Source organism: Geotrypetes seraphini, chromosome 4 (genome assembly GCF_902459505.1).
Source record: "Geotrypetes seraphini chromosome 4, aGeoSer1.1, whole genome shotgun sequence".
Taxonomy (NCBI): Eukaryota; Metazoa; Chordata; class Amphibia; order Gymnophiona; family Dermophiidae; genus Geotrypetes; species Geotrypetes seraphini.
Genome location: NC_047087.1, coordinates 137,445,464 through 138,383,451, shown reverse-complemented (window position 1 = coordinate 138,383,451; position 937,988 = coordinate 137,445,464). Strand labels below are relative to the sequence as shown.

At 44.4% G+C, this 937,988-nt stretch overlaps 3 protein-coding genes and 1 pseudogene across 14 annotated transcripts; 1 reads left to right on the top strand and 3 right to left on the bottom strand.

Annotated features, from left to right (window-relative positions):
- Positions 1-40,015: 40,015 nt before the first annotated feature.
- TRAPPC10 (trafficking protein particle complex 10) lies at positions 40,016-547,204 on the bottom strand. Of its 12 annotated transcripts, XM_033941695.1 has the most exons (27): positions 497,790-497,903; positions 497,174-497,481; positions 475,673-475,754; positions 422,146-422,281; positions 395,812-396,008; positions 391,710-391,905; positions 370,267-370,378; positions 333,764-334,011; positions 279,188-279,334; positions 254,784-254,898; positions 254,545-254,621; positions 237,756-237,847; positions 224,635-224,775; positions 194,748-194,879; positions 194,061-194,173; positions 190,104-190,618; positions 160,871-161,012; positions 124,669-124,827; positions 118,880-119,109; positions 117,384-117,484; positions 78,919-79,045; positions 78,409-78,550; positions 70,069-70,259; positions 54,364-54,541; positions 46,597-46,791; positions 44,697-44,722; positions 41,579-41,800 (listed from the first exon to the last, which is right to left on the bottom strand). In XM_033941695.1, the coding sequence occupies exons 2-27, from the start codon at positions 497,196-497,198 to the stop codon at positions 41,729-41,731; spliced, it is 3,891 nt and encodes a 1,296-aa protein (XP_033797586.1). In that variant the 5' UTR covers positions 497,199-497,481; positions 497,790-497,903; the 3' UTR covers positions 41,579-41,728. The 12 variants fall into 12 exon arrangements, with proteins under 12 accessions (XP_033797582.1, XP_033797581.1, XP_033797580.1 ...); XM_033941691.1 differs by lacking the exon at positions 44,697-44,722 and having other exon boundaries at positions 40,016-41,800; XM_033941690.1 differs by lacking the exons at positions 44,697-44,722; positions 497,790-497,903 and adding an exon at positions 546,849-547,204 and having other exon boundaries at positions 41,562-41,800.
- On the bottom strand, positions 334,270-343,354 carry LOC117359256. The gene is made up of 2 exons (XM_033941703.1): positions 343,240-343,354; positions 334,270-339,891 (listed from the first exon to the last, which is right to left on the bottom strand). Exon 2 carries the CDS (start codon positions 337,319-337,321, stop codon positions 336,371-336,373), a length of 951 nt encoding a protein of 316 aa, XP_033797594.1. The 5' UTR covers positions 337,322-339,891; positions 343,240-343,354; the 3' UTR covers positions 334,270-336,370.
- LOC117360189 lies at positions 487,644-487,762 on the bottom strand (annotated as a pseudogene).
- A 49-nt stretch (positions 547,205-547,253) lies between the features above and the next one.
- On the top strand, positions 547,254-907,288 carry PWP2 (PWP2 small subunit processome component). The gene is made up of 21 exons (XM_033941702.1): positions 547,254-547,406; positions 568,461-568,573; positions 590,035-590,129; positions 615,666-615,765; positions 648,069-648,212; positions 659,255-659,390; positions 687,234-687,457; positions 741,894-742,037; positions 744,751-744,821; positions 745,533-745,669; positions 780,788-780,936; positions 790,480-790,627; positions 808,400-808,550; positions 810,794-810,974; positions 812,436-812,583; positions 820,142-820,250; positions 843,393-843,458; positions 844,714-844,932; positions 857,057-857,207; positions 890,055-890,129; positions 904,744-907,288. The coding sequence occupies exons 1-21, from the start codon at positions 547,389-547,391 to the stop codon at positions 904,898-904,900; spliced, it is 2,736 nt and encodes a 911-aa protein (XP_033797593.1). The 5' UTR covers positions 547,254-547,388; the 3' UTR covers positions 904,901-907,288.
- Positions 907,289-937,988: the final 30,700 nt, after the last annotated feature.

Sequence of the window (937,988 nt, the reverse complement as noted above, 5' to 3'; positions counted from 1 at the left end):
AGTTCTTCAAAATAAGTTGTATGGCAACTCCCGTCGTAATAAAGAGAAGTTTGTTGTTATGGAAAGTTATTGGGCTTTTAGCCCTCATTAATGTGCCAAATAGCATGGTATCGTACATCAATGCCACTGGATTTTCCAATATTTTATTCACTTGACCCCAAATGGATCTCCAAAACTTAAGTATCAAGGGACAATAGTACAATAGATGATCCAATGTTCCTACATCGAGATGACAGTGCCAGCATTTATTAGACTTAGAACTATCCAATTTCTGTAACTGAACAGGGGTCCAAAAAGATCTATGAAACAGAAAAATCATGTTTGTCTCATAGATGCAGACACCGTACATCTCATCCTCCAAGTCCAAATTCGTGGCCATTGAGATGCAGAAATCTGCTGCTTTATCTCAATGCTCCAAATGTCATGAAGACCAGTCTGGTTTTTTATTCAAAAATTCAGATATTAATTTGTACCACTGGGCAGCCTGATGCCCTAGGAAATCTGTCTGGAAGCATAGGACCAGCAAACTGTACTGATTTTTAAGATTCCACCAATCAGGGAACCCCTTCTGAATGGCCTGTTTCAACTGCAACCACTTATAAAATTGAGACTTGGCAATACCAAATGTTTGTTGTAGCCGTGAAAAGTCAAGCAGCTTTCCATCTGATACTACATCATCCAGAGTACGTATGCCCGCCTGCATCCAATGCCAAGCACTCCTTAATTTCCCTGTTTTGTATAGTACCTATCCATAGCTTTCTTTCCTTCATCCCAGGTCTCCATTTCCCTATCACTTTCTCCTTTCCCAACCTTATTCAGTATTCTATCATGAACTCTGCCTCTCTCCCACTCTTCCCTATCCAACATCTCCTTTCTGTCTTACCCTATCCAGCATATCCTCTGTCTTTCTCTTCCCCGCTATCCAGCATCTCTCTATTCCCCATAAGTCCTGCATGTCCTTTGTCTTCCTAATCTACCCCTTATGCTGCATTTTCCCTCATCTCTCTATTCCTTTCTTATGTCTAGTGCTTTTCCTCTGTCACCCTATTCCTGTTCCCTATGGTCCCAATTCTCCTCCTACCTCCCACCAGCCAAGGCTTAGTCCAAGATCTACAGCACCAATATCCTTTCTCCACCTGCCAGTTGACCATACTGTTGTGCTATTGCAGTCAATATGGCCTTGTTAGCCCTGTGGAAGCACCAACATATTGACAGCAAAGAACCATGGGCCTTATTGAGCCTCTGTGAGCATAATTTTAAAAAGTTCCACACACCCCCCCCCCTCTGTTTTCAAACTTCCTGTTCCTGTCCCTGTGAGGCAGGATGCAGCAGAGACTTCCTTTCAGCATACTCACAGAAGCTCAACAAGACCTCATGGTTATTTGCTGTTATTACAACTGGCATTGCCACAGGTCCCATCAAGGCCATACTGGCTGTGAGAGCATAGCAGTATGGTCAGCTGGCAGGTAAAGTAGGGAAATACTAGGCAGAACTACCCCTGAGGCCAGCAGTTGGAACAAAATAAAAAATACAGAGGGAGGCAAATGCCCCCTTCCCATGTAAGATTCACTGGTGATTATTCTTCTAATAAAATATTTTTAGTGCATACAATCAGTGGCGTACCTAGCATATGTGACACCTGGGGCCCATCATTTTTTGGCACCCCCCATCTGTACAAAAAACATGATTTTTAGTAACAAGCCACATGTCACACATGAGTACCTAGGAAAAGGCATCATCTTACATACTGCAGTGAGCAGTACAACATCAATACACCCATTGTAAAACTAAACAAGCCAGACAAGTACAGATCAATCCTACACCGTCAATCCTAACAGAAAACTATGTCTTTCAAACACACAGAACACAGAAAACACCTTCGCCTAGTATAGAATATGTCATCACAAACTGACCTTCCCCCTTCTACAAAACTGTAGTGTGGATTTTAGTCACGGTGGTAACAGCTCTGACGCTCATAGAATTCTGAGCATCAGAGCTGGTACCACCACAGCTGGCGCTAAAAAATGCTCCACAGTTTTGTAAAAGGGGGGATAAAATAGAAATACATAGACAAAGGTTAAATTGAACTAGCAAGAAGCTGGACTCTGCATACAATGCAGCACCACAGAAACAGTGACACGTCTCCTAAAGCAATAAATAAATAGAAAATTTTTGTTCTATCTTTGTCTTCTCTGGTTTCTGCTTTCCTCATCTTCTTGTTACTCTCTTCCTTCCATCCACTGCTTTTCTCTCTACATCTTCCATTTGCTCTGTTACTGTGCCTCTCCCTTTCTCTCTCCTTCCAAATTGGTCTGGCACCCATCTTGTTCCCTCTGCTCCTCCCATAGTCTGGCATCTCTGTCTTCTTCCCTGCCAGCATCTTCTCCCAACTCTCTCTTCCCCATTTCCCTTCAGCGTCTTCTCCCCACTCTCTCTTCCCCATTTTCCTGCAGCATCTTCTCCCCGCTCTCTGTTCCCCATTTCCATTTAGCATCTTCTTCCCACTCTGTCTTCCCCATGTGCTTTCAGCATCCTTCTCCCCCTCTGTCTTCCCCATGTGCTTTCAGCGTCCTTCTCCCCCTCTGTTTTACCCTGTTTTCCTCTCCACCCCACCTTTTCTCCCTCCCTGCCCCTTAACTTCGTGGTGTTTTCTCCCCTCCCCCCCCCCCAGCCAGGACAACAGGCACGGTCAAACAAACCTCCCTGCCCTGTGGCCGGCGATGTCTAAACTGCTTTCTTATAGCAGCCGGAGCGTTGTAGTTGCATATGGCTGCCGTAAAGGTCGTCTCTGATGCAACTTCCAGTTGCGTCAGAGATGACCTTTACGGCAGAAACACGCAGCTTCAATGCTCTAGCTCAGGGGTGCCCACACTTTTTGGGCTTGCAAGCTACTTTTAAAATGACCAAGTCAAAATGATCTATCAACAATAAAAAAAATTTAAAAAACACAAAGCACACTATACGGTGAGCAAATGTTAATTATCATTCCTATTCTGGGGTTTTTTCAAAGAGGTCAAGGCAGGTGACTCTATGCACTGTAATCTCAGTGACAACCATACAAAAATAGACAAATACCCCCCTCTCTTTTTACTAAAGCACAATAGCAGTTTTTAGCGCAGGGAGCTGCGCTGAATGCCCAGGGCTGCTCTTGACGCTCATAGGCTCCCTGCGCTAAAAAACGCTATTGTGGTTTAGTAAAAGGGGGGCCTTAGTGCAAAATATAGACAGCAGATATAAATTCAGACACATTTTGATCACTAAATTTAAAATAAAATCATTTTTTCTACCTAGTTGTCTGTTGATTTCATGAGTCTCTGGTTGCACTTTCTTCTTCTGACTGTGCATCCAATCTTTCTTCCCTTCTTTCAGCCTGTATGCTTCCTCTCCTCCAGACCTCATTCACTCCCCCAACTTTTTCTTCCTCTCTCCCTGCCCTTTCTTTCTACCTGCCTCCCTTTCTTTTTTTTCTCTCTTCATGCCCCCTTTCTTTTTCTCTGTTTCCCTTCTTTCCTTCTGTCTCCCTGCCTGCCCCCTTTCTTCCTCTCTCCCTGCCCTTTCTTTCTACCTGCCTCCCTTTCTTTTTTTCTCTCTTCATGCCCCCTTAATTTCTTTCTCCCTGCCCTCCTCCAAGCCATTGCCGCCACCATCAGGGAACAGCCCCCGAAGTCACCGCCATCGGGTAACATGCCCCATAGCCGCTGCCGCCCCAAGCTCTCCTTCCCTGCGTCTTCCCTGTATCGGGCCGACCAGCATTCCTCTCCCCGACGTCAATTCTGCCGTCGGAGAGGAAGTTCCGCCCAGCTAGGCAGCGATTGGCTGGCCCGAACTTCCTCTCCGATGGCAAAATTGACGTCGGGGAGAGGATGGCTGATCGGCCCGGTAGAATTTTCCGGACCTGGACGGCTGTGTACCCTCCCTAAGGCTGCACCCGAGGCGGGCTGCACCTGGGGCGGACTGCCCCCCCCCCTTGGTACGCCACTGCATACAATCAATATTAGAGATTAGTTCTACTGTATCTGTGTCCTATTATATATAGATAATGCCACAAGCCAAGACATTCAACAATCATTCTGTGATCAGGAAGATGGACTCACAACAACCCTATAATATGAGGGATTTTTTTTTTTTTAATAATTTTTATTGGTAAAGCAGCCAACACAATAACATACACAGGTTGGGACATGTTCAATTCCAGCAATATTTTACAAAAGGCTCTATGGAACAAAGCCTTTTGTATAATACATATGAAGTAGTAGAGCAGGAACAACTATTTTACAAATTTATGCATGCTCAAAAAGAACGACATCAACCTGGTACTGCCCATCTGTAAGTGCCAGTATTTACTCATGGAAGTGGCAATTATCCAATTTTCACATGCAACTAATTCTAGTTTTACAAACCTATACAGCTAAATGCTATCACTTAAGCTACAGTTTATTTCTGTCTTTACAAAAATCTAAAACATCAGGGCTTTAAGGATAATTACTCTCTTAATCGTTTATATGAAGCCCTGGGTGAAACAAGAACTTTTAAAATTTGTATGTGCCTCTGAGCTGCTGCAAAACCCAATGATGTAGATTTTTTTTGTTAACCAAGCCAATTTTAAACCATATTCAAGGATATTATCTCTGTGTCTGATTATCTCCATAGGTAATGGACAGATTTCTCAAATTGCCATTTATCTGTCTATGTGATCTACACATGTACATTTACACACAATGATGTTTTTAAAATAGCGATTTTGTTGATCTATACTGAAATCTGTAAGACACTGTTGATTCATTATGTGGGAGAACCATTGTGGATATACAGTAGTGATATAGTCATTGTCCTAACAATCTAGCAATTGTACTGCAATTAAATTTCCAAAATGCATTGAACCTGTTTCATTATGAGAAAAGTTATATAATCCATATGTAATCATGCGACAATACACATCTGTGAAGTTTAAAGCACTGTACACTAAGGCTACCATGCAGAAAACAGAACTGCTGTGATTGCCCTAATTGTTTATTTTTTAATCCAATTTTATAGTTCTCCCTTATCCATTTGTTCAAGTATGTCAATAAGTCAATTTTTCGTTCTTAAATGTGTTGGTTATTGTGAAGCAGCCTGTTAATTTTAACTGTAAACCACCTAGAAACTACTTTTAGGCTATTTATCAAAATTTTAAATAAACTTGTATTCACCTGAAACAGATTATAGCTTTTCTAGTATAGTTTTCAGCTCTGTTCTGATTCATTGATCATCAATGAATGCAGGTTCTTACTGCAGAACATTATTGAACAGTTAACAGATTTTAAAATATTGCATTTACTGTATGTTTAAAAACATATTGTAATTCAAGAGGTAGAGTTTCCTGGAGAAATAACACATGGCTTCACCAATCTACAAATTCCCCAACCCATAACTTTTAGATTTGGCTATGGTAATAAATATTATCCCAGGACAAGCAGGCAGCATATTCTCACTAATGGGTGACATCACTGACGGAGCCCCGGTACGGACACTTGAAAAGTGAATCGCAACTTTAAGCTTAGAAAGATCACAATTAGCCTGCATCGCATATGCACAAGTGCCTTCCTGCCCGACGTAGGCGCGCGGTCCCTACGTTTTCTAGTTTCTGCGAAGCTAGAAAGACGCGTTTTTCAACACCTATTGAATTTTTTCTCTCGCTTGCCTTCCCGCTCTCGCAGATTGTGACTTTTTTATCACAATTCTTTTGTTTTTTCTTTTCTTTTCTGTATCAAGTAAAAAAAAAAAAAAATCTCTTTTTTGCTTTTTACTTTGCCATCGCGGGCTTTGGCCCAGTGGGACCTTATGGACTCTTTTCGCCATAGAGTTCAATTTGTCAATGGCTTTCTTCCCGTCCATGTCCCACCCGCCAACGGGTTTCAAAATGTGCGATCTCTGTGCTCGGGCCATTTCTGTAACCAACCCTCACTGCCGGTGCTTGCATTGTCTAGGACCCAAGCACCGTGCTGACTCCTGCTCCCGCTGCTCGTCCCTTCAGAACCGCATTCTAAAAAATTAGTTGCTTCAACAAGAACAACTGTTTGGCACCGCAATGGACACGAAGCCCAATTCATCTCCGACACCCTGACTGCAGCGATCAAGATGACACCGAGAGTGGATCCACCAACTTTGACTCCAGTGTCACAATTCACTCTGGGTAAGCCGACTAAGAAGCTTTCCACTACTCCTTATGGAATGCAGGTCGAAGCTACAGTGAGTCAAGTCCTGCCGACCTCACATAAGTTCCGTAAACACAGGGCTCCGATATCAGTGAGTGCCTCTTCTTCAGCCTCATCATCCCCGGACCGTGTTGACCAGCCATCCGTACCGGCCAAAAAGAAGCAAATGGTACTAGCACTTTCCCTTAAGCAGAAAATTGACAATCTGCTTCGGGAGAAGTTAGGAGAGCATTTTACCCTCTTGGCACTGACTCTCCAGGAGCTGGTCCGGTCTGAGTTGCTCATGGCACCGACCACTCCTCTTAATGCTACTCCACCAGTACAGATATCCTCAACCCAGGACTCGAGCATTCTACTTCAGCACCAATCCTTCTCGGCCACATCTCGAAAGGCTACTCCGGCACGGTCAGGCAAAGTCTCCAGTAAATCCAGACATTTTGAGACTTCGACACCGAGCCGTCGACACCGATCCCATCATTTCAGAGATTCAGATTTATTGGGAGATACTGAGCCTGAAATGCCATCTACTACCGATGTAGACTCCTCTGCTTCTGGGTCACCTAGATGTTCACCTACCATAGTTGCTTCTCCTTCAGAGAAACTTTCTTTTTCCAGATTTTTGAGAGAGATGGCACATGATCTGGATGTTTCGTTGGAGGCTGATTCCAAATACAGCAAGCAGTACTTGGACACACTTGATTATGATCTTCATCCTAAGGAACTGTTAAAGCTTCCACTCCATGCCATTCTGAAGGAAACTTTCTATAAAAACCTAGAGACTCCTCTCTCTGTACCAGTGGCTCCTAAACATTTAGAATCTCTATATAAGGTGGTACCCTTTTCCGGCTTTAATAAGCCTCAATTGCCCCATGAGTCACTCGTAGTTGAATCCACTTTGAAGAAATCCTCTGGGGCAAGTATGTACGCATCCGTTCCTCCTGGTAGAGAGGGTAGGACAATGGAAAAGTTTGGTAGACATCAGTACCAAAACTCAATGTTGGCAAACAGAGCATCCAATTATACCTTTTTCTTATCTTGTTATATGAAGTATCTTCTTAAACAAATTTCATCGCTTCAGCAATATCTGCCTTCATGTAAAGCCAAAAAATTTCAATCTCTGGTCTCTACCTCTCTGCAACTTCGAAAGTACATAGTGAGATCTGTTTATGGTACTTTCAAACTCTTATCTCAAGCAGCAGCTATGTCAGTGGTAATGAGACGTCTGGACTGGTTACATATTTCAGACCTTGACGTTAACCACCAAGTCTGTCTAGCTAATGCTCCATGCCTTGGTGATGAGCTCTTTGGAGCCTCCACTGACACTGACACCCAAAAGCTGTCCGCTCATGAGACCAGATGGGATGTGTTGGTCAAGACCAAAAAGAAGCCTCTACCTGCTTGGCCTTTTAAGCCTGCTTCCTCTTACCAATGCAACAACAAAAGCCACGTCAACAACTTAAACAACCGGCTGCTCTTCAGAAACCTGCACAGCCTTTTTGACGTGCATAGCCAGCATAGCCTCTGCTACTTTCTCTGCCTCAACCCATAGGGGGACGTCTTCAGATTTACATCAGAGTTCATTACATCAGATCTTTGGGTCATCCTCACCATTCATCAAGGGTATATTCTCCATTTTCACACCCTTCCTCCGGACCATCCTCCAAAAGAGTCTGCTTTAAATCTAACACAGTCCTCTCTTCTACTCCAGGAGGTTCAATCTCTCCTCCTCCTCAATGCCATCTATCGTCGTCACTACCAGTACAAAGTTCTTCTATTCGGCCTGGCATCTTCTTCCAGAGTCTTTACCAAGTGCTTGATTGTAGTGGCAGCAGCCCTCCGATCCCAGGGTCTTCAGGTGTTTCCTTATCTGGAAGACTGGTTGATCAAGGCTTCATCGTCTCACGAGGTGACCCTTGTAATAACTCACACCATTTCTTTCCTTCAAACCTTGGGCTTCAAAATCAATTTCCCAGAGTCCAATCTCCAACCAACTCAATGTCTTCAGTTCATCGGGGCTATTCTGGACACTACTGTCATGAGGGAGTTTCTTCCTCCAGATCACCTAGCTGCCTTGCTTCATTTCTGTCAACAGATGTTTCAGTTACAAACAATCTCTGCGAGACGCATGATGGTTCTCCTGGACCACATGGCCTCCACGGTTCATGTCACCCCACTAGCCAGATTGCATCTTCTCATTCCTCAGTGGGCCCTAGCTTCTCATTGGGTCAGGCAACAGATCCACTCTCACAGCATATCTCTATAACCTCATCTCTTCTGCAGTCGCTCCACTGGTGGATGACCTCTTCCAATCTATCTAGAGAAGGAGCACGCCAGGCTCTGAGGGAATTGTGTTTTCTTTCCTCCGGGTGAGACTGCAGTTCGGCAGTGCTCAGAGTCCTGACATCCAGCTCTCCCACGGAGCTTTTTTCCCCCCCCCAAAATCCCTGCACAGACCTTTTTTTCTGTTACAATCTGCATCTGATATATTTCTGCACCTATTGCCTGCTAAAACAATCACTGATTACTTCATGTACAACCTGCTACTACTTGTTACCTGTATAGCTGCATTTACAACCTGCTACTACTTGTTACCTGTACAGCTGCATTTACAACCTGCTACTACTTATTTTTAACCTACCACCGCATGTTACTTGTTACCACAACCTGTCACCACTTGTTATAAGTATAACCGCATGTAAAACCAGCTACTGCATATCTTAGCCTGACACTGCATATATAGCCTGTACTACTCCTCTACTATTATTGCATGTTCATCGCATGTCTAGCTCTACCACCACTTACTTAGCCTGCTCTGCCCATCACTACTACCTCTTATACAGCCTAGCCCCTCCTCAGCCTGCATCTTACTAGCAGCACTAATCTCTCCCACCTCCTGCCTGACAAGCTCTGCCCAAACCCTCTCTCACTATCTCTCCTCGATCCCACCATGAAGCCACCCTCCTGGCTCCTCCTTCTACTTCTCTGCTCTTTCACCAATACTTCCCACTGCCAAATATCTCTCCCCCCCAACCTCCCCGACTCCACAGTCTCAAACACCTGCCCAGGCCTCAGAATCCCCACACTAGTACACACTAGAACTCATCACAACAAAAAACACAGAGGAAGAAACCACTCCTCCTTAAAGCCTGTCCCTCCAGCCAACCTACCCAACCTCACCTCTGTCTCTCTCACCCCGGTCCCAACACTCTACTGTAACGCCAGATCAGTCCGTAACAAGACCCAAATAATAAAAGACCTACTCGATGACTCCGATCCGGGTTTCGTGTGCATCACAGAATCATGGATCGGAAAAGACAATACTTTCACACAAAACGAACTCTGCCCCCCTGGCTACCACGGCCTCTTCTCACCCAGAATCAACCGGAAAGGAGGAGGCCTGGCTCTGCTTTACAAATCATTCTTCAATGTTCAGCTCCTTGAAAAGGGCAGCCATACCTCTCTAGAATTCTTACTAGCTTCAGTTAAAGACGAACTCCAACCCCACCCACTAGGCATCTTGCTTCTCTACCGCCCTCCTATCCCCTGGAATAAATCCTCTGAACTTGTCCTAGAGACTATAACAAGAGTCTTCCTAAAATTCCAGAGAATACTGATCATAGGAGATATTAACCTCCACCTTGACGATAACACCAGCATGGACACAACTGAATTCAAAGACTTCCTCACCTCCCTTGGCTTCACCACTCCTCCACCCACACCTACCCATGATAAAGGACATAAACTAGACATCATCAGCTTCCTCGACCTGAGCACAAAACTTCTGCCGAAGAGGCCCGCTGGGACCTTGTCCCGTGGTCTGACCACCTTCTAGGCTCTTTCTGCCTCCCCATCTTCATGTCTCATCTAGGTACTCCACCCCGGCCCACAAAATCTATCACCTACCGCAAAAAAATCATGAGCGAATTGTTCTGGACCCAATTTCTTAACTAACTTCCCCCTTCTCCTAAACACACAGACCCAGAGTCCAACTGGCATAATTGGGTTACCCTTTCCGGGACTACTTACCATGCTCTGGCCCCTTTATCTACAAAATCTATCTCCCACTCCCACAAAGCCCCCTGGTACCTTCCATATCACAGGGAACTAAAACAGAATTGTCGAGCCCTGGAACGGAAATGGAAAAAATCGAAATCCCCCTCAGACAAACAATCCTGGCGAGACAACATCAAGTGCTATAACACAATACTAAAAAAAGCAAGAAAGAATTTCTATGGAGATAAAATCACCAGATCAAAAAATCAAAATAGTACTCTGTTCTACATCTGGCGAAACTTAACCTCAAAAAACGACTCCACCTCTCCCCTCTCCCCTCCTTCCGCAAACGACTTAGCCAAATTTTTCAATGAAAAGATTTCCACCATAAGGAGCTCTTTCCCCTCAGCAGTCTCTTACAATTCTCTTCCTCCCAATGACTCAAACCCTATCCCAGCGGATAGATCCTGGATGACATTTGAACCCAGATCTGAACCCCAGATCTTTAAACTCTGCCTTAGACTGAAATCCTGCAAATGCATCTTAGATCCTTTCCCATCCCACCTTTATGAAAACATTCCTGCACAGGCCATCTCCTCCCTTACGAGACTCATTAACTCTGCTCTACTATCAGGCTTGTTCCCCACAAAAATGGGCCACATTGCCTTGTCACCTATTCTGAAAAAAGCCGATCTCGACCCCTCCCTACCATCAAACTACCGTCCCATAGCAAATATCCCTCTACTTACCAAACTTCTAGGAACCATAGTTGCTACCCAGCTTATCTCCTATCTCAAGAGATTCTCCATTCTTCACCCCTACCAACATGGCTTCAGACCCTGCTTTAGCACTGAATCCCTCCTAGTTTCCCTAATTTCAAAGGTACAACAACTACACTCACGTAACAAATTCACTGTCCTACTACAATTCGATCTTTCCGCTGCTTTTGATGTCATCCATCACGACATACTACTTTACCAACTTTCCGAGATTGGAATCGACTCCACCGTCCTAATGTGGTTCTCAAACTTCCTACGCTCCCGTTCCTACACCGTCAACACAAATGGCACCATGTCCACTCCTTGGACTCCATCTTGCGGTGTCCCTCAAGGATCACCCCTTTCCCCTATTCTCTTTAACATCTACATGTCCTCCCTGAAACTCTTTCAATTATCCCCCTGGAAACAATCTACACTTATGCAGATGACATCCTTGTCCTCCTTGAGACTGACCAGAACTTCACCAACCTCCACGAAAACATTACAGCTTGCATAATGAGACTCCGTGCCTGGTCCCTCTCGGTACAGATGAAACTAAACGAATCTAAAACAAAACTACTCTGGCTCGGCCCAAAATTCGAACACCTGCCCACACTTTTCACACTACCCACAGGCGATACACTACAGCTCGAGTTCTCATGCAAGGTCCTTGGTATCACTATCGATTCCTCTCTCTCCCTCAATGACCACCTCAACTCCTTGGCAAAATCATGCTTTTTCAGCCTTCACATGCTGAGGAAAGCTAGATCCTACTTCAGCCAACAACACTTTGCCATCCTTGTCCAATCCATCATCCTCTCCAAACTAGATTACTGCAACACCATCTACTTAAATCTATCAAAAAAAAGTATTCTAAGACTCCAGCTAATCCAGAATACTGCAGCCAAACTGATCTTCTCAAAACGCAAGTCTGACCATGCCTCCCCACTCCTTGCCAAACTTCATTGGCTCCCAATAATCTCCAGAATCCATTTCAAATGTTCCTGCCTGGCTTTCAAGATCATTCACAGAATCCTGCCTCCTCTTATCCCACTGTCTTTCAACTCCTCCAGTCCCGACTCCTCCAGAACTGCCCAAAGGCTTAAACTAGCCTTCCCCTCTCCATGCGGCATCCACTATTCAGGCAAACTGGGAAAATCCCTTCTCTTCAAAATCACAGGTCTTTGGAACGACCTCACCACCCTGCTGCGGAACCTGAGCTCCCTTCAGTTATTCCGCAAACAACTGAAAACCTGGCTTTTCAGCAAATTGTAGCTCTATCCTTCCCCCCTTTCTCTCCCCCCTTCTACACATAAGTTCATGTAATCCTTTTTCTTCTTCTCTACCCACTATTTTAAGTTCTTGTAAACCGTGTCGAGCTCCATTCTCATGGAGATGATGCGGTATATAAACTTAAGGTTTAGATTAGATTAGATTAGATTAGAGGTCTTCTTTTCCATCTTCCTCCACATCACCAGGTACTCACGATGGATGCTTCTAACTATGCCTGAGGAGCACAAATGAGCAGCCTTCAAATGCAGGGTTATTGGACTTCCAATAAATGCAAATTTCACATCAATTTGCTTTAACCGTGTATTGCGCACTAAAAGCTTTCCAACATCTCCTGACTGACCAAGTTCTCCTCCTTCGCAAGGACAACCAAGTAGTGATGTACTACATCAACAAGCAAGGAGGCACAGGCTCTCTTCCCCTTTTTCAAGAGGCTCAAAAGATTTGGTTTTGGGTGACCACCTGCAATCTTTTTCTGCGAGCAGTCTACATACATGGTGAACAGAATTCCTTGGCAGACAACCTCAGCAGAACTCTCTAGCCTCATGAATGGACACTCAACTCAACAACTCTTCAGTCCATCTTTGCACAATGGGGCACTCCTCAGGTAGACTTATTTGCAGCTCCCCACAACCACAAACTGCAATCTTTTTCTGCGAGCAGTCTACATACATGGTGAACAGAATTCCTTGGCAGACAACCTCAGCAGAACTCTCTAGCCTCATGAATGGACACTCAACTCAACAACTCTTCAGTCCATCTTTGCACAATGGGGCACTCCTCAGGTAGACTTATTTGCAGCTCCCCACAACCACAAACTGCCCCGCTTCTGCTCCAGGCTTAACTTTCCTCACCGCCTGGAAGCAGATATGTTTCTACTTGATTGGACACAATTGTTCCTCTATGCGTTTCCTCCCACTCCTCTCATCCTGAAAACTCTACAAACTCAAGCAGGAGTCAGCCACCATGATACTCATAGCTGCTCGGTGGCCCAGACAACATTGGTTCTCCCTTCTAATTCAGCTCAGCACCAGGGAATCCATACTTCTTCCAATATTTCCTACTCTGCTTACACAGAATCAAGGATCTCTTCTTCATCCCAACTTGCAATCGTTACACCTGACAGCTTGGTATCTCTCGGGCTGACATTATTGCATCTCTCTCAGCCTGTCTGCACTATTATTGATGCTTCCAGAAAACCGGCGACTCAACAGTGTCATCAACAAAAGTGGACTCGATTTTCTTCCTGGTGTCTCCGTCATCATCATCATGATCCAGCTTCCTTGTTTTTGGAACTGGTGCTGGATTATCTCCTTCATCTCTCTGATTCTGGTCTTAAATCTACATCGATCAGAATCCATCTCAGTGCCATTACAGCTTTTCACATGCCAGTCGAGGGAAAGCTTCTCACTGCTCATCCATTGGTCTCCAGATTCATGAAAGGGCTTTTCAATGTTAAACCACCTCTCAAGCCTCCACCTGTCATCTGGGACCTTAATGTAGCTCTTTCCAGGTTGATGAAACCACCATTTGAACCAATGACTACAGCTCATCTCAAATTTCTTACCTGGAAAGTAGTTTTTCTCATCTCCCTCACTTCTGCCAGGAGGGTCAGTGAACTACAAGCATTGGTTGCAGATCCAGCTTTCACAGTTTTCCACCATGATAAAGTGGTTCTATGCACGTATCCTAAGTTTCTACCGAAAGTAGTTGCGGACTTTCATCTCAATCAGTCCATCGTTCTTCCAGTTTTTTCCTAAGCCTCATTCTCATTCAGGAGAAACAGCGCTACACACTTTGGACTGTAACCGTGCTTTGGCCTACTACATTGATCAGACAAAGCCTCATAGAACATCTCCCCAACTCTTCATCTTATTTGATCCTAACAAGTTGAGTCATCCTGTCACCAAACGGACAATATCCAACTGATTGGCTGTATGTATTTCATTCTGCTATACTCAGACCGGACTGCCACTGGAGAGTCGTGTCACTGCTCACAAAGTCCGTGCTATGGCAGCTTCTGTAGCTTTCCTCAGATCTATTCCTACTGAGGAAATCTGCAAAGCTGCCACCTGGCCATCAGTTCATACCTTCACTTCACATTACTGTCTAGAAATATTTTCCAGATGGGATGGGCATTTTAGCCAATCAGTTTTACAAAATGTGTTTTCTTAAAAGCCAACTCTCCCTCCATCCCTTTCTAGTTAGCTTGGAGGTCACCCATTAGTGAGAATATGCTGCTTGCTTGTCCTGGGATAAAGCACAGTTTCTTACAGTAACAGGTGTTATCCAGGGACAGCAAGCAGATATTCTCACAACCCACCCACCTCCCCGGGTTGGCTTCTTAGCTGGCTTATCATAACTGAGGGATTGTGCACCTACATCGGGCTGGAAAGCATTCGTGCATGCGCGGTGCGGGCTAATCGTGAACTTTCTAAGCTTAAAGTTGAGATTCATTTTTCAAGTGTCTGTACCGGGGCTCCGTCGATGACATCTGAGAATATCTGCCTGCTGTCCCTGGATAACACCTGTTATAGTAAGTAACTGTACTGTATGAGCATATTAGCTGCAAATTTTGTATAATATGCAGCATATCTCCCTGCATTATATAACAAATTATAATACAAAATGGAGTACTGTATTCCCTTAGGAAACAATAACATTCTTTAAAGATATTAGAGCAGGGATATAGCCAGATACCCAATTTTGGTGAGTCTAAGCTAAAAGTGGGTGGGCCTATCTGCCTCCACCCAGCATCTCTCCCTTACACCCCCCAGGCAATCTGAAGGGTCATTAACTCCACTCCTCTGACACTTCCCCCACTCTACATACACACACCTTTTATCCTTTAGGTCTTTGCCAGGAGAGAGCAACTTATTTCCCTTGCTTTTGCAGGCTCTGAGCCTTTCCTCTAATGCAACTTCCTGGTCTTGCAAGCAAGAAGTTGCATCAGAGGAAAGGCTTGAACCAGTGCACGCATTGGGAATGTATTGCTGCTTGCTGCCAACAAAGGGCTCAATTCTCAAAATTTTAATGTGGTCGCTAAACTGGTTTCCAATGGTTTAACCTGCATGCATTTTTGCAGCGGATTATCAAAACGGCTTATCTCTGTCTTTAGCGAGCTTTCTAGCAGTCTCTGACACTGCCATGCAAATGGGCTCTTCAACATTAAAATGAGCACTCTGTGGATTCATTAAAATCGCTGAGCCATTTTCTTCAAGCAGCGATGGCTTTTGCAACAAAAATCAGTGACTGGTCTAGAGGTGCCGGTAGTGACAGCACTGTTTAAAACCCTGGCAGTGGGACAGATGCCCATTCTCTCCTGCCACAAACAACACCCACCGCAGCGGAAGAGATGCCCACTCTCTCCCACCAAGCAACCCCCCCTGCAGCAGGAAAGATGCCCACTCCTGCCGCCAAGTGACCCTCCCCCCCAGCAGTGGGAGAGATGCCCATTATCTCCTGCTGCAAACAACCCCCCCTGCAGCGGGAGAGATGCACATTCTCTCCAGCTGCCACACAACACTCCCCCTGCCTCCAACTCCTCTCCCCCTTACCTTGAATTAGTTGGCTGACCAGAGGGATGCCTACTCCTTCCAACCAGCTGGCTCGCCTCTTTAAAACAGGCCTTCCCCTCCCTGGTGCATCCTGGGATGCACCAGGAAGGGCCTAAGGCTCTGATTAGAACTTGTTGTTTAAGGCCCCTGCTATGGGAGAGGCCTTAGGCATCCAGGCCAATTAGAGCCCCATAGGAGGGGCCTTAAACAACCTGGGCCATTAAGAGCCTCAGGCCCCTCCCCAGTGCATCCAAAGACAACCGCTATTTCTTAAACTTCATGAGGAAACCCAGGTTCTGGAACAGAGAGATGGTTTTCTGGATTGAGATATGGTTTTCTTGTTGAAAAGGGCCTGAACCAGAGGTAATTCCTGTTTGATGAGTGGATCAGAATGTGATTATTGCATCTTGGAGATCTCTAGAGAGATGAACCAGTCAACCGCATGGAGTGGCAGTATCATTTCAGGCCCTCTGCATTTTTTTTTCCTTTTAAATGCATTTGTTAACGTTTTATGATTGGATAGAATCCATATGTTTCTTGTGAATGAGGAAAAAGCTTTGGCTGACCTTCATGTTTTATTGCTTTTGTCTCTAGACTCCACCTGTAAATCCATCTTTTCTGTTGTTGCACCAACTTTATGGAATGCCCTGCCTATTCACTTCAGTCAGCAAGATTCCTTTCCCAAATTTAAATCAGAACTTAAAACATTTAAAGATGTTTACAGCTATTAGGATTCAGTAGAACTATGATATGTAGCAAATTTTATCTTCAGTCCTCTTGTGCTCTGTTTCCTATATATATATATATATATATATATATATATATATATATATATATATATATTGTATTTCTTCCCCTTCTCCCAATTAGTTTTTTTGTAAAATGTCTTATCATGTATGTAATATGTCTATTCATATTATTTATTATTTTTAATATATTTTATTGTACACTACCTAGATTTCCTTAGATAAGCAGCCTATCAAAACTCAATAAACTTGAACTAGGAGAGGTATCCTCCCATTGGTATGAGGGACTGGAGCTTTGAGTCTAGAGTTGAATGTAGTCATTGTGGTTGGATAGAGAGATCTGTTTGTGTTGATGTTTTTCCCTTTTGTGAGGTTTCTGCTGGTAGGCAATATAGTATGTCTAGGATCACTGTTGATATTGTTTGCTGGCTCTGGGATCTGGAGTAAGGCTTATGGTGCTGCAAGTCCTTATATTTGGAAGGGGCCTCTATCAAGGCTCTTTTGAGAGGGTCAGGATGGTGCTGCAGCAATATTTGAAGGCGTTCATTGTCTCCTTCACAGTGATGCATCTTCTAGGCAGTTGTGGGTGTCCTCATGCAGTGCTAGTGACATGTGAGGATGTATGAAAGCATTAAATGCAGAGTAGATAAGATACCTCCCTTCTCCCCAAAACCCCATTCAGAAATGAGACGGCAAACAAGAGGGATTTTGTTTTCAGGAGAAATGACACTAGCAGCTCTTGGCCTTTTCCAGACAAGTCTTGCTAGTGGACCACCTCAAAATGGCACGCCACAATGATGAAGCAGAATGAGGTGCTTTCTGGACATCTGGTCCTGGGTTCTTCATGTCCTTACTAGTGGACACACTGGTGTGTGAACAAGAGCAACTGGATCCCTTCATAATGGACTCCAAAACTATGGACTCCAAAACTATGGACTCAAGGTATTTGTGTTTTGTTGCATCCGAAGACTGAATAAACCTGGTATGTGATTTCCAGTCTTTTTGAAGAGTCTCTGGAAAGGGTATTTGCCACACCTTGGCTCTGTTAGGGAGGAGAAGCTAACATATGGCCCAGAAAATAAGGCAGGCAGTCCTCAAAATCCAAGATGATGGTCAAAGCAGTAGGTTTGCCAAAGTATCCAAATAACTTTATTGTTGTGGAGAATGACACGGGGAAAAAATTTGTCCCCATCACCGCCCCGTCCCCATGAGCTTTGTTCCCGCCCCGTCACCACTGTCCCCGCCCCATCCCCGTGACTATTATCCCCGCAGCATCCATACAAGCCTCAGTACTGCAATATTTAGCTTATTCCTTCCTTATAAATCAAAGTTCTGGCTGCTGAACTAGAGAAAGAAATGTTCAGCTGGCAGGGCTTTGTTTATAAACTTTGTTTATAAACTAATATACTACTTTATCCTAAAGCAAACAAATAAATAAATAAATATAATTTTTTTCTACCTTTGTTGTCTGGTTTCTGCTTTCCTCATCTTCTCATTCAATTCCTTTCATCCACTGTCTCTCTTCTCTCAGCGTCTTCCATTTGCTCTGTTACTGTGCCTCTCCCTTCACCCTACCCAATTGGGCTGGCACCCATCTTCCTCCCTCCACTCCCCCATAGTCTGGCATCTCTGTCTTCTCCCCACTCTGTCTTCCACATTTCCCTTCAGCGTCTTCTCTCCACTCTCTGTCCCCATTTCCCTTTGACGTCTTCTCCCCACTCTGTCTTCCCCATTTCCCTTCAACATCTTATCCCCAACTCTGTCTTTCCCATTTCCCTTCAGCGTCTTCTCCCCACTATCTGTTTTCCATTTTCTTTTAGGGTCTGTTCCTCTCCACCCCCCTTCAACGTCTGTTCCTTTCCTCCACCCCCTTCCCTCTCGCCACCTCACCGCCCTTCAGCACCCCTCATGCGACCCCCTCCCTCCTTCCTTCCTCACCACCCAAATCTATCTCCCTCTCTCCCCCTTACCTTTGCGGCGCATTTTAAGATTGAGTAACTTGTTCAAAGCCGTTAGAGCCTGCGAGCAGTAGCGTGCATCTGTGGGTGGAAGCTTCTCCTCTGACACAATCGCCCACAGACACAAGCGCGCATTCCCTACCTTAACTGCGGGGACAAGGCCAACACTCCACAGGGTGGTGGATGGCCTTGTCCCCGTACCTGCAGTGAGCACTCCCCCCCCCAACCACCATTTTGGCGGTTACCCGCGGGTAACAGGCACCATGTCATTCTCTACACAGGACACAAAAAATAGCTTGTTTAGTATTGGTGATGCTTAGGACCCACTGGATGCACAGAACTAACTCCTATGACTGGAAAAGAGGTGGGTATTACGCAGAAATTGAAAACAAGAAATGAGAATATTCTACAACTAAAGGTAGCACTGTAGCATTCATAAAATAGTAACTGCTAAGGTTGATGAAGAGCTTGGAAACTGAACTGCAACCATAAAAAAAAGAGGGAGAGAAAGATTAGCTAAATTATAAGAACAAATTGAAAAATTTTTCTAGGTGTTTTGCCAATGCCACACAAACATTTTCTACACTGAATGAGGGGGGGGGGGGAAGAAATAATTCACAAAAACATTTCTCCTCTTTTTACAGTTTCTACGTTACCTCCTCGTCCCTTTTTTTTTTTTAAATGACTTTTGTCGTGTTTACTGTGGGTGGTGCACGGGTTCAGGCAGTGAACAGAGCACCTCCTCTCAGTGTGTGGGCGGAAAGCGCAGTCGGAAAAGAAAGAATTAGCAACAAAAGAAAGCTTGCATGATCCCTAGGATAATTAAATGACAACATTATTCAAAGCCGTCACAGCCTGCAAGCAGTAGTGTGCGTCTGTGGGTGGAAGCATCTCCTCTGACGCGACTGAACGCAGGCTCCGATGGCTTTGAAGAAGTTACTCAATCTGAAAATGCACCACGAAAGTAAGGGGGAGGGAGGGAGATAGATAGATTTGGGTAGGTAGGAAGGAGGGAGGGGCCCGCACGCATTCCCTCTCTTAACTGCGGGGACAAGGCCATTCACCGCTTCATGAGGTGGTGGCTAGCCTTGTCCCCTTAGTGAGCACTTATTCCTCCCCCACCGTTTCGGCGGGTTGCCTGCGGCTAGCTGCAGGTAACAGCCACCATGTCATTCTCTATTGTGTAGACACATAACATAAAAAGACCAGAGACTGGCTGTGCTTCACCCACACAAGGACTGCTGTGTCAGGGCCTCAGTAAAACTATAAAACAACAACAAAATGCTATCAGTAAAATCATAATACAAAACCAGTACCAATGTAAACATGTGAAAAGTTAACAAGGAATAAAAGGAACATGTATTGCAGAAGTAAATATACCAAATATACAACCAATGAGTGTTTAAAATCTGCTGCTAGTTAAACATTCAAAACAAATATAAAATCAATCTGCTGTTAAGATTCTACTAATAGTTAATACAGAGGCAACATCATATATGATAGGTATCAAAGCATAAGAAAGGAAGCCCCAAATGGAGTAAAACAACTAGCCCACGTGGTCAAGAAGTATAATCATAAGTGTTATATTTATTGTTAATTTGTTTGGATATATTGTTACACTTATTGTAAATTTGAAAATGAATAAAGAATGAAGAAAAAAAAAGAAGTATAATCAAATGGATAAGTAAGCTGTAATTAAAAAAAAAAATAAAAAAGTAAATAGACTATGGAACTCCCTTGTGGGCCAAATATGAAATTGTTGTGAAAGGGGCCTGTTTAGAAAATTGCTTAAGACACAATTATTTGTAGACACTTTTTTCTAGTCAGTAATTTTCTCTGGTTCATGATCTTTTTATTCAAGCTTTTGCTGCTATTTTGCAGATATGTTTTAATGATTGTTTTATTATATTCTTTTATAATTTTTGTATGTAACTCATGTAAACAATTTAGTTTTAAACGGTAGAGAATTTTAAAATAAATAAAATGTTTAGTTGTAACCTGGCTGGTGATGTTTTAGACACTTCCTGGGTTTGTACTCTCATTTTCTCTCTTTAAGCATCCTTTAATGTAGGCTGTAGGAAGTTTCGCCTCCCCCCCCAACACACATTTCACCCCCGGGTACATTTTGCCCCGAGGAATTTTCACCACAGGTACATTTTGCCCCCAACATTCACTGCTGTAATCTCTGTGCATTTGACCCAAAATTTATGACCCATTCGATAGACATGAGAGGGGGCGGAGCGTAACCAAGATGGCAGCCCGATGCTACCACGGAGACGCTGTTGTCCCTGCAATAAGCTTTTTTCCAGATACTGGATGGTAAAATGTAAATCCAAAGTCCGGGTGTTCCCAGACGAAACTGTTTTACCTAAGGCCTGATGGACGCCTTTGTGGAGCACAGCTCTGGAACGCAGCAATCGGAGATATCCACGGCTGGAGAGAACGCGCTAACTGAGGCACGGGATCTCTCCTTCGAGGGCATCACACTATCTTCCGATGAGCGTAGTCCACCCAGCTGTCCTGGTGCGACGGTAGTGTCTTATTGGAATCCTTCTTGCTGGACCCATGGTCCGGGAGGACCGTCTCTGGCGGAGGGCAAGAGGAGGTACTAACTTCTTCTCAGTTGGAGATGGGAACACAGCAAACTCAGGAAGAATTTTCTACAGCTGAGGCAGTTCTTGATTCTTTGGGCGCTGCTCGTAGCTCTCAAGCAGAAGTAGTTCCCTTACAGAGACTTAAAGTCTTCACAATGGAAACTATATGGGATGTGATATCCAATATGCAATCTCTAGGGGATCAAATCCAGCAACTTTCCACGAGATGTACTACAGTACTTTCAGAAAATCTGGAACTTAAGACCAAGGTAACTTTTTTAGATAGTAAAGTGACTGAATTGGAGACTAGAACAAAATCCTTGGAATTGCAAGGTTTAACTTGGACTACGGACAGCGCTGGTTTGCACTTTAAGCAAGAAATGATGGAAAATTCTATTAGATGTAATCTCTGGGTTATTAATTTCCCTAAAGTCCATACTATAACTGCCTTAGCAATGTTTAAAAGATATTTGAGTGAAATTCTGAAAGTGCCTGAAACCTCACACCCACCCCACTCAAAAATTTATTACCTACCTTCGAAAGTTAAGTCCCAAAGTCCTAAACAGCAGAATGTATCTGCTGATAGTTTGGATCTGACAGATTTCTTAGAGAGATCAGATATTGAGGTCCATGTCTTAGCTACATTAATTGTACAGTTTGCTATTGACTCTGATAGAGAATGGATGCTCAAGATGTTCTTTAAATATAAAGATGTTCCCTTTATGACGAATACCATAAGAATGTACCCAGATGTCTCTTGTTCCACCCAAAAGAGAAGGAAACAATTTCTCATTTTGAGACCTCAAATAGTTCATTTAGGGGCAACTTTTGCTTTGAGATATCCCGGCAAGTTCGTATTGGTATATAAAGAAAATAGATATGTTTTCTATGAACCGCAACAGCAGTCTAAATTTATTTTGGCTAGAGAACAGCCTGTATCTAATTTATGAGTTTTGCTGTTTTTCAAGATAGCTCAGGAAAAGAATTGTTCTAAGAACAGTCAGACCTCCATTTGATTTCCTTTGATTTAATTTCCTATGTTCTATTTCAGTTTTATATTAACTATACTGTGTATTAATAAGGAGATGTCTTCGGATAATTTGGTATATTATAATTATAGTTTACATTGTATTTTTCTTTTTTGACTTGTAAGAATGTCAATTATTAAAATTATAAAGAATTAAAAATTTTTTTTATTATTACATGTTTTATATGATAATGGAATATATGGGAGGGTGGGCTGGGATAGGGATGGGGATAAGAATTTGTGAGATGTGTCAATGATTATTTCTAAGTGATGTATTTATTGTTTATGTGATTGAATATATTTTAACACTTAATGTAATCTTGAAAATGAATAAAGAATATATATAAGAATTAAAAAAAATAAAAAAGAAATTTTTACCCATTCATAATAAGGCCACAATAGAACTTTATTTTTCATGAAAAAGTAATTTTATTTTTCATTAAAAGCCACAAATTAAAATCAGTCAACACTAAAAAATCATATCAGTCACAAACTAAAATTCAGAATTGTATACAATGGCTCTCAGATAGTCAACCAAATTCAGATTCTCCAATCTTGCACAATATGTTTGATCCTTGCTGAAACTGCAGCATATTTTTTATTTCTTATATTGACAGGATTGTCAGCTATAAATTGAGTAATTTTAATATTATGAAGACTGTGCTGACATTTCAGGCAGTTGATAAATCACTAAATATTTGGAGAATGGGTACCACAAATTTCTTGAAAGCTGCGGTGCCATCCTTCAATGTTATTGTTTGATACTGATCATTTAACGTTCATTGATATACGTTACAAAGTTGAACTGAAAACAGGGGTGCTTGACCTCCTCTGTGATTCATTCAGCCAATATAGATGTCTTCAAAGTAATTTGCTATTGGTACTACTTGTTGAGGAAAGTTGGGAGCTTCCTGCAATTTTTCAAATGATTGCACAACATTCTCAGGTGGGGCAAAGGCTGGTATCATGCGAATTCAACGGGGAAATTTTTTTTATCATCTTCGTATTGCACTTTCAGTCCTTCATTCTAAACTCTGCACCAAAATGCCTGTGATAGGTGGAAGAAGCAATCTGTGTTCTCAATTTTGGGGAACTCAATATCAAATGCCTGAATTGCAGCTTGTTCAAAATCTGTCAACAAGTTATTTTTGGTTGGTTGATTTGAAAATCAATAGATATACAAATTTAAAAAAAAAAAATCTGTCATCAGTTTTTGTGGCTAGAGTCCTGGCTGCAAGTTCTTCAGCTCTTGTATGGATTGTGTAAAGTTGCTCAAAGCTGGTGCAGTGGAAAACATCAAGATATATTCACCCGAAGTGGTTCAAAACACAATATACAAAAATGATACCAAATACCACTTCCAGAGAGTATGTATCCAAAATTAATTCTACAATGGTTATAACTGCTCAGGAAAAGGCCTCAGAATAGAAGCTTACGCAAAGTCCTATCATGGACTGAAACTTCAGCGTAACTGCTCCTTGCTCCAATCACTGGCCCAAAAAACCTGAGGGTATATTCTATACAGTTTACTTTAAGTTTGAATAAATATAGTTTTTTAACTTTTTTTAGACTTTTTTTAAGACCTTTATGTAAATTATAACCTTTTGGTAAACTATAGGTACATCTCTCTATTAGTTTGCAAAAGAATTTAAGAACATAAGAACATAAGAAATGCCTCTGCTGGGTCAGACCCTAGGTCCATCGTGCCCAGCAGTCCGCTCACGCGGTGGCCCAGCAGGTCCAGGACCTGTGCAGTAATCTATCTATACCCCTCTATCCTCTTTTCCAGTAGGAATTTGTCTAATCCTTTCTTGAACCCCAGTACCGTACTCTGCCCAATCACGTCCTCTGGAAGCGCATTCCAGGTGTCCACCACACGTTGGGTAAAAAAGAATTTCCTAGTATTTGTTTTGAATCTGTCTCCTATCAACTTTTCCGGGTGCCCTCTTGTTCTTTTATTATTTGAAAGTTTGAAGAATCTGTCCCTCTCTACTCTCTCTATGCCCTTCATGATCTTATAAGTCTCTATCATATCCCCTCTAAGTCTCCTCTTCTCCAGGGAAAAGAGACCCAGCTTCTCCAATCTCTCAGCATATGACAGGTTTTCCATCCCTTTTATCAGACGCGTCGCTCTCCTCTGAACCCTCTCGACTAACCCCATATCCTTCTTAAGGTACGGCGACCAATATTGGACGCAGTACTCCAAATGCGGGCGCACCATTGCCCGATACAACGGCAGGATAACCTCTTTCGTTCTGGCTGTAATACCCTTTTTGATTATACCAAGCATTCTATTCGTTCTCTTAGCGGCCGCTGCACACTGTGCCGTCGGCTTCATTGTCATGTCCACCAATACCCCCAAGTCCCTTTCCTGGGTACTCTTATTCAATAATATCCCTTCCATTGTATAGTTGTACCTCGAGTTTCTGCTCCCCACATGTAATACCTTACATTTCTCAACATTGAACTTCATCTGCCATCTCGTCGCCCAATCTTCTAGTTTATTCAAGTCCCTTTGCAATTCTTCACATTCCTCTGTAGTCTGAGCTCCATTAAATAGTTTAGTGTCGTCCGCAAATTTTATTATCTCGCACTTCGTCCCTGTTTCTAGATCATTTATGAAGATATTAAATAGTAGCGGCCCGAGCACCGAGCCCTGCGGGACACCACTCGTGACCCTCCTCCAGTCGGAGTAGTGGCCCTTCACTCCTACCCTTTGTTTTCTACCCTCCAACCAGTTTCTGATCCATCTATGTACGTCTCCTTCCACCCCATGGTTCTTTAGTTTCCGGAGTAGGCGTTCATGGGGCACCTTGTCAAAGGCTTTTTGGAAATCTAGATATATGATGTCAATGGGGTCTCCTTTGTCCATCTGTTTGTTAATCCCTTCAAAGAAGTGCAATAAGTACTTGACAACTAAGTACTTATCTTGAACGTTGTCATAGTTAATTCAAATGTTGCCTGTAAGTTGCCGAAAGTTGCCGACGTGGCCAGCGTTTCGTGGACATATCACTCGGTCCACTGCTTCAGGGCCATAGGCAAAAGCATGTAGGTATCTACAAAATAATCAAGTAATCGCATAAGAGTCATGTCATTCAGAGTATTCCTATCATACGCTATAAGACTGACTTACAGTTCCGTTGAAAGCTGCCAAAAGCTTACAAACAGGGGAAATATGGCACCGGCAGTGCTATTAATACTTGTGCCTCAGCGTGCTGACTAGGCAACGTACCGGGACGGGCTGACGTCATCCTCCCCGACATTAACCCTTAACGAGGGAGTTTAAAGTCCAGATACAGTTACATACACTTAAGCTACGTACCGGGACGGGCTGACGTCATACTCCCCGACATTAACCCTTAACGAGGGAGTTTAAAGACCAGATACAGTTACAAACACTTAAGCTAGTAAAAATGTTGCCATTCAAAACTTTTATTTAAGCCGCCCGGGGCAAGGGAACCCAGACGATAAATCCAACGCTGTTCATGCTGGGCCAAGTACCGTTTAAAGTCTCCTCCTCTCTTATTCTGGTGTACAACTTCTATAACAATAGCTTTTAGGGAGAAGAATTCATGATTTTTATCTAAACAATGCTTGGCTAATGGAGCTCCTATCACTTTATTTTTAATATTACTTTTATGTTCTGTTAATCTAGTGGTCAGTTTTCTCGAGGTTTGTCCTACATATAATAAGCTCCTATTCTGAGGCCTTTTCCTGAGCAGTTATAACCATTGTAGAATTAATTTTGGATACATACTCTCTGGAAGTGGCAGTGGAAAACATCCCATCATCGAACTACTCTTTGCTTCATGCCAATAAATGGAGGAGGTCTCAGGTTCCAAAAATCAGCATACGGTTGGGTTTCATTCCTGAATAATTTTGAAATCACTCAAATCATAGCTGACAATCCTGTCAACACAATAAATAAAAAATATGCTGCAATTTCAGCAAGGATCAAACGGATTGTGCAAGATTTTGAGAATCAGAATTTGGTTGACTTACTGAGAGGCATCGCATACAATTTTGAATCTTAGGGCTCCTTTTACAAAGGTGCGCTAGCGTTTTTAGCACATGCACCGGATTAGTGCGTGCTATAGTGTGCGCTAGCTGAAAATCTACCACCTGCTCAAAAGGCGGTAGCAGCTAGCGCACACTATTCCGCATGTTAAAGTCCTAGCACACCTTCGTAAAAGGAGCCCTTAGTTTGTTGTGACATGATTTTTTTTAATGCTGGCTGATTTTAATTTGTGTGCTTTGGATGAAAAATAAAATTCTATTGTGGCCTTATTATGAATGGGTCAAAAAATTATGGGCCAAGTGAACATTAATGAATGTGTGTGAATTAGTGAACATTAGTGAACATAAGTGAATGTTGGGGATAAAATGGGGGTGAAAATTCCAGCGGCAAAACCTCCAGATGCCTTTAATGTAGCCTATTTTTAATAACAGTATGTTTATGTACTTACTTTTTTTTTTGTATTCAATTGTACTTATGTACTTAATTATGTTTTGATACCCATTATGAATATTTTACAGCATTTTTATGGATCTCTATGCACTATTTTATATATATTGTTACCTCTGTATTAATTAGTAGATTCTAAACACTATATTGGTTGTATATTTGTTATGAATGTTTAACTTTTGATTTATTTCTGCCATGTTAGAGGTATAAATGTTCCTTTTAGTCCCTTGGTAACTTGTTACATGTTTGCATTGGCTTTGTATTATGATTTTACCAATTGCATTGTTTTATAATTTTACTGAGCCTCTGACATGGGTGCACCACAGTCTGTGTTATGTGTCTCCATAACAATAAAGTTACTTGGATACTTTGCTTTGGCTGATCTGCTGGTTTGACCACTAAAGCTGATGCATGAACAGTACTCCCATTGGTTTAGGAGTGCCAGGTACTTGAGTATGCCCAGAATCTCTTGGTGAGGATCCTCTTATATTGGGGAGTGTGGCAGAGTTCTTGCACAGTGCAATAGAAACCTTGTGCCATATGCCCAGCAAGTCCCTATTCCCTCCACAGAATCTTGGTTTAAACTAGAAACATTGCAGTACAGAAAACTACAATTCCCTAGAGCAGGGGTGTCCAATGTCGGTCCTCGAGGGCCGCAGTCCAGTCGGGTTTTCAGGATTTCCCCAATGAATATGCATGAGATCTATTTGCATGCACTGCTTTCAATGCATATTCATTGGGGAAATCCTGAAAACCCGACTGGACTGTGGCCCTCAAGGACCAACATTGGACACCCCTGCCCTAGAGCTTCTAGGTTTATCCCTGTGCCAGTAAGAAAGAGCAGTGTGGAACCCCTGATAGAGGGGGATGGCTCCTTTAAGAATTCTCCTGTGTTAGCTAAGGGGGCGTGGCATGTTATGGCAAACCCTTTTACTCCTGATAGTGGTCAGAAAAAGGGGAAGCAGGAAGAAAGCAGCAAGGCTCTCCCACACCAGCTGGCTGATTTGGAAATGGAGGACGTCAGCTCAGAGCCAGGAAGTTCTGGGGATGAAACTTGTTCAGATGTCCCCATGCAGTGGCAAAGCAGCTCACCTTCAGAGCTGGAGAGGACAGCATGGAATTATAACCCCAGCATAACAGGTGTGAAGTTTCCTATATTTTGTTAGAATTATGGTTTGTTTTGTCAGTGTGCTATACTAGCACCTGAGGAATAGAAGAAAAGAAAAGCCTGTGTTTTTGCCCTTTTGTACATTTTTCTGCTTGGCGATTGTGTGGCCCAGGGAAGTGGCAACAAACCCAGAACTGGACTTTCAAATTGACACACCTGTGAGAACTGGAACTCTGGGGAGGGTTCCAGGGAAAAGGAAAAGTTTGTTATTTATTTATTTTTTTTTTTCTCTGGGGTCAGAACTGTTTGCCCCAGGACTGTTCTATGAAGGACTATAACAGTGAAGCCTTGCAGAGGGGGAGTGATATCTTTGCTTTGGATTATGGTTTTTTTTTTCTCTTCTGGAGAGCAGAGCTACCAGCAAGCCCAGGACGGGACTTCTGCCTTAGCACTATGTATGGGGAAAAAAACCCTATTGGTTTGAGTTTTTTCTTCTGTTTATGACAAAGTTTGTAAGGTTGCCAGAGCCTGGAAAATAGGGTCTTATTTAAACTGTTGGGAGGCCTTAAGGCACAAGACTTATTTTGTTGTGAATTGCTCATTTTTGCCATCTTACATGAATTTGAGTTTGATAAATGCACATCAATGAAACTGAGAATTGATTTTGTTTTGAAACTCAGTGTGGTGAAATTTAGTTTGTACACTCAGTTAAAAGAGCATAGCCAGAGCACACCAGTGGGCGTGGGAGCCACTGGCTAAGTCCATGTCACAAACATTTACCGTATACACTCGAATATAAGTTGATCCGAATATAAGCCGAGACCCCCCTTTCCCCCCCAAAAGGAGGAAAAATGGTTGACTCGAATATAAGTCGGGCAGCTTAATATTCACGTGTCCTGCCCCGTCAGACTCTGCACCCAGCCCCCTTACTTACTCCCCTCCCGTCATGCTCTGCGCCCAGCACCCTTCCATCCTCCCTTCCCATCAGGCTGTGCCCAGCACCCTTCCATCCTCCTGTCAGACTCTGCACTCTTCCTCCCAAGCTCTACCTCTGTCCCCCCTCCCTGCCCTATCTTCTTACCTATGACAATCTGGGGGAGGTGCAGCGGGCAGGAGCAAGCTTTCTGAACTCCTTCCCCGCTGCTAACCAGCTGTGCGGATCCACTTAGTCCATTTCAGCGGCATGAGCAGCAGCTTGATTTGGTGCTGCTTCTCAGCGCTGAGCGGCTTTCTTACTGGATCCCATGAATTTTCACGAGAATTCGTGGGAGTCAGTAAGGAAACTGCTCAGTGCCGAGAACAGCAGCCAGTATGGTGCTGTGCTTAGTCCATACTGGCTGAGTTGTGCCTGTGCTATGTAAAGCAAGAGAAGAATAAGCTGTGCTGAAAGAAAAAAATAATCTTTACTGGAGAATGATAACATAATTGTAGATGCAGGGCTTTTGAAGGACCCAGCAGCCCGTGCACACTCAGTGAAGTAGGCAGTGTTAGGCAGGAGCTTGCAACACATAGGTGGCAAGGGCTGCTTATCAGTGTTGGGATCATGGGGAGCAGAAAGTGTAATTGCGCCAGTTTACCAGTGTAGCCATGCTGGGATTAGCTGGAGCTGTCAGTGAGAGCATTTGGAGGCCTCAGACTGCTGGAGCAAGTCCCCCAAGGTATTTTTCTGTTTCCAGCCCTAGACACTATTTGGGTACAGAGAGGGCAGGCTTCTAGGAGGTGTGCAAGTCCCATGTACTAAAGGAATACTAAAGGAACACTAAAGGCAAAGGTGAACCAGCATGACTTACTAGAGAGGTGAAGGAAGCCGTAAGAGAAAAAAAAAAAAGGACTCTTTCAAAAAATGGAAACGCATGAAAATGACTGAAGCTTGGAACAAACACAAAGATGATCAGAAGAAATGTCACAAGGTGGTGAGGGAAGCCAAAAAGGACTATGAGGAGAAAATAGCGCAAGAGGCCAAAAATTTCAAGCCCTTCTTTAGGTACGTAAAAGGGAAAAAACCTGCAAAGGAGGCAGCGGGACCACTGGACGACCAGGGAAGAAAAGGGTACATCAAGGAAGACAAACAGACTAAACTCCTTCTTTGTGTCTGTCTTTACAAAGGAGGACACCGCAACAATACCAGAAGCGGTGAAAGTGTTCAAAGGAGTAATAGAGGACAGCCTCACCACAGTAGAAGTGACTTGGACCAGATATACTACCAGATCGACAAAACTCAAAAGTGACAAATCCCCTGGACCGGATGGAATTCACCCAAGAGTCTTAAAAGAACTGAAGGTTGAAATCTGAGAACTATTGCAAAAACTTGCCAACCTGTCAATTAGACCTAGACAGATACCGGATGACTGGAAGATAGCGAACATCACGCCAATTTTCAAACAAGGATTGAGAGGAGAACCGGGCAACTAGAGACCGGTGAGTCTTATGTCTGTCCCTGAAAAGATGGTTGAAGCACTGATTAAAGAAAGCATAGTCTGGCACTTGGATACACACGACCTGATGAGAGCCAGTCAACATGGCTTCAGGAAAGGGAAATCATGTTTGACGAATTTACTTCAATTTTTTGAGACCGTGAACAAACAAATTGATAGTGGAGAACCGGTGGACATAATATACTTGGACTTCCAGAAAGCGTTCGACAAGGTTCCAAATGAGAGACTTCTTAGGAAACTACAAAGCCATGGAATAGAGGGAGATATACTAAGATGGATAGGAAAATGGCTGGAGAACAGAAAGAAGAGATTGGGCATAAATGGGAAGTTCTCAGACTGGGAGAAAGTGACTAGCGGTGTGCCCCAGGACTCGGTACTTGGGCCCATCTTATTTAATATTTTCATCAATGACCTAGAAGGAACATCCAGTGAGAACATCAAGTTTGGAGACGACACAAAGCTATGCCGGGCAATCAGATCGCAGAAGGATAGCGAGGAACTCTAAAGTGACTTGTGTCAGTTAGAGAAATGGGCGTAGAAATGGCAGATGAAGTTTAACGTGGAAAAGTGCAAAGAAATGCATTTAGACAGAAAGAACAAGGAACACGAGTATGGAATTTCAGGTGCAACTCTGGGTAAGAGCGACCAAGAAAAGGACCTGGGTGTACTGATAGGACCCTGAAAACGTCGGCACAATGCGCGGCAGCAGCAAAGAAAGCAAATAGAATGTTAGGCATGATAAAGAAAGGAATCACGAGTAGATCGGAGAAAGTTATAATGCCGCTTTATAGAGCGATGGTGAGACCACACTTGGAATACTGTGTCCAACATTGGTCTCCCAACCTAAAGAAGGATATAAAACTACTGGAGAGGGTGCAGAGACGAGCAACGAAGCTAGTTAAAGGTATGGAGAACTTGGAATATGAGGAACGAATTAAGAGACTGGGATTGTTCTCTCTTGAGAAGAGGAGACTGCGAGAGGATATGATCGAGACTTTCAAAATACTTAAGGGAATCAACAAAATAGAGCAGGAAAAAAAATTTATTTACAATGTCTAATGTGACTCGGACAACAGGACATGGACTGAAACTAAGGGGGACAAGTCCAGGACGAATATCAGGAAGTTCTGCTTCACGCAGCGGGTGGTGGACACCTGGAATGCCCTTCCAGAGGTTATTGCGGAATCCACCGTTCAAGGATTTAAAATCAAACTAGATGCACATCTCCTTACGAGAAGCATAGAGGGATATGAGTGAATAGAATTATGTCAGATGCATACCTGGCTGGGCCTCCGCGTGTTCGGATCACCGGAATTGATGGACTGAAGGTCTGATCTGGAGATGGCAGTTCTTATGTAGCAAATGCAGAGCTCATGTCTATCTGATGAGCTCATGCATTTTTTTGCAGGTTGGGTGGTTTTGTTTTTTTTTAGAAAAAAATACAAAAAAGAGATTATGTATTTACCCTGGTAAGCTTTGAGTCTTATCACCATTTTGAAGAAGTCGAGTCTAGTGTGTATCTCATGAGGACTGAGAAGTGAATGGTGAAACCTCTGACACAACCACTGGTGAAACGGGGAGTCCATTGGGTGAATTCTTAGTGTGTGCTGAGTTGGAAGAGTATGTACCGTATTTTTCGCTCCATAAGACGCACCTGCCAATAAGATGCACCCACCTCTAGGAGGAAAAACCAAGAAAAAAAAATTCTGAACCAAATGGTATACCCTGTCCCTCCTCTGGTGGTCTAGTGGTAGGCCGGGACAGGGTACAGGGCACATCTAGTAGTGAGCATGTCTAATGGTAGGCAGCCCCAAGCCAGCCAGCCAGCCCTAAACCAGCCAGCCAGCCAGCCCCAGGCCAACCAGCCAGCCAGCTCCAGGCCAACCAGCTCAAGGCCCAAACCAGCTAGCCAGCCATCCCAAGGCCAGCCAGCCCCAGGCAAGCCCCCGTACCTTTTAAAATTCTGCCTAGCAGCTCCAGCCAGCTTCTCTCCCTCCCTGCTGCACCTACTTTGCAGATGGTGCACACAGCCTTCACTCTTCCGGGCTCCTTCTCATTTCCCAGCCAACAGTGAAACAAATCAGCAGCGTGGACGTCAGGAGCAAGCTTTACGTTCTCCCGCTCGGTCCCGTGCTGCTTTCCGAATGGCTGCTGTAAGTTCTCGTGAGTCCCACAAGAACCTATGTCAGCTATTTGGAAAGCAGCGTGGGGCCAAGCGGGAGAGCGTAAAGCTTGCTCCTGATATCCACACTGATGATCTGTTTCGCTGCTGGCCGAGAAATAAGACGAGGGTGCTAGACCACCAGGTAAAAAAGTGTCAACAGACGGGTAGGTTAAAAAAAAAAAGGTGGTGTGGCAGCAGCGGGTGGGTGGGTTTAAAAAGGTGGTGTGATGGCTGCGGGCAGGTTTTAAAATGGTATGGAGGGAGGGTAACAAAATTTGTACCTTTGCTTCATAATATGCACCGAGATTTCCACCCACTTATGGGTGGAAAAAAGTGCGTCTTATGGAGCGAAAAATACTGTATGTCCTGGTGAGATAGAAGAACAGGAACTGATGAGTGTAGAGAACAGCTATGTTTTGATTTACTCACTGTGTACAGATTTCTATAATTTAAGATTTCTACAGTATGGATATAAGTAACCGATTGCCTTGCAAAAACATTTTTTTTGGGTTGTTGGAATTGATGGAATGGACAGTTAAATGGAGTTTTTTTAGACTTATGAAGTTGAACCGAGGTCTTTTTCTCTTTTTGCAAGTATATTTTTTATTTTATTGTTTTATTATATGCGATCTTTCCTTTTATGTGTGGTAAATTACATTTTTTTTCCTTAGAAATCCCAATTTAGGGTCTGCCATGTCATGTATATGCAGATGAAGGCTGGAGACGATCCATCCATTGAGTCCAGCGAATAATTAAGACCTATATTCTCTAAATGATACCTTAACATAAGCACTGGTAGGTGCCCTAGCGGCGCCTAAATGCAAAACGCCATTTAAAAGTGGTGTAAAAAAAATTCTAGGTGCCTACTTGGCACCTATGGAGGTGGTTTACAATACATAGCACCACTGTAGATGCTAATGCTAGATGTGGTGTTAAAGCATCTCCGAAGGTGCGATTCATGTGAAAGGTAGACGCCGGAAATGTAGGCCTTGAAAACCTGGCCTACATTTCTGGCGCCTACCTTTCCCGAAGCTGCAGTTTTATAAACGGCACCGTCACATGATCGACGTGCAATCGGCGGCCGTTTTTCAGGTAATTACTGCCAATGGCGCTGTTTATAGAATCCAGGCCTAAGTGGCTGAGCACACATGCTCAGAGAAACTTTTTGAAAAGCTCTCAAAGAGTTCCGGGAGATCAACAAATGATCTATGGCATCACAGAATGACATCACCTATATGTGGCCAATTCATCCTGCTAGTCCATGGAGAAAATGAGATTATTGATTTCATCAACTGAGTTTCTAAACTCTAGGGACACTTTAATATACTGATCTTCTGCAGATTGAGCGCTGCCATTTGGGTTTCTGGATGTGTCAAAGGCTATCTGTTCTCTTACTTTTCTGTGTATTTTACTATTAGTAACTTCAGTGTCAAATGATTTCTGATAAGAGTCAAAATATAGTGCACAAACATTACTCACCCTAGAATCAAGATATATTATAATCACCCTACTGCTCAAATATAGTTACTCTGTGGCCCAAGAATCAGACCTACCTCTAGCTATCAACAGTCCTCTGCACACTAAATCCATGACAAAGTACATGCATCCTTTTCTGGGGAAAAAAAGCAAAATTTCTTACCTGTAACAGGTGTTTTCCGTAAACAGTAGGGGATGCAGGCACCCTTGTTGGTGAAGTCTCTGACTGAGCCTGGTGTGTCGGTGCCCTCCCCTAGTCCTGGAGCCCCCTCCCCTCCTCTTGTCAGTTTTGTCTCTAGCAATAGAAGAAATGAGGGAATGGCGGGCGGACAAGTGTGGCTGCATTCCCCTGCTGTCTACGGAGAACACCTGTTACAGGTAAGCAACTTTGCTTTCTCTAGAGATAAGCAGGGGATTTGCAGGCACACTTGGTGAGTCCCAAGCTAAAAAAAAGCATATAGGAGGTGGAAATAGTCTATAGTGCAAAGAGGTTACGTAAAATGATTGACCAAAGCGAACAACTTGCGCTAAACTTTGGTCTAAGCACTAGTGCTTGGTGAAAGTATGTACAGAAGACCATGTAGCTGCTTGCAAATATCCTGGATTAGGGTGGATTTCAAATTGGTTATTGAAGCTGCTGTAGCTCACAGTTTATGTGCCCTAATTGAACCAGGGGGCTGTATATGAGCTCTTGTGTAGCAAAAATGGATGCAACATGTAATCTATGAAGATATGGCTTTTTTTGTCGCTGATTGGCCACAGGTAGCTGGGTTATAGGAAATGAATGTTTGACTTGATTTGCTAAGATGAGAAGTTGCTTTTGAGGTAAAAAAGAAGTGCTCTTCTGCAATCTAAGGAATGAAGGCATTCCTCTGCCTTAGAGTTTGGAGGTGGAAAAAATGATGGTAAAGTGATTATCTGGTTAAGGTGGAAGTCCAAAACCACCTTGGGAAGAAATTTAGGGTGAATCTGTAACTGCACCTTATTTGGAAAAAATTGTAAATAAGGATAATAGGTAACTGAGCCTTGAATCTCACTAACTCTTCTAGCTGATGTGAGCGCTATCAGAAAAACTGTTTTCTAGGAAAGGAAAGTGAGAGATGCAGTTCAAAAGGGTCCTTAGGTTGAGGTCTGAGAAAGGATAAAGCATGGAAGCTCTGGATACATCCCTGTAAGTCCTGACATTAGCAAGCCAGGTGAAGTGGGATACATCCCGGTAAGTCCTGACATTAGCAAGCCAGGTGAAGGGGGATGGGAGAAAGACAAAGATCACTTTTCTCTTTACAGAAAAACTGCCCTCACCCCCTGCAACTGACATCTACCTTATCTATCTCTGCAGATGATAGAAACAGTAGATTAACTATGGAAAGATATTTCACCATTAACTGAAGAGCATGCAAAGATGGAAAAATACGCTGTTTTATGAGTTCAATTAGCTACTGTAGAAGTACAACTAGAGAAAAAGCAACAGGTCCTGAGGCTGTGGGCTAGCTGTGGTTTTACACCAAGGCCCACCCAGCCAGATATCATAAAGAGATAAACAGACCATGGTCAGAAGACAGAATTCTCAGAAGAAAGAATTCATAAGAAAAATCATCTAATAGAAAGTATCGGAGATGTTTAAAGTTGGGAGGGGGGCTTGTGCTCGGAAATACTAATATGGTGGGGAAACAGGCATTTCGGGGAAAAGGTAGGTTTTACGGAAAACAGAGTGGACATATAACATGACGTAGGTGAGAATAGCCAATAAATGAATGTAGCTAGGCAGTAATGCATAAGTAAATAACCAATAAGGATGTATCATGTGATGTAAATCAACGTGGTGTTGGCCACTAAGAAATGTATAAAAAACAGGCCTTTAGAAGGGAGAGGTCAGAACAGACATCAGAGGACCTCTAGGCCTAGAGATCACCTTCTGTTGCGCTATATGCTAAATGATTTATTCCTGTAAGCTGTTATTGATTGGCTAAATAAATATATACTTATTGAAACCAGTATATAGCGTTCGAGGTTTCATTACCGAGGTAGGCCTGGACAGCAGCCTACATCAGGTCCCAGGATATCTGAGCATAGGTCTAAGATTAGTAAAACCTCTCATAAAATGACAAATGAGAAGATGTTGTTAAACTGGTTTACCCATGCACCACTGAATGGTACGCTGAGAAGGATGACAAATTAAGTCTTACAGAGTTTCTCTTGATGCCGGAATCAGACAAGTGCAAGAGATAGGAGAAGATATAATTCAGTGGGCAGTGAAGGGGTTCTTGACCTTGAGCCCATAAGGAAAAACACTTCCATTTAGCTTTATAGGATTTTCTTGTGGAAGGATGTCTTGCTGCAAGCAGAACTGTCTTCAGGTTAGGAGGGAGCTCTCAATTTCCAGGCTATGAGACTGAGACTACAGAGACTGGGATGCAGTAACTGGCCGTTGTGCTGAGAGAGAAGAGAAGGATGGTCGCCTAAGGGAATCGGAGGAGCATCCAGAAAATCCAGGAGCAGTGGATACCATATTTGTCTGGGCCACTTGGGTGCAATGAGAATGAGTTGCGCCTTGTCCATGATAACTTTCTGAAGCACCTTGGAAATGAGAGGAACTGGTGGAAAACCAGAGAAGATTGTACTCCCATGGAATGGAAAAAGCATCCCTTGCCAATGCTCATGAAAATGAGCGTAGAGAGCAAAAGAGGTGGCATTATGCATTGATTTTAGAAGCAAATAGATCCACCTGGGGAGTTCCCCATTGCTGGAAAATGTCTGTTAGGACAGGATTTAGGATCTACTCGTGAGGGTAGAATTTCCTGCTGATGGAGTCTGCCGAGATGTTGTGTTCCCCTTGAATATAGACTGCATAAAGGTCTGCTTGAAGAGAAAGAGCATACTTCAACAGACAGTAAGCTTCTCTGCAGAGTCTGAGGGATCCAAAACCCCCTTGCTTGTTTACATAAAACATTATCACTTGATTGTCTGTCTGAATAAGAACATTCTGTTGGAGAATCCATAGATGGAAGGATTAGAGTGCATAAAAAAACTGCTTGGAGTTCTAAATGATTGATATGCAGAGTCTTTTCTTTTGGTGACCACTGGCCCTGCATTTTGAGGCTGTTGATATGCGCCCCTCAACCTTGATTGAAAGCACCTGTGGTTATGGTAAGGGAAGGTGGAGGAAGCTTGAATGGACATCCTCTGTAAGGTAGGAGGAATGGATCCACCACAGCAGGGAATTCTTGATGTTTAAAGGCAGAGGAATCCACTGTGACAGTGAATGTAGATGATGATTCTAGTGGATCTTGAGGTGCCACTGTAATGGACGCCTGAGGAGCTGGAATGTTGTACCAGCGAAAGGGAAGCTGCCATGTGGCCTAGTAAACGTAAGATTGTTTGCGCTGATAGGGAAGCTGATTGTCTTGCTTGGTTTACTAGCATGATGATGGCTTGATATCTTTCCAGAGGAAGATAAGCCTTTGCAGAAGTGGTGTCTAAAAGTGCTCAAATTAATGTGAGGAAGCAAACTGGAGTCAGCTTGGATTTCTGGAGATTGATGATGAAACCCAGTGCTTCCAGGGTGTGCACTGTGCTGTGATTTGAATGGTAAGTAGATGGTCCTTGGAGTGGGCCACTAGTAGCCAATCATTGAGGTAAGGAAACACTATATGAGGTCTGCGCAAATGTGCCACAATCACTGCTAGGCACTTTGTAAACACCCAGGGTGCTGATGATAGGCCAAAAGGCAGAACCTTGTACTGGAAATGCTTATTGAGGAATTTGAAACGTAGAGAGCGTCAGTGGGATGGATGAATAGGAACGTGAGTGTAGTCATCTTTGAGAACCAGGGCGGCTAACCAATCGTATTGCTTGAGGAGGGGAAGACTCAAAGGAAGAGAGATGCTGAATTTTTCTCTTTTAGACAAGAATTAAGAGGTCTGAGGTCGAGGATTGGCCTGAGTCCTTGTGTCTTTTTGGGGATGAGAAAAATCTTTGAGTAAAACCCTTGATTGATCTACGGAGGTGGGACTTCTTCTATGGCACTGTTCTGCAGAAGAAGTGAAAGTTCTGCTGCAAGATGAGGGATATGCTGAGGGGGAACCGTTGATGGTGGGGTTTCTGAGAAGGTAGGATAGGGACAGGAAATTCAGTAGATATCCCTGAGACACGATGCTGAAGACCCATTGGTCTGTCGTGATTTGTTCCCAAGCTGAAAAGAAATGAGTTAGTCGCCCTCCCACTGGTAGATTGTCAAAAACTAGGTGCAGGTTTGAGGGCAGGTAGTTGGATAACAGCAGGTTGTTTATTGTCTATAGGATGTTGTCTTGGCACATACATAGGAGGCTATGAGAGTTGCAAAGGGGGCCTGTTATAAGGAATAAAACAACGTCTTGGATAGTATTGCTGAAAAAACTGTTGTTGATATGCTCTACGAAAAGAATAAAGGATGACAAAAGTTTTGAGATTGATCCGAAGGATGTGCTGAGAGATCACGACTGGCTGAAAAATCTTCTTTAAGTTGAAAAATGGTGGCTTGAACCTTTGCCCTGAAGAGGCTGTCATCTAAACAGGGAGCGTCCGCCAATCTGTCATGAAGATCTTCTCTGAGGTCTGACGCCAGTAGCTATGCCGTGCGTCTGGCAGCTATAGCCACTGCCGCCATTCTAATCATCATAAGCATCATAATTAGTTTTAATTAAGTGATAAGTGGTTTCTTGAAGAGCCACATGTAGATTGGGAATAGTTTCAGGCGAAGCCATTTCCAGCTGCTGTAAGATTGAATGCTGAAAATATAAAATTAGAAGGTGATGGGCCATGATTTTTGATGAAAGCATAGACCCTGGTCAGCCTTATGTCCAGTAGAGTCTAAAAGGCGGCAGTCCTTCCCTGGAGGAGCATTTGTAGTTTTTGATGCTTTACATTTTTTAATCACCTATTAATATTGGCCTTAATAATAAACTTCATCCAGCCAACACCGATACACCTTAAGTCCCCAATATTGTATGTGGTCTGGATATTACCTCAATCTTTGTAACAAATATAGTATTTAACAAGACGCCTCAGCCCCACCACTCCACCGCAAAAAGTTTCCTTCAAATCGCGGGAAGTACCATGTGGTGCTTCATCATTGGCTGTCTTTCATTTTATAAAAAAAATTTTTTTAACTTTTTTTCTTACTTTTATACTTTTTACATTGATCCTTTATATTAATATTATATCTCTCAATTGCATTTGTACTAGAAAGTAGAATCTTTAAAGGATGATACTTATCTCAGCCAAACCAGGGGAGCCAGACCCGACATGTTTCGCACGTGTATCGTGCTTTCTCAAGGGTCTCCCGAGGTACGCCGCCGTCATCCGACTCCAAAAGCAGGTAGGTGTCCCTCTGGCCAGACTTCCTAAATAAGGGAGGGAGGGAGGGGCTGGGGGATCTGTCGAGTTGTTGGGGAGGGGTGTTGGGTGATGGCGGGAGAGAGTGGGCATCTCTTCCAATGCGGGTGTATGTGTGTATTTGTGAAGCAGATAACACATTTTGTAAAGAGGAAACCCTTTTAAATTCTATATATGGAAGTGGAAAGTAAGGCACTATAGGCCTTTTTGTTTATATTGAATGTATTGTGTTTCTTTTTTTGTCAACATTGTCAAAGATTGCAGTTCTATTTGAAAATGGAAGCGAGGTTGGGTTTGAGGTCAGAAAGCCTGAAACCTCATCTATCCTTCAATACCACGTTTCGATGTTTTTTACAGACTCAATTGTATTTAAGATATGTATGTGTGTATAGAGTCCGGGAGGAGTTGTCAAGGGAGGGGAGCATCTCTCTTATGGATCTTTGATTTGGAAGTTTGTTTGTTTTTTTTTGCAGATGTAGTCTATGCATGTTCTGATTGCTACCACCAATGACTCATCTTAAGTAAATTTAGCGAGCCTATATTCCATGAACCTTCTTTGCATGCGCTGTTTTTGGAGAATGACTCACTTTTTAAAAATCATTACAAGAACAGCTTCGACAGCAGCCCGTCGGATTTTACCGTGAAGCTTTGAGAATCTTTCCCTCAGTACAGAACTCCCAAGATGGAGAAGAGCCTGCTTTGAAAATGCATTCAAGTTAACATTTACAAGCTGTGATTTTTCACACCCTTTTTAAGTTTCACACCCTTAATAGTTTGAAACCGTTCTGGACATTTGGCGATATATTAAACAAAAATACACATTACAAGTTCTGCTTTTTTATAATACTTGAATGTACAATACAATTTACAATGCAGATGAAATGAACATAATCAGTTTATCTGCTAAGATGAATAGCTGCATGCACAAAGAAGGATCAGCTCTAGGATAATCTTACCAGAAGACTTGTTACTTGATGTGTACATTTCCTCTTCTGTCAGACCTGGTTACTTATATGTTTGAAACCAATAGTAATACAGAAAATCCTGGATGCCCACTGATGCACAAGATATGTAATCTACTGTCAAAAAGAGATCCTTGCACTGCTGGGCCCCTCAACTTTGTGACTAGGGCATCTCCCTCCCACTGCAGGCGGTTCTCTCAGTTGCTCTATTGTGACCAAAACAATCCAGCACCACTACAGGGGCCCTTCAGTGCTTAAAAGGAATCCTATCCCAACAAAGCAGGGGCTCTCAAGGCACTGGACAAGGCAGGTTCACACACCATAGGACCCATTACAGCTAAAGACAGAGCTTCATTACTGCAGGAATCCTGAAGGCTTTCACCAAGGTAGCTCCCTGAAGTGCAGTTGCCAGAAACATATAGTTCCAGTTAGCACTCTAATGGCTGTGCTGGGTGCCAAGATGCTCTTCTCTCATTCACTGTTTACTACCATCCTGAGACTGAGTAGAGATTTTCTTTAGGCTGACTAGTATGACAATACAGAGCTCCTCCAATGTTTTGAGCTCCCTGTTTTATCTCCTCCTACTTTCCTCTCCAGTACAATTTGACTGCTTACAATGCAAACATGGGTATCATTACTGCCTGGGATTGAAACCAGCTGAGTATGACAGACAAACAATTGCTTATTTCAAATTTGTGATGTTACTTCATATCACATTTGTTACTAAGTAAGGGTGGTGAGAGGAAGAAAAATACACTTCATTGGGAAGAGCAGAAAAAGTCGTCAATTGTGGGCCAAAACCAACAAGTATCTGCATCACTCCATCTCCTTTGCCGCCAAAACATGCCAAAAAAATAGAACTGGAGAGGTGAGTTGAGCACAGGAGCTGACAGAAATGTAAGCATCTTTTAGAGCTCCAAGAACATTCAAGCATTTGAAACCATGATATTGAGAAAGGCAGCATTTAGATTCAGTATTAAAGGGGTCAGTCCTATAACTCCCCCCCCCCAAAAAAAAACCCCTCATCCCTGCAATCAAAGGTCAGTATGAGCATAAATGTCCTGCTGTCTGTATACTGTTCCCCACACACCATCTGGCTCTGGAGTTTGCTCACACCCAAATTAACAGTCCTGCTGTAGCAAGGGTACTTTCATTCAGGTTCTGCTAGAAAAAAAGCAGGAGGGGAACTGCTCAAATCCTACATTGTGCAAGGAATCTATCTGAAGTCACCAAATGATTTAACACAAGCTTCCATTGACATCAAAACAGATAAAATTAGATACTTCCAAGACTAAGTGCAGAAGTGTCAGAAGTCTGGTTTGAGAGATCATCTCTCATACTTAGGTGTCACTGCTCTGGCTGAAATAGGATGTCACAATGTTGAACAATCAAGTCTTTTAAAGTGCATTTTTTGTCCAAATTTTAGTACTCATGGCTGGAGATGATGCCTTTAGGTTGTCATCATGTGACATTCACCTCCAGGACACGGTCATCCTTGTTGGGGATGACCAGAATCTGCATAGCAGTGCTAGAGTTAAAAACTTGTGCAGATGAAAAGGCCTGAAGGCGAGGCATAGGCAAACCCTTCTGATCACTGCTGCTTGAGGAGTGGATGCTCCCTCGGCTCTTTATACTGCTGTTATCTGCCTGTTCATCCAAATTCTTGTCAATTGATAAGTTGTCATTCTCAATCCAGCTATCTGCAAAAACAAAAAAATAAAGTAAAAATATCCATGTGAGAAATGTTACAGTTTGTGTACCTCATGCATGCCTGGAGAACTTGCACTATCTGTGCACTCAGGCACTAACCAAGGAGGGTCAGCACTCCATGTGCACCCTGGATATGGCCTAACAAGCAATTCTGCTGTATAGCCCTCCCAGCACTGTACTGCATAATCATCTCCAACTCTGTCAAACTTCCTTGGACTGATAGTCATAGAGTGGGTCTGATAACACTTAAAAAAAGGAGGGAGTAAATTTTAGGGTTGTGTTTTTATCTGCCATCATTTACTATTTTCCTATTCTTTATTTGTTTATAGCACAATGCCCCTTATATCATACCTAACCTGATGCTCTCACCAGTTTCCCATTTGTTGAAAAAATATATCATACAATGGTTTGCTAGGCATCAAACATACAACTTTCTAATTTTCAAACCTACAGCCTACAAGTTCAGTACAGAATGTGTGTCAGTAAATGGTTATGTTACTCTAAACAAGCTCCTTTGCAAAACTGTATAGCATATACATAAAGTTTCAAGTTTCAAGTTTATTTAACATTTGATGAATCGCCTATTAAAATTGCTAGGCGATGTACATAATCCAAGTAAAGAAACAGAGAAACTAACATATTAACAATAAAATTACATAAAGTACATACTTGAGGTGGGAGGAAAGAAATTAAAAAATTACAATCTTGGGTTCGGAAAGTAAGGTAAAAACAAAAGGTAAGGGGTTATAAAACCAAAGCACTATTTAAGAGGTGTCCCTAAAACAAATACATTTCAAATATCAAGTGTTAAAAGCATCATTAAATAAATAAGTTTTTAAAAGTTTTTTAAATGTTACAATGTCGTGTTCAATTCTAATATATTGAGGAAGGGCATTCCACCATTGTGGTCCCATCACTGTAAACATGTCTGATCTCCTTGTCCCTATAATTTTCAAAGAGGGTACAGAAAGTAGATTTTGATCTGATGATCGGAGTGAGCGTTGGGTTTTGTATGGGATTAGTGATCTAGAAATAAATTGTGGTTCGTTAGATGCTAAAGTTTTGAAAATGAGAAGCATTATTTTGAACATTATCCTATGGCCGATTGGTAGCCAGTGAGCGTCTTTTAGTAGTGGGGAAACATGGTCATATTTTTTTGCGTTATAAATAAATTTTATGGCCGTATTCTGTATTAACTGCAATCTTCTTTTTTCTTTATGGGTAATATTAATAAGTAGAGCATTGCAGTAGTCAATTTTTGATATTACTAGGGAGTGAATAAGTATTTTTATTGAAGTAGAATTAAGAAATTTGGCGATTGAGCGAATCTGACGTAATTTAAAGAAACAGTTTTTAACAATAAGAGAAATGTGTTCGTGGTAAATTAATTTATCATCAAGTACTACGCCAAGAATTTTGACCGAGGATACCAGATTGAGTGGGATGTTATTAAGGATGAACGGTTTTGAAAGTATTATGTCTTTTTTCCAATTGAATAACGTTGATTTGATCTTATTGATGTTTAATGCTAATTTGTTTGAATTAAGCCAGTTTTGAATTTGTTCCAATTTATGATTAATAGATGTAATTTCAATGTTATTTTCTGGGTCCAAGGGATGAATGAGTTGAATGAATGAATGAGTTGAGTGTATGAAAATGGAATGAAGCCTATGGACTGACAGATTCCTAATAGTGGTGAGAGAAAAATGTTAAACAGTAGGGGGGACAAAATGGATCCTTGGGGTATTCCAAATGATGAAGAATAAAAAGTAGATTCTTCATTGTTGAATCTGACAAAAAAAGTCAGAACATAAGAACTAGGTCAGGATAAAATTAAAGCAGGGAAGAAAAGTATGGTGGTAATTCCTTTATTTAAAATGGAAGCAATCACTTGATATACAATTCACTCAGCGCAGCCACAGCATATAAATTTATACACCTGATGCAGGCATATCAAGATATATTGTCAACAGCCGAGGGAGATCTTGCCTCACAAATTTGCTTTACTTCATTGAAGGTGTGAATAAACATGTGGATAAAGGTGAGCTGGTTGATATAGTGTATCTAGATTTTCAGAAAGCTTTTGATAAAGTTCCTCATGAGAAGCTCCTGAGACAATTAAAGTGTCATGGGATAGGTAGCAAAGTTCAGTTGTGGATTAGGAATTGGTTATCGGATAAAAAACAGAGAGTAGGGTTAAATGGTCATTTTTCACAATGGAGGAGAGTAAACAGTGGAGTGCTGCAGGGGAACGACAAGTGAGGCGATTAAATTTGCAGATGACACTAAACTGTTGAAAATTGTTAAAATGCATGCGGATTGTGAAAAATTGCAGGCAGACTTTAGGAAATTGGAAGACTGGGCGTTCAAATGGCAGATGAAATTTAATGTGGACAAATGCAAAGTGATGCACTTTGGGAAGAATAACCTGAATCATAGTTACTGAATGCTAGGGTCCGCCTTGGGAATTATCCACTGAGGGCTTGACCAATTTGCCCTCAGAGGACAGTTTTATGGAACTTCAAAAAGATATTGATGATACCTAGATGGATAATTTTTAAAACTTAAAGATAAAAGGTTATAAGGGTAGCAGCTTGCTAAAAACATTAGTTCCCCCTCCCACCAACAGTGAGGAAGAAGCTGCGCTGAAAGAGGGAAATTGGGCATGCTGTAGATCAAGAGAACCTACAGGATAGATACCATGACTCCCACTGCCCTCAAACTGAAGAACCAACATGCAGCCCTAGAAATAGAGGAAGTGAGAGCATCCAAGGACAGGCAGAACCAAAGCTCAAAATTCCCAAAGTTGCTGGATCAGTGACAACTAAGAAGTGAAAGATAGTGGTGGTTGGAAAATTCCTTTTTGAGGGATACAGAGGCACTCACCTGCAGAGTTCTGGGACATGGGCTGCCTGTCAGATGCCAAGATTTAAGATATTATGGACAGCTTGCCAAAACTTGTCATGTTGGCAAATATGATACTGAATGTATTGAAGCATTGAAAAAAGTAAGCTAGAAGAGCCAGCAAAACGTCCCTCACTACGCAATGGATGTATACCATCTGGCCCCACTGCTTGTCCACCTTTAATTTAGCCAATGTCTCATGAACCTAATCCTCTGAAAATCATTCAGGGTCTATCACACTTCCATTCCTATTTGATAGCCACTGTGAAACATGGAGTTAATCAGTGTATTTTTTAAAGTAAGTTTCAGATTTAATGACCTTTTTAATTGTGCTTAATTTTGAAAAGGAGGTTTTTGACCTATGCAATTATTGTCCTTTTTTACAATATAGACTTAGAAGAGATTGAGTTGACTGGGCTCTGAGGTCTTTTCCTCCAATCATAAGCAATTATTGATATTTAATTGCTTGAAGTATTTGACACATTGTATTAGAGTGGAATTTGTGTTTTATAGATTACTAGTTGTATTCCATATCTCCTGTAATTTTTCTAACATTCTGTGTGTTTATTCCAAACATTTTTGAATTCTGTCACTGTCTGTCCCCCACCTATGAGAGACTTTTCCCTGGTATTACTCCTCAGTCCACCACCCTGCAACCTGAGGGGGGGGAGGCTGTTGAACTGCCAATTAAGATGGCTGCTCAAGATGGTTAGATGTTTGCATAAGCTTCTCTCTCCTCTTGAATTGCTAGAATATCTTTCTGCCTGCCTAAGTCTGTGGCTTTTTTGATCACTTTTGTTTCTTATACCTGCGTAATTATGTCTTCCTTTAAACCAGCCAAAAATGGTTGTCAGAATCAAAATGCACCAAACATGATCTGCAGCTCTTCCCCCCCCCCAAAAAAAAAAAAAAAAGTTGGCACCGGGAAAGGTCCCTCTTTCAGCAGCAGAAATTATTGTAGCACTCCGTGCTTTAAGAGCATTAACTTCAAAGCACCACAAAACTATTTGCATACTTAAAGATGATTTATCATTCCTTACTGCCTCTCCATTAGTTTTTCAAGTGCTCCTTAAAGATCTTGAAAAACATTCTGATCAAACAACACTGACCAACATCATCAGGGATATACACCTAAGCAGCTTAAGAAAATGGAATAAGAACTAAAATATCTATCTAACCACAATATGTGTAACAATTTCAGAATACTAGGTTTCAAGGAAAGAGTTAAAGGTTCAAACATGATTAATTTTCATGTTAAAATTAGATCCTGCTCTAGTCTTGGAATTCAAGTGTGCTCACTGTACACCATCACATCTCAAGCCGTGCTTCCCTCATGCATGGCCTTTTGTAGCTAAACTTCTTCATTTTCCATAGTGCCTACAAATTCTGAGTTCTGCATGTAGGGACTCAAATCTGCAATTTGAAGGATGGAAAATTATTCTGGCATCAGATTTGGAAAAAATCCACTGCCTGGAAAAGGAAATCTTTTCTAGAAACAAAAGCCCACCTGACATCACTGAGTAGTGCAGTAGCAGAAGCACAGACCACCCTGTCATCCAGGGTCATCCCGAGGGCTGTATGGGTGGCAACAGCTCCAAATGATGACAGATGGGCTCTCATTCTTAGAAAATATTTCTTTTTCCAGGCAGTGGAGCTGGAAAGAGCTTAGTAGAAAAGCTAAAAAACAGGAAATTGGGAGAGACAACACCAAAACTGTGACAGACAGCCAAGGAAAAAGAGAGTAAGGAAAGAGGCCATAATGAATGAATGAATGGACAAACATATAGATCTATCATTAGGACAGTAAAACTTTCATTCTGGTACAGAATACACTGTGCTTCAATATGACCAGACCGTAGCACACCAAAAACTACATCCTTACCTGCATCCAGCTGTAGGGAGTGCGCCGAATGATGTGGGAGGTACTTGAAAAGTCTGATGTCTGGAAAGGGAAGGTACCCAGCGAAAAGAGGCATTACCTCCATATGAACTTTGTGAGTTGCTCGAGCTGCCACTGGCATAGAAATTACACCTGAGCTTTTCCCACACACTGCCCAGTTACTACTGTTATCAACCACTGCAAAAGCAAAATAAATTTAAAAAAAAAGCAGCTAAGAATGGTTCTGCACATATCAAAGAAGAAAAAAAAAGGAAAGAACAATGGCAAAAGTTAAAATGAAGGACACCCAAACAAAATACTAAAGAGGGAACCAAAGGAGAGGATATGGGAAGAACCACAAAAGGCTCCTTGTCTTCTTTGGGCTTTCCAGCATTGCAGGGGTTGCCTGGGTAGAATTAATATCACAAGGAGAAATAAAACCAGGTACTAAATGGATTACTGTACTTCTGGAGGAATTCTGCACAACTGCACAGTGCAGAATCTATAAATTATCCACATGCACAGAATTCTGCATTTGTTGTGCAGAACTCTGAACATCAATGGCTCTTCTCAATCTCTCTCCCTCTCTCCTACAGAAATCACATGGGAAGTGGAGAAGGAAGCAAATAGTTGTACATTGGGTTTCCTTCTCCTCTGCTGGTCTATACCCAACTGTTCATTTGAACAGTGTGTGTGTATGTGGGGGGGAAGGTAGACAGTAAGGCCGAGGAGACAGAGCAAAGTAAAAAGGGTCATGTAAATTAGAGGTAGGGGCAAGAAAGCTGGAAATGTGCCATGAGGATGGGGGAGAGCAGAGAAAGCTGAGATTTTGCTATGGGTTAGGGGAAAGAGCAAACAGAGTGGGCTACTGGTGTGTGTGCAGTGGAGGGGGGAATCAAGTTTAAGGGTGTGTAGGGAAAATAGAGTTTAAGGGTATGTCATGGTTGGAGAGTTAGGAAGAAAACCAACGAAAGCTAGGGAAGAGAGGAAAAAGAATGAGGTAGAGGTATATACTTGAGGGGAGGGAAAATGAGAGATAGGGATTTTACATGAGGGAGAAGACTTTAGGGGCAGACAAAATTAGTGGTCTTGCTGGAAGTTAGAGGGAGAGAAAACTACAGCTGAAGTGAGAGAAAGGACTATGGAGGCTGAATCTTGAAGAAGGGAAAGGCAGGAGGGAATTTCAGGCCTTATAATGTGGTAAATCTGCTCATAAAGCAATGTTACTTACCGTAACAGTTGTTATCCAGGGACAGCAGGCAGCTATTCTCACTAGTGGGTGATGTCATCAGACAGAGCCCCGGTACGGACGTCTCACAAGCACGTGTTGCTTGTAGAAACTTAAAGTTTCTAGATGCCCGCACCGCGCATGCGCCGGTGCCTTCCTACCCGGAGATCCAGGCGTGTCTCCTCAGTTCAGGTAGCTAGCCTGAGAAGCCAACCCAGGGGAGGTGGGTGGGACGTGAGAATAGCTGCCTGCTGTCCCTGGATAACAACTGTTACGGTAAGTAACATTGCTTTATCCCAGGACAAGCAGGCAGGTATTCTCACTAGTGGGTGACCTCCAAGCTAACCTCAGTGGGATGGAGGGGGAGTTGGCGACTTAAGAGAATAAATTTTTCAATACTGTTTGGCCAAACTGTCCATCCCGTCTGGAGAGGGTATCCAGACAATAATGTGAGGTGAATGTGTGAACCGAGGACCAGGTGGCAGCCTTGCAAATTTCCTCGATTGGTGTTGATCTGAGGAATGCTACTGAGGCTGCCATTGCTCTGACCTTATGGGCTGTAACCTTACAAGGAAGTGATAATCCAGCCTGGGCATAGCAGAAAGAGATACAAGCCGCCATCCAATTAGAGATGGTGCGTTTTGATACGGGTCTTCCCAACTTGTTAGGATCGAAGGAGACAAAAAGTTGAGGAGTGGTTCTGTGTGGCTTGGTGCGATCCAGGTAGAAAGCCAAGGCACGTTTACAGTCTAGAGTGTGAAGGGCCGATTCTCCGTGGTGAGAATGAGGCTTAGGGAAGAATACTGGAAGTACAATGGATTGGTTGAGATGAAATTCGGAGACCACCTTAGGCAGGAATTTCGGGTGAGTGCGGAGGACCACCTTGTCATGGTGGAATACTGTGAATGGTGGGTCCGCCATCAATGCCTGGAGTTCGCTGACTCTGCGAGCGGACGTAAGGGCTACAAGGAAAAGCACTTTCCAGGTGAGATACTTCAGAGGGGCCCTGTTGAGTGGTTCAAACGGGGGCTTCATGAGGTGGGAAAGGACTACATTGAGGTCCCAAACTACTGGGGGTGGTTTGAGAGGAGGGTTAACATGGAAGAGTCCTTTCATAAATCTGGCGACCACCGGATGGGCCGAGAGGGGTTTCCCTTGTAGAGGCTGGTGGAACGCCGCAATAGCACTCAGGTGGACTCGTATGGATGTGGACTTGAGCCCAGATTGAGATAGGTGTAGGAGATAGTCCAGCACGGAGGATAAGGAAGCTCGTTGAGGTTCCTTTGACTTAGAAACGCACCATGAGGAGAATCTGGTCCATTTCTGGGAGTAGCATTGTCGAGTGGCAGGCTTCCTGGAAGCTTCCAAGACCTCCCTCACTTCTTGTGAGAATTGGTGAGGGGTTACGTTGAGAGGAACCAAGCTGTCAGGTGGAGAGACTGCAGGTTGGGATGAAGTAGTGATCCTTGATGTTGAGTAAGTAGTGAAGGAAACACTGGAAGTGGTACTGGTTCCCTGCTGCTGAGTTGAAGTAGGAGGGAGAACCAAGGTTGTCTGGGCCACCGAGGAGCTATTAGAATCATGGTGGCCCGTTCGAGTTTCAGCTTGACCAGAGTCTTCTGGATCAGCGGGAATGGTGGGAACGCATATAGAAATCGTTTCCCCCAGTTCAGTAGAAAGGCATCTGCCTCGAGGCGATGAGGAGTGTAGATCCTGGAGCAAAACTGAGGCAGTTTGGCGTTGTGGGGAGCCGCAAAGAGGTCTATCTGAGGCGTCCCCCATTGCGTGAAGATTTGGTGAAGGGGGTTGGAATGGAGAGTCCATTCGTGCGGTTGTAGCAGACGGCTTAGTTTGTCTGCTAAGACGTTGTTCTCCCCCTGTATGTATACTGCTCTGAGTAGGGCGTTGTGGCGTACCGCCCAGTCCCAGACTCGTAGAGCTTCCTGGCAAAGGAGGGCCGAGCCCGTGCCTCCTTGCTTGTTGATATAATACATGGCGGCCTGATTGTCTGTGCGAATGAGGATTACCATGTCGTGGAGTAGATGTTGGAAAGCTTGGAGCGCATTGAAGATGGCTCTGAGTTCCAATAGATTGATTTGGTGTAGTCTTTCCGCACTGGTCCAGAATCCTTGGGTGCGGAGACCCTCCAAGTGGGCCCCCCATGCGTAATTCGACGAGTCGGTTGTGAGAACTTTCTGATGGGGGGGAGAGTGCATCAGCAAACCTCTGGATAGATTCGAAGAGGTCATCCACCAAAGTAGAGACTGCCGAAGAGCAGGTGTAACTACGATGCGTTTGGATAGTGGATCGGATGTCTGATTCCACTGTGATGCCAGGGTCCACTGGGGGATCCTGAGGTGGAGTCTGGCAAAGGGTGTCACGTGTACTGTGGACGCCATATGGCCCAGGAGCACCATCAGTTGTCTCGCCGGTAGGGTTTGGCGAGTAGCCACCGACTGGCAGAGATGAAGAAGAGACTCCATGCGTTGCCGGGGCAGGAATGCTCGGAGTCGGGTGGTGTCCAGGACCGCTCCGATGAAGGGGAGGGACTGGGTGGGTTGTAGATGAGACTTGGAGAAGTTGATCTCGAAGCCCAAATTCTGGAGGAAGTAGGTTGTAGCCAAGGCCGCCGAAGTGACCTCTGGGGCTGACGGGGCCTTGATGAGCCAGTCGTCGAGGTATGGAAACACCTGTAGACCCCTGTCCCGGAGTGCTGCGGCCACTACCACCAGGCACTTTGTGAAGACTCTGGGGGACGAAGATAGGCCGAATGGTAGCACTCGATACTGTAGGTGCAGATTTCCCACCCGAAATCTGAGGAACTTTCGGGAGGCCGGGTGAATGGGGATGTGAGTGTAGGCCTCCTTGAGATCCAGGGAGCATAACCAGTCGTTCTGCTCGAGGAGGGGGTATAGAGAAGCCAAAGTCAACATGCGAAACTTCTCTTTGACCAGGAACTTGTTGAGGGCCCGAAGGTCTAAAATGGGTCGCAGATCGCCCGTTTTCTTCGGGACGAGGAAGTACCGGGAGTAAAACCCTCGGTTCAATTGGTCTGACGGGACCGGCTCGACCGCCCGAAGCTGAAGTAAGGTTTGGACTTCCTGAAGAAGAAGGGCGGTCTGCGTCGAGCTTGAAGGATACTCTCTTGGAGGATGGTCCGGGGGGACCCGGTGGAATTGAAGAGAGTATCCTTCTCTTATGATGGAGAGGACCCATAGGTCCGTGGTTATGGCCTCCCATCGGTGGTAAAAAAGATGGAGGCGGCCCCCTATGGGAGAGGCCGAGGTTATGCTCCCGGGAGGGGCGTCAAAAGGGCTGGGGAGCCTTAGGTACAGCCGGTGGCTGAAGTTTTTGCTGAGACTTCTGGGGAGGTTGTCTCTTCGCAGGCTGTCTCGCAGCAGGCGTTTGTCTGGGCATGTAACGCCGCTGGTAAATCAGGGGTGGCCTGGAAGGTCGAGACTGTTGAGGTTTGGGTTTGGGCCGTAGGATGGATTGAAAGGATTTTTCATGATCCGACAGCTTTTTGGTAACAGTTTCGATAGACTCATCGAACAGGTCAGCTCCAGCACATGGTACGTTGGCGAGTCTGTCCTGTAGGTTGGGATCCATATCGATAGTACGGAGCCATGCCAGGCGACGCATAGCTACCGCGCTTGCGGCGGCGCGTGCCGAGAGTTCGAATGCATCGAAGGAGGATTGCATCAGCTGGAGGCGTAATTGGGAGAGGGAGGCTACCACTTCCTCGAACTCGAATCGAGCTTGGTTGTCTATGAACGGAGTGAACTTGCGGAGTACCGGCAAGAAGAACTCCAGATAGGAAGAGAAAAAGAAGTTGTAGTTTAGCACCCGTGACGCCATCATGGAGTTTTGGTAGAATTTTCTACCAAATTTGTCCATCGTTCTCCCCTCTCGGCCCGGCGGTACAGAGGCGTAGACCTGGGAGGGATGAGAGCGTTTAAGGGAGGACTCGACCAGTAGGGATTGGTGGGAGAGTTGGGGGCCCTCGAACCCTTTATGGTGCACGATGCGGTATCGAGCATCGAGTTTGCTGGGGATCGCCGGTATGGAGTACGGCGTTTCGAAGCACTGCATGAAGGTCTGGTCCAGTAATTTGTGCAGGGGGAGCCGAAGCGACTCCGTTGGAGGGTTAGGTAAATGCATGGTGTCCAGATACTCTTTGGAGTATCTGGAGCCCGTGTCAAGGGTCACATCCAGATCATCCGCCATTTGTCGGAGGAATGATGAGAAGGACAATTGTTCCGCCAGCGTCGGTCTGTGGGACGGGCTGGAGGATGATGAGGCCTCCAGGTCCGTGGACATCGGGGAGTGACAAGGAGAATCGGGCACCGGTGTCTCCTCGTACTCCGGGTCCCTCGGAGGGGACACCTCTGATGAGGAGTATCCCCTACGTTGCAGTTTTTTCTGCGGTGACACCTCCGAATGGCGTGAGGAGTGCCAGGATGAGTGTCTCGATCGGTGCCCGTCTCGGTGTCGGGACGGGGATCGGGATCGTATGTGCATCGCATGGTCTCCCGAGGCCCCCAAGTGGATAGGGCTGGAAGCGGTGGATCGTAACTGGGTTTGCGATGCGGGTTCTTGCGATGCTACCCAAGTCTGGTAAGGAGTACGGAGGAACTCTTCCTGACTATGCCCAGGGCTTCGAGTATCGATCGGAGGTCTGGTCCCATGTTGGCGCGGAGGCGTGATGGGTTCTAATGGCGGCATATCGGTAAGCGAGGCTTGCCGCGTGGGCATCGCCGCCCTCCCCCGTTCGTCCTCGTCGGTTGTCGAGGTCGAACGGTGTGGGGGAGGGGGCGGACCGCCCCTTTGGATCGGTACCGGGAGGTCACCCTGTATGGCAGCGATGAGCCCGGGTCCGATGGTCTGCATGAGCTCAACGAATTGAGCTTCCAGCACGGACCGTAGCGAAGCCGATAAGGAGGGATCCGCACCGAAAGGGGGTCCTCCTGCACGGGTATCGCGCTCCTTCGAGGCCGAGTGCTTCTGCTTAGTAGCTTTCGGCACTTTGATGACCATTGGTGGCACTGTGGAAGGAAGAGGTACCTGAATCGAGGAGACCGGGGCAGGCACCGACGTCGAGCTCGTGGATGGTGTCGGGGCGAGCGATGCCGGTTTCACCACGCTCGATGCAGGAGGGGTCGATGCCGGTTTTGCCCGAACCGGGGAGGTATCGGATGAAGTGGAGGCTGAGGGATCCTTAGCTGCGTCCATCTTGAACATCGATTCCCACAATAGGCAACGCCGCTTGAATGAGCGTGCCGTAAGGGTAGAGCAAGGCCTGCATGATTTCGGAATGTGGTCAGGGCCCAAACACTGCAAACAGCGCCAGTGATGGTCCGTGAGTGAAATCGCGCGTTGGCACTTGCTGCACTTTTTAAACCCGGTGATTGGCCGGGACATAGGCCGGAAAATCTCCGCCGCGAGGTCGAAGCCAGTGGGCCTGAGCCACGTGGCCGGCCCGTTTGACCCGCCGGAGGAAATAATCTTCTTTTTTTTTTTTTTACGAAAATAAAAGAACTGTTAACTGTAATTAAAAGAAAGCGAAAACGCGGACAAGGAAGGCAAATTTAACTGAATTCAGCTAGCGCATGATGAAGTTGAACTTCTCAGCTCCGCGGAAAAGAAAGAACTGAGGAGACACGCCCGGATCTCCGGGTAGGAAGGCACCGGCGCATGCGCGGTGCGGGCATCTAGAAACTTTAAGTTTCTACAAGCAACACGTGCTTGTGAGACGTCCGTACCGGGGCTCTGTCTGATGACATCACCCACTAGTGAGAATACCTGCCTGCTTGTCCTGGGATAAAAAAACATTACAAATAAACTTTGCAGAATTTTACAATATTGTGCACAGAATTTTTTTTTTTTTAATTCTTTATTCGTTTTTCATCTTACAGCAAAAATATATATTAAACATTTATCAATAAATACATCATTTGAAATTTTATCATTTACGATACTAATAGATAAAAATTTTATCCCATCCCTCCCTCTCTTTCAATCTGACATTGTGCACAGAATTTTTAAAAATATTGCACATTTTTTCCCTGGAGTAGTGGAGAGGCAGTGAGAATAAAATGAAACAATCAGATGCTGAAGACATGCTGGGGATACAAGGAGGAATGCAGCAAGATAAGTAAGTACTGAAAATGCTTCATACACTAGGGCCATGAGACAGAAGGGATAACAATTACCATGCTGGTTTTAAAAGAGGTTTGGACAAATTCCTGTAGGAAAAGTCCATAAACTACTGTTAAGTCAGATATGGGAGAAGCCACTGCTTGCCCTTAATCGGTGGCATGGAATGTTGCTACTATTTGGGTTTTTACCAGATACTTGTAACTGGGATTGGCCTCTGTGAAGACGGGATACTGGGCTAGATAGACCATTGGTCTGATCCAGTAAGGCTATTCTTATGTTCTTATCCACGCTTCCACTGAGTTTGTTCTTAACTCTTATTGGGAAGGACTCATTAATCTTATTTGTTATCAGACAATGTTTTGGAAAGTTTCCAGACTGCCTACCTTCATACAGGAGCTTAGTAGTACAGTATCCATTAGACTCCATTAATGCTTCATCTTTATCCACTTCTTGGAGCTCTGATAATCGCATAATAGAGACTTCCAGGGAGCAGAGAGAACCGGTCTGACAATACTCTGCACCCAGAGGAGGAAAGATATCCGCTTTTACACTGTACAAGCTCTAAAAACAAACAAGGAGTAGTTCAACAGTAGTCCTCTGGTAGCTCACAGGAGCCACAAGACCTGACTAAACCTTTAATTGATGGCTACTGATAGAACTACTGCCTGAATTTAATATTAGACTTTTTTTAAAAGATCTGCTTTTTTTTGAAATACATTTTTTGATACATTTCAAAGCTGTTTTAGATGGTTTTAGTAGTGATGACATCATCAATGACATTTTTGGTGGGAAAAATGCATTTTTTAAACAGTTGAAACAGCCTTCAGTTAGTGATTGCTGTGGAACCGTGTTTTATGCCAAATTCGCTGGTTTTCAGGTATTTTTAGTGCTTCTTTATGTAAATTTAATCAGGAACTGTTTTTAGTTTCACATGCCTTGTGTGTATCAAAAATATCTGAATATACAGTATCCAAAGTTAGAAAGCTATTTTTTGTACTTGTAGGTGATATATATGGGAATTTGCACTTTTTTGTTTTGTACAGCTCTTATTTTTCAGATTCTGAAACCCAGTAAGCTGATTTGGCTTTGATAAGTTAATTAGTATTGTATTTTTTTTTCAGTGCTTGGACAGGCTGTTACTGTAAGGAGTGGTACAATTTAAGAGGTAATTCTACCAGCTTTTCTTAGCTTTTTCTTTTTGGTTTGTTTTAATTATCATCCCTTGATTTTAATTATGGTTTTGTGTTAATTTTTAATTATGCTGTTTGTTCTTATAGGTGGATGTGTATATGATGTCATCTATATGTACAGTGGTACCTTGGATTACGAGCATAATCCATTTCAGGAGCATGCTCATAATCCAAAATGCTCGTATATCAAAGCAAGTTTCCCCATAGGAAATAATGGAAACTCACTTTGATACGTTTCCCCCCCCCCCCCGAGGCCAGGGCGCTGCTCCCCCCCCAGCTCGCAAAGTCCCCCCCCCCCGCGTAATCCGGCACCCCCCGTGAGAACAGGCATCCCCCGCCCGACCAACTTTAACTCACCCCCCTCCCCCGTCTGACACCGGCACGAGAACCGCTCCCCCCCCCCGCGAGAACAGGAACCCCCCGCCCGACCAACTTTAACTCACCCCCCTTTGGCACCGGCACGCAGCCCACAAGTGCTGGTGGCGCTTGAAGATCTTCTTCTTCCCAGTGTCTGCCGGCTTTGAGCATGCATCTGCATGGCCAAAGGGGGTGTTTGGCCGGTGCCAAAGGGGGTGTGAGTTAAAGTTGGTCGGGCGGGGGGTTCCTGTTTTTGCGGGGGGGGGTGCCGATTCGAGCGGGAGGGGGCCCTTTGTGAGCGGGGGGGAGCGATGCCGGTTATCGGGGGGTGCTCGCAAATCGAGTCAACACTCGGTTTGCGAGACACGTTTTGCGAGAATGTTTTGCTCGTCTTGCAAAACACTCGCAAACCGGGTTACTCGCAAACCGAGGTTTGACTGTATATCAAACTCAAGATTTAGCTAGTAATTGATGCCCCTGATACAGACGCTACAACGCTGAAACATGTTGGGCAGGTTTTGAAATCATTTTGAAGTCTGAAATCATTCTGAAGTCTACCTGGATGCCACAGAAAGTCCACGGAAGAAGGCCCACGAAAACAAAGGCAATGGAGAAAAACAGTGGAACTGGACAAGAAGCTTTCCAAAGAGTCAACAGGAATGAAGTCAAACGACGTTTATTATAACCCAAGCATGAATAATAGTAAAAACCCGACAAGTACTGTGTTTCGGTGTATCAAAACGCCTGCATTAGGGGTCACTAATAACATAATTTTATAAATAACATATATAAAAAATAAATATCCAAAAACATATAAAAGAATGAAGAAAAGGGTACCTTAAACACACCTATAGGACTATACTTCACTGAAAATGATAAAACATCAAATCTGTACAAATAAAAAGGAATGCAATGAATGAATATGCAAAATAAATATTACATAAGAAAACAATGCATACTGCATAAAAAGAGTGCATGAAAAAGGTTACATGAATAGAAACGCATATATAGAGGTCACAATTAACAAAAGAATAAGTACTGATATGCCATAATTCAATATGTTTGCAAAACAGGTTACCTTTAAATATAAACTACATAAATTAAAACTTGAATGTAAACATGAATCTTCCAAATGTTTGCCAAAATATACATCGTCTAATACACCTTACATAAATTGTAAAATATGAATCTTCACAATGGGGCTTGTCAGCCTCAGCATTTTCGGTTGGCCTAACCAACGTCAACAAAGGCCTATGGGACATTATATCAATCTGACTCTGGAATGTTGATGCAGATAGACCCTAAATGCTCCCGCACAGAATTCACATACATTAAGCATCCAACCACACTGGATTGTTTATCAAGAAGATATATCGGCTACTTGAATGGGACAAAGAAGCCAGAGACTAATTCCATATACTGTAGGGATATTTCCGTATTCACACCTGAGGTTAGGCCTCCATGATGTCACCAAGCCTGAACCATTGTTTCAAGAATCTCTCTGCAAGCAACTTTCAAGTATGTATTTTGCAAGAAGTAAGAAGTACACAGCTTTGCAGTTTCTGCCTGATGCATTATGGGGATGTACCCGAATGTTGCTATTCAAGGGCATTCATCTGTGCTTTAATAATGGGACAGTGTGAATCTTGAAGAAATTCTTATCTGTCTAACGGCCCTGGGTCTTCCAGCATATATGATACTTTATACAGAAAGGCTATTCATCAAGTTCTGTTTCTGGATTGGTCCGAGGAAGTCATCTGATGAGATTCAAGTAAAGAAAGGTGCTAATTAATTAATAATTAGTTGGTCTGTGATAAGGTCCGGGGAAGCTCAGATCTGCTCACAGATGTTCTAATTGTAAACTTTTTCTTTCAATAATTAGACCTGTAAGTTACCTTGTGTGATTCTCTGCCTAAGAGATAGAAATTCGGACATTTAAAAACTGTTCTGAACTTAGCACAGATAAACGGAACTCATTGCTGATGATTTATAGCCTCATCAAGGATTTTCAACACGTGTAACTTTTACAACGGTATTCCTGACGTCTTCCAGCTGACACGAAGTTTTCTTCCACCTAATTGTGCCGGAGAGGCTAATTAAGGGTGAGCATACGGAAATTACTTTTATTAGCTTGGGAATTAGATAGGAATCTATTGATAAAGGTAAAGGGTTGAAAAGTTACCTGGGTGATAATATAATCATTTGTTAATCAGGGATTATTATTATAAGGAATAGTGTGTGTGTTTAACAAGAAGTTTTACTTAATTGTCTAACCATTAGATTGTGATAATCATGTACTGAGTTTCATTTGTGTAATTAGATATTTTGAACAATATTTAGATTCTGCAGCTGGCTTGTGAATTATATTTTTCTATTTTCATAATAAAGATATTTCTCATTAGCCTGGGTTTTGTGTCGTATAATTAGACCATGATATTTGGACTTGAATAAGAGGTTATGGTTTTCTCTAGACCACTTAACAGAGATATAACGTGTTTATATTACTGCTAAGTGAACCATAAATCCTTCTACAATACCATGCCTGCAAGTATTACATCTTCCTTATCAATTAACCATTGTTTCAAACAATTTACAAATTATAAACAGAAAGATACTGGGAAGTACAATAGTTTCTATATTTAGAATAAGATTCCAAGCTATAAAAGCCTCCTCTCTGCAACATCCCCCGCTCTCTCTCTGGAACCCGAAGCTGGGAAAGTCACCCTCCCCACCCCCCTTTTTCTCTCTACCTCTCTCTTTCTTTGTCCTCACAACACCTATTCAGGGAAACTACCTCTTCTCTATCATAAATTGTAATACTTAATTGTAATCTTTATGACTCTTGCTTTTCTGTAATATTAAGCTTATTTCTGCATAATATATATATTCTTTAAACAAGCAGTCTTAGTGGTCTTTGTCAGTAATTTTACTTCCTACTGAATCTTCAACAAGGGTATCGAACCTGGGACCTGGCGGATTGTAAGGCCGCTTCAACATTACCCTTCCAAACCTCACATTTGGGGGGCTAAACTTTACAGGGCTCTTTTACTACGGCGCGCTAGCCGATTTAGTGCGCACTAAATATTAGTGTGTCCACAGAATATAATGGACGCGCTTGCATTTAGTGCATGCTAAATTGGCTAGCGCGCCTTAGTAAAAGACCCCCAATGTTCCTAATGCCAAAAAAGAAGGAATGATGAATGCAATGCAAAAATGCTACCATGTATCAACTGTGGAAAAAAGGAGAAAAGAAAGACATAGAAATTACTGTACCTCTACATGGATGTAAAAAAGGCGTTAAAAGATACTAAAATAGTCCAAAGCACTCATATATTTAAAAGTCATATATTAAAATCCCAAAGACGAAATAAACAATATAAAAACAAAAAAAGCTGAAATGGAACGAGAGACAATGGGAGCTCTCTATCCAATATGGAAATACTACAGAAAACCATAAATTATGGAGGATCTCAATCTGAGGATTACAGAAAAACATATCCAAACATATAAAAGGGTTTCCTTTAAAAGAATGAGTAACATATAACAAAATGAGCCCCACAGTAAAAAAAAGTGCTAATTAAAGCATAAAGGTAAAATCCCAAAGCAAGAAAAAAGTGTCTGGTATAGACCATTACGGCGTGCCCTATTCAGCGTGTTAAACAAGAACTATTTCAAGAAATAAAAGGGACATTCTAAATACTGCAAAACACTTACTAAACACGTTGTTTATGCGAGCACAAAAAAAGGAGAAAGTGGCCTAATAAACTTACCCAAAGCACGCTGAAAAGTCAAACTCGGTTTTGAAAAAGTCAACTGTAGAGTGGAAGTGAGAGCGGCAAGGGGGGAGGAAGGGAAGGAGGGGGCAGTGAGAAAGGGGGGATAGCAGGGAAGAGTGGGGGAAAGGGGTGTAGATGTAGCACTTTTTGACTGTGGGGCTCATTTTGCTATACGTTGCTCGTTTTTTTAAAGGAAACCCTTTTATATGTTTGGATATGTTTTTCTGTAAACTTCCCATCCCCTCCGCCGCTGCACATCCCGCACCCCTCTGACCCTTTCATTTCTCCCTCCCATATGAACCCCGATAGCAATCCGAAATACCTGGAAACAAACGGCAGTGTTGGCAGCACAGGCTGCATAGCGGCGGGCCCTTCTCAAGTCCGGGCGTTTCTCTGCCACATCACTGATGATGTCATCAGCAACGCGGCACAGAACGGCCGGGCGTGAGAAGGGCAGGTCGCGATGCAGCCTGTGCTGCCATTTGTTACCAGGTATTTTGGTCTTGTGGTTGGGGTTCGGATGGGAGGGAGAGATGGAAGGGTCGGCAGGGGTGCAGGGGGGGGCAGGGAAAACGCTGCTGCCGGCAACTAGGGCTTATTTTCAGGGGTAGGGCTTATATTAAGACCTACCCCAAAATCATGCTAGGGCTTATTTTCAGGTTAACACGGTATGTTTTGGCAAACATTTGGAAGATTCATGTTTAAATTCAAGTTTAAATTTATGTAGTTTGTATTTAGAGGTAGCCTGTTTTGCAAACTTTTTTTTAAATAAATCTTTATTCATTTTTCATCTTTCAATAAGTGTAAAACATATTAAAACAATTGACATTAAATACATCACTTGAAATTCTATCCTTTATAATGATAATATATAAAATTTAATCCCTCCCCTCCCATCCTTTCAGGCTCATATTCAATTAAATATATCACTTAAACATTCTTCCCAAAGTCATTATGCCATTGTATAGATCCATGGTGAGGCCCCACCTGGAATACTGTGTGCAATTCTGGAGGCCGCATTATCGCAAGGATGTGCTGAGACTGGAGTCGGTGCAAAGAATGGCCACCCGGATGGTCTCGGGACTTAAGGATCTACCATACGAAAAACAGCTTGACAAATTACAGCTATACTCGCTCGAGGAGCGCAGAGAGAGGGGGGACATGATCGAGACGTTCAAGTATCTTACGGGCCGCATCGAGGCGGAGGAAGATATCTTCTTTTTCAAGGGTCCCACGACAACAAGAGGGCATCCGTTGAAAATTAGAGGCGGGAAACTACGAGGTGACACCAGGAAATTCTTTTTCACTGAAAGAGTGGTTGATCGCTGGAATAGTCTTCCACTACAGGTGATTGAGGCCAGCAGCGTGCATGATTTTAAGGCCAAATGGGATCGGCACATGGGATCTATTCACAGGGCAAAGGTAGGGGAGGGACATTAAGGTGGGCAGACTAGATGGGCCGTGGGCCCTTATCTGCCGTCTATTTCTATGTTTCTATGATACCTTACTACCGGCAGTTGTACTGGCTACCGATGGAAGCACGTATAAAGTTTAAGTTCGCTTGCCTCTGCTTTAAAGTACTATACGGACTAGCCCCTAAATACATAACCGACCTTTTCTTCTTCTCAGCCAACAGACACAAGAGAAGCTCACACACGAACTTTGTTTCCCCCCTAGTTAGAGAATGTAAACTGAAAAAAACATCATGAACACCTTCTCTCACATCAGGCAGCATTATGGGGTAAAGATCTAGAACAATTGCTTTTGCCCACTACTTATGAGGAATTCAGGAAGCGCCTAAAAACATATCTGTTCCTGAAATATCTAGACAGCTGACCTGTACATCTCTTTCTCCTCAATACGGTTCTCTTGACCTATTAACCACTTTCTTTCACCTCTTTTAAGTTCTATCAATTTGTACCTTCTTTTAATCTTTTGTAAACCGCATAGAACTTCACGGTACTGCGGTATATAAACTGTTATTATTATTATAGAGTAAAAATGGTTATCTATTCATTGCAATATTTAGTCAATGGCCCCCATATTTCTTTAAAATTATTATAACTTCCTTTTTGTAGCTATTGTTCTCTCCATTTTATAAATGTGACATAATGAATTCCACCAGAAGTTATAATTTAGTTTATTCTAATTATTCCAATTACTTGTGATTTGTTGTATGGTGACTCCTGTCATAATCATTAAAAGCTTATTGTTTTCTGATGAAATTTGGCTCTTTGTTCTCATTGACGTACCAAATAAAATCGTATCATATGATAATGCTACATGATTGTCTAGTAAACAATTAATTTGGGGCCAAATTGATTTCCAAAAGGCCATGATGAAGGGACAAAAGAATAATAAATGATCTAAAGTCTCTACTTCAAGATTACAGTGCCAACATCTATTAGACTTAGAGCTATCTAACTTTTGTAATCAAATTGGGGTCCAAAATGCTCTATGTAACAAAAAGAACCATGTTTACCTCATAGATGCGGACACTGTACATCTCATCCTCCAAGGCCAAATTCGTGGCCATTGAGATGCAAAAATTTGATGCTTAATCTCAATGCTCCAAATGTCTCTAAGACCAGTCCTTGTTTTTTTGTTCATAAATCCAGATATCAATTTATACCACTGTGCGGCCTGGTGTCCCAGAAAGTCTGCCTGAAAGCAGAAGAACTCCAAACTATATTGATTATTAAGGTTTTTTCCATTCAGGGAACCCCTCCTGAATGTCCTACTTCAGTTACAACCATCTAAAACTTTGTGATTTATTAAGACCATATTTATGTTGCAACTGTGAAAAATCAAGCAGTTTACCATTTGAGATAACATCATCTAAAATCCGTATACCTGCTATAATCCAATGTTTCCAGACGACTTTAAATCCGCCAATTTGAATCTTGGAGTTTAGCCATATAGACTGATTTGTTGACTTATGTATTGGGATAGGTGTTAAATTACATTACATTACTGATTTCTATTCTATTCTACCTTGCGGTTTAAATACTAACATATCGTAATGTTTTCTTTATATACTCTAGGCATCTTGAAACTGAGAACGTGAGATAAATGTAGAGGAAACATGAGTCGCCATTCCAAATACAACCAATCAGGGGTATTTTCCATGAGCTCTGGGAGGACCCAATACATACCCTGGCGTAAAATATAGGCTTGATGGTACCTATAAAAATTTGGGAAATTTACCCCACCCTCCATAATTGGTTTTTGTAAAGATACTAAAGCAATTCTAGGCATTTTACCCAACTGGGAAATTATTAGGATGCTCTGAAATACTTGCAGGAAGCAGAAAGTTGAAAGCTCAAAGACATGAAGAATCTAAGTTATATTCATTGCGCTACAGCTTCAGCCTACAGCTGCCTTTTAGTGCTCTGTCCTCAGCGCCCCACAGCTATTAGTTATCCTAAATGCAGACAGGGCAAGCTCAATTACACAGCTGGGAAGATTAGATATTGCAGAAGGAGGATTAAAACTTAAGAAAATGTCCAGGCACAAACTCACTAGCCAATCTTCAACCATTAATATACCTTCAGGAAACTAGTGCAAAGGTCTGCTGAATATTGAACATCACCAGAATGTTGACAATCCTAATCTCCTTAGTTTGGAGCATAACTGTAAGGTCATTGATACAGATTTGGACTTAAAATGTTTTGCAAACATTTAATTATGGCATATCAGTCAGTACTTATTCTTTTGTTAACCGTGACCTTCTCTGTTTATGCATGTCTATTCATGTAATCTTTTTCATGTACTCTTTTTATGCAGTATGCATTGTTTTCTTATGTAATATTTATTTTGTATATTCATTCATTGTATTTCTTTTTATATCTACATATTTGATGTTTTATCTTTTCTGTGAAGTATAGTCCTATAGGTGTGTTTAAGGTACCATTTTCATCATTCTTTTATATGTTTTGGGATATTTATTTTTTATGTTTTAATTGTAAAAATTTTTTAATGTTATTAGTGACCCTGATGCAGGTGTTTTGATACGCTGAAAGCACAGTTACTTACCGTAACAGTTGTTATCCAGGGACAGCAGGCAGATATTCTCACACATGGGTGATGTCACCGACGGAACCCCGCAGCGGACAGCCTCGAAAGCAGACTTGCTTGAAGATCTTTAAGAGCTTCCGAGTGCTGCATCGCACATGCACGCGTGCCTTCCCGCCCGAACTAGGGGGCGCATCTCTTGTGAGGATCCTCAGTTCAGATACCTAGCTAAGAAGCTAACCAGGGGAGGTGGGTGGGTTGTGAGAATATCTGCCTGCTTTCCCTGGATAACAACTGTTACGGTAAGTAACTGTGCTTTATCCCAGGACAAGCAGGCAGCATATTCTCACACATGGGTGACCTCCAAGCTAAACAGAAAGGGATGGAGGGAGAGTTGGCAATTTAAGAAAAAAAGATTTTGCAAAACAGACTGGCCAAAATGGCCATCCCTCCTGGATAAGGTATCCAGACAGTAATGAGAGGTGAATGTATGAACCGAGGACCAAGTGGCAGCTTCGCAGATTTCCTCAATAGGAGTTGATCTGAGGAAAGCGACAGATGCCACCATAGCTCGAACTTTATGGTCCTTGACTCGACCCTGCAGAGGTAGACCAGCCTGAGCATAGCAGAAAGAAATACAAGCAGCCATCCAGTTGGAAATGGTTCGCTTCGAGATCGGACGTCCCAACTTATTCGGATCAAAGGAGATGAAAAGTTGAGGAGCTGTTCTGTGAGGTTGAGTGCGTTGCAAGTAGAAAGCCAAAGCACACTTGCAGTCCAAAGTATGAGGCGCCACTTCTCCAGGGTGAGAATGAGGTTAAGGAAAAAACACTGGCAGAACAATAGATTGATTGATGTGAAATTCTGAAACCACTTTAGGCAAAAATTTTGGATGAGTACGAAGGACCACCTTGTCATGGTGATAAACTGTGAAAGGTGGGTCAGGAACTAAAGCTTGCAACTCACTGATTCTTCGAGCAGACGTGAGCGCAATGAGGAAAATCGCCTTCCAAGTGAGATACTTGATATGAGCTTTATCAAGCGGTTCAAATGGAGGTTTCATTAGTTGAGCTAATAAAACCATGTTGAGATCCCAAACCATCGGAGGCGGTTTAAGTGGAGGATGAACATTAAAGAGTCCTTTCATAAATCGGGAAACTACTGGATGTGCAGAGAGAGGTTTCCCATCGAGAGGCTGATGAAAAGCAGCAATAGCACTAAGATAGACTCGGATAGATGTAGACTGAAGTCCAGATTGCGGTAAGTGAAGTAAATAGTCCAAGACAGAAGCCAAGGATGTAGACATAGGCTCCATCTGACGTGTGGAACACCAAGCAGAAAATCTAGTCCATTTCTGGCCGTAACACTGTTGAGTGGATGGCTTTCTGGAAGCAACCAAAATATCTTTAACAAATTGAGAAAAATGTGAGGAGTCTGTTAGGCAGAAAGGAACCAAGCTGTTAAGTGTAGAGACTGCAGATTGGGATGAAGTAAAGATCCCTGACTCTGAGTAAGCCGAGAGGGAAAAATCGGTAGAAACAAAGGCTCCCTGGTGCTGAGTTGAAGTAGAAGGGAGTACCACGGTTGTCTGGGCCACCGAGGAGCTATCAGAATCATGGTGGCATGGTCTGTCTTGAGTTTGACAAGAGTCTTTAAAATCAGCGGAAATGGAGGGAAGGCATAGAGAAATTGACCCATCCAATCCAAGAGGAAAGCGTCCGCCTCCAGATGTTGGAGAGAGTACATCCGAGAGCAAAACTGAGGCAGCTTGTGGTTGAGGGGGGACGCAAAAAGGTCTACCTGTGGAGTCCCCCATCGAGTAAATATTTGACGCAACGTGGGGGAATTAAGTGTCCATTCGTGAGGTTGCAGAAGACGACTCAAGTTGTCCGCTAGACAGTTGTGCTGACCCTGAATATAGACAGCTCTGAGAAAGATGTTCCGATGAATTGCCCAATGCCACAGATTCAGAGCCTCTTGAGACAGGGAGTGAGAGCCTGTACCCCCCCGTTTGTTAACATAATACATGGCCACCTGGTTGTCCGTCCGGACAAGTAATACTCTGCTGTGAAGAAGGTGTTGAAAAGCTTTGAGAGCATTGAAAATCGCTCTGTGTTCCAACAGATTGATATGACAAAGGCGGTCCGCCAAAGTCCAGAGACCCTGGGTACGGAGGCCGTCCACATGGGCCCCCCATGTATAGGTTGACGAGTCTGTCATGAGAACCTTGTGATGAGGAAGAATGTGGAACAGCAAACCTCTGGAAAGATTGGAAGAGAGCATCCACCAGTGGAGAGACCGCTTCAACAAAGGAGTTTCTGTAATTTGTCAGGAAGGCGGGTCTGTAGCTTGTTGCCACTGAGATGCCAGGGTCCACTGAGGAATGTGGAGGTGAAGTCTGGCAAAAGGAGTCACATGAACCGTAGAAGCCATGTGGCCAAGCAGAACCATCATTTGTCTTGCAGAAATCGATGGAAGGCGAGACACCTGATGACAAAGGCGAATGAGGGTATCTCTTAGCTGGACAGTGTCTAGAGTGGCCCCGATGAACTGAAGAGACTGAGATGGGGTTAACTGGGATTTGGGAAAGTTGATCTCGAACCCCAGACTCTGGAGGAACACAATAGTCTGTTGGGTCGCTGCAATAAACCCTTGAGAAGAGGAAGCTTTGATAAGCCAGTCGTCCAGGTATGGAAAAACTTGAAGACCCTGAGAACAAAGAGCAGCAGCCACTACCACCAGACATTTCGTAAAAACTCTGGGGGAGGAAGCGAGTCCGAAAGGAAGAACTCTTTACTGTAGATGAAGATTTCCCACCTTGAATCGAAGGTATTGACGAGAGGCCGGATGAATGGGAATATGAGTGTAAGCCTCTTTGAGATCCAGTGAGCACATCCAATCTCCCTGATCCATCAGGGAGTACAAGGTCGGCAATGAGAGCATCCAAAATTTCTCTTTGACCAGAAATTTGTTGAGGGCTCTGAGATCCAGAATGGGTCACAAGTCTTCTTTGGAACCAGAAAGTAACGGGAATAAAAACCCCGGTTCCACTGGGAGAGAGGAATCTCCTCGACAGCTCGAAGGCAAAGGAAAGCCTGAGCTTCCTGGAGAAGAAGGGGAAGTTGCGAGGACCTGGAAAGACACTCTCTTGGAGGGTGATCTGGAGGAACTTGAAGCAGGCGCAGAGAGTATCCCTCTCGGAGAATGGTCAGAACCCAGAGATCCGAAGTGATGTTTTCCCACTGGGAATAAAAATGGGAAAGATGACCTCCAATGGGTAGAAGAGAATTCGGATGCAGGGAGGTTGGAATGCTCAAGCTGGGAACGCCAAAAAGACTGAGCCGGCTTGGTGGCTGCAGGAGTTTGAGCCTTCTGCTGATGCTGCTGAGGGCGTCTAGGAGGAGGTCTGGAGAAAGATGGTGTTGTTTTCTGAGGACGTTGTGGCTGTTTGTAAGCCCGAGCAGGAGGAGTCTTGGACTTGGGTCGAATCAAAGATGCAAAGGAGCGCTCATGTTCTGAGAGGCGCTTGGTGGCAGCCTCAATGGAGTCATCGAAAAGTTCATTCCCTTGACAAGGCAAGTTTGCAAGACGATCCTGCAGATTTGGATCCATGTCAACTATGCGCAGCCAGGCAAGGCGACGCATGGCAACTGCAAAAGCAGAGACTCTTGAGGAAAGTTCAAAAGCATCATAGGATGCTTGCAACATGAAAAGCCTCAATTGCGATAGAGTTTGGAGGATTTGTTTAAACTCTTTTTTAAAAAAAATTAATTCTTTATTCATTTTCAAAAATTCATTAAGTGTTAAATATATTCATTCATATTAACAATAAATACATCACTTACAAACAATCATTGATATATTTCATAAACTCTTATCCCTTCCCCTTTCCCATCCCTCCCTCCCATATATTCCATTTTCATATAAAAACATATAATAATAAACTTCCCCCCTCCTTATACCTTAAGTTGATAAATATAAGGGAAACAAATTCAAATTAATCTTTACAATACTTTGTCATTGTTTTCTACACATCCTGAAACTTCTTAAAATATCCCCGTTGTAATGCAATAAACCTTTCCATTTTATAGATATGGCATAAAGAATTCCACCAGAAGTTGTAATTTAATCTCCTCCAATCCTTCCAATTATATGTAGTTTGCTGAATGGCAACACCAGTCATTATAAGTAGTAATTTATTATTATTCGCAGAAATCTGACTTTTTGCTCTCATTTCCATACCAAATATCACAGTATCATAGGATAATGCCACTGGGTTATCTAATAAATTATTAATTTGGTCCCAAATTGATTTCCAAAAATTCATAATACTCTTGAAGACGTGGCTTGGAAAGGTCCGGATAGAAGAAAGGCAGCAACTTCAGAAAATGATTGAAATAGGTGGTAATAACATAGTTATAATTGAGAATTCTGTTAGCCATCATGGAGTTTTGGTACAATCGGCAGCCAAATTTATCCATGGTCCGACCTTCCCTGCCAGGTGGAACAGCAGCAGAAAGTTTAGAAGGATGAGCTTTCTTCAGAGAAGACTCCACCACCAAAGACTGATGGGATAATTGATATTTTTCAAATCCCTTGCAGGGCACAGTGTGGTATCGAGACTCCAACTTGGAAGGAATGGCTATGATGGAATAAGGAGTTTCCATGTTCCTCAGGAAGGTTTGCTTAAGGACTGGAGTCATTGGCAACCTCAAGGTCTCCTTAGGTGGATGAGGCAGCTCCATGTCAGCCAAGTATTCTGGGGTGTACTTGGAGTCAGAATGTAAATCCAATTGAAGAGCCTTCCCCATATCAAAGACAAATTTGGCGAAGGAAGAGGACTTCGAGGTTGAAGTATCCTCAGGGGAGGCAGAACGAGACCGAGGAGCCACCGAGTAGGACGGAGAAGCCTCCCTAGAATATTGAGACAAGGGCTCCGAGTCCAAACGCACTGTGACTGAAGAAGCTGCACTGCCTGTCTGAGGTGGAGTTAAGGAGTGCCTGCGCTTTGAACTTCTCGACGGCGAGGTCCTCGGGGTTCGAGGCATGGAATGCGTCGAGGCAGGAGGAGACGAGTCCCGCAAAAGAGGCCTCGATGGAGGGGTCCCTGATCTTGATGGTCTTGGAGATGAAGTAGTCGAGGCACCTTGATGATGAGACCGTTGTTTCAATTTAGAGGAAGGTTCGGAAGAGGAAAGCTTTGGATCCTTATGAATCTTGGAAGCAAGGTGCTTCGAATGCTTCAATTGATGTTTTGACCGAGGCATAGGAGACATCGATGGAGGTTTTGGCGAAGAATCAGTTGAAGAAACACGGGTAGGCTTCCGAGACCTGCCCCGAGGCAGCTTTACAGGAGGCTCAGACTGCTGGCCAGGCTGGTCTACAGGGAGCAGGGTCGAGTACGGAACCAGTTGAGCCACTATCGAGGAAATTTGAGTGGTTAAGATAGACTCCAACATATCCTCAAACATCGGCACCGAGATAAAGGGATCAGGTCTCATAGGTGCAGCAGTACGCTCCAAGGAGGGCGACCTCGAAGATGAGTATTCCCGAAACTTGGAGGCACGCTTAGCTGAAGGTCTCGAGGAGGCAGACGAACCCGGAGGTACGGATTGCGGAGCCTGAGACTCTGGTGGCTTCTTAGGTACGGCACCTGAAAGAGAGGCAGGAGACTTCCCCACAGGAGCAGACATCAAGGAAGGAGCCGACGAGGCCTTCAAGTCCGAAGACGCCAAGGCTGGTGCCGGAGTGGAGGGCGAGGTCTTCAACCCCAAGGCGACCCCCGAAGTCGAGGCCTTCGAAACTGAAGTTGTCCCCGAGGCCGAGGTCTTTTCGGGCTCCATGTTTCCAAAAAGTTGGTCAAAGTGGTCACAACGACGACAAAAAGCCCGAGGTTGTAGGGTCAGGCAGCGATGACAATCTTCAGGGCAATGTCTGGGCCCTAAACAAACCATACACCAACTATGAGGGTCAGTGATGGAAATTGTCCTGCCGCACTGATAACAACGTTTAAACCTGGTTAGAGGCCGGGACATAGAAAAAATAAAGTCTGTACCGAGAAAGGTGTAGGGTTGGGCCTAGGCCCAAAGCCCTCGCACCCGACAGCGAAAAACCAAGAAACCAAAAAAAAAATATTAAGAATTTTTTTTTTTTAGTATTTTTATATCAAAAGAAAAAAAGACGTGTACACAGCGACCAAATGTAAATTAAACCGCGGTGAAGAGAAGGCACAATGCTGCAGAGCTAAGACGAACAGGTCTTTTCGGCTCTGCGGAAAACGTTGAACTAAGGATCCTCAAAGGAGATGCGCCCCCTAGTTCGGGCGGGAAGGCATGCGCGCATGCGCGATGCAGCATTCGGAAGCTCTTAAAGATCTTCAAGCAAGTCTGTTTTCGAGGCTGTCCGCTGCGGGCTCCGTCGGTGACGTCACCCATGTGTGAGAATATGCTGCCTGCTTGTCCTGGGATAAACACAGTACTGTGTCGGGTTTTTACTACTATGCATACTTAGATTATAATAAATGTCATTTGACTTCATTCTTGTTGGTTCTTTGGAAAGCTTCTTGTCCGATCCCACTGTTTTTCTCTTATATCTACCTGCAACCACTTGGTTTCTGGTATTGATAAAAGACTATTTTGAGCCTATATATTTTCTGCTTTTTTACTTTAGTATACTGATTTTTGCTGTTTTTTCTTGCCTCTTTTTTTTCTATTTAAGAGAAGTGTGACAGATTAACATATGAAATACTCACAAAAATATGATCCACTTGAAATTCATAGCTGAAGGGCTTTAAGGAGGCAAACTGCTTTTCCAAAGAGACAGGGCAGAATGTGACAGAAAAGCAGCACTGTAGAGTCAAGGGATGTTCTTTGCTCCAAACCAGCTCCCAGACAAAGAATACTGATTGCTTGCTGTATATGTGCTGAAAGAGAATCATGATTACTGAGCATACAAAAAAAAAAAAAGAACACTTTTCAGCAGAATGGGAAAACAGTGACATATAACATAAAAAGAGGCTAGATATACTGCTGTTATCACAAACATTAGCAATAATGCATTATTTGTATCATATCATATACTTTTTCTGTTAGCAAGCAGGCTAAATTAGCCACCCAAGAGAACATCACCTGATGGTCTAGGATGCATAGTTCTCTCAGAGTCAAAAAAAAATGTAAAAATTTACTTATCATCAATTAATTTCAGGATTCTAGGTTATCTTACTAATTTAATAGAGAATTCCTTAATGAATTCGCTTAAATTATTGGTATTCAGGAGATATCTTGTTATTGGTTTGGAAAATTGATCTATTTTTAACACTATAGATTCATTTTACGTAATATTGGGGTGTTTTTTTCTTGCATTTTCCTGTAGGGGAGTCAGGGTTTGAGATTTGGGTCTTGGATGTGTGTGAAAATAATATGTATATATTTGATTAAAAGGAAATTAGGGGTTTATTTATTGACATGTAGTAATCAAATTAAATACCTTTAAAATTATATTCCTTAAACGTTAATGGACTCAATCATCCCATCAAAAGGAAAAAGGTACTTAATTTTCTGAAACAGCAGCAGGCAGACATTTATTTCATACAAGAGACACATTTATCATCAATCGAGGCGGCCAAATTGGAAGGGGGGTGGATAAAACATTGTTTTTTTGCACCAGCAACCGGGAAAAAGGCAGGTGCGTCAATCCTGATTAATAGGAAGTTTTCTGCTACATTTGATAACTTTCAGGCAGATCCTATGGGTAGATGGCTCCATGTTAATATGACTTCGGGAAATATTACCCTAACGCTTCTTAATATTTATGCTCCTAAATCAAATCAGGTGGATTTCTTTAAGAAACTCCAACAAATAATTTGTCACTGGCTACTACTAGTTTAATCGTAGCTGGAGACTTCAGTGCTGTCATGGATCCAATAATGGATAAACAACCGAATAAACAATTAAAATCATTAGGTCTGGATAATTTTATACATACATGTGGATTGAAAGATATATGGCGGAATTTTCATTTTAATGCTCGTGAATTTTCATTTTGTTCCCAAGTTCATAAATCATTTTCAAGAATTTGATTATTTTTTTGTTTCAGATCATTTAATCCAACAGGTTACTAAGGCCAGCATAGATCTGATTCTTTTATCGGATTATGCTGGAATTTGGATAGAATATCAGTTTAATGAAGAAGATTCTAACAGACCTGTTTGGCGGTTTAATAATTCACTGCTTGCAGATTCGAACTTTCTTGAGGAAATTCAAATAAAAATGTATGAATATTTAAATTCAACACCTCAGAGGAAATCTCTTTGGAAACTGTATGGGATGCTTTCAAAGCTACAATGCGAAGGCAGATTATTTCATATTCTGCACATATTAGGAAATTACTTAAATTAGAATTTTCCAATTTGGAACAAACTATTTTGACTTTAGAGTCACAACTGGCATTGAAATCGGAACAAGATACTTTGAATGCCCTGTTGAAAGCTAAATATAAATATAATGAGATTTCCTCACAATTAGCTAGGAAAGATTTGTTTTGTCAACAAGCTGTGTATTATGGAAACTCGAATAAAACGGGAAGAATATTGGCTAACTATCTTAAAGTTAAAAAGAGAAGAGTAAAGATTGCGGCTATTAAGGATGAAAAAGGTAAAATTCACACCCACATTGGGGATGTTTTAAAACAATTTTTGGATTATTATAAAGCTTATTCTTATTCTTCTGAGCTATATTCAAATAAAGAAAACGAAGGAAGATAATTTTTAAATTTAATTAATGGACCAAAAATTCCAGAGCATATAAAGGAAAAACTTGAAGCGCCTATATCTTTTATAGAACTCCAGGCAGCACTGAGGTCTCTCAGAGTTGGATTCGCTCTGGGTAGTGATGGATTCACAGTGGAGTTTTTCAAATCTTTCCAAAATATACTATTACCTTATCTTTTTAAATTATATCAATCACAACTGACTAAGGATCAGGTACTATGGCGGAAGCTTTAACAATTGTTTTGCCAAAGCCAAACAGGGATCCCATGATGGTTTCAAACTATAGACCTATTTCTTTAATTAATGTGGATGGGAAAATTCTGGCTAAACTATTGGCTCTGAGGTTAGCCAAGGCTCTCCCCTATATGACTGGAATGCACTAAACGAGTTTTATTGCTCAACGACATTCTGCAAATAATATCAGATTGGCACTTCATATGCTAAATTTAGCAAAAACAGAGGATCTGGCCCTCTCTGTTTCTTTGAATGCAGAGAAGGCCTTTGATCATGTAGAATGGACATTTATGTACCAAGCAATGGATTGGAATAGGATCCGGATTTACTCAAATGATTCAAACTTTGTATAGTTCCCCTTCTGCCAGATTATATATTAATAATACATTTTCAGAGCATTTTTGTCTGAAGAGGGGAGTTAGACAAGGGTGTCCCTTATCTCCTTTGCTTTTTGATATTGTTTTGGAACCCTTGTTGTTGGCTATTCAGCAGACAAAGGAGGTACAGGGAATTCCATATGGAGGTCGAGATTATAAAGTTTCAGCTTATGCAGATGATATTTTGCTTCATTTGAAAATAAACCCTCATTTACTGGAATTGATTGGTCGTTTTGGAAAATTTTCTGGATATAAAATAAATTGGAGTAAATCAGAGGTTCTTCCATTGAATATGCATTGTGTAAAAGGTTTATTTGATCCATTCCCATTCCTTTGGAAGGAAGAGAGAATAAAATATTTGGGTATAATGATTCAAAAAACATTAGAAGATACAATGACAGTAAATGAAAAATCCTTATTACTGAAAGTCAAAGAAATGTGTGAGCATTAGAATCCATTATATCTTTCTTGGTGGGGGAGAGTCCAAACCATCAAAATGATGATTTTGCCTGTGGTTTGTTATTAAATGAGTATGTTACCAGTTTATTTTCAAAGTTCCTTTTATAAAAAATGAAATGGGATCCTTATAAAATTTCTTTGGCTGGGTAAAATGTGACCATGTTTCCCCATTCTACAGACAGTTACACTGGTTGCCTTTTGAAGCCAGAGTATTGTTTAAGTTTGGTTGCGCCTGTTTTAAAGTATTGTATTGTTTGGTATGGCTCCTAATTACTTGTCTTTATGCTTCCAGTGACACAGACCTAATAGGAATACTCGAGGGCAATGTTTGTTTACTTTTCCAACTATTAAGCCCTGTCGATACAACAAATTTTTTGATAAATTGCCCAGCTTTCAGGCAGGTAAAATGGATCAATGGCTAAGAACCATTATTTCTCAAGTTCATTCATACATGTCCTTCAGGAAATTACTAAAAACTGATTTATTCAAAAAATATATAAGTTGATGTCCCAGATTATTTACTGGTAAATTATATATTGCTCTTCTGCTGAATTTTATTGCTTTATAGCATAATGTGTATTAAGTTCAACTTTTTAGAATATCATATAATGATCTTATAGTTAGCACTTTTTGACTGGATTTTATGGAATTTTAGTATATTGTATTTCATTCATTTATTGTATAATTCTAGTTTAACTTTTTAGGATATTGTATCTTACTCATTAACTGTACATTTTTAGTATTGTATGTGAGTCAACTAGAATAATGTGGTAGGGCAGTATATAAATATAAAATAATTATTAGTAGTAGTATCTTTGCAAAAATCAAAATCGGCGGGAGGGGTAAATTTTCCAAATTTTTACAGGTATCACCAAGCCTTTATTTTCCTGTACTCATGGAGAATCTGCCGGATTGGCTGATATTGTAAAGTCATCTTATGGCCCCATTATTTCTTACTAATATATAGAATCAATGATAAAGGCTATTTCTAGACCGGACTCCAATAGTGTTTTCAATAGATTCAATAACCAGTCTTCATAAACCACTTTACATAAACTGTTCACGATCCTCAGAGGGCTAAAGATTCCCTTTGGTTCATATGAATATTATCACTGAACCTAATAGTCATAGGATTGATAGTTTATGTATATTTTATATGTATTTTTTGTCTTTTTAATTAATCATATTTTACTTAGATCTCTAAACTATTTAAAACTTTTTCTTTAATATTGTACTTAGCTTAGTATTAGTAGTCATTGATATTAGGGAGCGCCTTTACCAACACGCACATGTTTCAAGTTAATCCTTTCATCAGGATTGAGGCTCCCGTGATTATTCTAAAACAAACCAAAAAAAAAAAAATCAAAAAATATTATCCTAAGCCATGTGAGAATATCAACTATTTATCTCTTACAAAAATGTATCATCCTAACCAGGATCTAACTATAGTTATTATACCCTTATTATTTAAAACTTACTATCGTGCTTTTCCAAACACCTCTCCTCTCCATAGAGTAACATAGTTTTGGCGGCGTCTGTCGTCAGTTCCGGTTTATATAGAAAAGTTCAATCTGAAGCTCGATGGTAGAATAAACAGGAAGTAACTATCAAAGACATTATTTTGTAAAAACTAAATCCAGTTTTATATTACAGACATCCAATCTGTTTCCTCATTTAAACCATTTGGAGCCAAGGTATTTAATAAATATATCCATTTCTGTTCTTTAAAGCCTTTTATAAATTATATAAATTACAGAAATGGATATATTTATTAAATACCTTGGCTCCAAATGGTTTAAATGAGGAAACAGATTTGATGTCTGTAATATAAAACTGGATTTAGTTTTTACAAAATAATGTCTTTGATAGTTACTTCCTGTTTGTTCTGCCGTCGAGCTTCGGATTGAACTTTTCTATATAAACTGGAACTGACGACAGATGCCGCCAAAACTATGTTACTCTATGGAGAGGAGCGGTGTTTGGAAAAGCACGATAGTAAGTTTTAAATAATAAGGATATAATAACTATAGTTAGATCCTGGTTAGGATGATACATTTTTGTATGAGGTAAATAGTTGATATTCTCACATGGCTTAGGATAATATTTTTTGATTATTTTGTTTGTTTTAGAATAATCACGGGAGCCTCAACCCTGATGAAAGGATTAACTTGAAACATGTGCGTGTTGGTAGAGGCGCTCCCTAATATTGATGACTACTAATACTAAGAAAAAGTTTTAAATAGTTTAGAGATCTAAGTAAAATATGATTAATTAAAAAGACAAAAAATACATATAAAATATACATAAACTATCAATCCTATGACGATTGGGTTCAGTGATAATATTCACATGAACCAAAGGGAATCTTTAGCCCTCTGAGGATTGTGAACCCATTATTTCTTAGCCATATTTTGAGTATCAAACTTCCTAGAATATACAAGGACAATAGTATTCTTCTTTCCACCTGGAATACATTAAGATTTATTAATACCTTAACTCCTACTTCAATACAACAATCCATGTGCCAGTCCCTATGGTTAAACTCCAAGATACAAATCAGCGAGTCTAAAATCCTCTGAAAACATTGGTTGCACGCAGGCATACGTACTCTAGATGATGTAATTCAGAATGGGAAAATGGAAAATTTATTATAATTGCAACAATCATTTGGCATTTTAAAATCTCAGGATTATAAATGGTTGCAGTTGAAACAGGCCATTCAGAAAGGGTTCCCTGACTGGTGTAACTAAGAATCAGTATAGCTTGCCGGGCCTATGTTTCCAGACAGATTTGCAAGGGCACCAGGCCGCCAAGTGGTACAAACTAATATCTGAATATTTGACTAAAAAACCAAAAACAAGCCTAAAAGACATTTGGAGCATTGAAACAAAGCAGCATGTTTCTGCTATGCAATAGCCACGGATTTGGACTTAGAGAATAAGATGTACAGCATCAGCATCCGAGACAAACTTGTTTTTTTTTTTGTTATATAGAATTTTTTGGACCCCAGTTCATTTACAAAAGTTGGATAGTTCAAAGTCTAATAGATGCTGGCACTGTCATCTTGATGTAGGAACACTGGATCACTTATTATTCTACTGTCAGTTGATACTCAACTTTTGGAAATCAATTTGGGGTAAAATCAACAGGATATTGAAGGCTTCTATTCCACTGTCTTTTGACATTGTTTTATTTGGGACTTTATTGAAACCTAAGAGTGCAATTGATGCAAAAAACAAACAAACAGACTTCTTCTTATTATGACGGGGGTGGCCATGCAGTTAATAACGAGAAATTGGAAGAACTGAGACAGATTGAACTTTACTTTTTGGTGAGAAACTCTTTGTCAATATTATAGGTATGAAGGAATGAATGCTGAACAATTGAGACAAAATAAAAAGTTTAAAGAAACATGGGGTCCATTAGCAACATTTGTTAAAACAGATTAATCGAATAAACCTTTAATTCCTAGTTGATTACTACACACATCCAGAGATGGAGGGGGGGAATATTAATATTTATTTGGCTATAAGTGCTGTTTAATGTATTATTTGATTGTATATTGTTTGCAATTTATATTTGATCTGAAAATTAATAAAGATTTACAAAAAAATAAAAAATAAACACAAACACACAGAACACATCTGATCTAGCCTTCTAAGATGGTCACTTTAAACAACATCCAAGCCTGATTTAAAGTCCTAATTTTTGCAGTTGCTCCTTTGGTATTTTTCTACTAGTTTCCTCATTTTATTATACTGTAGTTGCACTTCTGAAAGTTAAATGCTACTACAATAGCTTTCTTTAGAGATCACTCTAGTTATTAACTCAAATTTGGTCATGTTATTTCCAAGCAGACCCAACACCATTACCTCCTATATTTCACTAAAGACTTGTTCTAAAATGGCTCCCCCTCTTGTTGGCTCCTGGATCAGTTGCTCTAAGAAGCAGCAATTTATTTATTCTAGAAACTTTACCTTTCTAGTTTTTTCTGATACAACAATTATCCAATCAATAATGAGGTAACTGAAATCACCAATTATACTGTTGCCAAATTTGCTAGCTTCCTTAGAGCTTCTTTTACTAAATGGTGCTAGAGGTTTTTAGCATGGGCCAGCAAGGTAAATGCTCAGATACTAAAAACCTCTAGTGCCATTTAGTAAAACCCATTTTCACTCTCGCTTTTCATGATTGTAGATCGCTGGATTGTTTAATTTTGAATCTGCACAAGCAGTGCTACAATCCCTGAGGAAGGGGGTTGGTCGCCTGAAATGGATTCCGTTGAATGCAGAGAAGCATGCGGAATATCTGGCTCAACTCTATTTACTACAGCCATGCAGATAAGTACTGTGTTAGATTTTTTGATGATTTCCAGCTGATTTTTTCTTTTGATCACATTCATCACAAGGCCTGAATTGAACATTGAATGCTGAACTATGCTGAATAGCAACGGCCAATATTAATTGTGGTTTTCAGTTTCTTTTACACATATTAGTGCTGTTGCACTTTTATTTATTTATTTTTTTACTGTATTCCTCACTTACTGGAGTTAGTCCAGGGATGTTTCACAAACGAACCCTTCGTGGGTAGAAAGAATGACAACTTTTGCCTTAAAGTTGTGTAAACTGAGGATTATTGTGTAAACTGGCATTAAGTTGTGTAAACTGAGGACTCTCCATTCACAAATTATTATTATAATTTATTATTGCAGTTTAATTGTTTAACACTGTAGTTCATATTGGCCTTCTGCTACTCGCACCCTACCAAGTAAGGATCTTCTTTGGGATTTAGTAAAACTCAGCATTAATTTCTGCTAACATTTCAAAATCTGTTTGTTCATTCTAGCTTGGCATAGCTCCACTAGTACACTATTCTCTTCACACCTGGAATTTTTGTCTATAAGGATTCAACGTCAATATTTATTTCCTGAGAATTTGACTTACTTTCCTCTTTAACATGGTCATTTTAGTTGGCAATTCAAATCAATAGGCATGTGTGGTTGATGGACAGGTGAATCACTTGGTCCTTTGCCTGCCTGGTGTGAAGGTAGTGGGCCTCATGCATTATTTAGAAAATATTTTAGATGGCGCTGGTAAGCAACAGACTGTCTTAGTATATGTTAATGCCAAAGGCACAGTAAAGTGTGTGAGGGAGATTCTAGAGGTAACATTTAAGAAGAAAGTCAAAGAGGGGAAGGCATAACTAGGCATAAATTAACTCCTGGCAGAGCTATATTTTAAGACAGAACTTTTACTCTTCCAAAGCAGCACAGGAACTGCCAGAATGAAGGTGGATCCAATCAACCACATCACTGAAGGCCAACTCTGTCTTTCTGCCGGCTTTGGCTTCTCTAGGTCAGGCACTTTGGCTTCCAGAGGCTGCGCTTGTTCTGGTATCTTCAGATGAAAATATAACCAACAATGAGGCATTACCTAGCTAATATCGCACTATCTGTTGGAAAAAATCCTCAAAATAACCTTATAAATCTGAGTTGTGTGGTGTTATTAGCTTGGCAATACAGGTAATCAACTTGCTATCAAACAAAGAAATAGTGAGCGGCTATCATTTCTTTGTTAAATTCTTCTTTTCAAGTTTTTATTTTATTCTTGGTAGATTTATGTACTCCCTTTCCATGACAAGCAAATAGCTTAGTGAAGTCTACTATATATAATGTCTAATGTAGTTATTGCTTACTAAATGCACTTCATGTTTGCCAGCTTAGTATGAGAGCATGTGCTCTCATTATCCCAGCAAATTATATTACCTGTTGGAGTCTGGCATTCAAGGGCAGCAGCTGGAGATCCACACAGTCACAAGTATCTCGCAGGCTATTATCCAGTAACTGGAAGTGAAGGTCAGACAGGTTCTGCACACAGATCTGGATGTACTTCCTAAGAAATTAAACCAAAATATCAAGTCACAAACAGAAACACAGGGGCTAACTGCCTTTAAATACATCTTGACTCCTTCTCAGCAGTGGCAAATATACATCCGTAAGACCACTTAAAATGTTCCAACTGAGGGGATCAGAAGTCCTCAAGGATTGCCAAAATGTTCTAGAAATAGGCAGTCCAAATAGTAACACCTGTGTTGCAATGAAAGGAAACAAATGTATGGAAAGATTGTTTATTTTATATAATCTCTAAATAACTCAACATTATACATAACTTATATTTACAGGAAAAATGTTCTTTCCTCTTTTGCAATGATAGTTGTTCATGGTTATCTACTAAATGCTATGAACTGCTCAACATGGACTGTACACGAATATAAAAATGTATCATCATCCTGTCTCTGACAGCAGTCCAAGTTTCTAAGTTTTATTTAAAAATTTGATAAAATGCTTATAAATATTTCCGAGCGATTTACATTAAAAGTAAAATCACAGACAATACTGAGAAATCACTTACTAGAGATATAAGAAAGGAAGGTAGGACTACAATTGTGATAGGAAAGTAACACAATAAGGGCAAAAAACCGTTAAGGAGAGTTGGGTGACAGCCTAATAAAGGCTAGTTTGAGCAGTAATTGTATAATCTAAAGATCTAGATCACTAGAAAGTACCTAGAAGATCTCAAAGAGGAGATCCACTTGGGTAGGGGAGTGTGGCGCAGTGGTTAAAGCTACAGCCTCAGCACCCTGGGGCTGTGGGTTCAAACCCAGGCTGCTCCTTGTGACCCTGGGCAAGTCACTTAATTCCCCCATTGCCCCAGGTACATTAGGTAGATTGTGAGCCTGCCGGGACAGACAGGGAAAATGATTGAGTACCTGAATAAATTCATGTAAACCATTCTGAACTCCCCTGGGAGAACGGTATAGAAAAATTGAATAAATTAAAAAAAAATAAAAATAAAATTAAAGCGTTCCCAAGTACAGCAGATTCCAGATAACTAAAATACTGGTTAATTGGGGCAGCCGCTTATTTAGTCCAAAACTGAGAGAACAAAAACTAAGAAAGGTTGGGAGGGGCGGTTACTTGGGACACTTTGTCACTGATGCAGTTTATTGTCGATAGCTAGCAAAATGTTAGCATCACAATCATTTAGCATTATTTTGCTCACTGTGAATTTAAACACAAACTTAGATATACAAGATACAACTAAAAGTGAAAATGATGTTGTTATGGAAGCACATTACATAGGAAACAATGAGTTTTCATGTATCAACAATAATCTTCAATGTATAATAAAAATGAAGGTTGTGAGGATGAAATTGTTGAGCAAATTTCAGCAAAATATCAAAAGACATTAGAAGACTGGGAAACTGAGCAGAACCGAGTCACAAACCAGAATGCCAGATTTATTTCTGGATTGCCACTTTATTTCATGTAGGAAGGCAATGAAAGCAGTTCTGTATCTGTTTTAGAAACCTGTGCCAATTTTGTTCAGCTGCAGTCAATGAAGAGAGCTTGTCAAGGTATTCTTGATCAACTCCTCCTACATAAGTCACAATACAAACACAACATACACAAAAATCTCTACCAGTTTTAGAATTTTCCCTAAGTGTTTATGAACTTACTAGCTACCTGGCCAGAATAAACAAAAAGATAATGAAATGTTTGCAGAAATTATAGGGAAGCCAACAAATTTGCCATCATAATAGTAATATGGCAGAGTGTGAGGCAACCAGGCATGGAATCTCAATAAATGTAGTCACTCAGAGGTGAAAATGAAACACAAACACTTTATTGGTATTTACAAATGTGTAGAGCCTGTTCATTTCACAAACTGGACAAAGCAAACAAAAGTCTTTCTTTGTTTAAATTCACATAATATTCCTTCAGCCCTTGTCCCTAACAGGACCCCCCTCCCCCTCCCCAGTTGCAGTGAGCACTAGTGTTATCATTTATTCAGTTTTGCTATACTACTTTATAGAAAAAGAGAAAAATGAAGGCAGATACAGATTCTGATAAAATAGGTCAAACCAAATAAGTGGAAAGGAAATCTAATTTGCTGACATGAAAGAAATACAATCTAGCCAATCTTCCTACAAATAAAACTTTTACATAGACAAAAATTAAGTAAGCCTAGAGAAACAGTGTCAGCAAACTAACTGAACACCAGGCTACACTCTTCAAATGTCTGCTGAAACAAGCTGAAGATGTTCTAAAGCAGTGTTATTCAACCTTTTGACACCTATGAACCAGTGGAAATAAAATAATTATTTTGTGGACTGGCACCGGTCTGCGGACCAGCGATTGAAGAACATCAGGATAAGTCATGGGCCAGACCCTGCCCATATCTACCCCAGACCCCGCCCCCCCTAATAGTACTAATTGTAACTCCATTTTTGTTTGTTTGTGTGTATGTGTACATACATACACACACACACAAACAAATATAATTTTATAATGGTTAACCACAAAATTAAACTACACAAAGCACACTGTATGCTTCTCAACATTCATTCCTACCAGAACACAGATAACCCTATGCAAATACGGAACCAAAAACTAAAAGTATTAATATGTACAAACGAAACTCTAAGATGCAAGACTCTGCATGCAGTACAACCCCCAGATAAAAAGAAACAAATGCATTTCTTCCTGAACAGTGCAAAAATACAGACAACAGATGTAAATCAATCACTAAATTCAAAACTAAAATCATTCCCCCTACCTTTGTTGTCTCCTTCCCTCCATGCTGTGCCTAACTTCTGGCCTGCTCCTGCCTGGCCGTTTTATGCCACCCCCAGCATTATCTTCAGGCTGGCTCCCTCTTCCTCAATGATGCAGTGCACAAAAACACGGGCAGTGGCTCCTCATGCGTCCTGCGCCTCATCTGGAAGCATTCCCTCTGATGTTGCAACATCAGAGAGAAGGCTTCTGGTTCAGGCGCAGGACGCGTGTAGGAGCCGCTGCCCATGGCTTTGTGCACTGCAGCAGTAAAGAAGAGGGAGCCAGTCCAAAGAAAATTTTGCATCGATCGCACCACAGACTGGTGGCTGAAGAACACTGTCTTGAGCCTGATGCATATGCTGGCCCTGTGGACTGGCAGGAAATTTCTGCAGACCGGCAGTTAAAGAACACTGTTCTAAAAGACTTATAGACAAGTTCTGTTTGAAGAGCAAAGGGCAGTGAGCTCCACAAAGCATAGAATGTACTGTGTAGCTGACTCGAGTTAAATGCTTGACAATGGGGGGAAAAAACAGATAGTGATCATTAATTGATCAGAGGTATTACTTGGAGATATAGGGAGCTGTGGAGGAAAGAAGATAAAATACCGTTTTCGCTCCATAAGACGTACCTGACCAAAAGACGCACCCTAAATTTAGAGGAAAACAAGAAAAAAACCATTTTGAACCAAATTCTCCCTGCCAGTCTCTGTACCCAACCCCACACTCCTTGCCAAGCTCTAAACCCTGTCCACCCTCCCTGCCAGGCTCTGTACCCTGTCTACCCTCTGGTGGTCTAGTGGTAGCCCGGGACAGGGAAAAGGGCAGGCAGGCCTAGTGGCTGGCAGGCAGGTAGGGACATGGCAGGCAGGGACAGGGCACAGGGCAGGAAGGCCTAGAGGCAGGCAGGGTTAGTAGCTTGCAGGCAGGGACAGGGAAGGCAGGGCTAGTAGCTGGCAAGCAGGGCACAGGGCAGGCAGGGTTAGTGGCTAGCAGGCAGGTAGGTACAGGGCAGGCAGGGACAGGGCACAAGGCAGGCTGGCCTAGTGGCTGGCATGCTAGTAGGGACATGGCAGGCAGGGACAGGGCACAGGGCATACATGCCTAGTGGCAGGCAGGCAGGGCTAGTAGCTGGCAGTCAGGGACAGGGCACAGGGCAGGCAGGGCTAGTAGCTGGCAAGCATGGCACAAGGCAGGCAGGGCTAGTAGCAGGCAGGCACAGGGCAGGCAGGGCTAGTGGCTGGCAGGCAGGGACAGGGCACAGGGCAGGCAGGGCTAGTGGCTGGCAAGCATGGCACAAGGCAGGCAGGGCTAGTAGTAGGCAGGCACAGGGCAGGCAGGGCTAGTGGCTGGCAGGCAGGGACAAGGCAGGCAGGCAGGCCTAGTGGCTGGCAGGCAGGGACAGGGCAGGCAGGGCTAGTAGCTGACAAGCAGGTAGGGACAGGGCAGGCAGGCCTAGTGGCTGGCAGGCAGACAGGGCTAGTAGCTAGCATAGTAACATAGTAACATAGTAGATGACGGCAGATAAAGACCTGAATGGTCCATCCAGTCTGCCCAACCTGATTCAATTGAAATTTTTTTTTTTTTTCTTCTTAGCTATTTCTGGGCGAGAACCCAAAGCTTTACCCGGTACTGTGCTTGGGTTCCAACTGCCGAAATCTCTGTTAAGACTTACTCCAGCCCATCTACACCCTCCCAGCCATTGAAGCCCTCCCCTGCCCATCCTCCTCCAAACGGCCATACATAGACGCAGACCGTACAAGTCTGCCCAGTAACTGGCCTAGTTCAATCTTTAATATTATTTTCTGATTCTAAATCTTCTGTGTTCATCCCACGCTTCTTTGAACTCAGTCACAGTTTTACTCTCCACCACCTCTCTTGGGAGCGCATTCCAGGCATCCACTCTCCGTAAAGTAGAATTTCCTAACATTGCCCCTGAATCTACCACCCCTCAACCTCAAATTATGTCCTCTGGTTTTACCATTTTCCTTTCTCTGGAAAAGATTTTGTTCTACGTTAATACCCTTTAAGTATTTGAACGTCTGAATCATATCTCCCCTGTCTCTCCTTTCCTCTAGGGTATACATATTCAGGGCTTCCAGTCTCTCCTCATACGTCTTCTGGCGCAAGCCTCCTATCATTTTTGTCGCCCTCCTCTGGACCGCCTCAAGTCTTCTTACGTCTGTCGCCAGATACGGTCTCCAAAACTGAACACAATACTCCAAGTGGGGCCTCACCAATGACCTGTACAGGGGCATCAACACCTTCTTCCTTCTACTGACTACGCCTCTATTTATACAGCCCAGAATCCTTCTGGCAGCAGCCACTGCCTTGTCACACTGTTTTTCGCCTTTAGATCTTCGGACACTATCACCCCAAGGTCCCTCTCCCTGTCCGTGCATATCAGCTTCTCTCCTCCCAGCATATACGATTCCTTCCTATTATTAATCCCCAAATGCATTACTCTGCATTTCTTTGCATTGAATTTTAGTTGCCAGGCATTAGACCATTCCTCTAACTTTTGCAGATCCTTTTTCATATTTTCCACTCCCTCTTCGGTGTCTACTCTGTTACAAATCTTGGTATCATCTGCAAAAAGGCACACTTTTCCTTCTAACCCTTCAGCAATGTCACTTACATACATATTGAACAGGATTGGCCCCAGCACCGAACCCTGAGGGACTCCACTAGTCACCTTTCCTTCCTTCGAGCGACTTCCATTAACCACCACCCTCTGGCGTCTGTCCGACAGCCAGTTTCTGACCCAGTTCACCACTTTGGATCCTAACTTCAGCCCTTCAAGTTTGTTCAACAGCCTCCTATGAGGAACTGTATCAAAGGCTTTGCTGAAATCCAAGTAAATTACATCTAGCATATGTCCTCGATCCAGCTCTCTGGTCACCCAATCAAAAAATTCAATCAGGTTCGTTTGGCACGATTTACCTTTTGTAAAGCCATGTTGCCTCGGATCCTGTTACCCATTAGATTCAAGGAAATACACTATCCTTTCTTTCAGCAACACTTCCATTATTTTTCCAACAACTGAAGTGAGGCTCACCGGCCTGTAGTTTCCTGCTTCATCCCTGTGACCACTTTTATGAATAGGGACCACATCCGCTCTCCTCCAATCCCCAGGAATCACTCCCGTCTCCAGAGATTTGTTGAACAAGTCTTTAATAGGACTCGCCAGAACCTCTCTGAGCTCCCTTAGTATCCTGGGATGGATCCCGTCTGGTCCCATCGCTTTGTCCACCTTCAGTTTTTCAAGTTGCTCATAAACACCCTCCTCCGTGAACGGCGCAGAATCTACTCCATTTTCTCGTGTAACTTTGCCAGACAATCTCGGTCCTTCTCCAGGATTTTCTTCTGTGAACACAGAACAGAAGTATTTGTTTAGCACATTTGCTTTCTCCTCATCACTCTCCACATATTTGTTCCCAGCATCTTTTAGCCTAGCAATTCCATTTTTTATCTTCCTCCTTTCACTAATGTATCTGAAAAAATTTTTATCTCCCTTTTTTACATTTTTAGCCATTTGTTCTTCCGCCTGTGCCTTCGCCAAACGTATCTCTCTCTTGGCTTCTTTCAGTTTCACCCTGTAGTCCTTTCTGCTCTCCTCTTCTTGGGTTTTTTTATATTTCATGAACGCCAACTCTTTCGCCTTTATTTTCTCAGCCACTAGGTTGGAGAACCATATCGGCTTCCTTTTTCTCTTGTTTTTATTGATTTTCTTCACATAAAGGTTCGTAGCCATTTTTATCACTCCTTTCAGCTTAGACCACTGTCTTTCCACTTCTCTTATGTCCTCCCATCCTAACAGCTCTTTCTTCAGGTACTTTCCCATTGCATTAAAGTCCGTACGTTTGAAATCTAGGACTTTAAGTATCGTGCGGCCGCTCTCCACTTTAGCCGTTATATCAAACCAAACCGTTTGATGATCGCTACTACCCAGGTGAGCACCCACTCGAACATTAGAGATACTCTCTCCATTTGTGAGGACCAGATCCAATATCGCTTTTTCCCTTGTGGGTTCCGTCACCATTTGTCTGAGCAGAGCCTCTTGAAAGGCATCCACAATCTCCCTACTTCTTTCCAATTCCGCAGACGGACATTCCAGTCCGCATCCGGCAGGTTGAAATCTCCCAACAGCAGAACCTCCTCTTTCCTTTCAAACTTTTGGATATCTACAATCAGATCCTTATCAATTTGCTGCGATTGAGTCGGAGGTCTGTAGACTACACCCACGTAGATAGAAGTTCCATCTTCTCTTTTCAGAGCAATCCATATCGCTTCTTCCTCTCCCCAGGTCCCTTGCATTTCGGTCGCTTGGATATTGATCTTTACATAGAGAGCTACTCCTCCATCTTTATGACCATCTCTGTCCTTCCTAAAAAGATTATATCCCGGTATGTTTGCATCCCATCCATGTGATTCACTGAACCATGTCTCTGTGATAGCAACAATATCTAGATCTGCCTCTAATATCAGGGCTTGCAGATCATGAACTTTGTTGCTTAGACTGCGAGCATTTGTGGTCATCGCTTTCCAGCTATTTTTCAGCGATAATCTCCTTTTTCGTATGGATTTTTGTGTCGTTTCACTTTCCGTTGCAATATTAAGAAATGAGTTGCTGATATTGCTTATGTTGCAGCCTTTACTACTATCACATCTTTTCTTTTGCCGGGGGTGGTCTCTATAATTGTCCTTCGTACATACACCACCCCCACCTTCTAGTTTAAATGCCTAGAAAAATATTGTCTAAATTTCTCTGCAAGGTTTCTTTTTCCTGCTGTAGTAATATGTAGCCCATCAGTGCAATGTACCTGAAGCCTTCTTGATGACACCAGGCTCTGAGCCATCTATTAAAGTCCTCTGTGTTTTTCACTCTTTGCAAGCAGACACAGGGCAGGCAGGGCTAGTAGCTGGCAAGCAGGGCACAGGGCAGGCAGGCAGGGACAAGGCAGGCAGGGCTAGTGGCTGGCAAGCAGGTAGGGACAGGGCAGGCAGGGACAGGGCACAAGGCAGGCTGGCCTAGTGGCTGGCATGCTAGTAGGAACAGAGCGGACAGGGCACAGGGCTGCCAGGCAGGCAGGGACAGGGAAGACAGGGCACAAGGCAGGCTGGCCTAGTGGCTGGCATGCAGGCAGGGACAGGGCAGGTAGGGACAGGGCACAAGGCAGGCTGGCCTAGTGGCTGGCATGCTAGTAGGGACAAAGCAGGCAGGGACAAGGCATAGGGCTGCCAGGCAGGTAGGAACAGGGAAGACAGGGCACAAGGCAGGCAGGCCTAGTGTCTGGCAGGCAGGTAGGGACAGGGCAGGCAGGGACAGGGCACAGGGCAGGCAGGGCTAGTAGCTGGCAAGCATGGCATAAGGCAGGCAGGGCTAGTGGCTGGCAGGCAGGGACAGGGCACAGGGCAGGCAGGGCTAGTGGCTGGCAAGCATGGCACAAGGTAGGCAGGGCTAGTAGCAGGCAGGCACAGGGCAGGCAGGGCTAGTGGCTGGCAGGCAGGGACAGGGCAGGCAGGGACAGGGCAGGCAGGGCTAGTAGCTGACAAGCAGGTAGGGACAGGGAGGCAGGTACAAGGCAGGCAGGCCTAGTGGCTGGCAGGCAGACAAGGCTAGTAGCTAGCAGGCAGGGACAGGGCAGGCAGGGCTAGTAGCTGGCAAGCAGGGCACAGGGCAGGCAGACAGGGCTAGTGGCTGGCAAGCAGGTAGGGACAGGGCAGGCAGGGACAGGGCACAAGGCAGGCTGGCCTAGTGGCAGGCAGGCAGGGCTAGTAGCTGGCAGTCAGGGACAGGGCACAGGGCAGGCAGGGCTAGTAGCTGGCAAGCATGGCACAAGGCAGGCAGGGCTAGTAGCAGGCATGCACAGGGCAGGCAGGGCTAGTGGCTGGCAGGCAGGGACAAGGCAGGCTGGCCTAGTAGCTGGCAGGCAGGGACAGGGCAGGCAGGCCTAGTGGCTGGCAGGCAGGGACAGGGCAAGCAGGGCTAGTAGATGACAAGCAGGTAGGGACACGGAGGCAGGGACAGGGCAGGCAGGGCTAGTAGCTGGCAAGCAGGGCACAGGGCAGGCAAGCAGGGACAAGGCAGGCAGGGCTAGTGGCTGGCAGGCAGGTAGGGACAGGGCAGGCAGGGACAGGGCACAAGGCAGGCTGGCCTAGTGGCTGGCATGCTAGTAGGGACAGGGCACAGGGCTGCCAGGCAGGCAGGGACAGGGAAGAAGGGCACAAGGCAGGCAGACCTAGTGGCTGGCATGCAGGCAGGGACAGGGCACAAGGCAGGCCGGCCTAGTGGTTGGTATGCAGGTAGGGACAGGATAAGCAGCACTAGTAGCAAGCAGGCAGGGGTGGCCCTCCGTACCTTTTTAAATCCGGGCAGGGCCCCCCGTACCTTTTTGTTGTTCCTCCCCCCGTACTCCCCACCTTTAGCATATTTACTTTTTTTTTTTTTTTTAATCCTCGCGTGATCCAGATTCCAGAACTTGGCAGCCCAGGGGATGGATGTGTAGTCTATTACTCTTCCTTCCCTGCTCTTTATTAGTACTAAAAACTACCTTGCTTCAAAACCCTAACTGGCTTGTCACCGATATATCTCTCTCACCACTTTGCGTTCCCAGGCACCACTTGCACACAAAATGCCTATCTGTTTACCTAGTTAACACACTAAATTGAAATACCCTAGTGGGAACGTCACAAAATCATATAAAACACACACTTCCCACTTATATTTAAGTGCAAATACTATTCTGTATGTACAGGAGTCGGCCTCAGTAACGGAGCCTACGCGTAGTCGTAGTCAATGACTGGAGTATTCAGCGTAGTTTGTTTTCGCTCCTTTTTCTCCAATCATTGGCCATACTCCCGTATATTTATTACAAAGTATCCAATTTGTTCAAATTTAGTTATTTAGAAAACTTCTAATAATTTAATCTATAATTTATTTTTTATGTAAATTTTCTTTTTTATCATCTTACACTAAAAAGTTTTTAAATGTTTTTATTGTCTTAACACACTCTCATTTCTACGTATATTTGCACTATTTCAGCTATGGAAAGACTACCATGTCGAAACTTTATCTTTTTTTCAAATTATATATAGCAAAATATATAATGAGTGCTATTCAAAGGTCACTTAGCTTTTTAGTCAGCGCTTGTATTTCAAGGAAAGCCAACGTGGCCAACGTTTCGTGGGTAGCAGTTCAAACCCACTGCATCAGGGCCAAATATATAAGAATGAATATATATGAATTTTTCTCACTAAAAGCTATCATTATAGAAGTGGTAAAACCTGATAGCAGAGGTGGTAACTTCCGTCGGATACTTGCCCAGCATGAACAGCGCTGGATTAACCGGCTGGATACATTGTATCCGCACGGTTTAAATAAACAAATTGAGTGGCAACATTTTTACTAAACATTTTTACTAAATTTAATTGGGTTATGCTCTACAATGTTTTCCAAATAAAAGATTGGGGTAAAAAATAGAATGAATAGCTATGCTCCAATAAAAGTTAAGATTGAGACTGACGTCAATACGCTGCCAAGTTTTTTAAACTGAGGCTGTCGCCATTTTGTTGTTGTATTAAGACTGCTGCTGAACTAGATAGAATAGTAAGTAAAACTTCATGAATATATAAGTTCTAAATATAAGTATTGTGATCTAACAAATTGATGTTTTATCTACAGCGGCTTGATTCTTATATATTTGGCCCTGATGCAGTGGGTTTGAACTGCTACCCACGAAACGTTGGCCACGTTGGCTTTCCTTGAAATACAAGCGCTGACTAAAAAGCTAAGTGACCTTTGAATAGCACTCATTATATATTTTGCTATATATAATTTGAAAAAAAGATAAAGTTTCGACATGGTAGTCTTTCCATAGCTGAAATAGTGCAAATATACGTAGAAATGAGAGTGTGTTAAGACAATAAAAACATTTAAAAACTTTTTAGTGTGAGATGATAAAAAAGAAAATTTACATAAAAAATAAATTATAGATTAAATTATTAGAAGTTTTCTAAATAACTAAATTTGAACAAATTGGATACTTTGTAATAAATATACGGGAGTATGGCCAATGATTGGAGAAAAAGGAGCGAAAACAAACTACGCTGAATACTCCAGTCATTGACTACGACTACGCGTAGGCTCCGTTACTGAGGCCGACTCCTGTACATACAGAATAGTATTTGCACTTAAATATAAGTGGGAAGTGTGTGTTTTATATGTATCTGTTTACCTACCCATCCCCAAAGGGATGCACCTACAAAAGATTCCTTAACAGAACCCTCTCATTCCAAGCTGGCAGATGGACAGATTGCCTGACCACCCTCATCTCATCTGCCCGATCTTACTCTTACTTCAGGAAATCCCTCAAATCTTACCTCTATGATAAATTTCTCGAACCCCTCCCCCCCAAATAACCAAACCCTACCACCTCTATCTTACTCTTTAATTCTCTCAAACAGTAATTTCACTGTATAAATATTGCTGCTGTAGATGTACAAACTCCTGCACTGTAATTCTGCTTTGTCTTCCGCTGTATTAATACCTATGCTAAACTATGTAGTCCCCTGCATTGTAACTTGCTCTCAACTGCATAGTACATTCCCTTACATTGTATCATCGCTGTATATGTACAGTCTCTTACACTGTAAACCGCTCTGAACTGTTTGTGGTATTGCGGTATACAAAAATAAAGTTATTATTATTAATTTTATTTTTTTCTGCTAAAATCCCTATATGTTTTTTTCTCTTCTTGATCATTGTAGTTCTAGCCCTTTTCCCTTTTGTTCCTGTTTGTTTTTGTTTTTAAATTATTTTAATAACTATTATTGTTTTTAATGATATGCTGTTATCTTAAATATGTTTTTTAGTCAATACATGTTTTTATGACATTGTACACCGCCTAGAAGGCTGATTGGGCGGTATATGAAATCTTAAATAAACTTGAAACTTGATATCGGTGCAGCTTTTGATAGCTTCTAGAAAACAATCTAAACTGGAAATGGCCTTTGCCTCAGGAGGGGCACACCTTCAAAAACAGATCCTTCTACTCCATCTAAAGTACCTCTGCCACAAGAATCTGAGGTTTTGAATGATCCGATTATGGCAGAGCTGAAGAAGATCCAGGTATTGATACAGGGCAATACAGAAAAACCTTTCATCAAATTAAATGGAGGTTTTAAATCTTTCTCAGAAGTTATCTGTATGCTGTTCCAGAACTGACCAGCTGAAACAATGGGTCTCAGGTGTGGAGGAAGACATAAATAAATGCCACACTGATCGGAAAATCCTCTCTTGTTTAGTTACAGACCTGGAGGAGGCAAATAATCACAGAAGAAATAACATCCACCACCTAGGTCTCCCCGAAGGAACTGAGGGATTATTTTCTTAAGTTCTCTTTTTCACTGGAAGTGTAGAGAGCTCACCGTGTCCTAAGTCATATATTTACTCAGCAAAGAGGTCCCTGACCGCTAATATTTAAATTATTGAGATACCAGCACACTATGGAAATTCTTTCAGTTGCGAGATAAACAAAAAATTTAAAATGGCAAGAAAACAAAATTTCACTGCTCCTGGACTTCGCTAAACATACCGCTTTCCATAGGAAACAATTTCTGCTTCTCCAGCCACAGCTCAGAAAGATAGGTGCCAAGTATGGGTTAATGTACCCGGTTATAATGCGGGTAACTTATAATAATAAAACTACTAACTTTGAGGATCCAAAGTACCTTCAAGATTTCATTACTCATCTGGAGGATCAAATGAACTGACTGGGTGTTCGTCTGTAATCATTTAAAATTTTTATGTGACTATTTACAATTGGATTTCTGTTCATTTTTGTTGTTTATTACACCGGATACAGTCTGAGGTCTGTGGCATATGCTTAGGATCCTAACCTAATACACTTTGGGTATAGATGGCTGTTGTTGTGGATGGACTTACACGGGGGGGAAAAAACCAGATGGATTATCAGTTGGCCTTTTTTTCTTTCTGAGACAGTTGAACTTACGGTTTTGATTAGATTCTCATTCCAGGCGTTATTTTTTATTTTTTATTTTTTTAAATAAAAGCTTCTGGTGACTTCATGTTTCATTGAATTCCTGTTCCTAACTTCGTCCGTTGTGAGAGTTGCTATGGAGACTCGTCCGGCGTGCCAGAAGAAAAGGATTCTTGTGTGACAGGTTAGGCCCGCCTACTGATCCGACGTGGGCATCAAGCTTGCTGACGAAGTTCCCAGAAGGCAGTGATTGTTCAGTCTGGCGACGTCTGAAGCGGAGTTCTAATACATCTCATCACGGCGAGATCTAGGCTGAACTTGAAGGGGTGGATTTCATGTCTTTTATTTAACACATTATAAACTGGGACTATACTTTTTCCTTATGCACGAGCCTCCGAAGGTGAAGTATCACTGTATGATCTGATGCTGTCTTAAAGCTTTCACTTGGATTACTTGCATCTACAAAAATGGTGCTAATGGCAAAGTGTTTTGGAATGTCCAGTTTTTCTGAAGGCACTTATTGAGATTTTGACATTGTTAGGTTTCTTTACATGAGTTCTATTTTCATTATTTGGGTTTTATTTTAGTATGATTTCTATTAGCGCCTTAATTGGTACTAAACGATTTTTTAATGTCACATGGTTCTCTATGGGTTTTGACTATGCTAATTGGTTATGTTATATAGAATGTAACGAGTTACTTGTTATCAATTAATTTTTATGATTTTAGGATATCTTATTAATTAATTTAGTGGAGGATTCCATAATGAATTTGTTTATTTTATTGGGATTCTGGAGATATCTTGCTCTTGGTTTGGGGAAATGGGTCAATTTTTAACACTACGGATTAATTTTATATAGTACTAGTCTTTAAGCCTGTTACATTAATGGGTGCTAGAGTAGATGTCTGTCTCTCTGGGTATTTTTTTTCTTTGTCTCTCTCTCCTTGCACGCTGCCTGTCTGTCATTTTTTCTGTCTGTGAATCTCCCTGTGTCCTTAGTACCCTCCGTGCCTCCTTTCTATGCCCTTAGTGCCCCTTCCTATGTCCTTAGTGCCCCAGTGACCCTTTCTATGTCCTTAGTGCCCCCCAGTGCCTCCTTCCTACCCTCATCCCCCCCTCCGATGCCAGCCTGCCTGCCTGCATCCCATCCCCCTTCGCAGCATGTTTCCATGAAAACCACCCTACCCCCCGATGCCAGCCTGCCTGCCTGCTATTGAAACCCCCCCACCCCCCCTCCGTTGCCAGCCTGCTTGCCTCCCATCCCCCTGAGCAGCATGTTTCCATTGAAACCACTCCACCCCCCGATGCCAGCCTGCCTGCCTGCCTTCCATTGAAACCCCTCCCACCCCTTCCGTTGCCTGCATCCCCCTTCCATTGAAAACCCCTCCGATTCCAGTCTGCCTGCCTGCAGCATGTTACCATGAACCCCCCACCCCCCTCCGATGCCAGCCTCCCTGCCTGCCTCCCATTCCCCTTCCATTGAAACCCCCCCATGCCAGCCTGCCTGCCTCCCATCCCCCTGAGCATGTTTATATGGAACCCCCCCCTCCCCCGATGCCATCCTGCCTGCCTGCAGAAGTGAGGGCAATGAGAAACACCACTTTCCAAGTGATATACTTCAGATGAGCTGTAGACATTGGTTCAAATGGAGGAGTCATCAATTGAGCAAGAACAACATTGAGGTCCCAAACCACTGGAGGCGGTTTGAGAGGAGGGTTGACATTAAAAAGTCCTTTCATGAATCTGGAAACCACCAGATGAACAGAGAGGGGTTTCCTTTCAATAGGCTGATGGAAAGCAGAAATTGCACTGAGATGGCTCGGATTGATGTAGACTTGAGGCCAGAGGTGGACAAGTGCAAAAGGTACTCTAAAACAGAAGATAAGGAGGAATGTTGAGGCTCCTTATCGTGAGAAACACACCACGTAGAAAATCTAGTCCATTTTTGGTGATAGCATTGTCTAGTGGTAGGCTTCTTAGAAGCCTCTAAAATGTCTCTTACAGGTTGAGAAAACTGAAGAGGAGTTATGTTGAGAGGTACCAAGTTGTCAGGTGTAGAGACTGCAGGTTGGGATGAAGCAGAGATCCCTGACTCTGTGTAAGCAGAGATGGAAAAACTGGTAGAAGATATGGCTCCTTGCTGCTGAGTTGAAGTAGAAGGGAGTACCAAGGTTGTCTCAGCCACCGAGGAGCAATCAGAATCATGGTGGCATGATCGTTCTTCAACTTGACAAGAGTCTTGAGAATGAGAGGGAATGGAAGGAATGCATACAGGAAGAGATTCGTCCATTCCTAAAGAAAAGCATCTGCCTCGAGGCGATGAGGAGAATATATCCTGGAGCAGAACTGAGGCAGTTTGTGGTTGTGGGGAGCTGCAAAGAGATCTATCTGAGGCATTCCCCACTATGAAAAAATGTGATGAAGAGGCGAGGAATGGAGTATCCATTCTTAAGGTTGCAAAAGATGACTCAAGTTGTCCACCAAGCAATTTTTCGCCCCTTGGATGTAGACAGCTTTGAGGAAGGTGTTGTGGCAGATTGCCCAGTCCCAAACCTTCAGAGCTTCTTGACAAAGGAAGGTTCCGTGCCTCCCTGTTTGCTGACATAGTACATGGCGACATGGTTGTCCGTCCGAATGAGAACTACCTGGTCGTGAAGATGATGTTGAAAAGCTGTGAGAGCCTTGAAAATCGCTCTGAGTTCCAACAAATTGAGTGACACTGACGATCCGTACTGGTCCAGTGGCCTTGAGTACGGAGACCATCGAGATGAGCGCCCCAAGCAAGGAATCTGTTGTGAGCTCCTTCTGATGGGGGGGGGGGGGGGCGTTTGAAAATGCAAGCCTCAGGAGAGATTGGAAGAGAGCATCCACCAACGAAGATGAATGGAGTGACTGCTGTGTCGAGAAAGTGGGTTGCAAACCTGCGTCCACTGAGATGTCAGGGTCCACTGAGGAATTCTGAGGTGAAGTCTGGCAAAAGTAGTCACATGTACTGTGGAGGCCATGTGACCTAGGAGTACCATCATATGTCTCGCTGAGATGGAGGAGCGGGAAGACACTGTATGACAGAGCTGAAGGAGAGCTTCCAGATATTATTGCAGAAGGAATGCTCTGAGTTGGATAGTGTCCAGAACAGCTCCTATGAACTACAGATTCTGAGAGGGTTGAAGTTGTGATTTGGGAAAGTTGATTTCGAATCCCAAATTTGTAGGAACCACGTAGTCCGTTGGGTCGCTACAATAACCCTCTGAGATGTTGAATCTTTGGATGAGTCAGTCGTCTAGGTAGGGAAATACCTGAAGATCATGGTTCCTTAGAGCTGCTGCTACCATTACCAGGCACTTGGTGAACACTATGGGAGAGGAAGCCAGTCCAAAGGGCAGCACTCTGTATTGATAATGCAGGTTCCCCACCCGAAATCTGAGATATTGACAGGAGGCCGGATGAATGGGAATATGAGCATAGGCCTACTTGAGATCCAGTCATTCTGATCTAGAAGGTGATAAAGGGATGCCAGGGACAACATTCAAAATTTTTCTTTGACTAAAAATTTGTTGAGAGCTCTGAGATCCAGAATGGGTCGCAGATCGCCCGTCTTCTTCGGAACAAGGAAATAATGGGAGTAAAACCCCCTGCTGTTCCAAAGGAACTGGTTCGATGGCATGGAGACAAAGCAGAGCTTGAGCTTCCTGAAGAAGAAGGGCGGTCTGGGATGGACTGGAAGAATACTCTCTTGGAGGAAGCTCTGGTGGAACCTGAGTGAAATGAAGAGAGTATCCTTCCCTGATGATTGGCAGCACCCAGACGTCAGATGTGATTGTCTCCCATCGGTGGTAAAAATGATGGACGACCTCCAATAGGGGGAAGATAGGTCAGAAACAGAACGGTGGAAGTTATGCTCTGTTTTAAACAGTCAAAAAGGCTGCGAAGCCTTAGGTGCAGCAGAAGGCTGAGATTTATGTTGCTTCTGATTCTGCTGTTTCTTGAGAGGAGGGCGAGTGTAAGGAGCCGCTCTCGGAGCAAAACGTCTCTGGTAAATAGGAGGAGGGCGTGCAGGTTTGGCAGGAGCTGGCTTGGGCTTTGGCCTGACAATAGAAGCAAAGGATTTTTCATGCTCAGACAATTTCTTGCTGGTCTCGATAGATTCATCGAAGAGGTCATTGCCTGCACAAAGAATATTAGCCAAGCAGTCCTGAAGGTTAGGATCCATGTCAATGGTGCGAAGCCAGGCAAGGCGGTGCATTGCTACAGAACAAGCAGTTGCCCTGGCAGACAACTCAAAGGCATCGTAAGAAGACTGAAGTAGATGCAGTCTGAGTTGTGATAGAGTAGCTATGACTTCTTTGAAATTAAAAGAGCTTTTGAGTATCTAAATAACTGAGAAATTTAGGAAGAATATCAATAAGGAACTTGAAATAAGTGATAAAATGGAAATTGTAATTGAGGACTTTAGAGGACATCATGGCATTTTGGTAGAGGCGACGTCCAAATTTGTCCATAGTTTTCCCTTCCCTTCCAGGAGGAACGGTAGCATAAACCTTGGAAGCATGGGACCTTTTCAAGGAGGATTCTACAAGTAAGGATTGGTGAGACAACTGCAAATTCTCAAATCCTTTGCAATGTAGAGTTTTATACCTGGAGTTCAACTTGCCTGGAACAGCCGGAATTGCATAAGGAGTCTCCAGGCATCGTGTAAAAGTCTAAGACAAAAGCTTGTGAAAAGGAAGCTTAAGTGACTCTGCAGGAGGTTGAGGAAGATGCATGACTTCGAGATACTCCTTAGAGTATTTGGAACCAGCATCCAATTGAAGGTCCAGGTCAATAGCCATCTGACGAAGAAAAGAAGAGAAAGATAGCTGATCCGCCAATGCCTTGCCTCGAGAAGGACTTGAGGTCGTCGAGGCAGCCTGGGTCGAAGATGAAGCTTTGGCAGGAAAATAGGCAACAAAACAAAAAGGAGACTTGGACGAAGCAATCGAAACTGTTGAGTCCTCGAGGTTTGGAAGTGGAGACCTCGATCGAGGAGTCAGTGGTCTAGTAAAGCTAGAAGGTGTAGATTGAGACTTAGTTGAAGAAGGACGCTCCTTGGAAGAAGAGCTATGCCTGGAAGTGTGCCTCGAGGAAGGTCTCGATCGTCGGTGAGAGTGGTGCTTGGAAGCAGATCTCAAAGATCGAGGAGACTTTGCCCCGGAGATGAAAACAGTCGATGCTATGATGAACAGGAATGGATAGAGCTAGAAGCTCAAGAGGCTTGATGGAGGAACTTCGAGGCACTCCCAAAGACTCTGCTCCTTGTATGGAGTGTGAGGATTCCTGTCGAGGCACTTGCAAAGAATCTGCTCCTTGCTTTACGTGCATAGATGCCAGACCAGACATTCGCAGAGACTCTGCTCCCTGCATAGAGTGTGAAGTCTCAGTCTGAGGCATAGGAAGAAGCTCGACCTCGCGGGAGTCTGCAGAATGCCCAGGCTGGATTAGAATAACAAGCTTCGGTCCCATATTAATGAGGAACTGAATAAATTGTTTCTCTAACATGGTCTGGAAAGAAGCTGGCAAGGATGGATTCGCGTCTGAAACCGGACTACCTGCTTTGGCTGGAGGTTCCACAGAGGCAATGGAAATGTGCTTAGACTTGGAAGTCTTAGGCACCTTAAGCACCACCGCTGGAACTTTCTGTTGAGCTATCTGACCTGAGGATACAGGGGAAGATACAGCAGGTGTCATCGAGGAAAGAGCCGCTGCAAACGAAGAAGGTCTGATGAGGCTCGAGGTCGAAGCAGTGGAGGCAGGAGGGCCCTCAGTTGAAGATGAGACCGAGGCTGCTTTCGAAGTCGAGGGAGTGATCGAAGAATCCATCCCGAAGAGCTTCTCCACTAAAATTCGATGACATTTAAGGGTTCGAGGTTGAAGAATAGTACAGTGCTTGCACGACTTCGGTTGATGGTCTGGCCCAAGGCACTTGAGGCACCAATAGTGTGGGTCCGTGAGGGAAATCGCACGCTGGCACTGGCTACACTTCTTGAAGCCCATTGCTGGACGGGACATAGGAGGAATAACAGCCGCCACAAAGTTGAAGCCCTTGGGCTGCGGCCGAGCGGCCTGCCCCGGCAGCCGAACAGAAGAAATAAAAAAAATTTTTTAACTAGAAATAAAAGAATACAGCGAATCATGAAGAAAAAGAACACAAACCACTGTGAGAGAAGGCACGAAGTAAGAAAGTTAAACGCAGAGAGTCAAATACGGACTTCTTGGTTCTGCGGAAAACTGAGAACTGAGGAGACGCGCCCTACGCTGGGCAGGAAGGCACTTGCGCATGCGCGGTGCAGCTGACTCAAAACTTCTAGTTTCTATAAGCAAGTCTGCTTGTGAGGCTTCTGCATCTGGGCTCCGTCAGTGACATCACCCATATGTGAGAATAGGCTGCCTGCTTGTCCTGGGATAATGCTTTAATACCTGAATAAATTCATGTAAACTGTTCAGAGCTCCCCTGGGAGAACGGTATAGAAAAGTGAAAAAATAAATTAATTAATTACAACTTCACAAGGTCAAGGCATAAGGAAGTGGAATGATATCAGAACTTAGATTGTGATTAACCATTACAAGGGCAAAAGGAAAAGGCTGTGCTTATGTAACTTAAGTCAGGAGGATGGAATCAGAATGTTAAATTAATTGAGATACGTGGTAACCAAACTAGCCCTTGTCTTCACAATTCACACCAGGATTACAACTTCACAAGGTCAAGGCATAATGCCTACCTTGGCAGTCTTCTATTACCTTATACAAAGGTTGTAGAGGCAAAGTAGAAGGCAGCTCCTCCCTTTCCTGAGTCTTTGGACACTTCAACCTCAACTTGGAACATCCTTGGAGGATTTGTTACTTCTTCCTTGGGGTCTCCCAGTTCTGTTCCTATTCTGAGGCTTTAACTTTCTCCGACTGGGTGCTACCCTCATAACTAAGATAACTATTAATGTGGGCTAGTGTGTGAGTGCAGTTAAGAAAACCTGGGCTTATTCCAGGCACACTATTTATAAGGGTTATTTTAATTACCCTAATATTGATGGATAATAATAAAGTTCCCAGATAAAAGTAAATGACTGATTCATGGAGTGGCTGGTTCAGGAACTAACAAGAAGTAGAGTTATTTCACACCTAGTCTTTAATTGAATGTAGAACTTATTGATGGGATCATGAGACCCTGACTCATCTTTATCCACATTTACTCATGTCTTCAAAGAAATGAAGCAAATTGATGAGGCAAGGCTTTCCTTTTGTTGAACCCATGCTGACTCTGTCCCATTAAATGTCTGCTTATGTGTTCCACAATTTTATTCATTATTTTCCTCTATTTTGCCTGGCACTGAAGTCAGGCTTACTGATCTACAATATCCTGAATTACCACAGAATCCTTTTTAAAAACTGGTATTATATCTTTGGGTACTACTAACAGCAGATCAGCAATTTCATGTTTGAGTTCTTTTAATACCCTGGGGTGTATATCATCTGGTCCAGGTGATTTATCACTCTAACTTGTTTATTTGGCTCAGTATGTCTTCCACTTTCACCAAGATTTCTTTTAGTTCCTCCACACAGTCACCCTGGAAAATCATTTCTCGTTTAGGCAGATCTCATGCATCTTCTTCTATAAAGAGACTGTCCTCCATTGGCATTTCTGACCAAGATAGGTCAGCCAAAGTTATTTTCAACAATTCATCATCGAACAACTATACAAACTCTTATGGCATACCTCAAGGCTCAATCTTGTCCCCTCTTTTATTTAATATTTTTTTGTGGCCACTACTCACTCTAAGTCAATCCATTGGATTCTCCTCTTTTGCCTATGCAGATGGCATCCAGCTTTTGTATCCATTAAATATATTTGATTCCAATGAGATAATAAATATAAATAATAAGTTAAAACAAATAAGTCAATGGCTTAAAGACAACATGTTGGCCCTGAACACAACCAAATCTTCAATAATCTTTTTTCCATGGAAAAAGGATCTTACATTTTCATCACAAATACTCTTAGATAATTTCCCACTACAAAAAGTAACAACAATGAAAATATTAGGAGTATTATTAGACCAACAACTTTCTTTTCATGATCAGATTAGTTCAGTAGTTAAAAACTGTTTTTATAAGTTACGTCTCATTAGATCTTTATCCAAAGTCTTAAAACAAGAAGCTCTTAACATTCTTATTCATTCTTTGGTTATTTCTAGGCTAGATTATTGCAATACATTGTATCATGGCATAACTCAGAAAGAAATAAGAAGGCTACAAATTATACAAAATACAGCAATAAAAATTATTACTAACTCCAAAACATATGATCATGTCACACCTCTTCTATGAAAAGCACACTGGTTACCAATAATCTATAAAATTGCACTGATAACCTTCAAAATCCAACAAACCAATGCACCAATATTTCTAGATCGTTTTTTAATACCATATTCTCTAGCCAGGACACTTAGATCAACGGAACAGCATTTGCTGACTATCCCTTCTCTAAAAATAATAGGTACCAGAAGATCTACAATTTTTTCAGTCATAGAACCCCAGCTTTGGAACAACTTACCAATCTACCTACGTGGAGAAACCTCATTAGAAAAATTTAAAAGCAAATTAAAATGCTACCTGTACAAAGGTGCATTTGAGTTATAGATAGGTTAATTCATCTATCATTAATCCCAAGCTCAAAAAACTAATTTTAACCAGACCTTATGTATAAGTCACAACCTCCCTATCCTCTTTTTAGGCTTAGCCATATTATAAAATATTCTTCATCACCCTCCTGATGTTGTTTTTTCCTTAAATGTACTTTTACTTTCTTCAAAGATTGTAGTTTACCCCCTTCCCTTTTGTATCGTTAATTACTTGTGTACATACATTGTATGTTTATGTGTACAAATTGTTTTATTTTTGTCTCCTAATTTTAAATTGTCATATGCATTGAAATATTTGATATTGCGTATACAACAAACTTTTAATAAACTTGAAACTTGAAAGACCAAAGCAAAGAATTCACTCAAGTCTCTCCACTATAGCCTTATCTTCCTTGAGTGTCCCCTTTGTGATCCACATGCTTCCAATTTCTGAGGTACCTGAAAAAGTTGTTACTATGAGTTTTTGCCTCTGTGGCACGTTTCTCTTCATATTCTCTTTTAGCCTTCTTTATCAATGCTTTCCAGCTAACTTGCCAGTGCTTATGTTGCTTCTTATTTTCTTCATGTGGATTTTTATTTATTCTTTGAACATAAGAACATAAGAGTTGCCTCCACTGAGGCAGACCATAGGTCCATCTTGCTCAGCGGTCCACACCCACGGCGGCCCATCAGGCCTATTGCCTGAAACATTGGTCCCTGACTAATTTTTTAACTTACCTCTACCTCTATTCTTATCTGTACCCTTCTATCCCTTTGTCCTCCAAGTACCTATCCAAAGATTCTTTGAAGCCCTGTAGCGTGCTCCTGCTTACTACATCCTCCGGCAGCGCATTCCATGTATCCACCACCCTCTGTGTGAAGAACTTCTTGGCGTTTGATCTAAACCTCTCCCCTTTCAATTTCTCTGAGTGTCCCCTTGTACGTGTGGTTCCCCTTAATTTGAAAAGTCTGTCCCTTTCTATTTTTTCTATACCCTTCATGATCTTGAAGGTTTCTATCATGTCTCCTCTAAGTCTCCGCTTTTCCAGGGAGAAAAGCCCCAAATTTTTCAGTCTGTCAGTATATGAGAGGTCCTCCATGCCCTTTATTAGTTTAGTTGCTCTTCTCTGGACTTTCTCAAGTACTGCCATGTCCTTCTTGAGGTGCGGCGACCAGTACTGAACACAGTACTCCAGATGTGGTCGCACCATTGCATGATACAGTGGCAGGATAACTTCCTTCGTCCTGGTCGTGATACCCTTTTTAATGATACCCAACATTTTGTTTGCTTTCCTTGAGGCTGAGGCGCACTGCGCCGACGCCTTTAATGTTGTGTCCACCATCACTCCCAGGTCTCTTTCAAGGTTGCTTACCCCTAGCGGTGAACCCCCCATTTTGTAAGTGAACATCGGGTTCTTTTTCCCTACATGCATGACCTTGCATTTCCCTATGTTGAAGCTCATTTGCCACTTTTTGGCCCATTTTTCCAGTGTTGTCAGATCTTTTTGGAGATCTTCGCAGTCCTCCACGTTATTGACCTTGCTATATAGCTTGGTGTCGTCTGCAAATTTAATAACCTCACATTTTGTTCCTGTCTCCAGGTCGTTAATAAATATATTGAACAGGAGCGGAACTCCGCTCGTGACCCATTGCCAGTCTGAGTAATGGCCCTTTACTCCAACCCTCTGCTTCCTGTCCGCCAGCCAGTTTTTGATCCATCGGTGGACCTCCCCTTGTATCCCGTGGTTCCATAGCTTCCTTATCAGTCTTTCGTGTGGCACCTTGTCGAAGGCTTTTTGGAAGTCAAGGTAAATGATGTCTATGGATTCCCCTTTATCCACCTGACTTGTTACCCCTCAAAGAAGTATAATAAGTTTGTAAGGCATGACCTGCCCTTGCAGAAGTCATGCTGGCTCGACTTTAGCTGCCCATTTTTTTCGATGTGTTCCCAGATGCTGTCTTTAATCAGCGCTTCCATCATCTTTCCCGGGACCGAGGTCAAGCTCACCGGCCTGTAGTTTACCGGGTCTCCCCTTGAGCCTTTTTTGAAGATGGGCGTGACATTTGCTATTTTCCAGTCCCCCGGAATCTCTCCAGTTTTTAAGGATAGGTTGCATATTTGTCGAAGTGTCTCAGCTATTTCATTTCTTAGTTCCTTGAGTACCCTTGGGTGAAAGCCGTCCGTTTTCTTTTGGCTCTAATAGCCTCTTTTACTTCACCTTTTTTAAACTATGCTGGCTGTCATTTGCTCTTCTTTCCACCTTTATTAATATGTGAAATCATCTGGTCTGGGCTGATGTCCACGATGGTATTTTTAAACAATGCCCATGTCAGATTTAAAGTCCTAATCTTTGCACTGATCCTTTTAGCTTCTTTTTAACCATTTTCCTCATTTTATTGTAGTTACTCTTTTGAAAATTAAATGCTGCTACAGTAAATTTCCTTAGTGACCACTCTGTATCAGCTCAAATTTGATCCCGTTATGATCACTGTTTCCCAGCAGACCCAACATCATTACCTCTTGTACTATGCCCTACATTCCACTAAGAACTAAATCTAAAATAGCTCTCCCCTTCTTGTCTAGGAATTTTCACACCCTAAGCGCTCCTTGATGTAACATTTATCTAGTCATTTATTGTCTTCTAGAAAGCAGCTAAAAACCTATTTTTTTACATCATACTTATGAAAGATTTGATGATATTCAAACAATTAATATAATTAAAAGACAATGGCACTCTTAATAAGCCGTAGTAGAGGTTTCTACCATGGCCCAGGGTGCTACATGCTCCAATGCCCATAGGAATTCTAATAGCGTCAGAGCATGTAGTGTTTCAGGTCACGGTAGAAACCTATATCGTAGCTTAGTAAAAAGGGGATTGTTAGCATTATATTATATAGCAGTTTAAGCAAGGTAAAATATCTGAATTAAGGCTCAGCTCTCAAACTTTGTGGCATGAATAAAACCTGCTTTGTTATTAACATGGTATAAGCTAGATAAATATCACATGTACATTCAATTTCATGTATTGTTATAATTGTTTTCATTATATGCTACTTTCTTTTTTTTATTTTATACTTTTTTATTTGGTTTAATGTAATGTTTTTATATCAGTTTACATTACTTTACATTTTTATTGCTTATACTAGTCTTTAAGCCCGTTACATTAACGGGTGCTAGAATATATGTATGTCTGTCTTTCTTTCTTTCTGTCTCACTCCCTGCCCTTGTGTCTTTCTTCTTTTCTTTCTGTCTCCCTCCCTCCTATTATTTGTCTCTCTTTCTGCCCCCTATGCAGCATTTATCTCCCCTTGTCTACTTTCCTGTACAGTAGCCATATCAGCATTCCCTCTTCCTTTTTTCCCCCCCCTGTCCATCATCACCTCTTCCTGCTCCCTCTGTCCAGCAGTAGGTCTCCCTTCATTTCCACCCCCCCGTCCATCAGCATCTCTTCCTGCTCCCCCTGTCCATCAGCAGGCCTCCCTTCATTTTTCCCCCCTGTCCACCACCACCCATTCAAGCTCCCCTTATCCAGCAGCAGTCCTTCTCCCTTTGTTTTACCTCCCCCCTGTCCATCAGCACCTCTTCCTGCTCCCTCTGTCCAGCAGTAGGCCTCCCTTCATTTCCCCCCCCCTGTCCATCAGCACCTCTTCCTGCTCCCCCTGTCCAACAATAGGCCTCCCTTCCTTTTTCCCCCCTGACCATCATCACCTCTTCCTGCTCCCATTCAAGCAGCCTGTGCAGCAGTCTTCACACACTGCTTTGGGTTCTTCTACTGCCCTGATTTACTCTGTCACGTCCCTGATGACATCATCAGAGACGCGGCAGAGCAAATCAGTGCAGTAGAAGTGCCTGAAGCAGCGTGTGAAGACTGCTGCTTAAATTGCCGGGTAGGTAGTCGGGTCAGCGGCAAGGAAAGGGTGGTAAGCGGCAAAGGACTCTCTGAAAGGGGGGGCAAATGCGCTGTGTTGGGGGGAAGGGTAGGCAGACGTGGGGACCGGGTTGCACGTTTTCACAGCTTCTGTGGTGCCTGAGCTGCAGGAGAGGGAGCGGGTTGTACGTGGCGGGGGAGGCCCCGACTTCCTGAGCTGCAGCTTCTTCGTCGTTGAAAGTCGCCGTCGCCACTGCCGCAGCTCCTGTCTCGCAGCTGTATATATATTTTTTTTATTTGAAAGCCGCCGCCGGGGCCGCGCATGCGCAGTCGTATTTTCGCGACAGATCAGGGAACACGTTTTTTTTAGTGCGCATGCGCGGCCTACCATTTTATTATATTAGATTATCTGTTAAATTGTAATCCCCTAGATCTGTGGATAGAGTGAGATATAAATGCTATAAGTAAAAAGTAATAAATAAATTACAATGGATCTAGAATTTTAGAAAACTTTTGATAAAGCCCCTCAATGAGGGACTGCTGAGAAAATTTTAAAAGCTATAGGATAGGAGGTAATGAAAGACCTACTGTGTTTCAGGTTACTGGTTAAAGGATAGAAAACAAAAGTAGGGTTAAAAGACCAAGTCTCTCAATAAAGGAAAACATAAGACATAAGAACTGCCAAACTGGGTTAGTCTGAAGGTCCATCTGGCCAAGCATCACACTTCTATAAGTAGCTAAGCCAGGTCACAATTACCTAGCAAAATCCCATTTAAACAGCAAGATTCCAAGCTATCTAGTGATGGGGATAAGGAGTGGCTTTCCCCAGGCCTACCTAAAACAGCTTATAGACTTTACTTCCAGAAATTTATCCAAATATATTTTTTTAATTCTTTATTGATTTTCCAAACATCAAAAGTGCAAAACACAAATATGTATCCACATAATAAGTCAATAAAAGCACATTCATAAGAACATAAGAAGTTGCCTCTGCTGGGTCCATGGTGCCCAGCAGTCCATGGTTTGCTGGGTCCATGGTGCCCAGCAGTCCGCTCCCTTGGCGGCCCATCTACCCGGTACTGTGCTTGGGTTCCAACTGCCGAAATCTCCGTCAAAACTTACTCCATCCCGTCTACACTCTCCCAGCCATTGAAGGCCTCTCCAGCCCATCCTCCCCCAAACGGCCATATTTAGACCGTGCAAGTCTGCCCAGTACTTGCCTTAGTTCAATATTTAATATTATTTTCAGATTCTAGATCCATGCTTCTTTGAACTCAGTCACTGTTTTCCTCTCCACCACCTCTCTCAGGAGCGCATTCCAGGCATCCACCATCCTCTACGTAAAGTAGAATTTCCTAACATTGCTCTTGAATCTACCACCCCTCAACCTCTGGTACAAGCTCTATCGCCAGGATAGGTCAGGCAGAAAGGAGGTGGAATAGCCCTATACATAAAAGAAAACATACAATCAACAAGAAACGACACAGCAGAGTCAACTAACAAGCTGGAATCGCTATGGGTTAAAATACCAGGAAGCAAAGGGCCTGAAATAAAGGTGGGCCTATACTATCGTCCACCCGGGCAAACCGGAGATATCGATGAAGAAATGGAAGCCGAGATGAAGCGAAAGTGCAAAAGCAGCAACACAGTCATCATGGGAGACTTCAACTACCCCGGGATAGACTGGAGTCTTGGAAGCTCAAACTGCGCTAGGGAAACAGAATTCCTGGAGGCTACACAAGATTGCTTCATGGAGCAGCTGGTTAGAGAACCGACGAGAGGAAATGCTACTCTGGACCTAATCCTAAATGGATTAAGGGGACCTGCAAAAGAAGTGGAAGTAGTGGGACCATTGGGAAACAGTGATCATAATATGATCAAGTTCAAGGTTGAGGTAGAAATACCGAAAGGAAAGAGAAAGCAATGTTACTTACCGTAACAGTTGTTATCCAGGGACAGCAGGCAGCTATTCTCACTAGTGGGTGATGTCATCAGACAGAGCCCCGGTACGGACGTCTCACAAGCACGTGTTGCTTGTAGAAACTTAAAGTTTCTAGATGCCCGCACCGCGCATGCGCCGGTGCCTTCCTGCCCGGAGATCCGGGCGTGTCTCCTCAGTTCAGGTAGCTAGCCTGAGAAGCCAACCCAGGGGAGGTGGGTGGGACGTGAGAATAGCTGCCTGCTGTCCCTGGATAACAACTGTTACGGTAAGTAACATTGCTTTATCCCAGGACAAGCAGGCAGGTATTCTCACTAGTGGGTGACCTCCAAGCTAACCTCAGTGGGATGGAGGGGGAGTTGGCGACTTAAGAGAATAAATTTTTCAATACTGTTTGGCCAAACTGTCCATCCCGTCTGGAGAGAGTATCCAGACAATAATGTGAGGTGAATGTGTGAACCGAGGACCAGGTGGCAGCCTTACAAATTTCCTCGATTGGTGTTGATCTGAGGAATGCTACTGAGGCTGCCATTGCTCTGACCTTATGGGCTGTGACCTTACAAGGAAGTGATAATCCAGCCTGGGCATAGCAGAAAGAGATACAAGCCGCCATCCAATTAGAGATGGTGCGCTTCGATACGGGTCTTCCCAACTTGTTAGGATCGAAGGAGACAAAAAGTTGAGGAGTGGTTCTGTGTGGCTTGGTGCGATCCAGGTAGAAAGCCAAGGCACGTTTACAGTCTAGAGTGTGAAGGGCCGATTCTCCGTGGTGAGAATGGGGCTTAGGGAAGAATACTGGAAGTACAATGGATTGGTTGAGATGGAATTCGGAGACCACCTTAGGCAGGAATTTCGGGTGAGTGCGTAGGACCACCTTGTCATGATGGAATACTGTGAATGGTGGATCCGCCATCAATGCCTGGAGTTCGCTGACTCTGCGAGCGGACGTAAGGGCTACAAGAAAAAGCACTTTCCAGGTGAGGTACTTAAGAGGGGCCCTGTTGAGTGGTTCAAACGGGGGCTTCATGAGACGGGAAAGGACTACATTGAGGTCCCAAACTACTGGGGGTGGTTTGAGAGGAGGGTTAACATGGAAGAGTCCTTTCATAAATCTGGCGACCACTGGATGGGCCGAGAGGGGTTTCCCTTGTAGGGGCTGGTGGAACGCCGCAATAGCGCTCAGGTGGACTCGTATGGATGTGGACTTGAGCCCAGATTGAGATAGGTGTAGGAGATAGTCCAGCACGGAGGATAAGGAAGCTCGCTGAGGTTCCTTTGACTTAGAAACACACCATGAGGAGAATCTGGTCCATTTCTGGGAGTAGCATTGTCGAGTGGCGGGCTTCCTGGAAGCTTCCAAGACCTCCCTCACTTCTTGTGAGAATTGGTGAGGGGTTACGTTGAGAGGAACCAAGCTGTCAGGTGGAGAGACTGCAGGTTGGGATGAAGTAGTGATCCTTGATGTTGAGTAAGCAGTGAAGGAAACACTGGAAGTGGTACTGGTTCCCTGCTGCTGAGTTGGAGTAGGAGGGAGAACCAAGGTTGTCTGGGCCACCGAGGAGCTATTAGAATCATGGTGGCCCGTTCGAGTTTCAGCTTGACCAGAGTCTTCTGGATCAGCGGGAATGGTGGGAACGCATATAGAAATCGTTTCCCCCAGTTCAGTAGAAAAGCATCTGCCTCGAGGCGATGAGGAGTGTAGATCCTGGAGCAAAACTGAGGCAGTTTGGAGTTGTGGGGAGCCGCAAAGAGGTCTATCTGAGGCGTCCCCCATTGCGTGAAGATTTGGTGAAGGGGGCTGGAATGGAGAGTCCATTCGTGCGGTTGTAGCAGACGGCTTAGTTTGTCTGCTAAGACGTTGTTCTCCCCCTGGATGTATACTGCTCTGAGTAGGGCGTTGTGGCGCACCGCCCAGTCCCAGACTCGTAGAGCTTCCTGGCAAAGGAGGGCCGAGCCCGTGCCTCCTTGCTTGTTGATATAATACATGGCGGCCTGATTGTCTGTGCGAATGAGGATTACCATGTCGTGAAGTAGATGTTGGAAAGCTTGGAGCGCATTGAAGATGGCTCTGAGTTCCAGTAGATTGATTTGGTGTAGTCTTTCCGCACTGGTCCAGAATCCTTGGGTGCGGAGACCATCCAGGTGGGCCCCCCATGCATAATTCGACGAATCGGTTGTGAGAACTTTCTGATGGGGGGGGAGAGTGCATCAGCAAACCTCTGGATAGATTCGAAGAGGTCGTCCACCAAAGTAGAGACTGCCGAAGAGCAGGTGTGACTGAGATGTGTTTGGATAGTGGATCGGACGTCTGATTCCACTGTGATGCCAGGGTCCACTGGGGGATCCTGAGGTGGAGTCTGGCAAAGGGTGTCACGTGTACTGTGGAGGCCATATGGCCCAGGAGCACCATCAGTTGTCTCGCCGGTAGAGTTTGGCGAGTAGACACCGCCTGGCAGAGATGAAGAAGGGACTCCATGCGTTGCAGGGGCAGGAATGCTCGGAGTCGGGTGGTGTCCAGGACCGCTCCGATGAAGGGGAGGGACTGGGTGGGTTGTAGATGAGACTTGGAAAAGTTGATCTCGAAGCCCAAATTTTGGAGGAAGTAGGTTGTAGCCAAGGCCGCCGAAGTGACCGCTGGGGCTGACGGGGCCTTGATGAGCCAGTCGTCGAGGTATGGGAACACCTGTAGACTCCTGTCCCGGAGTGCCGCGGCCACTACCACCAGGCACTTTGTGAAGACTCTGGGGGACGAAGATAGGCCGAATGGTAGCACTCGATACTGTAGGTGCAGATTTCCCACCCGAAATCTGAGGAACTTTCGGGAGGCCGGGTGAATGGGGATGTGAGTGTAGGCCTCCTTGAGATCCAGGGAGCATAACCAGTCGCTCTGCTCGAGGAGAGGGTATAGAGAAGCCAAAGTCAGCATGCGAAACTTCTCTTTGACCAGAAACTTGTTGAGGGCCCGAAGGTCTAAAATGGGTCGCAGGTCGCCCGTTTTCTTCGGGACGAGGAAGTACCGGGAGTAAAACCCTCGGTTCAATTGGTCTGACGGGACCGGCTCGACAGCCCGAAGCTGAAGTAAGGTTTGGACTTCCTGAAGAAGAAGGGCGGTCTGCGTCGAGCTTGAAGGATACTCTCTTGGAGGATGGTCCGGGGGGACCTGGTGGAATTGAAGAGAGTATCCTTCTCTTATGATGGTGAGGACCCATAGGTCCGTGGTTATGGCCTCCCATCGATGGTAAAAAAGATGGAGGCGGCCCCCTATGGGAGAGGCCGAGGTTATGCTCCCGGGAGGGGCGTCAAAAGGGCTGGGGAGCCTTAGGTGCAGCCGGTGGCTGAGGTTTTTGCTGAGACTTCTGGGGAGGTTGTCTCTTCGCAGGCTGTCTCGCAGCAGGCGTTTGTCTGGGCATGTAACGCCGCTGGTAAATCAGGGGTGGCCTGGAAGGTCGAGACTGTTGAGGTTTGGGTTTGGGCCGCAGGATGGATTGAAAAGATTTTTCATGATCCGACAGCTTCTTGGTAACAGTTTCGATAGACTCATCGAACAGGTCAGCTCCAGCACATGGTACGTTGGCGAGTCTGTCCTGGAGGTTGGGATCCATATCGATTGTACGGAGCCATGCCAGGCGACGCATAGCTACCGCGCTTGCGGCGGCGCGTGCCGAGAGTTCGAATGCATCGAAGGAGGATTGCATCAGCTGGAGGCGTAATTGGGAGAGGGAGGCTACCACTTCCTCGAACTCGAATCGAGCTTGGTTGTCTATGAACGGAGTGAACTTGCGGAGCACCGGCAAGAAGAACTCCAGATAGGAAGAGAAAAAGAAATTGTAGTTTAGTACCCGTGACGCCATCATGGAGTTTTGGTAGAATTTTCTACCAAATTTGTCCATCGTTCTCCCCTCTCGGCCCGGCGGTACAGAGGCGTAGACCTGGGAGGGATGAGAGCGTTTAAGGGAGGACTCGACCAGTAGGGATTGGTGGGAGAGTTGAGGGCCCTCAAACCCTTTATGGTGCACGATGCGGTATCGAGCATCGAGTTTGCTGGGGATCGCCGGTATGGAATACGGTGTTTCGAAGCACTGCATGAAGGTCTGGTCCAGTAATTTGTGCAAGGGGAGCCGAAGCGACTCCGTTGGAGGGTTAGGTAAATGCATGGTGTCCAGATACTCTTTGGAGTATCGGGAGCCCGTGTCAAGGGTCACATCCAGATCATCCGCCATTTGTCGGAGGAATGATGAGAAGGACAATTGTTCCGCCAGCGTCGGTCTGTGGGACGGGCTGGAGGAGGAGGAGGCCTCCAGGTCCATGGACATCGGGGAGTGGCAAGGAGAATCGGGCACCGATGTCTCCTCGTACTCCGGGCCCCCCGGAGGGGACACCTCTGATGAGGAGTATCCCCTACGTTGCAGTTTTTTCTGCGGTGACACCTCCGAATGGCGTGAGGAGTGCCAGGATGAGTGTCTCGATCGGTGCCCGTCTCGGTGGCGAGACGGGGATCGGGATCGTCTGTGCATCGCATGGTCTCCCGAGGCCCCCAAGTGGATAGGGCTGGAAGCGGTGGATCGCAACTGGGTTTGCGATGCGGGTTCTTGCGATGCTACCCAAGTCTGGTAAGGAGTACGGAAGAACTCTTCCTGACTATGCTCAGGGCTTCGAGTATCGATCGGAGGTCTGGTCCCATGTTGGCGCGGAGGCGTAATGGGTTCTAATGGCGGCATATCGGTAAGCGAGGCTTGCCGCGTGGGCATCGCCGGCCTCCCCCGTTCGTCCTTGTCGGTTGTCGAGGTCGAACGGTGTGGGGGAGGGGGAGGGGGCGGACCGCCCCTTTGGACCGGTACCGGGAGGTCACCCTGTATGGCAGCGATGAGCCCGGGTCCGATGGTCTGCATGAGCTCAACGAATTGAGCTTCCAGCACGGACCGTAGCGAAGCCGATAAGGAGGGATCCGCACCGAAAGGGGGTCCTCCTGCACGGACATCGCGCTCCTTCGAGGCCGAGTGCTTCTGCTTAGTAGCTTTCGGCACTTTGATGACCACTGGTGGCACTGTGGAAGGAAGAGGTACCTGAACCGAGGAGACCGGGGCAGGCACCGACGTCGAGCTCGTGGATGGTGTCGGGTTGAGCGATGCCGGTTTCACCACACTCGATGCAGGAGGGGTCGATACCGGTTTCGCCCGAACTGGGGAGGTATCAGCTGAAGTGGAGGCTGAGGGATCCTTAGCTGCGTCCATCTTGAACATCGATTCCCACAATAGGCAACGCCGCTTGAATGAGCGTGCCGTAAGGGTAGAGCAAGGCCTGCACGATTTCGGGATGTGGTCAGGGCCCAAACACTGCAAACAGCGCCAGTGAGGGTCCGTGAGTGAAATCGCGCGTTGGCACTTGCTGCACTTTTTAAACCCGGTGATTGGCCGGGACATAGGCCGGAAAATCTCCGCCGCGAGGTCGAAGCCAGTGGGCCTGAGCCACGTGGCCGGCCCGTTCGACCCGCCGGAGGAAATAATCTTCTTTTTTTTTTTTTTTTACTGAAAAAGAAAAGTACTGTTAACTGTAATTAAAAGAAAGCGAAAACGCGGACAAAGAAGGCAAATTTAACTGAATTCAGCTAGCGCATGATGAAGTTGAACTTCTCAGCTCCGCGGAAAAGAAAGAACTGAGGAGACACGCCCGGATCTCCGGGCAGGAAGGCACCGGCGCATGCGCGGTGCGGGCATCTAGAAACTTTAAGTTTCTACAAGCAACACGTGCTTGTGAGACGTCCGTACCGGGGCTCTGTCTAATGACATCACCCACTAGTGAGAATACCTGCCTGCTTGTCCTGGGATAAACATAGTGACAACTTTTAACTTCAGGAAAGGAAACTACGAAGCAATGAGGGAAATGGTAAGGAAGAAACTTAGGAACACTTCCAAAAAATGGCAAACGGTAGAATATGCCTGGTCTTTTTTCAAGGACACGGTGAACGAGACGCAAAATCTGTATATCCCCAGATTCAGAAAGGGGTGCAAAAAGAGTCAAACAAAAGACCCAGCGTGGATAACTAAAATAGTGAAGGAAGCGATAGGCAATAAGAAAAATTCATTCAAGAAATGGAAGAAGGACAAAACTGAGGGGAACTGGAAAGAGCACAGGATGTATCAGAAAGAATGTCACCGTGTGGTTCGAAAAGCCAAAAGAGAGTATGAAGAGAGGCTATCCAGGGAAGCACAAAATTTCACACCGTTTTTTAGATATGTTAAAGGGAAGCAGCCGGCAAGGGAGGAGGTGGGACCGCTGGATGACGGAGACAGGAAGGGAGTGGTGAAGGAGGAGAAAGAAGTAACGGAAAGACTTAACATGTTCTTTTCGTCTGTATTTACATACGAAGACACAACCAACATACCGGAACCTGAGCAATTCTACTATGGAAATCAAACAGGGAAATTAACAACCATGGAAGTGAGCCTTAAAGATGTGCGCAGGCAGATAGAAAAATTAAAAACTGACAAATCCCTGGGTCCAGACGGAATCCATCCAAGGGTTCTGAAGGAATTAAAGGAGGAGATAGCGGGACTACTGCAGCAAATTTGCAACCTATCCCTGAAAACAAGCGGGATCCCAGAGGATTGGAAGATGGCCAACGTTACGCCCATCTTTAAGAAGGGATCAAGAGGTGACCCGGGAAACTACAGACCAGTTAGTCTGACCTCGGTACCAGGGAAAATGGCGGAAGCACTGATAAAAGAAAACATCGATGAACATTTTGAAAGAAACGACCTTCTGATAACCAGCCAACATGGTTTCTGTAAGGGGAGATCGTGCCTAACTGTAGATCGAAGAAATTAACAAACGGCTGGACAGAGGAGACCCCGTAGACATCATATACCTAGATTTCCAAAAAGATTTTGACAAGGTGCCTCATGAACGTCTACTCCGGAAGCTGAAGAGCCATGGGGTGGAAGGAGACATACACAGATGGATCAGAAACTGATTGGCGGATAGGAAACAGAGGGTAGGAGTGAAGGGCCACTACTTGGACTGGAGGAAGGTCACGAGTGGTGTTCCGCAGGGCTCGGTGTTCGGGCCACTGCTATTTAATATATTCATAAATGATCTAGAAACAGGGACAAAGTGTGAGATAGTAAAATTTGCGGACGACACCAAACTATTTAGTGGAGCTCGGAGAAAAGAGGACTGCGAAGAATTGCAAAGGGACTTGAACAAACTAGAGGAATGGGCGATGAGATGGCAGATGAAGTTCAACGTTGAGAAATGTGGGAAGCAGAAACCCGAGGCACAGCTACATGATGGGAGGGATCATATTGAATGAGAGTACCCAAGAAAGGGACTTGGGAGTAATGGTGGACATGACAATGAAGCCGTCGGCACAGTGCGCAGCGGCCACTAAGAGAGCGAATAAAATGCTAGGTATAATCAAGAAGGGTATTACAACCAGAACGAAAGAAGTTATCTTGCCGTTGTATCGGGCGATGGTGCTGCCGCATCTGGAGTTCTGCGTCCAGTACTGGTCGCTGTACCTTAAGAAGGATATGGCGTTACTCGAGAGGGTTCAGAGGAGAGCGACACGACTGATAAAAGGGATGGAAAACCTTTCATACGCTGAGAGATTGGAGAAACTGGGTCTCTTTTCCCTGGAGAAGAGGAGACTTAGAGGGGATATGATAGAGACTTACAAGATCATGAAGGGCATAGAAAGAGTAGAGAGGGACAGATTCTTCAAACTTTCAAAAATCAAAGAACAAGAGTGCATTCAGAAAAGTTGAAAGGGGACAGTTTCAAAACGAATGCCAGGAAGTTCTTCTTTACCCAACGTGTGGTGGACACCTGGAATGCGCTTCCAGAGGACGTAATAGGGCAGAGTACGATACTGGGGTTTAAGAAAGGATTGGACAATTTCCTGCTTGAAAAGGGGATAGAGAGGTATAGATAGAAGATTACTGCACAGGTCCTGAACCTGTTGGGCCGCCGTGAGCGGACTGTTGGGCACGATGGACCTCAGGTCTGACCCAGCGGAGGCATTGCTTATGTTCTTATGTTTACCATTTTCCTTTCTCTGTAAAAGATTTTGCTCTACGTTAACACCCTTCTGTAAGTATTGTTAGTGGCCCCCACAATATATGGTTGGTGGGGTCACTTGAGAGGCACCCTTACACACGCCAGGTCCCAGGTTCAGTTCCCTCACAGAAGATTCACCAGGAGTAAAATCCAATAAGAAACACATCCAGAATGATTGCATAAAGAATATATTATAGAAATAGGCTTACAGAAAAGCAATATTTATAAGCATTTACAATTAAGCATTACAATTAAGTAGAGAGCAAAGCAGTTTCCTTGCTTTACAGAGTTAAGAGACAAAGAGACAGAGAGTCTGAAGTTCTAAGGAGAGCCAGAGAGAGAGAGAGAGAGAGAGAGAGAGAGAGAGAGAGATAGCTCAAGAGAAACAAGAGAGGACCAGAGTGCCAAGAGCCAAGAGAGGGGGGTGATGCTGCGAGGGGGCTTTTATAGTTTGGAAACTTATTCTAAAAAACAGAATCTACTGAGCTTCAATAGAAGTTAAATCTCCTCCCTCCTTCGTAGACAGGAGAAAAATAGGCTGTAGTCATATGTAATTTCCAGTCTGTCTCTGACAATAGTTTCTGATTAACTTTAGTTATCTGTGCACCTGGACCCATTATCCTAAGCACCCTCTTAATCAGACATTAACACCTTTTAGCTAATCATGATTTAATCAGGGCCACTTAAAACAGTCTCCCTGTCCTCAGGGTCTATCTGCATTCACATGCCTGAGTCAGATTGATATAATTTCCCATAGGCCTTCGCTGACATTAGTTATGCCAACTGAAAATGCTGAATGCTAGCAATAGCTATGCTGACACCTTCAAGTATTTAAACATCTGAATCATATCTCCCCTGCCCCTCCTTTCCTCTAGGGTATACATATTCAGGGCTTCCAGTCTCTCCTCATACGTCTTCTAGTGCAAGCCTCCTATCATTTTTGTTGCTCTCCTCTGGACCACTTCAAGTCTTCTTACGTCCTTCGCCAGATACGGTCTCCAAAACTGAACACAATACTCCAAGTTGGGCTTCACCAATGACCTGTACAGGGGCATCAACACCTTCTTCCTTCAACTGGCTACGCCTCCCTTTATACAGCCCAGCATCCTTCTGGCAGCAGCCACCGCCTTGTCACACTGTGTTTTCGATTTTAGATCTTCGGACACTATCACCCCAAGGTCCCACTCCCCGTCCGTGCATATCAGCTTCTCACCTCCTATGTCCATTGTGCTCCCAGTGCCCCTTTCTATGACCTTAGTGCCCTCAGTGCCTCCTTCCTCCCCTCACCCCCCTCCGATGCTAGCCAGCCTGCCTCCCATCCACCTTCCATTGAAACCCCCCGATGCCAGCTTGCCTCCCATTCTCCTGAGCAGCATGTTTCCATTGAAACCCCCCACCCCCTCTAATGCCAGCCTGCCTGCCATTGAAACCCCCCCACCCCCCTCCAATGCCAGCCTGCCTGCCTGCCATTGAAAACTCCCCACCCCTCTCCGATGCCAGCCTGCCTGCCTGCCTCCCATCCCCGAGCAGCATGTTTCCATGGAAACCATCCCACTCCCCCGATGCCAGCCTGCCTGCCTTCCATTGAAACCCCCCCACCCCCTCTGTTGCCTGCATCCCCCTTCCATTGAACCCCCCCCAATGCCAGTCTGCCTGCCTGCCTGCAGCATGTTTCCATGAAACCCCCCCACCCCCTTCCGATGCCAGCTTCCATGCCTGCCTCCCATCCCTCTTCCATTGAAACCCCTCATGCCAGCCTGCCTGCCTGCCTCCCATTCCCCTGAGCAGCATGTTTCCATGGAAACCACCCCCCCGATGCCATCCTGCCTGCCTTCCATTGAACCCACCACCCCCCCTCCGATGCCAGCCTGCCTGCTTCCCATCCCCCTTCCACTGAAACCCCCCCACCCCACCCCCGATGCCAGTCTGCCTGCCTGCCTCCCATCCCCCTGAGCAGCATGTTTCCATGGAAAACCCCGATGCCATCCTGCCTGCCTACCTTCCATTGAACCCCCCACCCCCCGATGCCAGCCTGCCTGCCTCCCATCCTTCCAAAAAACCCTCCACCCCACCCCCCGATGCCAGTCTGCCTGCCTGCCTCCCATCCCCCTGAGCAGCATGATTTGAAACCCCCTTCGCCGACCCTAGGCACACCACTAACACGCCACGACTCCCCCCCTCCCCCCTGACCTTAGGCACACCACTAACATGCCGCGACTCCCCCCCCCCCCGCCAACCCTACCCGGCTCAACAGAAACCCCCGTTGACTATCCCAGCCGACCCTCCCTCCACTAGACGGCTGACAAACCTGGCAGCTCCAGCAGCGTCCCAGGCACACTAAACATGCTGCTTCGGGTCTTCTACTGGCCTAAATTCCTCTACCGCGTCCCTCCTGGGGGGGGGGGGGGGGTGTCTCAGATGTTACCTGGCCGATACTTACACGTGCGCATGCGCACTCCTGCAGCCACAGACCTACAGATCATGGAAGCACGCAGTTAAGAGTGCGCATGCGCGGCTAGGATTTTATTATATAGGATATGCGACTAAGTGCTTTAGAACCTAACTGCAAAGGTGGCATGGGCTGGTCATATTTCGGCATTAGATTTACAGAATACTATATTGTGCACTTAGGTGACAATATTTAGGCCCTGATTCTATAAATGGCATTTAACTTCTAGGTGTCGTTCGGCGTGGTTGTCAATCATTCGCTAGGCGTTTTTTTAAATAGAATCATGCCTAGTGGTGCTTAAGTGTTCTTAGGTGCCGGTAGGCATTGAATTTTTAGGCACACTGCTATTTAGGCCAGGGTTTTCCAATAATAAGCAAACATTTATACTGGTGAAAGTATTAGCACCTAAATGTTGGTGCTCAAATACCAGATTAGGCTCTGTTCTATAACAGAATCTGGGCGCCCATATGCTATCTTAGTACTCAGATTTTGAGCACCTTATTGTCAGTGCACTTTATAGAACTGCCCCCATCGTATAAATGCTATTTTTCCCTGCATTTACATATACCACAAAAAAGATTGCATACACCAGAGTACAAAACAATTTCTGGACCATCAAAAAAAATAAAAAATAAAAATAAAAAAATACATTACCGTCTTCCAGCAGACAGCAGTGTATGTTCAGCCTTAAATGGAATGCTGAATGTTAATACAATAATGGTGGAATAAATGGACCAGGGACAATCAATGGAAATCTGAAGGGAGAAGAGAGAAACTTCACTTTCATAGTTTTAGGTATTTACAACACTAGTTAATATTTTTTTGTTCACAAAGCACTTTTTTTTAAATAAAGTAATACATAATACATCACATCATAACCCAGGGAACAGCATTAAAACACAGTTTTCAGAAGCTTATAGTAGAAAAAAATTGCAGAAGTCTGCCCCCACAGCAGCTCCATATGTCATAATATAACTTCATAGTTTAAGAATTCTTATACAGTAGCAGCAGGAAAGTATGTTAAGTCCAATCAGTGGTGTAGTAAGGGTGGGTGCAGACCATAAGGGGGTGCTCCCAGGGTTAGCTTCATGGTCCAGGAACTTTCCTTTCCAACAGTGGCAGCCTCAGCCTTTACAACTCACTTCCTTTCTGCCAGATCCTGCCTTCACAGAAACAGGCAGGACCTGGCAGAGAGGAAGGCCTGATGCTGGCAGAGCAACGAGTTGTGAAGGCTCCTGATAAAGAGAGAAAGAGGTACCCATCAGGGGGAGGGCACTAAAATGCTGCACTGTGCACCTGATTGGAGGGAGGGAGGAGTAAGGAAAAAAGTCATTCAAATGGGGGAAAGAAGAAGAACGGAAGGGAGAGAAGAAAAGAGAGGAGAGAGTGATGCTAGACCATGGGGAACGGAGGGAGGGAAAGGAGAGAGGAAATGCCATAGCATGGAGGGGAAGGGAGAGGGAGAGAGAGAAGGAGAGGAGAGAGATGCCAGGGCATAGGAGGAGGGAAGGAAAGGAGAAAGAGATGACAAGACCATCAGGAAGGAAGGGAAGGAGAGGAGATGTCAGAGCATGGAGAGGAAGGGAAAGTTGCCAGGGCATGGGGGAAGGGAAGGAGACTGAGATGTCAGATCATTGGGCAGGAAGGAAGAGATGGAAATGAGATGCCAGAGCATGGAGGGAGAGGGAGAGATGGAAGGAGGAGAGAGATCCCAGGGTATGGGGGGAAGGGAAGCTATGCCAGATCATGGGGTGAGTTGGGATGGGAAGGAGGGAAGAAAAGGAGAAGAGAAAGATGTCAGAGCATGGGGGAGGGAGTGGAGACAAAAAGAGAAAAATGGAAGAGACAGAGAAAGAGGGCAGACACTGGATGGAATGGAGAATGACAAGAAGATGAGGAAAGCAGAATGCAGAAATGATAAAAGGTAGAATTTTTGTTATTGTTGCTTTAGAATAAAGTAGTATTGTAGCTATACTGATAAACACTTATAAATAGAAATAAGATACATTTTAATACATTTTTAAAATTAACATTTGGAGACCAAAACCCTTCCTCAAGCAGTGGTGTACTGCGCAGAAAGGGGGGTGGTTCTTTTTTCTAAAAAAAGGTGTTCCTTAATTGAATCAGTACTTGCTGCTTGTCCCAGCTACCTGCTGTACCTTTTGGTCACTGGTGGCCATACAACTCTCATTCCTCTGCCAGTCTCTGCTCTTTGGCACTTCTCCATTGACCAGCTCTACTCCCTCTGCTGTTGCTGTAGGTAAATGGCAGATGACTTCCAACTCAAACTCGATGACATGATAGGCAGGTGTAGGAGGCAGCACAATGCTCGTCACTTTTTCTGAAGACTGGATTGTCAAAGTGCTTTGTAAACATTTTTCTAAAAGAAAAAAATATGGGACAAAAGTTAGACACTTTTGAGAAGCCCAATTCCATTCCTAATGGTGTTTCTTTTAACATCTGTAAGGTTTTACCACTAGATCTTGAACTTTTGAGACAATAAGGATTTATAACATCATACCTCAAATTCTCTGAGCCCCATGTGAATGTCACATGGTTTAAACCCACTCCAAAGATAGATGCATGCTGATATGAATATGACCACAACATACCCTATTGTGGCTTCATCCACACAACCATAAACACTAAGGTAAAGTAGCAGCAGTAGTGCTGGATGCTACATGGAGCTACTAGCAAAGCACAATATAGCATGCAGAGCAGTTTGTCATCTGGGGTCATTAGCCAAAACAGGAGGATCAGAAGAACCAACTCTTGTGCGAGACTGTCTATAGAAACAAAAGAAGAGCAGTAGACATAGCTCTCACACAAAGACAGCAAGAAAATCTCCTCCCTCAAAGCCCAGCTGTTTGGGCCAGTCATTTTGGGCAGCAAAAAATAGCAGCTATAGGAAACACTACTGAACTGCTGTATCTTCCCTGCCTCCTGAAGCATTTACTGGTATAGATATAGCAGAACTAGAAAAGGTTCAAAGAAGAGTTACTAAGATGATAAAGGGGATAGATAGAACTCCTCTTGTATGAGGGAAAGACTAAAGAGGTTAGGGCTCTTCAACATGGAAAAGAGGCAGCTGAGGGGAGATATGATTGAAGTTTACAAAGTACTGAGCGGTATAGAACAAATACAAATGAATCAATTTTTTACTCCATCAAAAAGTACAAAGACAATGGGATACTTAATGAAGTTACAGGGAAATACTTTTAAAACCAATAGGAGAAAATATTTTCCATTCAGAGAATAGTTGAGCTCTGGAATGCGTTGCTAGAGAATGTGGTAACAGCAGTTAATGCAGATTTGGTTAAAAAAAAGTCTGAACAAGTTCTTGAAGGAAGGGTCCATAATCTGCTATTGGAACAGACATGGGGGAAGCCACTGCTTGCACTGAAATTGATAGCTTAGAATGTTTCTACTATTTGGGTTTTTGACAGGTACTTGTGACCTGGATTGGCCACTATGGAAACAAGATACTGGGCTAGATGGACCATTGGTCTGACCCAGTATGGCTATTCTTAAGGTCTTATGCCTACAAGAATTAGTCAGCTAACAAGAGATAAGAAAGCAGCAGAACCAATAGATCTGAAGTGCTTTCTTCCACTTCTCGTGACCAGTGGGGTATCTAGTATATTTGATACCATTTTTAACACCCTTCTTCTATATTAAATTTTTTTTTTTTTTTTTTTTAGTAATAAGGGTGTCCCTAGGAAAAGGCAGCATTTTCAACATTGCAGTAAGCACTAGAACATAAATACACCCATTGTAAAACTAAACAAGCTAGGTAAATACAGATCGATTCTGCACAGTCTATGTTGACAGAAAACCATGTCTTTTTCATACACTCAGAACACAGATATGCCCTCACCCTGTATGGAACAAATAATCACAAACTAAAAATAGACATATGTAGACAAAAGTTAAACTGAACCACCAAGATGCCAGACTCTGCATGCAATGCAACACCACAGAAACAGTGATATGTTCCCTAATACTGTGCAAATATAAAGAAATCAGATGTAAATTTGAAAAAACTGACAAATAACTATCACCACTTTAGAAATTAAATAGAAATGAAACAAAAAATGGAAAAGAAGAAAACACAATTTTATTGGACTAATACATTTTTCATTTAACTTTCAGAGGTCAAAACCTCCTTCCTCAGGTTAGTACTGTATATTCCTGTTATGGTATCTTGTCCTGACCCGAGGAAGGGGATTTTCATATCAGAAAGCTAGTAAACATTTTTAAAATTAAAATTAGTCAAATAAAAAAGATTATCTTATTTCCATTTATAAACATTTATCAATACAGCTACAATACTTCTTTATTCTAAAACAAGGGTGTCAAACTCAATCATATAAGGGGCCAAAATCTGAAAAAAGGCTAAGTCACGGGCCAAATTTTTTTTTTAGATACTTAGGAGTCCTTTTATTAAGGTGCGCTAACCGATTTAGCGTGCACTAAATGCACACCTTAATATAGCAGAAGTATAGGGTTACAACCTCTCCAACCCCACGCCGGCTCTGTGATGCAAACAAAATAAATAAAAAAGACTTTCATCTCTCTTTTAGGTCCTAGACAGGCATGGGGGTCAAATTTTGAATTAGTCAGTCTGTTCTGATTTTGTGTGTATATGTGTGCTCTTGTTGAGGCTAGGGTGAATGAAAGGGTGTTATGCGTTATTATTCAATAATATAACTGCAGGGGCCCGGAAGCAAGGGAGTAGGGGTAGGGATGGGGGCAGAGAAAGTTGAGAAGCATGCAGGCAGGTGGGTGTTAAAATAATAAAAACTGTTCCCTGGAATGCATGAGGCCTCCTGGACACCACTGTAATAAATGAATAGAAAATGGAACGTGGGCCTCCTTGATCTCTCTCCTTCCCTTTAGGAACCCCCCAAAATACCTTTCCTCAGCTGCAGGTCTGCTTGGGACCTGACTGCAGGTTCACGCCATTTCTCCCCAAATTGTGCATGGCCCCAGTCGGCAGCATTTATGTGGGTAGCAGGTGCTTTGATAGGTGCCTTTGAATATCATGCATCAGTTACAAAGAAAGAGTATAGTGGAAAGTAGTTAGCAAGGAATAAAAAAGAACAGAAACTAAGGAACATTAAAAACAGAAATTGGAATGGGAGAAGAAATTGAATTACACAGTGGAGAAAGTTGAAATACCTCACAGCATGCTCATTAGTAATGAGGGTGACATTATGATTTTAATTTTAAGGGCTATACTCGTAGATTAATTCTGATATGAATGCTTGTGCCACTTATTTCTGTGAAGGTGAGTGATCTGGTAGGAAGATGAAGAACATTGTCTTGTAGTGAGCCTGGCTGAGTTGCCTTGTTGCAGGTGTATGGAGACAAAGTAGTATTTCAGAATAATGTCAGCTTTGCATTTCTACAGGACTACAAAAACACATGTGTTCACAAATTGAAGTTCTGCAATAGAGTTGCCTCTTACAAATTTCAAAGTAAAATTTAAAAATCTTTAACATTGTTTTTAAAAATAAAACATTACAATCAAATGTTGTCTTAAATAATATGGAAATATGAGGGTCAAACACATTTTCCTTTCAATTGTTCAGAACTTTTAGTTTCTTTCTGATAAAATTACAATTGGCTCAGGGATTAAAAGTGTAAATTCAATATTAATTCAATTTCTCAGATTTAAAGCTTTGTGCCATCTTCAGTTTCTGTAAAAGGCTCTGAGAATTGTTAGGTTAAAGTAGCATTATATACTACATTCTATACTGAACTGCCCAAAAGCCAGTCTCAAACAGATTACCTGCAAGTGATTAGGAAGAACGGATGACCAGAAGAGTGAATCTACCCACAGCAGCGTGCAGAGGATCGCTGGTCAGCAGTAGCGATCCTAGCAGGCCGCTGTAGCCTCAGCTGCACGCTCCCTCTAGCGCTGTCCTACCCGCGGTTCCGTATGTCAGAGGAGGGGCTGGATCGTGTTAGAGGAAATGTGCAGCTGAGGCTACAGAGGCCTGCAAGGATCACTACTGCCGACCAGCGATCTTCTGCAGGCTGCGTAAACCTACAAATGATGCGGCGCTTGTACTGGCAGGTCAGCTTTGGGGAAAATTTGAAATTGGCTGGTGGGCCAAATTTCAGAAGGCAACATCCTAGATGAGTCCATAGTGCATCCTTCACTCGCTGGTGGCACTGAGGGATATAGGTTTGCTTGTTTTTTACCTCTACCACTAGTGGCTTGTAGTTGTATATAGAGGAAAGTCTTTGGAAGGTCCCGTAATGATGAGGAGCGTTTCATAAGTCTTATGAAAAAAAGTAACCCTCTCAAATGACCTGTAGAACCTAGAGGACCATGGTTATCGGTTCCCAACGGGGATAATACAGTTGGAGCCAGGATTCAATCAGTTGAAAGAGAGGCTGAGAAGTTCTTGAGGAGACTGATCATAATCTAAGTGCTGGAAGTATTCAGCAATATAGATAGAATCAGCTTCTAGCTCGAGTGAGTGCTCTTTTCCCCAACTGCTTAAGAACTATAGTCTTTCAATGGAAGATTTAACCGTTGGTGGTCAGTTGAGTGGAGAATCTGTTATAGACTCAGAAAAGTCTCAACTGAATCAGATTGTAAGGTCGAGGTTTTGGTGAAGAAATGAGTCGAGAAGATCGATGCAGTTGAGTCCGGTACCGGTCCGATGACTGGAAAAAAATATGATGCAAAGCAGAATGTTTTCTCTTGGTACCAGTGTAGATTGATATTGGTCCAAAGAAACCAGCAGTGATTCCGCAGGACCTGATAGCCATGTATCGAGGACAGACCAGTACCAAGGGACTGTGGATACTGGATTAAGCAATGTAGATGTATCCAGAAGAAAAAAATCACTGGTACCGTTGGCTTTCATGCTGGTACTATTGGTGTCATGGCTTACTCCGAAAAGGGTGACTGTACTGAGGATGCACACCTTGAGAATGAGACAAGCCGGAGGGTGGTCATCGCTGCTTGGCCAGTATCAAGAGACTTGATGCAAAATGACCTGTGATGCCAATTGGGAAGGTGGTGCCTCTGAACCGGCTTATCAGACAGAGCGATGTCCAGATGTTGGCGTCAATGTCTTCAATAATAATGATTTTTGATCGACGCCCATGCTGGTGCCGAAAAATGTTTCCTGTTGAAGTTTCTGGCTGATTATCAAACTGCAGAGTAGCAAAATGTGCAGAAGAACCACTGATGTTCTGGACAAAAAGGAAGAAAAGTAGACCATGGGCACTTTAACAGTCTTTCTCTTTTAATGAATATAATTTAATTTTTTATTCTTTTGGTGCTCACTTAGCAGCCTACAAAAAAGAAAAAAAGGTCAAAAGACCGCGTCAGCCAAAGCGATGGCTGAGGAAAAAAATAAAGGTCTCAGCGGCAAAAGTCCCCGAGGAAAAAAGTGCACAAGAAATAAAATATAAATTAAGAAAAAAACGCTTGAGTGGGAAGGCAAAGGCAAAAAAATTAACAACGTTCAGAAACATGACTTCTTTGCTCCGTGGAAAACAAAGAACTGAGGAGCTGCGAGCCTGCATTAGGTGGGAAGGCACTCGCGCATGCGCGGTGTGGGCAGTACATGACCTTTCTTAAGTTCTTAAATTGGCAATGCACTTTTAAAGCTGTCCGTATCGGAGTTCTGTGGATGACGTCACCCACATGTGAGAAAATGCTGCCTGCTTGTCCTGGGATAATAGCAATTATAAAGAAAATGTAATTTAGAATTACTTAGAAAACAAACCCAATCCTAGTGGATTATTCTTCAAAATTCACCAGAGCAAGGATTTCCAATTCTTCTTAGACTGCAAGTGAAAATACACCTAAACTTTCAGTACAAAACAAAAGCAGGAAAATACCTTCTACACTCCAGGAGTATAACCAAAATGTCTTTAGAGTTTCATGGCTCTGATTTGGCACTATGCTTACCCTGGCTGTTTGAATAAATGGTAGCTGTAACTTCTGTAGGCTGCACGATGGGCATTGCATCAGCATTGCTCAGTTGTAATGTGTCCCCATTTTTAATTGTATAATGACCTGTGGTTACTGTAAATTTCACCTTCTGAGGAATACCTGCCAAAAGACTGCCTATAAAAGAGAAAAAGGAAAACATAACCATCAGTTAAATGAGCATTAAAATAGAAAGAGAAATAAGCCCACACTGCAGAGCATCACAGAAAAGAGAAATAAACTCAAGCTCCTGGCCATTTATGCCAGTAAAGAAATGGAATTCAGGATATTAGTGGTGGTGAACACATCTAACATAGGAAAACACTCTGAGCTGAGTATAATATTCCAAGTATAATATTCCATATAAAGCATAGTTACTCACATGTAGCAGGTGTTATCTGAAGGAAGCTGGCAGATACTCTTACATGTGGGAGACATCATCCATGGAGCCCGGTACAGACAGTGCAAAAGTGTACTGTCACTTTAAAAATCTTGAGACTGCCACCTAGGGGAGGTGGGCGGATTGTGAGAATATCTACTTGCTGTCCTCGGATAACACCTGCTCGTGGACTCACAGTTATAAAATTGCCTGCTTGATTAAAAATATTCCATTATTACTAACAACAAATCTGCAAGTTCATTTTTCAATTCTATCAGCACTCCGGGATGTACACCATCCAGTCTAGGCGATTTGCTACTGTTCAGTTTGTAAAATTGACCCATTACAACGTCCAGTGTAACAGAGATTTAAGTTTATCTGATTCATCAGAACTGGATACCATTTCTGGCACTGATAACTCCCCCACATCTTCCTTGTTGAAGATTGAAGTAAAAAATTCATTTAATCTCTTAGCCATGTAGCAGTCCAACTGATTCTCTTCCCAGTTTCTTGCTTTTAATATACCTAAAAAAGTTTACTGTGTGTTTTTGCTTCCAGCGCAATCTTCTTTTCAAGATCTCTCTTTGCCTTCCTTATTAGCACCTTGCATTTGACTTGCCATTCCTTGTGCTGTTTACAGTTATTTTCAGTCAGATCCTTTTTCCATTTTTCTGAAGGATTCTCTTTTGGCTCTAATAGTTTCCTTCACCTCACTCATTTGGTCTTCCTTTCTCCTGTTTTAATACATGGAATATATCTAGTCTGGGCTTCCAGGATGTTATTTTTAAATAATATCTACGCCCGACATAAATTTTTTACCTTTATAGCTGCTTTAAATTTCTTTTTGACCATTCTCCTCATGTTATCAAGTCTCCTTTTTTAAAGTTAGATGCTGTTATATTAGATTTCCTGTGTAAACTTATTCCAGGGATTATATCAAATCTGATCATGTTATGATCACTGTTATGAAGCGGCTGAAACACCAATACCTCCTGCACTAATTCCTAAGCACCATTAAGAACTAGGTCTAGAGCCGATACTGGGAGTGACGTCACAAAAGAAATATACTGTAGAGGCATTTAATTTTTGAAAGGGTGACTATGATAAAATGAGGAAAAAGAAGCTAAAAGGTTAAAAAGAAGTTAAAAGGATCAGTTACAAAGGTTAGGACTGTAAACCAGGTGTGGATGTTAATTAAAAATACCATTGTGGAAGCCCACCCCAGATGCATTCCATATATCAGCAAAGTTGGAGAGAGGAGGAAACGAGAGCTGACATGGTTAAAAGGTGAAGTGAAAGAGGCTATTAGAGCCAAAAAAAACATCCTTTACAGAATGAAAAAAGGATCCGAATGAAGAAAATAAGAAGAGACACAAGCACTGGCAAGTTAGATACAAAGTATTGATAAAGAAAGCTAAGAAAGAATATGAAGAGAAACTTGCAAGAGAGGCAAAAAGTCATAACAATTTTTTTTAGGTACATCAGAAGCAGAAAACCTGTGAAAGAATCCATGGGACCGTTGAATGATCAAGAAGCAAAAGGGGCACTCAGGGAGAATAAGACTATAGCGGAGAGACTGAATTAATTCTTTGCTTTGGTCTTTACAGAAGAAGATGTAAGAAATCTACCTGAACCGGAAATGGTTTTCTAGGGTGATGATGTGGAGGAACTGAATGAAATCTCAGTGAATCTGGAAAATGTACTAAACCAAATCAACAAGTTAAAAAGTGATAAATCGCCTGAAATGGATGGTATACAGTGATCACAACGTGATCAGATTCACATTAGAAAGGGGGTCACCCATAGTGGGGAGGACCGCAACGACTGCGCTCAACTTCAGGAAAGGGAACTATGTTGCTATGAGGAAAAGGGTGGGGAGGAAGCTCAGGAACGGCTTTAGGATGGAGACTGTAGGGAGCGCCTGGACCCTTCTCAGGGACACACTGCAGGAAGCGCAAAAACTGTACATCCCCAGTTTCAGGAAAGGCCGCAAGAACAAGCGGTCAAAAGACCCGGTTTGGATGACACATGAAGTAAAGAAGGTAATCAGTGACAAGAAAGTGTCCTTCCGGAAATGGAAAAGGGATCCAACGGAGGAAAATCACCAGGAGCACAGGAAATGCCAAAAGGAATGCCACCGAGAGATTAGAAAAGCAAAAGGGAAATACGAGGAGGGGCTGGCCAGGGAGGCGAAAAACTTCAAGGCATTCTTCAGTTACGTAAAGGGGAAGCAACCAGTGAGAGAGGAGGTGGGGCCATTGGACGATGGGGATAGGAAGGGAGTGATTAAGGAGAATAAAGAGGTAGCTGAGAGGTTGAACACGTTCTTCTCGTCGGTCTTCACGAGCGAGGACACGTCCAATATACCAGACTCAGAGGAGCTCATGAGTGGGGAGCAGGCCAAAAGATTGGGGCATATAGAGGTAAGTCGGGAGGATGTCCTCAAGCAGATTGACAGACTGAAAAGCAGCAAATCACCGGGACCGGGTTCTAAAGGAACTAAGTCAGGAAATAGCGGGCGCAATCCAGCATGTTTGCAACCTATCCTTGAAAACTGGAGAGGTACCAGAGGACTGGAAACTGGCGAATGTCACACCTATCTTTAAGAAGGGATCGAGAGGTGACCCCGGGAACTACAGGCCGGTGAGCCTGACTTCAGTTATAGGGAAGATGGTGGAAGCAATGATCAAGGACAGCATTTGCGAGCACATCGAGAAAAATGGCCTACTGCGGACAAGCCAGCACGGATTCTGTAAGGGAAGGTCATGCCTGACAAACCTTCTGTACTTCTTTGAGGGAATAAGCAGTCAGGTGGACAAAGGGAACCCATAGACATCATTTACCTCGATTTTCAAAAGGCCTTTGACAAGGTGCCACATGAAAGGCTGCTTAAGAAGCTGTGGAACCACGGGGTGGGCGGGGATGTACACAGATGGATCAAGCACTGGCTGTCAGGTAGACTACAGAGGGTCGGAGTAAAGGGCCAATATTCTGACTGGCGGGGAGTCACGAGCGGTGTGCCGCAGGGATCGGTGCTGGGGCCGCTTCTCTTCAACATATTTATCAATGACCTGGAAACGGAGGCAAAGTGTGAGGTTATAAAATTTGCAGACGATACCAAGCTCTGCGCCAGAGTTAGGACCAGGGAGGAGTGTGAGGAACTTCAAAGGGACCTCGATAAGCTGGAGGACTGGGCAAACAAATGGCAAATGCGCTTTAACGTAGATAAATGCAAGGTCATGCACATAGGGAAAAAGAACTCGTTGTTCGAGTATAAAATGAGGGGGAGATTGCTGGAAGACACCGGACTTGAGAGAGACTTGGGTGTGCTAGTGGATCCATCCATGAAACCATCCGCACAGTGTGCAGCAGCCTCGAAGAAAGCCAACAGGATGCTGGGCATCATCAAGAGGGGCATATCAACCAGGACGCGGGAAGTCATCATGCCGCTGTATCGAGCGATGGTGCGCCCACATCTGGAATACTGCGTTCAATATTGGTCGCCGCACCTCAAGAAGGACATGGCAGTTCTTGAGAGAGTCCAAAGGAGGGCAACGAAACTGGTAAGAGGGCTGGAAAACTGCCCATATGCTGAGAGGCTGGATAAACTGGGGCTCTTCTCTCTGGAAAAGAGGAGGCTCAGGGGGGATATGATAGAGACCTTCAAAATACTTAGGGGCATAGAGAGGGTGGACAGGGACAGGTTCTTCAGACTAAAAGGGACGACAGGTACGAGGGGGCACTCAGAGAAACTGAAGGGAGATAGGTTCAAATCAAATGCAAGGAAGTTTTTCTTCACCCAAAGGGTCGTGGACAAATGGAATGCGCTCCCGGAGGAAGTGATCCGGCAGAGTACAGTACAGGGATTCAAACAGGGATTGGACAGATTCCTGAGGGAAAAGGGGATCGTGGGGTACTGAGGGAGGTGCTGGGGTGTTGCATAAGTATAGACAGCTCACCAGGTCGTGCAGGTGCAAGGCCGGAGGGTTAGGACATTGATGGGAAGATAGGACTTCGATGAGAAACCTAGGGGGCAAGGGGGCCCCTTCTGGTGATTAAGGCAGGTCATGACCTGTTGGGCCGCCGCGGGGGCGGACTGCTGGGCGGGATGGACCTCTGGTCTGACCCGGCAGAGGCACTGCTTATGTTCTTAAGTTCAGGGTACTAAAAGAATTCAAACATGAAATTGTTAACCTGCTGTTAGTGATCTGTAACCTTCTAGATTTCGTCCTTCTCAGCTTTCATTTTCCTCTGACTTTCACTGGATGCCTTCCATATTGTTTACTGGATGACCCTCTTTTGGGGTTTTTTCTCTTAATTAGCGGTATTCAGTTATGTATTTTTATAACTTATCTGTTTTTTACTTTGCATAGTTTTTTTTAGTGTTATTTAGTAATGTGCAGCATGGTTCCTTTTTTGAACCCATCCCCCACTATTACTTTCCTGTGGCTTCTTCTCACCGTTTTTCTTTCAATCACAGTTCACTGGGTATGCTAACTTGTATGGCTTTTGACTTGTTAGTTTTTCAATTAGGTTTTCAATTTAACCTCTTTATTGGAAGCTTTCACCCCCCCTTTCTTTACTGCGTATCCTTTTCTTTTTTTCTATTATCTGAATCTGTTTTGAGGTTTTAAAACATTCTACATGGCCTTGCTAATATGCTTAATTTTATACTTGGCAGTAGTACAGAGTTTTATATATGGTTTTAATTCCTGAAATTTTAAATTCAATGTTATTTTAATCTCTTTGTATTGATTTGTTTCCCACGTATTCACCTTTATAGGACCCCCAGGGTATGTATTCTTCATTCATTTTTTGTCCTATACAGTTCCCTGTGTGTCTTTCCAGCTTGTTTAAAGACAAGTACAGTCAAACCTCAGTTTGCAAGTAACCCGGTTTGCGAGTGTTTTGCAAGACGAGCAAAACTTTCTCGCGAAACTTGTCTCGCAAACCGAGTGTTGACTCGATTAGCGAGCAACCCCCCCTCCCCCCGAGAACTGGCTCTCCCGCCTGAACAACTTGAAACTTACACTGGCACGCAGCCCACAGGACATGCCGCTGCCGCTTGAAGAACTTCCTGCCTCTGCCGGGCCTTGAGCATGCATCTGCGCATGCTCAAGGCCTTCCAATTCTCCCTCTCACCGAGATTCTCAGAGATCCCTAAGTTTCAAGTTGTTCGGGGGGGGGGGGCCAGTTTGTGCAGGGGGGGGCCTTTGTGAGCGGGGGGGAAAGAACATATCAAGCAAGTTTCCATTATTTCCTATGGGGAAACTCGCTTTGATATATGAGTATTTTGGTTTACGAGCATGCTTCTGGAACGAATTATGCTCATAAACCAAGGTTCCACTGTATTCACAGATCATTTGTTTAGCATGATCTTCGCACGTCTACCATTTTTATAATATATTTAAGTTTTTCACTTCACTCTGCATTTTGCATAGACTCAAATATTTTCTGTTTGCACATATTTATGATATTTATCACGATTTTTCACCAACTCATTTTTATTAGTGCCATTTACATCACTGTGTCCTTTATCGCACATCTTTCATACTCTTTGCATGTCAGATATCATTCACAGTCTTATATCTCTCATCACCACTACCATTCATAAACTAAACTAAACTAAACCTTGGGTTTGTATACCGCATCATCTCTACATTCGCAAAGCTCGACACGGTTAACAAGGGTTACGGTAGAAAGGAACTCCAGTGAAAGGAAAAGACAAAATGAAGAGAAAATTTAGGACAGAGTAACCAGAAAGAGGAAGAGTTACATTTTTGAAAATAACCAGGTTTTCAGATGTTTACAGAAGATTTGGAGGGAGCTCAGATTCCTAAGAGGGGAGGTAAGATTGTTCCAGAGCTCAGTGATTCTGAAAGGGAGGGAGGAACCAACCTAGTTTTCCTACAAGGGAAACACCTTTTCGAGAGGGAAAGGAAAGTTTCAGTTTTTGGGTAGATCTGGTGGAATTTGGGTTAGAGGAATTCCAAGAAAGGGGGGAGAATGCCGTGTAGGATCTTGAAAGTAAGGCAGGCACATTTGAAGTGGACTTTGGAGATTATTGGGAGCCAGTGGAGCTTGGACAAAAGTGGTGAGACGTGGTCGAATTTGCTTTTTGCGAAGATAAGCTTAGCAGCGGCATTTTGAATCCGCTGGAGTCTTTGAAGGTTTTTCTTTGTTAGGCTTAGGTAGATAGAGTTGCAATAGTCCAGTCTGGAAAGGATGGTGGATTGGACAAGGACGGCAAAGTGTTTTTGATGGAAACAGGTTCTCACTTTCCTTAGCATGTGAAGGCTGAAGAAACATTTTTTTATTAGGGAGTTGAGGTGATCGTTGAAGGAAAGTATAGAGTCAATGATGACTCCCAGAATTTTACTTGAGTATTCAAGATGCAGGGTGTGGCCAGAGGAGGTGGGCAGTTGGTCCAGTTTTGGGCCGAGCCAGAGAAGTTTTGTTTTGGATTCGTTCAGTTTCATCTGCACAGTGTGGGCCCAGGATTGAAGGTTCAATATACATGAGGATATGTTCGCAGAGAGGTTGGTGAGGTTCCGGTCGGTCTCGAGGAGAACAAAGATGTCATCTGCGTAAGTGTAAAGTGTTTCAAGTGGGGAGGGATGGAGCAGTTTAAGGGAGGACATGTAAATGTTGAAGAGGATAGGAGAGAGAGGTGAACCTTGTGGGACTCCACATATCGGGTTCCAGGGGGAGGAAGAAGTGCCCTTCATGTTAACTGTGTAGGAGCGGGAGCGTAAGAACTTCGAGAACCAGTCAAGAACTGTGGAGTTAATGCCTATCTCAGTGAGTTGGTAAATTAGGATATCATGATGGACGACATCAAAAGCTGCAGAGAGGACGAACTGAAGAAGGACGGCGAACTTGTTGCGAGAATGGAGATGTTGAACTTTTGAGATTAAGGAGGTCAGAAGGGATTCGGTGCTGAAGTTGGGATGGAAGCCGTATTGGTAGGGTAGAAGAATGGTGAATTTTTCAAGGTAGGAAGATAGTTGAGTGGATATGATGGATTCTAGCATCTTGGTAAGGAGAGGAATGTTTGCTATTGGACGGTAGCTGGATGGTGTGGAGGGGTCTAGATAGGTTTTTTCAGTAGTGGGGTTAAGGAGATATGGCCCATTTCTGGGGAGAATAGACTTACATGCATTCTTAATGTACCCCTCATTATTTATAGGACCCCTGAAGAAGACTTTTTGTCGAAACGCGGACCGTGTTGGGTCCTGTATTCCTAGCGGACTAGGTCCTTTAAGGTTTTTATGTGGCTAATTTATTTTTATGTGGATGAATTTATTTTATGTGGATGATTCCAGTGTACCTTTGGAACTTTGACACTTTCAAATAGAGTCCATTTAGGAACATCGTCACTCCACAGAGTTTTTTTGGTTTTCTCTGTGGATATTTTGGGGTCAATTTCTTTTGTTTTTTGCCTGTGATAGTATTAAGTAACAGATATTCGTGTTTGATTGGTGAACTTGAAGATTGTGATGCCCATGGTTGTGTGAATGTATTGTGCACTGTTTTTGTCAAATCTTGGGCTGGTGGGATTATTCAAATTTTGGTTATCTTGGCATAAGAACATAAGAACTACCATCTCCGGATCAGACCTTAGGTCCGTGATCCGCTCACGCGGAGGCCCAGCAAGGTGTAACCTGGCGAAAACTTAGTCACCCATATCCTTCTATGCATCTTTCGAGATGTGCATCTAACTTGCCCTTAAATCCTAGAACAATGGGTTCTGCAGCAATCTCCACCGGGAGAGCGTTCCAAGTGTCCACCACTCGTGTGAAGCAGAACTTCCTGGCATTTGTCCTGGGCTTGTCCCCCCTCAGCTTCAGTCCATGACCTCTTGTCCTAGTCACATTTGACATCATAAATTACTTTTTATCATGCTCTATCTTGTCGATTCCTTTTATTATTTTAAAAGTCTCTATCAGATCCCCTCGCAGTCTCCTCAAGGGAGAACAGTCCCAGTTTTCTAAGTCGTTCTTTGTAGTTCAAGGTTACCAATTGAAGCACGAATTCAATTCAAATTCTCCTGCCTTTGCTACAAACTAATCTGGGGAATGGCCCCCAACTACCTACTACCTCACTTTGAATTCTACTCCTCCACCAGGTCTACCAGAAACTGCAACCTCTTTACTTACCTGAAAATCACAGGCTGCAGATATTGAACCTTTCTAGATAGAACATTCAAGTTCCAAGCCGGTAGACAGCAAACTTGGCTAGGCTACTTCACTGATGTCGCTAGACAGACCTACAGTGTCTTTTGGAAAGAATTAAAAACCACCTTGTTTAAGAAATTCATATCCTAGCCAGACTTTTTCCCCCCACAATTAGAGCCACCTCACCTCACCCGAATTCCTTCTTCACCATAATAGGAACCTGTTATTCTTTGTCTGCCATAACGTCCTCCCCACAATCGTTACCCAGTTTCCGCTGGTGCCCGATCATCGTTAATGTAATATGAAAACAAGTAAATTCTTCAACAACCTATGTATATTTTCTTCTAATACATCTTGCACCTTGTAATTCACTGACCGCGCAATGTTCTCTTATCTACATCCGCTCTGCAATTCGCTGATTGTATAGTGTTACTTATTGTGAACCTTGTAATTCACTGACCTTGTAATTCACTGACCCTGTAACTCACCTTATACTTTCACTGACCGTTCAATGTTCTCTTATCTACCTATACCCTGTAATTCGCTGTTTGTACAGCTTTTCTTCATTGTGAACCGCCTTGAAGTCGCAAGATTATGGCGGTATAGAAAAATAAAGTTATTATTATTATTAATAATATACTCACCAACAATGAAGACAACAAATACCCACAGAAAAAAGTAACTCTTTGCAAGAAAACACTGAATAAGCGACATGGCGGGGTCTGTGCCTGTCTGGAGGGACTAAAAGAAAAATTAGCAAGCAAGAACCTAATTTCTCCTTCTTTATCATCCCTCCAGACCAGCACAGAAACAGATGGGACATACCAAACATAAGTACATAAGAATTGCCACTGGTGGGTCAGACCAGTGGCCCATCGTGCCCAGCTGTCTGCTCACGCAGCAGCCCCTAGGTCAAAGACCAGTGCCCTAACCGAGACTAGCCCTACCTGCGTACGTTCCGGTTTAGCAGGAACTTGTCTAGTTTTGTCTTGAATCCCTAGAGGGTGTTTTCCCCTATAACAGCCTCAGGAAGAGCATTCCAGCTTTCCACCACTCTCTGGGTGAAGAAGAACTTCCTTACGTTTGTACAGAAACTATCCCCTTTTAACTTTAGAGAGTGTCCTCTCATTCTCTCTACCTTGGAGAGAGTGAACAACCTGACTTTATATACTAAGTCTATCCCCTTCATTATCTTGAATGTTTCGATCATGTTCCCTCTCAGTCTCCTCTTTTCAAGGGAGAAGAGGCCCAGTTTCTCTAATCTCTTACTGTACGACAACTCCTCCAGCCTCTTAACCATTTTAGTCACTCTTCTCTGGACCCTTTTGAGTAGTACCGTGTCCTTCTTCATGTATGGCAGCCAGTACTGGATGCAGTATTCCAAGTGAGGGCGTACCATGGCCCGCTACAGCGGCATGATAACCTTCTCCGATCTGTTCGTGATCTCCTTCTTAATCATTCCTAGCATTCTGATTGCCCTTTTCGCTGCTGCCGCACATTGTGCAAACGGCTTCATCGACTTGTCGACCAGTACTGCCAAATCTCTTTCCTGGGTAGTCATTCATGTGGAACCTTGTCAAATGCCTTCTGAAAATCCAAATTTACAATGTCGACCGGGTCACCCATGTCTATCTGCCTGTTTACTCCCTAGAAGAAGTGCAGCAAGTTCGTCAAGCATCTTTGCTGAAGCCATGCTGACTGGTTCTCATCAGATCATGTCCATCAAGGTGATCAATGATGCGGTCTTTTACCAGCGCATCTACCATCTTTCCGGGTACTGAGGTCAGACTCACCGGTCTGTAGTTTCTAGGATCTCCCCTCGAACCTTTCTTGGAGATCGGCATAACAGTCGCCACTTTCCAGTCTTCCGGAATCCTTCCCCATTTGATTGACAGATTGGCTATTAGTTGAAGCAGTTCAGCTATAGCCCCTTTCAGTTCCTTGATTACTCTCGGATGGATGCCATCCGGTCCAGGGGATTTATCGTTTTAAAGCCTATCAATCTGCCTGCATACCTCTTCTAGACTGACCGTCATCCCCGTCAGTTTCCCATCTTTGGTTTCCAATGTATAGCCCATCGGCTTCTGGTATGTTGTGTATATCCTCTTTGGTAAATACAGATGCAAAAAAATGTGTTCAGTTTGTCAGTGATGGCTTTGTCTTCCTTTAGCACTCCCTTTATTCCATGGTCATCCAATGGCCCCCACCACTTCCTTCATAGGTCGTTTCCCCTTGAAATATCGAAAGAATGGCTTGACGTTTTTCGCCTCCTTGGCTATTTTTTCCTCGTAGTCTCTTTTGGTCCCTCCTTTGATGCTATTTTTGCTTTTTCCAGTTTTTGTCCATTTTTGACCTTTTCCATTCCTTAAACAAAGTCTTCTTGTCTCTGATCACTTCCTTTACCACTACAGTGAGCCACACCGATTCCTTGTTGATACCTGGTATATAGAGATTTTGCACCTCGGTGACTGTGTCCTTAAAAAGGGACCATTCTTGCGCTAGGGTTTTTACAGTGCTTATCCTCTTCTTAATCTTTTTCCCCACCATGAGTCTCATCCCTTTGTAATTCCCTTTTCAGAAGTTCAGTGCCGTGGCTGTCGTCCTGGATCGATGTTTTGCCCCCGTGTCCAGGTTGAAGTGGATCATATTGTGATCATTGCTTCCCAGCATCCTTCTACTTCTACTCCTTGTGTCGTTCCTCGTAGTCCATTTAGAATTAAGTCCAGAATCGCATTTCCTCTAGTATTTTCCTTGACAAGTTGTTCCAAGAAGCAATCGCCTACAGTATCCAGGAACATGGTCTCCCTACCGCAGCTGGAGGTGCCTAGGTTCCAGTCTATCGCAGGATAATTGAAATCACCCATGATAACTGCGTTGCCTCCCTTGCAATTGCATTTAATCTCATCTGTCATTTCTCCATCAATTTCCTGGGGGTCAGTAGTAGATGCCGATCTTTGTTTCTGTTCCATTTGTTCCCAGAGTTTTGACTCATAGAGACTAACTTATTTTTTGTTTCCGGCATACCCATCATGGGTGGGACCCCATAAGGGCAACCATAAGTTCACTGAACGTGTCCTGACGTGCCTGAACGTCCACATGGTAGTGGCCAACAAAGGAATGGAGAGAAAGCCAAACTGCAGCTTTATAGATATCCACCGAAGACATAAGTGAACCCAAGTGGAATGAGCTTTGAGAAAATCTTGAACAGGCTTCTTTTAAAGAAGATACACTGAAGCGATAGCCTCCTTGATCCAATGCACAATAGTACCCTTGGAAGCACTGTCCCCTTACAAGGACTCACGAGAAGAACAAAAAGATGGTCTAAATGACAGAACTCCTGGGTCCGCTGAACATAAGCGCAAAGGACCCTATGGACATCCAATTTGCACAATTTGTCTCTGCTCCAAAGAGCCCTCCCGACTACCCAAGACAAGGAGGACCACGGACTGGTTGACATGAAAAGGCAAACCCACCTTCGGAAGAAGGGAGGGAACTGGCCATAGCATGACCCGCTCCTTAGAAAATTCTAGGAATGGTGGCTTATAAGAGATGGCCTGTAGTTTGGAAATGCGTCTTGCAGAAGTAATGGCCACTAGAAGACCACCTTAAAAGTAAGGTCCTTCAATGTGCAGGAACCAAGAGGTTCAAAAGGCAGACTAACAAGCATGGAAAGAACCAGATTAAGATCCAGATTAAGAACCAGATTAAGGCCAGTACAGATGGACGAACCGGAGGGCAGAGCAATTTCACTACCCACAGGAAACAAATCACATCCGGAGAAGAGGCCAAACGCCAACCATGCAACAGATCGCAAAAAGACGACAAAGCTACAATCTGAACCCTAAGAGAGGACCTGGCAAGGCTGCACTCTGGGCCATCCTGTAGAAACTCCAAGATGTGAGGCAAAGAAGTGTAAAGGGGAACCACGCCACATGTGGAACACCACTTTTCAAAAAGACGCCGAACACGCACATAAGCCCAAGAGGTGGAAAGTCTCTGAGAACTCAAGAGGGTGGAATTTACCTTCTCCGAATATCCTTTCTTAGTTAAACGCTCCCTTTCAAGAGCCAAGCCGTAAGACAAAAGGGACCCAGATTGAACATTGGAATGGGACCCTGAGTCAGAAGATCGGGTGAGAGGGGCAGCAGAAGAGGATCTGTCATGAGCAGATGAACCAGATCTTCATACCATGGGCACATGGGTCAGTCTAGAGCCAAGAGAATCAAGCGGCCTGTGTGCCGGGCAATCCAAAGAACAACCCTGCCCACCAGAGGCCAAGGTGGAAAGACGCCATCAAGCCTGCACCAGAGCATCCAGCCCCTCGGTTTGGAAATCCCTGCACTGACTGAAGAACCTCAGCGCTTTGGCATTGACATTCATTGCCATGAGGTCCATGATCAGCCAGCCCCATGACTGAACTATCAACTCCAACAATTCCAGATCAAGACACCACTCGCTGGGTTCAAGCACATGACTGAGGAAGTCTGCTATGTGGAAAGCCAAGATGTCCAGAAGATGAGCCTCCACCCACTCCATGAGAAGAGAGGCCTCCTGTGCCACCAGATGACTCTTGACAGAGAAATTTGGTGAAAAGAAGTTCGTAGTTCTAAATTCAAGATAAAGGAAAAATTGAAAGCATATTACTCTGCTAAGGTCGGTATATCGATTACCAATACAAAAAAGTTAGTTGGTCAGTAATGTTTTCAATGTAAATAGGTACACACAATTATCTTATACATCAGTACCATTGCCAAATGAACTGGCTACTTATTTCAGTTCAGAGGTAATGGTGCTAAGATCATCTTGCCCCTCCCAGATAGATTTAATTACATATGAACCATCCAACCAACAAGATAGTATTCACGCTGATCTTACCTGAACTTCATTTGACAAACTGGATTGGATCCAATTCACTAGTTTATATAATAAATACGTGAATTCCTTCTTTGCTTTGGACCCCTGTTCCCCAGCACTTATGAAAAAAGCTCCGCAAAGCTTTAAACTCAATCTATATAATTGGTTATCTTATCTCTTAGGAAAAGGGCAGTTTCCACATATTGAAGGTCATATCATGCCAATTATCAAAAATTCTAAGGAGCCACCTTCTTTACCCTCAAATTATAGAGGATTGCATCAATTCTACTTTCATTAAAATAATGGAAGGTCTAGTCCAATTACAATTATCAAATTTCTTAGAGAAACATACATTGTTACATGACTCCCAGTCAGGATTCCATTTTCAATTTGGCACTGAAACAATATTAGCCACACTATTTGATTATCTACATAACTTATTCAGTAAAGCCAGTAATGCCCTTATCTTACAGTTTGACCTAAGTAGCGCTTTTGATCTGGTTGATCATGCCAAATTCCTGGAATGCTTAAGATGCTTTTGGTATCCAGGACAAAGTCTATTCCTGGTTCTAGGGATTTCTTGAATCTCATTCTTACCAGGTCAGAATTTATAATGTTTACTGTGCTTTATGGAAAAACCCCTGCAGAGTCCCTCAGGGATCACCGCTCTCTCCCACACTCTTCAATGTATATCTTTCTTCACTCGGTTTGAGATTAAGTAACCTAGGAATAAAACTGTTCAGCTATGCCGATGATATTACCATCATAATTCCATGCCCTACATCAGCCACTAATAACAACACAAAATTCTTATTTGCCTCTCCGTAAAAGATATCATTTGAACCTTTCCTAACCTTAAATAATATACAATATTTGGTTCAATCCTCCATTAAAATCTTAGTTGTCAGACCAAAATCTAACTATGAAGAATCAAGTCGATGCTGTAGTCCGTACAGGTTTCCAAACACTGTGGAAACTATGAACCATCAGACCTTATTTTGATCTTTTGGCATTTAAATCCTTGGTCCAGTCTTTGGTATTAAGCCACTTGGACTATTGTAATATCATATACCTTAATGGTGTTAAGAAAAATATCTCTAGATTATGGATCGTTCAAAATACTGCAGTCAGACTTATATACAGACTGAAGAGTGTGAACATGTAACCCCCCCCCTCCTATTGTGAATTACATTGGCTTCCAATAGAGGTGCATTTAATCTTTAAACTGGGCTACATGTATTGCAAAGTCGCTACAGGTCAGGCCTCCTTTTACCTAACCAATTCATTTTTTGCTGCCACTCAGAGGAACCCTAGAAGCTCCCATCCTCTTTTTATATTCTCACCTGTCAAGGGATGCAAATACAAAAAATATCATGAAAGTACTCTCTTTTTCCAGGCAGCAACTTACAATAAGGATTTATGGCAACTGTTACTGACCTCTTACTCTTATCTACATTTCAGGAGACAATTAAAAACTTTTATTTTTATAAAATTTATAGATAATTAGATCATTCCAGTTGCACTTATCTCATGATGTTTATTATTTTTAATCTTTTGTAAACCACATAGAACCCCAAGGTTATACGGTCTAGAAATTGATTTTATGTTTATATCTTGGTTCCCCCCTTGCCAACTGATGTAAGTCACCACTGTGGATTGTCTGAGAGAATTCGAACTGACTTGCCCTCCAGCAAGGACTGGAATTCCACCATTGCTAGCCGAATAGCTCTGGTCTCCAGAACACTGATCGACCAGGATGCCTCCACCAGCAACCAGCTACCCTGAGCTGAACGACCAAGACATTGAGCCCCCCAACTGAGGAGACTGACATCCATGAGAAGAACTGTTCACTGGGGCTGATCGAGACTCACTCCCTGAACTAGATTGCAAGACTGTAGCCACCAGTGTAGGCTGCGATGAACTAACCCCTGAAACGGTACGGGAGAGTCCAGATTGTGAAACTGGGGCAACCATCTCCAAAGAAGCGCATACTAAAGAGGATGCATGAGAGCCCAAAACCAACTGACCACTTCAAGGGAGGCTGCCAGCGACCCCAAGACTTGAAGAAAATCCTGCGTCTACGGGCATCGGCAATCCATCAAGAAGCGAATCAGCACCTGCAATTTGCACATCCGGGCTTCTGGAAGGAATATTCTCCCCAAGTTGGTGTTGAAGAGAACAGCCAGATACTCCAAGTGGCTGAGATGGAGTCAACCGGCTTTTGGATAGGCTGACCACTTGGCCCAGCGACTGCAGAAATTCCACAACTCGAGTCATAATCTAGGAGGTTCTCCTAGAACAACTTGGCTCAAATCAACCAGTTGTCCAGATAGGGGTGAACCAGAATGCCCTACTTGCGCAAGGCCGCTGCCACCACCACCATAATCTTGATGAAGGTCCATGGTGCTGTGCTAGCCCAAAAGGAAGCACACAAAACTGATAATGCTCTCCCAAAATCGCAAAGTGAAGGAATTGCAGATGGGAAGCCCGAATCAAAACATGCAGATAGGCCTCTGTCAGGTTGAGAGAAGCCAGAAATTCTCCAAGCTGGACAGCAAGAATTATGGATTTCAGGGTTTCCATATGAAAATACGGAACCTGGAAAGCTCTGTTGACATCTTTCAGATTCAAAATGGGCCAAAAAGACTACTCCATCTTGGGTACCATGAAGTAAATAGAGTATCTGCTGGTGCGAATCTCCTGAGGAGGCACTGGGACCACTGCTTTGAGGTCCAGTAACCTGAGCAGAGTCTGACGAAAAGCCTTTCTCTTTCAAGTGGCCTGACGAGGAGAGGAGAGAAATTGATCTGGCAAAGGACAGGAAAATTCTAGAACCTAATCGTCCCAAATCACCTCTAGGACCCACTGATTTGTTGTGATCTCGGCCCACCCCCAGTAAAACTCCTGCAACCGGGCTCCGACTGGCACTGAGAGAAGGACCGGCAGCGAGTAATTGATCTGGGCAGGCCGAAGAGGAACCCCCCGAGGAGTCTCACCTCCCTCGGCGGGATCTCAGAAAGGACTGCATGCGCTGAAAGGAGCGACCTCCGGAAGGAAAATGGGCTGCTTCCCGGCCAGGGCAGTACCTACAAAAATCATGCAAATGCTCATGGGCGGTGCCACCCCGAAAAGCCTGGTGAGGTCGGTCCTCTAGCAGATGAGGCATTTTAGAGTCACTGAAGGCCTGAACCAGCTTATCCAACTCCTCCCTAAAGAGAAAGGAGCCCCTGAAAAGGAAATTTACTGAGCTTAGACTTAGAGGCCGCATACGCCGACCAACCCCGAAGCCACAGGGTTTGGTGGGTTGCCACTGCAAGGGCCATGGACTTTGCTGAGGCCCACAATAGATCATACATGGCATCAGAGAGAAAAGAAGCGCCAAGCTAAATCTTAGCCATCTCCTGATCCACCAAGGATCAGTCAGCCGACTCACGGTCCAGGACCTGCTCAGACCACTGGAAACAAGCCCGGGCTACAAGACCACCATAAATTGCCACCTGGCCAGCCAAGGCAGCAACATCAAAACTCTATTTAAGGAGAGCCTCAATCTTACGGTCCTAAGGGTCTCTCAGTGCCGAACTGCCCTCAATTAGAACTGTATGTCTTTGAGCAATAGCAGAGACAACCGCATTGACCACAGGAGACTTAGAAGTATCTCTATCCCCATCAGGATTGGGGTAGAGCCTGGTCATGGACCGCGCCAAGTGAAAAGGCGTGTCCAGAATCTTCCACTGAGCGTACACCACATACTGAATATCCTGATGCATTGGGAAAGAGTGGGATGCTGACCGAATCCCTCGCAGCAGAGGGTCCACAACTCAAGGGGATCCTTAGCTTCCTCCTCAAATTGGAAAACTGATGACACCTAAAGAATAAGCTCTTGTAGCTCTTCCTGGTGAAAAATGTGCATAACCGACGCATCTTCGCCAACTGGCACCTCCAAAAATCCACCATCCAAATCATCAGACCCCCCTAGAGAATCTTGGAGGTCTACCCCAAGATCCAAGTCCTCATCCGGTGAAACTGGGTCAGCCAGAAAAAGATCCTTATCTCAAGTCACCCATGTCTGCTTGGACAATGGCTGAGGGGGCTGGACAGAGGCAGCTGTAGCAGGAGACTGAACAGGGGCAGCCATAGAAAGTAAAGACCCCCCAGAAGAACCTGAGACCCCCAGGACAGAAGCAGGACCCCCAGCTGCCTATTAATAAGCTTTGTATAAGGCCAACACAAAATCAGGGCAACTTCCCCCTCCCCCAGTGGCAATACAGAATTCACAGCAGGAGCAGAAGACACATGTGCTCCTGTTGTTCTAAGACAGGAGGAAGGTCGCCTGAGGCAATGTGCAAAATGTCTCCAGAAGCTGCAATGAGGCCAAACTAGATTCCACCACTAAGACAGGACCGCCTGCAGCCACTGTTTCAGTGACAAGGGAATCCCCTACCCTCCCAGCAGTCTGCAATGCTAAATCTCCCTGACCGCCAGCAGGTGAGTAAACCCTAGAGGGGGAAGCCTGGGCATCTCCATCGCCCCCTGTCGACAAGCGGTGCATGTGCAAAGGGGAGCCCAGCACGCCGATACCCGAAGCCAACACTGGTTCCCCTTGAGGCGGCTGGAACACTTTGTACACATGCCGGACGCATTCACTGCTCAGCACTCACAAAAAAATACACTTTTTCTGCTTTTTAGAAATGCTCATAACGAACATGATGAAAATCCATGCACAACAACACTATATAAAAATGGCAGGCTCAGGCCCTTTTTATGCTCCTTTTATTTCTTGTTCTGTCTTTTTTTTTTTTTTTTAATCTTCTCACAGCTCACCAGCTGTATCAAGAGAGCAGACCCCACTAGCTCTGTGCCCAGGCGTACAGTTGAGGCTCCTCTAAAGCAAAAACATAAGGGGAGGTGGGGGAAATGGGGGAAGGGACTCGACCCTTTTGAGTGTGGCATACTCAAGGTTGGTAGGACCCCCAAGAGGGCCCCCAAGCTCTGGCCGGACAGCAAAAGGGAAAAGAAAGATTCAGTAATCAGATTCAACAGACCCTAACAAACCTCAGCACAGCACTCCACCTGCTGGAGACTAAGAACAGACTGATTGTAGATGGAACTGCACAGTCCATTTGTACTGTAGCCAAAAGTCAGTGCCTCAATCTCCACCTGCTGGCAGAGGAGAGTAAACCCATCCATTTCTGTGCCATCTAGAGGGACAATAAAGAAGTACTTTTTCACAGAGAGGATGGTGGATGCCTGGAATGACCTCCTGCAGGAGATGGTGGGGATGAAAACAGTAATGGAATTCAAAAATGTGTGGGATAAACAAAAAAAGAATCCTGTATGAAAGGCATGAAACCAAACAAGCTTAGCAGTGATTAGATGGCAACACTAGTAATTGTGAAGCAAAATCAATGCTGAGCAGACCTCTGTGGTTTGTGCTCTGAAAATGGGTTAAATTCCAACCATACCAATACAAATGTAAAAATAATGTCTTTTTTTTAAATTAAATTTTAACCAAGCTTATCAGTCTCATCAGTGACTTATTTGTGTAGTGTATCTATTTTTAAAAGATCAATTTATCAACTTGACATTATGAAACTGTCATCTGGATTTTAAGACATGCTTCAGAGTTTCCTGTAGTCAGTTGATTATGAACCATATTTATTGCTGAAAAACTTGCTTGCAGTGATAACTTGTACGAAAAGCTGACAGCAGAGCAAATGCAACCTTCTTCATTGCAGAAAATTTTGCTGGCATTTCCAACAATAACCAGAACAGATATCTAAAAAATTAGTTTCATTTTCCATCACCATCTCTCATCTCATTAAACTTTTTGAGCTATTATTCTCACAAATTCCTCCTGATAGCAGTGCAACGTATTGCAGCAGGTCTTGTGTTAAGCTCTTGTAAATCAGCTCAACACTGATGAGCATTTTGACTCTTGCAAAGTGCCTCAAACTCCAGTTAGAAAGATCATAGAAAAGTTTCAAAAACTTGCAGAATGACAAAAGCTGCCAATAATCATGACCAAGCTCCTGGACAAATAATAATAATATGATATAAAATTTTGATAAAGGGTTTCTTTAATTTACAATGTAAGAACATTTATTGATAATTTCAAGTGTTTCTTCATAATTGAATGTAATACATGTATTTCACTTGATGTAAGAATTTAAAAAGAATAAAAATTATTTACAAAAAAAAAAATTTCAACAACATTGAGGCACTCAACAAAACTGACAAGAATCGTTCCCCTACTCAGCCACTGAACACTACAGTACAAACAAGATTGCCATAAGTGACCTCCATTTCTTCTAGCAAAGTTTTAAAGTGCTTGTGGGTTAATGATGAGCAAGCTATGAGTGCATTAACAATTTGTGACACATCACACATAAGAGCTGCCATACTGGGGCAGACTGAAGGTCCATTAAGCCCAGTATCCTGTTTCTAAAAGTGGCCAGAACAGGTCACAAGTATCTGGCAAGATCCCAAACAGTAAAACAGATTTTATGCTCCTTATCCAAACCTTTTATAAACTCTGCTAAGCAAACTGCTTTCACTATATTCTCTGGCAATGAATTCCAGAGTTTAACTGACTGAAGAAACATTTTCTTCAATTTATTTTAAATTTACTACTTAGAAGCTTCATTGTGTGCCTCTTAGTATTTTTTGGAAAGAGTAAACGAGTGAGTCATGTTTGCCGGTTCTATCATATCTCTCCTGAGCTCTCTCTTTTCCAAGCTGAAAAGCCCTAGCCACTTTAGCTTTTCCTCATAGGAAAGTAATCCCAATCTCCCTTTTATCATTTTTGTCACCCTTCTCTGTGCCTTTTCTAATTCTGCTATATCTCTTTTAGGATGTGGTAACCAGAATAGCACACAGTATTCAAGGTGTGGCTGCACCATGGATCGATAATGATGTTGACAGCATTTGATGAAATTTTCACATACAAGTTCATCTGGTGAATAATGCAGTGGAAAACTAATGAGGGCTTGCCTATATCTTCAGAAAGCTAACAAAATCAATGTTCTTACTTACCATTGCTGGTACTCCATCAGTTGTAACAGGACTAATTTTGGTTTTTAATATCAGTGCTTCCATCATTTTCCAGACCAATAAACTGAGTCATGATCTTCATACCTTGGCCTACTGTGGTTCCAGTCATAGATGAAGGAACCAAGAATAAAACTGTGTAATTAACGTTAATTGCATGATATAATTTACCACAGTGGTCTCATTTAAAGTCAAACTTAGATAATTGCACTTTGTGAAATCAGTTTTTAATTGCCTGTTGAGACTGTCAAAATTATAGATGGTTGCAGTTGAAGCAGGCCATTCAGGTGGGGTTCCCTGAATGGAAAAATCTTAGTAATCAGTATAGTTTGAAGCTCTTATGTTTTCAGGTGGACTTCCTGGGACACCAGGCCACTCAGTGGTATAAATTAATATCTTAATTTTAAAATAAGAAGCCAAAGACTGATCTACGGGACACTTGGAGCATTGAGATTAAGCATCAAATTACTGCATCTCAATGGCCATGAATTTGGGCTTGGAGGATAAGATGTAGTGTCCACGTCTATAAGACAAACTTGGTTTTTTCTGTTACATAGAGCATTTTGGACCCCATTTCGTTTACAGAAGTTAGATAGCTCTAAGTCTAATAGATGCTGGCACTGTCATCTTGAAGCTGGGACATTAGATCATTTGCTATTCTATTGTCCATTGATAATTGCTTTTTGGAAATCAATTTGGGGTCAAATAAATAGCTTGTTGGAAAATCCGGTTGCATTATCGTATGATACTGTATTATTTGGTACATTAATGAGGGTTAAGAGCCAAATATCTTCTAACAACAACAAGCTATTACTCATTATGACAGGGGTTGCCATACAACATATTATGAAAAATTTGGATCGTTTGAATTATAGCTTTTGGTGGAACTCTCTATGTCACATATTTAAAATGGAAAGGGTAATTGCCATGCAGCAGGGGAATTTTAAGAAATTTCAGGATATTTGGGAGCCATTAACAAAATACTGTAATAAATGAATATCATTTTTCCCCTTAAATATGCACATCCAAGGTGGGGGAGGAGGGTGGGGGGGTATTTTGGTTTTCTTATGAGTGCAAATAATGTGTGTGTGTGTGTGTGTGAGGGGGTTATTATATGTTTTCTTATGTTTGATAGAAATTATTGAATATGGGGGAGGGAAGGATATGGGATCTGAATTAATTCAATAAGATATTAAGATACGTATTTAAGTATAAATTGATGTTATATGCTGTTGCACTTATTGTAAGTTTTAAAAATGAATAAAGAATATTAAAAAAGAGACTGTCAACAATGTCACATGCATGTCACTGAACAATACTAGCTGAGAAAGGTATATCATGAATTCGAGGCAAAATCTTGTTTTTGGTCTGTCAAATCTTCAAACAGATATAAAGCACACCGTAAAAGCTCTTTAAGTAACTCTCCATCAGTGAATGGTTTCTCCTTTCATACAATACAGAGCACTGCAGCGTAATTTACTTTGGTAGAACTTTCATGGCTCTTTATAAGCTTCAGTAGAGTGGCTCTTTATTTTCTGTATACACTTCTCCCTCCGTATTCGCTGTGATAGGATATTAACAGAACCGCAAATACAGAAAAACCACAAATAACTTTTTCATATGTTATTCACGATTTTCTATTAAAAAACATCGTGAATATGGTGAAACCGCAAATAATATGGTGGAAGACCTGGCCTGTTCCTGAAGGAGAGGCAAAACATGGTGAAGAAAGTGCTGGAATCAGCAATTTTTCTTTGTAAAAGCTTGGAATCAACAATTTCTCTTTGCAAGCTGACGTAATTTGTGGGGGTAGGAGCCAGCAAGCTAAAACCATGAATAATTGAAACCGCGAATACTGAAACCGCGAATATGGAGGGAGAAGTGTAACTACACATTTTTAACAGATTCAGCCATGTCAACAGCATCCATGTATAACAAAGATGATTCATGCTTTGTTTTAAAATGTCTCAAGACACTTGATGTGCATTGCCACAATGGTTTCACTGCACATTATGATCTTCTCTCCCTTTATACTTCTCTCTTTTGTGTTGTGTCATGTTGGGAAAAGCTAGCTATTTTGACCTCTTATCATTCTTTTCCCGCTTGAAACTTCTTTTTTTTTCCATACTGTCTTATCTAATGTGAGTTTTGCTAGCAAAGATGGCTGCAAGGCACACCTAACTTAATCATATGACAAGACATTTCCACAAGATCTGTTCAATCTGGCCAATAACAGTTAGGAAAACGAAATAACTGGAAATTGATGTCAATGTAGTGGAGATAGGGAGAATTGCAGTTTGCAAAATCAGTTTTTTAGTTGCCTGTTGAGACTATCAACAATGTCACATGCATGTCACTGAACAGTACTAGGAGGGGGGAGGGAGTAGAGGAGAGAGAGAGGGAGAGAGAATCCTGGAGACAAATTACCTATGATACCACTCATCACACCATCTCCTACTGGAGCGCTGGTCTAGGACCTGGCAGCTCAGCTTCAATGCCAAAAAATGCAAAGTTATGCACCTGGGCAGCCAAAATCCATGCAAGATCTATACCCTTAATGGCGAGATCCTAGCTAGAACGGTAGCAGAACGAGACTTGGGGGTGATCGTCGGTGAGGACATGAAGGCTGCCAATCAAGTGGAGCAAGCTTCATCCAAGGCATGACAAATCATAGGTTGCATACTCAGGGGTTTCGTCAGCCGTAAGCCGGAAGTCATTATGCCATTGTACAGATCCATGGTGAGACCCCACCTGGAATACTGTGTGCAATTCTGGAGGCCGCATTATCGCAAGGATGTGCTGAGACTGGAGTCGGTTCAGAGAATGGCCACCTGGATGGTCTCGGGACTCAAGGATCTCCTGTACGAGGAACGGCTAGACAAATTGCGGCTGTACTCGCTCGAGGAGCGCAGGGAGAGGGGGGACATGATCGAGACGTTCAAGTATCTCACGGGCCGCATTGAGACTGAGGAAGATATCTTCTTTTTCAGGGATCCCGCGACAAGAGGGCATCCGTGGAAAATCAGAGGCGGAAAACTACGAGGTGACACCAGGAAATTCTTTTTCACAGAAAGAGTGGTTGATCGCTGGAATAGTCTTCCACTGCAGGTGATTGAGGCTAGTAGCGTGCCTGATTTTAAAGCCAAATGGGATCAACACATGGGATCTATTCACAGGGCAAAGGGAGGGGAGGGACAGTAGGGTGGGCAGACGTTTCTATTCTCAATCACTGGACCTAAACTCTGGAAAGCATTGCCGTCATACTTAAGAAAACGCAATTGCTTACAAGTTTCAAGTTTAATAAAATTTTGATTGAAATGCATCATCATAAATTCAATGCAAAGTACAAAATTTAAAATAGGGTATGACAAACATAGTACATTGGTACCTTGGATTATGAGCATAATCCGATCCAGGAGCATGCTCATAATCCAAAATGCTCATTTATCAAAGCAAAGCTCCCCACAGAAAATAGTGGCAACACCGAAGATTCATTCCAGAACCTGGGGTCTGTACCTGTCGGGTGCTGCAGTGCCATCTCCTCCGTCCGCCTCCTCTGTCTGTCATCTGAAGAACCCCACAGTGCCGCTTCAAAGGGATGCCTCCTCCATCCGCCAGCCAGCCCTCCATGACGGATGCCCCCCGCATGCTGGAGAGCCCCCACCCGAGCCCACACAGCCAAGCACAACCCAACCCGCACGCTACGCACAACGCTAATGAATGACGCTGTGTGTGTCACATGCAATGCGCAAGCGGGATGGCACCTGGCCACGCAGGCCCAGACAAAGGTCCTCCAACCTGCGGAAGGCACCCAATGTGGAAGGCTGGCCGGAAGACGGAAGAGGAATCCCCCGAAGCGGCACTTCCTGGACTGTAAGTGCTCGTTTATCGGGGCAGTGCTTGGTTTGCGAGTCAAAAGTTTGCTGAGTGTTTTGCTTGTCTTGCAAAACACTCGCAAACCGGGTTACTCACAAACCGAGGTTCCACTGTATTTGGGAAAAAATACTAAAATAGACTAGTACACAATAACAGGAACAAAAGGAAAAGGGGTAGAACTACAATGCATAAGGAAAGGAGAACATAAGAACTTCGGTCCATCAAGTCCGGCAATCCGCACACACACATAGAAGGAAATAACAGTAGGTTAAAGCACTTGTAATTTGGTGACCTAATAGCTTTTACCATTCGAATGCATCTTTATATCTATCTAGATTAGTTTCTTCTCTTAGCCGAGTTCCATAAGTGAGGAGCTGTCACAGAAAAGATAATATCCCGTCGAGTGTTGATAGTTTTTAAAGAAGGAACTGAGAGATGTTTATCCTTGGACCTTAATGATCTGGATGGAATATGAGGAGTAAGAGTTCTTTCCAAAAATAAGGGTGCTTTTGTCATTTGAACTTTGAAGATTATTAGGGCTATTTTGTATGAAATTCTATGGTTTATGGTAGCTGTCTCAAACATGTGGCCCGCAAGCGGGCCCCCCAGGGACTATTTTGTGTCCCGCGATCTGTCCTCGCCACTTCACAAGTTTTCCGATTGTGGAGAGGACAATCGCGTACAGACCGCGACTGCGGCTCGCCTAAAGCAGGGGTCCCCAATCTGCTTCCCTTCCCGTCTCACTGACCTCCCCCAAGCCATCGCAATTGGGGAACAGGCCAGCGCCGAGGTCTTAGCTCTCCCTGCTTATCTTCCCCAGCTCGGAGCCGACCAATTCTCACCACCTGATGTCAATTCTAAAGTCGGGGAAGAAGTTCCGGGCCAGCCCATCGCTGCCTGGCTGGGCCGGAACTTCCTCTCCAACGTTAGAATTGACGTCGGGTGGCGAGAATTGGTCAGCCCCGCGCTGGGGAAGATAAGCAGGAAGAGCTAAGACCTCGGCGCTGGCCTGTTCCCCGATTGCGGCGGTGGTGGCTTGGGGGAGGGCAGGGAGAAATAAAGAAAGAAAAGGGGGGATAGAGAGACAGAAAGAAAGAAGGGAGATGGGACACAGACAGAAAGGGGCATGGAGAGAGAAAGAAAGAAAGGGCATGGAGAAAGAAAAAAAGAAAGGGGGCACGGAGAAAGACAGATATAGAAAGAAAGGGGGCATGGAGAAAGAGAGAGAAAGAAAGAAGGGGACAGGGTGAAAGAAATAAAAAGTTGGGGGAGGGAAGGAGACAGATGCCAGACCAGGGGAAAGGAAGGAAGGAAGGAGAGAAAGGATAGAAAGAGATGTCAGACCATGGAAATAGGGATGGAAGAAGAGAGAGATAGAAGGGAAGGTAAGACATGGAAATGTAGATTTTGAAAAGAAAACAGAAAAATTGAATATTAAGTTAATGCCAAAGATGGATGCAAGGCAGAAAGTGAAGATGGAGAGAAAAACAGTCAAAGGACAAGAAGGCCCTGGAAACAGTTACATAAGAAGTTGCCTCCACTGGGTCAGACCAGAGGTCCATCGCGCCCAGCAGTCCGCACACACGGCGGCCCATCAGGTCCATGTCCTGTCAAGTGGTCCCTGACTCTACCTATAATCTATCTCTACTTCTATCCGTTAAAAGAACAGATAAATAAAGTCTCCAGACAACAAAGGTAGGGAAAATGATTTTATTTTCAATATAGTGATTGAAATGTGTCAGTTTTGAGAAAGGAAAGATATTAAACTTTGAGAAAAAAATAGAGTACTTGGAGGGCTGCAGAAAAAATAGTTAATGACAATTTTGCATAAGGTAAAACTCTGTATAGTTTATAAATCTTTCCTTTAACTGTTAAGGAAAGATTTATAAACTATAAAGAGTTTTACCTCATGGAAAGTTGTCATTTCTTTAATAAGACATTAACTATTTTTTCTACGGCCCTCCAAGTACCTACAAATCCAAAATGTGGCCCCACTAAGGGTTTGAGTTTGAGACCACTGGTTTATGGGCAGCCAGCATGCATTCTTTAAAAGTGGAGTGACATGACCAAATTTTCTTTTATTGGTAATATTTTTATTGCAGTATTTTGAATAATCTGAATGTGTCTTAATTCTGTTTGTGTGATTTCCTTATATAATAAATTATAGTAATCTAGTTTTGATATTATTAGCGAATGGATTAGGGCAGTAGTTCCCAACCCTGTCCTGGAGGACCACCAGGCCAATTGGGTTTTCAGGGGCTAGCTCTAATGAATATGCATGAGAGAGATTTGCATATAATGGAAGTGACAGGCATGCAAATCTGCTCCATGCATATTCATTAGGGCTAGCCTGAAAACCCGATTGGCCTAGTGGTCCTCTAGGACAGGGTTGGGAAACACTGGATTAGGGTATTTAAAGAAGAGGTGTCAAATTGGCAAGTGATCTGATCATCCGCAGTCTACAAAAACAGCTTTTGCCAACGGCACTAATTTGATTATGGTGATTTAATTTGGTATCTATGACAACACTTAGGATTTTAATTTTATCAACTTCCTGAAGTGTTTTATCTTCAATTCTGATTGGTGCTGTAATAGGTGTTCTCCGTAGACAGCAGGGGAATGCAGCCACACCTCAAGGTGGAGTCCTGTGACTGAGCCTGTGCGCCAGTGCTCTCCCCTAGGTATAGTAAGATTTTTATCTTACTGGGCATGTACAGGGCACCTTGCTTCCAAAGCCCCTCCCCTTGATACGTTAGTTTATTCTCAAGTTAAAATTGTGTTGAAATGAGGGGAAGATGGGCGGGCAAGTGTGGCTGCATTCCCCTGCTGTCTACGGAGAACATCTGTTACAGGTAAGCAACTGCGCTTTCTCCGGAGACAAGCAAGGAAGATGTAGGCACACTTGAAGATGAGTCCCAAGCTGAAGAAATAGATGGGTGGAGGTGCCCTTTAGATTGCAAATAAATTCCTCAGAACAGACTGTCCAAAATGAGCATCATGCGCTGAGCTGTGGTCCAAGCAATAATGTTTGGTAAAGGTATGAACTGAAGACCATGTAGCAGCATTGCAAATGTCTTGAATGTGAACTGATTGAAGATGTGCAACCGAGGAAGCCATTGCCCATAATCTATGTGCTCCAATGACGCCAGGGCATGGCACTTGAGCCCTTTGATAACAGAAAGAGATACAATGTGTAATCCATGAGGAAATAGTTCTTTTGGTAATTGGTTGACCCTGGGTAGAAGAGTTGAAGGAGACAAAAAGTTGATTGGTTGTATGGAAATCTTTTGTACTTTGAAGGTATAAAACAGCAATGCACGTCTACAGTCTAAAGTGTGGAGGGATTCTTCTGCTGAAGAAAAGTGAGGAAGAGGCAAAAAGGATGGTAAAGTGATAGTTTGGTTAAGGTGGAAGTTAGTGACTACTTTTGGAAGAAACTTTGAATGAGTCTGAATTCGTACTTTTGTTGGAAAAATTAAAGGTAAGGGTAATAGGTTACTAAAGCTTGAAGCTCACTGACTCTTCTGGCAGAAGTAAGCACTGTCACAAAAAGCTGTTTCTATGTGAGAAATACCATCAAAGCAGATCCTAGAGGTACAAATGGATCGGACACAAGATAGTACAATACTATATTAAGATCTCAAGAAGGAGAAGGGTCTCTAATAGGAGGTTGGCTAGATCTCTTAAGAAACGAGACACTAAAGGGTGTTAAGAAATAGGTTTACTGTAAACCTGGGAATGATATGCTGAAATTGCTGAGAAGTGATATCTGACCGAGTTGGACTGAAGCCCTGACTCTGATAGGTGGAGAAAGTAGGACAACAGTGTAGGGACAGAACACTGAAGGGGGTTCTGTGATTGAGAATGCACCCAAATTGAGAAACTTGTCCATTTAGATTGATAAGACTTTCTAGTTGAAGGACTTCTAGCTGCAAGAAGAACACTCTTTACAGATTGGGATACTGGGATAGAGTCTAAGATTGAGGTTTCAATTGCCATGCTGTGAGGTTGAAGCTGTGAAGATTAGGATGGAGCAGTTGTCCATTGTGTTGAGATAGCAGAGTTGGTTGGTTTCCCAGTGGAATTGGAGGAGCAGCTAGAAGGTCTTGGAGAAGAGGTTACCAAATCTGTCTGGGCCAACTTGGAGCAATGAGAATCATGTCAGTCCTGTCGTTGTTGACCTTGCGAAGCACTCTGGAAATGAGAAGAATCTGAGGAAAGGTATAGAGAAGATGTTGGTTCCACGTAATGGAAAAAGCATCTATTGCTATGGCTGTGGGAGCTGGTCGTAGAGAACAGAAATAGTGGCATTGTGCATTGTCCTGAGCAGCAATCAGGTCTATTAACGGGGTTCCCCACAGATGGAATAGACATTGAAGAGTTTCCTGATTTAAAATCCACTTGTGATGATTGAGTTTCCTGCTGAGAGAGTCTGCTATGATAGTGTCCTCTTCTTGAATGTAAATTGCAGAGAGATCTATTGGAACAGATAGAGCGTAGGTCCAAAGATGGAAAGCTTCTCATCAAAGTGGGAGAGAGCTGAAACTCCCTTGTTTGTTTACATAAAACATTGCCATCTGGTTGTGTTTGTTTGAGAATGCGTTGATGTCGAATCCAAGGATGAAAGGTTCGAAGAGCGTAGTAAGTTGATCGAAGTTCTAAATGGTTTATATGTAGTCGTCTTTCTGATAGATAATGTCCATTGACCTTGTGTTTGAATACTGTTGAGATGAGCCCCCCATCCCTTGATGGAAGCATCTGTAGTGATGGTGATTTAAGGTGGAAGAGGTTCGAATGGGCATCCCTTGTGAAGAGAAGGTGATATTATCTACCAAAGGATGGAAAGTTTTGATATATGGTGGTAGAGGAATTCTCTTTGACAGTGGATATGTTCACTGATTCCAGTGTAGTTTGAGGTGCCACTGAAGCCTCGCATATGGTACCAGAGAAAGGGATGCTGCAATGTGTCCTAAGAGGCATAGCACATTCCTTGCTGATAGGCAGGAGGATTGCCTGAGATAAGTGGCTAGTCTGATGATGATTTGATGTCAATCTGCTGGAAGGTAAGCTCTTGCAGAGATGATGTCTATGAGCGCACCAATGAAAGTTAGGGAATTCACTGGAATGAATTGAGACTTCTCGTAAATGATTATAAACCCTAGGTCTTGTAAGGTTTGTATCTTGACTTGGATGGTGTGAAGTAAATGTTCCCTGAAATGCGCTACGAGAAGCCAATCGTCGAGGTAAGGAAAGACAGAATGGTATTGTCTCCTGAGATGGACCGCTACTACAGCTAGGCACTTTGTGAAGACTCGAGGCACTAATGAGAGGCCAAAAGGTAGTACTTTGTATTGGTAAGGGTTGCTAAGAAATTTCCAGTGAGAGTGATGGATAGGAATGTGCATGTAAGCATCCTTGAGGTCTAGGGCAGCTAACCAATTGTTTTTCCTGAGAAAAGGAAGAATGGATGGAAGATAAATCATTTTGAACTTTTCTCTTTTGAGGCAGGCATTCAGAGGCTGAAGATCGAGAATAGGACAGAGGCCTTGCATTTTTGGGGGAATCACAAAAAACTTGGAATAAAAGACTAGATTTTTTTGTGGTGGGGTACCTCTTCAATGGCACTGGTGCGAAGAAGGGAAAATATCTACTGGGAGAGTTGAGGAATATGCTGGGGAGGTGTAATGGAAGGCGGGGGAAGATGGGCTAATGGAGCTTGGGAAAGAAAATTTAGGGAGTATCCCTGAGAAATGATAGTTGTCCGTTGTGATGCATTGCCATGCTGTAAAGAAATGAGTTAGCTGCCCCCCCACTTACAGTTGGTCAAAAACTAGGAGCAGGTGTGAGCGGGGGTAACGTGTTGTAGAGGGCTGTTTCCTGTCCCTTTGTCATTATTTTTGAGAATAAGAAGGTTGTGATCTCTGTAGAGTAGGATGGTTGTAGGGAACAAACCATCTACGTGGATAGTACTGCTGAAAAAATTGTTGGCGATATGCTCATTCATAGGAGGAAAGGAAAGGTCGATGAAATTGGTGAGAGTTATCTGATGAAGTCACCGATAGTTCTTGCATAATTGTAGAATCTTCTTTAAGCTGTGAAACTGTATCCTTGACTTTTGCACCAAAAAGGCTATCACCAAGACAGGGTGCACCTGACAGCCTTTAATGGAGGTCTTCTCTAAGGTCAGATGACTTTAACCATGCCGTGCATCTGGAAGCAATCGCAACTGCTGCAGTCTGAGACATCATATCATACGCATCACAATTGGACTTGATAAGATGGTAAGTAGATTCCTGAAGCTCAGTATACAATCGGGGCACTTTGTCAGGTAGAGCTGTTTCCAATTTGGTATAGAATGGAATGTTGGAAGTGGAGTATTTGAAGTTGATGAGCCATTATTTTGGAGCAAAGCATTGAGTCTTGATAAACTTTGCGGTCCATAGAATCAAGGAGATGATATTCTTTCACTAGAGGAACATTGAATTGAGTTTTAGTGGTTTTAGCTTTTGAACCTTGTATTTCAACTCTAATCTGGATGCTGTAGAGTCAGATTGAGGCTTAAGTGGTGGACTGGTAATGCAATAAACTCCTTTGATGGAGATTTGCAGGATTGCAGAATAGCCTGAAAATATTTCTTTCTTGCTGGAATGGAAGCTTGGTGAAGACTAAGAAGAGTGGACACCTTCTGTAAGAACTTGGTATAGGAATAATCCTCTGGTTGGTCCAACTGTAGAAGGAAATCACTGTGAGGAAGAGGATCTTAATGCAATGCTTGGGATCCACAGGATCAAGCCATCCTGTGGATAAGGGTGGATGTGCTGGTGGAGAAGAACAAATAGAAGTGCAAGAAGTCCAGTGAACATAAGAATAGCCTTATTGGGTCAGACCAATGGTCCATTAAGCCCAGTAGCCCATTCTCACGGTGGCTAATCCAGGTCACTAGTTCCTGGCCAAACCCAAGGAGTAGCAATATTCCATGCTACCGATACATGGCAAGCAGTGGACCGACACAGATTCTGGAATAAAAACATCTGTGTGGGAGGTTGTTGTATGCATTCAGAACATTGCTGAATGTCTTCCTGAGTAGTCAGTGGGGAAGGCGAAAAGTGCTGTAGAAATGCAGCACTATCCTGCACAAAACACTGTAAGAGTGAGAAAAAACTGGTCATTGAGGAAACAGACTCCTGTACTGGAAGAGGGGTTGCTGGTTCCAAAAAAGGCATAGCAGGACATTTATCTGGTATGGGAGCCTGGTATAAACATGCCTGAGAAGCCATATGTTTAGATTTTGTGAGAGATTTAGGATAGTGGTCCCCAACCCTGTCCTGGAGGACCACCTGGCCAGTCGGGTTTTTGGGATAGCACTAATGAAAATGCATGAGAGAGATTTGCATATAATGGAGGTGACAGGCATGCAAATCTGTCCCATGCATATTCATTAGTGCTATCCCAAAAACCCGACTGGCTAGGTGGTCCTCCAGGACAGGGTTGGGGGACCACTGATTTAGGAAGTTTGGCAGACTTACTTTTTCCCTCTGAAATCAGGTCTGAAGCTTCAAGAGAGAACCGTGGGGCAGAAACAGAGACCCTGGAAGCCTTTCCTGTTTTAACTTTATGGCGGGGAGTTTAGTCCTGCTGTGTGTCTTGAGTGGGTAAAGTAGAAGCTGGTGGAGATGGAGTTGAGCTTTTTTCCACAACCGGCATGTGTTTCTTCCCTCCAACCTTTTCTGCCGGCATTCTGGCAACAGGCTGAGGTGGAAAATGTAGGCTTCTCTCCCCCGGTGGTATCGGACCAGGGCTCTGAAGGGGAGGAGTACTTTGTTTCAGCAGCAGGCTTGAAGAACTCGCCGAGAGTTTGGCACGCAGTTGTGCTGTGGGTGAAGACATTGCGAGAGCCGAGAAGCAGAGGAAAACCGGCAGTTTTGCGGTCCTAAAGAGAGTTATATTCGCAGAAAGTTGACGACACGTCAGAAAAAAAGTTTTACTTGGTTTGCGGTTCTGTTCTTCCTCTTCTCTTTTTTTTTTTTTAAATAGAAGCCTGTTCCGGTGTCATGGTGTCTTCTCCTTTTATGTATAATTTGTTTGTTTTTTAAAATTTTCTGACAGTAAAAAGAGAGAAATAGGGGAGAGCTGCGACTTTTCAGGAGCGGCAGAAGAAAAAACTAATTTTCCAAGGGGAGGGGCTTTGTAAGGAAGGTGCCCTGTATATACCCAGTAAGGTAAAAACCTTACTATACCTAGGGGAGGGCACCCGGCACTCAGGCTCAGTCGCAGGACTTCACCTTAAAGTGTGCCTGCATCTCCCCTGCTTGTCTCCGGAGAACTGACATGACTCTACATAAATTCAAAGCAGCTCTAAAAATGTTTCTTTTCACTGATGCTTATTATTAATTATTTCAGTCCTTGGAAATAATCTGTGCAGATCCCTGTCTCCCCTCACTACTTTACTACAAATTATTGTAGTTCCTTCTTCACCCTCACTTTGTCCTCCATCTCTTACTATCATTTACATTCAACTCCCCCTTTTAAATTGTTATATGCCCAGACATTTTACTGCTGGGTAGTATATCAAGAATTTAATAAATCTGAAACCTGGAAGGGGAGGGGAGAGATAGAATGAGAGTTAGACCTAGGAGGGGGAGAAGAGAGAGGGGGGGTGAGTAGGTAGGTAGGGATGAACAGAGTTGGACCTGGGGGTGGGTAGGTAGAGGAGAGAGAGAAAGAGCAACTTTGGACCTGGGTGTAGGAGAAAGTAAGATATGATGGGTGGGGGAGGGGGCCTTGGAGGCCTGGACCCTCTTCTTTGTGTTCTGGTACCCTCCAAAGCTGCAGTACCTTTTTGAAAGGCTGGTGGGGTAGCAGAAGCCCCATCAGCCAAAGAAATCTGCTGTCCCCTTCCTCCTCATACTATCTCAGGAGCAAAGAAGTCAGTGGCATGCCACCAGCCACCAACACTTGCACTCCCCTAAGCATGTTCAATTTGTGCATGAACTGAGCATACTTAGGGAGTGCAGGCATCGGTGGCTGGAGACACTCCACTAATTCCTCACTCTTGAGGCAGCACAATGAGGCAGGTTTGGCAGTGGACTAAAAAGATTGGGGCTTTTCAGCTTGGAAGAGAGATGGCTGAGAGGAGATATGATTGAAGTCTACAAAATCCTGAGTGGATTGATTTTTTATTCCTTTAAATTTTACAAAGACTAGAGGACACTCAGTGAAGTTAAAACCAATAGGAGGAAATATTTTTTTCACTCGGAGAATAGTTAAGGTCTGGAACACATTATTAGAGGTTGTGGTAAGGTTTTAAGAAAGGTTTGGGCAATTTCCTGGAGGAAAAGTTCATAGTCTGTTACCGAGAAAGACATGGAAGACAAGGGGGAAGCCACTACTTGCCCTGGTTCAGTAGAATGGAATGTGCTACTCTTTGGGTTTTTGCCAGGTACTAGTGACCTGGATTGGCCACCATGAGGACAGGGCTTGATGGACCATTGGTCTGACCCAGTAAGGCTATTCTTATGTTCAGCATCCTCACCAGCAAAGATACGATACCTAATGTGGGGAGGGAGAGGAAATGCGATTAAAAATTTTAATCAAAATGCAGCCCTAATGTAAATAAATTAATTAAAATAAATTTCCTTTACACTGGACCAAATTTAGATCCAAATATACCTGAACATAGCGTTTGTCAGCAATTTAATAATAAAATTTAACTGGATAATATTTGCTTTGCATTTATTTAAGAATTAACAAAGAGGCAGCAAATGATACCAGGACAGCTGAGAAGTAGTAGAGAATGACACAGGGAAAAAAATCTGTCCCCGTCACCGCCCTGTCCCACCACCCTCTGCACCGCCCCGTCACCGCCGTTCCCTTCACCGCTCCGTCACCGTCACCGCCATCCCTTTCACCGCCCCGTCACCACCACTGACATCCCATTCACCGCCCCATCACCGTCCCCGCTGCATCTATATAAGCCTTAGTACTGTAATATTTAGCTTATTCCTTTCTTATAAATCAAAGTTCCTGCTGCTGAACTAGAGAAAGAGATGTTCAGCTGGCAGGGCTTTGTTTATAAATTTTTATCAACACAACTAATATACTACTTTATCCTAAAGCAAAAAATAAATAAATAGAATTTTTTTTTTTTCAACCTTTGTTGTCTGGTTTCTGCTTTCCACATCTTCTCATTCAATTCCTTCCATCCACTCTCTGCGTCTTCTCTCTGCGTCTTCCATTTGCTATTACTGTGCCTCTACCTTCAACCCCCCCCAATTGGTCTAGCACCCATCTTCTTCCCTCCGCTCCCCCATAGTCTGGCATCTGTCTTCTCCCCACTCTGTCTTACACATTTCCCTTCAGGGTCTGTTCCTCTCCACCCTCCTTCAATGTCGGTTCTATTCCTTTCCACCACCACCCTTCCCTTCCTCCTTTACCATCTGTTCTTTTCTACCACCCTTCAGCTCCTTTCGCGTGGCCTATCTATCTACCTTCCTCCCTCTTATTTTCGTGGCACGTTACAATGTAATTTGTGCAAGCCACTGGAGCCTGCAAGCTCGGTCCCTGTCCCATCCCCACAAACCATCTCGCTTCTGTGCTCCTATTTTCCCCATTTCTAATTTCTCCCCTATGTATCTGCCATTGCCCCCCCCTGTGTCCATATACCATCCCCATGGCATGTCCCCTTTATGTCTCTGTCCCTTTGCCCCATGCACATAATTTCCCCTCTTTCTGTTACCTTCCTGTGTCCAGATTTCCTCTATCTTCCTCTTCCATACCAGTGTGTTTCTTCTTTTCAACCCCATCTAGCTTTTTTCCCTCTTTCTTCCCCCCCCCTGCTTCTAGCATCTGGCTCACCTGCCTGTCCTTCCCTTTCTTTCCTGCTGTGGGTTTTTCTTTCCGTCTTCATCCCCTTGGCCCAGAATCCTTTTCCCTTTCACTCCCTCCTTCCAGTTTGAGCCGAGAACATGCGTGATCGTGCGGTCCCCGCAGCCCCCACCCGTCTGCCCAATCGATCCTAGTGTTTAGCCAGCTCTCTCCCTTCTCCTCACCTTAGTTTGCAGGCTTTCTTTTTCGGCGACCTGCATGCTTTCCCAAAGAGCCACGCATGCGTGGCTGCTCAGTTTTCAATCTTCTGCTCTGCTGCAACTTCCTGTTTCCGGTTGCGTCAGAGCAGAAGATTGAACACTGAGCAGCCGCGGGTGCGCGCCTCTTTGATAGTGTGTGGGTCGCCGAAAAAGAAAGCCTACAAACTAAGGTGAGGAGAAGGGAGAGAGCTGGCTAAACACTAGGATCGATTGGGCAGGCGGGTGGGGGCTGCGGGGATCGCGCGATCCTTGATGCCTCACTGCAGAGACAAGACCATTCACCGCTCCACGGGGCGGTGAATGGCCTTGTCCCCGTCCCCGCAGCGACTGCTATTTTTCTTTCCCCGTTTCGGCGGGTTACCCGCGGCTAAATGCGGCTAGCTGCGGGTAACCGCCACCGTGTCATTCTCTAAGAAGTAGAAACACACTGAAAAAAGTGAAGAGCCAGTATGGTAAGGTAGGTAGCGTTTACTGGTCAACAACAGACTTGATGCAGCCAGGTGCAAAGCTGAATTTCCATCTCAGATGCAGGCAAATGCTGAAACATGACTGTATTGGGTCTATTGTTGACCAATAAACGCTACTTTGCCATACTGGCTCTTTATTTTTTTCAGTGTGCTTCTAATTCTCAACTGCTCATTTAAGAATGAGAAAGTATAATCATTTCATTTCTCAGTTGTATTGTCAGGTATATACATTTTCTAGCAATTTCTACTTTTCTTTTCCAAAGAGTAGGGGTGATTCATCAGATAGCACTTACTCACCTGTCAGTGGCTGCACCTTGAGCTGAGGTTCCTGAGAATACACATCATATTGAACAAGGGGATAGATGTGAGCAAGCATGAACTGCAGTCTTCCCACTGAGGCTGCCAGCTGCCTGAGTGTGTATGTTCCAGCTTCCTTGGCCTTGAAGGGAAGACCAAAACAAAACAAAACAACCCCAGTAGTAAACATACAGAGCTAGTAATGAATATACTACCAGAAGCAACATATCAATAAATCCCACAATGCAAATCTTAATATAATCCCATGCCAGAAGGCAAAGACTTCTGACCACATGCTATTTAACAGACAGCATGTCACTTTAGAAGAATAAGAAAATTACTGCATTATTACATTTCTCACAACGGACCCCTTTTTTGCTTCTGATATATAACACCTGAAAGTGAAAGGGCATTATTTCCACATAGATATTTGCAACTGATGTGAAATAGCCAGAACTTAAAAAAAAAATAAAAGCTTTCAGAGAAGCTAAGAGAAAGAGCTCTTTTCACACAGATTTTTATTTGGCAAGGTTCAGAACCTGAACACACTGAGCAGCTAGGCTATGAAGATTTTCATTGGCTGCCTGTACCCACAGAACTTTACTAAGTTCTATAATCAGAAATCATATATACAGGAGTTCCCACTAATCATAAGGAACACTGCACACTCAAATCATCCACACTGTTTCAACCATTCACAAAAAAACATATATGCATCACTCAGCAAGCATCTTCTGCATAATTATTGACAGTTATGCCAGAAAGTACCAATTTTCACCATGCTCACACATAGAAGTGCCGAAACAGTATATTTTGCAGTCAATTGTAAGATACTGAAATACATCGCTTCAAACACAAACCAGTATCATATTTATACTCTTTTCATTCATTCCTATTTATTTATTTTTCTAAGGCCTTCAGAAGTGCCAGTTTGTTAGCCAAGTGTTTTCAATGGCTAAAAACTTTTATATAGTATTGGCCTCCTCATTAGGCCCGTGAATTTTTGTTTAATCAACTTAATTAACTCTTCAAAAGTGCTCAGTGCTCTATTTTAAATAAATTTCATTAAACAGCTGTAGTAAAAAGCTAAAACTTATCTTTCATCTGATATTTGTGTGTTCATTCACATCAGGAAGGGACCTGTCAGTTCCACATGTTTCACCCAAAGGCTGTTTCAAAAAAAGTCCCCTAGAACACAAATTCATCTATTTAGTCAAAACCTTCACTCACAACTGCCTTCAGGGCATCCCAAAGAACCCCATCACTCACCTCCCCCGTATTATTCTTGACCAAGTAGCAATTGATAGAAAATTGAACCTCCTCAATAACTTTGGGATCTCCCGGCAACGATTCATTAAGTCTCAGAAAGTACCGTATTTTCGCGGATATAACGCGCGCGTTATACGTGATTTTACGTACCGCGCATACCCCTCGCGCGTTATATGCCTGAGCGCGGTATACAAAAGTTTTTAAACATAGTTCCCACCCCGCCCGACGCCCGATTCACCCCCCCAGCAGGACCGCTCGCACCCCCACCCCGAACGACCGCTCGCACGCGCTCCCACCCGCACCCGCATCCACGATCGGAGCAAGAGGGAGCCCAAGCCCTCTTGCCCGGCCGACTCCCCGACGTCCGATACATCCCCCCCCCCGGCAGGACCACTCGCACCCTCACCCCGAAGGACCGCCGACTCCCCAACAATATCGGGCCAGGAGGGAGCCCAAACCCTCCTGGCCACGGCGACCCCCTAACCCCACCCCGCACTACATTACGGGCAGGAGGGATCCCAGGCCCTCCTGCCCTCGACGCAAACCCCCTCCCCCCAACGACCGCCCCCCCCAAGAACCTCCGCCCGTCCCCCAGCCGACCCGCGACCCCCCTGGCCGACCCCCACGACACCCCCACCCGCCTTCCCCGTACCTTTGTGTAGTTGGGCCAGAAGGGAGCCCAAACCCTCCTGGCCACGGCGACCCCCTAACCCCACCCCGCACTACATTACGGGCAGGAGGGATCCCAGGCCCTCCTGCCCTCGACGCAAACCCCCCTCCCCCCCAGCCGACCCGCGACCCCCCTGGCCGACCCCCACGACCCCCCCACCCCCCTTCCCCGTACCTTTGGAAGTTGGCCGGACAGACGGGAGCCAAACCCGCCTGTCCGGCAGGCAGCCAACGAAGGAATGAGGCCGGATTGGCCCATCCGTCCTAAAGCTCCGCCTACTGGTGGGGCCTAAGGCGCGTGGGCCAATCAGAATAGGCCCTGGAGCCTTAGGTCCCACCTGGGGGCGCGGCCTGAGACACATGGTCGGGTTTGGCCCATGTGCCTCAGGCCGCGCCCCCAGGTGGGACCTAAGGCTCCAGGGCCTATTCTGATTGTCCCACGCGCCTTAGGCCCCACCAGTAGGCGGAGCTTTAGGACGGATGGGCCAATCCGGCCTCATTCCTTCGTTGGCTGCCTGCCGGACAGGCGGGTTTGGCTCCCGTCTGTCCGGCCAACTTCCAAAGGTACGGGGAAGGGGGGTGGGGGGGTCGTGGGGGTCGGCCAGGGGGGTCGCGGGTCGGCTGGGGGGGAGGGGGGTTTGCGTCGAGGGCAGGGGGGCCTGGGATCCCTCCTGCCCGTAATGTAGTGCGGGGTGGGGTTAGGGTGTCGCCGTGGCCAGGAGGGTTTGGGCTCCCTTCTGGCCCAACTACACAAAGGTACGGGGAAGGCGGGTGGGGGTGTCGTGGGGGTCGGCCAGGGGGGTCGCGGGTCGGCTGGGGGACGGGCGGAGGTTCTTGGGGGGGGCGGTCGTTGGGGGGGGGGGGTTTGCGTCGAGGGCAGGAGGGCCTGGGATCCCTCCTGCCCGTAATGTAGTGCGGGGTGGGGTTAGGGGGTCGCCGTGGCCAGGAGGGTTTGGGCTCCCTCCTGGCCCGATATTGTTGGGGAGTCGGCGGTCCTTCGGGGTGAGGGTGCGAGTGGTCCTGCCGGGGGGGGATGTATCGGACGTCGGGGGGGGGCATCAGGCTTTCAGGATGGGGACAGACCTTCAAGGGGGGACAGGACTTCAAGGGAGGACAGTGCACGGAAGTCAGGGGGGGTGAACGGAGAGTCGGGACAGGCACGGAAAGTCAGGGCGGGCGAAAGGAGAGTCGGGCAGCATGCGCGTTATATGCCTGAGCGCGGTATAGAAAAGTTTTTGTACATATCATCGTGATTTCTGCGCGCTATACCCCTGTGCGCGTTTTACAATGGTGCGCGTTATATCCGCGAAAATACGGTACACCCTTTCAGCTTACTAAACCCCTTCCAAGACACCCAAATTGGAGCATGATCAGAGATCTGGATAGCCTCAATTTCCGCCTCCCCCATCTCCCCCGACATATTCCAATGAGCCGATATGCTATCCAATCTTGTATAACTACGAGTAGCATGGGAATAGAAAGTATAGTTCCACTGGGTAGTTCTCCAGCAATCAAATAGATTCAATTTAGGCATTAAATCCAAAAAAGCTTTCTGGTGAGACTTAGCATATCCCGACCCCCCCTAGAATGATCCAAAAGAGTATTAGGCGTTACATTAAAGTCACCCCCCACAAAAGCTACCCCCTTCACAAATTCCAACAGAGGTGCCACCAAAGAATGATAATAGGCCGCCTGTTTGGAATTTGGACCATAGATATTAACAATAGTAAATAACTGCCTCTGATAAGATCCCCTTATAGCCAAACACCTACCTTCCTTATCCCGATATTCCCAACCCTGTCCCTCTATATATCAGAATCGCCAACCCCCCCTCCTGATGTGTAAATACCCGTTCAAACCCGGGGTGGCTCAACAAATGTAAGTCACTTCCCCTCAAATGTGTCTCTTGTAGCAAGGCTACATCCCATTGCAGATGCAACACTTCTTTAAATACAATACTATGCTTCCCCAGGTTATTGAGGCCATTCACATTCCAAGAATCCAGTTTAAAGGCAACTAAAGAATTAACATTAGTGGATCCCCCCCTCTCCCCCGTCCCCCTGTGCTCCCCTGAATCCCCCCCCCCCCAGCCAATACTGGTCTCGTTCTTCCATGACCAATCATACCGATAAAAAATGAAGTACAACCCCAACTGCTCCCCAGACTCATACATACTCTCATACACCCGACACATACCCCTCAAACTCACACTCTCTCCCATCCCATGTTCCACTCCAAATCAAAACACTTTCTCAGCCAAAAAGACCAAGAACAAAAATCCACCAGCCAGTCCAGGAATCAACCTGTCGTGACCAAAGCTAGAGTCCAAATGTGAAGTTCAAAAGCTGCTCTCTTCAGGTAGCATTAGAAGTTGAGGGCCCCTGCTCCGGCCCTGGAATGTTACGACACCCGACCTTTCTCTGCCACATCAGTCAGTCCCAATAACGAACCACAAAGATCTCGCACCACAGCCGCACAATCCCAGTACTCCTCTGATTCCGGAATCCCCTTAAAACGGATATTGCACCGCTGGGATCTATTTTCCAGATCTTCAACATGCACTTGCAATTCTTTAATAAGAGAACCATGGGAGTTCACAGACAATTTTTGTTCAGTCACCTCCGCCACCATCTTAGCCACCTGAACCTCGGAGGCCGCCATGCGGGTGCCCAACTCCCACATCTATGCCTTGATCTCCGCCAGTGCCGATTTGACATCCTGGCAAACCCCCAATATCTCCTGCCGAAGCTCTTGAAACCACGGGGGCGCTGCCGATTTAGAGGCCAAAGCGCCATCTCCTACTGCACCCACTTGTCCTTCCTCTTCCATCCTCGATAAGGCAGGGGTTGACTGTTTGTTCTTGTCTGTCTGACTAGGCCCAGGTGCCGAATCAACTTTATCTCCCATCTCTGTTGGAAAGCGAAATTTCTCCAACCTTTTCTTCGTGGCCATCCTCAGAAATCAATGAGGCACCCAAACAGCTCACTCCCGTCTCACACAGGTGATGAGTACAAATTAATTATATTGAGCGAGCAGCTGCAACGGAGCGCTCAAATTAAGCAGCCATATCGGGTCATGACATCACTTCCTCCTGTTCTTGCTCAAATTCATCTATTTAGTATACTAGTACCCATACATTATACTTAAAATCACTTATACAATCATTTAATAGAAGTAAACCAGCCCTAAATCGTAAAAGACTGAATATTAACCCCTCCGTTTTTTATCTGCACCATCCCGACCTGATTACTGCTTGTAAACCAAGATGGCTGTGGTGTTTTTTAGCCTTCATTAAATCCTCCCCTTCACTTACGTCAGGGATATCCGGCCCGTTAGCCAGTTACTTAGATTGCGAAGAATATGTACAGAGGAGGAATTTATGAATCAATCAAAGGAACTGGAGTCACAGATATTGCAGAGAGGTTACCCTAAGAAATCTGTACGAAAAGCCTTTTTTAGGACTAAGTACGCCAATCAGGAACTGTTGTTGAATCAACATACACTTACACAATCTCAACAGAAAGACAACAGAATGATGTGTGTTCTTCCATTTTATAAAGGATCAAATATTCTTGTGACCAGTATGAAAACACAATGGCATGTATTGCAGATTATTTCTGATCTTTTTGAAGAGTTTCCTATTATAGCATATAATAGAGGCAACAACATTGGGGAACGTCTAGCACGATATAGATATAGTGGGGGGGGGGGGGGTGCTAAATGAGGAATTAGAACTAAAGGAACATGTGAAATGTCAGAACTGTCAATGGTGTGATAAGGGAGTGAATGGCAACCTCCGGGCAGAGATACTATTATAAGATCTAAAACTAGGACCACATGTAAAACCCATAATGTGGTATATAGTATAATCTGCCCATGTAACTTAATGTATGTGGGGAGAACGAATCGTCCGATTAACATCAGACTTAATGAACACAAGTCTAGGATTGCCAATGAGGTATTGGAAGCACCATTGACACAGCATTGGATACTACATTCTTACAAGATAGAAGATATTCAGTGGCGAGTGATATATCATATAAAAGAGGGATGGGATGGAGGTAATCTTAAATGTAAATTAAACTAATTAAGCTTTAGTGAACAACACTGGATTTTTAGTTTGAATACGGTGGAACCGGGGGGGTTTAAATCAAGAAATAGAATGGATGTCATTAGTGTAATTCCTGATTTGCTACCGGATATCCCCGACGTCAGTGAAGGGGAGGATTTAATGCAGGGTAAAAAACACCGCGGCCATCTTGGTTTACAAGCAGTAATCAGGTCAGGACGGTGCAGATAAAAAACGGAAAGAGTAAATATTCAGTCTTTTATGATTTAGGGCTGATTTACTTCTATTAAATGATTGTTTAAGGGGTCCTTTTATCAAGGCGCAGTAGGGGTTTAATGCGGGTAATACCGCGCGTTAAACTGCCTGCCGCGCTAGCCACTAACGCCTGCATTGAGCAGGCATTAGTTTTTTAGCTGGCCACATGATGAAATGTCCGACGTGCTAACCCCGCTAGCGCGGCTTGATAAAAGGACCCCTAAGTGATTTTAAGTATAATGTATGGATACTAGTATACTAAATAATAATAATTTTATTTTTATATACCGCTAACAAAAAGGTTTGAAGCAGTTCACAACAAGGAAAATTAATATATACAGTTGTGTTCTAGGAGAATTTTCTTGAAACAGCCTTTGGGCGAAACATGTTGAACTGACAGGTCCCTTCCCGATGTGAATGAACACACAAATATAAGATGAAAGATAAGTTTTAGCTTTTTACTACAGCTATTTAATGAAACATTTAAAATAGAGCATTGAGCACTTTTGAAGAGTTAATTAAGTTGATTAAACAAAAATTCATAGGCCTAATGAGGAGGCCAATGCCATATAAAAATTTTTAGCTATTGAAAATACTTGTCTAACAAACTGACACTTCTGAAGACACATAGAAGTGCCAGCACCTATTGAAGAAGATACTTTGACATAAGTGCAGCCAATTAGCAGTGAAGATCCAGAATGTTAAAGCTTACATTTTAAAGGCTAAAATAAATACCAGAACTTAAACACAATTATCTCCTCAATCATTCCTTTCAAGCCCTGGCTTAAACTAGATTTTTGAACTATATGACTAATTCCTTGTAAAATGGAGCATGCAATTATAAATTTTTGTCCCACTTTAATCACAATCCTTAAAAAATTAGTGCCTTCAGGACATCATCATGTATAAACACCAACATTCAGAAATCACTATTTTTACATTTATGCAAGCTACACATGTAAATACTGTTATTTTTATTTGATTTCCTGTATCATTTATGGGAACTTTTGTTTAGGTGTACTGTATTTCTTCAATTTTTTTCATTATGGGAGCAATATTGTTGGTAGTGTGCCTTTTTTCAGAAAATCTGAATGTTTTTCCTGTTTTTAACAGAAAACACAAAATGAAATGAGAAAGTCATTGATATTTCCATTTCATTTAAGACAAATACAAGATCACTCATACAAGTTAGATTTGTCTTAAATGAACTAGATATGTATTTTTTGAACCTTCACTATTGTCAAGATTTATTTTAGCTAAAGAGGTGATTGTTGCTGGTAACCCGACTAACTTGCAAGAGGAAGACTCGTAATAAGTGGCCTCGGCAGGGCAGGATTAATTCATCGAGGGCCCCTAGGCATCCAAGTACACTGGGCCCCCTGCCCCGCCTCACCCCACTATGCGCCCAGGCGGAAACAGGAAGCTACGTCAGAGGGAAGCTTTGGGCAAGCAGCACTGCTTGCACAATTACAATTCCCGTTGCCTTTCTTACCCGCATTGCTTGCTTGCCTTACTTTCCATTGATGGGGGGAGGAGGGGCTGCGTTGCCGATCGATGCTGGAGGGGCCCATCGCCATTTGGAAAAAACATTGTTGATACCTTCCTTCATCGGGCCCCCCTGACCATTTCAGGCCCTAGGCACATGCCTACTTGGCCTATTGGTTAATCCTGCCCTGGGCCTAGGTGTGATTCAGGTTCACCTTTCTGTTTTCCTATGAATTATTTAAGAATTATAAATATACCGATTTTTCTTATAGCTCATCCTAGGTTATAGTGGACAAATTAACAGCACAAAGTGAGAGAAATTTCCAATGATTTAATTTTTATTGATGTATTTTTTTCTTCAAGTGTAACTGTTTAAAATGAATGATTTTGTTAATCATGAAAATGGAAATTAATAAAAATTAAAAAAAAAAAAAAAAGACAAATCCAAATTATAAGAACATAACAATTGCCGTTGCTGGGTCAGACCAGTGGTCCATCACGCCCAGCAGTCCGTTCACGCGGCAGCCCTCTGGTCAAAGACCAGCATCCTAACCGAGACTAGCCCTACCAGCGCCCGTTTTTGTCTAACTTTGTCTTGAATCCCTGAAGGGTGTTTTCCCCTATAACAGCCTCCCGAAGAGCGTTCCAGCTTTCTACCACTCTCTGGGTGAAGAAGAACTTCCTTACGTTCGAACAGAATCTATCCCCTTTCAACTTTAGAGAGTGCCCTCTCGTTCTCCCTACCTTAGAGAGGGTGAACAACCTGTCCTTATCTACCAAGTCTATCCCCTTCAGTACCTTGAATGCATCGATCATGTCCCCTCTCAATCTCCTCTGTTTGAGGGAGAAGAGGCCCAGTTTCTCCAATCTCTCGCTGTACGGCAGCTCCTCCGACCCCTTAACCATCTTAGTCGCTCTTCTCTGGATCCTTTCGAGTAGTACCGTGTCCTTCTTCATGTATGGCGACCAGTGTTGGACGCAGTACTCCATGTGAGGGCGTATCATGGCCCGGTACAGCGGCATGATAACCTTCTCTGATCTGTTTGTGATCCCCTTCTTTATCATTCCCAGCATTCGGTCTGCCCTTTATGCCGCTGCCGCACATTGCGTGGATGGCTTCATCGACTTGTCGATCAGAACTTCCAAGTTTATTCAATGGCGTAGCGGGGGGGAGCGGTGCCCAGGGAGGTGGCGCCCCTCTCCCACCACCCCCCTTCCCTGTACCTTTTTATCTTCGGCACAAGCAGCCACAAACTTGCTGCTCATGTTGGCTTTGGCGCTCTGATGTCTCTTCCTAGGCGCGGGTTCTGGAAGTGACGTCAGAGACAGCGCTGAAGCTAACGTGTGCAGCAAGTTCGTGGTTGCTCACACTGAAGCTAAAAAGGTATGGGGGAAAGGAAAGGGGTGCAGACATGGTGGGGAAAGGGGGGTGGAGAGCAGGAGGGGTGTCAGCACCCCGATGAAGATCGCGCCTAGGGCGGACGCCAGTGTGTTTATTAGATTCTTGATATACTGCCTTTCTGTGGTACTTTCTCTGTCCCTATTAGGCTCACAAACTAAGTTTTATTCCTGTTGTGCATGTGTAATTCAAAATAATATCACACAATACTCTTTATCTATTTTGTGTTTGGAACATGATTTGAAACATACTATTTCGTTCAAATGACATTTAAGAACATAAGAATAGCCTTAGAGGGTATGACCAACGGTCCATCTAGCCCATGGCCAATCCAGGTCACTAGTACCTGGCCAAACCCCCAAAAGTAGAAACATTCCATGCTACCAATCCAGGACAAGCTGTGGTTATCCCTATAAGCTCTCATTGGCTGCCTTGTTCAAAAATATATATCATATGATAGTCCATGTTATATATTTGTATTGTGTATATTCATAAGTTGTATATTCATGTGCTCTATTATGATTTTTATATATTTTTTAGTTTGTTCTATCTTGATGCTACCTCTTATATATGATTTTTTATACAATGTTTTATATATACATATATTTTTTTATTTTTTTTTTAACATTTGCTTTGTTTCTAATACAATGCTGTATTTCTATGTACATAACTATATGCATAATTCATTGATTTTTATTTTTTGAGTTCTGAGTGCATTTATATTTTTATATGAGTTTATTTATAATTGATTTTTTATTTAAGGTATTTTAAATGTAGACTCCTGATACAGGCCTAGGGGCCAAAACATGGCCGTGCTGAGTTTTTTTTTAAAGCCTTTCATTAAATTGATCTAAATAATTTGAGCATCCCCATTGACCTTCTGGTCATCTCCACTGTGTTTACTGTGCTTTTGGATCCTGTGAAGCATTGTTCTTATGTTTCTTCTTTGAATCATACTACATGCAACACAAGTCTATACACATTATATCTTATGAACTACAGAAAGCTACTCTCTTGGCACAAAGGAAATACTATGGCAAGCATTAGCAGTAAACTTAAGAGACTGAAATCATACTCCTGACTTAAGAGTGAGGTTCATTCCTGTTATGGTAGTTGTAAAACTAACTCACTTGAAGAATTTGCACCCGATACAACTGGTCTATTTGATCCAGTGTCCATGTGCCCTTTCATCTAATGGACATACAAAGAGGTCTACTGAAATCCATAGTTATGAACATCTAAATCAAATTTGCCATTCTGTAGTGGAGAACCACTGATGGGATGCTAACTGCAATGTAATCATAAAACTGAAAATCTAAAATTACAGTTTTTAAACTTCTATAGACATAACCAAATAGCAATATTTTAGTGCTGCTATGGCACAAAGAATAACATATTTATGGAGAAATGTTATTCCGAGTGGCTTGAACAATGAGGTTGAATGGCAAGCATTTCTTCGAGTTTCACTGCAGGACATTATCCAAGAAATGCTCTGGGGTGGGTTCATGTGCAATATAATGTCTGGAAATTTGAGACATTTTATATGTTAAGGGCACTTTATTAGAAATAGTAACCCAATCTTCAGTCAATGTTAGCTGTGATACAAGAGACATATAATATAAAAATGTTTTCTATGTCAGATATTTTAAATAAGGACCTTTTAAAATTTTGATAGTGCTAAGGTAGTGGTGGTGGTAGTCATCCCCTGAACAGCATTGTAAACAGGGACAGAGAAGATCACACACAATAAAGTTAAGTATTTCTAAAATATTTTTGATAGTATGAAAGGAGGATCGAGTTATCTGTGCAGATATGCAATGTGAACTATTTTGACTTATAACAGTTTTTTGACACAGTTTTGGCACTTTTGATACTTTTCACAACGTGCAGTAATTATAAGCCTTGAGACGGTTTGTCCATGACATCAGATCATGTTGAATAAGTCTCAATTGATATTAAACACAACATTTTATAAGAAACAATTTTTTTTTCCAACTGTGGGATTTGTTTGGACATTTTTTGTGTATTTACCATCCAGTATTTACCCCCTATAATTTGTCCTGTGGATGGCAAAAAGGAGTTTATGGTGGCAGATGGTACAGGTGGCATTTGACTCCAAATATAATGGGAACTAATGCTATTTATTATAAATTATTCAGTAAACAAACTTTAAATATTAAAATGTATACATTTCATTTATATTAGTGTTAAACTATTTTTCATGTTAAAATATTTAATTGTAATAGTTGAAATTGTTTTGTTTTTTCAAATTAACATTTTTACCATAAGAATACATTTTTTGGGGGCCCAATGTTTTCCATAAAAACACACAATATATTTTTTCTTTTTTAATTTAAGCAACATTTTAAGTGAAAAACTGATGAAAAAGCAGTTACTTATTGTAACAGATATTATCCAGGAACAGCAGGCAGAAATTCTCACATGTGAGCGACGTCATTCACAGAGCCCCGGTACGGAAAGATTTAAGGGCGAGTCACCACTTTAAGATTTTTAGAAAGTTTACGACTGCCCAAACCGCGCATGTGCAAGTGGCTTCCCACTCGACGTAGGCTCACGGTACCTCAGTTCCGTAAGCAAAGCTAAGAAGCCAATCAGGGGAGGTGGGTGGGTTGTGAGAATATCTGCCTGCTGTCCCTGGAAAACACCTGTTAACGGTAAGTAACTGTGCATTATCCCAGGACAAGCAGGCAGCATATTCTCACATATGGGACTCCCTGGCTTACTAGAATGGGATGGAGAGAGTGTTGGCCATTAAGAAAATACATTTTGCAATACTGCTTGGCTGAAGTAACCATCCCATCTGGAAAAAGATTCCAGCCAGTAGTGAGATGTGAATGTATGAACTGAGGACCAAGTAGCAGCTTTACAGATCTCATCAATAGGAGTGGAATGTAAGAAAGCCATTGAAGTTGTCATAGCTCGGACTGTAACACGACCCCACAGTTGCAGCCCAGCCTGAGAATAACAGAAGGTGATACAAGCCGCCAACCATGTAGAAATAGTTATCTTGGATAAAGGTTGTCCCAACTTGTTAGGATGAAATGAGACAAAAAGTTGAGGAGATGTCCAATGTGGCTGAGTTCACTGTAAGTAATAAGCTAAGGCTCATTTGCAGTCTAAAAGTATGAAGAGCCTTGAGGCTTGAGAAAGAACACTGGAAGCACAATCTAGATTAAAAAAAATTTTTTTTTTAAATCTCCATATGTTGAGAAAAGTGAGATCCTGTTTCCATTAGCAACACTTTGCTGACCTTGTTCAATCAATCATCCTTTTGAGGTTGGATTATTGTAATTCGGTCTATTTAAGCTTGACCAAGAAAAGCTTTCAAAGACTTCAACGATCCAGAATACTGCTGCTAGGCTGATCTTCGCAAAAAGTAAATTTGATCACATCTCTCCGCTCCTGGAAAAACTTCATTGGTTTCCAATAATTTCCAGGGTTTATTTTAAATGTGCCTGCTTAACATTTAAGATCTTGCATGACATTCTTCTTCCTTTAATTCCCCTGTCTTGGAATTCTGTAAGATCTGACATTACCAGATCTACTAAACAATTTAAATTGTCCTTTCCTACATTGAAGGGTGTTACCTACATTGGCAAACTAGGGAAGTCTCTACTTTTCAAAATTACTGAGCTGTGGAATAATTTTCCTATTCAACTGCGCAATCTGAGCTTTTTCTAACCATTTTGAAAACATCTGAAAACTTGGCTATTTTCAAAGTTGTAAATTCCACTCCTCTCCATATTATTCCAAATCCATATGGCATCTGTTCTCCTTTCTAATTTCTTGAAAACCGTGCCGAGCTCTACTGATATAGAGAAGATGCGGTATATAAGCCCAAGGTTTAGTTTAGTGATTGAGATGAAATTCAGTGACTGCTTTTGGAAGAAACTTTGGATGTGTACGAAGTGCTACTTTGTCATGGTGGAACACTGTGAAAGGTGGGTCAGTCACCAGTGCTTGAAGTTCACTCGCTCTTTGAGCAGATGTAAGGGAGATGAGGAAGACGACTTTCCAAGATATTTAAGATGAGCTGAAGACATTGGTTCAAAAGGAGACTTCATGAGTTTAGCAAGAACTACATTAAGATCCAAACCACTGTAGGCAGTTTGAGAGGTGGTTTGACACTGAAAAGACATTTCATGAATATGGCCTAAGAGAGGATGAGCAGTGAGAGGTTTACCCTCAACTAGTCTGTGAAAAGCATTGATAGCTGAGATGAACTCTAATAGAAGTTGTCTTAAGGCCCAAGTTGGATAAATGCAGAAGGTAATCCAATACTGAATATATAGAGGTGGAAGCAGAATCATGATGATGAAGAGTACAACACATGAAAAATTATGTCCATTTATGTTGACAGCACTGTTGCATAGAAGGTTTGCTTGACGCTTCCAGGATAAGTTGGACAAGATCAGAAAGATAACTGTTAGGCCTTGTCATCCCGAGAGGTAGAAAGCTGTCAGCTGCAATGACTGAAGATTGGGATGCAGAAGAGATCCCTGACTCTGTGTAAGAGAAGGGAGAACCAGGATTGTCTGGGCCACCGAGGAGCTATGAGAATCATGAGCTTAACAAGGGTCTTGAGGATGAGAAGAATTGGTGGAAACACATATAGGAACTTGTGCGTCCAATCCAGGAAGAAAGCATCTGCTTCCAGATGCTGGGGAGAGTATTGCCTAGAGTACAACAGGGGCAAGCTTGTGATTGTAGGGGAACGCAAACAGGTCTATTTGAGGAGTCCCCAGCAAGAAAATATCTGTAGAGTTGAGTGTCCACTCGTGTGGCTGACGAAATCTGCTGAGTTTGTCGGCAACAGAATTCTTTTTTCCTTGAATATAGATTGCTTTGAGCAATATGTTGTGAGCAATTGCCCAGTGCTAAATCCTCTGGGCCTCCTGACAGAGAAGGAGACCCTGTTCCTCCTTGCTTGTTTATGTAATACATTGCCACTTGATTGTCCGTGTGAATTAGGAGGAAGTGATTTGCTACAATGTGTTGAAAGGTTTTGAGAGCATTGCGAATGGCCCTTTCCAACAGATTGATGTGGAATTGCTGCTCCTGGCTAACCAGTGATTCTGTGTATGAAGATCATCTAGATGAGCTCCCCAAGCATAGTTCGACAACTCTGTGGTCAGAACTTTCTGTTGCAGAGGGCTTTGAAACAACAACCCTCTGGAAAGATTGAAAGAGTTCATCCACCACTGCAGAGACTGATGAAATGAAGATGTGATTGTAATCTGCTTAGAGAGTGGGTCGAGAGCTTGAGACCATTGAGGTGTCCCAAGATGAAGTCTCGCAAAGGGAGTAACATGAACTGTGGAGGCCATGAGGCCCAGGAGGACCATAATCTGCCTGGCTGAGATTGATGGAAGGAAATAAATCTGGCTGAAAAGATGAATCAAATTCTCTTGTCTTTGCTGAAGTAGGAATGCTTTGAGATGAATAGTGTCGAGCAGAACAGAGCTCCAATGAATTGCAGCATCTGAGAGGGTTGAAGCTGAGATTTGGGAAAAATGACTTCGAACTCCAACTATTGAAGCAAGAGAATTATCGACTGCGTTGTTGCAATCACCTTTTCTGGAGTGGCATCCTTTATGAGTCAATCGTCGAGATAAGGAAAAGCCTGTAGAGCCGCAGCCACTACTACCAGACACTTGGTGAACACTCTGGGTGCAGATGCAAGGCCAAATGGTAGAACCAAATATTGAAAGTGTTGTTGGGCTACTTGAAATCTGAGGAATTTCCTGTGGGCAGGATGAATTGAAATGTGAGTATAAGCTTCTTTTAGAAACAGAGAGCATAGCCAATCATTCTGATCTAAGAGGCGATACAAAGTTGCCAAGGACATCATGTAAAACTTTTCCTTTACCAGAAACTTGTTCAGGTCCCTGAGGTCCAGAATCGGACATAGACCTCCCATATTCTTCGGAATGAGAAAGTAGCGGGAGTAAACCCCCCCCCCCCCCGATTCCTGAGTGGGTGGAACCCTTTCTATTGCATTCAGTAGAAATAAAGACTATCTCCTAAAGAAGGGACGTCTGCTGATGGTCGAAAGAGTACTCTCTTTGGAGAATGATCTGGAGGTATAGTGATGGAATGAAGAGAGTATTCCTCTCGAATGACTTTTAGAACCCAAAGGTCTGTTGTTATTAGTTCCCAAAATGGATGATATAACTGGAGCCGACCTCTGATTGGTTGAGGAAGGGGCCTAGAAAAGGAAACAGCGGCTATGCTCTCCATGAGTCCATCAAAAAGACTGAGCAGGTTTCAGAGGAGCTGCTGGTTCAAACTTTCGTGGATGCTGTTGCTTTAGTTTCTTCTGCTGAAGCATACGAGATACAGCGGATTTTGCTGAATAACGCCTCTGAGATGAGGAAAAAGGCTTAAGCGATCGGGCAGCTGAAGGAGGTTTAGACTAGGTTTTAACTAAAGTGTTCCATGATCAGTGAGTTTTTGTGTAGCATTTTCAATAGAGTCACCAAAAAGCTCATTTCCCACACAGGGAATATTAGCCAGTCTATCTTGAAGATTGATGTCCATATCCAAGACTCTCAACCATGCCAAACTAACATAGCTGAAGCTCTAGATCAGTGGTTCCCAAACCCTTCCTGAGGGACCCCCAGCCAGTCGGGTTTTCAAGATATCCCTAATGAATATGCATGAGAGAGATTTGCATACCTGTCGCTTCCATTATATTTTAAATCTCTCTCATGCATATTCATTAGGGATATCTTGAAAACCCGACTGGCTGGGGGTCCCCCAAGACAGGGTTTGGGAACTACTGCTCTAGATGATAACTCAAAGGCATCATAAGCAGATCTTGCTATATATCTTCTAGCAAGAGTACAAAAGATATTTCAAAATTCCTGAAGATGTTGTGAAGGAATATATTTATCAAACGAAGACAATTTCTTAACAAGGTGCTTTACATAGCAGGAGATATAGAAATTATAATTAAGAACCCTGTTTGCCAGCATGGAATTTTGGTAGAGACAGCGTCCAAATTTATCTATAGTGCTCCCTTCATGTCCTGGTGGCACTGAAGCATAGACCTTGGACGGAAAAGATTTTTCCAAAGTTGATTCCACAACTAATGATTGGTGTTGAAGTTGTGGTCTATTGAAGCCTGGAGAAGAAATGATTTTATAAAGAGAATAAAGTTTCCTGGGAGCTACTGCAATGGTCAAGGGCATTTTGACAATTCTTGTGAAGAGTCTCTTTGAGAATACCATGCAATGGTAGTTTGAGAAGCTTCTTAGGAGGCTCATCATAATCCAAAACCTCTAGATATTCAGCACTATAGGCAGAGTCAGCTTCTAACATAACAAGTAGCTCTTACCCAATTGTCTAATGAATTTACTGAAAGAGACTCTTTCAGGAGGAGATTTTGTGTTTGATGTAATACTGTCTGTAAAACAGTATTTCTTTAGACCTTGGGATCTAGCTAAGTACTTGGGATCTTGGTTGACCACTGTTGGAAACAGGATACTGGGTTTGAGAGACTTTCAGTCTGTTCCAGTATGGCAATAATGTACTCCCAAACCTATCACCTCCTAACTTCATCCTATGCCCTCATATTCCAGAACTTCCTTTCAAATGAGGCTTGCTTCATGCACATTTATGCCACATAGGTATTTAAATGTCTCCATCATATCTCCCCCCTCTCCCACCTTTCCTCCAAAGTATACAGATTGAGATCTTTAAGTCTGTCCCCATATGCCTTATCACAAAAACCACACACCATTTTAGTAGCCTTCCTCTGGACCAACTCTATCCTGTTTATATCTTTTTGAAGGTGCAGTTTCCAGAATTGTACACAATATTCTAAATGAGGCCTTACCAGAGTCTTATACAGGGGCATCGATGCCTCTTTTTTTTCCTACTGGCCATACCTCTCCCTATGCATCTTTGCATCTTTTGCCTTCAGCTTTTCAACCTGTTTGGCCACCTTAAAATCATAGAAACATGATGGGAGATGAAGGTCAAATGGTCCATCTGGTCTGCCCATCCACAGTAACAATTCCGGTTAGATAGGGACAGATAGGGAAAATGCTTGAATACCTGATTGTAAACTGCTTAGATAACCTTGATAGGCAGTATATAAATATCTAAATTAAAAATTAAAAAAAATTTTTTTTTAATAACCATTATCTCTTTCTCTCTCCGAGAGATCCCACACGTGCCTATCCCAGGCCCTTTTGAATTCAGACACAGTCTTTGTTTCCACCACCTCTTCCAGGAGACTGTTCCACGCATCTACCATCATTTCCGTAAAAAAGTATTTCCTCAGATTACTCTGGAGCCTATCACCTCTTAACTTCATCCTATGCCCTCTCATTGCAGAGTTTCCTTTCAAATTAAAGAGACTTGACTCGTGCACATTTATATTACATAGGTATTTAAACGTCTTTATCATATCTTCACTCTCCCTCCAAAGGATACAGATTGAGATCTTTAAGTCTGCCCCATACGCCTTATAACAAAAACCACACACCATTTTAGTAGCCTTCCTCTGGACCAACTCCATCCTTTTTATACCTTTTTGAAGGCGCGGCCTCCAGAATTGTACACAATATTCTAAATTAGGTCTCACATATTATCACACCCAAGTCCCCCTCCTCTGTCTTGCACAAAAGTTCTTTACTACCTAAAATGTACCATTCATGCTAATGACTCCTCCAATTCTTATTCTTCTAGCTTTAACATGCTCCACCACCACTATGCACCAGAATGGCCACTGCCTTGATCTTGTCTTCTCCAAATACTTCATCACAAATTTCTCCAATGCAGTTCTTCTCCTCTTTGACCATCATCTGATAACTTTCACTGTTCATCACCCTCTCCCCCCTCAAGATCCAGCCAATCTCCACCAATACATTTAGGAATTTTCAGGCTATTGACCCTTACACTCTCTCCACCACTGCTTCACCCCTCCTCTGAACCACTACGCTACACCAGTTTGTCAATGAGGCCGTCTTCTTCTATAATACCATTCTCTCCTCTGCTCTTGATATCCTTATTCCTCCCCACTCCATGATCTATAAGGCACGCCAAACCCCAGCCCTGGCTAACCTCTAAAATCTACTACTTACATTCCTGTGCCAGGTCTGATGAACATCTATGGCTTAAATTCCACACTCATACTGACTTCATACATTTCAAGTTAGCTTAGCGGGGTTTAAAAAAGGTTTGGATAATTTCCTAAAAGAGAAGTCCATAGGCCTTTATTGAGATGGCTTGGGGAAATCTACCTCTTATTCTTAGGATAAGCAGCATAGAATCTGTTCTGCTACTTGGGATCTAGCTAGGTACTTGGGATCTGGCATGACCACTGTTGGAAACAGGATACTGGGCTTGATGGGCCTTCGGTCTGTCCCAGTATGGTAATTCTTAAGTTCCTCCTGACTTCTTTCAATTGCCAAACAACACTACTGCAACCATTTGACTAATCTTCTCGGCTCCAGCCCTCACTGTCTCTTTTCCACACTGAACTCTTTACTCAAAGTGCCCTCAGCTCCAACCCATCACTCCCCCCCCCCCCAGACTATGGTTAAGTAGGGAGATTGTGGATGCCTTTCAAGAGACTCTGCTCAGACAAATAGTGACGGAACCCACAAGGGAAAAAGCGATATTGGATCTGGTCCTCACAAATGGAGAGAGTATCTCTAATGTTCGAGTGGGTTCGAGAGATGGAACTTCTATCTACGTGGGTGTAGTCTACAGACCTCCGACTCAATCGCAGCAAATTGATAAGGATCTGATTGTGGATATCCATAAGTTTGGAAGGAAAGAGGAGGTTCTGCTGTTGGGAGATTTCAACCTGCCGGATGCGGACTGGAATGTTCCGTCTGCGGAATCGGAAAGAAGTAGGGAGATTGTGGATGCCTTTCAAGAGGCTCTGCTCAGACAAATGGTGACGGAACCCACAAGGGAAAAAGCGATATTGGATCTGGTCCTCACAAATGGAGAGAGTATCTCTAATGTTCGAGTGGGTGCTCACCTGGGTAGTAGCGATCATCAAACGGTTTGGTTTGATATAACGGCTAAAGTGGAGAGCGGCCGCACGATACTTAAAGTCCTAGATTTCAAACGTACAGACTTTAATGCAATGGGAAAGTACCTGAAGAAAGAGCTGATAGGATGGGAGGACATAAGAGAAGTGGAAAGACAGTGGTCTAAGCTGAAAGGAGTGATAAAAATGGCTACGGACCTTTAAGTGAAGAAAATTAATAAAAACAAGAGAAAAAGGAAGCCGATATGGTTCTCCAACCTAGTGGCTGAGAAAATAAAGGCGATAGAGTTGGCGTTCATGAAATATAAAAAAACCCAAGAAGAGGAGAGCAGAAAGGACTACAGGGTGAAACTGAAAGAAGCCAAGAGAGAGATACGTTTGGCGAAGGCACAGGCGGAAGAACAAATGGCTAAAAATGTAAAAAAGGGAGATAAAAATTTTTTCAGATATATTAGTGAAAGGAGGAAGATAAAAAATGGAATTGCTAGGTTAAAAGATGCTGGGAACAAATATGTGGAGAGTGATGAGGAGAAAGCAAATGTGCTAAACAAATACTTCTGTTCTGTGTTCACAGAAGAAAATCCTGGAGAAGGACCGAGATTGTCTGGCAAAGTTACACAAGAAAATGGAGTAGATTCTGCGCCGTTCACGGAGGAGGGTGTTTATGAGCAACTTGAAAAACTGAAGATGGACAAAGCGATGGGACCAGACGGGATCCATCCCAGGATACTAAGGGAGCTCAGAGAGGTTCTGGCGAGTTCTATTAAAGACTTGTTCAACAAATCTCTGGAGACGGGAGTGATTCCTGGGGATTGGAGGAGAGCGGATGTGGTCCCTATTCATAAAAGTGGTCACAGGGATGAAGCAGGAAACTACAGGCCGGTGAGCCTCACTTCAGTTGTTGGAAAAATAATGGAAGTGTTGCTGAAAGAAAGGATAGTGTATTTCCTTGAATCTAATGGGTTACAGGATCCGAGGCAACATGGCTTTACAAAAGGTAAATCGTGCCAAACGAACCTGATTGAATTTTTTGATTGGGTGACCAGAGAGCTGGATCGAGGACATATGCTAGATGTAATTTACTTGGATTTCAGAAAAGCCTTTGATACAGTTCCTCATAGGAGGCTGTTGAACAAACTTGAAGGGCTGAAGTTAGGACCCAAAGTGGTGAACTGGGTCAGAAACTGGCTGTCGGACAGACGCCAGAGGGTGGTGGTTAATGGAAGTCGCTCGAAGGAAGGAAAGGTGACTAGTGGAGTCCCTCAGGGTTCGGTGCTGGGGCCAATCCTGTTCAATATGTATGTAAGTGACATTGCTGAAGGGTTAGAAGGAAAAGTGTGCCTTTTTGCAGATGATACCAAGATTTGTAACAGAGTAGACACCGAAGAGGGAGTGGAAAATATGAAAAAGGATCTGCAAAAGTTAGAGGAATGGTCTAATGCCTGGCAACTAAAATTCAATGCAAAGAAATGCAGAGTAATGCATTTGGGGATTAATAATAGGAAGGAACCGTATATGCTGGGAGGAGAGAAGCTGATATGCACGGACAGGGAGAGGGACCTTGGGGTGATAGTGTCCGAAGATCTAAAGGCGAAAAAAACAGTGTGACAAGGCAGTGGCTGCTGCCAGAAGGATTCTGGGCTGTATAAATAGAGGCGTAGTCAGTAGAAGGAAGAAGGTGTTGATGCCCCTGTACAGGTCATTGGTGAGGCCCCACTTGGAGTATTGTGTTCAGTTTTGGAGACCGTATCTGGCGAAAGACGTAAGAAGACTTGAGGCGGTCCAGAGGAGGGCGACGAAAATGATAGGAGGCTTGCGCCAGAAGACGTATGAGGAGAGACTGGAAGCCCTGAATATGTATACCCTAGAGGAAAGGAGAGACAGGGGAGATATGATTCAGACGTTCAAATACTTAAAGGGTATTAACGTAGAACAAAATCTTTTCCAGAGAAAGGAAAATGGTAAAACCAGAGGACATAATTTGAGGTTGAGGGGTGGTAGATTCAGGGGCAATGTTAGGAAATTCTACTTTACGGAGAGGGTGGTGGATGCCTGGAATGCGCTCCCGAGAGAGGTGGTGGAGAGTAAAACTGTGACTGAGTTCAAAGACCGTGGGATGAACACAAAGGATCTAGAATCAGAAAATAAGATTAAATATTGAACTAAGGCCAGTACTGGGCAGACTTGCACGGTCTGTGTCTGTATATGGCCGTTTGGTGGAGGATGGGCTGGGGAGGCTTCAATGGCTGGGAAGGTGTAGATGGGCTAGAGTAAGTCTTAACAGAAATTTCGACAGTTGGAACCCAAGCACAGTACAGGGTAAAGCTTTGGATTCTTGCCCAGAAATAGCTAAGAAGAAAAAATTTAAAAATTTAAATTGAATCAGGTTGGGCAGACTGGATGAACCATTCGGGTCTTTATCTGCCGTCATCTACTATGTACTATGTTACTTCTATGACAAGGTTCACAAGATTAACCACCTCCATCTCTCCCTTCCCCAGCCCACTCTGTCAACTTTCCTTCGGCCCCTGCCACCTTTTCTTCCTTTCCTGAAATCACTGAAGAGGAAACTGCACATTTTCATTCCTCCTTCAAACTACCTGCTCCTCTGATCCAATTCCCACCCATCTACTCAGCAGTATCTCTCCTACCTTCATCCCTTCCATCTGTCACATCCTCAATCTATCACTTTGCACTGCAACTGTCCCTGATATTTTCAAACAAGCTGTAATTACCCTACATTCATCAGAAATCACTCATATTTATTGAAGGAATTCTGTTCAGCGCAATTTGGGGTTTTTGTCTCTCTCTCGTTAAACTCATATGATGATATATATAGCCTATCTAGTGCTTTCCTATCTCTAACGGAGTTCCTTTCATAAATTATTTGTATTGTACCGTAAACCGCTTAGTTCTGTAATATTCTAATGCGGAATAATAAATGCTAAAAACAACAAACTACTCAAAAAAACCTTCACTGGACCCTACCTTGTCTTCTGGAATCCAAATATCACCCCATCTCTGTCCTCCCTTTCTTATCCAAGCTACTTGAACGTGCCGTTCACCGTCACTGCCTCAACTTTCTGTCATCCCTAACTATTTTTGACCCACTCCAGTCAGGCTTTCGCCCGCTATGCTCTACAGAAATTGCCTTTGATAAAATTTCCAATGACCTGTTCCTGGCCAAACCCAAAGGCCTCTATTCTATCTTCATCCTTTTGACACTGTTGACCACTACCTGCTCCTCAATATACTATTCTCACTTGGATTTCAAGGCTCTGTTCTTCCTTGATTCTCTTCTTATCTCTCACATCGCAAGTTTAGTGATGCGATCCTTCTCCACAATAATCCCACTTCAATCAAGGTACCCCAAGGTTCTTTTCTCCATCTATACTCATTCCCTTGGTACTCTGATCTCCTCCCATGGTTTTCAATATCACCTCTATGCTTATGACTCCCAGATCTACCTCTCTACACAAGAAATCTCTACAAGAATCCAGGCCCAAGTTTCAGTCTGCCTGATTGACTGACATTGCTGCCTGGATGTCTCACTGCCACTTAAAACTGAACCTGGCCAAGACTGAACTACTTATCCTTCCACCTAAACCAGCGGTCTCAAACACGCGGCCTACAGGCCGCATGTGGCTCTCCAGGTTTTATTTGTGGCCCGCGGTCTGGATGCGATCAACAGCATTTCTCTTCCCCTTCCTTTTGGAACAGCAACGTGTCTGGCCGGCTCGTTCCGTTCAAAGCCGCAGGTTGGCGGCTCCTCACGCTATCCACTCCTGCATCGGAAGCCTCTCTGACGTCACAACATCAGAGAGGCTTCAGACGCAGGCGCGGATCTCGCAAGGAGCCGCCACCCGCGGCTTTGAACGGAACGAGCCAGCCAGCTGCTGCTCCACAAGGAAGAGAACGGAAGGGAAGGGGAAAGAGAAATGCTTCTGCTACATAGGAAAGGGGGACCCTAGGGAAATGCTGCTGCTGCTGTTCAGGGAAAGGGAGAGGGAGGGAAAGGGGAAGAGAAATGCCTCTCCTGCACAGGAAAGGGGGAAGGGAAATGCTGCTTCTGTTGCTGCTGCACCCAATTGGGGAAAGAGAGGGAAGGAAGGAGAAGGGAGAGGAGAGAAACAAGAAAAGAAGCCAAGTTCATGAGAGGGAGGGAAAGAAAGGAGATATCAGACCACGGAGAGGGAGGGAGAGATGCCAAGGCATGGGGGAAGGGAAGGAGACAGATGCCAGACCAGGGGAAAGAAAGGAAGGAGGGAGGGAGGGAGAGAAAGGAAGGAAAGAGATGCCAGACCATGGAAATAGGACGGAAGAAGAGAGAGATCGGAAGGGAAGGCAAGACATGGAAACGTAGATTTTGAAAAGAAAGCAGAAAAATTGAACATTAAGTTAATGCCAAAGATGGATGCAAGGCAGAAAGTGAAGACGGAGAGAAAAACAGTCAAAGGACAAGAAGGCCCTGGAAACTTAGTTGAAAGCACAGAAAAATAAAGTCACCAGACAACAAAGGTAGGGAAAATGATTTTATTTTCAATATAGTGATTGAAATGTGCCAGTTTTGAGAAAGAAAAGATATTAAACTTTAAATGTGAAGGGCTGCAGAAAAAATAGAGTACTTGGAGGGCCACAGAAAAAATAGCTAATGTCTTATTAAAGAAATGACAATTTTGCATGAGGTAAAACTCTTTATAGTTTATATATCTTTCCTTTTAACTGTTAAAGGAAAGTTTTATAAACTATAGAGTTTTACCTGATGCAAAATTGTCATTTCTTTAATAAGACATTAACTATTTTTTCTGCGGCCCTCCAAGTACCTACAAATCCAAAATGTGGCCCCGCAAAGGGTTTGAGTTTGAGACCACTGACCTAAACCTACCTCTCCTTCCACTCTCTATCTCAGTGGATAATATTCTCATCCTCCCTATCTCATCAGCTCACATCCTCGGTGTCATCTTTGACTCCTCTGTCTCTTTCTCTGCACAAATCCAACAGACCGCCAAAACCTGTTATTTCTTTCTCTATATCATCAAAATCTAATGCTTCCTCTCTATCAAAATCCTTATCCACACCCTTATCACCTCTCACCTAGACTATTGCATCTTGGTTCTTACATGTCTTCCACTAAAACATCTCTCCCCCCTTCAATCCATTCAAAATTCTGCCGCACAACTTATATTCCACCAGAGTTGCTATGTTCACATCACCCCACTCCTCAATTCACTTCATTGGCTCTCTATCCATTTCCGCATACAGTTCAAACTCCTCTTAATGACTTACAAGTGCAATCACTCTGCAGCATCTCAGTATCTCTCTCTCTCCTCATCAGGCAAGTCTCTCTTATCTATACTCTTTTCCTCTCCTCTACTGCTAACTCTAGACTATGTTCTTTCTCTCTTGCTGCATCATACACCTGGAACGGACTTCCTGAGTCAGTATGTCAAGTTACGTCCCTAGTAGTATTCAAATCCAGGCTAAAAGCCCACTTTGAGGTTGCTTTTAACTCCTAATCCCCACTTGCTTGGTAAAGCACCCATAACTGAGAAACTGTTTAACTCCCTGACATGTCCTGTATGTTTGATTAGATTGTAAGCTCAACCGAGTAGGGACTCTCTCTCTTCAAGTTTTAATGTGCAGTGCTGTGTATGTCTAGCAGCATTGTAGAAATGATAAATAATAGTAGTAGAAAGTTTATGTTACTGGGAAAAGAGGGTACATTTTCCCCTCCCTATTCGCAGTTTCGACTATTTGTGATTTTTTTTTTGCCTGGGCTCCCCCCCTTCCTAGAGAATCACTTGGAGGCAGCCCACATCAACCAGAACTGGCCCTGGGACTTGGAGGCAATCAGAGGCGAGCAGCCACCCCAGGAGCACAGCTCTCAGCCGTGGACACAGCTCCGGTGACAACTTCACGCACAGACCTTACCTGGTGGTCTAGCAGTGACTCGGGGTAGGAGCGATCTTCTTACACTCCTGTCCCGTGTTGTGAGTTAGCCCAAAAGTTTTTAGTGAATTTTCATTATTCACGGGCCGGCTCTGTCCTTAACCCCCACAAATACGGAGGGGGGGGGAGTGTATTGTGGAGAAAAAGGTGGGTGCTTCAGCAATGGCTTTCTGATGTACCGATCTCCTATTTGTACTGGAGGTCTGCTTTTTATAATCTTATGATGCTGGAAGCTTGTTATACCTGCCTTACTGAGAAACAGAAGAAATAATTCTGGAGGGTTTGGGAATCTTATACACAAGATTTATTCCCCCAGTCACAAAGAATGTTTTATATTTTAATTTCTTTCTCCATTCTATGGGCTTATCCTTACCATCTACTGCTCCTACTCATGAAAAGGGACACTCACTGGATATTATTAGCTTTCTAGATCTCACCATCCAACGGACATTTCTTGATAATGTCTGTTGGCAGAAGATCCCCTGGTCTGATCATTACCTTGGTTAATTCTCTTTGCCTATTTTTATGTTTCATATTCCAGAGAAATTGCAGCAGAAAAATACGTATTACTTTTAGAAAGAAAATTAATTCAGAGCACTTCTGGTCTCAATTTTTAGACTCTCTCCCCTACTCTCCCAGAGATCAGTCTATTGATGGTAGCTGGAATAATTGGAGAAATTTTTCAGAAAGCACCTATCAATCCTTGGCCCCTCTCACCTCCAAAACAATCTCCTATGCTCGGAGAGCACCTTGGTTTTCGTCCTTTCATAGGGATCTAAAGCAAAAATGCAGAAAGTTGGAACGAAAATGGAAAAAATCTCACTCTGATTTAGATAAATTAAATTGGAGGCTTAATATTAGGAAATATATTTTAAAGTTAATGAAAGCGAGAAAAAATTATTATGGGTGCAAATTAGTCAAGTCCGATAATCAAAGCAATACCCTGTTCAGACTCTGGCATTCTTTGACTAATATGAATTTAAAGTCTGAACAATCTCCGTTTCCTACGGCTGATGTTCTAGCTGTCTTTTTCAAAGATAAAATCTCTCTTATTAGGGATTCCTTTTCTGCAGTGGATTTTGAACCACTTTCTACAGATTCTAAGGATATTTTAATGGAGATCCCAGTAGATCGTTTTTGGTGCTCTTTCAACCCAGTGACTGAATTTCAAGTTTCTCAACTATGCGAAAAGATGAGGAAATGTAAATATTCTTTGGATCCTTTTCCATCGTACCTATTCACTAATACTCATTCCCAAGCAAATAACTGGCTGACTGCACTTTTGAATTATGCGCTGGAAAAAAGGTATTTCTTGCAAGATATGGGGTGGATAAGTCTCACTCCTCTTCTAAAAAAAGCAGATTTGGATCCCACCATTCCTTCTCATTATTGACCAATTGCTAATATACCATTGATGACCAAATTAATGGAACCGATCGTCGCCAGTCAACTTGCTATCTATCTCGAAAAATTTTCAATTCTCCTGCCAGGTATTGCGGTATATAAGCTGTTATTATTATTATTATTTCAACATGGTTTCCTTACCAACTTCAGTACTGAAACTTTTAGTCTCTTTACTTTCAAACTTTCAACAATTACAATTACGAAACAAATATGTTATTTTGCTTCAGTTTGATTTATCTGAGGCATTTGATGTCATCCATCATGACATCTTGCTCTATTTATTTTCAGATATCAATCAGGTTGGTCTGGATTGGTTTTCTAAATTTCTATAGTCTTGTTCCTATTCAGTTAATATTGAAAGTGACCTATCAAAGCCTTGGAGGCCTTCTTGTGGGGTCCCTCAAGGCTCCCCATTGTCTCCAATATTATTTAACCTTTACATGAGTACATTGAAATATTACAATCTGATAGCTTAGAAAACCTTACTTACGTAGACGACATCTTAATTTTGATTGAGGTTGACACTGATCTTTCTAATATTGTTTCTAAAATAAATCACTGTATTTCTAAACTTCAATCCTGGCCAAAGTCAGTTCAGAAGAAACTAAATGCTGCAAAAACTAAACTTCTATGGCTGGGCCCAAAGTTGGATTGTTTTCCCCCAGCTGTGACTTTGGATTCTGGGGTATCTCTGCAGATTGAATTTTCTTCCAAGATATTGGGTGTTCTTATAGACTCCGCTTACTTTTAAGGATCAAATAAAGTGCTTTTTTAGCCTTCGTATGTTGAGGAAAGTCAGGGCCCTTTTCCACCATCAGCATTTTTCTGGTTTGGTCCTGTCTATTATATTGGCCCAGTTGGATTACTGTAATGCAGTTTATCTGGGCTTAACTAAGACCTTTCTGCAAAGACTCCAAGTGAAACAGAATACTGCCGCTAAGTTGATCTTTGGAAAAAATAAGTTTAATCATGTGTCCCTTTTGCTTCAAAATCTTCATTGGCTTCCTGTCCATCTCAGGATTCATTTCAAATGTGCATGTATTGCTTTCAAGATCCTGTATGGTAACTTTGAATCTTTTGTCCCTCTATCTTGGAACGCTCATAGATCTTGTCTTGCAAGAAGCACCCTCAGCTAAGGAAATAAAAGCAATTAAGAAACTTAGTCAATCTTTCATTTTTAAACTAACAGAATTATGGAATGGAATACCCTTTACTTTAAGGCATGGGTGTCAAATGTCGGTCCTTAAGGGCCGCAATCCAGTCGGATTTTCAGGATTTTCCCCAATGAATATGCACTGCTTTCATTGTATGCTAATAGATCTCATGCATATTCATTGGGGAAATCCTAAAAACTAGACTGGATTGCGGCCCTCAAGGACCAGCATTTGACACCCCTGCTTTAAGGGGTTCTGACTCCTTCCAATCTTTTCGCAAAACTCTAAAAACAATTTTGTTTGCCAATCATTTTGGAACTCACTCTCATTAGTTTTTTACTCTTTGATTTATGGTTCTTCTTTCTCTTTTTATTACTATTCTTTACTTTTTAAAAATTATTGTTAATCGAGTCTAGCTCCTCATTTGGTGATGACCCGATATACAAAGCCAAGTTTTAGTTTAGTTTAGCATGGTGTTACATGTCTTAGATTTATAATGTTGTAACACAGATCAACCACCTATACTTTGTACATTCATTCCAAGGATGTGGGTTTTTTTTTTTGGGGGGGGCGCAGTTTGGAATGGGGCAGGAGGATATAATGAGTAAAGTGGGGAAGGTTTTTCTTCTTGATGGTTCCATAGGAGGCCATAACAGCACCGCCTTCTGCAACTTTGTTGGCTACTGCACTTGGTTTTGTTTTGGTAGGAAAATGGGGGGAGGCCTCACTAAGGGGTGGAATTTGGAGAGGGGACTTCAGGGATGGTACTGTTAGAATAGTGGAATTGTTCTCATTGTTCATTCTATGCATATATCTATTGCTGTGTTGCCTTAGGGTTTTTTTGCGTTTGTCCAGTTGTGTATGTTATTGTTTTGTCTAATCGTGTATGTTTATTTTGTTAAAGTTAAGTTAAATTATATTATCTGTTTTTACCCTATTTTAAAATGTATAACCACCTTGAAATAAATGATAAGGCGGTATATCAAATTTTAATAAACTTGAAACTGATAGATTTGACATAACTTACCTAGTTTCCAAAAATCTAGGTTGCCAACCCTACTAAAAGGATCATGAGGGAAGGAGGGCATGAAAGTCTACATAGATGAAAGCCAGTCAAACACCTATCCCATCATGCAGTGAATACATCATGCCACACAATGGGTTCATCATATCAACTTCCTATACTACCATGTAGTATCCACATCAAGCTTCTTTCATATCTCATCACCTTACACTCCTGGTCTATTCTTGATGCCAAAAGCTTTATCCCATTCATCATTTTGCAAAGTTATTCTCTTTCTGTGTTCTCTCTTGAAAGGGAAGAAAGCCATGAAAAGCTTAGTATTAAAAAACTTCCTTTCCCTGCACTGCTGGGTCACTGCCCATGAATGAAAGGAAGAGGACTGGCATGGAGGGTTATATGATACTCCATACTGATAGAAAATATCACAACTAACACACAGAAAGAAACATGAGGATCTAGGGATAAAGGATTAGTTGGAGTTCACTAGTCACATTATCAAGCAATCTCACTGCAGTGCCCATACCTGAGTGCTAAAGGTGACAGTATTTAGCCCTGGCTGCAAGGTCACACTGCTGCGTTTCAAGGTGTTGGCACTGTTGTTAAGAGAGAGTGGTGTGGGTGTTTCCAGAAATGTGCTGCTTTCCTGCCAACGCAGCAACATGTGTGTGTTTTTGCAGATGACACCACTGGTGTTAAGAGAGCTGTCTGATGGATTTTTCTCATGCATTTCATATAACTCAACTGCAGGCATGGTCTGCCGTGACACAGCCAAGCCCAGCACCTCGTTCTGGAAATTGATGATGCCATTGGAGGTCTTGTGCTTGGTTAGCCACTCTGCTGTCTTGCGGTAGCTGTTTTTCTCAATGTTGAAGTGCACGTTGAGACTGATCTGATCCACACACACTGCAACCGGCATTTGGCTCCACAAAGTCACCTCCACAGACAGAGTGCCCCCTACATGAACCACAGCAGTTGGAGGCTCAAAGTGTAAGTTCTTCAGCTGGGCAAGAGAATCTAAAGCAAGTAAAACTTTGCTACCTGTGAAAGATAAAGGGCAAAAGTCATTCAGGCTCTTATTACTAATATGAGCAATATTAAAAAGCCAAAAACTTATTCACAATTTCAAATGCATTGTTTACCAAGAAATACTTAACTTATAGACTTCACAACAAAATTAAAAGATATGTAAGTTATCTTACTCTGTGTTTTTCAAACCTATCCTGGGGGAACAACCAGCCAGTCAGATTTCAGGAAATCCCTTATGAATATTTATGAGAAAGATTTGTAAGCCTGTCATCTCCATAGTATGAAAAGCTCTCTCTCAATTCTGCTATGTTAGCACTTCAATATCTAAAACACCTATTTCTCCTCTACTCAAATATTCACTTTCCTTCAGTTCTTTTTCTGACTTCTGTCTACCTACACTTGATGAGCTGAAGGCTATAATCCAGTGTCTAAACCCAAGGAATAACTCTAGAAAATTTGTCTCCTACTATTCTTTTTATTAAATTCTTTATTCATTTTATAACTTACATCAAGTGCACAGTAAATATCAAACAATTATAATACAACATCACTTGAAAAGTCTTCAATATCATACACCAATAAGATTTAACCCCCACCCCCTCCCACTATTCTTAAAAATCATTTCAATATCTTCAGTCCATTTCTACTTCACATGATTAATAAAAGCGTCTCTACCGGCTACATACCGCCTTCTTGGAAATCTGCTCTTGTATTTCCAAAGCTCAAACAAATAAGCATATCTGAAAACAAAATCACTAATTACCGTCCTATTGCTAACTTACCTTTTTTAGTTAAAATAATCAAAAAACTGGTCTTCAATCAACTGTCCAATTTTGCTGAAAAAAACTAACACTCTGCACCCCTACCAAACAGGTTTTCAAAAAGATCACTCTACTGAACTTTCTCTCATCGGTCTAACAACCTCAATTCACTACTTTAAAGACCATCGTAAATCCTCCATTCTGATTTCCTTAGTCCTTACATCTGCCTTTGACACAATTGATCATTCCCTACTCCTTATACAACTAGAATCTATCTGTATCTCTGGTACAATTCTGCAATAGTTCTTTTCCTACTTTCAGGACCGAAACTATAAAGTTAGTTTCAATGACTATTTCCTCTACTATTTACCAAAGCTATGGAGTCCCCCAAGGCTCAATTCTTTCTCCCCTTCTTTTTAATATATTCTTGACACCATTACTTACTTTGGCCCAATCTATAGGTTTCACTGTCTTTACATATGCCGATGATATCCAACTACTCCACCCCCTAAATCCTACATCACCTGATGAAATAACGGAAATCAATCAAAAACTCAATAAAATCAGCTTCTTGCTTTGGCATAACAAACTTTCACTGAACATCCTTAAAACTACTAGTGTCCTTTTCTTGCTCTCTCCAGATGAACATCTATGTTTACCCATTTGTATCGATTCTGCCCAAATTCAAATGGATAGTGAAGTCAAACTTCTCGGAGTCATTCTAGACAAGAACCTCAGCATTCATCAACAAATTAGTGCAGTTATGCAGAAATGTTTTCATAAGCTTAGGCTCATCCGTTCTCTGTCTTCTTTTCTTGATCCCTCTTGTAGTTTCAACCATAGGTTACTGCAATGCCATTTATCAAGGTATAACCCAGAAAGAAATCTGCCATTTACAACTATTGCAAAACACTGCTGTCAAATAATCTATCATGCAAAAAAATTTGACCATGTCACTCCTCTCCTCCGCAAAGCACATTGGCTACCCATCACTCATCGCCTCACCTATAAAATACTCCTCCTCACCTTTAAAACAAAATACTCTAACCAATCAGCATTCATAAATAAACTTTTGATTCCATACTCATCATCCAGTGCCCTCCGATCTAACACCAAAACCTACTTTCCATACCGTCAATACGCAAACTGTTTTACGATACTACTTGCAAATCTATTTTTACAGTCACCGCCCCCTCTCTGTGGAATGCCCTCCCATTAGATCTTCGATTGGAGAACTCTCTTGAAAAATTTAAAGCCAAACCTAAAACTTTTTTCTTTAAAGATGCCTTTACTCTTTAGTACCAGCTTCTGCTTCTCAAATCTTTAATTCTTGTGAAGCCTTGAAACATCAAACACTTCTTCTGAAGCAATTCCCATCCTAATGTTTTGCCACTCCCCATTTATCTTCCTTTAATTAATTTTACTTCGATGTATTTTAAACAACCTTTCTCTCCCCAACTTCCCTTTTGTTCCATGTACGTTAATGTGAATTCATCTAGTATTTTTAATATTTGATAAAATTTTGCTTTTATTTACCTATTTTAATTGTTTTCTACAATCTTTTTATATTGTATTTTTTTATATTTAGACACTTGTTTTGATAGACAGTATATCAAAAATAAAGAAACTTTAAACTATGACCAATCTGCCCAGCAGAATTAAACCTCACCAGATCAAAGCCTCTACTGCTACCATAGATCTCTTGAAATCTGCATTTCTGGAAAGCATCTGCAAAGTAACTACCTGGACCAGTCCTCAATGTGCCTTCAGTTGAGCATACTGAACAACCTGTCCAGTAATTTTTGGGAAAAAATAAATAAATTATGCTATCTATGGTTCTGTTGAAGACAGATTTTGTAGAAAATATGTGGTAAAATGAACTTGACACAAAAGGAGAAGTTAAAATATTATAAGATCAATGTGAAGACTGGCTATAGAAATCTCAGAACTTAAATTGATGTTTTAAGTGTAGCCACTGAGATTTTATGAAAGCTTTAAGGTAAACATATTTCTACTACAGCAGGGGTGTCCAACCTTTTGGCTTCCCTGGGCCGCATTGGCTGGAAAAAAAATTTTCTGGGGCCGCACAAACGCTGCAGCAAGACAGAGGAGGGAGCCGACAAGACGTAAACACCTGGGGGCAGCATAGGAAAACACTGCATCGCCCTCGACCAGGGCCGCACAAAATACTTCACAGGGCTGTATGCGGCTCTTGGGCCGCAGGTTGGACACCCCTGTACTACAGTATATGATTTATTTATTTTACCTTGTTTCTGTATAGACCTTGCTTCTGTATAGAACAGTTCAAAGAATATATAAAAACTGATTAAAACTGAAGGAGATGAAGACATACTGTAGCAGGGGTGACAAACTGGAATTCTGAAGAGTCGCAAGGCAGACTAGTTTTCAGACTATCTTTAACAAATATGCATGAGATATATTTGCCAAAACAGTGCCAAAATTCAAGCATGTAAGGGATGGTATGAAAATGGGTAATACTGGTGGAGAAAGGAAGGGAAACGGCACTGCTGAAGTAAGACCTGTGACAATACAATGGACAGCTATAAAAGGGCAAAATGGATAGACCAAAATGTCATCTGTTAACATCTTCTATCATACAATCCCAAAGACATTTCATTTCTATTAACAAAACATGCATAATGTCTTAGCTATCTAGAACAGTCCTGAGCTACCTTGGTTGCTCATTTGCTGATTAGCATATTTCAAGATTTCTTGGCAGAAGTGGCTGCGTTCCTCTTCTGTTAGATGGGCGTCTCCAGCTAAAAGGCTGCTTGTCTGGAGATAGCTAGGATAGTGAGTTAAAGAAACTTAAGGATCTGAGACAGACAAACTGCTTTGGTCTATACATTACTCTAAACAGTATATAAAATTGCATAAACAAAAACATTAAGTACTGATGACAAAAAATAATTCTCAGAAAACTCTTTCCATTTGCTTAGTTTATACAAATATCAAAGACTGTCTCATTCTTGCTAAAAGGGTGATACTATCCATTTGGTTAGCGCTTTAAGTGCTACTCCAAATTTTTCAGCAGAAGGATATCCATATAAAGGTATTATGTTTATCTGGAGTGGCTTAATGGTTAGAACTGGAGAACTGCCAAGTTCACCAGTTGAGCAAGGGAAATTTTAAACCAGTTCTGGATTTCAGACAATTTTATCCTGTTGCATTATCAGACCTGCAATGCTGAGTTCAATGGGTTACAAATAGCACACTGAATTGGAATGTAAGACAAAAACAGGACTGACCAAATGTAGTCCCCCTGGTACTGGGTAACTTTGCAACTCTGCAGTAAAGGGCCGCAAAGAGGGAGATTTACAGGTAATGAGGCTCAATCAAAAACATGTCTAAAAACCCACCCAAGTTGGCACTTGGTCATCCTAAAAGACAGGTCGTCCAAGTACCGATAATTAAAACAGCTTTTTGGGCATATCCAAGGACTTTTTAGGCCTCTGAATTCCACTGTGTGCCCACAGTTGAAAGGGGCATTTCTGGCGGAGTGGTTAAGGTGGGATGTAAGCAAGATATGGGCCAACCTAGACTTGGTCATCCTTCAGGGATAATCAAAGGTTTCAAGATATTTCCTATGCAAAACTTATACGTTGTGAGTTAGACAATGTAAAAGCAGGTATAAGTGCCAAAAAGGTATCAAAAGTGAACAGTTAACCACTGCAGGGACAAAGTAAAGACCCCCACACACTCCCCCGTGTTCACTGACCTCGTCGCAACCCCACAAAGTTCAGAATAAAAACGTACATACCTGCCTCAGGAACATCAGCACCTGCTATAGGAAAGCCTAGTAGAGCTGCACAGAAATGGCTTAAGTAGTCGGGGGGGGGGGGGGGGGGGGGGGGGGGGGGGGGGGGGCTACTGAACCATAGAGAGTAGGACCCAGGCCCATAAGCCACTCTAACCACTACAATCATGGTGGAAAATGTGAGCCCACCAAAACCTCACTGTACTGCCATATAGGTACCATCTGCAGCCATAAGGGCTATTGGGGTTGTAGACAAGTGGGTATTTGGGGGGGCTCATCATAACCTATAGGGGAGCTCTGGTGAGATGTTTATCTGGCACCCTTTTTGTGAAGTTCACAGCAGTGCCCTGTAAGGTGCCTCTCTGCTCTGTTGTCATGTCTGGGTGGCCAGTCCATCACAATACTGGCCCCTCTAACATCCAAAATAATTTGGCTTATACAGTTTTCTTGATAATGTAAGGGATATTTGTGAAGGGTAGGGGAGACAGGGGTTTTGTTGATCCTTGCTGTGTATTTGTGTTTATAAAATGACAATTGAACAGAATATTGTTTCTTTTTATATTTTAATAAAATAAGTTCAATATAAAATCATAACTATTTCGAGGCTTATGCGGATGGGATCAGACGCTTTACGGGGATGGGGCAGAAACGGGTACCGAGCTCATGGGGACGGGAACAAATTTTTCCCTGTGTCATTCTCAAAAAGTAAAAGAAAGATCTCACCTAACATTTACTATCTTACTCTCAAAAGATTTTGGTAGATCTTCTGTAGAGGAAATAGATTCCTATTTCATCATTACTTCCTGTATATTCAATAAATTGTTTACCAGACTATACATTTTCTTGATATTTGGAGAATCCTGACCTATATAATAATAATAATAATAATAACTTTATTCTTATATACCGCCAACAATCTTGCGACTTCTAGGCGGTTTACAATAAAGAGAAGTGGTTTACAATAAAGAGAAACTGTACATACAGCGAATTAAAGGGTATAGCATTGTACATCTGGTAATTCCAACATTAATAATATTAACAACAGTTTGTGTGCTGCAAGACCAGGAAGTGCCATGCTGCTAACACAAAATTTAGAAATATTCCATGAATTGAATGGTGTGTTCATGGTTAGTGATTAGGGTTGGGGTTTACAATTTACAGGGTTGGGTATGTGGTGGTGTTATGAGGGGGGCTGGTGTTCTGGTTCGTTACCTAGGTATTTCAAGAACAGGTAGGTTTTTAGGTGTTTCCTGAATTCGCCATAGTTGTTTGTGTGAGCAATTAGTTTTTCTAAGTCTTTACCCCATGTGGCTGCCTGGTACGATAGCAGTTGTTGATGGTATCTCTTATATTTACACCCTCTAGCCGGAGGGGAGACAAATTTCAGGTGTGTTTTTCTTTTATGTCTGTTGGTTGGGAATGAGAAGAGGTCTGTAATATATTTAGGGGCTAGACCGTTTAATACCTTGAAGCAGAGACATCCTAGCTTGAACTTCGTGCGTGCCTTCATCGGCAGCCAGTGTAGGAGTCTGTAGGAAGGGGTTATATGGTCGGACTTCTTCAACCCGAGAATCATCCTGACTGCTGCATTTTGTATCAGTTGTAGTCTTTGCATTTGCTTCTGGGGGATTGTCAGATGGGTGATGTTGCAATAATCTAGGTGGCTTAGTATTAGGGATTGTACTAGAATTCTGAAGGCTGAAGTGTGGAAGTACGCCTTAATGGACCTAAGTTTCCAGAGAGTGAAAAACCCTCTTTTGATTAGGGAGTCTATATGGTCTTTCATGGTTAGTTCTTGGTCTAGTATTACTCTAGAATCTTCATCGTTGGTTGAATAGGGTAGTTAAGATTGTTAATGTGTAGTGATTTTGTCGTGTTATGTACGTGTGGCGAGGCTATAAAGAATTTAGTTTTCTCTGCATTGAGCTTTAGTTTGAAATCTGTGGTCCATTGTTCCATCATGTTTAGCGCTTCAGTTGCTGTGGGGGTGACTTCGGAGGGCGAGGTGGTAAACGGGATAATGATTGTGAAGTCGTCTGCATAACTAAATACTTTTACGCCTCGCTGTGTCAGCTGCGTACCCAGTGAAGCTATGTAGACGTTGAAGAGGAGTGGGGATAGTGGGGACCCCTGTGGTACGCCTGATGGGTTTCTCCATATTTTGGAGAGGTTACAATTGAAGCGCACTTGATAGGTGCGGGTCGTAAGGAATCCTCGAAACCAGTCCAGCACCTCGCCTCCGATGCCGATTGCGTCTAAGCATTGTAGTAATTTTTTGTGATCCACCAAGTCGAAGGTCGAGCTCATGTCGAATTGCATGACTAAAGCTTTGTGACCCTTGCTGAATAAGTTGCGTATGTAATCTAGGATCGCTGCAATCACCGTCTCCGTACTAAACAGCGGTCTGAAGCCTGACTGGGTTTCATGTAGCAACGAGAACTGATCCAGGTAGTTCATCAATTGGGTTTGTACCAAACCTTCCATTATTTTTACGAAAAATGGGATGGATGCTACTGGTCTATAGTTAGTTACTGATGTTAGGGGTAGTTTACGGTTTTTTGGAATTGGGGTGATTATGATGTGACCATTTTTTGATAGGAATTTTCCGTTTTTGAAATTATTAGACATGTGAGTCCATAGTGTTATTTTAAAGTCTAAAGGGGCTGCTTTCATTATGTTGGGAGGACAGGGGTCTAGGATGCAGTTTGATTTAGTGTATTTGTTGTAGAGTTTTATGAAGTTATTCCATTCTAGGTCCTGAAAGGAGTTCCAAAACATGTCAGCTGGTGTTTCATTTTCGTGTATGTTGGCTATTTGCTGTTCATCTGTGTTGTTTGTTGGGCAGTTGTTCCTTAGGTTCACAATTTTTGAGTCGAAGTGTTGTGCTAGATCGTCTGCTGTTGGAAGTTTTTTGTCGTGCGGGGATTGACTGTGGCGCGTGGTGTCAAATAAATTTTTTACTAGATTGAACAATTCAGGAGTGTTAGTTCCTTTTGGACTTGTATTGGATATGTGTATTATGGATGAGTAGAATGTTTTCCTTTTTTCTTTTATCAGTTGTTTGTATTCCTTTATGTTTGATCTCCAATTGTTCCTGTCGGATATATCGTCTGATTTGTTCCAGATCCTTTCTAGTCGTCGTATTGATTGTTTCATTTTTAGTAATTCGGAGTCGAACCAGTTGTTATATATAAGACTCAGCATTTTTTAATTTAGCTTCTTAATCTTATATTTATACTCTCCAAATGCCCTTCTTCAAATCTCTTTCTTCTACTCAGTTTGATCCTTGTTCCATCTTCTCTCCATAATCTCTTAGCAGTTAAATACTCATGATTAAACCAAAAATATATATTTTTACTTTGTCTTAGCCTCAATTTCTCTGGAGCTACCTCATTCAAAATCATTCTATTCAACTCATCCTGATTTCACCATGAAATCGGGAGATTCCTTTAGCTGAAAATTCTGACAAGAGCAAAACATTGGCTCTTGCTGTATACAAAGAAGCCTGAGCAATGTCATGCATATGTTCCTTCCAAAAGAGAGCAAAAGTTAACTCACTACAATCAGATCACAACACCTGACTCCAAGAGCAATCGAACAAAGAAAAATCAATTGGTGTGAGGAACCTATATGCTAATAAGTCTAATAAATTAGCTCCAACATGTGATGAAGATGCAAGCGGCCTTATAAAGCACAAAGCTGAAAAAATTCAAGACAGATTTAGTTTTAGAATCATCAAAATTATCCAATTGTAAGTTGATATCTCCCAGTAAAATAATGTTAGCATTGTTCGCACTAATGTATGAAACTTGCCAACTACACGGAGAACAATAAAATAGACGCAACATAGCTGGCCTCTGTAATTTTTCATCCTGAATTGCACATGCAAAGTTTCCAAATGAAATGAAAGATGTTCAGAAGTTAGTATAACATTTAAAAATTATTTATAAATAACTACAATTCCACTCCCTTCTTTTTTGTTCTTGTTAAATGCATTATCTTAAAACCATTTGGACATAATTCTTTTATAACTGGATCATCTTAAATGTAACTAGTAGTGCTGCCCGATTCAGGAAAAAAATATTTCGATTCGATTCAGCCTATTGAATTGATTTTTTGATTCGATTTTCCTGCCCAAATGGGTGAGATTTTTTTTCCAAACATCCTAGTGGCTTTATTTTATGACCTCTTCACACCCTTTGCCCTCTCCTGGCACTGTGGTGTAAACAAAAAATACTTTTCCTTTCTCTATTAAATCCTAGCTCACATTTGCGGTCTAACACCAACTCTGGCAGGATACACATTTCAAATCTGACATATTGTAATCTCAAAACAGAAAGTAAAATTATTTTTTCTATCTTTTGTTGTCTGGTCATTATTTAAATCAGATTGGTCCCACACTTTGGTTGTCTTCTGATAACGCGCTTGCCAGGGTCTCCTTCTTTCTCCGTGCTAACCATCCATCTTCCATCTCTGTCCTCCCCTTCCGTTTTCCTTCCCTCCTCCAGAGGTTTGGCATCTTTCCTTTTTTGTCTCCATCCCATCAGCTGCAGCGATGGACCCCACCATTCCCAGATTCACCATCTCCTTTTCTTAACTACCCTTTCATCCTGCATCTCTCCCCTCCTTCCCCACCACCCCAGGATTCACCATCTCTCCCATTCTCTTCCCAACTACCCTCCTATCCAGTACCCTACTCCATCCCTTGCGTCCAACTTCTCTCCTTATGTTCCTTCCCTCCCTAAATCCCATTGTCCACCATCTCTCTCCCTCTCCTGTTTTTAGATCCATTATTTTTTCCATCCCTCCCCTCTCCCTCCCCCACCTCTCCTCTCCATGATCTCCCCCAAGTTCATTTCTCCATGAACTCCCCCAAGTCCATCTCCCCTCTCCATAATCTCTCCCAAGTCCATCCCCCCTCCACCATCCATCTTCCCTCCTCCACCCAAGTGAAGAAACAGCATGAGACCTAACAAGTTATCCAGTTCCAGGGTGCATCCTTCAGACCAATCTGGGATTTCTGGCAGCTTCATGCAGTTTTGTTTTCTTACTTTAATTATCAAAATCACGAAGAGTGGTGAGGATGGTTCAACTGAATACTCCTAACCCCGAGGACCCCAAGCCCTTTGCTTAGGCCTGACTAGAGCTGGAGGGAGGAGCAGCTCCTGCATGTTGTAGCCAACAGGAAGAGAGCGAAGCACACTGAAAAGCAGCATTGGCAGCCTAGATGGCCTCCGTTTTACTGACACCAAATCAGCTCTACGTCTGGTTGAAAACCGTGCGGATGGTCTGGGCTGCGAGAAAACTGGCGGCTGCTGGTCACAACCAGGGGAAGGGAGAATCATGTTTGCTTTCTGCATCTGGGATCGTGCGAGCAGGGGGAACAGTCAGTGCTTTCTCTCGCTAGCGTGCATTAAGAATGGGACCTTTCATTATTACTATTTTTTTTAACTTACTACTACTTTTTAGCGCTCCCTTTGCCGAAGTCCTTGCTTCTGATGTAACTTCCGGTTTCGCAAAACCGGAAGTTACATTAGATGGACGGACTCAAGTGGCAGAGGGAAAGCCCCTCTAGCAAGGGGGTCGACTTGAATTGCCAAGCTCGTTTTTTTGTAAAAACGAATCGATTCACCCAAAGTGAAACGGTGAATCAGCACTAGTAATCAGGTCTCAGTGGCTGGATCATCTTTTAAATGTAACCAGGTCTCAGTGATAAAAACTAAACCTAATAGCTCCTCCTCCACTCAATCCCTGATTAACTCTTTTTTTTTTTTTTATTAATAACCAATCTAGCATTTATATACCCTGTTGGTAAGGGTACATAAGAATCTTCAGTTACATCATAATAAGATACATTAACTGACATTTGCAATTATTTTATATATTCCCTTTTTGATTATTGGGATATTTAATCCTGGGTTCCTGCACACTATAAGGTTGAATATACCCACACAAATCCTCTTTGCTTGTAAAATTACCAACTCCACTATCTCCATCCTTAAACAGTTTAAACATTGTCTAGAGCAGTGTTTCTCAACTTAGTTCTGGAGTACCCCCTTGCCAGTTAGGTTTTCAGGATGTAAGAAATTTGCATATAATGGAGGCAGTGTATGCAAATCAAACTTATTCACTGTGGATATCTTGAAAACCTGACTGGCAAGGGGGTACTTCAAGACTGAGTTGAGAAACACTGGTCTAGAGGAAATTAATACCAGCTATCTTACATTACATTACATATTTCTATTCCGCCATTACCTTGCGGTTCAAGGCGGATTACAAAAGATTTATGAAAGGGGGGTTACAATGGAAGAACATTATTCATTACTAAAGTTGTAAAGAGTAGATCATTTGTCAATTCAAGAGTTGTAAAGAGTAGAACATTTGTCAGTATTTGAATGGTAAAAAGTGGAGAGGAGTAGGTAGAGATTTAGGGAGAAAGGGAAACTAAGGAAGATCATTTGTTGTTTTTTCAGGTTGTACAATGGAAGAACATTTGTCCTTTCTAGAGTTGTAGAGAGTAGATCTTTTGTCATTTCAAGAGTTGTAACGAGTGGATCATGTCAGGATTGTTTCAGGAATTTCTTGAAGAGTATGGTTTTTAGTTCTTTTCTGAATATCTTGTAGTCTGGGGAGGTTATCTGTAGGTTAGAGATCTGGTTATCTAGTTTTGCGGCTTGAGTGGCTAGGAGGCCATCGTGTAGTTTTTTCCGTTTTACTTCTTTGATCGGGGGGGGGGGGTATGAATGGGGAGTGCGTTTTTCTGTGTCTGATTGAGGTTGCTTGGATGAGGCGGTTGTTTAGGTAGGATGGGCTGTCTCCATATTGGGTTTTAAATAACATACAGTAGAATTTAAATAGTATTCTTTCTTGGATTGGTAGCCAGTGTGAGTTGATGTACGCTTCTGTGATATGGTCGTGTTTCCTCAGTGAGTAGATGAGTCTCAGAGCTGTATTTTGGATTGTTTGCAGTTGTTTGGTCATAGTAGTGGGGCAGGGGAGGTATAGGATGTTGCAGTAATCTAGCAGTCCTAGGATTACGGATTGCACTATAAGCTGGAATTGTGTTCTTTCAAAGAATTTCTGGACTTATCTCAGATTTCTCATGACTGTGAAGGATTTCTGTATTGTTTTATTTATTTGCGGTTGCATGGTGCAGCATCTGTCTATTACATTATATTACATTAGGGATTTCTATTCCACCATTACCTTGCAGTTCAAGGCGGATTACAAAAGAATTATCCAAGATGCATTACAGCAAGATTTTACAAAAAAAAAAAAAAAAAAAATTGGTCATTTTCAAAAAGAGTAAGAAATGGGTAAGGTTATTTGTTTGGGGTAGTTGGCTTTAGTGAGAGGTGGAGTTTGAGACTTGCGGTATTATTTCTTTTTGCAGAGTTTTCTTGAAGAGTATGGTCTTTATTTCTTTTCTAAAAGTCTTGTAGTGTCATTCCTAGTAACTTTATAGTGGTTTGGATGGGATAATTGGTTGAGTTGAGTTCTATATTGGTTATGGTTGGGATTTTGCCATTTTCAAGGAGGATAAATTTGGTTTTGTCAGGATTGAGTTTTAGTTTCTAGTGTTCGGTGTAGTATATTTGTCATGGTGGTCTTTGGCTGATCAAATGGTAAGAGAATGGTTATGTCATCCGCGTAACTATAGGTGGTTATGCCTAGATTATCTAGCTGTGTTCCAAGAGAGGCAGTGTATAGGTTGAAGAAAGTAGGGGATAAAGGGGATCCCTGTGGTACGCCACAGGGATCTGACCAAGGTTCAGATTTTTCTTTGTCTGATTTTACTCTGTAGGTTCTGGATTTTAGGAAGCCTTCAAACCAAGAGTAAACTTTATCTGAGATACCTATTGCATCCAAGATTTGCAGGAGGATGTTGTGTTCTACTAGGTCAAATGCTGTAGTCAGGTCCAGTTGTATGAGAAGCATTTTTTTTCCTGTGCTAAGGTGTTGTCTGGCTGTGTCCATAAGGGAGCCTAGTAATGTTTCTGTGCTGAAGTTGGTTCTGAAGCCAGATTGCATGGGGTGGAGTATGTTATGGTCTTCTAGGTAATTGGTGAGGAGTTTAGCTACTATGCCTTCTGTAAGTTTGATGTATAGCAGTATTGAGGCAATTGGTCTGTAGTTGGATGGCTGGTCTTTTAGTCCTTTAGGGTCTTTTAGGATTGGGGTGATGATGATTTCGCTGAGGTCGGTGGGGAAAATACCATCTGTGAGCATGGCTTGTGTCCATTGCTGAAGTAGAGTACGGAATTTTACACTGGAGGTAGTGAGGAAGTATGATGGGCAGTGGTTGAGGTCACAGGAGGCATGGCTGTATTTTTTGTAGAGTTTATTGAGTTCGGACCATTGCATGTTGGGGAATTGAGACCATGATCTGTCTGCTACAGTTGCAGAGCATGCAGTTTAGTGAGTTTTTTTAGTGTGGTACTTGTGAGGCGACAGGCTAGGAAGTCCATTTGTGTGGTAGATGTTTTTTCTAGTATGTTTAGGATTAGGGAGTCCTTGATTATTATTGCTAGTCCTCCTCCTCTTTTTTTCTCTCTGCAGGTCAGTTATTTTGTATCCCTGTGGGCATACCTCTGTTATTCTAGGGTCAGCGTCTATACAAGTATTATTCCCTTTTTCAAAAGCAGCAGATTGATTCCACACTCGCTAAAGGCTATTAAAAAATGCATTAACCAATTCCCTAAAAACACCATAATTCAATATTAGATTGGATAATTACAAATATGCTTATCCAGTTTTGTTTGGGTTTTTTTGCACACATCTAGAATCATTCCATACCACAAAATAAGGTTGAGAATCCTTCTATATCCCCACTGAAGTTACTGCTGAAGATGCTTGCAAAGGAGTGGAGTGTGATGCCTGAAGCATGTACCTCAGGAGCCAGTGTCCTTGTAAACAAAGGAATGTGATGTAATCAAAATGCACGCTTTGCATGGGATATTAGTTACTCCTCCTCAGTGTGATATTATGAGTGGTAGCCTCAGTTGAATGAAAAACACCATGGTTTCTGAATGACAGTTGCCAGAAAGTAATGATTTTGTAAGAGCAGAAGGTCAATGCACCTCCTGTGGAGGTGGTGGGTGAAGCCTTCTTTTGGCTGCTTCTGCCAGTTCCTCTCTGAGCAGAAAAACTCTTAGTGGCCCTTAGAGGTCCTCTCTCTCTGCCTTGTCTCCTCTAACTCTAATCCACTGTTTGCCACCAGCATCCACATAACCTCAAATCAGATAGTTAAAATAGTCAGCCTGGTATATATCTCCTTCCAAAAAGAAGGCACTGCCAGCCAATTTGAATAGTGCTGTGCATTCTGCAATGGAGAGGAGGGGAAGAACGGAGAGTGAGCTTCTTTGAGCTTTGTGCGCTATTCATTTCTATGTTTTTCTTTTTGCATTCTTCTGTATTTCGTAAATATCACCTCCTTTGCTTTTATTCCTTCAGACACTTCAGACATATAGATTTTCTTTTCCTCTTGCTTTTGTTTACTTTCCTTACATAAAAATCAACTTTTACTCAGAACACCCTGGAGAATAAGCAACATTTCCATTGGTTTTTACAGTGCAGAGCATGGGATCCAGCTTCCTTTTCTTCTTCACTGAATATTGTCTGTAACCTCCCAGATTAGTGCCAGGGTGATCCAGGGGTGGAGCCTGGGTGAAGCCAGAAACTGAACTGGTTAATGCTGATATTCATTCTGTTAATCAGCTAAGTAAACAAAGTTAAACAGCAAAAATGCTGCCCTAATTTATCCACAGAGTTAAATTGGCACCGGTCTGAATACTATCCAGTGCCTGGTTAACTTTTAGATAAAGGCACATAACTGGACAAGCAATGCCAGAGTTCAGATTTAAATATCTGGGCTTAATTCAGTCCACGGCTATCAGCAGCCTTAAAACCTTTCCTTCCTGGCTAGAATTAGACATCTAAACATGTACCTGTACAGTAGAATCTTGCTTATCTGACCAGGCCCCAATAATATCACTGCATGGTCATTAAGATGCTTGTGGCTTCTCTTCCTCTTTTTTGATGTTGCATTCATTCAAAATGGCAGCAATTTTTGGATCTGGGACCATGTTTTTTTTAACCGGAGACCTTGCATTCCCAATATTTGAAAAGCAGATTCTCTATGCCTTTTATTTATACATTATTTATAAATTAATCACGTTTTCCATATCTGACTTTTCAGTTATCCAACAATGTGTCGATTCAGTTTATATCAGATAATTGAGGCGTTACTGTATATCCTAGGGGAGATGTGAGATAAGGGAGATATTAGAGCATTTTAATACCAAGATATAAAGTAAGATTACATTCTTAACTCACCTCAATCTTCTTTCTTATAAATAGGTCTCCCAATTTAGACAAGTGGGTAGTGAATCCAAAAGCGCACGCTATGCAGAAGGCTATCAATCACAGTTTTCAACTCCTCCTCCTTTCTCAATGGACTGTACTTCCTCTTCAGTTTGTACCACAACATGCAATAGCCCCCTACAACAAATACAAGAAGGAGAGGTATGGGGATGCTTCCCAATAACACAGTTCTGTTCTGCTCTGCAAGAAGATTACTAAACACAAGTTATAAACAATGTAAAGCAACCAAAAAAAAAAAAAGAAAACTTGTTTTCTTCTCTCATTTACTTTTATTGGGTTTTTTCATACAGTTGTCTGTACTCCTGTAATCTGGCTGACCTCAAAATTTTCAGGCTAGAAACTTCCATTTCAGTTTGAGAAACTAAGCAGTAAGCAGGCGAGTCATAGAAACTACAGGGCAGGGCTCCAGAATGACATGCCTATTTACAAGAAAGAAGATTTTCGAGGTAAGAACCTAATCTTACATTCTAGTTTAACAGGTGTGTCATTCTGGATAAGTGAGACGTAACAAAGCAGTCCCTGGAGCCTAGGGCAGGACTGATGAATTTGCCTTCAACACCGAAGACCCAAAGGTCACATTCGTTCTTGCCATTACATCCATTCTGTAGAACTTTGTACAAGTATGAAGGGTGGACTAGGTAACCACCATACAGATCTCGTCCAGCAGAAGCGACTAGGTCTCTGACCATGAAGAAGCAATATTTCTGGTTGAATGCACTTTCAAAGCTATTGGCAGATGTTTCCTGCAGATAATGTAAGCTGACTCAAGAGGCCTGCAAACCCATCTAGAGATAGTAAGCTTAGATGTCAGCTTGCCCAGTTTAGCCTGACTGGTGAGCACGAATAAATGATCAGAGAAGCAAAATTTGTTAGTTACCTCGAAATACCAGAGCAACACTCTCCGTACACCCAGCAACTGGAAAACTTTTGTCTGTCTTTCTTCTTCGACCCCATGGGAATGAATGCTGGCAGGCGCACTTCCAGGGTGATATGGAAAGTCAAAACAACTTTTTTTGAGCAAGAAGGCCCCGTGCGCAGGGGAACCCCTGCTTCTGAAATTTTAAGAAAGATCTCTACAGGAAAGTGCCTGCAACTCCAGATATCCTTCTAATTGAAGTGATAGCTACTAAGAAGGTCATCTTTACCTGCTGAAAGGCCAAAGACACCTGCTGAAAGGGTTCCTATGAAGCCTTGGTCAGTCCCTTTAGGACAATGCTAAGGTTCCAAGACAGAACCAGCTGACGAAGAGGTTACATCTGGATGAGAAGCTAATGAGACTTCTTTCCCTTGAGCTCCAAAACATGAAATGCCCGTTACCCGTGCTCTTCAACATCTTTATAAATGATCTGAACATAGGTACGACGAAAGAGGTGATTAAATTTGTGGATGATACAAAGTTATTCAGAGTAGTGAAGACGCAGGGGGATTGCAAGGATCTGCAATGTGAAATAATCAGGCTCAAGGAATGGGCTTCGACATGGCAGATAAGGTTCAACGTGGATAAGTGTAAAGTGATGCATATCAATAACAAAAATCTCATGCACGAATACAGGATGTCCGGTGCGGTATTTGGAGAGACCTCTCAGGAAAGGGACTTGGGAGTTCTGATCGACAAGTCGATGAAGCCTTCTGCGCAATGTGCGGCAGTGGTGAAAAGGGCAAATAGAATGCTAGGAATGATAAAGAAGGGGATCAAGAACAGATCGGAGAAGGTTATCATGCCGCTGTACCGGGCCATGATGCGCCCTCACTTGGAGTACTGCGTCCAACACTGGTCGCCGTACATGAAGAAGGACATGTTATTACTCAAAAGGGTCCAGAGAAGAGCGATTAAGATAGCTAAGGGGTTGGAGAAGCTGCTGTACAGTGAAAAATTAGAGAAACTGGGCCTATTCTCTCTCAAACAGAGGAGATTGAGAGGGAACATGATCAAAACATTCAAGGTACTGAAGGGGATAGACTTAGTAGATAAGGACTGGTTGTTCACCCTCTCCAAGGTAGGGAGAACGAGAGGGCACTCTCTAAAATTGAAAGGGGATAAATTCCGTATGAACGTAAGGAAGTTCTTCTTCACCCAGAGTGTGGTAGAAAGCTGGAACGCTCTTCCAGAGGTTGTTATAGGGGAAAACACCCTCCAGGGATTCAAGACAAAGTTAGACAAGTTCCTGCTGAACAAAAACGGGTGCTGATAGGGCTAGTCTCGGTTAGGGTGCTGGTCTTTGACCAGAGGGCTGCCGCGTGAGTGGACTGCTGGGCATGATGGACCACTGGTCTGACCCAGCAGCGGCAATTCTTATGTTCTTATATTCCTCAAGCTAGATCATATATAAGCAGGCCAAGGAGGGAGCCATGGTAGCCCCCAAGGCAACCCCCTTCACCTGCAAGTATTACTCCTGTTCAAATTGAAAAATTAAAGTAAACAACAAGCTGTAGATAGTTTCTGACCCGATATAGAAAGTTTTCTCAAATAAAGTTCTGCAACTCAAACGGCCTGATCCTGAGGTATGTTAGTACACTTACCCCTCCCCATTCACGGTTTTGGCAATCACGATTTCACATATTCTCAATTTTTGGGAGGAAGGGGGAAAAAACCCAAAAAAACCATAGTTTAGCCTTCCCCCTGACATCCCGGACTCACCTGGTGGTCTAGCAGGCTTTTGGGGCAGGAGCAATCTTCCTACGCTCCTGCCCCGTGTAGATCGCCATTGGAAATGGCTGTGGGGAGTTCCTGTCGTAGTCTCAAGAGACTATGGGAACTCACAGCAGCCATTTCCTATTGGTGATCTGCACGGGGCAGGAGAAGATCGCTCCTGCCCCGAAAGCCCGCTAGACCACTAGGTAAGGCCGGGATGCCGGGGGAAGGTGGGAGGGAGGCGGGGGTGGGTCAGAGCCAGATCAGAAGGTATTCGCGGTATTTCACCATTCGCGGTCCGGCTCTGCCCCTATCCCCCACGAATCCGGAGGGAGAAGTGTATATAGCTAAGTGGCGTCCATAGTAATCATCACTATCGAAGAATCAGGGGAAATCTCAAGGGAAGAAAGTATTTCAATGTAATATTGGGAATCACAGACATATGATGTGGCTTGACTAACAAATTTCTTGGGTTTTTTTGGTCAATTTTTGATAATGTCTCAGAGACTTTTGAGCATCTACAACTCATCTCCGTGTGTTTGGAGATGTTGGACCTTTGAAACCATCTCAAGATAACATCTGGCATTCAGTTAAATATCTTTATATATAACTTGAATGCTTCCCTTTATGCTGGCATATGGTTCACTGATAATTATGTTTTTGGATCGATTCCAAGATGGTCGCGGAACAGACATGCTGAGAGGTATGCACCTGAACCGCTTCACTCAGACTCTTTTTTTTTTTTTCTTCTTTGCCGATGGCTTTTGTAGCCCAGTTTTCACTGATGTCAAAGAGGAGGGGCAGGAGTGCCACTGGTGCCTCGCGGAACTCTGATATGTCAACTCTCGGCAATATCGAGTTGTTGCGGTGGATGCAGGGAGCTGCATCGTTAAAGTCGGATGTTAGCCCGCAGAGGGCACCTGGACACGGCGAGACCGGAGCTGCTTCTCTTGGACCAGATACTACACTTAGACCCGACATGAGAGCTCCACCCCCTCAGATTACCAGTTCTCCAAGGGGCGAGGAAACCCCCGAGATGGGGGGAGGTTCTTTCTCCTGAGGCGGCAAGTTTAACATCGGAGACTGTGGAGACAGAGCTCCCTGTTCAGGGTGTCTCTGTAGGAGAATCTGGGGCTGATTCAGCAGCGGGAGGTGAAGGAAACCAGCCGGATCAAAGCCAGGAATCCTTTTTTCTTCTGAGGGTCTGCATTTTTACACTCAGCAAAAGTTTCAAATTTTGGAGAAGCCAGTACAAGTGACCCTGGAGTCTTTATGGGATTTAGCTGCGAACTTTACCAAGTCTATCAATCCCAATTTCCAGTATATTGAAAACAAATTGATTCACCATACTAAAGAGCTGAAGGGTTTAAGTGAAGATCTGACTGTTTCAAAATCTTCAGTTCAAAAGCTTGACCAAGATTTAGTATTGGTTAAACAGATATAAGATACAGAATCAAGAATAATACGAATCTTAGGAAAAAATCAGAAACACTTGAGAATAATTCAAGGAATAATAATTTGAGACATTCATTTTCCTAGACTAACTATGGTAACCCCTAGGGCTGGGGTCGGCAACCCGCGGCTCCAGAGCCGCATGCGGCTCTTTTCCACCTTTGCTGCGGCTCCGGTAGTGTGTCACGCAGGCATGCAGCTTACAAGTCCGGCATCGCGGCGGGAAATAGCCATGCTGAGCAGTGAGCTCAGCACATACACAGATGAAAGCCTTGCTTGCTGATTGGTCCGGCGGCCCCGTGCCGCCGGACCAATCAGCAAGCAAGGCTTTCATCTGTGTAGTGCTGAGCTCACTGCTCAGCATGGCTATTTCCCGCCGCGACGCTGGACTTGTAAGGTGCACGCCTGAAAAAGAAATCATCCTGGCCGGGGTCGGTGTCATGCTCCGGAGATCTACAGCCTTCCTATCTCCCTCTCCCTTCTACCTGCTTCCGGCCACATCCCCTGCTCCGCGGCTCTCTTCGGCAACTCAGCAGCAGCGATCGACACAAGCTTCTGACGTCGGGGCCTACCCTCTGCGAGTCCCGCTTGTTTCAACTTCCTTTTTCCACAAAGGCGGGACTCGTAGAGGGAAGGCCTCGATGTCGGCAGCTTGTCTTGATCACTGCTGCTGACGAGTTGCTGAAGAGAGCCGCGGAGCAGGGGGGTGTTGCCAGGTGCAGGTAGAAGGGAGAGGGCCAGATGCAGGACTCGTGGGTGAGGGAGGAGAAGAGAGAGAGAGAAAGAGAGAGGGGAGGGAAACAAAAGGAAATATTTCATACTGGGCTGGGCCGGAGTGGAGGGAGGGTGGAAAGATTCTAGCTACAGGGTGCAGTAACAAAGGAAAAGGGGGGAAAGCTGAAAATGGAGATAGTGACACAAAGAAGAGAAAGAGTAAGCAGGACCTACTGAATAAGGATAGAGATACAGAGGGAACATGAAGAGGAGGTGAAATAGAGACATAGAAGTAATACTGAAAAAGTGTGTGTGTGGGGGGGAGATAAAGACATTGAAAGGGCAAATGGTGAACATGGGGTAAAGACAAGGACAGAGACAAATGAAGATTCTGAAAAAATGGTGAGATAGGGATATAGGTGAGATGGACACAAAGAAGGGTGATGCTGGAAAATAGGTGGAATGGTAATTCTGACAGACACAGAAGGGAAATGCTGGATCAAGGAGAGATGGGGCTCAGGCTGGATGGAATGAGGAGAAATGCCTTGTTGGCCCGGAACTTCCTCTCCTACGTCAGAATTGACGTCAGGGAGCGGAATGCTGGTCAGCGCAACACTTCTGCAGGGAAAGCTTGGGACGGCGGTGGCTTGGGGGCTGTTCCCCGATTGCGGTGGCAGCAAACCGAGTGGCTTGGGGGACGGCACGGAGACAGAAAGAAGGGGGAACAGGGAGACAGAAAGAAAAAGTTGGGGGAGAGAATGAGGTCTGGAGGAGAGGAAACATACAGGAGGCTGAAAGAAAGGAAGAAAGATTGGATGCACAGTCAGAAGAAGAAAGTGCAACCAGAGACTCATGAAATCACCAAATAGCAAAGGTAGGAAAAATGATTTTATTTTCAATTTAGTGATCCTGTATATAGCATTAAGATAAGAAACAATATATGCAGTGTTAGATTTGTTTTATAATGGTTTTGCGGCTCCAAGTTTTTTTTTCTTTTCGAAAACGGGTCCAAGTGGCTCTTTATGTCTTAAAGGTTGCAGACCCCTGCCCTAGGGAAATGCTTAGGAGATACCTGGTGGAAATTCTGCGAGTCCCGGTTGAAACTTTATCACCATTTACCCAAGTATATTACTTGCCAAATAAAAATGGGACTCAACAGGTTAAAACACCTGATCAAGCTTCACTGAATGTGTCAGAACTTCTAGAAACGTCAGATAGAGATATAGCAATACCATCTACAATGATATTAACTGTAGCCCTTTCAATTGATAAAATGTGGTTATTGAGACTTTTCTTTAAAAATAAACAGAAAGAGTTTCTAGGGTTTAAAATTCAAATGTTTCCCAATCTTTCAAGAGAAACTCAAAAGCGTCGTCGATAATTTCTTCTTCTGAGACCAGGGGTCATTTCACTGGGGGCAACATTTTACTTGAGACATCCATGCAAGTGTATTATTTGTCACCATTCAGTTAAATATGTTTTCTTTGAACCTCAACAGTTAACTGCTTTTTTGGCTTTTTCCTGACTGGATGAAGGGAAATCAACTGCTCAATAGTTTATATAAGGCACTCCTACTTCAGCTCTATCTGTATCCTATCTTGCTATACAGATTTATATTCCTTTTTGTTCGCTTGTATGTAATCTTGGAATCACAGGTTGTGGACTTGAGTTGAGTTAGTTGAAAAAAGTTTTTCCTTTGTTATAAAATTATGTTAAGGTGTAATGTGATTTATACTTTTTTTTTTTTTATAATTAAAACTTTTATTGAGAAAATGCACAAAAGTACAAAGAGAATACAATAAGCAAACAAGGAAATAACAGTTCAACATGAAACCAGTCTCCCCAGAATACACCAAGAAAGGCAACCCAAAAGCAAACAAGAGAATAGGAGAGACAAAATTGTACCAGAACAGCAGTCATACAAGCTCCCCCCACCCCTCCCCCGGGTGACAGACCCCAAATCCCCACTCTCAAGGCAGGCCAAAGGATCCTTCCAAAAAAACACAGTTAGCAAAGAATAAAAAGTGTCCATCCAAAAGCACCCCCAGAAGCAGATCCCAATCCAACTCCCCCAACCCCACAATAGCCCCCCCCCCGACAAAAATTAAGTAGGCAAACGAAAGTTCCACCAGATATGATCAAAGCTATGGCAGAAACCATGGTGGACCGCCGTAAGGCGATACATGAGTTGCCATTGGTGCAGCTTCTGTTCCACTCCCCGCCAAGAGGGAGGCACCGGCTGATTCCACTTGGAAGCCAAAAGCAAGCAGGCTTCAGTAAGCGCCAATACACAAAAGGAGGATTCACCCTGTTCCAAGTCCAGCTCATGCCAAAACAGCAAGGCATGATGACAGTCAGCTGGCACTCTCCATCCCAGAATGCGAGAGGTGACCAAAGACCTCAGTCCACAAGCCCCGCACAACCCCACAGGACCACCACATATGTAAGTAAGTACCCACCTCCCCACAGCCCATCCAACACAAACCCACCCCTCCCCCTCTCATCTTATCCAATAATATAGGAGTATAATACCACTAAAGAATGACCTTAAATCCATTTTCCGCTATCAAAGCTGCGATGCCAGAAGGCACCGCCCGCCAAATCCCCTCCCACACCTCTCTAGAGATAGGAGACCCCCCAATCACCCTCCCAAGCTTTCATATAAGGCAACACAGCCCCACCCCCAGCATTCAGGCACTTATAAATCGCCGATAAAGCCCCCTTCCAAAGGACCGGGCCCAGTAAGAGCTCAAAAGCCGTTTTACCCCCAAACATCTCCCTCAAAAAGCCTGGGAATTGGACGTAATGTATCACCTGAAAATAGGGGTAACAGGTGATAATGGAGCTGAAGTGATTTATACTTTTAAGAAAGTTATGTCCTCACTAACTCACTTTCTGTACAAGTGAATACTTGACATGTAATTTTAAAAATGTATTAAAATAAATAAATTATGTTTTGGATGATATAAGTGTCCTTTCAAGGCTGTACAATCAAGATTATACTCTACTAGCATTTACTAGCTTACTGGAGATGTTCTATAAGGACAGAATGCTGCAGTGATGGTCCTTATACTCATTGGAATTTATTTCTAGTGACTGGTGTGTGAGGTGCTGAGCACATTCATATATATATTTTTTTCTTTACCTTTATTGTTTTTCTTTATATGTTTTTATGATTGTTTATGTGTTTATGATTGTTATGATTATATGGTTTTCTTTATATGTTTTTATGAATGTATTTGTTGATATTTTTGAGTTATACCACTTCTATGGTTGCCATCATGGAACCTAGCACTTGAAGATAGTGCCACACCATTGGAACTGGCATAACTAACATGTCCACTATTTGCTTGCAAACTTGTCTGCGTGCCTGTGAAAGACAAACACAGCTTTCTATCATACTGAAAAGAACCCCCAGATACTTTAGGGATTGGACTGGTGCCAGTTGGCTCTTTTGAAAATTCATGATCCAGCCCAGGTTCCGTAAAATTTGGATCACTTGTGCGACTGCTGTTTCTCTCTCCTCTTGGGATGGGGCTCTTATCAACCAATTGTCCAGATATACTCGCTTTGCAGAGGTGTGCCACTACCACCACCATCACCTTGGTGAATGTGTGAGGTGCTGTTGCCAGACTGAAGGGAAATGCTGAGAAATGATAATGTCTCTGCAGCACATGAAATCTGAAAAACTTCATGTGCTCCTGAAAAATGGGGATATGGAGGTAAGCCTCTATCAGATCCAGGGAAGCCAGGAATTCCCCTGGCACTACAGTCACAATGACCAACCGGACCATTTCCATGTGGAATTGCGAAATTTTCAGAACCACATTGACAGACGAGGTTCAGAATAGGTCTCCATTCATCTGATCCTTTCTTGAGCACAATGAAGTATATGGAGTACCTGAGCCCGGATTCTTCAGATAGAAAGGGCTCTATGGTTCAAATAGCCAACAGTTTCTGCTCTGTAGCATGAACTTTACTTACTTTCACTGGCTTGCTAGTCGGTGAGTTTACAAACAAATCTGGTAAGGAAGGGCAAATTTGAGCTTGTAGCCCTCTCAAATGCTGTCTAGTATCCATCTGTCCATGATGATTTGCTCCTAGGCTTCCACATAGTCTGCCAAGCATACCCCAATCTGTGGTGGGGATACTTTGGCTCTGGCATCATTATGCTTTTTTTAGTGTACAGATACTTTGGCTCTGGCATCATTGTGCTTTTTTGGTGGACATCGCTGGGTGAGAAGTGGAAGACTGAGGCCTCTAGACATCTGTGAATATCCAGTAGGATCCTTGAAAGGGTCTCTGAGTCAAGGCTCCTCCTGAACACTGGTGAAACTGCCATGAATTAAAAAAATTTCACTGCCCAGCTACTCTAGGGTTACTGTCTGGTAAAGATTTAAGGCAGCGTTCTGCCATACTAGCCATAAGGTCGTTCAGCCCTTTTCCAAACATCATTTGCCTTTTCAAGTGAAGCTTACAGAGCATGGTTTTAGAGGCTGGGTCTCCCACCCATTGCTTGATCCAGAGCATTCTACAGACCGAAATAGAATAAGCAGAGACTTTACTCATAACCCTGATATCATAGAGGGCATCAGCTATTTAATTCACCCATGTACTATGAACGAGGGAAAGGGTTGACATCTCCTGAAGGAGACCAATGGAAATTGGTTCGGCAGGCACGCAACACAAATGATGCCGCTACTGTAGCTTTAATTCCCAAGGCTAAGGCCTCAAACTGACTTAAGAATCACATCTCTCCTGCGATACTTTGCATCCTTCAATACTATGCCTCCCTTACTCCGCAGAGAGATGCATTTAGTCACTTGGGCTATCAGGAAATCTGCCTTGGGCTGTGTAAACAACTGCTGACATTCCTGAGCCATGGGGTATAGCTTGGACATGGTCTTAGCCACCCTTAAGGAACCATCCAGAGCATCCCACTGCTCTGTGACTAGGACATTTATGTTTAGATGCCAGGGGAAGAAAGTGGGCAGAGCTTTCACCCCACTCACGACTGAACGCTGTGCAGAAGATGTGGATGTGGATTCTAAATTTAGCTCCATCAGCAAATCCATAATAATCTCCAGCAACGCTGTAGACTTGAATAGGCGGCACACAGATGTGTTCTCCCCCTGATCCAGTGCTACCACCACCTGCTGACTACCAGCCCCCAGCTGGGAACCTGAGTCTACTATCAGGAAGGCATCACTCTTTGCCAGCAAAGGCATGGACCCAGAATCCCCATCCTCCGAGTCTCTTTATGACTAGTCCTCTGCATCTTGAATCTTATCCTGTTGTGGGGAAGGGGGGGGGGGAGAACGCTCAGCAAGGGGAAAACCTCTTGTGCAGCCACTGAAGACTTTCCAGACCATGCAACAGAAACCTGGCAGCTTAGATAAGCGTTCCACATTAGATTTACAAAATTAGGGGGGGGGGGTCATGTGATGCAGCCTGCCTAGACAGATGTGTGTGAGGAGAGCTCCCACCCTACATCGCTTAAATCAGTATATTTACCTGCTCTTTCTGCATCCTCCTGGGACCTTTCCAGCATAACTGTTGGGGGCGAGCCTCTGCTTCCATCGGGTGCTTTTGGTATCGGGTTCCAGTGTTGGGCATGCCAATAAAATCGGTGTGAAGCTCCAGGGAAAAGCTTCCTTCCACCCCTTCTAAGATGGCAGCAGAACAAGCCACCTTTACGATCCCAGCTGGGGACTGGATCACCGACATCACTAAGTCGGTGTCAGCAGCGCTGGCAGAGAGGCTTAACAAAATTCAGTCAGCAGTTGACGAGATGCATGAAAAATTTAACTCCCAAAGCCGGCGCCTGACAGAGGTCGAGCAGTGGGTGTCTGATCAGAAGGACACATGCACGGGCCTAGCTGCACAGATGGAGGAGCTACAGAAACAGTCCTGGGAGTTAGCCAACAAATTAGAGCAGCATGAGAACCGTAGCTGATGCAACAACCTTTGGCTTGTCAGGCTCCCAGAAATGGTGACCAACCCAGACTTGTATAAAATATTCAGCAAGTGGCTGCCAGAAAAACTGGGCCTGACTGATGGAGCGGAGCGCTTTGAGTGCGACCGGGCCCACTGCATCGGAGCCAGATCATCAGGTGAGGGGAGAGCGCGCACGGCCATTGCCTGCTATGCTAACTGGCATGAAAAAGAGCTGATACTCCAGGCATATTGCTAAGCGGGGTCCCTGGACTACAATGGATCCATGGTGCTGGCATTTACCTGTAATGATTATTCAGTGCGGGTAGCAGCACAAAAAAAAATAAATAATGGCATCGTTTTACACAGATCTGCACAGCAGGGGAATCAAGTTCACTCTGTTGTTCCCAGCCAAGCTGTGGATCTGGCACGACAGTAAGACCATCAACCTGGCCACGGCAGAGGAGGCCCAGCTTTGCTGGCGAAGCTTCCTGCCTGATCCTGCACACCTGGAACTGTGGAGTTTTCTCTTCTCTATTGGGCCTGCTCTGTTTATCTGCGGGACCTTCGGGGGATCCCCTTGCCTGCTTTCTGATTGAGGAAATATCCCTGGGCCTATCTTTCTCCGTGGTCTGTTGGTGAGATCTGCTGGGAGTCTCTGATATTCCCGTCCACAGGTCCTTTGGAGACAGCCCTAAGGGATTTTTGAAGGTGCCTGGGGGAAGATCTACCTGCTGGGGTCTCCGGCTATTGGTCCTTACCTGGCCCTACCTTGCAGACGGACTAGACTTGCTGACCTACTTTGACTTTATGGGTTCTGTAGTTATGGGGATGTGGATTGGGGGGATATCTGATGGGTAAGCTGGGGGACTGTTTATGGGATTATATGCTGGTGGGGAGAGCATGCTTTGTGGGGAGGGGAGGAGGGAAGTGGGACGGGGGGTTTGGATGGGTGGGGTGAGTGGGGGTATGTGTGTGTTTGGGTGTGCTTTTGGGGGCGGGGTGGGGGTACCATTGGAGCAGCGGGAAAGCATCCATTTCACGAGGGTGGCGGAGCTCAGCTGGGAGGCTTCGCTTGCACCGTATAACTATATCACTGCTTGTTTTTGGGATGCTTGATGATCCTGGTTGAATTCATGTTGAACCAGAGGTGGAGGGTGGGTGCTCTCTCTCCCCACTGTATCTTGGTCTGTCTTTCTCTCTACTATCGATATGGCTGACTTGAAGCTGGTTACTTTAAATGTGGACAGCATTAAATCTCCCATTAAGAGAGCTTGGATACTGACCAGTTTGCAAAAACTGGGCGCTGATGTGGCTAAGGGAGAGGAAGAGAAGAATAGCTAAGGGAGAGGAAGAGGAGCAGGAGAAAGCTGTTTAAAAGCAGTTAAAGTAAAGAAAAGAGCCGAGGAGGAAGAGCAGGAGGATAGGTGCAGGGCGAGAGTAAGCTCCACCCACCCCCACCGCGTCGGAAGAGTCAGCGTCCGAACTCCCCTACAAAAGGGGAGGAGCCAAAGACACACGCGGTGCACAGCATCGGACAGGAGGAGCAGCAAGAATAGCTAAGGGAGAGGAAGAGGAGCAGGAGAAAGCTGTTTAAAAGCAGTTAAAGTAAAGAAAAGAGCCGAGGAGGAAGAGCAGGAGGCTAGGGGCAGGGCGAGAGTAAGCTCTGCCCACCCCCACCGCGTCGGAAGAGTCAGCGTCCAAACTCCCCTACAAAAGGGGAGGAGCTAACGACGCGCGGCCAAGTCACTACACCAAGGAGCACAGGGAAGGACTAAAAGGTAAGGAAGCGGCAAGTACAGAAACACAGAAGGTAAGGAAGAAGCAAGCGCAGAAAGAACCAGCACACACAAGAAGCAGTAAAGTAAGGAAGAGCAAAGACAGCACACATAAGAAGGCAGCAAGGCAAGAAGCAGGCACAGAAGAAATAAACATACAAGCAAAAGCAAGGAAAGGTAGAGCGTAGGCAGCACACACAAGAAGAAGGTAGCAAGGCAAGAAACAGGCACAGAAAGAGCACATAATCTTAACTGTTATCTTAAAAGTAGGAACGACGATGGAAGCAGAGGGAAACCAGAAGATGAGCTTTCCAGTGTTCTGCACAGACTGTCATATGTATGACTACCTCCCCTCGGGGAGACAGTCATATGTATGCAGTCGGTGTCAGGAGCTGAAAAGCTTGAAGAAAGAAGTCAAGCGACTTGAGGACAAGATACTGGAGCTAGAAGGACTTTACACCACAGAGGACCCTATCAAGGCATTTGAAGACTTCAGGAGTGAAAGACACATTGAGAAGGAAGTCAGGGAGCTTGAGGAATTCATTGAGGAAGCATAGAGGAGGAGGGTGGCAGAGAACGAACTCCAGATGAAGGATGAAGTTACACCAATATGGAAGGGGGAGCAAGAAGCAGATGACCTCAAAGAAGACAGCCACGGAGGAATACCACAAGAGGGGGAGAAATTGGCTAGTCGATGCCCAGAAGAGAGAGAGAACCACACCGAGGACATTGACCTGAGACCGTAGCGAAAACTGAAGAAGGGAAAGTCAGCGATCCTAGTGGGAGACTCGATCCTGAGGCATGTGGACAGCCACATAGCAGGAGGGAGAGAGGATCGACTGGTGACCTGCCTCCCAGGAGCGAGAACCAAGGACATCGTGGACAAAATTGGGATGATCCTGGATGGAGCAGAGACGGAGGAGACCGCAGTAATGATCCACATCGGGACGAATGATGTCAGCAGGAGAGACTACAGAAGAGGCACGCTGACAGAACAGTTCAAGATTCTGGGAAGGAAGCTGAAGATGAGGACCCAGAAGATAGCATTCTCAGAGATCCTACCGGTACCGAGGGCAGATGTGAAAAGGCAGGAGGAACTACAATCAATAAATGCGTGGATGAGGAAATGGTGTGAGGAAGAAGGTTTCCACTTCGTGAGGAACTGGACAACGTTCTGGGGCAAGAGCAAGCTCTACAGGAGAGATGGACTGCACCTGAGCGCAGCGGGAACAAGACTTCTAGCAAGCAACGTCATGAGAGGAATAGAACAGGCTTTAAACTAAAAGGAAGGGGAAAGCCGACAGTCGACCTAACGTCGACGATTCGGAAGAAGGTATCCCATGAAGATACTAAGGGGAAAAAAGGCTGGGAAGAAGCAAGGGACAAATTACAGGAGTCGACTAACCCAGAAGAGGAGGTTAGAAAGAGTGCAGCAAAAGAGAAGACACCAAAGATCGAAGCACAGGGAAAGGTAGTGAAGACAACAAAATGCCAGGACCTAAATTGCATATATACTAATGCAAGGAGCCTAAGCAACAAAATGGGGGAACTAGAGGCTGTGGACAATGCAGAGGACATAGACATCATTGGAATCTCTGAAACATGGTGGAATGAGGAAAGCAAATGGGATACAGCACTGCCGGGGTACAAGCTCTATCGCCAGGACAGGTCAGGACAGAAAGGAGGTGGAATAGCCCTATACATAAAAGAAAGCATACAATCGACAAGAATAGACACAGTGGAGATGACCAACAAGCTGGAATCGCTATGGGTTAAAATACCTGATAGGAAAGGACATGAAATAAAGATGGGCCTATACTATCGTCTACCCGGGCAAAACGGAAATATCGACAGAGAAATGGAAACCGAGATGAAGCGAGAATGCAAAAGTGGTTACACAGTTATTATGGGAGACTTCAACTACCCCGGGATAGACTGGAAACTTGGAAGCTCCAGATGCGCTAGAGAGACAGAATTTCTGGAGGCTACACAAGATTGCTTCATGGAGCAGCTTGTTAGAGAACCGACGAGAGGAAATGCCACTCTGGATCTAATCCTAAATGGGTTAATGGGCCCTGCAAAGGAAGTGGAAGTAGTGGGACCGTTGGGAAACAGCGATCATAATATGATCAAGTTCAAAGTTGAAGTAGGAATACCGAAAGGAAAGAGAACCATAGCAACAACTTTCAACTTCAGGAAAGGAAACTATTAAGCAATGAGGGAAATGGTAAGGAAGAAACTTAGGAACACTTCCAAGAAATGGCAAATGGTAGAACATGCCTGGCTTTTTTTCAAGGACACGGTGAGCGAGGCGCAAAATTTGTACATACCCAGATTCAGAAAGGGGAGCAAAAAGAGTCGAACAAAAGACCCGGTATGGCTGACTAAAATAGTGAAGGAAGCGATAGGCAATAAGAAAAATTCATTCAGGAAATGGAAAAAGGACAAAACTGAGGGGAACTGGAAGGAGCACAGGAAGTATCAAAAAGAATGTCACCGAGTGGTTCGAAAAGTCAAAAGAGAGTATGAAGAGAGGCTAGCCAGGGAGGCACGAAATTTCAAACCATTCTTCAGATATGTTAAAGGGAAACAGCCAGCTAGGGAGGAGGTAGGACCGCTGGATGATGGAGACAGGAAGGGGGTAGTGAAGGAGGAGAAAGAAGTCGCAGAAAGACTTAACATGTTCTTTTCGTCTGTATTTACGAACGAAGACACAACCAACATACCGGAACCTGAGCAATTCTTCAATGGAAATCAAGCAGAAAAATTAACATCCATGGAAGTGAGCCTTGAAGATGTGCGCAGGCAGATAGAAAAACTAAAAACTGACAAATCCCCGGGTCCAGACGGAATCCATCCAAGGGTTCTGAAGGAATTAAAGGAGGAGATAGCGGAACTACTACAGCAAGTTTGCAACCTATCCCTGAAAACAGGTGTGATACCAGAGGATTGGAAGATAGCCAACGTCACGCCCATCTTCAAAAAGGGATCAAGAGGTGACCTGGGAAACTACAGACCGGTGAGTCTGACCTCGGTTCCGGGGAAAATGGCAGAAGCGCTGATAAAAGAAAACATCGATGAACATTTGGAAAGAAACGAACTTCTGATACCAAGCCAACATGGTTTCTGCAGGGGGAGATCGTGCTTAACTAACTTATTGCACTTCTTCGAAGGAATCAACAAACGGACGGACAAAGGAGACCCCATAGACATTGTATACCTAGATTTCCAAAAAGCCTTTAACAAGGTGCCTCACGAGCGTCTACTCCGGAAACTGAAGAACCATGGGGTGGACGGAGATGTGCATAGATGGATCAGAAACTGGTTGGCGGGTAGGAAACAGAGGGTAGAGGTGAAGGGCCACTACTCGGACTGGAAGAGGGTCACAAGTGGTGTTCCGCAGGGCTCGGTGCTCGGGCCACTACTATTTAATATATTCATAAATGATCTAGAAATAGGGACGATGTGTGAGATAATAAAATTTGCAGACGACACCAAACTATTCAGTGGAGCTCGGACTAAAGAGGACTGCGAAGAATTGCAAAGGGACCTGAATAAACTAGGGGAATGGGCGACGAGATGGCAGATGAAGTTCAACGTTGAGAAATGTAAAGTACTGCATGTGGGAAGCAGAAACCTGAGGTACAACTATACGATGGGAGTGATGTTATTGAATGAGAGTACCCAGGAAAGGGACTTAGGGGTAATGGTGGACATGACAATGAAGCCAACGGCACAGTGTGCAGCGGCCGCTAAGAAAGCAAATAGAATGCTAGGTATAATCAAGAAGGGTATCACAACCAGGACGAAAGAAGTTATCCTGCCGTTGTATCGGGCGATGGTGCGCCCGCATCTGGAATACTGCGTCCAATATTGGTCGCCGTACCTTAAGAAGGATATGGCGATACTCGAGAGGGTTCAGAGGAGAGCGACACGTCTGATAAAAGGGATGGAAAACCTTCCATATGCTGAGAGATTGGAGAAACTGGGTCTCTTTTCCCTGGAGAAGAGGAGACTTAGAGGGGATATGATAGAGACTTATAAGATCATGAAGGGCATAGAGAGAGTAGAGAGGGACAGATTCTTCACACTTTCAAAAAATAAAAGAACAAGAGGGCATCTGGAAAAGTTGAAAGGGGACAGATTCAAAACAAATGCTAGGAAGTTCTTCTTTACCCAACGTGTGGTGGACACCTGGAATGCGCTTCCAGAGAATGTAATAGGGCAGAGTACGGTACTGGGATTTAAGAAAGGATTGGACAGTTTCCTGCTAGAAAAGAGGATAGAAGGGTATAAATAGAGGACTTCTGCACAGGTCCTGGACCTGTTGGGCCGCCGCGTGAGCGGACTGCTGGGCATAATGGACCTCAGGTCTGACCCAGCAGAGGCATTGCTTATGTTCTTATGACCCATCTCACTCAAACCAAACATGCTAAGCTGAGGAATTGGGTTGGGGAAGTCTACTTCTCCGCATTTAGTGGGCGATAGCGTGGCATGGCAATGTTGCTGCAGAAACGGCTGCCCTTCACATTGCACAAACAAATTTCGGATAGGGAGGGGAGGTATATCATAGTATTGGGAGAAGTTTGAGGTTTGAAACTACTCCTCTATAACTTGTATGCTCCGAATGTCTACTGTCACAAGTTTTTCTCCTCAGTCCTTTCTTTAGTGTTGGGCTATCCTGAGTATCAAGTGATCCTGGGGGGAAATCTCAACATCACAGTGGCTCCGTGTATGGACTGCAAGCCTCCTAGGGCCAGCATGAAGAATCATAATAGGGGGTGGGATTCCTAGCACAGCATCTGGACCTGGTGGATGTGTGGAGAGCATCCTTTTGACTCCGAATTTATTTTCTATTCCCATGTTCACAAGGTGTATGCCCGATTAGACTATATTCTTCTTGATAAATGGCTGTTCTCTCGGGCTATCAGGTCCGAGATTACTGAGGCTACGGTCTCTGACCATGCGACTGTGGAGCTCACCTTGACCTTCTCACCTACTTGCAAAACACCTTCCTAGAAATTGTCCCCGCACTTGTATAATGACCCGGACCTTTCTGCAGGCGCGATGGGTAGACTATCAGGTCACAAATGCTACCCTGGAGGTGGGTCCAGGGTACACATCCAAGGCAGTGATGGGGCATATGATCACTTTCATGGCCGCAAAATGGAGGGGAAGGGGAGCTTCTGCTGCTGACTCAGAAATTGCATGTTTATCAAGTTTCGAAGGGCACACATAGCCACCTTGTCAGACTTGGATCATTTGAAATATAAGAGAATTCGGGAGAAAATAGAGGCCCTGCTTCACCAGCTTGTGGAACAGAAACTACCAAAAACCCGGTTTGCAGATACTCCACCCTCAAATTTTCCCATAGACTTTAACAGTGTGTACGCACTGTGCATTCTGTGTTGCAAAGGTGCTTCAGCCTGCTTCAGCTCCTATGTGAAGCTGAAACTTGGAGAAGGATACTGCCTCAAACAAAAAATTGGCTCCCTTGCTGAAAACTTCTGGCTGCCAGCTAGAGCAAGACTAGACTAGACTTCTACCCCACTGAACTGCACACGCGAATGGAGGCAATGACATGCAGCTGGCATCCTGAAAGTCCCCCTAAAGGACCACTGCAGGTACTAATCATCCTGTGCTCAAGCTCAGATGCGAGCTCGCGCCAAAAGGAATGGTCTCTGAGTTCCCAAAATCTTAAGCATGCTGGCTAGAAAGATTCCAAAGAGGGATTGGCCTGCCAGCTGCAGACCCCAAGTCTGCTTCTTCTCCCAGGCAGAGGTAACCCAGGATTACAGGAATCTTTGTAGTAGCAAAAACCTCTAAAGTTTGAGGCCAAAAATAAAAAAGCTTTAAATCAGAGCAGAAGAAAAACTGAAGGGAGCAGTACACTCTACTGAGGAAGGAGGAGTTGTTGAAAACTGTGATTGATACCTTCTGCAAAGTGTGCAGGTTTGGATTCACTATCCACTTGTCCAGAAGGGCACACACATTTCACTAGAAATAAGTATACATCAGAATTTTTTCAATGTAAAGGTAGCTCTGGAATGAGGGGGGTCATAAAATGGGGGTTAAAGAAGGCAGACTCTAAAGTAATCTAATGAGATACTTATTTAAAGACAGAGTAGTGGACATGTGGAACAGCTTCCCAGTGGAGGTGGTGGAGACTAGGGCAGTATTAGAATTCTCAATTACATGGATCAAGTGCCAAGAATCTTTGAAAAAGAAGAAGGAGTTATAGAAATTGGGCTGTTAGTTTGGCTAAGCATAATGGATATGCCATAAGGTCATTTTCTGCTGCCATTTTCTGTTTCTACAGATAAGGCTTGAGACAGCGAGATGTCACTATCCATAGCCCTGCCTTCCTAACAAGCTAGGATTTTGTAAGGTGAGGAGAAAGGGGAGATAAGTCAATCACCAACCCTTCCATCACTGCTGCTGCTTCTCCTCTATTCCCAGGAAATTTCACAAGAAAGGTCAGATTTTGCAGCCTTTCCTGCAGTAATGGAATCTAGGATCCATGTTTACATTTGCCCTCTTTACCATCAAATTTTTCTGAATAAATATTTAAGTTACTCTCCATTCCCAGAGGATACTTTTCAGTTTGTCCCAGTTGTTTTTGACATTCGGCTAGCTGCTTCCTGGTATGTGCGATTGGCAGTGCCCAACCCTCCACCAAATATGTTTTCAGAGCTTCCTGAAGATATGTTTCTGCCTTCTGTGGATCTTTCTTCCTCCTCAAAGAAAACACATGCAAGTTACTTACAGCTTAGTTTATTAGACTGAATCAAGAGACCATTAGAATAGGGGTGGGCAACTTGTGCCTGCCATTTTTTCTGTAGCCCACAAAAATGTGGGGAGTATAAAGAAAAAATGTAATTAACAAGAGTTTTGGAAACTTTAAATAATATATTTCACAAATATTTTCATAATAGTCACTAGCAGTTTATTTCCTGCCAGGGATAGTACTGCCATTCATGCAGTCCTGTGTGCATAAAGGTTGCTCACCTGATGTAGATTATTTTGTGTACTTGTACTGTATATTCCTGGTATTGGCTCTGAATAGATCACTTATTAGAGGTTAACAAAGGAAGTTATTTGATGTTACAGAACTGCAGATTTCTTGCTTGCCCATAACTGAATGAACTGAAGTTTTTAGATATATTTGGAGGAGTGGCTGCCACCAGCCCATATAGAAGTAGTCTAGTAACTAGAACAGTTGGCTGACAACCAGAGAAGCCATTGCTTAATCTTGCTGCAAATGCTTGTGATCTTGGACAAATCACTTAATCCTCCAAAATTATATCAGTCCTCAACGATAGGGAAATATCTACTGTATCTGAATGTAGCTCGTCTTGAGCTACTACTGAAAAAAACACAAAGCCAAAATAAAAAATATTTCTGCTTTTCACCTCTGATAATCCTAGGGTTCACAATGATGACATGAATTCCTGTAACAGTACTTCTTAGGCATGTTTCATCAGCTGAAAGTACCTATTACAGTCACTATTTATCCATCTAGGCCATTTCAGCACAGCCAGATCAGTGCAGCCCTTTCATCATGGGCTGTTTCATCCCAGCATGCAACTGGTCCAAAAGTGCAATACTGAAAAGCGGGCCATAAATAGTGAAACTTAAAATTTTTAAAATTAAAATACATTAGGGGCATAGAGAGGGTGGACAGGGACAGGTTCTTCAGACTAAAAGGGACGACAGGTACGAGGGGGCACTCAGAGAAACTGAAGGGAGATAGGTTCAAATCAAATGCAAGGAAGTTTTTCTTCACCCAAAGGGTCGTGGACAAATGGAATGCGCTCCCGGAGGAAGTGATCCGGCAGAGTACAGTACAGGGATTCAAACAGGGATTGGACAGATTCCTGAGGGAAAAGGGGATCGTGGGGTACTGAGGGAGGTGCTGGGGTGTTGCATAAGTATAGACAGCTCACCAGGTCGTGCAGATGCAAGGCCGGAGGGTTAGGACATTGATGGGAAGATAGGACTTCGATGAGAAACCTAGGGGGCAAGGGGGCCCCTTCTGGTGATTAAGGCAGGTCATGACCTGTTGGGCCGCCGCGGGGGCGGACTGCTGGGCGGGATGGACCTCTGGTCTGACCCGGCAGAGGCACTGCTTATGTTCTTATTATGAAATAGTTGTTTCAGGCCATGCTGAATCGTCCCATTCTGATAGAGATAATACTGATATCTATAAGAAAAGCTGCATACCAGGCTCTCCATTACTGCTTCAGGATCCAGCCTCAAAAGAAGGTAACAGAGGCAGTCTCCCATGGGGCATTGCTGAGATCCAGGGCACTATGTAGATAATCCATATAAACCATGACAGATATGTGAATGAGGAACATATGAACAGTTTTAATTCCTTCATGTTTTATTACTTGCTTGTTGATGTCTTTATATCATTAATTCTAATATTATCCTGCATTTACTATTGATATCATAGTATTATACACATTACTTTCGTATAGTATGTCTTTTCTAATGTGTTATCATTATTTATATTTATATCTGTTTACAACACTATTCTTCTGAGGAAGGAGTGATAAGATTCAGACATTCAAATACTTGAAAGGTATTAACATAGAACAAAATCTTCTCCAGAGAAAGGAAAATGGTAAAACCAGAGGACATAATTTGAGGTTGAGGGGTAGTAGACTCAAGAGCAATATAAGGAAATTATTTTTTTACAGAGAGAGGGTAGATGCCTGGAATGCGCTCCCGAGTGAGGTGGTGAGGAGGAAAACGGTGAAGAGTTCAAAAAAGTGTGGGATGAACACAGAGGATCTTGAACCAGAAAAAATTAAGGCCAGTACTGGGTAGACTTGCAAAGTCTATGTCCGTTTGGTTCAGGATGGGTTGGAGAGGGCTTTGATGGCTGGGATGGTTTAGATGGACTGGAGTGAGCTTTGATGGAGACTTCAGTAGATGGAACCTTAGCATAGTACTGAGCAGAGCTTTAGGTTCTGGCCCAGCAAACAGCTAAAAAGAAGGAAAATTTAAATTAAGTCAATAATTTAAAGAGTGGGTAGGGTTGGTCAGACTGGATGGACCATTCAGGTCTTTATCTGCCATCATCTACTATGTTACTATGCTAACAGATGCTGGACCTACAAGTGGGAATGGGGGGATGAGGTGGGAGGGGAGACAAAACTATTTTATAGTAACTCTCAAGCAAACAGAAACTGCAGTTTTTCAGCATCTACCAATCCCCTTGCATTATAACAGTTTACTGAGAGTTCACACAAAGTAGAAACTCTGAAATTCATTGCCGAAGAATGTGGTTAAAACAGTTAGCTTAGCAGGGTTTAAAAGAGCTTTGGATAAATTTCTAAAAGGGAGGTCCATATGCCATTATTGAGATGCTTGAGGAAATCCATTGCTTATTCTTAGAATAAGCAACATAAAATCTATTTTATTACTTGGTATCTAGCTAGGTACTTGGGACCTGGGTTGGCCACTGTTGGAAACAGAATACTGGGCTTGATGGACCTTCGGTCTGTCCCAGTATGGCAATTCACATGTTCTTATGTACACTCCAGCTTCTTTCTCATCGCCATAAAGTGGATGATGCACTCAGACTCTGCACTCAATCCATGCCTGCAGATTGCTCACTACTTACTTGCTGACATCATTTCCTCCATTTTGAAGGATTTTCAACTGAATTTAGACACAAGCTTTCTTCTGAAAAATCTCCTACCGTTAGATACATAAAACCTAAGATCCTAAATACAGAGTACTAAAAGAAAATTTTAAATTATCTAGAAACTTAAGACCTATGAAGTTAAAATGACGTACTTTGACACTCAAAAAAGTGTCCTTCAGCTCATCTGATAAATACAAATGCCTTTATTCATTCAAAGTCTCATATGTACATCCAATAACTCAACGACCCGACATACACATGTTTTAGCCTAACCGGCCTGCCTCAGGAGTCTACAAGTACATACATGGATACAAATGATTAAAAACATACAGGAAGTGGTTGGAGACGCTGACTCCTGGCAGTTGGTGACTTACTCCACAAGAAAATGCAGAGGACCTAACTCTGTCTCTTTTTCCCCCATACAGGACAGCTCAACATCGACACCTCATATCGCCCTGAGGAACAGATATCAGCTGCTACAGGAAGGTCCGGAGAAAGAGCTACAAGTAGTTGTTCAGCAGACGGTTCCAACTCCGGAATCAACAGTACAGCCCACCCCTAAGAAGCGCAGAGTGGTGGTCATCGGAGATTCGCTGCTGAGGGGCACCGAGGGACCAATCTGCAGACCAGACCTACAATCAAGAGAGGTCTGCTGTTTGCCAGGGGCCAGGATCCGGGATGTCACTGCTTGCATTGACAGACTCATCAAGCCCCGAGACCACTTCCCCATGGTTCTAATCCACGTCGGAACCAACGACACCGCAAGGAGCAGCCCGGACAGCATACCTGAAGACTTCAGGGCCCTGGGGGAGAAGCTGAGGAGGATGGATGCGCAGGTAGTCTTCTCCTCGATTCTCCCAGTGAGGGGCAAGGGCAGAGCCAGAGAGGATCAAATACAAAGGGTGAACGACTGGCTGCGAGGATGGTGCAAGGAGATGAACTTCGGGTTTCTGCACCATGGAGAAGCATTGCAAGGACTACAGGGACACGACGGGCTACACCTAACCAGAAGAGGGAAGAATGTCCTTGGACACCGCCTAGCCCGCCTACTCCACAGGGCTTTAAACTAGGTAAGTCGGGGGAGGGTACAGGCACAAACAATATACCAGGCGAACTAAAATGCCAATACATTTATGAGGCTGAGGAAAGTAGACACCGAAATTCTGGGTCAGGGGTGAGTGCACACACTTTTGAGTCGGGAGTAGGGTCACATCATATTTATGGGTCACATTGTAATTCCGGGTCTAGGGGGAGTACACACTGTAGTACTGGGTATATGGGGAGTACACATTGTGGTTCTGAGCCTCAGGAAAGCACAAATAACACAAACAATGCTAAAGGTGTTCAAATAGCTCAAACAGGAATATCCCCACTGAGACATAACAAAAATATAACATGGAGGGCTATGTACGTCAACGCACACAGTTTAGGAAACAAGATCCTGGAATTGGAAACAGAAATAAGGAATGCTGACCTGGATGTGGTGGCGATATCCGAAACCTGGCTCACAGACTCCCACGGGTGGGACATGGTCATACCGGGTTACAACTTGCTTCGCCGGGACAGAGAGGGTAGGAAGGGAGGGGGTGTAGCATTATATACTAAAGATGACATTAAGGTCACGAGAATCTCAGATGTCCAGTATACTGGGGAATCCCTTTGGCTTAATTTGGCCAGAGGGAAGGACAAATGCTTGTATCTTGGCGTAATTTACAGACCCCCAAGACAACAGGATGACCTGGATATGGAAATAATCGAAGATATAGAAAATATCACCTTGCGTGGGGACACAGTATTGCTAGGTGACTTCAACATGCCTGATGTGGATTGGGTTACACTTACCTCTGCTTCCGGCAGCAGCAGGAGGCTATTAAACTCTATGAAAGGAGCAAGCCTCAGGCAACTGGTGTTGGAACCGACAAGGGATCAGGCAATACTGGACCTGATACTTACCAATGGAGAAAGTGTCACAGAGGTCTCGGTGGGCGACACATTGGCCTCCAGTGACCACAACATGGTATGGTTCAATATCAGGAAAGGTTTCACTAAATCTACTACACTAACCAAAGTCCTCAAATTCAAGGACACAAATTTCAAAGAAATGGGAGACTTCGTTCACCAGGCGCTACAAAGCCAAGAAGAAACCGATAACGTGGAAGACATGTGGTCGACTTTGAAAGCAACTATACAAGAAGCAACAAACCGCTATGTAAAATCAGTAAGTAAACGGCGAAGGAACAATAAGCCACAGTGGTTTACTGCGGAGATCTCAGACCTGATCAAGGAGAAGAAAAAAGCATTCATCTCTTACAAACAATCAGGGAAGCAGGACTCTAGAGCAGACTACCTGGCCAAATCAAAAGCCGTCAAAACAGCAGTCAGGGAGGCTAAATTCCTCATGGAGGAGTCTCTAGCAAAGAACATCCAGAAGGGAGATAAATCCTTCTTCAGGTATATCAGTGATAGAAGAAAAAACTCAGGCGGGATTGTACGTCTTAGGAAACCAGACGGAGACTATGTGGAAAAGGATTCGGAAAAAGCCCAACTATTAAATGAATACTTCTGCTCAGTCTTCACCCGAGAAGCGCCAGGGCTCGGCCCTCAGCTACAGACAAGGGTTGGCTCAGTTGACCCGTTTAGTAACTTTGAGTTTACGCCCAGCAGTGTCTACGGTGTCAAAGCTCAAGGTTAACAAAGCAATGGGGCCGGACAACCTGCACCCCAGGGTGCTTAGGGAGCTGAGTGATGTCTTGGCGGAGCCACTGTCCGCGCTCTTCAACCTCTCCCTTAGTACAGGCAGCGTCCCGTTGGACTGGAGGACGGCTAACGTCATTCCACTCCACAAGAAAGGCTCAAAGATGGAGACAGCAAACTACAGACCAGTGAGTCTTAACATCGATAGTGAGCAAACTAATGGAAACTCTAATCAAACACCAATTAGATAAGATCCTGGATGAGGAGAATCTACGGGATCCCCGACAACATGGATTTACTAAGGGGAGATCCTGCCAATCCAACCTGATCAGCTTCTTTGACTGGGTAACGGGGAAGCTGGATATAGGGGAGTCCCTGGACATCGTGTACCTGGACTTTAGCAAAGCATTCGATAGCGTACCACACCGCAGGTTACTGAGCAAGATGAGTTCTATAGGATTAGGTAACACATTGACAAAATGGGTTGGGAGCTGGCTTGGAGGTAGGCTCCAAAGGGTGGTGGTGAACGGCACCCCCTCCGAAATGACGGAGGTGATTAGTGGAGTACCACAGGGCTCAGTCTTGGGCCCAATCCTATTCAACATCTTTATAAGAGACTTGGCAGAAGGGCTTCGAGGTAAAATAACATTATTCGCCGATGACGCCAAACTGAGTAATGTAGTGGGCAAATGCACAACAGACGAAGATTCAGTGCCCGACAACATGATGCACGACCTACTCCTACTGGAGCGATGGTCTAGGACATGGCAACTCAACTTCAATGCCAAAAAATGCAAAGTTATGCACCTGGGCAGCCAGAATCCATGCAAGTCTTATACCCTTAATGGCGAGATCCTAGCAAAAACGGTAGCAGAACGAGACTTGGGGGTAATCGTCAGTGAGGACATGAAGTCTGCCAATCAAGTGGAGCAGGCTTCGTCCAAGGCAAGACAAATCATGGGCTGCATACGAAGGGGTTTCGTCAGTCGTAAGGCGGAAGTCATTATGCCATTGTATAGATCCATGGTGAGGCCCCACCTGGAATACTGTGTGCAATTCTGGAGGCCGCATTATCGCAAGGATGTGCTGAGACTGGAGTCGGTGCAAAGAATGGTCACCCGGATGGTCACGGGACTCAAGGATCTACCATACGAAAAACGGCTTGACAAATTACAGCTATACTCGCTCGAGGAGCGCAGAGAGAGGGGGGACATGATCGAGACGTTCAAGTATCTTACGGGCCGCATCGAGGTGGAGGAAGATATCTTCTTTTTCAAGGGTCCCACGACAACAAGAGGGCATCCGTTGAAAATCAGGGGCGGGAAACTACGAGGTGACACCAGGAAATTCTTTTTCACTGAAAGAGTGGTTGATCGCTGGAATAGTCTTCCACTACAGGTGATTGAGGCCAGCAGCGTGCCTGATTTTAAGGCCAAATGGGATCGGCACATGGGATCTATTCACAGGGCAAAGGTAGGGGAGGGACATTAAGGTGGGCAGACTAGATGGGCCGTGGGCCCTTATCTGCCGTCTATTTCTATGTTTCTATGTTTCTATGTAAAATATTTATAAAAGTATATTATAAAATGGCCTTTATGGTTCATCTAGTGATGTTTATACGTCCATACTCACTATATATTGTGACTCAGTTACATCAATACGTTCTTGTCTGCCATTTTGACTCAGTGACATCACCACGACTTTGCTTGCCGTGTATTTATACCCCGTGACAATCTTCCTTTCTTGTTTTCACTAGCAGCACGTCTGTAGTGATTATTCTTGTTTTTCATCTTTAAACGTAAGTTTTTTGAATTTGTTCTTTGGTTTATTGTGTCTACGGTATATCATTGCTTTCTGGTGTTTTTGGCGTTATTTTGATTTTTCACATTTGTTTATTTTACATTTTCATCTCCGTAGTTGTTTTTTTCCTCTCTTGCTTTCCGGTTTGCTATTGTTGTCTGGTGGATATATGTTTGGCATGGTTACACCTCTCCTTTTTGGCATTTAAATTTTCACCTTTTTTTACGTTCTTTTCTCCTTAGTTTTGAGTTTTATAGTTCTCTTCAGTTAAAGGTTATTTCTTCCTTTTTGAATGGTAATCAGTGCTCGTCCTTACTTTATTATTACATGATTCGGGTTTTGTGTTATTGTCTTGATGGTTTTTTGTTTTATTTTTAGTTTAGCAGCCGCGTTCATAGGGTGTGTGCATCTTTGTATGGTTTTTTTAAACACACTTGTTGAAGACTCACAAGGTATGCATTATACTCATTATGTTTAATGAAATTGATTTGAGATGCCTGTTTAGTTTATATGATTGTGTCCTCCTATAGATTTACATATATATTCTTCCTCTGCCTTGTGTGTATATATATACACTAGTCGTTAAGCCCGTTACATTAACGGGTGCTAGAATATATGTCTGTCTGTCTGTGTTTCTTTATCTCTCTCTCCTTGGCCGCTGTCTGTGTCCTTCTGTCTCCCTCCCCCCCCCGCACGAGCAAAGCTGTCTGCCTCCAGCACACCCCTCCCCCCCAAAAGCAGCCCCCTTTCCTTCTCCCTAACTGTCTCTCCATAGCCCTCTTCTGTCTTTCCCCCCAGAGCAAAGCCGTTTGCCCTAAGCACACCCCTACCCCCAAAAGCAGCCCCCTTTCCTTCTCCCTGTCTCTCCATGGCCCCTTCTGTCTTCCCCCCAGTGCAAAACTGTCTGTCCCCAGCACACCCCTCCCCCAAAGTAGCCCCCTTTCTCTCTCCCTGTCTCTCCATGGTCCCTTCTGTGTTCCACCCAGAGCAAACCTGACTGTCCCCAGTACACCTCCCCCCCAAAGCAGCCCCTTTTCCCTCTCCTTGTCTCTCCATGGCCCCTTCTGACTCCCCTCAGCACACCCCTCCCCCCCAAAGCAGCCCCCTTTCCCTCTCCCTCTGGCCCCCTGTATTGATTCCCCTGCTTACCCTCCCTGCTTCCTGGCGTCTTCTGGCCTGCTCCAGGTCGCGATCGTAGTAGCCGGCCCCAGCAAACCTCACAGGCCGCTCCCCAACCCGGAAGCACGCTCCCTCCCGACGCAATCCCGTGCGTCAGAGGGAACATGCCACCGAGTCCGGAAAGCGGCCCGCGAGGCCCGCCAAAGCCGGCCACGATCGCAGGCTGCCCCGAAGAGAAGGATCAGCGGCAGCGGTGAGCGAGGGAGGGAGGTGAGGAGCTTGCTTAGGATTGGTGAGTGAGGAGGGGAGTGGCCAGAGTGATCCCTGGCCGCGTTCTAAAATGGAACGCGGCCACGGATCAGAAAACACGGCGCCAGGGATCACGATTTTTCAAGAGCGCATGCGCGCTCTAGAGTTTTATTATATAGGATATATATATATAAAATGCACTGTTTGATAGTAAGGATAAATTCACAATTTTATTCATATACCTCTTTTTCTACATAGTTTTTTAGTTGTCTTTTCCCTCATTCCTGTATAGTTTCATATTATTGTATGCTTTTAAAGTTTTTTAGGTTTAATATGAACTTTGCATATTTATTGAGGTTGAATGGATATCTATTTCTATATAGTTATTGAGATGGTGTATGATATATTAAGTATCAATGCACTTGCTACCTTTGATTAATTTGTATGTGGTCCATTTAGATTCATGATATGTACATATTTTAGTTGTATTTTTATGTATTTATGATTATTCTTTGCTGTTTTTTTATATATTGTTTTATATATTTTAAAAAAAAATTTTATATATCATTATATATCAATTGTTATCATTATAAATATCTTTTATAATATATTTTTATAAATATTTTGTATGTTTTTAACTCATTTGTATCCATGTATGTACTTGTAGATTCCTGAGGCAGGCCGGTTAGGCCGAAACATGTGCATGTCGGGTCGTTGAGTCATTGGATGTACGTCTGAGACTTTGAATGAATAAAGGCATTTGTATTTATCAGATGAGCTGAAGGACACTTTTTTGGTGCTCACCATTCTGATTGGGACAATTCCACTCTGTTTTTGTGCTTTGAGTTTGTGGTTTTGTTTCCCCTGTTTTGTTTTGTACTTTGACACTCACCAGAATGGACTTAAAAATCTACATTTCCTATCATATTATAATCCATAAAATTATACTGCTTTGTCATCTTCTTTTCATACATCCATCTCTCCTTATTTCTCACTCTCACCCCATCTCTCCCCCTACACAGGGCCAGCATTAGGGGAGGGCAAACAGGATAGCGGTCTTGGGCCCCACAGCTCAAGAGGGCCCTGCAGTCCAAGCATCTCTTCCCCTTGTTGATTTATCTCCCTCCCTTCTCCCCATTTTTGCAGTTGCCTTTCAAAATCAAAGTTTTCTTTTTCAGAGGGGCCATCGTGGCAGCTGTTCTCATAGGTTGCAGGTGGCTGCCCAGCCCAAAGCTTTCCCTATGCAGGATCTGCCCAGTTGGAAACAGGAAGTTGTGTTAGAGGGGAAGCTTTGGGCCGGGCAGCCACCTGTAATTTATGAGAATGGCTGCTGCACCAAAGCGCCTTTGAAAAAGAAAACTTTGATTTTCATAGATGATGATGAAGGTGAGGGGAAGGGAAGGAGAAGGACCAACAAGGGAAAGAGGTTAAGTGGTGCTTGAGGTTTATTGTGTGCCGTCAGGAGCATGTGGAAAAGCAGCAACAGCAGTGTAGAGGTGAGGGGGTAGGATACTTCATGGAATTGGGGTGGAAGGAGGGAGAGCGAAGGGCAGGTTACTTCATGGAATTGGGGTAGAGGGAGAGCGAAGGTGCAGGATACTCAGTGGAACTGAGGTGAAAGGAAAGAGAGGGAGGGCAGATGATGGAAGTGGGGTGAAGAGAGACAGAGAAGAGGGCAGACACTGGATGTCAACTGGGAGGGGAGAGGGGGAACAGACGCTGACTGGAAGTGGAGAAAGAGGGCACATACTGGTCTACCTCCCTCCCTACTCCCCAGATTTGCAGGGGGGATATAGAAAAGAGGGCACATGCTGGATGGGAAGGGGGAAGAAGATAGAGTTAGTGAGATACTGAAGGAAAAAGGTAACAAGTTGTGGATAGACTCAGTGAAGAGGAAATTTGAGGACTGGATAGTAAGAAAGAATTTAATCTAAATGGAGGCAGAAAATAAATTGAGAAGGAAGACCAAGGAAACAAAGAAAATGAAAGGGAAGGGAGAGGAGAGGAAAGCCTGAAATTCCAAATTATGATGGGGGGATGGGGATTTGGGGGAGGGTTGAGGAGGAGAGGAGAGGAGAGAGTGAAATGGCAGGGAGGGAGAGGGAGAGGGAAAGGAAGGAGAGGAGAGGAGCGAGATGCTAGACCATTAGGGGAAGGAAGAAGATGTATGTCAGGTCAATGGGCTTGGAGGGGGGAGGCAGTTTCTTGAAGGGGCATAGGAGAGAAGATGCCATACAGAAGGCCATACAGGCACTTCCACAGCCTCTTAGGAAGATTCTCATAATCAAGAATGCCCAAAATAGTAGCTCTGGGCTTGTCTTCCATCTCTAAATGGAAAGGCTCGAGATCCTTTAGAGGGCACTTTCTCCTCTTCTGAGGTTGAGGGGTCCAAGATCTCCTTTAGTTCTGCCTCATGTACTAAGGAACAACTGGACTCAGACTCGGTACAGTATTCTTCTTGAGAAGGCTGGGTCTGTGGCTGCCTTGAGTAACTAAACTGGTGTCTAGACTCAGACCATGAACACTGAGGGACAGGCTCTGGCCTTGACAGTGGGGGAACTCCCCCACCTAAGGATGTTGCCAGTCTCCTAAGCACCAGTGTCAAGCCTGGAAAATAGATAAGACATTGGTCCTGCAGGATCAGTTGGGGTGGAGCCATGGCCAGCGTCGACACCCCCAAGGATTCAACATTGCGTCAAGCCAAGATCCTCTCCAGCTCCATCTGCAGCATTGTCCAGAACCGTTCTTCAGAGGCAGGCATTTGTAAAGTTGGGGCTAGTGTTGGTTCAGTGACATAGCCTGCATAGATGCTGGTGCAAAATCAGAAAGCTGGTTCTGGAGATTAGGAGACTGGCATATCAATTCTGACTCCACAGAGGGAGTATGTCACTTGTGGCACTGATGCTTCTCAGGTATCGGTGATACCAATGAGCCAGGGTTCCCGGCATCATGCTTTGAAGGGGACTGAAGTCAGTGCTTCTTTGCTTTTGCTCGATGTACGATACTGAGGTCCCTCTGGACCAATGAAAACAATGTCAATTCCAGATGTGTCCTCGGTGTTGTATCCAATGCAGACTAGCCCAATAGCGTCCTACTGGCACCTTATATTGAAGTAGGAGGAGAATTTCTTGATGTCAGTGCCACCCAAGTGTCCAATGTGGCTCCTCCAGCCATGTGAATCAATGCCCCCTATGTTGATGAATAAGCCTTAGGTCGACAAGGAGTGGATGAGCTCTTTGGGGGGGAGGGGATGGGATCTTCAGGAAAGGGCTGATGCTCAACTGAGGCAGATGTCAGCTTTAACAGCATTAATTTTAATCGCCATTAAAATTTGCACATTAATTGCAAATATCAATGGTCATTAAATCCACAGCACTAATAATTACATAATAATGCCACAAAAAAGGAAAATAAGCACACACTAGAAGGTAACCACTCAACTTATCCAAAATTGATTTTGCTTACAGTAGGGTGCTGTTTATTTTTCCTAGCCTCTTGTGAACTTTCCTTGGCAGGATACTGTGGAAATTTGTTGTTGCCTTCTGCAGCCCACAGTACTCATCTTTTCTGCAAGTTCCTCATCTAAGAACGAACTATGCTTGATCTTGCTTAGCTTCTGAGATCTTACTAATTCAGGCCCTCCCAGACCAGTAACACTGAGGGCACAGGACATACATGTAATTAAGGAATGTAATTGGCATTTGGAATGTCTAATCTAATCTAAGGCTTGGAAAGACAACAGTACTAATTAAGCAAATATTTTCTCTTAGAGTTTTAGGTTTACTTGAAAAATCAAAACAAAGTAAACATTATGTACAAAAATGTGCATTACCACAGATATAGCCCTAGAGTGGTAACACTGAATGCAGCAACAATACTTCTATTAGAAAATATCTACAGTAATGTCTTCACATATGGGTATGTCAGAATATGCAGTTCTGCAACATCAAATAGTATGTCTTAACTTCATTTTCTTTTACTACATGATGCAGATGGTCTTCCTATTTTAAAAACGATCTTGGGATTGCCCAGTTATAGCTCAGTCAGACAATGTAAAGGCCTATGTACTTTCTGCAGATGGGAGTGCTAAGTTATAATGGAGGAACCAGTTGACCAATCAAGTCAACAGCACTAAAATATATGACCCAAAACAGTACAAACAAGGAAGTGAGTGAGAGAACAACTCATTCTATTTACATGTAAAATTCTGCCAGATCTTTGCCAATAAGTTGAGCAGAACGAATCCTTCCAATGGAGGTGTACATCTCAATGGTAGCATGCGACAGGTCCTGCAGAGATGAAAAAACAAAGTGAATGAACAAAGAAAAAGATTTCTGTTCATATACTAACTATACAGGGACCCTGACTGCACCCAATATAGTAAAGTTACTTACCTGTTGCAGGTGTTCTCCTAAGACAGCAGGCATATATTTTCACATGTGGGTGAAGTCATTCACAGAACCTTGAACAGACACTATTAAGTGCACTGTCACTTAAAATTTTTAAGGTAGTGCCCATACCGCATGAATGACTACGTACAGGTCAGTCATATAAAGCTAAGAAGCCAACTAGGGGAGGTGGGAGGTGTGAGAATATATGCCTGCTGTCCTCAGAGAACACCTACTACAGATAACTTACTTTGCTTTTTCTGAGGACAAGCAGGCATTATATTGCCAGGATCATGATATATCAATATGATCTTGGTGAAACTCCAGAGGGTTGGAGGGAAAGTTGGTGCTCAGAAAGTAAAAAGCTTCTGCAGAACTGCTTGCCAAACAGTCTCTTTTGGAGTTTTGCTCAGTGAGAGGTATGGATCGAGGCCCACATAGCTGCTTTGCAAATGTCTTCAATAGAGAAGAAATGAGCAACTGAAACAGCCATAGCTCTTACATTGTAGACTGTCACTCAGCCTTGTAGAATCAGCCTAGCCCAAGTATACGCGAAAGAGATACAGTCTGCTAGCCAAATAGAGATGATTCTCTGGAAACAGAACTCCAAGTCTGTTAGGCTCAAAAGCTACAAAGAGCTGGGAGGAGGTTCAATGAGGTTTAATTGAGTCCAGGTAGTATGCCAAAGAAGGTTTCAGCCTAAGGTGTGAAGAGCTGCTTCACCTGGATGGGAATGTGGTTTGAGGAAGAAAACAGGCAGAACTATGGACTGATTAAGATGGAATTCTGAGATGACTTTAGGCAGGAATTTTGGATGAGTTCAAAGAACTACTCTGTCACGGTAGAATCTTGTATAGGGTGAATCCGATATGAATGCTTGACGTTCACTCACCTGGAGTGCAGGTGTAAGGGCTATGAGCAAAACACTTTCCACGTGAGAAGTCTGACCAAATAAGTTGCGAGTGGCTCAAATAAAGATTTCATAAGAGCGGTCAGTATGATATTAAGATCCCAGGCAACAGGTGGAAGTTTGATAGGTGGTTAAGTATGATAAAGGCCTTTCATTAATCTGGATACCAAGGGATGAACAGGTTCTTACCCAAGGGAGTATGAAATGAACTGATGGCATTGAAATGTACTCAAACAGAGTTGGTCTTTAGGCAAAAATTAAAAGAGATGGTAGTCCAGAATGAATGGGACATGTGCCAGGTTTAAAAGAATGTAGTACACACCAGGCAGAAAATCTGGTCCAATTTAAGCAATAACATCGCTGCATGGAAGATTTTCTGGGTACTTGAATGACAGTAGAGACTGCAGTAGAGAGGATGAAGGCATTTACATGATTGGTAAAAGAAACCATGCTGTGAGTGCTAATGAGCGAGGGTTTGGATGAAGGACAGAACCAACATTCTGTGTGAGTAGTGTTGGGAACCACTTCAAGTGGCTGGGGTCAAAAGCTCTAAAATAAGGGGATACCAAATTTGATGCAGCCAGAGAGATGCTATGAGGATCATGGTGCCCTGATCCTGGCAAAGTCTGAGTAAACTTCTCTTTATGAGAGGGATTGGAGGAAATGCATAGAGGAATTTGTTCCCCTACATCAACATCAACGCAGGTGCCATAAGACAGTAAAAGGAGCCAAAAGAGACTACAAGGAACAAATAGCCAAGGAGGCAAAAAACTTCAAGCTGTTCTTTCGATATATTAAAGGGAAACGACCCGCAAAGGAAGCGGTGGGACCATTGGATGACCAAGGAATAGAGAGAGTACTAAAGGAGGACAAAGCAATCGCCAACAGACTGAACAAGTTTTTTGCATCTGTATTTACCAAAGAGGATATACATAGCATACCGGAACCCATCAGGCTATATGCTGGAAGTGAAAACGGGAAACTGACAGGGTTAACAGTAAGTCTAGAAGAGGTATGCAGGCAGATTAATAGGTTTAAAAGCGATAAATCCCTGGGACCGGATGGCATCCATCTAAGGGTCATCAAGGAACTGAAAGGGACCATAGCTGAACTGCTTCAACTATTAGCCAATCTATCAATCAAATTGGGAAAGATTCCAGAGGACTGGAAGGTGGTGAATGTTACGCCAATCTTCAAAAAAGGTTTGAGGGGAGACCTGGGAAATTACAGACTGATAAGTCTGACCTCGGTACTGGGAAAGATGGTAGAGGCGCTGATAAAGGACCACATTATTGATCACCTTGACCACACAGCACCAACACGAGCCAGCCAGATCGGGCCGGCGTGGGAGCCCTGCTCCGCCCCCCCCGATCCAGCAGGAGGACATTTTTCCTTAAAAAAGCCAGCGCACAGCACCAACACGAGCCAGCCAGATCGGGCCGGCGTGGGAGCCCTGCTCCGCCCCCCCAGATCCAGCAGGAGGACATTTTACCATAAAAAAGCCAGCGCACAGCACCAACACGAGCCAGCCAGATCGGGCCGGCGTGAGAGCCCTGCTCCGCCCCCCCCGATCCAGCAGGAGGACATTTTACCATAAAAAAGCCAGCGCACAGCACCAACACGAGCCAGCCAGATCGGGCCGGCGTGGGAGCCCTGCTCCGCCCCCCCCGATCCAGCAGGAGGACATTTTACCATAAAAAAGCCAGCGCACAGCACCAACACGAGCCAGCCAGATCGGGCCGGCGTGGGAGCCCTGCTCCGCCCCCCCCGATCCAGCAGGAGGACATTTTACCATAAAAAAGCCAGCGCACAGCACCAACACGAGCCAGCCAGATCGGGCTGGCGTGGGAGCCCTGCTCCGCCCCCCCCGATCCAGCAGGAGGACATTTTACCTTAAAAAAGCCAGCGCACAGCACCAACACGAGCCAGCCAGATCGGGCCGGCGTGGGAGCCCTGCTCCGCCCCCCCAATCCAGCCAGAGGACATATTACATTCAAAAACGACCCAGCGCACCACTTCACAGAAGCCAGCCAGATCGGGCCGGCGTGGGAGCCCTGCTCCGCCCCCCCGAACCAGACATCAAAAATGAAGCTCTCCCTGCATACACACACACTAGCCACCCTTTTGATAATCCTCCTCATTTCTAGTTGGAAAGCAGCAGCAAACAACTTACCCACCACAACCACATCCTCCAGTACAACCAACTTCCAACTTCCCAACAGAAGAATACTCACATCAAGAAACTCGAACCACCACGCCAGCACTCAACACTCCATCACTGTTACCTGGAGAAGAAGATCAACACTTCCGAAAACAAAATCTCATCCATCTCCCACAACACTCATATACCCGGAAACAACTCACATTCCCCAGACTGACACGACCTCCCTTACATGTGCCTATGTTAACATCAGAGCACTAGGACCCAAAACAGAAAACATAAAAAATTGGATAAAAACAGAAAAACTTGACTGCCTATTCCTCACTGAAACCTGGTTAACCTCAGACACAGACCCTAGAATAAAAGAAGTATGCCCGCCAGGATACAAAATAACAGTAACCTGCAGAGAGAAAAAAAGAGGAGGAGGACTAGCAATAATATTCAAGAACTCCCTAACTCTAAACATACTTGAGAAAACATCCACTCCACAAATGGATTTCCTAGCGTGTCAACTCACAAACCCAACACTAAAAAACTCTCTAAACTGCTTGCTCTGCTACATAACACCAGGAAACTGGACCACAGTGAGACCTGAATTTGAAAACTTCATCTACCAAAACTCACTAACAGCTGAATATAACCTCATCCTAGGAGACCTAAACCTACACCTAGAAGACACAACCTCCACACCAGCAAATAACTGTCTATCCTTCCTCAATGCCTTATCCTTCCAGATCCTAAACCCACAAACCACTCATGAAAAAGGTCATCAACTGGACATTGCTGCATTCATGTCTCACCAACCATCCAATCCAGCAATCCAAACTCCTAACGGAACATGGTCCCCATCCCTATGGTCAGACCACTACATTTATAACTTCAACATCAATTGGACCAAGACCAAACACACACCTCAATCAAAAAAAACTACATATACCTCACGCAAACATATCGACCCAACCATTTTCTGGTCAAAGGTAGACGAAACTATCCAAGACTGCGACCCAAAAAACTTCATCTCCCACTGGAAAAATGTATCCACCAACATCCTTGATGATCTGGCACCCCTACAAACCAAAACCAGAACCAGCAGGAAATCAGACCAATGGTTTGATAATGAATTACTCCAACTCAAAAGACAGTGTAGAAGATTAGAAAGAAAATGGAGAAAAAAGAACCAAGATCAAACAAAAACCGACTGGAAAAAAATCAACAAACAATACAAAAATCTAATAAAAGATAAGAGGAAAAGCTACTACACTAATCACATAGGCACGGAAACCCAAGATTCCAAAAAAATATTCAAAATCCTGAAAGAATTAACAGACACCAAACCATACACTACCACCACGAACACACCTCCACCATCACCCACCCTCTTAGCAGAACACCTCAAGAACAAAATCACCAACACCAGAGCCACACTCATCCTTAACCCATCCCATCAAAATCCAACCACAATCCACCCTACAGGAAAAGAGGCAATCGCAGCAGACAGAATTTGGACTCAATTCCCTAACATACAATGGTCAGAATTCAACAAATTCTACAAAAAATACAGCCATGCCTCCTGTGACCTCAACCATTGCCCCTCATATCTCCTTACCACCTCCAGTGTAAAATTCCGCACCATAACTCTACAATGGATCCAATTCACGCTCACAGAAGGCACATTCCCTGCTGACCTCAGCGAAATTGTCATCACCCCAATCCAAAAAGACCCAAAAGCACCACAAAACCTCCCATCTAACTTTAGACCTATAGCCTCAATTCCGCTATATGTCAAAATTATAGAAGGCCTAGTAGCCAAACTCCTCACCAATTACATAGAGGACCATAACCTACTCCACCCCATGCAATCAGGCTTCAGAACAAACTTCAGCACAGAGACACTACTAGGCTCCCTTATGGATACCGTCAGACAACAACTTAGTACAGGGAAAAAAATGCTACTCATACAACTGGACCTATCGGCGGCATTCGACCTAGTAGACCACAACATCCTTCTACAGATCTTAGATGCAATAGGCATCTCAGATAAAGTATACTCCTGGTTTGAAGGATTCCTAAAACTCAGAACCTACAGTGTAAAATCAAACAAAGAAAAGTCAGAATCCTGGTCAAACCCCTGCGGCGTACCACAAGGATCTCCACTATCCCCTACCCTCTTCAATCTCTACACTGCTTCTCTAGGAACGCATCTGGATAATCTAGGCATAACCTCCTATAGTTATGCGGATGACATCACCATCCTCGTCCCATACGATCATTCTAAACCTACCATGACAGACAAACTTCACCAAACACTTGAAGCAGTCACAACCTGGATGAAAAATCACAAACTTAAACTCAACCAAGACAAAACCAAATTCATCCTCCTAGAAAATGACAAAATCCAAACCACAACCAACCTAGACATAAACGCAACCAAATATCCCATCCAAACCACCATAAAACTACTAGGCATGACCATAGACAGATGTTGCACAATGCAACCGCAAATAAATAAAACAATTCAAAAATCATTCGCAATCATGAGAAACCTGAGACAAGTCCGAAAATTCTTTGAAAGAACACAATTCCAACTTATAGTACAATCCCTAATACTAGGTATATTGGACTACTGTAACATACTCTTCCTTCCATGTCCTGCAACTACGATAAGACAACTCCAAACAATCCAAAATACAGCTTTGAGACTCATCTACTCATTGAAAAAACATGACCACATCACTGAAGCCTTCATCAACTCACACTGGCTCCCAATCCAAGAAAGAATCCATTTCAAATTTTACTGCATATTATTTAAAACCCTACACGGAGACAGCCCATCATACCTGAACAATCGCCTCATCCAAGCGCCCAGTACCAGACACAGAAAAACGCACTCACCATTCATACCCCCCCCAATCAAAGAAGTAAAAAGAACAAAACTACACGACGGCCTCCTAGCCACTCAAGCCGCAAGACTGGACAACCAGATCTCCAACCTTCTGATGACCACCCCAGACTATAGGACATTCAGAAAAGAAATAAAAACCACACTTTTCAAGAAATTCCTGAAACAGCAATAACAACACGACCTCTAAATGCTCTTAAGATCTACAACTTACCTCTCTAGCTAATCATTGTAATTCTGTCTTCTTTAAATTAACCTTTTGTAATCCGCCTTGAACCGCAAGGTAATGGCGGAATAGAAATCCCTAATGTAATGTAATGTAATGAGGACCAGCCGGCAAGATTTCAGCAAGGGCAGATCTTATTTGACAAACTTGCTACACTTCTTTGAGGGAGTAAACAGGCAAACAGACAAGGGCAACCCGGTCGACATTGTATATCTGGATTTTCAGAAGGCGTTTGACAAGGTTCTGCATGAACGACTACTTTGGAAAATTGTAAGCCATGGAATTGAGGGTGAAATACTCACGTGGATTAAGAACTGCCTGGAGCATAGGAAACAGAGTGGGGGTAAATAGACAATACTCGGACTGGAAGAACGTCACCAGTGGGGTGCCGCCGGGCTCGATGCTTGGACCCGTGCTCTTCAACATCTTTATAAATGATCTGGACATTGGTACGACGAGTGAGGTGATTAAATTTGCGGATGATACAAAGTTATTCAGAGTAGTGAAGACACAGGGGGATTGCGAAGATCTGCAACATGACATAATCAAGCTCGAGGAATGGGCATCAACATGGCAGAAGAGGTTCAACGTGGATAAGTATACAGTGATGTATGTAGGTAACAAAAATCTCTTGCACAAATACAGGATGTCTGGAAAAGTACTTGGAAAGACCTCCCAGGAAAGAGACTTGGGAGTTCTGATCGACAAGTCAATGAAGCCGTACACGCAATGTGCGGCGGCGGTGAAAAGGGCAAACAGAATGCTAGGAATGATAAAGAAGGGGATCACGAACAGATCAGAGAGGGTTATCATGCCATGGTGTGCCCTCACCTGGAGTACTGCGTCCAGCACTGGTCGCCGTACATGAAGAAAGATACGGTACTACTGGAAAGGGTCCAGAGAAGAGTGACTAAGATGGTTAAGGGGCTGGAGTTGCCATACAGCAAAAGATAAGAGAAACTGGGCCTCTTCTCTCTCGAACAGAGGAGATTGAGAGGGGACATGATCAAAACATTCAAAGTACTGAAGGGAATAGACTTAGTAGAAAAGGACAGGTTATTCACCCTCTTCAAGGTAGAGAGAACAAGAGGGCACTCTCCAAAATTGAAAGGGGATAAATTCCGTACGAACATAAGGAAGTTCTTCTTCACCCAGAGAGTGGTAGAGAACCGGAATGCTCTTCCGGAGTCTGTCATAGGGGAAAACACCCTCCAGGAATTCAAAACAAAGTTAGACAAGTTCCTGCTGAACCAGAATGTATGCAGGTAGGGCTACTCTCAGTTAGGGTGATGGTCTTTGACCAGAAGGCTGCTGCATGAACGGACTGCTGGACACAATGGACCACTGGTCTGACCCAGCAGTGGCAATTCTTATGTTCATATGGTCTTAGAATTTGAAAGGTAAAGCAGGTAGTTTCAGCAGAGGACATATGACTGGATCCAAGGAGTGGATATCACTTCAAATAGTAAATCATGTCCATTTAGTTTGGTAACAGCATCTAGTAGATGGTTTTTTGGATGCTTCAATAATATTCAAGCCTGCAGGTAAGCGGTGAGAGGTATTTACTTCTTGGAAGACAGATACCAGGCTATGAGTGCCAATGAATGTAGATTGGGATGAAGGAGAGAACTTTCATTCTGACAGAGTGAAACTGGAAATAATTGGAGCAGGATGGGATCCTAGTCATTGAGTTGTAGGAGAGGAAACTAGGCTTGTTGCAGCCAACGTGGTGCTATGAGAATCATTGAGACTCATTCTTGGTGAAGTTTCAGTAGAGTCTTTCCGATTAGTGGTATTGGAGAAAATGCATAGAGGACGCAGTCTTGCCAGTCAGGGAGAAAGGCACCAGACTCAGGACGGTTGGGATTAAACAGTCTGGAGCAGTAAAATTGCAGCTTGTGTTGGTGGGAGGCATAAAGAGATCTATAGGAGGGCATAAGATGAAATTAAGAAGTGATAGGCTCCGGAGTAAACTGAGGAAATACTTTTTTTACAGAAAGGGTGATATATGCGTGGAACAGTCTCCCGGAAGAGGTGGTGAAAACAGAGATTGTGTCTGAATTCAAAAAGGCCTGGGATAGGCACGTGGGATCTCTCAGAGAGAGAAAGAGATAATGGTTACAGCAGATGGGCAGACTAGATGGGCCATTTAGCTTTTATCTGCCATCATGTTTCTATATTGGGATTCCTCCCTAACGTGAAAATTTGATGCAAAATCATTGTTTGGAGTGATTACTTGTGAGATTAGAGAAGTCTGCTCAATTTGTCTGCTAGGCAGTTATGTTTCCCTGCTACGTACAAGCTTTGAGGAAGATATTATAAGCGATTGCCCAAGCACAAATTTGGATGGCTTCTTGGCACAGGGGATGAAAGCCTGTTCTTGTTTGTTTATACAACACATGGCTACTTGATTGTCAGTGCACATGAGAACTACATGGTTCTGCAAATGATCGTGAAAAGTGAACAGAGCATTGTGGATCACCCATAACTCTACTAGGTTGATTTGCAGTTTGTTTGTTTTTTTATAAGAACAGATTCCAGGTGTTTGTTTTTTTATAAGAACAGATTCCAGGTGAGCTCCCCAAATGAGAACTGAAGCATCTGTTGTGAGGACTTTCTGGTGGAGAGGAGGTTGGAATAGTAAGCCTCTGGAGAGACTGGACAGGTTGAGCCACCAGTGAAGTGATTGCTGAAGTTCTGGGGTGACTCAAAGGTGTGCAGAAAGGGAATCTGTAGCTTGAATCCATTGGGCAGATAAGAGTCCACTGTGGCACTCCAAGATGAAGGCATGCAAATGGAACTACGTATACAGTAGACGCCATTTGATCTAGAAGGCCTAACATCTGTCTTGCATTGAGATATGTTCGCAATAACACTGTCTGACAGAGGTATAGGATATTGTCAAGCCTCTTTTGATGTAACAAAGCATGAGTGAGTGGTGTCTAGAAGAGCTCCTATGAACTCCAATTTCTGAGTAGGAGAAAGGTGTGATTTTGGATAGTTGACTAGAAATCCTAGGAGCTACAAGAGATGGATTGAAGACGTGGTGGCTTGGTGAGCTAGAGTTGGTGAGGAAACTTTGAATAATCAGTCATTTAAGTATGGTTCAACATGAAACCCATAATTGTACAAAGTCGCTGCCATTACCACCACCAATATTTGACACTTGGTAAAAACTCTTACAGCAGAGGCAAGTCCAAATGACACTACTCTGTACTGGAAGTATTGGAATCCCATTCAAAATTGTAGGTATCTCATGTGGGCAGGCAAGATTGGAATATAAGTGTAGGTTTCTTTTAAATCTAGAGAGTAAAGTTAATTGTTCTTTTCCAGCAGGGATAACCTTTTTCCCAGAGAAATCTTGCAAAATCTCTCCATTACTAAATATTTGTTGAGAGCATGGAGATCTACTATTGGATTTCCGGTCTTTCTCAGAATCAGAAATTATTTGGTGTATAATCCTCTGTCCTTCTCCCTGTGTTGAGGGAAGTAAAGTAAAGATGCTAATTCCTGATGCAGTAAGACCTTAATCTGGTCTGTAGGGATGGTGCCGGAACCAATATGGTTAAAGGTACAGCCGGCTCAGGTTGGCGTCAAGGCGTCAAGAATTTAGGAGGAGGACGACACCTAGTAGGAAAAAGCATCTGGAGTAATGGAGAGCATTCTAACCATTGGCGTTTCTGAGGCATCAAAGACAATGAGGAAGTTGATGCTTCTTAGACTTTTTCTAGAGGTCCTCCGAGGTCTGATGTGCATTAGAGGAAGAGCTGGGGCTTCCTCTGGAAGGTGCTGGAGGCTGAGTGGATGCTGGCAGTGAAGTGGACACAAATAGAGCCTTTAGAACAACGGTCCCCAACCCTGTCCTAGAGGACCACCATCCAGTCAGGTTTTTGGGATAGCTCTAATGAATATGCATGAGAAGAGATCTGCAAATAAAGGAGGTATCAGGCATGCAAATCTGCCCTTTGCATATTCATTAGGGCTATTCTGAAAACCTGACTGGATGGTGGTCCTCCAGGACAGGGTTGGAGACCACTGCTTTAGAGCCCTCTTTTGTATACAAGCACAGAGATTACAGAAATGTCCCAATGCTCAGGACCAAGACACTGCACACACCAGTTGTGAGGGTCTGAACCTGAGATGGTCCCGTTACATTAAGAGCACTTTTTAAACCCAGTGGACGCCAGGGACATCGATGGAAAGACTGCCGATGCTAAATCAAAGGGCTCGATTGTAGGGGAGGTCACACAGAAACATTCCCAAAAAAGAGTCAACGTTCCCGGCCCCCACGGAAGCAAAAAGCCACCAGAAGGTCTGAAAAAAAATATCATGAAATTGAAGAAAAAAATGAAATAAAATATGTGAAAATGAAAAAAATATGAGAAACAAATGATACAGGGAGGCACTAAAAGAGAAAATTTTACCGCACATAGGAGTATTTGAAAAACACAACTTCTTCGCTCTGCAGAAAACGAAGAGCTTAAAAGTTCTGTGAGCTGACATCGGTGGAAGGGCATGTGTGGTATGGGCAGTACTAAAGTTTTAAAATGACTGTACACTTTGGTACATGTCCTTGCTAGGCTCTGTGAATGACCTCACCCATATGGTAAAATTATGTTCTTACCTGTTAATTTTCTTTCCTTTAGAAGCAGCAGATGAATCCAGAGACCAATGGGAATAGCCCACATCTACCAGCAGGTGGAGATAGAGAAACTGATTAACAGGTGGTTATATTGGCTGGCAATCCTCCTGTCTCATTAGTATAGCTCCTTGCCCAAGCACACGTAACCAGCAATAGGCATCACATGTAAAAAACTTCTTCCCAGGAGAAAAGGCAAAGATACCGAATACAATCATCAACCACAACAAACCGCGTAAGTTGCATAAGCAAAAAACCGATAGACAATTACCAGAAAGGGAGGGGCTCTGGATTCATCTGCTGCTTCTAAAGGAAAGAAAATTAACAGGTAAGAACATAATTTTACCTTCCTTAGCAAAGCAGCAGATGAATCCAGAGACCAATGGGATGTAGCAAAGCAATCCTTAATTTGGGTGGGAAGCAAACGCCGCCTTCGCAACGACCGAAGCATCAAAAAACCCCTATCGCATGTGCCCGCACATCCATGCAGCGACGTGGAGAGAAGGTACTCTCGGAAGACTAGTTAGCCGTGAGACAAATCTCCTCCAAGGCAAAAAACCTCTGGGCCGAGCCCAAGAAGCAGCCATCGCTCCAGCGGAATGGTCATGAAGTTCAATCGCCACCCGCTCCCCCGCCAGTAGGCAAGCATAAAGAATGTTTTCCTGTACCTAATGAGCGAAGTAGGCATCGGACACCGCCATCCGCCTGAGGCATCCCTTGAAGACTATCAAAAGGAGACATAAACACTAACAGTTGATAGAACCGAGCTCGCGGAGAACTCGACATACGTATCAACAAATGCAGTGAATAAAAGCACTGCTACCAAAATCCTGTCCCAGGAAGAAGGAAGGAGAAAACGAGCCTGACGGTAAAGAAAGGATGACACCTTCCTAGAAAGAAAATGGGTTACCAGCCGAACTGATACCCCATATTTTGGACATCAGAGATAGGAATACCTGTTGAACAAGGCATGCAGAGCTGAAGCCATGGCCACAAGAACACCCTGTTCAACGGCACAGCCCTTTGGAAACCCCAAAAGACAAGGAGGAAATAAAGCCTTCGGTAAACTGCGAAGAAATACGTGAGGAAAGCCCTCCAAATCGTACTCTCCATGAGGTGCCTGAACATACCGCACTCTGTTTAGGGACTGAACTACATAAAGCTGAGAAGGAAACGAAGAGCCACCTACCCAGTCCTTGTAACAAGCCAAGAAAGGCTCCAGAAGCGGAAGGGAAATGAACGCTAAGCCCTTGGCAATACACTTGTGTCAAAAAAGGAACTCTGGAGTGGTTCAAACGATAAGAAGCACCCAAGAAAGGAGACAAACAACCTCCAAAAGGAAGTGGAAGCCACAATAGAAGATGTCGGTAGCACCCAGATAAGCGCAGAAACAACCTGCTTTGCCTAACCAGAACAAGTCGGCCAAGACTTCCAAAAAGCTAGGTCTTAATACTATAGTAGTCCCAATATCCATGATGATTGGACCTCAGGTGAGCAAAGACCGAGATACCCGGAAACATCTGTAGCTTAGCTGTCGAAAGTAAATCCTTCTCATAAGGATGGGGCCGCTCATCCAGAGAATATACAAATACCGCTCCCGGTAGGCAAACTCGAGAGGGCCAATCCAAGCCATCCTCAGCAAGAGGCCGCCACTGAAACAGAGAAGGCGGAGGCGACAAAGGAGCCACGCATCAACCCCCTATCATTGCCACTCCCTGGGTCCGCCGAATAAGTAAGGAAGCCTAGAATCGAGAGACGAAGCTGTGCGGACTAGACCCAGGAGATATCACGTTCGTAAACAGAGCAAGAACGCCTGAGCCACAAATCTCACTATCCAGGATGCAGAAGATAACACTGGTACTAACATGCCCACTCTCCAGAGTGCACCCAGCACTCTGTAACATACAAGAAATGGTCCATGCTCAGAAATCACGGAGAGTCTAACTAAACGTAGACCTAGATCTACGAAAGGATTGGCCAACAGAAGATGAAGAAGAGAGAGTACCCAATGGAAGCCGAACAACTTCGCCTGCCAACTGAGTACAACTGCTACTGCCCTAGCTGGAGAGAAATACTCCCATCCAAATACTGATCAAAAGGACCCCCAGCGTCCTTCCTGAAGAAAGATCTGATGCTTTAGCAAAGTAGCCTGATCCTGGTCAAGAGTAGAAGAAAGAACCACTACTGAGCTGCCTCCGAAGACCTGACTCCTGGAGCTGAGGACGGAAGTCACCGAGCCGCCCCTACCTGACAGCCCGGGACGGGCGGTGGGCATAAGCTAGTTCAGTAAAGAGCCAGGCATGACTCGAAAAGAGAAATCGCGCCGAGCCACTAAAAGAAACCGAGTGAAGCAGGAGGAGCATACCAAATAATTGGAGCTCTGAGATACCGGAACTCACCAGAATAACAATCGACTGCTGTAAAGAAGAAGAAGGGAAAAGCAAGCCGAAGTTCCTAGTGTAGTCAGCCCTATGGATCTAGAAACTGTACAGAATCCCATGCTCATCGTCCTGGAAAGCGAAGAAGAATGCCAATCTGAAACCGAGACCTCACATCTAAGTCTGCGGAAGAACACCAGTGTTTCCAATATGAATAAAAACCTCATCCTGATACACATATCAATAGTACCGGAGAAAAAAGCGCTGTAAATACCCATCTGCACGTGTAAAGAACTGAGGTTAAGAAAACACCCTTTTCGCATCAGACAAATGTCATGAAGTCCTCCGAGACAATAGGCAGACTAGAAGAAATTGGAAGAATCGTCTGGTAGCGCTAAAACGGTTCCACCGTCCACCTCCACCAGCGACCATGAAGCCAAAGATAGGAGAAATGGCAAGTGCCAAAACCGAAAGCGCTGCTCCAGGAGAGGCAGGCAAACCTAGTGCCGATTCTGAGCTCATAGGGAAAAGCATATATATATAACTTGCCCAATGCTCCCCGGCTTGGCCACCATGTAGGTAGTGGAATCCCAAGAACTACAAGAACCGTCCAGAGGATGCGGAAAGCTTCAAAGAGACACAGAAAACCTGAGAAGGAAGCAAAGGTGCAAGCAACCGGAAAAGTGTACACAGCCCCCTGACGTTGAAGGATAGAGACTACTCCCCCCTGAGAAAGCCTGACGAGGCCCTGGAAGAATTCAGGATCCCCCAGAATGCAATGCACCAAGTCCGCCAATGGCAGGATGAGGAATGGAGGAACTTGAAGAAGAAAGAAATTCTCTTAGGGGGGGAAAAAAAAATCAAGGTGCTTAGAGCAACCCATGCAACAGCTCTAACACTATACAATGTGAGTGAAATACGCATGGTCTCTAAAGGGAATACGTACTGGATGCAATCAAGACGCTGTATCTAGCGGCCTTTGAAAAACAACAGGTATGAGACAAAAGAGTTGTGCACTGCCCCTAGGACAGCTCTTTGTCCACGAGAAAGTTGAAAGGGCTGACAGCAGAAGAAAGGATCCTCCAAACTTAGCTGGAGAATTAACCGAATTTCAGCAAAGTATCCCAGACCAAAACGGAAGACTGAGAATGAATAGAATAAAAAACTGCGGCAGGCTGCAGTAACTGAAACTGCGTGCAAGGTGATCCAAAAACCAACCGCACCCAAAAGGCAACCTTGATGGGAGGGTAAAAATTTTTTTTTTTTTTTTTTTTTTTTTTTTTTTTTTTGTACATCACAGGGACAGAAAGCAGCTCCGCAGCACTACCAGACACACTGCGCTCCCAACTGCACTCCCTATCATGCCACTACACACCCAAAGCATTGCACAGGGAACAAAGAAAACAGGCAAGTATGCACTCTTTAGGAGATTCACAGAGAAAGAAACCCCCACCAAGTGCCGGGACATCTCAAGCTGCAAAACGCATTTGTGCAGCTAAGGACCTTCCTGCCCCCCCCTGTGCAGAGTAAAGCTGAACTAGGCAGAGGATCAGAAACAAAAGTTTCCCTCCAATATACCCCCCAGGCCTAAGGTGCATGGTCACCCAGAAACTGGAAGTGTAAAACTCAAACACACAGGGAGGCCGTGGGAAAGAAGAGATCACCCGCTGCACCTGTGGAATGCCGGTAACACCTTTCCTTCCTCAAGAGACTCCGTCAGAGAAAAAAGGGGAGACTGGAAAAAAAAAAAATCCCCATCATCTAAGTCAGCGAATCTACGCTTTTTTGTTCCCTGAGGCACCCTAAGAAGAGACCCCGAAGGACGAGCCGTAGTGCTAGCATGAACGTTAGAAGTAGAAGGCAAGGAAACATGCAGTAACGGCATATTCAAAGGCTGGGCAGGCTGCGAGCTCTGCAACAGGAAAGCCCGGTGCATAAGCATAACAAAGTTCGGCGAAAACGAGCTCAGCCCGAACGCCGCCGACCCTGCCTGGTCCGTGCCAAAGAGCGGAGCCGCCCCGCCTACTGACTCCCCGACCGCCACCGAATTTCCTTCAGCTGTCGAGGCGCCCTGCAACAGGGCCGAATCAACCGCGAGAGAAGGGGAAGACGGACGCCCTTCCCCAACGCGGGCAATGGCTAAGTCACATGTTTGCAGGAAAGAAACTTCTGTCGGTGCTTCCTTACAACCGGCAGAGCAGAATCCCGTCAGTGATCTGCGCTTCCCACAGCGCGAACACCGCAGACTAGCCTCTGCCGCCCTCATTTGTGTCAAAAAAAAAAATTTTGTTTTTCACTGAGAAAGCCCGCGAGCCAATGAGATAGCTGCAACTGCCGCGACGCTACCGCCCGGGAAACCAACCCACGAGCGCGCCTTCGCGAGCGGGAACGGCTCGGACCTAAGTCAGAGGAGCCTCCACCAACGCCAAATGCGTGCTTCTGGCCCGCGGCAAAAGCACAGCCACTGCCACCTCCAGCCACATACCCAGAGGGTCCCGAGGTACTGACGCCTCCTGGGCCAAACCTATCATGGAGGCCACCAGCACTTTAACACAGCCTCACCCCCGCGATAGCTTACAAGTTCCAGCGCGTCTCCAAATCAAAAAAAAAAGCATACTCACATACAGAGGCTAGAGTCCATCAGTGCCGGTATATGCCGGTAAAAGCCGGTTGCTCAGTACCATGAGGCCCGAGGAACCCTTCATAAACTGTGGAGTCCTGTTTTTTTTTTTTTTTTTTTTTTAACCATGGGAAGAAGAAAAATTAGGGACTCAATTAAACCCTCTATTAATGGAGGGAGGGTGAGGCAGTGACAAGGGAGGGCCCAAGTGTAACCTCTAAAGCCGGCACCGTTCAGCCGGACACCCCTGTCTCACTGAAGAGAAAATCTCAACAGGAGCAATTGAAATTTCCAGCCAGAATCCAGGAGCTATTGGAATAGCGACTTTCCCCTGCTGGGAGATAGAGCATACTAATGAGACAGGAGGATTGCCAGCCAATATAACCACCTGTTAATCAGTTTCTCTATCTCCACCTGCTGGTAGATGTGGGCTATTCCCATTGGTCTCTGGATTCATCTGCTGCTTTGCTAAGGAAGTGAGAATATACTGCCTGCTTGTCCTCAGAGAATATGGTATATAACACTCACATGGACTCTAGGTGTATCTGTTGAGCAAAGGCAAGACTTCCTCTCTACAGCAGTTGTAAAAACTACCTCTCCAGCATCTCAACTATGGAACAGCAACCTGACTTATGAATCAAACCTCACTGTCCTGCAAGTTAAGCAGTAGCATTAAATCAGGCATCTGAGTTTTATGAATTATCCGTTACTTTCTAGTACATTGTTTCACATTATGAAAATGGGTTAATAATCTGCCATACTTACTAAATAGTGCTTCTCAAAGGCTTCCACAGATGAAAGGGCTTCCTTCAGCTTCTTGTAAGGACTCTGAGCAGTACTGGCTTAAAAAAAAAAAAAAAGGAAACAAATATTAGATACTATGACTTGGACAGGAATGTATCGAGCATTAAAGTGCAGGTCTTGCAATATTTCTGTCTGCATGACATTTACTATATTTCCTTTCTACCCTTTCCCATCAAATATTTTTAATTTGCCAACAGTACCTGTTTCAGGACGTTCAGCCCCAAGGCCTGCCAAAAGATCAACAGTCCTATTGAGGTCTTCCGAATTTGGTGCATTCTCTGACACAAGTCCACACAGGTAACCTAATGATTTCAGCTGATGAGTGAAACAGGTGATAAGATTATTAGTGGAAATAAATAGCTAAAGCTGTCACTTGACTCAGAAAGAAACATTCCAGAATCTGCACTCAGGGTAGGATATGGAAACATCAGAAATGAAAAACAAAAAGATGGAACAAAAAAGCCTCTGGATGTCACAGGACTCCAAATATAGAAACAAAAACATTAAAATGTATATATTCCGTGGTGACACTTCTAAGGCTGCTGCTGATATCATTTTGATAAATCAGCAGCATTGGAAATGTCACCATGGAATGTAAACCTGGTTTATTTTCATCAAGTCATATCATTTTCTTAATGTATTTTACACATTTCGATACCCAAAGCACAATATCAGCTCCAACTGTTCAATGTTTTGAATTACTAGTCATACCACTTAGTATGATCATGCCACATAAGGACTCCTGACGAAGGCAGAAGACAGCTGAAACACGGACCGCGTTGGATCCGACACAAGGCTCTATTTGAATGGCATATGTTGCTATCTGCATGACAAAAAAACCAAACAAAAAGGGAGACCCAATGATCCACAGATCTGCATGAGCACGGTATCATGGACCTTTTACACATTTGTTTCTATATTTATAATTTTAATGTAAATAAATACTCACTGCCTTACGGATCCTGTAACATCCAGAGACTTTTTTATTCCATTTTTTTGTTTTTGGATTTATCAGCATTTTTGTTCCTGTTGAACATCAGAAATGGCTCATTTCTCCTAACTTGTATAAATGCCAATGAAAATGATGGAGCAAGGAAGCACTTAAACATGTTGAAATGAATAAAACTGGCATACTAGTCTCATCAATTCACAACTATGTTCCTCAATATCATCTTCACTGAATTTCTCATCTACTCTTTCAAACTTGTCTTCCACAGTTTGCAAAATCTTTGTGTTTCTATGCCATCTCTATATCACCAACTAAACTAATTTTCTCTTATGCTGTGATTATTTCTATATTCAACTATCATGTGCTCCATCTTGATTCAAATTTGCTACATTTGAACAAAACTACGAATGAAGATGATTCTAAGCAACCTTTGGTTAAATGAAGTAAAGAATTGGTAAAGATAGCTATCTTAAATAATACAATTTACTTTTATTTATAAGCTTTCTTCAATTAAACACTGAAGGTAATAGACTAGTTACAAATAAACATATACAATAAAAAATAGATTAAATAAATATACTGTATATCTGTACCACTTATCCTTGATTATTCACTGGAGATGCCAATAGCATATCACAGCTGTTTACAATAAAATATACCAGTGAATAAAAGGATCCCCTGATGATACCAATTTAATGAAAGAAGCACACAGCTAGAATGAGACCGGCACCAAAAGCTCAGTTAGGAGGAGGGTGTATGAGGTGGGGAGGGAAGGGGAAGAGTGTAAGGCAGCATTGTGGATGAGGTGGGTGAGGGAAAGGGAAGCGAGAAAGATTAGAGGAAAAATGGAGGTACCAGGTAAGGCAGATAGAAATTATGAGATTGTAGTGGAAGGAAGAGTGTAAGGCAGCATCAAAAGCACAAGAAATTAAGGAGCAAGTGCAGGGATCAGCCTTTTTGCTTCTGACAGTGCTCCCAGCAACTTACCTACACCGGCATCCACTTGCTCCCAAAATCTTTTTCAGGCTACTGCCATCAGCAGCATTGTCCAAAAAGTAGTTTTGGTACTGCAATGATCCTTTTCTTTTAAGCATTTTTTTCTGGCTGGTGTGAATTAGAGCTCAGTGGTTTCAAATGGGGTGTGGTATTGCTTATGAAACAGCACAGCACTTGGAAGTTTTCTGGACCATTCCACAACTGTCCCCCTTACCTTGGCATGGTGTTTTTCTTGGATGTAAAAATATGCATGGGTTGAGAGCAGACAAAGTAGGTACGACTGTATTTACAACTATGAGAGTGTGAGCAGCTGTAGTCAGCGGAAGGGGTGGGGGGGACTATGAGCCCTTGATGGGCAAATCGCAGGATATTTAGAAGCTTTAAAGCGGGCTTGCTGTCATGATCGGCAGAGGAACATTGAAGCTTCATTGTGCATTATGGGACAGATCACTGCATATTGAGGGCATTTGAAGAGGTTTGTGAATGTGGGTGGTGGTGTCTGAATCTGGAGTGTTGGCACTGTAAGAACATAGTTAATGTTCTGGCAAAAGAGTGGCATCTCTAAGCTGATACCTTTTGCTGGGTTGAGAGTGTGGGTACTCTGCCTAGGTATGGGTCACAACTTTCTGGTACTCATTCCTTTATCTGCCAGTTTCTTGCCAGCATTGCAATACATGTGATGGCAACCATATTAAGAATGGCAACCTGTACCTTTTTTTTTTTTTGCAATGATCAAAATTTTGTATGAACTTTTTGGTGCACTGGTCATCTTGTAGTTAGATGATTTGTATAGCAGCCATTATACAAAGTTATTTTTTTTTTGCAGACACAACTCATGTTTGTTTCTATATGCAAGATTTCTGGAAAAAACATGCTGGAGACGCCTCCTTGATACTGATCTTCAGACTGCCAGTCAGATACGGTGCCTGACCATACTTCCACCCACGCAGTCCGATGGACATGCCGAGAATAGGGTGGAGGTGAAAAACACAGCCAGCACCCTGCGAGACACTGCTGAGCCTCCTAAACATGCCTAACAGCTGTGCTCAAACCCCTGTAAAAACAGGTGAGGAAACAGCGGGGATGGCCTCGAGTTCCAGAAATGCAGGCTGGTAAACAGGTACCACCAGGAATCAGCCCATCAGCTGCAGACCTGAGTCTGCGTTTACTCAATGCAGGCAGAGCTGAAGAAAATGCTCCAAGAACAAAGAAAATCCCCGAAAAGGATAAAAACCCCCAAAGAAAATAAGAAAAAAGGGAAAGCAGAACAGAAATACTCCTTCAGGCTCGCATGCAGAAGGGAAAAACTACAGGTGGCATTAGAGCTCCTGTGAAGTAGAGGAGAATCACAGAAAAAATCCAGAGTGGATTCCTTCTGCAGATGGTTCATGGCCATTGGAAGATAAAGTACAGTTACTCACCGTAACAGGTGTTATCAGGGGACAACAGGCAGATATTCTCACAAATGGGTCATCCACAGAGACCAGTATGGATAGTCTGACAAGTGAACTGTCACTAAATTTGAAAAACTTTGCGACTGCCTGCACCGCATATTTGAAAGTGCATTCTGGGGGAGGGCTCCCCAGTTTTGTAAACAAGCTAAGAAGCCAAGCAGGGGAAGTGGGTGGGTTGTGAGAATATCTGCCTGCTGTACCCGGATAACACCTGCTACAGTAAGTAACTGTGCTTTATCCTAGGACAAGCAGGCAGCATATTCTCACAAATGGGACTCCCTAGCTTACTGAAAAGGGATGGAGGGAGATTTGGTCAAATAAGAGAATAAATTTGTAAAACTGCTTGGCCGAAGTGAGCATCACATCTGGAAAAATATTCCAGACAGTAGTGAAAGTTGAAGGTATGCACTAAGTAGCTGCTTTGTAGATTTCATCAATGGGAATGGAATACAAAAATGCAATTGAAGCTGCCATAGCTTGAACTTTTATGTGCCATGACAATCCAGGAGAAAAGCATCTGCCTCCATCCGATGAGGAGAGTATTGTCTTGAACAGAACTGAGACAGTCTGTGATTGATGGGGGACGCAAACAAGTTTATCTGAGGAATTCCTCAAAGGGAGAAAACCTGATGTAAAACCTTGGAGTGAAGCGTCCACTTGTGTGGCCGAAGATATCTGCTTAGTTTTGTCGGCAAGAGTTTTTTGTTCTCCTTGAACATAGACTGTTGCATCAGTATTTAACAAAGAGAATATACACAGCATACTTGAACCCATCAGGCTATATGCTGGAAGCGAAAATGGGAAACCAACAGGGTTAACGGTCAGTCTAGAAGAGGTATGCAGGCAGATTGATAGGTTTAAGAGCGATAAATCCCTGGGACCAGATGGTATCCATCCGAGGGTCATCAAGGAGCTGAAAGGGACTATAGCTGAACTGCTTCAGCTAATAGCCCATCTGTTGATCATATCAGGAAAGATTCCAGGGGACTGGAAGGTGGCGAATGTTACACGGATCTTCAAAAAAGTTTTGAGGGGAGACCTGGGAAACTACAGACTGGTGAGAGTGACATCGGTACCAGGAAAGATAGTAGAGGCGCTGATAAAGGACCGTATCATTGATCACCTTGACGGACATGGTCTGATGAGGACCAGCCAGTACGGTTTCAGCAAAGGCAGATATCGTTTGACAAACTTGCTGCACTTCTTTGAGGGAGTAAACAAGCAGATAGACAAGGGCAACCTGTGACATAATCAGGCTCGAGGAATGGGCATCGACATGGCAGATGAGATTCAACATGGATAAGTGTAAAGTGAAAATATAAATAAATTGGAGAAATAAATAATAATAAACAATTCACCAATTAAATAATGTATCAACTAAAGTAAATTGAATCTTATATTATATAACTAAATATAATGCAATAAAGTTTATATTGAAATTAGAGTGCTCAGCGTAATATCTCATTCAAAACCAGCAGGTTTGTAGAATTAAGATGTATTGTAACTGCATCATTGCATCATGGTGCAATGATGCAGTTACAATACATCTTAATTCTACAAACCTGCTGGTTTTGAATGAGATATTACACTGAGCACTCTAATTTCAATATAAACTTTATTGCATTATATTTAGTTATATAATATAAGATTCAATTTACTTTAGTTGATACATAAGTGTAAAGTGATGCATGTCGGTAACAAAAATCTCATGCACGAATACAGGATGTCTGGGGCGGTAATTGGAGAGACCTCTCAGGAAAGAGACTTGGGAGTTCTGATTGATAAGTCAATGAAGTTGTCCATACAATGTGTGGTGGCAGCAAAAAAGGCGAACAGAATGCTAGGAATGATAAAGAAGGGGATCACGAACAGATCGGAGAAGGTTATCATGCCGCTGTACCGGGCCATGGTGCCCTCACCTGGAGTACTGCGTCCAGCACTGGTCACCGTACATGAAGGACACGGTACTATTCAAAAAGGTCCAGAGAAGAGCGACTAAGATGGTTAAGGGGCTGGAGGAATTGCCGTACAGTGAGAGATTAGAGAAACTGGGCCTCTTCTCCCTTGAAAAGAGGAGACTGAGGGGGGACATAATAGAAACATTCAAGATACTGAAGGGAATAGACTTAGTAGACAAAGACAGGTTGTTCACCCTCTCCAAGGTAGGGAGAATGAGAGGGCACTCTCTAAAGTTGAAAGGGGATAGATTCCATACAAACGCAAGGAAGTTCTTCTTCACCCAGAGAGTGGTGGAAAACTGGTATGTTCTTCCAGAGGCTTTTATAGGGGAAAACACCCTCCAGGGATTTAAGACAAAGTTAGACGGTTCCTGTTGAACTGGAACATAAGAAGGTAGCGCTGGTCTCAGGGCACTGGTCTTTGACCTCTCCAATCTGTTTGTGATCCCCTTCTTAATCATTCCCAGCATTCTGTTCACCCTTTTTGCCGCCGCTGAACATTGCACGGACAGCTTTATCGTCTTGTCGACCAATACTCCCAAGTCTCTTTCCTGCGGTGGCTCTCCAAGTACCGCCCCGGACATCCTGTATTCGTGTATAAGATTTTTGTTACCGACATGCATCACCTTACACTTATCCACGTTGAACCTCATCTGCCATGTCACGGCCCATTTCTCGAGCGTGTTTATGTCACGTTGCAGGTCTTCGCAATCTTCCTGCGTCTTCACTACTCTGAATAACTTTGTATCATCCGCAAATTTAATCACCTCACTCGTCGTTCCAATTTCCAGATCGTTTATATATATAATGAAGAGCACGGGTCAAAGCACCGAACCCTTTCGGCACTGGTGACGCTTTTCCAGTCCGAGTATTTTCCTTTTATTTCCACTCTCTGTTTCCTATCCGCCAGCCAATTTTTAATCCACGTGAGTATGTCACCCTCAATTCCATGGCTCGCAACTTTTCAAAGAATTTGGAGTCACAACTGGCCTCAAAATGGGAAAAAATTACTTTACAAACCCTCTTAAAAGCTAAATATAAATACAATGAGATTTGGATTAAAAACACACTAGAAGATACTGTGAAAGAGAATGAAAAATTTTTATTAAAAAATATAATAGAAATGTGTGAGCAATGGAATCCTTTGCATCTATTTTGGTGGGGGAGTGTTCAAACTGTTAAAATGATGATACTGCCTGTAGTTTGTTATCAAATGGGTATGATACCAGTTTTTTTTCAGGGGTCTTTTTATAAAAAATTGAATTCTATTCTTACAAAATTTATTTGACTAGGTAAAACTCCCAGAATCGCTCTAGTATCTTTACAAAAACCAATTAAGGAGGGTGGGGTAAATTTTCCAAACTTTTATAGGTACCATCAAGCCTATATTTTACGTCAAGGTATGTATTGGGTCCTCCCTGAGCTCATTGAAAACATCCCAGATTGGTTATATTTGGAATGGCGACTCATGTTTCCTTTAAATCTTTGTCATGTTCTTAGTATCAAGATGCCTAGATTATATAAAGGTAACAGAATATTAATGGACATGGAAAATCTTACAATTTGTCAGCAATTTAACAACTATTCCTATTAGTAAATCAACAAACCAAACCATATGGCTAAACCCCAAGATTCAAATTGGCGGATTTAAGATCATCTGGAAGCACTGGATGATTGCAGGAATACGGACTTTAAATGGTGTTATTTAAAATGGTAAACTGCTTGATTTTACACAATTGCAACATAAATATGGTCTTAATAAATCACAAAGTTTTAGGTGGTTGCAACTGAAGCAGGCCATTCAGATAGGGTTCCCAGAATGTAAAAATCTTAGTACACAATACAGTCTGGAATTTTTATGCTTTCAGGTGGACTTTCTGGGATACCAGGCCACACAGTGGTATAAAACTATAAATGAATCTGTTAAAAAGAAGCCTAAAACTGGTCTTAGGGATATTTGGAGCATTGAGATTAAACATCAAATTTCAACATCTCAATGGCCACAAATTTGGTCTTGGAGGATGAGATGTACAATGTCTGCATCTATGAGACAAATTGGCTTTTTCTTCTGCATAGAGCATTTTGGACCCCAGTTAGATTACAAAAGTTAAATAGTTCAAAGTCTAATAGATGTTGGCATCGTAATCTTGAAGTAGGGACTTTAGATTATCTTTTGTTTCATTGTCCCTTTATCTTAGACTTTTGGAATTCAATTTGGGATCAAGTAAATTGTTTATTGGAAAAGCATGTGGCATTATCTTATGATACCATACTATTTGGTATGTCAATGAGGAAAAAGAGCCAAATATCATCAAATAATAAACTTTTATTGATCATGACAGGAGTCGCCATCAACATATCACAAATAATTGGAAAAATCACAGTAGACTCAATTATAATTTCTGGTGGAACTCATTATGTCACATCTATAAAATGGAAAGAACAATAGCTATACAACAAGGGAATTATAATAATTTTAATAAAATTTGGGAGCCATTAACATCTTATTGTAATGAGTAGACACCATTTTCTATTGGAATATATACTGTCTAATGTTGGGAGGGGGAGGTTTATATATTATTATTCATACTGGGAAAAATAATAGCGGGAATGATGGGAGAGAAGGAAGGTAATTTTATGTATTATAAGATAAATTAGAAAGATTGTCAAGTGATATATTTAATTTTAATGTTTTGATGTTTGTACATTTAATGTAAGATTGAAAATGAATAAAGATATTAAAAAAAAAAAAAATCCACATGAGTATGTCACCCTCGATTCCATGGCTCGCAATTTTTCGAAGGATTTGGAGTCACAATTGGCTTCAAAATGGGAAAAAATTACTTTACAAACCCTTTTAAAAGCTAAATATAAATACAATGAGATTTCCTCTCAATTGGCTAGGAAAGATTTGTTTCCTCTGTATTATGGAAACTTGAATAAAGCGGGAAGACTATTGGCTAATTAGCTCAAAGCAAAAAAAAAAAAAAAGAAAAGTAAAGATTTTGGCTAGAAGGGTGAAACTCATTCTCAAATTGGAAATATTTTTAAAAACAATTCTTGAAATATTAGAAAGCTTTATATTCTTCTGAGCTTTATTCAAATAAAGAACTTGAGGGTTTAGAGTTTTTTAAGTTAATCAAGGGACCAAAAATTCCCAAGCACATAAAAGGAAATCTTGAGGTGCCTATATCACTGAAAGAACTTCAAGCAGTGTTGAAGTCCCTTAGAGTTGGATCTGCTCCAGGTGATGATGGGTTCACTGTAGAGTTTTATAAATAATTCCAAATTACATTACCACCTCATCTTTTAAATTTATATCAGGTTCAACCAACTAAAGGTTGCATTTCAGGTACTATGGGAGAATCTTTAACTATTGTTTTACCGAAGCCAAATAAAGATCCCATGTTGGTTTCAAATTACAGGCCTATATTGGGGGGCGTGGCTTGGACACGCAAGCAAATGGTCGGGTAATAGCTGTGCTCCATGCCAGACAAGCTAATATTTCAAATTTAAAGCTCCAAAATTGATTTTTTCACTGAAAAAAAACGGTGGATAAGAAGAAATGGCATCGGGCAAACAAAATAAAAACGATACAGGAGCCGGAGGATCAGGAACAAGCAGTAATAAAAGATCAAAGCCTGAACCAGGGACACCTTCAAAGGTTCCGCTGCCTTCAGAAGGAGAAACAGACATGATGGTGGAAATAAGACAGATCAAAGATATCGTTTTAGAAATCAAAAAACAACTTCAAAAGGCAATTGACGACGTAGCCATGCTTACAAAAAGAGTGGACCTAATAGATAACAAAATAACTCACTTAGAAGAAAAATCAGAAGAGGTACATACTGAAGTCATGCAAAATAAAAAAGCTTGGAAAGAAATGGAAATAATGAAGAGAGACTTGGAAGATTGTTTGAATAGGGAAAAAAGAAATAATTTAAGAATTATAGGGATGCCTGAAGGAGTGGAAAAAAATGATCCCATCACTTTCCTGGAACAATTTCTTCCAAAAATCCTGCCTCTTAAATCCAAAGTGCCTCTCAAAATTGAAAGAGCACACAGAATACCAGGACAAAAAACAACATTACAAAAAGGTCCAAGAACTTTAATATTTAAACTATTAAGATACCAACATGTTGCTGAAATATGTCAACTGGCTAAAGAAAATAAAAATTTACGATGTCAAGATGCACGTATACACATTGTACCGGATTTTGCCAGAGAAACTGCCTTAAAAAGAAAACAACTACTGGATTTAAGACCTCAATTAAGAGCACTAGGAGCAAGATATGGACTTCTATATCCAGCGATTATGAAAGTAACTTTGGGAAATAAAACACAAAACTTCACAGATTACAAGAAATTAGCAGAATATATAGAACAATGTGAACAACCAATGACTTCTTAAATAAAATGCTGAGTAAGTTTATCAAGATTGATATTTTTTTTTTTTCAAATGAATGTGTTTATATTTCATATTATTTTAAATCGTTACTGAAAATAAACTTTGAAAAAAAACAGTTTGAATTAACTGATTCGAATATATAGAATCTTCCAACTTACTTTTAAAAAAGAGAAAGATCGATGACACGAGCACGGAACTTGGCTCGGTGAGAGCATGGATGAGTGGCTGACATGGGGGAGGGGCGGAATGTTGACTTCATGCTGTGTGTCGCTGCACGACTCAGGGAGTTGGAGGATTGAGTCGGATTTCAAATAGACTGAGAGGATTGCGAGGTGAATGTCTCCCTGCCATATAGTCCCTCAGAGACACAGAAATACCCGAGGTATGATGGTTGCTATGACACTGCCGAACAAAAACACGAAGAAGCATGCATTTACAGGAAATCTCTATTCAACCAATGAACTACACCGGAAATGAAAAAAAAAAAAAAAAGGTTGTTTTCACGTCATCACGTCTACGGAGGAAGAAGAGGAAACTTGAAGGAAAAAAAAAAAAAAAGGCATTCATACCAACGGAACTATACGGAATGAAAATATATTTAATATTAGATATAAAATATAGAATGAAATAAACTGTATTTACAAAGAAAATAATAATAACTTCATAGTAAGAATATGTTTTATGATTCAGATATAAGCTGAATCCATTCTCTATAAGATACAGTTCTTTACCGGATATAGAGAAAAAGGTTTATGGATAGGAATCATTAAAGTTTTCAATTGACCTATTAAAATAGGAATAAAAATGAGTAAGAGAATGGGTTATGATAGATTTTAATTTTTTTTTTTTTTTTCACAATTTTTACCTTTTAATTTTAGATGAATGTATCTCATAGAATAGAAATTATAATGAATGAGATGAATGATTGAAATTATAAAAGATAAAATGTTTGCTTAAAGTATTCTAATAATCTTATCCTTTTTATAAATTCAAAATATCTTATATATATTTAATTTAGCTGAACATAACAAAATTTGGATAAATAAATAAAAGTATTCATATAAATAAGAAAACAAAGATATATAAATTGTTGAATTTTAATTTATATTATTACTATGGAGCTTGTGATATTAAAGTATTTTATAGCTTGTAAGGAGTGATGTTAAACCTGATCTAATTTTGCGTTTCCAAGTATTCGTATATGTATGGGGTGGGGAGGGAGGAAATAGGGGGGTATTAAATTTCAAGGGTCTGTGTACAATAGGTAATTCTTTATTTTATCTTATATGTGGGAAAAAAAAGATTAAAAAAAATATTGAAGATTGGGATGTTACATTACAAATTATATTAATGCATAATGAGTCTTAAGATAATATCTTTAAACGTTAATGGTCTCAATCACCCGATTAAAAGAAAAAAAGCATTATTATTTTTAAAAAGACAGAACGCTGATATATGCTGCATACAAGAGACCCATCGGATGTAGCGGTATATAAGAAATAAATTACATTACATTACATTACATCTTTCAAATAACGAATCTATAAAGCTAAAAGGTGATTGGGTCAAACAATGTTACTTTTCTTCAGCAATAGGAAAAAAAGCTGGTGTTGCTATATTAATAAATAAAAAATGTTCTGCTTCATTTAAATTTAAGGCAGCTGATCCTCTTGGAAGATGGATATATGTGGAAATGGACATGGGAAATACCACCATGACGCTCTTCAATATATATGCCCCTAATTCGAACCAGAATTAATTTTTTAAAACTCTGCAACAATTAATTCTTCCACTTGCTACTTCAAATCTAGTAGTAGCAGGGGATTTCAATGCTGTTATGGATCCACTGATGGATAAAAATCCGAGAAGATTTATAAAATCATTAGGCCATGATAATTTGGTATAATCTTGTGATTTAAAAGATATTTGGCGTATTCTTCATTTTGATGGTCGGGAATTTTCGTTTTGCTCACAGGTTCATAATTCTTTTTCTAGAATAGATTACATTTTTGTTTCTAATCAATTAGTACATCAAGTCACACAGGCTGTCATTGATCCAATTATACTATCTGATCATGCCGGAGTGTGGATTGAAATTAAAATAATAGATCAGAATGGAAATAGACCTATATGGAGATTAAATAATACATTGCTCACAGATACTGATTTTTGTGAAAATCTTTTAGAAAAAATAAAAGATTATTTTCAAATTAATGATACAGAAGAAATTTCAATAGAGACTTTGTGGGAAGCTTTTAAAGCATATATTAGAGGACAAATTATTTCTTATTCAGCATTGCAAATAAAAAAAGAAAAAACAATTTACAGAATTGGAAAAAGTGGTGAAGTCTCTAGAATCAAAATTAATTGAAAAATGGGATTATTTGACACAACAAGAACTTTTAAAAGCTAAAGGTAAATATAATGAAATTTCTTCAAAAATTATTAGAAAAGATTTATTTGTACAGCAAGCTTTGTATTATGGAAATTCGAATAAGGCAGGAAGAATGCTAGCAAATTATCTTAAAGCGAAAAAAAGAAAAACAAAAATAATTGCTATTCAAAATGAGAATGGTGAAATTTTATCTCAAATCGATCCCATTATAAAACAATTTTTAAAATATTATAAAGATTTGTATTCTTCTGAGCCTTATTCGAAAAAGGAAAAGGATGGTTTAGATTTTTTAAAGTTAATAAAAGGACCAATTCCTGAACATATAAAACGAAGTTTAGAAGAACCAATATCCTTAAAAGAATTAGATACAGCTTTGAAATCCCTTAGGGTTGGATCCGCTCCAGGTGGAGATGGTTATACAGTGGAGTTTTATAAATCATTTCAAAACATTATAATGCCCTATTTATTAAAACTATATCAGACACAACTAAATAAAGGTTGTATTACAGGTACTATGGCTGAATCAATAACTATAGTTTTACCTAAGCCAAATAAAGATCCCACTTTGGTTTCAAATTATAGACCAATTTCTTTAATAAATGTGGATGGAAAAATTCTAACTAAGGCATTAGCATTAAGATTGGCTAAAGCTCTCCCTTTCATTATAGATATGCATCAGACAGGTTTCGTTGCTCAAAGACACTCATCTCATAATACTAGACTGGCACATCACATGTTATATTTGACAAAATCCATTAATGACCCAGCATTCTCTATTTCATTAGATGCTGAAAAAGCTTTTGATAGAGTGGAATGGATCTTCATGTTTCAGGCAATGGAATGGTTTGGAATAGGATCCGGATTTATACAAATAATAAAAGCATTGCATAGCTCCCCTGCTGCTAGATTATATATCAATAACAATTTTTCAGAAAGATTTATTTTACAAAGGGGGGTTAGACAAGGATGCCTACTATCTCCTTTGCTTTTTGATATCGTTTTAGAACCCTTATTATTAGCTATAGAACAGGTAAGGGAGATACAGGGTATTCCGCTTTCAGATAGAGAATATAAGTTATCAGCATATGCGGATGATATTTTACTTTATTTGAGAAATCCGGAAACAACTATTCCAAATTTGCTTGAATTAATTGAAAAATTTGGAAAATTTTCAGGTTATAAAATAAACTGGAATAAATCAGAAGTGCTTCCACTCAATGTACATTGTACAAAAAGTTTATTTGACTCATTTTCTTTTATTTGGAAAGAAGAAGGATTAAAATACTTAGGAATTTGGATTACAAAAACTGTGGATGAGACTATGAAAATTAATGAAAAAAATTTATTACAAAAAGTGTCAGAAATGTGTGAACAATGAAATCCTTTATGCATATCTTGGTGGGGGAGAATACAAACTGTAAAAATGATGATATTACCAGTAGTTTGTTACCAAATGGGTATGATACCAATTTTTTTTCAGGGGTCATTTTACAAAAAATTGGATAAGATGTTAACAAAATTTATTTGGCTTGGAAAAAACCCCAGAATTGCTCTAGTATCTTTACAAAGACCAATTGCGGAGGGAGGGGTAAATTTTCCAAATTTTTATAGGTACCATCAAGCCTATATTATGCGTCAGGGTATGTATTGGATCCTCCCAGAGCCCATTGAACATATACCAGATTGGTTCTGGTTAGAATGGAGATTAATGTTTCCTTTACGTCTGAGTCATGTTATCAGTATTCAAATGCCAAGGTTATATAAGGCAATAGAGAGAACTGACTCGAGCTAATTAAACCTCCAAGAGAAGTACTCATAAAACTGTAACTCTGCTCAGAGGCTTGTAACTCTAAAGAGAGGGAGGTAACCCTCTCTTGAAACAAGAGTTAGTATTTCAAATCATAGCATAGTATTTTAGTAAAAATGAGTACGACTCTTGAGGGTGACAAGGCTTGAAAAATGTTCAATACTTAAATGGAGTATTTTGCAGAATTTTTAAAAGTCCAAAAATAATGATGATTGCATTCAGGAAGATTGTACTTAACTTAAATGCAGAACATGCAACTTCCAGGTTATATAAGGATCACAAAATATTTGTTGATACTTGGAAAACTATAAGATATATAAGTAATCTAACTCCTATTCCAATAACTAAATCAACGACTCAAACAATATGGCTCAATCCAAAGATCAAAGTTGGCAGTTTTAAAATTATCTGGAAACATTGGATGATTACTGGAATTCGGATTTTAGAAGATGTAATAAATAAAGGTAAACTGCTTGAATTTTCACAATTGCAAAATAAATTCGGTTTGAATAAATCACAATATTTCAGATGGATGCAATTGAAGCAGGCCATTCAGGTAGGGTTCCCTGAATGGAAAAATCTTAATAACTATCATAGTATGGAATTCTTATGTTTTCAGATAGATTCCATGGGTCACCAGGCCGCAATGTGGTATAAATTAATATCTGGATTCGTACATAAAAAGAAAAAAAATGGTCTTAGAGATATTTGGAGCATTGAGATTAAGCATCAGATTAATGCATCTCAATGGCCACGACTTTGGTCTTGGAGGTTAAAATGCACATTGTCAGCCTCTATGAGACAAACTTGGTTTTTTATTTTACATAGAGCTTTATGGACCCCTACACGTTTACATAGAATAGATAGCTCTAAGTCTAATAGATGCTGGCATTGTCATCTTGAAGCAGGGACATTAGATCACCTTTTATTCTATTGTCCATTCATATTAATATTTTGGAAATCAATTTGGCCTCAAATTAATAGGATGTTAGAAAATCCGGTAGCCTTGACATATGATACGATTTTGTTTGGTACTGCAATGAGAGCTCGAAGTCAAATTTCATCAAATAACAATAAACTTTTATTTATATTAACTGGAGTAGCAGTACAGCAAATTACACATAATTGGAAAAATTATGACAGATTGAACTATAATTTTTGGTGGAACTCAGTTTGCCATATATATAAGATGGAGCGTACATTTGCAACACAAAAAGGATATATGGATAAGTTCAAGAAGATTTGGGGACCATTAACAGATTTTTGCAATGACTGATTTTAATTTTTTCCCATAATAAGATAATGGTTAAAGAAGGGAGGGAGGGAAGGGGTAAAGAATTTATTCTCTTTATTATACATTATAAAAAATATATCATAATGAATGAATGATAGTCTTATGAGAAATTAATGTGATAAAGGGAGGGAAAAGGGTTCATAATTAAATAATAATTGATAAAATCATTACAATATATATGTTATATAAATTCATAAGAAAAATAATATAAAATATGGTTTATATAAAATACATTATAGAGATATCAAGTGTATTGTTAAGATAAATGTATGGAAAATTTATAACACTGGTTGATATGTGAAAAAATCAATAAAAAACTTAAAAAAAAATAAAAAATTACAGGCCTATTTTTTGGATTAATGTAGATGGCAAACTTCTGGCTAAGTTATTGGTTTTACGCTTGGCCAAGGCTCTCTCTTATATTATCGGTATGCACCAAAAGGGTTTTGTTGCTTAAAGACATTTTTCAAACAACACCAGACTGGCTTTTCATATGTTAAATTTATGTTTAAATCTGTTTATTAAGTTTTCAAAACAGCAAGTAAACAAACATTCATGAACAGTGAACAAGAACTATCACCTCCCATGCCCACCCACCCATGGGAACAGTCAATGCCACATCTAACATTCAGATAGTTAATTAAGCAACCTGCTACGTACAGAGGGTTGTAACGTAGAACAAAAAGGCAACCAGCATGTGAGGTAAAAGGAGCCTGCTTTAGAGGCCATATTAGAAATAGCCAAGCGTTCAAATCTCGCCAGCTGAATCAATTGAGTCCTCCAATGAGACACGGTTGGAGTATTAGAGGACAACCAACATTGTAGAATAGTCTTGATGCCCATAACTACAGCTTTCCGAGCAAACGCTGCCATACCCGGACGGACCGGGTGCAAGGACAGCTTCAATGTAAAGAGGAAAGTGTCCGTAGGAGTCCAAGTGCAATTCCAAAAAGATACAAGGTGGTGACATACACGTGTCCAAAAAGCCCGTATACCCGGACAAAGCCAGAACATATGACCCAGGGATGCTCTAGGCATTCTACACTTAGGACAATGATCAGTGGTGCAAAGACGAGCATGAAAGGCTCTAACCGGAGCAAAATATGTCCGGACCAGGAATTTGTAGTAACGTTCTTTCTCCGCTACAGACACCAAGTATTTTGTTCCCAAGGAAACACTCCGCTTTAGCATATCAGCAGAGATAGGGATATGTAAGTTCTGAGTCCATTTAACAGCTAATGCAGCATAGTCCAAATCACCAGCCAAGTCCTGCAAATAACGATGATGAAATCATAAGGGTATAGGCAATTGTGCAGTAAGACACAGTGCTTCTGATAGATGCTCTTGTACAGTCTCAGTCAACGCAGAACCAGGAAGGGAATAGACATAGTGTTGTAGTTGAATGTAAGGGAACCAGTCACCAGCACCAAAGGCGGAAGAGTCACATAACTGCTGAAAGGGCTGGATAGAACAATCATTTTGAAGTACATGGTATAAATAAAAGAGACCCTTTCCATCCCATCGAGGATGTGACTCCAGTCCCATACCAGGAAGAAAATCCCCATTACCAGCAATGGGGTGACAAGGACTCACATCGGGTCTGATAGCTAACTGAGTACAAAGATATTTCCATGCTTTTCGGATGGGAAAGAGTAAAAAATACCCATAATGAAGTTCCCTAGGAGGTAAACATTGTACATGAATCAGATAGCTAAAATGATATCGGATAAAAGCTAAACATTCTATCTGGGTAGCAGAAAAGTAATTAGTCTCACAAAACCAATCATGCACATGACGAAGTTGACAGGCTACATTAAGGCGACCAATATGTAATAATCCTAAGCCTCCCTGTGTAATAGGAAGAGATAAATCATGAAAAGAAATGCGAGATCGTTTACCACCCCATAAATATAAAAGCAAGGAACGTCGGTGTAGCTGAAAATGGTTGTGCTGAAGAAAAAGAGGCAACGTTTGAAAAAGATAGAGCCATCGAGGAATGATCATCATGTTATATAGGGCTATCTTACCCATCAATGTCAAAGGATAATGGCGCCAAGCCTTCAAATACTGATCAGTCCTCGACAGCATAGGAAGAATGTTAATAGTGTATAGAGTGGACAGGTCCCTAGGTATAAGAATACCGAGATATCGAATAGAGGAGGAGGCCCAAACCAAAGGAAAAACCCCCGGCCATGAGTCTCGAATGGAAAGTTGCAGAGGAAGCACCAGGGATTTTTGAGTATTTAGGGTAAGGCCAGAAAATAGATGAAACTCGTCCAAAATCTCTAGTGCACGCAGCAACGATCTGTAAGGTTGAGCTAAAGTGAGCAACAAACCATCAGCAAAAGCTAACACACGGAGTTGAGAAGAACCTTCCGGTAACCCTACTAGTACATCGTCTCGCTGAATAGTGCGAAGGAAGGGCTCTAAGTAGAGCAGAAAGAGTAAGGGGGATAGCGGGCAACCCTGACGCGTCCCTCGCCCTACCGGAAAAGGGCGAGTGAGGCAGCCATTTACTAGTATCGAAGCAGTCGGTTCACAATACAACGCTCGCAGAGAAGACCAAAACCAGCCCCCTATCCCCACATAGTCCAGTACCCGAAAAAGGTAATGCCAATTAACCTGATCGAACGCTTTGGCGGCATCCAAACTCGCCAGAATGCCTAAAGTAGATGTAGATTGAGCTTTGGACGCCGCCAACAATACCCTCCGAACGTTTACCACCGAATGCCTTCCCTGAACAAACCCAACCTGTGCAGTAGAAATAACAGTAGGTAACAAAGGGGTCAGACGGTTGGCCAGCAAACGGGCTAGTATTTTTAAGTCCACATTGATGAGAGAGATGGGGCGACACATACACAGCCGTACCTGAGGCAGCCGCCATTTTCGTGTCCCGAGGCTTCGAGGAGGGGAGTTCTGAAGCGGCGATTTTCTTGCGGGCTGACTCTTAGGAGTGAGTCACGTACTTCTCCATGCGTGCCCGCGCTGTGCCGCCGCCGAAAAATCACTTATTTTTGCCGATTCGGCTAGTTATAGCCGCGTGTGGAGGAGCGGGGTCCCGGAGCCAAGAGAGAGCGTGTCTCTATCGGCGCATAGCGTCACGTGAGTTAAATTTAACAAAAGCTATTGGAAGATCCAGCCTTCTCTGTATCTTTGGATGCAGAGAAGGCCTTTGATCATGTGGAATGGGCCTTCATGTTTCAAGAATGGATTGGTTTGGTATTGGTTCCGGATTTATACAAATGATTCAAATCTTGTATAGTTTCCCTTCTGCCAGATTAAATATTAATAATACTTTTTCAGAATGTTTTCGTCTGGAGAGGGGAGTTAGACAAGGGTGTTGCTTTTTGATATTGTTCTGGAATCCTTGCTATTGGCTTTTCAACAGGCAAAGGGAATACAGGGTATTTCTTATGCAGGTCAGGAATATAAGGTCTCTGCTTATGGAGATGACATTTTGCTTCATTTGAAGAATCCTGAATCTACCATTGCGCATTTACTAGATTTGATTGATCGATTTGGTAAATTTTCTGGTTACAAAATAAATTGGAGCAAATTGGAGGTTCTTCCACTAAATGTACATTGTGTAAAAGGATTATCTGACTCATTCCCTTTTCTTTGAAAGGAAGAGGGAATAAAATATTTAGGTATTTGGATTCAAAAAATGCTGGAAGATACGATGAGAGTAAATGAAAAATCCTTATTGCTGAAGGTCACAGAAATGTGTTAACAATGGAACGAACCCCTTACATCTGTCTTGGTGGGGGAGAGCCCAAACTGTCAAGATGATGATTCTGCCTGTAGTTTGCTACCAAATGGGTATGTTGCCAGTTTATTTTCAGGGGTCCTTTTATAAGAAATTGAATAGTATTCTTACTAAGGGATCCTTTTACAAAGCCATGCTAGCGGGGTTAGCGCGTCGAACATTTAGTCACGTGCTAACCCCCGCAGCAAGCCAAAAACCTAACGCCTCGTCAATGGAGGCGTTAGGGACTAGCGCAGCAGGCGGTTTAACGCGCGGTATTCCGTGTGTTAAACCCCTACTGCGGCTTTGTAAAAGGACCCCTAAGTTTATTTGGCTGGGTAAAACTGCTCGAATTGCTTTAGTATCTTTACAAAAACCAATTGCGGCGGATGGGGTAAATTTACCAGACTTTTATAGGTACCATCAGGCCTATATACTGCATCAGGGTATGTATTGGATCTTTCCTGAGCTCATGGAACATCTCCCTGATTGGCTCTACTTAGAATGGCAACTCCTGTCTCCATTGAGATTATATAAACTTAAAATGAAGAAAAATAGAAATTTGTTCAAATGAATAACAATTATCTAAACCAAAGAACAAATTAATATCAAGTCAGATTGAATTACTAGACCTCAAATATCCAAGGCACTACTTAACTGGTTTTTCATGCCCTTATTGGGGTAGTAAATTCATCATTGGTAAAGTGACGTGCTTTAAATAAGTTTTATAATCTTAATTAGCTTATATTTAATAAATATAACATGCATTCAGTGCTTAAGGTGCTAGAAAAAGGAAGGCACTTATCTTTTGTGCCCGACGGCTGCCCAACCGTTTCACACTCGGTTTCATCAGGGGCTATGCCTCCTTCTATTCATGCACCAAAACTAAAGAAAACAAAACTTGATCAGTATTTTAAAGTGTGAAAATCCTAGCAAAACACTACAGATAATCTCTTTAACTTTTTAATATATTAAATATTATATTTCTAAATCATTATGATTAAGAAACCTAAGTTCTAACAATCTATTGTCTAGTTGAACAAATAGAAAATTAATAAACAATTAATTGAAAGTTGATTGGATATGTGACTCATGAGAAATTAATTGAAATGCTCAGCATATCGATATTACATAATGGTTTCAAAAACTCACTTATTAGAGGGAAAATCACAATGTAGGAATTCAACATTGCTGCTCACTAAAATCTATGTATTTGAAATTCAATTAATTTTTGGCTCACAAACCAATTTTTCTGCCTGATTTAAATAAATTAATTACATTAAGCACTGAATGCACTTTATATTTATTAAATATAAGCTAATTAAAATTATAAAACATATTTAAAGCACATGTCACTTTACCAAGACCAATGATGAATTTACCACCCCAGTAAGGGCATGAAGAACCAGTTAAGTAGTACCTTGGGTATTTGAGATCTGGTAATACAATCTGACTTCATATTAATTTGTTCTCTGGTCCATTGAGATTATGTCATATTTTAAGTATCAAGTTACCTATGATTTATAAGGACAACAGAATTTTATTAGCTATCTGGCAGACATTGAAATTTATTAATAAATTAACACCTATTCCAATTCATTTATCCACATATCAGTCCTTATGGTTGAACTCCAAGATTCAAATTGGTGAGTCTAAGATCCTCTGAAAGCATTGGCTGCATACGCACAATGGATGATGTGATATCTGATGGGAAGATGCTCGACTTTTCACAACTGCAACAAACATTTAGTATTGCAAAGTCTCAAGTATATAAGTGGTTGCAGTTGAAGCAGGCCATTTGGAAGGGGTTCCCTGATTGGCTAAGCTTAAAAACGCAGTATAGGTTGCTGGGTCTGTGCTTCCAGACAGATTTGCTGGGGCATCAGGCAGCCAAGTGGTATAAATTAATATCTGAATTTTTGAACAAAAAAACCCCAAAAACTAGTCAGAGACATTTGGAGCATTGAGACAAAGCAGCAGATCTCTGCGTCTCAATGGCCACGAATTTGGACTTGGAGGATGAGATGTACAGCATCAGCATCTATGAGACAAACATGTTTTTTTTTGTTGCATAGAATCTTTTGGACCCCTGTTAGATTACAAAAATTAGATAGTTCTAAGTCAAAAAGATGCTGGCATTGTCATCTCGATATGGGGACACTGGATCATCTGCTCTTCTTTTGTCCTTTGATACTTAAATTTTGGAGATCCATTTGGGATCAAATAAATAGAATATTGGAAGTCTCTCTGGCATTGATGTATGGTGTGGTGCTGTTCGGTATGTTATTGATCCCCAAGAGACCAATAACTCCACATCACAATAGATTATTTCTTATCATGACAGGAGTTGCCATGAAAAACTGGGACAGGTTACACTATAGTTTTTGGTGGGAAACCTTATGCCAAACTTATAAATTTGAATGTTTGAGTACATTACAATTGTGACATTATAAGAAATTCAAGGAGGTTTGGGATCCATTGACAATACTTGAACAGTTTACCTAAAGATTCAACAAATTGATTGCTCTACAACACTTATTTTCTCTTATGCTCTTGTTCGTTTTTTTGCTGGTCTTTAATTACTTGTAAACCGAGTTGAGCTCCATTGGGAAAGGTCCCGGAACCCTGATCTGATGTGCAGGCTGCCCAAGGGGCTTACTGCCAAGTAGGGAACCCCCCTAGAAGTATACGTTCTCTAACAGTCTGCGATCTCCCGTAGTCAAGGACATCCCCGCAAGGAACCTTCACAGCACGAAGGCAAACACGACTGAAAATTACTGTAAAATCATGAAAAGAAACACGAGCAGAAAAGATAAGGTCCTACAGCCTGACCTGTAAGAACTGAAACTGGAATACACAGGAGCCTGCTCAGTGGTAAGGTGTGAGGAGGAGGGGTAAAAGCTTCAAATGTTTTAGACTTCCTACAGATCCCTGGCGGGAGGAGGAAAATAACCCACTGGTCCTGGAATAAACTGGGATTGTACAAGAAAGAGGGGTTGACCCACGGCAATCACATTTTCTACCATGGGAGCAAGGCTTTTTACCACTCCTGCGGTAAATTTGTTGGGTTTTCTCCTATTCTCGCAGATTCACTATGGTTTACCAGAGGTCCCCGTCCCTGCGTCATTCTCTAATTAGTCAACAGCTCCCTAAAAAGGATTATAAAGAAGGCTCTGTCCTATGAAGATTTAGAAACTATGCTAACTGAAATGCAGGAGATAATCAACACAAAGCCCCCCTCCCCTAACACCAGTGCATTTCCTTGTGAGACAAATACTGACCACTTTATCACCAAAAGAGTTAAGCTATGAATTTGTTTCTGAATCTCAATAAAGAAATAAGTACTGTCTGAAATGCTGTCATGAATCTTTATTTCTGGAAGAGACTTTGCTTGATTTAAATTATAATTACCTGATAAAACCTTTCAGGTGCAATTCTAAATCTACTCCTCTTCCTTTACTTTGACCTAGCTTTGGTTTCTCAAGAGAAAACGCCCAAAAATATGTAGAAAATGGTCACGTATCTATATGTGCAATGTCACTAGCTATTTTATAAAGACTTATATAGGCACCAATATGTCTTTATAAAACTGCACCAAAGTAGACACCTAGGGCCAGATTCTATAAATGGTGCTTAACTGCATGCCAATCAAAGTTAGGCCCCGGTTGTAGAATTGCACCTAGCAATGCCTAAATTGACTTAAGACACCAGTAGGTGTAAATAACTTATGAGTAGGCATCAGTATATTAAGACAGGGTTTTCTTGGCCTAATATACCAATGCCTAACTCAATCCATAACCAAACTTCACCCCAAATCTGCTGTTAATCATGCCAGTAGGCTCCTCTCTGTAGATGCCTACATCAGAGTTGTAGGCGTCTACCAGCTAATTAATTATTTTCAATCATTTTAAATTGGTTTTTAATGGTGCTTTCAATTATCAGTACCAATTAAACCAATTAAAAAATTAACAAATTGCCTAGGGGCACTACAGGATTGGTAAGAACGTGTGTGTTCGCTCCAATCTGATTTTTAGTCAATTCTAAAAGAGCTATTGATGCACTAAAAATTTTGCATGCAAATGATTTGTGCAAAGGTTCGTCATAATCCCAGTCTCTCCTGTCCAATTGATCGCTATGAGAGCAACTTTCATATGCACAGAGCCGGCAGGGGAAGTCCAAACAGCTGAGAGGTAGGGGAAGCTCCAAAGCAGCCTCATGACACTCAGATGTTCAGGGAAGGAAACCTTTTTTCTTTTTTTTATGTGCACAGATACTATGTGTCACACACACAAAATATCTGGCCCATATTTAAAAAAAAGAAAGAGAACCCCCCCCCCGGCCGCAAATATAGGCAGAAGGGATGCCCACATCCTTCTGCCTTGCTCCCCACCACCCCGTATGAGAAAAAGTTGACAGAAGGGATGCCCACTCTCTCCTGCCAATGGAGGCCACTCCACACCATGCACAACCCCCACCAAACCATCCTCTCCCCCTCCAAAAAAAAGCAGGAGAGATGCCCACTCTACCCACTCTACCAAACCCACTCAGTACCTTTTTCACAAGTTGGGAGCAGGAGGGATGCGGTCCCACCTGCACCAAGGCCCACCAGTCTAAAATGGCGGGCCTCCCCCCCCCCCGGTGCATCATTTGATGCACAGGGAGGGGCCTAAGGCCTTGATTGGCTCAGATGCCTAAGACCCCTCCCATCCCAATGGGGCAGATATTCTGTATGTGTAACACACACAGCATCTGTACCCATTTAAAAAAAAAAAAAAAAGGGCCGAACTATGGTTAGATAGGTAAGCGACTGGTCTTGACCAGTTGCTTTCTTTGGATCGCCAAAACCCTGGAGTTTTTTTTGTGCATAGCCAAGTAGCATAACATAGTAGATGACGGCAGATAAAGACCCAAATGGTCCATTTAGTCTGCCTAACCTGATTCAATCTAAAAATTTGTTGGTATTTTCTTCTTCTTAGCTACCTATGGGCAAGAATCCAAAGCTCAGCCTGGTACTGTTCTTAGGTTCCAACTATTGTGATGTTAGTGCATCAATCGCTTAGCTAATTTGCATGAGATTTTAGCTAAATTTTCATGGCCAGATCAGAAATGAGCGATCAAGGGGAAAACCACACAGTAAGCTGTTTTGTGCATCGGGTCGGCAAATATGATAGTCACTAAAGCTGTCAAAACTGGTTTAGTGACAATCACTGACTTTAGTGCATCTGAGCCTAGATCAGCTAGGTACCTGATCTAGGTGCCTAACTGTAGGCACTTTTTATATAATCAGGGCTTTACTTCCCTTGTTAAATTAAATGCCCCTTATAATTACTCTCTTAATGACTGTGGAGGAGCAGCATTAGTCAAGGCACAGCTTATAACACCAGAACATTAACACATATGTAGAGGAGACTGTAAAATTATCCAAAGAACTGAAGAATTACTGGCAATAGCAGTTAAAGTTGTTAGAACCAAAGAAACAGTAAATAAATCAGTAGTTTCTGTCTGCAAGCAGTTGTGTATGTTTATTTTCTTTAGTGTTTTGCTAGCAAGAAGCTCCGAACAACTGTTAGCTGAATAGACAAAGTACCTTCAACCTACCTTTTCAGTAGCATAACTCCACAACCCAACCATGTGGGATAAGTTAGCCTCAATCTGTGCCTGTTCACAGCAGCCTTCAATCCTCTGCAGTACCTCCAGACAGCTCAGAAATACCCAGCAATCAAGAGCCCCTAGAGGAACAAAGACCTTAAAAAGGAAAGATTAACAGAACAAATGAAAATCAATTTCTCAAATGAAAATCAATTTCTCAAATGTATTTTCATTCTCTTATAGCACCTTCCCCAGCCCACACCTATAAGGCCACAAGCATGAAAGAAGACAAAGAAGGCAATTGCCAATTTCAAATACAATACGGAATACATTTCCAAAAGCTTATACAGGATTTAATAAATAAAATAAAGAGTTATACATGCAGATTAACTATACTGAGAAATTGAAATGACTTTTCATTTGTCTATAACTACATCCATAAGTTCATAATGTGAAAAGATATGGCTACATAAAATAAAGTCAAGGGGAGTTTCTTCTGGTTTTATATGCATAAAACAAATTTCCAACAAGTAGGGAAAGCATGACTTCTGAACTCTTTCCATCCACTTTGCATGCCTGGATGTGCATACATGTGTTTATATTTGCCTTGCCTTGGTGTAAGTCTCTGACCTAGAGGGAAGAGGAAGTTTGAATATAGTGGATCCCCAACACTGCATTAGTTTGGAAAGAATACAAAATGAAACCTTTCTGAAGTCATTGCTATCAGATTTGAAAGAATGGATTTTACATTTAACCACAGAGTGCCACCATTCCCAGACAACTGATATTGATATGCTTTATCACTACTAGGTAGCACTGTATCAGTAAGCGGTGGCAAATTACATGGTTCAGTCACTAGGTATCACTGTACATAGTAGCCATTAAGAAAGCTATATAGTTCTTTAGGTTTGACAGGGCAAGCTTCAGAAATAGAGTGTTTGTCTATAACAAAGAAGATTAATGAGGTACGAACCTAATCTTTCCTTCTAGTAAAATGGACACTCTATTCCTTAATACTTGTGATGTAACAGAGCAGTCCCTCAAGTTTAGGGTGGGACAGATGAGCCTGCCACCAGAAACGAAGATCCAAATGCGGAGTCCTGACTGGCCACCATGGTTACTCTATAAAACTTTGTGAATGTATATAGAGAAGACCAAGTAGAGGCTCTACAGATCTCTTCTGGGGAAACCGCAGAGGATTTCACCCATGAGGAAACAATGCTTCTCATGGAATTAGCCTTCACAGATATAGGCAGATGTTTTCCACTTCCAATACTGCAGAAGAAATGGCCATACTGATCTATCTTGAAACAGCCACTTTCAATGATGGCTGACATTTACAGGCTGCTCCAGCCAACACAAACAGATGATCTGACAATCAAAATTTGTTTGTAACTTCTAGATATTACAGTAAGAGTCTGCACACATCCAATGATTTTAACAACAGATTATGTATTCTCAAACCAGAGGGTTTGAAGGCTGGCAAACATGTGAAGGCAGACAAGCTTACTTCCTGGTTGATGTGGAAACTGGAAACCACTTTTGGCAAGAAAGATGGGACTGTGCACAAGATCATGCCTGAATCCATAATCATAAGAAAATGATTTCTGCAGGACAAAGCCTGAAATTCAGACACTCTCTTTGTTGATTGCCACTAAAAGGGAGCTTAGTCCAGAGGCTCATAGGGTGGCCTTGCTAGAATCTGGAGAACCAGATTAAGATTCTACGTTGGAAAAGGCTATCGCACTGGAGGGGAGCAGTAATGAGCCCATCAAAAATCTGGCTCATCTGGTTGTGCAGCAAGGGTGCTCTTATTGACCCTGGGTCCAAAACAGGAGAGCTCAGCTATCTGAACTCTCAGGGAGCCAAACACTAGGTCCTTTTCTAGACTTTCCTGGAGAAAGGCGAGTATCACCAAGATTGGAGCCGAGCTCAGGTCTTCACTCCTCTAAGCACATCAAGTTTGGAAATACTTCCTGGCCTTCATGTATGCTGCTACAGTTGACATTTTCCTACACCTCAGAATGATAGAAACCACTCCATCTGAGTAACCTTTGTGTGCTAGTACTGCGCGCTCAAGAGCCATGCTGTAAGACCAAAGTGTTCTGGATCCTGCAGGGCAATTGTACCCTGCATAAATAGTTAGGAATGACAGGGAAAGTGTGAGACTTTGATTTTTTTTGCAGACAGACTAGGTTTGCATACCATGGGCATCTCAGCCAGTCTGGCACCATTAGAATCACCGTTACCTGGTGCACCATGATCCTGCAAAGAAGTCAGTCTATCATGAGTCATGAACGGAAGGCATACAGAAGACCTATCCTTTGGCCAGGGTTGAACAGGGAGTCCAGACTTTCTCTTCTCGGCTTGCATCTTTGATTGAAGAATCGATCTACCTTCTTGTTGGTAGCTGACGCCATCAGGTTGCATGTCAGTCGTCCCCACCGATTCACTATGAAGGTGAAGGCTTCCTGGAAGTAGCTAAACAGGATCACTCCCTGGGATATAGAGTATTCTAGTTGAGGAAATCTGCGTGCACATTTGTCCATTGGTAAACTGCACAACCGAGAGCACCACAAGATAGGACTCTGTCCATCAAAACAGCATTTGGGCTTCCAAGCACAGAAGAACGCTCTTGGTGCTACCTTGGCAATTGACATAGGCCACTGCGTTGTCTGAGATAACTTGAACCACTTTGTTCTGCAAGATACTCCCTAATTCCTGGAGTGCCAGGCGGATATCTCAAAGTTCCAAGCGGTTGATCAACCACTTCCTCTGGGAAGGGGACCAACATCCCTGTACTGGACATCCCTCGTAATGTGCCCGCCAGGCATAAAGGCTGGCATCCATCATTAGAATCACCCATGACGAGATGCGGAGAGGAACCCCTCTGGTGAGACAGTGAGGATTCAACAATCAGACCAGACTGTGATGGGCTTTCGATGTACAAGGAAGCTGCTGGTACAGTGCATCCCTCTGTAGGCACCATCAGGAAAGGAGTGCCTCATGGAGTGGATGCAAGTGCATCCTTGCCCAGGGACTATGCCCATGGTCACAACCATAGTCCCCAGAACCTGCAAATACTGCCAGTACGTTGGAACAGGCTCACTCTGAAATCCCATATCTGATGCAGAAGATTTTTTCTTCAAGTTTCTAGAAGGAACACTGTTTTCCCTCATCTCAAACCAGACTCCCATATATTTCAAGCTCTGCATTGGTTCTAGGTGGCTCTTCTGGAAGTTAACCATCCAGCCAAGCTTCTGCAGCAATTGGATCATTCAGTGAATCACTTGTCTGCCCTTGGATTCAGATTGGCCACGACACCTTGGTGAAGGTCCGTGGCGCTATGGCCAGCCTGAAGGGCAAAGCTGAAAACTGGAACCACAAATACTTTCTGTGGTCCAGAAAAATGGGAATGTGCAGTTAGGCCTCCATCAAATCCAGGGAGGCAAGAAACTCCCCTGGCATCACTTATGCAATCACTAACCTCACCATCTCCATTCAGAAATATGGTATCTTGAGGGTCACAATCACCATTTTGAGGTCTAGAATCGTCTCCAGTCTGCGGAGCCACTCTTAGGCACAATGAAGTATATCGAGTATCTTCTGGAGCCTGAGCCTATCTCTGAGATAGGCTCTATGGCTTCCAGTGCTATCAATCTTTGTACTGTCACTCTGACTTTGGCCACTTTTTCTGGCTTTCATACTGGAGAATCTATAAAAAGATCCAGGAGGGGACGAAAGAACTCTAGTTTGTACCCCTCCCATATAACTACCAGCACACAGCGATCTATGGTGATCCCCGCCCATGCCCTCAAATAGGTCGACAACCTTCCTCTGATGCGTGGAGGCTCAGCTGATTTCTTGACATCATAACTGCTTCTTTGAAACTGTGGCAGAGCAGGATCTTGAAGATGAGGGCACCTGGCCCCTCCAAATCCTTGTCTAGAGCTCTGGAACAATCTCTGGCCCAAAGTCCCTCTCGAGAACTGGTATTACCTGGAAGTCCGAAAATTACCACAACCTGTTCCCTAAGGGCTTGAGGCCTGCTGTCCAGCAAGGATTCTGGCTTACAGTCCTACATGCTGGCCATAAGATTATCCAGGCTTTTCCCAAAAAGTAACTGTCCCTTGAATGGCAGTTTACTCATGGTCGCCTTCGAGAAGGATTCCCACCCCCCCATCCACTGTCTGATTCATAACATCCTATGGGCGGAAATGGAGTAAGCTGACATTTAGCTCACTGTTCTTCAACCGCTGGCCTGCATAAAATTCCTGTCGGTCCGCGCAGGACCGGCAAGATCAACATCTCCAATTTCCTGCCAGTCCACGCAGGACCGGCAAGATCGACAAGCTGTAGTCCGTGCAGGGCCGAAGAGATCATGGGGAGCCTCCGACAATGTGCTTTCACCCCTCCCAGCAGCTCTCCTTACTTACCAGCACAGCGATTCAAGAAGGCAGCCTTGGGGCTTTTGCTGAGTCGCAGCCGCCTCTGATGATGCAACTTCCGATTTCCTCAGAGGCGGTGCAACCCAACAAAGGACCCGAGGCTGCCTTCCTGAATCACTGCACTGGCAAGTAAAGAGAGTTGTTGGGAGGGGAGAAAGCCACTGTTAGAGGCTGAGAAGCTGCTGAGCAAGGTAAAAAAAAAAAAAAAAAGGGACAGCTGCTACTGGAGAGGGAGAAGGAGAGATGCTGCTGGGAGGGGAGGAGGGAAAGGAGTCTGGGAAGCTGCTGGGCAAGGGAAAAAAAGGACAGCTGCTACTGGACCTGGGGAGGAGAGATGCTGCTGAGAGGGGAGGAGGGAAAGGGAAGGGAAGAGAGTTACTGCTGTACAGGGGGAGGAGGGAAGGGAGAAGAAAAAAGGAAGGAACCAGCTGGCAGGGAGATTAGAGGAGAGGAAGGGGAGAGACAGGAATGAGATGGGAAGGGGGGTCAGCAGAGAAATTGAGAGGGACAAAGATGCTAGATCAGGTGTAGGAGAGATAAAAATGAAGAGAGCAGTGAAGCTTGAATGAATCATGTAAAAAGGAGAGAGGGGCAAAGGCTGGATGGAAAGGGGAGAGGGGCATAGAAAGAAGACAAATACCATATGGAAGGGGGAGAGGTCAGACAGTAGATGGAAGGGGCAGATGCTGGATTGAAGAGACAGAGAGGACAGACGCTGGAAGGAAGAATAAAAAGAAGATGAAAGCAGAAACCAGAGACAACAAAAGGTAGAAACAAATAATTTTATTTCTATTTTGTGATTAGAATATATCAGATTTGAAATATATATCCTGCTAGAGCTGGTGTTAGACATAACTGGGGACTGCAAAGTCCAGGCAGTGGATTAGGGCTCTCTCTGACCAGGGGGGCAGTTGCCCTAGTTGCACTCCCCTAACCCTAGTCCTGCTTTGTGTGACTGCGCTATTCTGTTAGCATGATATTTCTGTGTAACATTCTGTAATAATTTGGCTAATTCAGTTTTCTTGATAGTAGAGGGGATATATGTGAAGGGGAGGGGAGACAGGGGTTTTGTTGATCCTTGCTCTGTATTATTTGTATTTATAAAATGACAATTGTACAGAATATTGTTTCTTTTTATACTTTAATAAAATACATCCTATATAATAAAATGCTAGCCGCGCATGCGCACTCATACCTGCGTGATTTGTGATCCCTGATCCATAGGTCCGTGGCTAACGCTCCCTCTTTCGCAGACCGCAAGGCGATGTGCGGTCTAGCCGGCTCTGGCTCCCTTATTTTAAAGTTCACAGCGGCGGCAGTGGCTCCTCTCCCGGCTCCCTTACACTTAGAGCGCCTCCTGCACCCCCCCTCTCCAGGACGAACCGAGAAATGGAGCCGGGCCGGCCTCCGCGACAGATCAAAGGAGTCCGAGTCCTTTGCCGCCCCCCCCTTCCCTTCCCGCGGACCCGACTACGAACCTGGCGATTCAAGCAGCGTGTGCAGCAGTCTTCACATGCTGCTTCGGGCCCTTCTACTGCCCTGATTTGCTCTGCCGCGTCTCTGATGATGTCATCAGGGACGTGCCAGAGTAAATCAGGGCAGTAGAAGGGTCCACAAAATATTTTTTTTTTTTTTTTTTTTTGCCGGTCCATAGGTGTAAAAAGGTTGAAGAACACTGATTTAGCTCACAGCTCTGAAAAGGTCATACAACACAACCACCACATAAGAACATAAGAATTTGCCTCCGCTGGGTCAGACCAGAGGTCCATCACGCCCAGAAGTCCGCACCCGCGGTGGCCCATCAGGTCCACGACCTGTCAGGTTATCTTGATTTATCCCTATAGCCCACCAGGTCCATGACCTGTCAGGTTATCTTGATTTAGCCCTATAGCCCCCTTGTTTTTATCTATACTCTTTCCATTTTCATATCTACCCCTATCTGTATCCCTCAATCCCTCTTTGAATCCCAATAGTGTACTCTGCCCAACCACTTCCTCCGGGAGCGCGTTCCATGTGTCCACAACCCTCTGTGTGAAGAACAACCTCCTGGCATTGGTTCTAAACTTGTCCCCTTCCAGTTTCTCCGACTGCCCTCTTGTGCTTGTGGTTCCCCGTAGTTTGAAGAATCTATCCTTGTCTACCTTCTCCATGCCCTTCATGATCTTGAAAGTTTCTATTATGTCTCCCAAGCCTCCTCTTTTCCAGGGAGAAGAGCCCCAGCTTGTCAGCTTATGAACTGTCCTCCATACCATTTATCATTTTTGTAGCTCTTCTCTGGACCTTCTCAAGTATCGCCATGTCTTTCTTGAGGTACAGCGACCAATATTGGACGCAGTACTCCAGATGCGGGCGCACCATTGCACGATACAGTGGCATGATGACTTCCTTCATCCTGGTTGTAATTCCCTTCTTAATGATGCCCAGCATTCTGTTAGCTTTCTTCGAGGCTGCTGCACATTGTGCTGATGATTTCATTGTTGTATCCACCAGCACACCCAAGTCTTTTTCAAGATTACTCTCCCCCAGCAATGTTCCCCCCATTTTGTAGCTGTACCTCGGGTTCCTTTTCCCTATATGCATGACCTTGCATTTTTCTATGTTAAAGCACATTTGCCATTTGTTTGCCCATTCTTCCAGTTTGCTTAGGTCCCTTTGCAGGTCTTTGCACTCCTCTGTGTTCCTAACTCTGCTGCAGAGTTTGATGTCATCCGCAAATTTTATAACTTCACACTTCGTCCCCATTTCCAAGTCATTGATAAATATATTGAACAGCAGTGGTCCCAGCACCGACCCCTGCGGAACACCGCTCGTGACCCTCTGCCAGTCGGAATATTGGCCCTTCACACCAACCCTTTGTTTTCTGCCGGCCACCCAAGACATTAACTGAAGATCTTTGTCCACGATAGTTATTGGATATTTGAGTGGCAAACGTGGGCAACAAAAGATGCTGCTGCAGCTGCTTTTAATCCTGAGGCCATGGCCTCAAAAGAGCCTTTGGTGCACAAAATCTAATCTGGGGTCCTGGACATTCTTCAATGCCATACTGCCTTCTCTATGAAGGGAGGTATGTTTGGTAACCTGCGCCACCAGTGAATCCATCTTTGGGGAAACAAAAAGCAGGCTTGCGGCATCCAAAGAGCTTTGACATAGCTTTGGCCACCCGAAGGGGCCCTTCCAGTACCTCCCACTAATCCATAAGTATTTTTGTAATGTCTTGATGTGGGGGAAAGAAAAAGGTCTGTGCCTTAGCTCATAAGTGAGAACTGTGTGGCAGAGAACTGAGAAACTTCTAGCTTCAATTCTTGGAGGGATTCTGTGATCATCCCCATAAGCACTGAAGGTTGAAACTGCCTGCGCACAGTTGGGTCCTCATCAAGGTCTAGAGCCTCCACCAAATCTGAATCCTGCCCTCCCAGGAATACAGCAGCATCTTCTGCTATAGTCGACCCCAACTGGGAGAGTAAAGGAATGGAAACAGAACCATTACTGCTCAATTCATCCTGTGATTGAATTTCCCTGACCTGAACATGACACTGTTGCTGGGGAACTGCGTTCTTGGGGGGGGGGGGGCGAGGGGACCCCGGCATTAGCAGGGCTGTGATTCCAGAGGGTTTCCTTGCAGCCCTTGTTAATCATAGAAGCCTCAAACATCATATTAATAAATTCAGGAGGAAATCCCTGACCCTGATGTCCAGTCAGCCTCTGCGGATATTGCTTTTCTCCTTTGGGGGAGGGGGGGGGTTCTGCCACATTGTGGCTGTGTTTCATCAGGGACACACTTGCACTGTTCCACGAGTCAAATTTAGACTTTTTTTTTCCTGTTCCTCGGACTGCCTGGGTACTGACACCCTCCGAGGGATCAGAGGAGACTAAGCCAGTGACTTCTGTCCCCCCTCACATGCTGTGGGGCACATGGAAAATGGATGCTCCTTGGATGGCCATCCACCACAAATGGGGCATAAATCTGAAGTATCTTGGCCTGAGAAGTCCATCCCTGTTTTTAAGTAAAAATGAGGTGTTTTAAGGCGGTTAGGGGGTTTTATTTTCAAACCAGGAAATCCAAGATGGTCACCGTGGCAGCAATCTTAGCACCACAAATGGCCTGGTGGAGCTCCACTGAAAATTAAAAAATAGTGATTTGGGATTTTAGAGGAGGGGGAACCTATCTTCAACTATAGAACCCCCCCAAATTTTGATTTTAAGAATTTCTCCTTCCCCCCCCCCCCCCCCCCCCAATTTAGTTCATTAGGCTGTCAGGCATGTTGAAACAGAGATAATCTCTGTTTCAATATGCCTGAAATCTGGACTACTCGATCTTCTGTCTCTCAGACTCAACAAACTGGCCGGAGACAACTTCCACCAGGTCATGTGCTTGCAAATGGGAGGGAAGAACACAGTTGGCCACAATCCTGGAAAAGCCACCAAGGAGCCACTCAGCCTGCGCTCAAGCCCACTGCGAATGAACCTTGCTCACAAACTCCCAAACTGTTAGTGCAGGCTTTCCAAGTGGGTGCACTGCAAAGCAGTCTTCACCTTAGAAGCAGACTCTCAACCTCAGAGTCTACACTCTCCTGCAGCCAGAGCTGTCCCACAAAGGGGATCCTCTGCAGCACCAAAAATCCTCGCAAATGGTTAGAAGAGGAAAAAATGAATTTAAATGAAAAGTAACACAAGCAGAGAGATGGGAGAAGCAGCAAAAGAATGCAAATGAAGCTCCCTACAAGAGTTCTTGCGACAAGAGGTTGACTACCCGAGGTTTTCAGGAGTAGACTGTCTGTTGTACTAGAACTTCAGTGATCCTGGCAGTCTGATCTGGTACTGGGAATGATTTTACCTACCCAATGAGAAAAGGAATCAGCCAGTGAGTAAAACCTGTTTTTTCTAGCTGTTAAGGGAAGAGAACCACATGATCTATCTGCAGTCTCTCAAATGGGTCATGTGGAGGTACTCTCATTAACCCTTCTCCTTTTAGGTTCTTTCAAATAAGGCACAGGTTATACAAGAGGGAACATGATTCTGTATGTCATGTTTCATTTCTGGTCACCATACAAACATTCAGAATAGACAGCATTTCATCAGTTTTGACGGGTCCCATAGGGCATGTACCATGAGGTAGAAGTAAGTTCTGTATCAGCTCTATCCTCTGAGAATCTACAGATTTATCACCCTGGCCAATGGTAATCCCTAGAAAGGAAACCTGTGGTTTACACAGCTGGGCTTTCTAGAGAGTTGTTAAAATCTCTCTTACATGTGCCCAGTGTGCAGACTCATTCTCAGACTGAATTAAAATTTGATCAACATATTGTATCACATTTTCTCTGCAGGATATATGTGCCAGGATATTGTGCATATATTTATGAAAAATAGCTGGTGAATTTTTGTAACCCTGAGGTAATACAGTCCATGCATGTTTATTCTGCCACTGAAAAGCTGTTTTGTATTGGCATTCAGTGGCAGACTCCTAAGGCCATTAGATATGTCTAAGACAGAAAAATTTACATCTAAGACAGAGACAGCAAATTACAGACTGGTGAGTCTCACATCCATAGTGAGCAAGCTTATGGAAACACTGATCAAACAGAAACTCGACACAATCCTGGATGAAGAAAACCTACGTAATCCCCACCAACACGGATTTACTAAGGGCAGGTCCTGCCAATCTAATCTGATGGGCTTCTTTGACTGGGTAATTAGACAACTGGATGCCGGAGAGTCTCTGGACGTAATATATTTGGACTTCAGCAAAGCTTTTGATAGCGTCCCACACCGCAGGTTATTGAACAAGCTGAAATCGCTGGGATTAGGGGACACACTAACTGCATGGGTTAGGGATTGGCTAAGCGGTAGACTTCAAAAGGTAGTGGTAAACGGTACCCCCTCCAAAACGTCAGACATGACCAGTGAAGTGCCATAGGGCTCGGTCTTGGGCCCGATTCTATTCAACTTATTCATAGGTGATATGACCCAAGGGCTTAGAGGAAAAGTATCTTTGTTTGCCAACGACGCCAAACTATGCAACATAGTAGGCAAAAGTTTTTTGTCTGACAGTATGACACAGGACCTACTACTACTAGAACAGTGGTCATCGACTTGGCAGCTCAGCTTCAATGCTAAAAAGTGTAAAGTAATGCACCAGGGTAAGAGAAATCCATGCAGAACTTACACACTAAATGGTGTGACCTTGGCTAGGACCACGGCGGAATGGGATTTAGGGGTGATCGTTAGTGATGACATGAAGGCTACCAATCAAGTGGAGGCTTCCTCCAAGGCAAGGTAAATGATGGGTTGTTACCGTAGGGGTTTTGTCAGAAGGAGACCTGAAGTCATAATGCCGCTGTACAGATCCATGGTGAGACCTCATTTGGAGTATTGTGTTCAGTTCTGGAGACCACACTACTGGAAAGATGTGCTGCAAATTGAGTCGGTTCAGCGAATGGCCACCAGGATGGTCTCGGGGCTCAGGGATCTCACGTATGAAGAAAGGCTAAATAAATTGCAGCTGTACTCACTTGAGGAACGAAGAGAGAGGGGGGACATGATTGAGACGTTCAAGTATGTTACGGGCCGTATCGAGGTGGAAAATGATATCTTCTGTCCTATAGGTCTCTCGACCACCAGAGGGCATCCGCTGAAAATCAGGGGAGGGAAGTTTCGTGGTGATTCCAGAAAATACTTCTTCACAGAAAGGGTGGTTGATCATTGGAACAATCTACCTCTGCAGGTGATTGAGGCCAGAAGCGTGTCAGATTTTAAGAGAAAATGGGATATTCACGTGGGATCTCTAAGGGAGTAAAGTCAGGGGGGTGGGTCATTAAAGTGGGCAGACTTGATGGGCTATGGCCCTTTTCTGCCATCATATTCTGTTTCTAAACTAAATTAAACCAAACCTTAAGTTTATATATCGCATCCTCTCCATGATTATAGAGCTCAGCACGGTTTACAAGAGCTTAATAAAGGAAGGTATAACACATTGGGTTTGGTGGTTGAGTATAGGGGAGGAGAGCATTACATTTTTGTGAAAAGCCTAGTTTTCAGGTGCTTACGGAATAGTTGGAAGGAGACCTGATTCCGTAGTGGGGTAGTAAGGTTATTCCAAAGCCCTGTGATTCTGAAGAAGAGAGATTTTCCCACATAGAGGATACCTTTTAGCGAGGGGAAGGATAGTTTAAGTTTTGGGGTGGACCTGGTGTTGTCAGGACTCGAGGAGTTCCAAGATAGTGGGATTAGGGGAGGGAGGATGCCGTGTAGGATTTTAAAAGCTAGGCAGGCACATTTAAAATGAACCCTGGAAATTATTGGGAGCCAGTGGAGTTTGGACAAAAGTGGGGAAACATGGTCAAATTTGCGTTTTGCGAAGATAAACTTGGCCGCAGTGTTCTGAATTAATTGAAGTCTGGGGTTCAATTTAGAAATAATTTCAGGGTAAGAAAATTATTGAAAATCTGATTTAAGGCCCAGAAGTCTATAGTAAGCCTGAAGGAGTCCCCTAGTTTGACAACTGGCCAGGATGGAGAGATGAATGGTAAAGATACCCCTTCTCCTCCAATACTTGTAAAATCTTAGGGATTCTTTTATCACGGCGCGGTAGGCGGTTAACACGCGGAATACCACGTGTTCAACCACCTGCCACGCTAGTCGCTAACGCCTCCATTGATGAGGCGTTAGTTTTTGGCTTGCCATGGGGTTAGCGCGTGATGAAATGTCCGACGCGTTAACCCTCGTAGCGCGCCTTGATAAAAGGAGCCCTTAGTTACTGGTTCTTTTGCTTGATGAAGTACTGAGTATTATTTTTGCTTGCTTGCCCTGTATCAGTAGTATAGAATATTGCCACTCCTTGCATTTGCCCAGATACTAGTGACCTGGATTGGCCACTGGGAGAACGGGCTACTGGGCTTGATGGACCATTGGTCTGACCCAATAAGGCTATTCTTATGTCCTTCTAGAAGAATTTCAGCATGCATTCTCCCACAATCTAGCTTGTCTTGTGCCCAGACTGGAATATCTGCAACCTCTGAGGGAATTACACTCAGATCAAGCTGCTAAGCTGCCTTAGTGCACTGAGTGGCTAACTGGATAGGAATAACCTCATGAACTAAAATTTTAGAAGCATTTGAAATTCCTGTACCCTGCCACAATATAAGACCCTCCCACTGAGGTTTGGGCCGGCTCTTGCACGGAGCTCTGCTGCGGCCCCCCTCCACATCCACCGACAATCGGGCCGGCTCCTGCACGGAGCTTTACTGCAGCACCCTTCCCCCTTCAGGGCGTGCGAGCTTGCTCTGCCTCTCCAGTCTAGCCGGAGCATTCAAATCCAGAAGAGGGAATGGACTCCTCAACAGTTTCCACCTACGATCGGGCCGGCTCCTGCACAGAGCTCTGCTGCGGCCCCCCTCCACATCCACCGACGATCGGGCCAGCTCCTGCAAGAAGCTTTACTGCGGCCCCCCTTCCCCATTCAGGGCGTGCGAGCTTGCTCCGCCCCTCCCATCTAGCCGGGAGCATTCGCGCCGGCTAAGGTGCACACCTTTGCGAAGCGACTGAGCGGAGCATAACCAAGCTCCCTCACTCTACAGCTCCTCACCTCCTGTAGCCTGGCATGTACAAACAACAGGCGAAAGATAATACTCCACTGCCCCTCCTCCCCAGCTACGGAGAACTTCTACTCACCTCCACAAGTTCTCCTCAACAACCTGTGCCTGCTTGAGAGATCCCTATTTCTGCTCTGGAAGACTCCCGCAGGCCCACGGACTGGAAAAAATCTGATAAGTATTTGCATGACTACTCCAGCAAAACCATTAGCATGACTTTTCCACATAAAGTATCTGCATGATTACTCCGGACTATTCCTAACCTTTTCTCTGCATGATTTAATCTACTAGCTTTATTTCTCTTAAGCCTTTCAGTCTCCTTGACCACTACATATAAGATGGCTCTCTTAACTAACTATCTGATTTGGGTCCTTATGGTCTATTGGATCTGCTACTAAAGCAGGTCAGTAGCTGCATTTTTTGCTATTCCTATCCCAGTACTTATAAGATCTCGCCCAACTAACTCAGAACATCTTAGAGCCAATAATCCTTCTCTTTACGACTGTTCAGAATGGGGTCCCTTCCAAATCCCAGTTATACACCTCTCACAAAAACCTAGCAGACCCTATTGTAAAAGACAGCGGAAACTGAGAAAGATTACCTATTCCGTAACCACCGACGCTCCTTACCATCAAAATCTTCACGGTTTCTACTTAAATATACGTTCTATTAGGAACAAGTCACAGCTGGTCAAAGACTGGCTGGAAGAAGCCAACCCCGATTTTGTTCTTCTAACTGAAACTTGGTTGGTCTCAGACAACGACATTATTATACGCGACTGTCTACCTCCTGGATTTAAAATTTTATCTCTACCTAGAAGCAGAGGTAAAGGGGGAGGATTAGCTATCATCTTAAAAGAATCATTCAAGTCCACAATCCTAGCCTCAAATTCCTCAGTGGACCTTGAAATCATTTCTTGTAAACTCTGGACAGATCAGTTAGAAGATGCTCTAATAATTACCCTATTCTACATTCCTCCTAAGAAATGGCCCACAGCCAAAGACATTTTCTACGAATTCCTCCTTACAAACTCTATACTAGGCCCACACAATCTACTGACAGGTGATCTAAACATTCACCTAGAGCAGACAGAGCAGGGTGACTCTAAAGATCTAATATTCTTCATTTCTTCACTAGATTTCATTGTGTCGCCTCCAGAAAAGACCCATCAAAAAGGCTACCAGCTAGATCTAGTCACTTTTTCCACCGAAGAACTAACCAATCCTAAGATTTACTGGTACCAGGCCATATGGACTGACTCTCTATGGTCAGACCACCATTTATGCAGTTTCCAATTTAGCTGGCAAGTAAGACGCTCCCCAACCAAACCCAAGGTGGCAAAACGACCTTAAAAAATGGTAGCTAGCAGAGGTATGGTGAACCCAGTAGAATTCTGCTCACACTATGACTTAACTTCTAGCCCAGACTTAGACTCCTTTTCGGCGGACTCTTGGACCAACATGAGTACACAGATATTAAACAAAATGGCCCCTACTAAACTAAGAAAAATAAGAAACAAGAATCTGGATGGCTGGTACGATACCGAGTTAGGAAATATGAAACGGGAGTTACGGAAACTCGAAAGACAATGGTTGAAATCAGGGGACAGTGTGGGGAAGTCAAATTGGAAACTAAAATTAAATGAATACAAAAAACTAATAATAAAGAAACGCACTAACTTTTACGCCCAAAAAAATCAGATCGCCGAACACCAACAGTAGAAATCTCTTTGAATTAGTCAACAATCTCTATGGTATACAAGCCCTCTCATGTTCTACCCTAGATTCTCCACCATCTGCAGATGATCTGGCTGAATTTTTCAACAACAAAATCATCAGTTTGAGATCCAAACTAGCGGGCTCCTCAACCAACCATTTGAACTACCCAGTCGCCCAGCATAAAGATGATCCTAGGGTAGATATGGCCTGGAATAATTTCACTATCCCATCCTGGCAACAATTCTCCAAATTTTACACGAAATACGTCGTCTCCTTCTGCAGATTAGACTGCTGCCCCCCAAACATTATGATAGTTGCTCCAGTCTCATTTAAAGCCAAGTTATACAACTGGCTCTCCTCTCTCTTACTAACCGGGAAAGCCCTGAGGATTTAGGCCAGATTTTGATCACCTCAATCGTCAAATACCCTAGAGAATCTACCAAACTGACATCTAACTACAGACCAATTGCGAGCACGCCCTTGTTCATTAAGCTAATGGAAGGACTGGTCAACCAGGAACTAGTAATGTATCTGGACAAATTTAGCATACTGCAAGACAATCAGTCTGGTTTTCGTTCTGGGTTCAGCACCAAAACTGTCATGGCATCACTACTGGACTTCATCCATACCTTATTCAGTCAGGGTACCAGTGCTCTAATTCTGCAACTAGACCTAAGTAGTGCCTTCGATCTGGTTGACCATGCTATTCTGATTGACTGTCTAGAGTCAATTGGCCTTTCAGGTAATGTGTTAAAATGGTTTCAGGGTTTTTTGAGCAAACAGTCATATCAAGTCTATAGTGACAATAAAAAATCCTTTAGCTGGGTAAACTCTTGCAGAGTCCTGCAAGGCTCTCCTTTTTCACCTACATTGTTCAACATCTACCTTGCCTCATTGGGGAACTTACTACAAAGCTTAAAAGTTAAATTTTATATCTATGCAGACAATATCACCATTGTTGTTCCCCTTACTACTCTGACCCCCAAGACTAAGATTCATCTGTCATCCATTCTAAAGCAAATTGAACTATGGTGACCGAATTCAAATTGAAGCTCAACACTGACAAAACCAAATTTTTCCTTGCAAGCCCTAACGACAAAATCAAAGACACATCGATCTCCTTGAATGGTCAGGGACCCTTTTGACCACTCCATTAAAATCCTGGGAGTCACCCTGGACCGCCACCTCACTCTAAATGCTCACAGATTTAGTGGTTAAAAAATGCTTTTCGGTTCTATGGAAACTCAGAACCATCAGAAAATATTTTGATGCAACATCCTTCCATTTACTGGTTCAATATTCCATCCTAAGCTTGCTCGATTATTGCAACATCATTTACTTGGGATCCTTCAAAAAAAACATTCTAAGACTCAGAGTCATTCAAAATTTGGCAGTGTGACTGATTTTTGGGCTGAAGAAATGGGAACACATAAGCCCCTACTATCAAAAACTCCATTGGCTGCCCCTGGAGGCGCGAATCCTGTTTAAGTTCTCTTGTCTGTGTATAAATCAATATTTGGTCTGGACCCCACTTACCTAGTTTCCCATTTTAATCTGGCAAGTTCTTTTAGGCCCACACGAAGAATACATCTGTTCACCTATCCGACAATAAAAGCCTGCCACCACAAAAGATTCTGGGATAGAACTCTTGCCTTCCAGGCAGGCAAATGGAATGATTTGCTTAGTAACTTTATCACCCTCTCCTCATCCTACTCCAATTTTAGAAAATTAGTAAAAATGAGTTTGTTCAATCGATTTGTTAACTAAGAATCTATACAGCTCTGCTAAGAACTATATAGCTTTCAAATTCTTTCATTATGTAAGATTGTATTGTTGACTTTGATTGTAACCTCTTCGCTGATTGTCCAGCGCTTCTTGCTGTAAACCGCCTCGAACTTCCATGGCTTTGGCGGTATATAAGAATAAAATTATTATTATATACATGACCAGGTTTAATTGGCTGAGGATATTAATACCAATTATTTCTTTGTCTGTACTCACTATAGTAGAGGCAATAAGTTTCCAAAACGTAACTGTACTGATCACTTTGTAACAGGATACACCATTTAACTGGGATAGTCATACACTTTGAAGTTGTCATTTATACCCTGAATCTAATACATTTGTACATTTGTCTGGTCTGCAGTTTGTAAAACTGATTCCAGTCCCTATATCAATCAAAGCTACTTTACCCTGACCATCTATAGTGCTGTTAACATTGGGTTGGCCACAAGTGTCCAATATCAAAGGTGCCACAAACCTTAACCTAAACTCTGAGTCTGAATCATTCCCCTTATTCTGAGGCTCCTGAAGCGAGTCCTTAGGTAAGTGAAAGGGGTCAGGCAGGGCTATGAAGGCTTGACTCATCTTGGTATTTGGACACAGAAGGTCAGGTCACACTGCCCTGTTTTCCTTAGTGGCTGTCAAATCATACTTTACTTAGTCCAGTTCAAGCTACATGGTATGTTTATCCTGCTTCCACTTAATTTTCTTTCTAATATAGCTTTCTGGGCAATAAGATCATGGAAGATAAGTAGCTGGAGGAATTTCTGTAAGTACCTCTGACATGCCCTCTCCAGGGTGCCTGTCCTCTATTTCCTGTGTTTGTATTATTTGTTTACTGGGGCAATCCCTCAGCTCGCCACCTCCTTGCTTCTGACACTGAAATTTGGGATGGCTGGATCTTCCACACAGATCCAATTCTAAGCATTAAAATGTCAAAATGGGTTGCCTTAGGGTCATCACATAACTGGAAATGTTTAGCAATCTCAGGGGAAAATAATTCTAATACAAATTCTTTGTGATGTCTCTAACCATAATAGAGCAATATTGCAAAACACACTTTCACAAGAAAGATACAAAATGGCATATGTAATGTAGACAGTGCTGCTTTGGTTTAATGGGGTGTGTTCCAAAAAAATGGAAGAAAAGCCTCAGACAGAAGTCCTCCCACCTCTTCCTTCGTCTTGTGGTCTTACCGTAACAGGTGTTATCCAGGGACAGAAGGCAGATATTCTCACATGTGGGTGACATCATCCATGGAGCCCCAATACGGACACTTTAAAACTGCATCGCCACTAAGACTTTCAGAAAGTTTGAAATAGCCCGCACCGCACATGTGCGAATGCTTTCCCGCCCGACATAGGTGCGCAGCTCCTCAGTTCATTTAGCAAGCTAAGAAGCCAACCAGAGGAGGTGGGAGAGTTGTGAGAATATTTGCCTGCTGTCCTTGGATAACACCTGTTACGGTAAGTAACTGTGCTTTAACCCAGGAGAAAGAGGAAACATATTCTCACATGTAGGACTCCCTAGCTTACTATAATTATTTCATACACACAAAAAGCTACATTTCATAAATACACAATCATTTTATTAACTTTCACAAGTAGTATATTACTTATAATTAAAATTCATTTAAACATAATTCATACATTCATTCAATACATTCACATACATCTGAAGCTCTCCCAATCCTTCCTAAAAATCCCACTATAAGAGTTCTTTCACTATACTGTAAAGTAATGTAACATAGTAACATAGTAGATGACGGCAGATAAAGACCCGAATGGTCCATCCAGTCTGCCCAACCTGATTCAATTAAAAAAAAATTTTTTTTTTCTTCTTAGCTATTTTTGGGCGAGAATCCAAAGCTTTACCCGGTACTGTGCTTGGGTTCCAACTGCCGAAATCTCTGTTAAGACTTACTCCAGCCCATCTACGCCCTCCCAGCCATTGAAGCCCTCCCCTGCCCATCCTCCTCCAAACGGCCATACATAGACGAGGCCAATGTCCGTTGTTCTACATCACAATGCGGATTTTCACTTGGTTTATTTTCTCTGTTCACTTTTCAGTTCTTCATATGCCATCCACCTCAAACAGCTGTATAGATTAGCCCAACACAATTCTGTGTTTCGCCTTTCAGCGTCATCATGGGCATTAGATTGTTACCAGCTTCAGCATTTCATAAATTCTACAATATAGAACGTTATTCAATCATACTTTAAAAACTATACCTAACATTCTAATAACCCACTTTTTATATCATAAATGTGAAACTCATACCTGTTTATTCATTATACACTAGTTTATGGCCACACACAAATGTGAGAACTCCAGACCAGAACACGTTCACAGCAATGCCTCAACAAAGACAAAACTGCCATGACTATCTCATTTCCTGTATAGTTTTTAACCATTTTCCACAGCTGATCTTAATTATAATGAATGCCATTCTACTTCCTTATTTAAACCTTAAGGCTCAACTGTTCCCCAGGAGTATATCATTTTCTGCTCTTTCCTTAACAAAATATCAGAAATATTACCTCCTCGATTTAATTGAATTGTAATCAGTACCACAAACTTTAATTCATTAACTTTATGTTTATGTTGTACCCAATGAGCAACTAGCGGAGGTTCTACCTTTTCCAACCTTGATTGCTTAAATGCTGGGCAATGCGTTGTTTAACTTTTCTCTGTGTTTGGCCTAGATACCATAACATAGAAACATAGAAATAGATGGCAGATAAGGGCCAAGGCCCATCTAGTCTGCCCACCCTAATGTCCCTCCCCTACCTTCGCCCTGTGAATAGATCCCTCCCCTACCTTCGCCCTGTGAATAGATCCCTCCCCTACCTTCGCCCTGTGAATAGATCCCATGTGACGACCCATTTGGCCTTAAAATCAGGCACGCTGCTGGCCTCGATCAAATGCAGTGGAAGACTATTCCAGCGATCAACCACCCTTTCTGTGAAAAAGAATTTCCTGGTGTCAGCTCGTAGTTTCCCTCCCCTAATTTTCCACAGATGCCCTCTTGTTGTCGTGGGACCCTTGAAAAGGAAGATATCTTCCTCCGTCTCTATGCGGTCCGTAAGATACTTGAACGTCTCGATCATGTCCCCCCTCTCTCTGCGCTCCTCGAGTGAGTATAGCTGCAATTTGTTTAGCCGTTCCTCGTATGGGAGATCCTTGAGTCCTGAGACCATCCGGGTGGCCATTCTCTGAACCGACTCCAGTCTCAGCACATCCTTGCGATAATGCGGCCTCCAGAATTGCACACAGTATTCCAGATGGGGCCTCACCATGGATCTATACAATGGCATAATGACTTCCGGCTTTCGGCTGACGAAACCCCTGCGTATGCAACCTATGACTTGTCTTGCTTTGGATGAAGCTTGCTCCACTTGATTGGCAGCCTTCATGTCCTCACTGACGATCACCCCTAGGTCACGTTCTGCTTCAGTTCTTGTTAGGATCTCGCCATTTAGGGTGTAAGTCTTGCATGGATTTTGGCTGCCCAGGTGCATAACTTTGCATTTTTTGGCATTGAAGCTGAGTTGCCAGGACCTAGACCAGCGCTCCAGTAGGAGTAGGTCGTGCATCATGTTGTCGGGCATTGAAACATCATCTATTGTGCATTTGCCCACTACATTACTTAGTTTGGCGTCATCGGCGAATAATGTTATTTTACCCTGAAGCCCTTCTGCCAAGTCCCTTATAAAGATGTTGAATAGGATTGGGCCCAAGACAGAGCCCTGTGGCACTCCACTGATCACCTCCGTCATTTCAGAGGGTGTGCCGTTCACCACCACCCTTTGAAGCCTACCTCCAAGCCAGTTCCCAACCCATTTCGTCAATGTGTCACCTAATCCTATAGAACTCATCTTGCTCAGCAATCTGTGGTGTGGTACGCTATCGAATGCTTTGCTAAAGTCCAGGTACACGATGTCCAGGGACTCCCCAATATCTAGTTTCCCGTCACCCAGTCAAAGAAGCTGATCAGTTTGGATTGGCACGATCTCCCTTTTGTAAATCCATGTTGACGGGGATCCCGTAGATTCTCCTCATCCAGGATCTTATCCATTTGGTGTTTTATTAGAGTTTCCATTAGTTTGCTTACTATCGATGTTAGACTCACTGGTCTGTAGTTTCCTGTCTCCATCTTGGAGCCTTTCTTGTGGAGTGGAATGACGTTAGCCGTCCTCCAGTCCGACGGGACGCTGCCTTTCCTAAGGGAGAGGTTGAAGAGCTTGGACAGTGGCTCCGCCAGGACATCACACAGCTCCCTTAGCACCCTGGGGTGTAGGTTGTCAGGCCCCATTGCCTTGTTAACCTTGAGCCTTGATAGCTCACTGTAGACACTGCTGGGCGTAAACTCGAAGTTACTGAACGGGTCAACTGAGTCAACCCTTGTCTGTAGCTGAGGGCCAAGCCCCGGCGCTTCTCAGGTGAAGACTGAGCTGAAGTATTCATTTAATAGTTGGGCTTTTTCCGAATCCTTTTCCACATAGTCTCCGTCTGGTTTCCTAAGACATACAATCCCGCCTGAGTTTTTACTTCTATCACTGATATACCTAAAGAAGGATTTATCTCCCTTCTTGATGTTTTTTGCCAGAGACTCCTCCATGTGAAACTTAGCCTCCCTGACTGCCGTTTTGACGGCTTTTGATTTGGTCAAGTAGTCTGCTCTAGAGACCTGTTTCCCTGATTGTTTGTAAGAGATGAATGCTTTTTTCTTCTCCTTGATAAGGGCCGAGATCTCCGCAGTGAACCACTTCGGCTTATTGTTCCTTCGCCGTTTACTTACTAATTTAACATAGCAGTTTGTCGCTTCCTGTATGGTGGTTTTCAAAGTCGACCACATTTCTTCCATGCTATCGGTTTCTGCTTGTCCTTGTAGCGCCTGGTGAACGAAGTCTCCTATTTCTTTGAAGTTTGTGTCCTTGAATTTGAGGACCTTGGTCAGTGTGGTAGATTTAGTGAAACCTTTCCTAAGATTGAACCATACCATGTTGTGGTCACTGGAGGCCAATGTGTCGCCCACCGAGACCTCTGTGACACTTTCTCCATTGGTAAGTAATAGGTCCAGTATTGCCTGATCCCTTGTTGGGTCCAACACCAGTTGCTTGAGACCAGCTCCCTTCATAGAGTTTAATAGCCTCCTGCTGCTGCCGGAAGCAGAGGTAAGTTTATCCCAATCCACAACAGGCATGTTGAAGTCACCTAACACTACTGTGTCCCCACGCAAGGTGATATTTTCTATATCACTGATTATTTCCATATCCAGGTCATCATGTTGTCTTGGGGGTCTGTAAATTACGCCAAGATACAAGCATTTGTCCTTCCCTCTGGCCAAATTAACCCAAAGGGATTCCCCAGTGTACTGGACATCTGAGATTCTTGTGACCATAATGTCATCTTTAGTATATAATGCTACACCTCCCCCTATTCTGCCCTCCCTGTCCCGGCGAAGCAAGTTGTAACCCGGTAAGACCATGTCCCACCCGTGGGAGTCTGTGAGCCAGGTCTCAGATATTGCCACCACATCCAGGTCGGCATTCCTTATTTCCGTTTCTAATTCCAGGATCTTGTTTCCCAAACTGTGTGCGCACGGGCACAGAATATCATATATCACTTGACTCGCATTACAGTCCACTTTATTACTAGTAGGAATACTAATATGGTCTTTTTCTAAAGCAAACCCGCAATAAATACAACCGTTACACTTTCTATGATTTCCCCCTATCACACTATTTCTTTTACAGTCCAGACTGTGAAGAACCATTTCCCCAGGATGAGAATGTGGCTTAGGAAAAAATACTGGAAGTACAATAGATTGATTAAGGTGGAATTCAGTGATGACCTTTGTTAGAAACTGGGATGGGTGTGGAGCACCACCCTGTCATGGTAAAACACTGTGAAAGGAGGATCCATCACCAGTGCTTGAAATTTACTTACTCGTCGAGCTGAAGTAAGAGAGACGAGAAAGACCACTTTCCAAGTAAGGTACTTGAGATGGGTTGCAGACATTAGTTCAAAAGGAGGCTTCATCAAAGCAACAAGGACCTCATTACGATCCCAAACTACTGGAGGTGGTTTATGGTGTGGTGTGGTTTGATATGGAAAAGTCCTTTCATGAATCTGGACACAAGAGGATGAGCAGTGAGAGGTTTCCCATCAACTGGCTCATGAAAAGCATTGATAGCACTGAGATGAACTCTAATTGAAGTAGTTTTGAGACCTGAATTGGATAAATGTAGAAGATAATCCAATACTGAAGCAATAGAGGTGGATGTAGCCTCACGTTGATGAAAAACACACCAGGTGTAAAACTGTGTCCATTTCTGCTGATAACACTGCTGCGTGGATGGTTTTTTAGATGCTTCCAAGACTAGTCTAACAGGCTGAGAAAGATGATGATCAGCCAATGTTAGGCTGAGAGATACCAAGCTGTCAGGTGCAATGCTGCAAGACTGGGATGTAGAAGAGATCCGCGATACTGTATGAGAAGAGACAGGAAAATTTGAAGAGGTATTGGTTCATTCACACTGAGTTGAAGTAGAAGGGAAAGCCATGGTTTTCTGGACCACCAAGGAGCTTTAAGGATCATGGTGGCTGATTCCTGCTTGACCTTGACAAGTGTTTTGAGAATGAAAGGGATTGGAAGAAAAGCATAGAGAAACTTGTGAGTCCAATCCAGTAGGAAAGCATCCACTCCCAGATGGTGAGGAGAGTATTGTCAGGAACAAAACTGGGGCAGTTTGTGGTTGTGGGGGTACCCAAACAAGTCTATCTGAGGAGTCCCCCACTGAGAAAATATGAGACGCAGAAATGCAGAGGTTGAATGTCCACTCGTGTGGTTGAAGAAATCTGCTGAGTTTGTCTGCAAGAGAATTCTATTTCCCTCAAATGTATATTGCTTTTAGGAATATATTGCAAGCAATGGCCCAGTTCCAAATCTTCTGGGCCTCCTGACAAAGACTGAGGGACCCCGTGCCTCCTTGTTTGTTTATGTAATACATTGCGACCTTATTGTTTGTGCGGATAAGAAGGACGGTGTTGGTCACAATGTGCTAATAAGCTTTGAGAGTACTGTAGATCATTCTGAGCTCCAACAGATTTATATGATAAAGATGGTCCTGGGAAGACCAGTGACCTTGCGTGCAAAGAACATCCATATGAGCCCCCCCAAGCATAGGTAGACGAGCCTGTGGGCAGAATTTTCTGATGAGGAGGGGTATGGAACAACAATCCTCTGAACAGGTTGGAAGAGTTCATCCACCACTGCAGCAATTGTTGAAGTCAGTGAAGGAGTGACTGTAATGGATTGAAAAAGATGGTTGAACGCTTGAGACCACTGAGATGCAAGAGTCCATTGAGGCATCCTGAGATGAAGCCTCACAAATGGAGTAACATGCACTGTGGAAGCCATATGACCCAGTAGCACCATTATTTGTCTGGCAGAGATTGATAGCAGATGATAAATCTGAGTGCAAAGCTGGATCAAAATGTCTTGTCTTTGCTGTAGTAGAAACACCCTGAGATGAATAGTGTTGAGCATAGTACCTATGAACTGTAGAGCTTGAGATGTCTGAAGTTGGGATTTGGGAAAATTGATTTCGAAACTCAACTGCTGAAGGAAGAGAATTGTCATACAAAACACTACTGTCACCCCTAGTGAAGTAGGATCCTTGATCAGCTAGTCGTCCAGGAAAGGAAAGACTTGAAGACCCTGAGATGGTAATGCGGCTGCCACTACCACCAGGCACTTGGTGAATACTCTGGGAGAGGATGCAAGGCCAAAGGGTAGTGCTTTGTAATGATAATGGTGATGAGCCACTTGAAAACAGAGGAATTTCCTGGAGGCTGGATCCACTGGAATGTGAGTGTAGGTTTCTTTCAAATCCAGAGAGCATAGCTAGTCGTTGTAATCTAAGAGGGGATATAAAGCTGCCAGGAATAACATCCAAAACTTTTCTTTCACTAGAAACTTCTTGAAACCCCTGAGGTCCAAAACTGGACGAAGATCTCCCTTTTTCGTAACAAGAAAATTCCAGGAATAAAACCCCTGGTTCCTCTGACTTGGAAAAACCTGCTCAATGGCATTGAGGAGAAGGGATTCTATCTCCTGAAGAAGAAGGGACGTCTGTTGTGGTTGAGAAGACGACTCTCTTGGAGGATGATCTGGAGGAATGATGAACTTGCTGTTGCAAGAGGGTGAGGTACCAGAGGTGTTGAAAGTTGCAACTATAAAACCTATAGTAAAAGATAAGAAACTTGGAAATAATGTGATCAGTAATTTCCATCCAGTAGCTTTGCTGCCCTTTTTGGGGAAGGTTCTGGAGAGACTTGTATATTTGCAGCTAGATAAGTATCTCCAAGACCATGGAATTTTAGATGATTGGCAGTACGCTTTTCGGAAGCATCACAGCACTGAAACCCTACTGGTGATATTGCTGGATGAAGTACAAAGTGGTCTTGACAATGGGAAATATTATCTGGCAATATTTCTTGTTGTATTGGCAGTGTTTGACATGTTGGATTATGTTATTTTACTTGATAGACTGAAAGGTTGTGGGATTGGAGGAATAGGTTTTTTTTTTTAATATATTTTATTAGTTTTACCAAGAACAACAAAAGTGAAAACAGCATGAACTCCAGATATAAACAAGCAGTAAACAAGAACCAACACACCCCATCCCTCCCAACCACTCCCCATCCTCTCCCCCCACCCACTCCACCCCTATCAAGATGGTGGAGTAGTTTTAAAATGGTTCTCCGACTTCTTGCGGAATAGGCTGCAAGAAGTTTTAGTGGCTAGTGTATTGTCCCATGGGTGGAAAGTTATGACAGGTGTGCCACAGGGCTCAGCCCTGTCAGTTGTTTCGTTTAATCTCTATCCCATTCCCCTCTGTAGACTACTGCAGTCCGCACAGGTCTCATATTGGCTTTATGTGGATGATGTTCAGTTTATGCTCCCTATTGATGGGGACTTTGGAAAGCAATTCAGTGGCTGCAGAGGGTGATGACAGATATTAATAGTTGGATGAATTGTACCAGATTGAAATTGAGTGTTCAGAAAACGAAGGTTATATGTTTTGTTCGTTCATTGGGATAAGCTCTTCCAGATAAAATTGACCTATTAGGCATTACTGTTGCAATATCCACGGAGGTAAAATACTTAGGGGTTTTACTAGATTCTTGTCTGACATTCAGGGGGCATGTACGTATGTGCAGTGGTAAAAAAGGTATTTTTAAAATTGCATCTGTTGAACAGTTTGTACCCATATTTCTTTGCCTCTATGTTTAGGACTGTCTTGCAGAGTGTGGTATCATCACGCTTATACTACTGCAATTTGGTGTTTCTGGGTATACCAGCATTAGCACTGAGTGCGCTGCAGGTAGCCCAGAACGTGATTGTTCAAACTCTGTTTCAATTAAGAAAGAGTGATCATGTGACAGAGGAGGGTTGGCTCATATGAGTTTGCTGGAGAAGAAGAACAACTTAGCGGTGGATCAGTGTATGCCTGCATGTGAAGCTAAGTTCCTCTTCCTTATTTATGGAAACAAGCAGTGCTGAAGCTTTGAATTTCTTGAGATGCATACCTTGTGAATGATTGCAATCTGCTGGGAGTGGACCCTATTTTTGATATTTTAGTATACGGGACTAATTTGAGGTATACCACTTTGAAGTTGAAGCATCATATTGGAGTTTTTTTGGGGTACCCATGAAGCCCTTTAACTGAGGCCCCTTTTTTCTCCCAAAAATGTTTTGGGTGCTCCTTCAGTTAATTCCAGTGTTTGAAAGGGTTTTTCACTGCCTGGGTAGTATGCACTCATATATTTGCATTTTAAAAATTTATTTGATATATGATTTCAATTACCCCAACATTGACTGGTTAAATGTTATATCGGTGAGTGCTAAGAAGGTAAAATTCCTAGATGTCATAAATGACTGCTTCTTGAAGCAACTGGTCTGGGAACTGACAAGAGGGGAGTGCTATTTTACATTTGGTCCTTAGTGGAATGCAAGGCATAGTACAGAAGTTAACTGTGTTGGGTCTGCTGGGAAACAGTGATCATAACGGGAGTAACATCACAAAATAAATCTACTGTAGGGGTGTTTAATTTTCAAAAGGACGACTATGATAAAATGAGGAAATGGCTAAAAAGAAGCTAAAAGGATATGTTGCAAAGGTTAGGACTGTAAACCAGGCGTGGATGTTATTTTAAAAATACCATTGTGGAAGCCCAGACCAGATGTATTATACGCATAGATTTTGTGCCCATGGTACGTTTTCTCAAATTGATTACATCCTAACTACTAGAACATTTTTTTTTAATATTGACGCAGCTACTATTGGGCCCTCGGTTATTTCAGACCACGCATTGATTTGGGTAGATATAAATGTTGGCTTTGGTGTACGAGGCCCCTCTCGCTGGTGTTTTCCTAGTTATTTGTTTCAGGATACACATTTTCACACCTACTTACAGCAGAAGTGGGGAAATTATTTGGAATTTAATGGTCAACATCTCAATGAGCCGGCATTATTTTGGAATACAGCTAAAGTAGTTTTACGAGAGGACTGTATTGCTTATGTTATCGCTCGCAATAGAAGGTTATCTAGGGGCATCCTGCGCTTGGAACGTGAGTTGGCAGCTGCGAAGCGCCATTACATCGTGTGCCCGACCCCAGCGGCGAAGGAAGCTTTATTGACTATAGAATTGCTCTTAACTCTCATATCCATGAGCGTACGACGAAAATGCTGTTTTACCAGAAAGTTAAATATCATCATTATAGTAATCGTTCAGGCAAATTATTGGCTTACTTGACAAAACGGGTGAGAGGACAACAGTTTGTATTTGGTCTTATGGATGAAGTGGGCACTCTGCATCATAAAACTGACCAGATAGCACATATAAATTTCAGGAATTTTATGAGCAAGGAGAGACCAGGGTGCAGATACCCTTTTGGGGGATTATTTGGAGGATTCGGGTCTCCCCAAATTAACTGAATTGGATGCGGAGACTCTTAATGCTCCTCTTACTCTTAGAGAATTACAGAAGATGATTCAGCTTCAAAGGAATTACTCTGCCCTAGGACCTGATGGATTTACTGCCGAATTTTACAAACCGTTGTCCTTTCAAATTGGCCTTCCGTTATGAGACTATTATGATCACGTCATAGCTGGGGGCAGTTTTCCTGATGGAGCTAATAAAGGCCTCATAACTCTAATCCTAAAACCGGGTAAGGATACCACGTCCCCTGAATCTTTTTTTTTTTTTTTTTTTTTATTTATTTATATTTTCAAATAATTACATACAAAATTGTACAAGAAATATTGAATACATCTTTTCAATTCATTATTAAACAAATGAATATAACACAAAAAGAAAAAGAGGAAAATCTCTTAAATATAGTCCACCTGTGAAGGAGAGAAAAACTTAAGAAACCTCCTTGTGGGAGTCAAGGATCAAAAACTAATATATAATAAAAGGAAATTAAGCTCGAACATACATCATTCTTACCATTTTATGACCTCATTATACAACTTCAGTTTCAGTCTGGGCCACGGTAGGAAGCCCTTTACCTTCCAGGAAAAAACCCAATTGGGCCGGTTCAAAAAAGATATACTTATTCCCTTGATAGGAAATAAAACATTTACAAGGAAACCTTAACTGAAAACTTGCCCCTAAAGAAACCACTCTTGTACGGTATGTAAGAAATTCTTTCCTGCGAGATTGAGTCCATTTAGATACGTCTGGAAATATATTCACCTTTTCACCTAAATAGGAGACCTGTTTCATTTTAAAGTATAATTTCAGTAACATTTCCTTATCTTGTAGAAACACAAGCGTAACTACCAATGTAGCACGACCTTGCACCTCTATCTCAGATGATTCCAATACTGCAGAGACATCTAACTCAGTCTTTTCCCCTTGAGTATCCTCTGCAATCTTTTTTAAATAATAAATTTTTTGTACAGGGGGTAAGTTAGAGTCTGGAACTTTCAGCACCGTTACCAAAAATTTTTTAAACAATTCTAAAGGAGAAAAATATTTAGCAATTGGAAAATTTAAAAGTCTCAGGTTTAAATTCCTTTGTTGATTTTCCAAATTTTCAATCTTTCTCATTATTAACATTTTATCAGATGATTGTTTAACAAGCAAAGTCTTCGTTTCATTGGTTGTTTTCTCCAATTTAGATATTTCTTCCTTCTGAAGTTGGGCAGAGGTCTCCAAATGGGTTATCTTAGCAGATAGATTTAAAGTGTTTATAACAAAGTTAGTACATACCGCATGTAGGTTTTCTATCGCGGTCCAGACTGAATCCAGAGTCACCGCTGCCGGTTTCGCAAGTGGCTTGAGGGGGGAAAGATCAGCCTGTTGGAAAATGGCTCCTTCTACGCGGGTTAACACGCGAGTTCCCTCACCCTCACCACCACTCGTTCTCAGCGGTGAAAGTTTCCCCACCTGCATCGGCTCCAAAACTTGAGTCGATGACGATGTGCTGACATCCGGGTTAGCTGGGCGTTTGAGACGCTCCTCACCAATCGGTGAGTCCTCCAGACTCGTCTGTCCCGCCTCAGTATCTCCGGGCATAGGGGGAGTATGTGGTCCACGCGGGCTCAACGAGATATCGCTGCCTAAGCTGTGCACTTCCCCTTGCACAGCAGCAGGAACACCCGCCGAAGTCTGATGGACTGCAAACGCTGTAATCGCAGTCTGCCGCGGCGTTGAGGTTCCCGGAGCCACTGGAGGATTGCCCCTCGGCTTTCCCCGTCTTTTGGGCATTTCGCAGGTATTTAGAGATAATGCAGCAAACAAATAAAGGAAGAAACTTCCAAAGCGGCGGGAGCTCCCTCAACTCGCGTCCTGCTCGAGCGCCATCTTGTTTTTCTCTCCACGTCCCCTGAATCTTATCGCCCTATATCGCTCCTCAATGTTGACATCAAAATGTTGGCAAAAATATTGGCAGATTGCCTATCATCTCTCCTTCCCGGAATTATAGGGTCCGCACAGGTGGGCTTTGTAAAGGGTAGACAGGCAGTACAGAATGTTCGGAAGGTGCTTTTATCCATGGCTCATGCTCACTCCCGTGAGATTCCTATGTTATTGGTTAGTCTTGATGAGGTTTGTGCTTTTGATCCGGTAGATTGGACTTATTTGTTTAAGGTCCTAGAATATTTAGGCATTTCTGGCTGGTATGCATGTGCCATTAGGACTCTATACAGTGGTCCGGTTTGCCCGGTTGTTAGTTAATGAGATTACTACAGATGCTTTTCCGATTGGCCGTGCAACTCGCCAGGACTGCCCGTTATCACTTCTTTTTCTGCTTTATTTAGAGCCCTTCCTACGTACTAAATCTAAAGACCGGATGTAGTGGGTATGGAGTTTTCTAACCAGACGGTTAAGTCATTAACCTTTGCGGATGACTTAATCTTTACTCTGACTCAGCCACAGCGTTCCATTGCTCACCTTTTGAACTCTTTAGAGGAGTTCCAGTTTTATTCTGGCTTTACGCTTAACTATCAAAAATCCACGGTTTTGGCCATTCCCGTTACAATACAAGACACTTGGGAAGGAGACTTTCCGTTTTCCTGGGCACAAACCTCTAAATATTTGGGGGTGTAGTTACCTCGTGATATTTCTACATTATAAGCCTGTAACATTACGCCCTTGCTGGAAGATTCTTTGCAACTCCTCCAACTTTGGAAAACTTTTCCTCTGTCGATAGCAGGACGAGTGTCCCTGTATAATATGGTACTTTTCCCTAAATGGCTATACCACTTTCAGGTTCTTCCCCTTTTATTATCACCTGCCCATAGGGTTCAACTTACTAGAGGGCTACAACGATATGTTTGGGGAGGGCAAAAATCCTCAAATGACTTTTACTAGGCTTTATCTTCCCAGAGATAGGGGGGGGGGGGTTATGGATTGTTAAACATTCATTGGTACGCGATGGCCTGCCAAATGCGGCATATCAATGACTGGTTTCGGGGTACTTCTTATTTTTCTGTTACTGAACTAGAATTGTCCTTGCTATCCCCATACAATGTTAGTTATTTTCTACATACTACAGCTCCGGCCCTTCGCTCCGTATTGGCATACTATCCTATATTTGCCCCTGCGAGACGAACATGGCGTTGGGTGTGTGGTTGTTTGAAAATGTCACCTAAGATTTCTCCTTTTCTCCCATTTCAGGGTAATGGGGATTTTTTTACCGGGTATGCAATCTATTGCTTTTCAGAGGTGGGCCACATCTGGTCTACGGTTCATTTTTCAAATGTACACTGAAGGGGGTCAACTGGCTTCGTTTGCTTCCTTGCAACGTACATTTGGACTTTCAGGCATAGAGGTTTTTGCATATTTACAAGCTAGGCATTATGTTTGTTCCCTAGCAGCCTGTCATTTGACGGACACTTGTCAGGAGGCACTATCAGAGATGTTTAGTCTGTCTGCACAACAACAGATTCCTCTCTGTTTTCATCATGTGGGCATTAGAGATTGTAACCAGGTCCCAATTTTACCATATTGGCAGCGACCTTCACTGTGAGCTTACTGCCTGCCAGATACAGCAAGTGGTGAAAAATTTGAGGAAGCTATCCTCCAACATTCTACACTGGGAATTGCAGCTTAAGTTTATCCTTCGCTTATATATTTCACCTACGCAAGCATGTCGGATGGGCATCACCCAGGTACATCACTGCCCAAAATGTACTCAGGCACACGCCTCGTTGGGACATATGTTTTGGTCATGCCCGCTTATTCTACAATTCTAGCAGCGACTGGGTCACTACACCACTTCTCTCTGGGGTAGACGGTGGACTCTGACTCCCAAAGCACTATTTGGATTTTATACTATTACTTCTCCCAAACCCAAAGCATTTTCAGCTTTTGTGGCTCGAGTGCTATTACTTGGCAAGAAGGCAATTCTGTCTCAGTGGCTGGCCAGCGAATCCCCAACTTTCAGTCATTGGAGATCACTGATGATCCTACATGCTTCTATGGAGCACCGACACTTTTCAGACCTGGATACTGGCCCTGGCCACAGATTCTGTTTGATTTGGGAGCGCTTTTGGCTGAGTCTTACGTCTATTGCTAGAAGTCAACTATTGAACTTATAATATGAGTAGTCTTTTGTTTCCTGTCCTCGGTATCTCTTTTGTTTCTGTTTGGGAAGAGAGGGGGAGGAGAGTTCTGATCTTACCTGTGCAAAATTTGTAATTGTATTGCTTTGTTTTGCTGAAGTTGTTTGCTTGTGCACTGAAACTTAATAAAAAACATTTAAACATAAGAAAGGTTTGGACAAGTTCCTAGCGGAAAAATCCATAGTCTATTATTAAGAAAGACATGGGGGAAGCCACTGCTTGCCCTGTATTGGTAGCATAAAATGTTGCTACTCCTAGGGTTTTGGCCAGGTACTAATGACCTGGATTGGTGGATTGGCCACCTTGAGAACGGGCTACTGGGCTTGATGGACCATTGGTCTGACCCAGTAAGGCTATTCTTATGATCTTCATGTTGTTCACACCATCCTGGGTCTCTACTTTATTGCAGATTTTGGTACCATTCGCAAAGAGGCAAATCTTATCCGACAACCCTTCAGCAATATCATTTATAAAAATGTTAAAAAAGAACAAGCCCAAGAACAGAACCTTGAGGCACACCACTGGTAACATCCCTTTCCTCGGAGCAATCTCCATTGATCACTACCCTCTGTTGCCTTCAACTCAACGAGTTCTTGTCCCAGCCTGTCACTTTGGGACCCATCCCGAGGGCACTCAGTTTATTTATTAGATGTCTGTGTGGAACACTGTCAAAGGCTTTGCTAAAATTTAAATACACCACATCTAGCATACTCCCTCTATTCAATTTTCTGGTCACCCAGTCAAAGAAATTGATCAGCTTTGTCTGACAAGACCTACCTTTAGTGAACCCATGTTGCCTCTGGTCATGTAATCCACTGGATTCCAGAAACTTCACCATTCTCCGTTTTAAAAGTGTTTCCATTAATTTGCTTATCTCAGAAGTCAGACTTACTGGCCTGTAATTCCCTTCTTCCTTACTTCCACTTTTGTGGAAGGACCACATCCGCCCTTCTTCAGTACCACTCCAGACTCTAGAGAAGCATTGAAAAGGCCAGTCAGTAGAGCCACCAGAAATTCCCTAAGTTACTTCAGCACCCTCAGATGCACAACATGGCCCCATCACTATGTCTACCTTTAATTTAGCTAGCTCCTCATGAAAATCATTGGGGTCTACTATTCCACCATCCCTATTTGTATTTGTCTTCTGTGGTCCCGCTCCTGGATCTTCAACCGTGAACAAAGAACAGAAATATTTGTTAAGAAATTCGGCCTTTTCTTTATCAGTTCTACATATTCCTTCCCTTCATTGTTGAGTCTCACAATACCACTTTTGTACTTCTTCCTATCACTGATATATCTAAAAAAATGTTTTGTCTCTCCATTTTACTGTATCAGCTATTTTTTTCTTCCATCTGCATTTTGCTTTCCTGACTACTCGACCAGCCTCTCTTAACTTTTCCAGATATTTTTCCAGATGTCTTTTTCTGTGATCTTTTGTAGTTTATGAAAGCTAACTTCTTATTCCTTACCTTCTCTACTACTTTTGAGAACCAAAGTGGCCTTCTTTTGCTCTTACTTTTACTTACTTGCCTCACAAAAAGATTTGTCACCCACTGCATTTTTACTCCTTCCAGATGTTCCCATCCAAACAATTGATTACACTAAGTGGCCAAGTCGGTATTTTCCTGTCTAATGCTGAGTCCCCTACATATGCCCTGAATGAAAAGGCACTTTCTTTTGTTTTTTCTGAATTCTTGAGAATGGTGTACCATTTGTTTTTAAATGTCATATCACTGTCCCTGAGGAAACTGATCCTCATATGATCCTTCTTGTTTCTCAAAATATTTCTGTACAGTTGCTATCAGTTCTTTAAAATAAAATGTGTCCATATTTGAGGTTGCAGAAAACTGCACTGGTATCGGGGCCTGACTTTTTATTTATGCTGCTTTATATATGGACTAAGTGTGTAACCTTGGATGTAGAAATGCTTCCTTTTACGAAGGGAGACTGGAGTGATAGGCAGAAAAAGTGGAGGTTAAATGTGTTTTAGTGTGGTGTGGTGAGGGATCCTCTTCCATCTAATGTCTTGTTTTCAAAGTGTTCTCTTCTGGGAGGCACTCCTGCTGGCCCAAATTGAGTAACCCCTTGCCTTGTCTACCTGCAATTAATGGCTTCCCCTCCTCTGCTTCCTAGAATCATATGACAAAATGATTTAAAAGGGACTTCATAATTAAGACTGATCCTTTTTAATATGGTGGGGTGCAAAACCTTCTTCCATCTAATGTCTTTTATGTAAGCACAATTTCTTTCTCATAGTATATGTAACAGTTAATTTTCTTTGCTTGTTAATGTAAAATTTACATTTTTATTACTTTAGCTCACACCTAATGCACATGTATCTGTCTCCAGGTTTTAAATGTGTTCTCTTCTAGGATGCATTTTTTCTGGCCCAAATTGAGTAACTCCTTGTCTTGCCTATCTGCACTGAATGGCTTCCAGTCCTCAGCTTCATAGAATCTCAAGGCAAGGTGATTTAAAAAGGGACTGCACAAAATTTTTATCCCTCATCTCAACCTCACTGCCTCCTTACAGCACTACCATCGCACATGTTCCTCTGCTCTTTAGACTAGTCCACAACCAAGTTTCTTTCTGATTCCCCTTCCCCCCTTCCACTGTTATGCTTCCCTTACTCCTCCTCCTGCTATTAACCATTCCCAATCTCTTCCCTCTCCCCAAGCTACTGAACCCCTTAACACTACACCATTCAAATTGCCTCTCCCTCTTATTCAATCTAAAGATCCAACACATCCCCCTCTCATTTGATCATCCACTCTCTCCCTGTATGTACCTCACCCACATCACAGCAGTAGGTGCCCCCCTCACCTCCCTTACCCTCACTCGTACTGTCCTCTTTCTCTTGCTCTCCATTGGGTTCATCAACCCCAATCCCAGTCCTTCTAACCAACTCCCATCCTACTCTTTTTTTTTCCCATCCTACTCTTACAGTCTACCTTACTCCTATGGGCCAACCTGTAATACCACCAACTTTATTTTTATTCCTCTCCCCTTCTCCCTACCCTTATCTTGTGCCGTATGGAATGCTCATTTCGTTCACAATAAGCTTGCCTACATCCACGACCTCTTTAACCCTCGATCTTTCCATCTGCTCACACTAACAGAGACCTGGATCTACCCTGATGAATCTACCTCAGCTGCAGCCCTGTGTCATGGAGTCTACCTTTTCTCCCACACGCCTCCCCTAGTTGGTCAAGGAGGCAATACTGGCCTGCTATTCTCACCCTCTTGCAGATTTCAACCCCTTCTCCCACAATCTCAGCACTTTCTCTCCTTTGAAGTCCATTCCATTTGTCTGTTCATTCCCCTATCTCTCTGAGTAGCAGTCATCTACCATCCCCACGATAAGTCCCACTCTTCCTTCATCACTAACTGAACCCTGGCTCTCCTTTTTCCCCTTCCCTCATCTTCGGTGACTTCAACATCCAGGTCGATGACCCCTCAGACTCCTTCACATCCAGGTTTCTTGCCCCAACATCCTCATTCAATCTTCAGCTGTGCTCCACCACCCCTACACACAAGAAAGGATGCTACCAGGACCTAATCCTTTCCTTCAACTGTTTGACCACCAAAATCTGCAATATCACCCTTCCCCTCTCTGGCCATCACCTATTAACGTTCACAGTTCATCACCTCAGATACAGCCAATCACCACCAACTGTCTAATATATTTATTAAAGGAGAGTCCTTCTGTAAGAGATCTTGCTTCAGGAGGTATTTTATGTGGCAACTGTTCTGAAAGGGTGTAATAAGACTCATTCGCAGAAAAGCAAATTCACACTCTGAGTCAGAACGCAAATCTGAATCATAAGAGTACTTTTGGAGAAGGTGTGCGTCGAGGAGAACGATGTGCATGGGAACTCCTGCAATGTTTTCAGTACCAATCCGAGAATCAATGAGTATCCCTTTTACACTTCGAAGTATGAGACCGACGCGATAAAGATAGATGATTCCTTGATCTGCAAAAGTTAGAGGAATGGTCTAATGCCTAGCAATTAAAATTCACTGCAAAGAAATGCAGAGTAATGCATTTGGGGATTAATAATCAGAAGGAGAGGAGGAGAGAAGCGGGACCTTGGGGTGATAGTGTCCGAAGATCTAAAGGCGAAAAAACAGTGTGACAAGGCAGTGGCTGCTGCCAGAAGGATGCTGGGCTGTATAAAGAGAGGCGTAGTCAGTAGAAGGAAGAAGGTGTTGATGCCACTTGGAGTATTGTGTTCAGTTTTGGAGACCGTATCTGGCGGAGGACGTAAGAAGACTTCAAGCGGTCCAGAGGAGGGCGACGAAAATGATAGGAGGCTTGCACTAGAAGACGTATGAGTAGAGACTGGAAGCCCTGAATATGTATACCCTAGAGCAGGGGTCGGCAACCTGCGGCTCCAGAGCCGCATGCGGCTCTTTTCCACCTTTGCTGCGGCTCCGGTAGTGTGTCACGCAGGCATGCACCTTACAAGTCCAGCGTCGCGGCGGGAAATAGCCATGCTGAGCAGTGAGCTCAGCACATACACAGATGAAAGCCTTGCTTGCTGATTGGTCCGGCGGCGCCGTGCCGCCGGACCAATCAGCAAGCAAGGCTTTCATCTGTGTAGTGCTGAGCTCACTGTTCAGCATGGCTATTTCCCGCCGCGACGCTGGACTTGTAAGGTGCCTGAAAAATAAATCATCCTGGCCGGGGTCGGTGTCATGCTCCGGAGATCTACAGCCTTCCTATCTCCCTCTCCCTTCTACCTGCTTCCGGCCACATCCCCTGCTCCGCGGCTCTCTTCGGCAACTCAGCAGCAGCTTCTGACGTCGGGGCCTACCCTCTGCGAGTCCCGCTTGTTTCAACTTCCTTTTTCCACAAAGGCGGGACTCGTAGAGGGAAGGCCTCGATGTCGGCAGCTTGTCTTGATCACTGCTGCTGACGAGTTAATGAAGAGAGCCGCGGAGCAGGGGGGTGTTGCCAGGTGCAGGTAGAAGGGAGAGGGCCAGATGCAGGACTCGTGGGTGAGGGAGGAGAAGAGAGAGAGAAAGAGAGAGGGGAGGGAAACAAAAGGAAATCTTTCATACTGGGCTGGGCCGGAGTGGAGGGAGGGTGGAAAGATTCTAGCTACAGGGTGCAGTAACAAAGGAAAAGGGGGGAAAGCTGAAAATGGAGATAGTGACACAAAGAAGAGAAAGGGTAAGCAGGACCTACTGAATAAGGATAGAGATACAGAGGGGACATGAAGAGAAGGTGAAATAGAGACATAGAAGTAATGCTGAAAAAGTGGGGGGGGGGATAAAGACATTGAAAGGGCAAATGGTGAACATGGGGTAAAGACAAGGATAGAGACAAATGAAGATTCTGAAAAAGTGGTGAGATAGGGATATAGGTGAGATGGACACAAAGAAGGATGATGCTGGAAAATAGGTGGAATGGTAATTCTGACAGACACAGAAGGGAAATGCTGGATCAAGGAGAGATGGGGCTCAGGCTGGATGGAATGAGGAGAAATGCCTTGTTGGCCCAGAACTTCCTCTCCTACGTCAGAATTGACGTCAGGGAGCGGAATGCTGGTCAGCGCAACACTTCTGCAGGGAAAGCTTGGGACGGCGGTGGCTTGGGGGCTGTTCCCCGATTGCGGTGGCAGCAAACCGAGTGGCTTGGGGGAGGGCATGGAGACAGAAAGAAGGGGGAACAGGGAGACAGAAAAAAAAAGTTGGGGGAGAGAATGGGGTCTGGAGGAGAGGAAACATACAGGAGGCTGAAAGAAAGGAAGAAAGATTGGATGCACAGTCAGAAGAAGAAAGTGCAACCAGAGACTCATGAAATCACCAAATAGCAAAGGTAGGAAAAATGATTTTATTTTCAATTTAGTGATCCTGTATATAGCATTAAGATAAGAAACAATATATGCAGTGTTAGATTTGTTTTATAATGGTTTTGCGGCTCCAAGTTTTTTTTTCTTTTCGAAAACGGGTCCAAGTGGCTCTTTATGTCTTAAAGGTTGCAGACCCCTGCCCTAGAGGAAAGGAGAGACAGGGAAGATATGATTCAGACGTTCAAATACTCGAAGGGTATTAAAGTAGAACATAATCTTTTCCAGAGAAAGGAAAATGGTAAAACCAGAGGACATAATTTGAGGTTGAGGGGTGGTAGATTCAGGGGCAATGTTAGGAAATTCTACTTTACAGAGAGGGTGGTGGATGCTTGGAATGCGCTCCCGAGAGAGGTGGTGGAAAGTAAAACTGTGACTGAGTTCAAAGAAGTGTGGGATGAACACAGAGGATCTAGAATCAGAAAATAATATTAAAAATTGAACTAAGGCCAGTACTGGGCAGACTTGCACGGTCTGTGTCTGTATATGGCCATTTGGTGGAGGATGGGCTGGGGAGGGCTTCAATGGCTGTGAGGGTGTAGATGGGCTGGAGTAGGTTTTAACGGAGATTTCAGCAGTAGGAACCCAAGCACAGTACCAGGTAGAGCTTTGGATTCTTGCCCAGAAATAGCTAAGAAGAAAAAATGTAAATTGAATCAGGTTGGGCAGACTGGATTGACCTTTCGGGTATTTATCTGCCGTCATCTACTATGTTATGTTACTATGTTATGAATGCCATGTCGAAGAAGAGCATTGATGCTTTGAAGTAGTGGATTGATGCCTCGATGGAGAAGATGAGCTAGAACGTCAATGCAAAGATCGATATCAGGAGGCAAAATATCGTCAAGATGGGAAGTGACAATCCCTCATGGAAGATCCATGAGAAATAACTCAATGCTCCAATGGATAGCATGCGCTGTTAAAACAGTGAGATCCCTGCCGCTGTGGTGTGTGATCCGTGGACATGTTCCATTTTAGGACCCGGCGGCAGGGAACATTCTAGCCACTCCCCCCATTCCGCCCTCACTCACCAACCGGAAGCGCAGGCAAGCTCTCTCCCTGCCTGCGTCCTCGGCAGGGAACATATCTCCCGCCCTCGTTCACCGATGCCATCGCTGATCCTCCTCTTCAGAGCAGCCTGCAATCGTGGCCGGCTTTAAAGAACCTCACAGGCCGCTCTCCAATCTCAGTAGCACGTTCCCTCTGACGCAAGGGATCGCATCAGAGGGAACATGCTACCGAGTTGGAGAGCGGCCTGCGAGGTTCGCTAAAGCCGGCCACCACGATTGCAGGCTGCTTTGTAGAGGAGCAGGCCAGAAGACGCCGGGATGGAGGGAGGGTAAGAAGGGGATCAATACAGGGAGCCATAGGGAGAAGGAAAGGGGGCTGCTTTGGGGGAAGGGGTGTGCTGGGGGGAGAAAGAAGGAGCCATGGAGAGATAGGGAGAGGGAAAGGGGGCTGCTTTTGGGGGAGGGGTATGCTTGGGGCAAACAGCTTTGCTCTGGGAGGGAAGACAGAAGAGGGCCATGGAGAGACAGTTAGTGAGAGGGAAAGGGGCTGCTTTGGGGGGAGGTGTGTGCTGGGGGCAGATAGCTTTGCTTGGGGGGCAGACAGAAAGACACAGACAGCGGCCAAGGAGAGAGAGATAAAGAAACACAGACAGACATCTATTCTAGCACCCGTTAATGTAACGGGCTTAAAGACTATTTTTTTTTTTTTTTACTATAGTAGAGAAAATAACAGCATTGAAGTAAAAACTAAGAAAAAGAAATGAAGAAAAAATGCAATGCAGTATGAATGGAGTCCAGTCAAAAAAGTACTTCTTCGCTCTACGGAAATTGAAGAACTGAGATACCATGAACCTACATTGTGTGAGAAGGCATTCACGCATGCGCGGTATGGGCAGTCACGAAGTTTCTTAAAACTTAAAGTGACAGTACACTTTTTAATGCTGTCTGAATCGGGACTCCGTGGATGATGTCACCCACATGTGAAAATATGCTGCCTGCTTGTCCTAGGTTAATGCTTGTACTGCTTTGCCCTGTAGGAAGCTCCTAGCACCTGCAAAACCATGCAGATAGCTCTTAGTTCTAACCTGCTGAAAGACCACTAACTCTGCACAGGGAACCAATGCCCATGCACAGGTCAACCTTTGCAATGCTCTCCCCCAGGGGACCCTCTGGAATATCCCAATGTTCTGTAGCATTTTAATGATCTGGGAGTGAGGCAACATAAGAACATAATCAGTGCCTCCGCTGGGTCAGACCTGAGGTCCATCGTGCCCAGCAGTCCGCTCACTCGGCGGCCCAACAGATCCAGGACCTGTGTAGTAATCCTCTATCTATACCAATCTATCCCTTTTTCCAACAGAAAATTGTTCAATCCTTTCTTGAACCCCAATACCATACTCTGTCCTATCACGCCCTCTGGAAGCGCATTCCAGGTGTTTACCACACGTTGGGTGAAGAAAAACTTCCTAGCATTTGTTTTGAATCTGTCCCCTTTCAACTTTTCCGAATGCCCTCTTGTTCTTTTATTTGTTGAAAGTTTGAAGAATCTGTCCCTCTCCACTTTCTCTATGCCCTTCATGATCTTGTAAGTCTCTATCATATCCCCTCTAAGTCTCCTCTTCTCCAGCAAAAAAAGCCCCAGTTTCTCCAATCTCTCAGCGTATGAAAGGTTTTCCATACCTTTTATCAGACGTGTCGATCTCATCTGAACCCTCTCAAGTATCACCATGTCCTTCTTAAGGTACGGCGACCAATATTGGACGCAGTACTCCAGATGCGGATGCACCATCGCCCGATACAACGGCAGGATAACTTCTTTCATTCTGGTTGTTGTAATACCCTTCTTGATTAAACCTAGCATTCTATTCGCTTTCTTAGTGGCCGCTACGTACTGTGTCATCGGCTTCATTGTCATGTCCACCATTACCCCCAAGCCCCTTTCTTGAGTACTCTCATTTAATAACATCCCTCCCATCGTATAGTTGTACCTTGGGTTTCTGTTTCCCACATGTAATACTTTACATTTCTCAATGTTGAACTTCATCTGCCATCTCGTCGCCCATTTCCCTAGTTTGTTCAAGTCCCTTTGTAATTCTTGCAGTCCTCTTTAGTTCGAGCTCCACTAAATACTTTGGTGTTGTCTGCGAATTTTATTATCTCACACTTCGTCCCCATTTCTAGATCATTTATAAATATATTAAATAGCAGCGGTCCGAGCACCGACCCCTGCGGAACACCACTAGTGACCCTCCTCCAGTCCGAGTAGTGGCCCTTCACTCCTACCCTCTATTTCCTGCCCGCCAACAAATTCTGATCCATCTATATACGTCTCCTTCCACCCCATGGTTCTTCAGTTTCCGAAGTAGGCGTTCATGGGGTACCTTATCAAAGGCTTTTTGGAAATCTAGATATACGATGTCTATGGGGTCTCCTTTGTCCATCCATTTAATTCCTACGAAGAAGTGCAATAAGTTCGTTAGGCACGATCTCCCCTTACAGAATCCATGTTGGCTGGTTATCAGAAGTTTATACCTTTCAAAATGCTCATCGATGTTGTCTTTTATCAGTGCTTCCGGCATTTTCCCTGGAACCGAGGTCAGACTCATCGGTCTGTAGTTTCCCGGGTCACCTCATGATCCCTTTTTAAAGATGGGCGTAATATTGGCTACCTTCCAATCCTCCGGGATCACTCCTGTTTTCAGGAATACATCGCAAATTTGCTGCAGTAGTTCTGCTATTTCCTCCTTTAGTTCTTTCAGAACCCTTGAGTGAATTCCATCCGGACCTGGGGATTTGTCAGTTTTTAATTTTTCTATCTGCCTGCGTACGTCTTCAAGGCTTACCTCCATGGTTGTTATTTTTTTGCTTGGTCTCCATTGAAGATTTGCTCAGGTTGCGTATGTTGGATGCGTCCTCTTCTGTAAATACAGACGAAAAGAACATGTTAAGTCTTTCTGCCACTTCACCACTCCCTTCCTGTCTTCATCATCCAGCGGTCCCACTTCCTCCCTGGCCGGCTGCTTCCCTTTAACATATCTGAAGAACGGTTTGAAATTTCATGCTTCCCTGGCTAGCCTCTCTTCATACTCTCTTTTGGCTTTTCGAACCACACGGTGACATTCTTTTTGATACTTCCTGTGCTCTTTCCAGTTCTCAGTTTTGTCCTTTTTCCATTTCCTGAAAGAATTCTTCTTATCACCTATCGCTTCCTTCACTACTTTAGTTATCCACGCCGGGTCTTTTGTTCGACTCTTTTTGCACCCCTTTCTGAATCTGGGGATATACAGATTTTGCGCCTCGCTCACCATGTCCTTGAAAAAAAACCAGGCTTGCTCTACCATCTGCCATTTCTTGGAAGTGTTCCTAAGTTTCTTCCTTACCATTCCCCTCATCGCTTCGTAGTTTCCTTTCTTGAAGTTGAAAGTTGTCGCTATGGTTCTCTTTCCTTTCAGTATCTCTACTTCAATCTTGAACTTGATCATATTATGATCGCTGTTTCCCAACGGTCCCACTACTTTCACTTACTTTGCAGGTCCTCTTAACCCATTTAGGATTAGATCCAGAGTGGCATGCCCTCTCGTCGGTTCTCTGACAAGCTGCTCCATGAAGCAATCCTGTGTAGCCTCCAGGAATCCTGTCTCCCTAGTGCATTTTGAGCTTCCAGAACTTCAGTCTATCTCAGGATAGTTGAAGTCTCCCATAATAACCGTGTTACCATTTTTGCATTCTCACTTCATCTCGGCTTCCATTTCTTCATCGATATCTTCGGTTTGCCCAGGTGGACGATAGTATAGACCCACCTTTATTTCAGGTCCTTTCCTTCCCGGTATTTTAACCCATAGCGATTCCAGCTTGTTGGTTGCCTCTGCTGTGTCCACTCTAGTCGAGTATATGCTTTCTTTTATGTATAGGGTTATTCCACCTCCTTTCTGTCCTGACTTGTCTTGGCGATAGAGCTTGTACCCCGGCAGTGCTAAAACCCATTTGTTTTCTTCATTCCATCATGTTTCAGAGACCCCAATGATGTCTATGTCTTCTGCATTTGCCATGACTTCTAATTCCATTTTGATCCTTAGGCTGCTTGCATTGGTATATATGCAATTTAGATCCCGGTATTTTCTTGTCTTCATTTCCTTTCCCTGTGTTTCGAACTTTAGTTTATTCTCTTGTACTACAGTCCTCCTAACCTCCTCTTCTGGGTTAGTCAACCCCTGTAATTTGCCCGTTGTTTCTTCCCAGCCTTTTTCCCCTTTAGTATCTTCGCGGGATACCTTCTTCCGAATCGTCGACACTTGGTCGACTGTTGGCTTTCCCCTTCTTCTTAGTTTAAAGCCTGTTCTATTCCTCTCCTGATGTTGTTTGCTAAAAGTCTAGTTCCTGCCACGCTCAGGTGCAGTCCATCTCTCCTATAGAGCTTGCTCTTGTCCCAGAACATTGTCAAGTTCCTCACAAAGTGGAACCCTTCTTCCTCACACTATCTCCTCATCCATGCATTTATGGATTGTAGTTCCTCCTGCCTTTTCACATATGTCCTCGGTACCGGTAGGATCTCTGAGAACGCTATCTTCTGAGTCCTCATTTTCAACTTCCTTCCCAGAATCTTGAACTGTTCTATCAGCGCGCTTCTTCTGTAGTCTCTCCTGCTGACATCATTTATCCCGATGTGGATCATTACTGTAGTCTCTTCCGTCTCTGCTCCTTCCAGGATCTTTCCAATTTTGACGATGATGTCCTTAGTTCTTGCTCCTGGGAGGCAGGTCACTAGTCGATCCTCTCTCCCTCCTGCTATGTGGCTGTCCACATGCCTCAGGATTGAGTCTCCCACTAGGATCGCAGACTTTCCCTTCTTCAATTTTCACCTCGGTCTCAGGTCAATGTCCTTGGAGTACTTTTCTGCTTCTTCTTCTATGTCCTCTGTGTGTTTCGCTGGTTCTTCTTCCAGGTATCGACTAGTCATTTCCTTCCCCTCATGCAGTGTTCCTCTGTGGGCATCTTCTTCGGGGTCATCTGTTTCTTGTTTTTCCTTCCATGTTGATGTAACTTCATCTTTCATCTGAAGTTCGTTCTCTTCCACCATCCTCCTGTAGACTTCCTCAATGAATTTTTCGAGTTCCCTGACTTCCTCCTCAATGTGTATCTCACTCATGAAGTCTTCAGCTGTCCTGACTGGGTCCGTCGTGGTGTAACATAGTAGATGACGGCAGATAAAGACCCAAATGGTCCATCCAGTCTGCCCAACCTGATTCAATTTAAATTTTTTAATTTTTTCTTCTTAGCTATTTCTGGGCAAGAATCCAAAGCTTTACCCTGTACTGTGCTTGGGTTCCAACTGCCGAAATCTCTGTTAAGACTTACTCCAGCCCATCTACACCCTCCCAGCCATTGAAGCCCTCCCCAGCCCATCCTCCACCAAATGGCCATATACAGACACAGACCGTGCAAGTCTGTCCAGTACTGGCCTTAGTTCAATATTTAATCTTATTTTCTGATTCTAGATCCTTTGTGTTCATCCCACGCTTCTTTGAACTCAGTCACAGTTTTACTCTCCACCACCTCTCTCAGGAGCGCATTCCAAGCATCCACCACCCTCTCCGTAGAGTAGAATTTCCTAACATTGCCTTTGAATCTACCACCCCTCAACCTCAAATTATGTCCTCTGGTTTTACCATTTTCCTTTCTCTGGAAAAGATTTTGTTCTACGTTAATACCCTTCAAGTATTTGAACGTCTGAATCATATCTCTCCTGTCTCTCCTTTCCTCTAGGGTATACATATTCAGGGCTTCCAGTCTCTCCTCATACATTTTTGGCGCAAGCCTCCTATCATTTTCGTCGCCCTCCTCTGGACCGCCTCAAGTCTTCTTACGTTCTTCGCCAGATACGGTCTCCAAAATTGAACACAATACTCCAAGTGGGGCCTTACCAATGATCTGTACAGGGGCATCAACACCTTCTTCCTTCTACTGACTACGCCTCTCTTTATACAGCCCAGCATCCTTCTGGCAGCAGCCACTGCCTTGTCACACTGTTTTTTCACCTTTAGATCTTCGGACACTATCACCCCAAGGTCCCTCTCCCCATCCGTGCATATCAGCTTCTCTCCTCCCAGCATAAACTGTTCCTTCCTATTATTAATCCCCAAATGCATTACTCTGCATTTCTTTGCATTGAATTTTAGTTGCCAGGCATTAGACCATTCCTCTAATTTTTGCAGATCCTTTTTCATATTTTCCACTCCCTCTTCGGTGTCTACTCTGTTACAAATCTTGGTATCATCTGCAAAAAGGCACACTTTTCCTTCTAACCCTTCAGCAATGTCACTCACAAACATATTAAACAGGATTGGCCCCAGCACTGATCCCTGAGGGACTCCACTACTCACCTTTCCTTCCTTCGAGCGACTTCCATTAACCACCACCCTCTGGCGTCTGTTCGACAGCCAGTTTCTGACCCAGTTCACCACTTTGGGTCCTAACTTCAGCCCTTCAAGTTTGTTCAACAGTCTCCTATGAGGAACTGTATCAAAGGCTTTGCTGAAATCCAAGTATATTACATCTAGCATATGTCCTCGATCCAGCTCTCTGGTCACCCAATCAAAAAATTCAATCAGGTTCGTTTGGCACGATTTACCTTTTGTAAAGCCATGTTGCCTCGGATCCTGTAACTCCATTAGATTCAAGGAAGTACACTATCCTTTCTTTCAGCAAAACTTCCATTATTTTTCCAACAACTGAAGTGAGGCTCACCAGCCTGTAGTTTCCTGCTTCATCCCTGTGACCACTTTTATGAATAGGGACCACATCCGCTCTCCTCCAATCCCCAGGAATCACTCCCGTCTCCAGAGATTTGTTGAACAAGTCTTTAATAGGACTCGCCAAAACCTCTCTGAGCTCCCTTAGTATCCTGGGATGGATCCCGTCTGGTCCCATCGCCTTGTCCACCTTCAATTTTTCAAGTTGCTCATAAACACCCTCCTCCGTGAACGGCGCAGAATCTACTCCATTTTCTTGTGTAACTTTGCTAGACAATCTCGGTCCTTCTCCAGGATTTTCTTCTGTGAACACAGAACAGAAGTATTTGTTTAGCACATTTGCTTTTTCCTCATCACTTTCCACATATTGGTTCTCAGCATATTTTAGCCTAGCAATTCCATTTTTCTTCTTCCTCCTTTCACTAATATATCTGAAAAAATTTTTGTCTCCCTTTTTTACATTTTTAGCCATTTGTTCTTCCGCCTGTGCTTTCGCCAGACGTATCTCTCTCTTGGCTTCTTTCAGTTTCACCCTGAAGTCCTTTCTGCTCTCCTCTTCTTGGTTTTTTTTTATATTTCACAAACGCCAACTCTTTTGCCTTTATTTTCTCAGCCACTAGGTTGGAGAACCATATCGGCTTCCTTTTTCTCTTGTTTTTATTGATTTTCTTCACATAAAGGTCCGTAGGCATTTTTATCGCTCCTTTCAGCTTAGACCACTGTCTTTCCACTTCTCTTATGTCCTCCCATCCTAACAGCTCTTTCTTCAGGTACTCTCCCATAGCATTAAAGTCCATACGTTTGAAATCTAGGACTTTAAGTATCGTGCGGCCGCTCTCCACTTTAGCCGTTATATCAAACCAAACCATTTGATGATCGCTACTTCCCAGGTGAGCACCCACTCTAACATTAGAGATACTCTCTCCATTTGTGAGGACCAGATCCAATATCGCTTTTTCCCTTGTGGGTTCCGTCACCATTTGTCTGAGCAGAGCCTCTTGAAAGGCATCCACAATTTCTCTACTTCTTTCCGATTCTGCAGACGGAACATTCCAGTCCGCATCCGGCAGGTTGAAATCTCCCAACAGCAGAACCTCCTCTTTCCTTCCAAACTTTTGGATATCCACAATCAGATCCTTATCAATTTGCTGCGATTGAGTCGGAGGTCTGTAGACTACACCCACATAGATAGAAGTTCCATCTTCTCTTTTCAGAGCAATCCATATCACTTCTTCCTCTCCCCAGGTCCCTTGCATTTCGGTCGCTTGGATATTGATCTTTACATAGAGAGCTACTCCTCCACCTTTTTGACCATCTCTGTCCTTCCTAAAAAGATTATATCCCGGTTTGCTTCCCATCCATGTGATTCACTGAACCACGTCTCTGTAATAGCGACAATATCTAGATCTGCCTCTAACATCAGGGCTTGCAGATCATGAACTTTGTTGCTTAGACTGCGAACATTTGTGGTCATCGCTTTCCAGCTATTTTTCAGCGATAATCTCCTTTTTCGTATGGATTTTTGTGTCGTTTCACTTTCCGTTGCAATACTAAGAAATGAGTTGCTGATATTGCTTATGTTGCAGCCTTTACTACTATCACATCTTTTCTTTTGCCGGGGGTGGTCTCTATAATTGTCCTTCGTACATACACCACCCCCACCTTCTAGTTCAAATGCCTAGAAAAATATTGTCTAAATTTCTCTGCAAGGTTTCTTTTTCCAGCTGTAGTAATATGTAGCCCATCAGTGCAATATAGCTTCTTGTCCTTCCATGTATTTCCCCATCCTCCTATGTACCTGAAGCCTTCTTGATGACACCAGGCTTTGAGCCATCTATTAAAGTTCTCTGTGTTTTTCACTCTTTGCTCTCCCTTTCCATATGCAGGCAGTATTTCAGAAAAAGCTAAACTGTTTACAAAAGGTTTCACGCCCTCACCAAGCTCCCGAGAAGCTTTCTGTGCTGCAAGTGTGGAGTTGTTGGCCAGGTCATTTCTTCCCAGATGGATGACAACATCAGTGTTAAAATCTTTAGTTTCTTCCTTAATTATAGTCTGTATTTGCCTGGAACTCCTGGTAGCTGAGGATCCTGGAAGACATTTCACTATTTTGGTCTCCTCGTCTTGTATTCCAAGGTTAATGCCTCTGATGATGGAATCCCCCAACAGTAATAGTTTTCTGTTTTTGGCCTTTTTATTTGTGCTTAGGGTGTGCTTTCTCTCTTGAGTTACCTTCATTGGTTCCAGTCCCACCTCCCTTCTGTTTTCTTGAGTATCGCAGTGCACTAGTGGAGCGAAGGAATTCTGTAGAGGTAATATTTGTGATGGTGGATGTTTCTGTGTTACATGTCGCAGTCTTCCTGAGCCTACTGTGACCCATTTATTCCTGGGCTGTTTTATTCTTTGAGGTAGAGGTGGTATGTTGGTATGATTTTGTGGAGTGATGAAAGCTTCTTTAATTGTATTCAATTCCTATTTAAGTTTGCAGAGCTCCTCCTTAATACTAGCAAGTTGAAGACAGATGGGGCAAGCCTTAAGCCTCCAAATAGTATGTCTTGGAATTAAAGCACCACAGTGATTGCATAGAATAAAGGTCATCTTGATTGGTTGTGAAGTGACTTGATTTGAGTAGTCCTGATTATTTGGGTCTCTATATATGGTGGGACTATAAGTCTTACCCTTATTCCTATGAAGAGGAAGAGGAAATAAGATTTAACAGAGGAAAGAGAAGGGTTTATTTTTTTGTGCTTTTTTGTTGTTGTTTTTTTAAGTAAGAAACAGGGAGAAGAGAAATTAAGCAGATATAATGCTGAAAACCAGTGAAAAGAGCAGAATATGAAATGTTAAGCAACTTATCTTATTGAAGTTCACAGGGCAGCCTTGTTCACAGCAATGTCCCAAAGATAATGCAGTTAACCTTAGAAGTAAAACAGAGCCTATCCCTTCTCCACCTAATCGGCAGACACAATGGTTAAAAACTAGTAAGTCAGAAATATAGGCTCTATACCACCTAAAACACAGTATTTTAAACAGAAATGCAGGTTCTATAACAAATCAGTGGCTACCCTAAAATACAGGATTTATAACAGGATTTTCCCTACTTTAGTCACCCTGAGCCACAGGCACCAGGATTTAATTAGAGTTAATAAAGTCTTACCCTTATTCCTATGAAGAGGAAGAGGAAATAAGATTTAACAGAGGAAAGAGAAGGGTTTATTTTTTTGTGCATTTTTTTTTTTTTAAAGAAACAGGGAAGAGAAGAGAAATTAAGCAGATATAATGCTGAAAACCAGTGAAAAGAGCAGAATATGAAATGTTGAGCAACTTATCTTATTGAAGTTCACAGGGCAGTCCTTCTAGTTCCTGTATCTTGTCCTCTAGTCGCTTGACTTCCCTCTTCAAGCTTTCTAGCTCCTGACACCGACTGCATACATATGACTGTCTCCCCAAGGGGAGGTAGTCATACATATGACAGTCTATGCAGAACACTGGAAAGCTCATCTTCTGGATTCCTCAGCTTCCATTGTCATTCGCCTTTTTTTTTTTTTTTAGTACTCTCTTATTTCACTGTTTCTTTTGTACCTGTGTGAGTGTGTGTGTTCTTCTGTGTCTGCTGCTTGCTAATTCCTTATTCCCTTTGTTGTATGTTTTGCCCTGTATCCTCTCCTAATGTGTCCTAGTGTGTTGGCTGGTGTGCCTACTTTAAGTTAACAGTTTACGTGTGACCTACCCTTTGTGTCTGCTTTGTTTTGCTTTTTTGTTCTTATTGATTATTTTGTTGTGTTAGTTCTTGGTTTCCTTACCTTGTTGCCCTTCCTTGATGTACTGACTCTGACCTTCTTGAGGCCCTTCGCAAAGGCGCTCTCGCTAAGGCGAGCGCCTTTGCCGCACGCCAAATGGCTCCTCCCCTTTTATGGGGGAGTTTGGCTGCGGGGTATCGCTGGCGTCGGAGGAGTGGGCGGAGTTATCTCTCGCCTCTGCCCCTCTCTATGCCTTGCCTGTCTTTCTTTCCTCTCTCCTCCGCTCTCCCTCTGCTCACCACGTGCTCACTGCTTCTGCCCAGCCACCTCCCGACTCTCCTGGCTGCCTCCGAAGCTGCTTGCAGTGGTCTCCGCTGTTGGCTCCTCCCCTTTTATGGGGGGGAGTTTGGCTGCGGGGTGCTACTGACGTTGGAGGGGTGGGCGGAGTTATCTCTCGCCTCTGCCCCTCTCTGTGCCTTGCCTGCCTTTCTTTCCTGTCTCCTCCGCTCTCCCTCTGCTCACCACGTGCTCACCGCTTCTGCCCAACTGCCTCCCGACTCTCCTGGCTGCCTCCGAAGCTGCTTGCTTGCCTAGTCTGAATTTTTGTGCTGCTCATTAGTGAGCACTAAGCTATAGAAGACTGGGGCTGCTCTATCATTAATTCTGAGAGAAACTCGTGATTACATAGAAACATGATGGTAAATAAAAGCCAAATGGCCCATCCAGTCTGCCCATCTATAGTAACCATTATCTCTTCCTCTCACTAAAAGATCCCATGTGCCTATCCCAGGCTTTCTGAATTCAGACACAGTCTCTACCACCTCTTCCGGGAGACTGTTCCACACATCTACCACCCTTTCTGTAAAAAAGTATTTCCTTAGATTACTCCTGAGCCTATCATCTCTTAACTTCATCCTATGCTTTCTCATTGCAGAGCTTCCTTTCAAATGAGACTCGACTCATGCGCATTTACATCACGTAGGTATTTAAACATTTCTATCATATCTCCCCTCTCCCATCTTTCCTCCAAAGTATATAGATTGAGATCTTTAAGTCTGTCCCCATACACCTTATGACGAAGACCACGCACCATTTTAGTAGCATTTCTCTGGAACGACTCCATTCTTTTTATATCTTTTTGAAGGTGCGGTCTCCAGAATTGTACACAATATTCTAAATGAGGTCTCAATAGCATTGCATACTGTTGGGTCTTCTCCAAGATCAAGGGCCATCTGGTTAGCCTCCGGAATCTCCAAGTAGGAGGCCATATTGCCTGCTAATGAGGACCCCGACTGGGAGAACAACAGCATAGAAACCAAATTCTCTTCCTCGCAGTCTTCATCAGACTGGACCCCCGTCATTAGAGCATGACTTTGCTGTGGGGCACAGGAATTCTGAGTAGGAGAAATCTCTGGTGCTACAGCTACACCTCTGAAGGGTGAACGTGGCCCTGTAATTCAAGTATGCTTCATACATTATACCGATAAATTCTACAGCAATAACCAGACCAGAAGGCCCTAAAGGCCCCTGCAGGCCCCCCGTGTCTCCTTCTGGTTCTTCTTGGTAATGGCGTGACTGCACTTCACCAAGGCTGCACAGTCAGCCGTTGCTCTGACCAGGATTTCTGTCCTGGTACCCAGACTTTCTGGAAACCTAAACCACTAGAGGTACTAGGGGAGTCTAAGCCTGCCACCCCTCATGTGCTGCGCTGCATGTGGAACATCTACCACAAATCTGGCAGGAATCCATAATATCCTGGCCTGAGAAGCAGGGCTGTGGATCGGTAGATAAATCCTTCGACTCAGACTCCTCAGTTTCTGGAGCCCACACCTCCGACTCCTCTCTATTTAATATGCTAATGTATTTTCCATATTGATTGAAGGAAAGCAACATACATGCCATTTAACCACAGAACTACTAGCTAGGAAGCTGACGCTCTACTGAACTGGCCAGTTTAAACAAAAGACAAAAAAATGAAAACAATAAGGTTTTATTTAATGCTTTTATCAAGTGCTTATAAAGTAGTAACATAACATGCATAAAAATCAGGAACAGGAACTTTATCAGTTTAAAAATATGAACCACATTATTTGGAAGTTTTAAAACAAAAATAAAGCTTAACTACATAAAAAAAAGCTGGAATACCTAAAACAGTTTATATATTAAACTTGGAATATAGTTATAGAGTAGAATAGCTGTTAAATGCAATCCAACACTAACTCAATGTAGTATTGTTCTAAGAAACAGAATTGCTTCTGCCAGATCCTCTTTCATAGAAGCTCTTAAATCTGATTTGATTATTTTTAGAGCTGAAAATAGTCTTTCAACATTGACTTGGATGGGTGGCATTGCTGTTATGGTTCTAGCCACATCACTAATAATCTCAGGATAAACAAGGATGGCTTCTTCCACAGTCAGTTTCGATGAGCGATCATACGTTTCTACTTCTTTTAATTCTTAAAAAACCTCCTGCTAGAATCTCTTTATTTGGACATTTTCTAGTCGTTTATCTTTCATGCATATGCGATGTTGCTTTACTGTTGAAAGTTCCATTTTGTCCAAGTAGGAATCAAAGTCTAATTCTTCATTTGAAGAGGATGATCCTGAGTTACCAGTGCTTATAACTTCATCCAGTGGTAGTGTTTCAGGTAGTAATCCCTTCATGTGAACTGCTACATCACAGAGGGCCTTTTTTGCAGTAGCAGTCTGGTCATCACTCAACAAAATTCGGCTCATTGGATCAAAATAAATAGCAGCTAACAAAATTTGATTATCCAGTAAGAGATTCTCACTTTACTTCATTGAAGATACAATGCTATCAGGTATTAACCCTCCACTTTTGTTCAGGCAATATATCAAGCTCTTCCATTTCAAGAAGAATTTACCAGGTGTTAAATCTTCAGATTGCAAACTCTTGGTGACAGTAAAGGGGTTAGAAAGTGCTTTCACTTGTGCCCACTGGCTTTCAGTTAATAAAACATTTTCATTGTCCAGTTCTTCAAGAAAATCTTTTAATTCAAGCAAACGCTTTACCATCAAATAAGTGCTTCCCCAGCATGTTGTTTGATCCAATGACTCCTTTTCCTGCATGTCTTTTCAAAATGGCATCTGTTTTAGGGGCCCTGGCTGCAACAGTTACTTGCCTCAATTTGCCAATTAGATTAGCTGAATGACGATCTTTCAATCTATCTCTTATTTCAAGTTGCAGAATATGAATAGCACAATGCATATGTTGAATAGCAGTATGCTTAGATGCTTCTTCAACAATGTTTCTCTTCGCTTTCACTTTCTCCAATACTTCTAATATCTGTCTGTCACTTTCTTCATCTACATTTGAACTTGCTGTATTTTTAAAATTATAATTTAAATGTATCAGGAGTTGGTACATTTTTATCGACTTCGACTCCAGGTACCCAAAATTATCTCCGACTCCACAGCCCTGCTGAGAAGTCCATCTAACCTGATTTTGAGCAAAATCAAAGTGTTTTGAGGCAGATAAAGACTTATTTTAAAAACTGAAAAATCTAAGATTGCTGCCTTGGCAACGATTTTGGCGCTAAAAATGGCCCATGGAACTACACTGGGGGTCAAATACCAGTGATTTTAGGATCTTAGAGGTCGGGGACCATGGAGCTTAACCCAGACCCCCCCTCCCCCCAAAACAATCACTTTTGGAGACTCCCCCCCCACTCCCCCCATATGATTTTCTTTTGTGGGTTGTCAGCCCTGTACTTTCTGCTGGGAGCTGCATAGGTTAACACTGCAGCCAGCTGAAGGGGAGAACCTCTGCCTCAGGCAAGTTTGGAAACCAGACTACTTACTTCTTCCGACTGCCTTTCAGTTTCTCTGGCAGGACTAAAACCTCAGCCCCTCACCATATGCAATATGGGGAGGAAATCTGTGAGCCCAGTCCTGAAGAATTGCCATGGAGTTGCTCAGTCTGTGCTCATGCCCGCTACGGACAGAACCTGGGGCGAGCCCACCAAAGGGACCGGTCTCCAAGCTCCCATACTATCAGTGCAGGCTGGCCAAGTGGGTGCCCTGTAATGCAGGTGGCCCCTCGACTGCAGACTTCTAACCTGAAAATCTGTGTTCTCCTGCAGCCAGAGATGTCCCGAGATTGGGAGCCTCTGCAGCAGTGACAAGCCACTCGACCAGATGATAAAAAATCCCTGAAAAATAAAGAAATAAACACGAGCAGAATAGACATGCTCCTACTACCTAGCATGTCGAGAAAATAACTAAGAAGTACAGTACAGCCCAGAGAGAAGGAAGACCAAGCAGAAAAATATAAATGAGGTTCTCTACACACAACCTGCAGGTGAAGGTGCATAACCGCAATGGTTCAAGACTGACACTTCTGTTGAACTAGAAAAAGGAATATAGATGTCCTCATAATGTAGTATTTATATTGTACTTGTACTGTATGCATTACCGTATATACACGAATATAAACTGACCTGAATATACACCAAGATAACATTTCCTCCCTCCTCCCCCCCCACAAAAAAAAGAGGAAAAAAGGCTGACTCGAATATAAACTGGGGAGTTAAAATTCAAGTGCCCTGCTGGGATTTGCACCAAACCCTCCTCCCTCCTTCCCTCCCCTGCCCTATCAGGCTTTGAACCCAGACTCCCCTCCCTGCAAGGCTCTGCACCCAGCCCCCCTCTCATCCTGCCTTGCCAGGCTCTGCACCCGGTCCCTCCTCCTTCCTTATGTCCTGTCCCTTCTCCCTCCCTCCTGATGTCTTGCAGGCCTCCACCAGGCCTCCCTTAAGACCTAGTGGTTCAGTGGTGGGCCTGGACAGGAGGGATCCCTCTTGTCTCATGTCCCGGCCAACTGTTACAACTTTTACCTCCCTCCCGCCTCCCCCACATACCTTTAAAATTCCCAGTGGTCCAGCAATAAAACAAAGTAGAAGTGGTCTTTCTGAGCTCCAACCCCGTTCAGAGCCACTAGTAAATAGCTGCCATAAGAACTCACAGCAGCCATTCACTAGCAGCTTGGCATGGGGCAGGAGTGCAGGCAGACCACTCCTGCTCACCGTTGGACCACCGGGGATTTTAAAGGTACACAGGGGAGGGAAGTAAAAGTTGTAATAGTCGGCTGGGACAAGAGATGGGAAGGATCCCTCCTGTTCAGGCCCACCACTGGACCACCAGGTCTTACGGCAGGCTCAGCGGAGGCCTGCAACACGTCCGGGGGGGGGGGGGACTAACCTGAATATGTCGAGACCCCCATTTTTGGGCCCAAAAATCTTGGCTTATATTAGAGTATAAACGGTATATTGTATTTATTGATTACCCATAGGAAGATTAGCTTGTAAACCACTTTGGACAGTTTCAGTTAGAAAGCAAACATACACACATACACAAGTGACTGCAGTACATTTAAAGAAAAAAAAAATATATATATATATATTTTTTTTTTTTTTCTTTAATTAACGAAAAAAATCTATATATATCTCTTTAAAGAAAATTTTATTTTTCTTTAATTAAATGTACAACAGTCGCTTGCAATTATGAAATGAAAGGAAAAGTTGCAGCCTTACCTCTAGAAGTTTCAGCTCTTGCACACAGTTATGCAGCAACTGGAGAGCACGATGCGCTACCTCCCATGGCCTCTGCAGAAAGATGAGTAGTGTGCACTGACGAGAAAAAAGGTAACTGCGCAAGTCTAAAAGTGTGACCTCTCGTTTCTGAATTAGATCTCGTTTCTCCATGTCAATCGGCTTTCGCAAAATAAGGCCATCCCAGCTACGCACAGGCTGACAGAAAGAGGATAACCAATTGGCTCCATCTAAACAGAATAATTCACAAGAGATTTACCAAGATTACAGTGCTAACAACTATATATTGAAGTGAACCTCTCATTAGAATGTGGTTAACACCATTACTAGTACAGCAAGATGGATAGTGAGATCAATGAAACACTTAAAAAATACAAAGTATATCGAAAGATTAGGTTATTTACCTCTGCTAATCTTCACCATAGGGTTTATGCATCTTTTCTAGCTTTGAGCTATAGGTACTCCAAAACAAACTCTAGCCCCTCCCTAGGTGAACATATCTGGTCACATGCCCTGAAATTCCAGTCTGTACACAAGCCAGGTAGACCTGAGAAAAAAACAGGAAACACAAGAAAGGAAAGAGAGGGATGTGTGGGGACTCCCTGCTACACGTCAATTCTGCTCATGAGAAACAAACACACAACAATTAGCGCCAAAAGGCCAAACTTTGCACAACTGTAAATAGGAACAATTTCAAAAAATATTACAACTTTGGAAAGTAGACACAGCCTGAGGGTGCAGACGGGGCCCCCATACCAGGACCCTCTAACCCCCCAACCTTACATAGAAGGGACCAGAATGGATTCTCAGTTAGGCTGGTCAAGACAGAAATCCAACTTACCAGTTACTGGCAGGCATGAGAATTGGACAGAATAGATGGGGAGGTGTGAAGATTCCAGAGTCTATTTACAAGAAAGAAGATTAGCAGAGGTAAGTAACCTAATCTTTCATTCTTATACAAGAAACTCTGGAAATCTTCACCACAGGGACATATCAAAGCAGTCCCAATACATCAGGGGGGGCCTGATGAGCCCGCCGCCAGACCTGTAGCCCCAAAAGCTGCATCTTGCTTAGCCGCCACATCAAGTCTGTAAAACTTGGTAAAGGTATGAAGCGAGGCCCAAGTGGCCACCCTACAAATCTCCTCAGGAGAAACAGTGGTCGACTTGACCCAAGAGGAAGCCATTCCTCTGGTAGAATGAGCCTTCACCCCAAGGGGAGGCTTCTTCCCGCTGATATATAAGCAACGGAAATGTCAGGCCGACCCCTGCGAGCAGGACCTGCCAGAACAAACCAATAATCCAAAAGACAGAAGTCATTGGTGGCCTCCGGGTATCTTAGAAGGAGATGCCGGACATCCAGAGACCGCAACACCCAGTCCTTGGACTTGTAGACTGACGGAGCAAAGGTGGACAACAGAACTTCCTGATTGACATGGAAAACGGAAAGCACTTTCGGGAGAAAGGAAAGCACCATCTGCCAGCAAACCGCAGAATCCGTGAAACAGGGAAACGGGTCTCTGCATGAAAGAGCTTGGAGCTCCGAAACCCTACGTGCGGAAGTGACCGCCACGAGGAAGATGGTCTTGATAGATCGTTCAGAGAGATCTGATCCAGGGGTTCATAGGGTGGACGAGCCAGCGAGTGGAGAACCAAGCTCAAATTCCATGTAGGACAAGGAGGTCTCAACCTGCCCGCCCCCACAAAAATCTTTCAACGTCCGGGTGAGACACCAGAGAACCCCTGAGAGTAGCGGGACCCAAACATGAAAATCCCACAATCTGAACACGGAGCGAAGACACTGCCAGACCTTTCCTGAGACAAGCCTGTAGGAAGTCTAGGACATTAGCCACGGAGGGAGCCGAGGGATCTACCCGAGCTCTCACACCAAGCCTGGAAACACCACCAGGCCTTGGCATAGGATGACACAGTAGATTTCCGCTTACTCTGAAGTAGCATAGTGATGACTGCAGAAAAATAGTCCCTAGCTGTAAATGCCGCACGCTCAAGAGCCAAACCATTAAGACCAAAGCGGTCCAGATCTTAGAGCACTATGGGGCCCTGCATGAGCAACCTCTGATGCCGCAGCCCCCTGTCCCTGCTCAATCACATCAGAACTGAGTACCACGGCCTCCGGGGCAAGTCTGGAGCCACCAGGATCACCAGACCTACATGAGTAGTCACCCAGTGCATAATGTGCCCTATCATGAGCCACAGAGGAAAAACATACAGAAATTCTCCCTAAGGCCAAGGTTGGGCCAGAGCATCCTGTCCCTTGCTGCCAACCTCCCTGCGTCAGCTGAAGTATCTGTCCGCCTTTCGGTTCCAGTCGGATGCCATCAGATCGAAGGTGAATAACCCCAACGCTGAATGATGGCCTTGAACATCATCCTGGACAAGGATCTTTCTCCCGGGTCCAGAATCTGATGACTGAGAAAGTCTGCCTGAAAGTTGACTACGCCTGCCACATGGGCTGCGGACAAGACCACCAGATGTCTTTCCGCCCAGGAAAAGAGCAGCTGAGCCTCCACTCAGCAGAGGACTCTTTGTGCCTCCCTGACGGTTGACATAAGTTACTGCTGTCGCATTGTCAGAAAACACCCATACTGCCTTCCAATGGAGACACCATTGAAATCTCAATAAGGCCAGCCTGATCGCTTGAAGTTCCAGGCGACTGATGGACCATCTGCTCTCCAGCGCCGTCCAGCGGCCTTGTACTGGGACAGTTCTGCAAACTGCCCCCCAACTGGACAGGCTTGAATCCATTGTCAGGGTCACCCAATCCAGTACCCTTAGAGGTTGCCCTCTGTCCAGCGTTACAGGATTCAGCCACCATTGCATGCTGCTGTGTGCTGTCGCCAACCAAGGCAGCTTCACATCCAGCGAATTCCACTGGGGGTTCCATTGAGCCAGAAGAGACAACTGAAGAGGATGAAGTTGCTCTCTGGCCCATGGAATCACATCTATAATCAAAACCATGAAACCCAGGACTTGCAGGTACTGCAAGGCCGTTGGTGTCTGAACCTGCAACAGGGCCTGAATGGCACTCTGTAACTTGAATGTCCTGGAGTCCGGCATAAACATCTGTTCTTTTCCGTGTGGACCGAACTCTCAGATATTCAAATTCCTGTGTTGGTTTGAGATGGCTCTTCATGTTGATCACCCAGCCGAGATGTTCCAGCAAATACACCACCTGATGAACCGCCCAGCGGCCCTCCTCCATTGAGGGGGCCCTGATCAGCCAGTCATCTAGGTATAGATGGACTAGCACGCCCTGCAAGCACAGTTGGGTAGCCACCACCACCATGATCTTTGCGAAGGATCGTGGTGCTGTTGCCAGCCCGAAGGGTAGAGCTGCAAATTGAAAGTGCTGACCGAGTACACTACATGAAATCGTAGAAACCTCCTGTGCTCCTGAAAAATTGGAATGTGGAAGTATGCTTCCGTGAGATCCAGAGAAGCCACAAATTCCCCTGGCGCTACTGCCACCAGAACTGACGCACCGTTTCCATCTGGAAACATGGAACTTGGAGGAAGGCATTCATGGATTTCAGGTCCAGAATAGGCCTCCAATCTTCAGAGCCTTTCTTTGGAATGATGAAGTAAATCGAGTATCTGCCTTAGCCCAAATCTTCGTTTGGAACCACTTCTACCACTTCTACCACTTCTACCAGCAATCTTTGAACCGTGGCCCGCACGCACCAGGCTCGTTCCGGATTTCCCATTGGTGAGGACAGGAAGAAATCCGACAGCGGTTGGAAAAACTAAGCAGAGACCCTTTCTGAGCACGTCAAGGACCCACTGGTCTGAAGTCACCCTCTGCCACTCCATATGGTAGGCCGAGAGGCATCCCCGAATCCAAGGAAGAGGAGCCAGAGGCCTAGCGTCAGAAATTTCTCTTGGGTTGGGTAGGCGGACAGTTCGTGGAAGACTGTTGGCATGCCTGACCTCCAAAACGAGGTATGGATGGCACTTGAACCTTTGCCCGTTGACGGGGATCTGGAGTATTGGTGAGGTCTCCTGTAGGGACAAAAATTCAGCCGTCCAGATCTGAGCACCGGTCGAGGTTTCGACCCAGGAAGCACCTTAGGCTTACGGTCCTGCACACTGGCCATGAGGTCATCCAAACCTTGGCTAAACAAGAAGAAACCCTTGAAGGGTAACCGGCTCAGTGTAGCCTTGGAAGAAGAATCACTTGACCAGGCGAATCCACAGCATTAGCCGAGCTGAGACCGAATAGGCTCCAAGTTTAGCAAAAACCTTCACGTCATAGAAAGAATCCGCTAAATAAGTCACCCCCAAGACTAGGAAGTCAAGATCCCTAAGGACAACTTCTTCTGGATCCTCGCGGAGCTTGGTGTAACACACACAGGCGACAAAGGAGGTGGTCGCGGAAGTTCTCACCCCCGCCACTGTGGAAACGAAAAGGCACTCGATGACAAAATCCACCCTCCTGTCCTGAACATCTTTCAGGACTACCCCTTTCATCAGAGGGCAAGGAAGTACGCTTAGTAACCTGTGCCACAGCCAAATCCACTTTCAGTGGGGCCAGGCGTTTGGTGAACTTCGGGTCCATCGGATACAATTGCGCCATGGCTCTGGCACACTTAAGAGGACCCTCCAAGGACTCCTAAACCTCAAAGAGTATCTGAGCCAAATCCAGATTATCTGGAAAGCAAGTGGATAGCAGGCATTGATCACTTATTCTGCCTGTTCTGCACGGTCCGCATTTAAATTCAAGGTCCAAAGGGACTCTGAAATCAGGTCAGACAGGCTGCCTTAAAGAGCCTGCGAACAGTCAGATCCTCTCCAAGATCTCGATACCCACTGACCTGGGTGTCATCAATATCCACCAGGTTGGCTACATCAGCGAACGCCATCAAAGGAACATGTGACAGCAAAGGTATAGAGATTGAAGCAGAAGCAATGGCGGGAAGTGCCTGTCTGCTCTCAGGTGTTCCAGAAAGGCAACAGAGTAATATGCTGCAATCCAGAGGAGAAGCAGACCCCATCTGCTGCACTGGATTCTGAGTGGAAGCAGGCTTAGATCTTTGATGCATAAAAGCCTGATACATCATATCCACAAATTCCTGGGGAAAATAATCGCCAAACTCGTGGGTACACAGACACATGTGCTGCAATAGAAATCAATGGCAGCCAGCTAACACAGAGCAAGCAGATATCAGTATCCTCAGGAGCTGATGAAAATAGATTCCAAATCTTCTGACCGCCTCACCTTCCCAGTCATCCCAGATAGTGACTCCCAGGACCTCACAATAAATTTAGGGAAGACATGCGATCCAATTCCGATCCTGGCATACCACCACGGAACCGCGCAGCCTGCACTCGACACTTTAGCAGATGAACCCAGGGTGAAATGGCTTCCGATCCCGGAGACTCGATCTGGCCTGCAGGCTGTTCAGGGGGCTTACTGTAGGTCTGCTAACAGGTAACCCTACCAAAAGCAGACAATGTAAATACAAAGGTCTGCAATCTCTCGCCGAAGGATGTCCCCGAAGGGAGAATCCACAGCACAAGGGCAAAACCTGCGCCAAAAGACAAATTAAATAAACTAGAAATGTAAAATTAATAATGAGCAGAAGAGACAAGACCAACAGTCAAAGTTGCAGGATTTAGACTGGAATTCCAGGGCATGTGACAGGATATGTCCATCTAGGGAGGGGCTAGAGTTTGTTTTAGAGTACCTGCAACTCAAAGCTAGAGAGGATGCATAAACCCTGTGGTGAAGATTCCAGAGTTTATTGTACAAGAACTCACATTATCACACAATATAGCCAAGATTAATTGGAGAGTAAAAGGATCTCGGAAACCTGCTTGATGCTCTCAACCGTTAAATCAATTAAGACTTAATGGTTCCAAGTCTCTATCATAGATCCTAAAAAACCTCTTCTACTATATTGTATATAGTTTTTTAGTTTTTTTTAAAATGTTATTTTCTTTTCTTTTTTGTGCAAATTGTAGATGCAAAACAAATGATAAAAAATGGTATAGCTCAACTTATCTTATATCAACAGACAGCCTTGTCCTGACAGGACCCGTTTCGCTGCTGATGCTTGCTTCTTCAAGGGATCACAAATGGCTGCTGTGCATCTATAAAAAAATATTGTATACCATTAAGTTTTTCATACTGCGTGAATTTTTGTGCTGAATATTTATGCTTCTACCAGAGAGACTGCCATAAAGAACCTCCCATATTATTTGGTAATTTAATGATTAACAAATTCTATATTACTGTACAATGAAATTCCAATAACACCGGTCTTTCTTACATTGCCCAAGATTCATAAGAGTTTGAATAATCTTCCAGGGCACCCAATTAGAAACATAGAAGATGACGGCAGAAAAGGGCTACAGCCCACCAAGTCTGCCCACTCTGCTTACCCACCCCCTGTCTATGCCCTAATGACCCAATTTTCTTATCTTGACCCTCGTAGGGATCCCACATGGGTATCCCATTTATTCTTAAAGTCTGGCACGCTCATTATTAGATCCCTTATGTTTTGTGGATTATTTTTTGAACCCCACTGCCTTGAAGGCTGCATCCTTTATTAAAGATTTGGGACATGTCTTGAAGATGTTATCAGATATTCCTCAGGAAGTTTTTCCTTTCATTTTAGGATGAAGCATTGACAGTATTAAACAAGTATTGGAAGAGAGAGAAAGGCCACATCTAATTCCAACTGATTTTTTGATGCAACTTACAAGTTTGGCAATGAAAGACATTTTTTTAAATGTATGACAACAAATTTTTCATTCAGATATCAGGAGTGGTCATGAGAGCCATATTTGCTCCATCTATAGCCAACATTTTTATATCCAAGTTTGAAGTCATGTGGATTGATTGTTCCTCATTTGTACAATATATTTAAAACAGAAGAGATTTATAGACATTTTGATGTTATGGACAGGAACGGAAAAGCAATTGAAAGCATTCGAGATTTGATTGAACTCTTGTGACGATTATATAAAATTTGTAATGGAATATTCTGAGACAGAAATACATTTTTTAGATCTGATCATCACAGATAAGAACACTTCCTTGAAATACAACAGCTGCCATCCAAAAAGACTAAAGGACAGTTTACCCTTTTCACAATTTTTGAGAATCAGACGTAATTGCTCAGATATGAGGTATTTTAAACATCAAGCAAAGATCTTTGAACAAAAGTTGTCAACTAGAGGTTATCCAAAAGCAGTAATTAAAAAAGCCTATAAAAGGGTAAAATATAACAGAGAATGGCTTTTGGATGCAAAGAAAGAAGTTTCCAAGAAATAGGACATTGCAACATGTGTATTAAGATACAATGTATTGTATTTTTGTATTAAGATACAATGGTCAATATAATTCTGTAGCCAATATTTTGAAAAACATTGGGATATTGTTAAGTTACATCCAATGTTTGCTGAGACTGATTTAAGAATAGCCTTTTCACAAGGAATTTAAAGGAGATATTGAGTCAAGTAGTAACAAAGAGAGAACAGGGCTATCAGTCCAGCCTCCCAAAAGGTTTCTTTAAATGTTTATCCTGCAGTGTATGTACTGAAGCATTTCAAGTTAAAGAATTCAAGAATGTGGTTGATCAAAAGAGTTATGAGATCAAGTATCATCTAAATTGTGGTTCAGAATATATTATATATGCCATTCTGTGTCCATATGAAAAAATATACATAGACATGTCCACACAGTCTTTTCAGAAGAACATAAGTCCATCAATAGTCCACCAATGGTCCATCAAGCCCAGTAGCCCTTTCTCACAGTGGCCAATCCAGGTCACTAGTACCTGGTCAAAACCCAAGGAGTAGCAATATTCCATGCTACCGATCCAGGGCAAGCAGAAGCTGATGGTGGAACATAGATCAAGCTTTAAGTGTAGAAAAGTAACTGAACCTCTAGTTGAACATTGCTTAGAGAAACAACATTCTTGCAATGAACTGAGATTTTAGCGATTGATCAAGTGTGGGGATTAATAAGAGGTGGCAATAGGAAGAAGAAGCTTTTACAAAGAGAGATATCAAGTTAGATTACAATCAAACACACCAAAAGGTCTAAACGTTTGTTTAGATTGGAAACCTTTTTTCTAAATCATTTTAAAGGAGGAGAACAAGTAACAAGACAATGAGAGAGGCAATTCATAGTCAATAAAAAAATTAAATCAATGGTCATATTAAAATGCGTTTAAAATAAAATCAATTTAGAAAATAAAGATGGTTAATGAAGAATAACCTTTAAAGTGTGCGGAGATGTAATAGCGCATATAATCTATGTCAGGGGTCAGGAACCTATGGCTCACGAGCAAGATGTGGTTCTTTTGATAGCTGCATCTGGTTCACTGCCAACGTGACACTCTGACTTTTGGGGGTGGAGCCAAGGAGAGCGGCCGCACACATTACGAGCTCCTCTGCTGCAACGGAGAAAAATGTTCTCCAAGACGTGCACTGCAGCAGAGGACACCCGAGCAGACCTACCCAGACCATCGGGGACATTCTGTCGGTCACCTGGAAGCGGAAGCCGCCGACACAGAGCCAGATCGGATCTGAGCCTGGACAGGGACAGCGGCGGTCATTTTCCAACGCTCTGCAAAGTGTGGCACCTCCCCCAGCTGCAGATTCTAGCCTGGACCGCAGCAAGCTATACCAGTGAAGGGGACAAGTTGCGAGTGTGCCTACTTCATTTGTTATTTCTCCAGAACCCCCCCTAATCTCCCCAGTGTCCCTCTATGACTATATGAATGCATCGTCCTTCAAAGGCAGCCCCAAATGGAGGCCCAGGCTTCCCATCCCACCAGATACACCCGCAATTGGCTACCCTGCCTTCATTACCTCTGCCCTGCCCCACAGACCACTACTTGGGATGGTATCCTCCGTACCTCAGTCAGCTAGCTAATTGCAGAAACCCTTTTACTGAAGAAGATGGCTAAAAGAAAAAAAGATAAGGAGTTCGTACTTTTCAGCAGGAATGGACAGAGGAATTCGCCTTTGTGGAGAGAGCAGGTTCTGCTGTATGTCTAATATGCAATGATAAAATTGCATTGATGAAACGGTCAAATATAAAGCGGCACTTCGACACACGCCATACTACATTTGCATCGAAATATCCTGCGGGGGACAGCAGGAAGAAAGCATATCAAAAGCTACTGTGCAGAGTGCAAGCTAGTCAGCAGCAACTTCATGTTTGGACCCAACAAGGTGACTGGAATTCGGCTAGCTTTGCTGGTGCTTTAGCAATTGTGAGAAATGGAAAGCCATTCACAGATGGGGAATATGCTAAAACATTCATGCTTGATGTTGCCAATGAACTTTTTGACGACTTTTCGGATAAAAACAAGATAATCAAACGAATAAAAGACATGCCTCTGTCGGCAAGAATTGTTTACAATCGTACCATCATGATGGCAAATCAAAATGAGGCAACACAAGTGAAGGATATAAATGCAGCACCTTTCTTTTCTCTCGCTTTGGATGAGTCAACAGATGTAAGCCATTTATCCCAGTTCAGCGTGATTGCAAGGTATGCTGTCGGTGACACACTACATGAGGAAAGTCTTGCTGTTTTGCCTATGAAAGGAAGGGACAACAAGATGGGAAGATTTATTTAAGTCTTTCACTGAACTTGCTAAAGAACAAATTCTACCGATGGATAAACTTATTTCGGTGTGTACTGATGGTGCTCCGTGCATAGTGGGGAAAAACAGAGGATTCGTAGCGCTTCTTCGTGAACATGAAAAGAGACCTATCCTAAGTTTTCACTGCATCCTACATCAGGAGGCGCTTTGTGCTCAGATGTGTGGCAAGCAGCTTGGTGAGGTGATGTTGCTGGTCATTCAGGTGGTCAACTTTATTGTTGCCCAAGCTTTAAATGATCGCCAGTTTAAAACACTGCTGGATGAAGTTGGGAATAATTATCCTGGTCTGCTTCTGCACAGCAATGTGCGTTGGTTGTCAAGAGGGAAGGTGCTCAGCCGTTCCGCGGCTTGTCTGAGCGAAATCCGGACTTTTCTTGAAATGAAATACATCGAGCATCCTGAGTTAGCTAACACTGAGTGGCTCCTGAAGTTCTACTATCTCGTGGATATGACTGAACATCTGAACCAGCTCAATGTGAAAATGCAAGGCATTGAAAATACAGTCTTATCCCTTCAACAAGCAGTGTTTGCATTTGAAAACAAGCTAGAACTCTTCATCGCCGACATTGAAACAGGTCATTTACTACACTTTGAAAAACGGAGAGTTTAAAGATGCATGCACAGCAAGTGACCCTGCTCAACATCTTGATCTTCAGCAGCTAGCGGGCTTCACATCTAATTACCTGCAGTCATTTAAAGTGCGCTTTGGAGAATTTTGTGAGCGTGCTCGTCTTTTTAAGTTCATCACCCATCCACACGAGTGTGCAGAGGACAGCTCTGACCTGAATTACATCCCCGGTATCTCCGTCAGACATTTTGAGCTCCAAGCTACTGACCTGAAGGCCTCAGACATGTGGGTGAATAAGTTCAAGTCACTGAATGAAGATTTGGAAAGGCTTGCACAACAGCAAGCAGAGTTGGCAAGCAAACACAAGTGGTGAAAAATGAAAAAACTTCAACCCACAGACCAGCTGATTGTCAAAACTTGGAACGCGCATCCCATCACATACCACACACTGCAGCGTGTGAGTATTGCTGTACTAACAATGTTTGGTTCTATGTATGCATGTGAGCAATCTTTCTCACATCTAAAGAACATTAAGACCAACCTATGATCGCGTTTAACGGATGGAAGTCTCAACGCCTGCATGAAACTTAACCTCACCACGTATCAACCAGACTACAAAGCCATCAGCAAAACCAGGCAGCACTAGAAGTCACATTAATGGTAAGAACTACTTTATTCATCATTGGTTAGCAATAGCATAACAACATTATTAAAAAGAATTCAGAGATTTATTGTACTTTAAAAGTGTTGGTTTTACATAAAATGCACACATTTACTTGTATTTCGTTTTAAACATATTGTATGGCTCTCACGGAATTACATTTTAAAATATGTCGTGTTTATGGCTCTCTCAGCCAAAAAGGTTCCTGAGCCCTGATCTATGTTATTTAAATGCTCTTTAGTGAATTGAGGCAAGATCAAAAACATATAAAATATACGTCAAAGTGCGCTTGTAGTTAATAATGTTTACTTTGAGATTTAGTAAAAACTAGGGGCAGTAAATGGTAAAATGAGGGATACATCAGAGTTCAAAAGTTAGTAGAAAAGATATGACGAGAAATAAAGATTAATCTTGAAAACAGGCCTCAAATCAAGCACACACAAAGTGCGTCATCTAAATGCGTCTTTGAAATCTGAGGCAATATTTAAAGTGCATGTGTGGCGTACTAAAGTATATTGATGCCATTTGGTTACATCAGCCTCTATGCACACAAACAGCTTAAAAGTAAGTTATAAGTTGGTTATAACTTATTGAATTAGTGTTGATGAGTGTTGGTGAATGTATTCAAAAAACTTAAAGGAAGAAGGATGTGATTGTGGTGATAAAGAATTTGTATCTAAACAGAAAGCTTCAGCCCCAGTTGTCTCTCCTGAACTTCCTAGTCTCCTGAATTTAACAGAAGTCCTTGAAACTTCAGGGGAAGAAGTAATCTGTCATGCTACACTTGTGGTGACGTTTGTCTTTCAACAAGACAAAGAGGCACTTCTTAGGCTATTTTTAGGCTGAAAGAGGTGAACTTTCTGGACAGAAAGATCAGCATGTTTTCAGACGTCTCAAAAGCAACTCAAACCAGGCAGAAAAGGTTTCTTGAAATGAAACAGTTTCTAATTTCATTGGGGGCCAAATATAAACTGAGATATCCTTGCAAATGTAAGATCCTTCTGGATAAAAATTCCTATATATTTTTTGAGCCTTCTCAATTACAATTTTTTCTCGAAGGAAAGGGAATAAGTTTCCAACACCTGTAAAGAAAATTAGGATACCCTTAAATAGTATGAAGATGTAACGCTACTAAAATTATTAAGTATTGTTTTCATTCTTTCTGATATATGAATTGTCTCTCTCTCAGAATGTGGACTAATGTAGATTGAATTATGTTAATTATGTAATGGGCATTTGATCCATGTATTATTATTTCCTGTAGAATTGAGGAAGATCTCTCTATTTTCTTTGTTATATGTTTATAACACACACACACATACATATACACACACACGCATATATATACACACACACATACATATATATATATATATATATATATATATATATACATACATACACACAAACACATATATATATATATCTCAATAATAATAAAAAGCTAAGCTGTACAAGATTTATCTTGAATTGTAAATTTGAAATTTATAAATAAATAATTTAAAAAAAAAAAGCTAAGCGCGCATGCGCACTCGCGTCGCATGTTCCCTGATCTGTCGCGGCAGCACGAGTGCGCATGCGCGCGTATTACGTCACCACAGCCTCCCTGCTCTCCACCTCACGCCGCTGCTTTCAAAATTCCCTGCTGGGAGGGCACAGATGTGGGAGTGTGAGCTACTGGAGGGCCCGGTAGAGGTTGGGGGAGGGGGCGGCTGCCGAAGAAACAAGATGAAGAAGGCGCGCTTTCCTTGAATGCGCGGCTCGCGCCTCTTTCCCTCCGTCGATGGCGCCGAAGCCCCGGGTCGACGAGAGCCCCGTGCACGTGGCGGTGCACGTCCAAACCTTGCTGCCCAAGGAGATATCTACACAGCTACCATTCGTGCCTGCGGGCGGACCCCCGGGGCCGGCGGGTTGAGCCTACCATCCAACCCTCCCACCGCGAGATGAACACAAACCTCCGGCCTGCAGCAGCTCCACAGCACTCTAAACATTCTGCTTCCAGCCTTCTACTGTCTTGATTTTCACTGCCGAGGAAATCAGGACAGTAGAGTGCTGTGGAGCTGCTGCAGGCCGGAGGTTTGTGTTCGTCTCACGATGGGAGGGTCAGTGGGGTCGGCTGCATGGCAGCGGTAGTGGCGGGGGGGGCGGGGGGGGGCGGGGGGGTAGATAGAAACATACTGCAAATGCCGAATTCTACTGTATGGGAGAATGGGGGGGGGGGGGGTAGGAATTAAAGGTTCTACTGCACAGGGGGATGGGAGGCAGGCAGGCTGGCTTCGGGGGGAGGGTGTGGGTGGAACAAAGTCTAAAAGGCATTGAGGGGGGGCATTGGAAGGAGGCACTGGGGGCACTAAGGACATAGGAAAAGGCACTAAGGACACGGGAAGGAGGCACTGGGGGCACTAAGGATATAGGAAGGAGGCACTGAGGGCACTAAGGACATTGAATGGGACATTAAGGACATGGAAGGTGGCACTGGGGGCACTAAGGGAAGACAGAAGGGGCCATGGAGAGACAGGGAGAGGAAAAGGGGGCTGCTTTGGGGGGGAAGTGTGCTGAGGACAAACAGCTTTGTTGTGGGGGGAAGACAGAAGGGGCCATGGAGAGACAGTTAGGGAAAGGGGGCTGCTTTGGGGGAGGTCTGTGCTGGGGGCAAACAGCTTTGCTCTGGGGTGAATACAGAAGGGGGCCACGGATAGACAGTCAGGGAGAGGGAAAGGGGGCTGCTTTGGGTGGAGGAGTGTGCTGGGGGCAGACAGTTTTGCTTGGGGAGGGGGGGAAGATAGAAGGACACAGACAGTGGCCAAGGAGAGAGAGAAAGAAACACAGACAGACAGACACATCTATTCTAGCACCCGTTAATGTAACGGGCTTAAAGACTAGTATATATATATTACCTCATGGCTGAAATATTGTGTGTTGGCTTGGCTGCATACGTCAGGGCTCAAGGAGCAAACCAGCTTTCGCTCCTTGGCATATCGTCTTTATGAAGTTCTAACATCAGATCCTATTGTCTGACTGGAATTTACTTTATTTACTTTATTTCATTTATTTTATTTTTATTTATTGTTTTCTCAGGTACTTTAGCTAGATTGTGAGCCTTCGGGACAGCTAGGGAAATCCAAAGTACCATTTTTATTTATTTTATTTTAATGTATCTTTAATCTATCTTCATTGTAAACCGCTTTGAACCTCACGGTATAGCGGTATATAAGAAATCAAATCAAATCAAATAATATGGGAGGTTCTATATGGAAGTCTCTCTGGTAGAAGCAAAAAAATTAACGCAGTATAAAAAAATTAATGGTACACAATATTTATTTTATAGATGCATAGCAAACCAAAAAAACTCTATGGAGTGACGATGTTCCTAAATGGACTTTATTTGAAAGTGTTAAAGTCCAAAGGTACACTGAAATCATCCACATAAAATAAACTCATCCACATTTTATATGGATGATTTCAGTGTACCTTTGGAACTTTAACACTTTCAAATAAAGTCCATTTAGGAACATCATCACTCCACAGAGTTTTTTTGGTTTTCTCTAGATTTTCTTCTCTGTGGATATTTTGGGGTCAATTCCTTTTGTTTTATAGATGAATAGCAGCCATTTATTACCCCTTGATGAAACCAACATCAGCGGCGAAACGGGTCCTGTCAGGCCAAGATTGTCTGTTGATATAAGATAAGTTGGGCAATACCATATTTTATCATTTGTTTTGCATCTAAAATTTGAACAAAAAAAGAAAAGAAAATAACATTAAAAGAAAAACTATATACAATATAGTAGAAGAGGTTTTCAGGATCCATGATAGTCTTGGAACCATGAAGCAGGTTTCTGATTGTGTATTAACAGCACTACTTCATTTCAGTTAGTTCATAGTCTTTACATTCAAATATGTTTTAAAGAATTGCAATGAAAGGCAAGTGCTCCAAAATAGCATTTTAAATACAGGGCCATTTCATTCTCAGCCAAATGCTTACAGAAATATGAGCCAATCTAAACATTAGAATACATTCATCCTAGTATTATTAGATATTGCTATCTTTGAACAAAATGTAGCTACTTTCCACTCATGAAAGAGCTATAGGGGTCTTTGCATTTGAACATACATTACTCATTAAGAGAAAAATAATTATTTGCAATTTGAGAAAATCAATCAATTTTGAAGACAATTCTGGGTAGTAATCCATATTTTATGATTTTACTATATTAGCTTTAGATAGTTTGTTTGTATTGTGTTTTATTATATAAGGACTACATAGCGCAGTTACTTACCGTAACAGGTGTTATCCAGGGACAGCAGGCAGCTATTCTTATCATGTGGGTGACGTCATCCATGGAGCCCGGATGCAGACAGCTTCGCAAGCAGACTTGCTTGAAGAACTTTGGAAAGTTCGCAACTGCCGCACATGCACGAGTGCTTTCCCGCCCGACGCAGGGCGCGCGTCTCCTCAGTTCAGATAGCTAGCAGAGAGCCAACCAGGGGAGGTGGGTGGGTTGTGAGATTAGCTGCCTGCTGTCCCTGGATAACACCTGTTGCGGTAAGTAACTGTGCTTTATCCCAGGACAAGCAGGCAGCCTATTCTCACATGTGGGTGACCTCCAAGCTAACCAGAATAGGATGGTAAGAGTGTTGGCAATTCAGGAGAATAAATTTTGTAACACTGCCTGACCGAAATGGCCATTTCGTCTGGAAATAGCATCCAGACAATAATGAGAGGTGAAGGTATGAGCTGAGGACCAAGTGGTAGCTTTACAGATTTCCTCAATACAAGTAGATCTAAGGAAAGCTACTGATACTGCCATGGCTCTGACTTTATGGGCTGCGACACAACTCTGTAGATGCAGTCCAGCATGAGTATAGAAGAAAGAAATGCAAGCAGTTAACCAGTTGGAGATGGTCCGCTTGGAAATCGATGTTCCAACTTGTTTGGATCGAAGGAGAAAAAAAGTTGAAGTGCAGATCTATGTGGTTGAGTACGTTGCAAATAGAAAGCCAAAGCACGCTTATTTTCATTGTGACTGCAAGGCACATCCATTTTTAGCATCGGATTCACACAGGCATTTGTTTGATTCTTTTTCATTGCGGTTTGTTTCAATACCTTATCCACCATGGACCCCTGATGAAGGCGTGTTATCCGAAACACGGACCGTGTCGGGTCCCTTGGTTGGTAATAAGGTTGTAGTTTTACTGCATTTCATTGACAGTATAATAAACAATGCCTGCATCCTGTACATAGTCTGCAGTTTTTGTTTTGTTTTTCGCTTTGCTGCTTGGTTCACTGCAGATTTGGTTGGATATTTTCTTGTTTGTGAGAAAAAAATCAAGAACATTAAACCAACTTTTGGTTGTTATAAGATTATTTTTTACTCTATGAGGGGATTTCATGTTTACTGGCATATTTTGATAATATGCATCCTCTAGCTGTTTCTACTTTTTTAAGGCTTATTACAGTACCTTTTCAGCCTTTGTGAGATGTAACCGATTAATAACAATAATAATTCAAATATTTTTATTGAGAGGTTGTTTTTCTACACAGTAAGCCACTATGTCATTTTAGTTTTTTACTCCATATTATTGACTTCTAGAATAGTTTCTACTTTTTATTCTCCAAAGTAGTTCTTTTCAAGAAAATCATACTTTCTTTGATCATGAAATCCCTTTCCCTTTTCATTCATATCTACTCAGGGAAAGGACTGGTTTCAACTGTTCATTTGAGTTGGCTACTTCATATAGGTGCATTAGTTAGTAGTCCTCCCTTATTTGGTTTATGAATCTTTTTGGCATCTCCAGTGCCTATATTTAGATTCAACTGACTCTGGTCTGCAGAAAATTCGATGAGCTGCAATTTCCTGCTGGTCCTTGCGGGGCAGGTGAGATTATGGGGAGCCTCTGACAATGGCTTTCTCCCCTCCCAGCAGCTCTCGGTACTTGCCAGCACAGCAATTCACTTCGGCAGCCTTGGAGCTTTTACTGAGTCACAGCCTGCCTCTGATGATGCAACTTCCTCTTTCCTCAGAGAGCGTGACCCAAAGGATCCAAGACTGCCTTAGTGAAATCCTGCGCTGGCAAGTACCAAGAGCTGCTGGGAGGAGAGAAAGCCACTGTTGGAGGCTGGGAAGCTGCTGGAAAATAAAGGGACAGCTGCTAAGGGACCTGGAGGGAAGGAGAAGGAGAGATGCTGCTGGGAGGGGAGGATGGAAAGGGAAGAGAGTTACTGGGAGGGGAGAAGGAAAAAAGGAAAGAAATAGCTGGCAGGGAGATTAGAGGAGGGGAAGGGATCAGGGTGGAATGAAGAGATCAGATGAGGGAAAGGGGAGAGACAGGAATGAGGAAGTAGAGAGACTGATGCTGGGAAAGGGGGGTCAGCAGAGAAATAAGCAGAGAGGGACAAGATGCTAGATCTGGTGTAGGAGAGATAAAAATGAAGAGAGCAGTGAAGTTGGAATGAATCATGTAAAAAGGAGAGAGGGGACGCAGGCTGGATGGAAAGGGGATTCTATCCATTCTCTCAGTGAATCGTCTATAACTGCTTATTCAGGCTTCAAGTATCAGTATTCCAGAGAAGCTTCACCTTCGTTCTCTGCCTTGTGAGGCACCTCGAGGTCACCTTCTTCTCCTTGAGGTCAACCTTCCTTGAAGCAGATATCTTTTTCTTCTTTCCTACGTCAAATGAGTAAGGACCTCAGTATTACTTTGGACTCTGATTCCAAATACTCTCAGGAATATTTAGAAGAAATGAGTATGTCTCCTTGTCCTAAGGAGTCTCTCAAATTACCCATTAATAGACTTCTTTCTGAAACCTTCAGGAGAAATCTTGAGACACCTTATTCCATTCCTGCTGTTTTTAAAGAAAGTCCAAAATTTCTATCAACTATTCTTCACTGATTTTCAAAAGTAAAAAACAGAAGAAGAAACTGAAATACTTGAAAAAGTTCAATAAAAAATTTTAATGGGAAGGCAACTAGAAAAAAAAGGGAAGTCTTCTTTATTCCGCAGAAAATGAAAAATTGACGACCTCACAAGCTGGTGTTGGGCGGGAAGGCACTTGTGCATGCGTGATGCGGGCAGTCTAAAAGCTTGCTAAAGCTTAAAGTGATACCACACTTTTTACTGTGTACCGGGGCTCCATGCATTAGTGCTGCCCGATTTGAATCGATTCACCAATTCACTTTGGGTGAATTGATTCGAATTGATTTGTATTTTTTAAAAATCGGCCTCGCCAAATCGGGGCCCAACCCTCCTTCCCATGCCTTCAGGTCTCCTAAAGTAGGCGTGGCAGCGTTGCCTCTTGCTGGCCGTCCACTGCCGCTCCTGCTTTAGGAGGTGAGGGTCAGTCGGGAAGTGCTGCAGTATCCTCCGACTTCCCCCCTAGCTACCCAGTTTAATCAAAGCCTGCAGCTTTTGGAAGGGAAGAATGTTGGCATTTCTGGATGCACGTCTGAACACCAGGCTCACATTGACTAGTTTCAAAGGGTCTCGTCATTTTCGGCCTCATGCCCCACACCCAAGAGGCATCGGATTGACAAGTATGAAGGAGGCTGTGATCTAAGAGTGCCCTGCCCCATTAGGATTGGATTGGTCGGTTTGGGTCAGCATGTTTTGGGCGTGTGGATTCTAACGGCACCTGCAAGTGCTTGGGGGAAAAATGGTCGGAGGAGAGGCAGCTACACAGTTGCTTAAGAATCTGCAGCTATGGGCATTGCGGGATTATTTGAGCGATGGTAAGTGTGTTTCCACTGTTCTTGGAAAATTCTTCTCATTTGATTGAGATTTTGGGTCCTGCTAACAAGGACAAAATGAAAGGAGCTGCAGCAGTAGATTAGATCCCAATTTAGTATAGTAATCAGTTTTTAATTAATCTCACTTTTTCTACTTCTTTAAAATGGTGAAGAAAGTTGAAATCTTGCTTCTGTGTTCTTAATCTCGCATGAAATATGTCTCAGCGGAATTTGGATTAAATATTTATGAAGGTACGTACTGTATATTCCAATCTTTTCATCAAAACCGCAAAATAACAGCTCTCCAAAAATATGTGCTCTTTGAGAAGAAAAAGCACACGGGCAAAATGAAAAATCCACATAGAACAACCATATCACAATCCTTGAATATTGCCCTTAGTGTCTACTCAAGATAACTCTAGGGTTTGGTCCCTCCTCACAGAGCAGCATGAACTTCCAAGGATATTTGCAAGGACATAATTTCTTCCTCCCTGAGCACCGACAGCTCACACAACCAAAATAGGATAAACTGTCCCTTCTTTCCTTTGTTGTTTCTGCAGGGTCTTTTTAATTCTTTCCAAAACACATACAGGGAATGCTGATCATCTATTACATCACTTTATCACACTCGCAAGTTAAGAGAAGAGACTTCTAAATTTCCTCTTATTAAAGATGTTAAGGATACAAAAAGCAGAATGAAGGATAGAAATTTTAAGAAATTAAACTGGCGTCTATAGGTATCCTAAATCAGAACCTGCATTTCCTGGTATCTTATAGAAAATGTTTGGACGTACATAAATACGGTAGTTAAGCAGCTCCATATCGCCTTCATGAAGAGATTTACCGAAGTCAGTGTAAAACAGATATAGCTTGACATAAACAGCTTACATTGTTGTTAACAGTGTAACAATTCTACAATGACCAAAAATAAGTACAAAATACATGAATATTCTTTGTATTCATTGATCTGTTTCTGTTTTATGCATGTTCTACTATGCTGAATATTTCTGATACTGTATCACATTGGCACTACTGCGATTTAATTTGCTTATAGGTTTACTCAGTTAATAGTTAAGCTCTTGAACGCGTTGCCAAAGGTTGTGGTAAAACGGATAGCGTAGCTGGTTTTAAGAAACACTGGACAAATTCCTGTCGGAAAAGTCCATAGTCTTGTTATTAAGACATGGAGGAAGCTTCTGCTTGCCCTGGATCGGTAGCATGAAATGTTGCTACTCTTTCGGTTTTGGCCAGGTACTAGAGACCTGGATTGGCCTCCTTGAGAATGGGCTACTGGGCTTGATGGACCATTGGTCCGACCCGGTAAGGCTATTCTTATGTAGTTTCTTAGTTTTTTACTTTTTTATTTATTTACTTAAACTATAGTCTATGAGGATAGTATTCAACCCAGCTAAGTCCAGCAGACAGCAGTGAGCCTAGATATTCATGAAGAGGAATAAAGAGGTTTGATCTAGGGAGAAGAGAGATGATAGACAGTGGGAAACAAACAGAAAGCACAGTTATTTACCATAACAGTTGTTATCCAGGGACAGCAGACAGCTATTTTCTCACATGTGGGTGATGTCATCCATGGAGCCCGGATGCGGACAGCCTCGCAAGCAGACTTGCTTGTAGAAAACTCAGAAGTTTCGAGGGTGCCGTACCGCGCATATGCGAGTGCCTTCCCACCCGGAACAGGGCGCGTCTCCTCAGTTCAGATAACTAGCAGAGAAGCCAACCAGGGGAGGTGGGTGGGTTGTAAGAATAGCTGCCTGCTGTCCCTGGATAACAACTGTTACGATAAGTAACTGTGCTTTATCCCAGGACAAGCAGGCAGCCTATTCTCACATGTGGGTGACCTCCAAGCCAGCCAGAATGGGATGGAGGGAGTGTTGGCAACTTAGGAGAATAAATTTTGTAATACTCTCTTGCCAAAATGGCCATCCCGTCTGGAGAAAACATCCAGACAATAAAGAGAGGTGAAAGTATGAACCGAGGAACAGGTGGCAGCTTTGAAAATTTCCTCAATAGGAGTGGATCTGAGGAAAGCTACTGAAGCTGCCATAGCTCTAACATTGTGGGCTGTGACTTGACTCTATAGATGCAGTCCAGCCTGGGCATAGCAGAAAGAGATACAAACAGCCATTCAGTTGGAGATGGTATGCTTAGAAATTTGATGTCCCAACTTGTTTGGATCAAAGGAGACAAAAAGTTGAGGAGCAGATCTGTCTGATTTGGTGCGTTCCAAGTAGAAGGCCAAAGCACATTTACAGTCCAGAGTATGAAGAGCTGATTCTCCAGGATGAGAATGAGGCTTTGGGAAAAACACTGGAAGATGAAATTCTGAATCCACTTTAGGTAAGAATTTAGGATGAGTACGGTGGACCACCTTGTCATGATGGAAAAGAGTGAAAGGTGGATCAGCAACTAAAGCTTGCAGCTCACTGACTCTTCGAGCAGATGTGAGGGCAATGAGAAACACCACTTTCCAAGTGAGGTATTTCAGATGAGCCGAAGCCATTGGTTCAAAAGGAGGTTTCATCAATTGAGCAAGAACAACATTGAGATCCCAAACCATTGTAGGCGGTTTGAGAGGAGGCTTGATATTGAAAAGTCCTTTCATAAATTTGGAAACCACCAGATGAGGAGAAAGGGGTTTCCCTTCAATAGGCTGATGGAAAGCAGCAATTGCACTGAGATGGACTCGAATGGAAGTAGACTTGAGGCCAGAGGTAGAGAAGTGCAGAAGATAATCCAAGACGGAAGACAAGGAGATATCTCGAGGCTTCTTGTCATGAGAGATGCACCACATAGAAAATCTAGTCCATTTTTGGTTGTTGTATTGCCTAGTGGCAGGTTTTCTGGAAGCCTCTAAAATGTCTTGAACAGGTTGAGAAAACTAAAGAGGAGTTATGTTGAGAGGTACCAAGCTGTCAGGTGGAGAGACTGCAGATTGGGTTAAAGTAGAGATCCTTGACTCTGTAAGCAGAGACGGAAAAACTGGTAGAAGGTATGGCTCCCTACTGCTGAGTTGAAGTAGAAGGGAGTACCAAGATTGCCTGGACCACCAAGGAGCTATCAGAATCATAGAAACATAGAAGATGACGGCAGAAAAGGGCTACAGCCCATCAAGTCTGCCCACTCTGCTTACCCACCCCCTGTCTATGCCCTAATGACCCAATTTCCTTATCTTGACCCTCGTAGGGATCCCACATGGATATCCCATTTATTCTTAAAGTCTGGCACGCTGTCTGCCTCGATCACCTGCATTGGAAGCTTGTTCCAATGATCAACCACTCTCTCTGTGAAGAAATACTTTCTGGTGTCGCCATGAAATTTTCCGCCCCTGAGTTTGAGCGGGTGCCCTCTTGTGGCCGAGGGTCCCTTGAGAAAGAAAATATCATCTTCCACTTTGACACGTCCTGTGAGGTACTTAAATGTTTCGATCATGTCTCCCCTCTCCCTACGTTCCTCGAGAGTGTAGAGCTGCAATTTGTTCAGTCTCTCTTCATACGAGAGACCCTTGAACCCCGAGATCATCCTGGTGGCCGTCCGCTGAACCGATTCAATTCTGCGCACATCTTTACTGTAATGTGGCCTCCAGAATTGCACACAGTACTCCAGATGAGGTCTCACCATGGCCCTGTACAATGGCATTATGACTTCAGGCTTTCGGCTGACGAAACTTCTATTGATACAACCCAATATCTGTCTTGCCTTAGATCAGGGGTGTCCAATGTCGGTCCTCGAGGGCCGCAATCCAGTCGAGTTTTCAGGATTTCCCCAATGAATATGCATTGAAAGCAGTGCATGCAAATAGATCTCATGCATATTCATTGGGGAAATCCTGAAAACCCGACTGGATTGCGGCCTTCGAGGACCGACATTGGACACCCCTGCCTTAGATGAAGCCTTCTCCACTTGATTGGCAGTTTTCATGTCTGCACTGATGATTACTCCTAAATCTCGTTCTGCTGAAGTCCTAGTTAAAGTTTCTCCGTTCAAGAAGTACGTCCTGCATGGATTTCCGCTTCCGAGGTGCATGACCTTACATTTCTTAGCATTGAAGCCTAGCTGTCAGGTTGAGGACCAACTTTCCAATGTAAGCAGGTCCTGCGCCATATAATTCTGTAAACTGCATTCACTTACTATATTACATAGTTTGGCGTCATCGGCGAATAGTGTTATTTTACCTTGAAGCCCTTGAGTCAAATCCCCTATGAATATGTTGAGAAGGAGTGGACCCAGGACCGAGCCCTGCGGCACTCCACTGGTCACTTCCGATGTTTTAGAGAGGGTACCATTAACCACCACCCTCTGAAGTCTGCCACTCAGCCAATCATTGACCCATGCAGTTAGTGTCTCTCCTAACTCCATCGATTCCATCTTGCTTAGCAGCCTGCGGTGTGGGACACTGTCAAAAGCTTTACTGAAGTCCAGGTACACGACGTCCAAAGACTCTCCCAAGTCCAACTTTCTTGTTACCCAGTCAAAGAAGCTGATGAGAATGGATTGGCAGGACCTACCCTTGATGAATCCATGCTGACTGGGATCCCGAAGATTCCCTTCATTCAAGATCGTATCCAATTTGCTTTTAATTAGTGTTTCCATGAGTTTGCACACTATTGATGTGAGACTCACCGGTCTATAATTTGCAGCCTCTGCCCTGCAACCCTTTTTATGCAGAGGAACAACATTAGCTAATTTCCAGTCAAGGGGAACTTTCCCCTTACTTAGGGAGAGATTGAATAGCTCAGCCAACGGTTTCGCCAGGACATCGCTCAATTCTTTGAGCACTCTTGGGTGCAAATTGTCTGGTCCCATGGCTTTGTTCACCTTGAGTCTTGCCAGTTCACTGTAAACTTCATCTGGTGTGAACTCAAAATTCTGAAACGGGTCTTCTGTGCTTTGTGTTGCCTTCAACTGCGGACTGTGTCCCGGTGCCTCACAGGTGAAGACTGAGCAGAAGTATTCATTCAGTAGTTCGGCTTTATCGGAATCTGCTTCCACGTAACTTCCGTCTGGTCTTCTAAGGCGTACTATCCCGCCTGTGTTCCTTTTTCTGTCACTAATATACCTGAAAAAGGATTTGTCCCCCTTTTTAATGTTTTTTGCCAGAATTTCTTCCACTCAAAGTTTTGCCTCCCTAACTGATATTTTGACCTGGTCCTATATTCCACCTTTGCCTCTCTTTTCTCCGTGCGCTTGTAGGAGAGAAACGCTTTTTTCTTCTCCTTAATGAGGTGCGAGATCTCCGCGGTGAACTATTGGGGTTTATTGTTTCTTTGTAGTTTATTTACTGATTTTATGAAGCGGCTAGTTGCTTCATGTATGGTTGATTTCAGTGTTAACCACTTAGCTTCTACATCATCGGTCTCCGCTTGGTCCTCAAGCGTCCGATGGACGAAATCTCCCATGCGTGCGAAGTCTGTGCCCCGGAAATTGAGTACCTTTGTTTTCGTGTTGAATCTAGGGAAGCCTTTCCTAAGGTTGAACCATACTATGTTATGGTTGCTGGAGGCTAGCGTATCTCCTACTGAGACCTCTGAGACACTTTCCCCGTTGGTGAGTACCAGGTCGAGGATCGCCTGGGCCCTAGTGGGCTCTGTTACCTTTGTTTGAGACGTGCTCCCTTTATGGAGGTTAAGAGCCTCCTGCTACCGCTGGTTGTCGCTGAAAATGAGTTCCAGTCTGCATCAGGCATATTGAAGTCCCCTAGCAGTACAGCTTCTCCTCGTAGAGTGATATTCTGTATGTCTTCAATTAATTCTGCGTCCATGTCTTCCAGTTGTCTTGGGGGTCTGTATACCATACCTAGATATATGCATTTTTCTCTGCCTCTTGCCAGGTTTACCCAAAGTGACTCCCCGGTGTACTTGACATCTGTGATCCTGGTGGTTTTGATGTCCTCTTTAATGTATAGAGCTACCCCCTCTCCTAACCTGCCCTCTCTGTCCTGACGAAGTAGATTGTAGCCCGGTATAGCCATATCCCACCCATGTGAGTCCGTGAACCAAGTTTCAGATATTGCTACCACATCTAGGTCGGCATTCCTTATTTCAGCCTCCAATTCTAGAATTTTGTTACCTAAACTGTGTGCATTGACATACATGGCCCTCCATATCTTGTGTTTGCTAAGTCCCTGTGAGGCGTATCCTACCCGAGTCGGTGTGACTCCTAAAGACCTGTTTGCAATGTGGGTTCTTACCTTGGACATGGAAGCGGAGTTTCGACTCACCTCATCAGGATAATTCCTTTCTGCACTAATATGTGAATGGGTACCCTCCTTCGACTTACCTAGTTTAAAGCCCTGTGAAGCAGGCGGGCTAGTCGGTGTCCGAAGACGTTCTTACCCCTACTGGTCAGATGGAGTCCGTCTGGTCCCTGAAGTCCTTGTAGCGCTTCCCCATGGTTTAGGAATCCGAAGTTCATATCCCGGCACTATCCCTGTAGCCACTCGTTCGTCCTCAGGATACGTTCATCTCTGGCTCTTCCCTTGCCTCTAACTGGGAGGATCGATGAGAAAACCACCTGCGCTCCTGTCCACTTCAGCCTCTCACCCAGTGCTCCAAAGTCTCTGGTGACATGATCTTTCTTGAGCTTGACAAGAGTCTTGAGAATGAGAGGGAATGGATGAAATGCATAAAGGAAGAGATTCGTCCATTTCAACAGAAAATCATCTGCCTCGAGGCGATGAGAAGCAGAACTGAGGCAGTTTGTGGTTGTGGGGAGATGCAAAGAGGTCTGAGGAGTTACCCACAGAGAAAAAAATGTGATGAGGAGGCAAGGAATTGAGTGTCCATTCGTGAGGTTGCAGAAGACAACTGAACCTGTCCGCCAGACAGTTTTTCTCTCCTTGAATGTAGACAGCATTGAGGAAGGTGTTGTGAAGGATTGCCCAGTCCCAAACCTTCAGAGCTTCTTGGCAAAGAGGGAGAGATCCTGTTACTTCCTGTTTGTTGGCATAATACATAGCAACTTGGTTGTCCATCTGAATGAGGACTACCTGGTTGTGAAGAAGATGTTGAAAAGCTTTGAAAGCACTGAAGCTCGCTCTGAGTTCCAACAGATTGATATGACACTGACAATCCGTGCTGGACCAATGGCCTTGAGTACGGAGACCGTCGAGGTGAGCCTCCCAAGTGTAGGTCGAGGAATCTGTCGTGAGGACCTTCTGATGAGGTGGCGTCTGAAACAGTAAACCTCTGGAAAGATTGGAAGAGAGCATCCACCAGTGGAGAGTCTCTCTCAACGAAGGAGTGACTGTGATATGGCGAGAAAGTGATTCACAAGCCCGCGTCCACTGAGATGCCAGGGTCCACTGAGGAATTCTGAGGTGAAGTCTGGCAAAAGGAGTCGTGTGAACAGTCGAGGCCATGTGACCGAGTAATACCATCATGTGTCTCATTGAGAGTGAAGAAAGGGAACACACTTTGTGACACAGCTAAAGAAGAGCATCCAGACGCTGCTGAGAAAGGAATGCTCTGAGCTGGATAATGTCCAGGATAGCTCCAATGAACTGAAGATTCTGAGAGGGCTGAAGTGGGATTTGGGGAAGTTGATTTCGAATCTCAAGCTTTGTAGGAACCACGTAATCCGTTGAATCTTTGATGAGCCAGTCATCCAGGTAGAATACCTGAAGACCATGGTTCCTTAGAGCTGCTGCTACCACCACTAGGCACTTGGTGAACACTCTGGGAGATGATGCTAGGCCGAAGGGTAGCACTCTGTATTGAAAATGCAGATTCCCCACCCAAAATCTGAAGTACTGACGGGAGGCTGGATGAATGAGAATGCGAGTGTAAATTTCCTTGAGATCTAGAAAACATAACCAATCATTCTGATCTAGAAGGGGATAAAGGGATGTCAGGGACAACATGCAAAATTTTTCTTTGACCAAAAATTTGTTGAGAGCCCTGAGATCCAGATTGCCTATCTTCTTCAGAACTTGGAAGTAACGGGAGTAAAACCCCTGCTCTGCTGTTCTAGGGGAACTTCCTCAATGGCACGGAGATGAAGCAGAGCTTGAGCTTCCTGAAGAAGGGCGGTCTGTGATGGATTGGAAGGATACTCTCTTGGAGGAAGCTCTGGTGGAATCTGAATGAAATGAAGAGAGTATCCTTCCATGATTATTGACAGCACCCAGAGGTCGGATGTAATGGAATCCCATTGATTATAAAAATGATGGAGACGACCTCCTATCGGAAGAGGGAAGGACAGAGGCAGAACGATGGAGGTTATGCTCTGTGTGACACAGTCAAAAAGGCTGAGCAGCCTTAGGTGCAGCAGAACGCTGAGGTTTTGGTTGCTTCTGATGCTGGTGTTGCTTGGGAGGTTTTCGAGTGTAAGGAGCTGCCCTTGGAGGATAATGCCTCTGATAGGATGCAAGAGGCCGAGAAGGTTTTGCAAGAGCTGGCTTAGGCTTTGGTCTGATGCTAGAAGCAAAAGATTTTTCATGTTCAGACAACTTCTTGGTGGCAGCCTCTATGAATTCATCAAAGAGGTCATTGCCCTCACAAGGAATATTAGCCAGATGATCCTGAAGATTGGGATCCATATCGATGGTGCGAAGCCAGGCTAGGTGGCGCATCGCTACCGAGAATGCAATGACCCTGGAGGAAAGTTCAAAGGCATCATAAGATGACGGGAGAAGATGCAACCTGAGTTGTGCCAAGGTAGCAATGAGTTGCTAAAACTCCAAATGTCTATGTTGACCAAGGTCTTTAGAAAAGCCAGGAAGTATATCAATCAAGTACTTGAAATAAGTAGCGAAAATAAAATTATAACTTAGGACCCTGGAGGTCATCATCGAATTTTGATAAAGACGACAGCCAAACTTGTCCATGGTCCTACCCTCTTTTCCAGGAGGTACAGTGGCATAGATCCTGGAAGGATGGGTCGGTACTCTTCAATGAAAATTCCACAAGAAAGGATTGGTGAGATAGTTGTGAATTCTCAAAGCCCTTGCAATGTAGAGTTCTATACCTCGATTCCAACTTGCCTGGAACAGCAGGAGTCTCGAGGTTTTGTTTGAACATTTCAGACAGAAGTCTGAAGCTTGAGAGACTCTGCAGGAGGCCGAGGCATACTCATTTCCTCTAAATACTCCTTAGAGTACTTAGAACCAATGTCCAAGTGAAGATCCAGATCCTCAGCCATTTGCCGGAGAAAGGAGGAAAAGGACAGTTGATCGGCCAAAGCACGGCCTCGAGAGGGACTCGAAGACCTCAAGGCGCCTCGAGTGGAAAACGAAGGAGAAGCCTCTCTGGAGTATTGGTATCCCAACAAATAGACAGACTGGGAGGAGACAATGGAATCAGCCGAGTCCTCAGGTTCTGCTATTAGTGTCCTCCATCGAGGAGTGGGAGGCCTCGAAGAGCTGGAAGGCTTCTCCCTGGAAGAGGATCTGCGCCTCGATGAGAGCCTCGACTGGCAACGAAAGTGCTGCCTGGAAGCAGGTCTCGTGCGAGGTTGAGGAGACCTTGCCCTATGCCTTGAAACGGGCAATGTCTTTGGCGAGGGTATAGGGCTGGAAGCTGTAGATCGAAACCCCATAGACTCAGTGGTTTGGATCGAGGAATCTCGAAGCACTCCCAAAGACTTGTCTCCTTGAATGGAGTGTGAGGATTCCAGTCGAGACACTCGCAATGTCAAGTACTTCAATGCGTATTACAATTTAAAAATAGGAAACAAAAAAATAGAACAATTTATACAAATAAACAAACAGTATATACATACAAATAATTACCGATACAAAAGGAGAGGGGGGATGAACTACAATCTTTAAAAAAGATAAAGAAACATTTAGGGAAAATCCATCTGGAGGGTAACAAAGAATAATCATGAAAGCATGGATAAGCCTAGAAGAGAAGGTAAAGAAGATTGCGACCTATACATAAGGTCTGATTTAAATTAGATATTAGAGCATAAGCATTAATGATAGACAAATTATCCTATCTATGACTCAATAATAATAATAACTTTATTCTTGTATACCGCATTACCATGGAAGTTCTATGCGGTTAACAGAAGAAGAGACTGTACAATTACAGCGAAGTTACAATTTCGTTAATGTTACATTAACATTTTAGACAATGCATTTTTCGATCAAGTTACATTTACATTTTAGACGATACATTGACAGAGAAGTTAATTTTTGCAGGTAGGTAATATATTCGGAGTAGTTATGTTTGCTATGAGTTACATACAGCAGTGTTACAAATAGAAGTGTAACCTACGGCGGTAAAAAGTCTGGGGGGGAGTCGAGGTCAGAGGTGGAGGAGATTGGAACATTCAGAGGAATTTGTCAAAAAGGTAGGTTTTAGTTAACTTCCTGAAAGTTTGATAGGGGGGGAATTGGAGATGAGAGTGGAGAGGCATTTGTTCCATTTGCCCGCTTGGAATGCTAGGGATCGGTCGAGGAATTTTTTGTAGAGGCAGCCCTTCGGGGAGGGAAAAGAAAACAGGTAGGTATTTCGAGTGCGAGAGGGGCCTGCAATTTCAAGGTACTCAGATAGGTAAATTGGTGAGAAGCCTGCTAAGGTTTTGAAGCAGAGGCAGGCAAATTTAAAGATGATTCTTGCCTCCACCGGCAGCCAGTGGAGTTTGGTGTAATAGGGGCTGACGTGGTCATATTTTTTTGAGGCCGAAGATGAGGCGGACAGCGGCATTTTGTATTATTCTAAGACGTTTGATGGTGTTTTTATAGGCTCCCAGGTATATGATATTACAGTAGTCCAGTATGCTTAGGATTAGTGATTGGACCAGTAAGCGGAAGGAGAGGTGGTCGAAGTGGTGTTTGATGGTGCGAAGTTTCCAGAGGGAACAGAAGCATTTTTTGACCTGGGCACTGGTGTGGGCTTCGAAGGTCAGGCTTCTATCTAGGATGACTCTGAGTATTTTTATGGTGGGGTTGATGGGGTATTCTAGGCCGTTCAGTCCTTATACAAGAAACTTTTTTAAAAGCTTTTAAATTTTTCTAATGAGGATTCATCACATAAGTGAATTGTAAGTTGTTCCAGAGCTGGGGTGCTATAACCTAAAAAATCTCCTAGTACCTATTACTTTTATAAAGAAGGGATAGTCAGCAAATGATGTTCTGTTGATCTAAGTGTCCTAAATAGAGAATATGGTATTAGAAGACGATCCAGAAATATTGGTGCATTAGTTTGTCGGATCTTAAAGGTTAACAGTGCGATTTTATAAGTTATTCTATGCGAGATTGGTAACCAGTGTGCTTTTTGTAGAAGTGGTGTGGCATGATCAGACACAAGCAAAGACTCGACTCCTTGCATAGAGTGTGTAGATTCAGCTCGAGGCACAGGCAAGGACTTGACCTCTTGTAAGACTGCTGAGTGCCCAGGCTGGACTGCAGGAAGCAGAGTCGAGGCAGGACTGTATTTGCTCAGTAACTGATTGGATATTGGTGTATCATAGCAGGGAACTGAACTTTCCTGAAACCTGCTAGGAGCAGGCTTTGGGAAGACTTATTGCAAAAAGCTCTGTTGAGAATAAAGCCACAGAGATTATTGGCATTGGTGAGGAGAAATCCTGAACTCATCCAGAGTTTTCCCTTTTGGAGTTTTTTCTTTGTGTTTTGCAATTTACATTGATTTTTGGAATTTGCTATTCTGTTTCATTCTGACATTAAATTTTCTTTAGAAACCGAACCTGGAACTGTGTGCATTGGTTCTATTTTTGTTTTACTCATATTAATGCAATGCCTGCAGGGTGACTCCATACTGGGTCATATGCCGGTGCAATTTTAGCTGTAGCCACTAGGGGCACTGAGAAGTCCTGTTGGAAGGCTCTGGTGCCGGCTACAGGCTGAACAGTAGCACAGCGAACGCACGACTCCGGGCAATGGTCAGGCCCCAGGCACTGAAGACACCAGCAGTGTGGGTCAGTGAGGGAGATCGCATGCTGGCATTAGCTACACTTCTTGAAGCCCATGACTGGCCGGGTCATAGAAGGGAAGACAGCCGCCGCAAAGTTGAAGCCCACAGGCTGCGGGCACGCGGCAGGCCCCACCAGCGATCTGGTAATAAACAAAATACAACACGAACCACGGTGAAGAGAAGGCACGAAGCAAACAAAGTTCAGCGTAGAGCGTGAAAGACAGACTTCTCGGCTCCGCGGAAAACTGAGAACTGAGGAGATGCGCTCTGTGCTGGGCGGGAAGGCACTCGCGCATGCGCGGTATGGCAGTCTGCTTGCAAGGCTGTTCGCATCCGGGGTCTGTGGATGACATCACCCACATGTGAAAATAGGCTGCCTGCTTGTCCTCGGATAAATGTTGAATATGGCAGTGGAAGGGACAGTAGAGGTGGAAGATGGATAGTGAGCACAGAGAACAAAGAGCAAGTGAGTTAACAGAAGACAAAGAGAAACCAGAGCCTGGGACCAACATGATTTGAATAATAAAATGACCAGACAACAAAAGGTAGAAAAATAATTTTATTTTCTGTTTTGTGATTACAATATGTCAGATTTGAAATGTGTATCCTGCCAGAGCTGGTGTTAGACCGTGAATATGAGCTAGGATTTAACAGAGAGGAAAAGTCTTTTTTATTTATTTTGTTTACACCACAGCGCCAATGTGGGTAGGAGAGGGCAAAGGGGGTGAAGAAGCTATAAAATAAACCCACCAGGATGTTTGGAAAAAACAACCAATTGGGCAGGAAAATCAAATCAAATCAAATCAAAAAAATCGATTCAATAGGCTGAATCAAATCCAATTTTTTTTTCCTGACTCGGGCAGCACTACCGTGGATGATGTCACCTGCATGTGAGAACATCCTGCCTGCTTGACTAAGGATAATTAATATTTGCCTTTTAATTTGCTATGATGCATTGTAAAGAGCAGAATATTTAAGTCAAATCATATCTACTGTGGTAACACAATTAATTGTATATTCACTTCTAGTTTGGATGTCCCAGAGCCAGTGGTGTACCTAGGGTATGTGGCACCTGGGGCCCATAATTTTTGACACCCCCCCCCCCCCCCATGTAAAAAAATATTTTTTGTAATAACCATGAAACTGAATAAATGGTCATAATAGAAACAGGCAGTGAAAATTTTCTTTTATTGAACCTCATATATGTAACCATTATTCCAAACATACCATAACATAACATAAATTATGTTTGAATTGTCATGACATCAGAAGTACATATGGAGTAGTTGCAGGTGATGCTTGGGACAATTCTGATTGTGTTAGTTCGGTTTTATGTGTTTTTTGAATAGAAGGGTTTTTATTTCTTTTTTGAAGGTTTTGTAGTTTGTGGTCAAGGTCAATAGGTTGTAGAGTTGGGGGTCGAGTGTTGCAGCTCAAATGGCTAGGAGGTTGTCGAACTGTATTTTTCTTTTGACGTTTTTGGCTGGAGGGTGTGTGAATGGTGCGTGAGTTCTCCTATGTCTAGTTGAGGTGGATTGAATTATTTAGCTGAAGAAATTAGTTACACCCCTCATTCCACACACATTAATTCTCTTCCATTTTTGTTCCCATTATAAAAAACACTGATAAGTTCTCAGAAAAAATACATTAAAATAAGAAGTGAAAACAAAAGCCCCTACAGATGAGAACATAACATAAGAATAGCCTAACTGGATCAGACCAATGGTCCATCATGCCCAGTAACCCATTCTCATGGAAGCCAATCCAGGTCACTAGTACCTGGTCAAAACCCAAAGAGTAGCAACATTCCATGCTACCGATCCAGGGCAAGCAGATGTTTCCCCCATGTCTTAATAACAGACTATGGACTTTTCCTCCAGGAATTTGTCCAAACCTTTCTTAAAACCAGCTACGTTATCTGCTTTTACCATAACTTCTGGCCACTTCATTTTTAAGCTGAGATCTTTCCTTCCAAACAGAGACTTTGCTAGATGTGAAATACAGCACAAGGTAACTTCACACGGACTTAGCTGTGCAGGAAATGTGAATCTCCTCATACACCCACCATATAGTGCAAAAATGTGCAAAGGTCTGGTTTTTTCTTTCGATCACTACATAGACTAATGCCACACAAGCAGCGCTGTTACAAATATATTCTGTAGGTCAGTGCTAAGGTTAACAAAGTTTCCTTCCTTGGACCAGAAGGAGATACTGACAAACCACTGGAAGAGATCCCAAAACAACTACCTAGGAACAACACCCAAAGACCCACTTAGTGTATGAATCAGTTGAGTGGAGTGGACTAACTGGGGGGTGGAAATGGGCCCGGAGTTTGCTCAGCAGAATTTCCCAGATCACCTCTTCCTCTCAACACATTGACACGCTGCCACCACCACCACTAGGAACACCTCACCGGGTAGGCCAGCAATGCTATAAACTTTATAAAACACATTATTATATTTTCTTATAAAGCACATATTTTAACTGAACTCTCTGACATCCTCAGCCTTTCCATTCACAAAAATAGAAGGAAGAAAAGTTCCCATTTCCTGCTGTCTCATGCCCCGGACTATACAATATTTTTCTTCTGCAGACCCTTCAAAAATCTGACCAAATCCTCGTTTCACTTGCATTATAAAGTACTGAGGATGCCATCTCTCCCCAATCCCAGGTCCTAAAGTCTAAGACAATAGCGCAAACTAGTGCTGCCAGATTCAGGAAAAAAAATTTCGTTTCGATTCAGCCTATTGAATTGGTTTATCGATTCGATTTTCCTGCCCAATTGGGTGTTTTTTTTCAAACATCCTGGTGGGTTTATTTTATAGCTTTTTCACCCTCCTTTGGCTTCTCCTAACCACACTGGCGCTGTGGTGTAAATAAAATAAAGAAACAAAAAGGACTTTTCCTCTCTCTGTTAAATCCTAGCTCATGTTTGCGGTCTAACACCAGCGCTGGCAGGATACACATTTCAAATCTGACATATTGTAATCACAAAACAGAAAATAAAATTAGTTTTTCTACCTTTTGTTGTCTGGTTATTTTTCAAATCTTGTTGGTCCAAGGCTCTGGTTGTCTTCTGATAACGTGCTTGCCAGGGTCTCCTTCTTTCTTCTTTCTCCATGCTAACCATCCATCTGCCATCTCTGTCCTCCCCTTCCATTTCCCTTCCCTCCCCCGGATGTCTGGCATCTTTCCTTTTTTTTGTCTCCCTCCACAGATCCACCTTTTCTTAACTACCCTTTCATCCAGCAGCTCTCCCTCCTTCCCCACCACCCCAGGGTCCACCATCTCTCCCTTTCTTTTCCCAACTACCCTCCTAACCAGTATCTCCATCCCCCCCTCCACACCATCCCTTGGTGTCCAACTTCTCTCCCTTACTGTTCCTTCCCTCCCTAAAACCCATGTCCATCATCTCTCTCTCTCCCCCCTCTATTTTCAGACCCATTATTTCTTCCCACCCAAAGTCCGGCATATGCACGTCTCTTTGAACCCCTCCCCCTTCCCTCCGTGTACTTCTACACCAGGGACCCCCCTCCCCTGAAGGCCTGTCCCCCTTAAAGGTCTGCATCCCACCCCTGAAGGTCTGTCCCCCCCTTGAAGGCCTGCCCCCCCTTGAAGGCCTGCACCCCCCCGAAGGCCTGCACCCCCCCGAAGGCCTGCACCCCCCCCCAAAGGCCTGCACCCCCCCGAAGGCCTGCCCCCCTGAAGGCCTGCACCCCCCTTGAAGGCCTGTGCCCTCCCTTGAAGGCCTGTCCCCCCCGAAGGCTTGCACCCCCCCGAAGGCCTGCCTGTCCCCCACCCAAAGGCCTGCACACCCCTGAAGGTTTGTCCCCCCTTTGAAGGCTTGCCTGTCCGTTCTCCATGAAGGCCTGTCCCCCTGAAGGCCTGTCTCCCCCCTCCACAAGGTCTGCCTGCCCGCCCCACCCTGAAGGCCTGCTGCCCCCCCCCCCCCACTACCTCGAAGGACCGCTCAGCCCCACCATCACCACCACCACGAAGCACTGCTCATTCCCCCGGCCTCCCCGCTTCATTTCCCTGGGGAAATAGCCTGCAGCAAGATCGCGCAATGCCAGTGATCTTTGCTTGCTTCGGCTGTTTCCTCCATCGCGGTCCCGCCCCTCCTCTGATGTCAGAGGAGGGGCGGGACCGTGGCGGGGGAAACAGCTGAAGCAGGCAAAGATCGCTGGCATCGCGATCTTGCTGCAGGCTGTTTCCAGACGCGACACCCGGCGCGGGGGGGAACTGGACCGGACCGGGAGCACCCCCTCAGGGCTTGGCACCCGGGGCGGCTTGGCACCCTGGGCGGATCGCCCCCCATGCCCCCCCCCTTGGTACGCCACTGCCCAGAGCTGAAGGTCTACGAACAAAGACATTTCTACAGACTGATTTCTAGCAACACAGAAACACTGCTGGAAAGAAAGCAATTCCTTTGCTTATTACATTACATTACATTGGTGTCTTCTATCCCGCCAATACCTTTCAGTTCTAGGCTGTTATGTCAATCCAGTGGTATCAGCGTGTCAGATGCAGTGCTCACAGTGAGTCAAGGGACAGCAAAAATTATTCATGATAGAACAAAACTTTAAAAAGCCTCAACAGAACAGAGTGATCAAATCTGGCCCAAAATCACAGAGCCTGGAGCCCTGCCTAGTGGCTCTATAGCAGAAACTTAATGACTATGTAGGCAAAGTCCCAAACCCTCAACAGCAGTTATACATAAGGTGACCAAACGTCCTGTTTTGAATGGGACCGTTCTGTTTTTAGATCCCCTGTCCTGTTGTCCCCTCACACAGCTTCGGGACACCGAAATGTCCTGTTTTCAGGAACAGCGTCCCGAAGCTGTGCGTGGGGACAACGGGACAGGAGATCGCTTCCCCTCCCTCCCTGTCGTGCCAAAGCTAGCCTCCCCCTCCTTCCAGCACCCGATTCAACCCCCACCCCCGGTCTACTGCTGCTTACCAGCATCCCTCCAGTGTGGATTCAAACTACCACCCCCCGGTCCATCACTGTTGCTGCTTGCCGCCCAGAAGCCTTCCTTCCGACGTCAATTCTAATGTCGGAGAGGAAGTTCTGGGCAAGTCAGGAAGCGATTGGCTGGCCTGGAACTTTCTCTCCAATGTCAGAATTGACGTTGGGGGAGGGGAGAGAAGACTTGTAGGCCTGGCACTTGTGCAGTGCAGTCGCTGCACGCGCCTTGATGTTGCTGGGTCAGGGAAGCAGGGTGGCTTGGCTTGTCGGGGGGGCAGGGGAAGCAGGCTGCGTCGGGGAAGTAGGGTGGCTTGGCTTGTCAGGGGCAGGGGAAGTAGGGTGCATCAGGGAAGCGAAAACAGGGTGGCTTGGCTTAGCCTGTTGGGGGCAGGGGAAGCAGGGTGCATCAGGGAAGCAAGGTGATTTGGCTTGTCGAGGGGGAGGGGAAGCAGGGTTGCTTGGCTTTTCGGGGGGCAGGGGAAGCAGGTTGGCTTGGCTAGGGTGCGTCGGGGAAGCAGGGTGACTTGGCTTGTTGGGGGGGGCAGGGGAAGCAGGGTGGCTTGAGGGGGGGGAGGCAGGGAGAGAGAAAGAAAGAAAAAGAAATGAAAGAGAGGATGTACAATCAGAAGGAAGTGCAACCAGAGACTCATGAAATCACCAAATAACAAAGGTAGGAAAAATGATTTTATTTTAAATTTCGTGATCAAAATGTGTCACTTTTGAGAATTTATATCTGCTGTCTATATTTTGCACTATATTTAATGGGATCCGGGGAGAATGGATCCAGGGGTCCTGTCCTGTTTTGAGGAAAAAAATAAATGGTCACGTTGGTTATACACTGCTAAAAGCTATAGCGTACTGCTCCAACATCCAAAGAGTTACATACAGAAGATCAAATCACAGCAGGTCATTTTTCCCCAGGGAGTGCATTAAAGTAACAATTTAATATATTGCAGCACTAGGTTACATCATATACTAAGCATAGAAGAGGTTTACCACAATTCCCCAACACTTCTACACTTACCACCTGCACCAAAATTGACGACATATTGAGAGAAGAGGGCATCAAGCTCATCATATTGTACCAGGGCATCTTCAAACTGCTGCAGCATCTCAAAGACAAAGGCCAATTCCTCCTGCATAGCAACAGCAAAAGGTATTCAGTATGTAATGAGAAAAAAGTATCCAAGACAAGGATGAGGTAAACCAGGAAAGCTGGCAAGTGGGAGAAAGCAGGGAAACAAAGGGAAGGAAGGAGGAATCAAATAGAGAAAAATATAGGAAAAAGAGATGAAAAAGAAGGAAGAATAGGATTAGGGAGAAGGGAAGTAGCAAATGAGAAGGATAGTTCATGGATACAGACAAGATTAATCAAAGAATGACACATGATCTATAAGTAGAAAAGCACAGTACGATAGAAGATGGCAATAGCCAGGCATATTTTGCTTGCCTATTTTCCCTTCCAAAAGCAGTAATACAGGACTTGATCAATCTAAACTTTTACCATATTCTTTACAGCTGTGCTTATCCCATACATTTTGAACCCTGTCAATGTTTTTTTTTTTCTCAGAAGACAAGCAGGGTATACTGTCCTCAGGAGTACACTGCAGGAAAAGCACAGTTACTTACCGTAACTTATTCTCAACAGGTGGGTGACGCCAGACCAATTTGGAAGGGGGAAGAAAGGGAGAGGCACAGTAACAGAGCAAATGGAAGATGCAGAAGGAAGAGAGACAGTGGATGGAAGGAATTGAATGAGAACATGAGGAAAGCAGAAACCAGGTAACAAAGGTAGGAAAAGAATTCTATTTCTTTTTTTTTTTTTTTTTGCTTCAGGATAAAGTAGTATATTACGGTAGTTGTGTTGATAAAAATTTATAAACATTAGAGGCTCTGGTAGAAACCCGTTTACAAAGTATGTATTCTTCCCAATTAATATTTTCAAATTAATAAAGTCTTTTTGCTTATTTGTAAATGGGTTTCTACCAGAGCCTTTAATTCAGTAGCATAATTAAATGAAATAACTATTTCTGAAGTTTATAGGGACGGGCGGGGACGGAGGGGATTTCTCACGGGGACGGTGGGGACGGAGGGATTCCTCACGGGGACGGGTGGGCACGGGTGGGACTTTGGCGGGGACGGGTGGGATTGCTGTCCCCGCGCAACTCTCTAGTAGGAGCTGCGATGGGGCATTCAGCGCAGCTCCATGCACTACAAAACGCTATCACAGTTTAGTAAAAGGGGAGGGGGTATATTTGTCTATTTTTGTATAGTTGTTACTGAGGTGACATTGCATATTTTAAAGTCATCTGCCTTGACCTGTGAAAAAAACTACGAATACAAATGATAATTAACGTTTTCTCTGTGTACAGTGTGCTTTGTGGTTTTTTTTATTTTAATGTTGGTAGATCATTTTGACTTGGTCATTTTAAAAGTATCTCGCAAGCCAAAAAAGTGTGGGCACCCCTGTTTAGACAATAGGGTTATTTCCCCATACTCGAATACTCTGCAGGAGTCCACTTTGGATTTTTCACTCTGCCTCTGTAGTACTTCACTGACCAGTTTAGTGCCCTCTACAGTCAGTATCCAGGCACTGAGAGGCACCCAAATATGTGAAGTAGAGGCACCTGTAATAACAGGCTAAAGAAAGTGTTCTGCGGTAAGGAATGAAACAGTTCCATTAACTACCAACACAGGCTCAAAGGACCGCAGCACAACTCCCCAACAAAATGAACATAGAAATCATTTAAAGTTATTTTATATGATAGTAATGGTGGGTAGGGAAATTGGGAGAGGCGCAGATAGAAGAGGGCCCCTCTCCTTAATTTCTGCCCTGGGCCCCAACATGTGTAAAACTGGTCCTGCCTCCCTGCAAAATAATTCAGCTCTCCAGTGCTCCATCTCTCTCTTCAATCCTTCACCATACAGCACTTCATGTTTCTCCTTGGACCCTTCTCCACCACCATTCTTTTATATTCTTGCTTCACAACTTTCAATCTCTTTTCTCCATTTTGCCTCCTTTCATCCTATCCACACTTGTCCTTACCCAGGCTTCTGCAACAAAGAACATCTTCTCAGGAGCCATAACTGGCTGCACTGTAAACTTGGAAAGCCCAGAGTTTCTTCTGATCAATGGGCTGATCCTCTAACTCTCCTTTCTTAAAAATAAGAAAGAAACTTCAGAGAAGGACAGTATACCTCATCTTATGAAGGTAAGCATCATCATACTAGGACAGACCTAATATCTTGTTTCCAACAGTGGCCAATTCAGGTCACAAATACCTGGCAAGATTCCAAAAGAGTAAAACAGATTTTATGCTGCTTATCCCAGGGATATGCAGTGGACTTCCCCAAGTCATTTTTAATAATGGCTTATGGATTATTATTTTAGAAATTTGTCTAAACCATTTTTTAAAATCCTTCTAAGCCAACCCTTCTAAATCAACTGCTTTTACTGCATTCGTTGGCAACAAATTTCAGAGTTTAATTGCATGCTGAATGAAGAAATAGTTCCTCCAATTTGTTTAAATTTATTACTTAGTAGCTTTGTTAAGTGCATCCCAGTCCTTGTATTTGTGAATGAATAAACAAGTGATTCACATCTACCTGTTATAGACCTCTAATTATATCTCCCCGAGCTGTCTCTTCTTCAAACTGAAGAACCCTAGCCTCTTTAGCTTTTTGTCACAGGGAAGTCATCTCATCCTCTTTATCAGCTTTCTTGCCCTTCTATATACCATCTCTAATTCCACTATATCTTTTTTGAGATGCAGAGACCAAAACTGCACAGAATATTAAAGGTGTGGTCACACTATAGAGTGATATTAAAGCATTATAGTATTCTCAGTTTGGTTCTCAATTCCTTTCCTAATAATTCATAACATTCTGTTTGCTTCCTTTAGCCCCTAATACACACTGAGCAGAGGGTATGAATGTACCATGAAATCATTTTCCTGGATGGTGACTCCTAATATGGAACTTTGCATGTAGCTATAGTTTAGTTTCCTCTTCCCTACATGCACCACTTTGACTTCCTAACATCTGTAAGTCTTATAAAGTACTCTTGCAATTTTCACAGTCCTCTTATGATTTAACAACTTTGAATAACTGTGTCATCAGAAAATTTAATCACCTTATTCCTGTTTCTAGATCATTCATAAATATGTTAAAGAGCAGCAGTCTCAGCACAGACCTGTAGGGAACCCCTTTATTTACCTTTCTCCATTGAGAATATTAACCATTTAACCCTACTCTCAATTTTCTATCTTTTAATCAATTTTAATCACTAATAGGACACTGCATCATATCTCATGACTTTCTAATTTCTCTAAAAGCTGTTCATGAGGTATATTGTCAAATGCCTTCTGAAAATCCAGATGCACAATATCAACTCACCTTTATCCATATAGCCTTCAATAAAACATAGCAGATTGGTGAGTCAAGATTTCCCTTCACTAAATCAATGCCTATGCATGTACTTATCAACTTTGTTTTTAATAACAGTGACTGCCATTTTTCCAGGCATCAATGTCAGGCTCACTAATCTATAATTTCCTAGGTGACCTCTGGAACATTTTTAAAAATTGGTGTTACATTGGCTACTCTCCTATCTTCCAGAACTATGTTGAAGCACTAAGATAAATTGCAGAAATCATCAACAAAACAAACTGGTTTTCATGTTAATCAGTGAATTCACAAAATATCTTACACCTATACCATCAGTAGAAACATAGTGGCAGAAAAGGGCTATAGCCCACCAAGTCTGCCCATTCCAGAGTATTCGCTCCCGAATTTACTCCCTTAAAGATCCCACGTGAGCATCCCATTTACTCTTAAAATCCTTCACTCTGCTGGCCTCAACAACCTGCAGTGGGAGTCTGTTCCACTGATCCACCACTCTTTAGGTGAAGAAGTATTTTCTGGAGTCTCCATGAAACTTCCCTCCTCTGATTTTCAGCGGATGCCATCTGGTGGTCGAGGGACCCATGAGACAGAAGATATCATCTTCCAACTCAATGCGACCCGTGATGTACTTAAACGTTTCAATCATGTCTCCCCTCTCTCTTCGCTCCTCAAGTGAGTACAGCCGCAACTTCTTTAGTCTTTCTTCATACGTTAGATCCTTTAGCCCCGAGACCATCCTGGTGGCCATTCGCTGAACCGACTCGATCCTCAGCATGTCCTTACGGTAGTGTGGTCTCCAGAATTGAACACAGTACTCCAAGTGAAGCCTCACCATGGATCTGTACAACAGCATAATGACTTCAGGTCTCCTGCTGACAAAACCTCTACGGATACAATCCATCATTTGTCTTGCCCTGGAGGAAGCCTTCTCCACTTGATTGGCAGCCTTCATGTCCTCACTAATGATCACTCCTAGATCACGTTCTGCCGTGGTCCTAACCAAGGTCTCTCCATTTAGTGCATAAGTTCTGTGCGGGTTTCTCTTACCCAGGTGCATTACCTTGCATTTTTTTAGCATTGAAGCCTAGCTGCCAAGTCGTTGACCATCGTTCCAGCAGCAGTAAGTCCTGTGTCATATTGTCAGGTAATAAGCTGTTGCCTACTATGTTGCAAATTTTGGCGTCATCGGCGAACAGTGATACCTTTCCCCTAAGCCCTTGCGTCATATCTCTTATGAATAAGTTGAATAGAATCGGGCCCAAGACTGAGCCCTGCGGCACTCCACTGAGCATGTCCGACGCTTCTGACGGGGTACCGTTCACCACCACCCTTTGTTATCTTATTCTTCCCCACCTTAGAGAAGGGAATCCCTTTCTGTTAGTAAAGGAGGTCCTGACTCTTATAACCTCCCTTCCTCCTAAAAGCCCATTTCTACCTCCTCCTCCAAGGGACTCCAAGAAAAAAAAAGGAGTATACCTAGTCACAGTTCAATACCATTCAACACAGTTACTTACCGTAATAGGTGTTATCCAGGGACAGCAGGCAGATATTCTCACTGATGGGTGACAGCACCGACGGAGCCCCGGTACGGATACTTCAAGAATTTTAAAACGCTCTTGACGCCTGTACCATGCATGTGCGAGTGCCTTCCCGCCCGACGTAGGCACACGGTCCCTCAGTTAAGATAAGCCAGCTAAGAAGCCAACCCGGGGAGGTGGGTGGGTTGTGAGAATATCTGCTTGCTGTCCCTGGATAACACCTGTTACGGTAAGTAACTGTGCTTTATCCCAGGACAAGCAGGCAGCATATTTTCACTGATGGGTGACCTCCAAGCTAACAGGGATGGTGGGAGAGTTTGCCAAAGAAATACAATTGGAAAACATAATGGCCGAAGAGCCCATCCCGTCTGGAGAAAAAAACCAGAAAATAGTGAGAAGTGAAGAAATGAACTGAGGACCAGGTGGCAGCTGTACAGAATTCCTCAGCAATGCAGCTATAAGGAAAACAACAAAAGCTGCCAGAACTCGAACTTAAGTTCTGGGACACGTTATCCCCGTGCCAGGCCAGTCTTAGTAAAGAAGAACGAGTGGGAGGCAATCAGCCAAGTGAAAAAAGTTCCCGTGAATATAGGATATCCAAACTGAGTTGAATCAAAATAAAAAGTTGGAAGAAAATCACAGTGGCTCTGGCCTGCGTAACAAAAAACCACTTATAGGACAAAACATATAAAGCCAGGAGAAATACGTGGTGCAGTAAACAACACAGACAGAAGAACTGGCTGAGCAAAATGAAAATAGGAGAAAGTACTGTGGACATGAACACAGAATCACCTTGGCTTGATGAAAGACTGATAAGGATGAAGCTGCTAGCAGGGCATGAACCCTCACCGATCCCCCTGGAAGAAGTGAGAGACAGAAGAAAAAACAATTTTCCAGGTAATAAACTCAAGAGGAGATGACACCATTGATAGAAACGGTAGCATCAAAAACCAGGAAAGAACCACAGGAATAGTCCAGACGACAGAAGAAGGAATGAGGTGTGGTTACACACATTAAAAAATCCCTGTCATGAGCCTGGGAACCAGAGAAGAAATCAGAAAGAGGTTGCCCCTGGACAGATTAAGGGAAAAAAATGCAATAGCATTAAAAAGAAGTCTGAGAGCTATAGATTCGAGACTAGAATCAAACAAAGAAATAATACCACCGGTTAGGAAGGTGGAAACAGGGAGAGAAAGAGACACCAGGAAAGAAAACGAAACCACTTTTGATATCAACAAGGGCGAGTGGCTGGTGTTTTGGCAGAAATCACCAAACGGGCTGAGAAAGATGTAAATGAAACGGACACAGCCCAAAGAAAAAACCAATGAAGACTGGAAGAAATAAAGATTCTTGAGTCGGAGAGAACAGAGCAGGAAAATGAAAAGAAGAAAGGGCTCCCAAAATTTGAGTGGACGAAGAAGAGAGAACCCATGTTGACTGGGTATTTAGATCAATGCTGTCTTGTTAAAATGTTTATTTTATTTTTATTTTTCCTCTAACTCTACTTTTCACTTCTCTATTACCCTCCAGGTACTTTAGTTAGATTGTGAGCCTTCGGGACAGTAAGGGAATTTTTCAAGTACCTTTCTTATTTCTAATCTTAATGTATATTTTCTGTAAACCGCTTAGAACCTAATGGATGTAGCGGTATATAAGAAATAAATTACATTACATTACATTACATTACAATAGCAGCAAGAGCAGATGGCTAATCGCCTCCAAGGTCACAAAAACAGGGCCTCCTGGCATAACAGGAGAGAGCCCTAGACTCCTTGCTCAATTACATATAACGTAAAACCCCTGAATTGACTGTGCAAGGAAGGAGGACTTGAGGACAGAGTAGACGATGAAAATCATGAGGTCCTCAAAATATCATTAGAAAAAATTGGGGGAAAAAATGGGAAAATCCTATGCCTGGCAGTCGAAAGACCCTGAGGCTGTAGAATGCCCATATGAATCCCCCAGGCAGAAATTATATGCAGCAAGCATGAAGACAATGCAAGGAGGTAACAAATAGAAAAAAGGAACCTCCGTAGAGAGACTAGAGGAGATCAAAAATATACAAGCTTTGAGAGACAAGCCCTCGCCTGGTACCACTGGAAAACAAAAGACCACTGAGGAGTACAAGAAGGTAGTCTGACCCGTGGCAAAACAGAAACAGGACAATGCCTGTTGTTCAAAAGAAACAACATGTGTAAGATTGAAAACAATCTGAAAAAAGAAACACTCAGAAGAGTGGAGTCAAGAAGTACCCCAAAGAAACACAGACATGAATTCGGGTACAGAAAATGAAAAGCTAAAGAAAAAGAGTTGAGTGACAAACCGCATGAATCATCTCTCAGGGAAAAAACAATCAGGTAAAAAAATGGATGTTCAAAAAAATGGAAAAACAAGAAGGCCCTGTAATCTAATAGATGTGGCTAGCACAATCAGACACCCCTTGAATAATCTGGGAGGAAAAATCTCAAAACTGGTAAGGAGAACGGTTGAAAAACTCAGCTTGAAAGCCGTATGAATTGGAGCCTGTAGCGGCTGCCCGGAAATTCAGGTAGCAGAGCCATGAGGTCTGAAATCCAGAAAAAATACAGTCATCCAGTGGCCTTGACAAATAAGAGAAAGACCAGTAATCGAAGAGAAACCTTCAAGGAAAATTAGCAGGAGAAAAAGGAAGGACTGCGTAAGATCCCACGCAGACTCTCAAAAGAAAACAGTCTGAGAGTAGGAGGAAAAGATAAATGAAGAAGCCTCCAGATGAAGAAAACTTGGAGAGCCTAGGCTCGTAGGAGTATAGGAAGACTGAGAAGAAAGCCACCGTGACAGTGAAAACTGCTACACAGATGCGGCCAGAAAAAACTCACCAGGGCCATAATGTAGAGGAAACATGTTCCAGCACAGTTTCAGGAACACATCCCCAAATCAGACATATTCAATAACCTGTGTTGTTGAGTAATGATAAAAACAGACAATCAAGATGGAGACAAGAGCCGTAAAAACAGATCTGCAAAAACAGGTACTCAAGTGGAAAAGCGGCTACATGGAAGGCGTACACCAATGAAAGCCAGGAAAACCAATCAGGCATTAGGGGGATCTAAGAAGCCGGTTTGGTTAACCGGACCCCCACCTTGTCCACTCTGCCTAGAAAGACAGAGGACAACACACTAGTCGTGAGGAGGAACTGTATCAGGAAGGAAACAAAAAAAACACATGGGAACTAGGTCATAGGACATGGCAAAGAAGTCCCCACAGAGATACAGGAAGGGAAACAAACCTTCCTGGAGGAGAAAAGAAGAAGGAAGGAAAATAAATTCCGTAGGGAAAGAAATGACTATACAAAGTCAACTCCCAAGGGAATGCATTTAAAGAAAATTCCTCAATGGTGCAATTATGAAGGCTTTGCAAACCCCACTCAAGGGAAAAAAGCAATGTGATGAAGAAACACCCACCACTTCAGAGAGAGTCTTTCAAACAGTCAAAGCTAAGACTATCAAGGAGTTGAAGTCGAAGGCCGAAGACAGCTTGATGACTGGAAAGCATTCCCATACCAGAACGATACCGACACCGGTAACTGCAACGACAACTGGTGTCATGGGATAGGAGTTGTCAAACACAGACAAGACTCAAGTGAAAATGTCCCCGGAGTCAAAAAACTCAACCAGGCAAAACTAAAAGAGATGGTGTCAATAGGGCTGACCACCCAAACAACTGGAATTACAGATGAACATGTCGATGTCAACAAGAAAGTTTGTCATCGACCTAGATGTCGATATGAACTGCAACATCGATCAGATATGACGACAGTAATATGACGTCGAGAGAGGAATCAACTTCGAACAGGGAGGTTGACACCAATTAGAAATGTTGACATCACCGACAGGAACAGTGAAAACATGCCGATGCCAACCGAAATCGTGACATGATAGAAAACACTGTTAAAAATGGAGAGCCCGTACCAATGGATACAACGCCGGTACCAAGGTAGTCCTAGTGAAAAAAGCTGGTAGCAAGGCACACATCACCACTGGAGCAGACGGGAAAAGACACCGGTACCGTTGGTCCATGACCGGTATCGATGGTGTCATTCCCAAGCAGAGAAAAGGACACCAGCACCATTGCCTATGGTCGTGCTCCAGCAAAGATAAAGACGCCGGTACCATTGGGCCATGACTGGTACCAATGGCGTGAAGCCTTAGCAAAGAGAAAAAGATACCGGTACCGTTGGTTCAGGACCAGAACCGATGATGTCATTCCAGAGGAGAAAGAAAAAAGCACCGGCACCCAGAGGCCATGACCTGTACCATTGGTACCGCTCCCAGAGGAGAAAGAAAAGAACCCCGGTACCCTTGGTCCCCGACCGGTACCAATGGGGTCGTTCTGGAGTAGAAGGAAAAGAACACTGGTATCCTCGGTCCATGACCGGTACCATAGGTGTGGCTCCGGAAATAGAAGAAAAGGACAGCGGTACTTTTGGCTCATGATCGGTACCATCGGTGTCGCTCCACGCTTCGAAGATGAACATGCACATATTAAAACAGTCATCGATGGCGAAGCGGAGCCAGAGATAGGACTGAAAAAGGTCGGCAGAATTAGACTCACTGCTACAATGAAGTCAAAAGGAGAAAACCAACTTACCAAAGAAGATCACAGGCGGTGCAGACCGCAGAAGTGGTGCCGGAAGTATGCCATGTACTGGAGCACTGGTGTTGTCTGGTGCCCAAATGCTGGTACCAGATTCCTGGAACCAGATCACTGGCGTCGACTGGTGCTGGGTTCCTGGCAACGTCGACGGGAAACTGCTTCTGGAGAAGACACATGAAAATGCGCTGAAGAGGAAAAAAGCAAGGGAAGAAAAAACCAGCAAGGCCGAGGTCCCGAGATTGCTAAAATAACAGGAGTATGTCAGTGAAGACAAGTTCCACCACAAAACAACTGGGTGGAGGAAAAATGGGCAGGAAAAACCAGCCCGGGCAAGAGCCATGCAGAGGGAAGAAAACAAAATGGCGATTCATAAGCCCCCACTAGGCCAAACTGACAACGGAAAAAGAAAAAAATAAAGTAGAATTAAAATACTTATTTTTTTATAGAATCTGCCCAGGAGGTGGACCATCTGGCCACACCAGAGGTAAATCTGACTGAATTTTTGGAAGATACACAGAATGTGATCCAGAGTCGGTCCACTCTGGTGATAACATGCATGAGTGAGATGGATAAGACATTAATTATGAAACTTTATTTTATGAACAGGTTAATGAAATTCTGTGGGGATCTCGTTAGGATTTTTCCGGATGTCTCCAGAACCACTCAATTGAGAAGGAAAGAATTTCTGAAATTGAAGGATAGGGTTCTGGCTCTGGAGGCATCTTTCTACCTGAAATTTCCTTGTAAATGTTTAATTAAGTTACAAGATATTGAATATGCTTTTTGGGATCCTATTCAATTACAACAATTTCTAGTTGCGAGAGAATAGAAATGATTTTGTTTCATCTAGCTGAGAATAAGAGGAGTAATTAATTTAATATCCCATAGTAAGGAATGATTCAAGGTAGGTTAGTACATTGTCCTTTAGTTTTCTTAAATTTATTTTGATCAGAAATAGTAACATGTTCTCCCCATTGATGTGGGCTTGAAAGGAATTATGTATGTATGATTTGATTATGTATTGCTTTGTATGAATTTGTTTCCTTTTTTCTTTTGGAATAATTGGATATTGTAAAGTATTCAAAAGCATAATAAAAAAAAAAAATACTTTTTTTTTTTTTTAGAAGAAACCTAGCAACAAAAGAAAAGAAGAAACTGACAAAAAGTCAGTAAAACCGCGAGAGCGGGAAGGCAGTGACATAAAAAATTTTCAACAGACGTTGAAACGTGCCTTCTTAGCTCCGCAGAAACTAAGAAACTGAGGGACCGCACACCTACATCGTGCGGGAAGGCACTCGCGTATGCGCGGTGCAGGCGTCAAGAGCTTTTTCAAGTTCTTGAAGTGTCCGTACTGGGGCTCCGTTGGTGCCATCACCCATCAGTGAGAATATGCTGCCTACTTGTCCTGGGATGATTGATTTTCTGTTAAATATAAAAGGATTCTTCAAAAGGTTTCCACACTTTCATATTTTCACACTCAACCAAAAACAAATATTTTCTGATGGCATTAAGAAGTTAGTAGGACACAGGGAAAAATGTATCATAAAACAGGGTGATTACATGGAAAAGTGATGTAATTTGCTTTTGAGATAGTTAATAGTGTTTAAAAAAATAAAGTGAGGAAACTTTTTTTTTTAGAGCCCTCATATTTACTGGTCAAATGCATAATGTGAACATTATCAATGTTTAATTATAGTACTTTAACAGACATTGACCATATCAAATTCTTACCTTCCCTCCCATGCACCCCCCCCCAAAAAAAAAAGCCATTATTACAGTATACATCACTATATATGGTATAGTCATTAGCTGCAGTCATTGCCTGCTCTGCTTTGAACCTAGAACTCTTTCCTCTCTACCTCCCCTCTTTTTGGGGCAAAAACTTCTAGAAAGAATGTAGCATTTTAATCTGTGACCTGTATAATTCTGACAACTATTATTTTGAACTGTAAATTGTGTTTATAGTGCTACCCTTGTCTCTTCCCACTCGGTCCTCATATAAATAATAATAATAATAACTTTATTTTTTCTATATCGCCACAATCTTACGACTTCTAGGCGGTTTACAGTGAAGAGAGCTGGACAATCAGCGAATTATAAAATACAAATAGCGAAGAAGTCACTAAACAGTCAATGAATTACACAATACAATTAGTGAAAAATACACACACAGTCAAACCTCAGTATACGAGTGCACCGGTTTGCGAGTGTTTTGCAAGACGAGCAAAACATTCGCAAAATCAGCACCTCGGAAACTGAGTTTGACTCGATTTACGAGCACCACCCCCAGCGATCCGGCATCCCCCCCTCCGCGATCCTACATCCCCCCAAGCACCGAAACAACATCCCTTACCCCGATTGGGTACCAGCACCAGCACCAGCACCAATACAAAGGACGTGCTGGTGCCCGAAGATCCTCCCTCTTCTGGGCTGGGCGGTACGTTAGAGATCCTCCCTCTTGCCTGTGCTGGGCTGGACTGGGCTTTGAGCATTTGCGCATGCTCAAATCCTTCTGGTCTCGCTCTCTCCGAGATTCTCAGATTCAGAATCTCGGAGAGAGCGAGACCAGAAGGGCCTTGAGCATGTGCAAATGCTCAAGGCCCAGTCCAGCCCAGCACAGGCAAGAGGGAGGATCTCCGACGCACCGCCCAACCCAGCCCAGAAGAGGGAGGATCTTCAGCACCAGCATGTCCTGTGCATTGGTGCTGGTGCCGGTGCCCAATCGGGGTAAGGGATGTCATTTCGGTGCGAGTGGGGATGGGGGGTGATGCGAGTGGGGGGGGGAGAATGCCGGTTCGCAGGGGGGGCTGCCAGATCACAGGGGGGGGTATGGAGCAGCATCGGTGGCCTCAAGGGGGGGGAATGGAGCAGCGCCATTAGACTCGGGGGGGAGAAGGAGGTGGAATGAATCAAAGCGAGTTTCCCTTACTTCCTATGGGGAAACTCGCTTTGATATACGAGCAATTTGGTTTACGAGCATACTTCTGGAACGAATTATGCTCATAAACCAAGGTTCCACTGTATTTCTCAAAGTTATCAGCATGTTGTTAATAGTTTTAAATGGTATCTGATTAGGAGACAAATCTATCGAACAGAGTTGTCTTAATTTCTTTCCGAAATGTGCCGTAGGTTAACCTGGTTCTGTTAATGTAATTGCTTAGCCAGGACTGTTGTTTACTAGCTTGAAACTTAAAAGTTCTGTTCAGAAAGGACCTGTATTTGCAACCAGTGATCTTTGGGTAGGCAAAAAGATTGCAATTTCTGGTTGTCCTAGTGGGGATGTATAGCTCGAAATGTGGTAAGAGATAGGTAGGGGCCATTCCCCACACCAGTTTAAAGCAAAAGCAAGAGAATTTGAATATTATTCGTGCCTCCATAGGCAACCAGTGCAGCAGTTTGAAGTAGGGATTAATGTGTTCACTTTTCTTTAGTCCGAATATTAAGCGGACAGCCATGTTCTGCACTATTCTTCATTTTCTCACAGTTTTTTTAGGTGTACCCACATAGATGATGTTGCAGTAGTCCAATGTGGATAGAACCAATGACTGAATTAGTAGTCTAAGAGATAGAGGGACAAAATATTTTTTATGGTCTTTAATTTCCATATTGCAAAGTAGCACTTTTTTGCCACCAAGTTCGTGTGTTCGATCATGGTCAAGTGGGTGTCTAATGTGACTCCTAATATTTTTATGGTTTTTGATATTGGGTAATCGTGACCATTTAGGTATAATGATGTTATGGCGATTTTGGCCTTTGGGCATGCCAAGAAAATTTTTGTTTTTTCTGTGTTTAATTTCAATTTAAAATTGATAGTCCACTGTTCAATTTCAGTCATGCTATGGGAAATGTGTTCTAAAATTTTGTTGGTCAAGTTGTTCAGAGGAATTAAAATAGAGATATCATCAGCATATATGTAGTATTTTAGGTTTAACTTTTGTAATAGATGTCCTAAAAATGAAATGTAGATGTTAAATAAGGTGGCTGATAGTGGGGAACCTTGAGGTACCCCCGAAGGATTTTTCCAAGAATAGGAGTATTTCCCCTCGCTGACCACTTGATACGATCTTTTGGTTAAAAAACCCTGAAACAGAGGGAGAAGCTTGATTAAGATGGTGGTCTGAAGCACTCGAAGAGACGCCATCCCGTTAGACCTCAATTTGCGATACCTACCGATGGTAAAGAGGAAATCAAAGCTCTGGGTGTTCCCGGATGAAACACAACAACAGTCTGGCCCGATGGACACCTTCCTGGAGTGTGGCTTGCGGACACCACAACCGGGAACTTCCTCAGCTGGAGAATGAGTGCAGGCTGAAGCGAAGTTCTCCTTTGAGGGCGCTACTCTGTCCCCTGTGGAGTGTACGCCGCCAACCCGCCCTGATGCAGCGGAAGAGCTGTTGGCTCGGGACGTCTCCCTGCCGGTTGTGGAGAGCGGGGGTTCCGGCTCTAGTTTGAGGCAGGCAGAGCTGAAGGAGATAAACACAGCGTTCGGCGGGGGGAACTCGACCGACCCATGAGGTTTCAGCGGTGGCTGCTGTGGATATAACTACTTTATTGCCAACAGGGGCATCTGGAGCAGAGTTGTTCCCCTTGCAGAGCCTGAGGTAATCAACTTAGAATCTATTTTAAATGCTATTGCTAACCTTAATGCTTCTCTGGGGAACCAAATACAACAACTTTCTACTAATTGTACCAAGGTACTTTCAGAAAATCTGGAACTCAAAAATAAAGTAACAACTTTGGAAAATAAATCTGAAGATTTGGAAATTTGGATGAAAACTTTGGAAGCGCAAGCTTTAACTTGGGTTAAAAGACAGTGCAAACCTACATTTCAAACAAGAAATTCTGGAAAATTCCATCAGGAGATGTAATTTGCGGATTATAAATTTTTCCAAAGTTTTTCCAATAACTGCTTCAGTTATGTTCAAAAGATATATGACTGAGATCCTGAAGATGCCGGAAACTTCTTACCCACCTCTATCAAAGATATATTACCTGCCTAAAAGAATTAAGTCTCAAAATCCAAACCAGCAGAATTTATCTGCTGATAGTTTGGATTTAACTAATTTCCTTGAGAGGTCGGAGTCTGAGGTTCAGGTTGCCTCTACTTTAATGGTACAATTTGCTATTAATTCTGATAGAGAATGGATGTTGAAATTGTTTTTTAAATATAAAGATGTTCCATTTTTGATCAATACTATCAGAATGTTTCCTGATGTATCTCGTTTAACCCAGAAAAGACGAAAACAGTTCCTTATTTTGAGACCACAGGTCACTCAGTTAGAGGCTACTTTTGTTCTACGTTTCCCATGTAATGGTCTATAAAGAGGACAGGTATGTCTTCTATGATCCACAGCAACTATCTAAATTTATTTCCTCTAAGAATAATTCTTGAGAATATGAGTTTGTCTGGTTCTTATTCAGCTCAGAAAGAATAGTTTAAGAGCCAGACTACATCTTTATTTTCCCCTTATCTTATTTGTTTATTTGCTAAAGATTTCAGTTTATTATCAGCTCTTCCTCCAGTTAATAGTGGACTAACTATACTCTGTAATAATTTTTTTTTCTAAGATTTTTAATATGTTATTTCTAAGCTTGCTTGTACTTACATTGTATTTTTTCTTTGATTTGGAATTTGAAATTGTCAAATATTAAAATCAATAAAATATATAAATTGGAACCCTGAAACCAATTCCAAACTCTTCCCAAGAGCCCCATTGTGTCTAGGCAATGCAGCATTATTTCATGATCCACTAGATCCATCTTCTTGTCTCCAATCACTAGATCCATCTTCCTGTCTCCAATCACTAATCAGCTCCAACTGAAACACAATAAAATGGCTTTTTTCACATAAGCAGTCCAGACTTTATCCTGTCATTAACTGCAGTCATTGTTTGCTCTGCTTTGAACCCAGAACTCTTTCCCTCTACCTTCCTTCTTTTTGGGACAAAAACGTCAACAAAGTAGGTAGCATTTTAATCTGTAAACTGTAAATTCTACTTTTGAGGAATACTTCTTTGACAAAGAAAATGCTAACTACTAGGAGCCTTTTGAGATAGTCTTCATATCCATCCTGCTCACTCCGTCCCAGACCCTCCCTCCCCTCCCCTTCAACCCACCCACCCCTAGGATCATAGACCCACATACCAATCAACCCCAACACACTCTACCGTTACCCAACCAACTCCTACTAAAGCCTGTATCCCCAACCTAACCACCACAGTCATTCAAAATTACCCCAGGTACACTAGATAGAGTCTGAGCTCTCCAGGACAGATAGGGAAATATGATAAAGTATCGGAATATAAACCACTTAGGATATAAGTGGTATATAAATAATAAAAATAAACACTATCTTCATAATACCAATGCCACAATCTGTATCCTCCTATTTCATGACAATCACTCTTCTTGCCAGATGGTGACCTCTGTCACCTTCCCCACAGGAAATCCTTACCACACACAACCCAATACCTTAAGCCTATCCCCATCAACCCTCCTAGAGAATGACATGGTGGCGGGTTACCCGCGGCTATCCACATTTAGCCGCGGGTAACCTGCCAAAACGGGGAAGAAAAAATAGTGGCCTCTGCGGGACGGGGACAAGGCCATTCACTGCCCCGTGGAGCGGGGCAATCAAGATCACGCGGTCCCCGCCATCTCCCTCCCTCCACCTCACCTTTGAATTGGAAGAGCACCGCTGGTTGAATTTCTGCCGGTCCGTGCGAAGAGAAAAAAAAAAAAGCCTCTCCTTTTCTCCTGCTCCTACCGCCATGCTGCAGCTACTAAAGCCGACAGGAAGTCTATCCAACGTCAATTCTGACGTCGGAGAGGACGTTCTGGGCCAGCCAATCGCTGCCTGGCTGGCCCAGAACGTCCTCTCCGACTTCAGAATTGAGTCGGAAAGAAGACTTCCGGCTTTAGCAGCTGCAGCATGGTGATAAGAGAAGGGGGAAAAGACGGAGGCTTTTTTTTTTTTTGAGCGGCAGGGAGGCAGCAGGCTGGCTTTGGCTAGAGAGGGAGAAAGATAGACAGGCACAGGCAGGCAAGCTTCGGGGGTGGGAGTGGGACAAAGTGTGGAAGGCAGTGAGAGGGACATAGGAAGGAGGCACTAGGGGCACTAAAGACATGGGAAGGAGGCACTGGGGGCACTAAAGACAAGAAGGGGCACTTAAGGACATGGGAAGGAGGCACTGGGGGCACTAAAGACATGGGAAGGAGGCACTGGGGGCACTAAAGACAGGAAGGGGCACTTAAGGACATGGGAAGGAGGCACTGGGGGCACTAAAGACAGGAAGGGGCACTTAAGGACATGGGAAGGAGGCACTGGGGGCACTAAAGACATGGGAAGGAGGCACTGGGGGCACTAAAGACAGGAAGGGGCACTAAGGACATGGGAAGGAAGCACTGGGGCACTAAAGACATGGGAAGGAGGCACTGGGGGCACTAAAGACATGGGAAAGAGGCACTGGGGGCACTAAAGACATGGGAAAGAGGCACTGGGGCACTAAAGACAGGAAGGGGCACTAAGGACATGGGAAGGAAGCACTGGGGCACTAAAGACATGGGAGGAGGCACTGGGGACACTAAAGACAGGAAGGGGCACTAAGGGCATGGGAAGGAGGCACCGGGGGCACTAAGGACATAGGAAGGAAAGAGGGAGGGAATAGAAAGGGACAATTCTTGGGCCTGAGTGCAAAAAGAAAGAAATGAAAGAAAGGATACACAGACAGAAGGAAACGCAACCAGAGACTCATGAAATCAATCACCAGACAGCAAAGGTAGGAAAATTATTTTATTTTCAATTTAGTGATCAAAATGTGTCAGTTTTGAGAATTTATATCTGCTGTCTATATTTGTCTATTTTTCTATAGTTACTGAGGTGACCGAGCTTGCGGAGATGGGGCAGAAACAGGGTTTTAAAATTTTAGTCCTAGTAGTTTGCCGGTCCACAAAATAATTCTTTTATTTCTGCCAGTCCATGGGTGTAAAAAGGTTGAAAACCACTGATGTAGAGTATGCCGGCTTTCTTTTTCGCCAAGCCGCGCTCGCATTGATCAATCTTCTCCTCTCTTGCAACTTCCTGTTTCTGGTTGCATCAGAGGAGAATATTGAACAAATGAACACCCGCACATGCAGCTGGGCGAAAAAGAAAGCCGACATACTCTACATCTAAGGTGAGATGGAGGGAGGGAGATGGCGGAACACTGCAGTCGGTCGGGTGTCTGCTGTTTTTGTATTACTGCCTGCCTGCGCTCACGTTCCAGATCCTCCTGCATTTTTAATGTGCACAATTAAACTAAACTAAACTAAACCTTGGGTTTATAAACCGCACCATCTCCACGAATGCGGAGCTCGGCACGGTTTACAGGAAGAAGGATGAGAGAGGAACTACAGTGGAGAGATTAAAGAGTTAGGTGTAAAGGGGGAAGGTGAGAGGCCTAAGAGGGGGGAAGTGTTACAGTTTTGAGAATAGCCAGGTTTTTAGGTGTTTGCGGAAGAGTTGGAGGGAGCTTGAGGTTCGGAGTGGGGAGGTGAGGTTATTCCAGATCTCAGTGATTCTAAAGGGGAGGGATGACCCAAGTTTGCCTGCATGGGAAATACCTTTTATGGAAGGGAAGGATAGTTTAAAAATTTGGGAGGATCTGGAGGAAGTAGGGGTTGGGGAGTTCCAATTGACCTGATTCGAGCTATGGGGGACACGTCATTGAAAGGGAGGACAAGTTAATTGATTTATTTTATGTTCGGTTTTTACTACAGAGCAGAGGCACTGAAACAGATTCTCAGTGCAGTAGTAGTAGTGGCAGAACTCTCTTCTGTCTTCATGGTGTTTCGCAGTACTGAGGCTTATATGGATGCTGCGGAGATGGTGACGGGGCGGTGAATGGGATGGCAGTGGCGGTGACGGGGCGGTGAAGGGAACGGCGGTGGAGGGGCGGTGCAGAGGATGGTGGGCCGGGGACGGTGCAGTGACGGGGACAGATTTTTTCCCCGTGTCATTCTCTAAACCCTCCCTCCTACCAAATAACCTCAAAATAGCACTGGCAAATGCAAGGTATGTAAACAACAAAGAAACTATACTAAATGACCTCATCACAGGCAATAACTGAGACATCCTCCTAATTACCGAAACCTGGCTCAAAGACATGACAGAACTACCTTGGGTATGTTTGCCCACCAAGGCACCAACACTAGCGGTGGAGGCACAGCCACCATCATTAGGTCTAACCTCAACCCAAGATTGATAGACACAATCTCACTAGAATGTCTCACCTTCTCAGTGGGTCACAAAAGAAACCTAACCTTTGCCTTGATATACAGAGCATCACACCTAACAATGATCATTTTAGATGACCTGCTATCCATCCTTAGCAAACTTGTCATCACATACAGCCAAGTAATCATACTTGGAGACTAATTTCACAAGCTACCAAATGAGATTGGATCCCCGGCAGACTTCATCACTTCACTATCAGACCTAGGCTTCAAGTAAATTGTCCCCTCACTTACTCACTCTACAGGTAATACCCTAGACCTAATCTTTATTCAAAAAGATACTACACAAACCCCAGCCTGTAATACCAAACCAGAACCCTGGTCTGATCACCATCTGATCACATTCAACCACTCCTACACAACGAATCAACCGTCACCCAGGAAGTAACCCCAACATAAGATGATATACAACCACAACGCTATCAACTTAAAGGATTCTCTCTTTCAAACCTAGTGGGAACATCAAAATCAAATTCTCAATCTGTTGACGAGGCTGCCATGGACTGGCACACTGAGGTAAAAACCCTATACGAAGGGCAAGCCCCAGTCAAAGAGATCAAATGCTACCCCCACAAAGACTCCTCCCCCTGGTTTACCGATGACTTGAGAACTAAGGAGAGCGGAAAGGAAATGGTACAAATCCAGACTCAACAGTGACGGGTCCAAATAGAAGGAACTGCATGAAGAATATAAAAGCACCACCCTAGAGCTAAAAAGATGTACTACTCCGAACAACTTTTAAAGACCCCCAACAGATCAAAAAACCTATTTAAACTAACTAAAAACATACTCATCACAAGGAGACAACCAGTGCCTTAACACTGAACTAAAAGCTCTCAGACTACTTTGTTGACAAAGTAAACAAAATATGGTCTCACCTTGACTCTGCCACGCTATAGATATCATTCCCCCACAACTCAGACAAAATAGTTAAAACTACAGCTGGGAAACTAACTCTCTTCGAAACTATTTCCCATGACGACATCACCAAGATACTAGATGCTATTCGCCCTTCCAGCTCCAACCTGGACCCTGTCCGCCATACCTCCGGATGATAGTGAAATATGCTTTTGTAGACTCCATCCTTCCTCTCATCAACACCTCTCTACAAACAGGTGTAGTTCCCAGAAACTGGAAGTCGGCAGTCATCAGACCGATCTTGAAAAAAAACCATACTCGATCCTGATGTACCTGGCAACTTTAGACCTGTCTCTAATCTACCCTTTGTCTCCAAGCTCCTGGAAAAAACAGTGTTAAACCAATTGTACCCCTTCATTGACAAACAAGGAGACCTATCCATCTTTCAATCAGGATTCAGAAAATTCCATAGTACCGAAACCGTCCTTCTTGACATCGACAACTTCTGGAAATTCATAGATAAGAATAAATGATGTCCTTCTGGTGCTGCTGGATCTCAGCGCAGCATTCAACACTATTGACCATCCTCTCCCTCATTGAACTTTTACAAGTTTATTGTTGTGGACTCCCACTGAAAAGAACACATACTGAAGAATAAGAATATTAGGAATGAATGTTGATTTCTGTTATGTGGAGATTTTTTTTGTTTTTGTTTTTACAGACCTATGATGATACAGATTCTAAAGGACACTTTGTGAGTCCAGGAGCCAAGTTATTGAGGTCTGTTTCTCCACTTTGCACTTTATTATTTATTTGTCTCAATTATGTATGACTGAATAGTGATCCCAACAATATTTATATAGCAGGACATTTACATTAAGTACAGTTGATATATACTCCGACATATGCTTCCTCAGATTCTAAAAGGTATATAAATTTGCACTATACCCATTCCCACACATTGATTAACTGTGCATCTACATGCACATGCTCTACTTGCTTCTACAATCCCCAGACTTCACATACTTATTTCACCACCTACATACACCTGTCTCATCTATTTCTAACTACTCCTACTTAAACCTTCACACATATATAGAACCCTATATCCCCTAACCAACACAAAAACCCATATATCATATATTCCCCCACCACCAGTCCACCATTTACTTTTTCTCACATCCACAAAGAAATACCCATACACGCACAGATTTAACTTCCTGTACGAATGCGCAAGTAGTATCTCTCTCCATACATATGCCTCCTTCTCACATGGTCCAGTATATAGGTAAGCATTCCCAATGCAATGACTACATGCTTTCCCTACCTGTTTCTATTGCATATACTTCTCCTTATGTATCTTTCCTCTAGATTTGGCAACTGCATTTTCATATTGATTAGCTATCTTGAAATAATTAAGATATGGTTAACCAAAGATCTTTCTTCTCTCTGGTATACATCAGTATCTTATTCTTTTGTTGTACACTAAAATATTAACTATCAAATTCCTATTTCTCAAGCTTTCTTAGACTGCTTCCTATTTCTCCTTTCTCTCAAGTATTCACATTTGTTGCAGATCTTAATTTGATCTGAAAAAAACATAAGACTGATATTAGCCCACCTATATCATTTATGAAAATACTTACTAGAACCAGCTAAAAAACTGAACTTTGCAGTATTCTGTAGGCACCTTTCTATTCTCTGGAATGTAGTAGATACTTAATTCTGGGATCCAAATGTCCAGTCTCTGAGGGAATACCTGCACCATGAAGTAGTCACAGAAACTCCATCCTGGGTCAGTTCTCTTTTCTCTCAGGGTTCTCATGTCGTCCTCAAACTTGCCCAGGTTCTTAGTGAAGGACATGAGCAGCAGTGTGCGCAACTTGGTCAGAAAGGCATTCCAAGATTCCTGAGAGCGAGAAGAGTCCTTCAGAGGGTCCGAGAGCACCACACACCTAAGGAAACAGGTTCTGAAACTAGTCAGAGATAGCACTTCTAGAGAGAAAAAAATGCACCCTTTTATAATTAACAATCTTAAATTGATAAGATAAGACTTTGTTGTACTCTATTAATAAATGTTAAAGACAATGATGAAAGCAATTGGGTTTAAGGACCAGATGCACTAAAGTCAGTGATCCTCAAACGATCATCGCTAAACCAGTTTTGACTGGTTTAGCGACAATAGGATTTGCCAACCCCATGCAAAACAACATCTCACCGCGTGGTTTTCTGCAGGATCGCTCATTCTCTGATCTAGCTATGCAAATACGCTCATTAATATTGAAATGCCATGTAAACAAGCAGAGCGACTGATGCTCTAACATGGCTTCCAAATACATTAAAAAAAATTTAATCGCTAAAAGCCAGAGGGAGTGGGCATCCCTTCTATCGATTTTCACTGGGGTGGAGGGGAGGAGTCTGTCCCCGGTGCCGGTTCATCGGGAGGGGGATGTCACGGAGGGCTGTCATCAGCAGGAGGGGGCTTTTTCTTTTTAAATGGGGCAGGTATTGTGCATGTGTAACACACACGGCATCTGTGCCCATTAAAAAGAAAAAAAAAAGGTTTCCTGCCCTAAAGAGCTTAGTGACAGAGGCTTCCCCTGCTGGCTCTACGCATGTGTGAGAGTCACTCTCAAAGCAATCAATCGGATGGGAGAGAAGGTGATTATGACGAACCTCCACCTGCAAAATTTTTAGTGCATCTAGCTCTAAGGCTTGAGCAGTTGTAGTAGGGATGCACTGTGGTAAGTGTTGCAGATAGTTGTTTTGCTCTCTTCAGGCTTGGAGTAATTGTGTTTCTTTGCGATTGCCTCAAGTAATTCTGGTGAATTTAGAGCAGTGTTTTCCAAGTCAGTACTGGAGTACTCCTTTGTCAGTCAGGTTTTCAAGATATCCACAATGAATATGTATGAGATTGATTTGCATACACAGCCTCCATTGTATTCAGATCTCTTTCATGCATATTCATTGTAGATGTCCTGGAAACCTGACTGGAAGGGAGTACTCAAGGACTAATTTGGGAAACACTGGTCTAGGTGGTGGTAAAACAGTATTACCATGCCTCCCTTACAAAATCACTCTTGTGAGAATATGTAGTGTTACACTGTATCCTGTAGGCAAGACTATGCCAGAACGGAAGATTAGGCTCTTTACTCAATAATCTTCTTACTTCAATAATCTTTCTAGTAGAAAGGCATACAAGTCTTAAATCAATAGATTATTCTCCTTTATTCCCTTACGCATTGTCTACTTATTTTTCTCTCGGCTCCACCTCCTGTATCTCTGGACTGCGCCCTATATCCTCGGTTTGTATCAAAGCAAGTTAACAATTCCTATAAGAGGGAAACAGGGTACTCCCCAATCAGTCAATTTTGTTCTGATCTGCAACAAATTAAAGGCAACAAATCAATGCCAATATAATTATAATTGAGAACAAGGTGTAAATGAACAAGCCACCTATTTGAGTGCAACCAATTATGCAGCTGTCAAACCTTTCACTTTTCTCGTAACAGAGAAAATCAATCAGTACTCTTCACACTGTCTGATGACACCAACATCTGGAAATACATACATTCAAGACAGCAAGGAGGCTACTTAAAATTTGACAGGGCGGACCTTCAAGACTCATAAGTCTTTCTACTAGAAAGAAGATTGGCAGATGAGCCTGCTGTGAGCACATACTGTGACCCCAAAGTGGCATCTTTTGATTCTGCCGCCTCCACTCTGTAAAATCTTGTGGTGGACCCCTGTAGCTACTTACAGATTTCCTCGGGCAAGACTGCCCAGGACTTCACCCATGAAGAAGCCACACCCCTCTTATAGTGTGCTCTCAAAGTAATCAGTGCAATTGGGTTGTTTATCACATCCAATATATGCTAATCAATAGCTACACAAATCCACCTGGAAGTAGGAGCCTTAGAAGCTGCCTTTCCCAGGTGGTTAGAGCTCGTTAGCACAAAAAGATGATCTCAGAGGTGAAAATAATTTTTCTAACATTCTAACATCCAGCAACACCAAAACTTTGTGGGGGTTTTGTGTTTTTTTGTAACCCATGGGAAGGAACGCGGGTAGTCAGACTTCCTGATTGACACTGAAGTCCGAGAACACTTTGGCAGAAGGAAGGGATTGTACGGAGGGAGCCCCTGCCTCCATAAGCTTGAGGAAAGGTTCTCTGCAACCAAGATATTGAAGCTCCAAAACCCTTCTTGCTGATGCGATAGCTAGTAGAAAGCTGTATTAATGGTAAGATTCATCAAAGATGCCTCTTGCAAAGGTTCATATGGAGCCTTACTTACAAAACCAAATTAAGATCCCCCATTGGGAATGGCTGTCATAGAAGCGGATGCAGCCACAATCCTTTCAAAAATCTGGCTACAACTAGGTAAAGGGCAAAGGAAACCTTTCCTATTCAAGCCCTAAAACACAAGAGTCTTGCCACTTATACTTTGAGGGAGCAAACAGCCAAACCCCTCTTGAGACTATACTGGAGAAATGCTAGGAGCACTGACATTGGAGCCTTCACCAGTTCCACATTCTCCTTAGCATACCAATGCTGAAAAGCATAAGCTGTGACAGTCACTAGTTTCTTAGATCTCAGAAGGGTGGCAATAACCATAAGAACATAAGAATAGCCTTTCTGGGTCAGACTAATGGTCCATCAAACCCAGTAGCTCGTTCTCATAATTGCCAATCCAGGTCACTAGTACCTGGCCAAAACCCAAGGAGTAGCAATATTCCATGCTACTGATACATGGCAAGCAGTGGCTTCCCCCATGTCTTTCTCAATAACAGACTATGGACTTTTTCTCCAGGAACTTGTCCAAGCCTTCCTTAAAACCAGCTACGCTATCTGCTCCGAGTAGCTCTTCCACACTAAGGCTGCACACTCAAGAGCCACGCCAGAAGTCTAAAGCATTCCGGATCCTCCAGGGCTACAGGGCCCTGTGAAACAGAGTTGGATTGCAGTGGCAGTTTGAGACACTTGTCCTTCTATAGACAGACCAGATCTGTGTACCACAGCCGACGCGGCCAATCTGGGGCACCCAGAATTACCAAACCCAGATGGTTTGTTTTTCTTTAAATGACCCTGCCCACTGTAGGCCATGGGGGAAAAATGTATAACAGCCTCTCTCTGGGAGAGTCATAGCCCAAAATGGTCAACAGTCTGCTCTAGGCTTGTCCTCAGTCTCCAACTTTAATGGGATGGCATCTCCTTGACACAACGTGTAAAGGAGAGTGCCTCAGGTGGAGGGGAGGGATCTGAAGGTTTGCCATAAGACCTGTCCTCTGAGAAGTAATCTGACTCCTTCTCAGACACCCATGACCACTCTGACTCAGATTCAGCAAAGTACTTTCCCTGAAAGAAGTGATTCTCTGTCTTCCTCAGTCCACTGGAAGATCCAACAGTGCTGAGTCAAGAACTCAGCTGCATAGTGACTGCAGTGACAGCACCACCACAAGACAGGAGGAGAGCTCCTCTCAACGCCGATGTTTCTTGGGTACCAGTGAAGCTGACACCCTGCAGCTCCTGGTACTGTACCTCAACGGGAACCAATGTTTATGCTTTTTAGGCTTGGGCCAGCATAAAGGTCCCTTGGTACCAATGAGGAAGACATATCCCCATGCTTCCTTGGCATCATGTCCAATGCAGAGCGGTCCAGGAGAATTAACATAATGCCTGAGGTCAAGGCAGGGGAGAACCTCAATGCCTAGGCAACATAAACAATTATCTAATAAAAAAATTCCAGTTTTATTTAATTATGTTTTAATATGACGCCAATATATACAGAAGAAAATATTTAATAAGCTACTTAGTATGCCATTGGTTATATCAACATTGAGTTGAGTCACTAGGCACTCACCTGTCACTCTGTTTGTTACAAAAATCATTCCTGATCTTGTCCACGATAGATGTTCGGGGGAGAATGTTGGTCTTGTTTTTTTTCTTGGCTTCACTTTCTACAACCACAATTAGCCAATCAGCTGAGCTGTGAACCTTCAAGATATTCTGCCACTTGGTAATGTCATCCTTAGCACTGGCTTTGTATATTTCTGTGTCCTGTAGGGACAAGAGCAGACTACTGAACTAGAATGCATGACAAATGAGGTATTAATTCAAATAACGTGAACAAACAAAAAAAACCCAGCCTTTGTCCATTTTCTACATTGTTTTCCCCATCTAAGCATAACCACAGTCCCTTTTATTTTTTGCAGTACATTGAACTTAATTCGATAAGGCTTTGCTCCCATTTTGTGTCTAAGGAAAAAATAAGATTACTAAATCAGGCATAGGGAGTCTAGAGTTAAGAGGCAAGGACCGAGAAACAAGTTACATTCGGCCTCTGAAACTTATATTTCTGAGGAAAACCATATACTTCTACAGAGCTCAGTTACTGCAATAAGCAAACAGCAGAAATAGTATGTATCTCAGAAATCAAAGCTCTGGGGCAATAAAACAACATCATTCAGTCAGGCAGTCCATTTATTATCCCAGGACAAGCAGGCAGGTATTCTCAGTAGTGGGTGATGTGATCCAATGGAGCCCTGATGCGGACACTCACAAGCAGTCTTGCTTGAAGAAAGTCGAAGTTTCGAGTCGCCTGCACCGCGCATGTGCGAGTGCCTTCCCGCCCAGCGCAGGGTGCGTCTCCTCAGTTCTTACTTTTCCGTAGAGCTGAGAAGTCCATCTTCAACTCTCTGCGTGAAGTTCGTTCACTTGTGCCTTCTAAAGTCTGCGGTTTTGGGTTAATTTGCTCTTAATAGCTGATTTTCGTCGTGTTTTGTTGTTTTTGAAAAAAAAAAAAAATTTCTTCCATCCGTTCGACCAAGCAGGCCGCGTGGCTGCAGCCCCACGGCTTCGATCTTGCAGCGGAGCTTTTCTGGTCTATGTCCCGGCCTATTACCGGTTTTAAAAAGTGTGCCAAGTGCCAGCGCGCGATTTCGCTAACGGACCCTCATCGACGCTGTCTTCGGTGTCTGGGGCCCCAACACCATCCAAAATCGTGCGGGCACGTGCTTTCAAGCATCATTGCTTCTTGTGGGAGCAGTTGTTGACTGTGGAGTCTTCAATGGAGCTGTCGTCATCAAAGGGGGCTTCACCAGCTGCCTCGCCTGGGGCTCCCCAGGCTTCCACGTCTTCTGCTCCGAGCCTCATCAAACCTGCTTCATTTGTACCGGCTCCGTCTTCGACGCAGGCTTTGATGCCTTCCTCTGTCTCCTCAGGTCAGGTAGCGCAGCAACCTATTCCTCCGGTGGTTCTTAAAGTGCCCAAGGCCTCAAGGGAGCGCGAAGCCCGTGCAGATGGTCCCATTGCTGATGCGGATCCCACCTTGCCGGCTTCGTTCCAGACCTTACTTGAAAAGCAATTCATCAAGCTCTTTACCACCATGGGCCCGAAGTTTCTCTCTCAAATCCAGCCTAGGCACGCGGAGGCCTCCCGCGAGGTCAAGCCGATTCCAGTGCCTCAGCGATACACACACTCTCTACAGGGAGCAGAGTCTCTGCGAGTGTCTGGTCTGGCATCGATGCATGCATCGCAAGGAGAAGAGTCTTTGCCCATGCCTCCACTGGAACCGATTCACTCGATGCAAGGAGCAGAGTCTTTGCGAGTGCCGCCATTGGAACCGATCCCATCGATGCAAGGACTCGAGTCTTTGCGGGGGCCTCGAGGTGCTTCCAGCCAGCCACCTCTGCTTCGATCCACCGCTTCCAGCCCCATCCACTCGCTGGGGGCCTCGGCGAAGACTCACTCGCCTCAAGCATCGAGGCCTACTTCTAGACACAGCTTGCATCATCGATCAAGACATTCTTCAAGGCACTCTTCTAGGCATGCCTCGCCTCATCGGAAGCAGCCTTTCCTCGAGTATTCTCCACTTGCTACTTCGCCTCTTCCTCTGCCGGAGCTCGAGGACACGATGGGATCTATTTCCCCATCTCGATCCCCATCCTCATTGGATCCAGAGGCCTCGACGTCCTTGAGTCCTTCTCGAGGCCCTGCTCTGGCTGACCAGCTGTCTTTCTCCTCTTTTCTTCGGCAGATGGCAGCGGATTTGGACATTCAACTGGACACTGGGTCCAAGTTTTCCAAAGAGTATCTGGAGACGATGCATCTCCCTCAACCACCTGCTGAGTCCCTCAAGCTTCCTCTTCATAAGCTGCTGGATCAGACCTTTGTTTGCTGTCTTGAGACATCCTACTCCATCCCTGCGGTGCCTGGTAAATTGGATGCCAGGTACCGCACGGTTCACCATAAGGGGTTTGATGGCGCCCAACTCTCCCATCAATCCCTCTTTGTGGAGTCCTCATTGAAGCGGTCTCACCTCTCTCAGGTATATGCCACCGTTTCACCTGGCAGGGAGGGCAAGACGATGGACAGGTTTGGCAGGCGCATTTACCAGAACTCAATGATGACATCCAGAGTTCTTAATTATAACTTTCATTTCATCACATATTTTGAATTTTTCCTGTCTGTCCTTCCCAAGTTCATGCCCTATTTGGATTCCCGAGCCAAGTTTGAGTATCAGGAGGTTCTGGATTCATTATCCCAACTCAGGTTACAGATGATGCAATCCTCCTACGATGCCTTTGAATTATCTGCTCAGGCTACGGCTTGCTCGGTGGCCATGCGACGCCTGGCGTGGCTCAGGACAATCGACATGGACCCCAATCTACAGGACAGGCTTGCCAATGTCCCATGTGCTGGTACCGACCTCTTCGATGAGTCTATTGAGGCGGCAACCAAGAAGCTCTCGGACCATGAAAAATCTTTTCAATCTATCCTTCGTCCGAAGCCCAAGCCTGCTCCTCCTTGTCCATCTCGCCCGCCTTTGATATACCAGCGGCGTTTCCCGCCCAAACAGGCTCCTGCCATCCGTCAGCCTGTGAATAGGCAGCATTCGCAGAAGCAGCCCCAGAAGCATCAGCCATCTGCTGACCCCAAGGTTCCTCAGCCTTTTTGACTGTCTCATGGAGAGCATAACGTCCATCATTCTGCCCTATCCAATTTTTCCCCCGATAGGGAGGTCGTCTCCATCATTTTTACCATCGATGGATGACTATTACCACCGACCTCTAAGTCCTTTCCACTGTAAGGGAGGGATACTCTCTTCAGTTCCATCAAGTTCCTCCGGAACATCCTCCAACTTGACCCAGACCGCCCTTCTTCTTCAGGAAGCTCAGGCTTTGTTGCAGCTCCAGGCTGTCGAGCCAGTTCCTTTGGCTCAACAGAACAAGGGGTTTTACTCCCGGTACTTTCTTGTTCTGAAGAAGACGGGTGATCTGCGCCCTATTTTGGGTTATTCCATGTCAAGTGATCAAGGGCTCCCTGCATGACCATCACGGATTTTGATAAAACTTTATGCACAAAGTCCCACATGTATCAAACGAACTTTGGTAAAGTTTTAGTTTCGCCTGTGGAATATTCGTGGAGATATAGCCATTTGTTTGACCCCATACTGCAATGACATACAGTACGACAGTGACATTCTGACAACTTTGAGACACAATATCTCACGAGCTATGTTTCCAAAAAAACTGAAACTTAGCTACCCTGCACAACTTTTGGAGCTCTATTCAGTGCTACCAATAATAATGTTTGTCGAGCACTGAGTGAATGGCTGAATTACAGTAAACTTGGCTGAAAAAATTAGTGCTCCAAAAAAAGTCAAAGTTTGACATTACTTAGCTCCCACAATAATTGAGTAATAAATGCGAAATTTGGCGCATAATGTCTCAGTACAACGTTGTTTTCAAAAGTACAATTTCAACCTCCAAGCTCTTTCCATTAGTTTACAAATTAAGTGTAAAGTTGCTAATTTGTGTAAAAAGGCCAAAAATAGGGTATTTTCAGCCTGCTTTTACAGAAAAATACCTTTCAGAAACTCTTTCAAATCAGTCTCATTAGAAAGAGCATATTTCAAACCCCCTAGAAAAGTGGGCTTCATTTTTCAACGCAGGTTAACAATGGCTGAAAAAGGGGGACAAAGTTGGGAGACGTTGCCACGGCAACAACCTCTATTTCAACATAGTTCTGTCATTTTTAAAGTTACAGTTTTGTATTGATGTAGTATTACTACTACTCTATTGCGTTGGTCCATGGTGACATTGTCACAACCAGTTCAAGAGTTTGAACTGGCAACCCCATCGCCATAGGGGTCACGCCCGATAGCTGTGCAATACCAGCCACGGGTGGACCACTTCGTCCAGGTTTCCAAGCCTCGCATTTGGTTTCTTTGTCAAGGTTCCAAAGCCTTTTGTTGGTATCTTTCTGGTTCCAAAGCCAATGATTAGGGTGTCTTATCCTAGGTTCCCAAGCCTAAATTGGGTATCTTATATGGTTCCCAAGCCGAAGTGAAGTCCACTTTGATTTTAACTGCCAGCAATCTTTATAACATTCTGTTAAATTTTTGAGCCACTTTCTTCAATGCAGTTTCTGGAAATTGATATTGGCGGCCGGATGATGTAAATGAAGGGGCACAAAGCATGCAGGCTTGGAAACCTGGACGAAGTGGTCCACCCGTGGCTGGTATTGCACAGCTATCGGGCGTGACCCCTATGGCGATGGGGTTGCCAGTTCAAACTCTTGAACTGGTTGTGACAATGTCACCATGGACCAACGCAATAGAGTAGTAGTAATACTACATCAATACAAAACTGTAACTTTAAAAATGACAGAACTATGTTGAAATAGAGGTTGTTGCCGTGGCAACGTCTCCCAACTTTGTCCCCCTTTTTCAGCCATTGTTAACCTGCGTTGAAAAATGAAGTCCACTTTTCTAGGGGGTTTGAAATATGCTCTTTCTAATGAGACTGATTTGAAAGAGTTTTTAAAAGGTATTTTTCTGTAAAAGCAGGCTGAAAATAACCTATTTTTGGCCTTTTTACACAAATTAGCAACTTTACACTTAATTTGTAAACTAATGGAAAGAGCTTGGAGGTTGAAATTGTACTTTTGAAAACAACGTTGTACTGAGACATTATGCGCCAAATTTCGCATTTATTACTCAATTATTGTGGGAGTTAAGTAATGTCAAACTTTGACTTTTTTTGGAGCACTAATTTTTTCGGCCAAGTTTACTGTAATTCAGGCATTCAATCAGTGCTCGGCAAAAATTGTTATTGGTAGCAATGAACAGAGCTCAAAAAGTTGTGCAGGGTAGCTAAGTTTCAGTTTTTTTGGAAACACAGCTCAGGAGATATTGTGTCTCAAAGTTGTCAGAATGTCATTGTCGTACTGTATTTCATTGTGGTATGTGGTCAAACAAATGGCTATATCTCCACAAATATTCCACAGGCGAAACTAAAACTTTACCAAAGTTCGTTTGAGACATGGTGGACTCTGCATATGAAGTTTCATCAAAATCCGTGATGGTCATGCAGGGCACTTTCCAAGAATCTGATCACTTGACATGGAATGACCCTTTTGGATCTCAGGGTGCTCAACAAATATCTGGTCAAAGAAAAGTTTCGCATGATGACCCTGGCATCTCTCTATCCCCTCCTCGAGCAGAACGACTGGTTATGCTCTCTGGATCTCAAGGAGGCCTACACTCATATTCCCATCCATCCGGCCTCCCGTCAATTCCTCAGATTTCAGGTGGGACATCTTCATCTTCAATACCGAGTGCTCCCTTTCGGCCTGGCCTCGTCACCCAGAGTCTTCACCAAGTGTCTGGTTGTGGTGGCCGCAGCGCTGGACGACTGACTCATCAAGGATTCCACATCTCAGGGAGACGTCCTGGCGACCCAAAGGACTATCTGGTTCCTGCAGAGTCTGGGGTTCGAGATCAACTTTCCAAAATCCCATCTGCAACCTACCCAGACTCTTCCCTTCATTGGAGCTGTTCTGGATACTATCCAACTCAGAGTGTTCCTCCCTCCTCAGCGTCTGGAAGCTCTTCTTCATCTTTGTCATTTAGTGTCCTCTCGCCCGTCCATCTCAGCAAGACTCATGATGGTTCTTCTGGGCCACATGGCCTCTACAGTACACGGGACTCCTTTTGCCAGACTTCACCTCAGGATTCCTCAGTGGACCCTGGCATCTCAATGGACGCAGGTATCCGACCCTCTGACTCGACACATCCAAGTCACTCCTGCTCTGACTCAGTCTCTTCGCTGGTGGATGCTCTCTTCAAATCTCTCCAGAGGTTTGCTGTTTCACATGTCCCCCCATCAGAAGGTTCTCACGACCGACTCTTCGACTTATGCTTGGGGGGGCTCATCTGGATGGTCTACGCACTCAGGGCTATTGGACAAGTGCAGACCATCTATGCCACATCAATCTCCTGGAACTCAGAGCGATTTTCAATGCTCTCCTTTCCAACATCTGCTTCACGGCATGGTAGTCCTCATTCACACGGACAATCAAGTCGCCATGTATTATGTCATCAAGCAGGGAGGCACGGGATCAGCCTCCCTATGTCAGGAAGCTCTGAAAGTGTGAGATTGGGCGATTCGCCACAACACCTTCCTCAAAGCTGTCTACATTCAGGGGGCAGACAATGCCTTGGCGGACAACTTGAGTCGTATTCTACAGCCTCACGAATGGACTCTCCATTCCACGCCCCTTCATCACATCTTCTCTCTGTGGGGAACGCCTCAGATAGACCTCTTTGCAGCCCCCCCCCCCCAACTTCAAGCTGCCTCAGTTCTGCTCCAGGATCTACACTCCTCATCGCCTCGAGGCAGATGCTTTTCTTCTGGACTGGACAAATCTCTTTCTATATGCGTTTTCTCATTCAAAAGACTCTGGTCAAGCAGAGGTCCGACCATGCCACCATGATTCTGATTGCTCATCGGTGGCCCAGGCAACCTTGGTACTCCCTTCTACTTCAACTCAGCAGCAGGGAGCCCTTCTTCTACCAGTGTTTCCATCGCTGCTTACACAGCATCAGGGGTCTCTGCTTCATCTCAACCTGCAGTCTCTCCACCTGACACCTTGGTTCCTCTCAACGCGACTCCTCTCCAGTTTTCGCAAGCTGTGAGGGATGTTTTGGAAGCTTCATGGAAGCCTGCTACTAGACAATGCTATCACCAAAAATGGACTAGATTTTCTACTTGGTGTTTTTCTCATCATCAGGAGCCTCAACATTCCTCCTTATCTTCAGTTTTGGACTATCTTTTGCACCTTTCTCATTCTGGCCTCAAGTCTATATCGATCCGAGTCCATCTTAGTGCAATTGCTGCTTTCCATCAGTCGCTTCAGGGGAAACCTCTCTCTGCTCATCCTGTGGTTTCCAGATTCATTAAAGGACTTTTCCATGTCAATCCTCCTCTCAAACCGCCTCCGGGGGTTTGGGACCTCAATATTGTTCTTTCTCAGCTTATGAAACCTCCATTTGAACCTATTGACAAGGCTCATCTGAAGTATCTCACTTGGAAAGTTGTGTTTCTCATTGGCCTCACTTCTGCTCGTCGAGTTAGTGAGCTTCAAGCCTTGGTTGCGGATCCACCTTTTACAGTGTTCCATCATGACAAGGTGGTTCTTCGCACTCATTCAAAATTCCTTCCTAAAGTTGTTTCGGAGTTTCATCTCAATCAATCCATTGTTCTTCCAGTGTTTTTTCCAAAGCCTCATTCTCATTCTGGAGAATCAGCTCTTCATACTCTGGACTGTAAGCGTGCATTGGCTTTCTATCTAGAACGCACCAAGCCGCACAGAACTGCTCCTCAACTTTTCATCTCCTTTGATCCGAACAAGTTGGGGTGTCCTATCTCTAAGCGTACCATCTCCAACTGGATGGCGGCTTGTATCTCTTTCTGCTATGTCCAGGCTGGATTACCACTTCACAGTAAAGTCACAGAGATCGCGCCACGTTGTGGGGGTTTGGGGGGTTGTAACCCCACATATTTTACTGAAAACTTCACTTTTTCCCTGTTTTTAGGGAAAAAGTTAAGTTTATAGTAAAATGTGGAGGGTTACAATCCCCCAAACCCCCCACAACGCCGGCGCGATCTCTATTAAGTAAACTGGGAGGGTTCCCCAACAAAAAACCTCGTCGGAGCCCCTAAAAACTGTAATTTTATTCGGCGCGCGCCTCTGTCTTGCGCTCAGTTGTTGGCGCGCGCCTTTGTCTTTCGCGGGGTTGTCTATTTATCCAATCTCCTCTATTCGAGGGAGAAGAGTTTCTCTAATCTTTCACTGTACGGTAACTCCTCCAGCCCCTTAACCATCTTAGTCGCTCTGTTCTCTGGACTTTTTCGAGTAGTACCGTGTCCTTCTTCATGTACAGCGATCAGTTATAGACGCAATACTCCAGGTGAGGGCGCACCATGGCCCGGTACAGCAGCATAGAAACATAGAAATAGACGGCAGATAAGGGCCACGGCCCATCAAGTCTGCCCACTCCAGTGACCCTCCCTATCTATCTTTGCGGATAGATCCCACATGTCTATCCCATCTGGCCTTAAAATCTGGCACATTGCTGGCCTCAATAACCTGAAGTGGAAGACTATTCCAGCAATCAACCACCCTTTCAGTGAAGAAGAACTTCCTAGTGTCACTGTGCAGTTTCCCGCCCCTGATTTTCCACGAATGCCCCCTTGTTGCCGCGGGACCCTTGAAGAAGAAGATGTCTTCTTCCACCTCGATGCGGCCCGTGAGATACTTGAATGTCTCGATCATATCTCCCCTCTCTCGACGTTCCTCGAGTGAGTAGAGCTGCAATTTCCCTAACCGCTCCTCGAGTCCCGAAACCATCCTGGTGGCCATTCTCTGGACCGATTCCAGTCTCAGCACATCCTTGCGGTAATGCGGCCTCCAGAATTGCACACAGTACTCCAGGTGCGGTCTCACCATGGATCTATACAGTGGCATAATGACTTCAGGTTTACGGCTGACGAAACTCCTGCGTATGCAACCTATGATTTGCCTTGCCTTGCTTTGGATGAAGCTTGCTCCACTTGGTTTGCAGATTTCATGTCTTCCCTGACAATCACCCCTAAGTCTCTTTCTGCTTCAGTTCTTGTCAGGATCTCGCCATTTAGGGTGTAAATCTTGCATGGATTTTGGCTTCCCAGGTGCATGACTTTGCATTTTTTGGCATTGAAACTGAGTTGCCAGGACCTAGACCAGTGCTCCAGCAGAAGTAAGTCATGCACCATATCGTCTGCCATTGCTTTTTTGTCTGTTGTGCTTTTGCTCACTACATTGCTCAGTTTGGCATCATCGGCGAATAATGTTATTCTACCTCGGAGCCCTTCTGTCAAGTCTCTTATATAGATATTGAACAAGATCGGGCCCAGGACGGAGCCTTGTGGCACTCCACTTATCACCTCCGACATTTCGGAGGGGGTGCCATTCACCACCACCCTCTGAAGCCTACCTCCAAGCCAGTTCCCAACCCATTTGGTTAATGTGTCGCCCAAACCTGATGATAACCTTCTCCAATCTGTTCGTGATCCCCTACTTTATCGTTCCTAGCATTCTGTTCGACCTTTTCACCACCGCTACACATTGCATGGATGGCTTCATCAACTTGTCAATCAGAACTCCAAAGTCTCTTTCCTCAGAGGTCTCTCCAAGTACCGCCCCGGACCTGTATTCATGCATGAGATTTTTGTTACCGACATGCATCACTTTACACTTATCCACGTTGAACCTCATTTGTCATGTCGATGCCCATTCCTCGAGCCTGATTATGTCACGTTGCAGATCTTCGCAACCCCCTGTGTCTTCACTACTCTGAACAACTTCGTATCGTCTGCAAATTTAATCACCTCACCTGTCGTATCTATGTCCAGATCATTTATAAAGATATTGAAGAGCATGGGTCCAAGCACCGAGCCCTGCGGCACCCCACTGCTGACACTCTTCCAGTCCGAGTATTGTCCATTTACCACCACTCTCTGTTTCCTATGCTTCAGCCAGTTTTTAATCCATGTGAATATTTCACCCTCGATTCCATGGCTCGCAATTTTCCGAAGTAGTCGTTCATGTGGAACCTTGTCAAACACCTTCTGAAAATCCAGATATACAATGTTGATCGGGTCGCCCTTGTCTATCTGCTTGTTTACTCCCTCAAAGAAGTACAGCAAGTTCGTCAAACAAGATCTGCCTTTGCTGAAACCGTGCTGACTGGTCCTCATCAGCCCGTGTCCGTCAAGGTGATCAATGATGCGGTCCTTTATCAGCGCCTCTACGATCTTTCCCGGTATCGAGGTCAGACTCTCCGGTCTGTAGTTTCCCCGATCTCCCCTCAAACCTTTCTTGAAGATCGGCATAACATTCGCCACCTTCCAGTCTTCCGGAATCTTTCCTGATTTGATTGACAGATTGGCTATTAGTTGAAGCAGTCCAACTATAGTCTCTTCAGTTCCTTGATGACCTTTGGATGGATGCCATCCGGTCCCGGGGATTTATCACTCTTAATCCTATCAATCTGCCTACATAACTCCTCTAGAATGACCTTCAACCCTGCCAGTTACCAGTCTTCATTTGCAGAATATAGCCTGATGGGTTTTGGTATGCTGTGTATATCCTCTTCCGTAAATAGAGACGCAAAAAATGTTGTTCAGTTTGTCGGCAATTGCTATGTCCTCCTTTAGCGCTCCCTTTATTCTATGATCATCCAACGGTCCCACTGCTTCCTTCGCGGATCGTTTTCCCTTAATATATCAAAAGAATGACTTGAAGTTTTTCACCTCCTTGCCTATTTTTTCCTCGTAGTCTCTTTTGGCCTCTTTTACCACCTTATGGCACCTGCTTTGATGTTGTTTGTGCTTATTCCAGTTTTCATCCGTCTTTGACCTTTTCCATTCCTTAAACAAAGTTTTCTTGTCTTTGATCGCTTCCTTCAGCTCTACAGTGAGCCATACCGGTACTTTGTTCTTTTTCCTCTGGGATCCCTTGTTGATACGCAGTATATATAGATTTTGCACCTCGGTGACTGTGGCCTTAAAAAGGGACACAAGAACAGGGTAAACAAAACCACAAAACTCAAAAGAGCAGAACCAAAGTGGAATCGTCCAATCAGAATGGTGCACAAAAAAATGTGTCTTTCAACTCATCTGATAGATCCAAATGCCTTTATTCATCCAAATTGACTCAATGACTCGACATGTACATGTTTCGGCCTACTGGCCTGCATCAGGAGTCTATAAATTATGTATATAAACATGAACAAATCAATAAACATATAGATTATCACAAAGACATAAAAACAATATTAGAATACAGCAAAGACTAAATTGATAATTTTTTTTTTGTGTGTTCAATCTTTTTTATTGAATTTTATAAACATAACAAAACAGCAAACAGAAAAAACAACAGGTCGTGCATTGCAGTATAACAATCAGTAATCGATGAATCGTACAGACAAAATAAACAATGGCAAAAGAAATCAGAAGACATAATATGCAACATGTGTCATAGTCATATCATATAGCAAGAATATACAGGTATAGCACTATGGTGATGTACAATAGGCCAAGACAGGAGACCACACTTTATGATAGGTGTGGCTAGAGTTAGTCTTATCAGCAGCTGTCTTTTCATATTTAGAAAACAGACATACCGTATTCCACCAAGCATTATAGTGTAACGAGGAAAAGTCTTTCCACTGAGATAATATAGTTTTAATTGCAATAAGAAGTAAACACTTAAGCAATCTGATTTCATATTTATCTAATTGATACTTCTGTAAAGCGCTAGCCCCATATATGACAAGATCAAATGATATGACTTCATTTATATGTAAAATCTGACTAATAGTAGACCACACATCAGACCAAAACGGTGATAGGTGAGTACACTGAAAAATCATGTGTTCCAACGTTCCTACAGCAGACATACAAGACCAGCATTTATTCGAGGCAGAAGACCCAAGTTAAGATAGCTTGAGTGGTGTCCAATACGCTCAGTGATATAAAAATAAAACAGAATGCCAAATGGAGGTGGATTTCAAAGCCTTAAAAGACATAAGCCATATTTCACTCCAGTCAGAACGTTCCACAGGAACTGAAGCATCTTGAGCCCAAATGTCATATAGCACTACATGAGGTAGGAATTTATGTTTGTGCAATAATTTATACCAAGCCGAAGCTTGACCCTTTCCAGAATTAATAAGGGCAGCCCAACAGGACAAGGTAGGTGTGTCATCGGACAAGTTGGTCTTTTTGAGATAAGATGTTAGGCAATATTTCAATTGAAGCCATTCATATTGGTGAGAAGGTTCCATATTATAAGTGCAAGTTAGAGTTTCAAAATCCAAACATTTAGAATCAGCTAATAATTGACCAATGGACCATAGGCCCTTCCTGCGCCAAGATTTCCATTCAATATAGCGGCCCTGAATTAGTAAGCAAGGGTTTCGCCATATAGGGGAACTGATAGTATCATTCCAACATACAGGAGCAATTGCATCCAGTTCCAAAAGGGCAGTTATAGTAGAGGAGAATATAACATTGCTGCTAATTGTACGTTTCTTGTGAGCAAATGGTAAATAACCAAGATTTTCTTCAGGTACTAAGGCACATTCCAATTTCAGCCAAGCAGGTGAGTATAGATCAGTCGAATCTTTAAGCCATTGAGAACCTTGTCTACACAAAAAGGCTACATGATAGTCATATAGACTGGGGAAATTGACATCCCCCCCCCATTTTCTTTAATACACTTTAATTTTCTCAATGCTATGCGAGGTGGTTTAGCATTCCATAAGAATTTGACCAATGCAGATTTGAATTTCTTGTAAACATTTAATGGAAACAAAAATGGAATCATAGATAATATGTATGTGATTTTTGGAGCTAAAACCATTTTGATGGAGTCCAAACGACCCCACCAGGACAATTTTAGTGGTGACCATCTGGAGGTTGTATTAGTAATAATATCCATTATATATGATATGTTATATTCTTGAGTTTCGTCCATAGAGACTCAAAAATAAATCCCCAAATATTTAAGCTTAGTAGGAGCGTATTTAAGGCCCAACTTCTTGATATCCTCACCACAAGGGAATCCTGAAAGCGGCATAACTTCTGATTTAGTTAAATTAAGTTTATAACCTGAGACTGAGGAGTAAGCAGCTATTGTCTCGAGAACAGTCGGTATAGAATCCAAAAGAGTGTAAATTTGTACATCGTCCGTGTATGCTGTCAATTTAAAATTCAAGTCGGAAAGTTGAAATCCCTGAATGGAAGCATTAGAGCGAATGTCAATCAATAGAGGCTCCAACGCTAGATTGAACAGCAATGGTGAGAGGGGACATCCCTGCCTCGTGCCCCTGGACGGATAAAATTTTTCTGACAGAACGTTGTTGATACAAAGTCTCGTTGATGGATGAGAGTATAAAACTTTTATCATTTGAAGAAATGAATCTTTAAAGCCAAACCAAGTTAAGACCTGGAACAGAAATGACCATTCCACCCTATCAAATGCTTTTTCCACATCCAAAGCAATGGTCACATAGGGTGAGGCCGAGGTTGATGTTTGTGATATGATGTGAGAGAATAATCTGGAGTTATCACTGGCAAGTCGTCCTTTCATAAATCCATTTTGATCAGTGTGAATTAACTTTGGCAGAACAAGCTGCAGCCTAGAAGCCAGTATTTTCGCATATAGCTTGGCATCTATATTTATCAATGATAAAGGCCTGTAATTGGCCACAAGTAATGGGTCTTTGTCAGGTTTTGTAAGACAATAATCATGGCTTCCGTAAACGAACCCATTGCCTCCCCTTTACTGATCAGATGATTCAAGTAAGATAGTAGAAATGGCAAAATCGTGTCCTGAAAGGACAGGTAGAACTCCACAGGGAAGCCGTCCGGTCCAGGGGCTTTGTGTTTGGCCATGGAGTTCAATGCATCTTTAAGATTGTCTAAGTCCAGGGGGGCAGATAATAACTCAACATCCTGTTCATCTAATTTAGGCGCAACAATATTATTAAGATACGTTTCTATAGATGTTACAGCAGGATTCTCTGATGTGTAAAGATCACGATAGAAGCAATGAAACCGGTTGCAGATTTCTTTATCTGAAGTTATAAGCTCGTCGTTATCCGTTTTAATGGCTAGTATAGCCGTTTTTTCCAGTTTCAGTTTTAGGTATTGTGCTAGTTGATGACCAGCCTTATTAGATGTATCGTAATAGTGTGAAGCCTGGATCAACACCTCAGATGCAGCAGCAGAACTTAGTTGTAGATTATATTCATAACGTAATTTATTTAAGTCAGCTTGGAGTTTGATATTAGAAAGATCAGCTATGAGGCAGGATTCCAAGGACGACATTTGTACTTCCAATGCTTTTAGTTGATTTTTTCTTAGCCACGTATGAGATTATTATCCCTCTAATATATGATTTAAATGCGTCCCATGTGGTCTGCCATGAAGTCTCTTCTACTTTGTTGGTTATAAAATAATCAGTGATGTGCTTAACAATGTGTTCCTTGAAAGCTGAATCTTGCAATAGAGACGAATTGAACCTCCATAAGCTTGGTGGTTTCGGGGGAGTGACATCTTTTAAAGTTAGTGTAATAGAAGAATGGTCCGACACAGATAGAGGTTGGATGTCAGTAGATTCTACTTTATTCAATAAAGAGTAGCTAAGTAGAAAGAAATCAATTCTTGAATAGGACGCATGAGGTGGTGAGAAAAATGTGAATGCTTCGTCATTTTGGTGTTGCAATCTCCATGGATCTACTAATTTCAGTTGATACAACAAGTCTTGTAAACAGTGTCAAGCTTTAGTTTTCCTGTAAACAGACTTAGATTTCCTATCCTTCTCAGTATGCAGAATCAAATTGAAGTCACCACCCATTATGATTGGATGGGAAGCGTTACCACTAATGTCATCAGCCAATGTTTCAAAATACAGAGTCTAAGGAAAACCCGAAAAATGGGAGCTGACAAAACTAGAAAAAAGGAAATCTCCCAAGCCCGAAGAAGGAAACTGTGATCAGGGGGAGAGACTGCCCACAGAGACGATAAGAGTGAAACACACTACTTCCTTTAAACACTACTGGGGAATAATTAAAGATAATTTGAAGAGAGCCCTCAGTCGCACAACCAACCTCCGAACTCCGGATAACACGGCTGCCACTGGTTTGCACCTAGAAGGTGTCAACTGTGAAACATCCTAGGGCTCTCTGTGAATTTAGTGCTAAATAACACAAAAGTGCTGTAAGTGCAAAAAATAAAAAACGTACACTGAAAGCAGTCTCTTCCCCTGAACCAGGGGGGCAAAAGTGCAAGTGTCCAAATTCAATCTATTGAACCCATAAGAAGGTACTTAACTTCTCTGGTAAGCAGTCAGCAATTCACCAAACGTCCAACGGGACTCCGTTTCGGGGGAGCACTCCCCCTTCTTCAGGAACGACTGACGCGGTACAGGAGCCTGAAAATCAAAAGGCTGTTAGCAAAATTGGCAATAGTAGAAAATGGCGCTTGAACCAGAGCGGACGCCTCTGATTTAAACCTGCAGACCAGGGGGCGTAAATGGAATATCAGGTCACATGACTAACCAGGTGCGGGTCGGTAAAAAATGCAATGAACCGGACCGCATTGATTGTGAAATTAAATGCAGAAAAATAAATAAACAAAAGGAAAGAAGAAAAGCTGTAAGTTGCGACAGCAAGCAATCAAAAAGTGTGATGCCACTCAATATATTCATTGTGTCCTGAGGGGATCAATGTTTGAAGTTCATAAATCCAATACTGTTCCCTCCTTTGCAACTGAGGAAGCTTGTCACCCTGGTAGTCTGTGAAAATCTGTTCAATAACCACCCATCGCAAATCCTGAAACGCATGTTTGAATTGTATACAGTGGGGTACCATCGGAGAAGTCATAGATTTGGTGTTGATCCGACTACGATGTTCTATCAAACGAGTTTACATCGTTCCCAAAGTTCATAAAAACATTTCACCTCCTCCTGGGAGACCTATTGTGTCCCTGAGAGGCACCGCTTTGGAACCACTCTCTAAGTTCATTGATTGGTTCCTAAAACCCCTGGTCGCTAATGCTAGATCTTACCTTAAAGACACTACACATTTTTTGTCAATCATTTCTCAATTTACTGACATAAAAGATTCTGATGTTTTGGTGACTTTCGATTTGGAGTCTTTATACTCTAACATTCCACAATCAGCTGCTTTCGAATTGATTTCCAGACTTTTTATGCAGGAGGTTCACCATGAACGAATCCGAGCAGATTTGCTCATTCAGTTGGCCGAGTTGGTTCTTTATCGTAATTATTTTCAATTTGATGCAACATTTTTTCTCCAGACCCATGGAGTGGCCATGGGCACTGCAGTGGCTCCAAGCATCGCAAACTTATACGTGTCCGCTTTTGAAGAACGGTTCTTGTACCCAGCGGTTTGGCAGCGGTACATCAAAACATGGCTCAGATTTATTGATGACGTGTTTTGCGTCTGGACGGGTCCCCATGAATTATTACATCATTTCCTGGACTGGCTCAACACCTTGGACCCCAATCTGAGATTTACCATGTCTTTTGACCACAAGAAAATTTCCTTTTTGGATGTTTGGGTCCAAAAAAATGATAACATCTTAGTCACCACCTTATACAGAAAGTCCGTTGAGGTAAACAATTATCTGGACTATACTAGCTGCCATCCCACTAAACTCAAGCAGTCTGTGCCCATTAGTCAATTCCTGCGCGCCCGCAGACTTTGTACAGATTTGGGTGAGTTCCGTAGGCAAGCCCGAGTTTTGTACACCCGATTTAGGGAACGGGGGTATCCACACAAGGTCCTGTCTCAAGCGTATAACAGGACTCTGTATGCTAACAGATCCCTGTTACTTTCTCAGGCCCCTCCATGTACAGATACTAAAACCATCTGTGTACTAACGTTTTCAGATCAAGCCTTTGAGGTGGCCCGGAGCATCAGGACACACTGGCATATTCTCCAGCTTCATCCCGATTTTCGGGATTTACCCTGCATTGCCTATTCACGCCCTAAGAACATTGCTGATCGAATAGTCCATTCTAGATATAATCCTGAACGTACCAATAGCCATCAGGGGGGCCAACATGGCAAATGCGGGAACAGCTGTGATATATGTGCCACTACAATTATAGGTACGGTGTGGGAACACCTGACGACCCATAAAAAATATGTTCACAAATCAGACACCTCATGTATATCTAAGTGGGTTATATATATCATCATATGCCCATGTGATATGATATACGTGGGACGTACTCAAAGGGCTATCAGAACTCGTTTGATAGAACATCGTAGTCGGATCAACACCAAATCTATGACTTCTCCGATGGTACCCCACTGTATACAATTCAAACATGCGTTTCAGGACTTGCGATGGGTGGTTATTGAACAGATTTTCACAGACTACCAGGGTGACAAGCTTCCTCAGTTGCAAAGGAGGGAACAGTATTGGATTTATGAACTTCAAACATTGATCCCCTCAGGACACAATGAATATATTGAGTGGCATCACACTTTTTGATTGCTTGCTGTCACAACTTACAGCTTTTCTTCTTTCCTTTTGTTTATTTATTTTTCTGCGTTTAATTTCACAATCATTGCGGTCCGGTTCATTGCATTTTTTACCGACCCGCACCTGGTTAGTCATGTGACCTGATATTCCATTTACGCCCCCTGGTCTGCAGGTTTAAATCAGAGGCGTCCGCTCTGGTTCAAGCGCCATTTTCTACTATTGCCAATTTTGCTAACAGCCTTTTGATTTTCAGGCTCCTGTACCGCGTCAATCGTTCCTGAAGAAGGGGGAGTGCTCCCCCGAAACAGAGTCCCGTTGGACGTTTGGTGACTTGCTGACTGCTTACCAGAGAAGTTAAGTACCTTCTTATGGGTTCAATAGATTGAATTTGGACACTTGCACTTTTGCCCCCCTGGTTCAGGGGAAGAGACTGCTTTCAGTGTACGTTTTTTATTTTTTGCATTTACAGCACTTTTGTGTTATTTAGCACTAAATTCACAGAGAGCCCTAGGATGTTTCACAGTTGACACCTTCTAGGTGCAAACCAGTGGCAGCCGTGTTCTCCGGAGTTCGGAGGTTGGTTGTGCGACTGAGGGCTCTCTACAAATTATCTTTAATTATTCCTCAGTAGTGTTTAAAGGAAGTAGTGTGTTTCACTCTTATCGTCTCTGTGGGCAGTCTCTCCCCCTGATCACAGTTTCCTTCTTGGGGCTTGGGAGATTTCCTTTTTTCTTCTTTTCAAAATACAGAGGACAGTCTTGATTTGGTGCGTATATATTGTAGGTGTGTATGAGAAAACCTCCTATTTCCAAAATGACACGAAGCCATCTGCCGTCCGTATCATGTGAAGAAGATATTATTTTGAGGTCTGCACGTTTTCTGATTAAAGTGATAACACCATTCTTCCTTCCCACAGATGGTGAAAACAAAGGAGCATACGCCCATCGTGGGGCAATCTTTAATGCTTCAACGTCATTTAGGTGTGTTTCTTGATAGAATATGACGTCAGGGCTATACCTTTCACTATATCGTAAGAGTTTAAGCCTTTTTACTGGATTGTTGAAACCTTTCACGTTTAGGGAAAAACAGGTTAGTGACATTTATACATTGCGAGTGAGATATATATTGAGTCAGCATATAAAGATAATAATATCAGATTACCAATATACCAACAAGTGATGATAAATCGCCTGAAACAGTATACAAAGACAAACTCTGCACGAATAACATTCACTATGTACTGCAATAGCAAAATAAACTGCATTAAACAGTGGTAAAATCCTATGGGTCAGTAAGCTGATGAGTGAGATAAGCCTAAACAGCAGGCTCCAACAGTTCAATATTGAGAGAACAGTTAGCATCATTATCACAACATGGAAAACAACAGGCAGCAGCAGTAAAAGTAATTCAGACACACATCAAGCAGAGCAGCTCATGTATAATAAAAGGTGTAAGTAATACTTTACATGACAGGGACATATCAGCTAAGTTTTGTCAATATCAGTGGGTTTCACCGATTCAATAAAATCAGCTAGATCTGCAGGATTAAGATAGTCTTTAGTGGAGTTATTAAAAGTAACTCTCATACGTGCCGGGTACAGCATGCCAAACTTGGCACCAAGATTCTTAAGCTGAGGTCTATAAGATAGCAGAAGCTTTCTTCTCTTGGCTGTTTCCTTGGCCAAATCAGGAACAAGTAAAATTTTATTCCCTTCAAATGTAATAGGTGAATGCAATTTGGCCTGCTGCATAATTTTAAGAACTTGCTGATGTCTTAACAGTGTAATCAGCACAGGTCTTGGATATTTCTTATGGAAAACGGTGGGCTGTGGCAGGCGAAAGGCAGAATCAAAATCCAATTTAGTGTCATCATTCATCTTTAGGATCTGTGGCAGCAGCACCACTAAGAAGTCTACCAGGTCACAAGCTTCCCGACCTTCTGGTAGACCTAAAAGTCGAAAGCTGGTCCTTCTTGCGCGGTTATCCGCGTCTTCAAGCGCCCTCTCTAGCACTGCCACGCGGTTCACCTGCTTTTGTAGAGATTTTATGTTGGTCTCATTAACGGTGGTTCTAGTATCCAGAAGCGTTGTCGTCGATTGTACTGAGGTGAGCTCTTTTTTCAATGCAGCGATGTCCGTTTTAAGATCCCCGACGTCCTGTTTAGTTTCCAGGATTAATTATTTGATAGTTTTCAGCTCCTCTAAAATGGCCGCCGAAGCCGCGTCTCCCTGCGTGCCGGTATCCAGTTTCGTCGGCGAAGGAGGCTCAGCGCTTTTGCGCTTATGGGGCTTACCGGCAGACATTCAGACGCGCAGCAAATATTTTTGCACTATGCAAAAGTCGATAATGATGTTTAATTGATTTGTTATTGAGCCGGAACCGTCGGAGCGCACGCAGTTAGCTACCTAGCTCATCGGGCTCGCTAGCGCGCCCCCCTATTTTTTTAAATTGATAATTTTTAATAAAAAACATCATATTGTAATTAACCTATGTGTAAAAAGTATATCCATCATTGCTAAAAGTACATCTCACAAAATAAAACTGCCTAAAAGGTATAAAATATGTAAATATACATATCTCTATCCTCAAAAATCCATAAAAAATATATATAAAAAACATTAATACATTAATTCATAGGTCAAATAACTCGTAAAACCAAATAAATACAATTAATCAATAATATACAATCACAAGAATCATTTAATAAGAAATTAATAAATGTTACAATAAAAAATAATAAATAGACAATATATAGATTAAAACCAATAAAAAAGGGGGAAGGGGAACATTAAAAACTATATGATTCATGAAAATCCTTTGAGCAATGATGCAAAAATATATCTACAATGCTGAATTCACCCATGAAATCTATGAAGCCAAATACTTAAAAATACATAAAAAACATTATCTAACACATGGATGTCACTTTAAAAGATGGTAAAGAAATAAATCAACAATGCTTAGTTCATTAAAACAATTTAAGGTAGCATCAGTGTAGAAGCCCATTGGACAATATTAATACCTATAATAGATTAAAAATCTAAACAACTAGAATGTTGAAAGTCTATGATATTAAAAAGCATATGAGCCAGAACCAATTTAATAAGACAGAGGAGGACACTTGTTTTAAAAAAATGCAAAGTGAAAATACCTTAGGAGTCTTTGGGTGTACAACAGAGTACAAGATCTTATATCAACCAACCGAAACGTTGCTTCTGCACTAATGAAAAATAAAAGCAAAAAAAGGGGAGGGGGTAAATGATATTGAATAGTACCGCAAAAATGGTAAAAGCATGTAAGGAAATGGTTGAAAAAAGCCTAAAACATAGCGATAAGAAATAAGGGACCAAGCATGCTCTGGCGTTTTTACAGTGCTTATCCTCTTCTTAATCTTCTTCCCCACCATGAGTCTTATCCCTTCGTAATTCCCTTTTCGGAAGTTCAGTGCTGTGGCTGTCATTTTGGAACAATTTTCCCCCCGTGTCCAGGTCGAAGCGGATCATATTGTGATCGCTGTTTCCCAGCGTCCCTTCTACATCTATCTTGTGCCGGTACTCGAGATCCATTTATAATTAAGTCCAGAATTGCATTTACTCTTGTATTTTCCTTGACAAGTTGTTCCAGGAAGCAATCGCAAACAGCATCCAGGAACTTGGTCTCCCTAGCGCAGCCAGATGTGCCTAGATTCTAGTCTATCCTCACATAGTTAAAGTCACCCATGATAACTGTGTTGCCTCCCATGCAGCTGCGTTTAATCTCATCCGCTATTTCTCCATCAATTTCTTCGGACTACCCTGGGGATCAGTAGTAGATGCCGATCTCCGTTTCCAGTACATTTGTTCCCGGAATTTTGACCCATGGAGACTTGAACTTATCTGTCAGTTGTGCCGTGTTTTCTCCAGTAGATTCAATTCCCTCTTTGAGGTATATGGCTATGCCCCCACATTTTTGAGCCACTCTGTCTCTGTGGTATAGTTTGTATCCCAGTAGCACAGTGTTCCAGACGTTTTCCTCAGTCTACCATGTTTCTGTGATGCCGACGAGGTCAACGTTATCTTTTTATGCCATAGCTTCTAATTCACCCATCTTATTCCTAAGGCTCCTTGCGTTTGTGTACATACACTTGAGTTTGCAGCCTGTTCCTTTCTTGCATTTCCTTCCTCCTTGTGTCTCTTTCGATCTGTCTTGCCTGTGATCCGGTGAGTCTTTCCCTCTATATTCCTGCACAGTATCCTGCAGGTATATCGGTTCCCGAACCATCGACTCTCTCTCTCTCTGTGTCGACTGTCGGCTTTCCCTTTTTTCCTAGTTTAAAAACCTCTCAACTTTTCTGTTGATGTTGCTTGCAAGTATCCTCGTTCCATCTCTGCTGAGGTGGAGTCCGTCCTTCCTGAATAGCTTGCTCTTCCCCCAGAACGTCATCCAGTTGTGCACGAAGCGGAATCCTTCTTCCTCACACCAGCACCGCATCCATGCGTTGACTGCTTGCAGCTCCATTTGCCTCTTCTCGTTGGCCCTGGATACTGGCAGGATCTCCGAGAATATTATCCTCTGTGTTCTGGTCTTCATCTTACTTCCTAGCATCTGGAACTAGTCCTTCAGTACTTCCCTGTTGTAGTTCCTGTTACTCATGCTCTTCGTCCCCATATGGATCACCACCTCCGTATCTTCTTCTTCCACACTGTCAATGATCCTTTCGATGCGGCTCACTATGTCTTCTAGGTCACCAGCCGATCCAGTCTTCCTCCCACTATATGGCTGTTGACTTGTATGATGATGGAGTCCCCAATGACGATTGCTGTCCTCTCTATCTTTTCCTGATTTTCCAGCCGCTGGTCCGTGTGCCTGGTGTATGTCCATCTCTCCAGCCATAGGTCCACGTCCTTTGTTCTTGCTGCTGTGTCACCCATTTCTTCGTCGTGGCAGTTCCACTGTTGTTGGTGATTTTCCACGGCCTCCCTTTATGGCTCCTCTATGAACCTCTCCAGCTCTCAGACTTCTTCCTCGATGGTGTCCTCTGACTTGATGTTCTCTGCATCTCTGTCTTCCTCCTCCACTGCTTGAAGTGTGTCCAGTTCCAGTATTCTGCCCTCCAGAAGTCTGCTTTGTTTCTTCAGGCTCTCCAGCTCTCCGCATCGAGTGCATATGTAAGACCACCTCCCAGAGGGGAGGTAGTCATACATATGGCAGACGGCACAGAAAACTGGGTAGCTCAACATCCTGCTTCTGTATGCTGCTTCCATTGCTGCCTGCTTGCCGGTCTGCTGCGAATGTCTTCTGTGTCTGCTGTGGCTGTCCTCTGGGCCTGCTGTGTCCTCTGCGTCTGCCTGGCTGTGTGTCCTCTGCGCCTGCTGTGTCCTCTGCGTCTGCTTGGCTTTGTGTCCTCTGCGCCTGCTGTGTCCTCTGCGCCTGCTGTGTCTGTCTGGTTGTGTGTCCTCCGTGTCTGCCTTGTTGTGTGTCCTCTGTACCTGCTTTCTCTGCCTGGTTGCGTTTTGTGTCCTCAGCGCCTGCTGTGGTCTCCTTCTGCTTTCCTTTAGCGGTGGCTCGTCCCTTCTCAAGGTCCTTCACAAAGGCACTCTCGCTAAGGCGAGCGCCTTTAACACTTGCCTTCAACGCGCTCCGAACGGCTGTGCGCTGTTGGCCCCTCCCCTTTTAAGGGGGAGCTTCGGTGGTCGACGTTGGGGTGGGCAATTCCCCTCTTAGTCTTCTGCCTCTACTTCTCTCTCCTGTGCTTTTCTCCCCTTTAGCTTCTCTCTCCCTCTGCCTCTCTCTGCAACTGCTTCTCCTCTCCTGCTTGCCTGCTCCGATCAACTCTGTACCACTGGCCCCTCCCCTTTTAAGGGGGAGTTTCGGTAGTCGACATTGAGGGGGGGGCAGAGCTAACTCTCACCGATTCTCCTCTTAGTCTCCTACCTCTACTTCTCTCTCCTCTCTCCTGTGCTTTTCTCCCTTTAGCATGTGGTTCAAGGACGCTCCTGAAGCGCACAATTTGCGCATTCCTGACATGGATTAGGAGTAATAATAATAATAATTACTTTATTTTTTTAAAGGGTCCAAGGACTTCATCCCAACAAGTTTAAGACCAAAGAAGTTTTGGAGCTCTAAGAAACTTTTAAAAAAAAGATGGCTAAAATCCAAGATGGCCATCAGGATTTTGTTGCCAAAAATCATTTTAAAAAACAAAGAAATAAAAGTCAAAAATAGGTGAATTTAGGATTTGTGGGGGAAGGGGAACACAGGGGAACAAGCAGAAACCACTGAAAACTTGAATTTCTGTCCTCCCCTCCCATTCACCTCACAGGCTGTAACAGCCTTATTCATTGTGATCTGTGCTGGCAATATGCTGCAACCTGTCTCAGCTCTGAACATTACCTGGAACGGGAGACAAAATCATTGCCTCATCCAGAACATCCAACACTAATCTTCGGTCTGCCAGTCGGACACAGTGTCTGACCAAGCCCCCACCTCCACAGACTGATGGATGCATAACAAGGGGGGAGGCAAATATGCAGCTGGCACCTTGCGAGACACCACTGAGCCTATGGATGCCTGACGGCCAGCACTCAAACCCCTGCCAAGCAGTAGGAGAGCAACGCTAACCAGGGACGGTCCTGAGCTCCAAAAATGCTTCTGCAGGCTGGCTAACAGATATCATAAGAAACTGGCCTGTCAGCTGCAGACCAGTTTGCTTCTTCTCCACGCAGGAAGAGCTGGACCCACAAACAGGGAAGCTTCCAGCATCCAATAACCAAAGAAAATCCAAAAATAACTTGAATAAAATAAAGAAAAGAGCAGAACAGAAACACTCCTTCTGGCTCGCTTGCAGAAGGGTAAAACTGTAGATGGCAGTAGAGCTCTCAATGAAGTAGGAGGGTTTTAGAAAAAAATCCAGAGTGGAGGGGGGAGAAAATTCAAGATGGCATCTTAGCAGGACGGATGCTGTGAGGCTCCAAGTTCGGGGAACTTTTCTTCAAAAATGTACATTTTGAAACAGTGGTTAGATGTGGAAGTGGAAGTCAGGACTTATCCATCTGGGTCCTCTCAGACTCCCCTTTCCATCATCGACTGATTGTGAGCTGGATGGCGTGCACCCCAAATCGGGTGCTGGCAAAGAGGCAGCCTTACCCGTGCTAGAAGTTACACTGAGCCCGGAGGATAGACTTCCGACCTTGGAACCATGCACCGAGCTCTCGAAGAGCCCGCGGGGAGAGGGAAACCCCATGGATTTCTCATCACCAGAGGGGAGTGCTCGAGGCTTGAGAAGAGACACTGATGCATTGAGCACCAGTATGGGAGCAGAGTTTGAGCTCCCCTTGGATATCGAAGGTGCTGTGGGCGGTGCACGGTCCCGAGAGAATGCCAGGTCTGTTTAACAGGATCAGCAGCAGAATACTGATGAGTTCAGCATATCTCCGTTGGTAAAACCTGCTCATGTCACTCTCGATTCCATCTGGGATGCTGTTGTGCGCTTGGAGAAGATTTTTACTGGTAACAAAGTTTTGGTAGATAATTCTTTGCAGGATATAAAAACCAGAATTACCACCCAGGAAGTGAAATTTACAGAGTTAGAGAAAAAAAATGGAGGTCACCCAGCAAGATCCTAAAGAGTGTAAGACTAACACACTGACTTTTATTCAGAGGTTAGTGGGACTGAGAAATAAAGTTGAGAAAATGGAGAATTATACCCACAGGCTAAATCTACGTTTTGTTAACTTTCCTCAATCCAAGAATATAGCTCCCATTGAACTGCTTAAGGAATATCTGATGGAAGTTCTGGGGGTTCCTAAGGAAACAGTGCCTCCATTTTCCAGAGTTTACTTTGTTCTGGCGAAAAAAGATAACCTCAAGTCCAGGGAGATTTGTCCTTGGACAGTTTAAATGTCACTCAGTTACTGGAAACATCTTTAGAGGAAGAGAGTATAAGATCTACACTCCTGGTGACATTTGTTTTTGAGTCTGTCAAAGACTGGGTGATGAGGCTGTATTTTCGTAATAATGATAAATTGTTTTGGGAGGAAAAGTGTGGGTATTTCCCGATGTCTGTGTGGATTCACAAGAGAAAAGAAAGCAGTTTTTGTTGTTGTGCCCTCAGGTGTTATCCCTGGGAGCCCATTTCTTCTTACGTTTTCCCTGTAAATGTTTAATTTTATATGAATCAAATAGGTATCTTTTCTTTGATCCCAAACAATTAAAGGCTTTTCTTGAAAATAAGCGCAAGATACAGGTCCAGGTTAGGGACCCAAGGGAAGAAATGGGAGATTAGCTAAAAGAAGAAGGATGTTTAAATTAATTTAGTCCTATTTGAGATGTCGTCAATTGTTTAGCATTATTTCTTAATTTTGTTGTGCCTCTTTTTCCTGACAATGTTCTCCCCCTTTATATAGTGGGCTTATAAGGGATTTAGCTATATGACCATTTTTAATACAAACATATAACCATGAAAATCATGTATTAAAATTTTTTTTTATGCAATAGCTATTTTCTGTTTTCTGAGGCATGTAACATGTTATAATTCAATTAAAACTGAATAAATAAATAATTTTTTATTCCTTCTGCAGAGGCTCATGGCCATGGGGAGATAACCCATGTGTCCAGAATGACACACATATGGCACTATAATGTATATTGTCCCTACCACAGTAATTTTAGTAATCCTCTTCCAACCCCATTAGCCCAGCAGTCCCTCCACCACCCCCATACATTTAAACATTCCCACTTAGCCCACTTACAGTGTGATTCAACATTAAAATTAGTTTAATAGCCTTATTTATCCCCTCAATACTCACACAACATTCTGTCCAATAAATATGTAGAAAAGGAAAGGTGAGTAATGCCTTGTTCCCTTCCTTTGGTAGCAGCTCCTCTTTAAATTGAACAAAGTTGGACTCCAAGTGAATCATTTTGGGGGCACGACCATAGGACCTGTGGGGGGGAGATGGAAGAAAATGGACTCAACTTTAATAGTACATCAGGGACATATTACATAGAAACAAAGCTGAGCATTCAATATAGAATGAGAGGATAAATGTGGCTTTATCTCTTATCTCTCTTCTGAGATGCAGTAGCTATCTCAGGACCCACACCAAATGAGAATACTCTCGTCAGGATGAAAATATACATAGATGTCAGAAGTTTGAGACATGCATATTCCTTCGTTTACTCCAAAAATGACTGCTTAGGCCATGATCCCGGACTGCACCTACCAAGAACAGAGGTGGACAATCTTGGTCCTCAAGAACTGCAACCCAGTTGGGTTTTCAGGATTTCCCCAATGAATATGCATGAGATTTATTTGCATAAAATGGTAACAGCATATACAAATAAATATGGATATTTACTGGAGAAAACCTGAAAATCCAACTAGGTTGCAGCCCTAAAGAACAGAGATTGCCCACCCATGACTTAGAGAGACGACCAGTGGGACCTCCACATATCTTCCAGTGCATGCAGCACTTAGAACAAAGTCAACACATCTTTTATAAAACAAATTTTGTGGAAGTCTTCTAAGCCTGTCCTGAACATACACATTAGGATAAGGTCAGAGGGAGTCTTGTGCTTTCAGTATACTATTATGCATGATTCTGTAATTCTATCGGAATAAAAATAAAGACTCAAGCACAGGAGAAATAATTATACAAACCTTTTATATTTTTCTCAGTATTAATTGCAAAAACTTTATTTTCCTTTTAATTAATTGGTAATACATTAAAATATAGCACCTTCTTTATTAATCATATGTGTATAACATTAATTTTAAAGTTTCATATAAACCTGCTATATTAATAACACTGAAAAGGGAAATGAATTAAAATTTTTTTAAAGCATTTACATTGTATTCTTTGTCCAGGCATCTTATAATGGAAGTAATTGATTCTGGAATGTCATCTGCATTCTCAGAAATTAAACACATAGCATTGAAAAGTAATTTTGTATTACACTACAACTTTCAGTATCAAGGATTACCTCGGTTGATGCATCAAAACACAAAACTGACAGCAGACTGCCTCTAATTACCATGGTCCATCGGCCCACTCCATAATGTCTTATGAAAGCATGTATGAAATTCCAAGCAGAGATGACTAGCAAGGATACAGATGTAAAGCAAGATATCAAAATAATTTAAGGTTTTGCAAATGTAAAGGATAAAGGAGCATTCTGAATGAGTTTTGATGTTGTGTGATCTGCTCTCATGTTTATTGATACATAAGCTTTTCTGACGAAAAACTCAATGCTGCCCTTGTGTAGTGATTTTCAAATGTGAGCCTGAACTCAACAAAAGTATAAAAGATGTTACCAGGGTGGATAAAAATCAATGATTTTTTTAAATTAAAAAAATTAATTTTTAAATTTTTTAAAAAATGCTTTTGGAACAATCCAGAGTTCTCACCTGGTCTGGACAATAAGTTTTTTGATGATTGGGAGATAAAAGGCATACACTATTTATGCAGTTGGCACTATGAAACTTTGTGAACTTGCAACAGGAATTCTGACTCCTGCAACGATATTTTGTTGCCTATCTCCAGCTGCATCACTACTTGCAGTCCTTGCCTAAGGAGCAACTGTAGGAGGAGATTTAGAATGCCTCTCCATATTCTACTCTCTGGGATCTCTTCATATAGTCTCTCTCACTTGTCATCATGCAGCAATCCAGAAGGCAGCACCTCCAACATCTTGCAAAGTGCTGGTGGCATACTGGTCTGAGGAGTTGCAGATTACAATAATCAGAGGACTTACTACATTCTTCTATAAAACATTGTTCTAGGATCCCAGATAGGGCATCTTTATGGGAAATTCAATAAAAGTTTTCATTGAGACGGCTCACCGAGACCAGCAGCAGTATCGGGAGCCCCTCTCCAGCAGGGCACCTGATCACAGTTACACCCCTCCCCCGATCCAGCAGGGGAGAACACTTTAAAAGAAGCGGTGCCAACGGCTCACCGAGACCAGCAGCAGTATCGGGAGCCCCTCTTCAGCAGGGCACCTGATCACAGTTACACCGCTCCCCGAGTCAGCAGGGGAGAATACTTTAAATATATATTTTTTATTTCTCTTGATACTTATTTTTTATCTCTATTTTTTTATTTATTTTACTTATTTATTTTTAATTCTATCTTTAAATTTATTTATTCATTACTTGGTGGAATATTCATTTCTATCGCTATCTCTGTCTTTATATTTTATCTTTATTTTTCATAAATTGTCTCTTCAGGTACTTTAGTTAGATTGTGAGCCTTTGGAACAGTTAGGGAATTTCCAAGTTCCTATCTTATTTATTTTTATTTATTGTATCTTTTAATGCATTCATTTTTGTAAACTGCTTAGAAACCTCACGGTTATTAGCGGTATATAAGAATTAAATTAAATTAAAATTTAATTTATATGTCACCACATTGAGCATATCTTGCTTCCTATTGGCAATGAGACATTTGCTCAAAATATCAGGCCTCTTGGACAACGTTGGGACACATGTTTTGGCATTACCTTAAAGTACAAAGTTTTTGGACAGAAATGATCACATTTGTTCGATGCCACTAGAACTACAAGCTACTGGTCTTTAGAAACATAGAAAATGACGGCAGAAAAGGGCCACGGCCCATCTAGTCTGCCCACACTAATGGCCCACCCCCTAACTATCTCCATGAAGAGATCCCACATGCCAATCCCATCTTTTCTTAAAATCTGGCACGCTGCTGGCCTCAATTACCTGTTGTGGAAGATTATTCCAGCGATCAACCACCCTTTCGGTGAAGAAATATTTTCTGGTGTTGCCATGAAATTTCCCACCCTTGATTTTCAATGGATGCCCTCTTGTTGCCGTGGGTCCTTTAAGGAAAAAGAGATCCTCTTCCACCTCGATATAGCCTGTGACATATTTGAACATTTCGATCATGTCTCCCCTCTCTCTGCGTTCCTCGAGTGAGTACAGCTGCAACTTACCCAGTCGTTCCTCATATGGGAGATCCTTGAGACCCGAGACCATCCTGGTGGCCATTCGCTGAACCGACTCAACTCTCTGCACATCTTTTTGATAATACGGCCTCCAGAATTGTACACAGTATTCCAGATGGGGTCTCACCATGGATCTGTACAACGGCATTATGACCTCAGGCTTATGGATGACGAAACTTCTACGGATACAGCCCATGATTTGTCTAGCCCTGGATGAAGCTTTCTCCACTTGATTGGCAGTCTTCATGTCTTCGCTAATGATCACCCCCCAGTCACGTTCAGCTACAGTCCTTGCTAGGATCTCACCATTTAGGGTGTAAGTCCTGCATGGATTTTTGCACGTTGAAGCCCATGCCCAAGGGTCTGCAAAGTTTTCTTCATAAAGTGACAACTACTGGAATGAAAGTAATTATTTTGGTTTGGATAATGCCTGGCGCTCCTTCATGGAATGTGTGGCAGATTAATATGACATTATTGATGCTTGAAAAACAATGAATCTGATCATTCTCCTCTGCCAAGGGACTTTTATTTCAGCAAACTTGGGAGCCCTATTAGCTCACACTCACTCATGCTACACATAGCAGACTAATGAATTCTCCTTAACCTGTTTGGATTGTGTAAATTGTTCATTTTCATGTATGCACAGGAGGTGGGGAGGGGGGTTGTCCTTGGGGTTATTGGAGGGCTTTAAGAAACAACTGAGAGCAATGTTATTGCTTTACAGTGCTAGTACAGTGGAACCTTGGTTTACGAGCATAATTCGTTCCAGAAGCATGCTCGTAAACCAAAATACTCGTTTATCAAAGCGAGTTTCCCCATAGGAACTAAGGGAAACTTGCTTGATTCGTTCCCACCCACCCCATCCCCCGAGGCCAGTGGCGCTGCTCTACCCCCCCAAGAAGCGGCGCTGCTTCCCCCGCTCATGAAGGCCCCCCGCCCACGTGATCCACCATCCCCCTGCTCGTGGCGCCCCCCCCCTGCGATCTGATACCCCCCCACCATGATCCAGCATGCCCCAAGCACCCACCCACCCAATCACATTCTTTACCCCCATTTGGCACCGGCACCAACGCACAGGACATGCCAATGCCGGTGCCCGAAGATCTGCCTTCTTCGCGCTGGGCCTTGAGCATCTGCGCATGCTCAAGGCCTTCGGGTTCCCGTTCTCTCCGAGAAGGCCTTGAGCATGCGCAGATGCTCAAGGCCCAGCACAAAGAAGAAGGCAGATCTTCGGGCATCGGCACCAGCATGTCCTGTGCGTTAATGCCGGTGCCAAATGGGGGTAAGGAATGTGATCAGGTGGATGGGTGCCTGGGGCATGCCAGATCACGGCAGGTGGGGTGCGACGCGAGTGGTGGGGGGTGCCGGAATGCGGGGGGGGGGGGCGCTCGTAAATCGAGGCACGCTCGTTTTCCGAGGCGCCGATTTTGCGAATGTTTTGCTCGTCATACAAAACACTCGCAAACTGGTGCACTCGTAAACCGAGGTATCACTGTAAATTGGTTGTAATAATTGTTTATCTTCTGTATTTGGATATTACCATATATACTCGAATATAAGCCGACCTGAATATAAACCAAGGTAACCTTTTTCCCTCCAATAAGGGAAAAAATGTTGACACAAATATAAACCAGGGGGTTAATATTCAAGTACCCTTTTCTGTCCAGCTATGCAGCCTGTACCCCCCCTCCAAGTTTATTTAAAATTTGATAAACCGCCTAATTAAAATTCTAGGTGGTGTACAATATAAAATACTTAAAAATAACAAATACAGATGACTCAGGTGATTAATACATGATGTATAAAAACATATGGAATAAGGGAAAGAACTACAATCATTGAAAGTAAAGAACAAAGGGAAAAAAACAAATGGCAGTGGGGAAAACAGATCTTCCTGTTGTCCTAAAAAGAGCAGTTAAGTTCCATATGCATCATTAAATAAGAAAATTTTTAATTTTGACTTAAAATGATTTAATGTTGATTCTTCTCTTAAATAACCCGGGGTGGAATTCCATAGAGAAGGGGCGGTAACTGAGAATATACTAAGACACGTAGTGTTTATATGTCTCAGTGATGGAAAAACAAGGAGGTTTTGTGAAGCGGAGCAAAGAGACCAGTACAGAGAATACGGAATATGAAGATTATTGATAAATTCAGGTATGTTATATGTTTTTTATCTTAAAGGTTAATAGAAGGCTCTTGTATGTAATTTTATGTTTGATTGGTAGCCAATGTGCTTTTTTTCAAAAGAGAAACATGATCAAATTTTTTTGTCTGAAATATTTTTTTAATTGAGGTGTTCTGCAAAATTTGTAAGTGCCTGATTTCTTTTTGTGTTATACCCTTGTAGAGGGCGTTACAATAGTCGCGACAAGAAATGACAAGAGAATGAATTAGTATAATTATGTTTAAATATATTTATTCATTTTCAACGTGCATAGAAACATCCATAGCAAAACATATCAAAATACTTACATTTGTGCACAAAAACAAACCCCACCCCATTCCCCAGAACAGAAACAGAAACATAATAATCCCTGAACACAGGGAGCCAAGCAAACCACCAATACAGGTTTAAGAGTCTACTCCGGGCCATAGGTGTAAGAGACAACCAAAAGCGTTCCCAGATCAAAGTAAATCATTGACCCAACCCAGTATCAAGATCAGTAAAATGTCTAGGTTCCAAGGAAGCATGTATGATCATCAAAGTTCTCCATTGACTGTAAGTCGGAGCGTCATTTGCCAGCCACTGTGTCAAAATTGCTTTTTTTCTGAGCAACATGGCTCGTGTCACAGTTAAAGATGGTTGGTCGAAGACTTTAGAAAGTGAACGGATCATATGCAGACGATAGAAGCACTTCTGCACTCCCTGTCCCTTCCCCCTCCCAATGCCTTGCAAGTCTCCAATGGGCCTGCCATTAAGATCTGATGGGCCAGCAGTGGTCTGGGACATGAGGAATCCCTCACGCCTACTGCCCCGACCAACTTGAAAAAACTTTTTACCCACCCACCTGCCTCCTCTGCATACCTTTTACAATCCCCAGTGGTCCAGTGATGAACCGGAACCGGAGCAGAAGCAGCCTTCTCATGCTCCTGCCCCGTGATTGGCTGACACAAGTTCTCATGAGGCCTGTGCTCCTGCTCTGTTTCACCGCTGGACCACCCAGGATTGTAAAAAGTATGTGGAGGAGGTGGGAGGGAGATAAAGGGAGGCACAGTTGGCCAGGACAAGAGGTGGGAGGAATCCCTCCTATCCCAGCCCATCGTTGGACCACTAGGTGTTACAGCAGGTCCGGCAGAGGCCTATAACAGGTCCAGAAGGGGGTGGTGGGTGGGAGCTGACCCAAATATAAGCTTATATTCAAGTATATACGGTATGTTCCTATTCTGTTTGCTAATGCAGTTCTGGCTGCTTCTTTTCAATCAATGAAAAGATTGCAACATAAAAATAAAATGCTTTTTTGAGGAAAAAAATTATTCGATAGTTTTCTATTTAAAGATACATTGTAGCCCAAAAGTTAATCATCATGAAACAAGGATTAGTTTTTAATTATGTAGCACGAGGAAGTATATTCATACAATGTTTAAATTTTTTGGTAAGTCTTGATAGGTGGAGTAATGTTCACAATGATCTTGTTATATGTGCTTACAGAAAAGCACAGTTACTTACAGGTGTTATCCATGGACAGCAGGCAGATATTCTCACAGATGGGTGGTGTCATTCACAAAGCCCGGTACGGACAGTCTAAAAGTATAGTATCACTTTTAACTCTTTAAAAGTCTCGAGATGGCCCATGCTGCACATGCGCGAGTGCCTTCCCGCCTGATGTCAGCTCGCGGGACCATCAGTTTAGCAAAAAAGCTAAGACATCAACTAGGAGAGGAAGGAGGATTGCCTGCTGTCCCTGGATAACACCTGATACAAGTAAGTTACTGTGCTTTATCCCAGGACAAACAGGAAGCATATTCTCACAGATGGGACTCTCTAGCTACTGTGAAAGGGATGGAGAGAAGTTGGCACTAATGCAGAAAATAAATTTTGAAGAACTGCTTGAATGAACAGATTGTCCCATCTGGAATGAGAATCCAGACAATGGGACGTAAAAGTGTGTATGAAGGATCAGGTGACAACCTTACAGATGTCTTCAAAAGGAGTGGAATGGAGAAAAGCAACTGAGGCTGCCATTGCTCTAACCTTATGTCCTGTTACACAGCCTTCCAACAGTAGCAAAGCAGGAAATGCAGTCTGTTAACCACTTTGAAATTGTTCTCTTGGTAACCGAAGTTCAGAGTCTGTTAGGATCAAATGAGAGGAATAGCTAAGTAGAGGTTCTACGAGTCTTTGTTCAATCCAGAAATGGCTTTCAAGGTGATGATGCGGAGGAACTGAAAGAAATCTCGGTGAATCTGGAAGATGTACTAAGCCAAATTGACAAGTTAAAAAGTGATAAATCACCTGGACTGGATGGTATACATCACAGGGTACTAAAAGAACTCAAACATGAAATTGCTGGCCTGCTGTTAGTGATCTGTAACCTATTGCTAAAATCGTCTGTAGTACCTGAAGATTGGAGGGTGGCCAATGATATGCCAAGTTTTAAAAAGGGGTCCGGGGGAAATCAAAAGATTAGGTTCTTACCTCTGCTAAACTTTTCTTGTAAATCCACACTTTATTCTGGGACCAGTGGGTTATTTCCCTCCACCCACCAGGGTCTGTAGGAAGCCTCAAAACTTCAGAGGCTTTTTTCCCTCCTCCCTTACATACCTCCTCTCTGAACATGCTCACCAAACAGTCTGAAAGCAGTCAGGAACATCTGTAGAGGATAAGAATAAGAGAGAGAGGGGTGCGGGGACACTCCCCGACAAGTATATTTTGCTCACAATTATAAATGCAAAATAGCAACAAGGGAATATAATCAAATCAGGAAAACAAACATCAGTAACCTGAATGACAATAAGTAGAAACAAAATGCACTGACAAAAGAGGGCGCCCTAACTAGTGACCCTCCAAACTGAGTGCTAACCCCATTCTGATGGCACTCTAATAAATACTGGACAGAAACACAGCTTACCAGTATTTGTAAAGGCAGACAATAGGCGAATCAACAAGTATAGCGCGGGTTCCTGGAATATAGTGTGGATTTACAAGAAAGAAGATTAGCAGAGGCAAGAACCTAATCTTTCGGTTTTGTACAATCCCACTTTATTCCAGGGCCAGTGGGACATAATAGAACAGTCACTAAAATTCAGAGTGGGACTGATGAGCCCGTTGCCAAGAGTCACCAAAAGCAGCATCCTGCTTGGCAGCCACATCGAGCCTGTAAAACTTGGTGAAAGAGGACCAGGTAGCGGCCCTGCAAATCTCATCCAGAGAAACAACCAACAACACTGCCCAAGAGGAGGAAAACCCCTCTGGTTGAAGGAGCCTGGACCCTGAGAGGAGGCCTCTTTCCGACCACCACATAAGCTGTGGAAATGGCCATGCAAATCCATCTGGAAATTATAGCCATAGAAGCTGGCTTCCCACTGCGGGCAAGATCCGCCAAGACAAACAGGTGGTCAGAGAGGCAAAACTTGTTGGTGACCGCCAGATACCGCTATAAACTTCTGCGAATATCCAAGGACTGCAACACCCGGTCCTGCTCCCGCAAACCAGAGGAAGCCAAAGCAGAAAGCCAGACTTCCTGATTCACATGGAAGGCAGAAACCACTTTCGGAAGAAAGGAAGGAACAATGCGCTGCATCACCAAGGAATCTGTAATCCGCAGAAAAGGAACTACGCAGGAGAGAGCCTGCAGCTCCGAAACCCTGCAGGCTAAGGAAACAGCTAACAGGAAGACCGTTTTGAGCATGAGATCCATCAGACACACTTGCTCTAAAGGCACATACTGAGGGTGAGCAAGAGAACGAAGAACAAGATTAAGGATCCAGGTTGGACAGGGAAAGAGAAAGGGAGGCCTGAGATGCAACACTCCCCACAGAAAACAAACTACATCTGGATGGACTCAGGGAAGGAGGGCCCATACCTAAAAGCCCAGCAATCTGTACCCAGAGCAAAGCCACTGCTAGACCTTTCGTCAGGCCATCTTGCAGAAACTCCAGGACCCAAGGAATTGATGGAAAAGAAGGCCTGGTAACACCTTAAGCCTTCGCACAGGCTGCCACTGTGGACGTCTGCTTGCTGTGAAGCAACGTGGCTGTCACTGCTGAAGAATAGCCCCAGCCAGTCAAGGCTGCATGCTCAAGAGGCATGCTGTAAGACCAAAGCAGTCCGGATCTTGCATCGCAATCAGACCCTGCGTGAGAAGGTGATAACAAAGAAGCCTGAGCCCCTGAACCTGCTGGAGCCAAACCAAGCTGGCATTCCATGGCTGCCTTGGCTAATCGGGTGCCACCAGAATCACAAGACCCTCTTGGGCCACTGTGCACCTCAACTGATGCCCTATCAAGGGCCACAGAAGGAAGACAAAAAGACCCTCCTGGGCCAGGGTTGAACCAGATCATCTAGGTCTTTGCTTCCGGCCTCTCACTGACAACTGAAAAAACGATCAGCTTTCTTGTTGGCTGCCGTCGCCATGGGGTTGAACGTGGAACACCCTTAATGATCCACTATACAAACGAATGCTCTTTGAGAGAGTGACCACTCTCCAGGGTCCAGTGTCTGAGGACTGAGAAAATCTGCTTGGACATTGTCCATTCCTGCCACATGCGCCACAGAAAGCACCACGAGGCGTCTCTCCGCCCACCAAAAGAGCAGCTAAGCTTCCACGCTCAGAGAGGGACTCTTCATGCCCCTCTGACGATTGATGTAAGCCATTCCCATGGCATTTTCAGAGAACATACAAATTGCTCGATGAAGGAGATGACTCTCGAAGAGGAGAAGGGCCATTTGAATCACCCACAGTTCCAGGCAATTGATCGAACACTTCTGCTCTGAAGGCACCCACCAGCCTTGAACAGCTCCCCATCCTTTGAGACTCACATCTGTCAACAAGATCACACAGTTTGAGACCCAGAGTGGAAGACCCTGGGCCAATGAGAGAGGATGCAACCACCACACTAGACTGTTGCATGCCACCGTCATCCAGGGCAGGGGTGCATGTAACGGGTCCTGTTGTGGATTCCAGCACAAAAGCAGGGCATCCTGCAGCGGATGCAGGCGGGCTCTGGCCCAGGAACTACATCGATCGATCCCACCATGGTCCTCAGAACCTGGAGATACTGCCAAGCCGTCAGGACCGGAGTGGCCAGGTCACAGATAACCTGCTGTAACCTCTCTTGATGGGCAGGCACACTGTTCTGACCCCATGTGAAACTGAACTCACAGGTACTCAAAATCCTGGGTGGACTCAAGGTGACTCTGAAATTAATCACCCAACATAGACTTTGCAGCAACGGAACCACCCGATGGACAGCTCGACACCCTTTGGACAGAGAGGGCACTATGATCAACAAGTCGTCCAGATACGGGTGAACCAGGACACCCATGAAGCACAGATGGGCCGTCACCACCACCATCACTTTGGTGAAGGTCCGGGGTGCCATTGCCAATCCAAAGGGCAGTGCCGCAAGGCACAAACTGGAAATGTTGCCCCAGAATATGGAATTGCAGGTACTTCCGGTGGTCCGGGAAAATGGGAATGTGAAGATCTGCCTCAGTTAGATCCAGGGAGGCTAGAAACTCCCCTGGTGCCATCAATGCGATCACCGAGTATACCGTCTCCATGCAGAATCGAGGGACTTTCAGGGCTGCATTGACAGCCTTGATGTCCAGAATTTGTGTCCAATCGTTAGATCTTTTCTTCGGAACAGTGAAGTATATTGAATATCTCCCAGAGCACGAGTCTTGTTCTGGCATGGGTTCTATGGCCACAATTTCCAAAAGTCTGCAGATTGTGGCCTGCAACTGAACCATCTTCTCGGGGCAGCTGGCAGGGGAATCCAGAAAATGCTCAGTCAGAGGACAGAGAAACTCCAACTTGTAACCACCTCGGAGAACCTCCAGAATCCAGCAAGAGGCGATAGCCTCCCATTCCACCAAAAAAGCTGACAACCACCTCCCAGATGCGCAGAGGGGGCCTGGTATCGGAACTGTTTCTTGGCAGCAGCCGCTGGTCGACTTGCTGCAGACTGCCAATGGCGAGACACGCCAAAGTGCAGTCTGGTAAATAATGAGGAACGATGACCTGTGGAAGGGCTTGAGTACGGGCGAGAATGCCAAAAGGGATGAAAATTTGAACACCCAGAAGGGCAGGACCTACTCCCAAGGTAATGCTTTGGGTTTACGATCCTGAACACTTGTCACAAGGTCACTCAAACCCTTACCGAAAAGGAGTTGATCCTTGAAGGGCAACTGGCTTAAAGTAGCCTTAGAAGATGAATCACTAGACCACTGTCGGATCCAGAGCACCTTGCGAGCTGAAACAGAATAGGTGCCAAGCTTTTTAAGTTCAATCAGTTTTATTAGCATTTTGTCATAGGAATACAAGCACAGACCTCATTCATATACATAGCAAAGTCTTCACAAATCGTAAGTACTGTAAAGGTGGTCCATGACATATCAACAAAAACAGAACAAAGAAAAATAATAACGTAATCCAACTAACAAGCTTATCAGCTGTGTGTACAGATCTAAGAGAAACACGCAAGTATAAGAGGACATAATAACATTAGAGTGTGTCACTTAAAAATTGTAAGATGGCTCATACAGTCATATATGTCAAAAAGATGATACAGTAAGGCAAGTCATGTATTCATGATTCTGGCTCACCAGGACGGACATGGGGCAACTCAAATGCTACTTCACCGGACAGCGGTGCCCACATTTTTGTGAACTTTCGGAGCGAGTTATTATGTTCAGCAGCAACCCTTTCATAGTGGGCATACAAACAAACAGTGTTCCACCACTCAGTGTATGAAACATTAGAAAAATCTTTCCAATTGGCTAAAATAATTCGGATTGCAATTAATAAAAGAAGTTGTATTAAGTGGTACTTCTTATGCATAGAAGAATCCTGAGTGGAGTGTATAGTAGAGATCAAGCATGCATATGTGAGTGGGATATTATTACCCGCCAGGGAGGTAATATGAGACCAAATCTTGGCCCAAAAGCCTTTCAGCAAAGGGCACTCAAAAAGCATATGTTTCAAAGATCCTATGGATAGTTTGCAAGACCAATAAAGGCCTGTATTATCAGTATGTTGTAATTTTGATAACTTTCGTGGTGTCCAATACGCCCTGTGTAGCAAGAAATAATAAGATTGGTATAGAGCAGCCGATCTAGTGATTTTATATGACATAATCCATATACCTTCCCAATCATCCAAATCCATCACTATATCCAACTCATGCCAGATATTCACCAGTTTATCTGGAGTGTGTACTTGGTGAATACTTAAAGCACAGTTACTTACCGTAACAGGTGTTATCCAGGGACAGCAGGCAGATATTCTTAACACATGGGTGACGTCACCGACGGAGCCCTCGGTACGGACCTTTTTAACTAGAAGTTTCTAGTTGGCCGCACCGCGCGTGCGCGAGTGCCTTCCCGCCCGACGGAGGAGTGCGTGGTCCCCAGTTAGGATAAGCCAGCTAAGAAGCCAACCCGGGGAGGTGGGTGGGACTTAAGAATATCTGCCTGCTGTCCCTGGATAACACCTGTTACGGTAAGTAACTGTGCTTTATCCCAGGACAAGCAGGCAGCATATTCTTAACACATGGGTGACCTCCAAGCTAACAAAGAGGGAGGGGGGATGGTTGGCCATTAGGAAAATAAATTTTGTAACACAGATTGGCCGAAGTGTCCATCCCGTCTGGAGAATGCATCCAGACAGTAGTGAGTAGTGAACGTGTGAACTGAGGACCAAGTGGCCGCCTTGCAGATTTCCTCGATGGGCGTGGAGCGGAGGAAAGCCACGGAAGCAGCCATAGCTCGGACTCTGTGGGCCGTGACAGTTCCTTCCAGTGAGAGACCGGCCCGAGCGTAGCAGAAAGCAATACAGGCAGCAAGCCAATTTGAAAGTGTCCGTTTGGAGACAGGACGACCCAAACGGTTGGGGTCGAAAGACAAAAAGAGCTGAGGGGCTGTTCGGTGAGCTCTGGTACGATCAAGATAGTAAGCAAGGGCACGCTTACAATCCAGCGTGTGCAACGCCTGTTCCCCAGGATGCGAGTGAGGCTTAGGGAAGAAGACGGGCAGCACAATGGACTGGTTGAGGTGAAAAGCTGAGACCACCTTGGGAAGGAATTTAGGGTGGGTACGCAAAACAACCTTGTCATGGTGAAAAACAGTGAAAGGTGGGTCGGCAACCAGTGCATGTAGTTCGCTAACCCTCCTGGCAGAGGTGATGGCAATTAGGAAAAGCACCTTCCAGGTTAGAAGCCTGAGAGAAGTTGTGGCAAGAGGCTCAAACGGAGGTTTCATAAGAGCTGAGAGAACCACATTCAGGTCCCAGACGACAGGAGGAGGCTTGAGAGGCGGTTTGATGTTGAAGAGGCCTCTCATGAATCTGGAAACCAGAGGATGAGCCGTGAGAGGTTTTCCGAAAATAGGCTCATGAAACGCAGTGATGGCGCTGAGGTGGACTCTGATGGAGGTAGTTTTGAGGCCAGCGTTGGACAGAGAGAGCAAATATTCCAAGACAGTTTCCACCGCTAAGGAGGTGGGTTCCTGATGATGCCGGAGACACCAGGAGGAAAATCTGGTCCACTTCTGATGGTAACATTGGAGAGTGGCCGGTTTCCTGGACGCGTCCAAAATGAGGCGGACCGGTTGAGATAGGTTCTCTGGAGAGGTCAGCCCGAGAGAAACCAAGCTGTCAGGTGGAGCGAAGACAGATTGGGATGTAGTAGAGACTGATGCTGTTGCGTAAGTAGAGTAGGAAACACAGGAAGAGGAATGGGCTCCCTGGAGCTGAGTTGGAGCAGGAGGGAGAACCAGTGTTGGCGAGGCCACCGAGGTGCGATGAGAATCATGGTGGCGTTGTCCTTGCGGAGTTTGGACAAAGTCCGCAACATCAGAGGAAGTGGAGGGAAGGCATACAGGAACCGATCCCTCCAATCGAGCAGGAATGCATCCGGGGCCAGACGGTGAGGAGAGAAGAGTCTGGAGCAGAATAGGGGCAGCTGATGATTGTGAGGAGCTGCAAAGAGGTCCACCTGCGGAGTGCCCCATCGAGCAAAGACGGAGAGCAGAGTCGGGGGGTCCAACGTCCACTCGTGGGGTTGAAGGATGCGACTGAGATTGTCGGCCAGAGAGTTCTGTTCGCCCTGGATATAGACCGCCCTGAGAAAGAGATTGCGGTCCGTGGCCCAGGTCCAGATGCGCAGAGCCTCCAAACAGAGGGGGCGAGATCCGGTGCCGCCTTGCTTGTTTATGTAGTACATGGCGACTTGATTGTCCGTGCAGAGGAGGAGGACTTGAGGGCAGAGGAGATGTTGGAACGCCTTGAGGGCGTAGAACATGGCTCTGAGTTCCAGGAAATTGATGTGATGACGACGCTCCTGTGGGGTCCAAAGTCCCTGGGTGCGTAGATCTCCTAGGTGAGCTCCCCACGCATAGGGGGACGCATCCGTGGTGATGATCATAGAGTGAGGGGGTAGATGAAAAAGTAGACCCCTGGAAAGATTTGAGGAGTTCAACCACCATTGGAGAGATTGCTGAAGAGATGATGTCACAGAGATGGGATGAGAAAGAAGATCCGTAGTCTGTGACCACTGGTTGGCGAGAGTCCACTGAGGCGTGCGAAGGTGGAGACGTGCCAGAGGAAGGACATGCACCGTCGAGGCCATGTGACCCAGGAGGACCATCATCTGTCGGGCAGGAATGGAGGGATGCATGAGCACCTGACGACAGAGGTGGAGCAGGGTCCGCTGACGATCGGAGGGGAGAAAAGCCCTCATTAGTGTGGTGTCCAGAACTGCTCCAATGAATTGAAGTCGCTGGGTGGGAAGCAGATGCGACTTGGGGTAGTTGATCTCGAACCCCAGGAGGTGGAGGAGAGAGATGGTGTGATGAGTAGCCTGTAGCACAAGTTGAGACGTAGGTGCTTTCACCAACCAATCGTCCAAATAGGGGAACACCTGGAGGTTGTGAGACCTGAGGAAGGCCGCTACCACTATAAGGCACTTGGTGAAGACCCTGGGTGAGGAAGCGAGGCCGAACGGTAGCACCTTGTACTGATAGTGATGGTGCAGTACCTGGAACCGCAGGTAGCGGCGAGAATTTTGATTGATGGAGATGTGAGTGTAGGCCTCTTTGAGGTCCAGGGAACATAGCCAGTCGTGTTGAGAAAGAAGAGGGTAGAGCGTGGCAAGGGAGAGCATTCTGAACTTCTCCTTGACCAGACACTTGTTGAGGTCCCTGAGATCGAGAATGGGACGGAGGTCTCCCGTCTTTTTGGGTACCAGGAAGTAGCGGGAGTAGAATCCCTGCCCCCTTTGATCTGGAGGTACTTCTTCGATGGCATTGAGAAGGAGGAGGGATTGAACCTCCCTCAGGAGGAGGGGGGTTTGAGATGAGTTTGAAGCAGACTCTACGGGAAGGTTGTCCGGAGGTAGAGTCTGGAAGTTGAGAGAGTAGCCGTGGCGGATGATGTTGAGGACCCACTGGTCCGATGTAATGATTTCCCAACGGCTGGAGAAAATGGTGAGACGACCTCCGATGGGTTGTGGAAGAGGTAGCAAGGGTGGATGACTGGCTATGCCCTGGAGAGAAGAGTCAAAAGGGCTGAGTTTGTTTAGTAGGCTGAGGAGGCTTAGAGGGTTGAGAGGCCTGAGATCGAGCCTGAGCGTGATGTTGCTGTTGACGGGGCCGCCTAGATTGCTGGGGAGGCGGATTGAGTGGCCTGGCTGAGAACCTCCGTTGATAAGATGTTTGTGGCCGATAAGGTCGGGTAGGCGGTGCCTTCTTTTTCGGCTTGATCAGGGTGTCCCACCTGGTCTCATGGGCAGAGAGTTTCTGGGTGGTGGAATCCAGTGACTCTCCAAAAAGCTCATCCCCGAGACAGGGGGCGTTGGCCAGACGGTCCTGGTGGTTGATGTCCAGGTCGGAGACTCTGAGCCAGGCCAAGCGACGCATGGCTACAGCCATGGCAGAGGCCCGAGAGGTGAGCTCAAAGGAGTCGTATATCGAGCGGACCATATACTTGCGCATTTGGAGAAGGCCAGAGATGTGCTGTTGGAATAGCGGGACCTTGCGCTCAGGTAGGTACTTCTGGAGGGCAGACAGCTGTTGGACCAAGTGTTTGAGATAGAAGGAAAAATGGAAGGAATAGTTGTTTGCCCTGTTGGCAAGCATGGCATTTTGGTAAAGCCTCTTGCCAAACTTGTCCATGGTCTTACCTTCTCTGCCAGGAGGGGTAGAGGCATAGACACTGGAGCCCTGAGTCTTTTTTAAGGTGGATTCCACCAGAAGGGACTCATGGGGCAATTGAGATTTGTCGAATCCAGGAATAGGGATGACACGGTAAAGGTTGTCCAGTTTACGGGGAGCTCCCGGTACCGTGAGGGGATTTTCCAAGTTTTTGTAGAATGTCTCCCGTAGGATGTCATGCACGGGAAGCTTGAGGAACTCCTTAGGAGGTTGCTCAAAGTCTAAGGCTTCTAAAAAGGCTTGGGACTTTTTGGAGTCAGATTCCAGGGGAAGGGACAGAGCAGCAGACATTTCCCTCAGAAATTTAGAAAAAGAGGACTGTTCAGGTTTAGAGGTGGCATCAGGTGCCGATGGTTCCTCATCAGATGAGGAGGGATCCTCCTCGGTACCGAGAGGAGTCTCCTCCCATAAATCAGGATCCCTGACCTCTGGTGCATGTCGGGACACCGGGGTGGAGGGTGCGGTGTGGCGAGTCTTGGACAAAGATTTACCAGAGCGCACCGAAACGGTACCAGGGGAGGACGATCGGCGTCGTTCTCGGTCCCGAGAAGAGTGCCGTACCGCCTGGTGCCGAGGAGGATCCACTGTGGGTTGAGAATGAACCACTGGATCATCATGAAGTTGTTGGGCCGAAAGGATCGGCATCGAGGTGTTTACCGGTACCGAAGGAGTGGACACCGGGGGCTCGGTGCGGGGCTCGGGCCGGTCTGGTACCGGAAGGAGCGGTGCCAGGATAGAGGGTAGCAGTTGTTCAAGTTGTTTCTTCAACTGCTCCTGAAGCTGAGTTTGTAGAATGGCCGAGATACGGTCATCTAGGGGTGGCATCGGAACCGCTTTCTTTTTCTTCGGTTCCTTGGATGCCGCTCCACGCCCCGGCGATGAGGAGGCCGATGACGAGGCACTCACCGATATCGGGGCGGAGCGTTTACGGGACCGGTGCGATGCCGGTAGGGACGGTGTCGCCACCGTAGCAGGAGGGCGCTCGAGGGAAGAGGAAGGCTTCTTAGCCGGCTTACCTGGCGCCAGTGGCGCCGATGCGGGGTCGGTCGGTGTCGAGCTTGACGGTGCCGATTTTTGCGGTACCGCCGTTGAAGGTGAGGAATCCATCGCCGACTCGGTGCCGAAGAGAAGGGTTTGCTGGATTCTTCGGTTTTTAAGAGTTCGTTTTTGCAAAGTGGCACAGCGGGTGCAGGAGTCCGCCCGATGCTCCGGACCCAGGCACTACAAACACCAATTGTGTGGGTCAGACACGGAGATCGGGCGTGCACACCGCTGGCACTTCTTAAAACCGACCTGCGGGGGCATGAAGGGGAAGATAGCCTCCGCAAAATCGAAGTCCGAGGCCTGTATAATGGCAACAGGCCCCGCCGGGGCAAAAACGAAAGAAACAGGAAAAAATCAAAGTTTTTTTTTTTTTTTTTTTGCAATTCAAATAAAAAGGAAACCCGAAGGTAGAGGGAGAAAAATTTAGAACAAAAGCGCGAGCGGGAAGGCAAAAAGTGATTTCAACGGCCGTTGAAAAAATACACGCGTCTTCTTCGCTCCGCGGAAACGAAGAAACTGGGGACCACGCACTCCTCCGTCGGGCGGGAAGGCACTCGCGCACGCGCGGTGCGGCCAACTAGAAACTTCTAGTTAAAAAGGTCCGTACCGAGGGCTCCGTCGGTGACGTCACCCATGTGTTAAGAATATGCTGCCTGCTTGTCCTGGGATAATACTTTATACCAGTTGGAAGCCTCCTTTTTATGAAAGGCAATCTTACCACAAAGGGTTAAAAAGTCCGGTATTAGCCATAATATATCTATTGAATGTATAAGGTCATGAAGCGCATGTTTGAGTTGTAGCCATTGGAAAAAACCCGAAGGTGGTAATTTATACAGAGAGCACAATTTGTCATAGGGTATCCAATTATTCCCATCAAAAATATGATGTAGAGTCCAAATGCCAGAGGATGTCCAAGTTTTCTAGTTAACAACATGCTGTTGTATTTTAATGTCAGGGTTGCACCATAAAGGTAGATACATAGACCTGTTCCGTTTAGTATTGACAAATTTTTCTACCGTTTGGATAGCTAGTTTATAGGAATCCAACACATAATCTTTATTCCGCATCCTCCCAGGAGATGTTACAAAAGGTAAATAAGGCAATTTTGTCCACTGATATAATCCCCGATCTAGTTACATCCAGGATGCAAGACATTCAGTTTGGTCAAAGTGAAGAATCCACCGTGAACACTGTCTAAGAAGGAAAGCATGGTGATAGTCCAGAAACTCTGGGAAGTTCATCCCCCCCCCCCCATTCTGTCGCGATTGTTTCAATTTATGTAGAGCTATTCGGGGTACTTTGCTATTCCATAGGAATTTAGTCAGTAATTGATCAATTTTATTGTAGAATGTTTTCGGGGAAAAGGACTAGAAACATACTTAAGGGGTAGAAGATTTTAGGTGTAATAACCATTTTGATTGACTCCAATCTCCCCCACCATCTAAGATTCAATGGTGACCACCTTTTCGTCAATTTGGTAATGTTATCTATAATATCGGTGAAGAGAAACATTATGGTATCTTCAATTGTATTACCGAAATTTAAACCCAGATACTTTAATTTGGTATTGGCCCAGTGAAAGTTGTATTCCACTATATCGTTCTTAATAACAAATTTATTGAGTGGCATTAATTCTGTTTTGGAGGTGTTTAATTTATATCCAGAGTATTTTGAATATGCTGATATAGTCCCTATTAATTCCGGAAGGGATTGTGGGTTGGTATATATCAGTATATCATTCGCATATGCAGACATAATTTTAAGGTTGCCACATAATATCCTAGAGATCTGAAAGGTCTACCGAATGGAGATCAGTAAAGGTTCTAAGACAATGTTAAACAAGAGAGGGGAAAGAGGGCACCCCTGTCGCGTTCCTCTGGAAGGGCGGAATGAAGAAGATTGAATGTTATTGATTTTAAGTACCGTGGTCGGTGAGTAATAGAGTACTTTGATCATTGCTATAATCTGATCATTAAAGCCAAACCAAGTCATAGCTTTAAATAAAAAAAACTCCACTCCACACGATCGAATGCTTTTTCAGCATCCAGTGCTAAAGCTATATAGGGCTGAGCGGAATGTTGTGCATGAAGTATAAGGGAGGTAAAAATCCTAGTGTTATCACTAGCCAAACGGCCCGCCATAAACCCATTTTGTTCAGGGCCTATAATCGAAGGTAACACACACTGTAATCTATTGGCTATAAGTTTGGCATATATTTTAGCATCGACGTTAATCAGCGACAACGGCCTATAGTTTTGTACCAATAGGGGATCCTTCCCGGGCTTAGGCAGCATTATTATGCTCACTTCCGTGAAGGTCCCCGAAACATTTCCAGTAGCAAGAAAGCAATTATACAATTCTAGTAGGGTAGGGACAAGTACCTCCTGAAATGTACAGTAAAACTCAACGGTAAAACCATATGGTCCAGGTGCTTTCTTTTTATCCTTAGCATGCAAAGAATTTAAAATATTTTCGTGTGTAAATGGAGCTGTAAGCATCTCATTATCTTCCTGGGATATTGTAAGGTGCGAAATAGAGTCATCCAAGAATGTCTCAGTTTGTTGTGTAGGTAATTCTGTCTTATAAAGCGTATCATAGAATTGTTTAAATTCATTAATGATCTCTTCAGGTTCCGTTAGGACGGTCCCTTGACCATCTGTAATAGCATTGATAGTTGATCTTTCTTCCTGAACTTTTAAATAATTAGCGAGTAGGTGTCCGCTCCTATTATTATTGCTGTGGTAAGTCGCCGATTGCATAAATATGGAATTACCAGCTTGAGTACTAAGTAATAAGTTATATTTGAGTCGTATGTCGCGGAGCTCTTTTAACGTGTTCAGATCATCAAGGCGGCGTTGATGCGCTATTTCCAGATTCTTAATTGCCCGCTCTAACTCTAACAATTGTTTCATATTGCTTTTCTTTTTGGATGCCTGATACGCTATGATAATGCCTCAAAGGTATGCCTTAAACGCATCCCATATATGTATCCAACTAGTTTGATCATCCTTATTATTAAGAAAGTACTCTTGTAACGCTGATGTGATCAAATCCTTGAACTGAGTGTCCTCAAGTAACACATTATTAAATCTCCAGGAAGATTTAGTGATATCTTGGGCTATATCGATTAAGTGTATTGCTGCATGGTCCGAGATGGAGATTTCATTAATTTTAGCCATAGAAATGTTCTTTGTTAGGGATTTACTGATGAGAAAATAGTCCAATCGAGAATACAAATTATGTGGCGGAGAGTAGAATGTATATTGGGATTCATTAAGATGAGTTAACCTCCAAGAATCAGCTAAGTTAAGCATAGAAATCATATTATGCAGAGAATGCCACACTTTTGTGGTTTTATATTTAATTGAAGATTTCCTATCTATTGACGGTTCCAGTACCAAGTTAAAATCACATGAAGAATCAGCTAACGCTGTGGACAATACTTCGTCATAGAACCCGGGATCATCTATGTTCGGGGCACATACATTTATTAATGTAATAATATGTTCCTTAATTTGTATTTGTAATGCAATCCATCTACCGAATATATCGCTTTTTTGACTTATAACTTTCAAATCAGGTCTATTTCTTACAATAATGGCTGTGCCATTCTTCCCCTTATGTGCAGCTGAGTAATAAACTGGCAGTTATCAAGGTGTTTTTAGTTTGATAGATTCTAAATTAGATAGGTGTGTTTCTTGAAAGAAAACTACATCTGGCGTTTTACGTGATATGTAAGTCAATATTTTTTTTCTTTTGATGGGATTGTTGAAACCCTTGACATTGAGAGAAATAAATTGTAATGACATGTTATTGTCACAATAGGATATTCAACCCCCATGCCGTCCCAGCAAGCCAGAAGCTGACATACAAAGTACAGTGACACATAATTTAGACAGTATCATTAAGCTGAAAATACACACAACTGAAAACAAGTGCTTCACCCCTCTCCGCCCTAAACTGCAGAGAGAAACTGAAGCAAACATACTCTACGGGTAGTGAGAAGATAAGGACAGCACAGCTGCGGTCCAGCAGTCATTGATAACAAAATGATTTTAAAGTATTCATCGGATTCCTTCCCAGCATTTTCTTCAGATAACAACAAACTGGTTAACAATAAATTCATGCAACAGTGACCACATATCCATAAACTCATACCCCTGATCCTATTGTATACACTACATAAATCCATGCTCAGTTTCAAGTGTAAAGATCTAAACTCAGTTGATCCACGTATTTGGTGATATATCTATACCAGCAATTGTAATAGCTGAGTTTAACCAAGCAGTGTCTTTTAGATATGCATCTCTTATTGTAGTGGACAATGTAGTGTTCTAAACAGAATGACCTCAAGGAAAATAAATAAATAGGTGCCAAGCTTGGTAAAAAAAGTTCAAGATGTCGTACAGTGCATTAGCAAAGTAATCCACATCGGAGATGAGAAAATCCAAATCCCAAAGCACCACAGTGTCAGGATCAAAACGCAGCTTGGAGTGGCATTCCCGAACAACGAAAGAGGTGGCTGTCTCTGCTTTGACCCCAGCCACAGCCAAATCAAACAGACGCTTAAGGATAAAATCTGCACTTTAGTCCTGGACTTATTTCAGGACCGCACACCCCCAATTGCAAGGAAAAGATATGCGCTTGGAGATATAATCCATCGAAGAATCTACCTTCGGAGAAGTAAAGCGCTTGTTAAAGCCATCCGCCATGGGATAAAGCCATGCCATGGCTCGAGCACATTTCAAGGGACCCTCAGAAGTTTTCCAGATATCCATAAGAATCCAGACAATATCAGGATGATCAGGAAAAGAGGCAGATTGTGGCCTCTGATCACTCATAAGAGAACATTCAACAGAGACTGGCTATTCCATCCTCAAGTTTCAAGTTTATTATGTAATTTGATTGATCGCCTATTCCAAATTCTAAGCGATGTTCAATTCCTGCAGAGAATCAGAGACTAAATCCACAAGGTGTACGGATTTGAAGAACCTGTGCACAGTGGGGTCCTCCCCCAAATCACAAGCTCTGTACAAGCCCGAATCCTGGAGACCCACCATATTTAAGAACATAAGAACATAAGCCGTGCCTATGCTGGGTCAGACCAGAGGTTCATCATGCCCAGCAGTCCACTCACGCGGCGGCCCATCAGGTCCAGGACCTGTATAGAAGCCCTCTATCTATACCCTTCTATCCCCTTTTCCTTTAGAAAATTGTCCAATCCCTTCTTGAACTACAGTACCGCACCCTGTCGTATCACGCCCTCTGGAAGCGCGCTCCAGGTGTCCACCACCCGTTGGATGAAGAACTTCCTAGCATTGGTTCTGAATCTGACCCCTTTTCATTTTTCCGAATGCCCTCTCGTTCTTGTAGTTGTCAAAAGTTTGAAGAATCTGTCCCTCTCCACTTTCTCTATACCCTTCATGATCTTGTAAGTCTCTATCATATCCCCGCTAAGTCTCTGCTTCTCCAGTAAAAAAAAGCCCCAGTCTCTCTAATCTTTCAGCGTATGAAAGGTTTTCCATACCTTTTATCAAACGCGTCGCTCTCTTCTGCACCCTCTCGAATATTTCTATATCCTTCTTTAGGTACCGCGACCAATATTGGATAAAGTACTCCAGATGCGGGCACACCATCACCCGATACAACAGCAGGATAACTTCTTTCGTTCTGCTTACCTTTCTTGATTATTCCTAGCATTCTATTCGTTTTCTTAGCAGCCACTGCACATTGTGCCGACGGCTTCATTGTCATGTCCACTATTACTCCCAAGTCCCTTTCTTCGGTACTCTCACTCAATAACAGCCCTCCCATCGTGTAGCTGTACCTCGGGTTTGTTTTCTACGTGTAAGACTTTACATTTCTCTACATTGAACTTCATCTGCCATCTCGTCGCCCACTCCCCTAGTTTGTTCAGGTCCCTTTGTAAATCTTCACAGTCCTCTTTAGTCCTAGCCCCATTAAATAGCTTGGTGTCAACTGCGAATTTTATTACTTCGCTCTTCGTCCCTATTTCTAAATTATTTATAAGTACATTGAATAGCAGCGGTCCAAGCACCGACCCCTGCGGAACACCACTCGTGACCTTCCTCCAGTCCAAGTAGTGGCCCTTCACTCCTACCCTCTGCTTCCTGCCGCCAACCAATTCCTGATCCATCTGTGTACGTCTCCTTCCACCCAATGGTTCTTTATTTTCTGAAGTAGGCGTTAATGGGGTACCTTGTCAAAGGCTATTTGGAAGTCTAAGTATACAATGTCTATGGGGTCTCCTTTGTCCATCCGTTTGTTAATTCCTTCGAAGAAGTGCAATAAGTTCGTCAGGCACGATCTTCCCTTACAGAAGCCATGTTGGCTTGTTATCATAAGTTTATGCCTCTCTAGATGCTTCTCGGTGCTATTTTTTATCAGCACTTCTGCCATTTTCCCCGGAACAGAGGTCAGACTTACCGGTCTGTAGTTCCCTGGGTCACCTCTCAATCCCTTCTTAAAGATGGGCGTAACATTGGCTATTTTCCAATCCTCCGGGATCACACCTGTTTTTCCAGTGATAGATTACAAACCTGCTGTAGTAGTTCCGCTATTTCCTCCTTTAGTTCCTTCAATACTCTAGGGTGGATTTTGTCCGGGCCCGGTGATTTGTCAGTTTTTAATTTTTCTATCTGCCTGTGTACGTCCTCAAGGCTTACTTCCATGGATGTTAATTTATCTGCTTGGTCTCCTTTGAAGATTTGTTCAGGTTCCGGTAAGCAATGTTACTTACTGTAACAGTTATTATCCAGGGACAGCAGGCAGCTATTCTCACTAATGGGTGACTGATCCAATGGAGCCCCGATGCGGACACTTCTTTGAAGAAAACTTGAAGTTTCGAGTCGCCCGCACCGCGCATGCGCGAGTGCCTTCCCGCCCGATATACCGAGAGTGTCTCCTCAGTTCAGCTAGCTAGCAGAGAAGCCAACGCAGGGGAGGTGGGTGGGATGTGAGAATAGCTGCCTGCTGTCCCTGGATAACAACTGTTACAGTAAGTAACATTGCTTTATCCCAGGACAAGCAGGCAGGTATTCTCACTAATGGGTGACCTCCAAGCTAACCAGAATGGGATGGTGGGAGAGTTGGCAACTTAGGAGAATAAATTTTGCAATACTGTTTGGTCAAACTGTCCATCCCATCTGGAGAAAGTATCCAGACAATAGTGTGAAGTGAAGGTATGAACCGAGGACCAAGTGGCAGCTTTACAAATCTACTCAATCGGTGTTGATCTGAGGAAAGCTACAGAAGCTGCCATCGCTCTGACCTTATAGGCTGTGATTTTTCTGTCAAGGGGCAATCCAGCCTGGGCATAGCAGAATGAGATGCAAGCCACCATCCAGTTGGAGATGGTGCGCTTAGAAATAGGACGTCCCAACTTGTTCGGATCAAAGGAGATGAAAAGTTGAGGAGCAGTTCTGTGAGGTTTGGTGCGTTCTAGGTAGAAGGCTAAAGCACGCTTGCAGTCCAGAGTATGCAGGGCAGATTCTCCAGGGTGAGAATGTGGCTTTGGAAAGAACACTGGAAGCACAATGGATTGGTTGAGATGAAATTCTGAGACAACTTTAGGAAGGAATTTCGGGTGCGTGCGGAGAACCACCTTGTCATGATGGAATACTGTAAAAGGCGGGTCCGCAACCAAGGCTTGTAGCTCACTGACTCTTCAGGCAGAGGTGAGGCCAATGAGAAACACCACTTTCCAAGTGAGACACTTCAAGTGAGCCTTGTGAAGAGGTTCAAATGGAGGCTTCATAAGTTGTGAAAGAACAACATTGAGGTCCCAAACCACTGGAGGAGGTTTGAAGGGAGGGTTGACATGGAACAGTCCTTCATGAATCTGGACACCACAGGATGAGCAGATAGAGGTTTCCCTTGAAGAGGCTGATGGAAAGCAGCAATTGCACTGAGATGGACTCGTATCGAGGAAGACTTGAGGCCAGAATGAGACAGGTGCAAAAGATAGTCCAAAACCAAAGATAAGGAGGAGTGTTGAGGCTCCTGGTTTTGGGAAACACACTAAACAGAGAATCTAGCCCATTTTTGGTGGTAGCATTGCCTAGTAGCTGGCTTCCGTGAAGCTTCCAGGATGTCCCTCACAGGTTGGGAAAACTGTAGGGGGGTTACGTTGAGAGGAACCAAGCTGTCAGGTATAGAGACTGCAGGATGGGGTGAAGCAGAGATCCCTGATGCTGTGTAAGCAGAGATGGAAAAACTGGTAGAAGGTATGGCTCCATGCTGCTGAGTTGAAGTAGAAGGGAGTACCAAGGTTGTCTGGGCCACCGTGGAGCAATCAGGATTATGGTGGCATGATCTGACTTCAGCTTGACCAGGGTCTTTTGAATGAGAGGAAATGGAGGAAACGCATATAGAAAGCGATTCGTCCAGTCCAGGAGGAATGCATCTGCCTCGAGGCGCTGAGGGGTGTAGATCCTGGAGCAGAAGTGAGGCAGTTTGAAGTTGTGGGGGGTAGTCATACATATGACAGACTGTGCAGAACACTGGAAAGCTCATCTTCTGGACTCCCTCTGCTTCCATTGCTGTCTGCCTTTTTGGAATACTCTCTTTTCTTTCACTGGTTCCTTTTTTGCTTGTGTGAGTGTGTGTGTTTTCTTCTGTGCCTGCTGCTTGCTACTCCTTATTACCTAGTTATATGTTTTTCCCTGTATCCACTCCTAATGTGCCGCGTTTGTCTAGTGTCGACTAGTGTTGTGGTGTTCTGTGTTAGTTGGTGTTCCTAAATTTACCATGTCCTTGGCCGCCGCAGAGCTGCCTTGTGAAAGCAGAGGAATGGAAAGGGTGTCTGGCACAACTGTGGGCTGGTACACTCACAGGAAGACAAAAAGAAAGTCCCTTGTCCCTTGGAGCAGGGGTTCCTGTGACTGGCACAGAAGCCGGTAGAAGGGAAACAGGCAGGGACTTTTTAACTAAGTATACCTGATATTCCGGGGGAAAACCATCCTCTATAGCAGGAACTGGCTTGGGCACCTCAGATTTGGAATGTTTGAAAAATTTATGAGGTTTTTCACTGAAGCGTACTTCCCAGGGCCCCCTGATGCCAATTTTGCAGGAGTCGGGGCATAAGGTGCATGAAGATCCTCCCCAGAGATCAAAGGCACTAAATTCGAGCAAATCTAAACTTAACTAAACCTTAAACTTATATACCACATCTTCTCTATAAATATAGAGTTCGACACAGTTTACAAAAATTAAAAGGGAAGTACAGTGGGAATTGGTGGTAGGGGAAGCGGAAATTTACGTTTTTGAAAATAGCCAAGTTTTCTGGTGTCTTCGGAATAGTTGGAAAGAGCCCAGGTTGCACAGCTGGGCAGACAGATTATTCAAAAGCTCTGTAGTTTTGAAGTGAAGAGATTTCCCTAATTTTCCAATGTAGGTAACACCTTTTAGTTAGGGGAAAGATAATTTGAGCTTTTGGATAGATCTGGTGATGTCAGGTCTTGCAGCATTTCAAGATAGAGGAATTAAAGGGGGAAGAATGCCATGAAGAATCTTTAAAGTTAGGCAGGCACATTTAAAGTAGACGCTAGAAATTACTGGAAGCCTGTGGGAACATAAGAATAGCCTTATTGGGTCAGACCAATGGTCCATCAAGGCCAGTAGCCCATTCTCATGGTGGCCAATCCAGGTCACTAGTACATGGCCAAAACCCAAGGTGTAGCAATATTCCATGCTATCGATACAGGGCAAGCAGTGGCTTCCCCCACGTCTTTCTCAATAACAGACTATAGACTTTTTCTCCAGGAACTTTTCCAAACCTTTCTTAAAACCAGCTATACTATCCGCTCTTACCACATTCTCTGGAAATGCGTTCCAGAGCTTAACTATTCTCTGAGTGAAAAAAAATTTCCTCCTATTGGTTTTAAAAGTATTTCCCTGTAACTTCGAGTGTCTCCTAAAGGTGAAATATGGTAAAATTTGCTCTTTGCAAAGATTAACGTAGCTGCAGTATTCTGGATCTGCTGAAGTCTTTGAAGACTTTTCTTGGTCAGACTTAAATAAACCGAGTTGCAGTAGTCCAGCCTCGAAAGAATGATTGATTGAACAAGGACAGCAAAATGTTGTTGATGGAAACAGGATCTCAGTTTCCTCAACATATGGAGGCTAAAAAAACATTTTTTTTACTAGAGAGTTAAGATGATCGGTAAATGAAAGTGTTGAGTCTATAACGACGCCCAAAATTTTGCTTGAGAATTCAATCTGCAGTGAAGGTCCAGAAGGCAATGGAATGAACGGAGGTAGCTGATCTACACGTTGGGCCAAGCCAAAGTAGCTTTGTTTTGGACTCATTTAGCTTCATTTGTACAATAAGGGCCCAAAACTGAAGTTTCATTTTGCATTCCATAATATTCTTAGTGAGGTTAGTAAGATTTGAATCTATCTCGATAAGGACGAAGATGTCATCTGCATATGTATACAGTGTTTCAAATGGGGAGAGATGAAAAAGCTTCAAGGTGGAAAAGAACAGGGGACAGAGGTGATCCCTGTAGGACTCCGCATAACGGCTTCCAGGGTGATGACCTGGTGCCATTCATATTAACAGTGTATGAGCGAGATCGTAAAAATATTGAGAACCAGTCTAAGATAGTAGAATCAATACCTATCTCGCCCCCCCCCCCCTTCCTGGGACACAGCACACATTGAGCACGGCTGCGTAACCGACAGCCATCTACCGCAAATGAGGCATGAATCCATCCCATCCTGCCCTGGAGAGGTCATCTATGTGGCTTTCTTTCAAAAATGAAGCTGGTAAGTATAAAAAATAACTTTGAAATCAAATCTTGAAAAATCCAAAATGGCCACCCTGTTTTGACTAAAAATGGCCCAGGAAAACCACAGAAAACCCTCAAAACCAGAGATTTTAGGATTTTAGTGTGTGTGGGGGGGGGGCATAGGACATGCAGGGAAACCACCAAAAAACACTTTTTAAAGACCCTCCCCCCAAATCTCCGACTCAAGCTGTTAACTTGCTCTCACATAACCAAGTGCTCACATGAGACACTAAAACCTTTTAATCACTGTTCTGAATGAGAGAAACTGCATGCTGCTGAACAGCTTGTAGGGAGATCCTTTGCCTCAGTGAATTGAAAATCTGGATTTCAATTCTTCTGACTGCACCACCGGCATGATCACTTCGGCCAGATATCTCCGCCACCAGTGAACACGCCGCACAAATACCTACGCTTTATCCACTAGCGGATGAACCTGGGGTGAGCTAGCTACCAAGGGAAAGGTCCCGGAGCCCTGATCTGATGTGCAGGCTGTCCAGAGGGCTTATTGCTGAGAAGGGAATCCCCAGAAGCAGATGTTCTCCAACAGTCTGTGATCTCCCACAGTCAAGCATGTCCCGCAGGAAACCTCCACAGCACGAGGGTGAAAACCATAAACAAAAAAATACTGAAAATCACAAAATAAAACACGAGCAGAAAAGATTAGCTCCTACAGCCTGGCTTTGTAGGAAGAAAAGACTGGTGAGCATGCTCAGAGAGGAGGTAAGTAAGGGAGGGGAGAAAAAAAGCCTCTGAAGCTTTGAGGCTTCCTACAGACCCTGGCGGGTGGAGGGAAATAACCCACTGGGTCCGGAATAAAGTGGGATTGTACAAGAACCGAGAAATTACAGGCCGGTAAGCCTGACTTCAGTGCCGGGCAAAAGGGTAGAAACAATTATAAAAAATAAAATTGTGGAACACATAGACAAGCATGATTTTATGAGATAAGAGTCAGCATGGGTTTAGCTGAGGGAGATCTTGCCTCATTTGTTTGACTTCTTTGAAGGTGTGAATAAACATGTGGATAAAAGGTGGGCCGCTTGATGTAGTGCATCAAGATTTTCAGAAAGCTTCTGACAAAGTTCCTCATCTAATCTAATCTAATCTAAACCTTAAGTTTATATACCGCATCATCTCCATGAGAATGGAGCTCGACACGGTGGGTAGAGAAGAAGAAAAAGGATTACATGAACTTATGTGTAGAAGGGGGAAGAGAAAGGGGAGAAGGATAGAGCTACAATTTGCTGAAAAGCCAGGTTTTCAGTTGTTTGCGGAATAACTGAAGGGAGCTCAGGTTCCGCAGCGGGGTGGTGAGGTCGTTCCAAAGACCTGTGATTTTGAAGAGAAGGGATTTTCCCAGTTTGCCTGAATAGTGGATGCCGCGTGGAGAGGGGAAGGCTAGTTTAAGCCTTTGGGCAGTTCTGGAGGAGTCGGGACTGGAGGAGTTGAAAGACAGTGGGATAAGAGGAGGCAGGATTCCGTGAATGATCTTGAAAGCCAGGCAGGAACATTTGAAATGGATTCTGGAGATTATTGGGAGCCAATGAAGTTTGGCAAGGAGTGGGGAGGCATGGTCAGTCTTGCGTTTTGAGAAGATCAGTTTGGCTGCAGTATTCTGGATTAGCTGGAGTCTTAGAATACTTTTTTTTATAGATTTAAGTAGATGGCGTTGCAGTAATCTCCTGAGAAACTTAAAGAGTCATGGGATAGGTGGCAAATTTCAGTTGTGGATTAGGAATTGGTTATCAGACAGAAAACAGAGGGAAGGGTTAAATGGTAATTTTTCTCAATGGAGGAGAGTAAACGGTAGAGTGCCACTGCGATCTGTACTGGGACCAGTACTATTTAACTTATTTAAAAATGTTCTGGAAATTGGAACGATGAGTGAGGTGATTAAACTTTCAGATGACATTAAACTGTTCAAAGTTGTTAAAACATATGCAGATTGTGAAAAACTGCAGGCAGACTTTAGGAAATTAGAAGACTAGGCATTCAAGTGGCAGATGAAATTTAATGTAAACAAATGCAAAGTGATGCACATTGGGAAGAATAACCCAAATCACAGTTACCGGATGCTAGGGTCCACCTTGGGGGTTAGCGCCCCAAAAAATGATGAAACCTTCCGCCCAATGTGTGGCAGCGGCCAAAAAAGCAAACAAGATGCTAGGAATTATTTAAAAGGGATGGTTAATAAGACTAAGAATGTTATAATGCCTCTGTATCACTCCATGGTGCGACCTCACCAGGAGTATTGCGTTCAATTCTGGTCTCCTTATCTCAAAAAAGATATAGTGGCACTAGAAAAGGTTCAAAGAAGAGCTACCAAGATGATAAAGGGGATGGAACTTCTCTCTATGAGGAAAGACTAGAAAGGTTAGGGCTCTTCAGCTTGAAAAAGTGACTGCTGAGGGGAGATATGATTGAAGTTTACAAAATCCTGAGTGGAGTAGAACGGGTAAAGGTGGATCGATTTTTCACTCTGTCAAAAATTATAGACTAGGGGGACACTCAATGAAGTTACAGGGAAGTTCTTTTTAAAAACCAATAGGAGGAAAATTTTTTCCGATCTGATGTAACATAGTAACATAGTAGATGACAGCAGATAAAGACCCGAATGGTCCATCCAGTCTGCCCAACCTGATTCAATTTAAATGTGGAGAACGAAAAAACTGTTATAACTTACTAATAATAATAACAACAGTTTATATACCGCAGGACCGTGAAGTTCTATGCGGTTTACAATGATTAAAAGATGGTACAGAATGAGTGAACTTAACAGAGTTAAAAGCTAGTGATTAACAGCTCTAGGGATCAGTTATTGTGGAGAAAGGAGTTGTGTGGGTCAGCTACTTAGATACTTCAGGAATAGATATGTTTTTAGGCGTTTCCTAAATTCCCCATAAGTAGTAGGCGTAAGCAAATGTTCTAGATCTTTACCCCATAGTGCTGCCTGATGTGAGAAAAGGTGCTGATGATGTCTTTTGAGTTTACATCCTCTAACTGGAGGGGAAACAAAGTTCAAATATGAGCTTCTCTTAAGTCTGTTGGCTAAGAAAGAGAAAAGATCAGTTATATATTTAGGGGCTAGACCGAATAGTACCTTAAAGCAAAAACAACCAAACAAACTTCACACGTGCCTCCATCGGCAGCCAATGCAGCTATCGGTAGTAAGGTGTCACATGATCGAACTTCTTCAGTCCGAAAATCAGTTTGACCGCTGCATTTTGCATCAGTTGTAATCGTCACATATTCTTTTGGGAAATTGCTAAATAGGTGATATTACAGTAATCAAGTTACATAGAAACATAGAAATAGACGGCAGATAAGGGCCACGGCCCATCAAGTCTGCCCACTCCAGTGACCCTCCCTATTTATCTTTGCGGATAGATCCCACATGTCTATCCCATCTGGCCTTAAAATCTGGCACACTGCTGGCCTCAATAACCTGAAGTGGAAGACTATTCCAGCAATCAACCACCCTTTCAGTGAAGAAGAACTTCCTAGTGTCACTGTGCAGTTTCCCGCCCCTGATTTTCCACGAATGCCCCCTTGTTGCCGCGGGACCCTTGAAGAAGAAGATGTCTTCTTCCACCTCGATGCGGCCCGTGAGATACTTGAATGTCTCGATCATATCTCCCCTCTCTCGACGTTCCTCGAGTGAGTAGAGCTGCAATTTCCCTAACCGCTCCTCGAGTCCCGAAACCATCCTGGTGGCCATTCTCTGGACCGATTCCAGTCTCAGCACATCCTTGCGGTAATGCGGCCTCCAGAATTGCACACAGTACTCCAGGTGCGGTCTCACCATGGATCTATACAGTGGCATAATGACTTCAGGTTTACGGCTGACAAAACTCCTGCGTATGCAACCTATGATTTGCCTTGCTTTGGATGAAGCTTGCTCCACTTGGTTTGCAGACTTCATGTCTTCCCTGACAATCACCCCTAAGTCTCTTTCTGCTTCAGTTCTTGTCAGGATCTCGCCATATAGGGTGTAAATCTTGCATGGATTTTGGCTTCCCAGGTGCATGACTTTGCATTTTTTGGCATTGAAACTGAGTTGCCAGGACCTAGACCAGTGCTCCAGCAGAAGTAAGTCATGCACCATATCATCTGCCATTGCTTTTTTGTCCGTTGTGCTTTTGCTCACTACATTGCTCAGTTTGGCATCATCGGCGAATAATGTTATTCTACCTCGGAGCCCTTCTGTCAAGTCTCTTATATAGATATTGAACAAGATCGGGCACTCCACTTATCACCTCCGACATTTCGGAGGGGTGCCATTCACCACCACCCTCTGAAGCCTACCTCCAAGCCAGTTCCCAACCCATTTGGTTAATGTGTCGCCCAAACCTAAAGAACTCATCTTGCTCAGCAACCTGCGGTGTGGCACGCTATCAAATGCTTTGCTGAAATCCAGGTAGACGATGTCTAGGGACTCACCAACATCCAGCTTCCTCGTCACCCAGTCAAAGAAGCTGATCAGATTGGATTGGCAGGATCTCCCCTTAGTGAATCCATGTTGGCGGGGATCCTGTAGATTCTCCTCGTCCATGATCCTATCCAATTGGCGTTTGATTAGGGTTTCCATTAGTTTGCTCACTATTGAAGTGAGACTCACTGGTCTGTAGTTTGCCATCTCTATCCTGGAGCCTTTCTTGTGTAGTGGAATGACGTTAGCCGTCTTCCAGTCCATCGGGACATTACCTGTACTAAGGGAGAGATTGAAGAGCGCGGATAGCGGTTCCGCCAAGACATCACCCAACTCCCTGAGTACCCTAGGGTGTAGGTTGTCAGGCCCCATTGCCTTGTTGACCTTGATTTTTGACAGCTCGCAGTAGACGCTGTTGGGTGTAAATTTGAAATTTCTAAACGGGTCTACTGATTTAATCCTTGTCTGTGGCTGAGGGCCGATTCCCGGCGCCTCGCGGGTGAAGACTGAACAGAAGTATTCATTTAACAGTTGGGCTTTTTCCGAGTCCATCTCTACATAGTCTCCGTCTGGTTTTCTGAGTCGTACTATCCCGCCCGAGTTCTTTTTTCTGTCACTGATATACCTGAAGAAGGATTTATCTCCCTTCTGGATGTTCTTTGCTAGAGACTCCTCCATGCGGAATTTGGCCTCCCTAACTGCTGCTTTGATGGCTCTTGACTTGGTCAGATAATCTACTCTGGAGTCCTGTGTCCCTGATTGTTTGTAAGAGATGAATGCTTTTTTCTTCTCTTTGATGAGGTCCAAGATCTCCGTAGAGAATCATTGTGGCTTGTTGTTCCTACTCCGTTTGCTTACTGATTTAACATAGCGGTTTGTTGCTTCCTGTATGGTGGTTTTCAAAGTTGACCACATTTCTTCCACCCTGTTGGTGTCTGCTTGGATTTGTAGCGCCTGGTGAACGAAGTCTCCCATGTCTTGGAAGTTTGTGTCATTGAACTTGAGAACCTTGGTCAGTGTGGTAGATTTCGTGAAACCTTTCCTGAGATTGAACCATATCATACTGTGGTCACTGGAGGCCAAAGTTTCACCCACTGAGACCTCTGTGATACTTTCTCCATTGGTAAGTACCAGGTCCAAAATTGCCTGATCCCTTGTTGGCTCAAATACCAGTTGCCTGAGTCCTGCTCCATGCAAAGAGTTTAATAGCTTCCTGCTGCTGCCGGAAGCAGAGGAAAGCATGACCCAATCCACATCGGGCATGTTGAAGTCACCTACCAATACTGTGTCCCCCCGCAAGGTGATATTCTCTATATCTCTGATTAATTCCATATCTAGGTATTCTTGATGTCTTGGGGGTCTGTATACTACGCCAAGATACAGGCATTTGTCCTTCCCTCTGGCCAAATTTACCCAAAGGGATTCCCCAGTGTACTGTACATCTGTGATTCTGGTGACCTTAATGTCATCTTTAGTATATAATGCTACCCCACCTCCCATTTTGCCCCCCCTGTCCCAACGAAGCAAGTTGTAACCTGGTATGACCATGTCCCACCCGTGGGAGTCTGTGAGCCAGGTCTCAGATATCGCCACCACATCCAGGTCGGCATTCCTCATTTCTGTTTCCAAGTCTAGGATCTTGTTTCCCAGACTGTGGGCGTTGATGTACATAGCCCTCCATGTTGTGTGTTTGTTGTATCTCAGTGGGGACAATCCCTCTTTATCAACTAGGACACCATTAGTATTTTTCACGTGTCTCTTACACTCCCTAGACCCAGAGCTACAGCGTGTACCTATCCCGGACTCCCCATGACTGTGTGCTCCTATCCCAGACTCGGTAATGTGTGTACCCTGTGGGGGTATTCCCGTTTGAGCTAATTGAGCTCCTTTAGTTCAATTTGCAGCGTGTGCACTCTCGCTGGTCCCAGAATTACAGTGTGTACTCCCTCTAGACCCAGTTGACTCAGTACGAAGGATTGTACCAGAATTCTAAATGCTGACATATCAAAATATGCTCTAATGGACCAAAGCTTCCAGAGAGTGAGAAAACCCTTTCTGATTAAGGAGTCTACCTGGTCTTTCATGGGTAGGCTCTGTTCTAGTGTTACACCCAATACCTTCATAGTAGACTGAATAGGATAACTAAGCTTATTGATGCATAGTGGTGTTTTGGTGTCAAGTGGGCGTGGCGAAGCTATGAAAAATTTTGTTTTTTCTGAATTAAGTTTCAGTCTGAATTCAGTCATCCATTGCTCCATCAAATTTAGCACTTCTGTTGCCTTGGGAGTAACTTCCGAGAGAGGTTTGGTACCAGAGTCTTTGGTGGAGTGATACTCAGGCTGGGAAGATACCGATGGAGCTGAGAGAGGTACCAGGGCTGGTTTGACTCCCTTTGGAAAAACTCACACAGTTGGACCTGTAAGGACAGAACTGGTACAATGGTGTCATCGGAGCTGTAGTGCGTCGGGGTATTGGTGACCTTGATAAAGAAGCATGCCTCTGAAGAGACACTAACTGCTGTGAAGGAGACTTGGACCTCTTGCATTGACTCTAGGCGTGCATCGACCTACTCGATGCTTGAGAAGACATTGATATATGAGCTGGTGGAGAAATATGTACTCGCTTCTTAGCATTTTTAGAAGGAGAAGTTGATGGTACCGACAGAACTGACAATGTCGGTACCGTTGATGTCAATGACTTTGCCGAACTTTCTTTAGACTTTGATGGTGTAGGTGAAGACTGTCAGCATAGCTATTGCTAGCATTCTTAGTTGACATAACTAATGTCAGCAAAGGCCTATGGGAAATTATCTGACTCTGGATGCAGAATTCTGTGCTCCTGCACAGAATTCACATACATTAATCATTCAGCCAGACTGGATTGTTTATCAAGAAGATAGGCTGCTTGAATGGGACAAAGAAGCCAGAGACTAATCCCATCTACCATGCCTGCAAGTATCAAACCCTCCTTATCAATTAAATTAACCATTGTTTCAAACAGTTTACAAATTCTAAACAGAAAGATACTGGGACATACAATAGTTTCTATACACAGAATAAGATTCCAAGCTATAATAGTCTCCTTTCTGCAACACATCTGGAGCTCTCTCTTTCTCTGTCTATCCTTCTCTTTATCTATGGAACACGAAGCTTGGACCATCACCCCATCCCCCTTTTCTCTCTTTCTCTGCCTTTCCTTGGAACTTCAGGCTTCTATGTCTCTCTTTTCCTCTGAACTCTGTAAGGCAGGGAAACTGCTTTGCTCTCTACTTAATTGTAATGCTTAATTGTAATGCTTATAAATATTGCTTTTCTGTAAGCCTATTTCTATAATATATTCTTTATGTAATCACCTCTGGCTGTGCCTTTTTGATTCTACTTCCTGGTGAATCTTCAGTGAGGGAACTGAACCTGGGACCTGGCGTGTGTAAGGGCGCCTCTCAAGTGACCCCACCAACCATATATTGTGGGTGCCACTAACAAACCTTACATTTTGGGGGCTCATCTCGGTCCTTCCTGATGATTTCATTTGGGTAAGTAGAAATTTTTTTTCCTTGTATGCACTGTGAATTAGGATTATGTATAGACAGAGTGAGATAGAAATCAAAAGACCTTGGAAACCCTTAGATTGATTGTACGTTAGACTGGATGACACACTGGTGAGAAGTTCCAGTAATATTTTGGGTTTTATACTTGGTGAGATTTTACTTATCAATAGACTTTGTATTTTTGATTGATAGACAGAGTGAGATAGAAATCAAAAGACCTTCTGGAACCCTTAAATTGTTTTAGACTGGATGACACACTTGTGAAAAGTTTCAGTAATATTTTGGGTTTTATATTTGGTGAGATTTTACTATCAAAAGTCTTTGTAGTGTTACCTGTGCCAGTTTGCATTGTATGATTTGTTATTATATGCTTGCTAGAATGTGTTGCATGTAAGAATATTTGAGCTGCTCTGACGAAAAGCATTGTACAAAGTTTAAAACAGTCACTCAAATAAGACACGCCACATCTTTACTAATAACTTTTACCTTTTGTTTTTTCCTTTGTGCTTTTAATTCTATTTCTTGTCAGTCTCTGCCTTGGTGAAAGGCCCAGTGCACACTGGACTGGAACTGGCAGCTGGCATCTGTCCTCTTCTAACAGACTTCTTATATTTTGTCCTGCTAAACTTCTGCCTGTAAATTTCAGGTAGTAACCTTTGCATTTAAAGTGTGGGCAAGTGTGGGCATAAGTGTATTATTTATGCCAATGACTCTTGCCTAAGGCGCTTTACCTCATTTTTTTCTACCTATTAACTAAAGTCTCCCTCCTTCATCAGTGGGAGCATTTAAATCTCAAAGGCTACACACAGACAGGGATGAGCAAGGCCCAGGTACCAAGGCAGACCACAGCCTCAAATATGAACCCTTTTGATTTTCAAGAACTCGCAGATATTGTACACAAATATTTTGACAAGAAAAGGGGTCCATATGAAGGTAATTTTCCAGAAAACACATGGCACGATATTCAGAAACAAATGGTTTCTCATTCTCAGGAGTTTAGAAAGAAAACAAATAAACGAAAATGCCTTTTCATTCAGGGGCTATGTAGAGGATTTCGTAGCATAAGACAGGAAAATACTGACTTGAACACTCAGTGCCATCAGCTGTCCAAAGACTTAGATGAGGCACAAATTAATATATCCATGCTAAGAACCCAAATTGTTCAAGCTACAAATTCCTTTTTAACTGTAAATGAACAATTAGAAGAGGCCAAGGCAGAATTAAAGTATTTAAAGTCAAAATGTGCCTCACAGGGACAGGTTAATGCTGTCTCCTCACAGATTCTGCCGTCTGCACCAGTGCAACATTCACCCTATCATTCACCCTATAATCTTTGTAGTCAATTTATAGAGAAAAAGAACACTGTTTTTGTAGCAGGCCAGCGAAAAGGTAAACTAGCTACAGATGTAGAACAGGAAGAAGAACCGACAAACGAAAGTGAGGAAAATTCATTACCAGGCCAGAGCAATACCAATAGTACCCCTATAAGTGACACAGCTCTAGTAACTGTAGTGCTGCAGGGACATATGAAAGATAGTGACATTGAAAGAATAGTGGAGAAAGTGGGCCCTATGCCTTTTAACATAAATGAATGGTGCAAATGGGCTACTGACATACTGATTCACTGGTGTCTAGGGAAATACAAAAGGAACAATGCAGATTTTGATAAGCTTATGCACCTAGCCCTGGGTCCACATTATTATAAATTTGGATCTCTTGTTCATCCATACCAATTTGTAAAGATGGGCATCGAACAACTATTTCACTGCACCTCTTTGCAAGTACTTAGAACTCTTTCACCCCTGCCAACCAATACACCAGAGCAGTTTGCATATAGAGTGTGGGTAATCAACGCGGTACTTAACGAGTTCGTTAACATGAACATTGGCCCATTTCCTCAGATTATGGTCAGAGAGAACATAAAGAATTCCTATTAGAATTATTATCTCCCAAGATTACTAAACACCTTCTGTTGTTCTCTGAGGACCCTAAAACTACGCCTTTTGACACTTTACTGCTCAGGATTGGGTCTGTGTGGAAGACCCAGCCAGCTCAAATTATTTCAGTATAAGAAGCTAGAAGGTGGTGTGCTGAGGGAGCACCCCAATACAAGAAAAAACACCACACACAGGAAATAGAGGGCATGTCAGAGGTAGTTACAGAAATTCCTCCACTCTGTCTTGGACATTTCTAATGGCTTTTGGAGTCTGCCCTTGGCCACTGAATGCCAGTACAAAACAGCATTTCAATGGCTGAATAAACAATATGCATGGACGGTTCTACCCCAGGGATATAAAAATTCACCAGCAATTTTTCATAAATATATGTACAATGTCCTGGCATGCATATCATACCGAGAAAATGTGATACAATATGTTGATGACATTTTAATTCAGTCTGAGAATGAATCTACACACTGGGTACATGTAAGGGAGGTTCTAACAGCTCTCTTAGAAGCTGGCCTTAAAGTTAATCCTACCAAGGCTCAGCTATGCAAATCACAAGTCTCCTTTCTGGGAGTATCCATTGGCCAGGATGGTAAGTCTATCTCAGAGGGTAGAACTGGTACAGAACTTACCACTTCCTACAGATCAGAAATCACTCCAGTCATTTCTAGGGCTCACAGGGTTCTGCCGTGAATTCATGCATAATTATGCTGAGGTAGCAGCCCCACTCTACTCCCTGCTGAAAAGTAAAGACTATGTGTGGGAAGAGGAGCATACAGATGCTGTCACCAAGCTTAAGCACATTTTAACCTCTGCTCCTGTCCTTATCAACCAGATCACACACAAAATTTTTTTTCTTTATCCTGTTGTTGGAGAGAATAGTGTAGGTGCAGCATTAACACATCGCCTAGGTGCAATGGATCGTCCAATTGCTTTCTTTTCCAGAATTCTCATTTCTCCAGAACTCAAAATGGGTCTCTGTGAAAAGCATACACTGGCTGCATATGCTGCCATGCAGAAATTTACCTACATCATTGGAGCTCAAACTACATACATATGTAGCCACCATAACCCACTTAAATTCATTGTGGAGGGGAAGTTAGCATGCAGCAAGATTAGAACAGAGAGAATAGTCCAGTGGACCCTGATGTTGCAGGCACAGAATGTAAAGTTTGAACTTCTGAAACAGCCTAATGTACAGGTTGCAGGAATCCTACTGGAGGGGCAACCACATGAGTGTCAGTCCTCCCCCAGTGCCCCTAATCACATGATCTTTAAAGAACTAGTAGTGGACAAAATATCTCCTTTTCTTCCTACAGTATATATGGATGGCAGTAGCCAGTGTGAGGAAGGCAGGCGATTATCAGGTTTTGCAATGTTACAACTAGACCCTGCTAACCAAGTGATTCTGCAGAGACAGTATTCATGTGGTTCTGCTTCGGCACAGTACTGTGAACTGGCTGCGTTTGTAGCATGTCTGCAGCAATACCATGAATCCCATTCAGAAATGCAGATTATTTTAGACTCTGATTATGTTTTTAGAAGTGCTGTTGCATTGTTGCCGTGGTGGCTAGCTAATAACTTTAAATCAACTGACGGTTCACCTGTAAAACATTCATCATTGTGGGCTATGGCACAGGAATTGAGTGAGAAGTTTCAGAGAGTACACTTAATTAAAGTGAAAGCTCACAGAAAGAAAGGTCCTTTGGTAAAGGGCAACACACTAGCGGACTCGCTAGCCAAAGAAGCATGTCATGTAGGCCCTGTATGGCCCTAGTATGAACAGACTCGTATGGTAGCCATTGCTACCTGTTCCACAGATTACGATCATGTGGTACCTCCGGACTATTTCATAGCCCTGCAGAAAAATGACCCTGAACTCTCCAATCTGAGGAAGTTAATACAAAATACCTCTGATAACATATACCAGCACACACCCTTTATCACACTCACTATACAGAAAAACATTCTATGTGTGAAAAGAGAGGCAGGCTTAGTTATAGCTATCCCCAGAGCTCAAGGTAAAGACTGGATGCATTGGGTTCATGGTGCAGGTCCCATGGGACACTCCAAAGAGGATGAAATGCTGTCTATCTTGGATATGTTGGTATGGTGGCCAGAAATGAAACATGACATACAGGATCATGTTTCCTCCTGTATCATCTGTGCCTCCTTTGGGAGACAGCCCAAAAAGAAAAGGGGACAGTTGATGAGAGCACCAACACGTGGTCCATTTGAGAGAGTGCAGATAGATCATGTGGGTCCTCTTCCCTTAACTGTAGGAAAAACAGATTTTTACTGACTGTGGTTGATTCATTTTAACATTGGGTAGAAGCATTCCCAGTACCAGATCAGACAGCCAGGACCACAGCGGAAATTCTAACTATGCAATTTTTTGCAAGATGGGGAATCCCAAAAACCATTGACTTTGACAATGGCCCTGCTTTTGTTTCCCAGCTTATCAAAGGATTGTTTGAGTTTCTAGGCACTGAACAGCAATTACACGTCCCATACCACCCCCAGGCAGCAGGGCAGGTAGAAAGAATGAACCAGACCATTAAGGCCCATCTCAGCCCTATGCTGAATCTGACTGGAAAAAACTTGGATCAGGTACTCCCTTTGGTCCTTATGCGTATCAGAGCTAATGTTTGTAAGTCCACAGGTTTTGCACCTTATGAAGCCTTAATGGGAAGGCCAATGCCACGGTGGGAAAATCTGTTGTGTCCTTTCCTTCCAGAGGACCAGACAGTAATTCTGGCTAATGAATGGATGAAATCCCTGCAAGAACATTTGAAAGAAATACAGACTACTGTGCTGGCTAACACAGAAAAGTCTAGGGATTATTTGCAGGAAATATATGCAAAAGGTTCTGACTTAAGGCCCCTCAAGGTCGGGAGCAAAGTCATGCTCCTGAACCCCAGACTTAACCTTCCCTTTGGGACAGCAAAATGGGATAGACCGCATTTAATAACAGATACCCTAGGCCCAAGCCTTTACCAAATTCTAATGCCTGACAACCAGCAATGCTAGAAACACATCACTCAGTTGAAACCATATGGGTAACATGGGTTTATCAGTCTCTGTTTTCAGATTTCACCTGAAGACAGCACGGACAGCTGCTTTGAAGACAGCACGGACAGCTGCATTGGATGAGGAAAAGTCACAAGAGATTGGTAACTATATTATTCACTCCTGCTGCATAGTTGATGAGCCCTATCTATAGAACAGGAGTACAATATTTATGTAAATACGTAGTAGAAATTATTTTGCTTCTTGCATTTTACCAATAGTAAGTACTAGTTAATTTGTTTAAGTTTAGAGTTAGTTTTAGGATGGCACGGTTCCCTTTTACTCTTGTATATGCTCTCCTTTACCCAAGTATCATTACAGGAACTATCATTCGAATATGCACAATCGGTTGGGCAAAACCACAGATGGGGTATATCGCTATCAAGAAATACCCCCACCTTTTCTTGAAGGAACCGACCTTGTCATATTAAGTTTTTGTTCTGTACAGGACAAGCCAGTGTTCTCCTCAGTAAACATCACCCAAGTAAAGTGGGCACCTCCTGTCCCCACTTCTTTAGAAAGAACACAGGAACTAAAAGCACCCCCAGAGAAGTACTTTCTAGGGCCCCCTGCCTTAATTCTGTATGATATCTCCTGTCAGGATAGCAGTAACTGGAAGATTTCGTATACATGGGTCCAGAGTAACCAACAACACATTACTGAGACGTCTTTCTTTTTTGATGTACAGTGGTGCCTCGCATAACGGACGCCTCGCACAGCGAACGCTGCGCACAACGAACTTTATGTCTTGATCCGTACAACGAACTTCGTTTCACACAACGAAGTCGCCCGAGCTGCATCCTTCCGCGCAGGCACTGCGCTTAACTGCCCTCTCTCCGCCTGGTTCCCTCTTGCCCCCCCGACTCCCCGACACGATCGGGGCAAGAGGGAGCTCAAGCCCTCTTGCCCCCCCCGACTCCCCGACACGATCGGGGCAAGAGGGAGCTCAAGCCCTCTTGCCCCCCCGACTCCCCGACACGATCGGGGCAAGAGGGAGCTCAAGCCCTCTTGCCCCCCCGACTCCCCGACACGATCGGGGCAAGAGGGAGCTCAAGCCCTCTTGCCCCCCCGACTCCCCGACACGATCGGGGCAAAAGGGAGCTCAAGCCCTCTTGCCCCCCCGACTCCCCGACACGATCGGGGCAAAAGGGAGCCCAAGCCCTCTTGCCCCGCCGATTCCCCAACTCCCCGACAATATCGGGCCAGGAGGGAGCCCAAGTCCTCCTGGCCACGGCGACCCCCTAACCCCACCCTGCACTACATTACGGGCAGGAGGGATCCCAGGCCCTCCTGCCCTCGACGCAAACCCCCCCTCCCCCCAACGACCGCCCCCCCCCAAGAACCTCCGACCGCCCCCCCAGCCGACCCGCGACCCCCCTGGCCGACCCCCACGACACCCCCAACCCCCTTCCCCGTACCTTTCTGTAGTTGGCCGGACAGACGGGAGCCAAACCCGCCTGTCCGGCAGGCAGCCATCGACGGAATGAGGCCGGATTGGCCCATCCGTCCCAAAGCTCCGCCTACTGGTGGGGCCTAAGGCGCCTGGGCCAATCAGAATAGGCCCGGGAGCCTTAGGTCCCTCCTGGGGGCGGGGCCTGAGGCACATGGGCCCAACCCGACCATGTGCCTCAGGCCCTGCCCCTAGGAGGGACCTAAGGCTCCCGGGCCTATTCTGATTGGCCCAGGCGCCTTAGGCCCCACCAGTAGGCGGAGCTTTGGGACGGATGGGCCAATCCGGCCTCATTCCGTCGATGGCTGCCTGCCGGACAGGCGGGTTTGGCTCCCGTCTGTCCGGCCAACTACAGAAAGGTACGGGGAAGGGGGTTGGGGGTGTCGTGGGGGTCGGCCAGGGGGGTCGCGGGTCGGCTGGGGGGGCGGTCGGAGGTTCTTGGGGGGGGCGGTCGTTGGGGGGAGGGGGGGTTTGCGTCGAGGGCAGGAGGGCCTGGGATCCCTCCTGCCCGTAATGTAGTGCAGGGTGGGGTTAGGGGGTCGCCGTGGCCAGGAGGACTTGGGCTCCCTCCTGGCCCGATATTGTCGGGGAGTTGGGGAATCGGCGGGGCAAGAGGGCTTGGGCTCCCTTTTGCCCCGATCGTGTCGGGGAGTCGGCGGGGCAAGAGGGCTTGGGCTCCCTTTTGCCCCGATCGTGTCGGGGAGTCGGGGGGGCAAGAGGGCTTGAGCTCCCTTTTGCCCCGATCGTGTCGGGGAGTCGGGGGGGCAAGAGGGCTTGAGCTCCCTCTTGCCCCGATCGTGTCGGGGGTGCCAGGGACCACACGGAGTCACCCACCGTACCACCCGATTCGGGTAAGCGTAGGTATCGGTGGGTGGCTTATTTGCGGGGGGGTGCCTTATTTTACATTTTTTTCTAAAAAGGGGGGGCTGTCTTATTTGATGGCCCTGCCTTATCATCGGGGAAACACGGTAGAAAAAAAAAAAAAATGAACAGTTAAGTCCCAGTTTTTGCCGCTGAGACTCTGCCCTCTCACTGTAAAATTAGACTCTACTTAGTCTGTCTTTAAATTTAAAAAATGTGTGTTGTTTTAAAAAACAATTATGTTTTTAGATGTATCTAAATAAAAATAATAACCAAAAATTTATCTTTTTTTATGTCATCTTAGCATATTTTATGCTACAGAACGAATTATTTTTTTTAACATGTATTGTTATGGGAAAACGCGTTTCACATAACGAACGTTTCACATAACAAACTTGCTCCTGGAACGGATTAAGTTCGTTGTGTGAGGCACCACTGTATCTTGCTTTCCTACTATCCCCCCTCCTCCCACCTCAGCCCCTCCTGTACTTTACCTTTCTGATATCAATATGTTTCAGGAAGGAAAGCCCTTTCAGGTTAAATATGATGCACCACATGATGTTTTATATGATGTAGAATACCATTTTCTTACTTGGCATTTATTTCCAAAATTGTTTTTAGTTAATCATAGATACCCAAATTGCTCGCAATTTGTTGCTAACCACATACATATGCTGAATACTTGGTTTGACATGCAGTCAGGTACCGCCCAAACCATGCAACGTAGAAATAAACGTGAATTATTGGACACTATTCTAGGTGGCACAGGTGCTCTTAATACAATTGATATAGAGGTACTACGCAATAAGATGGGATCCACCTCTCAACATGCTTCTGAAGGGTTCACCTCACAGCATATTATTAATGAAGCTTCCTCTAAATTATCAAATGTAATGGTAGACACATTTGCTCTTATTTCACCCATTATAGAACATAAAATTGTGACCTTAGCACATGAGGAATATAGGTTGGGAAAAAATATTTCCTGGGCTATGGCCTGTGATCAAGTACAGATCAAGCTTATTACTATCCTAAAAGAAATTCTAATCACAGCTAAGTTAGGCCACTGGCCCCTGTCTCTGGTCCAGATGGCTAGTACCAAAGTACCTGATTTTGCTATAGCGCACCTTGATTGGTGGACAGTGAGTGTTCCAATCTGTACACCACAAGGATGCTCTATCTGTACTTTGATCCCATGGTCAGGACACCACACAGTTATTTATCCTGTAGTTAATATTGGTGTGCAGCTTGATAATATGCTTTTATATCCTTTGGATCACATCACATGGGTACTACCGCTGGATGATACCTGGACTTCATTTAAGCCAATGGATCCCTCACTCTGTGTGCAGACACCATTTCATTTCAAGTGTGAACCTCATCAGTTTAAAGAGACTGTCACTTCCTGCTGGACTAATTCATCCTCCTGCTCCCTATCCGCAAAGATCTCCTACTCCTCTACTTCTTCACACACGTTGTACTACCTTGGAGCTGGACATTTTTGTTTTCACCTATTCTTTCCACAAAATGTTTCCTGTTCGTTGGATCCCCGGATTCATGACAGCCACCTTCCTAAGAATGCTTTGCTGTACAGTTCAACCTATTTACTGAACAATACCTGGTGTAGTCATTCACCTCTGTCCTCCATCACCATTAATGGGACAACCTACTCCACACCTCTGGTAACTAATGATTCTATGGGTATTCCAGACTTTATTTCATATGCTGTACATCCACTACCTCTTGGTATGGCCAACGAGACATTTCAAAAGCTGCTGAACTTTACTGAAATACATGTCTACATTGAACAACTTAAGAAAATCTCCAAAAAAGTGAATCATACTATCACTTTTGAAAATGGACAGATTGCACAAACTGTAGAAAATTTGCTACGAGACGCTCATGTCTCAGTTTGGGAACTTTTCTTTGGGTATTCGCCCACTGCAAACCACGTATTTAATGTTTTAATTCACCCTATCATTATCTTAATTATTGTACAAATTTTGCTATGTATTATTATGATTTTCCTTTGCTGTAAAGTGAAACACATGTACATTTCTTTACAACGCATATCATACAAAGTTCCTTCTAACTTTTAAGGCAGTTATACCGTGTTTCCCCGATGGTAAGACACTGTCTTATTTTTTTTGGAAGGCCAAAATATGCTCTAGGGCTTATTTTCGGGGGGATGCCTTATTTACCCTTTCATGTGCCCTCTGTATCTCTATCCTTATTCAGTAGGTCCTGCTTACCCTTTCTCTTCTTTGTGTCACTATCTCCATTTTCAGCTTTCCCCCCCTTTTCCTTTGTTACTGCACCCTGTAGCTAGAATCTTTCCACCCTCCCTCCACTCCGGCCCAGCCCAGTATGAAATATTTCCTTTTGTTTCCCTCCCCTCTCTCTTTCTCTCTCTCTTCTGCTCCCTCACCCACGAGTCCTGCATCTGGCCCTCTCCCTTCTACCTGCACCTGGCAACACCCCCCTGCTCCGCGGCTCTCTTCAGCAACTTGTCAGCAGCGGTGATCAAGACAAGCTACCGACATCGAGGCCTTCCCTCTACGAGTCCCGCCTTTGTGGAAAAAGGAAGTTGAAACAAGCGGGACTCGCAGAGGGTAGGCCCCGACGTCAGAAGCTTGTGTCGATCGCTGCTGCTGAGTTGCCGAAGAGAGCCGCGGAGCAGGGGATGTGGCCGGAAGCAGGTAGAAGGGAGAGGGAGATAGGAAGGCTGTAGATCTCCGGAGCATGACACCGACCCTGGCCAGGATGATTTCTTTTTCAGGCGTGTATCTTACAAGTCCAGCGTCGCGGCGGGAAATAGCCATGCTGAGCAGTGAGCTCAGCACTACACAGATGAAAGCCTTGCTTGCTGATTGGTCCGGCGGCACGGCCGCCGGACCAATCAGCAAGCAAGGCTTTCATCTGTGTACGTGCTGAGCTCACTGCTCAGCATGGCTATTTCCCGCCACGACGCCGGACTTGTAAGTTGAATGCCTGCGTGACACACTACCGGAGCCACGGCAAAGGTGGAAAAGAGCCGCATGCGGCTCTGGAGCCGCGGGTTGCCGACCCCCGCGGTAGACGGAGGGACCACACGGAGTCACCCACCGTACCACCCGATTCGGGTAAGCGCAGGTATCGGTGGGTGGCTTATTTGCGGGGGGGTGGCTTATTTGCAGGGGGGGGTGCCTTATTTTACAATTTTGTTCTAAAAAGGGGGGGCTGTCTTATTTGATGGCCCTGCCTTATCATCGGGGAAACACGGTACATGTATTTCCAGTATCTTCTCTGACACTTGCTAATTTGGCTAATTTGGTTCCAATTTGGCTTTAATTTGGCATGGCCTATATATTGCATTGCATTACCAGGGTCAGACATATTATCCCATATCCCATACTCTCTCATGACATCTTGGTACCTTTTATGCCTAAACCTCCTGAGAAAGTTTCCTGCATCCCTCATGCACCGTTCATTCGCTCAACGACGGGTAAGATATAAGCATACTGGGATCCCCGCCCAGATGATGGACTGTACAACCTAAGACAGAGGTTTGAGAGGAGATCCAAGATGGCCACGTGCTGATGAGAGTGAGTGAGACGCCGCCAGAGATTCTAACGAACAACATTTACCTAGTGCCGTTTCGATGCCGAAAAGGAGAGGGAAAAGCGTTTCTGGAGCCTCGAGGCGCCTGGAGACTCCTCTTCAGATGTCCATGGAGGATTTTTTGCGGCGTCTGAACCAAGAGGCAGTAGCTGCATCGGGGAGTCGCCCGCTGGAATCGCCGGGAAGGAGTGAGGCCGCGGCAAGCTTCCCTGGGCTAGAGTCGACTCTGAGCCCCGATGCTAGAACCCCGCCCCCTCAGCCGCAGCGTGCTAGCTCTCCACGGGAGAGTAGTCAGTCTGAGGAGGCAGACTTCGTTTCCCGGGAGGCTGGAATGGGCGAAGCACTGGAGGAAGACGAGACTGCGGTGAGAACAACAAGGGGACTTGAAATGGAGCAAGGTTTCCAGAGAGAGAAGACTGCCACTGCTGTGGAAGCTGGGACAATGCAAGCAAGTATATTCTCTGTTCCTAAACCCATGAATGTTACCCTAGACTCAATTTGGGACTTGGTAATTACTCTGGGACAAACATTGTCACCACAAATTAAAGTACTAGAAGAGAAATATTTAGAACAAAGAAATGAAATAAATGGACTTAAACAGGAAAATATATCGATGAAAAATAATGTGGAAAAAATAGATAAAAAGATAACTGAAGTAACTCAAATCCAAACGACACTGATTAAGGACAATCTTAACCTTAGGAGAAAGGTGGAAATGATGGAAAATAATATGCGATTGAATAACCTTAGATTTTTGAACTTCCCAAAGATCCCTTCTTTATCAGCAAAAGAAGTTTTGAAAAAGTACTTTTGTGAAATTCTTAATGTTCCTAATGATGCCTTTCCTCCCTTTTCCAAAATATATTGTTTGCCAACATCAAAAAATTTGGAAGAACAGCGTCCACTAGAACAACAAGGTCAGGGTGAACAAATGGATATAACATTATTATTGGAATCTTCAATGAGGGAGGTAGCTATTCCAGCTACCCTATTGGCTACGGTGGTTTTATCACCAGATAAAAATTGGATATTACAGCTTTATTTTAAGAATAGACATAAAGAATTTCTTGGACATAAAGTTCAAATATTTCCGGATGTGACAAGGGAGTCTCAGAAACGAAGGAAGGAATTTTTGCTTCTTAAGCCTGGGGTCACTGCAATGGGGGCATCATTTCTTTTACGATACCCTTGCAAATGCATTGTAAAGTACAAATCTTGTAATTATATTTTCTTCGAACCCTCTCAGTTGACAGGATTTCTCTCCAGGAGGGGCCTTGAAGGGGATAAAGAAAATCTCAATGTATAAATTTACTCTTGGTCCATTCTCATCTGACCGCCTAATTGCAATTTGAATTTATTCTTTTTCTTTTAATAGTTTCTCACTCAGGAACATCTTGGATCTCAATTTTGAATTTAATTTTGATGAGTAAATAGTAATTTTGTCATATAGTTGTTACTTCATTTGTTTTATATTATGCTGACTCAATCATATTCTGTACAAGAAGTTTATTCTTGATAATATGTTCAAAATATAAATAAAGAAGAAAGAAAAAAAAAAAAGACAGAGGTTTGAACTCATAATGGGAACTGTTTATCTTCATAGCTTGGAGATTCTGCAGGACAGGGAACGTGCTGCTATAATGTCCCAGAAATAAAGACTAATATTGTTGAAATTGCTAAATACTTCCATAACAATTTTACAGCAGTAGCTCTGAAAAGAATGGGTGGAACCAAGCTAATGCTCCCACAAGATGTTAGATGGAACTCTGTAGTAGACTGTTTTGAGCAGTATATCAAGAACTGGCCTATTCTGATGACATCTTGTTGAGTACCTGAATAAGTTCTTATAAACCATTCTGAGCTCCCTTGGGAGAACGTATTGAAAATTTAATAAATAAATACCAGCAAGAACGAGTATGTAGAAAAACGTGATTTAAATCAATTTGATTTGAATTTTTTTTAACTTGATTTCACAAGAGATCTCTTGTTCAGACAAAACAGATAGAAAATATTTCAAGAAACTAATACATTTAACCATTAAAGGAAACACCTTAAATCTTTTTTAGATAACTATTCAAAGGAGGAGGGTACCAAGAGTGAGAAGCAATTCAAATAAAGCCAAAGTAAATAGGAATTGGCTTAACAGTTAAAGGCCCTTATCTTTTTTGACTGTCTTAAGATCTTACTAAACTTTCCCGGTTGCCATTTTCTTCATATCCAGGAGCGCTCGGAGTTGTTCTGGCATTAAAAAAAAAAACTCCAAATAGTATGTCCAGAGACCCAGTGTTTCAGTGAACTATATTAATATATGGTCTCTAAGGTATATCTTCATAAGTACTTTCAAAGGTTTATAAACATCATTAGTGTCTGCTGTATGAAAATAAACTTTCTTCCATACAGACAAGTGACACGCTGAGATTGATAGTACAATTTCTTTATTATCTCATGTAGTATAAATAGTCATACTCATCTCAGTCTACGCGGGTCCCCGCATAGACTGAGATGAGTATGACTATTTATACTACATGAGATAATAAAGAAATTGTACTATCAATCTCAGCGTGTCACTTGTCTGTATGGAAGAAAGTTTGTTTTCATACAGCAGACACTAATGAGGTTTATAAACCTTTGAAAGGGACAGCGGTCCTGCATATCTTTCAACACAACGACCCCGTCACTGGGAAGAGAATTGCGCTTAGTCACTTGTGTCACCAAGGAACCACCTTGGGCTGCCCAAAAGCTGTTGACACTCCTGCACCAGTAGCTACAAGCAGGACACAGCTCTAGCACTCTTCAAAGTACCTTCCGGAGAGTTAAACTGCTCAGAGACCAAAAAACTCATATCCGGATGCCAAGAAAAGGTTGCAGAGTGCAAGCGCAAACTACAAAGCCAGGGAGAAGAAGTGGTGGACAGAGCTGACTGAGTCACTGAGTTTAATTCCTGCAAAGATTCAGCAGGAAGATAAGGTAGAGCCGCAAACTTAACTAAGCGCAGGACAGTAGGATCATCACCAGGATCCAGATCTCCCAAAGGATCCAGCACACAAGCCAGGATCCCCCAATCTGGGAAGAGCTGCACTGTCAAATAATGGATTATAGAGGTCAGGATAAACATCCAGATCCCCTAAAACATGAAACACCAGAACAGGCAGAGGCGAGGGCATACCCGAAGGCACCACGCCATCCAAAAACATCCTGGGGGGAAAGGAGACTGCTTAGGAGAAGAACATACTTTTTATTTTAAACTCTTACTAGAAAACCTCATGGTGCCCAAAAGGATATAAGAACCAGAAAATACATAATCTAGACTCGGGATCCAGCCTTGCCCCTCGTCAAGTTGGGTTTTCAGGATTTCCCAAATTGCATACAATAGAAGCAATACAGGCAAATAGATCTCATGCAAATTCACTGTAATACTGACTGGACGAAGTGCCCATCCCATCTGCAGAAATACTCCAGACAATAATGCAAGGTGAATGTATGAACTGAGGACCAGGTGGCAGCTTTACAGATTTCCTCAATTGGAGTAGATCTAAGGAAAGCAACAGAAGCTGCCATAGCTTGGACTTTGTGAGCTGTGACCCAACTTTCCAGGTGCAGTCCAGTCTGAGCATAACAGAACGATATACAGGCAGCTACCTAGTTGGAAATCGTTCTTTTGGAAACAGGATGCCCCAACTTGTTAGAATCAAATGAGACGAAGAGTTGAGGAGATGTGCGATATGGTTTTGTCTTTTTGAAGTAATAGGCCAAAGCACGCTTACAGTCCAGAGAATGGAGTGCTGTTTCAGTCCAGAGTATGGAGGGACGGTGCTAAAGACTAGGTGTCGAAGGCTCAATATGCTTCATCTTACGAGAGGCCTTCCGGGACCGCACCGGTGCCGCCTCTCTAGATGTTTGAGTCGAAGACGACTGGCTCCCGTGTCAATGGTCCCTGCACCAGTGGAACATCAATGTGAGGTTTGGTTGGTGTCGCTATCTGCTCAGACTGAAGAGCCGGTGTCGACCTAGCTTGGACAGTCGGTGTCAACATGGCCATAATTTGAGTTGGCACCAGCATCTGAAAATGCTCACCCAATTCCTCTTGAAGCAAATTGTCAATCTTTTGCTTTTTAGCCGGTACCACTCATGCCGCACTCCGGTCCTGTGATGAGGATGCCGATGTCGAGGCACTCACTGAAATCAGGACAGGGCGTTTACAGGACTTTTTTGAGGTCGGCATGAATCGACTCAATGCCACTTTGACCCGAGTCCCAGATGGGGTAGGGGAAGGCTTCTTAGCCGACTTACCCACAGAAGGTTGCGACACCGGAGATGTTTCCGCTGGTGACATCATGGTTGGTGCCGCTGTTGCTGGTAGTGATGTCGGCTCCTCCTCCATAGCGACACCAAACAATAACTTCTGTTGAAGAAGGCGGTTTTTCAAAGTCCTCTTCTAAATTAAACTAAACTAAATCTTAGGTTTGTATACCGCATCATCTCCACATTCGTAGAGCTCGGCACGGTTTACAAGAGATGGGATGGAAAGGAACTACAATGAAAGGTAGAGGTTTGCAGGAGATCGGATAGAAAGGAACTACAATGAGGGGTTAGAGGTCCAAATATGAAGAATTTTTAGAGGGCTTAGAATGCCAGAGATGGAGTAGGTATCAGATTTTTGAGAATAGCCAGGTCTTCAGATGTTTGCGGAAAAGTTGGAGAGAGCTCAGGTTCCGAAGAGGGGAGGAAAGGTTGTTCCAGAGCTCGGTGATTCTGAAGGGAAGGGAGGTCCCTAGTTTTCTTTTATGGGAAATGCCTCTTAATGAGGGGAAGGATAGTTTTATTTTGTGGGTGGATCTGGTGGTATTAGGGTTTGAGGATTTTCAAGAAAGAGGGATACATGGAGGGAGGATTCCATGTAGGATTTTGAAAGCTAGACAGAACACCGAGTACAGGTTTCCGGGCGGTGATCTTTTCCCAAACACTGGAGACACCAGTGATGTGGGTCAGTCACAGATATGGGCCAAGCATCTGCGGATGTGACATTGATGGAAAGACTGCCTCAACCAAATCAAAGTTGAAGGCCAAGGTGTTACAACAGGCCCGGCCGGGCCAAACCCATGAAACAGATCGCACAGGTGGAGATCTGCCACTGTTCCTGTACCATCATCTGATAGCTGAATACAGACAGAAAATGATGCATGTAAGATGTTTTTGGCTAAGAAAGTCTTTAGTCACATACAGTTTATGTTTGGAATAATTGTGTGTTTGACGTGCATGAAGTGTTTAATGTTTGCTACTCTTTCCCCAATACTGCATGCTCTTTTGGCCCCTTTTATAAAGCTGTGGTAGCTGCTATGTAAAAGGAACCCTTTGTGAATAGTATAAAAATGGTGCTCGTTCATCAGCTGTTATCAGTGCTGGAAAATTGTTGGGATGTGCACTCCTAAATTTTATTATATATATTATTTTATATCTGTCCTACATGAAAATTTGAAGCAAGGATATGTCAGCTAGTGCAGGCAAGTTTGTGTTTGAAGTGTTTAATGTTTGCATTATTTTGAAAGTTTGATGGCAATTTCATGGTATTATAGTCTGCCTTTTTCTGCCTTAATATTACCATTCTGAAAGCCAAAATATGCCCGATCCCAAGGATTTTGGATAAAGGATCTTATACTACCTTGCTGGGGTCCATGGTATCCCAAACTTGTAAATCACTAAGATTACAATAGCGGTTGACAATTAAATAATTCTATTTAAATAAATCCTTGATACCTCATTTGAAATCTTAAGCCTTTAAAGGGGGGCACCAAACTGGTACACACAGGGCCCCACAATTGCCAATGCTAATCCTGTTAATCAATTGCCAAAAATAACTTGTTTTGTGGTATGATTTTGGATGGAGAAGGAGGAGGAAAAAGGTAGAAAAATTCCAAATCTGGATAGGTTCTGCAACATATCAGATGTGTATTTCAAACTATTAGCTTCTAAAGTCTAACCCCATCATACTTTCCAGACAGAGAGTGCGTATTATCAGCACCATCTTTTTAGGAATATAATAAAAAGTTAATTAAAAAATACAGTTTAGGATAATCTAGTAATTGGAGTCATTTTCCCACATAGAGGATTAAACTGAACATATTCTTAACTGCTACTTTTATCAAGAGTCACAGAGGGATGTATGAATGAAAAGCATCTACTATGGATATTAAGGATAACCACATAAAGACCAACTACAGAGAGCAAATAAGTACTGTACCTCCTCCATTCCATAGGCTCTCTAGGAAGTTGCTGTGAGAGTGTGGGGTACACAGATGTAAATAAATTTTGATCTCCAGCACCTGAAAAATAAATGATAAGTATGTAAAATTATTTGCCTCTTCATCAAATGTAAGTCAAAACTAACCCCCTCCACCCACTTTTTTTTTTTTTTTTTACAAAGCCACGCTAGTAGCTGCCGCAGCAGTAACTGCTCCAAAGCCCATAGAGATTTAAAGGGTTTGGGGACTTTTGCCGTGCAGCTTTGTAAAAGGGGGAGTAAGTCTATCTGGAAATTCTGGTGTACACGGCTGTGTGACTTACTGAGGGGTCATTCTATACCAGGGGTGTCCTACCTTTTGGCTTCCCTGGGCTGCATTGGCCGAAAAAAATGTTTCTGGGGCCGCACAAACACCCCTGTTCTATACCAAGAGGTTTAAAAAAAAACTTCCCCACCATTATGTCTCAGATTTTGTTCAAAATTTGTATGCAGAACTAGTACAGCATTAAAAAAAAAGTTTCCCGAAAATATCAGATCCTTAGTTGCAATAGTCACTGAACTAAACACCCTTGTTTTACTGGGTGCTGGTAGCATTGTGCACAGCAGTAAATAAAATATCATTTTTAGCTGCTTATAAAACTGGCAATACTTGATGAAAAATACGAATTTTGGCAGTCTTGCACAACTTTTTATGCTAGTTTCAGCAATGCTAGTATGAGCATCATGAATGCAAAAGTTCACTTAAAACCTTTGCTCAAAGTGTGCCTTAAAACTTGTTGCAGTTTGTCGTGACAGATTTTGACCAGTTTATCAGCTGCTACAGCTCCAGCTCCAGAGCACAAGTAGATACAGACTTCAGATTTTTATCATAGATTATCCTTGCACTGGACTCTACACTATCAAATTTACAGCAATTCAGTATGAATAGCTGCATCAGAACATTCCTTCAAATTTTGCATCATTGACACAAGGGTTGAAATTTGTCAAGTTTCAGGGTCGGTTGTTAAAAAAAAAATTTTTTTTTTAGATACTCTTATTCTAGAGACTTATTTTGGCATTTTCCTCAATACTTAACACAGGATTCAGAGTTCAAAAAGTTTTTATTAAACCAGTGGGACGATTTTTTGCGACATAATTCTCAACATCAGGATGATGACATTTGGTTTCGGGAGACCGCTAAATCAGTTCTGCGGGGACACATCCTTTTGTATACATGTTCTCAGGCAAGTCATTTAAATAGGGGAATAGTTACACTAGAACGGGCTTTGAAAGTAGCCAAGTGAGCACATTTGCCCCATCCCTTGGCAGAGACTAGGGAGCAATATTTGACAACTCAGACCTCTCAATTTTTTTACTCCATTCTCGCATTTCCACAAATATCATTTTCAGTGCTTTGGCAATAAACCTTGTTAGCGCGTTTGATTGATACGCAGCATAGCCATAAATCTATTTTGGCATTCCACACTCCTGGTGGCGGGGTGGTCTCTCAGACAACTGAGGTGGCTTGGGTTCTTCATGATTATTTTGCCAAGTTGTATGACTCGTCATCCGATGCATTTCCAGATCTTATTGTAGACTATTTGCAGTTGTCTGGGATGCCACGTCTGCCTGAGGGAGCGGTGGAGTGTTTGTTATCTTGACTTCAATAAAAATTATTTGACTATATAAAAAAAAAGAGTTTGCCTGAATCTTTTTCTAACTAGAACCATCTGAAAGAGGAAATATTACTGTACAAGATTTACATTTGTTTGTTTTGCAATGCAACACTTATTGAAATATAAATTTGCTTAAAAGTGTGGGATATTGTGTGTATACAACCCATGATATACACATATCATAAGGCTAGAAAATGTATATGAAATAGGTTTGTGTTGGTTCATGGTGGCTTTGCCACTACTGGTTTCATTTCCAAATGAACAAACCAGTATCCTCAATACTATTGCTATCTGATTCTGGGGAAAAAATTTCGATTCAATTCGATTCAGCCTATTGAATCGATTTTTCGATTCGATTCGATTTTCCTGTCCAATTGGGTGTTTTTTTCAAACAAGATTCTGTGATGAATAGGAATCCGGAGTCTGAATCCTCAAGTAGGTCTTTCAAGATTTGAATCTTATTGCAAGCGGATCTGGCATTGCAATAGAGTGTCGGGACTGGGGTGAGAGAATGAGATGCAAAGTTGGGGGGAGTGGAAGCGGGGACAGGTTTTAGAGAAGCATGGTTGACTTTACGAGGGTTTTTGTAGGATGGGTGGCGTTTGGAGCGTATCAGTGTGGGAATTCTGAGGCCAGGGCAGATACTGTGGGCGTTTGTAGAGTCGAGGAGGTTGGGGAAAGGGGGTGTCAGGCAGGGGGAGAGTTTGAGAGAAGAACAGAGTAGGAGAAGAAGGAGCCATGAAGGTGGCTTCATGATGAGAGATGGGGATCTATGGGCTAGGCGGGCCTGTTTGAGGCATGTGAGAGTAGGTTAAGGATGGAGGAGTGGCTAGGTAATAACGTACTAGGTATCAGTACAAACGATATTAGACAGATCTAGTAGAGCGTTTCTAAATTGGAGTTATTCTGAAAATGATCACGTGGAAGGGGGATGAAAATAATCCGGCTATCGCTTCGGTATTCAAATTAGCATAGACTTTTGGATACAATAGGCATTTAACAAATTTTTTGAGAATTGACAACAGTTCTCAAATATTAAGAAAACAGCAAGCATTTAACAAATTATAAGATTCAACAAGTATTTAAGACAATTTTTGATTGCTTTTGCCTTATGTATAATTTTTTTTTTTGAGAGCTAGTAAATGTAGTTTACAGTTGGATGAGTTCACGAATATACTTAACGATGAAAGATTTTCACAATTAAACTTAAACATAGGGAAAGTTTTCCCTGCTGGCTCGGGGGGGATGGGCAGAGCGGTGCTCTTGAGACCCGCCGATGTGGCCGCTGGTTTCGGTTGGCGATAGCCCACTTGAAGGAAGAAAAGTTTCCCCTGCTTCCCTTTCGATCTCACCTCTGCTGGAACGGGGGAGGGGTAGAGATGAGGCCAGGTGCCCTGCTGGAAAGGGCTCTCGAAACTGGCCGCTGGTGCCGAGCACCGTTAGCGCTGCTCCTCTTTTAGTTCTCTCCCCTGCTGGAACGGGGGAGGGGTGGAGATGAGGCCTGGTGCCCTGCTGGAAAGGGCTCTCGAAACTGGTCGCTGAACCTTAAAGACAGACTTGTTCATACAGCCACTGTGCTGTGATAGTTGCAACAAGATCCCTGGCTCATTATGTTCTGGTTGGGAATGATGGAACATGGTCATATTGTCTGGTAAGGCAGTAGGCAGGAGGGAGGGAGGTAGGGAGGATTATGAATATGCCTTCTATTGAAATTCGACTGTACTTCTGATTTATGGCTGTCTTCAATTAAAAAAATATTTCAACACAAATAAAAAGATAAGTTGAAAATGCAAAATTCACAAGTGGTCCAAGACTGTTGCACACCACTGTTTATTCTTGGAATATCGTTCACAGATTTTACATGGTCACTCACAAAAATACTTGCAAACCTGAAAATCATTGGTTTTTGGAACTTGTCACTCACATGAGAAAAAATTTGCACACACCCTGCCAATTCTTAGAGGGAATATAGATCATAATGCTATTTGACAATTGCTTCTTCACTTTCTATATAGAATACATAAAACAAAACAGAGCAATAAGAACATAAGAATTGCCGCTTCTGGGTCAGACCAGTGGTCCATCATGCCCAGCAGTCGGCTCATGCTGCGGCCCTCTGGTCAAAGACCAGCACCCTAACCGAGACTAGCCCTACCAGCGCCCGTTTTTGTTCAGCAGGAACTTGTCTAACTTTGTCTTGAATTCCTGGAGGGTGTTTTCCCCTATAACAACCTCCGGAAGAGCGTTCCAGCTTTCTACCACTCTCTGGTGAAGAAGAACTTCCTTACGTTCATACGGAATCTATCCACTTTCAACTTTAGAGAGTGCCCTCTCGTTCTCCCTACCTTGGAGAGGGTGAACAACCTGTCCTTATCTACTAAGTCTATCCCCTTCAGTACCTTCAATGTTTCAATCATGTCCCCTCTCAATCTCCTCTGTTCAAGGGAGAAGAGGCCCAGTTTCTCCAATATCTCGCTATACGGCAGCTCCTCCAACCCCTTAACCATCTTAGTCGCTCTTCTCTGGACCCTTTCGAGTAGTACCGTGTCCTTCTTCATGTACGGCGACCAGTGTTGGATGCAGTACTCCAGGTGAGGGCACACCATGGCCCGGTACAGCGGCATGATAACCTTCTCTGATTTGTTCATGATCCCCTTCTTTATCATTCCCAGCATTCGGTTTGCCCTTTTTGCCACCGCCGCACATTGCGTGGACGGCTTCATCGACTTGTCAATCAGAACTCCCAAGTCCCTTTCCTAGGAGGTCTCTCCAAGTACTGCCCCGGACATCATGTATTTGTGCATGAGATTTTTATTACCAATGTGCATCACTTTACACTTAACCACGTTGAACCTCATCTGCCATGTCGATGCCCATTCCTCGAGCCTGATCATGTCACATTGCAGATCTTCACAACCCCCCTGCGTCTTCACTACTCTGAATAACTTTGTATCAGCCACAAATTTAATCAACTCGCTCATCATACCTATGTCCAGATCGTTTATAAAGATGTTAAAGAGCACGGGTCCAAGCACCGAGCCCTGGGGCACCCTACTGGTGATACTCTTCCAGTCCGAGTATTGTCCATTTACCCCCACTCTCTGATTCCTATGCTCCAGCCAGTTTTTAATCCACGTGAGTATTTCACCCTCGATTCCATGGCTCGCAATTTTCCGAAGTAGTCGTTCATGTGGAACCTTGTCAAATGCCTTCTGAAAATCCAGATATACAATGTCGACCGGATCATCCTTGTCTATCTGTCTGTTTACTCCCTCAAACAAGTGCAGCAAGGTCATCAAACATGATCTGCCTTTGCTAAAACCGTGCTGACTGGTCCTCATCAGCCCATGTCCGTCAAGGTGATCAATGATGCGGTCCCTTATCAATGACTCTACCACCTTTCCCGGTACTGAGGTCAGACTCACAGGTCTGTAGTTTCCCGGATCTCCCCTCGAACCTTTCTTGAAGATCGGTGTAACATTCGCCACCTTCCAGTCTTCCGGAATCTTTCCTGATTTGATCGACAGATTGGCTATTAGTTGAAGCAGTTCTGCTAAGGTTCCTTTCAGTTCCTTGATGACTCTCGGATGGATGCCATCCGGTCCCGGGGATTTATCGCTCTTAAGCCTATCAATCTGCCTACACACCTCCTCTAGACTGAATGTCAATCCTGTCAGCTTTCCGTCTTCGTTTCCAGCATATAGCCTGATGGGTATATGCTGTGTACATCTTCTTCGGTAAATACAGACGCAAAAAATGTGTTCAGTTTGTTGGCAATTGCTTTGTCCTCTTTTAGCGCTCTCTTTATTCCATGGTCGTCCAATGGTCTTACCACTTCCTTCGCGGGTTGTTTCCCCTTAATATAATCGAAAGAACGGCTTGAAGTTCTTCGCCTCCTTTGCTATTTTTTCCTCGTAGTCTCTTTTGGCCCCTTTTACCGCCTTATGGCACCTGCGTTGATGTTGTTTGTGCTTGTTCCAATTTTTGTCCATTTTTTTTACCTTTTCCATTCCTTAAATGAAGTTTTCTAGTCTCTGATCATTTCCTTCACCTCTACAGTGAGCCACGCCAGTTCTTTGTTCTTTTTCCTCTTGGATCCCTTGTTGATATGCAGGTATATATAGATTTTGCGCCTCGGTGACTGTGTCCTTAAAAAGGGACCAAGCTTGCTCTAGCATTTTTACAATGCTTATCCTCTTCTTAATCTTCTTCCCTACCATGAGTCTCAACCCTTCGTAATTCCCTTTTCGGAAGTTCAGTGCCGTGGCTGTCGTTTTGGACAGGGATGTTTCTCCCTTGTCCAGATCAAAGCGGATCATATTGTGATCGCTGCTTCCCAGTGTCCCTTCTACTTCTACATCTTGTGCTGGTCCTCGCAGGCCATTTAGAATTAAGTCCAGAATTGCATTTCCTCTAGTATTTTCCTTGACAAGTTGTTCCAGGAAGCAATCGCCTACAGCATCCAAGAACTTGGTCTCTCTAATGCAGCCGGAGGTGCCTAGGTTCCAGTTTATTCCGGGATAGTTGAAGTCACCCATGATAATTCTGTTGCCTCCCTTGCATCTGTGCCAATCAGAGCCTCAGACCCCTTCCCGGTGCATCTGGGGAGGTATCTGAGGCTCTGATTGGCCCAGGTTGTTTAAGATCCCACTGCAGAGGGGATGTTGCATGGCAGCGTCTGGGAGAGGGGAGGTGTCGCTTGGCGGCGGGAGAGCATGGGCATCTCTCCCGCTGCAGGGGGGTGTTGTGTGGCAGTGAAAGGGCATCTCTCCCACTGCTGGGGGAGGGGGGGGGTTGCTTGGCTGCAGGAGAGAGTGGGCATCTTTCCCACTGCTGGGGTTTTAACAGTGCTGTCACTGTACTGACACCCCTGGACCATTTGCTGATTTTTGGTCATCAAAAGCCAACGCCACTCTTGGAAAATGGCTCAGCGATTTTAAAGAATACACACGAGTGCTCATTTCAATGCTGAAGAGCCCATTTCTATATGTCAGTATCAGAGACTGCTAGAAAGCTCACTAAAGACATAGATAAGCCATTTTGATAATCTGCCGCTAAAATGCATGCAGGTTAAACCATCGGAAACCAGTTTAGCGACCGCATTAAAGTTTTGAAAATCTGGCCCTAAGTACCTGTGATGTGTTGGGGAAAATATTAGAAGGGTCTTGACCACAGTGGCCCACCCCAATCCACTGCCCGTGTGTCAAAACAATACAAAAACAAGAGAATGCTCCATAAAATAGCCAGAAGATTGAAAACAAATGGTGTGTATGTGTGTATGGGCTCCTTTTATCAAATGCCCACGAGCATTAGAGCATTTACCTTCCTGGCCCACATTAAAAAGCGCTACAGTACTGCAGTTTGATAAAAGGAGTCCTAAAAGTAGTACCGGTAATAGTCCAAATAATCCTTTGTTGGTCTTGTGAAACTAAACCTAGTACTTTAAAGCATATTCTATTTGAATGTAATAATGTTTCTTTATTCTGGTCAGATATTTGGTCTAAAATGTGGGTCCTTCCATACCAAGTAGTCTAAAATTTATTTAAAAAAAAAAAAAAAGCTCCCAACCATTATATCTCAGATTTTGTTCAAAATTGGTATGCAGAACTAGCACAGCATAAAAAAAAAAAAAAAAGTTTCCAAAAATATCAGATCCTTAGTTGCAATAGCTACTGAGCTAATCCCACTCTGCCCCTCCCTTGTTTTACTGGGTGCTGGTAGCATTGTGCACATTAGTAAATAAAATATCATTGTTAGCTTCATAAAGCTGACAGTAATTGATGAAAAATACTAATTTTGACAGTCCAGCACAACTTTTTATGCTAGTTTCAGCGATGTTAGTATGAGCATCATGGATGCAAAAGCCCACTTTAAATTTTCGCTCAAAGTTTGCCTAACTTGTTGCAGTCTGTCATGACAGATTTTGACCAGTTTATCAGCTGCTATAGCTCCAGTGCAAAAGGTGATACAGACCTCAGATTTTTATCATAGATTATCCTTGCACTGGACACTACTACACTGTCAAATTTGCAGCAATTCAGTATGAATAGCTACATCAGAACATTCCTTCAAATTTTGCACCACTTGACACAAGGGCTGAAATTTGCCAATTTTTAGGGTCAATTATTTAAAAAAAAAAAAAAGCCCAACCCCTCCTGCTGGAACGACAACCCCCCCCCCGAAACTCTTGATCGCCGGCAGGAGGGTGCCCAATCCCTCTTGACGGAAAGCCACACCCTCTCCGGACCCCCACGCTAACGACCCCCCTGTGCTACCACCACCACCCCACCCCCAATGACCCCACTAGCCCCCCCAACTAACCTCCCCCCAACTAACCTCTAAATTGTTGGCCAGCCGGACGGGTTTTGCTGCTGTCCAGCCGACAGGCCTGCCTCGTCGAAATGAGGCAATCCGCCCCTTCCCCGCTAAGTCTAAAGCCTGATTGGCCCAGTCTCTAGAAGCCTGGACCAATCAGGCCTTAGGTATAGCGGGTCCGTCCATCCCTCTAACCCTAATGCCTCTCCCGGGCATCCTATACAGAATCAGGGCCTTTGTGCGCACAGCCCACGAAATACACATATCATAAGGCTAGAAAATGTATATGAAATAGGTTTGCGTTGGTCCATGGTGATTTTGCCACTACTGGTTTCCAAATGAGGAAACCAGTATCTCCACCATCATAGGTGCCAAGCCCAATAGCCATGCAGCAACAGCAATGGGTAGGTTTCTTTTCCACAGGTTCCCAAGACTGACTGTAGCTCTCTTAAGATCCCAAGCCTGCATTATCTGGACTACTTGAACTTTCATGAGGCTTCATTAATCTGCAGCTGATTAATTTCAGGAAAAATATACTGCTGACCAAATGTCACTGATGGAGCTGGAGTAACTGCCAATGATATGTTGCTCTGGAACCAGCAAGTATCACTTCTTGAAGGCCAATAAAAGGAACTTACTGGGCCATGCGGATACATAAAGCTTATTAAAGGCATCTCTCTGTTCAGTGGAGATTTCACATATGTTTCTAATCCACTACTCTATCATAAATACAAGCAATATATTGTCCTGGCTGAAGGTCTTCTACTAGAATTCCTTTTTCATCGTCACTAATCTTGGCAAAAAATTATGTTGCATGATTTGAAACCGTGCTGTCCTGAACTGTCATTTTATTGATTGGCAAAAAATGTTGATTTTTTTCCTTGTTCCTGCCAGAGAGTGGCCTGCTGGAATCTTTCTTCTTGCAATTTTCTTTCTTGTTCAATTTGCTCTTTGCTGTTGAAAGCAAATTTTACTCCATGAATAATACTTCATTACAAAAGTCAAAAAGATCTTTAGGGGCGAAAATCTGGCATTCAAGTGCACACTGCAAGCTTGCTCTAGCTGCTTTGCTCTAGCTGCTAAGTGCTTTGTTGTACCTCTAATGCCATCGCATGGTGAGTAACTTGTAGCAAAAAATAACTTTTAGCAAAAAAATTCCATTTAGCAGTCATTCCAAAATCTCTTTTATGATGGCATAAATTAAGAAAATTCTTGAAATTTTTGTATTGAGCACTAGAGCCATCACTAAAGCTGTGGATGAAGCATTCCTAACTTGGAGGTGAATTTGTATATTTATGATAGTGGAATTGCAAAACTAAAATACATGTATCTTAGAGTCAAATCTTTTCTTTCAAACAGTGTTGCTTTTAGAAAGATATAGGCAGACTCTTTTTTTTATAATTGACCCTGAAAATTGATTAATTTCAGCCCCTGTGTCAAAGATGCCAAGTTTGAAGAAATGTTATGATTACTATATTATTATTTATATAGTATTACCAGACGTACGCAACACTGTACAGAGTCACAAAGAAGACAGGCAGACAAACAGGATGTCATGGATACAGTTAGGGGAATGGTTAATATGCTGGCTAGGTTAGTGGGCAGTAGGGTTATGGATTGAAGGCTATATCAAAAAGATGGGTTTTAAGTCTGCTTTTAAACAAGGGAAGAGAAGGGGCTTGGTGGACAAACTCAGGTAATTTATTTCAGGAATAGGGAACAGCTAGATGAAAGGAACAAAGTCTGGAGTTGGCAGTGGAGGAGAAGAGTACTTTATATACTAGAATATAACTATATCCACATAACAGCCTCCCTTGGTTCTATTTATTTTTTGTTATACTCGAATATAAACCAGGATTTTTGGGCCAAAAAATTGACCCATTCCTGGTTTATATTCGGGTCAATGCCCCCTCCCAGAATTTATTTTTTTTTTTTATTCTTTATTTGGTTATTCATTACAATAATAGCAAATAATCAAGAATATCCACAAAATTCTGTATATAAAATACAATGTAGCATAAAAAGTTAATTTGTCAACCATGATATAGTCCACATTATGATGGTCACCGGTATATTAAATAGGAAATTAAATCTATCTATCTATCACTTAACATCGTAGGCAGGCATAGTTGGCTATTCTATGTTAATCATACACCCTCATCCTAATATAAAATTGTCGATAATAGAAATTAAACTTTCAGCAAAGGTTTTTCTTTAATAAAGTCTTCTAACTGGGCTGGATCAAAGAAGGTAAAATTATGTTCTTACCTGTTAATTTTCTTTCCTTTAGAAGCAGCAGATGAATCCAGAGACCAATGGGATAGCTCACTTCTACCAGCAGGTGGAGATAGAGAAACTGATTAACAGGTGCACTTATTTGCTGGCACTCCTCCTGTCTCATCAGTATAGCTCCTTGCCCAAGCACATTTAACCATCAGTAGGTATAGCATGTAAAAAACTTCTTTCCCAGAACACCTCGCGAACAGCAACGATACAGAATACAATCATGAACAACACCCAATCACTAAAAGCCGTACACGAAAAAACTGACAACCAGATACCAGAAAGGGTGGGGCTCTGGATTCATCTGCTGCTTCTAAAGGAAAGAAAATTAACAGGTAAGAACATAATTTTACCTTCCTTAGCAAAGCAGCAGATGAATCCAGAGACCAATGGGATGTAGCAAAGCAATCCTTAATTTGGGTGGGAAGCAAACGCCGCCTTCGCAACGACCGAAGCATCAAAAAACCCCGATCGCATGTGCCCGCACATCCATGCAGAGACGCGGAGAGAAGGTACTCTCGGAAGACCAGTTAGCCGTGAGACAAATCTCCTCCAAGGCAAAAACCCTCTGGGCCGAGCCCAAGAAGCAGCCATCGCTCCAGCGGAATGGTCATGAAGTTCAATCGCCACCCGCTCCCCTGCCAGCAGGCAAGTATAAAGAATGTCCTCCCGGACCATTGAGCGAGGTAGGCATCGGACGCCGCCATACGCCTGAGGCATCCCATGAAGAATCCCAAAAAGGAGATATAAACCACTAACAGTTGTTAGAAACCGATCTTGCGGAGAACGCTACATACGTTTCAAAAAATGCAGTGAATAAAAGTACTGCGTCCACTATCTCCTCCCAGGAAGAAGTAAGGAAAAGCGAGCATGATGTAAAAGAAAGGATGACACCCCCCTAGCAAGAAATAGTGGTACCATCCGAACTGACACCCCAAATGACGGAAATAAGGAATAGGAATCCCCGTTGAACAAGGCCTGCAACATCGCAACTGCAAAGCTGAAGCCATGGCCACAAGGAATCCCATGGTCAACCGCACAGCTCTTTAGAGTCCCAAAGGACAAGGCTAAAATGAAGCCATTGGTAACTTAGAAGAAGTACGTGAATGAATTACACCAAACCGGGCTTTCTAAGAGGTGCATGAATATACCGCCTTCTGTTTAAGAACTGAACTACAGGAAGCTGAGAAGTCAGCGAAGGGCCATATACCTAGTTCCTGTAACAATCCAAGAATGGTAATAGAAGCTGAAGGGAATTGAACGCTATGCCATCGGCAATATACCTGTGCTAAAAAGGAACTCAGGAAGGGTACAACTGTTGAGAAGGATTCAAGAAAGGAAACACCTCCAAAAGGAAGCAGAAGCCACAGGAGAAGACGTCTGTAGCGCCTGGATAAGAGCAGAAACAACCTGCTTCGCATTACCGTCACACGCCAGTCAAAACTGCTCAAAAGCTAGGTCGTAATACCAAAGTAGTATGAATATCCATGTTGATCTCAATCAAGGAGAGCAAAGTCGGAGATAAAAGGAAACTTCTTAATCCGGCTGACGAAAGGCTCATCAGATCCACATAGCAAGGATGGCGCAGCCAAGCCAGAGAATGTACCAATACTGTGCCCCTAAAGCGAGCTTGAGATGGCAAATCCAAGCTACCATTAGCCAGGGAAAAACAGTGAAAAAAGAGAAACCAGAGGAGTTTTTTTTTTTTTTTTTTTTAAAGCCTACAGCAACTGGTATTCCCAGGTGGTCACCCATCCAGGTACTAAACAGGCCCTATCCTGGTTGGCTTCTGAGATCAGACGGGATCGGGCACATTCAGGGTGGTATGGCTGTAAGAAAGAAGCCACACTGTTACCCCCTTTAACTCCCACTTTCTGTGCCCGCCTAAGAAGCTAGGAAGCCTGGAATTGTGAGACGAGGCCATGAGGTCAAGTTCCAGGAGATCTTACTTCCACCACAAAAAAAGTGGAACACCTGAGCCAAAATTCCCAACAACTAGGATGTAGAAGATATCACTATAACTAACGTCTACACTTCTAGAGCGTACACAGTGCTGTACACTGTAACATCCAATAAATGGGCTATGCTCAGATTTCGCAGAGAGAAAGACTAACCAAACTCTTTTCCTGACCTGAAAAATGATTTGTCAACAGAATAGAAAGATGAGGGTCCACCCATCGAAGTAGAACAACCACTGTACCTGGCAACTGAGTACATCACCTACTGCCCAAGCTGCAGAGAAACACCCCCATTATAATACTGACTGAAAGGGCCCTCAGCGGCATTCCGGAAGAATGGTCTGAAGCTCCAGAAAGGAAGCCTGACCATGCTCAAGAGTAGAAGGAACCAGAACTTAGTCGCCTATGAAGACCAGACTCCTGAAGCTGAGGATGGAAGCCACCGAGCCCCCCAATCCGACAGTCCGGAATAGTCGGTGGTCATAAGCTAGTCCAGGAAAGACCGAGGCATGCCCTGGAAAGACAATCTTTCTGAGCCACCAAATCATACAAAGCAATGCCGGAGAAGCATAGCAACTAATAGGCGCCCCGAGATACCGAGAACCACTGGAATAAAAGCGGCTGCTGAGCGTTAGAAGGGAAAGCAAGCCGAGGTTCCCAGAGGGGTCAGCAATATGGATGCTAGAACCTGAACAGAATCCCATACTCTTAGCCATGGTAAGCGAAGAACGCCAATCTGAGATCGAGACTCCACACTCAAGTCTCTGGAAAGAAATACAAGTCTCTCCTATAAGAATAACAGCATCAACCCGATATACCTATAACTAGTATAGGAAAAAAGAGCACTGCAAATATGAAGATGCGCATGTAAAGAACTGAGGTAAAGAAACCACCCGCTTCGTGTCAGTCAAAAGACCCGACTGGAAGTCGTCCAAATCAAGCAGGCAGTCAAGCATAAATCAGACAAATCGCCTGGCAGTGCCAACGAACCCTTGGGTAGGTGAAATGGAATGTGCCAAAACCGAAAGCGCTGCTCCAAGAGAGGCAGGCCAACCTAGTGCTGACTCAGAGTCCATAGAGAAAATGTAAATATCTTCCCAGGTTGACTGCAGAAATGGGTAACCCTGAGAACTAATGCAGTCGAATAGAATCCAGCCTGCCCAAAGCCCCCATCTTGGTCACCCACTAATAAGTGGTACCCTAAGAACTACAAGAACTGTCCCGAGGACCAGCCACACTTCAAAGAGAAACGCAAAACAGAGAGACTCTGGAAACGTGAGGAGGATGCAAAGGTGCAAGCATCCTGAAAAATGTTCACAGCTCCCTGACCTGATAGTAAAGCGACTACTCTTTCATGAGAAAACTGTCAACCTGGAAAAAGAACACCGTCTTGCGATGTGAAAGGGAGCATGAGGACATTCAGCAACCTGCCTGAACTTTACGCAAGCAAAGGAAAGACAAGGCGCACCAGGCGTAATCCAGAAGCAGCATACGCCTCCCCAGAGAAACGAGCTGTACCTGGCCGAAAACAGACCAGGTTTCCACTCCAAAAGAGAGCGTAAGGGGAGAATTCATTGGGCATACAGTGCCAGCTACCCTACGACCTCGCAAGCAGAGGATCTTGCCCTTAGGGATCAGCCGCCACTTAGACCAAGTTTCTAGAGCGGAAGGCCGACTAGCTTTTTTTTTTTTTTTTAAATAGACTTGAACCTCCGCCTCTACTTTTGGAGCCATATCAGCTCTACTCCTTAGCTGGGGCTTGAATCTCAGCTCCTTGTTACTAACCCAGCACACAACCCTTGCGCCACCAGGTTTTCACAGACAAGCTGGCCCACATCAAGAAGAAAAGAACTATCAGGCCTCAAGAGAGAGCCTCAACTCGGAATTCCTGCAACTACCCTGCAGAAACATATCTAGAGCACAAGCAGGCGGACGCAGCACCCAGGCAAAAGGCCTAAGGAAACCTCCAACATCGCCGCACGTTATCGGAACCCCGAGGGAAGAAATGAACCACACGAATGATACACTGGCACGCCCTTGACACCTACTCCACTTGCTGTTCGCCAACCCATAAGGCAGCAAAACGAAGCGTAGGAAGCTCAACTCAGTGCAGAAACTTAATGTGTAAGTGCCTAGGGACATAAATGGATAGCCCCCAATAACAACCAGTTGCCTTTTCCCTTTTCCCTTTTTTTTTTTTTTTTTTTTTAATTAAGAGAAGCATGTGGACAAACACCACAGCAAATGGAGCACTGCAATACGGGGCAAAGCTGATTCCAACAAAAAGAAGTCGCGGTACACGCTTAAGTTAGCTGTAGGACATGAGTCAATGAACCCCGCGGCGCTGGGGGCCCAAGCGCGGGCACTTTCCTGCTAGAATCAAAACCGGCTGGCTCCCCCAACAGCGCTGTACAAAACAGACCGGGAGCTCATAGCCAAAACCGAAGCACACCGCTCCGCAAAGCAGACGGCGAGGCCCGCGCTGAGAAAGGCAGCCGCCCCGAATAACTCCCCGAGTATTGCAGTGATGGCGACCCAAACTCGGACTGATTCGCGCAAAAATAGGCCGGCTCCTAGAACATTGCCGCTCACACCGGACTCGGAGCCCATAGCCGAAGCGTAGAAATATAAAAAATGCAAAACACACCTCGGGGAGGAAAGGGGAAAAGGCGCATGGCTCCCAACAGTAGGGGAGCACAAGCTCGCACCACCCGCGCTATAGAACGATTCAGCTCCAGTTCAGATAATGTATAACACACCCGGAGCCGTCCTCACATTTTGCAGTCAAAAACATATTCCACCACAAAACAAAACTGCCATAGTCAAAAACCCACAGTTCTCACACAACCACAAAGTTCAGAGACCAGTAGAATAAAACACATACTCACAATCTACTGGATAGTGCCGGTAGACGCCGGCAACACCTGCTGCCTAGCACGAGCAGGGCAAAAAGTCAGCTGTGTAGGCCCCCTTTTTTTTTTTTTTTAAATGGGAAAGAAGAAAAATAGGGACCAGGGCAGACCCTCTATCATTGGAGGGAGGGTGAGGCAGGGACAAGGGGGGGGCCCAAGTGTAACCTCTAAAGCCGGCACCGATTAGCCGGACACCCCTGTCTCACTGAAGAGAAAAAGCTCAACAGGAGAAACAGAATGGCAGTCTCACTGAAGAGAAAACCTCAACAGGAGGGAATAAAGTTCCAGCCACAGCCAGAATCCAGGAGCTAGTTGAATAGCGACTTCCACCTGCTTGGAGATAGAGAATACTGATGAGACAGGAGGAGTGCCAGCAAATAAGTGCACCTGTTAATCAGTTTCTCTATCTCCACCTGCTGGTAGAAGTGAGCTATCCCATTGGTCTCTGGATTCATCTGCTGCTTTGCTAAGGAAAATATATTTAGCACTTCCATATGAGATCAGGCACTTGCATGGAAATTTCAAAAACCTTGGGCTTTAGCTGGAGGAATTGCTTCCTTTTGATCTTTGTATGTCTAGAGACCAATGTTCCCTCTAAGGATTGATGAGGTGTGTGCAAAAAAAAATATGCATGAGCGACAAATTACATACTCCACAAATTTATGAGCAGGTGCGGAGGACGCATTTTTAAACAAATGTAGTTTATCCTTGTACTCCTTATGTATTTTTAATCATCTATGGATATGTTTGTATGTTTATTGTTCAAATGGTTTTATTTATTTCCCCAAATTTATTTTTGTTATACGCATTGAAAATATTTGATATTGCGTTTAAATCAAAATTTCAATAAACTTGAAACGAGTGCCCGTGAGATTGTGGGAGGGTTAAATACTCAAAACTTAGAAGAATAACAATTTACTTAAAGTTTTTGTTTCGCCAGCTTTCTGGTATCTTTACATACAGTGGCATACCTAGCATATGTAACACCCGGGGCCCATCATTTTTTGGCACCCCCCCCCCATCTGTACGAAAAACATGATTTTTAGTAACAAGCCACGTCACACATGAGTACCTAGGAAAAGGCAGCATCTTACATATTGCAGTGAGCAGTACATCAATACATCCATTGTAAAACTAAACAAGCCAGACCAGCACAGATCAATCCTACATCGTCAATCCTAACAGAAAACCATGTCTTTCGAACACACAGAACACAGAAAACACCTTCGCCTAGTATGGAATATGTCATCACAAACTAACCCCTCCCCCTTTTACAAAACTGTAGTGTGAATTTTAGCTAAGGAGGTAACAGCGCTGACGCTCATAGAATTCTGAGCATCAGAGCTGCTACCACCACGGTTTGCGCTAAAAAACGCTCCACAGTTTTGTAAAAGAGGGGATAAAATAGAAATACACAGCTTCAACGCTCTAGCTCAGGGGTGCCCAAACTTTTTGGGCTTGCGAGCTACTTTAAAATGACCAAGTCAAAATGATCTACCAACAATAAAATTAAAAAACACAAAGCACACTATACGCTGAGAAAATGTTAATTATCATTCCTATTCTGGGTTTTTTTCAAAGAGGTCAAAGCAGATGACTCTATGCATTGTCACCTCAGTAACAACCATACAAAAATAGACAAATATACCTCCCTTCCTTTTTATTAAACCACAATAGAAGTTTTTAATGCAGGGAACTGCGCTAAATGCCCAGCGCTGCTCTCGACGCTCACCCCTGCGCTAAAAAACACTATTGCGGTTTAGTAAAAGGGGGCCATAGTGCAAAATATAGACAGCATATATAAATTCAGCCACATTTTGATCACTAAATTTAAAATAAAATCATTTTTCCTACCTTGTCTGGTGATTTCATGAGTCTCTGGTTGCACTTTCATCTTCTGACTGTGCATCCAATCTTTCTTCCCTTCTTTCAGCCTGTATGCTTCCTCTCCTCCAGACCTCATTCCCTCCCCCAACTTTTTCTTCCTCTCTCCTTGCCCTTTCTTTCTTTTTTTTCCTCTTGATGCCCCCTTTCTTTTTTTCTGTTTCCCTTCTGTCTCCCTGCCTGCCCCCTTTCTTGTTCCCTACCCTCCACAAAGCCACTGCTGCCACCATCGGGGGAAACAGGCCCCAAAGCCACCGCCGCAACCATCGGGGGAAACAGGCCCCAAAGCCACCGCCACAACCATCGGGGGGAAACAGGCCCCAAAGCCACCGCCGCAACCATCGGGGGAAACAGGCCCCAAAACCACCGCCGCAACCATCGGGGGGAAACAGGCCCCAAAGCCACCGCCGCGGCTGCCCCAAGCTCTCTCTGCTTCCCCCGACGTCAATTCTGCCGTCGGAGAGGAAGTTCCGCCCAGCAAGGCAGCGATTGGCTAGCCCGAACTTCCTCTCCGACTATATCCTTAGGGGATGTGCACAGCCGGAGCGGACCGCCCCCCCCCCCCTTGGTAGCCACTTAAGACGTGGCAGCGGCTCCTCTCACGAAGTCCGATGCAGTCAGGGATCTTGAGAGGAGCCGCCGCTGCATCTTTCAACTTTGGAAAATACAGGCCGCTGCCGCAGCCGCCACTTCCTCTCACCTCCCTCGAGTGAGCAACAGGGGAAAGCGTATGAGCGACACCACTGAAAATAGTGAGCGATCGCTCATGCGCTCACCTTAGAGGGAACACTGCGAGAGACATCCGGAAAAATTATCACTCGTTGGTCACAAAATAGGTCTTGTTTTTTCAAGAAATATATGGTAATTTCAAAATAGCTTGTTTTTCCACCTCTGTTTTGAAGACCACTGAGAGTGTTGCTCGTTTATCTATTATATCTTTAGAAGATTTGAGAAACTGTAATACACTCAAACTATCAGGTGAAACAAGTTTATCCATTTCACCTTCTTCAACTGTTTCTTTAGAAGCTCTTGAAAGTAATAGAGGTTATCTAATTCAAGAGTGCCCACTTTAGTATAATGTAATATGTCCCTCAAGTACATTTTCAAGAGTTCTAACAAGGACAAATAATGTGTAATAAGAAAATTTAATAAAGATTTTTTTAGCTCTAGTTTCTCTAGTTTTTTAGCTCTAGTTTCTCTAATTTAGAGTGAATCAGCATACCATCTTTAATATTAGAAACAGCATTAGCTTGTAAAGTATTAACAATCTGGTCTATTTTTCCTAGCTTTTTTGCTGTTTCGCCCTGTTTAACATCATGTTCATTAATTTTTACTATTATATCAGAAGAAAATTGACATAAATTCAAAACAGTTTTTTGTAATGATGACTCTATTCTGTTAATACTTAGCCATACATCGTTTAGAGTGATCTCTTTATCCTTAGGGAGAGCATCAGAGCCTTGCCCTTTGACCATCTGCACTGGGGTCAGCTCTTTAGATCCCCCCAGGGATTGTCCTAAAACCTCCAGTCCAGAGTGTGAACATAATTGTGGGGAAGAAGTTACTGCGTCCTCCAATGGGTAGGACTCTTCTAACCCTGGAGAAAATGGTGGTTGAGGAGGTGGTATGTAACCCAGAGGATAGTTTGAGTATCTAAAGTTACCTGCTCATCCACATGTATCAAAGGGGGAGCCATAAGATGACGATCCATCGGGCCAGTTATCAAAGTTGATGGAATTACTTTGGCTTTCCTCTTGCCCATTATGGTAGGATTCGATACCCCCTGCTCACTACTCCTCTTGGGCTCTGAAGGGGCTCAAAAGGGGCAAGCCCCTTTAGCCACGCCCCTTTAGCTCGCAACCCGAGGCTCGTGACCACAGGCCGCGTTCCGCAGCTAGTTAATGATTTAAAGATCCTCGAAGGACCCTCTCAGCTGACTGGAGCGGTGAGCTGCGGGACTGTCTGTCCCGATGTTGAAAAGTGCTTCACAGCACTGGCAGCAGGTTCTCTCCAAAGCTAGTTGATGATTTAAAGATCCTTGAAGGACCCTCTCAGCTGGCTGGAGCAGTGAGCTGCGGGACTGCCTGTCCCGATGTTGAAAAGTGCTTCACAGCACTGGCGGCTCCTCCTATAATTTTTTTAAGGCTGCCGCCGCCAGGCTCTGCCCCCCTTCTCCTCCCTGCTCTATCATACATCTGCCGATCCCTAGTGAATGTGCAGCGGGTCCTCTGCTGATCCCTGGTGGATAGGCAGCAGGAACGAGCAAGCTTTCCAAACTCCTGCCCCACTGCTAACCGGCTGCGTGGATCCAATTTCTTCATCTGAGCGGCATGAGCAGCAGTGCGATTTGGCGCTGCTTTTCAGCGCTGAGCAGCTTCCTTACTGGCTCCCACAAAAGGTGCTGCTGCTCGTGCCACTCAGATGAAGAAATTGGATCCACGCAGTGGGGCAAAAATTTGGAAAGCTTGCTCCTGCCTGCTGCACCTCCACCAGGGATCGGCAGAGGACCCACTGCACCTCCACTAGGGATCACCAGAGGTATGAAGATAGGACAAGGAGGGGGGGACAGAGGACAGAGCCTGCAGAGCCTGACAGGGGAAGGAAGGAAGGGTGCTGGATGCAGAGGCTGACAGGGGAAGGGAGGAAGGAAGGGTGCTGGGTGCAGAACCTGACAGGGAAAGGGAGGAAGGAAGGGGGCTGGGTGGAGAGCCTGACAGGGGAGGGGAGGAAGGAAGAGTGCTTGATGCAGAGCCTGACAGGGGAGGGATGGAGGGAATGGGGCTGGGTGCAGAGTCTAACAGGGGAGGGATGGAGGGAAGGGGGCTGAGTGCAGAGCCTGACAGGGCAAAACACTTGAATATTAAGCCACAAGACTTATATTCGAGTCAACCATTTTTCCTCCTTTTGGGGCGGGGAAAAGGGTTCTCTACATATTCGGATCGACTTATATTCGAGTATATACGGTACAACTAAGAGCAGCTTATCTAAGGAACAGAGTCCTCTGGTGGGTGTATAAGGAAGGAGAAGAGAGGAGAGATATTGAGGGGCAGCAGAATGAACACACTTGTAGGTCAGCAATAAGAGCTTGAACCTTATGCGAAGGCGGGATTATTTATGCAGATATGCTGCAAATTTGAGAGTATAGCGTCTAATACAAGGACAATATATGATAAAAATCTGAAGTATGTATTTACTCTTGCTCTGGAGCTATAGCAGCTGATAAACTGGTCAAAATCTGTTGCAACAAACTGCGACAAGTGTTTGGCACACTGAGCAAAATTTTCAGGCGGACTTTTGTATCCATGATGCTCATATTAGCATCATTGCAACTAGCACAAAAGATTATGCTGAACTACCAAAAATTAACACTCTTGACCAAATACATGTATTCTCAATTTTAAAATCAGCTAACAATGGCATTTTATTTATCACTATGTAAAATGCTGCCAACATAAGTGAGTCTAGTTCAGTGACTATTGCAGTTAGGAATCTATAATCTTAGGAAAATTCTCTTAGTGCAAACTAAAACAAAATCTGAAACATAATGACCCATTTCTAAACTACTACATATTTCAGAACCAATAGGTTTTAAACACATTATTTGTAAAGTCCATTTCATTAACAACTAATTTGTCCAATATACATGCTAAATTATTTGATTTCCTAATTTCAGTTGCTTTGAAATTGTCCAACAATAGAAGGATAACTCATCCTTATCAATTTACTTATGGTGGAACACTATTTTACTTTATAGGAAGCAAGAAGATATTGCCCATAAATTTTTACCACCATCGTGTAAATATATAGGTAAATGGAAACCATTAGATGAATATTTGGCAAAATCTTCTCTTAAATAAGAATGTTTATAAAGTATATCTTATTATTGCTCATTAATATTAAGTTTGCTTGTTAACTTTATTGATGCCAACAATTAACAGCTTATACATTAATCACTTTTTTGGATAGTAATCATTCTATTACTGGGTGTTACAAGAGTTTCTATTTCTGTATCACATAAGCACTATTCTTTTGCTTTCTTTAATGTTATATGAAAATTCTTCAATAAAAATTATTTTTTAAAAAAAGCAACTGCTAGAAAATGTAGTCAAAGTGATCTAGGCAAGCTCCTAAAGGAAAAAAAAAACATTAAAATAAAAATCAGAACACAATTATTAGGTAGACTGGAAAGATCAATTGTTCATCCCTGGAAATGACCTACTGTATGGGAAATTTATCTACTTTCTGTAATATATCGAGTACTTGTGACAAGGACTAGCTACTGCTAAAGACAGAATAATCAGTAGACCTTGGTCTGATTCAGCTGAAAGTTCAACATTAGCACACGTTTATACAGCGCATGGCACACGTACAATCTTAGTGTCCTGTGTGGGGGCAGAAGAGGGCATGCCCTTGATTAACTTTTACTTGCTCTTTGCACTCATAGTAAAAGGAGAATTTGTTTCTCCAGGTATTTTTTTCCACCCTGGTACTCACAGGTGACGATAGGCTTGTTCTCCATGGTGTGGCCTCCTGCTTCGCCCCGGCAGCGCTGCCACTCGGAAAGAGAGCTTCCATAAACCGGCAACGATCAACGACTCTCCATGAAGCGAAGCTCGAGACCGGAGGCTCCTAAGACGGGCGGGAATCGATGCACCTCCACCACCAACACTGGCAGCTCTTTTCTCTGTCGGATCCACTCACTTCCTGCTTGCAATGACAACTTCCGGGTCGTACGGAGGGACAGGCTGTTGCTGAATCAGGATGCCGTTGCATTCAGTGGAGAGCCGCACAGAATTATCAACCTAATGTAATAAGGTGTGCTACAGCGTTATTGCAGAGAAAAGCACAGTAAAATATTGCAGTTCTTAGAGAATCTATAACAACATCCATGCTTGTGCGCAGTAATATTCCAGAGCAAATTAGCTTGAACTATACTGTATAAATTAAGTTTAGTAGGTGTTTGTTGGGGAAATCTGGGATACTGATTCACTATAGTACCAACTTGTGGACAGCTATTTTATGTAAGTTATAATTCAGTGGACGCTAACCATCTAAAATTGTTGTAATCTGTTATCACAAAATATTCCTAAATAAATATCAACTAACTCACCCCTCCCCATTTTTTTTTATTACTACAAAACTGTAGCGTCGTAAGCTTTTACCACCACGGCTGGGGAACATGGTAAAAAACCAGGATTCTCAGGATCTCCAGGATGTAGGGCAGACCACCTTAAGAATGGAATGCTCATTTTTTAATGACAGCCACAGGCTGTCTTTCAATGGGGAATTTCTCTGTAAAGTCCCGCCCCCTATGATGCAGTTCTATTCTTCTGTGGGTGGGCTTGGCATAAGACAATGATGTCAGCAAAAGGGGAGGGGACTTCCTGCAGAATGACAGAAAATCAGTCAACACAGTTGGTGCAAATTGCAAAGCTAAATAGTGGAAGCTGTTGCAGGGAGTGATTGTGGGGGAATGAAAGAGGCATAAAATACATTCAATATGTTCCAGAAAGAAGAAATAAAAATAGCATACAAAGTAAAGTTAAGGGGTGGAGGGGGGACAGTGGAAGGACACATCCACATTTTGTACTCCTTCCTTATCAAAAGCACAGGACCTACCAGGATCCTGCAATTCTGACCCCAGGAAGGGCTGCATCTATCTGGTTTCAGCACCCTCAACCACTTATAAGGCAGGAAACATCCATTCCATGACCTCTTTCCCTATCAAAATCACAGGATATGCCAGGATGTTTCAGGATGTACCAGGATCCTGCAATTCTGACCCTAGGAAGGGCTGCATCTATCTGGATTCAACACCTTTAACCACCTATAAGGCATGAAACATCCAGTCATAAGAACATAAGCAGTGCCTCTGCTGGGTCAGACCAGGGGTCCATTATGTCCAGCAGTCCGCTCAAGCGGCGGCCCATCAGGTCCAGGACCTGTATAGCAACCCTCTATCTATACCCTTCTATACCCTTTTCCTTCATGAAATTGTCCAATCCCTTCTTAAACTCCAATACCGTACCTTGTCCTATCACGCCATCTGGAAGCGCATTCCAGGTGTCCACCACCCATTGGGTGAAGAAGAACTTCCTAGCATTGGTTCTGAATCTGTCCCCTTTTAATTTTTTGAATGCCCTCTTGTAGCATTTGAAAGCTTGAAGAATCTGTCCCTCTCCACTTTCTCTATGCCTTTCATAATTTTGTAAGTCTATATCATATCCCCTCTAAGTCTCCGCTTCTCTAGGGAAAAGAGCCCCAGTTTGTTCAGTCTTCCAGCGTATGAAAGGTTTTCCATACCTTTTATCAAACATGTCGCTATCTTCTGAACCCTCTCGAGGCTGGATGGAAGTGGAGAGGAAAGAGAGGGGAGCAGACTCTGGAAGGAATTGGAGAGAGAGAGAGAGCACATACTGTATGGAAGGAGGGGATAAAGAAAAAAGGGCATATGCTGGATTGGGGGAAGAGGTTAGAGTTCGTGAGATACTGGAAGGGTTGAGGGAAAGAGGTGGCAAGCTGTAGGTAGACACAATAAAAGGAAAATTGAGACTGGAAAGTAAGTAGATAAAAGGTAGAAAACAAATTGAGAAGCAAGAGCAGAAAAGAAAAGGAAAGGGAAAAGAGAGATACCAGGGTAGGGGGAGAGGACAGGAGGAGAGAAATGCTAAAAACCACCTGGGGGAGGGTGGGAGAGATGGAAGGGAAGAAAACAGAGATGCCAGACCATGGGGGGAGTGGAGGGAAGAAGATGGGTGCCAGACCAATGTGGAGGGGGGGGGAAGAGGCAGACAGTTTCTTGAAGAGGCATAGAAAGAAAGCAGATGCCATATGGAAGAGGCAAAGAGAGTGGATGGAAGGAAGAGAATGATGAGAAGATGAGGAAAGCAGAAACCAGACAACAAAGGCAGAAAAAAAAATTTCTATTTGTTTATGGAAATAAGGCGACCCTGTTTATTGGACTAATTTTATTACATTTTTTACTAATTCACAGACCATAACTCCTTTCCTCAGGACAGGACAGGGATACTCTATAGTTTACTGACCTGAAGAAAGAGGTTTTAACCTCTGAATGCTAATTGAGAAATGTATTAGTCCAATAAAATGGCGGGCACTAAATTTTCTTACTGCCATGTCCCATGCCTCCTACTCAAATGCAAAATATAAATTGGTGGGCTTCCCAAAGCGCTGCCAGCTGAAGATCTCTTCCTTTAGGAAGGAAGGGGGGATTTATTCAGAGATGTTTGGAGGTTGCATATAAGAAAAACTGTACACTGGCACTGGTATGGTAATCTTTGTTATTTGTTTTGAATTTTAAAATAAAAAAGCAAAAAAGAAATAAAGTGGAAATAAAGAAGTAAATAAGAAAATGGGTAAGTACATGGGCAGGGCAAAGGGTGTGGCAGGGTAGGGTAGAGCCCTTGACAAATTAATCCTGCCCTGGCTGGGGGTGTGGGAAAGGGGAATTTGTTATATGGGGTAGAAGGAATGATTAAGAGAGAGAGAGGGAATAAGTTGGATTTTGAATTTATAAACTAGTAAAGGAGAAAGGCAGACATACTGTACAACATGGAGAGTCAGAGGGAGAAGAGAAATGCTGTGGATAATGGGGAGAAGGCAGGGCGGATATTTATGAGATCAACAAGTGTATAGGAAGAAAAGACATGCTGGACATCAAGGGATCCTGGAAAAAAGATGCAGGAAATTGAAGAGGGGAATGGAGAAGAGACATAATGGAGATCATGAACGAGAGAGAGATGCATCCCTCAGAGAGAAAACTTTGATTCTGAAAAGCACATGCGAAGCTGATGGGAAGGGAGAAAGATGGCCTGATGAAGGGAAGAGATGCCCAGACTGTGGGATCCCCTGGAGCTGTGGTGCCCAGGGCAGATTCCCTGATTGCCCTCCCCTAACGCTGGCCCTGGCTGTGCTGAGTGAAGACAGCTGGTCTCAGATTATGGAACCCTGCAAGATTGGTACTGTGACTCCACCTGCCCTGGAACTGAAGAACCGGTATACTGCCCTGGAAGAGGAGGAGATGAGAGCATCCCAGGGAGAGTAAGGACCAAAGCTTGAAATCCCCAAAATTGCTGGATCCGTGACCACTAGGAGACGTAAGGTAGTGGTGGTTGGCAATTCCCTTCTGAGGGGTACAGAACGTCCATATGCAAACCCCAGACATGATGTCCCAGGAAGTACGCTTTCTGCCTGGTGCTGAAATCCAAGATGTTATGGAGAGTTTGCCGAGACTCATCAAGCCTTTTCAAGACTATTATCCAATGCTGCTCATCCATGTTGGCACTAATTATACTACCAGGTACCCCTGTAAATGTATCAAAAGTGACTGTATCTCTGGGAGAGAAGATGAAGCAGTCAGGTATGCAGGTGGTATTCTCGTCCATCCTACTTGTCGAGAGTAAAGTCCAGGGCAGAGAAGCTCACGTCTCGGAGATGAATGCGTGGCTATGTGGATGGTGTCAGAGAGAGTTTTGGCTTCCTGGACAATGGGATGATTTTCTAAGGGCTACTAAGCAGGGATGGTATGCATCTATCAAAGAAGGGAAAAAGTGTCTTCGGCAGCAGGATGGCTAATCTACTGAAGAGGGCTTTAAACCAGAAGCAATGGACAAGGTGCTCAGAGCCCTGGGTGAGTATAAGCCCTCAGGTAAGTAAACCACTGTATACCTCTACACCAATGGTCTCAAACACGCAGCACAGGGGCCACATGCGGCCTGCCAGGTACTATTTTGAGGACCTCAGTATGTTACCATTGTTCTGGAATGTTGTCTGCCTTCAGCCGCGTGGAGAGGAGCAGCGAGGCAGTGAAAGTCGCGTTGTGAGGAGCAGCGAGGCAGAGGAAGCACAAGCAAGCAGGGAAGATCAGGAAAGAGCTACCAGCGGCGGCGGAGAGGAGCGGGTAGCGGCAAGAGGAAGCTCCGCCCACCCCCTCCGCATCATCAGCGTCATCGACCCGACTCCCCCTTAACAGGAAGGGAGCCAGGGCGCGAAGGCCACTTCAGCCGCGTGGAGAGAAGCAGCGAGGCAGTGAAAGTCGCGTTGTGAGGAGCAGCGAGGCAGAGGAAGCACAAGCAAGCAGGGAAGATCAGGAGAGAGCTACCAGCAGCGGCGGAGAGGAGCGGGTAGCGGCAAGAGGAAGCTCCGCCCACCCCCTCCGCATCATCAGCGTCATCGACCCAACTCCCCCTTAACAGGAAGGGAGCCAGGGCGCGAAGGCCACTTCAGCCGCGTGGAGAGGAGCAGCGAGGCAGTGAAAGTCGCGTTGTGAGGAGCAGCGAGGCAGAGGAAGCACAAACAAGCAGGGAAGATCAGGAGAGAGCTACCAGCAGCGGCGGAGAGGAGCGGGTAGCGGCGAGAGGAAGCTCCGCCCACCCTCTCCGCATCATCAGCGTCATCGACCCGACTCCCCCTTAACAGGAAGGGAGCCAACGGCGCGCAGGCGCGCGGCCGTTCGGCGCGCGGCGAAGGCGAGCGGCAAAGGCGCTCGCCTAAGCGAGTGTGCCTTTGCGAAGGAGCCGTAAGAAGGAGCCAGGAAGTTAGGTCGCCCAAAAGAAAGACCAAAAGCGTAAGTTACAAGGCTTTTCTTACCTAGCCACACAGCAGGGAACACTTCTTTCACACCACATTCCTAGAACACACCTAAAACAAGCACTCACCTTAAACACCCAAAGCACAGCAGCACAAACAGACTCACTACTAACTAGAAGACATCAACAGGAAGTCGGGTCACACACAACCGACAGAAACAGTAGATTCACATACAGCCCAGACTTCAGAAGGGAAATGATCGCCCACGGTACCCAGAAGATGGGCTTTCCAGTCTTCTGCATTGACTGCAATATGTATGACTACCTCCCCTCGGGGACTAGTGCATACGTTTGCAGTCGGTGCAGAGAACTGGATAGCCTGAAACAACAAGTTCGTATGCTGCAGGGAACAGTGAGAGAACTGGAAGAACTCCTCACCTGCAAAGAAGAAGATCCCAGCAAGCAGGAGACATCTAGTGCCAGTGAAGAGATCGAGGAACTTGAGAAATTCATCGAGGAAGCCCACCAGCAACATGTGGAAGTCCCAGGGTTGGACAGCTGTACCCGAACTACCCAGGAAGAAGGCCATGGTGATATGGGCGGAGATACCACTACAATTGATGAAGAGTCGGCAGCTGAGGTTGGGGATGTGCCACAGAAGAAAGAAGACAGGACCTACACCATGGACGTGGACTTGCGACCCCCAAGAAACCCTCGAATAGAGAAGATAGGGATCATCGTTGGAGATTCCATTATACGCAATGTAGACAGCCACATTGCAGGAGGAAGAGAAGACAGACTGGTCACCTGCCTGCCCGGAGCAAGAGTGAAGGATGTGGCTGGCAGGATCATCAGGATCATAGACAGCGCAGAAGGGAAGGACACTGCGGTACTTATCCACGTGGGAACCAACGACTTGAGCGGACGGAAGTACGATAGGGAGGAAATTAAGAACCAGCTCCGCTCACTTGGAAGAAAACTGAAGGTCAGGGAGGTGACAGTGGCATTTTCTGAGATCCTCCCGGTACCGAGAGCAGATGCGAAGAGGCAAGATGAGCTGTGAGAAATCAATGCCTGGATGAGACGATGGTGCGAGGAAGAAGGGTTTGACTTCGTGCGCAACTGGACGACGTTCTGGGGAAGGAGCAGGTACTATAGGAAGGACGGACTACACCTCACCAAAGAAGGGGCGAGAATATTGGCTGGAAACATGAAGAAGATCATTGAGAAGACTTTAAACTGAAGATCAGGGGAGAGCGGACAGTCGACAACCAGTTGATGGCCCGGACAGCAGGAAATAAGGACATCCGCTCAAATGAAGAGGAAGAACTTGACGCAAATGAGGGAGACAACAATGGAGCGCAAATAGATGCAGTAAAAGATACAATAAGGACTGTGAAGCCCAGAAAATCTAAGAAGGCAACACAAAGGGAGCTTAAATGTATGTACACGAATGCCAGAAGCCTGAGAAATAAAATGGGGGAGTTGGAAACACTAGCTAGATGCGAAGAAATAGATATCATTGGCATAACAGAAACATGGTGGAACGAGGAAAATGAATGGGATACAGTACTGCAGGGATACAAGCTTTACAGAAGAGACAGAACAGGGCAGAAAGGGGGAGGCATTGCCCTATATGTCCAGGAAGGAGTAGAATCTACTGGAGAAGGGAAGGCGGAGGAGAAAACGAAACTGGAGTCCCTCTGGGTAAAGATCCCCAGACAAAACGGAGCAGACATAAAAATAGGTCTCTACTATCGACCCCCAGGTCAGACGGAGGAAACAGACTCGGATATGATAGATGAAATAAGACATGAATGTAGGACGGGCAATGTAACTATCATGGGAGACTTCAATTTCCCAGGAATAGACTGGAACCTAGTAACCTCAAGCTGCGGCAAAGAAATAAAGTTCCTGGAAATGATGGGTGACTGCTTCCTAGAACAAATGGTAGGAGAACCGACAAGAGGAAACGCCACCTTGGACTTGGTCCTAGATGGCATAACTGGGCAAACCAAAGATGTAGAAGTCACGGTCCCGCTAGGAACGAGCGATCACAGTATGATCTACTTTAAACTCGACATCGGGAAGGGGAAGCGAACAAAGACCCTAACCAAGACCTTCAACTTTATAAAAGGAAGATACGATAACATGAGAGCCATGGTAAGAAAACGGATCAAGAAAAGGATATCCAAAATCGAAACGGTAGAACAAGCATGGTCCCTACTAAAAAAAACTATCACCGAAGCACAGAATCTATACATCCCGCAGATAGCCAAAGGAAGGAAAACTAAAGCCAAAAGAGAACCAGCTTGGCTAACCAAAGAGGTGAAGGATGCAGTTAGGGAAAAGAAAGACTCGTTCAAAAAATGGAAGCGCGAGAAAACAACTGAGGCTTGGAACAGTCATAAAGACGACCAGAAGAAGTGCCACAAGGCTGTGAGAGAAGCCAAAAGGGCCTATGAGGAAAAGATAGCCCAAGAGGACAAAAACTTTAAACCATTTTTTAGATATGTTAAAGGGAAGAAACCTGCAAAGGAGACAGTGGGCCCTCTCAACGACCAAGGAAGAAAAGGATACATCAAAGAGGACAAACAGATTGCAGACAGATTAAATTCCTTCTTTGCTTCTGTCTTTACCAAGGAAGACACCACATCAATACCCAAAACAGTGAAAGTTTTCAAGGGGGAAATAGAGGAGAGCCTCACCACAGTGAAGGTGGATCTGGACCAGGTATACTATCAGATTGACAAACTAAAAAGTGACAAATCCCCTGGCCCAGACGGAATTCACCCGAGAGTATTAAAAGAACTAAAGGTGGAAATCGGAGAACTACTGCAAACCCTCGCTAACTTGTCAGTTAAAACCGGACAGATACCAGAAGACTGGAAGATAGCGAATGTAATACCAATCTTCAAAAAAGGATCAAGGGGAGAACCGGGAAACTATAGACCAGTGAGTCTCACATCGGTCCCTGGGAAAATGGTTGAGGCTTTGATTAAAGACAGCATTGTACAGCACCTGGATAACCATGACCTGCTGAGAGGTAGTCAGCATAGCTTCAGGAAAGGGAAGTCATGCTTGACAAACTTACTTCAGTTTTTCGAGGGAGTGAACAAACAAGTCGATAGCGGAGAACCGATTGACATAATATACTTGGACTTCCAGAAAGCGTTCGACAAAGTACCTCATGCGAGACTTCTCAAGAAACTATAAAGTCATGGAATAGAAGGGGATATACTAAGATGGATAGGAAAATGGCTAGAAAACAGAAGACAGAGAGTGGGCATAAATGGGAAGTACTCAGACTGGAAGAAAGTAACTAGCGGTGTGCCTCAGGGCTCAGTTCTTGGGCCTATCTTATTCAATATCTTCGTAAATGACCTGGAAGAAGAAACAACCAGTGCTATCATCAAGTTTGCAGATGACACAAAACTTTGCCGAGCAATCAGGTCACAAAAAGACAGCGAAGAACTCCAGAGAGATTTGAAGCAACTTGAGAGATGGGCAGAAAATTGGCAGATGAGTTTTAATGTAGAAAAATGCAAAGTGATGCACCTGGGCAGTAAAAACAAGGAGCATGGGTACAAACTGTTAGGTATAACATTGGGGAAGAGCGAACAAGAAAAAGACCTGGGAGTACTGATAGATAGAACCCTGAAGCCATCGGCTCAATGTGCAGCGGCGGCAAAGAAAGCTAACAGGATGTTAGGCATGATAAAGAAAGGAATCACGAGTAGATCAAGGGAGGTCATAATGCCGCTTTATAGAGCAATGGTCAGACCACACCTAGAATACTGTGTCCAACACTGGTCTCCATACCTGAAGAAGGATATAACACTACTGGAGAGGGTGCAGAGGAGAGCGACGAAGCTAGTAAAAGGTATGGAGAACTTGAGCTACAAAGATCGCCTCAGAAACCTGGGACTATTCACCCTTGAGAAGAGAAGACTGAGAGGGGATCTGATAGAGACTTTTAAATTGCTAAAAGGGATTGACATAATGGAGCAAGCTCACTCACCAGCAGGGGGAAAGGATGGTGAGCAAGAAACAGCGTTATTCACATTGGCAAATGTAACCCAGTCTCGGACCAGAGGTCATGGCCTGAAGCTGAGAGGGGACACGGCCAAGACAAACATCAGAAAGTTCTGCTTCACAAAGCAAGTAGTGAACGCCTGGAACTCTCTCCCGAAAGAGCTGGTGGAGGAAACCACCATTCTAGGTTTTAAGGGAAAATTGGACGCACATCTTCTTGCAGAAGACATTGAGGGATACGAGTGACATTGTATTCGCCAGGGTGTGCCTGGCTGAGCCTCCGCGTGTGCGGATCGCCGGACTAGATGGACCCCAGGTCTGATCCGGTGCAGGCATTTCTTATGTTCTTATGCCTCAATGCTGTAACCTCACGCAAGCACTTTCCTGCATCTGCATGCAATTGTGAGGTGGAGTGGAGAGGACAATTGCGTACAGACGCTGGAAAACGCTTGTGTGAAGTTACAGCAGTGAGGCAGGCAACATTCTAGAACTGGAGTCAGTGCAACTTGTGCATGTGTACGTAATCTCGTGAACTCTTGCAAAATTTGGCACCTCTCCTTGCGGTGACTGCTTGATGTAAGATGGTGGTTCTGTCCTGGTGCTGGAGGAGGTGAGAGCTGAAGGCAGTTGCAGATGCGACCACCGGACACTTAAGGCACAAGTCGAATATTGATTCTCCCCTCTACAAAAAAACCCTAGAGGACTACACCAAAATCTTGTCTCTTGCAGTTGATACTTTAGAATCTAAATCACAATTTTGCATGAGGTAAAACTCTTTATAGTTTATAAATCTTTCCTTAATTGCTTCTGATAATTTCAGCTATACACAGCTGAAAGCAGTGCAACATGCAGAAAGTGAAAAACTATCTAAACTTCACTTTCTGCATGTTGCACTGCTTTCAGCCGTGTATAGCTGAAATTATCAGAAGCAATTAAGGAAAGATTTATAAACTATAATGAGTTTTACCTCATGCAAAGTTGTCATTTCTTTAATATGACATTAACTATTTTTTCTTTGGCCTCCAAGTACCTACAAATCCAAAATGTGGCCCTGCAAAGGGTTTGAGTTTGAGACCGCTGCTCTACACGGATGGGAAAAGGGGGCAATGTCTGGAAAGCAGTATATACTAATGTTTGAAGTATGGAAAATAGGATTCTGGATCTAGAAGCTGTGATTGAAGAAGATGAGTTGGATATAGTGGTGATCACGGAGACCCATGACTGGGATGTAGTTATACTGGGCTATAATCTGTTCAGGAAGAAAAGGAGGGGAGCAATGTTATATGTTAAAGATCTTATTAAAGCCACACAATTGCAGGATCTGCAGGGCAAGGAAGAGGCAGGGCAGGATTCTTCGAGGGCCCCTAGGCACACAAGTACACTGGGCCCCCTATCTCTGCCCATGCCCCACCCATGCCCTGCCCCACCCCCAAGGAAGAGACTAGTTAATCTAATCATGTATTTGGTATAACTTATGGGCAGACTGGATGGACCGATCAGGTCTTTATCTGCCGTCATTTACTATGTTATTATATTAAATACAACAGAAACTGAAAAAACCCGAGAAAAAATGGGAGCTACAAAAGTCGAAGAACTAGAAAAACTCCCAAACCCCAAGATCAAAACTGTAATCGGGGGTAGAGACCACTACACAAAGAGAGGAGAAGGAACTAACATGTTCCACTATCAATAACCTTAAGAAAATTAACTCGAAATAATAAAGAGAGCCCTCAGTCACACAGCCACCTCCCACAGGAGGCAAAGGCTGTCACTGGCTTACACCAACAGGTGTCAACTGTGAAACATCCTAGGGCTCTCTAGTGAAATTTAGTGCAAAATAACACAAACAGTGCTTAAAGTGCTTTTAAATGTTAAATTGTTAATTCTCCCACTCAATGTGGGTAGTCTCTACCCCTGATACAGGGGGGTTAGAAAAAACAAGTGTCCAATTTCAACCAGCAAAAAAGAATGAAGGTACTTAGCTTCTTCAAAAAGGCAATCAGCGTATCACCACAGTCCTACGGGACTCCGTTTCGGGGGAGTACTCCCCCTTCTTCAGGAACAGCTGACGCTAGGCAGGAGCCGATCAGTCTTCAGGCTGCTGCTAGAAGGCAATAGAAGAAAATGGCGCTTGACCAGAAAGGACGCCTCCGATTTAAACCGACAGACTGAGAGACGTGATCCAAATGGACGATCACGTGATGCTACACAGGTGAGCCACCGAAACGAGTTACTATCACGTGAATCAGACCAGTTCTTACATTCAAACACAAACAAAAAAATTTTTTTTAGGAAATGATAAGTAAACAATCAAAAAATGATGAGTGCCCGAGGCCAAATCAGAATGTATGATGCCACTCAATAAAATCATTATGTCCTGCAGGGGTAAGGGTTTGGAGCTCATAAATCCAAAACTGTTCCCTTCTTTGTAACCAAGCTACCTTGTCCCCTTGATAATCCGGAAAAACCTGCTCAATAATAGTCCATTTAAGGTCTTGAAACATATGGTTACATTGTAAACAATGAGGCACCATCGGAGATGTAAGAGACTGAGTGTTAATACGACTGCGATGTTCTATGAGGCGCGTTCTGATAGTCCTTTGAGTGCGCCCCACGTAACTCATCTGGCATGGACATGTAATGATATATATAACCCACTTAGATGTACAAGATGTATTAGATTTATGAACATATTGTTTGTGGGTCACTGGGTGTTCCCAATGCGGACCTTCAATAGTGAGGGCACATATATCGCAGGTATTGCCACATTTGGTGTGATGGGCCCCCTGATGATTTTGAACTTGCACTGAAGAGTATTTGGATCGGACCACCCGGTCAGCGATGTTTTTAGGCCTAGCGTAAGCAATGCACGGGAAATCCTGAAACTCAGGGTGCAACTGAAGAACATGCCAGTGAGTCCTAATACTCCGGGCGACCTCAGAGGCTTGATCAGAGAAGGTTAGGACACAGATGATCTTAGTGTCTTCCCCTGTGGGAACTTGAGAGAGCAACAAGGTTCTGTTGGCATACAGGGCCCTGTGATAGGCTTTAGAGAGAACGTTATGTGGATACCCCCGCTCTCTAAAACGGGCATATAATGCTCGGGCTTGCCTGCGAAATTCCTCCACATCAGTACATAACCTGCGGATACGCAGGAATTGGCTGATGGGTAAGGACATCTTCAATTTGGTGGGATGACAACTTGTAAAATCCAAATAGTTGTTTACTTCAACGGATTTCCTATACAAAGTAGTCACAAGTATGTTGCCATTTTTTTGGACCCAAACGTCCAAAAAAGAAATTTTATTATAATCAAAAGACATGGTAAATCTGAGATTAGGGTCCAAGGTGTTCAGCCACTCCAAGAAGTGACCCAGTAATTCCTGAGGACCTGTCCAGACGCAAAACACGTCGTCTATGAATCTGAGCCATGTTTTGATATATCGATACCAGGGCGCAGGGTACAAAAATTGCTCCTCAAAAGCAGTGACATACAAGTTCGCAATGCTTGGAGCCGCTGCTGTGCCCATGGCGACGCCATGAGTCTGGAGAAAAAATGTGTTGTCAAATTGAAAATAGTTGTGGTAAAGAACTAATTCAGCCAATTGTATGAGAAGGTCAGCTCTAATGCGTTCATGTTGGACCTCCTGCATAAACAATCTTGATATAAGTTCAAAGGCAGCCGATTGAGGGATGTTTGAATAGAGAGCTTCCAAGTCCAGAGTTACTAGGATGTCTGAATCTTTAATATCAGTGCAATCTGTGATCACTGAAAGGAAGTGGGTAGTGTCCTTGAGATACGATCTAGCATCGCTGACCAGCGGTTTAAGAAACCAGTCAATAAATTTAGAGAGTGGTTCGAGGACCGTGCCTCTCAAGGACACTATTGGTCTGCCAGGAGGGGGAAACATGTGCTTGTGAACTTTGGGAACAATGTAAAAGGTCGGACGACGAGGAAAAGGGAGTTTCAGATATTTGGTCTCTGCTTTGGTCAATTGCCCATCAACGAAAGCCGCATCAATAATGGTGGCTATAGTGCTAACTAAAGCCTCGGTGGGGTCCCCGGTAAGGATAGTATAAAACCGGGAGTCCCCAAGCTGTTTGTTGATTTCCTGGATGTATTGATCATTACTGAGAACAACTATAGACCCTCCCTTATCAGCCGGTTTGAAGACCCGCTGCTTATCATTAGCCAGTTCCGTAAGAGCCCTAAATTCAGTAGAAGACATGTTGGAATATCTACGAGATTTAATGGACCTGGTGGTTTCAAGGATATTCAAGTCCCTTAGTACGAGCTCACGAAAAGTATGGAGAGCGGGATCGAGTGGACCAGGAGGTTGCCACTTCGAAGGAACTCTGAATATAGATGAATCCCCCGTGTCTGGTTGGTTATGAAAAAATAATTTAATTTGGAGGGAGCGGATGAAACGTTCTATATTGCACCGGGTTATAAAGGGGTCATGACGGGAGGATGGAACAAAAGAGAGCCCTCTGTTGAGGACCCGTAGTTGGTCAGGGGTGAGGGGAATACCAGATAAGTTATTTACTATGGATTGCCCTGCGCCGATGACCTGGTCAATGGGCGTGTCAGAGGATCCATGTTGGTGTACTGTCCCCTGTTGTTTCCCCTTTGTCTTCCTCCCCTGCGTCGACGACTTCCCCGCCCCCCTCGAGGCAGAAAAACCGGAGACCTAGATCTAATACTGGAGCCCTCCGAACCACTGCTGGAAGCTGTATCTATGTCCGTGTATGTGTGTGTGGTTATAGTTGCTGTTTTTGATCCAGTTTCTTTGAACGCTAGCCAAGAGTAAATATTACCCTTGGCATAGTCGTCTGAATCCCGATGGAATTTCTTTATTTTAGATGCACGGGTTTTAGTTCTGAATAGATCTAAAGATTGTTGAGTGGTCGGTAAAGACTCTTGAAATGACTGAAAAACTTCGGGCTCCTTGCGTAAATCCTCAATGATCTGATCTGCCTGAGTAGAAACTTCTTGGGAAACTTCTTTGATGGTGTCAACGATGAGCATCATTAAGTCCAAAGAACATTTGTTCAAAATAGATGCCCAATTACACAAAAAAGGTTCTCTATCAGTGAATAACCCCGGGATTTTTTGAATACGCAATCCCCTGGGGATAAATTGGTGTTTCAAGTATTCAACCATAGACATGCTGTGTAACTCCAGGCGAATGAGGCTACGTTGTAAATTAATCCAAGTTTGTTTGCTCTGAGACATACCCAGCGATGAAGTGGTCTGATCATGATCTAATAAAGAACTATATTTAGAATAAGAAGATAATTGGTCTGCGGTATAGCACAGAGTGCGTTGCCATTCTGGTAGATCCATGGGTAAGAAAATCAACAGAAACTGAAAAAACCCGAGAAAAAATGGGAGCTACAAAAGTCGAAGAACTAGAAAAACTCCCAAACCCCAAGATCAAAACTGTAATCGGGGGTAGAGACCACTACACAAAGAGAGGAGAAGGAACTAACATGTTCCACTATCAATAACCTTAAGAAAATTAACTCGAAATAATAAAGAGAGCCCTCAGTCACACAGCCACCTCCCACAGGAGGCAAAGGCTGTCACTGGCTTACACCAACAGGTGTCAACTGTGAAACATCCTAGGGCTCTCTAGTGAAATTTAGTGCAAAATAACACAAACAGTGCTTAAAGTGCTTTTAAATGTTAAATTGTTAATTCTCCCACTCAATGTGGGTAGTCTCTACCCCTGATACAGGGGGGTTAGAAAAAACAAGTGTCCAATTTCAACCAGCAAAAAAGAATGAAGGTACTTAGCTTCTTCAAAAAGGCAATCAGCGTATCACCACAGTCCTACGGGACTCCGTTTCGGGGGAGTACTCCCCCTTCTTCAGGAACAGCTGACGCTAGGCAGGAGCCGATCAGTCTTCAGGCTGCTGCTAGAAGGCAATAGAAGAAAATGGCGCTTGACCAGAAAGGACGCCTCCGATTTAAACCGACAGACTGAGAGACGTGATCCAAATGGACGATCACGTGATGCTACACAGGTGAGCCACCGAAACGAGTAACTATCACGTGAATCAGACCAGTTCTTACATGCAAACACAAACAAAAAAAAAAAAAAAAAAAAAAAAAAAAAAATTTTTTTTTAGGAAATGATAAGTAAACAATCAAAAAATGATGAGTGCCCGAGGCCAAATCAGAATGTATGATGCCACTCAATAAAAAAAAGAAGAGGGGTCCTGTATTCAGAGCCCTCAAGAGGGCTGCAAAGGCAGACTTGTGCCGAAGTGGCTGTTGGGGGCGGGGCAAACTCGTCTTTTCTAATAAATAAAAAACCAATAATCTGGCCTCAATGGTCCAGACTTGGGATACAATACTTGATAGACATCTGTACCCCCTCTCTACAACTTTTGACCTTCTCGGAGTTGCAAGCCAAATTCGCCCTTCCGGCCTCATCGTTCTATCAATGGCTTCAACTCACCTCCATGATAAAAAAATCTAAAGTCTTACAGCTGAAAATCTTAAGAACCCCTACTATACTTACGCTGTTTCCCAAACTCCTAGTAATAGGCCATGTTGCTTCACATCTCTATAAAATACTTCTGAACTCCCGAACTGACGTTCATATCCCCATACAAAACTCCTGAGAATTAGATTTAAATTGCCATCTACAAGATAAACAATGGGAAGATTTTTGGTCTAAAACTATCCGAACTATTCCATCTGCCAACTCTATGTAATCCATGTTCTTTCTACATCACAAAGCCACTTGGACGCCTCAAAAACTACACGTCTCAGGTCTGCTGCCTGCTAACAAATGCTGGAACTGTAAATTGCATCCAGGTACTTTACTGCATATGCTTGTGGAATGCCCCTGCTTACAAAACTTTTGGATGGATGTCTGGTCAATTATTCAAAAAATTTTTAATTTTACTTTCAATTTTTCTCCTATAGTGGTCATATTGAAATCTGAGACTCCTTTGCTCGACTTAACTGCACCACATTATGCCTTATTTAACACGCTTCTCATTGTCGCTCTGCGACTCATATTATCTAACTGGAAATCGTTTGATTCCTTAAACGTGCACTTTTGGTACCAATCTGTCCTACTACAACACAAGCGTGAAATGCTGATCTCTGCTGCTATTCCCCTGAACGCTAAAGTCCATATTAAATGGGCTAAGTTCACCGAATACCTGAATTCTCTCTAATGCCTTACCGCTCATAAGTTCTAGTTCAATATTTTTTATTGAGTTTTTTGAAAAAATATAAGAAACAGTTCAAGTACAAGATATCAAAAAATAAAACAAAACATTTAGTATAACAAATATTCAGTTACAGTGTGCAGTATAGAATTGAATCGTTTTAAAAGATCCAAAGTACTAGGACTGTTCATGAAAAAATAATAAAAGAAAAGATAAGAGGAAAGAGAAATTGAAGGAAGAAAGAAAAAGAATAAAATGAGGAAAAAGATGAAGGTAAAGAAAAAGAAGAGGAAGAAGAAGACAGGAGTGTCTATGAAATAGATTGAACATATGAGTCCAGGAATTTCCAGGGTGATTTACATTGTATCAAACTTTTGGAAAGTCGAATTATATTTTTCTTTTCATAAGCATATGATTCAAATTTATGATACATGCTCAAAGAATTCCACCAAAAGGTATAGTTTAATAATGAAGAGGACTTCCAATTTTTCAAGATGTGCATAAGGGCAGTCACAAACATTGCATCAATGAGTTTAGGAGGACAGTTCGACTGTGTAAAACAAGGGTGTTGAGATCGGAGAATTATAATGTCAAAGGAAATTTCTTCTGAACAATTGGTAATAGACTTTATGGTGTCCCAAATGCACGTCTAAAAGGAACGAACTTGAGCACAGTGGAAAAGCATGTGATCAAGAGTCCCAGCTTCTTTCATACAATTCCAACATATAGAGTCTTGTTTTAGGTTAGCTTTCCACATCCGAAAGGGTGTCAATACCGCATTCCACATAATGAAGAACATTGATTGTGAGACTCTGGATGATAAAAGAGGTCGGTTTGTCGAGGACCAAAAGAGTTCTCAGTCAACATCAGAAAGTGAGGTTGTCAGCATAGATTCCCAATGTTTCATGGAATGAGAGGAAAATGTAAAAGAATGATCTCTTAGAATACTATAAAAGAGAGATATCGCTTTACCTTTTGATATAGCCAATGTGGACCAGTGATACAAAGTGTGAATGGATGTCATATAATCAAAGCGTATAGACATAGAAGATAACAACTCAGTAAGAGAAAGCCACTGTGAGTAAGCAGAAGGAGACAACGAGTAAGTAGAGCAAATTGTGACAAAGGGAACAAACGAAGTGAGAGTGGTTATCTGATGGAGAAACCACAAACCAGCCCGCTGCCACCTCTTCCATGAAAGAGATTTACTATTGATTTGGATTTTGGGGTTATTCCAAATGGACAAGAGTGGACTGTCTTTAATTGAAATCTCTGCGATTGCATCTAGTATATGAAGGGCATGCTGCGTTGCACTCAATAAGGAATATTTTCTCAAAAGTTTGGGCACTGGCACCGTCAACAGGCATGAAACATGTAGTGGTGCACATAAAAACCGTTCCAGGTCAAACCAGGTTAGTGAGTCTTGGGTACTAGGGTTAGTAATCCAATAGGCTCCATATTTGGCCAATGATGCGATATAATAAAAATGAAAATCTGGTACATTCAAACCCCCATTAATTTTAGAGGCTTTCAGCTTGTCGAGAGCAATACGAGTTTTTTTGTTATTCCACACAAAGTCAGATATTTTCTTATTCAACCAGTGAAAAAATTTCTTCTTGCATAAGGAGGGAAGCATTGAGAGGGTATAGTTTATCTGAGGAGTAAGGATCATTTTGATGGAAGCTATTCTGCCCCACCATGAAAGGAAGAGTGGAGACCAACGAGACAGGGTGTTCAGAACTAAGCTTTTAATTTTAGATATGTTCAGATCTTGAGTTTGAGTCGGATCTTTATGTATTAACACTCCCAAGTATTTCACAGCTCCGTGTGACCACGTGAAGGGAAAATGGGTGAGATCTGAGGGGTAAATAAGATCATTAAGAGGGAAAATTTCTGATTTTTCCCAGTTAACTGAGTATCCAGAAAGCTTGGAGTAATGAGAGACAATATTAACGAGAGAGGGAAGGGAAGCAACAGGATCTCGGATAAAGAGAAGGACATCATCAGCGTATGCTGCTAATTTGATATGACAATAAGTGGTTTCAATTCCTGTTATTGTTGGGCATTGTCGGATAGCAGAGAGGAGAGGTTCCAACGCTAAGTTAAATAGCAGCGGCGACAGAGGGCAGCCCTGGCGAGTACCTCTATGTAGGGAGAATTTGTTGGAGAGAGAGTTATTAATTAAAATGCGAGCTGTGGGTTGACGATATAAAGTTTTAATCCAATCTGTATAGAACGGGCCAAAGTTGTACACTTTAAAATTTGGAATAGAAAAGGCCATTCAACACGCTCATAAGTTAATGCCTAACGTCTTTTATATCTTATATCTCTCTTTCCAACTTCTTCCTCTCTCTCTTTCTGGCCTCTGGGGGACTCTCTCTTCTCTTTCTCACCCCTTGTTGCTTTCTTACTTACCTTTCGCCCTCCGTCATCACCCTTCTTTTTCTTTCTTTTCCCTCTTCTCTCCTGACTTTTTTTTCTTTCCTTGAATATCTTCCCGCTACTTATCACAACACCATAGAATATTTTTACCTCTGATTATATGTATCTAACGATTTTCTGCTGTGCTTGAATAATTGTTTTTACTCATTTATTGTTCCACGATTATGGTATTGATATTGATTGTTTGTTTCTCTTCTTTTTTGTATTTTGATAAAATTTTCAATAAATTTTCAAGAGAAAAAAAAAAAAAAAAGAAACAATCCACACGTCACACAAGAGTGTACCTAGAAAAACTGCAGTGACCAGAACAACATCAATACACCCATAGTAAAACTAAACAAGCCACACTAGTACAGATCAGTTCTAATAGAATACCATGTCTTATCCCAGGACAAGCAGGCAGCATATTCCCACACATGGGTGACGTCACCGACGGAGCCCCGCAGCAGACAGCCTCGAAAGCAACTTGCTTGAAGATCTTGAGCTTTTGAGTGCTGCAGCGCGCATGTGCGCGTGCTTTCCCGCCCGAACTAGGGGGCGCATCTCCTGTGAGGATCCTCAGTTATTCGTTTTCCGCGGAGCTGAGCAGACTTGTTCTCATAGCTCTGCAGCGTTTGCCTTCTCATCACCGCGGCTGACTTTTTCTTCAGTCGCTGTGCTCGGGATCGTTCCCTTTTTCTCTTTAGTTATTAAAAAAAAATATATATATATTATTATCTTTCTTTTTTTTTTGTCACCGGTTTTTGAGGGCTTAGGCCTAGGCCCTCTCTTTTTCCGGAACGGAATTTATTTTTTCTATGTCCCAGCCTGTAACCGGGTTTAAACGTTGCTACCAGTGCGGCAGGACGATTTCAATCACCGACCCTCATAGTCGGTGTATGGTCTGTTTAGGTGGCAGTCATCGTCCGGAGGATTGTGATCGCTGCCTGACACTTCAGCCTCGTGCTTTTCACCGCCGCTGCGACAGGTTTCTTCAACTGTTCCACATGGAGCCTGAAAAAGCCTCGGCCCTGACTGTCTCAACTTCGGGACCAAAGGTCTCGTCATCGGGGACAACCTCGGGTACAAAGCTCTCACCCTCGACACCTGCTTTGGCCTCGGCCTCGAAGACCTCAGGGTCCTCGGCCTCGAAGGCCCTCATGATCTCGTCCTCGAAGCCTGCATCTGGGGGTAAGTCTCCTGCTTCCTTTACAGGTACCATGTCCAAGAAGCCACCAGAGTCTCTATCCACGCTACCCGGGTGCCACTCTATCCTCGAGACCTTCTGCCAAATGTGCCTCCAATTCTCGGGAATACTCTAAATTGAGGTCACCCTCCTTGGAGCGCACGGCAGCCCCTGTACCACAGAATCCCTTGGTCTCGGTGCCGATGTTTGAAGATATGCTCAAGTCCATCTTGACTACACAAATTTCTTCCATTGTGGCTCAGTTGGTTCCTTCTTCGACCTTGCCTCGGGTGGACCAGCCTGAGCAGCATCCACGGGGTAGGTCTCGTAGAAGAGTCTCTTCCTCTGATTCCTCGCCGGATCTTGCTTCGAGACTGTTATGCCTATGGCCAGGGGGTAACTGAAACTCAGCATACTACGTGATATGTCTCCTCAAGTCTGCTTATCTGATATCCTGACCTCAGTGACCTGGGTGCTGCCAAAACAGAGAACAAAAGGACAGTAAAACCAGGTTGACCAGGTGTCCGAGTGAAGACAGCTGGTTTCTGCAACAAGTCTGCTTATCTGATATCCTGACCTCAGTGACCTGGGTGCTGCCAAAACAGAGAACAAAAGGACAGTAAAATCAGGTTGACCAGGTGTCCAAGTGAAGACAGCTGGTTTCTGCAACAAGTCTGCTTATCTGATATCCTGACCTCAGTGACCTGGGTGCTGCCAAAACAAAGAACAAAAGAACAGGACCGGGTGTGCCTGAATCGTAGTGAAGGACGCTGGTTACTGCAGGATCAGCTGTATAACTATGAACTCAGCAGTTTTCACCCTATATAAGAACGGGACTTTGCCCCTAACATTAGAATCCAAGACGTTGCAACCATGGGACAGTCTCCTTTGGTCCACCCACCTATCAATTGCAGGGATTCCCAATTGTGAAGGATGGTAGTTGCCTGGGATCACGGTGAAGCTATTTTATTCTTATATTCATATATATATATATATATATATATATATATATATATATATAATAAAGGGTTATTGTCTATGCTTTTATATTGTCTCTGTGCTTTTCTGAGTGTCACTGATCATCCCATCTGACAGAAATAAGTGGCGGAACATATTGGTACCAGAAGTGGGGTGGTCATATGTCGTCAGAAAAGCTACACAAAGAACAAGGGGTTGAGGAGCAGGCTCCCAGTAGTCCCAATCCCTCCATTCCGGATTGGGATGACAGTATAGGTAAATTAATGGCCACTGAGTGGTCTGTAGAAGCAGGATTATGTGAATCCTGTACTTTTGGAAGTGGGGATCCACATGAATTATGTGCCTCCTTACAAAAGGTGAAAATCTCAAAAGGAAAAGAGCAAGAAGGAATTTCTAGACAAGGATGGATGATTTTGTCAGCATGGAGGAATTTGCATGAAGCTAAACATGAGTTACAATTGAAATTAGGAGAGCTGGAAAAGAAAATGTGTAACCAACAGCATGCCATTACAATGCTACACTGTCAGAATAAGTTGTTAATGGATAAGGTAGACACCTAGCAAAATGTAACAGAAAAGGCAGCTGTGCGATGTGCACAATATAAATACAAGCAACGGAGGCGGAAAGTGAGTTACAGAAAAGTTAAAATGTTAATTTATCATCTGCCGGATGATTGGAATCCAAACAAATGGGATGGGGATATTTGAGATTCAAATTCTAATAACAGTGAGGAGGATATATGTGTTGAAGGAGAGCATGCAGAAAGTTTAGAAGCAAAGACTGTGAGGAGACAAAGATTACAGGGAAATCTGCAGAGAGGAGAAAATCTGACTAGAAATAATGTTATGGAGGATGTTACTCAACAGGAAGTCATGGATATGATGGCACGCTTTACACAGCAGCCTGGGGAACCACTAATACAATGGGTAATTTGGGTGCAGGAGCTGGGCGCAGCAGGGATTATGTTGGATGCCACAGATGCCCCTAAAAGCAGTACAAAATGTGTTGCGGGAGGATCCTTATCCTGCAAAATATGCCCAATGGTCTTTATTAGAGATAATTAGTAGGGGTGTCACGAGGCGATATCCACTTGAATCTGATTGGCCCTCAAATGATAAAATTTGGTATACAATAAAAGATGCTCAAATGAGAATTAAGGAGGAGGATATGAAGGTAGCCTTAGTAATAGGTCACGCTGACACATATATGTCATTACCTTTTACAGTGTCCATGAGAAATAAAATTATCAAGTATGCTGCACCGGCATACAAACAGGTAATGATAACTTTGTTGATCAATCAAATAGACAGGACTATTTTGGAAGCCTTAGAAGCGGTCCGACAGTTAGGAGATCGGGGGGACTGGGGACCTCAAAATACTTTTGATAAAAAGAGAAAAGGACAATCTAATTCAAACAGGGCTAATCGGGTGTCTCGGAGGAATATGTTTTTGGCATTAATAAAAGATGGTGTAAAGAGGGAAGAAATAGATGGGAAAGATACAGGGATGTTATGGGAAATGTACAAAAGTAAAGGACTGGGAAAGAAATCTATGTCTCAAGCACAAGTGAACAAAGGAGAGAGGGAGGATATTTTGGTGCCAACGGCTCCTCCTGAGGAAACTGCTTCCATTCTTTATCCTGATTTAAAAGGGTGGAAGTGTTGGGAGGATCAATGATGTGAATGCCAAGCCTCAGTATTTGCCTGGACCAAATTAGAACAGCGTCTGCATGTAGAGATAAATATTTATTGGAAATCTGGGGAGCAAAAGGTACAAGCTGTAGTGGACACTGGGGTGGAGGAATATAAATATCAAGATTGGGGGGAGAATTATACAAGCGGTACAAAAAAAAAAAAGATTTAAACATTGGACAATTACCAATTCGGGAATATACTGTATTGATCAATGAGATTCCTTAAAATATAATAGGGATGGATATCCTAAAAGGGTTAAAATTACAGCTTTCCGATGGAATCTGTAGTTTTGGTAAATTGCCAGACATTCCTACGATCTCCACTAAAATTGTAAACATGAACAAATGCATTTTTTACTATTCCTATAGTGGAGCAATGTCCAGAACAATTTGCATTCACTTGGCAAGGGAGGCAATATACATCTACCAGACTACCACAAGAATACTTACATAGTCCCACTTTCTATCACAAGATTATAGCAGAACATTTAGATAATTATACCTTACATGCAGGTGTAGAACTATCACACTATATTGACTAAGTGGGCAAAAGGATGCCGAGAGGTGATAGAGAAAGTTAAACAGAAGATTGTAAACTTCCCTTCTCCCCAAAGAAAAAAAACAAACTCAGTAGGTTGGACAATAAATGAGTAGAAATATTGCTAAGTGACCTTTATAATGTATAAAGTTTTGTTAGATAGTGTAAGGACATTGTACTCCAAGTGATTTTGCAAATGTGTCTTTTACCTCAAACTCTAACATTGTGAACCACTGTACCTTTACTTAAACCTCTCTTGTATGTTTTATAGATTAAAACGTCCCTGCTTGCATTCTCTTATGATTGTGTGACAGAGCTTGGAAATGGAAGAAGATAGAAAGGAGACCAGCTTTCTAAAGAGCAATTAACTTAAGTTTCTATCTCTCTTTCTTTTAGAAGCTTAGCATCCAGACATGGTCATTAGAACCAATTTCACTGTGCCATATTTAAAATACTTCCAGCACTGTGACCTGATAGTGGGAATCCAATGGATACCAAATTTGTTTATGACTCTTTTGATTAATAGTGTGCTTATTTACAGATTAAATTCAACCCTGAATCATTGACGATGGAAGAAAGCATGCTGGAGCTCTGTGTTTGTCTGTTTCTGTTATGTGTTGTCTGTTTTAGCTTATGGGGTACCCCAATAAACATCGCACATTGGCCATTTCCAGAGTTTTTCCACCCCTTCTATTAGTCCAAATGGTATCATATCCCTTTCCAAAAAAGATTCCCCCACATACAAGAAAGTTTCTTATGAAAACCATGCTCACAATGATTTTATGCTATGGCTCATACAGCCCAATTATAATTTAGTTAGGGGTTATATTATAAGAGGATATCTGAAGAGAAAAAATTAGAAAGCTTTATACCTGGTACAATGGTGCTCATTGGTATTTGATATTTGCTAAATAAAATAAAAAATGGTCTCTCTTTATTTAACTTACCAGGTATAAACAGTGCAGTGCACATCTCTGACATAAGTTATTTTGGTATTACCATCAGTACGTGTTTATGGTCTCTCTTAAGTGACATAATAATTATGTCCAGAACATAAAAAGGTGTATTTTCTGAATGTCCTACAGAATACCTTTAAGTGCATTAGTGTTGTTTCTCTTATCTCAAACAAATACTACCTTACACACAAGTATTGTGTCACATGTTATCACATTCTGTACATAAAGTGGTTTTTCTCCTTTTTCTTATCTTCTCTTTTATCACTAGGAGTGTTTATTGTAACTAAAGCATTGAAGCTAAACAGTCATGATTAAATATTTTCTTTGGAAAATCACGTACTGGGAAATGTTATTCCATATAGACTTTCATCCCTATGTGATAGAATTGGTCAGCTCTGCTCTCTTATTCTTATGATTTGGCTAACATGCTGGGTTAAGAGAAAATTTCACTAGATCGAGAAGATGATGACACGCAACCAGACATACAGTGCCATGCCATGACGCTATTATGTGGCACCGACTTGGGAATAGAAGTGAGCCTATATCCTGCCGCTTCACATTAGGGCTGGTCTCTGGGGGTGGTGCACTTGACTCTTACGTGAGTGAAGGCATGTGAGTGGCATACCGGTAGCAAGCCTATTGAAACTGGAGCATAGCCAGACCCTAACCTAAGCTGCTAAGAAAAACGGGATACCAGATAACTGCAGTGATCGATGGAGCAACCCTAAATGTATGTAAGCCATGAGTAAGAGCACAAATATAATGTTAATAAGATTAGTAATTTCCATGATTCCCTATACGTGATACTTTCAAGTAAAATGCCTAATTAGCAAGAAATATTAGAGAATGCAAGAATACCAGGTTTAGAACATAAGGAAATAATTTATGAATGGAAAATTAATTTTCCTATTTTACCTAAATGTAGAACCTGAGGTATAGTAAATACTATTGTTTCTGAAATACTGGCTGGCAAACAAGTATATTTTGGCTCCAGAGTAGCAGATGTATTTAGATGGGAAGGTGAATGGGTACCAAATACTGTACATAATCATGAACTAACACTACGATATGATCAGTTAATGTTACATGTCGTCAATGATAACTGTGCTTTGTTTTTTATACCACAAAGAATTAACTTTATCTCATTGATTTAAAACCACACCCTTAGATAGAAAATGGTGTAACTTTGAAATGAAACAATGTGTCCTTTTACGGTGATGCCTTTGACATTGGGACCCCAATTAGGGTTTCCCACTTATCATGGGCAACAAATAGATGAACAGAATAAAACAAACGTGTCATACAACATACCTACAATTTGTGCCAATGGACCATTCCACCGCAAGGTTATACCTTTATACAAGAAATAATCACATAAATATGTTTGTGTTGCTAGCAGTACTGTTGAACTTGTGATTCCTGCTATTCAAGCTCCCTTTTCAGTATGTTTATATCAAATGTAAATATTAATTTTTATTTTGCCGATGTACTTACTCCAATTATTTTATTGCCATCTGTAAAGAAAGCCATGCAAAATATAGCAATCCTAAATAAAGCAAATCAGCAATGTAACCTTACTTTGCTACAGCATAAAATAGATACTGAATTTTGAAATACTAACTTGCATTCTGTGGCAGATCACATCGAAGCTACCACTGCACACCATTGGTGGGATGCTTTTACTAGAGGGAGTGCTACGGCACAAAAGGTGTTTCTTCATTCCTTACTCTATATTTTTGTTTAGCTATCCTTATGTTAACATTTCTTAATTGTGGGTTTACCTATTGTGTATATAAACGGACACTCTCTCCCTTTATTCGGATGACTTATTCGGAGGTGCAGACTTGAGGATCCAGGGGTGGACTGTTATGCCTATAGCCAAGGGGTAACTGAAACTCAGCATACTACGTGATATGTCTCCTCAAGTCTGCTTATCTGATATCCTGACCTCAGTGATCTGGGCGCTGCCAAAACAGAGAACAAAAGGACAGTAAAACCAGGTTGACCAGATGTCCGAGTGAAGACAGCTGGATTTCTGCAACAAGTCTGCTTATCTGATATCCTGACCTCAGTGACCTGGGTGCTGCCAAAACAGAGAACAAAAGGACAGTAAAACCAGGTTGACCAGGTATCCGAGTGAAGACAGCTGGTTTCTGCAACAAGTCTGCTTATCTGATATCCTGACCTCAATGACCTGGGTGCTGCCAAAACAAAGAACAAAAGAACAGGACCGGGTGTGCCTGAATCGTAGTGAAGGACGCTGGTTACTGCAGGATCAGCTGTATAACTATGAACTCAGCAGTTTTCACCCTATATAAGAACAGGACTTTGCCCCTAACATTAGAATCCAAGACGTTGCAACCATGGGACAGTCTCCTTTGGTCCACCCACCTATCAATTGCAGGGATTCCCAATTGTGAAGGATGGTAGTTGCCTGGGATCACGGTGAAGCTATTTTATTCTTATATTCATAAATATATATATAATAAAGGGTTATTGTCTATGCTTTTATATTGTCTGTGTGCTTTTCTGAGTGTCACTGATCATCCCATCTGACAGAAATAAGTGGCGGAACAGAGACCCTCTTTGCCTCGTCCAAAACATCAGGCGAGGCCATCAAGACATCTTCCTTTAAAGAGCTCGAGGCCTTCGGAGGTTTCTTCGAGGCACCTTTCTAGCTCTGAGCCGAAGCTTCCCTCTTCTATTTCTTCGAGGCATTCGAGGTTGAGGACTCCTCCCTCGAGGTCTTTTCCTCGGGATGTTTCTCCTTCAGCTTCGAGGCATTCTACCCCTCGGACTCCGAGAACATCTCCCTCAAGGAGTCTAAAAAGGAAACATTCCTTTACCCCGCTTCAGACTGGGAGTGGGGCTTCTTCAGTGACAGTGCAAGTAGAATCGGAGCCAGTGTCCCAATATTCACGTGAGGCTTCGCCTTCTTATTCTGTTGCTCCTCGTTCCAGGTCTGCCTCTCCTGAGGAAGCTTCTTCTTCAAAATCATCTTCCTTTGCCAAGTTTGTCTATGACATGGGGCAAGCTCTTCATTTGGATTTACATTCAGATTCCAAGTATACCCCAGAATATTTGGCAGACATGGAACTTCCACATCCTAAGGAGACTTTGCGCCTCCCCATGACACCGGTGCTTAAGCAGATCTTCATCCGCAATATGGAAACACCATACTCCGTCATGGCTATTCCATCAAAGTTGGAGTCACGATATCACACTGTCCCCTGTAAAGGTTTTGAAAAGTCACAGCTTTCCCACCAATCTTTGGTGGTCGAATCCTCCCTCAAGAAGGCTCATCCATCTAAGATGTCTGCTACTGTCCCTCCTGGTCGTGAAGGACGCACTATGGACAAGTTTGGTCATAGATTATATCAAAATTCTATGATGGCGAACAGGATATTAAATTACAACTATGTCTTTACATCCTACTTTAACCATTTTTTGAAGTTGTTGCCATCCTTTTATCCAGATCCTTCAAACTCTTTCCTAGTTGAGGCTTTTTATGTTGCAGGCATCTTATGATGCTTTTGAGCTTTCTTCGAGGGTGTCCGCTTTTGCTGTTGCCATGCGTCGCCTTGCATGGCTTCGCATAGTCGATTTGGATCCTAATTTGCAGGACCGCCTTGCCATCTTACCTTGTCAGGGGAATGAGTTGTTCGACGACTCGATTGAAGCTGCTATTAAAAGACTTTCGGAGCATGAGCACTCCTTTGCTTCTCTGATCAGGTCCAAACCCAAACCATCTACTGCTAGGGCATACAAACCACCGGCTCGTCGTTATCCGATGAAGACGACTCCAGCTTTTTCTAGGCCTCCTCCTCGACGTCCTCAACAACATCAACGTCCTCAGAAACCTCAGACGCCTGCTACAACGAAACCGGCTCCGTCTTTTTGATGTTCCGGTCTTGAGCATTCCATCCTCCCTGCAAAATTCTCCTCTGCCCATTGGAGGTCGCCTTTCCCTGTTTTCATCACGTTGGGAAAGTATCACATCGGATCTCTGGGTACTGACAATTATCCACGAGGGATACTCTCTGCGCCTGATTCAGGTGCCCCCAGATCACCCGCCAAGAGAGTGTCATTCCAGTTCCTCGCAACTCCCCCTTCTTCTTCAAGAGGCTCAGGCGCTTCTTCGCCTTCGAGCGGTGGAGGAGATTCCTCCTTCTCAACACAATCTAGGATTCTACTCCAGGTATTTCCTGGTGCCCAAGAAGACGGGGGATTTGCGACCCATTCTGGATCGTTGAGCCCTCAACAAATTTCTAGTCAAAGAGAAATTTTGCATGCTCTCGCTGCCAACCTTGTATTCCCTCATGGATCAGGGAGATTGGATGTGCTCACTGTATCTCAAAGAGGCTTATACTCATATCCCTGTTCATCCAAACTTTCGCAAATATCTCAGGTTCAAGGTGGGGAACCTCCATCTTCAATACAAGGTTCTTCCCTTCGGTCTTGCAGCCTCCCCCAGAGTATTCACCAAGTGTCTGGTCATGGTGGCTGCGGCTCTACGCTCTCGAGGGCTTCAGGTGTTTCCTTACCTCGATGATTGGCTTATCAAAGCACCTTCTTTTCAAGGGATTACAGCAGCGACCCATCAGACTATTGCTTTTCTTCAAAGTCTGGGGTTCCACATCAACTTTCCCAAGTCTCAGTTAGTTCCAGCCCAGTCCCTTCAATTTATTGGCGCGACTCTGGACTCTGTCAAAATGAGAGCGTTCTTGCCATTAAATCGCCAAGAAACCCTCTGTCGACTCTGCCGGCAAGTGTCTTCCCTTTCGACCCTTTCTGTCCGTCAGATGATGGTGCTGCTCGGTCACATGACGTCTACGGTTCATGTAACTCCCCTTGCCAGACTGCACCTTCGCATTCCTCAGTGGACCCTGGCGTCTCAATAGCAACAAGCAATGGACCCTCCTTCTCACCATATAACAGTGACTCCTTTGTTCAGGAAGTCTCTCCGCTGGTGGATGCTCTCTTCCAATCTTTCCAGAGGTTTGCAGTTCCACATTCTTCCTCATCAGAAAGTGCTCACGACAGATTCATCCACCTACGCGTGGGGAGCCCACGTAGATGGTCTCCGTACTCAAGGGTTATGGACGTCAACAGATCGTCGGTGTCATATCAATCTGTTGGAACTCAGAGCGATTTCCCTTGCTCTCAAAGCTTTTCTTCATCTTCTTCACGACCAGGTGGTACTTGTTCGGACAGACAATCAAGTGACCATGTATTATGTCAACAAACAGGGAGGGACGGGATCTCACTCCCTTTGTCAGGAAGCTCTGAGATTATGGCAATGGGCGATTTCTCACATCTTTCTCCGAGCTGTCTACATACAAGGTCAACAGAACTGTCTGGAGAACAAATTGAGTCGTCTGTTGCAGCCTCACGAATGGACACTCAATTCCCCCACGCTACGTCAGGTGTTTCTCCGATGGGGGACTCCTCAGATAGACTTGTTTGCGTCGCCCAGCAACTCCAAACTCCCTCTGTTTTGCTCCCGCATCTTCTCGTCTCATCGTCTCGAGGCGGATGCCTTTCTTCTGGACTGGAGGAATCAGTTTCTTTATGCTTTCCCTCCGTTTCCTCTGATTCTCAAGACTCTTGTCAAACTGAAGTCGGAGCATGCCACTATGATTCTGATAGCTCCTCGATGGCCCAGACAACTGTGGTACTCCCTTCTACTTCAACTCAGCACCAGGGAGCCTCTACTTCTACCAGTTTTTCCTTCTCTGCTCACTCAGAGTCAAGGGTCTTTGCTTCATCCCAATCTGCAGTCTCTTCACTTGACAGCTTGGTACCTTTCTACATGACAGACCCTTCTCAATTTTCTCAGTCTGTTCAAGATGTTTTTCTTGCTTCCAGGAAACCGTCCACCCGTCAATGTTATGGCCAGAAGTGGACTAGATTTTCTGCTTGGTGTTCCTCTCGTCAGCTTCATCCGATGTCTTCCTCTTTACCGTCGGTTTTGGACTATTTACTTCACTTGTCCCAATCGGGCCTTCAATCTACATCTATTCGAGTTCATCTCAGTGCTATTGCTGCTTTTCATCAGCCTCTGGATGGTAAACCTCTTTCTGCGCATCCTATGGTTTCCCGCTTTATGAAAGGGCTGTTTAATCTTCATCCACCACTTAAACCGCCGTCTGTGGTTTGGGACCTTAATGTTGTTCTGGCTCAACTGATGAAACCTCCTTTTGAACCCATTGACCAGGCTCATCTCAAGTACCTCACTTGGAAAGCTGTTTTCTTAATTGCCCTCACTTTGGCTCGCCGTGTCAGTGAGTTGCAAGCTTTGGTTGCGGACCCTCCTTACACGGTTTTTCATCATGATAAGGTAGTCCTGCGTACTCACCCTAAATTCCTACCTAAAGTTGTTTCGGAATTTCACCTCAACCAATCTATTGTTTTGCCGGTCTTTTTTCCAAAGCCGCATTCTCACCCTGGAGAAGGGGCACTTCATACGTTGGATTGCAAACGCGCTTTGGCTTTCTATCTCCAACGTACTCAATCTCACAGAACATCTCCTCAACTCTTCATCTCTTTTGATCCGAATAGATTGGGTCGCCCTATCTCGAAGTGTACTATCTCCAACTGGATGGCTGCTTGCATCTCGTTCTACTATGCTCAGGCTGGTCTTCCTCTGCAAGGCCACAAGGTTCGAGCTATGGCGTCGTCAGTAGCTTTCCTCAGGTCAACTCCTATTGAGGAAATCTGCAAAGCTGCCACTTGGTCCTCGGTTCATACTTTCACCTCTCATTACTGTCTGGATACTTTATCCAGGAGGGATGGCCATTTTGGTCAATCTGTTTTGCAAAATCTATTCTCTTAAATTGCCAACTTCCCTCCATCCCTTTTTGTTGATTAGCTTGGAGGTCACCCATGTGTGGGAATATGCTGCCTGCTTGTCCTTGGATAAAGCACAGTTACTTACCGTAACAGTTGTTATCCAGGGACAGCAGGCAGATATTCCCACAACCCTCCCACCTCCCCTGGTTGGCTTCTTGGCTTGGTATCTTAACTGAGAATCCTCACAGGAGATGCGCCCCCTAGTTCGGGCGGGAAGGTGCGCGCGCATGCGCGCTGCAGCACTCGAAAGCTCAAGATCTTCAAGCAAGTTGCTTTCAAGGCTGTCCGCTGCGGGGCTCCGTCGGTGACATCACCCATGTGTGGGAACATCTGCCTGCTGTCCCTGGATAACAACTGTTATGGTAAGTAACTGTGCTTTTCGAACACACAGAACACAGAAAACACCTTTGTCTAGTATGGAATATGTAATGTACTGACAAAATGTATTTTTACTGTAACCCACTTGTATCCCATGTACTGACAAAATGAATCTTTAATGTAAACCACTTGCATCCCATGTACCGACTAAACGTATCTTTATTGTAAACCATTTCTATCCCATGTACTGTCAAATGTATCTTTATTGTAAACCTCTTCAAACTTCACGGTATGGCGGTATATAAGAAATAAATAATAATAATTATTATTATTAATCACAAACTAACCCCTCCCCCTTTTACAAAATTGTAGTGTGGTTTTTAGCCTCGGTGGTAACAGGTCAGATGCTCATAGAATGCTGAACGTTGGAGCTGTTACCACCACGGCCAGCAGTAAAAAAATGCTCTACGGTTTTGTAAAAGTGGGGATAAAATAGAAATATGTAGACAAAGGTTAAATTGAACCACCTGCAAAAAATGCAACACTACAGAAACAGCAATGCATCTCCCCCTAAAGCAAAAAAAAAAACAAAACATTTTTTCTACCGTGTTTTCTCTGGTTTCTACTTTCCTCATCTTCTTGTCACTCTCTTCATTTCATCCACTGTCTACCCTTTTTCTGCCCCTTCTATATGGCATCTTCTCTCCCTTCACCCCCATTGGTCTGGCATCCATTTTCTTCTCTTCCCTGGCATCTCTTTCCTCTCCTCTCCTTCCCTTTCCTCTTCCACACCCCCAAGGTCTGGCATTTCACTCTCTCCTCTCCCTCCCCCCACTTCCATCAGCATCTGCCCCTTTCTTTTCCTCCAACCCAATTCCCTCCAGTATCTTTCCCCCTTATGTCTCTCTCCCCTTTCCCTACACACCAATTCCATCAGCATCTGCCCCCTTTCTCTCCCTCCACCACCCTTCCATGCTCCTTTCTCTCCCTCCAAACAAATGCAAGGTCCCTTGCTGCCGGCTCTGCTCTCTGATCTCCTTGGCATAAGGCAGCCCGAAAGCAGAAATCATTAGAACAGTTGGTGGCATGACAGCAACGTGGTCGACTGCTCCAGGAAGGTCCCGCAATAACTGAGTCTGCTGGTCCATCCCCTTCCGACGCCACTTACTTACTCCAGAAGATATGATGTTGCATCGCGGAACCTTCCTGAAGCAGAGCCGGCCGTATTGCCATTGACGCCGGGGGAAGGGGCGTTTCCATTTGAAAAAAAAAATTGCAAGGCGAGTTGACTTTTTACCTTCCTTTAGTGGCGTCCCCCCAACAGTTTTGGGCCCTAGGCACTTGCCTACTGGGCCTACCCATTAATCCTGCCCTGGGAAGAGGCACTGCGGATCAATTTGGAAAGAGGGAATGGCAAATATAATTACATTAATGGGAGATATGATAGAGACATTTAAATAACTATGTGGCATAAATGTGAATGAGTCAAATCTCTTTCATTTGAAAGGAAGCTCTGGAATGAGAGGGCACAGGATGAAGTTAAGAGGTGACAGGCTCAGGACTAATCTAAGGAAATACTTTTTTACAGAAATGCTGGTAGATGCATGGAACAGTCTCCTGGAAGAAGTGGTGGAGACAGAGACTGTGTCTGAATTAAAGAAAGCATGGGATAGGCACGTGGGATCTCTTAGAGAGAGGAAGAGATAATGGTTACTGCGGATGGGCAGACTGGAATGGACTTTTGGGCCCTGATTGTAGGCAGCTGTATGCATCCTACAACTGTCTAATCAGCCAATCGGGAGCCACTTTTTCTAAAAAAAAAAAATGCTCCCCAGGCAGGCCGCCTATATAAAAGGCGCCTCCAGGGAGCCTAGAGAGGCCTGCAAGCCTGCCTAAGCTCGCCTAATTCTAGACGGTAGCCTTAAGCGAACCTAGGTGACCCTACGCGTCTCCCTAGCAGAACGGGAGACGCTTACAATGTAGGCTAGCAAATGCTGGCCTACATGGTAAGAAGACACGGCCGCTATACCTAACCGCGGCAAGGATCTCCCTGCCGTGATTAGTATAGCAGCCGTGGCTATGGCCGCAAGTCTCCCCTCCCCCCAGCGATCACGGGAGGAGGGTGCCCCCCCCCGACAATCGTGGCAGGAAGGTGCTCAACCCTTTCTGCCGACAGAACCCGCCCCCCACAATTGCAGCAGGAGGGTGCCCAACCCTTCCTACTGACCCCCCAATGGCTCTCCCATAGGAGATTTCACTCTAGGAGGAGACCGGCATGGAGATTTTTCCTCAGACGTGTAACAAACCTCAGTAGAGGAAATGGAGAAGTCGGCATCTGAATCAAACTGAAGATGTGGACTTCTCCATGCAGTTGTGAAGATGAATTGTGATGATGTTTGTGTTTGCACCGATACCCATCAGATGATGAAGTCGAAGCTGAAGTTGGGGACCGTGGACATTTAGAAGCATGGTCAGGAGGATGCTTCTTTTTGGACAAAGTCAGTGTGGAAGACTTGGTATGTTTAGAAGCATGATGAGAAGAGTGATGTTTCTTACATGGGATCAGTGTCAGAGACCTGAGACATTGGGAAGTATCTGCAAGAGAATGGTGTTTCCTCTTAGAAGAACATTTGCTGGAATGAGAAGGCGATGATCGACGATGCCTTGATGAACTTGAATGACAAGAAGATGCTGTGCAGGATTGATGAGATGATCGGTGTTAAGAGGTGCTTCGATGAGGTACAGAAGAGCCAGACCTCACAGTGTCATACTCAGGCTGAGCCGGTACCAGAGCAGTCAGTGCAGAGGTCATAAGGTGAAACATGTCACCAAATTCTAAGCGGAAAAGCGCATCCAGCTTTTCCCAAAAAGACAGCACCGGTACCGTCGGCTTTTCTGCCGGTACCAAAGGTGCCTGGGCTCGCCTCAGAGAGGGTGACTCCGATGAAGATGCAACATTCGATGGAAAAGAAGCAAGTCATAAGAGAGGTTATCACTTGGCCAGCATGATTGGACTCAATGCAATAGTGGCCTGCGACAGACCAGGAAGCTGGTGGCTTCTTAACAGGCTTACCAGAGGGAGCAATGTCCTCCGACACCAGTGTCTGTTTTGATGGCTGGGAAGTTTTATCGACGTTCATGCTGGTGCCAAATAACTTTTCCTGCTTTAATTTGTGGCTTTTGATGGTATGTTTCTGAAGCAAAGCACAACATGAACAGGACTCAACACGATGTTCCAGGCCCAGCACAAGCACTACAGACACCAACAATGTGGGTCGGTGAGAGATATGGGCTATTGACACCTGCTTCATTTCTTATAACCAATCAACGGATGGAACATCAATGGGAAGAGCACCTCAGGCAAATCAAACTCAATGACTGAGATGGACATGCGACACTCTGCTCTCTAGACTAGCCCACAAGCAAGTTTCTTCCCTGTTCCTCTTCCTCTTTCCACTGTTATGATTCCCTTACTCCCCCCTCCTACTGGTATTAACGATCCCTAATCTCTCCCCAAGTCAATGGATCCCTTAACACCTCACCACTCACTCTTTAAACCCATTGCCTCTCCCTTCCTCTTATCCACTCTCTAAAGATCCAACACTTTCTCCCTCTCATTCGATCATCCATTCTCTCCCTGCTTGAACCTCACCCACATCACAGCAGCAGGTGCCCCCTCACTTCTCCTACCCTCACCCATACCACCTTCACCTACTCTAGCTCTCTGCCTGCAAGAGGAAAAAAATAAACCCCGCTTTATTATTTTTTTTAAAGAAAGAGAAAAGAAAATACACGAGAGTGGGAAGGCAACAAGGCAAAATTGAATGACATTCAAAAAATACAACTTAGCTCCGCAGAAAACTTAAAACTGAGGAGTCACAAGCCTAGGTCTGGCAGGAAGGCACTCTCGCAAGTGTGGTGCGGTCAGTTGTGAACTTTTTAAAATTCTTAATGTGGCAATACACTTTTTAAACTGTCTGTACCAGGGCTTCAAGGATTACGTCACCCACATGTGAGAGTATGCAGACCTGCTTAATTGGGATATGGATGTTTTCTGTCTTATAGGTGGTTGAGGGTGCTGAAACCAGATAGATGCAGCTCTTCCTAGGGTAAGAATTGCAGGATTATGACAGATCCTGGATATCCTGCACATCCTAAAACATCCTGGCATATCCTGTGCTTTTGATAGGGAAAGAGTGCATGGAATGGATGTTTCCTGCCTTATAGGTGGTTAAAGGTGCTGAATCCAGATAGATGCAGCCCTTCCTGGGGTCAGAATTGCAGGATCCTGACAGATCCTGCTGGATCATGGATATCTTGCAAATCCTGAAACATCCTGGCATATCCTGTGCTTTTGATAGGGAAAGAGTGCATGGAATGGATGTTTCCTGCCTTATAGGTGGTTGAGGGTGCTGAAACCAGATAGATGCAGCCCTTCCTGGGGTCAGAATTGCAGGATCCTGATACATCCTGACATATCCTGTGCTTTTGATAGGGAAAGAGTGCATAGACTGGATGTTTCCTGCCTTATAGATGGTTAAGGGTAATGAATCCAGATAGTGTAGTTATTTACCTTTAATGTAGGTTCTCCGTGGACAGCAGGATAGTCAGCCACATATGGGTGTTGTCCCAACAGCTCCCAATTTGCGGATAAGCTCTCCAATAGCTCAGAGAGATTTTTTTTCCTCTGAGCACATGCAATGCCCAGGCCCCACTAGGTATGCCCGAGCACTACCCATTTCCCCCTGCTTCCCCTTAATCCCCAGGATGTTCCTAGCTGTGTCGGCCTTATGGGGAGGTGGGTGGGTTGTGTGGCTGACTATCCTGCTGTCCATGGAGAACCTACGTTACAGGTAAGTAAGTACACTTTCTCCTAGGACAAGCAGGATGAGTCAGCCACATATGGGTGACTCCCTAGCCGAGGGATGTACCGATTGGACCTGCACCCTAACACTCTGTGCATCTCTCGCCTGGCTGTGGAGGCCAAGCCGGGCAGGGCAATCAGGTGACGCAGGTTAAGTTGTGCAAACAAGGTTTTTGATAAAGTGCTGTGTTAACTGGGCAATAAAACTCACAGAACAGTAAAACTGGTCCATAACAATCAATGAACAGTGAGAAACCAACTGGTCAACAGAGATAATTTGTAGTTGCATGTGACAATTCGTACTTGCATATTCAACATTCAGTCTAGACAGGTAGTACTGGAAGACCTACTTAATCAATATCTATAACACCTTACTTGATCAATGTTTGTCAAGGCTGTGCTAGTGGTTGCTGTCCCTCCCGGGAGGGAAGGGCCACTTGCAAGACAGTTCGGCTGAATGCATTTGGGGCGTGGAATGCTATGTCGAGGCAGTACTTGGTGAAGGTGTGCATGGAGGACCAAGTGGCTACATCACAGATGTCCTCTATTGGTGTGTGGTGTAGATGAACCGGATTGGTGGCTATGGCTCTGAGCTGGCGGGCATGGGCTCCCACTGGTGGTTCATGCTGCGCTCTTCTATAGATGAAGGAGATATACTGGGGTATCCAACGCAAGAGCGTGTGTTTGGTGATCGGCAGTTCTGGTCTGTTTTGGTCATAGGAGAAGAACAATTGTGAGGCTTGTCCAGGTGTCGCTGGAGCACCACCCTGTTCTCATGGAGGAGTGTTCCAGGGGCAGGGGGGGGGGAGGGTGATGGACCAGGGCCTGGATCTCGCTGATATGTCTGGCTGACACAATGCAGGTCAGGAAGAGGGTTTTCCAGGTTAAGGACTCTGGAATCTGCCTCCCCCAAAGGTTTGAAGGGGTCGAGAGCGAGCTGATGCAGCACCAAGTTGAGGTCCCATCCAGGCGGTGGTGGTCTGACCGGTGTGTGCCGATTGGACAATCCCTTCATGAATTTTGCGATTACTGGGTGCCCCGACACCGGTGTGTTGTCTAAGCCAGTGTGGTACGCCGCGATCACACTTAGGTGGACCTTGATAGAAGTGGGTTTTAGGCCCCCCTGAGATAAGCTCAGTAGGTGAAGGGACACATATCAAGTCCTTAGGCCATGTTTTCAAGCTGTAAAAACCAGACCCTGTTTGTCTTTCCCTTTTTGAAAATACTACAAGGACATGTATGTTTAAACAGAGATGTTGTGAAGTGAATTCAATTGTTTTGTTAAGCCGTATTTACAGACAGATTTAGATTAGAAGCTCTGCTGGTTAAGGCTTTTTCTGACCCTCTGTGGACTTCAGTCTCTAGATAGAAAAAATGCTGATGTCTTTAAAGTTTCATGTGACCTGTGTCCATATATGATTTGTGTTTACGTCACATGCTGACAACACTGATTCGTGTAGAATGATATAAAAAGAATGTGAAGCTGATATTAAAGCGGACATGTTTTGGAAGATGATTTCTGGTCTTTAAGATATGTCCCCAGGTACCTGACTAACAAATGACAGAGACAGAGAAAGTATGGGGCAGGAATTGGGACCTAAATCCTTTTCAGTTGGGGGCACGTCCGCGATGGGCAGATGATAATACCAGTATTTTGTGAGTATTTCTGAATTTTTTCTGTTCTTTAATACTCACTAGGTAGTGATGACCTGTACCCACCCTTTATTTTAAGTTCAAGCTTTGGGTTCTATTATGGAGTTTTTTTGGGAAAAATCTCGAGGTACTTTCGGTAAGCGCCCCTCGTGAATATAAGCAGCTGCCATTCTTTCGGGAAGAATGAAATTATTTATAGAACCCCCTGCCCACTCTGTCATTTGTAAGGTTAAAACTTTTATAGAGTATAAGATTTTATTGTCTCTTATTACTGTACCTCGCTTATAAGGTAAGATAAGCGAATATTTTTGCATTGTTATATCGGTTTTGTAATGAGTCATAAAGGCACTTAGGATACTCCTAGACAAATGAGACTTGTACGGACTGTGTGTGTATGACATTTTTCCTTCAGCTCACATTAACAATCTTTAATACTGAGGTAGGACGTGCTGTTATGTGGAATGAAGTGAAAGCGCTGTTTGAATCAGTCTAAGATCTTTCCTTCGCAGCTTGTATACAAGCAGCTTTCATTATCAGGATCCGTGTATGAATGCTTTTGCCCCTTCCCCCAGACTTCTCTGTTTGGGCTTCCACTGACCCCCCTATAGTGTTTCTTTGAAGTTATTCATTCTTGTTTTTATCAAGCAGTAAGGTGAGATTCCACTGCTTGTCTCTTGACTTTTCTCCGGCATTATCAAAACCACCATCTCTTCTTATAATACGCCCATCGCTCTTGTTGTCAAAGCTGATGGCATTCCCCGTTTCGTCCTAGATTTTAGGGCTGTTAGTGTTTTGGTAATTCTCATTGCACTTATGTTTCTTCCACCATTCCACCGGCAGCCAATGATTTTTTTTTCTGTCATTGTCCTAAAGAATGTTTTATTTTAGTCCCTGTTGGTGAGGCTTTTCAGCTCTTTTTTTGCCTTCACCTTTAAGCAACAGTATACCTGGTGGAATGCCCCAGGGTTCATTGTCCTTCGGGCTATTCTACAAGTCATGCACTGCCCCTCATGGTCCTATTCTCATTTTGTACAACTTTTTGTGTTCCATAATTCAGGAGACCTGTCAGGCTGATAGTTTGCACCTTTTATAATGGTTGTCTGTATGTGGTCACAAGGTGTCACGAAATAAACTGCACTGGTGTACATCTGAAGTGAAATACCTGGGTTTTGTCCTGTCTCATGGTCAGAGGAAAATCTGCACTTTCCGCACTGCTGCTGTTCTGGGTCTGCCCCGCCCAGCTACCAAGAAAGACATGCTTACTTTTCTTGCTATGATTGGTCACTGCCGCCAATGGATCTCTGTTTGTTCCTTCTATGACTAGATTTTGAGACAGACCCTGGTTTCTGAAATGACTGCTCTTATCAGATGGACTTATGAAATGTGCTTTGGTTTCTAGCTCAGGTCTGGGTTCTCCTGCTTATGCCCACATGTTTTAACTCTTTGTTTGGGACTATTGTAACACCATGAAGGGAGAACATGGCGGTAAGTTACGCTCTGTTGCCTTTTTTTTATAGTCACTCCTGTTCAAGTTCCCTGGCTGCTTGTGCTATGGTGGTAGAGATGGTTACTTCTCTGACCCTAGGTCACCTCATTACCCTTCACACTCTTCACGATGTCCAAGCCCTTCTTTTAAATGGGCTTCTGGGTCTCATGGGTGAACAGGATTCTCTTCCCTTCTAGTCCTTTGTTACCTCCCCCCCTCTGAACTTGATGCCTGGCATTTGGCAGGTGCCCAAAGTCGCCCTTTTGGACGGACTTTGGTGCAAAGAGGGGAAACCCTGGATACCAGCTGCTAGCTCTCCCTTATTCATTGCCCAATATCATGGTATTGGTTATCGTAGTGCTTGCTCGACATTTTAACTTCTTGCTAGTGATATTTTCATTCTTGACCTTTTGCTCCTTGATACAGAGATATATAGTTCGATAATTACAGCTGGCACGGTTGTGAATTGAAAATAAATTGGAAAATACAATTCCTTTCTATTGTTTTAGCTGAAATTAGGATGTTGCTAATTTAAAATGTTTTTTTCCAGATTTATACATAGCCATCCCAGATCAGTTTTGGCACAGATATTTCTAATGTTTTCCACGGGTCCTCTTTATCACTGCAGAGATAGAGACGCTCCAAAGAGACATTAGCTTTATGCCTTTTTCCAAATATGAGATGGTTATGATATACATTATTTGTAGTTTTGGTTTTTTTATATCAATGTGTTTATTTGCAGAGTTAAATTCAGCCCTGCACACTTGACAGATGGAGTAATAGCTCCACGCTTAAAACTTTGTTTTGTCTGTGTCTACTTGTTTTAGTTTAGTGGGTACCCCAGGATACATAATATTGGCCATTTCTAGAGCTCTTTTTCCACTTCTTATTAGCCTAACTGCGCAATGTTCTTTTACTTTTAGCTTTTATGTTCTGAATATAGTTTAGTTAGAGGTTATATGTTTAAGAAAAAGTTTTACTTTATACAGCATTTATTTCGTGGTGTTCCCTACATATGATCCATTCAATATACATTTCTGAATACATTCAGTACATCAGTATGGTCTCTCTGAGGTGCATAATAGTTATATGCAGCACGCAAAAACATATATTTTTGGCTTGTTCAATTAAGAACCTTAAGTAACTGAGTATTGTCTCTCTTTTGCCATAGCTATATCAAGTAAATGAATTGGTATTGTTACATGTTGCCACATTCAGTACAGGCAACATGGTTTCTCTTGTTTTCTATCTCTTATTTGGATCATATTGGAGTACAGCTGCTGAATGATATTTGGAATGCTTTTCAAGCATCTCTTTTCAAGTATCTCTTTCTGTATGCACAGACATCTGGCTGCTCTCCCTTTGAGATTCTCATGGGATGACCTTTCCCCGCCCCATGGGTAGATTTTCCCTTGATACAGGAGGAATACGTCCAAAAGCTAATTGAAATATTAGGGCTTGTTCAAAGAAACGTGTCTTGCACTTCTCCTTTCTCTCCACAGATTCCTACCCATTTTTTCCAGCCTGGTGATTGTCCAGCTTTCCAAGGATCGGAAGCAGACGGATTTCCCCTTTGGCCTTCCCACTACTGTGATCGCTGTGACTAGGCCCGCTGCACTCACTGAGGAGTTTCCTGTTTGGATCCACGCAAGTCGCTTGAAGAGGGTTAACCTAAAACCCCAGAAGCAAGTCTTCCCTGTGCAGATTTCACCTCCTCCAGTGGAACAACATGATGATCTCATTGCAGCATTCTACCAACTTTATCATTCTCTTACTGGCAACGCTGCTGCTAGTTTTTCTCCCTGTATAGATCATTTCTAATTGGGTCTACAGGGATGATGTGTTCTGGGTCCACGACACTTTCTGCCCATACCCATCTATAAATGATACTCCTGCTGTAAACAGCACCCCCGACACCTCTTTGCGAACACGACGTCAAGCTGGACTACTCCCTCGCAAAGGCTGTCCTTCAATTGGAATCCAGAAAGACAGACAGTATGCTACCTTATGGTATAATTCCAGCAGTGTACAAGTTGCCACCTTCTCCTTTGACATTGTGGACTGTTCATCAATTGATATCCCAAAGCTGTGCCATTGGTCCTCAGAGATTCCTAAAACTAAAGACATATATATATATATGTTACTGACTCACGTTGGGGGGATAAGTGTGCATTCTGGGGAGCGGTAGGGTGGAATATTGATACTGACTGGGTTTATAAACTAGAAAATATTCTGAAAAACAGTGAACCAAAATGGTAAATCATTGCTTACTTGTATGACCCTTCATAAGGTTGGAAACTGTTATAGGAAAAGTGTTCCTGCACAAATTATTAAGCTTTCTCTTACTATTGACAACCCTAGACCTACTGATGAAGGTATGTACATTATGGACATGTGGTTTAAGGGTGGGTCTAGCTATCCGACCCATCAGTTTTCTTACGGGATCTATCTACCTCCACTCATTCTCTCCCGCCATTTTGTGGGGGCCCCAAAAAATACTAACCCACTGGCCCCTACATTCAATAAACTTACTGACATGATGGCTATTGCCAATCCCACTTTTGAAGATATTGTGGCTGTTGAGGTAGGGTTTTCAGAACGTAACTTTTGGTTAGAATGGATGAAATTCACTGCTGATCAACATAATAAGAGTAATTGTTACATATGTGCTCAAGCTAGACCCCATCTAGGAACCGTACCTCTGGACCTCCCTCTTGGTATCCAACCATGCCTTTTTGGGTTATTTACCAATATCTCCTCTAATTTTACCTATCCCCTTTGTGCACTGTAGTGTTCTAAATACCCTTTGTTGCCAAGACAGCAAAGCTTGATATTGCCGTTACAATCTATAAGGGTAATTACACATGTCATGTTTCTAATCTGACACAGGGTAGTTTTGTAGGTAATTTACCCCCAGGTTATTGTTCTGTCTTGGCTCATAGGTATGCCCTATTGTTGCTGCATCAGATTTGATATTTACTGGCTTTATGGAGACTTTTGGCTCCGTGTTAAGCTACCCAGCCAGTGGATAGGCCAGTGCACTTTAGTTAAGGTTACTATGCTTCTGCATATTCTTTCTGAAAGGCATCCTTCCTATTCACATGGTTTTTCCTCTTTTCTGTCTCAATATAAATCTGATCACATGTATACATAGATGCCATAGGGGTCCCAAGAGGGGTCCCAGATGAATTTAAGGCCCGAGCTCAGGTTAAGGCTGGGTTTGAGTTCCTTATTCCCTTTATTACTATTAATAAGAATGTTGATCGGATTAGTTAAAATTATTATAATCAGCAACGCTTTGTGAATTATTCTAGGGACGCCTTGCAAGGTATTACTGATCAATTAGGCTCCACTTCTCAGATGGTTCTCAAAATCATATGGCCCTAGATATGATTCTAGCTGAGAATTCTGTTAAATTCTCCTCAGTACTTTAAGCTGTTGTACTTTTCTTTCTGACAATATAGGTCCTCCTATGGACATTCAGAAATTAGCAGACCTCTTTGCTGAGTTCAAATTCTTGGGATCAGCACTTTAGTTGAATGCAGGGTTGGGTAAAAGACCTTTTTATTGTTATAATCTCTTATTATTTGCACTCTTGTTTTTGACTGCTCATGTACTATGTTATTTGTTTTACAGCTCCTAAAAAAAAAACCCTCCTTGAGAGACATATCTAGAGTATCACTCCCTTCCAGCTCATGCTGTGTATTTATGACATCATTTTCATGACGTAAGAGGGGATTGAAGGGACACATATCAAGTCCTTAGGCCATGTTTTCAAGCTGTAAAAACCAGACCCTGTTTGTCTTTCCCTTTTTGAAAATACTACAAGGACATGTATGTTTAAACAGAGATGTTGTGAAGTGAATTCAATTGTTTTGTTAAGCCGTATTTACAGACAGATTTAGATTAGAAGCTCTGCTGGTTAAGGCTTTTTCTGACCCTCTGTAGACTTCAGTCTCTAGATAGAAAAAATGCTGATGTCTTTAAAGTTTCATGTGACCTGTGTCCATATATGGTTTGTGTTTACGTCACATGCTGACAACACTGATTCGTGTAGAATGATATAAAAAGAATGTGAAGCTGATATTAAAGCGGACATGTTTTGGAAGATGATTTCTGGTCTTTAAGATATGTCCCCAGGTACCTGACTTCCAAATGACAGAGAAAGTATGGGGCAGGAATTGGGACCTAAATCCTTTTCAGTAGGTACAGCAGGATGTCTGGTATGGGGCAGTTGTAGGGGTCTCACTGCGTGCCTGTGCACCAGTAGCGGAACCTTCTCCATTTCAACCCATAGCATTTTCTGGTTGAAGATCTTCTGGCTGCCATAAGAATGTGCTCCACATCTTGTGGTAGGTTCATCCTCTCAACATCCATGTGGTCAGGGCTAAGTAACGCAGGTCGTCGTGGAGGGTAGAGCATTGCACCCTCGAAGGTCTTTTTCCCCATGGAATCCAGGGTTTTTCAGGTCCTTCCTTGGTGGGGCATTGGAGGGGGGGTCGTGCTGTCCTGTTTCTCTTGAGCGCCGAGGCTACCGTAATGTCCTTGTGTCTCGTGTTGTGTTATGAGATCTGTGCTGATTAGGAGGCGGAGAGGTGGGTGAACCGCTATCCGTTGCCGGAACGAGAATCATGGTTGCCGAGAGGTGTTGGCGGGTAGGCGTATAAGAGTTTGTGGTTCCAACTCAGACAAACCATCTGGGCTGAGACGGCAATGGGTCAGTCTCTTTGAGCAGAAGGTCGTGCATTTTGAGTTCAGTTCTGTTGCAAATAGGTCGATGCTTGGTGTGCCCCAGGTACTGAAGATCTTCGTCACCGCTGGGGTGAGAGACCACTCGTATGGATCCAGCTGGCGGCTGAGGCTGTCTGCCAGGTCGTTCTGCTCCTCCGGGAGGTAAGTTGCCAGGATGGGGCATTGAATGGAGTTGGCGAACTCCCATATGCGGCACGCTTCCTGCAGATTGAGGCTGACCATGTCCCTCCCTGCTTGCTGATGTAGTACATGGCTACCTGATTGTCTGTTTGAATGAGGACTGTCCTGCCTGTCACCCATTGTTTGAAGGTTTTGAAGACATTCCCTATGGCCCTGAGCTTTGATATGGAGTGAGGACGCCTGGGCAGAACATGTGTCCCCTGTGCGAAAATGGAGAAGGTGTGCCCCCTCTCCATGTTTGGAGGCATCCGTAGTGACCACCAGCTGTTGAAGTTGTGGTCTGAATGGTTTCCCCTTCGCTAAGTTATCTCGGGCCATCCACCAGTGAAGCGTCTTGTGTGTGGGTTGGCGAATAGGTATCTGGGTGGTCAATGGTTGGTTATGCTGGTTCCAGTGACATCTGAGGTGCCATTGCAGGGGTCTCATGTGTAGTCTGGGGTGCTGGACAACAAAGACCGTAGCCGCCATGTGGCCCATGAGATGCAGGAGGGAGCGTGCTGACGATGAGCTGCTGGCAGAGATGCGCTGGGCCAGGGATGTCATGGCATCTATCTGGCAGTCCGGTAGAAAGGCCTTGGTCTGTGTGGTGTTGATGACTGCCTCGATGAACGATGTCCTCTGGTGGGTATCAGGTGGGATTTTTTTTTTTTTTTAGTTGATGAGGCACCCCAGTTCTTGGAGGGTTATGGTGGTTGTCAGGGCCAGCTGTGGCTCCCTTGGAGATTGGGCCACTATCAGCCAGTCGTCGAGATAAGGGAGGACGCACACCCTCTGAAGGCGAAGATGTGCTGCTGCCATGCCACACACTTTGTGAACACTCTTGGAGCAGTTGAGAGTTCAAAGGGTAGGACCTTGTACTGGAAGTGTCTGTCTCGGCTTTTGAAATGATGATGCCTCCTGTGAGCTGGGTGCATGGGCACGTGAGTGTATGCATCATGTAAGTGCAGGGATACTAGCCACTGTACCAGGGTCAAGACTGTACCCAGAGAGTGCATCCAGAATCGTTCCTTGTGTATGCACCTGTTGAGTTTGCAAAGATCCAAGATCGAGCGTTTGTCCTTGTCCATGGGGACGAGGAAGTTCCTGAAGTACAAACCCCTTGGTGATCTCCTCTGGTTGGCACCGCCTCTATTGATTCTGCCTGAAGCAGGTCCTCTCCTTGCTGCAGGAAAAATGGGGTCGTCAGATGAAGGGAGCCCCGCCCACACGGGGGAGGGGGGGCGGGAGTGGAGACGAATTCGGTATCCCTGCTTGATGATGCTGAGGACCCGCTGGTCGGTGGTGATCCTGGGCCACGTATTCGCAGACAATCTGATCCTGCCACCCCCGGCCCCTGCTGGGCCGGAAGGTGGTCGAAGGTTCTGTTTTTGTTTTGGGGAGAGGGCTGCCCTTAGTTGCCCCTGTTCCTCGGGTGGCGCTTGTTTGCATAGCAGTTATTTTACTGTTGCGAGCGCTGGGGCACAGACTGTTGCCCAGTGTGGTGTTCTGGGGTATCACTTGGGGGCGGTGAAGGACATGTGAGGTTGGTTCATCTGGTGTCTTCATGGGTGTGCCCAATGTTCTAGGCCGTTGGAAGAGAGGGTTTTGAGGGTGGAGAAGTCATCTTTGGTATCGTTGACTGTCTCCATAACCTTATCACCGAACACGTTAACCTCTATACATGTTGCATTTGCCAGAGACTCTCATCATGGAGCGCCTGGGTATAAAGCTAGGCTAAGCGCTGGGCAGGGACAGCTGTTCCCCCAGTGTGGCTGAATGTTTCAAAGAATTCAAAGGCTGTCTTGGAGAGGTGCTTTCTGCATTTCTCTAAATCATGGAGGAGGAATGATTTAGACTCCTGGACCGGCTTGATGGCGAGCTGGAGTCCCTGTTTTATTTTATTTATTTATTCTCTCTAGGGCCTCTTGATAAAGCAGCATCTGGAACTGGAGCGCAGCAATTCATGTGTTCAGCATTGCACCCTCGAAGGTCTTTTTCCCCGTGGAATCCAGGGTTTTTCAGGTCCTTCCTTGGTGGGGCATTGGAGGGGGGGTCATGCTGTCCTGTTTCTCTTGAGCGCCGAGGCTACCGCAATGTCCTTGTGTGGCAACTGCAGGTTGTCGAACCCCTGGGCTGGAAGGATCTGGTACTTCACTTCCAGTCTCCTTGATGTTGGTTGCCCTGAGGAGGGAGTCTGCCAAATCTTGTCTCTGCAGTCCAGGAGGTTCTTGTGGACTGGAATCGCCACCGCCTGCCTGAAGTAGTCCAGGCATTGTAGTAATCTGTCTTGGGTACTGGAGGTCCACCCACGTGGATCTTGAGAAGGGCTGTGAGTTTCTGGAGAAACTTGGGGTAAGTCCTCGTTTGTTGGTTTTTTTTTTCTTTGGGGTTTTATTTTTGGTGGGTGGTTACTCGGGGCATGGCTGAAGGCTGGTTTGCTGCTGTTGTGCGTGACTTTATCTAAAGGGGGACACTGGGGGGAGTGTTGCCCGTTGAGAGAGGAGCTGGGCCAGCAGGAGGATTAACTGCTGCTGCTGGTCCAACCCTGGTGGTTCACAGGTTTATGTGCTGCTCCGCTTGACTGGTTGAGTGGTTCCATGTCCCCCGCCGACATTCTGTCCTTCTTGGGTGAGCCTCAGAGAGGGGGCAGGGGGGTGAGCCTCAGAGAGGGGGCAGGATGCACCCCTTCATCTGTGCCAGTGCTCCTGGCTGCATTTCCCGCTGTGCCTGGAGGCAGAGGAAGAGGAGTGTGTGGGCTTCTCCTGCTGTACTGCCTATTGTAATTAAACTGTACAGTGCTGCATATACCTTTCAGCGCTATAGAAATAAGTACTAGCAGTGTCCCTCCTGCTGGCTGTGATCTGTGGAATGCACTCTGCCTAGGTTCCTGAAGAAACACCTCCTGGGGCTGAGGAGTTTCAAAACCCCACCTTTGGGGAGGTGTGGTCTGACATACCACATCACTGAAGACATCAGCACTCACACTCTGTGAAGAGTTCCCCGGGACTGCCTATGTTGCCGGGGAAGAAGGGAAAGTCTGTGCTGCAATTGCTTGCCAGCGATTTCCATCATGGCTGGTTGCTGAGGCAGGGAGGAGGGACACTTCTGGGATCGGTTGCCCACTGCCCTGTACATGCTGAACTCTGGAGCAGCATGTACAGGGCACTGAGAGACTTCCTGCCGGTGGGAGAGGTCTGCAGGGGGAAAGAAGCATGGGAGTTTCCTTCTCCTTTTGTTCAGATTGGGAGGAGGGAGGGGCAGAGCCCTCAGGGCTGCAGGAGATTTATCAGAAGTTTCCCAAAAGCAAGCAGATAGGACTTATCTTTGGGGCTGGAGGAGGAATCCCGATCGGCTGCCTGCAGGTGCTGGATGTACGTGGCAGCATGCAGGGACTCCGGGAGAAATTTCTCAGGCTGGAGGGCGAACCCCAATCAGCTGCCTGCAGGTGCTGGCTGTATGTGGCAGCATGCAGGGACTCCATTAGAGATTTCTCAGGCTAGAGGGCGAACTCTGATCGGCTGCCTGCAGGGGCTGGCTGTACGTGGCAGCATGCAGGGACTCTGGGAGAGATTTCTCTGCCGGGCTGGGTGCAAACGGGGGGATTAGCTGAGCCAGGGCGTTCTGGAGGCTCCTTACCACTGTATTTTGTGGATCCCCCACTGCTGCATTCCGATGAGGTTGGCTGCTGGAGGAAGATTATCGGGCCTCACTTCTCTTCATGAAGTCTCTCAGTGCCCTCTTCCCTAGCTTGCATGCGCACGGAGACAGGTGGGCACAATGCAAGCAACACTGGTCCTCGTGCGCCATACCCAAGCAGCGGATGCACAATTCATGAGGATCCAGTGTACTCATCCTTTTTCTGCATCCCAGACATTTCTTTGATGTTTCTGGCATCTTCAAGATGGTAAGTAGAAGTTTAGATGGTAGGAAGTTGTAATGGAGAGCTGTAGAAAATCCGACAGATGGGAATGGGCGGAGACTAAAGACTGGGGTTTAAGGGGGAAGCAGGGGGGGGCCTGGGCACTGCACGTGCTCAGAGGAAAAAAAAATCTCTCTGAGCTATTGGAGAGCTTATCCGCAAATTGGGAGCTGTTGGGACAACACCCATATGTGGCTGACTCATCCTGCTTGTCCTAGGAGAAAGATGCAGCCCTTCCTAGAGTCAGAATTGCAGGATCCTGGCACATCCTTGCATATCCTGTGCTTTTGATAGAGAAAGAGTGTATGGAATGGATGTTTCCTGCTTTATAGGTGGTTGAGGGTGCTGAAACCAGATAGATGCAGCCCTTCCTGGGGTCAGAATTGCAGGATCCTGACACATCCTGCTGGATCCTGGATATCCTGCAAATCCTGAAACATCCTGTGCTTTTGATAGGGAAAGAGTGCATGGAATGGATATTTCCTGCCTTATAAGTGGTTGAGGGTGCTGAAACCAGATAGATGCAGCCATTCCTGGGGTCAGAATTGCAGGATCCTGGTAGGTCCTGTGCTTTTGATAAGGAAGGAGTACAAAATGTGGATGTTTCCTGCCATTGTCCCCCCCACCCCGACTTCACTTTACTTTGTATGCTATTTTTATTTCTTTTTTTCTGGAACATATTGATTGTATTTTATGCCTCTTTCAGTCCCCCACAATCACTCCCTGCAACAGCTTCCACTATTTAGCTCTGCAGTTTGCACCAACTGTGTTGTCTGATTTTCTGTCATTCTGCAGGCAGTCCCCTCCCCTTTTGCTGACATCATTGTCTTCTGCCAAACCCACCCACAGAAGAATAGAACTGCATCATAGGGGCTGGACTTTACAGAAAAATTCCCCAATGAAAGAGCCTGTTGCTGTCATTAAAAAATGAGCCTTACATTCTGGAGATCCCGAGAATCCTGCAAATCCTGTTTTTTTTTACCATGTTCCCGAGTTGCAAGCCTATTTTTATTCCCGTCTGGTTGGCATTCTAAACTAAAGGGAGTCCCCGCGTTGACGTCTTCTTCTCTGCCGGTCCGCCCACACGGGAAGAGAAGAGCATGCCATAAGGGGCGACACCGGCAGAGAAGGAGAGGACGGCGTTGTAGGGGACTCCAGTAAATGCATAGCAGCAATTGTGGCAATCAAAAAGAGGTCTGCTGTTAAGGTGGACCAGGATCCTGGAAAATCCTGTAATTTTACCAGGATCTCAATACAAGTTTATGAGGATCCTGGAGATCCTGGTTTTACCCAGACCCCTCATATGCAATTAGAACTTCTCAGCATACTTTCCTGGCTTGCCTACAGCCAAAGATCCTCCTGCAAAATCCAGCTCTCTACTTAAGTTTTCACTGAGCGCAACACCCATAGCATTATACCCGTTTTAAATTTCATGCAGTACTACATCAAAATCAGCTTTGCTGATCTCCAGCCCCAGCACATTCAAACAATTTCTCACAAATGCTTCTCTTTCCCCACAGTTCCCATACTCCAGTACATCACCCAAACCTCAGTAGTTTAATAGTTTTCTAATTTTCATTTACGAGCTTCCATATTCACACTCACTCCTATTATGTTACTCACTTTAACCAGTCCAGACTCAACCTCCGGGAAAAAATCATGCACGCGAATGTCACTAGTGCACCCTCAGGCACGCTACCTCACACATTCCTAGCCCACTATACTTATTCCGAACACCAGCTTTTAACTGACCCCAAACAATATCTGTTCTACCACCAACCCGGCCAATATGCCGGCGACAAGTTTGGGTACAACTACGTCCTCTTAAATTCACTGCACCCCAGAATACAATGTTCCAATGCAAGCTCGAGTTCTTCCGGGTTCCACGGTCGTGCTCCAACTCTAGCCACCAGATTTGCAAGCAACCCTACTCTATGAAGCTACACAGTAATTATATCCCCTTCTTTCTATATTTTGTTGGTCAATATTCCTTATTCGACCGGCGTTATAACAGGTTACGTCCTGCTTTGTGCGCAGTCGCGGCAGTTGACCCGGAAATGGTGTTGTTTGAAGAGCGCACGTGTGTATCAGCGTGAGATTTGTTTCTGTACCTTGGTTGTATCAGGTCTCTTCTATTGAATTTTATTTTCCTATAGTGAAGCAATGAGGTTCGCCTATAAGGTGAGTGATAGAGGGAGCATAATGAAAACATTCTTGAATTTACTTTATCACAAAAAGCTTTAAAACAATGTCAGTATTCAGATATGTCTATGTTTATTGGAAGCTTCTATACCACTGCTAATGACTGGGAAGTCAGTTCAGAGTGGTCTGCATGAACTTCAGTAAAGGTGTTTGAACATATGAGCTTCGGTACAAGTGTTAAAATACAACGGTAAAGTTGCTACAATACTTGAGCTTTAGTAAAGGTGTTACGATACATGAGTTAAACAAATGTACATATACTATTATAGTTTTTGTACCCTTTAAGTTTCAGGTGGGGGTAGCCTGTTGTTCCCCTAATTGTTTCTTTATTTGCTAAAGTGTTATCATCGTTATTCCTGTCTTATTTTAATTCCCTCGGAAGGGAGTTCCACCACATTGGGGCCATCACAAAGAACATTTTTTCCTGATGCTTTTTTGTTTTTGATGTCTCTGAAAGAGGGTACAGTGGTACCTCGGAATCCGAATGCCCCAGAACTCGAACGCTTTGGAATCCGAACCTTTTTTGTAGTAAATTTTGCCCCAGAATCCAAACTCTGCTTTGGAATCCGAACGCCCTGCACATTGTATGTGTGTGTTTCTGCCCCAGAATCTGAATGCTGATTTGGAATCTAATATAATAAAACGCTAGGCCGCGCATGCGCACTCCCATCGCGTGCGTCCGTTTTCCGTGCGGCTGTCGGCCCATGCTGTTTTTTGCTCTGCCCTGCTCCTTGCCTGAAGTCCTCTCTCCTCCCCCGAGGCGGATGTGGGACGCTGCGGCTGTCTCCCCTGAGGCGGATGTCGGCGCGGCGGCTGTCAGCCGTGATGTTCTTCCCTCTGCCCTGCTCCTTGCCTTACTATATTTTTAAGTTGAAAGACGAGACAGCGGCCCCTCTCAGGATCCCCACCTGCGTCGGAAGTCCGATGCAGTCGGGGATCTTGAGAGGAGTCGCTGCCGCCGTGTCTTTCAACTTAAAAATATAGTAAGGCAAGGAGCAGGGCAGAACGATCTTCAAAATAGCCGCAACTACAAAGTTAACATCCTGGTGTCGTGGACTATACCTTCCCTCTCTGCACATACTAACAACAAAAATTCCACTTCAGAACTTCCCCCGGGGTCTTTTTAAAAGTCCAAACACTCTCCTTTTCACTCTCAGGAGGTGAGATGGGAAAGGAACACTTATAACACAGTCTGGAGCATTCCCAGACTGTGTTATAAGGGTTCACCAGGCACGTTGCCATTTGCAATGCAATACAGGAGAGGATAAGCAGTGATGCAGTAGGTTGGTTAAGGTTTGATATTTTGTATTTTGCTTATGAGGATATGCTAAGGGTTATTTTACAGCTGCTTTAAATTGTTAATGAGGCCAGTGACTAGACCGTGCAGGGGGAGCAGGAAGAAGGTGATGATGGACAGGGGGGAGGTAAAACAAAAGGGCTGCTGCTGGATAAGGTGAGCAGTGATGAAGTGGTGGAGGACACAGGGGAGGTAAAAGGAAGGGATAATGGACGGGGAGCAGGCAAGGGGTGGTTGTGGACAGCCAAGGAAAAAAAAAACCCAAAAAAACCCAGAAAGCGGCTAAGGAGAGAGAAAAAGAAATAAAGACAGACACACACACACATATATTCAAGCACCCGTTAATGTAACGGGCTATAAGACTAGTATTTAATATTTTACCTTAAAATCCAATGTATTTAATGTTAAAATTTGAGTTTGTGGGACCCAGGAACAGATTAATCCAGTTTCTATTATTTTCAATGGGAAAAATTGTCTTGGAACTCGAATGGGGTTCTGAAACGGATTAAGTTCGGATTCTAAGGCATCACTGTATTTCCAGTAGGTATTCTAGGTTTGAGTGTTGGGTGTGAGTTGGTTTATGGTTGTTTGTTCTGTTTGCTAGGTATTGCTGTTCTGTGTGTCAGCAGCATGATCTTGAATTTCACCCTGCTTTCAATTGGGAGCCAGTGTAACTCTTTCAGTAGTGGGGTGACACTGGTCTGTTTCAATTTTCCCAGCAGAAATCTAGCTGCGGTGTTTTGTTTCCACTCTGCCTGCCTGGCTTAAGTCTCCCATGTTCAAATTCCATTGTGATCTGTACAGTTTACTTGATTGCATTATAAAGGCTCTTACCCAATTAACCATCGCTAAGCCCCTCCGCTGGAATTTGTCCAGTTACTAGTCTCTGCCCATTGCTAAGGCCCTTTTCTGACCAAAAAACAAACAAACCATGAAGCCACCCCTTTGGGTCCTTATACTCCTGCTCTGCTCATCTCTCAATACCTCCCTCTGCCTGAACCCTCCCTCTCCCTACCTGCTCGACTCCTCAAATAGTTACAATTCTGGCCCTGGTACCAGAATCCCCACCCTGACGTGCCCCAGGAATCACCCCACCAGAAAAAACCCCCGCAAAGTCAATCCCACCTCTCTAAAGCCTGTCCCCCATGCTAACCTCCCCTGCCATGCCTCTAACTCTCTCACCCCTGTCCCGACCCTTTACTGCAACGCCAGATCCGCATGCAATAAAATTCAAATCCTTGAGGACCTCAATCCTGGATTCCTGTGCGTCACAGAATCATGGATCTCAAAAGACGACCTCTTCACACAAAACGAACTCTGCACCCATGGCTACCAAGGGCTCTTTTCACCCAGAATCAACCACAAAGGAGGTGGCCTGGCACTCCTCTACAAATCCTTCTTTGATGTCCAGCTCCTCGAGAGAGGCACCCACGCTTCATTAGAATATATGCTAGCCTCAATCAATGATGAGCTCCGTCCTCACCCACTGGGCATCCTGTTACTATACCGTCCACCTATCCCTTGGTCCAATTCCTCTAACCTTGTCTTCGAGACCATAACTAATGCCTTTCTCAAATTCCAAAGATTACTAATCATCGGAGACGTTAATCTCCACCTTGACGACTCCACCAGCAAGGACACGATAGAATTCAATGACTTCCTCATCTCCCTAGGTTTCTCCCCCCCACATCCGCTCCTACCCATGAAAAAGGGCACACCCTAGACCTCATCCAGTTCCTCGACCTCACCGCTTATAAAACGTCTGCCGAAGACACCCGTTGGGAACACATCCCGTGGTCAGACCATCTCCTAGGGGCCTTCTGCCTCCCCATCTTCATGTCTCATCTCGGATCCCCACCCCGATCCCCCAATTCTATTACCTTCCGGAAAAAAATTTCGAGCGATCTGTTCTGGACCAAATTCCTCAACCTCCTCCCCTCCATTCCCAAGCTTGCAGACTCTGAAAACAATTGGCACAACTGGATCGCCCTTTCCAAGTCCACCTACCACTCCCTCGCCCCCCAAACCACTAAATCCATCACCTATCCCCATAAAGCCCCTTGGTACCTTCCACTCCATAGAGACCTGAAACAAAAATGTCGAGCCTTAGAGCGAAAATGGAAAAAATCCAAATCCTCATCTGACAGACAGGCCTGGAGAATCAATATCAAACTCTACAACTCAATATTAAAAAAAGCAAGGAAGAACTTCTATGGAGACAAGATCTCCAAATCCAAAAACCAGAATGACACATTGTTCAACATTTGGCGCTCCCTAACCACTAAAAATGACTCCACCCTTCTTCCCTCATCTCCTTCAGCCGAGGTCCTAGCAAAATTCTTCAATGATAAGATCTCTACCTTAAGGCGCTCCTTCCCGCCCGCAATCTCCTACAATTCTCTGGTGCCCCCCGAACCCAACCCCACCCTAGCTGCTCTCAACCCCATCCCTGCCGACAGATCCTGGACTGTCTTCGAGCTCATATCTGATTTTCAGACCCTTAAACTCTGCCTCAAGTTAAAATCATGCAACTGCATCCTGGACCCATTTCTCTCCTACCTATTTGAGAAAATCCCTGCACAGGCCATCACATCTCTTACCAAACTCATAAATTCTGCCCTATTATCAGACCTATTCTCCACTGAAATGGGACACATCGCATTGACCCCTTTACTGAAAAAAGCTGACCTAGACCCCTCCATACCATCCAACTACCGTCCAATAGCAAATATCCCTCTCCTCACCAAACTGATCGAGTCTATCATATCTACCCAGCTCTCTTCCTACTTAGAAAGATTCTCCATCCTCTTACCTTACCAATATGGCTTCAGACCCAACTTCTGCATTGAATCCCTATTGGCCTCTCTAATCTCTAAGGTTCAGCAACTGCATTCTCGTAACAAGTTTGCTGTCCTTCTACAATTCGACCTCTTCGCAGCTTTTGACGTTGTCCACCACGACATTCTAATTTTCCAACTCTCCGAGATAGGCATTAGCTCCATAGTTCTTGATTGGTTCTCCAAATTCTTGCGCTCCCGTTCTTACATGGTTAACATGAGCGGCACCTCATCCTCCCCCTGGACCCCGACTTGTGGTGTCCCACAAGGCTCACCCCTCTCCCCAATCCTCTTTAACATTTACATGTCCTCCCTGAAACTACTCCAACTATCCCCCCTTGAAACTCTTTACACTTACGCTGATGACATCCTCGTCCTCCTTGAGACCGACTCGAACCTCACTAACCTCTCCACGAACATATCCTCATGCATAAAGAACCTCCAATCCTGGGCATTCACAATGCATATGAAACTAAACGAGTCCAAAACAAAACTCCTTTGGCTCGGCCAAAAATTAGACCATCTACCTTCCTCCATCCCATTGTCCACCGGCCCCCCATTACAGCTCGAGTTCTCAAGCAAAGTTCTGGGTGTCACCTTAGACTCTTCTCTATCCTTCAACGAACATCTCCAATCCCTGGTGAAGAAATGCTTCTTCAGCCTTCACATGCTAAGGAAAGTCAGACCCTATTTTCACCAAAAACACTTCGCAGTCCTAGTACAATCCATCATCCTCTCCAGATTGGATTATTGCAATTCTATCTACCTCAGCCTAACCAAGAAAAGCCTCCACAGACTTCAGCGGATTCAGAACGCCGCAGCTAAGCTTGTTTTCGCGAAAAACAAATTTGATCACGTCTCACCACTCCTGTCTAAGCTCCATTGGCTCCCAGTAATCCCCAGGAACCACTTCAAATGTGCGTGTCTGGCCTACAAGATCCTACATGGCATCCTTCCTGCCGTTATCCCTCTATCCTGGAACTCCCCAACCCCTACTTCCTCCAGATCCTCCCAAATTTTTAAACTATCCTTCCCTTCCATAAAAGGTATTTCCCATGTAAGCAAACTTGGGTCATCCCTCCCCTTTAGAATCACTGAGATCTGGAATAACCTCACCTCCCCTCTCCGAACCTCAAGCTCCCTCCAACTCTTCCGCAAACACCTAAAAACCTGGCTATTCTCAAAACTGTAACACTTCCCCCCTCTTAGGCCTCTCACCTTCCCCCTTTACACCTAACTCTTTAATCTCTCCACTGTAGTTCCTCTCTCATCTTTCTTCCTGTAAACCGTGCCGAGCTCCGCATTCGTGGAGATGGTGCGGTATATAAACCCAAGGTTTAATTAGTTTAGTTTAGTTTAGTTTTGTACTATTTGGATCTGCCTGATCATGTACTTTGGGAAGCCTAGAAGGATTGCATTGCAGTAGTCAAAGATTGAGAGTACCAGGGATGTTACTATGTTGGATATTGGGGTTAGGTAGGGTTTTAGTTCTCTGATCCAGCAGAGTTTGTCATAAGCGTTTTTCACGATGTGTTGGATATCTATTGCCATTTCTAGGTTTGGGTCTAGCCGTACTCCTAAGTTTCTCACTCCCTCCGTGGATGATTTTATGGTGTTGCCTTTTAGAGTTGGTTGCTAACTTGGACTTTTTCCACCCCATTTGTTGATTAGAAATAGTTCTGTTTTTTCCCTATTGGTTACTAGTCTGTTTGTTTGGAACTACTACTACCGGTACTTATTTCTATAGTGCTACCAGTCACACGCAGCATTGCACAGAGTCACAAAGAAGAAGAAACTCCCTGCTCAAAAGAGCTTATAATCTAAACAGCATGTCATGGATACAGTTAAGGGGAACAGTTAAATCAGCTGGCTGGGTTGGAGGACAGAGGAGTAGGATTAAGGATTGAAGGCTAAATCAAAAAGGTGGGTTTTAAGTCTGCTTTTAAACAAGGGAAGGGGCTCGACTGACAAACTCGTAATTTATTCCAAGCATAGGGGGCAGCTAGATGAAACGCAGTCTGGAATTGGCAGTGGCGGAGAAGGGTAAAGCTAAAAGCGACTTATCTGAGGAACGGAGTTCTCTGGGAGGTGTATAAGGAGAGAGAAACAAAGGGAGATAATGAGGGGCAGCAGAATGAACACACTTGTAGGTCAGCAATAAGATTGAACTGTATGCGATGGCAGATAGGGAGCCAGTGAAGTGAATTAAGGAGAAGGGTGACATGAATGTAGCGAGGTTGGTAGAAGATGAGTCGTGCAACAGAGTTTTGCACAGATTGCATGGGGGGGGGGGGGAGAGGTGACACTGCGGGATACCAGTTAGAAGTAGATTGCAGTAAGCTAAGCGTGAGGTTACGAGAGCTTGGACAAGGGTCCGAATAGTGTGCTCAAAGAGGAAGGGGTGAATTTTGGTGATATTGAAGAGATAGAAGCGACAGATCTTGGCAGCTTGTTGCATGTGCTTAGAAAATGAGAGGACGGAACCAACCAAAGATTTTCTCTAGGCTTATCTTGATCTTCTGCTTGGTCTTCACATCCCGTTTCTTCCGTGGGATGACCAGTTGGACATCTGCATAGATGTAGCATTCCTAGTTTTGTTTTCTGATGAATTTCCCCAGCAGTTAGAGGAAGATGTTGAACAGCATGGGTGACTTGGCTGATCCCTGTGGTACTCTATGAGAATCATAAACAGAATACAACTAAATCTGCCTTCTACAAAATATCTCCACTAAAGGCAAATATTCCACTCCATGTTTACCTTCATGGGCGTAAAAGTTTGATATGACCTACAAGAAGTGATCAGAAAAGAAACTAATCACACGTCATTCCGGAAGAAGTTGAAAACTTTCCTTTTTTGACAGCTGAACCAACACGCCTCTATCAGAAAAGAACCTAACCACTTCTTAGCCTGGATGAAGCTGATAAATCCTCCCTGACAACTGAGTTTTCTCACACCCTTCTTCTCCTCCCTCTCAATTAAGGCCCTCCTTTTAAGTCCCCTCTGACCCTTTTCCCAATCCCCACTCTGTAAGTCGCCTAGAGCCTGAATAGGTATGAACGACACACAAATGGAAGATTAGATTAGATTACTCCTATGTCTACTTCTTCCAGTTGCTTGTTGTCCCCTGCCATTCTACTCTCGTTAATCTTTTTAATAGAAAGGATTCTATCCATGCTATGAATTTTCCTTTGAGGCCTAATTATCTGCATCTTGATTTTAGCAGTGTGTGTTGGACTAGGTCAGGAATCTCAAAGTCCCTCCTTGTGAGCCGCAATCCAGTCAGGTTTTCAGGATTTCCCCAATGAATATGCATTGAAAGCAGTGCATGCACATAGATCTCATGCATATTTATTGGGGGAATCCTGAAAACCTGACTGGATTGCGGCCCTCAAGGAGGGATTTTGAGATCCCTGGACTAGATTGAAGGCCGCTAAGAGATCCAGGAAACCCAGCAGCACATCTTCTCCTTTAGCATGGTGTTTGAGGACTGAGTCCTTTACCGCTATTAGTACTGTTACTGTGCTCAGGTGACTCCTGGACTCTGATTGGGCCTGGTCTAGCTTTGATGAGTTTTCTAGGAAGTCTGATATTTGTTGGCAGGCTAGTTTGTCTTATTAGTTTAGATACCCATGGTGGGTTGGCTACTGGTCTGTAGTTAGAGAAATCTTTTAGCTCTTTTTCTTTATTCTTCAGAATGGGCTTGATGACTGAGGGTTTCCATCTGCGTGGGACCTCTCCTGACTGTAATGATTTATTGATAAGGTCTGTGAGGTAGGTGAGTCCCAGGCCTTCAAGCTTCTCATCGGGTTTATCGGGCATGTGTCAAGTGATGGTGGGCCCGGTTTCACTCTTAGTAGTTTCTTCACATGTAACTGTGATTAGGTCAAACTTATCCATAATGTCTCCTGTTTCCCGTGTATGTTTTTTCTATTGCTATGTTGTTATTTAGGTCATTGCCTCTCTGTATCTTCTTTATTTTCTCTGTGAAGAAGTTGCTGAATTTTTTACTAATTGGGGAGCATTTGGTGGTGATTTCTTTCTGGATTTTCCCTAGCAAACATATACTACTTTGAATAAGATTTTTGTGGAGTTTCTAGCTTTGAGGATCTTTTTTGATAGGTATTCTTTCTTTTCTTTATGTATTTTCCTGATGTAAATTCTATTAATTCTGAGCCAGGTTTTTCTAGCTTCCTCATCCTCGTTAGATTTCCTCCATTTTCTTTCGCGTTTCCTTTTCTCTCTTTTTAGCTTCATGGTTTCTTCTGATGGGGTGAATCCATCTTTTCTTTTGTTTTTTGAATTTTTAATGGGGCTACCTCTTCTAGACTTTGGTCCAGTGCCTCGTCTCAGTGTCTCGCCTGTTCTGTCAGGTCTGTGGTTTCGGTGTGTCTCCAGTCTGTTTTTGAATTTGGTGCTGTCTATAAAGCCTCTCCTTATTCTTGGTCTCGTTCCGGAGGATTTTGATTGTTTCCTACTTTCTGGATGTCTTATCCTGAAGCGTATTAGGTGATGGTCTGTCCATAACACGCTTATAACTGTGGGGTTGCAGTCTCCTATGTCTTCCTCCCTGCCAAACAGTGTGTCCTTTAGCGTGGGGTTTTTCCTTCACTCTTTGGTGTAGTCCAACACGTGGAATGCCTAGGACGATCTGTTGTTCTTTCTTTTGTAATCCTTCAAAAGGCTAGCAAGCCCACTCCACCGGGATTCAGGCTGCATCTTGGGTAGAGACCTCGTCAGTATCTCCTGAGAAGATTTGCAGAGTAGATATTATGGTCATTGTTAGGTTAGTTAGTGGCCCCCACAATGTTTGGTTGGTGGGGTCACTTAAGAGGCGCCCTTACAAAAGCCAGGTCCCAGGTTCAGTTCCCTCACAGATGATTCACCAGGAAGTAGAATCAGAGAGGCACAGCCAGAGGTGATTGCATAAAGAATATATTATAGAAATAGGCTTACAGAAAAGTAGTATTCATAGGCATTACAACAATTAAGCATTACAATTAAGTAGAGAGCAAAGCAGTTTCTCTGCCTTACATAGTTCAGAGACAAAGAGACAGAGAGTCTGAAGTTCTAGGGAGAGCCAGAGAGAGAGAGAAAGGGGGATGGGGTGATGGTCCAAGCTTCGTATTCCATAGATAAAGAGAAGGATAGATAGAGAAAGAGAGAGAGCTAGAGCTGCAGATGTGTTGCAGAAAGGAGGCTTTTATAGCTTGGAATCTTATTCTGTGTATAGAAACTATTGTATGTCCCAGTATCTTTCTATTTAGAATTTGTAAACTGTTTGAAACAATGGTTAATTTAATTGATAAGGAGGGTGTGATACTTGCAGGCATGGTAGATGGGATTAGTCTCTGGCTTCTTTGTCCCATTCAAGCAGCCTATCTTCTTGATAAACAATCCAGTCTGGCTGAATGATTAATGTATGTGAATTCTGTGCAGGAGCACAGAATTCTGCATCCATAGTAACATAGTAGATGACGGCAGATAAAGACCTGAATGGTCCATCCAGTCTGCCCAACCTGATTCAGTTTAAATTTTTTTTTTTTTTCTTCTTAGCTATTTCTGGGCAAGAATCCAAAGCTTTACCCGGTACTATGCTTGGGTTCCAACTGCCGAAATCTCTGTTAAGACTTACTCCAGCCCATCTACACCCTCCCCAGCCATTGAAGCCCTCCCCTGCCCATCCTCCACCAAACGGCCATACACAGACACAGACCGTGCAAGTCTGCCCAGTAACTGGCCTTAGTTCAATATTTAATATTATTTTCTGATTCTAAATCTTCTGTGTTCATCCCACGCTTCTTTGAACTCAGTCACAGTTTTACTCTCCACCACCTCTCTCGGGAGCGCATTCCAGGCATCCACCACCCTCTCCGTAAAGTAGAATTTCCTAACATTGCCCCTGAATCTACCACCCCTCAACCTCAAATTATGTCCTCTGGTTTTACCATTTTCCTTTCTCAGGAAAAGATTTTGTTCTACGTTAATACCCTTTAAGTATTTGAACGTCTGAATCATATCTCCCCTGTCTCTCCTTTCCTCTAGGGTATACATATTCAGGGCTTCCAGTCTCTCCTCATACGTCTTCTGGCGCAAGCCTCCTATCATTTTCGTCGCCCTCCTCTGGACCGCCTCAAGTCTTTCGCCAGATACGGTCTCCAAAACTGAACACAATACTCCAAGTGGGGCCTCACCAATGACCTGTACAGGGGCATCAACACCTTCTTCCTTCTACTGACTACGTCTCTCTTTATACAGCCCAGAATCCTTCTGGCAGCAGCCACTGCCTTGTCACACTGTTTTTTCACCTTTAGATCTTCGGACACTATCACCCCAAGGTCCCTCTCCCCGTCCGTGCATATCAGCTTCTCTCCTCCCAGCATATACGGTTCCTTCCTATTATTAATCCCCAAATGCATTACTCTGCATTTCTTTGCATTGAATTTTAGTTGCCAGGCATTAGACCATTCCTCTAACTTTTGCAGATCCTTTTTCATATTCTCCACTCCCTCTTCGGTGTCTGCTCTTTTACAAATCTTGGTATCATCTGCAAAAAGGCACACTTTTCCTTCTAACCCTTCAGCAATGTCACTTACATACATATTGAACAGGATTGGCCCCAGCACCGAACCCTGAGGGACTCCACTAGTCACCTTTCCTTCCTTCGAGCGACTTCCATTAACCACCACCCTCTGGCGTCTGTCCGACAGCCAGTTTCTGACCAAGTTCACCACTTTGGGTCCTAACTTCAGCCCTTCAAGTTTGTTCAACAGCCTCCTATGAGGAACTGTATCAAAGGCTTTGCTGAAATCCAAGTAAATTACATCTAGTCAGATACTTTCCCATGGGCCTTTGCTGACAGTTATGCCAACTGAAAATGCTGAATGCTAGCGATAGCTAGCGATAGCTATCTCCCATACTTTTTTTATTTTTATTTTTATTCTTTGAAATGAAGGGAAGCTTGTGATACCCTCGCTTACCTCCAACAGCACGTCCCCTGTCCTGCAGAATCTCCAAGCTATGAAGATAAAAGATAAACAGTTCCCATTATGAGTTCAAACCTCTGTCTTAGGTTGTATAGTCCGTCATCTGGGCGGGGACCCCAGTGTGCTTATATGTTACCCGTCGTTGAGCGAATGAACGGTGCATAAGGGATGCAGGAAGCTTTTTCAGGAGGTTCAGGTATAAAGGTACCAAGATGTCATGAGAGAGTATGCAAGTATGGGATAATATTATGTCTGACCCTGGTAATGCAATAGGCCATGCCAACTTAAAACCAAATTAGAACCAAATTAGCCAAATTACCAAGTGTCAGAGAAGATACTGGAAATACATGTATAACTGCCTTAAAAGCTAGAAGGAACTTTGTATGATATGCTTTGTAAAGAAATGTACATGTGTTTCACTTTACAGCAAAGGAAAATCATAATAATACATAGCAAAATTTGTACAATAATTAAGATAATGATAGGGTGAATTAAAACATTAAATACGTGGTTTGCAGTGGGCGAATACCCAAAGAAAAGTTCCCAAACTGAGACATGAGCGTCTCGTAGACATGGATTTCAGTAAAGTTCAGCAGCTTTTGAAATGTCTCGTTGCCCATACCAAGAGGTAGTGGATGTACAGCATATGAAATAAAGTCTGGAATGTCCATAGAATCATTAGTTACCAGAGGTGTGGAGTAGGTTGTCCCATTAATGGTGATGGAGGACAGAGGTGAATGACTACACCAGGTATTGTTCAGTAAATAGGTTGAACTGTACAGCAAAGCGTTCTTAGGAAGGTGGCTATATCTGATGAACAGGAAACATTGTGTACAGCATGTGTGGAAAAGTCTTTGCAGTCAGGGTGCAGGAAGATGAATTACAGTCTCTTTAAACTGGTGAGATGCACGCTTGGGATGAAACGATGTCTGCCCGGGATCTTTAAATGATGTCTGTGCATACAGGAAGGGATACACCAGCTTGAAAAGAGTCCAGATATCATTCAGCAGCTATACTTCAATGTGATCCAAATAAGAGATAGAAAATGGAAGAGAAACCATGTTGCCTGTACTAAATGTAGAGAGAGTGAAACCAGGTTGCCTGTACTGAATGTGGCAACATGTGACAATATTAATGCATTTACTTGGTATAGTTATGGCAAAAGACAGACAATATTCAGGTACTTAAGGTTCTTAATCAGACATTCCAAAAAGATATGTTTTTGTGTGCTGCATATAACTATTATGGCACTTCAGAGAGACCATAATTCTGTATTGAATGTATATATAAAAAAATTATGTTAGAAATGTGTACTGAATCTAGTGAGGAGCATAGAATAAACACGGTATAAAGTGAAACCTTTACTTAAAAATATAACCCCTAACTAAGCTATATTTAGGATATGAAACAATAGGTAAAAAGAACATTGCTCAATTGGGCTAGTTAAAAAAAAAAAATGGGGAAAAGAGCTCTAGAAATGGCCAATGTTATGTATCCTGGGGTACCCCCTAAACTAAAACAAATAGACAAAAGATTGACCACATTGTACTGAGCATCATCCAATTAAAAAAAAATCACTCCCTACACAGTATTTACCATATTTTTCACTCCATAAGACGCACTTTTTCCACCCCCAAAAATGGAGTGGAAAAGTGGGTGCGTCTTATGGAGTGAATATAACTTCCCCCCCTCTAATACACTTTTACCCCCCTTTTTAAAAGTTGTGGTGCTCTCCTGCCGAACGGCTGTCTTTGTAAGCAGAGCAGTGCGACGCAGGAGCGTAACCTTTGTGCTTCCTGCCTGGTCCCGCGCCGCTCAGTGATTGGCTGAGGTCAGTTCTCCTGCGTCGTGCTGCTCTGCTCTGCTTACAAAGCCAACCCAGGAGAGCACCTCAACTTTAGAAAGGGCTGGTGGCTTCAGGTGCGGGCAGCTTCGGGCAGGTTCCTTCAGCTCAGGCAGCTTCGGGCAGGTTTCTTCTCTGCAGACAGCTTCGGGTGCGGGCAGGTTCCTTTGCTGCAGGCAGCTTCGGGTGCAGGTGGCTTTAAGTTTTGGGCAGGCTGCTTCATGCTGCTTAGGACCAGACCACCAGACACAACCCCCTGTAGAGGAGGAAATTTTTTTCTTTGGTTTTTCCTCCTCTACAGGGGGGGATGCATCTTATAGACTGAAAAATACGGTAATAGTGTTGTCAGAGCTTTGAGCAACGGGGCCTCAGTCTTTACCTCCACCTGCTGGTAGGAAGGGGTAACCCATTTGTGCAGAATGTTTTTGCTGAATAAAGAAAAGGAAATGATCTGGTAAGGCATAATTACTGCTTATGTTTATTGGGTGGTAGCTAAATATGGTAGTACACTGATGACCTGATAACAAATGGTGAGCACATTAGTGCTCTCATTTTGCATAAATTCATCTTGGTAGGGGAGGCTTCATCGAAAGAGTTTTCAAACTTATTAAAATTTATTTCAAAAGATATAACCCATAAATATAAGAACATAAGCATTGCCTCTGCCGGGTCAGACCAGGGGTCCATCGCGCCCGGCAGTCCGCTCCCGCGGCGGCCCTCCAGGTCCATGACCTGAAAATGTTCCCTACCTAACCTAAAAAGTCCATACCCTATTTGCTCAGTGTCCTGTGAGGTAAACCTCTATCTGTACCCCGTTATTCCCTTCGCTTCCAGGAAGTCATCCAGTCCCTTTTTGAACCCCAGAATTGTACTCTGGCTTATCACCTCTCTGGGAAGCGCGTTCCAGGTGTCTACCACCCGTTGAGTGAAGAAGAACTTTCTTGCATTCGTTTTGAATCTGTCTCCTCTCAGTTTTTCTGAGTGACCTCTTGTTTTAGTTGCCCCTGCTAGTTTAAAGAATCTGTCCCTCTCCACCTTCTCTATGCCTTTCATGATTTTATAAGTCTGTATCATGTCCCCTCTCAGTCTCCGCTTTTCCAGGGTAAAGAGCCCCAGCCTGTCTAACCGTTCGGCATATGAGAGGTTCTCCATACCCTTTATCACCCTCGTTGCTTTCCTCTGGACCCTCTCGAGTATTGCCATGTCCTTCTTGAGGTATGGCGACCAGTATTGGACGCAGTATTCCAGATGTGGGCGCACCATTGCTCGATACAGTGGCAGGATAACTTCCTTCGTTCTGGTAGTGATACCCTTTTTGATAATGCCCAGCATTCTGCTCGCTTTTTTTGAGGCCGCTGCACATTGCGCCTCCGGCTTCATTGTGTTATCCACCAATACCCCCAGATCTTTTTCTTGGCTGCCTTCCCCGAGTACCCTCCCTCCCATCGTATAGCTGTACCTGGAGTTCCCCTTCCCTATGTGCAAGACCTTACATTTCTCCACATTGAAGCTCATCTGCCATTTTTTTGCCCACTCACTCAGTTTGTTCAGGTCACTCTGCAGGTCTTTGCATTCCTCAACAGTTCTGACCGTTCTGGAGAGTTTTGTGTCATCCACGAACTTGATAACTTCGCACTTTGTCCCCGTTTCTAGATCATTAATAAATATATTGAACAACAGTGGTCCCAGCACTGACCCCTGCGGAACACCAATTGTGACCCCTATCCAGTCAGAGTAGTGCCCCTTTACTCCTACCCTCTGCTTCCTGTCCGCCAGCCAATTTTTGATCCATCTGTGCATGTCCCCTTCCACCCCGTGACTCCACAGTTTCTTCAGTAGGCGTTCATGGGGCACCTTGTCGAAGGCTTTTTGGAAATCTAGATATACGATGTCTACGGGGTCACCTTGGTCCAATTGTTTACTTATCCCCTCAAAGAAATGCAGTAGATTCGTCTGGCATGATCGGCCTTTACAGAAACCATGCTGGCTTGATCTCATCAGATTATTTTTTTCTATATGCTCATTGATACCTTCCCTGATCAGTGATTCGGCCATCTTCCCCGGAACAGAGGTTAAGCTCACTGGTCTGTAGTTTCCCGGGTCACCTCTCGATCCTTTCTTGAAGATCGGTGTAACATTCGCTATCTTCCAGTCCTCCGGGATTACCCCTGTTCTCAAGGACAGGTTGCAAATATGCCGCAGTAACTCTGCTGTTTCATCTCTGAGCTCTTTCAGTATTCTCGGGTGGATCCCGTCTGGGCCCGGAGCTTTGTCAGTTTTTAATCTATCTATCTGCCTGAGAACGTCTTCGAGGCTTACCTCCATGCATGATAATTTCCCCTGTTGATCTCCCCTGAAGATTTTTTCTGGTTCTGGCACACTGGATGTGTCTTCTATTGTAAAGACCGACGAGAAGAACTCGTTTAGCCTACCGGCCACCTCTTTTTCCTCTTTCACCACTCCCTTCCGGTCACCCTCATCCAGGGGTCCCACCTCCTCCCTCGCTGGCTGTTTCCCTTTCACATATCGGAAAAATGGTTTGAAATTTCTTGCTTCGTTGGCCAGTCTCTCCTCATACTCTTTCTTGGCTTTCCTGACTACTCGGTGACATTGTTTTTGATACTGCCTGTGCTCTCTCCAATTTCCTTCGGTTTTGTCTTTTTTCCACTTCCGAAATGATTTTTTCTTGTCTCCTATCACTTTCTTTACTTCACTGGTTATCCATGCAGGGTCCTTCGTCTGATTCTTTTTGGATCCTTTCCTAAATCTTGGTATATATAGGTTTTGCGCCTTGTTTACTGTGTCCTTGAATAGGGACCAGGCTTGCTCCACAGTCCACGTTTCCTTGGAGCTGTTTCTGAGCTTCTTTCTCACCATTTGTCTCATGGCATCATAGTTCCCTTTCTTGAAGTTAAACGTTGTTGCCTTGGTTCTCTTTCCCTTAGGTAATCCTATTTGCACTTTGAACTGAATCATGTTGTGGTCACTGGTTCCTAGTGGTCCCACCACCTCCACTCCCTTTGCGGGTCCTTTCAGCCCATTGAGGATCAGATCCAGAATCGCTGATCCTCTCGTTGGTGCCTCGACAAGTTGTTCCATGAAGCTGTCCTGAACAGCTTCCAGGAACTCCGTTTCCCTTGCACATTTTGAATTTCCAAGACACCAGTCTATCCCAGGGTAGTTGAAATCTCCCATAACTATGGTGTTTGGGTTTTTGCATTCCCTTCTGTATCCTCGGCTTCGGTTTGCCCAGGTGGACGGTAGAACAGTCCCATCTTTATCTCGGATCCGTTGCTTCCTGGTACTTTGACCCACAATGACTCCAGTTGGGCATTTGTTACTGCTGTGTCCAGAGTGGATGAGTGAATGGTGTCCCTTATGTATAGTGCTATTCCTTCTCCTTTCTGGTAAGTCCTGTCTTTTCGGTAGAGTTTATATCCTGGCAGTACTATGTCCCATTTGTTTTCCTCGTTCCACCAAGTTTCCGTGATCCCTATGATGTCTAGTCTCTCCTTATTGGCCATGACTTCTAGTTCCCCCATTTTGTTCTTCAGGCTCCTTGCATTAGTATACATGCAGTTCAAGTCCTGGCATTTTCCCTTCCTTGCTATTTTCCCTTGCATTCCATTCTTCATTCTGTCCCCTTCCTGACCTGTCAACTCCTGAGTAATGTCTCTTTTGTCTTCTCTTTGTGGTAGATTCCTATTGCCTTCCCCTTTTGTCGTGTTCCTATTGTCCTCCTCTTGTTCCTTCTCATTATCCAGTCCCATTTTGACTTCCCCTTGTAGTATGTTCATCCTGTCCCCCTCTCACTTCGTCTGACTCCCTTGAATGTTCATAGTCAGTTGCTTGCCACTTGTGTCTTCCCCGCAATCTTCCCCCTCAGTACCTTCACTGGATACTGTTTCCCGAACCGTCGATACCAGGTCGACTGTCGGCTTTCCCCTTCTACTTAGTTTAAAGCTTGTTCTATCGCTCTTCTGACGTTATTTGCTAGTTGTCTAGTTCCCGCCTTGCTCAGGTGTAGACCATCCTTCTTGAAAAGCTTGTTCTTTCCCCAGAATGTTGTCCAGTTCCTTATGAAAAGAAAACCCTCTTCCTCACACCATCTTCTCATCCATGCATTAATTGATTGTAGCTCCGTCTGCCTCTTCGTTTCTGCCCTCGGCACTGGCAGGATCTCTGAGAAGGCTATCCTCTGGGTCCTCATTTTCAGTTTCCTTCCTAAGATCTTGAACTGTTCAGTCAGTGCATTCTTGCTGTAGTCTCTCCTGGTGACATCATTCGTTCTGACGTGGACTGTCACTGCTGTCTCTTCTGTCTCTGCCCCCACCAGGATTCTTTCAATCTTGTCAACGATGTCCTTCGTTCTTGCTCCTGGGAGACAGGTCACTAGCCGATCCTCTCTCCCTCCTGCTATGTGACTGTCGACGTGCCTCAGGATTGAGTCTCCCACCAGGATTGCAGATTTCCCTTCTTTCAGCCTACGTTTCGGTCGCAGGTCTGTGTCCTTGGTGTTCTTCTTTTCTTCCAGCAAGGTTCCTCCGTGGGTATCCTCTACCTTGATGTCAGAAGTTTCTTGTCTTCTGCTCTGTGTGTCTTCATCATTTCCGTGCACCTGTTCTTCCACTTTCCTGTAGGCATCCTCGATGAACTTCTCGAGCTCCCTGACTTGCTCCTCGATGCACCTCTCTCTCATGGGGTCTTCGGCTGTCTGGAAGTTTGAAAACTTTCTTTCAAATTTGAACTGAATTTAAAAAACATATTATTGCTGCTTTTACAAGGCATCAACCTTTAAATTTTGGAATGGAATGAGAAGGCTCAGCAATTGCCTATCAAACTCATCTGTGACTCAGTTCCCAGGCCCATTCTGAGGATAGTTGATATTTCCTGAGCAATGGCAAGAGATGTGATAGATATAGACTACAGGTAAATGAAATCTGGTGGTTCTTTTTTCCCTAGTCATACAACAACATTCACTTTTATAAAGACAGAATAATATTTTCAAATGATTGGGAGAACTTTGTGAAAGAGAAGCTTAAAGCCCTGTAGGGATTCTGGGCAAAAATGACCATCAAAGGGTTATTTAATTGGTGTTTTTATATTGTGTTTATTGGTAGAGGCAGTCTATTTGGGGCCTTATAGATATTTGCACTCTTACAAGCAATAGATGTTTTATGGACATGGAGTGAGATCCAAGATGGCCGCGGACAACAATCAGTGAGAGAGACGTTCTCAGAGAACTGTGTTTGCATACCAGAGCGCAGCGATGCCGAAAAGGAGAGGGAAAAGCGCTGCTGGAGCCTCGCGGCGCTTGGAGACTCCCTCACAGGCAACGATTGATGATTTTCTGAGACGCCTTCAACAGGAACCTTTCATGACTGGGAGTCGCCCGCTGGAGCCACGGGCATTGAGTGAAGCCGCCGTGTGTCTCCCTGGGCTGGAATCCACGCTTAGCCCAGACGCTAGGACCCCGCCTCCACAACCGCAGAGTGCCAGCTCTCCACGGGAGGACAGTCTGCCTGAGGTGGTGGACTCTATGTCCCGGGAGGCTTTCTTGAGTTTGGCACTGGATGAGAGCTTGTCTGCGGGGGATCCATCGGTGGAGCAAGAGGAACAAGGCGTTCAGGAGGGAATCGGAACAGCTGGACAGGATTCAAAGGCTGCAAGTATCTTTACAATTACTAAACCCATTAATGTTACCCTGGACTCGCTATGGGATTTAGTTGTGACTCTGGGTCAAACTTTGTCACCCCAAATTAAAGTTCTAGAACAGAAATTCCAGGAACAAAATGAAGATATAAAAACTTTGAAACAGGATAATATTGCAATTAATACAAAAATTGAAAATGATTTCTTGGAAGTTAATAAGATTCAGTCCACTATAATCAGAGACAATCTGAATCTGAGAAGGAAGATGGAAATTTTGGAGAATAATAGCAGAGCTAATAATCTTAGAATTTTAAATTTTCCCAAAATATCCTCAATCTCAGCTAAAGAAATGTTAAAAAAATATTTTCAGGATATACTTGATGTCTCAGAAGAAATTTTTCCTCCATTTTCAAAAATCTATTATCTTCCAATGGAAAATCAGGAAAGGCAGCAAAACAGGCAACAACAAGATCAGGATCAGGAGCAACAGATGGACTTAACAACTATGCTGGATACTTCATTGAAAGAATTAGTAAGACCAGCTACATTGTTGGCCAATGTAGTATTGCTGCCAGATAAAAACTGGATATTAAAACTATTCTTCAAGAACAGACACAAGGAATTTCTAGGTCAAAAAATCCAAATATTTCCGGATGTGACAAAAGAAACTCAGAAGCGAAGAAAACAATTTCTGTTTTAAAACCAGGAGTAATTGCAATGGGTGCAACTTTTCTTTTACGATATCCATGTAAATGTTTAGTAAAATATAAATATTCTAACTACATATTCTTTGAACCCTCTCAGCTGTCGGGATTTCTAACCATGAAACGTCTTGAAGGGGGAAATGCGATAACAACTGCAATTGAATAAGAGAAAATAATTTTTTCCTGTACTCACTGAAAGTTGTCTGCTTTTCTTCAACAGGATATGTTATTTCCTTTCTTTTTATTTTGATTCACTCATTTGAATTTTGGATCGCTCTATTATGGGACTTTAAAGATTGATTAAGTTTATAATTTTACTTTAAAAATTTTGTTGTTATGATATTGGAATCCATATCTTATTCATTTTCTGTACAAGAAGTTTATTTTCTTGTTTAAATTGTTAAAATAATAAACAAATAATAAAAAAATAAAAAAAAAATAAAAAAAGATGTTTTATGTTATATTAATCATGTTTTCTATTCTGCCTTTACCTATTCAGTTCAAGGTCGAATTACATTACAAGAGGTTGGGTCAGTTACTCAGGAAGTTACAATGGACAGTTTAATATGGACATTCAGTAGAGCTGCTAGTACAGGTAGATCAGTACAGATAATAGAGTTAGGTCATAGTTACAAGTTCAAGTAGGTCATCGTTGTCTCGTTGTTATGTCCCAGGAGTTTCATTAGACAGTCTAGAAATGTGCATTAAAATACAACATAGCCACATGGAGTTTTTTTAAAACCTATGATTAAAATGAGCCAAGCCAGACTTTTATAAAAGAGTTTATGTGGTTCCTGGTGCCTTTTTTTTTTTTTTTCACCACATGTTTTATAAGGTTAGTGGCAAAATGTTTTAATGACAAATCAGGCAGTTTTTGGTTTTTCCAGTGTGATGAACTAATTCCCTATTTCCTGCTGATCCTTTACTCAGCTCTTTAACTCAGTTCTTGGGAACTCTTCATGTCCCTGTTAATCCCCCAGCTCTCAGAGACTCTATCTTAATCTAATTCCTAACTCACCAGCTCCTACGTTATGTATCCGATGAAGCGGACACCAGTCATCATAAGCTCAATTCAATAAGTTGTTTGGTAGATAAGCTACACTGTATTGTGTTTGATCCTACAGGCTAACAAGGCACTCCCCCAATACTCAAAACTGTTGAGGATCCTCCATGCCATCCCTAGCTAACCTGTTTTGAGTATTTATTACCCCCATTTATCAGCTCTTGGAGATTCCCTTCGCCTCCTCATTCAGCAGCTCTAGAGGGTTCTCTCTTACCATCTCATGAAGGGAATCCCTTCCCCTCCTTCCTTTCCCTTTAGCTCTGAGGAGTTCGCTCTCTCCTATACCTCTACCCTCCCTCCCCTGCTGCCAGCTCCTCCCCTGCTCCCAAACCTGGGATCCAATACTCAAAACTACCATCAGCGTTAACAAGTTCTTTAATGCCAGATTTGTGTGCATGTTGTTGTGTGCCAAGGGAACAAATGGTTTTGGCACAGGTAATAACTTGTACTGAAACCATTTACTGCAGACTGCATTTAAATTCATGCAAATGTGGTCATTAACGTACCCCACAGCCATGCTCAAAAAATAAAAAAGTTTCTCACACACATTTAGCATGGATAAATTTATACCCAAACCAGTGCAGGGTAATGTAGATCTCAGTTGGTATCTATCATTTCTAAATTTGTGATTATTTATTTTTAATATTTTCCAGTTCTCTAATTTACTGGGGACAGTCTATTGCCATGGAAACCTGAACTTCACCCCTGATGGAAACTCAGTCATTAGTCCTGTGGGTAACCGGATCACTGTGTTTGACTTAAAGAAGTAAGAAGACATTTCTTTTTTTTCTAATGTTTAGTAGTTCATTTTCAAGATGAAATAGAAATGTGCACACAGAGGGGCAAATTCTATAAACTGCGTCCTGATTGTAGGCAGCGGTAGACATCCTACCACTGTCTAACCAGCCAATCAGGACGCACATTTAAAAAAACCCAAAACACAACACCCCAAGGCAGGCTGCCTACATTGTAAGCATGTTCCTCAGCCTAGGAAGGTGCATAGGGCTGCTTAAGCTCACCCAAGGCTAGCCGTGTGCATGAATTTGCCCGGAAGTGGTCTTAGGTAAGCTTAGATGGCCCTAGGTGTCTCCCTAGGGCCGCAATAGGTGTTTGAAAGGTAGGCCAGCAAAATACTGGCCTTCATTTCAAATAGATGCGACCACCAAACTAAATCGCGTTAAGGGAATCTCCCTGCCGTGATCAGTTTAGTAGCTGCAGCAGGGAACCTGTCCCCCCACGAAGTTGGCCGGCAGACGCAGCCTTCCCCTTTCTGGTGCATCTTGGAATTGGCTCATGGGCCACTCCTTGTGCATCCTGGAATGTACTGGGAGGGAGGCCTAAGATTCTATGCGATGGGTCTTAGGTGCCTGAGCCAATCAGGGCCTTAGGCTCCTCCCCAGTGAATGCCAGAATGAATTGGGAAGGGGAAGGCCTGCCATTCTGTGTTAAGTAGATGGTATATCATTACAAGGATATCTGGATCTTAGCTACATTTCAATTTTAAATGGTTAGCCTTCATCTATGTGTAAATTATTTTTTATTAAATTTCAAATTAAGAAAGAAATACAACACATAACATTGCTGTGTCTTCTTTAAACAAATACCCTTCCTTAGCATAGCAGCAGATGAATCCAGAGACAAGTGGGATAGCTCACATCGACCAGCAGGTGGAGATAGAGAAACTGATTAACAGGTGGTCTTATAGACTGGTATTCCTCCTGTCCATTCAGTTTGCTCTATCTCCCAGCAGGGATTATCAATCTAGCTCCTGGATTCTGGCTGTGCAGGAATAAATTTCTGGGACTTTTCTATTCTTCTGTTAAGACTAGTTCTTTTCAGTTAGAAAGGGGTGTCTGGCTGAGCGGTGCCAGCTTTGGAAGCTACACCTGGGCCCCCCCAGGTCCCTTCTCCACCCTCCCCTCCATTGGATTGAGGGGTTTCATTTGGCTCTGTGCTCTTTCTTCTTTCCAGTTTAAAAAAAAACAAAAAACAAAACAGGGTCAGAGCCTTTCTGTGCTGTGCTGTGCCTCCGGGTCAGCGTTCAGAATGAAACTGCCAGCTATAACCTTTCTACATTTGGAGGTGTGATTGTGTTAGGTGAGTTGGATTTGCGATTGGTTAGACACGTGTGATTTGGTCCGTTTCGGGGGTTAGATTGGACGTGCTGCGTCGGTAGTTTTTTGGCGGGCTTCTCCGATTTAAAAAAAAAAAGACATGGCTGCTGAATCGGTAAAGCGGTGTTCGCGCTGTGGGAAGCGCAGAACACCGTTGGGTCTGTGCTCTGCGGGCTGTGCAGACGCGCAGGCCAATGATTCTTTATTACAGCTGGGTGAAGGGGAGTTTTCCCGCGCTGAGGAGGCGCGCTCGGGCTCCTCTTCCCGCGCGGTCGCGTCGGCCATGTTGCCGACCACGCGGGCGTCTGAAACGAGTGCGGCGGCTCTCGATGCGTCGGGAGCGCTGGGGGAAGCCGCAATTTTGTCCCACGAGGCAGGGCAGGCTGGACTGGCAGAATGTGGGCTCGGCTCATTTTCGCCGGAATTTATAATGATGTTGCACCGTGCCTTTGTTTTGCAGAGCTCTCAGCCTGCTCAGGCGGTGAATTTGAGTCTGCCTTTGCTGCCTACTCTGACTGCTTCTCCTACTGTTCCTATTTCGGCTGGGTCTGCTTCCTTTCCTAAGGTTGCCCCTCCGGAGCAGGCTCAGGCGGCCAAGCGGCGCAGGGTTGCAACGGCGGACGAGGGGGACCCTAACCCTGTCTCCCCCGTGTCTCTTACTCTTCCTGAGGAGTTGGAGGACGGTGAGGTCCCGGATTTAGATGCGGAGGAGCTGTCGGGTAGGGACGGGGATGATCCTTCCGCGCTCCGTCTGTTTCACAGGGAGGAACTTTCCTTGTTGATCTCTAAGGCTTTACAAGGTTTGAACATCTCGCAGGAGGATCCGCAAGTGTCAGGGTCCGCGAACCCCCTTATGGCAGGGACTCGCAAGCCGGCAATATCCTTTCCGGTGCATGAGGCTACGCAGGAGCTTATCACGACGCAATGGGACACGCCAAAGGCCAGTCTGAGGGTGTCGAAAGCCATGCGGCAGTTGTATCCTATTGCTCCGACTGAACTAGAAAAGTTTAAGTTGCCTAGAGTGGACGCTTTGGTAGCCGCGGTCACCAAAAAGACTACCCTGCCGGTGGAGGGGGGTGTTGCTCTGAAGGATGTTCAGGATAGGAAGATTGAGTTGTCGCTTAAAATGTCCTTTGAGATAGCGGCGGTCACCTTGCAGGCGGCGGTTTGCAGTTCATATGCTGCGCGTGCTTGTTTGCAATGGTCGCAACTCCTGGCGGATAACATGATGGAGTCCGGGGGTTCTGTTCCCTCGGAGGTGGCTGATCTGGAATCTGGTCTGGTGTATTTGGCGGATGCCTTGTATGATATTATTCGCGCTTCTGCCAAGCAAATGGCTCTTTCCGTGGTTTCTCGCAGGTATTTGTGGCTCCGTAATTGGGCGGCGGATGCGGAGTCCAAGCTTCGACTTGTGAAACTCCCTTTTAAAGGACGGTTGTTGTTTGGGGAAGACTTAGATAAGTTGGTGAAGGATTTTGGTGATACCAAAACACAACGCTTGCCAGAGGATAGGCCTAGACCCCCTCTGAAGACCTCAGTTGCAAGACCGCACTTCCGGGATGTTAAGAGATATAGGCCTGGTAAGCCTTCCTTCCAGCCCGCTTACGGTTCGTTCTCTTCTGCGAGACCTAGATTTCCACAAAAGAGTTCCTTTCGTGCAGCGAAGCCCCCGGCAGGTCAGCCAGCCCGTGCTCCAGCAAATCGCACTCCACAATGAAGGGGTCTCGGCTTCCTCCGCCATTCCCTTAGGGGGTCGGCTGTCTGCCTTTCTGGCGGAGTGGGCCAAGATCACGTCGGATCAGTGGGTTTTGGACATTATTCAAGACGGTTACAAGTTAGAGTTCGCCTCTCCCGTCGCCGATTCTTTCTTGGTGTCCCCGTGCAATGGGGCGGCCAAGGGAGAATCGGTCCGCCTGACCCTTCAGGTTCTTCTGGATCTGGGGGCGGTGGTGCCGGTGCCCCCGGAAGAGGTAGGTCTCGGCAGGTATTCCATTTACTTCATTGTGCCCAAAAAAGGGGGGTCATTCAGGCTTGTGCTGGATCTCAAAAGGGTCAACAAATTTCTCAGGGTTCGCCATTTCCGTATGGAGACAGTTCGCTCAGTTATTGCGGCAGTAAAACCAGGGGAGTTCCTCACGTCCCTCGATCTCAAGGAGGCGTATCTCCATATTCCGATCTGGCCTTCGCATCAGCGGTTTCTTCGGTTTACGATCCTGGGCCAGCATTATCAATTTCGGGCAATGCCCTTTGGTCTTGCAACGGCTCCCCGCACCTTTTCAAAGGTGATGGTGGTAGTGGCAGCTTTTCTGCGCAAAGAGGGAATTCGTGTGCACCCTTACTTGGAAGACTGGTTGATTCGCGCCTCTTCCAGGCGGGAGAGTTTGTCGGTGACTCAGAGAGTGATCTCTCTCCTTCAGTCTTTGGGGTGGATCATCAACTTTCCCAAGAGCTCTCTGTCCTCGTCCCAGTCATTGGAGCATCTGGGAGTGCGGTTCGACACTTGTCTGGGGAAGGTGTTTCTGCCCCGGGACCGGGGAGAGAAGTTGCAGTCTCAGGTTCGTCTGCTTCTCAAGTCGCCCAGACCTCGGGTTTGGGATTATGTACAGGTTCTGGGCTCGATGGTGGCGGCTCTGGAGGTGGTCCCCTGGGCTCGGTTCCACATGAGGCCGTTGCAGAAGTCTCTACTTTCCCGGTGGTCCCCGGTGTCTCAGGACTATGATCGGCGTCTCCAGTGGAGTCCTCGGGCGGCCCGCAGCATGCGGTGGTGGCTCAGCAAGTTCAATCTATTCTGGGGCATGTCGCTGGCAACGCCGGATTGGGTCGTGATTTAGACGGATGCCAGTCTTCTGGGCTGGGGAGCACAGTGCCTGCAGGCATCGGCGCAGGGTGTTTGGTCCTCGGAGGAGGCCCTGTGGTCGATCAATATGCTGGAGTTGAGGGCGATCAGGCTTGCGCTTCTGGCGTTTCACTCCATGATTCAGGACCGTCCGACCAGGGTCTTTTCGGACAGTGTCACGGCGGTGGCGTATATCAATCGCCAGGGGGGTACCCGGAGTCCTCAGTTGGCCGAAGAGGCAATGGTTCTGTTTCGATGGGCAGAGGTGCATGTTCCTCTTCTCTCGGCCCGCCAGTCAAACAAGCAGTGAGCCAAGTCCTGCAGACTACGCGCCGGCCCCGTTAACGTCCGCTCCCATTGAAGTCACTGCCTCTTCATCAGCATCTACTTCACCTGAGCGTCGAGCTGCACCGCAGGTACCGAAAAAGAGAAAAGCGGTACCGGTGCCTTTGGGACCATCACTGGATGACCGTATAGCATCCATTCTCCAGGTCCAACTTAAGGAGCAGTTACAACAACTTCTCCCGGCTCTTCTGACTCCGAACCTTCCAGTGTCGGTACCACCTGAGCCTCCGGTGCCGATCGTCGATCAGCCTATTTTGTCGGCATCGACTTTATCGGCACCGCAACATTCTGTCTCTTCGGTTTCCATGCCTCTTCTATCGGCAGAAATGAAATCTCTACGTCGGGCGGTTTACTCGGTCTCTGAGCCGGTACCGCTCTCTGACCCAAACCTCCGTACCGCTTCACCTGGTATGGTATTGATGCGCTCCGGCAAATTGGTACGCAAAACCCGACATGTAGAGGCCTCTACTCCTCTTTCGCAGGGACAACTCCCCTCAGTAAGGGACCCTGATTTATGGGATGATTCCGAGGATCCTCTCGGTACCGATGATGACCTTTCATCAGATGAGGCTGATCCATCTGTGCAGGAGCCTGATAGTAAGCCAGAGCACACTTCATTTACAAAATTTCTTAAGGAAATGTCAGACACCCTTTCAATCCTGTTGGAGTCTGATTCTAAAAAGTCCAAAGCATTTCTTGATGCTTTGGACTTTGACCAACCTCCGAAGGAATTTTTGAAGTTACCTTTGCATGACATCTTAAGGGAAACTTTTTATAAAAATCTTGAGACTCCTCTGACCATTCCAGGAGCCCCAAGAAAACTGGAATCCTTGTATAAGGTTATCCCCATTCCAAGGTTTGACAAACCTCAGCTTCCACATGAGTCTTTACTTGTTGAGTCAACTCTGAAGAAAATTGCGGGCTCTAGTGTGTATGCTTCTGTCCCTCCTGGCAGAGAGGGTAAGGCCATGGATAAATTTGGCAAGCGACTTTACCACTAATCGTTCTGGTAATTACGCATTCCATTTTTCATTTTATCTGAAACATCTCATCCAGCAGATGGCCACTTTTCAGAAATACCGCAAACCACCTGCTTTTCAATAATGTACTTCTAGTCTTTTACAGCTACGAAAATTTATGGTCCGTTCCATCTACGAAACGTTTGAGCTCACGTCCCGCGCTACAGCAATGTCGGTCACTATGAGACGTTTGGCTTGGCTCCATGTCTCAGAACTTGATGTTAATCACCTGGACCGCCTTGCCAACGCTCCCTGCCTAGGTGACGAGCTGTTTGGCGAATCTCTGGATACCACCACCCAGAAACTTTCGGCTCATGAGACTAGATGGGACACCTTGTTAAAAACCAAGAAGAAACCACCACCCTACTCATCCTTTTAGACAACAATCTTCGTATCAGCGTCGTTTTTCAGCTCGACCTCTGCACCCTCAGCCTCCCCAGCCTCGGAGGCAACGGCAGCAACAACACCAACAGGCTTGCCAACAGCAACAACCACCAGTAAAACCTGTTGCTCAGCCTAAGCCCACTCAGCCCTTTTGACTCCCTTCTCCAGTACATAGCCAGTCTTCCCTCCTCATCTCCTCTACCACAACCTATAGGAGGACGTCTCCAATTTTTTCTGAGTCGTTGGGAGGTCATCACCACAGATCAGTGGGTTCTCTCCATCATCACCCACGGCTACTCCCTCAACTTCCAGACTCTTCCTCCGTCATGCCCTCCAAAAGAGTCTGCTTCCAACAATTCTCAGTCTCTCCTTCTTGGTCAAGAAGTTCAATCCCTCCTTCTTCTCAACGCCATCGAAGAAGTCCCTCCGGATCAGCGAGATCACGGATTTTACTCCCGGTACTTTCTAGTTCCCAAAAAGACTGGAGACCTCAGACCAATATTAAATCTCAACAAATGTTTGGTCAAAGAGAAGTTCAAAATGCTCTCTCTTGCCACACTCTTCTCACTCTTCTCACTCTTGCTCTCTCTTCTCACTCAGGGCGACTGGCTATGCTCCCTGGATCTAAAAGAAGCCTATACTCATATCCCTGTTCATCTGATGTCCAGACAGTACCTGCAATTTCTCATCAATCATTCTCATTACCAGTACAAGGTGTTACCCTTCGGTCTGGCCTCCTCTCCCAGGGTATTCACCAAGTGTCTTATTGTGGTAGCCGCCTTTCTCCGCTCTCACAATTTTCAAGTCTTCCCCTACCTGGACGTCTGGCTGATCAAGGCTCCTTCTCCTCCGGCAGTGCTGATTGCCACCAACCAGACAATCAGCTTTCTTCAACTTCTGGGCTTCGAGATCAACCTTCCCAAGTCGCACCTCATTCCAACCCAGGGACTTCAATTCATTGGCGCAATACTGGACACTGTTCTCATGAGGGCGTTTCTCCCATCCAACCGCCTTCAGACCATCCTTCATCTCTGTCAGCAGATGCTTCCACAGCTTTCCATCTTGGCCAAGCAAATGATGGTACTTTTGGGGCACATGGCATCGACAGTGCACGTCACCCCCTTCGCACGTCTTCACCTGCGCACACCTTAGTGGACTCTGGCTACCCAGTGGTCCCAAGCGACGGATCCTTGTTCACAACACATATCTGTGACATCGTCTCTTCGACAATCTCTACAATGGTGGTTGACATCTTCAAATCTCTCCAGAGGTCTTCTGTTCCATCTGCCTCCTCATCAGCTAGTCATCACCACAGATGCATCCCCATATGCCTGGGGAACCCTCTTGAACGATTTCCAGACTCAGGGTCTTTGGACTGCCCAGGAAAATAATAATAACTTTATTTTGTATACCGCCATACCCAGAGAGTTCTAGGTGGTTCACAGCAGTTAATAAGATTACACACGAGATAACATTGGAATTAACAATTTTTTGGAATGTACATGTCGTTGAAGTTCACAGGGAGATACAAGGAATATACAGGAGTATACAAGGAATATATAAGGAATATAATACAAGGAATATGCGAGTAATATACAAGGAATATAGTACATGGAATATACAAGATTGTACAGTAGTTGGTTTTTTTTGTTTGTTATAGGGAAAAAAACATACCGGTCAGGGAAGTTAATTGGTTTGGAGGGTACCTTGGGGGGGGGGGAGGTGGAGGTTCAAGAGTGATTGAAGGGAGAAGAAGCCGCGAGAGGGAGAGTTAGTGATTCTGTCCGTGGAATAAGTGAGTTTTGAGTTTTTTTCTGAAGTCCAGGTAAGTGGGGGCGTCAAGTATAATTTGGGCAAGCCATGAGTTTAGTTTGGCCGCCTGGAAGGAGAAGTTTTTGTCAACGAATCGTTTGAGAGGACATAGTTTTAGGGAGGGGAAGGCGAACAGATGAATTCTGCGAGAGTTCTTATTGTTGTGATTTAATTTAAAGTGGGGGGTGAGGTAGCTTGGGGATAGACCAAATACCGATTTGAAGCTGAGGCATGCGAACTTGAACAGTACTCTGGATTCAAATGGCAGCCAGTGCAGTTTATGGTAGAAAGGGGTGATATGTTCCCATTTGTTTAGATCAAATATCAGGCGGACGGCAGTGTTCTGAATCAGTTTTAGTCTCCTGGTGGTTTTCTTCATGGCGCCTAGGTAAATGATGTTGCAATAATCGAGGATGCTGAGAATGGAGGATTGTACTAGTAGTCGGAATGAGTTGTCATCAAAGTATTTTTTTATGGTGCGGAGTTTCCAGAGTGCCGAGAAGCATTTCCTGACGGTAAGATCCGTGTGCTTCTCAAGGGAGAGGTGTTTGTCTAGGGTGACTCCTAGTATTTTTAGGGTTTGTTCTAGGAGGAAGTCCGATCCATTCACTTGGATTGAGGTATTGTTGATTTTATCATTGGGGGAGGCCAGGAAGAATTTAGTTTTATCAGCGTTTAGTTTTAGTTTATAGGATAGCATCCAGAAAAGAAACAGCACATCAATTTCCTGGAGCTCAGAGCGATGTTTTATGCCCTCAAGGCGTTTCAACATCTCCTCTTTCCTCAAGTACTCCTGCTTTGCACAGACAATCAAGTTGCAATGTACTACATCAACAAACAGGGTGGGACGGGCTCCCATCATTTGTGTCAGGAGGCCCAAAGGATTTGGTCTTGGGCAACAGCTCACCACTTATTCCTGAAAGCTGTCTACATTCAAGGAGAGCAGAATTCATTGGCAGAGAACCTCAGCAGAATCCTCCAACCTCACAAATGGACTCTCGATCCCATGACTCTCCAGTCCGTGTTTGCTCAATGGGGCACCCCTCAAGTGGACCTGTTTGCAGCTCCTCACAATCATCAACTGCCCCAATTTTGCTCCAGACTCTCCTCTCCTCACCGTCTCGCAGCAGATGCATTTCTCCTGCATTGGACCAATCTGTTCCTTTATGCATTTCCTCCTCTGCCTCTCATGTTACAGACCTTGTTCAAGCTCAAGCTCCAGACAGAACATGCCACCATGATTCTCATCGGTCCACGGTGGCCCAGGCAGCATTGGTTTTCCCTTCTACTTCAGCTCAGTTCCAGGGAGCCCATACTTCTTCCTCTCTTCCCTTCTCTGCTTACCCAGCATCAGCAGTCTCTCCTCCATCCCAATCTGCAGTCTCTGCACCTGACAGCTTGGTATCTCTCGGGCTGACCTCGACTCATTCACTTCTTTCTCAGCCTGTCCGTTCTATCCTTTATGCTTCCAGGAAACCTGCCACTCTTCAGTGTTACCAACAGAAGTGGACTTGGTTTTCTTCCTGGTGCCTTCTGCATCACCATGATCCAATCTCACTAGCAGTGGAACTGGTGTTGGATTATCTCCTTTCTTTGTCTGACTCTGGTCTCAAATCTACTTCCGTTAGAGTCCACCTCAGTGCCATTACTGCTTTTCATGAGCCAGTCCGTGGAAAACCTCTCACTGCTCATCCTTTGGTTTCCAGATTCATGCGGGGACTTTTCAATGTGAAACCACCTCTCAAGCCCCCTCCTGTGGTCTGGGATCTTAACGTGGTTCTTTCCGCTTTAATGAAGCCTCCTTTTGAACCTCTGGCCACAGCTCATTTTAAATTTCTCATTTAGAAAGTGGTCTTCCTTATTGCTCTCACCTCTGCCGGGAGGGTCAGTGAGTTGCATGCATTAGTTGCAGATCCCCCTTTCACAGTTTTTCATCATGACAAGGTGGTTCTGCGTACACATCCAAAGTTTCTCCCTAAGGTTGTGTCTGACTTTCACCTTAACCAGTCCATTGTCTTACCTGTTTTCTTCCCGAAACCTCATTCTCATCCAGGGGAACAGGCTTTACATACTTTGGACTGTAAGCGTGCTTTGGCTTACTATTTAGAGCGCACTAAGCCTCACAGATCATCTCCTCAACTGTTTCTGTCTTTTGACCCTAACAAACTGGGTCATCCTGTTTCTAAACGCACCATATCCAATTGGCTTGCTGCTTGCATTTCATTCTGTTATGCTCAGACCTGACTAACACTGGAAGGTTCTGTCAAGGCCCATAAGGTTAGAGCTATGGCAGCATCTGTAGCTTTCCTCCGATCCACTCCTATTGAGGAAATCTGCAAGGCTGCTACTTGGTCCTCAGTTCATACTTTCACATCTCATTATTGTCTGGATGCATTCTCCAGATGGGATGGACACTTCGGCCAATCTGTTTTACAAAATTTATTTTCCTAATGGCCAACCTTCCCTCCATCCCTCTTTTTGTTAGCTTGGAGGTCACCCATCAGTTAAGAATATGCTGCCTGCTTGTCCTGGGATAAAGCACAGTTACTTACCGTAACAGGTGTTATCCAGGGACAGCAGGCAGATATTCTTATGTCCCACCCTCCTCCCCGGGTTGGCTTCTTAGCTGGCTTATCTTAACTGGGGTCCGCGCGCCTCCATCGGGCGGGAAGGCACTCGCGCATGCGTGGTGCGGCCTAGCTAGAACTTTCTAAGTTCTTAGAGTGCAATCACTCTAAAATTGTCGTACCGGGGCTCCGTTGGTGCCGTCACCCATCAGTTAAGAATATCTGCCTGCTGTCCCTGGATAACACCTGTTACGGTAAGTAACTGTGCTTTGCGCACACTATAATTGTACCCAAAGCTTGAGTAAAAATAAACAGGGAAAAACAGTGTGAAAAGTGACATAATTGTAAGTTGAAACGTAGGCCGTTGCCATGGTGACATCTCCCAACTTTGTTCCCCTTTTTCGGGCATTGTTAACCTGCGTTGAAAAATGAAGCCCACTTTTCAAAATCGTCTGAAGATGAAGATGCTGCAGTAGCTTCACTCATTGAAACGTATTGGGCTTTGCACCTACTGCAAAGTTTCTGACCTGGCTTGATATTTATTTTTGCCACTTTTCTAAAATCATTAGACATGGCAAGATCGACTTAACAATCCACTTTGAACAATGTGATTTTTCTTTTCAAATGGATTACAACACGATGTTTGCTTTAATTCGTATTTGTCGAGATACTTTGCTTTGTGGTGGAGGCAGATTTGGTCTTTATCCATCAGTTCAACTTCAGAGCGCCGAGTGATAAGCAATTTTTCATCGGTTGACAAATTATGTAAAAAAATGAGCCCACATTTTTTAGAATAAAATGTGCCGTCATGACACTTTGACAACAATTTTTGCCCAATGGCACAGTCTGGCAGAAAAGGATTATTATTAGTCGATTCGTTGGCATCCATTTTAAACTGAATTAATAATAATGTGGATCTGAAAAAGAAAACAAGTTGTAATTTGTGATCTGCATGCAACAAAATTATCACCTCAATTTCTAGTTAGGAATAATCATTAATTAAGAACACTATAATTGTACCCAAAGCTTGAGTAAAAATAAACAGGGAAAAACAGTGTGAAAAGTGACATAATTGTAAGTTGAAACGTAGGCCGTTGCCATGGTGACATCTCCCAACTTTGTTCCCCTTTTTCGGGCATTGTTAACCTGTGTTGAAAAATGAAGCCCACTTTTCTAGGAGGTTTGAAATATGCTCTTTCTAATGAGACTGATTTGAAAGAGTTTCTGAAAGGTATTTTTCTGTAAAAGCAGGCTGAAAATACCCTATTTTTGGCCTTTTTACACAAATTAGCAACTTTATATTTAATTTGTAAACTAATGGAAAGAGCTTGGAGGTTGAAATTGTACTTTTGAAAACAACGTTGTACTGAGACATGCGCCAAATTTTGCATTTATTATTCAATTATTGTGGGAGCTAAGTAATGTCAAACTTTGACTTTTTTTGGAGCACTAATTTTTTCGGCCAAGGTTACTGTAATTCAGCCATTCACTCAGTGCTTGACAAAAATTATTATTGGTAGCACTGAATAGAGCTCCAAAAGTTGTGCAGGGTAACTAAGTTTCAGTTTTTTTGGAAACATAGCTCAGGAGATATTGTGTCTCAAAGTTGTCAGAATGTCACTGTCGTACTGTATGTCATTGCAGTATGGGGTCAAACAAATGGCTATATCTCCACGAATATTCCACAGGCGAAACTAAAACTTTACCAAAGTTCGTTTGATACATGTGGGACTTTGTGCATAAAGTTTTATCAAAATCCGTGATGGTCATGCAGGGAGCCCTTGATCACTTAACATGGAATAACCCTGATGCCACCCTGAACCCCGTCAACAGACATACAAGATGTGACCCATATGTGGCAATTTGGTTTAGGATGGGCAGGGGAAGGCTTCAACGGAAATCCCAACAGTTTGGAACAGGAAGACAGTGCTGGGCAGACTTTCATGGTCTGAATCCCACAAACGATGAGATGGTTTGCATAAGCTGGAGTGAGCTTTAACAAAAACTCTAGTAGTTGGAACCTAAGGACAGTATCTATGGCCCAGAAAAACAAATTAGAAAGACAATTTCTAGTGCAATAGGGATATTGTGCTGAACCAAGAGTCTTTCATCCACTCCCACAAGTCTATTGCAGGAGCTACTGATCACTGCTCTCTGCCTCCCCCAGTCAGTTATTTTTTCTGCAGAAGCAATTTTGATCTCTTCAGTCTTCTCTTTTGTTTTTAGCATTTGTGTCCCAGTATAGCTCCAGTGAATGCCTATCCTGCATGAGAGGAGCAGACTTTAGGGGGAACTGCTCAGCCAGCCTGCTTGAACTGTGGAGCTCAGGGTTTTCCCCTTCTGTTTGCTTACTCCTTTATTTGATCAGAAGCAGGCTGTACGAACACCAATTGCTTTTCTTCGGAGCTCACACGGTGTCGGCTGCACTTTCTCACCCCCCCCCCCCCACTCCTTGTGGAATTTGGAGTCGAGTCTCAGGGGTTAAGGCACAGTCTAGCAATGGCCACCCACAAAATTCCTAAAATCGCTATTTTTGACTGTCCTCCGGTGGAATTGCGGCCTTTTTACAACAGGAAATCCTAGCAATGGTCATCTTAGATTTTTCCTGATTTGAATTCTAAGTTCTCAAACTTCCTTTAAAAACCTTGTTTTTTATTCTAACCACCAGGGTGGAGTCCTCAAGCTCCAATATCATGAATGAATAGATTGGATATTGGTACTTCATAGATTACGTGGATTTGGGATTGCAGTGGTTTCAGTCTTTTTTGAGTGATAGATCTTTTTGCGTGGTGTCACCGGCAGCTTCAGGGCAATGGGTCCTAGGGCACCAGTAGCAAAAGAAAACTCTTGTGAGCCGCTACGGGCAGCACAAGGAAAGAAAAAAGGTTAACAGAAGTGAACACCACTACACCAGGTAGGTATTGTATCAAGCAAGTTCATGGTTTATTCTTCAAAACCACACATTCAAACCAGCCTGCTTGTCTCAAGTTCAATCGGTTCTATATTGGAAAAAAACAATCTTTGTCAGGATGTTCCAAATATAAAAATATAGTCCCAAAAAACAAAATGCACCTCTAAACAGTCTCTAGGTTAGTGCCAGCCAATAAAGTTCAAAACACATAATTCAAACTTTTCCAAAGCTGCTGCTGGTTCTCCAGCCAATTAATAGTCCAAACTTTCAAAACATTCACAAAAAACAGTCTTCTGGTCTGATTTCCCTACCTTAGCCTGCGCGAGTGCTACGGCACTAGGCTCTAGCATCTAACTTGCTGGCCAGGGAGTGTGCTCTGTGTGGTTACAATTTGCCAATTATAGGCCCTCAATCCCACCACAGAAATCGCAGGGCTTTCCCCACTTCCTGGGACTGGTAACAGCCCTTTCCCCCACCCAGAGGGAAGAAACCCCCCCCCAAATCCAAAACAGTTCTTTTACAGTTCTTAGAGGTGCCTCCAAGCACCACACCTTCCTCAGGGTTACACAGCAAAACATTTAGTCAGCTTAGCTAAGCAGTGTTCAAGTTAAACATTTAGGCAGTCTGATTTACAGTGGTACCTTGGATTATGAGCATAATCCGTTCCAGGAGCATGCTCGTAATCCAAAATGCTCGTTTATCAAAGCGAGTTTCCCCATAGAAAATAATGGAAACTCGCTTTGATACGTCCCCCCCCCGATAACCGGCATCGCTCCTCCCCCCCCCCCCCCGCTTGCAAAGGCCCCCTCGCTCCAACCGGCACCTCCCCCCTGCGCAAACCGGTCCCCCCGCCCGAAAAACTTAAACTTACCCCCCTCCCCGTCTGGCGCTGGCACCGGCACGCAGGCACAGATTGTGCCGGTGCCTAGAAGATCTTCCGGCTTCTGCCTGCCTTGAGCATGCATCTGCGCATGCTCAAGGACTTCTAATTCTCCCTCTCGCCGAGAATCTGTGCCTGCTTGCCGGTGCCAGACAGGGGGGGGGTAAGTTTAAGTTGTTCGGGTGGGGAGGCCGGTTCGCACGGGGGGGTGCCGGTTGGAGCGAGGGGGCCTTTGCGAGTGGGGTGGAGCGATGCTGGTTATCGGGGAGGGGTGCTCGCAAATCGAGTCAACACTCGGTTTGCGAGTCAAAAGTTTGCTGAGTGTTTTGCTCGTCTTGCAAAACACTCACAAACCGGGTTACTCGCAAACCGAGGTTTGACTGTACTTGCCTTCAGTCCAGCAAATCTCCATTGGCAGGACTCCATTCTATGGCTCAGCATATGGCTCCAGCTCCATGTCCTGAAAATCTTGAGGTACTAAGTTGGGTGGCTCCAGACCAGCCTTAGTCAGCTCCATTCCTTTCAGCTGTTCACTGCCATCCAGAGCTCTCAATCCTGAGTCTCCCTGCCTTTTCTGTTGCTGCTGCTTTTCCTTGTGCCCCTCCAGCTGTTCTGCTCTCTGGTGTAATAGCCTGCATCCACACCCCAAACTCTCAGATGAAAAGGTTTTCCTGTTGTTTCTACTTCCAGCATGCAGGTGACTGCTAGAAACTAAACTAGAACTCTCCCGCTCCCTCTAGGGGCCAAAGAAGAAAAATCTTCAAAATGTTCAGTTTGGGGTTTAAATTGATCTGTTTGTAGAGTGTCTACTCTTGAGCTGTGCACTGCTCTGAGGACAGACCTAGCAGGCATAGGCTGAATACCACAGTGGTTAATGGAAACAATCGGTCTCCGTTTTTCCCCTTGAGCTGTGGAGTCCCTCAAGGTTCTTCTATTCTGCCTTTACCTGTTCATTTCAAGTTTGAATTACATTACAAGAGGTTGGATCAGTTACTCAGGAAGTTACAATGGACAGTTTGACACGGACATTCAGTAGTTGGTAGTACAGGTAGATCAGTACAGGTAGATCTGCTATGTTATTTAACCTATTTTGGGCACCTATCAGGAAGTTACTTGCAGATTTTTGTCTGCAATATTGCTTTTATGCAGACGATCTGCAGTTTTTGTTTGAATTCCCTGTAGACTGCACACAGGGCTTTCAGTTGTTGCATTACATGAATGAGATTGAACAGTGGATGACTTTGAATCATCTTTGTTTGAATGTTTAGAAGACTAAGATTCTATGGCTCTCTTCTGCTGGCAGTGAAGGCGCCCCAAGGAATTTTGTGTATGCTGGCATTACCATCTTAATACAGCAGGAAATAGTTTGGGAGTAATCTTGGATATGTCTTTAAGATTTCGTAGCCACATTGCTTCAGTAGTTAAGTCTGTTTTCTTTAAAATTAGGATGGTATTCAAATTAAAAGATTTATTGTCAGCTGCAAACTTTAGGTTGGTTGTGCAAAGTTACATCCTACCGCATTTAGACTACTGTAATTCCTTCTTCTGTGGTTTGCCGAAAACGTCACTTAGAGCGTTTCAGGTGGCTCAGAATGCTGCTGCAAGAGTACCGTATTTTCACGCATATAACGCGCGCGTTATATGCGTTTTTACCTACCGCGCATACCCCTCGCGCGTTATATGCGTGAGCGCGGTATACCAAAGTTTTAAAACATAGTTCCCACCCCGCCCGACGCCCGATTCACCCCCCCAGCAGGACCGCTCGCACCCCCACCCCGAACGACCGCTCGCACGCGCTCCCACCCGCACCCGCATCCACGATCGGAGCAAGAGGGAGCCCAAGCCCTCTTGCCCGGCCGACTCCCCGACGTCCGATACATCCCCCCCCCCCCGGCAGGACCACTCGCACCCCCACCCCGAACGACCGCCGACTTCCCGACAATATCGGGCCAGAAGGGAGCCCAAACCCTCCTGGCCACGGCGACCCCCTAACCCCACCCCGCACTACATTACGGGCAGGAGGGATCCCAGGCCCTCCTGCCCTCGACGCAAACCCCCCTCCCCCCCAAGAACCTCCGACCGCCCCCCAGCCGACCCGCGATCCCCCTGGCGACCCCCACGACCCCCCCACCCCCCTTCCCCGTACCTTTGGTAGTTGGGCCAGAAGGGAGCCCAAACCCTCCTGGCCACGGCGACCCCCTAACCCCACCCCGCACTACATTACGGGCAGGAGGGATCCCAGGCCCTCCTGCCCTCGACGCAAACCCCCCTCCCCCCCAAGAACCTCCGACCGCCCCCCAGCCGACCCGCGATCCCCCTGGCGACCCCCACACCCCCCCACCCCCCTTCCCCGTACCTTTAGTAGTTGGCCGGACAGACGGGAGCCAAACCCGCCTGTCCGGCAGGCAGCCAACGAAGGAATGAGGCCGGATTGGCCCATCCATCCTAAAGCTCCGCCTACTGGTGGGGCCTAAGGCGCGTGGGCCAATCAGAATAGGCCCTGGAGCCTTAGGTCCCACCTGGGGGCGCGGCCTGAGGCACATGGGCCCAACCCGACCATGTGCCTCAGGCCGCGCCCCCAGGTGGGACCTAAGGCTCCAGGGCCTATTCTGATTGGCCCACGCGCCTTAGGCCCCACCAGTAGGCGGAGCTTTAGGATGGATGGGCCAATCCGGCCTCATTCCTTCGTTGGCTGCCTGCCGGACAGGCGGGTTTGGCTCCCGTCTGTCCGGCCAACTACTAAAGGTACGGGGAAGGGGGGTGGGGGGGTCGTGGGGGTCGCCAGGGGGATCGCGGGTCGGCTGGGGGGCGGTCGGAGGTTCTTGGGGGGGAGGGGGGTTTGCGTCGAGGGCAGGAGGGCCTGGGATCCCTCCTGCCCGTAATGTAGTGCGGGGTGGGGTTAGGGGGTCGCCGTGGCCAGGAGGATTTGGGCTCCCTCCTGGCCCGATATTGTTGGGGAGTCGGCGGTCCTTCGGGGGGGGGGGGGAGGGATGTATCGGACGTCGGGGGGGGGCATCAGGCTTTCAGGATGGGGACAGACCTTCAAGGGGGGACAGTGCACGGAAGTCAGGGGGGGTGAACGGAGAGTCGGGACAGCGCACGGAAAGTCAGGGCGGGCGAAAGGAGCGTCGGGCAGCATGCGCGGTATACCCGTGAGCGCGGTATATCAAAGTTTTTGTGCAAATCATCGTGATTTCTGCGCGCTATATTCGTGTGCGCGTTTTATACGGGTGCGTGTTATTTGCGTGAAAATACGGTAATAGTTGGATTGCTCCATTATTCTCATGTTACAGCTGTGCTGGCGAACTTCATTGGTTGCCAGTTAAATGGAGACTACAATTTAAGCTCCTAACTTTGGTATTTAAATCTATTCATGACCTTTTGCCAAACGTGATTTCCTTTCTGTTACAGATTTAAGTGCCCTCCTGTTCTCTGAGATCTCAAAGATAGTCTTATTGGCTGTTCCTACAATTCGATCCATCACTAAGGTTACAAATCTTTCATGTATGTTTCAGATAGCTGGTTCTCTACTTTGGAATCCAGTGACAGACTCTATTCACCTGCTCACTGATTTTTTTGGCATTTTGAAAAAGTTTGAAAGCCTATTTTTTTCGAATTGCCTTTTCAGATCTGCCCACTCTGTAATTTTGTAGTTATCTGATTTTAAAGATATGGCTATAAGTTCACGTATGTTGTTTGTTAATAATACTTTGTTATGTGTTGTTTCATTACATATGTAATATTTTGTTTTAATTATGGATGTATTCTTTGTTATCTGCATAGCAATAAGTGTTTTAAATAAATAAATGCATGTGATGTTTGTTCTGGTTGGGCACCGGAAGAGTACCCTTGCACTGTGTGTTCTGCCGCACAGAAAGGGGAGGCAGGGACCTTGGGTTCAGCCTCTGACCATCTCATTAAAGTTACCAAGAGATGGTTGGGACATATAAGGAACAATTTTAGCCTCTTGGAGTCCTGGAGTGTGGTGCTAGTGCCTAATAAGGGCACTGATGGACCCAAATTGAAAAAAAAGTGCTCTAACCCTCTTCTTGAAGGGGGTTCTCAGTCCTCTATGCCTGACTTTGTGAACTTACTCTGGCAAGCTTATGTCGGCAACGCTAATACGCCTTCTGGGTCAGCTGGAGAGTGACCATCCATGCAGCTTCCCGTAGTCCCGCATCTGCTCCGCTGAGACGACCAGCATCTCCTCCAGACTCCGACAGTTGGCCGGATGGGGTCACTGAGGATAATGACCTGGACGCTTTTTCTCTTTCCCAGAATGAACCCTCCGTCAAGGATGATGCGATGATGTGTGAAGTAGATCAGTGACTAAACATTGCTGCGGACCAGGGAGAAGGCCCATCTGTTCATAGACTGTTCAAGTCTGCTGCCCTGACGGATCTTGAATTGAGTCTCTGAAGGATCTCAAAGATTGATCCTCCTCAGCCTACTACCCAATGTTCACTGCTCAGTGGAATCTGTTCTCAGCCTATCATCTTTACGTGGCATCCAAATATGAAAGTTCTAATTTCTGAGCACTGGGAGAAACCTGAGGGCTCCGCTCCCTTTAAAGTAGCTAAAGCAGTGTCCAGGTTAAACCCTTTAGACCAGGAGTTCCAGCAGATGTTTGCTATGCCTAAAGTGGACTCTGGTGGCTCAAGTGACAAAGCACATGTCCCTACCCAACGAGGGAGGCATAGTGCTCAAAGATCAACAGGATAGCAGTCTGGACATGTTGCTCAAAAGGCAGTTTGAGACCTTGATTTTAGCGGTCAAGGCTGCTGTGGCAGCCTCCTTTGTTGCTCAGTCATGCCATTCTAAATTGCGTGACCCAGGAGAAGTGACTTCAGAGCCTCTATCCCAGCTGTTGCTGGTGGGAGTGAACTATGTGGCTGATGCTTTGTTTGACCTGCTTAGGATAAGTGGGCAAGGTCTTGGCTTATTCTGTGTCCGCCCACCAAATTTGGTGGATCAGACATTGGACTGGGGAAGTTATGAATGATTTTCACCTCTTGAATCATCTTTTCGTCTTGACAAATCCAGCTAAGAAGGGGAGGCCAGCTTCCGAAGCTACCGTTTCAAGATGGATTAGGTAAGCTATTTTGTCCTCCTACAAGCAGCCTCCTTTTGCTTTTTGAGTGCACTCGACAAGGGGAGTTGCCACTTCTTGGGCTGAATCCAGAACAATTCCGCCAGATGAGATTTGTTCGAGCAGCTATTTGGTCGTCCTTTCACACTTTCACCAGGTTTTATAAGGTGGACATGCCGGCTCATGAGGACTCCTCATTTGGTGCCTCGGTTTTGAGGTCAAACTCATCTCTCCCACCCTGGGTTTTGGGTACTGCTTAGGTGCATCCCTTTGTTCTGCATACCATCACTATTGCACTGGAAAAAGAGATTAGGTTCTTAACTTGATAATATCTTATCCAGTATATAGGGATGGTATGCTGATCCCCCTCCCCCCATCATTGTTGATGTGCCTGCCTGGACCACCAACTGCCTGAGGGCTACATTTCTGAACTTTCTGCCGGCTATTGTATATTGAATGTATATAATTCCTTAGGTGTTTTTCCCTAGGTGACACAATTTATTATGGCTTATTGTTAAGGATTGTTGTGTTTGTACCTTTCCTCTCCATGGCATGTCTCTGAGCATTATGTTCTATTATATGAGCTGATCATGTGGTTCAAATTTTACATCGGTACTAGGCAGCAGAAGAGAAGGCTATGGCCTAATGTGCATCCACTCTCCTTTTCTGCTGCTTGTGATCAACATTATATGTCGGTGTGTAAGTGTCGGAGGTGCCAAGGAAGAGATGTGCATGAATGCATTTGAACATTGGGAGTGTTGTGGATGGGAGGAGAAGGGAGTTGAAGATTAGAGGGACAGTTGCTAGTGCTGCATATTTTTCATTGTTCTAGGCCGATTCTTATGAAATTTAGTGCATCGTGTCCTGAGTGAAGTTGATGTAAAAAGTGTTGTAAATATTTCCCACTGCACCACATCACTGCCTTGTGAAAATTAATTTGTGAGCTGAATAAAAATGTCAAAAAGTTTTATGACGTATCTTGTCAAAAAATGTAAAATAAAAAAAATTAATGTTTCAATTAAGCAGATGTTCAAAGTGTTCTCGCTTTGCATAAAGGCACGCCCTCAGCCGTGGCTGCCACTGATCTATAGACATGTCATTGATGCTGTGCTTCATTGACAGATCTTCGATGTCGGATATCATTGTCTGGTAGATGAGTTCCTGTAACAGCCCCCAGATCCAGTAGTCAACTAGGTGTAGGCCTAGTGAATTCACAGGCCAGAAGTTTGGACCAGTGAAATCGGGTGTCTCCTGATGTAGCAGTTCTAAAGTGTCTTTTGCTCGATATGCTGGGGCATTGTCCTATTGGAAGATAATCTCCCAACAAGTGATGGATCGTTGGCTGCAGCTTCTGTATCAACAGGACCTCCCGGTAGTATTCTTCATTGATCTTAATTAACCCCAGGATCATAGAAACATAGAACATGACGGCAGAAAAGGGCCACGGCCCATCTAGTCTGCCCACACTAATGGCCCACCCCCTAACTACCTCAATGAAGAGATCCCACATGCCAATCCCATCTTTTCTTAAAATCTGGCACGCTGCTGGCCTCAATTACCTGTTGTGGAAGATTATTCCAGCGATCAACCACCCTTTCGGTGAAGAAATATTTTCTGGTGTCGCCATGAAATTTCCCACCCCTGATTTTCAACGGATGCCCTCTTGTTGCCGTGGGTCCTTTAAGGAAAAAAAGATCCTCTTCCACCTCGATACGGCCTGTGACATATTTGAACGTCTCGATCATGTCTCCCCTCTCTCTGCGTTCCTCGAGTGAGTACAGCTGCAACTTACCCAGTCGTTCCTCATACGGGAGATCCTTGAGACCTGAGACCATCCTGGTGGCCATTTACTGAACCGACTCAACTCTCCGCACATCTTTTTGATAATGTGGCCTCCAGAATTGTACACAGTATTCCAGATGGGGTCTCACCATGGATCTGTACAACGGCATTATGACCCCAGGCTTACGGCTGACGAAACTTGGATAAAAATATGTGGATACAGTTTCTATGCATATGTTAACCCGTCCCCCAACCCCATTTCTGGGTGTACCATCAGTCAGGATAAACATGTATGCTTTATAAAGTACAGTACATGCATATGTGCATATTAAGTGGTTCGTATAAATGTGTATGCCTACTTACAATAATTTCTCAACTTATGCACATACTTGTGCATATTAGATTTTTAACTTTCTTAGAATTTTATTACAGATTGAATGTTAGGATAATTTTTATTTCCTAACCTGTAAATTTGTTTCCCTTTGCAGTAACAAGTCAGAGACGCTACCTTTTGCAATATGTCACAACATTACATGTGTGGGGTTGTCTTCCGATGGAAACCTGGCAGTGCTTGTGGATGAAGGTACAATTGAATGTGTTTTATAGTTAAACCTATACTAAATCTTATACCTAAGAATGGGATGTAGCTAACGAGACCTATGAGAGTTAATGCGTCCCCTTAGATAAGATTTTAGATAGTGCTGGGGAGGAGCCAACTGTCTTGGTACATATGGGGTACCAATTAGAGAATGACACGGTGACTGTTACCTGCGGCTAGCTGTGGGTAACCCGCTGAAACTGTGGGAGAAAAAAGTGGTCACCTCGGGTACGGGGACAAGGCCATTCACCGCCCCGTGAAGCGGTAATGGCCTTGTCTCCGCAGTTAAGGGAGGGAACATGTGTGGTCACTGATTGCGTGGTCCAGCAGCCCCCTCCCTCCCTCCTGCCTAATGATCACTGCCGTTCAGGCATCTCTCTCTCTCCCTCCCTTCCTCGCGCCTTCGTGGCAATTTTTAATTTTCTCTCAAGAAGCAGCTGGATCCTTGAAATTGCGTGTGGCTGCCGGAAACAAGAAGTTGCATCAGAGGAGAAGTTTCTGGCAGCTGCACGTGACTTCAAGACTCAGGCTGTTTGTTGAGAAAAAAAAAAAAAATCGCCAGCGAAGGTAAGGGGAAGGAAGGGAGGGAGATGCTCGGACCATGGCGAGTGGGAGGGACCGCGCGAAGGGTGCTGAAGGGAAGTAGAGAGAGGCGGTGGGGGGGTGAGAGGAACAGACGCTTAAGGGAAATGAGGAAGAGAGAGTGGGGAGAAGACGGAAATGGGGAAGAGAGAGTGGGGAGAAGAAATCCTCTACCTCTCCTTCCGGAAACAATTGAAATAAACTCTGTTCACCAACACTATGGAACCCTATATCAGTGGTTCCCAATCCTGTCCTAGAGAACTACTAGGCCAGTCAGATTTTTAGGCTAGCCCTAATAAATATGCATGAGAGAGATTTGCATATAATGGAAGTGACAGGTATACAAATCTGCTCCATGCAAATTCATTAGGGCTATCCTGAAAACCCGATTGGCCTGGTGGGCCTCCAGGACAGGGTTGGGAACCACTGCCCTATATGATTACTTGCCATAGTCTTGTGTATGTCTGCATAGTCTTATATTGCCTTTTTGTATGCCTATAGTATTCACAGTACATCTCTTTCTTCTCTTCATATTTCTCTAGCATGTATTTAAATACTTACCTAGATACTATAATTAGATTGTGAGCCCACAGGGAAAGAGATGGAAAATTTTTCTAATGATTGAAAATGTAACTCTCATTTCTAATGTATTAGTATTGTAAACTGCTTAATACTCATGTACAAGCGGTATATCAACAATAATAAATCCAGAAGGGCGTGGCTTGGTTGCGAGTGAGAATGGACAGATAGTTGCTGAGCTCTTCCCTCAAGTGCCTATATTTATCAAATTTATCAGCTTTAACTCAACCCAGGAATCTCTGTTTAAACCAGCAGCTGCTTGTTACTGACCTGATGGCATCGAGACGGCAGATAAGATTAGATGCTGCATTTGCGGCTGGTACAGCAAAGAGATCTAAAACTGATCCGCCAACCCCATCTAAAGTTCCTCTGCCAAAAGACTCGGGAGAGCAGTTTGAACAGCTGATGGCAGAGTTCAAGACAGTTAAGGTAATGCTAGGAAAAATCGTGCGGTTAGGGTTAGGTAGCTCAGTAGCTCAGTGAGTAAAAGCGCTGTAACAATCATCCAGAGGTTGTGAGTTCAACTCCTGGCTTGTCTTTCTTTTCTGCCGTCAGTTTCTATGTTTCTATGCACGTGGGATCTCTTCGTGGAGGGAGTTAGGGGGTGGGACATTGGTATGGGCAGACTAGATGGGCCTTAGCCCTTTTCTGCCGTCAGTTTCTATGTTTCTAAGAACATAAAAAATGCCTGCACTGGATCAGACCTGGGGTCCGTCTAGTCCGGTGATCCGCACATGCGGAGGCTCAGCCAGGCGTACCCTGGCGAATACCTTAGTCACTCGTATCCCTCAATGCATCCTGCAAGAAGTTGTGCATCCAATTTTTCCTTAAATCCTAGAATGGTGGTTTCCTCCACCACCTCTTCCGGGAGAGAGTTCCAGGCGTTCACCACTCGCTGTGTGAAGCAGAACTTTCTGACATTTGTCCTGGCCGTGTCCCCTCTCAGCTTCAGTCCATGACCTCTTGTCCGAGTCTGAGTCACATTTGACAATGTGAATAACACTGTTTCTTGCTCACCATCCTTTCTCCTTGCTGGTGAGTGAGCTTGCTCCATTTTGTCGATTCCTTTTAGTATTTTAAAGTCTCTATCAGATCCCCTCTCAGTCTTCTCTTCTCAAAGGTGAATAATCCCAGTTTTCTGAGGCGATCTTTGTAGCTCAAGTTCTCCATACCTTTTACTAGCTTCGTCGCTCACCTCTGCACCCTCTCCAGCAGTGTTATATCCTTCTTCAGGTATGGAGACCAGTGTTGGACACAGTTTTCCAAGTGTGGTCTGACCATTGCTCTATAAAACGGCATTATGACCTCCCTTGATCTACTCGTGATTCCCTTTATCATGCCTAACATCCTGTTAGCTTTCTTTGCCGCCACTGCGCATTGAGCCAACGGCTTCAGGGTCCTGTCTATCAGTACCCCCAAGTCCTTTTCTTGTTCGCTCTTCCCCAATGTTATACCTAACAGTTTATACTCATGCTCCTTGTTTTTCCTGCCCAGGTGCATCACTTTGCATTTTTCTACATTAAAACTCATCTGCCAATTCTCTGCCCATCTCTCAAGTTGTTTCAAATCTCTCTGTCTTTTTGTGACCTGATTGCTCGGCATAGCTTTGTGTCATCTGCAAACTTGATGATAACACTGGTCGTTTCTTCTTCCAGGTCATTTACGAAGATATTGAATAAGATAGGCCCAAGAATCGAGCCTTGAGGCACACCGCTAGTTACTTTCTTCCAGTCTGAGTACTTCCTATTTATGCCCACTCTCTTTTCTGTTTTCCAGCTATTTTCCTATCCATCTTAGTACATCCCCTTCTATTCTATGACTTTGTAGTTTTTGAGAAGTCTCTCGTGTGGTACTTTGTCGAACGCTTTCTGGAAGTCCAAGTATATTATGTCCACCGGCTCTCCGCTATTGACTTGTTTGTTCAGTGTCTCGAAAAACTGAAGTAAGTTCGTCAAGCACGACTTCCCTTTCCTGAAGCCATGCTGACTACCTCTCAGCAGGTCATGGGCAGTGTTCCCGCTAAGGTGCGCTGGTGTGCGCTTGCGCACAAAATATTACCTGGCAGCGCACAAGTTTCTCGTCACAGCGCACACATTGTAGAGCACAGTTCTTCAACCGCCGGTCCGCAAACAAAATCTTGCCGGTCCGCGAAGGATTCGGTCCCCGCCGCAACGAAAGGCCGGCGTCAGCTGACTTGCAACTTCCTGTTGCAGTCGCTGTGCCGGGACTCCTGCCTTCGCCGGGACTCCTGCCTTCCACCGCGTTTGCCTCCTGCCTTGTCTCCGCACCTCCAGACCAGCAGCGGCAGCTCTGTATGTTTTTAACTTCGGCACAGAGCTGCCCCTAATCAATAGTTTAGCGCGGTTTCATAAGGCAGCCTCGGGGCCTTTGCTAGGCCGGCCCACATCGCATCATCGAAGCGGGCCGGCTATCAAAGGCCCCGAGGCTGCCTCATGAAACCGCGCTAAACTATTGATTAGGGGCAGCTCTGTGCCGAAGTTAAAAGCATACAGAGCTGCCGCTGCTGGTCTGAACTCTTGGGCCGCTGAAGGAGGGCAAAAAGCAGCTATCCTGGAGGTTTCCCTTCCTCTCGCCTTACAGGTTCCTTTTTTCCACCTTTTTTTTTTTCCTTCAAACGGCAACGGGCCCCAGCATCGACATCAATCAAGTAAGTTCCACTGTCAATCAAGCGGTTCTGCTCGGCCAAAGCTTCCCCTGTGACATGAGCCACCCTCAGGGGAAAGAAAGTGACCCACAAAGGTGAGGGGAAGGGGGGCAGATGATGGAAGTTGGGGGGGGGGAGAGAGAGAAGGGGCAGATGATGGAATGGAGGAGATGAGAGAGAGAGAGAAGGGGACAGATGATGGAAGTGAGAAGAAGGGAGAGAGAGCAGAAGGCAGATGGATGTCAGTTGAGAGGGGAGAGCAGATGCTGAATGGAAGTGGGGAAAGAACACATACTGGATGGAAGGAGGAGATAAATAAAGGGGGAAGAAAATAGGAAGATAATGGAGGGGTGAGGGAAAGGGGTGACAAGCTGTGTGTAGACACAGTGAAAAGAGGGAAACGGGACTAAATAGTAAGAAAGAATTTAATTTAGATGGAGGCAGAAAATAGAGAAGGAAGACCAGAGAAGAAAAGGGAAGAGAGCAGAGAATGATCAGATCTGAGTGGAGGAAATGAGAAGAGAGATATGCTAAAAACCACAGGGGGGAGGGAAGGATAGAGATGCCAGACCATGAGGGGAACAGAAGGAAGATGATGGATGCTAGACCAAATTGGAGGGTGGGGGGGGGGCAGGAGGAGAGATGGCAGGGAAAGACAGACAGTGAATGGAAGGGGCAGATGCTGGACTGAAGAGACAGAGAAGGTTATCATGCTGCTGTACCGGGCCATGGTACGCCCTCACCTGGAGTACTGCGTCCAGCACTGGTACTTTAAGAAGGACACGGTACTACTCGAAAGGATCCAGAGAAGAGCAACTAAAATGGTTAAGGGGCTGGAGGAGTTGCCGTACAGCGAAAGATTAGAGAAACTGGGCCTCTTCTCCCTTGAGCAGAGGAGATTGAGAGGGGACATGATAGAAACATTCAAGGTACTGAAGGGAATAGACTTAGTAGCTAAGGCAGGGAGAACGAGAGGGCACTCTCTAAAGTTGAAAGGGGATAGATTCCATACAAACGTAAGGAAGTTCTGTGGTAGAAAGCAACATATTTATTTGGCTCATAACTTGCTGGCGCCCGATATTTTTAGCTCACAGTGAAAAAAGTTTGCTCACAACACCCGCCCGCTTAGAGGGAACACTGGTCATGGGTATCCAGATGCTGGACTATGCTGTCTTTAATCAAAGCCTCGACCATTTTCCCAGGGACCGATGTGAGACTCACAGGTCTATAGTTTCCCGGTTCTCCTCTTGCTCCTTTTTTAAAGATTGGGATGACGTTCGCTATCTTCCAGTCTTCTGATATCCGTCCGGTTCTAATTGACATGTTAGCGAGGGATTGCAGTAGTTCTCCGATTTCTACCTTTAGCTCCTTTAATACTCAGTTCAAGAAGATGTGGCTAATATTTCACTGCAGCTAAAGGTTTGCACTGAACAGTTGGAGCAACGGTTATTGGAGTCTGAAAATCAGCTGATTCAGTGTAGGTCTAATCACAAGATTCTGGCCCGATTGGAGAGGGCGTTAGAAGATGCCAACAATCGGAGCAGGAGGTGTAATGTTAGACTGTTGGGACTCCCTGAAGGGGCAGAAGGATCAAACTCAATTCAATTTTTAGAAGATAATATCCCTAAGCTGCTTTCACTTAATTTTCGGTTTCAATTTGAAATAGAGCAGGCTCACAGAATTCCATCGCGTGCTGGGAAGAATCAGAGTAGCCCTAGACTGTTGGTATTCAAAATGCTTAGGTTTCAGCAAGCTTTTGAAATTCTCAATACTGCTAAACAAACAAAAAAGATATTAAATGGCAACAAATGAGGATTTTATTGTTATCCGACTTTGCCAAATACACTGCATATAAAAGAAAGCAGTTCCTGGATATGAGAGTTCAGCTGAGACAATTGGGAGCCACGTATGGTTTGATGTACCCTGCAATTATGAGGGTAACACATAATAATAAAACTATCCATTTGAGGAACCAAGTGCTCTATAAGAATATTTAAATCAGCAATCGGGTGGCAAGGGCTTCATCTGGCCTTGGCCAGCACACTGGAGCAATTGGTGCTGGATTTACCTTCTGCGTTTGGGACTATGGGGGGGTACGTCGATCGTTGTGTCTCAAGCTAGGATTGGTGGCTCGTAAATGTATTATGAAATATTGGACGCTGAGTGAGCCCCCGGGGTATTGGCATTGGCGGGCTGATGTACATCAATTGGCTTGCTGGGAAGCAAGGGATGCACGGGGTCCTGTACAGAGGGTCGGCGATATTTGCAAATTTGGGGCCCATATTTGCATCAGTTACATCCTAAAGGCCGTAGTCTTATTTTGAATACCCTGCGAGTGCTGTAGTCTGCGACTGGTGAGTTTTGGGTATGGGGGGTTGAGCATGGGGTGGGGTTTTGGCGGGGGAAGTGGTAGGTGTAGGAGTGAGCATACAGTAGTTCGTTTTGGAAACCATGTGCTCTCTTGGGTTGGGATTCTCTTGATTTGGGGGTGTTTGGAGATGGGGGAGGGGGTTGGGGGATTGCTTCTGACCATAAGGGGGGTTTGTGGTAGGCGGTGGGGTGACTATCGGGATGCTTATGTATTGTTGTGGAGTGTGGGTTCGGGGATTATCAGAACACAGATCTCCGAGCCTCATGTGATAGGCTTGCTAGAGCTGGGATGCAACCTTTGGGTGAGAGGTGACTGGGTAGGGACGAGTGGGAGGGGGATGTTGTACTTTGTTATGTCATGTTTAGTATTTGCTGTTTTGTTTCTTGGAAAATTAATAAAATGTTTCAACACTAAATCAGCAATCGACCCATATGACATGATAGAATATGTGAAAAGGATAAATGTGAGAATGCTACATGTTAATCTGGATAAAGATTTTGGTTATTAAAGATCTTAAAGGGTGATAACCCCTGTTTTACAGCTTCAAGTGGATTTTATTTTATATGATTGGGCTTTCTGCGTTTATTATTTGGTGAATGGTTCGTTGTACTGAGCTTTTTTTAACCAACGTCCTGCTCTCCTAGACAGTTTTTAACATTTCAACTTTCCAACTGTCAAATTCGGTTTTGCTGCCAGTGTTTCTTTGGATGACAGGCACTAGGACCGTGAAGACATTCTTTTCTCGTCATTTGAATGATGCCTCATGGTTGGATACACCTGGAACTTTGTTTTACTTCTGACAAATTGGCTGCGAACAGTGTTGCTAATTCCCTCCCCTTCAGGATGACGTGCACGTAAACGAAGAGGCACGTTTGCAGACGTATTGCAATCGGATGGCAAACGGATATCCAGAGGAACTCAAAATACAGATGAGGTTAAAGAATAATAGCTTCTCCAGCTCGGTTTGGTGTGAGAAGTTGTTTTCACAGAGCTACATATTAATATAGAAGTCCAGGTTTTGAATATAAGAAGCAGAAGGATTCTGAGTGTCTTGGGACTTAATAGTGGGAGTTTTAAAATTATATAATTATAGGGGTTTCTAATTGTGTTCGAGTAAGATTAAGTGATCTGTTGTTCTTCTTTAAGAATATAAAAGCATAGACAGTTGATTGTTATGCTTCTCTCCATTTTTCAATTTTAGATACTTAAAATGCTTTGTCATTTAAGGTATATTCAGTTATTAGGGAGAAGGATAACATTGATAGACCTGTTTATTTTTCCATTAATCTAATTGATTTAGAGAGGATATACATCGCTATTAATTTTTAAGTGGGCTGCTGAAATAATTTGGAATAGTATAAATTTTTGAAGAAATCCAGCTAATGGTAATGATTTAATTAAATACAGGAGATAATTAATTAATGAATTCCTAATATGCTTATCTTGTTTTTATTTGTTGCAAAATAATAAGCAAATGCTGGTAATGTTTTTAATAGGCTCTTGCGGTTACACTTTTCAAGATAGGAAAATTTGGATTATATAATTTTTTCAGTTATGCATAATTATTATTAATCTGTTTTAGGGTTATTCTAGGTAACTTTGAGATATGTTATTACATGTCATTTCATATGTTTTTAGGATATTTAATAGAGAATGTCTTTAATTATTTTAAATGGAATGGATAGTGTTTTATTATGGATTTTTCAAGTGGTTGGTTGGATACTGCATTTAAAATGAATTTTATGAATTGAATGAATTGAAGTATAATTATTCATATTAAAAAGGGGCGGTTAATATACAAATACTGAAATGAAGTTAACTTATTTAGGGGTTTTAGGGTATTTAATAAAAGCGTCTTCAAGTATTATGAATGGATTTATTATAGGGTATATGTTAATACAAGAAGGTATTATTTTAATAGATTGTGGGAATGAGATTAATTGATGATTCTTCTATTTATGGTAAAATGATATTACTGGTATGATCTAGGTCACAGTTCTTCAACCGCCGGTCCGAAAAATGTTGCCGGTCCGCGAAGGATTCGGGTCCCCAGCCACAGCTAAAAGTGCCGGTGTCAGCTGACGTGCAACTTCCTGTTGCCGTCGCTATGCCGACACTCCTGCCTTCCACCTCCTACTCCTGCCACGTATGTCTCCGCACCCCCAGACAAGCAGGGGCAGCTTTGTGTGCTTTTAACTTCGGCAAACAGCTGCCCCTAAGCAGTATTTTAGCCGCGGTTTCATGAGGCAGCCTCGGGGCCTTTGATAGGCCGGCCCACATCACATCATCAAAGCGGGCCGGCCTACCAAAGGCCCCGAGGCTGCCTCACGAATCCGCGGCTAAAATACTGCTTAGGGGCAGCTGTGTGCCGAAGTTAAAAGCACACAGAGCTGCCGCTAGCCTACATAGAGGAAACATTTGCTGGAGAGGGAAGGAGGGAAGGGAGTAGGGGTGCTCCTGGACAAGAGAGGGGAAAGGGCTACTGCTGATGGGGGAGAAGGGAAAGGGAAGGGACGAGAGTTACTGATGGATAAGAGGAGGAGGAAAGGGAGAAGGGGTACTCCTGGACAAGGGAGGAGAAGGGGCTACTGCTGACAGGGGAGAAGGGGAAGGGATGAGAATTACTGTTGGATAAGGGGAGGAGGAAAGGGAGAAGGGGTACTCCTGGACAAGAGAGGGGAAGGGGCTACTGCTGACAGGGGAGAAGGGGAAGGGATGAGAATTACTGTTGGATAAGGGGAGGAAGAAAGGGAGAAGGTACTGCTGGACAGGGGAGGAGGAACATTGGAAGGAAACAGCTGGCAGGGAGATTAGAGGAGGGGAAGGAGTCAGGATGGAATGGAGAGATCAGATGAGGGAAAGGGGAGAGACAGAGGAGTGACAAAGTAGAAAGAGATTGATGCTGGGAAGGGGGATCAGATGAAAAATAAGGAAAGAGGGACAAAGATGCTAGATCTGGTGTAGGAGAGAGGGGCATAGAAAGAACGCAGATACCATATGGAAGGGGGAGGGGTAGAGGGCAGACAGTGGATGGAAGAGGCAGATGCTGGATTGAAGAGACAGAGGGCAGACGCTGGATTGAAGAGACAGAGGGCAGACGCTGGATGGAAGAGAGTGAAAAGAAGATTAAAGCAGAAACCAGAGACAACAAAAGGTAGAAAAAAAATTTTTATTTCTATCTTGTGATTAGAATATATCAGATTTAAAATATGTATCCTGCTAGAGCTGATGTTAGACATAACTGGGGAGTGCAAAGCCCAGGCAGTGCGTCTTTAGCTTCAAGCTGGCTTAGGGCTCTCTCTGACCAGGAGGCAATTGCCCTAGTTCCACTCCCCTAACACCATTCCTGCCATGTGTGACTGTGGTATTCTGTTAGCATGATATTTGTGTAGCATTCTGTAATAATTTGGCTTATTCAGTTTTCTTGATAGTAGAGGGGATATATGTGAAGGGGAGGGGGGGCGGGGGTTTTGTTGATCCTTGCCCTGTATTATTTATATTTATAAAATGACAATTGTACAGAATATTGTTTCTTTTTATACTTTAATAAAATATGTTCAATATAAAATCATAACTATTTGAGGCTTGTGCGGATGGGATCAGATGGTTAATGGGACCGAGCTCCCGGGGATGGGGTGGCAATGGGGTTTTTAAAAATTTCAGTCTTATTAGTTTGCTGGTCCACAAAATAATTATTTTATTTCCGCCGGTCCATAGGTGTAAAAAGGTTGAACACTGATCTAGGTAATCTCATTTACTGTAGGTTTTATAATTATAGGATTTGGGAATATAATTATTATAAAGTAGATGTTGGGTTAGGTTGGGAAAGACAGTAGGGCATTGGGGAAGACTTGGAGGCTATTAATCCAATGCTTGCATCCAAGTTTTTGTATTATTTTAAGGGAGGGGATATGGGAGGGAATGGGTTTTTTAATGGTTTTGGGTCCTGGATCTGTGTGGAAATATTATGTATATATTTGGTTAATTGGAATTTGAGGGTTCATTTATTAACGTATTAATCAAATAAAATGCCTTTAAAAAATTTTTATTCCCTGAATGTTAATGGACTCAATCACCCCATCAAAAGGAAAAAGGTACGTAATTTTTTGAAACAGAGGGAGGCAGACATTTATTTCATACAAGAAACACATTTATCATCAATCGAGTCAGCTAAATTGGAAGGGGGTTGGGTAAAATACTGTTTTTTGTTTTTTTTTGCAACAGCAATAGGGAAGAAGGCTATCCTGGTCAATAGGAGGTTGTCTGCTACATTTGGTAACTTTTGGGCAGATCCTATGGGTAGATGGCTCCATGTTAATATGACTTCAGGAAATGATGCCCTGATGTTGCTTAATATTTATGTCCTAATTCAAATCAGGCAGAGTTCTTTTAAAAAAACTCCAACAAATAATTCTGTCACTGGCTACAAATACAGTGGTGCCTCACACAACGAACTTAATCCGTTCCAGGAGCAAGTTTGTTATGTGAAACGTTCGTTGTGTGAAACGCGTTTTCCCATAACAATACATGTTAAAAAAAATAATTCGTTCTGTAGCATAAAATATGCTAAGATGACATAAAAAAAGATAAATTTTTGGTTATTATTTTTATTTAGATACATCTAAAAACATAATTGTTTTTTAAAACAACACACATTTTTTAAATTTAAAGACAGACTAAGTAGAGTCTAATTTTACAGTGAGAGGGCAGAGTCTCAGCGGCAAAAACTGGGACTTAACTGTTCATTTTTTTTTTTTTTTCTACCGTGTTTCCCCGATGATAAGGCAGGGCCATCAAATAAGACAGCCCCCCCTTTTTAGAAAAAAATGTAAAATAAGGCACCCCCCCGCAAATAAGCCACCCACCGATACCTGCGCTTACCCGAATCGGGTGGTACGGTGGGTGACTCCGTGTGGTCCCTGGCACCCCCGACACGATCGGGGCAAGAGGGAGCTCAAGCCCTCTTGCCCCCCCGACTCCCCGACACGATCGGGGCAAGAGGGAGCTCAAGCCCTCTTGCCCCCCCCGACTCCCCGACACGATCGGGGCAAGAGGGGGCTCAAGCCCTCTTGCCCCCCCGACTCCCCGACACGATCGGGGCAAGAGGGAGCTCAAGCCCTCTTGCCCCCCCGACTCCCCAACACGATCGGGGCAAAAGGGAGCTCAAGCCCTCTTGCCCCCCCGACTCCCCGACACGATCGGGGCAAAAGGGAGCCCAAGCCCTCTTGCACCGCCGATTCCCCAACTCCCCGACAATATCGGGCCAGGAGGGAGCCCAAGTCCTCCTGGCCACGGCGACCCCCTAACCCCACCCTGCACTACATTACGGGCAGGAGGGATCCCAGGCCCTCCTGCCCTCGACGCAAACCCCCCCTCCCCCCAACGACCGCCCCCCCCAAGAACCTCCGACCGCCCCCCCAGCCGACCCGTGACCCCCCTGGCCGACCCCCACGACACCCCCAACCCCCTTCCCCGTACCTTTCTGTAGTTGGCCGGACAGACGGGAGCCAAACCCGCCTGTCCGGCAGGCAGCCATCGACGGAATGAGGCCGGATTGGCCCATCCGTCCCAAAGCTCCGCCTACTGGTGGGGCCTAAGGCGCCTGGGCCAATCAGAATAGGCCCGGGAGCCTTAGGTCCCTCCTGGGGGCAGGGCCTGAGGCACATGGTCAGGTTGGGCCCATGTGCCTCAGGCCCCGCCCCCAGGAGGGACCTAAGGCTCCCGGGCCTATTCTGATTGGCCCAGGCGCCTTAGGCCCCACCAGTAGGCGGAGCTTTGGGACGGATGGGCCAATCCGGCCTCATTCCGTCGATGGCTGCCTGCCGGACAGGCGGGTTTGGCTCCCGTCTGTCCGGCCAACTACAGAAAGGTACGGGGAAGGGGGTTGGGGGTGTCGTGGGGGTCGGCCAGGGGGGTCGCGGGTCGGCTGGGGGGGCGGTCGGAGGTTCTTGGGGGGGGGGCGGTCGTTGGGGGGGGGGGGGGTTGGCGTCGAGGGCAGGAGGGCCTGGGATCCCTCCTGCCCGTAATGTAGTGCAGGGTGGGGTTAGGGGGTCGCCGTGGCCAGGAGGACTTGGGCTCCCTCCTGGCCCGATATTGTCGGGGAGTTGGGGAATCGGCGGGGCAAGAGGGCTTGGGCTCCCTTTTGCCCCGATCGTATCGGGGAGTCGGGGGGGCAAGAGGGCTTGAGCTCCCTTTTGCCCCGATCGTGTCGGGGAGTCGGGGGGGCAAGAGGGCTTGAGCTCCCTCTTGCCCCGATCGTGTCGGGGAGTCGGGGGGGCAAGAGGGCTTGAGCTCCCTCTTGCCCCGATCGTGTCGGGGAGTTGGGGGGGCAAGAGGGCTTGAGCTCCCTCTTGCCCCGATCGTGTCGGGGAGTCGGGGGGGCAAGAGGGAACCAGGCGGAGAGAGGGCAGTTAAGCGCAGTGCCTGCGCGGAAGGATGCAGCTCGGGCGACTTCGTTGTGTGAAACGAAGTTCGTTGTACGGATCAAGACATAAAGTTCGTTGTGCGCAGCGTTCGCTGTGCGAGGCGTCCGTTATGGGAGGCACCACTGTAATTTATTTGTGGCCGGAGACTTCAAAGCTGTCATGGATCCATTAATGGATAAACAACCCAGTAAACAATTAAAATCATTAGGTCTAGATAATCTTATACATTCATGTGTTTTGAAAGATATACGGTGGATTTTTCATTTTAATGCTCGGGAATTTTTGTTTTGCTCCCAAATTCATAAATCATTTACAAGAATTGATTATTTTTTGTTTCGGATCATTTAATTCAACAGATTACAAAGGCCTGCACAGATCCGATTCTTTTGTCTGATCATGCTGGAATTTGGATAGAATATCAGTTTACTGAAGAAGATTCTAATAGACTTGTGTGGAGGTTCAATAATACACTGCTTGCAGATTTGAACTTTCTTGAGGAAATTCAAGTACAAATAAATGAGTATTTTCAACTCAATACCTCAGAAGAAATCTCTTTGGAAACTACCGTATTTTTCCCTCCATAAGATGCACTTTTTTCCACCCAAAAGTGGGTGAAAATGTCGGTGCGTTTTATGCAGCGAAGATGCAAATTTTTAACCTCCCCCATACCATTTTAAAACACCCCCTCATACCTTTTTAAAACAACCCCGCAACTTCGCGCAGCAAAACTCTCCAGCCCTCAGCTTTTTGAAAAACTGTTGGCCGGAACATTGCAGTATCTATACTAAAACTCACAGGAGGCAAGCGGCCGACAATCACCCAACTGTGCTTGCTGGCTTGCTTTTTCAGATTGACTGCAACACATTTCGTGTTTCTACCCCCGGCCCGCGGCACATTTCGAGTTTCTACCCCGTCCTGCATGGATTAGACTGCGGTGAAGGGGCTGCTGCGGTGGCAGCAACAGTGGCGGCGGCAATAGCTGCTGGCTCTGGTTGGACGTCTGGAATGTGAGAGCACTGCCGGCAGGAGAAATCCCCCAATGAGGTAAATTGTTGTCAGGGAGCACCAGGCAGCTGTCCTCATTCAGTTGCCTCCGGGTGATGAGGGCTCAGTCCTGCTAGACTGGCTATTGCTGCTGATAGGGCAGAGGTTCAGCTTCTCCACAGCAACAACATCGGGGTGCCCCTTTTATTAAACCGCGCTAGCGGTTTGTAGCACCAGGAGCCATGCTGACTGCTCTGTGCTGCTCCCGACACTCATAAAGTTCCTATGAGCATCAGGAGCAGCACGCAGCATTCAGCGTGGCTCCTAGTGCTACACACCGCTAGCGCAGTTTAATAAAAGGGGCACCGCGATGTTGCTGTGGAGAAGCTCGTGTGGCATCACCCTGGAGGAAGGGCGACAGGTGAAGGGAAGGAGAGGCAGGAAGGAAAAAGGACGGGGGGGGGGGAAGAGAGTCCTGAGCTTTAGGTTATTTCTGCGAGAGCAGAGAAGTAGATGAGGTGGGGCACAATGAAAAGTGCATTTTTGCTCAGCTCAAATGCTTGGTCCTCAACAACAGATTTTTTAAAAGGTACCGTGGGGGCTGCCTATGGGTTTTTCACTTTATAAGAAGACCCTGTCCTGGCCTACCACTAGACCACCAGAGGGGGTACAGGGCAGGGCAGTGGGAATTTTTTTCTTGGGTTTTCCTCCTCTAAAGGTCTTATGGTCGGGTGCGTCTTATATAGCGAAAAATATGGTATATGGGATGCTTTTAAAGCTATAGTGAGAGGGCAAATAATTCAATATTCAGCACATATTAGGAAACTGCTAAAATGAGAATTTTCCAATTTGGAACAAACTATTATCCCAGGACAAGCAGGCAGCATATTCTCAACATGTGGGTGACGTCATCCACGGAGCCCCGTCGCGGACAGCTTTTCAAGCAAACTTGATTGAAGACCTCAAAGTTTTCTAGTGTTGCCCATGCATGTGTGTGCCTTCCTGCTCCACTAGAGGGTGCATCCCATCCTCGTGGTCTTCAGTTCTTAGTTTTCCGCGGAGCCAGAAAACCCTGTCTCTCTTCTCTGCGTTTCTCTAAGTGCCTTTCTAGCACCGCAGCTTCTTTATTTTTATCGGGAGTCGCTGTGCGCTTTGTTAAATTGTTTTTCTACTTGCTCGTGTATTTTTTTCTTTTCGTCTCGGTGACCGGGGGCTCCCGGTTCGCCGTGGCTGCGGCCGTCTGACTACCTTATGTCCCGGCCCCTTACCGGGTTTAAAAAGTGCTCCCAGTGCGGTCAGGCTATCTCAATTACAGACCCCGCACTGCTGGTGTATTTTGTGTCTAGGTGCTGATCACCCGACGGAATCCTGTCCCCGTTGTGCCACACTTCAACCTAGGGCCAGGATTGCGGAGCTCTTTGCCATGGAGGCTGCTCCTGCTTCGACCTTGGCCTCGGTCTCGATGTTGGCCTCGAAGACCTCGGTCCCGGGAAAGTTTACTTCGACCTCGAAGACCTCGGCTCCGGGTAAGTCTCCTCTTCCTCCTTCAGGTTCAGGTCAGCTACCGAAGAAGCCTTTCTCAGAGTCTCTGGCCTTTCAGGCGGTGAATGTAGTCCTGCCGGCCTCGACAAGACCACCCTCCAAGCCTTCCAAGCGTGCTTCCACCATACGGGAATACTCTTTCTCGAGGTCGCCCTCGGTGGAACGCACTGCTGAGCCGGCCCGGCCTCCCATGGTCACGGTGCCGATGTTCGAGGAGGTGCTGAAGGCGATCATCTCCTCGGAGCTCTCCTCCGCTTTGGCTCAGCTCACTCCGGCCTCGACCTCGCGCATTGTGGACCAGACTGAGCGTCGCGTCAAGGCTTCCAGGGGCAAAGTGCATCGTTCTCGGCGTCTGTCCTCATCTGACTCCTCGCCTTTTCCATCGAGGCATACCTCACCCTCGGGCCGGCCTCGGTCGAGGCGTCTGGCGAAGCGGCCCCGGGACTCCCCTGAGGCGGGGTAGGTCCCCGGGTCCTCGCACTATCGGATCCATCAAAACCTCAGACCTCACCTTGTCTAATCCAAGTCTGCTGCGGTCGCCTGTCCGGTTAGGTATCCCCCTTCGTGAGGAGCCGGCCTTGGGGGGTCCTGCCTCTTTTTCTCGAGGCTTGTCATCGGGCCAGGGTTCTCCGGGGTGGCGTCATCGGGGACTTCTAAGTGCAGGCTCTCGTAGACTCCCCCTCCCCACCCACCCCCGTCTTTTAGCAGGGCGTCCTCGGCGTCCATGCTTCTGGATACGGATATTCCGGCGCAGTATTCCAGGGAGGCTTCCCCTTCCTTTTCAGCTGCCTTGCGGTCTCGCTTGACCACTCCCCTCGAGGGGCATTCTGAGAGCAGGCCCTCTTCCTTTACTAGGTTTGTTCAGGACATGGGTAAGGCCTTGAACTTGGACCTCCAGTCGGATTCCAAGTATAGCAAGAAGTTTTTGGAGGAGATGGAACTCCTAGGGAGTCCTTGCGGCTCCCCCTGAATCCGTTGCTGCAGCAGACTTATTTTGCAATCTGTAGACTCCCTAAGCTATCCGGCCATTCCATCCAAGATGGTACCGGATGGTGCCCTGCAAAGGGTTTGAGAAGGCGCAGCTTTCTCACCAGTCCTTGGTGGTGGAGTCTACCCTCAAGAAGTCCCACCCTTCCAAGGTGTATGCCGCTGTCCCGCCGGGCCGGGAGGGCAGGACTATGGACAAATTTGGGAGATGCCTATATCAGAACTCCATGATGGCGAATAGGGTCCTAAATTACAACTTTACTTTTACGTCCTATCTTAAAAGGTGTATTAAGTCACTTCCATCTTTTGAGGACGATCTGCCTGTCAAGCGCCCTGCGGAGTTTCGCAAGCTTGTGTATGTTCTGTCGCAGCTTCGGCTGTACATGTTCCAGGCTTCTTATGATGCGTTTGAGCTTTCCTCCAGAGTCTCGGTCTTCGCAGTGGCCATGTGTCACTTGGCGTGGCTTCGCATTGTGGATATGGACCCCCAACCTGCAGGACCGGTTGGCCAATCTACCCTGTTTGGGGAACGAGTTGTTCGATGATTCCATCGAGGCTGCCACAAAACGCCTCTCTGAACACGAACGCTCCTTTGCTTCCCTGGTTCGGGCTAAGGCGATGCCTGTTCCGCCCAAGTCCTACCGGCTGCCTCCCCAGCACTATCCACAAAAATCAACGCGGGCGTTCTCTCGTCCTCCTCCTCGGCGCCCGCAGCAGCAGAGGGCTCCCCCTAAGTCCCAAACACCTGCGGCGACTAAGCCGCCGCTGTCTTTTTGACTGGCCCGGTGAGAGGGGGCTGGCCTCCTCCGACTGGGGTGTTCCCCCTCTTCCCATCGGGGGACGTCTACGCGCCTTTTATCAGCATTGGACGGAGATTACTGCAGACTCTTGGGTCCTCTCAGTCATCCGAGAGGGCTCTCAACTTCTGGGCCTTACCGCCAGACAGGCCTCCAACAGAGTCTCTTTCCGACAGGTCCCAGCTTCCCCTACTACTTCAGGAAGCGCATGCCCTCCTTCGCCTGCGGGCGGTAGAGGAGGTTCCCCCTTGTCAACGGGGCTCCGGGGTTTACTCGCGGTACTTTCTGGTTCCCAAAAAGATCGGGGACCTTCACCCTATCCTGGATCTGCGGAAGTTGAACAAGTTCCTAGTTCGGGAGAAGTTCTGCATGCTCTCGCTTCCCATTTTGTATCCCTTGATGGACAAGGGGGACTGGTTGTGTTCCCTCGACCTGAAGGAAGCCTACACTCACATTCCGATCCACCCGGCTTCTCAAAGGTTTCTTCACTTTCAGGTGGGAAACCTTCATTTGCAGTATCGGGTCCTCCTGTTCCGACTCGCATCGTCCCCAGGGGTATTCACGAAGTGCCTTTTGGTGGTGGCGGCGGCCTTGCGGCCGCAGAGTCTTCAGGTTTTCCCTCTTATTTTCGTGACACATTACAATGTAATTTGTGCAAACCGCTGGAGCCTAGGAGCTCGGTCCCTGTCCCATCCCCACAAACCATCTCACTTCTGTGTTCCTATTTTCCCCATTTCTAATATCTCCCCTATGTATCTGGCATTGCCCCCCCCTTCCTGTGTCCATATACCATCCCCATGGCATGTCCCCTTTATGTCTCTGTCCTATGCCCCCATGCACATAATTTCCCCTCTTTCTGTTACCTTCCTGTGTCCAGATTTCCCCTATCTTCCTCTTCCATACCAGTGTGTCTCTTCTTTTCAACCCCATCTAGCTTCTCTCCCTCTTTCTTCCCCCCCCCTGCTTCCAGCATCTGGCTCATCTGCCTGTCCTCCCCTTTCTTTCCTTCTGTAGGTTTCTTTCTTTCCCTCTTCATCCCCTTGGCCCAGAATCTTTTTCTCTTTCACTCCCTCCTTCCTAGTGTGAGCCGGGAACATGCACGATCGCGCGGTCTAGCAGCCCCCACCCGCCCGATCGCAGCATTTAGCCAGCTCCCTCCCTCCACCTCACCTTATATGCCAAGTTTGCCGGCTTTCTTTTTCCCGAGCCACACGCGTTCAAAAAGCCGCGCACGCGTGGCTGCGCGTGTTGATCAATCTTCTCCTCTCCTGCAACTTCCTGTTTCCGGTTGCGTCAGAGGAGAAGATTGATCAACTCGCACAGCTGCGCCTTTTTGAATGCGTGTGGCTCGGGGAAAAAGAAAGCCAGCAAAGAGCATATAAGGTGAGGTGGAGGGAGGGAGCTGGCTAAATGCTGCGATCGGGCTGTTGGGGGCTGATGGACCGCGTGATCCTTGATGCCTCACTGTGGAGACAAGACCATTCACCGCTCCACGGGGCGGTGAATGGCCTTGTCCCCGTCCCCACAGTGACTACTATTTTTCTTTCCCCATTTCAGCGGCTATTCGCGGGTAACAACCACCGTGTCATTCTCTACTGAAGACCACGAGGAGGGGATGCGTCCTCTAGTGGAAGCAGGAAGGCGCACGCCTGTGTGGGCAGCACTAGCAAACTTTGAGGTATTCAATCAAGTTTGCATGAAAAGCTGTCCGCGACGGGGCTCCGTGGATGATGTCACCCACATGTCGAGAATATCTGCCTGCTGTCCCCTGGATAACACTGTTACGGTAAGTAATTGTGCTTTTTGACTTTAGAGTCACAATTGGTCCCGAAATGGGAACAAGATACTTTGCATGCCCTATTGAAAGCTAAATAGAAATATAATGAGATTTCCTCACAATTGGCTAGGAAAGATTTGTTTTCTTAGCAGGCTTTGTATTATGGAAACTCGAATAAAACGGGAAGATTTTTGGCTAATTATCTTAAAGCAAAAAAAGAATAGTAAAGATTGTGGCCATTAAAGATGAAAAGGTAAAATTCATACCCATATTGGAGATGTCTTAAGACAATTTTTGGATTATTATAAAGCTTTATATTCTTCAGAGCTTTATTAAAATCAAGAAATTGAAGGAAGAGAATTCTTAAACTTAATTAATAGGCCAAAGATTCCAGAGCATATACACTTCTCCCTCCATATTCGCTGTGAAAGGGGATTAACAGACCCGCGAATACAGAAAAACCGTCATGAATAACATGGTGGGAGATCTGGCCTGTTCTTGAAGGAGAGGCAAAACAAGGTGAAGAAAGTGCTGGGGATCAGCGATTTTCTCTGTAAATGCTTGGAATCTGCAATTTATCTATGCAAGTTGATGTAATTTGGGGGGAGGAGTCAGCAAGCTAAAAACCGCAAATAATCGAAACCATGATTGCTGAAACCGCGAATACAGAGGGAGAAGTGTAAAAGTAAATCTTGAAGCACCTATTATCATTTAAGAACTCCAGGCAGCATTGAAGTCTCAGAGTTGGATCCGCTCCGGGTAGTGATGGATTCACTGTGGAGTTTTTCAAATCTTTTCAAAATTTACTATTATCTCATCTTTTAAATTTATATCAATCACAACTAAGGGTTGTATATCAGGTATTATGGTGGAAGCGTTAACCATTGTTTTGCCAAAGCCAAACAGAGATCTCATGTTGGTTTCAAACTACAGGCCTATTTCTTTATTTAATGTGGATGGGAAAATCTCGACTAAATTATTGGCTTTACGATTAGCCAAGGCTCTCCCTTATATAATTGGTATGCACCAAATGGGTTTCGTTGCTCAAAGACATTTTTCAAACAATACCAGATTGGCACTTCATATGTTCAATTTAGCAAAAACAATAGAGGATCCAGTCTTTTCTGTCTCTTTGGATGCAGAGAAGGCCTTTGATCGTGTAGAATGGACTTTTATGTATCAAGCAATGGATTGGTTTGGAATAGGTTCTGGGTTTATTCAAATGATTCAAACCTTGTATAGTTCCCCTTCTGCCAGATTATATATTAATAATGCACTTCTCCGTATTTGCGGGGGATGCAGGCAGAACATAGGCGCGAATATGGAAAAACCGCAAATAACGTTTTTAACGTTATTCGCGGTTTTTAGAAACAAGCCACTATTACTACAACAGTATTGAAATTCTTAAAATTTTATTAAACAACAATACCTGTACTGTACAGCCATATTCTCAGGTCATCAAAAAGTTCAATACTAATAGTTCAATACAGTATTGAGAGGTCAATACTAGAATACAGTACAGTGCCTGCACAGGTTCATATATCCCTTTTCTTCAATAATTGCCTTAAAGGTAGAAGGGAACTCTCTAGCTGCTTCTTGGTTGGCAGATGCTGCTTCTCCTGTCACTCTCACATTTCTCAGGCTATACCTGTGATGGAATTTATCAAACCACCCTTTACTGGCCCAAAAGTCAGTGGATTGCAATATTTCACCTTCTCTGTTCTTCAAGTATTCATATAAAGACTTAGCTTTTCCTCTTATCACAGAGTCTAGCGGGACGAGAGAGATTGGCATCTCGCACAACATGTAATATCTTCGCAGCTGCTGGTGCAGCTGCCGCAACAGCTACACGGATTTGTTTTTTTCATTCTTTTTTATGTACCTAACGGTTGACTCATTTATGCCATAACATCGATCAACAGTGGAGGATGACTTTAGTCTCTGAAGCATATCCAGTAATTCTTCCTTTTCTTGTAAGGTTTTCACTTTTATTTCCCTTTTGGGTGCACTATCGGTTCCACTTGAACTCTTGCACTTTGTAGACATGGTAGGAGACCTGATCTGTTCCTGAAGGAGAGGGAAGCTGTGATTTCTGGGCTTGGAGCCAGCAGACTATGATTTTCTGGGCTTGGAGCAAACAAGCAGCGATTTTCTGGGCTTGGAGCAGACAAGCAGCGATTCCCAGCGATTCACAAAGAATAGAGGGCTAGAAGTAGGCAAGCAGCGATTATCAGTGATTCAAAGAGAATTCAGGGCTTGGGCAGGCATGCAGAGAAGCAGCGATTCCAAGCGATTTTCTCCAGGCATGCTGGGAAGAAGCCTTTCTTTCTATGGATGCTGGGAAGCAGTGTTTTTCTGAGTGCACACTGGGAAGCATGAAAGCAGCGAATTTGTGGGAGAAAGTTTATAGGCAGTGATTTTCAGAGTTAATGGTAAGCAATAAACTTTTATCGGTTCAGTACAGTTCAGTAAAAGGAAAAATACTTTAATGATGATGTAATTTTTGGGGGTAGTGTCAGCGTTCGAAAAATCGCAAATAAGCGAAACCACAGATACGGAGGGAGAAGTATACATTCTCAGAGCATTTTTGTCTGAAGAGGGGAATTAGACAAAGATGTCCCTTATCTGCTTTGCTTTTTGATATTGATTTGGAACCCTTGTTGGCCATTCAGCAGGCAAAGGAAATACAGGGAATCCATATGCAGGTCGAAAGTACAAGGTTTCGGCCTATGCAGATGATATATTGCTTCATTTGAAGAATCCTAAATCTACCATCTCGCAGTTACTGGAATTGATCAATTTGGCAAATTTTCTGGTTACAAAATAAATTGGAGCAAATCAGAGGTTCTTCCATTAAGTGTGCACTGTGTAAAAGGTTTAATTGATCCTACATAGTAACATAGTAACATAGTAGATGACGGCAGATAAAGACCCGAATGGTCCATCCAGTCTGCCCAACCTGATTCAATTTAAATTTTTTTTTTTTTCTTCTTAGCTATTTCTGGGCGAGAATCCAAAGCTTTTCCCGGTACTGTGCTTGGGTTCCAACTGCCGAAATCTCTGTTAAGACTTACTCCAGCCCATCTACACCCTCCCAGCCATTGAAGCCCTCCCCTGCCCATCCTCCTCCAAACGGCCATGCACAGACACAGACCGTACAAGTCTGCCCAGTAACTGGCCTAGTTCAATCTTTAATATTATTTTCTGATTCTAAATCTTCTGTGTTCATCCCACGCTTCTTTGAACTCAGTCACAGTTTTACTCTCCACCACCTCTCTCGGGAGCGCATTCCAGGCATCCACCACCCTCTCCGTAAAGTAGAATTTCCTAACATTGCCCCTGAATCTACCACCCCTCAACCTCAAATTATGTCCTCTGGTTTTACCATTTTCCTTTCTCTGGAAAAGATTTTGTTCTACGTTAATACCCTTTAAGTATTTGAACGTCTGAATCATATCTCCCCTGTCTCTCCTTTCCTCTAGGGTATACATATTCAGGGCTTCCAGTCTCTCCTCATACGTCTTCTGGCGCAAGCCTCCTATCATTTTCGTCGCCCTCCTCTGGACCGCCTCAAGTCTTCTTACGTCTTTCGCCAGATACGGTCTCCAAAACTGAACACAATACTCCAAGTGGGGCCTCACCAATGACCTGTACAGGGGCATCAACACCTTCTTCCTTCTACTTTGGAAGGAAGAGGGAATAAAATATTTGGGCATAATGATTCAAAAAAATTTGGAAGACACAATGACAGTAAATTAAAAATCTTTATTACTGAAAGTCAAAGAAATGTGTGAGCATTGGAACCCACTACATCTTTCTTGGTGAGGGAGAGTCCAAACCATCAAAATGATGATTTTGCCTGTGGTTTGTTACCAAATGAATATGTTACCGGTTTATTTTTAAAGTTCCTTTTATAAAAAATTAAATGGGATTCTTACAAAATTGATTTGGCTGGGTAAAACTGCTAGAATAGTCTTAGTATCTTTGCAAAAGTCACAATCGACAGGGGGGGGGTGTAAATTTTCCAAGTTTTTATAGGTATCATCAAGCCTTCATTTTGCATCAGGATATGTATTGGATCCTTCCTGAACTCATCGAGAATCTGCCAGTTTGGCTGATATTAGAGAGTAATCTCATGTCCCCATTTCATCTGAGCCATATGTTGAGTATCAAGCTGCCTGGAATATATAAGTACAATAGTATTCTTTTTTTCCACCTGGAATACATTAAAATTTATGGAAAAACCTTAGTAATCATTTTAGTATGGAGTTCTTATGCTTTCAGGCGGACTTCTTGGGGCACCAAGCCACCCAGTGGTATAAATTGCTGACTAGATTTATTAAAAAGAAACTAAACACTGGTCTGAGAGACATTTGGAGTATTGAGATTAAGCACCAAATTACTGCTTCTCAATGGCCACGAATTTGGACTTGGAGGATGAGAAGTACAGTGTCGGCATCTATGAGACAAACTTGTCTTTTTTCTGTTACATAGAGCATTATGGACCCCTGTTCGATTACAAAAATTGGATAGCTCTAAGTCTAATAAATGTTGGCACTGTCATCTCGAAGCAGGGACTTTAGATCATTTATTATTCTATTGTCCATTTATTATGAATTTCTGGAAATCAATTTGGGACCAAATTAATTGTTTATTAGATAACCCAGTGGCATTATCATATGATACTGTGCTATTTGGTATGGCAATAAGAGCAAAAAGTCAGATTTCTACAAATAACAACAAATTATTACTTATAATGATGATTGGGGTTGCCATTCAACAAATTACGTATAATTGGAAAAATTGGAGTAGATTAAATTATAATTTCTGGTGGAATTCCTTATGTCATGTTTATAAAATGGAAAGATTTATTGCAATACAGCGCGTTTTTTTTCAGGAAATTTCAGGATGTGTGGGAGCCATTTACAAAGTATTGTACCAATTAGATGACATTTTATTTTATTTTTTTTTTTCCCTTAAATTTACAAGTTTGATTGTGAGGGGGGGAGGGTAAATTTATTGTTACATACTGTATAAGGTATTGATTATATGATAAGGAAGGGTGGTAGATAAGAGCATATTATTTGTACCATTGATGTTATTAAGTGTTATTTATTGTTAATTTGTTTGGATATATTGTTACACTTATTGTAAATTTGAAAATGATTAAATTTAAAAAAAAAATTAATAATTTAACACCTACTCCAATACAACAGTCTATGTGTCAGTCTCTATGGTTAAACTCCAAAATACAAATCGGCGAGTCTAAAATCCTCTGGAAACATTGGCTGCAGGCAGGCATACGTACTGATGTGATCTCAAATGGGAAAATGCTAAATTTATTACAACTGCAACAATCATTCGGCATATCAAAGTCTCAAGGTTATAAATGGTTGCAGTTGAAACAGGCCATTCAGAAGGGGTTCCCTGATTGGCGTAATTAAAAAAAATCAGTATAGCTTGCCGGGCCTATGTTTCCAGACAGATTTGCAAGGGCATCAGGCCGCCACGTGGTATAAATTAATATCCGAATATTTGAATAAAAAAACCTAAAACAAGCCTAAAAGACATTTGGAGCATTGAGATAAAGCAGCAAATTTCTGCTATTCAATGGCCACGAATTTGGACTTGGAGGATGAGATATATAGCGTCAGCATCTATGAGACAAACCTGGTTCTTTTTATTACATAGAATTTTTTAGACCCCAGTTCGTTTACAAAAGTTGGACAGTTCTAAGTCTAACAGATGCTGGCACTGTCATCTTGAAGTAGGGACACTGGATCATTTGCTGTTTTATTGTCCCTTGATACTCAATTTTTGGAAATCAATATGGGGACAAATTAATATGATACTGGAAACATCGATTCCATTGTCTTACGATGTGGTCATATGTGGGACATTGTTGAAAGCTAAAAATCCATTAGATAGATATAAAAACAGACTTCTTATAATTATGACAGGGGTTCCATGCAAATGATCACCAGGAATTGGAAGTACTGGGACAGGCTAAATTTTTCCTTTTGGTGGGAAACTTTGGGCTCCTCTTACAAAGGTGTGCTAGCGTTTTTAACGCACGCACAGGATTAGTGCGCACTATAGTGTGCGCTAGCCGAAAAATTACCGCCTGCTTAAAAGGAGGCGGTAGCGACTAGCGCGTGCGCTAAAATCGCTAGCGCGCCTTTTGTAAAAGGAGCCTTTTGTGTCAGTTATAGATATGAAAAAATGAATTCGGAAATATTGGGACATTAATTCCTATTTGTTTTTCACACACATCCAGGGAGGATGGGAGAGAGGAGGGGGGGGGGAATATATATTTTGTATTGTATTATTTGATTGGAAGTAAGTGCTGTTCATTGTATTACTTGTTTGTAAAACTTTTTGCACTTTGTATTTGAATTGAAAATCAATAAAGAATTACAGAAAACCCCTCCCAGTAATAAATCCAATCCAATTATGTTGAGAAATCTTCTAAAACTCGTTTAAATTAGTTATCCTAGCTCTTACTCAGTTTAAGCTTTATACATTTTTCTGAACTTTGTGAATAAATTTTAATACTGTACACAGAATTGATTTTCTCTGTGGCATTTTTCTTATGTGATATTGCATAAATATAATAATATGCAATGTCTTATGAGCAAGAATACCAAGCTAAGGTTTAAGACACTGTCTGTCTATTTTTACTGAAACGGAACATTACAAAGAGGTGTTCCTCCAGAATGTTCTCCTGATCCATCTATTCATAATTCTGTTTCCTGAGAAAGTTGTCATTGCCTCTCAGCATAAAGGATGTTATGTCTGTGTGTCTGTTGCAGAAGGTGCTGCTTTGTTGATCAGTCTGCTGAGTAAGTCTGTTTTGCATCAGTTTCATTTTCACAAACCTGTCCACAGTGTCACCTTCTCTCCAGATGGAAGGTAAGAGCTTTCACTTTCTGATTACCGTATATAAATGTATATATAGAGAGAAAGATAACCAGGCTGCGTCAGGTTATGAACAAGTTAAAACCAAATAATCAGAAGACTGATAAATGCAAACAAACCATATAAAAGTCCATAATAATAATTTATTTTTATATACTGCCTAACAGCAGTTCATAGCGGTTTACACAATAGGTACTCAGCATACAATATAATAATAACATCAAACATAATAAAATTCTAACTAATACAAGCATTAAAACTAATGAATAAAAAACCACAATATAAACTAAAATAAGTATAGATAAAAAGATTAAATGTACATTTATAACTAGGTGATAATATGAAAATCAGTAATGTATATTATATTGTTTAAATAAGTGGGTTTTAAGATCTTTTCGAAACTGATAGTAAGAAAGAAATGGAGAAAAGAGAAGATTCAAACATGAATTTATTAATCCTGCTTGGAATGCTAAGGTCCTATCCCCAAAATTTTTGTAACGACATGCATTTGCAGAAGGAAAATAAAACCAACCAGATCTATGAATATTTTTCTTAGAAATAAAAAAACTAAAATGAGAGACAAGATAAGCCGGTACTAAGCCAAATAAAACTTTAAGGGCTCCTTTTACGAAGCCGCGTTAGCGGTTTTAGCACACGTGGCTTTTAAGCGCGTGCTAAATCCTCACTACATGGCTAGAACTAACGCCAGCTCAATGCTGGCGTTAGCGTCTAGCACAGCCGGCAGTTTAGCGCGCGCTATTACGCACGTTAAACCGATAGCGCGGCTACGTAAAAGGAGCCCTAAAACAAATGCATCCAAATTTAATTAACACTAGCCTCAAACGGTAGCCAATGAAGCTTTTGATAATATATACTGATATGATTGTGTTTTTTCAGATTAAAAATCAAACGAAGAGCTGTATTTTGTATGATTTTTAGTCGGTTAGTAGTTATTTTATACAATCCCAGATAAATAACAGACATACTAAATATGAGACAAACTATTTAAATGCATAAAACCATAAAAAAGGCAGAACAAGCAAATGTGAGAAGGGTGTAGAGCAGTGGTCTCAAACTGAAAACCCTTTGCAGAGCCACATTTTGGATTTGTAGGTACTTGGAGGGCCTCAGAAAAAAATAGTTAATTGTCTTATTAAAGAAATTACAATTTTGCATGAGGTAAAATCTCTTTAGTTTATAAATATTTCCTTTTGGCTAAGTCTTAATAATATTGTAATTTATAGCTAAAGAGACATATGATCAAGAAACTGTTTTATTTTACTTTTGTGATTATGATAAACATACTGAGGGCCTCAAAATAGTACCTGGTGCCCGGGCCGCGAGTTTGAGACCATTGGTTTAGAGGATCCCCATATATAACCAGTTTTCATTTAAAGCTTAAACTATAACTTCTATCATAAACTTTTATTTCATAGTCAAACATGCTTGGGTATGTATAACAGTGTGAAATTCAAACAGATAACAAACACTCAAGAGAGACATACCTAAAGGGGAATCTAGGTTTTTATGCTTATGAGGTTACCTGCCCTTTCTAGTTAGAAGAGGGCTTCCTCTCTAACAGGGTTCTGAGGCTTTTCCCTTTAAGATCTTTTTGGATTTGTTAGTTGATTCTCACTAAAAAAAAAATATTTTCACAGCTTTCTGGTTATATGTTTGATAGAATCTAGGTTTCTCCAGAATCTAAATTGCAATCCTTAAATCAAAAACGGATCACTTTCTGTTCCATAAATCATAATGAACTGAAAGGGACAATAGCTGAACTACTTCAACTAATAGCCAATCTGTCGATCAAATCGGGAAAGATTCCGGAAGACTGGAAGGTGGCGAATGTTACGCCAATCTTCAAAAAAGGTTCAAGGGGAGATCCAGGAAACTACAGACCAGTGAGTCTGACCTCGGTACCAGGAAAGATTGTAGAGGCGCTGATAAAAGACTGCATCATTGATCACCTTGATGGACACAATCTGATGAGGACCAGTCAGCACGGCTTCAGCAAAGGACGATCTTGCTTGACGAACCTGATGCACTTCTTCGAGGGAGTCAACAGGCAGATAGACAAGGGTGACCCGATCGACATTATATATCTGGATTTTCAGAAGGCGTTCGACAAGGTTCCGCATGAATGACTTCTTCGGAAAATTGAGAGCCATGGAATAGAGGGTGAACTACTCACATGGATTAGAAACTGGCTAGCGGATAGGAAACAGAGAGTGGGGGTAAATGCACAATACTCGGACTGGAAGAACATCACCAGTGGGGTGCTGCAGGGCTCGGTGCTTGGACCCGTGCTCTTCAACATATTCATAAATGATCTGTAAATAGGTACGATGAGTGAGGTGATTAAATTTGCGGACGATACAAAGTTATTCAGAATAGCAGGGGGACTGTGAAGATCTGCAACACGACATAACCATGCTCGAGAAATGGACAGCAACATGGCAAATGAGGTTCAACGTGGATAAGTGTAAAGTAATGCATGTTGGTTTCAAAAATCCCATGCATGAATACAGGATGTCCGGGGCGGTACTTGGAGAGACCCCCAGGAAAGGGACTTGGGAGTACTGGTCGACAAGTCGATGAAGCCATCTGCACAATGTGCGGCGGCGGCAAAAAAGGGCGAACAGAATGCTAGGAATAATTAAGAAGGGAATCACGAACAGATCGGAGAAGGTTATTATGCCGCTGTACCAGGCCATGGTACGCCCTCACCTGGAATAAAGCGTCCAGCACTGGTCGCCGTACATGAAGAAGGACATGGCACTACTCGAAAGGGTCCAGAGAAGAGCAACTAAAATGGTTAAGGGGTTGGAGGAGCTGCCGTACAGTGAGAGATTAGAGAAGCTGGGCCTATTCTCCCTTGAAAAGAGGAGACTGAGAGGGGACATGATCTAAACATTCAAGATAATGAAGGGATTAGATTCAGTAGATAAAGACAGGTTTTTCCCCCTCTCCAAGGTAGAGAGGACGAGAGGGTACTCTCTAAAGTTAAAAGGGGATAGATTCAGTACAAACGTAAGGAAGTTCTTCTTCACCCAGAGAGTGATGGAGAGCTGGAATGCTCTTCCGGAGTCTGTTATAGGGGAAAACACCCTCCAGGGATTCAAGACAAGATTGGACAAGTTCTTGCTGGACCAGAACGAACGCAGGTAGGGCTGGTCTCAGTTAGGGCACAGGTCTTTGACCTGGGTGCCGCTGCGTGAGCAGACTGCTGGGCGCGATGGATTGCTGGTCTGTCCCAGCAGCGGCAATTCTTATGTTCTTATAATGCACAAACCAGTTAAAAACTTAATTTGCTCGCAAGTTCTCCAAGCATAGCAGCAGCACTCCTCTCAACCAGCAGTTCAGCAGAATTTGCCATCTTGCTTTACAAATTAGCTTTATGGCTCACAATTCTATGTCAAAAGTTCTGAGCACTGCACAGCTTTAAAAGCAAATTATATCTAATATAATAAAATGGTAAGCCGCGCATGCGCACTAAAAAAAACGTGTTCCGTGAGCTGTAGCGAAAAAAACAATTGCGCATGCGCGGCCCCGGCGGCGGCTTTCAAATAAAAAAAAAAATTTCCATAGCTGCGGCGGCCTTCCTCACCCCCGGCTCCTCTCTTGAACTGGACGGTCCCCGCGTCTGCCTACCCTTCCCCCCAACACAGCGCATTCCCCCCCCCCCCCAACGAATCAATAAATCGAGCCGGGCCGCCCTCCGCAACAGACCAGAGGAGTTCTTTGCCGCTCACACCCCTTCCCTTGCCGCTGACCCGAATACCTACCCGGCGATTCAAGAAGCCTGTGCAGCAGTCTTCACACGCTGCTTCAGGCTCTTCTACTGCCCTGATTTGCTCTGCCGCGTCTCTGATGATGTCATCAGAGACGCGGCAGAGCAAATAAGCGCAGTAGAAGGACCCGAAGCAGCGTGTGAAGACTGCTGCACAGGCTTCTTGAATCGCCGACTTACAAGTGAAGGGGGGGGGGGGGCCGCAATGACTCTATCCGATTAATTAAAAAACTCTGCACAAGGGGAGCAGGAAGAGATGATGATGGACAGGGGGGGGAAATGAAGGGAGGCCTATTGTTGGACAGGGGGAGCAAGAAGAGGTGCTGATGGACAGGGGGGGAAGTAAAACAAAGGGAGAAGGGCTGCTGCTGGATAAGGGGAGCAATGAAGAGGTGGTGGTGGACAGGGGGGAAAAATGAAGGGAGGCCTAATGCTGGACAGGGGGAGCAGGAAGAGGTGCTGATGGACAGGGGGAAAAAAATTAAGGGATGCCTACTGCTGGACAGGGGGAGCAGGAAGAGATGCTGATGGACAGGGGGAAAAAATAAAGGGAGGCCTACTGCTGGACAGAGGGAGCAGGAAGAGGTGATGATGGACAGGGGGAAAAAGGAAGGGATGCCTATTGTTGGACAGGGGGAGAAGGAAGAGGTACTGATGGACAGGGGGGAGGTAAAACAAAGGGGGAAGGGCTGTTGCTGGATAAAGGGAGCAGTGAAGGGGTGGTCGTGGACACAGGGGAGGTAAAAAGAAGGGAGAATGGACAGGAAAAAGTGGCTAAGGAGACAGAGAGAGAAAGAAATAAAGACAGACACACACACATATATTCTAGCCCGAGGGAGGAAAATGCTGCACAGGGAAGTAGGGAGGGGGGAAATGCTGATGCACAAGGAAATGGAGGGGGAGGGAATGCTGATATGGCTACCGTACAGGAAGGTGGACAAGGGGAGATAAATGCTGCATAGGGGGCAGAAAGAGAGATAAATAGAAAGAAAGACAAATAATAGGAGGGAGGGAGACAGAAATAAAAGAAGAAAGACACAAGGGCAGGGAGTGAGACAGAAAGAAAGACAGACATACATATATTCTAGCACCCGTTAATGTAACGGGCTTAAAGACTAGTGAGGGTATAAAATCTCATCAAGTTTTTTTGAAGAATTCCCCTTCACCTACATTGGGAGCATATAAATTGCAAAGGGTATATTTCTGATGAGCAATAGTGACCGCCAAAAGCAAATAACGACCTGCTGGATCCCTCAATTCAGTAGCCATCTGAACCTATTAGCTACTATGAAACAGAATGGCTACTCCCTTAGTTTTATGTTGATGTTGATTAGAAGCAAAATAAATGGTCGAATATCCCGGGGGCTGTAATACATTACATTAGTGATTTTTTATTCCGCTTGTACCTTGCGGTTCAAAGCGGATTACATAAGAAGAGAACTGGACATTTCCAGGATGGTACATGACAATAGAGAATACAGTTTGAGGATAGAGACTTAATAACAGAATGATAGTAAAGACTTAGTAACATCGGAAGATGTTTTGGACGGCAGTGTTTTGGTTTCTTGGGGGATGGGGTGAGGGAGGTTAGGTAGATTGTAAATGCTTTTTGAACAGCAGTGTTTTGATTTCTTTACGGAATGTCTTGAGGTCTGATGTTGTGGTTAACAATCTGGTGATGGGAGGTTCGAGTTTTGCGGCATGTGTTGCCAGGAGGCTATCGTAGAGCTTTTTGCGGTGAGTACCCTTGAGTGGTGGGTATGTGAATGATGTCAGTGTTCTTCTTGTTCTGGTTGGAAGGTTACGGTTTAGGCGGTCATCTAGGTAGGTGGGTGCAGTACCGTTAATACTCGTTCATGTTTAGATAGCAAATGGGTCTCCTGCAAGAACACAATTTGGGCTCTCTGACGGGCTAGTTCCCTATAAAGGAGATGACGCCTCATGGGAACATTAAGCCCTCGCACATTTATAGCTAATAATTTTAGGTCACCAATAATCCCCCCAAAAATCCTACAACACATTTTACCAAAAACCCTCAGTTCCCTAAGCAATCCCCATCTCCCCCTCCCTAACTTCCCTACCCCCTACCCACCCATAGTAATCATAAACAAGATCACCCCCAACAGGTGCACCCATGTAATCCCCCCAACCATCAAAAAAATACCAACTATGGTCAAAGTACAAAAGCATTGCTCTCCCATGATTCAATCACACATGTTCATCAAAAAATCCAACCCAATAACGTAATAACTCAAACAGCACAACACTCCTAAATATAGGAGACAGTCACTCCACTGAAACAGTGGGAAAGCTGCAAATGCAGAGAAGAAATGATATCAAAGAATCAGTTACTAATCCCCATCAAGTGCCTGGTAGAGAACGTTGCTCCTGGTCAAGTGACTGGCATTTCAGATGACCACCCTCCCGACTAGGTTGTGAAGGTTCTGCCCAGCGTAGGCATCCATCAGCCACCCGACCCAATGGTGTTGGGGAGGTCTCCATAAACTGAACCTCTGGGAAGATTTGGGAAGCCCCTGAAAGAGACTGCATAATGCGCAAAGAACTCTCAAGATAAAATAGTAAAGCAAAAGGGTAGCGCCAGCGGTACTTAATTTTTTGTTCCACAAGATATCGAAGTAGAGGCTTCATTTCTGCTCTACAATGCCAGATCTTGGTAGATTTCATATTCTAAATCCTCCCATTTAAGCACAGCAAGCAATCTGGCCTTCCGCACAATAGCCTCCTTGATCTTAAAATCCTTAAAGCAGACAATATCTCGAGGTTTATTCTCCCGAGGAGCCGCCAATGCTCGCTGAGCTCGCTCAATAGAGATCTCCAGTAGGGATCCGGATTCTGGACCATCAACCAATAATAGAGATGCTATTTGTAGAGCAACCCGCTCACAATCCATATATTGTGCGGGTTCTGGTATTCCTTGGATCCTCAGATTGTTTCCACTGGCTCCTGTTCTCTAAATCTTCCAATTTATCATAGCTATAAATTTGTTGCACCTATAAATCTTTAGAACGTCCCTCAACTTGGGCAAGTGCGGTACGCTGGTCATCCAACTGAGTCTTCAAATCTCCTACACGGGTGCCCAGCTCAGATAAGAACATAAGAACATAAAAAGTTGCCCCCGCTGAGTCAGACCAGAGGTCCATCTTGCTCAGCGGTCCGCTCCCGCGGCGGCCCATCAGGCCTAGTGCCTAAACAGTGGTCCCTGATTAATTTTGTAACCTACCTCTAATCCCATCCCTATAATCTACCTTTACTCTTATCTGTACCCCTCAATCCCTTTGTCTTCCAAGTACCTATCCAAAGCTTCTTTGAACCCCTGTAGCGTGCTCCTGTTTATCACATCCTCTGGTAGCACGTTCCATGTATCCACCACCCTCTGTGTGAAAAAGAACTTCCTGGCGTTTGTTCTAAACCTCTCCCCTTTCAATTTCTCTGAGTGCCCCCTTGTACTTATTGATCCCCTTAATTTGAAAAATCTGTCCCTGTCTATTTTTTCTATGCCCTTCATGATCTTGAAGGTTTCTATCATGTCTCCTCTAAGTCTCCGCTTTTCCAGGGAGAAAAGCCCTAGCTTTTTCAGTCTGTCAGTATGTGAGAGGTCCTCCATGCCCTTTATTAGCTTAGTTGCTCTTCTCTGGACCCTCTCAAGTACCTCCATGTCCTTCTTGAGGTACGGCGGCCAGAACTGAACATAATACTCCAGGTGCGGGCGCACCATAGCACGATACAGTGGCAGGATGACTTCCTTTGTCCTGGTCGTGATACCCTTCTTAATGATACCCAACATTATGTTTGCTTTCCTTGAGGCCATGGCACACTGCGCCAACGCCTTCAATGTTGTGTCTACCATCACTCCCAGGTCTCTTTCAAGGTCGCTCACCCCTAGCGCTGATCCCCCCATTTTGTAAGTGAACATCGGGTTTTTTTCCCCTATATGCATGACCTTGCATTTCCCTATGTTGAAACTCATTTGCCACTTTTTGGCCCATTTTTCCAGTGTTGTCAGATCTTTTTGGAGATCTTCGCAGTCCTCCATGTTATTGACCTTGCGATATACATTACATTACATTACGGATTTCTATTCCGCCTATACCTTGCAGTTCAAGGCGGATTACAAAAGATTTGTCTGGACATTTTCCAGTGAAGATAAAATTTTTTTTTTTTTTTAAACATAGGGGAGATAGCTGGATAGAAACCTATGGGAACTTACGGGATGGATATTAAACTGACAGTGCAGAACTGTGTGAAAAAGACAAATGGAATACAGTTAGAGTGGGTAAGATTACAATCTATTTTTGAGGTTTGTTTACTTGGAAGGTGTTTAGGTGGGTAATTTGGGGGAGAATTATCTGGAGGTAGGTGAGTCTTCTGGAGGTAAGAGAGGAGGGGTTAAGATATTTGGATGAATTTTTTGAAAAGCAGGGTTTTGATTTCTTTTCGGAATGTTTTGAAGTTGTCTAATATTGTCATCAGATTGGAGATGGAATGGTTGAGTTTTGCTGCTTGTGTTGCTAGAAGGTTGTCAAACATTTTCTTGCGTTGTGTGCCTTTGAGTGGGGGGAAGGCGAAAGGGTTCGAGGTTCTTCTGTATCTTGAGGTGGAGATCTGGTTTAAGCGGTTGTTTAGATAGGAGGGGGAAGAGCCGTGTAACGCTGTGAATACTAGGCAGTGGAATTTGAATTGAATTCGTGCTTGTATGGGTAGCCAGTGAGAGTCTAAGAAGGCAGTTGTTAAGTGATCATATTTTCTAAGTGAATAGATCAGTCTGAGGGCGGTGTTTTGTATGGTCTGGAGTTGTTTTATCATAGTGGCTGGACAAGGAAGATATAGGGAGTTGCAGTAATCCAGCAGACCTAAGACTAGGGATTGGACGATTAGTCTGAATTGTGCTTGGTTGAAGAATTTTCTAATTTTACGTAGATTTCTCATGGTTAGAAAAGCTTTCTGGGTCGTCTTGTTGATCTGGGACTGCATTGTGCAACATCTGTCTATCGTAACTCCTAGGAGTTTTAGTTCGGGTTGTATTGGGTATTTGGTATTTTTGATTTTCAGTTCAGTGATGGTAGGAGTTTGGGCTTTTTCGAGCAAAAGGAATTTTGTTTTTTCTGAGTTTAGTTTTAGTTTGTGATCCATCATCCATTTTTCTACTTTATCTAAGGTTGTTTCTAGCTTTGTTGTGGTGGTGGTCTCTGATGGGTCGAAGGGGAGGAGTATGGTGATGTCATCAGCATAGCTGAAGGATGTGACATCTAGGGTATCTAAAGTGACTCCTAGGGAGGAGATAAAGAGGTTGAAGAGCGTAGGTGAAAGAGGTGATCCTTGTGGAACTACGCAGGGATTTGCCCATGGCTCTGATTTGATATCATTGTGTTTTACCCTGTAGGTTCTAGATTTGAGGAACCCTTGAAACCATTTGTAGACCTTGCCTGAGATTCCTATGGCGTCGAGAATCTGTAGTAATAAGGTGTGGTCAACTAGGTCAAATGCTGCGGAGAGGTCTAGTTGTATTAATATCATTTTTTTTCCTTTACTGATGTGTTGCCGGGCTGTATCTAGTAATGTGACAAGTAGTGTTTCTGTACTATGGTTAGTTCGGAATCCTGATTGTGAGGGGTGGAGTAGGTTATGTTTTTCCAGGTATTCGGTGAGGTATTGTGCAACTAGGCCTTCTATTATTTTAACGTACATTGGTATTGAAGCGATAGGTCTGTAGTTGGAGGGGCTATCTATTGGGCCTATCTATTGGGCCTTTGTGATCTTTTATGATTGGGGTGATTAAGATCTCTCCTAGGTCCTGTGGGAATTGGCCTTCTGTCAATGTGGTTTGAATCATAGCATGAAGTTGGTTTTGAATGTGGTGGAGGCGTTTGATAACAGGTAGGTGGGGCAATTATTTAGGTCGCTGGAAGCATGGCTGTATTTATTGTAGAGTCAGTTCATATCCGACCAGAGTAGTATTGGGAAGTCGGACCAGCTTCTGTCTGCTACGATGGCTTCGCCTGTTGATGGGTTTGTTGTTATCTTTTCTAGATGGGTGTGTGTGTTGATGAATGTGGATCTGATAATGGTGATCTTGTTTTTGAAATGGTCGGCTAGGTGGATGGCTGTTGGTGGGTGGATACCTTGGGTGGAGAGGTAAGGTTTGTTATCAGTGAGGTTCTTTACTAGATTGAATAGCTTTTTTGTGTCTGGGGTTTTTGTGCCTATCATTTTGGAGTAGTAGGCTTTTCGTTTTTCCTTGAGTTTGGTTTTGTATTGGTTAATTTGGATTCTCCATGCAGTTTTAGTGTGTTCTAAGCTCTTATTTTTTTTCCAGTCTCTTTCTAGTTGTCTGCAGAGCTTTTTAGATTGGAGAAGTTCGGAGTCGAACCATTTATCAGAAGGTCTGCATATTTTGAATTTTAGTTTTTCTGGGGCTAGCTCATTTAGAATGGTTTCGCTTATGGATCTCCATTGGGATACGAATTCGTTGGGGGCTATGTTGGTGGTGGCGTGGTCTGCTTTATCCCAGAATATAGAGGGTTCGATTTTTTGGCGTGCTTTGAAGGAGGTTTTTTTTGGAGGTTGTTTGTTAATGCTTTAAGGCCAGTTGATGTCAAAGGTGTATTTATAGTGATATGACCAGAGGGAGGGGTGCCATGCCCCATTTGAGATATTGATTTTGGGTTTGTGAGGGTGTTGGGTCATGTAAGCAGCGAGATCTAATTGGTGGCCTTTTTCGTGTGTGGATTGGGGATTGAGGATCTGGTAGTTCAGTGCATTGAGGTATGAGAGTAAATTTATTACTTGTTTTGAGGTGTGATCTTATAGATGGAGGTTTACGTCTCCTAGGAGAAGGTTATGAGGTGATGTTAGGGAGTTCTGGTAGATAAATTCTTCGAGAGCTTGTTTGTTGTCATTCCATTTTCCTGGTGTTGAGTAACAGAGGATGCATGTTAGAGTTCCTATGAGAGAATCATCGGATAGTTGACAGGCTAGGAGATCTAGGTGGGGGGTGGAGTGTTTGTCTAGGGTCTTTATATTGATGTTGTTTTTGAGTATGATGGCTAGACCTCCACCACGTTTTTTTTTTCTGCAGATTAGTTCTATTTTATAACCCGTTGGGCAGAGTTTGTGATGGAGGGATCAGATTCTGAGGTTAGCCAGGTTTAGGATAGGAATAAGCAGCTTAGTTGTTTTTTAACTATCCAGTCCTTAATAAGGTCTGCTTTTGTGCTTATTGATCTGATGTTCATATATGCACAGGATAATGTGGTGTTAAGTGTTTGGGGAGTGGGTGAGCAGTTTGGGTGGAGGAGATGTTCTTTGGTGTGTGGGTGATAGTTGTGGTTTACTGGTTTTGGTTTTGGGGGCGGTCTTTTTCCCCAGCTGGTTGGTATGCTGATATGGTTGAGTGAGGAGCAATCTATCAAGTTTCTGGGTGAGTATAGTTTTCTGGTTTGGTGTCATCCGCAAATTTAATAACCTCGCATTTTGTTCCTGCTTCCAGGTCGTTAATGAATATATTGAATAGGAGAGGTCCCAGCACCGACCCCTGTGGAACTCCGCTTTGACCCATTGCCAGTCTGAGTAATATCCCTTTACTCCAACCCTCTGTTTCCTGTCCGCCAGCCAGTTTTTGATCCATCGGTGGACCTCCCCTTGCACCCCATGGTTCCATAGCTTCCTTAGTAGTCTTTCGTGTGGCACCTTGTCGAAGGCTTTTTGGAAGTCAAGGTAAATGATATCTATGGATTCCCCTTTATCCACCTGGCTGGTTACCCCCTCAAAGAAGTATAATAAGTTCGTGAGGCATGACCTGCCCTTGCAGAAGCCATGCTGGCTCGACTTTAGCTGCCCATAGTTGTCGATGTCTTTAATCAGTGCTTCCATCATCTTTCCCGGGACCGAGGTCAAGCTCACCGGCCTGTAGTTTCCTGGGTCTCCCCTTGAGCCTTTCTTGAAGATGGGCGTGACATTTGCTATTTTCCAGTCTTCCAGAATCTCTCCAGTTTTTAGGGATAGGTTGCATATTTGTTGAAATGGCTCAGCTATTTCGTTCCTTAGTTCCTTGAGTACCCTTGGGTGAATGCCATCCGGACCTGGCGATTTGTCGCTCTTTAGCCTGTCTATCTGCCTGAGGACATCCACCTTGCTCACCTCTAGCTGGACCAGATTTTCATCCTGCTCTCCTTTTACGATCTCCTTGGGCTCCGGAATGTTGGTTATGTCCTCCCTCGTGAAAACTGATGTGAAGAACTTATTTAGCCTGTCAGCTATCTCTTTTTCCTCTTTTACCACTCCCTTTCTGTCCCCATCATCCAAGGGTCCCACTTCCTCCCTTGCTGGTTGCTTCCCCTTAATGTACCTGAAGAATGATTTGAAGTTTGTTGCTTCCCCTGCCAGTCTCTCTTCATATTCTTTTTTTGCTTTCCTAACCACTCGATGACACTCCTTTTGGTGTTTTTTGTGTTCCTTTTGGTTCTCCTCTGTTTTGTCCTTTTTCCATTTTTTTGAATGATGCTTTCTTGTCACTTATCGCCTTTTTCACTGCATTTGTTATCCACACTGGGTTTTTTGTTCTATTTTTTTGCACCCTTTCCTGTACTTGGGGATGCACAGGCTCTGTGCTTCGTGCACTGTGCCCTTGAGTATGGTCCAGGCATTTTCTACGGACTCCATCTTCCTTGCGCTGTCGTTGAGTTTCTTTCCCACCATTTTCCTCATGGCATCATAATTCCCTTTTTTGAAGTTAAGTGCAGTCGTTGTAGTTCTTTTCACCTTTGATGATCCAATTTCTAGCCTGTACTGGATCGTGTTGTGATCGCTGTTTCCTAGTGGGGCTAGTACCGCCACCTCCTTAGCGGGTCCCCCTAGTCCGTTGAGGATTAGGTCAAGAGTGGCATCACCCCGTGTTGGTTCCGTGACCAGCTGTTCCATGAAACAATCCCTCTTGACCTCCAGGAATTTGGTCTCCCTCATGCAGTTTGAGTGCCCAATACTCCAGTTTATTCCCGGGTAGTTGAAGTCTCCCATCACCACCACACTTCCGATCTGCTGCTAGCGTAGTAAATTCACCCTGGAGCTCCTTCATCTCATTCCGTATTTCCCGAAACAGGGAGTGGACTTCCATCAATGGGTCCGATGGCAGCTGGGAAAAGTCTCTCCACCCGCGGGCACTTCATTGAGCAGCAGTGCAGGATCCACCGCAAGCGGCCCAGTATAGGCTTCTCCTCACCCTTCAACGCCATCTTAGCTGAGTCAAGGTGCACAGGGCCGAAGGCAAAATCCTTCAGCGTCCTATGAACTGATTGTGCCATAAAGATACAGGTATGCTCCAAAAGAAAGCCGCTCTAAAACCCACAAAGTACAGGGTTGGATTCACGATTTAGGGAGGGAAAGCAATGCAAATTAGGCTCGAGGCACACGGAGCTGAGCAGTCACCCGTCCATACAGCCCGGTGATGTCACTTCCCCCGCCAGCTTTTCTTCCATTTTGGCCAGAATACTGGGTGGAACTTGTGCATGGTATACTACTCTGCAGTTTGATAATCAGCCGGAAACTTCAACAGGAAAGATTGTTCGGCATGGGCATCAATCAGAAATCTTCGTCATTGAAGATGTCGACATCAACACTGGGAGAGACATCGCTCCATTTGGTAAGTCAGTTTAGAGGCACTAGCTTCCGAATTGGCTTTGCAGGTCACTTTGCATCAAGTCTCTTGATGCTGACCAAGCAGCGATGACCACCCTCCAGCTTGCCTCAACTTCAAGGTGTGCATCCTTAGTGAGATTATCCTCTTCGGGGCAAGCCGTAACACCGATGGTACCGGCAAGAAAGCCAGCGGTACCAGTGTTTTTTCTTGTGGGTATATCCCCAGTATCCACTACCTCGGTACTGGTCTGACTTAAGTACAAGTCTCGCGGTGCAGCTGCTGGTTTCTCCGGAGTGACATTGATCCACTCTATCAGGAAGCACTGGTACAAAGAGAAAATGTAACTTTTTCACATTCTTCGAAGAGAACAACAGCTTCACATCGTGCTTTTTTCTAGTCATTGGACTGGTACCGGACTTGACAGCATCGATCTTCTCGACGCATTTCTTCACTGAAGCCTTCATATCCCTTGAGCTTACAGTCTGATTCAGTTGAGGACTTCTCTGAGCCTACAACAAAGTCTCTACTCAACTGTCCACCAATGGCTAAATATTCCACTCAAAGACTATAGTTCTTATGCAGTTGGGGAAAAGAGCTATCACTGGAGCTAGAAACTGATTCTGCCTGTAGTGCTGAATACCTGAAAACTTCCAGCACTTAAATTATGATCAGTCTCCTCAAGAACTTCTCCGCTGTTTTCTTTTTCTCAGCCTCTTCCTCAACCAATCGAAACTGATAACCATGGCCCTCTGGGTTCTACAGGTCATTCAAGAGGGATACTTTTTTCATAAAACCTATGAAACGTCCCTCACCATTCTGGGAGCTTCCAGAGACTTTCCTCTATTTACAACTACCAGCCACTAGTGGTAGAGGTAAAAAAAAGAGTGAAAGCTGCACTTGTAACAGTACTCCATGTTACCAATTAGACTATCAAAATCACAATTTCTATATCTCCTGCTATGTGAAGCATTTTGTTTGGATATTGCCTTCTGATGAATGCTTTCCTTCTTGAAATATACAGGAATCTCATCATATACCTCAGTCCCTTCCCTCACATATATCTCAATCCCTTCCTCCACATGTATCGGACTTGAAACTTATTCATGGTCTATGGAGGAATCTAACATGGGTGTAGAGTCTGTAAAGTTAGATTCCTCCACAGGGTGCGGCTGTTCAGGATTCCCCGATGGGGCATAAAGCCTGTAAGGTGGCTTTTTCCTGTTTTGATTCTACTTGAACTTGTGGGATCTAACGGGTATAGAGCTTATAAGTTAGATTTCCACGATATTGGAGTTTGATTCATCCACATGGTATTCAGCAAGCAACTTGACATGCGTCAAACGTCTTGTGGCTGTTTCAGGATTCCACCATGGGACATTGAGCTATAAGGTAACTCTTTCCTATTTTTTCAATTCTACATGAGCTGGCGGGATCTAATAGGGGTGTAGAGCCTGTAAGTTAGATTCCCACAATATTGGAACCTTCTACTGTTTTATCTTTAAGCCACGATTAACCAGGTGGTTCTTCTCCAGGATGTCTTCCACTGTTCCATCAATGTTTTATACAGTACCTTCTAGAAGACATGCAGTTGTTTTAAGTCTTTTTCCCTACATCTGTTCCTTAATGAATGTTTGCCACACGTTTACTCCATTGTCTCTTTGATTCCAAATGCCCGGTGGTTTGGGAGTGGCTGTAGGGGAGGTCAAGACCACTACATTAAAAAAAATAACAAAAAACATTTTCAAGAATGACTTTCTCTTCACTTGATCATTATGCCTCCAGACCTTCAAGAGTCTGCTTTCAAGTTGACTCTTCTTCTTCGAGGGAAGGTATTTCTTTATCTTTTCAAAGAAGAGTTTTCACTCTGCAGGTGTTTTTACTTCCAGTATTTTCTCATTCCAAAAGGGAAGGGAGGTCTATGGCTAATTTTTAGACCTCGGGAGCTTCAACAAATTTCCATTTAAGAGATAACAAGTTTCATATGTTCCCTCTTAGGTCGCAACGACGGCTATATTCCCTGGATCTGAAAATAAGTTTCTTCTCATATTCCAGTGCTTCCGAACTTTTGGAAATTACTCAGATTTCGGATGGTGCAGCACCATTATCAATTCAGATTCCTGCCTTTTGGCCTTGCATCCTCTTCCAGAGTAGTCATCAAGGCCTGATTGTAGTGGCAGCAGTGTTGCAGACAAGAGTCTCTCGGAGTTTTCCCTTGCAGTGACTCAGTTCACATGTCTCTTCTTTCACCCTCAGCACTGATTGAGCTTTATGAGGAGACTTACTTCTCCCTTCAATCTTGGCCAGACATCTGATGGTACTCCTGTGTCACATGGCCTCCATGGGGCATGTTGCTCCGTTTAAGAGACTTCATCTCAAGACTCCTCAATAAACTCTTGCATGTCGGTGGTCTCAAGCTCGCAATCCATTGTCTCAACACTTTACACTTTAACAATCTCTGCAGTGCTGGATGAGCTCTTTCTTGCTTTCCAAGAGGTTTTTGTTTTAGCGCATCTCCACATCAGAAGGTTCTGACCATGCACTCGTCCTCCTACGCTTGCGGGGTCTATCTGGATGGTATTCGCACTTAAAGTTGCTAATCTACTGAACCAGTTTCTTTCTATCTATATCTTTTGGAACTCTGAGAAATCTACAATACTCTCGAAATATTTCACTACATTGTGACTAATCTACATTCTCTTAATTCCCATGGACATTTAGGTTGTACTCTATTAGATAACCATGTAACGAGGCATGGGTTCTTTCCTTTTTTGTCGCCATGCCCAGAAGACTTGGAGCTGAGCAATTGCTCACAATATAATTTTGAAAGCAGTATGCATTCAAGCAAAGCAATATTCTCTTGCAGACAAATTCAGCAGGATTCTTCAGCCTCTTGAGTGGACGCTCAACTCTGCAGTTCTGCATCGCATATTTTTTCTTTGAGGGACTCTTCAGATACACCTGTTTGCGTCCCTGCACTATCCCACATTGCCTCCATTTTGCTCTAGGCAGTTTCTCCACAACACCTGGAACTTGATGTGGTCCTTCTGGATTGGACACACAAGTTTCTTCATGCGTTTCCTCCAATCCTTCTCATTTTTGAGATGCTTGTCAAGCTCAAGCAGGAATTGGCTACCATGATTCAGTTGCTCCTCAGTGGCCCGGGCATCCTTGGTTCTCCCGTCTACTTCAGCTCAGTATCAAGGAATTAATGCCTCTTCAGACTTTTCCATCTCTTCTAACACAGTCACGGATATCTTCTGTATATCAATTTACAGGCTTTATACACCTGATAGCTTGGTACCTCTTGGGTTCACGTGGACTGAGTTTCATCTTTCTCATTCTGTCAGACACCTCCTAGAAGTATCAGGAAAACTCTCTATGCAGCAATGTTCCAGCAGAAATTGGCACGGTTTTCCAATTGATGTACCTTTCATCGTCACCTCTATATCTGCAGTATTTGATTTCTTCTACATTTATCCGATTTAGGCATCAAGACCATTTCAATTCAAGTTCATCTCAGTGCTCTCAATGCTTTCACAGCTCAGTTGATAGTAGATATCTAACTGCTTATCCTGTTTTTGTCCAGATTAATTAACAGACCTTTTCAAGGTCACACCATCTCCAGTAGATTGGAATCTCAATGTTCTCTCTGGATTTATGAAGTCTTCTTTTGAACCAGTGACTTTGACTTATCTGGAATACCTCACTTGGACAGTGGTTTTTTCTCATCTCTCTTACCTCTGTTCAAAAAAGGAGTAAACTTCAAGCACTGGTGGCAGATCCACTGTTCACAGGACACAGTTGTGCTTCACGCCCATTCGAAGTTTCTTCTGGAAGTACTTACAGAATCCATCTAAATTGATTTATTGCATGGATGTTGAAGACACTGAGGATAAGGGAGGGAGATGAGGGTGCAAGAAAGGGAGAGCCAGGAGTTGGTCGATGAGGAAGGAGAAAGACTTATCAGGGGGATTGGTAAATAAATGACTGGTAGTCTGAGAGGTAGAGGAGCGAATATACAGATGGAGTGGACTTCAAAGGAAGGAGAACAGTGAGATTGAGACAGAAGAACCGGAGAGAGGAGACAGGGGAGCCGGAGACCAGCTTGCAGCAGCGGCGAGGAGCGGGTAGCGGCGAGAGGAGGCTCCGCCCACCCCCACCGCATCAGCGCAGCGTCATCGCCCAGACTCCCCCTTGAAGGAGGGGAGCCGCGGCGTGTAGGCAATCCGAGCCGCTTGGTAGCAGCGGCGAAGAGAGGAGACAAGCCAGGGAACCGGAGAGAGGAGACAGGGGAGCTGGAGACCAGCTTGCAGCAGCGGCGAGGAGCGGGTAGCTGCGAGAGGAGGCTCCGCCCACCCCCACCGCGTCAGCACAGCGTCATCGCCCAGACTCCCCCTTGAAGGAGGGGAGCCGCGGCATGTAGGCAATCCGAGCCGCGTGGTAGCAGCAGCGAAGAGAGGAGAGAGAGGAGACAAGCCAGGGAACCGGAGAGAGGAGACAGGGGAGCCGGAGACCAGCTTGCAGCAACGGCGAGGAGCGGGTAGCGGCGAGAGGAGGCTCCGCCCACCCCCACCGCGTCAGCGCAGCGTCATAGCCCAGACTCCCCCTTGAAGGAGGGGAGCCAATGGCGCACAGCCGTTTGGCGCGCGGCGAAGGCGAGCGGAAAAGGCGCTCGCCTTAGCGAGAGCGCCTTTGCGAAGGGCCTTAAGAAGGGCAGGCCGGGTCACTACATCCAAGGACTCCAAGAAAGGAAGACAGCAAGGTAAGGAAGTATACACATACATGCACACACACAAGCAAAAAGGCAAAAGGGAAGCAAACACAGAAAGGAAGGGAGGAGTAGGCCCAGGAAGGACCACAAATCAAAGGAACGACGGGCAAGGAAGGTACTGAAGAACAGAAGCAAGGGCAGAAGACAGGGTAGAAGCAGGCCAAGAAGGTAGCGCACACACATACACAGAGACAGCAATAACAAGCTCAGCAGGACAAGAAAAGGCGGACAAGAGAGAACACGAGCTAAAGTAGAAGGCAGCCACAGAGGGTAAGCAAGAGGCAAATAGCACACGCGCATAAGTAAAAGGAAGCGGAAGACGAAGAAGGTAAGAAAGAGCCAGGCACTGGAGTGATCACACTAGCGAAGAGCAGCAGGACTCCTAGAGAGCGGACAAGTATGGAAGCGGAAGGAACCCAAAGGATGAGCTTCCCAGTGTACTGCACGGACTGCCACATGTATGACTACCTCCCCTCTGGGCGGCAGTCATATGTGTGCGGACGATGTCAGGAACTGGAGAGCTTGAAGAGCGAAGTCAGTCGTCTGAAGCTCAGGATCCAGGAGCTGGAGGGACTCTACATCTCAGAAGCCCCCTTCCAGGCAGCTGAAGACCCCATGAGAGAGGGGTGCATCGAGGAACAAGTCAGGGAGCTCGAGAAATTCATCGAGGATGCCTACAGGAAAGTGGAAGAACAGGAGCACGGAAATGATGAAGACACACAGAGCAGAGGACAAGAAACTTCTGACACCAGGGTAGAGGATACCTATGCAGGAACCTTGTTGGAAGAAACGAAGAGCACCAAGGACACAGTCCTGTGACCGAAACGAAGGCTGAAAGAAGGGAAATCTGCAATCCTGGTGGGAGACTCAATCCTGAGGCACGTTGACAGTCACATAGCAGGAGGGAGAGAGGATCGTCTAGTGACCTGTCTCCCAGGAGCAAGAACGAAGGACATCGTTGACAAGATTGAAAGAATCCTGGAAGGAGCAGAGACGGAAGAGACAGCAGTGATAATCCACGTCGGGACGAACGATGTCACCAGGAGAGACTATAGCAAGAATGCACTGACTGAACAGTTCAAGATCTTAGGAAGGAAACTGAAGATGAGGACCCAGAGGATAGCCTTCTCAGAGATCCTGCCGGTACCGAGGGCAGAAACGAAGAGGCAGACGGAGCTACAATCAATTAATGCATGGATGAGAAGATAGTGTGAGGAAGAAGGTTTTCTCTTCGTGAGGAACTGGACAACGTTCTGGGGAAAGAACAAGCTCTTCAAGAAGGATGGTCTACACCTGAGCAAGGCGGGAACTAGACAACTAGCAAATAACGTCAGAAGAGCGATAGAGCAAGCTTTAAACTAAGTAGAAGGGGAAAGCTGACAGTCGACCTGGTATCGACGGTTCGGGAAACAGTATCCAGCGAGGGTACTGAGGGGGAAGATTACGGGGAAGACACAAGTGGCAAGCAACAGACTGTGAACAAACAAGGGAGTCAGATGAAGCTCCGGGCCCTGACGGGATCCACCCGAGAATACTGAAAGAGCTCAGAGATGAAACAGCAGAGTTACTGCAGCATATTTGCAACCTGTCCTTGAGAACAGGGGTAATCCCGAAGGACTGGAAGATAGCGAATGTTACACCGATCTTCAAAAAAGGATCGAGAGGCGACCCGGGAAACTACAGACCGGTGAGCTTAACCTCTGTTCCGGGGAAGATGGCCGAATCACTGATCAGGGAAGGTATCAATGAGCATATAGGAAAAAATAATCTGATGAGATCAAGCTAGCATGGTTTCTGTAAAGGCTGATCATGCCAGACGAATCTACTGCATTTCTTTGAGGGGATAAGTAAACAATTGGACCAAGGTGACCCCATAGACATCGTATATCTAGATTTCCAAAAAGCCTTCAACAAGGTGCCCCATGAACGCCTACTGAAGAAACTGTGGAGTCACGGGGTGGAAGGGGACGTGCACAGATGGATCAAAAATTGGCTGGCGGGCAGGAAGCAGAGGGTAGGAGTAAATATCAGTTAACAACAAGATCAGTTAACAACAAATCCTTCCTCCTACACGACCTCATCTGTGACAAGACTTGGGACGCCCTCATGATCACTGAAACCTGGCTCCAAGACAATGATGGGATAACACTAGGCGAACTATGTCCTCCAGGCTACCAGGCCCTAGCCTGTTCACGTACCTCTGGGAAAGGAGGTGGAGTGACTACCATTGTCAAGACCTCCGCCACACCAAAACTGATAAACTCCATCAATATTCCCTCCCTAGAAGCACTTGCGTTCACCATAGGCCACAAACACAAAATTGCCCTCATACTCCTCTACAGAACCCCTAGCTCCCCAGCAGATACCCTAGAGACCCTCCTTGAATTCATCACTGAACTATCCATCTCACACAAACACGTAACCATCCTGGGAGATTTCAATTTCCCAGACTACCCCAACACCTCAGGACAAATTGACAACTTCCTCTCCTCCCTCACCGACCTGGGATTTCATCAGGCTATAACCACCCCCACGCACTCAGCAGGCAACATCTTAGACCTGCTCTTCACCCTCAGTGGCCCAACTGCAGAGCCCCAACAAACAACTTATACCACCACACCAGTCCCATGGTCAGACCACCACCTCATTGAATTCGAACTACCACTCGAAACTACCCTAGCCCCGTGTAAAGACCCTACCCCTCCCACCCTACGTCAACTCCCTAACTCAGTCAGCCCTCCAGCCATGGCTGCGGGCATTCGCACCCTAAATGATACCTGCACCCAACATCCCCACTCCATTGACCAGGCAGCCTCCGCATGGCACTCCAACATCCAATCCCTCTATAATAGCCTCGCCCAGGCAAAAACAACCCAAATAATCACCAACAAAGCACCTGCTCCCTGGTACACCAGTGACCTCCGATCCATAAAACGATCGCTGAGGAAAGCAGAAAGGATCTGGGTCAAACACCCGAGCTCAGAAACCAAAGCCCACTGGAATAACATATCCATCACCTACAAAGCTGCCATCCTAGAAACAAAAAAGACCTACTACTCTCGCCTCCTACAACTAGCCCCTTCTAGATCCAAACAATTGTTCACCCTCACAAACCAACTCTTCACCAGCGCCCAAAGAAAAAGCCACAACAACCAAACAGAACTTGATAGCGAGACTCTCTCGGACTTCTTCCAGTCCAAAGTACAAACCATCCGAGATAATCTTGACACCAACACCAAACCCACTCCTATTCAGCCCCAACCGATTCCAAATACCCCACCCTCCGCCGCTCTCTCCATCCGAGATAATCTTGACACCAACACCAAACCCACTCCTATTCAGCCCCAACCGATTCCAAATACCCCACCCTCCGCTGCTCTCTCCCAATTTCATACGGCCACTCATGCCGAGGTTCTCGAAACCCTGAGAGAACTCAAACCCTCCAACACCATCCTCGATCCCTGCCCATCCAGCCTCCTGCTGTCCACAGAAGACACCATGGCAGAATCCATCCTCCCCATCATTAACACCTCGCTAACCACTGGGACTGTGCCCCTCAGCTGGAAGTCAGCTATTATCAAGCCCACTCTCAAAAAACCCACCCTTGATCCTAATGAACCCGGCAACTATCGCCCAGTCTCCAACCTCCCATTTGTCTCCAAACTCCTTGAACGAATTGTGCTCCACCGACTTCACCCTTTCATTGAAGAACAAGCTGCTCTATCCCCTGCCCAGTCCGGCTTCCGAAAAGGCCACAGCACAGAGTCAGTACTCCTTGATATCATTGATGACAGCTGGGCAATACTCGACAAAGGCAGTGATGCCCTACTAGTCCTACTTGACCTCAGCGCTGCCTTTGACACAGTCGACCACCTCCTCCTCACATCCAGACTCTATGACCTCGGAATCAAGGACACAGCCCTCCAATGGATCACCTCCTTCCTCCATCAAAGGACCCAGACTGTCCTACTAGGAACACACAAATCTCGCCCCAAGCCTATCAAATATGGTGTTCCTCAAGGCGCCCTTCTATCCCCCCTCCTATTCAACCTCTACATCAGGCCTGTCATTGATATAGCGCAGAAATATAGCATTAAAATCCACTCTTATGCAGATGACATCCAGCTGCTCCTCCCACTAGGCGAGAACCGATCGTCCCAAATTACTAACCTCCAACATTGCCTCTCTGATATGAAAACTTGGATGTCAAACAACAAACTTCAACTAAACGCCTCTAAAACAGAACTCTTATGGATCAGGAAAAAAAGCACCAAATTCACACGTCCTACCCTAGCATGGGACTCCACTCTACTAACGGCAACAGATCAGGTACGCAGCCTAGGAGTAACCTTAGATGGACATCTATCCCTATCTGCCCACATATCCCAAGTAATCTCCACCTCCTTCTACTACCTCCGCCAACTGAAAAGGATCAAACCCTACATCTCCACACCTGACCTCGCCCAACTCCTCTACGCATATGTCCTCTCCAGAATGGATTACTGTAACTCCCTATTTAATGGACTAACCAAAAATAATCTCAAACGCCTCCAACGTGTCCAAAATGCAGCTATCCGCCTCCTACACAACCTCAACTACCATGATCCCGTCTCCCCAGCACTCCGCGCTGAACACTGGCTCCCAATTAGCCAGCGCTGTGCTTTCAAGGCCCTAGCAGTAGCCCACAAGAGAATTTATGCCACCACCCCCTCCTACATTAAATCCAAGCTTCCCATCTACACTCCCACTCGCACCCTCCACTCAAAATCGGAAATACGCCTATGCATTCCCCCTGGAAGGTCCCTCCTCTCAGAAACTGCCCGCAAACGATCCTACAGCCACTTCATCCCACATCTCTGGAATCAACTCCCCCCCCCCCCAACTCAGGCAACAGAACTCTTTATTGACATTCTGTAAAATAGTAAAGACCCTCCTCTTCAACTAAAGGTCTCCCTCAGTCTACACCCCCCCTTAAACCCCACCTCCCTCTTCTCTCCCCTGTTTAACTTCTCCCTAAATTTCAGTATAGTCCTCTCTTAGTCTGTACTCTGATAAATTGTCTGTACTCTGAAAAATTGTTTGTACTCTGATAAATACTGCACAGTCTTGTATGTCCAAGCATTTAAACCTATTGTACATCATATTTGTCTAATTACTTCCATTGTGTATGTTTACTTGTAGACCGTTCTGAGCTACTGGGAGGATGGGATATAAATCTAAGTAAATAAATAAATAAAAATAAATAAATAAAGGGGCACTACTCTGACTGGATAGGGGTCACAAGTGGTGTTTCGCAAGGGTCAGTGCTGGGACCACTGCTGTTCAATATATTTATTAATGATCTAGAAACGGGGACGAAGTGCGAAGTTATCAAGTTCGCGGATGACACAAAACTCTCCAGCAGGGTCAGAACTGTTGAGGAATGCATAGAACTGCAGAGTAAAGAATGACACGGTGGCGGTTTACCCGCGGCCACCGCATTTTAGCCGCGGGTCACCCGCCGAAAACGGGGAAGAAAACTAGCAGTCGCTGCGGCGACGGGGACAAGGCCATCACCGCCCACGGGGCGGTGAATGGTCTTGTCCCCGCAGTGAGGCATGAATGATCGCGTGGTCCCCGTAGCTCACACCCGCCTGCCCAATCGATTCTAGTGTTTAGCCAGCTCTCTCCCTTCTCCTCACCTTAGTTTGTAGATTTTCTTTTTCGGCGACCCGCACGCTATCAGAGAGCTGCACACCCGCGGCTGCTCAGTGTTCAATCTTCTGCTCTGATGCAACCGGAAACAGGAAGTTGCAGCAGAGCAGAAGATTGAACACTGAGCAGCCGCGCGTGCGGGTCGCCGAAAAAGAAAATCTACAAACTAAGGTGAGGAGAAGGGAGAGAGCTGGCTAAACACTAGAATCGATTGGGCAGGCGGGTGTGAGCTGCGGGGACCGTGCGATCGCTAGTGTTCCCGGCTCAAATTGGAAGGAAGGAGTGAAAGGGAAAAGGATTTTGGGCCAAGGGGATGAAGTCGGAAAGAAAAACCCACAGTAGGAAAGAAAGGGATGGACTGGCAGGTGAGCCAGATGCTAGAAGCAGGGGGGGGGGAAGAAAGAGGGAAAAAAGCTAGATGGGGTTGAAAAGAAGAGACACACTGGTATGGAAGAGGAAGATAGGGGAAATCTGGACACAGGAAGGTAACAGAAAGAGGGGAAATTATGTGCATGGGGCATAGGGACAGAGACATAAAGGGGACATGCCATGGGGATGGTATATGGACACAGGGGGGGGCAATGGCAGATACATATGGGAGATATTAGAAATGGGGAAAATAGGAGCACAGAAGCGAGATGGTTTGTGGGGATGGGACAGGGACCGAGCTCGCAGGCTCCAGTGGCTTGCACAAATTACATTGTAACGTGCCATGAAAATAAGAGGGAGGAAGGTAGATAGGCCACGCGAGAGAAGCTGAAGGGTGGTAGAAAGGAACAGATGGTAAAGGAGGGAGGGAAGGGTGGTGGTGGAAAGGAATAGGACAGACATTGAAGGAGGGTGGAGAGGAACAGACCCCGAAGGGAAATGTGGAAGACAGAATGGGAAGAAGACAGATGCCAGACTATGGGGGAACGGAGGGAAGAAGATGGGTGCTAGACCAATTGGGGGGGGGGGGGTTAAGGGAGAGGCACAGTAACAGCAAATGGAAGACGCAGAGAGAAGACACACAGTGGATGGAAGGAATTCAATGAGAAGATGTGGAAAGCAGAAACCAGACAACAAAGGTAGAAAAAAAAATTATATTTATTTATTTATTTTTTGCTTTAGGATAAAATAGTATATTAGTTGTGTTGATAAAAATTTATAAACAAAGCCCTGCCAGCTGAACATCTCTTTCTCTAGTTCAGCAGCAGGAACTTTGATTTATAAGAAAGGAATAAGCTAAATATTACAGTACTAAGGCTTATATGGATGCAGCGGGGACGGTGACGGGGCGGTGAATGGGATGGCAGTGGCGGTGACGGGGCGGTGAAAGGGATGGCAGTGACGGTGACGGGGCGGTGAAGGGAACGGCGGTGACGGGGCGGTGCAGAGGATGGTGGGCCGGTGACGGGGACAGATTTTTTCCCCGTGTCATTCTCTACTGCAGAGCGACCTAAACAAACTGAGTGAGTGGGCAAAAAAAATGGCAGATGAGCTTCAATGTGGAGAAATGTAAGGTCTTGCACATAGGGAAGGGGAACTCTATGTACAGCTATACGATGGGAGGGAGGGTACTCGGGGACGGCAGCCAAGAAAAAGATCTGGGGGTATTGGTGGATAACACAATAAAGCCTGCGGCGCAATGTGCAGCGGCCTCAAAAAAAGCGAGCAGAATGTTGGGCATTATCAAAAAAGGTATCACTACCAGAACGAAGGAAGTTATCCTGCCACTGTATCGAGCAATGGTGCGCCAACATCTGGAATACTGCGTCCAATACTGGTCGCCATACCTCAAGAAGGACATGGCAATACTCGAGAGGGTCCAGAGGAGAGCAACGAGGATGATAAAGGGTATGGAGAACCTTTCATATGCCAAACGGTTAGACAGGCTGGGGCTCTTTACCCTGGAAAAGCGGAGACTGAGAGAGGACATGATAGAGACTTATAAAATCATGAAAGGCATAGAGAAGGTGGAGAGGGACAGATTCTTTAGACTAGCAGGGACAACTAAAACAAGAGGTCATTCAGAAAAACTGAGAGGAGACAGATTCATAACGAATGCAAGGAAGTTCTTCTTCACTCAACGGGTGGTAGACACCTGGAACGCACTTCCCGGAGAGGTGATAAGACAGAGTACAATTCTGGGGTTCAAAAAGGGACTGGATGACTTCCTGGAAGCGAAGGGGATAACAGGGTACAGATAGAGGTTTACCTTACAGGACATTGAGCGAATAGGGTATGGACATTTTAGGTTAGGTAGGGAAAACTTTCAGGTCATGGACCTGGAGGGCCGCCGCGGGAGCAGACTGCCGGGCACGATGGACCCCTGGTCTGACCCAGCAGAGGCAATGCTTATGTTCTTATGTTCTTAAGAAGGGGTTGATATTTACAAGATGGTGAGAGTAAGAGTATGGCGCAGCCCCCATGCCTCTCCTACACTCAACTCGTACTCTCCTACTCCTTCTCTTGCTCTCTGCTTGGGATATCAATCCTAATCCCAGTCCTCCCAATCAGCCCTCAGCCTACTTATGGGGATCAGAGCGCAATGAAACCAATCTTATTTCTGTTCCACTCCTCCACCCCCCCCCTCGCCCTTCTCATACCCCCTGTGGAATGCCTGCTTTATCTCCAACAAACTTACCTTCATCTATTAACTCTATCTCTAGAACTCTCCACCTGCTAGCACTGACTGAGACCTGGATCTGCCCTGAAGACTCTGTTTCAGGTGCTGCCCTATATCATGGACGGTACCTTCTCACACACCTTGCCCAGATGGTCATGGTCATGCCTCCATGACCATCTGGGCAAGGTGTGTGAGAAGGTACCGTCCATGATATAGGGCAGCACCTGAAACAGAGTCTTCAGGGCAGATCCAGGTCTCAGTCAGTGCTAGCAGGTGGAGAGTTCTAGAGATAGAGTTAATAGATGAAGGTAAGTTTGTTGGAGATAAAGCAGGCATTCCACAGGGGGTATGAGAAGGGCGAGGGGGGGGGTGGAGGAGTGGAACAGAAATAAGATTGGTTTCATTGCGCTCTGATCCCCATAAGTAGGCTGAGGGCTGATTGGGAGGACTGGGATTAGGATTGATATCCCAAGCAGAGAGCAAGAGAAGGAGTAGGAGAGTACGAGTTGAGTGTAGGAGAGGCATGGGGGCTGCGCCATAAGGTGGGGATGTCTGAATGAGAGGGAGAAAATAACCAGAAAATAAATGTAGAAACCCAACCAGGTCGTGCAGGTGCAAGACCGGAGGGCTAGGACTTTGATGGGAAGATAGGATTCAATTAGGAAATCGAGGTGGCATGGGGGCCCCTTCTGGTGATTTAGACAGGTCGTGACCTGTTTGGGCCGCCGCGGGAGCGGACTGCTGGGCAGGATGGACCTATGGTCTGACCCGGCGGAGGCACTTCTTATGTTCTTATGTGTAGTAGGTGTAGGTCTGAGAAAAAGGTGGGGAAAAAGAGGGAGGGTGTGGTGAAAGATTGCCCTAGGTACATTAGATAGTGAGAACCCGCTGGGACAATTAGGGAAAATGCTTGAGTATCTGAATAATTGTAGGATATGCGGAATATAAATTTATTAAAAAAAAAAAAATGATGAGTGGCGTGATTCTGGGAGGTTAAGTGGTTTAGGATGGGGAGAGGGGATGGGGTAGATCAGCAGTAGAAGCAAGAAGAATTGGTATATTGCGGGGAGGGGGGGTCATCGGGGAAGGGAAGGAGTGAGTAGTAGGTGCCTCCTAATTAGACAGTGAGAATTGTCCTGGATAAATTGGTGCAAGACTGATCAGTGAGGTCTGTGAAATAGTGGTGCAAGTCTCATAAGATGAAAAGGAGAGTAAATTGGTAAAGTAAACTTACCAGGGAGAGTCCACACATGGAGGGCAGGATCATGCAAGTGCCACAGAAGGCTTAAAAAAGGATAAAGTCCCTAAAGAAACAGAATGAATGCACAGAGTTAACATTGACCTTCTAAACTACTTCAAAGAGGCAGGAGGAGGAACTTTGCCAGAGAATGAGTTGTCACAGGGTCACATTTGGCCTGATTTGGTAGAAATCTTGTCAGTCAATCAAGCCATCAGAAAGAGACAAGATGTATATATTAGTTCAAATGTAATCCCCTGCTGCTTTTGTTACGAAGAATACTGGTTGACTAGTGAGTGTACCATCCTATATATATGACAGAGCTCAGTTTTGATATTCTCTATCTCCGCCTGCTGGTGGTCTCTGGATTCATCCGCTGTGATTTAAAGTAAAGAAAATTTATCAGGTAAGAACATAATTTTTCCTTTAAGTTTGAAAGGGAATAGATTATTATATAGAAAACCAGAATCACAGGCTATACTGTATGTCATAATTTTGGAGAATATCACCTGAGACTGAATGTATTTTTCAAGCACATCTGTTAGAAACCAGAAGAAAATTAGAGTAGATGAACATGCAGTACAATTTTTTTCTTATATGGTGCGACATCACCTGGAGTATTGTGTTCAATTCTGGCCTCCTTATCTCAAGAAAGATATAGCTGCACTAGAAAAGGTTCAAAGAAGAATGACCAAGATGATAAAGGGGATGGAACTCCTCTCGAAAGACTAAAAAGGTTAGGTCTCTTCAGCTTGGAAAAGAGACAGCTGAGGGGAGATATGATTGAAGTCTACAAAATCCTGAGTGGAGTAGAACGGGTACAAGTAGATCGATATTTCACTCTTGTCAAAAATTACAAAGACATGGGGGACACTCGATGAAACTGCAGGGAAATACTTTTAAAATAGGAGGAAATATTTTTCACTCAGAGAATAGTTAAGCTCTGGAATTTGTTGCAAGAGGTTGTGGTAAAAACGGATAGCGTAGCTGTTTTTAAGAAAGGTTTGGACAAATTCCTTGGAGGGGAAAGTGTATAGTCTCTATTTAGGACATGGGGGAAGCCTCTGCTTGCCCTGGATAGGTAGTAGAGAATGACACGGGGAGCGATCCCCGCAGGGAGCCGCGGTGTGGCTGCGGTTTGGCTGCGGGCTATGGAGACTCCATAGCCAAATCGCCGCAGACACGGGGACAAAAGTTTTCACCGCCCGCAAAAAACGGTGAAAAGATTTGTCCCCGCAGGCAAATGTACCCCCTTCTTTGTACCGCTATTTACCTTGTCTTCACCGTGAGTCTTTGGTTCGGGACCGGGTGTCAGATTTTTTCCGGCGGCCATGTTTGTCTCCGCCATGTGGTCTGTCTCCTCAACTCTCTACCCGACTTGCACGTTGCCGCATTGACTCCGCCCCCTAATATACAGGCTTTTAATTGGTCAGTTCTTTTTGCTCAAAGAAGAGGACCAATTGCTATTGCCACACCTGATATTTAATGGGTTGTAGTGCAGCAGTAGCGATTGGATTTCGGAGCCGAGCCCAGGATTTGAATTTTGTTTGCAGTCGCTGCCTCGCTTGGATTCACTCGTTTCACTTCGTCAGGTACAAGTAAGTGTTCTCCCCGGCTGATTTAGATGACCACCCAGCTAATCCTGCTACTGCCGCCGATGCTCCTTCCCGGGCTAACTTGCCGCCGAAAATTTTGTTTGACGCCTGCCTTTTTTTGCCGGCATGCTTTTACTTGCTTCGGGCCTTCCTCGTTGCTGGGACCTGCCTACTTTCTGTTTCCGCGAAGGCAGGACCCGGCAGCGAGGAAGGCCCGAAGCAAGTAAAAGCAGCAAGTTGTAAGCTTCCCTCCGGGCCGGGGCTCTATCGTGTGCGTGCCGGCTTCCCTTCTCTTCCCCCCCCCCCCTCCGGGACGCTACTTCTGGTTTCGGAGGGAAGAGAAGGGAAGCCAGCACGCACACGATAGAGCCCCGGAGGGAAGCTTACAACTTGCTGCTTTTACTTGCTTCGGGCCTTCCTCGCTGCCGGGTCCTGCCTTCGCGGAAACAGAAAGTAGGCAGGTCCCTGCAACGAGGAAGGCCCGAAGCAAGTAAAAGCAGCAAGTGTAGTGGTATACCATTTGAGAAAAAAAAAAACCACACGGACGTCGGACCTGATTCTGCTTGCTCTCACCACGGACACGGACCGACACGGACCTCAGATTTTTAAGGTGGTACGGGTTTAGATCCGTGAGGTCCGTGTTTTACCCCTTCCCCAACCTTGGTGCTTATTGTTCGTCAGCCAGGAAGAATGAAATCAAAAAAGTTAGAGTTTAGTTAAGCTGTGATTTGAACTTTATAGGCTTTTTTTTTTTTTTTTCATCATTTAACTGGCAGGCAGAAGAATGCTCCCTTTATTAATCTTGTAAAGTCTGTATGAAAAATGACTATATTCAATTTAGTGATCAAAATGTGTCAGTTTTGAGAATTTATATCAGTTATCTATATTTTGCATTATATTTGTCTATTTTTATATAGTTTTTTCTGAAGTGACATTGCATATTTTAGTCATCTGTCTTGACCTCTTTGAAAAATGAAACAAATATTAATTAATATTTTCTCTGCATACAGTGTGCTTTGTGTTTCTTTTAATTTTGTGGTTACCATAATGAATTAATATTATATACAGTAGTGTACATGAAAAATGAATGGAAGAAATTGCATTACAATTAGTACTATTTACTATTATGATGGGGATGGGGGTCAGGGGTGGAGATTGGCCTGGGAAACTTGGTTGAGAGAAACACTGGTCTAGGTGACTATGGACTTCACTCAGTAAGGGCCCCTTTTACAAAGCCACAGTAGCGATTCTCCCTTGGCAAATGCACCAAAGTCCATTTGCTGTGGCACATTTGCATGAATGCATGCCCTTAAAAATCAGATTTCATGGTAGCAGGTTTGCATTTTAACCCACTTGTGCAGATGAGAATGGAAGTAAGGAAGGACTGTGGAAGAAAGGAGAACTAGACTGAATCCAGAGATTGTGGATGATTTGTTGTTCATCCACGGGTTAAAAAATAAGGACAATTAAAAGTACAGGTTGTGTTTTGTTTTTGTATAGTTAACTAAGTTGTAAAGTTGTAAAGAATGTTTCCTTTATACGTTAATAAAGATAAGTATTTAAAATCATACCTGTTTGAGGCTTTTATGCATGCTGCGGTGACGGTGACGGGGCGGTGAAAGGGATGGCGGTGGCGGTGATGGGGCAGTGAAGGGAATGGTGATGACGGGGCGGTGCAGAGGATAGTCGGCCGGGGACGGGGACAAATTTTTTCCCCGTGTCATTCTCTAATAGGTAGCATGGAATGTTGCTGCTCTTTGGGTTTTGGCCAGCAACTAGTGACCTGGATTGGCCACCATGAGAACGGGCTACTGGGCTTGATGGACTATTGGTCTGACCAAGAAAGGCTATTCTTATGTTATGTTCGTATACATTTACTGTAAACATCTGCAACTTGCCAATGTCAGACAGGATTCCGAGCTAGATAGGCATTTGATCTGTGCCAGACTGTCCTGTCTTGGCCTCAAACATGGCTCCTGCAGCTCACTCAAGATGTTATCCTTTCCTTTACTCTTACCTCTAACTCCACAGGGAAGCTATTATACTTAAAACTAACAGTTTAACATTCAAATGTTTTATTAAACTATTGGTTTACCACCTTGTTGCAAAAAATACTTTCACATTCATTATAAAATTACTTAAATAAGCATATGCACAAAATTACACAAGAAAGACCAAACATTCACATGCTAAACACCATTCATTACATCCTCAAACCTGCAGTTGTCCTTATTCATCATATATCATTAGTTCCTTTTTCTAAAACTGCTAGATATATCAATGTTTTCATTAACTGTAGATCCCATGTTGATCCTTAAACAATCATTGAATGTTCCACAATCTCATAAAGATTCTTCTACTCATAATATGTAGTGTAGCCCAACACCAAGCTGTGTTTTACTGTGATGGCATCTTCAGGAGCTGTGTCTGTAAGGGCTCCCAGTGTCATTTGTTATCTTAATGAAGCAGCTCAGGAGAGGAACATATTATTCTCCTCCACACGTCACATCTCACAACTTCAAACTGATCTTGCAAGGTACTTGTGACCTGGAAATGGGATGCAGGGCTTGATGGACCTTTGGTCTGTCCCAATATGGCAATGCTTATGTTCTTGTGTACAAGCATGGCCCCTACTGCCATGCTTTTACCTTAATCCTGGACATGGCTTCAGTTGCATGCTTCTGCCATATCATACTTTGTGCTGCCTTATTCAAGGCTGGGTGGCCCTTTAGGTAGAAGCAAGTAGTGTATACTTATAAATGGATAGGGTATGATAGGGAGACTTGGAATGAATGATTTAGATGACTGTTTGCTTTTGGATAGAGTATATTGAGTTTATTGGTTACTTCAGTATTTTTGATGCAGCATGATTACTCCAGAAACAAGTGTTTCAGTGCAATATATCAGCAATAGGTGACTATACTTTACTCTCTTTTCCCTGTAACAGGAAGTTTGTGATCACAAAGGATAATGTAGCTCTGATGTACCATGCACCAGGAAGGAGGCGGGAGTTCAATGCCTTTGTTCTGGATAAAAGTTACTACGGCCCCTATGATGAGACCACCTGCATTGACTGGACAGATGATTCAAAGTAAGAATTAGTGTTGATGTTTCTTGTGTTTTGCTCTGTGGCAGAGAGATTTTTTTAGGATGGTGTGCAAAACTCTCAGGGAAGTCTAAATAGATTATTTAGCTCTCTTTGGCTGAGAACACAAGTTCTGTGAATGTTTGATGCCAAAGCAAATGTAAAATAGTAAAAAATATAATCACTCACTGCTATTACTTTTGCATACTTTAAGAAATGGGCAACAGAAAAGAAGTATAGATGATAATAAGAGAAGCTGAAAATTGGTGGGAGTATGGCAAGAAAAAGGCCAGACTAGGAAGGAGAACAGCTACTTACTGTGAGGGTAAGAGATTTTGTGGGAGGTTTTTTGTTTGTGTATATTGATTTATTTCTAGGTGGAGTCTCAGCAATGCTTCAGCCGGAGAAGTAAAGGAAACTAAAAGTCGTAACTGTTCCTAAAAAGGAGTCTTTATTAATGCAAATTGATTTGACCTAACACAGTCCATGTTTCAGCTCCACTAAGCCTACATCAGGAGTCAAGAACTCCAAAAATCATAAATAAGAAACAGCAAATAAATATATAATTAATATAATAACATGAAGACATCACATTTCATATAACATTTAAAATCAAGAAATACCGTTTATCCCAGGACAAGCAGGCATGATATTCTCACATGTGGGTGACGTCATCCACGGAGCCCCGATGCGGACAGCTTTTTCAAGCAAACTTGATTGAAGATTTTTAAGTTTGCTCTGCTGCTCCACGCATGCGTGCCTTCCTGCTCCACTAGAGGGCGCGTCTCCTCCTCGTGGTCTCCAGTTCAAATTTTTCTGCTGAACCTAGAAGACGTGTATTTTTAGGCTCTGCCCCAACTGCCTTCTAGCACCGTGATTTGTTTTTTCTTTTTATCGATTAAGTCGCTGTGCGCGTTTTTTCTTGTTTTATTATTTGTTCCTGCTTTGTTGGACCGACCCGGAGGCTTCCGGGTCGCCGTGGCCGCGTGGCTACAACGGCCGCGGCCAGTTTCGTTTTCTATGTCCCGGCCTCTGACCGGTTTTAAAAAGTGCACCCGGTGCGAGCGGCTTCTTTCCATCACAGACCCGCATTGCCGGTGCATCCTCTGCCTGGGGGCCGCCCATCCAACCGATTCTTGCCCCCAGTGCGCTACTTTTCAGAACCGGGCCCTCCGTTGAAGGAAAGCCCGCATGGCGGATCTTTTTACCGCCGACCAGACCACCTCGGCCTCGGCCCCGGCCTTGACCTCGGCATCGCCTCGAGACTCGGCCCCGAAGTCCTCGGGTACGCAGAAAGCTTCGGCTCCGGGTAAGTCTCCTCTTCCTTCTTCAGGATCCGCGCCGGCAAAGAAGCCAGCCTTGGGGACACCGGCGGCACAGGATGGAAGTTCCATACCTTCGGCCCCGGCAGAGTCCTCCAAGCCCTCGGGACGTGCCTCCACCACCCGGGAATACTCAAAATCGAGGTCTCCCTCGGTGGAGTGCACTGCGGCATTGGACATGCCCTCGATGCTGTCCGTACCCGTTTTCCAGGACTTGCTCCGGGCGATGATCTCGTCGGAGCTGTCCGCTGCGCTGGCCCAGCTACAACCAGCCTCGACCTCGCGTGCGCCGGACCAGCCTGAGCCTCGCGTCGAGCCCCCTCGGGGCAAGGTGCGCCAGCCTCGCCGCATCCCATCCTCCTCAGATTCCTCGCCGAGACGCTCTCCCTCCACGGACCGCCGCGGGGCGAAGCGTCACTCCAAAATGATCGATACCTCGAACCGCCGTACCTCGAAGAAGGCCCGGAGTTCTCCCACTCTACGGGGCCGTTCCCCGACGACTCGTGCGGAACCGCTGAAGGTGACGGAGTTATCACTCTCCAACCCTCAGATTATCTTATCTCCCCCTCGGTCCGGGGCTCCGAACCGAGGTCCCAGGCTTTCGCCGAGGGAGCCCGGGTCCAGGTCGCCGATTCGACATCGATCGGTACCTCGTACCCCGGCATCGTCTCCGAGGGGCTCCTCGAGACGACGCAGATCCACGATCCCGGAACACTTTCGCAGTGTCTCCCCGGTCTCGGAGCGCGGGTCGGAGCTTGAACCTCGATTCTCGAGGGAAGCCTCCCCGTCCTTCTCCGCCCGACGAAGGTCTCGTCACCGTCCCCACACGGGGCTCCGGGAATGTCCCGCCCCTCCTTCACTCGATTTGTCCAGGACATGGGCCACGCTCTGGACTTAGACCTCCAGTCCGACTCAAGATACTCTAAGGCACAGGTGTCAAAGTCGGTCCTCGAGGGCCAGAATCCAGTCGGGTTTTCAGGATTTCCCCAATGAATCTGCATGAGATCTATTTGCATGCACTGCTTTCAATGCATATTCATTGGGGAAATCCTGAAAACCCGACTGGATTCCGGCCCTCGAGGAGGGACTTTGACACCCCTGCTCTAAGGAGTACCTTGCGGAGCTGGATATGCCGTCACCGCCCAGAGAGTCCCTTCGCCTACCGCTCAACCAGGTACTCCACCAGGCTTTCATCAGGAATCTGGAGACCCCCTATATGGTAACAGCCGTCCCCTCCAAAATGGAGTCCAAATACCGGACAGTACCCTGACCGGACAGTACACAGCTCTCCCACCAATCGCTGTTGGTAGAATCTTCCTTAAAAAAGGCTCACCCCTCCCGGGTCTCAGCGGCGGTCCCCCCAGGTTGAGAGGGTCGGACCCTTGACAAGTTCGGCAGGAGACTGTACCAGAACTCCATGATGGCCTCCAGGGTGCAAAATTATACCTTCACCTTCACGTCCTACCTGAAACACATCATTGGACTACTGGGAGCCTTTGCGACTGATTTGCTGGCCTCCCGCCAAGGAGCCTTTGGCCTGCTTTTGGAGGTTTTCTCCAACCTACGCCTCCATTTATTCCATGCGGCCTATGATGGCTTCGAACTCTCCTCCAGGGTGGCAGCCTTCGCTATCTCCATGCGCCGTCTAGCCTGGTTGCGCCTGGTAGACATTAACACCAACTTACAGGACCGGTTGGCTAACCTCCCCTGTGTGGGCAAAGAACTTTTTGACGATACCATCGAGGCAGCCACGAAACGCCTTTCGGAACACGAATGCTCGTTTGCCTCCCTCGTCAGGCCTAAGCCTAAACCTCCCGCGTCCAGGCCGTTCAGGGCCCCCCCGCGCCGCTATCCACAAAAATCTATCCCTGCCTTCTCGCAGCCTCCACCTCGACGTCCGCAAGCTCACCATCGGGCTCCGCCCAAATCCCAACCGCCTGCAACTGCCAAACCATCCCCGTCCTTTTGACGGGATACGCGGATGGGGCTGGCCCCCATTGCCACAGTCCCAGGCCTCCTTCCCATCGGGGGTCGCCTCAGAGCCTTTTACCCTCGCTGGGAACAAGTCACGTCGGACGCATGGGTCCTTGGCGTGATCTCATCAGGATACTCTCTCAACTTTCGGGACATTCCTCCAGACAGCCCTCCAAGAGTGTGCCCTCCCAATCGGGCTCAGTTACCCCTCCTTCTCTCAGAAGCTCAAGACCTGCTTCGCCTGCGGGCAGTGGAAGAGGTTCCCCCCGACCTACGGGGGAAAGGGTTCTACTCCCGCTACTTCCTGGTGCCGAAGAAGACTGGAGACCTGCGCCCAATTCTAGACTTGAGACGACTCAACAAATTCCTGGTGCGGGAAAAGTTTCGAATGCTTTCCCTACCGATTCTCTATCCTCTGATCGACGAGGGCGATTGGCTCTGCTCCCTCGATCTGAAGGAGGCCTACACACATGTTCCAGTGCATCCCGCTCTCCGCAGGTTTCTGCGTTTTCAGGTGGGAGACCTTCATCTACAATACCGAGTCCTTCCCTTTGGCCTAGCATCGTCACCTCGGGTCTTCACGAAGTGCCTCGTGGTGGTCGCAGCTGCCTTGCGCTCTCAGGGTCTTCAGGTATTCCCCTATCTGGACGACTGGCTGATCAAAGCCCCGTCCAGGGAGGGGGTTATCTCAGCGACCCGACAAACTATTATCTTCCTTCAGGGTCTGGGGTTCGAGGTAAACTTCCCAAAATCCCAGCTGCACCCCTCTCAATCCTTACAGTTCATCGGAGCCGTGCTGGACACGACCCGCCTCCGTTCCTTCCTTCCCCCTCCGCGTCTGGAGGCGTTAGTAAGTCTGAGTCAACGGATTTCGCTGCTGACCTCGGTCTCAGCGCAGCAGATGATGACGCTCCTGGGCCACATGGCCTCTACCGTCCACGTCATACCCTTCGCCCGTCTCCACCTGCGAATCCCTCAATGGACTCTGGCCTCTCAATGGCGTCAGGACCGGGACCCGATCAACCGCCCCGTGCAAGTGACTCCTTCCTTGCAACGATCGCTCCGCTGGTGGGCCGACTCTTCAAATCTTTCCAAAGGTTTGCTCTTTCTAGCCCCTCCACACGTACTCACCACGGACTCGTCGGAGTACGCTTGGGGGGCTCATCTGGATGGCCTACGCACTCAGGGAATGTGGTCAGCAGAGGATCGTCGCTGTCACATCAACGTGCTGGAACTTCGGGCCATCTACCTCGCTGCCGTGGCCTTCCAACATCTGCTACATGACCGGGTGGTTCTCGTCCGGACCGACAACCAGGTGGCAATGTACTACGTAAACAAGTCAGTCCCTCTGTCAGGAAGCTCTGCGCCTCTGGAAGTGGGCGGTCGCAAACAACATCTTCCTTCGAGCGGTGTACATACAAGGAGAGCAGAATTGTCTGGCAAACAGACTCAGCCGCCTCCTCCAACTGCACGAGTGGTCACTGCACTCTCAGACCTTGCGACAGGTGTTCGAAAGGTGGGGGACGCCTCAGATAGATCTATTCGCCTCCCCCCTCAATCACAAGCTGCCTCACTTCTGCTCCCAGATATACCCCCCAGACCGTCTCGAGGCCGACGCCTTCCTCCTGGATTGGGAGGGAAGATTTCTGTATGCGTTACCGCCTTTTCCTCTGATTCTGCGGACGCTGGTCCACCTCAAATCGGTGCGAGCCACCCTGATCTTGATCGCTCCTCGGCCACGCCAGCCTTGGTTTTCCCTTCTACTGCAACTCAGTGCCAGAGATCCGCTGCCTCTGCCTCTGTTTCCCTCTCTGCTGTCGCAAAGTCAGGGCTCACTGTTACATCCCAATCTTCAGTCTCTTCATCTGAATGCTTGGTTTCTTTCCCCCTGACTTCTCTTCCGATGTCTCAATCAGTCAAGGAGATATTGGAGGCCTCGACTAGAATCTACTATTCCCAAAAGTGGACCAGATTCTTGTCCTGGTGCTCTTCTCACAGCCAGGACCCGGTGTCGGTCCCGGTCTCTTTGGTCCTGGAGTATTTACTTCACTTATCTCACTCCGGCCTGAAGACTAACTCCATTCGAGTACACCTTAGTGCGATTGCTGCCTTTCATCAGCCCCTAGAGGGGAAAGCCCTTTCACTCCACCCCTTAGTTTCTCATTTCATGAAAGGTCTTTTGAATGTCCACCCTCCTCTCAAACCTCCCCCGGTGGTTTGGGACCTTAATGTGGTTCTGGCTCAACTCATGAAACCTCCATTTGAGCCGCTTGACAAATACCATCTTAAATTTCTCACTTGGAAGGTGATATTCCTGCTTGCACTCACTTCCGCTCGGCGGGTTAGTGAGCTACAGGCCCTGGTGGCGGACCCGCCTTTCACTGTATTCCACCACGACAAGTTGGTTCTCCGCACTCATCCTAAGTTCTTGCCCAAAGTGGTGTCTGATTTCCATCTCAACCAGGCCATTGTTTTGCCCGTGTTTTTTCCAAAGCCCCACTCTCACCCCGAAGAGGTGGCGCTCCACACCCTTGACTGTAAGAGAGCATTGGCCTTTTACCTTTTACGCACTCAGTCTCATCGGTCAGTCCCACAATTGTTTTTGTCCTTCGACCCTAATCGGTTGGGTCACCCAGTTTCCAAGCGCACCTTGTCCAACTGGTTGGCTGCTTGTATTTCCTTTTGCTACGCTCAGGCTGGTCTCGCGCTGCACGGTCGAGTAACGGGACATAAGGTCCGAGCGATGCAGCCTCCGTAGCCTTCCTCCGGTCCACGCCTATTGAGGAAATCTGCAAGGCTGCCACATGGTCTTCGGTTCATACTTTCACCTCCCACTACTGTCTGGATACATTGTCCAGGAGCGATGGCCGGTTTGGCCAATCGGTATTGCGTAATCTGTTTTCTTAAATTGCCAACTTCCCTCCATCCTTTTTCAGTTAGCTTGGAGGTCACCCACAAGTGAGAATATCATGCCTGCTTGTCCTGGGATAAAGCACAGTTACTTACCGTAACAGGTGTTATCCAGGGACAGCAGGCATATATTCTCACAACCCACCCGCCTCCCCGAAGTTGGCTTCTTTGCTGGTTAAGTGAACTGGAGACCACGAGGAGGAGACGTGCCCTCTAGTGGAGCAGGAAGGCACGCATGCGTGGAGCAGCAGAGCAAACTTAAAAATCTTCAATCAAGTTTGCTTGAAAAAGCTGTCCGCATCGGGGCTCCGTGGATGACGTTACCCACATGTGAGAATATATGCCTGCTGTCCCTGGATAACACCTGTTACGGTAAGTAACTGTGCTATTTGTCGCTCCATAAGACACACCTGACCATAAGACGCACCCACCTGTAGAGGAGGAAAACCAAGAAAAAAGATTCTGAACCAAATGGTGTGCCCTGTCCCCTGTCCCCCCTCTGGTGGTTGAGTGGTAGGCTGAGACAGGGTACAGGGCATGTCTAATGGTAGACATGTGAAGTGGCAGCCAGCTCCCAGTCCAAGCCAACCAGCCAGTCCCAAGCCAGCCAGCCAGCCCCAAGGCAACAAGCCAACCCACCCCAACCACACCCCACCCCACTCCAGCCAACCCCAAGCCAGCCAGCCAGTCTCAAGCCAGCCAGTCCCAAGCCAGCCAACCATACAACCCACCCCAAGCCAGCCAGCCGAGTCCCAAGCCAGCCAGCCAATCCCCCCCCCTGTCAGCCAGCTAGCCCAAGACAGACAGTCAACCCCAGGACGAGAACTGACAGGCAGCCCTTCGGAGTGCAGCGAGGGACCAAGCAGGCACACCAAAAGCACATGCATGCCTCATGCACCGCTGTGCTGCTGCCTGAAGAGAGCAGGGGAACCAAGGAAGGAGCGCGGAAAGCATGCTGGACCGCTAGGATGGGGAAAAAAGTACTGGGGTTAGGGGTTATTGTTTTTTGTTTTGTTTTTTACATTCGCTCCTTAAGACGCACCCTTATTTCCACCCCCTTTTTGGAGGTGGAAAAAGCGCATTATATGGAGCAAAAAATACGGTAATATTGAAACATGCACTTCAAAGTGGTCATCGTATGGACAAATCAGTGAGAGGCAGGGGAAGGATGATGGAGTCTTCCATTTTGCTCCCTCCTTCCCCCGCTGATCATCGCAGCGTCTCTGGACCTGCCAAGCTCCACCCACCAGTTCCAGCTCTCTTTCAAGCCCCACTGAAGGGCAGAGCAGTGGAAGACCCAACCGTGCTCCAGGCAGGGGAAGGAATAAGTCCTCCATTTTGCTCCCTCCTTCCCCGCCGATCATCACAGCATCTCCAGACCTGCCAAGCTCCGCCCACCAGTTTCTGCTCTCCGCCAAGCCCTTCTAAAGAGCAGACAACTAGCGGAAGACCCGAACGTGCACCTTTGCTTCGATCAACTGCTTCCAGCCCCATCCACTACCTGGGGGCCTCAGCGAAGACCCATTTGCCTCGTTCATCGAGGCCAATATCCAAGCATGGTGTACATTGGTCGAGACACTCGTCCAGGCATGCCTCGCCTCATCGGAAGCAGCCTTTCTTCAAGAATTCTCCACCGGCTACTTCCCCTCCTCCGATGCCGGAGCTCGAGGACACAATGGGGTCTTTATCAACACCACGATCCCCATCCTCATTGGATTCCGAGGCCTCTACATCCTCGAGCCCGTCTCGAGGCCTTGCTTCAGCTGACCTGCTGTCGTTCTCCTCCTTCCTTCGACAAATGGCAGACGACCTGGACATCCACCTGGACACAGGTTCCAAATTCTCCAAGGAATACCTGGAGACTATGCACCTCCCTCAACCACCTGCTGAATCCCTCAAACTTCCTCTTCACAAGTTGCTGGATCAGACCTTTATGCGGTACCTTGAAACACCTTATTCCATCCCCGCCGTGCCGGGCTAATTAGATACCAGGTACCGCACAGTGCACCACAAGGGGTTCGATGGTTCCCAACTCTCCCATCAATCCCTCTTGGTGGAGTCCTCACTGAAGCGCTCTCACCCCTCCCAGGTCTACGCTGCCGTCCCACCTGGTAGAGAGGGCAAGACCATGGACTGCTTTGGAAGGAAGATCTATCAGAACTCCATGATGACATCCAGGGTTCTGAACTACAACTTCCATTTCGTCACATATTTCGAGTTCTTCCTGTCGGTACTCCAGAAGTTCTCGCCCTATGTGGACCCCAGGGCACAATCCGAGTACCAGGAGGTTATGGCCTCGCTGTCCCAGCTCCGGTTACAGCTGATGCAATCATCCTACGATGCCTTTCAGCTCTCAGCTCGGGCTACAGCGTGTGCAATGGCTATGCGCCGGCTGGCATGACTCAGGACCATCGATATGGACCCTAATCTCCAGGACAGGCTACATTCAGGGAGCGGACAATGCCTTGGTGGACAACTTGAGTCGTCTGCTGCAACCTCACGAGTGGACCCTCCACTCAATGCTCCTCCATCACATCTTTTTTCAGTGGGGAACTTCTCAGATCGACCTCTTTGCAGCCCCCCACAACTTCAAACTGCCTCAGTTCTGCTCCAGGATCTACACTCCTCACCGCCTCGAGGCAGATGCTTTTCTTCTGGATTGGACGAATCTTTTTCTATATGCGTTTCCTCCATTTCCTCTCATCCAGAAGACTCTATTCAAACTCAAGTCAGACCATGCCACCATGATCCTGATTGCTCCACGGTGGCCCAGACAACCTTGGTACTCCCTTCTACTTCAACTCAGCAGCAGGGAGCCCTTCCCTCTACCAGTGTTTCCATCACTGCTTACACAGCAGCAGGGATCTCTGTTTCATCCCAACCTGCAGTCTCTACACCTGACAGCTTGGTTCTCTCAACGTAACCCCTCTTCAGTTTTCTCAACCTGTGAGAGAGGTCCTGGAAGCTTCAAGGAAGCCTGCTACTAGACAATGCTACCACCAGAAGTGGACCAGATTCTTTGCTTGGTGTGTTTCTCATCATCATGAGCCACAACACTCCTCCTTGTCTTCAGTTTTGGATTATCTTTTGCATCTTTCTTACTCTGGTCTCAAGTCTACATTGATACGAATCCATCTTAGTGCAATTGCTGCTTTCCATCAGCCTCTTTAAGGGAAACCTTTCTCTGCTCATCCAGTGGTTTCCAGATTCATGAAAGGACTCTTCCATGCTAATCCTCCCCTCAAACCGCCTCCGGTGGTTTGGGACCTCAATGTTGTTCTTTCTCAGCTTATGAAACCTCCATTTGAACTTCTTCACAAGGCTCATCTGAAGTATCTCACTTGGAAAGTGGTGTTCCTTATTGGTCTCACCTTCGCTCGTCGAGTTAGTGAGATTCAAGCATTGGTGGCGGATCCACCTTTCACAGTATTCCATCACGACAAGGTGGTCCTTCACACTCATCCAAAATTCCTCCCCAAAGTGGTCTCGGAATTTTATCTGAATCAATCCATTGTTCTCCCTGTGTTTTTTCCAAAGCCTCATTCTCATCCTGGAGAATCAGCCCTTCATACTCTGGACTGTAAACGTGCTTTGGCTTTCTACCTGGAACGCACCAAGCCACATAGAACTACTCCTCAACTTTTCATCTCCTTTGATCCGAACAAGTTGGGACGTCCCATCTCTAAGCACACCATCTCCAACTAGATGGCGGCTTGCATCTCCTTCTGCTATGCCCAGGCTGGATTACCCCTTCACAGTAAAGTCACAGCCCACAAGGTAAGAGCAATGGCAGCCTCTGTAGCCTTCCTCAGATCGACACTGATTGAGGAGATTTGTAAGGCTGCCACTTGGTCCTCGGTTAACACCTTCACTTCTCACTATTGTCTGGATACTTTCTCCAGACGGGATGGACAGTTTGGCCAAACGGTATTACAAAATTTATTCTCCTAAGTTGCCAATTCTCCCACCATCCCATTGTGGTAGCTTGGAGGTCACCCATTAGTGAGAATACCTGCCTGCTTGTCCTGTGATAAAGCAATGTTACTTACCGTAACAGTTGTTATCCAGGGACAGCAGGCAGCTATTCTCACGTCCCACCCACCTCCCCTGGGTTGGCTTCTCTGCTAGCTATCTGAACTGAGGAGACGCGCCCTGGTCTGGGCGGGAAGGCACTCGTGCATGCGCGGTGTGGGCGACTCGAAACTTCGAGTTTCATCAAGCAAAAATGCTTGTGAGGCATCCGCATCGGGGCTCCGTTGGATCACGTCACCCATTAGTGAGAATAGCTGCCTGCTGTCCCTGGATAACAACTGTTACGGTAAGTAACATTGCTTTGCTTGACTTTGCTCAAATAAAACTTTGCTTTAGATGTTAGTTCTAGAAGAAAAGATTCTGTGATGTGCATTGGTCTGAAGCCATATTGAGTTGTGGAAGCCATCAACCAGATGAGGAATTCGAATAGTTGTGAGTTAACATAGAATTATATCAATTTAGCCGGCCATGGTATTCCTACATGCCTTTTATAATATAGTACTTAGTGCTGATGTATTTTTTTGGCAACCATTTTTGAGCACTGTTTATAGAATTCCCCTCATGTATCTCATGTCTTGGATCCATGGATAAAGAATCCATAGCACCCTGCTGAGCACTGTAACAGCCACTGTACAAAGCTTGTTTTTCTTAACTCCTTCCCTCTTCCACCTCACAGAAAAAAGTCAATAAAATTGTTTTTATATTCAGTTATAATAGAAGTAGCAATATATAAAATAGCCAAGCCTGGAGTTCTTTTGAGATAACTAGGAAGTGCCTGAAACCAATTTGCTTGTCTCTTTTCCTTTGCAGGTGTTTTGCAATAGGGAGCAAAGACATGTCCACATGGGTGTTTGGGGCTCAGCGCTGGGCTAACCTGGTATACTACTCACTGGGAGGACACAAGAATTGCATTGTGGGCTGCTTCTTCGAGGCAAACAGTCTGAATGTAAGAACCTAAGAATACTGCTGTGATAGTTGTAGACTAGGTGGTGGAATGAATTTGTATCCTCAAGGGGCCAAGGATTCAGCAGTAGCCAAGAATTGGAAACCTAAGTAATTCATGGAAGGGGCCAGGAATTTTTTTTTTTTTTAACTCTGTCATAAGAACCATTTTTTCTTCAAGGACTCTGAACAACCCAAAAACCTACCTAAGGTTCTAATTGGGGTATCAACCACAGGACAAATGATACAGAAACAAAGTCATAAATATCACACACACAAAAAAAAAGAATCTTGACAGAAGTTTGATAATTGGCTCTCCGGAAAGTCCACTGAGGTGGAACTGCTCGACAGTGGTAAACAGGTAGGAAGTGCACACATGCTTAATGAGACACCAAAAATTCTTCTAGATGCACTGATGCTAGTGTTTCTTGTGTCGTGCTCCATCAGAGATATCGCACTTCTTGTGAGAGCTTGCTATCCTGCTTGTCCTTGAAGAAAAAATAGTTAACTAAGTAAAGAAAGACTTTTGAAACCTGAGTTTGGAGTGTGATAGTATTATCCCAGGACAAGCAGGCAGCCTATTCTCACATATGGGTGTCGTCATCCAAGGAGCCCAGATATGGACAGCCTCGCAAGAAAACTTGTTGTAGAAAACTTCAGAAGTTTTGAGTCAGCCGCACTGCGTATGCGTGAGTGCCTTCCCGCCCAGCATTGGGCGAGTCTCTTCAGTTCTCAGTTTTCCGCAGAGCTGAGAAGTCTGTCTTTGATGCTCTGCGCTGAACTTTGTTCGCTTCGCGCCTTCTTTCACTGCGGTTTGTGTTCTTTTTAGTCGCTGTGTTACTTTCTTTATTTTCTATTTAAAAAAAAAAAGAAGACTTTATTTTATTTTTTTTCGACTGACTGGCGGGGCAGGCCACTCGGCCGCAGCCTGCGGGCTTCTACTTCGCAGCGGCTATCTTTCCTCCTATGTCCCGGCCAGTAATGGGCTTCAAGAAGTGTAGCCAGTGCCAGTGTGCGATTTCTCTCACAGGCCCACACTGCTGGTGCCTTAAGTGCCTCGGGCCTGACCATAGTCCTAAGTCGTGCAAGTGCTGTAATACTCTTCAACCTCGAGCCCTAAAACGTCATCGGGTTTTAGTGGAAAAACTCTTCAGGATGGACTTTTCAGTGACGACCTCGTGTGCTGCCTCGGTCCCACCTTCCACCGAGGGTCCTCCTGCTTCCACGACTCCGACCTCAAGTCTCATTCAACCTTCCTTGTTTGGATCGTCTTTGGCCTCGAGTACACCTGCTTTATCTTCTCCTGAGCTTCCCTTGGGTCAGATACCTAAGCATAAGGTTCCGGCGGTGGTCTTCAAGCTCTCCCAAGACCTCCAAGTCGAAGCACATCTCCACTGCTACCTTGGAGCCTTTAGCCTCAGCAAGTGGTCCAGTTTCAGACTCAGATCCACAATTGCAGGCTTTTCTCCAGACCATATTGGAGAAGCAGTTTGTTCAGTTACTGAGCAAATATGGTTCTGCCTCGACTCTGCCTCCTGTAGTCAAGCCTGGGCAATCAGCAGTCTCCCGTGAGGTTGAGTCCCTGCTTGTGCCTCGAGCTGAAGCTACACACTCTATGCACGGAGTCGATTCTTTGCGAGTGTCTCGACAGGAATCCTCACACTCCATACATGGAGCCGAGTCTTTGGGAATGCTTTGAAATTCCTCAATCCAAACCACCGAGTTTCGATCTTCAGCTTCTAGCCCTATTCATTCACCAGCAGCATTGCTGTTTCCATACATAGGGCAAAGTCTCCTTGATCCTACTCGAGACCTGCTTCTAGACACCACTCTTGTCGTCGATCGAGACTTTCATTGAGACCTGCGCCTCGATGGATGTCTTCTTCCAAAGAGCAGCCTTCCTCATCCAGGCCTCCAACTCCTTGATCGAGGTCACCGCTTCCAGACCCTGAGGAATCAACTGCTTCCATTGCCTCCTCCAAGTCTCCATATTATTTGGATTGCCACTATTCCAGAGAGGCTTCGCCTTCGTTCTCCACTCAAGGCGCCTCGAGATCATTGAACCCTTCTTGAGGTAGGGCCCTGGCGGATCAGCTATCCTTCTCTTCCTTCCTTCGTCAGATGGCTGATGACTTGGGCATTAAATTAGACTCTGGTTCCAAATACTCTAAAGAATATCTAGAGGAAATGCATCTGCCTCAACCTCCTGCAGATTCATTTAAGCTCCCTCTTAACCAGCTTTTGTCTCAAACTTTCAAACGATGTCTGGAGATTCCTTATGCTATACCTGCTGTTCCAGGCAAGTTGGAAAGGGTTTGAGAATTCACGGTTATCTCACCAATCCTTCCTTGTGGAGTCCTCTTTGAAAAGAACCCATCCTTCCAGGGTCTATGCCACAGTTCCTCCTGGAAGAGTGGGTAAGACCATGGACAAGTTTGGACGTCATCTTTATCAGAATGCTATGATGTCCTCCAGAGTCCTCAACTGCAACTTTGTCTTCACTACTTATCTCAAGTTCCTCATTTATATTCTTCCAGATTTTTTGATAACCTGGATCAACATAGGCATTTCGAGTTCCAAAAAGTCACTGCTACTCTGTCACAACTCAGATTACATCTTCTCTAGTCATCTTATGATGCTTTTGAACTGCTTTCTCTGTAGCGATGCGCCGCTTGGCCTGGCTTTGCACCATCGATATGAGCCCTAATCTTCAGGACTGCCTGGTTAACATTCCTTGTGCGAGCAATGACCTCTTTGATGAATCCATAGAGGCTGCCACTAAGAATTTGTCTGAGCATGAAAAATCTTTTGCTTCTATTGTCAGACCAAAGCCAAAGCCAGCTGCAAAATCTTCACGCTCTCCTCCAGTTTTCCAGAGTGTTATACTCCAAGGGTGGCTCCTTACACTCGAGCACCTCCCAAGAAACCACAGCAGCAGAAGCAACCTCATCCTTCTGTTGTGATTAAGGCTGCGCAGCTTTTTTGACTGCTTAACATTGACCATAACCTCCATCGTTCTGCCTCTGTCCTCCTTTCCCCCCATAGATGATCGTCTCCATCATTTCTGACCTCTGGGTGCGGTCTATAATCAGGGAAGGATACTCTCTTCATTTCACTCAGGTTCCACCAGAGCTTCCTCTAAGAGAGTATCCTTCCAATCCATCTCCAAGGAGCCAGTCACCTCGGTTGCCAACTACAGACCCATTGCCAACATACCTCTTTTCCTTAAACTAATGGAAGGCCTAGTTAACCTTGATCTCATGACATACTTAAGAGAAGTTCAACATTCTACACGACTCTCAATCAGGATTTTGCACAAATTACAGCACGGAAACAGTCTTAGCCTCACTGACAGATTACCTCCTCCATCTATTCTCCCTGGGAAAAAGCGCACTGGTACTTCAATTCGACTTGAGCAGTGCCTTTGTCCTTGTCGACCATGACATTCTACTCAGATGCCTTGATTCTATAGGCATCTCTGGACAGGTCCTTATCTGGTTTACAGGCTTCTTAAAAAACCGCACTTACCAGGTCCACAGCGAAGGAACCTTTTCCCATTCCTGGTGTAACCCCTGTGGAGTCCCACAGGGCTCCCCTCCCCTTCTCTCTTCAAGGTCTACATGGCACCATTGGGACATATGTTATCTGATTTAAAATTGAAATCGTACATATATGTAGATGACATTACAATCATCATTCCCATAACCTCACTGACACAAGAGACAGAACAATTCACCTCATCTATCCTTACTATGGACTACACGATTCAAACTAAAACTGAACCCAGAAAAAACCAAGCTTTTCCTGGCAAATCCCAACCACAAACTTAGCAAACACCTCCTTGAAATTAAACGGGTTAACTTACCCAATCAACTCTACCATCAAAATCCTTGAAGTCATCCTAGACCGATGCCTGTCTTTTGAAGACCATATTAACGCTCAAGTTAAAAAATGCTTTGGCACCCTCTGGAAACTTCATACCATCAAACACTATTTTGACTTCCTCTATTTTCGATTGCTGGTTCAATCCCTAATCTTAAGCACCTTAGATTATTGCAATATCATATACTTGGGTTCCTTTAAGAAAACCATCAAACAACTGAGAATCATTCAGAATACAGCCGTCTGTCTCATCTATGGTCTCAAAAAATCCGATCATGTAAGCCCGTATTACAGAAAACTACACTGGCTGCCAATGGAGGCAAGGGTCATCTTCAAGTTCACCTGTCTCTGCTTCAAAACCATAACGGGTTTATCCCCTATCTACCTCTCGCATCATTTTGAATTTCCAGGCACCACTTGCCCACGTAAACATAAGAACATAAGAAGTTGCCCCCGCTGAGTCAGACCAGAGGTCCATCTTGCTCAGCCTAGTGCCTGAAACAGTGATCCCTGATTAATTTTATAACTTACCTCTAATCCCATCCCTATAATCTACCTCTACTCTTATCTGTACCCCTCAATCCCTTTGTCTTCCAAGTACCTATCCAAAGCTTCTTTGAACCCCTGTAGCATGCTCCTGTTTATCACATCCTCCGGTAGCGCGTTCCATGTATCCACCACCCTCTGTGTGAAAAAGAACTTCCTAGCGTTTGTTCTAAATTTCTCCCTTTTCAATTTCTCTGAGTGCCCCCTTGTACTTGTTGATCCCCTTAATTTGAAAAATCTGTCCCTGTCTATTTTTTCTATGCCCTTCATGATCTTGAAGGTTTCTATCATGTCTCCTCTAAGTCTCCGCTTTTCCAGGGAGAAAAGCCCTTGCCTTTTCAGTCTGTCAGTATATGAGAGGTCCTCCATACCCTTTATTAGCTTAGTTGCTCTTCTTTGAACTCTCTCAAGTACCTCCATGTCCTTCTTGAGGTACGGCGACCAGAATTGAACACAGTACTCCAGGTGCGGGCGCACCATAGCACGATACAGTGGCAGGATGACTTCCTTCTTTCTGGTCGTGATACCCTTCTTAATGATACCCAACATTTTGTTTGCTTTCCTTGAGGCTGTTGCACACAGCGCCAACGCCTTCAATGTTGTGTCTACCATCACTCCCAGGTCTCTTTCAAGGTCGCTCACCCCTAGCGCTGATCCCCCCATTTTGTAAGTGAACATCGGGTTTTTTTTCCCTATAAGTACGACTTTGCACTTCCCTATGTTGAAACTCATTTGCCATTTTTTGGCCCATTCTTCCAGTGTTGTCAGATCTTTTTGGAGATCTTTGCAGTCCTCAATGTTATTTACCTTGCAATATAGTTTGGTGTCATCCGCAAATTTAATAACCTCACATTTTGTTCCTGCCTCCAGGTCGTTAATGAATATGTTGAAAAGTAGCGGTCCCAGCACCGACCCCTGTGGAACTCCGCTCGTGACCCATTGCCAGTCTGAGAAATGGCCCTTTACTCCAACCCTCTGTTTCCTGTCCGCCAACCAGTTTTTGATCCATCGGTGGACCTCCCCTTGTACCCCGTGGTTCCATAGCTTCCTTAGTAGTCTTTCATGTGGCACCTTGTCAAAGGCTTTTTGGAAGTCAAGGTAAATGATATCTATGGATTCCCCTTTATCCACCTGGCTGGTTACCCCCTCAAAGAAGTATAATAAGTTTGTGAGGCATGATCTGCCCTTGCAGAAGCCATGCTGGCTCGACTTTAGCTGCCCATAGTTGTCGATGTGTTCCCAGATGCTGTCTTTAATCAGTGCTTCCATCATCTTTCCCAGGACTGAGGTCAAGCTCACCGGCCTGTAGTTTCCTGGGTCTCCCCTTGAGCCTTTCTTGAAGATGGGCGTGACATTTGCTATTTTCCAGTCTTCCGGAATCTCTCCAGTTTTTAAGGATAGGTTGCATATTTGTCGAAGTGGTTCAGCTATTTCGTTCCTTAGTTCCTTGAGTACCCTTGGGTGAATGCCATCCGGACCTGGCGATTTGTCGCTCTTTAGCCTGTCTATCTGCCGGAGGACATCCACCTTGCTTACCTCTAGTTGGACCAGATTTTCATCCTGCTCCCCCTTTACGATCTCCTCAGGTTCCGGAATGTTGGTTGTGTCCTCCCTCGTGAAGACCGACGTGAAGAACTTATTTAGCCTGTTGGCTATCTCCTTTTCTTCTTTTACCACTCCCTTTCTGTCCCCATCATCCAAGGGTCCCACTTCCTCCCTTGCTGGTTGCTTCCCCTTAACGTACCTGAAGAATGATTTGAAGTTTGTTGCTTCCCCCGCCAGTCTCTTCATATTCTCTTTTTGCTTTCCTAACCACTCGGTGACGCTCCTTTTGGTTCTCCTCTGTTTTGTCCTTTTTCCATTTTTTGAATGATGCTTTCTTGTCACTTATCGCCTTTTTTACTGCCTTTGTTATCCACACTGGGTTTTTTGTTCTATTTTTTTTGCACCCTTTCCTGTACTTGGGGATGCACAGGTTCTGTGCTTCATGCACTGTGCCCTTGAGTAGGGCCCAGGCATTTTCTACGAAGTCCATCTTCCTTGCACTGTCATTGAGTTTCTTTCTCACCATTTTCCTCATGGCATCATAATTTCCTTTTTTGAAGTTAAGTGCAGTCGTTGTAGTTCTTTTTACCTTTGAGATCCAATCTCTAGCCTGCACTGGATCGTGTTGTGATCGCTGTTTCCTAGTGGGACTAGTACGCCACCTCCTTAGCAGGTCCCCCTAGTCTGTTGAGGATTAGGTCAAGAGTGGCATCACCCCGTGTTGGTTCCGTGACCCGCTGTTCCATGAAACAATCCCTCTTGACCTCCAGGAATTTGGTCTCCCTCATGCAGTTTGAGTGCCCAATACTCCAGTTTATTCCCGGGAAGTTGAAGTCTCCCATCACCACCACACTTCCGCTTTTGCATACCTGCCTCAGTTCAGCCTCCAGATCCTATTCGATTTCTTCCGTTTGTCCAGGTGGGCGATAGTACAGACCCAATTTTGTGTCTGCTCCAGTTCCTCCTGGTAGCTTAACCCATAGTGATTCCAAGTCGCCCGCCCTTACTGTTGTTTCCATCCTGGTTGAAGGTATGGATTCTTTTATGTATAACGCTATTCTTCCACCCTTCATGTGTGACCTATCTCTCCTGTATAGTTTAAAACCTGGTAAAGCCACATCCCATTTATTGTCATCAATCTACCACGTTTCTGTGACTCCAATTATATCTAGTCCCTTTTTGCTGGCTAGGACTTCCAGCTCTCCCATTTTAGCCCTTAGGCTCCTAGCATTAGTGTATAAGCAAAGTAAGTCCCGTTTGTTCGCCTTTCTTGCTGTTTTTCCTCGTGGTTTGGCGCTCCTGGCGTCCCCCTCGTGAGTAGCCAGACCCCAAGCCTCGTCTCGGTCATCCTCCTCCTGTGATGTGTCTGTTTCATCCTCAGCTTGTTTCCCTGTTTTTGGTTGTCCCTCTGGAATCCGTTGTTCTCTATTAGTGCTGCTTGCCAGTTTTATTCGTGCACTAGATCCCTGCATTTCTCCCTTAGGTCCTTTTTCAAAAAGTTCCCACTCAGTCCTGAGCCCTCTTTTACAGTGTCCTTGCTCAATAGAGTATGATGGCAGAAAAGGGCCGACGGCCCAACAAGTCTGCCCACTCAAGAACCCTCCCTCCTTCGAGAATCCATCTTTTAAGCATTCCTCTGGAGCAATCCCACCTGTCTTTCCCATCATCCCTTGAAGTCGAGCGTGGTACTGGCCTTGACTACCTGACGTGGAAGACCATTCCATCGATCAGTTACCCTTTCGGTGAAGAAATACTTCCTGGTGTCCCCATGAAATCTTCCCCCTCTGAGTTTTAGCGGATGCCCTCTTGTCGTCGTGGGACCCGTAAGACAAAAGATTTATTCCTCCACATCAGTGTGGCCCGTGATGTATTTGAATGTTTCTATCATGTCCCCCCTTTCTCTGCACTCTTTGAGAGAATATAAGCGCAGCCTGCTCAAACGTTCTTCATATGGGAGATTTTTTAGTCCTGAGACCATCCTAGTGGCCATTCACTGAATCGACTCCATTCTCTTTACATCCTTTTGATAATGTGGCCTCCAAAACTGAACACAGTATTCCAGGTGAGGTTTCACCATTGATCTGTACAACAGCAGTATAACTTCAGACTTTCGACTGATAAAGCTCTTTCAAGCCCAGCATTTGTCTAGCTTTTGCTGTAGCTTTCTCCACCTGATTCGCAGCTTTCATATCTTCCCGGATGATTACTTCCAAGTCCCGTTCTGCTACACCATTCAGGGTATATGTTCTGCATGGATTTCTGCTACCAAGGTGCATTACCTTACATTTTTTGGCATTAAAATTCAGTTGCCAAGTACTGGACCATTGTTCTAGTAAAAGTAGGTCCTGCTACATAGCGCCGGGCATGGTTGCGCTATCAGGTTCTGCTGCGCTGCCCACAATGTTGCATAGTTTAGCGTCATCGGCGAATAATGTAATTTTACCTCGAAGTCCCTGAGGCAGGTCCCTTACAAAGATATTGAATAATATCGGGCCCAAGACCTAGCCCTGCGGTACTCCACTGGTAACTTCCGACGTTTTTGAGGGAATACCGTTTACCATTACCCTTTGAAGTCTACCGCTAAGCCAGTCTCTACCCATGCAGTCAGTGTTTCTTCTTGGCCCATCGTGTTCATCATGTTCAATAACCTACGGTGTGGGACACTATCAAAAGCCTTACTGAAGTCTAAATACACGATGTCCAGGGACTCTCCCTTATCCAATTTCTTTGTTACCCAGTCAAAGAAGTTTATCAGATTGGATTGACAAGACCTTCCCTTCTTAAAGTCATGCTGGTGGGGATCCCAGAATCATATTCAATCTGTTTTTGATCAACGTTTCCATAAGTTTACATACTATTGATGTGAGACTCACTGGCCTGTAATTTTCGGCCTCTGACCTGCATCCCTTTATGTGGAGCGGAATAATGTTGGCAGTTTTCAAGTCCAAGGGAACTTTTCCCTTGGTTAGGGAAAGATTGAAAAGCTCAGCCAACGGTTCTGCTAGAACAGGGGTGCTCACACTTTTTTGACTCGCGAGCTACTTTTAAAATGACCAAGTCAAAATGATCTACCAACAATAAAATTTTTAAAAAACACAACTCACACTGTACGCATAGAATTGTTAATTATCATTCCTATTCCGGGGTTTTTTCAAAGAGGTCAAAGCAGATGACTGTCACCTCAGTAACAATCATACAAAAATAGACAAATACCCACCCCCCTCCCTTTTTACTAAACCACAATAGCAGTTTTTAGCGCAGGGAGCTGCGCTGAATGCCCAGCGCTGCTCTCGACGCTCATAGGCTCCCTGCGCTAAAAACCACTATTGCGGTTTAGTAAAAGGGGACCATATTGTAAAATATAGACAGCAGATATAAATTCAGACACATTTTGATCACTAAATTTAAAATAAAATCATTTTTCCTACCTTGTCTGGTGATTTCATGAGTCTCTGGTTGCACTTACTTCTTCTGACTGTGCATCCAATCTTTCTTTCAGCCTGTATGCTTCCTCTCCTCCACACCTCATTCCCTCCCCCAACTTTTTCTTCCTCTCTCCCTGACCTTTTTCTTTCTTTCTTCATGCCCCCTTTCTTTTTTTCTGTTTCTCTTCTTTCCTTCTGTCTCCCTGCCTGCCCCCTTTCTTTCTTTCTCCCTGCCCTTCCCCAAGCCACTGCTGCTGCCATCGGGGAACAGGACCCAAACCGCCACCAATGGATAACAGGCCCCAAAGCCGCCGCCGCCCCATGCTCTCCCTGCTTTGGGCCGACCAGTATTCCTCTCCCCGACGTCAATTCTTCCGTCGAAGAGGAAGTTCCTCCCAGCCAGGCAGCGATTGGCTGACTCGAACTTCCTCTCCGATGGCAGAATTGACGTCAGGGAGAGGAAGACTGATCGGCCCGATAGATCGCCAAGGCAAAGTGAGTCCTGGGTGATCGACTCACTTTGCCTTGGCGAGCTACCGGTCGATCGCGATCGACCTATTGGGCACCCCTGTGCTAGAACATCTCTCAATTCCCGAAGTACTCTGGGGTAGATTATCCGGGCCCATGGCTTTGTTCACTTTTATCTTTGATAGTTCGTGGTAGACATTGCCCGCAGTAAATGCAAAGTCCCGGAATGGGTCCTCCGAGCACCCTTTTGTCTGTGGCTGAGGTCCGGATCCTGGCGCTTCGCAGGTGAAGACTGAGCAGAGTAGTTATTGAGTAGTTCTGCTTTGTCCGCGTCCGAGTCAATGAAGTTGCCATCAGGTTTCTTTAGGCGCACAATACTGCTTGAGTAGTTCTTCCTGTCTCTAACGTACTTAAAAAAGGATTTATCCTCCTTTTTAACTTGTCTTGCTAAATTTTCTTCCATCTGGAGTTTGGCCTCCCTGACTGCCATTTTAATATTTCTAGATTTTGCCAGATAGGTTTCTTTAGCTTCCGGCCGTTGCGATTGTTTGTAGGTTACGAATGTTTTTTTCTTTTGCTTTACTAGTTCTGAGATCTTCGGTCTATTTTTTCTGTGTCGTTAGCTCACAGTTTTTATGTATATGTTGGTTGCTTCTTGCAGGGTTGATTTCAAAGCCGACCATAGTACCTCCACACTGTCCGTCGTGCTCTGATTTTGCAGTGCTTTGTAGACATAGTCCCCCATGCACTGAAAGTTAGTCCCTTTAAAATTTAGGACCTTGGTTGACCTAGTGATTCCTTTCTTCAGATGGAACCACACCACATAATGCTTATCTGTTTTCCTTCCCCTCCCCGAAGGGCTTTATCTACAAGAAGTTCCTTGATAGATCACTGTCATTTCAAGCAGGCAAATGGAATAAATGTCTAACCACCCTCATTTCCAACTCACCCTCTTACCAATCCTTCAGAAAATCAATAAAAACCTATCTCTTTGACAAATTCCTCTTACTCCTTCCTACTTTGTAACATCTCTGAAACACTTCCGGATATATCTATCTACTCCCGACTTACCAATGTAATTTGAAATTTTCTCTTTAACTTCGCTGTCTGTGTACAGTCTCTTCCTCTGTAAACCGCTCTGAACTGCTTGTGGTATTGCGGTATACAAAAATAAAGTTGTTATTATTATTATTATCTCAGACCGCCCTTCTTCTTCAGGAAGCTCAGGCTCTGCTTCATCTCTGTGCCATCGAGGAAGTTCCTCTGGAACAGCAGAGCAGGGGTTTTTACTCCTGTTACTTCCTAGTTCCAAAGAAGACGGGCGATCTGCGACCCATTCTGGATCTCAGGGCTCTCAACAAATTTTTAGTCAAAGAAAAATTTTGCATGTTGTCCCTGGCGTCCCTTTACCCCCTTCTAGATCAGAACAATTGGTTATGTTCTCTAGATCTCAAGGAGGCTTATACTCGTATCCCAATTCATCCGACCTCCCGTCAGTACCTCACATTTTAGGTGGGGAAACTGCATTACTAATACAGAGTGCTACCCTTTGGCCTGGCTTCATCTCCAAGAGTGTTCACCAAGTGCCTGGTGGTGGTAGCAGCAGTTCTAAGGAACCATGGTCTTCAGGTGTTTCCCTACCTAGACGACTGGCTCATCAAAGATTCAACACACAAGACTCTTGTCAAGTTGAAGAACGATTATGCCACCATGATTCTGATAGCTTCTCGGTGGCCAAAACAACCATGGTACTCCCTTCTACTTCAACTCAGCAGCAGGGAGCCATACCTTCAACCAGTTTTTCCATCTCAGCTTACACAGAGTCAAGGCTCTCTACTTCATCCCAACCTGCAGTCTCTGCACCTGGCAGCTTGGTTCCTCTCAACATAACTCCTCTTCAGTTTTCTCAACCTGTAAGAGACATTTTAGAGGCTTCTAGAAAGCCTGCCACTAGACAATGCTACCACCAAAAATGGACTAGATATTCTACGTGGTTCATCTCATGATAAGGAGCCTTAAGTTTCCTCCTTATCTTTTGCACTTCTCCTCCTCTGGCCTCAAGTCTACATCGATCTAAGTCCATCTCAGTGCAATTGCTGCTTTCTACCAGCCTATTGAAGGGAAACCCCTCTCTGCTCATCCGGTGGTTTCCAAGTTTATGAAAGGAATTTTCAATGTCAAACCTCCTCTCAAACCGCCTCCAGTGGTTTGGTTATCTCAATGTTGTTCTTGCTCAGTTAATGAAGCCTCCATTTGAACCAATGTCTACGGCTCATCTGAAGTATCTCACTTGGAAAGTGGCTTTTTCATTGCTCTCACCTCTGCTCGAAGAGTCAGTGAGTTGCAAGCATTAGTTGCTGATCCACCTTTCACAGTTTTCCATCATGACAAGGTGGTCCTCCGTACTCATCCTAAATTCTTACCTAAAGTGGTTTCAGAATTTCATCTCAACCAATCTATTCTACTTCCAGTATTTTTTTCCAAGACCTCATTCTCATCCTGGAGAATCAGCTCTTCATACTCTGGACAGTAAATGTGCTTTGGCCATCTACTTGGAATACACCAATCCACACAGAACTGCTCCTCAACTTTTTGTCTCCTTCGATCCAAACAAGTTGGGACATCCAATCTCTAAGCGTACCATCTCTAACTGGATGGCTGCTTGTATCTCTTTCTGCTATGCCCAGGCTGGACTGCATCTACAGAGTCGAGTCAGTCCATAAAGTCAGTAGCTTTCCTCAGATCCACTCCTATTGAGGAAATTTGTAAAGCTGCTACCTGGTCTTCGGTTCATACTTTCACCTCTCATTATTGTCTGGATGTTATCTCCATACGGGATGGCCATTTTGGCCAGAGAGTATTACAAAATTTATTCTCCTAAGTTGCCAACACTCCCACCATCCCATTCTGGTTAGCTTGGAGGAATAGGCTGCCTGCTTGTCCTGGGATAAAGCACAGTTACTTACCGTAACAGTTGTTATCCAGGGACAGCAGGCAGCTATTCTCACCACCCATCCACCTCCCCTGGTTGGCTTCTCTGCTAGCTATACAAAGCACTCTCATAGAAGGTCAATTCCCACAAGATCTTGGAGAGATTTTAATCACACCCCTACTGAAAGACCAAAAAGGTCCTATAGACGCTACTACCAACTATAGACCTATCGCTTCGATCCCACTATATGTCAAACTGATTGAAGGACTTGTGGCTCAATACCTCACCAACTACCTAGTTGACCATAATATACTTCATTCCTCTCAATCAGGATTTAGATCTTACCACAGCACGGAAACACTACTAGCAACACTACTAGACATAGCCCGACAATACCTCAGTAAAGGACACAGGATCCTAATTATCCAACTAGATCTTTCCGCCGCCTTCGATCTAGTTGATCATACCATACTACTCCAGATACTTGATGCAATAGGGATCTCAGGGGTGGTTTACAACTGGTTCCAAGGATTCCTTAAAACAAGAACGTACAGAGTTAAGACAAACGACACGAAATCTAACCCATGGTCAAATCCATGCGGAGTCCCACAGGGGTCTCCACTATCGCCCATTCTATTCAATCTCTTCATCTCCTCCCTCGGTACCACTTTAGACAACCTAAATGTAACATCATTCAGCTACGCAGACGACATAACTATTCTCCTCCCCTTCGAAACCCAAGACCACACCTCAACAGGACACCTGGAAATAATTCTGGATGAAGTAGAAAAATGGATGACAAACCACAAACTGAAACTAAACTCGGACAAAACCAAATTCCTAATGCTTGAAACGGACAAAAACCCATCCATAACAGACCTAGAAATTAAAGCAACCAAATACCCAATCCAGACCTCACTCAAAATCCTGTGAGTGCTGATAGACAGATGCTGCACTATGCAGACTCAAATCAACAAAACTACCCAAAAAGCATTCTTCACAATGCGCAACTTAAGAAAAATAAGGAAATTCTTTGACAAAGAACACTATAGGATCATTGTACAATCCCTGGTACTAGGTCTTGTGGACTACTGCAATATCCTATATCTACCATGCCCCACAAACATGATCAAAAAACTACAGACCGTTCAGAACACAGCTCTTAGACTAATCTACTCACTCGGAAAATTCGACCACATCACCAATGCCTACCTAGACTCACATTGGCTACCGATTCGAGCCAGAATTCAATTCAAACTATACTGTATACTCTTCAAAGTAATTAACGGTACTGCACCTACCTATCTAAACGATCGCCTAAACCGTAACCTTCCACCCAGAACAAGAAGAACACTGACACCATTCTCATACCCACCACTCAAAGGCACTCATCGCAAAAAGCTTTATGATAACCTCCTAGCAACACATGCAGCAAAACTCGAATCCTCCATCACCAGATTGTTAACCACAACATCTGACCTCAAAGCATTCCGTAAAGAAATCAAAACACTGCTGTTCAAAAAGTATATACAATCTACCTAATCTCCCTCTCCTCTCCCCAAGAAATCAAAACACTGCTGTTCAAAAAGTATAAACAATCTACCTAATCTCCCTCTCCTCTTCCCCACTTCTCCGACCAGGCTCTGCTCACTCCCTGGCACCATACCCTCAATCGACCAATAAAAAACAAAACAAAAAAAAAACAAAACGAAAGGCAAAGAAAGCTACCTGAAATCTAAATTATCATACCGAAATCGACTATCTACCAACGTATGGAATCAGACTACTTGCTATGTAATGTAATGTAACCTGACTTATCTTCTGATGTTAAGTCTATACCCTCAATCTGTATTTTCCAATGTCATATACCTTCCTGGAAATGTCCAGTTCTCTTCTTATGTAATCCGCTTTGAACCGCAAGGTACAAGCGGAATAAAAATCACTAATGTAATGTAATCTATCTGAACTGAGGAGACTCGCTCTGTGCTAGGCGGGAAGGCACTTGCGCATGCACGGTGTGGCTGACTCAAAATTTCTGAAGTTTTCTACAAGCAAGTATGCTTGCGAGGCTGTCCGCATCCGGGCTCCGTGGATGACGTCACCCATATGTGAGAATAGCTGCCTGCTGTCCCTGGATAACAACTGTTATGGTAAGTAACTGTGCTTTTTGGGCCCTGCAAGCCACAGGCCATTTTCCAAGACTTTTACCTTTAAGCTAAGAGACTTTGTTTCTTTCCTTGAGCCTGTGAAGTAACAGGGCTCTGGGGTTCTCGTAATAGACTTTTGTTGCACCTTCCAAGTGTGTCCAGACTGTGTGTACACAAGCTTTTAGCTCAAAGAATCTGCTCATGCAATCACAGTAACCTTACAGACTTCTAGATCACTCTGATATCCACTTCCTTATATGTACAGGGATCTGTTCTGATCCCTCTTTTTGACATTTTCCTCAGCCTCATGCAATCCTATTTCAAGATCTCTTGGTTTCTGCCTACTGCTATGTGATGATATCCTACTGGTCCCTTACTTCAGCTATTAGAGTTTCGCTTTTAGTCGCACATTATCCCCTAAATTCTATAAAGTCCACCTAAAGTTAAGTGCCTATATCGGTGTGTCTAGCTAATGTAGGCGCCTGACTTAATTGATTAATAGGCCAAGTTGACGCCAATAATTGTCACTTAACAGCTCATAATTCTGAATTGGAATTAATTGAAAACCCTGACTATGCTAACAAAGTAACACTCTGTTAAAGAAATGTAAAATTTCTACAGAGAATACATTTTTACATTACATTACATTAGTGATTTCTATTCCGCCAATACCTTGCGATTCAAGGTGGATTACATAAAAGTTTTCAGAAATTACATAAAAGTTTACAGAAATAGCATGTCGTAAGAGTTACATATGAATTACCAAAGAGTTGTCGAGATCTTAAGGTGATAAATGTTTGGGTAATAAGAATTACCAGAGAGTTGACGAGATCTTAAGGTGGTAAGTGTTGGGTATATAGAGGCATTTAGCATTATTTGGGTAGTTGGGGGCATATTAGAGTATATTAAGGGTATAGAGTTGGTAGGTGGGGTTTGGGTAGGAACAGGTCGTGTTAGATAGGTTTTATGTATTTTTTGAAGAGTAGGGTTTTAGTATCTTTCTTGAAAGTTTTGTAGTCTGTGATCGATGATAACAGAATGGTGATTTGTCTGTCCAGTTTAGCTACTTTGGTGGCTATTAGATTGTCATATAATTTTCCTCGTTTAACATTTTTGGTTGGTGGGTGTATGAATAGTGAGTGGGTTCTCCTGTGCCTGGTTGAGGTGGATTGGGTTAGTTGGTTATTCCAGTAGGTTGGGCTTTCTCCGTTAATAGCTTTGAATAGTAGGCAGTAGAATTTGAAGTGTACTCTTGCTTGTGTTGGGAGCCAGTGAGAGTCATGGTATGCTTCTGTAATATGGTCATATTTTTTCAGTGAGTAGATGAGTCTTAGGGCTGTATTTTGTATAGTTTGTAATTGTTTTATCATTGTCGCTGTACATGGGAGGTATAGTATGTTGCAGTAGTCTATTAGTCCAAAGATAAGGGGTTGTACCAAAAGTAGGAATTGTTTCCTGTCGAAGAATTTTTGGATTTGTCTGAGATTTCTCATGGTCACGAATGATGCTTTTATTACTTTGTTGATTTGTGGTTGCATCGTACAGCCTCTGTCAATAAGTACTCCCAGAAGTTTTAGTGTAAGTTGAATAAGGTATGAGATCGAGTTTATTACTAGATTTGTTAAGGTAGGAGTTTTACTGTTTTCTAGGAGGATGAAGATAGTAAAGAATTATTATTAGTTCTAAAATCTTGATATCATACCTTATATTAAAAATATACCAAGGTCATTACAAGCAATCCCCGGGTTAAGAACTAGTTCCATTTTTAAACTATTCTTAAGTTGAATTTGTATGTAATTCAGATCCTGTACACTACACAGTCTACAAAAAAATTAAAGAACATTAAAGAAACATCCCTCAAAATAAAGTACTGTAATTTAAACAGAAAGAAATGATAGGAGGTTTACACTTTTGTACACTGTTCCCTCTCCACCACTACCGCATCCAACATTTCTCACCCTCATCTTTCTCTTCCCCATGCATCTGTAAATCACGCCTCTCCCACCAATACTGTATGTTCATAATGTAAGAGGGAAGGCTTCTAACTCAGTGCATGTAGGAGTGCTGCTTGTGGATTTGCAAAAAGAAGTGCAGCTGGGAGGAGGCAGCCGGCCAGTGGAGGTAAACAGGGTGGTGGGAGGGAGGCATGAATTTGGGACACAGAACAGAGGGAAGAATGACAAGGGTTGTGTTGGGACATGGAAGGGAAGAAGAGGGGGCGCTTTGGCATAGAAAGGGAGAGGCAGGACCCCAGTTCATCAGTACAAGTCCAAAGTAAGTTGGACATTCTTAACCTGGGGACAGCCTGTACAATAAAACAAATTAAAAATCTCCCCATTCACCAACGCCACCAAAAATACTCAAAAATCATAATCACTAATTTAGTATCCTTTGTTTACAAAACACTTATTTTATGCACAATTTGGGGGACAAAAGCCATCTCAAATAAGCATTTACCAACTTAATGGTATTTTAAACAATTGCCTTCATATGGAGCAACACTGTGATCCAAATAAACTAGAAGTTGATGCATGAATCATGTCGGGGTATAATCTTTGCAAGCTGGCTTTGGATTTTCCCCAACCCCCTCCTGAGACCATATCTGCTTGCTTACTATTTCCTGTAAGCTGATGGCATGTATAAAGAAACGAAACTTAGCTTTCTTCAGAAACGAAACTTATCTTTCTTCCACAAATGGTTATACACGGAAACTGTCCTATATCATTAGCTTGTAAATGCGCATGTACAAGGTCCTATAAATATATGTACTTGGACACTGAATAAATGGAAATCTCTTTAGATAGCTACGGTTTGCATGAGCATGTGTTTATTTCTAAGGAGATTTTCCCCAGCTGCATCTGTGTTAGAGACAACAGAGTGTGAGCGAGGCTTTATTGGGACCAGACCCTTTTCAGCTGGGGGCTACGTCCGGGATTGGATCGGTACCGGGCTCTATTGAGTATGGATTTCTGAATCTTGAATTCTGTTCTCCAATACTCACTGGTGTCCGTGTCCTTTTCCAAATCCTTATTTGTTATTAAGACTTTTGGGAAGTCTATTATGGAGTTTTGGGAACTCCTGCAGTACATTTGAGTGGCCACACATTCTTTTGGGAAGAATGATATCATTAATAGAAACGCCTGCCCGCTCTGTTGTCTGTGGGGGTAAAAGCTTTGTGCATGCACTTCTTCTTTCTATCGTTTAAAGTATAAGATTTATAGAGTATAAGATTTATATTACATTGTATATTATTACTGTGTCTTGCTTATAAGGTAAGGTAAGCAAGATTTGTGTATTACCACGTTGTGTTTTGTAATGGGTCAGAAAGGCACTAAGGATCCTCCCCCTCCTAAGAAAGATGAGACTTGTAAAGCTTATGTTGCCCGTGTGTGTGAAACTAGATTTTATCTTATTGACCCTTGGGTAGATAATATAGCTGGTTGGACTGATGGACTTCGTAGTTCAAGTTGCATTGCCTATAAGCTTATCACTGAGGCAGGAAATACTATAATGTGGAATGAATTGCAAGCAGAGCTCGATAGCTGTTTTAAGTCTAGATCCTCCCTTCCTACTGCAGTAGCTTTTAAACAGAAACCCGCCAAAAACTGTCGTCTAAAACAGTCTGACCCTGACTCATATTTTGAGTCCCTCCTTCGACTGCTATCCTCTGATTTGGAGGAAACTTCTGTCGCTTATTGTGCCGTGTTTGACTGCCAACCCTTAGATCTCTGTTGCTCAGTTTTCAGAAGTGATTTGTTCTGTGCTGGCTCATAAAAAACATTCGGTTTTACAGGCTCTCTCTTGTGCAGAGCAGGCTAATGCTTTTCTCACTGACCAGCTGCCAGAAAGATTTACAAGTTGTAAATTCTCGCTGTGCTTATTTGGACATGCTAGTCACTGACCTCAAGGATTCTGGTTTACATATTACTTTTTCTAACTTAAAGCAACATTCCTCTGATTTGCAGTCTGAATTAGACAGAGCAAGAGCACTTTTGGCTGCCAGACCAGCTCCTGTTGTTTCTGCTTGTGTCCATTGTCCGTCTTTAGTGTCAAAATTAGACCAGCTCCGTGCGCAGAAATCTGAGTTGGATCAGAACTTACTCACACTTATCGGGATCTGCGCATGAATGCTAAACCTTCTATGGGAATTAATGGGGTTTTGACTAAATCTTATCGTATGATGCCCCTGTCTGTAGCTCACCCAGATACAGGCACCACTCTATTTAAGCACTCTTTTCTCATAATTCTTCACTGCCCTGTTAGCCTTCTTGGTCGAGATCTTTTCTTCCCTCTCCTCAATCAGCTCAATACAGATGATGCGGGAGGCTTGCATGTCCTTTCCCCTGTCATTCCCATTCGTCCTCCATCCACATTCTACTTCTCCACTTGTCCAGACACGCCTTTGCCCCTCCCCTTAGACTCCTCGGTCTGGGCTTCTGCTGACACTGATGTAGGCTCTATTTCATGTACTCCTTATCGTGCTTCCCTGAAATCACTCATCCCCTTGTTTACCTTATGGCTGTCAATACTTTGGTAGTCCCCATTGCACCCATCGTCCCTGACATTCCATCCCTCCTCTCCTCCATTCCACCTGCAGCCACCACTTTTTCTGTCATTGACCTTAAAAATACCTTCTTTTCCATCCCTGTTAATGAAGCTACTCAGCCAATTTTTGCCTTCACTTTCCAGCAACAACAGTATACTTGGTGTAGAATGTCTCAGGGCTATGTTGATTCCCCTGTGGTGTTCTCCATTGTCCTTCGGGCTACGCTGCAGCCATGGACAGCCCCTCATGGTTCTGTCCTCATCCAGTATGTGGACGACCTCCTATGTTCCATAACTCAGGAGACCAGTCAAGCCGATAGTTTGGACCTTTTACAATGGTTATTTGTGTGTGGTCACAAGGTGTCACAAAAGAAACTGCAATGGTGTAAATCGAGGTGGAATACCTGGATTTTGTCCTGTCTCACGGTCAGAGGAAAATTAGTACTTCTCGCATTGCTGCTGTTCTGGGTCTGCCCCGCCCAGCTACCAAGAAGGATATGCTCACTTTTCTTGGTATGATTGGTTATTGCCGCCATTGGAACCCTGATTTTTCCTTCTATGACCAGATTCTGATACAGGCCCTGGGTTCTGAAATGACTGATCTTATGAAATGGACTAAAGAGATGTTGGATGCTTTTGGACATTTGAAATGTGCTTTGGTTTCTAGCCCGGGCCTGGCCTGGGTCTTCCTGATTATGACCAAATGTTTCATCTCTTTGCTCGAGACAATTGTAAAACCATGGCGGGAGTCCTGGCACAAGATCATGGTGGTAAATTATGCCCTGTTGCTTTCTTTTCTAAGGTCACTCCTGTCCAAGTACAAGGCATGCCTGCCTGTTTCAGAGCCCTGGCTGCAAGTGCTATGGTGGTAGAAATGGCCACTCCTCTGACCCTTGGTCATCCCACTACCCTCCATATCTCTCACGATATCCAAGCCCTCCTTCGCAACATCCATACCCAGCACATGTCTGCCCAGCGCCTTAGTGGTTATGAGGTCATCCTCCTTTCTAATTCCAATCTCTCCATCAGATATTCCACCCCGTAGCTGCCTTATCCTCCCCTTCTACCCATGTTCTCCTTCCTGTTCTTCCCCCTCCCTCTCTTTTTTCCCAACTCCAATTCTTTGCTAACTCCTCTGAACTTGATGGCATTGGTCATCGTAGTGCTCGCTCGACATTTCAACTTCTTGCCAGTGACTTTTTCATTCTTGACTTACCCCACCTCATCTTTTACACACTTACAGATTGACTTTACTCATATTCCCCATGCCACCGGGACCCGACAGGGCTATGCCCTTGTTATTGTTGACATGTTCTCCCGATGGCCTGAAGTTTTTCCCACCACCAATGAAACAGCCCAGACCGTGGTGAACATTTTACTTTGCGAGGTCATCCTTAGGTGGGAATAATAATAATAATAATAATTTATTTTTTTGTATGCCGCCATACCCAGGGAGTTCTAGGCGGTTCACAACAAATAGATGAATTACATACAGTGCGATTGAGAAAAGAAGAACATAGCAAGGTAATCGAAAGGTCAAAACTAGTTTACATTGACAATTTAGGTGAGGGAAGGGCTAATACAGAGCATATATAGTATGTACTGTAAGAGAATACAATTGGATTTATGAGAAGGGGGAACAAAGCATATTAGATGAGAGGGTGGAGCAAAATCTTGGAAGGGTGGGGAAAAAGTAAAGGAAGAGATGGGAAGCGTTGAGGAGGGGGAGGGGAGGGTTAAGGATTTGATTTGTTGCAAAGAAGAGATTTTGATCTGTTTTCTAATGTGCAGAAGGGGAACATTAAGGCGGAAGTGGAGAGCATTAAGGATTTGGTCCATTGAAAAGTAGAGTTTTGAGCTTTTTTTCTAAAATGGAGATATGAAGAGGCATCAAGTATAATTTGGGCGAGCCATGAATTTAGTTTGGCCGCTTGAAAAGAGAAGGTTCGTTCGATGAATCTTTTAAGATGACACGATTTCAGTGAGGGAAAAGCGAACATAGTTATTCTGCGGGAGCTCTTATTATTATAGTTCAGGTTGAAGTGGGGGTAAAGATAGTCTGGTGACATACCAGATACGGTTTTGTAGCAGATGCAAGAGAACTTAAATAGGACTCTGGCTTCGAATGGTAGCCAGTGCAACTTGTGGTAGAAAGGGGATATGTGTTCCCATTTCTTCAGGCCAAAGATAAGGCGGATGGCAGTATTTTGGACCAATCTGAGCTTCTTGGTGATTTTCTTAAAGGCGCCTAGATAAATGATGCTATAGTAGTCCAGGACACTAAGAATAGAAGCTTGGACCAGCAGACGAAAGGAGGTGTCATCAAAGTATTTTTTAATGGTGCGGAGTTTCCAGAGCACCAAGATACTTTTCTTAAACACTAGGTCAGTGTGTTTCTCCAGTGTGAGATGCTTGTCTAAGGTGACTCCTAGTATTTTTAAGGATTGCTCAATACAGTAGTCTAGACCATTGACATGTATCGCAGTTTCCTTGATTTTGTCGTTTGGGGATATTAAGAAGAATTTAGTTTTTTCTGGGTTTAGCTTTAGTCTAAACGCTGTCATCCAAAGTTCGATCTGATTTAGGGTGAAAGATAGTGAGTTTAGAAGCTCTGAGGTAAGGTAAGAGAGCGGAATGATTATGGTGATGTCTTCTGCGTAGATGAAGAATTTGAGCTTTAAACTCTGCAGTAGAGAGCTGCACGGGAACGGGGACGATGGGAATCACGCGGGACCCGCGGGTTCCCCTTTCGGGTCACAGGAATCCCATGGGGACGCCCCTAGGGTCGTGGGGATCCCATGGGGACGCCTCCGAGGTTCGCGGGGTTCCTGCGGGGCTGGATGTACTAAGTCGCGCGGCTTTTCTCCCTACCTGCTCTGCTTGCAGCACAGAGCCCAACGGAAGTCTTCCCGACGTCAGCGCTGACGTCGGGAAGACTTCCGTTCGGCTCTGTGCTGCAGGCAGGGTAGGTAAGGAGGAGTAGCCTCGCGGCTCGAGTGGCTACCAAGGGAGGGGTGCAGCACAGCCGGCCAGGTCCCCTTATTTTTATGGCGCTTCCCCGACCAACCAACAACAGCCCTGGTCTGACAAACCTCCCTGCCCTTAACCACGAATCTAAATTACCTTCTTACAGCAGCTGTAAGAAGGAAATTTAGATTCGCGGTTAAGGACAGGGAGGTTTGTCAGACTGGGGCTGTTGTCGGTCGGTCGGTCGGTCGGTCGGGGAAGCGCCACAAAAGTAAGGGGACCTGGGCGAGAGAGAATGAGGGGGGGAGAAGGACGCTGAAAGGCCATGGGGAAGACGGGGGGGGGAAGGACACTGAAAGCATTTGTGGAAGACAGAAGGGGGAGAAGGACGCTGACAGGACATGGGGAAGACGGGGGGAGAAGGACGCTGAAAGCACATGGGGAAGACAAAGGGGTGGAGAAGGACGCTGAAAGGATATGGGGAAGACGGGGGGGTGGAGAAGGACGCTGAAAGGCTGTGGGGAAGACGGGGGGTGGAGAAGGAAGCTGAAAAGTCATGGGGAAGACAGAGAGGGAGAAGGACGCTGAAAGGACATGGGGAAGACAGAGGGGGGAGAAGGACACTGAAAGGACATGGGGAAGACAGAGGGGGGAGAAGGACACTGAATGAAAGGACATGGGGAAGACAGAGGGGGGAGAAGGACACTGAAAGGACATGGGGAAGACAGAGAGGGGAGAAGGACGCTGACAGGACATGGGGGAGAAGGACGCTGAAAGGAAATGGGGAAGAGAGAATGGGGAGAAGACGCTGGCAGGGAAGAAGACAGAGATGCAGGACTATGGGGGGAGCGTAGGGAAGAAGATGGGTGCCAGACCAATTTGGAAGGGGGGAGAAAGGGAGAGGCACAGTAACAGAGCAAATGGAAGACGCAGAAGGAAGTGAGACAGTGGATGGAAGGAACTGAATGAGAGCATGAGGAAAGCAGAAACCAGGCAACAAAGGTAGGAAAAGAATTCTATTTCTTTTTTTTTTTTTGCTTCAGGATAAAGTAGTATATTAGTTGTGTTGATAAAAATTTATAAACAAAAGAGGCTCTGATAGAAACCCGTTTACAAAGTATGTATTCTTCCCAATTAATATTTCCAAATTAATAAAGTCTTTTTGCTTATTTGTAAATGGGTTTCTACCAGAGCCTTTAATTCAGTAGCATAATTAAATGAAATAACTATTTCTGAAGTTTATAGGGACTGGCGGGGACGGAAGGGATTTCTCACGGGGACGGGCGGGGATGGAGGGGGTTCCTCACGGGTACGGGTGGGGACGGGTGGGATTCCTCACAGGGATGGGTGGGGACGGGTGAGACTTTGGCGGGAACGGGTGGGATTTCTGTCCCCGCGCAACTCTCTACTCTGCAGGAGGTTTCCTAGGGAGGCAAGGTAGATGTTAAATAGGGTGGGGGACAAGGGGGAGCCTTGTGGGACCCCACAAGGGTTGTCCCAGCTGTAAGAGGTAGTGTCATCCTTGAACACCTTGTAGATTCTTGTTGTCAAGAATTTGTGGAACCAATTGAGAACATGACCTGAGATTCCAATAGAGACAGTCTAGTAGAGTGGTATGGTCAACCAAGTCAAATGCGCTACTCAGATCGAGTTGCAGTATTAGAGCGCTTGAGCCTTGGCTGAATAGTTGATGAAGGTAATCAAGCAGAGAAGCTAAAATTGTTTCAGTGCTGTGACCTGACCGGAAACCGGATTGATTGTCATGTAAGATATTGTGTTTTTCTAAGTATGTGTTGAGTTTGGTGTTTACTATTCTAATCTAATCTAAACCTTAAGTTTATATTCCTTCTGCTATTTTGGTAGTCAGGGGGATATTGGCGATAGGTCTGAAGTTGGATGCAGTGTTAGATGGCTCTTTAGTATTTTTCTTAATTGGTGTAATCATAATGTGCCCTTGTTCTACTTGGAACTTCCCAGAGGATAGAGAGTTGATCCAAATCATCATTTTGGCCTTAAAATTGACTGGGGCTGATTTCATGACATTAGGGGGACAGGTATCTAGTCTGCAGTAGGAATTGGCATACTTATTGTAGTGTTTACTAAAAGTTTGCCAGTCTATGGGTGAGAATGTATTCCAGAATAGGTCGGCTCTGGAGTCGTCTGAGTCTAGTAGAATGGGGTAACACCAGTGGGGCTTGGTTGGGTCGATGAGGGAGGATCTTAGTTTTTGTATTTTGGAGATGAAGAAATCCGCCATGCTGTTTGCAGTTAGAGTGGGCTCTTCGGGTGTGTCGATAAATGTTTCTATATTGTATAGATCATTTACCAGTTTAAAAAGGTTGCTACTGTTGGTTGAGATGTCACCGATTTTGAGGGCATAGAAGTTTTAGCGTTTTTCTTTGGTCCAATTTTTGTAGATTTTTAATTTTTGTCTCCAGGCGGTTCTGTGCTCTTGTGATCCTGATTTTAGCCAAAGTCTTTCCGATTTTCTTAGGTCTCTCTTTAGCATTAGCAGTTCTGTGTCAAACCAGCCCTCTAGGTTTTTAAGTCTCTTTCTGCGTGTTTTAATGGGAGCCATTTTATTTAAGATATTGGTGCTATCATTAATCCAGGAGTTCATAAATTGATCGGTTTGTTTGTTTTGTTCTGATATGATCTCATAGTGAGACCAGAATTCTACGGGATTTATTTTGCCTCTGCTAGTATGGAATTTTTTATTTCTCGTTTTTGGGTTATTATTTGTTGGATGCCCCACCTACATTAACTCAGACAATGGTCCTGCTTTCACTGCCAGAGTATGCAAAGACTTAGCTACTGCACTCCACATTGAATGGAAATTTCATCTCCCATATCACCCACAGAGTTCCGGTATTGTTGAACGCATGAATAGGACTATCAAGGACAAAATCAGGAAGGCCGCAGCTGGTACATTTGTAAATTGTAAGAAATTCCTCCCTATTATTTTAGCTGAAATTAGGATGCAGCCTCACTCCACAACTGGCTACTCTCTCTTTGAAATCCTCATGGGATGACCCTTCCCCGCCCCATGGGTAGATAACCTCTCAGTAGTTGAGAGTAGTAATCTCCCTTTGATACAGGAAGAGTATATCTGAAAGCTCATAGAAACGTTAGGGCATGTTGAAAGAAATGTTGCTTGCACTTCTCCTTTCTCTCCACAGACTCCCACACATTTATTTCAACCTAGTGACACTGTCGTCCAAAAGCTCTTCAAGGACAGGAAACAGTCGGACTTTTCCTTTGGACCTCCTACTACTGTGATCGCTGCAACCAGGACCGCCATACTCACGGAGGAGTCTCCTATTTGGATACACGCCAGTCGATTGAAGAGGGTTGACCTAAAACCCCAGAAGCAAGCCTTCCCTGCGCAAACCTCCTCCTCTCCATTGGAGTAGCACGATGATTTTGCCGCATCATTCCAGCAACTTTATCATTCTCCTCCTAACAGCAACACTGCTAGTCTTTTTTCCTGTATGGATCATCACCAACTGTGTCTATAGGGATGATGAGTCCTGGGTCCAGGAAATTTTCTGTCCATACCCATCCGTAAATGGCACTCCTTCGTGACCATGGCGTCAAGCTGGAATACCTTCTCCCATGGGTTGCCCCCCAGTTGGAATCCAAAAGGATAAACAGCATATTACCTTCTGGTACAACTCCACCAGTGTGCATGTAGCTACCTTCTCCTTTGATTATTGTGACATTATGGACTGTTCACAAATTGATGCCCTGTGGCAGTGCCACTGCTTCTGTGATATCCCTAAAACTAAAGATATATACATCTGTGTTACTGACTCATATTGGGGGTAGTTTTGATCCACATGTATACATAGATGCAATTGGGGGTCTCAAGAGGGGTTCCTGACGAGTTCAAGGCTCGAAATCAAGTTAAGGCTGGTTTTGAGTCCCTTATCCCCATCATCACTATCAATAAGAATGTTGATTGGATTAATTACATTTATTATAATCAGCAACGCTTTATGAACTATACCAGGGATGCCTTGCAAAGTATTGCTGATCAATTAGGCCCCACTTCTCAGATGACCTTCCAAAATCGCATGGCCCTAGATATGATCCTTGCTGAGAAAGGTGGTGTTTGTAAAATTCTTCCTGCCACTTCTTCCTGTTGCACCTTCATTCCTGACAATACAGGTCCTAAGGGTAAGATTACTGTGGCTATCAAGAAATTATATGACGCACTTAAGCGTAACTCTGGTTTGTCTAATCCTTGGGATCAGTATTTTGGTTGGATGCAGGGTTGGGTTAAAGACCTTATTCTTGTTGTAATCTCTATTATCATTTGCATCCTTATTGCTTCTGTACTTTTTAAATTGTTTATGTTGCATTGCTCTGATCACTGTTCCTAAACCCCCTCCTTGAGAGACTTATACGGAGTACCTCTCCCTCCACGCTACTGCCGTTTGCTTATGAGTCCCCACTTGGAGTATTCTGTTCAGTTTTGGAGACCGTATCTGGTGAAGGACACAAAAAGGCTTGAAGTGGTCCAGAGGATTGCAACGAAAATGATAGGAGGTTTGTGACAAAAGACGTATGAGGAGAAACTGGAAGCCATGAGTCTGTATACCTTAGTGGAAAGGAGGGACAGGGGAGATATGATTCAGATGTTCAAATACTTGAAAGGTATTAACATAGAACAAAATCTTTTCCAGAGAAAGGAAAATGGTAAAACCAGAGGACATAATTTGAGGTTGCAGGGTGGGAGACTCAAGAGCAATGTAAGGAAATTCTTCTTTATGGAGAGAGTGGTGGATGCCTGGAATGCGCTCCCGAGAGAGGTGGTGGAGAGGAAAATGGTGACGGAGTTCAAAAAGGTATAGGATGAATACAGAGGATCTAGAATCAGAAAATAATAGCAAATATTGAAGAACTAAGGCCAGTACAGGGCAAACTTGCATGGTCTGTGTCTGTATATGGTCGTTTGAGGGAGGATGGGCTGGGGAGAGTTTCAATGGCTGGGAGGGTGTAGATGGATTGGAGTGAGCTTTGACGGAGATTTCAGTAGTTAAAACCTAAGAACAGTACCAGGCAGAGCTTGAGATTCTTGCCCAGAAATAGCTAAGGAGAAGAAGAAGAAAAAAAAAATAAAAATCCAACACATTTTTAGATTGAATCAGGTTGGGTAGACTAGATGGATTATTCGGGTCTTTATCTGCCATCATCTACTATGTTACTATGTTAAAGGTATTCTATCCCTTTATTATTTTTATGGTATCTCTGAACCTTTTCTACTTGAACCATATCCATTTTGAGATGGACAACCAGATCTATATATAATGCTCAATTTGCAAACCCATAAGAGACCTATCCCTACAGATGTCTAATTCTTTACCTCTTGTTTCTCTTCTTTGCAGCTGTACACTATAAGTCGGGATGGTGTGCTTTGTGTCTGGAAGTGTGATACAGAGCTTGCTGGTCTGAAATCTCGGCTCCCTAAGAAAGAAATTGCAGTTCAGAAACTGGTATCAGAAGGAGAGCAAGATGAGGAAGAAGAATCGAAGGTGGAAGAAATCCATGGAAAAGCCAATCCAAATCAGCAGGAACATGGTGGAAAAGTGAAATATTCACGGACAGCAAAGTAAGCTAACTAGAAATACTGATGTTAGTAATTTGTGTTTGTAGGATGACAGAGTCTATCATTGCCTAATTTTAGGTGAATAGCATGAGGCCCTGGAATTTAAAGGAAGCAGTTTTGAGTAGTCTACATTATTTATAACATGCATAGAAACTTTTAACCCACATACAATGTGACCAGCCATCTGTTATTTTCCTGTGAAAATTAGCAGCTACAATATACTTTGCATTTGTTGTTTCTGAGCAGTTGAATGGGGACAAAATAACACATACACATTTTGAAAATTGAATATATGCTCCTGTGGCATATGTATATCCATGGGGACCTTTTTAGCTTGGCAAAGTGTGTGTATTCTATATAAGCTTATGGGTGCTTTTATCAGATAGAGGAGGGCAGTTTTGTGGGAGTGGTGGCCATCTTTGATTTGGGCGTTGTGGCAGTCTTGGGCATTGTTTGGGCATGGGAGAGTTTTTCTGGGGGTCCTACCCGTCTAGATCAATTCTATGGTGCCCGTGGAACTCTGGCTTAGATTTTGGCCCAACGCTGGCTGCAGCCATTTTTGAGGAAATTGGCAGACCCTGGCAGCTTGGTGAGGAGTAGATAAAAGTTACAGCATGAATTGACTATTGTGAGAGGTTTTTGACAGCATCTCGCATCCTTGGATAATAAATTGCCTTGAAATGTACAAAATAAACCGTGGGTTGATTGAGTACATCAAGCTGACCATGAAAATGAGAGAAACCACAGTCCATCTGAAGTATGAAGGACAATTTTGTTATTCCTATCATAAAGATCCAGTGTGAAACATTTTAAGGAAACTTCCTGTGGCCACACTTGTTTTGTTTAGGATTTAATCAACTGAGTACCTTTAATTACTGAGGCTATGGATTGAGTCTTCATTCTAAAAATGATGTAATTAAGAACATAAGCAATGCCTCTTCTGGGTCAGACCAGAGGTCCATCGTGCCCAGCAGTCCGCTCACGCGGCGGCCCATCAGGTCCAGGACCTGTATAGTAATTTTCTATCTATACCCTTCAATCCCCTTTTCCTTCAGAAAATCATCTAATCCCTTCTTGAAACCCAATAGCGTACTCTGTCCTATCACTCCCTCTGGAAGCACATTCCAGGTGTCCACCACCCTTTGGGTGAAGAAGAACTTCCTAGCATTGGTTCTGAATCTGTCCCCTCTCAATTTTTCCTAATGTCCTCTCGTTCTTGTAGTTTTTGAAAGTTTGAAGAATCTGTCTCTCTCCACTTTTTCTATGCCCTTCATGATCTTGTAAGTGTCTATATCATGTCCCCTCTAAGTCTCCGCTTTTCTAAGGAAAATTCAAAGGTGATGTTACAGTGGGGGAGGAGGAATCAAGGTGCTGTAAAAAGGTGAGTTACCATGGGAATCAGTAACCTATGATATAATAGTCCCACAGGTTTCAGACTCCCTTAGTAAATGAATAATGATGTTTGTTAACTACCTCGCAAGCAGCATTAACCTAGCAGTCCAGGAACATAGGGCCACAAAGCTATGAATTTTATGGAGAGAGAAAAAATTTCCATGGACAAAGAAAATGTGTGCAGAAAGTCATAGTGTATAAGCATACTTACATAGATTGTCTCTTCTATGAACTTCGGAAGGAAGCTCTCTTTGGCACAATGCAAGTACTATGGAGAGCATTATCAGTAAATCTGAGAGTTTGAGATTATACTCCACATACCCTAGCTTAACAGAGAGGTTCATGACTGGGCATTATACCTGAAAGTATGTGGAGAATTCTAGTTTGTATAGGGGGTTTCTAAACTTTTGTTCAATTTAAAATGGCACAGAGGATGGGATGAATGGAAGGTCCCTTTCAGAGTTGAAAGAGTGATAGGCATAGGAGCTAGCTTTGTGGGTGCCAGGGGGTGCTGAACACACTCAAACCGAACAAGCTCTTTCACCATGTCCTATAACAGATAATGTGTATTCCTGGTCATCAGCAGCAGATGAATCCAGAAACTTGTGGGTTATGACGGTCTATCAGCATCTTCACACGACCAACACTATCCTGGGAATCCACCTCCCTAATAGCAAAAGACCAGGTTCGTAGCCTCGTAGTGATACTAGACAGCCACCTATCCCTCTCAGCCCACGTCTTTACCTTCAGCAGCTCTGAAAAATCAAACCCTACCTTTCAAAAACAGATCTTACCCAGGTTCTCTATGCCTATGTGTTCTCGAGGATGGACTACTGCAACGCTATCTTCAACGGACTCCCCTCAAAAGATCTAAAACACCTTCAAAGGATACAGAACTCAGCAATCCGCCTCCTCTACGATCTCAACTTCCGTGACCCTATTACTCCAGCGCTGCGTGATGCGCACTGGTTACCAGTTAACAAATGTTGTGCCTTCAAAGCCCTAGAAATAGCACATGGTTATGGTTATAGTTTATTAATCTTGTTATACCGCTAGTTTATTTTACTGGTCCAAGTGTTTACAGAATATAATAAAAGTAAAATAAAACAAATATAATATAATAAAAAAGAACTCCATTATTTGATAGTATAGACCTATTCCATATAAACAGAAAATATACTAAGGAATATTCACTTATAAAAAGCATTCACTCCTAAGTAAAATCATACAAATATTGTTGAGCTTTGAAATTTCACCAGACTGCTAACGGAAGATCTAGAACAGGGATCTCAAAGTCCCTCTTTGAGGGCCGCAATCCAATTGGGTTTTCAGGATTTCCCCATGAATATGAATTGAAAGCAGTGCATGCACATAGATCTCATGCATATTCATTGGGGAAATCCTGAAAACTCGACTGGATTGCGGCCCTCAAGGAGGGATTTTGAGACCCCTGATCTAGAACATTCAGAATATATGAGCAATTTCGGATTGATTTAAATCTTGCCCGAATGCTTTGAAGAAAAACTGTTTAACATACATTGGTACCTCGGAATCCGAACTTGTTTTTCAGTAAATTTTGTCTCGGAATCCAAGCGTTGCTTTGGAATCTGAACCCCCCCCCCAGCCCTCCTAAGATCACCGGCAGGAGGGTGCCCAACCCCTCCTGCCGGACCCCTCCAACGGCCCTCTTAAAATCGCCGGCAGGAGGGTGCCCAACCCCTCCTGCCGGACCCCCCTACTGGCCCTCTTAAAATCGCCAGCAAGACGGTGCCCAACCCCTCCTGCCAGACCCCCCTGACGACCCTCTTAAAATCGCTGGCAGGAGGGTGCTTAACCCCTCCTGCCGGATCCCCCCCCCAACGAAACCCCCCACTCCGGAACTTCCATTTCATCACATACTTTGAATTCTTCCTCTCTGTACTCCAGAAGTTCATGCCCTATCTGGACCACAGAGCACAGTTTGAGTACCAGGAGGTTCTGGCCTCGCTGTCCCAACTCCGGCTTCAATTAATGCAGTCCTCCTACGATGCCTTCGACTCTCGGCTCGGGCCACAGCCTGCTCGGTGGCCATGCGCTGGCTGGCGTGGCTTAGGACCATCGACATGGACCCCAATCTCCAGGATAGGCTGGCCAATGTGCCATGCGCTGGTACCGACCTCTTCGACGAATCCATCGAGGCGGCAACCAAGAAGCTTTCGGACCACGAAAAGTCCTTCCAGTCCATCCTGCGTCCGAAGCCCAAACCTGCTCCTCCTCGTCCATCACACCCACCCTTGATCTACCAGCGGCGTTGCCACCTAAAAAGGCTCCGCCCATCCGTCAGCCTGTTAAGAGACTGCATCCTCAAAAGCAACAGCAGAAACCACATTCATCTGCTGCCCCTAAGGCTCCTCAGTCCTTTTGACTGTCTCAAAGAGGGCATAACTTCTGTCGTTCTGCCATTTTCAAGTTTACCACCGATTGGAGGTCGTCTCCATCATTTTCAACATCGATGGACGACGATTACCTCTGACCTCTGGGTCCTTTCCATCGTCAGGGAGGGATACTCCCTGCAATTCCATCAAGTTCCCCCGGAACATCCTCCAAGAGAGTATCCTTCCAACTTGACACAGACCACTCTTCTTCTTCAAGAAGCTCAGGCTCTACTACAGCTGGGGGCTGTCGAGCCAGTCCCTTTGGCCCAACAGAACAAGGGTTTCTACTCCCGGTACTCCTTGTGCCGAAGAAGACGGGCGATCTGCGCCCCATCTTGGATCTCAGGGCCCTCAACAAGTTTCTGGTCAAAGAAAAGTTTCGCATGTTGACCCTGGCATCCCTGTATCCCCTCCTCGAGCAGAACGGCTGGTTATGCTCTCTGGATCTCAAGGAGGCCTACACCCACATTCCCATTCATCCGGCCTCACGTCAATACCTCAGATTCAGGGTGGGACATCTTCATCTTCAATACCGAGTGCTCCCCTTCGGCCTAGCATCGTCACCCAGAGTCTTCACCAAGAGCCTGGTAGTGGTGGCCGCAGCGCTCAGGAACTATGGCCTCCAGGTGTTCCCCTACCTGGACCACTGGCTCATCAAGGATTCCACGTCTCAGGGAGTCGTCCTCGCGACACAGAAGACAATTTGGCTACTACAACATCTGGGGTTCGAGATAAACTTCCCAAAATCCCATCTTCAACCTTCCCAGACTCTTCCCTTCATCGGAGCTGTTCTGGATACTACCCAACTCAGAGCGTTCCTCCCTCCTGAGCATCTGGAAGCTCTCCTCCATCTTTGCCACTTGGTGTCCTCTCGCCCGTCCATCTCGGCGAGACACATGATGGTCCTCCTGGGCCACATGGCCTCTACAGTTCATGTGACTCCTTTTGCCAGACTTCAGCTCAGGATTCCCCAGTGGACCCTGGCATCTCAGTGGACGCAGATTTCCGACCCTCTGTCCCGACACATCCAGGTCACTCCTGCTCTGCAACAGTCTCTTCGCTGATCGATGCTATCCTCCAATCTATCCAGAGGTTTGTTGTTCCAAACGCCCCCCACCAAAAAGTCCTCACGACTGACTCGTCCACTTATGCCTGGGGGGCTCATCTGGACGGCCTCCACACTTAGGGTTATTGGACCAGCACGGTCCGCCAGCACCACATCAATCTCCTGGAACTCAGAGCGATTTCAATTCCCTCAACGCTTTCCAGCACCTGCTTCAGGACAAGGTGGTCCTCATTTGCACGGACAACCTAGTCACCATGTACTGTGTCAACAAGCAGGGAGGCACGGGATCAGCCTCCCTCTGCCAGGAAGCTCTGAAAGTTTGGGATTGGGCGATTCGCCACAACACCTTCCTCATTCAAGGGGCGGACAATGCTTTGGCGGACAATGCTTTGGCAAACAACTTGAGTCGTCTACTGCAACCCCACAAGTGGACCCTCCACTCAACGCCCCTTCATCACATCTTTTCTCAGTGGGGAACTCCTCAGATCGACCTCTTTGCAGCCCCCCACAACTTCAAACTGCCTCAGTTCTGCTCCAGGATCTACACTCCTCACCGCCTCGAGGCAGATGCTTTTTTCCTGGATTGGACGAATCTCTTTCTAAATGCGTTTCCTCCATTTCCTCTCATCCAGAAGACCCTAGTCAAACTCAAGTCAGACCATGCCACCATGATCCTGATCGCCCCACGGTGGCCCAGACAACATTGGTACTCCCTTCTACTTCAACTCAGCAGCAGGGAGCCCTTCCCTCTACCAGTCTTTCCATCGCTGCTTACACAGCATCAGGGATCTCTGTTTCATCCCAACCTGCAGTCTCTACATCTGACAGCTTGTTTCCTCTCAACATTAACCCCTCTCCAGTTCTCCCAACCTGTGAGAGATGTCCTGGAAGCTTCAAGGAAGCCCGCTACTAGACAATGCTACCACCAAAAGTGGACTAGATTTTCTGCTTGGTGTTTTTCTCATCATCATGAGCCACAACACTCCTCCTTGTCTTCAGTTTTGGATTATCTTTTGCACCTTTCTCATTCTGGTCTCAAGTCTACATCGATACAAGTCCATCTTAGTGCAATTGCTGCTTTCCATCAGCCTCTTCAAGGGAAACCTCTCTCTGCTCATCCGGTGGTTTCCAGATTCATGAAAGGACTCTTCCATGTCAATCCTCCCCTCAAACCGCCTCCAGTGGTTTGAGACCTCAATGGGGTTATTTCTCAGCTTATGAAATCTCCATTTGAACCTCTTCACAAGTATCATCTGAAGTATCTCACTTGGAAAGTGGCGTTACTCATCGGCCTCACTTTGGCCCGTCGAGTTAATGAGCTTCAAGCGTTGGTTGCGGATCCACTTTTCACAGTGGTCCTTCGCACTCATCCAAAATTCCTCCCCAAAATGGTCTCGGAATTTCATCTAAATCAATCCATCTTTCTTCCGGTGTTTTTTCCAAAGCCTTATTCTCATCCTGGAGAATCAGCTCTTCATACTCTGGACTGTAAACGTGCCTTGGCTTTCTACCTGGAACGCACCAAGCCACACAGAACTGCTCCTCAACTTTTCATCTCCTTTGATCTGAACAAGTTGGGACATTCCATCTCTAAGCGTACCATCTCCAACTGGATGGCGGCTTGTATCTCCTTCTGCTATGCCCAGGCTGGACTGCATCTACAGAGTCGAGTCAGCCCATAAAGTCAGAGCAATGGCAGCCTCTGTAGCCTTCCTCAGATCGACCCCAATTGAGGAGATTTCTAAGGCTGCCACTGGTCCTCGGTTCACACCTTCACTTCTCATTATTGTCTGGATACCTTCTCCAGACGGGATGGACAGTTTGGCCTAACAGTATTACAAAATTAATTCTCCTAAGTTGCCAACTCTCCCACCATCCCATTGTGGTTAGTTTGGAGGTCACCTATTGTGGTTAGTTTGGAGGTCACCCATTAGTGAGAATACCTGCCTGCTTGTCCTAGGATAAAGCAGTGTTACTTACCGTAACAGTTGTTATCCAGGGACAGCAGGCAGCTATTCTCATGTCCCACCCACCTCCCCTTGGTTGGCTTCTCTGCTAGCTATCTGAACTGAGGAGACGCGCCCTGGTCTGGGCGGGAAGGCACTCACGCATGCGACTTGAAACTTCGAGTTTCTTCAAGCAAAAATGCTTGTGAGGCGTCCACATCGGAGCTCCGTTGGATCACATCACCCATTAGTGAGAATAGCTGCCTGCTGTCCCTGGATAACAACTGTTACGGTAAGTAACATTACTTTATTGAATAAGTCCTATTATATAGAATAGATTCACACCAGTTCAAAACAGTGGATGACAGCCCTATTGATTACAACCTTTTTACCATTAAATCATGGCCACAAGATCAAAGGCAGCAGCCAAATGAGATAGCAAATGAGATAATATCCATTATCAAACATTTCCAATGTTTCACTAAGAAAACAACAGACCAAAGTTTCAGTACTATGTCCTGCATGAAATCCCGCCTGTCTTGGATGAAGCACATTTGTTTTTCTATAATTCCACAAGTTGATTCAGAACAAATTGCTCCATTATTTTACTAGGAAGGCATAATTTTGAAATTGGATTTGTTGGTTCTAATTTTGTTGATTTGATCACTGGTGTTATAAAAGAATGTTTCCAACACTCTGAGTAGATCCCTGTGTTCAGACTTTAATTAATCATAATTAGTTTAAGTGGTAAGAGCCCATATCTGTCCATTTTCACCCATGAGAGTGGTATTGGGTCATGAAATATGTATCTTTTTAATTTTTGAAGTGAGTTTAGAAATAGCTGTTAATGAACAATTATTAAATGATCCGAATCTAGAACCCAGTGTATTACAAGTCTCATCTACTCTTAAATTTTGACTATTTAAGAGTGGTGAAGTCAATGATTGTCTCAAATCTAGAATTTTCTTTTCAAAAAATTCTCAGAGAACATCTGGGGAAGGCATTATTTTAAATAGGTTAGAATTTTCACTATTCGTCAATGAATAAAAGTTGGAATATAATTTTTTAGTATCGCGTTCACTAGATCAAATTTGTTCATTGAAGAATTTTTTAAAATTTCCTTTAGTTTCTTGTTATAGAATCGTCTTTCTTGTTTTAATTTTTCTCTGAAAGCCTCTGTCCTATATTTTCGCCATTGTCATTCATCATAATTGTCTTTTATATCCTCTTAGTTCTTCATTATACCAACCATTGTGTCTAGGACTAGGATTTTTACGGCCTCTTTTACAAAGCCACGCTAGCGGCTGCCCTGCGCTAATGGCCCCGAGCCCATAAAGATTTAAAGGGCTTCGGGGCGGTTGCCGCACAGCTTTGTAAAAGAGGCCGTTAATTTCTACTAGGGGAGCAATTTGATTTAGTTCATTGAGTGTTATGAAACTCCACATATGAGTCTGCTGTTCTAAGGACATATCACCAAAATCAATAGGAAAAGCTGAACAAATAGGAGTAATGGACATGGGTGTCTATTTTTTTAATGTTACGTGTAAAGAACCCTGACTGTTTTACCTCTTTTAATTGTAATAAATTATCTCTAATCATAGAAAAGGCAATCATTTTATGATCCATCCAGGATAACCCTGAGTATGTAAATTTGGTTAGAGAAATATTTGCTTCTGACTTGGTAACTACTAGATCTAAAATGTGACCTGCTGTATGCATTGGTCGATCTATCCATTGTTTAAAATCATAATCACTCAAAAACTGGTTAAAATATGATGTTTGATTATCTGTGAAGATATCACAGTATATATTAAAATCACCAATTATCATCAAATTTAGATATTGTAGTGCCAGCTGAGCTAAAGTTAAATAAACTTTATCCCACATTTCAGTGGACAATTTGGGTGGACAATATATAATAGCTAAATATAAAAGGACATTAAGATCTATTCTGATTAACAAAATCTCTTTAGAAGGAAGTAAAAGAGATGAAATTTCAATAGCTGATAAAGAATCTTCAATAATCAAAGCTAAATCACCTCCCTGTTTATAATCCTTAGATTTGGTAAAAGAAATTGTAATTCTTAGGGATAGATTCAATTAAATAAGATTCCTCTCCAGACTTCAGCCAAGTTTCGGTAAGACCAAACATTTTAAAATTATTAAAAGTAATAAGATCATGAATGAGCATTGTTTTTGATCTCAATGCTCAATAATTTAAAAGACCACCACTTAATTCAGTTCTCAAAAATGAACCATTCACCTTACTCTTTGAAATATCCTTTAGATGTACTAAATTATCCTGATTAATTCCTCCCTTAACGTCAACATTTCTAAATGGCCTATTGCCTACAATAGTTGGAATGAATTGGTCCATATCAATTGAACCAGTTAATTAAAGAACCAAACCAAAGGCTAAAAATTTCCACCCTAAGAATTTTATTTTATTTTATTTTTTAATTTTTCAAAGATAGAAATACAGGGCACAACAAACCAACAGCCACTAACAAAAGGAAATGCAGAAACAACCGGGTCTTTTGCGTCATCCTTCACGAAGACTCACAGAAACCCCAATCCCCCAGCAGAACCCTCCCCTCAACCACCTCCCCCCCAATCCCCCTCTTGCACTCCAGTGTCAAAAGTTCAATAAAGAACTGCGAGCTGTAGGGGACAATCCCTCCCAAATGGGAGCCCAAATTCTCTTAAATTTCCTCCAAGGCCTAGGACCGCCCCTCTGAACATCCAGGTATTCAAATTTCAACAGAGTAAACAGTTCATTCCTCCACAAAGTAAGGGTCGGCACATCAGCTTGGCGTCACAACAAAAGTATACACTTTTGGGCCAACAGAGAGGCCTTTTGTAATAACATATTGCCCCCTCTGGACAAACCCAAATGAACCCCCTGAGAAAAGAGCAAAACATCCACTCTCAGAGGAATCTGCTTGCGCAAAGTAGACTGCAGATACAGAGCTACAAAGGACCAGAATGTTTGAATGCGGTCACAAGACCAAAACATGTAAAGTAAGCCTGCAGGGGCGGACTGGCACCGAGGACACTGAGCAAGAGAGGCGTATCCAGAAACATAGGCCCGGAAGGGGGAAACATGCAGCCACAACAGAAACGTGAAGTGTTGTTCTTGGAGTACCACAGGTCGAGTCATCCTAGGAAGATGTTTCATAAGACGAACTCCAGAGCCCGTGATACGGTCAGACGGGGAGAGATCCTGATTTCACACAGCTGCCACCACCTCAGGTCCCAAGGGGCCACAAAGCAGCCCAAGCTGACTTGATGAAAGGATAAGCTAATCCGAGTCAGGCGGGACAGAGTCAGAGTCTCACACACCACATCTGCCTTACATAAGAACATAACAAATGCCTCCACTGGGTCAGACCTGAGGTCCATCGTGCCCAGCAGTCCGCTCACGTGGCGGCCCAACAGGTCCAGGACCTGTGCAGTAATCCTCTATCTATACCCTTCTATCCCCTTTTCCAGCAGGAAATTGTCCAATCCTTTCTTAAACCCCAGTACCGTACTCTGCCCTATTACTTCCTCTGGAAGCACATTCCAGGTGTCCACCACACGTTGAGTAAAGAAGAACTTCCTAGCATTCGTTTTGAATCTGTCCCCTTTCAACTTTTCCGAATGCCCTCTTGTTCTTTTATTTTTTGAAAGTTTGAAGAATCTGTCCCTCTCTACTCTCTCTGTGCCCTTCATGATCTTGTAAGTCTCTATCATATCCCCTCTAAGTCTCCTCTTCTCCAGGGAAAAGAGACCCAGTTTCTCCAATCTTTCAGCGTATGAAAGGTTTTCCATCCCTTTTATCAGACGTGTCGCTCTCCTCTGAACCCTCTCAAGTAATGCCATATCCTTATTACGGTACAGCGACCAATATTGAACGCAGTATTCCAGATGCAGACGCACCATCACCCGATACAACGGCAGGATAACTTTTCGTTCTGGTTGTAATACCCTTCTTGATTATACCTAGCATTCTATTCGCTCTCTTAGCGGCCGCTGCGCACTGTGCCGTCGGCTTCATTGTCATGTCCACCATTACCCCCAAGTCCCTTTCTTGGGTACTCTCATTCAATAACATCCCTCCCATCGTATAGTTGTTCCTCGGATTTTTACTTCTCACGTGCAGTACTTTACACTTCTCAACTTCATCTGCCATCTTGTTGCCCATTCCCCTAGTTTGTTCAAGTCCCTTTGTAATTCTTCGCAGTCCTCTTTAGTCCAAGCTCCACTAAATAGTTTGGTGTCATCTGCAAATTTTATTATCTCACACTTTGTCCATGTTTCTAGATCATTTATGAATATATTAAATAGCAGCGGCCCAAGCACCGAGCCCTGCGGAGCACCACTCGTCTTCATTCAAAGTAGCAGCATCCAACGAGCGGATATAATGAGACACCTGGCGCTAAAAAAGCCAGTCCCGATCCTTCAAGAGACCCGCCGTCTGTAGATCCTGGAAAGAACAGGGCACACCCTCCTCCGACACCATGTCTTGCACATAACATAGTCCTCGAGTACTCCAGCACTGTAATTATAATTTAGAAGCGTCATGATCCAAGTCACGATTACCCCATAAGGGCAACAGGATCGTAGAGGTGAAAGGTAAATACATTCGTTTGCACAACCATTGCCAACATTGTCTCATGGAACGCAGCAGAGGGTGAGACCTGGTGTGAAAAATCCGATGTGGGTGCTTAGTATGAAGATAGTACATCAAATGAGTAGGAGCCATCAACTGCTGCTCAGGATTGACAGGCCAATAAAACTGAGTTTTCTTAATCCAGTCCACCAAATACCGGAGAAGGCAGACTATTTTGTATCTCCTCAGGTCCAGGACTTCCAGCCCAACCAGTCCCACAGGGAGAGATAATTGAGCAAGAGTCAGTCTGGGTTTTCTATTGTTCCAAAGAAATTTACGCAAGACAGTGCGATACATGTTAATATCCTTATTAGTCATATACAATGGAAAAGTCTGCATCACATAGACCCATTTAGGGAACAACACCATTATGTAAAGAGCAATTTGACCCTGTAGGGACAATGGAAAACGAGTCCAAAGACTTGTGCAAGATCACTGTGAAATTTTCTTTATAGGCCTGGGAAAGGTTGCCAGTGATGTAGACCCCCAAATATTAAAATTTGTGCGCCACCTTTCCCAGAGGGAATGGGATCGACCAATCTGCATAAGCATACCCCCCAGCATACCCCCCAACAGACCCCAAAGCCTCAGACTTGTCCAAATTTAACTCCAAACCAGACACCCTGCCGTGAGCACCAACCAATTGCAACACCCTAGGAAGAGACTGTACCGGTTGGGTCAACAGCAGCAAAATATTGTCTGCAAAGGCCAGACAATGGACCTCCTCCTGCCCCACCGTCAACCCGAAGGCAGCCATCCTCCTGAATCCACCGCAGTAGGTGCTCCAGAGATAAAATAAATAAAAAGGGGAAAGAGGACAACCCTGATGGGTGTTGCGCTCCACGGGAAAATAACCAGAAGCCAGTCCATTAACCAATACTGCCGAACTAGGAAGATGATACAACAAACGGACCATGGGCAGAAAAGAAACCCCACCCCAACCCATAGCCCTCAAGCACCGCGAACAAGTACTCCGAATCCTCACAATCAAAAGCTTTACTAGCATCAAGACTAATCAATAGACCCGGGAGCGAATGGGTCGTACTATGGCCCAGAGCTTCCATGACCTTCCTGACATTCCAAACCGCCTGTCTACCCCAAATGAACCCCACCTGATCAGCATGAATCAAGTCTGGTAAAAAAACAGTCAACTGGTTAGCCAGAATTTTAGCCAAGATTTTGAGCTCGAAATTAATCAGTGAAATGGGACGATAAGAATCCACAAAAGTCGGGTTCCGGTTAGGCTTGGGGATCAGCACAATATGCACCCTAGTAACATAAGTCGGAAATACCCCGGAAGTCTCCACCCCAGTAAAATAAGCCTCCAAGGAGCCAACTATACGATCCTGTACTATTTTGTAAAATTCAGAAGAAGAGAGGTCACGTGATGTGCTGAGCCGAGTGAGTCGCGTCTTGCTCGAGCTCCTGGGCCCCGCGATCCTCCCCGCCTACCCTAGCCTGTTTGCACGTTCCTTTCGAGCTTCGGGGATTGGATTCGTGCATGGACAGGTTTGTCCACAACTCTAGCCCAGAGATGAGCGGCTGGTCTACCAGGAAAGATAAAGACAAGGACACGCGGCCCCCCCAAGCCCGATGTCAAGATAGTGGCGGCGTCTGCGGAGTCAGGAACCACACTGCCTCTCTCTGTAGCTCATATTGAGGCTTTGTCTACATCGGTGGTTCGAGCACTGGACTCTCGCTTTGAAGGATTATCGGGGCAGCTTACAGCATTAGAGACCTTGCTAACTGAAACTACACGGCGCACGAGGGAACTAGAGACGCGGGTGGCACTGGTGGAGGACGCACATACCTCGTCGGCGGCAGACCTCCTCACCCTCAGGGAGCAACTTCAACGCCAGGCTGAAAAACGGGAGGGTCTAGAGAATCGATCGCGGCGTGACAACCTGCGGCTGATTGGCTTCCCTGAATCAGTTCCCGATTCTCGTCTTCTGACCACTCTGGAATCCTGGTTCGCCTCTGAACTCCCTCTACCGGCTGACATGGGGCCTCTGCGCTTAGATCGGGCGAACCGCTTGGGCCGGCGCTCCGAGGATCACACCAGAGCCAGAGTCACCATAATGAAGGTGCATAATTCTGCGCATAAAGTGGAGCTGATGCGGGCGTACAAACAATGGCGCAACACCTTGACCTACGAGGGCTCGCCACTGAAGATCTTTCAGGATTATTCCCCTGCCCTTCAAGAACGGCGTCGTCGTTTCTCCTGGATATGCTCTGCCTTATATGATCGTAAGCAACGCTTCATGTTGTTGTATCCGGCTCATCTCAAGATCTGGACTGGTGCGGGGTGGCGAGGCTATGCTACTGCGGAGGATGCACAGGCATATCTGGATTCACTGCCATCCACTTCAGGATCCTCTATGGCACAGGTGTCAAAGTCGGTCCTCGAGGGCCAGAATCCAGTCGGGTTTTCAGGATTTCCCCAATGAATCTGCATGAGATCTATTTGCATGCACTGCTTTCAATGCATATTCATTGGGGAAATCCAGAAAACCCGACTGGATTCTGGCCCTCGAGGAGGGACTTTGACACCCCTGCTCTATGGGATCGTGACTGTGCCTATTTTGGGGTTAGCCCTTGTGGTTTTCAGTTCTAGGGCCTATTGGCACTAGTCAGCCTGGTTTTTCTTCCCCCGTTGAGGAGAGCTCGACCCCCCCCCCCCTCCTATTGTTCAGTCTTCCCAAATAGTGTATGGTTCCTGTTGGGCCATTCTGGTCTACCTGGTTCAGTTTGGGGGACTTTCCTGAGGCACCTTAGCCTGGATTAGCCGGCTTTGGGGGGGACTTTTGGGGTTTGAGTGGGTCAGTGTGTGTTTGATGAGCAGGGTTTGGGATGCTTCTTTCGCTGTGTTGGCTGGGGCTTCTTTCTGGGTTTGACCGGTCCCCAGAGTAGGGAGTCCTTTTCTGCTTCTGATCTTTATTTTTGGGGGCGGTTGTAGTTAATCGCTTGGAAGTGTGGAGACTGAGTGGTGATTGAGTGATTGATCCTTTTGAGTGCATGTTAACTCAGGTATTAATGGGTGGGGTGGGGGGGGTTGGGGGGCCCGGGTCATATTGGTTCGTGACTCTCTCTTTTGGCTCTGCTCCGGCAGGGCGAGGGGAGCGATTGTGTTGGGAATGGGGACATGGTTGTGGGGGAGGGAAGTTGGGGTTGGGTTGGGTGGGTAGGGGTGGGCCACTCTCACTGATGCGGGAGTATTGTTTCTGGGTCTGTGGTTTGTGGGGCACTGCTTGATCCCTTTTGAGAGTTGATAGCTTTGTTTCTCTATTCCTTTTTCTTTCCTTCTCTTTCGTTTAGGTGGGGTGCCTCATTTGGAGATTTCCTTTCCTCTTGCTTTCTCTCCTGGCGCTTTATGGGACTAACGACCTTGGGGGAGGCTGGGCTCCTGGGGTTCTATTTGAGTGGCCTTACTTGTATAAGTGTCTTCTTTTTTCTCTCTTATGGCCACCGTAAGCTCACCTTTTCGGCTCCTTTCTTGGAATGTGGGGGGCATCACGTCCCCGATTAAGAGGTCGAAAATTTTAGCTGCGCTTCAGCGCCATCATGCTGATATTGCCTGTTTACAGGAAACCCGGCTTACAGATGAGGAACATCTTAAGTTACGGCGCTCTTGGGTGGGGGAGGTTTATTTTGCGTCTTCACCTGGCCGTCATAGGGGAGTGGCGGTGTTGCTTCGGAAATCTTCCCCTATCGGAGTACAGGTTCTCGATAAATCTCCGGAAGGTCGCCATATCCTTTTGCGTCTTTCGTTGGGTGACCAGAGTTATTTGTTACTAGTGGTTTATGGTCCCAATTAGTCGGAATCTGTATTTTTACGCGACTTGGTTGCCCTTCACTCTCGGTATTCTGGCGATCCTTTGCTTTTGGTGGGTGATTTTAATTTGGTTAGTAATCCTGACTTAGATAAATCCGGGGTATCTTCCCATACTCTTGGGGCTCGTGGACATCTTCTTGCTGATCTGTTCGACACGCTCTCTGTGGTGGATCCCTGGCGTCTTTTACATCCGGAGGTTCGGGACTATACTCATCTCTCCAGAGCTCATAATACCTGGTCTTGCATTGATTACATTTTTGTATCTGTGGGTCAGTTCTCCTCCGTCTCGTCCGCGGAGATTGGCCCTTTGACCGTTTCAGATCACGCTCCGATTTGGATTGATATTACTTTAGATCCCACCTGCGTTCGTTCTCCTTCTTGGCGATTTCCTTTCTATTTGGTCCAAGATATAGAGTTTCAAATCTTTTTGGAGACTCAATGGGAAGATTACCTACAGCACAATGCACAACACCAAGAGGATCCCATTTTGTTTTGGGAAGCCGCCAAAACTGTGCTTCGAGGTCACATTATCTCCTTCCTCTGTGCCAGACACAAACGTATCAATAGTAGTATTATTGCCTTACAACGTGATCTAGGTGCCGCTAAACGAGCCTTTCAGGCTGTTCCCTCCCCCGCTAATCGGGAACACTATCTGTCAGCCCAGGCTTCGCTTAATTCGTTACTTCACTCCCGTTCAATGAAATAGGCGGCCTTCCATAAACATTGATTTCACCGCTTTGGTAACAGACCGGGGCAGTTACTGGCCCGTCTGGTAGATACTCGGTTGGGCCGCAAACCGATTTTGACCCTTAAGTCGCCTGGGGGATGTCGGGTAACCAAAACATCTCAGGTGGCGGAGACGCTTACTGATTTCTTTTCTCGACTTTATGCTGAGCCAGATGAGATCTCTGGGGATCTTATATCTGATTATTTGCACTCCTCTGGCATGCCACGCTTGGCTGCTGAAGCAGCGACGCGTCTTAACGAACCTTTACAAGCATTGGAACTCTAGGTTGCCATCAAGTCCCTTCGGTTGGGTCGGGCTCCCGGACCGGATGGGTATTCCGGTGAGTTCTATCATATGCGGGCCCTTACTTGACTACTATAATGCGGCTATAGCTCAAGGCTCCTTTCCTCGCTATGCTAACGAGGCTTTGGTTACTTTGTTGTTAAAGCCGGGTAAGGAGGCTGATGACCCGGGGTCTTACCGCCCGATCTCCCTCCTTAACGTGGATTTAAAATTGTTCTCTCGTATTTTGGCCAATCGTCTGGCGCCACTCCTACCTTCCGTTGTCCATGAGGACCAGGTTGGATTTGTTCGGGGTCGGCATTCAGTTCGCAATGTGCGCAAGGTCCTCTTTGCGCTAGCTCATTGCCAGGACTTGCGTATTGACTCGCTGTTTGTCAGCCTGGACACCTCTAAGGCATTTGATAGCGTTAACTGGTCCTTCTTGTTTCCTACACTTGAGCATGTGGGGTTGGGGGTTTTTTATCTTAGTGCTATTCGTTCCTTATATTCTAATCCGAGCGCGTCTATCTTGGTTAATGGTCTTCGCACAGATTCCTTTCCTATCTTTCGAGGGACTAGACAGGGTTGCCCCCTGTCTCCTTTGCTTTTTCTGCTCTTTTTAGAACCCTTACTTTGTACTTTGCGCCACACCGATGAGGTGCGGGGTCTTCGGGTCGCAAGTGAGTCTTTGAAGACGCTGGCCTTTGCAGATGATATGTTTTTAATCTTGACTAACCCTGAGGTTTCTCTGCCCCTAGCACTAGATCTTATTTTGAATTTGGTTTTCATTCTGGCCTCTCCCTGAATTTAGATAAATCTTTGGCTTTGCCGTCTCGCCCAGCTGTTCGCACTTCTTGACGGGGTTCCTTTCCTTTGCGGTGGGCGGAGTCTGAGCTTCGCTATTTGGGGGTCCACATTCCTATGGATCTCGCCCGTCTCTATTCCTTAAATGTTGGTTCTTAGGGTGAAACTGAAAGAAGCCAAGAGAGAGATACGTTTGGCGAAGGCACAGGCGGAAGAACAAATGGCTAAAAATGTAAAAAAGGGAGATAAAATTTTTTTCAGATATATTAGTGAAAGGAGGAAGATAAAAAATGGAATTGCTAGGCTAAAAGATGCTGGGAACCAATATGTGGAGAGTGATGAGGAGAAAGCAAATGTGCTAAACAAATACTTCTGTTCTATGTTCACAGAAGAAAATCCTGGAGAAGGACCGAGATTGTCTGGCAAAGTTACACGAGAAAATGGAGTAGATTCTGCGCCGTTCACGGAGGAGGGTGTTTATGAGCAACTTGAAAAACTGAAGGTGGACAAAGCGATGGGACCAGACGGGATCCATCCCAGGATACTAAGGGAGCTCAGAGAGGTTCTGGCGAGTCCTATTAAAGACTTGTTCAACAAATCTCTGGAGACGGGAGTGATTCCTGGGGATTGGAGGAGAGCGGATGTGGTCCCTATTCATAAAAGTGGTCACAGGGATGAAGCAGGAAACTACAGGCCAGTGAGCCTCACTTCAGTTGTTGGAAAAATAATGGAAGTGTTGCTGAAAGAAAGGATAGTGTATTTCCTTGAATCTAATGGGTTACAGGATCCGAGGCAACATGGCTTTACAAAAGGTAAATCGTGCCAAACGAACCTGATTGAATTTTTTGATTGGGTGACCAGAGAGCTGGATCGAGGACATATGCTAGATGTAATTTACTTGGATTTCAACAAAGCCTTTGATACAGTTCCTCATAGGAGGCTGTTGAACAAACTTGAAGGGCTGAAGTTAGGACCCAAAGTAGTGAACTGGGTCAGAAACTGGCTGTCGGACAGACGCCAGAGGGTGGTGGTTAATGGAAGTCGCTCGAAGGAAGGAAAGGTGACTAGTGGAGTCCCTCAGGGTTCGGTGCTGGGGCCAATCCTGTTCAATATGTATGTAAGTGACATTGCTGAAGGGTTAGAAGGAAAAGTGTGCCTTTTTGCAGATGATACCAAGATTTGTAACAGAGTAGACACCGAAGAGGGAGTGGAGAATATGAAAAAGGTTCTGCAAAAGTTAGAGGAATGGTCTAATGCCTGGCAACTAAAATTCAATGCAAAGAAATGCAGAGTAATGCATTTGGGGATTAATAATAGGAAGGAACCGTATATGCTGGGAGGAGAGAAGCTGATATGCACGGACAGGGAGAGGGACCTTGGGGTGATAGTGTCCGAAGATCTAATGCGAAAAAACAGTGTGACAAGGCAGTGGCTGCTGCCAGAAGGATTCTGGGCTGTATAAAGAGAGGCGTAGTCAGTAGAAGGAAGAAGGTGTTGATGCCCCTGTACAGGTCATTGATGAGGCCCCACTTGGAGTATTGTGTTCAGTTTTGGAGACCGTATCTGGCAAAAAACGTAAGAAGACTTGAGGCGGTCCAGAGGAGGGCGACGAAAATGATAGGAGGCTTGCGCCAGAAGACGTATGAGGAGAGACTGGAAGCCCTGAATATGTATACCCTAGAGGAAAGGAGAGACATGGGAGATATGATTCAGACGTTCAAATACTTAAAGGGTATTAACGTAGAACAAAATCTTTTCCAGAGAAAGGAAAATGGTAAAACCAGAGGACATAATTTGAGGTTGAGGGGTGGTAGATTCAGGGGCAATGTTAGGAAATTCTACTTTACGGAGAGGGTGGTGGATGCCTGGAATGCGCTCCCGAGAGAGGTGGTGGAGAGTAAAACTGTGACTGAGTTCAAAGTAGCGTGGGATGAACACAGAAGATTTAGAATCAGAAAATAATATTAAATATTGAACAAGGCCAGTTACTGGGCAGACTTGCACGGTCTGTGTCTGTGTATGGCCGTTTGGTGGAGGATGGGCAGGGGAGGGCTTCAATGGCTGGGAGGGTGTAGATGGGCTGGAGTAAGTCTTAACAGAGATTTCGGCAGTTGGAACCCAAGCATAGTACCGGGTAAAGCTTTGGATTCTTGCCCAGAAATAGCGGCACCTCCACGTTTACTAACACCTCCTTGGAACTTTCTTGCTTTACTTCTACCCACTTTAGTGCGTTCCTTCACTCCTCTTTGCTTTCTAAATGGGAATCTGCACCCAGTGCGCTGTTGCATTGCCCTCTCCGTCGGGCCTGGCACTGGGTCTGTAGGTTTCATTCCCTTAGCTCTACGGTCTCTCCCTTTTTACCCTTACGCTATAATGCACGTTTCCCTCCTGGGGTGGACAATGTTAGCTTTGTGCGTTGGGAAGCAAAGGGGATTCGTTTCTTGTTTCATTTGGTTGATGATGAGGATCTAATCAAACCCTTTGATCTGCTTTGCGAGGAATTTGCTCTTTTTTCGTACAGATGTCTATGCCTATCTTTAGATTCGTCATTACATTTCCTCCTTGTCGAGCACCCATCTTTCGGCCTCCTGTCGGGAATTGTTGTTGGAGGCCTTTACATTTGGTTCCCAGCAGCCTGTCTCATTGAAATTTCATCATAGACATCTGAAAGACGAATCCCCTATGCTTGATTGTCTCAAATTGCTTGGGTGGGGGATTTGAATATGGAATTTTCTGAAGATGTAATTTTGCAATCTATCAAAAAGCTACCTTTGTACAGTAAATATACAACATTGTGGGAACAACATTACAAATTGACTCTCCATCTGTATGTTTCTCCTCGGAGAGCTTTTCTGGTGGGGCTCTGCTTAACAGCGGACTGCCGGCAATGTGGAGCTCCGGATGCGAGCCTCGGCCACATGTTTTGGTCTTGTCCATCAATACAGACATTCTGGGACGCTGTTTTTCTTTTTGTTGATACCATTTGGAACATTACTGTTCAGAGATCTGCCTTGGTGTTATTTGGTGCCTCCTTGCATTTTCATCCTCGTCGGCCTGGGGTCCCTGCATTCCTTCGTTGGACTGCAGTGATTGCTATCAAATGTATTTTGCTCAAGTGGATGGAAGCCGACGCGCCGGACTACTCAATCTGGCGTAGTCACATGATTACATTGCTTTCCTGGGAAAGGAGGGGAGTGCAGGACATTTCATCCTTGCCAGGACGGGCTTTTCAGCGGATCTGGGAGCCCTTTTGCTCTACATTATCTCCGGTGGCTCGCAGTCACCTTTTGAACTGTTAGCTCCTAGTCTTTGTTCCTTCCCATGTAATTTACTTTATTTGACATCAGTGAGAGTGGAATGGGGGTTTGGGGGTTGGGTTGGGGTGGGTGGGTTTCTTGGATTTGTTTGTAAAAATGGAGCGGCTTTGTTGTTATCTGTCCTTGTTGCTGTTTGTTCTTTCTTTTGATGCTCAATAAAATATATTTGACGATAAAATTCAGAAGAGAAGCCATCGGGTATTTTTTTTTTTAAACTTTTCAAATTATTTATTAAGCAAAGAAAAAAAGCATATACAGGCTGAATGCCAATTGTAATAACAATAGAACATTCCCCAGCAGAAACAAACAATCCTCCCTCCCCCCACTCCCCCAACTATGTGTTGTGCCAGCCCAAAACATCTAGGGAGCGGCTATATAGTACAAAGTCCAGGCATCTATGCAAGGCCCCTCCAGGTACCATATGCACTCAAGACACGATAAAAAGAACCACAGGTATCTGTCTGTAAAGCGGTCAGTTTAGACATTAGATAGATATCATCCACTTTGAGAAGAAGATCCAACTTGGCAGGGAAAGCAAGCTGTTTACAAAACCGGACTACACATAATCTGGCCGCCGTAGAAACCAAAGCCACAAAATGGGCAGGATCACTATCCAACCACTGAGCAGGGTAATTAAGTAAAAAAAAATAAAACAACCCCAAAACATTCTTATGTAATGATACAGGAGTATGCAATACCTCAGACACAAACTGTTGAACCATCTCCCAAAAGAAAACCACCCTGAGGCAATCCCACCATATGTGCTCAAAAGTTCCTGACCTTCCACAACCTCTCCAGCAGTGGCCATCCCCATGAGCAAACCACTGATATAATTTCTCAGGAGTATTATCACTGAAATAACATTTTGTATCCCTGTTCTACCTCAGCAACTGATTATAAAGATGTTCCCATTGCTGCAAATCCAGGGACACCCCCAAGATGGCCTCCCATTTATGCTTAAAGGATCGAGCTTGGGGGTGGCTATATAATAAAGCTTTATACAAGCGGAAAATAAGTCCCACCGCAGAGCCCATACGAAACACCTGAAGAAAGGCAGAGTCCGCCCCTCCCATTCTAGAAGAACCCTCCTCCGCATAAAATCCCAAAGCTGGGTATAAGCAAAGACGTCCGCTGCTGGGAGATCATAGACATCCCGCAAAGCTGCGAAGAAGATGAGCTCACCTTGGAGAAGCAGCTGACCCAGCACTCCAAGTCCACTACTTTCCCAGCGTCGGAAAATCCCAGAATCCTGGGCAGGCAAAAACCCCGAAGCATATCTAATTGGGGTAGCATAAAAATAGCGCTGCCGCGGGAACCAAGTCTGGCGCACCTGGCCCCACAGCTGGAGAGTCCAAGCCATACCATAAGGAGCCCCCTAGCTGGACGTCACAAATGGTCTCTAGAGGAAGCCACGGCAAAGCCGCCAGGGGATAAGTAGGTTGCAACTCCTGTTCCAAAGAGACCCAATGATGGGATGGAAAAGCCCAGTGAAACAAAACCTGTAGCTGGGCAGCATAATAATAATTCAAAAAATCCGGGACTCCCATACCTCCATGCTGCCTATCCCAATACATATGCTCCCTCCGAACCCTGGGCGTTTTTTGATTCCAGATGTAAGTGAAAGCCCGGCGCTGAAGCCAGAGCAAGAATTGCATGGGGACCGAGAGAGGCAAACAGGAGAACAGATATAAAAAATGGGACAGAACATTTATGCGCAGGGCACTAATCCTCCCCATCCATGACCATCATAGGCCTTCCCACCGGTCAAGATCAATAAACACTTTTCGCAATAAAGGGGGATAGTTCAAATGAAACAGCTCACTCAAATCCAGAGATATATGAACCCCAAGGTAGCGAATTGATGATGCAGCCCAACGGAATGGAAGGCCCCTGTCATGCCAGAAACGGTATCCGCAGATAGAGAAATATTAAGACGCTCAGATATGGTAGCATTAATTTTATACCCCACCACCCGGCCATACTGTTCCAACACTAAAAGCACTGCCCTCAGAGAAAGTGTGAACAGAATATCATCTGCATAAAGCGATATCTTATGCTCCTGCACCACCGGGGTAATCCCATGAATATTAATATGCACCCGAATGGCCTCTGCCAAAGGTTTGATCACCAAGGCAAAGATGAGTGGGGACAATGGACATCTCTGGCGAGTCCCATGCTGTATCAGAAAGGGGGTCGTGTATCGGCCATTGACCCGCAAGCAAGCCTCTGGGTTAGCATACAAGGTCAGGCAATGCAAAAAATTACCTGAAAATCCTATTCGTCGAAGCACCGCCTGCATAAAAGGCCAGAAAACCCTATCAAAAGCTTTCTCGGTGTCAACTGAAAGCAATACTGAGGGGATAGAAAAATGCCTGGCCGCCCAAATAAGATCTAACACTTTATGGATGTTATCACCAGGGTGCCTACCGGAAATAAAACCACATTGGTCCCCATGAACCAGAGTAGACATAAACCGTTGTAAGCGGAGTGCCAAAATACAGGTAAACAACTTATAATCGACACCCAATAGGGAAATCGTCCTATAAGAGCCATATAATTCGGGATCCTTCCCAGGCTTAAGAGGCGGCATACCGCCGCCTGTCAAAAAGTATACGATAAACTCTCTTCTTCCAAAAAAGAATTAAACAACCGGGAAAGAGGATCCACAAGGTATGCTGCCATTTTTTAAAAATAAAATAATGGGAGAAAACCATCAAGCCCAGGCGCTTTGTGTGCAGACAAATGTTGGATAGCTTCCAAAACCTCCTGGGACTGAATAGAAGAGGAAAGCCACTCAACATCCACTGCCGCCAACTGGGGTAAGCAAACTCCTGCCAGAAAAGCCTCCACCTTTGTATCTGAAGCAGGAGATGGCAGGAGTATATAACGAGTGATAAAACTCCAAAAAGGCCTGATGAATGCCCCCCTCATGCACTTGGAGCTGTCCAGCAGCATCCCGAATTTTAGTGATAAGATGGCGGGCCTGAGTCTGCTGTAGCTGCGTGGCCAACAAACGACCCGCTCTACCTTCCCACTCAAATAGTGTTGCTTCCACCGCTGAAATGCCCAGGCCATCCCCTCTAAGTCCAGTTCCTGTAAATCACGCCTACATGCCCCCAGGGACGCACTCCCTTCCGCAGTGGGATGCTGTTTATGCCTTCCCTCCAACCACCGAAGCTAATAAGTCCAATCGGCGCCAATCCGACATTTATTCCAGTAATCACCCCGGGAAATGCAGCACCCACGCAAAGGCACTCTCGAGCTAACCTCACCTGTATCATTCAAGGTAAAGAATTCTTTTACATCATTTTCCAACAACTCCAGGGTAGAGCGGGATCATTCAACAGAAAATCATTCAAGCACCACCTACAACACCCCTCCCTATCGTGACCTACACTCCACTCAAGAGAAAGTGGAGTATGATCGGACCACACTCGAGGTTCAATAGTGGAGCCACTGGTGCATGGTAAAGTAAGGCGAGGAGTCAACCATAAGTCAATTCTAGAATAAGAATGATGCAAAGAGGAAAAATAAGTGTAATCGCGCACTCCTGGGTGGTGATAATGCCAAACATCAACCAGATCAAACCGGCGTAAGAAGCATAACAGTGCTCGATGATCACCCCGGGCATAACAAATTGCCGAATTAGAATTATCCTCCTCAGGGTAGCAAGTAAGGTTGAAATCCCCCCCCCCTAACCAAGATCGTGCCTTCTACATGATCCAACAGCACATACTCTAGATGCTCAAAAAAAGCTCCCTGACCCGTATTAGGTGCCTAAACATTCAATAAACTATACAGCCGGCCATCCAGCTCCCCTTTAACCAGAAGGTACCTACCCTCTGCATCCTGAATTGCCTCTCTCAGTAAAAATTATACATTTTTGTGGATGAGGATCCACAAAAATGAATCCTATTGGAAGAAAGAAATATATGGGGATAGCACTTATGCATGAGCAATTTCACAAAACTGGATTGAAAATGGGTCTCCTGAATAAACCCCACAGCAGCTTTCAAACGGCCCAACTCTTTAAACAGCAACCTCCGCTTTTGTGGGGTATTCAATCCACGGACATTATAAGATAAAAAAGTATATTTAATCATAAGACCCCAATTGGAGATTGCCCATGTCTGCTAACCTGGTCCCCCAAAACATCCCAAGCAGCCCACAGCACACATGCAAACAGTCAACCACAACAAACAAACCCCAGCCAATCCCTGCAACCCCAAACCACAACAACACTCCATCCCACCCCACCCCGCCACCCCCAACCCCCCACCCAGTAACCCGCCCCAACCCCACATGGTCCATCCACCAAAGCACATGGAATCCATGCTATCAGGAAGTGTAAAGAGACAGCAACCCAGGCCCCCCCAAACAGCATAACAATCCACAGTGCAGCAAATGAAATAGGTCACTCAAGACCACAGAAAGGGTTTCTTAGCAGCCACCACAGCGGGCACTGGACAGCGAGTCGCTCCTGCCCGGGTCACCTTCTGCCAACCCAGTCTCTGCACTGAGGTAGAAACAGGACCGCTGAGGTAATGGAGGCAAGTCAGAAGCCAAGAGCAGCCCCGCCTCCACCAAGCAAGCCTGCACATCTGCACCGCTGTGGCGGAATAGGTCTTGACGGCATGCATAAATGCCAATCCAATGGGATACAACCAGCGATATTGAATATTTCTTTCCTGTAGAAGTTGTGTACAGTCACGATAGGAGCACCGTCGGAACAGTGTTGCAGGAGCCACATCAGGATAGATCTCAATATCCACATCTTCCCTTTTGGTGGTGCCGCCCCCCTCGCCGAACAGCGCACAGCACATGCTCTTTATCCACAAATCTATGAAAGCAAGCCACCACATCACGAGGCCGGTTGACATCTCGGGGCCCCGCGATCCTGTGGGCACGATCAAGCAAGGGTTTGCCCACCTCAACCGGGGACCCAGCCACCTCCAGTGCTTTGATGCAGATAAAGTCAATAACCTCCATGCAGCGGGCATCAGATACCGTATCCGGTACTCCACGAAAGCAGAGGTTGCACCTCCTAGAGCGGTTCTCCAGCCGACGACTCGTTTCAAATCTGCAATAGCGCCATGAATATCAGCGCGGCCCACCGAAAGTTCCTCCTTCAATTCCTGGAACCAGCCATGCATCTCCTGCCTCAACCCCGGTAGAGACGCATCAAGCGGCTGTTCCGCAATCACAGGCCCGATGCGCTCAGCCGCCATCTTCACCTCGGGCTTCAGCAGCCCATTCGCTGCTGGCGAGGAAAAAGTCTTAATATCCAATTGTTTTTTGCGCGTGGCCATAGCTGCACTGTCCTCCAAGTCTGCCGCACACAATAGCACTGAGCAACGCTCAAAAGCACAAAAAAGGGAGCCCGAAAAAGCCGAGAAATGTTGCGGGGACCACGAAGCTATCTCCCTAGGCTGCCAACAGCCACGATGACTTCACTTCTTCTGTCCACCCTAAGAATTTCTGACTAAAAACCAAACTGATCTTATCTTCGAGATATTACGCAGTAGTTAAATAATAACTCCAACAGAGCATTAAAAACTGGGGGTTAACAAATCTTAAAGAGCTCCCCTCGGAGCTTGTTCCAAGGAGCAAGTCCAAGGAGCGTGACCTGCTCCTTAGGCGCGCTCCTTTTCCGTGCACGCCATGATGGAGCAACCGCCGTAGGGTCTGTTGAATTTATACTTTGAAATTCCAGCGTGCTTACTTAGTGGGCGGTCATGTGACCACTTTCTTGTTCTGAATGCTGGGGTCAGCAGCAGCAGTCCTACAACACACAGTAAGTGAAAAGAAATATTCAATCTCAATCTCGGCGCTATTCAATAGTTAGAAAGTACGACCGCCGTAGGGTCTGTTGAATTTATACTTTGAAATTCCAAGGGGTCACGTGATGTGCTGAGCCGGGCAGGACGCGTTTTGCTCGAGCTCCGGGGCCCTGGGTCCCCCTGCACCTCTTTCTTATAGGATTCAATCCTTTTTGGATGTGATTTCACCTTTTTGCAGTGCATGGACCGTTCTCTACAATCGGGCAGCCCTACCATGAGCGGAAAATCTAGCCGCGTTGCCAAGGACCGGGAGGTGCGAGCCTCGCGTGCTGATATCAAGATGGCGGCGGTGGCTGAGACGGGCTCTGCGCTCCCACTTTCTGCAGCTCATATAGAGGTGTTATCGGCTTCTGTGGTGCGGGCGTTGGATGCCCGATTCGACCAGCTTTCTTCCCAACTAGCTTCGCTCGAGTCAACTATTACAGACACCACCAGACGCACCGGGGAGCTGGAGCACCGCGTTGCCCGAGTGGAGGACTCCCACGATGCCTCGGCAGCAGAGCTCTCTTCCTTAAAAAGTTTACTTCGACGCCAGGAAGACAAGATTGAAGATTTAGAAAACCGATCTAGACGCGATAATTTGCGTCTCATCGGGCTGCCTGAGACGGTCTCTGATGCTAGCTTACTCCCTATCTTAGAGTCCTGGCTCCAGACTGAATTACCGCTCCCTGCTGGGATGGGGCCCATTCGATTGGAACGTGCACACCGCCTGGGTCGGCGGACCGATGACCATACCCGGGCGCGGGTTACTATCTGTAAAGTCCTAAATTCTGCACATAAGACTGAATTGATGCGCCACTACAGGAAAAAGAAGAACACGCTTGCCTTTGACGGGACGCCGGTCCGCTTGTTCCAGGACTACTCCCCTGCGCTGCAGGACCGGCATCGCCGGTTTTCCAGGGTCTGCTCGGCTCTTTATGAAAGGAAGCTCCGGTTCCAACTTTCCTATCCCGCCACTCTGAGGATTTGGACGACCGCCGGCTGGAGGAGCTATGCAACCGCAGAGGAAGCGCAGGCCTACTTGGATGCCCTGCCCGGTGAATCTGGTCCATCATCGGCCCCTTGAGGTTTTGCTTTCTTTGGGGCTTGCTTCCTGGATGGGACCTTGGTTGTAAACGTGCCGGTGGATTTCCTGTGGTTTTGTGCGGATCGTTTCCTGGCAGGGACCCTCGTGAGAGTTTGCCTGTGGTTTGGCCTCTGCTCTCTTGTTCCATCCTTTCCCTCCATGGAGGTTCCGAGTGGGGGCCTGTGACTTTATGATCATAGCCACCTTGGATGCTGCCTTGACATTTTGGATCCCTTGGGCCTGTTTGAGGACTTTGTCTACCTTCTTTGCATAGTCTTCCTCCAGTGGACTCCCTTGAGGGGGTTTGTGACGAGCTCGGGGGATTTGTGGTGGGTGGTTTGGTTGGCACTGAATTTTGGACACTCTAATTATCCGCTTGACACTTTGCGGATTGTTTGATGTTGCACCCTGTTTGTGTGCCTTCTCCTTATTAATTCTTTCTGTGGCTGTGGGGTGCAGGTGTGGTGTCTGCGTTGCCTCCTTTACACTATTCCCCGAACTTGGGTGTCTTTGCAGTCATGCTTGGGTGACCTGACCCTTGGAGGCTCCTGCCACTTGTTTGGGATGTTTGTGACTTGAATGAGGGAGTATGTTTGTGGATGGGGGTCTGCCTGGGGTAATTCCTTTTGTGTGAGCCCAGTATTTTGGTGCGTTGGTTTTGAGTCCTCCTTCTGGGGATCGTGTGGCTTGATGGATATTTGAAGTGTGTGTGCTTGATGGGGGGGAGTGTGGGACTCGGAGTTTTCTTCAGCTGTCCTGTGGGGTTTCTGCTTGTATGTATAAGGGGTGATTGTTTTGTACTACTTGGTGGGGTGGGGGGGGACCAGGGCCCTGTTAACATCTTTGTGACTCCCCTCTCACTCCACGTCGGATGACTGGGGTGGGTGTTTGTGCAGGGCTTGTTGGGGATTTTGGGGGGCTTTGGAAAGGGGGGTGGGGGGGAATGGGGTGGGTTGGGGTGGATGGGTTGAGAGTTGGTGGGGTGGGTTTCTGGGGGTGGGGGGTCCTCCTTCGGTATATTTCTTTAATAAGTTTGATATGTTTCTTTGTTGGTTTCTATTGTTCAATCAGATTCTTTGGCGATTCCTACTGCTCTGGGGGAGGCTGGGCCCCTGGGGTTGATTTCACCTGCTTTTCCTTTTCTGGCTCTACTTCTCTCCTGCTTTTCTGCCATGAGTACCCCTTTTAGAATTACCTCTTGGAATGTTGGGGGGATCACGTCGCCTGTCAAGAGATCCAAAATACTTGTTGCTCTACAACGCTACCGATCTGATATTGCTTGTCTACAGGAAACAAGATTGACTGATGCAGAACATCTTAAGTTGCGTCGTTCTTGGGTGGGGGAGGTGTTTTTTGCTTCTTCTTCGGGTCGTCATGGGGGCATTGCAGTGCTGGTCCGTAAGTCTTCTCCAATAGGTGTCCAGGTTCTGGATAAGTCGTCTGACGGTCGCTTCTTGCTTCTTCGCCTTACTTTGGGTGGTCGCTCTTATCTTTTCCTTGTGGTATATGGCCCTAATTCTGGAGAATCAGCCTTCCTACAGCGATTGCTTCATCTTCGTTCTCGCTTTCCTGATGACCCGCTGCTTCTTTTGGGAGATTTTAACTTGGTGATGCATCCCGATCAGGATAAGTCTAGCTCTTCTGCTTCTTCTTTGGGTTCTAAGAGTCATCTCCTTTCCGATTTCTGTGACTCACTTTCGGTTGTAGACCCGTGGCGTCTTCTCCACCCTGAAGTTCGTGACTATGCCCATCTCTCTCGTGCCCATGGTACTTGGTCCCGTCTCGATTATATTTTCTTATCTACCTCTTTGTTTCCTTCTGTCCACTCGGCGGAGATTGGACCTTTGTCGATTTCGGATCATGCCCCGATTTGGGTTGATGTTGTCCTGGATCCTACCTACCTCCGCGCGCCGTCTTGGAGGTTTCCCTTTTATCTTGCTAAGGATGAGGAATTTCGTGCTTTTTTGCAGACCCAGTGGGACGATTATTCTACAAATAATGCTTCCCACATGGCTGATCCTATTTTGTTTTGGGAGGCTGGGAAGACGGTGATTAGAGGGCATATCATTTCCTTTCTCTGTGCTCGTCATAGGCGTATTAATCAGGGGATTGTTACCCTGGAACGGGCTTTGCGTTTGGCAAAGCGGTCTTTTTCTCTTCACCCTTCTCCGGGGACTCGGGACTGCTACTTGTCTACTCAGGTGGCCCTGAACTCCCTTCTCCATTCTCGTTCCCAAAAATGCAAAGCCTTTTATCATCATCGTTTCCTTCGCTACGGTAACAAACCCGGCCGTCTTATGGCTCGTTTGGTTAACGCTACGACTGGCAGGAAGCCGATTTTATCTCTGCGTACCCAGGGCGGAGGTGTGGTGTCTCGGACTTCTGAGATCTCTGGGGTCTTATTTGATTTCTTTAGTCGGTTATATGAAGCTCCGGAAGACGCTTCTTTGGATATGATATCGGACTACCTTCACTCTTCTGGGTTGCCTCGTTTGTCAGCGGATGCGATTGCCTCTCTTAATAGTCCGTTTAGGGCGGTTGAATTGGAGTCTGCTATTAAATCGCTCCGCTCTGACCGGGCTCCGGGTCCGGATGGGTTCTCGGGTGATTTCTATCGGCTTCTTTCTCCGACACTTTATGGACCTTTATTGGCATATTTTGATGCTGCTACGGCCCGTGGTTCTTTTCCACGTTTTGCAAATGAGGCCCTTATTACCTTACTCTTGAAGCCTGGTAAGACTGCTGATTTGCCGGAATCTTATCGTCCCATTTCATTGATCAATGTGGACCTTAAACTTTTTGCTCGTATGTTGGCTGATCGTCTTGCTCCTCATTTACCTCAGCTTATCCATGAGGATCAAGTAGGCTTTGTTCGGGGCCGACAGTCTGTACATAATGTCCGCAAGGTACTTCTTGCTCTTGCTCAGTGTCAATCTTTCCGGATTCCGACCTTATTTGTTAGCTTGGATGCTTCTAAGGCGTTTGATAGTATTCACTGGTCCTTCTTATTTCGTACCTTGGAGTATGTGGGGCTCGGGGGATTCTTTCTAGACGCTGTGCGTTCCCTCTATTCCAATCCCTTGGCATCATTGCTTGTTAATGGGACTTGTACTGACTCCTTCCCTATTCTTCGTGGCACCCGACAGGGCTGCCCTCTCTCCCCTCTTTTGTTTCTTCTTTCTTTGGAACCGTTGTTATGCACTCTTCGGGGGTTTGCGGAGGTACGAGGTCTCTCGGTCGGTGACTTCGAACTTAAGACCCTGGCGTACGCGGACGATATGTTTCTAATTCTTACCCGACCTGAAGATTCTCTCCCGGCGGCTCTGGATCTCATCTCTGAATTTGGGTTATCCCAGGACAAGCAGGCATGATATTCTCACATGTGGGTGACGTCATCTACGGAGCCCCGGCGCGGACAGCTTTTCAAGCAAACTTGATTAAAGTTTCAAGTTTGCACACTGCACCACGCATGTGCGTGCCTTCTCGCCCACTAGAGGGCGCATCCCACCTCGTGGTCCTCAGTTCAAATTTTTTCCGCGGAGCAAGAAAGCCCTGTGGATCTGAGCTCCAGTGTTTTTGCCTTCTAGCTGCCGCGTTTAGTTTGTTTTCCTTCGAATTAGTTCGCGGTGCTGTTTCTTTCTTTTCGTTTCTCTTCAAAAAAAAAAAAAAAAAGTCTTTCGTTTTTCATCGGACTCCGGGGGCTCCCGGAATCCGTGGCCGCGGGACGTCGGTACGTTCCCGGCCTTCTTCTTTTTCTTCGTGGATGTCCCGTCCTGTTACGGGATTCAAAAAGTGCAACCGGTGCGAGAGGTTGCTTTCCATCACTGACCCTCACCGGTGGTGCATCGTCTGCCTTGGGCCCGAACATCCGACAGACTCGTGTGATCGCTGTGCTACCTTCCAAAACAGGGCCCTCCGTCGCCGTAAGGCAAGAATGGCCGAATTGTTCGCCGTCGACGCACTTAAGGCCTCGACGTCGGCCTCGGCTTCGGCCCCGGCCTTGACCTCGGCCTCGGCGTCCTCGGGGGCCTCGGCCTCGCCTCGGCCCTCTTCCTCAAAGGCCTCGTCAGTGAAGCAAGCTTCGGGTAAGTCCTCTGTTCCATCCCCTTCAGCAAAGAAGCCATCCTCGAGTCAGGCCAAGGCGGGTGGGTCGACCCCGGCCCCGCATCGGACCTCGACTCCGCACACCCCGAGGGAATACTCGAAACCGAGGTCGCCCTCCAGGGAGTGTGCCCCGGACTCGGAACTCCCCACCTTCGTGGGGATTCCGGCCTTCCAGGATCTCCTCCGAGCTCTGATCTCATCGGAGCTGTCGGGAGCCCTGGAAGTGTTGCAGCGTGCTGCGGTTCCGGCGGCCTCGACCTCGGCCGGGACGCCTTCGGTCTCGGAGGCCCCGACCTGGGCTCCCTCGGGAGCCCCGACCTCGGCGACCTCGGTCTCGGGTACGGTGGCCCCGTTCACCTCGGTCTCGGCCCCGCCCCGGACCTCGACCTCGGGGGAACCCCTTGAGCGGAGTGTAAGGCCCAAGGAAAAGTTGCGCAGAGTGCGCCGTCTTTCCTCCTCTTCCTCCGGGTCTTCCAGACATGCCTCACCCTCGACGCGACCTCGGACGGGGCGTCGATCGAGGAAGTCTAAGCGGCCCCGAGGCTCGCCTCGGCGCGACCGTTCCTCGTCGTTCGGGGGCGAGGCGCTGCAGGTGTCGGAGTTGCGCCTCGACAACCCGAGGCTCCTCCGCTCACCCCATGGGAAATCTTCCCGGGCCGCCTCGCCGAGGAAACGGGAGAGTGTCCCACGAACCCCGGGGTCCTCACCCAAGGGTTCGGCGAGGAGGATAACTTCCCCTTCCCCCTCGAGGACCCTCGAGAGGGGATCCTGGGATTCGGGATCGGTTAGGGACCCTCATTATTCCCATGAGGCCTCCCCCCTCTCCTCGGTGGGGCGGTCGAGAACCCCCTCCCCCCAGGCTAGGCCGTCCTCATTTTCATCCTTCGTTCAGGACATGGCCCAAGCCCTGGGGATTGACCTGATGGTAGGCTCTCGGTATTCCAAAGAATTTTTGGAGGAACAGGACCTCCCCACTCTTCCTAGGGAGGTCCCTAGACTACCTCTCAACAGTGTCCTTCTGCAAACCTGGCTGAAGAACTTGTCAAACCCTCTTACAGTCACGTCTGTGCCTTCAAAAATGGAATCGAAGTATAGGACGATTCCCCCTAAAGGGTTCGATAAGGCGCAGCTCTCACACCAGTCTCTTCTGGTGGAGTCTGCTCTTAAAAAATCTCAGCCCTCACGGGTTTCTGCGGCGGTTCCACCAGGCAGGGAGGGGCGGACCCTGGACAAGTTTGGCCGTCGCCTCTATTCAAATTCCCTGATGGCCACCAGGGTTCTAAATTACGCCTTCACCTTTTCCTCCTTTTTGCGTGGCATGGTGAAGGACCTTCCTCAATATCGAAACTCGTTACCGGACTCCCAAAGAGCAGGATTCGACAAGTTTATGTCCAACCTGTCTCAATTGCGGTTGTACCTATTCCATGCAGTGTACGACGCCTTTGAGCTGGTTTCGAGGGTGTCGGCCCTCGCGGTGGCCATGCGCCGCTTGGCCTGGCTTCGCACCCTCGACATGGACCCAAACCTGCAGGAACGCCTGGCAGACTTGCCTTGTGTGGGGTCCGAGTTATTCGACGAGTCATTGGACGCGGCGACCAAGCGCTTGTCGGAACAGGAGCGCTCTCTAGCATCCCTGGTCCGCCCCAAACCTAGGCCCCCGCCGCAGAAACCCTTTCGGCCTCCGCCGCGCCGATACCCTCAGAAGTCGACCCCGACTTTCTCGAGACCGCCTCCGAGACGTCCGTCTCAGCGAGGCAGAGGGGGACAACCCCAAGCCCCGGCGCAGGGCCCTTCTAAGCCAGCGCCTTCCTTTTGACGGGCTGAGCGGACGGGGCGGGTTCCCCTCCGCACTTTCACAACAACCCCTTCCTATCGGGGGCCGTCTTCGGTCCTTCCGGGAGGCATGGACCGAGATTACCTCAGACGCTTGGGTGCTCCGGATCGTCTCCGAGGGCTACTCGCTCAACTTTGTGTCCTCGCCGCCGGACAGTCCCCCAAGTTTAGTCCCCTGCAACCGTTCGCAGCTACCGACCCTTATAACCGAAGCCAAAGCCCTCTTGAAGCTTCGGGCGGTCGAGCCGGTCCCCAAGGACCAGTGGGGTACGGGGTTTTACTCCCGCTACTTCTTGGTCCCAAAAAAGACCGGGGACCTGCGCCCCATACTGGACCTCAGGAAGCTCAACAAATTCCTGGCCCGGGAGAAGTTTCGAATGCTATCTCTCCCGGTTCTGTATCCCCTCTTGGAGGAAGGGGACTGGATGTGCTCCCTCGACCTGAAGGAAGCATACACCCATGTTCCGGTGCACCCCGCCTGTCGAAGATTCTTACGATTCCAGGTGGGGGACCTCCACCTCCAGTACAGGGTACTGCCCTTCGGCCTGGCCGCGTCCCCACGAGTATTCACGAAGTGCATGGTGGTGGTTGCAGCAGCCCTCAGGTCGCGTGGACTTCACGTGTTCCCTTACCTGGACGATTGGCTCATCAAAGCCCCGACCAGGGAGGGGGTTATCTCAGCGACCCGACAGTCTATTGCCTTCCTGCAAACTCTCGGGTTCGAGATAAACTTTCCAAAGTCTCAGTTGAGGCCGTCGCAGTCTCTTCAATTCATAGGTGCGATGCTGGACACGGTGCGCCTACGCTCCTACCTGCCGACCCAGCGGTTGGAAGCCCTGGTACGGATGAGCCACCAGGTCTCTCAACAGTCGAAGGTGTCGGCCAAGCGCATGATGATGCTGCTGGGCCATATGGCCTCGACGGTACATGTCACGCCGTTTGCGAGGCTACATCTGAGGATCCCTCAGTGGACCCTCGCGTCCCAGTGGCGTCAGGAGTGCGACCCTGTGTCTCGCCTCATTTCGGTGACTCCGCCCTTGCGGAAATCGCTGCGTTGGTGGACAGTCTCTTCAAATCTGTCCATGGGGCTATTATTCCGCACTCCGCCTTTTCGCAAGGTCCTGACCACGGACTCCTCGGAGTACGCGTGGGGAGCCCACCTCGACGGTCTTCGCACGCAGGGCCTGTGGTCGGCAGAAGACCGTCAGTGTCACATCAACGTGCTAGAGCTGCGGGCCATCTTCCTAGCACTTCGAGCCTTCGTTCACATATTGCAGGACCAGGTGGTCCTCGTCCGCACGGACAATCAGGTGGCAATGTATTATGTGAACAAGCAGGGAGGAACGGGGTCATGGCCCCTCTGCTCCGAAGCTCTTCGCCTCTGGGAGTGGGCGGCCTCCCGGAACATCTTCCTCCGGGCGGTCTACATCCAAGGAGAACGGAATTGCCTGGCGGACAAACTGAGTCGACTTCTGCAACCGCACGAGTGGACTCTACACTCAGCAGTTCTACGCGAGGTTTTCGCTCGCTGGGGAACGCCACAGGTGGATCTGTTTGCCTCTCCGGAGACACACAAACTACCACTATATTGTTCTCGGATGTACTCGCAGGACCGTCTGGAAGCGGATGCCTTCCTACTCGACTGGGAAGGGAGGTTCCTGTATGCATTCCCTCCGTTCCCTCTGATCATGCGAACGTTGGTACACCTAAAATCGTCCACGGCCACGATGATTCTCATAGCACCTCGGTGGCCGCGTCAGCACTGGTTCTCCCTGCTGCTCCAGCTCAGTGCCAGGGAGCCTCTCCCCCTGCCTGTCTCTCCTTCTCTGCTGTCTCAGAGTCAAGGATCCATGTTACATCCCAATCTGCAGTCATTGCACCTGACAGCCTGGTTTCTTGTTCCCTGACTCCTCCGGACCTGTCTCAATCGGTGAAGGAGGTGTTGGAAGCCTCCCGCAAGATCTCGACGAGGCTTTGCTATGCGCAGAAATGGACCAGGTTTTCCACCTGGTGCTCGTCTTTTCACCTGGACCCGGTATCAGTTCCGGTATCCTCGGTTTTAGAATATTTGTTTCATTTGTCGCGCTCCGGCTTGAAAACCACTTCGGTGCGGGTTCATCTCAGTGCGATTTCTGCTTTCCACCAACCTCTGGAGGGACGCCCTCTGTCACTCCATCCCTTGGTGACACGCTTCATGAAAGGGTTACTCAGGGTTTGTCCCCCTCTTAAGCCTCCGTCTGTCGTGTGGAATTTGAATGTGGTTCTGGCTCAACTGATGAAACCCCCGTTTGAGCCACTCAACAAGTCCCTCTTGAAATTTCTGACTTGGAAGGCGGTGTTTCTAATTGCCCTCACCTCCGCCAGGCGAATTGGGGAGTTGCAAGCCTTGGTTGCGGACCCTCCTTTCACTGTCTTTCATCACGACAAGGTGGTTCTCCGCACCCATCCTAAGTTTTTACCTAAAGTTGTTTCTGACTTCCACCTCAATCAGTCCATTGTCCTTCCTGTGTTCTTCCCGAAGCCCCACTCCCATCCTGGCGAGAAGGCGCTTCACACACTTGACTGTAAGAGGGCGTTGGCATATTATCTTCAACGCACCAGGCCTCATCGGAAGGTTCCTCAATTGTTTTTGTCCTTCGATCCCAATCGATTAGGGCATCCAGTTTCCAAGCGCACTCTGTCTAACTGGTTGGCCGCTTGCATTTCCTTTTGCTACGCTCAGGCTGGCCTTCCTCCCCCGGGTCGAGTCACGGGGCACAAGGTCCGAGCGATGGCAGCTTCGATAGCTTTCCTCCGATCCACCCCGATGGAGGACATATGTAAGGCTGCCACTTGGTCTTCGGTTCATACATTCACCTCCCATTACTGTCTGGACACTTTATCCAGGAGTGACGGCCGGTTTGGCCAGTCAGTTTTGCAAAATCTGTTTTCCTAAATTGCCATCCTCCCACCTGCCCTTTTTTGGTTAGCTTGGAGGTCACCCACATGTGAGAATATCATGCCTGCTTGTCCTGGGATAAAGCACAGTTACTTACCGTAACAGGTGTTATCCAGGGACAGCAGGCATATATTCTCACAACCCGCCCGCCTCCCCGGGGATGGCTTCCTTGCTAGTTATGGAACTGAGGACCACGAGGTGGGATGCGCCCTCTAGTGGGCGAGAAGGCACGCACATGCGTGGTGCAGTGTGCAAACTTGAAACTTTAATCAAGTTTGCTTGAAAAGCTGTCCGCGCCGGGGCTCCGTAGATGACGTCACCCACATGTGAGAATATATGCCTGCTGTCCCTGGATAACACCTGTTACGGTAAGTAACTGTGCTTTTTATTCAGGGCTGTCTCTTAACTTAGATAAATCCTTGGCCTTACCTTTTCCACTAGATTTACGTACTTCGTGGCGGGTTGTCTTCCCTCTTCGTTGGGCAGATTCTTCTTTGCGGTACTTGGGGGTTACTATTCCACTCGACTTGTCTAGTTTGTACCGGTTGAATGTAGCCCCGTTGTTTCAGACGTTACAGAATAGGTTGCACCTTTGGGAGTCTCTTCCTTTCTCACTTTTGGGTCGAGTACACCTGTACAACATGCTACTGGTCCCCTGTTGGCTTTATGTTTTCCAGGTCCTTCCCCTTTATTTGACGTTTCGGGACGAGCGCCGCTTGGAACGACTGGTCCAGAAATTTCTTTGGGCAGGGAAGAGGCCTCGCTTGCTTTATAAGCGGGCGGCAACTCCCTGGTATAGGGGTGGCTTGGGATTACTGAATCTCCGCTATTTGACAGTTGGTTGTGGAATGAGGCATATTAATGATCTTTTACGGGGTACTTCGGCATTCACTAACTCAGCTCTGGAACTTTCCTGCTTTTCTTCTACTCATTTCAGTGCATATCTTCATTCTGTTCCTTCTTCAGAACCTGAATCTCTTTCTATGAAAGTTTTACATCGACCCTTAAGGAAGGTTTGGCGTTGGGTCTGTAAATTTCACTCTCTTTCTCCTTCTGTCTCTCCCTTCCTTCCTATTCGTTTCAATGGTTCTTTCTTACCTGGGATTGATGGGCCGAGCTTTGCTCGGTGGGAAACAAGGGGCATTCATTATCTATTTCACTTGGTTAATGATGAAGGCGCCATTAAATCTTTTGCTCAGTTGCGAGCTGAATTTGATCTCCCTGCTACTGACTATTTTGCTTACATGCAAATCCATCATTATATCTCTTCCTTACCTTCTAGCTCCTTGAAGGCCGCTTGTCATGAGACTTTGTCCACGGCCTTTACCCTTGGTTCCCAACAATCGGTCCCTCTCAAGTTTCATCACCGCCACTTGAAGGATGAATGCCCTTTGTTTGACCATTCTAAGCTGCGAGATGCTTGGTCCGGTGATCTTGCTGTTGATTTGCCTTCTGATGTCCTTCTTCAGGCTGTCCGGCGACTGCCTGCTTTTCGTAAATACACTACCTTTTGGGAGCAACATTTTAAATTGATTTTTCGTTTATATGTTTCTCCTAGAAGGGCTTATTTGGCTCACTTCCGTCCCCATGCAGCCTGTCTTCGTTGTCAGGCTCCGGAAGCCAGCTTAGGCCACATGTTCTGGACTTGTCCTCAGATACAACTTTTTTGGACTGCTGTATTTGCTTTTGTGGAGTCTATTTGGCATGTTACTGTTCGCAGTTCCCCTTTGCTTTTATTTGGGACTGTTCCTCACTACTTTCCACGTTTCAAGGGAGTTGCAGCTTTCCTCAAGTGGTCTATCCTGATTGCCTTGAAATGCATCCTGCTGAAATGGCTTGAAGCTGAGGCACCGGACTATTCCCTTTGGAGGAGCCGCATGATCGCTCTTTTGATGTGGGAGCGACGGGATGTGACGGACTTGGCTTCTCGACATGGTCGTCTTTTCCAGACCACTTGGGAACCTTTCTGGAATACTTTGACCCCTCTGGCTCGTAGCCGGATACTTAATTGATGCTTTGTCTGTACTTCCCTTTTGTGCCTTTTTTGTATAGTTTGTTATTCAATTCTTTGTTAATTTGTGTTTCGAAGGAGGACCCAGGGGTGGGTATGGTGGGGAGGGGGGTTTGGGGGGGGTGGTTCTTTTGGGGACTATTTCAAAAAACAAAATTTTGAGCTGTTTTTGTACTTTGTGTTACTATGTTGTGTTCTTGCTTGCTCAATAAAATATATTTGACCATACTTTGAAATTCCAGCATGCTTACTTAGTGGGCGGTCACGTGACCACGTTCTCGTTCTGAATGCTCGGGTCAGCAGCAGCAGTCTTAGTGGGCAGTCACGTGACCACTTTCCACCATAAAACCCCAACCTACATAGCAGCCAAACTACAACAATACTTTCCCAATTGCTCCCTCCGCTCCGATTCAAAGAGACGACTCTGTATCCCTGCAGGAAGATCTCTCAAGCTAGAAACAGTAAGCAAATGATCATACAGCCACTTTATCCCTCGCCTGTGGAACCAACTACTGACCCAGATCAGGTCACTGGACTCACTAATGGCCTTTTGAAGAGCAGCAAAGATCTTCCTTTTTACCAAAGATACTGGCTCCTTGTAAACTGACCCCTGTGAAAGCTTCTATCTGCCCCTCTCCCCCCTATTTAGTTAGGAAACTGTCTCCTTGTATGTTTCCATCAGTATCCCCTCTTCCTTTTTAATACTTTTGCCCTCTGTAATCCCTGTCTTTAACTTCATGTCTTCCTTCTTCACTGTGAATGTCATTTTGTAACCAGTTCTGAGCTGTTGGGAGGACAAATAGAAATCTAAATAAATAAATATGACAGTTAATTCAGTTTGTTGCCATCTAGGACAGTAAGCATTCGGGTCTGTTAGTATTCCTTTATCTCCAGCAGGGGGTGAACAGAGTTCCAGCAGCTATAAAATAAACCCACCAGGATGTTTGAAAAAAACAAAACACCCATTTGGGCAGGAAAATCGATTCAATAGGCTGAATCGAATCGTATCGAAATATTTTTTCCTGAATCTGGCAGTACATTACATTACATTACATTAGTGATTTTTATTCCGCTTGTACCTTGCGGTTCAAAGCGGATTACATAAGAAGAGAACTGGACATTTCCAGGATGGTACATGACAATAGAGAATACAGTTTGAGGATAGAGACTTAATAACAGAATGATAGTAAAGACTTAATAACATCGGAAGATGTTTTGGACGGCAGTGTTTTGGTTTCTTGGGGGATGGGGTGAGGGAGGTTAGGTAGAGAGTGTCAGAGAGAGAGAAAAAAACCATTGGCTCAATTGTGATGATGTGATGCGTGTATATACTGTATGTGCTTGTATTGCAAGACTGCTTGTTTAGAACAGTCACTACACTCCTGCAGTATCAGAGAGAGAACCATCGGCTCAGTTGTGATGTGTGTATTCTGTATATACTTGTATTGCAAGACATTGCTTGTATATCAAGTTAGTTTAGTGAAATGTTTTGCTTCTCTTGCAAAATGCTTGCAAACCAAGTTACTTGCAATCCAAGGTTTTACTGTATTTTATAAGTGACGTGATGATGCCAGTGGGCTTTGAACAAGAGGGGGTCACATGGTCAAATTTATTAGTGTTATAAATGAGTTTGATTGCTGTGTTTTGTAATAGTTGAAGCCAGCGAGTTTCCTTTTGTGTAATACCTTGATACAAGGCATTGCAGTAGTCAATATTGGAGATAATAAAGGAATGAATGTTGATGGAGGGAGGGTCTAATAGAGAAAGGATGGAGCGGATGAGCCTTAGTTTGCAAAAACATTTCTTTATGATATTGCTGATTTGATGGTAGGCTGGTGCTGATGCTTGTCGTGGGGTACTTCTGGTGCTGCCAGGTCCCTCCCCCCCTTCCTGTCGTTAGCTTCTACTTACTCACAGGAACCCTTCCCCCCAGATACACAAAGTTTCTCTGCTGTACACAGCTGTGTACTAGGAGGAGGTTGAGCACTATCAAAATCCAGTAACATTTCTCATAGAAAAACTACCACCTTCCCTGATAACAGCTCGGGGTGAGTATACCTTTAAATTTTTATTCCAGTGCAGTAGATGAGACATTCTAGACAGATGGGTTGTGTCCCCTTTGCTGTATCCCAGCTGGAGAAGGAATCCACTCCAGATTTTTTCTCTATGCCTCTGCTGTACTTCACTGGGCTCCTTATTATTTTATTCAGTGGGGGGGGGGGGGTTCATCCCTTTATTCGGGGTTTCTTGTGCTTGGAGCGATCTTTAAGCTCTGCCTGCATTGAGATCACACAGACTTCGGTCTGCAGCTGACAGGCTCCCTGGTGGTACCTGTCAGGCAATCTGCATTTGCTTCATAGGAGCTTGGGGTCAACCTAACTTTCTCCTTCTGCCAAACAAAGGTTCGAGCGCAGGCTGTTGGCCATCCGTAGGAAACTCGGTGGCAGAGAATGACGTGGGGGAAAAATTTGTCACTATCCCCAAGAGTTTAGTCTCTGTCCCTGCCCCATCCCCACAAGCCATCTGATCCCATCTGCATGAGCTTCGAATAGTTATTTTATACTTGAACTTATTTTATTAAAGTATAAAAAGAAACCATATTTTGTACATTTGCCATTTTATAAGCACAAATAATACACAGCAAGGATCAGCAAAGCCCCTGTCTCTCTTCTCCTTCACAAATCGAGAAAACTGAATAAGCCAAATTATTACAGAATGCTGTACAGAAAAATCGTGCTAACAGATTACCGCAGTCACACACAACATAACATAAGTTTATTTTTATATACTGGACAAATGCCTTTCGGTTCAAGGTGGTGTACAACAAGAATACATTTTTTTTTTTTTTTAAAGTTAACATTAGAGGCAGGATCAAGTTTCAAGTTTATTATTTATTTGATATACCGCCTATCATCACATCTAGGCAGTTTACAGTAAATTTAATAAAAACATAACTGATAAGACAAGGGATTAAAAGATAACATTATGATGATGGGATCAAGATGGCGTCGAGAACGGATGCCTGAACGAGCGGCGCTGCTTACCTCGCCTGAACTGGCATTCGCATTGACTCTTCCCCACATTTCATCAAGGGGAAGAGGAAGGGAGCCTCTCGCTCTAACCCTCCGGCAACTGGAGCATTTCAGCGGATGGTCCAGACGTCGATTCAAAGCGCATTGAGCCGTTCGGGTGAAGAAATCCATTCCACTTTGGGGGAGAACTCGGGTTTTTCGGGCACTCTCGGCGCGGGAAGCCGGGCGTCATTGAGCCCAGAGCAAAGGCTAACCCCTCCCCAACCCGGAAGCGAAAGGATGCAGGAGTCAGAGGGAGTCCTGCCTCCGAGAGATGGAAGTCTGGACACCTCTGTGAGAGGGGCACTGCACAGGACTCTTTGGAGGAAAGAACAGGTGAATAGGGTCATCCAAGTCCCTGCATCAGAGGAGAAGAGGTGAGAGATGCTTCGGGAGGGAGAACTGTAATATTTGGGGAGTTGAGAAAGCCTGAGAAGATTGATATGGAAGCACTCTGGCAGGCCATATCAATCATGGATTCCAGCCTGAAACTATCTTTGTCTGCTTTGAAAGTGGATTATGGTACTGTCCTTTCTAAGGTTGAGCAACAAGGGATTATAGTAACTAATTTAAAAGAAAAATTGGAGAAGCATGAAGAGGATTTGGGACAAATGAAAAGAGTGGAATTGGAAAGGATTAAAGAGAGATCCTATATTTCACGTAAAATGGAGAATTTTGAGAACCAACTACAGAAAAATAACTTAAGAATGTTGAATTTTCCAAAATGTCCTATTATATCACCTGTAGAAATGGTAAGGAAATATTTTCAGGAGACCTTGGCCATTCCAACGGAGAATTTACCGCCAATTGTGAGAGCTTATTACCTGAATACTAAACGATCACAAGAGGAGTCTACTCCTATTGGAAAGCAACTGGCTCAAAATGTGGATATGGACTTAACAACTTATTTAGAAAACTCCCTTGAGGTTGTGACTGATAAAACTACCTTGATGCTTACAGTAGCCCTGGAAAGTGACAGGGAATTTATTTTGCGTTTGTATTTCCGTCATATTAATGACAAGTTTTTGGGCTCTAATGTACGAAATTTTCCTGATTTAGCTCAAAAAACCCAGAGACGTAGGAAAGAATTCTTGGCCTTAAAACCAAGAGTTCTTGCTCTAGGGGCTACATTTCTTGTTAAATTTCCCTCAAAATGTTATGTGCTATTTCAAAATAAGAATTTTTTATTTTTTGAGCCCAAACAGTTATTGGAATTTATTACTTCTAAAGAAGGTGTGGCTACCATGATTAATTAGATATAACCTTCCATCTGGTAGTGAAATGGGTTATCTTATGTCGTTACTCTAATAATCTAATAGTTGATTTGAAATTTATTTCCTTTCTTGACCTCCAATATTGTGGGCTAAATAAGAGTTAAATATTACTTGTTTATATCTTATTTTGTTAATTTTAATTTCTTCATCTCTGATCTGTATCAAGTCATCATTGTATTATTATAAAAATTCAATAAATAAAATTAAACATAAAAGATAACATTATTACTAGGACACACAGACAATTTTCAAACTCTCGCTCTCATTCTGATAAATTCCAAACACCACCTACATTGTAGGGTGGGGCTTTTCCCCTCATTGCATGACATATGGGGTCAAACACAGATTCTTCCAGGGGCGGGAGGATGGTGAGCTCCGAGTGATGTGCAAGCAGTGGTTCTGTGATGAAGTATAGGTGCAACAAGGCCTCTGTGGCCCAAATCCTCTGTTTGGATGGGTAAACTAGGAAGCGCTTGAACAGGTTCAGGGCTGGAGGAGATGCATCTGGTTCAATATATTCCAGTGGTATGGGTGGATTCAGCTCCAGACCCATGTAAGAGAGGACGCCAGAAATTAGTGCTCTCAGTTGGAACCCTTGAAAAGCTTTTTTGGGCGAAACGGGTCCCGTCAGGTACACTATTGGTGGAGCAAGCTATTTTAACACAATAAAGGACAAGTAAAATGGAATGACAAGTTGTCTTGGATTGATTCATCATAAAGAAGTAATTTACAGTTTGAGCATTTTGCCTGTTAAATGTTTTATCCTAACAAGTGAGGTTATCTTTTGGATTGTGGGGTGCCCAGGATCCACAGCACAGTTGATAAACCATACCAGGACACAAAGACATTCCCTGTCTGTCCTAGACAGGATCTCAATCTATGCTTAGAAGCGTAAAAAGTGCATATAATATGGTAGCCTAAAGATGAATGATGGGAACTACCGTATTTTCACTCATATACCGCGCACCCGTGTAAAACGCGCACACGGGTATAGCTGTATGTATGTAAAGAAATTTTTATATACCGTGCACACCCGTATACCGCGCATGCCGCCCGACTCTCCTTTAGCCCGCCCCGACTCTCCTCTCCCCCTTGAAGTCCTGTCCCCCCTTGAAGTCCTGTCCCCACCCTGAAAGCCTGATGCCCCCCCCGACGTCCGATTCACCCCCCCGCAGGACTGCTCGCACCCCCACCCCGAAGGACCGCTCGCACCCCCACAGCCTCCCCACCCCCCCATCATGTAGAAGCTGCCTACCGTCGTCCTGCTGCTTCCTCTGCCGGCGGTCCTGCCCCTTCTCTTAGCCCTGCGTCTACGCTGCTTCCTCTTCCGGCGGTCCCACCCTTTCTCTGACGTCAGAGAAAGGATGGGACCGCCGGAAGAGGAAGCAGCGTAGACGCAGGGCTAAGAGAAGGGGCAGGACCGCCGGCAGAGGAAGCAGCAGGACAACGGTAGGCAGCTTCTACATGATGGGGGGGAGGCTGTGGGGGTGCGAGCGGTCCTTCGGGGTGGGGGTGCGTGTGCGAGCGCAACCAGTCCTTCGGGGTGGGGGTGCGAGCGGTCCTGCGGGGTGAATCGGACGTCGGGGGGGGGAACTATGTAAAAAAAAAAAGGGGGGATAACACGCTCACGAATATAACGCGCATGGTTATACTCGGTTTGTAAAATCGTGTATAACGTGCACGTTATATGCGTGAAAATACGGTATAGAAATATTAAAATCACAATAACGAAAGAAAAAAAAATTGTTAGCATTAAAGACAAGATAAACCATACCAAGGCACATAGATATTTCATATCTGTCCTAGACAGGATCTCAATCTATGCTTAGAAGCATAAAAAGTGCATATAATAGAAAAAGAAAACAGTAGACAATTACTATAAAAGAAGAAAGAAAAATGGAATGAGAAGGAAAGCAGAAGGTAATAAAAATTAAAGAATATAAAAATTAAAATGAAACAAAATCAATTCGACTCAGTTTAGTGTAGGGCACTTGACAACAACACATTTCAGCACAGCAATCTGGCCATAGAGAGAAGGCAGGCCATAAATGAACCCTCAATGTCAATCCACCATTGACCTCCATCAGCAGAAGGACTTGAACCGACAGAGGAAAAGTCCTAGGGCTGCATAGCCATCCACTCCCATCAAGGCAGAATCCTCCATAATGCACCACAGCACCAACAGCAATCTCCTGACATCAGGTTCACCTGCTCCGCCGAAGCAGACCCCACCCGACGAGCAGGACACGTCCCGATGTCAAGGCAAACAGCACAAATGAGCGGAGACTCCCTGCCACCGCCCCAATCTCGCCCACCAAACAGGGCTGCAGCGCATCAACCAGGCAAACAGGCGATGGCCTGAGGGAGAAAGGAGGCCAGAAACAGATCTCGCCCCAGCACAAAGGGGATGGCTCGAAATGAAGGAGGAGCAGCCTAACAGAGGTGAGAGAGATCGGCTAAGAACGGATGTTTCAGTTGGGAACATAAAATGATAAATAAGGTTGATAAATCAGAAAGAATGAAAAGAATAAGAAAAAAAATAACCTAGAATGTGAAAAATAAAATATAAAGATTCAAAAATAACAGAAAATAAAATAATAAAAACAAAAAAAGCAGAAGGCACAACAACTCGCTGCCTAACCTGCCGCCATCTTGGGAAAAAGAAAGTCCCCCCATGTTCAGCATCTCCCTTCTCTATGGTTCCTATGTGTCCTTTTCTAGTATTTCCCCTGTGTCCATCTCCCTGCCTTCATCATCTCACCATTCTATGATCCCCTCCCCCTGTGTACAAGTATCTCTCCTCTATATCCCTATGCCTCCCCTGTCCGGCATCTTCTTTCTGCATTCTTATCCTCCTACATGTCTAGCCATCTTCTGTCTGTGTCCATATACCCTCTCATGTCTAGCATTACCCCTCTGTGTCCATATACCGCTCCCACACAGATGCAGCATTCTCATTTTGTCCCTGTTCCCATGCCCACCAAATCCTCTCTTTTTGTATATCTCCCTTTGTCCAGCTTCCCCCCTCTCTTACTCCCTTACACCAATATGTCTCTCACATTCTCTCTTTCCTCCCTTCCTCCGCTATGTTCAATATTTCACTCACTCTTCCTTCATCCTCTTGGTTCAGCTTTTCTCTCCCTTTCCTTCACTCTGCCACCCTGCAGGTCCAGCACTTCTCTTCCTTCTGTCTAACCCCCTTCTCATCGGTCCAACACCTCTATCCCCTCCCTTCAACACCCAGGTGTGGGTCCGGCACATCTCCCTTCCCTCTAGCTCCAGTCTACCCTCCACATGGGCTCAGCATGTTTCCCTTCCCTCAAACTCCCAGACCATATCCGACAACTATCTTCTTTCCCTTCAACTCCAGCTGGTCCAGCAGCCCAAGCAACTCCCTCCCCCCTTCGCGGGTGCAGCAGCAGTCCCCTCTCCCCTCGCAAGTTCAGCAGCCCCCCTCCATATCGCAGGTCCAACAGCCCCCCACCCTTGCATCCTCCTTCTCGATTGTGGGCAGCAAAAAAAACAAACCTGCAAAGCTTCTGGGTCGGCCATGCCTCCCAGGGCAGACCTACCAGTCTCTTAGAAGTTTCCTGCACGTAGGGCTGCTCCAATCAGAATCTTCTTGGCACCGAGTCCCTCCTTTCAATACAACATCCGGCCAGAAGTTACATCGGAAGGAGTTACTTGGTAGCAAGAAGGTTCCGGTTGGAGCAGCCCTGTGTGCAAGAAGCTTCTAAGAGGCTCATAGGCCTGCCCCAGAAAGACCATAGGGGCTGACCCAGGAGCATCACAGGTTTGTTTGTTTTGGGTTTTGGGGGGGGGGGGGTTGACACCCATGATCGAGAAGAAGGGTGGGGGCTGTTGGGCCCATGATAGGGATGGAGGGGGCTGCTACACCCATGATCTTGAGGGGGGCTGCTGACTGGGAGGGGTGGGAAAGGAGGCTATTCGCAGGTGATCTTTTATTGCAGGGACAAGGCCATTCACTGCTCCAGGGGGCTTCGAATGGCCTTGTCCCCATACCCGTGCCAACCAGTTGATTTCCCCCCACCCCCCCCACCCCCGGTCCTGCGGGTTACCTGCGCCTCACCATGTCATTCTCTACTTGGTGGTGTCTCATAGGGTGCCACTGAGTCTTCTCACCTCCGCCCGTCCCTGAGCATGTCTGTAAGATGCAGTAAGGCATAGGGTCTGACTAGCATCCCGAAGATCAGTGTTGAAGAGGCATTCCCAGCATGAGGCAGTGATTCTCTGATTTCAACTACTGTTAGAGAGCTGAGGCAGGGTGCAGCACATTCCCAGCACAGATCACAGTGAATAATGGCTGTCACAGCCTGTGAGGTGAATCAGGGGAAGTTTGAAAATCGAAGTTTTGAAGGTTTCTGCATGTCCCCCCTGGGTTGCCCCACCTGAAAAATCCTAAAATCACCATTTTTGCACTTTGACCTAGTTGACCACACCATATTACTACAAATTCTCGACGCCATAGGAATCTCAGGCAAGGTCTACAAATGGTTTCAGGGGTTCCTCAAATCTAGAACCTACAGGGTAAAATACAATGATATCAAATCAGAACCATGGACAAATCCCTGCGGAGTTCCACAAGGATCACCTCTCTCACCTACGCTCTTCAACCTCTTTATCTCCTCCCTAGGAGCCACTTTAGATACCCTAGATGTCACATCTTTCAGCTATGCTGATGACATCACCATAATCCTCCCATTCGACCCATCAGAGACCACCACCACAACAAAGCTAGAAACAACCTTAGACACAGTAGAAAAATGGATGATGGATCACAAACTAAAACTAAATTCTGAAAAAACAAAATTCCTTTTGCTCGAAAAAGCCCAAACTCCTACCATCACTGAACTGAAAATCAAAAATACCAAATACCCAATACAACCCGAACTAAAACTCCTAGGAGTTACGATAGACAGATGTTGCACAATGCAGCCCCAGATCAACAAAACAACCCAGAAAGCTTTTTTAACCATGAGAAATCTCCGCAAAATCAGAAAATTCTTTGACCAAGCACAATTTAGACTAATCGTCCAATCCCTAGTCTTAGGTCTGCTGGATTATTGCAACTCCCTATATCTTCCTTGTCCAGCCACTATGATAAAACAACTCCAGACCATACAAAACACCACCCTCAGATTGATCTACTCACTCAAAAAATATGATCACATAACAACTGCCTTCTTAGACTCTCACTGGCTACCCATACAAGCACGAATCCAATTCAAATTCTACTGCCTGATATTCAAAGCATTACACGGCTCTTCCCCCTCCTATCTAAATAACCGCTTAAACCAAATCTCCACCTCAAGACACAGAAGAACCTCGAACCCTTTTGCCTTCCCCCCACTCAAAGGCACACAACGCAAGAAAATGTTTGACAACCTTCTGGCAACACAAGCAGCAAAAATCAACCATTCCATCTCGAATCTTATGACAATATCAGACAACCTCAAAACATTCAGAAAAGAAATAAAAACCCTGCTTTTCAAAAAATTCATCCAAATATCTTAACCCCTCCTCTATTACCTCCAGAAGATTCACCTACCTTCAGATAACCTTCCCCCAAATTACCCACCTTAACATCTTCCAATTAAACAAATACCATAAATAGATTGTAACCTACCCTCTCTAACTGCATTCCATATGTATTTTTCATACAGTTCTTCACTGTCAGTTTAATTTCCATCCTATAAGTTCACATAGAATTTTTCTTTTTTCAACCATCTTTATTTTCTCTTCTTTATTAATTTCCAGGTACTTTAGTTAGATTGTGAGCCTTCGGGACAGTAAGGGAATTTTTTAAGTACCTTCTTACTTCTCATTTATAATCTTAATGTATATTTTCTTCAAACCGCTTAGAACCTAACGGATGTAGCGGTATATAAGAAATAAATTACATTACATTACATTACATTTAATGTGAAAAATATCGTGATTTTGGAGTGAATTTCTTAGCAGCAGCCAACTTGGATTTTTAGCTTTTTTTTTTTTTTAAAGCTCTCTTCTTCTCCAAAACTGCAGTTTTTGACTCAGAACTTGTTGGGATTGAGTCCTTGGGCTCTCCTAATGTGAATTTGTGCCAGGATTGTGCAAATTTAGTGCCTTGAGAGTTTCCTTAAACCATGTGTGCCACGTGGCGCAGCCAGGAGAGGCGGAGCACTAAGCTTAGCCTCTCTCACGATTAAGCACGTGACTAAATGCTCAGCTAGCCCAGTGGGATGGCTTTCTTTATTTTTGGGGTTTGGCATGGCTGCTAGTTCGTGCGCTTGACTGCGGACCCTCCACAGCCCAAGAAATCCAAAGTTTAAGTCAGCAAAGGGTGACTACACCTCAGGAGCTGAAGGCTTTCCCAGAATTTATGAAACATTTGTGGAATGAGTTTCAAAGCCGGTGTTCTTCCCCTGCATTCCTGCTCCACCTTCGATGCATCTCTGAGGCGTTGCTTCTCATCTCAGTCCGCTGTTGTTCAAAGCCTGATCCTGATCTAGGAGACCCTTATGATGATGACCAGCTTACTGACCCCTTATTTCCAGGTACAGCGCTTCCCGGAACAGGGGTCTAGGGACTGTGTGCCAGATCTGCGGATCCCTCTGGGGTTTTGTAACCTGGGGACAATCCCACTGTTTTGTGTTTGTTTGCGGCTTTACCAGATCTTATTTTGGAGTGTTTGCCAGAGCTGAATTTACTCACTCAACCTGCTCTGTCCACTTCTTCCTCCTGGCTTTATGGTTTGTTATCCTTCCCTGGCACCTTGATATGAGCATTCTAATCTCGGAGCAGTATGACTCTCCGGAAGGTGCTTTTAAGATAGTAAGAGCCATGTCTCGCTTGTATCCTCTGGCACAGGAGTGTCAGCAGTTTCTGGGTCAGCCTAAGGTGAATTCTTTGGTTATATAGGTGATTAAGCACACCTCTCTACCTAGTAAAGGTGGCATGGTGCTCATCGATATGCAGGTCTGCCGTTTGGATGTGGTCCTCCGAAGACTCTTTGATGCAGTTGCTTTAGGCATAAAGGCTGCTTCGACAATGCCCTTTGTCACACACACCTGTCTCTCGGCTGCTCACACTAGAGAGTGAGGTTGTGATTTTTCCTCCCCAACTTCTTTTGGCTGGGTCAGATTATGTTGCTGACGCATTGTATGACCTTATGCGAGTTTTGATAAAAGTGTTGGCAAATTCCATTTCTGCCTGCAGGATGCTCTGGATCAGACAATGGGCTTATGATTCCACTTCCAAGGGTATTTTGTCTAGATTTCCTTTAAGTTATTGTTTGGCAAGGGCCTAGACAACCTCATGAATTCTGTGGTGGACCGTCACCCTAAGCCCCTGCCTGATAGCAGATCCAGGACCTCTAGAGGCTCTGATTGCTTTAATTTTTGTGGCTCCCAGCGATCCCGCCTGTATGCGAGTTCCACATCACAGAAATTTTCCCAGGGCTTCTGGCAATGGTATACCGGCTACAGGCAATCCCAGCCTCCACTTCCCATTCTGCGCTGTCTGCGCAATGACACCAGGCCAGGGGGATATTACTCTACAGATAGGGGACAGATTCTCAGCATTCCTGCCTGCCTAGGTTCTCATTTCATCTAACCAGTGGGACATTATTCGGATGGGCTACAAGCTGGAATTTGCCTGGCCTCTGATGGATTGGTTTGTGGACTCTCCAGTCGGGCCCTGGAGAAGGTAGTCAGGGTTCTGGCCACTGTGAGAAGATTACTCAGGTTCAGGAAGATACTCCATATTCTTTATTGTGCCAAAGCAAGGCTCTGACGATTGGAGAACCATCCTGGACCTTCCTCATGTGAATGCAGCGCTCAGAATTCTGCACAGATGCCTCAGAGACACTTGACAGTTTAATCTGTCATAGTGGCGGTAGCCCCAAGAGAATTCCTAGCCACTCTAGATCTGACAGAGGTCTATTTGCATATTCCTATTTCCCAGATCACAGGAGGTTTCTCAGGTTTCATGTTTTGGAAAATCATTCTCAATTTTCAGCTGTGTCGTTTGGCCTGGCGACAGCTCTTCGCCTGTCACTTAAGTGATGGTTTTGGTAGCAGCTCACTGGCTCAAGAGGGGTCTGCAAATGCATCCCTATCTAGACTTCTGGCTGATCCAAGTCCCTCATTCTCTGAGGGGCAGCACAAAGTGGATCAGGTGATCTGAGTACTGGAGGATCTGGGTTGGATTATAAATTACCGAAAGAGCAATTTGACGCCGACTCAATCCCTGGAGTACCTGGGAGCCTTGTTTGACATGCCTGCCAGCCAAGTCTGTCTTCCTGAGCCATGAAGACAGAAGTTGTGCTTTCCGATTCCTTGCCCGCTCCATCGACATGGGACTGTCTTCAATTCCTGGGATCCACGGCTGCCACAATAGATGTAGTGCCTTGGCCGAGAGCCCACGTATGTCCTCTCCAACACGCATTGCTCTCACGCTGGTCTCCACAAATGGACGCATTAAAGACAGGTCTGTCTTGAATGCTGGAAACTTGAGCCAGCATGAAGTGGTGACTTCTTCCTCAGTCTTTTTCCAGGAGCCTGCTTCTGTGAACATAAGCTGTGCCTCTGCTGGGTCAGACCTGAGGTCCATCATGCCCAGCAGGTCCAAGGCCTGTATAGTAGCCCTCTTATCTATACCCTTCTATCCCCTTTTCCTTCAGAAAATTGTCCAATCCCTTCTTGAACTCCAATACCGTACCCTGTCCTATCACTCCCTCTGGAAGCGCGTTCCAGGTGTCCACCACCCATTGGGTGAAGAAGAACTTCCTAGCATTGGTTCTGAATCTGTCCCCTTTTAATTTTTCCGAATGCCCTCTCGTTCATGTAGCTGTCTAAAGTTTTTGAAGAATCTGTCCCTCTCCACTTTCTCTATGCCCTTCGTGATCTTGTAAGTCTCTATCATATCCCCTCTAAGTCTCTGCTTCTCCAGCGAAAAAAGCCCCAATCTCCCTAATCTTTCAGCGTATGAAAGGTTTTCCATACCTTTTATAAAATGTATCGCTCTCTTCTGAACCCTCTCGAGTATCGCCATATCCGTCTTTAGGTACGGCGACCAATATTGGACACAGTACTCCAGATGCGGGCGCACCATCGCCCGATACAACAGCAGGATAACTTCTTTCGTTCTGCTTGTAAAACCCTTCTTGATTATTCCTAGCATTCTATTCGCTTTCTTAGCAGCTGCTGCGCATTGTGCCGACGGCTTCATTGTCATATCCACTATTACCCCCAAGTCCCTTTCTTGGATACTCTCACTCAATAACAGCCCTCCCATCGTGTAGCTGTACCTCAGGTTTCTTTACATTTCTCTACATTGAACTTCATCTGCCATCTCGTCGCCCACTCCCTTAGTTTGTTCAGGTCCCTTTGTAAATCTTTGCAGTCCTCTTTAGTCTTAGCCCCATTAAATAGCTTGGTGTCATCTGTGAATTTTATTACTTCGCTCTTCATCCCCGTTTCTAGGTCATTTATAAATACATTGAATAGCAGCGGTCCAAGCACCAACCCCTGCGGAACACCACTCGTGACCTTCCTCCAGTCCGAGTAGTGGCTTCCTGGGTGATTGTAACGATAGATGCCATCTCCAGGGCTGGAGAGCCCATTGCAACCGCCAACTGATTCAAGGGCTTTGGATGCCCTTGCAGAGAAACTAGTTGATCAACTGGCTGGAACTGCAGACCATTCATTTGGCTCAGCTGCAGTTGCAGAAGACTTTAGAAGGGTAAGCAGTCCGAGTCTTCTCTGACAGTGCCACAGTGGTGGCCTATGGCATTCACATGGGAGGCACAAAGAGTGCATCTCTAGGACTGGAAGCCCGCCTACTCTTCCTCTGGGTGGAGCATCATCTTCAGGCATTTTCAGCGGTGCATGTTGCGGAAGTGGACAATGTTCAAGCAGACAGACCTTGGATCTGTCAAGTGGATGCTGTCTCAGAGCTTGTCAGATCACTGTACAGCACTTGAGTTGTACTCACTACCACTTCAGGACGATGGCAAAAAACAAGAGGGCAAACTGTTTCTTCAGTCAAAGAATCAAGCCCAAAAGTGAAAGTCTAGACGCTCTAGTCCATCCAGGCCACAAGACCTTCTGTTGTATGTCTTCCTCCCTAGCCCATGATAGTCCAATGATGTCAATATATGATTTTCGTATAGTGATACAGACGATAGTCATATCAAAACTGGATTATTGTAATGCCCGTTATTTAGGGATTACAACAGTACAGTGTAAAGCCTTGCAGATGATTCAGAACGCTGCTGCAAGGTTAATTTGTGGTATAAGAAAGTTGGAACACATGTCACCTTAGTTAAAGAAACTCTATTGGCTTACCTGTGCTCTCAAGCATTATTTTCAAGTCATTTACCAAGGAATTTCCTGGTATTTATCACAGGCTATGGCAATCTACTGGCCGCTTAGAACTCTGCGGTCTGAGGGCACGATACGATTGTTGTTGATGGACTTCTCAAAAGTGCACTATGAGAACACAAGATCTTCTGCTATTTCCATCATAGGAGTAACTCTGTGGAACAAATTAACTAGACTGCAAAGAGCTCTTCCTGATATTTAGAAGTTCAAGAAAATGCTTAAGACTACACTTTTTGTAGAAGCATTCTGATGAATGATATTCTATCTTATTCTGGTTTTTGGACTGACATATAATTGAGCGCTGTAAATTAATTAATTTTATTGAAAGAATTGAAATGTTTGTTATTTGTATAAATTTTGTTTTTCTGTTATGTTTTTTATTTTATGTATGTTGCTATTTGTAAAGCCGCCTAGGAATAGGCGGTTGAGAAATCTTTTAAATAAATAAAATAAATTTGAATTTTGGCTCATCAAGGAAGAATCATTCTGATGGCTCCAGATTGACCTTGAAGGCTGTGGCACGCAGTTCTGCATTTTTGCATAGGCCATGGGGTAAGGTTGCAGGAGTATCTAGACATGCTTTCTCAGGGTCCGGTATGCATGGAAGATCCGGATCGTTTTGCTCTTATGGTATGGCTATTGAATGCAAAGCGTTAGAGCTCACAGGATATTCAGTCGTGGTCATTGCCACCCTTCTCAAGTCTAAAAAGGCAACTGCGGTCTCTACCTAGCTCTTCACCTGTCACTTAAGTGATGGTTTTGGTAGCAGCTCACTGGCTCAAGAGGGGTCTGCAAATGCATCCCTATCTAGACTTCTGGCTGATCCAAGCCCCTCAGTGGGGGTGCACTTTAAGGGTGGTTGGGAGTTGCACGGGATAATTTTGGAGGGTGGTGGGACAGTTGACATCATACTTGTGGGGTGGAGAAGGTTGGAGACAGGACAACTGTAGGGGTAAATTTTTGGGTAGTTGGAACATTTTTTGGAAGTGATGGGGCAGTTTTGAGAGTAGAACATGGAGAAGCATTGTGAGAGTTTGCATGCTACAGAAGCTGGAAATCTTTCCCATAGAAATGCACTGGGCCATTTTTTTGTGTGTGTGTGTATGGGGGAGTACTTATTACTTTGTAACTCCTAGTCTGATTTGGCCCATTTTCAAACTCTGTGTGTTATTGCTAATTTTTCCTACATGGCTCAGTATTTTTATTGTAACCTACCTTGAGCATTTTTGAAAATTCGGATAGAGCATGAAATAAATGTAATCAAATGGCCCTGAATGCAGTGGATTGGGCACTGAGATACTGTGGGTTTTTCTGGCAACATATGCTTATTAAGATGACAGGACTTCAGCTCAGACTTGTGAGCCACAGTATATAAATACTTAGAACAGAGAGGGGACTGGGACTGACTTCTTTTTATTTTATCTTTTTTCACATTTTGCCTGAATATTTATTCCTTTCTAACCATGAAATCTGTCTTATATAGGTATTTCTTTAACAAAGAGGGAGATTTTAATAATGTGACAGCAGCTGCCTACCACAAGAAAATTCACCTTCTGGTTACTGGATTTGCTTCTGGAATCTTTCACCTGCATGAGCTGCCAGACTTCAACCTCATCCACTCCCTCAGGTTTAATATTTATACTTCTTTCTCCCTTGTGAAAGTCTATGGCAGTGTATCACAAACTGTGTGCCGCGGCACGCCAGTGTGCCCCCTGAGATTTTAGGTGAGCCATGACACACTGGCGAGGAGGAGAGTCATCCACACCGGCTGACTGCCTACAGGACATGCTGGCGAGAGGCACGTCCTGTAGGAAGTCAGCCGGTGCAGATGACTCTCCTTCTAGCCTGTGTCTCTCCTCCTCTCCCTGCACCTCCTGGATCCCTCCACTGAAGCGGATCATGGCCAGGCAACGTCCACGCACTTCCGGATGCCTTCCGGCCGGGGCACTAGATTTAGTGTGCAGCCAGCAGTAAAGTTTGCGAGACACTGGTCTATGGGATATTTTATCTGTACCATACCCTCGTCACCATGTGTAAAACTCCCTCAGGAGTGTTACCTCTGCCATACCCTTTTTTATGCTTGTATAAATCTTCTACTACTACTAATTATTTTTATGGTGCTGCTAGACCAGTGGTCTCAAACTCAAACCCTTTGCAGAGCCACATTTTGGATTTGTAGGTACTTGGAGGGCCTCAGAAAAAATAGTTAATGTCTTATTAAAGAAATGACAATTTTGCATGAGGTAAAACTCTTTATAGTTTATAAATCTTTCCTTTTGGCTAAGTCTTAATAATAAAATTGTCATTTATAGCTAAAGAGACATATGATCAAAAACTGTTTTATTTTACTTTTGTGATTATGATAAACATATCCGGGCCGTGAGTTTGAGACCAGTGTGCTAGACATGTGCATCATTGTACATTAAACACATGATGTGTGTATTACATGTTCTGTTCCCTTAATTATGGGTATCCATACAGTTCCATCAAATATTGGAGGGAAAGAAGGGAAGGGCTGCAATGCAGACTTTGCAGAGAAGGGAACATTGGATGCATTCTTTAGGGTATGAGAATGAGAGAAAGGGCCTGCTGCTACTGTTTGGAGCAAGTAAGAGTGGAAAATAGGTAGTAGTGCTGCCCGATTCACGATTCAAATCGGTTCACCTATTCACTTCGGATTAATCGATTCGAATCGATTTACAACAACAACAACAACAAAAAATCGGCTTCCCGATTCAGACCCTTGCCCCCTAAAGCAGGAGCAGCAGCTCTGCTCTTGCTGGCCGGCCACTGCCGCACCTGCTTTAGAGGGCGAGGAGGGAGGGTCAGTCTGTAAGTGCTGATGTCCCCGCCTTGCGTCCAGTTTCCCACCCTGGCCTCCCACTTCCCCCCTGGCCTCCCGGCTCTGTTTACCTTATAGATGCAACCTGCAAAGAAGATCACAGTTATAGCGGCTTTGCAAAGTGCTTTGAGCTGTTTCCTCCGCCACGATCCTGCCTCTGACGTCAGAGGAGGGGTGGGACCGCAGCAGAGGAAACAGCTCAAAGCACTTTGCAAAGCCGCTATAACCGCGATCTTCTTTACAGGTTGCATCTATAAGGTAAATGGTGTGGGGAGGCCAGGGGGAACATGGAAGCCTTCCGGGGGGGGGGGGGATGTATCAGACCTTCAGGGGGACAGGCCTTGGGGTGCAGGCCTTTAAGGGGGGGACAGGCCTTTAAGGGGGGAACAGACATTCAAGGGGGGGGAACAGACATTCAAGGGGGGGGTGCAGACCTTCAAGGGGGGGTGCAGGCCTTCAAGGGGGGGGACAGGCCTTCAAGGGGGGGACAGGCCAGGGATATTGGCATAGGCCTTCAGAGTGGACAGGCCTTCAAAGGGGGGGACAGGCCTTCAGGGGTGGGGTGCAGGCCTTCAGGGGGGGACATACCTTCAGGGGAGGGGGGCCCTGGTGTAGAAGTACAAGGAGGGAGGGAAGGGGGGGTTTAAAGAGACGTGCATATGCCGGACTTTGAGGGCAAGAAATAATGGGTCTAAAAATAAAGGAGAGGGAGAGAGATGATGGACAATGGGATTTAAGGAGGGAAGGAACAGAAAGGGAGAGAAGTTGGACACAAGGGATGGTGTGGAGGGGGGATAGAGATACTGGATAGGAGGGTAGTTGGGAAAGAAAGGGAGAGATGGTGGACCCTGGGGTGGTGGGAAGGAGGGAGAGATGCTGGATGAAAGGGTAGTTAAGAAAAGGTGAATCTGTGGATGGAGACAAAAAGAGACAAAAAAAAAGAAAGATGCCAGACCTCCGGGGGAGGGAAGAGAAACGGAAGAGGAGGACAGAGATGTCAGATGGATGTTTAGCACGGAGAAAGAAGAAAGAAGGAGACCCTGGTGAGCAAGTTATCAGAAGACAACCAGAGCCTGGGACCGACAAGATTTGAATAATGACCAGACAACAAAAGGTAGAAAAACTAATTTTATTTTCCATTTTGTGATTACAATATGTCAGATTTGAAACGTGTATCCTGCCAGAGCTGGTGTTAGACCGCAAACGTGAGCTAGGATTTAACAGAGAGAGGAAAAATCTTTTTTGTTTGTTTATTTTGTTTACACCACAGCGCCAGTGTGGTTAGGAGAAGGCAAAGGGGGTGAAGAGGCCAATTGGGCAAGAAAATCGAATCGAAAAACCAATTCAATAGGCTGAATCAAATTGAATCAAAATTTTTTTTCCTGAATCGGGCAGCACTAATAGGCAGTATTGTGAAGGGGTTGGATTGGACATGTACAATGGAGAATGACATTTTTTTTAACATTTTTCTATTTCTCTCTCTCTCTCTCCTGAACAGTATTTCAGACCAGTACATTGCTTCAATTGCCATTAACAGTACTGGGGACTGGATTGCCTTTGGATGCTCAGGTGTGCATTAAAAGTATTATAAAAAAGGAGAGCTGTGTGCCAGGGTAGTCACAGTGCCTATCTGACATGAATCTGTGTGTCAAAACAGTATCTAAACTTGTGTTTACTGACCTAACAGTGAGTCTATGTAATGAGCCTTTGTGCAGGGGCTTCTAGTGAATTTGTTATTGTGAGTTTGCATGGTGAGGCCATGCATGATCATATGCTGTTAGTCTGCTTGGTGAGGCCACCACAGAATTTGTGTAGTGAACCTATGTGGCAGAACCACCACTCAGATGCTATGAATTGTGAAACCCCCGCGTTTGTGCTTTTGTGAGTTGTGAAACCCCCAAGTTTGTGCTGTGTGTATCAATGGTTAGAGCTACAGCCTCAGCACCCTGAGGATGTGGGTTCAAACCCACGCTGCTCCTTGTAACCGTGGGCAAGTCACTTAATCCCCCTGTTGCCCCAGGTTCATTGGATAAATTGTGAGCCCGCTGGGACAGACTGGAAAAATTGCTTGAGTACCTGAATAAATTCATGTAAACCATTTTGAGCTCCCTAGGGTGAACGGTATAGAAAATTAAATCAATAAATTTTACATTTGAATTTGTGTCATAAGGTGTGATGGGCAGTCACTTAGGTTGTACAATCTATGGAGAAGTGCTTTGAGTCAGGTTGCTTTTAAATGACAAAATATGTCGGTTACTGTGCATTTGTCTACTCTTTCAGGTCCGGGCCTGCTGCTGGTGTGGGAATGGCAGAGTGAGTCCTATGTGTTGAAACAGCAGGGTCATTTTAATAATATGATGTCACTAGCATATTCCCCGGATGGACAGCACTTGGTGACTGGAGGAGATGATGGGAAGGTGAGCCTTAATGCATGGCTCATTCATTCTAAAATATTTGTATTAATGCCCTTTTCTTTAAATACAAAATTTAATCTAGAGAAGCGACAAGCAGCTGAAGCTGTAATGTACAGTAACAATAAGCAGCAGATGCACATTAGTCTATTAAAATCACTCTATTTAAATACTGACTATTATTCATAGTGGTAAAATGCAGAGAAGTCCTGCTTATCACATATTCAATAGCCTGATATGTTTCAGTGATCACTGCTTGTTTTAGGGACAGATTAACAACTATTTATAATCAGGATGAAAAGCATATAACAATTTAAAGAAGAAATCCGAAAATAAAAATATGCATGAAAAAAACCAAATTAAAACTCAGAAATGGTAATAGAAATGTTGGAGAATCCTGTGGCTTTATCTTATGATACTATTTTATTTGGTACTCTTATAAGAGCTAAAAGTCAAATATCTACAAAAAATAACAAACTTCTATTTGTAATGACAGGGGTTGCCATGCAGCTTATTTTAAGAAATTGGAAAAACTGGGATAGGTTGAATTACTAATTATCCCAGGACAAGCAAGCAGGTATTCTCACATATGGGTGACATCATCCGACGGAGCCCCGATACGGAAGTCTCACAAGCAGACTTGCTTGAAAAAACTAGAAGTTTCGAGTCGCCTGCACTGCGCATGCACGAGTGCCTTCCCGCCCAGTGCACAGGGCGTGTCTTCTCAGTTCTTAGTTTTCCACGGAGCCGCGAAGTCCGTCTATGACTCTCTGCGTTAAACTTAGTTCACTTTTGCCTTCTCTCAACCGCGGTTGGTGTTCTTTCTTCATGAATCGCTGTTTTATTTTATTTGTTTTAATCTAGTTAAAAAAAAAAAAAAAATTTTCCTCTTCTGTCCGTTCTCCGGGATGGGCCGCTCGGCCGCAGCCCACAAGCTTCGACCTTGCAGCGGCTGTTTTTAGGCCTATGTCCCGGCCTGCTATAGGCTTTAAGAAGTGTAGCAAGTGTCGGCGCGCGATCTCTCTCACGGACCCTCATAGACGCTGCCTCAAGAGTCTGGGGCCTAAACATCATCCCACGTCGTGCCTGCCTTGCCAAACACTTCAGCCTTGTGCTTTTAAGCGTCGTTGCATTCTAATAGACAAACTCTTTGAGATGGAGTCTTCGACTGATCCCTCGAGTTCAAAGACGTCTCCGGCTTCGACTTCCATCGAGCCTCCTTCCGCGCCTTCGGCTTCTACCTCGAGCCTCATCAAGCCTTCCTCGTTTGCAGTGGCTCTTGCTTCAACATCACCTGCTGTATCTTCCCCTGTTTCCTCAGGTCAGATAGCTCAGCAGTCGCTTCTGTCGGTGATGATTAAAGTGGCTAAGACTCCTAAGTCGAAGCACACTCACACTACCTCGAAGGAACCTCCGGCCAAGGCAGGTGGACCGGTTTCAGACACAGATCCCACCTTGCCGGCTTCTTTCCAGACCATTTTAGAGAAGCAGTTTCTTCAGTACCTTACCATTATGGGTCCTAAACTGCTTCCTATTATCTTGCCTGGGCATCCAGCAACCCCCTGTGACATCGATCTGCCTCCGATGCCCTGGTTGGAGTCGCACTCTTTGCAGGGAGCAGAGTCTTTGCGAGTGTCTGGTCTGCCACCTAAGCACGAAAGGCAAGGAGTAGATTCTTTGCGAGTGCATCGACAGGATTCCTCACATTCTCAGCAAGGAGCAGAGTCTTTGCGAGTACATCGAGGTTCCTCCTCCAAGCCTCTGGAGCTTCGATCTACAGCCTCTAGTCCTATTCATACATTGGCATCGGCTGCTTCTGTCTCCGAGGTAAAATCTCCTCGATCATCGAGATCTGGTTCTAGACACAGTTCTCACCATTGTTCGAGACCTTCATCGAGGCATTCTTCACGACATCGTTCCTTGCAGGATATTCCATCTTCCTCGAAACCTCGTTCTACTCCGATCTCGACCAGACCACCAATTCCTCATTCCAGATCTCCGATGCCGGACCTCGAGGATATCCCAGCTTCGATTGCCTCGACCAAGTCACCTGGTTCCTATGGGACTTTTTTCCATGCCGAAGCTTCTTCTTCGACACATGCTGCCTCTCGACGTCCTCAAGTCCTTCTCGAGACAGGGCATTACCAGACCAGTTGTCTTTTTCATCTTTCTTGCGACAGATAGCTGTAGACTTGGATGTTAACTTGGATACTGGCTCCAAATATTCTAAAGAATATCTTGAAGTCATGCGTCTCCCTCAGCCTCCGGCAGAAAGTCTCAAACTTCCACTTCACAAGCTTTTGGACCAGACTTTTACTCGATGCCTGGAGACTCCATTTTCTATACCAACAGTACCTGTAAAATTGGACTCGAGGTATAAAACGGTGCATCATAAGGGATTTGACAACTCACAGTTATCTCATCAATCCCTTCTAGTTGAATCTTCCTTGAAAAGATCCCATCCTTCCAAGGTCTATGCTACAGTCCCCCCTGGCAGGGAGCAGAAAACTATGGACAAACTTGGACGTTGCATCTACCAGAATGATGTCCTCTAGAGTCCTCAATTATAATTTTTATTTCATTACTTATTTTGAATTTCTTCTTTCTCAACTGCTGAAATTTATGACTTACATGGATAATCATATGCATTTTGAATTTCAATAATTCATTGCTTCTTTTTCTCAGTTGCATCTCCATCTCCAGCAATCATCTTATGATGCCTTTGAGTTATCTGCCCGAGTGGTTGCTTGCTCTTTGGCTATGCGTCGTCTTGCCTGGCTTCGTACCATTGACATGGACCCTAATCTTCAAGACCGCCTGGCTAACATCCTTTGTCAAGGCAATGACCTCTTTCACGAGTCCATTGAGGCAGCCACTAAAAATTTATCTGACCATGAAAAGTCATTTGCTTCAATTGTCAGACCTAAACCGAAGCCGACTCCGGTCAAGCCTGCACGCCTGACTGATATCTATCAAAGGCGTTTTGCTCCGAAGCCAGCTCCTTATACTCGCCCTCCTCTGAAAAAACAGCAAACTCAGAAGCAACAGAAATCCCAACCTTCTGCTGCACCTAAGGCTTCTCAGCCTTTTTTGACTGTTTAAAACAGAGCATAACCTCCACCATTCTGTCTCTGTCTCCCTTTCCCCCTTTAGGAAACATAGAAACATAGAAAGATGACGGCAGAAAAGGGCTACAGCCCACCAAGTCTGCCCACTCTACTGACCCACCCCATTAAGTCTGAGTGCTAATGACCCAGCTCCTTAACTCGACCCTCGCAGGGATCACCTGCTCCGGAAGTTTGTTCCACTGATCCACCACCCTTTCTGTGAAGAAATACTTCCTGGTGTCACCACCAAATTTCCCTCCTCTGAGTTTGAGCGGGTGCCCCCTTGTGACCGAGGGTCCCTTGGGAAAGAATATGTCATTTTCCACCTCGACACGACCTGTGACGTACTTAAATGTCTCTATCATGTCACCCCTTTCCCTGCGCTCTTCTAGAGTATAGAGCTGCAATTTGCCCAGTCTTTCTTCGTATGAGAGACCCTTGAGTCCGGAGACCATCCTAGTGGCCATCCGCTGGACTGACTCAGCTCGAAGCACATCTTTACGGTAATGTGGCCTCCAGAATTGCACACAGTATTCCAGATGAGGTCTCACCATGGTTCTGTAAAGTGGCATTATGACTTCAGGTTTGCGGCTAACGAAGCTTCTATTGATACATCCCATCATTTGCCTTGCCTTGGATGAGGCCTTCTCTACCTGTTTGGCAGCCTTCATGTCTGCACTGATGATTACTCCCAAGTCCCGTTCTTCTGAAGTCCTAGCTAGTGTTTCTCCATTCAAGGTGTATGTTCTGCATGGATTTCTGCTGCCGAGATGCATGACCTTACACTTCTTAGCATTGAAGCCCAGCTGCCATATCGAGGACCAGTTTTCCAACGTGATCAGATCATGCGTCATGCTATCCTTGAGATTGCTTTCGCTTACTGTATTACACAGTTTGGCATCGTCGGCAAACAGTGCTACTTTACCCTGAAGCCCTCGGGTCAAGTCCCTTATGAATATGTTGAAAAGGGATGGTCCCAGGACTGAGCCTTGCGGCACTCCGCTGGTCACCTCCGAAGTCTCAGAGAGGGTGCCGTTGACCATCACCCTCTGAAGTCTTCCACTCAGCCAATCATTGACCCATGCAGTTAGTTTCTCACCTAACCCCATCGATTTCATCTTGTTTAATAGTCTACGGTGTGGGACACTGTCAAAAGCTTTACTGAAATCCAAGTACACTATGTCCAGAGACTCTCCCGAGTCTAGCTTTCCTGTCACCCAATCAAAGAAGCTGATAAGATTGGATTGGCATGACCTGCCCCTAGTGAATCCATGTTGGTAGGGATCCCTTAGATTCCCCTCATCCAATATCGGAGGTCGTCTTCATCATTTTTACAACAGATGGACCTTAATTTCATCAACTGAAGGCGAGCCAGCATGGCTTCTGCAAGGGAAGGTCGTGTCTCACGAACTTGCTGTACTTCTTTGAGGGAATAAACAGCCAGATGGATAGGGGGGAACCAATAGACATCATTTACCTTGACTTTCAAAAAGCCTTCGACAAGGTACCTCACGAACGGCTACTTAAAAAGCTGTGGAACCACGGGGTGCAAGGGGATATCTACCGATGGATCAAACACTGGTTGGCAGGCAGGAAACAGAGGGTTGGAGTAAAAGGCCAATACTCAGACTGGCAATGGGTCACAAGCGGAGTTCCACAGGGGTCGGTGCTGGGACCTCTACTGTTCAATATATTTATTAACGATCTGGAGACGGGGACAAAATGTGAGGTTATCAAATTTGCTGATGACACCAAACTCTGCAGCAGGGTTAGAAACACGGAAGACTGTGAAGACCTGCAAAGGGAAGACTGGAAGACTGGGCAAAAAAGTGGCAAATGAGTTTTAACATACAGAAATGCAAGGTCATGCATGTAGGGAAAAAGAACCCGATGTTCAGCTACAAAATGGAGGGAACACTGCTAGGGGTAAGTAACCTTGAAAGGGACCTGGGGGTGATGGTTGACACATCGCTGAAACCATCGGCGCAGTGTGCGACAGCCTCAAAGAAAGCAAACAGAATGCTGGGCATCATCAAAAAGGGTATCACAACCAGGACGAAGGAAGTCATCATGCCGCTATATCGCGCAATGGTGCGCCCGCACCTGGAGTACTGTGTTCAATACTGGTCGCCATACCTCAAGAAGGACATGGCGGTACTCGAGGGAGTGCAGAGGAGGGCGACTAAACTGATAAAAGGTATGGAAAATTTTTCTTATGCTGACAGGTTAAAAATGCTGGGGCTGTTCTCCCTGGAGAAGAGGAGACTTAGAGGGGACATGATAGAAACCTTCAAAATCCTAAAGGGCATAGAGAAAGTGAATAAGGACAGATTCTTCAAACTGTGGGGAGCCACAAGCACTAGAGGTCACTCGGAGAAATTGAAAGGGGACAGGTTTAGAACAAATGCTAGGAAGTTCTTTTTTACCCAGAGGGTGGTGGACACATGGAACGCGCTTCCGGAGGATGTGATAGGCCAGAACTCTGTACAGGGGTTCAAGGAGGGTTTGGATAGGTTCCTGGAGGATAAGGGGATAGAGGGGTACAGATAGAACTTGAGGTGGGTTATAGAAGTGGTCAGAAACCACTTCAAAGGTCGCAGACCTGATGGGCCGCCGCGGGAGCGGACCGCTGGGCGAGATGGACCTCTAGTCTGACCCAGTGGAGGCAACTTCTTATGTTCTTATGTTCTTAGACCTCTGGTTCCTGACCATCATCAGAGAAGGATACTCTCTTCATTTCACTCAGATTCCACCGGAGCTTCCTCCAAGAGAGTATCCTTCCAATCCATCCCAGACCGCCCTTCTTCTTCAGGAAGCTCAAGCTCTACTTTGTCTCCATGCCATCAAACCAGTTCCCTTGGAGCAGCAGAACAGAGGGTTTTACTCCCGTTACTTCCTTGTTCCGAAGAAGACGGGTGATCTGCGACCCATTCTGGATCTCAGGGCTCTCAACAAATTTCTAGTCAAAGAAAAGTTTCGCATGTTGGCCCTGGCATCCCTTTATCCCCTTCTCAAGCAGAAAGACTGGTTATGCTCTCTGGATCTCAAGGAGGCCTACACTCATATTCCCATCCATCCGGCCTCCCGTCAATACCTCAGATTTTGGGTGGGGAATCTGCACTATCAAAAAGGGATAGAGGGGTATAGATAGGGAGCTACTGCGCAGGTCCTGGACCTGTTGGGCTGCCGCGTGAGCGGACTGCTGGGCAAGATGGACCTCGGGTCTGACCCAGTGGAGGCATTGCTTATGTTCTTATGTTCTTACCCTTTGGCCTGGCCTCATCTTCCAGAGTGTTCACCATGTGCCTGGTAGTGGTAGCAGCAGCTCTACGGAATCACGGTCTTCAGGTATTTCCCTACCTCGACGACTGGCTCATCAAAGATTCCACATCTCAAGGGGTTATTGTAGCGAACCAACAGACTACCTAGTTCCTACAAAGTTTGGGATTTGAAATCAACTTTCCCAAATCTCAACTTCAGCCCTCCAGACTCTACAATTCATTGGAGCTGTTCTGGACACTGTCCACCTCAGAGCATTCCTTCCACAACAACGTCTGGAAGCTCTTCTTCAACTCTGTCACACTGTGTCTTCCCGCTCTTCCATCTCAACGAGACACATGATGGTGCTTCTGGGTCACATGGCCTCCACAGTACACGTGACTCCTTTTGCCAGACTTCACCTCGGAATTCCTCAGTGGACCCTGGCATCTCAATGAATGCAGGCTTGCGATCCTCTTTCCCGACACATCACAGTCACTCCTTCTTTCAAGAAGTCTCTCGGTTGGTGGATGCTCTCTTGCAATATTTCCAGAGGCTTGCTTTTTCAACCGCCTCCTCATCAGAAGGTCCTCATGACAGACTCGTCGACCTATGCTTGGGATGCTCATCTCAATGGTCTCCGTACTCAAGGGATAGCTCTGCCTGGGAGAAGATAGTCTCTGTATCAATGGGCTATTGCTGGGAGGGGCAACCCTTTCGCATGGCACCTACTTAGCCGGCCTGCTATCATGGGATAGCTCGGGATGTGCTCGACTCACCCCTGTTTTATCAGGGGATTGAGTGCAGGCTGAATGGCCCTATGTTGGTCCAGAGGACTGTAGCAAGCTGCTTTCCCCCCTTTCATGAAGAAGCATGAGGAGATAGTGGGGTCGAGGGTTTCAGGTTCTCAGAGCCTGTCTAAAAGGCAGTCTGAAGAGACAAATGGCTGACGAATCCTATATGCTTGTCTGAGGCAGAAATTTTCTACATTGTCCAGCTAAGTGGATGAAGGCACAGCACCAAGCAATTCTGTGAGTACAATTCATTACTGTCTATGGGAGACTTTGGGGTGATTCAAGAACTGGACTTTTGAGGGTCTCTGGGGCTTCATATAGAGTCCCCCACCTCTAAAAATCCCTTTGTTTAATTTTTGGAAGTTTTATAGAGCTCTCCCAGTCCATTTTCTTGTGCTAAAACAATGCCACTGTGGCCATCTTGGATTTCTCGATTTTATTTTGAAAGCCTCTTGAACATCTTGGTTTTAGATAATAAAAAATTTGTATGGTCTCCCCAGGCCTTTCTACCCCTGTATCATTCCAGTTTTGGGCTGGATGGCTAGCTGAGGAGTATCCATGTGCTGGAGGGCACATGGGGGGGAGCACTGGTCTTAGCCCCATTGGTCCCTCTAGGGTCTTCAAGTTTATTTGTTGGGTCATAAATTCCCCCTAGAGCCCTCGAATGGTGACTTGGTGTCGGCGGCAAAATGCAAATGCGAAGACATTTCTGAACCTATGAAGGCACAAGAAGTTCCCCTGCAAAGATGCTCAGGACATAGTAACATAGTAAATGACAGCAGATAAAGACCTGAGTCTGCCCAAACATACACACTCTATATTTTAATGATTTAATTTAAATTGTTCTTTTTGTTAGATATTTCAGGGCCAGAAACTCAGAGCTCTTCCCAGTAATGTGCATAGGTTCCATCTACTGGAGTCTCCGTCAAAGCTCACTCCAGCTCATCTAACCCATCCTAGCCCATCCTCAAATGAATGGTCATATACGGGACAGAGACTGTGCAAGTCTGCCCAGTACTGGCCTTAGTTCTTCAATATATACCATTATTTTCTGATCAGAGATCCTCTGTGTTCATCCCATTCTTTTTTGAACTCTGTCACAGTTTTCCTCTCCACCACCTCTCTCAGGAGCGCATTCCAGGCATCAACCACCCTCTCCGTAAAGAAGAATTTCTTAACATTAGTCTTGAGTCTACCACCCCCCAACCTCAGATTATGCCCTCTGGTTTTACCATTTTCCTTTCTCTGGAAAAGTTTTTGTTCTACGTTAATACCTATCTCTCCTTTCCTCTAGGGTATACATATTCAGAGCTTCCAGTCTCTCCTCATATGTCTTTTGTTGCAAACCTCCTATCATTTTACTATTTTCGTCGCCTTTCTCTGGACCGCTAAAAGTCTTCTTATGTCATTTACCAGATACTGTCTTCAAAATTGAACACAATACTCCAATGACCTGTACGGGACATCAACACCTTCTTTCTTCTACTGGTTATGCCTCTCTCTAAACGCCTAGCATTCTTCTAGCAACAGCCACTGCCTTATCAGGGCTTTGACTCTGATTTTTGTAAGTTTAATGTTTGAAGCTTATGTAAAGTATAAAGCATCTGCATAGTCAGGAGTATCACCGGTGGTGGCACATGGGGGTTTACCTTCGGAGAGCACTGTTCCTCAGTGGAAATCTTTACCACAGGAACCCAGTCGGTAAAGGACTGGGATGTCTAGGGGTCAGGATCAATGTCTTGTTTCCCTCAAAGTGAACCCTCATACTACTATTACCACTATTTATCACCTTATATATGAAAGACATATGCAGCACTGTACATTTTGACATTTAATAGACAGTCCCAGCTCAAAGAGCTTACAATCTAACTTGCACAGACAGATATGAAATATAGAGTTAAAGATGCGAGGAGTTAGAAGCTGAAAGTGGTCTTGAAGAGGTGGGCTTTTAACTGGGCTTTGAACACTGCCAGAGACTCAGCCTGCCATAGGGATTCAGGCAGCTTGTTCTAAGCATATGGTGCAGCAAAGTAGAAGGGATGGAGCCTGGAATTGGCGGAGGAAGAGAAGGGCACAGACAGGAGTGACTAACCAGTGGAGCTTGCCAGGGGGGGAGAATATAAGGGGAGATAAGTGAAGAGATACCTAGTATGTCATTATCTAGCCGCTCCTCTATTTTTAACCTACTCTCACACGCCCCAAATAGGCCCGTCTAGTCCACAGGTCCCCCAACTCTCATCATGAAGCCGCCTTCTTGGCTCTTTCTTTTTCTACTCTGCTCTTCTCTCAAACTCTCCCCCTGCCTGACACCCCCTTCCCCCAATCTCCTCGACCCTGCAAATGCCCACAGTACCTGCCCTGGCCTCAGAATTCCCACGCTGATACGCTCCAAACACCACACATCCTATAAAAACACTCGTAAAGTCAACCACGCCTCTCTAAAACCTGTCCCCGCTTCCACTCTCTCCGACCCTGCCTCTGATTCTCTCATCCCAGTCCCGACATTTTATTGCAATGCCAGATCCGCTTGTAATAAGATTCAAATCTTGAAAGACCTACTCGAGGATTCATACCCCGGATTCCTATTCATCACAGAATCCTGAATCACAAAAGATGACCAATTTACTCAAAACGAACTTTGCTTCCACAGCTACCAAGGCCTCTTCTCTCCCAGAACTAACCGAAAAGGAGGTGGCCTGGCTCTCCTTTTCAAATCATTCTTCGATGTCCAGCTCCTTGAAAAGGGCAGCCTCTCCTCACTAGAATACATGCTAGCCTCAGTTAACGATGAATACCACCCTCATCCACTGGGTATCCTGCTCCTATACCGCTCACCTACCCCTTGGAACAATTCCTCCGAACTCGTCTTTGAAACCATAACAAATGCCTTCCTCAAATTTCAAAGATTACTGATCATCTGAGACATCAATCTCCACCTTGACGATGTCACCAGCAAGGACGAATCTGAATTTTATAGCTTCCTCTCCTCTTTAGGCTTTTCCCCCTCCCACTCTCTCCCCTACCCACGAAAAAAGCCACACACTATACCTCATCAGTTTTCTGGATCTCACTACTCACAAAACCTCAACCACTGACATTCGCTGGGAAATCGTCCCTTGGTCTGACCACTTCCTAGGGGCTTTCTGCCTCCCAATCTTCATGTCACATTTTGAGTCCCCATCCCGCACCTCAAATTCTATTACCTTCTGCAAAAAAATCTCGAGCAATCTGTTCTGGACCAATTTTCTTGACAAATTCTCCCCCATCCCTAAACCTGCAGAACCAGAAACAAACTGGCAATACTGGGTCGCCCTCTCCGAGTCCACCTTCCATTCCCTCGCCCCTCTCTCCACTAAAACCATCTCCTGTTCCCGCAAGGCCCCTTGGTACCTCCCATACCACAGAGAACTGAAACAGAAAAGCCGAGCTCTGGAACGAAAATGGAAAAAATCTAAATCCTCTACAGACAGACTCTCCTGGAGGGTCAATATTAAATTCTACAATACTGTTCTAAAAAAAGCAATGAAAAACTTCTACGGTGACAAAATCTCCAAATCCAACAACCAGATGAGCACATTATTTAACATCTGGCTTTCCTTAACCTCCAAAAATGCCTCCATCCTCCCCTCCTCCCTCTCAGCCGAGTCTCTGGCAAAATTCTTCAGCGATAAGGTGTCCACCTTGAGGCGCTCTTTCCCTCCTGCAATCTCCTACAAATCTCTGATTCCAATCGACCCCCAACCCTAACCTTACAGACTCCTACCCTATCCCAGCTGACAGATCCTGGTCTTCCTTCGAACTTGTCTCTGAATCCCTGGTCCTTAATCTCTGCCTCAAACTGAAATCCTGCAATTGTACCTTAGATCCATTCCCTGCCTACCTTTACGAGAACACTTCCCCTCAGGCCATCTCATCTCTTACCATTCTCATAAACTCCGTCCTCCATTCGGGCCTATTCTCCCCAGAAATGGGCCATATCTCCTTAACCCCATTACTGAAAAAACCTGATCTAGACCCCTCTATACCATCCAGCTACCATCCAATAGCAAACATTCCTCTCCTTACCAAGATGCTAGAATCCATCATATCCACTCAACTATCTTCCTACCTTGAAAAATTCACCATTCTGCTACCCTACCAATACGGCTTCAGTCCCAACTTCAGCACCGAATCCCTTCTGACCTCCTTAATCTCAAAAGTTCAACATCTCCATTCTCGCAACAAGTTCGCCGTCCTCCTTCAATTCAACCTCTCTGCAGCTTTTGATGTCGTCCATCATGATATCCTACTTTACCAACTCACCGAGATAGACATTAACTCCACAGTCCTTGACTGGTTCTCAAAGTTCTTACACTTCCGCTTCTACACAGTCAACATGAAGGGCATTTCTTCCTCCTCCTGGAACCCGATCTGTGGAGTCCCACAAGGCTCACCTCTCTCTCCTATCCTTTTCAACATTTATATGTCCTCCCTCAAACTCCTCCATCTCTCCCCCCTTGAAACACTTTACATTTATGCAGATGACATCTTTGTCCTCCTTGAGACCGACCGGAACCTCACCAACCTCTCTGCGAACATATCCTCATGTATTTCGAACCTTCAATCCTGGGCCCACATTGTGCAGATGAAACTGAACAATTCCAAAACAAAACTTCTCTGGCTCGGCCCAAAATTGGACCAACTGCCCACCTCCATCCCTCTGTCCTCTGGCCCCACTCTGCATCTTGAATACTCAAGTAAAATTCTGGGAGTCATCATTGACTCTACACTTTCCTTCAATGATCACCTCAACTCCCTAATAAAAAAATGTTTCTTCAGCCTTCACATGCTGAGGAAAGTGAGAACCTGTTTCCATCAAAAACACTTTGCCGTCCTTGTCCAATCCACTATTCTTTCCAGACTGGACTATTGCAACTCTATCTACCTAAGCCTAATAAAGAAAAACCTTCAAAGACTCCAGCGGATTCAGAATGCCGCTGCTAATCTTATCTTCGCAAAAAGCAAATTCGACCACGTCTCGCCACTTTTGTCCAAACTCCACTGGTTCCGATAATCTCCAGAGTCCACTTCAAATGTGCCTGCCTTACTTTCAAGATCCTACACAGCATCCTCCCCCCCTTTCTTGGAACTCCTCTCACCCCAATTCCACCAGATCCATCCAAAAACTGAAACTTTCCTTTTCCTCTCTAGGAAAACTAAGTTCCTCCCTCCCTTTTAGAATCAGTGAGCTCTGGAACAACCTTATCTCCCCTCTTAGGAATCTGAGCTCCCTCCAACTCTTCCTTAAACATCTGAAAACCTGGTTATTCTCAAAAATGTAACTCTTAGAAACATAGAAACATAGAAATTGACGGCAGAAAAGGGCCATAGCCCATCGAGTCTGCCCATACCAATGATTCACTCCCTGATTCTTACTCTCCTAGAGATCCCACATGAATATCCCATTTTCTCTTGAATTCTAACACGCTGCTGGCCTCAATCACCCGCTGAGGCAGCTCGTTCCAATGATCGACCACCCTTTCGGTGAAGAAGTACTTCCTAGCATCACCCCGAAATTTCCCTCCCCTGATTTTTAGCGAGTGTCCTCTGGTTACCGAGGGCCCTGTAAGACTGAAGATATCATCTTTCACCTCTATACGCCCAGTAATATACTTAAAGGTCTCAATCATGTCCCCTCTCTCTCTTCGCTCCTCCAGTGAGTACATTCGCAGTTTTTTTAACCTTTCTTCATACGTGAGATCCTTGAGCCCCAAGACCATCTTGGTAGCCATTCGCTGAACCGACTCAATTCTCAACACATCTTTTCGGTAGTGTGGTCTCCAGAATTGAACACAATATTCGAGATGAGGTCTCACCATGGATCTGTACAGTGGCATTATGACTTCAGGTTTTCTGCTGACAAAACCCCTACGGATACAGCCCATCATTTGTCTTGCCTTGGACGAAGCCTTCTCCACTTGATTGGCAGCCTTCATGTCGTCGCTAATGATCACTCCTAAATCCCGTTCCACCGTGGTCCTGGACAAGGTTTCACCATTTAGTGTGTAAGTTCTGTGTGGATTTTTTTTGCCTAGGTGCATTACTTTACATTTTTTAGCATTAAAGCCTAGCTGCCAAGTTGATGACCACTGTTCAAGCTTTTTTAGGTCCTGCGTCATAAAGTCAGGCACACTGCTTTTATTAACTCTTCCTCCCTCTCTGTTTACCCTAGTCCTCTAAATTTCCTCTTCATCTTTCCCTCCACTGGAGTTCCTTTCCATCCTAATTCTTGTTAACCGTGTCAAGCTCTGCGAATGTTGAGATGATGCGGTATACAAACCTAAGGTTTAGTTTAGTTTCTTTCTTTCTGTCTGGTTTTCTATCTCCCTGCCCCCTTTCTTTCTTTCTTTTTGTCTGGTTTTCTTTCTCTCTCCCTGCCCCCCCTTTCTTTCTTTCTCTCTCCCTGCCCTCCCTTTCTTTCTCTCTCCCTGTGCCCTCCCCCCCTCAAAAGCCATTGCTGCTGATTTTTCCCTGCTACCCTGACACCGCAAAAGCCAGGCCCGTACATCCACTGCACAAACGCCAGGCCCACAAGCCTTCCGACCCTGACGTCAATTCTGACATCGGAGAGGAAGTTCTGAGGCAGCCAGGCACGTACTGCTTTTCTATATATCTCTGACCTTTCCTCATAATCTTTTCCCTTGCACATCCTGCACATACCACACATCTACATGGTACATTTTTGGTTTCTAGTTTCCTTAGTCTTATCATTGGCACATCCTATACACATTACTCTATTTTCACTCTCAAGATACACAAACTTCTTGATTTAATTTCACTATCTAATATAATAAAACGCGAGGCCGCGCATGCGCACTCCCATCTGCGTGCGCCAGTTTTCTGTGAGCTGTAGGGCACCGCAGATAGGAGTGCGCATGCGCGCGAAGCTCTCTCTCTCCCTCCCCCTGAGGTGGATGTCGGCCGCGGCGGCTGTCGGCCGCCCGAAGCTCGTTCTCTCTCTTCCTCCCCCCCGAGGCGGATGTCGACTGCGGCAGCCCGAGTCGGATGTCGGCCGCGGTGGCCCAAGTCGGATGTCGGCCGCGGCGGCTGTCGGCGGCTGCAGGCCGCGGCAGCCAAATCCGGAAAGTATTTTAACATAAGTAGGGCATGGAGTTCAGGAGGAAGGTATGGGGGGGAGGAAAATACTGCACAGGGAAGTGGGGTGGGAGGGAAATGCTGCAACACACGGAAATGGAGGGGCAGAAAAGGGGTTGATGGACAGAGGAAGAGGTGCTGATGAACAGGGAGGGGGGCAGAAAAATGAAGACAGGCCTACTGCTGGACAGGGGAAGCAAGAAGGAGGTGATGATGGACAGGGGGAGGTAAAACAAAGGGAGAAGGGCTTCTGCTGGATAAGGTGAGCAGTGATGGGGTGGTGGAGGACACAGGGGAGGTAAAAGGAAGGGAGAATGGACAGGGGGAGCAGGCAAGGGGTGGTAGTGGACAGCCAAGGAAAAAAAAAAAAAAAGACAGACAGAAATAAAGAAAACGGCTAAGGAGAGAGAAAAAAAAATAAAGACAGACACACACACATATATTCTAGCACCCGTTAATGTAATGGGCTATAAGACTAGTCACCTAATAATCTTTCACTCATCATTCATACTTTAGAATATTTGCATACTATTTATTTATATTTCATTGGATATATTTTCTCATCCAAAGAACCCCTGAAGAAGGCCAAGGAGCTGAAACATGGACCGTTTAGGGTCCGTTATAGATTATTATCCTTGTGAACCATTGATTGTGGTTTATGGTTTTTATTTATATCAAAACTACACACAATAAATTTGAGCAATTAGCAGTTTGTGTAACATTTCATATATATGTTTTGATATCTAGAGATTGTCATTTTGAATAATTTTTAAAAAAATTTTCAACGGTTCCTGTCACATCCAGAGACTATTGTTCCATCTTGTGTTTTGGATTCACCAGTGTGGTTGGAACATCGGTCCTTTTCTTTTCTTCTTCTTGTTGCTCTTTCTGATAAAGTGAATCCCACTGATTTGTGCGCAGGAAGAGAGGACAATAAAGTGAGAGAAATAAAGGAATGGATGCATTGATTTTAACAATAAGAACATAAGAATTGCTGCAGCTGGGTCAGACCAGTGGTCCATCGTGCCCAGCAGTCCGCTCACGCGGCGGCCCTTAGGTCAAAGACCAATGCCCTAACTGAGACCAGCCTCACCTGCATACATTCCGGTGAGGCTGGTCTCAAACTTGTCTAACTTTGTCTTGAATCCCTGGAGGGTGTTTTCCCCTATAACAGCCTCTAGAAGAGCGTTCCAGTTTTCTACCACTCTCTGGGAGAAGAACTTCCTTAAGTTTGTATCGAATCTATCTCCTTTTAACTTTAGAGAGTGCCCTCTCGTTCTATCTACCTTGGAGAGGGTGAACAACCTGTCTTTATCTACTAAGTCTATTTCCTTCATTATCTTGAATGTTTCGATCATGTCCCCTCTGTCTCCTCTTTTCAAGGGAGAAGAGGCCCAGTTTCTCTAATCTCTTACTGTACGGCAACTCCTCCAGCCCCTTAACCATTTTAGTCGCTCTTCTCTGAACATAAGAACTGCCATCTCCGGATCAGACCCATGGTCCATCGAGTCCGGCAATCCGCACACGCGGAGGCCCAGTCAGGTATACACCTGATGTAGTTTTAGTCACCCATATCCCTCTATGCCTCTCATAAGGAGATGTGCATCTAATTTGCCTTTGAATCCCAGCACAGTGGATTCCTTAATAACCTCCTTTGGGAGAGCATTCCAGGCGTCTACCACTCGCTGCGTAAAACAGTACTTCCTGACATTTGTCCTGGACTTGTCCCCCCTTAGCTTCAAACCATGTCCTCTTGTCCGTGTCGCGTTGGACAATGTAAATAATTTATTTTCCTGCTCTATTTTATCGATGCCTTTCAGCATTTTGAACGTCTCGATCATGTCCCCTCGCAGCCTCCTCTTCTCAAGGGAGAACAGTCCCAGTTTCTTGAGTCGTTCCTCATATTCCAAGTTCTCCATACCTCTTATTAACTTCGTTACTCGTCTCTGCACCCTCTCCAACAGTTTTATATCCTTCTTTAGGTTGGGAGACCAATGTTGGACACAGTATTCCAAGTGTGGTCTGACCATTGCTCTATAAAGCGGCATTATGACTGTCTCCGATCTACTCGTGATTCCTTTCTTTATCATGCCTAACATTCTGTTTGCTTTCTTTGCCGCTGCCGCGCATTGTGCCGACGGCTTCAGGGTCCTATCTATCAGTACACCCAGGTCCTTTTCTTGTTCGCTCTTACCCAGAGTTGCGCCTGACATTCTATACTCGTATTCCTTATTCTTACTACCTAAATGCATTACTTTGCATTTCTCCACGTTGAACTTCATCTGCCATTGCTCTGCCCATTTCTCTAACTGATACAAGTCGCTCTGGAGTTCCTCGCTATCCTCCTGCGATCTGATTGCCCGGCATAGCTTTGTGTCGTCTGCAAACGTAATGATCTCACTGGATATTCCGTCTTCCAGGTCATTGATATAAATATTAAATAGGATTGGCCCAAGCACTGAGCCCTGGGGCACACCACTAGTCACTTTCTCCCAGTCTGAGAACTTCCCATTTATGCCCACTCTCTGCTTTCTGTTTTCCAACCATTTGCCTATCCACCTTTGTATATCTCCCTCTATTCCATGGCTTCATGTATGGCAACCAGTGCTGGACGCAGTATTCCAGTTGAGGGCATACCATGGCCCTGTACAGCGGAATGATAACCTTCTCCAATCTGTTCGTGATCACCTTGTTAATCATTCCTAGCATTCTGTTCGTCCTTTTCGCTTCCGCTGCACATTGCGCGGCTAGCTTCATTGACTTGTCGACCAGTACTCCCAAGTCTCTTTCCTGGGGGGTCTCTCCAAGTACTGCACCGGATATCCTGTATTCGTGTATAAGATTTTTGTTACCGACGTACATCACCTTACATTTATCCATGTTAAACCTCATTTGCCATGTCGCAGCCCATTTCTCGAGTGTGTTTGTCACGCTGCAGGTCTTCGCAATCCTCCTGCGTCTTCACTACTCTGAATAATTTCATATCGCCTGCAAATTTAATCACCTCACCAGGTCATTTATAAATATGTTGAAGAGCACGGGTCCAAGCACCGAACCTTGCGTTACTCCACTCGTGACACTTTTCCAGTCTGAGCATTGTCCATTTACCCCCACTCTCTGTTTCTTATCTGCCAGCCAGTTTTTAATCCACGTGAATATTTCACCCTCGATTCCATGGCTTGCAATTTTTTGAAGTAGTTGTTCATGTGGAACCTTGTCAAATGCCTTCTGAAAATCCAGATATACAATGTCGACCGGGTCACACTTGTCTATCTGCCTGTTTACTCCATCGAAGAAGTGCAGAATGTTCGTCAAGCAAGATCTTCCTTTGCTGAAGCTGTGCTGGCTGGTCCTCATCAGATTGTGTCCGTCAAGGTGATCAATGAGGCGGTCCTTTATCAGTGCCTCTACCATCTTTCCCAGTACCGAGGTCAGACTCACCGGTCTGTAGTTTCATGGATCTAGCCTTGAACCTTTCTTGAAGATCGGCGTAACATTCGCCACTTTCCAGTCTTCCGGAATCCTTCCTGATTTGATCGACAGATTGGCTATTAGTTGAAACACTTCAGTTATAGCCCCTTTCAGTTCCTTGATTACCCTCGGATGGATGGCATCCAGTCCCGGGGATTTATCGTTTTTAAGCCTATCAATCTGCATACCTCTTCTAGATTGACTGTCAAGCCTGTCAGTTTCCTGTCTTCGTTTCCTGCGTATAGCCTGTTGGCTTCTTGTATGTTGTGTATATCCTCTTTGGTAAAAACAGACGCAAAAAATGTGTTCATTTTGTCAGTGATGGCTTGTCCTTTAGCACTCCCTTTATTCCATGGTCATCCAATGGCCCCACCGCTTCCTTCACAGGACGTTTCCCCTTAATATTATCACAACCACCCTCTGGCCGCAGCTGGTCTGAGTAGCATGTGACAGGGGTTAGCACGTGCCTCTAGGGGTCGCACAGGTTTTAGGAGACTGAGTACTGGTGTTTAACCATTAAGATACCACACATCATCTGTAACTGAAATAGGAACTATGCTTTATTATAACTCGGTTCAAAATTGTATCTTGCTTTTCCCAGCCTCAAAAGAAAGTCCAAACAGAACAATTCAAAATACAATTCACAATGTCAGAATGCTCCCAATCAAAGGAAATTTCAGCATCAATTCATACTTGCAACAAACAAAAGAAAAAACATTTGGAAACAGTTCCTGGGTTTCTCTGTGCCTCAGAGTCTTCCCTTCAGGTGTGTATTTATTCAGGAATTCTTTAAGCCACATGTAGGGCAGGCAGGAAGTGCACACAGGTGGAATCTTTGCAAAAGATTTTTATTCTCACCCTGAGTCCAAACATATAAATCTCAGTGAGTTAGAGCAGAAAAGAACACACAAAAAACTTCTTTTCAGAGCTGTGCTGGGCTAATCAGCACAGCTCCTGTGCTTCTGCACTAGTCAGTCTCTTACACAATCCCAGAGAAAAAAACAAGAAAAATAAAACTTTCAATGGTTCCTTCTAGAACCTGAGTATCACACAATAACTGTGTAGCAAAGAGTTCCTTATTGTAAAAGAAAAAAATTCAAAGTCTCTAGCACTGGTCATCAGCAAGAGGCAAAACCACTCCACTTTTAAACACGGTCAGCATTTCATAATACTCTCACTTGCCTTAGTTCAAACAACCCTCTATGACTTGTGGTCTGCATTTGCTTCTCAGGTCCATGGCTTATGGCAAATCTTCTGTTGCCTGACCCTCGGCCTTGGTTTCTCCCTGGCTATGTGGCTTGAATATCTCCGCAATCTGGACCGCTCTCTTTTCCTGTCCTAGGACACCGCCTCCCTCTTAGCAATGCAGCTAGCATTTAATAGGCAAGTGCCCCACCCCCAACCACCAGGTGAAGGAGTTCTAGGCACTCTGTAGCTGCTTGCTTCTTGATTAAAACTATTTACAATACTTTCAGTTCAATGTGAATTGCACTTCAGACCCATCTGCTCTCTTGCTCCCTCTGGTGCTTCTGGAGAAAACAACACCAGTTTCAGGATTTTCTGTTTTTCTCCAAGCTGGAATGTCTCCAAGAGCCTCAACCGGCTCTGCTACCTTAGGGACACTCCTAGCAGGGATACTCTGCATACCACAATATATCAAAAGAAAGGCTTGAAGTTTTTTTGCCTCCTTGGCTATTTTTTATTTGTAATCTCTTTTGGCCCTTCTTACTGCCTTATGGCACATGCCTTGATGTTGTTTGTGCTTTTTCCAGTTTTCACCTGGTTTTGACCTTTTCCATTCCTTAAACAAAGTCATCTTGTCTCTTATCACTTCTTTCACCGCTACAGTGAGCCACGCTGGTTCCTTGTTCTTTTTCCTCTTGGATCCCTTGTTGATACACGGTATATATAGATTTTGCGCCTCGGTGACTGTGTCCTTAAAAAGGGACCACGCTTGCTCTAGCGTTTTTACATTGCTTATCCTCTTCTTAATCTTCTTCCCCACCATGAGTCTCATCCCTTCGTAATTCCCTTTTCGGAAGTTCAGTGTAGTGGCCGTCGTTCTGGATCGATGTTTTGCCCCTGTGTCCAGGTTGAAGTGGATCATATTGTGATCACTGCTTCCCAGCGTCTTTTTTACTTCTACACTGTGGTTTGCGAGGTAGGCCTGCTAGGACTGGCCCTAGTATAAGGCCTATGCCTGGAGCAGTTAGTGCCCATTCTGCTCAAGCTAAAGAACAGTTTTCCTTTTTGCCAGCTATTCCTACTAAAGCCAGCAGAGGGAGCTTGGGGGTTGAGCTTCAGACTTCCCTCCCCCTCAACTTCCCAAGTCTTATGACCGGAAATGCTTTGCACCTGGGAAGGTTGGGCGGGGCTGCAAGTTCCTTAATCTCAGGTCTGAGCAGTTGGAAAGGCAGAGGGAGAACTGGAGAGGAGGGGAACAGTCTCAGGAGAAGTACTGGCAGCCTAGCTCAGGGCTGGGAGCTCTGCAGGGCCAACAAACGCCTGAATGCATGGAGTTTTCTGAAGCTGGTACTGAGTTAACTCCTGACCCTTATGAAGTTTCACAAGCCATGGAGTTGGAGCCGGAACCGAGTGCAGAGGTCCAGCTGGAAAGTCAACCCATGGAAGTGTGTTTCTCCAAGTCAAGTAACGAAACTGCCTAAAGGGGATTTCCAAGACTAATGTTTTGTGTGAACTGTTTTGTTTCTTTTTTGAAGCTGTGCTTTAATCCACCCTGTTGAGGTTTAAGCAGGGAAGCACAGGAATTTGGGACTGAAAGAACATATGCTTTATTGTTTGCTGAGTTTCTCCCTGTTCTGGAGAAAGTGGATTTTACCTTGCCAGTGTGGTGGGGGGATTTAGCCCCACGTTTTGAGGTGGGATAGAGGGCTCTATTTTGTGTAGCATTATTACAACATGTGGAGCACACCACCTGGTTAGCCTTTTCAATTGCTGAAGAAGTGCAGTGCTGTGTCACTGACGGTAGTCCAAGTGTACTATCAAAGGGAAGAGACTGTTTTCTTTTTGTTAGTTTTTCTTTTTGAAAGAACTTTGAAGCTGAGGCTCATTGATAAATACAGAGCCCTTTTGCTATTTGAATTTGAAACTTCATTGTGTGTGATATTGAAGCTCGAGATTTTGAAGACTGGATTGTTTGATTGAAAATCCTGACAAAAGTTTGTTTTTCATTTTGGTTTTACTGCTATGCAACAAAATAAATCCAGTCCTGGTTGTCATGAACAACTTACCTGACTTGTGGGCAAAATCCTTATTCTAAACTGGTTTGCTTTTTCCTTCCTTGTGTGGCCTTTCGCGGCTCACAAGGGAAAATCCGTGTTCCCGCAGTCCTGGATACATTGCCCGGAGCCTGCGGGTTACAAAACCTTGTGCTGGTCCTCGTAGTTCATTTAGAATTAAGTCCAGAATTGCATTTCCTTTCATATTTTCCTTGACAAGTTGTTCCAGGAAACAATCGCCTACAGCATCCAGGAACTTGGTCTCTCTACTGCAGCTGGAGGTGCCTAGGTTCCAGTCTATCCCCGAATAATTGAAGTCACCCATGATAACTGCATTGCCTCCCTTGCAGTTGTGTTTAAGCTCGTCCGTCATTTCTCCATCAATTTCTTAGACTGCCCTGGGGGTCGGTAGTAGATGCCGATCTTCATTTCTGTTCCATTTGTTCCCGGAATTTTGACCCATAGAGACTCTAGCTTATTTTTCATTTCCGGCATGCTTTCTCCGGTAGACTCAATTCCCTCTTTGACATATAGGGCAATACCCCCACCTTTTTTACCCACTCAGGGTAAAGGGCTTTGATGAAATTAATTTGAGATCATCAGAGAGGTGGAATAAATAATAGCCAAACCTCCCACTCCTGGTAGAGCAGGAGGAAAAGAGAACATCATAATTCAGTGGGAGACATTGAGAGAAAAAACTCTTTTCCTTTTTTTAAACCAGGTTTTTGTCAAGCATAAGAAGTAATAGCGAGAGGATGATAATAGTCCTCTGGTCAAGGATACTTTGGATCTAAGGATCTACAATTAAGTAGCCCAATGCTAAGAGGCTCCAGGGAATGAGGAGGAATGCAAGGCGAGGTCTGTGTTGTAATAGAGTAAGGAATCATTGAAGGGGGAACATGAGAGAACAGTTTAATATGAACAGTGTCTCACAAATTATTTGCAGTCACAGCACACTAAACAGGTGGTCGCGGCTCGAGAGCACCCGGAAGTGTGTGGACATCGATACGCTGAAGTCACGCACACGTGTGACAACCCTGCAGATAGGACCTTGAGCCGGCAGTAGGGTGGGAGGGTCAACAGGAGAGGCGAGGAGAGGTGCTGGGGAGGAGAAGGGCTGGTGCCGGCTGACTGTTTACAGGACATGCCTCTGTCTACAGGATGTGCCTCTCGCGAAGAGTCAGCTGGCACCGGCGACTCTCCTTCTAGCCGACATCTTGCAGCACACTTTGAATCTTGCCGCAGCACACAGTTTGCAATTCACTGGCCTAGAAGAACTAGTAAGGGCTGAAGGTGAAAAATCCATTTGCGGGATGAATACAAGTGAACTGGAAATGAGAATACACAGAATAAATAAGAAATAAGGCAAAATATTAGTAATGTAGGTAATGAGAACATGGCACCGGCTTAGAAGTGAAGAGTGGTTTATATAGCAAGTGTGATTAGTTTATATAGCTGTGGGCCAAGTGACCCGTTGACTGGGAAGAGAGGCAGTGCAGAGTTCAGACTCAGAGCAGCAACGAAGTGCACCTGCTCCTATGAGAAGGTAAAGAAACAGCATAATCTCACAAAAGTAACACAAACAAAAACACCACTAACAGCTGGTTTATATAGCTAGTATGACCCGGAAGTCCGAGAAAGGGAAGCAGTGCAAAGCTGAGTTTCAAGGCAGCAGCAGAGCATCAGCTTCTTGCTTGCACAGCTGGATTCTGCATGTGGTCTCCACTACAGTGGTGGCAGCTGTCTTTTGGGCTGTGTTTGGAAGGTTGGTGTAGCATTTGGGAGGAGTTTGGCATAGTTCTTTGCTTAGCCCTGCTTGGTCTACACGTGGTGGGGCCCAAGCAGCGGGAGCCTGTTCATCAGCCCTCATCATCAACTGCTTCTTGAGCATAGCCTCTGTGAGTTCTGCCCACTCCACAGACTCAATGGTAGCTCAAGAGCTGATGTTAGGGAAGGCTGCTTGATGATTGAATCTGTCGAAAACAGGTCAACACTAGCATTTCTCAGATTCAGGAATCAGTGTTTGCTGCCAGCGTCTTGCTGTGCAATCATGGAGTTGAGTGCTCTCACCTACAAAATGGCAGCACCCTGCCCCATGCATTGCATCCTGGAATGCACCAGGTGGGGGTCTGTCTACCATGGAAGGAAATTTTTTCCTGCCTCATTTGAGGTACAGAGTTTGAGGCCTCAGGCTTGATGTCACAACAGAATGAGCCTTCCCAGTCAAAATTGAACTGCAGTGATTTTGCTGCATACTTTGCCAACAAAATTAAGTCTCTGTCAAGATTTACAGGCACTCTCACAGTTTCCTATCAATTAACACAACTGCACAACTTTCCTCCTCTTCACACAGACATATGGGTTTTTCTTAATCCAATAACAGGGGAGGGTTTTGACAAAATCAAATTTTCAACCAGCTACCTGCTACTTTGACCCTTGCCCATCAAGGACAGTGCAGCAGGCAAATAGGAGCCTTGTAAAAGAGGTCGTAAAAATTGTGATCTCTCTCTTCTCTCTGTGTCTTCTTTTTCACACTCTCTTTCTCTTCTTCTTTCTTTCTCTCCTCTCTGGCAACTACCAACAGGATTGTGCCGTGTGCTTGGAATAAGCTACCTGAATCCCTGCAGCAGGCTCCGTTTCTGGCATTGTTCAAAGCCCACCTCTTTGACAATGCTTTCGACTCCTAACTCCTCTCACCTTGCGTTCTGCATCCCCAACCCTATATGTCATGTCTGTCTGTCCAAGTTAGAGTGTAAATTCTTCCGAGCAGGAACCATCTATAAATGTAAAAATGTACAGCGCTGCATACGCCTTTCAGCGCTATATAAGTGATAAGTAGTAGTAGTAGCATTAAAAATGGCAGTAGTGCATCCTTTGCTAAAGAAGAGTACACGTGAAAGTTACTATCTAGTATCTAACATCTAATTTATAGGCAAACTTACAGAACAGTTTGTTTTACTCAGTAATTGGCTAGAAGAAAGACACTAAGTAGATCAATGTATTGCAAATTGTGTGCCACGAGATACAGGTGAGGAGGAGAGGTGTCGGAGTCAGCTGACTGCCTGCAAGTAATGCCTTTCGCAGTGAGAGGCATGTTCTATAGGCAGTTGGCTGGTGCCAGCGCCTCTCCTCTACTCACATCTCTTCTTGCAGCACACCCCCCCCCCCCCCACACTCACACACTGTTGGTTCAGGTTTTCTTCTAGAGGGCCTCTGCACATGCGCAGATGTTGACGTGATGAAAACACGCATGCATGTGATGTCATCGCATTGACATCTGCACATTTCCAGATACTCTCCAGCTGCGGCACAGGGTTTAATGTGCTACGGCTTCCCGAAGTTTGCGAGACACTGGGGTAGATCCTGAAACGATCTTTGTATCATTTGATCTTTCTGTTAGGTCCTAGCTCAAGCTCACGAACACCATCTCTGCTGCGCCAATGAATCTAAATACTCGCCTTCCTTGAGCGCAGTTTTCTTTTTTTTTCTTTTATCTGTTTGCGAACCGAGGCGTGGGGGACTTCCGTGCTTCTGCTGCCTATCTACTGCTCCGGCCACCTGACGTTCCTGGCCCGGCCGCCAGAGGTGGAGCCCGTATGGATGCCGAATTGAACGGCCTGGAGAGAAGCGTGCGCTGGGACTGCGAGGCACATGTCCCAAATCTAGAAGGTGGAACTTCGCTGCCGCCTGGGGAGCCGCGTATGCTGGAACCGCAAAATGCACATGCGGGACAGAGAGGCACACGTCCCGAGTCTAGGGGTGAGACTTTAACACCGCATGGGTAGCCGCAAGTGCTGGACCTGCAAGACGCAAGTGCAGAACTGGGAGTGACTGCCTGAGACCTGAGCACCGTGGGAGCCGGCGTTTGCTTTGGGGATCCATACTACTGACTCGTGACTGGCCCTCAGAGGAAAGGAAGATGATTTAGGAGAGCAACCCACTGAGACGATAGGCCAGATTACTCATCTACTCGGGATTTAAGCAAATTGTCAGTATCGTACATCCCCTCATGACCCAATGGCAGAAATACCACACGAATGCCAGAGGGTTTACCTGCACGAGATTTAGCAAATCTGGAAAGCACAGCAGAAAAACTCTCCAATCTTTTAAAAAATAAAAAAAAAATCTTCCACTCTCCTTGGGTTAAACCAATTTTTTCTGCCTGCTGCCAGTGAGTCTGAGGAACCCTCGGGCGTGGGAGAGCACTCCGCCACTCACCGTCGCTACAACCCACTGAGCCAGTTGGAAGGCTCAGCGGGACAGTTTGAACCTCTACCTGCCTTTTCTACGGTAGCAGTTGGGAGATCTTCATCGGGCATGGGAGCACACTCTGCCCCTCCCCAACGCTACAACCCGCTAAGCCAGTTGGAAGGCTCAGTGGGACAGCTTGAATTTCTACCTGCCTTTTCTATGGTAGCAGTCGGGAGGACTTCACCGGGTGTGGGAGCACACTCTGCCCCTCCCCGACGCTACAACCCGCTAAGCTAGTTGGAAGGCTCAGCGGGACAGTTTGAACATCTACCCGCCTTTTCTCCAGTAGCATTTGGGAGATCTTCACTGGGCATGGGAGCACACTCCGCCCCTCCCCGACGCTACAACCTGCCGAGCCAGTTGGCAGGCTCAGCGGGACAGTTTGAACATCTACCCGCCTTTTCTCCAGTAGCATTTGGGAGATCTTCACCGGGCGTGGGAGCACACTCCGCCCTCCTCGACGCTACAACTCGCTGAACCAGTATGGAAGACTCAGCGGGACAATCTGAATTTCTATTTGCCTTTCTCCGATAGCAGTTGGGTAGACTTCTTCGGGCGTGGGAGCACACTCCGCCCCTCCCCAACGCTACAACCCCCTGAGCCAGTTGGAAAGCTCAGCGGAACAGTTTGAATCTCTACCTGCCTTTCTCCGATAGCAGTCAAGAGGACTTTTTGGGCGTGGGAGCACACTCCGCCCCTCCACAATGCTACAACCCTCCAAACCACTTAAGACACAACCCTAATGACGCACAGTCGTTCGACGCACCATCTAAGACGCACAGTCGTTCGACGCACCATGTAAGACACACGTCAAAGAAGCACTAACGAGCACCTTAGCAAAGCGACCGTGAAGCGACTGAACTACCACAACTTCAACCCCAACCAATCTACACTACCAGACACGCTTACTCTCAAAATGTTAACTACACCACAAAAACACACACAAGCTATCTTACTGATTGCCCTGATCCTAGACAACCAGAAGACAACAGCAAACAACATCTTCCCAATACCAACTATGTCAAATACCAATGGAATTCTCCACCCATCCAGATGAATCACAACAGACAGAAACACAAACTACCAGACCTACAGCTACCACCCTAACACACAAATAACAAGAAGAAGACTGACAACCCCTATAAGACCAAAACGCACTCTCACCAAAAATCGCTCATCTACCCGAAAACAACTCACAGCGAACCAACAAACTACACCAATCTCACATGTGCATACTTAAACATAAGAGCCATAGGCCCAAAAACAGAACACATAAAAAACTGGATAGAAAGAGAAAAACTGGACTGCCTTTCTCAATGAAACCTGGCTTACCTCTGAAACAGAAGTTTGCCCTAAAGGATACAAAATGGTAGTGGTCTGCAGAGAAAACAAAAGAGGATGAGGAATTGCCATCATTGCCAAAAACACCATAGACCTAAAAATACAAGACAAAATTACTACCCCATACATGAACTTACTAGGCTGTCAATTCTCAGGCTCCTCACTCAAAGGCACCCTAAACTGCATGCTTTGCTACATAACACCAGGAAACTGGAACACAGCAAAACCAAAATTTTAAGACTTTATCTACCGAAACTCATTAACGACAACTTACAACTTAATCCTAGGAGACCTAAACCGCCACCTCGAAAACCAAGCCTCTAAACAAGTAGAAATCTTACTATCTTACCTTGAGGCCTTAACATACAAATTATTAGACCCTCAAACAACTCATGAAAAAGGCCATCAATTCGACATTGCAGCCTATATGACCCAACAACCCACACAACCAGAAATTCACACATCAAATGGAAACTGGTATCGCTCCCTCTGGTCAGACCACTATACATACTCCTTCAATATCAACTGGACCAACAACAAAAACAAAACAAACACACAAAAAATAACTTACATCTCGGGGGGGGGGGGGGGGGCAAGATGGCGTCTTGAGCAGGTTGTTGAAAAGAGCTCCCCCGTCTTGAAGGTGATATTTCTATACAATTTTGGGGGGAAGAATTCCTTTTCTATGCCTAAAAGAAGGGGGAAACAGAGGGGCTTCCCTCCACCTACCTCTGACTCTTCGACATCATGGCAGACTGTTATTACAGTTTACACAGTCCAACCTTCCACATCGGGTGATTCCTCTGCTGTGAGTCGGGAAGTTCACAACTTGGACGGCGAGTTGTCACTCTTGCTGAGTCCGCGAGGACCGCATACCCCTCCCAAGCCCGGAGAAACATCGGCAGAGCAGACCATGCAGGAGGGCTCTCCAAGTATTTTGAGAGAGGCATGTTCTCCAGCCGTGGTGAACCCGGAAGTAATTACAACCTTGCTGACTCCGGAGATTGAGTTACAGCGTTCTAGGAGTACTGAGCCAGTGGCAACTAGCTGTGGTGATGACGGTGGAGCACAGAGTTTAATCTCTGGAGTAGAAGCCAAGGGAAATCAGGCCATTATCTCCCCCCTCAAGCCGTTGGTAAGACCACAGGCAGTAACACTGGATTCCATCTGGACTTCGATTGAGAACTTACATTCGGTATGTTCTAACTTTGTTTCTATGACTTTAAACTCTACCTCTAGGATAAGTTCTTTAGAGACTCTGTTCAACAACACCAGGTGGATTTGGAAAAATTAGAGAAAGTAACAACTGAGACTAAACAAATGACTGATGCTTACTAAACAAATGACTGATAAAATGATGATTCTAAGGAAGATTGAAAATTTAGAAAATCAACACAAAAATTTGAACTTAAGGATTCTTAATTTTCCAATGGCTAAGTTTATGTCTTCACAGGAACTTTTTAAGAATTTTATGTTGACTGTTCTAAATATTCCGGAAGCTAGTCTTCCCCCGATACAAAAAATTTACTATTTAAAACAAATACAAAAGGAAAAAGCTGTGGTTGCTGAAAATGCACAATTGGATGTTTCTGCTATTTTGCAATCTTCTGATTTTGAGATTAGGGGACGGGCGACTTTGTTAGTCTCTCTTGTGTTTCTACAAGATAAAGAAATGTTGTTGAAATTATACTTTAATTTAAAACAGATCACCTATTTAGGTGAAAGGGCATATGTCTTAAAGTGGACACAATCCAGGAGGAAAGAGTTTTTAAGATTTCGTCCAAAAGTGATTGCTTTAGGGGCAGTGTTTCAGTTGAGATTTCCATGCAAATGTTTTGTCTCATATCAAGGGAGTAATTATATTTTCTTTGAACCTGCCCAATTAGGTTTTTTCCTAGAAGGTAAAGGAGTCTCGATACAGCCAGCTTGTACCAAGATATAATGCGGTATTTAACTAAAGGATAGGTTAACATCTTATTACTGCTCTATTTCCTTTTCTTTTCTTTTTTTGTATATGAATTTCCCCTTTTTCCGAGGGGTTTACTCATTTTACTTGAAGGGTATTAACGTAGAACAAAATCTTTTCCAGAGAAAGGAAAATGGTAAAACCAGAGGACATAATTTGAGGTTGAGGGGTGGTAGATTCAGGGGCAATGTTAGGAAATTCTACTTTACGGAGAGGGTAGTGGATGCCTGGAATGCGCTCCCGAGAGAGGTGGTGGAGAGTAAAACTGTGACTGAGTTCAAAGAAGCGTGGGATGAACACAGAAGATTTAGAATCAGAAAATAATATTAAATATTGAACTAGGCCAGTACTGGGCAGACTTGCACGGTCTGTGTCTGTGTATGGCCGTTTGGTGGAGGATGGGCTGGGGAGGGCTTCAATGGCTGGGAGGGTGTAGATGGGCTGGAGTAAGTCATAACAGAGATTTCGGCAGTTGGAACCCAAGCACAGTACCAGGTAAAGCTTTGGATTCTTGCCCAGAAATAGCTAAGAAGAAAAAAATAAATAAATAAATTTAAATTGAATCAGGTAGGGCAGACTGGATGGACCATTCGGGTCTTTATCTGCCGTCATCTAATATGTTACTATGTTACTATGTATTTTGCCTCTCACCCTTAGATTGTGGACTGCGTTAGATAAATATTTCATTGTTTAATTTCTGGTGCTTAGTTTGTATAGCTAAGTGAGTTTATAATTTTGTATTTCTTTTATCATCTATGTATATTGGATGCATTGAAATGATAAACAATAAAATAAAAAAAAAAATAACATACATCTCGCGTAAGCACATCGACCCCACCAAATTCTGGACAAAAACCGACACCATAATCCAAAACTATAACCCCGAAAACTTCATCACACAATGGAGCCAGCTAAGTGCAGCAACCCTAGATGAGCTAGCTCCAGAACAGACCAAAACCAAAATCCATAGAAAATCTGACAAATGGTTCGACAATGAACTACTCCTACTAAAAAGACAATGCAGACAAATAGAAAGAAAATGAAGGAAAAACAGTCAAGACTCCACAATAACAACATGGAGAAAACTGAACCAAAAATATAAACAAAAATTAAAAGAAAAACGAAAACATACTACACAAAGCAAATAGGAGGAGAAGAATCTCAAGACACAAAAAAACTATTCCAACTACTAAAAGAACTCACAGACACCAAACCCTACCTGGCAAGCAACAACGCCCCCACACCCACAGCCACCCTCTTACCAACATTCTTCAAAGACAAAATCGCAATCATAAGATCCACCTTCAATGGAACACCTATTCACCTAGAAGAGATCACAATACCCTCCTCAGAAGAAGAAGCAGTTGCAGCAGACAGAACATGGTACCACTTCTCACCAATACCATGGTCAGACTTTAACAAATTTTACAACAAATACAGCCACGCAACTGGTGACCTCAACCACTGCCCCCCATACCTATTGAAATCTCCAGTACACTATTTTGCACTCTACTCTTAACAATGGATATAAACCCTACTAACTGACGGCTTTTTCCCACAAGACCTCAGCGAAATCATCATCACTCCAATCCTGAAAGACCCCAAAGGAGAAATAGACCAACCATCCAATTACAGACTCATAGCCTCAATACCACTTTATGTCAAGCTAATGGAAGTCCTAAACTCATACCTAGAAAACCACAGCGTACTTTACTCAACACAATCAGGCTTCAGAACCAACCACAGCACTGAGACCCTACTAGGCTCACTCATGGACACCGCCAGACAAAAACCTCAGCACAGGCAAAAAAATGCTAATTATCCAACTAGATCTCTCCGCAGTCTTTGACCTGGTAGACCATAACGTCCTTCTACAAATACTGGACTCAATAGGAATCGGTGGAAAGGCACTATCATGGTTTAAAGGATTCCTACAATCCAGAACATACAGAGTTAAAACAAACAAAGAAAAATCCGAGCCATGGTCTAACCCCTGCGGAGTACCCCAAGGATCACCTCTTTCTCCCACACTCTTCAACCTATACATTGCCTCCCTCGGCTCCTACCTAGACAAACAAGGTCTAACCTCCTACAGCTATGCAGATGATATCACCATTCTCCTTCCGTTCGATCAACTAGCACCATCCATGGCAGACACGATACACAGAACACTTGAAACAATAGCAACATGGATGAAAGACCACAAACTAAAACTAAATCCGGACAAAACAAACTTCATCCTACTCGAAAATAACAAAACCCCTAACCGTAACTAACCTTGTCATAAACTCTACAACATACCACTTCCAACCCACTTTAAAACTCCTGGGAGTGCTAATAGACAGAGGCTGTACAATGCAGCCACAAATCAACAAAACAATAAAAAAAAATCATTCACAGTCATGAGAAACCTGAGGCAAGTCAGAAAATTCTTCAACAGAAAACAATTTCAACTCTTGGTACAATCCCTAATCCTAGGTCTAATAGACTACTGCAACATACTATATCTCCCATGCATAGCAACTATGATAAAACAACTACAAACAATACAAAACACAGCCCTAAGACTGATCTACTCACTGAAGAAATTCGACCACATCACAGAAGCATACCACAACTCACATTGGCTCCCAATACAAGTGAGAATACACTTAAAATTTTACTGCCTACTATTTAAAGCAATAAACGGAGACAGCCCAGTCTATTGGACCAATTGACTAGTTTAATCCACCTCAATCAGACATAGGAAAACTCACGCACCATTATCACATCCTCCAACCAAAGCGTCAAAAGAAAAAAACTGTACGATAACCTCTTACCCATTCGAGCTGCAACACTTGACCCACAACTCTACAACCTATTGACCACGACCACAGACTACAAAACCTTCAAGAAAGAAATAAAAACCCTTCTATTCAAAAAACACATAAAACCGAACTAACACAATCAGGAATGTCCTAAGCATCACCTGCAACTACTACATATGTACCTCCAATATCATGACAACTCAGATGTACCGTATTTTCACGCATATAACGCGTGCGTTGTACGTGTTTTTACAAACCGTGCATAACCTTGCGCAGTATACGCGTGAGCGCGCTATATAAATTTTTTTTTACATAGTTCCCCCCCTCCGACGTCCGATTCACCCCCCCTCCGCAGGACTGCTCGCACCCCCACCCTGAAGGACCGCTCGCACGCACCCCACCCCGAAGGACCGCTTGCATGCACTCCCACCCGCACCCCCACCCTGAAGGACCCCACAGCCTCCCGACCCCCCCCCCCCCATCATGTAGAAGCTCCTACCGGTGTCCTGCTGCTTCCTCTTGGCAGTCCCGGCCCTTCTGTGAGCCCTGCGCCTGCTGCTTCCTCTTCCGGCAGTTCGCCCTTTCTCTAACGTCAAGCCCTCTTGCCCCGCCGACTCCCCGACACGAGCGGGGCAAGAGGGAGCTCAAGCTCTCTTGCCCCAGCCAACCGCGGCACCCCCGATACGATCGGGGCAAGAGGGAGCTCAAGCCCTCTTGCCCCAGCCAACGGCGGCACCCCCGACATGATCTGGGCAAGAGGGAGCTCAAGCCCTCTTGCCCCCCCCCCCGACACGATCGGGGCAAAAGGGAGCCCAAGCCCTTTTGCCCCGCCGACTCCCTAACTCCCCGACAATATCGGGCCAGGAGGGAGCCCAAACCCTCCTGGCCACGGCGACCCCCTACCCCCACCCCGCACTACATTACGGGCAGGAGGGATCCCAGACCCTCCTGCCCTCGACGCAAACCCCCCCTCCCCCCAACGACCGCCCCCCCCCAAGAACCTCCGACCGCCCCCCCAGTTGACCCGCGACCCCCCTGGCCGACCCCCACGACACTCCCACCCCCCTTCCCCGTACCTTTGTGTAGTTGGCCGGACAGATGGGAGCCAAACCCGTCTGTCCGGCAGGCAGCCAACGACGGAATGAGGCCGGATTGGCCCATCCGTCCCAAAGCTTCGCCTACTAATCAGAATAGGCCCGGGAGCCTTAGGTCCCTCCTGGGGGTGGGGCCTTGGGCACATGGCCGGCCAACTACACAAAGGTACGGGGAAGGGGGGCGGGGGTATCGTGGGGGTCGGCCAGGGGGGTCGCAGGTCGGCTGGGGGGGCGGTCGGAGGTTCTTGGGGGGGCGGTCGTTGGGGGGAGGGGGGTTTGCGTTGAGGGCAGGAGGGCCTGGGATCCCTCCTGCCATAATGTAGTGGGGGTAGGGGGTCGCCATGGCCAGGAGGGTTTGAGCTCCCTCCTGGCTCAATATTGTCAGGGAGTTGGGGAGTCGGCGGGGCAAGAGGGCTTGGGCTCCCTTTTGCCCAGATCGTGTCGGGGGGGCAAGAGGGCTTGAGCTCCCTCTTGCCCCGATCGTGTCGGGGGTGCCGCCGTTGGCTGGGGCAAGAGGGCTTGAGCTCCCTCTTGCCCCGATCGTGTCGGGGAGTCGGCGGGGCAAGAGGGATTGACTTTAGAGAAAGGGCGAACCGCTGGAAGAGGAAGCAGCGCAGGCGCAGGGCTCACGGAAGGGCCGGGACCGCCAAGAGAAAGCAGCAGGACACCGGTAGGAGCTTCTACATGATGGGGGTGGGGGTCGGGAGGCTGTGGGGGTGCGAGCGGTCCTTCAGGGTGGGGTGCGGGTGGGAGTGCGTGCGAGCGGTCCTTCGGGGTGGGGGTGCGAGCGGTCCTGCGGGGGGGTGAATCGGATGTCGAGGGGGGGGCATCAGGCTTTCAGGGTGGGGACAGGACTTCAAGGGGGAGAGGAGAGTCGGGGCGGGCGAAAGGAGAGTCGGGGTGGCCAGAGGAGAGTCGGAGCAGGCGAAAGGAGAGTCGGGCAGCATGCGCGGTATACGGGTGTGCGCGGTATTAAAAAATTTCTGTACATAAATTTGTGTTTTCCGCGCGCTATACCCGTGTGCGCGTTTTACACGGGTTTTACACGGGTGCGCGTTATCTACGTGAAAATACGGTAATCCTTACCAACTCAAAGAAATGTACAAACTACTCCCTAAATACTTCTAATCTCCGGACTATCCATTTGTAATCCGCCTTGAACCGCAAGGTAATGGCGGAATATAAATCCCTAATGTAATGTAATGTAATCTTTGCTGCTCAGTTTGAGACTGCATTACTGTTGGATTAGCTTTTTAGTTTTAAAGGCTTGCTTTTTTTCCAAATCTGTAATTCAAGTTGAGCTCAGTGAGATGCACACCCTGTTTCCTTGCCCAGGTGAGTTTTTACAAAGTGATCTTTGTAAAAGGCAGTATTAAACCTGAATGAATGAATAGATATAAGCTTTGTATCTGATGCAGATGAGAACGAAGTAACTTGCCCTGAATTGCAAAGAGGAAAATACAGGATTTATTTATTTTTAAAATTTATGAATTGCTTAAATCTAAGCGATGTACAAAACATTTACATCCTCAATTTCAAGCACAAACAAACATTATAAAATGTAGTAAACAAATAAGTCTTCCCCACAAACTTCCTCAATACAGAATTTGTTAAATCTAAAACAAATAATAACCACAGAGTTAAAGAAAGGCGTCCACAAATAATTGTGTTTTCAACATTTTCTTAAAAGACACACAATCTTTGCATAATCTCATTATACCTGGAATTGAATTCCAGAGATTCTTACCAGCAAGTGAGAAAATTGATATTCTAGATTTAACATTGAACTGAAGCCCAACATCCCTCCCTCAGATCTCAAACATTTTGTGGGTTGATAGATTTCCCCACAAGTTTTGAAAACAAGTAGGTGAAGAGGAGTACAATATTTGATGAACGACAGACAGAGCTTTATAGCAAATTCTCTGTTGAACAGGTAACCAGTGGAGAGCTTTTAAGATTGGAATAACATGGGCAACCCTAGGAATGCCCATTAGCAATCTAGCCGCTGAATTCATTAAAAGTTGGACAGGTTTGCATGTTTTCTTTGACAATCCAAGATACAAAAGATTGCAGTAATTAGTTTGAGATAATAATACTTGAACGACAGAGCGAAAATCCTCAGGCAGGAGCATTGGGTTTAATTTAAATATGATGTGAAGTTGTGCATATCCTCCTTGTACCACTTTAGCTATGTGTTGTTTCATTAAGAGCTGAGAATCTAACCATACTCCAAGAACCAATATCTCAGGCTTTGCCAATAATTGTGTGTCCATAGCAGTAAATATTGTAGGGCTACCCACAATGCCAATGTCCCCCACAATCAAAGCCTCAGGTTTTTTTTCATATTTAACTGTAGGCCATGCTGCCTCATCCACACCATTATTTCATGCATATAGTTATTCAAATTTATCCGAGCAGCAAAGATTTGAACCTTGTTTTCTCTTTTTCTCAGTTTATTGCTCTAATAACTAGGTTTTACTAAGCTGAATAAAGAGAAGACTGCATTCCTGATTACACGCAGCATTTCAAATGTGCATCCCTTGTTAAGTGCTTGTTGTAAGGTACATACATAAGCAGATATTAGCCAAATATTATACACAGGAAACACATATAATTTACAGGTGATTTTTATCCTGAATCTTTTTTATCTCCTCTGCCCCAGGTGAAAGTTTGGAATGCCAGCAATGGGTTTTGCTTCGTAACCTTCACAGAGCATACAAGCAGTATCACAGCAGTAACCTTCACCTCCAATGGCTTTGTGGTGGTCAGTGCCTCATTAGATGGGACTGTGCGTGCATTTGATCTTCACAGGTAAAAATATTTCCCTTTCCTTCTGAAAGAACCTGTGAGCGAAGGATGATGTTACTTTTATTTTGTATTGGTAGAAGGGATGTACTGGTAACCAGTAAAGTTCCCTCAAAAGGGAACTAACCCCCCTTCCATTCCCCCATGCTATTCTCCCCTCTCCCTCTCCCTACCTGTAATATCCCCCTAAGATTCAACAATGTAACCAGCATCCACTCTGCAACTTTCTCGTAAATTTCCAGCTCCTTCTGATGCTCTCCTCATTTTTCCACTTTGTAACCTCTCCTCAAAATTGAATTAGTTATCAGCGCCATTAATTGTAATCTTCTTCCTGGAAATGTCCAGTTATCTTTTGATGTAATCCACATAGAACTGCAAGGTACAGGCGGAATAGAAGTCAGTAATGTAATGTAATGTAAAAGGGAAGAAACTCTATTAAACTCCTTTGCTCCACAAATCAATCTTGCTGCAGTGTTTTGAAGTAATTGCAACTTTTTCTGGAATTTTATAGCAACACCCTTGTATAAGGAGTTACAGTAATCTAGATAAGGTAATAAGATCACATAGAAACATAGAAATAGACAACAGATAAGAGCCACGGCCCATCTAGTCTACCCACCCCAATGACCCTCCCCTACCTTTCTCTGTGAATAGATCCCACATGTCTATCCCATTTGGCCTTAAAATCAGGCACGCTGCTGGCCTCAATAACCTGAAGTGGAAGACTATTCCAGCGATCAACCACCCTTTCAGTGAAAAAGAATTTCCTGGTGTCCCCGTGCAGTTTCCCGCCCCTGATTTTCCACAGATGTCCCCTTGTTGCTGCGGGACCCTTGAAAAAGAAGATATCTTCTTCCACCTCGATGCGGTCCGTGAGATACTTGAATGTCTCGATCATGTCACCCCTCTCTCTGCATTCCTCGAGTGAGTACAGCTGCAACTTATCCAGCCGTTCCTCGTACGGGAGATCCTTGAGTCCCGAGACCATCCGGGTGGCCATTCTCTGGACTGACTCCAGTCTCAGCACATCCTTACGGTAATGTGGCCTCCAGAACTGCACACAGTATTCCAGGTGGGACCTCACCATGGATCTATACAATGGCAAAATGACTTCAGGCTTACAGCTGACGAAACTCCTGCGTATGCAACCTATGATTTGCCTTGCCTTGGATGAAGCTTGCTCCACTTGATTGGCAGTCTTCATGTTCTCACTGACGATCACCCCTAAATCTCGTTCTGCTTCAGTTCTTGTTAGGATCTCGCCATTAAGGGTGTAAGTCTTGCATGAATTTTGGCTGCCCAGGTGCATGACTGCATTTTTTGGCATTGAAGCTGAGTTGCCAGGACCTAGACCAGCGCTCCAGTAGGAGTAGGTCGTGCATCATGTTGTCGGACAAAATAACTGAATACTAGAAGAATTCAAAGATTGTACAGCCCTTAACAGACATAATTTGAAAAAAAAATGTATAAATGAATTTATCTGATCTTTCATAGTCAATTTTGAATCCAGGATTACCCCTAAGCCCTTGGATTTATTATCTATTTGAATAAACTCCTGTATTTAATGTAAAATTATTTTAAACTCTAAGCATTCTTGACTGTAAGATTCAGGAGATCAAGGCACAGATGCATATATTTCACCTAATTTATAAATGCAACGTGGCATAGTCCAATCTGGGTTTTCCTGGACCCAGTGCCCATTCACACAAACTGTCTGGACACTTACAGGTATAATTGTTTTTTTTTTTTTATTAAGTACAGACTTAAGCCTGTTACCTCGCAGGCTCTGGTAAGGCAAAACCCTTTCTCAACTCAAGGATAAACAGTTTTTCTTAAGCAAGGTTCAAGGGCTGGTCCCAGCCAGACCCGCACATAGGCCTATATTCACTAACAATAGCGACTCAATCGCTTTTGGACGATTTTCTGGCCAATTTTCCAACAACGATTAATTCACTATTAAGTTTGCATGCAAATGATTTGCATGGAGGTGCAAATCATCTGCTTGCAAACTCCCCAACTCAATCGCTCAGTGAGTGATTGAGTCAGGACAGAGCCCTGACAGGAGAAGCTGTCACTGCTGTCAGGGCTTCACTGCTGTCAGGGCTCCCTTCCTCCCCCCACCACTTAAAAAAAATGGCAGAAGGGATGCCGGCTCCCTCCTGCCATCAACACTCCTTCCTCCCACCCCCAAAACAAATGGCAGGAGGGATGCCCACTCCTTCCTGCCATCAGCACCTCATGCCAAACCCCTGCCAATTTAGATATGGCAGGAGGGATGCCAACTCCCTCCTGCCACTAGACACCCTACCGACCACCGCCGCCATAGAACTAATTGCAGGAGATGCAACTCACTCCTGCCATTGGAACCCCCTCCCCCCCCCTCGCTGAACCCCCCCTCCAAACCGACCCAGTACACCTTTAACCCCTCTGGTACCTATAAGTTGAGAGCAGGAGGAATGCTCAGTCCCTGCTGCTCCAGGCCTCCTCTGATGGTGAATGAGGGCCTTAGGCCCTGCCCCGGTGCATCATGTGATGCATGGGGAGGGGCCTAAGGCCCTGATTGGCTCAGGCGCTTCAGGCCCCTACCATATCTATGTTGGGGGGGGAGGGGTTCGGCGGGGGGTGCCGATGGCAGGAGGGAGTCGACATCCCTCCTGCCTCCTTCTTTGGGAGGGGGCTGTGGGGCTGCATTTGTGTGTTTCTGTGAGGGGGGTTCATTTTATTTTAATTTGTCAGATATTTTGTGTGTGTAATATTTGCAAAATATCAGTGGTATTTAAAAAATAAACAAAAAACAGGCATACCAGTCGGGTTTTAGGATAGTAAAACCTGATTCAAAATAGCAAAGCAATTGTTAGTGAATCAATCGGTTGGCTATTTTGCATGGGGTTTTACTAATTTGCATGTGTGGATTGGCTCGGAGAGGAGATGGATCGGGCAGCAGTTTAGTGAAGCGGGTCAGGGAACAATCACAAAATCAGTAAAACTGGTTTTGCGATCCTTGGTACAGGATCAGAAGGTTTAGTAAATCTAGCCCACGAGTGTCAAAGTCGGTCCTCAAGAGCCGCAGTCCAGCCGGATTTTCAGGATTTCCCCAATGAATATGAATGAGATCTATTAGCATATAATGAAAGCAGTGCATGCAAATAGATCTCATGCATATTCATTGGGGAAATCCTGAAAACCCAACTGGATTACATCCTTCGAGAACTGACTTTGACACCCCTGCTTTTTCCACAATCCTAACTATAATAAACTTGGCTTACCTTAGCCAGCCATGTACCAAATGTCTCGCACTCTCAGTCCTTCTAACAGTCCTTGCCAGATTTCTTGACTTCCCAGGATTTTTCCTCAGCCCACGGCTAGGGAAGGGTTCTCTCTCTCGCTCTCACAGTCTCGTAAGAATCCCTCTGCTTCCCAGGGTTCTACTCGACCTGCATCTAAGGAAGGATTCTCTAGTGAAGTCTCTTCCTTAGGACATCCTTTCTCAGGGACCTTCCTGAATGATTCAATTTTGGGGCAGATATGCTTCTCCTAGTCACGCCCCTCTGACTGCAGGGTTATATGCTTCAATGTCTCTCAGTACTGAGCTGAAAAAAACTCATTGTATTTTTGGACTGGTAGTATCCCCACATTGTTCTAGTGCCCCCTCCTGCCGAGTGGCACAACTATAGCATTGGTGAGGGAAAATCTTAGTCCCTTATGTGCAACAAATGTGCCTATTTGTCTTTTTATAAAATAACTTCCCTCAAGACTCCTGCACAAAGTTACTCTTGCTCTCTTATACATGTGTATACAAGTGATTATTCCAAGACAAGCAGGCAGCATATTCTCAATGATGGGTAATGTCACCGACGGATCCCCAGTACGGACACTTGAAAAGTGAATTGCAACTTTAAGTTTAGAAAGTTTGCTATTAACCCGCACCGCGCTTGTGTGAGTGCCTTCCTGCCCGACGTAGGTGCGCGGTCCCTCAGTTTTCTAGTTTCCGCGGAGCTATTCAGACGCATTTTCAACAATCTGTTGAATTTTTTTCTATTGCTTACCTTCACCTCTCGCGGATTGTGACTTTTTTTGTCACAGTTCTTTTATTTTTTACTTTGTCTTTTATTTTCTGTAAAAAAAAAAATTTTTTTTAATACTTTTTTCTTTTTACTTTGCCGTCGCGGGCTTTGGCCCAATTGGGCCTTATGGACTCTTTTCGCCATAGAGTTTTGATTTGTCAACGGCTGTCTTTCCATCCATTTCCCACCCGCCAACGGGTTTCAAAAAGTGCGGTTGCTGTGCATGGGCCATTTCTGTCACCGACCCTCACCGCTGGTGCTTGCAGTTTCTGGGACCCGAGCACCGTGCTGACTCCTGCTCCACTGCTCGTCTCTTCAGAAGAACACTCTAAAAAATCAGTTGCTTCAGCAAAAACAACTGTTCAGCGCCGCAATGGACACGGAGCCCAGTTCATCTCCGACACCGTCCGTGCTGATCAAGACCGCACAGACCAAGATGACACTGAGGGTGGATCCACCAACTTTGACTCCAGTGTCGCAACTCACTCTGAATAAACCGGCTAAGAAGCCTTCCACTACCCCTTCCGGGATGCAGGTCAAAGCTGCAGTGAGTCAAGTCCTGCCGACCTCGCGTAAGTCTCGTAAATGCACAGCTTCGATATTGGTGAGTGCCTCCTCTTCGGCCTCATCATCCCCGGACCATGTTGATCAGCCATCCGTACTAGCCAAAAAGAAGCAAACGGTACCGGCAGTTTCCCTTAAGCAGAAAATTGACAATCTGTTTTGGGAGGAATTAGGAGAGCATTTTAACCTCTTGGTGCTGGCTCACTTTTCACCAAGCACGGCATCGACCTTTCAGGAGCCGGTCTGGTCTGAGTTGCTCATGGCGCTGACCACTCCTCTTAATACTACTCCACCAATACGGACATTCTCGACCCAGAACTCGAGCATTCCACTTAAGCACCGATCCTCCTCAGCCACATCTCGAGAGGCTACTCCGGCATGGTCAGGCAAAGTTTCCAGTAAATCCAAACATTTGGAGACTTTGACATCGAGCCGTCAACACCGACCTCATCCTTTCAGAGATTCAGATTTATGGGGGATACTGAACCAGAAATGCCATCTACTACCGATGTGGACTCTTCTGCTTCTGGGTCCCTAGGCATTCACCTACCAGAGCTTCTTCTCCTTCAAAGAAACTTTCTTTCTCCAGATTTTTGCGATGGATAGCACGTGATCTGGAAGTTTTATTGGAGGCTGAATCCAAATTCAGCAAGGAGTACTTGGACAGACTTGACTATGATTTTCCTCCTAAAGAACTGTTAAAGCTTCCACTCCATGCCATTCTGAAGGAAACTTTCTATAAAAAACTGGAGACTCTTCTCTCTGTGCCAGTGGCTCCTAACCGTTTGGAATCTCTTTATAAGGTGGTAGCCTTACCCGGCTTTGATAAGCCTTAATTGCCCCATGAGTCTCTCGTGGTTGAATCCACTTTGAAAAAATCCTCTCGGGCAAGTGTGTATGCGTCCATTCCTCCTGGTAGAGAGGGTAGGACAATGGACAAATTTGGCAGACGTCTCTACCAAAGCTCAATGTTGTCAAACAGAGCATCCAATTATACTTTTTTCTTTTCCTGTTTATGAAGTATCTTCTTAAGCAAATTTCATCGCCTCAGCAATATATGCCTTCACGTAAGGCCCAGAAATTTCAATCTCTAATCTCTACCTCTCTCCAACTTCGAAAGTACATGGTGAGATCTATTTATGATACTTTCGAACTCTCATCTAGAGCAGCAGCTATGTCAGTGGCGATGAGACGTTTGGCATGATTACATGTTTCAGACCTTGATGTTAACCACCAAGACCATCTGGCTAATGCTCCATGCCTGGGTGATGAGCTCTTTGGAACCTCCACTGCCACCCAAAAGCTGTCCACTCATGAGACCAGATGGGATGTGTTGGTAAAGCCCAAAAAGAAGCCTCTACCTTTTAAGCGTGCTTCTTCCTACCAACACAGATATGCTTCTAAACCTACTCCTCAGGCACCTACCCAGCCTCGTTGACAACGACAACAGCCACGTCAACAACCTAAACAACTGCCTGCTACTCAGAAACCTGCACAGTCTTTTTGATGTGCTCCTTCAGAGCATAGCCAGAGTTCCTCTGCTACTTTCTCTGCCTTAACCTATAGGGATATTATAAAAAGTGTATACTGGATAAGAATCTTAACCTTGCAGACTCATGAGTGGATAAATGAAAAAGCCTCAGCCCCACCACTCCACCACTGTAATATCTTGTTACTGCGGGAAGAAATTACGTGGTGCAATCATCACTGGCTATTTCATTCATTTATAAGTGCTTTTTGTTTAAATAATTTATTAGGTAATAGTAAGAAATACTGAGATTCAGTGTACTTATCTTATGCCAACTAAACCCTGGGAACATGACCCGACATGTTTCGCACCGTCTGTGCTGTATCAAGAGTCCCCCGGGTTGCCTATGTCATCCGACTCTGTCTAACATAGACATACTATTTAAACAAAAAGCACTTATAAATGAATGAAATAGCCAGTGATGATTGCACCATGTAATTTCTTCTCCGCCCCAAGAGTCCCTCCGGCTGCCACTGAACCCGGTGCTCTGGCAGACCCTCATCAGGAACCTCGAGACTCCTTACATGGTAACGGCCGTCCCATCTAAAATGGAGTCTAAGTACCGTACGGTACCCTGCCCGGGGTTCGAGCAACCACCACAGTTGTCCCACCAATCCTTACTGGTGGAGTCTTCGTTGAAGAAAGCTCACCCCTCTAGGGTATCCGCGGCGGTCCCTCCGGGACGCGAGGGCAGGACTCTAGACAAATTTGGCTGCCGTTTGTATCAGAACTCTATGATGGCCTCTAGAGTCCTGAACTATACATTCACTTTTTCCTCTTATTTGAAACATCTCATTGGGCTGCTGAGCGCCTTCTCGGTGGATTTACCTGCCCCCCGCCAGGCAGCGTTTGGCCTCCTCCTCGAGGATTTTTCAAACCTTTGACTGCACCTGTTCCACGCCGCTTATGACGGCTTCGAACTTTCATCCAGGGTCGCTGCCTTCGCTGTGGCCATGTGCCGGCTGGGGTGGCTGCGGCTGGTCGATATGGACCCTAACCTCCAGGATCGGTTAGCTAACCTTCCTTGCGTCGGTAAGGAACTGTTTGACGACACTATCGAAGCAGCGACAAAGCGGCTATCGGAACACGAACGTTCCTTTGCTTCACTCATCCGGCAAAAGCCTAAACCGCCGGTCTCTCGACCTTTTCGGAGCTTGCCTCGCCGCTACCCCCAGAAGTCCACCCCGGCCTTTTCCAGACCGCCACCTCGGCGCCCCCAGACTCATTCTAGGGCTTTACCAAAATCCCAGCCTACTGTGTCTGCGAAGCTGTCTCCGTCCTTTTGACGGGATGAGCGGACGGGGGCGGGCCCCCTCCGCACCTCTGCCTGGCCTCCTTCCCATCGGGGGCCGCCTACGAGCCTATTACCCTCGCTGGGAAGCTATAACGTCGGACTCATGGGTCCTTGGCGTGATCTCATCAGGGTATTCACTCAACTTTCGAGAGGTTCCTCCCGACAGCCCACCAAATGCGTGTCCCCCCAATCGAGCGCAGTTGTCCCTCCTCCTCTCCGAGGCACAGGATCTCCTTCGCCTGCGGGCGGTGGAACCGGTACCCCAAAAACAGAGGGGCCAAGGGTTTTACTCCCGTTACTTCCTGGTACCGAAGAAGACGGGAGACCTGCGCCCGATTCTGGACTTAAGGCGCCTGAACAAGTTTCTGGTGCGGGAAAAGTTTCGGATGCTTTCCCTTCCGATTCTTTACCCCTTGATCAACGAAGGCGATTGGCTCTGCTCCCTCGTTCTGAAGGAGGTCTACACCCATGTTCCGGTGCACCCTGCTTATCGCAGATACCTGCGCTTTCAGGTGGGAGACCTCCATCTGCAATATCGGGTCCTCCCCTTCGGCCTGTCCTCGTCCCCCCGAGTCTTCACGAAGTGCCTCGTAGTGGTCGCGGCTGCCTTGCGCTCCCAGGGTCTGCAAGTATTCCCCTACCTGGACGATTGGTTGATCAAAGCCCCGACCAGGGAGGGGGTTATCTCAGCGACCCGACAGACTATTACATCCCAATCTTCGATCTCTACATCTGACTGCTTGGTTTCTGTCCCCCTGACTTCTCTCCCCGTGTCTCAGTCGGTCAGGGAGGTGTTGGAGGCTTCTCGGAAAGTCTCGACTAGACTCTGCTATTCCCAGAAGTGGACTAGATTCTCGTCCTGGTGCTCCTCTCACCGCCAGGACCCGGTGTCGGTCCCTGTGCCTTTGGTTCTGGAGTATTTGCTTCATTTATCTCACTCTGGCCTGAAGACCAATTCCATTTGAGTACATCTCAGTGCGATTGCTGCCTTTCATCAGCCCCTGGAAGGGAAGGCTCTTTCACTCCATCCCTTGGTTTCTCGTTTCATGAAGGGTCTTTTGAATGTTCAACCCCCCCCTCAAACCGCCTCCTGTGGTTTGGGATCTTAATGTGGTTCTGGCTCAACTGATGAAACCCCCATTTGAGCCTATGGATAAGTGTCATCTTAAGTTTCTCACTTGGAAAGTGATCTTCCTACTCGCCCTCACTTCTGCTCGGAGGGTTAGCGAGCTGAAGGCTTTGGTGGCGGACCCACCTTTCACGGTATTCCATCATGACAAGGTGGTTCTCCACACTCACCCTAAGTTTTTGCCTAAGGTGGTATCTGATTTTCATATCAACCAGCCCATTGTTCTGCCTGTGTTCTTTCCCAAGCCCCACTCTCATCCTGGAGAGGTGGCGCTCCACACTCTTGACTGCAAGAGGGCGTTGGCTTTTTATCTTAAACGCACTCAGTCTCATCGGACAGTTCCACAATTGTTTTTGTCCTTCGACCCTAATAGGTTGGGACGCCCAGTTTCCAAGCGCATCTTGTCCAACTGGTTGGCTGCTTGCATTTCTTTCTGCTACGCTCAGGCTGGTCTCGCGCTGCATGGTCGAGTTACGGGACATAAAGTCCGAGCGATGGCAGCTTTGGTAGCTTTCCTCAGGTCCACGCCCATTGAGGATATCTGCAAGGCTGCCACGTGGTCTTCGGTTCATACTTTCACCTCCCACTATTGCCTGGATACACTGTCAAAGGCCAAAGTTAGATCCAGAGAAACTACTAAGGCCAAATCTCCTCCATCAATAAATTGATCTTAACGCATCCACTACTGCTATTAATACTGTCTCAGTACTAAGTAGTATGTACTTTTCAGCTTTCTGTATATTATGTATGTTAACCTGTAACCCATTCTGAGCTCTTTAGGAAGAACAGGATAGAAAATTAATTAAATAAAAATAAATAAATATGCATTTCAGTAAAACAGATTCTCAAATTGTTATGCAAAGTGAGGAGGTCTCTGTTTAAATTCTAGAATCAGCAACAGGTGTATTTAACATTTCTTTACCTTTTTAGCATAATTTTAAGAGTTTTTTTTCCCTCTTGCCCATTCTAGGTATCGGAATTTCCGTACCTTCACTGCTCAGCGTCTAGTGCAGTTCTCCTGCCTTGCTGTAGACTTCAGTGGTGAGATTGTATGTGCTGGATCCCAGGATGCTTTTGATGTGTATGTGTGGTCCATGCAGACTGGACATCTGTTAGATGTAAGAAGCTAAGTATGTTTTATCAGACATTATTCCCAACTGATTAATGAGGCACAAGAGAGATGGAGTGTGTAACTGTTTATGGTAATAAAGGAAAGGGGTAGTAAAGTTGGGGAAAAAGTTCTGAGATAATGAAAAGTAATCTTTAACTATTGTTCTCAATAATAGGGTCACCCTCTCAAATCTATCCACCAAAGTCCTATTCTTTATAGTGTCAAGCACATTTCTACATATGCAACTTGGCCTTAGCAAGATCCTTCACCATGCATGACTATCCATCTTCAAGTAATGAAAAGACCAAAAGGGTGTTGCACAATTTACCTGTCATTACAGTTAAAGACCACAGTTCTGGTAAAGCCTTTGATCATTCTACAGTTTACTTTTATTAGTACACGTATTTTTTCTTGCTGTACTTCTCCACTATTCGCAACCAGATTATGGTAGCTCTTTTATCCCTATTCCTTCCTTTAATTAGGACAAGGTCATATATCTCTTACTTGAATTTCAAATTTATGAGCTCACTACTCTCCGCTTCTTTCAGTAGAAGATGAGACCGGTTTCTGCATAATTTTATTTTAGGAAATAGGAAAAAATTGCAGGGGGCAAGGTCAGGCGAATAGGGAGTGTGCATAATCACTGTAATGTTTCTGGAAGTCAGGAATTGTCGAATGAGTGATGTGTAAATGGGCGCGTTGTCATGGTGGAGCAACCGATTTTTGTTTTTTCACTTGTCTTAGTGTTTACGCCGAACACTCTCGCTCAACCATTTCAAAACCTCACAGTAAAACTGACCATTGATGGTTTGATCGGGAGGTAAGAATTCCTTGTGAACAAACCCATGAATGTAAAAAAAAAGATCAACCTCAACTGCGCATTTGATGTGCTTTTTTCGGCCACGTTGATTGTGGCAACTTCCACTGCAACGACTGCTGCTTAGTCTCTGGATCATAACCGTAAGCCCATAATTCATCACCAGTTATGATACGGGAGATAAAGTTGGGGTCGTCTTTGACTTGTTGTTTGAGTTTTGAACAGACAAACGCGATGGGCCTTCTGTTCACCGGTTAGCAGTCTTGTACAAATTTTGCAGAAATGCATCTCATGTTCAATTCGTCAAACAAAATTCGTTGAACTGTCCTGTATGACTGTCCTACTATTAAAAAAAAAAACAAAAAACTCTGTGGAGATGGTGATGTTCAGGATGCAGGCTTCATTAAGAAATATACAAATTCATAATCCACATAAAATATATCTAGGACCCAAACCGTTGGGAGCTGTGGACCCAACACGGACAACATTGAATTCTGAAAAATCTTCTTAGCAACTGTAACAAACAGTTTGTTGTCCTTTCCAGGTGGAGTATTAGAGCCACATTGCTCTGACCCCACTACTGAAAAAAACTGATCTAGACCCATCCTCACTATCCAGTTATCGACCCATAGCGAATATTCCTCTCCTGACGAAAATGTTAGTCTATCATATCTGCTCAGCTGTCATCATACTTAGAGAGATTCTCCATTCTTCTACCTTGCCAATATGGTTTCAGACCCAATTTCAGTACCGAATCTCTATTGGTCTCACTAATTTCAAAGGTTCAGCAACTATATTCACGTAACAAGTTCGCAGTCCTATTACAATTTGATCTATCTGCGGCCTTTGACGTCGTTCAACATGATATCTTGATCTACCAACTTTCTGAGATAGGCATTGATTCTACAGACTTAGACTGGTTCTCAAAATTCCTACGATCTCGCTCATATACTGTTAATATGAATGGTACCATGTCATCTTCTTGGAAGTCTCTGCGGAGTCCCACAGAGATCTTATTCCTATCAAGTCTCACCACATCTGTCAAGCTTCATCCTACCCTAGTCCACAATCACTACTTAAGCCTAACTCTGTACACTGTTTAAATCCGCCAAGGATTACCTGTTTTCTTCAACTGTTTTATGCTTTGCCACTCAATTGATTACACTTAATTGCTTTAGTTTACTAATTGATCTCCAAATTTTATTTCAACTGTCCATCCCTTGCTTAGGACCTCCCGATCCCTCCCAACTGTTTACATCCTAGCCCAACTACTAAGCCCACCTGATTCTTTTCAACTGTTTCAGTCCCACCCAATCATCCCGCCCTCCTCAATTACAAACCTTCCGCTACTCTCGCCTCCCCATCCCCGAAGACCCTCAAAACCCCCACCATGAAGCCACACCTATGGATCCTTCTTCTCCTTATCTGCTCATCCTCCAACATCTCCCTCTGCCTGAACCCCCCACCCCCTTACTTGCTGAACCCCATCTCTGTCAGTCCTTTCCACCCTGGTGACAAAATCCCCACGCTTTTGCGCAGCAGAACCTACCCCTCCAAAAAAAAACCCCCGAAGAATCAATCTCGCCTCCCTAAAGCCCATCCCCCCTGCCAACCCTCCCAACCCCACCACAGACTCCCTCACCCCAGTCCCATCTCTATACTGCAATGCCAGATCCGCATGCAACAAAACCCAAATTCTGAAGGACCTTCTTGAAGATCTCAATCCCGGTTTCTTATTCATCACCGAAACTTGGATCGCAAAAGACGACTTCTTCTCTCAAAATGAACTCTGCTCCCACGGATACCAAGGCCTCTTCTCCCCCAGACTTAACCGGAAAGGAGGTGGTCTGGCAATCCTCCATAAATCATTCCTCGACGTCCAGCTCCTTGATAAGGGTAGCCAGGCTCCCCTAGAATACATGCTAGCCTCTGTCAACGATGAGCTTCACCCGCACCCACTAGGTATCCTACTTCTATATCGCCCACCCTCGTCCCCCTGGAACAAATCCTCCGACCTTGTCCTTGAGACCATTACAAACGCCTTCCTCAGATTCCAAAGATTACTAATCATTGGGGATATTAATCTTCACTTAAACGACACTACCAACAAAGATGCATCTGATCTCACCATCTTCCTCACCTCTTTAGGCTTCCCCCCCTCAGCCCCCTCCCCAACCCATGAAAAAGGGCATGCATTAGACATCATCAGCTTCATTGACCTCACTGAATACAAAACTTCGATCGACGACACTCGCTGGGAACCCGTTCCCTGGTCCGACCACTTCCTAGGGGCTTTCTGCCTCCCCATTTTCATGTCCCGCATCGAACCCCCCCCTCGTCCCCCCAATCCTATTACCTTCCGGAAAAAAATTGCGAGCGAATTGTTCTGGGCCAAATTCCTCAACCTAATCCCCACCATCCCCAAAGCTCCTAACCCCGAATCCAACTGGCACAACTGGATCACCCTCTCTGAGACCACCTACCACTCCCTTGCTCCACTTTCCACTAAAACGGTCTCCTACACCCGCAAAGCCCCCTGGTACCTTCCCCTCCACAGACATCTAAAGCAGAAATGTCGTACACTAGAACGAAAATGGAAAAAATCAAAATCCCCCACCGATAGACAGTCCTGGAGGACTTCCATTAAGATCTACAACACCGAATTAAAAAAATCTAGGAAGAACTACTACGGCAACAAAATCTGCAGCTCCAACAACCAAAGTAACACCTTGTTCAATATCTGGCGTTCCATATCCTCTAAACACGACTCCTCCTCATTCCCCTCCTCTCCATCTGCTAATGACCTAGCAGCATTCTTCAATGAAAAAGTAACCACCCTTCGATGCTCCTTTCCCCCAACCCCTGCCTACAACTCTCTGGTGCTTACTACCTCCACCCCTAACCTAAACGAGGCCAACCATATCCCAGCCGATAGATCCTGGACTGCCTTTGAGCCCGTTTCCGACTCCCAAGTCTCTAAACTTTGCCTCAAGCTAAAATCTTGCAACTGCACCTTGGATCCTTTCCCCTCCTACTTATATGAGAACATTCCAGCACAGGCCATCTCATCTCTCACCAAACTCTTAAACTCCGCCCTGCTCTCAGGCCTATTTTCGACCAAAATGGGACACATTTCCCTATCCCCTCTCTTGAAAAAAGCTGATCTGAACCCCTCCACCCCTTCCAGCTATCGCCCAATAGCCAACATTCCACTCCTGACCAAAATGCTGGAATCCATCATAGCCACCCAACTCTCATCCTACCTTGAGAGATTCTCCATTCTCCTACCCTTCCAACATGGATTCAGACCCAACTATAGCACTGAATCTCTTTTATCCTCTTTAATTTCAAAGGTCCAACTACTCCACGCCTGCAACAAGTTCGCGGTCCTTCTTCAATTCGACCTCTCTGCTGCTTTCGACATTGTCCACCACGACATTCTAATCCTCCAACTTTCCGATATTGGCATAAACTCCACAGTCCTAGATTGGTTCTCAAAATTCTTGCGCTCCCGCTCCTACTTCGTCAACATGAATGGCACCTCATCCGCTCCTTGGAAACCGCTCTGCGGAGTCCCCCAGGGTTCACCTCTATCCCCGATTCTTTTCAATGTCTATATGTCCTCCCTAAAACTCCTCCAACTTTCTACCACTGCGACACTCTACACCTACGCCGACGACATCCTTGTCCTTCTCGAAACTGACTCGAACCTCACCAACCTCTCTGAAAACATCTCAACCTGCATAACTAATCTCCAATCCTGGGCTCTCTCCGTTCAGATGAAACTAAATGAGACCAAAACAAAACTTCTCTGGCTTGGCCCAAAATTGGACCATCTACCCTCCTCCATCCCTCTTTCCTCGGGCTCCAATCTACAGCTTGAGCACTCTAGCAAAGTTCTGGGAATCACCATTGACTCTACATTGTCCTTTAACGACCACATCAACTCCCTAGTAAAAAAATGCTTTTTCAATCTTCATATGTTAAGGAAAATCAGATCCTGCTTTCACCAGCATCATTTTGCTGTCCTTGTCCAATCCATCATTCTCTCCAGACTTGACTACTGCAATTCCATCTACCTAAGCCTAACAAAGAAAAATCTTATCAGACTCCAACGGATTCAGAACACCGCAGCCAAACTAATCTTCACAAAAGGCAAATTCGACCATGTCTCCCCGCTTCTATCTAAGCTTCACTGGCTCCCAGTCTTCCTCAGGGTTCGTTACAAATGCGCCTGTCTTACCTTCAAATCTCTTCACGGCATCCTTCCTCCCCTCTTTCCTTTATCTTGGCTCTCGAACACTCATTCCACCAGATCCACTCAGAAATTCAAACTATCCTTCCCTTCTCTAAATGGCATCTCTCATACAGGAAAACTCGGAACATCCCTCCTCTTTAGGATCACCGAGCTATGGAACAGCTTTACTGCCCATCTCCGGTGTTCGACCTCCCTCCAACACTTCAGAAAACATCTGAAAACCTGGCTTTACGCCAAAATGTAACTTCCCCCTCCCTTCCCCCCTCACCTTCCTATTTACCAAACCCTCCTTCCTTCCATTGGAGTTCCTTTCTCTGTTTTTAATTCCTGTAAACCGTGTCGAGCTCCACTTCTGTGAAGATGACGCGGTATATAAACTTAAGGCTTAGTTTAGTTTAGTTTAGTTTAGAGATCACCTCTATCCCCTATCCTCTTCAACATCTATATGTCTACTTTAAAACTTTTCCATCTATCCCCCTTTGAAACATTATACACATATGCAGATGACATCTTGGTTCTTCTTGAGAAAGATTCAAATCTCGCTAAAATATAATAACATGCATAATGAAACTTCAATCTTGGGCCCTTACTGTGCAAATGAAGCTGAATGAGTCCAAAACCAAACTACTATGGCTTGGCCCTAAACTAGATCAACTACCTTCGTCCATTTTATTGCCATCTGGACTTTCACTGCAGATTGAATTCTCAAGTAAAGTTCTGGATGTCATTATAGACTCAACACTTTCATTCAATCTTAATTCTCTGGTAAAAAAATACTTCTTTAGTCTCCATATACGGAGAAAAGTGAGATCCTGCTTTCACCAACAACACTTTGTTGTCCTCATACAATCAATCATTCTTTCGAGGTTGGATTATTGTAATTCGATCTATCTAAGTCTAACCAAGAAAAGTCTTCAAAGACTTCAACAGATCCAGAATACTGCAGCCAGGTTGATCTTTGCAAAAAGCAAATATGATCATGTTTCCCCACTTTTGTTAAAACTTCACTGGCTCTCTAGGGCTTACTTTAAATGTGCCTGCCTATCATTTAAGATCTTGCATGGCACTCTTCCCTCTTTAATTCATCTATCCTGGAACTCTGTGAGACCTGATATTACCAGATCTATCCTTAAGCTTAAATTATCTTTCCCCTCATTAAAAGGCATTATCTATATCGGAAAATTAGGGAAATATCTCTACTTTAAAATTACTGAGCTTTGGAATAACTTTCCTGTCCAGCTGCGTAATTTGGACTCTTTCCAATTATTTTGAAAACATCTGAAAAATTGCTTTTTTCAAAAATGTAATTTCCACTACTCTCTATATAACCACTAATTCTTATATTTTCCTTTCTTAAACTCTTGTAAACCGTGTCGAGCTCCATCCTTATAGAGAAGATGCAGTATATAAGCTTAAGGTTTAGTTTAGTTTAGTTTAAGTACAAGTAGATGCTACAGTTATAGAATGTTGATGGGAGAGCTGCAATTTATTATGTCCCAAGACGTGCTAGACTTTGAACTTAGGGCTCCTTTTAGAAGGTGCGCTAGTGGTTTTATCACACGCACCGAATTAGTGCGAGCTAGCCGAAAATCTACCGCCTGCTTAAAAGGAGGCAGTAGCGGCTAGCGCACACGGAAATTTAATGCACTGTTCCGCGCGTTAAGGCCCTAGCGCACCTTCATAAAAGCAACCCTTAGTCTCAGGACCTCTCCCTGTATAGGGAGTGGACAAAGGCTCCTGCCAAATAGCTGTTTGCTGATCAAGAAAATGCTCATGGATAGGTAATACTATCAGCGCTTTAGGAAATTCAAGATACTTCAGAGCTTTCAAATATTTATCACGTGGATTTGGTTTATCTGAAGTAGCCAAAGAAAATTGTTTGGTCATCTTTTGAAGAAAAATGGGATAAGAAACATCTTCAGGAAGATCCAAATGCTCAAGAATTGGGGGGAGATAGATCTGAAAAAATCCCAGGTAAAGGGCGTTCAGACAGGAGAAGTGCCCTGCTGAGAGGTAGGAGGAACTGAAGCAGAGGAAGTTGCGTTAGACAGCGGATGAATAGTAGGAGTGGTGGATCTGGAACTTGTAGTGAAGGTTGTATAGAAGATAAAGGAGGTGTTGATTGTACTGCTTCTGAATGGTGAACATTAAGGAGCTCATATCAAAACTTAAATACGTCTATAAACCCGCTCAAGTTGGCACTTGAGAAATCTAAAAGACAGGTCATCCAAGTGTTGATAATTGAAATGGCTTTTTGGACATATCCAGGGACATTTTAGGCCTCTGAATCCCGCTATGTGCCCAGAACTGAGAGGGCATTTTTGGAGGAGTGGTTAGAGCAGGATGTGGGCCGACCTAGATTTAGTTGTCTTGAAGGGATAATCGAATGTTTGACGAGACTGCCTAAGCGAAACTTATATGTTGTGAGTTAGACAATGTAAAGACAGGTATAAGTGTCCAAAAGGTATTGAAAGTGACCAGATAACCACTGTAGAGACAAAGTAAAGACCCCTACACATTCCCCCCCGTGATCACTGACCCCCATTGCACCCCCACAAAGTTCAGCATAAAAATGTACATACCTGTCTCTGGAACATCAGCATCTGGTGTAGGAAAGCCTAGTAGAGTTGCACAGAGGTGGCTTAAGTAATCTGGGGGGTGGGCTAGTGAACCATAGAGAGAAGAACCCAGGCTCATAAGCCATTTTAACCACTACATTCATGGTGGAAAATGTGAGCCCATCAAAAAAACCCAAAACTCACTGTACTGCCATATAGGTGCCACCTGCAGCCATAAAGGCTATTGGGGTTGTAGACAGGTGGGTATAGTGGGTTTTGGGGGGTTGGGGGGGTTCACCATAACTTATAAGGGCGTTCTGGTGAGATGTTTATGATGTACCCCTTTTGTGAAGGTCACAGCAGTGCCCTGTAAGGTGCCCACTACTCTGTTGCTATGTTTGGGTGGCCAATTCATCACAATGCTGGCCCCTCCCACATCCAAAAGGTCTTGTTCTGGGCATTTGGAACTTGGACAAATTTTTGGTTGAGAATGTGGTATAAAGATAGACACGGTGGTGGTCTGGACAATCAAATGCCTAGACATATAGATAGACAATTTTTGAAAAAAAAAAAATTTTAGATGTACTTTTTGAGAATGGACATTTTACCACTGCCGACTTTGGATGGCTATCATCCTACATCCAAATCCCACTTAGACGTTTCTTTTGATTATGGTTATCCACATGTGGTATAGTTTGTTAAATTGAAAGTAGGAGTTGGCTCTAAAGTTAGAGCATTGTTATTGTGCATTGATTGTAAGCCATAGTTAGAAGCTAAAAATTGTCTCCATAATTCAGTAAATATAGGATGAGGTTGTGGAGGCGTCAGAACCTTAGTAGGAATAGGAATATATTGTGATGAAGGAGAAATGTGCTTTTGCTTACTGAGCTATTTAAAAAGATGGAAGTAGGTAATATCAAGTTTCAAGTTTATTTAAACTATTTGATATGATCGCAATATCCAAATCCAATGCGATTTACAAAAATTAAAAATAGAAAAAATAAAAAATCCAACAAACAGGACATTAAAAACAATTATAACATGAAATACAAGAGAGAGGGTGAGGGGCTAAAAAAATTGGATTTAAATATAATTCCAAAATAAATGAAAAAGGATGGGTAAGGAAACAAAAGGTTAGGGAACGTTACCTACTTAATTTCTACTTGACAGTGTTTCTTGTCCAGTTTAAAGTCCAGAATGAGGTCATATGATTTTAAATGAATCAGTTAAAAGCATCTTTAAACAGCCAACTTTTTAGTAGGCCTTTGAACTTGTTAAGTAATTTTTCTTTTCTTATGTTTAATGGAAGCGAGTTCCAAATTTGAGAAGCTGTGACAGAAAAGATCATATCCCTCCTTGAATAAATGAATTTTAATGAGGGAATTACTAACAAAGATTTTACAGGGATGTATGGTATTAGAAATCTTTCTAAGAATGCTGGGGCTTTATTTACTAATATTTTATGTGTGAGTAAAGCTATTTTGTAAGCAATTGTATGATTTACCGGTAACCAGTGATTTTCCTTTAACAATGGAGTTACATGATCAAATTTTTTTCTTTTCATGATTATTTTTATTGCGGTATTTTGGAGAATTTGTAGTCTACGCATTTCTTTTAAGGTAGCCCCTTTGTATAGGGCGTTGCAATAGTCAATTTTAGAAATGACTAGGGAATGTATTAAGATATTTAGTGATGATTTGTTGAGAAACGCGGACAGTGATCTAATATAAATAATAGTAAATATAAATGCTCCACTTGATAATTCTAAGAGCACTATTTCAACGGAAGAAAAAGCCTCAGGTATTATTTTGGCAGAGCATGAATGCTGAAACCTCCTCCACCCACATCATCAGCCAATAAACTTCCAAAGAGAATGTGCTGTTACCACTATTCTTCAATGCAGGTCTGAGATAGCTAGCTGCTAATATATATTGTGAAGGTATAAGTGATACAATGTTTCACGGTAAACAACCGTTTCTTCAGGGTTTTGTCAATTCCCACACACATCTGTGAAAACATACATACAATTGTTTTATGTATCTCCTTATAGTATCATGATGTCTAATGAATATATCTAGCTGTAATACTTACTACGTTGCTTGCTTTCTCACTTTCACCAGCGTCCTGTTGCTATAGTGGTATTCTCTTACTTAATTTGAACGAGAACTTCGCCAATCAATCTGCTCCACGTCATGTACATGGAGGACGTTGGCTGCTCTTCGCTGATTGGTTAGCTCAGCCTAAGCCATCCTGGATTGGTCTTCTCAGAAATGGATTGGATCCTGGATTGGTCTGAAGAAACGGTTGTTTACCATGAAATGTTGGCTAAAACATTGTATCACTTATACCTTCACAATATAAATTAGCAGCTAGCTATCTCAGTCCTGCATTAAAGAGTAGTGGTAACAGCACATTCTCTTTGAAAGTTTTTTGGTTAATTTGGGTGGAGGAGGTTTGAGCATTCATGCTCTGCCAAAATAATACCTGAGGCTTTTTCTTCCGTTGAGATAGTGCTCTTAGAATTATCAAGTGGAGCATTTATATTTACTTTTGCTTACTGAGGCATTTCTTCTTAGGAGGAGAAGGAGAAAGGTGGGAATCCTGAGCTAGATATCAGCAAAGGCACTAAAGATATAGAAGCAATAGTAGGATATGTACTCTTTCCAGTATGTGCTGGGTTCCAAGATGAGACTTCTAGTTTTGGTGGAGAATCATGGTGACTTGACGTCAAAGTAGAGGAGGGATCAGGTGAAGAGCGTTGGTACCGGGAGGTGGAGGAACTGTGATGCTGATGAGAGCTGCAGTGCCGGCACTGAGAAGATGCAGAAGATTTATTAAGGGAAACTTCAGAATAGCGGCATCGATGCTCCTGTTCTGAATGCCAACATTGAGATGATGGAAATCAACGTCAGTGTGTTGACGTTGAATGACCTGAAGATGCATGAGAGCATCTAGCACTATTGGAGGACTTCCTATGGGGAAGTGAACAATTATCCACAGCCACCGGTACCGAGGAAAGTGAAGAGGAGGCAGTTTCATTTAATTCAAGTCTTGCCTTTTTAAGCAGCAAGGACTCCGGCTTTGAAACTGAAAACTCAGCAATTTGGGCAGCAGGGGGGAGCTTTACAGCCACTAATGCCGGTTTAATATTGGTTGGATGTAAATCTGCTAAAGATGGAGCAGGCTGAATAGTCAAAATGTCACTGGTATGGGCATAAGAAGCTTCATGAAGTAAAAGTTTAAGCTTCTCCTCCCTCAAATTGAGGGACCTCTTAGTGAGACTGGCACAAGAGGAACAGTTGAAAGAGTTGTGACTGGAGCCCAAACATTTTAAGCAGGTTGTTAGCGACATCTTCGCTGAGCAAGTAGAACAACACTTAAGCCCCATTTTCTTTTTCCCATAATGAAAATAAAGACGAAATATAAAGACAAGGACGTTCTAGCTTCTGACCGCTGTGGCGGTTGAAAAATAACTGACAAGATTGGAACGTTCGAACAGACTCATTTAGGTGCTCGGCACAGATGTCGCCCATATGTGTGGATGTCTATCCTGCTTGTCCATGGAGAATGGCAAAGATACAGTCCAACCAATAGCTCAAACTTGATGAAACCTGCAGGCATTCTGGAGGCCAGAGAGCCCTGTGCCCTTAAGGTGTAACTCAACAGTGGCTAGTCAATCATATAATCCTGATGAAAGGGCAGCTTGTATGTATGTATTTCTCTCATCTCCATCAGTGAAAAGCTGTTGTCATTGATGATGACTTCCTGATACTTTCCTCTATTTGGGAGTAGACACTTCATTTTGAGGATTGTTTTTTGGAGGCTGGTGAGTGGGATGTCAAAGTTTTTGTCAACTCCTCCACAATCTCAAAACACTCTTCCAGCTCCAAAATTTCAGTAGTTCTTAGTGTTTAGCTCAAATATTAATGTAAATGGAAAGATTCAGTAATATTTGGAGCAGTTGGGTGAGAGTTCAGAAGCTTCTCCATTTCTCAAAAGTTTAGGTATAAAAGATCTCAGCAGATTTATGTTCTTGGATTATAGTGTACATTTTGGTTCTGATATTCTGCAACAGCAGTTGATTATCTTGAAAAATAGTGGAAGCAGGCAATTACTGATCTGGGAACCTCCATCCAATTTTGGTGCCTACTTAGGCTCCAGTATTCTCGATCAATGCAAACATTTGTTTTGGTATATGGTAAACAAAAGGCATGTATATCTTCGACTGTATGAATGATGTCTTACATGCCTTAATGAAGCTCTGGAAAACCAAAAAACTTGATATTGCATCTTCTCTATTTTTGAAATCATCCTACTTTTCTGTAGTTTTCTTTGTGATATCCTCATTTTTCTCCAGCTTCTTGAGATTTGTTTGGAAGATAGCGATGGCTCAATCTGTTCTCCAGTTTGAATCTGATTTTGAGAAACTGTTCTCTAAAACTCGTATTTCAGTCTTAATTTCATCAGCTGCTTTGGAAAGGCTCCTATAAAAAGTTTCAATTCTTGGAAAAAGTTCTATGAAGTCCACCTTGGTGACAGGCACCTCCAGAGTCTTCTTCTACTACTACTTAATTCTTTACTACTGCTAGATGCATACTCTTATCCCCTTCCAGAACCTTTGTCCATCAGGATGTCAACTTTGGGCATTCCAGGAAAGAGTGGAGAAATATGGCAGGGTATACTTGATGCAAGAGACCTGGGGAGAGGAGGAAGCGATATGGATCGCTCTGAAAAGAGAAGATGGAACTTCTATCTACGTGGGTGTAGTCTACAGACCTCCGACTCAATCGCAGCAAATTGATAAGGATCTGATTGTGGATATCCAAAAGTTTGGAAGTAAAGAGAAGGTGCTGCTGTTAGGAGATTTCAACCTGCCGGATGCGGGCTGGAATGTTCCATCTGCAGAATCAGAAAGAAGTAGGGAGATTGTGGTTACGTTTCAAGAGGCTCTGCTCAGACAAATGGTGACGGAACCCACGAGGGAAAAAGCAATATTGGATCTGGTTCTCACAAATGGGGAGAGTATCTCTAATGTTCGAGTAGGTGCTCACCTGGGAAATAGCGATCATCAAACAGTTTGGTTTGATATAACGGTTAAAGTGGAGAGCAGCCACACGATACTTAAAGTCCTAGCTTTCAAACGTACAAACTTTAATGATATGGGAGAGTATCTGAAGAAAGAGCTGTTAGGATGGGAGAACATAAGAGAAGTGGAAAGACAGTGGTCTAAGCTGAAAGGAGCGATAAAAATGGCTATGGACCTTTATGTGAAGAAAATCAATAAAAATAAGAGAAAAATGAAGACGATATGGTTCTCCAAACTAGTAGCAGAGAAAATAAAGGCGAAAGAGTTGGCATTCGTGAAATATAAAAAAACCCAAGAAGAGGAGTGCAGAAAGGACTACAGGGTGAAACTGAAAGAAGCCAAGAGAGAGATACGTCTGGTGAAAGCACAGGCGGAAGAACAAATGGCTAAAAATGTAAAAAAGGGAGACAAACATTTTTTCAGATATATTAGTAAAATGAAGAAGATGAAAAATGGAATTGCTAAACTAAAAGATGCTGGGAACCGATATGTGTAGAGTGATGAGGAAAAAGCAAATGTGCTAAACAAATACTTCTGTTCTTTGTTCACAGAAGAAAATCCTGGAGAAGGACTGAGATTGTCTGGCAAAGTTACACAAGAAAATGGAGTAGATTCTGCGGCATTCATGGAGGAGAGTTTTTATGAGCAACTTGAAAAACTGAAGGTGGACAAAGCGATAGGACCAGACGGGATCCATCCCAGGATACTGAGAGAGCTCAGAGAGGTTCTGGCGGGTTCTATTAAAGACTTATTCAACAAATCTCTGGAGACGGGAGTGGTTCCCGGGGATTGGAGGAGAGCAGATGTGGTCCCTATTCACAAAAGTGGTCACAGGGATGAAGCGGGAAACTACAGGCCAGTGAGCCTCACTTCGGTTGTTGGAAAAATAATGGAAGTGTTGCTGAAAGAAAGGATAGTGTACTTCCTTGAATCTAATGGGTTACAGGATTCGAGGCAACATGGCTTTACAAAAGGTAAATCATGCCAAACGAACCTGATTTAATTTTTTAATTGGGTGACCAGAGAGCTGGATCGAGGACATATGCTAGATGTAATTTACTTAGATTTCAGCAAAACCTTTGAAATGGTTCCTCATAGGAGGCTGTTGAACAAACTTGAAGGGCTGAAGTTAGGACCCAAAGTGGTGAACTGGGTTAGAAACAGACAGACGCCAGAGGGTGGTGGTTAATGGAAGTCACTCGGAGGAAGGAAAGGTGAGTAGTGGAGTCCCTCAGGGTTCGGTGCTGGGGCTGATCCTGTTCAATATGTTTGTGAGTGACATTGCTGAAGGGTTAGAAGGAAAAGTGTGCCTTTTTGCAGATGATACCAAGATTTGTAACAGAGTAGACACCGAAGAGGGAGTGGAAAATATGAAAAAGGATCTGCAAAAGTTAGAGGAATGGTCTAATGCCTGGCAACTAAAATTCAATGCAGAGTAATGTATTTGGGGATTAATAATCGGAAGGAACCGTATATGCTGGGAGGAGAGAAGCTGATATGCATGGACGGGGAGAGGGACCTTGGGGTGATAGTGTCCGAAGATCTAAAGATGAAAAAAACAGTGTGACAAGGCAGTGGATGCTGCCAGAAGGATGCTGGGCTGTATAAAGAGAGGAGTAGCCAGTAGAAGGAAGAAGGTGTTGATGCCCCTGTACAGGTCATTGGTAAGGCCCCACTTGGAGTATTGTGTTCAGTTTTGGAGACCGTATCTGGCGAAGGATGTAAGAAGACTTGAAGCGTTCCAGAGGAGGGCGACAAAAATGATAGGAGACGTATGAGGAGAGACTGGAAGCTCTGAATATGTATACCCTAGAGGAAAGGAGAGACAGGGGAGATATGATTCAGACGTTCAAATACTTGAAGGGTATTAACGTAGAACATAATCTTTTCCAGAGAAAGGAAAATGGTAAAACTAGAGAACATAATTTGAGGTTGAGGAGTGGTAGATTCAAGAACAATGTTATTAAGTTGTACTTTACAGAGAGGGTGGTGGATGCCTGGAATGCGCTCCCGAGAGAGGTGGTGGAGAGGAAAACAGTGACTAAGTTCAAAGAAACATGGGATGAACACAGAAGATCTAGAATCAGAAAATAATATTAAATATTGAACTAAGGCCAGTACATGGCCGTTTGGCGGAGGATGGCTGGTGAGTGCTTCAAAGGCTGGGAGGGTTTAGATGGGCTGGAGTAGGTTTTAACGGAGATGTCGACAGTTGGAACCCAAGCACACTACCGGGTAGAGCTTTGGGTTCTTGCCCAGAAATAGATAATACGATGGCCTCCTAGCCACTCAAGCTGCAAAATTGGATAACCAAATCTCCAACCTACTGTTAACCACCCCAGACTACAAGATTTTCAGAAAAGAAATAAAAACTATACTCTTCAAGAAAGCCCTGAAACAGTCCTAACCACACCTACTCTTAAAATCTCTTACTCTTAACAACACTTTTATCTATCAAATGTTATCTAAAAACCATAATTTCACCATATTCGTATCTCCTAAAGACCTCCACTTCCCTTTGGTAACTCTTTATCCAATGTTTATTACCTTAAAAAATTCTATGTCATCGCTTATTCTATTCCTTTTAATTTGAATGTAATTCTTGTTTTTAGTTTGAATGTAATCCGCCTTGAACCGCAAGGTAATGGCGGAATAGAAATTACCAATGTAATGTAATAAGAAGAAAGAAATTTAAATTGAATCAGGTTGGGCAGACTGGATGGACCATACGGGTCTTTATCTGCCATCATCTACTATGTATGTTACTTTACGTTTGTTACAGTTTTCAAGCTCCCTCATTCCTAATGTTTTTTCCCTTTTGATAGGTAGCATATGCTTTATGTAAAATTTTGTATTGTAATTCTTGTAAAGCTGCAATGGGAGTGAGTGCCAGTAGATCTTCAAACAACTGACTTGACTCCTCAGCAATGTCTAGTATCTATGTTTTTGCTAGTTGCTCTAAATAGGACAAATTTTTATCATCTCTCGTTAATTGGTACCATTGTGAAAGTCTTTTTAATTGATAGGGGGAAGATCTTCCTGTAGAAAGATTTTATCCGAGCTGTAAACTGTGTCAAATGTTTAGAAACAGCCAAAGGTGAATTAGGGGGAAGATCTTCCTGTAGAAAGATTTTATCCGAGCTGTAAACTGTGTCAAATGTTTAGAAACAGCCAAAGGTGAATTATTATGTAAGACCTTAAACTCTAGCAACAATATTTTAAAAATAATTCTGCAAACTACAGGGAGCCAATGAAGCCTTATAAGTTGGGATTTTAACATGATCCATTTTAGTCATTCCCCTAATCACTTGAGCAACAGAATTCTGGGCCACCTCCAAGCCCTTAACAAAATCTGGGGGAATGCCACAAAATAGAGCATTGCATTAATCCAAATGTGGCAATGCAAAACTTTGAATAACAACAAAAATGATCTGATAACAAGTGCTTAAGCCTTAAAACCAGTCTGAATTTAAAAAGACAGTTTTTTTGACTGCAAAGATTTGTTGCTTAACCTCTATTCAGAACTTCAATCTTATATAACCAGCAGCATCAGTACAGTAGAATTGGCTTGGACAGAATTTGATGTACAGTCTAAGAAAACTTTGGACCAAAATGAAACTGAAGTTCTGAGTGAATCTGACTAGAGAAATGTCCTTCATATCAACCCCGGTATATAATGTGAGAGTGGACTTATAAAAGTTTATAAGAAGATTGAAAATTAAGACTTTTTTTTATTTTTCAAGTAGTACTGAGAAATGGGCCGCGACATGGCAAATGAGGTTTAACATGGATAAGTGTAAGGTGATAACATGTCGGTAACAAAAATCTTATACACGAATACAGGATGTCTGATGTGGTACTCGGAGAGACCCCCTCAGGAAAGAGACTTGGGAGTACTGTTTGACAAGTCGATGAAGCCGTCCGCGCAATGTGTGGAGGCGGCGAAAAGGGTGAACAGAATGCTTGGAATGATTAAGAAGGGGATCACGAACAGATCGGAGAAGGTTATCATGCCACTGTACCGCGCCATGATATGCCCCCACCTGGAATTCTGCATCCAGAATTTGTTGCCATACTTGAAGGACACAGTACTACTCAAAAGGGTCCAGAGAAGAGCGACTAAAATGGTTAAGGGGCTGGAGGAGTTGTCATAAAGTGAGAGATTAGAGAAACTGGGCCTCTTCTCTCTTGAAAAGAGGAGATAAGAGGGGACATGATAGAAACATTCAAGATAATGAAGGGGATAGACTTAGTAGATAAAGACAGGTTTTTCACCCTCTCCAAGGTAGGGAGAAAGAGAGGGCACTCTCTAAAGTTAAGAGAATAGATTCGATATAAACTTAAGGAAGTTCTTCTCCCCGAGAGTGGTAGAAAACTGAAACGCTCTTCTAGAGGCTGTTATAGGGGAAAACACCCTCCAGGGATTCAAGATAAAGTTAGACAAGTTCCCGCTGAACCAGAACGTACGCAGGTAAGGCTAGTCTCAGTTAGGGCACTGGTCTTTGACCTAAGGGCCGCCGCGTGAGCGGACTGCTGGGCACGATGGACCACTGGTCTGACCCAGCAGCGGCAATTCTTATGTTCTTATATGTCGATGGTAAAACATAATAGCAAACGGAATCTGCCTGGTCATACAAATCCACTCATTCACACATATGATCAACTAGTGTTTAAAAATATCTCTCAACTTGAATGTAAGAACAGTATTTTATAACACCATTAAAACATAGAATGAAGCAATTAAGAGATTAAACTAAGATACAGTAGAATCTCAGGTAACCGGTTCTTGGTTAACTGGCACTCTCACACAAACAGCAAAAAAATCACCAGGAAAAAAAAGCCCCTGAATCAGCAGCGGCAGTGGTCCTTAGCTCTGTCAGGTTACATCATTCAGATGCAAGAATTTTTATCCTGTTGTTCTTGGATAACACCTACTAAAGGTAAGTAACTTTGTTGTCTTGCATAAGTGACTGTAAATATTTGTGTATATGTAAAATATACTCTAGGATTTTGACCGAAAGAAAATCTCTCTTCCAAATATTCTTCTTTTTGGGTAACAGGTTTTAGCAGGACATGAAGGCCCCATCAGCAGCATCAGCTTCAGCCCTTCAAAGACCATCTTAGCAACAGCTTCTTGGGATAAGAAAGTTAGACTATGGAATATGTCTGAAAGCTGGAGAACCAGAGAGACTCTCAGCCTAACTTCTGATGGTAACCATATTGCACTCTGTAATATTCTCTCTATTATACTAAACATACAGTAATAAAAATAAATGCCCTGTTGACCTCTATGCCAAACACACCAACAAAAAGCTTGAAGAAGTCTGGTGCTGCTTTTCTTTTGCTCTTTCTCAATACAATTGTTGCCTTTGATTTAGTGTGCTACAATACATTGTTATGTTAATTTAAGATATACTGGACATGAGGTGTGTGTTCTCTGGTAGTTTCTTCATGACTAACTGCATGCAGTAAGTCAGAGTTTGAACTGTTACATCTTATTGTCAGTCAGTAATGAGTGGCATACTACAAGGCTCTGCATTATAAGCTTTGCTGTTTAATATTTATGAACACTGTGACATACACAAGAAATTGGAGTGTATTACCATTTATATGCCAATGATATTACAGTTATGCACCTGTTACTATGTATGATCTACATCCATGTTTTACTCTTGATGATTGTTTGATTGGTCACCTCTTGGCTGGCCTAGCCTTCAATTATCAAAAGACTGAGGCACTCTTTGTTACCTGAGATGTTCTATTCATCCCCATTACACAATCCCATTAGGACAACCAGAAATTCCAATCTTTTTGCCTATCCAAGGATCACTGATTGCAAATACAGGTCCTTTCTGGACAGAACAGTTTCAAGCTAGCAAACAGCAGACCTGGCTAGGCAATTACATCAACAGAGCTAGGTTGACCTACAGCGCATTTCGGAAAGAAATTAAGACAGCACTGTTCAATAGATTTATCTCCTAATCTGCAACTATTTCTAAAACGATTAACACCATGCTGATAACTTGAGAAATATGTGTATTTTACTAATTGTATTCTGTAATTTTCTGACTGTACTGTGACATCTTCGCTATTTGTATTCTATAATTCGTTGATTGTCTAGCTCTCTTCACTGTAAACCGCCTAGAAGTCGTAAGATTGTGGCGGTATAGAAAAAATAAAGTAGTTATTATTATTATTCATTTCTTTCCCTCTCATACACATAGTTTGTGTTGATATTTTGGTATGTCAGGACAAAGACTTGAACTTGCGGCTTGAAGTTATTGAAATTACAAAATAGAGAATATATGAAAAGTTAAATAATTAGACCTGCCTTAACATTAGCTGATACCAAAAATCAGAACTTTAAAATCATCTCAAAACATATTCATAACAAAAATATGTGCTGAAAAATATAAATAAATAATATATATAGAGAAAGTGCTCAGAACCATAAAATAGCTCAAATTGTGAAAGGCAAATGAAAGTCCAGGTGCCCTGAAGAAACGGCTAAGATCCGTAAAACGTTGGCTGCTTGTGGGATACCATAAAAGTCTAGCACAATAATTAGCACTGTTTAAATCTCAATTCCTATTAAAAACCTTAGTGGCATAGGGTCATTCTAAACGGAAGTTTTTTGAGCCAATGATGTGGGTGGAGGTGCCAGATAAGACCTGAGGCTTTTTCTTCCGTTAGATTTGACCTGTCAGCTAACAAAGTGGAGTATTTGTTATTTATTTATTATATTTAATCCTACTTTCACCTATTGGATATTTATTACTCATATACATGCCTACATAAATCCACTGGTTCCACACATACACGTTTTTTTTCCTATGCTTGCTATAAACCATCTAGTCCGAAATCCATTGTCTTAGGCTACAGCTAACAGTCATTCATCCTTAGATTTCAATTCACTTCTTCTTAAGCATTTGTGTATTTCTCATATGACACCTGTACAACACTTTTTTCCCACTCTACTTATATACATTTGCCACTTGTTTTTCCTCATTTGCTGATCTAAATCTTTGAAGAAATTTTTCACTTCGCTATTCTGTTACTTTTTTCGGTTTTCTTATTGTGGATTCTCATTCCTTCTACTCATTGAAATGCTTTTCCAACTTTAATGATGAAGATGGATTCAAGCTCTTTATTTTAATATTTCAACACTGTTCATATACTTTGATTTGATGACACTGTTAATTAAGCCTGGAGGCATATTATAGTAGCTCAAAAGTAACTCTTTTTTGAAATCCGTTCCTCTTTTGGCTTGGGGAATGTATATGCTGATTCTTAAAAATAACTTGTGGGCATGGAGGAGTTTTTTTCAAGTGTCTCTAGAATATTTCTGCTATATCTTTATTTGGTGGTATTTTCACTGTAGAATTGTTTTGGGTTCTCTGTAAACAGCAAATTATGACATCGCTCTTTTCTGTTTTCTTCAATTCCCTGTGTAGTACTTGCTGTGGTCTTTCGACCAGATGGTAGGGAACTGGCTGTATCTACACTGGATGGTCAGATGACATTTTGGGATCCTGAAACTGCTTCCCAGACCGGCTGTATTGAAGGAAGACATGACATACAGATGGGAAGAAGACAGCTGGACAAGATCACTGCAAAGCAAGCTGCAAAAGGGAAGTAAGTGCAGAGTAGGCACAGTGAAGGCTAAGTAGGTAGTGCAGTGGTAAGATGAAGGCAGAGCAGGCAAGATTGGAGAGATGTGTATGCAGAGCTTGCAGAAATTTCTACAGGAATCCAGGCCCAAGTCTCAGCCTGCCTGTCCGACATTGCTGCTTGGATGTCTCACTGCCTTTTAAAACTGAACATGGCCCCGACTGAGCTTCTTATCTTTACACTTAGTCCCACCTCTCCTCTTTCCCAACTCTCTATTTCTGTGGATAACGTTCATCCTCCTGTTTTATCAGCTTGCAGCCTCTGAGTCATCTTTGACTCCTATATATCTACTTTCCCTCCTTTTCCATTACATCTGTTCATCAAATTCCTCTTTCTCTTGCCCAAGCTCTCCCCCTCTCTTTCTAAAATTTTTACCAGAGATTAATCACTTATCCACTCTTACCCAAAGCTTACTCATCCATTTCTCCACTTTATCCACTTTTACTCCCAGGCTTACTCATCCATTTCTCCCCACCTCTGCCCCCCCCCCTTTACAACCCCAAGCACATCTCATTTTGGCTTTTTCTATGTCCTTTCCCTTTCTCTTTCTTTTTCTGAGGCTCAACTTCCCAGACGCATCCTTTCATTCACCAAGGCCTTTTCTGTGCTCTCACCCTACTTAACTATGCCAGATACATGCATGCTCTTAGCACCCATTCATCCTTTTTCTCATCCCTTCTGAACCTGACACTTACACTCACTCTTTCTCTCTCCCCCACCCCATGAAGTATCTTTCTCTCTCTGTGCCCCTTGCTGTGAAGCATCTTTTTTTTTCTTTCTTTATTTCTCTCTCCCCGATGCAATACATAAAAATATAATAGTTGTCATACTAAGACAGACCGAACATAAGAATAGCCTAACTGGGTCAGACCAATGGTCCATCAAGCCCAGTAGCCCGTTCTCACGGTGGCCAATCCAGGTCACTAGTACCTGGCCAATCCAGGTCACTAGTACCTGGCCAAAACCCAAGGTGTAGCAATGTTCCATGCTACCAATACAAGGTTCATAAAGCTGAGTATGTTTCCAACAGTGTCCAACCCAGTCACTCTTCTGCCCCCACCACACAGTCTATTGCCTCATGTCTGTTGACCTCTTCCTTACACCTTTGCTGTCTTCCTGTGTTGGCAGCAATAAAAGTAACCACAAAATAGAAGGGTCCATCTCTCAGTATGTGATCCTGATATCCTAATATTGCTGCTAGTCCTATTCCTCTGACATAGTAAGTTCATGAGAGGGAGCAAGACTGCTATTGCTGTTGCATGAAACAAGAAGGCAGAAAGGACTTGGCAGCAGTGGTAATGGGACAAAGGAAAATGTTGATTTTGGCTTTACTTTGCCAACAGTTTTCAACCTCAAACAGGGGTCAAAACTGCAGCCCATAGGTACGGAACTGTTAATTTAAACCTCATCTCTGCTTTCTTCCAGGTCCTTCACCTCATTATGTTATTCTGCTGATGGTCAGTCCATACTGGTTGGGGGATCATCCAAATATGTATGCATATACTCCATTGAGGAGCAGATTCTCTTGAAGAAGTTTGAGATATCCTGCAATCTTTCTTTGGATGCAATGGAGGTATGTATAGTCATATATGATGCCTATAAGGCTATGAGTAGAAAGTGGAAGGAATTTACAAAATCACTGATAAAATAGTGCAGTAATATGAAACTAGTGGATTACAAGATTTGTAAGTGATATGGTTTCCCAGGGGAAAAATTTCCCAGGGGATAAATTATTTTGGATGAGCACAGTAGTAGATTGGGGGAGTGAGTGAGATGCAACAGACATGCCTACTTGGGTTTACTGGTCAGCAAACTAGTCGGCATGGGAATAAAATACAAACTGAGTGAAGAATGCATTTTGCAACAGTAGTTAGCAAATGGCCAGTGGGATCCACAATGGTTAAGGAAAAGTGACCAGCAGCATCCACAAGAATCATTGCTAAGCCAAGTTCTCTTCAGTGTCTTTATAAGTAATTTTGTAGAAAGGCTAGAAGGGAAAGAGTACCTGTTGGTGTACAGTATGAAAATCTACAAGGGTTGGCATGCCATAGGGTAAAAATGAGTTTAAAAATTATGTGTAAAGAAGAACATTGGCTCTGGAAATCAAGATGGCCTCGGAGATGGCCGCACGCAAAAAGTTATCTTCCTAAATTACCTCTGGAGAATGCCGCCGGTAACTTGCCTGTTTTCATAATGGCAAAGCAGAAGAGCGTTGTGGGCTGTGCCTCCAAAAGCCACAACACCTCGGCAGGGATTGACTCGTCACGGGGTGCAGGAGACACAGTCGACTGCAGAAGCAGTCCTGCAGCAAGCGGGTGAGCTTAGCAGGATAGGGCTTCGTTGAGCCCGGACCAACGTCAGGCCCCTCTCTAGCCCAGATTGGCCAGTCTCACACTGCAGTAGTTGGTCAGATCTCCTGGAAGAGAGGTGGAGATGCCAAGCCCTGGAGGAATGTCTGGGGGACCCTGTAGGGTTGGAAACCCAGACGGAAACTTAACAGCTGTTTCTAGCCTGGGGATTGAAGAAATACAAGAAGTTGGAGCAGAGACCTTACATTATGGAGATTTGGTGAAACCAGCCGTCTTAGAAGCCATTTGGAGAGCAATAGAAACCATGGACTCCAACCTGAAAAAAAGCTGTAACTGTGTTGAGAAATGATTATGGTCAGATTAGCTCTAGGGTGAATATCCACAGTGAACTAAACTAAACCTTAGGTTTGTATACCGCATTATCTCAACATTCGCAGAGCTCGACACGGTTAACAAGAATTAGGGTGGAAAGGAACTCCAGTGGAGGGAAAGATGAAGAGGAAATTTAGAGGACTAAAGTAAACAGAGAGGGAGGAAGAGTTACATTTTTGAGAATAACCAGGTTTTCAGATGTTTACGAAAGAGTTGGAAGGAGCTCAGATTCCTAAGTGGGGAGGTAAGGTTGTTCCAGAGCTCAGTGATTCTAAAAGGGAGGGAGGAACCTAGTTTTCCTACAAGCCTTTTAGAGAGGGAAAAGAAAGTTTATGTTTTTGGGTGGATCTGATGGAATTGGGGTGAGAGGAGTTCCAAGAAAGAGGAATAAAGGGGGGGGAGGATGCCGTATAGGATCTTGAAAGTAAGGCAGGCACATTTGAAGTGGACTCTGGAGATTATCGGAAGCCAGTGGAGCTTGGACAAAAGCGGTGAGACGTGGTCGAATTTGCTTTTTGCGAAGATAAGCTTAGCAGCGGCATTCTGAAGCCGCTGGAGTCTTTGAAGGTTTTTTTTTTGTTAGGCTTAGGTAGACAGAGTTGCAATAGTCCAGTCTGGAAAGGATGGTGGATTGGACAAGGACGGCAAAGTGTTTTTGATGGAAACAGGTTCTCACTTTCTTCAGCATGTGAAGGCTGAAGAAACATTTTTTTATTAGGGAGTTGAGGTGATCATTGAAGGAAAGTGTAGAGTCAATGATGACTCCCAGAATTTTACTTGAGTATTCAAGATGCAGAGTGGGGCCAGAGGACAGAGGGATGGAGGTGGGCAGTTGGTCCAATTTTGGGCCGAGCCAGAGAAGTTTTGTTTTGGATTCTTTCAGTTTCATCTGCACAATGTGGGCCCAGGATTGAAGGTTCGAAATACATGAGGATATGTTCGCAGAGAGGTTGGTGAGGTTCCGGTCGGTCTCAAGGAGGACAAAGATGTCATCTGCGTAAATGTAAAGTGTTTCAAGGGGGGAGAGATGGAGGAGTTTGAGGGAGGACATATAAATGTTGAAAAGGATAGGAGAGAGAGGTGAGCCTTGTGGGACTCCACAGATCGGGTTCCAGGGGGAGGAAGAAATGCCCTTCATGTTGACTGTGTAGGAGCGGAAGCGTAAGAACTTTGAGAACCAGTCAAGGACTGTGGAGTTAATGCCTATCTTGGTGAGTTGGTAAAGTAGGATATCATGATGGACGACATCAAAAGCTGCAGAGAGGTTGAATTGAAGGAGGACGGCGAACTTGTTGCGAGAATGGAGATGTTGAACTTTTGAGATTAAGGAGGTCAGAAGGGATTCGGTGCTGAAGTTGGGACTGAAGCCGTATTGGTAGGGTAGCAGAATGGTGAATTTTTCAAGGTAGGAAGATAGTTGAGTGGATATGATGGATTCTAGCATCTTGGTAAGGAGAGGAATGTTTGCTATTGGATGGTAGCTGGATGATGTAGAGGGGTCTAGATCAGGTTTTTTCAGTAATGGTGTTAAGGAGATATGGCCCATTTCTGGGGAGAATAGGCCCGAATGGAGGACGGAGTTTATGAGAATGGTAAGAGATGAGATGGCCTGAGGGGAAGTGTTCTCATAAAGGTAGGCAGGGAATGGATCTAAGGTACAATTGCAGGATTTCAGTTTGAGGCAGAAATTATGGACCAGGGATTCAGAGACAAGTTCGAAGGAAGACCAGGATCTGTCGGCTGGGATAGGGTAGGAGTCTGTAAGGTTAGGGTTGGGGGTCGATTGGAATCAGAGATTTGTAGGAGATTGCAGGAGGGACGGAGCGCCTCAAGGTGGACACCTTATCGCTGAAGAATTTTGCCAGAGACTCAGCTGAGAGGGAGGAGGGGAGGATGGAGGCATTTTTGGAGGTTAAGGAAAGCCAGATGTTAAATAATGTGCTCATCTGGTTGTTGGATTTGGAGATTTTGTCACCGTAGAAGTTTTTCCTTGCTTTTTTTAGAACAGTATTGTAGAATTTAATATTGACCCTCCAGGAGTGTCTGTCTGTAGGGGATTTAGATTTTTTCCATTTTCGTTCCAGAGCTCGGCATTTCTGTTTCAGTTCTCTGTGGTATGGGAGGTACCAAGGGGCCTTGCGGGAATAGGAGATGGTTTTAGTGGAGAGAGGGGCGAGGGATTGGAAGGTGGACTCGGAGAGGGCGACCCAGTTTTGCCAGTTTGTTTCTGCAGGTTTAGGGATGGGGAGAATTTGTCAAGAAAATTGGTCCAGAACAGATTGCTCGAGATTTTTTTGCAGAAGGTAATAGAATTTGAGGTGCGGGATGGGGGCTCAAAATGTGACATGAAGATTGGGAGGCAGAAAGCCCCTAGGAAGTGGTCGGACCAGGGGACGATTTCCCAGCGAATGTCAGTGGTTGAGATTTTGTGAGTAGTGAGATCCAGAAAACTGATGAGGTCTAGTGTGTGGCTTTTTTCGTGGGTAGGGGAGAGAGTGGGAGGGGGAAAGCCTAAAGAGGAGAGGAAGCTATTAAATTCGGATGCGTCCTTGCTGGTGACATCGTCAAGGTGGAGATTGATGTCTCAGATGATCAGTAATCTTTGAAATTTGAGGAAGGCATTTGTTATGGTTTCAAAGACGAGTTCGGAGGAATTGTTCCAAGGGGTAGGTGAGCGGTATAGGAGCAGGATACCCAGTGGATGAGGGTGGTATTCATCGTTAACTGAGGCTAGCATGTATTCTAGTGAGGAGAGGCTGCCCTTTTCAAGGAGCTGGACATCGAAGAATGATTTGAAAAGGAGAGCCAGGCCGCCTCCTTTTCAGTTAGTTCTGGGAGAGAAGAGGCCTTGGTAGCTGTGGGAGCAAAGTTCGTTTTGAGTAAGTTGGTCATCTTTTGTGATCCAGGATTCTGTGATGAATAGGAATACGGAGTCTGAATCCTCGAGTAGGTCTTTCAAGATTTGAATCTTATTACAAGCGGATCTGGCATTGCAATAAAGTGTCGGGACTAGGGTGAGAGAGTCAGAGGCAGGGTCAGAGAGAGTGGAAGCGGGGACAAGTTTTAGAGAGGCATGGTTGACTTTACGAGGGTTTTTATAGGATGTGTGGTGTTTGGAGTGTATCAGCGTGGGAATTCTGAGGCCAGGGCAGGTACTGCGGGCATTTGCAGGGTCGAGGAGGTTGGGGGAAGGGTGTGTCAGGCAGGAGGAGAGTTTGAGAGAAGAGCAAAGTAGGAGAAGAAGGAGCCAAGAAGGCGACTTCATGATGAGAGTTGGGGAACCTATGTGCTAGACAGGCCTATTTGGGGCATGTGAGAGTAGGTTAAAGATAGAGGAGCGGCTAGATAATGACGTACTAGGTATCGGCATAAACGATATTAGAATAAACTAGTAGAGCGTTTTTAAATTGGAAAAGTTCTGAAATTGATCTAGTGGAAGGGGAGTGAAGATAATCCGGCTGTTGATTCAGTGCTCAAATTAGCATAGACTGTTAAATACAATAGGCATTTAACAGATTATTTAAGAATCGACAATAGTTATCAAATATTAAGAAACAGCAAGCATTTAACAAATTATAAAATTCAACAAGTATTTAACACAATTTTTTGTTTACTTTTGCTTATTATATATATATATATATTTTTTTTTTTTTGAGAGCTAGTAATATATTTGAGAGCTAGTAATATATATATATATTTTTTGAGAGCTAGTAATTATACTGTACAGTTGAATGAATTCACGATAATACTTAACAATTGGAAAAGTTTTCCCTGTTGGCTCGGGGGATGGGCGGAGCAGTGTTCCCACGCTCTTCTCCTCTCTGGATGGCTCTATGTTCCCAGCAGCCCGCAGGTATCGGTGTGGGGGCTGAGAAATGGCTATGTGCCTCAGGAATTGCTGATTTTTCAAAGTCAGAGGTCTCCTGTTGGATCAGGGAGAGACAGAGCAGTGCTCCCACGCTCTTCTCCTCTCTGGATGCCTCCGTGTTCCTAGCAGCCCGCAGGTATCGGTGTGGGGGCTGTGAAATGGCTGTGTGCCTCAGGAATTGCTGATTTTTCAAAGGCAGAGGTCTCCTGTTGGATCGGGGAGAGACAGAGCAGTGCTCCCACGCTCTTCTCCTCTTTGGATGCCTTGAAAGAGCATGGTGAGATTATTCAAAAATATGAGCAACAGATAAGCAGGTTAAAGATTTACAATAGAAATGGTTAAGGAAAGATCTGTAATTAAAAAAAAAAAAGGAATATATTGAAAATTTCCAAAGGAAAAATAATTTGAGACATATAAATTTTCCCAGGTCTCCAGTAACCTCTGCTATTGAGATGGTTCATAGATATTTGTGAGAAGCTTTATTGTTTTCTTCTGATAATTTGCCACTTATTCTAAGAGCACAATATCTGACCATCAAACCTAAACAAATTAGTTCTACATCATTGGGTAGAACAGAGACTGCTGGCGGTGAAATGGATTTTTGACAAATTTTTTGGAAAATTCTCTCAAGGTGATCATTGAAAAGACGACACTTGTGATAACTTTTGCCCTGGAGTTGATAGAGACTTGATTCTCAGAACTTCCTTCAGACATATGAATACTTACCCCCTCTTTTACTAAGGTGCGCTAGCCGATTTAGTTTGCACTAACTGATTTAACACACGCTAAATGCTAACACGTCCATTACAGTCTATGGACGCGTTAGCATTTAGTGCTCACTAAATCTGCTAGCACACCTTAGTAAAAGGGAGCCTTAATTTTTAGGCTCAATAATACGTATTTTTCCAGATATTTTACAAGTGTCACAACAGAGAAGAAGGGACACTTTGCCTATAGACCTAGAGTTCTTTCTTTAGGTGCTACATTTGTTTTGATGTTTCCTGCAAAATCCTGTGTGACCTATGGTGGTAAAATTTTTCTCTTTTTTGAGCCTAAACAATTGATGGAATTTATTGTGGCTAGAGAAGGTGGGGGTGTTGTCATTGAGTCTATTGTAGAAAATGACATGGTGACTGTTACCTGCGGCTAACCCGTAGGAATGGGGTGAAAAAAAGACTTGTAGCCATGGGTACGGGGACAAGGCCATTCACTGCCCTGTGGAGCAGTGAATGGCCTTGTCCCCGCAGTAAAGTATCTGCCATGCATTGCCTCCCTTCCCACCCCTCCCAGTCAGCAGCCTTCCTTACGATCATGCGGTCCAGCAGCTCACTCCATACCGATCACTGTGGGCCAGGCATCTCTTCCCCTCATCAGGCCATCTCCCTCCCTTTCCCTCATCTTCGCTTGCGCTTTTCAGAGTTTTTACTCTCCGAGCAGCCCTGATGCCACAGTCTTCTCACAAGTCACACATGACTGCCCTGAAACCTCTCCTCTGACACGAGCCGCCCAGGCAGAAACAGGAAGTTGTCAGAGAAGTTTCAGGGCAGCCACGCTTGACTTGTGAGAAGGCCTTCTCACAAGTCACATGCAGCTGCCCTGAAACTTCTCCTCTGACACAACTTCCTGTTTCCTCCTGAGATACTGGAAGGGGTATGGGAAAGAGGTGGCAAGCTGTAGGTAGACACAATTGAGGACTGGAAAGTAAGAAAGTAGACAAGAGGTAGAAAACAAAAGAAAAGGAAGGGAGAAGAGAGAGAGATACCAGAGCATTGGGGGAGAGAGAAGAGACAGATACCTGATCTGAAGAGAGAAAAGGAGGAGAGAGATGCTAAAAACCACCTGGGGGAGGGAGTGAAAGATGGAAGGGAAGAAGACAGAGATGTCAGATCATAGGGGGAGCAGACGGAAAAAAATGGGTGCCAGACCAATGTGTGTGTGTGTGGGGGGGGGGAGATATGGAAGAGAGAGACAAACAGTTTCTGGTAGAGGCATAGAAATAGAACAAATGCCATATGGAAGAGGCAGACAGTGGATGGGAGGAAGAGAAAGACGAGAAGATGAGGAAAGCAGAAACCAGACAACCTAGTTTTAGGATAATGTAGTATTTTAGCTGTGTTGATAAATGTCCTGCCAGCTGAATATATCTTCCTCTAGTGCGGCAGCCAGAACTCTGATTAGTTGTGTTGATAAACATTTATAAACAAAGGGCTCCTTTTACTAAGCTGTGATAGCGGTTTTAGCATTGAGCTGGCATTAGTTCTTGGTGCTTAGCGCAGGGGTTAGTGCTTGCTAATCTGCAGCGTGCGCTAAAAATGCTACCGCAGAATAGTAAAAGGAGCCTAAAGCCCTGCCAGCTGAAGATCTTTTTCTAGTGCGGCAGCCAGAACTTTGATTTATAAAATAACAATTGTACAGAATATTGTTTCTTTTTATACTTTAATAAATTAAGTTCAGTATAAAACTATTCGAGGCTTGTGTGGATGGGATCAGATGGTAACCTGCAGCTGATGTTCTGTGGACTATTTGGTGACTTGGTATTTTGCAGAACTTTTTTTTGGTAACCACCAGTGGGTGTTTTACAGGAATATCTGGATCGCAGGAAAATGACAGAGTTTGGCAGTCTGGCTCTGTTGGATGAGGGAGCCGGGGATGGAAATACCATTGACCTTGCTCTACCAGGTGTAAAGAGAGGTACAACACATATGTAGTCCTGTTATTTATACTGTGCTCAAGTAGGGATAAATACTACCTGTAAGATATTAAGCTATACTTAAAGTACTGCTCATGCTTTGTTTTTCATTGTATTTTAGATAGAGAGATATAACTCTTGCAATCTGTTACACTGTATTGCAATAGACAGGTACATATGAAGTTTGTTGTAAACTAGAGAATGACACGGGGAAAAAATCTGTACCCATCACCGCCCCGTCCCCGGCCCACCGTCTTCTTCACCGCCCCGTCACCACCATCCCCTTCACCGCCCCGTCACCACCATCCCCTTCACCGCCCCGTCACCATCACTGCCATCCCATTCACTTCCTCCGCAGCATCCATATAAGCCTTAGTACTGCAATATTTAGCTTATTCCTTTCTTATAAATCAAAGTTCTGGCTGCTGAACTAGAGAAAGAGATGTTCAGCTGGCAGGGCTTTGTCTATAAATTTTTATCAACACAACTAATATACTACTTTATCCTAAAGCAAAAAATAAATAAATAAATAGAATTTTTTTTTTCTACCTTTGTTGTCTGGTTTCTGCTTTCCACATCTTCTCATTCAATTCCTTCCATCCACTGTGTGTCTTCTCTCTGCATCTTCCATTTGCTGTTACTGTGCCTCTCCCTTCACCCTCCCCCCCAATTGGTCTAGCACCGATCTTCTTCCCTCCGCTCCCCCATAGTCTGGCATCTGTCTTCCACATTTCCCTTCAGGGTCTGTTCCTCTCTACCCTCTTTCAATGTCTGTTCTATTCCTTTCTACCACCACCCTTCCCTCCCTCCTTCACCATCTGTTCCTTTCTACCACCCTTTAGCTCCTCTCGGGTTTTTGGGAGTTGGTCTTTCAGAAAATATCTAGAATATTATATAAGAAGGTGCCTGCTTCTTGGCGACAGCATTGCTTCATTGGCCTGAGATTATTTTGGAGCAGGGGGAGTCCAGCTTCTGTAAGCTGGCTCTCACAGCTGCCAGACTGATGCTGGCAACCAGTTGGAACCAATCTGTGTCGCCAGATTGGGCAATGGTGGTTCAGAAGCTCCAACAGTAAATAGGGAAACAAATCTTTGGAATGCAATCCATATTGGATCTGGAGTTCTGAAAAGGGTTGCACCCTCCCCAAAGGTACATCACAAAATTGGCCTATACAGACCAAACCCAAGAAACAAACACCCCATCCCCACGGCCTGGTGCAAACTCAGGGTTAAATCTTAAAGGGCAAACAAAGAATAGCACTTGTTTAAACTGGTACAAATTTGGAATAAACTTCCTGACTCTGTCAGATAGATAGGTCAGCTACAACAATTCTGGAAAGATCTAAAATCTTGGCTGTTCACACAATATCTTAAAGGCTTACCTACTGAAGTGCTGCAGTAATAGTATATTTTATTATTTCGGTTTCTTACTCAATTTTATACCTTAATCAACTATCAATGTTTTTTCTGGAAATGATGCATTAATAGCATTTTCTTTTTAGGCTTATATTTTGTCTTTTTGACTTAATCATTTGTGAACCGAGTCGAGCTTCTTCGGGAGATGACCCGTATATAAACTGAAGATTAGATTAGATTGTTCTCCAGCATCCTCCCCTGCACTATCCTCCATATATGAAGAGTCGTCTTCACAGATGACAAACTACCAGTCACCCTGCCCCTGCAAGGAACCAAGGGAAGATGTATCAAGGGGACTCTCCCCACTGTCGACTGTTCTATTTCCACCCTCTATTTTGAAATCTGCACCTGCCATTCAATAAGGGGTCGTAATTGGGCCCCCCTCCCGCTTACCCAGAGAAAGGACCTGCTTCCCCACCCTGGGGTGTCTACCAGCCAAATAAATTGATAAATAGTGTGCTACAAGCCCTCCAACACTGAACGACTCGCCCACAGCTGGAGAATTTGAAACAAAAACAAGTCTAGGCAAAATCATAATTTTTACCACCTCAATCCTACCCAACCAGGAAAGATACAGACCTCCCCATATATCAAAATCATCCCTAAAATGGCAAAACGATGGGTCTAATTAAAATCATACAAATTCATTCCCAGGGGTCCAAAGTAGACTCTCAGGTAACGCAAGGATGTTCAGACACACTGAAATGGAAAGTGCAATCTTTCAACCATATCCATTGACAAACTCACATTCAACAGTTTTGACTTTCCCCAGTTAACCCAGAAGCCCGACACTTTACTAAAGTCATCCAACTTTGCCATAACTGCCGTTAAAGAACCCTCTGGCTCCTGCAAGATAAATAGTAAGTCATCCGCAAAAAGGCTTACCTTGTATTCCCTTCCCAACATTCAAGCTCCTACAATTTGTGGATTGCTTTGTACCCTTTGAGCCAAAGGTAAATCAATTAGGCTAGGATTGATTTTGTATTTTTGCATAAAGCCCTTTTTTCTTTCTCCAGGTGGGCAATCATAGAGGTTATTATATTGTCAGACCATGCCCCTGTGTGGGTGAGGTTGCAGGAGAGGAATAGTAGGGGGGCTTTTCGATGATCCCAGTGGCCCAGAGTGTGGAACATTTTTTAGGAGAGTACTTGGAACTTAATGACAGAAGAGGTGTCTTCTGAAGCTCTACGGGAAGGACTGAAGGTGACCTTAAGAGGCCACTTAATAGCTATTGTAGTTCAGCGTAAATGACAGAGGCTGCAGGAAGAATGAGGTTTGCATCATTTGCTAACTGTTTTGGAGGCACAACGTAAATATCAGCTGGGTAGGGGTGATATTTTAGCATGCTTGGGGGAAGTTTGGAAGAGGTTTAGGGATATGGAGGTGGAAGTGTTACAGTATAAACTACAGTTGGTATGGTAGCATTTTATTTTGAATTTAATGATAAGGCTAGTAGGCTCCTAGATTACAGATTGAAGTTGAGGTGCACCACAATGGACATTGTAGGGGATCAAAAGATACAGGACCACTTTGTGGAATTTTATAAAGCTTTATTTATGCCTGATGATGTGGTGGGGGGAGCTAGATATTTGGAATTACAAGGGTAAATCAAAAAGCAAAGGCAAAATACATCTAATGGCTTTAATAGAAGTAACTGTGAGCAACTGAACATATCACTTGTCGTTCATGTGGACTATGTGGAAGATGCATTTCTTGTATCGTTGAACTAGCTTCTGCATTCCTGCAGAGAAGAAGGTTTTTTATTATATAGAAAGGTCTTAACCATATATCAACCCTGTAAATATAAACAAAATAGGTAAAGGGAAGATAATTTAATAAATGTATGAAGTAATCAAATTATCAAAATAACACTTTAAGACTAAAATAAAAGCCATAATAGCATCTGATATGAAAAATCTAAACAAAAATATTATCATAAATATTCAAAATGTAGTTGAAATTAAATCGTAATCCTTATTGAGTATTTAAGTGTTTACAGGGAACTGTGGTGGACATATCATAAATTATACAGACTTCAATCTTTGGAACCTCTTATGATATATACCATTCCAAGTTCCTGTCTTGTATATTGTTATAATCATTTATGACTCTGTTTATATGGACAGGAAATCATCCTAAGGTTTCGAGAACAACTCTAAAGATCAGTAGATGGAAGGGTGGATTGGCAATGCCTAATGTGAAAAGATATTTTCAGGCAGCTCAACTGTATGCTCTCTTGGCCTGACAAACTCAGTGGGTATTACTAAAACTTTGCCTTTTCTCTCATAAATTTAAAGCTAGGATACTGAACCAACAGATAATTTTAAAAAAGGATGGCGCACCTCTCCATCTTAGGTAAAGGTGCGAAGAAAATGACTGTTTGTTCAAATGTGGTCCCCATTTTTGGACACCTTGACCCTGCAAATGCAAAGTATTATGCTTAATGTTTTGTCATATTAAATTCTTCACCTCGTATTTTTGGGGAAGAAGACACCTGACTCCTTGTGGTTTTTCTGACTACACTAATATTTCTTGTGTTTAGAATGGTTGGGTGGGAGAGAATTTGGGTAAGGGAGGGGTATTTTCTTGTTTCAGTCTTGCACTATATATTGTAATTTTGTAAAATTAAAACAATTCAGTAAAATTCAATAATAAAATATATTCTCAAAAAAGAGGATGGAAATGGAAAATTCAAATGTAATAGTGTGGTTATAGAAGCTGCATTTATATGGTTTTATGAAGAACTCTATTAAAAGGACAGAGATAAATATGATCATGCTTGGAAAAGATTCCTATGTCCAGACTGCTGCGGGAGCAAATTGAATTACTTGAATTAAAAATAGAGCAGGAGATTGGGGAAGCAATAAAATCCTTAAAAGAAAGGAAGTTATTTGTGTTGGATGTATTTTCCATTATGTTATATAAGAAATTTAGGGATTGTTTGATTTGACCCCCTGGTATCAATGTTCAGTGCACTGTTAAGGGAGGGAAGGTTATCAGAGGATGCTCTGACTGCTGAGATAGTTGCATTCCACCAAAACATGATAAAACCCTCTGTAGCTTTGAGAGACATTTCCATAATTAATTTGGATGCCAAAATATTGGTTAAAGGTTTAGCTGCATGATTGCAGATATTAATTTCCATATTAGTAAATGAGTAGAAAAATGGCCTAATGGTTAGTGCAGTGGACCGAGATCCTGGAGAACTGGGTTCAATTCCCACTGCAGCTCCTTGTGACCCTGCAAAAATCACTTACCCATTCATATTAAAAAAAACCTTAACATTATGAGCCCACTAGGGACAGAGACAATACCTGTATATAATGTTCTCCCTATAACTAGTAGCGTTATAGAAATGATTAGCATATATACTCAAATATAAGTTGATCTGAATATAAGTCGAGATCCCCTTCCCCCCCATAAAAGAGGAAAAATGGTTGACTTGAATATAAGTTGGGTGACTTAATATTCAAGTGTCCTGCCTTATCAAGCTCTGCACCCAGCCCCCTTCCTTCCTCCCCTGTCAGGCTCTGCACCTAGCACCCTTCCTTCCCCCCCATGTCAGGCATTGCACCAGCCCCCTTCCTTCCTTCTCCCCCCCTGTCAGGCATTGCACCAGCTCCCTTCCTTCCTTCCCCTCCCTGTCAGGCATTGCACTGGCCCCCTTTCTTCCTTTCCCCCTCCCCTGTCAGACTCTGCACCCTTCCTTTCCCATCAGACTCTGCACCCTCTCTCCCTGCCCTAGCCTTATAGATACTTCATCTGACGATCCACAGTGGCAGTGCAGCGGGCAGGAGCGAAAGTTCAAAGTTCCTGCCCTGCCGCTAACCGGCTACCAGAGTTTCTTTGCTGCTGAGCAACATGAGCTAATATCTGTTAGCGCATGCTAACCTTCAGTAAAAGGGCTCCCAAGCTACCTCTTTGATTTGTTGTAGGAATGCCACAAAGGAAACACACACACACAGTTTTAGAATCGGGATGGAGGAGCTCCCTAATGGATGGTCTCTCACCCATTTATTGAGACTCTTAGCTCCATTAATTACTTAGTTAATGCTCTACAAGGTTATAATTTCATAATTCATTTACAGTGGGGATTAGACCAAGGTAATTCATTGTTTACATATTTCATGTGATTCTCAAAGTTACTATCTCATATGACATATGAATTAGAGAGTTGCGCGGGACAGAAATCCCACCCATCCCCACCAGGATCCTCTCCGTCCCCACCTGTCCCAATCAGGATCCTCTCCGTCCCCATCCATCCCCGCAAGGAATTACCTCCATCCCCGCACGTCCCCATATAAAGCAGCAATTACTTCTGACAGGATCATCAATTCCACAGTTTCTTTTGTGTTTGCGCTGCTGTTTTCCTTGTGGGATCTCTTTGGTGGAACCTTTTTTTTTGTTTTCTGTTCAGGTAATTAACTTATAAACCCCCTCTTTTACTAAGGCTGACATGTCCATTATATTATATGGACGAATCCTGCTTCCAAAGCCTTCCATCCCCGTGGGAGTCCTGTGGGCCAGAGGGGTGTCCCTGTGGGAGTCCTGTGGGTTAGGGGGGATTCCTGCGGGACCCCTGCGGGACCCGCAGGATTCCCGCTATCCCTGTTCCCGTGCAGACCTCTAATATGAATACATAATAACAGTTACAGTAAAGTGATTCCCAATGTGTACATTTACATTACATTAGGGATTTCTATTCCGCCATTACCTTGCGGTTCAAGGCGGATTACAAAAGATTAATAAAAACGGTGTTACAATGGGAGAACTATTGATTAGCTAGAGAGGTAAGTAGTAGATCTTTTAAACATTTCACGGGTTGTTAAGGGTAAGGCGGTTTGCAAAAGAATTAAGAAGGGGGTCACAATGGAAGCTCTGTTGTTGTTACTAGTGAAGTAAAGGGTAGATCAATTGTCAGTTTTAGAGTTATTAAGAGTACGTGGTGTTATGGCTGCTTCCAGAATTTCTTGAAAAGTATAGTTTTTATTTCTTTTCTGAATGTCTTGTAGTCTGGGGTGGTCGTCAGAAGGTTGGAAATCTGGTTGTCCAGCCTTGCGGCTTGAGTGGCTAGGAGGCCGTCGTGTAGTTTTGTTCGTTTTACTTCCTTGATTGGGGGAGGTATGAATGGGGAGTGCGTTTTTCTGTGTCTGGTAGTGGGTGCTTGGATGAGGCGATTGTTCAAGTAAGATGGGCTGTCTCCGTTTAGGGTTTTAAATAACATGCAGTAGAATTTAAATTGGATTCTTTCTTGGATTGGAAGCCAATGTGAGTTGATGTAGGATTCTGTGATATGGTCATATTTTCTCAATGAGTAGATGAGTCTCAAAGCTGTATTTTGGATTGTTTGAAGTTGTCTAATCATAGTAACAGGGCAAGGAAGGAAGAGGATGTTGCAGTAATCCAGTAGACCTAGTATTAGGGATTGTACTATAAGTTAGAATTGTGTTCTTTCAAAGAATTTCCGGACTAGTCTCAGATTTCTCATGATTGCGAAGGATTTCTGAATTGTTTTGTTTATTTGCGGTTGCATGGTGCAGCATCTGTCTTTGGTCATGCCAAGTAGTTTTATGGTGGTTTGGATGGGATAGTTGATTGCGTTGAGTTCTAAGTTGGTTGTGGTTTGGACCTTGTCATTTTCGAGAAGGATGAATTTGGTTTTGTCTGGGTTGAGTTTAAGTTTGTGATCTTTCATCCAGGTTGTGACTGTTTCAAGTGTTCGGTGAAGTATGTCTGTCATGGTAGGTTTAGAATGATCATATGGGATGAGGATGGTGATGTCATCTGCATAACTATAGGTGGTTATGCCTAGATTGTCCAGATGTGTTCCTAGAGAAGCAGTGTAAAGGTTGAAGAGGGTAGGGGATAGTGGAGATCCTTGTGGTACGCCGCAGGGGTTTGACCAAGGTTCTGATTTTTCTTTGTTTGATTTTACACTGTAGGATCTGGATTTTAGGAAGCCTTCAAACCAAGAGTATACTTTATCTGAGATGCCTATTGCATCTATGATCTGGAGAAGGATGTTGTGATCTAAGTCGAATGCAGCAGTTAGGTCCAGTTGTATGAGAAGCATTTTTTTCCCTGTACTAAGGTATTGTCTGACAGTGTCCATAAGGGAGCCTAGTAGTGTCTCTGTGCTGAAGTTGTTTCTGAAGCCTGATTGCATGAGATGGAGTAGGTTATGGTCATCTAGGTAGTTGGTGAGGAGTTTGGCTACTAGGCCTTCTATAATTTTGACATATAGCGGAATGGAGGCAATAGGTCTAAAGTTAGATGGGTGGTTTTGTGGTACTTTTGGGTCTTTTTGGATAGGGGTGATGACGATTTCACTGAGGTCAGCAGGGAAAATGCCTTCTGTGAGTGTGGATTGAATCCATTGGAGAAGTATGGTGCGGAATTTTACACTGGAGGTAGTAAGGAGATATGAGGGGCAGTGGTTGAGGTCACAGGAGGCATGGCTGTATTTTTTGTAGAATTTATTGAGTTCGGACCATTGTATGTTGGGGAACTGAGACCATGTTCTGTCTGCTGCAGTTGACTCTTTTTCTGAAGGGTGGATTGTGATTGCGTTTTGATGGGGTGGGGTAAGGTTGAGAGTGGCTCTGGTGTTGGTAATTTTGTTCTTGAAGTGTTCTGCTAAGAGGATGGCTGAGGGAGGAGGGGTGTTATTGGTGGTTGTGTAGGGTTTGGTGTCTTGTTAGATCTTTCAAGATTTGGAATAGTTTTTTGGAATCTTGGGTTTCCGTGCCTATGAGATTAGTGTAGTGGGTTTTCCTCTTGTCCTTTAGTAGATTTTTATATTGTTTGTTGATTTTTTTCCAGTCGGTTTTTGTTTGATCTAGGTTAGTTTTTCTCCATTTTCTTTCTAATCTTCTACACTGTCTTTTGAGTTGGAGCAATTCATTATCAAACCACTGGTCTGATTTCCTGCTGGTTCTGGTTTTGGTTTGTAGAGGGGCCATATCATCAAGGATTTTGGTGGTCACATTCTTCCAGTGAGAGATGAAGTCTTTTGGCTCGCAGTCTTGGATAGTTTCGTCTACTTTTGACCAAAAAATAGTTGGCTCGATATGTTTGCGTGCGGTGTATGTGGATTTTTTGGATTGAGGTGTGGGTTTGGTCTTGGTCCAGTTGATGTTGAAGTTGTATGTGTAGTGCTCTGACCATAGGGATGGGGACCATGTTCCATTGGGAGTTTGGATTGATGGGTTGGATGGTTGGTGAGTCATGAATGCTGCAATGTCCAGTTGATGACCTTTTTCATGGGTGGTTTGTGGGTTTAGGATCTGGAAGGATAAGGCATTGAGGAAGGATAGACAGTTATTTGCTGGTGTGGAAGTTGTGTCTTCTAAGTGAAGGTTTATGTCTCCTAGGATAAGGTTATATTCTGCTGTTAATGAGTTTTGGTAGATGAAGTTTTCAAATTCAGGTCTCACTGTGGTCCAGTTTCCTGGTGTTATGTAACAGAGCATGCAGTTTAGTGAGTTTTTTAGTGTTGGGTTTGTGAGATGACATGCGAGGAAGTCCATTTGCGGGGTGGATGTTTTTTCTAGTATGCTTAGGGTTAGGGAGTCCTTGATTATTATTGCTAGTCCTCCTCCTCTTTTTTTCTCTCTGCAGGTCACTGTTATTTTGTATCCCTGCGGGCATACTTCTATTATTCTAGGGTCTGTGTCTGAGGTTAACCAGGTTTCAGTGAGGAATAGGCAGTCAAGGTTTTCGGTTTTTATCCAATTTTTTATGTTTTCTGTTTTGGGTCCTAGGGCTCTGATGTTAACATAGGCACATGTAAGGGAAGCCGTGTCTGTCTGAAGGATGTGAGCTGTTTCAGGGTAGATGAGTGTTTTGGGGGATGGTTGAGGTTTGGTTTTGGGATGTGTTGATCTTCTCCAGGTTGAGTGCTGGCGTGGTGGTTCGAGTTTCTTGATGTGAGTGTTCTTCTGTTGGGAAGTTGGTTGTAATGGAGGTTGTGGTTGTGGTGGGTAAGTTGTTTGCTGCTGCTTTCCAACTAGAAATGAGGAGGATTATCAATAGGGTAGCTAGTGTGTGTGTATTCAGGGATAGCTTCATTTTTGGTGTCTGGGGTTCGGGACTGGACTGGTTCAGAGTGTTAGAGAGGAGGAATGGCTCTCCCTTTGAGTCCCGGCTCTCCTGTGTCCCGGCTGGATCGGGGGGGGGGGGGGGGGGTCAGAGCAGGGCTCCCACGCTGGTCCCGATCTGGCTGGCTGAAGTAAATGTGCAGGCGCTGGGCCTTTTTGTGTCTCCTGTGTCCCGGCTGGATCGGGGGGGGGGGGGGGGGGGGCGGAGCAGGGCTCCCACGCTGGTCCTGATCTGGCTGGCTGAAGTAAATGTGCAGGCGCTGGGCCTTTTTGTATCTCCTGTGTCCCGGCTGGATCGGGGGGGGGGGGCGGAGCAGGGCTCCCACGCTGGTCCCGATCTGGCTGGCTGAAGTAAATGTACAGGCGCTTGGCTTTTTTGTATCTCCTGTATCCCGGCTGGATCGGGGGGGGTCGGAGCAGGGCTCCCACGCTGGTCCCGATCTGGCTGGCTGAAGTAAATGTGCAGGCGCTGGGCCTTTTTGCATCTCCTGTGTCCCGGCTGGATCGGGGGGGGGGGGGGGGCGGAGCAGGGCTCCCACGCTGGTCCCGATCTGGCTGGCTGAAGTAAATGTGCAGGCGCTAGGCATTTTTGTATCTCCTGTGTCCCAGCTGGATCGGGGGGGGGGGGGGGCGGAGCTGGGCTCCCACGCTGGTCCCAATCTGGCTGGCTGAATTAAATGTGCAGGCGCTGGGCCTTTTTGTATCTCCTGTGTCCCAGCTGGAACGGTGGGGGGGGGCGGAGCAGGGCTCCCACGCTGGTCCCGATCTGGCTGGCTGAAGTAAATGTGCAGGCGCTGGGCCTTTTTGTGTCTCCTGTGTCCCGGCTGGATCGGGGGGCAGGGGGCAGAGCAGGGCTCCCACGCTGGTCCTGATCTGGCTGGCTGAAGTAAATGTGCAGGTGCTGGGCCTTTTTGTGTCTCCTGTGTCCCGGCTGGATCAGAGGGGGGTGGAGCAGGGCTCTCAAATCTTACTATAGCATGTGACAGACCAAAGGTTATAATGCATGCTCCTTAAGCTCTCTTGATTAGCCTAAACTTAGGGCCTGCACATAGGCAAAGTCTGATTGTTGCCCATATAAGGGATGCTTAAACAAGATAAGGGTAAACCTGTGTCAGGTTAATATGTGGCAAGAGAGTCTTGGTCTTGTGACAAAAGGGGAGGGGGGACTGCCTAAGCATTCTGTCTCAAGGTGCAAACCTTTTTCCTTGCTTTGATAAGAGGGAAAGAGAAAGAATTCATACTTCTGCACAGGGCCTAGATCCGTACACAGGGCCTAGATCAGTGTGCTGGTCTGGCCTGGTTCAGAATTGCCTGTGTGCGGACCTTGCCTGTGTTCTGATGCCTTGGATTAGAACTTATCAGATCTCCATCCCTACATTTCCCCTTATTTTACTATTTTAAGGGCTTTACGGAGGTAGGCAAATCTGCTCGGGATAATTTGCAATAGCGACCATAAAATGGACTTATGAGCAATTTAAACAAGGAAGGCAGGCATAGAAAAACAACAGAAGGAAATCAAGAGACCTATTTCAAAGAGGAGATATTGCAGAATAACCCGGATCCACTGGCCAGATGGGAGCCATGCCCATAAAGCATTCCAGCACTCTGGTAAGTTATTGAGTTCTTGATTTAACAAGCTAAGTGCTGTGTGAGGTATGATCGATGGATTTGGGGGGGGGGGTTTCTAATGTACAAGCTAATCGGGGGTAAAGGTTTATTAATTCTAAATGCTAACCCAGGTACACCAAATGAAGAGACTGTCAAAGAGATAAGTTCAGCTTTTGAGAGCAAGTTAAAGCATAATTATCAGAGGGTATAGAGACAGAGAGTCTTGCTCTAGCAATTCTGGGATTAATCAATTGTTTGTTTACCAAGGCTGCCCCAAATCTTCTCAGGCAGCCTTGCGTATGGTGTGTTAAATTAGCGGGGATATCCTGCAGGCAGGACAAGGAGAGCATTAATATATGAAATATTTACAAAATGCGAATAGTTCCATAAAGCTAGCCCACTGTTAATGCAATTTCTAGTACAATTCTGCACCCTAGCACATGACAGATTTTTGTGATTTGCTACTATGGGGGTATAAACAGTCATGGCATCCCAGGGTAATTTTTGGGCTACGTGTCCCCATGATTTAAACCTGGTACATGATACTTCAGCTTCAGTCATAAAATCGATTAGTTAGGAAATCTTTCTTATTCCCCTTGGTGCTGACTTAATCATTTCCATATAGTGCCTCTGGAAGGTTCAAAATCTAATGTGTTGGTAGTAATGTTTTATTTTTATATGCACATTTCAAATATAACGACACATCCACAATTCACACACCTAATCAAATACATTCTCACACACACAGTCTGGGGCCCCAAACACGTCACACGCATATCGATCACATATTCAATAATTACTAATAAGGTGCATATGTTATAATCAAAATTGTGAGTCCCTATATCTTCCTAAACCAGACGGAGGGGTCTGGCATTAATTAGCATTCCCTAGTAGATATGTGAGGCATATCAAAAAATCCCTAAATGTCCCTAAAATAAGAGAACCTCAAGATTACTTTCCCTATACCCAGAAGTGCCGGGCATAGTAACCTAGAATTAAATGCTTTAAGATGAAGGAGAAATGTCCAGTGCAAACCCTAAAAAGCCCAAATATATGCATAATATGCACAGTTAACTCATGTGAAGGTGATACAAGCAATGAATACACACAAGACAAATTTTTTCTTCTTAGAGTGTGGTGTAAGGGCCAAGTTCTCAAATTAAATTTAAATCGGTAAAAGAACTTGTGATGTGTCAGCAAATAATCAAAAATGTAAATCACTGCCACCTGTGGGATAGGCCTATGACCTACGACAGGTGTTACAGTACATAAAATTATGGGATAAACAAAGAGTTTGTTTCTGAGAACAATGCATGAGGCAATAATAAAGAGAATACAACAGCTAACAAAATATCATGATGGGCCTATTAGATTTTGAAGATCTGCAGTGCTACTATAAAAAGCTTGCACGGCGTGGGTGTATTTTTTGGCAGAAAGGTATTAAACCATAGGACAGGTTTGTTAAATTAAAAAAAGAAAAAGCACAACAGTTGTGAAAATTATCAGTCTTTTTCAAGGTGAGAATGGAAGCGTCTAATGTGTCCCCGAGTCACAGGATCAGTCTTAGAATAATGCTTTCTTTTCCGAGAATGGAAGCTTTTAATGTGTGCCCAAGTCACAGGATCAGTCTTAGAATAACGCTTTCTTTTCCTGTCGTCTTACTGTGGTATGGGACTTTGTTGTGGTTTCTGTAAGATGGGATCAAATTCAGGAATAGGATTCTGAAAATGCTGATGCTAGGACATTCCTTTCTTCTTCTGTAGTTTCCGAGACTGTCGCACGTGTCTGCTCGGCACCCAAACCAAACCTATAGGAGTTGAGACAGCGACATAACCTTCTCCAGGTTATGAAGGGAGCAGGTGCATGCCAGACAGGATTAGGAGACAGTACTCTGAAAGATAGTTAAAATGGTTAATAATGAACAAAAAAAGGGATAAAGATATTTGAACCTGTCTCAAATTAGGAATGGCATATTTCACTGGTTTATGTTTAAATGATTTTTATTATTCCAGCAGTAAGAAGCAAATACAAACAGTAGTACCATTCAGGAAATAACATTTTCAACAATATAATCAGTTCCCCCCCTCCCCTCCCCAAGAATCCATGGCCAGTCCAACAGCTGAGAGTGGGAATAAAATCTTAAAGATTCAAAAGTCTACTGCGAGCACGCGGTGTGAGGTCCTGCCAGAAGTGCTCCCACACCTGACAAAATTTGCGACCTGGGCCAAGAGTCAAGTCTCCCACCATGCATCTCTCCAGTGTTGCGTGAACTATCATTAGGGATCTCCATTGTGCATATGACGGGGGATCACAGGAGAGCCAGTTGGTGAGGATGGCTCTGGAGATAAATGCTGACATTCCCCTGGGTTTGGGCGAGGCTATATTATAAAATCCAAATAACGCCCTCGGTTGCGGAAGCCATTGCCGTCCCCAAAGCGATGTGGTATATAGGCCAAGATGTCTCCGAAACTGTTGGATTGCGGGGCAGGCCCAAAACATGTGACTCAAAGATGCGTGAGCCTGATTGCATTTCGGGCAAGAATGTGACGCAGTAATCCCCATCCGGGCTGCACGTTCCGGTGGAATGTAAAGTCTAAGAACAATTTTCAATTGCATTTCCCAGTGAGTAATATTGGGTGACACCTTCTGAATGTTCTTCAGGACCCGTTGTAACTGTTGAGCAGTCAACTGGCAATGCAAGTCCTCAGCCCACACTGTCGCTAATATATCCAAATTCGTACTTGGTTGGCAATCCCGGATCCCCACAATATGAAATCGTAGAGGAATCCTCTGTTGGGCTGAAAGGCTGAAGAGTTCCGAAAGCGCCTCCCTGCAGACTTCAGTAAGGGCAGCCACTGGGAGGGACTGAACATAGTGACGTATCTGGTAATAGGCGAAGAGATCATTAGCCTGCAGGTCAGAAGTCCATTGCAGCTCGGCAAATGTGACCAGGCTTCCCTCCTCCGAAAACAGGTGAAAAAGATATTGTAGACCTTGTGCTTGCCACCTAAGAAAGGTGGCATTTTGCATGCCCGGCTGGAAAGCTCCATTGCCCTGTATAGGCAAATATAAAGACACCCTAGAAGACAATTTGGCTGTTTTACAGACCCATCTCCATGTCCTTCTGGCCGGCGTAAAAATGGGGTGGTGAGACACCAAAGGACGCATCCTCGGATCCGCCACATGTAGAAAATAGCTCACATGGAACGGAGCCAGCAAAGATAACTCCAGTGGTGTAGCAAAAAAATCAGATGTTCCTCTAAACCAATCATTAATATGTCTCATCTGACAAGCCATAGCATACCAACATACATTTAATAAATCATAGCACCCCCTATCCCTGGGTAGACACATCCGTAGCAAGGGCATACGTGGTCGCTTACCACCCCATAGAAAACGCTGTAGCTCTTTCGTTAAATGAATGTTATGGGCATGGGACAGCAGCAGAGGTAAAACCTGAAAGCGATATAACCATTTGGGAAAGAGCACCATATTAAAAAGGGCTACCCGGCCCGCCACCGATAAGGGAAAAGTGTTCTGTAGATGTTGTGAGGTGTCTTGAAGCAATGGGGTGATATTGCTGGTGTACAGGGTCGTAAGGTCTCGGGGGATCTGTACCCCCAAATAGCAAATTGAAGTCTGAGCCCACGTAAATGGGAAGTGACCGCTCCATGTCTGTTGTAGTGTCATGGGGCTAGCTAGGGCCATAGATTTCTGGTAGTTCAACGTAAATCCCGAATAAAATTTGAATTCGTCAAGCGCTTGCAATAAATATCGAACAGAGTGAGCGGGGTCAGTTAGCAAAAATAATAGGTCATCTGCAAAGGCCAACACTTTGAGTGAATGAATCCCAAAGTCTACACCCAATATGTCAGGGTCCTGAGACACTGTGCAAAGAAAGGGTTCGAGGTACACTAGAAATAAGAGGGGTGACAGGGGACAGCCCTGTCGAGTTTCCCTCTCAATAGGTATTGGGTCAGTAATAATGTCATTGACAAGTAGTCTTGCTGTTGGAGTGGAATATAAAGTGCGTAATGCCGAGGCGAACCAGCCAGATATCCCCATACAATTTAACACTTCAAAGAGGTACGTCCAATTGACCTGGTCGAACACCTGTGCCACATCCAAACTGAGTAGAAGCATAGGAGTGTGATGGAGTTGCGTGTGCACTAAGGCTATCAATGCTTTACGTACGTTATGTACTGCTTGTCTACCCTGTACAAAGCCGACTTGTGTGGATGCAATCACATCGGGGAGAAGGGTCGCTAATCTATCAGCTAAGATTTTGGACAGAATTTTGATGTCTACATTCAGCAAAGAAATTGGGCGATAGGACTTGGGAGCAGAACTGTCTTTGCCAGGCTTTAATATCAACGTGATTAAAGCCTCATTCGCTTCTCCAGGGAAATGTTCATCCTGGATTACCTGGGAGTAATAGTCCCTCAAAAAAGGACTAAGCTGCCCTGAGAGCAGTTTATAAAATTCTGCCGTAAAGCCATCCGGCCCTGGAGCAGAAAAATTTTGTTGATTGTGGATAGCTTTATGTAGTTCTTTAGAGGTGATGGGTGCATTAAGAAACTTAACATCCGAGTCAGAGAGCGGCTGTAAACCGGAATCCGTGAAATAGCCCTTAATAAGGGGTTCAGCTCCCGAGTCCCGGCGCCCATATATCTTCCCGAAGTGGGACTGAAAAAGTTGTGCAATGTGTTCAGTAGTGTGGTGAAATTGGCCCGTACTATCCTTCAATCCCAGAACATAACGGTGACCCCGCACCTGGGATGTCTAGCGGGCTAATAACTTCCCTGCCCGATTTCCATAGCGATGGTAGCGAAATTTTTGATACAAGAGCATTTTCACCGTGCGCTCATGTATATAGGAGTTGAGGGTCGTTTCCACGGAAGCTAAGTTCCCTAGCGTGGCGGGTCGGGAACAGGGTATACTGACGCTTAGCGCTTGCTAGTTCTTTTTCCAACCGTTGTATTCCCCGGGACAAACGGCGATTACGCGCTATTACATAAGCTATACAATCTCCTCTGAGCACCACCTTAGCCGTGCTCCAAAACAGTGTCGGATCATTGCTATGCTGACCATTAAAGTCTAGGAATTCACCCCATTTAGTCATTAGGTATGTTTTGAAATGGTCGTCAGAAAATAGATAACTAGGGAAGCGCCAACGTACAGGTCCGCGTATACCGAAGCCCACATTCACATCTAGCCAGATCATCGCGTGATCTGAAATCATCGCCGGGCCTATTACCGCTGCATCCACATTTAGAAATGCTCTGCGCGTGGTAAGGATGTAATCTATCCTAGATTGTGTGTTATGTGCTCTGGAGCGGTGTGTGTAATCCCGTTCAGTGGTATGGAGAATTTTCCATGGGTCCACCAGATCTAAAGTGGCGCAAAGATAGGGCAGGCCCCTGGTATGAGATATACTCGCATCAGGTCCCGGCTGAGAACGATCACAAGTCAGGTCAAAACACCTGATTGAAATCCCCTGCAATGTATACCGGATCAGTAACCCGCCCAAGAAGCATTGCAGTGAGACCCTCAAAGAAGGAACGGTCATAGGTATTAGGTGCATATACATTCATCAAATAAAAGGAATATGTGCCTACTGACAACTGCAGCAAGAGGTAGCGGCCCTGTGGGTCCGAGGCTACTATTTTTGCAGTGTAAGGCAATGTCTTACTAATCAGTATCGCCACCCCTGCCCGCTTATGAGTTGAAGATGCTGCATGCACTGCGGCTACCCAGGACCTCCTCAATTTCTGATGTTCCAAGTCTGTAAGTCGGGTTTCTTGCAGACAGGCTATGTCGACCTTATGTCGTTTGAGCTGTGTTAAAATTTTTGTTCGTTTTATGGGAGAGGTAATGTCCGAAACATTCCAGGATACTTTTCTCAAAGTGTTAGCCAGCAGGTACAAAAGGGGCTAGTACAAACATATAAAATGCTAAGTGCGGAAAAAATCCACCCCGGGTTCCCAGCCATACCCAGGGCAGCCACATGACGCTCAGGACCTGCCCGAGTAGCACCAGTACCATGGTAAATGTCAGGTGCAGGAGTCTCGCAGCAGGGTCTGATCCCACCCTTCCCAATAATCGAAAGAATACCAGCAGCAACCACGTAGGCCAAGGACTCCCCCCCCCTGGAACCCCAACCCCCACCCTCCCTTCCTAACCTTCTCCCCAATTGCATGGTTGTGGTCACAGCCTCAGGTTCGCCCTAGGCGGTCCAAAATGTGTGAAAGATCACAAAACAATGCCACTCCAGGCCCCGAGTTCCCATACAGTAAATACAATAGTCATAAGAGCAGTCTGCAGAGCAAATGAACGTTAGGATGAGCTCAAATATACAGTATATCAATTTCTGAACTAGAACAGGAAAAAACACAAAATTGTAAACAAACTTAAACCAGAATAGCAAGTAACAGCCATATTATCTGAGATCCAGGCTTCCCCCAAACCAGGAGATCCCGGTGCATCCACAATGCCACAGGCACACAGGAGCATGTGACAAACAAGGAAGCACACCATGTGATCTTTCATGTAAAGTCCGACTGGGGCAACACCTGAGTGTTCACATAAAGGGCCGCCTCAGCCGCGGCCTCAAATACCTGCCAGCGTCCCTGATGGTAAATTTTCAAAGTGGCTGGATATAAAAAGAGAAAGCGTATTTTTTTTCAGCCAAAGAGGAGCAAAGTGGGTAGAATTGCTTCCTGCGCTCCGTTAGGGCCACAGAGTAGTCCTGGAAAATGCGCATCTCAGACTCCTCAAATGCTAAAGTCTCCCGAAGTTGTTTATATTTGCGCAAGATTTCCACTTTATGGTTATAGTTTAAAAGTTTGGCTAGCCGGTGTGCTCTCTCCAGTCGAATAGGCCCCAGGCCCTCCTTCAAGGGAAAGGAACTGGTCAGCCAGGCCTCCAGCACCTGCAGGAGCTTAGGACCGGGTACTGTTTCCGGAATCCCCAAAAAAACGTAAGTTAGATCTTCTGGATCTATTTTCAAGATCATCCAGTCTTTCTGCTTGTTTTTGAGTCAGAGCCTGCAGTTCCTGTAACGTGGTGTCATGTGCCTGCTGTGTATCCTCGACGCTGGAAACCCGAGTCTCCAGCGCTGTGGTACGGCTAGTAGTCTCCATAAGTAGATTTTCAAGCTTTTGGAGCTGTTCAGAAAGTTTTTCTATGCTGGGCTGCATTGTCACTGTTACTGCTTGAGTAAGGGCCGTCAGCGCCTCCGGCGCTATTTGCTGAATCGCGGCTATGGTGGTGACCGGCGCCATTTTGTCAGCGCCGTGCTGCAGGCGGTCCCGATCCTTTTTTTGAGTGCAGTTGGACATCGGCGACGCAGGAGAGGACAGAAATCTGTCCTTATATTGTGTACAGCAAGCGCTGCAAAGCGCTGTCTCCCGGCTCACCTCCAAAGGCTAGTAACAGGGCGCTTCAGGACTCGGGGCCCGGGAGCTCAGGCAGCCTGCTTCTGCCTTGGCTCAGTGCATCACGTGATCTCCCTGGTTTCTAGTTTAATAGATAAGATTTTAATGTATGGTTGATACGTTCCACAATGGCTTGTCCTGTAGAATCATAAGACAAGCCGTGAATCAGCAGGATATCCCATTGTAAGTAAAACTCAGAAAAAGCATTGGAAGAATATGCAGAGCCATTGTTTTTTTAAAGTTTTTGGCTTTCCCATAACAGCAATGCATTGTAACATATGATTAATTACTTGATTCGTTGTTTCTCCTGTTTGTAATGTTACCCAAAAATAACCAGAATAGGTGTCAATAGTAACGTGCAGATATTTCCATTTCCCGAAAGGGGGATATTGTGTGACATCCATGTGCCACACTTGATTTACTGTAAGTCCCCTGGGGTTTACCCCGTACTTAGCAGCAGAATGCAGCTGAGAGCATTTGTGGGCAAAATTGAACTATAGGTGTAGCTTGATTGATGTAAGAATATTTGTCATTAAATGACTTTTTAAATAAATAATTGATTGGAAATATACTAGATTTGTGCAGTTATTAGAACAATTTGAGACATCAGTTTAAACAGGATTGATTGGCAAAAAGATTCCTGTTTAATTGGTTGGAGAAAAGAGGAGACTGCTCCTAGATGGAGTAACAGAGGAAGAAATTCAGCAATGGACAAATTTGCAGTGTATAGAAGGAATTTAGTATAATTCTCATTTAGGTTTCCTACAAGTAACCTGCACTCCTGTGAATATTTGAGAAGTTGTTTCCTGGTAGCATACCTGAGTGTGGATCTCTGAGCCTGAGTTTCCAGCTATCTTGGTATCTGTTGAGCTTGCTCCAAGTTGCCGACCCTACCAGGCATATCTATGGTTGCCTCCCAGTGATATCATAGGGGGTCTCACAGTTCTCTACAAGAGATTTGCGCTCCTGTGGTGCTTGGCCCAGGGCATGGGTAGAGGGTCATGCCCTGAGGGGCACGCTTTGCCCCTTGGAAGCCCCTTGAAACTCCAAGGGGAATAAAGATAAAGGGATTCCTTATTCTTTAGTTTTGGACTTACATTTTCCCATTATCAATCTACTTAAAATAAAGTATCCACCCCGGTCCCAGTTGGCCCATGGATAATGTGATCATATGTCCGTTTTTGAACGGGACCATCCCATTTTTAGGTACCCTATTCCGTTGTCCCCAAGCACAGCTTTGCACGTTGCATGTGAGCGGCCCGGGTGGCAGCGACCCTCACCATGCTCAAGTACATCCCCCTCTGGCGCTGCAACCAGCTGTGCCCAATGAGATCTACCATTACAGCCACAGCCTGGAGGAGCTGCTGCTTGACACCAACCAGCAGCGGGAGGTGCCCAAGCCCGCTGCAAATAGGAAAGATGGAAAGAAAGAAAGAAAGGGGGACAGGGATAGAGAGAGAGAAAGAAAGGGGGCAGGGAGAGAGAATGAAAGGGGGACAGGGAGAGAGAGAGAGAGAAAGAAAGGGGGCAGGGAGAGAGAGAGAAAGAAAGAAAAACAGACAGAACGGATGCACAGTCAGAAGGAAGTGCAATCAGAGACTCACCAGACGACAAAAAGGTAGGAAAAATGATTTTATTTTCAATTTAGTGATCAAAATGTTTGTTTTGAGAATTTATATCTGCTGTCTATATTTTGCATTATATTTGCCTATTTTTCTATAATTGTTACTGAGGTGACATTACTTATTTTAAAATCATCTGTCTTGACCTCTTTGAAACCCCCCGACTATTAACATAATAACATTATGTAGAGATATGTAACATTTTCTCTACATATAGTATGCTTTGTTTTTGTTTTTTTAATTTTATGGTTACCATTATGATTAATAAGATATTCTGTATACTGTACATGAAAAATTAATGGAAGAAATTGGGGGCAGGGCTGGGGCGGGGCTGAAAATTAGTAGATGTCCCATTTTGAGGAAAAAAATAAATGGTCACGTTACCCATGGACGTCATTTTGCATCAGTAGGTAATTAGAATTTTAGTCAAAAGCAGGATTCTTCACCAACAAAGGTCTCATTGTCCCCTCAAGAGCATATTCCTCCCACTCCTTCTATATATTGCGATAAGAGGACCTTATTTGAAGTTCCTCTGCCAGAGACTTGATCCCTGAAGGATGTACAAAGATCGACAAAGCTAACTTTTACTAAAATACCTCAGATGGTGACTTTGTTAGATTCTTCATTGAATGAAGAAAAGCAAGATGTTACCCTTAAAGACTTGTGGGATATCAATCAAAGAATGGAAGGGATGTTAAGATCAGTTATTTCGCAGATTAAGGTTTTCTCACAAGAAGTTGTCAAAAAAATTTCCCAATGTGGGTTCAAATGTTACTTTATTGGATAAACACTGTAGTATAGTTGAATCTCAAGTGTCAGCTCTACAGGCTGTTTCAGCCTCTGCAATAAAAGACTTGTAATATACATTTTAAAATGGAAATGCTTGAGAATGCAGATATTAATTTTCATATTATATATTTACATTACATTAGGGATTTCTATTCCGCCATTACCTTGCAGTTCAAGGCGGATTACAAAAGAATTATCCAAGATGTATTACAACAAGAACTTACAAAACTTTCACCTGAGATCCTATTGAGGAAATGCCTCGAGTCTAGATATGGAAAATGCTGCTACTATGACTTTTTTGAAATAAGAACATAAGAATTGCCATTGCTGGGTCAGACCAGTGGTCCATCGTGCCCAGCAGTCCGCTCCCGCGGCGGCCCCTAGGTCAAGGACCTGAGCCCTAACTGAGTCTAGCCTTACCTGTGTACGTTCTGATCTAGCAGGAACTTGTCTAACTTTGTCTTGAATCCCTGGAGGGTGTTTTCCCCTACAACAGCCTCCAGAAGAGCGTTCCAGTTTTCCACCACTCTCTGGGTGAAAAAGAACTTCCATACATTTGTACTGAATCTATCCCCTTTCAACTTTAGAGAGTGCCCTCTCGTTCTCCCCACCTTGGAGAGGGTGAACAACCTGTCTTTATCTACTAAGTCTATTCCCTTCATTATCTTGAATGTTTCTATCATGTCCCCTCTTATCTCCTCTTTTCAAGGGAGAAGAGGCCCAGTTTCTCTAATCTCTCGCTGTACGATAACTCCTCCAGCCTCCAGGAGTTAATCGTCTAGTACAGTTCCCAACCCTGCCCTGGAGGACCACCAAGCCAGTCGGGTTTTCAGGATAGCCTTAATGAATATGCATGAGAGAGATCTGCCTATAATGGAGGAGCCAGGCATGCAGATCTGCTCCATGCATATTCATTAGGGCTATCCTGAAAACCCGACTGGCCTGGTGGTCCTCCAGGACAGTGTTGGGAACCACTGGTCTAGTACCTTTAGGATTAGATCTTACTGCTTTTTTTAGAGGATTCTTGAGATAAGATACAGACAAAATCAACCCTTTTGGTAACTTGTCTTAATGAAGGTGATAAATCTTTCATAGTGAAGTTATACTTTAAAAAAGAGAGACAAAAATTTCCATCGAGCTAAGGGAATAATATTTCCAGAAGTAGCCAGAGCAACCCAATTAAGGCGGAAGTCCTTTTTGGCTTTGAAGCCTAAGGTGGTTTCTCTGAGTGCTACTTTTATTTCCCCCCTTGTAAATGTTTAATTTCCAAAATAATGACTATTTTTTTTAGATCTGCTTCAATTAGAACAATTCTTGAAAGACTGAGAATAAAATATCTTGACAAATTAATATTTAAGCAAATGCTATGCTGATAAATAATTTTGGGAAGATATATCCTAACATCATTTTCCTTATATTAATTTCTTTAAGTTATTGAAGGCAACTTCTTCATTGAAGGGGGCTGTTTGGTATTTCTTTAATGTTTTTTTCCTTTGTATAATTGAAATGATTACCATTTTTCTTATAAGCTTTTGGGATTGTATGTTACAAAAATCCCATCCAATTTGAAAAATTCAATTACAAAAAATCTGCTTACAGCCCCCATGCCCCCTATCTGCCAAACTTAATTGGGAGGGTAGTGATGACTTGCCTATCTGGTTCAGTCTTTGCTGAATTTTTAGAATCATTACTTTCTAGGCCCAAAACTGATCTGAAGACCTATCCCCCTCCCACTTTTTTAACCTAAGAATTGGAGGGCAGAATTTTTGAAGATAAATATTGTCACATGTACTCCCAGGCTTGCCCTCATTCCCCTATCCCCTCAAAAGGCAGTTCATCAAGATTTTAAATAAACTAATTCCTCCACATCTAATTCAGCATAAAAATTGTTCTTGAAGAATTTTGAACTTTAAATATAACTCAGTTAGCAAATATTTTTTATTGAACCCTGACTTTAGGTCTGCATTTACACTGGGTTTTATTAAACTATGGAAGAGCTTCTTACCAGGGTCCAGCAAGGTAAATGCTCCGATGCTCATAGGAATTGAATGAGCGTCGCAGCATTTACCTCACCGGCTCGCGATAAGAAACTCTTCCATACTTTCATAAAAGGAGCCTTTGGTTTTTGGCATACCAGTCACAACCTTAAGTAATTTGCAGTGCATTTCTTTGCAGGTGATATGAGTTCCCGGTACTTTAAACCAGAGATCAGAGTTACCTGTCTTCGCTTCTCCCCCACAGGTACATACATGCTGTTCTTTTTTTAAGCTGTTATGACCTCCTTAGTAACATTAGCAAGCAAAGAAGGCAATATTCAAAACATTTTCATTGGTAAAACACTTACCCATGGAAATGGGTTCTTTGAAAACTGTCCGTATTGTATGCAGGTATTTACAGTATATATTTTATGGGCCTGATATTCAACCCGCAGCCAGTATTGGGGTATGTTGGGCCTCCAGCATTGAATATCTGGGTTAGTGCAGCAATGTTTATACCAATGTCTTAACTTTGTGGATAAAATTAGGACAGCCTTATGGGAAATGGTGGTGATCAAAGTTGGAATAGATAAAGTTCACACATACTCAGTGGCATAGGGAGGGTGGGAAGTGCTTGGGGCGGTGGTGCCCCCCCCGTCGCACCCTCCTCTGCCCCCCATCCCCTTCCGCACCCCCTTGCCACACTCGCGCCGTCCCTTCCCATCCCATAGCTCTAAATCTTCACCATTGTGAGCAGCTTCTCCATCTGTTGCTCGCACTGGCTTTCCCTCTGATGTCACTTCCTGGCCCCACGACTTGGAAGTGATTTCAGAGAGAGCCAGACCTGCACAAATAACAGGCTAGAGTAGTTGCTTGCAATGGCAAAGAGAGGGTGTGAGGAGGGCGGAGAGGACTTAGGGCGCTCTGAACAACCCCACGCCCCCTCTTACTATGCCACTGCACCTACTGTAGCTCCATAGTAGTGAAGCTTTTACTCAAATTGAGCAGAAGCATTCTGAGGAGTGGGGAACTTTGAAATATACACACATTTGGGAAAAAAGGAGATGCAATTGTTTGTATTTTTTCATTATACATTTTTCAAATAAAACATACAATTGTACTTTAGAAAGTGGTGTAATCTACTTTGCAGCTAACATAATAGATGTTGCTCAATTAGGGGGCCAGACTCGCACCTGCAATTCTTTGCATATTTGAAATCCAGCTATGGAAACATGAAAATTGTCCCCATACTGTCCTAAAATTCCTCTGGCTTGTTTTGATGGGTTTAGTGAGAGGAGAGTATATACGCATTTGTGGTTGCAGGTGTAGGAGGGGTGAGATTTGTTTCCTAGCTTGGTGATATGTTTTGGTATAATTGTTAATTGTTTGTTTTAAGTAGGATGTGCATAGCCTCTTGATTAGGTCCTCATTTTTTAATGTTTTCAGTATGGAAAATATTTATGTATCCAATTAAGTTCCCAAAATGTAATATGTATGTTGTGTTCCTCCTTCCTTTCCAGGCCGTAGCTGGGCTGCAACCACTACTGAAGGTCTTCTGATATATTCTCTAGACTCTACAGTAATCTTTGATCCCTTTGAATTGGATCTGGACATCACTACCAGCAATGTACGAAAAGTGCTGTGGCGAAAGGAATTCACAGCTGCTATTGTCATGGCATTCCGGCTCAATGAAAAGAATCTTATTAAGGAAGTTCTAGAACATGTGCCTTGCAATGAAAGTAAGAAGCTCTTTCAACTTAACTTCACCTTGTGTCAGGGACATGACCCTTTAATAAGGAACTGGGGGTCTTATTTTTTAACTATAGTTTTTATTGGATCTCAGCAATAAGCAAACACTATCAGCCAGAATGTGAGAAAAGAGCTTAGGATCAACATTGATCAGGGAAATAGGGTGGTAAGAAGCAGGGTTTATGGCTGGTTTGCCAGGTTTCAAAATCAGGGTGATAAGCGTCTCGTTTGCAAAACAAGGAAAAGAACCTTTCAAAATTACCTCATTATAATAAGATAGCAAGGAACCACAGAGATGAGGCGTCAACAACCGTTAACATTCACCTGAAAATCCATCTGGGCCAGGGGTCTTACCTAGCTTGGTTGCTTTGATAGCCTGTTGCAATTCTTTCGCTTGAAGAGGCATATTCACAGTGTCCTCAGGCAGGTGTGGCAACCCAGACAATTTAAGATAGTCTATAACAGTGTTCTTCAACTGTTGGTCCGTGGACCGGTGTCAGTCCTCAAAAATTTTCTGCCAGTCCATGAAGGATTCAGGTCCCCTCCTCAAACTGCACACTGGGCAGAAAGATAGGCTTCTGTGCTGGCATCAACTAACTTGCAACTTCCTGTTACCATCGCATATGCCAGGACTCCTGATATGTATGCCTTCTGCCGCATATGACTTCTGCCTTCTTTGCATATGCTGGGACTCCTGCCTAGCATGCCGGGACTCCTGCCCAGCAAGGGCCCCAAGGCTGCTTGATGAAACTGCACCTAAATTACTGCTACCAGTAGCTGTGTGGCGAAGTTAAAAGCACACAGAGCTGCCGCTAGGCTAGAGAAGAAAAATTTGCTGGAGAGGGAAGGAAGAAGGGGTACTCCTGGACAGGGGAGAAAAAAGGAAGGGAAGAGAGTTACTATTGTATAAGGGGGAGGAGGGAAGGGAGAAGGGATACTGCTAGACAGGGAAGGAGGAAAATAGGAAGGAAACAGCTGGCAGGGAGATTAGAGGAGGAGAAGTGGTCAGGATGGAATGGAGAGATCAGATGAGGGAAAGGGGAGAGACAGAGGAATGAGAAAATAAATATAGATTGACGCTGGGAAGGGGGTCAGCAGAGAAATAAGGAGAAAAGGACAAAGACGCTAGATCTGGTATAGGAGAGATAAAATGATAGAGAGCAGTGAAGCTGGAATGAATCATGTAAAATGGAAAGAGGGGGTGCAGGCTGTATGGAAAGGGGAGAGGGGCATAGAAAGAAGGCAGATACCATATGGAAGGGGGAGAGGGCAGACAGTGGATGGAAGGGGCAGATGCTGGATTGGAGAGACAGAGGGCAGACGCTGGAAGGAAGAGAGTGAAAAGACGATGAAAGCAGAAACCAGAGATGACAAAAGGTAGAAAAAATAATAATTTTATATCGAATTTGAAATAATATCCTGATAGAGCTGGTGTTCGACATAACTGGGGACTGCAAAGCCCAGGCAGTGCTTCTTTAGCTTTCAGCTGGCTCTGACCAGGGGGCTGTTGCTCCAGTTGCACTTCCCTAACACTATTCCTGTCATGTGTGACTGCGATATTCTGTTAGCATTATATTTCTGTGTACCATTCTGTAATAATTTGGCTTATTCAGTATTCTTGATAGTAGAGGGGATATATGTGAAGGGGAGGAGAGATAGGGGTTTTGTTGTTCCTCACCCTATTTTATTTGTATTTATAAAATGACAATTGCACAGAATATTGTTTCTTTTTATACTTTAATAAAATGTGTTCAATATAAAATCAAACTATTTGAGGCTTGTGCAGATGGGATCAAATGGTTTGTGGGGACGGAGCTTGCGGGGACAGAGCGGAGATGGTTTTTTTTATTTCAGTCTTAGTAGTTTGCCAGTGCACAAAATAATTCTTTTATTTCTGCCAGTCCATAGGTGTAAAAAGATTGAAGAACACTGGTCTTTAATAAGACCCGAAGAAGTGGGTGATGGAGAATCATACAATTTCACAAATAAATCCAGTAGAGAATTTGTCACCTCTTTAGTCCGGGATACTACTCTGCACCTGGAGTGCGAAGAGTGAGAATAGGCTTCCTTTTTTTTTTTTAGTTCAATAATTTTATTGAATATTATAAGAATTATAAACAGAAAGCAGTTCAAACACATAGAATCATATTAAAAATCATGTATCAATTATTCGTATCTACAATCGTTTGAATAGAACTAGATTAATGAAAAGGATCCAGAGTATCTGGAACTGCTTAGAAAAGGAACAGAAAAAGACAGAGAAGCAGGAGGGATAAGAGAAAGAGAGAGAAAGATAAAGGAAGAGAGAGAGAAAGAGAAATAGAGAGAGAGAGAGAGAGAGGCAGAAGTGTCTATAGAGCAGAACGAACATATGAATCTAAGAATGACCAAGGTGATTTGTTTCGTGTCAAGTTTGTGGAGGATCGAGAAAACAATTTCTTCTCATATGCATAAGATTCAAATTTGTGGTACATACTTAAAGAGTTCCACCAGAAGGTGTAGTCTAGTAATGAGGATGATTTCCAGTTTTTCAGAATATGCATTAGAGCTGTCACAAACATGGTGTCAATGAGTTTAGGCGGGCAATTTGATTGTGCAAAACATGGGTGTTGAGAACGAAGAATTATAATGTCCATGGAGATCACTTCTGAACATTTAGTAATAGATTTTATGGTATCCCAAATACGAAGCCAAAAGGAATGAACCATATTGCAGTGGAAAAGCATGTGATCGAGAGTTCTGGGTGCTTTCAGACAATTCCAACAGGTAGAGTCTTGTTGTAGATTCGCTTTCCACATACGATATGGAGTCCATACTGCATTCCACATAACAAAGTACATTGATTGCGAAACTCTGGATGATAAAAGAGGACGATTTGTGAAAGACCAGAAGAGTTCCCAATCTATTTCAGAAAGCGTGGTTTTCAAAATAGAGTCCCAATGGCTCATAGATTGAGATGAAAAAGTGAAGAAGTGATCTCTTAGTATACCATAAAAAAGAGATATTGCCTTACCCTTCATTAAAGCCAGAGTAGACCAATGACGAACAGTTTGAATAGAGGTCATAAAGTCAGGGCGTGTATGTATATTAGCTAATATTCCAGTAAGCATAAGCCATTGTGATCGTACAGAGGATGGGAGTGAGTATGTGGAACGGAAAATATCAAAGGGGACAAAAGAATTAGAGGAGATCAATTGATGGACAAACCACACACCCGCCCGCTGCCACCTCTTCCATGAGAGGGATCTTCCGCTGATCTGAATTTTAGAGTTATTCCAAAGGGACATGAGTGGGCCTTCATCAGCGTGAATTTCAGCCGCTGCATCTAATAGGCGTAAAGCATGCTGCGTTGCACATAATAAAGAATACCTTCTCAAGTGTCTAGGTATTGACACTGTAAGAAAGCACGAGACGTGCAGTGGTGTACATAAAAAGCGTTCCATTTCAAACCATGCTGGTTGATCTTGAGGGTTCGAATCAACTATCCATTGAGCTCCATGTTTGGCTAATGATGCAATATAATAGTAGTAAAAATCTGGTAGATTTAGGCCGCCATTAATCTTAGAGGCCTTCAGCTTGGCGAGAGCAATACGAGGTTTTTTCTTGTTCCAAATAAATTCAGAAATTTTCATATTAAGCCAATGAAAGAATTTTTTCCGGCATAAAAGGGGAAGCATAATTAATTTGTGGAGCCAGAGTCATTTTAATGGAGGCTATTCTACCCCACCAGGACAGATAAAGCGGGGACCAACGTGTTGTAGTATTTAAAACTAAATTTTTGATTTTGGATATGTTAAGATCCTGAGCATGATCTGGATCTTTATGAATTAGGATTCCCAAATATTTCACAGCTCCTTGTGACCATGGAAAAGAGAAATGAGCTAGATCTGAGAAGGAAATATGGTCATTGAGAGGAAAGATCTCCGACTTCTCCCAATTGACAGAGTATCCCGAGAGACGAGAATATTGGGAAACTATGTAAATGAGATGGGGTAGAGAGACAAGAGGATCTCTGAGAAAGAGGAGAACGTCATCGGCATAAGCTGCCAATTTAATGTCTCGATTGGATGAGGGAATACCTTTTATTAGGGAACACTGTCGGATAGCAGATAATAGAGGTTCCAATGCTAAATCAAATAATAATGGTGAAAGGGGACAGCCTTGACGGGTACCTCTGTGAAGGGAAAATCTATTAGAGAGAGAGTTATTAATCAGGATACGGGCCGTGGGTTGACGATATAATGTTTCTATCCAATTTGTGAAAAAGGAACCAAAGTTGTACCATTTCAGTACTCGGAATAAGAAAGGCCACTCCACTCGGTCAAAGGCCTTTTCAGCATCGATGGCCAGGCCAATCACAGGCTCCGACATTGTTTTGGCGTGAGCATTTATATGATGAAATAAACGTAAATTATCTCCTATATATCTTTGTTTGATGAATCCCGTTTGATCTTTATGTACGAGGGTTGGGATCACTGTGTTAAGTCTTAGTGCTAGAATTTTCGCCATGATTTTGTAATCCAAATTGAGGAGAGAGATAGGACGAAAATTTTTAACCAAAGTAGAATCCCTATCTGGCTTGGGAATAACTACAATGGTGGCCTCAGTGAAGTTAAATTGTTTGTCCGGAGTGGAGTGGAGGAAATCATAATATGTTAGAAGTTGAGGTGCCAAGAGAGCTCGGAAACTTTTAAAAAACTCACCAGTAAACCCATCTGGTCCAGGGGCTTTCCCAGTGGGTAAGGAGGATATAGCAGTCTCAATCTCATTTGTAGTTATAGGAGCATCTAGTTTTGCTTTAATAGATTCCGATATAGTCGGATAAGCTAAAGAAGCAAGAAAAGAATCTATGTCCGAATCAGGGGCCGAAGACTCAGAATGATATAGGGCAGTATAAAATTTTTCAAATTGGGAGGAAATCAAAGATCTGGTTCTTACTAATTGTCCTGATGGGTCTTGAATAGCTGAAATGTGTAAACGTTTTGATTTGGTTTTGAGATATCTAGCTAAAGGGCGACCCATAAGATTATCTCCCATATAGTGACCAGAAGTTGAAATAAAGATATCTCGTCGGGCCGTGCAAGAGACCAAAGTATTATATTCATATTTAAGATTTTGAATACGTTGGAATAAGGATGGATTATGTAAATGAGTAGACATATGTTGTAATTCTAGGTTTTTGATAGAGATTTCCAATTCTTTTTCTTTTTGCATGGATTGTTTCTTTTTCCAGGAAGCAAGCTTAATCAATTCACCTCTGAGAGAAGCTTTGTAGGCTTCCCAGACGATAGAAGGACAAATTTCTGGATCTTTTGTATTGAGTTCGAAGAATTCTGTAGTAAAGGATTTGATTTTGTCCACTATTATCTCATCTAAGAGTAAGGTATTGTTAAGTCGCCAAGAGGGAGATTCTTTGTGCGGAGCAGAAACAGATAAATGCAAAGAAATAGCTGCATGGTCTGTAAGAGATATTGGGTGTATGATAGTGCTTGTCACATCTTGAATGAGAGAAGAGGAAAGAAGAAAGAAATCAATCCTCGAGTAGGTGTTATGTGGCGGTGAAAAGTGGGAATATTCCCTACCTTTTGGATTTAGTAAGCGCCATGGATCTACAAGGGAGAAGGCTTCTTTTAAAGCATGTAGAGCTGCAAAAGATTTGGATTTGGAGGGTCTGCAAGAGGATGATCTGTCTATGTAAATATCTTGAATTTGATTGAAATCCCCGCCCAGTATCAGAGAACGAGAATCGTGTTCAACTAACGCCAGCTGAAGGTCTTTGAAAAAGTCTGGGTGGTCCAAGACAGGAGCGTAAATGTTAAGGAACACAAAATCTACAGAGTGCAACGCAGCATGCACTAGACACCATCTACCGTCAGAATCCGTTTTAACAGAGTGAACAACAGGGGATAGCTTGTCACTGAGAAGTATTGATATCCCATTTTTCTTCCTCTGAGTTGCAGGAGAATATAAATGAGTGGAATATCCCTTCAACTTAAATTTCAAGGAGGCGGGAGGTGGGTCTCCTGTAAATATATCACATCAGGATGTTTATTAGACACATAGTTGGCTATCTTTTTTCTTTTAATAGGATGGTTCAAACCATTCACATTAAAAGAAAGGATATGTAAGTCAGCCATAATCTATTATATGTGGTGTTAGAACATAGCAGATATCACCTTTATAAGAAAAAAGCAAAGACATAACCAAAATATCAAACAGACACTTCTGCCAGAAGGTAGAAATAAAGAAAGCATAAGATAAAGAGCAAATAGACTAGCAGTGACAGCATAATACAAGGTCAGAAAAAAGAAAGACCAAATTATCATGCATGGAAGAAAACAGTTTAAGGGTGCTCCTGTGAGCACGGAGAGATAACACATACGGAACAGCTAACATTATTTCACACTCACTTAATTTGAGAAACATGAAAGTGGTGTGCTTTTTCACACAAAGCAATAAATTGTACAGTCATGTATTAGCAAGCTATAACAGCAGAAAACCTTAACAGCAGAGAACATTAACAGCAGGAACCAGATGCAAGCATAGACATCAGTAGCTCAGCATGTCAGCGCATTTTCAGAGAGTCCAGGAATGCAGTCAGCTCCTCAGGATCAGTGTAAGAAGTAGTGCGGTTATTGTAGGTAACTTTCATCCTGGCAGGATACATAAGACCGTATTTGGCTCCAATGTCTTTGAGCTCTTGCCGGTGAGAGAGAAAAGCCTTTCTCTTCAAGGCTGTGGTTTTAGCCAGATCTGGAACAATGAAAAATTTCCTGCCTTGATGTAGTAGCTGAGGTTTAGATTTTGCTGTTGTGAGGATCTGTAATGTGTGTTGAAATCTGAGGAGTTTAGCCACAATAGGCCTGGGAGAAGATGCATGTGTAGAGAGGTGAGACGGCACGCGGTGAGCACGCTCTATTTCCAATGGAGGTGAGAAGACAAGACCCAGGGTAGCAGGCAGGAAAGCAGACAGAAAGGCAACCATATCAGAGCCCTCCGATGATTCAGGTATCCCAATAATTCTTAAGTTGGATCTTCTGCTGCGATTAGAAAGATCTTCATAGTCTCTTTGTAAAGTAGTGATTAGTTTATCATGTTTAGATACCGTTTCTTGTAGTGAAGATATGACAGATGTTTTTTCCTCTAGGACGTCTAAACGATGTCGGGCATCTACAAATTGGGAATTAATTGCCTCAATCTCACTTCTTAAAAGTTTGATTTCATCAACCTGTTCCTGAATTATGCTCCGATTTGATCTTATTTCTTTCAGGAGCAAGTCAAGTGAAGCCTCATCATTCTTCGGCACCATTTTCTCTGGTGTGTTCAGATCAGATTTCAGCTTCTTCCCTCCGATCGATATAGATGGAGCAGTTTCGTTTTTTGTCGATTTTGTAGGCGACATAGGAACTTTTTCAAAAATAAGCACTTTTTAATCAGTTTTGAGTGTGGGTGAGGAGGAGTAATTATTTCATGTTTGTGGTCCTCGCGGTAGTCAAGCCTTAATGATGTTGGTTTAGATTGAGGCGGTTAATTTGTTATTTGTAGTTTGTTATGAAGTCTTAAAGAAAGAAACAGTTATTGCGGTTGAATTATAAGTTGGACTGTTTGTGCTTCGCTTAGTCGTGCGCCTTAGCCGGCGCGCCGAACGGCTGCGCCGTTGAGCTGTTGAATTTAAAGTTTCCCGGCACGGGCTGGGGGGCGGAGCAAGCAAGCTCGCTCGCTCGCTCGCACGCCCGGCCCAGCAGTAAGAGCAGCGTCGGCTGGGCTGGTTAAAGCAGGGCAGGCAGCCGCTGCGGGAGACGTCCTGTCGGGTTGGTCCGGGGCTGAGAGGGTTGTCCCCAAGCAGTAACAGCTGCTGTAAGATGGCTCCTCCGCTCCTCCGCTTGAGCCGTTGAGTTTAAAGTTTCCCGGCACGGGCTGGGGGGCGGAGCAAGCAAGCTCGCTCGCTCGCACGCCCGGCCCAGCAGTAAGAGCAGCGTCGGCTGGGCTGGTTAAAGCAGGGCAGGCAGCCGCTGCGGGAGACGTCCTGTCGGGTTGGTCCGGGGCTGAGAGGGTTGTCCCCAAGCAGTAACAGCTGCTGTAAGATGGCTCCTCCGCTTGAGCCGTTGAGTTTAAAGTTTCCCGGCACGGGCTGGGGGGCGGAGCAAGCAAGCTCGCTCGCTCGCACGCCCGGCCCAGCAGTAAGAGCAGCGTCGGCTGGGCTGGTTAAAGCAGGGCAGGCAGCCGCTGCGGGAGACGTCCTGTCGGGTTGGTCCGGGGCTGAGAGGGTTGTCCCCAAGCAGTAACAGCTGCTGTAAGATGGATCCTCCGCTCCTCCGCTTGAGCCGTTGAGTTTAAAGTTTCCCGGCACGGGCTGGGGGGCGGAGCAAGCAAGCTCGCTCGCTCGCACGCCCGGCCCAGCAGTAAGAGCAGCGTCGGCTGGGCTGGTTAAAGCAGGGCAGGCAGCCGCTGCGGGAGACGTCCTGTCGGGTTGGTCCGGGGCTGAGAGGGTTGTCCCCAAGCAGTAACAGCTGCTGTAAGATGGCTCCTCCGCTCCTCCTAGGCTTCCTACCCACATGTTATTAACCAAGCGGGCCGACAAACGTTCCGGCTTATTTCCAAAATGCTGGAAGTGGTATTTATGAAAGGAAGTCCACCACTGAAAATGGGAATGCAGCAAAGATTTGAGGGCGATTTAAGATGTCAGGTAACGCACATCCAATGGGTGAGAAAGATGAGCCCGCTTAGCAGAGTGCAAGGTCCTTTCTAGAGTTACAATTCCCCGATGAAGCCTACAAGCTCTGGCAATAGTATAAGAGGTAATATGGCCCCGGATCACTGCCTTTGCCATCTCCCAGAAAAGAAGGGAGTCCTCCTAGTGTTGAGAATTGTGATACACAAAGTCATCCCACTGAGCAAGTAAGAACTTTTTGAAGTCAAGATCTTGACTTCAAGATAGTATGGAAACCACCAACACTGGGAACAAGTGTACAAAACATCCAAGTAGACATCCAGCCAAATAGGAGTATGATCAGAGATATTTAAAGGGCTTGTCTCTGCGGCAAGCACATGAGAAAACAATTCAGGAGATACAAATATATAATCTATCCTGGACTAAGTGCTGTGCGTGTGAGAGAGGTGAGTATAATCAGAACTCCAGGATGCAACAAACGCCAGGGGTCAAGCAGATTAAGGGTGGTGCAAAAATCCAAAAGCAACTGACCTCAGGAGCACAATGAAGTCAACAAATGATCTGGGTCAAAAACCAAGTTGAAGTCACCTAGTAAGCCTTAAAGAGTGGCGAAACGGGTCCCATCGGGCCATCAGTCATTGGCCTATATTTAAAGATAACTGCCAATTTTCTGTTCTAGCATTCTTAAATTGAAAGTTTTGAACATGAATGAAAGTTGTTTGAGAGGTTTTTCAGACCAATGAAAGATACCCTTACCTGCTAATTTGCTGATTTAACTGTTGGCATCCTCATATTTCAAAGAGTCACATTTCACATGATAAAGGCATAAGATCTCAACCTTGTGAATATAATTGTGCAGCTTAACAATGATAACTCTGGGCTTTGTAGAGTCAGGGCCTCACCGGCCCAACCGGTGTGCTCGTTCTAACCGCACAGGTCCTGCTGTGGTTGGGAAAAGAAATTTGCGGTTCAACCAGGTCTCCATTGTTGATAATAAGGTGGAGTCAGGAATTGATTCAGGAATCCCCAAGAATCTGAGATTGTCCTGATGTGAACAGTTCTCAAGCTCCTCTATTTTGTCAGCTTGCTTTTGCACAAGTCTCCACAGCTCTGCTACCTCAGATGACATCACTGCAGAGGTATTTTCAACAAGCTAAACCTGTTGGTCTAACTCGCCAGTCCAGCAAGTGGTATCGGAAAATAAGCCTTCTAAATAGGTAAGTTGGTTCGAGAGCAGCACCAACCTGGGGTCCAGGGTCGATACCACTGCTAATTTCAAAGCCTCCAGATGTGCAGGCCAAAGTTGCAAGGTGTTGTCAGGAAAAACACCATCTTGGTCTAGGTCGCTTTGCTCTGTTCGCGATCTCTTTTCTGCATCATGGTACTCATGGATCCTGGAAATTTCAGAATGAATCTGTCTATAGACCATTCAGACAGGCTCGGGAGAATTTGCAGGCGAGTTGTACCCCAAAAACAAGTAGATTAAAGCAGGGATGGTGTCAGGGAACCACGAACAGAGGTAGAGCATGTCTGCCGCAGCACAGCACATCACGTGGCCTCCAGAAATTCTTTTATGAAAAGCTAAAGATTTTCCTGATGGATTAAATGGAATTCAATTTACTATCGTGATATTTACAGTAATCGTTGAAGAAGTGAATACAGCTATAGGAACTGGAGGTTGCCTAGTTTCTAGGAAATTCTTTAAATGCTCCGGATTATGAAATAAGTTCTCTCCAACAACTTAACTATACACTTACATGGAAATTGTAGGAAAATGGTCCCTGTGAGATCTAAGACCATTGTGAGTCCATTTTGATTGTCCACCCCTCTATCTCCCCCCATCCCACAGAAAGGCAGTATATCAAATCCATTACCCTTTAAGAATCGAATGAAATTAGGGCATCCCTCAGGTATGAGATTTACCACTTGTGTGTGTTGTATATCATGCTGTTTACAGAATTCCCTGTTAGTGGTATTTTTCGCTCCATAAGACGCACCTGACCATAAGATGCACCCTAGATTTAGAGGAGGAAAAACCAAGAAAAAAATATTCTAATCCAAATTGTGCCTCTGAACCCAGCCCCCTAGAAAAATATACAAATATACTGCAGCAGACAGATTTTGATCACTAAATTGAAATCCTACCTTTGTTGTCTGGTGATTTCTGGTTGCACTAGTTACAGTACTCCCCCCAAAATTCACGAGGGTTACGTTCGCAGAGTGATCATGAATATTGGAAGAGTACTCTAATCGGCACTCCCCCTCCTCCTCTCTTGCTCCGGCCTGAGCTGCACCACTGGGCAGAGTAGAAGGATAGCCCGAGAAACCATCATTTACAGGGGACATTGCTAGGGATGAGCGCACAGCGCTGGGGGGGGGTAGGGAGGGGAGAAGATCAACACTGAGTGCCAAATACCACCAGATTCACCCTGCTTCGCAATTTTCCAACCCTTGGTGCAAAATGACACCCTGCCCTGACCTGCCACTGGAAACTGAGACTCTGGATGCAACACTTTGGAAATCTGAAGTTGTTCAATTCATGTTGAGCCTTTGCAGCTTCTAAAGCTTCTTCAAACAGGCAGGACCGATGTTAGATATCCTGGGGCCCAGGGCAAAAATTTTTGAAAGGAACTCCAAAGCCTGCCAGCAGACTGTGCCTTTTTCACCTCAGATCGGACAGGCTAAGATCCCCTGTAGCAAGGAAACCAAGGTAATTGTCCTGTTTACACACCCTTAATACTGACCTTAAAGATCTGTCTCTGAAATTAATATTTCGCTCAGTTTAATAATGCCTTTTCATTAGTACCTTCTTGTTCCATTATTTTTAGTTCAATCTCTCATTGTCGCGCCGATTCCTCCTCCCTGGTCCACCACTCGCCCACTGCTGCCGCAACTCCACAAGGGAAGGGCCGGCGGCATGCAATTGGGCCCACCAGCCTTCTCCAGACATCAATTCTGACATCAGAGATAGGACTTTCTCTCCAAAATCAGAGTTGATGTCGCAGCAAGACATGTAGGCCTGATTGCATGCCGCCGGCCCTTCTCTTCCTTTCCTGTGGCGGCTAGTGGGTAAGAGGGTGGTGAGCAGCACTGGCAGGGGCTTTCCTGCGGTGGTGAGCAGGTAAGAGGGCAGCAAGTAGCACCGGATGGGAGGGAATGAGCAGCAGCAGAACGCCAGGGGGGGCGGAGGTGTATTCGCTCCATAAGACACTCCTCCTTGTCCACCCCTTTTATGGGGGTGAAAAAAGTGTGTCTTATAGAATGAAAAATACAGTAAATAACTTTGTTTCTCTGTCTACAGTTGAGAATGTAGATGTACAGAGTTTTCAGACAAGAGAGCATATATTTTTATGTGCCTCAGAGTATAAGAACATGTACAGTGCTTTCATAGACCATTACATTTTCCTTAGCCTTAAATTTCTTTTCTTCCTGTTTTTCTGCAGTCGATGTTGTCTGTTCTTCTCTCCCGGAGCTGTATGTGGAGAAGGTTTTGCAGTTCTTGGCATCTGCCTTAGAGACCTCTCAGCATCTAGAGTTCTATCTGACTTGGACCCAGCGGTTGCTTTTGCTCCATGGACAGAAACTAAAGACAAGGTTAGTAACCCTGCAGAATAAAAGTAAAAATGTTTCAGTCACTACAGGATGCTGGCGCAGATAACTTTTTGTTCCAGTGCAATAAGTGAGACATTCTAGACCAGGGGTGTCCAACCCACATAAGAACATAAGAACTGCCATCTCTGGATCAGACCCATGGTCCATCGAGTCCGGTGATCCGCACACACGGAGGCCCAGTCAGGTATACACCTGATGTAGTTTTAGTCACCCATATCCCTCTATGCCTCTCGTAAGGAGATGTGCATCTAATTTGCCTTTAAATCCTAGCACAGTGGATTCCTTAATAACCTCCTTTGGGAGAGCATTCCAGGCGTCTACCACTCACTGTGTGAAGCAGAACTTCCTGATATTTGTCCTGGACTTGTCCCCCCTTAGCTTCAAACCATGTCCTCTTGTCCATGTCACGTTAGACAATGTAAATAATTTATTTTCCTGCTCTATTTTATTGATGCCTTTCAGTATTTTGAACGTCTCGATCATGTCCCCTCGCAGCCTCCTCTTCTCAAGGGAGAACAGTCCCAGTTTCTTGAGTCGTTCCTCATATTCCAAGTTCTCCATACCTCTTATTAGCTTCGTTGCTCGTCTCTGCACCCTCTCCAGCAGTTTTATATCCTTCTTTAGGTTGGGAGACCAATGCTCTATAAAGCGGCATTATGACTTTCTTCGATCTACTCGTGATTCCTTTCTTTATCATGCCTAACATTCTGTTTGCTTTCTTTGCCACTGCCGCGCATTGTGCCGATGGCTTCAGGGTCCTATCTATCAGTACACCCAGGTCCTTTTCTTGTTCGCTCTTACCCAGAGTTGCGCCTGACATTCTATACTCGTGTTCCTTATTCTTACTACCTAAATGCATTACTTTGCATTTCTCCACGTTGAACTTCATCTGCCATTTCTCTAACTGATACAAGTCGCACTGGAGTTCCTCGCTATCCTCCTGCGATCTGATTGCCCGGCATAGCTTTGTGTCGTCTGCAAACTTAATGATCTCACTGGATATTCCGTCTTCCAGGTCATTGATATAAATATTAAAGAGGATCGGCCCAAGTACCGAGCCCTGGGGCACACCACTAGTCACTTTCTCCCAGTCTGAGAGCTTCCCATTTATGCCCACTCTCTGCTTTCTGTTTTCCAGCCATTTGCCTATCCACCTTTGTATATCTCCCTCTATTCCATGGCTTTGTAGTTTCCTGAGAAGTCTTTCATGTGGAACTTTGTCGAACGCTTTCTGGAAGTCCAAATATATTATGTCCACCGGCATTCCACTATCAATTTGCTTGTTCACGGTCTCAAAAAATTGAAGTAAATTCATTAAACATGATTTCCCTTTCCTGAACCTATGTTGACTGGGTTTCAGCAAGTCGTGTGTATCTAAGTGCCGGACTATGCTATCCTTGATCAGTGCTTCAACCATCTTTCCAGGGACAGACGTAAGGCTCACAGGTCTGTAGTTGCCCGGTTCTCCTCTCAATCCTTTTTTGAAAATTGGCGTGACGTTCGCTATCTTCCAGTCGTCTGATATCTGTCCAGTTCTGATTGTCAGATTGGCAAGTTTTTGCAATAACTCTCCGATTTCAACCTTCAATTCAATCCCACGGCCCTGTGAAGAATTTTGTGCGGCCCCCACTCGCACTCAAGGACAATGTGGTGTTTCATCTGCCGCCCCCAGCTGTTTAACGTCTTGCCGGCTCCCTCCTCCGTCTTGCTGCAGCATTCACTCAAAGCCGAGGGCAGCGGCTCCTATGTACCTCCTGTGGCTGACCTGGAAGCGTTCCCTCTGATGTCATGACGTTAGAGGGAACGCTTCCAGATCAGCCGCAGGAGGCGCGTGGGAGCCGCTGCCCGCGGCTTTGAGCAAACACTGTAAGACGGAGGAGGGAGCAGGAAAAAGGTAAACAACCGCGGCCCAGACGAGAGAAAGGGAGACGGGCATGAGACTTGAGAGGGAGGGAGCACAAACTTAGGAAAAATGATGGAAGAAAGGAGGGTGGGGCATGAACTTAGGACACAGAATAAAGGGAAAGATAGACGGGAGCATGAGCCATAAGATGGAAGAATGGAGGGAATGAGGGAAAGAGATGCAGAGGTGAGGGAGATAATAGAAAGGGAAAATTGGGTGTCTGAGAGAGGGAAAGAGATGGTGCAATTGGGGAGATAAAGAAAGAGGAGAACTTATTGGGCAGAGAGAGGAGGGATGGAGACAGAGAGAGAATTATTGGACATGGTGGTGGGAAAGGAGTGAGGTAAAGATGCATGGGCGCAGAGAGAAGGGGGAGAACATGCTAGGCCGAGGAAGCCTCCTGGATGTTGGGGGGAGGGTATTAAAAGAAATTCCAGATTGGGCCTGGGGGGAGAGCTTATGGGGCCAGAAACAGATGACAGAGAGAGAGATGGTGGGCAATGGTCTGAAGGGAGAGAAGTTGGACACGGGGTGGTGTGGAGGAAGAGGGAAAGAGATACTTGAAGAGAGAACTGTTGGCAAGAGAAAGGAAGAAATGGTGGACCTGGGGAAGGGAGGCAGGCAGACAGGGGGAGAGATGGGATGGGGGCAGTTGGGAAGAGAAAGGGAGAGAAGTTGGATGTAGGGATGGGAGGGAGGGAGAAATGTTAGGCCTGTGGATGGAAGGCAGAGGATAGAAGGCAGAGAGAAGCAGCATCTCTTTCTTTTCTCCATTTCATTGTTCAGCATCAAGGGGGGAGGGAAGAAGAAAAACAGAAAAGAGAGGGAACAAAATGTTGGACCATGGAGATAGAGGAGGAGAGATGGAACCATGGAAGGGCAGGAGGGAAGAGAACTGGGATAAGATGATGCTAGGGGATGGAAAGAAAGGGACAGGAAGCTATAGCTTGACCAGTGGAGAGAGGGACAGGGAGTTATAGCCTGACCAGTGCAGAGAAGGAGGGGGATTCGGAAAGTGGTGAGCCTTGTGGATGAGGTCAAAACGGAGATGACAAGTGAGAGAGCAGTGAGTACAGTGGTAGAAATATGGTAATGGGGAGTAGATAGAAGGGAATAGGAGGCTGGGAAATGAGTGAGATGGGAAATGGGAGAGCTAGGGACTGAGAGAAGATGGAGAATTGAGAGGTAGCTGAACATTTAAAAAGAAGAAGGTTGAGAAAGAAGACAAGATTTGAGTGGACAGAGGCAGAAAAGAAAAAGTTAAGAAAGCTGAAAGGGAAAAATCAATACATTGGAGATAAGCATAAGAAGGAAATGGAATGACAGAAGAGGAGAAGAAAATGGACAGAAGACACTGGAAAGAGAATTAGTTGAAGATAGACAAAAAGCAGAAAGAGAAACTGGGACCAAAATGATGGAAAAACAAAACATCCAGAAAACAAGGTAGAAAAATTTGTTTTATTTTGAATTTATTAACTGGAATATGTTAGCTTTGGGATATGTGCATCACAATTATTTTTATATTCAGTGTTGTAGTCATATATAGCTGATTTGGGGGAGGGACTGGAGCCCAAAATTAGTAGATGGGCACCAAAGTTTCTCCCTGCCTGAGTGCAATTTATAAATACTTGAGTTAGTGGGTAGAGAATGACACGGTAACAAAATTCATCACCGTTCCCGTCCCCGCGGATAACCGCAGTAAACAATCTTCATGTCATTCTTTAAGGAGAGAAGGAAGAATCAGAGAATGAATGGCCACAACCACTGACCCTCAAGCTTTGCTTTGAAGAATGCTGGAGTAGAAGGACTGAGGCTGAAATACACACTAAAAAATGAAATGGGATTATTTCCCGCGGTTATCCGCGGGGACGGGAACGGTGATGAATTTTGTCACCGTGTCATTCTCTATTAGTGGGGATTCCCAAGCCCTGCCAACTGAAGACATCTTCCTCCAGTCTGGCAACTCAAACTCTCCAAGCTTTTGCAGCCAATGGTAATATCCTCAAGCTGCCCCTGCTTTCATGCATGCATGAAAGCCAAGGGGAGGGTAGGGAGGAGGGAAGGCAGCAGCTCTGCAATATTGCTGCCAGCTGCAGGACCTGGGAAGTTGGAGGGGGAGGAAGTAGCTGTCAGTTGGTGAGGCTTGGGGATCCCTACTAGCTACAGCAGAGGAGATATTCATTTTGAGGGAGCCTAAGCTCAAAGTGGGAGGCCCATAAAAGGAGTAATATTTACCCTGATTAAATGATCCTCCATGTGCGCTGCTGACAGCTGATTCAGCATCCCCGCTCTGATGAGGCTCACCTCTGAAGAGGCTCACCGTAGCTGTAATAGAAGTGAATGGGAGAACCAGCAGCGTGCATCCCTGCTCATCATAGTGGGGATGCGGAAGCCTGTGGCTGCTCCCACTGTCAGCAGTGTACGTGGAGGATCACTCAGTCAGGGTAAGTATTACTGCTTTATGGGGTTCCTCTCCACAGTGTCCCTTTAATGAAGGGTTTTTTTTATTAGATATATACATCTTCTATATTAGTGATTGCAGATTTGGGACCTGTTCAACCTTTTTTTTGCTCATCGGCTAGTGTTAGTGTTTGTGTGGTCCCAGAAAAATTTTTTTCGGCTAATGCGGCCCAAGGAAGCCAAAAGGTTGGACACCCCTATTCTAGACAGTAGGGTTATTTCCTTTTAGCCGCATAGTTGCAGAAGGAATACATTCCAAATTTTCCATTCTGCCTCTGTATTACTCCACTGCAGTTTTCACGCCCTCTACAGTTTCTGTCCTTCTGCACATTTGACCACAGTTGTCTGTTCTGCTCTCCCCATTTCTTATTTTTAATTTGATGTAATTTTGTCCCCTCTTTGGGTAGTTCAGTGCTTGGAGTGATTTTGAAGATCTGCTTGCTTGATTATTCACAGACTCTTGTCTGTAGCTGACAGGCCGATCCCTCTGGGTACCTGTTAGCCAGCCTGCATAGTTTACTCCAGAGCTCAGGGCCATCCTTGAAGTAGTCTCACCTCTTGTTAAGCAGGGGTGGAGGTGTAGTCAGACATAGTAGTCTTACTGGCAGCCCGAAGATCAGATTGGTGAAAGCATTCCAAGTATTGTAGCAGTGATTTGAATCACCAAAATCGTCAACTGGGACAAATTTGTCTTTTTGGGTGGATCAAAATCTCCAACTGGCTAAGTATAGCAAGATCACTCATATAGCTATTACAATATAACTGTATCTATAAATGCTTAGAACCAATAAAGTAGAGAAATCACAATTGGGGACTAGCCCCTAAACGTGCCTCTCTTGGTCAATCACAGCATTTAAATGTAATGTTTTCTTTTGTGCTGCTGATGTGCTCAACTCTATGAAGTGCTTATATAACTGGTTTATAATTGTTAATACACTTATCTGAAGGAGTCTTGAAGACTTGCGGGTCCTGATGTGTTTCGCCAGACCAGCTTCCTCAGAGAACCCACTTCTACGTGACTGGAATGACCAAAACGGTCTACTACTTCATCTGAAAATAAAATGCACAATAAATCCTTTTAAATAGTGCTTTTCCTAACTATGTCTCTCACAGCACATTTGGAGGGTATCTCATGTTCTTCATATTGCTTCCTGTTTCCTATTCCCGGCTAACCCTATCCCCCCATTCTATTTTATATATATATATATATATTTTATTTCACATCAAAGAACATAACTTTGAAAATAAGGAAAAATCCCTTTCCCACTCTCAATTTATATTACTATGAGCACTGTCCACAAAATTGAGGAGAGAGGAACCATATACTCTCAAGGGAAGTTGAAATAAGGAGAAATAGCCTTGCCTTCCAAAAAATTTTGCAATTGATCTGGTTCATAAAAAACATATCTATTTGCCTAATAAGAAATATAGCATTTATAAGGAAAACAAAGTTGAAAGGTAGCCCCTAAACTTAACACTGATTGACGATAAGTCAGAAACATTTCTGCCTAGACTCTGTCCATTTTGAAACATCAGGAAATATCGCTGTCTTGTGACCATAGAATTAAACATTCTCAGTCCTATAGAATAGGCGAAGAATAGCTTCTTTATCCTGCAAAAAGACAAAAATCACTAATAAAGTAGACCTTGCTGAAATTTTAATTTGTGACGATTCTAAGATTCCAGTAAGATCCAGGTCACCAGTTTGTATTGTCTCTGTCTTTCTCTTCTTTAAGTAAATTTAAGTAATATAACTTCTGTAATGGTGGAATATTAGTCTCAGAACTGTTGTTAAAAATAATTGAAATAAATCTTTCAGAGATTGGAATCTGGATACCGGAAAATTAATCAGCTTCAGGTTTAAATTTCTATTAGTGTTCTCCAAATTTTCAGTTTTCCTTATCAATAAATTTTTATCTTTCATTTGCTGATTAGAAGAAAGTTTATAACTGAGACCAATTTTTCTATTTGATCTATTCTAATGGACTGTTGCTTCACCAAAGGGCTAAGAGGTAGAAAAGGAGAAGAGCCTGGTGAAGTTAAATCTGAAGAATCTTGTATGTTATTTCCCACATCCGTTGTCCTCTGGGAGCCGGTTCCTCCAGCAGTTAACACCAACTTGTAAATTTGGGTGAGATTGTATTGCCTCTGGGGTCAGGGGTGAAACCAACAGCCCTGACGGAGAAAACAACTCCGACGCTTCCTGTTGTGCTGTTTGCATCCCTGACAACATCCCAGGATGCGGTGGAACTCCAGGACCAGCAGGGCTCAGCGATACCTCGCTGTCCAAATCTGAGGCCTGCCCACCTCAGTTCACAGATATGCCCAATCCAAAAGGTATAGCATAAGATGATATAGCTGTTTAGCACAGTATATTGAAGTAACACAGGAAGATCACTCCTCTGTTTGCCCCTGCAGTTAGGCATTACAGACGGGAGAAAAAATTTTCTCGATAGAAGAAAAGTATATTCAATTGTGCAATAAATTGCCAGCAAAGCAGGAGCCTCTTCAAAAGCATCCTACTCTGATGCCATCATGGTTCCTCTCTATCCTCCCCATTCTTATTCACCCCACCAGACATGATGTCACAAAACTTATAAACACCCACCACTTCACCTCCCGATTGAAGCCATGTGGAGATGTGATCTGCCAATGATAAATCCAGGATTGTTCCCCCTTCCATAAATGCACCTGCCAGTTACCGCCCCCTGCAAAAACACCAGGAACTCCACTACTAGAAACCTCAAATCATCCAAATCATGCTGTTTTACTTGTTAGTGCTCTGTTAGAAGGACCAGAGTCTCCCCTCGTTGAATCTTACTTAAATGTTCTGTGATCCTTACCCAAATACATCTAGTGGTATGTCTGATATAAAATAATTGGCATGGACAAGTAATCAGGTACACTGTCTCCATAGTTTCACAGCTGGTCGCACTACTTAACTTGTGCGTATGTCCTAGGTGTGGATGCATGACCTCGTCTGTGATGATAGCATACTTGCATACACTGCAGTGTCCGCACTGATCGTGCCCCCTTCTTTGAAGATGTCATACATCTGATTGAGTAAAAAAATGTAATCGGATTGCACAGGTTTTTGCCTCTCCAATAAGCAAATCTTGATGGGTCACTAAAGACTTCATGTACCTGCAATATAAACCAATATTTCTGAATGGTCGAATTGAATTGAAATGCAAGTTGTGAATAGGGCAAAACACCATACTAATGGTGACCCAATTTCCGCTGCACGCTTCTGTAATAAATGTTCCCTCTGAGCATAGAATGCACATTTGTATGCTTTCTTGATGATACCTGCAGGATATCCCCACTCTGTAAATCTGTTTCATATCTTCTGCTCGCATTTTGTATTCTTCCATAGAAGAACAAATGCCACAGCCGCAGAAACTGTCCCGTAGGTAAATTGGTTCTGAGAAGTTTAGGATAAATAAATAATTTCTTTTCTTATATACCGCCCCACCAGTAGTTCTGGGCGGTTCACAACAGGAAAATACTGAGACATGGTACAGTTTCAAAGAACACACTATCCATATACGGTCTAAAATTATATAATAAAAATAATACAATTGTTAAAAAAAAGGATGCTAACTGTCAAAGCACAACAAATTATTGCAATCGGTGCTCTATGTATCATGGTGGTAAATTCTTCATGTTCCAAATGGATAGAAATGTCCAAATCTAAGAAGTTGTCCATGATGTCCGCCTACACTAAGGCATGGAAGAACTTCCAACATTGGTTTGCTCAGGACCAGGTGGACCTTATTTGGCTCCAATCTCCCGGATTCTCACCTTTCTTCAGGTTGGTTTAGATAAAGGCCTCACGGTGGTATCTTCAGGTCCAGGTGGCTGGGCTCTCCTGCTTTAGATCTCAGGAGCACCAGTCTTCCTTAGCGTCTCATCCTGATGTCACCAGATTCATGAAAGGGGCTCTTCATGTCCGTCCACTGGGTAAGCATCCTTTCTCGCCCTGGAACCTTAACTTGATGTTGTCTAGCCTTACAAAGGCTTCTTTTGAGCCCTTTCGAGGTGGTTCTTCTCTCTTGGACTTGACACTTAAGACCATTTTTCTGGTCACCATTACTTCGACACGTCGTGAGTCACAACTGCAGGCTTTGTCTTACAAGGACCCTTTTCTCCACATTTCGAAGATGAGGGTTTCTCTTCGTATGGTTCCTTCCTAAGGATGTTTCATCTTTCCATGTTAATCAGGACATCTGTTGCTTGCCTTTCAACCGACAGGTTTCAAGTCACAGGACCGCCTGTTGAAGAAACTGGATGTGCACAGAGTTCTTCTGCGTTATTTGGAGGTCACCGAGTTTCGTCTCTCTGACCATCTGTTTCTGCTGCTCCTGCTTCCAAGGCCTCAATTTCCAGATGGATCCAAAGGGCCATTTCGTCAGCCTATATTCTTTCTGGGAAACAGTCTCCTATTTCCGTTAAGGCGCTTTCTACCAGGAGTGTGGCTTCTTCGTGGGTTGAAACTAGAGCTGCCTCCTCTGTGGAGATTTACAGGTTAGCAACGTGGTCTTCTCGTCACACGTTTGCCAAGTTCTACAGAGTGAATGTAGCTGCAAGGCAGGACTCGGCTTTCAGGTCCTCGGTCTTTAGAGCCACTGCAGAAAACCCACCCTAGCTTTTGAGGGACTGTTTTTGTGCATCCCTACTATCTAGAACAGGGGTGCCCACACTTTTTGGACTTGCGAGTTACTTTTAAAATGACCAAGTCAAAATGATCTACCAACAATAAAATTTAAAAAACCACAAAGCACACTGTACGCATAGAAAATGTTAATCATCATTCCTATTCCAGGGTTTTTCAAAGAGGTCAAAGCAGATGACTCTATGCACTGTCACCTCACTAACAACCATAAAAAAACAGACAAATACCGCCCTCCCTTTTTACTAAACCACGAAAGCAGTTTTTAGCGCAGGGAGCTGCGCTGAATGCCCAGCGCTGCTCTCGATGCTCATAGTCTCCCTGCGCTAAAAACCTCTATTGCGGTTTAGTAAAAGGGGACCATAGTGTAAAATATAGACAGCAGATATAAATTCAGATACATTTTGATCACTAAATTTAAAATAAAATCATTTTTCCTACCTTGTCTGGTGATTTCATGAGTCTCTGGTTGCACTTTCTTCTGAATGTGCATCCAATCTTTCTTCCCTTCTTTTAGCCTGTATGCTTCCTCTTCTCCTGACCTCATTCCCCCTCCCCCAACGTTTTCTTCCTCCCTGCCCTCTCTTTCTTTCTCTCTTCATGCCCCCTTTCTTTTTTTCTGTTTCTCTTCTTTCCTTCTGTCTCCCTGCCTGCCCTCTTTCTCCCTCCCTGCCCTCCCCCAAGCCACTGTCGCTGCCATCGGATAATAGGCCCCCAAAGCCGCCGGCCAAGCTCTCCCTGCTTCGGGCCAACCAGCATTCCTCTCCCCGACGTCAATTCTGCCGTCGGAGAGGAAGTTCCGCTGGCCAGAATTGACCTGGCAGCAATAAGAGCAAATCGCAAGCTTCACTGACCTGTCTCCCGCTTTAGCCTGCGAACGGGGCTCTAACATGTGCGTGCCGGCTTCCCTTCTCTCCCCCCTCCCCGACATAACTTCCGGTTTCAGAGGGAAGAGAAGGGAAGCCGGTACAAGCACACGTTAGCCCCCAGAGCATAAGTTCTGCAAGCCGATTTTTTTTTTTTTTTTAATGTTGAGCAGTGGCGGCAGCAGCAGAATTCAGAAGCGGATGATAGCTGGGCGGACCACCCAGCTAAAAGGCCCTAGGGAGAACACTGGTACGCCACCGACCTTCACCCCGCCCTGCCAGCACTCTGATTGGCTGGCATTCTTCAAGAGGCGGGCCAGTCAGGAGGGGGAAAAAGAGAAGGGAAGCAGGGAACCCGCTCTGCGATCGACTGGGGTTGCCTGAGCGAGCGACCTGTTGATTGCGATCGACGTATTGGGAACCCTTGTTCTAGAATATATCACCTATTGCACTGGAAAAAGAGATTATGTACTTACCCTGGCAAGCTCTTTTCCAGTAGTTAGGTGAGACATTGTTGACTCCAGCCCTGTTTTTACTGCATTTGCTTTCAGTTTTAAGTCTGTTATGCTTCTTCAAGCTGATTCTTGGATGCCTGTCAGCCCTTGGGAGCTGGGAAGAATTTGTATATATTCCATTTATTGGGGAGTAGTTTGAGTTCCTTTGAAGCAATGTTGGTGGTTAATGGTACTGTTGGGTTACAGTTTGAACAGAACAATTAGTTGAGCCTGTTGCTTCAGGTGCCTCTAACTTCACGTGGATTGGGTTGCTCTCTGTGCTTGGATACTAACTGTAGAGGGCGCTAAACTGCACAGTGAAGTACTACAGAGGCAGAGTGGAAAATACAGAGTGGATTCCTTCTGCAACCATGCAGCAAAGGGAAATAACCCTACTGTCTAGAATGTTTCACCTATCTACTGGATAAGAGCTTACCAGGATAAGTACATAATCTCTTTTTCTGGACTTGTTTATGGCCGTCCTGTACCTTGTAGATCTCTTTCCCTTTCCAATCTGAAAGTGCAAACTATGCAGAGAATATAAATTTTCGAAAGAAAATCTGGCATGTATTTCAGCCTTGTCTTGACTTGACATTTTCTCCAAAGGAAGCCTTTCTATGTGGTTATAAAAGGTATTTTGTTTGCAGAAATATCCTTGAAAATTGTCCTTAAAATTTTGTCCTTTTATTACAGGAGTTACATAAAATGTGGAGATTGAAATTGAGATGCCCATGTTGGAATGTTCTTAGTTCTGGTGGTATATTGGAAAACCTACTGACACAGAGCCTTTCTAAAATAAGCTACAGGCGTGCTCATATATTTGCTGGCTCATGCTATAGGAGCAGCCATTTTAGAAACATAACTGCACATGTGAATAAAATGAACAGCATAATCACGACAGCTTCCACAAGTAGCACTACTTCCATGTGTAGTGTAAATCCCTTGAGTGTATGCAATGGTGGATCCTCCTCCACTGCTATTTTCACACCCGTGCCCCTGAAATGTGCAGTGAGCCCATGGGAACATGACAAAACCTCTGACCCAGCATGTCCCTTGCTACTAAGGGACCCTTCAGGACTTTATTCTGGCAAGGTAACTGCCTAATAGGGCATGCAGGTAATGAGTTCCAGTCAGAAATGGCAAAATCGCTTTATTCCGGCCACTGGCCCAATAAACCAAAATACAGGTTTCAGCCTTGCAGTTGCAGGAAAAACATACATTCCATGAAATCATACAAGAAACAAAACATCAAAATCAAAGTGTTCAAGTTTGTCAGCAATAGTTTCAGTGTAGTCTCCTGCTTCTGGGCTTCAACAGTGTTAATAGAGCTCAGTCCTCTTCATCAGAGCAGATATATTTTAAGTTTGCAACGTTTTATCATAAGAACATAAGAAATTGCCTCCGCTGGGTCAGACCAAAAGGTCCATCGCGCCCAGCAGTCCGCTCCCACGGCGGCCCATCAGGTCCATGACCTGTAAGGTGATCCTAGTCTAACCCTTTGATCCCCTTTATCCTTCTATCTATACCATTTCCTAACCTATATCTATCCCTATCTGTATCTCTCAGTTCTCGTATCTTTCAGGAATTTATCCAGTCCTTCCTTGAAACCCCGGAGCATACTCTATCCTATCACAACCTCCAGAAGCACATTCCAGGTGTCCACCACCCTCTGAGTGAAAAAGAATTTCCTAGCATTTGTTCTAAACCTGTCCCCTTTCAATTTTTCTGAGTGCCCCCTTGTTATTGGTCCCAATAGGCTGAAAAATCTGTCCCTTTCTACCTTCTCTATGCCCTTCATGATCTTGAAAGTCTCTATCATGTCTCCTCTGAGTCTCCGCTTTTCCAGGGAGAAGAGCCCCAGTCTTTCTAACCTGTCAGCGTATGAAAGGTTTTCCATACCTTTTATCAGTTTTGTCGCTCTTCTCTGAACCCTCTCGAGTATCGCCATGTCCTTCTTGAGATACGGCGACCAATATTGGACACAGTACTCCAGGTGCGGGCGCACCATCGCACGATACAGTGGCACGATCACTTCCTTCGTCTTGGTTGTAATACCCTTCTTAATAATGCCCAACATTCTATTTGCTTTCTTTGAGGCTGCTGCACATTGTGCCGCTGGTTTCATTGTTCAATCCACCAGCACACCCAAGTCCTTTTCAAGGTTACTTACCCTTAGCACTGATCCCTCCATTTTGTAGCTGAACATCGGGTTCTTTTTCCCTAAATGCATGACCTTGCATTTCTCTATGTTAAAGTTCATTTGCCCACTCCTCCAGTTTGTTTAGGTCCCTTTGTAGGTCTTCACATTCTTACGCTGTTCTGACCCTGTTACAGAGTTTGGTGTCATCCGCAAACTTTATAACTTCACACTTCATCCCCTTTTCTAGGTCGTTTATAAATACATTGAACAACAGCGGCCTGAGTACCGACCCCTGCGGAACACCGCTTGTGACCCTCCTCCAGTCCGAGTAGTGGCCCTTCACTCCAACCCTTTGCTTTCTGCCCATCAACCAGGGTTTAATCCATCTGTGCACGTCCCCCTCCACCCCGTGGTTCCACAGCTTCCTAAGTAGCTGCTCATGGGGTACCTTGTCAAAGGCTTTTTGGAAGTCGAGGTAAATGATGTCAATGGGTTCCCCTTTGTCCATCTGGCTGTTTATCCTTTCAAAGAAGTGCAGTAAGTTCGTTTGACACGATCTTCCCTTGCAGAAGCCATGCTGGCTCGCCTTCAGTTGTCCATTTTTTTCTATGTGCTCTATGTGCTGTCTTTTATCAGTGCTTCTACCATCTTGCCCGGAACTGAAGTCAAGCTTACCGGCCTGAGTCACCCTTCGATCCCTTTTTAAAGATAGGTATGACCAATGCTATTTTCCAGTCCTCCGGGATCTCCCCAGTTCTCAAAGATAGGTTGCAAATTTGTCGGAGTGTTTCAGCTATTTAGTTTCTTAGTTCTTTTAGTACCCTTGGGTGGATTCCGTCCGGGCCTGGTGATTTGTCGCGTTTCAATCTATCTATCTGTTGGAGGACATCCTCCTGGCTTACCTCTATTTGCAACAGTTTTTCTTCTTTGTTTCCACTTATGATCTCTTCTGGTTTTGGTATATTTGATATGTCCTCGCTCGTGAAGACTGACGAGAAGAACCTGTTTAACCTATCAGCTACCTCTTTTTCCTCCTTTACTACTCCCTTTCTGTCTCCATCATCCAACTGTCCTACTTCCTCCCTCGCCGGTTGCTTCCCTTTAACGTATCTGAAGAACGTTTTGAAGTTTCTTGCTTCCCCATCCAGCCTCTCTTCGTAATCCCTTTTTGCTTTCCTAACCACTCGGTGACATTCCTTTTGGTGTTTTTTGTGTTCCTTCCAGTTCTCCCCGGTTTGGTCCTTTCTCCACTTTCGGAACGATTTTTTCTTGTCACCTATTGCTTTCTTCACTTCATTTGTTATCCATACCGGGTCTTTTGTGCTTTTTTTTTTTTTTTTTTTTGCACCCTTTCCTAAACCTGGGGATGTACAGATTTTGTGCCTCTTGCACCATGTCCTTGAATAGAGACCAGGCTTTCTCTACGGTCTCCATCCTTTTTGAGCTATTTCTTAGTTTCTTTCTCACCATTTTTCTCATAGCATCGTAGTTACCTTTCTTGAAGTTGAGCGTTGTCACTGTGGTTCTCTTCACTTTTGATGTTCCTACTTCTAATTTGTACTGGATCATGTTGTGATCGCTGTTTCCTAGTGGTCCTACTACTTCCACTTCCTTCGCAGGTCCCCCTAGTCCGTTGAGGATCAGGTCGAGTATGGCATCCCCTCTCATTGGTTCCCTGATAAGCTGTTCCATGAAGCAGTCCCTCACAGCCTCTAGGAATTCTTCCCTCACACAGTTGGAGTTTCCAATACTCCAGTCTATCCCGGGGTAGTTAAAATCCCCCATTACCATCACACTTCTGTTTTTGCATTCCCGCCTCAATTCTGCTTCCAGTTCTTTGTCGTTTGCTTCTGTTTGCCCAGGTGGGCGATAGTACAGTCCTAATTTTATGTCGGCTCTATTTTTTCCTGGTAATTTAACCCATAATGATTCCAATCCTTCCGCCTTTGCTGCCATATCCACTCTGATCGCGTGAACAGTGTCCCTTATATATAGTTCTATTCCTCCATCCTTCTTGTGGGTCCTGTCTCTCCTATAGAGTTTACCCTGGCAGTACAACGTCCCACTTGTTTTCCTCATTCCACCATGTTTCTGTGATTCCAGTGATGTCTAGGTCCTTTTTTTTTGGCCGTGATTTCCAGTTCTCCCATTTTGGTCCTTAGGCTCCTTGCATTGGCGTACAAACAGTTTAAGTTCTGGTTATTTCTTTTTTCTGCTGTTTTACCTTGCGTTTTGCTCCTCTTGCCGTCCCCCTTGTGGGCTGCCAGCCCCTGATTTCCGTTTTGTTTTTCCTCTTCCTGTGGTGCGCCTTCTTCATCCTCCACCTGTTTCCTTATGTCCACCTGGTCTTCTAGCTCCTCTTGTTTGCTCTTCTTTCTGCTCTCTATTTTCTGTTTGCTCTTTTTTTTGTTTTCTAATTTCTCTTCATCCTTTGGTCCCTGTAGTTCGTCTTTTGTTTCTTCCCAGCATTTTTCCCACTCAGTATCTTCATTTTGATACTCTTGTCCGAACCGTCGACATCAGGTCGACTGTCAGCTTTCCCCTTCTTCTCAGTTTAAAGCCTTCTCTATTTCTCTCTTGACATTGTTTGCCAGCAGTCTCGTTCCTGCCGTGCTCAGGTGTAGTCCGTCCCTCCTGAAGAGCTTGTTCTTCCCCAAAAAAGTTGTCCAGTTTTTCACAAAATGGAAACCTTCCTCTTCGCACCATCTCCTCAGCCATGCGTTTATTGCTTGTAGCTCGGTCTGCCTCTTCACATCTGCCCTCGGTACTGGCAGGATCTCTGAGAATGCTATCTTCTGCGTCCTCAGCTTCAGTTTCCTTCCCAGGATCTTGCTCAGTTAGTGTAGTCCTGCTGTAATTTCTTCTGTTGACATCGTTTGTTCCAATGTGGATTACCACTGCTGTCTCTTCTGTCTCAGCTCCTTCCAGGATCCTCTTGATTCTGTTAGTGATGTCCTTCGTTCTTGCCCCTGGGAGACATGTCACTAGTCGTTCTTCTCTCCCTCCTCTCTCAGGATTGAGTCTCCCACTATGATTGCAGATTTCCCCTTCTTCAGCTTCCTCATCGGTCTCAAGTCTGTATCCTTGGTGTGGTTCAGTACTTCTCCCTCGGTGTGGTTCAGTACTTCTCCCTCGGGGTTCTGGTGAGTCTTTGCCTCCTCTGTTTGCTCTATTCTTCCATAAGGTCCTTTATCCTTGGTGTCTGGTGGTTCCTGTCTCCCATGTCGTGCGGGCGTGGCTTCCTCATTCCAGCGTTGCTGATGGTCCTGTTCCTCCACCCTCTTTTAGACCTCTTCAATGAATCTCTTGAGTTCCTTTACTTGCTCCTCAATGTGGTTCTCTCTTGTGGGGTCCTCAGTTGTCCAGAACGGTTCTTCCGAGATGCGGAGTCCCTCCAGCTCTTGAACCCTGTCCTGTAGTCTACGACTTCCTTCCTCAGGCTTTCCAATTCCTGACAGCGACCGCATATGTACGCCTATTCAAAGAACACTACCAGAACTTGGTTAGTTATGAACAGGAACAGAAAAAAAAACCTCCCTTCAGACAAGCAAAAACAGGCAGGAATTTCACATGGCTTTACTTTAGTGTATCCTTTCTGTGAATAAGCTGTTTTTATATGAACAATATTAGTGCTCAGAAACATAAGTACTGCACAACTTATCCCAGCCTTGTATTGTAGAGAAGTTTTCATTCAAAACCCACTGTCCTGGTTAAATGCAAGTATCATATATACATTTCCCTTTGAAACGTTGCTGTAGTAACCACCCACAGCTGAGAGAGAGCAACGTAATTATCTAGCTTGGCAATAAGCAAGGAAACCATACACATGTTTATTGGAAACAAACACTTCAATGCTTTAAGGTAAGATTCAGAGTTCAGTTTTCAAGGAGAGATCCTAAACTCTCTTCAAAGAAAAAATACAGTTTAACTGGAAGCTCAAAGACTGTAGGCAGCAGACCAAACTCTTATGCTTCACTGTATTTTCATAGCTATTGGACAAGACTCAGTTCCTACCCGGCTTTCCTGAATGTCCATGGCTTCTTCCTGATCCTGCTTCCAAAGCTTAGAGGAAGAAGACCATCAGTCATTTGCTAGTCTCTGTCACCAGCCTCCTCTGGCTGGGGAGATAGGAACTTATTCTCCTCTCGGCTCAGCTCAGCTCCAGCTGACCTCTGTCCTGCTTGTCTTGCTCCCGTTTGCCTAGGATAAGGATAAGAAATGCCAGTACCGGATCAGACCATGGGTCCATCTAGTCCAGCGATCCGCACACACGGAGGCCCAGCCAGGTCTACCCTGGCGAATACCTTAGTTACTCAATGTGTTTTTCAAGAAGATATGCATCCAACTTGCCCTTAAATCCTGGAATGGTGGTTTCCTCCACAACCTCTTCCGGGAGAGCATTCCAGGCATTCACCACTCGCTGTGTGAAGCAGAACTTTCTGACATTTGTCCTGGCCCTGTCTCCCCACAGCTTCAGTCCATGACATCTTGTCCGAGTCACCTTCGACAATGTGAATAAAGGTGTTTCCTGTTCTATTTTGTCAAATCCTTTCAGTATTTTAAAAGTCTCGATCAGATCCCCTCGCAGTCTCCTCTTCTCGAGGGTGAAAAGTCCCAGTTTTCTCAGGCGATCTTTGTAGCTCAAATTTTCCATACCTTTTATTAGCTTCGTCGCTCGCCTCTGCACCCTCTGCAGTAGTATTATATCCTTCTTTAGATAGGGAGACCAATGTTGGACACAGTATTCCAAGTGTGGTCTCACCATCGCTCTGTATAACGGCATTATTACATCCTCAGATCTACTCATGATACTCTTCTTTATCATGCCCAACATCCTGTTTGCTTTTTTTGCTGCCGCTGCGCATTGAGCCAACAGTTTCAGGGTCCTGTCTTCATTATCCCCAGGTCCCTTTCTTGTTCGCTTTTGCCCAAAGTTGCATCAAATAAGAACATAAGCAGTGCCTCCGCCGGGTCAGACCATAGGTCCATCCTGCCCGGCAGTCCGCTCCCGCGGTGGCCCAAACAGGTCACGACCTGTCTGAATTACCAGAAGGGGCTCCCTTGCCACCTTGGTTTCTCATTGAAGTCCTATCTTCCCATCGAAGTCCTAACCCTCTGGTCTTGCACATGCACGACCTGGTTGGGTTTCTATACTTATTACCTGGTTAGCTTTCTATACTTGTGTTACATCCCAGCTCCTCCCTCAGTATCCCACGATCCCTTTATCCCTCAGGAATCCGTCCAATCCCTGTTTGAATCCCTGTACCATACTCTGCCTGATCACTTCCTCCGGTAGCGCATTCCAAGTGTCCACGACCCTTTGGGTGAAAAAAAACTTCCTTGCATTTGTTTTGAACCTATCTCCCTTCAGTTTCTCCGAATGCCCCCTCGTACTTGTTGTCCCCTTCAGTCTGAAGAATCTGTCCCTATCCACCCTCTCTATGCCCCTCATGATCTTGAAGGTCTCTATCATATCTCCCCTGAGCCTCCTTTTTTCCAGAGAGAAGAGCCCCAGCCTATCCAACCTCTCGGCGTATGGGCAGTGTTCCAGCCCTTTTACCAGTTTCGTTGCTCTCCTTTGGACTCTCTCAAGTACCGCCATGTCCTTCTTGAGGTGCGGCGACCAATACTGAACGCAGTATTCCAGATGTGGATGCACCATCGCTCGATACAATGGCATGATGACTTTCCACGTCCTGGTTGTTATGCCCCTCTTTATGATGCCCAGCATCCTGTTGGCTTTTTTCGAGGCTGCTGCGCACTGTGCAGATGGCTTCAGTGATGCATCCACCAGCACACCCAAGTCTCTCTCAAGTCTGCTGTCTCCCAACAATGCCCCCCCCAATTTGTAGTTGAACAACAGGTTCTTTTTCCCTATATGCATGACCTTGCATTTTTCCACGTTAAAGCGCATTTGCCATTTGTTTGCCCAGTCTTCCAGCTTGTCCAGGTCCCTTTGCAGGTCCTCACACTCCTCCCTGGACCTAACTCTGCCGCACAGTTTGGTATCGTCTGCAAATTTTATAACCTCGCACTTTGCCTCCTTTTCCAGGTCATTGATAAATATGTTGAAGAGTAACGGCCCCAGCACCGATCCCTGTGGCACACCGCTTGTGACTCCCCGCCAGTCAGAATATTGGCCCTTCACTCCGACCCTCTGCAGTCTACCCGACAACCAGTGCTTGATCCATCTGTGCACATCCCCTCCCACCCCGTGGTTCCACAGCTTCCTAAGCAGCCTTTCATGTGGCACCTTGTCGAAAGCCTTTTGAAAATCGAGGTAAATGATGTCTATGGGTTCCCCATTGTCCACCCGACTGCTTATTCCCTCAAAGAAGTACAGAAGGTTCGTTAGGCACGACCTTCCCTTACAGAATCCGTGCTGGCTTGTTCTCAGTAGGCCATTCCTCTCGATGTGCTCGCAAATGCCGTCCTTGATCATATCTTCCACCATCTTCCCTATAATTGAAGTCAGGCTCACCGGCCTGTAGTTCCCGGGGTCACCCCTCGATCCCTTCTTGAAGATAGGTGTGACATTCGCCAATTTCCAGTCCTCTGGTACCTCACCAGTTTTCAAGGATAGGTTGCAAACATACTGGATTGTGCCCGCTATTTCTTGTCTTAGTTCCTTCAGAACCCTTGGGTGGATCCCGTCCGGGCCCGGTGATTTACCGCATTTTAACCTGTCTATCTGTTTGAGGACATCCTCCTTACTTACCTCTATGTGCTCCAATTTTTCGGCCTGTTCCCCACTCATGAGCTCCTCTGAGTCCGGTATATTAGATGTGTCTTCGCTCGTGAAAACCGACGAGAAGAACGTGTTCAACCTCTCAGCTACCTCTTTATCCTCCTTAATCACTCCCTTCCTATCCCCATCGTCCAAAGGCCCCACCCCTTCTCTCGCTGGTCGTTTCCCCTTTACATAACTGAAGAATGCCTTGAAGTTTTTCGCCTCCCTGGCCAGCCCCTCTTCATATTCCCCTTTTGCTTTTCTAACCTCTCGGTGGCATTCCTTTTGGCATTTCCTGTGCGCCTGGTGATTTTCCTCCGTTGGGTCCTTTTTCCATCTCCGGAAGGATACTTTTTTGTCATTTATTGCCCTCTTTACTTCAGTTGACATCCAAACCGGGTCCTTTGATCGCTTGTTCTTGCAGCCTTTCCTGAAACTGGGGACGTACATTCTTTGTGCTTCCTGCAGGGTGTCCCTGAATAGGGTCCAGGCGCTTCCCACAGTCTCCATCCTAGAGATGTTTCTGAACTTCCTCCCCACCATTTCCCTCATAGCAACATAGTTCCTTTTCTTGAAGTTGAGCGCAGTTGTTGCGGTCCTCCTTACTATGGGTGTCCCCCTTTCTAATGTGAATCTGATCGCGTTGTGATCACTGTTGCCTAGTGGTCCTCCCACTTCTACCCCTCTTGCAGGCCCCCCTAATCCTTTTAGGATGAGGTCAAGAGTAGCACCCCCTCGCGTCGGTTCTTTGACTAGTTGCTCCATGAAGCAGTCCCTCACAGCTTCTACAAATCCTGTTTCCCTAGTGCAGTTGGAGTGACCCGTACTCCAGTCTATTCCCGGGTAGTTGAAGTCCCCCATCACTGTTACACTTCCAGTCCTGCATTCCTGTCTCAGTTCCGCTTCCAAGTCGTGTCCGACTCCTTCTGGCGTACCAGGTAGGCGATAGTACAGCCCCAGTTTTATGCCTGCACCCTTGTTTCCCGGCAATTTGACCCATAGCGATTCCAGCCCCTCTGCCTTCGTTGCCATATCCATCCCGACCGAGTGGATAGAGTCCTTTATATATAGTGCTATGCCTCCCCCCTTCTTGTGGGTCCTGTCCCTCCTGTAGAGCTTGTACCCCGGCAGCGCCACATCCCATTGATTTTCCTCTGTCCACCAGGTTTCTGCAATTCCAATTATATCTAGGTCCTCCCCCTTGGCCACGACTTCTAGTTCACCCATCTTGGCCATGAGGCTTCTTGCATTTGCGTATAAGCACCGCAGGTCCCGTAGGTCCCGTCGTTTTTCCTCCACCTCTGCATTTACCTGGGCCGCCTGCCCTTGGATTTCGGGCAGTTCTCCCGTTCCCTGTGCTTCTGCTTTGCCCTCAGCCTTTACCCTCTTAGCTTTCAGCTTCCCCACATTCCCGCCACCCCACTTCCCCGCTTTTCCTCTGGGTTTTCTAGCCCTACCGGCCCCCTCATCAATCTTGAGCCTCTGTTTGATCCCCCTCGCCTTGTGGTACCTCTATATTGCCCTCAGCTTTCGCCCTCGTGCCACCCAGTCCCCCTGTGTCTCCATGCCCCTTAGTCTTCTCCCAGCAAGCTCTCTTTACCTGATGTTTCCCTCGCTGTCTGATCATAAGATCCTCCGGTCCCTCTGCTTCCTCCTTGCAGTCAGCCCGTTCAGCATCTGTTCTGGATACTGTTGTCCGAAGCGTCAACATCAGATCAGCTGTCGGCTTTCCCCCTCTCCTCAGTTTAAAGCCCTCTCGATCTCCTTCCTCACATTGGCTGCCAGTAGTCTAGTTCCCGCTGTGCTCAGGTGCAGGCCGTCCCACCGGTAGAGCTTGCTCTTTCCCCAGAAGGACGTCCAGTTCCTCACAAAGTGGAAGCCCTCCTCCTGGCACCATCTCCTCAACCATGCATTCACAGCCTGGAGGTCTGCCTGCCTCTTTGCATCTGCTCTCGGTACAGGCAGGATCTCCGAGAATGCTATCTTCCGTGTGCTCCGTTTCAGCTTTCATCCCAGGACCCTGAACTGGTCAGTCAGTGTGGCCATGTTGAAGTTCCTCCGGCTCACATCATTCGTTCCGACGTGGATTATTACCGCAGTCTCCTCTGTCTCTGCTCCATCCAGGATCCTCTCGATCCTATCAGTGATGTCTCGTATCTTGGCCCCTGGGAGACAAGTCACTAGCCGGTCCTCCCTTCCTCCAGCTATGTGACTGTCTACCTCTCTCAAGATCGAGTCTCCCACCACAATAGCAGACTTCCCTTTCCTCAGCAACCTCCTCTGCCTCAGGTCCGTGTCCTTGGTGTAGTGCGGTGTCTCTCCCTCGGGGTCCCGGTGAGTCGCGGTCTCCTCTTCTTGCGTGGTTCCTCCGCTAGGTCCTTCCCCAGTGTCGCCTTGTGGATCCTGGGTCTCGTCTGCCGACATCCATCTGTGCAGCTGCTGGTCCCGTTCCTCCACCTTCCTATAGGCCTCCTCGATGAATCTCTCGAGGTCCCTCACCTGGTCCACAATGGGGCCTGCTCCGTCTGTGTTCTGGGTTGACCAGCTCGTCTCCTCTGTGGTGCGCAGTCCCTCCAGTTCCTGGACCCTGACCCTCAATCTGCCGACCTCCATCCTCAGGCTTTCCAGTTCCTGACACCGACTGCATATGTACTCCCGCCTTCCCAAGGGGAGGTAGTCGTACATATTGCACTCTGTGCAGTATACCGGAAAGTACCTCTGGGATCCTGGGTCCTCCATCGCTCTCGTAAAGTGCTGGTGTGCTCCTGCTGATTGGAGCCTGTTATTTTGTTAGCTTCAGAATCCAACTGTCGTCACTGCAGGCGCTTCACAAAGGCGCGCACTAAGGCGCATGCGCCTTTGTTGCGCGCCGAACGGCTGAGCGCCGTTGGCGCTGTGCTCTTTTAAATGTTCCCTTTCGGTCAGGGAGAGGGGTGGAGCAGGGCTCCCACGCTGCCTCTCTTCGGGAACAATCTGGATACGCTGTCTCCCGCTGGTGGCCTGAAAGGGGGCCCGGCTGGCTGCTGTGCTCTTTTAAATGTTCCCTTTCGGTCAGGGAGAGGGGCGGAGCAGGGCTCCCACGCTGCCTCTCTTCGGGAACAATCTGGATACGCTGTCTCCCGCTGGTGGCCTGAAAGGGGGCCCGGCTGGCTGCTGTGCTCTTTTAAATGTTCCATTTCGGTCAGGGAGAGGGGCGGAGCAGGGCTCCCACGCTGCCTCTCTTCGGGAACAATCTGGATACGCTGGTGCTCCTTGTTTTTCCTATCCAGGTGCATCACTTTGCATTTTTCAACATTAAACTTCATTTGCCACTTCTCTGCCCATTTCTCCAGTTGTCTCAAATCTTTCTGGAGTTCCTCGCAGTCCGTCTGTGACCTGATTGCCCGATTCAGTTTTTGGTCATCAGCAAACTTGATGATCTCGCTTGTTATTTCTTCTTCCAGGTCATTTATGTAAATATTGAACAAGATGGGCCCAAGAATTAAGCCCTGAGGCACTCCACTAGTCACTTTCTCCCAGTCCGAGAACTTTCCATTTACGCTCACCCTCTGTCTTCTCTCTTCCAGCCATTTTCTTATCCATCTTAGTATGTCCCCTTCTATTCCATGACTTTGAAGTTTTCTGAGAAGTCGCTCATGTGGAACTTTGTCAAAAGCCTTCTGGAAGTCCAAGTATATTATATCCACCGGTTCTCCGCTATCAATATGTTTGTTCACCGTCTCAAAAAACTGAAGTAAATTTGTCAAACATGACTGCGCCTTCCTGAATCCATGTTGACTAGCTTTCATTAGGTCATGGGTATCCAGATGTTGGACTATACTATCCTTGATCAATGCTAGAACCATCTTCCCAGGGACTGATGTGAGACTCACAGGTCTGTAGTTTCCTAGTTCTCCACTTGATCCTTTTTTGAAGATTGGAATGGCGTTTGCTATCCTCCAGTCTTCTGGTATCTTTCTGGTTCTAATTGACATGTTAGCGAGTGATTGCAGTAATTCTCCGATTTCTACCTTTAGCTCCTTTAATACTCTCGGGTGAATTCCATCCGGGCAAGGGGATTTGTCGCTTTTTAGTTTGTCGATCTGATAGTAAATCTGGTTCAGATCCACATTTACTGTGTTAAGGCTCTCCTCTATTACTCCCTTGAATGCTTTCACTGGCTAGGGTACTGATGTGGTGTCTTCATTGGTGAAGACCGAAGCAAAGAAGGAATTTAATCTGTCTGCAATCTGTTTGTCCTCCTTGATGTATCCTTTTCTTCCTTGATCGTCGAGAGGGCCCACTGCCTCCTTAGCCGGTTTCTTCCCTTTTACGTATCTAAAGAAAGGTTTGAAGTTTTTGGCCTCCTGCGCTATCCTTTCCTCATAGTTCCTTTTGGCTTAACTCACTACCTTGTGACACTTCCTCTGGTTGACCTTGTGGCTATTCCAAGCCTCGATTGTTTTCTTGCGTTTCCATATTTTAAATGAGCTCTTTTTTTCCCTTATTGCATCTTTTACCTCTTTGGTTAGCCAAGCTGGTTCTCCTTTGCCTTTATGTTTCCTTCCCTTGGCTATCTGCGGAATATATAAATTCTGAGCTTCGGTGATAGTATTTTTTAGTAGGGACCATGCCTGCTCTACCGTTTCTATTTCAGCTATCCTATTCTTGAGACGTTTTCTTACCATGTCCCTCATGTTGTCGTATCTTCCTTTTTTGAAGTTAAAAGCTGTGGATTGTGTCTTGATTCGTTTTCCTTTCCCAATGCCCAGTTTAAAGTTGATCATGCTGTGGTCGCTAGTCCCCAGCGGGACCGTGACTACTACATCTCTTGTCTGCCCAGTTATGCCGTTCAGGATCAAATCCAATATGGCATTCCCTCTTGTTGGTTCCCCTACCATTTGCTCAAGGAAGCAGTCTCCTATCATTTCCAGGAACTTTGTTTCTTTGCCGCAGCTTGTGGTTTCTAGGTTCAAGTCTATCCCCGGGAAGTTGAAGTCTCCCATTATCGTTACATTGCCTGTCCTACATCCTTGCCTTATTTCTTCTGTCATTTCTACGTCTGTTTCCTCCGTCTGTCCTGGGGGTCTATAGTAGAGGCCAATTTTTGTGTCCACACCGTTCTGTCTGGGAATCCTTACCCAGAGTGACTCTAGTTTCTCTTTCCCCTCTGTGTTCTCTTCCCTGATCGTTACTACTCCTTCTTGGACATAAAGGGCATTGCCTCCCCCTTTCTGCCCAATTCTGTCCCTTCTGAATAGCTTGTATCCCTGCAGTACCGTGTCCCATTTATTTTCGTCGTTCCACCATGTTTCTGTTATGCCAATAATATCTATTTTGTCGTATCTTGCTAGTGCCTCTAACTCCCCCATTTTGTTTCCCAGGCTTCTGGCATTCGTATACATTTAAGCTCTCTTTGCGCTCTCATCTTGGGTTTTCTGGGCTTCGCAGTCCTTGTGTCTTTCACAGTATCTATTTGAGCTCCTTTTGTGTCTCCTTCATTTGCTTCAAGCTCTTCCCACTTATCTGGGCAGATGTCTGCAGTGCCCTCACTTGAACCTTCTGTTATCCGTGCCATCGATTGATTGTCGACTGCCGGCTCTTCCCTGTTCTTCAGTTTAAGGCCTTCTCAATGGCCTTCTTCATGTTTCCAGCAAGTATTCTCGCTCCTTCCTTGGTGAGGTGTAGTCCGTCCTTCCTATAGTACCTGCTTCTTCCCCAGAATGCTGTCCAGTTGCGCACAAAGTCGAAGCCCTCTTCTTCGCACCATCGTCTCATCCAGGCGTTGATTGCTAGAAGTTCATCTTGCCTTTTTGCATCTGCTCTCGGTACTGGTAGGATCTCAGAGAAGGCCACTTTCACCTCCCTGACCTTCAATTTTCTTCCCAGTGAGCGGAGCTCCTTTCATTTGATCTGTCATACTTCCTTCCGCTCACATCGTTGGTTCCCACATGGATAATTACAGCAGTCTCCTTTCCTCCTGCGCTGTCTATGACCCTGGTGATCCTGTTGGCCACATCCTTTACTCTCGCTCCAGGCAAGCAGGTGACCAGTCTATCTTCTCTCCCTCCTGCGATATGGCAGTCCACATTACGTATGATGGAATCTCCAATGATGATCCCCACCTTCTCTATTTGTGGGTTCCTTGGGGCTCGTAAGTCTACATCCATGGTGAAGGTTCCATCTGCTATCTTCCGTGTCACAACCTCGTGCAGACTCTCAATTCCGCTGGGTGAGTGGTCGCCCTCAACCTCCACATCCGTCTCTTCATCCTCTGTAGTAATGTCTTCTTCCATCTTGCCAAGGCCTTCTTCCTGGGTTGTTCGGGTACAGTTCTCCAGCCCCGGGACCTCCACATGTTGCTGGTGAGCTTCCTCAATGAATCTCTCAAGTTCTTCGATCCCTTCGCTGACACTGGATTCCATAAGTAACTTCTCCTGTTTGCTGAGTTCTTCTTTAAAGGTGAGGAGTTCTTCTAGTTCTTTCACTGTTCCCTCCAACAGTCGGACTTGCTGTTTCAGGCCGTCCAGCTCCCTACATCGACTGCAAATGTATGCCCTAATCCCCGAGGGGAGGTAGTCATACATGTTGCACCTGGTGCAGAAGACTGGAAAGCCCATCTTCTGGCTTCCGTGGTCAATCATTCCTTTCTTCCTTTCTGGGTTGTCTGCGCTTATGTGGGCCTTCTCTCTCTTCCTGTGTTTTGCTGTGTTTGACTGTATTCGCTCGGCCCTTCTTAAGGCTCCTTTGCAAAGGCGCTCTCGCTAAGGCGAGCGCCTTTGCCGAATGGCTGCGCGCCGTTGGCTCCCTTATGAAGGGGGGAGTCTGGGCACTGACGCAGCGCTGACATGCAGGGGGTGGGCGGAGCCTTCTCTCGCCTCTACCCGCTCCTACCGCCGCTTGCTGGAACTTTTGGCTCCCCTTCTGGCTCCTCTTCTCCGCCTCTTTGCTGCTTCCACGCGGCCCGCAGTAGCCCTAGCACCTCTGCCGCGGCTCCCTTCCTTATGAAGGGGGGAGTCCGGGCGCTGACGCAGTTCTGACGTGCAGGTGGTGGGCAGAGCCTTCTCTCGCCGCTACCCGCTCCTGCCGCCGCTTGCTGGAACTTTTGGCTCCCCTTCTGGCTCCTCTTCTCCTCCTCCGCCTCTCTTCGCCGCTTCCACGCGGCCCGTAATAGCTCTCGCACCTCCGCCGCGGCTCCCTTCCTTATGAAGGGGGAAGTCCGGGCGCTGACGTGCAGGGGGTGGGCGGAGCCTTCTCTCGCCGCTACCCGCTCCTGCTGCCGCTTGTTGGAACTTTTGGCTCCCCTTCTGGCTCCTCTTCTCCGCCTCTCTTCGCCACTTCCACGTGGCCCACAATAGCCCTCGCGCCTCCCTTCCTTATGAAGGGGGGAGTCCAGGCGCTGACGTGGTGCTGACGTGCAGGGGGTGGGCGGAGCCTTCTCTCGCCGCTACCTGCTCCTGCCGCCGCTTGCTGGAACTTTTGGCTCCCCTTCTGGCTCCTCTTCTCCGCCTCTTCGCCGCTTCCACGCGGCCCGCAGTAGCCCTTTCTCCTGGTTGGCCCTCTCCTCTTCCTGTTCTGAAGAGACTCGTTTTAAGCTGTGGAGAGCCACTCCCCCTGAGCCTGGGCGGGGGTAGGGCTTTCCACATACTAGCTTGTTCCCTTTAATTATAGGCACGATTCTTTCTATCCCTGGCTCTAACAGGGACAGGCTACTGGAAAGATAGTAAACCTCTAGCAGTGGCAGGAACAGGTTTAAACTGAGTAAAGCTTTCCTGCCTACCTCATCTGGCTTTCCTGCCATGGCTTTCCTGCCTGGCTTTCCTGCCATGCCTCATCTGATAACAATCTCTCTATCTAAGCAGTAGTCAGCTAATTCTGTAGATTGGCATTCTACCTGATCAGCTCTCTTACATTGGGGCTTAGTGTATTTTCTCGTTATCTCTGGGACAAAACCCAGGACAGACTTGGGTTTGTCATAGATAAAACCAGAAATGGACTTGGGTTTGTCACATTCCCCCACACTTAAAAGCTGACTCCTGCTTATAGTCAGAGTACCCCCCGTATTTTCTGGGATCCGGGACAAGATGGCTACATTAGTGTTCAATTTCCCTGGCCTATGAATCACCTTGAACTTAAATGCCTGTATTGCTAAGTACCAATGGGTAAGCCGTGCATTATTCCACATGGTATTTAGCCATTTTAATGCTGCATGGTCAGTGACCAATGTGAACTCTCTATCTTGGAGGTAATGTTCCAGTATTTGTACTGCCCATTTCACTGCCAAACATTCTTGTTCCACAGTCGCATACCTGCATTCATTTGGGTGAAGTTTCCTGTTCAGGTACAACACTGAGTGTTCCACTACCTGACTTTCCTGGCTAAGGACTGCTCCTAGCCCTGTGCCTGATGCGTCTGTCTGTAAGACCAAAGGTTAAGTGAAATTGATGGCCTTCAAGACTGGCCGGGTACACTTTCTCTCAGGGATTCAAAGGCTTGATTAGTAGTTTTCTTCCAGTAAAGTGTTTCTGGACTTCCCTTCCTTAGCATGTTCGTGAGGGACCCTGCCCAGGCTGAGAAATGTGAGATGGACCGTCTATAATAACCAATCAGCCCCAGGAAAGCTCTAATCTGCTTTTAATTGCTAGTACGGATATACGTCCGAATACATTTGACCTTATCTAATATAGGTCTTATATATCCCCTCCCTACAATATATCCTAAGTATTTGACCTCCTGTTGGGCTAAGAAATACTTTTTCGGGGTCACTGTCAATCCTGCCTTCAGTACCATAGCTAGGTGTACTAGATGTTGTTCCCACGTTGTCGAGTGGATCACAATGTCATCGATGTATGCATCCGTGTACTCATGGTGGTCCCTGAGCACCTAGCAGACTAAGTGTTGACATGTTACAGCCGCCCCATGAAGGCCAAAAGGCATCCGCCTGAATTGGAACAACCCCCGCGGGGGTGCTGAACGCTGTCTTTGGCTAAGGGGAATCTGCCAGTACCCTTTTGTAAGATACAGGGTTGTCAAAAACTGGGCCTGGCCTAGTCTGTCCAACAGTTCATTGACTCTTGGCATCGGGAATGCATCAAATTGGGACACCTCATTCAGTTGCCTAAAGTCGATGCAGAAACAGGGTGTCCCGTCTGCCTTGGGGATGATCACACTCGGACTGCACCAGGGGCTCTGCAAAGGCTCTATCACCCCTAAGGTGAGCATTTCCTTGACTAATGGACTAATTCTTCTACAAACTTTTTATTTTCCTCCGACAATCTATACGGGCGTACCCGTATCACCTTCCCTGGGTTGGTCACAATAGTGTGGGCCACCACTTCCATCCTGTCAGGCACTGGGGAAAATACATCTCCAAATTGACTGACCACTGCCTGCACCTGACAGAATTGCCTTTGGGAGAGATCTGTTCCTATATTCACCTCCCCTTGTGTGTCAAATTCTGCAACCTGTGGACCCAGGTCATCCTCCTGCCCCCTCTGTGCGAGCAGTGTAAGGGCTACTCTATCTTTCCAAGGCTTGAGCAAGTTAATATGGTATGTTTGCACACAGGCTTTCCTATCCTTTACTCTATAATCCACATCACCTATCTTTTCTGTGACCATTCCTGGTCCTTTCCATTGGGCCAAGAATTTGTGAGAGTCGGTCGGTACTAACATTAATACCTGGTCTCCCACCTGTAGCTGACGTGCCCTTGCTTTCCTTTCATAATAGGTCTTCTGTCGCTGTTGGTTCCACTCTAAATTTTTCCTCCCCTAGACCAGAGCGCGCTTCAACCCTTCCTTAAGCCGCGCTAGATATGCAATTATATTACTTTCTGTTTTCTCTGGAAAGTCCCATTTGTCCCTAAGCATGTCTAACATCCCCCTCGGGGAACGCCCAAACATTAATTCATAGGGACTTATGCCTAGTGAGTCCTGGACTTTCTCCCGAGCAGCAAAAAGGACGAAGTGTACCAGTAGGTCCCAATCCCCTGGTTCCTCTCCTATCCCCTTTTTAAGCATCTGTTTGAGGGTTTGATTAATCCTTTCTACCATCCCATTAGCTTGGGGGGTGGTAAGCGGAAGTTTTGATGTGTTTAATACCAAACCCCTCCCAGAACAGCTTCATCTCTACTGACAGAAAATTGCTCCCCTGGTTGGTCAGTACCTCCCTGGGAAATCCTACCAAACAAAATAGCCCCAGCAATTCCTTCATAATGGTTGTGGATGTCGTTTTCCTGAGAGGAAATGCCAAAGGAAAACGGGTAGCCGCATCCATTACCACCAGAATGAAACCATTACTCCTAGGGGTCTTTTCCAGGGGCCCTATTATATCCATCACCAGACGCCCTACTGGTTGCAAATTCAAACTTGGCTTGACAAAAATAAACTAGCACTAAATATCAACAAAACTAAATCCATTTTGTTTAATTGGAAAAAAGAATTATCACTCATAAAACCTTTCTACCTTAATAATATTCCAATTGTCTTGGTATCCTCAGTTAAAATTCTTGGTATATTGATAGATGAGAAACTTTCATTCCACGATCATATTTCCCTTATAGTTAAAAATTGCTTTTATAAACTTCGTCAGATTAGGTCCATTTCCAAATTCCTTACTCCATCCTCTTTAAATATACTGATTCATTCTTTTATAATATCAAAAATTGACTATTGTAATGCCCTATTTCTAAATATTACTAACAAAGAAAAAAGAAGACTTCAAATTATTCAGAACACAGACATAAAATTAATTTATAAAGCAAAAAAATTTGACCATGTTTCCCCGCTCTTAATAGATGCCCACTGGATACCTATTGGCCACAGGATCCTATATAAAATTTTGTTACTTATTTTTAAGACATTGGCATATAATGAGCCACAGTTTATTTCCAGAATACTGATCCCTTACAAACCTAAACGGTCCCTACGATCATCTGATCAAAATCTACTATCGGTGCCATCTTTAAAGATTATTGGGACTAGAAGATCAGATATGTTCTCTGTTATGGGCCCACAATGGTGGAATACCCTACCTCAGTTTATTCGAACTGAACAAGATATTGTAAAATTTAAAAAACTGTTAAAAACCCATTTATTTAAAGATGCCTATGAATCTTAACATTAGTTCTTTTTATTTAATTAAATACTATACTATATTGTGCATTGGTACTATGATTCCCTCCCTTTTGTTTTTTCCTTTTCTAACCATACCTAAATATTGTAACTTTTAACCTCACCCCTTAAACTCAGGACTGTATTGTTTAATTTTGTTATTTGAATTTATTTTGTAAAGACTCTTCTATTTTAATTATAATATGTACATCACCTAGAAAATGTAATAGGCAATTCATCAAAGATTAAATAAACTTGGAAACTTGGAATTTTAGGAATGGGTATGAGTGGTGCCCTAGCCAGCCTCGCCAAGGACAGCTTCTGGCAGGTCGGACAGGACCAACAGAATTCTATCACTTCATGCCTAGTCCCCAGCCAAAAGAATCTTCGTGCCACCTGGGGAAAAAAATGTGAATAATCAAAACCGCGAATGTCTAAACTGTGAATAGGGAGGGGGAAATGTATACCTTAAAGGACCACTAAAACCATGCTTAGAATATTCCTGCTTTATATTCATATTAAATTCTATGTTTGCTTTCTATATGTGTAATTTCAATTTGTTTAAATTGCCATTTGTACACATATGCTATTTGTGTATATGTCAACTATTGTGTGTGTAAACAGTATTTAAGGTTGCTAAAATGTACTGCATTGAGAACAGTGCCAGAAACAATTACAAGATTGCAGACCAGGAGAAAGGTGATAAGGACAAAACAAGAGTTTAGGAACACCACAGGTTAACCAAATTGAAATCAGCATGTTACACGTTCCCTGAAATTAAACTGTCAAATGCTAGCAGGTTAATCTACTCAAGAAGCAAGGTGATGAGAAAACCAGGGACAGATAAAGGTAGCACAGTCAATTAAAAGTTACTGCCTTCGGGGAATTTGAAATGCAAGCAACAGGATATAACTCCTCAGAAGCTAACTAGGTCAGTGTTGGTGGTAGCTAGTTACCATCCAGCAAGGCCCCTGGGTCCTAGATCACTGAATGTTCCTGTAATACCTCACTGGAATTTTTTTTTACCCTGCAGTTCTTATTTCTTCCATCTTAGATGGAACCAGGATGGGATATGGTGCCATGAGCATTCATTTGCACTATCTAGGAGGGGTTCCCCCCAAAAATATTTTGTATCCTTATATCATGCTTTAGTAGCTATCGGTCATCTAGGTGTCATGCTGTTGACCACAGCTCCATCCACCTGCTGGAACTGTGAAGGCTGCAGCATCCTCAGCCAATCCTGGAACCAAACTACAAACCTTCCATCTGGAAGTGCTCAACCCTCTGCATCACTAATTTTGATTGCTACAAAAAGTTCAATGATAAAACTTGATGGGCAAAAGAGACGGGGACTTTTTCTCTAATGAAAAGAAAATACACAGTTTATTCCCAAAAACATTTTAAAGAAATGTTAGAACAAAATAGACAGATTTAAGTAGGGAATAAAACAAAAGAAAGAAGCAATACAACAAAGAAACAATGCAAATGAAGATAGTAGCATGCATTGTTGCATTGTGTTTGGTGGGCAGATATAAAAAGCTGGGTCAGAAGTAGCTATCTTTTCAAATTGAAAAGATGGAGAATATACTTCGGGCAAAAAATCTGCGTCTAGTTAACTTCCCCAAAACGCATCTGTTGACCTCAGAAATTTTAATTCGTAAATACTTTAAAGAAGTTTTGGGGTTGTCAGAGGCCGATTCTTTGCCCTTAACAAATTTGTATTATATCCCACAGAAAAAGAAAGTTTCAGCAGAATTGGGATTAGACCAGTTGGAACAGATAGAATTTGATCTAACGGGTTTCCTGGAGGATTCACAAGATATAATCCAAACTAGGTCTACCCTATTAATAACTTGTGCTAGAGAATTAGATAAATCTTTAATTATGAAAGCTTATTTTCAAAATAAGCAAGCAAAATTTTGTGGATATAATGTGTTGATATTTCCAGATATAGCCCAGGCAACACAATTGAGAAGAAAAGCATTTTTAAATTTAAAGTCAAGGTTGTTGGCCTTAGGAGCTACATTCTACTTAAAATTCCCATGTAAATGTTTAGTGAAATTTAAGGAATATGAATATGTATTTTGGGATTCAATGCAGTTGGAACAGTTCTTACAGCTTCATCAGATTAAGCAGTCAGTTCCCACTTGAATTAATTATAAATGGAGTTTAGTAAAATTATGCACTATAAATTAGATCTTAGTTTAAGATTTTGATTATATGTTACTATTTTTTAGTAAATTTTAGGAATGTTCTTCCATTATGTGGACTAGAGGAGATTGATGGTAATGTAAGTGAATGGTAGTGTTTTCTTTTCTTTTCTTCTCTTTACTCTCCTTGAATTATTATTTGTAAAAATGATAATGTTTAAAAACTGATAAACATTTTTTAAAAAAGTAGCTATCTGATGCTCTCAAGAAGACAACAGTCTTGATAACTCACCTATATTCTATGCATTCTCATTTTCTGTGCAGGTCAGAGACTCTATTACCTATGATTCAGTCTCTTCAGAAGAGTATCCAGTCTCGTTTTGAAGATGTTTCAAAACTGTATGTACAATTTTATTTAAATTACAGTTTTAAAGTCAAACTATTGAGTATATTGAGTTACTGTAGTGGTGATCTGTACACTGGCAGTGCTGTCTCTTTTTAATTGTTTACTATGGCAAAGGCCTCTACTGTAGCTTCCTTTGTCCCATGGTGGCAGCATTTTCTCTTGTTGTCTAGGTCCCATGGTGATGTCCTTTTCCCTTTGTCCTCCTCAACATTCCAGTCACATTATTTTTAAACTATAGTCTCCTATATAAGCATAAAAATCTCAGCATTATTTTGACCTTTATGACAACAGGAAACTGTTACCATATATACTCGAATATAAACCAAGATTTTTGAGCCAAAAAAGGCCCCAAAATAGGGGTCTCTGTTTATATTGGGGTCCTCAAGTCTGCATGCTCCTCTACCCCCCACTGGACCTATTGCAGGCCTCTCGCAGGCCTGCCTTATCCCTAGTAGTCCAGTAGTGAGCCGGGACAGGACTGATCCTTCCCGCGTCCTTTCCTGGCCAACTGTAAACCACCCTACATCCCACTTCTCCCCGCCTCCCAAACCCCTCTCTAACTTACCTTTTGAACCCTAGTGATCTAGCAGTGAAGCAGGCAGGAACAATTTTCTTCGCTCTTACCTATGAGGAGCCACGATCAAATGGTTGTGCAAGTTCCTGGGGCAGTCTCATGAGTTCTTATAGCAGTGTTGAGCGGTCATTCCAGTCACCAGCAGTCACTCAGGTCTCCCAGTACCTTGGTCCCCATGGACCCACTAGTCACCAGTCAGTTTAGGTTTGAGCTTACTGAGGGTTAGGTGGGTACCAGCATGCACACTCCCAAGGGTTGCTCTTAGGAGTTACTGTTTCCAAAAACTTGTCTTTCTGTGCTCCGGCCTTGTCTGCAAGTTCCTATGTCTCTCAGAGTGAGAACTTCTCCAAAAATGCAAAGGAGTTTGCTTCACGTGACGTGATGGGAGGAGCCTATACCCAGCAGGTTTTATCATAGGAGTACTCTGTGCTGTCTTTGGGTAGTTCATTTTCACAGAGGCATTCTTTAACTTCAGGGTTTCTAGCGACAGGACATACACCCCATCAGTTAAGGAGCTTTATAAAGATCTTTTATAAAATTATAATGGTGTCCAAATTGAAAGAGCTTTTTGTCCCTAAAGAAATTTTGAATTGTAATGCAGACTTTAATTTTACCATATTTAGATTATTGCAATGCATTATATTGTGGTTTATTATGAAGGGGGGGCTGTTGGATCAAATAACTCCTGTTTTACAAGATTTTTATTGGATATTAGTAGTTGGACTTATCCAGTTTAAGATACTAGTTCTAGATTTTAAAGGCTTGAGCAATGATGGCCCTTTAAGTATTATTGTATGTAGTTTGAAAGTATATCAGCTCACACAGAGAATGAGATCTCAGGGTAAATGCTTGGTAATCTTCTCTTTCCACCAAGTGCAGTTACTGTGCATGAATGTTCTTCATAGTAGAACCAACTTCATATATGCTCACCTTTATGTCACTCTTTTTTTAAAATATCTTTATTCATTTTAAAATAAACTAAAACAGTGCATATAGGAATACATACAAAAACAGTTATGAAAACAGCACTGATATTTTACAGAATTTTTCCACCTAAAATTATTTTCTCCCTCCCCTATTACAACACACTCATGAACATAGGAACTGCCGCTGCTGGGTCAGACCAATGGTCCATCTTGCCCAGCAGTCCACTCATGTGGTGGCCCCTGGACAAAGACCAGCGCCCTAACTGAGACTAGCCCTATCTGAGTACATTCCGGTTCAGCAGGAACTTGTCTAACTTTGTCTTGAATCCCTGGAGGGTGTTTACCCCTATGACAGACTCCGGAAGAGCACTCCAGTTTTCTACCACTCTCTGGGTGAAGAAGAACTTCCTTACGTTCGTACGGAATCTATCCCTGTTCAGTTTTAGAGTGCCTTCTCGTTACCCCTACCTTGGAGAGGGTGAACAACCTGTCCTTATCTACTAAGTCTATTCCCTTCAGTACCTTGAATGTTTCGATCATGTCCCCTCTCAGTCTCCTCTATTCAAGGGAGAAAAGGCCCAGTTTCTCTAATCTCTCACTGTACAGCAACTCCTCCAGCCCCTTAACCATTTTAGTCGCTCTTCTCTGGACCCTTTCGAGTAGTACTGTGTCCTTCTTCATGTAGGGTGACCAGTGCTGGACGCAGTATTCCAGGTGAGGGTGTAAAATGGCCCGGTACAGCAGCATGATAATCTTCTCTGATCTGTTCACGATCCCCTTCTTAATCATTCCTAGCATTCTGTTTGCCCTTTTCACCGCTGCCGCACATTGTGCGAACGGCTTCATTGACTTGTTGACTAGTACTCCCAAGTCTCTTTCCTGGGGGTCTCTCCAAGTACTGCACTGGACATCCTGTATTCGTATAAAAGATTTTTGTTACTGACATGCATCACCTTACACTTATCCATGTTAAACCTCATTTGCCATGTCGCAGCCCATTTCTCGAGCGTGTTTGTCACATTGCAGGTCTTCGCAATCCTCCTACGTCTTCACTACTCTGAATAACTTCATATCGTCTGCAAATTTAATCGCCTCACTCATATCAATTTCCAGGTCATTTATAAATATGTTGAAGAGCACAGGTCCAAGCACTGAACCCTGCGGCACTCCACTTGTGACGCTTTTCCATTCCGAGTATTGTCCATTTACCCCCACTATCCGCCAGCTAGTTTTTAATCTACGTGAGTATTTCACCCTCTATTCCAAGGCTTGCAATTTTTCGAAGTAGTCGTTCATGTGGAACCTTGTCGAAAGTCTTCTGAAAATCCAGATATACAATGTTGACGCTTGTCTATCTGCCTGTTTACTTCCTCGAAGAAGTGTAGCAAGTTCATCAAGCAAGATCTTCCTTTGCTGAAGCCATGCTGGCTGATCCTCATCAGATTGTGTCCGTCAAGGTAATCAATGATGTGGTCCTTTATCAGCGCCTCTACCATCTTTCTCGGTACCAAGGTCAGACTCACCGGTCTGTAGTTTCCCGGATCTGCCCTCAAACCTTTCTTGAAGATCAGTGTAACATTCACTACTTTCCAGTCTTCTGGAATCCTTCCTGATTTGATCGACAGATTGGCTATTAGTTGAAGTAAGTGATCTTTAGAAGCTGGAATGTAATTTTTGTTAGATGGATCAACAGCTATGATAAACAAAGGGAGGAAAGATAGATCATCAGCATAATAGGAAAATGAAAGACAAGTAAACGTAGTTTCAAGTGCATTATTGTCCATACTGAATTTCACTTATGACCCTCAAGAATCTGAAATTTTCTATCAACAAGCAAGATTGAGTCAGGCACACAAGTAGGTGATGTCATTCATTGATGCCAGGACATAACTGCGCTCCCAGAGCTCAAAACTTAATATAAAATTCCAAGCATGCATGGCCCTTCTTACATGTAGTGGTCTCCTTAGCTCTTCGGTTTCTTTTTTCCACTCAGCTAATCGGGGTTGAAACAAAGCTCATCGTAAAATTTTAAATTACTTTTTTTTTTTTTCCATTAAATTTTATTGAGTTTTCAAAAAATTACATGAGAACTATAACAACATCAGTGAGCTTCAAAGTACATCAGTACAGATATCTTTTTTATACACTTTTGGTCATTTTTCTTTTGTTTAAAACAATAAATTTAAAAAAGAATGGAACTAATATGTCACCAAAGTCAGGTTTTAGACTTTGTCTGATGTGCAATGCAAAGATCCAAAATTTCAACACACATACCAAGTGCCCTCTTATACTAGGCTCCTGACTATAAGGCTCCTGAGGAAGGGCTGTAGTTCATTGGTTGAGCTTCTACCTCTGCACTCGGAGGTTGTTGTAAGGTTTGACCCTCCCAAAAAATGTAAGATTTAGAGGGGTTATATTGAAGCACCCTTACAAACGCCAGGTCCCAAGTTCAATACCCTCACAGAAGATTCATTAGGAAGTAGAATCAAATGACAAGCATAGCCAGAAGTGATTGCATAAAGAATATAATATAGAAATACAGAAAAGCAAGATTCATAAAGATTACAATTAAGCATTACAATTAAGGAATAAGTTTTACAAATACAGACTGCTTCTGTGCTCTTGTGAATGAGAGAGAAAAGCAGCTTCCTGAATAGGTGTTGTGAGAACAAAGAAAGAGAGAGATAGGTAGAGAGAGAAAGGGGGGTGGGGAGGGTGATGTTCCAAGCTTCGGGTTCCAGAGAGAGAGAGAGAGAGAGACGGGGGTGTTGTAGAGAGGAGGCTTTTATAGCTTGGAATCTTATTCTAAATATAGAAACTATTGTATTTCCCAGTATCTTTCTGTTTATAATTTGCAAACTGTTCGAAACAATGGTTAGTTTAATTGATAAGGAAGGTGTGACACTTGCAGGCATGGTAGATGGGATTAGTCTCTGGCTTCTTTGTCCCATTCAAGTAGCCTATCTTTTTGATAAACAAGCCAATCTGGCTGAATACTAATGTATGTGAATTCTGTGCAGGAGCACTTAGGGTCTATCTGCATCAACATTCCAAAATCAGATTGATATAATGTCCCATAGGCCTTTGCTGATGTTGGTTAAGCCAACTGAAAATGTTGGCTGCTATCAATGCTAGGCTGACATCTGTGATATCAATTCCTGGTGCTACTCTTTGTGACCCTGGGCAAGTCACTTAATCCTCTAGTGCTCACTGCTTTGAATGTCAGCATTGATATGCTAAAGTGACAAAAAGGTGGCATACAAGTTCCCATTCCCTTTCCCCATAATAGGAAGAACTATAAACATTGTACATATAACTTGATAGAAAGTTCCAAATTAATTTTGTGAACCACGTCATGGAAGCACTCAGCTTTAATCTGGTCAGAAAGTGAAGGAGATATTGGAATCAGAGGTACTTTGAGGAGGGCATTCAATATGGCATAGAGACAGTGAGGGTTGACAGCAAGAATCTAAATTGAGCATGGGAGTTTAGCCAAAAATGTTCTGCATAGCATGGAACAGGAATTTAAGTAGCAGATTCTGGAAATCAGTTAAAGCTGGAGTTTAGTTTGCCTTACAGGATATGAAATGGGAAAAATGAGAGTATCCAAAACAAAGAAGAGTAAAGTATTACAGGAAGGTATTGTCTCATTGACAGAGTTAAATGACATAATGGTTGAGGATTGATTAGACATTGGTGGAGAGTGCAAAGTTCACCAGCCTGAATATTCTTAAATATGTTGGTAGTGATTGGATGAAGATGGTTGAGGGAGGTAGTTAAGTTGAAAGTTATTGGATGATTGTCAGAGGAAGAACTGAGGAGAAGAAGGGAATATCCAGATAGTGGACATGCTGGTTAGTAGGGATAATAGAACATAGCTAAAGGCTGGATGAGGAGATTAAAGCAAATTAACTTTGAGGTATTAGTCAGAGAGATCATTGGCATGAATGTTAAAGTCCCTAAGAATGAAGAAAGGGGAAGATGGTTCAAGAATGAAGGAAAACCAGGACTCAGTCAGAAAAGGATGACTTATGAGGGTGTTGATTAAAAATTGCTACCTGAAAAGGTAAAGGAATGAATAGATGGAGAGGAAGGAAAGGAACAAGACCCAGGTAGAAGAAAGGGTTGAAACATAAGAACATAAGAAGAGCCTTACTGGATCAGACCAACGGTCCATCAAGCCCAGTAGCCCATTCCCATGGTGGCCAATCCAGGTCACTAGTACCTAGACAAAACCCAAAGAGTAGCAACATTCCATGCCTACAGGAAAGGGAAAGTAAAAGTCTAATGCAACACTGTGGCCAACTGTACAATCCAATCCAATCTTTCGGTGTATATACTGGATCATCCTCCAGACAACAGAGGCTTGACTTGCTTTACACAATAAGAGGTTGTAATAGTTTCTTCAAATAGAATTACTTATGTAACAATTTTTTGAAAAAGAAAAGTCTTCAGATATTTTCTAAAGACAAAGAGAAAAAGTAGATCTAATCTCAACTGGTAGTTCGTTCCTAATAGAAGTAAAGATGTATATAAAGGAATGAGAGACATAACCTAATGCCTTTATTTCCTTAATTGAAGGGAAAGAAAGTTTATACAGTTGAGAGGTCCTTGGTCTTATAGCTCGTAAAGAATTAAGAGAAATAGGAACCAAAGGCAAAAATATTCCATTCAAAATTTTGAACACTATGGTAGCACACTTGAACTGAATTCTAAGATGAACTGGCAACCAATGAAGACAAAAACAAAAACGGTGGATACAGATGTTCTGGAGATAATTTATTAAACACTGACACATAAAACCATGAAAATTCAATTTAAAAAGTACAATGATAAAAAATACTGTGATAAAAATCCAACTGGACCCTACACGGTCCATGTTTCGGCGAACACGCCTTCCTCAGGGGTCCTAAAAGGAAGAGGTAATAATGATAAAGAGAAAGAGAAAAAATGAAAAGATAGAAAGATAAGAAGTGACTGTGATGCCAATCTGGAGCATGCATATTAGTGTCTATATTCAACTGCAAGATGAAACAAGTGAGCCAAGTGTGACATGCTATATACAGAGGCTTGAAACATCGACAAGAGGCATGAGAGGAAAAAGTGCCATAGGTGTGTATTAGAGTATAAACTTAAGCACAGGAATCTATAAGGTGCCTAAGAGAAGCCATAAGAATGAAAAGTTAATAGAATGAAGAAACCATGATGCGTGTCTGATTTTGAAAACATGAAGAGATATGTGACACAATGTAATGACGAGAAGACATTATATATACCAATGGTTTGCAACCTCACGTATAAAGAATTAGACTGAAAACGGTCTGTTGTCTTTAAACTATATAAAAAAGACATCGTATTCAAACATGAAGAAACCATAATAGGACATGAACACATAGAATAATGCAGTTAAAATAACAGAATAAAATGACTTGGTTCTAAGACAGCAGGACAATCTTAGCTATCAAATTACTAGACAAATCATTTCATATTGTAATTTTAAAGTTAAGTGATATAAGATACGTAAAGCATGGGCACGATGAAATATAATGCACCCATGAAATTAATGAAACAAAGATGTGAATGGATTATATATATGAACTAATAATTAAAGAGCAAGCTGAATGTTCATACTCATGGACACTAAGGCCCTTATTCTACAAAGTGCGTCCCAATTTTAGGCAGCTGTAGGCATCCTACAGCTGTCTAATCAGCCAATCGGGATGCACGTTTTTAAAAAAAATGCTCCCCAGGCAGGCCGCCTATATTGAAGGCGCCTCCGGAGCCTAGGGAGGCCCGCAAGACGCCTAAGCTCGCCTAAGGGCCTTAGGCGAACCTAGACGGCCCTACGCATCTCCCTAGTAGAGGAAGAGACGATTAAAATGTAGGCCAGCAAAATGCTGGTCTACAATGTAAGTAGACGCGGCCGCTATACTGATCGCGGCAAGGGATCTCCCTGCTGCAATAAGTATAGCAGCCGCGGCCGCCTGTCCCATCACCGGCAGGAGGATGCCCAACTCCTCTTGCCCGAACCCCGGACCCGAACCCCGGACCCCCCCTCCCCCCCAAACTGGTAATCGCCGACAGGAGGATGCCCAACTCCTCCTGTCCGAACCCCGGACCCCCCCTCCCCTCCCACCCCCCCCAAACAGGTAATCGTCGGCAGGAGGATGCCCAACTCCTCCTGCCGGAACCCCCCCCAACTCGTAATCGCCGGCAGGAGGATGCCCAACTCCTGCCGGAAAGCCTGACGACCCCCACCCCCCAACTAATCTCCCTCACCCAACTAACCTTAAATGTTGTTCGGCTGGACGGGTCTTGCTGCTGTCCAGCCGACAGGCCCGCCTCGTGGAAATGAGACGGGCCCGCCCGTTCCCGGCCCATCCCCGCTAAATCTAAGGCCTAATTGGCCCAGGCTCTAGAAGCCTGGATCAATCAGCCTTAGACATAGCAGGTCCGCCCATCTCCACTAATCCTAAGGCCTGATTGGCCCAGGCTAGGCACCTGGGCCAATCAGGCCTTAGGATTAGTGGGGATGGGCGGACCTGCTATGCCTAAGGTCTGATTGGTCCAGGCTTCTAGAACCTGGGCCAATCAGGCCTTAGATTTAGCGGGGAAGGGGCAGGCCCGTCTCATTTCCACGAGGCGGGCCTGTCGGCTACACGACAGCAAGACCCGTCCAGCCGACCAACATTTAAAGGTTAGTTGGGGGAGGGAGATTAGTTGGGGGGGGTCGTCGGGCTTTCCGACAGGAGGAGTTGGGCATCCTCCTGCCGGCGATTACCAGTTTGGGGGGGAGGGGGGGTCCAGGGTTTGGGGTTCCAACAGGAGGAGTTGGGCATCCTCCTGCCGGCGATGGGACAGGCGGCCGCGGCAGCTATACTTATTGCAGCAGGGAGAGATCCCTTGCAGCGATAAGTGTAGCGACTCTGTCTAATTTAACCCGATTCTCTAACCGGCGTCTGTACCATGAACGCAGGTTACAGAATCGGGGTTTAGTGTAGGACCGATTCTGTATAGGACACCTCTCCTGGGCGTCCTATACAGAATCGGGGCCTAAAGGCAGTGAAAGTAAGACATGATAAATTGAAATCCATATATAACAGTGCATTAACAACCATGTGAGGTAAAAATAATAATGACAGGTACAAATATGGCATGATACATAAGGATTAATAGTACAAATATGGCATGATACATAAGGATAAATGGCATGATACATGAGGACTAATGGTACAAATATTGCATGATACATAAGGACTAAATGCCATGATGCATAGGGACTAATGGCATAAGGACTAATGATACATAAGGACTAGTGGCATGATGCATAAGTACTAACGGTACAAATATGGCATGATACATAAGGACTAATGGTCTACAGAAGGCAAAACTGACTGATGACCATAGTTAGGTGAACAGCAAAGATTTAGGAAATGAGAAAGCACGTAAAAAGGGGAAGCTGTGGTGAAGTAAAAAGCAAAGCAACGAAAGTGGAGAAAAAACAGCTTTATAGACCTGTATTAAAGTTTAAGGCAAAAAAATTAAAAGCCCCATGTGGCTTTGGGATATAAATAGGCTGCATGCTAAAACCGTGAGTGTGTATATCCTCTAGTGTAATTACAAGTTGACGGAAATTTAAGTTAAAAAATACCACTGGTAACATCCATTTCCTCAGAGCGATTTCCATTGACCAGTACCCTCTTACCTTCCAGTCAATCAGTTCCTGATCCAGTTGTCACTTTGGGGCCCATACCGATGGCACTTAGTTTATTTATTAGACCCCTGTGTAGAACACAAAGGCTTTGCTATAATCTAAATACACAGCATCTAGTGCCACTTCCTTTATCCAATTCTCTGGCCACCCAGTCAAAGAAATTGATTGGATTTGCCTGGCAAGACCTTCCTCTAGTGCAGTGATTCCCAACCCTGTCCTGGAGGAACACCAGGCCAATCGGGTTTTCAGGCTAGCCCTAATGAATATGCATGAGAGAGATTTGCATATGATGGAAGTGATAGGCATGCAAATTTGCTTCATGCATATTCATTAGGGCTAGCCTGAAAACCCAATTGGCCTGGTGTTCCTCCAGGACAGGGTTGAGAACCACTGCTCTAGTGAATCCATGTTTCCTCCAGTCCTGTAATCCACTGGATTCCAGAAATGTCACTATTCTCAGTTTTAAAAATGTTTCCATTAATTTACTTACCACAGAAATCAGGCCTACTGGCCTGTAGTTCCCTACTTCTTCCTTACTTCTACTTTTCTGGAGAGGGACCACATCCACCTTTCTCCAATCCTCTGGTACCAGAACTTCCCTAAGTTCTCTCAGTACCCTCAGATGTACTTTATCCACCTTTAGTTTAGAGAACTCCTCATAAACACAATCCTCTGAAAATTGATCTACCACATATCTAGTCCTATTTGCTTTTGTTTTCTGCAGTCCCGCTCCTGGCGCTTCACCTGGGAACAAAGAACAGAAATATTTCTTGTGCAATCCCACTCCATTCCTGAACTGGGTAAATCCCATCTCGCAAGATCTCTTGTAGGAAGCTTCATTAGGATAACTTTTTGCTCCTTCTCTCTTACCTGTAGACTGCTCTCCAACTTCCAGTTGTCTTCCTACAAGCAAGACAGTAGGAGCTCATCATATCTGCTCGTGTTTATTTTTTCTTTGGATCAGGCATAGGTCTGGTGATTCATTGCCTAAGCCAATCCTCAGTAAACTGCCCTTTAAGGGGCAATTATTGTTTGGTAAGGGTCTGAATGAACTTATGACTGCTGTGCAGGACCAAAAACCTAAGTCCTTGCCAGACAGCAGGTCTCGGTCTTTTAGGGGAATGGAGCGTTCTAGTTTTCATTCCTCCAGGCAATATCAATACTCTGGAGGTCCCTCGGGTCTTAGATCTTACCAGAGCACCAAACAACAGTTTGGTGGTGATAGGTGCCCACAGTTTTCAGAAGCCCACTCTACTTCCGCCCCAAAGAAGCAGTTATGACACCAAGCTCTCAGTCAACCTTTCTCAGATTGGAGGGAGGCTTTGGCATTCCTGGAGGAGTGGGTGGACATCACCACAGATCACTGGGTGCTGGACATTCTGTGAAACGGGTACAAGCTCGAGTTTTATCAGCCCCTTCCCAGAGCTTTTTCTGGACTTTCCAGCTGGGAGACCAGATAAAGAGGCCAAAGTCGAAGCCAGAGATTGCCCTAGAGCCTATTCCAGAGTCTGATTCAAGCTCCGGCAGATACTCAATATACTTCATCGTGCCAAAGAGAGGCTCTGAAGACTGGAGATCAATCCTGGATTTCAAAGCGACCAGGGCTAGGAATTCATCGATTCAGAATAGAAACGGTGAAGTCGGTGATCACCTTGATAGCGCCGGATGAATTTCTGACCTATTTGGATTTGACAGAGGACTAGCTTCATATTCCCATTTTTCTGGAGCACAAAAGATACTTGAGGTTCTATGTCAGCAACAGCACTTCTAGTTTGCAGCCTTCCAATGTATAGCAGAGAGATGGGGATGCCCGGTGATTGACCATAAAACATTATGATATACCCAAAGAAAACTCCCCTTCCCCAGTATTTTTTAAAAGTTTGAATCAAAACAGTTCTCTGACCAAATTGTAGTCAAATGCTGTCAGTCTGGGCTTTTTCTGTGTTTGAGCCCCCCTTAATGAGAATTCCTAATGTCCTCCTATACTGTGCTTTAAGAAGTTCTCCCTTCACATCTAGAAAGGCAAGCAGGCCTCATGGAATGTCACAGACTTAAGCGAGTTTCTGTGGTAATCTAACTTAAAAGTCAGATAGGTCAAACTTCAGATGTTACTTCTCAGGAGTTCTCAAGGTTTAAAATATAAAAATAAAGTTTGCAAAACCAGTTTTATGTTTAAACACATATATATACAATCACACACACATAGTCTGGGGCCCCAAACATACCACGCTCATATTTCAGTCATATTCAATACTTCTTTAGAGCATATTTAAGAAATTTAGGCTTCTCTACTCAGCAATGGAATGCCAGGAATATCTGTTACCACTCAAGCCATGAGGTTTCTCCTATTCCCCTGGGTATGGCAGCCCAGACAAAAGAAAACCAGAAACCAGGGTCTTCAGCAGGAAAACTGCAGTATTTTAGACAAAGAAAGATGGAGGCACATTAATACCTCTACAAATGTGTTATATATACATATACCTAATTTCCCTTATGATCTTGCTTAATCCAGCAATTCACATAAATACTGAATATTATAATGACCATTCTTACAATTAATCTTTAGTGTTTTTCTGGCCTTGGCTGCAATCCATATTCAAATTTTTTATATCTTTGTACCTAACTTTTCATAGACTCTTAATTGGGCATAGGCCTTATCTTCAACAAATGCATTACTAACTAGATTTACCCAGAATCATATGAAAAGTAGGTATCTTATATGTAGAAAAAAAATCTACAATGTACTCAAAAAAAATATCATGCACACTATCCATTCCAATACAGCATGCCACAGCGCCCCCTGTCCGTTAGTGCCACTTCTCAAGCTGGATCAGGGTCTCAAACTTCCTTTTGCCTTCTCATGCAGGGTTCCATAGTTCTGCAGGATCTAGACTGGTTTGGTCTTATGGCCTGGCTCTTGAGCACGCAGCTTTAGTGTGCAGAGTCTACTCGGCAGAAGTGGTAGCTACCATCTTGCGTAGCAAAAAGAAATTGACCATCTCTGCATATGCTAAAACTTGGCAGTGTTGTCAAACTTGGTGTGCTCAGAAGAACCCAAGCTCGGCGTAGATACCAATGGTACTCATCTTCCTTCAAGAAGGCCTGGAACAAGGACTTTCAATCAGCTCCCTGAGAGTTAAGATAGCCAGGCTTTCCTGTTTCAATCCTAAGCCCCTGGGGGTCCTCTGGCCACTCATCCAGATGTGGGCAGGTTCTTAAAGGGTGCATTGTGGTTCCGCCCTCCATTGTGTCAGCCTACACACTGTTCCATCCTTTCTGCCAAAAGTGGTATCTAGTTTCCACATCAACCAAGAATATTGAAATTGTTGGATGTACACAGAATCTTGCGGCAGTATTTGGAAGTCATGAATGGATTTCATTTGTCAGATTTGTGCTTGTTGGGGCAGACCAGTTTCAAAAGCCACCATTTCAAGATGGATTCGGATGGTGATTTCATCTGCCTATACTGGAGCTGGAAAATGACCTCTTGTGTCAGTAAAGGTGCACTCCATGCAAAGAGTAGCTTTTTCAAGGGCAGAATCTTCAGCAGTTTCCCTGGAAGAAATTTGTAGAGTGGCCACTTGGTCATCTTTGCATATCTTTAAGAAGTTGTACAGAATAGATGTGGCAGCCACGTTTAGGTCTTCGGTTCTGGCAGCAGTCTCATCAGTCCCACACTAAATTTGAGGGACTGCTCTGTTACATCCCACTTGTTCAGGAATGGAGTGAGATTGTATAAGAAAGAAAGATTAGATCCATACCTTGATAATCTTTCTTATAAATCCATACTTCATTCCTGAAGCCTGCCCTGGGAGTTGCTGATTCATGCTTGTCTGCCTCAGTAAGTATCGATAAGTTGGACTACTGATTCTTTGACCAGCCTTTTTCAAGAATACTATCTACAAATCTTGTGCACGTTGCTTTAAGGGGGTCTTTTGCTACTGGAATAATCTTCCACTTCAGGTCACTGAGGCCAGCAGCGTGCCTGATTTTAAGGCCAAATGGGATAGACACGTGGGATCTATTCACTGAGTTAGGTGGGGGAGGGTCATTGCGGTGGGCAGACTAGATGGGCCTTGGCCCTTATCTGCCATCTATTTCTATGTTACTGAGCCCTCACACTGTGTAGGCTGAGTTTCTTTGTTTTCACTGTTTTCCCATTTAAGATGTTTTTTTTTAAAAACCTGATTGTTCTGATATATATTGATAAGAGCAGATTAGACTTGTTTCTCAGGCAGTTTCCCCATACCCCTTTCCCTTCTTTGTCCTCTAAAGGAACGGCTGTCTGCTTTGTCACACACTGGAAGTTGGAGGGCAGTCTTAGAGGTAAGAGAGGAAGAGCAAAAAGTTATGCTAATGAGACTTCCTACAAGAGATCTCACGAGATGAGATTAACTATCCACTTGTTCAGGAATGGAGTGTGGATTTACAAGAAAGAAGATTACCAAGGTAAGAACCCAGAGTTAGATCCACTAAACAGGATTGGTAAGACCGCATGGTCTACTCCAAACCCATTTTTTGGCCGATTCTAAAAGAGCTATTAATGCAATAAAAATTTTGCATGCAAATGATTCACGCAGAGGTCCATTGTAAGCCCCTTCTCTCCTGTCAGATTGATAGCTGTGAGAGTGACTCTCACATGAGCGCAGGGGAAGCCGAAACAGGGGCAGGGGAAGCTCTGAAGCAGCTTTCTGCCACTAAGCTGTTCGGGGCAGGAAACCCTTTTTTTAATGGGCACAGATGCTGTGTGTGTGTTACATATGCACAATATCTGCCCCATTAAAAGAAAAAAGCCCCCTACCTCCTGCCGATGATAGCCCTCCCCAACATCCCCCCCTGACAAACAGGGAACCCCCCATGCCAGCAAAAATGGGCAGGAGGGATACCCAGCCCCACCCCCCCACCCCCCCGTGCACGAGAAAAAATTGATAGGAGAGATGCCCCTCTTGCCAATGGAGACTCCACACCAGGCACCCCCGTACCATCCCCTCCCCCCAAAAAGACTGGAGGAATGCCCATTCCCTCCTTCCACCAGATGCTCCTCTGAACCTTCTGCCACCCTTCGTACCTTTGTTTGAAGAGAGAATTTGGGAGGCAGCTCCAAGGCCCACTAATCCAACATGGCAGGCCTTCCCCTTGGTGCCTTATGCGTTTGAGCCAATCAGGGCCTTAGGCTGCTCCCCAAGGAAGGAAAGGCCTGCCATTTTGGATTGACAGGCCTCGGAGCTGCCTCCCTCCTGCTTTCTTCAAACAAAGATATTCTTTTGAGCAGGGACCATCTGTTGAATGTTTAATGTACAACACTGCATACACCTTTTAGCACTATAGAAATGATAAATAGTAGTAGTGTATAAAGTATGATTAATGTTAAGGTTCTCTTCCTCTCTCCACAGCTGTGACTGGAATCGCTACAATCTGAAGTATGCTCTGGCCATTTCCCAACAGCGGGGCCTGAAACGTTCTGTAGAGTCTTCCATAAGTGATGAAGACTCGGACACAATGGAGCCCTGTAACAAGCAGCCTATGGAAGATGAGACCATGCATATATAATAGACTTCCCTATTTTCCCCAATCCATGTTTTAAACCTGCCTTGAACTCAACACAGCCATGTTACTTAAGGCTCAATGACCCATCCACAGTATGCACAACTATATTATCTGGGCCCTTTTGACCCAGTAATGTATTCTGTACCACCACTTTACCCTAAGGTTCAGTGACTTGGCCGTGGTGATCCTATTTCAAGGAGGGTCCCCAGTAGATATCTTCCACAGATACAAAATAGTGGCCCAAATAAAGGGACCCCTAACTCTGTACCTAGTTGAGATTATGTCCCAAAACTTTGGATATCCCCTGAAAAACTTTCATCAATTTCTAAGATGGTTGAGTGGGGAGCTCTGGACCACTTGACATAGAATGACCCAATATGAACCTGAGGATCTGTGACACAATCGCCATTTTATCTGAGATTCAGTGCTCTATCATGGATTCTGTATTGATGTGTACTCTAGATAGCCACTGAGAGGCTTATTGGTAGAGAAGAGTGAGTCACTGAATAAAATAATAATTGCCCTTTAATCCTTATTGCTGTTTTTCATAACAGATTTATGGCAGGGATGTTATCAAAAGGTTTAGGATATACTTGGTTGTGGAGTTTACAAATTTTAGTTAAATTCTGGTTTATTTACATGCATTTTGAGCTTAGAGAATCTGGCTTAGTTACGCTGGCATAAACGAATAGAAAACAAGTCTACCAACATGGTTGGAACAGGGCTTAAATCCAACCCATTAATCCTTTTAAGTTTTAGATTTTTAGTAAATCTTTTTCAGATATGCAATAATTTTGACTAGATTTCAACAATATCTCATTTGATATAACTTCAGGGTAACACATTAACATAATATCTTTTATCAGAAGTCATGGGTCTGTACTGGGATTCGTTTGACTATTTGGGCTTTTAAATTTCCAGCGAACCGTCATATCCACTGTGTAACAGGCTTTCAGCTGCCTAATATATGTCTGAATTATAGAATGGCTCAGAATTTTAAACAAAAAAACAACCCTAAATGGTTCCAAACCAAGCAGCCAGCTGTGATACTTTTTGTCTTAATGGGGTGTGATTTTAGGAGTACAGGTGGATGAAAGAAGCTCAGTAGCCAGTTTTCAGGAGGTCTTTGAGGCGGGAGCAGGCCATGGAAATCAAGAGAAGATTGTACAAGGCTTGATTCTGGGATTGATTTCTTGGAGAGGTCTACCATTACTACCAAGGAGAGCCAACCTTGGGCTTTTGGGAAGGGCTTAAATATGGCCAGAGAGGTAGCATAAATATCAATTGTACCATTCTTGAAGTGTGTTCTAGTATACAGAACAACAAGGCAGAAAGTGCTGAGGAATTTTGAGGGGTAGAAAGGAGAATATAGATCAGTTTGACTTTTGAGTGGAGATCATAAAGAAAGCCTCTGGTTGAAGATAAGCAGTAAAAAGCTCTAGAAAGGTCCAGAGGATAAATAGTAACATCTATGAATTCCAAGGTACAGATCAGTGAATGTTATATGAGCATGTTCAATAAGGAGATAAGTAAATACAGTGGTACCTCGGAATCCGAACTTAATCTGTTCCAGAACCCCGTTCGAGTTCAAAATGTTCAAGTTCCAAGACAATTTTTCCCATTGAAAATAATAGAAACTGGATTAATCTGTTCCTTGGTCCCACAAACTCAGATTTTCAAATAAATTTTCCACTGGATACATGGCTAATATAGATGGCCTGAGGGCTGTGCAGGAACAATGCGCTGTGGCATAGACAGCAAGATCGGGCACCCCAATTGGCATAGACAGCAAGATAGGGCCCCCGCTGGCATAGGCAGCAAGATCGGCAATGGCAACTGCAAGCGGTGCTCTGCCCAAAGCTTCCCTCTGACGCGAACCGCCCAGGCGGAAACAGGAAGCTGCGTCAGGGGGCTGAGCAACGCTTGAAGTTCCCGTACATTCGGATTCCGGGGCAAAATTTAATTTAAAAAATAGTTCGGATTCCAAGTTGTTCGAGTTCTGGGGTGTTCGTATTCCAAGGTACCACTGTATATATTTCAGAATGCTGGTGATGAGTGTGCTAAGTGTGTAGATGAGTTTTGCTTATGCTGCTCTAAAACTTGAATTTTTTTAACCAACTGCAATAAAAACTGAAATGTCTTACATCACATTTTTTTTAAAGCTACTTGTTTTTCAGATATGCAATAATTTTGACTAGATTTCAACAATATCTCATTTGATATAGCTTCAGGGTAACACATTAACATAATATCTTTTATCAGAAGTCATGGATCTGTACTGGGATTCGAAGGATTGGAGAAGATTAAATTATAATTTTTGGTGGAACTCTCTATGCCATATCTAGGAAAGATTTATTGCAATACAGCGGGGATATTTCAGGAAATTTCAGGATGTATGGAAACCATTAACAAAATATTGTACGGATTAGTTGACATTGTTTCCCTTAAATTTATCAGTTTAATAGTGAAGGGGGGGATATTTTATTATTACATATTCTATATGATAATGGAATATATGGTAGAGAGGGGTGGGAAGGGGGGAGGGATAAGAGTTTATGTAGTGTAACAATGATAGCTTGTAAGTGATGTATTTATTGTTAATGTGATTGAATATATATAACACTTATTGCAATTTTGAAAATGAATAAAGAATTTAAAAAAAAATAAATAAATAAAGCTACTTAAAATGTAGCTTTTTATTCAAACTTTTTATACATTTGCAATTTGCAAACCTGGCTTTTTAGTTGAACTTATATTACACATTATTTTCTTTTTTCCTTCTACCCTAGTTGACTATCTATAGTCTCCACTTGTGTTTTTTTTGTATTGTTAATAGCTTTACTGTATTTTTAATGTGATTTATGGTGTATCAAGTTTTTATAAATAAAATAAATGCAGTATGAGTATGTGACTGAAAATATTTGTTGGTTGTATGAATGATTTATAGTATTTTTCAATAAATTCACATGCAGAATATTTGTCAGTGTATGCTTTGTGTGAGTGTGTACAAGTTATGCATGTTCTGAGTCATTGAATTGTAGGAAATGTTTGCACAAGTAAGAGAAGTTCTTGGAAATGTATACTGGTTGCTATAGGTATCAACAATTCTTGTCTTCTAATGTAACCTAGCAATTGATTATTACACTCTTCATTTTAGAAGTTGCTATGGCTCAAGCCTAATTGAAACTTCACTTTCATTGTATCCTTTGACCAGCCAAATATAGAGCAAGTTGTCTTAAAGAATTGCCTGCAGGCCAGAATTGATTTGCATCCAGTGGAAAATATCAAGTATCAGAACACGTACCTGTATTTTCCTTTGTCTCTCATTGCTTCATAAAGAATAAAAAAGTTGATATTGATAGGTGTGGAGAGACATAATCGAAAGGAACATCTAAGTCCGTTTTCATCTAAGTCGCAAGCCGTCCAAAGTAAAAAACAGCCTAGGACACATTTTCAAAAAATACATCCAAAATTTTTTTTGTTTCAAAAATCATCTAACTATACGTCCTGTCAATCTGATCGTCCAAGTCACTAAATCATCCATCTTTATACCACATTTTCGTTCAACTTTTCGTCCAAGTCAAAAACGCCTAGAGCAAGCCCAATTGGATGTGGGAGGGGTCTGCAAAGTGATGGACTGAACACCCAGACATGGCACTTAAATAGTGGGGTACCTTACAGTGCACTGCTGTGAACTTCACAAAAAGGGTGCCATGTCTTCTCCTCACTATAGCTCCCTTATAGGTCATGGTGAGCCCCCAAACCACTTCCAGAATCCCCTAGACCCACTTATCTACCACCCCAATAGCCCTTATGGCTGCAGGAGCCACTTATATGGCAGTACAAAAGGGTTTTGGGGGTGTATAGGGGAGTGCACATGTTTAAGTATCAATGCAGTGATTACAGGGGCTTATGGGCATGGGTCCTCCTCTCCATGGGTCCCTAACCCACCCCCAAGATCGCTTAAGCCAGCTCTGTGCTGGACGACTAGGCTTTCTTATGCCAGGCTGCCATGTGATGATGGTCTGAAGGCTAAATTTTAAAGGTATGATTATGATTTTTATGGGGTTTGGGGGGTCGGTGATCACTGGGGTAGTGTGTGGGGGTCTGTATTACGTGTTTACAATGCTTATCTGGTGACTTTAGGTGGGTTTTTGTGACTTAGACCATGTTTTAAATGTTCTAAGTCACAGCGTCCAAGTTTCATCTATGCTGGGCTGTATAACTTTCGGTTATATATGCTGTATGACTAAGTCTAAGCCGGCCCACGTCCTGCCCAACTCCCGCCCTCGACACTCCTGAAACGCCCCGTGTAGCTTTGGTTGTTCAGCGGCACTATGAAGGCCTAGGTCATTTAGAAACATGTCCAAAGTAATCTGGACTGGACGGCACCTGAGCATCAAACCAGGACAAAATATGCAGCTCAGACACTGACGAGACACAGTATGCGAAAACAGAAGCACAGAAAAGAAAAAGAAATCGTGCCTGTCCCTGGAAATGAGGCGAAAGTTTTCTGAAGTCACCGGAGGGGAGGCGTCATGGAGGGGAAGTGTCAAGTGTTGATTGCATAGAAATTGAATTCTTTGAGAACTATAACCCACTCCTGAAAAGACCTCGACAGAATTAGTAACTGCTAGATCAAAACGCTGGACTTTACAATACAGGTAACTGTCATTGCACACTGAGAAATAACTCTTATAATATGAAGTAAGCAAACACCCGGATAGTATCGCTGAGGAGTTCTTCTCATTTGACTTATGCTGAAATGTTATGTATGTCTCTTGCTGAAGTTGTTTCTTCTACCTTGTGGATTTAAGTGCTTTTAGAAACTGCAACTACCTATTTTATTGCAGGGTGGGGTTTTGTTTTGTTGTTTTTTAAGTTCTTTGCTTAAACTTAATAAAAAACTTTATTACTATGCCAAATTTTGCAATATATAATACATAATGCATACTTAATAATTGATTGATTTAACTATTACAATACATAATTTATAATACATGGGGCTCCTTTTGCTAAGCTGTGTTAGCGTTATTGGCACACACATTTTAGCACGCGCTAAGCAGCTGGAACTAACGCCAGCTCAATGCTGGCGTTGGCGTCTAGCATGTGCGGCAATTTAGCGCTGCTATTCTATGAGTTAGTGCCCTGGCGCGGCTTGGTAAGAGGAACCCATAATGTATACTTTACATAACAATACATAATTAACATGAATTTGATAATTAACCATCTAAATTACTTTAAGGTTTCACATATACACATATATATGTTTATATATTTATATACATTCAAAAATATTTAGGACAAGTGAACTGATGTAATGTTAATGAGTCTTTATAGCATGATTTATTAGTTTAGGTATATTTGACTCAGTTTGTGAATTTTGATCCCTTGGAAATTTCTAACGTGTCAATATGGTAAGGATCTTTATTTAATATACTTACTTCTCTATTACTACAAAACTGTCTGTAATATGCTGTGAGGGAGCCTGCTTTTTGTGGCTTGCTCACTCCCTTCTTTTCTCTCTCCTAAAATGTGGCATCACCTGTTTAGCACTACAGGTGTCTTCACTTCCAGTACATACAAGCAGTGGCGTACCTAGGGTATGTGGCACCCGGGGCCCATCATTTTTTGACACCCCCCCATGTAAAAAAATATTTTTTGTAATGACCATGAAACGGAATAAATGGTCAGAATAGAAACAGGCAGTGAAAATTTTCTTATATTCCAAACATAACATAACAAATTATGTCTGAATTGTCATGACATCCGAAGTACATATGGAGTAGTTGCAGGTGATGCTTGGGACAGTTCTGATTGTGTTAGTTCGGTTTTATGTGTTTTTTGAATAGAAGGGTTTTTATTTCTTTTTGAAGGTTTTGTAGTCTGTGGTCGAGGTCAATAGGTTGTAGAGTTGGGGGTCAAGTGTTGCAGCTCGAATGGCTAGGAGGTTGTCGAACTGTTTTTTTCTTTTGACGTTTTTGGTTGGAGGGAGTGTGAATGGTGCGTGAGTTCTCCTATGTCTGTTTGAGGTGGATTGAATTATTTAGCTGAAGAAATTAGTTACCCCCTCATCCCACACACATTAATTCTCTTCCATTTTTGTTCCCATTATAAAAAACACTGATAAGTTCGCAGAAAAAAAATACATTAAAATAAGAAGTGAAAACATAGGCCCCTACAGATGAGAACATAACATGAGAATAGCCTAACTGGGTCAGACCAATGGTCCATCACGTCCAGTAGCCCATTCTCATGGTAGCCAATCCAGGACACTAATACCTGGTCAAAACCCAAAGAGTAGCAACATTCCATGCTACCGATTCAGGGCAAGCAGACACTTCCCCCATGTCTTAATAACAGATTATGGACTTTTCCTCCAGGAATTTGTCCAATTCTTTCTTAAAACCAGCTACACTATCTGCTTTTACCACAACTTCTGGCCACTTCATTTTTAAGTTTAGATCTTTCCTTTCAAATAGAGACCTTGCTAGATGTCAAATACAGCACAAGGTAACTTCACATGGACTTAGCTGTGCAGGAAATGTGAATCTCCTCATACACCCACCATATAGTGCAAAAATGTGCAAAGGTCTGTTTTTTTCTTTCGATCACTACATAGCCTAATGCCACACAAGCAGCGCTGTTACAAACATATTCTGTAGGTCAATGCTAAGGATAACAAAGTTTCCTTCCTTGGACCAGAAGGAGATACTGATAAACCACTGGAAGAGATCCCAAAACAACACCCAAAGACCCACTCAGTGTGTGAACCAGTTGAATGGAGCGGACTACCGGTAACTGGGGGGTGGAAATGGGCCCGGAGTTTGCTCAGCAGAATTTCCCAGACTACCTCTTCCTCTCAACACATTGACACGCTGCCACCACTAGGAACACCTCACTGGGTAGGCCAGCTATGCTATAAACTTTATAAAACACATTATTATATTTTCTTATAAAGCACATATTTTAACTGAACTCTCTGACATCTTCAGCCTTTCCATTCACAAAAATAGAAGGAAGAAAAGTTCCCATTTCCTGCTGTCTCATGTCCCCGGCCTATACAATATTTTTTTTCTGCAGACCCTTCAAAAGTCTGACCAAATCCTCGTTTCACTTGGCATTATAAAGCACTAAGGATGCCATCTCTCCCCAATCCCAGGTCCTAAAGTCTAAGACAGTAGCACAAACTAATGCTGCCAGATTCAGGAAAAAAAATTTCGATTCGATTCAGCCTATTGAATTGGTTTTTCAATTCGATTTTCCTGCCCAGTTGGGTGATTTTTTTTCAAAAATCCTGGTGGGTTTTATAGCTTTTTCACCCCCTTTGGCTTCTCCTAACCACATTGGCGCTGTGGTGTAAATAAAATAAAGAAACAAAAAAGGACTTTTCCTCTCTCTGTTAAATCCTAGCTCACGTTTGCAGTCCAACACCAGCTCTGGCAGGATACACATTTCAAATCTGACATATTGTAATCACAAAACAGAAAATAAAATTAATTTTTCTACCTTTTGTTGTCTGGTTATATTTCAAATCTTGTTGGTCCAAGGCTCTTGTTTTCTTCTGATAACTTGCTTGCCAGGGTCTCCTTCTTTCTTCTTTCTGCGTGCTAACCATCCATCTGCCAACTCTGTCCTCCCTTTCCATTTCTCTTCCCTCCCCAGGAAGTCTGGTATCTTTCCTTTTTTTCATCTTCCTCCACAGATCCACCTTTTCTTAACTACCCTTTCATCCGGCATCTCTCCCTCCTTCCCCACCACCCCAGAATCCACCATCTCTCCCTTTCTTTTCCCAATTACCCTCCTATCCAGTATCTCTATCCCTCCTCCACACCATCCCTTGTGTCCAATTTCTCTCCCTTTCTGTTCCTTCCCTCCCTAAATCCCATGGTCCATCATCTCTCTCCCTCTCCTCTATTTTCAGACCCATTATTTCTTCCCCCCCCCAAAGTTTGGCATATGCACGTCTCTTTGAACACCCCCTTCCCTCCGTGTACTTCTAAACCAGGGTCCCCCCAAAGGCCTGTCCCCCCTTAAAGGTCTGCCCCACCCCCTTGTAGGCCTGTCCCCCCCTTGAAGGCCTGCCTGCCCCCCTTTAAGGCCTGCACCCCTTGAAGGCCTGTCCCCCCCCCCTTGAAGGCCTGTCCTCCCTTGAAGGCCTGCCTGCCTGTCCCCCCTTAAAGGCCTGTCCCCCCCTTGAAGGTCTGCACCCCCCCCAAAGGCCTGCAACCCCCCCCCGAAGACCTGTCCCCCCCTTGAAGGCCTGCCTGCCCCCCTTGAAGGTCTGCACCCCCCGAAGGCCTGTCCCCCCCCTGATGTCAGAGGAGGGGCGGGACCGCGGCGCAGGAAGCAGCGCCCAAGCAGCTCAGGGATCGCTGACATCGCGATCCTGCTGCGGGCTGCTTCATAGGTGGTGCAGGAAGGTCAGTGGGGCGAGCGGTCCTTCGGGGGTGGGGGGAACTGAACGGCAAGGCCGAGAGCACCCCTTCAGGGCTGGCACCCGGGGCGGACCGCCCCCCCTTAGTACGCTACTGCATACAAGGTGATACGCTACTTCTTATTTGTACCTCTCATCTGTAACCATTTTCCCAATGAGCATAATTTTTTTTTTTTTGGTCTGTTTCTTACTTACAATACTGATGATGGCTCTCATATATTATTGTTCACATGTCTCTTAAATTAATTTCACTGAATATCAAGGGTCTAAATCAGGGGTGTCCAACCCGTGGCCCTGTGAAGAATTCTGTGCAGCCCCGCTCACAATGCGGTGTTTTCCTCTGCCGGCTCCCTCCTCTGTCTTGCTGTCGCGTTTGTTTAAAGCCGCGAGCAGCGGATCCTATGTGCCTCTTGCGGCTGACCCGGCAGTGTTCCCTCTGACGATGCGACATCAGAGGGAACGCTTCCAGATCAGCCACAGAAGGCGCATGGAAGACGCTGCCCGCAGCTTTGAGCAAATGCTGTAGGCAGAGCTTTTACTCCAAGTGCCGCAAGTTCCATGCCGCCTGTAACTTCAGCTTGATCCTGGGGAGCCCATAGTGACCGAACATCAATGCGGCCACTATGGGCTGAGGAAGAGCTGATGACCCTGCCGGGGGTGAGCCGAGCTGGGGCAGCTGCAGGTGGCACATGCACCCATTGAGCCTTTCCCCGGCGTGCACAAGTGCCGACCCTTGCTGCGCGTGGCCACGTGGAACATACAAGCTGCTCCATGGACAAGGCCAACAACCCAGTGCTCTGCATGACCCTGCTGGAGTTAGGGTAAGGGATCAGCAGTATTAAGCAAATGCTTCACTTGGCCCTGAGGCGTAATTTGGGGGTGAATGCTGCGCTGCTGATGGGTGTGTGAAGGGGGGGGAGAAATGCTGCTTCTGCACAGGGAAGGGGAGAAGAGAAATGCTGCTGCTGCACTCAATTGGGGAAAGGGAAGGATGGAGAAGAAAAACGGAGAGGAATGAGAGATGTCAAGTCCATGGGAGGGAGAGATGCCAGGGCATGGGAGGGGAGGGGAGGGAAGGAGACAGATGCCAGGCCAGGGGAAAGGAAGGAAGGAAGGAGAGAAAGGAATGAGAGGGGATGCCAGATAATGGAGGGAAAGGGGGAGTTGGAAGGAGAGGAGAGATGCCAGGGCATGGGGGGAGGGATAGGAAACTAAGGAGACAAATGCCAGACCAGAGGGAGAAGAGGTGCCACAGAGGAGGTACCAGGGCATGGGGGAGGGAAAGAAAGGAGAAGAAAGATGTCAGAGCATAAGGTAGGGGTGGAGACAGAAAAATGGAGAGGGGTTAAAGCTGAACTGAATCATATACAAAGGAGAGAAGGGGCATAGGATAAACAGTTTATGGAAAGAGCATAGAAAGAAGGAAGATATATGGAACGGGGAGAGAGCAGACAGAAATGGAAGGGGCAGAGAGAGAGGGCAGACAGTGGATGGAAGGGGCTGATGCTGCATGGAAGATAGAGAGAGGACAGATGCTGTCTAGAAAGAAGAGAGTGAGGATAAGATGATAAAAGCAAGTGGGATTTGTTCAGAGATGGGTTTTTTTTTTTGGGGGGGGAGGGTATTAAAAGAAGTGCCATATTGGGCATGAGGGGAGAGCTTATAGGACCAGAAACAGAGGACAGAGAGAGATGGTAGGCAATGGTCTGAAGGGAGAGAAGTTAGATCTGGGGTAGTGCGGAGGAAGAGGGAAAGAGATACTTGAAGGGAGAACTGTTGGGAAGAGAAAGAAAGAAATGGTGGACCTGGAGAAGGGAGGCAGGGGGAGAGATGGGATGGGGGACAGTTGGGAAGAGAAGGGGAGAGAAGTTGGATCTGGGGATGGGAGGGAGGGAGAAATGTTAGGCCTGTGGATGGAAGGCAGAGAGATGCAGCATCTCTCTTTTTTTTCCTCCATTTTCATTGTTCAGCAAGAAGGGGGGAGGGAAGAAGAAAAACAGAAAAGAGAGGGAGCAAATTGTTGGATCATGGAGATAGAGGAGGAGAGATGGAACCATGGGAGGGCAGGAGAGAAGAGAGCTGGGATAAGATGATGCTAGGGGATGGAAAGAAAGGGATAGCATTATAGCCTGACCAGTGGAGAGAGGGAAGGGGATTCTGAAAGTGGTGAGCCATGTGGATGAGATCAAAATGGAGATGACAAGATGAGTGACAGAGCAGTGAGTACAGTGGTAGAAATGTGGTAATGGGGAGTAGATAGAAGGGAATAGGAGGCTGGGAAATGAGTGAGATGGAAAATGGGAGAGCTAGAGACAGAGAAGATGGAGAATTGAGAGATAGCTGAACATTTAAAAAGAAGGGTGAGAAAGAAGGCAAGATTTGAGTAGACAGAGGCAGAAAAGAAAAAATTAAGAAAGCTGAAAGGGAAAAATCAGTACGTTGGAGACAGGCATAAGAAGAAAATGGAATGAGAGAAGAGAAAAAAATGGACAGCAGACACTGGAAAGAGAATTAGTTGGAGATAGAGAAAAAATAGAAAGAGAAACTGGGACCAAGATGATGGAAAAACAAAACATCCAGTCAACAAGGTAGAAAAATTGGTTTTATTTTGAATTTATTAACTGGAATATGTTAGCTTTGGGATATGTGATTCACAATTATTTTTGTATTCAATTGATTTGGGGGAGGGATGAGCCTAAAATTAGTGGATGGGCACCAAAGTTTCTCCCTGCCTGAGTGCAATTTATAAATACTTGAATTAGTGGGGATTCCAAAGCCCTGTCAACTGAAGACATCTTCCTCCAGTCTGGCAACTCAAAATCTCCAAGCTTTGCAGCCAATGGCAATATCCTCAAGCTGCCCCTGCTTTCATGCATGCATGAAAGCCAAAGGGAGGGCAGGGAGGAGGGAAGGCAGCAGCTCTGCAATATTGCGGCCAGCTGCAGAACTTGAGAAGTTGGAGGGGGAGGAGGTGGCTGTCAGTTGATGAGACTTGGGGATACCTACTAGCTACAACAGGGGAGATGTTCATTTTGAGGGAGCCTAAGCTCCAAGTGGGAAGCCCAAAAAGCAGTAATATTTACCCTGATTAAACGATCCTCCACATGCGCTCCTGACAGCTGATTCAGCATCCCCACTGTGATGAGGCTCACTTCTGAAGAGGCTCACCGTAGCTGTAATAGAAGTGAATGGGAGAACTGGGAGTGCGCATCCCTACTCATCAGAGTGGGGAAGTGGAAGCCTGTGGCTGCTCCCACTGTCAGTGGTGCACGTGGAGGATCATTCAGTCAGGGTAAGTATTACTGCTTTTTAGGATTCCTCTCCACAGTGTCCCTTTAATGAAGGTTTATTATTAGATACATACATCTTCTATATTAGTGATTGCAAATTTGGGACTTGCTCAACCTTTTTTTTGGATCTTTGGCTATTGTTAGTGTTTGTGAGGCCCCAGATAAATTTTTTCGGCCAATGCGGCCCAGGGAAGCCAAAAGGTTGGACACCCCTGGTCTAAATAATGTCATAAAATGGGAAAAAATATTGTCATACTTAAATTCTAAACATCCAGACATAATTCTGTTACAAGAAACTCATCTCAATGCTTTTGAGGCTGCTAAAGTAAAAGTGGGCTCATCAGCCTTTTTTCTCTCCTGCAGTTGGTATTAAAAATGGAGTAATCATTTTAGTTAAAAATCGACCTGATATCACAATACTATCTACAACTAATGATGATCATGGTACTCTGAATATAAATAACTCCACTATGACTCTAACATCTATGCTCCCACAACTGACTCCACCAAATTCTTTGAAGAAATTGCTAATCAATTAACTGCAACTAATGTGATGCATCATATTGTGGCTGGTGATTACAATATAATCATGAACCTCCATCATTGATAGAATATCAAAAGCATCTTATAGAACACCTAAGGCCAAATCTGTTCTTATGGACCTAATGTCACACATGAACCTGATTGATATTTGGAGAGACCTTCACCCAACCAACAACGATTTCACTTTTTATTCACCACCTCATTGTTCATACTTGCGCATAGATATGTTTTCATCATCCATTCTATTCGCCACTTCATAAAAGATGCCACCATTGAAGAAATCTCAATCTCGGATTATGCTGCTATAACTCTTACTTTAGAAAATTTTACCCAAGTGTCTGCTCCTATACAATGGAGATTTAATTCTAGCCTTTAAAGATCAAGTTATTACAGCTATTAAAGAGTTTTTTTCAGTTCAATAATCCAAAAGATACTAGCTGGATTATTACATGGGATGCATTCCAAAGCATATATTAGAGGCATAATAATTTCACTTAACTCCAAATTTAGGAAATCACAAGCTGCAGAAATTCATGCTCTAGAATGCGACATTAAAAAAAAGGAACATGATCACCAACTGGATATTAACAATGTTAACATTCTTCTTGACTTTCAAAAACTTCACTTTCAATACAATTCTATTCTACGGGAAAATGCGGCTCGCTCGGTTTTCATCACTGAGGCTAATTATTATTCTGACAATAATAAATCAGGTTATCTTCTAGCAACATACTTACAAAAGAAAAGTGAAAAGAAACCGATTCATAAACTAGTGTTGGGAAATGGCGATAATATATCCACAACACCTGAGATTCTTCAGGAATTTAAAAGATATTATGAAAAACTTTATTCCTCTGAACAAGCTAATAAAAAAATCTCTCACACTTTCTTAGATGGAATTGACTTACCATCTTTACCTACTTCAGCCCAAGAGCATCTATCTTCGCCAATCACACAAAGTGAGATAGCTGACACAATTGATGATATGGCCAAGAACAAATCTCCAGACCCTGATGGGTTTACTACTGAATTTTAATTGTCTTTTAAACATATACTTGCCCTATATATGCAACAATTTTTTACATATTTGATATCACAAGGAGCTACTTCAGGTACTTTTACAGAAGTGACCATTATAGTTATCCCTAAACCAGGAAAGGATCCCCAGTTTGTAACCAATTACAGACCGCTTTCCATGATTAATGTGGATGCTAAAATCTATGCCAAGATATTGGCAACAAGATTATAACAAGTAATACCACTCCTAATTACCACAGACCAAACTGGATTTATCAATGGTAGGCACTCTTTTCATAACTCCCGTATGTTATTGAATGTTATTGCAGCATCTCAATCCTCTACTCAAAAATTTACACTAATAGGGCTTGACGCTGAAAAGGAAGTGGAATGGCCTTTTATGTATAGAGTAGAATGGCCTTTTATGTATGCTACATTATGTAAATTTGGTATTCCTGATCATTTTATTAACGTGATAATGGTGTTATACTCAAATCACAGAACAAGAGTTTCCATCCAGCCCCTTCCATCCACCTCTCTGATTTCTTCAAACCCTCTAGAGCACAGTTCTTCAACCGCCGGTCCGCGGACCGGTATCGGTCCGCAGGAAATTTTTGCCGGTCCGCACAGGACCGGCAAGATTGACTCATTTGAACTTCCTGCCGGTCCGCGCAGGACCGGCAAGATCAGCATCGGAAGCGTGCGCTGGGCCGGAGAGATCTTGGGGAGCCTCCGACAGTGGCTTTCTCCCCTCTCTGCAGCTCTCCTTTACTTCCCAGCGCAGCGATTCACGAAGGCAGCCTCGGGGCTTTTGCTGAGTCGCGGCTGCCTCTGATGATGCAACTTCCTCTTTCCTCAGAGGCGGCGCGACCCAACAAAGGACCCGAGGCTGCCTTCGTGAATCGCTGCGCTGGGAAGTAAGAAGAGCTGCTGGGAGGGGAGAAAACCACTATCAGTCTGGGAAGCTGCTGGGCAGGGGAAAAAAGGGACAGCTGCTACTGGAGAGGGAGAAGGAGAAGGAGAGATGCATCTGGGAGGGGAGGAGGGAAAGGAATCTGGGAAGCTGCTGGGCAAGATAAAAAAAGGGACAGCTGCTACTGGACAGGGAGAAGAAGAAGGAGAGATGCTTCTGGGAGGGGAGGAGGGAAAGGAATCTGGGAAGCTGCTGGGCAAGGAAAAAAAGGGACAGCTGCTACTGGATAGGGAGAAGAAGGAGAGATGCTTCTGGGAGGGGAGGAGGGAAAGGAATCTGGGAAGCTGCTGGGCTAGGAAAAAAAGGGACAGCTGCTACTGGAGAGGGAGAAGGAGACGGAAAGATGCTTCTGGGAGGGGAGGAGGGAAAGGAATCTGGGAAGCTGCTGGGCAAGATAAAAAAAGGGACAGTTGCTACTGGAGAGGGAGAAGAAGGAGAGATGCTTCTGGGAGGGGAGGAGGGAAAGGAATCTGGGAAGCTGCTGGGCAAGGAAAAAAAAGGGACAGCTGCTACTGGAGAGGGAGACGGAGAGATGCTGCTGGGAGGGGAGGAAGGGAAGAGAGTTACTGCTGGACAGGAGGAGGAGGGAAGGGAGAATGAAAAAAGGAAGGAAACAGCTGGCAGAGAGATTAGAGGAGGGGAAGGGGAGACACAGGCATGAGAAAGTAGAGAGATTGATGATAGGAAGGGGTCAGCAGAAAAATAAGCAGAGGGACAACGATGATAGATCTGGTGTAGGAGAGATAAAAATGAAGAGAGCAGTGAAGCTGGAATGAATCATGTAAATAGGAGAGAGGGGCACAAGCTGGATGGAAAGGAGAGAGGGACATAGAAAGAAGACAGATACCATATGGAAGGGGGAGAGGACAGATAGTGGATGGAAGGGGCAGATGCTGGATTGAAGAGACAGAGAGGGCATACGCTGGAAGGAAGAGAGTGAAAAAAAGATTGAAAGCAGAAACCAGAGACGACAAAAGGTAGAAAAAAATAATTTTATTTCTATTTTGTGATTAGAATATATCAGATTTGAAATATATATCCTGCTAGAGCTGGTGTTAGACATAACTGGGGACTGCAAAACCCAGGCAGTGCTTCTTTAGCTTTCAGCTGGCTTAGGGCGCTCTCTGACCAGGGGGCAGTTGCCCTAGTTGCACTCCCCTAAAACTATTCCTGTCATGTGTTACTTCAGTATTCTGTTAGCATGATATTTCTGTGTAGCATTCTGTAATAATTTGGCTTGTTCAGTTTTCTTGATAGTAGAGGGGATATATGTGAAGGGGAGGGGAGACAGGGGTTTTGTTGATCCTTGCTCTGAATTATTTGTATTTATAAAATGACAATTCTACAGAATATTGTTTCTTTTTATACTTTAATAAAATACATTCAATATAAAATCATAACTGAGGCTTGTGTGGATGGGATCAGATGATTTGTGGGGACCGAGCTCGTGGAGATGGGGCGGAAACGGGATTTTTAAATTTTAGTCCTAGTAGTTTGCCGGTCCACAAAATAATTATTTTTTTTCTGCCGGTCCACGGGTGTAAAAAGGTTGAAGAACACTGCTCTAGAGGCACCCATCAAGGATGCCTGTTGTCCCTGTTGCTCTTTAATTTATCACTGGAACCGCTATTGGTGGCTATAAGAGCAAAATCGGATATTCAAGGATTTAAATACTGTGGTTGTGAAATCAAACTTGCTGCATATGCAGATGATGTTATGCTGTGCATAACGCCAGACTCTATCCCACACGTCATCAAGATAATTGAGTCCTATGCGCAGGTCTCTGGCTATAAATTAAATACGACTAAGTCTGAACTAATGCCTCTGAACTGCAATGAAGATAAACAAAATATTAACTCATTTGGTTTTGTTTGGAATGCATACAAATTGAAGTATTAAGGATTTTTCATAGGTCCAACTTTGGAGGATACAGGAAAACTAAACGAGGATTACATGCTATCCATAATAAAGAACTTAATACTTAAATGGTCACCATTAAAAATTACCTGGTGGGGGCGCTTGGCCACAATTAAAATGATGATTCAACCCGAAATTAACTATGTATTAAATCTAATCTAATCTTTTTTTTTTTTTTTTTTTTTAGTTCAATAGTTTTTTATTGAGTATTTTTAGAAAATACAGGAAGCAGTTCAAATACATGAAGTCAAAATAAAGCTTTCTGTATAAAGAGCATATAAATCTATATTTAACTATAGAGGAACATAAGAGTGAGAAAGGTTCCTACTATTAGAACTGCATGTGAAGAGAATATATGAAGAAAGTGAGGGAGAACAACAGAAAAAAGGGAGAAAGATGAAAGAAAAATAAAGAAAAGGAAATTAAAAAAAAGGAAGAAAGGAGTGTCTACGAAGCAGAACGTACATAGGTATCTAGGAATGACCAAGGTGATTTGTTAAACTTCAAGTTCGTGAGGGTTCTGGATGTAATTTTTTTCTCATATGCATATGATTCAAATCTATGGTACATACACAGAGAGTTCCACCAAAAAGTATAGTCTAATAACGAAGATGATTTCCAGTTTTTCAGAATGTGCATGAGAGCAGTCACAAACATGGTATCAATGAGTTTAGGAGGACAATTTGATTGTGCAAAGCAGGGATGTTGAGAGCGAAGGATTACAATGTCCATAGAGATCTCTTCCGAGCAGTTAGTAATAGATTGTATGGTGCTCCAAATGCGAGTCCAAAAGGATCGGACCTGTGTACAGTGAAAAAGCATGTGGTCGAGAGTTCCTACATCTTTTAAACAGTTCCAGCAAACAGAGTCTTGTTTTAAATTGGCTTTCCACATGCGAAATGGAGTCCATACTGCATGCCACATAATAAAGAACATTGATTGTGAGACTAGAAGATAAAAGTGGGCGATTTGTTGAAGACCAGAAAAGTTCCCAATCAATGTCAGAAAGCGGAATAGTGAGTATAGTTTCCCAGTGTTTCATAGATTGGGGTGTAAAAGTGAAGGAATGATCTCTTAAATACTGTAGAAAAGATATATCGCCTTGCCTTTAAGTAGAGACAGTATAGACCAATGACGAATAGTATGAGTGGAAGTCATGAAGTCAAAACGTATATGCATAGAAGACAATGTTTCAGTGAGTGAGAGCCATTGTGAATAAACAGAAGGAGGCAGCGAATATGTAGAGCAAATAATATCAAAAGGAACAGACAGATTTGGAGTAGACAATCTTCAAAACATTAATATCAGGCGAACCTTCTTTTATATTTAGATATTTAACTCCATACCATACCCAACGTTCGCTCCGCTCTTCTGCACAAAATCTTCTTTCGATACCTTCTTTGAAAGTGATCGGAACACGAAGAGCTGATATGTTTACAGTTATGGGGCCCCAATGGTGGAATGCCCTACCTCAATACATCAGAATAGAAAAAGATATTATTAAATTTAAAAAACTTTTGAAGTCATTTTTTTTCAACGACGTTTTTAACTTCTGATACCCTCTTTTCCTTTGAATAATTATTTTTAATATTTGCAAAATACTATCCACTGCCAGTGAAAACATTTATGTACCCTTCCCCTGTGTTTCTTTTCTTTTTCTATCTATTAACTATACACAAGATTGTAACTTTTCCCCCCTTTTTCCATTCTAAATCATGTATGTTAATTTGTTTTAATTTTGTTAAATGTTACATGTTTTTATCTTATTGATTGTTTTGGGACTATGTACATCGCCTAGTAAACTTTAATAGGCGATTAATCAAACATCCAAATAAACTTGAAACTTGATGGGCAAACCATAGACCCGCCCGCTGCCATCTTTTCCATGAAAGGGATTTGTCATGGTTTTGAATTTTAAAGTTATTCCAAAGGGACATGAGTGGACTATCATAAACTGAGATCTCAGCCAATTTATCTAGAGGATGAAGAGCATGTTGCGTTGAACTCAGCAAAGAGTACCTTCTCAAGTGTCTGGGTATTGACACTGTTAGTAGGCAGGAGGTGTGTAAAGGCATGCATAAAAAGCTCTCCATTTCAAACCAGGCAGGAGGATCTTGGAATAGGGAGTCAGTGAGCCAGTAAGCACCATATTTAGCTAGTGAAGCAATATAATAATGATAAAAATCCGGAAAATTAAGACCACCATTAATCTTAGAGGCTTTCAGCTTGGCGAGAGCAATTCGAGTTTTTTTCTTGTTCCAAATGAATTCAGATAGCTTCCTATTTAGCCATTGAAAAAATGACTTCCGGCATAGAAGAGGAAGCATAGAGAGAATGTAATTGATTTGAGGGGCCAAAGTCATTTTGACAGCTGTTATTCTACCCCACCAGGATAGAAAAAGTGGAGACCATCGAGATGTAGTATTTAGTACTATATTTTTGACTTTGGATATATTAAGATCTTGAGCATATACCGGATCTTTATGTATTAAGATCCTCAAGTATTTCACAGCTTCATGCGACCATGAGAAGGAAAAGTGAGCTAGATCTGAGGGAAGAATATTATCGTTCAGAGGGAAGATCTCTGATTTCTCCCAATTAACAGAATAACCAGAGAGGAGAGAATATTGAGTGACAATTTGAATAAGGTGAGGAAGAGAGACTAGAGGGTTCCTAAGAAAGAGTAAAACATCATCAGCATAAGCTGCTAATTTGAAGTCTCTATTAGAGGAGGGAATGCCTTTGATTAAGGGGCATTGTCGGATAGCTGAAAGGAAGGGCTCCAACACTAAATTAAATAACAATGGTGAGAGAGGGCAGCCTTGTCGTGTACCTCTGTGAAGGGAAAATTTATTGGATAGAGAGTTATTAATTAGAATACGAGCTCTGGGTTGGCGATATAGCGTTTCTATCCAATCCGTGAAAAATGAGCCAAAGTTATACCACTTGAGGACACGAAAAAGAAAAGACCACTCCACCCGGTCAAATGCTTTTTCGGCATCAATAGCTAGACCAATTACGGGGTCTGACATTGTTTTAGCATAAGCGTTAATATGATGAAAGAGACGCAGGTTATCTCCTATATATCTTTGTTTAGTGAACCCTGTTTGATCTTTATGTATGAGAGACGGGATTACTTTGGTAAGTCTTAATGCAAGTAGTTTTGCCATTATTTTATAATCTAAGTTAAGGAGAGAAATAGGGCGGAAGTTTTTAACCAAGGTGGCGTCTCTATCAGGTTTGGGGATTACTACAATTGTGGCCTCAGTAAAATTGAATTGTTTGTTCGGAGTGGAGTGGAGGAAATCATAATATGTAAGAAGGTAAGGAGCTAGGAGGGTTCGGAATTGTTTAAAGAATTCATTAGTAAAACCGTCTGGGCCAGGGGCTTTCCCAGCTGGTAAAGAAGATATGGCAGTTTCAATTTCTGATATAGTTATAGGGGAATCTAGTTCCAATTTAACAGAGTCTGATATGATCGGATGAGTTAAGGAGATAAGAAAGGAATCTATATCTGATTCAGAAGCAGCTAATTCGGATTGATATAGAGAAGCATAAAAGTTTTCAAATTGAGAGGAAATTAAGGATCTGGTTTTGACTAAATGACCTGATGGATCTTGAATAGTTGTGATATGTAGTCTTTTAGATTTGGTTTTAAGGTATCTAGCTAAAGGCCGACCCATAAGGTTATCTCCCATGTAGTGACCAGAAGTGGAGATGAAGATATCACGTCGGGCTGTACATGAAACCAAAGTGTTGTATTCATATTTAAGATTTTGGATACGTTGGAAAGTAGCTGGGTCGTGTAAATGATTAGACATATGTTGTAATTCTAAGGCTTTAATAGAATTTTCTAAGTCTTTTTCCTTTCTTATAGACTGTTTCTTTTTCCAAGAAGCTATTTTAATCAATTCGCCTCTGAGGGTTGCTTTGTATGCTTCCCAGATAATTGAAGGACAGATTTCAGGATCTTTAGAGTTATTTTCAAAAAACTCCACAGTAAAAGAATTGATTCTTTCAACAATTTCCTCATCTAAGAGTAAGGTGTTATTCAGTCGCCAAGAAGGGGATTCTTTACGTGGGGCTGATATGGATATATATAAAGAAATGGCAGTGTGATCTGTAAGAGAAATTGGATGTATAATAGAATTGGTAAGATCTTGAATAAGAGAAGAGGACAAGAGAAAAAAATCAATTCTTGAGTACGTGTTATGTGGTGGTGAAAAATGTGTGTATTCTCTGCCTTTTGGGTAAAGCAAGCGCCAAGGATCCACAAGGGAGAAGGCATCATTTAAAGCATGAAGAGCTGTGAAAGACCTGGATTTGGAGGGTTTGCAAGAAGATGATCTATCAATATATAAGTCTTGAATTTGATTAAAATCACCTCCTAATATCATAGGGCAAGAATCAAATTCAATCAACGCCAGCTGTAGCTCTTTGAAGAAATCTGGGTGGTCTTGGACCGGGGCATATATATTAAGAAAAACAAAATTTACTGAGTGCACCGCAGCATACACTAGACACCATCTTCCATCCGTGTCTGTTTTAAAAGAATGAATTACCGGAGATAGTTTATCATTGAGAAATATTGAAACCCCATTTTTCTTTCGGTGAGTTGCAGGGGAGTATAAATGAGTGGAGAATCCCTTTAATTGGAATTTCGAGGCATCAGCGGGCGGGAGGTGGGTTTCCTGCAAATAAATTACATCAGGGTGTTTATTTGACACATAGTTAGCTATCTTTTTTCTTTTAATGGGATGGTTCAAACCATTCACATTAAAGGAAAGAACATGTAAATCAGCCATAGTCTATGATATACAGTAATAAAGCAAAATATATATCCCTACTGTCTAGAAAAAATAACTGATGTAGCCGTGAGGCCAGGTAGACACTCTTGTCTAAAAAGAGAAATAAAGAAAATCTGAGAATAAGAGAAGAGGAAACAGTAATGTCAGCATAATGTATGGTCAGAAAGGAAATGGACCATACTATCATGCAAATTTTAAAACAATTTAAGGGTGCTCTTATGAGCACGGAGAAATTACACATATGTAACAACTAGCAAAATCCACACCCACTTAATAACAGAAAACATGAGATTAGTGTGCTTGACCTAGTAGAGCATACAACATATTATATGTATTTCATTGCATAGTCTCATAAGAGAAATAGACAAAGCAAACAGTGCATATCAGTATATTTGTAAGAAATCTAGGAATGTTGCCAGGATCTCAAGCTCAGTGAAGGGAATAGTGTGGTTATTGTATGTTGCTTTCATCTTCGTCGGGTACATCTTAATGAATACTGAAACATTAAAGAAATTTCTGCAGACTGGATTTAAAATTAGCTGATGCGAGAATTAACAGCATGTGGTGGAGTCTGAGCCGTGGATTCTCCAGTCTCTATCACAGATAAAGACTAAATTGTTGTGCGGACGTTTTATCTGTGAAAGTATTTGGTTTCCCATTTCGCCAAATACGCAGAGATGCCGGATATATGAGTGCAAACCGTATTCCCCTGCGATGAAGTGTGGAGCAGAGCGGCGCCATCGCCTTACGGAGGGAGGATACATGTAAGGAGTAGTCATTGAATAATAATAATTTTTGGCCTTCATATTCCAGCCGTCTAGATTTCCGAAAAGCCTGCATGATGAGATCCTTTTCTTTCCAATTAATGTATCTAGCGATCGCTGCTCGCGAGCGGTTGCTATCTTCCATACGCTGGCCCATGCGATGTGCTCGCTCACATATAAAACCATCCATTGGTGTCGTCAGGCCAAGTTGTTTTGGGAGCCAAACCTGAAAAAATTGGTAGAGGTCTTGGTCAGCCTGAAGCTCAGGCAGCCCCACAACTCTTAAATTATTACGACGCTGACGGTTCTCCTGTTTATCCAGCCGTCCAGTCAATGTTGCCACTTGAGCTTGTAAAGTAGTCACATTCTCTCGGTCTTGTAATACTGCGTCCTCACCATCTGACACCCTCTGTTCCAATGTTGTTATACTGTCAGCCTGTGTCTCAAAACGCTCATTAATACAGTCCATAGCTAGCTGTAATTTGTGAAGCCTATCTTCTAAGGCTGCAGTGACTGTTCGTGAAATTTCTTGGGCCCATTCACCCCAGTGTGTCAGGACAGGAGCAGGAGTCGGCGACGCCGCCATTTTGAGAACAGCGCAGGAAGTCTTGTGTTTCGGCGTTTTCGCCGATTTAACCGGCATGCCAGGCACTATCCGGAGGCTTCACACACACACACCGGTCAGCGGAAGCACCAGAGGGAGCAGAAATAGTTTGAGAAGAGTTTGTATGTTTTAGCTAGGTAGGCGTGTGGAAACTGTGGGTTAGAAAGCTCAGAAACGTTTGTTTTTTTTTTGTTTTTTTTTTAAATCAGCTGCATCACATGACCGGGCCACTTGTTGCTAAGCAGCGTGAGTGAATGCGGGCCGCTCCTTCCCTCCAGATCCTATCAGTCTCAGAGATCATAAGACTAATCCGGCAGCGAAATACATCCGACGAAACAGAAATTGTAAGATATAAAAGCGCGATTTCGCTTGGCTTTAGGTGCGGGTGTAAGGGGCTGTCTCCACTCTTATGCGGTCTCCGCGACGATCAGGCCACGGGTCGCTCCTTTCCTTTCAGTCTCTGTCAGTTTCAGAGGTTGTAAGATGACTCTGGCAGCGAAATACATCCGACGAAGCAGAAACTACAAATATAAAAGCACGATTCTGCTTGGATTTAGGTGCGGGTGCGAGGAGCAGTCACTACATGCGTGTGGTCTCCACGGCGATCAGATCTAATCTAATCTAAACCTTAAGTTTATATACCGCATCATCTCCATGAGAATGGAGCTCGACACGGTTTACAAGAACTTAAAATAGTGGGTAGAGAAGAAGAAAAAGGATTACATGAACTTATGTGTAGAAGGGGGGAGAGAAAGGGGGGAAGGATAGAGCTACAATTTGTTGGCCTTCTTATTATACAAGAATGTATACCGTGTTATTGAAAAATGTTGAGCAAATTCTTGTGGAAAAATAGCCAACCACGGATAGCATTACACAAACGTCCAAAACCCGTTTTCATTATTGGCACTTGGACATATTTTGACAATGTTTGTCCAAGTGCCAACTTAGGCCGGTTTTTGGACGTTTTTCTCTTTCAATTATGAGCCCCTTATTGTATAGCAGGAGCCTTAGGTCCCTAGATTATTTTGTTTGCTTAATCTAATCTGAATTTGTGTATTGTACTTATCCAAAAATAGGTTCAAGACGATATACAAGCAATGAGACCCACATATAATATGGGGAATTACAATAACAGCGACAACATCCTGTTGAGTGCTTAGAAGAGTCAGTACCACTGTCATGTGCACTGTAGTGTACTACTAAAAGCAAGCTAAATCAGCTTCACATGTACAAGGGAAGAATTGCTTTCTTAATTTTCTACTGTATTACAAATAAGCAAACAATAATCCTGCATAGATAGTTGAATCCAAGAGTGCTGTACTGATTCTGTCCTAATGCAAACATGAAGATGCTTTCTGAAGCTTCTTCTATTGAACAATTGCTAAATCTGTTGATTGTTAGATTGACTGATGATGAATGGAAACTGGATTAAGTAAAGCACAGTTCTTCAACCGCCAGTCCGCGGACCGGTGGCGGTCCGCAAAAAAATGTTGCCAGTCCACAAAGGATTCGGGTCCCCAGCCACAGCAAAAAGTGCCGGCGTCAGCTGACGTGCAACTTCCTGCCTTCCACTTCCTACTCCTACCGCGTATGTCTCTGCACCCCCAGACAAGCAGGGGCAGCTTTGTGTGCTTTTAACTTCGGCACACAGCTGCCCCTAGGCAGTATTTTAGCGCGGTTTCATGAGGCAGCCTCGGGGCCTTTGATAGGCCGGCCCACATCGCATCATCAAAGCGGGCCGGCCTACCAAAGGCCCCGAGGCTGCCTCATGAAACCGCAGCTAAAATACTGCTTAGGGGCAGCTGTGTGCTGAAGTTAAAAGCACACAGAGCTGCCGCTAGCCTACATAGAGGAAACATTTGCTGGAGAGGGAAGGAGAGAAGGGAGTAGGGGTGCTCCTGGACAAGGGAGGGGAAAGGGCTACTGCTGACAGGGGAGAAGGAAAAGGGAAGGGACGAGAGTTACTGTTGGATAAGAGGAGGAGGAAAGGGAGAAGGGGTGCTCCTGGACAAGGGAGGGGAAAGGGCTACTGCTGACAGGGGAGAAGGGAAAGGGAAGGGACGAGAGTTACTGTTGGATAAGAGGAGGAGGAAAGGGAGAAGGGGTGCTCCTGGACAAGGGAGGGGAAAGGGCTACTGCTGACAGGGGAGAAGGGAAAGGGAAGGGACGAGAGTTACTGTTGGATAAGAGGAGGAGGAAAGGGAGAAAGGGTGCTCCTGGACAAGGGAGGGGAAAGGGCTACTGCTGACAAGGGAGAAGGGAAGGGACGAGAGTTACTGTTGGATAAGAGAAGGAGGAAAGGGAGAAGGGGTGCTCCTGGACAAGGGAGGGGAAAGGGCTACTGCTGACAGGGGAGAAGGGAAAGGGAAGGGACGAGAGTTACTGTTGGATAAGAGGAGGAGGAAAGGGAGAAGGGGTGCTCCTGGACAAGGGAGGGGAAAGGGCTACTGCTGACAGGGGAGAAGGGAAAGGGAAGGGACGAGAGTTACTGTTGGATAAGAGGAGGAGGAAAGGGAGAAAGGGTGCTCCTGGACAAGGGAGGGGAAAGGGCTACTGCTGACAAGGGAGAAGGGAAGGGACGAGAGTTACTGTTGGATAAGAGGAGGAGGAAAGGGAGAAGGGGTGCTCCTGGACAAGGGAGGGGAAAGGCTACTGCTGACAGGGGAGAAGGGAAAGGAAGGGACGAGAGTTACTGTTGGATAAGAGGAGGAGGAAAGGGAGAAAGGGTGCTCCTGGACAAGGGAGGGGAAAGGGCTACTGCTGACAAGGGAGAAGGGAAGGGACGAGAGTTACTGTTGGATAAGAGAAGGAGGAAAGGGAGAAGGGGTGCTCCTGGACAAGGGAGGGGAAAGGGCTACTGCTGACAGGGGAGAAGGGAAAGGGAAGGGACGAGAGTTACTGTTGGATAAGAGGAGGAGGAAAGGGAGAAGGGGTGCTCCTGGACAAGGGAGGGGAAAGGGCTACTGCTGACAGGGGAGAAGGGAAAGGGAAGGGACGAGAGTTACTGTTGGATAAGAGGAGGAGGAAAGGGAGAAAGGGTGCTCCTGGACAAGGGAGGGGAAAGGGCTACTGCTGACAAGGGAGAAGGGAAGGGACGAGAGTTACTGTTGGATAAGAGGAGGAGGAAAGGGAGAAGGGGTGCTCCTGGACAAGGGAGGGGAAAGGGCTACTGCTGACAGGGGAGAAGGGAAAGGGAAGGGACGAGAGTTACTGTTGGATAAGAGGAGGAGGAAAGGGAGAAGGGGTGCCCCTGGACAAGGGAGGGGAAAGGGCTACTGCTGACAGGGGAGAAGGGAAAGGGAAGGGACGAGAGTTATTGTTGGATAAGAGGAGGAGGAAAGGGAGAAGGGGTGCTCCTGGACAAGGGAGGGGAAGGGGCTACTGCTGACAGGGGAGAAGGGGAAGGGATGAGAATTACTGTTGGATAAGAGAAGGAGGAAAGGGAGAAGGGGCTACTGCTGACGGGGGAGAAGGGGAAGGGATGAGAATTACTGTTGGATAAGAGGAGGAAGAAAGGGAGAAGGGGTACTCCTGGACAAGGGAGGGGAAGGGGCTACTGCTGACAGGGGAGAAGGGGAAGGGATGAGAATTACTGTTGGATAAGAGGAGGAAGAAAGGGAGAAGGTACTGCTGGACAGGGGAGGAGGAACATTGGAAGGAAACAGCTGGCAGGGAGATTAGAGGAGGGGAAAGAGTCAGGATGGAATGGAGAGATCAGATGAGGGAAAGGGGAGAAACAGAGGAATGACGAAGTAGAAAGAGATTGATGCTGGGAAGGGGGATCAGATGAAAAATAAGGAAAGAGGAACAAAGATGCTAGATCTGGTGTAGGAGAGAGGGCATAGAAAGAACGCAGATACCATATGGAAGGGGGAGGGGTAGAGGGCAGACAGTGGATGGAAGAGGCAGATGCTGGATTGAAGAGACAGAGGGCAGACGCTGGATGGAAGAGAGTGAAAAGAAGATGAAAGCAGAAACCAGAGACAACAAAAGGTAGAAAAAAATTTTTATTTCTATCTTGTGATTAGAATATATCAGATTTAAAATATGTATCCTGCTAGAGCTGATGTTAGACTTAACTGGGGAGTGCAAAGCCCAGGCAGTGCTTCTTTAGCTTCCAGCTGGCTTAGGGCTCTCTCTGACCAGGAGGCAGTTGCCCTAGTTCCACTCCCCTAAAACCATTCCTGCCATGTGTGACTGTGGTATTCTTTTCGATATCAAAGGACAAATGTCTCCACTATCTCATCAATTTTCTACAATTATTTAGGGCTTCAGACATGCCATTTTTGTTCACCCATTTGTTAAATCAGTAAATATGGATATCGGGATGGTCTGTTTGAACTGAGAAAGGGTGACTTAATCTTGAAAAAGCCTCACGGCGAAACATGTCAATGTGACAAGCCCCTACCCGATCCTATTAAGGAAACAACAATTGTTTAAGATAAGTTAACATTTTATTGCAATTATTTATGAGAGCACTATGCACTTTATATAAGAAAACAAAATAAGAGAAAATTTATACATTAAAAACGTTTAAAAAAGATTAAAAACTTTGATTGAGTGGGCGAATGAAGAAGCCACAGCCATAGCCACTAAGATTATTTTGTATCGCCGAAAAAATGGGCGAACAAAAATGGCATGTCTGAAGCCCTAAATAATCGTAGAAAATTGATGAGATAGTGGAGACATTTGTCCTTTGATATTGAATATAACGCATGGACCAGTGTTAATGGAGTGACTGGGATATTTACTTATATAGTGTGGTATTCTGTTAGCATGATATTTGTGTAGCATTCTGTAATAATTTGGCTTATTCAGTTTTCTTGATAGTAGAGGGGATATATGTGAAGGGGAGGGAGACGGGGATTTTATTGATCCTTGCCCTGTATTATTTATATTTATAAAATGACAATTGTACAGAATATTGTTTCTTTTTATACTTTAATAAAATATGTTCAATATAAAATCATAACTATTTGAGGCTTGTGCGGATGGGATCAGATGGTTAATGGGACCGAGCTCGCGGGGGTGGGGCGGCAATGGGGTTTTTAAAAATTTCAGTCTTATTAGTTTGCCGGTCCACAAAATAATTATTTTATTTCCGCCGGTCCATAGGTGTAAAAAGGTTGAAGAACACTGAACTAAAGGACTGGATATTGAATTAACTGAATGAAGGAATGGGTGTTGCATTAATTAGTGAAAAGATGATGCAAATTCCAGAGGTGGAGGCACAGAGTGGCTGCAAAGTGCCTTGCTTTCTGAGCCCAAAATGGAGATATTTTCCCTTTTACAGCTGCAAATTCATCTTTAATGTCAGTGGCCTACAGCTGGAGATCTGCTTTGGTAACCGGTGCCATGGTGTCGCCACTCCGATGTCTCAGAGACCCACTCCAGTCTGCTTCCTTATCTGACGCATTCTCCCCAGACTCATGCCTGGTCGATGTGGAGGCTCCACGCATGTGGCACAGGCCGCATTTTTCTCCGGTGGTCTGCCATCCTAAAATGTCTTTTTTGTCTGCATTTCCAGAACCATAGAGACTCCCGGCACTGGTCCAACTTCAAATCGGATGAAAGCTCTCACTCAATCGTGCGCTAATAGGGGGGTTTTCTGTTGCGGGGTTGGAGCTATCACTCTAACCAAACATCTCGCCTGGTGATGTCACTGGAAGCCGAAAGAGATATTTTCCCTTAGAGGATGGAGAACTAGTGTATCTGGGGATGAACAGTAAGGTCAAGGTTACACCTTGGGTCAAGGCATAAAGTCAAGAAGGTCTGAAGGACACTGGCATGAATGGGACACATGCAGCTTTCTACCTATAAAAATAAAGATACTTGACCCTAGCAGGAAACTGCTTGCTTTAGCTTACAGATTGTCAGTACTGTACAGACATAATACACAAACATTGTGGGGGGAGGGGAGTAGAACAATCCATTCCTAATATCAGTAAAAATAAGTTATGAAATCAAACATATTAAGGACATGCAAAGTTTATAAAGTTCATGTGCTTTCATGAGGCACCAGGAGCACTACTTCAGTGATGGATCTGAGGAAAGATTTTGTTGTTCCTTGGTTCACAGTTCAAAATTCATTTTTCATGGACACTTCTGTTCTTACTGGGAATTAATATATAACATGTTTCATTGGCTAGTTGATATGCTGAGCTTGGTTATCCTTAAGCAAAACAGGGTCACCTTCATGAATGTCAGACTTGCTAAATTGTCGCTCCATTTTGGAGGATTGGTATGCATTTTTCCAGTGGCTCCAGATTGTATTAGCAAGACTTTGGAGTTTCATTGCCATTTGAGGAGAATCTTTTTATTTAAATCTCCAGGTGAAGTTGGGATTGTATCAGAAACATGGCTGGTGTTAGGATCAGGGTTAGTGGCTACTGAAACCAAGGGTCTAACATTGATAATGGCCAAAACCTCTGCAAGAAGACTTTATGAATGAGTCGAATAGGCCATTTCTCTGAGAACATGGAATCTATACTGTGATGAGCAGTCACAATCATGCATTCCCAAGTTCCTCCCATATGTGAAGAATGAGGACTGTAAATTTTGTCCAAGTTAATGTTCAGCTGTATGCAAGCAACCACAAAGTTGGATACACTGATAGAATGGATCTTTTCACATTATCAGTAGCTCTCAACAAATATCTCGTCAGAGAGAAGTTTCACATGCTATCCCTAGCAACTCTATACCCACTTTAAAAAACAAACAAACAAACCAATTGGCTGTGCTCTCTAGTCCAGTGGTTCCCAACCCTGTCCTGTTTCAGGCTAGTCCTAATGAATATGCAAGAGAGAGATTTGCATATAATGGAAGTGAGAGGCATGCAAATCTGCTCCATGTATATTCATTAGGGCTATCCTGAAAACCCGATTGGCCTGGTGGTCCTCCAGGACAGGGTTGGGAACCACTGCTCTAGACCTCAATGAGGCCTACACACACATCTCAACTACAGAAAGTTTCTTTGATTTTGAGTGGCTCATCAACATTTCAAATACAAAGTTCTGCTATTCGGCATTGCTTCATCGCCAAGGGTTTTCACAAACTGCCTGATGGTAATAGCAATAACCCTACATTCCTACAGACTTCAAGTGTTCCCCTATCTGGACAACTGGTTAATAAAAGCCACCTCACCTCAAATGGTGCTCTCAGCAACACAAAAGACAGTAGCTTTGCTCCAGCTCCTGGGATTCAAAATCAACTTTCCAAAATCACATCTTCATCCTACTGAGTTGTTGGAATTCATAGGGGCTAAACTGAACGCCCCTTAAGCCTAGTGGTCCAGCTGTGCATCGGCTGGCAAGAGTGTGCTTTCTGCGCTCCTGCCTGGGCCCATGCTGCTTTCTGAATGGCTGCCTCAGTTTTCATGAATCCCACGAGAACTGAAGCAGCCATTCAGAAAGTGGCGCAGGCCCCAGGAAGGAACACAGAAAGCACACTCTTGCAGGCTGATACCAAGTTGTACTCTATGGGAAGAAGAGCGCTATTTCCAGCAGGTCTGCAAATTCCGGCACATGAAGATTGATTTAAAAAATGCAGCGAGATTCCGTGCTACTGGGAAAACCAGCTCTCTGGATGTCAGAAGGCAAACTGTGCCTTCCACCACACAAGGGGACATTATGTTGATGGAATCTTCCTACCACCTAGCAAATTTGTGATCCTCAGGTCGGGGCCAGTAGAAGAGGAAGTAAAAGCAGTCCAGCTCTCGCTACCACAAAATAAATTGGCAGCTCCGGTCAGTTCCTCACCACAATGCGTGGGGTGATAAAGGTGGAAAATTCCGAGAGGCGGAAAGTTCTGAGAATGTCCCTGAATCTGTTCTTGAGACCATAACAAGGGCCTATCTAAAATTCCAAAGACTACTGATCATTGGTGACATAAACCTTCACCTAGATGACAACACCAACAAGGACACAACTGATTTCAAAGACTTCCTCATTTCCTTAGGCTTCACTGCTCCACCGCCCACCCCTACCCACGAAAAGGGGCACTCCATTGACATCATCAGCTTTCTCGACCTGACTGAGCACAAAACTTCCACTGATGAGACCCGTTGGGAACATGTCCCCTGGTCTGATCACCTCCTAGGCTCTTTCTGCCTCCCTATCTTCATGTCAGTCCTTGGTACCCCAACCCGAGCCACAAACTCTATCACCTACCGCAAAAAAATCACAAGTGAACTATTCTGGTCCCAGTTTCTCAACAAACTCCCTCCTCTTCCCAATCACACGGACCCAGACTCAATCTGGCACAACTGGGTGACTCTTTCCGAAACCACGTACCGTGCTCTTGCCCCTCTAGCCACTAAACCCATCTCCTACTCTCATAAGGCTCCCTGGTATCTCCCATACCACAGGGAATTAAAACAGAAATGTCGGGTCCTGGAGCGAAAATGGAAAAAATCGAAATCCCCTTCAGATAGACAATCCTGGAGAGAAAACATCAAATTCTACAACTCCGTACTAAAAAAAGCTAGGAAGAATTTCTATGGAGATAAAATCTCCAGGTCAAAAAACCAAAACAGTACACTGTTCCACATCTGACGAAACCTAACTTCTAAAAACGAATCCTCCCCCTCCCCCTCCCTCCCATCTCCAAATGACCTAGCCAAATTCTTCAACGAGAAGATCACTACCATAAAGAGTTCATTCCCCCCAGCTATCTCTTACAACTCTCTTCCTCCGAATAACTCCGACCCTATCCCTGCTGACAGATCATGGACTACTTTCGAACCCGTATCTAAACCCCAGATCTCTAAACTTTGCCTCAAACTTAAATCCTGCAAGTGCATCCTAGATCCTTTCCCATCCTACCTTTACGAAAACATCCCTGCGCAGGCCATCTCTTCCCTTACTAACCTTATAAATAAAGTTTTACTATCGGGCCTGTTCTCCACAGAAATGGGACACATTGCCTTATCCCCTCTTCTGAAAAAAGCCGATCTCGACCCTTCCTTACCATCGAACTACCGCCCCATAGCAAACATCCCTCTTTTAACAAAACTTCTAGAGACCATAGTCGCTACTCGGCTCTCCTCTTACCTAGAGAGATTCTCCATTCTCCAACACTACCAATACGGATTTAGGCCCAATTTCAGCACCGAGTCCCTCCTAGTTTCCTTAATTTCAAAGGTGCAACAACTTCACGCTCAAAACAAATTTGCTGTTCTTCTACAGTTCGATCTCTCTGCGGCTTTCGACGTCGTGCACCACGACATACTAATCTACCAACTTTCTGAGACAGGAATAGACTCCTTTGTCCTAACGTGGTTCTCAAACTTCCTTCGCGCTCGTTCCTACATTGTCAACACAAACGGCTCCAAATCCGCTCCGTGGACACCATTCTGTGATGTCCCACAGGGTTCTCCCCTATCCCCTATTCTCTTCAACATGTATATGACCTCCCATGTATATGAAGCTCCTCAAATTATCCCCCCTTGAAACAATATACAAATATGCAGACGATATCCTTATCCTCCTCAAAACAGACCAGAACCTCACAAACCTCCAAGAGAATATCACTTCATGCATAATGAGACTTTACGCCTGTTCCCTCTCTGTACAGATGAAATTAAATGAATCAAAAACAAAATTACTGTGGCTCGGCCCAAAATTAGTACACCTGCCCACCCTCTTCACACTACCCACAGGCCCTGCTCTGCACCTTGAGTTCTCAAGCAAGGTCCTCGGCCTCACTATCGATTCCTCCCTCTCCCTCAACGATCACCTGAATTCCTTGGCAAAATCATGTTTTTTCAGCCTCCACATGCTGAGGAAAGTAAGATCCTACTTTCACCAAAAACATTTCACCATCCTTGTACAATCCATCATCCTATCCAAACTCGATTACTGTAATGCCATTTATTTATGCCTAACAAAAAAAAGTCTTCGCAGACTCCAGCTTATCCAGAATACTGCAGCCAAGCTGATTTTTGCTAAACGCAAATTTGATCACGTCTCCCCACTACTTACCAATCTTCACTGGCTCCCAGTACTTTCCAGAATTCATTTCAAATGCTCCTGCCTGGCTTTCAAGATCATTCTGCCCCTAATCCCTCTATCCTTCCTCGCCCGGACGCCTGCTACCACCAGATCCGCCCACAGACATAAACTATCCTTCCCCTCTCTACACGGCATCCTCCACACAGGCAAACTGGGAAGATCCCTCCTCTCCAAAATCACGGGCCTTTGGAACGATCTCACTATCCCGCTGCGGAACCTAGGCTCCCTCCAACTATTCCGAAAACAACTGAAAACCTGGCTTTTCTCTAACATATAACATCTCTTCTCCTGTTTACACCCCCTCTATTCATATGCTCTTGTAAATCTTTCTCCTCTCTCTTCCTATATTTTTAAGCTTTGTAAACCGTGTCGAACTCCACTTCCGTGGAGATGATGCGGTATATAAACTTAAGGCTTAGTTTAGTTTAGTTTAGTTTAGTCCCAAGCCCCACTTACCCTCCTGTGGTAATCAATGTGGCTGATGACGAGGATGATGATGATGATCAGGCCCGCCTACACAACCACTGGCAGGGTATATTATCATGTCACAGTAGGCCAGGCCCTCTTCTAAGGGACAAGGCACACACAAAAGACAGCTGGCAGTGGGGTTGGCCGGGGGGGGGGGGGGGGGGAGAGGAGAGCAGGCTTGCATGAATGACTGACTGCATGTCCGTTGCATATCTGTTAGATGGAGGAGTGTGTGTAGGGGTGCCTGGTGGGTTTGGAAT

Excerpts from the sequence above, each read along its gene's own strand:
- TRAPPC10 (XM_033941690.1), bottom strand. The coding sequence starts at position 497,198 with ATGGAGAACAAGCCTATCGTCACCT. Across the intron at positions 46,792-54,363 it reads TACTAAGCTCCTGTATGAAG|TGGTTGATAACAGTAGTAAC; the intron begins GTAGGCAGTCTG and ends TTGCTTTTGCAG. Across the intron at positions 41,801-46,596 it reads CTCCCTACAGCTGGATGCAG|ATAGCTGGATTGAGAATGAC; the intron begins GTAAGGATGTAG and ends TTGTTTTTGCAG.
- PWP2 (XM_033941702.1), top strand. Across the intron at positions 568,574-590,034 it reads ACTGTGTTTGACTTAAAGAA|TAACAAGTCAGAGACGCTAC; the intron begins GTAAGAAGACAT and ends TTCCCTTTGCAG. Across the intron at positions 590,130-615,665 it reads GGCAGTGCTTGTGGATGAAG|AAGGTGCTGCTTTGTTGATC; the intron begins GTACAATTGAAT and ends TGTCTGTTGCAG.
- LOC117359256 (XM_033941703.1), bottom strand. The coding sequence starts at position 337,321 with ATGCCTTCCTCCAAGTTCCATGTTTCCAGATGGAAACGGTGCGTCAGT.